Here is a 969,885-nt window from a genome sequence, read left to right as displayed (position 1 = left end):
CAGGCGTGCGAAATATGATCGTTCGTTTCCGAGGCGACGACGTGGACGCGAATTCGTACGCGATACTTTCCTACCCGCGGTCGAAGGTACGCGAAATTGCGGAGCGATTAACAATACGTCCTCGCGCCCGCGACTCCGCAACTAGACTGAAGTGACCGTTAGATGTTTCGGCCGTTGGAGGAAAGGAGATTACCGCGTAAAAAAGTGAGACGGCAATAGGTCCCAACGGCTACTGAACGCGCTGTCCTTCTCGCACGGAGTTCTCGGAAGCGTCGAGCTCGGCTAAATTCTTGGAAGCGACAAGCTCGGCTAAATTCTCGGAAGCGTCGCCGCTCAACGGTAAGTCGATCTGTTTATATTCTTTCATGCATTTGGCGATCTCGAGACGTCTTCTTGCAGAAGAAAAAAAACTAAGCGTTTTATCGCGATTTTTTCCTCACTTTCGAGCTCCCAGATCGTCGCCATTATGAAACTTTTGTTCGAGCCAGCCCGAAAAATAATCTAATAATCCAAATACTATTTTGTTTCGTAAAAAAATTATATTTCGTAAAATATTACACAGTAACATCGATAGCTGACGTTTACTCTCACTTAGCACGAAGCGAGGTGAGCGAGAAAACCAACGAACGTCGCAGAAAAGCGGCAGCAATTAACAACTAATTTATGCGTAACTCGAATTTTTTTTTAGACAAGATTTCGTAAGAGAACGAACAATTTTGTTAATAATTTTCTAAAGAAGCTACGGGTCTGTTCGTATAACTAGCTAGAAAAGAGATAAAAAAAAAGAACTCGCCAAGTTTAATAATGTAACTTTTAATAATCCACCCGCAAACATTATAAAGACTACGAGACGCTGCGGGTACGTTCAGAGCTGTCTAGAAGCTGCGAGGTTGATTCGCGATATTCTGTTTCTTCTTCCAAGCGTGACTCCTCCAACTGCGGGAAAAATCGCGCGGGCGGATTCGCCCGGGTCCTCTTTCACCTCCTGATAAAATCTGAATCTGGCGAGCGGCTGGTTTTCCACCGGACACATCGATCACGTGCGCGCCTAATAGCAGCACGTGTTGGTGATTACGCTCGGGGGACTGTCGCTAGATCGGGTCTAGGTAATTACTCGAGCACCACCAGACCGTACCCAGTCCACCCCCTTTTGCCGTTCCGATGCAGCACCGAAACCCTCTACAGACCGAGTCTTCCACGCGCGACGCCGCCGACGGTAGCAACACGATTGATTGGTTAACATGTCTGGTTCACCTCCAGTCCGGCCTCGATTATCTATCTCTCAGTCCTGTCCGCAGCTTATCGAATCCCTCAAACCGTTTTCTCTTTCCGCTCGGCTCGTTTCCGGATGCCTCTCTCTCTCTCCTGCCCCGCCGTATCACTCAAATTGCCGTATTAAATTCCCCCTTTTTTGACCGCGTAGCCTTCTTTCTCTTCCTGAACGTCCGTCGCATTACGTCGGGATAAAAATCGCACGTTTTACGTGCGACCCACGTAATTCAACTACTCTCATAACCCGTCGTCCATAACCGCGCTTCAATAGCCACCCTCTCTTTCGTCCCCCTCAGCAACGGCCTACGTTAAATTCTTCTATTTGCGGTAATTTAATGTCCCGGCCGGAAATACTCGTTGTACCTTTAACATCGCCGTTCATCTCGCGGGGAAATATAATTTTGTGTATTTTAACTTCGCGGCTCAAGTTTTCTATCGGCGGCGAATTAATGATATTTTCCTGCTGTTCCGCGGCAGCATTCCGCGAAGTATATTTCCGGTGATCGAGCATTGTACGTACATGCGGTAGGCATTGAACGTAATAATGCGCCTGAATTATTCTGCGCTCGGTACATTATGATCACGCGCGAATTACTCTTACGCCGTTATAAATAATGGGCGGAACGCTTATAATTGTCTGATCGTATATTAAGGCGTGTGTGTAGCGCGCGCACGTATGTATGGTAGCTCGATCAGTTCAATCTTTTCTTGCCGACCGTATTTCGCAGGACCTCGGGGATGCCGAGGGACGCGGGCTTATTTCCCAAGGGGGACGTGAGCTTTTTTTTTTTCCGCAGTCCGACTGCCGCTATTACCCCGACGTAAGGGCAGCGACCTCTCCAGTGGCCGAAAATTTCAAGATCGCAAACTTTTACCGTAAACTTTGATGGGATTTCTATCGAGGCGATGCGGAACGTATTTCGCACAATCGTAAAGCGTTTCTTGCGTAACGCTTTTCTAAACTTTAAAAAGGGGATCTAGCATATTTCCATTCGAAGCGCCCGCGACATTTTTCTTTTCGACGTCTCGATGCAATATTAATAACGCAACGAAATAAAAAAATAAAAAAATAAAAAAGGAGCAATAAAAGGAAACGTGTAGCTTTGAATATTTAGCAGTTTATTGATGCTCTTTAATTATACATTTGAGAAAGATTCGGCGATCGAACAGTGAGACGTCGTGAAATACAGATCGATTTTATCGCAATCTTATCGCGAATGTATCTCCAACGAGATTCCGATATTCAATCTCGCCGCAAAGAAAAGTTTTGTCTGTCATTCGACAGGTGGAAACACTCTCAAAACCATTCTGAAGTGCGACGGGAAATGATACCACGAGTCGCGACTATCGATGCCGGGGTGAAGACGGAGGTGAGAGACGTCGCGATTCTTCTCGCGTCCCCTGTCGCGTTTTGGATGCCGAAGAGGAGTAGTTTCGCACGCCGACTAACGGCACGACGCGTGCACGAGCTGTCATTCAGGAAAGTGCAAGAGAGAGGTATAATGCTCGCCACTTAGATAAAGTTGCCTCGTGGCCAGACAGTCGGAAGGGTGTCTGGGATCTCGAGTGCTCTCCTCTTCGGCTGCATCGTGCGGATGCACCCTCGCGCGATTTGTTAAAAAAAAAAAAAAAAAAGAAGAAGAAAAATCCCGCGTTCTTCCGCGCACTTATGCATATGCATGCGCGAGTGCATCGCAGCACGGGGTAATCGCGATGTAAAAGAATCCGGCTACGAACGAAACTCGGACAATCATAGCGCGCGAACGTAATTGTGCGTTAACTCTTTGCCGCTGGAAGCCGCAACAATCTCGGCGAAACTGTTCCGCCAACGCGGTCGAAAGTTGGAATATCCCCGGCGAAATACGTTTTTCTATTAGCGCGGAAAAGCTTGTTAAGGATTTCGCTCGCTCGTTCTTTTGTTTAGGAGAGCCAGCTGGATGAATATTGTTCGCTTATTGCGGTGAAATAATTCGGAACAGCGGGAAATAAACGTCCACTAGCCGCGAAGGGCCACCGAATACACAATTATTTTAATTTATATCAAATCGAAAGCGCACGATTATACGTATATATCCTATAGGCTGTCGTGAATCTCTCATACGTGTACGTACGCGGTACGAGATATTTTATTGCAAAACCGGAAGCGAAACGCGAAAACGAATACTTGTGGCGGCGCGTATTTCATAGTGTATCCGCTCGTAAAACCCTTGGAAACTAATTTGAAAAGTGTTTCAGCCTTTTTCAATGTTCCAACTTTTACGCTCCTAGCTTAAATATGTAATAAAGGCACGTATGTACTTTCACTTTGGCGACCCTGCCCCCCGTAAATCTACAGCGATCGTTATGCACCGCCCATCGTCGAAAGTACATTATCCTTAAATAGAAAGGGGACCGCCGACTTCGATCCGTCGTACGGCTGTCTCAAGACCACATCATTGGTGGAACGACGTCGCGGGTACGCACTCGAGACGTCTCATTCTGAGGTTGAAAAGCGCCGGTGGGTTTTACCTCTGCGAGGGAAAATACGCGACGATTCCGCGGACCGCGCTGATCCCTATCGAGGGACGTAAGTACACAATCCCTTGCACTCCGCTTTCTGAAAAAAAAAAAAAGATAGTCAGAAGCTTTCATCGAGCCAATAAAAAGGGCGGAAGAAGGAGTATCCTTGATCTTAGAGATTCCAAACCGTGCCGTAAATTTGCCGGGTTAACCCTGAAGAGGGTGCGAAGCGTTCTTTCGAGGCGAGGCTCGCAAACACGCACGAGGGTGGGAAAGCTTGCCGCGAGCTTCGAAGGTGCGAAAATAGAAATTTTCAGATAAGGCCTCTCGCGGCCCTCAAAAGTACGTCAATGTCACCCGCGATATGAGGCGGGTGACGAGCGAGGGCGGGAGGGCACCGGCTGGAAATAGCGGCGGCAACAGGGAGAGCCTGGAATTTCGCAAAATTTAAGCCTGCCGACATCCATCACTGCGCGCGACAGTCCTCCCGTCGCTTCAACGTCAGCCCGCGTCGCTCTTTTTGGGTCTGCCGGAGCAGCGCGAGCCGGTACACGCGTGCATATGTGAAGCCGCAATAGCTGTAACACGACGTAAAATCCGTCGCTCGCCGGGCGAGGCGGAAAATCGTGGCACGATGCGACGACGGCAATGTCGTTCGATCTTAAGCGGTAAACGACCAGCAAACCCCGTTATCCTCCCATTAAATCGCATTACATTCGCGGTTATTATCTCTCGGTCTTTATTTGTTCCTTACCGGCGTTAAAACCAATCGATTCACTTTCGTTCTTCTTTTCCGTGTTATCCGATGAACAGTGGATTAAAAAAAAAAACATATTTTCTTCGACTATTTTAATGAACTAAAAGACGGCACGAGTGCATCGAGCACCGCGCTGCAAAAACAAAGCTTCGGAAAAGAGATACGTGCCGCTCGCTGTAAAGCCTATTAAGTTCCTTTACAAATATAGCTACTGCGGGCAGGTCGATTGCAACTGACAGTCAAATTACAAAAGCGCGTATTACATTTTACGCCGGCTTTCAACCTGATACGTACCGTCGGATTATACAGACGTAAATAATGAAAAACTGCAACATTCGCGGAAAAAATGTATTTTGCTGCACGCCACAGCCACGCGCTAAGCTCGTCGTTGAAAACAGTGTAGTTCGGTGCACTATCTAAATGTAAATTTTTTTTTACAAATTTCTCGCGTTTAACACGCGTCTCATATATTAATTTCGATCGCGACGATCTCGTCGCGAAAATTTATTGAGGAAATTCAAACTTGATAATTTATTTTCTCTCTTAACAGAGAGAGATAGAGAGATAAAAAAAAAAAAAAAAGGAAGATTACTCACTCGCGGATTTTAAATTCCGGGGAGCGTGACAAAGCGAGTGAAATGCTGCAAAACAAGCACGTGGAAATAACGCACGTGTGACATGAATCGTGCATCAAACTTATTCACTCCGTTGTTTCCGAAAACCTCATCAAGTAACTAAACTTTCGACGTCGGAATTATGGCAACTAACCTCACTAAATTCAAAATTCGCTAGTATATACTCCAATTTGGTGTAGAAATAGGAAAATTTGCATCTCAATGGCCCACTCGTCGGCGAGCGCGATTCCATCTGCCTCGTAAGAGAGAACAATATAATTTCGCGTTGTAATGCGGCAATAACGCAGCTGCGTAACACAATAGCGCACGGCAATCACTACTTAATTTAGCGTGTATGACAATTACTACTTAATTATCGTTTAAGCACGAGTTTGTGTCGACACGCGATTTCGCAATTCCGCGCCTCTCTCGCGACTTGCTATTCAGAGCCATTATTCACTCGCACTATTTCCAGCCTGTAATACCGATTTTGCAAATAATTATCGCCGTGATCGTCCAAATGTCCGATTATCGCGCAATTCGATATTATACCATAACGTATTAATATTGTAATACGCTTGTCGGCGCGTCGATTTCGCGTCACTATACAGAAACGGTTTGTTCGACCGGAAATCTCGATAGCTGAACCCGCCGCGAAGTAAAAACGAACGTCGTCGATACGAAATCAGTTCACTTTTATATCTCGATGCAGCATATAATATCCGCGATTTCATATCGCAAGAAGACAACGAAGTCGCTGGATAAAAGTTACGGGGATGGTTCTTCGAATGAAATATGCGCCTTTAAATTGGATCGGCGAAAGATTGATGAGTCCGCGAACGATTACCGCGTTGAAACGTGCGTATCTACCAGTCGCGGGAGCTCGATACAAAAGGAGCCTCGGAAGGAAACGGTCAAGAGTGATGGTACTTTCTCAAGGAACGAAGATGAATCTCGATGCAAATCAAATCGTGAAAGAAAAACACGCCGCGCGACACCCGAAGGAATTATCATAGATCTTAGGCGCGATGTCCACGACGCATCTCGGGATGGCATTAAAATCAGCGTAATTTCTATGCATGATCTGATATCGGAATTAAAATTTATCGAAACACCAAAGTACATATTTTCTTCTAACTGCGACAGAAAATAAATATCCAAAGATATTGTAACTTCATTAAAAGCTTCACGTAAATTATTTTTTTTTTCAGAAAACGTACGCGATATTTAATGTGAGATCTCAATTAAAAAAAAAACAAAATCACAAAGAAAATTGGCACATCTACGCTGACTCTAAAAATTCTTTGTGGTAAAAATTGTAATAAAATGAACAAAATTCAAGGATCAAAATGCAAATGTAAGAATTATTCGGAAGAATCAACGGGTGATACATCGCATGAGAACATAGCCGTTAACGCGTCGAGTAACTTAGAAACTATATTAAACGAAGGACGAGAGTTACATATACGGAATAATTCACAGTCGTTTTGTACATCCAGCGAGGTATTTGACTCGACAGGATGGTACCGTCGTGATAACGTACTGGTTAATATTGATGACGTACGATATCCAATATTAAACACAGAGCAAACGTGTGTTGACGCGAGGAAACATATCGCGAACTACTGCTGCTCGATTTTTAACAGCGAGCATCAGGAATATCACATTTGTGCTCGGGGGGATTACCATGTAGATAGTTCCGATTTCAATGCGGAGATGCAAACTGATTGGACGACCGGATAGTGCTTTCATCCTGAATATACCCGCGCGAACCGATGTCGATGTTTCTATGACTCGAATAAATGCGATCCGAATATAAATATGCAACGCGGCCGTTGTCCCCCGATGTCGCAGACGGCGGGTCCGACCGAGAATTCCGCCCTTTCGAAGGAACATCAAAGAAAGGAGGTCGGGGCTGCTCGCGCCGGACGAGCTCCGGATGGATATCGCGCCTGAATTCACAACGGAAGCCGATGAATATTCTCCGATGGGAGTCGAGTGGCGCGCGGACCGCGAACGGGAGGAGATAAAGTTCGGCGAGCGCAATCTGGAGGCGCGTGCCCTCGAGGGCGAGCTTATCCGTCGAATCTGGCGGAAACGTCGCCGATCGTCGCCGCTCACGCCTCGCGGACACGCCGGGACTCGAAATCGATGCGCGGCCTGGAAGGCACAGGTGGCAAACGACCCCGGCGGCTGAGAGAGTCGGCGATCGGTCATATAAATCAGATTTTCTGAAAAGCGCCGACACGCGGGACGTCCACGCGTGGACTGGGCGCCGTTGCTCGAACTGCGTTGTCGCGGAGCCGTCGCACTCCGACCGGAATCCCGGAGAAAAAGGCGAATCCGGCCGCGGAGTGGATTCAGAGTGGAAACGGGGCTCCATTGAAACTGACGCCCAACAATTGGATTACAAATGGGAGAGAAGAATCGCAACCGTAGACGTCGGTACACGCGCGAGGTTGGATTTCAAAGGAAAACGTGATTCCAGGTGAGAGTCGATTTGAATGAGATATGGCCGCGTGATAAAGGAACCGCGTTGCTTCTCTTCTCTTTCTCTCTCTCTCTCTTTCTCTCTCCGTATATTTCTCCTTTTCTCGTTGTTACCTAACGTCGACTATGTCCAACAGATATAAATCGAAAGAGGCGATTCGTGTCCAATTGCGCGAAAGCGTGGAGATAAGGAAGCGCAAGAGCCTGGAAATGGTCGAAGTAACGTGAGTCTCTTCCTGATTTTAGCGTTGCAGCATACATTTATTTCCGATAAGTGGGATTCTCCACTTTTTCTCATCTGCCTTACTTTAATTTTACTTTATATTTCAAAATTTTCTTAAACATTTTATTTTAATAACTTCATGTCTCTGCAATATTTTTTTTATTCTCTCTTTCTTTTCACGAAAAATAATATTTCGGGATTTTATTTAATCCGTCTTGCAAATTTGACTAATATGATGAAAATATTTTTTAAACTTTAATTGCAATTGTTTCTGTTATTTTGAATTTATTGCGTATACATCCCGAGTGGAAATTGATTCCCACAGTTACCTAATAATTACTAATAATTAGCTGGCCAATTCGTGGTTCATCTCGCGGCTGTCTAGCAATACTGTCTAGCACTAAGCTAGAATAATTATTATTAGTCAATAACGAGCTAGAAAAGCTAGATATCTAAACGTTTTTCGTCGCATACTAATCTACTGCACGTTCTAACCTGTCTCAACGCGCGCGCGACCGCCGCGGTAGTGTGAGTACGCCCGTATGTTAACATCTAGCCGGTAGGTGCTCGCGTTCCAAGATGGCAGTGGAGGACGCGCGGGCGGCGGACGGCGAGAGCCGGTTTGCTCGACGAATTCGGCAGTCAAGTGTTGCGTAAGATTATCAGCCGGCAGTTCTTCGCGTTCTAAGTTCGCAAGGTGGAGGACGCGCGGGCGGCGGGCGGCGAGAACCGGTTTGCTCGGCGAATTCGGCAGTCAAGTGTTGCGTAAGATTATCGGTCAGCTGTTCTTCGCTTTCCAAGTTCGCAAGGTGGAGGACGCGCGGACGGCGAGCGGCGAGGGTCGGTTTTCCCGGAGAATTCGGCAGTCGAGCGAGCGTTGCGTATGGTCAGCTCAAAACAGTAAACAGGTACGCGGCGAAAAAAAAGATATATATTTAGATACATGGTCCGCGCTGGACAGTGACTAGACGACCGATACTAGACAGATCTTGTTTCTTTTTTTTTTCAAACGACAACTTTATTTCGTGAACATTTCGCAGATCACAGCCGGGAAGTGACAATATAAACGATGACGGCGAACATCGGAAGGCGTGCGACTCTCTTTGGACGAATTTACAGGTGAGCAAAATTTGGTCGCAAGTGCACGACGCGTGCAAGAACGCCGTAAAGTTCGCCGTTGCGAGCATCGGTCGTGTTACGAAAGACGCACCTAAATCGGAACGTTCGCAAAGAAATCCCGTCGAAGTAGCCGACGAGCCGCTCGTGAAGAGCTCGTCCTCGTGCGCCGGTAAAATATGTGGTGAAACGTGTCGTAAAAATTTAATGCGCTCAAAGAACGAGAAAAAAAATGGATCCGCGTCAAGAGCGCACAATCGGGAACGTGGGAAAATATCGCGAGGATACGGAGGCACCGATGCGAAAAGGCTCGCGGACCATTTCACCTTCCCGTCGCAAAATACAAAAGCGCGCGTACCAAAAAGCCGAAAAAGAGGACGAAAAATACCGTGCGACTTACAACGGTAGGTTCGATTAGTTGCGATCAATCCGTTCTACCTGTTGCACTGACTGAGTCATCGAAACCTAAGATTTTATGTTTAATAAGTAGCGTTCACACGCTTCAACTTAGAAAATATTAGATAAATATGCAATATCTTTTTTGGCAAATAATGTTTTTTTTTTAATAACACCGATAACGTAACAATGAAATACCTATTTGCTATTTTTTTTTTTTTTTTGCAATCTTTCATTGCTTTCCAATTTTGTTGGGTTTTCGATGTTTCTATCTCTTTGTACGTACATCTCACCGAATACATGGACCATAAATATTGCACTGCAAAAAAAAAAAATGTATTTTTTATTTCGGCTAAATAAAAAACAAAAATGATAGAGAAATTCTATAGTTTGTTGAATAAATACAAATTTCTACTGATTTATGTCACGATGGAATATAAATTAACAAAGTCCATTTCATTGTAATGATAAATTTTCTCTTCGAAAATTTTCAAATTTATACACATTGAAGACAAAGGATGTTTAAATTCAAATTTTACATTAGCCTTTGCCCATGCGGGAATTTGCATTTAGATATAAATGCTCGTGCAATATTCGATAAAATATTCTCTTGTTTCCCGTATAAATAAATTTCTTGCCTTTGATAGAAGTAATAATTGCTCTTCTAGAATATTAACGCGACAGATATCGGGGATATCGCAGAATTTCCGCTGCGGAATAAAATTTACGGCGAAAATATACTTTCTCGGTTACGTTCGAGTGAATTCTCCACGCATCTCGAGAAACCAAGACTTCGTAGCCGAGGTGGTAGCGATAATCGAAGCTCTACGAGAGGCACTGTATATAGACAAACAGAAAACTGCGTTACGCATTAACGAAGAATCAAGATCCATTAGACGCCGAAATTCCATTTCCGCGAAATGCATAAGTTACGACGGAACTCGAAAGACAAGCGTACACTGCAATGATCGGAGCTTACAACACGCGGTATGTTACGAACTGTTCATAATTATTGATTACCAGGCGAATCGAGCGAGTGTACCAGACGTTTCGCGAGATAATCCCACTACACGAATTTCAATCGACAAACGTACTCTCTCCGGAAGGTAATATACGAGGGAGAACTTCCGCCACGCCCGAACAAACAAAATCATGCCAGGATGCAGAAACGTGTGAAAATATCATAGATACGATTCGCATAAAGGCTGAATGGAGCTTTATGTCGGCGATCGCAGATGTAACAGCATCCCTGACAGTAGCGAGTCCTACGGTTCCATTCATCGTCGAGCGAGCCGGATAAATCGATAGCTTCGACTTCCAAATGGCCAGCGTCGCCTGTGTCGGGAAAATCGCGCAAAACGGCAGTCCGAAACCGAGACGGTTTGCGCGACGGCAATGAATTTGTGGAGGAAACGATCGTCTATTGGTAATAAAACCGTCGTGCCCGTGCTTAAATGGAGCCGAAAGCGCATCGGAAAAAAGGAGCTATCAAGCGCGGCCGCTACCACTCACGATAACGGAGTGAAGATTACGCAAATAGAGTCGTCTGCTGTGCAAACCGCTCGAGAGGGCAATAAAAGGCGAGCCTACGTAAACCTTCAAATGCAAACACCTGACGCGATTGTCGCGGTGATTTTATCCGAGTTTCTTCTCAGCAGCGAGAAGAAAAAGGGGTTGACGAGTATAATGCTGCAATCGGAATCGGACCACGATAAGAGATGCGGAAACGCAAACGTCGTCGGATGACCTCACCTTCGTTAGATTCAGCACGTTTGGTTTTTTGAATGAATATTCTCATGTAATACCGCGAGTGTCTAACGCGCGAGGAAAATTTTATACGCGGTTCTTATTATTCGCCGCTTGGCCCAAGATTTTGGTGTCGTCCGTTTTGCCGACGAGAATCGACCGAAGAATTGAAAAGTGATAGCTAGACCTCGCTTTACGCGTAGCCAATTTTTTTATTATTAGTTTTATTAATTAATTTACAAGTCTACATTAATATTTTTCTTTTTATGTTACAGTTTTACGCCAGAACTTTACAACTCCGCTGAAGCTCATGCAGTTTGGTAAGTGGCATGATTTTTTTTTCCTGTAGTTTGTAATTAGGGTTTTTTAAAAAATAGCGCGTGCCTAACGCACGCATGATTTCTTCTAGTACTACAAAAAATCTCATTACGTTAATTTATATAAATTAATATCTGTAGAAATATGAATTTAACAATTTGAAGTTTGTAATTTTTTAAAATATAGACTAATCAAATTGTTTCGAGATATCGAAAAATTCGGAATTTCTGTTAATTAAATCTTAATCATGTTTATGTGTCTATTTTTGGTTATACCATATTATAAATTCAACGCATTTGCGCTTACATTAACATTCGAACGGGGATTTTAATTATTAATGACAATGAAGGCAAATAAGTTTATCATGGACCTCTTTTGAAAATTGGAAAATTCAAACAAAATTGTGTATTTATGAAATAATTTTCTTATGCAACATGTAGCATTATTGCAATTTAAACTATTCAATACTAGAATATTTAATTAAATATATTCAATATTAGCAATATTAATGCGGTGAAACTTTGTCCTACAATATTAATATTACATATATTAAATAAACATATTAAGCACAGCAAACATGATGAATAATGGAAACGAAATGGTCGATTCTGACACAAATTGTATCGTTAACTGCAATACTCCTGCAAACGCAAATAACGAGAGTTCACCGACGTCAAAAAACCCTAAGTATTATCACAAGATATTAAAATATTTTACATGCTTCACCGCGCAAGTAACACGGAGTAACAGAAAGAAATTTAATACGGGAAAGCAAAGTGCCGATACGTATAAACGCGAAGAAAAAATTGTCACGCGCGCCGTTTCATTATCGTCGATTGTGGGTAACGTAATTAAACCTGACGCGGAAGCTGTTGCTAACAATAAGATCGAGGAAGAAACGATCGATGCAGCCACCGCGCGATTTGGCGAGGTTTGTGATAAGGTAATGCAAAATCTTTCAGACGTAAGGCACTTTGCACCCTGCACATCTTATCGATATGCGGAATACGTGGCGGCAAGGTACGTGGATAACGCGATGCCAACGCATAGCTGCTGTCCGTTATGCGTTGGAACTCAATGCTCCACCGTGGATGGTGAATTCAGTTTGACGATAAGGCCTGACGCTTTTGCAAAAGCACGCAAACCGAAGCAGCACGCAGACTTTGCTCCCGAGGAAATTGAAAACGTCCCGGGCTCTTTGACGAAAAAAGCGCGTTTTGTTTCCGACGAGGAGAAGCCAGCTCTCACGTCAGTATTAATGTCGTCGACATTTGAGCCGGAAGAGGAAATATTCGAGACGAAACCGTTAATAATATCGATTATTCGCGCGGAAAAAAAAACTATTGCGGCTGCTGAGATGATCGCCGTGAGATCAGAAACGCTTAAGAATACGCAAGAACGCGACCACTTCGCATCGGATTTAATTAATTATTCGACGGATTTAGATGAATCGTTGAATATTCAAGTAGTTCCAGTACGTCGTTTAAAGGAGATGGAACGTACGCATTCTACATCGATTATGTACCCGGAAGACATTGATTTTCAAGATATTGCAGCTAATACCACTGATAAAGAAAAGAATGAAAAGGAAAAAGAATCAACGTTAAACGAACACGTTTTTGTTGCCGATCGGACAAATAATGCCACTATTGCTTCAACAATTATAAATCCTCTGCCAAAGCTGAAAAAAAATACTTGCGACTTTCCAGACTCATATAAGAAAAAAAACATTCAAACTGATGCTTTAAAAAGAGACGCTATTACCATTAAAAACAGGGCCATTGAATCTTCTATCAAAACGTTGCATACAAAAGAAAAATTCAAAGAAATAACCAAGAACGTTCTCCAAGAATCTACGTCGTATAAGAAGCCAAAATATCGGGCCAAATATCACATTGACGATTCAAATCCAGTGAAAGATGGAACGCCGAAAGAAATAAAAGCCAAAAAAGTACGCGTATCCGACGACTTCAACAAACCTTTAAAATGCCGTCACACGCGACTTAAAACGATAGGGTCTCCTAGATCTTTCGATTACTTCAAAAAACTAGCGATCGAAGAATCGCCAAGATATCTACAGCCACTAAAACGCTGCAAAGATTTAATACCTAAAATCTGTCTCGAAAGACTTCAATACTATAACGTTTCAAACATTCCGTGTTTTAGCTGGCAAAATAAAGCTACAAAAAATATTACTTTAAGTCATTACCATTGCCCGCAAGATTTCTGCAATCGCAAGTGCACCTGTTGGCGTCCATCAGTTGACGCTGCAATCATCGACTGCCGCGCTAAACGCAGTTTAACATTTGAAAATGTATTACCGGCCACCGCACGTTGTAAAAACGATGCAAAGTGTTGCCACTCGTATTTGAGTAACATTGACAACTTTCGAAGGGGGTGCTATCATTGGAATGACAGTCGTCCGGAAGGGAACGACAATCAACATTGTGGCAGGGATCGATCACATTACCGGACAAAGGAAAATTCGTATTTAACACATCCGTGGACGCCGACGCATTTGTTGCTGATATAATTGATAACGACAACGGCAACGAATTATACAATTAGCTCCGTTGAATAATTCAGTACCGGCCGTATCGAGGATGTAAAATTAACGCGCCGCATTTTCCTGCCTACGCATAATTTTTTATGAGATTTGTGACACGGAGCCCGGACGATGTCGCGAGCGGGGGAGGCCGAGCAAATTAAAATGGATAAATACGCGGCGTAATCTGTACGCGACCTGTGACGTACGTCAATCCTCATTATACCACGCACTACGTACTAATTTTAGTTATTAACCGGTATGCACGAATAGCCATGAAGTTTTGCGTCCTGTCCAACGCGCACGCATATTAATAATTAAAATTAATAATGCGCTAAATATAGTTGTGATGTATACGCATGCGACAGTCGGCGCATTGACGCCGGACAAGGTAATACTGTACGGTATTATATTATATTATATTAATGCGGACAGAATGATTATGTATAGCAGTTTGAATTACTCGTTTGTGATAATTATTTTATAATTATTCACTAATTACAAAGTAGTACGAGTCGGCATTTCGAGAGGCGACAAGGCTCAAGAGAAGTTGCGCGTCGCGAGAGAAGAGCGTTTATTACGGAAAAAAAAGAAAAATTGTCGAACGTGAAAAAAATCGAAACAGACCGAGCCCGCCTGATTGTTTTTTCATCTACTTGTTATGTACAACTTGGCTTTAAATATTCACGGGCAAGAAGAAGACGCAGACGCGCGAAACCGTTACCATTTTCGCAAGAAATGCCAAACATTGTCGAAAAGAGCTTGCGGGTAGCCGGAGAACTTTACATCAACGGGTCCCGGCGGGGACGTCGTCATATCCTTAAGCGGCCTCCGTGGTTGGCGATTGCGGCGGAAGGAATTTCGCAGAAGTTCGTTGCGAAGTTCCTTGGTAGCCCACGTGCCGGATGCAACGGCCGAAAATCTAGCTCGGAGAGCGTTATCTGCGCGGCCGTGGCTCCTTTCTATTCGCGTTCGATCGGGAAGGTACTTGTTAATTCATTCAAAATTTTTTTTTTAATATAAAACTAATTTAGAACAAAAAGAAAAAAATAAAAAATATCTAAACTTTTAAATAAGTAACTTTCTAAAAATTTGCAGAAATAAAAAAAAATATTCAATTTATTTGTCGATACTATTAATGTAATTTTATATGATTATTAATTTTTACGCTAGGTTTGTCGCAGATATAAATAAGATGATTCAAGATTATACATGTATCAAGCGCAATCTTTTTACTTCACGTACGTGAACTCGAGAACTTCATTGAAATTTATAGCAATTTATTCTACGTACTCTACGGATATAAAAGAATAAGAGTAGAGTCGAAACTACTCAAGGAGCAAGTGCATCATGAACCACACAAGCGTTGTTAGGACACGCTTGTCGTTGTCATAAACGGTTCACTCGTATAACGGGTAGCTTTATGTACCGGCAGGACTTAACATCGTCCTTGGTGGATGCATCAGGCGGGCGGCGTCGGAAGATTTACTATTCAACTTCGACATCGTACGGCACGAAACTTTACCCGCGCGGCGAGGGAAGTGCGATATCCTTCGACAGAACGATGCACCATCCGCCGCCTTTCACGCTAAGTGCCGCATTCGAGAACGCTGATGTCGACGACGGCACCGGGAGGTTGCCGGCGCGGAGTTGCTCTACGGACGGCGATAATGACAACGAGAAGGTGAGGAACTGGCGAAGCTGCAGCCGCCCGCTGAATTGCGAAGTAACAGCGAGGAAACTTGGTAACATCAGGCTTCGCGAAGACCATGAAGGCACACTTCCTCGATGGGAGATTCCCGGTCGACGTGGGTACGAAGGGTTCTATAATGCCGCCCCCGACGTCTCTATCCGCCGCCTTATCACGCTAAGTTGATTAAACACAGGCGACAACACGCGTTCTCCCCCTCTGGTCGCAACTCTCCGTTGTTGTTACTGTTGCGCCTTGTGTACCGTGCCTCGTCCACGGGCTCGCAGCCTCGGTCATGGCATCCACCTCTGGTCCGAACCCACCTCCGTGCAATCTGCCGCCGTGTAATCCGCCGGCGTGTAAACCACCCTCATGTAAACCGTCCCCTTGTAAATCACTGCCGTGTCCAGCAGGCTGTCCGCCACCGCCGTTGTACGACACGTCTCAGTGTTCAACGTCTTTGGACCGTCCAATTCCGACCAAGAACCAGCCTAGTATCCTGGCTCCGTGTCTAATAGTCCCGTGCCATTTGCGAGAAACACGCGTGACTCGCGATGAAAGACGAGACTGCATCAATGATGGCGAAAGGGCGGCTGCTCGTTAATTTGGTTAAAGTTGAACGCGAATTGTTATCGCGCGAAGAGAGAGAGAGAGAGAGAGATTTTCCTCGCAAGTGAGTTACACGATTTAACAAACTTATCCTTATAATACGCGATGCTTTACAGCTGTTATACCTTGGTTACGTTATAACTTTATTTTGGTTAAGTATTTATAATAATGTTATATCTGGCATTATACGTTTCTCTTCTCTTTATTTTATGTAATAATTTAAATTTTGCTAATGGTTAAATGTAAATGTTTAACCTACAGAAAGCTTTTTTTTTTTACAAAAGATGTCACGGGCAATTGTGTCGATCTATAGTTACACAAGTTCCGGCAGCGAAACGAGCTGTTTGCCAAGAAACAGCTATTTGGAATGCTGTGGCGTTGGAAATCCAAGCAACCCGAGGATGTTGCTAATGGTTCATCGCTTTAAAGATTCCGCGCTCGTTGCACAGAACTTAATAAATAAAACAATTTTCCCGATTTGCAATTAGCGAATTTGTAGTTTGTGAATGCGTGCCGGTTACCGATAAGGCAAAGTATTCGGATTTTGAGACCCGTTGGGCGCAAACAGCAATATATATATTTTGTTAATTTTAATACCAACAATTACCATAACTCAACGTAACAGAATTAATCTTTATTAAAGTCGAGTGGCTCCGCGTTAATAAAATATAATTAAATAAAAAAAAATTATAATAAATATACATATAATTTTCGTGTGACATACGAAACGCTCAGAATAAAATTATTAAATTGCTCGAGCAATCGGCGTTGGCCGAAATGCGTACTCGGGATTTCAAAGCTGTCGGCTCTCGAATTTCTTAAAGCCGCGCACCCTGATTTATCGAATAATCAGTTGTTGAGTCGGTTGAGGAAACACAGTATAAACCCCGACGAGATCCTCACTGAGCATCATCGGCAGCTTGCCTGCGAGAAAGAACTTGCGCGGATTCTACGTAATCTCGACGTCAGTTATCGGATTATGAAAAGGTAATATGCTTTACGAACGAGTTACTTTGTAAGTTAACGAACCTGTCGTTACCGTAGGGCTTTTTCTTTTCACGGTGAAAAATCCGCGACACAATTTCCCGTGGTCGATGCTTTAATTTACAACGGAAATCAACAATATCCTATTAATGTTTAATTAATATGTTCCAGGTAAAGATAATCTTCGCGGTTTTTCCGCGCCTCACTTGCAACCACCGGCGATCGTGTTTGAGCCACATCGTCAACGCTTTGCGACGGTCGAGGTGACAGAAGATCTTAGCGCGCCGATCAATCTCATACTCATGCAGATTGGTAAGTCGCATGATTTTTTTTTTTTTCGTAGTAATCGTTTTTAATCGGGTCTCTTGAATCGATAACACGTCGTCGACCATAGATTAATCAATTATAATAACGCGCACGAATTGGGACCTTTCGTAAAATAGAGCACGTGAAACATACGCATGGTTTGTTCTAGTTGTAATTAATTTTTTATTCAAGTAAGGCAAATTATATCATAACGAGGCGATACATAGAATTATCTGTACAGTTACAAAAAAAAATCTACTGTCGAACAGTTGTCGAACCTTGAAACAAAACGCATGTCAAAATTTAGAGCACCGCAGAAGTAATGCTCCGTACCGTCTCTTCTCTCTTGATTTCACATTTTATGTGGAAAATTTTCTTAGTATTTCCCTTAGAGATGCAGTCGTCATTTTCACTTGAGTCGTAGAAGCGAGTTGAAGTACGTTATAGAATAATAGTATTAATAAATCAGGCATGCCAAAGCGAATAAAGCCGAATAAAGCGAGAAAGGACTTATGAGGCACGGCAAGCGTCTCCTTTATTCGCGAATGCCTGAAAAGGAAGTTTCTTCAGAGTGGCATTAACGTAACGCAAAAAGATAATGGCTTGAATGCTTTTTGATAGTCGGAGAATGGTTTTGCGAGCGCGACTGCATTGCGAAATGAGAAGTAACAAGTTTGACGGGGCGGAGGTGGACGCGTGCGAGAAACCGGGGCGAGAAATCCGCCGTATAATTCCGTCGGTCCGCGTAGATAGAGAAACATTAAAGCCGCCGGTCGCGAGAATGACGTGCCGCACTAAACTTTTATTTACCGGCTATCCTCACGGCGCAGTCTAAAGTTGAAATAAGCAGCTGGTATCGCGAGCCCTCGGCGCCTTCGCGAGGACGCTATAGTGCGTCTTCATTGCCCGGCTCTCGGCCCGGTCCTTTCCTCTCGCAACCAAAGTTCGGAACTGCAGCTTATGCGCGTTATAACTTCGGTAGTTATAACTTGTAAATTACAAGGCCCGCGTAGTTACGACTTGTGCAAGGAGGCCGTAACTTCTAAATTTCGCGCAAATTTTACGGTCCGACACGACGCAATGCGGTGAAGCTTCTTAAACTCGCATCCATCAGCTGGCCGGAAAAAAAAAAAGAAAAACGAATTTCGAAAAAGGATTAATCCGACGACCGGATTCAGTTAGATTCGACATTCCCCGTCGGAAACAATTTAACCATCGCGCGCACTTGGTATTCCATTACGTCTTTATGAATCTTCCCTTTCTTCCTCGTAAACTCGCTCTCGCGTCTCATTAATTCCTTTCGAGTCTTGCGACGTCTCTCCAAAGGCGCGCTAAACAAATGAAATCTTCGCAGCGCACTCATGAGATCCACTCAGAGGAAAATAGCGGATGCCCTGCAGCCCCGTTGGAGAATTTTACCTTGGCTGGCATTAAACGAGGTTACATCTAACGTAAAGCATTTCCACGCTTGTACCGATCGATAATGCTCATCAAGCGCTTTTAGGTGTTTGTGGTAGAATTTTTGGCGTCGAGATCGATCACGATGGTAATTCAAATCCGACGGTCGCGATCCGTTCCTCGAGTATCCGCGTCTGTAAAAGACTTAGTCTCCCGGTTCAGGACAATGAATTTGCAGACCGCCAAAACCATTCAAGCGCCCGCAGCTATGGCAACTGGCAGGAAAGTCGACGAGAAAGAAATCCGCGAAGTGTCGTACAAGTATCACAAAAAACCTTTTGTTTCCACCAGATAACGAGCTACAAAAACGAAATATCTTTCGAATCTTTAATGACATTCTCTTAAGCAATTATTAAAAATTAATGTTACTACGTTAAATAATTATTTTGCAAAAATTATTTGATGATTTGATTGCACAAAGATATGTACAAACCAAAGCGGCGAAAAAAGGAGAAATAATTTTTGAAAAAATTTCGGATAGCCGATATATTTTCAACAATAAAACGGATCACTCTCTTTCCGCGGCGCGATCTGCAAGGCGAGAGTGCGATCTTTCGTTGCCCGTTCCTTTTCGCAGTGGGCAACCGAACGCCCTCGCCTCGAACTTCCATTAACCCCGTAATTTCGGTTTTCAGTGAACCGCAGACACTACTCGCGCACCCCGTTGTACCTCGATGGTTCACGGAGCACACACAAGCGCGTCCCACCTATCTACCTATCCAGCTTTCATCTAAGTGCACCGTTACGCTCGGCGCAAAAGTTGTGGCCGCTCGAAACACGAGATATCGCACAAAGCCCTTAGGTAGCCAGGTGGACGCCGACGTTTTCGGATGCAGCCTCGCGTAAAGTAGTGGTAAAAGAGTTGCGGAGACGTGAAAGTCGTGACCGACGTCCACTTCGTAGACTGAGAAACTTTAGCTCTGCCGAGACGCCCCGGGACGACCGTCTTTCGCCAATTGCGCCTCGGAAGAATTTCAACAGCAGTATTTCTCAATCGTTCGTATCACCCGTATAAATTGCAGCTTACGCCGAGACGAAAAAGGGAATCGGAATCCTTTTGGACTCGCCTCTGCGCCGGTTCGAAATAAGATCCCGACTTTTCTCGCGATTATTTCTGCGTGAACGACCGTTGCAGGGAAGCAAAAATTTCTAAACAGGATGCAATTTAATTGTTCATCACCTCGCATAGCTTTACCGTTTTACGTCCAGTCACGGCGCGTTTCATTTAATCGTCGCGAGCGTTAATTGTTACGAGCGTGCACCACTTTCGATGCGAGGAAAGAACACGATATTAAACGGTCTGAGGGTGGTAGTCGAGAGTGGGCTTCCCAATCGGATTTCGGTGGACGGTCGAACCATTCTCATTAATCCTTACGAAAGCCCCAATCTGTAAGAACAATGGTCATCCATCCCAGACAGTCTCATGGAGGACAAACAAATGTACGGGCAACCCGGGAATAACGGGCGACCCTTTGTACTTGGTAATTGAACGTCGTCGTCTTCCATCGAAGTTTTCGACGTCATCTCGACGAAGATTAGACGAATTTTATAACGCTCGCTATTGTTGTTCGCGAACGGCGCGTAATTTTCAATCCAGGCCGGGCTTTTGTCTGTCGCGTCGGCATATCGCACCTATCGTTTATGAAAAAAAAAACCTATTTACATTACGACCGCGACGCGAGCAATGAGCGCGGGCTTTGATATCGCGGACATAATATCGACTCGTTATCAATATCACGCGGCATAATTAATTAATAATTCTCCCGATATTACCGCGTAATAATGATTTAAAATGAGCGCGCACAATAGAATGCTTTAACAATCAGTGATGCGTCATTACGATTATAAACATATTAATGAAGCAAAGCGTTAACGCGGGATTACCGCTCGCGGCGCCGAGGGACGCGGAATGTAGTGCTCGATGCGTTGGTGCGGTTACGCAAACGCGATACACACAAGCGAGCGCGTATTTATAAAATAAATAATACTTTTTGATGCATACACACGCGTGTAGGCGAACTCGCGCCGTGTATGTAATCGCAAAAATCAATATTATTGCCACGGATTCGCGGGCCGTGCTTTACCTCCATCACCGGCGACGTCGCTGCGGCCGAAATCGTGCCGGTTCTTCCTCACCCGGCGTATAAATTCGTCAACCGATGACCGTTCCGCCCTTATCCGAAGATTTAGCTTCCTTCGAACGGACTGGCGGCGGTAATGGCGGTTCGCGAGATTTATTAGCGGATTCATGGGCGGGACGTTAATTCGAGGAAGAGCTCGAGAGCGGGGAATCGCCGGGCGAAATGGCGAGCGAGAAAGAAGAATGAGAAGACGGGAAACGCGGGTAACCCGGTGTAAAGCGGCGAGAAAGCCCGGGGAAAGCAGCGGAAGGATCGCCGAAGCAGCACGCATAAAGCGGACCGATGAGAGGCGGATTCGCGAACGTGCCTTTTTGCATAGCAACGCAAACGCTACCCTCTTTTTTTTTTTTTTTTTTCCTCCCCGGTTTTAATCCCCGCACCGGTTGTAATTTGATCCGCCTTTGTAACGACCACTGCCACCGCCCGCGCCGCATCCCGTGTGCATCCCGTTCGCTTCCGCTTTGCGCGACGGAAAAACGTCGCGCGCGCGGGCGGACGGCCCACCGTAAAGCGTAGGCAAAATAATGACGGTTAATGAAAATATAAAAGGGCTAACGCGCGGCCGGCGAAGCGCGTTCCGCCCTGTCGCGCCGAGCCGAAGTGGCGAAAAAGCAGAGAATAACGGAGCGGCGATTAATCGCCGCGTCTAATGCGCTTTGATCGATCCACTTTATCATTCCGCTCTCGCGTTTTCGTTCGAGATGCGTAAAAATGGCTACATCGTTGCGGTAGTTGCGGGCCATTTGCACCGTCGCTTTATCGATATCGAGGGCGACGATGCCTTCCGTTATCGCAGCGAAAAAATAAATTGGACCGTAAACGGCAAGAAATTTTTCAGGAGTCCCCGACGCGCCCCGTTTCCGACTATTCTCTCCATTTAATCCTCGATCTGCGCGCCTGCACGCCATCCCCTCGCGAGTCGGCAAGTCAATTCGATGAGACATTTCCACGGCGGCACTTTTTTTTTTTTTTCCCCGCGTATAAACGAGCTCCATCGTCAAATTTGCTTAGTGTATCAAGCGCCGCCACGTGCACGCCCGGCTGCTTGCCTACATTTTAAAAGCGCATACCCCGCGGAGATTTTTCAACTGTAAAAAACGACCGCGACGTGCGCTTTATAATCGCCAGGGTTACGTGCAAACGTTGCATCTCCCGGGCTTCATAATTAGGCGATAACTTATCAAGGAGACGCTCGCTTTGCTCCCCGTCGCCGGCAGCTAACCCCCGGCCGTCGCTGCGCCCCATCGACGGAAACGGAAAAGCGGACAAAAAGGCGAGCGTGCGGAGACGGCCACCGAAAGACAGCGAGAGCGCGGTTCATTTCCCGTCTGTCGCGCCCGGCAAATTTCACCCGGCAATTTCAACTTTTCCTTCCGGCCTTTCCACGGCGAAGAAACGGCGAGAGGGAACTCAATTACGCGAATTCGACCCGCGAATATTTTGTATGTGTTGAACTTAACGACTTCGCGCGCGATACTCGCAGATACGCCTTATCTCGTTACTTCGAAACTTGGCGCCATCGGCGAGAAGCTTATCGCCCTTTCTGCCGGCTTCTTTTTCCCCCTCGTCCCCTGTTTTCCGTCTCTTTTCTATGACGCGTATAATTATCGCGTCATCGCTCCCGCCACCCTCGTCGGTTCTCTCGACGTCGCTTCCAGCGAGCGATTTCTGATTTTATTGGCGAGTTGTGCAGGAGCCGCGAAGCGAAAGGAACCGGAGATTGTCGCGCAAATGAATTTGAAGTATTGCCGCTTCACATCGCTCTGCACCTGTCTCCGATGGATCGGCGCTCTTTCCAACTTTCCATTATCTTACCTTTCGCTCGAGCTTTTACTTGCGCTTTGCGCGCGGAACGGTTCCTCCAGGTACAATCTCTTTTCTCCACGCGATTCTTTTTTTTCGTTATATCTTTTTTGCAATTCGCATTCCTCTCTCTTTCTCTCTTTTTTTCCACTCTCTGAATGCATATCTTTTTCCGGAACGAACGAACCAACGAATAGTTGGATCAATGCGCCAAGCCTTGTCTTAAGTTCAGTGACCATATATTGTAAGTTCACTCGATACATCGATAATCAAAGAGAATCAAGAAACATAATAAAATTACTGATAGTAACATCATCTTTTATGAATGCCGAACGAGGAATTGTTATCTCGTGAAACGAAAAATAATTCACGTAGCACGGTTGTTTGAAATTACTCGAATGAAAATTTATCTAGCTAAAAAAAAGAAACGAAATCTGTCTAGTATCGGTCGTCTAGTCACCGTCCAGCGCGGACTGCGTATCTAAATGGATATCTAATAAAATCAATTTCCACATTTTAACGCTAATTACGGGGGATTCTTTTTCGCGTGGCGTGCTTTTTAAAAATAGCGAAACTAACGTGCAGTCACATTGGAGTTTTAATCAGGGCGTCCGAGCCGATTAATTTCCAGGCGCCGTCGAAAGAATTGCGTTGACCGTTTCCGCTTTTGCGAAACAGCTCGACTCGCGCTTCTCTCGCGTATCAAGAGCCCTTCCCAAGTTTCAGGCCAAGTACAATAATATTATCACTGAGTTAAGTCATCTCGCAGTAGTCGCAAAGAATTCCCATTAAAGGATTTCAAAGGATAAGGCCGCGAGGAGGAAGATTCCGCCCAGAACTTGAGTTAAATTATCGCGGAGTGTGTTTGTTCCATTTTCTACGCGAGCACCGCCGGGCTGAAAGGAGCGTAGCCTTTTGACCTGAATACCCGAGAAGCGACGTTTCAGCCGCATATAATGTCGCTAAATAAGGGCATTAAGCAGGTTATCCCATCGTCGTCGCGATTAAGCGCGCGACACGGCGCGATTTATAACGATTATCGGAAATTAAAATATATGTCGTCCCGTCTCACAGGAAATGTCGTTAGCCGCGCGAAGAAACGGGTCGTGAATGAAATACAAAACTGCATTTATAAGTTAATTCACCTTGCCCGCCGGAGACTTTTACCGTTCATTTTATTACCGCCGTTCGGCCGCAATAAAACTAATCACACTCTTTAATTATCGTAATCCCGGACATTATTCCACGCTGTTAAGCTCCGCACTAATCATCCGACGTGAAGCGATTCCGTTTATCCGCTATGAGCGGAAAACGTACGCTCCTCGCGGCGAATACCCGGCCGCTAGTGGACGATCCGAATCGATTATTTTTACGATCGTGACATACGTGGAAAGTGTAATTTCTTTTTTTTTTTTTTTTTAAATAAAAGCACGGGTTGTTAGAAAAATCATATTTTACGTGCGATAATATTTTCACTTGCCAAGAGACTCGTATTATTTACTGATATTTTTTAGTCGTCGTCGTTCGCCGGTACGTTTACTGGTATTCTATGGCCTTCAATTTCCTTCGTATCGGGGCCCGCGGCTATTCTGCAGTACCGTAAATCGCGAAACGCATCTAGTTGCCGGTGAGAGAACGGGAGAATGCAGAAGTGAGAGAGATGGAAAATTAAAGTTAAGGGCAAACAGGCTGCGAGCGAGAGAAAGCGAGGTCGGCCGGGTCCGAACCTCCCTTTTAAAACGCTCCCCGTGGTGAAATAAATTGGCGCCGGCGTGTTTACACGTTAGGGCGAAATTAAAATTCCTGAAGTGTTGCGAGGTAGCTCCCGGTAGAAAGAGGCGGAAGAGCAGCGCCGGTGAGCGGCTAGCCGCGAGAGGAAAGGGGACGGGGACAGAAAGAAAGGTGTATGAGCAGCAGCAGGAGAGGACGCCGGGGCCTCGACGGGGGCGGATGCCCGAAGGAGAAATGTGTTTAATTAATGACCGGACTAATTAAAAGCCCAAAGAAAAATACACTTGCGCAGAATCCAGGGTGGCGGGATAAGGGCCGCGCTAAAACACTCGTTCGGTGTTAATGCACAAAAGCGTCGCGCCGGCGACGGTGACGGCGTAGGAAAGAATGGAAACGAGACGGCTAATAAGTTCGTCCTGTTTCAATTATCTCGACATCCGGCCGTCCACCGGCCGCGTTTGATATTCCGCGAACCGCGGGGTAAGGGAGATAAAAAAATCATCGGGAAATTTCCAAGATTATATCGCGCATGTAAGATGACTACGTTAACGAACGCCGCGCTGATTTTGTCGTGGAACGAATTGGTTATCGCTCCCTGAAATAAAACTGATAGCGACGAAGCGAAACCGCGACTGCGATTCCCTAACTTTGGAACGTCGGGATAATTTTGGAACCGCTTCGTCCCATTTACATCCATTTTGCAAGTTCGGAAACTACCTTTGTTGCGGACTACATAGATTTCCTGGCCGCATCGATCGAGCTTTATCGAAGTCGAATCGCGCACGAGCGTTCTATTACTTACCAACCTCCGTCCTCCGTCTAATGATCATACCACGGTTTACCGATGAGCAAACGAACACATCCTGTTAACGTATGAATCTTGCAAGGAGCAAACGCGGGTTGCCAGATACAAACACGCGGATCCGCATGTGTACTCGACACCGCTGAATACATACATTCGCAAGGCGCATATTACGTGCTCTAAGATACGGCGGTTCTAATTAAATAATTAATGGCTAATAAGCTGGATGCGCTTACATCGCGAAACTCGGAAGATACATGTCCCTTCTTACTGGAACAATCGGGCGCGCTATATGCACTCCCCGGAATATTTTGAAATATTAAGTCACTCGTTTCCGCCCGCACTTACGCACGCTCGTGTACGCGAAATTAATATTTCCAACGACAATAGGCGCGCGGTATTAATTATCTTCCGTGCGTTTGCCGCGCGTAATCACCGTAGGAACGTGATCGCGCTGAATTTGTGGGAAATATGAACCTCAAATAGCTCCGGCCGCGACCGATGCGTCATCAAACTCCGGAACTCAATTTATTGAGGAGACAGTAAGCTCGCAAAACAAAGTCCGTGTGGACGGTGATACCATCAAAGATAATCTCGATATCGCTGGGAAATTCCTGCGGGAGAACACTGTGCCGGATCAACAAAAAAAAAAAAAAGAAAAAAAAAAAGAAAAAAAAGGAAAGAAAAATTCTCGACGACACCGCGGTTTACGTTACGGATGATGCGACGGCGCTGTAAATAAAATGACGCGTTACTAATTTAGATCTCTGTCAGATAGAGCCGTCCTGCAGGACGTCCGTCACGGCACTCGCCATTTCAATTGCGTTTCAATGCGGCTCAATCTACGTTCGACTGCATCGAGCGTCAAAGAAATGTCCAACAATATGTAGAAGTGCACGCGCGAGAGTGCGATAAACGCTGTAATTGTGGCAGTAAGATTATTACTCGTGTGGAAATGCAGTCGGTCTCATATTGCGTCGCTCGATGCAGAAAGATATTTATCTGTATCTAACTGCAGGGAGCCGAGGTGGGAGTAATTATGCAGCGACGCAGGAACGATTAAACATAATGACTTCCTCTTATCGATTTCTTCTTAAACGTACGTCACAACAGTATGGCGCACTCAGAGCATTTTATTTTACAATAAAAAAAAAAAGAAAAAAAAGTATTGCGCGCAGCGTGGATCTTTAAAAATATTTTTTTATCATATAAAAGTGTCTCTCGATATTGCGCGTTTTTAAATATAAAAATCAGTTTTTTGTCGCATAAATCTTCAAATCCCTGTTCTTCCATTTTCACGTTTTTGCCACTCGATGCCAAAATTGTGAAGGAGATTTACAATTGTCAATCCGTAATGTTTTGTTGGCGTTATCTCGTTTTGACGTCATGTCGAATATCGTTGGGCGTTCTATCGCAGGCTCGATGATGCCGGGCGATTTATTTCACGCATGTCCCGTTCAACGTTCCGTACGTCCCTCGCACGAACGTTTACGTAGTCGCGTTGACGTAGGCCTCGCGAACCCAATCACGGAAATGACTGAGGTAGGTAAATCCAACGTACGAATTGTAATCGCAGGTGCCTCTGTTCTCCGGGCTCACGCTCACGATGCCGCGAAGATACCAAATGCCGTCCTTCTCGAAGCACAAGCCGCCGCCACTGTCTCCGTCGCAAACGCTCGAGCCTGATAATTGAGCAATCACTTTCATTACGTACAATTACGAAATACTAACGAGATACGTATGCGTAATTTATTTTCTCGTGCTACGTACAAGTCTTTCTCGCGATTTCCGCCAAAGATATATCTTAATGCTATCAAAATTACGGTCTGCTATTAATTAATTAGAATTATCAATTATCGCGCGCGCGATCTCTATGACGAGGCGAGTAAATTCCACGTTTCCACTCGCGTACGTAAACTCACCGTTCATGTAGCCAGCGCAGAATTTGTCGGATGTGAGGTATCCCCGAAAATCTGCGGGAACCGCGGATACACACTGATCGTAAGGCACGAACGGCATGTTGATTTCCTGCAGCCTCCTAGTGGATACGCCTTTGATGTCTTTACCCCAGCCGACCACCTGAAATCGCCAAGTGAGCTCACGTGTACATTTTATTTTCTCTCTACGTTTCATTCTCCCTTTCTGCTCGGGAGGACGAAACGAGCCGCGCTCTCCCCACGAAAATCAGATAGACCCCGGCTCGCAATCGGATGCAAAATATACCAACGACCCGTCGCGTCTGCATGCACTCCTGCATGCACTCGGAACAATTAATGTGGACACGATGTAACGGCGTACCGACGCTGCGCGCGGGCCGAAGTTTAGTTCAAAACCGTTAATGTAGTTTACAACTAGTAGCGCGCCGAATGTACTTTCGCTCGGACATTACAAAGCGCCCTCGTAATTAATTAAATTGCGCTAAGACAGCCAATTAGTCGGTTCGCACAATTGATACTTGGCCCGCGTTACCTTGCCGGAGTGTCCCACTTGCAGCTGCTCTCGCTCGTGCGTGTTGTCCCAGTCTATGCAGACGGGCTTTACTAAAGCAGTCAGCTCGAAGGGCGTCTTCAACTTCAGCAAAGCTATGTCGTTGGCAAAATTACCCCTTGCACCTTGATACCTCCCGCCCGCCCGAACGCTCTCCACCAACGATTGCTGCGCGTATTTCTCCCGGGCGTTCCAATCGCGGCGATGTTTCCCGGCAGCCACGGCGTATTTCGACGCTTCGTACAGCTTGTTGTAGCTCTCGTCGTAGAAACAGTGTGCCGCTGCGAACAAAAGCCGAGGATAAGTTTAAGAATAAAATAATTTGCCCGCGGAATAATTTACCTGACACGACGAGATTGTTGCTAATTAAAGTGCCGCCGCATATCTGCTCGTACTCGTCCCTACGTCGCTTAACGGCGTAGACGCCAACGTGCCATGGAAACACCCCCGCTTCGGACTCGAATCCGTTAACTATCAACGTGTTGCCGCGTGCGATGGACGATCCGCATTCTAATTAATCAAAAATGTCATTAATATTTTGCGGTACGGTGAATAAAAATAAATCGTTACGTCGGCAAACCGCAAGTCAGAAAAATGAAGTCTCGAAACTATAATCTGATGCGCTCTTGCGCGGCAATTATCGAGAGAAAACATCGTACGGTCCGCTAATGAACGGTTGACGTAACACGCACGGCTGACGTTTAATTCGTACGGCTCAATTCGTTTTTCGTTAGCCACACGAAGAAACCCGCGAATGACAAGTACCTGGTAGACAACGAAAAAGGCGACGATCCCATAAACCATCGTCGAGACACGTGATCTCCCTGTAAGCCGGATCGTTCGTTAAAGGTAATTTATAAGATGATTTACAGGCGAGTGTAGCCCGTGTACCAGGCATTATACGCTCGCTACAGGACACCGTTTTCTCCTGGTAGCTGCAAGAAATGTCTACGCTGGTGCTGTTTAACGGTGGGCAGACTTCTAGAGATAATCAACGGAGAAAATAACAATAAATTTTATATTCTAAGACGCGCGCCCTTAAATAAGAAGAATGTTCCCTTGTATTACAGAAACTGTAACGTCGTCCGAAAATAACACTCTGCCGAAGTAAACTTACTGTTGCACGAAGGCGGCTGATACCATTCGCCGTCGACGCAAACGGAAATCGTGTTACCGCTTAATACGTAATTGTTCCTGCAAGTAAAATTAAGGATACTGTTTTTGGGAACCATATCGCCAGGACGTTTATTGCACCGTCTGCAGTCGCTCAATTCGTAGCGCCCACCTTCCGGTTGTTCGGGCAAAGTGCAGCCATTCTCGTTATTTCTGTTTCTGTAATATCGTCAACATTATGTAAATGCGTGTAAAGTTTAAATTGTTAGAAAAAAGTTAAAGATGCTAAGATATTATTATCGCATTCATTCATAATGTGTTAAATAATATATTGGAATTAAAAAAAAAAAAATACACAATTAAAAAACGTTTAGCTTACGCAATACAAGAGTCTTCGTCGCTGCCATCGCGACAATCAATCCTATCGTTGCATTTAAGTCTTTGTGGCAGGCACTCGTTATCTCTACAACGAAACTCGTTGTCTCTATTCGGAATAATTAAAATTTTCTTATTAGTGTTGACAGAGCACACATTAATAGTAGATAATTATCATCGTGTATTACGTGAATTTAAATACCTGCATGATTGATTTTGTGAATTTTTATTTCGATCATTTGATGCTTGATCGTCGGATCCTCGATCGTCGAATCTTCGATCGTCGGGCACACGATCGTCTGGACCTCGTGGACGCTGTCTATCATAATCGGACTGTGATGTTTGCGTAGATCTATCATTATTTGAGTCACGTGGACTATAGCCTTCACGTTCGGACGAATTTTTGTTAGTTCCTTTATTCGAAGGACGCCTTTGAGTGGGTTCATTATTACTCGGATAAGTATTTGAATAATCTTCACGATTAGACGAATTTTGGTCATTCTCATTATTCTGATTCGAAGGACGACGTTGAGCGGGCTCGTTATTAGTGGAATGAGTACGAGGATAATCTTCACGATCAGATGAGTATTGATCATTTTCGTTATTCCGATTCGAAGGTCGTCGACTGGATTCACTATTACTTGGATAATTGCGTGTATAGCGTTCGGTTGTGGTCGAACTTCGGCTATCTATGTTACTCCAGCTCGAAGAACTTTCACTAAATTCATCGTTATTTAAATAGAGCTCAGTGTCTGAAGAACTGTGATACCTTGCATCATTCTCTCCCGAAGAACGTCTTTCGGTAGGTTCATTATTTTGATAGTTATTCGAATAGCGTTCAGTTGTAGATGAACTTTGACTCCTTGCATTATTTCTATTTGAAGAACGTCTTTCGTTGGATTCATCGTTATTTAAGTAGCGTTCAGTTGTGGAAGAACTGTGACTCCTTGCATCATTCCACCCCGAAGAACGTCTTTCGGTAGGTTCATTATTTCGATAGTTGTACGAAGAGCGTTCAGTTGTAGATGAAAATTGACTCCTTGCATTATTTCTATTTAAAGAACGTCTTTCACTGGATTCATCGTCATTTAAATAGCGTTCAGTTGTGGAAGAACTGTGACTTCTTGCATCATCCCATCCCGAAGAACGTCTTTCGGTAGGTTTATTATTTCGATAGTTGTACGAAGAGCGTTCAGTTATAGATGAACTTTGACTCCTTGCATTATTCGTATCTGAAAAGCGTCTTTCAGTGGATTCACTTTGATAATTATTTGGATAGGGTTCATTTATAGATGTACTTCCTGCATTACTCCAACTCGTAGGGCGCCTTTGATTGGATTCATTATTATTTGGATAATTTTCTTCAGATAAACGTCCAGTGTTCCAGCTCGAAGGACGTTTATCGCTTAATCCTGGAGGACTTAATTCGCCCGTTAATCCAGGAGGGCCGTAACCACCTGGCGGGCCTCTGCCGCCACCTCCCCATTTATTTTGGCCCGGCGGTCCGGAAAAATCATTGTTCTCGTTCCATTTGGAATGGCCTGGTGAACTATTTATGACTGTCCGAACACCGGCCTGATAATCATATACGTCGGGCGTCCGCACGCGATCCTGCAAGGACGCTAAAAGTGCATAATTTCTGTAAATTTTTTCACAATTCTTGAAAAGTTCTCTTTATCGCGTGTACGAGAAGTATTATTTTATGTTAAAATTTAGTTAATTTCTACACGAGAGACAATCGTTTCATGGAAAAAACCAATCGCTTAATAATATCGTAAAGAAAAAGAGAAGTGCACACACACAGAGACGAGAATCCACTCTACAGATCACTTTCAAGGATTCTCACGTATATGTCGCACGACCACTTCGATCTTTGAATACCGGTCAGCAAAAACCGGTCAATGTAAACTTGTGAGGGAATTCGTGACCACGCGTAGTTATGAATATTTAATCGTTCTGCAAGTTAAAATCGCGTTCGGTCTTTGTCACATTTCCATTCTAATTTCAAGTGCAAGAAACATTTTTTCGAAACCTTGCGACGCGCATATTAATATCAAAAATACTCTTACCGCACGTTTATAATTATAATGAGTCGGATTTGTGGGCGTGTTACTTTAGTATACCAGATTAATTGCACTGTTTATCCGACGATCCGCCCGATTGTTCGACGATGCAGAAGCGCGTGCGATGAGAACGCGGGGCTTAATCTCGCGATTAAATCGTATCGCCGCGCGAAGCCGCAAACCTTCCACGGCCGTTTCTTTGCACGGGAACTGCGGGAAGACGGCGTCGGGAACAACGGCAGGAGTGGAAATTAAAACATTATGTAAGTTACTCACGCGACGGTAGGTAGGCAAGCAACGACAGAACCACTGAGAATGTGACGCGTACGTTTATACCTGGCATGGCTTTCGCCGGTCATAGTCGACGAGAAACTGACCGTGGTTTCCACGTCGAACCTACTCACTCTTGAACGCTCGGGATGCCCCGCGATAACGGAGATCTCGCTAACGGCGCGAAGTGGCACTGTGCCAGGAAAAAATTCTCGGAGGATGATACCGTCAGCAAATGCATTCGTAGAAAATCCCGTACAAACAAATGTCTAAATAAAATTAAACAAATCGACCGCGTTATCAGGAAATATCTCCGGGGTCGCGGTACAATCTCATCAACAGCTCCGGCGCGATTTAACATTAATAAAAGTAATTAATTGGAACTCGTTTTCTTCGTACATCTTTAACGGGTTTTATCTCGTTATAATTTTAATTGAAGATTAATCTTGTGGCCTGATCCACATGTTTCGTTACGGAGCCTTCAATGTGCATATAGTTTCATCGATGCGCTCGTTATCGCCGAAAGTTGGTAACTTTTGCGCATCGCATTATCCGCGATAAGAGCAAGAGCCGATAAATTCAAGCAACTCGGCTAAAGCAATAATCACGAAAATGAACGTTTTGCCCGGAGAACGTAAAGTCAAACGCGTATATAAGGTACCGGAAGGATTACGCGAATTATGCACCGACATCGCACGCGAGGTTCGCTCTATGAAATCGTTATTTGACTTACCGTCGTCACGTCAAAGGACGATTAAATTATTATCTGATCCGTAAAGGTTCTACGCTCGCAGCCAAGGAACATTTATTGCTTCGTCGCTGATTACGCCGAAGCGCTTTTGATCACACGGGAAAATGCGAAAGGTACCGCGACGTCTGTACAACGAGTTTCACGTCGCCCAGAAGTCTTGATATTGTTCATTCACGAGCAGCCGCCTAATTGGCACGTTAAGCTAATTAATTGCTGATGTTCACATCGCAATCGTACGCGGCGTATCGTTTGTCCCCGCGTGCCATTATGTAAATTCGGAGCTTGCAGAGAATGACCCGCGTGTATATCATCCGCGCGACGGTAAAATGCACGCGACGATAGTAAATCGCTCCGCGTACGTGCGTCGCGTTCTGCAGTTGTGCAATTGTACAATTCCAGTTGCGGGGAAAGTCGTAAACAATATTTTATTGGAGAGCCAGGATATCGTGGATGTACTTCGCCGGAGCGGCTTGAGTTTAGAGCGGATCGCCCGCGCCGCGCCCAGGATTCAGGTATAGAAATTTATTTACCTTCGCGTGCTGGATAAGGATACGGCTGTTAAATAATATTTCACGGATTCCTGCTGGTTTTTTCTTTCCTTTTGAGCGCAGGCGGCGTTCCGCGCGTACTTGGACGCGGTAGACGCGCGGGCGGCTCAGGTGTGCGACGGTAATTACACGATGAATTATGTCGAAAAAACAATTTTGCGGTGCCGCGCTACGCCCGGTATTTCTATAAAGCGCGACCGACAGAAAGTATGCGAGAGTAATTCCTCCTCTTTCGACCGCAGACGCGACTTGCGACGAACGGTCCGAGGTACCTTTGCAAAGTATTCTGATGGCGACGGGCGTCCCGCTGGAACGAAAAAAGCATGCCGCGATAATACAAGTATGCGGCTAATTACCGCACCGAAAACTTAACGAGGCTCTCTGTCGTGGATCTTTGTGGCTCGCGGCTCTTGGAGTAATTTTCGGTATTATTAATCAGGCAGCTTTTCGCGGATATTATGAGAAGACGCTACTAAATGAGCCCCGTGACATAATTCAATGGCAACGACCGTCAGCGAGAATCCTCGAAATCCTGAGAAAGACAGGAGCTTCGGAAGCAGAGGCGTCGAAAGCAGCCGTTTTAATACAGGCTACTTACCGCGGATACTATACGAGGCGGAACTTAAGAATGAAAACGAGTAAAATCACCGGTTACCTCAAGCCTACTAAAATCAGTATTTTAAATATTTATAATATTTAGGGATTATGCAATCACGAGAGGAAGAGAAGGGGAACAAAGTAGACGTAATAGAACCCGCGAAACATAAAGAAGTAACTTGGTTAAATACGACGTACAAGGAATCAGAGACATCGATGACATCACTCGTATCGATGAGAGAAAACGAAGCTGCATTTATTATACAAGTAAATTAATAATCAATTTTATTTTCTGTAATATTACTATATGTAAAATTATTACATATTAATTCGTATCGAATTTAAGCGATTTAATTTCGGCAATCGTAACGCGTGCTCTGCAGAAAGCTTACAGGCGGTACCGTCAGAAAAGAGATAATTTCGGTTTGTCGATCGACAAGACTGAACAAGATCAATTAAAACCAACGAGGTTAATGACGATGGAATATATTCTCAATAATTTACATCAAAAAGTTTTCGATGAAGTTATGGCTCGTACAGACATTCCTGTGGAATTCGATAATCAAGAGAACCTGACGGAAATTGACGAGACACTTGAGCGCATTTTTAAAAATCTATCGTTACGCACTTTCTTAGCAGAGGAAAATAGCACTTCGCGAAACGGTACTTAGTCTATCGTAAAACTTAAAAATAAAAAAAAAATTAATTAATAAAATATATTTATCTATATGTATGAATAGAATACGAAGAAGAAGAATCCGACTAATCGCTTGCACTCGATGGTAAAAGATTTAGCAAGGTAAATAAAATTGGAACGTGACGAAGAAACGTATACGCACGTGGAAGACTGGCGAGTGAAAGAAAGAAACTTTGAAAGCGGAAGGGTAAAGCGTTGGGATGCTGTAGAGTTTTTTTTTTTTTTTCATGGAGACCAGGGAGATGAGCCAATTAACATGGAAGTTACGGGTGAACAGCGTGAAAAAAGAATCGAGCCAACAAGGACAAAGAATCCGGCGAGCGAAAGCTGCCTCTGGAGGCTGCCGAATGCCGGAGACACCCGCGGATTTTAATGCACACGCTTATGTCCGATAATTTTGTTAACGTGCTGTGCTTCCGTAGAGAGCTTAAAATTTCCCTGGACGGAAACTGGCTCCCCGGCATGCGTATTACAAGTAAAACGAGTTAAAAGTTAATTGTCTCGTCTGTATAACGTTAATTTAATTCCGGCAATACAAGCTAAACTCTTTCGTGGGTTCGTCTAAAATTTGATTTGCATAATTTTTATTCTCAACGTTTAACGTTTTAATACTCTTGTTTAATGCGCTACATTAATTCACCGCGTTAATACGAGCAGATAAGTGTCTGGTGGAAAAAATTCAATGCGGTTGGAACGAGGAAAGGTGCAAAAGTGCGAGGATTTAGCTTAAATTTTTCATGCGCGCCGTCTTGCACGGTTCTTACCTGCCGCGAACAAAATGTAAATGACGAAAGCGCATACTTTCATATAAATTTTTCATCACTTTCTTTTTATTCCAATGACTCGCTCGCGCGATAAATGTTGAACACTGAAAATTGATACAAAAGAAAAAAAAAAAGAAAGAAACTCGAAAATTGGCGTAAGAATCCATGTTTGCGGAACGAAATTAAATTAGAAGGTATGTCTGCAAGGCGCTTGACTTGAGCTTGAGCGGGTTGTAGTCGTCTCGTTCAAAGAGAACTTCAATCGGCCGAGTTCACCCTCCGGCAGCCCGCGTCGGCCACATTCACCACCACACGTCTTCGCGATCGCCGTGGTCCCGCAGTTCTCGCAATGTACAGGCTGGCAAACGTGTTTCACGCTCGGTCCCTCGTGCGGAACCACGTTTACGATCTCCAGCGGCGACTTCGGCTGATCGATGATTTCCAAACTCAACGATTTGTTACACTCGTCCTTGTCCCTGTCGCCCGATCGCTCGGCATCCCGGCACCGTCCGCCGCGCCACTTTCCGCCGGCTTTATATTTTTCAGCGAGGATGCACATAGAGTCTTTGTGATTGATAACAGCCACGCCGCTATCGTCGTCCTCGTCCTCGCCGTCGTCGTCGCTCCTCCTCCTGCATTCCACGACGTTCCGCTCGCGAGAGGCGGGTATTATTCCAGAATACTCCTTCGAGTAACACTGCCGCGCACACAATCGACCATCCTTGCCTCGCATCTGATCGCGCCAGCTTTTGTGCCGAGCTTTCTCACCGGAGACGTCGCTCTCGCGCGCTTCACATCTGCAATATGAATGACGCGAAGAGAGTGAATTAAACAGAGATTGCACCTGCGAGGGATTTCCGTCCCCTCGGTCGCGTATTTTCCGTCTCATTTTCCGCTCATTCGATTTCTTTCCTAAAATAATGATATGTTACGTTCCGTCGTAAATACGAGATGACGATTGGGTACTTCGTGCGAGATTTTTCTCGGTATTACAAGGAGAGGATATCTTATTAACCCTTTTGCGGACGGACTGTGCCGATAACAGCAACGTCGACGAAAGTGATCGGGACGATAATCGCGGCGATGACAGTGTCCATCACGCCAACAATCGCACGGCGATCTCGACAGATTTGAAATGGAGTCTTCGCCCGGATGACACTCGCATCGCCAGGTCGAATCTACGATTTTTCGACGAGTTGTCAAAGTGCTCGACCTCGTCCGTGCGTCTCTGATATCTGGACCGCGGTCCCGGGAATCGCTGGTAACGACGTTCTCCTTCGCGCTGCCATCAAGATCGATGAATGTTCCGTGACAACTCGCCGACGCGAGCTGCTCGCCCACGTCCCCCGTAAAATCGCCGCACGCGACTTTGTCGTGCTTCTCACGGGGTATAGAATCGCAGGAAGGATTATTTACGGGATCCACGTACGAGCACGGGCATCGCGTCTCGCAATGACGACAGGAGATTGGATACGCGATTCGTTCTACCGTTCTGACAGACTCGTCGTCGTCGGTCGATCTCGAGATGTTGCACCTGCATTCACGAGAAAGGGATGACTTTTATGGGAGATAATTTAACGTGTTCGTCACGTATGCGGTCACATATTTCATTAACTTGCCATTGATGCGAGTACAAGTATCGTTAATTAATAATCGCTAATTTAATTTGCCGGAAATACCTGTCTCGGTCGCCCGGTTTCATAAATTTATTTTTATAATCGACGTTTGATGGCAGAAAGTCTTCGTATTCTTTGCTCGGCACGATATCGACCACATCTCCGCTGCTACACTCGTTCCGCAACTCCAAATTATCGTTGCCAACGTTCCTTGTCCGGCAGCAACTGCACCTGATCGAGTTTTCCTCGCTACAACGATCATAGTCGTGACTCCGAGCGCTTGATGCTGAACAAACGTGATCCGATCTCGAGTTGCACGCGCGTCTCACCAGCGCGAAGCTCGATTTCTCTTGATTGATGGACTCTTCGCGGCTCGTCGCGGCTTCCAACGCCTGGAAATGCGTATCCGTCAGAAGCGTTAACAAAGCGACATTAATCAATCTCGATGCGTAACGTTCGTCAATTTTTTTTTTAATTTTACGATTTCCAATCTTAATTTTCTGTATTTTATCTGTAAAAAAAATTTTAATTAACGTAAACCGACCGATGTGTACCTTGGTATTTATGGATGCGCGTACAACGGTGCTTGCGAGGCCGAAATCCTTCGGAAATTTACGACGGGCACGTCGAAAAGCGATTGCCGCTGCGACAAGCTGATGAGACGACGATGGACAAAGCGACATTACCGAAAAGCGATTATAGCCGATACGAGCATCCCTGTGATGTGGTAACTGGTTCAGGCGGTGGTCTTGATTACGATGATCAATTCTGGAAATTCAGAATACTCGAGATACAACCTTTACCTGTTGTCCGGCGAAGCGCAAAATATTTCCCGCGCGGAGGAAGGCTGCCGATCAATATCGCAATTGACATGTGTAATTTGTTAATTCATTCATATGCATGTGACATTCGTGACACAGCTCGCTCGCGTTAACTTCACCCTCGACAATTCACAGCGACATTTACAGATCGTTTCTTAGTTACCTGGTGTCCGATAACCGATACATTTTTTTTAACAACGCTAGAGATTACAGAGCGCGCGTTATTATGTTCGGACATTAATTAATTATATTAATTAATTTTTTTTTTAATAATTACAGAAATTATAATTGAGTGATTTGATCGACGAATATCGCGACGTATTCACTTAAGTTCGCGATACAGATTCGAAATACGCGTCAAGATTAATATTAAAAGCCCTTTTTATTCTTCATAATTTTCGAATAGCACGTTGAATTCCTCCGGAGATTAATAGCGATGCCTCGAACTACGACAAAAATTCTCTCTCTAGTTTCTCGCTTCTAGAGAAAGAATTCACCACGACGGCAACGATACAGCTTCGCTCCGCTATCCAACAAATTAAACTTCCTCGAAGTATCGGGTACGCGGCCGCGTAACACAACGAAGACTGCAAGTTTTCTGACATAGCGACTAACAGACAGGTAGATCCGGATAACGAGCGAGTCCTGCGGGTCGCCGGCGGCTTTATCGAATTTGTATCGAACGAAATGTCGCCCCTTGCCCCTGTCGCTCGTTCTGGAACACGGACACCTTGGTCAGGGGTTGATCGCCGCCGCCGTTACCCCACCCACCGTTAACCTAGCGGCGTTTAACAGAGGCTAATTGCGACGATTGCACGCTACAAATGGAAACGGTGCGGTTTTACCGTTGTTTGCCAAATCGCGTCGACATGGAAAACGGCAATTGTGCTCTACGTGACAGAAACGCGCCGATACGCAAAAGCCGTCATAAAAGTGACCGCTAAATTGGCAATAACGATTTATTATTGGCTTTGCATAAAAAAACCTCTTACATTATTATGTATGTTACATGTCTATTTCTAAGTAAATGGAAAGATGACGCATTTTCATCAATAGGAAATATATGGATTACTCGTATGAGAGTATGCGAAACAAGTGATCGTCGGAAGTGCAATGGTAAAACGGTTTGATTAAAATAATGACACTGCTATTCCATCTTTATACATACATACACATGTACGTGTATGTATACTATACAAGAACCCTTTTATGATTCTCAAAATGAACTCTACAAATTAGTAAGTAACTATCTCGCCAACGTTGCATTATTTTCATTACATAATCTCGAGTTATTATCATTCTTCCCTCGCTCTCAATCTCACTCTTACTATCGCACTCGCTTTTGCACTGCTCTCTTTATGTATATAATTTAAATAATACAGTATAAATAATTTTTAACATTTTTACAAATTTTTACATACAGTTCAGTATTCTTCCTCCAGGAAATAGATTATTAAATCATAACTGTCATAAGAAACATGCAAGTGAGTGCAAATAACACGATGCAGTTCCAACAAACCATTTACATAAGATTCTTACAGCTTGATTCTCGTCGTTATCGTCATTATTGTCCACTTGTTTAAACATTGTTGCTTTTGTTAAATCGCATCTGTCATTAGTCGTTATTAGGTACAAGAACCACAGCCAAAAACGCTGCTTGTAGTTTTAAAAATTTCAATTCATCCATGGTGGGCAGGATGTTGGCGGCTGATATGTCTGAGAGATTGGCACCTGATAATGCTGCACTGTTTGTTGAGGATGTTGTGGCCGTGGCTGTTGGTGATGCGGCGGCGGTGGTGGTGGTGGATTGCAGATCGATTGCATCAATGGATGCGCGTTGTAAGGTGGCGGTTTCGTCGTATAGGGTGGTATTTGATTGTACTCGATGTTCAACGACTGCTCTAACGCTGCATTCGGTGTAGGAGACCGATTATCGTCAGCGGGACCTAAGGACAGCACCACTACGTCCTTAAAAATTTTTTTTAACGTCACGTACTGCGCGTAAAAGATTTACGATAATATAGGTTTTTTATTTTTGACTTTTCCTATTTATACGAAAAAATACGAAAAAAAAACTAATGCGATCATAAAGGATCAATTAATTATAACGAAAAAAAATCAGTACATTTAAAGTTCAAGATCTTAAGGTAAAAATAATTTGATAAATGAATTAGATACCTACCTCGTGGCCTGATTTGAGGCGGAGGCATATTAATAGGTGGTAATCCCGGACATACTGAGGGAGGTTCTCCTTCCCTTGGCATCGGTGGTGGTCTACCCCAAGGAACCCTTATGTGATGACTTTGCCACGGCGCCTGCGGCGAAGGCGGAGGCGGTAAAGGTGGACCGTTGCCGACATGAATATTTCCAGATTCCGCCATTACATTTTGTTCATTTCCTATTTATAAAATATATTATATCATTTAACTTCACACAAAAAATTAAATTCATATTACAATATATTATTACGTATGATATGTACCTGAAGATAGTCCTGTAGGCTTTTGGTCCAGGTTTCGTTTCTCACCTAAACGATCAAGACATATAATATGAAGACAAAAATACGATATATTTTTTAAAGAGTAACTATACATAGCATAACATTGTATTTAATGTGGCAAATTATGCGCGATGAAATATTGTAATAAACTTAAAAATTATTATATTGAATCAAACGCGCATGCACACATAAATTAACTTCAGCAGTTCGAATCTACTAAATTATTGAAAAATCGAATCGTTTACAAACAAAAAATAATTTCTTTTTTTTTGCAATTGAATTTAATTTTACACATTAGATTAAATTAAACATAAGGACAATATTTCACGCCATTAACCATTGCCAAACCAGTAGAGCGATTTGGCAATCGCTATTTGAGTCTGAAAGCAAGCAATGCAATTTGTACACATTCTTATGTGTATTAGATGATTACCGCTTGTCAATTACACTAAAAATTTGAAGCCATACAGTTATTTGCTATTTGAATGAAATAAATTTAATAATTAATACTATATATTCTTCAAATTTCTTCCATTTTTCCATTACAGATAACTGCTCAGAATACTGCAGCAATGAAGACGATATCACTATATGATGTGCAAATCATGTGTTATTTCATATTAATGTTATATTATTTTTATAACATTAAATATATAATTGTATATATATATATATGTATGTATATATATATAATTGTTTAAACGTAGTAGCCTTCTATATCCTTCCTTGGTAGTAATCTCTGGCGGAAACATATTTAACCTAAGAAATATAAAGATCCAAAGTATTAAACTTAAAACAGCAACATTAAAAATATATATAATACGCCTTAACATAACCTTAATAATATTACGTATTGTTAACACTAGATAAACGAACATTGAAGTAGAAAATCACAGGTTACACTTGCATCTGAAAATGCAGATTGATTTAATAAAAAAGGCATTATAAAAAAAGCATTGAAATTAATACACTTGGGATATCTTCACAACGGTATAACACGTGCAGTGCTTTTTTTGTCTAATCTAAAATAATAAAAATAAATTTAAAGATAACTATATATCAAAGCATTCTGTAATGTGAGATTGTAATAATCCATGTTATTTCCGGATGTCCGTCTCTGCAGGTATCCTCAACAAATACATAAAAAAGCAATTTTTGCTAAGACGTAAATTAAAAAAGATCAAGGGAAGTTTATTATATGCTTACCCCGTAAGATATTATTTACATTAATAATATACTACGGTCTAAGAGTATTAAGAAAACAATGCTAGATATCTATCCGAAATATTAATTTTTTTTTTTTAATTTAATTACGCCTGACAGCTAAATTATAATCACGTAAATGTATATCAAATCAAGAAATATAATAGCCAATAACTAAGTTGTATTAAAGAAGGAATTCGAAGTTTTGATTAAGTAATTAAAGGTAAACGCCCTTCAAGAATACAATCTTTTTTACTGGCATTGTTTTATGACGATATCTATGTTCCACATTGAATTTCCAAAAGATATCTAGCACTTTTTCAGACTAAATACTCTTAGTTACAGACCTGGATGTGGAGGAGGCATTAGCATCTTGTTTCGATCTCCATGTGGCAGACCCGCAGGTGTGGGTGATGGACCATGTAAGACTTGCTGTTGTCGATCACCTTCTCTGCTTAAACAATGCAGGTGCATATTATTAATTCCAAAATAACGATTATACAGAAACATTTCAAGGATTAAGACAAAAATCACCTGATGCACACCTTCGGATACTTCTGAAATATGGAAAAGATCTGGTTCTTACCAGATCACAGTTAATGACGTCGAAACTTACATTTATAATGTTCTTATGAACGTAATTGTAATGTCGCAGAATATTATAATATACATTAAAATAATCAGTGTATGATTATTTTAACTTTTATTCTGCAAAGTGGCAACTATATAATCGCATATATATTCCGTCTCTTTTGGCTCATTACTTATACTAAAAAAAAAAAAAAACATGTAATTGATGATTCTAGCAAAAGCTGTATTCAATGATTCTAATAGAATTATGTATAACATGAGGAAAATGCAAGTGTATTATCTTTGCATATAAAAAAAAATAGTAAAACTGCTTTGTATGTTTAAATAAAAGTCTATACAATTATGCAAAATTCAAAAAAATAATATATTCCGTGCAAAGAAACAAGATATATCCACGACTGTAAAATTATTAAATATTCACAAACAAAGTTTATATTTTAATCGTGTTAAATTATTTTTAAAAGCTGATTTTACAAGCTCAAAAATAATTTATATCTTAACGTGGATATATCTTGATCTCGAAGTTATTTCTTATCCATGTAGTTTTTAACGTATTACGTGGCGGAGAATAGCAATAATGTATGATAATAAAAAATATCTTATACAAAGTCTATTAAGTACTTAACTTCTCTGCATTTTTAATGTACAATATCTCATAATGCAGCAGCAAGTTTCTGTGATAGTAATCGATACTAATGACTTACATTTTCTTCATGTAATTTTACAATAATTTATAAAATTTGCACTCTTGTCATAAAAAGCATAAGCAATCTAAAGCAGTTGTTTTTTTATGAATTTTTTTTCTTCATATAAAGTTCTTTTTAATCTTCGATTAAATTCATTGCACGTTTACGCTACAGTACCCTATAATTCTGAAAATTATCAGCTTTTTTAGTAGTATTTATTTAAAATTTTACACACTTGGTAGACTAACTTTATTCAAGCACATAAGCAGAAATGTGTGAGTTGCGTTGAATTTGAATCAAATCGAATCGAAATTGAGAGTTCGATTTCATTCACTTTCAAGTAAGCGAGAATTAGATTTTGGTTAATCTCTCCGAATTGCTTCAAACGCTATAAAATAAAAAATTTTATTATAGTTATTAGTTTTGATATTTTAAATACTAATATGTGATTGAAAGAATTGTCAAATTCATGATTTTATTTCCAAATAAGTATAATTCACACATCTCTATACATAAGTTTTTCCGTCGTAGTCTACCAAGATATAACTAGATACAAATAAAATTAATAAAAAGTTACGTTAATTTATATACTCCTTTGTTACGTAAGCAGGTACATAGGTACATGCGAGTGTCTACATTATGCATTTTGTACATTGAGGAGTATATAATGTAACTTCATCAGTTACGTTAATTTGTACATTATAGCATTTCCATAAAATATAAATAATATCTAAAAGTAATTATATATTTTTTTTCTTCGACTTACCCTGTGCCATGCCGTTGCGCAGGTATCGGAGCACATTGATATGGTGGTGGTGGCGGTGGCGGTGGTTCCTGCAACATACATTTTGAAAGAGATTTGTAAGAATACTATATTTCTATTTTAATCTAATGTGAATACATATATTTTCAAGCCACGCTTTACCTGGCCTCCCTCAACATCTGAAAATCTTCTCTTTACTCCGTGTGATTTTTGCTGCTCTGGCGAGTCGGGCTTCTGCTCAAATTGCTGATGCGGCGGTTGCATCGTGTAATGTACTTGCGTAGGTATATGACCGTTTTGATATTGTATATGTTGAGGATGGTATTGTATTTGAGCTTGAACTTGTGGTGGAGGTACATTATGAAGAGGCATATTCTGCGGCGGCATTTGCATCTAGAAATAAGTACAGAGGCTATCACATATTTTTCATGCAAAAAATAATAAAAAATATTAAACGTCGAACATCGTTACCTGCAACTGCCCTTGTGGTTGTGGCATTTGCTGTGGTTGCTGAGCTTGATATAGCCACGGGGCATTTTGCGGTGGAGGAGGTTGCGTCGGTGGTGGTACGCTAGTAATAATATTCATGGAATTTGGCATCTGATTAATTGATGGCGGTGGTACTATTTGCGGTGGGGGCACTGGTTGTGGCAACTGTCCTTGCTCCACCGGGCCTTCCTGATGCTGAATCTCACCGCCGGGAGGAAGTGGTGGTTGAGAATGATGTTGAGGAGACTGAGCGTTAGGTACTAAGAAAGTTTGTGCAGACGGTGGTGGAGGTACTTGTAAATGGAACGGAGGTGCGTGACCTTCGAATTGCGGAGATATTATATGCTGAGCAACGGCTTGAGATTCATGATTTTGTTGCAACTGAGGCGGAACAATATGATCGCCGGGTTGCAAGACAAACTGTGTTTGTGCCTGTGACGTGGGTGCTTGTACCTGTTGATACTGTATCTGATAGGTTTGCGGAACAGGAGGAGGTGGTTGATTCGGTGGGAAATTGGGTGGCGGAAAGTGAAGATGCAACAGCGGCGGTGGCGGTTGCTGCGTTATATTGAGCGGCGCAGCGGGAGGAGGTTGTTGCAAATTGACATTAACAGTTTCAATAATTCCTTGAGACGGTGTAGCGGGTCTTTGTACATTCGGTTGCGTATATACATATGACACTGCCCCGCTCACTGGTGCATTATTGCTCGTTATGAAGCTCTGCTGCGCAGGATTTTGTGGTGGCGGCTGACTCATGACATACATTTGCGCTACAGGTTGTGGCGAAGATTGCGATCCTGGTTGAATTCCTTGAATTTGTAATGGTTGACCAGGATGTATCTGATATTGAACTTGACTTACTGTTGATGGAGAACCAATTAATTGTACTTGTCCAACAGGTGGTGGTGGCATGAAAGTTTGTATTTCCTTCAACAAATATAAAATTTATGTTATAAGATATATATATATAATATATATATTTTTTCTTTTTAATAATAACTTAGAAGTGTATAAATTGCTTCAAATGTAAATTATATTATTTAAGTGTACGAATATTTCGAAAGATTCAATTTAATTCGATTCGCGAAATCGCAAAAAAGCATGATTCATACACTTCTAAAGCAGCTTTATGTAAGTTCGTTTAATTGAGTTTAATTACTTGAGCTTGTGGAGGTGGAACTAATGGTCCAGTATGAGGTGGTATATGTACTCCTGGAGGGGGAACTGATACACCAGGACCTGGATTACCAGCTACAGTAGCCGTAAGAATTGTTGCAGGCAAAGTTACAACATTACTTTGCGGATGTTGTATAAGATCTGTTCAATAAGATATATATATTTATACATATATATAATTTAAATATAAATATGAATATAAATAAATTAAAATTAATAATTATAATTTACGATTTGCATATTGTACCTTGATGCTGTATCGCAACTACATTTGGTTGGCCTAAGCTACCGATATTCATAGTTTGGAATTGAGCTGTAAATAAAAAAAAATAATACGTAACAATTTATTCTAAATCAGACAGTATAGACCGCACGCTTAACGCGTGTTATTTAATCTTGCTTTAATAATTGTTTTAAAATAATTATTACTTGTAACCATTCAATTATAAATACATACTTTGTGGTATTTGTGACTGTTCTATAACTTGCTGAGGTTGCACTGGTGGTGGCTGTTGTTGAATATAGGTTTGTAATTCGGACTGTATTGTTTGAATTAAGTTAATAGCTAATTGTTTTGCATTTTGCAATGCTTCTGGCTTTGGATGCCTAAAAAAAATATTTTATTAATCGTGTCTTATTTGATTATAATTATAATATGTTATGAAATATCAGATGTTCTTACTCTATATACAAATGAAGTGGCTCTGGAGATTCTGCTCCCAAAACTGGATCAATAAACTGAGATCCTCTACCTCTTAAGGTTACATTTGCCCCAGTTTCTCCTCTAATATAAATTAAATTTGCATCACCAGCGCCTAATATCCGGCCACGTAAATCAAAACCTTGCGGCGCATTTTCGATACCAACGCAAATCTTTTCCTAATAAATTGTATACATCACAAATAATATATCAAAAAACTTAATTTTGTTAAAAATAAAATATAAACACATAAATTATTTACCACAGTTGTGACTCCAGAATGTAAGCTCATAAGAGGTGGAGGAGCATTTGTAAATCTGCTTGGTCTGTTTAAAGAACTCTGATGTTCAGTTTTAATAATTTCATTGATCTTCTGTATAGCCACTGTTAAATAAAAAATATATTAAGTGTGCAAATCAATAAAAAATTGAAACATTAAATAACAATCTAGTACATACAATCAACATTATGTTTTGTATGTCCTTGTATGTAAAGGTATAATGGCCTCTCATTTGGACAACGTAATTTTTCTTGTTCTGTCATAAAACGTCCACGTGTTGATACAGTTGCTCCTACAAAATAATATACAATATATAATATTGATAAAATTGTAAAAATATTATGTGAGTAAAATCAGGGTAGAAGGAAACTTTACCTGAAAATGAATTAATCTCGTCCTGTGTATAGCCTTTGGTAAGCAAGGTTCTAGCACTGGGTGGTGTCTCATTAATTTCAAACTCTGATGTATATGTCTCCCCATTTTTAAACGCTGCACTTGATGCTGTTATCTAATTAAAAACGATATCATATCAATTTGGAAGAAAATGGAAGTCATTTTCGCAAATCATATATATACCTTACCTTATTGTTGGAGTCAGAACCTCTTATTTTTCCCTTAGCCATAGAGATTAAATGTACACTACTGGAAGCAATGTGGCAATTCTCATGACCCCAACATTTTAATAGGCTGCAAATTTCAATTAAGAGTAACCTACCGATTAACAGATGCAGAAGAAAGCAACGTAACAATTTACCTCAGCACGCGCCATAAAGCTTCGCCAAACAGCAAAGCTCATAAATCATTGGAGCGAGGTTAGAGCTTCAGGGTGAAGGAAATTGATAATCACACATGACACAAAGACTTTGGAGAAGTAACTATTTTAAAACGTTCAAGCTGCATTACAATTCTACAACGATCACGCACTTCTCGCGCACCGGTAGTCGAATTGTCGTGTTTGTGAGTTATAATAATAAAAATTCACTCGATCGTAACTAATCCCAGTCCAGGCGAACTCGCTCAAGTAAAAAATCGTGGACGACTTCAACGCCTCTATCGCTGGCCTCCCGGAAGTAATGAACTAAAAGCGATGACGTAGATGTCGCGGAAAATTGAAATTGTGTGCACGCGCTAAACTTATATACACCAGAGAAGTACTTACGTTGAACAGAGCTACACCGTTTCGATATGGCGGCCAATAATGCTGCCAGTCAGAGAGCCCAAGCCGGTGCTGCCTCTATCGCTGGCTCCTAGTAAAGAATCTTCCGTCCACACCACTAAAGCGGTGGGAGTGCGTCCACCTGGCTGACGTTTTACCGCCAAAATCTTGTGATCCTAATATTCTAATTGATTTTAACATTCTCAACTGAGCGCTAAAAAGATATTTTATAAAGCACGGAGGTTTATTAGCTTGTCTTTCCCGATTAGTTGTAATAATTACGGTGGGAGTTACAAAATGACATGTATGTATATTGTATATGGTTTTTGCACATGCACTAAATTTAGGTAGGATTGAAGTTCCTTTGTTCAATTACATTTTACGGTAATTCTTTCATTCTAGCCGTCGAAATAAAAAATTGGACACCCGAGTACTATGTCGCAAATCAGTTGGATTGTCAGCAGGTCCTGGAAGATTTAGATGTACTAGCAAAAATACCTTTGTTGAATAATACTCAATCACATAATGTCAAAGATAAGGAGCTGGTCAGATTTCGAGGAATGATTCAAGATATGTACAATCCTGAGTATTATTTGAAGCAGTATGAGATAAAGAATACAAATACAGGAGATATTGATGTCAGGTGTGGAATGTATGTGGATACAGCTCAATGTCTGGTAAATTGTTTTTTTAATTTTTTCTATATTTTTAAATGATATTGTTTGACTCTGTAGAAATATTATTCCTGTTGTTACTTAAACAGTGGACATGAAGCAGAGTCTAGATTAAAAATAATATGCAGTTCAGGTGTGGGATGCTATAAGAATAGTTATCTCATGTATAATAGTGCATACATTATTATGGAAGTATTATATTTATTAAGCATTTTTTTATACAATGTTATTTATTAATTTTTATTTTGAATATAGCCACATGAAGAGATATTATTGTATACCGACAAGAGTCAAAACTCAGAAAGACAAACTTATGTTGTAATCTCTATACCTGGATTAAATGATTGGGCAAAAGAAAAGACTGTGAATGTATCAGTACCTGATGTAACAACACATAACAATATCAGTAAAAGAAGTCTGGATAATGATTCAGAGGAAATGGATTGTTCAGAACCTGTTACAAAAAAAGAAAAAATCTCACTGGATAACAATGACACAGAAATGAGTAATACTCATTGTAGTACAAAAGTTCAAAATGCAGTATCAGAAGATCATATATTGAATTTTCCAATTCCAATCAATGGAGGAAAAGCCTGTATAGTAAAGGTAAATTAGATAATATTTGTTAGAAACATTTACATATACATTTACATATTACAGACATTTATATGTACATTTTTTAAATTAACATTATGTCAAAAATATGTTTTTTTTTCGTTTCAGGTTTATGATGGAACTATCTTAAAACTAAACCAAGTTATTGATGTGATAGGATTTATATCGTTGAGTCCAGTATTAAGTACAATTGATACTTCAGATGACGAGATGAATGAAGCTGAAATACACACTCATAATCCGCCAGCCTCTCTAGTACCTCGGTTGCACGCAGTAAAAATAATTGAACTTACTGAACCTAAAATTGCCAATGCACCAGAAGTTATATCCAAAGCACAGCTCATTAGAAGTGATTTACATCTTATATTGAGCCAATTGCTGTTTGGAGATAATTTAGCCGCAGATTATTTAATATGCCATTTGCTTTCAACAATGTAAGTTTTTTTTTTAATATTTTTCTAAGACTAAATATTTGTACTTTTTTTGTAATATATTTTATTTAATATTTTTAGATATATGAGGAGAGATTATTTTTGTCTTGGTACATTTCCGTTAAACATAACAAATTTTCCAGCAAGTAAGCTCAAGATCTTCCCAAAGGAGTTTTATAATTTTTTAACATTATTTGTAAAAAAGAGTCACTTTTTGGAGATGAATTTGGAAAATTTGAATGAATTGGCTTTAATTCCAAAGTAAGTTTATCTTATTGAATCCACATACGTCAGGTAATACATTTGCATTTGTTTTCAGAAAAGATTACGAGTGCAATAGATTAACAAGTGGTGTTTTACAACTCAGCAGTGATACACACCTTGTAATAGATGAAACAGGTTTAACTACTGGTACACTTACTGCGACCGGCAAAGAAAATTATAAAGCTCTTTCTGATTTACTTATGTTTCAAAAATTAACGTATGATTTTAAGTATTATACAATGGAATACGAAACGGACATTCCAATTTTAATTTTCTCCGATGTAAAGTCATTTATTCCTGTAAGTATTTATTTATAGAATAAAATATAATTTGCCTAATTAATATTAATGTATAAAATATTTATAGTGTGCTATGCAAATTATTTTGAATGTCGATGCGGACTCGGAAAATATATATGATCAGGTAATTGAAGCTGGTCATCAGTATTTGAAAGATGAGAATCGATTAGCCAATATCCGTCAGTATATAGAAGCCTTGAAGCACGCAGAGTTTGCATTTAACGATGAAATCACAAAAGTATGTTACATTTATTTTGATGATTAATTTCTATTCTAATTCATCAAGCTTACTTTAGTGATTTCGTTATATCTTATATTATTTTCTTATGTATTTAGATTATCCAAGATGATTTTGTGAAGATGCGCAGTGCAAACAAGAATATAGATGCAGACAATTTACACGCATTAATGGTTTTTGCTAGATTGATGGCTTTATCTTACGGACAAACAACGTTAAATACAGAATGCTGGCAGAAAACTGTGCAATTAGAAATGGAAAGAATAAGCAGATTGCCACAGCGTGGAAAATAATTGCTGGATTCGGGAAAAAATTATAATACCGAATGTACGCTGGAAGGCGTTTGCTGCGCCGACGGCAACTAGCGAACGTTACTTTAGAGTCGTGTGCGTCGAGTTTCACATGTGCCGCATGTAAGTACCGCGCCGGCCGGATTGCCGATGACTAATTTCCTCCGTTTTCTCATTCCTTGCCTCCGCCACATAGGATTACGTACGCTAGCCGCTGTCACCGCAGAAAACGCCGTATCTGCTTTTCGGTGTACATAAAGTTATATGATACTATTACAATATTTATTTTCTATGAACCTTGTAAGTATTTTATTAATAATGTAAAAATTATGTCATTTTATATATATACATTTTTATATTATTAAAATTACTCTGTAAAATAGGACGGAAGTTTAAGATTTACCTTGTATTTACACAGGCAAAGATCACACGATTATATTTTAGCAAATTAAATTTTACTAATAAGTATCATACGCTTTAGAATGTTCGTCATGTACATTAGCTATAATCCATTTCGTAGATTCTTAAGTTCAGACATGCTTACGTTTTTTTTTTATCCGAAATGGAACTAGCGTATATATTAAATGACTATCTATTTCTTTGAAAATATTTCCCAGTAGAAATATTCCCAAAAATTTTTTCCATGTGTTAAATGTGAAATAGTTGTGTAATTATACATATATGTACGTACGAAGTGCATGTATGTGCAGAAATTTATTGAACATCAGAAGTTTAAAGCATTTGAAATAACTCGTACTATTTATAAATTTATTTCTACGATAGATTTATTTTTATATAGATAAATATTAAATACGTTGATTCATGGAGTTCTATATATATATAATTATAATAACAATCTAGCTTGTTTTTCGATTGTCATATCTTTGAAGACTAGTTGAAAAGAATTTTATAAAAAGTTAAAAAAAAAGTCTTATATTCAATACATTTCAATACATACATTTTTAAAAATTAATGAACTTATTATCTCGCGTAGGAATATATGTTTTTACTGTATATATTATTTGTCTCTACATTCGAATAATTTGTTGAAAATTATTTACGTCCAAAAATGAGAAGATAGAACAATTTGTGTTGATCAAGTTATTGAAGTTAAAAGAATAATCTTTATGATTTTTTTTATTTTAGACGTAAATAATTTTGCAATTAAGTTATTTCCCTAACATAGTTCTTTATTTATTACTTCTGATACTATTTAAAAAAAAAGATATAAAATATTTTGTCGAAGCCCAAATGTTCAGAACTTTAAGTACAAAATCTGGCAAAATTTTGGAATACATATTTAGTATTGTAATGCTTGCTTTTTTATATTTGTTACTTTCCTTCAGTTTTACTCCATTTTCTGTACTCTTATCTAATTTTGTATGCTGCAGTTAGAAATCATATTCAACGATTTTTATGCACGTGTGTGTCCCATTTCGTCAAGATACGCATTGTCAAGGACTCTTTGAACAGCATCCATATCGCTAGTCCTGCTGAGCCTTTCTTCACGTTCTCTCTGAACACGTTCTAATCCCTTTCGGGCAGCTTGAGCGTATCTCTTAGAAAGGGCGACTTCTCCTTTTGCTCCTGGAATGTGGCCTGTATAACCAACGATCGGCGGTCTTTCTGGAGAGACATGATAATCTGCAAGGATAATAATAAACGCAATAAGTGTCGAAACTTTGGTTTAATGTTCGCCTCGAGTATTTGAATTTTTTTAATTTATCATGATCAAGAAGTTCTTGCTACGAAATAGCAGAAATAATGCACAAGTACCATAGGTCCTTCTGTCTTTGTCATGACCGTGATCGATTTCAATATCCACATTATCTGCCCTTGCTCGAGATAGAAGATTTCTCGGATCTGTTCGCTCGGCGTGAGCTCTCATCGCATCTCGTTGCGCTCTCAGCTTCATTTGTGTCTCGTGCCATTCCTGTGCACCAACTTCCACGGCTTTCATGAAGGATAGGCCAAATCTGCTGTTGAATCCAGGAATGTATCCTGTGGTAAAAAAAAAAGAAAGTAATTAAAAAAAAAATGTCAAATAAAAACCTCTTCGTTGATTCGGTTTAAATTTTCTGCCAAGACAAAGTGATGAGTGACGTGCTCATTTCAGGTGATTAAGAACCAATTAGAGCGAGAAATACAATTTCATTTAATTACAGTCGCCGATTATTTTGACTCTCGAAAGTAGCCCAAGTAAATTACGAAATTAAATAAAATATAAAAAGATATCTTAATCGTAGCATATCTATTTATTAACAATATTAAATTTTATATCGGTTATTTAACTTAGATCGTACGATTTCAATAAGCGATCCATTTCGATTAGGCGCTAATTGACTCGTGTCGTGCTACTGTCTGGCGCGAAGTCGTTAGCGACACTCTCGGAATTTTTAGTTTCGCGAACGTAAGATGGACCGGCTGCAAGTGATGACAGTATCGTGAGATGTTTAAGAAGTAATTAGGGTCGCGATCAATTTAATTTCGGTCAATGCATGATGTAAAATTGACGTTTGTCATATCGTTGACTTGTTGAGGCGCGTATCTCGCGAGATTGCTGCGCTCGAGACGTTTAACCTGTGTCGGCGAGTCGAGCCTCCGCGGAGACGCTTTGTCGCGTCTCTTTTTTCGCTTCGTAGTGTTCTGTAAAAGTATCTCCCTTGCTTTCGACTCGTGTATCTACGCGAATCGTAGGTTCATAATGTATCGCAGTAAGGTAATCGCAATAGGAAACTGTAATCGTCTCGAAAAAGGCGACTACGTGGCCTTCGTGTCAGGGCGGGTGGCATCGCTGCGATAATGAACACCTTGAAGGTATGTACGTGTCTCTCGCGAACGAATTGTACGTTTCCGGTCGTCTTCTACCATGTCCTATTGTTGCGTAACGAAGAAGGACGTCGGTCGAAGCGAAAAATAATCGTTCACGGTTTCGGGAGTGCCACGGGCGGGAATATCGTGCGATCGTGATTACTATGAATATTGCGCGCGCGAACGCGATCCGTCGTATCGCCACGGATATTATAAATGTGCTGTGTCATAAAGAAACGGGAGAAGAGGTCCCCAAAGAATAAGACGGAGGAGAGGAAAGAGGAACGTTCATGTCAGTGTGGCGTTGGGCAACGTATGAATGGTGTCGCGTCAAAAAGAAGCAAGAAAGGAGATCCATCAGAAAGGACGAGCAATCTCATCGAGGAACAAGAGAAGAGAACGAGAACACCCCTTAAGGAGCAAAAGAGGAAAACGAGGAATCTGTCGAGGAAAGAGAGGAGGAGCGGGATCAAAATGGTCTCAGGCAACGGCGGAGTCATCGTAGGTAAGTACAGTTTGTGATAAATTTGTTACGTTATCTATGAAAATAAAATGTGCTGTTTTATATTCACGTGCAATGCGATACATATATTTTGAGATATATTAAATAAAACGGTATAAATAATTAATAATAAGTTAATTTAATTACATTAATAATTGGGACACTGATTTTAATATTTTAATTTGTATTTTACAGATCACACTCCGTTGCTGCGCATCGTACAAGGTTAGTAATCAAATTCTTACGTTTGCAAGAATTGAAAAAGAATTGGAGATTCTCATCGATTAATTGAAACATAGGTACGATATATGACTCGTTTCTTTCTAAAATATCGTATCACTATAATTTTAAACGTAACTGCTCAGAGTATTTCAGATTATTGTATGCGAATAGGTAGATATTTCGTATTTTTACATATGCTATCATTATTCAACTATTTATTTAAAGATTTTATCATCTGGGAATTGGGAATTTATAATTAAACGTTAGTTGTACCATGCGTGCACTGCAGTACGTGAACTGTTAATTACAAACGATTTAGGTCGATTAGTGCTTACTAATCGCGTGCATCGAAGGTCATGCTAAAGCAATTTCATTCTACGTACGTCAGTATTTCGATACGATAAAGTTAATCACTGATTTCTATTTTGGATTGAGCTAATATGTAGGATTCTTTTGTAATAGAAAGACTTGTAAAAGACATTGCGTTCTAAGTTTTAAAACTATAATTTGTAATCTTACCGGTATATCCCAAAATGTAAGGAGGCGCCTTGTACGATCTAGCTTCGTTATTCCAATCTCTTCTAATCTCTTTATCTTGAAGAGTTGGTAACTCCGCTTCTCTACCGGAACTTGGCCTATATGGTCCAGTCTTAAGAATCTTTTTTTCCAACAATTCCTGTCACAAAATATAATATAACATTAAATTTTTGAATAGATAACTATTATATTCATAATTTTAACTTCATTATTATTACACAATTTTTTAATTTAAAAAGTTTCTTTATAAATATCTTTTTCTTTTTTTTTTTTACCTTCATTATGTCTTCCGTGTTTGCTCCGAATCTTTTTCCAACACGAAACTTGAGGGTGGGACAGTGACCCGTGTAACTGAAAGTACAGGTAACTTATTTAGTACGCTTTTTTTTTTAACAGACACAATCGACACAAGTGTCGTTCTGTCTTTGCTAATCTATCAATGCGAAAAAAGACAGAACAACACTTGTGTCGACTGTGTCTACGATAAAAAGAAGACAGCCATAGTAGTACAAATATGAAATAAATTTTGAAAGCCAATAAATTTAAGTTAGATTAATAACACTAGGGTATTCTTTTATTACAATCTAAAGAAATCTTTTTCTTTTTTCTTTTTTTTTTTTTTAAATAAATGACCACGTTAACATTATGATAGATTATTTCATGGTTGCGACAGAGCGTGACAGGTCGAGTATGTAATATGATGCAAGATTAATTTGCAGTCCACTTTCCATGACCAAAATATGCTAAGGAAATATACTGGACGATAGTGTAGCGTGCAGAATTATGACCTATTACGCGAACACGTTATAGATGTTTTTCTGTTCAGTGAAGCGTGTCTAATTCTTTAGATATCTTACGCGGTATATGTACGGTAGCTTCTTCGTTAGATCTATACTTATGGTTACATTGTTACTGCGAGTGTAGGATAATAAAGTATGCACGTTCGCGGAAAAAAATGTCGACTAGCACGCGAGGTATACTTGCGATCCGAAACTTTTGCATTATATCATGAATAATTAAAGTAGCACAAATAGAAATCGATCGGTGAATCTGATTAAATAAGTAAAAAAAAAAAAAGTTACGAGGAATAACTTGTACATCGTTAAAAGATCAAACGCTTTAATTTAATCTTTTATTTTATTGTAAAATTTTTTTAAAGTTTTCACGGTTTGAAACAAACTCGAAAAAAAAGCATGTACGGTTATTCGGTCAGTCAATTTTTATTGGTTTATTCGTGAGTAATGCTTTAAATCTGAGAGAATAGCATGATCACGGCCGATCCCTAAATGAAATAATCGCAGAACCGTAAAAGCGGACTACCGGTGACCCAGTAAATCGAGCCTTCACTTTGTGGCGGTCACGGTGGGATAACCAGCCGAAGTCACTCCTACGCGAGTTGTCGCGAGTCCTGGCTTCGCCATTAAGATCTGCATAAGTCGTATCTGGGTCGTTGAACCGTCTTACCGTGTCTACATCGCAAGATCAGTGTCAGGGAAGTAAGATTGCTTAGTACATAACAGATCACTTAAGATGTTCAGCTCTGTCGAATTAAAATGTACAGATAATTTTTTCCGCATTGCATTTGCAGAAAAGTTTTTCCGTTTTGTTTATTTGAAAATCGAAATCGATATCTCTTTAGATAATTTCGGTGTCAATTAAAAAAAAAATTAGTTCTTGTTAAAAATGCAAGTGAAACTTTGATCTCCTTTCGAGAGGAGAAGGATTAGAGAGAATTCTCGATAGCCTACTTGCTCGATATCAATCATTTCTTGTCTCTTATCTTATTTTTGTCGTAGTGAGAAAGATGGCAAATGGAAAGAATTAACCAGGAGTTTCTATTTCTCTCAAAGAGTACCTTTCCTCTCGAATGAGTTGTCGGTTTCGGTCTTTTTTTTTTTCACTCAGATCGATATACTAAAGCTAGGGTAAATCACGATAAATAGTTTGAGGTAATTCGCCGTATGGAAGGGTAGTTTTGCGCATGATATAGCTTTGTAGGAGACGTAGGGGTGTAAATTGGCACGGTACCAACCGCGGTACCAGCGCTTTCGTCCCCCGCGCGACTTCGAGGTCAATACTTTAGGAATGCAAGCTTCCGGTGGGTCATCCGGCGATTTAATTCGAATCCGATACAATCTTAGACTCGAGACACGTGTGCTAGATCGATTTTACCGTCCAATGTCCGTGCGATCAGTAAATATTGCGAATACATTATGCATTGGGCGTAATTGTATATGTATAATATAATATATTACGACAGAGATTGCTTTACTGCAGTTAATTTTTAAACGTGGATCTCTATAACGTTATATTATAATAGACATTATTAATAGACTTTATCAATGACTTTTAAATACTGATTTTGCGATTAAATTTAAGATCAAATCGTTCTTTGCGAGGAAAAAGAGTTCGAATCCGATCTCGTGCAGAACAAACATAATTTCTTTAAAAATCCTTCGATCAGATGCGGTTTTCTCACAAAATCAATTTCACGCTTTCTGCGTTAAGTTCACAAAGACTGAGAACGCACTTTATAGGTTGTCATTTATTTAAGTATTATATCAATGAATTCTATTTTTAATGTAAATAATTTGTAGCACTCGTATAAAGTTTTAATACGCGCACTTAATCTACATATAAATTGATAGCAATAGATGATAGCAAGATGTAAAATCTAAATTGTCTTTGAAGAAACAGAGACGTTAATACTGTGTACTATTTATTATTTAAATGACTTATCACGTTGCATGAACAAATATAATTTTTTAAATCTAATTGCTACTGATGTACTAATATTTTTAAAGTCAAAACTAATTAGAGCTCGTTCACAGCTTTTTATCTGGTTTATAATAATGAATAAATGAATGAGGTTTTGCCCTGGAATAACTTTCTACTGCAAATGAGATTATATATATATTTATATAAAAAATAGAGTGAGTTTGTGAACGTGACACTTTCATTTATAACAAGAATATATGAGCGATAAAATAGGCAAGATGAGAGAAAGTTAATTTATATCTAATAAACTTAATTAATCGAACGAATTTTATTGTGCTACTAGAATTTATCTTACTTATGTTGTGTGCAATAAATTGCATTAAATTATAAAATCTTTTCAACGCCATATATCTGCATACTTTACGCAACGATAAAAGCTAACTAGACGTTTAGTACCTGCACGAAACTGTAAATTTAATTAGATTTTTCTAATTGATGAGTTAAGTTGAGCGAAAAAAATCGAAGTCTTATTTAAAAGTATTATTAAAGTTTTTTTTGCTTTATCATATTTATTATTTTCTAGATTATATGTATATCTTGCTTTCATATATTTCACTAAAGTACCTCAATTATTAGTCCGCGTTTTTCCAGAATATTTTAGTATTTAATATGAATTTAACGTAACAAGCTAATTATCTCTACGAGATACCGACGTGTATAAAAACTCTAAGGCTTTAACAGTTGTGTAACAAATGTAAACGAGCTGCAGGAAATCGATGAATAGTAAAAAGCGCTTGTAATCATGAGTCAATGGCAAACTGTAAATAGTCGACCACACGCACTTACCCGGGTAAATGAGCACCGTAGCTCTGCCTGAAGAATTGCTTCCTCTGCTCCTCGCACATTGCGTCGAACACCATTATTTTGCACGCTATGGATCTTTATCACGTGCAGCAAACAATGTGACGACGCTCATCGAGAGATTTTCGATCCGAGACTTCCTCTCCTCACATCTTTTTCCTTCTTCTCTTTCGTTGAATATGCTTCTCTACCGGTGCATAGTATACTTAACGTTTCACAATATTCTTCTTATTCTACTTATTCAGCGAAAATCGTCTCTTCATCCGTTTTTCATTCGCTTTGTCATTTGCAATTTGCGACGATCGATCACCATGAGGGATGCTTATCCGTCGTCAGTTAGTGGTATCGATCCCAGATCTTCTTATATCGGGGCTGGGAAACTGATGCTCTCCGTGCAGTCGTCAGGACTGCATTTGGAAGAATCGCCCAGACGTTTTGTCGAGCGTTGCGCGTCCAGTCGCCAACTGGAAGCCGATCGCGTCGCCGCTCGATCCGCAAGCGGCCGGGAGAGATCGATCGACGATCCGGCGTCGGTTATGACGATCGCGCGAATCGTACGTGGCCGGCGTGTAAGTGAAACAGAACTGTATATAGCCAGCCCGGAGATACATAGTGCGAGCCGTGTCCTACTAAAAGCGCCCCTCCATTTCCGCACGCCACCCTTTAAGGGATTCGACACACCATCGGGGTCGTGTCAGCGTATCCGTATCGCTTAATCGTACGGAACGCCTCGGCTTCGGCATACGTGATTGTCTAGATCACCCTCGACCCTACTATAGGTCGTTAACCCTTCGACATCTCTCACCGACGTGATTCAGGATGTCACAGCATTACGTCCGTGGCAATATATCTCTCGCTTTTCGTACATTCGACCAATTTTGCAGCGATTTTTTTTAACTAAATAAATTATATACGAATATATTAAAACGCCAGCAGTCGACGACTTATTATTTTTTTTTATAGTTAGTGTAAGTTTTATCATACGTCGTGTATTAATAGCGACCGTGTACTCATTTTTTTTTTCCTTGAAACACCTAGCGTAATAGCGATTTACAGTAACCGTGTTGCATAGACTCGATAAAGATATTGAAGACTCTTGGGGACTATATATAAATTGGTCTTATAAGCGAACATTTTCTCGATATGATAAATTTTATATCGAGTATTACAGTAGAGGGACAATTTATTTTATTAATGATGAGTAGTGATTATTAAATTTATGTTACTTACTAGGAGATGCAAACAGTGAAAGCTTGCCATTTTAGTTCTTTTCTACTAAAGTCCTCGTGTTTTCTTGAATTTACTGACACAATTCAAAGTTATGTTCTTCGGTTTACTGCAAAAAGTCGTAGACGCTTCCTCGTTTCTTCTGCGTTTTATCGGTAACCAGGAGACACTTAAGTAGCAAGCGGGGAACGGTCGCCAGAGTGACTCTGGCGAAAAATCGATGTAGAGGGTTGAACGCATCACTCATTCTCCTCACGAAAGCCGTCTCGGCGAACGTCAGGCAGGCCGATTTTTATTATTCCCGCGATATGATTTCCTAATGTGACGAGTAATGTTTAATAATTAATAAAACTTCAAAAAATAATTGACATCGACAAATCGTTAACGACGAAGTCAAAGAATATTTTCTAAGAATATATTAATGTTTGAAGGAGTATATAAATCTCTTTTATCGCTGCTAGTTCTTGCTACTTTTCTTCTCAAGTACTTTTAGAGAAAGCTATTAAGCGTAAAATAAAAATATTTTACGTCGTATATTAGATATTTCAAGACGAGAGAAAATGTAGACAGAAAGTGAAAGTATTAACTACATTTTAATTTTGCGTTAATAGTTAACTGTAAAAATATATTTGCAGAGATGCACAGAAACATTTATCAATTTTTTTTTTTTTTACTGCGTTTGATGTAATTTAAATTACACATTGATTGAAATTGCAATAACTCTCGGAGAAATTAAAAGATACAATATTATTTTATTAGTTTCCAAACAATTATCAATTTGTAATATCGATTTTTGATCGAATTAAATTTATCGCACTTTATTTCTTTAATTAATAATAAGTAACGTATGCTTCATTATTTAATGTTGATAAAATCGTGATCAGCTGATAATATCTGAGCGATTGTTCGATGGTTAGATTATCGCGTGTTGGTAATTAAGTACGGCTTAAAATTTCACTTATCCGCAATGATATGTCGCTATTTTTATTCTTTATCAATAAAACATCACCGTATAAAATATATATTTAGTTTTTTTTTTTTTAATATTGCAAATAAATAGAATCACGAAGTGATCCAGCAGGTTTCTCCGTAGCTTTTATTTCGTTTTCGTAATTTCTATGCAAAGCATACAACATCGGAGTACGTACTTGTTATTTAACACGCAGTTATTCAGAAATGTCCGTGAATAGTGTTGCGATATTATTTGCGCATGTTTTTCATGATATGTACATGCCACAGATCATGACTGCGAGGTCGAGGAAGCGTATGTAGAATATTGATTTCCGATTCCTGTTATATATTGTTAGAGAACTATATTTCAACAAGTTTAGGTACATATGTACGTATATAAATTCATTTCCGACGCGTAGTAAAATAATATAAGTCGGCTATGTCAAACATGCGTTTATTTTTTTTCTCTTTTTTGTCGCTTGTTAGACTGCATTGCCCACAAGATAAACGTGCAAAACCGCAAAATCCGCAAAACTTTTTCTATCTATTTATCCTCGAGTGATATCAAGACGACGATATTAAACTGTTTCTCTAAAGTCCTGGAAATATACACTGCTTATTACGAAATGATATTACTTTTATTATTAAATTTATATTAATTTGTTACGAGAACAGTTTCGGGAAGTACTAATTATTAATCAGAAATTTATTAACGTCTGACTGAATTCGTCTAGGATTAACAATTGTAATTTGCTGACGTGCGCAGTCGAGGAAAGTTTTGTTCATTAAACTGAAATTAATTTCGTCAGCGGTTTGCAACGATTTAAGTCGTTAATTAATAGTTAACAGTATTATTATCAAGTAAATTAGATAGCGTGTTAAATAGAATTATTGTCATAACGTTGTACCAAAGATTCGGGAATTATTGTATTAGACAATAATTTTTTCCATCTTGCTTAGTGCTTTTTTTTTTTTCAAGGACAGCCTTGACCACGTTCGCAGTTTTTCCCACCGCAAAAGATCAAAGACAAATCGATAAGACTCGATAATGATTTCCCTCAGAATATCTGATTAATTCTTCGTTCTTTTATAACATCTTATTTGCATGGATAGATTATATTCAGACAAACTGCGAGTGCACTGTGCTAAATAATATGCGCATAAACAAAGGACGAGTATAGTATTACATAACCCGTGCGTGCATTTTGCTGCGTTCATAAAAAAAAAATTATTTCTTGTTTACGAATGAAAGTTTATAACTCTTTTCATATCGGTTTTAAATTCGCAGCGCCGACAATAACCTCACTTATTACACATTTATAATTATCACATATCGAAATAATCGTCCTAAATAATATTAATACTTTCAAATTAAGTACACTTTAACTTAATTTGACTTTCGACTGTGTGGAATTCAAGTAAGTGGCAACATTGAAAGTTAAGGAAGGAAAATTAAAGAACGACATCGTTGAACTTTAAAAAGCTGAGAAAAAAAAAGAAAAACGTGTTCTTGAAGGATATTCTTGCGAAAAAAAAAATCTTGTGTTAACTAATCGGCGCGATAAATTCGAGTAACCGCGATTCATGTGTAGTCCCTCGGGATCTAGGTTCCAGGATATTTGACGAGTCCGTCTCCTCGTGCGTCACGCACGCACGACACGCGAGACGACGGTGTGCGGTAGCGCGCCGCCAAAAATTCAATCCGGCACGTCACCATGCCGCGGTGTGTATCAACATTGAAAAATCAATGGTAACCCGTGACGTAGGTGTCCCGCCTCAACGATAGCCAATGAGTGCGCTCATTCGTCCCCACCGTTCCCGGCGCGAGTCGCAAGATCTTCACTCGTTCACGCGCGGACCGGCGTGCTTATTCCGTAGCGAACTGCTGCATTGTAAGGACGTGAGTTGAGGAACCGAATTTTGCCGAAACAGGAGGCAATACGCCGCAATTGTAATAAATAAAACGAACGAAAGAAAAACCAAAGAGACACGCATATCGCAAGCGCACTCGTGCGAGCGGGACGTGTATGAAGTTTTCCAGTTCTATCTATCGGACGGAGCTGTCATCGCACCTTTAACGAAGTCGTCAACATCGCCGCGGACGTCGATACTGTCAACGTCACCAGCGCAAAACTAATATTGAACCCGCGATTGATAGCAGAGCGGAATTGTGCGGCTGCGAATCGGCGTGAGGAATCCCAGCGAAAGTCCTAAATTCTCTGGCAGGACCACCCGCAGGAATTACCGATCCCGTCGGGGTGAAGATCGGCCTTCTCTTTCACTCCTGCGAGAGTTAAAACTTTCTAGAGAGTTCGACAAGCGTCACAAGTGAGACAGAAGGAAAGAGATCGCGGGAACCGAAGGGAAGGAACGGAGTCGGAGTAGAGACGACGTGTGAAACGGAGACGAGGTAATAAAAACCGACGACGAGATGGCGTTTATGATGCCTGTGGTGAAAAATGAATGGGATATTTACAAGACTAATCGGAGTCGGCGGTCATCCGAGTGCTCGAATCCGCAGGCCTGTCGCAGCCGGAAGGTAAGTTCATATTGCGACGTTTTACTTTTTTTTTTTTTCAAATGCGCTTTGAGTAACCGAACGTTCATTCCATCAAGTCGGCGAGGCAGGTAGAAAATTGCCGGAACCGTTACAGTACGTCTTCGTTATTCATATTTAAATTCCCGTACCTCTACTCATGGTATAAAGTAGTTAGAAATTTAGATGAGACAAAGTTGAACTACTCGGGGAATATAAGATTCCTAAAAGTTTGATAAATATTTGCCGTTGTCATTTCGCAAAGCGCTATTTGGAAGACATCGTATTTATTGTTAAAAAAAATAATTTTATGTTAACAATCATGTGCATTACTGGCATTAAGACATCTTTAAGAAAATTAGTATTTAAATAAATTTTAATATTACACATAATGAAAAACTATTAATATTAAATAGAAATGATATATTAAAATATTTATCATTTATTAAACGAAGGAAGCAAAAGAAATTATGCCGCGCGTTATGCACAATTTTTATTTCATATTGAAGAAAAGGGGATATTAATTTTTTGTTGTGTCGCTTAATGCAGACTTTATAATCTTCGTTTTAAACTTAAAAAAAAAAGATTAAATATTGATAAGCATTAATTCTCGTACGTGATTCTTTGCAGATTTTTTAGTCTGCAAAGTATTGTAGTTTTTTAATAACTGTTTATAGGATATGTATAGAAACAATTTAGTTGCGACAGCGCCAGTGACATAATTACGTTTTCATTCATGGTTATGTATGTACGTTTATCGCTTATCAACGTAAGGAGAGAGATAAAGAACAAATTTTTTAAGACCGATAATCTCTCTCTTGAAAATTGGCGCGTTCAGTGGCGGAGGGCGGAGGGCGGGGCAGTGGACGTCGTTTAAAAAATTGCAAGAGACTGACTTTTAACAATGCTGGCGCCGGCCAGTTTTGATGCGTCATCCGCACATTATTATCGCGCATATGACTAGCGCGAAAACATTGAAATGTGCGCCAGCGTAGAAAATGACGTCCTTTTACGCGCTCGAAGGAAATCATGCAAATTTTGTTTTTTTCTTCGCTGGCCGTATCGCGTACGTAGTTTCGAAATTGCGGATCGACGCGAAAGAATTTTGGGCCTTCGTCGATTTCCGCAAGAATTGCATCGCGGCGAAGGAAAAACGGCGATGGGGAAATTAAAAAGGAATACTTGTCACAGCACGTGCGATTTTTTCGCAGATCTGGCGAACCAGCAGACACAACCGTCTCGCAAAGTGCGGCATGTGCGATCGTCCTTCCGTCTCAATTTTCATGGTAATCGGTTATTCCAATTTTGCGCGACGTGTCTTTCGTTTTTTTTCCAGCCTGCTTGAGGCGTTTATTTTGAAAACAAATTCCGTTGTTCCGCTTAATTATGAAATATGAATTTTTCAATATGGTTATTGTCACCAAACTTGTTGGGGTCCTTTCAAAGTAAACGCCGTTCTTAATTTTTATAGCTTCAAGAGACGTCGATATTTACGTGTATTTTAAATGACTTTAGCAAATAATAAGATTTATTATTAGAATAAAATATCTGATGATATAATTAGGAAATGATGTAAATATATTAACATATCAGAGAATCGATTTTCTTGGAGCTATTATAAATTAATGTGATTTAAGTTTTGCCATCCTTTTAGTTCCAAATTTTCTCGCTTTTTCTGTGAATTATTTATGTGCCGTAATGCAATCTTCACGTAATTATCCACGTAATGCAAATTTCGCATCATAATACGGAACAATTTTTTTTTCTATTTCAATGCAAGTGAATATATAATCAAAAAAAAAAAAAAAGTAGAAATTAATTACAAAAGTTTTATGATAAATGCCGACGCAGTTTTGCAGCTTCTTTAGAGTCTCAAGGACGGATTTAATAATTTTTTTTCCCAAGACGCGATTGACCGTATTCGCAACTCGTAATATCGATCGTTCTCTCATCGCGTTGGCGTCGATAAAATAGCTCGGAAAAAGTTGAATCTTTTTTTTTTCTTTCTTTTTCTCGTGAAATCGTTGCCGTAAAAGATCGACTCGGCGCAACTCGGAACCGGTTTCTTCTTGGCGTTCGGCGAAATTGTATTTGCAGACGCTGAACAAGCACTGTCAATAATAGGTGACGATTGGAACCACGTGTCCCGTCGGATAAATATGCGCCGGATAGAAGTTTATTTTTATCACAACGTAGGCAGTTAGGCGTGTAATGTCGAATTGCATGCGGTACGCGCAGTTTATTGCGCTCGTAAATGTTTTCGCAAATGTCACCCACCGGTGGCATTGTGACTTTTGTATTTATTCGTCATTTACGTTTAAATTTAATGCGAGTGGCGTTAATTACAAAATGTCAATTAACGAGAGTTATATGGAATTGTCATAATTATTAATACGCTAATCAATATCTAAATGGGAGTTCGCAAAGACAGCGATAATAATAGTTTCATTGCATTATGATCTCGCATACATATCACCTATTACTTTGTCTTGCTTGTAGATAAATTATGCATTTTTAATGAAAATTAATAATGATTAAACGAAACAAGAATGTATTAATTATCACGATTTAGCAAAAGGTTAGTTTCGAATAATTTTGAACGAGTTTCTTTTTTATATTTTGCTGACTTAATTTAATTTAAGTTTAAAATATGCAGATATAAATCGAGAAGTTATTATTTAGTGGTTTATGTTATAAAAAAGTTTTATTAAAATGTTTTAAAAGATAGACGTCCGTATAGGTCTAAAACGTAACAAACTTTATATGACACGAAATTGCGCAAGCTTTGATCAGTTGATTTTGTAATGTATCGTGCGGTGAACTCACAGATTCTTTCTTAATCGTCGAAACTCTTATCTATCGTTTTATTCGTTCTGTAATTGCGTAATATAATAATATTAACGTAAGAAATTGTATTTGTAATATATATTTCGTATTGTACACGATGCACAATTAACTTCCGTTACGGATAATGTGTTACAAAAATGCGCAAACGGGATATTTTTAATTAACTCTTTGTCCTTCCATGTTGATATTTAAAGCCAACTCAAACACGTGACACTGAAAGTTACAAGTACGCAGTACGAGATAGAAACGATTATTACTGCCAGAACATTAACGCAATCTCATGAGAAATCATTGCCAATTACATAACGTAAAGCTGTTAGTTTATGTATCTACTGCGTATTTTTTAATCTAAACCATGTATTATTACAGTATACAGTTATATCAACGTCTAATTATAATCGAGCACATTTCCGCGAAGCTTATTCCGTTTGTGCCCGCTGTATCGATTAAAAGATATTTGCCAAGTTCATTAATAACGCTGAATTTTCGGGTATAAATTCGTGCATTTAGATAAATTTCAATAACATTTTCATGCTTCAAAAATTTGTGTAAATAGCATTTAAATTAATTCTGGATGCTGCCAATGCATAATTAAAATATATACTCGCATCAGTGATGAAAACGTAATTGAGAAATTAATCATTTTGATTAGTTCAAAGAATTAAATTAATACGAATTAAATTACGGCTGATTTTTTTTTTTCGAAATATTATATGGAGAAATTTTATTATTTAGATATGTAATTAGGCTTACGTGTTTATTGCCGGCGTGAAATACGAAACGATTAATAATTAATGAATCCTAATTAAACGAACTGTCGCGGGTAGCCTTCGAACACCTGTTCTGAACTTGTCCTGCACGCCGACGACGAATAATCGATCGTCCTTATTTTCAGTGCATGTATTTTTGTCCCGTATAACGCGGCTTTGATAAGAGGCTCTTTATAAATACGAACCGGAGATCGCGTTAAGATTAAACGAGAAACGTTTATAGGCGGCTAAACTCTTCTTGCGCACGTATCGGCACACATTGGCCGCATTTCGTTCGCGATATGCGGATTGCGTAATCGCATGTAACATAAAAGCGAGAGGAATTCGGTCAAATTGAAACGGAAAACATCGAGCTGACGACATTAAACGATTGCGCATTTGAGTGAAAAGGGTTAGGGCTCGATGAAGAAAATAAAATTCTTGACGTCGCAATTAAAATCTGAGATGACTCGCGATCGTAAGATTTTTCAGACAATATGAGAATCACTGTATGAGCCAGCTATCATAACTCGATCTCGTTTGCTGTCAATGTGTGTGTGCCCGCGTGCGTGTTTAAAAGGGGGAAGCTTACATACGAAACAAATCTGATCTAATCGGCCACTTACCGTTTCCTACCGTGACGACAATATGAGCACATGGTCGTGAGTTCAACGTCGATCGTACGTGAAGAAGGGCACGTACGCGTCGCACGTATAATAAGCCTACGTCATACTCGCGGTGCGCGATACTTTTTCCGATTTTTATCGCACCCGAGTGTTGAATAATTCAAGATTATTCGGTCGGTCCGCGTTTAAGAGTCTTTGCGATAATACAAATCTGCTAATCGTTTAGTCAAATTGTCTAATTAAACCGCTATTAATGAACCGCCTCACATTTGCATGCGATGTAATAAAAAAAAAATATGTACATTCTTTCACGAATTGTGCACCCGTTAGAGTTACTGCCGTTATCGCGACTTTGGCGTGTACATATTTGATAAATGCTGTACAAAAGAAGCTGCAAATCAGTTGTCGAAATATTATTGCTCGAGCTTTTTTTTTTTAGCCTAACGTTTTATCAGTATAGATATGATTATTATTACGTGAGTTACGTAAAACTTGCATTTCTAAACGTTTTTATTTTTTAATTTAATTATCTTTCATTTCTCGCGTATCTATTGTATATTAATTAATTATGTAAAATATAAAAATATGAATAACAGAAATAAATGAGAGATAATTCGTTGAAATCTCTCCTTTTGTCGATGGAGAAAAATGTAATTGGAGTTTGCTTCCTTTAATAATAATTGGTTTCGTTATACGTACATCAAACAAATCACACAAAGTTACTTATTAAAACATATTCCTTGCAATCTTAATGCTAATAATGCACATGTATGTACGTACATGTATAGAATGAGAACTAACAGCTAAAAAGCTGACAGCCATATGAGAAAACGAGACTGCTTTTCCCTTGTAATAACCCAGAACATTATATATTTTTTTAAATAGGTATCCGAATGTTCCAAGTCGGAAGGCCCGTCGTTGTCAACCTCTCCCGGTTCCGACTTTCTTACCTCACCGGCTCATCGGTCTGTGCCGCTGACCTCGCGACACTTCTCGAGGACGTCCTCGAGGGCGTCTCAAAGCTCTCTCCAGAGCCCGAGCAAGAGCACGAGCACGTCGCCGCCGAAGACCGGCAGCTCGAACTCGCTCAACAAGTTCCATAATCGACTGGTCGATAAATTAAAACGCTCGCTGAAGAAGGCGGAAGATTGCGCGGAGGACCAACGGAATTTGTCGTGAAACAGTCAAGGGGTTTTGGGCCGGCCACCCACGTCCGGTTCGAAACCAATCGAGATCCGACGCACTTCGGCACCCGTTACCGCAACCGAGTCGAGCAGCAACGTGGCGGCACGCTCGTGTCCGGATCCGCCTTCAGCTTGGTAAAGAAGGAAAGTGGACGAGAAAGAGATAATAATGACGAGGGAAACGAAAGCAACGAGAAACGCGTGCGAATATGCGAAGGAGAAATATCAAGAGAGAGAGAGAGAGAGAGAACGAGCGTAATGCACAGTGGAATGAAAGAGGAGAGGAAATTCGCACACGTTCAGCTCGAAAGCGAGCACGCTCAAGTTTGTTAACCCAGCATGAACAAGGAAGAGCAGATGGTCGAACAATTCTCGAGCCATTGTTTGGTTCGGTGGATGTCGACGATCGATCGTGTCAAGAATTCTTGCGAGTCGAGAGACCTCGATCGAACGATGAAAGCTTCGGCGAGGTTTTGAGAGGACCTATAGCTGCTTGGAACGCTTTTTTTTTTTTTTGGACCGGAACGCCTTTAAGATGACATCCAGTTCGTGACAATATCGATATATAAAAAGCCAAATGATATTGATGCGCCAATTAACTGCAAAGATCTGACCCTACGTTCTCCCGGGTAAATTTAAGAATTTGTTTAAGATGCCGGGAGAAAAAGGAGGAGGCAAAGGAGAAGGAACATGAGGGGGAGGACAGGAGGATCGCGACCGATCGAGGATTTCGGAGAATCATTGAAGATCATCGAAAGTCAAAGGACAATCGTCAAGGACGAGGAGTCTGCAGAAAGAAGCGAGGTACATAGAAATAAAACAGGATTACGTATTGCGATCGCACGAATCGCGGAAAAAAAAATATATATATATATCGCAAATCCCGCACGTTGAATGTCGCAGATTCGCGGGCGATCGGATTAGTCATTTGAGTTGCCAGACCTAAAGTGTTGAGTTCCTTCATCGCGCGCATGATTTCTTGCGCGCGTACGTTGTTCTTTTCCTAATGTAGGGCGATCGGGAACGAAGATCGAGGAAAGAAAGACATTCAACGGGCGTGAAAGTGTTTCCGGTTCTCGTGGAAGTAAAATAATACCTGAAAGACGTCGCAAAGAGGCTTGAAAAATTTTCTTTCATTTGACACAATAATCTGATATACTAAAAAATTTTATGTACAAACTGATAAAAGTATTTCTACAATGTTTTAAATGCTCTTCTATACCGCTCAATCTTTCCGGTTTCTTACGAGTATCTTTCAGGTATCCTTTTAATGAGGATGCGTTTATTATTTCTTCGCTTTAAAATTACCGCGTGGAGCACGTTAACCGTGGAAGCAGAACTGCATATCTTCAGTCGTAATATCCAATTAACTTTCTCGCAACCTAGACTGAAAAGTGTTCTCTAATCAGTACGTCACGCAAAACCTTTTAAAACATAGAGGCTCGTAACTCTTAGCGCGCTGTGCGGTATTTTGTTCAGTTCCGATTGCATTATTTATTTCCTTAATTAGCATATTCGGCGTGAAATGAGGGCAGAGTCGACGTAAGATACACGTTAAGAATACAGACCAGCCTGCAAAGAGAGATCGAGTCGTTAACGTAAAAAGCGTCGCGAATACGTCGTTTTTTTTTTTTTATCGTAGTGTCAAACAGCAGCGTGGTTCAGTCGTTGTTGGTTCGGATTAGGTTCGCGTTTGCGTACCGGAAGCAGCAGTTTCTCGCCTTTGCGGGATTAAATTCCGCCACGCAGAGGAAGAATACTGTACGTATGTGCGGTGTAATTCAGGGCCCGCTTACGAATGTGCGAGCACGTGAATATTTCGAGTCGGATCACCGAGCGTGCGAAGCCTAAAGAGAACCGATATTTATTTTCACGTATATGTATATCTCCTGTTCACTGTCGCAAGATTACATCAGTGATATTTTTGTAAGCGCGTTCGTTAATTTTGCACGCGATAATGTCGCGAAGAAAAATTAATTTTTTAAATATTGCATTTTGCGAATCTGTAAATTGATTCAAGTCGTTGATTGACTGACATTTAATTCCTTTTTTTTTTAATTAAAATTTTAATTTGTGTATTTTCTTATAAAAAAAAATTTAAACGTATCAAATTATTCACGCATATCGAAATATCGAGCGATATACTGCTGTTTCCTCCAAATTTACCAAATTAAAAAAAAAACGTATAATACAATAGCGTTAAAGTGCACAGCGCGGCCTACGGAAAGGCATGACAGATGCATTCAATATCATTGTACATGTGTTGCAATGTCAAAGACGCGATTTGCGGGCGCTATCGTTCCGTAAATTATCCTCTTTTTCAAATCGCGTGTTGATCAAAAGATATAATTTTTTTCTTTTTTTTTTCATTGCGTCGCACGTCTTCGAAGATGTAGACGACATACTTTTCCCCAGAGGTATTCCTCTCGCGCCTGAGTTATTCGTAATTGTTGTTTCGCGTTGTCGCTACAGAACGCTTGTTAATTTTTTCACATGTAATATATAATATATAGTGTATTATTTCGCGTTAAAAGTCGAGTCGGTTGGCGAGAAGCAGGTGCGGGATAGGGCCCTTTGCAGATCGCACATGCAAAGGACTTCGAGTGCTACGAGGGAAAAAGAAGTTACTTTTGTTCTATGAAATCTCTCTTAAAACATATACATATATTTCCTTTCTCTTCGAGAGCATATTACTCATATAAAGAGATTTTTTTATATCGCACGAAAACATATCAAATGTAAGAAAGCATTTTAAAGTTAAAAAATTTATTATAAGAGTTAAACCAAAAAATTAATAAAAAAAACATTAAGTTTATTTTCTTCTTAGGACACTCGATGTTCTTGGCACTCATTTACAAATGTTCCGGTGTTTCCTCGGAAACTGGCATGCTTTCTTTTTATCGGCGATTACGAACTGGGAGCAATTAAGCGATGCCGCGTGTAACTCTGTGATACCGTAAGCTATAAGGTAGAATTACTCTGCAACGATTAATGGGTTAATGGGAAGATATAGTTAGGACGAGATTCGTATGAACGCTTCCACTTTTCATCGATCGCAGACCCGTGTTTTTTTAAAAAATCGAAACAAATACTTTTTTCTTTTTTGGATTGAACAACGCGAGGGTTTTCTCACAAAAAAGAAAAAGAGAGTTTCGTGGCTTTCGAGTTTTTCGTAAAAAAAAAAAACGAAGAAATTTTCGCGCAAGAGCATTTGAAGTCGTTTACGTCCGTCTTAACATATGTACATAATATTAAGACATTGAAACTCCGAAAGCGTCTATCGATTATATTCGTTTTAAAGAAGTATTCTACAAGCTAGAATTGTAAATGGATTTTGAAAGTATAATTCGCATAGAGGCCAATTTCATTCGGTTTAAGTAAAATCTTAAGCTCGTTGTAACACGATCAAGAACGGATTAATACACTACGATTCGCGCTTTCGGATTTATACGTCGGATTTAAGAGAAAGCTTAGTCGGTAGATGTCACGCGGAAAATTTTGAAAATTTGCGTAGCTCAACCTGCATTTCTCTCTTCGAGTGCAGATGGCAGGGGATGAAGATGAAGAAAAAAAAGGGAGAGAGAAAAAAAGAGATAAAGGGAGACAGGAAGAAAAAGAAAAAGGATTGTTTTCGAACGTCCGTCGTGATAAAGCTGATTGGGGAATCATTTTGTGTACGGAGACGCATGTATCGAATAATTTCCAAAAGTTGCCGCTTTATGTAAGACTGCTTTAGTGAAACAAAAAAAATAAATAAATAATTAAATAACGCAGAGACAAAGATATAAGTAACGATAAGTATAGGGCAATGTGGTGCTGGGCGGAAGATTGGGACACGCAATGTTTGACGGAATCGCTTATCAAATTTATTTCACGTACACATATTGCAGATATGTTATATATAATAATTTATATATAACGATATTATGCCTTCCAGGAAGACTTCCATAATGTACATTAAGCTGATTTTAATGATGATATACTGGAAGATATGATTTCCTAAGAATTTTAACCTTTTTTTGGTATTTAGATTCGTTGTAACGAACAAAGTTTGTCGACAATTGAAATTTCATTGCTTAAACATATTTTATAAATTATTAATACATATTTTTATATCATTGAAATTTGCATTCAAAGCTTTAATTAATTTCTGTCACTCTGTACTGCCATTGATGCGAGCTGGACATCGCGATTTAACTTTCATTTGCGTGCCCAAGATTTCGCCAGTTGATTCGTACTGATTAGAAAAATGGTGTTATTAGAGTTTAGAAATTGATGAAATATAAAATATATACGATCTATTTACGGCGGCCTCGAACCGCGGAGTAAACGTGGATTGAGACTTTGTCGCTACTTTTTGATGAAATGTGCTTTGAATTTCGTATTAAATGCGTGCAATTCTCATTTTAATTTAAGCTGCTTAGTTTTATTTGAAATAAATTTTTGTTTAATGCTACGATTTCTCGATCCACTCTTATTCTACGGTTAAAACGCGATTGCAAAACTATAAACGTGCAGAGATATATGTATACATAATATATATATACAATATATATATATATATTTAAAGAATAAATAATATATACGTACACATACGTGCATATGTACATGTATATATTATTTATTACGTGACGACTTGACTATTTTTTGTATTACTACTACTGTTTTATGGTTATTTGTTATACTTCACTCGGGACATTTTGAGCGGATTTTTAGCGTGTGCTTGAGGAGAAACGTAAAAATCTTTGCAAGTTTACCAAGCGAGAAATATTTCTTTGCAATTAAATATTTTTTTTTTTTATCCAAGCATTAATCATAAATCAGTACTATGATTCGTATACGTAGAAATTACTTTTCTTATCGGCAATGTAAGTTTAAAAGCGGATTATTAATATCTAGAGAAACATTTTAATATTACAATTATTTGTATTCATCTTTTAAGATATTTTATAAAATAAAAACTTATATATCAAGAAACAATTTATTTCTCGCAGAAGTAATACTTGATATTACTTGGACGAAGTCCAACGTCGTCGTCGATCAGTTTAGGTACTTTCTCCTCAGTCATGACGATTGAACATCACTGCCAAAAGCCCACGATTATATTATAATAAAAGCAACAAAAAAAAAGTAGCGTAGAGCGGCGAATTTCCTATTAACGTAGCGACGCGCTTGAATATCAAGCCGTCTCATCTGTTTTTCTCTTCAATCATACATTATCTCTTTATATTACATATTTATTTTTCGACGGATGGCGACTTTCGTTGTTAAAGAAACTCATTTGCTTTTATATTTTTTTTTTCAATTCATATTTTAGCTCTGACGACGATACAGATACGTCCTGATAATCGATTCTAAACTTTACGGAATTATTTCGATGGGTATTGCAGCAACTCGATATATGTACATACGTATAAATACATTCGTGTACAAATCGGAAATTAATAATAACCCTGCTCTTAATTTATTGATTTAAACCTTGTTGTCGGCTTTATAATTAACGCTGTTTCAATAAAGCTTTGTTTGTACAATATCTACATTCTCTGTGCCAATTATCTGTGACTGTTCACGATTATCCTATTTATTCTACACGAGATATATAAATTTTTAGTTTAACGATTTGCTAAAATTTTAATTGAGGGAAGGTGTTGGTACGAAATTGTAATTCGGACGAATTACTTTCGCAAGGACGAACGAAAGTAGAGCATTGTATCGTCGTCATGATCGCTAATTTCGTGAATTTCGTAGTCGAAGAGAGATGCAAGCGAAAGCGAGAAGTTGGATGTGGACATTCCATGCATAATGATTATACATACATGTATAAAGTAATCATCTATTAGAGTTTGATAAGGAGTTTAGACACAACACAATATTCATACAGACATACATACACATATACACAAAATGAAACATGTGTGCGCGCGAGCGAATACTGCACTGGAAAAATTAATAAATGAATAATATATCTGAAGTTTTTGAAGCTTACAATAGACCTCGGTTTACCATTATTATGTATCGTGATTTTTATGTCATGTTCAATAAATGAGTTTTAAACTGTATATAATCTTTTATTCTCTATTCCAGGAACTTTCTTTTGATCTACTTGATATCCTTATTTATCGTCACTGATTATTAATTAAATTATTGAAATGTATTGTTTATCGCAGTTTCATATTTTTGAAAGACATGGAGAAAATCGGAGTTCTCATTGTCAAATAATTAGTGAACACACGACAATACAGTGTTCGAGCACGTTACTCGATTACTCAGTTTTTTTTAATGATATAAAGATTATAAAGCATTAGTTGCAATGGTTTAATAAAGGTGAATAGTGAGGAAGACAATTCTTGATATCGGTAGTAATATCGGTATCTGATTCATTCCTGTTGAATTTGAATGGTGTGAGTCACCGCATAATTAAAACAACAGTTTTTTACTATCCGGGAATGATAAGAAACAAATAAAAAGTCATTTTACGATTAAATACGTGTTTCATCATGAAATAAAATAAAATCATCATCCAGTAAATAACTCAGACAATGACATAGTAGGCGCCAGTCTTCTTGCAATAAAACTTTTCATGAAGTTATTGACGGTAAGTAATGATATACATACATAATTATAATTAAAATTAAATACGTATAGATACGCATACGAATTCTACTCACAAAATTCTGTTGTAACCCTTTTAAAAAAGCGGTAGTTACGAACTAATTCATTACCACTGGAAAACATTCCGAAATTTGTTATAGAAGAACGCTTAAAAGATTGCATCATCAAATGCAACTCCGCGAGAAGAAAGCTAGAGCTAGAGAAATAAAAGAGATTTTAATTTACCGTATAAAATCTCGATAAAATGTTCTTATTTTTAATTGGTTATTGTTTTCTGTGATTAAAATTTTTTATTCGCTATTCTAATACAGCATACGTTGCGCAGTCAAGATCGCACCGAAAAGAGAAAAAGGAAATACGTAAGAAACTCGACGTCACACGTGCGGCGACGTAATGAACACGTTAGTTGTTACAAAACGTCAGGTAAATTTCTTAAATCTTCGTATTACGAAATAAGCCTCGATTATTTTTTATCACAAACGACGCATTTCTCGCAACATAACTTGCGGTCATGGGACAATCTAATTAACTTTATCAGCGCCGTAATTCTGCATTATTAACGATAAAGCACGTGGCACGACGCGAACGAATGTTAGAGATATTTGATCATTGATGATCAGTGATGAAAGCTCAATTATCGATGATGATGCAATTCGTATCAACTTTTCGCGCGGCGAAGTGCCGGGAATCGTTAGCAAGCATTAATTTGCGACACGTTGCAAGATATCGAATGACTATTATGATATATCAACACATGAATACGATGCGCTTTGTGTGCACACAATACATTGCGGAATAATATCTTACAACGACATGTAATCAATGATCTGAACAAAGTCGTGTTGCGACATGATTTCGAAATATTGAGATATTTTAAATAAATGCAACGTTAAAAGCGCGGTTAAAAATTAACGTCAGCGGAAAACATTCAATGTCGAAAAGTGAGAGCTCGAGATGAATACCGTGTTGTCAGGAATCTATTTTTTAAAAGGGTTACAACAGAATTTTGTGAGTAGAATTCGTATGCGTATCTATACGTATTTAATTTTAATTATAATTATGTATGTATATCATTACTTACGTCAATAACTTCATGAAAAGTTTTATTGCAAGAAGACTGGCGCCTACTATGTCATTGTCTGAGTTATTTACTGGATGATGATTTTATTTTATTTCATGATGAAACACGTATTTAATCGTAAAATGACTTTTTATTTGTTTCTTATCATTCCCGGATAGTAAAAAACTGTTGTTTTAATTATGCGGTGACTCACACCATTCAAATTCAACAGGAATGAATCAGATACCGATATTACTACCGATATCAAGAATTGTCTTCCTCACTATTCACCTTTATTATCACATTGCAAGTCATGCTTTGTAATCTTTATATCATTAAAAAAAACTGAGTAATCGAGTAACGTGCTCGAACACTGTATTGTCGTGTGTTCACTAATTATTTGACAATGAGAACTCCGATTTTCTCCATGTCTTTCAAAAATATGAAACTGCGATAAACAATACATTTCAATAATTTAATTAATAATCAGTGACGATAAATAAGGATATCAAGTAGGTCAAAAGAAAGTTCCTGGAATAGAGAATAAAAGATTATATACAGTTTAAAACTCATTTATTGAACATGACATAAAAATCACGATACATAATAATGGTAAACCGAGGTCTATTGTAAGCTTCAAAAACTTCAGATATATTATTCATTTATTAATTTTTCCAGTGCAGTATTCGCTCGCGCGCACACATGTTTCATTTTGTGTATATGTGTATGTATGTCTGTATGAATATTGTGTTGTGTCTAAACTCCTTATCAAACTCTAATAGATGATTACTTTATACATGTATGTATAATCATTATGCATGGAATGTCCACATCCAACTTCTCGCTTTCGCTTGCATCTCTCTTCGACTACGAAATTCACGAAATTAGCGATCATGACGACGATACAATGCTCTACTTTCGTTCGTCCTTGCGAAAGTAATTCGTCCGAATTACAATTTCGTACCAACACCTTCCCTCAATTAAAATTTTAGCAAATCGTTAAACTAAAAATTTATATATCTCGTGTAGAATAAATAGGATAATCGTGAACAGTCACAGATAATTGGCACAGAGAATGTAGATATTGTACAAACAAAGCTTTATTGAAACAGCGTTAATTATAAAGCCGACAACAAGGTTTAAATCAATAAATTAAGAGCAGGGTTATTATTAATTTCCGATTTGTACACGAATGTATTTATACGTATGTACATATATCGAGTTGCTGCAATACCCATCGAAATAATTCCGTAAAGTTTAGAATCGATTATCAGGACGTATCTGTATCGTCGTCAGAGCTAAAATATGAATTGAAAAAAAAAATATAAAAGCAAATGAGTTTCTTTAACAACGAAAGTCGCCATCCGTCGAAAAATAAATATGTAATATAAAGAGATAATGTATGATTGAAGAGAAAGACAGATGAGACGGCTTGATATTCAAGCGCGCCGCTACGTTAATAGGAAATTCGCCGCTCTACGCTACTTTTTTTTTGTTGCTTTTATTATAATATAATCGTGGGCTTTAGGCAGTGATGTTCAATCGTCATGACTGAGGAGAAAGTACCTAAACTGATCGACGACGACGTTAAACTTCGTCCAAGTAATTTACGAGATGTGAATAAGGAAAAAGCAAATGGATGACGTGGAGTTAGTGCGTGTATCTTGACAAGTAGCTATGTAAAAACTGTTCTGAATGGCGCAACAATATTTTCTTGAAATAAAATAAATTTTACTTTTCTTTTTTTTTTTTTTTTTAAAGTAAGATTTATTTCATTGACAGTAAATTTCTATTTATATTTTTATTCAATTATTTGCTCATATTTATCATTATGAGTGACGTATAAATTATTCACAGTTAAACTTTAAAGAAAACGTATAACTTATTACCGAAGTATATAAGCTCTTAAATGTGTTTTAACGCAAGATGATAAAAATAAACCTCGTATAAAAAACATAAAGAGTACATAGAATACAACGAGAAAATTATTTCAGCGTGTCGTTCGTTCTGATGAATAATAATTTAATCGTCAGACTAGGGAAAAAAAAAAAATAATCGATGAGAAATTCCATCCAGCTTTTCTAAGATGTGTATTACGAATATGAAATTCAAGTCGTTCAACTGCGCGAAGCCGTTTAATCGGTCAAGCCGGTTGTTCCAGTAATCTCGCAACGCAGTATCCTTTCGCTCGAAGCATGCATCCGCCAACGGGAAGTTCATCAAGGTGCACGAACACCCACGTCCGTTTATCAAATCTCATTCTCGAGCGTGCCCATTCAGCTCCCACATGTATCATATCACGCACTAACGCCTACGCTTGAGTTCTACTTGCACTTGCGTGGCACCCTTCTCTTCCCGCTCGTCCCTCGTTGACAATAATCCCACCTGCCTGTACATATCTTGTGCTGGACACAAATGTCCCGGCACGCCGGATACATTCCTACATCCGGAGGATGTATTTTGTCCGACGCGATGTATATTTGTAAGGAAAGCTTTACGTATTAATATCGTTGTTATCTCTATTTTGTAGAATCGATTGTTTCAACTTTTTAATTAATTTACCTATTAAGTCAACATGTGTCTATTTTTATCTGTTCAGAATAAAAAAAAATTAAGACAGACGTGTGATTATCTGATAGATAAACTTATTAGAAAGCTAGAAACAGCTTCTACTTAGACGGGTAAAATAACACGATGTTGTCGAAAGAAAATTTTTTTCCAATATTCATATTGCGTTGCTCTTCAATTTACTTCTTTCCGCAGTCTCGAAGTGCGTCGCATTTTCGAATAAACAGATTTAGCCTTGAGGGGCAAGCGTCCTTGACCAGGGGCTATATCGAGTTGCGACGACTGCAACCACTAGGATACGACATCGCGAGATAATTTAGATTCATCGTAGTAAGGGAGAAATTTAGTGGGCGATCTTGAAACGAGTTGATAAAATTTACGAAGTTATTCATTTCAAATACATGCACACTCAGTTTCACACGTAAATTCATAATTCAATAATTTTACAATAATTACGAAATACAGCGTTCTACAACTAGGTAGCATATTTTAAACATTCATTAGAGTGACATGTTTCATTGTAAAATTATTTTTCATACGCATACGGCACAGTTAATCGTAATTTAAATAATGTCGATTAAAAATTTTCTTCTTTTTTTTTTTTAATTAATCTCATTGTCAGTCGGCCACGTGGCTCATATATTCTTGTTCGCAATCTCCAGCTTATACCACGCGCGGTTCGTATATTAAAATTATTTCTCGGACACTCCGTTCGGAAATATTTCTCGCGCAGTACCTATTTAAAAATCGAATGTATTCAGGTCGGTGGACCTTCTCGGGCTGGCGCGGAATAGAAGAGCCGATCAATACGCTCGTTCGTCGTTACTATTTCCGAATCGTTGCGGGTTATTCATAGTATCTGCCATTTATCCGCGCATTACTTTGATTAATTCGCGCGGAAGATGGTACGCGCGTAAATGGGGATCGATTACGCGCGATAGAAAGATTTCATTCTATAACCAAGCCCTTTCTACAGTCGCTAATTAATTTTGTACATAAACCTCTGTTCGTAATTCGATATATGTATGTCCGCTAATAGGTTTCTGCTTTCAAACATATCATTTTAACTTCAAAAGTTGTTCCGTATCTGAAGAATCGGCTCGCCGTGAGAAATTATTCTCATAGATAAAAGATGAAAGCAGTTACCCGGTTGCGGCGCTTGAAATTCGCAAAGTTTCCTTTGGAGTCTGCCGGAATTCGTCGGCTGGCGAACTTTCGGACCTCACAAATCCCGGTGAACGCGTTTTATCAGAAGTCTGCAACGAGACTCCGTAAACACTGATTACATAATGACTGATGTGTTTGCCGAGTAAGCTTTCGCTGGAATTAACTGATAGCCGATGATTTACCGATCTCGCGGAAGAAAAATCTTTCTCTCTCTCTTTCTCTCTTAGGGAAATCGATTTTATTTTTCGTGGGCACCGTATCGCTTCGCTAATCGTGTCATGTTAGTCGTGTATTGTATCTTTTGTAAAACTTTCCACTGCTTAACGACAGCTGGGTCCGCTTCTTTTTCCCCGATTTTTTTTCTTTTTCTTTTTTTTTGACGCGTGCCGACGTCAATTATCTCATTGTAATGCGTAACTGTTCAATGCTCATTATTCACATTTACTTTTCTTCAGAGGCTATCACCGGGGTCTATCGCGTGACGCGTATCTACAAAAAGCACAGAAGCTATAGAGCAAAATATATGATAGGTATTGCTACATTCGTTTACAATGAGATAATATTGCTAATAATTGATGATTTACGCGATGCCCCGGTTATTTTTTTATGCGCGATGCTCGCTTAACCTACTTTTAATTATCTTTCTCATTAGATATCGTCAATGTTTGAATAATGCACTAGGTTCTGAACACAAGAAAAAAAAGTATTAAAAATAGGAATAATTATTAAACTTTAAGAATGTTAATTTAGAAATTATTTTATAAAAAAAATTAATAGATTATCGTATATTGTCATTAAATTACCATACGCATAAGAAATAATTTATTTATTATATTTTCTTGATTTTAATAAAATAATTCGAATATGTACTTTCTTAACTTCTGTTGAATCGTATTCTTTAAAACTTTAATATGAAAAGTAATGTACATTATTGCCAAGTGCTTCGTAATCGTATTAATGCATGGCGCCTAAATATTTTACAAAGTGTGACCTTTTATATCAATTTCGTTAAATGAACTCTTTGAAATTATCGCTTTCGTCTTATATACTGATAATACTGTCTCGTATTTATCTTGCGTTTATTCGAAATTTTTGTTATTGCTGTAGTAAAGTGATAACGTAAGAAAAATATAAAAGTACACTTTGCCGCAAAATGCGTTTAAGACTCGCTTCACTTTATCTTGTTAGTAAGACGTTCATTTTTAGCGGTTAAAAAAAAAAGAGGAAGGAATCAATTATCATTATCGTTTTTGGATTTCCCTGACTTACGTTTTATACCAATAATTTAGATAAAATGACCATCGTTTATCAATTTGCCGTGCTTTTATATTACAATTTTATTTAAGATACGCGCTCAAAAAATAAATTTAAAAAAGAAATTAGCTTCGAACATAACTGATGGACTCATTTCTTATCATAAAATATTATTCTTGATTATATATATATTTTTTTTTCTATGCTTTGCACTTTGATATTATTCTTTAAGACATCGACTGGAGACTATGAATTACTTTGTATCGCTATTGCATTGCATTGAATTGATAAGCGCCGATAAGATGGTTAACCGCCGAGAACGCGAGAACGAACGTGGGTATGCGTGAGTGCGTGTATTTATAGCGACAGCCTCCTCCTCTCTTTGCTGCGAAAATAATCGCTTTTCCGGTTGTGTTTATGTCAGAGAAGAACCGAGGGAGAGAAAGAGAGAGAAGAACGGAGCATCACGTTTTTCTTTAGGTCGCACATACTCGGCGCTCACGTGATGCATGTTGCGTTGATCTATGTACATTTTCCGAGCTCGCTTTGCTCGTCACCTGGCAATACGAGACACAGGTTCACGATCGAACGATGCACTACGTTTAAATCTCGAATTGCAGCAATCCGAAAACTCTACAAAATGACGAGGGATGCATGATTCAAATGCGAATGAGAAATATTTTTGAGGCGTCTTAAGTTTAATAGCGCATGTGCACGTACGTGAGTGTAGACGTTGATCTAACAATACACTCATGCCAGATTAGAACTGGCCGAAGTGCATCGTGTGCCAAAATTCGAAGATTCGATGTAAACACAGAATATGTTTTTGTGAGAGTTTGCGAATGACGTAAAAATAGTTTGCGTTAATAGATACGCGACGTCGGCGTCTGCGAGACGCCTCTTCGTCATTAATCATATTCGACGCGGAATAACTATAATTGTAACGTAGTTGGGGCCAAGATTGCGTTTATCTATCATGGGTATTAACTGGAAGTATTTTTTTTTTTTTTTTTTGTAATCTGAAGCGAGATAAATTAAATGAATTTTTTAATATCTAATAAATGAGAACAACATGCTATAAAATATTTTCTTCGAAACTCCGCGAAATTGAAGCTTGCACAATGTGCGTTGACAATTAAAATGCTGACGTTAACATCTAGAACTCTTTTTATTATTCTATGTGGCTACTTTAGATCGTTAACGCATCCGATGACGCGCAACGCTTTTAAAAGTTTTTAGTCGAACCGCGACAAAGTATTTAAGCCACTTTGGATTAAATTTGTTTCCAGTTAGCGTACGTGTTAAATCATCAATTTGGCAACAAGATCGTGTCATCGTTAGTTGCCACGCGCGTCATATATCTCAAATTATATATTGTTAGGAATCGTATTTCATGCGTGGCTACAAAATTTAAATTTTATTTAATTTTGAAAGGTATATGTACTTGTGTATGTACACCGAAGGGCAGATATGACATTTTCTGCGGTGAAAAGCGGCTAGCGTACGTAACTCTAGGCGACAGAGGCAAGGGATGAGAGAACGGGGAGAAATCGGTCATCGGCAATCCGGCCGGCGCGGTATATACATGCGGCATGTGTAAAAAATCAGTCTTCGGCAATCCGGCCAGCGCGGTATACATATACATGCGGTATTACACATGAAACTCGACGCACACGACGCAGAAGTCACGTTCGCTAGCTGTCGTTGCCATATCTGCCTCTCAGCGTACATAAAAAAAGAATGATATACTATCATATCTAAATTCGCCAAAATATGGTAATCCTGAAATTCCGGTCTTACAAATTTTTAAGAGGGTTTTATCGCGTAAAAGTCTCGCGCACAGAATAATAGCGTTTCGTGCGCTCACCTCGTGAATTTGGCAGTACACAGGTGAGAACTCCGAGAAAAGTGAGGTAGTTTTCTGGGAAACGCGAGACGGTGCCGCAGACAGAATATTACCGAGACTAATGTTACAAAAATTTACCTTCTCTATGACGAGGAGACGCGAGAAAGATTGATCGTTGATGGTCACATTGGCGCGTGAATTGGACAATCGCCCGGCCGCGGACACTTGGATAACGCACGTGCCCGATCGGACGCGTAGCTGCCTACAGATCTGGATAAAATCGTCGGACCAGCTTCGTGTATTTTTGGCGTAACGGCGCCTGTGACGTTGCTCTGTCTCGGGTGTCGGCGACAACCTCGCGTCGACATTTTTACCGACATTTGTCGCGACGATCTCCGCCAAAACCCCGCGAATATACACAGCCCGCGAGGAATAACGGATGCGTTTACGGGGGTGAAGCAATTGTGCCTGCGTTACGAGGACAAGCGTCGCGGTCGGACTTCGACGAGCTGTCAGACGCAGGCAGCTTTTGTTCTTCTATGTATAATATAATACAGAGCGCCGATTGTACGCGGAATAAACCGGTCAAAATTGTCCCTGCCCGTTCCCTTTCAGTGACCTCCGGATATTTTATAATTCTAGAAATAAAGGACGTTGTAAAACAATTATTTTGCGGTATAATGAATAATTTTGTGGCACAGCTATAATTTTCTGCTTTAAATCGCGAGGCGCATTGACGTATAGCGTGTAACCCGTTGGTATTTCCGAAGATAATCTGTATGTCTGTTATTTTCCACGGAATTGTGAGAACGATATTATAGCATTACATCACGCAAAGTGCACGAAACAAAAAAAATTTATTATTGAGTTTTATTTAAAAAAGAAAAAAAATTGCTCTTTTAAAAATCAGTATATACATATACTTTTAATTCAAATTTATTTTATTACTTATTAGGGTGTACGGCTGTTAAATTAAAATATACTTTAAGTGAACAAAGCTGAGAATTGTAATATTAACATTAAAGTCAAGTTTTTGCAAAAAAAGATTTTTTAACTTTATGGAATAATTTTTTTATTAAAAAGAATTTATTTTAAATTTGTTGAAGAACGTCTAAAAAGGAAGACGATAAATTTCGGCCAGTGTACTTGAATTTCTTTATGCACGTAATCACTGCATGCGTCATTAAATTCCATCGATGTAATTCTCGACTTCTCACTTAAATATCAGAAATTTTTTTAATAAGCCGTATTTTTTTTTCTTCCTTTTTTAGTGGTTTTGCAAAATTAACTTTATATTAATTTATTAATTTAAATTACTTATATTAATCATGTTTGTGCTAATTAGATCAACATATCCAAATACTTAAACGAATTATTCCATATAATATGAGTATTTATTAATTTTAACTTCTAACTTTATTCGTTGTTGAATATTGGCCGATGCTATACGAAGACGACTGAACTTTTTTAATAGGCACAGATGTATACGTGCGGAAAGTCACATAACCGCGCGGACCTAACGATGGGCTGAACGAACATAGAGTATTACAATTCGAGATCTTAAAAAATCGCATACGTCGAAATGGATAACAGCAAAATATAACATATAATAACGCAATGACTTCGCGTACCAACAATTGTACATTACGCAATATCACGAAATCAAATCATGATATTGCATAGGGTCCAATCGCCATTACGTGGAACAACCGTGCGTTATCGATATATCCTTCTTCGAGTCACGCAAATCTAAACGTGTACCCCGGTTCGTCATCTCAGCGCATCTATCGCGATACGTTGAAATTAACGTCATTAAATTCGTTACGGTTACGTGACTTTTCGCGCGTAGATGCTTACGGTAACCTACCGAGAAACGTCATTCGTCTTCGTTTAGCGTTTACGTGCGTAAAGCTGAAATTATTCACGGCAATCCTTCTTGTATTTTCGTCTAGTTACGCAGCTTCAAAGGGGAACGTCGCGCACGTTCGCGAGCATCCGGCATCGATAAGTCGCTTGAAACGTCTTCTTTCATTAGTGTTAATTTAACGACATCTTAACGCCGATTAGATTGATATCTCCGTTCTAATCGCGTAAGCGTGAAACGCGAACGATCCGAGGCCCGAGATTTTACGCTTTCGTCACGTACAGGCGAGAAAGCTTTATCGATAACGACCGGACGAGGCGACTCGACGAAGCTGCTGTGATCAGAGACATGCGTAATCGACCTTGCTCCGAGGCCCGAGATTCTCAGCAAGGACGGCACGCTGCTTCATAAGCTCGCTCCGGTCTCGTTCGATGCGTTTGCAGCCGATTCGCTCAAGGGAAACCGGTATTAGCTGCGATCACCGATACTCCGCCTCGCTCGCGCCGTTTCGCACGTGCGCGAGAATAATCGTTTACCGGCGAGCTGTACGTTGCACCACGTGCTCTTTTTGAGATCGTCATCGATCACGAGTTGGCTCGCTGCATTTGACTGCACCGACAGCTCGTACAACGTCGATAAAATAATCGTCGATTTTGCCAAAAGTTGAAGAGACTTTAAAATTTAATTTTCTTTTTTTTTCCAGATATAATAATTAATAGTTACAAGTTACTCGTTATATTTTTTAACGACGATTTTGTTTTAGACAGTTTTATAAAATATTATATACTCGTGGCAATTAAATTAATTCCGTACGTCTCGACAGATATAATGAGAAGCTGACGAAATCGCGACTGCATTTTTTTTGTCGAAAATTTGCGAGATCGAGCTCTCCTCGCTTGTTCTCGCTCCCGTCATCATTTTCGTTGCGCATCTCGCATCGCACGGCGGAATATGAGCTCGCCGTTGTGAATGAGAGCAGCGGCCAGGTCGTCATTCCGCACCGCACTGTTACCCTTGTCCTCCACCTTTCTGCATCTACGCCGTACTCGAGTGACACTGAAAGCGTGGATGCAGAGAGCACTCCGGCGAACCGAAATCAATACCACGCTGGCCTACTACGCCGTGGCCTTCTTTTCAGTTAAATCCTTTTACCGCGGTGCCGTGTCTAATGCGAGCGTCTATCGCGCCACTTATTCCGTTGTTATCGTATGACGTACCTAAGTATCGAAGGAATGACGAAAACAAGAAAGGATACCGCTTGAAATAACAAAATATTCAAATGTAAAATGTTTTAACTTTTTATACTTAATTTCTATGTAGTTCGAACTTCTTTGAAACTAAATGTTTCATTTACGTCATTTATATTCGTAAATTTGTAATGTCTTGCAAGTTAGACACTTAAAAAAAAACTGTTAAGTTACGTTGCTTAGACTTTATAATTATTTGTTACATTATTATTGACAAAATCGTTTGTACAGAGTACGGAAATGTATTAAGTACGAGTATGTGGACTTGTCGAATTTAAATAACTGCGTGGATGTCATTTCTGTAGAAATTACCAACATTTATTCGACAAGTCGAGCCTTTTAAGGTTTCAAATCTACAAGTGGCTGGAAATTGTTCGCTAGGAGTATGTCGGAATTTTTTTACTTGCATGCAGCGGTTATTATCCTTTCCCGTGCTATCGATTTTAAAAGAGGTGCCAAGCGACGCAATTTCACGAACGTCAATACGTCATCTTGGCGCCTGTGGTAAATAATATTAGTTCCCCTCGTGTTTTAACCAGATTAATCTCTGGCGAGTCTGTTCCCTGACTTTTTTCGTTTCGTTTTTTCAACGCGCATCGTATGAGTCGCAATTTTATACCCTCGTTACTTAAATGTTGTCTGAGAAATGCGCTAAAAATATACTTCTTTTTTTAAGAACAGGAGATAATAATATCTTCCGTTATAAGATATCCATCTTGTACAAGCTGCAACGAATAGAATGTTTCGCTACAACGTTATGCAATTAAAACAGAACGTTACTCCCCTTTTTTTTTCTTAGCCTGAGCCACAAAGAAAAATTTCACACGTTTCACACCCTGGTGTCTACGTTTATTTTCTACTTATTTTTTTTAGAAAAGTAGGTCGGCCGACGCGATATTTTGGTTTCGTGTGTTTGGCAGAAAGATGCATTTTACGTTGTCATTTAATCTCGTGTAGACTACACCGCGCAGTGTTCGCCCAACAATCAATAATGCCGCGTTTACCTTTTTATAAGTTAAGGCAGAAATTTTATATTTTATATAAATTTGAATTCATATTTATTTCACAATGATAGTAATTTTAACGTCTCTAGCTAATGTTAATATTAAAGTTATATAATATGTAGGATGGTATGACTGGTTCGTTATCAGTTGATTATCTTATTCAATTAACGACGTAAGTTTAATATAATATTCGTCATGCAGCGTCATTTTTCGCGTGGAAAGTTTGTTATAAAATTTCCAGTGTGAAACGGATAACTTACTATAGTTTAAAACAATTCTTATCATAGACACTTTCGAAATAACATTATAGAATTTTTATATGCATATTGCAAATTCATTATACTTAATTTCGCGATATAATTAATTATTAAAAAAATTTTTTTATATTCTAAACGGACGTACGAGAATCTGATTAATTTGTTTGTTTGCCCGTCGCAAATGTAAATTTAATTAATTCCTTTTATTCTGAACGGACATTAAAAAATTTAATTAATTTATCAATTAAATGCAGAAAAATATGTACGTTTAAAATTGTAATTTTAAATATACTTTCGAAATGAGAATTCAAATTATAAAGAATAAAATTGTGTACGTATTTCCGAGATTTAAATCATTTTAATCAAGTCAGTTTTAAAAAAGAAAATTGTTATCTCAAAAACAGTTGAGTGACATTTTGCCTCTTAGAAATTAAGGATTAAATCTCTTTTCTCTCTCTCTTTTTTAATATAACCATTAAAAATAAAATAAAATTTAATTTCAAGTAAAAAAATATTACAATATTAAACAACATATTTTCTGTACGTGAAATTTCTTACTTCCATTCATGTTCACGTTAAAAATTCCCAGAATTAAATATTCTTTACGTTTACCTCTAACACTTTTAATTAAACCTTCGCGATTGACTTTGATTTATATTTAGATTTCTTTTAGCTCCGTTGAGCGATTAGAACGTGACTTTAACTTTGTTACAGTTTAAAATTATTTCCGACGCTTTTTTTATCTCTGATCGAAAGGTCTCATAAGCTATACATATATGTGTTTGCGTCTGATATCGACGAGACCAAGGGTTGCTCGCATACGTGAATACGCGACGAGGTACATCGTCGCGCGCGTGGTCGTCGTCGCGCTTCGCGAACCGGTACACGCGGGTTGATCCGCTCGAATTCCACGTGGGTGCCGATCAGCCGGCACGCGGTCATCCCCGTGATGACGATCGAATCCACGCCAATTAGCTTGATGACATCTGTGAATGATTTCGAGCTCTTCCACACTGTTTCAGGCGGCCTGTGTTACCGACGACTCGTACGATAAAACGACCGGCACCTTTCGCTCTCTGGAATGGAAGACGCCCTTTCGCGCGAGCGGGCCGCGCGTTTTATCGTGCAGACCCGCACTTTCGAGTTCTGGTCGCGCTCGTAGACGAGAGACGTAGTCGCCTATGCCCACGTGGGCCCGTGCGGGCGAGCGCATGTAAACAAACCGCCATGTGACAGCGGGCACGTTCCATATCGTAGCAGGAAAAAGGAAGCCAACGTTATCGCTCCCTCTCTAACCGTATGACTTTTGAAAATAAAATGTAGGAAATGTATATACCCTAAATGCCTTTCAAAATGAACATGACGGTGGAAATTTTACACGGCTAAATTAAAATGTTTTATACATATAGTTTAGTAGAAAAGTTTTTTTTGTTTTTTCTTATTTTTCTATTTTACGTGTAATTTTTTTCTTCCTTTTTTTTTATATATTAAAATTACTCTTTGCACTTACTGTGAAAACGGCAAACAAGACATGTCATGATTTCCAACTAGTGCTCAAAGAAACGTTCCTTAAGTGGCTAGTGACTGTGTAGTTTATTTCTATTAAGACTATAAAGACTCGTATAGAGGCAAGAAGTATGCGTCCGTGAACGCATTACCGTTCTTTGTTTGGCGACTACGTATCGCAAAAGCGCAGCAGTAAGAAAAAAAAAAAAACGGACAAACGGAGTCGCATTGCCATTTATTATACCGATGCGCGTAAGGCGCGTGAATCGCATTTTTTTTTCCTTTTCGCAAACCATCTCGCGACGTTATGTCGCCGTTTATAAATAGCAAGATCCTAATCGTTCGATCGAGAGCTTAGCGCGATCCGGCGAATCAATTCACGAGGCGTCATTTTGCCGCACAAAGTTTATATTCGATCGCTGGTATCGCGTGTATCTTTTATGCGGAAATGTCGATAAGCACTGTGTTACTACATGCACGTTAATATATGTACGTGTACGTACGTGCATGTGTGCGTACGTGTATACAAGAATAGTGGCGCCAGTCTAGTCTAGAAAATATCTACTTTATGATGTACGATTTTCTATCATAACAGGTTCGATTTTTCGCCTGTTTTATCATAGAATTTTATTAAAGAATTAAAAGAGAACATATATTTTTTTTAATACATATTTATCTTGTTTTTAATTATACATTTTTTACTGTATACTTACGCAATAGCGTAAGTTTAACTTGTGCAATCGCAATCAAACAAAAGAATATTCTTGCAGTCACACACATGCAGTTGCATCATAACTCGGTGCTTTTAAATCAAAACGTGAATGTACGTAAACATTTATGTGCAGACGAGACATTCAGATGTGCACGAAAGTTAACGACGTGGTTAAAAAATTCTTTTTTAATTATTGGAATGAATTATATTAGATAATTTATTGATTATCTCTTCTTTAAATTGCATCTCCATATTCGGACTTAACGTAAACTTATGAAACCTATGAGCAATAATTTGTTAGGTAACGAGCAAAACCAAATAATTACCGTCTTACGTTTAAAGTTCTACGGATGTTATATCACCATGTTATATTACGTTATATCATCTTAAGCTATTAATCGCAACAGCGATTGTGCATTTAAAGTTTAACTAATATAAAAAAATTTTATATTCGAAAAAGATTAATTTATAATATATTATATATTATCAAATAATCAGAGACGATTGTACTTAAAGTTAAAAAGATATTTTTGATATTTTTGATATTTTCTTAATTTTTTTTTTTCTTTTTAATGTCAAGATGTAATCGTCTTTGATTATCTGAAGTGATTAATCACGTGAATATCCACCTGTTAATTAGATTAATTGCCATTCTATCGTTCTTTAAATTTCCGTGTAAATTTCCATATTTCTGACTTTTAATATGCTTGTGCATATCACACGATTATAGATATGTGTGCATACGTGTTCGCTCAGACATGGGAAATAATAAGCATGCTGCGTTAAATGTTTTGCACATAATGTGAGAATGATGAGAGCGATATTAGGATGACGTCTTTGTAGACAGCTATTCATTTAAACTGGTCACGCACATAATTGGCAATCGTATAATACCACAGATAATACAAATAGCAATAATTAATGCTTTTTCCTTTTTTTTTTTTCTTTGAAATAAAATACAGAAATTAATTTTTGCTAGTGAAAGTGAATCTTTTTCTACAAATTTCATTGCATAAATTAATTAAACACATAAAATTAATTGTTTATGTCCAAGAAATTTCAGACAAGTTTTATATTTTACAAGAATGTTTAAACAGGGAGAAAAAAAATAAAGATTGTACTTATTCTTTTCTTTCTCGTGTGTCCTGCGTGACTGCGAGAAATTGAAGAAATTGGCTGAAAGAAGAGGAGAGTGTGGTTTTCGAAATAGCTATTTAAAGATTCTCGTTGAATTCGAATTATCTCACGCGACTGCACTGTCAGTTAAAATGCGTTGTTCTTTTGCGAAGAGTATTACTCGCGCGGCAAGTTGTACTGTATGCCGAAGTAATGACAAAATCTTGTCTCAAGTTTATCTTATACGAATAGAATATTCGGCGCTTCTCACGGCGCGGAGCTTACACCGTCACGTTCTTGTAATGGTCGCGTGAATCATTCAAATGGATTTCTGTGGTCGACACATCGACGGTTTTAGTTTGCCGTCTTACTCCGTTCCTCCTTTTTCTTCGCGCCTTACCGATTTGCAATAATTAAATACGCCTGCGGGCGGCGACCGTCACGTTTTCGTACTCCCGAGAAAGTGAGTATCGTTCGCATTTCAAAATTCCGAAGCGGATATTTCTGAAATAACTCCGGTCCGCTAGCGTAGAAATAAATTCCTCGTGGCCGAAACAATACCGTTGGCTTAATTTCCTATTTGACGCCGCTTCTGAAAAATTTTTTTGGAACACGGTCGTTTAATAAACGCGAGTCTATCGACCGATATTTAAATTCATCTCGCGACTTCTGTTCCTCATCGTTCCTGAAATAAGTAATTGATTTTTTTTTTTTTTTTCTTTACGCTCGCTTAACGTATTTGCGGATATGTGCAATATGACACCGTCATCCCCCGCTTCTGCTACGTCGGCCTGCATTCGCTATCTCTAAAACAGCCTCGCGGCAACTGGACTATCGCCAAGTATTTCACGTACATTAAAATGTACGAGGGTCTAATTTCGCGCTATTGATTCTAATTTCATTCATCAAAGATGTCGGGAAATGCGGGGCTTATTGGACGTAGCGTTGAAACGTATCGCGATTACAGTCGTCGAGTGGTACAGAAAAGTGCACGACGCGAGCCGCCTGACATGTGCGATTCGTTAATTAGACGTCGAGATTTAGGTAGGAACTAACAACTATCGTTGCACGCACAAGACGTCGTCGGGCCGCTGTCGGTTCTCGCGAATCGATAGACGGATGCTGCGGCTGGATGTCTAAACGCCTCGTGTGACTCGAAACGAGAGACGATGGGGGGCTTCCCTCGGAAATACAGCGAGGTGGATTCTAAAATTAATTCAACACTTCGAAGGAGAATCTCAGAATATGAGACGTGTCACGGTGTTGGACTGGATCTCGAAGCGCGTCTCATTTGCCGATCGCTCTCGGGAAATAACTACTTTCCCTCGGGCGCTAACAACCGCGTCTACAGTTCCGGTTTCGGTTTTCCAAGTCGATTGCGCGACAAGTGTAGACGTAAATGGCAACAGAACCGCGATTTTTTTCCTAATTTAGACGTATGCTCGATAGGTGACATTTCTGTACACTCTGTACAGAAATAAACGTAGCTTCTGGGGGATACTGTAACGTACTTAACATTCTCACCGATATTTTTACATCATTTTTTAACTCGCGTCAACAGAAATAATTATATGCCGATCGTTTGAAAGATACTTTGTACTTAAATAATTTCAACCTGCGACATAAATTCGTAGCTTTGAGTTTCGAGTAAATAAATAATAACTTTCGGGAAGCTGATAGGCGCCACGGTTATCTCGGTACAGCTGAAAAACAGTTGATACCGATATTGTTTTCGTTAGATAAATTTCATCGTAAAAAGGGTACTGTCTCCACCGTTTCTTATCGCGGAAATGACATTTCGTCCCTCGCGTACATTCGCCTTCACCGATCTGGACCTAATTAAGATGCATCGGACCTGGCAGTCTACCGATGAAGCCACTCGCCGGGGAATCGCTGCGGGAGGGAAAATTCGTCTGGGAATTGCTCTAAGTAGCTTTCGGCGGTACCTAAACTAAAAGGCTGAAAAGCCCGACGTGCTATTTCCACGTTTCCTGGCCCAATCTACGTAGGGTAGGTGGGGTGGGACGATAAAGCGAGCATTTGGCACATCGATCGACGGTTTGAGCGTATCGGCTGCCAAAAAATACACCGCCGATCTCGCCGTCTACGGTAACGTTGCGTCACGTCGCAATAACACGTTCGTCGGTCATGCCTCGTACACTATCCCGTCTTTCCTCTCCTGGCGTGAAAAACCGTCCTGACGAGTGACTCGTCAAATTTACCGATCTCGGCTCCGGGATCGATTCCTGGCGGTGGCGCCGAGATGGTGCTGGGATCGGATACGATATCCGAGCAGAGACAAGATTGTCGCTAGACTTGTGCAACACTTGCGCAGTTTCTTAGCAACTTCGTTTGCTCGCATCCGCGCTCAGTGCATCAGATTATTTTTAACCAACTAACACTCTCGTACCGTCTCTCAATCGATAATTGATTGACGATCTGATAGGCCTATTTTATTTTCGATATAAAAGTTTTCTCGCATGGTTCAGTCATTTGGTATACTTTCGTGTTAATTTAAAGTCGAGGCTCACGGTACGCTCACTAAATCACACTTTAAAGAATCGAGGCAAGTAGTATTACTCGACACTCGACCTCAAGTGTGGTATTTTACGATGAATCATTATTTTCGGCACAGGCTTCAAGAGGAACAGATTTCGTATAATAAATATGTGTGCATTCTGAAGTAGCTATTTCCGAAATGAATTTAATGGCTGTTACTTATGTCACATTTATTTCACGAATACGAAAATAATAATTGACAGAAGTATAACGAAATTTTATGTTACACTATCAACGTAAAAATCCTGAACGATCTCAAAATAAAAAAAAAAAATGATTTCAACGTCGCGTCTTGATAGCGTCGATTTCAAGATAACGACGATTGATAGAATCTTATATACGATGACGTATCGCATGCCGCGCTTCGGTCGATCGAAGAAGTGAAACTCCATAGGTGTCTGTGTTGATACTGTTTCTACCGTATTGCGCCAAGCGGAATTAAGGTTTCGCGAGTAATCTCGTTACGGTCGAGTGCGGTTCCGAGTGGCTTCGCGGTTTCATTGTGCCGGTCGCGGAAATCGGGCTGATCGAAAAATCCATCCCGGCGGGGATTCCTCGGAGGTGAGAAGCCGTAACGGTGCCACGCGGCGCGTGCCTGTCGCGCTTGAAACACCCTGTAATCCGGACGACCGTCTCGTTGCGGCGCGCGTTACAGCTACGGAGAGAGAGAGTATTGACCGTCCCAGGCGGGCACCAGTGGAAATTTCCACTGCCCTACCCCAAGACTCATGGTAACCGCGATCTCCGTGTGCGCGCACACGCACACACACAGGCAACACACATACATACATACATTATACACGTATATGCTTTCTGGCTCGCTCGTGTTATATGCGCACGGCTTGCGCCCTAACGTCTGCCTTTACCGATATAAAGACCATGTCCGAGACGGTCGTCTTTTTCACCGGCGTTCTCTAGACAGCGGTTGGCAATCTTCAGAAATTTCCAACTTCGAGCGCCGATTCAGATTTCGGCGCACTTAGGCAAACGTACGTTCCCGATGCGATCAACGGATACTCGGTAGAAACGTGTTTTCGAGACACGTATAGACATACAATAAGAAATTCCAGACGGCTGCCAGCCGACGACAAACCCCAGTCTTCGTCGCTTCGATTGCATTGGCCGTTATTGATTTCTCTTGTCGCGTTCCGATCCGTCTTCCCATACGACGAACGAGAAAACCTATGTCCGTTTGATTCAAGCTAGTGATGAGTAAAGAAATCTAGCATCACGTTTGACAATTCGATATAATCGTCGGTTCTAATATCACTAATATTTTTCTACATATTTAAAACAAATTTTAATAATTACGTTCTTCATCGATTACGCTGTCAAGTTTTTGGTCGCAAAAATTTATTTATTTCGTTTCTAAAATAATTTATTTGGCATACGTTCGTTAGTCAGAGATCGGTCGAATCATCGAACGGCCAGAGATCCGCGAAAAACAGCGTGCTAGACGATGAGAACCACTGCCAGGTATGCGAGAGCCCCGGTACTCGAGGAGGCATTAAAGACGAGGCGGTTCGTATTGAATTCGAATGGTGGGTTATCTGACCTTGAGAGGAAAACCCGATGGAATGCAATATACGCGCCGTTGTCCCCGCAGAGAGCGGCTTTCTTTTTCGGCCGCAATGGAGGCAAGCGGCAGGAGTGCGAGGAGGACGGATAAACGCGTAGCGACGGGGATGGAGGCGCAGTCAGGACGGATCGCGATGATGATGCCCGGTTGGGGATAAGCTCGGAGACGGCGATACAGGTATGGGGATGGCGATGAGACAGGGGCAAAGAGAAAGGGGGAACGAGGATGGGAGACGGGGATGGCGAGCAGAAACGACGTGAGATAGCGCGCGACTATTTTTAGACCGGCGCCGTCCTTCGCTTTTACGTAACGACGTAAAGAGCGTGATATACCGCACGGTCTGAATCAACTGAATCACCATAGATGCGTTATCGCACGCTCGCTACTGCGTTTCGTGCAGCTGCGTTCTAATTATTGTCCACGTTGATAACGCGTATCAGCGTGCGGGCGATATGTGCCGTCGAAGTTGCTCGTCGCGCAGACTCCAACGGCGATTTTCGTCGGCGACCTCGCGACCCATTCGCTATTTCCGCGTAAAGAAAACGAGAAGAACTCGTCATTGCCGATTCGCGGCGGTTCCGACATCTAACGTGAAAGGAAAATTGCGATACGAGCTCGTTCGATAAGAATAAAAAAAAGAGATAACGGCAATGGGTCAGAGAGCAAATTATATTACTAATTGTAGAACTAGATCATTGTATTCCTGCAACTGGTAAACTTGCGATCTGTATTTGTGTCTGCCGATTATTAAATATCTCCTTACGACAGTAATTACAATATTAGTTTTTGTTATCGTGAAATAATGTTTTTTTTCAATTAAAAAAAATTTGTTAACTAAAATTTCTGATTGGAAATACGAGTTTAAATAGTTCAATTACATTAAAATTAAAAAAAAAAAAAAAAAAAAATCTTTGGGACCATCTGAATCTATTCAAACAGAATATTTTTTTTGAGGTAAGAAATACATCTTCCAATTGAAATAAAAAGGTGGAGATAAACGTAGGCAGATAAGAAATTGCTTCTTACCGAATGACCGAATGCAGTAGCAAAACTAATAATGCAATGTTTTGGATTATGTCGTCCTGTTTTAATAGGCAAATATTTGCACAATAATTAGGGAGAATCTCGCGTGAACCGACATACCAAATTACCAATATTTTACGCGTAAGGACAAACATTGAGGGGGAGTTCCCTTGCAGTCTAGTTAACACCTACGAGGTCGGCAAAACAAGAAACAGCGTGGTGCACCAAAGCTAGATTGGCGTTATGTAGTGTCTACCTGGTTTACCAGGTCAGTTATCACCCGTCGTAGAACGTCATTGTATGATTAGCGTGCTCTGGTTTGACGTCATTGTTTCATATAAATACCGAGTGCCCGATCTCGGCCACCATAAACTCGCGGGAAAGCTGTCTACGATGTGCTATTATCATTTTTGTCTAACAGACGATTCACACTGAAATCTAGACTGAAACACTTTCTCTTTCGAATAACGTAATCTTAAACGTGCGAAAACAACTGTTATTTCCGTATACAGTATCGCCGACATAATCCGATATCTTTACATACAGAATGGTAAGTATATCTTTCACGAATTTAAATAGATTCAAACATTATTGTTCCTGTTCAATATTATAAATTTAACGCTTTTTAATTTAATTAACGAATAAAATTTGCAAAAATTTCGACTTTTTTCTAAACATTTAAAAAGTAGATTAGTCGATTTTTTGTCCGCAAAAAATTTAAAACAGTTCAGCATCTGTTATAACTATAAAAATGTATTTTATTTTATTTTATGTATTTTATTTTAAAATTTCTCGCAAGTTTTTATTTAGAATATTTAGATAATTTAGAACTATATTTCTTAAACACGATCTATTAATTATTAATAAATATTTAAGTGCTTATTAATATTATAAATATAAAAAGGCGTGGTTTCTTTTTTTTTTTTAGATGGCTACCACATTCGTTGTTTTTGTGCTGTTTGCAGCATGTTCTTACGCATTACCTCTTAAATCTACCTTGTTCGTTGTGCCGGTCTTTGTTCAAAAACTCAATAATCCTCAAGCTTTGATAACAGAGGAATCGATGTATGCATCAAACGATGGTGCTAAAGTTTCAAACAGCAATCCTAACATTGAAAAACGCAGTGCGGAGGAAGCGGACAGCAATGATCTCGAAACTGCAGCTGGTACTAACGTTCTTCGTCCTCTCTTCGTCTATCGTCAGCAGATCGCATATCGACAGCGTGCTAGAGACGCGATTCGACGAGGTAGGCGAATATAAACGAAGGAAAGAATAAACCGATCTACTAATATTTCGGTAAACGCAATTATTTGATATCTCATTTAAGTATTATCGGGAAGATAATATATTCGAGATATACATGGAAAACTTCATCTAAAGCTCGACTATCCCATAAAATTCTCTGCAGAATTTAAAAATCCTAACAAGGATTGAAAGACTCGAACTTATGACGAGGAAAAACTTTACAAAAAATACATAACGATATACAAAGATCGAAGAAAAATAGATAAATAAAATGGTGAAATTATAGAAAAACGTGAATATGACTTACGATGAAAGATACTTGATTAAACGGAGTACAAACGTCTACGTTGAAAAACAGCGAGCAAATGATAACAGTAATTTTTTTATAAAAATGAAAAATTTATATCCGTTGGAGCTTGTTAGAACGTGAAATAAAAACTTACTGTTTAGGAATATTTATAGAAATCCACGAATATGAGAGAATAAATGTTCAAGCTCATAAACGATGCGGAAAGCTCACACAAGTATGAAAATTTTTGAAGCAAATAAAACTGTTCGCATGTCGGCAAAGTTCACAGTTAAGACAAAAATTCAAAAAAATTAAGAATAAAAAAAAAACAGAGTCAGTGATAAAGTTTTCTTGTTTAAAACAAGAGAAAGGCGTGAACATTAAGACGACGATTATTTAACTTGTGTAATATAATTATACCAAAAGATTATCTCGTTAAAAGGATCTCTCGTTATCTCGACGAAAATTAATTGTGGAAATTAGAGGGACTGATCTTGCTAAACCTGAAAATTTATTTTTTGAAGCGGAGTAACACGAAAGAGTGGAAAAACCAGAAAAGAATTTTGCCGCCTTACTGTTAATCACATACGATCTCTTACAAAAATTCTAAATAAAAAAAATAACATGTTAATTATAGGAAGCGCACATATGTACTTACGTATTTTTTTATAGTCTTATAGTATATTAAATAAGAATAATTAGCATTTTCTTTTAGTTGTACAAATTTTAAGGAGTTTTGTAAAGCATTTATTAGTTAAAGTGCTAGTACGTTAATGAAAGCTATCTACCAAAGTTGCGTTATTATATGAATAAGCAAAAATATTGATAACATTGTACTTAAATGTACATATATGTGAAAGCGTTAAATTGTGATATGATTTCTTCGAAGAAATGTTATACGTTTTCTGAAATAAATATGTAAATAATTTTATAAGTGAATCTAGAAAATTAATTACACTTTGATTTCTTATTCGTCATAATTTACAAATAATAAATATGTGTAATAGAAATATTAATATAATGTATCGATATAACGAATAAATTTTTTATTTCTTAATACAAATTTTAAATATTAATTAATTATTTCTACTGTCACAAACCAGTTAATGGTACAATGTAAGTAAAAATATTTTATGTAATATAAAATGGAAATTGAGTAACTTCTTTTTTTAACAAATAGTTTAATTAAATTTTAAAATATAATATTTTTTAAGAAATTAATTGTCAGCGAGTTTAATTATAAGTCCCAGCTTTAATCTTGCGAAGAAATAATTTCACTTAAAAACATATCAAAATTATTTTAGCAGCAATTTTCTCAATTATAATTTGGATGTTAAAATTACAAGGTTAAACATTATTTCTTTACGTTTATTAAAATATTAATATATGTATTTATACATATATTTTTATTTCTGTTTGAAAAATAATTTGTTATCGCTATTTTTTACGAGTGTACGACTACTTACATAAATCAGGCTACGCAAATCTAATTTTTCTTTAAAGAAAAAGTAAAAGCTTGACTAACTTCCCGATTCATTTCCCTGGAAATACAGGATATGACCAGTAGTTACGATAAGGTTCTCTTCTATTATTCGCCCAGTATCTTTGATTCGGAAATTGTTTTTGATAATACGAATACGGAGGTTGATAATACGGACGTCGAGGCTGATAATAACTATCTTCGGCTACGTTGAGGTCGCCTTTGAAACTCCGCTTCGATAGAATACTTTTACTTTTGTTATTATTATTGAAGCGAACATCGCGAGGGTTTTTTTCGATCGATGCAAGATTTGAGGAAACCGCGTCACCTTTTTCAGCCTGGCGAGTCAAACGAGCCCGTATTAAACTAGGATCTAATAAGACATCGTGCGACGACAAATCTACAAACGGTTCTTCTTTGTGATGCCCGTCGTCGTCTCGATGTCCATTGGATCTCGGATGCTGCGTATCCTTGATATAGTTGCTTGACAAATTTTCAGTTGAAGTTGCGGATGTAGTTAATAGATTTTTCGTATGTTCTCCAACTTGTGTTGCGTTATCCACGAGACTTTTCTCGAGCAAGAAGTGCTTGGTATCGTTCTGCGCGTTATTCGGCTCTAATAGATTCGAGTGATCTTCGGTACTTCTTACGTCACGTGCGTTCCATATCGTTTCAGCAGCTGTTGACGATTCTGTGGGCGTTAGTCCTGCCAGGATCGCGAGAGAGCAAAAACCGAAGACGAAACGTTCCATCTGAATCACAGATCCGGATTTCCGGATGATACAAAGACTACAAGACCCAATTGCAGACTAATGGCTCAGAAAGTTGAAGCAAGTCTTTTATAGCGTGTTATTCAGGACTCTTGCTAAGTCACACGTTAAACACCATCGAGTCTCGATATCGTTAAGAGCGCGCTAATGATAAGTATAATATTTCTTCGTCGTCGGTCAAACAGTAGTTTAACGTTTCCAATATCCTCATACGTTTACACTATTTCGTAATCATATTATAAACTTGTAAGAAATTACATGTAAAGCAAAATAATATAAAAGTTTGAGTCTCTATAATTATTATAATTTTTAAGTTTTATTGACGATAAAAAGGAAAATGTAAAAAATGTATTTATTATCAATCGAAATAGGAAAGCAGTATTCTACGGAAATACGAAAATATATGAGAGATATCGGACTAACTCGTCGGAAATAATTATTGTAAAATCGACGATTGTGCTCGTTTGTTTCTATCATCTTCAAGATGCAGCATCCAAGCGACAGAGTTTACCGCAAGGTTGATACTCACGTTTATTAGCAAAGTAATGATAATTCTTTCAGCACGTCGTATAAAACCAGTACGATCCGTTATACCTTGACAGAGCTGGAAAATCCTTGGCGGAGCAGTCTCGCCAAAGCACTTGGAAGACGTCGTACAATTTCATCATCGCGATGAAAACCGACTCACCGGTACGTTTTTAGATCAATTGTTTAAAAAGTTCAATTTTCACGTAGCTACTAACACAACATATGTGTATAAGTGTATAAAGAATATACGCAAGACTTTACATCGCGGATAATGACATAATATTAATATTTTATTCGTACAATAATGTTGAAAAAAAAAATACATAATATATAATCACATATGTATATGTTAGTTACTAGGAAATTATTTAATAATTTTTATCATTAATAAATTTAAGTTAATATAAATATAATTTTATTTTAAAATATAACATTTTAAATAATAAAACATTTATTTAATAATTGTATGTATTAAATTTAAAATATCAAAAAAATCTACTTTAAATCTTAATGTTCTTAAATTATAAAGATAAAAATTTGTCTTATAGTATTTTCTTTCAATTTGTACGTCATAAAAATCCGCAGTTAAAAGATTTTCTTGCATCTTATAGATTGGCAACTTCACATTTTTTGTGACTCTATTATTATCTGGGACGTCGGATTCAAAACCTGTTGAATACGAAGATATTGCAAATCTATTACCAACGGAACCTCAAACTACGAATGACACTTTGGCTGCTATTGTGCAGGATCCGGTAGTGCAAGATGCCGTGCAAAATACAGTCGGCAATAAATCTTTAGAAGGTTTGGTGGTAAAAAAGAAAGTGTTTGTTATGCCGGCAACTGAGCCTACTAAGGTTTACATTTTATATACTATTCTTCTTTATATGCTATTAATCACATTTTATATTATTTCAATATTTTTGCGTATTTAATTTATTGATAAAGACGATATTTAAGACTGTAAAAGACTATATCACTGTGATTAACGATACTTATTGTTAATTATTAGTGTGATTACGATTATTAGCTTTCATTAACGATAACGAACTACGTCAACGTGTGATTAATCCTTTATATAACAGCATGCAGTTTGCCAAACACTAATTAGTTGCCAAAATAAATTTAATTGTTTCGCAGTTTCGTCACTGTATATTATTACTTTTATGTTGAATATAGAAATGACTAAATCTAAAAAAATAAAAAGAAATTTACTTATATTTAAATTTATATCATTATCTAAAGATAAAATTTCTTTAAGGTGGTGTCACAGCGTGAACAAGTTCTTGTTGTTCCCATGACGCATTTAGAAGATGTACGAAAAAATATAACGGAGACTATAAACACGGAAACCGATGCAGACGGTTTGGCATTTACAGATGTTCAATTTTCGACCGAAGATGATAACGAAAACTATACAACCTCGGTAAAATGTTGATATAAATTGATATAAGTCGTCGTAACATATTTTTTTAATATAGCCATTAATATATACATATAATTAACTTCGCAATCTGAAACTAATCGCTGTATTTTATTTTTATATTTATATTTAATGTATTTAATTTACGGAGAGAAATTATCAAAGATTATATACAATTATTATAACGTGTACACTGAATATATGATCTTTCAGGAAAAGCAAGATATTTCGGTTTATTCGACGCAGCATGGCGATTTCTACGAAACGACTGAGACATCTAAAACTACGCGAAAGCCGCTGTTTATAGATAACATACCGCAAGAAATTCCATATCTCATACCAAACCCGACCGAGGAAATAATGCCACCGGAACATTCATCCGCAATATCGGTACCGATCATCGCGTTCCTTGATCCGGCAAAAGTTTCTAATGATAAAATTGACGTACCAATCGCGGCAGTATTATCAAAACAAGATGAAACTTTGAAGAGTCAATTGAAAAATGAACACGACCAAATTCAACAAAATGTTCAAAATTACATTGAAGAAAGTTCGTGGAGCGTAAATCCTAATAACTGGCAACTCGATCCATCTCCTTCGAAGGTAACCCAATTTTTAACGATATTAAAGATAATATTTTTTAAGGTCTTTTTCCTTTTTTAGGAATTATAAAATTTCGATTAATTGATGGACAAACGGTAAAAAAAAAATAATAATAATTGTAGAAACGTCTTATTACAGTCTTTAACTGTTAGATGTTTAAAAGTTAATTATATTAAAATACTACTCGGATAACTTTTACGTTATACATTAAAAAATAATGATACAGAAAATTGAGTTTAAATTAAAAATACAAAAACGTTAGATTATTTTATGGAAAATATTTTAAAACTGTAATAATTATACAATCCTTACTATTCACTTGTTTTACAACAAGTTGCATTAAAAGTTAGCTAGCTTCCAGTTGAAAGTAGGTATAGAAATAAATAAATGAAGAAAGTTTGAAAAAGTGTTTCTTCGTCATAGATGGAAGTATCGTCTTCATTATACGAGCCGACAATACAGCCCAAATATGCGAACAGTAATAAACCCGAAAATTCATTGCCAGTCACAATGTCCCGTATCGATATTCCAACCCCACTCTTCTGGACTTCGGATGCGGATATTAATTATCCCAAAGATCCACGCGACATGGACATCGCCGCGGACATTGTCTTCAGGCCACTCTTTAGATACCGACAGGAAGTGCAGCGGAGGTCTTATAGAAAACCGGCTTATCGAAGATACAACTCTTACAATTCTTATCCGAGACGCAGCCAATATTCCGATGATTATTATTAATACTTTAATGGTAGTGAATATGTACATTATTAAATAATCGACATATAACCAAGTATACATACAATACAATCTTTTATGATTTCGACAATAATATGAAAATAAATGTAAAATTATGAATGATACAACTTATTATTTATAGCAATTTTTATATTTTTTAATTCAACTTTTATAGATCTGTAAAATTTAATTAATAAACTGCACCGAACCTATATTTGAAAAGTTGATAATATTTTATTGATAATAAATTATATTTCACAGAAATTATTTAACTTAATATTTTTACTTTACCACTTTATCTTGTCCTTTCTTTCAAATACTATTATAATAAATAACGTGATATTTAAATATGCGATTGCATATAGTAATGTTATTATCGATTCTAATAGATACGCAATTCAGTTACGCGTCATAGAGTTAAACTTGACAACCTCGAAGAATATTATTGCGTCTTCCGATAGATATATTTCTCACATTACGTATGAATTATTTAGGATAGAAAGTATATGATAATTAATTGCAAATTTATCGTAAATTTACCGCTAAAGGTGAAAGCCTTGGAATTAATTTACTGTAGTTTATATCTCGACATTAGAGACCGTTTATTTTAAAAGTCGAATTATCAAAATGATTATTGGCACACTTCCTAGGAAGAGAATATTGCTATCTGCAGTAAACGTGTCATTAATGCCCGAGGGTTGACTAGTTAGTCACTGTCTATTTCGTCCATTCATGCAGCGTAAGTCAGCGGTTGTCTAACTTCTTGATTAGCGTCATAAATGCGTTTCTCGTACGTTAATAATGAGTTCAAGTTAAATTAAGTTTAAAACAAAAAGCTAAACCTCATTTAAATGTGAAATGCTGACAGCGCAAAATACAAACTAGACATTATTATTTAAACAAAAGTGCTTTTATTAAATTGTTAAATATTGCAAAGAAATCGTGCTGTTACAACAAAACTATTTTTAATTGAGAAACACTGTTATCGTCATTCGAAGAGTGGGAAAACCGCTTGCATGCATGTGCAGCACGTGTGAGTCGTAAGAACAAATGTTTAGCGATCAATGAATAGGTGTTTAACACCAGCGGATTTCATTGTAACTTATCAAGAACGGAAATACTAAAAATCTTACATTAAGAACAGAAATAGTTCCGGTTTCCGTATTATCACAAAATGTCAAACTAAATTATTATTACTTTATTTATTCATTATTATTATCATCATTCTGTATATTACAGTACAGTCATTTAATAACTTTTGTTACAAAAAAAAATTAAACTAAGTAGAATATACATATTTAATATTTAATAATTTAATTATTATTGTTTTATTATTAATATTATGTTGTGTGTGCCTTTTATAAAATAATCAGAGTATATTCTAAAACTATTACCTCGTAGAAATAAAAACCGTAACTTTATCCCCTTTTTCATTCTCTTAGCTTTTTTCTGTTTAATATTAAAAACTTTCACCCATATCCATATTAAATTGCAAAAAGAACGTCATGAATTTTCAAGTTTCTTCACCTGTTCGTGATTCGTTTACAAAGGTGACTCACGGCAGTCTCGTGGTGGTGGAATTTTTACCAGGAATAAGACTGCTCTCGCTCTAAACCAATCTGCATATCGCAGACCTCTGTATGAGACTAACTTAATTGCGTTCAAGCTCGCAGATGGCTTAGGTATATAACCGATGCGCGGTCGATCTTTCCCCTCAAACGCTCTTCAACAGTCGGAGTAAGAACTGGGAAAAGAATTGCAATCAGGATATTCGAGACAGGAAGAGAGGAGACCGCCACGATGAGATTGATATTAACAGTGAGGAAAAAAGATAAAATTTATTTGATAATTAATTTAATGTTTTAAATTTTTGATGTATTTTTTTTATTAATCAGTGATTAAATTATTTTAGTTTTAAATATCATCAATTTTAATTGCCATAGCAGTTATCTCCTTGTTACAAAATTTAATAAATTATTTCATTGAATGATTAACCGTAATTTCCTTCTATTGAAACTGAATTTCAATTTCTCTTTGCTTGCATAAAATTTGAAAGTGGTTTTTTTTATTCGTTTTAATTAATGACAATAAAAAACATTATATTGAAATATTTTAAAGTCAGAAAATATTATTACGTAGAAGTCTTAAAATTTAATAAAATTCCAGCGCATTATCTTCAGCAGATACGGAAACATAGTGCAAATAAAAAATTGTACGTTAAAGCTCGTGAAGCTATTTTCCGTGAGCTCGTGGAAGTGACATTTTTTATTCCAATTGTGTAAATGGCATTGGAGTTATTCGCTTTCAGGAAACACGTAATCTTCCGCGTTTTTATTAAGGCATGATTAAAGCTATCATACCGCAAAGGATAACATTTCGTCACGTAGCGAAGATTATTCCAACTTCGAGAAAATTTAAAAAATTAATAGCTATTTTAATTTGACCCAAAGACAAAAATTAATTGTCAGAGTTATTATTATAATTTTGCAGATAATTAAAAACTAATTATATAAATATTATTCTCTATTTTTTAGCTCTTCTTATTGCCCGTCTCTCTGAGTTTGAGCAGTGCGCGAACTCAAAAACATACAAATGTAGCCTTAGATTCTACTGTTGAATCTATTGATCAATCATCAGATTATACGCAATTGCACAAATCTTCAAGTGACGAGAAGTACAACATGAAACAATTAGAGATCCGTAATCGAATTGGATTGAACGGTAAAGTGCATTTCGATGAGGAGAATGAACCAGGCATTCGCGCATATGGTCTACCGAAAAAACATCTTAAAGATAACGGTATTATCGAGAGATTGCATCTTGTAGAAGATCGCATTGGTGACACTTCAAAAAGTGGTCGATTGGTAAATATTATCTTTAATTAATATAATATACTTGCAGAAATGTAATTTAAATTTCTTTAATCCTATTTTTAATTTAACCTTAGTATATTTAAAATTTAGATTTATACAAAATGTAAAACATGCATTATATTAAAAAAAAATATATATAAAATAATATATATGTATGTAATAATTCAATCAAAACGTCGCGTTATCACTTTTGCAGGTGGAAGCGTATGGGATACCAAAGAAGAACAAAGTGGAGACTAACGGCTTTATAGAAAGATTGCCATTGTCGTGCATAAATTGTCAACCTGCTAAACTAGGTTTTGAAAACGAAGGTGTTAGAATAAGAAGATTTGTTCGTACGGGATCCGAGCATTTCGAGAACGAGGTTGAAAAGAAGGTTGCTACAGAGGCGGAAGATATGGAGGCACAAGATGCCAAGGTTTTCAGACCGCTCTTCGTCTACAGACAGCAAGTAGCTGCGAGGGAAAGACGAAAGCATGCAAAGAACGTAGGACATAGGAATCATCGACATGCAACGCATCAACCTTACTATCATCGACGAGTGATCTATTGATCGTATTAACAAGAATGTGAATATTGATATATTCTTTACTTACAAAATTAATTATCTAAGTTAATTAATTAATTATTAAATTTAATAAATTCTCATAAATATGTAAAGAATGTTCTAAAAAGATCTTTCTCTTTTATTTTTATAAATATAATTTTTTCATGTTTTATAAGTTTAATTTCGCAAATAAGTATACCAAATAGACGTTTTATATTATATTAGAACAAATCATGCGCGCGCTATTTTTTAATATAATTTTATTTCTATTTACCAAAAGAAAACCAATCTAAAAAATGTTTTACTAAATTAAAAAAAAAATTAAATATACTAAAAAATATATTATTATTATAAAGCTCGGTTAGCCGAGTACCTATGATATTAGTCTAGTGTCCGGAGGAGCGCGGTTAATTTAATTTTTTTTTTTTTTTTTTCCTTACAAGTTTATCTATCCTTGGACAAAATGCAATTAAAGATAAATGTATAAATGTGTTGATAAAAATCGATTATTAAAATTGGAATAGTGTAAAACTGTACATTCGAATGTTTAACCTTAATGACGAGTGGTGACAAGATGACAGCGGTGTATCGAATAAATTATAAATCGCACATGTTGTAATTTTCGTTGTCTAACACACTCGATAATATTTGTCTAATTTCCAAATCTATAATACATAAAAATTAATCGTGCTATTTTAAAAAGATTACGATGTAAAATGCCAAATAACTACGTTTAATATTTTGGAACTTATTTATACCAGTATTTTATACCAGATTGCAACACTCATTTGTGATAATTCAGTGAACAAACGCGTTGAGCAAAAAAACATGTTACATAAAAGATAATTTAAAACATGTTAAATTAAAAAATCACGTAAGTAAAATATTTCTCGGCTAATTAATTATGTATTAATTTTTTAATACTTTTATTTATACAAAGCATAAAAAAAATTAATGTAATATATTTTTATTAAATATTTTATTATTATTATATTTTTATTATTAAGTGTTAGAAACTTAAACGCTAAGAATTTATTTCATATACATTTAAAACACAATTAACTTCTATATTTTACCTGTGTATCAGTATGTATAGAAAAATGTGGACTGTATTTGACCTAACCAAAATTGTTTCCGTAATTGTCATAAATGTATTGGACTCATTATTATTTCTAATGTTATTGCCATTCATCATTTGGGAATGGATTTCCAAAAGACCATATATAATAAACTTTGTGAAAATAATTATTGAAGTAAGATTTGATTCAACTATTATTTCATATAACAGATATTAGACAAATAAAATATTTAACGTATATAATTTTTTATTTTAAGAATCTTTCTCATATTGCTACTGTCTATATTATTTCTATCTGTATTGTAAAACGTACATATTTTCTAACTTAACTTTTAACTAATGCTTTTACAGGTTACGTTAGAGCTGATTATGTGGATTATCTTTGCTGGGGTATCCATATTTGTGACCGTAATTTTTACATTTGACGATATTTATTGCAATAAAGCACAAAATGGCAATAACTTAAAATATTTATACCCTTCAAATAATAAAAATAAGACTTCTTATAAAGACTCTATACATGAATTTTAAGAAAGAGAAACAATTAAATGTATAAGTAAAATGTTTTAAGCTGTTTTAATTAATTCATCTTTCATTTACACTTAATTTTCTTTTTTAACACGTACCGCTTTTTTAAATAAAAACCAAGTTGCATAAAGTGTTTAGTTGTTAGATAAATCGCTTCGCGACTGATATCTACTTATCTATTTATCTCTTTCTATAAATATAATTTATATAAAACGTTGACTTTTGTGCTAAATTGGAAAAATTGATTTATTTTAAAATCTGCGAACTTTACGTGTTTTATGATTTATACAATGTATCATCAAATACATTATTAGCTTTAGCTTTGTCTCATTATTTCTTTCCTCGTCACTAATTTTAACTTCTATTAACTCTCTTCGTAACATTCTGCCCTTTATTAACCTCTCTAATTATTCACATTTTCCATTTCGTTACACATTGTTTCTTTCTTCTTCCTTTTGCATAACTTTGAATTCTTGTTTATTCACTTATTATCAATCTTTACCAATTTTAACTAGTTACGTCAATAAACAGCATGCATACTAACACGCATAGTATTATCTCGCATATAACACAGTCTTATCACAAAATTCTCGTGCTGAATAATAAGTGACTATTAAGTAATTAAAAGTGATAAATTAAAATGATCATAGCACAGTGACTGTTATTTTTAAAACGTAACGACTGGCTTTATAAAATACATACAAGTTTTGGTTCTCCTTGAAATTTAATTTGTACATGTCTAGTGTGTTATGTTCAAATCTATAAGATTTTGCTACTTCGATAGAAAATATTGGAAACAAAAATTGTATCGAAATGTATCAAGTGTGTAATAAAATGATAAATGTGCTTTCAAAATTTCAAATTGAATAGCGGAGCATTGGTAACTCAATTTAAAACTAATATTGTATTCGTGAAATAAAATTTCCATGAAATATTTTCAAAATCTTAAAATATTCTTCGTGATAACATACTTTTTCTAACGACGCATTGATCTACTAGCGATTACTACGAGTAATGTGAGCGTAGTATCACGCAACGTGACCTTTGGCAGTGCAATTTATTAATTATATTTGCGCGACGGAAAAGAAGATTTTTTTAACAGTGTGTTTCAGCCATAATTGACAAGAAGTTGACCAGACACGGTGTAGTTGCTACGATAATCTGCTACGTGCCCCACTCGCTTCGCGTTGCCAGCGGAAAACGAGTCGGGCGAGCATCGCTTCGTTATTTGAAGCGGCATGTAGTCCCGATAAAACGTTCTACCAAGGCATACGTATAAACGTGATTGTGTCACTGTAGACAAGCGTGCTTTAATGCATTTCGATTCGAGCTGGTCGCTGATTATTGGGTTTCTTTTTCATTGCGCGTTTAAAATTCTCCTTCTTGTACAATTCTATGCAACACTCAAGGTAAAAGCTACATAGCTAACATTAATCGATACCAGTCGGTACTAGGCGTCGCGATTGAATAGTTAAAGTTGAGTGCGAATGCGGGAACACGTGAATAAGTTCGGCGTAGAATTTTTAAGCTCTACCGAAAATTTCACAAAAGAGCAACGCGATGAAATACATTGGGGCACTCGATGTTGGTACCACCACGGTACGTTTTCACATTTTGAACGAGAAGGCGGACACGGTAGCGTCTTCGATGGAGAAGGTTTGTTACAATTAATTAATAGTTGTACAACGAGTGGAATTGACATAAATTAATTGAAGTGGCACACAATTTTCGAGAGACTAAGAAAGATAAGATAAGAGATATTATTTTTAGAAGAAATCCGCAACGATGCGATAAGTTTTTTAAATCTTATAAAATTGTATCTCGCTAAATAAATAATAATAAAATTTATTTCCTTTTAGAAACGTTAAACGAAAACTATTTCTATAATTCTAAGTAACACGTGCTCGTCATTTATCTTTAAGATATCAGAACACGATAACACTGCGTGCTAAAGATCAATAGGTGCCATGAAAAATTCATGTGTATAGCCGAAAAAATAGTACATACTTATTTTTTAGAAGAAACCAATTGTGTTTTTTTTTTTTTTTTAGAAATGTAAAAAAGAAATATGTGTATACTGTTCAATAATATGAAAGTAACAGAAGTAAAGTAAAGCTAGAATAGCTCAAGGTTCTAGAATTTATGCAATCATTACTACAGTGTAAAGGTTACTCTTTAGATCTGCGAAGATTAATAACATCAGATATAAGATGACTGTACTAGAATACTACGACGACTGTACTTGTTTATGAATTCAAAGCATCGACTTCCATCCAACAATCAGAAAATTGTTGAGACTGAGAATAAAATATTTTCTATTTATACACGTTGAATTTCTTTTATAATGATTTTAATTAATATAATAATTGCATTTTAAAAGCAGATCCAGAGAGTTCGAAACTTGCTTTATTCCTTCTTCTTTCAAAATATCTTATTCGCAACACTGCAACAATATAATAATATTTCTAATTCAATAAATTACAAATAAAAATATGTAATTAAAAATCTTGTTAATATTTACTTCCAAGCAAAATTAATAAAAACGAATGTTGCGAACTAGATTTTCAAAGTTATTAAACTAAGTTAGCGATTAAACCAAGAATAAATAAAGATAAAATAAAACTTATTTCAATTTAGGTACATTTAATTTATCCAGAGTTTGGGTTTGTGGAGATAGATCCCGACGATCTATGGCGGATTATAGTGAAAGTAATCAAGGACACGTTGGATCGTAAGTTTATTAACAGCATTATCTTTTGCAAAGAGATCATATTTAATTATTGCAACATGTAATTTTTTGGCCATCAGAACAAAAAGAAGTTATATAAATTTAGAATATATGTATATTCTATAAGTATGTACGTATACGATCTATTAAAATTTCATGACTCATAATCTAGAATGGGTAAACACAGAAAAATTTGATGGTTTCACGCATTTTCAATAGAGACATAAAGCTTCAATTTGAGTCGTGATTGATTCTAATAAGTTGTTTATTAAAAATTAAAAAAACTTATAACAAGTGACATTATTAATATTTTTTAAGTTTTAATATCTAAGTAATAGAAAAAAAATTTTTTTACTAGTATAGCTTTAGTATAGAGAATGTGATCAATATCGGTTTGAGTTGAATCTTTAGCTATCCTTCGAAAGTGTGCAAACCTCATTTCTGTATTTCGATCTGTTCTAGAGATTCATCGTAAATTGAGATGACGCCAATTGGATGCATTTAAAGTAAGAAATAATCGCTTTGCCATTCATATACACATATTTTCGTTATTTTAATTTAAAAAAATGTATTTCTATATTTTCGGGCTTTTGAACTTTGGAATTTATCGTCTACAATTACTGATTGACATTCTTAATATTTTTAATTTTATTTCCTTTTTTTTTGCAGTTTATTCATATACATATTATTAAATTAATTAAAGTCGCTTTATTTATAATTGCAGATAGTGGTATCGATCCTAAAAATATTGCCTGCATTGGAATTTCGTCGCAACGCGCTAGTTTTATTAATTGGAACATAAAAACCGGAAAATATTATCACAAGTAAGAATCCTAATTTAAAAAGAAAATGTAGAGATTTCATTGTTGCCTGCTTTTCCACGATACTAATTGGTTTTCTCATTTGATTTACTATGTGTCGCGAAACTAAACTTCAGTTTTATTTTTATTATTTTCTAAATTTTCTAAATCGAGTATTATATCAATTATTATTACAAATATTAATTAAGAAGCGAGAGTTAACTCTGAACGACGCTTCGTGCGAAGCGCGTGTTTTGCAATTAACGTCTAAAATTACCATAAAAAAAAAAAAACACGACAGTTGAGTAATAAATTCCAACGTAATATTCCAACGTAAACGAAATGTCACATTTACAACTGTTTCAGATTTATAACATGGAAAGATCAACGAGCAGCTGCCTTAGTCGAAGAATGGAATCAATCGATAACCATGAAAGGTTTAAGAATAGGCGCAGGTCTCTTGTACACCATTACGAGAAAAAAACGATTTCTGGCTGGCAAAGAATTGAAATTTATGAACGAGCAGGTTGAAATAATTTCTTAAATAATTCTTTATCTTAATAGTTCTTAATCTCGGTGATATTATCACATTATAGATTGTTATATTTTATCAATTGCATATTGATATAATCATAGCAAAATTTATAAGTTTTATCAAACCTTTCCGACAATAATTAAGTCCCAAATATCAATAAAAAAAAAAAATAATTTTATATAAATTCGCAGATTTCTTTAAAATTAATATGGGCACTCGAAAATATACCCGGTCTTCGAGAAGCTGCACACAATGGAGAAGTAGCGTTTGGATGTGTGGATTGTTGGCTCTTATATAAATTAACAGGTAAAACAATATTTTATATTTCGCTTTTAAACTTATCGTAATACCTATCGCTTCTCCTTATTTTAGAATTAGCGTATCAATAATTTTAAAAAGCTTAAAACTTTTCCAATAATATTATTTTCGAATTTACGTACGTCTGCCATATTACAGATGGCTTATAATTATTTTATCGCAGGAAGACACGTAACAGACGCTTCAAGTGCCTCAGCTACTGGTATATTTGATCCGTTTACAATGGAATGGGCCAACTGGGCGTTAAGTATTTTAAAACTACCACGTAATATATTTCCTGAAGTAATTGATACAGCAGGCAACTTCGGAGTTACGTTCGAAAATATATTTGGGGCTGAAATTCCAATTTATTGCTCAGTAAGTAATTTTAATCTAATCGACTATTATAGTTAATTTTAATTGCGTATGCCAAGTATAAAGTTGTATAAGTCAATTTCCAAGTCAAGAGGTTTCTTTCTTTAATCTTAATATCTTGTTAAAATCAGATGGCGGATCAAGCAGCATCTTTATTTGGTTCAGGATGCTTTAAACCCGGGGATCTCAAGATTACTATGGGAACGGGGACTTTCGTGAATGTTAACACGGGTCAAGAGCCGCATGCATCCGTTGCTGGTAATTTTCTAAATTTATATTATATTTCACGGACCAATATACGCATTTACTAATTAAAAAAAAAATAAAACAAAATTTTAACAATTATTTATAGGACTTTATCCAGTAGTCGGTTGGCGAATCGGAAAAGAAATAGTATATATCGCAGAAGGATCTTCAAGTGACACTGGTATATTAATCGAATGGGCTAAATCAATAGGTATAATTTATTACTTTCAAATTATGCTACTAAATGCATTAATATAAATATCTACTTCGTATATAAAATAATGTGTACATGTAAATTTAAAAGTAAAAAATTGTACTTTGCAACGATATTTTATTTTTCTAAAAGAGAAATTCTACACACGTTGTTACGTATTATATTCTGTTCTCTATTGTTATAGGAATCATAGATAATATCTCGGAAACATCCGATGTAGCAAATTCAGTCAGTAATACCGATGGGGTATATTTTGTTCCCGCATTCAGTGGTTTGCAAGTACGTTTCATTAGAATAACATATTAGAGATTAATTTGTAATGCGCGTATATAGATATAAAATAACAAATTATAACGTATTTAGAAATACGTATGTATTAAATTATATTATTATTTTTTATTTCAGGCGCCTATAAACGATTATAAAGCTGCAACTGGTTTCTTCGGATTAAAACCCACTACGAGAAAGGAACATATTGTTCGATCTCTATTAGAAAGTCTCATTTTCAGGATACATCTACTATATGATTGTTTATGCAAAGAAACTTCGTTTACGTATAGAAATATAAAGTAAGAAAAATCATGTAAAATATCGAATAGTGATATTATTAAAATTATATTAATTTATACACACGCATTATTTTCTTAGGGTTGATGGCGGAGTTACCAAAAATGATTTTGTTATGCAACTGTTAGCTGATTCAACGGGATTGCAAGTAGACCGCCCAGTATCTATTGAAATGTCTATCTTAGGGGTGGCTTTCTTGGCTGGTTTACAATGTAGTACGAAGAATTTTATTTTTTATAATTTGTGTTCATATTTTATATTTCGTGATTGACAAATCATATTCTTTCTTAATCAGAATGTCTCCGAATGTGCACGAAATAAAATCTCCAATGCGCGCCAATTCCTTTTGACGTGCTTAAAGCACTCGCTTATTAATTTTTTATCGATCAAATTTAATGCATTGCTTAATTTTAGGAATATGGAAAAACAGAGAAGAACTGTTGAAACTTCGTCAAACAAATAGGATATTTGAACCAAATAAAGAATCACAGTTATCTTATCAATACGCCTTGCATCAATGGAAACGCGCAGTAGAACGTTTTAAATGTTGGTACTGACAATAACTTTATAATAATGTAATAATTTTTTTTATGGTTATGTGTATATTAGAAATTGTTAATGAGAATAAATTTGGTACGAAAACTGGAAAACCAATAAAACCGGTGATTGTGTTAAATTGCGGAGTCCTGCCATAAAAACGTGCATTTAAGAATCCGGTCGGGTTTTAAATATGAGCAAATATTATTTAGTAATAAATATTATAATATATTATAATATGCACACCGAAGATCAGATATGGCGTTTTCTACGGCGACAGCGGCTACCGTACGTAATCTTAAAAACGGTAAAGACAGAGGATGAGAGAACGGAGAGAAATCAGTCATCGGCAATCCGGCCGGCGCGGTACATACATGCGGCACATGTGAAATTATTTATTGTTGAAAAAGTCAATCATTTATTTCATTACCGTGATATTTCGTGCTATGGTTAAATTAAAAAATATGATTAAAAAAATTAATTTCCTCTGTTCCCACGCGGTTACAACATGTAATTCAGCAAAAGGGGTACTCTACAAAATATTAAATTTTTATTTTTTTTTAGTTTGTAAGCTCTTTTTTTATAGTTTGTAAGTTATTCTATCTGCTGTCCGAATAATTTTGTGAGGTACAAACTTGTCGTTTTGCGGTATTTGCGTTATTATTTAAATAATAAAAAATAATAACAATTAAATTTTTGTATTAATTTTATCTATACAGTGCTACGTAATAAAATATAACATAATTTTTTTATTCCGCGTCCGCGTATTAAAAATATAGTAATTAAAAGGTCAAAATACATTGGTGTCCGAATAAATATGTGAGTGACTGTACATATTTCGAATTCAATTTTGGAGAAGGTTGGAAAATGTAAATTTCGCTTCATCTCGTTTGTTTCATAACTAACTGTAATGGAGTCAGCATAATCAACATAACAACAGACAGGAAGTTTTTCTTACGGACACATCTGGACTTTACGTCTCTCTTGTTTTACGGTCGTATTATACACAGTCTTTTATGGTTTTAGAAGATTTGCTGGTTGTTTCCAACTACGAGCATGTATCGAGCGCGAGATATTCTCGACGTTCATTGAAATGTCTACTCCTGGTCTCCCGCATGTTCCACATTCCGCAAAATGATGCATACCTCGCATTCACAACATTGATCCAACCACTATGCTTTCAAGTATGCTATGATAATACATCATCTTTTTATTTTCTTTTTTCTTCTTCTTTTTTTCTTTTTTTTTTCTGTGTCCCGAGTATTATAATTACTAGTTGCGAACAGTGTCATAATTACGAATATAGTAAAAAAACTTTGAAAAATATGTAAAAGAAAAAAGAAAAAAGAAATATATGTGTATGTATTATATAACAAAAGAAACAAGAAAGAAAACAAGACTAGTATTTTTTTTTTTTTACAAAACGTACTTAGTTTAAAATTAAGAAAAAAATCTTAAGTACAATTGCATTTTTATTCTATAGAATAAAAGTCTTGTTTTCTTTCTTGTTTCTTTTGTTATACAATACATACACATATATTTTTATCAATGACGTTCTTTTTTAAATGGTAAAAATAATCATATTTTTTAATTTAACCATAGCACGAAATATCACGGTAATGAAATAAATGATTGACTTTTTCAACAATAAATAATTTCTCTTTGTATTCGTTTTAATTGTTGCAATGCTTATGACTATAACGTTGTATTAATTATACTATTTATTACGTTATCATTTATTTGACTGTATCGATGTTATTAAATTTGAGATTGGTACGGTAACGGAAATTGTGTCCTCGATCGTTGTGGCTTTACAATAACTGCCTTAATAAATAATATCGTAACCATCCAATCATATTGGCAATTATTATTACATTAAAACAATTATTGATGCAGCGATCGCTGTACCATGAAAATCTGTTTAGTAACCGTCATAGCAATTATGATGACGCATTAATTATGATAATAATTGACATCGTCAATCACGTTGTTTCAAGTTCAAAACAACCCATCTAATCAAATTATACAAGTAAAAATACAAAAAATAATTTTTCTTTAAAAAAAAAAAAAACCTTTATTATAGTTTTCCACATCACCTACGAGGTACTGTTATTAATGCGTTTTTTTAAAGTGGTTTCCCCAGTAGGCCTATACGCATCAATAATAGTACCTCGTAGGTGATGTAGAAAACTATTATAATTGATATTAAATATATCCCTTACCCCAGTCTATTTCTTAGATAACAAAACGCTCCTGAGAAACAGCGTCGCGCGCGCGGTTTGACGACTCGGCCGGCCGATCGTCAAGTGTAGTGAGGAAAGGAGGCGGTGTCTCTGGAATCGGGCCGAAATGTGCAACTAATTCCGAGCACTGATTTATATGTATATATAAAAAAAAACTGTAATTTGTGCAATATACGAATAATGTATACATTATTCGTATATTGCACAAATTACAATTTTTTTTTTACAAAAATAATTCATTAATTTGTAAATATTTTCCATTATTCGATTGTATAAAAATTGAGCATTTAGATGTTCTTGAAAAATTACGTTAATCGGAATCTCATGAGATCTCTGGAGACGTAAAAGTTCGCACAGAAATATCGTATTAAATTAAAATTCTTTTCCTCAGTAATGACGTCTTTTCATCTAAATATCGAAGCACGCGCGTAAACGTGCCAATAAAAAGAAGGTCATAAAACGAGAGATCGTAAAAATATTTTCTCATTTATCCACGTGAAAATGCCTTTGTTAGAGGATACGCGCATTAACCAAGCACGAGAATTGAAACTTCAATAACGACGCACTGAGCTTTACCAGTGAAAAATATTAAGCTGTCGACATGGTGATAAAATCGACACATATTTTTGTATAAATGTGAAAAGCTTGTAGGAAATATAATTTATAAGTGATAAATAATATACATATATTACAAACACCGTTGGGCACCAATCACATGTACATACATACGTAATATTTCAATGTTCATTTAAGATAAATAAATTGAAATAAAGCTTGAATATTTCAAATTAATTAATTTTCTTAAATATTGTTAAATGGAATATATTTTGACATTTGAGAATATACAGGGTGTCCCACCCCATATTGACAAACTCTCCGAGTTAGATAGGTCTCGTGGGCACAAATCAATAAGTTCATTGCAGTTTTGCAAAATTCACGATAGTTATTGAGAAAAAAATTAATTTGTCTAGCGCAAAAGCGACAAAAAAGCTACGCGTGAGTGAGCGCGACAGACGACGGCGCCATTCGTCTGTCGCGCTCACTCGCCCGCAGCTTGTCGCTCTTAAGTTACATATTTTAATTATTTTCACAATTACGATTGAGAAATGTATAAAATAAAATAGAACTTATTGACTTGTATCCACGAGACCTATCTAACTCGGAGAGTTTGTCAAGATGAGATGGGACACCCTGTATAATAGAATTTGCTGTTATGTAACTCGGTTTCTCTGGTGCTAAGAAACTAGCATTGCTATCGACATAGAAGCGATAACCAATCTCCGTATTAGAAATTGTATATTTGCCTGTAGTATTGTGTGAAAGACAATATTATCCGAGTAACGTTTCGGTAGTGTTTTAGAAACGCAGCCAATTTATCCGTCACGAAATTGGCGCGAATTTCATTTCGCTATGAATAATACCGGATAATAGTGTTTCCATATCGGTGCGAATGACAATACCAGAGTATCCGCGGTATAATATGGAAGCATGATATCCGCATTGGTAATAATGAAGTTTACGTAGCGAGAATTTCCCAGAGAATATCTACGATCAGTTCCTCAACGTAACAACATTTACTGTTCGCGCCGATAGATTTCTGTTGAAGCTAAGGGTCGAATCTTCTGTGCTAATTGGAGGCAAAGTCACGTGAGAACTTGCACCGTTGTGAAACTAATCCGCGAAGCAAAGCTAGTTTAACTTGACGTTTTGGTGAATTTACTGAAGAGGATGAATGAAGGATTTCAGCATCTGTTGCAATGCCCGGGGCGTGTTCATTGTAAATTTGGTTAATGATTTTGAGCGGGTTTTATGATAGTTAAACGAAAGTTTGCTGATCGCATAGCGATATGACACAGCAAACACTGTTCAAGAAAAGTATAACAATGATCAGAACATCTTGCCTGATGATGATGATAATATTTTACCATTAAAAATAAAATAGACATTTCTTATTGATTTTTAATTAAAATGTAAAGGAAGCATGTGGTTAGGCCCGTAAATAAAATGTAATGAACACTGTATATAAGTATTCATTCACTGATGTCTTAAATTTCATAATTTTTATTATAAAAATTAAAAAATTAATAAATGAATTAATTATGAAAATTAAGACATCAGTAAATGAATATTTATATACAGTGTTCATTACATTTCTTAATGAAATTTAAGACATCAGTAAATGAATACTCATATACAGTGTTCATTACATTTTATTTACGGGCCTAACCACATGCTTCCTTTACATTTTAATTAAAAATCAATAAGAAATTTCTAACAGTGTAGAAAAGCTTTTAATTAATAATTGTATCAAAAAAGAAAAGAATTTTGATAACTATAATGCAAATAAAGTACGAAGAGATATTTTTATCGATATTAATGACGAGATAAAGTCTTCGAGAAATCTCTTTTTAATCTGATGTTGTAATTGGGATTCGTATAATTGGTAAACGGACGTGATGAGATCATTTCATATATCACGGAAAGTTTCGTGTATGTTACGAAGTTTAAGGTCCGTTACAGCTGAAACTTTGAACATTTGCAAACAGAGATTACAATGACATGCTGCATGGAGTGTTCAAAGCTCGTTCTAGAACTTCCACGGTTCAATATGTCTAGATTAGAGAAAGTGGACTGTTTGTTAAAGTACAATTTGAATATCATTAAGAAGTTTGAAAAAGAATAGATAAAAGATTATACAATCAATTCATACCGATTATTATAATTATGATTTTTATTGAAATCATTTAAATTAATTAAAGATATTAGTTAAATTAATAATTTTTTAATTTAAGTGGCTTTTACAATTTTGACGAGAGGAATATTCGAAAAGAATCCAGGGTACGTCTTATAATGCGCAATATTAATAAAAGAAAAAGAATTGTTTGCAAAAGATTTACGATTGAAAGGAATAATTTGTCAAATGCGCTGTTATGCGACGTGACATTCTTTTAAGAGCTTTTAGCTTGGTTGTTTTATCTTTTTTTTTGTGTTTGCGTTTGATTTAGAAGATACAAATAGTTGCTATGCAGCCGCTTTCGCGCGTCGATTCAATTTTCACGACATTCTTTCTCACGAGCGAGGTATGAAACCCTTTGTTTCCTCTTTGCTTCCGCACGGTAGAATGTATTTGCAGAGAGGGTTTGCTTCTTCTGTTATACAAAGCTATGCCTTTAAATTCTTGTAGCCAGCGTCATCGAGCGTTACATTCTTCACGTTAAAAGAACAAGTACCGAAAGTGAAATTTGTTAATAATCGTAATAAGCTGTTACAACCGCAGCATTAATAAAATTTTTAACGCGATTAAACTTTAAATAAAGGTTTTTTTCTCGCAAATAATTCCGAGTAAATAAAACGTAGATAAACTCATTGCACCGAGTTCTCACTTACACATTGTTTTAATGCGTTACCAGGTACGTACGGTCGAACTGCATACAACGAAGTGATTAAACGCGCGTGCTAGAGTACATTAATCAACCGCGCATCATATTGTATCCGAGATGAAAATAACATTTCGCTTTTACGCCGTTCTTCTTTCCGACGCGGACACAGAACGTCCGTAGCCGGCGGAAATACGCCGGGAATCAACTCTCAGTTGAGTAGTAATCAAGTTGGCTGGATTAATATTGTCGGATCAAGAGTTAAGAGAAGCGCACTTCAGACGGGGTTGAAACACGTCGAGAGTTTAATCGGTGATTAAAACAAGCCAGAGCGCGCCGCTGCGCGCCACGGCCAGGCGCTGTCCGATTGCGTTCCGCGCGGAGGCTATTCGAATATGCGAAATCTATAGAATTACCGACCTAATTTTCCGAGCGTGCGAGTCCGAGCTCGGAGTTTACCACATTTCGACAGATCCGACGATTAGATAATCTCATAGAGGTATTTCGATTATTTCATTTGGCGGTATGACCAATCAATATCGAATCGCGCTCGCTTCATTGCCGCAGAAAACCGATATGCTCCAAGTAGCATATGTGCAGGATGCTCAATCGAATTCGGTAACTTCCCTTAGGCCAGTGCTCGGAATTAGTTGCACATTTCGGCCCGATTCCAGAGACACCGCCTCCTTTCTCTACTACACTTGACAATCGGCCGGCCGAGTCGTCAAACCGCGCGCGCGAAGCTATTTCTCAGGAGCGTTGTTATCTAAGAAATAGACGTCAAGTGTAGTGAGGAAAGAAGGCGGTGTCTCTGGAATCGGGCCGAAATGTGCAATTAATTCCGAGCACTGCCATAGAGTTAAGTAACCGACTCTCGTTTTACAAAAAAAAAGAAAAAGTAAAACAGAAAGAAACTACCGCTGAAGCCCACGTTTAACTGTAATATTATTGGCTCGTACAATGTAACACGATCCTGTATTGTATTTAAAGCCGCGGAATTCTAATTGAAATATTAATCGATTAAGTTCTATACATATATACAGGGTGTCCCACCCCATATTGACAAACTCTCCGAGTTAGATAGGTCTCGTGGGCACAAATCAATAAGTTCATTGCAGTTTTGCAAAATTCACGATAGTTATTGAGAAAAAAATTAATTTGTCTAGCGCAAAAGCGACAAAGAAGCTACGCGTGAGTGAGCGCGACAGACGACGGTACCATTCGTCTGTCGCGCTCACTCGCCCGCAGCTTCCTTGTCGCTCTTAAGTTACACATTTTAATTATTTTCACAATTACGGTTGAGAAATGTATAAAATAAAATAGAACTTATTGACTTGTATCCACGAGACCTATCTAACTCGGAGAGTTTGTCAAGATGGGATGGGAGACCCTGTATATACGATACTCGAATCCCAATTAGTTAATGAAATATTTTAAATGTTTGTCACAAATATTATTTGCTTAATAAAAATTCTTTGCAAAAACTACGCGATGAATATTTTTCTAAATACATTAACATTGCAGAAATCACAATATTTAAACACTGACGGGCATCGTTTAGTTTTACATAAAAAAGAACTATGCGTACATATTGACAATGTAAAAAAACACATTTCTATATTAAAAAAAACTTTTTGAATATACATTTACATGCTTTTATACAAGGATACAAAATATAAGTGCCAGATGCTTTAAACGCTTTCAACGATGAAAGATGGAAAAGGTTGCAACGTCAAGTTGAAAAACAACTGACGCGAACGGATCGTCTTGCACCCGATAAGATTGACAGGAAAAATTCCAGAGAAAATATGGAAATAGAGGAAATGTGCACTATGAATCAATGTAACTTCAAAAGTTTATTTCAGAACTGTTATAATTAAAAAAAAAAAAAAAGAAATATTGGCCAATTTTTTTTTTTTACGCAAGTTAATGCATCGTTTTAAAAAATTATAATAAAAACAATACGTATTAATTTATTTCTAATTTTTAAAAAATAATAATTTATATTTTGAGTTACGTTTTTCATATTATTATTAATGTTTTTCATCTTTCTTATTAATCAAATGTCACTGTATTAATGTAAAGCTATATAAATAAAATTGTTAGCGAAATTATTACAGAATAACAACCGGATTCTCAATGTGATGTTATCTCGTAATACTTAAAGGATTATTCGTATTATCCGTGTATAATTAGCGTTACAAGTGTTTGAGTTGAAGCCTTATTATTAACTAGGGTATCAAATACATGCTGAGATATTCCTACTTTGGTGGAATTGGACGGTTTCAGCGAATAACCGTGTAGCGGGTTTCATGGAAAATCAATAGATGTAATTAAATCCTGCAGTAGTGTTGAAAGGTTTATTAAATATGATTTTACTGATCAAAAAATTAAATATCTTATTTAAACCTCATTTCTCTCAATAAACATAGTAACGATGTTTAAAAGAAAAAAAAATGCTGCACATATAAAAGAGAAAGAGAAAGAAATTTCTCTGAATAATAATTAATCACGAAATAATTAAAATATTTTATATTGTATTTTAATAAATAATAATGCATAAATAAACGTGCTCCAATAAAAAAAAAAAAAATTGCTACTCTACTTTTAAAAAAATAATCAGCTGCTTTACATTAATAATAAATAGCAAAGTCAGCTTATAAATTATTTTAGGCATAACTCAAGAATTCAAGATGAGATAAAAGGATCCTGCAAAAGTACAGCATGACACTTTTCTGACGAACTGAGAGGAAAGTCTGCGCTCGTAACATAGTCTTTGAAGTGTTCGTGCTCTGATGCTCACCATATAACAAACGGTGCAAAGGGCGTAACGTTGCATTTTATAAGGATATAAAAGCGTCCTGACATCGCAGCAGAGACAGAAAAATAGAAAACGAAATTTAACAGGTCATACGTACTGTGTATCAAAGTATTCAAACGTATCTCTGTTGGTTTTAAATACACGGGCCATTAAAAAACTTCAAGTTGCGATACAAAAAAGTTCACAAGAACTATCCGAGTGGAAATTCATCTCGCTATTCTAATTTTGCAGCTAGTGGTTAAATCGCTCCGATTAAATATATTCCTTAGTGACCAGTCGTTACTACTGTAGTATAAAATTTTAAAATATAATATGTGTAATTAAAAGTGTAATTAAAAAAAAAAAGAAAAAAATCTGTCTAGTATTTGTCTAGCCACTGTCCAGCGCAAGCCATGTATGTAACGAGACAATTATTACTGCAATTACATTTTTAATGTTTCCGTACAAAAAGATTAAATTCTTTGCGTATCAAATTTTACAAATGACAATCGATTTGTTAAAGTCGATAATACAATTATAAAGAAGTATGTATACAGGGTGTCTCAGCCCATGTGTAAAATCCTATACAGATAGGTAGGTCTTAGGGAGATAAATAAAAAAAGTTCTTTAACGTTTTGAAAAATTCTCAATACTTATTAAAAAAAAAATTAATTTGTCTAGCGCAAGAGGACAAGGAAGCTATAGGTGAGTGAGCGCGATAGGCGACGGCGCCAATCGCCTGTCGCGCTCACTTGCCCGCAGCTTCCTTGTCGCTCTTGCGCTAAACAAATTAATTTTTTTCTCAATAACAATTGAGATTTTTATAAAATGTTACAGAACTTTTTTATTTATCTCCCTAAGACCTACCTATCTGTATAGGATTTTACACATGAGCTGAGACACCCTGTATACATATGAAATTATAATAGATAAATATATGAGTTTTATAAAAGCATTTATTAAAAACACGGTACTAAGCGTTAGCCTGTGATCGTATATGTAGACCTATCATGGACTGTGTGGACATTGGTTACGTAAAAATTTAAAGATTTTTACTTTTGCCTACATCACACATTTCGCGAATTGAAGTGAAACGTCATGCAAGCGATTTCGTAAAACACACAATTGCCAAAGACATTCGCTGCATTTGACTGCATGGCAGCAGCCTTCTACGCTTTCATAAAATACTCTACTTTTATATACCAATTTTACACTATACTCGAACATAAATGTGAAAACTGTCTACATCGCAGTTTTTTGTATTTCACATTTAAATATTGCTTCTAAAGAAAAAAAATGAATATATAAATTTCACTATAAATGTGAAGTAATCTATAAATATACTTTTTTTAGTAAACTATTTTCTACTTCCGTACAAAAAATTTTTTATAACTTATTTATTTCGAAACATAGAATTTATTTCGACATAAAGTGTAAAATTAATTTTGCCATTATAAAAAAGAATGCAAATTAATTTATCCATTCATCCTCGTCACGTCGTAAGTTTCAATATAGTAATGCAGGAATTAGTTTCAAAATTATATGCAATTTGAATTAACATTGAATAGAAAAATTAAGTTATTTGTAATTTAAGCAGGCCAACGTTAAAACGTACGCTTTTTATTTAATTTTTCCTTATTCCAAAATGTGAAGTTTAACAAAATCTTTAAAAAGCTCTAAGTAAAGTATCGATTATTTGCAAAGCACTTGAGAAGCGAGATAAAAATATACAAAGGATACTACCAGGTAGATACCGCGAAAGAAGAAGGATAAAATTGGGTCAGAAAAACGTTATATAAAACAGGCTTTCGTCGCCAAACAAAATGGAAATTTGATATGCCGTGACATGATACGTCTTATTAAACATATCGAAGTATGGAAAAAACTCCAAGTGTACTTTTACATTTCTTTTTACTGAATCTAAAATTTGCTCTTTTTCGGCTATTTAATTAAAATTGCATTTGCATATTTATGCATCTAAATTGTTAATAGGACAAGCAACTATTATTATAGATAAAAGACAAATTAAAAAAATTAAACGCACGAGTTAGATAGTAAGAAAACTGACTCCCAGGATGAAGTCTATAGATAGTATAGATGATAAACTGGAGATTACGTTACACAATGATACGCTTCTGCAATTAATAATGCAACGCTAACACGCGTGCCAATTCGTTTCCTATGATCGGTATCTATCGATCTCAAGTTGCTCATTACCTCTCGTGAGTATCGATGCAATAACATGAGCGCACAGAGGAAACCATAATTGACGTTCCACATTAACTTACGCCGAGATAAGGGTGATGCATCCTGATTAAATGGATCCGCATAAACAAACTCTGTAAATGCTGCGTTTCTAGCGACCACCACAAATAAACGGAAATAAATAGACGACGACCAGCGCGACGGGTAAACTTATATTTCGTGTTTTGTCCGAGAACTATCACAATTTTCATTTATTATATTCGTAATTAAATTGTTTCCCATCGACTGGAAAATATAACGTGAGCTAAATAATACTATACGAATACATTTATAGCCGCGTGCGTCATATGTGCTTTACAAAGCATTTAACGTTAATAATTATTTAAACTTTAGCAAACGCATTTCGAGATTGTAAAATAGACTCTGCGCTATCTCCTAAGCCGTTTCGAGAACTGCACTATATGTATGTAGATATGTGTACATACATAATGAATATACGTGTGCATTTATATACGTTTGCAAGTGGACATGTTTCTTCAAGAAGTGTGTTAGAATATAAACTACGCTTTCACGACCGCGAGAGAACAAATACTCGCAATAATTGTTTTCGTATCACGATGACTTTCGAGAGTTGAAACGAAACGACTGCAATGAAATAGACTGCGCTGTCCATCGAAATAACATATGTATATACGTAAACCTCATGTATAATTAACCGTTTGAAAATTGAAGTCAACTATAGCGATGTAAAACATACACTATAAAATATAACGTATACATAGAGCAGTAAATAACAAAAAAGGCTCGATTTAAATGTTAGCGTCATTGCAAGAAATAAAACGGTGCGATAACAAAATTAATTTAACACCGTCAACCAAAATATCGAAGCCTTTACTCGTTTTTCAAACAACTTGAGCGTTTTTATTATTTCAGTAGCCGAAAATAAGCGTTCCTTTTAAAAAAAAAAAATAAATAAAATACGTATTTTTAATGGATAATAATAACATTTACGTCGATTGTAAATTTTCTTGGTATTAAATATTTGCAAAATTTCTGCGTGAAAAACTAATATTAAATACGTTATTGTTAATACGCAATTTGGGTTTTTATTATCAATACAATACGTTTAATAAAAAAAAAAAAAAAAAAACCCTACGTGCGCAGAGATAATATACCTACATATAATTATATTTAATATGCAAAGCTCAGCTTTTGTGCTTGGAAAGGTAGACACAATTTGGGTAAAATTTACTATTATTGAAATTTATTATTAATACGACCTGCCGGTTGATACCTTGAAACGATCTGAAACTACCAAACGGGCTTAAAGGAGATAGCATGAAGATGTAGTTGATCACTTACTTAATCGTCATACGAGAAATCATCCTTACTATAGGGCATTTAATCAATAGGGCGTACACTCTAGGCTCTTAATACATAGGACGCTCTCCAATTTGTATTCAAGCAGAATCGTTTGGAAATTAAGATATGAGAAAGTCATTACGTTCCCCATTGTCGAAAGGAAATGGCAATTAAATGGGTTCAACCCAATATTTCGTTCCTGTTAGATCAGCCGAAGAGAGTAACGACGCGGCCATCAAATTTCTATGTTCCATAAAATCTATAGGAAATCGTGTAACAACGGAACACGTGAGAAAAAAAAGTCAATATGTTGGCGTTTACGAGCAGTCGAGCAAGCTTTTAATGACGTATATTGTAACAAATATGGCCAACGAACATGATCACTAATTACGTTATTCTTTACATACGCTGAGAGGTTTAAAAATTTCAAATTCTTTCCACCATGGTATTTTCTATACTATTCCTGCTATAATTCAATACACCAGAGGTGGAGAAAGCGCGAAATGTGAAATAAAAAGGAAAAGAATTTAATTTCCAAGCAGGATAAAATATTTGAAATAAATACGGCATCGCTCATAATAAATTAATTCTGTACTGAAACCGACGTGATACAAAATGCTATAAATTTTTATTTTAATTTTATGTAAATTATATTATAACTAACGCATTCATTAAGATATATTAAAAATCGGGAGTTTATTCGAAGCTTTACCATTCCTATATTTCAAATGTTTGCTATTCCTTCTTAAAATCCCAAAAGGAATATAAAAACAAAAGAAAAGGAGGAAAGCGCAATAAGAATCTAGACTGAGCGGATTATATTACCCTAAGGTAAAGGACACGCCCTAGCAGTAAACTTTTCCTTCAACCAAAGTGTCTCGGCGATACGTCGTACTGGCTCTTCAGGCTATGTTGTATCTCCAAATTGATTGATTGATCGCATTTACTTTTGACTCGCGACAAAACGTTTTAAAATTTCTACGACATGGTATTTTTATTTACAGAGACTCGGACAAGTATTGCCTATCGTTAAATTATCATTGTTACTTTCATGCAAATTAATTTCTCGAAATTCAACACCGGTTTCGTGGCGCGGAATTCATAGATTATTCAATTAATTCATGCGCTTGCTGCAAATTCTAATATAAGATATCGTTCAACATTTAATAAGTATATTTTGTTAAAAACCATTTTTACTTATGTCCTTTTTTTATAATTACCAACAATCGCAATATGTAATATTTTAGTTATATTAATTACCTTTTGTTAATTGACTCGCAGCTTTCAGTAATAAAAAAATTTTTGACACTGTAAATCGTCTCACTTGGTATTTTTCACGTTTTCGTTATTGACTTTGATTCATTTTATCGCGTTCTAAACATTTGCACGTCGAGTGCAATTGACATTTACCAGCGCCATTAATTCTCTCGTTCGCAATTCGATGATGTTGATACTATTCGCTATTGCGTGCGTTTCCTCGAGACTAATCGTATTGATTTCGATACGAGCGATATAATGAAACAAGCGACTTTTTCTGAGTGCTATCGGTTAACACCTTTCTCTCTAATACGCATGATCGATAGATATAGTAATTAAAGAGGGGACTTAAATTAAGCGTTGCGGGTGAAAATCGTAATTACAGACGTCTCTATCAAAGCCCGAAGATCTGTCGTACGTTGAAATAAAAGACGCAATACCAATCGAGCCAGATTGATGTCTTTGATTAGCACCGCCATTCTAGAAAGTCATTAGCGACCTTAGTGACATCGTTAGTTTCTTTTATGTGATTTGAGAATCGATCGATCGAGACGAATTGGACTCTAAAGAACAAGTTATGCGAATTATATTTTTAAAAAAATACGAACTGCGTGTAAAAAGAATTATCAAAAGTATAATAATAAAAATTAAATGTTACAAAAACCATATATTATTATCATTATAACAGTGAGTTAGTAATAAATTTAATATTAAATATTAAAAGCATTGATTCTCACGAAAGATTTAACAACATACAAAATACAAACTTAAACACTTTAGTTTCCTCCGAGAAATAAGACAACCCTAAAACACGTGCGTTGAATTTCGATTCTGAAACCCTTCTAATAGATTGGAGATTCTCGCAGAATTTAAACGTCAATTAACAACGTTAACACAGAAACTTCTTTATCAACAGTTTACTTGTTCTAAACGAACTTGAACTTCATTAGTTATTTATAAAATTTAGAATTATATTATAATATAAATTATTTTTGATATAAAACTTTTTTTTTTTCTTAATAATCTCAAAGCGATATTAATGTTTTTTCTTTCAAAGCGAATGAAAGCAAATATGTAAATCATGCGGGTGAAAATGTTTAGAGAGGAGGGCAGTTTTCATATGAGGATTAAATTTAAAACATGTAAAAGTGGAAATACGTTTCAGGAACGTTTGAAAAATTTTTCCATCTATTCTCGACTATGTATGGACTGTTTGACAATTAGGGCAACGGCACGTCTTCTCGTTGTTGGTCTTATGCAAAATGCTTCTAGCTATTTGCCGACACGTTAACGTAGGTACATAATCGGTTTAAGTTATATACTGTTAAGCCTGTCGAACTGGCTTGCTTAGTCAGTGAATAAATATTTAATCCCCTCGAAAGCAAGCTAGATTCGAAAATACTAATAATTATGTCAAAAAATTAGCACAAGTACGAAAAATCACTGTAAAGCAATAGATAAAACTTTTTTAAACTGGGTTTAAGCGGATAAAATAACAAATGTTGATTTTCAATTGTTAAAAAGTTATCTTTGACCGGAAATACGGCTTTTAATATCTCTCCGTGCTGCGATACTCCAAAGCAAAGAAAAACCTGTTCGCAGAACAAAATCTAAGAAAAAGAATCGCTCTAGGCTCTAGGGTCACGTTGATCGGATTTAACTCGCCCGCATTCAAAGAATCACACAAAGATAAATATGAGAAATAAAGTATCGCTCGGTGTGTATTCGTGCTTGAGACGTTAAGTAAGATAAAATGAAGTAATTGTAATAAAAATTTCTTAACGAAAAAGAAACGAGAAGACAAGAAAAAACTTAAAGTTGCAATAAAGGGTATATTAATTTTATATGTATCTATGTATAATGATCATAACATATTTGTATGATGATCGTAACATATTTGTAAAATATCACTATCTGCAAAATTTCCGTTTTGTAGTGAGATGAAATTATAATCTCTCGTAAAACGGAAGTGGCACATCCACACTGTTGTACGAGTTTCGGAATTACAAAGTTACATTACGAGCTTTATAGTTTGCATATGCGCAGTATAACAATATTTTCTATGAAAGCGATGCGTATTTTCACCGCATAATTATTATTAAATTTCGTTGTTCGCTCAAATCATAATCTCCTTCGAAACAAGGTGTTCTTTAATAAAATGTAGAATAATATTTTAATTAAAATTATGTATTTACACAATGCTTTTAGTCATACGTACATTTTTATAAATATTGCAATATATTTTTATAATTTATGTCTGTCTTTATCAAAAAAATTTTATAAGTTATTCTGTAACATTACATCACGTTACATTAAAATAATTATTATTGAAAAGAATAATAGAATTTAATATAAAAATATACACGACAAAAAAACAAGGCGTAATAAAAGAGGATATTAATAACATCTATTTCTCGACGCAGAGACTTATCATGCACATATCGTAACCATATTTTCACCCTAAGGTAGACCATGTTGAGAGTCGGAAAGGATTTGCATAGGCGTCTGAGCGTATGCATATGCATGAAAATATATATTGCGAGTTTAATGGGAAGCTGCAGTTGTATAAAAACTAACCGTGAATGAAATGTGTCGTAACGTTTAATTAAACTATATAGAAAAACGCAAATTGAAAAAAGTAGGAGTCGCTGTCGATGAAACGCGAGTGTAGCGTGAATCTTCAATGAAAAGAACGAATAAAAGATATAAAGTATGCAAAAAAATAAAATACAGTACCAGCACTGAGCGCATTCTATCGTCTATACAGATTTTTGCATTCTCCGCGTTGTCTACTGCCGATGTTCAGAATAAAAGCTCGTGACAATTTTTTTTTTTTCCCTCCCTTATTACTTTGCTACGTCGGGAAATTAACGGTTACAACAAGACCTGCAAGAATCATATAACGTTCTTGCGACGCAAAAATTACTTTTCTAACAAGTCGCCTCTCTTCCCAAGCGGCAGGCGAGATAATTCGCAGTATTAAAATGACATTTTCGCTTCAATCTGCGTGCTCGTATATTAGAATTCACGCGATTGTTCGCCGAAGTAGAGTTTCTTTATTCGCGTGTCCTATCTTTCTTTCGTTCCCTTTCCCAAAGACGAGGGATTTAAAGGTTGCCGTTCAACTCGCGAACGTGCTGAATCGCAGTTTAAAGCAGTTAACGGAGAGCTTTGTAAGTGACAGCACTTGCATCTGCGGCAGCATACGGGATCGTCGGACATGCAATACTGTAGTTTCCTCGATAACGTTTCACAAACACGCGTTACAAACACAGGCGCATTTCATCAAGAGCACTTGTGGCAATTGCATAGAAGGCCACTGTTCTCATATTATGCCGTAAGGAGCTTACAGTCGAGAAAGGAAGACTCCTTTGTCGCAGAGTTTCTCTCTTGACGTTATTTTTGAATTTCGTTCCGCGTTTTGTTACGCGTATGCGACTAAAATCACGCATGAGCTTAAGTAAAAGAGCATCATTATACAGGGTGTATCATTTAATGTGTCACACCGAGTAGGAATAGATGGATCTTGGTGAGAAAAATAAAAAAGTCTTATACCATTTTACTAAATTCTCAATGGTCTCTTGCGCTAGACAAATTAATTTTTTTCTCAATAATTATTGAGAATTTTACAAAATGGTATAAGACTTTTTTATTTTTTTCGCCAAGACCTACCTGTTCCTACTCGGTGTGACACATTAAATGATACACCCTGTATGAAATCAATAACAGAACTTTTCTGTTAAAATATTAATTTGTACATTAAAAAAATTTTATTTCCCGTCATTAACGTTTCGATATTTTTATTAAAAATGATGAGTTTAAAATTTAATTTATATCGTTAGAAATAAAATTCAGGCTTGTGAAATGTTGCTTATCTTCAATCACGCGTGACTTTGACTTTTAACATAATTATTCGTAAATTCTATCGATCTTTTAATGAAAACTTGCAGGCGAATTTATCGCGCGGCACATATCGAGACGCTTATTAATGAATGGGTGGCATTTCGAAATCGCGATGAGAAGCATTTCTCGAAACAGGCGAACGAATGGTCCGTAAAAAATAGTCGAGCACCGCAATTCGGGGCGCGATCATCTAGCAAAAAATCCAGATTAATCCCGCTGGATTACAAACGTGGAGTATTTCGCCTGTATATTGAGGTCGTCATGGCGACGCCAGTTGTCGTCTATTCTATAGCATCCACGCGATTGCGATATACGTAAAATCCGCCGAGAGTTTATTCCAACCACGTCCCGGATGCGTCGCTGGTTATGATTCAATGAAATTACGGCGACGCATAAACTCATCTTATTCTTTGCAATTTCGTGCACATGGTACCTGGCGCGATACAGCAAATATTTTGAGAAATGTACCGAAAAGGAATCTTATCTAATTTAGTTTCCCTTGCATTTTATTTTAAAATGCGCCGGGACACCTTAAAACTATTAGCCCGTTATACGAAAATCTGAATCCCGGAGGAAAATTGCAAAACAACTGTAAATACAATATATCATAATTTCACAGTTTTCGAATTTTTGTAGATTGTCAGATAATAAGATAAGCGCACGAGGAGTTGTGCTTATGTAATAGCGCCTTTTACCTTGAAATAGTATATGGTGAGAGGAAGCTATAACGTTGACGATAGACATTGTCTATCGTCGACGTCATAGCTTCCTCTCACCATCTGTCTAAAGAATAAATCACTTTTGCGTCCCAATGGGAGCGTGTCGTGGAAGCTAATAAAATTTCCGCTGCGCGAAAAGAACGACGCGACGTTAAGGTTGTCAAGCACGATGTACGACGCGCTTCGACATTGTCTTCGCCTATTTTTGTTCGCGGCCAATTTGCAATTAGAACATCGCAGAATTTTTCTTTACGTAGAAGCGATCAAAATCATAATTAAACGTCAAATGGTAAAATAATTTTAATGTAACGGGCAAATATTATTATACGCTATGTGTAGCAAACTAGATGATGAATCGTATTATTTGCGTTACATCAGATAACGTCTACGTGCACATTATATTAATTTTAGAAAATTATTATTATCAATGTCAAATAACGACGTTAAACGATGACATTATTACGTAAAATAGAAATATTTCAATCAATTACTAATTAATTTCACCTTGAATTTTAATTATCAAAATTGCCCAATGTTTTAATGTCGAAATAATAATTTTCCCAAACGTACATAAATGTAATTAATTTTGATTAAATTACATTTTGATTGGAATCATCAAACCAATGTTAAATTTCTCAATGAAATAAGGTCTAATAATTGCTGATACTAATGAAAGCCCAGTAGCAAACATTATTCTGTCTCATATTTGATAACTGGACCTCACCGTCATGTTTCCGTACTATTCTCAGTTTGCTCTCCCGGGAACCGACACTCGTTGACTGATATGCCTGATGGGTGATATCAGATGTTTCATGACGTCCCATACTATGTACATATTGCAGATATCGTGCGAATATGATCTTTGAAACGGTCTCATAAATGCTGCATAACTGCATGAGTGCATCATGTCTCCAGGTTCGAAACGTTAAACAGAATTAACTTGTAGCTCGCAATAAATATAAATAGTCAAGCTTTAAGTATTTCTCACGTTTTCACTCTATGTAATAATGAAATACTGTTATCGTGCGGGAAAATACGATTACAATTAATTATTTTATGGTTACGTTTTTGTGGAATATGCACACATTTATAAATATGACAATACTTATAAAAATTAAAATCTTTAAATCTAACAAGAGTTATACAAGGTGTATCATTTAATGTGTCACACCGAGTAGAAACAGGTAGGTCTTGGCGAAAAAAATAAAAGTCTTATACCATTTTGTAAAATTCTCAATGATTATTGAGAAAAAAATTAATTTGTGCAAGAGACCGTTGAGAATTTTGTAAAATGGTATAAGACTTTTTTATTTTTCTCACCAAGATCCACCTATTCCTACTCGGTGTGACACATTAAATGATACACCCTGTATATAAAATGTTAGGCAGAATGTAAATCAAAGATAAAATTTCACGTAAAACCTTTGCCCTAGTAATCTCGCATCGAGAACGGTACTTTGGTGTCCACCCTATCCGAAGTACGCCGCGGTATCGAAAAAGTTTCCTATTATTTCCTCCGACAACCATAAAACGACACGATAAACGTCGCGTAAAACGTGGATTTGAAGAAACGGCACACAATTCGCTGGGATTGTTTGCAGCTTGCGGTCGCGCGAGGAAATACACGTGGGTTTACCGCGACGGAAGGGTAATTTACGCAAACATCATCGACGGTAACGCGCCGAACAGATCGAAGAGCAATATGCTTGCATTCCTGCCGCACGGTAACGGCGGAAGTCGTTCAAGCTAATCGATTTTTCACTTAGCGAGATAAATGTTGAATTTTTTGAACAATGTTGTACACACAATAGCTTTTGTAAGGTAACTTACAAGGTACAGCGTTACGTGACACACGAGCGACCGTAGCGTCTAACTATACATCATATCTGCGTCGGTGCTATTATTTTTGGCCGGAGAGGAAAAAGGAGAGAAAGACTAATTTGTTTTCAAAATGTCGAGCACCAAACGTTTTTGGTACATGATAAATCTAGTAAAAATAAGTAGATTATATTGTATAAAACGTATAAATACTTTTATGAAAAATATATTATTTCCAGTTAAAATCCGATTAAATGTTATCAATAAACACAGAAGATAACTTTATTATAATATAAAGTTATATAAACTTTATATCAAACTCAATTATTTCTTCCAATTTATATGATCAATTTTAATATTAAGTCAATTAAATAATGATATTTAACAGCGATGGGTCACGTGCAATACGAAATTAAATCATATTTCAATTACAACCACTGTCGATGATGGATTAAGTCAAAGTATTGTTATCGTAAATTGTGACTCGCAATATTTCAGTTAAATATTTTAGCTAAGTAATTTTATCTTGACCGTAAAGTCCTTTTTTTTTTTAGATTAATCAGATTTAAATCTTAATGATTAAGATTTAACAAATATTTGAATGCTTGTAACATTTTTTTTTTTAATGTAACATCACGATAAATGTTTACGAAAGGCAACGAAAATCTGATTGATCTAAAAAAAAAAGGACTTTACGGTCAAGATAAAATTACTTAGCTAAAATATTTAACTGAAATATTGCGAGTCACAATTTACGATAACAATACTTTGACTTAAAAGAAGCGATATGTCTAAAATTTATGTATTTTATCGTTCCGATGGAAGAATTCGAGATGGTATTTGAAGACTTCTATTCAATCTCGGAAGCGTGTTGAGAATGTATCTACCAAAGTGCACGCTTTCTCGTGTATGAAGTGTTATAAAATACATTCTATTTACGGCATTTCTATACGTTGGATGTCTTTCGCTGTAAGAAAAGTTCATGTGTCCGACCCACTCGTTCATATAAAAATCGAAACGTTAGCTTTGATCGTTTCCGATTCACGTCATGTACACGCGCGTACGCGCGCGAGCTATTTACGCACGAATTTGTCTAGTTAAAGACAGAAAAAAGGTAACGTAATCTTTAGGAAATTAAAAGAGTATGAGAAAACGAAAGAAAAGACAAGAAAGCGTCGAAATACACATTTGTAAGCATTCGCATGAAAATAGAATGGATTTCAGTAAAGCCCTAGCTAAACATTCACATCTCTGAGCCATTCTAAATGTAATATGTGTTATACATATAATATATATAACCGCTTGAATAAAAGAAAACTCCCAAAAGAATCGGACTTTAACCTAATCCACTTTCGATTGTTTACCGGGTAAACAATCGAAAGTGGATTAGGTTAAAGTTAATTTGATTTTGCATAGTAAATATTAATTATTACACAAAAAATTAGTCAACTGAGTTGTTAATGGCACAGCCTAATTAAAATAGTATAAAAAGTACGCCTATTAAACCAAGTTTAAATTGTTTAAAATTCCCAGACAAAGATCATTACGATGCATCGCGTAAACTGCAGTGCAACATAATTTTCTACAGGAAATAGAACATAACCAACTAACTTAACTACGTCGTAAACAGTTAACCAAAGGCGTGATGCTTCTTCAGAAAATGTAACAGGAGCGAAACATGTAAATAGTTTAGATTCTCTCCGATATATGTAGATTAGTGACGCAAGAAAATATTAGACATAGTTATCGATTTTTCTCCTAAGTATTTAAAAAACTTTTTGTAAGGCTTTCTTGAAAAGTTTCAATACTTTTATTAAAATTAAAAATTCCCCTTTTATATTAAAATTGCAGTCATGAAAAATATTGGTTCCATGTATTTTTGATTTTATTGTATTTTTATTTTATTTTCGTGTCCTTTCAAAATAATTTGGTATCAGAAAACATTTAATGTATATTTTAATTAAAAACTTTTGTTGTACAATAATAAATCAAACTATTTCATCAAATTTTGCACAACGGAGCTTTCAAATCTCGTGGCGCGTTATTAAAATTCGAAATATCAAACGTCCGTCGGAGAGGAAGTAGATATGAAAAAAAAAAAGTGATAACCATTATTGATTTCGAAAGTGCACAATAATCAAATTATCGAGTTTTCAATTTCGCGCTTACATTTCTTGCGCATTTAACGCGCTCGATACTCTTATCGATCGCGACAAGCCACAAAAACAATGGATTACGAAATAAAAATTTATGAGCTGCGTCACCGCAATAAATTAGAGCTTTCTTAAATCACTCCATCTGTCCGTTAAACCACTCTTAGACCAAATCGCAGCAATTACTACGCGACACGGAAAATTGCTGCGATTAATCGCTACCTTCCATTTGTGGTAAAACTTTATCATCTTGTATAAAATCGCCGTGTAAGTTGCGCGAGCGCATAAAGTTTCTCGCTCGAGTTGGATTTTTATTTGTATCTCTACCCACAACCAGGTTCGATAAATTGTCGCGGGCGCAGATTTTATCTCAGCGAGTCTTTCCCGTTTATCCGACGTTAATTCTTTATATTACATTAATTACCAGCATTGTTTAGAGTATAATGCATCATTATTTAACTTGAGTTTAATTGTCACACTTTGGTATTTCTTTTTATTTAAAAAAAAAAGAAAAAAACAAAAAACAAATTGCAGAAATTATAATTATCTATCACACACATGATATATTCATACATATGTGTATAAATAATTATCATCTATAATTCTATAATGAGACACAAGCGGATTGATCTTTTTACTCTCGGTATTTTACATTCGCAAAGTTACGGAAACATTCGAATTGGATCTCGAAACGAAGAAGACAACGGATACTAATAAAAACGACGGAACGAAGAAGAATGAGCAATTTATCTTTCCAATTCGACTGATCGGAATCAGAAAAGGTTCTTTCGCACAAGAGCAGTGCTCCGATAGATTTAACGCGATGAAGATCGCGTACAGAACCATTACTAAGAATTCAGTTCGTGGTCTTTGTTCTTGCGATTCTAGAGCGCTGATTGAGGATCACTCGAAACGCCCTTGTCGAGCGTCTCACGAATCTCATTGAGGAGGAGGAAGACTCGTTCACTCGTTGTCTCTCTCTCCCTCTCATTCTCCACAGAAACAAGAACAATCGTATGAAATGGGAAGAACGTCAGAACTCGATGAAGATGAGGAGTGTGCTATAAAAGCACGCTTCTTAGGAAGTGGCACGCAATCCCATTAAGAGATCGTCGAGCTATCTAATTACATAAAATATTGGATCCTTGCCGCTTTTTATTCCATCCAATTATAAAACATTTTCCTTCAATGTGTTTAAATTGATAAATTAAATGATACGACAAACTCGACGAAAACTATTCAGCGTAACATGTATATTTCAGAAAATATCATGCAATCCTCTTTAAAATATTACGAAATAACCTGATAATACGAAATATGATTTTTCTGTTATTTAACATTAGTTGACTTTTCATCAAATTGTCCCTCTCTGATAAATTTTAATTAAATAATAATACATACACATATATATGTATATACATATAAAAACAAATATTTGCTTTTACAGAGTACAAATGTAATATCTCGCGTTTTCCGGCACTGGTCTTTTATTACGGAATACGTAAGAAAAATATAAACGCCAAGTATAAGGCATTATGAATTCTCGCCTCACTGTTATCGTATATAAAAAGCCAGGCACTATGTTTATTATTTAAATATCCGTTACCAAAATGCGATAAGAGATTTCGAATACCAGGCTATCTCGATATAAAAGACCGCGCTGAAAAACTGCAAACAGATATCTATATTGAGGTGTATTCGATGAGAATATCTCCCCGTTCGATTTCCTTCTATTTTCACACTTCTGAAAACAACAGCAATGTTACCGACTCCTGCTAGAAGAATCCTCCGGGGTATTTACTTAACGTTCGATACTGAGATGCACCGTAGGTACTTATCACGCACCAAAATGGGGGCGGTCAGGACAATGACAAAGGGCACAGGTTGGAAGTAAGGTTTTATTTTATGTGCACTCGTTTCAAAACTTGCTTCTATTACTCGTATTCCCCTGTGGTTCTCGTTATACTGCAATAACAAGGGCTTTTTGTAAAGTAAACACTGATGTTGCGTGGAATCGTGTATATGCACACATTTATAAATATGACAATACTTATAAAAATTAAAATCTTGAAATCTAACAAGAATTATATAACTCGTTTAAAGTGAGCTTTACAGAACAGATACAATTATGTTTCAACGAGCTTAATATAAAATTCAAAATGTTAAAGTCTGCGATAGAATTCTATCTCGAGTATTTTAAAAGTTTCAAGTAGGTTAAACTTTTTAATGTTTCGAACACTTGGAGTACTTAAGTTCTCGAAACTAGAAAATCTTTCAAGAGTCTTCAATATCAATTATCTATTAAATTGTCACAATATTTTTGAAATCGATATACATTTCGATGCTAAAATCTCAAACAACTACTCTTTTTAATTTTTCAAAATTATTAATTATGTAACTTTGTAAAACTTGAATATTTACAAAACTTCAAGATACTTTAGTACTATCGACAGTTTAATCAAACATGGTTTAATAGAGTAATTAAAACGTCAAGCCTTACCAAGATACTCGAGACAACGAGATAATCAGAATCTCTTAGAAATAAAAAAAAAACATAGTAAATTAAAATCTATTAATTGTGCTTTGTTAATATAATCGCAATGCGTATTTAAACATCATAATTTTTCTTTTAATTTGTAATTGTGTAAAAAAATCTAATTTGAAAAAAAAAATCGTGGATAAAGAAATTTATTAAGCCCTTTTTTTTTTTAACTCTTATGGAAATTAATTTAAAAGTTTATTATCGAACAAAGGAACGGCGAATATTAATTTTCCCTATATAAAACAAAACGATACCGTATCATCCTGGATAAAAGAAGAATTCGTATCATGCTGTAGCGTTGAAACAAAAGGTATTAGCTATAGATTTTTATATGTATGTATACGTTTTATACAAAATGACAATGAATGAATATTTTACAATTCTGTCACGTATTTTGCTATATCTGTTCATTTTATCATAAAATTATAATGCAATATAATATTCTTTTGCTTAATATGTTTATAAATAATTTTTTTTTCTATTTAATTATACGTGTATATAATTAAAAAAATTATTTTCTATAGTGTATATGTAGTGTATACTTCTAATTTACTCAGTACAGAAATTACCCTTGTTGAAGTGATTTTTGTTTGAAATGCGATATCACATCTTTTTGAATTGTTTTAAAACAGTTTTCAGTAGATCTTTGCAAGTTAATTAATCAAGTTACTAGACGCTCTCAGCAAATAAATGCGAAATGTAAATTTTGAGAAATTTACTCTAATATAGATGGTAAAACCTACTCAAAGTTATTAATTAATTTTCTTCAATCTTGACTATTACTAATAACGCAATTTTAATTTATCGATGTTTCTTATTACCAATAGTGTGATGTCTAATTTAAAAATTACGCGTCCCGTTAATTAACAGTAATCATTATTCTGTATTATTTTAATTCTATGAAATTTATTAAAATTGATTTTAATGCCATTTTAACGCAAGTACCGCAAGTATAATAAATTATTACATCATGTAATATTCTTTTTCATTATTAATCGAGTCTTGTCCAATTATATTATAATTATTCAATTCATTCAAAAAAAAAAAAAATCTTAATTATAATAGAAAATTGGTAAAAGTTCATCGACCGTGTATCGTCGCGGAAACAATAGATATATTACCTGCACACATGCACATTGTCTCATACACTCTTACGTCTTATCTTAAAATAGAGGTAACCATTCTTGATATGCTAAGTCGAAATGGAGGGTGACGCGATCACAAAACGGTACTGCCTCATGTCGACGTTTGATCGACAGGAGCAAATAAATCGACTATGTTTATTCATACAGTTTCATCGTCAACGACTTTCACGGCGTCGTTCAACCCCTTTTATAAGAGATCGATAACATGCCATATGCTCGACTGCCTCGCAATTAATCATCGAAAATTTCGGATGCGGCTGTTCACTTGTCTGAAGAAAATGATAATACAAGATATCGTAGAGAATGATGAATTTTCGCGACGTTCGCAAACATCGGTTGTTATACGTTTACTTAAAAGAATTCTATATCTCATCCAAAATAAAAAGTCGTACTCCAATTTCCGACATGCCAATATTACGTTCATAATAAGGTATTTCGATAAAGTTAAATCGACGACGATAAAAGAGATTATCCAATTTCACGAGAAGATATTTAATACACGAAAAATATACCTACATAATAAAATAAAATCTAACGTCTTGTCCAGATAAAAGGTAGAAACGATTTAATGAATCTTGTCCCGTTAAATTTAACTTCAACTATCTTGACCTATATTAAAAGTAAACGATCGCAACAAAGTAGAGCTTAACAAATTTATTTTTTTTTTTCTTTTCTTTTAAGGCAACATAATTCAATGTACGCTATGCATGTACATCCTGTATCTCTAAAAACTAACTTTTTGAAAAAAATAAAAAAAAGCGTCTAAGTATCTCGAAGTACACAGATTTTCCTAGAATGTCGGAATTGGCGAATTCTACAATTATTACGCAATCCGTTATCGCGAACTTCGCTGAAAGACTTCCTTTTCCTAAATGCTGTTTTATCGTATAGCCATTTAAACTTATCGAAGCCGTATAAAGCTCAGGATACACCCACCCACACCTACATCTACACCCGCGCATGTTTACACGATAACTCACGCTATCTCGGCGTAGCTTTGCGAGACGTTGTTCTTTCTTGAGAGAGGCTCTTTTTTTTTCTTTTCACGTCCGCAGAAATAAAGAGTAACTGTTTCCTGCGTCTACTGAAAGTGCATCGCCGATGCAATTTAAACTTTTAACATTTTGCATTAGAGCTTTACGCAGGGAAACCCGTTAGCAGTAACTCATTTCTCGGTGTCGTGCAGGTGCGACCTGGCAAAAGACGTGCGAACGTGATGCAACGTAAGAAGTACGAAAACGGTTAAACTTGCGACTTCGGCCTTTGTGGTTCCTCTGCACGCAAAAGATTTTTTGAAAAAAATCCTCGCGACGCACGGAAGCGATATTAGTTTTTTTTTAGAAAAGTAATTCGGTGGAAAAGTACTTAACATATCGTTAAAAAGAAAGACCTGTTTCTCAGATTATTTTGAAAAGTCAGAAGAAGAAAAAAAGAAACGGGAGAAGACGTAACATGATAATCAGATTGACGAGTAGCAATATTAAACGAAGTAAGAAATTGGACATGCACATTTTTACGACCATTTCTTGATTTCCCTGATGAATTAAACTTCTGCCAACCAATTAAAGCTCAGACTCCGGATCTGCAACTGTACCGATACCTAGGTTAGCTAACTACAAATTAACGGGAATTAGATAAGGTTGCGCGTATTTGCTTTGCACCTGTGCGAGCGTTAATTACATGTCGTCGCGTGGCTGATATTTGTCAAAGTATTTCCAGATCGAAACCGTCTGTTGCGACATGTCATTAAAATTAATGTCAACAGATTTTCCAGATCACTATCCGTATCGAATAATTCTAAATTATTTTTATTTAATTTTCTTAATTTTTATTATGTAGCGTGAATAAATATGTTTATTTTAATTAGTTTTAAGCAAAGTTCTGGTCATTAATAATTTTTTTTATCAAAGGGCATATAGCCGGATAAGCATGCACCCACCGAGCTTTCAATCGGCACTGTAAAAGATGAATTTAGTATCAAACAAAATTTAATTCAAATTTCAACTCTAAATCTCTAACATTTTACGAGTACCTAATAATATAAAAATCCATTTTTAGTTTTTATTTTATTTTATTTATTCGTTTATTTTTTTTTATAGTAAAAATTAAAATTAATTTATGGCAATACTTACAAGTAAATACTTACGAGTAAAAGCCATAAAATAACGCTTTCGTCATGATCCCCAAATTAAAACCCGATTTTTAACAAAAAAAAAAAATTAAAATTATTTTTTTAATGCGCATGTGATAATATGCATTAAATTTTGACAGATGAGCTTCTCATGCACCTCTGTACTCAAAAATTATTTTAATTTTTTTGGTTTGGTGTAACATTAAAAAAGAATTTTAATACTGATTTTTTTTTAATAATTTCATATTTTAACTACTAGGTGCAATATTTTATTGATTAAAAATACCAAATGTACATTCAAATACAGAAAGTACAATTATAAAACATATTAGCAATTTATATTTCAAATACTTCAAATTAATCTTCATCACTCTCCTCATTAATCACTACACAGTGCCAAGAAATATTAAAAATTCGACTTTAAATATCTGCTAATCTAGCAATTCTTAATAATTATTTAGTATGTGACAAAAGCAACCAAACCAACTGATACAGTACCAAAGGTACAGTTGTACGCTTACCATTAGCGCAATTATAGCAGTATCGAAAAATTCGGCACCATGCAGGCCAACAATGGGGGTTTAGTCGGTAGTGGGCAGCCTCGCGGCATAAGACCCGAGCCCGACATAATTTCTCCTTTCCCCAGGAGAAAAGGTATGCGTAAAGGCATTCCCCCACTATAAAAATAAAAAAAATAAAAAAAAAAGTATCAAGAAATTCGGTTCATTCCATTGTCAGAATGATATTCAAGCTTCAATGAAGCAGCGAAATGTTTTCGCATTAATATGCCGAAATCTCACTTGCTTTTATTCCAAGTTGGTTGTCATACCTATCATACATGTCATATGTAGCAGGGATTATTATATTATTTGTCACAGCTAGATATTTATCAAAAATTGTAAGATCAGCAGAAATATTAATTCGCATTTTTAATAATATCGAGTCACTGTATAGTGATCAATGAGAACAGCGATGAAAATAAATTTAAAATATTTTGCTAATACGTTTTATAACAAATATAGTATTTTCTGTATCTACAAATTTATTGTTTTTTTTTATTAATAAAATATAGTACAAATAGTTCAAATATAAAATTATTTTTAAAAAATCAGTTTTTAATTTTTGTTATAAATTTTTTTATGTTGCGTCAAACAAAAAAAATTTTTTTTATTTCTAAGTATAAAAATGTATAATTATGATGAAAGTGTTTTTTTTATTGCTTTTAGTTGTAAATATTTGAAAAAAAAATTGCCATTAATTAATTTCAAATTTCACTATTAAAAAGAATAATGAAAAAAAACAATAAATTTTTTTTAATTACTAGTAAAATGATTTATGAGATTAAGACAGAAATGTTGATGAAATTATTTTTATTTGGTACTAAATTAATCTATGCAGTACCACCGATTAAAAACTCGGTAAGAACTCATTTGGCATGCCTATCTGACTATGCTCTTTGTTAAAAAAAATTAATAGTAACCGGAAATCTACTTAAAACTAATTCTAAAACACTTGCAAAACTACTGTTAAAGAAGTTAGTACGGCCCCCGTAAAAGTGATATAAAATAGTGATATAAATAGTGATATACATATGTACAAGAGACTTTACATCCTCGTAGAAAATATCTCGTAAGCTTAATTTAACCAAAAGGGATGTTAATAAAAATTTTTGCCCATTAAATAGTAAAGTAAGTCTTGTGCTCAATTCACTATTTAACCCGTATCCTGCGGTACTCGCTTTTCCTATATTCGGTTTCCTCACTACGCAACACTGGTAATTGGAAAACTTTTGCTAAATAAAGGACAGCTTTTCAAGGGAATTTTTTCCACCGATATCAATCGCAAAACTTTATTGGGTTCGGGAGTGAAGCAAAAAATGAATTCGTTTCAGCATTGTTTGAACGCGAGCAAGCTTGAGTATCGCATTGCGTTATTTCGTTTTTTCTCCCTTTCTATGTGTGAATGTGTATTTTGGCTCTCTATGCTCTTCGTACTTTAACGTTTGAATTTGGTTGACATTTCGTTCACCATTTTTAGTAACTGTCGAATACATTGCACACGAAATGACCGATAATAACAGATAATATTAAAAATGTGCTGAACGTTTCATAATTTTTCTTTAATATCTAATATCTCTTAAAAATAAATATTAAAACCATTTGCAAAACGAGATCTTGTCTTATATCTGTAAAAATTATAAACTTTAAAGTTAAGAATGCGGCCAATATGTAAGTATAATTAACACGATGGCATTAAAAAGATAATAATGGTATCTTATATCAAGTAACACCAAATATTTGTTTGAAAATATACATAAAATTCAAACTTGTAGCTACAATTCCTATGACGTTGGTTTGATTAATAAATAATGACGTGAATTAATCATACAATGTGCAGCAGTTCGCAAGCAATGCTAGTCAAGTTTCAGCTTAAATTTCACACCGACAATTTGCTATTAATTTATGAGCCTGTTCATTCACAATTACAATGTTGATCAACAAAATTTGTAGCGTAGAGAGAAGCTGTTTTCCCAGCGGAAATTCATGCTTTTCGCAACGCCATAGAAAGTAATTGATGTTTCTTTAGAACGCTCGTTATTATTAAAAAAAAAAGACCGATATTATTTTTATACCTTTCCGGGATTAAATTTTGGAATCAATTTTTATTCTGCAATAAACTACGCAAAAATACGTATGTTTCTGGCAAAATACGTGAGAAATTTTCACGATTGACTTGTCAGGTGGTGCATAAAAATGAAAATTCAATAAATACACGTATATCGCACAACGAATTGTATTTTCATAGCAAGTGTTCGCACGTCTCTTGAAAGGTTCTTCAAATTTTTATAGTACCCGTGGCATTTCACGTATTGTGTGACATATCGCAACTTTATTCAAACATTATTAAACGATCAATAATGATTTCAAAAGATTTAAATGTCTACATTTGTATTTGTTGTACAATTTTATGTACGTAAGTAGAATAATATTACATTTTATACCAAGGTATAAAAAAAAAGAGCTAAGTATACCTAACTTTACGACCGTACACTGGAAGACTGAGACGCGATGGAAAATTTAAGCGACACAGTGCCGCGACAGAGCGCGGAATAATTGATATTCATTTGCTAATTGAATGAAACACGTTCTCCGTGGAAATCAATAAGTATTTTAATGATTGAGTAATAAGGGAATTATTTCATTGGTTCAAAATGAAGTATCAAGACAAACTCACGATGCAAAGATATCTTTGATCTCAATAAATGTAAGACAAAATTATTAACAACAAAGTTAAAAAAAAAAAAAACTAAAGTTATTAATAATAAATTATATAAAATATGATAGTTATTAACAACCGTAACTGATCATATAATTTATTAAAAAATATTATTTTGTGCATACCGTTTGCATTAAAAATACGTCAAATTAATAGAAATATATAGAAAACTTTGTGTTACTTTTATTAAAGAACCCGTTGCGAGGCATCGCAAGTAAATGCGAAAAGAAGTGTCTCTGTACAAGATTAAGAAATTGTCTAGCGACGGGAAAAAATAGTTAGCCTGTTGAAGAAGTTGAAGACAGATCTCACTCGTTAATCATAATCACAAACTTCGTTTCCTTCTTCGCGCCGGTCAACTTATGTTAGTCGAAACATTTTATTAATACTCGTGTGCACCATACCGCAACAGCGTCCATCATACACACCGCAAAGTTACGAAAAGTTTAATAAGAAATAAACAGGAAGGAACGAAATAACAAAATTTCATAAAAAACTAAACTGGTAATAGACGTCAAGTGTAGTAAGGAAAGAAGGCGGTGTCTCTGGAATCGGGCCGAAATGTGCAACTAATTCCGAGCACTGCTTTAGTAAATCAAATAAAAATGCCTGGAGAATGCATAACTATTCATTTCCTCATATTTGACTCTCAGTGTTTTGCAGTTTCCGACCCGAGAGAAGATTTTCGAGGTAAAATAACCAATTACTCTCGTGAGAAAATACTATTAGGATTTTACGATAGGTCCGTTTGGCATTTTGCCGATAATACCGTGAAATATTGACCGCGATTATGTTTCATTAAATGTTACCTAAATACACGATTAATGACGCCCTGCGTATACACGAATAGATAAAATCACGCGTATGTGCGATCGATTAATCCTACGTGTACAGAACACATTTATCGCCGCGGCTCAGAGGAACAATTGAATCATTCATCCAAATTAATCCGAAACTTTATTGTTTATTGAAATAATCAAGAAAATTTCTTCCGCAAATTTCCGACTATAAGATCAATTTAAAATTAAGCCTTTAAAACGAAATAAACATATAAATTTATATGCATTTTGTCTAATTTTATTACAATAAATTGACACTGTACGATACTTTGTACTTCTTTGTAATATTACTTCTTTTTTATAACGATATTTAATTCTCTATGCGTTGTTAAAAAATTTTATTTTATACATATGTATGTGCATAGAATTCAATTAACCGTGTATAATTATTGAAAGAGCAAATCTACTATTCAATAAGTAATTTTATCAACAAATTACAGTAATCAAAGTTATACGATAATAAGTATATTTTATAACAAATTATTAATAAAAATATTGATTTGTGAAAAAGAAAAAAAATGTATTTATGGTTAGCGGCTTTGAAAAATATTTTGCAACATATGATCCACCTAGGTATTTCTTCGAGATTGTAAAAGCTACGAGAGTTTTAAAATGTTTAATGCACTATGGTGGAATCATAAATGGTGCAGTTTGCTAAAAGCAACGATGTTATGAGTTGTTAAAACATTAAATTTGAATAATGCACTCGCATGAGATAACGCTGTGCATAAAAAATTTATTTTTATATATAGCGTTATATATAACTTTTTAACAGCTAACATTTGTTCTCGCGGCACTAAATAAGCGTAGCGGGAAAACCAATCGATATTGCGAGAATACAATAAAAATCTCTACGTCTCCTTTTCAAATAGAGAAAAATAATTATTATTTGTAAATACTTATTTTATTTTTAATAGTAACAAATTATAGAATTAGAGATTTAATCGGGTGGCTCATTAAATTCGCAAATTTAAAGAGTGGTGTTCGATGCATTTGCGGATACGATACTACAACTGTGTTTAACCATGCGCCCACGAGCTTCTACGGCTGATTTGCATTTGACTTGCGATTTAAATGAGAGTAAAATTGAAAGCAATTTTTCTTTTTTCTCTCGAGGCTGCAACGGCTGCTCTGACCAACTTTTCGCGGCAAAAATACCGCGCACGAGTTCCAAGCATATTAAGTATACGAACGCTCGGGCGAGTAATTTCACGCCTTCCAATGCTCATGAAAAAGATCCTCGTGTTACTATTACTACACCCAGGACGGCTTTAGATTCTGGACAAAATTCTATAGAGTTATGTAAATGAGATCTTTTGTAGAATTACGGACTATTACAGCAAATAAACTGTTCAATTGTAAATAAAAATGCAATTGCGAAATACGAATACATTGCAAATGAATAGGTTTAAAAGAATTTGGCGAGAGAATAAAATTTACATATAAAATTTAGGTACGTACTTATTCACAGCCTGATAAAAAATAAAATTGATGATAATTTGAAGAAATGAATCGTTCTTGTATAAATGCAATTCTAATCGCGCTAACATTACATTATTCTCGTTTCTTAGTTTAACTTAAAACTCCCGCTGTGCTCGTTTCCTGCGAATTGATACTGACATTCGTGAGAAATACTGAGAGAAGTGAAATGAAACGAGAGAAGTCCGATTTAACGAGCCGTTGGCAACGTTACAATTGAAAATAGAAAAAAAAAAAAACATGTTCCTTGCAAGGAATTTCAATAAAGTTTTAATAAAATAAAATAAATGTTCAAAAGTAACATTAAATCAACTTCTCGTTTAAAAGCTTTAAAATTAATGCTAATATGCTATATCTCATGATATGATAAAAAAAGAATAAAGTAACCGAAATAATGTGTCGTTTGAGAGTTGATTTTGCGAAACTCAAAGGGAAAAATACATTCTACATATTCTAAATTTCTATCCATATAAATTAGAAGACTGAAATTAGAATCTAATTAAAAGTAGAACTACAAAATGTCTGCGAACAAAGATAAAATTAAATCCTTCTATTTGTTTTTACTATCGTTTTCAAAGGAGATTAGTATATGCGAATGAATTTCAGTTATTTGCTTTTATGAGGGCGTAGCTCGTTTAATTAGTTCTCGAACAGGTGGCAACTTGTGGCGGGCAGGTTACCAGCTATACATTCGCATTTTAATGACTCTCAACACGTACTAGAAACTAAACTGAACTTTAACGCTAGACGAAAGACTATCCACGTTGTCGTGTTGTAAACGCTTATAAATACTTAAACACTTGTAAATAATTCTTATACAAAAATATTCTATGAACACCATAAAATATCTTAATAATCTAGAAATTAATTAAAATATTTTATACATTTTTACAATAGTTATATGTATAAGAATTGAAAAAAAAAAATTGGGAACATTTATTTCAGAATCAGTTTTAGTCATTTTAAATTTTTTAAAATTTAATTTAATTAAATTAAATAATTCTATATCATTTTTATTTAATTTAACAAAAAAAATATTTTTGACCCAAAACCAAGTTTTATTTAATTTAAAAATAAAATTAGACCATTAAATTTAAAGAAAGAAATTGGGACCATTACAGGATGTACATGCATAGCGTACATTGAATTATGTTGCCTTAAAAGAAAAGAAAAAAAAATAAATTTGTTAAACTCCACTTTGTTGCGATCGTTTACTTTTAATATACATATATACCTGAATACGAATCAGAGGTTTAATATGGAAATTGCTGTAATTAAAAAATTTTGTTGATATACGTAGCGAAAGGCTTTGATGGAAAACAGCGAAGAGCTTTCAACGTGGAAAACGCATTATGATAACCGCATTAATAATCTTCTCTCTGCCGGATTACCTACTCTACTTCTGTGTAGTTGTTTTAAGAGCTTCCGATAATTAATAAAACTCGGTACAAATAAAGATCTTCAAAGTTAAGCTACCTAATGCTCGCGACCACTTCCCAGCTAATGGTATCTTCGAAATTACCATTACAAAAATTTATATACGACATCACGTACCATCTCGTCCATTATAATCTAAATTTCAATATGTATTACAAAAATGTACTTTTATTATTATTAAAAGAAAATAAGCGTAGTAAGATAAGAGGGAAGTTATCTTCTCTCATATGCGGAAACACAAGAGTAGCCTTAATTTTCAAACAGTGAAATCTGCTTTACTTCGAGCACTTCCTTATTTTTTAAATTAATAATATATAAATAATATGTAATAATATGTACTTCTTGCCAATGTCTCAATATAGAATAGAAGAACTAACATACATAGCATGGAAAATCCTGACCAATTAGTATCAAAATCCGAATAACGAAAAGATAAAAGCAATTTAAGAACGAGTGCAGCTACATATTAATGAGATTATCGAAAATTTATATAACGCTTCGCGAGGCTCAGAGCGATGTTTCATAAATTTACAATTCAGACAAGAGTTTCATGTTAAACACGAGGTATTAAACAAACACCGTGTGAATTTCAAGTTTATGTAAGACCGCGACGCATTGTACGGAGTGTTCAAAGTAATGCCCTATGATGTTTACATATTTCAACCTTTTGTGTACGCTATCTATGTACCTATTCCGAAAGAGACGTTTGCTTTCTTCCCACGTAATTGTGCATTATTTCGTCTATTAATATTGAGAAAGGAGAGCACAGAAGCGGTCATGTTTACTTTTAATCGTCATTTGGTACGTCTACATTGCATTCTCGATCATATACTTTTAATTTCGCAACGCAATATTTTTATAATAACCTTTTATCTCCGCTACGCTGTGATTTCTAATGGATTTGTTAATTGATTGCGTCGAAAACGTTAATGAAAGTATTTGTCAATTTTTTAGAGATATGTTAAGTATTTACTTATCAAATTTAAAGAATAGCCCAGCAAGTTAAGAATTTTCAAAGCACTGGAGTAAAAGACTTTTCAATAATTTCAATTTTCAACGATTTGCCGATAAAATACGATTTTTCTAAAACGGTTTAAGAATTATCTATTTCGCAAATTTTGAATGCAAAACACAAAAGCCACCGAGCTAATTGAAAGCTCATCAATGTTTGCGTAATCCGCCTAATCCGCTTTGTAATCCGCCTAAGTCTCTGGGACTTACAATTAAATAAAAGTTTCTTCAAACCACTGTTCATCCCGATTTACTTTTCATCGCGTTGTTTCTGCTCGCAATCTTTATTTTCTCTCGATACTTAAACACAGTTTCATTCATCGATATTAATATAGTATATTTTTTAAAACGTTAATAAATTATAAGGGCAGTTCAGCGGAGTTGAGAGTGTAACATTTGTTCAAGAAGAGAATTTTAGTTGTAATTGTAGTTACGTGTATATTGACGTTTCGCCAAATTAATGACTTTCCTAATTATCAGTACGATGATGTGCGTTACACATTAGGCGTGTAATATAACGCAAAATACACATACACAATAACAATTATCAATAATACATCTCTAATTTCACAGCTAACGAGAAGTAAGCTCCAATTAGAACGCAAATTGCCAGAACGATGCTCTTTTTTGCGTTTCGATTGATCACCAATTTCAAGCTATTTGCAATCTAACGACGACAAAATGTTAATATTAGATGTGACGCATTGTCATTGGCAATTAATTAAATATTAAATTCCATTATTAAATAGTAAGTAATTTGTGATAACCGTTATTCAGTGTAAAGTGCTGTTCAGACTTTCTTTGAATTTAATATCTTTTCACAATGTGCTAAATATTGTACAATATTTATAACCACTCGGTTATTATTAATACTTTTTTGACAAACAAACGATAAAAAATAATATGCGATTAACGTTAAAAGATATTTACCCAAATTAAGTATTATTAATAAATATTTTAATTATGAAATTGTAATGACTTATATTTATATCACTTAGAGTGAAACGCTATCCTCTCATTAAGTAAGTTTGTCGCTAGTAGACGAAAGTTTCGGAACGTAACACTGCTTCTCGGAAATCACTATAATTAAACTTTATTGCATTCCGTTGATTGAAATTTTGAAATGCGAATAATACATCGTCACAATGAGCGTTCAAGATGGTATTTAATTAGATAAAAATCTACTATTAAAATTCGACAGTAATTAATCACCGAATAATTTAGTATAATAATCGAAAAGATATTATCACGGGCATATAATAATGTACTATTAGTAAAGGTAATTTTTTATCTTCACAAAGCTATACAGATTTTCCGCTGTAACGTGACCGTACTTACAATTACTTTACAATCACGTTTAGTGCATCTCAAACAATAAATCTTTAGAATCAATTCTCCACACTTACTTCACGTCGTAAAAAAGTAAAAAGCGAACCGCATAAAAGATTGGAACATATCGATCAATAGAGTGCAACGCCAAGTAAAACGAATGCGTTGAGTACGCAATCACATCCTACAATTTGGAGGAGACTTTCGCAAAGCACCATTTGTCAAATGACACGTGCACAACTTCGCGACACTCTTTTATCTGTTAGTTATCAAAGAAGAAAATTTCACGAGGATGATTTAAAGATAATATTGGAAAAATATTTTACGTACGTATTTCTTTAAAATCGATATAACCTCGCAACGTCTTGACGTTTACCTTTACAATACTTTAAAGACTGCAATGGACAGTTAATAAAAAAATTCTCTTGGAAAAAAAAAAGTCTAGCTCCGGGAAATGTGAGAAAGTTCCAACTGTAAATCCTGAATTTTCATGAATCTGTTTTGTATTTAATAACGATATAACACACGAATTTAAAAAAGACAAACGGTATAACTTAGTATTTATATTCATTTCATCAGATATATGTATATATTTTTTACTTTAAAAGAAATTTCAAGCGAATTACATATCGTCAATTCTACGCTTCAAATGGTATCTTTTTGAATTCGTTGAAAATTTAATTTAAATAAACAGCAAAGCACCATAGAAACGAACGACTAATAACAACAACTATGCTTACGCACGGAAGCGATAATCTTACAAATTCTTCGCATTTTCAGCGTTACTACACTATTTTCGGAACATTGAGATATTTTGTTTATCACAGCTAAAAACTGTAGAGGAATTTTCCGCGCCTGTTTTACACGGTACTCTCTGAATCTTAATCGTGAATTTCGAATAAAAACTTGAGCGAAATACTGTCGTAAAATAATATTTTATTATATGCATATATCATTTTGTTTGTTACGCTTTAGACTAAAAACTTTTTAAATTTGTAGCGTTCTTTTTTTTTTTAAGAAATGTTTAGTCATAGACACGAGTGACGATTTTAATTTATTTTTATGTCACTAAGATGTGACAGAATTTCGATAATTTTATTAAAAATTAATTTTCCAATTTTTCTGCAAGTCTTTTTAATTTGCATTACGTAAGCAAGCCTATACAGCGTTTATAAGTAATTAATCGTTTGTTTATTATACATTTGTATTCAAAATTAATTTATTCGGCATGTTAATACGTTCCGTTTTAATCGGTTAGTTGTAAATCGAGTTATCTATGATTATCGTCGGCTTTTATTACCGGTTTAATGGTTTGTATAATGATAATTAATGATCCAGAAAATGGTGAAAGCTTTTAATATCGTTAGATAATTTTGACAGCGCGACAATACGATTACGCGATATAATCGACTCACATTTTTATCATAGAATGCGGTTCGTGCAAGGGAAAACATGATGTATAGTGTTAAAGTACAATGCACGATCACATTGTCGAAGCATGCAAAGTTTGTTCGTAAAACAATCTGAGAGTAACTCAGGGATGTGGGTTCCATTTACGCGAGAATACTTGAGAAAGTGATCCTGGTGAGTGCTTTTATACCTAATCTCTGGATCGTTCTACCTCACTATCGAGGCATGTCTGATAAGCCATCGTAACACAAATCAATTATGTCGTCATTAAATGTCACCCCGAGGTCGGGTCGCAGAGACGGCCTGGCCTCTCTTAATGGATGGTTCTCTTTAAACCGTAATTTCGCGGAGATGCATTATGTCACGAACTAATTAACTTGATCGAGTCGACAGTGAAATCTTATTTAATAATGTTACACGATATTAGGCCCAAATTTCAAATAAAAAAAAAAAAAGAGTTCAGCGTTGAATATCATTAGCAAGTCAATTTTTGTTAGATACATAAGTTTGTAAACTAAGTTGAAATTATTTGTTAAATAAAAATAACCAACGCATACTCACGCACGTACGCAGCGCGTATGGAGAGAAAGTAGGAGGGCAAAAAGAAGGGAGTACATATGAATGACGTGAAAAATGTCAAGCACGAAAGATTGATAGTTGAATGAAGGAACGTTAGCAAAGAGATAATAAATTTAAACATATATGTGTACATATGTATGGAGCTACTTTGTCGTATGTAAAACGTTTTGCAATTCAAAAAGAAATCTTTTCAAAAAATATATGTACGGAATCTAATTGAAATTCTTCACAAGTCATACAACGTTCGATCCGGAAGAAGTGCAATTTATAATGGAAGAAAGATTTCACGTTTAACGGAGATACGTGGTTAGCATTGATCATGAGCGCAACGCAGCGAACTCTTTTTAATCGGATTTCTTGTTTAACACAATTCGTAATATAACAAGTAAAGCTTAATGGTATGTAATACCGTTTGCAAAAGATTATATTAATTGATATTTATTATAGTAGATATTAATTAAATAACAATTTTATAGAAAATTTGAAGCTAAAATTTATTCAACTTGGCAGCTTAAAAACTAATTTGGATATATGTAAATATGTAATATTATACAAATTACATTACGTTTACATACGTATTATACAAAATGTAAAAATAAATTAAAAACAGTGCAGTTAAACAATACAACAATAATATGATTAATTTCAATTTGTTTTAAGTGAGATATCTTTTGCTATACCAACGCGATTCAAAATATGTTTCAGTTTAATGCACTTGAAGTACTCATAAACATATTAATTACCGACAGATCACGCCAGCACTGCGTTATACTAATATTATACCGGTGACTGAATAATTTTCTGTCCGCACAAATATGGAGATGACAATTACGAATTCGCAATGGGCATGCCGATGCATTAAGAGAACAAGGTGGGTATTTCTAATTAATTACGCAGTAGGTTCATCTAACGACTAACGAGCATTCTGCAATCTAACGTGCGCCGCCTGCTTCTGTCGCCTGTCTTTGTGCGCCGATTTATATCGCCAGAATTTCAAGCGAAAAGATTAATGTAATTAATTATCTTATGTGAAAAGCTTCAAAGGAGTTATTATTAAGGGCAAAACATTCATCAAGCCTACATAATAAGCCTACATAATAACGGATTATAAAATAATGGCTATTCGTTTTGACTTTAATAAAGTATTATGATATGTAACTTTAAACATATAAATATCATTTATAAAAAAAAAAATATTATTACGAAGATACATATTTCTTCGATGAATGGAAAAAGATTCGCGAGAATTCAAATAGCACGAAAATTGGACATTCTAAATGATACTTGGAATATTTCTTGTAGCAAAATTTTCCACGTTTACTAGTACGAAATCGTAATCTGCTCATCTCTAAATATATCATAGCTATTGTTGAAGTACTTTTGGATTTCAGCCAAAAAAGTTATTTCGAGATTTATTGCTAACAAATTCACCGCGTTGAAATAATTTTTTACATATTTCATTTTTAAATTTTGCTTGCCATCTTGGTTTGTAAATCAAGTTCGCTAGGGAATTAAATTACAATTTCTATGTAAAATAATTTCGATTTAAAATTATTTAAATGAAAGTTCCAAAGATCAACGGCAAGAACGAAAGCGCACAATTAAAATTTTTCTTTTTGATATAAAATGCGTGGTTTAATATTACGAATAAATAAAACCCGATATTTAACTACGGAAACACGAGTTCGAGATCTTCAGGTAACGGGATCGTACTGCCGAGTTGCAGTACAAATAGCATTACGTTAAATAGTTTAGCCGCTATTATCTCGAAACAGGTATTAACCTTGCGCGACAGCTTTTTTCCTCCGGACCCGGTTTCAATTATAAAAGCGTCGTTAATACGATCTATTCCGCTACAACGAGCAGCGGTACCGTCTTTGCGATCCATCTACGCACCTACCTCATTAGTAGCATTAACACTGCCAATCCTCATCCAGGAGGCGGTTAACAGGGTAATTATGCACTTCAATGATTTTGCGCAAAGGTAGATATATACGTGAATTCGTGTTATATGTACAGACACGTACGAAAGCACAGTGTGGTAGCACATACGTACGTACATGTATGTACAAGTGAACAAGCATGCGTAGGCATGAGAAAATACACGAAACCCCTCGAGTGTTTCATACCCCATTCGCGCCTCGTGGAATATTTGTGTCCGTTATTATTAAAGAGGATTATCTATTGATAAAACTATCGAATCAAGCTATCGTGTCGCAATTTGCGTTAACGCAAATTCAAATCTGAATTAATAATTTCGTCATGAAGACTTTATCGTTAATGCACCTCTCTCTCTCTCTCTCTCGTTTCAGCTTTGATCCTTCAGAAGGCATGGCAAATCGCATTCAACGGCCCAATTTGCGTCAAATTACTAACAACTCACGTAACGTGTAACACTCACGAGGCGCATTTTCAGTTTTTGAAACTACTGTAATTAGCAGGCACAATAACGCGTTTCTATGTTCCGTACTGTGCCGTACATGAGCGCTTTTACGATTTGCGGCAACCGACGGCACGAGACGCTGGTTATACGCGACCAAAGAGATTCAATTGTAGAACATATATGTATACATACGTATAGGTGATATTAGTTTCACAACAATCTTTTCTTTTTTTTTTACCATTTTTTAAACAAAAGTTTGTAAAATATTTACGAAACTATGCACAATACTTTGCGTATTGTGAAAATTATTAAATATAAAACAGTTTTCTTTAACGTAAGAAAAGCAAGAATAAGTGACACGCACAGATTGCATGTTTTGTAATATCTATATTTTATGAAAAAAAAAAAAAAGAATCTTTGTACAAATAAATACCTAAGACATCAAAAATTTATATTTAATTATAAATTTATCGTTACTCAGGCAATACACGAAAATTTAAACGCAAGTTACAATATCTGTTGTGTTCTATTATATGTAAAAAAAAGTTGCTACAATATATTTATACCCCCTGCACAATTCTATTTATTAAATGGATTGAATCAATCAATCGCCTTTTGTACATTTTATTTTATTTTATTATTCATCTATGGTTGTACTTTTTACGAAAACTTTTTTTTTTTATACAATTTTGTTCCTTTACTGCTTCGAATTTGAAAGAGCACGTTTCTTTGTACGATATATTTTTCATCATAGAAAAAAACCAAAAGTCTATTGAAAGAATCAATTTATTCGACTACACAATTCTAATTCACCAACGTTCTCCTCTGTTATACTGTAGTAAAAATAGCGTGAAGGACCATTCTTCCATAGTGAAAACAAAAATGGTTTAATGGCTACATCGTGTAAATATTGGATAATGTAAAAATACATACTAGCAGATGGGCTGCACCTACTCTACAAATGAATATGACCACGCATTCACGATGATACCATGCGTGTTTTTCCCGTAATCTGCACCTGAGGCAATTCCATTGCAGTCATCCAATTACATTAATACAGGTATCATGCTCATTCATTTATTATTTTATTGTATCATAAATAAAAAAAATAACTTTTAAAGGGAACAACAATATCTTTTTTGCTTTAACAAATTTATAATTATTACCCACTTGCACTTTCTTTACGCGTAAATATATTCCGCAAGATTTTATTCTTCTTTTCGTTTAATTAACAAATACATTTTTGGCCTGCGATTATGAGAAATAGAATCAAATACCAGCTGCGAAAATACGAAATATCCACAAAATTTCTACAAGTCTCTTTCTGTAAACCTCACAAACGTGTATTCTGTTCAGTTTCTGATATGTGGAATGAGATAGTAGTGGTAAAGACGTCTCGCGCAAGCCTACGCTACCTACCCGCGTGCCGAAGGTCAACGTTTATTATTTATAATTTCAACCACTGTGGAATTTAACGCGTTATAAAAAAATTTATACCGAATATTATCTGGAAAATTTATCGAACGTTCGACTGAATCAATCACGCGACCACTTGAACGCGACAGCAAACCGCGCGCTTTGCAATGTTTATTTAATTATTACAAAAAGAACAAACAGTAATAATTAAAGTAATCAAAATATTAAAGGGACGTGCAAACGTGAGACTTGCAATTAATATTAAGAAACGTGCTAGCGTTGGATATAATTTTTTAAAAAGGTTAATTTAATAAAAGGAATCTTTGTTCTGCGATTGCTTCGGCAACAAAAAAAATTATTTTTTGGCTCGTATCGTAGCGAGATCTAGTGCTCGCACCAAAGAGATTGTCGTAGGTCAACCGGGTGATGCCCTCGCACCGCGCCACGCGGCCAGCTGCTCATGTCAGCTGCTGACACTGCTGGCAGAGGCACGAGAGCAGGGATAAAATAGGTCAGCGTCAGCTGAAGCTGACTTACTTTCCGACTGTCCCTACCTAAATTGCCGCATAACGCATAACCGTCTGTGAGTCCCGGCATCATGCCCGTAAACAACGATACGTTGCGCAGCGATAACGCGATAGAGAAACGCGCTCTGTAATTAGTTGAATTTATAAAGGGTACATTTTCTTTAATTCTAATTGAATTTACTTTCATTATGACTTTTTTTTTAGTCTGTTTTTTGAGCGATTATTCGACAAAATGCATGTAAACTGAATTCTCACGTCGCGATGGCGAAAAGTCTGAAAACGATATTATGCCCAAGAAAAAAAACTTTATTTGCTTTTGTTGTGTACGATAAGCGATGCAATAATTTACTAAAGTAGATTAAAATATGCAAAAGCACGCTATCTTAACAACAAATTGTATTTTTACTTTAATTTACATCTTTTTCGATATAAATTGTATATTAACAATTCCAAAGAAACATGCCAGCTTAAAAAAAAAATTATTTAAAAAAATAATAATTACTTATATGCATTGGCACGTTAATTTTTTTAAAGTAAAAATTATATCATTATTTTAATGACCGGTAGATAAGACGCAAATTCGACTAGTGAACTAGTATCAAGAAAACAAGCAAAATCTCCTCCTTCTTTCGTTATTCTGGCCACGGTATATGAAATTTCACGCTTAATAAGCAATTTTTCTTATACCAGAGACGATGATAAAGTACTGTAGGATTTACAATCCTGACACAGCACTGAATATGTATATTCTTCCTTTCATCCCTATCATCTTTTCAAAGAAAGTCGACAAGCTTATTTTATATGAAAAGAAAAAGAAAGTTAATTAAAATTTCTTTTATACCGCAAGAATTAATATGTGTTACGGATATATTTCTTTATTTTTTATTGAGACTCATTGAGTCTCTTTATTCAGATTTAACAAGTAAAACTTGCTGATATTGAAAAAACCTTCGACGAAAAACGGTTCAAAGAGTGTTTTTGAACTGCAATTATAAATCAACTGATAAAATTACATTTTAATTATTCTTTTCTCGTAGAGAAATAATGCCAATCTACATAATGCAAGAGCCACTTAATCAGCGAATTATGATCATTTGTCGCGGTCTACCTAATAAGCGCGCGCATCAATTCTCCAAGTGTCGCTCGTATATTTAGTCAGGGACTGTCGAATCGATTTCTCTTTCTTACAACGATTAACGTATTCTCGCAATACATATACCCATGTAAAATGCAAATTCAACATTTTTTCCAAATATGCAATCTTTTTTGCCATCACCGGATCAGAACGACCTTTCAACTTTAGCATTTATATAAGTTTTGTATATTACACCTTTGTGATTTTGATTGTTAAAAAGTAACGTTGTTTTGCATATATATTGCGTAACGCATTATAACACACTATGTAGTCGATAAGTGATTAAATATAAAAGGAAATCAAGTTAAACGTGCGTGTCGACAGGATTTTTCACGCGAGCATCGCTTTATAAAACGTTCGCTTGAAAGTGCGTCGTCAAACGATAAGGTCCAACAGTACTAAAACTCATTACACGCGGCAATTCGAGATATATTAGCGCGACAGATCAGAACACGTTTATGGAGAACTTTGGGTGGAACTCTAAAGAAACGCTGGTCCGACGCAAACAGCTGTATCGTGTCCCCTCCCCCCATTCTAAGCTTTTGCGAGAATGCTAGCTACTTGGTAAATGAAACTCGCAACTTGCTGTGGATACGAAAGTACAATTAAATTCTTAATCTTGTCACCTCTCAAGTCGACACAGATATGAAAGTAACATTTTAATATCGAATCTCTATATATATATATATATATATATATATATATATATATATATATATAAAAAAGAGATAAAAAAATTACATTGTTACCCGATCTTTGCCGCTTTTTCGCGATGCCAAAAATGTCAACTTAATTTTTATTATTATAGAGAACGGGGAGAAAATCAGTCATCGGCAATCCGGCCGGCGCGGTATATACATGCGGCACATGTAAAAAAAATCAGTCTTCGGCAATCCGGCCGGCGCGGTATACATATACACGCGGCACATGTGAAACTCGACGCACACGACGCTAAAGTCGCGTTCGCTAGCTGCCGTCGCCGCAGCAAACGCTACATCTACCATTCAGTGTACATACGTTCATACGGAACTCTGCCAACTGCGTGCCGCTTGATCGCAGGCAAAAGAATCGATGAGTCGTGGACGTTAAGTCGCACAAGAGCGACTTAATAGTTTTATAGTTTTTGTAATTGTTTCAACGAAATAAATATGATTAATGTTGAAAAGCCACAATTTTTCTTTATTTCCATGCATATGAATCAACGCTATCCAACTGTGCAAGACACGGGTGTATGTAGCATTACTTTTTACGGAGGAAGCGAGAGACTTCGTGAAAGAAGCGCAACATGCCAAGAGTATATTCTCCCGTTTATAAGACATATTCCCCGCACAGCAATAAAGTTCCACATTAATAAACGACAGTGGATGTCAAGTAAATTATTCTGTCTCCAACACCTCTAACGTCAAGTTTTAAAAGAATGTATGTACATGGGTTTCATATGGCACGTGAAAGTAGTTAAAAGGGATTTTATCTTCATCGTGTAGTAAAAAAAAAAAAAGAAACTTGATCATAAAAAGAATGAAACATTTATATTCAACGACACGAATCACGCGGCAAGAAAATTTTAATATTTAATTGTTTCAATTATGTTAGACATTACGGCCTTTAAAGCATTTTACGAAATTTCGTAATATTTATTAAAATTTTATATATTAAATACCCGGTTCAATCTTCATATTTTTATTTAATATAAAAACCAAATATAAAATCAATATCGTTTTTTTCAACTTGTTAACATAAATTATAACACCATTTATTTATCCGAGTCAAAAGCGGCCGCTGTATTAATTACGTTATCAATGTTTAATCATCGTATTTAACGGCAAATAATCGAATAAAATTGGTCGCATAAATAAAGGATCCGTTTAACACGTGCATATTATTTATTGTATTGTAAATTTGTTATTATAATTTATGTTGCTTAAATGATCTATTTCTCTATTCATTACTCGCAATTTAATTGAAATTATAACTCGTGTAAATTAAAAAACGTTTATATTATACATAAATAGCGAGGAAATAATAGCTAAAATTATTAGAAGCAATATGTTGGATGATATCTAATTGTGTGATACTTGAAAAGCAATAAAATTTAAACAAACGGCGCAAAGAACAGAACGAAGGTCCGATGATAACGATTATCTGACGAGAGGGTAATAACTTTTCACACATTCGCGATTCATTCATATCTGTCACAACCCGGTGGCCGCCCGTTAAACTTTCCGTGACAGCGAATGATTTTAACGAGCTATACTATTCGTCGTGTTGAAACATTGAATTCGGAATCACCGGCATCTATTTGACGCATTTTTTGATCGATTTTGCGCAACTATTTTCAACAGCGCGCAAAGAGCTCAGATAACCTTTCTCGTTACTAAATTAACGTAACAAGAGCGTTTTCGCGTTTTTTTTCTTCTTTTAAAATTAAAATCCCACCCGTTAACAAACGATCCACATCTCTCTTGTTTTTATCGACGTATATCTCAAAATATTACGCGAATATCAAATCATATAACTTGAAAAAAAGAAAAAAGAAAAAAAAATTTAAAGTTAACAGTATTTACGCTTTAGCTTTTTTTTTTTTAATTTCGAAAATTATTTAATTTTTACACGCATGCTATATGTATACAATGTTATGCATGTGGCATGCAAAATGCATGTTATATTTTCAATTACATATGAATATCATGATATTCATATATTTAATATATGATATTCATGAAATTTTATTTTACTGCAGTAAATAAAGTAAGCCTCTGCCTTTTGTAAGTATAAAATGTGTCTTAAAATATGCTCTTTAACGCCATACAATATATCACGTTCGTCAACTGCACCCTAATTTGTCGACCAGTGCCTTAGCGAGGCCTCACCCTGTTCCCGATAAAAATAACTTTTCATTGCAGAAAGAGAATAGTCTAGACAAACTGTTCCATGTTCTTGACTGCCTAACATGCAGATACGTGGCGATACGGCACAGAATGTGTGTGTGGGTGAATATATCCTATCTTGTTATGCATGCGATGCGACTGATACACAATACAAACATTACTCGGTGACATTGTTACATATAGGGATTTGGCCACACGCAATGTAATTTGGGAAGGGACCGTACGTCTTGCGTTTGGAATGAGAGTCTGACAACGGAAGGCGATGAGAATAACCATTAATCCTTCGGGGTCGGGGATAAATCTCCAATGGTATTTTGATCGCGCTTGGGCTTGAAATCGAATCCATTTAGCTTTACGTGTCCATCATATTCATTAATTGACGTAAACGAGATGGCTGTTACTTTCCTGCGTAATTATACGCAGTATAATCAATTCTTTTCCATACCATTTCATGCTTGCATGCTTTGCATAACGAAATTTTTAATTATTTCGAAACCAATTTTCCGTCATATTTTATCGAAGGTGTTAATATTTGAAATTTTTATTAAGCACCGAATTAAAGCTTTAAGCAAAATGTAATTAATTGAAATATAAGATACGAATAATAATGAGAGGATTTTAAATTTACTTTGCAAAAATACAAGTTCTCTTCTTTATTCATAAATTATTTTTAATATATATATATATTATTACTATGTTATAAAAGTATTGCAATCGTATTACATTTCAGTTATTTTTGCAGTATAAAATTTTTAAAGAAAAGTTAAAAGCTTTTTAACTAGTAGATCAGTCAAACTTTCGATTAACTCCAATCTCTCTCTCTCTCTCTATATATATTTATAAATTTAAATCTCAGATGTTAAGATGCCTCATTTGCTTATCAATTGAGAGGAGAGCATTCATCGTGATTGCATCGCGAAAAAAAAAAGTAACCAGAAATATCGCTTAACTTTAACCTACAGTATCGAGTTACTTCCTGGAAAATTGTTTTTGACAACTTGCTGGCAATATTGAATTAAATCGCAATAAAGTATCTCGGTAAAAGCGACAGCGCTGTCTTGAATTTCCGAAGTTATTAGCTTGTGGACAACCGCACTTCCGTTTTACTACGATATTTTCAATTATAACGTGGGGTACGTCAAAGGCATTTCCCGTCTTCTCGCGAATATTAGCAATGTGTTTAGATGCTAGAAAATGTTCTTACTGTATAAACCAACAATAAACGTTGTTGTTACTCGTTGCGGATGCAACGGTATGCATTACAAAGTATGAATTTTAAATAACCAGCTGTTATTTTCTATTCAACATAGAAGGATGAAAGAGAGAGAAACCCGAGTTGAATAATCTTCAAAAAAGTATCCTCTATCATTCAAAAAAAAAAAGAGAAAAAAATAGAGACAATAAAAATGTAATTTCGACTGCATGATAAACATTATTATAAAAACCTAACATTCATAGATGTTTTTTTTTTACCTTTGAAGTGACGTACAATAAATGTATGACTTTTCCCAATTGTAAAGCGTAACTTTTCACAAAAGTGTGAAACCAACCGCGTAAATGTGCGACCATAAATTAAAAGTATATTCAATTCAAAAATAATATTTTATATTGAGTTGTTTTTTTTTTTTTCTTTTAACATTTGAAATAAATGTCGATATTTCTGAATTGCGTGCAACTGCATTTTCTTTTCGTTCTGTTTTTGTTATGTATAAAACCGATTTCAACCACCAATATTTTATTGTGAATTTCATGTGTAAATTTTAATAAAGCATTCCGCCCAGTATATTTATTACCAAGTACTTTCGCAGTGACATATGAGCTAAACATGCGCGGCTTTTCCTTCACTTTGGTATTGCTTGAATTCGCAGTTCAATGTCAATTCAAATAGAAAATAGCGCAAAGGTTTATTTGAATGAATCTAGAGACTGCAGCAGCCGCTATTTACATGTTTTGTAATTCTGAATCGATAACCTACAGAACGATAATACGATTGTTTGATATAACGAAATAACTCAATCTCTATCTCGGGACATCGACTCGATGAGGATCGTTGTTTTTTTGCGAAATAGAGTACTGTTGTTTGCGTTAAATAAGTAACACGATCGCAAATTACACTCGTAATTATTCTCTAATATATATTGCAATATAATAACGCTACAACGACATAAATATCACGTTATTCATAAAGAAATAAAAAAAAAACGTTAAAATAATATAACTTTGTTAAAAAAACAAGATTACAAAATGATTATAATTTCACGGAGGTAATAATTGACGATAGCTAATTTCCTAAATATTACTATTGCCAATCGATGAAGAAATGTGAAAACAATAAAATAAAAAAAGAAGAAGAAAAAAACGTTGATATTGGCCATTGTAAAAAAGTGCCAAGTAAGTTTGCGAAGACTAAAATATATTGCTCATAAAAAAAACTGCTTGGAAACAATATAATATATGTACGAGTTGTCTCGAGAGGGATTCATGACTTCTGTTGAATTCCAATGAAATATTCTATCAATTACAATCACAGATAATGTCCGAAAAATAATTTCAGAAAACAGAAAAATTCCACTATTCGAAATGTATGCTTGGAAGAAAAATATAAAACCGATTATTTTTTATTTACCAGAAATAATACGTAACTAAACCACGGATAAGCTGAGAATATTCATATAAATAAAAATTAATTGTAAATTTATTTTTACTTGTAATCGTTATACGACTGTACTAATAAATTATTTCCACTCTTGTGCGATTATAATTGTTACATAAATATTACATTATAAAATGTGATGTACTCACTATTACTGTGTATCCTCGTAAAAATATTTTATTACATATCCGTGCATATTTTCACATCGAATGAATGCTATACTTGATTTAGAACAGCCTATAAATAATACTCGTGACGAGAAATTCGATATAAAAGAAGATAGCTTATTTTGAATCCTCACATTTTTTTTCCCTCCCGACCGAGAGGACGACCGAAAAGTTAACAGCGAATATCTTTCGTGTCATGTCAGAATAATAAGAAAAGTTTGATCGAAATGTATCAGAAACGACTGATTGTACGAGCAACGATTTCCATTCCACGTCAATGTTGCTTTCTCGTGACAAATACGTTAACACCCTGCGACTATTCTTCATCGTGATTGAGATGTCGTTGAAATCCGTCAACGAATTTCAGATGTATCGACCAGCGAACAGTCGTGAAATATACATTTGTCGAGATATTTAAACATTCACGCATCAACCTCGTCCGATCTTTTTATATAAAATTAAGAACGCTTTTTACAAGTAAACTAATATTTTAGACAGAAAATAATTTTAATGCGCCGCACGCGGTATTGCACAACACGCGAAAACTATATTTCGATCTCATGCTCTTACATTTTGCTCTAGTAAAAAATAGTTAATAGTTTATTCAAGATATATGTATATTAATAATAATGCACGCGCGCGCCCAGAAGCCGATGCGTAACGCTAATATTAATACAAACAGAATTCACGCACCGTAAAATAACAATTTCCCTTGGGCATTTAAACCCATTTAAATAATTATTATTACGCAATGAATACTCCCAGCTAAATGTCCCAGTTACAAGCGGAGCTACATTTCATTGTCAGATTTAAGGTTGTCTCACGTGTGACTTTTGTGAACAAAATGATATAACATCGAGATATTAAATCCGAAAGCATCCTTTTCTACGAGCAAAAATTTACCATTATAAATAATGTACAAAATTATATCAAAATCCGTATGGAGACTTTTAATGCGATACCATTAGGAAAAAGTCCGTTCTCGCTCGCTCTAATGTTAACGCTTTCTGCGCTCAACTCAACGTAATAGCTTTCCAGTGTTAGGTATAATATGCATGAAGCCGCAGAAACCTTCAAGAAGAAACGGAAACGAAGCAACAAGGTCAAAGAAGATAAAAAAAAAAAAACTCAGTCGAAAAGGAAAAAGGAATCAAATATTTAAACCCTTAAAAATCAATGTGTCTATATCCAGATCCCGAAGATATAAAATAATAACCTACAGGAAATAAGAAAATTTAATATTTTTGATACTCAATATCTTTAATCTTAAATAAAAAAAACCCCCCGCTTTAAATGTACATCTTAAATAAAATAAAATAAAAAAATAAAAAATTAGCCATAAAGTGCATATTTATAAAGTGAATTAAAAGAGAAATATAATATATTTTTAAAACAATTTGAAACTCGAGCGTACAAATTTGCACTACCCTTGTAAAGTCGAAGTAGATTTAATATTTAAAAACCTGTTTAAATAATTGACGAAGTTATTAATTTCTTGTCGCCGCTTTGTTTTATAATCATAACGTTGTTTAAAGAAGCCGGTATTAGTCAAATGACCAATTTTGTACCGGTCACTCTAGCCCCCTATCCACTTTAGCCCCTATCTCTCTTCAGAGATTACTATGGAAACGCGATCTAAGGCACTATTCCATCGTGTCTATGTATAACGGGGAAAATTGAATTCATTGAAATTATACCAGTTTCTGTCCGTACCGACTTTGATGGAACGACGAGTTGCGAACGGAAATTCGAAGCGTACGTTTTCAATCGAACGCGAACTGCTGCGCGTTGTTACCTGCACTCATTGTAAGCCTCGTATGCTCGAAGAGGCGACATGCGAATATCTTTGGTGGTTACCGAGAGACAGATAGCTCGGCACGACTATTAACGTACGTACAGAGAACGTAGAAATTAACGTCGGGTTGCTATTACAAATTGTTTCACATATGCAAAATGATTCTCGCTGCCACATATGTTAAGAGATATTGCACAATGCTCCGCACTTTGAAACAGAGAATACAAGATTCATCACTGAGCTCCATTAAATATAACCGTGGTACGATAGTACTAGGACGTAAGAAAATTAATCTCTGCGAATTTGTAAGAATTAAAACTATAAAATATTTCTTTCTCTCTCTCTCTCTCTCCTTTTAAACCGTAAAAATATCTGTTAAATTAATGTAAAAACAATTGTTTAACTCATCGTTTTTTATTTCATTCTTCCAAAGATGTGTACCATGTAAGAAAATATTTAAAAGAATTTTATTGCAACTATGTATATCGAAATTTCTCTGCCGTCTTAAAATTATCCTTCATTAAAAATGTTTAACGGTAAGTACGGATATTCGTTGCATTAAACGTGTACGTAATATAACGTGCAACATCAATGTGATTTACATATGAAACATTTAGCAGCGTATACTGTAATGATAACACGGAAGCGAGTATATTCGTGAAACATTTCCGCTGTCTACAAACCGCAGTATTTTCGTACGTCATTTTCGTACGTTTAGAGCGGGCCAATTTTCGGGCAAATTACTCGATTAATTAACTAAACATACCGATCAATTGAACACTTCCACTGAACCGATTGCTCTGATTTGCTAACGCAAATCCGCATTTGTAGGTGCTAATTGCGTTCGCTATTCAAAGACACCGAAGCGCGTACGTGGATTCCATTCGCGAGAGCGCGGCGTTCTATTAACGCGAGACAAACGACGAATGTAGTTGCGAGAAAAAGCAATCTTTGGTGATGCCGAGATTGCATTGCTATGTCAAAGCCGAGTTGGGAATCATCCCCATATCGTCGCAACCGGAAGCTAATACCGATTGGCGCGCCGATGATAGAAGCCAAACCCGAGGAAGGCACTTTAGCGAGTCGAAGTCGGGATCGCGAGCGAAAGGATCGATAAAAAAAAAATAATAAAAAAAAACTAAGAGAAATTTCAACTAGAAAGAATAAAGATAAAAGTTTCTTGACGCAAGGTGGCCAAGATTTTCTACCGCTGGTTAACATATGTCGACGTTTCGATGATTCCCTACGCTAACTTGAATGCTTTCTTTTACCCACGCGACCATTTCTTTGTCACAAAATCGTATTACGTCACGATAGGTTGTGTACAAGTATCGTCCCCTTCTTCTCTTTCTTATGTTCTTGCGTTACGTTTGATAAAATTAAATCTTCCAAAGTGCGACGGTGCTTTCAATGGTTCTTACAAAGGGTAGACCGTTTAAAATAAAGATGAGACGCGAAAAAGAAAATTACATTTAAGGGAGGGGAAATAAGAATAAAATTATTTGTATCGCTTCTCTAAACTACTTCGTAAAGAAATTCAATTTTTAAATAAGTAAGATATACAAATACAGCAAACTATACACGTGTAAACGAATTTTAAGTCGCGATAACAAGCGATAAATAATCGAATTGATATCTCATTCTTATTTAAGGATTTTCTATTTAGAGATTTAAATTAAGATTAAATATCCATTTGCCTTATAGATCGCCGCGTGTAAGATTTCTCGATCATTCTTGAGAATACTCGAGCTCACCTCCCGTTTTCGTCGCGGAGATGCAAAGAACGGCTTTGACAGACGAAAAAGGATCGCACGGAGGTGACGGAGGTGGTGAGAGAGACAGAAAGAAACAGAATGAAAGGGAGGAAGACATAGAAGGGGACCAGAATGGAGAAATAGACGCAGGCGCAAAAGCTACCCCAGTGTACGAGGCGTCGCGACGCCTTTTCGCTTCATTCGGCGTCCGGACGTCAACTTATCACATATGCGGAAACGCGCGACGCTCCTCGCCTATCTCTTTAACGCGAAACCGCACAGTGTTATTCGCGAAAGAATCGTTGAGAAAGCGAAAAAGTTGCGCGACGCTCCGGTTAAAGTGCGAGAAGTATGTGCGAGGAATAAAAGACAAATTATTCGAAGCGTAATAACGTGTAACGAGCGATCTCGAATAAGCGGCCGAAGTAATTTTAGCTGACGGCGATTTCCACGATCAAAAGCTCGCTCCTAGTGATCGATTAAGCGGGGGCGATAATTCGATTTGCAAGCGACGTGGGAAGTGGAAAACTGAAAACGGGATATTTGTGCAACCCCTCCCCGTTCCGGATTGACGATAATGCTCGTTTCGTGCTCGAACGGCTGTTACACTGTGCGTAGAAAAGTGTTCCTATGACACTCGTGGATCATTTGCACTACGCGAGGGTGCGGCAGCCACGATTAATAACCGAAGCGTCCTTCTCACACGTGTCACCGGCCGTACGTGTCACATGACGCTCTGTGATTTTACACGCGACACAAAAATTCGATTTGTTCGAAAAGTCGCGATTCCTCGAATCATCGTGGGAAATTGGACTCGGCACGGGCGACGCGATTAACTTTTCAAAAAAACTTATCGTCCATCCAGTGATGAAGAAATTTTTTTACGTAAATCTGGTCTACGTAATTAACATCGCTGTTCGGATCGGAAAATCGGAATAACCAAGTTGTCTTTTTAAAAAATGCTGCCTTTATTGTTAGAGGAGAGAAACGAAATCTTAATATTTGTCATGAAAAGGAAGTTGATATTGTCAGTGCGCGGAGTTTCTTAACCGCTGTTAAGAAATATAAAATCTAAATTGTGAAATATCAAAGTTGAGATCAACCGATTGCACTCACCCCGGATAGAGTGTCTTAGTCAGATTTAATTGTCGCTCGATAAAAGTGACAAGAAAAATTTAATTATTATCGTATTTCAATATTTCAACCGTATACATGTCTCCTTTGGCAACGTAAAAATTTTACCGGAACACTTTCGACTATGACCGTTCGAGTTAATTCAAGAGAAAGGATCTCGCGTAGTAACTTTATCCTTTCTTTCAGCTCCACGCGTATATCGCCACGAAGATCGTCTCAAAGTTATCGCGCGATTTCCAGTTCAAAAAATATCGAATTATCACGTTTTCTCGGTGTTGATTCAGTGAACAGCAGCTCTCGCCTTTTAGTCGAGGTTAATCAATCGAAACTTTAAAGTGAATGAAAAATGCGAAGTGGATGATGCATTATTTCGATTACATCTCGAAGCGACATCAAAATAACGAAAACATTATCCTGTTTGTTGTAAAATATATCAATCAATACCGAGTTATTAATTTTCCTTAATTTATTAAGGAATTTATAATCAATAATAATTAACAAATACTATTAAATAAAAATAAAAAAAAGACAGTTAACGTCGGTATAAAAAAGTAACATTTGTGTGATAATTATCTTAATAAATCTGACAGTGATAACTTTTAATTATAATCGTAACAGTAAACATAATTCGATTCTCAGTATCCAAGTAGGCACGTACAAGTCGTAGTAATTAACCGCGTCGTTATAATTGTCAGTAATTGGTGTAACTTGATGTAATAATGCGACTAACGATAAATCGCTATTTTTCACCGGAAAGTTCAACATTGATTAACTCCACCCCGGCCGTCTATTTGTGTAATGCTTCGTAAAAACTCGCGCTGTAAATAGTTATGACTCGGCCGAGAGACCAAGCGCGTGAAAGGAAGAAGAGTTGATCGAATGAAAAGCAAATGAAATCTACGCAAAGATGAATTTCAGCGTCAACTTAACGCCGACGGCGGAACCTGCGGGATACGCGTGCGGCGCGAACTTGGAATCCTTCTACAATTGGTATACTCAGGTGCACGGCTGGGCCAGTTTGCTAGTATGCATATTCGGCTCGATCGCGAACGTGCTTAATATCGCCGTGTTAACGCGCCGCGAGATGCAGTCGCCGACTAACATGATTCTCACGGGTCTGGCCGTGGCCGATCTGCTCGTGATGATCGAGTACATTCCTTACGCGATTCACATGTACCTCTACCAACGATCCCGCAGGGATACCTTCACCTACGGCTGGAGTATGTTCGTGCTATTTCACTCCAACTTTGCTCAAGTCTGTCACACGATCTCGATCTGCCTGACGGTTACGCTCGCGATCTGGAGATACATCGCGGTGGCACACCCGCAAAGAAATCGCGAGTGGTGCAGCAACAGGCGCACCTTCTTCATGATCGCCTTCGCCTACGTGTCCTGTCCGATACTATGCATACCGCTTTATATCAACACCGAGGTCCGGCCGCAAACGGAAATGCTGGACGAGCGAGGAATGAGCTTGAACCTAACGAAGCTACAACGGGAGGCCAACGGCACGCTTCCGTCTCTGGAAGGCTTGACCAACACCACCCTATATTTCGTAAAGCTCACGAAATCCCCGATGAGCAATGTTCTCAAAGATATCAACGTTTGGATCTACAGCGTGGTGATCAAGCTGATCCCGTGCGTGGCGTTGACGGGGCTGAGTATTAAACTAGTCAAGGTATTACTCGAGGCTAAACGGAGGAGGAAGAAGCTCACGACGAAGAACACCGCGATCAAAATGGGCAATGGCAAAGAGAACGCCTGCGAAAAGCCCAAGAAGAAAAGAAAGGGCAACGATAAAGAAAGACAGACTGACAGGACTACGATGATGTTGTTGGCGGTACTCCTATTATTTCTCGTCACGGAAATGCCGCAGGGCATTTTAGGATTGCTTAGCGTTATATTGGGCCCGAGTTTCTTCAACACGTGCTACGTAATGCTAGGTGAGTCCAAAACTATCCGAATATTATCGAAAATAGGTAATATTATGTATTATCGTTTTTTTTTTAAATACGCACCCACCCCAACATTTGCGTTACGTGTCAAATACGAGGACTGAGATTTAATTAATGATTCCTATTGTAATTTAACAGATAAATAGCTGATATCACTACCGTTGTGATAAATGCGCGAGAATAATAATAATTAATATTGAAGCATGTTTCAAGGTTTGACTTAATTGCTTTTTTTGTATTTTGTTACAATGTTGTTACTTTTTTTTTAGAGAACGAAATCGACATTAGTACTTATATTCTTATTTCTGATCTTGTATCTTTCCATTTAAAACAAGAAATATTTTATTATACCAATAACATCTATTAACTCTAATAAGTAAATCAATTAATTTTTATTAACTGCTTATTAATTGTTATATTTGTTACATATATTTTATTAACAAAATATTACGTTGTAAAATACCATAAAAGTACAGCTTCAATAATAAGTTGTAATTGACGTAATATATTAATATACTGCTTTTAAAAGTATTTGCTATGCTTTCAACCGCTTACAGCATTCTCGTAATAATTTCAGAGCAACATATAATATATGATGATGTAAAATGCAGATTAAATGTGATGACGATGAAAATGCCGGTGACGTAAAGTAAACATATTTAATGTTCGTGAAATGCATAATTTGATTTGCGTTACACTGTTTTCGCCTCAATTTCATATTTCGCGTATGAGACATTGTAATATCGAGCACATCAATTATTAACCATATGATCTTCCGCCGGGCTAACCGTTACAGATAATTTGTAAATTTTAACATTTTCTGGTTTTTTGGAAAAAATTTACTTTACTTTTTTCAAGATATTTCTCATCGTTAATAAATATAATTTCAAAAATATAAAATAAAGCTTGATCTTGAATAAATTTGCAATAAAATTTTATAACAAATCTCTGAGCCGTTGTCTTGAACACTTTTGATAATTTCTAAATATTGTAGTCGTTAAAAAAGTAATGTAAATAATGTAAGTAATGTAAGTAATGTAAATAATGTAATAATGTAAGTAATGTAAATAATTTATCGATTTATGTGTAAAATATTGCGATAGCAGTTATCTTTTTTAACGAAGATTACTCTTATTAAAACTTCTTTATATACAAACTATCAGACTGTTATATTTTACGCTATGGTGCCCTTTTACTTCGGAAGAACTTTTACGATATAAGTTTTATACGCTTTATCGTAAATGTCGAGTGCGGCAACGTATTTTCTATTTACGGTGGTTTCACAAACGAGATGTCTTATAGACAAATTCATGAAATTCACAGCAAATACTTGAGATTCGTATGAGTCTTATAGTAATCGATAAGACAATTTTTTTTTATTATTCAATATCAAAATAATTTTTATCCTTTCTCGCGTAAAATAATGAGAAAACTTTTTATTAAAATTGAAATTAATTTATATTATTTTATATAAACATATTTTTTAATTTATATAATTAAATTATTTTTATAATATGAAATTAATTTATATAAACATATTATACACGGTCGTGTAAAGTAACATAGCAATTCGTACTAAATAATAGGTACTCTTGTTTCTATCCTATTCTATTAACGTGATATTAACGAGCAGTTCACATTTCTCGAATGATGACGATACAGAGCAAGTTCTTTAACGCTCTCGACTATACTTCGCGTCAACAAAGTGCATAATTTAAAACCAACAAATGCTAGTGTGCTCGTAACAACAAATAAGAAATGGCTTTTTTTGACGATCCCATTACTAAATGCTAAACAGCGGTGGGATAATACATCGTCTTCTCTAATGCAATTTGTGTTAAAATTACAAAAGTTTGGTCGACTCAAAATAATTAATAGTTTAAGATTAAAAAAAAACCGAGAGAGGCAACTTCGAAGATCTCAGATAAAATAACGTACTTATAATTAAAATTTTTCCAGACCATCTGAAAATCTCCGATTCTATCATCTAACAAAGTTTTGCAAAAAACACGAGAGTAACAATTTCTGAATGTGGAACTTATAATTTGATGCAGCCTGTGAGAGCGAAAGGGAAAAAAAATTTTAATTAAAAAATTTGTATACTTTGCGTAACGTTAGAATATGTTTCTTCCCCATCGATTTACGAAAAAAAATCTTTTAGAAGGACGAACGAAAAATTTCTTTGAGATGCAAAGGTAAATAAATTACAGTATTGTTTTAACGAAACAACTGGTTACACAAACGTGGCAGACGTAAACAAATAACGGCCTTTTTAATGGATTCGTGATTTCAGTAATGAGCATACGAAAAGTGCATAATTTGACGCGGCGTGATACCATCACCAGAAAAGTTAGACGCTAACGAGGAAGTTACTGATTCCACAATAACTTCGAGTGACATAAACACGACATCACGTCGCGTATTATCTCAGCACGCTACTGGGAATAACGAGTACATCGTAGTATGAAAGATGGACACAAACGAGAGAGTATGGCTCATGAATAATAACGTTGTTCCGTCTCCTATATTCGTCAATAATAAACGACTCACAAAATTACAAGGAAGTTATATGGTCGATTACACGCTACAATTCCCTCAATGCTGTACATAAAAAAAAATATATATATTTTTTATATATTCTCATAAACACTTTTATATATGACACGTATACTTGGAACCATTAATGTAAGATATACCTGAGTGTTCTTACTGAGATAGGCAATTTTATTCTTATGCAATTTGTATCGATATCTCTCATATAAATTCAGATAATAAAGAAATACCCATTTCGTTAACAATTGTAAATTCGCGCAAGAGTAATCTTCGTCTATTTTACAAGCTTGTATTCATTGTAATGATACAAACCGTGACGATGAAACTTCCATTCATTTATCTAATAAAACAATTTTGAGACAAATGCACTGTTATGCAATGCACAATTTCAATTAATAAAGCTGTTTGTACTAAAGGTTAATTAAGAGAACTTTGTTTAAGAAGGAACCGATTCCACGAATTCGTTCTCGCAGTTTTATAAACAGCAAGCAGCAAAAGATTAATTAAAGTAAAACGCTGAATACGTAATGGCATCGTAAACGACGCGTTTCGTACCGAGGCACCGTACGTAATCATATAACAACACAACATATTCCCGAGTGGAAATTGATTGATATACCGGGATTCAACGTAACTCAAAAGCCGTTAAATACGATCCTGTCATCAGACAGACTGAAAAAATGGATCAAAGCGATGGATCCGCCGGGCCAGAACAGCGAAGGCAAAAGCGATTAGTATGTAAGTTAGAAAACTAAGCTAGAATAAGTGTTCTATGGAGAAAGTAAGAAAATAAAAATGTGTTATTATTTTTGGTATTGCAATTAATATGAAAGTGTATACAGCGGGTCAAAAATAAAAGACCATACAATAAAGCAGTGCTCGGAATTAGTTGCACATTTCGGCCCGATTCCAGAGACACCGCCTCCTTTCCTAACTACACTTGACGATCGGCCGGCCGAGTCGTCAAACCGCGCGACGCTGTTTCTCAGAAGCGTTGTTATCTAAGAAATAGACGTCGAGTGTAGTGAGGAAAGGAGGCGGTGTCTCTGGAATCGGGCCGAAATGTGCAACTAATTCCGAGCACTGCGGTAAACAATCGAAAGTTAACACGACCGTGTATAATATGTGGCATCAAATATCAATGTACACGTATATAAAATATAATACGGGCTGTGAGATTTTTGCGCCAACTTTCCTTATATCTGCTATCGATACAAATTTAATATTCGAATGCGTGAGCTTCTGACGCCGTGTGTATCATATATTATGCATTCATAATCGTAAATTATTAATTTTTAATGAAAATTAAATTAATCACAGAAAAAGAAAGTTTGAGAATATTTGAAACTCTTTTAATGATTTATTAATATTTCTGTAATATCTGTGTAATCTTCGTCATATAAAGAGAAAAATGTATACTTTGCATGAAAGCCTGCGGTTAAATTGAGGAGTGAATAACGATGGTGCACGTATCGACGTACGTGCACATAGGTACACGATGTTTATTAGCCTTTGTTTTCGCTAAACAAGATTACATTTGTACATAATTACAACGTCGACGAAAGTACACGATAATTAAAATATGCCAATCGAAGATAGAACGCAAACGTAACTATACTACTAGCTGCCTATCAAAAACAGAAGAGATAAATGTAACTTGAAATGTATAAAATCGCCTGTCGTTTCCAGGATTCGCAATCGTGAGATATGTTCAAAATTCTTTTTGATATTTAAATATTTAGAAATTCGAAATTTTACATTTTCCAGTCCTTCGGTTTCATTTATGCATTTTAAAATATTTAACATTTCTTTACATTTCATAAATTAAACTCGAAAGTAAACTTATGTTTATATTTAAATTACTATATTTTAGATATGTATCATTAGTTTTTTTTATACATATAAAAATCACAAATATTTTTATTTTGTAATTACTTCACTTGGGCACTTTATTTAATTTTTGACGGCAAATAAAATTTATCGATAAAATTATTAATAAAAATTTATAGTTTAACAAAATATTTTTTTTAATAAAACTCACGACTGTGCCTGACGTGTTGATGTATAAGAAAGAAAAACTTTGCGTTCTATTACAAATCCCCAATTCATTTTCTGCTAACACGGGAGAAAAAAGAGGTGTGTGATCTTTCAGATATTCATGAGTTGTCCAAGGTTTCAAATTATGAGAAAGTATATACATATTTTTCAAGAAAATGTTTAAAAGTATTTGTGCTTTTAATAATTAGATAGTAAAATTAAAAAAAAAAAAGAAATGATTTACACGCAAGTACCATTATGTTATTTTTTTTTCTTTTCGAAATATAAAAAAAATATTATGTCTTTCTTCATTTTTAAAAATAGTTGACAGATTGATTTGATATACGATAATATGTTAGTGAAGAATTCAATCTTTAAGAAGTTTAGACGTACGGAATTTCATATAACATAAAATATTTGACAAGTTTCCATATCTAGCTGAGATTTTTTTTTTCCTCAATCTAATATTCTGATGGGACAAAAAGATCTTATTATGTCGTATTTGGATCCTATAGCAGAAAAGATTTGTCACGCAAAGCATTTCACGACACTTTTTCTGCTTTCAGTATAATTTTATGATACGATTATGTATATGATAAAAAAGGGGAGATATTGATTTTTTTTTTTTAATATTTTGTTACATATATTTTATTAATAATTATAACAAAATATTACGTTGTTGTAAAATACCATAAAAGTACAGCTTCAATAATAAATTGTAATTAACGTAATATATTAATTATTAATATTTAATCATATACACTGTATATAATAATATATGGAATAGCAAATACTGTTAGATTGTGGCATTATAAAGTTAAACGCGGCGCGCGTTGAAAAAAAAAGAGGGTGCATTAATTAATTGTTGTAAATTAAAAATCTTTATAATTTTATAAGATCATCGCGTTGCATATTGCACCGCTTTTGTCATATTATTTGAAAGAATATATTTAATTTAATCAAAGAATTTATCATTACGAAGTGATGATAAAAAAATATCATTTTTAACTTTCAAATGCAAGTGCATATCTACATGTGTGTATCGCGTTACATTAATAATATGTACGTACGTGTATCTCATAAATTGTAAAAAAGAAAAAAAACACGCATGTATATACATGGCACATATATATAAAATGTTAGGTAGAATGTAAATCAAAGATAAAATTTCACGTAAAACCTTTGCCCTAGTAATCTCGCATCGAGAACGGTACTTTGGTGTCCACCCTATCCGAAGTACGCCGCGGTATCGCAAAAGTTCCCTATTATTTCCTCCGACAACCATAAAACGACACGATAAACGTCGCGTAAAACGTGGATTTGAAGAAACGACACACAATTCGCTGGGATTGTTTGCAGCTTGCGGTCGCGCGAGGAAACACACGTGGGTTTACCGCGACGGAAGGGTAATTTACGCAAACATCATCGACGGTAACGCGCCGAACAGAGGTGTGTGATGCTGACACCCCCAAATTAAAATTTTCAAAAAATTCAAGTTGCATTTGTTTGTCCACGTATGACTCGTTAATAAACGGAAAATCATTAAAAGAGCGTCTTAATTTCCAGTTCACTAAAGATCTTTTAAAAAAATAAAAAAATAAAAATTTCTTTTCTCCTTTATAAGGAAGAAACTTATGTACCAAATTCCAAAGGCAAACTTTTAAAAAATTTATTCAAAAGTTGAAAGAGTTGATGGAAAAGTTACTCAAGCTAAATCATTCCCGGCAATTTTGAACTCGCTACTAATCAAGTTTGTTATTTTTTTCTCTTTCTCTCTCTCGACAGGCGACGTGATAGACATTCTGACACTCATAAACTCGGCCATCAACTTCATCTTGTATTGCACCATGAGTCGGCAATTTCGTACGACTTTCAATCAGCTATTCTGCAATCGATGGCGATTAATCGGCAGATGGATGGCGGTGCCGCACCAACCAATGGAGAACAACGGACACACCGGGACCAATCATACAGTGACCCAGGTCACCCAGGTCTAGCATCGAAGAAGTCGACGGACCTTTTGCTATCCGGTGTAAAGTACCTACTGATTAATTTTCTTTTAGACACACGTCCGCGAGAATAGAAAAAGGATGTTTCACCCGTGATTCTCCATTCGCTAGTACAGTTGCGAGCAAAGAGAGGTGAAATTTATTTGCTCGCTACTGCCACTGGTCTTAATTGCATCGTCGTCGCCAACTTTAACGCCCGCGGCGTCTTCGAGCATTGGCTTTGCCGGTCCCGAACCTACGACACGCCCGGTGTGTAACTAATATTTGTCTTAAGTTAGCTGCCAAGCCGTTATGCTTTTTCCACGCGTGTTTCTTTTCTAATTTTACGTTGTAGGCAATTTTTAGGCGAAGCGTTATATTCTCTTAAGAGCGTTAGTGCGAGAGACCTATTATTATTATTTTGACCGAGGCACTGCGAGGCCTCTTGTATTGTTATCAACGGCGAAAACAGCGAGACTCGCGGACGAGTCGTCGACTCCGCGAGCGAACATTATTTTTTTAAATACATCTCGCAATAGAATCATTGGCCGCGAATAAAAAGTAGGAGAGAGACGCGGCGAGATAAAAGGACCGACTCCGTGCGGATCCGGGCTTTCTCTCAAGAATAAAGAAAGTGAACAGTGCGCTTAAATTATTTAATTCTCGTCACGAAAATCTATAAAGTATCCATCTACAACGTGCTACTTTGTTACATTGTAACGTGTTCGATTGCCGCCAAATTGACGATACGCACAATCGTATAATATTTAACAAACAAATGTGATAACTTGTTACGTAAATAACAAATTACTTTACACATGTACGTGCACGAATACTACGTTTTGTTCATAAAAAAATTTGTAATACAGCAAAACGTGAGAAAAGTTACAAAATTCTACGTCATTCCATAGCAAGTATATCTAGCATTGTTTTTAAATTTATATGTTTTTATTCGAATGACAAAATTAAACGTATCTTGCATGATAAATTAGCTTGTTAATATAATTTAAAAAATTCTATACAATTTTAGTAAAAAGAAACTTCGAAACTATTTATTTAAGATTTGGTTTATGATTTAAACGTTAATTTTATCACAATTTTATACATAAACAACTGGTTTAAAAAAATTGTTACAAAGTTCAAAATAAAAAAAATATACAAAAATGTTTAAAAACCATTAATGTTAATACCATTTAAAAAAAAAAGTGGAAAAAAAAATGATCCATTGCAATCAGCAAAATGGCTGAAGCAAATCTTCTTATGAGATAAGTAATATTCTCGTTTAGTTGAAATGAGTTATATGACAAGTACAATATTAAACTAAACCTTCTGCGTATTGGTATTAAATCCTTAGATCTTATGCAGTCTTGTACTATTAGGTAACCTTAGGCTCTGCAAGTAATGTTTTTTATTTCCGCGATAGAGATTCGTCAGAAAAAAAATGGCAATGCTTATTATAAAATACAAATCAACGCCCGTGTCATCCTATAAATGTGTTACGTGTTGTTTATAGCGGATAGCAAAATGTTCGTTGAACACTTGGCAAAGAAAATTAATAAAAAAAAAAAAAAATGATAACTAATAGAGATTGCGATTCATCTAACGTTAAATAGATAACGTTTACGTTAAATAATCCTCGTATCGGAAGTGTAAATGTATCTCCTGTGTAAGCTATATATTTTTGAAATATCTCTATAGATGCGTTACGTTTGAAGAACCGTGTTTCGCACTAAGTGACGTTAGGTTGGAAGCCAATTACGAGGATCAATTGAAAGATTCGTGTTTCTCGAAGCCTTTTGACAACGTTAACAAAGGCGGGCGTTTTCCACTTTCAAAGACATTGTCATGGATGTGTGTGGGCGTGCATGTGATCACCCCAATACTTCGTTTCGCGTTTCTCAAAAGCGAAACTGTATCATGTATAAGGTGTACATAAATACAAATGTGAAGCTTCGAAGAGAATGTGAAACAGGGAAAAGTGAATAAATGAGGATGATAAAGGACTGACACAAATATTTATGGGAGTCTTTCAATTTTAAGACAAAAACATGATAAAATATTTATTAAATGTGTCATCAAATTGTCCAACCTAATATTATAAATATTTAATAAATGCGAATACGTACGAGTCTCTTTTTCCATGTGCATACATAATTTTATTATCATGTTTTGATATAAGGCCATATAATCCTTTTATTCTTTTATGCGAAACGTAATAAAACGAATAGTAATTGTATTTTACCAATTATTTTATTAAACTGCGTTATTATCGATATTACGATAACGAAACGTACGAAACATTATATCGCTCTGTAAGATTAATGTATAAATTGTAGGAATTAATATTTTTATTGCGTCATACGACAGTCGTCTTTACTCATATGTATATGCCAATTTCTATGTTACGTTCAAAGATAATGATACGGAAATAATAAATAATTAATAATCTATTAAAATTATAAATTGTACTTTTAAAATTCTATTTTATAAGATTAAAAAATGTAACTACTTTGGCATTAAATAGAAAGTAAAAAAAAGATAATGAAAAGTTAACACGTCATCGATATTCTTATACTTGTACAACGATCAAAAGCAACAAAGTGAAAAATTTATTAATTTTGTAATATTTCCTGTAAAATTATAACATATCGAATTTTTAATAAAACTAGAGATTACAGAACGCGCGCCTTGCGCGCGTCATTACATTCGAAGATTAGTTAATTATATTAATTTAATTTACTTTTGTTAAGTGATTATCCATCTATCCTTCCTTCCTTTTTTACTTCATACCGTAGCTGTATTCCGGATTATCCTAACGTGTTGTAGCATTTTAAATCATTGCTCTGCTTTTTTTATAATCGCTATCACTCGAGAGACAAACGACCGAAAAAATGACGAGGGATTATCACGGCGATTTTTTGCAATTAAAATTAAGAAGCGTGACGAACTATCATTCGTTGTATCCCACCCAAATACAAAATTATGCAAAATGTTTAAAAATATATAAAATACATAACACAATATAAGACATATATAAAATACATAACACAATATATGACATATATAAAATACATAACACAATATATGACATAACCTTAAATAAATCAAATTAATAAATCGCACTTACATTTGTAGCTTTCGGTTAGGTTAGAGTAGGTTATTTTGCATTCGTCTGTCCGTCCTTCCTTCCTTCCTTCCTTCTTTTTTTACCTCATTTCCTTCCTTCCTTCCTTCCTTCCTTCAGTGGCAGTTTCTAAATTGTCTTGTCGTGTTGATTTTCTTTGGCAGATCCCGGCAACTGCCACAGCGTGGGAAAAGCGGGAAGAGATTCGCGCCTTGCCAGTCTTCTTTGTCGCGGCCGAAATTCTCATTCCGCTTTGAAAAAGTGACTATCGAGGAACACGAGAAGGACAAAGTGCGCGGAAAACATTTCGTATCGCGGCCGGCCCCGTTCGCCGCTTGGGGCGAGCAAGTTTCTTGGCATCGTTCTTCCCGCCGACGAGAGACTGAAGGATTAAAAGTAACCTCACAGTGTAATACATTGGGTCAACGAAGCGAAGTGCCACAATGGCCGGTCGAACATGTCCGAGGCGGATTGATGCACGGACGTTCCGCGCGCGCTGCTCTCGCTGCGCCCGTTCCGTAACCTTGTTGTTCCGAAGCACTTTTTTAAAGTACGAAAAGAAGCACAGAACGACGAGTGGGATCACTCAGGCGTGCAAAATATGATCACTCATTCTCGCGTAGACGACGTCGACGCTAATTCGTACGCGATACTTTCCTATCCGCGGTCAAACATACGCGAAATTGGGGAGCGATTAACGAGACGTCCTCGCGCTCGAAGCTCCTCAGCTAGACTGAAATTTCGGCCGATGGAGAACAAAAGACTACCGCGTAAAAGAGTGAGACGGCAATAGGTCCCATCGGCAACTAAACGCGCTGTCCTTCTTGCACGGAGTTCTCGGAAACGCCGAGCTCGGCCGAATTCTCGGAAGCTTTGCGTTCAACGCTGAGTTAATCTATTTACATTTTTTATGCACTTGGCGATCTCGAGACGTTTGCTTCCAGAAGAAAATAAAACTAAGCCTTTTTTTCGCGATTCTAGATCACTTTCGAGCTCCCAGATCGTCGCCGTTATAAAACTCTTGTTCGAGCCAGCCCGAAAAATAATCTAATAATCCGAATATTCTTTTTGTTTTGTAAAAATTTATATCTCTTACAAAATCACACGCAATAAAGCAGCAACAATATTTCGAGATAAGAAACAACAATAAAAACGATTTAATTCTTAACACCAATTCTTTTACATAGTTTACTTGGTGATGCCTTGCCACGTTCTATTATAGATATTTTCAATTTTAATTTGTGGCTGATTTTACGATAAAGAGAGATGTAAGAAAATATGTGCATCTATATAATATAAATATTCTCTTAATAATTACACGTTCTTAATTAATGCAGTATATCTAGATGTTGGAGCACAAAAATATATACACTCTCAATATTCATAACGTTTCTCAAACAAATACCATTTTTATCGGTTATTTATTTCCGATTGAACTCATAAATGACGTTTAAGTTTCGCGTGAGCTGATAATTTGAATAACACTGTTGTTTTTATCGACCGTAATATTTAATTATTGACAATAAAATAAATTACATCGAAACACGTGTCGTAAGTGCCCGAGTGGAAATTTATCTAGCTAATCTGATTTTGCAGCTAGTGGTTAGATCGCGGAGTATAAAATAGCACAAATAATCTATTCACATTTCTACTAAAAAATTCTTTAACCAATTTAATGTATCTAAAGATAAATTAACCTGATTGAGTTGTCTTTCTCTATAACTTCTTAAGTTTAATCTTCAATATCGTTTTTAGTTGATTCAAAGAAATTATAAATCTATTATAATAAAGTCTGCTTGATAATGAGTAAAAGATAAAAAATTTAATCCATTTCTATGGAATTTAATTTAATAAGAACCGTCTTACAAGAACAGAAAATGTTAGTCAAAAATTACGTTTAAATCAAATCAACACGAACCTAATAAAAAAATTTCCATACAAATCTAAATAAAATTTTTTTTTTTTTTTAATATAAAAATGTATAGATATGCAGATAACAACAGTATCGAAAAATCGAATATGAATAATAAAAAGTATCGATCTTTATGTTGTCAACAATTTAATATTACACATGCTAAGTGTTCTTTTTTTTTTAACTTAATTTTTTTTTTTTTTAATTTAAATTTCCAACAGATTAAAACTGAGAATAAGTATTTTGAAATCTAAAGTTACAGGCCCCCGTAGTAATTGCCTCGACGCAACTGATTCCACAAATATACATTAAACCACAAAGATTTGAAACTGATTTTGCAGAGTTTAACAACTAGAAACTTTATACTTGAAAGTGGCCTGGGAGTAATTAAAAGTCTTAACGAATGCTTGACACTAGAAACGCAATTTGAATTAGCTACATTTCGATCCAGCTTCCGAACAAACCATATCCCGAAACAGCTGTATCGTATCTGTCTTTCGGTGAACAAGCTACAATTCTCTCATCTCACGCAGTCCTCACGCAGAGGAACAATAGCAAGGTAAAGCTGCATATGTATACGTGCACATTACGCATTACCATGTAGTGTCATTAAAATAAATGAGATTGTATACTAAAAATTTTTTGTTTCTTTTATAAAAAATAAATAAAAAGGATTTTTTTCTTTTTTAATAAAATATCTATTGTTCGTTCATCAAATTAATAAAAGTTCTAAACCCTCCCGAATTTTAGTACATTCTATGCATAACAAGCAATTAATGCGTGCGTGTGAATTTTCTCGGTGAACTTATTATGAAACAGGATTCGTAAATTTCTTTTGAAAATTGATATTTAGAATAAAAAATTTAAAACTTAATTGTTTTGTTAGCATAAATGTACTACATGAATGTAGAAATGTTTGTTTTTAATCATTGCACAATTTAATTATAATTTTCAATTTCATAAAAATCATATTATGTTATTTAAAGACTTCCTTCTCAAGACCGTGACCACAAGTTAAATATAAAAATAAGCGAAGTACAATTCGATATTTTAATATTTTTAACAATCGATACAAACAAATTTCTCTTTATAAATTCATGTAGTACATACATGCATGAAACTGTTCACGGTAGCTTTATGCGATAAATCCGTTCTCCGTTAAAGATGTGATTTTGATAACTTTACACACATACTCTTATCCTGCCCGCCGATATTAACGTTTGCACAGTTGACCTCGCAATTGCATACTATTCCAAGCATTTTGAATCCTTTTGATCATAAGTAAGCTAAACTTGAAAGCATCTTTCAATTGAACATCGAGATATTGATAAAGTTATTAAAATAAAAATATTTTTCTCGTTTGCAATTATAAGCTTATTTTTAATTTGTTTCTAAGTCCGCTTTATTAAAAAAAAAATAAGTGGAACTTATTTAATAACCTATTTAATATAATTAATAAATTGTAAAAAAATATATATATATAAATAAGAATAAAATAAAACAAATATCAAACTCTCAGCTCCAAAATCCCGATTTACCACGGAATTTTTAACTGTAAAAATGAAAAATTCTAAGTCATAGATGCTTTATTTCTCGCAGTTTATTGAATTCCATGCTATATTGGATTCGAAATGTGACCGAACAAGGCAAATGTCGGTACCGGCTTTACACACAAATGCACTTAGGTATTGTACATCGGCCATCGGATCGCCAATTATCCATTACGTCGAACCATATTCAGAGAATGCAGGTGCACGAGATACTGACAAACTCGACGTATCCCGATAAATTGCCGGAGGCGATGCAAGTGCTCGGAGAAAGCCACTAACGCCGCAAAAGGGATGAGCGCATCTATCTCCTCATTATTTATAAACGTTAGTATGCTATTGAAATAATTTATCATTCATAATCAAAAAGTGAACGTTGCTCTTACGCGGTTGTCAGTAACTCAACATCCATCATCATTACTCTATAATACGTGTCGATTTCGTTAGAAAATAAAAATTAATAAAACAAATAATCCTTGTTTCGAAATCACGAAAAAAAAAAAATTTTCGAATTAACGAGATAATGATAATATTAACAAGTTAATAATAAAAGAAATAAAATAAAATTTGAGTAATAAACATTAATGAAGCAACGCAAATATTACTTGTTAGCTCATTTCATCTGTTGAAGTGGAAATTTAATTCAAGGAATCCAGCAACAAACTGTTTTATTCTCCCACATGAAATTATGTTTGATATTTGTGCTTCAGCTTTAGAATTATTTATAATTCTCGGAATCATTTTAAGGGACAACGCATTAAGTGCGCACGTCTATCGACGCGGCAAAAAGCTATGCTGCAAAATTCATGTTGCACACTACCGCATGCACTTAATTTCTCGTATTTAACGCACGTTTTTTTTTTTTCTCCCCCTCCCCCGTCACGCTACATCCTTTATAATTTTTTTATATACCAAAGAGAAAATTATTGTTAAAGTAATATTTTATAAAATTCCCAGTTTTTGTTGGCAAGGATATAAATTTTACTGTCGTGCATAAAGCAATGACTAAGTGAACGCGATACTTATCCGCGTTATCCATCATACCCACGATAGTCAGTCAATTAACGTTATTTATATTATAAAAATTTATCATTAATAAAATATAACTACATATGTACACCGAAGAGTAGATATGGCGTTTACTGCGGCGACAGCGGCTAGCGTACTTAATCTTAAAGACGGTAAATCAGTCATCGGCAATCCGGCCGGCGCGGTATACATACATATGTATAATACATGCGGCACATGTGAAACTCGACGTACACGACGCTTAAGTCGCGTTCGCTAGCTGCCGTCGACGCGGCAAACGCCGTATCTCTCTTCCAGCGTACATACACTGAAAGGCAAGTATAGTATGTGCTTCGACGACGGCGATTAACGTACGTGATCTTGCCGTGGTGTGCGTAGTCTCACACGAAGCACGTGCGTACGTGTGCCGCGATGCGTCGGTCGTCGAGGATTGAAGGGAAAAAGCACGCCACTACTATCTCCGTGCACACATGTACGGCGCTTGTGACGTGTGTGACAACGCACACATCACGCACACTAGCCATCGTCGCCGAAGCAAATGCTATACCTGTCTTTCATTGTACATATAACCGAAAGACATATGTCTAAAATAAATGTGTGTAAATTATATTGTTAATAAAATTTTGTCTGATAATATTAAATATCTCCCTTATTAAATTGCTTACGAAAAAAAATCAAGGAACAAATTTTAATCTAAACCCGAAGTATGAGAGAAAATAACGCTTGTAATGCAGTTGGGAAACTAGATTTGCTATTATCGATATATCAGTAGGTTTATATATCATTTAACGATAAGAAAAACCTACTTCGTAACAATGTATTATTGCGTCTGTTGTCACGCTTTACAGTCACTTGTTATCGCGCTGCCAGCACGTGGAGAGTTGTTTCGCATTATTGTGTAACTGTATTTACGTATTATAAACAGTGACAACCTTACAGAAGTGAGTCAATCTTGATTGAACAATGTTATAAGAGAAAATCAGTCATTGAGAGAAGGATTTAGGTATAATATAACAGGTAAGACGCGACGGTAGCGAGCATTAGCAAAAGGTAGATTATTAAAATAATATTTTGCAGGATCAAAATGGATGACTCTGACGATGACAGTTCCGATAGCAGCAACGATTTCGCCGGCATCACGCCAAAGGACGAGCTAACGGCAAGTTTTTTCTCAATTAAACCGGTGGCAAAACCTAACCTAGTAAGCCACGATAGCGAGGACGAGAGTAGCGACGACGAAAGTTTCGCAGCTGTGCCCGGAAATAATCAGATCGAACTGTTCTCTGAAGTGGTCAAAAATTTGAAAGCCTCACAGTTCACTTGTAATGTTGATGAAAATGATAAACAGCACTTCTCCAAGAGCGATAAGCAGACTGACAAGGACGGTAAAGCAGAAAGGAAGAAGAAAAATATATCGGACGAGATAAACGACGTTTTACTTCAAGGAGAGAGTGGATCTCATGAATTCGATGGAAATGACGACGATACGAACAACGAGGTGAAAGAAGAAGAGGACGTTAAACGTCCTGAAGATTATACAATACCTCAGGAAGGCATCAAGATTACTTTGCCTGGAACCAGTGTGATTTTCAAAAAAAAACCTGGTAACAAAAGAGAGTCTGATCTAGCTGCGCTTCTACGAAAAAAGTTGAAAGCCAATCAAGTTATTATAGAAAAAGTAAGTAGACTCTGTTGGCTGGCATACGGTTTTCACTTAAATTGTCAAGCAAATGATCCTGAAATAATGTCAATGCTGGTGTCTCTTATGTGGTCTAAAAATTATCCGAAAGACGGCTATAATTTGGAATATCTAAGAAGGTTTACGATTTGGTTTAAAAATATGTTTACGATGGAATCGGCTGATAATGAAGTTACTATAGATAAAGAAACATTATTAAAAAGAATTGCCGAGAGGAAAGTTTATAACTATAGAGAATTGATAATATTGTATGTGGCGATAATGCGAGGTATTGGCTTACAATGTCGTTTAATAGTGTCTCTCAATCCACCGCTTGTAAAAAGTTTCACTGACTTGTTGCCTAAAAACAGCACAACGAAAAAAGATAGTGACGTTAAAGTAGAAACAAAGAAAATAATAAAAGCAACAGCAACATCCAAAGAAGATAAGAAAAATGTGAAGTCAAAGAAAAATGATAAAAGTCGCAAAAGTGACAATATAATTCAGAATAATGAAGCTGCGCGACAAAATGCTAATGAAGAAGCAAAAAAAAAGGCGGCAGAGATTCTTCGTTCTAAATATTCGTACGATAAAAAAAGTAAAGATAAGGTAAAGAGCAGTCCATCCAAACAAGAAACTTTTACATCCAAAAATTTGGAAGCAGCTTCAACGAGTTCAAAAAACGTAGAACCATCTCCAAGGCGTTTAAGATCTTATAAAGCACACAACGTTCCATCTACATCAACTAAACAGCAAAACGCTACCAATATTATTGCAGAAAATAATATATCAAAAGAAAGAAATTCTAAAAGGCATTCGCAAAGTGATAATTTGAGTTCTGAAGAAGAGTCATCTAGCAATACGAAAAAAAAACGCAACAGTAAAAGTAAGACACGAGCTAATACTAAAGAGATAAATAAAGATAAAAATCCAGTTTCAACAGATGACGAAAAAAGTGATGATAAATTAAAAAAGAGACAAAATGTATGGGTCGAGGTATATGTAGAGTCTAAAGCAAATTGGATATGTATAAATGTTATAGATGGAAGTGTAGATTGCATAGCTGAGACATATGTGAGTAACTTAGATTTACTTTATATTACTTTATATTACTGTGAGTAACTAACTTATATTTTTATGTCATTTATTGCATAATAATGTTTCAGAAAAAAGCGACCAAGCCAGTATTATACGTAATAGCTTATAATTCGGAGGGATTAATAAAGGATGTCACAAGACGCTACTGTCCACAGTGGCTTTCTGTTACACGTAAGCAGCGAATTGATGAGAAATGGTGGATGCAAACTTTAAACTATTGGCAAGAAAGAGAGACTGCCATGTCGAAACAAGAAGATGAATTATTATTGCAAAAGTAATATATTTTTTTTTCTTTTCCTAATTGTACATTTTTCATTTAACTTGACTTATTTAAATATAACTAAGATAGACGTTACTGAAAGATTATTAAAAACTAATTAAATATTATTGTTTTTACAGAGAATTAGAGCAACCGTTACCTAAAACTGTTAGCGAATGCAAAGGTCATCCATTATACGTGCTTGTTAGGCATTTACTTAAGTACGAAGCTCTCTATCCACCAGATTGTGTGCCGCTGGGACATTTAAAAACGGGAGAAGCTATTTACTCGCGATATTGCGTACATACGCTGTGCTCGCGAGAGACCTGGTTAAAAAAAGCCAAGGTAGTTAAGCCGAAACAAGACGCGTACAAAATAGTCAAAGCACTTCCAAAATATGATAAGGTAAAATTAAGAAAAAGAAGTTTTTTAAAATTAAATAGACAATTGACTTAAACCTATTTTGTAAAAATTATTGTAGAAAAATTCTAACAAAAACTTGGCAGCTTTCAGGCATGAAACTCAAAGACACTGCATTGGAATTATTTGGAGAATGGCAGACTACAGATTACGACCCTCCAGAGGCTAAAAATGGTATTGTACCTCGCAATGAATATGGAAACGTGGATTTGTTTAAGAAATGTATGCTTCCAAAAGGCACAGTGCATATAAATCGTAAGTATAATGTAATTTCTTATCGTCATCAATCTTTTTTACGTTTCAACTACATTGTTTAATTCGAATAAAATAAATAATAAAATGTACAAAGTAAAAAAACAACTGGAAGAATGTCTGTTTTACTATGCAAAGTCAGAAGATCAGATGTTACGAAATAACGATACATATCTCTAATGCATATTCAACGAGGGAATCCTTATAGTTCCAGGATTAAATCGCATCGCACGGAAATTGAACATAGATTGTGCAACTGCTGTGGTAGGTTTCAATTTCGGTTGCATGGGCGCTGTGCCAGCCCTCGAGGGTTATGTTGTATGCGCCGAATATGAAGACACTTTACGAGAAGCTTGGGAAACGGAACAAATCGAATCTGCTAAAAGGACCGCTGAAAAAGCGAGAAAGAAGATCTACGGCAATTGGAGGAAACTCATTAGAGGTTTACTCATTAAGGAGAAGCTGTCGCAGAAATATGACTTTAAAGAAAACTCAACCACGAGCCAATTGAACAAGCGTTCAAAACCGCAAAAAGGAGTTGTAAAAAAGTCCAAAGTATAATAGAACACACATGCACACATATTACCTGTTTATACGATTGCGTTAGATTTAGAATTTAGAAGTACGTATTATCTGGAAACCTTATTCGCATATATTGAATGCCATTAATGTTTAAAACTGATACTTATTAATTTATTGAAGCAGGTTTTCAATTAATACTTCTCATATTGTCGTATAAAGCTTCCTACTCGATAATACTATTTTGATATCAATTCAGATATTAATGTATATGATTTATGTTTTAAACATTTTTGCTCGTATTAAATTATTTTTATAAATATATGTATATAGCTATATGTATGTATAACATGAATTATGTGATGCATTGTGTGTCAATATATACAGTCAATCAGATTATCGAAACTTTTCACGAAAAATATTACAGTTAATTATTAAAATGTTATTTCAAAAGTCTTTAATTTTCATAAAAGAATAATCGAAAGAATATACGTTGAAACTGTGAAAGCATTTGGTTCCTGCGAGTCTTAATGCTCCCTTACCCGTGAGTTCCATCTCTCGTTTTGCCGGACGGTTTGTATTGTCGCGAGGAAATACATTGATTAGACACCATAGTTGAATCATTTAGATCGACATTTTGAATCTTTTATATCTTTACGTCCCCAAACGCGTCGTCTCACGGAACGATCCCTTCGGTCTTACTCCAGCCGTTTCTTTTTATTTTCCATCTTTTACGCGGCAAGCGAACATTGAAATATATCACGCTCTACTTGCTTGGCCGTTTTCGGCTAACCGCAGACTCGTTTCAGCTCTGTTCCTTTAACCAACGATTACTCGGCAGTATTATATACCATAAACTCAAGATTAACCTTTTTTTTTACGCCTTTCATGCTGAGGAATTATCTGGATTCTGAATATTTCCTGCTGAATATCGTAACCGTAGATTCCGCACGTTATCGTTACGCACAATGCATCCACACTCGCGAACGTATCGTTCTCGTTTCGTTCGCGGAAATCAAAGATATTCAAATTTTATAAATGATATTTCTTACGCTTACGAAACAACTAGCATCTAATCCAAATACTTATAAAGAATTTAATTAAATTACTTAAACTAAAGTAATTTTTGAACTTGCTAAATTAGAAACTAAATAAAGGTATATAAAAAAAAATTAGCAAAGTTTAAAATTGAACGTTGTTGAATAAATTGTTTATAAAAAAAAAAAAGAATTTCTTCGAGATCGCGGCAGTTCAATTTGGGAAACGTAATTTGTTTGAGCATACGTAATAAGACTGGGGCAGCGAAGAACTACTTATGTAATTTCTATGGAAGTATGCCAAAGACAATGTTTTCGAGTAATTGGAGTATTTTTGCGAGATAGGCATGAACTCACCCTAGGTGGAGCTTCTATTAGCTTGGATCACGAAAGCCGACCTGGAAACTGGTTCAGCCTGGATTCAGGTTTCTTCTTTGTAATAAGACCGGTCTTTACGGCGGAAGTGTAATGATAATACGCGGGCCAAAAATTATCTTCCCTCCCTTCAAAATTTACATACCGATGTTGCGTAATAATATTATATATTCTTGTATAATTTCTTAAATAAATAATAGAAGCGGTGGTGTTACATTACGTATGGTATATGTTACTGTATCTTTCTGCGTATGTTATTGAAACTAAAATTAAAATCCGTAAGTACAACATTTTTATTCAATCACAGAGAATATTAGGTATATGCATCACGGTACATAAATACCATAATTAGAGTCTTTAGTATTATTTCTTTTGTTTTACAAGGCTTAACAAGTTTTACGCTTGTGTGTCTTGCACTTTGAGCTTTATTAACTTAGCAATATTAAGTATATAACGCTAGGCCACGTGTTTTTTTTTTTTTTTATAAAATGGAAATTTTTTCCATTTTCCAAAGTGTGCATTAACGATCGATCATCCACGCGAGATATATATTATATGATCTTTGCCTTCCCTAGTTCGTCTGAAGTTGATCGATCATTAAGTTTTCACCAGTGCACTCTCGCACGTGCGCATGCATTGCACGGTTCCTGGTGGCTGGTACTACGCCACACAGTTTTACCTGTCGAAATTCATATTCACGCCAATGTTAGGCATAGATACACATATGTATATGCGGCAGTTGCATTCAACACCTTGACTATACTTGTATGTAAGGCATGCGGAGTACACGTCTATTTCAGAACGCGAACTTGAACTTAGGCTCGTTCGAGCACCGACAAAGAATAATCAGGAAATTGGCTATTAGGAACGAGAACAAGAAATTTCGATTCATTTTGAACCGCGAGAATGGCGAGGAAATCAATTTTAAGATATCTTCGATTTTCTTATTATACTCCATGCGTTATCTGCCAATCACCCTTTTTAATAAATCGCATGCATATTGTATTATTGGAGAACGTAAATTACATTTTAATTTAATTTATCGTACGGTGCTGCAATAATGTCTTTTATTTCTATTTTAGCGAATGTTTCGTTAACAAGATGTAACAATTAAACAATTATCTTATTTTACAACTATTTTAATTAGAAAATTAATTTGAATAATATAATACTATTATAATACTCTATCTAATCAAGCAATTATATGATACTATTTTTATCCTGAAAAAATGTGAATAAGTTCCTTTTTTTACACCGCAATTTCGTTAAAGTTTTCTCCAAGTGCAACTTCATTTCCGATTGTCTATAAGCCAGACGCGGGAATAACACGAAACGCATGCAAAGATGCGCAGCTCTGATAGATCTATAAGATAAGACGATTCTCCGTACACTTGTGCCGAATACAATAGCTTAGATATAGAATAGACGTGTGCCAGGTGTTACGCAGGTATAAAAGCCGGATTCGGGTACGTCAAGGCTGTTAGTACACGTGTAACAATTAAACGAACGTTATCCCGTAATCGAGATTGATATTCATCGTCAGTGGATTTTGAAAAAATTAAATCATAAGTATACTCATATAAAAGTAAAGCAATTATATTCGATAAAACGTTACTTTTGCACCGATAGTCTGCTTTTAGATTGAAGAATTGTCTTTAATAGTGATTAGCGAACGTGACATGTAAGATGAGTCGGGTGCAATAATTTAATCGGCGAAATTGTTGTGTTCTCTTTTTAAACCACCCTCTGCAAGGGGTGCTCGCGCGGCGTGAGTCGGCTAACAATAAGCTGAGTCAGCTCGGGGGTGCTAGTTAAGGTTATTATTTCTCGCTGCACGTCTGACGGTATATCGTCTGTCAGTTATCGCAAGTCAATGAAAGTACAAACAGCATTGTTATATTCGCAAACACGTAGTACTCGGTTAAAGTGATTAGGTTGAATATCTCTTCAATTTATGCAATTGCGTTAAACGTATAAAAAAGAAGTGTTAATAATAACGTAATAAAGAAACGAGATTGTAATTTGTTAAAAATATAACTCAGCTAAAGCTTATTTATTAAAAAAAAAAAATTTAAAAAAAGCATATTTATAAAATACACTCGTTTATTAATTAGTATCGTGTGCAAACGTATGTATAATATTTTAATATAATGCATCGAAATTAATTTTAATTTTTAACTATACTTTTAAATAATATAATAAGGTATACTTGTACGTATAAATAATTTATATCACGTACTTCAACTTTTAAACGCGAACGTGAAAGTTAAACATTGATTATCAGAGAATCCAGGAGAACTCGTAGGCAAGGCACGTTATTTTTCCTGCATTCCTTCTTTAACGGGTAAAATGAGAAAATACGAAATAACTACGACGAGTGAATCCACGCGTTTTTGCGGAAACGAACGGAATTTTATGAGCCGTCGAGTTGCATCAGGCTGTGGATCATAAAGCTGACGCATGAAGCGAAAGAAAGTACGCGTCTTTTGAAACAAAAAGAAACGTGTCACTGAACAAGCTCGATATGCAATTTTTCATTTAAATAGAAAAAGAAATAAATAATTGCAACGGTGTTCAGAAACGATCTGTTTACGTATTCGGTATTTTTAAGTCTTTTATATCGTAAGTGATGTGCCGGAATATAAATTTCGAATAAAGACACAAGAGGTAAGCTTGAGATCATGGCTGAACCTGATATGACAGAGGAGAAAGAAGCAACTGTAGCAAACGCGACGTCCACCTGTGATAAACGACATTGCAAAGAAGTGCGGAAGGAAAAGTTACCTCCGTATCTTCGGGACAAAGGTATTTAATTTCAGCATTTAATTAAAAAAAAAAATCTTAACTCACTGAAAGATATAATACTATATGCTACGTCATTTATTACGATTGTTTCGGTTACTTGAGCTGTTTCATGATACGTAGTCTGCGATTAAGTTCTATATCTAATTATATGTATGATAAGAAATTAGCTTAATAAAATTAAACAAAAGTTTTTATTAACGCGGTATTTTTTTTTCCATTCAATAATGCAAGGTTTTAGTTAAATATTATCCTTGTTGTAACTTTCGTTCTTCTCTCAAGTAAGCGAAACTCATTTGCCTTGTTAAGACAATCGAACGCAAGGTAAGGATGCAATCAGGCGTAATTCTGTAGAACGTACAAGCGTATGCACTGCAGAAACGTAAACGGTCGAATAGATCGATACGTCTTCTCTCGACAGGCACCTCACAAATGTAAATTAGGGGCGCAATATATCGGGGTGTGCAATCGCCAAATGCAGATGGTCGTTCCGGCGCGAATTCGTAATTCGATATTTTGATTGCACGCAAACACGCGATCGCTTTCGAGCTACGAGGTAGTCGAAAGGCCGCGCTGAATGATACGTAACGTCTTTGCTATCTAAAAAAAAGTCCGATTATGGTAGCAGAAGCCATAATTTCTCTCTCGATTTTCGGGATTATGATTTTAATCTATTTTATAAATTTATAATAATTTTAATACCAATGTTAAATAATTTATATATTTTTTTTTTCCTTTCCAGAATTCATATATTAATTGTGTTCGAATAAAAAATGTTATAAATTAATTCTCTTCAGAAATTATTAAAATATAATAAACCTTGATAAAATTTCTATATTTTATTTGATTTATTTTAATAATCTCATTGTTAATTATTTGTCATTGTTTCAAGCTTTACTTTAAAGTTTAAGAGCATTGAGCATAGTAAATGTAACTAATTTTACGACAAATTTTTATGTAATTGGCATTTTTGTCTACACGTTTACTTACTAGTGTCCTGTCAAATCTGTCAAGGTCTTGTCATAACAATCGATCAACTCGTCGAAATTGTTCCGGGGAAACAAGAACCTTGCCCTCAAATTTACTCTATCTTACCCCTGTACACTTCTCTTTGTTATATCCGACGTACACGCGAGAAGTCTAAAGACCCGAACACATCCATCGTGTATACAACAGTATCGCGTTAAAACTTGAACCGTCTCCTAAAGCACTTACTAGAAGGAACATGTAACGCACAGAAAGTTAGATAGCTTTAACCCTTGTTACATTTAATCACATGCATGTAACGGTGTAACTGATGCCTTTATTATTTCCTATATTCCTCATTCAGCCAGCAAAAGAATTTTAAGAATTTTATTCTCTATCCTATCCTATTAAAAAAAATTCATGTTCGAGAGTTAACGTCAGCTGTCAATGTTACTATTTTCAAGACTACATTTTTATGATTATTAAATGATTTTTGGGGCTTGATCGAACACGAGTTTTTTTAAGGAAGACGATTTGGCTGCTCGAAAGTAACAGCTGATCTCGCATTCAGAATCGGAATAGCGAAAAAGCAAGCTCGAGCGTCGAGATTGCTTGGTTTTTGTTTCGGGGGATGAGCCTCGAGCTCGGGAGACGCCGCGCGAAGAGACACCGTCTCTTTTTTCACGCGGTTGTCTCTTTTTGGCAGCTTGAAAGCAACAGCTGATCTCATATTCAGAATTGGAATAGCGAAAGAACAAGCTCGAGCGTCGAGATCGCTTGGTTTTTGTTTCGGGGGCGGATCTCAAGCTCGGTAGACGCCGCGCGAGGAGACACCGTCTCACTCTTTTTACGCGGTTGTCTCTTTTTATCTAAGGACCGAAATCTCTAACGGTCACTTCAGTATGGTTGCGGAACCTCGGGCGCGAGGACGTGTTGGTAATTGTTCCGCAATTACGCGTATTTACCGCGTAGGGGATCGCGAATAGAAAGCATCGTATGCAAATAAGTGTCGACTCGGAAACGAACCATCATTTTATATACTTGTGTGTTATTTTACTCACCGTTTCGTGCCTCGAAAAAGTGATCGGAAAGACAAGGTTATGGCATCGGTGGAGTGCACGAAGCGTCTAACGTGAACATTGCCGTGTCGCGGACACTTCCGACCCGCTTCACTCGCCGTGTCTTTCAGCGACATTCAGCGGTCTCTTCCGGCGATCGCCATTGTCGTCAAGACGCGAGATCTGCACCTCGCCCGTCTTCTTCGTCGCGACCGAGGTTCTCATCCCGCTTCGAGCAAATGATTTTTGAAGAAGATAGTGCGCGGCTCGTTTCGTTCTCCGATTCGCGCGAGTTCTTTCGACACGCCGTTCATTCCGCGGACGAGAATTAATTGAAGAATTAGAAGTGACCTCGCTATTCATCGTAGACAGTTTCTCGGGTCGAGATCGAGGACGACTCGAGTGAAAACTCGGCGGAAGTGTAATGAGTAACGCTACGGATATCGAGAGTGCGAATATGATGGTTCGTCGCGTTTAATCGTAATTTTAATCGTAAAAAATCGCCGCGATAACCCTCCCGTCAGTCTTTCGATCGTTTGTCTCTCGAGTGTTAGTGATGATAAAAAAAGCAGCGAAGTGATTTCAAATGCTACAACACGTCAGGATAATCCAGAATACTACCACGGAAGGAAGGAAGGAAGGAAGGATGGATAGAGGGATGTACAATCTAACCTAACAAAAGTAAGTGAAATTAATATAATTAATTAATGTCCAAATTTAATGACGCTCGCGAATTGGGATTTTTTTTAGGCTCTACATATAAACTTTGCAATGATTTTAATATGTATATTAATATACGATAATGTATGCTTAAAAAAATAATTTATGAATAATATTAAAATAAAAATTTTATATTTATTAAATAAATTTTATTAAATATTATTAAATAAAAATTATAATTGTTCTTTTTTTTGTATTATACTTTTCTCTTTTAATTTGTCTTTTTTTTTTTCTTTCTACTCCTTATTATATTTATTATTTTATCCCCTTTCATATATTTCTTTTTCTGCTATTTTCGTCCCCATTGTTTTCAGGTTTTCCCATAAATTACCTATGCCAATGACCACACTTGCATTCAAATTGAAATTCTTCGGAGTACGGCATGACAAATAGACATTAGTAGGGCATGTCTATCGTTTTCAGCCGTCGTATCTCTTTTCAAACATTCGAATTGACACCTTCCGTGCGCGATCGGTCCGAATCCCCCGCCACGACAAGATATTTCGCGAAATGCTTGCACGCATAAGCGTCGCATATCAGATCCTATATAAAGGAACGTGTGGATTCCGACACGATCTCAATTGATATCCGATATTCTACCGGCATAGTACCACCGGGTGACAACTGGCTGTGGAAGCTATCCGAGAACCGCCCTCATTAACGAAACCGTTTCTTGCATTTCAATACTCGCGTTGCGTATATCTCGCAAAGTATTAAAGTACAAAAGAAAAGTAGTGTCATTCAGCAGTAAATTAAAAATTACAACAATTGTACAAAGAGTTGTACAATTATTATCAGTTACATAAAGACAATTTGTACATGTAGTATTCAATTTTTTTTTTAATAAGTGCGTTATTACAATTAAAATATAAATATTATAAAAGAATTACAGCTGATACTTTTCTTTACTTTTTTTTCTTAATATTGCGGTATTAAAAATATTTCGAAAATGTTGCTGTCAACTCGAGCAGCTCGGTACGCTGCTCTTATGGCTGAACCTGACGAGCTCTATCCAGGTGTAGGAAAAAAGAAAAATAACATGCAATTTTTATTTCCGTTCTGTTTCGTGGTAACTAATATCTTTTGTTTTACGAAATTTCAGAAAGGATACTCTATCCACGTAATACGAGAGCTCTGCCAAAAACGCCCGTGATCGGTGGACAGCCTATCGAAGAAGAAACGTGCATGGTAACTTTCAAAATGCATAACCCTCGTTGTAAATATAATAAAAAGTTCTATGAGTTTACGTATAAAAATATTATAAATGTCTAAGCTAAGATTTTGGGGAAATGATAGTCTTATTAATGCATTTTTTTTATTACAGGCTTTGAGAACATTGGTTTTTGGTTCCTGCGCAAGTCCACCTAAAGTCGAATGGGCAAGAACCGGGCTAACTTTACGGCCGTATGGCCAAAACCTGGCATTTGGATTAAGAACGCCTAGAAATACGACGAGAGGCCTTGTCACTGCAGTGCAAGCTGTTATGTTGAAACATTTTCTGTTTAAATGCGACAAGCAAGATCTACATGTAAATCCCGAAACGTAAGTACTTTTATGTGGTACATACATTTTATTTTTATCGAATAATATGAAAAGTTTTCAATGCTTTTAAATATTAACACGTTAATAAAAACATTACAGCTTGCTGAAACCTTCATACGATCGACAGATTCAAGTGTTAACTAGTGCTATATCGGAGATTATCTGGCGTTCTGCAGGTGGTTTCTCTGTATCGACATGTCCAAATGTCGTCAGCAACATCATGCCAAAAGCGATAGTAGTTTTACCACAGGATATACCGTATTTTCAACACAGTGTGCAATATTTTCAAGATGGGTTAACGGAAACGGTATGTTTTTCATTTTAAAGAATATAAAAAGTTGTATAAAATTATCTTCAATAATTTTATTAACGTTTCAAGATTTGTCTCTGTTATTTATTTAGAAATAATATTTTTTAATTAAATATAACAAGAGAAAAAAGCCGTAAATTTAACATTCTTGCGAGTAAAACTACTTGTGCACTAATGCATCGATTCTATTTCTATCGCATCGTAACAAATAGCGAAGTAAAATGTAGATTTCTCGTTTAACTTATTTACGACAAAATAGAATGTGCCTGAAATTATAGTCTGAATATATATTTGCCAAGTATGTTAGAGAGAAGTCACAAGATTGCGTGATATGTCTCTGTCAGTCCGGTTGACAATCCATTTTCTACAACGTTATTAGATCTAAGTGCACTCCTTGTAAGGTTGCTTTGTACTCTAGCTACATCTTTTCGAGTTCAGTTCTTTGGAAGATCTGGAGATATTTATCAAGAGATACTTGTATCTGGTAAGTATTTACGTAAGATAACTAAAATATTTAATTAATTTGATTAAATGTCAACTATTTTCGCAAAACTAATAAAATTGTTTTACACGAAATTAATTATATTTTTTATAATATATTTTATCATAATTTTTATTATATAAGTTTCACGATGAAGGTGGACCCGGTGCAAAGTTACTTCTATACAGCGCAGTATTATCGAGAGGACTTTCAAAGTAAGATATTTTTTTATTTTCAGTTTTTCTCATTCTATTTTAAATTCAGCAAAAAAAGAATTGCTTTAATTAGACGATCAAATTCGAGTTATTAATATATGTAAATGTTATATTTTAGAGTTCGAAATGATTTAGAAGATCCGAAAGTATCAATTCTCAGTGGATGTCCAGAAGAAGGTCCAATGAGTATTGTTATCTTTGTTTTAACTGGTCGTGTTTCACCACATCTTCACAACGGAGTGCTCCATGTTGGTGACGAAAATACATATGTAAGTTTATAATAAGTTTCTTTTTTAGCATTTACAAATTTATATATTGTATTTATTGATTATATTTATAACAAATATTTATTGCAACTTTTATTATAGCCTTATTAAAAAAAAAATGTTTTTAAATTCCAAAGTTAATATAATATAATTAATTTAAAATAAGGCTATACCGCAATGGGGCGTTCTTATGAGAAGCGAGGTTGGATTCTTAGTTCACGAAGGCGATAGTAACGTGGGCAGACAACCAGGTTCTCGATTGAAAACACCCAGTTTACCGATATGGGTGACTCATTGTCTCGGTCATTATGGCGTGCTCTTCAACACGAATCGAGAATTACTACGAAATTATCACGCAGAACGACGGTATATATGTAATTTTGTGTATTACTCCATGTTTTCTTACAATTAATCTTATTAAAGCTTCAGCACAATAAAATATCACTTATTCTAAATGTGTTCAAAGATTCGAGATACAATATTTCACCTGCGGTGGCAGTCATGCTACGTTGACGGTGGATACCCGGGTGAACGAAGCTTCCGGAGGATCAGATGCAACAATGGAAACTGCGGATATCGCCGCGACACCGTTAGAGAAACTCATTCGATCCAAGTTAGTATTTTATATAAATTTTACTTGAGTCAATTATATTATTCTTAATTTTGCAAAACATACACACCTAGTTCTACGTATAAAAACGTTACATACATATGTACATTTTAATAAATTTTATTATTTTTATAAATAATTTTAGTTCATCGATTATCGATATTGTTCATCCTCGATATAATATATGTGCATCGGCTTTAATTTAATTTCTCGTGTTAATTGCCGAAGCTTTTTAGCGCGGGAAAAAAAAGATTAAGACCACTATTGTTTTCTCAATTACGAAATGATGATACGATACTTGCGAAACCCCTCGACTGTTACTAGTATAAAATTCAAGGTATCATCTCTTCTACTTATTGTTTCACGCTGCACCAAAGGTGGCAGGATGCTCTCATACAATGGAATGGAATGCCGGTGATGTGAGAGATAAAAAAGGATGACGATCAAACCTATTCTTCCGTGTTAAGCTGTGCATCCGTGATTTCGCGTGATATTAATCGTTTAGCAGTTACTGATGACTATGCAAAAAGCACGCTTATTCCATCGAAGGCTTTTGCTTATTCTTAATTATTATTAATAATGTACGTCCATGTAGAAATTATGTACACATATTGCAATGTCGAATGGTAAAATTGTCTGACGCTTTCTTAAACAATACATTAGGCATTTATATAATAATCAAAGACCTTGATTATTTTATAAAATATATACTTTGATTGTCAAAAAACAATCGTGTTAAAAGATTATTTTATACAAATTATAACATGTGTATTGTAACAAAAATGTATGTTCCATAATATATTGTTATGCTTAACTGTATACTTGTAAAATAAAACGCTTGAAATTCAATGTTAAATCTTGTTTCTTTCTTTTTTCTTTTTTAACGGATACTCATTTACCGAGATGTACCGTTCAGTCAATGACGAACAAACCCTTGCCAAAGTTATCACGCGATTGCGTGGAAAACGATATGTTTTCTTTGACTCATATGCATACAGCATGCACTCGTGTTTGGCGGAAAAAATATTAATTTTCTTTTTTCGTTAGCATTATTAGACGGTAATAAAACGATGAAGAACAATAAAGATTTTTTTTTACAATTAAATAGCATGACTAGCCACGTCGAATAAAAAGAATCATACATCTATATTTGTCCTGTGATAGTCGGGAGTTTGAGAACTTTTATAATAATTCAGCATTTTTTAAAAATCTGATAAATTGTATATCTCGACTGTGTTGACCAGCGGACCCCCCGTTAGAGAGTTATTTTGCGTAAATCGCGGACAATGGCAGAAACTGGTTCAAAGTGGAAAGGACTTAAGACGGGCCGATGTTTATTAACTGCAACTACCGTGCATAATAAAACTCATTTTTCCCATGGGGATCGGAAGAGGTACGATGCAATTTCACAGATCGATGATCCGCGAGAAACGTCATCGTGACGCTTGTAATGCGAATTTTGTTCCACTTGCCCTCGACCATTTCTCACGACATTAAATTGCGAGTCGCCAAGGGGAACGAGACGCTACGAATATTAGCGACAAAAATTACGCGCTTACGCAATTGTTAGCTATTTTTGAATTACGTGATTTATTACTCGTTACTGTAATATAGTATAGTTGGTTGTACTGACAGTACAATGTTGTACGCGTTTATACAGTTACGCTATTAAAGTTAAGAGAATGACTAAAAGACTTTGGCAGTACGAAAAAAGTGAGATATTATTCAACACCAGAAGAATTCCAATTTTAAATATTATTTATTAAGTACCACTAATTTTTTATTGAAAGCTACGATTAATTGATATTTTTTAATTGCAAATATGCATATCCAAATTATTACTCTCATGCAGTTCAACTGTGAGGCTGTCTTTTATCTAATTATTTATTATCCAATACCTAAATGTCTATTTTTTTTTCAGCGTACAGTTTGTCAATCAGTTGTAATTTTTAATTTTTTTGTATACGTTGTTTCAACTATCTTTACTTAAATTTTGCAACGTTTTATACTTGATTTCTGCTGTGTTTCAGTTGGAAGAAAGTTTTTGTCGAGTTCTCTCAAAGGGGCCGGAAATCCTCGCGGTCCCGTCTTCGGTAAGGTCGCAACGCGAGCCTCTGAAGGGCCTCGAAGATAGGGGTCAGTTATATGCACGCTCATTCAAAGGCATGAGTATGCGTCGCGTTCGTTCCCCCATCGCATATGAAAGCAAACACCTGTTCACGGCGCGGTTCATATACACGTTTCTGTTGGTCGCTATAGTCCCCTCTTCCTGACAATGGGGAGCCGACTCGGCTCAGCCGAGTACTCACTCCAACCGCTTTACACGACGACTCCGTTTTCTAGTAAAGAGTTCCACAGCCCTACAGAGCGGTAGCCGTAGCCGTAGTCGTTTCGTTTCGTTTCATCCAGGTCGATCACGATAGTGCGTTGAGTGTAAAGTGCATTTTGTTTTTTCAAGATTCAAATTAACGTTGTAAAAGATATGAAGATCAAGAAGCATAATAATTGTGAATGAAGTTAAGCAAAAGATGGACTTTGAAATTTTAAGATGTGACGAAATTGTTAACTCTGGATTACAGAAATTTAATCGGATAAATTGATTGATGTAATTCGATTTGTAATATAAAGTTTGAGAATTTGAGATTACGTTCGTTACATGCGCGTAAAAGAGTGGAGTTCTAAAGACTGTCTGGCCACGCCGATCGATAAGTACGACTAAAGGCATAATTTGTTAGCCCCTTGTGTTTTTTTTTTTTTTTTTTTTTTTTGTTAAGGGCGGTGGTTAAGTGAGTAAATTAAGTAATCGATTATCTGTGAGATTTTTCATTATATTATTTAAAAAGCCAGTGCTGTGAGAAAGATCTCTTGTCTTCTTAAACAATAGAGATAAATACATGAATCTACACGCTTTTTTAAAGCATACATTTTTTGGTGAGTAATTGTTGTTAGTTTTTTGTTATTAAAAAATATTAAATTTCTGTTCCATCACGTATGACTTTTCTTTTAAATTTATTACATACTTATTACTCAATTTAATTAAACAAAAGATAAGTTAACGCGGTTACGCACTATCGTGATAGCTCGATTTAAATATTGTATATTTTAAAAATAGCAATAACAAAGTAATCGTAAATTTCTGTAAAATATAAGTAATCGATGGAAAGATTCAGATTACTTAAATTGTAAAATTTGCACACAATACGGATATTGATAATATTTTAATACAGTTATTCGCTGAAACAGAGGCCGGAGGCCTTTACGCCGGTTGCCCATCACGTTGCGTTTCAATTTACGGTTCGTGAATTTAAGCAGTACTGCGTCCCATATCCAGCTATTTTCCGTATAAGTTTCCTCGTTCAAAAGACTCCTTTAAACTTGTTTCTTTATTGCAAATGTTCTACATTTCTCTCTCCCTCTCTTTCTCTCTCTACTTTCTTTCTTTCTCGTTCTCTTATACTACGTTTTATGATTAAAAGTTAATTTTCGCATCTATGCAGTACGCTTTTCTTAATTAATTAAGTCCATTCAATCAAATATTGTGAATGAGAAAACGTAGAAGCAAACTTTCTCGCGTTAACAAGCTTAAAGAAGTCTACCTTCGTTCTTGCCGCTCGATCGTAAGAGGGAACATTCGCGTTGTAGCTTTAGATTTCTCGACGTTCAAAACGATGATTAATTTGGCGACGTGACGTCACGAAGGAAATGTGCTATTTGCGACGAAAGGCGAGAGTGCAAGGTGTTAAGAACCACCTCCAGCGATAATTCAAACGAGTCATCCTAGTCCTGATGAGACGCACAGTCCTACATAGCCATAGCTCCACGTAATAAAAGAGTTTCTCTGCATGCTTTCTAACCACGCGTTATGCTCGCTATTGCAGACGCGTTTCGTCGTTGGACGCTCATGTTCTTATACATTTGTCTGCCGACACCATGACAAACTGGATTACACGTTACCAGCCAAATTATTACGTTTATGTCACGTATTTGCGTTATCTTGTTAAAAAGTAAAACACGGATCGTTCAAAAATCTTTCATTCTTTTCTTATTAGATTAACGTTCATAAAATGCATTACTATCGTTTTAAAAGAACGTTATGTAAAATTGTTATACTTTTTATTATTTCGTTATGTATAATTAATCGTCGTGATATTAAAAAAAAAAAGTTAGTGTGAATACAAACTGCACCTTCATAAATTTATTAAAAGCAGTTTAATTACTTAATTATTGTTGGAAAATGTCTTTGGATTTATAAAATTATATTGCTAAAGAAAAAGAAAAAACAACTGACTGACTTACAAATTATATAATTCCTAACGGAAGTCAACAATGCGTCACATTTTGCGCAAAATCTTCTCGCAAAATGAAACTCTCCTTGACGAAAACTAATAAAAGCTTAGTAATGATTCGGCGAAAATGAGTAAAATGTTTCGAGGAAATGTGATTTTTGCCAACACGATAAATCAAGGTATTTTTCGCGAAATGTTATTCTCATTGCCCACCCGAAGATTAAAAAAAAAAGAATTTGATTGCGTAAGAGTAACGCGAGTTATCTCTCGTAATCACTTGTCGCTTCGTTATCAGATTCTACTAATTCTCATTCATTTTTTTTTCAGATGATTTTATTGATAAAATCGGTGGACGATGATCTTGAACTGCCATGGGAAATATATTGAGGCTGTTGCTACTCCTATGCTGCATGCTGCAACCGCATGTTGGGCAATGTAAGTCTCTTGTACTTCCTATATCTATCAATATTTCTTTTCATATGTTCTTTTCATCTTTCAAAATTTGCAAAATCTAATTTATTTAAATTCAGATTCCAAGATAATTATTTATTTTTCCTTAAAAAGTAGCAGTGCAGTACTAAAGCCAGTAATAATAATGAGTAAAATAAAAATTATGACTCAAGGATGTATTTAAAAAAATGACTTATGTCACGCTTAATTTTTCTACGGTAAGGGAGGGTACAAAGGCTTAATATGTATTAAGATATTCGTTTCTTCTCGTAAATGGCATGGAAAACGTTCTGGATCCGTACTAATTTGATAAGATAGACTCATATAAATCACGGTGGATATTTTCGCGCACGATCAAACTACGCTCGGTTTAGCTAGCGAGAGGTCCTTGTCTATGCTAGGAAAGCAGTTTACGAAAGGCTAGCGGCGTAACGCTGCGCTGCCGACGATACGCCATGAATCGCCGCGACCGGAACTCCGCTCCAAGGAAGCGCGCATATCTACCCTCTCGCATACGCGGTAAAATAGCTTACACGTATTCGTCTACGCATCTGATACACGTCCTTCCAACGTCCGAATTCCCGTCGATCAACCGGGAAGAACAAGTGGGACTCGTTCGGGTCTTTGTCGAGCAGATTACTTCGAGTGTTATTTCCAAATTAAATTACCTTCTTCCTAATTGCAACGCGATCTCGTTACCGTAATAACGATATGAAAGTGTCCAATTAAGCTCGTAATATTAGCACGCTTATGTTTAAAGCCGCTATTTGGAAAAACCGTTATAAAGCTAATTTTATTCCTCCCGATTTTATCTTATTTTTATTCTCATTATTTGCGCGTTATTAAAATTAAAAAGAAATAAATTATTGTAGTAATGTTAAAGTTCTTTGGAACAAAAAGTTAAACTGTGACAATTTGTTGAAACTAATAACATTTTGCTTATCAAACATTTATATGCGATTGTACGGGACAATTAATGTACGCGATTACAAAGGAGACTTGTGGGAATATCTTTAACCGCGATAACTACTGCAGTCTAACGAGGCGCAAAAGCGGTTATCGCGATTTATGCCAGAACAACTAAACACTGCTGTTAGATAAACGATTTCACCGGCCCTTATATACGGACACTTTATACATTGTAATTTGTCTACCTATTAGATATATATGTATATATATAAGAGAGTAATAATATGCACACGTGCGTATCGTGTATAGTCCATATCGTGTCGTATCTAGTTTATGTTACCTCTTATTATATATGTATTTTTTACTTTATGAAACTTTCTCTCTTACTTTACCACTTATTAAATTTTTTTTTTAAACAAAATCGGTAAAAGCATTATTTAAAAGAAAAGATACAAATAATTTTTCTTTGACTCTTCTTCTAGTTTGAAAAAAATATATCTTGAATAAAATAGAATAATATAATTTTTGTAACTTGCTATAATATATTAATTTTTTATTTTTATATATAAAGAAAATATTTTACTGTTTAAAATAAATAAAAATATAACTTTGGGTACTCTTATCGTGCTCTAATTAAATTACAAAATGACGTTACGTTTACGGTAAATTCACCTGCGTAACGCTTCTGGAATGCGTGATTTTGCCGTTTGAAATCATTAGAACAGATCCAATTAATAACTGGATAGTGAGTATTACGAGCAAAGAGGTGCTAATAGACAGAGAACGTAAACGTTACTTGGGGCTGCGTGTATAAAGTAGTTATCTACTGTTACAAGCAACGAATAAAGAGCCATCCTTGCATGTCATTTATAGTTAAAAGCCTAAAGTTCATGCTTTCTTGCTATTAAGAATTCAATATAAAATAAACGTCAGTTTCCAGTAATATAATATCTATTTTTTAAGCTCGTTTTAGAAAAAAAAATGTTTGAATACGATCATTGAACTAATATAAAAAAAAAAAAATAAAATTTGATAAATATATTAAATTATTCCTGTATGAACAATTTATTTTTTCGTATCGATCTTATATACCGTTACAATCAGATCTTTACAAAGGACCGTTGTCCCACGGTCCTTCTATCATGACGAAACTTTTGTACATCCCGTTGAAAACCGGTTGTGCGATTTCGACCGGAAACTCCGGCAACCTCAACAGTCACTGATCCACTACCGACAGCTTGTTCAAATAATATGAGTTTTTATTCGAGACTACAGTACATACTTGTATATACAACGACCTGTTCTATAAAATACGTTTTTTCTCGCTCTACAAATCAATGATTTTTTTATTCTGACTAGAAGAAACCATGAGCGCGCTACGCGCGCGCTATTTTTTTAGAAGACCCTAATTACGAATTACGAAAAAAAAAATTATACGACTTACTATGAGCTTCAGCGGAGTTGTAAAGTTGTAACGGTGGCTGTAACATAAAATAAAACATTAATGTAGACATGACAGTATAGTGAATAGAATTAATATATAAAAAACAAGGTAAAAGTTTTTTTTATAAATATTTTATAAAAAAGGAATTGATTCTCACCTTAAAGTTGCTCCGCCGATGCAGGATGCCCATCCTGAGCCTGCTCCTCCTCTCAGTTCGGACGTCGTGACGAGTCCTCCTTCCGCGCACAAGTCACTCGCGAACGCGACCGTGATTTTATATTCGCGAAAATTATTGAACACTTGCGCGCGTTATTTTTCGACACCTGAAAAAGAAAATCCTGAAAACAGTTTACTGGCTTACCCAATCTGCATACAGCGGAGTTGTAGAATTCTGCCGGTGTCTGAAACATAAAAAGAAATATATTAATGTAGACATGTATTATGGTTTAAAAAATTAATTAAAAAAAAGTTAAAGTTTCTATTTAATAAATATTTTATTAAATAAATTTATTCTCACCTATAAGTTGCTCCGCCGATGCAGGATGCCTCCTGGTGGGCCTGCTCATCCTCTCAGATGGGACGTGACGAGCCATCCTTCCGCGCACAGGAAACTCGCGAACGCATTCCCGTAAAAAATAATCGTACAAAAACGCCCGCATACTTTTCGGAACTCCCGAAACGACCGACGAACCGACTGCGGTTCGTATTATTAATGTAATCGACGTTCGGTACTTTTTATCAATTAATATTGCACAGCAGCGGAGGTCCTCTTGATCTGTAACAGAAAATGAAAAACTTATTTCGTAGATATTACATTTAATTAAATAAAATAATGGAAAAATTGATACTTACCCCGGGGTTGCTCCGCTGGGGCAGGATACCCTTCCTGGGCCTCCTCCTCCTCTCAGGCGGCACGTGTCGAGTTATCTTTTCGCGTACAAATCCCTCGCGAACACCCCGACCGTGATTTTACAATCGCGAAACATATTGCACTCTCGTTTAAAATAAAGTCATGCCAAAAAATAATGTCCGAATACTGTACGAGACTCCCGAAACTCCCGACACGGCACGACCACGCGGTCGCTGCGTAGTGCGTACTTTAAAGAACGGAGACTTAGTCACACGTGCTCTCCTCACACGGAGAATCGCACGTGCTCTTCTCACACGAAGAATAGAGAGAAAATAGTTCTAGTATCGCGAGGTTTTCGTTTAACGCGAATACGTATTAATTTCGGTACGGATACACGTGCTCGTTGTGCCGTGCGTAGTACGTGTGTGCTCGCGCGACCGCTGGAGAAGGACAAAGCGAGAGTGGGAGTAGTGGGGGAATATACCTAGCGCGCGGCACGTACGCTCGCGCTCGCTCTCACCCTGTGCCGCCCCGCCTCCCCTCAACCCCCTCGCGCTTATCTATTCGTTATTCTCGTTTGATTTAATTGTAATATTTAATTAGTACGTCCAGACAAAGACGGTACTTTCACTAGGTCGTTCTCGATCTCAAAAATCGCGAAGACCGTCTTACCTGCACATATTAATTTAATATTAAAATTAAATCTAATCTCAAGCCAAGCGAGAGAGAACTAATCAGCGGCTGTAATAAAGCGGTAACAATTAACAGCTAATTTACACGTCACATTAATTTTTTTAAGATAGGATTTAGTAGTTTATTCTATTTTCTTATATTATATGTTCGATTTTTTTTTCCAGTGACTCGAGATACGCGATGCTTTCTGGAGAACGGAGCCACCGCGGCGCATCTCTTTGTCAGCGAGGATTTACCCGTTGGCGATACCGTGGGAATTCTCGGAGTACTAGGTGATCCTAGCTCACAAGGTGATATCGAGCTAAGCCTGCAGGAGCACGACAGTCCCGTCGCGTTTTCGCCATATTCGAAAAATCTAACTCTTATCAGGCCACTCGATAAAGAGGGTGTCGAGGGACCAGCCAGTGTCTTCATTAATGTTATTTGCGAAAGAAAACATACTTTGGACCCGGTAACGGCGATGTCTAAAACGTATATTTTAACTAACAATCTTCTTTTTATTGTATTTATAAAAATTATATTTAATATTTAAAGGGATTCGTCATACCGGTGAACATCCGGGTAACCGATGCGAATGATAATTCACCGCAATTCGTGAACGCGCCGTACGTGTTGAATATTTCTGAGGTAAGAAAATACTTTACGTTTTAATATTGTCTTACGCTTTTTTTTTTTTTATTTAACGCAGCATGACTATTTCAGGTTACCGTTGTCGGCACAAGAGTTTTGCAAGGAGTTCGAGCTGTCGATGCTGATCAACCAGGACCACATTCTACTGTGCAATATGCAGTATTACCAGGAGCACATTCGGTATACGTTATAAAATATAGTTTCGCGATTTTGCTACTAATAATCTGTTATTTCTACATTTGTCATATGATTATATTACTATTTTTCTATATACTTATCTCATAAATAAGAATAAAATTTAGCGTTAAATAAATAATGATCTTTTTATACACAGGATTATTTCCTTTTTGTAAATGCTCTGGAAGGCACTCTTGTACTGAGAAAATCACTGGATTACGAGATCCTCACCAACTTTTCCGTGGATATCCGTGCTCAAGTAAGCTCGATTTTATACGTCTGTTTGATATGTTATAAAAATCGAATATTAAGAAGTAACAACTTGTACAAATTTTACCATCGCTTTATAAATCTGACACATTACAACGCATAAAATTTCAACAAATTGTCACGTACAAAATTGTTTTTTAACAGAAAAATATGATTTATGGGCCGTACGATTTAATTAAATTTTTTTTAATAAAATTTATTAATAGACATATCTCTCTTTCTATGTAACATATCACAAAATACCGTAAATGAAGCATAACAGTCTTGAATAAATTGATTCCATTAAATTGATTCGAATGATCGATGCGTATCGATACGCAACAGTGATCAAGTAAAGATTACAGAAAATTGATCGAACGGATGCTTTTTCTATTTCTCACGCTTGTAACAATACTTGTACAGCAATAAGAAGTTAAGAAAAATGTTTTTTTGCCCGCATACAATATAATTATACATTTCTCAACAGTAAGTAATAACCGTTAATTACTAATAATAGTAAAAAATCTTGTCTTTCACCAGGATCAAGGTAGTCCACCACGATCATCAACTACAACATTATACGTTAATGTTATCGATGCCGACGATCAAAATCCAGCTTTTTTGAACGACGAATATAAGGTCACCGTACCTCGTTACGTCAAAGGGGTAAGATTAATTTCTTTTTTTCATAAAAGATTATTTTTAAAGGTTGAAATTTATTCATCTTTATAAAAATTCTTCATAAAAATTAATTTCTTAATTTAGAGAAAACCATTAAGAGTAACACCTACTGCAATAAAAGCCGTTGACCAGGACGTTGGGATAAATGCTCCAGTGCGATATACGATACAAGGTGGAATCTTACCCTTTCTGGATTTAAATCCTGAAATTGCTGAAATCGTTATGATACGTTCGTTAGAAAATCATGAGCTAATGACGCCAGCAACTATCGTTATTAAGGTAGAAAAATAATTAATACACTTTACTTTATGATATACTTAAAAATGTAATAACAACGATCTTGTTAATCGAATAGGCTACTCAAGTAAATAATGCAGACAGATATGCACTTGCCACGGTTGTTGTATCGCGAGAAGATATGGTTGGTCCAACGGCAGGTAAATAATATGCAAATTGTACGAATATATAATTATAAAGTGGTCTGTAACCACATATAAACGTCAAATGTTGAAATAAATATAAAAAAATTAAAATGGTGAATCAAATATCGAATTGCTGTTGAATTTCAAAGCAGATCTCACTGATAGTTTTTATTTTACGGATGCTAGGCGGCCGATTACCCGTGAAATTCGTGCTGAAAAATCATCAAACGAGCGTACCGGAAAACACGCCGGCTGGAAGCGTTCTTCTAACAACCGGTGTCAATAAAGCGGATTCTGTAAGTAATGTAAAACTTATTTCAACAATAAGAACACGAATTAATCGTCGCATAGTTAACGTAGTATAACTTCTGATTTTAGGATTTAAAATTTTGGCTGGTGGGTCCGATTGAAGATTTAGAGAGATTCTCAATCACTAACTCTGGCGAATTAATTCTCAAAGGAAATTTGGATTACGAACGACGGATACAGCATAGCTTCCTCGTTCATGTTACAGACGGATATCACGTACGGTTTCATTAATATAGTTCTAAATTTTATTAAATATGCGCAATTACGCACTGTCGCAATACGTTGTCTAATATATATGATAAATCTTTTTTCAGAACGATACCTCACGTGTAAACATTTCGGTTGAAGACGTGAACGAATGGGAACCTCGTTTTCAATATTCCCGGTATGAATTTCACGCTCATTCTGCGAGGGAAGGCTCCGTCGTAGGTAAATCTTTGGTTTATCAAATTAAATTTCTATAAAATTAATATTACTCGATATTTAAGAAAGTATGTAACTTTTTAGGAAAGTTAGAAGCAGCTGACGGCGATAGAGGAGATAAAGTAAATTTATCTCTTAGAGGCCAAGATGCAAGGTACAAAAATTCTAGGGAATCTTATTATAGCTTAATAATAAAGCCACATATAATAATAAATTAAAACTTTAGTATAATAATCTAAATTTCAAGAAATAGAATCTTTTAACTGAAATTTATATTTTTTGCAAAATAATTATAATTATTTTTAATAATCATGTAAGTTATTCATCATTTATATCATGTTAATTATATATCATTTTTAGGTCTTTTGAAATTAGAGATAATGGAGAATTGGTGTTGAGACCGTCAAGTTCGTTTAATGGATCTTTAGCCCGATTTATAGCAGTAGCTACTGATACCGGAAAACCGCCCAGGTATTATAGTTGTCAAATTTATATGTCTGTTATATATAAATTTATATAATTAAATATAAATTTATATAATTATTTAATTTATTGTTAATCTACACATATACATATATTTTTTACGCGTTGATCTGCAACTGTCTGCATATTCTTTAGATCCAGCATGATCCCGGTAATCGTTCATGTACCGAACGGTGGTTCTTTGCCGATTGCTGCGAGAGCTGCACCCGCCTGGCTCGGTAGTAGTGTATTATTGGTTGCAATCTTCGGTGCAGTTTTGGGTCTACTTGGAGTTGTTATACTTATTCTCATCCTTTACATTTATAAGCAGTAAGTAAATATAATAAATACAGTTTACAGTATATTGATAATAATATCAAAACATTTTTAGTAATGTATAATATGTATATGTACACTGAAAAGCAGATATGACGTTTTCTGTGGTGACAGCGGCTAGCGTACGTAACTCTACATAACTCTAGGCAGAGGCAGGGGATGAGAGAACAGGGAGAAATCAGTCATCGGCAATCCGGCCGGCGCGGTATATACATGCGGCACATGTAAAAAATCAGTCTTCGGCAATCCGGCCGGCGCGGTATATACATGCGGTACATATGAAACTCGACGCACACGACGCTAAAGTCACGTTCGCTAGCTGCCGTCGACATATCTGCCTTTCAGCGTACAATATGTACGTACATAATAATTATTAAATCGTTAATTTATTGGTAATGTTTTAATTGATGTTAAAGGAAATTTGAACGGAGGAATAAAGTATAGTTTTTGTTTTTATCTTTTAAAGTAAAAGGCCAAAAAGCGGTGGTTCAGTGAGCTCTGTGGGTACAGGATATCGCGAGAAATCACCGGTTCCTTCAGCTTTGAGCCCAACTCCGCAAGTGCTAGGTGCCAACGTTCTTCAGGACGTATTAGAGGGCCCACGGAATCGGCGTCACGATATCGACGGCAACGAAAATGATAACGTAGACAGCCATAACGAAATCGATAATCCCGTCTTCGGGGAAACCAATGATAACTCGTACAGCGCTACAATTAAAAGTACGTTTCTATAAATATCACAACCCATTACATATATATTTTTTACGCATTAATTATTTAATTAATTATCAAAAATATTGCTCAATTTTATGATTAAAATAAAATACCGTCCTTATATGTCTCGGTAATATTATATTTGAATTAATTTAAAATTACAAAATTATCACAAAGTCACATTTTAGTAGCAGAAAAATGTAGTTTATTAAAATATTAAATTTTTCTTTTGTATTTTAATTAGGCATAGCGTCAGCGAGACAATTACCATTGTACGCCCGACACAAAGTGGCGCCCGCTCCGAATCCACCAGCTTTATCAGCCACTTCAAATATACCCAATATCGGCGGGCTTGTGCAAAATATGAACGATTTAAGTGCTAGAACCAATTTCGATGCTGGCTCACACGATTCTTCCAATTACTCCGGAGATCCTCCAGACTCTTTGATACCAGCGTGGCCTGCTAGTTCGGGCTTGCCAAGAATCAAGAAATTATCCTGGGACGATGACGACAGGGTAATTATCTTGCTATAAACAAATTTATTTGCAATCTAACAGCGTAATAAATCGAAATTTCGCACCGACTTATGCAAGAGAAATAATTAAATCCAAGCTTGCTTGGAAATAGGCACTTCCTGCAGTCTTAAAAATTAAATGGAGAATACAATAGAGACAAAAGTATTTATCGTTTTCCAGACCGTGGATAGTGTCGAGGTCGCGGCGGAAACGCGAACCGGAGACAATCAAGTTGGCAACGAGAGGCTCAATCTGACTGTGTATTTCTAACGATCTATTATTTTGTAAATGGGACGAATATCCAGCAACGATAGCGGAAGACTGTTGTAAGCGTTGTTTAACCAATACAGTCAAATTAAGTTCGAAATTCACTCGCGTATTCGGTCCACAGAATATCTATGTTATCTGTGCAACATATCGTTAATTCGTATCATCCTCAATTAAATATATCTATTATCCGCACGATGCATTGATCTTTGAGATTATATAAATATAATTTTAAATTAGGAAAAGATCAATAATTGAAAAAAGAAATTATTAAAAATCGATAAATTATTTATAATTAAAAATTTTGCGTACGAAACATTATTCTACTATTGTTTTATTACTTTGAGCTACGAGAAATTTCTAAATCACTAGGGTTACTTTTAGCATTATTTGAGGAAACATTCAAACTCGGTAGGCATGCCACAAAGATGAAAGTTACAAGTTTTAATGCAAATTATAAGTTGCATGAACCGCATTTGCGAGAAAGTATAATTGGCTTCACACGTTTCAGTCATTAAAAAGTAAATAAAGTTACCACGCTTGTGCTTTGTTGAAGTCACTAATATTTGAATACATCGAGAAAATTGTGTCAGTAGGTCAATCTTGGCGAATAATTACACGAGTAAATGAGTTAGGGACCATTCGCGGGAATTTAAGTTTATGGAAATGTAACTTATGTTGAAATGGTAAAACGTAATGTTAAACATAAAATTAGGAAAGAAATGCAAATCACAAGAAAGTGTTTTTTTTTTCTTTTTTTTATGAGATAAAATTTTGTCTTTGACATTTTCTTTCTTTGTTAGAAATTACCAATGATTTCTCTGTAATTACAAAAATTGCTTTTTATTTGTTATCCATTTTAAAGAAATACTGTACAGAAATTTAAATGTAGGCACTGTTTCTATCTTCTCTACCAATGATAGTTTCTCGTAATAACTTTTTGTTATCAAAAATTAATTTATAATTCTTTTTGCTGGATAAACTGTTATTATAATCAGTAACTTATCAAATTTCAACTAAAGTGGGCTTGTCGAAGAAAGTGACTGGACTTCTAAGGGGGGGAGAAAGTGACCTAGAGAGGTCTGGGCTACGACATCGTCCTCGAATTTTCTTCTCAGTCTTCCGTAACGTATGATTGGGTGTGGAATACTCGTGATACCACGTGAAAATTTCTCGTAAGAAATTGATTACGGTATACAAGCTGTGAGTGAAGTTTATATCTTTTACTTATAAATTATATGCTTTTCTTAAGTCTTCGAAATAATAATTAACAAATTCGTAAATGTCTCACTGTCATTGTATATAAATTTAAAAAATTGTAAAAAGATAAGTAGTATTTATGAAATATTATAATATTATTTTTGTAAATCAACTATACAATGTGAATCAGTTAAAGTCGAATAGCCAAGTGTAAAGAAACATAATGCATTTCCTGTAAAGATTATTATAATTAAAATGGGAAAATTTATTGGTGCAGTAAAATAGTTCTTATTTTAAAACACTATATGTTTATAATTATTTATATAATATATTAGTATTCAATTTTTTTTAACAATCAAATAATTATATTTTTAAATATGAAGACATTATTGTATATGTATTATCGAAAAGCTACTTTTTTTTTTTTTATTACATCACGTACATGAGTGGATAAGGAAAATTTTCAATATACGCGTTTGCATCCGGGTATTTCAACATGCCACCGTAAACTTTCCTGGAGAAAGTTAGAGATACCGCGAACATTGATTCAGGTAAAAATACAAAGCATCTATATTTCGTTTACTTTACATTTCGTAGAAGGTTGAACACCAGCCTTTCAGTTCCTGTATCTAAGATCTCATCTGTGCTATATTTCTTCTTTCTTCTTAAAACTACGAGAAAGATAGCCATGCAATCGTATTCTTCAATTACGTTTATCACATTGTTAACCGTCGTCGGCATGGCATTTGGTACGTATTATAAATTGCACATATAATATTTTAATAATTAATATATAATACACAATAAAATCAAATTAAGATTATTTCTGTAATTACTAAAATAGATATTTACGAAATTAATATAAAATATGAATATTTCTAATCCGATTAAATGGCTGGAACAATTTTTTTTTTAAAAAGGTTTAATTAGATTAATTGTACCATTATTGCAATTTTATTAGCTATGTCATCATCGTCATCTCAGTTGAACGCAACAGCTCTTACGATGAACCATGGTCCGTGGGCAGAAATCCTTGAAAATTGGATTACACTTCAATCCAACAGTTCTCGTGTCTCACGAGTGATGAAGATCGATGACAAAACTGTAACAGTGTCGAAAGTTGCAACGTCAAATAAAAGAGACGTTTCGGAAACCGATCTTTATTTACTTGGTATGATATATAAAAATGTAAAAGATTTATTTTATAAATCAGCGATGTCAATATAATTTTTAAACAATTACAATTGCTACGATAAAAAAAAAAACATTTTATAAATCTCAAATTAAAATTTACAGGTGCCATTGAAAAATTAGTGTATCGAGTGGATCATTTGGAAAAACGGGTGAGAAGAGCCGAAGAATTGTTATATTACGTTATTGCGGGAAACAACAAAATGAGAGGTAAAGCTACTTTAATTTAAACTACAAGAAAAATAAGTTATAACTGTCTATGAAGTAAAAGAATAATCGAAGAATTATTATATTCCTTTCGTGTAAAATTCAGAAGACATTAATTAAATATTATACTATAACACATGATAAATGGATGAGCTTAATACATTAAATCAATATCTTTATTTGTCGTTATTATTTCAGAACCTTGCCCTGAGAATTATACGAGAATGGGCAAAAATTGCTATCACTTCAGTAATCGTGAGTTCAATTGGAAATCATCGGCCAGTCTTTGTCGCGGTATGGGTGGGCATTTAGTCGAATTCGACACGATCGAAGAGAGCCAAGACGTAATTGCGGGTTTGATGTCAGACCCCAAATTGAAGGGCAAGAATTTCTGGACAGGTGGCTTGAATCCAGGACTTTTATGGATCTGGGCCAACAGTGCTAGACCAGTTCATCAAGACACTAAACAGTCCGTTATTGGTGATGGCAGGTCAGTATAGTTCTTAAATATAATATTTTTATACATATATAAATAGAATAGAATAATAATAAAGTACATGTATTAAAAAGTTTTGAGTCCAATGACAAAAAAAAATTACTTATCACATTTATGACAAATCAATTACAGATGCTTAAAGTTAACTTTCAACGCATCGTCGAAAATATATTCATATAGAGGGGAAGATTGCGGTTCAAGGCAAAGATATATCTGCGAATTAACGATCGACGACGAATCGGCAAATAGAATCGAAAGAACGGCAAGATTGTTGATTCATAAGACTGATTAGACGTGATTTAATAACGAATAAAATAAGAAATTACTTTCTTATTGCTTTCACAAGCACTGAGAAATAATATGTATTTATTTGTAAATACATATAAAAATTTATATTACAAAATATTTCTATTAAAATAGTACGATCATTAGTACATAAATTACGTGCAGAAAATGTTTTAATTTTATGTATACTTAATTATACATTATACTATTTATAAATTTATATTGTCATAAGTGAATTGTTAAAGCTATATGTCGAAAAATGTAATCGAATCGCAGATTACATTTTTACAATTTTTTTTTATATTATCCGAACTGTGCTAAATTTACAATAATCCTTTTTTTGTTCATGATGTAATTATTTTAATTTCTCATAAAAAATAAAATATTTTAATAAAAATCGAAATAAATAAAAGTTATACTCAACAATGCAGAGATTTAAAGAAATAAAGAAACTAATAAAATAATCTGTTTATTCTTTTTACTTTCAATCGTTTTTTCTCCTATTTTATATCTTTTGATCTGACTACAATTTTGTAAAAGCTAGCTATTAATACCAAGACATAAGATTTTAACCAATGTTTGTAATCGTGTTCAAGATTTTTTTTTTTAGCGCGAAATAACTTTAGCAGCGTGATGTGCCATTTCAAGACTACGTTTGCCTTCATTTATCAAGGACAGAATGCGGTTGGAGCATGCTACTAGGCCGCCAGTTTCAATAATTAATTTTTTTGTAGCAGTTACATCATCAGGTTTTACTCCACGACAGCAGTCGTCAATCACGGCTAACTGATAACCCATCTGTAAGCCATCTAAACATGTCGTCTTTACACAGACGTCGTAAGCGACACCGCAAACGTATAAATGTGTACCACCAATGGCCAACAAAATTTTTTCCAGTTCTGAGGAGCCATCTGCATCTTTTTCGAACACTGAATAAGATTCCTTATCTGGATGCTGACCCTTACGTACCTTAAGTGTAAAAAGAAAAAGATTATTTTAATTACATATGCCAAGCTTCTTGTTAAATAATAATTTTTGATTACCCGTTCAGAAGACGGCAGTATCAGCAAATCTTTGTGTAACTCAGCACCCCAGGTATTCATGACGCAATGCGTTGGCCAAAGAATTTGCTTTAAGTAAGGTTTCGAGAAAACAACGGTGTCGAAGGGCTTTGCCGTTTCCTTAGTAATCTATTTCAGATTATAGAATTACCTTAAATCTATTTCGGACTAAAAAATTGCAGATACATCTCAGTTAAAATGTATGTAAATTGATAAAAATACTATTACACATGTATGAGACAGAACGCAAGACTAAAAACACGATTTAAAAATCATTAAATGATTACTATTTCAATCAATTTCTTTACGACGTTTTTTAAATATGTATATGCTATTTAAATAACTGATTTAAATGTTTTATATATAACTAAGATATAATAATATTAAAAAATAAAAAATGGGCTAAGACAATGTTTAAAAAAACAGAAATTAAAACAGCAATATTTATTTTTTATCATTCAAATAACTTAATTAAACTGCACTTTATTATCAGAGGCAAAAATCTCTAATTACCTTAGATTCCGGATGAAGCTCGCGCATCGCCAAGTTGTCAAAGAAGCTAATATGATTTTCAGGATGCCAATCTTGCGAATATATCACTTTATCCCAGCGGCCATCCCGCAGAAGCCGATTAATCGGTTCTATTATTTCCAATCCTTCCTGGCCGTAACCGCATTTTCTAAGTGCCAATGTGCCATCAATAAAATCGTTTTGTACATCGACAATTAATAAAACGTGGACGGGATTTGTGACTGCACGTATCCAATTACAACACCTGCAATAAAATTTTCTTTATTGAAAAAAAAATTAATATGAAGAGAAGGAAAAGTTCTAATCTTTCAACTAATGATATTTATATTTAATATAAATCAGCAAGATAATTAAGCATTTCAAATAAATTAATTATGAAGCTTTAAATAATCCTTCCCTTAAAAGAAAATGTTGCCTTAATTGCGGCGACAAGCAATCATATCGCACGATCATTTTGCTTCTATTTTATATATTTTTTTTATTAATATAGATTATTAATAAAGATAGTTAAATTCTTTTCCTTGCCTTTTTTAGCTTTTAATAGTATAAAATTCAATTTAAAGAAAAAAAAAAAGAGAACACTGCGCACGCATCACCTGTATAATTCCTGGTCGTTCAATATACCATCCGCGTTTGCGTCGAACAGCTTGAAGATCTCACGTACCCTCCACTCATGTCGTTCGACTTCGTCCGTGCCGAACACTTGAACGCAGAACATTCGGAACTTCTCATAGTTAAAAATTCCTTTGGTTTGAACGTCGAATTTCGACAATATCGCATCCGAAAACAAGGAAGGATCGCCGTTGACCGGCCGCGCCATGGTACATTTGTCTGTCGGGCGTTCGCCGTTGTGCTCGTCGACGTTACACACTACTCACACGACTGTTCCTTCAATTTTAGTATCCGTTTGTTATGTATTATACCACCAGTTTCTGAAGCGGAATATCCGGTCGCCCAATCAGAAACTAATCTGTATTATACTCCACTGCACAATACTGTAACTCAATTGTTAATGTATCGCTGTTGACTACAATCATTACGTGGAACCTCATATCACCTAGGTAGAAAAGTAGGCACGCAAAGCATCAATCAATACGATCATTATAAATGTGCACCGACGTGACATGCAATCCACAAGCAAAAAAAGTTACTTCTCCTGGAACACTTTTTACATCCGATTTCCAACATTTAATTTTAATTCAAAAGTCATGCTACTTAATTATTTGTTAAAGTTAACTTTGAACTTAATGTGTTATTTTATCGTGCTCCAATACTTTAATAATAAATCATCGATATTTTTTTTTATTTATTGAAGAAACCTTTTTGCAAATGAACGAGTCACGTTTCAAACAAAAATACACTATAAATTATAAATTTTAATATTATTGTAGTCACTGACATTTACATACCTATGATTGTTGCAATTTAATAACGCAGTACCACATTTTACTTTCTTATTTTAGAGGTATGATATCAAGATACTTATATTTCGAATTTTTAATGTTGCTTTAGCCCATATTCCTGATTTATTTCTTTTTTCTAAATATTTCTACACGTCTTCATAAACACGTGAATACATTAACTGCGTTCATCGGCATCTGTTCCCTTACTGTTTCTTGAAAGATAAATAAACGCCAAATTTATACACGTTTGTAAAAATATAAAGATACCTATTTATATCTATAAAACATCGACAAAATATGTTTCAAATGTTTCAACGTGACTACAATGACCATGTTTCACGTCATTACAATTACAATCGACTTTTTTTTCTATTTAAAAATAACTTTTATAATGTCTGCCCTACCTTCTCTTCATCCGGTCACGATAATGTGCCCACATGACGAATGTACGTATATATTGCTTCTCTTTTAAAAGACAATACCTATTATCATTCTCGAGCCCAGTTTGCCACGGTTCCGTGGAGATCCATATACATTATATTTACTGAAATATATATAAAAATATATATTATGTTGCATGTATGCAAATAAAATAATATTTATGTACAAAATTAAATTATTTTATACTTATTTTGAATAAAAATATGTTGCGCACAACACAAGTCACTACAAATTTCCAGGCGAATTCGGAGTTGCTTATCGTGCAAGCAATTACACCGACGAGCGTCGAAACAAACGAAAAAAAATTACGCTTATAAGAATGGACACGCATCACGCATGAACGGACGAAACAACCTTCCGATATTCATCTTTGCAATCTTTGCGAGCACCATGTGGCATGTGGCATGTGCCATACGTAAATGCTACGATAGGAGTGGCTTGTAACTCGCTCGTCACATTTCCATCCAAATAAAATTAAGTTAAAAAATTATATTATATATAGGATTATTTATATCGGAAGAACAAATTGCAATTAATTATTAAAGTTTGAAATCTCGCAATGATATGATGTAAGAACGCTATTAGTAATCTCGATAAATTCATGCGAGTAAACGTAAAAGAAATTTTTTACATCCTATTTAATTCATATAACGTACTAAACGTAAGGAACTATAATGCTTTAAACTAGAAATATGTATTTTATTTGTACATATTCTATAACTTAACTTTATTTCTTTCCACATTATTTAATTTCTTATTCTTCTCCATCAAATCTTCGAGTAGTATTTATATATTCACCATCGGGAGAATCGTAATTTTCTATCGGCGGTGTTTTTAATGGGCCTTTTGCGGTATGAGGTAAAAGCTCTATGTCAATCTGAAAAGCAAATTATTTATATTAGTGTACAAAGTTCTTACAGAGTATTTATTAATATTATTTCTACAAATAAGTATGATTAATTACTTGTATCGCTTCTTCATATAGTTCTTCCGATTCTGCTTTCAATTCGTCAAGTGCTTTTTGCTGAGAATAAGAAATGGAATCTATTGCCTGAATGGTATTAAAATGCTGTTTATTTTTGTATTTATTCCATTCCTTTTGCAATAAAATTCTAGACTCTTTCTGTTCCTCAGATATCGATGGAAGTTTCCTCAATCTTTGTCTTAAATAAATTTTTATTGTAAATATAAAGAATACAAAATAAATTATTAATTATAATCTGCATAATATTTTTTTTTTCTTTAATTTTAAAAAGCAAAAAAACTTACTGCTTTTCATCTATTAATTTCGATTCTATTTCGAGTTCGCTGACTGGTTTCAATTGCTTAGCTTGCTTTTGTAACCTACGAATTTGTTTTTCTATTTTCCTCTTTCTTCGTTCTTCTCGTGCCCTGATAATTGCAGGATCCATTCTTTTCTTTCTCTTTAACGGTTCTCCTCTACAGAATAAATATAATAATTAAAACGTAATTGTTATACACAATTATCGTATACAGAATGTCACAAGAAATTTATAATAGTCACTTACAAAAGCACACTGCTGATTCTAAAGAACAACGGATTGGAACATGCCGATATGTTTCGAACGCAAAATGTAGTATGCACCGATAATCTAAAAAAGAAGAGACAGATAATGTTTAATTAACAGAAAAATCTTTCTACTTAATTTATAATACTAATTCACAATCTAAATTAAATCACAAATAATATTATATAAACAAGTAACATTGGTATGCGATCAATTTATTCCGATAAATCATTTAAATTTAATTTTTATTATATTCATAATATTTTAAATTTATTCAATTATTAAAAATTTAAATCAACACTTGTTATAACAACAAAAATGTCATGAATTTACCGTGACAATGCAGGCAATAAGTTTAAGACGCTCATCTTCGTGAAATAACTTCTCTCCGGCGCAAATCAATGTATAACCTCACTTAAAAAGAAATCGAATAACTTTCAGAAAAGCATGTTATATCGCGCAAAAGAATTCAGCCAGTACAGAACACAATATAAGTCCAACACATATGTAACGATTTAGACGAGCTAGACCAGAGCACATACTATTGCATAATGCATAATGCGTGTGCTCTGGATGTTCTTTATGAATACCGGCCAATGTCCATAGACTTTAAAGCTTGCACGCCAGATGGCGACTTGACAAAATTAGTGGGTGCCAGAAGGGTTTTAGCGGAGTGAGCTGGGTTGATCGGAGATGGATCGGAGATCACATACATAACCAATAACGATGTCGTCGGTTACGTGCGAAAAAGACGCGAGAACCGAATGAGAATCGCGTGCAGCGGCGACGATGCCGAGGTAGCCGTCGATTTCTCTTGATCTCTTCTCTCTCCTCCCTTTCTCTGTCTCTCTTTGCCTTTCTTGTGAAACCAAGGAAGTGAGCGCGCGCGGCCGTGTCCGTCCGTCCGTGTTCGTGTGCGTGCATGCGTGATATTCGACCGCCGTCGAGGTGAACGCTTCGGGAAAGTCAGCGGTGCCGCGGTCGGTGTCGACAGGTGCTTCAGCATTTTTCTCGGATGTGCGATCCCTGTTGAGCGGCGGACTTGCGAGCGCGGCCTCCTGGTGTCGGACAGTGGTCCGTGAATATGGAGGACTACAAGTTTCTCTTCAAGGTCGTGCTCGTGGGGAACGCCGGCGTGGGCAAGACCTGCCTGGTACGACGATTCACTCAGGTGAGTCATTGCGAGATTTTTCCTTGAACGGTAAAAATCGCCAGAAAGCCTAACGAGAGCTCGTCATCGAGCGGGCGGTGCTCTCGTGGGACCCCTTTCTGCCCTTCCTCATACACGGAATTCACGCGCGAACGCGTTTCCCCGAAGGATAAAAAAGTTCGTTATTTATGCATCTTGTGGATGATGTTATCTACATATGTAGAACATTACTTTAAAGCTGATCTAGCGATCTGTTAGACTGTGACATATATCCTATGATGCATTATAATTGCACTTGATGTTATCTTATTGTTCTTTCAAAATGTAAAACTTATTTGAGAGGTCCATTTTACAAATGACTTTATAAACTGTTATCTGTTAAAATAAAATACATTACTAAGCACTATTGTTGTAACAAAAGTGATATTTTTTTTATTTATACATATGCTATTAATTATGAAAGAATAAAGTATGTCATTAAATGAATAATGTGAGAAGAATAATCATAATGTATTTATATGATTTATAGGGTTTATTTCCACCTGGACAAGGTGCAACAATTGGAGTTGATTTTATGATTAAAACTGTGGAGGTGGAAAATGAAAAAGTTAAGGTATGTTGCTTACACAAAATGTTTGACATAAGATTTTGCTCCTGAAAACTGTTGGTAGACAACAAAAATATAAGACAAACTCTCTGTATAACTGTGCACATATATTATGCAGCCTAATGCTTTTTCTTTTATTTTAGTTGCAAATCTGGGATACTGCAGGCCAGGAAAGATTTCGTTCCATTACTCAAAGTTATTATAGATCAGCACATGCATTGATATTAGTTTATGATATTTCTTGTCAACCTACATTCGATTGTTTGCCAGATTGGCTGAGAGAAATTGAGGAATATGCAAGTAATAAAGTTCTTAGGATATTAGTAGGTAAGTAAAAATAACATAAAAATAAAAAAAAAATTAATATGAAAAAAAATCTATCACACAAACGTGAAATTTAATATAAAGAAATGGGCTAACGTCGGGCGCAATTTTTATACTGTTGCATAGAGATTCGAAATATTAATTTTGTATAGAAAGTAATTGAGATAAAACGGAGACTTAAAAAACAGCCAAACGTGAAACTTGATTAAATACTCATGCTACATATTCTGGGTTGCTTTACAGGAAATAAAATTGACCGCGAAGATAGAGAGATACCAACACATGTAGGAGAAGATTTTGCGCAAAGGCATGGCATGTACTTTTTAGAAACATCCGCTAAAGAAGCAGAAAACGTAGAAAGATTATTTATGGAAATAGCAGCTGAACTTATGGAGGTAAGCGAACATATTTTTATTTAAGATTATTTTGTTTAGAATATTTTGCAGTGCTCGTATGTTATTTTAGCAAGCACGCAGTAAGGAATTACCTCGGTATGAAACGAATACAACTTCAATAAATGGTAAAACGACTTCTATCGGTGATAGTAGTAATTGCGGTTGTAGCAGACTCTCTTAAATAACTTTTGTATGTTGTAACTTTTTTTAAAGACACGGTGATTGAAATCGAGCGTATCAATATTTAATAATTTAGAAAACGTATAGAACATGTGTCTTTGATACACGGTGTTATCGATTAGTGTTATTATATGCTACGTTGCTTTATACTACGTTGTAAGATATATTTAATATTTAAAACAAAAATTTAAATATATCATTAAGCATTTTAGCCTATAGGACATTAAATTTTATAGATATATAGTGCAATTGTATGCTCTATTATTGCATTTTAATTTAATTTAATTAATATTGCTTGATGTTAAATTGTTTCAGCACTTATTTCCATTTGCATAATGGAAGTTTTATTGTATACAGGATGTCTAAAATAAGGTGTCCCTTCAAATAGCTGAGGGTAGGCAATGAGAATAGAAGATAAAAAGTCAAGTACCATTTTGCCAAATTCATAATTATTATCGGGTAAGGAAATAAAATCTTTTTTCGAACTGGGCGCAAAGAACTTGGTACTTGGCTCTTCATCTTTTATTCTCATTGCCTACCCGCAGCTATTTGGAAAGACGCCTTATGTCAGACGCCCTATATAATTGTAGTATGTTTTATTTTTTTTCGAAAGTACAAATAATTATTATTACAACAGATTTTGGTAATTTGTCCAAAATCTTATTAATAATAATAAGATTTTTACAACACGTCACAAGCCTACGATGTATAAAGTTATTTCTAATGTGCAATATTTGTGTGTATTTATCACGCTATTTCAAAGAGAACAGTTCGTAATATGCTCGTAACAGCAAAGAGTTAAAATTAAAGTATAAATGAATTGTAACATTATACAGAATCAACGAGAATAATTTTTTATTTTACTGGATTAAGTATTTATTATGTAATAATCTAGAAAAGTGATAACGAAAATATCTATGATATTATTATAAAATATCTGCTAGGATTTACATGATCAGATCTTTGTTATATTTACTTTATAATTTATGAATCTTATGAACGATATATGGTTGATTATTAATTATTCTATACATCTCGTGTAATGTTAAAATGTCTAGTCTTTTCACACTTTTTTTGTACTTTATATACACCAATATACTAACCGTTATAAATAATATATATTTTGTTATAAATTTCTTGTTGGCTACAACTTTTTCACTTTTTTAAAATAATCTGTAGTTTATTAGTATTGATTATCATTATAAATTACTTTACTTCTACGAGTTATATGATTTCACAAAGTACATAATATGTTACATGTTAACATAAAGAGTTAATATATTTTACTTTTATTGATACCTGCAATTAAGATCTTTTTTTTTATATAGTTAAGTTTATACAAACCCTTCAGTTTGCAATTATTCCAAAGGTTTTATATTACGAAAACGTTTTGTTATAATTATGTGTAAGTTATTAACAATGAATAATATAAATCACAACTTGTAATAAAAACTATACTATCAAAATCAAAACATATATCATTTTTTTTCCATAAAATTAATATTGCACCTATTAAAATATAGGTGATATATGCGTTAATAAGTCCTTCGTAACATAAAGAAAAATTTAAAAAGTGAGCAATAAAATGCGAATTCGTAAAAATTAATATTAGTTACGTAAAAGGATTTATAAAATCATGAATAATAACGATATTATCATTCTTTTTATATTATAGCGTGACACAAGGCGCGAAAACATATTCTCATATCTTACGTTATACATATATATCCAATAATATATATTTGCATGTTTAACATCACAAAAAGACCAGTTTATCATGTATATATATTTATATTATTCCAGTAAAGAATGATCTAACTAAAAGGTCATTTCTTTAGATCTTTTTAAAGTTTATCACGTCATCTTCACTTATTGTCATACATATTCAATGATATTGTTTGCATAGCCGATTGTACTTTTTTTCGCGATTAGAATTAGAATAGACGTATTTGCATGAATTTTTTCAGTATAAAAATTAAATCATTTTTTGATCGTTTTATTTAAAATCTCGCATGATACATTCAACAATAAATGAATTTAATTATCAAGATATAAAATAAGTAATAATTTATACTTCAGTTATAAGTATTGAAAGAAATTTTCTAAATGCACTTGTTTCAAAGATAATTCGAACAATTGTTTTTGAATTTCTTTATCTAGTGCTAACGAAGGAACAGCTAACTCTCTACAATTGCTAATATATATACCACCTTTTGTTTCAATATCTGTACTAACTGTAGCATAGACTATTGGAGTTGCTCCTTTATCAGGTGTCTATAATAGTTATAGCAATGAATTGATTAATAATTTATGTGAAAGCTCGAAAAAATAAGAAAAATTTGATATATTACCTTCCATGCAGCCATCATCCATTTATTATTGCCTATTAAGGTATTCTTAAATAGGTCTGTTCTCACTATGCCAGGATGTACGGCATATACTAATATATTTAGTGATTTTTCGTTTAACAGCCTCTGCAATATGATCGTAAACATTGTCTGTGCTAATTTACTTTGTCCATACGAAGCGTGCTTGCAAAATGTTTTCCTGGTAAAATATAAAATAATTATTTGAATTCCAAGAAGAATCACACGTCGTTATTTGCAAATAATCATAAATCAATAATTGAAAATAAATGGAGAGGAAACTCAATAATATTCTTTTATAATTACTCAGAACAGTTAATGATGTAATCAAAATCTATAGTGGAAATATCATGAGCGCATGAAGTAACGTTAACAATCCTGCTACATTCACCAGGATTTCCGCCGACTTTTAATAACGGCAAAAGAAGAGACGTTAGTAAAAAATGTGATAAGTAATTTACAGTCCATTGTTCCTCATATCCATCTTCTGTTTTATTATATTTAGAAGGGAACATAATACCAGCTGAAAGAAAAATTTTTTTTTTTAGCATATAAAGAAATCAGCATTCTATGTATTGAAATTGAAGTAATTAGATACTTACCATTGTTTATTAATATATGGATCTTATCATAGTCCGCTTTTATTTTCGTGGCAAATTCTCTGACTGACTTTAAAGAGGTATTGTCTAGCTTATAAACCTTTGCTCGTCCACTTGTGATACCAGATTTTCTCATTTCAAGAATAAGATTTTCACCCGTGTTAATTGTCCTACAAGCTAACGAAATATCCACATAATATATTATAGATATGTGAGTAATAACCGGATCAAGGACTTAGTACAGGGATCATACCTATTATAACTTCCATGTCACATTGTAATAGTTTCTTAACTACTTCCATTCCTATACCTCTGGAACCACCGGTTACAATTGCAATTTTATTTGGCTTTGACAGTAACTCTGAGAGAAGAAAATTAAATAATTTATTTTAATTATACCTTGTTAAAAAATTATAGCGTACAGAAAATAATTCAAATAATAAAATATATTTTTCTTACCTATTTTATTATGCCTGATGCTGAATATATCATGTAAATGATATATGAAACCAATGATATAATATTTTATTTCGCATAGCCAACATTTATTATAGTAAATAGCGATACCGATCGCGATGAAGGCGAATATTATCGTTTCAAAAATCATTTTTACGTGAAAAACTTTTCGATTAACAGTCACAAATTCAATTTTTTTTTTTTTTTTTTTTTCCGAGAATATTTAGGATCGGAACACCAACCGCAAGATCAAGCAGCTACAAAGTTGACGACTGTAACTAACAACCACCTCTTCGACCAAACCGATCACCGTTAGGCACCGCTCTTACTCGCTCCACATCCGTACTTTCCAACTACATCGACCGTTATGCGTAGGAATGTTATGTATACGTTATGTATATATGGAGAATGCCGTTTTTTTCAGTAAAGGAACCTTATTCATGTTCCCCTCTCTGTCACTCGTGTCCTTCACATGGAACTGATAATCATCATTAGTGACTGCAGTGATAGCTTGGTCAATGTATGTTGAAATAATTGCTAAAAAAAATAAGATGTTTTAAAGATTATTTAAGATGTTTTTAATTACCTGTATTTATTTACTAGATTTGGATCTTCATCATTTTAAAACACTCGAGAAAATATTTGCCAATATTTTATGGTTTATATTGCAATTGTTTTTACATATTATGCCTTTAATTGTTAAAAATTTAGAATTACATGTGCCAGTTTTCGAATAAAGTATAGCATATCTAAAACATAAAATATTTATTAGACAAAACATATAATATAATCAGTTTTCAATTAATGTATATGTAATTACTGTGAACAAAATTATAGTAATTATATCAATTTATTATCGGGCTAGAGACTAATATCGTCTTTATATAACTGGTTTAAATTTCGAAATTTAAATAACATGCATATGTAAAAATAATATGCAACAATACAAATTTCAAGCATTACATTACAATAATGAATAATGTTATTAATACCTTTGTCCTTTTTAACATTTTATCGTCATTAACTATTATCTTAATTTATTAATGAACTTCTTATCAATGGATGTGAGTAATCTGTGCATATTTAATTCCAGCAAATCTGCAATCAGTGATTAATATTTTTATCAATAACAATTATGAAGTATTTTGTAGCAATGTATTTTTATATGTTTTAATATATGTTAAATAGTGCCTTAATATTCCGATCTGTTAATTCTATTTTTAAGTTATTGTCATTTAAATATACGGATGTAAAATCTCAAGAAATTTTCTAAACTCTGAAAAAAAAAAAAAAATTATTTAACTGACATTTAAGGCGTGTATTTTTTTTTTTTTACATACTTTTTTTACGAAGAATTTTTCGGCAATGTTAATTAGAATTATATAAAAAATAAATTTTAAATATAAGTTATAGTTAACTCAGCAATACTGATTCAACATTTACTACTTTTTAGACTTTAATTTAGTCTTCATATGTTATCTCTTATCTTGTATAATCTTTTTTTTTTTTAAATGTATATTATTTGCAATTCTATTTAAACGTTTATTATGTACGTATGCACGTACAGTTTGCGAAAAGTGTTAACGTGCTAAAATTTGAGTGACTGTATGGAGTGCGATTCCTTGAAAAATTGACGATAAATATTTTAATAACTTACCCAGTTTCGCTCATGATTTTTACCCGCTGCGGATTGCCAGGACTCTTTAAGAAATATTCCGATAACTGACTTTGTTCCGATCTTGCTTTTTTTCCACGCTGCAGGTCGCCGGGACTCTTTCTTCTGATATATGTTATAAGTCATACATAATTATACGACGGTAGAAACAAATTACGCCTGCAACAGCTGACACGCGATTGACGCATGAGCACACGTTTCATCTCCACGTGACAGATGACAATCGCGGGCGCATTTTATCATTCACTTCGAGGAATAAAACTTATAATTTACCATTTGTAACGAGTATTGTTTGTACCTGTCAATTAGCCAAAACTTTTTCCTGCCATTTTTTTTGTGTCTTTCTCTGAAGATAACGACAATTGGCAATTATCGAGCAGCAAATTGATTTAATTAGGGCCCCTCGTCCGAGATGGCACTGTATCGCTGGCCGCGGGCGACATCTGTGCACGGAGTTCGCAGGAGCAGGCTCGCGTTTCGCCAATAGTGGTAGTGGCCAATAAGTCTGGACCCTCGGCTTGATTAGACACGTAGATGTCCGGAATAGGTGGATTCACGCCGACTGTTTACCGCTGTCATTGACGTGTAGTTCGAGGATATCCGGTGCGTCGTCGTGTGGAGTGTGCAGGGTGTAAGTGTCTCGCCGTAGGATATCTCCGCGCGCTTCGACATCGCCCGATTTACACGTCGGGCGTCGCGGAATCATCCAGGTGATGGTGTAACTCGCGCACGGTCGAGTCACGCGACCTCATCGCGTCCTGCGCTTGTCTCGCATACCACATCATAAAAACTGCTTACGCACGCTTGTTCCTTACCGTCGCTAACAACCGAGTTTTCGCGCCCGCTGCTATTTTAGATGGCCGTGATTTCCTCGGCAATGAGCGGCAGAAAATGCGGTCACTTTCACTTTAGAAACGCGACGGCTTCTCTTTCTTTTTTTCCTTTTTTTTTATCTTTCTCTCTCATATCTTGCACACACGTTTTGACGCTTAAATTTGCATAAATTATACAAGTTCTCTTACCGGGATCTGATTAACATTTTTAAAGAGTCTAGAAAGCGCGATGTGTATATCAATTAATGTATTTGTTTTTTTTTTTAATTTAATTAATTTTAATTTGTTTTTTTGACTGTCTTTTGGATAGCATTTAGGATGGCGGACACCGCAAGCAGTGGATCCAGCGATTCATCGCCACAAGTGGAAAAGGGATGGCCAACTTTGAAGCAACATATTATAGACAATAAAATTCAGTTCGGATTGTGGGTCACCAGACTCTTCACGTTAATTTTTACCGTCGGCTATATTATTCCCATATTTGGGTAAGTGTATCTTTTTTTTTTTTTTTTTTTTTTACTTAATTTTATGGAACAAAAACAACATTCCGGGTTTTTTAAATGTCACTTTTTTTTCCAGGAATCCCTACAATATATACTATAAAATATTAATGAATAATGCAGCGACCAGCGCGTTACGTCTGCAGCAAAGAGTGCCCCGTGTTCAATTCACGAGAGAGTTTCTACAAACATTGCTATTGGAAGACTCGTGCCACTACCTGTTCTATTCCTTGATATTTTTGTATGCAGCGCCAGTTACATGTATCCTTTTCATTTATACAATTTTTTACAGGAATGCATAGCTTATACTAATTTTCATACAATATCACATTTAAATAATAAAATTTTATCCTTAACCGATTCAATACAGTGGTGCTCACGCCAGTTTTTCTGTTTGCTTTGATGCATCTTGCTAGTTATTCTCTTACCTTACTAGACGTAAGTAAACAAATTAATATGAATTACATGCAATTTTTTTTTTTAATTATAGTTTGTCACTATTTGCACAGTCATTTTATAACTGTAAATCAAACTGTGATCTTTGCAGTGTCTAGGACATAACAGCTGGTGGGGTGCTCGTCTGTTGATATCTCTGGTGGAATTTCAATCCCGGAATATTCTTCGCATGTGCGCCCTGTCCGAAATCATCATCTTGCCGTTTACCGTTCTCTTAGTATTCACGTATGTATTATGCAACTGTCATATTCATGGAACGATTACAGCCAGTATTTCAGCATATTAAATTTTATTGTTCTTTTTTTTTTTTGCAGAGGACGTGCTGGTTTATTGACTCCCTTTATCTATTACCAATTTTTAAAATTGCGTCTTGCGTCACAAAGAAACCCGTTCACGCGCAATGTATTTTACGAGCTCAGAAACGGATTGAGCTCGGTATCGAAAAAGCCTGCCGTGCCGGACATTGTTCGGAGAATGATTGAAGGTTTACTTTCTCTGACTCAACAAATGGCTCCAGTGCGCCAATAATGTTTATGATGTTGAATAAATCTACAATTATTTCTCATGTCTCAAGGACAGATCTCCTAGGGTTCTAGGGTCCACTCAGCGACACTTTCATGAATTAGTGTTAGCGAAAAATGAGTGCCGATAAAATTCATAGTCAATGTTACATGATTTGAAGTATCCGTGAAAACAATCAAAGCATACGAACGATTTCTTACATTGATAATTATATTCATTTACAACATTAAATAAGAATATGAGAATTTGTACTAATTATCCCCATATACAATTTGCAGCCTAAAGAGGAATATAATTTGGGATTATTTATTTTTTAAAATCTTAAAATTTGTATTAAAAAAAAAAATTTAAGATAACTGCGAGTATACTAACTTTATGATTTTATGTGTAATTCTGAGCTGTAAATTTGTAATGAATAAGTACTGCATAATGGATGGAGTTTAATGGTTAATGGAATTTAATTTTAATTATATGTCAATTCTGGTTTTTTTGATTGGTTTTGCACGGTATTAGGGAATGTATATAATACTTAGTATAAGTTATAAAACTGTGTTTCCAAATTGTACGGAATGTTTAATCCGCCATCTCTTTGGGATATAGTGTAATAAGTTTAATTTAATATTTGTCATACGTTTGCTCTATCAATTTTTAATTTAGTGTTATTTCATTTATGTTCTTGATATTTGAATATTTATCGAGTTTAAAAACAATTTAAAATGGTTTTATAAGTAAAAATCTAAATTATCAGTATACTGTACCAAATCTCCTAAAACATTAATAAATCTTTTTAAATAAAATACAGTTTTTAAAATTTATTTATCTAGCATAAATCAATTTTCTTTTTTTACTGCTTTCGTATATTAAAATGTCGAGGAAAAACTTTTGTATTTTATTTTTTATATTTATTTTTTTTAATGCACATAAAACTGCATTTAAATCAGTTGTTATACAGCAAGGGGAGTAGGTTGAGGTATGTCCTTCGATGGCTTAACCTCAGAGATTGGAACTGATGGTGGTATTTCTTCTTTCGGCTCTACGATCGATACATAATCAGGCAGAGGCTTCTTCGGGCCACTCTTGCCATTGGGATCCCACGGTAGCATGATTTTAACTTTGATACCCAATACACCTAAAACATATTACAATTATAAACAATACAAAAACGATTCATACAAAAAATTATTTAAAAAAATTAAAATTTGATATATTTATTTAATTTAGATTTTCATGTATAAATCGTTATATAATACTAAAGCAATTATTGTGATAATATAATCGTACCTTGTCGTAGAAGTACATGGCGAGTTGCAGTATTCACGTATTCATTAGTCGGCTCTCCCGAGTGGATCATGAGACCATCAACAAATTTCATTGATTTTGCTCTTTGACCGCGCAACTTGCCGCTGACAACAACTTCGCAGCCTTTCGCGCCCGACTCCATGATGAAACGTAGAACACCGTAGCAGGCTCTGCAATTATAATGAATTAGTATTCTATTATAAAAAAAATTTTGTACTGTGTATTTTTGTAATTAATGGATTTCTATAATTTTTTATTTTGCATCAGTTAACTTTCATCATTATTTCAATTCGCTAGCAACGAGGCAACACTATTTTGTAGTCGTATTTTCCGACTGATTTGATGGACTTAGTCCACAGGGATATTGTCTAAGAGGAATAAAGTTTTACTTGGATAAAAAACTTAGAAAAAGTGTTCTATTCATTTCAGTGTTACATCCTGTGTTTGTCCTGTTTGTTAAAAAAAAAAAAAAAAAAAATGGTGAGGTATCAAATAATGAAAGATGAAAGTATACCTTCGTACAGCAAGACCTCCAATCAGCTTGTAACGAAGGGACTCTGCTTGTGCAATAGCGCACAAACCTCGAGTGGCTACTTTCTCCGCATACAACTCGACATTCTGCTCTTTAAAGTTGAAACGCTTTTGAACCACGGATGTTAGTTCGCGGATTCTGCGTCCCTTTTCACCAAGTACGCTTTGCGTATGAGTGGCCAACAAAATAATTTCAGTCCGATTTGGCGTCACACGGACTTCCACGCCTGAATAGCCATCCTCGGCCAGCTCACGAGTCAAAAACTCGTTCAGCTCGGCTCGGAAAACACCATCGCCCACGAACTGAAAATAAAAAGAATATGTAAGCATATTAATGAAGTCTCTCACATTAAATATTAAAGCATGTAATTTGATTTTTCTGTAGAATATTATAAAATTAATTAAGGGTAAATTTATTAGGTTATAAGATTTTAGGTTATAAGATTTATAAAAAATAATTGCAACACAAATATGGTCTTTAACATCAGAATATTGTACCAAAAATTAAGACACATGGAAATTCACTTAATCGAACTATGTAAATCTGAAATAAGTTGGAAAAAGAAAACGAAAATGTAATGTCCACGCGACAACGACGCCGGAATCCATGTCATCCGCGAGCCACGGTTATCGCGGCCGTCCCATTTTCCACGAAATAACGTCTCGAAAGCACCAAACATCGCAACAATAATAATATTTTTATATAATATTCGTAGCAAACTTCTAAAAATCGCTAACCTTCCTTTTCTTGGATATCGAACGGTTCTCCATCACTGCCTCATAATTTAACGAACGCAACGAGATGAAGCAAGAAACCAAAGAGGCTCGTCTAGGAAAGAAACATGGCGAAGACGATCAAACGCACCATCTGACAGAGAATAATCGAAACACTACGTTGCTCTATCAGTAAAAAAAAACAGGATCGATAAAATGTTGATCACCAAGATGTAGATTGTGTTCGATTGTTTCGGCGAATAAAGCCACTAATACGATTTGGTTCGCCTGACCGATTTAGATGTTTTTTTCATAAAAAGAAAAAAATACTGTAAAAAAATTGTGACTGAGTAAATTTTCCATTGAGCGGTATTACTATATATGCTATTTTAAGTAATTTTTAATTACGAGTAAATACCTATTAATTAAAATAGAAGAACATACGAACATTTTTAAAATATACTCAGAATATCGTAGTACGTATATCGAGTGTTTTGAGAATATACGCAATACATTTTTGCGATATTATTCCGACATTCTCAATATGTAAATGTGCTGTTAAGAAGTCAACATGTTTTTTAAATTACCTAATTTAATTTCTAATCTTAGTTTCTAATTTTACTTTAAAATTAATTCTGGGGTTTTAATTTAGTTTTTTTTTCTTTTTTTTTTTTAAAAATACCTAAACTTTAACACAAAAAATGTTAGAGATTTTTAAGCAATTATCTAGCTATAACATTTAATTATTGCATCAGCATGAGTGCGTAATATACATTGGCTACGTGACGTTAAAGAAGAGAAACTTGTTGGAGTTTTATAAATCATGAGCTTCCTAGAGAGTTCACTGATTCTTGGTCTTCGTCCGAGTTCCAATCGTACGACGCTATTGACAGCTTCATTTTCATATGTTTCGTCAATGGTGGAATCATATGACGTGGTACCAGGAAAGTCGACAGATTGAACAAGTCCAGAAACACTTTGTATCTATCGCTATTTGTCAAAACACATAAAACAATAAGAATTTATGATAAAGAACATTAAAAAACTTTTAAAAATAAATCGATAGTTAAAGTCTTTTTTTTTACAAGCTATTATAGATTTTTAAAATAAACTGTTTATCTAAGTGTGATATATTGACTGCTACAATTATCAATAATTAAGCAACATTTATACATACATAATTTATGAGACAGTAATAATAATATTTGTGGTAATGATAAAACTTGTTAAAGATAAGAAATAATCGCAATGCTATTTTTACTGTTACTATATCTCTTCAAAAAATATATTATTATTTATTATTTAATTAATTTTGATAAATTTTTGCCAGTAATTATGACAGACAAGTACCTTAATGTAGACTTTAAATATTGATAGCCGGAGGAGCCACCAGTGCCTAATTGCTGCGATCCGATCATTCTTTGCACCATGATAACATGGTTATCTGAAAAGAGAGACATTCTAAAAGTTACACGGCAGGAAAAATTACATTAAATATTTAAGATTAGACATTTGAATGTTACGAGAAAATTTAAGAAACGTTGAAAGTTCAGGAAAAAATGAACATAAGTAGATATCAATACGTCTTTTTTCTTACACCTCCATTTCGTGATTAAAGAGTCAATGTCCATCAACGCCGTGAGAATTTGATGAGGCTGGCTGAATCGTGGCTCATCCCGATACAGAGTGATCATTATCGCTCCCTGAAGAGCAGCGTGTGAAAATCTGCGCTCTCCGCGTGATACGAGAGCATTGTGAAGCGATTCGTTGAAGATGCTGTCGAAAACAGCCTGCCGCGAGCGAACGTTAGCCATGTGATAATCCTTGAGGCATTCTTTCGACAGTTTCTAAAAATTTTGATTTTTCTGCCATTAGTTTAGATCGCTTCGAAAAGAGCTTATCGCCGAAATTCTGGTAGAGATACGAATATATCGAGTAACTTGGGGGGTAACGTTGCAAGTTACAAGATCAACGATCCCGAGCGCACTTACATGTACGGCTTGCTCTTGCTCGACCAACATCTTCTCGACCGACCGCTTGTACTTTCCCCAGAAATCGAAATCGTGCGCCTCGAGTCCTGGCGTTCGGCTCAACCAACTCTGAACCAAAGTACTGAGGCTGTGCTCCTTTTCGGATCGCTCGATCGCCTCAACAGCTTCCGGATCTCTCCCGAAGATCTTCAGATAACTGTATTTGACTCTGAGCTCGGACTTGACGCCCAGTTTGTTCTCCAGCAGGCGGAATTGCAACGATTGGAAACCCGAAGCCGGGCACAATAAATCTCTAAACGCCATGAAGTCCAACGGCGTCATCGTTTCCAGAATCGTCACTTGCTCTACCAACAACTGCAAATCGTACATAGTATTTGCCAGCATTTTCTCAGTTTATATTATCGAACGAAAACTAAAAAAACTTCGATCAAATTGCACGACGAGATAAATAAAATATATACGTTTATACTCTTTCGTAATTTTTGTAAGAAATAACAATTGTTAATTAAACACTTTTTAAAGAAAATACATTTTTTTCTTTTACTACAAATTATAAAATAAAATTGACTGATCTTGTGACAATGAAAGAGTACATCTTGAAACGTTCTCATCGATTTGTCAACGCGGCTGCGTTCGCATTTCTATGGGTGCCTAAGCAAGAAAAGGGTGCGTAAGCGGCATAACACGTTCATATCACAATGCGCTGCAAAGCGCATATAAAAATGAGTTAAAACGGTAACCGTACTCTTTGGAAATAATTCTTTTTATCGGCCAAGATTGAACGCTAATTTCACAACTCGTAAGATATTTTAATTCATTCGTGCGCGTTTCGCAGATTACGGTATCGCATTTTGCATTTCTTCCGAACGTATTGCATGTCTCGCCGAGGGTATTATTTACCGAAGACAAATTCGATTATCGAAGACAAGTTGCCCGCGCGTGTTAGTTGCGCCGGTCGTAACTCCATTTCGAGACACTCGATATTACGTGCTCGTGCGTATCAAGAATGCAGTAACGCGGAGGGACGTTTTATCGAATCAAAATAAAGAAAGGTACGACCGCACCTCTTGCGGTATTGAAATAGAGTAACGGGTTTGTTACCTAACGTAACTCTTCTCCCTTTAACGCACGCCCAGACACCCGGTGTCGCATAACGTCTAGAAATATTATCTTACTGTGCCCCCGCAGGGCTCTCCCGTGTGGTTCCCACAGTCTTACTTTATCACACCGTGCCTAAATCGGGAAAGAAAAATCGTGCACTTGATACGCCGGCCGTTACGAAATGTTATCAATCTAGTTCATCACGAAGAGGCAAGTGACGCAAGGAAGACATGTTACCCAATACATTTGTTTGTAACATTTTGTTATCAAACGTGCAAGAGGATGCAAGGGAATATACCGCTGCGGTAAACAGCTCTGCCTGGCGAGACAGAAAAATTTGATTAAAGGAACACGCTCGTGGCGAACTAATCGGCTTGTAATTAAGGGCCGTTCACCTTGCGTCGCCATCGCCATTATTATTAAATTAAAAAAAAAAAGAAAAAGAAAAAAAAGGGTGTCTGCGAAGCATTCACTCGGTCCCTAACTTTGATTATATTTTGTTATTAAACGGCGGAACCGTAAAACCGAATTTTGTACGAGAATTTTTCTGAAGAGAGTCGTCTTAGATCGAACGTACCTTCAGGATAAGTACAATGCGATTCAATCGTTTGAGGATCTCTAGGGTTTTCGACTCGTTTAAGACGTGAGAAATTCCATTGTCCCGATTGGCGGCTAAATGATCTTTAGAAGACCCGTTGGATGCGCTGCAATTGTTGGATTCCGAGCTGAAAAGTGTCCTGACAGAGTCGAGCTCGAAAATAATTTGCTTGAACCAAAGCTCGTAAGCTACAACAATTGGAATTTTTTTTTACTTCTACGAATCATATTTGATACGTTAAAAAAAAATTAAATTCTAAAACACGTTGATTCTCGATAAAAGAAATACCTTGATGAGTGATAATAAAAAGATGCTCGTCGTGAACTTGATTGGAGTATTCCGAGCTGAGGAGTCTTTGCGCCGATAAAACCTTGTCTAAACACAGATATTCGCTATAATGCAGCGCTGGCCCCTGAGTTAATTCGTTCTTCTGTGTTTGATCGTTCCGATTGTCCACTCTTTAACAGACATACGCTCGTCATTAATTATTACGATCATATTTTGAACGAAAAAGACGCGCGAATGATTACTACATGACGCAATCGAACGAGGATTAACCGTTCAATGTAATCTGTTTCATGAAATTCAATTGCATCATTTCCCTTTATCAAAAGCCAGAGTAAAATAAAATTAAAATTTTGAAGTAGGTATAAACATTTCTTACTTTTTATACGGAAGTATATTAAAATATTTCCGATCGTGACGCGCATGAAATTTTCGTAAAAAATAAAAATGCGTCTTCGTTTTTGTACTCGTAAAAGTATTGGAAAACTGAAAATATATTACTTACTCAATACTGCTCATTGGACAAGACATTCTTCAAATGTAACTCTTTATATTAATTTAACGAGTAAGTCAACCCTTCGTGGTCCCTCGAAATATTTCGTTAATTCTTCACTTTGTTTTTAGTAAATAGAGCAATTGACCGAGTTCTCTTTCAGTAAAAAGGGTAGTAGGCCGCGATTCACTCGGAACATTCGTGACGTATTGAGATTCTTCAAGTACGATCGAGTGCCGCAGTTGCGTGCACGAGAGACCACGCGCAACGCACGTTGTCGAAGAGGTGGATGGCGCACGACTAACGTTCGATTCCTCGTTCAGAATTTATCTGCATAATGAACATTTGTTATCGAAAGAACTTGAGAGCAGAACGCTCTTAGTACGCGATTGCTCCATAGTAAGCAGTTTTCTTACTGCAACGTTTAGCTATTTAAAACGGGGTTATCGAAAGTTCAGACTTTTACCTTTGTACGTAAAAAATACGCTTAGTTTTATTTCACGGGTGGAATGTAAATAATATTTTTAAAAATTGTTACTATTAGCAAATTCAGTTAAAAAAATTGTTGGTAAAAAAAATTAATGCTGCCTCGCACTGTTTTGCACGAATTTTCAATACAAAAGCAGCCTTTATATACCTTCAAAATTTTATTTTCCAGCTTTTTAATAAAGTTTTAATTTTAACAACAAGATATTTTAATTAATTTTCCTTTACAAACGTTTCTTGCAATTATTTAAAATTATTATAAAAATGTAATTAAATATTACGGGTTTATTGCATAAGAAATCAATGTAGAAGTGTATTATCATCAAATGTGTGGAAATTAAATTTTAATTTAAACCGTGACTTATTAATTTTTACCGCTGTCAATAATGTCAAACTGTTATCCACCGATTCGTTGCAGGTTCTGCAATACTATCTACCACATATTTCTTTCCAAGTCTACTCTGATTCTTCCCTCAAGTGGCAGATGCCGCATCGTGTATGTTTTATTGCTTTAATTACCATTAATAAATTTGTTAAAATTAACGTATCTTAAACGCGCAGAAAAATAATATAATAATTTTTTTCTTTATTATTTTTTTAGATTAACAGATAAAAATTATTTCAAGAACTATGCTTGTAACCATGTAATGGAATTTATAAAACTACAATCGAGCAATAACAGTGATATCAGGACCAAATTTATTAATAAATATTGATCATAATGATTGAGGGAAAGAAGATAAAGATGCGATCATTGTCAGCAAAAAAAAATTTGTTTGCGACACTTAATCATCAACCGGACACCCAGTTTCCCGGAAGTATTGATAACCGTACCCATCTCTGATTAGAAATTTCTTTGCTTCCCTCGGAGCAGTGCTCCTCTCCGTTTGTCTTTTCAGCCACGTAATCTATCAAGCTATCTATTGCATACACGTGCAAATAAAGACGTTCTATTCCACAAAATTCCGTCGAAAGGAGCATATTTAATTTTCAAGCACGCGATAGATTGTTCGGAGACTAATCAAACGGAGCAAAAAGAAGTAGTTAAAAAATCTAACATTTAACAGTTTTACGCGAGATGGTAAAATTTTCCATGCAATCCGACGGAGAGAAGAGCAAGATGTAATGCGTGCAAAAAGTAAAGTGCACGCAGCAAGAGGAACGTTCTTCTCTCAAAAGATACGTACGTACTTCGCGGATGTAGTTTGTGACAGAGGGATGTTGTTGCATATCTATTTCAAACCAGATTTGCGACAACGTTTGCGTTTAAGTGTCTTTCCCGGCCTTGTTTTGCGACGGAGGGACGTCTCCTTAAACACGACGGTTGCAAATCACTCCTCCAATTGAGGAGATCCTCAATGATTCTACATGTCACTGCGTATCACTTATTCCGGAGCCGGAAGTTCTGTTCGATAATATCTTCAATGACGTACGACACTCGTTTACGTAATTGTGCGCCATCGAGAAGTGTTTTGACATAATTACTAGACGCGAAGGATATGTTCATCGGACGCGTTTACCGCTAATTTCTGATATTTCGCTTAATAATCGCGAGTCGTTATTGCATTCTGTATCGCGCAAGATTGTGAGTGAGCGGACACGAACGGAGAGACGCGTGTAATCTAATTACTGTAATAAATTCATTATCCTGAAACACTAATCACTATCGGACTAATCTGGAAGAAAATTAAATAATTTATCGAACCTCATCGCGTCACTTCTGCGGATTTTATCTGGAAATCATTTTGTTTTCTTTTTCTTTTTTTTTTTGTGTCTTAGGTACATAGTAGTTGATCTCGGCCGTAATTTGCATAAATTAATAGTCGGTATCCTATCCCGGTTTTCCTGTTTAGCGCTCGTTATTACGTTTTCTCTCGAAAGAGAAGACGGGGACCTGTTTGTCGCGCGTGACAATTTTCTAACGGGCACAAAGAAGCGTGACACAGTTTAAATAACGGATGCGCAAAAACGAATGCAAATATTTGCTGCGACGAATGCAGGCGGTACTTAAGAAGTAACTTCTCGATTATATAATTAAGCGCGCGAGAAATGCAACGTAATGCAAGATCGGATCTTAGCCGGTGATATAAAAACTATAATAAGCTCGCGCGGTGCATGCGAAGGAAATATATCGAGGTGGAAGCGCATACTGTAAACTTTAATTACGACTTCAAATACGAGATAGCGATTTATTCTCTAGCGTTAGTATAATACCGTACATTTTGGCGATTCTGTTTCCACTACACGCAATCTGCGGAACTACCGTGGAAAGGGAGCTTCGCTCCGTCGCAATCGGGTGCAACGACATAAAATAAAGATAACGAGCTGCCTGATTATTTGCGCTCGTGGTTTCGTTAACGTTTTAACCCGTTGAATCGCGCTAACTCCCGTCTTAAGAATTAACCAAGTAGCGAAGGAAAAATTTACTCGATTTCGTACACGTTTGTCCCGCCGCATCTGGCTTTTTCTCACGATTACGATAACCCACTTTTCACGATCGCTCATTGTGCGAATCGCTCCTTCAAGCGTTCCATCATCCTCCGGCATAAAAGGCTACATTGCGAGAGAAAATAATTGATAAATCACGCGTGCAACGATGTCGTGCTAAAAAAAAAGAAAAAAAAACAAACGGAAGGACGGAATGCCGCGCTCGTGAATTTATGCAACGCCTTATTCATCTTGGAAGTATCTAATTGCCCAGCGTGGAGTGTCCAGGAAATTGCGGCCGGAAAAAACACTTGACGGCGGATCACGATATCGTTTAAGTCGCGCTTAAAATTAGTAGAACCGCCGCGATCGCATTTCCCCACGTGCCCCGCGGTATCTGCTTCGGTACGATTCGGCGAGTTTTGTCGCGATCGTTCCCAATTGCTCTCGTAATCGGCGAAGCGCGAACGATCGATGCCCGCTATCGCGCGCCTCCCCGAGCCCCGTTGATCTATTTCGCGATAAAACTCCCGGTCCCGGTTCCCGATGCCCGGTTAGCTTCGCAGGAAACATCGCAGGACTTGGGTAACTTGAAGCATGGCGGCAATAACAAATATCCATAAATCTGAATATCGCAAGACATTCGGATATCTAATGCGCGCCCTAGGATATTTATTGGATATCTCCGCGCCGGTGTCTCTTCATCTCGCCGTCGTAACTTCGCGCCGGCCGAGCGGGCGTTTGCCGAGTCTCCCGAGAATGCGATATCGCAGATTGTCGAGGAGCGAACCGGCGGCGGCTTGACAGATTGCCGGAAAATTTAATAAAATCGCTTCTCGCAAAGGAATAATATTCGCGCCGTAATATATCAACTCGATATCATCGGGCGACACGCGGCCCGCGACCGATCGGCGCAACATGCGGAACATCTGACGCCATCGCGGAAGCGCGTGAGAAGTCGGTTAATGAGAATACCATTCATCGCGTCTTATCCTGATAATTCTCGGTGACCGCGTGTGCGTGCGAAATGCTCACGAGAAAGTCTGGGTGGCGCGATGTGATATTTCGAGCAAATAAACGACACTATTGTCTACATACAACACAATTGTTAACGAGATGCATCTGCGTGTACCGTAGATTTTCTCATTTTTATTTCTTATCACTTCTATTTTTTCTTATTTCAAGCGTAAAGATAATTAATAAAATAATGTCCATATAGACATTTAATAACAAGACATTGTTGAGTGTAAAAAAGTTACATAAAGCATCAGTTATATGACAAAGGTATTTACAGCAATCAATTGTTATTTTAATTTGTTGTGTAAAAAATTTCTATTTTTAATCAGTAATGTGTAAATAATGTCTTTTTCATAACGGTTTCAATGTCCATTTACTATATAATTGTTTTAATAATAAATGAATATTATAATGAGTATTATATTGGACATTATGACGAGAATAAATTTAATGTAGAGGTAGATTTTATTGTAAACTGGTCCTATAGTAGGTTTATAAAATATTTATAAAATCATGTATTCTTATAAGCAAATATAAAAATTTGTTTTGTTGGAAACGTGCGAAATTTTGTATTTTTAATTATATTCCTAAACATATTCGTAAGAGTTAAATTATCGTTGACTCGTTAACGTGACATTTATAAAATTATTATTTATTGCACATGTAGCGTACTTTAGCGGGCACTCGAAATATTATATGCCCTCGCGACCGCCGTTGGGAGGCGATAAATGGTACCTCGATCACCTAGTAAATTATGTTTGCGACGCTCCCTAATGGTGTCATAATTAACGTTATGCCAATTTACACGTAAACAATTAGCGGTTATCATGTAATATCATATACGTGCGTACTTACGTATAGATATGTGTACGACCTTCGCAAATGCGTGCCGAGGAATCCTCTCATTTTTTATTTCTCAATTCCGACCGGGTGGAATGCGATTTCCGATTCGGGTCCGCTCTTGTTGGACGAGTTTCCGTCTTTTTGCTTCCTTTTTTTGCCACAAGTACGCCAGCCGTATTTTTAGATGTACCCTAAAAAGCGCGAGGAGAACACTCTCTTCTTTTCTATTCTTTTTCTGAATTAGCCACAGGTAGCCGGCCTTCTATCTACTCATGCGTTATGCGCCGCGACCCAGCCTCCGACATTCTTTCAGCTTTTAAAAGTGATATAAAAACTTTATATCTCTCGGAACCATACTGTTACAACAATTTGACAATTTTCGCAGAAGGCGAAAAAGAAAAAGAAAAAAACTTGGTGGCTATTTTTCAAAGATAACCCTCTAATTAATGGAAGACCTTCTCATTAAATAGACAGATATCCGCGACAAAGTTACCGCGAGCACTTTTCACCTTTGCAGATTGCTTTAAAAATGGAAAATTTTAATTGTCTCAAAGCGTGCGAATAATTTCGAGACGCTTTATCAAAAACTTTGAGACAAAGCGCGTAAAGAAATATTTCCGTTAAATATCGTACTTTTATTGCTCCGATTGCGCTGATTAATTATATATCGAGAGTTATGTACCTTCATTCTGAAAGTCTTTCTTTACGCTTTCCCTTTGTCTTCGACGTAACAAGTACGTGATGCAGCGGAACTGCACCGATAACGAGCATCCTGTGACAATAACATTATATGTATATCACTTCTGACTAGACAATGTAAAATAATTATTCTTGAAAATGTAAAAACGAGAGAGTAAAGGGGAAGCGTATTGTAATATTGTCACGGCGAAATCTAAACGATTGTATATTTATTCTGCTCCCGATAATTCCGACGAAAGATGTCTCTTTCAAATCACGATTTAATTAACGTTGCACACGTTCCTGCAATAAAAATAACAAAACGACGCGAAATCCGCGGATCTTGAAACGATCACATTATATCATACGAAATTTCTGTATTATGCATACCACGTATTATGCATATAATTACTGTCGTCATTAATTCAGCTTTATTCTGACGATTTAATTAATTATTCATGAAAGCGCTTCGCCTTGATACCGAAAATTTTCAGGTGACAGACGCGCACCAGCTACGTTGTTTTATTACATCGCGTGTCTTTCCCGCGGTTGCATTTTGAATCGATAAGTTACATGTTTAAATGCTAAATCATCGCGAATGTTCAAACCATCATGGAAATTCGCTATTACCATAGTCTTCAGGCATTTCAAAGGTCAGTTTGATCGATTTCGCCGCCAGCCTTGACGATTATTTGACAAATAGATCGTGTTATTGGACTCGCGAACCAAATATTTTCCTCAAAACCTAGTCGGCCAGACTTAAACAAGCCGAATAACCGTTGCGGTATACTTTTAAGATCTAATACATTCTAATACATTCGATTTATCGCGCTAGACACTCCGATGCACTTATAGATTAAACGAGATGAATTGATATTGAGAATAATGCCACCGTGGGGGTATTCTGCGCGAGATCGGAATGTAGAATTTGCCATTTTTCTCACGGGGATTTGTGATTCCTCCTACGATTCGGCTCACGTACCGAAATACGTGTGTTCGGAGAATCACGGCGATGTCCGTTCGCTTTTCTCCCCTTCAAAATAATTATGTTGCTGCCGAGATTGGGTAAATTTCCGCATGTGTATCAAGAATATATTTAAAATCTATACTTGCTTCTTCTATAATGAGTATTTTTTTTTTTTTTTTGCACTCATTAAAACGCAATTAGCGAAATAATTACTACGTATCTGGCATCTAAATTGATTATTTTATCGCTATTATTAAAATATTTCTCACGGGGAGAAAGATGACAAGTATCGTAAGTTATCATTCAGATTTTTTTTCCGGCGTCGAAAGAGAAAGTCTTCGTTTCGCGAAGGCGCGCCTTTGATTATCGATTAACGTAATCATTAAAGTAAATGATCCTCTTTCATCTTACACTTACAGCGTCCTACGATCGTTTCGCGCGGATTCCGTCGATCGATCAAACGATTCACGATCAGGCGTTTCGCACGCTCGCTCGCTCGCGAGTTTTGCTCGTGCTTGTTTTGTGTGCGATCACGCACACGCGGAAGACGGAATGGTGTGTGGCACGACCGAAGGTCCACGTGGTCGTGGATCACGGTAGTGGTAACAGTCGTCCCCCGACCGTCGTTCAAGTGTGCATGAACGTCGGTCATCATCTCCGCCGGCCGCCGCCGCCGCCGCCGCCGCCGCTGCCGAGAGGAGAGTAGCTGGGAAAAACGCGAAACAAGAAAACAAGCCGGGACAAGCTTCGCTTTCGTTCGCAAAGTCCGCGTGAGTTTAACACGCCGACCGCAACGGACAATTCGCCGGTGCATCCTCGGTGCATTCCGCCGGGAAACGACTTGTTCTCCAGTTCTCCAGCATTCGGGGTGCCCGAATCTCGCGCGCGCTCACGCGTTTGCAATGTGCTCCGAAAGGGTTGCCGAACTCCGCGGGTATCGTTGATCTGTGCCGATCGCGCTATCGCTCGCAATTTATGCGATCCGCTCGATCGCGCGGGTTCGATAAGGATAAACCGTACGCCGTCGCTTGCTCGGCCACTTGTAAACTGTAGCGAAACGTCGAGGCAAGGTGGTCAAGTCCTTCCAAGGCAGTGAGTATGCGGCGGAAATTTTTCCGCACCGCTCTTATTTGTGTTGCGAAGAAGCAAAAAAAAAAAAGTGCGGAAAGTCGTACCGTGCGTGATACTTGAAGTTATTTTTTTTTCAGAAGCAACTTTATCATATCACGAAATTCCTGTTTCTAAAAGATCACGTAACACGCAAATTATTGGCTCGCGCAGTCGGTTATATTTAATTTTTATTCCGTGATTACGCAGCAGTTTTTTCTCTTTCTTTTTTTTTACTGTTACGCACCGTGATCGTCGATATAAATATAATCACGAATGAATCGCTGATCGACAATGACGTTGATCGTAAAGCTAAAGACCTGATCGCGGTCGTGGATAAAGCGAGCCGTGTCACAGAATTTTTGCCATCTCCAACTATTATTTAGCATTGTCAGTCGCAGGAAAATTAAGATAGAGATAATTGCTATCTTTCAAGAATATCTCATCACGTTTCACGCTAATAAATAGAGGTACAACAAATAATATTATAACCTTAAGATTTATAAAGCATATGTAAAAAATAATTATTAGATATTTACTTAGAAATGAATCATCCGAGCAATTAGTACTTGCACAAAAAAAAGAAACCTCTTATTTAATCTTGCGTAATTCGTCGCAAAAAAAAAATCCAAACTTTCCGTCGCTTCGAAGAATGCACGTTGGGGCAGTGGTCACGCGGTCTTTCACCTCCAAAAATCCGCGTTATTGTTCGCATCGACATTATGTTACTTGCAAAAAAAAAAAAAATAAGAATGAAATCGAGAGCTAGCTTCGTTCGCTCGCGGAAATTATAGCGAAGGGATTCCTCTTCGGCATCACACTCCCGTAAACCTGAAGACGATCGGGAAACCTGCTCGACTAGTTGTACCGTCGCTGCTGGCAGAACGCTCGTTTGACATTTCCGAGAAAAGCAAAGATGTATCTCTTCCTCGTGTTTTCATGGTCACTTTGTGCAATCGCACGCGACCCTGAACTTCTCCGTCGCGAAGAACCTTTTTGTCGTTCACATGTCACAATATCCGAGTATGTCACGCGAAACGAACTCGCATCTGTCAAACGCAGATGGTATTGCCGGAGGAATCGGCGCACCGACGAATGATTTATCTTTATCTCACGGTCCGTTCTCTCCCTCGGATTAATTGTCATCGCGTTCGCGAGACGGACCTCGCGCCGTTGAAACCGGACGTACGCGAGAAATCTACGCGCGCTCTTTGCTTTTTGCAAATGTACTCTGCCCTCCTCTTGTAAAATATTATTTAAAAAAGAAACGCGCTGTTTTATTATATCAAGCGCTTTGAGCATTTCATATTTTATGTAACTTTACCAGCGACCCTGAACTTATTTCTGCCCCTCGTGAGATAATGTGGTCACGTTTACGCAAAAGAGCTGCGGTTCAGCACTCTAAATCATTTCTTTTTGTTTACTTCCATTTACAATCTCACCTGTCTGGCTTGACAATATTTTATTGTTTAATTAATACTCGAGTCAATGTTCAAGACTAATAAATGAAAAGAGAATATATTATGCATGCTACTTTTGAATATGTCTGAAAACAATGACATCACTTTGATACTTAATCTTTTATCCTCGATAAAAATGTATTTTAGTACCAGTGACCGATGTAAGTAAATCTGAATAAAGATCTTCTTTATTTTTGTTTCGTAGTGATGTTAATTATGTTTCGGTTTACATTTCACACGTCTCAATGGAACGTTTACGAAATTAAAAAAAAAAAAAAAAGAAAAAAATCGTATCGATGTTGTTCACGTCAAGTTGCACCTTGATTGTAATATATTCATAAATCTCGTTTATGTACAATCATAACTTGCTAATTAAAAATTCATGTTTTTCATTAATTTTAACACGTGCGCTTCTATTAACCTTGCATTTAAAAAAAAGTGGGTTAAAATTATTTTTGAGAGTATTTTCTTTTCGAGAAAAAAAAAAAAAATTGTCTCGTAGAAATTAATTGCTCGACAGCAAACGAGGATTAGTTCGCTTAGTCACGATTGTCCCTCAATACTTGACGTCAATGGCCTTGAACTTTGAACTACGTTTGACTTCGAAATCATACGAGAAAACTTAAAAGTAAGGAGAAACTTTTTAAGAAATGCTTACACAAGATAAGATGATTTAGGAAGGCTAAGTATGCTTAAAATTAAATATTTTTCGAGTTCGACAGATTAGTGTTTAAGAGAAATGTTGAGTATCATTTTTCACACGCTATTTCTTATCTTAAAGATGTTTTGTTTTTTTATTTCATTCTAACGAAGCGCGGTTTCCTCATCGTATATTTATCACTTCGATGCATTATTCTATCGCATTTTGTATAAAATGTCTGTATATCGGCATTGTACGAGGGATATTTATGAAATAAAATTACGTTACCGTCTTGTAGTCACGTTATTGCGTTGTCGCAACAATGGTCACTGCCGAGTATAATAATTATGTGCCAACGACACTCGCATATTCGGACTGCAGGCCACGCTGTACATATTAATAATCGGATCGTTGATTTTCACCTGAATACGCGAGAAGAAGTGACACGCGTTTCATGGAAGTGATTATCGCGACCGCGCCGCATTGGCACCTGTTTCATGCTACAGAAAAACTTACTTCTCAATTTATTAATGTTTAATAATGACTTCTTTTATTGCGTAAACATTGTCGTTATATATTTTTTTTTTATTTTAACGACGACAGTTTTATTTCTATTATCGATCACTTTATTTTTATTCGACAGCTTTTACGATGACTTGTTAATCATAAAGGAAACAATCGACGGAAAATATTAATTTAAAATAATCGCGATTAATTATTTCGCTCTGCATAATTTGCTGCATTTTTTTTTCTTTTTTTGTATCATTATGCCTTTACATTTGTAACGTTATTACGGAAATGATGAACTTTAATCGCTGTCGGCAAAGTAAGTCGGGACTTCGCGGCGTCGAGATGTGATTTTGCCCGAATAAAAAAAAAAGGGGTATCGTTAAGTCTATACGTGTCGAATGCGACGGTTGTTACGACACGATTCGGGTTTATTCGGGTGCTGTAACGGTGACCGTAATCGCATAACTGTACACCGCACGGAACTAGTGAAAGTTGCGCGTTGTTCTCGGAGTGTTAATAAACGTAGCTCTGGAATGCCTCTCTTTTTTTTTTGTTACAACTTTCCGCAGAATCAGAGACTCGCAATAACCGGTTTTCTAATTCATGGTCACGGAATAACTTTCAGAAGACCCCATTCGGTGGTTACGGTCGACAAAAATATGCAAATTAATAGTTTGTTGATTATTTCATAATTTGCTCCATTACTATTATACTAATTTACAGCGGCACGCTTCCTCTTAAAAAGAATTTTTTTATTTTCATTTCTGCCTTTTCAGGAAATTATTTCCTTGCCAGTTGTATTACAATTCGCTGTGCGTTTGCACGGGATGCAGGCTGCATTGCAGAATATTTAAGACGCCGTACGGTTGTATTTTTGCGCACCGCCAATCGTATTACGACCACGTAGTCCTTTGTAAGTGCAGCCGCATCGTCTACGATTACGTTAATAATATATTACCGTACGAGATTAGCAAATCAATAATTACTACGGATCTTCGTTATCTTATGACGGGCTCATGTAATCGTATACGAATGACCGGTCGTCATGTGTACGACTGGGAATGCTGATTAATTTGGAGGTCACGCGATTAAGAATACGAAGAAATCGACAAACATTCTCTTAATGAAACGCGGGATTGGATTTAATTTCCTTCGTCCGTCGTAGCTCGCGACTTTGTTCGAATATCTAGTCTAAACTAAATTGCGACTGCTCTTGACGGCGATTGTTCGCAACTACGCGGGAAAAAGTCTTTGCAAAGAGAAATAATATTAACGTCATCTTGCCAAAGAATCATTTCGATGTAGGCTCGTACGAAGCATTCTAAATGATACGCTGTAACGAATTCGTTTGTATACGGCTGAAATTTGTCGCGTTTAATAACCGGAAATAAATAGCTTTCGTATTTCTTCCGGCCTTTTCCCTCGCATTTGCAATTTCTCCGCGGAAAAGAGAAGATTGATGCAGACAGGACATATTTTATTTTTTTTTTTTCTGATACGCATTTTATTCTCGCACGAGAGCGGCCGCTCGGTTCACTGCTCCATATCTCTGTAATGCATCCTGTCGTCAGTGCAGCACGCGACAGAGCGGTACATACTTCCGGCTGCAGCTGCATCGACAGACGCAACACGCAAATTAGTCACGCTGCTCCTGTATACTATATGTATATACATTCACGCTGAATCAAGCAATGCAATCTATTTTCGATATCGGTGGATAAGCCTGAACTTTTGTTATCCCACTGTCGCTTTTGCAACGAATTAACGCAACAGGATTTGGACTTACTGACGCAACGACGCTAATGAACATTGCGATACATTTTCTTTGCAGTTTTTTCATCTTTTTTTTTCTTTTTTTTCTCATGCGCTTTAGTTAAAAATAAAATAAATATAAAGTCAGAGTCGGATAATTAAATCGAAAAACCTTTCCTAACAATAAGATATTTTTAAGGGACTTGGAAATTCTACCGTGCATTCGAAGTTCGGTAAATAGAACTAGTCGAGCTCAGGTCGTCTGGTAGACAGGACGAGCGGAACGGAACGAATCTCCAGCCACGAAAGGACAATAGACAGGTCTTATTGAAATATCGAATTCTTCTCAGAATAGAATCAGGCAACAGAGTCGCAGGGACATTCCTGGACGGCTGAGCATAAAGATAAATATAGCGAAAGACGTAGGGAGAATAAAATTTTCGCCTGGCAAAAAATTCTTCGTGGGATAAATGTTTACGTGACGCGCGATAATGCGCCGCGATAAGAAGAGATTACGAGGTACGCGTAAACGATACGGATTTCGTAGTTACGATGTGAAACGTTTGGGATAAAATATTGATGTCGCGCGAATGTTTAATTTTAATCGGCCGCTATCGGCCCGCGATCGCGCATTTTACGCCGCCGGGCAATTTCGGAGTGCTGTTTTATCCCCCCGAGCATGAATTCCCAATGAAAGTGGATTCGCCGGTGCTACTCGCATGATTGCGCCGCTTAGTAATGGATACGTAAGACGTGAACGCAACTCCGCGGCGCGGCGGTGAGAAATTTTCAGCTGTTTCTTCATGCGGCGATAAAATTTTCTGATAGGTCACCATTCACCGACAGCATTTTTCCGAGTGCACTCGGTTCAAGTGGATTCCACACATTTCGAGCACTCTTAGAGGCAAAAGTATACGGCACGGCCGCACGCGAACTCGCGAAACTTTCTATTGTACCGCGCGAGGTTTTCGGTTCAGTTTTACGACGAGATCTTTCACTCCGTCTCTCTTTCTCCCGTCGGTTTGTAAGCGGCTGTCGAGTATCGTTATGTATCGTTGCGATTCGAAGAGACCTTTTTTTTTTTTGACGTGATAATTGAATTACGCGAAAAAACAGTTTCAATTGTGCAACTGAACGTAATTGTTAATAATTTATGTATCTAATTTTTCTCCAGTGTATTATTACTACGAGTATTATATAATCGATACCTCGCGATGTACAAAATACTGTAATTACAAAGCAAATCATAGATTCTAAATATAAGAAATCGTGAAATTTCTCGCTTGCGAGATTAATTATATATCTTTAGAACTGCAGAGAAACGGTTGAGAAAAAAATATTTATTAATTGTTCAACTTTTTATGACATTTGAAAAATTAATTTGGCCTACTTTGTATTAAATTTATTCGCCTTCCATTTAATTTTAAATCAGCTTATTTAGCTGACCAAATGTATCCAAGAACATTCACGAAAATAATTTATAATGTTAACAATCGCGGTTTCAGCCTCAATTAAAGATGAAGATCGATCAGCTCGGGCTTCTTCTTTGGAAGAACTATATCATTCGGAAGCGACAGCCAGTAAGTTAACCCAGCCCGTTTTTAGAAACGTTACCCTCTATCTTATCAAATAAGTCTAATTTGCTTAAAATAATTTCAGGGAATTTTGGCTCTAATTTTCATTTGGCCGATAGTGATTTTCATGATTCTCTACACCGTACGTGACAATGACGATGTCGAAAATTATCCGACGTGTCAGTTTCCCGCGAGGTCGATGCCACAAGACGGGCTTCTACCTTTCGTACAGAGTTACATATGCAGCGTCGGAAATCCCTGCGATCCGCTGTCTCAGTACGAAGAAGCGCCTTCGTACAAAAATGCCACGTTAGTTTTACACAACGATTTGTATCATTAATCTGTTAAAATCTGGAAAGATATTTTATGCTCTTTTTTTTTTTTATCTTTAAAATAACAGTTTAGGTCCTTTAATCGTGGAACTGCAACCAATGCTCAATAACAAGACGATTATCTCCGCTGTGGAAACATTGCCGCAGAGTATCCAGCTATTGAAGTCAATGGCACAAATACTCACCAAACCGGAAATCAAAGCGCTTTTTGGTACGATTATACGGTAAATTGAATTTTGATTTGGTTCTTTGAAATTTAAATGTCTGAATTTGTCGACAGATAGAGGAATCCGTTTGGGCGATTTATTCAATAATCACGAGCAAATTAAGAATTTATTAAGAATTCATATGCCGCAAGCAAGAGAAGGATTAATTGACGGCTTGTTCGAATCATCCGTGAAATTAATATATGTAAGTAAAAAGAATGAAATTAAATAAAATTAATTTTTTTTTTAACAAATTCACCGAGTAATTTTTATTTGCTGCAGTTAATTCAAACTTTCGGCTCGTCAAACATTGACGGTGTCATTTGCTCACCCGAAAGCTTGAGCAAGTATTTGATTGTACCTAAAGAGGAGGATTACAAGGAGATCTCGAACGTCCTTTGTAACATCGACTCGCTAGCGATCCCGGATATTCTGGAAAATCTTTCGAAACATCTGGACTTTACTGGTTTACTGGAGATGGTCGACCGCGCGATGGCAAAATTTCGCGATTACAATTTCTTCCAGGATCTGAAGCGAGCAACGGAGACTATTCTCGATTTGAAGACGTCCAAGAAGTACATACCGGAATACTTGAGGATTCGCGAGTGGCTGCCAAAAATGATCTTGGTCTCTCAAAACGTAACTTTCAAGGAAATTGATTTGAATTTGTAAGTCCATTTGCAATATTTTCTCTAAAAGAAATTTTTCAAGTTCCCACTTAAATTTAGCAAAAAGAAATACTTTTTTCGCATTAATATCTCAGAGAATATGCACGTGGCGCTTTAATTCTAGCATTGATAAAGCCCTTGCGGTCCTCGATCCTGTATTTGCATACGAACGAGATTGGCCGCTCGCTCGGAGCGGACTTTTGAAAATAAACAGACTCCTGAAGATGACGAAGGAAGTTGTCAAAAACCGAGAAGATAATTCCACGGATAATTTCTTCAGCGTGGTGAATCGGCTACGCGGAGCGATATCGACTTTCTCATCGAATCCGGATAATTATGAAAATATCACGCAGATATTAGATCTGTCTTTTTTAATTCTGCAGGACGGCATTAAACTCACTAAGAAATTATTGAACCGTCATATAGATGATTTTCAATTGCAAGTATCTCTTCGTTAAGATATAGATAAATTATTAATGTTTAACTGTCTATCTATAATATTGTTTAATTAATTTCTAGAGCTGCCGAAGTCTTCGATGGGCTCAAAAACATGTTTTCTGAAAGAATAATTAATTCGCTTACATATCTTGTATCAGTGACAGATAACATCGTGCAAATGACCCATCATATTGCTATTATTCACGAAGAAGGGTTAAGAAAATTGTACGACATCTCGAAAAAACATCAGAGTTTGGTCCAAAAGATAATGACAAATCTCAAACCGGCTGTGTACAAGACGATTATTCATTCCTTCTCTCGTTTAGATTTTGTGGAGGTTTGTTATATTTATATTACACGATGTATTCTTGCTTACGTTTGTCTTTTAGTAATTTTATTAAAATGATTATCTGATATATAAAGTTATAATAAAAAAAATATTTTTTATAGCGTTTTGTAGAAAATATTGAAAAGCAAAATTTCGAGGAAGTGTTCTGTCAAGAAGACACAATGAAAACAATATTCGATAACTATAATGAGTTTCGAGGCAAATCTAACGAAATTAATAAATTAATCTGCAGCGATGACGGAAAGAAATTTCTTGCAGACGTTTACAGCAGTTTTGAATTGGAGAAATTTGGAAAAATTGTATGTACAATCAATTAACAATATAATAATAATAAAATTAATTAATAGCTAAAGATTATAATTTTCAGGTGTCGAATACTTTATCGACGATGGTCAGTATGGCATTCAAAAACGTAGTCAAGATTGAAAATTCAAACCTGACGTCCGTCGTAAAAAATACCAAAGCATTCGTAACTTATTTAAACGCTCGAAAAGTTAAGTATTTAGATTGGAATATATTTGAAATCAGTGAGGAGTGGAAACAAACTTTCCGCGAGATGCAACTTGAAGGAAGATTAGATATGTGAGTATCTAACAAGTATAAATAACTGAAGATCTTGATCAAATTAAATCTATGAATATTCCTCGATTTTTAGCTTAGGAATTCACCTGAGCATAGCGAAGATGCTGGGTCTTCGCAGTCTGTCGTACATGTCTATCAGACCAGATTTGGAAAATATGGATTCCATAGCCGAAACAATTCTGCAAGATCTGCGAAATAATCCTAACAATTTGATCGGAGAAGTACGCCGACACGAGGCCGAGTTAATTGAATCGTTTTATCTAACCGTCACGGATAAAAAGAAGGTTAGCGTCGGACGTAATTAAATTTTGTTTCTTTTTTTTTTCCATAGCTTTAGGCAATGCGATCGATTATACGCTTCGCTGGATTTTAACATCTCAATGCAATTTTCGTTGAACAGACGTTACAGATTCTGGAGTATTCTAATTTCACGCGAACGTATTGCACGGAATCGAATCCGCCGGATTTGCTGAATTTTCCTAAGGAATCGAACAGCACGATTCTAAAGGAACTGACGTGCTATCTATCCAAAACTGTGCAAAGGAATCTGGAATTGAACGTGACCAACATCGAAATCGAGGAAGCCACTTACAGGCAGCGGGTATTTAATTGGACTGCCTTCAATGAGAAGACAATCGAGATTTACCGATACGTCGATACCCTGGTGCACGGAGAGGATCAGCAAATCGACCTCAAGAAGTTGCAGAAATTGAAGGAGAACTTTAAAATTTCGTGGACGACAAATATTGCGGCGAAAGACGCGTGGGAGATTAGGTAAGAAATATATTTTTACGCGCTTTATTCGCACGCGAAAGCCGGCCTTTTGCAATTCGCAATTACGTTTACAAAATTTGAAGCATAATAAAAATGATGAGTGAAATTACGTATATCTGCAGCGTAGGTGTAATTTGCAAGGTCTTTGACGTGATGGAGAGTCCGCTATTCGGAATTCAAAGCAAAAAGAATTGGAAGAACATTTACGGGCTCGCGTGGGGAGCCTCGGTGATTTTCGACAATATCGAGAGGATCGTCGATCAGATCCAGAGACGCGATCACGTGATGGAGCTTACCGACGTTCTGCAGGAAATGCCGCAGACCGAGATACTTCTCGGCACGTTCTTAAGAAATTTATCCCCGATCATCCTCGATATAGTCGACATGATAACTCTGAGGCCAGTGGCTCTTGTAAGTGGCATTTCCTAATATATTTCATCGATTAATTTAGAGCAACGGCATTTCACGAAATATGTCGGAATAAATGCTTTTTGTCATTAGATATCGGCGCTCGACGATTACAAAGAACGCGAGACAGTATGGCCTTGCATCATAAACGAAAGCGTCGGCGTTGCATTAGAATTGAGAAACGGAAGCCGGGAAGTCGTTAGAGAGCTCGAAAGGGTCGCTTGTAATCCAGGTCTCTTTATCAAGGAGTGGAGAGAGCAACCAGTGATAATGAAAGTTCGAGGAATTGTAAGTTTGCACTACTCAAGTATTTTGTTTTATTAATTATACTCTATTTATATAACTATAAGAAACTATGTGCGCGCTACGCGCGCGCTATTTTTTGAGAGACCCCAAAAATTAACTACGAAAAAAAAAGTCATGCGACTTACCAATCTGAGCTTCAGCGGAGTTGTAGTTCTGTCGGTGACTGTAACATAAAATAAAACATATTATTGTAGATATGTTAGTATTTAAATTAATTTAAAGATAAAGCTTTATTAATTTTTATAAAGATTTTATTTAAAAAAAATGGATGCTTACTTAAAAGTTGTTCCGCCGATGCAAGATGCCCCCCGGGCCTGCTCCTCCTCTCAGTTCGGACGTCGTGACGAGTCCTCCTTCCGCGCACAAGTCACTCGCGAACGCGACCGTGATTTTATATTCGCGAAAATTATTTAATTATCACTGTCGCGCGTTTCATGATCGGGACTCGCGTTTAGAACAAAATTGTATGTCCAAAAATTCCGCCCGAATACTCAACGAACTCGCGGAACGGCCGACGAACCGGCTGCGGTTCGTAAAATTATTATTACCGGCGATAACGGCACTTTCGATGACGACGGTGAATGCAGCTGCATTGATCTGTAACAAAAAGAAATATATAATTTAATTATAGAAATGCTACAAATACATAATTAAAAATAAAATTTTCCATCTCGACAAGCTACTAATTTTGTGTATCAAAAGAGTGATTCATACTGTACGAATATCGTAGAGATAGGATTATTATTTTTTTTTTATAAGAAAGTTTTTAAATTAATAGAAATGCAATAATGTAAATTAATAATTACATCAAGTATTTATGTTTATTAATTTTTAGTTTGAGCACGATGAAAATGTGGATTTACCACCGTTTAATTGGACTCTGGGATACACGAAATTTCGACGATTAGTGACAAAGTTCGACGATCTGATAAACGATGCTAAAGACGTTGTTCTAGCGGAAGAACCGCATCTAGCAAAATATATATCGACACTCGCGACGGAATCGGAAAAAATTTTTGAGGAAAGATTTCCAAGCATGCAAAGTGATTGGGGGTAATTATATCTCGCACAGTGTAATACATAATGTAACTAAAAATATGCAAGGTCTTAATTTCCTTAATTTTTACTTAAAGAAATACTTTGGATCACATCGACTTAGAGATCGACAAGGCAATAGCGTCGTTCAACAGCGATCTTTCCGCAAGTAAAATTTGGAATCCATCGGTTAATGCCACCGATCGCATTCTTATTTTTTTGAAATACGCTTCCAACGTTGTTCACAAAAGCGCACGTATCGTGATCAATATATTACAAAGCAGTAAGAAATTTTTTTTAATGTTTTATTTGAAATTAAATTAAATTAATTTTAATTTTTTAATCTGTATTATGACATTTTTCTAATTTCAGGCACAGGAAAAATTAGTTTATTATCCTTATTAGGATTCGATAATATGTCGCCCGTTAGTATTTTTTATAATCAGCTACCTTTCATTCTATCGACAGTGATTAACGCACTGTCCGATTCCGTGATGGACGATCGTATTGTCACAGCACTGGAAAATAATACTACAATTACCTGCTCAATGATGTTCGAATGGTTCTCGGATTATAAAGTCGGTCTAAGTGCCGAAGAATATCGGATCTTAAAAAATTTTACTTGCGATCTTGATCCAGAAAACTTCAACATTTACACGGATCTTTACGCGGCGGAAACAATGATTTGGCATCAGCCCGTCAACAAGTATCGATCTTATGTGGCTTCGATAACCGGCGATTTGTACGAGCTCGCCGAATCTATCGCCTACACAGTGCAAAATGACATAATTATTGAGCCACCGTTCTCAAAAAAATATTTGGACCACATGTTGCAGATGCTAAAAGAGAGTCTGGAGGTCAAAAGCGGCGAGAGTGTGTTCAACGAGGTTGTTAAATGATTGTAATGTTCATATGGAAATTGATTTCCACCGTTATCTAATAATTACTGCAGAATCAGATTAGCTAGATAAATTTCCACTCGGGTATATTTTAAAAACAAAAATTTTTAATTCAGAAATAACTATTGCTTTTCAGAAATTGAAGCCGAATGAAGGATGGTCAGATTACAGATTACTGGTGGAGGGCGTATCGCAGGCTTTGGTGCACGTCGGCAACGCATTAAAAAACGCCGAGATACACGACAACAAAATAGAAATTTGGCAATTGGCGGAGAATGGCGACACGCGCCAAGTGCTAAAAATTTTGGAGAATCATCCGGAGGAGACTATTGCATTAATCGCCACTCTTAGCACGCTAAACGAGAATGGCATAATTATGCCCTTTAAAGAAATAAGAAAAATTATGTGCGCGCAGCATTTTAATTCCGATTATTGGTCCACGGCGAACAGAACGCACTTCTTACAGGAAGTGTGCTCGTTCGATCCTTATCAGCTTTTAAAGGCCGCTACGAGTGACGAATACCACGTACGTACGATAAAAAATTTAAATAATTTAATCTGACGACATACGCGTGACTCTAAAATAAAATAAAAAAATTTCCAACAGCTTATGTTTTTTTTTTCTGCAGGATCTTGTCACCGGCCGAACGATGACTTTATCGAAATCGATACCGTTAGCTATGTCATTAACGACATTATTGGATATTGTCTCGAATTTTAGCGCCGCGTCGCCGGGGGTGAGTCTTGGATCAAATATCTTCAACGTGACGACGTGGGGGAGTTTGTCCAACGATACTTGGACCCTGATTTCGAAGTCTGAAACATCTTGGATCCATCATTACCGAAACTCTGCCTGGTACAGATTCAACGTGACGTCGTACAGAACGGATTATCTTGTCGGAGCCAGGAGACTATTTCAGCTCTTAGAATCCGTGATCGATCTCACGTCTGGCGGAGATATCTGGCAGAAACTGCGCGTCATGTACGATAACTCGCAGCTCAAGTCACTGCTAACCCTCGCGGAGGATATGCCTAATATCGCTATCACCGCCGTCGATACCTTCGTCTCGTCCGAGAGATTGGACGATTACATACAGAAGTTCTTTCTCGGGCAGGTGCATCCTTGCGACATCGATCGTTATTTAATCCCGCCCAGCTACGTTAAGAAAAGAGGCCTGCTGGCTAGTATTACAAACTTTTGCCAGAAGATCGTGACGAGCGACAAACAAGTTACATGGATGGATCTGTTGCCATACGTGGGAAAATACAACGTAATGTTCGATCGCTATTGAGTGACGATAATGAACGATGAGTTAAATTAAAGCTTTTTTTTTAATCGATTTACAGGACAGCTACTCTAGATCAGATCTATCCGAATCGTCGTTATCCATTTACGAAACGCAGTTACTACAAAGGGTGCAAGAATTTCAAGCAACTTTAATTCGCGTTCTGTCAGAAGGTTACAAGCAGCCGAAAATTCCCACGTGGTGGATATCATTCGAAGAGGGTAGCTTAAAAGATTTCAACGCGCATTATAAAAAAAAGGTGGATATCAAAACGACAATTTTCGTATTATTAAACGTTGCCGGCGTGAATTAATAAATTCTTGAATGAAAAATTATGTTTAATTAATTGTTTAAATTTTTTTTTAAATATATATCGCGACTTAACAAAATATTTTTACAGGACTCGAGAACTCTGGCATATTCGATGATAAAAAAATCAATATCAATTTTGAGAAAGTTTGTGGAAAGTCAACCTAATGCCGAGTAAGTAGATATATTTTTCAATTAAAAATTAAGGAAAATAATTTACACAGTATTGCGATTTTAGAAACTGCACGTGGTGTTCTACGCTTCCCCTGGACATTCTAAATTCTCAGTTAATACACCATGATCTTTATACAAAATTACTCTGCAAAATGCATCGATTAAATATATCGGATGTGCATAACATTTTCATGAATGAATTTAATTGGAATAAAACAGGCAGCATGGTAAGAAATTGCGATTATAAACTACACAGTCGAAGTATCAATGCCGATTATTAATTAAAAAAAAAAATTTACTAGGTTAAAGATTATAAATATCTAAATAAGAAAAAGACGCTAGACGAGTTTCTAACTACGTTTGAAACTACGTTGCATTACATGGCCGATATAATAATCAATTTCGAAAATGAAACGTACAGCGATAAAGTGGACCAATGCTTTAATAGATTCGTCGGTGGCCCTACGTATTCTAGACCGGGATTGTGAGTATTTGATCTCTCTATTTATACAAGCAAAAAAAAAATTATTATCTACGAATCATCAAGTAATATACTATGTATAATATAATCGTTACATTACGTTCAAGATACGTTACGTTCGCTCTGAGTATATTGGATATGCTGGAGAAGCACGTATACATTTTGGACTCGGCAACCACCCACGAGAGCATCAATAATTTAACAAGATTAGCCGAGCGCTACGTGCCGATTTGGAAACCGTTACGCGAAGTGGTGAAGAAAGCCGATCTTGCCGAAATCGACGCCGCGTTGCCGAACGCGACCATCAACGTAAACGCGGTCTTAAGCAATCTGAATACGAGCCTGTGCACAAAGAAAATCGACTGTCAGAATGCGACGGTTCTCTACAATTTTCTGAGCTCGAAAAAGGCGGCCAAGGTTTTCCGATACGATCCGAAGGCGTCCAAATATCCATCGGTATCCGACATTTCGAGCCGATTGGCTCGCAGTCTGGACGTGGACCTCATAAGTCGGCAACTGTCTTTCTGGCGCACGGAGGCTTCTTGGAATCTCTCCTGGCTCAAGGAGATCTTGGCTCATTTGTCCTCGATCTTCGGAGAAGGCGGAAATCTGCTGGACGTCGCTAGTAAAATAGATCTCGATGACGTTACCAGCGTTCTCGGAGTTCCCGATCTCGCCGAAGGCATTGTCAATATATTGAAGGATAAAACAGTCGATAAATTATTCGACGGGTATAGTTCGATTGTCATTTTATACTAAAAGATATATTAAATAAAATTGTATTCCTCGATAATTTATACAAAAATATTATACTTGCAATTTTTAATAATCTAACGTTGTATTAAAATATCTATTTTATCTATTTTATCTTTTTTTTTTTTTTTTTTTTTTTTTACAGAATGAGAGAACTTCTCGAGGATGTGGAGCCGTTTATAAAAGATCGTGAAATAATTGATGATTTACGTACAATAATTACGACATTGGAATCAATGGAGATTTTCAAAAATTTAGGACTGCTGGATATGAAATGTATTACATTCAAATATTTAAATTTATATTTTATTAGATTTCACGACAAATTTTTTTTTTAATTAATAACTTTACGTTTTATAGACGTTGTCAAAGAAATGTTTGACAATTGGGACTTCGTGCGCTCGTACTTGGTCGATAGAATTAATATTACCAACGAAGTTGCTTCTACTTTGGGCCAGGCCAAGATAGACATGATTTCAGTATTCATGAAAGAACGCGGTATCATTAGTTTGAAAGATACTATATGCTCGCCCGAGAAGCTTGGCGATATGTTGCATTTTAACAACAATCTCGTAACCGCCGAAGAAGTTAGCTCCGCACTTTGTCAACTGGAAGATTCTCAGACGCAAAATATTACGATCACGTTGATGAAAAACTTGAATTTCGATTATGTTTTTAAAAATGTAATTACGGTGCTTTAATTTATCTATTTTAAACGTTTGTCATAATTAAATAATTTTTCTTTTTTTTTTCTTTTTTGTATTTCAGCTAATGAGCGCCAATGTGAAAAGTATACTGGCTAATGCAAATTTAACCGAAACTGAAGGAAAAATTATATTGAATAATCTTGGTGTTGCTGCGGAACTATTTCCGTTTTTCAAAGACAAGCTATCAAAGGCGAGCTTTTCTTTCGGAAATGAAACAGACGAGAGTGACGTGGAAGAAACGAAAGAAACGCTGTCCAGTAAGTTGTGCACTGTAAAAATTATCTTTATACATAATTAAATCCGAAAAAAAACCTAACTTTTCTGTTTCATCTAATTTTGTAAATTTTTTAGATTCACAATTTTTGAAGGATTCCAGCAAACTGCTTTGTGGTAAACCACTGGTTCAAGAAAACGAAGGACAAATTTACAAAATTATTACTAGCTTGAAGGATAGTAACAAGGCGTCCGAGCAGAAGGAACTCGAGTCTTTACCAAGTAAAACATATTAAAAAATTTTAAAACAAACGTTGCATTAAATATAAATAAAATTAAATGTAAAAAAAAATAATTTAAATTTTAGCTGAATCCTGTAGACAAACGTATAAAACTGTGCTCGCTATACCCGGCGGAAAGATCGTCTGGTCGTACATTAAACCTTTGTTACGCGGGCAGATTCTTTATGCACCTAATACTACCGTGATCTCCGAGATCATGGCGTTGACGAACGAAACTTTCACGCAGATGGAACATTTCGGCATACTGATAAACAGTCTCGAGAAGTCTCTCAAATCTCTGGTCAATCTTACAGATATGGGCGATACTCTGAACGAATTGCAAAGTATAATGTCTTCCGACGTCATGAAGGTTGCGATTAAATCGCTGAGTGGTAGCAATTTTAAAGGTATTATCTACGCTCCGAACATAAAACTTCACGTCTTTAAAGATAGATTTAAAAACCGTATTAAAATATAACTAAATGCTTAAAATTGTTATTGCAGGCGACTTTTCCGAGCTGAATCTCAGTGAGCTCGCGTGGCGGTTGAAAAAATCGGAGAAGCTAATTTCGATGATCGGCATGTTAAATAGCATAATGGATTGCGTGGTGGTGGACAGAACGATAGGATTTTCCACGGAAGCGGAACTGGAGACGGCGGCTAGCCAGCTGACTGAAACGAACGAATTTTTGGCCGGCGTCATCTTTTTGGATAACGCTCCTTCACACGCGGCGAAGAGATCGCTCGACCACGAATTGCCGGACGATATCACGTATAAAATTCGCATGGACGTTGACTACGTGCCGTCCACCAGACGACTAAAGAATCAATTTTGGATCCCGGGACCGGAGAGCAGCTTCCTCGAGCATCTCAGATACCTCCGCGGCTTCATTCAGCTTCAAGATTCCGTCGATCGCGCGATCGTAAAAGTGAAAACGCGAAGATACGATTTCAACTGGAAGACGGTGACGCAACAAATGCCGTATCCGTGTTGGAAACATGTGCCGTGAGTAATTGACATTCTACTTGTAATTTTACTAACGATTATTGGCAATTGTATGTTAACAACGAACGTTACAGATTCCAAACAACTCTTTACGAATCGCAAGGTTTGCAAGTAAGCTTCTTCTTCGCGGTAATGATGTGCGTCGGAGCGGCTGTCAGGCACATCGTTTGGGAAAAAGAATCGCAAAATTCTATGGTGCGTTCGCGACGTTCGTTTTAAATGATTTATAATTTTATACCGATATATTGTAAGTTCCGGAAAAATTAATATTTTATCGCAATTAATTTTTTTTTCTTTCAGGTTATGAGCGTAATGGGATTAAAACCGTGGCGAAATACTCTGGCTTGGTTTATCACGTCTTACGCAGAGCTATCGATCGTGATGATAATTATTGCCATAATTTTATTGGCCGGAAAAATCCTACCGCGATCGAATCCCCTCGTCGTGCTTCTCTTACTTTTCGATTACAACTTCTCCATAGTGACATTCTGGTGGGTAACTACTTGAAGAGTTCCGCGCGACCGCACGTATTTGGACCCGCGATTACATTCCGGAGTTAACTACTGTAAATCTTAATTACGTTTCAGCTACATGATCTCGACGATGTTCAGTTCCGCCAGTCTTTCCGCTATTACCACGGTCGTTCTATTCCTATTAACTTACATGCCGTACGTCATTGTCATCGCCATGGAAGCCGTGTTCGGCCTCGGATATAAACTTTTAATCGTAAGTCAAGCTAATTATTTAATTATATTTAATTTCGTAAAGAAATTAAAATGTTGACGGCAATAAAACGCGAGATACTGATGCACGTTTTAAATATTGTAAATGATCGTCGACAATGGGGAAAATAATTTATTTTTCAGTGTCTAAGTATGTCGACTAGCTTCTGTTACGGATGTCTGTATATCGTGCGAAAGGAAGTTCAAGGCGTCGGTTTCTCTTGGGGGGACATATGGGAGGAATCAACCCCTGGCGACCCGATGACGTTGGGACTATTGTTGTCAATGATCGCCTTCGACGGCTGTTTGTATGCCGCGATTGGCTACTTCATCGCTAGATACACCGATTCAGGTATAAAGCCGGCACACCTCCTATCTATTTTCGGAAATAATACTGGTGAAGGTGTTTTGTGCAATTAGTAGAAATTGGCTAACACTGACACACTGATTTTCTTCTCTATTTTTTTTTTTTCGCGCAAGGCCAGTCGCGATCGATATTTTATGCAAATTGATTTTGCTAATGAGAAAACTGCTCGCGGCGTCCTTGATTTTATTGGAGCACGTAATATTTCAGATTTGATATCTCACTGTGTGTGTTTTAATTTTTCTTCCACAACTCTCTCGTCGATAACAATTACTAAAATCATCGGAGCTATGCGGTTGAATTATTTGAAATGAATTATAAAAGTGATTGCAGCTGTTCGCTTTCAAAAAAAAAAAAAAAAAAGAAGTCACGGAATAATTCATTTCAACGGGTTTTAATTTTCAACCGAAAGAAATAAAAAAATTATTTTATAAAATTTTTTTGCAAATTATTTCAGTAGATAATATGTTTGATTAATTGTTCCATCGATTGGAGCTAACTAAATTTCATTTATTTATTCAAACACTTTATATTACTTTCTGTTTAAAGTAATAGTATTATTCAGGAAGAAATATAACTCTAAAAATATTCTAAAATATTCTAAATGCCTCTTCCGCGTGGCTCTCACCCAGTAAGAATAATGATAAGATTATGCGTACTATATGTACCATACCATCGCATTTTCACGAATTTTACACACGTGCATTTCACGCGAGATACTTTCACTCTCCTGGAAGTATAATCGCAAGATACATCTACGAGAAAACTCTAGGAGGGCGGATTGAGAGACGTGACGAGAGAAATCGCGTCGTTTAACCGAAGTCAATGAGAAGATCTGGTGAGTTATATGCGAAAGGAGCGGACGAGCATTACCGATAATTTTCCAGGTAGGGGTTTTCACGGTTTGAGATCCCGTAGCTTATGGTGGGCCAACACACGCTCTCTCTATGGCAGACCAAGCTACCTCGCCTTCGTCAACAACCTCTATTTCACTAATGACGTTCTTCATTCCTCAGCCACTTACCAAGGTATCGCACTCTTCCCTGTGTGCACGCATGTCACGAAAGATGGTTTTTAGCCTGCTTCGCATGGTTTTTAGCGCTGCATGTCGACCGGCACGAAGAGCGAAAATAAAAAGAATGCAGACTTGTTTAAAATTCGTTCGGGCAATGGAAATTATCGTTGACAATTTTAATCACTTTTATGACGATCTAAAAGTTGGAAAATTTTATAAAAATATTTATTCAAATAAAAGAATTTCTTTAAAAACGGTTCAGTGGCGTTTGCGTTCCGGGATTATCAAAGTTAATTGTTTTATAGTTGATGTGATTCCATGCCAGTCAATTCTTTTTATTTTTGTCATAAATATATGTATCATGCTTTTTGTGTGTGCTTTAGTAGGTGTGTGTGATTTTTTTTTTCCTCGGGACGCTGTCACATTCAATTTAGAGTTTAAATATGTAAATGCGATCGTATTTGCATCAAGTGTGTGTGAATGTTGTATATCTTTCGATTATCTTACCGATTTTATTTTATAATATTTTTGCAACCGACAAGCATTGTAAAAACAACCGGTCGTATATTTTGTATCAATTATATTGGTTTATTTTACATTTATTCCACATTTAAATGGTTTATGCGGTACCTGCACGTATTGCACGCGTCGCATGGGACGTTTTTCAAATAAAAAACACCCTGTTTGTTCCGGATTCGATTAAAGGTATCGGAATTACATTTAAGAGAAATATTTGTGTCGTGGGTATGTATATGAAATTGCTTTCTTTGAAAATTATTTTTTAATTTGCTTTTTTCTGTCTTTTTTTTTTTTTTTTTTTTTTTTTGTTAAACGGTTATCGTAAATTCGGTAAAGGCTTGCTTTCGATCAGCCTGCATGTCATAAGCCTGACGTAAAAATAAACTGGTATCTGTTGCGAAACGCATAGACGACGAGAGCGATCTCAGCAGCTTAACAGTCACCGAGAAGCAAATCGGCGTGAAATTCGAGGGTATCCGAAAAGTTTATCCTACCGAACGAGGTGACGTCGTCGCCGTGGAAGACTTTACCTTAAAACTCTGCGAGGGCGAAGTAACGAGCCTGCTCGGAAGAAACGGCGCGGGAAAAACTACTATCATGTACGCTAATTGCTTTTCAAATTAAATTACTATTTTTAATATACCGCGATATTTAATACAAAAAAAATTTAATATTGTGCTAATTGCTCGTAGCGATGATTAACCGTGCGTTTTTATTACAGAAAAATGCTAACAGGAATGGTAGCGCCGACCAACGGCGAAATTTGCTTAAACGGCGAGGAAGGTTGCAAGCCGGACATCGGAGTGTGTCCGCAGGACAACGTACTCATTGGAAGTCTGACACCGAGGGAGCACATGATCTTTTACTGGAAGCTTAAAAGACCTAACGACGATAATATGAGCATGCAGAGGAATGTTAATGAGTAAGATATTAAACGAAAAAAATACTTTTCTATTTTCTTTTGCCTAATTAAAAAAAAGAAAAAAGAAAAACTGTCTTCTTTTAGCTTCTCTAAAAAATTTTGTGATAATTATAAGCTATTAATTAAAAGCAAATGTCAGATTTCTATAAATTTATTAAATTATTTTTTTTTTTTCAGAATGCTAACGTCCTTAGAACTCGGGCGACAGGAACACGAGCCTGTGTCCCGTTTGTCAGGCGGAACACGACGCAGGCTTTGCGTGGCCCTGGCCTTCCTCGGCTCGCCGCATTTGGTAATTCTGGACGAGCCCGGCGCCGGGGTGGACCCCGCGGCCCGACGACGGATCTGGCGACTGATCGATCAACACAGGATTAGCAGAACCGTGCTCCTCTCGACACACCATTTAGACGAAGCCGACATGCTAAGTGACACGGTTGTGGTGATGCACAAAGGGAAGATTTTGTGCACCGGTTCGCCACTATCTTTGAAAACAACGCACGGCAGAGGGTATCGGCTGAACGTGTCTTTCCCGCCCGATCGTTATGTCAACGGAGAAGCGGGAATAGGCGGAATAACAGAGACGGCCGACAAAAAGAACCTGAAGGCGCTTCGTACCATGGTCGAGGAAATTGTACCGAACACCGCGATAAATGAAGTCTCGGAGTCGGAGGTTACCGTAACGTTGCCTTGTCAGGGAAAAAATGGCAACAATGAGTAAATATCAATCGAGATACATAGATTATTAACTCGTCATTGAAACGTTAATTAATTTTATAATTGAGTACCGATCGAGTTACCGTTTTTTGCAAATTTTTTTTCTTTTTTTTTCCGCGTACAACTTGTAAAAGATTCGGATAAACGTGAGTGCGAGATGTCTCATCTCGTGGGATTTAGAAAGAAAGATTATTAAATTAAGATCTGCTTACCACGTAGTAATTTATGATAATGCCTCGTTAATTATTGTACCGTCTTTGTAAATATTTGACGCTAGGAACCTTGTGATTTATCTCGGAGGAAATAATTGCAACCATATTTGGGACAAGATCGATTAAACATACGTGTTTGCGTTTGAGTTAAGTCAGAAATGTTTCAGCATCACGCAAGTGGCGAAGGCGCTGGAAGATAACCGTAAGCTCTTGGGATTCTCGCACTTCTCATTGGAGTGCGACACCTTGGAAAGAGTCTTCTTGGATCTTTGCGCGCGAGCAGACAACGGATCGAGCGTTATCAGAGCGAGTCAAGATAGCGTCATTAGTGTGGAGCACGTCGGTGAGAAATGTTCCACGTGTACGCTGCGGCATGCATAAAATCCACCCTCTTAATTAAACGCTTCGTTTAACCTTTCGTTGTTTAGATTTTTTCGGAAATTTAAATAAAACTAAATAAAGAGAGAAAAAAAAAAAAACAAAAAAAGAATAAAAAAAAATGAGTAGCTTTTTACAATTTTTTTTCTTTCGATATTTAATTTATTCTGATTATAATCAAATTAAAGAACGTTCACTATTTTGCAAAAAGCTTATTTTACTATGAGGAAAGTAATGAATATTTTTTTTTTATTTTACGCAGACGCTCCCGTGTCAGATGACAACATCGATTTAATTACCGATATGGTACTGAAACCTTCGCCAATTCGACAAATGAAAGCCATAATAAAAAAAAGGCTATGGCATTTTGCGAGAGACTGGAGGGCACCGTTAGCCGCGCTCGTTTTACCAACCATGTTCGTAGCAGTCGCTATGGGATTTTCTCTAATACGGCCACCGTCCGAGAACGAGCCGCCTCTGGCTTTGACTCCCAAACTTTACGACACTCATCCGACTTACTTTTATAGGTAGGAGAAATTTAATAAAAAGAAAGAAGAAATTTAATAAAAAGACTTTAATAAAAAGAAGAAAAAAAAAAAAGAAAATAGGTAACCAAGCGCGGTAATCTCGGTATATGAATACCAGCGCGATCTGTTCGTATTTCCGCAAATTAGTTTGCTCAAATCAAATTAATATTTACTTTTTTTTTTTTTTATACCATCGGCACATTTTATTTTGCAGCATCGACGGTAATGATCCGTTCCTGCAGCATGTATCCATGCAGTTGCACGATCGCTTTGGAGACGATTACGCTGGTGCATGGCAAACTTTACCTAACGTACGAACGAGCGAATAATTATTTCTGAGTTTACGATTACTTTAAAATAAATTCGCGTTACAAAAGCGACGGGATTTATTCTTGAATCATTAATAGGACACCGGAACCTGCGAATGCATAGACGGCCAACAAACCTGCCGCGGCGTTTCCAAAGCCGTCGAAGGCCTTCTACAAACTCTGCCCGGTCGGCCTACTCTGGATTGGATCGTTTCGACGCATCAGGAATACATAGAGAAACGGTAAATTTTACTATTAAAATGACGCGGTATTGAAATCCGTTCGAAATTTTCTGAACAAACAACGAACTCGTAGATACGGCGGCTGGTCTCTGTCGCACTCGAAGGAGGATCCCCTTTTCATTGTTTGGTACAATAACAAAGGTCACCATTCGATGCCGGCGTACCTGAACGCCCTCAACGAGGCAATCCTGCGAGCATCCGGGGTGCAAGGGCACTTAACTATACTCAATCACCCCTTGAAGCTATCGAGCGATCAGCTGAACCGAACGACACTGTGAGCGTTACCTCTAATGCCGTGACAAATCACGAAGAAGATCTTTGTCGAAATTTTTTTTTTTATCGCCACGCGCGCTCGCGTGATTAATTAAGTAGAAAATTTTACGGGGACATGCGGGCGGTTCTCTTCGAACGGATAAACGAAGACGTTTGCGCGCGTTGATTCGAAGCTTTTGAGCCGGGGAGATCGAGCGAAGTATCCCGGTATAGTTAGCTCCGTTTACTTTTAATTAACGTACGAATCATTCGGTATTCACACCGATCGCCTAAGGCGTGTGTCTCAAAATTACATTGCGAGATTAAACTTGTATCATCAAATCATTAATTACGCTGCCTTCGTTTGTTTTACGTGTGAAATATTAAAAGCCGAATACGCGCGCATTGCACATGCATTCACATAAGCGTGCTTTTCATTTGCAGAAACGAATCATGTATTTTAAAAGTTATTTCAGGAAAATTTATTTTGTCACATATTTTCTTTTTTTTTTTTATTTCTTTAGATTGCAACATGTGGCGGACGTCGGGGTGGCGCTAGTACTTTTGATAGCGTTCAGTTTGGTCGGCGCTCAGGGAACGAAAGAGATAGTCAGAGAACGGTTATCAGAAGAGAAGAGAATACTCTACCTAGCTGGAGTTCACCCTATTACGTATTGGACGACAGTTTTAATTTGGGACTTTATAGTGAGTTATTAATTATAAAAAATTAAAGTTTAGTTATTTTTATTATTAATTGCATTTAAATTAATTTAAATTATATTTTATTTAAAATTAATAAAACATAAATAAAACGAATTAAAATTATTTTTTTAATATAATACGATCTTCAATATTATTATTTCTTGTTTTAGGTATTCGTTTGTGCTATTTTTTTGGCAGTTATCGTTTTCGAGATCTTTGGCTTATCAACGTACGTTGCAAAAGATAATCTGGCCGGTGTTTGCCTCTTATTAATTTTATTCGCGTGAGTACTCGCATTTTTATTTACCCGCTCGCGTAAAATCGATACGAACGTCTTAAAATATTATTTATTTTAGCTGGGCGGTGCTACCGTTTTCGCACGTGGTCGAAAAAGCGTTCGACGACTCAAGTCTATCCAACATGGTGCTCTTTTGCATAAATACCTTCATAGGCGTGATATGCCTGGCAACTATTTTAGTCCTCGACATTCTCGGGAGGAGTAAAGCGGCCGAAGACGCGCGGAACATACTGCATTATATTCTAATGATTTTCCCGCAATATGCCTTTGGCGACGGGTTAGTCGAGATCACGAAGAATGACATTACCTCCGAGCTGCTACAAAGATTTAAAATGGACACCTACAAGTCTCCACTCGGCTGGGATCTTCTCGGCTACCATTACGTTTATCTGTTCGTAATCGGCGCGATTCTGTTCGCGTTGAATTTGATAATCGAGTGCGGAGTATTACCCGACGTGAGACGGCGAAAGGTTAGTTACGAGACGGTGCAAGAGGACGAGGACGTTGCGAGAGAGAGATTGAGAGTCGAGGCCGGAATGGTCGACGACACCCTGAAGACCATGAAACTGAGAAAGGAATACAGGAGTGTGTACGGTACAAATGTCGCTGTGCAAAATTTAAGTTTCGGTGTACAGGCCGGCAAGTGCTTCGGTCTCTTGGGGGTGAACGGAGCGGGAAAAAGCACGACGTTCAAGATGCTGACAACGGAAATCATTCCTACGGCCGGAAAGATTATTCTGAAAGGAGAGGAGATTGGCGCGGGACCGTTGTGTAACGGTGAGGTCGGCTACTGCCCTCAGAGTGACGCTTTAGACGGCTTTCTCACACCCCACCAGTGTTTAACGATTCACGGAGAAGTTTGTGGTTTAAGCAACGTTCCTAAAGTAAGCGATAATCAAGAGATCTAAGAGAAATACACGTACCGACGTGCGAAATCAAATAGAATTTGATAAAAATCTTTTTTTTTTTTTTTTTTTTTTTTTCTTTATTTGTGTTAATTTCAGAGAATTTTATTTCGTTAGATTTTAAAGAAACATTATTAAAGATACTCTCGTAAGCTTCTATTCTTTAGTCTAAAAATAAAAATAATTTTAAGAGCAAAACTCACGGACGCAAGGGCTCGGAATTGAAATATCAAGAATTTTATTTATTATTTCAGGCCGTGGAGACAACGCTAAAGAGATTTGATCTACTCAAGTACGCTCATCGAAGAGTCTCCGGCCTCAGCGGCGGTAATAAAAGGAAGCTGTGTACCGCAATAAGCGTCATGGTTCCTGCCGCGGTGATTCTCATGGACGAGCCCACGAGGTACTTTGATTAATTTTACAATGACGTTAAACGATTACTAATCTCGCGTAAGAGTCGCTTAATTCCGGCAACTTTGCTATTCGTTAGCGGAATGGATCCCGCGACGAAGAATCTCGTGGCCAGAGCCGTGAAGCATGCTACGCTGAGACAAGGATGCGTCATATTAACGTCGCACAGCGTCGCCGAGTGCGAAAACCTTTGCTCGAGGGTGGGCATCCTCGCTAGAGCCGGTCTCAGGTGTATAGGAACGCCGCAACATTTGAAGCACAAGTAAGATTACATCGAACTTCCTTTTTCGCGGAATAGCGCGTCTCTTTTAACCCCGGATATTTCCCAGCAGACTCATAAACCGTATACAGAAAGCTCGGCGGTTCTATCAGTTCTGATTTTCCGTTGCTGTTTGCAATCCTTTTCTCTCGCCCGACCGAAGAACTTACGGATCCTTACGGGTCTTCCGCAGCTTAACGAATATATTCTTCAATTGAAATCTCTTATCTTTATGTCATCTCATCTTGTTGAATAATCCTCTTGAGAGAGGTAAGACGATACAGCGGAAGCGCGGAGCGGGGTCTGCGGGCTGCGGTTCATTAGATCTCCGGTACGAGGTCGCGGGTTTAAACTTACAAATTTTTTTTTTTTTCTGTTTTTTGTGCTTTTTCCTTTACAAATTTAATCAAAGAAATTTTTAAGCAGTTGCTATAATGCATTTTAATTAGATTGTCGGGAAATTTAATTAAATCCAAGATTTTTCCTGACAATACTCTTTCATTAAAAAGAAATTAAGGCCTTCGATAATTTTATTTTACCCGCGCAAAATAATGAAAATAAATGTGATTTGATGTCGTTACTAATGCGACAACAAAGTAGCCTCTTTAGTTAATTAAAACCGATGAAACGTGTAAGCCTTTCGTATTAAACGCGCCATTTATTTCAGAATAATAACACAGCGCGCGATAAATATTTAACTGCTCCGGTCCTAAAGTGTCTTTGGAACGATCCCGGAGAATGTCCTTCTTCCACCTCTCTACCGTACCGATTTTTCTCTACCCGCGGTGTCTCTCGCCATCGAGGGTAGAATTTACGATATGGTCCTGTCTACGTTAGCAGCCTATCCTGCAATCCGCTCTCGTATGTTGCGGAGAGTACGTTGAATGATAAAGAATGGCGAATGCACTTTGTTACAGTATAGAAAGCGCAGTAAAAGCTCTCCCCTGTGTCCTTTGTCCAGGTCTGGTTTGAAATATAGATCCCACGTCCCTAGCGATCGAACGCAACGAGGAAGTAAATGAATCGTGAATTTAAGAATGCTAATAAAACCGCTTTTCTCTTACGACTCCTCGCGACCTCGCAGGGAAGGTGCGCTCTTTTCCCTCCCGGAATAACTTTCGCGTAACGATTTCATTATCGCATTATCATCGTAGTTGATTCGAGTATCATTTCGCGCCGAGAATTCGCGGACTGCATAGCCGTATTTGACTTTTAGATTCGGCGAAGGATACGTCGCCTTCCTGAGATTCGGCCAGCCAGTTTCCGCCACGGATCTTAGGAGAGTTATCCTGAAATATCTACCGCAAGCGATCATCTCTTCGAGGCAGGCGACGGCTGCTCGGCTCTTGCTACCACGGAGCCAGGACATGGCGCTCAGCGTGAGCTTCGGCATGCTCAAGCTCTTGGCGGAGGAGCTTAAGGCTACAGACTACACGCTCACACAAAGCTCGCTGGATCAGGTCAGTGAATCCAATTCATACTCCGCCGTTTCGCGGATTCTTATCAATTTTGATTTTCAAATGCACGGCAAAGCTACGCGACGTATTACCCCGAACGTGCCTCCCGGAAACGGTATTATCGTACGTGAGATTAAAGTCCATGTTCCCGCATGCATCATCGTTTCCGGCGATACGCGATAATATTTACGGCGCACGTAAACTTGCCGGGGGAGTTTAAGATGGCGATATATTTAATTCTCGCAACGTGACCTTCGGGTGAATATCCGGGCGTTGAATGCGCTTTGGTTGCGCAATATTCCGAGAGCTTGTCTGCAGCAGATGATGCACCGCCGGCGTGCACAGCGCCTCCTCCTGTCGTCCAAAGATCCGCGTTTTCGTCCCGCCGAACCTGACGGATATTAATGGATCCCGCCGTCTCGTAGTTCGCTTACATACACCCGCGCGACGGTTTACAAGCTACAGGGAGGCGGGAAGCTCCCCCGTACCGGCTGGTTGCCTCTAAGCTCGCCTAAATGCTTTCCGGGTAGCTGTAACGCCGACCCTTTCCCTCTCCCTGCGAAAACTGTTGTTAATTAACCGCTTCCTCTTCGCCCCCCCCCCTCTCCGCGAAATAATTCACCATCTGAATAATGAAGCCTCGAATCTTGTCGAAATTGCCGAGTATAAATCTTACGGGCGCGATACGCTTCCTTCTGAATTCCGCCTCGATTCGAAGCCCCCGCGCGTCGTGTGTCGCAGCCGACGACTGTCTTTCAAGTCGCTTCAATACGAACGGATTGCAAGCGTCTCTCGGTAATATGCATATTGTTGCTGTATGCAAGTCAGCGCGATGTAAATGCACGTCAAAGCGCCCAAAGACCCTTCCTCGCGCGCTTCCTCGAGTCGCGCGTTTAACGTCATTATCATCATTCGCCGCAAAACGCGTCAGGGCGAAGCCAGTTAAATTAACTGCAATCAAATTAAAGTCCCGTGACGCGTCCGGTGGCTTTCTCTCGCGTCGCGTTATCGTGCCTAAAGAACTTTTTGCCCGTTCCGTTCGAGTCTGTCCTCGCGTGTCATCCCGGTAAATCCAGGCGCCGCGCAACTACGGTCGCACGAAATTACGCTGACTGCCCCTATCTCCCCGTTCGCGTCATGTCCGTAAACTTACGGACGCGCGCGTGACGTGTCGCGCTTTTTCTCTCGCCCGGCAAAGCTAGAATAAAATTTTTTTAAGCGCGATGCGACCGTCGCGTAATTGAGTGGCCCTCGTGTGTCCAACTTACGGGCGGACAAATTACAGCCGATGTATTCCCGCGCATCGCCGGAAGAAGGATGTGTCCGCGCGCGAGTAATGCTCCGTCGGACGCCCGAGATTTGCATTTCGCGTGGCCGGCGTCTTACGCCGCCGAACTTCCGCCAGTCTTCGCGGTTCTTTGCGAAATTTACCGCGCGCGAAAGCGCACATTTGCATAAGCCGGTTAATAGAGAAAAATTTTAATTTTGGAACTAATTAAAAAACTTCTTACGTATAAATCTTCATAAGTCGTAACAAAGACGTTAGCTTTAATTAACGCGCTCTCGAACACGAGGTAACGTCGTGATATTACGTTATTAATTATTTTTGTAAATCGTGTGTGCGCGCATGGCGCTTGTATGTTAAGGTAAGATTTAAAAAATGCGAAAAATTCAGTTTACGCGAAAGAGAATTCGCGCGACCGCGTGTTATTAGTAAAAAAAAAAAAAAAAATAAAGAAAAAAAAAGAAAAAAAAGAAAAAAATAACAAAGAAAAAGAAAAGAAAAAAAGTCATTACAACGATGCACGAACTGCAATCTCCACGCTTTATTTTTTCAAATTCAGGTTTTATATAAAACCCTGTCCGGCCGAGGGTATAATGAAACGGGATTAAAATAAAAGCTTTATAGCGAGAACGCTACTTTATATTTACTGTATGAAACTGCTCACAGTCGTTTCCTGTCCACCCCGATTTTAACACGCCGTAATGTAGCAGAGTCTATTTCACTCGCGTGTCGCGAAGGGAAAGCGACGATTATTGTGCATACACGAATGCGAATTAGAAATTTGTTGCGTTACCGCACGACACGCAGTAATATTCCACGAGTATCACAAAGTCCTGCAGAGACCGAATTAACGGTAGGGATTTTTCTTTTTTTTCTTTTTTTTTTATTTCGCAATTCTTTTCGACGATACATCATTGAATGGTTCGCGAGGGACGACTATAAATCACGCAACGGCGAGTTGCGACTGCGAAATCGCCGTTACAGGTATGTAGATCCTTACGAATTCGAAAAGTGTACGCGCGCGATCCATTTCCAACTATCCTTCGCAGTTCTACGGCGTGTAAAAATTCTAAGAGGCGGTTTCAGATCGAAATAAACCGTGGGCGCTTGAAGGGAAGGTGGGAATTGAAATCGTTACGTTGAGTGATCGATCGATTCCGATCGAGACGGTGCGATTTAATTTTTCGCGAAATGAGAAATGCGGCGGAGAGTTCTCTTACGAACACTTATTCCTTTCTTACAGTTGGCTAATGCGACCGATATCAGATATTAGTCGCATAATTAATAACAATTTGAAGTTTCGGTGATGAAATAGATTTAATAAATCCAATAAAATCGGTTGAAAGATTGTGACGGATACGCTCGCGAATAAAATATCAATATCCACTGGGGGAATGAACTAAAACGTGCGAGAAATTCAAGAGAAGCGTTATCGAATACGATGAATAATGGGAGCTTAATTGATCACTTATAAGACGGCGCGCCGGTAAAGTGAGAGAAATTCAGTACTTGAAACGAGAAGTGGTTTTATGGAACCTTTTTGTCATCAGAAGTAGAATCGCTTTTCGACCAATAATGCGAACGATCTATCAGACCGTGACGTCTCGCAATTTCTACGTAATTGGTTCACTCTAAAAATATTGACGCACGCGGCAATTTGCCCGCGCAATTGCACTTGGTTCCACTCGAATTCGGAAGCTCTTTCGGGATTATCATTGCTAATTGTTATTAGCGAGAAGGAAGTTTACGCTAGCCATTTGCGCGTCAGAAAACACCGTCGTCTGTCCTCTCTTGGGCGTATTTAAATCGTCGTTAAATACAAACTTGCGTCACGTATTCATCCCTGCTTCTTGAAACTTGGCCCGCGCGAACATTAAGGGCCGCCGTGAACCCCGTTGTTTTGTAAGCTCCTGAAGTAACGACAATAGCAACAGCTCAAGTTAGCGCGGTTCGGAATATAAATTAAGTCCTAAGTACAGTAGTAAACTAGGTCGGTCCGAATCTAAGAACTTCTAGATTATCGCAATACCACGGAAAACGATCTGCAGTCTAGCTTCTTCTAAAAGTCTCGCGGCTCGCAACCGCGGGCATTTACCGCCGGTCGGAAAAATCGTTGCCGAGAGATATATCACTAAAAATAAAGCGCAAATTATAATTAAAAGTTAAATTCAAAAAGTGAGTACCTACTACAACGCCAAAGAATAAATTTACTAAATTATACAGAGCTAACACTTTTAAACGACGGTGAAGTGATCTTATAAGAGGTTGTAAAATATTAATATCGTTTTTTATTCCATTGGTTGAGTACGATATTTTAGAAATAGCACATTTAGTTTATTTAAATAATATTAAAATTTTAATTTATCGTTGTAAACGATATCTAAAAAATTTTTTTTTTAATCTAAACGCTCGACTTATTTGCCTGTTGTAATAATGTTTGCAATATATAAGCGGAGAACCTTAATGCCAAACTATCTAACGATAGTTAGCTTCCCGCGATATTTTTCAAGAAAAAGATCGTCTCAAGTTTGCCCGTGGCATCGGGACATTATGTAAATGCATTTCTCACCGTGACGCAAAGACGGTACGGCGATCTCGCAAACAAAGTAGGAATTTTTTCTAGTATCGCGACGTGCTTGTATGTAAACCGTGGGGGGAGGAGTGGGGCGAGGGGAGGGCGAACTTGGCCGGTCGGAAAAGTTTTGAGATTTTTATGGGTCTTCGTTGCAAGTAAAGCCCTTCGTCCTTCCGCCCATTGCCCGCCCTTCGCCGTGCCGAGAACGTGTTTCAACGCGAAGCACGCACGAAACTGCAACGACGCAACGACCAAAAGTTTGCACCTAGTTCTCGTGGAACTTGAGTTTTGCGAGTCGCAGCCACGATAATTGCAGGCGTGAATGTTACGCGAGGTTTGATCGGCAAGCGAAATTGCGCGTTGCACATAAGTACCTCGCAGACATTTATTACAGAAAAAAAAAAGGATCAAAATTATCCGTCGAAAAACTAATATCACGAATAAAGTTGTTCTACTCGCTATTGAAACTTTAATAAAAAGAGAACTCTAGAAGAAAAAAAAAGCTTGATGCGAAATATTTTCTTTAATTTCTCTATAACGGCTAACTTGATACTTTAATAATAATTAGTTGGCCGACTATGCAACGTATAATTTGCTATGGAATTTGCAGGTTCTGGTGACTTTCTCGGAGGAGCTAGACGACGAGGTCATCGACGTAGCTGCTTTCGGCCAAGGCAGCAGAAACAGCGTGCCTAATATGTACTCCAGCATGGATACTATCTACATGGACACGTTATAAATGTGTGTCGTTTAATTAGGCTAAACGTCAGAAGCCTTTCGCTTCAAGTAGATACGCCAAATTAATTCAAGTTTTACGTTTTCGCTTGATAAAGACCTCTCTCCCACTCGTCGTGTTCTCGCGGTGCGTATTTCGTGGCAATTACTGTGATAGTTTGCTTAATTTCGACGCCACGGCAATGCGCGTAACTCACACGAGTTTTAAAGAAAAAGAAAGGGAGTGTTTTGTGATTCTTACGCAATTTCTTTCAAGAGGAGAGATTTAGACGTACATTCCTTTATGAAATCCGCACTTTTGGATCAAATCTCAGAAAAATAGATCTTAAAAATTCGCAGCAAAGCAGTTTCGGTCCTCAAGTTTAAATCTCGAATTTGTAAATATTTTAATCTCTTAGCAATTATAATTTAGAAATAATTCTGATTTATTAGTTTCTTTTTAAATAAAATGAAAGTACGCAAGTATGTTTGTAGAATTAGAAATTTAAGGAAAATGTATAGAAGAAGTTTTAGCGACGAATATTTTTCCCCGTTGATAAGCAAAGGCATCAATGCATGATTTAGTTAAAATAATGTGCTAACTGTAAGAGCGAGAAAAAAAAAAGTATTGAGCGACTGGTAAAAGTGATCGGACTAAGAAATTGAATTAAACAAGAAGCATTTCGTACTCTTTAGCGAAGTTGTAAGTACCAATAAAATCAATTAAAGATATCGACAATTGTATTAATTTTAATACTGCATTTCAAGATAATTAGAACAGTATTCTATATCACCAATTATTTTACACGATGATTTTTTTAATAAATAAGATGTCGATAAATATTACGCGAGCAGTTATAACAAAATATTAGACGTCGGTTCTTTTTTATTTACCTACTTATCTAATACCACTGTGTTATCGAAATATTTTATACGATTGATGCGCAGTTGTATCACGTTGATGAATGTATTACATAATTAAATATATAAAAAAATAATTTTACCCTACTCAATGGAGAAATTTATTAAATAATTTAAATTAATTAAAATTCCCATTAATTTAGCACGCAAACATAATATAATTATTTATTTAATTAAAAACGTATGAACGTAAGGGTGAATCAATTTACTAAGGGGGAGGGACGGTCCATCGTTTCGCTTTGGTTTCGTTCATATTTTGCCATTGCGACATTGCAATTTCCAAAAACAGAGAATTCCACGGGCGACGATACTTCTCCCATCAATTTTCGCCGAAGGCGATTATCGATGGGCACGTTTGACACACCTGAACTGACTGGTTAAATATCGCTGGCGAGAATCGTGCCTGTATGAACAAGCCCGGGGCTTTTATTTGTCGCGCTTGACGATGCGACATCGACTCATAGAAACGCGAAGATCGATGCTTACGCTATCGCGAGCAGCGTAAAAATTGAAAGGAGACGTAACGTAAAACGGTAGGATTTATTGTCGCGAAACCGAAGGTGATGTAAGCGCGTGCATGCAGAACGGAAAGATGTCCCCATCCCCGGGTTATCTACACTTGAAATATAAACTCGAAATAAAAAAAAAAAGAAAAAGAAAAAATTGACCATCGAGATGATAACTTGCGGCGTTAATATTTGAATTGAGTATGTCGAATTTCCATTAAGAGAGAGAAGGTAACATTATATTTATTATATGTCTGCCTTGTGTATGAAATGTGATAATCAAAGCACACATACATATTTTTCGATTCGTAACCGCAGCAAATTAATTAATATTTATAGCATTCGAAATATATAAATTGAAAACGATACTTGGCGCAATAAACTGTTAAAATACACGCATCAAAATTGTTGATAATTCTTTATCAATTTTTATTTTATATTATTAAATTATAAAATAGTGCATTAAATGATTCGCGGTGGCGACCAAGTAATTTTAGCGCGCCCGCGAGTAAATCATACGCCCCGAATGCACAACATTTTATTCAAATTAAGTTTAATTACGACTGTAAGGAGCGAGAAATAAGTTCGTGAGAGAATGCTTTCAACATTTTCGCAGAGCGGCATATATTCGCGGACACGAAACGTATTAAAGAGAAGTTTAGTCCGATCGTCTACGTGTTCGGAATATTCGGAAGTTTTCTGGGCGCGGCTGCAGGAAGAAAGAAATGAAGACGGAGATTAAGTTGCTGTAATTTTCTTCGATACGGCATTTAGCTCTGTCCTAGCCAAGCGGGATCATGCTCGCGATGAAGATCAGAGGAAACGAATCGCGGTCGATTATTCCACAACGAGGGATTGTTTCTCGTTAACGATTCTGGCCTTTCGCGAAAGAGAAAAAAAAAACAAGCCGGCTTTTCGACGTTAACGCCTCCAAGTATAAACGAAATACAGAAGAATTCTATTTCTCTTCCTATTTCTCGCGAGTCGATTTTCGCCGTTTTCGTTATATTAAAGTGGGATCTATAAATCAGTGCAAGAGAGAGATCAAAGATAGCTTTTCGCGCACCTAGGAAGCTATTGGCGATAAATTTAGAGCTTTCCGGCGCAGCGGTGCCGATTCCTACTTCGCGTTTCGCCCGGACTTGGCTTCGTGAGGGATTTTCGTGATCCGCAATACCATTCTTACATTAACGAGATCCCTTGTTTTATTACAACAAAGGAAAGAAAAATTAAAAGAAGGAGTTGAACATAATATCTTATTTCTTTTCTAATCCGCTTCTCAGATATATAATTCGTAATTTTCTTTCGTTATTCTAATACGCACTTCAGTACGTGTACTGATAGAGTTTCTCATTTTCACCAATTATTTTGCCCATTTTATCCGTCAAGTTATAAATTTAATCCGCCTTTGCGAACTTGGCGAACTTTGCTTTAACGTGATTAAATTTTTCCGGACACATTAACGCTTTAAGTCGCTTAAACCACATCGGCATGATAGCGGAATAAATTTAGGTAACAAAGGGAAGAAGGAGGCGAGAGTAAGAGGGACTCGCGTGCGGGAGCGGCTTTGCTGTGGGATACGTGGCGATTATCGTACGTGTGTCTTCTCCCGCTTCCTCCGTCGGCGGTAGACGAGCGAATTAAGAGGCTGGATACGTTTCGCGGCTTCGGATAAACTTGGAAACAACTGCTGTCATTTGCAGATGCGCGGGACGACGACGTCGTTGGAATATGCGCGGCTTACTTTGGCCGACGGGCGCAACGAAAGGCGGCAAACAGCACCGGGGGTGGTACGGGCGTACCCGAAAATCTTTTGTGAGGCGCAGAGAGAACCCGTCGACTGTGATTTCAAGGATTAAACGAGCTCCTACCGCGTCTGGTACCAACGTATTCCGGCTTGTTAACGTAATTATATCCGCGGTAAACGTTCGCACCCGTTATTCTCGCACGAGAAACATCTTAACCGTCGAACGGGGAGAATGTCGTCGGGACGAAGACGATTGTCAATTAATGTGACGCAACTATTGCATTTCGACCGCTTAAATCGGCGCACGAACCCTTCCGCTCGTTCGCTTCGGGACCCCGTGTTAATTACACGTCGCTTGTCTCGCAATAATCGCGCCGCGGCTCGGGAAATATCTGAAATTCCATGCGAGATAAATGACAACGGCGCAGCGACGCGCGTCACGCGACTGCATCTCCCCCAGCATCCAGCCTGCGGTATCCTTAGCTCGGCAATCATCGGGCAACACAATGCGGACAATGCGCATTCACGGGAACGCGGCCGAGATAGCCTCCGTAACTCGGGAGAGCGCGCGACTACGGGCTACCGGCCAAGGGCTCGCCCGGCGAATGGAGATCCTTTATCAGCATCACGTCTCTCAAGTGTCGCCGCGAAGATTCCTCTCGACCGGCGGTCGAGAAGCGAGGGTGGGTCGGTCACGAAATAAATCGAGAGGGTTAATTCTACCTAAGGGCTCGATGCCGCGATCGCGGCTTCTGAAATCCTACTCGACATGGAGATTCGGTAACAATCGTCGTCCGAAATTAAGCTCCTCGTGTTTGACAATGAGCCGAATAATACCGAACACATATTACAGGGGAGTTTTTATACCTCGATAAACCCCGCTGATATTGCCGATATTAATATACAAAATAATACAGCGTTATTTCACGAAAAAGCTGACGTACAATTGTACGTTATTGTAACGGTATTGTTCATTTAGCAGCAAGATGAACAATCGATTCGACATGCTTTATTTTTAGTAATACTAGAAAAAACCATGCACTCTATTTTTTTGCATGCGTGCTATTTTTTAAGAGATTACAATTATTAACTACAAAAAAAAAATTATGCGACTTACATTGGTAATCTGTATGAGCTTCAGCGGAGTTGTAGTGTGCTTGCCGGTGTCTGTAACAGAAAACGGAAAATATCAATGTAGACATGACTGTATAGTAAATAAAATTAATATATAAAAAAAAGATAAAAGTTTTTTTTTTATAAAAATTTTCTCAAAAAAAAAAAAAAAAATTAATAAACGGTAACAATAGAATCGATAATTCAGGCGTCACACCAATTTTTTACAGATAGGAAAATATTCACGGCATCGATGGGAGAGGAGGTGCCGAACAAAGCGAGCTTTATCGCACGGAAAATTCGAAGATACGCGATTAAATTCGTTCGCTTATCCAGCAGTGAGCTTACAGTCGGGAGATAACGATAACACGGCGGGCGAGATGTTCTCGCGTCATTAGCAATGAAAATTTAGAGTATTTTTGCTTTTTGCTTCCCTGAGCTGTAATAATATCGATGCGTCGGTAACGAGAACGGAGGAAAAAAAAATGAGAGATGCAAGTATCGAAGGTAGCCGCAATGTGCACGTGCCTGCCTGCGTATATTAAACAATAACGTGCCATGTACGCCGCTAATTTCTGTTCGCGAATCCGTACGAGTTGCTAATTCTGCGAATATCGATTTCTGGCTTTAATACGTTTTTGTGAGATTAGATTTAACATCGCGGATATGTAGCGCGAATCTGGTCGGCGCATCAGTCCAATTAACGCGAGTATTTCTCATCCTGAAGCAATTGATCAAGGTGTATCTAATTAGATCGATTCTCGCAACTGGATCCATCCGTGAGATAATATAACATCACTCAGACGTGGTAATCCATCTTCGGTAAGTCCAAGTTATATAATTCACTCATCTGACTGATAAACGCGTGATGTGAACTTGGAACTTTTCCGTGACACGTAATAATATATGTTTAAAAATAAAAGGATGAAACGAATTAGTCGCTTCGACGAGTTCGGGTATAAAATTAGAGCGTTACATCAATTGATTTTTTTTTTTTTTCGCTGTCAGACGACACGCGCGATCGGCGACGAATTGCGATTGGCAATTTGAAGTCGAGAAAGAGATGTTATAGAGACGAACGTAAGCTTATGCGATTTTAGACAATCGCGTTACTCAATTCGTGACATAATGCGGTTCCATCGACGGGGCGCAATCGGAATATTCTGTTGACGCAAATCTGCATACCGCAATTCAATCAGCTCGCATCCTCCCGATGTCTTGTTCCACGCGACCTGTGCGTGCGCTTAATTAGATCGATTCTGCTATGCCAAATTCGTCTCGGCGCAGCCTCGGTTCGCCAAGACGTAACGATCTATCATGGCCTCGGTAGGCGCGTTCGCCATTTAACCTGATTCCCGCTAGATCAAGGACGAAGACGAGCATTCCTCGGACGAGGGTGTCGCCGTTGATCAAGATTAATCGTATGTAAATTACGTACACGTCGGCCGGAGGTTTCCGCGAGTTTTGGAAACTTCCACGTCGGGAGAAGGAAGACATGACGGAAGGAAAGATCGAGCGTCTCGAGATCGCGCCGGTAATTGAAAAGACACGGGAAATTCTGTTAGATGCGAGAAATCCCGTTTTCCGCGATAAGGAACGCCGGCGCTCTCGATATCGATTTTTCGCGCGACGTGATACTTGGGGGAATTATATCCGGTGAGATGTAGTCCGCGACGTAATCTTCTATTCGACCAAGCAGATTTATCAATTTTTCATTGTTCTCCGTCTCAATGTAAAAGATCTTTCACGAGGAACACATTCTTTCCGCTTCCGTTTTAAAAAAAATTTAATCAGGAGGAGTGTATGACGTTGCCGATGAAAAGACTCGTAGATATATCATCCTTTTACAAAAAGTTTTTAAAATTTCATCTCAATGCACACGAAAATTTTCTAACAATTAAGTTAAGAAATTAAATTAAAAGACGGGGGCCTTGATCAAAATTATAATAAATAAATTAATCGTTTAATCAAAATAAATTTTTTTTTCTTTTACAAAATTATGTAAAAGAAATCAGGACAAGAATAATTAAAGACTTTTTGTCGAGCAGATAAATTTAGATTTGCTAGGCCGTTGTCTCTATAGCGGGTGTAAAGCCGCATTAATATATCTGCCAAGCAGACCCGGACAGACATAAGTAAGCGACCGTCGCTACGGATACGCACTCATACATACACTTATCGTTAGTCACGCAATGTGACGAGTGCGGTAGGCTGGAGTAGACGGTAGTATACATAGAGGTTCTGGTGGCAGAGGGGTCAGTGTAAAACTGCCTTCTATCCGTAACGTGTCGAACCGTGGCCGAGTCAACTGTCACCCAACTCTACCGAGGTCCTTCTTCAATTCAGAAGAGCCCCGTAGAGAAAGCGCGACGGCTCCTATCTGAGAATTTCCTTATCGCGGGGAGTTACGCCAGACACCGAAACCCTCAAATCCTTCCGCTTTTACCGTACAAGAAAGTAAGTGCGATGGCCCGGGCGACAATCGATTCGAAACGATCCGGACCGGCTTTAGTAGAGCGTTAAATATATATTTCGCTACCGAGAACGTTGTTTAACGTGGGATCTGTGCAGAATTGTGCGGGCTAACGCAGCGGGCTTTTCGTTTCGCTTGCCGCGGATTTAACGTTGCATGCACGCGCGACGCGTATCCGATACGACCGCATCCATTCAATTAGCACAAATGTTCCTTCCGTGTTCCGCAGCAATTGATGACGAAGGTGCATCTAATTAGATTGATTCCCGGTATTGAATTCTACTGAGATAACACGTGCTTAGACACGACACTCCGCTTCGGGATATCTTTAATTAACGGCTGATTTGACGACTTTGATTAATCCCGCTCTTGAGATTGTTCAAAATAAAACGTCGCAGATATGTGGGTATATAAAAAGGGACAGGGCAAGAACAATATAATTGAATTAAATTTTTAACAATCGCTCGTCGCTTAACATTAATAGATTTTATTCCACCTCGCATCGGAAATCGATCTGTTTCGCGTAGGTCAGCGTGACAACGGTTTTTACTGCTATGGCAAATTGCTATAATGGCCACGTATTAGCTGTACCGGCAATCTTTTCCTCCCTCCCCCTTGTGTAAAAAGCTTTTAATGGTTGACAGAAGAAAAAAAAAAATCAATACGAGTCATATTGGCGTAAGTCATTTAGTCTTCGGGTTTTCTTTCTTCTTATGTGTGACTCAACGCTGCAATATGGGTCACGTGGAACACGGAACACGGGGAAATATGCGAATTTATGCGTGCAGGACAATGCGGATGCCGACAGGCAGCTGAGACTTATCGGCGGGCATTATCTGGCGCGATATCGGGAAGTGGACGGAGGCGTGAGTCGGTCAGGCCGCGATTATATACGTACGTGACCCTGGAAAATCGTATGCCATAAATTTGCTGGTCATACCCCGAAGGTATGACGCGGAGCGCGCGCGTTATACACGATAAATCAAGGCCAGTAGGCAGTCTGCGGCGAAAAAATTCAATTAAACAAACAAACGTGTCATCGAACGAACGTACGAGACGGGTGATTTGTCGATAGATTTACAGGGTATCCCACAGATAGATACGCGGAACGTTTCGATACTATTTAATTTATCGATCGAAGGCGAAGAGATAGAGAGAGATAGATTGTGGTGTGGTAATATTAATTAGCGTAATGTTCGATTCACTTAAGTAATTAGATTAATCGGATTAAATATTTTCCGTCATATTAATTTTTCCGCGCCATGCGTTTGTTCGCAAAAGTATTTTGTACGAGCCTTGGGAATTAGACTTGGTTTCAGAAACTGCTGAGTTTTATTTTGCTAAATTTTTGAAAAATAAATGACAAAAATTGTCACTCTTTTCTCGAATTTTTCAGGTTTCGTAGTTTTTCCAGTTTTAACGTATTTTCAAATAGCAAGTCTCCGACGAGAGTAATTACCGAGAAGTCGTTGACGGAAATAAGAAAAATGACGTTTGAATTACTTTAATAATACTGTAATTACTTCCTTCTTCATTAAATACCTATTACGTGTGTTCTTTATGACTGACCGTGTGTTTTTCTTTCACATGTGAAGATTTCGCGAATATATAAAAATAGCTCCTCCGAATATAACTTGACGGCCGTATTACGCGTTTTATGTTCGCACGTTGTAACGTAGCCTTAAAAATAACGATAACCAGCTGTAACTTGTCGAATAACCGGTGTTTTAGATTTATGCTGTTATACGCGACAGCAAGCTCGCGCTAAAAGTACCACTACCATCCATGGTGTTGCGTCAGATTGATATATGCTCAATTAGTAAATCGTATTGTTTAATTTCCTGGCCGTGCATTATATAACATTTAACCAAATATTTCCTAATAAAAGCGCATTTCTAATTGAACTAGGCATCAAATATTAATTAATTGACGGTGTAATTTTGCTCGTGATGAGCGCGGCAAATCACAAGCGCGACGTCATGAGCGTTGTTGATTTGAATTTGATTTTTGCGCGAGTCTCCCACGCAAATTTGCCCGATCGTCATCTCGTTGACAAATAATTGATAATCAAAATTAATTATCGGCGCAACGGCGTTAATTTCCCCGCGCGGCTCGCGGCCGGGGCTGGGACTTTAAACGACACGGGCGCGTTCGAAAACATCCGCGGCTAATTCCCGTCGCGTGTTTACAACAGAGCAAGCGCATTTTTCACACTGCGGGCTTCATCGGGAAATGCGGTTGCAGCGCGGAGGAAAAGTTCGTCCCGGCAAATTTATTTTACTGTATCCCGCGCAATCAAGCGCGCTTTTACCGCGTTGTTCGGCGATCGCGTTTAAATATCAATTCGCGTGTGACTGCGTGGCCAGCTGTTTATGCAGCTTTCCAGCCGCGAGCGTCGCGAAAAACGTGACCGCGTGAGACCGGACGTAGCGCCGAGCTTTTTCTCTTTATCGCCGAGCAGCGTTTGTCACTCGTCGCTATTACTATCAATCTGGAAAACGCACCTGACACGCGATCGAGCGACATCGTATTATCGTAAGAAGACGTCTGCGAAAGGAAGATCCCGGAATCGAAAGGGCGGCCCTTCGCCGCGCGACATTTATCGCGCGTGTCTCGCTCCGTTCTCCTTGTCTGCCTTCCGGATCCAACGCCCGGTAGTTGGCCCTTTCGAGATCTCGGGAGGAAACGCGCGATGCATGTGTCGCGCTTTGGGGAAGTCGGGGGATCTTATTGAATCTACTGTAATCCGCGGGCGCCCGACGTGTACTCGGATGCTTTTGACAGCGCTCCCGCTTTGCTCTCGCGGCCGGATTATATCGATTACATGACGCAATGCCGGTATTCTCAGAACGATATCGATTTTACGGCACTCCGACGACGTTAGGCCCGACGGGTGCTAGCGATAAGCGAGCTTTGATAGCGGTGGCCAGAATTTCGTGCGACCGACGCCCAACCGCTTCATCAATGTCATTATCGTTTCTTTTTCCCGCGTTTGCAACAAATTTACTTTTCGACTAGCTCAAAAAACGTGCGAACAACATCAATTTATTCGTTGCTGTCATTGCGAGAAATTAATAAAATTACCTTAGAAATATTGTATTAGAGAAAAAAAAAAAAAAATTATATTAATAATAAAAACCCGCGCCGTAGTCGTTTTTAAAAGTCGGGAAAACGCGACTTTTGGTCTCTCGTCTTAAGTTCGCAATTAACGTAGGTAATTTCCAAAGTATCGATCCGTTGGGCGCCCCGCCGAGCGTGTTGTAACGGCGTGCCGTAGGCTTACCGCAGTATACGGGAAGGGCGAACCGTATATAATTCGCGATCTATATATGCCTAAGTGGCAACCAGAAAACAAGTCGGCAGAATCGCCGGCCGAACAATCAGTCGGACGTGTGCGTTCACGCGGCTCGCGTATCCCGCCGGACTTTATGCTTTAGTTATCCCATCTTCGCGTTCAAAACCATGGGGATTCCTTCCTTCGAAACGAGTTATCGACCGTAGCCGCTGGCAGGTTTCTCGGCAGGTGCGAGCTGAATCCTCGCCACCCGCGATATTCCGCGAAGTGATATAGCCGATATCGCGCGAGGGATTCTTTTACGGTATCGTATTTTTATGTTTTTATGGTATCGACATAGACATGGACGACATCGCGGACTTAGTAACACTGAGACATGATGTAATTGAGCTTGAACATTACAAAACGAATACGCGGTCACCCTTGTGAGTTTGCTCTTTGGACTCGAATTTCGGGAAGGGGAGCGGAGAGTTCGCTTTTAAATATAAATATTAAAATAAAATTGTTGAGAGATTCGTGAATGATTGAAATAAATTTGCTCGTTCCTTCGTATTAAAAAAAAAAAGGTATGTGTTAATCGATAGTTCCAGTACTTAGCATATTTAAAAATTACGCACTGGTCAACAATAGTGTGCTATGTAATATGCTCCGGTATGTTATACTTTGCAAGAAACACGACGCCACTTCGTTAACAAATTCTTCAAATTTTAGAACAATTAATTAACAAAACGTCAAAAGCTCCAATAACATCTGCCGTAAAAAAATAGCCTAGGAATTATTTTAATTAAATATTAATTTAAATTTAATTTCCACGAATTAAAAAAATATGAAACAATGAGCGGTATTAATCTCGTTTTTTTTTCTTCTCTGCGAGACGCTTTTTTCTTCTCAGTTTCGCGAGTTTCTATGGCGACTTACGTACATCTCTTTAGCAAGGGGATTGAAAGGGGTGCGAGAAAATAAGCTCATCGTCTTGCCTCCCGCGTTTCTACGAGGTATCGTCGCGATGAGAAAATGCGACAGGGTTACGGAGACGCTGATAAGATACTTTTATTGAAGAGGGACTACGACGGTCCGGCAATATCCGGAGTTCTGTCTCTTTCTTTAACCCGTTGACGAGCATTATGAGTTTCGTCGTCGTAACTTGTTTCATTTTACCTGATAACACACTGACCGTTGTTATTCGAGCCTGAGTTTTCGTGACGAAGGAACGATGACGAACAAACTAAGCCACTTATCGACGACATAAAGTTCTGTCGCGAGGACGATCGCAGTTGTCCATCTTTATTCCGGTTGAACGGGAAACGCGCGAGGATGTTGACTCGAAGATACAAACGGACAGATAATGCGCCCTTCGCTAGAGATCTCGGGGACCGTTCGCGACATTTCTCCAGTCCGGTCGGGTATTCCGTGGAGAGATTCCACTCACGAGACTTTACTTAATACTCGCCAACATCCGTGAGAGAAACGATCAACAATGCCGTAAAGCCCGCGCGGATGGAGCAGCGCGGCGACGGAAATTGAAAATGCGGAGAATGTCGCGGTGTGTTTCGCCTGTCCGATGAGATTTTTCGGTCGCGATGTTTAACCGAGATATCCCGAGATAAAGAGGAAGAATCGCTGCGCTCTGCATTTTCTCACGAAGAGATCCGCGTCGTCTAGGCGCGCATCCCTCACGTATTTCACGGACCCCGGGGGCGTTTGCGGAATTCTTGTTTGCGACGGGGTGAGAAAGCCGAGGGAAAAGGGAGAAAAAGAATGAGAAGAAGAGACGGAAGAAGTGAAATTCGCGCAATAGAGGAGTCGTCGAAGACTCGTCGACGTCCTCCTCGCTTCTTTTGCGGGCGGGACCGCCGCGAAAGTTCGGAATACAGCCCCGAGGTGGCGAGCGCCGACGGAGATGATTGATAGCAAAGAACCGCGCGGCGCGCCTCGCACGCCACAATGGGGACCAGAAATATGAGATCGGAATAAAATTCATAGCCGTTGCCAGGGGAAACGTTAGGCCGCGATTGAGATGCAAATAAGAACGAGACACCCGGTACCGGTGGCGACGACTTCGTGGCATCTCCGTAACTCGTTCATACCGACGACGTCGACGGCGGGCGGCGGTGTTTGCGGAAGAGAATTTTTTATGAGCTCGGGAAGCCGCTATCTGTGCCCAAGTTTTCGGTAGCTTTCGAAATTCTTTTTCTTTTTTTTTTTCTCTCCCCCTCGACCAGGGCGAGCGCCCGACAAGGATCTTCAGTCGCATCGCGAACCCACTGTTTATTCGAAGGCGACGCAAAGAATATTTTAGGAAAGTAGGCTACGCGAGATGCATAAAGATCGATAACGATGGACTTATTTTAACCTTTAGCCAACATGCGACAATTTCAGTGTTTTTTTTTTCTTTTTTTTTCCCCCGTTTCTTTCTTCCGATTTCCAACTCAACCACGCGTGCGACTTTTGTTATTTTAATAAACACTCCCTACTGTTCGATAAAATAATTTTGCGCACAATCGCGACGAGTCGAGCTTATAATTAACGCATATTTAATGAGGCGATTCATTAATGAAGTCGTCGTTAGAAAATGTTCGAAATCAGAATTTTCGCGGGAATAAAATTGGTCTAGACCGCGGTGTACTGTGAAAGTTTTAATCTTACGCGTAGTTTACGCATCCGTTGTTATATTGCATTTATAGAGGTAGCCTTTCTTCCTCCATTAATCGCAGTGCAATCTGTTTTTTCTTTCAGTTTAATGTAACAGCGTACGGGTATCGCTATCGTCGGCACGAAGGGCCGTTAAAGGTATTATTCGATCCGCTAGCGTGGAAACATAGCCCGTGCCCGATGAGTGTGAGTATCGTTTCGCCCCGAATATTCGTAATTCCGTTAACCATTCATTATCCAATTACGCGCGATCGTTTTCCACGAGATCGCCGTTATTCTGATCGTCCCCGTCGGCATATCATCGCCACCCCGAAAACGATACACCGTTAGCGGCGATTTAGAGCCACGCGCCTCGCTTTATATCCCCCCACTAAGTCGCTACCGATTTTTCCACCTTTACGTATCGCGATCGCCAGCTAACGGTGATTCGTCACTCTTTTTTTTTTCCCGACGATTACGCGTGTTGGTTTTGTGGAAATCGATCGCGAGTGACTCACAAAGGTGGTACGTGAAAGGGGAAGCCTGGCATGCGCGGGTCTGTACGTGGTCTCATTGTCGCGATTGTACAGACGATTCTGCGAATTAAATACACCAAAAGAGAATGTCGCTTATACGGTATAGAACCGAAAGGTATGTAAAGCACGGTGTTGCGAGTATTTGCCACTGCATCGTCTCTCGTTGCCTATTGATCGCTCGCGCCGGGGCTCTAAGTACCGTAAGAAACTACATAAATTAATCATGAAATAAGAGAGAGAGAGAGAGACTTGCCGTAGACTCTTAAGTAGATCAAGTCGCTTCTAGCGGTTTTAGAAATTAGGGATAATTAAGAGAGTCAAAATAAATTGGCGCGCACGCCAGTCGTTGCCGTCTTTTCTATTCAACGGGGCGAATATCTCCCGTAAACACTACATCATTTTGAAGGGTCGATTGGGCGCCAGAAATAGTAATTAATTAAAGCGAACGAGAAGAGAGAAGAGCAACCATTCGGTGACGTTAAGAAATGAACGATCGATTGGGATATTGGCGTATATAATTTTTTAGGGTCTAATGCTTCGCGATGCACAAATACATAAAAAAATAAAATTTAAAGATTAATTTTTGCAAACAATATTATTTTATATAACAGTATCAAAGGAGAGAAAAGATAAATTATTAAAAAATATCCTTGTACCTAGATATTATATTATAATATAAATGTCCGCTAAACCTGATCTTTTCTACGTTTCAGATTCGATGGACGAGTGGCCGGGTGATAAAACAGAAGAGGTTTATCGGGAACACCAATAACAAAATGATAAACATACGAATACGTTTATAAATGCTTAGTAAAATAATTTAATTCGCACGACTCGAAGCCGAGAGACGACCGCCAGATTTGACACGGAATGTACTTAGATGCGATCACGCTTGTGATTCGATTTCCTTTTTCGCATTTTACTGAGATTTAGAAAGATTATTTTTTTACTTTCTTATTACGGTAAGTAAAACAACAACATCGGTGCTATTGTTTGCCCGTTTCTTTCTTGCTCGAAAATTTAGCGTAGTAAAATGAAACGAAAACTAGCGCTCCGTCGTAACGTACGCAATCGCGAGAGCTACGAACTCCACGGCAGAGAGGTCATAGAAAGTTTCGGGATATATATGTAGAATGGAGAGAATATTTTTCGATTTCGTACGGTATGCATGTACCGAATTACCATGCTGCGTGGAACGTAATTGTGAATACGTAGTGAAAGCCGTTTCGAAACAGTGGTGGTCGTAATATACAATAAATACGGTCGCGCGTATCCGGTACTTTGAAAGTTTTACGAACCAAAATAGATTTAATACTCGAAATATGTGCTCTGAAATTTTCATAAAAATATAACAGTCGAATATGGAACTGTGGCATGCAGAATTAAATACTTGAAGGCAATTCTTCGTAGTCGGCGGTATCGTAAAGAAATAAGACGTTTATAGTGATTCGTCTAGACGAGCGAACGGCAAATCGCTTGATCGTTCAAAAACAACTTGATCTAGTTTAACGTATAGACGATGTAACAATAATTTGTCAGCGTATCGCGCGCGTTTCTCGGTCAGACTGCTGTCGGGCGATCATTGGGGGTAATTGATTATTCAGGGACTCGAACTCTTTCCTCGCTCGCGAATATTATGGGAGAAAACGTACGACGTAATCTAATCTCGTTCTTATTCTTTCAGATTTTAGATCCTACCTTTTATTTTAGCAAGGAGCCACAAGCCAAAGAGTTCAAGTGTTAACCACAGTGTTCGTTACACGCTCGTGAACCACGTGGATATTGATACAAAAATAATTAAACAAATTTGCATATCGCAAATTGATTCACCGGAACACGTGATTGAATTCCACGGAGGGGAAAAAAAAACGAACGACGTTTTAATTCGTCAAGCCCGAATTTTGTGTCACGTGGCGCCAAGCAGAGTTTTGTCACAATGGTGAGTAAACGCAATTTTTGCGCCTTATAAATTAATTCATGCCCTCTCCGCGTACGGAAATGTAAAATTTTATTCATTACGTACGCCATTAAATCGCCGTTCGCTTTACGTGACCCGGTGCACGTTAGCGGATGCCGTCCCGTGTTGGCGCACGTAGCCGAAACAGCACGTTCTATAAGCTATACACGTACATTGTGTAAGCTCGGGGAGAGGACTCGCCAAGCCGATACCCTTCGTCACGGTCGATCGTCTTACGAATCTGCCGAACCCGGCCACTCCAGGCCCGAATTGTTGAACGAACGGAAATCCCCGCTCGCTTCCGATTGCTCTCAAGATTTAAACCCCGCCGCGCCCGCATATTGTCAACCGCGGAGTTGTATTGTCATTCATGCAAATTCCGGGGCACAAGCGGGGGATTACGTTCGCGCAGTTCCTCCCATTAATCAACGTTTCCTGTTGCACTTAGGAGATCAGTTTGCGTACCGCCCCAGCAGCCCCCAACCCCAACGAGCAATTCAATTTATTTCTCGCGCTTCGGACACGCGAAAACATCCGTGACTTTTTCGACGAGATGCACGGGCGTTTTTCTTTCCGTTTCGCTGTACCGCGACGTGCGATATGCACGAAACGCTGCAATCTGGATGTTTAATTCGCGGCATTATCGTTCGCATATGTATCGCGGAACGATCCTACGCGGTTGGGATTGAAAATTAGTATGCAAGATGTGCAGATCGACAACGAGAGCGTGACGGCAACAGGCACGCAAACGCGAGAAAATATTCCGGTGTAAAATCGTAACCGCATCTCGAAAGATATGTCGCGGGTTCGTCGACTCTCGCGATGATCGCGATCAAACGCGAGGCGCCGTGGCTTCCGCCTGTGAAAGAAATATGGAAACCCCCGCCGTCCAACAGATTTCAAATTGCGTTACGCGCTACATGGGAGAGATAATGTTCCATAATTGCGCATCAGGCAAATACTGTCTCGAGTAAATACAGCGGTATCGCGGCGTAGCGCAATTAAAACGGTGTCGCGTTACCGAGTGATAAGCGGCACGGTGTTCGCCGTAATGGTCATGAAAAACGAGAGATCGAGTGAGCGAGCGTTGCCTTAACGAAAATTAATGCGTGCGCGAGAGCGCCGGGCATTTAAGCGCGCTTTTAGCGGCCGCTCCATCATCGCGCGAGAATATTGAATAATCTCTACAAAGCGGGACCGCGCTATCTTTATAGACCCGGTTCCGTTCTTTTCTTAGAAGGCCATTCTCTCGCCCTTCAGACTGAATCAATCTCAATTGTCCGTCTGATGTAATTATCGACGCGATCAATTGCAGCGATTGCGTTTCGATGTCGGCGCGTCAAGAGAAACGCAGCCGGCGTTCGCGTGTAAATCTGTGTCGAGATTAACGCGGCGGAGGAACAAAGGGGCGAGGGCATTCCCGATCTCTTTTTCCGCGGCCGCGAGAATTCGTATTTAAACTTTCTTCCGATTGGTTCGCCGGTTAATCAAAACAACCGCAAGACCACGCTGAGAATTCCACGACTTAGCGGTTTCTGCCCGTGGCGTCTTATCTTCACTTCCGGAAACAACAGACGGCGCGTTCGCCGCTTAATGTTTCGGTTCAAACAGTTAATTAATAAACTTGCAATGTATATAATAATTGACACGCTACGGAACGCACCGTAGATGACGAAGAACGGCCGCGTCCGACGAGACCAAGAGTCGCAATTAACGCCGATCGACTAGACGGAAGTGCAAAAAATCGCTCGCGCAAAAAAATTCATTCTTCGTTATTGCTCTTGAGATTACGCGACGTGTGAGAGACGCTTGATTAAGAATTATCGCACGCGGTGGGAAGATAAGGACGTCGAGAGACACGTGTGTCGGCGACGCGTGTAAGGAAGAAGAAAAGAAGCTATACTTGGCCGAGGTACACCGACCATGACTATGCGGTCGAGCGCAAAACCGACCTAGCACCGAGACGACGGCGTCAGTAAACGAACGTGCGAACGCACCGGCGTGACTCCTTCCTTTTTCCTCCCTGTTTTTTTTTCTTTTTTTTTTCCTTTTTTTTTTGCGCGCACGTTTTTCAGTTGGGAGAAAAGCACTTGGACGAGAGAAAGCGGCAGGACGCCCTCCCGGGAAAGCAAATGAGCTCGCCTCTCTTTCTCTCCGGACCGGTTTAAACGCAACCACGTGGAAAGCTCACGTGCGTCAGCGGTTTTCCGTATCTCTGGCCCTGATTCTGTGTTTTCCACCGCGCTCGATTAAGCTCCCGTTCGGAGCAACCGCGGCAGAATAATTAGCGGTGAAACGGATAGGGATCGCGAGAGCGGGTCGGCGTCGCTTCGTTATTGGGGCGCCGTTCCATATAGGCGCGATAAAGCTTTAACGGTGATCCAAAGAAAATATTTTGGGTTTCATGCGATTGTATATCTGACCGTGTCCTTCTCTGAATGAGATTGTGACGTAGTGTCGGATGTCCCGAGTTCTCGCGTAACACCGATAGAGCACTGATAAAGCTGCACCATTCTTTATCGATTTTTTTTTTTTATTGATAGCCGAAACAATATACTGGCTCGATGACAAAATAAATGATGAATTACGACTGCATGATGATCGAAAGTTACGCGTGATTTATTTTCTCGAGTGAAATGGAATCATATTCCTTTTTATTCCGCACGCTACTGCCGGTACTCGTTACAAAATCCGTTCGATAACGAATTGCCGAATCTGTTATCCAATTTCACTAAAAACAAAGAGCACGTGGAATTAAATGTATCGCGATTTACCAACTTCTCTTGGATTTCACCAGCGAGGAATGACACGCGAATCCGAGTTTTCCCGCAAGAAAATAAATCGCGTAATTTTTCGCTTCCTTTGACGCGCAATACAGTAGATAAATCGGACGGAGAAGAACGGTGGCTTCGGGCTTCAATTTCGTTTCAAGTGCTTTTCTCGGCGGATGACGCAACCGTCTACTGGGAAGCGCTTCATTTTCGCTGATTCGATCGAAGGAATTAAATGCCGCGGCGTAAAACATTGAGGCGTCACGGTCCCAATTGCGTGCCGGCAGGCGTCTGGCTAAATCAAAGTGCGCTGCCGTTTAAGCGAACGCCTAGTATCGCGTGTCGAAACCGAAGGGAGGCGCCTAACGATCTCATTGTCGCGTTCGTTACGAGGGGTCGAGCTATTGACCTCGTAGATACGTAACTTCTCGTTAAGGCGAATGGATAGTTCTATTTTACCGCACGCTATTTTCGTCCGTCACTGTTCCATCAAAACTATCGGCGAGACCCGACGAGATTCGCGGCCGCTTTGTCGCGATATCGCGCGCCTGATCATTCGATCAACGGCTGGCGAGTCGAGGTAACAATTTGCATTGTTAATCGGAGATCCGCCGATAGGCCGTATAATGAACTCGGCAAGTTCGTTATACCATACATGTATGATTAATCGAGGTAATTGCGGTGCTCGCGTAAATGCAAGCGCCACAATATTTTGCGTTACGCACACTCGCCCGAGTTAATTATTCAAATAGACCACGTCCCACGCGACACGGGCCACGCTGTTTTCTAACCGACGGGCGTATATTTTCTAATAAGATAACGCGAGGCACATTACGTATGACTCTCCCGTGAAGCAGCAATCCCGTACGTTTTACCGCGCAATCCTTTCAGCGTTTCGCCATGACGGGGAAAAACCGTGCGAGGATCTTCCCGCCGCTTTAGAAACTACCGCAGAGAAAAAAAAAAAAAGAAAAAAAAAAAAAAAAAAACCCGACAGATATATTTATATATACGTATATATATTTTTCACCGTGCAAAATTTTTCCTCGTCGGCTGACAGGGTGTGTTTACGTTTTCGCATCATCCGTTTTCATTTCCTTAATTTTCTTCCACATTACTCGGCCGGCGAGAATTTAAACGAATTTACTATGGATCGCGCTTGTGCGCCCGAAGGAAGGAGCGAAAAATTTCTTCCATTCTTTTATCGGCGCATTTCCGGATTGCTCCCGGAATCTATTTCTGCAGGGCTGATAGCCTTTTTGTTGCAGCTTACATCCTGACACCTCATTTTATTAAAATGCGCGCGCGCGCGTATATCTGTGTAGATACTCTCTTTATGAACCAACGTCGACGCCTGCATGGCGAAGATTGCAATTTCTTGTGGAGGAATTTGCAAGGTGAAAAGAAAAAAAAAAGAAAATCGAAAAAATTTATTCGCTCAAACAGATCAAAAGTCCGTTAATTGCACGATGTATGATGATTTGTTAATTAAGCTGCTATCGACAACGCGATTTTAATTACGATAACATCATTGCTCTAAGATTCTTTTAAATTTAAATAATAAGAACGCAGCGACTTGGAGTTTTAAAAAAATGTTTTTTCAAGTCATATGATATATGGTATCGTTAGAAATGCGTATTAAAATTAATTGAACCTTCCTGAACGTAGCATTGCGTCGTTAAGGGAAAGCTCCGAGAAAAAGATACTATTTCGTTGCTATGTATCGATATAAAATAACATAGCATCGTGTTATAATATCAAAATTTTAATAATATTGTTTTAAGATATTCCAAGACATTGATTACTTTAGCGATATTTTTAATGACCATGCAAAAGTTAAAAAAAAAATTGCTTTGTCTACCATTAAAAACCTTTTACTTTAATAATTGTGACGTTATCTCTGAAAGTAATGATAATTGACATTATTAACTAAAATATTGATACTTTATAGCATGTTTAGCGATAACATATCTATATAAAATTAGTTAAAATTTGCAAAGAACTTTCGTTCGTTCGTTTCTTTACAAGCATTCGCTCGCTCGTCAATGAGATATACCAATTAAGCCATCAAACTCTGCTCTAATTTATCATCTATTGCCTCAGGTAAACAATACCTTGATTAATTTCGGTCTAACGTCTAGCAAGAAAATATAACGATCACATAAAAAAAAACAATCTTCCACAAAAGTTCGAGCGTGGAAAAAATTAGAAGATCGCCTAGAAATCGTATTCGTTTCTCCAACGCGTGTACCTACATCGGGAGCCTGTATTCACGCCGTAATTGTATTCGCGAAAAATTTATGATCGCGCCCGGATATGTATCTACGGTATAAATATCTGCGCGCTTATAAGGCTGCGGTAAAAATACAGCCCTTGAAAAAAACGGCCGCGTCGCACGCGCGGTTATAAATAACTGTCACTTACACGTTGCAATGGATTTCCTTCTGTGATTCGGAGAGATATTATCCTCTTCCCTTCCCCGTTAGTCTCTTCCTCTCCCTCCGCCCTTGCAATCGCGTCGTGTATTCCGAAGAGATTAAGCGGTAATGAGTTTTATTCGTATTCATGCGTGCAAAGAAGGGAATAAACATCCATTTGATAGCGGCCAAATTGAAATTTTCAAGTAACGGGCTTATTCACGGAGGTTTTTCCGCGGTAAAAAGATACCACCGAGCACTTTATGCGTGCTGACTTAACCAACCTCGGACTTTCCCGGAAAGCGTGCGTCTCGCGTCGTTCCGCGCTGGTATTTCGTTCCGTCGCGAGCCCGCGTCGACGATCTGCAATGACGATTTCGCAAATCGTCATTTAGCATTAGCTTGTCCGTTTAAGTGCGAAACGGCTCGAGAGTATTCCCGCGATTACAACCGACGACATTGTAATCCGCGGGTGATTGCGAAACGCTACGTGTACCGTCAGCGTATCCTTCATTACCGTTCTGTGTTTGATTTCGGCTCCGGCTACTTGGCTCCGGCAATCGCGGTATGTTTATTCACCGGCTTTGCTAAAAACATCGCGGGTACGTCTGGGCGAGATTTGTGACTGATCGCAGAAACGTGGACGGTTTAATCCTTAAGCGGCAATAAAATTGACGCAACGTTACGGCGAGATATTCTTGCTAAACGTTTGAGACGCGTTATCAAGAGAAGAAACAAATGCAGTAAATTGCCAATTAGTAAGATAAATTTATTTATTTTATTCGTTTGAGTTTAAATTATTAACGCCGTTAATAAAATCTTTATCTCTGATTGCTCGCGTATTTTATACAAAGCTGATAATAATAGTATTCACTTGTCGTTTACGTTACGTTACAATTAAATATCGTGATTGCATTACAATTGACGCGGTAAGCTCCAAGGATTCATTCAACACGTCGTCGACGCGTGCGTCGATTCTGCGTCGGAACACGCGCTAAAATGTACAGTACCGGGTACAATCTCGCGTAATAGTTGTATGGAATGTTAAAGTGAGCTTGTTTCGCGGCGTAACAGCGTTCGGCTGTGCATACAATAGCAAATCAAGCGTAGGGAAGGGCGGATTATTCCCGGACGGAATGCATCGGCGGTGCGTACGTTATGTACGAACGCACGTTCGTAATTCCGAATGTTGAAGGAATTTCTCCTATCTGTTTTTTCTTTCCTCCTACTTTCGCATTGGACGCGAGTCGGCCGTGAAATGAGTTTAACGAGATAAAAATCGTCTAGCGTCGTCGTCGCGTTATTCGCCCTTTTTTTTTTTTTTTTCTTTGAGAAAGAAAGAGAGAGAGAGAGAGAAAGGGAGAAAGGGGAAAAATGTGAAGAGAAGATATTAAAACCGTAAATTCCCGCGTTTCGATGCACCTTCCATTTCAGCATCCGCTTTCTTCTCGAGCAGCGGTCCGATTCGCGCAGAATGAGCCTGCCTTCGACAGACTCGTTCCTTTTTTCGTACGAATGAACAAGCAACGATCGACGTAGAGACGGGAAAATAATTACGAGATCGCCGGAGTGGCAATATGGACGATACGTGCACCATTCCTGATGCAGGGGAATTTTTTTTAAGTTTTATTTCGTCCTATTTTAAAAAGATTTAAATATCTAATTGTCGCCGCATTTTCGCGATACTAATTTCTTCCCTCGTTTGGTTAATTTTCTGCCGCAAGAGCAGACGTCATTTAAATGTTTATTATTCCGTGAATTATAATTATCTTGTTTGCTTTTCGTATTTTCGCTCTTAATTTTCCGCATATAATACATTTTTTCCAAAACCAATGTAAAAAAAATACAAAAAAACATGCGACTTACCGGTCGACGCGCAGCAGAGGGAGTTGGCGATACAGCTACGATGATCTGTAACAAATAAATAAAAAAATATAAATTATAGATATGCTGATAATATAATATCTACTGTTTGTAATATAATAATAGGAAGAGAGGTGTTCGGGTGACGGGGGTCGTACGTGTACAGAGAATCCATCGCGTAAATCAGTTTGCAACTAATATTCACCTTCCATTGAAACTATTGTTCAACGCGTATTATTTACAGTTGACCACGCGCTTGAATTCGGCCGGCCGTAGCATTCCGAAGTGTTGACGCAAACACCGTGCGCGTCGCATTCGCCGACCTTGCTCTTTGCTTGCTAATTGTTCGCCGAGGAAGGAATGAAAGGGGGAATGGACACCGCTCGCACGTTACACCAGCAACCCCCCTCCCACCCCAAACGCTACTCTCGCCCGACACGTCCCAGCGCTATTCGATTTAGCACGTTATTAGAAGAATATTAATCAAATGTTAATTTTAACGAATTATGAATCTGCATAAATGAATACGCAATAATCGATTGATTAGATCAATTGTTCGTATTTTATTTAATTAGCTAAAAAAGATCCAGTAATCCGAGGCAAAAATTGTAAGCCACGTTTCTCGACGATTTCATTTATTTTTAGATTTTACTTAATCAAATTAACATTATCTGTTTCGTCATTTTCAATCTCAAGTATCAGTCACTCAATGCGTAAGAGCCTTCGATAAGCATTTACTCAAATAAATTCGAAGGCGCATCGATTCTATAATCAATTCTAAAGAAATATCATATGATTATTTGGAAGTTCGGTGCTTGTTTCATGAAACAGGAAGTAATTAAATAACCGATACAATCGGAAGTTACATTGAGCGAGAAGAAAGAACGACCACCAGACCGTAGACTTGTTTGAATCTAGGATTTGAAAAATTGCGGTATAATTATTTCCCTATAATCACCGTCGACAGCAGATCTATACGAACACGATTTGACATGGCACTCGCGTTCGCCGTCTGTATTAATTCTTGACGGCCGTCGACTGCTCGTCATACGAATAATTCGGCGCGCTTTCGGTGCGTTCTTCGTTAATTTAATTCAACTTCACGTCGCGTTTAATTTAATGCGATTCGGCAAAGCGTTCGTCTCGAAATTGACAACGAGGCAGTTTTCACATATCGCCCAAAGCGCGGCTAAAGCGTACTCGGGCACGATCTTGTGTCCATGATATCCCGGGACTGGTTCAGAGGTCTCTTTGCTGCGTTCATAGCCATTAGTAAAGACGCAATTGCGGCAGCAGATCATATTCCGACTATTGTGGTAACCGCGAACCGAGAAGACTCCGTTTCCAGTTCCCCGTTCGCGAATGTCCCCTTTGTAATTCGAAATTCTCTGCTGCTTGGAAACCTCGATGTGTCCACGTTACTCTATCCGCTTGACAGCTATAATCACCAATCGGAATAAAACAAAGCGTCCGGCGATTTGATCTAATCGACGAAAGAGCAAGATGACGAGGTAGAATTTAATTTTTTTTAATCGGATTAATTTTCTAAATCTTTATATATTCCGCGATATTGCGGCATATATTTTATTTATATTTCGCGATACATCGCCGCTGTTGCGTTGTATAATTTGCAAAATAATTAGTAGATCGTACTTGCGTTGCAATTTTACTCTCCTCCACTTCCGAAAACAAATCGTATATTATTAAATCGATCTGGCGCAGACACGTAAATAATATTAATTAGGAAATCCCCGCGCTTATCGTTATCATTATTTGTCGGCATCGTTCACGGCGTCTAGATTATCGGCGGGTCACCTGACTGATTGCTTAGCAAATTTTAATTCGGTGTCATTGGCTTCCGGGGGGAGGCCGTCTTCACGCACGACTGACACCGTCGGGTGACGTGTCGCGTGTTGCGGATGACAGCAGCAGCGGTCTGTCACTGACAAATTACTCTCGACTCAGCTTCGAAAATGAAACCCCGCCTCCTCGCGTAATAATACGAAAATTTCGGCGGCCGATCGTTACAGGCTTGTGAAACATAACGCGCCCGATTGTATTTTGACGAATCGTTGACATCTCCGATTAAAATTTTATTACTTGGAGAAAAAAAAAAAAAAAAAATGAGATTAGACAGCCCACGTAACGCCAGGGCAATATTACCTCGCGACATATCCTCGACGGATCAATCCGTTCGCGAGCAACAAGTGACATACAGATTTTGTGAAAAAAGAACGAAATGACCTCGCGTTATGACGTTAACAGCGCCCTCGAGAGCGGTCGTTTTGAAGGTAAATTTTACAACAAGGGTGAAAAGATTCGCGATGATTCTAAAGTGATAATGTCCGCATTGCGAGCTCAAAGCTGAGGGAGAAACGGAAGGGAGATCGCTTCGTCGATTCAGGCGTACAAGATCCTCCTTGATCGCGTGCACCTTGTACAGCTGCAGCTGCTGCTGCTGCGGTCGCTCTGTCTACGTCACATGCAGTATACCGCAGGAATAATCGATCTGCCGTCGTTTTGCCCGACAAGCGCGACGTCCATCTCTCCGAAAATCCTCCTTCAGGCGCATTTCGACGGCGTTTATCTTATCGCGATCGTCGCGGCTTGAATCGTTCTAAGCGAAAATCGAAACCCGACGGTGCGCCCCTTGGCTCTATTCCGCCCGCGGAATCCACCCGCGAAATCTCGCGGCGATTTATATTTAACAATCCAGACTGCGCTTTTCCCGAACCCACGCCGCGATCCGCGGATTAAACACGAGTCGGTTAATTATTTCCAAGTTCTTCGTGCTGTGCCGTCGTTTCGAGGCGGCCGGGCAACGTTACGTCACGCGACGAGTTTAGTCTTCTTCGAAATCGCGAGACCGTCGGACGTTTTACGAGAAATTCGCGTTCAAACTTATCTCAACCAAATAAGCGGACATTACGTCGATAGCCACAGAGCGGCTTATCTACTTCCAACAATTTTCGGTGTCCGAAAGAGACAAGTTTCATTGCACTAAACGACGTAACGTTATTGATGAATCATTACTATTGCCAATGACCGACGCGGTGTTATCTCTAGTGCGTATATAACAGCGCCGTCAGTTCTTCATTTAGAAAAAAAAAAAGAGTTGAGATAAAAAATTTAGATTACGTTATATAACAAGAGATAGTATCCGTATCTGTCCTTACAGGGATCACGTGGGAAATAAAGCAATGGCAGTGATATTCCGGATCCATCGAATTCTATTTCAGACATTTAGAACTCTCTCACTCTTTCTCTCTTCTGTCGCTCCGAATAATTGATTGAGAAAGCTAAAGTAACAGCTAAATTATTTTTATTTAGACCGGTCGTTTATAAAACTTAATTAACGTGTTCGCCTTATGATGAATGCTAAAATTTTAGATAATATTAAATTATAAATACTAAATAAATGTGTCCGAGGCGATAATTGCGACGGCAATATCGTATTGAATTAGACGAGCGTTCTCCTTTAATGCGTCGTGTTGCTTTCCTCTCTAGAATTCTTTTACGACATTTTCTCGTGGAATTCTCGTACTTCCTGTAATTTACACAACGCAAAGAAAAAGAACGTTCGCAAACAGTCCATGTCTTTCGCGACGAACGTGATTAAATTAATGTAATGTTAAGAGAAACCTATTTAATTAACGTGGCCGTTTGACCTTTTTAAAAAATTTTGACTTAATCTAAAAAATTGATCGATTTGACTTCAAGCTCATCTTTAAAAAATTTAATTGCTCCCGGTAATGTCTAATTAGTAAATGAATTATAAAATTATTACAAGATCGTAAGAGGAAAGAAATGAATTTAATTAATGAAAACCGCATCGCTGTCAGTTTCGACATAAATTTCCCCATGTGTCGTTGAATTATTAATTCTAACACTCCAGGAAATTTTCCACTTTGGATTTAATGACGAGATTGTTGTAAGCCGGTCTTATAAAGATATCGTTCGGCATCCGCAAAGTGCAATTGGCATAATTTACATTGATTTAATTACTCCGCTGTACTGTACATAACGTTTCCAAAGAGCAAATAAATTTTCCACACTTGCCTAAACTGTTGCAATAAATCATTGCGAGATATTGTAGATAATGTTGCACCGCGTTGCGCATATTTGCGAAACGAAGTGATTAATGACTGAAAATTATGATACCGTTACAGATTTCTAGACTGACATCCAAATACATTCCTAGTCGTACTTAAGTTGATGAAAATTAGCTGTAATTGCTTTAGAAATCATACAAATTAGATCGGATTTGTGACGCGACAAGGAATATATTTTTCTTGAACGACAATAAGTCAATTAAAAAATTTGTATACTTTAAATTTGTGTATTTTAAATAAAAATAAATAACGTTAATTAATAATAAATTTTTGATAAATTTGACAAAAACTATTGCCTCGCACCTTATTAAAAAAGTTGACGTGACGTTTTCCTAGCTGAGACAATTTCCGCCTAACGTTCCATCGAATGTTGCGATACACGTTTTCCGTTTTCGAAAAACACTTAACCTCGAGCTACTAAGCCGCAAAATTAAAATATCGTAAATATGAATGTCTCGTTTTACACGTACAACGTGCACGTAAACGTGAATCTGCCTTGCGCGCCTTGCCCGAGGCAGGAAAGTAATCGCGTGCTGTGTATCAATCCGCGTCCCGTCTTATCTACGCTCGCGACTATAAAAGACACGCATCTCCGGACGATACCTCTAGTGATTTGCGAATACCGATTGCGCCGCGACTTCTGCTCGTCCGCTCGGTTTTTCTCGAAATATCCGAAAGGACAGAACCGTGTACTGAGAACATTCGTCGACTCTGCAGCGATTCACATGTCTCCCCCGAGTGATCGTGCAAACACGTGTGATTGATACTGTGTCTTGTGATACGTCCGAGGGCGTACGGAGGAAAATCGTGCGCGCGTCGTCGCGGGATCAAAGTGATAACCGGAACGCTTCGCGACGAAATCTAGTTGAGACCCATCGTCAGGCACGTGAAATATATTATCCCGCCGCGGATACTTGGACACGGTAGAGCGGAGAAGGTAAGATCCTCACCTCCGTCTGTTCGATGCCGAAAATGGCATGGTCGAGAACATTTCCGTTGATTAGATCGGATGAAACGGTCGGTCAAAATATTTTCGAGAGGACTCGTTCACGGAATCGCGACGGCTGCGGGCGAGGACATAGAATGCCTCCTAAACGGGAGGTTCGCTCGTTTATTTGCTCGAAGGGATTGAACGAAGGAAGGGCCGCTTATGCCGGGCGCATAATCGAATCTAGGTCCCGTCATTATTATCACTGACGTCTGGTATCAAGTGATCGCGATGCTTTTTCTACAGAATTGATTCAATATCACGCGACTGGAATAGCTAATACCTTCGCAACTTATGAGTAGAGAGGCAAATATTTATATTTCAAATGAAATAGGCTTATTTGTCATTGTTGGAATAAATTGATTGATTTTCAATATTAAATTTTAACTATTATTACATCCGTGTGATGTATTAAAATCATTTCCATTGCTTTATGTGATTCCCTTTATCTCACTCGTAATTATGGACCTGGATGTTGCACATCCATTGAGTAAACAAACGAGACCGCACGCGTAATAGGAGTAGATGTAATAGGAAATCGAGAACGGCATCAAAGACCAATGTCTGCCTAAGGCTTGTAATTTACAATCTGCAGTTAAATCAGTTACCTTTGATATCGCCCACCTTGTATTCGACTTATCTCTCTCCTTCTCTTTTTGTTCGGATTACTTAAAACATTAATTACGTTCGACAGCGTTGCTTCGTAACGCGTTACATTTTTATTAAATAGAGTATCGCCCGATATCAACTTCTATCTCGCGAATCAGTTCGCGGTTTATAATTCAAGTTACTTAAATTATTTATGACCATTCGATGAGCTTGCAAACGAGGATTTTTCGCGTTTATTCGAATGCTCTCGAAGAGCACTTCTACTCCTTCTCGCGATAAAGTCCGGCTATTGCCAGACAACCCGGATCGATCTATTTTTATCGCACCGCTCTTTCAACGAAGAAACCAACGATCTTTTAACCATTGCTGCCAAGTTTTCCTGATCAAGTTTTCGATTGAATCCGCTTGACGCACGGCGTCGTTCCCTCGCGCCCCACCCTTCCCTCCCCCATTTTTTTTTGTATGTATAAGTTTTAAAAAGTAAGTACCAGCTGGCTTCTAAAAATAAATTTGTTGACGCGTGAGGGAGTAAGCGGGTAATACATTTAACATGCACTTAACCTCTCTCGAAATTAAACTGCAAACACGATATTAAAACAATAAAGTGTTTTATAATTGATAACTCGAAAGCGTTCAAAATGTTATAATATTCAAAGGCAAATGGTACCGCGAGTAGTTTCGATTTAGATAATTCATCGTTTAGCTTTAGCAATTTTTTTAAGCGATACAACTGTATTTTGAAGGTGTTGGGTGCCGAAGCAACATTGAAAAAGGGAAGTCCGCATTTCATAGTTTCCGTCTGTCGGAAAGTGCATTCACAAGAGTACGTCAAATATTTACCGGAATTAAAAATAACAACACCGTTGATTGCGCGTGTTTAATTGTGAAATGTTATCGAGAAGCAGGTATACGGCATCCGCGCTGAACAAACGTTATCAAAAACAAACGATTTCACGAATCGATAAACGAATTTCGCCATCTCACGATATTATCTAAAGCCGGTTTTATGTCGCAATTGATGCGCAAATGTGTAGCATATCGAATGATAATGGAAACTTGTAAAAATTTTTTTTTTCCCCCTTTTGCTATCTTAATTTATAAATTGACATAAGAGATTATTTTATCTCATTATTTTACATTACATTTAAACGTATGATAATAAATATTATCGTTGACGATTCCTGTTAGCAACTTTATGTCATTATTTCGCTGGTGCTATTTTAATTATTCAATTATCTTACTTTAAAATTCAACAGCGTTGTATAATGCAAATATCAAACACGCGTACGTTTGCGAAATAATTCTTAATTATACAGCTTTTCGCACACACGTGCCTGAAAATGTCTACTAAAGCAATCGAATATTCAAATCTTTTTATCAACCATATCCGTAATTTACATTCGCAACGCAATAGTTACTTATTCAGAAACACTTACGATTAATCGTTGATTTGTCAGCGATATACATATATGCATTGTGCAATTATCGTGAATCAATCTGATTCTTTAATGACTTCAACATCAGTACTTCCTTTGCGATAAATTTTCTTTTCATTTCAACTGCATTAATTAAATTACACAGATTACGATCGTATCCGTTTTAAGCAGCGACATAATGTGCGGTAAATTTGATAATATTGAAAAAATAAATCTAATTTTAAACGACTATCGAAATGTCAATAGTATTTTTTTCCGGTTAAACAACAGCTCATTTGTTGACAGTAGGTATTTCCTGTCTCTCAAAAAAGAAAAGAAAAAAAATGCAAGCCCCCTCTCATTCTCTTTTACGCAATCTCTTCAGACCATCTTTTGCATATAGCCGATTTTCTGAAATTACTGGGGAAAATTTGACGCTAGATGTTCCATAAAGATACCGTACAGACTACTTGCATGAAACGAGGAAGATTCTTGTGGACAAGTCTGTTTCGCGTTGATTCTTGTAACAGCATTAAACTGGAAACTCTCGTAACGGGATTGGATGGTCGACAAGTCAAGGATACTTAGTTGCGAGCGTCGGGACGAGGATTTTGAGCTTTGTTCTTGACGGGGAAGACTGCACGTTCTAATCTCCTTCATTAAGCGAGCGCTTTAATTTCAATGCCGCGATTGCAATCGTCGCTGTTTAGTTCATCGTTAGAAATTGAACGTAATGCGGAACAGTAAGATCTTCTTTAAGAAATAACGAGACGAATCTCCCTTTTTCCATCTCGTTTTCATTAACTTGCCGCGCGTTTTCAATTTTACTCGGGCTGTAATTAAAGTTTATTTACTACATTCGTCGTTTACTTTCTTAATTTTTTTTTCTTTTCTTTTTTCTAATTAAATCGAAACGAACGAACGTTTTAAAATTCGCACGGAAGTTTTCGAGTTTGACGGACATATATTTGTCCTCGTGAACGGCGAAACGCTTGCGCTGCATTTATTTTATTCAGGGTGCAATGGAATGTCGTTGGCTGGAGTAGGTGGACGTTACTTCTCGAATGTCGCACTATTTTCATCGATTTTCGCGGAATTTACCACTCCGAGCCCGTGCACGATGGCAGGCTGACCCGCGCGCGTTAGAACTACAGAGAGAACTCGTTTCACGACTTTTCTCTCCATCGTATTTCCGAGGCGCGATGTCTCCTGGGGTGAAGTCAGTTGTTCCTTTCGCAGGTTACATCGAGATACTCCGCGTATCCCGGCGGATAAAACCTCGCCTTAGCAGGAATGATCCTGCGAAATGGTCCCACGGTGGCCACGAATCGATTAGCTTCTAAAAGAACGTTCCCGGCACAAACCAAATTTCCAACCCCCGTTTTATCTCGTTATTTCGAAACGTTAAAGTTTGCAACGCAACCCTTTCGCCGCGACGTATGCCGAAAAAGTACGGTGAAAGTATCTCGAAAACTCCGAAAGAGCTCTTCGACTATCGTGTTAAATGGTCGCGGCTGAAGTCGAGATAAATGTGGCTGACGCTTTGACCTCGGCGTAAAAATTTAATTATACGACTCTCGTAATTAAAGGATTAAATTAACAAGTTCACATACTTTCTTTTTATATTGTTAGGGAATAAAAAAATTTTCTTTATCCCCTTGAGTTTTGTGCAAGATTTTGCCCCGTCATTCCGAATCGATTTGCCGCGCGATTATTTGTTTCCTTGTTACAAAAGAAAATCGCAACTTTTTACCGCAGTTCAACATCAATTAACAAAGTTCATCCAAGGATCTTTTCTTTTTTTTTTTCTCGTTCACAGAAGTTTGCCTTCCGCGAAGATATCAAATCTTAGATTAATCTTCGGCATGATGTATCGCACGGTCATCGATCTTTCCTTTGTCTTTACTAACTTACAGCATCAATACGTCTACATGAATATTTTACGAATAAAAAAAGAGATTTTACGATAACGAATCTGACGTTGAGCTAAATGCTACGATAATGGCCGAGCTGATCGAGCCGGTAGTTAAATTTTATTGCGTTATGCGGCGGAAGTAAGTCGAATCTAATCTCGTCTTACTTAATCGATCGCCGCTATCTGACCTGTGCGGCACTGTTATAATTTTAGAAGTCGCGTCGGATATAAAGATTAACGCGATTGATAACGCAAGATAAATTAGAAAGTACCTCTCATTTTAATTTCATGATATTTCGTAAGGTTTTTCGCCAAGTTAGAATTAGTTCTACTTCCGGAACGGCGCGCCGGCGCAGCCGGATAATTCAAAGACGATCAAAGTCGAAAACTCGGGGGGAAAAACGCTGACCGTGGATTTAACATTTCGCTGGGATTCGCACGGTCGTGTTCCTCACGACTCGGGCAATGCGAGCGAATACTTTCTCTCTGACTCGTTAGATTTAATTTACCGCTAAGCGAATAATCCGCGTTGCGTTTTCCTCCGCGGCTTTGGCACTTCTACGTTCGCGTTTTCCGTCTCCGTGGCATCATCTCCCTCCTACCCCTGTCCCCCATTTTGGAGAAAGAAAACCGGGAGAACCGACAAAACGGATGCGGAAGCGCGGTCGTGAATCGCTGCATTACGAGCGCGGCGTACTTCGTAACGCGCGCATTCACTGGCAAACCGCAAGAATCGCGGCCGTGTTTGAAAGTACGATGGAAATTAATTTGCCGAGCTTAACGAACCCCAAGGCCCACAAAGCAGCGGTGGGTGCTGACGGAACGTCGTGTTAATTACATTGAGACCGCCAAACGGCGAAAACAGATGCTCATTCCGGTAAGGGACAAAAATTATTCGCGACCAGCTAGTATTAAAATTATTTTCCTTTTTTCAGCAATGAAAATGCGAAAGATCTCAGTTGATTGGGCAAATTTAATGAATAATTAAATACAAGTAGCTGTAAGATATTTCCTAAAATGTTCTGCCGTTTTTTTTTTTCTTTTTCTCTGAATTATGAGGCGTAATTATTCTTAGTTATCTCAAAGAGAGGCTAATTTTTGCACTAACAAAGATTAATCCGAACCATCGCCGCGAGTCGTGAAATAATAAATTGCCGATTTCCCGGACACGTGTCCCGGGAGTCGCGGACCGCAGAGGATTACGAGACATCGCCTCTCGCCGTTGGAGGTCGGTCGGGAAATTAGTTTTCGAGCTTAATGGAGTTCCGTGAGCGCGAAAGATGGGCACCTCGGAGGCGACGACTACCGACGAAAGTTTTCGCAACTTTTGCAATTTTTTCAATTAGCCGCGATTTTTCAACGGCGCGACGGTGCGCGGCGGTGGCGCGCCGGCTGAGAAATGAAAGCGGTCCCCGTGTTTGTTGGTCTCCACTCTACTTTGTGATTCCGTCCTAACGACGTTACCACGTATATTGGGAAAGTCAAGCGACGTTATGAAAGTCTTAGCAGCCCGCGCGCAAAGTTCTTTATTCCGAAAGCCTTGCGAATATCCAACATCCATTCTTCCCCTCGACAATAACCTTTCCGTCATTAATGGGCCGTATTGTGCGGGAGCTGTATCGCGACGGGCGACGTGACGCGACAAATGCATCTCGGCATCTCGGCATCTCGGTGACGGCTATTTCCGCCCGAGTTTCGTTTAAATCGATGATTTACGAGCCTTGGAAGAAAGGGATAAAAATTGCGCGGATACATTCGAAGGCACACTCGGATTCCTTGTTTTTCGAGCACAACTGTTTCCTTCTGCCCGTTTCATATGTATTTCTTTATTGTTAAAAAAATTCTATCGAAAAAATATGTTGAATCAAATTAAATCAATTATTGCCGCTGATGCTAATTTATTTTCTCGTTTGGCTCTCTTTGCGCCGCGAGAGTAAATCTTATTTTAATATTTTTTTACTTTTAATTAAAAGAAATCATGACGCGATGCTTTCGCACCGCGCGCGCGAGACACGCATACGATCCGCTGCTCGTTCGCTGGCGCGCATCAAAGTAAGGATAACGCTAAACGCGAAGAGTCGGTCGTCCGCGCGTTAGTTGATCTACCTCAATTTCTGCGTGGCCGATTTTAACTGTGCCACAACGCCGTCCGCTACGCAGCGGTATCGCAATAGACAAACGCATACGGTCTGGTCCCAAAATTTAAAAATTATTAAATGCAAAACTATTTCTTTTTACGTAAAAGAAACAAAAGTAAATAATCTGTAATTCTTTTTTTTTTTTTTAGCGATGATATATTTTTATACGCGTTTACACGCGTTTAGTTTCGCATAAAATAATCTCGCGCTTGATACTTGAAAGTTTCCAAAGAGATTTTAAGAAGAAAGAGAGTGATTCTCACGAACGAGACAATTTATTTGTCACAGCCGGTAAGTCGGTTACGTTAAATCAGCTGAAACGAGAGGAAAATTTTATAAACCCCGCCCTTGCGAAGTGGCGGAGAAAAAAAATCCCGTTCGCCTGAAGGTGAGCTTATTGAAGTCCGGGCGACAAATGAAATCGGGAAATCCTACCGTGAAATAGGATAATCTAAAACTGACGTCGCTATCCTCTTTTGCGAACGAGTTTAAATGCCTTCGACGTTTCAATATTTCGAACGGGAGATAAAAAGAGGGAGGGTCCCCCGTTAGTTAGGAAAACAAAGACGTAGCTCTCTTTTAGCGCGACAGATTCGGCAATTAATTTTCGAGCGGATAATTCACCCGCGTTTCGTTTTGCTGCGAAACAGCGGAGCGAGATCAATAATGATACGGAGATACGGGACTGGCGAAGCTCTGACGGCAGGTATCACGTTGAATAGAAGACGACGAACCCTGTTGCGGTTACATCTCATTCGACGGGGTTCAGTAATTTAGTCTAAGCAGGGTCCACAGAATTTAGTCTGCGAAACTTGGCCAAGTGATAAGAAGTTGTCTCGAGCTAATTGGAAGTTACGATAACGAAGGAAGGTTATACCGTTACTAAAAGGGTAAATAATCGTACGGATTCTAACGGCGTCCACATTTTGAGCACGTCACCGTAGAGATAACGTTCGCACGATAGAATACCGGGCTGTGATAATGACCACATGGACACGGCGGGCAAATAGATTTATGGAATATTGAAAACACGCGAGACATTTGAATGAGAAAAGAATGTTGAAGGCGCGACTTGCATAATTGCAAAGAATTTAACTCTTTCGCCCCGTACTTACGAGGCACGAGGGGCTTGTCGGGAAAAAGCCCGTAATCGCGTCATCACGCGGACCCGCGATCCATTCGATCGGATCGGTCGAGAGCCCGCGTGAAACGACCCTCGTCAGTGCTTTTTCACTGCTCTAACGAGGCCTTGTTCGCCGATGCTTTTCATCACGTTCTTAAAAGCCCTGACGAGCCTTAACGTCGTTCCTGGTCGACCTTTCGCCCCAGTGCCATCGCCCGTTTCTCTTTTTTTTTTTTTACCGGTACGAACTTGATATCCCGTCTGCATATCGGAAAAGCCGCCGGATGGAGTTTCGTTTTATTCGACGTATCGAAAACGCGAGCAGACATTTTCTGTTTTACAGAGGACCGTGGGCGCGCGTGACCGGAAACGGGATACTTTAGCGGAGAACCATCGAGTGAATTTGCCGTTAGAATTAATAGTTTGTAGCGGCCGATCGATTAATTAACGCGGTCGGCGCCGTGTCTAATCATTGTTTAGACTGAGGTATTTCGACACGCAAACATATGATATAGTGGATAATGGCGGGAGTAAATAAGGGTACTATTTGCGTCGCAGCTAGCATGATTAACTGCGCGCACCGCGTTTGATTCGAGCAAGCCGTTCACTTCCGAGCTCGATACTTCAATAAGAAATCTCGTCTTTTGTCCGACATGCGTACTGCTCGAGACAAGAACGTTGGGGCTAAAAGACGAAGGAGGCAAAAAATTTTAACGACTTAAGAATCAATTAACTGTAAACTCGATTTTTGTCCGACTCAATCGAAGAGTTAAATCACTGCAAAATGTCTTTACAATTTTCCTTCCTCTTTATGATTGCAGAGTCGTTAATTAAGAATGCACAATGACGCAACGAATTTATCCGTTATCCACGAGCCCCCGCGAGGGGTCACCGGATATTCAAATGGAGACGCTCAGAGCAAATCACAACTCTCATCAGGAAAAAATCCTATCGAGATGTAAGTACTTGTATCGAACGTAAGTCTTGGTCGCTTAAGTCAGCTTTTTATTTATCGCATTTTATCGCGTTATTTAATATGGAATTAAGTTACGAACAATCGACTCGCGAAAGTCGAACGAATTAATTGAAAATCTGATAAAATGTTACTTAATTCCATATCATATAACGATATGAGGTATAACTTGATCAGGTATAATTAATATTTAATGCTGTCTTTTGTTCGCTTTGTGTTCGCAAAAATTTTCACGAAAGTGCAAACGTTTTTATATTAATTGTTCAATTATCGACGTAAAATATAATTTAGTGTGATTATCGTACTTGTTATTTAATCACAGGAGAGCAAATCTTTTATCGTCGGCATTTAAAAATTAATAAATGAATACAGAATAAGAAGTATTTTATTAATTGTAAAATATAAAATAATTTCGAAATTTGAACGAAAAATTACAGTCTACTGGATTATTATGCTTTTTTATCGCGATCATAAATAATTACTTGCGCGTAAATTAATTGCCTATTAAGCGCTCTTTGCAATTAGCGCAAACAGAAAACCATATATCTCATATGACGACATTAAAAAAGTTTTTATTGAAAACAACTGTTTTATTACTCATTTTTTAGTGATCACCTTAGTGTACATTAAATGACTGCAAGTCCGGTAGATCTCATTTAAGTTTCGCGATAAAAGTGAATTACGAATTATTCAATTACTACGAGAAGAATGTATTAAGAGGCAATAAATGTCTTATTGTTGAAAGTCTCAAGACTAAACTCGTTTTAATGCTTTTGCAAGGGTCGTATAACTAAGAAAGTTTTTTTTTTTCTCAGAATCAGTTACGCGCGACGAAAACATTCATAAGATACGTGTTCCCTCTCGAAAGAAGCGGCGGAACAACAGCTCGTTATCCGCGCTTTCCGTCACGCTGAAGATCTGCCTTCAATAATTTCCAGAATAAATTTTCGCGCAAGTTTCGTGCCCGACGCGACGAAACTGTAGCCGACGAATTTTCCGCGAAAATACGCTGACGCTAATACGTCGTCCTCGAGTATGCGCAGGAGTGTTATTACTTCAGGTGGCAAAGCTTCCTATATTCCGCGCCGATCGTAGATTTGTCGGGGGAGTTTCTAACAGCAATTACGTCGCTAATGGAGCCCCCACGGAGAGAGGCTGGTCGACTTTCGCCAAAGTCTCTCACCCAAGACTACTCTTCTGGTTCCCGGGCTTTGCCGACGACGGCGTCGCAAACTTCTCACGGGTCCCGGATAGTTTTTGTGCTCCCGCCCGAGTTGCCCGAGAAGAAAACCCACCCCGCGTCCCTCGTTGATCCTCAAATTGCCGATTTACGGAGATCCTCCGTCTGATTCACGATTTCTAGCCGAAGAGCTTTTTAGTAGATTCGTCGAATAATTTCCCTCGGTACGGCAATAACGCGTCGTTCTAAAAATGCGATCGCGGTCGAGTCAGATAAAGGTCACATTTGATAATGGCTTTACCGTGTTTTAACGAGAAACGTAATAATCCAGTTGACGCGCAGCGTATGATTTAAAAATGCATAAAGACACCTAGTATGAAATCCGTCAATCTCTCGCCGTCACCGCGTTATCTCGCGGTTAAATGCAATAAACGACAGTGACACGTTATTTGCAGCACGCTTTGCATTTAAATGTGTCTGTGAACTTTTTTGTGTGTACGGTCTTGTCTGTCTTATTTCAGACACGCAGCAAGACAAGGAGAGGGATAAATACGAAGCTGAATACATGCTACAGGAAAATGGCAAAGCAATGTACGAATGAGCTTGTTACAGATTGTCACGTATATATCTAGAAATAAATGTGGCACGTAGAGACTGGATAATGGACCACTGTGCGTGACAGGATTCGTCGACTTATTGACACCTTAATATGGTGCCAAAAAGGGCTAAAAATTTCACGGATCGATATATAATTTCGTGCAAGGAAAAATGCATGCTTTTTATCAAGATGTTTATCGCATCGGAATCATCTTCTCTTTATCGTTTCATAAAAATAACCGTATCACTGAGTTATTACCCTATTTCATTTGCGGTTACACACAATTTCAAATATCATAAAAAAAAAATGTAACATAGTATAATTAATCCTCATCCTTTAGATACCCAACGCTCGTTCTCCAAATTTCATTCTCTGTTATCGCGAGAGATGTATCCAGTCTTGTTATTTCGGTCCAGCCAACGAACGGAGAAAAAACACGAAAATTCGTCCCGCTGCACTTGTTGGCAAATTTAAACTGACGTGTCACGTTATCCCGAAATTGGCCGCTCTGAGCGAAATACGCGCGGAAGATCGACCCGGTCGAATAAATATTAAATTTTAATCCCGAGGATTAACAAGGATTTCGATTAATGATTTGCATCTTGTGTTCGGCAGGGAATTTGTGCCATCGCAAACAAAGGAGGAAGAGGAGGCCGAACCGTCGGAGCCAGCATCGCTACCACCCGTGCCTTACTACAAACTGGTGAGTTTTCCCGGTGGAATAATTTATGAGGGTGTCCTCGGTCGAATTTCAAGCGCGACACTCCCTGCGGCGGCGGAGATCGTACATTTGAGGAATCGAGAATATACGGGGTGCTCCACATCGTTCTACTCTCTTATCTTCATTCGCAAAAACGTTATCGAAAATCAAAGACGACTCTCGAAATTTTAAGATAAAAATTAACCGTCGCAACTCGGAAAAATTATCGGCGTGCGAGTACGCCACTTAAAATAAATCGATTAACAACGCAAGTAAAAAAAAAATTAAAAAATAAAAAAACGCAAAGGAATATTTGACACCCCGTACACGCTTTTTCCGCGATGTCGCTCTATAAACGAAATGGAATACACTTTCTGTGAGGGGTGGAGTGATCCGCCGACGAAACCATTTAAGAATGTTACTTCTCCCCCGATCGCGACATCTGCGGAGGATCTCGAACGAGCGACAGTGATTAATGATCCCGCTCCCTGTGATAAACGACAGTTAATGACTCATTGCCGGGATACATTTGTATAATTTTCCGCATTATAATTCCCACTTAATAGACCGTGAACTCTCCTGCACGCTTTGGAATTGAACTCGAACGATATTTTTCGCGACCCCGTAAATTCGAATACGTTTTTTCGGTCAATTATGATTGTTCTTGCGTGGGAGTACGTTGCGTGAACGCTCGTTAATCATGGTTAGCCGGGTATTAATTTTGCAAGCTAAATCTCTCGGAAAGCGCAAATCCGCGCTGCTGAATCATTCAAAAACGCGCATGTTATCCGCGCCGAATAATTCGTGAAACTTTTGGAAAATTCACACCTGGTGCTTATAACATCAAATACATTGCATGTTACTTTTATTTACTTATCGATTCGCATATTCTAATTAATAAGTTATTAATGTTATAAATTTATGTAGTTTCGATTTGCGACATGGGGTGAGATAACGATGGTCTTTTCATCTTTGATACTGGGCTGCCTCGTTGGCTTGTGCATTCCAATTGCAATTATCGAATACGGTGAATTCAGCACTATGCTTTTGGATCGTAATAGAGAGAACGATACAACCACGCCAACTATTATATTGCCATTGTTCGGAGGCGGTAAAGTTTTGTGAGTAACTAAGTTTAATATTTTTTTTTTTTTACCAGTTTATTAAATTTTTTTTTAATTAATTTTTTTTATGACCGACCAGATAAAATATTATTTTATTGTGATGCAAATATTTCAGATATCCTAACGCAACATTCGAAGAAAGGATGGACGCTCTGTATGACGATTCTGTGGCTTTTAGTATCGCTTGCGCGGCATTATCGGCGGTTATGTTTGTTCTCGCGATGCTCATGGTCGACATACTTAATCTCGCCGCCACAAGACAAATCTCCAGGGTGCGCAAAATGTTCCTAAGAGCCGTTCTTAGACAAGACATGTCGTGGTACGACACGAACACGTCGACTAACTTCGCTAGCAGAATCAATGAGTAAGTTTTTTTTCTTTTATAATTTTTATTATGCATCTAGATTTTGTTTATTATGAGAAAAAACCATACGCGCGCTACACACGTGCTATTTATTAAAAGACCCTAATTACAAATAACAATAAAAAAAATTAGAAGACTCACTAATTTTCTCGAAGACGATATTCGTGTTTCTACGCGGCGGTGCGTTCTCAAAGGGAGGACGTTGTACCTTCGATTTTCGAGACTGTCGATGTAAACGCAGGGATGAAGGGAGGCGAGGAGCAAAGTTCAGGAGGCGAGAACCTGTGTGTTCATCAACAGGTGGGCGTTTGCTCGAAACTCGAAAAGCCTGTTCCCACACTGTCTCTGCCTCCGCTTGCATTACACCGTATAGTAATTGGACGAGGGGGCTCGTATTAAGTTATTAACAGCGTGAATCGCAAATATGTTAATTTTTATCGCTAGATAACCTGTCTCGTGGTTACGTTTTTCTGTATCGCAACGAAGATAGGAGAGGAAAACGTTTAACGAGAGATAAGCTATTACGTTCTAATCGCATACCATTAGGTACAATTATAATTATTACAAGTCGAGTAATCACTTGATTACGATAAACGTGCATTGTCATTCAGTGATTTTGCTCTATTTGAAAAAAATGCATGAGTGGAAGATATAAAAATCAATTCTTTTTCATCAATCGGCTGTAGATTGTTAAAAGATTTTTAATTTTGTGACAGATAGTCTGTAAAAAAAAAGAAAAAAAAACGAAATGACATCAGATGCTGATAAACGTCAATGACTATCGAGGCTTCAATTCCATGCATGGGTTAAAGCTAAACCTTGACATTCACTTTCGATATATCACGTAAAAAAAGAAATTAAATTGAATGCGACGGGGCAGCAGAAAAATTATTTAATTGTAATGTTCACGATTGTATAAATGTAAAAATAAAATAACGCTCGTTTTTTTTTTTTATTTATAGGGATTTAGAGAAGATGAAGGACGGCATCGGAGAAAAGCTATGCATTATCACGTATTTAATATCCTCGTTCGTCTATTCCGTCATTATCTCATTTGTGTACGGCTGGAAACTGACTCTCGTCATGTTAAGCTGCGCGCCCGTAATAATAATCGCCACAGCTTTCGTCGCGAAGATGCAGAGTTCTCTTTCGGCTAAGGAACTAGCGGCATACGGCCAGGCCGGTAACGTCGCCGAGGAAGTCCTCGCCGCCATCAGGACCGTGGTCGCTTTCAACGGTGAACAGAAAGAGGTGGAGCGGTACTCGGAAAAACTCGAACCCGCGGAAAGAACCGGCATCCGACGAGGCATGTGGTCCGGAATAGGCGGCGGTATCATGTGGCTCATCATATACCTCAGCTACGCTTTAGCGTTCTGGTGAGAATGCGCAGTTTTTTTTCGAAAAGACACGCGCCGCGTTATTTGCACAAATTTAACTCGTTTTGTTGCTCGGTAGATATTTAAAAATATGAGATAACTTAGATATCGCGAGCGTTGTAACTCAATATCTGGCTTCCACGATAAGATATATCATTTTTTTACTCAATAAACTAATAAACGTTTTATAAATTATTCGGATTATTCCTTACTTTCGATTATTTCTCTCGGTCAAATTTTGCGACAAGTATTTAAAACTAAAGCAGCGTGTATCACTAAAAAGCAGATTATTTTTTTGTGCGTGCGTAGGTACGGGGTGAAATTGATTCTCGAGGACCGCGACAAGGAAGAAAAGGAGTACACGCCGGCAGTATTAGTGGTCGTATTTTTCGGCGTTTTATCCGGCGCGCAAAACATGGGCCTGACTTCGCCGCATCTCGAGGCGTTTGCCATGGCCCGCGGTTCGGCAGCCGCGATTTTCAACGTCATCGACCGCGTGCCGACGATCGACAGCCTCAGCAAGGAGGGCCGACGACTGGACACCGTCAACGGCGAGATCGAGTTCAGAAACGTTGCGTTCCGCTACCCGGCGCGGAAGGACGTTCAAGTGCTCGAAGCGCTAAACCTGAGGATCAATCGCGGAGAAACGATAGCGCTCGTGGGCGAATCCGGATGCGGCAAATCGACCTGTCTGCAGCTCGTCCAGCGGCTATACGATCCCCTCGACGGGCAGGTCAGTAGTGACCGTATCAATCGGACTATACTCTTCTCCCTCGTTTTAAAATATATATACCTTCCTGCCTCGCGTCATTTATTTTGAACGCATACGCAATGCGGAGTAAAAATAAAATAAAAAAAGAAAAAAAAAACCCGTTAACTCGGCGGGCGTAAAACTTTTGAACGTCGCATTTTATCCTTTGTTTACGCGAAAGACTTATTGTAAGCCGGTTTATGTGAAATTTTTTAATGGCAAAGGCGCATAGAAAGCGACGGGGCTCGCATACTATGACGGGCGTTACGTGGCGAACAAAGTTAATAACCGCGCATATAGCGCCATAAATGTCTCACTGACGTTTTTATCCCTCGCGACATTACAGTGACGCTGAATAAACGGCGCCGCGCTGCGGTAATTTATTTTGGCGTTATTCGGGAAATAATTGTTTTACCGCCGTCATCCCTGTAATATATTTTTCATAATTTTCCGCCGAACGTCTTTGAGCGCGCGGCGAGGAAATTTCGCGACATGGGAGAAGCGAGCTTTTCCTCGCGAAACGGTCCACGTCGTTGGATCTCGCGCGATCGGGATCGCGCACGGGGAGAAATATCGTCGCAATTTTATTAATGCGACAGCGATTTTTACGACGCCGAAGTAGCCGGGTGTAGTAACGCAACATCCTGCGTGTAATAAACATTTTACGTTTTATACCCTGTGGCTTTTTATCACGTTCCATTCGACGAATACATCGCGTCGGGGTGTTCAATAAAGTTGCAAACTAGAAGTTCCCTTTTAGTTACGTGTAATATTAAAATGCCACATACGTGCAGTTTCCCATAGATTGCCTTTATGTTGCGCGTATATAAAAACGTAGTGATTTTTTTAGCGTTACTTTACAGCGCTAAATTTCACACGTTGCTTTACGAATTTCGTTATGGTTGTACGGTTACTAATTTCGTAACTACCGACACTGTAATTTTCTTAATTTTATGGCTGTTAGGAACGTTTTCCCGCCGCGCTTCTAATTGCAAGTACTCGCAGCGTTTATTTCGAAACGGAGTCTATCGCGTTATCATTCCGACTATCGGTTCTTGTTTCGAGATGTCAGCGCGAGGTTCTGTACGCGCGTCTACAAAGAGAGAGCGAGACAATTTCACCAAGAGGTGCCATATTTTTCCGTACAGGTCCTGCTGGACGGGGTAGACGTGTCGACGCTCAACGTTCAATGGATGCGCTCACACATCGGCGTGGTCGGCCAGGAGCCGGTGCTCTTTGACACAACGATACGCGAGAACATCCGTTACGGAAATGACAGCATTACCGAGGAGGAGATGATCAAAGCCGCGAAGGAAGCGAACGCTCACGACTTCATCAGCAAACTGCCGGAGGTGAGCGCCGCCGCCCTTTTCTCGTATTCCACCCGCGCCTCGCCCTTTGCCCGTGCGGAATTATAGCTTCCTTTTGGTCGTGCCGCGACGCGAGAGGGTTCGATTGATTCAGCCAGTTTCGTCGGGAAGTCACAGAGCCGGCGGATACGTCGGCGTTGTCACGCGATTGAAAGCCGAACCAAGATATTGTACTCTGTATTGTTTCTCCTATCGAACTTTTTAACGCATTTATTCGAAATATGCCGAATCGTTTTGTTAATTAAAAAAAAAACTATGCGAAGCTAATCGTTAATGCTCGGTTAAATAAGGGGAAGATTAAATTTCGGCGGAACGTAATTAAAGAAATAATTTAAATAGCGACGAAAAATCGCGGCGCGATCTTTCGCGTAATAATTTTCCGATTGGATATTATCGCACGCTGCGATGTGTTAACAATAGTCTCAGGTGTGCCCGGCAGTCAACGCGCAAACAGCCGATAAAACACGCGTGTTAAACTCCGCCGACCAAATAACATTATCCGAGATTACGCCAGTGTCAACGATTAGGCGTTTATTAGCGGATTATCGGTAGGTGAATTCGATACTCGCGATAGTCCCATTGGATCGCTGTCCGCGTGTGCACACACATTTCGTTTATCTCGTTACGTTTGTACGCGCCACAATTTAGTCGCGCGGCTCTCGCGTCGTTGGAAAAATGAAATCCGGCGCGGTCATCCCATTGAAGATTAATTAAAAATATACCCGAGTAGAAATTATTCCCACCGTTACCTAATAATTAGCTAGCCGATTCGTGGTTCATCTCGTGGCTGTCTAGCAAAACTGTCCAGCAATGAGCTTCAGAATCTAATCACTAGATGCAAAATCAGATAGGCTAAATAAATTTCCACTCGGGTAATTAACCGCATAAATACGATTTAATTAATTTTTTTTTTAACACGCGTTTCCGGATGTCGCGTTTTAATTTCAATTTGCCAATTCAGGGATACGACAGTCCAGTGGGCGAGAGAGGCTCTCAGATGTCGGGCGGACAAAAGCAAAGAATCGCCATCGCACGCGCGCTGGCGAGAAATCCGGCGATTCTTCTGCTGGACGAGGCGACGTCTGCGCTAGACGTTCACAGCGAGGCGACCGTGCAAAGGGCTCTTGACGCGGCAGCGAAGGGAAGAACGACAATAATAGTCAGTCACAGACTATCTACTATCACGAACGTCGACAGAATCGTGTTTATTAAGAATGGAATCGTCGTCGAGCAGGGGACTCACGAGGAATTGATGGCGCTCAAAAAGTATTATTACGGACTCCACTCCGCCCATGCTGAGGCCATGACTAAAGGTGCGTTTAAAACTTACTCGCGCCTAGCTACGGAACGTTTGAGACTAACTCTTTGTCATTCGGCACTATCTAGATAAAGTCGCGAAGCCTGTCACCAAGACCACGGTGTCGAGCCCGAAGATGAGGATAAACCCACCGCTGAACAAACAATTCTCAACGCTGTCCGCGCATTCTCACAGACTCTCACTCGCGAGATCGGAATCTACGGACGAGAACGAGGAACTGGACGAGGCCGAGAAACCTTACAACGCGCCTATGATGAGGATATTCGGATTGAACAGACCGGAGTGGCCATTAAATTTAATCGGTAATTCCTAACTTTTAATTAATCTTAATAACAAAAAAAAAATTTCCTAATACATCTATGTCTTATTAAATTTATTAATATATAAAATAAAAATATAGTAAGATTAAAATTAATTTTTTTTGTCTCGTAATTACAGGATGTCTCGCGGCAGCGACAGTGGGTGCTTCCTTCCCAATGTTCGCTATACTATTTGGTGATATCTACAAGATTCTGAATTATCCCGATGCCGACGAGGTCATGAAAGAAACTATTATCCTCTCGATACTTTTCATCGTCGTCGGCATAGTCACCGGCATCAGCACTTTGCTGCAGATGCATATGTTCGGCTTGGCTGGCGTGCGTATGACGACGCGAATAAGAAAAATGGCATTCACCGCGATGTTAAAGCAAGAAATGGGCTGGTACGACGAGGACAAAAACAGCGTGGGCGCGCTCTGCGCGAGGTTGTCGTCGGATGCCGCGGCCGTTCAAGGCGCGACAGGTACTCGCGTTGGCTCTATGCTCCAAGCCTTTTCAACCCTCGTAATTGGAATCGGATTATCTTTGTACTACACGTGGAAAATGACGTTGGTCTCGGTGGTGTCGATCCCGCTAGTGCTCGCCGCGGTCTTTTTCGAGGCGCGAGTCATGGGCGGTCAGGGTATGCAAGAAAAGAAGAAAATGGAGTCGGCCACTCGAGTGGCCGTCGAGGCGATAACTCACATACGCACGGTCGCCAGTCTGAACAAGGAGGACGTCTTTTTCAAGAGATATTGTACGGAGCTCGATCACGTCGCGCGGGCGACCAGAGTCAGAAACAGGCTGCGAGGAATAGTGTACTCGTGCGGTCAAACCGTGCCGATGTTCGGCTACGCTATAAGTCTTTATTACGGCGGCTACTTAGTGGCGAGGGAAGGACTGAGCTACGAAAAAGTCATCAAGGTGTCGGAGGCGTTAATCTTCGGCTCGTGGATGCTCGGGCAGGCGCTCGCCTTCGCGCCTAACTTTAATACCGCGAAGCTCTCGGCCGGCAAGGTCTTCAAGCTGCTCGACAGAGTGCCAGAAATCTCGTCGCCGCCAGGATCAGAGGATAAGCATTTAGATTGGGTAAGTTTGCTTTCGTGTTTCGCATACTCGGTTGCGTAAACCGCGAATATACAGCACGGTGGTCTACACACGCGGCGTTTTCGGCGTTGCGCATTTTCTCTTCGATGCACGCGCGCGTTTAGTGATTATCATTGAATGAACAGTTTGCAAAATTTAAATTATTAACTTTGCCTAAATCGCCGATGCGTTCAGCGTTGAGTAATAACAATGACCGTAAGGCAGATAAGACGTGCAATTACATAAATTTTATTGAGAAAGTAGAATACTTGTCGAAGAATGTAAAACGATAAAGAGCAGAATGTGTATATAATTAGCTTTAACTTTTAATTAATCCCTTGCGAAGTTAATCGAAATTCGTGCGACAGGGAACACGGCATTTAAATTGGCCGCTGAATCGTAAAATTATTAGCCTTAGTGATTTGTTTTAACGCACGTGCCAAGTACCATTGGACGTCGACGTGATTTGCGTGTTTCATTATGGAATAATTTCCCTTGTAAATGAAGTAAATGAGTTTCCAACTGAATAATCAGACTAACCAAATTAATCGTTAATATTAAAAGCGAAGAAATCTTTTAGTATGTTACGTATAACATATATAAAAAAAAAGATCAAGAAAAAAATTGCACAGACTTCCAAAGTAATTTTGACAAAGAAAGTCATATTATTAACAATCTGACGAATTTTATCTGTTTTATCTTTTTAATATTTTTATAAAAAAGTATTTAATAGCGCTTTTATCTTATCGCAAGACGCAAAATCAGAGTCATGCGGCATTTGCACGTATTATAACGTGCTAAATAGCACTCTGTTATTTAAGGAATTATTAACGAAAATGAAAGAGACGCAGATTACAACGTTACACCTGCTTACATAACTGCGATTCGTAGAACGCGGAGGGATCGCAAGCGATTCTGATAATTCGCGAAGCGTGCGCGATGAACGCGCAAATTAATCCGATAATTACCGCGACGCCTTGCCGTAAATACCGCTGATTGCCGGATGCATGTTTAATCTTCGCATCGGAACGTGGTTTTCTGTTTCGTTTGCAGTGCATCGTGTTTGTACACGTGCACGTCGGTACGCCTGTGCAAATGATATATTAACATCCGTTAGAAATTTACGACCGTTTGATAACGCCGCTCCGAGCGACGTATCGTTAATTACGTTCAAGATGCGAGAAATTTGCGTTTCGTTGAAAATCAACAAGCGGCGTTTGAGAATACCTTGATGTAAATTAAGTGAGGCGTAATACTATCGCGAAACACCCCCGAGTCATAATCCGGAGTGTGTCGTTGCTATAAACGTCTCTTTACGATCGGCTCTGAGGAAAGAATGGGAAGAAATGAAACGCGTCTACCTCTGCTCCGGTTTTCACGGGGATTTGTCTCTAGACGACAAGCGGGGCGTAAATTACGGGATTAACGCTCGAATCTTCTCTTTAACGTTTCGCGCCTTTTCTTTTGCGTCACAGAAAGCAGACGGTTTGATACAGTACTCGAAGGTCAACTTCCACTACCCGACGCGGCCGGAGATGCCGGTGCTCAAAGGGTTAGACTTAATCGTCAAGCCGGGTCAAATGGTGGCCCTAGTGGGTCAAAGCGGCTGCGGCAAGTCCACCTGTATCCAGCTGTTACAGCGGCTCTACGATCCGATCACCGGTACCGTGACCCTGGACCGACGTGACATCGCCTCGGTTTCGCTAGGTACGCTACGATCGCAGCTCGGGGTCGTCGGTCAAGAGCCGGTGCTCTTTGACAGAACGATCGCGGAAAATATCGCCTACGGCGACAACAGCCGGCAGGCGTCCATGGACGAAATCATCAAGGCCGCCAAAATGTCTAACATCCATACATTCGTCTCATCGCTACCGCTGGTTAGTTTACCGACTTTATAATACTCGTGTTTAAATTACGCGCGACAAACGTAATTAAATATTGCGATCAGCTTCGAACAATTTTCTACAGGTTCTAATTATTCGCAATAAATTGTGAATTAAATGTTAAAGCTCTTTTTTATTTATCTAGGGCTACGACACGAGGTTAGGGTCGAAGGGCACTCAGCTCAGCGGCGGACAGAAGCAACGAATAGCAATCGCACGCGCGCTGTTAAGAAATCCTCGAGTCTTGCTACTGGACGAAGCTACTTCAGCTCTTGATACTCAAAGCGAACAGGTAAAAACCGTCCCGTGGTCTTTGAAAAGAAATTATTTACGAGTAATTTTGCGAGTAATGATTTTTTTTTTCTTTACTTTATCTACAAATTAAATTTGTTAATAAATTTTCGACGAGATTAAAAGTCTGATTGAAAAATTTCCAAAGAAACGACCATGTCGTTGTCGCGAAAATCCGATGGTGACGGGCAATCGAGTTAATGGTCGTCGGAAGTGACGGAGGTTAGTGTCTCGTCTCCCACGGGTACGATCTGCGGATTTTGCTCGGCGTAAATTTGCCGTACTTCATAATGCCACCGCTATACGACTGTTAAGAATACCGCTATACGTCTGTTGTACTCCCGTCACGTGAAAAATTTCGCTGTTTCAGTCGACAGGGAGATAGCGTTCGCGCACGACACTCGATTCTTTTATTTTTTTCTTCCGTTCCATTCGCTCGTGTTGCTTAACCTCGAGTCAGCATCCGGTTTTTAGGTCAATCCATTTTAGCTACGTTTTCTTTTACTCCGCACGAAACAAGCGTATATTCGTGTTTTGAGCAAAGTAACGAGAAACACAACGCGAAAAATAAAATTAAAACAGTCAAACCTCGCAAAGAGAATTTTTTATTTTTTTTTTTTTTTCCCCCAAGAGTTGTCTCCACATTAAATCGCAGAAACTGATACCCCGGGAATAATTTCACTTCAGATTGCAGGGGCAATGATTAGAGAAGTTAAAAATTGTTACGGCGCCTAATTAAATTCTCGCGCACGATTCAAACGCGAATCGTTCTGCATTTTTAACGGGGAAGCGGCCGGTGTAACAAACGCAGCGTAAACACCGCGGAACTATGTTGCAAATGGAACTATTCCCGATAAGCAATAACGGGCGCGATAGTCGGGCCAGAGGCTGGATAATAAATATCCGAGTATTTATACGAACGATCCACTGCAGAGCCGGGTCGACCGCGCGGCGATTTCGCGGCGGTCTAAACTATCGCGCGGTGAGCGCGGCACGGCGAGAGATGAATATTAACGAGACCCAGGTGGATTGAGATGAAAAATATCGGCGGAAAGTGCGAGTCAAAGAGCGCGCGGCCAAATAGTGCCCATGCACGCCGTTCATTACGTGGCTTATACCGACACGCGTTTTGTATGATAATTTCGGCGCACGTTCGATTAAAGCCCGATGATATACTCCCGCGTCAGCCCTCTGTCACCGGCTCAAATTGCACGGCCACGCAATCACATCTTTTCATTCCCGCGCGTAAAGCAATTCCATTTAACGGAAAAAAAAGGATTACCGCGCGCCGTGATAATCCATCAAACGGTCCATAGATCTCGACAACGATATATATATATATTTTTTTTCCTCTTTTTAAATCCTTTTTCGTTGCCTCCCTCGAGTTCTCTTGAGCTCGGCTGCCGCGCCATTGCCGGTGTTATCGGTACTAACAATCGGAAATGCTCAGCTTTACGAGCAAGCGGTTGTTACGCCTCTGTCGGGAAATTACTCGTCGTGGCCAAATGAATTTCGCGGCAATATTGTTTCCGCATCGAACCCCCGTCTCTCTCTTTCTTTCCCTTTCTTTGTGTCTCCTTTTGTCGTCGCGTCCCGTAAAACGAAAGCCCGAAATCCTCACGTTCGATTAGCTAAAGCGCCTAGTCGTTCCTCTGATTTGAACTGCCATTCCGCGGGAACGCGACCGCCCGCGCTAATTGCTCGGCATTTACCAAATTAGTTTTGGGAAGACGTACTAAATAATTTAGCGCGAAAACGCAAGGAACGCACGTGCAACGTTGCATTATTAACGTTAATTTGTTTTTAACACTTCCGCGCGGTATACGCACGGTCCGCGCGTATAATGAATCGATGTCATGCATATGCAATGCGCGATACCGAGAGTTAAAATTTACGATATCTCGTACTATTTTAAAAATGAATTATACAAGCGGCAAATAATTTTTTTATGCCGCGCTGGAGACATAAATTCCATAAGGGAGATAATTCTCCATTTGCCGCGTAATCTTTTTTTTTTTTTTTAATGATGCACGAGATACGCATTATTTTTATTATTTAATGTTCAAATATATATTCTGATAATAATTTACATAAAAATAAACGACTTTTTTATTCGAAAAAATCACCGCGCGCGATATGGAGGCGCACGAAATCTTTAACCATTGAGGAGACCAAGCGCTCTCTCTCTCCCTCTTAAACGATCAGTTCGCATTTATATTCTCGTCATCGTTGTCGCCCACTCACGCCGTGTTCCCGGGAAATCGCCTATCGCATTAACCGATATTTTCTGCGTGCAGGTCGTGCAAGCGGCGTTGGACAAGGCCATGCAGGGCAGAACGTGTATCACCATAGCCCACCGTTTGGCTACTATAAGGAACGCAGACGTGATCTGCGTGCTCGATCGGGGCACCGTGGCCGAAATGGGCACCCATGAAGATCTGATGGAAGCCGACGGCTTGTACGCTCACTTGCACACTCTCCAGCAGTCCGCTATGCAATAATAAAAGAGTGACCGAGCGTCGGGATTCCTTCGCTTTTTCTTTCTTCGCGCGCGACTCGGCCGTCGTGGTGCAGCGAACGTCTTTCAAGGCGCGTGAACCGAGCCGAGGACGGACGAGCGTACGGAGAGCGGAGGAGAAACAAACCGCGTAGAGACCGCAGAGCGGAACTCGAGTGACCGCCATCGCCGCTATCGAAAGGCTCATCGACCACGAGACATCGAGAGACACGGCCGACTTCCAAAGGAACGAACGTGCCAGGACAAAAGACGGATCCCGCAAGGCTTACGGAAACTCGAATGGCTTATTCACCGACTCCGCAGCAAGGCAGCGCCGTTTGCGATTTAGATTTGCTAATCGAAGCTCGAGCGACTTATCTACGACGTATATATTTTATATTGTTGCGATTCAACGTACGAGCTTTTATCCATATGAAAATATACCTCGAGTCCAACTTCCAGTTGAAGATACCGCGCGGCTCGACACCGCGATCTATTTTTTACGACCGTGAAGAGCGCATTTGCATATTTCGATAAACGTTCCCATTAAGTCCGCGCGCGTTTAGACAACCGGTACTTATTGTAGACGGCTGAAGAAGCCTAACGAAGCGAATGTGATGAATATTCACCCTCTCGCCTTCCCCCTTTTTCTCCACGACCATTTCACTCTCGCTTCTCCGTTTTTTGATAAGCTTATACAAAATATTTTCGCGGCTGATAGACTTAAGTCCCCCCCGTCAAAGACCTTTTACCGGGGTATACGCGTTTACTCCTATTGGCGGCCACGTTACTTCATTAAGCATTGTCCCCCGCATATCCACGCAACGAACCATCCTTCTAGACGGTGAAACGCGTCACACGGCTTTATCCATAATGGCAGGCGACGTAATAGACTTTGCCATCTCTCTCGTGCCGCCGTTATTCGTACGTGTCGACTTTCCTAGCTCCGTAGCATTTTCTCAGGTGATAATATTTCTTCGCGCGCGCACCACGCTCCTACGATCTTTACGAGAGCCACCATATCTCATGACGAGCGCACGGAAATTCGGCTCTTTTTTTTTTTTCTTACGAAGAGATATATAATCGAACGAAAAAAGAAATAAGCTTTTTTCAGTAGCGTTAATATCGGAGATCGACGGCCTATCATCCGCGTCCACCGCTCTGTTCGAATCTGCCGATCGAACGAGAAAGATCGGTGCGCTGGTCCGAGCAGACACAATTAGAGTAATTAACACTATCGATCTACTCCTCTCGCGTCCTATTAGATTAGACAGACGACTTAACCGAATCGATCGGTTTGCGGGACCTAACGCGTGTAACGGGGCGTGAAAATGGCGACAGGTGTTCGAGGGCACGACGCAAGAGACTTCCTTCCCCGTTGTTATCGCCGCCCTCGTAATTTCGCACCGCGGTAAGTAGCTCTAAACGACGCGCGGTATAAAAAATACATATAGGTATTTCTTCACGAATAATATACCGCTCTCGCGCTTTTTTCATTTTTCTTATTTTACCTGAAAAATTCAGATATTCATCTTTATTCCCTCGCGGAGCAAAAACAGGAATTTCCTTCTCGCCGTGGATATCTGTAAAATATAGCGAATTCGCCCACGGGACGGCACGTCGAATACACAAAACTCGCACGAGGGAGATAAATTTCAGCCGTTCTTTTCTCACCGGTGCCTTAATGACGGCAGGTTGGTTTAACGGACTCGCTGTTAGGTGACGGACGAATAAAACAAATGACGAAAGCTGCGGCGGCGACGAGGGAACGCGCGTTTGGCGAACGGAGGTGCTCCCTTTCACCGGTAAAATATACGCGCTCGCGAGCATGTGCTGAATTCGATCGAAAGGAATTATGTAAAGCGGTGCCCATGTGCGGGTGAATTTATTACTGTAATAACAGTCAAATGTGTACGATACGCACGGCGGGGAATAAATAAAATGAAATAGAATCATATATATTTACCAGAGAGAGACGACTCCGGCATGTAAGTATCCGGGGCTCCTTCGCGTGAAATGGCCTTCCTTCGTGCGAAACGAAAATCGATAATCGCGAAACAATCAGCGATCCGCGCGACGAAATGGCCGATCGGCTTTTCGCGCGGACAGTTCCGTCATAAATTACACGTCGCAGCCGAGTCATTTCCCGATTACGTTCTCCCGATATCCGGTCGCGTACCTTTTCTCCTTAGGCCTTAATAACAAGACTCGCCGGCGCAAGGGCTTATCGGGCTTTAGCGATGATATATGCTCGGCGACGAAGGGCCCGCGCGTAAAAAGGTCTCGGACGATTTTTCAGAATTTGCCCCTTCGGCTTAAGGGAGCCGCTGCGTCTCAGACGTCATCGTAGTGACTCATTAGCCGGGAGATAATATTGTACAAACACGTCGCGAGCGAAAGTACGATCGTCGCTAATTGAAATGTAACGAGAGAAACATTTGATTTGAATAAATAAACGGGGATTGCTAATCGCACGTGTCAGAAATGAACCTCGTTTCACAAGAGTTATATGTATAAAATCTCTATTTAAAATGACCATAGCTATTCTCTCGCTGATAATTATATAGAAAACGTAAAAAATGGCTCTAGTTTAGATTTATATTGACGAAAGAAATAATTGCATGAAATCAACGTCATCGATTGTATCAGTTTATGTTTAATTGCAATAAAAAAAAAATAAATAAATAAAATAAAAAAAAAATAATAATCCAGACCGCAAAAACAATGTACCTATTTTTCGAATTTTTGCAGCGATTGGCTACTTAAGATTAAGGCTACGGCCGTAATAATTTAAGAACCTAACAGATCTTACGATTAACTAAGTAGAAATGAACTACCTCGTTTTGCATATGTATACGAGAACCCTCGAGTCCGAAAAAAATACATGTGATCTTACAAAATATGTATGTCGTGTGCATTTCCAGTGATACGAGTATGAGGTATTACAACTTTCGTTATAAGAGAGAGAGATATATCATTGTAACGTAATATTATAATAAAGAAAGCTACGAAACGAATAAGAGAACGCGTTCTAATTTAAATTGATTCCTTTCTTCTCTCGTCCGATGTCCTTTTTTCACCCCTTTCGATACTCGACTCTGCGTTATTGTACATCGAGGAATTAATTAATCAGATGAAGAAGACGTTTAAAAAGAATGTTTCAGACATATTGGCTCATCCTTCATAATTCCGCGATGAACTTAAGATCGACTTATCCGCGGGAAAATTTTGACGGAAAAATCTAATTACGGGGAACGCTTAAAACTTGAGAAGCGCTGCAAGAGCCTCTGACAATTAAATAATAATTTTTTCGCGATAAGCTGAATTATCGGGATGGAAAGTGATGGGGCCTTAAGTAGCGCTGATCACCTCGAGAGGCAATCAACCTTTTTATACCGTATATATTATACTTTTTACGGCGCAATTTATAATACGGGGCAAGAAGGGCATGTCTTTATCTCGTCGTCTGCCGCCGTTCCTCCGTCTCGTCTCACAAGGGTGCACCTATTTTTAGAATTTTTTTTCTTTTTTTTTTTACGCCACCGACGTACGTGAGAAAAGGGGAGGATATGAATGGGGCTGGTTACCGATTAACAAGGATACTTTTTCTCCTCTCATTTCTCATTTCTTATTTCTAACACGGCAAGCCGAGATGAAATTCATCGAAAATTAAATTATCATACCGTCTCAATTCCGTCGGGGTTGTTTTTTTTATTTCGCCGTGGATCCCGTCGAAAATCATCCGTAAAAAGTCTGTGCAAACACGCCGCGCGCATGCAAAGAGAGGAGAGCGTTTCTGTTTTATTATCGTTGTCGAAATGTCGAATCGAAGAGAGAAAACCGCGGCAGGTTTGAGGATTCAGAAAGAATATCAATCTAGAAAGCGAATATCAAGTTCGACGGATGGTGACGACCCGAGAGACAGGTATTGAAGGAGAGAGAAATAAAAAGATAGAGGCAAGAGCTCTCTCACAAAGCTTTGAGTGAATTTGCAAAGTTACGAGACTGTACGACAGCTGCAATGGCCATTGGAGTTTTTAAGCAAACTTCCGCTGTACAAATTCCACGGGGAAATAAGTCGCGCGTCTGGCCAAGGTTTTATTTCGCGTTGATCAGCTAAATTGATATATAAAATAAGTAAAATAAATTACGGTCTCCTCTTTCCATTTGCGCGCGGTCCGCAAAAGTCTTTTATTTGAAATTGACCGATATTAATTATGACGAATAAACGAGCAATTTAATTATTTATAATGAATTATTAAATTGGTTAAATTGACAGTTAGCTATCTCCCGGTCGTTAAAATTTCACATCGAAAAGAGATAAATAAATTTACGTTGCAAAACGAGTCGGATTGACGCCGAAATATAATATTCGGCAGGTTTGCAGCCCGGCTAATTTAGGCAACATCGATCTAATAACAATGCTTAGCTGCGCGACGCAGACGAAATTTTGGGACAGAATTTAGCATGGTCGTTGCGGCTGGGTGTCAATTAGCATTCAGTGAGGAACGTCGTCCTTTGTTGTATGTACCGGGAGAACTGGCCCGGGCGGTTTCATGGAAAGCCGGAGGATCGTGCCAACTAGGTGGATGGCGCAGAAATGGCGGTCGGGGAAATGCCGGGGTGGATGTAGACACGTTTGAATAAGCACGCGCGGGAGTGAAGAAGGGATCGTGTAAACAGATACATATCTGTAGTAGGACACGAAGAGGGTCGGACGGACCAACCTATCTTCATTATTTATTACCGGGGCCACGAATGTGCGCAATAGCTTCATCATTATTAAAGATTATCACCGCAAGTCTCTTTTTTTCTCCCAAGAATTGATCGTAAAATATCGTGCCGTAAAGAAAATATCGAAAAAAAAAAAACATTCGCGGAATGAGAAATAATAGTGTACAACGCATCGGTATTACTTAAAAAAATTTTCCCGTGCCAGGGTATTTTGCGAGATTGTTTTTTGCGAGATGCGTGCCGGCCGACGTATAAAAGAATAGGCAAATAGATCCAATAAAAATACCGGCGTTATTTGGAGCTTTGCACGAAAGAGATGCGGCAAAAATACCAAGTCCGGCGGACCTCGTTAATGGTCGGCGTTAGTTTCGCTAGGTCCTAACTAACTTGCAATGCGCGACGATAACAGCGCACACGGGCAAACGATGTATAGAATTAGAAAACGAAGTATAAATAAATCGAAATGCACATATCCATACGAGGGAGAGAGATAGAGAGAGATTGGGCTGCGAGCGCCGTTGTAGGTTCCTACTACAAGCCGTCGCGCATATAAATCAGCATAAATTGCAATGCAGGGATTCCGTAGTCGCTGCATGCATCGTCTGCGTTTCGTACGTACGCGTTTAGCAACAGCACAGGTGCGATGCTCATGCGGGATGCTGGCCGTGTGCAAGCAGCGCATCGCAGCGCCGGCAACTAGAAGACAGCTTCGTTGACTCGCCGTAACGACGAGACAGCTTGCTCGATTTCTTTGACACGTGCAAATATCCCGAACCCTTGCCTCGCCGTGATCACGCTACTTCCTGAGCGTCAGTAGAATCAGCCGCGGTTCGCGCTTAACGCCGAATAATCAATATTAACGTAACGCAATTAAAAAAAATTTAGCAATTAATTCGAAGCCGTATATATTGTAATCTTCTTACGTTTGCCTGTTGTATATTTTCAAAAAGTTTCCTAATTAAAAGCGCGTCTCGTTCTACGTAGTTTTTTTTACGTTTTTCGTTTAGAAAGAGGCAAACAGAACGCTTTCGCAAAATCCTATTTACATAATGAGATACATGAACGATACGGTAGATATAATTCGTGCGAATTTTGAATATTATTCAGCAAACGCGGGGGTATATCGATCATAGATAATGTCAACATCCGATGTGTGCGGAGTTGTCGCGCAAAATGTTTTTCCTAGGCAAACCTATGAGGTGGCAGGCGGGTATTGCGTTTTCAACGTCGCGGCTGAATCACTCTTTACGGACTTTCGTTTAACTTGGCGGCTTTAGTGCGGCTTTGCTGCCACGCCGTAAGATACTTTCATCCACCGGCGCGTTTTCTCAATGGCGAAACCGCATCGCGGACTTTTCATATCTCGGATTTCTGTCGCGGTAGATCCAGGATCGTTTCGGGGATCTCCTACTCCTGCCAGGGGATATCCAGTCGCCCGTATATCTCCCGTTCAGTTCGTTCAATATCGCGATGCTCATAAAAATCACGGCGACCTAACCGCGAAATTTTTTTCTTTTTTTTTTTCCCCCACAATACTCGACGAAAGTGGCAACGTGATCGTTTAAAAGGCGCGTTATAGGGCACGCTTTCGCATCGAAAGAGAACGCTGGGTTTTTGTAGCGCCGAAAAAACTCGAGCATTTTTATAATACCGAGAAGACATTCGGCGCGAAGAGTCACTTGAATATATCACTCGATAATATATAAGCGTGCAATAACGAACAAACTGACTGGAACGTCGTAAATATTTCAACGCGCGTTCGGGAACGCGAGCGCTTTTGAATCACGGACGCGGTATCGTGCTGTCGCAACGATGCATCTCGGATGCGGAGACACATTTTCGTTTATCGCGATATCGATCGCGCGCACGCGACGAATTCGAATTTGTAATCAGGCCGCGTGAGCGTTCCTGGCTCATCGCGATTCGCGTTGACGGGATAAACCACGAGCTGTGGGCGCGTTCGCAAACGGGGAGGGTAAAAAAAAAAAAAAAAAAAGGGTCGGACGAAAAAATACACCCGGCGAGAGATTATCGTCGCGCCGATAAATTCGACAATTTTATGGACCGTTTATTGATACCGTCGTTTATACTGTGGCGAGCGAGCACGTCCGCCGCACGCGCGCGGATAAGGGCAAAAATGATCGGCGACGCGGAGAAGACGAGCCTGATGGAAATTGCATATCGGATCCAGCTCGGCGGGCAACGTGAATTTACGAGCTTATGTCGCTGGCCGGAAACGAGCTCATAATTCTTCGGCCGCCGAGCTGAAGGACGCTGGCGTGTCCAGCTCGCGATTCTCCTGAAGATTTCATCCGCCAGAAGCAGCGCCGCAACGTTTTTCCTCTTCGCGCGTGCAAGTTATGCGTTTATTTACGCTGATTTTATTCACACCCCGGATATTACCGATGGACCGTGGAAATTTAACGAGAGGATTAAGATTACTGCACGATATCGCGCCCATATTTTTTATCCGAACGAGCTTATCATTTTGCCGCGGATTGACAATGATAGCGCCGCGCGTGAAAACGAGAAATAATAACCCAATAAAAATGCGCAGTTATTAAAAGGGGAAAAAAAAAGTATTCCGCGAGAGTACAATATTCTGTCTTGTATTTTTTGTGACTAATTTCGTTGTTTGGCGTACTCTAATTGGTTCGAGCTGCGATAATTAACAGGATGCGGTTAAACAAATGATATTTGCGGAAATTCTTGTTGATCAAGTACAATATATTATATTAAATTGTAAATAATAATTTAATGCTGGCATGTTGACGTAATTATAACAATGATATAGTAAAAAGATTCAAATGAAATTATTATCGAGATACGTTCCGCCGCAACTTATTACTTGTTCATATATTTGTCGAACGCTTATATTCCAAATTATCTTTTCTTTTTTCTTCTTAATTACTATAATTAATTTATTCGGTTCTCTCTCTGTCTCTTTCTTTCATGCGTTTTCAACCCGCGCAATAAATAACAACAAGTGCCGCTGTGGAAGTATACCTGAGAAATCCGAAGAATGAAAGAACCGGCAATTCGAAGTATCACGGGAATGCAAGTTCGATGATGAACAACCGTGCACCGAGTTATTTTTTTATTTTCCGCCGTCGGTTGTGCATGCATGCAGCCTGAGGGTGAAATCCGATTTTCCGTGAACGTGCCCGCATTGTGCAGCTTTGCAACGGCGTATAATGCCGTGTCTCATATCCCCGCATCTCGTCGCACTTGCGCGTATCACGGCGCGTCTTTTGCGATGCAGGCGCAAGTAATGCGAGCGGGAACAACGTTAACAACGGCGATACGTTCCTAATTAATAATTCCCGGAGCTTTAAATTTAACAAATATGTCGCCTTGTAGGCGACCTCTCACAGAGAATATTCGCAGCCGATAAGCGACTCCGTTTATTTCGTTCCCTCCCGAAAGTTCTCCTTTTAAAAATTTCATCTGCGTTGCTGCATTTTCACCGCTCGTTCTAATATAAACTCGAAATGCGACAGCGAGATGTTCCCTATTTTCTCGATATTTAAGCTCATTGCCCTTATCCCACGTGTAATCTTCGCGTTCCAAACGGCAACGGGCGTGGCGCGCAACTAATAGCTACGATACACCACTTGCAAAACAAAATTGCTACGTGGAACTCGTGCTTTATAAAATGATAACGGCGGAAGCGGTAACTCTATATTTAAACGCTATTTGACGCAATAGTTTTGTACAAAGCAAAAATTAAAAAATATCACTTAAAACCTGACGATAATCGAATAAAATCTTTTTTTTTTAATTTTTTTTTTCCTACACAATTGTCACTCAAAAAATTAAATAGCATTGGTGCGAAATGCACCGGATACGATAACGTTGCCTTTCTACAGTAAATGATGCTTTTATTTAAAAACGCTGCTTTGTTGTTAATTAATAAAATTCAGCGAGCGAGACAATGGTTGAATTTAAATAGCGGAATGCGCCAGTATCTTTCGCCCGGCTGATTTTATTATAAACCTCGAAGAGTGATAAATGACGTTCACTTATTTCAGAAAAGTATGACCGATTAATGCCGTCTCCCCGACAATTCGCATCATTAGATTTTATGTACTGCGGGGCGCAAACGCGAGGCGCGCGACCGGTAATTCAATGAAACGGCGGGCGGCGTGTGTCGAATAAACGCGCTATTAATGTATTTTATTTAATTTATCAAGTACTAATGATATTGATGATTAACGACGAAACGATGGAACTTATTGTGTAATGGGAAAATCAATTCGTCATAACGCGCCGCGCGCTCCGCAGGAGCTTTAATTATCGTCAATTGCATGTATTTGTTTACGTTGCCGCGGCGAGTAAAATATATTTCCTAAATTTAACGCGCGATCGCACCCGGCGATAGTCCATATTGCGCATCGATTTATTGTTCAGTAATCGCCGTTTAAACTGTAAATTTCCAATCGTGGAATCATTACTTTTTGACGAGCTTCTAATGACCGTCGAATTTGTTTCTCGCCTTCGGATTTTTTTTGTTTTTTTTATCTCGAGGACATTCGTTTGCGTAAACCGAATTACCGCGACGATATCAAGAATAACAGACGAACGTGTATACATATAATGACTAATACGAACGCACTGCACTCTCTACAGTATCGCGGCGAAATACATAAAGTTACTGTCGGGCTATATATCCGAGGCTGTGTATGTGCGACGTGTCCCGTCTAGAATGTTGGCATTCGCGATTTCCAGCCGGTATAGGTACGCGACTCCACGATACGACTACGAGCCGAAAAGCAGAGACACGCATTCCGGAAGGAATTCCAATACGGGCGAGGAGGCGCACGCGGCGCGTTATTTCGCCGACGTCCCGGGAAATGCGCGAGAGTTCTCCGGCGAGTTCGCCGTGATAATTGTCGCGAATTCGGCGCGAGGCTCGCGAGACGCGGCCCGATACCGCGGGACAATCCCATAACGGAGGCCGGGCGCACCCTGTTAACTGTCCAAGTTGTCAAAGGCGGAGGAGGTCGGCCGATCTGCTCGGAGGTTCGCCCCGGGGACGAACTTTCAACGGCTTCGTGGACCATTGTTTCCAGCACACGCGCGAACCGTCGGCAACCGAAGCCACGCCGAAGTTGAGCAACGTTGGCGACTTCCGCGTCGACTGCGCGAGATTGAAATTCTCCGCGTATGTTCGAGGAGGAACATCCGCCGCTCGCCTAAGATATTTCCAGAGTCGCGACAACGATCTCGTGAAACGGGGACGGGCCTCGGCGAGCGCCCGCGCGACGCCATCCCTACGTGTGTTTTCCTTTATCCGAAAATTGCACGGAAAATTTGTGCAAGAAATATACGTTCGAGACGTGCAACATAAAAGTAGATGACACTTTTATTGAATTAACCCGATACGCGGGAGAAGAGCTCTTGCTTCGGGAATATATATTTTTAACTTCAGCAATATTTATATTGGATAATCTATAATTGCAATTACGTATTCATTTTAATAACGGACACATTTTGCAATTATTTCGCGAAGCTAAAGTAATCGAGCTAATTAGATAGTGTATTAAAATATGTTAATTAACGGCGATATATTTATGCGAGTTAATTTTAATTAATTAACGTCCAGGGCAAGTTATTAGTAAGAGTTTGCTAATAGGGGTTGACCAGACTCCACGCAAATAATTTATGTCTCTCCTTCTCTCTCTCTCTCTCTCCCCCCTGTGCATAATAGAATGCGCGGTATAACTATGTAAGGGCTTTATGCCGTATAATATACCACGCTGCTCAAGAACATTAGGCTCAAACTACATTAAGAAACATATGCCAGTACACACAGTACAATGTCAATTAAAACCAGCTTTTGTAAAATTTAGAGAATTGCAAAACAAAGTTTAAACGCAATAAGTACCTAACAAAAGTGAAAGACCTCTAAAAAAAAAAAAAAAAAAGAGAGTATCGTGTAAAGTACGGTGATACGGCTAACGTAAAGTCCCGCCGCGTTCGCCAAATGTTCGAACCGGTAGCAATCGATGTTCTTACGCGAAGATACCGCTCGCTCGTAATCGTCCGTAAAATGAAGAGAAAAGGGACGACGATTGACGAAGGAGGTAGAACGGAAGCTACGAGTGATGGAGAATCACTCGAGAAATTCTGGAAAGACGCCAAGCGGACAAAACGCAAGAGGAGGCACCGCCGGTTTTGCGGCTCGCCGTTAACTCGGCCTGCGTCCGCTAATGGAGACGCCGGTATATTTATCCGCACACAGCTCCTTTCCTTTATGACTCTGCTTTTCAATATTCTGTCAATGAGCGCTAATTTTAATGAGCAGCCACGCGGGAGAGGGAACGAGGCTTGAAACCGACCGGGGTTGGTGAAGAACGTTTCGCCGTCGTTGGATATTTCGTAAGCGGTAAACCCAACTTCCTAAATTCAATTACTCTCCTTACCCTCCGCGAGACTGTAAAATCCTCGACGTGGCGTTGCCGAGACCTAGTTTCGGTGAACGCCGAGAGCAAAACGCCCGGGGTCTGTCGCGTTCGCAAAATTAATCGCGCGATTGGCTAGAGGGGGAATAAGCCGTATATTTTCCTTGCGATAAATTCTTAGCGCGACATATCGGCCTCCTTACCCCGAGAGAAATATATACGTTCACCCCGTTTCATTTTTCTTATTAATCTATTTGTTTCATATTAATCGCACGGGATTGTTTGATAAAAATAAACCCGCGCGTGGTGTGTATCTTCGCCGTGGTGCGAGAGGATAGTTAACAAAAATGGAAGGTACACACAATTACCGGCTAGACTTCTCCGCGCTGTTCCCGTACCCTTCGTCGCCCCGCATATTTGCCCGAGCCGTTTATTCGTGACTTAAAATCGCGTTATCCGCGCCTCGGCGCGCACCGAAAGACCGATCGAGACAATCGAGGATACGGCGGAGTTAATTCGTAGCGCAAAGTTTTCCCACCTACTCGTCGCCTCGTTCGCTCGTTAAATTGTTCGTCGATTAATTGAATTACTGGCGGCAGCCAGTGCCGTTAAGTGCGATTTGCTTCGGCAAAGCAGGGGCCGTATGCCCGGGCAGCTTCTCTGCTTGTTCTTCTACCCACACCGTCTCGCAATCTACCTCATCATCCTCCGCTTTCGCTCAGCTTCCGTTCGCGCCACGTCCTATTTCTTCCTTATGCGCGCCGCTCTTCTTCGCGTCACCCGTTTCCCTCCCACGCCACCTAACGCGAGCACCGCTAAAAGCACGGTGCATAAGTGGACGGAGCTTTGCACGGGAAATGTATTTAAGCTGCGTTTTCACATCCGCTGGCTGCATACTATCCGCGCAGCCCGCAGCCGTTTTCCCCGATGCGCAACAACGAAAATATCGCCTTTTCCGGTGTTATTTCACGGCGCGAGCGATTCGACGCTTTTAGCCGCAGCCTCGTGTTCGATCTGGATTTACATTGTCCGCAGAAATGACACGGACTACTTGCACGAACTTATACACGCGGTAATGGATTCGCCGAGCAACATTTATATCTCGTTGAGATATCGCAAGGCGGTCTGATTTTTCAGCTCGTCGGGAGAAGGAGGGATTCGTAAAAGCCTGTAAAAAGATTCGCGTTCGGGGAAACTGATTTCCGTATCTGGGGAAATTTGTTGAATCAAGGCAAAGCGAAGTGAGCGCGCGATGCTGCTGCATTTTTTATTCCCCGTCGAACTAACGCGATGCCACACGCGAGGATACTTGTTACACAGGAAATGGCGGTACTCTTGGGGGGGAAGAGAATATCGCCGGGAATCGGGTTACGATCATGACTCGCATGGAAATAAATCGCGAATGCTAAAATGAAACTTTCCGCTCGGGGATTCGATAACCGGCGATTTTACAACACGCCGGGACGGGTCCCGATCGCGCGCGAAAAAACGCCGAGCAATATCGGAATGTCATCTCGGAACTCACGACGAAGTCAGATTTGCCCGATGATCCATCGAAAAGTTTTCGAAATGTCAAGAAAGTTGTTCGGACGGGGACGATAACGCTTTCCGTTCTCGCTCGCGTGTTTCTCGCTTCTCGCGAGGTCCAGCCGCGAAAATTTCGGCTCGGATCGGTAAACAAATAAATCAGCAACTTTCCGGCTGCACCATTGCACGCTGATTTCGCAGTTTTCTTCACTGGCCGTTACCCCGCGTATATTTGAAATGAAATGACGAAGAAGCAAGTATTACTATTATTTTATTAATCTGCTTAATTTAAAAATAAACTAAGTTGAAATTAATATAAATTTGCATTAATTCGCGAAACGTCTTTCCACAAAAATAAAAAAATAAATTAATAAAATAATTCTAAGATGTAAGTAAAAAAAAAAAAAGAAAAGAAAAAAAAGAATTAACTGTGGTTCGTTAAGTTTCTACATGAGATAAACAATTGAAGGCTTTGAAAGATAAAAAAAAAAACTAAAGAACGCGAAGAACGTTTTAACGTAATGAGATCGTGTAATAGAGAAGAAAGGCAGGCTGTAGTTAAGTATTAATAAAAAAAAAAAAAGAAGTATAAGAGCGAGATTTATACCGTAGTTCTGGAAGCTATTTAATAAGATTAGCTGATCATACGACGTGCATCTTCTACTGCGCGACAGCGCACCCGAGTTTGCGCACGAGATTTTATAAAAGTGGCGCGGATAATAAAATGCGACGTTTACAAGAAGCATATAAACCGCCCAACGACAATAACGCTTTCATTTAATGAGAGTGCATTACTACATTCCAGCGGAACGGTTAAAGAAAATTACTGAAGAAAGAGGAGCCCCGACATACAACGCGGCATAACTACGTGGAGGATTCCACTGCGGAATCCAAAGTGCGCCGCGGTTGGAAAATAAAATCGACGGTAGACGACGACGACGACGACGACGACGATCAAATAGAAAAATATGTTCCGAGGGAAAACTGATGCTTGAGATAAAGAGACGAACGGAAAGATCGAACCGGAGCAGCGAGAGAAAAGACGATCGGATAACATGCCCGCGCGACTTCGTAACAATGTGAAATTGGGTTCGATTTTTATAGTCTCGTAGAAATTATGTAGTATCATTCCGATGTCGAAACGGACGCGTACGATAACACGAAAAATGGCAAAAAGGCGCGCCGTTAAAAATGCAAATCGAGGTCAGCGAGACGACGGCGTCTCTCCGCTTTCGAGACAGCGGGATCTTTAAAACGAGAAATAAACGTTTTGCCTCATCCTCGTGCGAATTTCGCAGCAACGCCCGTTAAATTGTCCGATCAGTAGTCTACCATCTCCATCGCCACGCGCAATGAGAAATCTACTTCTTACGACCGTAATATCTGCCCTACCGACGCCGCTGACCAGCGTCGAAGGGATGAAAGGGCAGGAAGCTGGGCGGGTCCAGGCAGAATCAGGACGTCCGCTGGATAATCCGGTGGATTTATTCCGGCACTACTTTCTCACTAAGCCACCCTACGCGAGGGAGCCGTCTTACAACCGGAACGCATAGTGGACCCCGGGGAGTTACATTTTTGCCACTTTACCCGTCCCTCGCAGAACCATATACCCATTCGTCGAATTGGTTTCTGCTTTCACGAACGCGACACACGCTTCCATTAGGTCGCCGCATATGAGATATCGGTTTTATACCGACGGTTGCCGGGCCACCGAAAAAGGATCAAGTATATACGCGGCCGAGAAGATTCAATAACGATTTAACTTGTAGGCAAAGAAGATTAAAAACGTTTTCAGATTAATATCACGGACATTTTGCATGCGGTATATATATACTTTACGTATCGATAACTCGATGTATTCATTTCTCTTAGGAAATGTCGAGATAAAGCCCAAAAACTTTAGTAATTAAAATAATCGGTAAAATTAAAGGGACGTGCGAACTCGAAACTAAAAATAAAGAAACGCGCTCTCGTCGGACGTAATTTTTTTTTTCATACTGTCGCAAGAAGATTCGAAATATCAGTTTTGGATAAGAAATAGTTGAGATAAAATTTTAAAAGAACGGGCAAATGTGACCCTTTATAACTTTAAAATCATTTCTATATAAAACTTAAAATAGTAGAATAATATTATAAGATCCTCTCGCTCTTTTCCGCCAAATAATTGCTAGATAAAAAAATTGTCACTTAAATCTGATATATAATATTTTGTCGGAGGGAGATTTATTTTAAGAAAACGTTTTCCGAAAACTGAAACTTTCGGAATCTGAAATTTCATATGCGACCAACTCGATATTTCATTTCCCCGCCGATGACTGGCAGACAGAAAGAGATTTTCTGGATCGTCGTAAAAGATTCGATTGGAATTTTGGAAAACGTAGACGTCCGACAGAACACGTTCAAACTGCGATCTAACGAAGGGGAAAATATCCATAGACGGAAAAAGGAATTTTTTTTCTCAGCACAGCTCTCCCGATAAATTCTCGAACGCGGGATACGAGCGAGGGGTACTCTCTCAATTAATTACCGCATTTTATCGTCGAACGCGACAGCCGCGTTGCTGGTATACGGAAAACCGGCACGAAGCCCTCGTTCGCCTAATTAATTGCGCGCCTTACCTTTATTCGCGCGAATAAAAAGGAAATACTCCAAACGCGTCGTGAAAGCATCGCGAAAGAGACTCGCGCAGCTCAAAACGCCGTGATGTACAAAAATAATTAAAAGCGGCATTGAAATTGACTACACGCGTAGATTATATATATTTTTGGCTCCAAGAAACAAGTCGCGCTCAACCGAAACGATATCGGTGGAGACTGATCGTCGTGCAGTTTCGCAAGTCCGTCGCGAACGCACTTTGAAACTCGCCGGAATCTTCGATCGAGTTAACGTCTTATCGGCACGCACGTATTTTGAGTTCGAGAAGAACTTGGCAACGGGCGCCGCGACGAGGATAGAGAAGCATTATTTACGAGAACACTTCCGGCGCGTTTCCGCGAGTTTTCACGCGGGCTTTGACGTACTGTCGACGTGATGGGTCGCACAAGGGAGAAATCACGCGGACTACGCTCGTAAAAATTTCCTATGGGGACCGTCCCGTTGTATTCGCCACGCGTGAATATGGATTTTGCTCTGTGTGTGCAATCCTACGGCCTCCCACGAGGCCAGATACACTATGGAACAGTTCATCCGCCTTCGGATTGTGCCGCAACCGCGTACACATGCTCCGAATTTTATCGCGCGCTGCCGGCGAAGCCGCATTGAATATTCCCTCATAGGATTATCGATATGTGGATTATGCGCATCGTATTTCAATTTGTTTAACCCTTTTACTACCGCGCGCTCGCACGGCAAAGGGAACGACTCTGAATTTTTCAAGAGTTGTTTCCGCGCGACTCTACGTCGCGCGTCCAGTAATTTTTCTACAGTCGCGACGATTAATCAACTTTCCCCGATTCACCGAGTACGTACGGATGTCATATTTTTGCCAGAATAAATTTGTTCGTTCGCCAGAACGGGATAATGGCACTTTTTAACGCTGCCCGAAAGCATCACCATGAAACGGATATTTAGACGGCGTTGTACGTTTAAGAAACATCTCCTTTAAGACCTCTCGAAAAAAAAGAAAAGTAAACGTAACAATGTAGCACCGCCCTAACATCAATGACGCCAAATTTTTTAAGAGCACAGCAAAGGTAATAATATTTAAAAAAAATTGTTACTTTACAACGACTAACGAATTTTCTGAAAAAATTTACATGCTTTTAGAGCGATAACGCGAGTGGCTCTCACGAGCGTGAGAGCTTAATACCGTTCGTTTTTACACATCGCTGCCCATCGCGTGGCAAGTGTTAAATCGCGGCGGTTATCTGTCAACGATTAATCGCGCTTGATGGGGAGAAAAAAGCTCGTCGATCTTCCTAAAAGCTCCTCGACAAGACGCTCCTCTTCGCGACTACGAGAGCCGGCTGTATTGTTCCTGACGAACGTATCGTCTCTCCCTCCCCTTGCTATTGCAAACGATGAACGCGACAGCTCGAGGAACCTACGCGCCCGCCGATATAAACTAGTGGAGAAGCGCAATTTTCTTGGCAGCTTGGTTGCAGTCGATACGTCGATGCATTCTCGGCGTTTCCGCACGTTCGCAAGCATTCGCGCCGATGTGTCAGCTGTGTTTTTCCAGCGGCGTTCCGCCGTTCAAAGATATCGAGAAAGAAGAGTCGTAAATCCAATAGAGGCGTTCCCGAAACACGAACGAGCGAAGGTAGAGCGAACCATTAATTATCGAACGGAATCACGCGATTTTATTAATTTTTATTAAATTTATCGAAATTTTTTCATCGTGATTTTATTATTTATATAATTCTTTTTTTTTTTAATCTACCAAAATCAAGAATGCAAGATTTTTATCGTCCCTCCCGCGTTCGCTGCAACTCCCATTCATGAGGATATTTTATCGACTACGCAGTCCCGTGTGACAGGCTGATACGAAATTTTGCTTTAAATTAACGAGAGAAAGTTTTACGACGGTGAATTTTAAGTTTCCTTTTTTCTTCCCACCCAACTTTTCGACAACGCGTGCGAAAAAGTGTTTCGCAAAGCGGAATTTCCCGAAAGAGTTCATTTCTTTTACTTCTCGTTCGTTTCCCTTCGTATTTCCAAATTTCGAGTCAGACGCTATTGCACAACATACGGTTATATAGCGGAGAGTTTACGTTCGCGTGCACATATTTTCTTTTATTTGCTGCATCGTGTTCATTGTATTTCGTTTTCAACGCTAAATTTTTTTTTTTTGCTACAGTACTAAGATACATATCTAAAATGATTTTATCAGAAGTAAAATGTATAAAATATGTGTTTAAAAAAAGATTTGTTGCGCTGCCGATGAAAGAATAATTAACGAACAATCAAATCGATCGTCCAGATTTGTACTTCTTATTTATCAAGCAACTATAAATATATTGCCGCAAGTTGCTAGCTTGTATACGTATTAGCGATACCGCATTTGCACGTCGCGTAGAGCAGATTTATATCGCGACGGTGAAGAACGACGCGGATGGAAGACTAGAGTATTCTTCCGCGGTGAAGAATTATTGCACGCTCACTTGGAAAAGCATTCTTCACTTTTGTAAATGCGAGAATTCGCGAGGGCCGCTTTCGTTATACGCGCAATATCGCTATAACCGCGGAAGGTGAACGTACATTACGCACCTACATTTTATTATTAATATAATTTTGTTTTTATATATTATATTCTTTTATACGGTATTATAATTTTCGTTGAATCGTACGACTTGTACGATTTTTTATGACTTTCATATCAAAACGCATTATAAAAAGAAAAGCATGCGACTCACCAATTGATGCGCAGCAGCGGAGTTGACGATACAGCTATGATAATCTGTAATAAACAAATATAAAATATTAATTATATGCAGAGATGCTGAAAGTATTTATTATTTAACAAAAAATTGTATATGCTTGTATTTAGTTTTTTTTAATTAAATAATTAAAAAGAAAATAGTAAAATTAATAATTTCATAAAAAAAGAAAATGCTTACTCCAAGGTTGCTCCGCCGAAGCATGATGCCCGTCCCGGGCCTGCTCCTCCTCTCAGATGGGACGGTCTTATGTGCAGCAGTGGAATTCTTGATACAGTGATCTGTAACAAAAAAATTAAAAAAATAAATTGTAGACATTTCAAAAGTTCACTTTTTAGAAAAAAAAAAAAAAAGGTGGAATTCCGAAAGAGTTAGACCCCCGATTTTTATTCATGTAATTTATATTGATGTAATATGTAATTAAAATTAGAAATAAAAATATTATATCTATGTATTAAGTCTTATTCGTCATCATCCCTAACTAATCAAGCGCGGAAATAATTTTCAGCGCGGAAAAAAAAAGTTATTCCTAAACGTAGAGCAAAGTTCTGCCTCCTCCCTTTTTCCCTCGCAGCCGTACCTGAAGTGGAAATTGATTCCCACCGTTACCTAATAATTAGCTGGCCAATTCGCGGTTCATCTCGTGGCTGTCTAGCAAAATAACGAGCTAGAAAAGCTAGATATCTAAACGTTTTTTCGCCGCGTACGAGTCTGACTGCGCGTCCTGACCTAACACGTCTCGACCGCCGCGGTAGTGTGAGTGCGTGCGTGTGTTGACATCTGGCCGATAGCCTTGGCGTTCCAAGTTCGCAAAGGTGGAGGACGCGCGGGCGGCGGGCGGCGAGAACCGGTTTGCCCGATGAATTCGACAGTCAAGTGTTGCGTAAGATTTTCGGCCGGCAGATCCTCGCGTTCCAAGTTCGCATGGTGAAGAACGCGCGGGCGGCGGGCGGCGGGCGGCGGGCGGCGGGCGGCGAGACCGGTTTGCCCGGCTATTTCGGCAGTCGAGCGAGCTTTGCGTAAGATCAGAACAAAACAGTAAACAAGTACGCGGCGAAAAAAACATCTAAACATCTATTTAGATACACGGTCCACGCTGGACAGTGACAAGACGACCGATACTCGACAGATTTTGTTTCTTCCTTTTTAAATGACAACTATTTTTTGAAGACAGTCACTAAAGAATAAATACTTTCTTATAATTTATGGCTGGCACCAAGCTCGTCAATAGTTAAGAAATATATTTAATCCGCGCGATCTGACCACTAGCTGCGAAATCAGATTAGCTAGATAAATTTCCACTCGGGTATTTTTCGTTTCGCCGTCTGCGAAAACCATTCCACCCAATTTCGCGGAATCCCTGTCTGTTTGCTCGCCTGTTTGTTCGTACGTCGCGCAAAAACGTCCGTGCCGATTCTCGCGAAACTTCCAGCGCGTCTTGCGATCAAAAGTCAACTCGGAACTTGGACCTGCTCTGGCGTATCAGATATTTATTCGGTCGAGAGTACTTAAAAAGGAATTCACCTCCTCCGTGGTTCGACAGCGCTCGCTATCGATTTTATCAGTTCGCGGCAATATCGCATTCAAAAGTTTTCTTCCGCGCGCGCTGCGAAACTGCGGCGGGACGTGTTTTGCCATTGCACGGGAATGCGAAATTTTTTCGCGCTCCGTAAATCCGGGTCCTTTCGCCCGGCGAGATAAGAGCGGCCACCGGTGTAAGAGAATTCAAAATCGCCCTGCCAACACGGCACTTTTGGTCTTACGGCGGCACGTATGCACCTCCCTCCTCCCCTCCGTGTGCGCGCAACGGCGAATATTTATGCGTTTCCAGCGTTCGCCTACGACTGCATAAACCACGGTACGGTCACCTTCCCGCTGCGCCGGATGCATAAAGCATCGAGACACGCGCCTGTTTTTACGTTCATCGATTTTCGGGAAACGCATATGTTCCTCTCGAGAACGATACCTTGCTTCCGTTACACGAGCTTTACATTCCACCTTCGGATTGAGATACGAGAGCCCGCATAAATATATTCCGCGACGCGATCCTAAAACGAGTTCCCTCGTGGAAACGCCGAGGTGACATTTAATTAGACGCAAAGTTATTTAACGCCGTAAATAAACGACCGCCGAATAAAATAGCGGAGTAAAGCAGATTTTTTAGCGGCAAATGGATTTTATTTCAAGTTGCCGATAGATGCTTCCCCTCGGTTTCTCTCGGTAATAAGTCGCGCTGGTTGCGACCGAGAATGATCGGATTTGCCAAAGGGATTCGGTGTCCGCGAGCTTTTCATTTTTCCGATGCAGCTGCAGGCCGCCCCGTTCCCTTCGATCGACCGCCGTTATTAAGTAATATCGGGAGATTTCGCCGGGCGGTTCGATGCGTCGATAAAATTTTCATTTCGCGGTTCGCTGCTCGTGCTCGAGCCAGCCCGACGAAATCCGTCTCGAAAGTCATCCTCTCGCGACTCTCCTAACTCCTTTCGTGCCGTTGAACATGTCCGTCGGTTGGACGAAGTCTGATTTATCAATCGCGACTTCTCGTAGAATTAATTAGTAAACCCGTGAAATCCACGAGAGCGTTTTATCACAATGCGAATAATACAAAGACGACAAGCGATACTAATAATATGCAAAATACTTTCTAATAATAAAACATCTATAGATTTCTAAACAAGTAGATTATTACTGCAAAAATGTTACGAGTTTAATCGATAAAAATATCGCAATTGAAAAAGCATTTTGCTTCTTCGGATACAAAGTCCCGTCCTCAAACGTGATTGTTTTCTTCAAACTTACTCCTCATTAGTCTTTCGCCTTACAAAGCGACATTTAATTTAACGGTCTCATAAAAAGCGTAATGTACGACCCTGGGGGGATATTACTCACGAGAAATGTGGTTTTAACGATCGAACAATATTTAATCGGGACGAAAAAACAATGTCTAAATGCGCGACTTGTTAAGCATATTACGCGATATGTGAATTTAAACGTTAAGCCACTTTGAACTTTAACATTTTACACGACATCAAGTGTACAAAAAATAATTGTTTTATAAAAATATATTTAAAAAAATATATTTTGCATCTACCAAAAGTGTGGAGTTGATTTTCACGTATTTATTTCATTTTCACAATTTTGTGTGCCAATAAAGCGATCAAAAGCGTGCGCAACGCGTTTAGTTAAGCATTTCGTACAAAAAAAAAATTCCTGGCCAGAAAAATATTCTTTATTCGTGCGCGAAAAAAAAAACAAAGTTTCACTCTCAGAAACCCGCCTTGAAAATTGATCGAATGCCTACGTATTATTTTTTCACTCATTCGTTGTTCTCGCGACGTATGCGCATATACGTACGTTTAGAAAAAAAAACCCTTTTTTTTTAATTCTGCGTTTCGATCGATTCGCGTATTTGGTCAAAGTAAACTGCATAACTTCTGCCTAAAAATTATATACGAACGAAATGCTTTGCCCAAAAAAAAAAAAGAAAAAAAAAAGAATTAAAATGCGGAACGTTATCGAGATCAGTTTCGGTCGAATCGTAATCAGGAGCAATGCACAAAAACTATGCACTTCAATGCGTGTACCGAACCTTCGGAGTGGAGCCAGTCGCGGTTGATTAGTCGCTATAGTAGCGGCATGCACTATGTTCGACTTAACAAAGGCCTAATGATCCAATTAAAAGGAGATTGCCCCGATTGGAAACTGGCTGGAATCCGATCAAAACCGCTCGTGGTAACGATCAAGGCTCCGAGCCTGTAATACGTTCGTAATTTGCCTCCGGGGTATCCGGCAGCTATCGACGTAGCTTATCCGCGCCGCTCGTGGAACGAATGTACGGTATGGTCAGCCGCGCAAATACTACACCCGGCGCAAAAGCGACAGATTTTTCGCCGGCGAACCCGAACTCCATCTCGCGCCTTTTCATCTCTCTGCTAAGTGGCTGACTGTCATCGGGGTCTTTCATCTAATCCCGCTCGGATTACGGCATAAGTTGACTTCCGGCGCTTTATCTTGCGACTTGACGCGCGGCGCTTTGCACTTTTATAACTGCGAAGTTTTATATCGCCTTTGTAAAATTTACGCGGACGCAAATTCCGAAGGTTTCTGGGAATACGATTAAAATTCGAAAAGGGACGAAAACATTTCGCGAGCGGACTTCCACCGACAGACAATTACGCGACGTAAAACACTGACCGTTAAAGTGTTTCGATCGGCACCATTTTTTCCTCTCGCCTCGACGGACGAGTTAATTGCGATCTGATAGCTCCGAAATGACGCCGATGGTGTCGTCTATGTAACGCGGGTTTGTCTGTGCTACGCGTATCGTACAGAGATCCACGGGGAATAATCGAGTTGCACTCGAATCTGCTCACAGAAGACAGCTGATGAGGCTGGTCGGAGATTCGATTCCGCTTAACTCGCAGTGAATTCGCCCGGCGAACGTGCAAAGAGCAAAGAGCCCGACATAATTATCGCGTTCCGCTCGCGGCGAATAAACCGCGCTTCCGTGAAACGCGCGCGAGAAACGATCTGATCGAATCTGCCTTACGTTACAAATTTCCTAGACTTGACGCGACGCGAGTCGTCGCTTTGTCTAATGAATTTCGTTAATTTAAACGCGACTGGCAATCGCTGAGCGAGGTGTGAAGAAAAAAAAAATACTCCACGTGAGATGTACGGCTAACTTTAAAAAACCGCCGCGGCTCTTTGGGATGAAAACGATATACGGTGACTGCATTTAAAAAAAAAAAAAAAAAAAAAGAATTACTGCGCGAAATGAAAAGAAAACCAATTTGTACAATTAAATAATTTTTACTTCCTCGGTAATATAAAAACTTGGCCGCTAGTTCCGTGTCATTCGGTTCGAGAGGATAAAGTTTCATCCGTGAATATATTTTTTTTTTCTTTTCCCCCCGACTACAGAGAAGTCGTAGACTGCGAGAATTCCATTTTCACGGAGAAGGCAGTTTGTTTCCCGACTACGAGTCGGTTTTGCGCCTGGCGCGGTTTGAAGAATTTCGCCGAGCGGCACGCTCGTTCCATGTCTGTCGCTGCACTTTACTCGAGAAGCTTTCGATTCGAGTGGAAATCCAATCAAGGGCCGCTGAGTGTAGCGAATAACGAGTTTCGATGAAATTACCACGCCTTTTTGTGTACCGCCCGGCCGGTCTGGTTGCCGGTACCGTCTGGCTCCGGCACAAGGTCGTTGCACACCAGCTAAATCGATAACGCACATTGTGCGCGCGTAATCCCGTTTACCGTGATAAAATTCACCGTATATGTTTACGTATTATTACACGTATCATGCAAAGGGCAATAAAGCGTATCACACACGCCGCTTATCTGTCATACGTTCTATATCCGATTTACCGGAGTATTATACTTAATAGTATTATTAACGAAAATGCTCGTGGCATAATGCCTGTCTTTCACGGACGTGCCGGCGGAGGTACAAGCAATTCGCCGATTAAAAAAAAAAAAGAACAAAAAGAAAAATAAGTCACGCGTTATTACATTACGACATTTATTAAATATAAAATATAATTTTCTCCAGCGTAGAAAAAGCAGAAGTAAATGACACGCGCGTTTTGTAATGTTTACGTTACAGTGTAATATTAATCAAAGTACAACGAAGAGGAATTTGTATCTACGTGAACCGTGAGATAATTTTTGCGGGATATAAAGTCGCAATTTTTGTACGAGACGCAATCTGCACCGCGCGCAATCGGTTACAAATCGGTAATTTTTCTCTCGTGAGCCCCGCCGACGATTTACAGATATCAGAAGTCAGCCAGTTTGGCGCAGGTGGTTCTTAACATAAATTCGCGGGGGTGCCGTCGCCTGCGGAAAGTGCCGAGGGCGAATAGCATAATTTCTGCGAGCGAGACTGCATACGTACACGCGCGTGCGCTTATTTAAGCGGAGTTTAAAGCGACGCGGTCGGCCCTCGCTCGCGGCTGCACCTGCCCGTAATTGTCCTGATATTTGCCGTGCTCACCGTTGCACCTCGCCCCGTTCTCCAGGGTGCTCCCTCCGCGACCCATCTGGAGCTTATTTATTAATCGGCTCTAAATTCAAGCGCGAAAGTGCATCCCGAGCGGCGGTCGCACACGGAAACACACACGCGCGGAAGTGCGGATCGCAAAAGCTGAGCGTTTAGGACAGAATCGTTGCCGAACAGCTCCCGAATGCACCGATCGACGGAATAGCGACCGTGCGGTCAAATCGAAATGACTTTTTCATGGATGGAAATGCGTCCGTTTAAATTGAAAAAAAAAAAAAAGGGAAAAAGAAGGTTTGACCTCGCGCGAAATTAAACTGCCAGAAGAGCGAAAGCTCATTATTGCCTGAACGAATCGCATTCCCGTTAATTACAGTATCGTGTCTCCCCGGGCCATTCCTACATACCTAGTGCTTTCGCGCGGTAAAATCGCGGTGAAATAAATTTTCGACCGAGGTCAACGGTCGCGCGATTTCCGAGACACCGTGGTTCGTTAGAGGTTTCGGTCGGCGATTTTTGATCCCCGTCGGAAATCGATCCGATAGCGCCGATAACAGCCAAGATAAAGCGGCGTAGTTTCGAGGCAAATCAATTTTGATTCGGGTAGATTCGTATTGATAAGTTCGTGCATGTACCGGATCCCGTGAATGATGGCGACGGGAAGTAGGTCGCCGCAGCGTGTATCAATATCGTTCACTTGCAAAACGGTATTCAAGGTACCGGTTTTTGTTCGGAAGAATTATTTTTTGCGAAGATGTACATTCCGCGCGCGAGGTTACGCGAGCCCAACACTTGCCTTCGGGTGCAAGGTGCCTGACAAATCTCGAATCAATTCCCGGAAAAATTTGATAAGAGCTTCCCGTCTCGTTTATCGCGACTTTTTGCGGTTAAAAAGAAATATCGGTATCACTTGGCGAAACCGCGGTGACTCGAGAGGAAGTTTAACGGTAACGCACACACGCGGTAAAACCAGAGAAAATTTTAACGATAATAATAGTCCGCGCAATATCATCGGGCAAGCTTCGCAAGGCATTTAATTCTGCATTTATATATTTAATTGTAATATTATAATTTAATTATTATTTATTGCACGGTTTTTTTTTTCGTGGTCGTTCCGTTAATAGTGTAATTTACATCGTGAAACCGCGACGTAATATGTACTTTGCGGCGCGGGAAAAAAAATTTAATGATATTAAATAACGCTCTAAATAAAATTCATAAAAATCGTATAACTTAATATTTTATATTTAATTGGAAAAAACATTGAAACGGCATATTCTTGTTCATAATGCTGAAACAAAATATCGCACTATCTCCGATCATTAACGGAATATCGCGAATATGGAACGAATCACTTCCGAAGCCGCGCAGCGCAGCAACGTGTTTAATTAACATGTACGCGGTTCTTAACTCAGGTTTTATTACGAGCCAGGAATCGGGAGTGCAACGCGTAGTGAAATGCCACGCGTAATGTTTCTATTCATAACACGGGCACATTTTTAGCGAAACGTCACCCAGACGTGCTCTGCAAAAATGTTTAACGATGATAATACGTGAATTCGGATCCCGTAAACAATAACTACAACGGCGCATTATATTTCGCGTTCCGTAACGTATGCAACTATTGTTGTGCCGGAAAAATATTATCGTTCCAATGTCGCTCTAATTATAATGCCCGGATAACGTCGCAATTTAGCGAAGCGTCAGGCCGTTTGGATATTTAATTAAATGTCTCCAGCGACGAGAATGTTATTAAAGCAGATTAAATTCCGAAAGAAGGAGAGACGGAAAAAAAAAGAAAAAAAAAAAATCGCGGCAGTTTACGTTGGGTGCGCCGAGGCACTTAAATATAACAGAAGAATTTACGTCGGGGACCGTATTCCCGCGGGCGAAGCCGTGTAAACGGCATTATCCTGTCCCCGGGGAAGGGTACTCACCGTCCCTTCATTCCGTAAGATTCGTTTGCTCGTTAGACCGAACTCTCGCCCTTCCTCGCCGACAGCCTCCGGGCAATGATGACCGGAATCAAGGATCGAGTAGGACTCGTTACCGGGTATCTTGCGAGTTTGCGCTTCCTAATTCGTAGTTTGCTCCTACGTTTGCTCAGCGGATCGTTCCGATAGATATTTTTGAGCGTCCGGTAACGACGACGCCCTTTTTAAGGTTACCCACTCGACTTTATCACAATCTCACCGACTCCAAATGTTTACCCGTCAAACTCGACTCCTCATCCATATTTAAAAAAAAAAAAAAGAGAGAGAAAAAGTAATGTTGGGGAAAATTAATGCGCGAAGCTAACGTGCTAGTGAAATATAGTTCCGGGTACACGCTTCCATTCGAGCCTCGTATATTTGCCCGACAGCTGTTTAAATTCAGCAAATTTGTTGGGCTCTATTTAGTCTCTCACGTTGTACACATAGATTTCGTGTAACAACAATAATATCGCCCGCGTGGCGTGTCCGACCGTGTTTCAGTCCGTATGCAATAGCGATTTGCAAACTACGATGTACTTTTGCGCAACAATGGAGAACGAAGCTGTGCAACGGGCCGCGCGATCAATAAGCAATTACGTCCCGATCGCCAATGCCAATAATGTATCGGCCTCCCATTATAGTCGCTTTAAGAGTCGAGCGCGAAATGCTGTCGCGACTAAGATCTATTATCCCTGTGTACGCGATGTCACGTGTCCGGCGTTACGGCCGCGGACAATCCCGCTTCTGGCCCCCATTGTCTCTCGCATGGCGCCACGATCACGGTTCAAAGGATTCTAATCGAGTTCGTCCAGTGGATCCGCGCGCGATCCGTCATCGAGGGATTCGGGTTATCCCGCACGCACGAGCACTTTCGATAATCGCGGCGTAGGAACGACGCTATTTGCGCAAGAGAGCGCGGCCTAGCACCGATGTGGGATCATCTCGGTTGCGCGGACGCGTAACCGATTCCGCTAAATCGATTTCAGAGGCCGAGGCCCGTGCCCATTTCGGAAAACCGTCCGGCCGAAAGATGCGTCGCGATTCCAATGACCGGACAACGCCGCTGAAGCGAATGATACTCGACGAAAATCGATGGCAGTGCTGTGAGTAAATTCCTTTCTCTTTCCGTCTCTCTCTCTCTCTTTTGCAAACCGTACAGACCCTGCTGTTTCGAGAACAAATAGGTTGAACGATTTTAGAGCTCGCGATCACTTTTATAAGCTTTTCGAACAGAACTCTATGTTACGTGGCAGGCTATAATTTAATCACGGCGTGCGTACAAAAGTATAAAATATAAATATCTATATTTTTGAAAGAAAAACACTGAATAAAAATCAGTCCATTTCACATTGTTCAAAATTGCATTATTACTGCACGCAGTTGTTTCGTAAATAAAAATGGAAACGAATTGTATATATCAACACAATATATACCCTCGCGTAATTTTAAAGGGACAAACACGACGTGAAAGCTCGAGAGAGCTGCATTGATTTCCTCGATTTGAAGAGTCAAATCGCGCCTGACGCAGATATTTAGAAGCTTAGCGTGACTTTGTGCGCATTCATTATTTTAACTACATTTTATATTTTTATTATTACATACTTTTATGAGAAAAAGTTTTCAGAAATTTCACGTTGTTCGTTACTATTCAAGAGATCCGCTTCGAAGTTATCGCGTCTAAGAGACCCCAGACTACTCTCTGAAAGCGTTCCCTTTTATCTTTTAGGAAGAAAAGACGCATAGAAGGCGATCAATCTTCCCTTGTGTGTAATACACGAGTATGAAAAGTAGAATAATTGCGAAGGGTTGAAATTCTGCTGAACGAAAGCGCGACGACACGCGAAATCCTTTAAGACCGACGTATGCGATTCGCGTTTGCCAGATAAAAGAAGAAAACAGATAGATCCGCAGAGAGGAAAACCAGACTCGCGCCGTTTTTTTTCGAGCCATATTGCTCCCGGGTTCTCCATTGTCGGATGTATTCCGGAGGTAAACAGTCTGCATATTGTTCGAGCATTAAAGAGAGGGATTTTCCGGACTCGATTGCCAAAGGTTCCCGTCGTCTCTTTCTAGACTCTTTCCCCGGCGGCCTCTTTGTGCGGCAACGTTAGCCGAAGGGGCATATTTAAGAGAACGTGTAACACTGAGAGGACGCGCTTTTATTTGCAATTCGCTCTTCGAATCCGATATGCGTTTTATTTTTTTATTTTGGTTTTTTTTCTTTTTTTTTCGTTTTTTTCCGGTAAGTTAATTGTAATTCCATGCTCATGATTTAACGAGGCTGATGAATCGCCACGCGTAATATATCGGTTTCGCATTCATAATGAGCATACCGATTTCCAATCTGCCTCAGTTTCTTCAATCCATTAATGTAACTACACCCGCTATTTCATCCGCATCCGTAATGTTATCATCCGTAACATCATTGGCCGCGGCCGTTATGCAAACGATTTCGCTCAACTACTTTAACAGTCCTTGTTTTGATTGCGCGATGAATAAACCGGGTTGAAATACCCGTGCGAATTGATTCTCAGTTCGACGATCGTAAAAACGGTATAATCTTGGTGTCTTTCCGCTTCGGCGATTCGCACGTTCGTTAAATCATGTGTAAGCGAGCGTATATTGTTGGAATATTTGATACGAGTACCGGCCGCATTTCATCTCGGCGAGAGCCTTTCGAGAACTGGTAACAACCCCGAAAATATTAAAAAAAAAAAAAAGATCAAAGAAGAAAAAAAGGTAAATGGGAACACTGTTGGTCTTTATGCGCTTGTGCTGTTCAGAAAGAGGAGAATATTTTTGTCTGACAAATGAAATTCGTGGTCCAACGCTCGCGAATGAGATAACACGGAACGAGCGCGATGATTCTCTCGTACATGCGACACCTTTGCGTTCTCTCTCTCTCTTTTTCTCTCGCGTTGATCTCAACGATCCATCGGCGCGGGTACAAAAAAGGATCGCGGGGGACAAAAATCAGTCATCATCTCGTCCGTCAATCGTGCACGCGTGCACGAAGTGACATGGCGCGTTATTCGGCACGGGCTTTTTGAGCGCGGAATGTAATCCGTGCGTACGCACACACATGCATGGTTCCAATGGTCCTCGTTCACCCTCCTCCCCTGTACCGCGCAGTTTTTCCTAGTCCCGAGCGACCACAGAAATCAAAGCTCAAGCGAACGACTCAATACACTCGGTTGGCTTCCATTCCCGGTCGAGACAAATTCTATAGAAAGGCACGAAAGCACGAAAAATGTCCGACAACGCCGCGATTTAAAAAGAGCCAGTTCGCGGCGCCAGATGCATTTTCCGCGCCAAATGCATATATACGTGGCCATGCTTTTCGAGCGGTGGTACTATGTAACGCTGATTGTGCCGATAAATCGGTGCCGTTTAGTCGATTCGCGCAGAAAGGTCTCGGTTTAATTTTGATAAATCTATTTTGCAAATAGTGCACTTTGCAGACAGCAGTTGCCGCGTTCATAAGTTCGTTTTGTATTATAAAAGGGTAAGGGTGTACGAGCCGCCTCTTGTTCATACAGAGCCAAGATGCAATGCAAACGGTCCTCTACGGGTTTAAAGTGGAAAATCAAGGAACTCACGCTCGCAGCGCGAAAACTCAATTCCGCCGGACGTGACGGGGTCGAGAAATTCGACGAAAGACGAGATAGATACGCGACATGGGCAGCCGACTCGTGTCAGGGCGGAGTGATAAAACAGAGAGCAGCTTAAACAAGACCGGCCCCTAACTCGCTCCGGCGCTTTTCGAACATCAGGGGATGAGGGATGTGGGCGCGCAACGGAACGAAGGGTTAAACACGACCAGTGGCGAAGGGATGTAGAAGCGCATGTAACAGCGGAGAACGATTCGGGACGAAGAACCGAATGTTACGGTTAACGTATCAGCCTTCCAATTATTCATTAAACCCGGCGGAAGTACGTTTACTTTTTCAAACTGACATTTTGACTGCAAAAAGGGAATAAATAAAGGGCTTAATTTTTTTTTTTTTTTTTTTTGTGCGTTATTTACGAGGGCTTTACCTTTCGAGCCGCCTTACATCTATATTTATAAAATGTGGCTTTTAAAAAACTACGAGGCGCTTACGAAAAGCTTTGTAACGCATAATTTTTATCTAAAAATAGAAAAAAAAAAAAGTATTTAAGTCCTAAGTAAATAAGCCGTTCAAATGCGAGCATAAAATATTTCTATTGATCGAAGCGTTCTCCAAGGAGACCGCCGCGGCGAAGAAGCTAAAAAGTTCCGTAAGCTTCTTAACGATAAATCAGTGGTAGGGATAAACATTCGTGTGCCACGCGAAAACATCAGTTGCCTCGGCTTCTTTTCTTTTACCGCTGTTTGGTCCCTGTAAATTCGAAATGCTCCCGAGTGAGAAACGTCGGGCTTCCGTGTATATTAAAAGAACTAATTAAGAGATTTCGTGGCTGTCAGCGTACGGGATAACGCCGACAGAATATAACAAGCTCACCGCTAAACGGACCGCAATTTGCCCGACTCGTTACGAGTATTCAAGTCTTTAAACATCGATTGACAAGATCGCGTTTTACCGTGCACGTTTTACGCTCGTCAACGAACGCTTTTGGTAATCACGTTTTATTGCGCTTCGCGGTCCGTAATTACGCGAGATTTTATATCCTACGAGTGTATACTCGAGACGTGAATGCGCGATAAATCTTTATGCCTTTCCTCTCTGTCTTCCGCTTTTGCTCATTTCCATCGTAAACGGGATTTATGCTAGTCTTACCGGTCGCTCTTTTTCTCAGATCCTCGCTCGCCCTGGCAATCACTACTTTCTCAGGAATCTCTCTCGACTCTTCAAGCGCGACTCATCTAGCGAAAACGCACTTAATCATTGATTCACGACTATGTGCCGCGAGATTACGGCGGCAATTATACAAAGCTGTCTTCCAACGCGCGATCTAGACACGTGTGCATATAAGCGCGGCTAAAAAGACGCACGTTTATTTCGGACACTTTTATTATACCGCTTTCGGTAGGATACGCAAGTGTGCTCGATAAACAGGCGGAAATGTTAATTAAATGTTTACACACTGATTAAATTGCGAACCCGGCGAAGCTACCGCTACCGACGTGATCTCCTCGCGATAATTTTCCGCAGAATAACATCTCGCCGCTGTTGCTTCCCATTACGTGCACCTGCGAGTGACGTCGGTGCTCGCGCTCATCAGACAGCAACGTGTCGCCGACGTCGATTTCACGCGCCGATAAATAAATCGCGATGGACAAAAGCGGGGGCCCGGGTAGAGGAGAGGTGCCGCCTTGCGCGTTTATTTTTCCGGGATTCGGAAAACTGCTGTCTCGCAGGGGCACTATCACGCGTTCCAAAAGCGACCGGAAGCGTACTCGTGTCGTGAAAGATTTAGCTTCTGGCGGCTGGTTCGACGACAAGAGTCACCGTCGCGCGCTACATGTACCGGAGGCAGCGACATTGATGAATTCGCGACGCGTTTCGAGCTCGCTGAGAATCGTATTCCGCGTCATCCCGACACCGCCGGCGGCATTCGCGATTCTCCCCACAGCGTGAAGTGAAAGGATAAAAAAAAATTATAAAAAAAAACTTGCTTGTATTTTACGTAAAAAAAAAATAAAAAAAAAAATAAAAAATTACGTGTCGACGTAGATGGTGGCAACGACCGCTCTTAGCTCTTAAGAGAGGGAAAAGTTTCTTCCGAAAGGAGAAACGCGATTAGATTATCCTGTCCGAATTCGTGCACGTGTACATTATTTTGGACACTCCGTGGCGGCGAAACTTATAATTAGTTTATCACATATCCGCCAAAGTTTATGTACATTAAGCAGGCTTCCATAAACTAAGTTTGCGCTCTGTTTGTTATCTGTTGCACTTTGAGTAAATCGGCAAGAGAAAGAGAGAGAGAGAGAGAACTTCCCAACAATGGCAATGCGACTCGATATACGCCATGTTGCGTAAAATGATGCGTCAAGCAAACGTGAAATTCGATTTCTACATAGCATTTACATTAAATCTGAAAATATTGTACCTCCGCCACGTGGCGTATCATCGTGGGAGACGCGGGGGAAAAGGAAATAACTACGCGAATTTTCAATAAGAATTTACTTAGATGTGCTCGCTAGCACGGATAAGCTCTTACTGGCTGTTCGAAGACTAATACGCGGTGAAAAAGTTTAGATAAGTATCTAGCTTTTCTAGCAAAATAAATCACGGATTGGCTAGCTAGTCTTTAAATAACTAGTTATACTATGGACCTAATCTCCACTCGGAATAGTAAAGGGCGAGCGTGAGTAACCTCGGTGGCGGTTTACTTTGCGAAATCACAATTTTCATCAATTCAAAGCGCGTTTTCCCTTTGATTTCCGGAAAGTGTCATGCTTACGTTTTGCTTTTGAAATTACCTCAGCCGCCCTAGTCACGCTCGATCAAAGTCCGACCAACTTGTTTCCGATGGGTGACACGTGTTAAAACTGCGCTTTCCTTTCAATAACTCCCGTCATAGTCGGCCGCGCGTTACGGTTAATTAGCGCCAAGTTACAAAAGCGATTCTTGTTGAGGGGCGGGCTTTGACAATGCCACACGTCAAACTGCCTATCAGGCCGACCGATCTTAACAAACTTCGACGATGAACGATTAAGGAATGCATCCTTCATCTTGTCTGCCGGCGGTCGTCGGTCATCGTAACGTAGCTGGTGTTGGTCCCCGCAGCGGACGATAGCGCGTTTTAATTGAGCGTGCAATGGCGTCTCATTACTCACAACGGAGACGACACTTCACCCCCGGTACAAGGGTACGGAATGAATTATTAGCTTTAATTATCAGTCGCGACAGTTCGCAGCGCGATGTAACTGCCGCAATGAGGTCGGCGCACCGTGTCAATTATTAAAATGACATAACATCTCGCGCGTGTACCCCGTGGCGTTATTTCGAATCTATCTTCATTATTTACCACCGGATCTCGTTACACTTATCGCCGTCGCGCATTCCGCATCTTGTTTTATTGAAACGTTAAATAATTGCTGGTCAGCCGGGTGGGATCGTTATTTATATTCATCTCGCGGCCGGCGCATCGATTGAATCGGCTCTGAATAATTGTATAGCGTTATTATTAATTGCATGAGTAATCTTTTAATTTTCACAACCCGATACCGCATTATGCAGCATTAATAAAATAATTACCATGCAACGTATGCGGTATTTAAATGATGCAACGAGCTGGACGTTGCGCGCGTTTGTACAAAACGGAACGCATATGAAATTCGCCAAGGATGCTAATCGTTGACGCGTTATGGCGCGGCAACACCCTTTATTTTCGTCTCACGATGCGTGGGTGCTGTAATCGGAGGGGGAGGGGGGGGGGTGTCTACCGAGTAATAGCCCACAAACTTCGAACGATTAAGAAATTTGCATGCTCCATCTTGCCATAATAGCGCGCAGCAGCGTAGGCTGTGGTCAATGTGGCGGCTGCCTGGGATGGTGTTTCATGCGATAGTTTAAGTTAATTGCCCCACCACGCGTCTGAAACTAATCCTAACAAATGCGGCGGTTTGCTGCAGTTTTCAGTTTCTCGCGTCGCCGAGGAAACACACCCCGAGTAATTATACACACGCTGTTGCGGGACTCTTAAGAATACTAAGCGCGGCAAACACTTGGAACTAATCGGGTCAAGAGGTAAAAAGGGAAGGAAACTGTACTTTAGCATTTTTAAAATCCGCAATACTGTCATAATTCAAAGCACGTTGCTTTTAGCATCTCGCGACGCGAAAATTTAGATTGATTAACACGCGAAGGAAAAAAAAAACGGCAATTAATTGCGAGTATAGTAATTTTACTTGCCTTTTTTTTTGAGAACAGATACGAGAATTTTCAAAATAATTACAGGGAAGTTGCGCATAAACTGTAGCATATTATTTCGTGCACCGCGCTTCACGCGCTGTAACGATCTCCTTTCAAAAACACCACCGCAGCTGACTTTGGTATCATACCGCTAACGTGTACTCGTTGCATTCAACTCGGATGAATAAACACAACGTTTACACGAAATGCCGGCTGTTCCACTTGTAATGCCGTTTGAAACCGGCTCGGTTACAAGCGCGTCGAATGGCGGCCGCGATGTACGTCAACCGTAATCTCGTTGTTTTTCGCGAATCAGATTCGCACCGTTTATATTTAAATTCTAATCAATCGCGAAAGCGCACAAAACCAATTGAGCGGGGCGACAAAGCGACATTATTAAAAATGAATATTTAATGCCGGTCGAGTTGTTCCGCGAGAATTTTCGGTAATTAATGTTACTGCCGATGTATCGAGTTGATTATTGGGTCAAATTTAATTAAACGTTATTGCCGGCGCAAATGGTACGCGTTAATGAGCCGTTGTTTACGAATTTAAAGGTAACGAGCTTTGAAAGCTCGCGGATCATTCGTTATTCCTGTGAATGAATTTCGCGATCATTTGTATGTTAATTGCCAGCGTGTTATCTTTTTGTTTCGTGTCTCGTAACATTTCGCGTAATTGGAAGAAGGTACGTCGGCATCGCGCCTAGTATATGCGCCCATGCATGTAGCACGGAAGCATGTCACACGGTCAGTGCAATTAGGAATCAAGTGCAGGCGCGTGTTGCTTGTTCATACACTATTTGCCATTATCTGCAAGTACTGTCGTTACAGTGGAACGAAACGCGAAACGAAGCGGCAGAACGAAGGGCGGAGGCGAGAAAGGCACCGAAAGCGGATGCATGGAAATTATTTGGAAAATTCGCGCATTGTTCGTAACATTTGCGCGTGAAATTGATCAGTGTAATATCACCCGCGCAAACACGTTACGTGAATTACGAGCCCGAAAGCGTTGCGTTTCAAATTGAATAAAGGTCTCTCCCCGTATTTGCGGCGCGCATAAGGAACGCAGTGTTTTAATTAAAGAGAAATCGACATTATTTTCAGCGAAAACAAAGGCACTGTAAAAGCTTATGCAAAAACCTGGGTCGCAGTTGTTACCGTACATAACTCGCGGAGAGTACCGCAGAATTATAAACAAGAGCACGCAAATATTTACGACGGAACTTCGAAAGACCGGCAAGATTGTTTTCAGCTTTCTTCATATCTTTCGCTGTATACGTATTCTTTACGATGTCTTGTCATTTTTATTCGCCGTCGTAGTTCGCAATATGCTCGGATATTCTTTGCGTTTCCTTCTATTACTAAAGAAAGTCTGAAGAGATCGATCCGCTCGCTCATCGTACAACTCTATAATTTTACGCTCGCGACGAATAACACGAGGGCACGGCTACGATTTCGAGTCGTAATTATTTTCCTTCTTTTTCCCGATCAAAAGAAAACGCGTCCATAATTGTAATAAAAATATAATCATAACAAAACCTACCACGTTCTTATAATACTCGACGCAAATAACTTATTGCTTTTCCCCCCGTAAACTTTTTAACAAATTCTTTCTTTTACGTTATTAATTTTTTCCGTTTAATTTTTATTAGGCAAACACGTTGTTAGGTATTCTTCACGACGCGAGAACCGATGCGAAGGCCCGTCGTGTCACAATTGCGGTGCTAAACGGCGTTATTGTCCGGTAGTACTGCATTGCCCGCGATGTATAGGCCGAATAGTACCGTTGACAGAACCGGCGAACTGCGCCGTGCAGCGTTAACAGGAACGTGGATTTGGATGGTTATTACACGCCATCTCCCCCTCGGCGTACCGTCCCCCGGGTGGACACTTCGGCCTCGCGATGGCGCGACCCCGTTCACGTACAAGTTGTAATCAAAATTACGTGCGCGCGGACCATGTCATTCGGAGATCGGCGCACGTTGCCGGAAGGTTTACACGGATGTAAACTCGATCGACATTTGCATCGAGTCAATTGCGAAACGACCTCTTTGCCAATTACGCTACCCTTTGAAAGACGATCAATAGAGATCGCTGGAAAAGCGTTTGCACAAACCTCCTCGTGCGCCGAATATTCGCGTCGCCGGCGAGCATTGTCGTGGGGGGGTTCTCCATTTATCGCGTGTCTTCGTGCATCCCGATGCAATCGGCAAATTGCTTTTTAATCCCGGTATCCGCGGTCGAGAAGCACGTCGATATCGCGTCGTCGCTTGTAAATTGACTTGGTAAAAATGCGGCGCACACCTATCGCGCTGCGATCGAATTCATCCCGCAAGGAAACTTTAAACCGCCGCCGGCCGCGGGAAATCTACGGTTTGAGCGTCGGGACTGTTAGATGTCGGCGGGATATGCGTTTGTACGTGGGGAGGGCGATCGCGATCCGCCGGTGACAAGTCCCTCCTTCGACGTACCGCGTGTGAGTGCATTCGATACGGGCCGCAATGCGCAAATTGGATTGGCGCTGACACTTCCGCGCGTATGGCCTGAACACTCGCGTGTAACTCCTAGCAGATTCCCTCGAGTGTCCTCGAGCTACGACATGCGGCTTCGGCCGCGGATAATTGATTTCGCGTGAGACGAGCCGACGAGAGGAGAGGCACCCGTATACCCGCAAGCCAGCCCGGCGATACGAGCCCGGAATTGAAAAGTTTTCGCCGACGGAACAATCTACCGCCCACGCCCGAGCACCGGCGGTCCGCGGTGGAGAAAAGGATGCAAGCCGTTGTTGCGGCCGGAACACGACCGGCCACCGCCGGAGGGAAGCGATTGCTGTTTGGAGAATTCATTTCGTTGTACTTTCTCCAAGGGAAACTGTAACGAGTATCGGGCCCCGGTGTTAAAACAGTTAATTGTAGGAAAATACGAGGGCCGTGGATCCACGAGGAAATAAGATGCGCGTATCTAAATATTGATTTTACACTCACGACGCCGCGCCGCAATTTCGCGAATATCTCGAGGGAAAACTTTTCCATTTTGCAAAACCCTTTTTCGTAGCACCGATCCACGGGTATTTGGAAATATTAACTTTGATTACGATCGCGGAATTTATACGTGTAAGCTTGAGGAAATCTCGCGGCATCGAGTGTCGCGTTGCAGAGAGTGTGAAGCATTTTAGAAAATTTATTTAAATTCTTTTAAGTGCCCTTAGATCTGACGTTAAAGAATATTTGACAATTTTTTTTTTTTTAATCTCCTGATCTGATTTTGCATGGCGAATTTGACGTTTAATTTTCATCGAGCGCACACTGTAAACTGTGAAACTTGGTTGCGTATAAAATTTCGCGTGATTTATTATTAAAAAGGGAGACAGACGAGCGGAAAAAGGTAGCCGTTACACACTCGTGCGCGCCGATGTGGCGCGTAATTAAATTTCCGGGACAAAGGAGCGCTTCCTCCCGCAGGAAGAAAAAGGAAACAACGGGCGGGAAATAAACGTTGTTTACCGATAACGGTGAGAGAAAGTTACAGCCGTAATGCTCGCGACGGCCGGACCCTTTTCCCGATATCGGAAAGTAGAAGGACCTCGCATCCTCTTTCTTGTCCCTTTTATTATTTCCACATAGTTGAAAGGTCCGACTTTTACCCGCGCGGGCGATAGGCGGCGAGAAGCGGGGAAAGCGACGGGCAAGAGCAAGAAAGAACGGATAGGGACCGAAGTTTTCTGTATCGCAGTATTAAGAACGGTTGACGGCGCGAAAGTACAACGCAATTTCATCCCTCTTCGGCTCCTTTTTTGCGGAAAAGCTGCGCGGGGATCTGTCGAAACTTACGACATTGCCGTATTGCGGCCCGATAAGAATCCGGAATATCAAGAACAGGCGGAAACAAACTTTGGCAAAGTCCGCGCGGCTGGAGATAATACGTTAAGTATGGGTCGAATAATATGAACAAGTACTTATAGCTGTCGACAAAGAACGACGTAATTAACGGACGGACGTGCTGTGTATTGTGTAAGATAAAATGCGATTTTTTATTTCAAAGTTTGCGTAATCAAAAATTCCTCAGCCGGGAGAAATATCGAAATTGAGTGTCAAGGTGCTGCTTTCATTCGACGCTCGCGATGCGAGACATGTGTCTCGGTGAGTATCACGAGAAGCGTTTCTTCCTTCTTATTTTTTTTTTTTTCCTGCCGATGTATGAGAACGAACGAATCCGGATATCGTCGAGAGGTGTTCTCTGCTGTACCTTTGGCGTATATAGAAATTTATGATCGACGCGTTATCGAACGACGACGGAAGATTGGAGCACTCACGTGCCACGAGAAAATTCTGCGATGGGAACACGTTTCTCAACGCAAATAAAATGTCTCTCGCATGACGGGAAAACGATAATTACAAGCTGATTGGAGAATTTAATTTCTTTTTTTTAAATAATTTCCCGTTGCGACGTATAAAGATAGTCGAAAATTCATCGGATTCTGAATCGCGTCGATGTCATTTCGCCGTGCTTCAATTCGAGATTTCGGAATTACACCGCTACCGTTTACTCTTCGTAGACGCGTAACGCTAATACGTCAAAGGAGAGTCGCGAGGGCACTCAAAAATAAATTTAAAAAAATAAAAAAAAATAAAATTCCAGCGGCAGTGGCGAATTTTACACAGCTCCGCTTTTGGGGAATCCAAATATTTGCATGCAACGCTGCGAGCGTAGATATGAAATTTTGCGAAACGGATTTACGTTCTGACGCAGGACGCTTTGGATGTGAGGGCCGTTCTGTTGCGGGATGCAGCATCTGATTCAATCGTATCATAACTACTTGTCGACATGCAGCGCGGCTCTCCCTTACAGTCACATTATCCGGCTTGCTCCTTCTTCTGCGAGAAATCCTTTCGATACGCAAGCAAACGCGATTCTCTTTTTCTTCCTCCTTTATGTCTCTCTCTCTCTCTCTCTCTTTCTCTCTTTTTAGTATGACGGACATAGGGAAACGTACTTTACGCGATTACGATTGCGGAGAGAGCTTGCGTAAATATCCGCTCATTCTCGAAGGAATTGATTGTTGCGTCGAACGCAATTGAATTAAGTACCGCAATTATTAGATTTAAAGGCGCGCGCAACGAAAAGCTATTTTATGCGGTTTCGATATCCACGCGGCCGGCGCATTTGTTATTCAACGGTATGTATCGTATCGGCGGGGCAAAAGTTCTATTTCTGCGGCCACTCTTTTTCCTGTGACACATAGCGGAAGGACGGCGAAAACGCTCGCGGTGTAAAATTCGACACGGAGTATCGGCCGCCGGGAGCCGCGGTTGTCGGGACCGATGATGGCCGCAGGATGGATATTCCTCTCGCTCCGCTGGGATCTAGAGGCGTCACTCGTCGCCAGATTTCCCGTGGCGGTCGTACTTCATCCGAAATTACCTGCGAGCCACGTCCGGCTGATTCGTCTGGAGCTCTCCGGTCAGTCTCCGGCGCGAATGCACAACAACTAGGTTTAGACGGGCATTAACCATTTAATATTCGTAAACGAGCTTCGCCAGAGTTTCTCGCCCGAAAGTATATATTTGATATTAACTTTCGTTAATGACCAACGTGTTTGTGAATATACGATTTGATTTATTAAACCAGTTTCGCGGTTGCCATTTGATATCAAGAAGTCCGCCACGAGATAAAGTTAAAATTGCAATTTAATTTAAATTTATTAATGCATGCGTACGGGAGTATTTAATTTTTTTTTATCTCGACGGGATAAAAAATTCAATCCAATTCAACATTTTGTTCCTTCTCTCTCTCTCTCTCGAATTATTTTAAAAATCCGGTAATTTTTACACCTTTTTCTTATATCGTTTGCAAGCGTCAGTGGAGAAACCTAAAGGATGAAGGGGGATAAGGCGGGATTATAAAAAATGCATTACGACATCCACGTGAAATGAGAATAAATGCAATGGCGACGCGAGCTCTTCGTCTTTATTTTCCCGAAGATTTTCCTTATCGCGCGCTCTCGTCTCTCTTTACCGCATATCGGATGTAACTGTGATTCATTATTACAGCCTGCCTAATGCAAATGCGCGAATAAATATTTATTACATCAGCGTACAAAGTTCCCGGTATTGAGATTACCCCCCGTGAAGACATTCCGCGGGTATTATTATGCAACATCTGGCATCTCGAATTTAAATTTTACAAAGCATTACAGGCGTCTCGCGGAACTTTCCCGATGCCGGGGGCGGCGAGGCGCGCGCTATCCCGTAAACATCGTGTTTTATTATGCCGCAACCCTTTATTGCGCGTTGTTGAATTTATAAGACGTGGGAGACACTCGGATCGACGACCGCCGCCCACCGACGTCCGTTTCCGGTTCACACACTGCGACCGAGGTATCGCGGCCGCGGACTCGGCCGCCTCTCCAGGGAGCAACAAAGGGAAACGGCGAGGAAGAAAAGTTTATCGCGCTGTAAAGGATGGGAGGAAGGCCGAGAGGAAAAGACGGGGAAAGCAGTAACGATCGGAACGATCTGTTTCTACGGAAAGCGGAATGGAACGGAAGCGGAAAAACGTGTGTGGCATGGACCGAATGCAGATGAATCGACGATTCTCCTCGATCGAATCGAAGGACTTCATTTTTGCGACGCGACGGCTCTCGTGATATCAAGATGTCATAGAAAGAAAACGCGCGGGACGAATTCACCTCTCGTAACTGAGAAAAAAAAAAAAAAAAAAAAAAAAGGAGAAAACGGATCGACGCTGTCCCCGATGCATTTCGAGAGCAACGATTTTCTTCGTTAAACAGTCCCGCCGTACAACGTCGGAAGTACCGATCTGTCTTTAAAAAAGTCCTGAATATCTCGGAGATAAACGTACCGTACGTGTCAGCATGATTTGTTTGCTTTACGACGCACTTTGACGCTGAAAGACGGATAAAGGAGCCGACGACGTTACAAAACGTTTTCGCGCGAGGATTTTTATCGCAACGATCCAGATTTGTGTGAACATCCGCGCAATAAAAAAAAATAACGGCGCAAGCTAGAGTGGAGGATCGATATATTTTAACAAGGCGCATTACGGGGAAATAGAAACGCAAGACTGCATGTGGATCACCGCTTTTTCCCGGTCAATCGGCTTTCACGACACATCCTCTTTCTCGATATCGCGCGGAGAAGAAAGAAAATGAGCTACGAGGAACGGAAGAGAGCGACATCGCTTGTAGATATACCGACGTATATCTGGCGCCGATGATGAGAAGCGAGAGAAGGAAAATAAGAAGGTGGGATCGCGGCAACTTAATCAAGAAGAGAAACGAAAGGATCTCTTCACGCCTCTCTCCTCGCCCTACCTACGGCACCTCACTCTTCGATTCTGACGTATTTTCCGGCGGGAAATAACGAATGACGCAAGACGAGGGAACAAGACCAGACGGAAAAGAAGAAAAAGGCAGTAATAACGGCGACGAATAAGAAACACGAAAGAAATAAACATTGCGTGATCTAAAGCCATAACGCTCGTCATTTTATTTCGAGATACACCTTGTTATTATCTCCCTTATCTCCCTCGGCTACACTTACTTTCACTTGCTTTAAAAGCTAATCGATACATTTTATCTTCGTAGTCGAGCGATATCAGTTGCGGAGCCATCGATTTCTCTTAAACATTTTTAGATAAAAGTGCCATAACAATCGCCGACAAAAAAAAAAAATACGTATATGAATCCTAGGCGCATAAATATTCAGAGACGCGAGTTAATCCTCCTAAACTAGCAATAAAAAAAAAAAAGAATGATTTCCATTATTTAACTTTTTCTCCGACGATATAGAAATTCAAAACTGCGCTTGCCCGTAATCGAAGTAATTACGTAGCGTAGTTAAGCTCGCCAAAACAATTTTGTGTTCACCCAGACTGTAATTGGAATTTAAAGAGGGTGCCTTTTCTAAGTAGAGTCTCTCGCCTGCAGTCTCTTTACTTATGGAATTGGATCGTTGGCGTATAATGATCGAAGGCCCTGGACTATCGTGCACTCATTAGTGGATTAGAACCGAGATAAAAGTCGGTCATCTACTTTTCCGTGGCAAAAAGGAGAGGGAAAGAGAGCGAGTGAAACCAAGGATCAATACGAGACCCCCGTACTACACAATCTCCTCGCGACGTGTTAATCGCTTCTCTAACTTCGTATACTTCGTATTTAAAAATATCGTACGAAAGCGTCGACGAATCGACGCGGCACGGTGTCGCGGCTGAATCATGTAGTTAAGTTTAAATCCAGAATGCCGCTCGTAAAATGTCCTACATTCAAACACCTCGTACCATTGTTATCTCCAGCGTGTCATCGTTACTCGTAACGTCGTTGTAACATTTTTAATTTCGCCCGGGGAAAAAAGTTCCTCCGCGAAAGTTCCTCGCGCAACGTTTAAAGGAACGACCACGGCGGTGCGGGCGGGTTTAGCGCGGTGTCGTTTTGCTCCCGCCATTTTTACCCGATCTTTTTCTCGCGAGCCACAGTCTGCAAGATCCGCAGAAAAGTCTCAGGAGCGCCCTTAATACGTACGTTTCACGCTCCCGCGGCCGTCATAAATACGAACGAACGAGTTTTCGCAACTGCTACGGCACGAACGGCCCAGGATTTCTTCGAAACAAACTTCGGAGCTAAACCGCCCGTAATATCGAGTCGCGGCCGGCGACCGATGAAAGGCAGAGATTAAAATTTTACCCGTTTACCGGCGGACCGTTCCCGCGACGTCCCGATGATGAAGTGCTTACTTTGGCACGTGGCCGTTGTGAATTTCGCGCGCGGAATTTATGGCGCTCGTTGGCATTCGCGCGAGTATATCATACTAAGCATTTCCCGCCGGCAGGACATTTCGGGCCGATTCATATAATATGACGCTTACGGTAATAGATCACGATCTTGTAATATTGATTAATGGAGTGCACGTCAGACTCGCATTGTCCGACACATCCGGCATTTATAAATTTATACAGGAGTAATCTCGTCTGTCCCGTCGGACAAAAAAAAAGAGTCAATTTATTACCGATATATTATTCAACTCAATTGCCGAAACAACGAAACCTTGGCGCGCCGGTACACAATATACATAATAGTAGAAGAAACCATGCGCGTTTTTTATTTTATTTAATATTTTAAAATTTTATTTAATAAATAAAAATTAAAATATTAAAATTAAATCAAACTTCAAGCCAAGCGAGAGATAACTAATCCGCGTCGGTTTTAAGCGGCAACAATTAAAAAGCTAATTAATCCGTCACCCACTAATTTTTTAAGATAGGATATATATAATTCGTATAATTTTTTAGTCATTTCCGCGCGCTATTTCTCTAAAGTTTCCGGTGGAAGATCTTAGACTGCATTGGAATAGTCGAATTCACTGGGGCTTTGCTCGAGTAAAGGCTGCGCCGCCGTCTAATTTCCAAGCAAACGTAAAATACACTCCCCCGCACAGAGAGTCGTTTGAGCAGGAAAAACCTAACGAGCGCCGTAGCCGGGATTGGAAATATTTACGGTGTGCCGTAAGTGTGGTCCGATATCGAAAGTCCGGCGCATACACCCTCGGCAAAAGTTATACCCGCGATATACTCAGTCGGCAGTGTGTACTCGGACTAATGACGTGACTACGGACATTTGTACGTGTCAGCTGCAGCTTCCGCGGCGAAACTATCGGCCCGGTGCATTAATAATGCACCGGTGGCTTCCCGTCGACGGACATAAATTGGCCTGCGATCGTCGTAGGTACCTCGTCGAGCGATTCCTCTACATATTTCATCGTGACCCGAACAGAAATCGAGAGGCCCGTAAGTAGAATGGGCCGTCGATTCGTCAGACCGGCCGTCTTTTTTGCGCGCCGGCCGGTGTTTGCCGCACTGTCGGCGAAACGATTGACTCTCACTATTCGCACGCTTTCCCGACGAGCAATCTCTTTTTTTTCCTATGCACGTAACGCGTTATTTAATGTTTGAGTAGCCGGAAGTTAGTCCTAATCTTTCTCAATTTTATTTATATTTTTTTCTAACAAAAATAAAAAAATATATATAATAATCAAGTTATGTAAGTTTACTTATAATTGATAAAATCGCGAAAAAAGAAATATTACGTCGTGTTTTTATAATGTGAACGTTCTTACATAATTTAATTCGTCCCGCTAGTCGTTTGCTTACACTAGAAACTTAATTATTGATGCTTAGTCAATTATTCGTTTGTAACTAGAACTTCGTCATGTTGATTAAACGAAAACGTAGTTCGTCAGGGTGTCTATTAATGCGATTGTAAATATTTCAGCTTTAGGACGTCGATCACTCTTTCGCTTTTTACGAGATTTATTATCTAACGAGCAATAAAAACGTCGGTGTCAATACCAAAATGGGCGTACGTTCGAGAACGGTGATATAATAACGACGATAAAGTAGCAGTTGTATAGGACACAATTCAAGACGGGGTGGAAGTCAGGGGCAGCTGTATAGTAGCGATCGGGCAACTCCAGGAGCCCGGATGAGGGATCAGTGGCGGAGACAATACCAAGGATGCGAACAAAAGGATGAATGCCAGACTCGATTGCGGATCGGACCCCGGGTGTTAGAGGTTGCCGACGCGTTGATGTGTCGCGCGGCTCCCACGAGAATCGTTAATACCACACGGGATTGCAATGGCAATTTGGATTTGACTGTCGAGAGCGTATTCGGATAACGCGATATTTATCGCCGAGATATTACCGCGCGAGAATGCACCAGAAATCAATAATTAGGCATGGAAACGAAATCAATTTTATTGACACGGCTGGGCGACGCGAATCAGCGATAATTCGCGCGGCGGACGGAATATTTCCGGTTACCAGGAACTTCCGGCCGTCACAAATCGCCACGACCGTTCTTAAGAGCTTGCACGCGCCCCACCGAAAAAGCACCGTGTGCCCCCGGTAATTCTTTCCGTTTTCCGGCAACACTTTCGCGCCGATGTACGCGCGCCGGTGTAAGTTATCTCGGTTTCATATTGCCGGCCTAGTATCGCAAGTTCACGTACCGCAGATCCCAGCGCCAATTCTATCCCGTTCTATTTCCCGATAAAGAGCACCGTCGTGCGAGCTGCGCGCTTCGACGCCAGAATGAAGCGCCGTTTCCGGTACCGCTGAGAAAATCGCACCGCTAAAACCTCCCCGCACGACGTCGACTGCCCCGGTGCACGCTCGTAAATCATGACGACAGAGACATTAATTATTTTGCTGATTAAACCCCCAAGATAAATTTCTGTTAAAATAGAGTTAGAATGTGAAGTTAATTAAGAAACATCTGGTTATTTCCGCTGGTCTATTCTTCTGAATATTTCGCTCGTTCATATCTATTTCTCTATAATTTCAATAAAAGACATTTTGTTTTTTACCGTATGTTCCAAACGCTGATATTTAATATAAAGCAAAAATAATTTTTTTTTTTAATTATGAAAGAAAAAAGTCTTATTTCAAAATTTATTTTAAAAAGACAATTAATAAAAATGTTTGAAAACGTCGTTTTAATTAAGTATACCGCTGAACAAGAAGATTACCTCAAAACGAGAACAGACGTTAATTAAGCAAACATAGCTTTTACGAGGACATTTCCGAATATTTAATCATCTTTAATTTGTAAAGAACATCTCAATTACTTGCGCATAATGGGGTCTTCAAAACTCTACACATTTTTTTAATTTGGGTAATTAGATATTTCTTCTTACGCGTGCAAATAAAAATAAAATAAAATTAAAATTATTTATTTGACACAGACTACCTTAAACGTCAGCGCGCGAGTAATTAAAGATCGAACCTAGACAGCTAATAGGGCTACGTATTTCATAGTGATTTACGATACTCGACAATAAAAGCGAGCGTTAACTCTCGCGACATTTCACACGACTTCCATATCGAAAACTCATTCGTCGCATGCTCGAAAACAATTCGCACGGTCGGCTAGCGCGGATACCGCTCAAGTAACCGTGCGGCTGGAAAATTGACTTTCCTCGGATTAAACGACGGCAAAAAGGGACACGCAAGGGCGTAGATTTCCCGGGGAAAGCCGGTCGATCGGTTACCCGGTCGCATCCCGGGGACGTTGTTGGCTGGCAGACCGTCGGCACTGATCATAAATCTGGCGCGGCGACGGCGAGCCGACGACTTTACGAGCCGGCGACGACGTGGAAACGCGAAAAAAAAAAAGGGATCAAGGATGTTTCACGTCTTACACCCGATAAAAATTCGCACATGCTCGTCCTCTCGACCGGATGACGTGTCAACCCGTCGCCGGATACGGCAAGGTCGTTTACGCGTATCGCACGTTCCATACGCGTGAGCAGGGTGGACGCGATCCGCGCGCACGAATGGAACAAGGGTGACGTTTATGGCGAGCGGTATGTTTATAGGTGATAACGCATTTTCACTGCTCCGGTATGTTTGGGGTAATTTACTTTCGCGCGGCGTCGTTTCGCGCGCGATGGCCAAGGCGCAAAAGCATATTTTTAGCAAGTTTGACCAACGTAACTTTTTCGTAGTTTACAACGTGCGTAAACCGTAACGAGTTTACAACGAGCGGGAGCATAATTTACTTTGGATCGCAAAATGTATAATTACAGACGTAAAAAGGATATCGCTATGACTAAATTATATTAAAAAATATTTTTAATAACCAAAAGAGAGAAACGCCCGCCGGCGTTAAAAAGTATCTTTTAACAGGTGTGCTGCGTCCGTATTAAAAGGAGAAACTGAAACGCGCGAGCGTTATGAACGAATGCGCTCCATACATTCTAGATAATCGTAAGTTAGCCACGCTGGAGGATGAATGGGGCCGGTGGAGGCGATTCCGAGCCAGGAATTCTGGGATCCGGCTTAGCCGGTTGTTGTTTATCAGCCGTTGTGTCGCACGGATTCCCCTTAAGCCCGGTTAGACTCGTTTCCTACGGTGGATTCCGCAAACACGACCGTTCCTCGAGAACGTACCGCGAGAACGAAAGTCTGTCCGAGTATATCGCCGGACTGCCACGTCGCCTCCTTTATAATATTCCCTTATTTATCGCGCTCGTAAAATGGACCGCGGGAATTCCCGGCGAAATGTTGCATAACAAGATCGAAGCAGGACGCGAGTCGATTTGCATGGAAATGAGAATTGCCCGCGTATTGACGGGAATTAACGCGAGGTGTGAAGAAGGGTGTCGCTCGGAGCGACGGGACTCCGTTTAAATTCGAGGATTAAAATTAAAACTTTTAACGCGACTCTCCCTGCGCGAGTAATAACCGGGAAAATTAACGTGGCGGCGCGTAAGATCCGACGTTAGCTTCGAGGGTAAAAAAAGTTGCGTTACAACGCGGGGATTAATCTCTCCTATGGTATCGCAGATTAAGAGGTTTACGCGAAGGCACGTGGAATAAATGGGACGCGAAGCGAGAGCGCGAGCCAAACGCCGCTCGTTATAATGAAGTCATTTGCGTGTTCCGCGGGGTGAATCCGGGAGGAATGGAGGGCGCCGTGTGCTCGTAGGTTTGTCAGGACATCGTAAGGAGGGCGGTAAGAGCGGCGGAAACCTGGGGCTGGTTCGCTGGTGAAACGACGACTAATTTCACCCGCCGTTTCTCGTATAACAAACAACCGACTACCGCGTCGTTCTCGTACTTGAGAAAACTCACTTCCGTCCGACCCGTGGAAAAGGAGCCAAAGTAAGGGTATTACGGGTACGAAGAATCGGGGAGCAATCCTCGCATCACCCTGACACCTGCGGCACCTACGAGCAGTGCGGTTTCCGCAACGAGAGAGAGAGAGAGATTCCCTTGCCGATTAGATTCGTCTAATCCGATTTGTGGGAGTAGCACATTGTAGAAAGTGCCATAGAATAAACTCAAATGTATCTTTCTCAATTTTTTAAAAATCCTATTAATATTGCCTTTAATTAGCTCTTGATTAAAATAAACGATCGTTTTGATCCACAAATTCTTCGACCTCTATACATTTTTTAATAAAAAAAATTGTAGATTTTTATTTTAAAAAATTTAGAAATAACAAAAATGAGATCTATTTAAGAAAAAGTAAAATAAGAAATAAAATTATATTATCTGTCATATATTTAAAACTTGTTCCTAGAAAGTTTATTTTTAATTAATTTCAAAGTTATTGATCTGTTGTTTTTCTTTGGAAAAAGTCAATTTCATATTAACCTAAATTTTAATGTATAAAATTTTCTCTAAAGTCTTATATTATGTTTAAATTATTTTATAGGTCAGTAATTAGCGCAGGAGATTTTCTCAGAAAGTCTCGAAGTTCTGTACGTTTCGTGTATGTTGACGGTAGCCGTTCCGAGTACACTCCGATGAGCGTAATTCGCCGTAGTTGTAGCAATTCCCAAATACGCTGTCGGGAGATCTTGTAGACTCCGGTTCCCTGACCGAAAGATCTCGCTGGCACGATAATCTGACGTTACGGCGCGATCCCGAGACCGCGGCAAAGGCGCCGTGATAGAAACGACTGTTTCGGGAGTTGTGGGACCTCGGCGTAGACAGCAAACTTCATCACTTAATAGCATTAAGTTGTAACACCGTGCGGTAAGACGCCGCTTCGCTTGGATTTAATTTCGAGACGAGAGGCGACGCGATACACTCGCGGTTGGTTAAAATCACAGATCGCGGAAACGTAGGCGGAATTGATTCGCGACGAAATTGCGCGGCTATTAGAAACGGTCGGGAAACGTTTTGCCTGAATAAAATGCCGCTCATTCGATTACATCGTTGATACCCGCTTGTAAAACAAAAATATGTCTTCCGCTGACATTTTTTTAGCGAGCTGTCAATACGATTTTTTTTTTTTTTTTTCCCTCCCGAAATTTCTCCGGCATAAACTAATTGCTATTCTCGGCTGTGCTAGCTCGCGAAAATGGCATCTCCATAAATTAAAGTACTTTGACATTTGCAGAATTTTTCGTGCGCCGGCGGCGGAAGATTTTTTATTTTTTTTATTTTTACACGCTCGCGAAATCATCGCGCAAAATTTGAATGGCCCGGAAATGGCCGCGTGTTGGAAATTTTAATGTCCCGGCTTAGCCGTGTACAGTTTCGCGCTTCAATTATGTCTGCTAATGCAAGCAATTCGTAGTGGCTCCGGATCAAGCTCGCAGTGGATGGAAATCCTTATTAAACGACGAAGATAACGAGAATTACCATTGCGCCCTGCCGGTTGAATTTACATTCCGGACTTGTCTTGCTCGAACGGCATTTACGTGCGGAAACACGTTTGACACGCGATATCTCTGAAAACATCGGTGGTTAAAGTCGCTCTCGTAAAATAATTTCTCTCGGCGGCGCGCTACTTCCGTCGGATATCCGTTATCCTTCCTAATCAGCTCGGACACTTTTCACACCGAGTAAACCTGAGGTGCAGTTATAAAGGGAGCCGCGCTTGATCATGATTGATTGAAACGTCGGAGTCGTTATCACGACAACTGCAACGTATACATATAGGCAAGCGTGTATGAGAAACCGGGCGTGTCTATCACGCAAGGAAAAAAAAGAAAGAAAAAAGAAAAGAAAAAAAAAAAATTGCGGGATCAGCACACGTCAATCGGCGTGATAATCGTGTAAGTAATATCATTTTTTAGTATTACCGGTCACGTTGCGCATGCACGCGAGATGGACATGACCGCTTGTGAGTTCATGAACCGCGAGGTGTCAGCGTGCAGATTAAGAGCTCGACTCTTAAGCCGGCAGATTAACGCGGAGTTAATTCAGCTAATTGCATTGTGCCAAGGAAAAAAAAAACGCCCAAGTGCGGCCAGCGGATTAATGCGGTATTAATCAGAGTAATTGCATATCACGTCGCGGCAGAATTACACGAAAGAACCCTGCGATACATTATACATATAACCGCGCCCATTCGCTGGAGGGGAAGAGGGGGAGGGGTGGAGAACCGCGATGATAAATTTTCTTTTCGCGTGACGAACGTGGACGCTCCGTCTTTTCGCTTCGGTTAGCCAGGCGTGCTTTTTTGCTCCCTTTCTCTCTTTTTTTTTTTTTCTCCCCTCGCGTCCACCCCGCGACAAAGTCGAGCCACTGGGCCACTACGAGCTATCGATTTGCAACGGATATCGCGCTATTTATAATCGCGGAGAGAATGAAGATTATAACGAAGTCGACGAGGTCACATCGGAATACCTGAGGACGATCGATCGGCCGGTTTCGCGATATAAATGCTACATCGCGTTGTGAATAGGTAGTGCGCACCTTGAACATTAATAGTATTTTAAAACGATTATATTTAACAGCCGCGTGCTTCAAATAAGGATCAGAAAATACGACAGATAGCAGTCGGGCTACACGTGGGGAATCGATACGTTGAATTTGTATGTACATAGTTAACGCATTAAGCGGCTTTGATGGCAATAACCGTCACGGCCGATAGACATCTCGCATCTTGTTCGAAATCCTGTTGACTGCATGTTACATTCGGGTGATGACCGCCGGCAATTAAGATTATTACATGTAATATGCATGTTAAATGTTAACGTTTCCTCCATAAATGCAATTCTTCCTTCGGATTCGAATATCTCATTCGGTAGTATTTTTACTTGCCGTTTGGACACTTACAATTACAAACTTAATTAAAAAAAAAAAAAAAAAGAAAAAAAAAAGAAAACAAAACGACGTAACAGAAGACGATCGCAAAGATATAACATTGCAGTCCGAACCGCACGTCCGCTTTAAGTTTCGGCATATTCGAAAAAAATATTACAACGTCTCTCGGAGCAGCTCGACAAGCATATTTTATTTCTCTCTAACTTCACCGCTTTAGCGCGCGATGTAAAAACGAAAATTTATCGCGGGGTTCTGGGCGCTGGCGAAGTTGGCGGTGGCCGTGTGAAAAATGAACACCGCGTATGTGCCGGTCGTTATCGATTGTATCGGGAGTGCAAGAACGTAAACCAGCCACGAGGGACATTCTTTATCGATGTTCCTATCACGATGGGATTCTATAGCCCGAAAGTATTTACCAGATTTCACAACGTAACATCTCCATCTCCCTCGTTCGCAGTCGGAAATCGTGACTGAGGATAGGTAGGGGGCCGCACGTAACTTACGATAGGAATCTCTCGAAGCTGGAAACGGAATTCGCGTTTCTCTCGGCGATAAACAAAGCGATAAACGAGCTGTAACAGCGTGATTAATTTTTACGCGGGCAATTCGTTTTATCGGCCTCGTAATATTCAATAACGCTGAAGTTCGATTCCGAAATCTATCGAGCTGAATCTATATCCCGACGTCGAAATTTCATACGAGCCGTCTTACGAGCCGCGGAACTGCCCGGATTCGCGATCAGCTTCTCGAATTGCCATTCGCGCGCCTCGTTATAATTTGGCCGGCCATGCCTCGGATGATTGCACGATAAAATTCCGGGAGAGTTGCGAGACGCAGACAATTGCAACGGTTATAATCACGCGGATCACCGTTACCGTGAAATTGCTGGGCTAATACAGTCGGTCAATGCCGGCTCTGGCTGGCGTAATACCTTCTGCGTTTCCCGTTGCTAATTAGAGCTGAGACGGACACGGCTTTAACGAGTGATACAAGACACGGGGAGTTAATGCGCCGGCCTGCAAATGGAACCGTTAATTTCTGTCGCTGCCTGTCACGGCTGACACGCCGAGTTGTGCCACGACGAATTACAGAGCCGTCCCGTTACCGAACCGACCGTGATGCCCGTTGAATGCCACGAAAGGAGAAAATCCGAATCGCGTTTATTTTTCTTCTCTTTTATCGCGACACACGCTCGAAGTCATTACGATGGCGAAGATAAGAAACGGGCGGAATCCGCGGGAAAAACGTACGAGGCCGATGCACTCGCAAACGCGATATGGCTCTCGCGATTTTATTGACTCGCACGAAGCACCCGATCGGAAGTCGTAACACCGCCGGATTATCAGCGAATGAAATATTCATCGTATTCTTCGGCGTAATGCGAACGTGAAAGGAGGAGCTGCGTGTAAAAGATTTACGTTTTGCGCGAACCCTTTGAAAGTTCGACGACGCGTAATTACTCGAACAACCAATTAGCAGCACTCGGCCGGCTTGCGGAGTTGCAGTCGTTGCGTGTTAAGCTGGGATATTAATTAGATGCGGACCCGGCGCTTTTAATAAGTTCGCAAGTCGCCTAGGAAGCAGGCCAACAATTCCTAAAATAACGGCGGCGAATTTCGGTCGCGCCGGGAAACGAGCTGAGAGAAAAAGGAGGATGCGTAACACGATTAAAGTGTCTCCCGCCGGGAGGGTGTGGCGACGATCGGTCGGTTCCCGGGAAGTGGGTCAGCCTTCCCGTGGAAACGCGCACCGCTGGATGATATCCATCTTGCCAGTCGCGATCCGGGTGCTCGCTCGATCGAGGACTCGAAAGGGGGGAAGGGCTCTCACGTGCCGGCGAAAAGGCGGAGGCGAACAGGGGGTACGAGTGAAAAGCCGACCGATGTCAAACGGGAAAAGGAGGGGGTGGTAAGCACGACCGCTCGATTGCCGAAGAAAAACTACGGCCGGCCGCGGCGAGATAAACAACAAGCTGGGGCAAATCCATCCTTATAAATCACGAGGCAGTCGATGTTGTCCCCGGCTGTCCCTACTTTTTGCGCGGCCAATATCCCCGCGGCTCTCTCCGTTCCCCCCGATTTTCCTCCGACGCTGCCCGTCCCGCATGCGGCACCTACCGAACGGTGTCTTTATCGCGACTCTTGCCTCCGCGTGTGAGCTATCGGGGTTTAGGAAGCTCGTAAAGATAACGATCCTTCCGCGGGACGTGTGGCACGAGACGTTTACGGAATTCCGATGATCGATAGAGCGAACAAGGCGCCGAGGGCGTTCAGAAATAATTTAGACACACCTCTGGAGGTTTATAATTTAAATCTTGTGTATTCAACCGGTTCGATTAAATTAAACGTAAGCAGGCCCGACTCGCCGCGCGTCTAATATTAATGGCGAAAAAAAAAAATTCGAGGTTTACGGTACACCGTGGTCATAAGGGATCAAAGAAATCAACGAGAGTGTGCGGCCCCATTTTCTAAATCTAGGGTCATTTCTCCGCCGGTCGCTGCCGCGGATAATAAATATTTTATCGCTGAAATAACTGTGTGAGATACGACTGCGAGGAATGTAACGCGCACTGGTCCATGCGAGCGCAATGACTGTATTTATTCGTTCCTCGAGAAGTAGAGCGAATAATAAAAAAATCAATCGATGAATAACAATTCAGTAAACGACGCGAGTCATCATTTAGATTGGTGGCAGACCAGAGAATTTTACCCCGGAATCTTTGCTGATCGTGCATGTGATATTCAACGTGTCGCGTCTTTCAGATATTAATTTTTCGAATCTCGTTCTTTATTCTAATAACGACGAGGCAGCCGATGTCGCTAAAATTATTATATTTCTAATTAAACGTAATGATAAAAAAATTTAATTAACGGCCTATATTGATATTTTTGAATAGATGACGCTGTGACGAAAAAATTAATAGCCCGCCTCACCTAGACATAAACGTTCGGTCGGTTCGATGTGCTTTCGAAGAGAAGTAACGACAGAAATAAAATGCAATATACGGTTTACGACTCTATAAAAAAAAATCTTTATGGCAGAACGTCCGATGACGTATACGACGATGGTCGCGCGCAAGTCGCGAGTCTCTCCTTAAGATTTATTATTTATTGCGCGCCGGTCCATTGTCGTAACACCTAAAATTGAAGTTGAGTTTTCGTTTCTTGCCGTTCTCTTCCGTTTCATAAAATAGAAGGGATCCTACGTTCCTTACGACCATCCGAGCTCGAGGTGGAGGAAAAACGCCGCGAGCTATTCGATCCATCCCTCGTAAAGCCCGCCCTTTTATCCGCGGCCCTTTGGAGAAACTGATCGAGCGCTCAGCTCTTAAAACAGAGAGAACGATCAAGAGAACCAATTGGCTTCCGCTGTCTAATGATCGAACCTCCGGTGTCGACTGTTCGTCGAACAGCGCATTCGTTTCGCATCTATCGGCGAAGTTGCTCACGTAAAAAAAAAAAAGGGAGGCGGCGAACACGAATGAAGCTGCTCGTAACGAAGAGAAAGCGCGAAGTTACAGGGAACAGAGCGCGCCCGATAAAGGGCGGCGAATGCGATCGACTCGCTCTCGCGACACGTTCGATTAAAAGTTGCAAATTACGCCGGACGCGCGGTGATTTACGCGCAATAATTCCCGTGATCACCTTCCGAAAGAGACGATAACTAACTCCGCTAGCGCGAAGCGGAGCGAAGTTTATTAATCACGCTAATATTGATAATCGAACGCGTTCGAACGCGCCGACGCTTCCATTACGATCGCCATCGACTCATCGGCCCCGGAAAATAACTCGCGCATGGCCTGGCCGCGTGTTTAATTCATAACAAATCTACTAAGCGGGAAATTTTCGACGAAATCGATCGCCGGGCTCGCCTAAGCGTCCTTTTGTCGCGGTATGCAAGTTGCATCGAGCCGCCGGCTACGCCGTCGTCGTCGCCGTCGTCGTCTACGCAATACAAGTGAATCCGTCAATGGCGTCGGACAAAGCGGAATTCAGGCATGAATTTTGCAAAGCAACTAAATTATGCCTAGCCAGCTCGGCATCTTGGATGCCGCGCGACCGCAGGCGAAATCGAATTTTGCATATCTTAGCAGCGGTATAACTAGCCGATCGTAGCCGGCGAATAAGCGATGGACGTCGGGATATTAGCGGACCTGCATACCGTAGTACATTATACAAACCGCTTACACAGAGAGTGCTCTATAATTCGCGGAACTTGCTTATGGCCAGTCGTAAGGATCGGACGAGAGCTCGCCCGCGATAAATAAGACAAGCCCTGCCGTAATCCGTTAAACGTTGAACGTCCCACCGAAAAGCGTCTTGAAATTTTCACCGATCGTTATACCGCGCAATTTTGAACAAATATTTAGCTCTTGAATTTTTTCGTGAACGACTGAAACGTTTTTGCGCCTTCGCGATCGTTATGGGGGGCACGGGAAGGTGAGTCTTTGTGGCCCGTGGAGTTTGAGTGGCTGCCGACGAGCAGCGATTCGTCGGGTAATTGCATTTTCATCGTGGAACCGACGGTCGCGGCAAAAACCCGGTCAGAGAACGCTCGAAACCAATCGCCGAAGGAGGAACGCTTTCTCCATTCCCCGGCTTAGCAATTAAACTTCCGGTGAATCTCGGCATTCGACGCGTTATTAAATGTTTTCTCGCGCCAGAGCCCACTATGATTACGCTGCGGCGGTCGCTTTCGGGTACCGCGTAAGAACGCCGACCGGGAAACAATTAGATCAGCGATTTCTTCTCTGATACACTTCGCGTCTGCACTTTAAGGGTATAATTGGTAAAACGCAAGTAGTAACGGTGAGCGAGCGCTTTTAAAAAAAAAAACCGCGCGATAAAGCAAACGATCGCCGCTCAATGCTGTCCAATTCTATTCTTATATTTGTCAATTATATTTTATTATCGCGCAGATAAATCTTATAAAACTCGCTAAAGTTATACAGCCGTTAAAATGAATGTTATTCATCGAAATTAAATTCATAGATACACGATCGAGAGTAATTTTCCACCTGCGTCGATGCTCAATTAAACGGCGGTGCGCGGGTTTTTTTTTCCCCCTCTTTTTAAAAACGTCGTGCGGTGGATTTTCCGCGTTATTTCCAAGAGTGATCAATGAGCGGCTTTCAACGCACTTTTTTTTTCTTTTAATCCACGGTCGGGAATAAAATCAAAACGCGAGCTCTTTCCCGTGCGTTTATTTTGATATTATACGGAAAAATGAAGGCTAAATATTTTTCAGCGCGCGAACTGTGAAAATATCGAGCGAGGCGCTGGATGGGAATCGCGCGCGATAATCCCGCGATTGCGGCATACCGTGAATCAACGAGAGAATTTTCAATCTCGGAGTGCGTCGATCAAGGGGATCTGCCCGTTTTGGGCGGGCTTCCAATCTACAGTCCATTTACCGCGGATGATAGTAATTCGGTAACTGCGGAATATACCGGTGATTTACCCGAAGCGACACCGTAATCGCCCCGCGGAATCACAAAGAAATCCTCTACACGGTGTACCCGTCGTCGCTCGTAAAATATGCCACGGTGTCCGATAAAACTTTAACGCAGCCGTCACACGGTCCTCTATCGTGCTCCATTACCGGATCGAATGGCCGTGGGACAGAGTTATAAACGCGCTCGAGGGGATTAGATTTTCTTTAAGCGCAGCGTCGCCCATTTCTGGATTCGTTGCGTTACGATCCCCGCGTTTCCAACCACTGTCTTTGTGTCTGGCAAGTTCGGACGCAGCATCGCATTGCGGTTTGCGACCACGCGAGAAACCCCCTGTTTCTTTGACCGGGATGCTTGACGGTTGCAACAGAGTTAAACATGAACGCGCTCGCATAGAGTTTCCGCAATGTAATCTATGAAGTCAAAGGAGCGACATCGCGAACGCATTTCAACGTGTACGTTAAGTCGACTTCGTAAAAAAAAAAAAATTCGAATAAATCTCCTATCCGAATGACTGAATGAATTCCGGTCGGAAATTTTCCACCTACGTGATCGGGATGCGCCATCGGATGCGCCTCTTCAAATCTCACGACGGCCGTGTGCAAGCTCCGATCGTGTCGTTCGCATTAATTTCAGTATCGAAAACGTTCCGCGGAGAGTTACTTCGCGCGGCATTCGCGTTACGTAAACGCAAGAAACGGAAAAAGAGCGGAGGAGCCACTTCACGCGCGCGAAATGCTAATATCGGCATACGCGTAAACTGCAGTTCATTTAATAATCGAAATAAAGCGGCGTTCGAGAGTGGTCTTAGCCCGTCCCGACTCTTATACCCACGTTATTGAACTTATTCGATTTACGACATGAATATTTAGTATTTGCGAAGCCCGTACGTGACGCTAAAATATTCCTTCTCACGTTCGAAGTGTGTGCTATCCCTTTAAAAATATTTCCGGTAAATGCATACGGGACAAATGCGGGAACTGCGCTCGCGATATTTTAACGATTCTTGTCTGGCTGCGCTGGCAGCGTCGTTTAAGCGAAAGAAAAATCCATGCGGGGAAAACTTTTTAAGGAAACAAAGATGCTACGGGTTACGCAGCGGCGTCTTGTTTTCAGAGGCTCCCACCAGGAACCGGGGAGCGATGCACCCTTAGTAGAATACTATTTACTCCGTGTAAACAAACCGGCTCGTGTTTAATCATCCTCGTTTCTGTACGATAGCGTAACTGTTGCAGACAATACGCGTTGACGTCTGCACTTTGAGCGCGATATTTGTTCAGGCTGTCTGAACGGAAGGAAGGCTTCAAAGAGCAACGCAAAACTTCTACAAGCACGGAATCGTCCACGTGGCTCGATGATAATCGAAAACGGGACGTTATAGGCGATCCGAACCGCGTGGGGTAGCAAACACGGACGAGAAATATACCTGACAACATTAATTCGCGGCGCGAAGAGACGGGCGGTTATTGAGATAAAATGACTTCGTTAATAGATGTCTTCGTGATATTGCGGTCCTCGAAAGGTAGGGTGGAACTTAAACGAATAACTCGGGGTCGCGAATAAAACGAAGATCTTCGCGAAACTTCTGCTCGGTAACGGAAAACTTCTGAGCTGCCGAGAGAAAGAGATGGGAAGAAGAAAAAAGAAAGAAAAAAAAAAAAACAAAGAGAGTGAAGAACGTGAGGTACGAATCGATGAAGCCTTTAGGAATACCGCGAAGAGAGCGAGGCGAGGAAAACGGTGACCAAGACTCGGAAGCCAGAGACGAGACGAGAAAAAGAAAACGGTGAAGTTCAGTAGGCTCGGAAGAAGCGGATTATGCAAATCTTTGACGACACGGTGCTAAAACCGAGGAGAGATGGCGGTGCTGATAAAAAGTTTGTCCTCCGGTGAAAGTAAGTACCAGTCGGGGGATATCAGTAATTGGATTTAGCGGTCTCTTATATATTCTAACAAATCTCTCGCAGATCTCTCGTCCTTAGACCGCGCTTACAGATTACAGGGTTACAACAGCCGAGGGAGGGTGAAAAATTCCTATTCGCCGCTATTATTTCGAAAATTCCGCTCATAAATAATCAACGACGGTCGTTTGCGCGGGTGTGCGTTTTATTTCTCCCGCAAACGTGAAAAATTGCGAATGCAGTTCAATATCGTCCCCCGATATAACAATTGACGCGAGACAATATTGCTTTGTCGTGGCCGTGGAAACAAGGAGCGACGAAATGGCATAAAGCTTTCGGACAGATAAATACGTGTAAGGGGTATAAGTCATCCATTATTAATCTCGCGTGTTGAACTTTACCCGTTATCTCGTAAATTCTCATACATCGAAGTTGTTACCGCGAGGCGTTCCTTTCTTTGCCTCCCGCGATTCTCTACTTTCGCCTAACTCCTTCGCGCCCTCCCCTCATCTTCCTCGCTAACGTTAGTTGCAAGATGCGCGTCCGCAACTTTGATAACTTCGTCGGCGACCAAGAGTATCGTAGCTGCGGGGATATAATTTATTTCTCTCTGCCTCTTGTTAAGATAAGAAAGGATCGATTAACTTTGTCAAGGCGCTATCAGGAAAACTCGCCGAAAAAAAAAGAAACGAGGCTGTAGCCATGTAGTCTAAGAGTAAAGAGCGGCGCGCATTATTGCCCATTTTGAAAGTCTACTTTGTTTTACGATGGAGAATTTAAAGCGAGATAAAAAGACTCGAAAGTTTTTACATTTACCGCAAAAATGTTACGTCGGTAATTTTTAAATTATAAACTTACGATAAGGTTTAATTATAAATTACGAATTTTTTAATATAATTATTAATTATTGATTTTTGGGGAATTATTAATTAAATAATCCTATACTAGAAGAATTAAACGTATGTAGCTTCAAAAAAAAAGAGTTTCGTGATCGCAATTCTTTAAAAAAATATTGCGATAAAGGCTGATCCTATTTTAGAACGCTCAAGTACGAGATTCAATCGCAGACACTTTTCCGCAAAAATAAAAAATAATTGGACTCACCGAGCTGCAACAGCGGAATAGTAGAACTTTCATCTGTAAAACACAAAAAATCCAAATTATTACAACGGTCAAATAATTTTAATTTTGATCAAATTATTATTACGTACATAAAGACAGAATTAACATTAACGAGCTCAAAGAATTTATTTGTACAAACAAATTTTTATAAAGTACAATTAAACAGAAAGAAAGAAAAAAATTACTTTAACTCTCAAAGTAAAAATTGCCTTCTAAGTTTTACCAGCAAATTATTTAACGTAAATATTAATTAATTTCAATTATCTATTTAAATGATTAAACTCAACAATTTTAAATAAAAGGACATTTAATGCACAGTGCAAATAATAATAAAAAAAATTAGTTACCATGTAGTTGGTCCGCTGATGCCCGATGTCTTTCCGAGACCTGCTCCTCCTCTCAGCACAGGACAGTCTCACAAGAAACTCGCGAAATGCGCGGATAAAAATCGCACGGCACTTTACATACGGCACTCCCGTCTCTAAAAATTGCGACCGAGAATGAGATATTTCGCCGATTACTAAACGACACGTCCGAAATTTCGGACGATTAGGTTAGGTGAACCGATTGCAGCTCGTCAAGCTTTAATGAAATTTATCGGCGAATAAAGTTACGCGAAACGGAATACGGCACTTTTGACGAACCAGCTGCAGTTTTTTCAGCAAATAATGACGACGAATACTCGTCAAACGCCATGGCTCTTTATCTGAAACAGAAAAATACGTACTTGGTTAATGACAAATCGCTGCGTTGTAATTATACATATTATTACGAAGTATTCGGTTCGTACGTACTCTCTGCGCATCAAATCTCAATCAAGAAAAATTAATTCGCGTTGGCCGAACACGTTCGACACCTCCGATTAATGCCCGACTCTGTCTATCGAGTACAATAACTTTTTTATGACTATTTTACGACAATTGGCAGCGCACGCGTAGGCGGCCATTATGTGCACCGAAGCTACACTTTAACATCGAGCGCGGACACTACTTGCTCCGTACATGACCGACCGAAAGAATCGAATGTAGGTTACAGGTATAAATAGAGATACAACTTACGTTGTGAAGGACAGGTAAGTCGTAGGCGTTCTGCATGTATAGAGAACGAACTGAGGAGTGATTTACGTCGCGGTTGCATTACTCTTTGCTATACGAAAAACTGGCGACGTACGCGGAGCAGCTCTTGAGCACATGCTATACAGTCGACGGTCGAGAGGGGAACTGACCGCACCGTGAAATCTGCAGGCAGCTAGCCGCTAGTGCTGCCCGTAGGGCACGCACGCGCCGTGCGCGCACACCACTTGCTCCGTACATGACTGACCGAAAGAATCGAATGTAGGTTACAGGTATTAATAGGGATACAACTTACGTTGTGAAGGACAGGTAAGTCGTAGGCGTTCTGCATGTATAGAGAACGAACTGAGGAGTGATTTACGTCGCGGTTGCATTACTCTTTGCTATACGAAAAACTGGCGACGTACGCGGAGCAGCTCTTGAGCACATGCTATACAGTCGACGGTCGAGAGGGGAACTGGCCGCACCGTGAAATCTGCAGGCAGCTAGCCGCTAGTGCTGCCCGTAGGGCACGCACGCGCCGTGCGCGCACACCACTTGCTCCGTACATGACTGACCGAAAGAATCGAATGTAGGTTACAGGTATTAATAGGGATACAACTTACGTTGTAAAGGACAGGTAAGTCGTAAGCGTTCTGTACGTATAGAGGATGAATTGAGAAGTGATTCACGCCGCGGTTGCATTACTCTTTGTCTGCTATACGAAAAACGCGACGTACGCGGAGCAGCTCGAGTACATGCTATACGGTCGACGGTCGGGAGGGGAACTGGCCGCACCGTGGAATCTGCAGGCAACTAGCTGCTAGCGCTGCCCGTGGAAGGAGCACGCATGCGCTGTGCGCGTCTTCATGTACTCCCGAGTTCACGACGTTACCCATCTCAACGGTACAAAATTTAATTCATTATAAAACAAATTACAGGTTGAATATTATATGAATGATTAATGAAATGTTATTTTTAAGGTATCGCGATGCTATGGTCGATTCATATTATTTCCTGCAAAGAGTATGTCGCGTTTAATGTCCAGCTGATGCCTCGTCGTCGGTGTCTCAATCATGAAGAGCATCGCCATGACTCGGAACATGAGCCTTTTTACAAGCAAGCGAGAAAGGTTCGTAGAAAAATAATAGCATGATACATCAGCGGTCTAAGGCACGACAACGAACGTAGCGAACAAGACATTCGTTACAATTTCCAGGCTGAATATTATATGAATGATTAATGAAATGTTAATTTTAAGGTATCGAGATGCCATGGTTGATTCATATTATTTCCTGCAAAAAGTACGTCGCGTTTAATGTCCAGCTGATGCCTCGTCGTCGGTGTCTCAATCATGAAGAGCATCGCCATGACTCGGAACATGAGCCTTTTTACAAGCAAGCGAGAAAGGTTCGTAGAAAAATAATAGCATAATACACTGATCTAAGGCAAGACAACGAACGTAGCGAACATGACATTCGTTGGTGATGAGTAGTATCGGTATGCCATTTTTGTAATGATTTATCTTTTTGTGAATTAATGTCGCGTTCACTGTTTGTTCGATGTGTCGCTATTGTAAGTATAAACACAGCTCGGCGGTCGGTCAACCGGTCGGCTCGTTGTCTCGCATGACCCTTGTAAATACTCCCGCATTCCTTTGTCGTCGAGCGGTATACAGCGTATAAAATAATAATCAAAATTCTGCAACTGTTACAAAATAAGAAAAATATACACCGACATTTACTCTCGCGGTAGAAAGTCGACCAAGCGAAAGACCAACGTAACGGATGATAATGTCGCGGTATACGATATAATAGTAGTTCAACGCGCTGTAAGAAAATTTATATGAGAAATATTTAATGAATATTATGTCGCACATTACATTCAACGCATCACGATTTTCTAAATAATGGACACGTCGCGTTACTTTTCAATTAAATCAATCGTTTAAAAATTACGTAGTCGACTTAGAAAAATTATTATGAGTACTGTATGGGTGAATGTATAACTCATATTTCAAAACACGAAAAGGGCCGGTTAGGTGTTTAAAGTGCCATAAAAAATACGCAGGTCTGTAAAGTATATCGTTGATAATTATACGTAGGAGTGTATACTTTACCGCAGAAGAAGCAAAAGTGCAAAAACGGCACGCTTTATAATGTATAGTCGAATATAAACCAAAAAAAAAAAGAAATCTGCAGAGGGATGTGTGAAGGATAAACGGAAGGATCAGAAGACTGAAATGCATGGCGCCGAAGGTTCGTGCAGCTTCGTAAAAGATCCTTGGGACAGAATACGTAATCGTAGCCTCTTCTTATAAGTAGCGCAGCCTTGTTACCCGGGGATTTTTCCCCCTCGGAAATCCGGGAAGCGAGACTTGCGTGACACCAACGACGTGAGAAGGATCTAAAGGGTCTAAACGGAGCGCGTGATTCCGATATTTTCGCAGCTTGGCAAACGAAATCGATTTCCCATTTAGAAAAAAACTACCATTGCGAACGAATGCTTTAATAAGTAATTTCTCGTCGTTTAAGTAATACTTTGCTCCCTAAAATTCAGAGAGTACGTATAAAATCATGAAAAATCGTAATAATAATGCACGATAAAAAAGGGGCTTTTAACTTGAAAATATAATAGTATCATGACAGAAAAAAAATATAAGACGGCGATTCGAATCGCTATTTTTATATTTTACAATATCAGAACCGTTTAGCTGTAGAACGGCGAGGTTAAGGAATTCACCTTTTCGAGAACCTCAGGCCAGATGACCCTGCGTGACGCCAACTACGTGAGAGGGATTTAAAGAACGCGTATACTTCCATTCGCTGCTTCGGTAAACGGATTTGAAATTCTGTCGCAGGACTATCGATAGGAAAAATATTATGATCGCGGGACGACAGGTGATGTCGTTTTAAATGTCGCCAAGAACGATTTAGACCTTCTCCGCATCTATATGGTTATTGCGCGTCATATTTCCTTGTCGTTTTCTTTAATATCGCGTTACAGCAGCGGAAAACGCTACGAATTTATTAGCGTCGATTTTCTTTACGAGAAAAAAAAAAAAAAAAAAAGGAACACGGCCTGCCCGGCAAAACCGAGGGAGGTTTGATCTCGCCACGTTAAACTCACCCGGATGAGCGAGAGGTGTATTCCTCCGCGAAATTGTGCGCCGCCTCGGTCCGCGACCTCGTTTGCACTTAACTACCAACTAGGATGTCGCATGATATTGCCATTTCCGCAGAAAGACAAATAATGCAGATGCACTCGGGAGACGTTATTTCGTTGGGCGCAAAGTTGGAAAGAGACCCCTCCCTCCGCGAAAGCGGCCGTGCATTCTTGCCGCTGAGATATGAAAATTTGTTGAAGGGAAAAACACGAAAGACACATCGTTAACGTCGTCGACGTTCTTTATCAGAATCCGCTCGCAATTGCGCGCTCGTTCTGCGAAGCAGAGGACACCGGGACCAGAAGGGATGATAACAATTTTTCGTGATTTGATAAGCGCTGGAAACCCGATCGAGACTGCGCTGTACAGACCCACGCACACGCGAGATAAATTTTGCCACTCGCAGGATCTTGACTTGAAGTTTACAACAGCGTCAATTATAAAGTCTACCCTCGTCACTTGCGGGAATTAAAGTTGTGACGCTTATTAAGAGGCCGCTTGTTAACGGCGTATGGATAATGAATATTTACTCGTCAGCGCGACTCTTCGCGGTAAGAATATTCAAGCAGAATAAAAGCTGCTGCATTTTAAGCAGCGAAGCGGTAAACGAAGCGTATCCCCCGGAGATACAAATCACAATTCGCATATACATGTATAGAGATGTCGGATATATTGAAAATAAAATTAATTTAAATAAAAATTAATTTTCAATTTTTCTTTTTTTTTCACAAATATAAATCCGGGTTGCCTAATCTTTATGAAAATAAAATATATACAAAATTAAATTTATACGAAACGTAACAATATAAAAATAAAATATTTAAAATTGAAATACGTGGATCGTAATATTACATTAACAAAAACATTAAAATAAAAGAAAGGATCAGCGAGCAAAATAAATTGTACGTATTTGCGGAAAAAAAACAGATCGCAACGGACGCTTTAGAAGCAAAATATTCGTGGGAATCAGCTGAAGCGTTTATTACGGGCTTCCGCGTTTTGTTGTACGCCAGAATTTTTGCGCGCGGAAGCGTGCTCCACTCCGACGGGACGCGCGAAAACAGTATGCATGCGCGATTAGCATTTCTGAACTGCCTGCTGCACCGCCGTCGCTTCATATTCAACTTGTCTGGGCCGCAGCCAATCAGCACGTACTCTCGGCGAGTCGAATGAAAGATTCAGCGCGTCGGCAAGCGTTTCAACACTCGTCTTGTGCATAATCCGCAAGCGATATTCAGTTTTCACGGCCCACCGGGGATCAAAAAGCTAAACTAGTTTCGCATCTAATTTCCTCGGCGAATCCGTGTCTCCGAATTAAATCGGGATTAAAATCGGGTCGCCGGCAATCGAAATGAAATTTACCGTGGCTCCGAGGGACTCGCCCGTCAAGTAAGTCAAGGCCGGGAAAAACGAGCGCGCCGGGAGTTGCACGGTATTTAATTCCAACAGCAATTCCAGCCGCGATAAATCAACACGGCTGCGCGTCCGCAGTATGTGGATAATTACGATTTACATTTTGGAAGGGCTTTGACGCAAATACCTATTTATTCCGGATAAATAAAGACCACCGAATTTACGCGCGGCCAATCACACATCCGTCGCACTTGAAAGATTTCCCGTCGACGCGCAATTATTACCTGCCGCATAAGCGAACAAAGTGATTATATTTGCCCCGATATATTGTATACACCTCAATATAGGCGTAACAATGCTGCAACGCTGCGCTGCTAATCATCAAAAAGGCATTAACTTGTTTATTCACCGGGAATCGATAATCGGCACGTAAAATCGGCCACAGAGAGAGAGCTAGATAATTATTATGCAAGATTATATAGAATCGCACAATCGTGTTTGAATAATAATTATAGTGGAGCTTTTAATTATGCAGATAAGGATTGCCATGACACTCGATAACCGTTCGCGTGCCCTTGCACCGTGAATGCAATTAAAGAACGAGGGGAAAAAAAATAAAAATTGTCCAGACAAAGAAGAGGACGTAATCGAGTTGCCGGGCGGAAAGACTGGTCGGCAGACGAATAGGAAATCCTCCGCTCGGATAAAATACACCTAGCGCGCAATTGGCGGGCGCGTCTACGTCTCGCAGCTTCCGCCCGGCACTCGGCCGGGAGAATGTAATTACCGATTTAATTAATTGGACTTACGAACGTAGAACAAAGTAGCTCGCACCAGCCCTCCTTCCGCCGCGCCGAGTTACCCGGAGTGGACACTGTTTGGCAGTGATAACAATGGAAGTGTATCAATTATGAGTGCCGGCATTGTTGCCCGGCATATACCCGCCCGCTTTCGCAAGTAATTCCATTATAACATCGAAACCAACACAGAAGATCCCGTTTGCCGCAACCGTTTGTACAGCCTTTCTCTCTGGCCACGAATTGCGCGATAACGATTAAATCGCGGCAACGTGCGACTTTCGAGGACCGCTTTTGCGCACTTGTCGCGATGCTCCCGTGGTAAAATGATTATTTAAAGTGCGGTCTCGTTCCACCTCCCCTCTCGCCATTGTGCCGTTTGCGTTCTGGAACTCGAAATTGCATCGGCGTCGCGTAAGAAAGTTCCGGATAAGCATTTCACTTCGTAAATTCATGAATTATAGATCGAGTTGACGCTGTCAGTTTTGCATTTTGGAGCACGCTCGGTGGATACATCGAAAGAGACCAACAGCTGCGTTAAAATGGGAATTTATGCCCCGAAAACAGGGATATTGAACAATTTTTGTGATACAAGTAACTGCGAGAACTGAACCAGACTATGTTTATATTAGCATATATTTTTTCGTTTTTAGCGGCACATGAAAACGTGAACGCGAGAATTTTGTGCGTAACGAACAACCCTTTCGGTTTTATTCCCGTTTCGCCCATTAGAGATTGCGAGCCCCGTGCACGACTCGCGATCTACAAATATCATTTTAAAATCTATATATTCGGATATTTCACGGTAAAAAAAAAAAAAAATTCTCTTTAACGTCGACCAAAAATGCGACCCGTCGTTTTCGGTATTTTTTCCATCGGAAGAAAAGTAACGGCTCATTTTTCACGCTTGACACGCATAAAACCAAGTACCGAGAGCGACTAGGATGGCTCTTTGATAATATTGACATACGAAGAGTTGGATGAAGTAGAAAGAGAGAAAGAGAGAGGACGAGTAAAAAGAGAGAGGCACGAGCTTCGCGAACGTGTCTCGTGCATGTATTTCGCACGGAAATGTTTACACCAGGCATCGTTGCTTCAATGTCCTTCCAGCGGCTATGAATTAATGTTGATGTGCGCGAAACGCGGACGACGCGAGCGGGCGTAGGTACGTTTCATTAATAAAAACTATCACGTCGGAGATTAATTATTATGGAAATTCACTTTTAATCAGTTTTACGACCGCGCGAATGCCGCGTCGCCCGTGTAATTTTTCTCTCGGCCGGGACGCGCGCCATAAACGGTGAAATCCGCCGATTCGCGACAGGAAATATTAACTAACTAACAGCGACTGCGGCGCGATCGATCACTTGGCCGCGGATTGCGTATACGCGATAGAATCGGCACTGTCGTTCCAACGGCACTGAAGTGTCATAAGTGGCCCGCGAGCTAATTCTATTCGATAATTAACATAAATCAGATATTATTGCAAATAGGAGATAATTAAATGCAATTTCGATCGAGTAATCGGCCATTATTAACGGTCAATCCCCAACAATGGGTATTCCGTGTTCGCATAAATTCCACATTAATTTAATGGCTCCAGAGTATTATCTCGCGTATCCTAGACCGTCGTCGTTCGAGGGTGATCCTTCGAATGATAACGGAGTAATACCGGTGATTACGGTTCGAACATGCAATCGGCTTATAAAGATCGAGCAAACAGAATCGCGTTTGATCACGGTCAACTGCGCGAGTTTCCTCTTGCCTTTCCACCCGGCTTCCAATCTGTTATTAAATTAAAGAACGGCACCCACTCTCGCAACCCCGCCCAGCGCTCGTCGAGTGGGTATCTGCGAATTCTCCGGGGTTAACGGAAGGGTGTTAGACAACGGGGAGGACAAAGGCGATTTCACCCTTTACTCCGAACTGAAGAGGGATCCTCCTCCTTAAGTTTCGAATAATATTGACACTGGGCAGAGGCTCCGCAGACGAACGACGTATAATTCAGGACCAGGGTTGGCTGTTTACGCGCTCGCCGGTCCTCGCTGGCGCTAACGACGTTCTCACCCCGGTTTTAACAAGTCAACGAATAATTCAGCGCTTTAATTACGACGTATGTCCCGAGGGTAGCTCAATATTGCATGCGGCGCGGCGTAGTCGTCGGTAATGCTTCTTCACTGTCGGTTAGACGCACGTAAACACGTGTACATATGTACGCAAGGTGCATATACGGGCCGGACGAATCCGCGTTTGGCGAGAAAGGGGAGGAGGGGAAGGGGGGTCCCGCGTCAAGAACATTCGTTCCAACTTTTCCCATCCTTTAACGCCGCCTTCTCCACTTCGCTCGTCGCTTTATCAAAGCCGGCCGACTCGAATTGACTCGCGGCCCACGAGAAATATCGCTCCCGAGATCGAGAGGCGAGCTCTCCGGCTACGCCATTCGCGATACGTTCCGAAAAATGCAGCGAGGGCAGGCGTTTTCTTCGCGAGATGGATAAGCACCGCAACGTGTTCCGGAGCCTAATGTTAATTAAAATTTACGAAAGAATTACAAAAGAATAAAAAATGATGTAGTATAATAATACCGCATAAATAGTCGTGATTCACGGCTGAGAGTCAGGGAATCATAATTTATATTCTGAATAAAGGCACGTCGTAATTCTCGGGTCTCCCGAGCCGGAAGTGTTTCTAAATTCGGCATTTAGCCGTCCTAATGCACCTCGGCGTGGTCATTATTTACAGACGGTGCTTTAATAAGCACGAGGTTCTTCGAACCTATGCGCATCCTGCGAATCGTTATTCAAAGTCTACAAGATTTCCGGTATACGTACGATACTATGCAAATGATAATGTTTCTGCTAGAAAAAAAAAAAATCTCCTGTTCACGGAACTGTTCCAATACCTTTTTCATTTTTCTCTTCTGCAATATTATTTTTGCCGGTGGAGAAACTGTTCGTATTTTAGTTTTCTCTCAATGCAATCGATATATTTTTATTTTATTATTATCAATTTTCGCGAAATCCTTTAAACCTAATAGATATCCGGCAAGAAATATGAACGCGACGCGAAGATTGGAGAGAAGATTACTCTTGCTGTTTATCGATATTCGTGGCGCTTGAATTACACGGCCTGTCGATGTAGTTCCATTCCGTAAATCTACACGAATCACCCACCACTTTCTGCCGTCCAATTATTCTCGATGGAGTGGATAAAGTGCACGATCACTAGCGCTTGTTCATTCAGAACGATCTCGCCAGGACGTTATATCGCGACTTAACGGATACGATAAACGGGAACGTTCAAAGAGAATACCGATCAAACTCGAATATTTTCGCGACGGAAAATTTGTTTTTAAATTCCGGAAAAGATAAGATAACTGAACGAAGAAAGCACGCCAAAAATAAAAAATCAAACGCATCGCTTTAACTTTAATATTCAAACGTAGCGATAAAAAATGAAATAAAATAAGATCCCTGCCGTCTTTCAGCTTTAATTATGAAGATCAATCGATTTTGAAATAAAGATATTCGCCATATAATTCAATGGTATTTCCACGTTCTTTTTATTGCGCCCGGAAACTTAATTAAAAGCAACTGGTCTACATTTTTCCGCCACTCAATTATTCCCAAACGATCGAGCACAGCTACATCGTCGCGCGCTGAAGTATATCCCGGCGCGGCGTGCCACTCTTCCGGGGGAGCCAAGTCCTCCAGGAAGTCCTGATTTGAATCTACACGGCCTGTAAAGTTCATTAGATTTAAATATTTATGAGGTGGGCCGCACGAGCGGCACGGGCCCCGGGTCAATTTGGCGGTGCGGAGAGAAAACGACTTCGATTCTTTATTCCCGTGGGGAACGCGATGCGGCAGTGGCGGCGGCAACTGCATCTTCCTCGGGCGGAAAGTTTTCCGGCCGCGGATTACGGGAGAGGAGACGGCCCCCGAAGACAAATGGCGAGTTTAATTGGCCGGACCGCTCCGCGAATTGGAAGTCTTGCCAGGCGTCGCGCAAAACAACCGGCGACGGCCCCAGATTGATTGCATAATGCGTGCGGCTGGGATTTTACTTTTAGATTACGTATTGTTTATTCCCCGTTCCTCGCGCGTCTCGCAACGCCCGCGACTCATTACGCGTTTACCTTTCAGCGACAAGCGTGCCGACGCGATCGATAGCGCCGGCGATCGAATTTCGTAGCTGATACCTTACTTCATTCGTCGCGATGCAGCGAAAGAAACTTTAATCCAAGATACCGTCAAGGGTAGTCGTTATTTTTCCACCTTGGCGAATTACCAGCGGTGTCAGTTGACGATCGAGCTGTCAATGGTTCGGTAGCCGCACGTAAGAAAAACGATACGAGACATTCTCGCCGAGACGCGGATTCGCCTCGGAACGACGATCCTTCAACGGTACGAATAATGTTTTACGACCAATCTGAAAATGAGGCCGTAAACGGTGGGTGGATATGAAATTGCAACAAAAGGGACCCGATCGGCCGTATACTTATAAACGGGCCGGATATAAATTTGTCTCTACCCAGGGATTAAGTGTGGGTTCCTACAACGTGCCGGATCTTACGAAACCCGTGGATTCCCAACGCCCGTGCCGGAAGCTGCCGCACGGATTCCCGCGGGATTCGATCGCCGGCGGGGGCGCGGTTTGATGGACGGGGCGATAAAACTTTGGCAGCGGCGTAAATCAACCGAGATCGCGCTAGGAGAATACCGGCAGCTTGGAGAGCCTAACGCGGGGCCCTTCACTGGGTTAGGACGACGTAGTGGTCAAACCCCACGGCGGCGAGATCTTCTCTCGGCCCTTCGCCATCTCCCTCTTCGACCGAGATCTCTTCGCGTGAGAGCCCGAACCCGAAACCATAGATCTCTTAGGCTTCTCGCCCGGGGGACCCGCGTTCCAATTTCACGGGGTCGCCGGTCGCCGGCCAAATAAAAGATTCCGCAGCTCCTCCGCGCTTTGCGTTTCTGGCGCGAGCGGGAAAATCGATCGAGCAACGAAACTAACCGGCGCGGCAAACTTCGAGAAAATATAATGAGGTGTCGCGTTACCACGGAGCATATCTTAAGATGATACACCGTCACAAAGTATGGATATCATTATCGGCGCTTGTAATCATTAGTAGCGAACTTATAACAGATCATTTTGTGATTTTTGTCCCCGGCATATATATTTGTAAATTTGTATATTTTGCAAGGCTATTTTCATTTACATTTTTTAATTACGAACAGTAATTACGAATATGATACATGAAATTATTTAAGGAGTCTGCTTACCCTGATAATTTCTAAAATCCGCGGTTTTTCATTAATTTATTAACATATACATGATCAAAACTTAAAATTAATATAACGCGATAGTTTTCTCAAAAAGAATTCTTGAAAAACCGTTAATTTTAGAAATTGCCTGGGTGGGCAAACCCCTTAATTCTCAACAAGCTATACTTCCCGAATTCTTTAACAAAAACGTGACTTTAGCCAGGGATTTAAATGACTATCTTTCCTCTCATAAAGTTCGCTCGAGCGGGAAGAAATCATCGCTGAAACAAGGTTGACTTCGCAGTTGAAATAAGGCGATAAGTTTGACGATCGCCACTCGACACACTTTCGCATAAATATCGCAGAAACTAAATACCTGTTGAATTGTTTCATGCTTTTTGCCTCCGGTCAATATATACGACGTTAGATAACCGTCGATAATTACGAAAGACAAGAAAGTAAATGGAAAACGAAAGCGGAAATCGCTCTCGCTGTCAAATTGCAACGTAACAGCGAAATGTAAAATACAAAACTGTGCAAGAACCTCTAAATTTAATTAGAAAATTTATCACAAAATTCTCACCGGTTAAAATTAATGTAATTAGAAAAGTATTTTCAATAGACTGCCTTGATTCATTATACTTTTTCCTCAGCTACGGGACAGAACTTTAACAATTTAGCGGGGATTATAAATCTCTCGAAAATTCCTTAAAGATAACTAGGAAGAAAAGTAATCAGATTTTTAATCACCCTGGCGACAGCGTCGCGAACGACCGCGATGGGCCGCGGTTAGGTGGAAGGAAAAAAAAAAAAGGAAGAGTCCGGAGAATCGAGAAGATACCCAAAGAATGCGCGTCACGGCGGGAAACACCGTCGGCTGAATTGGCGGCAGCATCCGCGCAAACGACGAGAGGCGCGCCAACAACGGCGTTACGAGAAGGAGACGTGCAAATTCCGGCACGAGAGAAGGAAAAGGATAACGATCACGTGCCTTTACGGACGTGTACCGACTGTCGTCCCATGCCAATAAGCTCGCTAGGATTTCGAGGCAACGGAATGAAATCCAGCATTCCGACGGAAACGCGCCCGACCGTCTTTTCCGGGGCGCGGCGTTAGAGACGACGGCGGCGCGGCATAGCGGCTAAAATAATCGCGTCCGCCGGAATGAAGGGAGAGAAAAGGGTGGAATTTCCATCCCGCGAGGAAACGGCTAATGGTTTTAAGGCGGTTGGCAATCACCTCCGGCACGATTAGCGCGGACGGCGGCTAAACTGCGGTCCTCGTTGCACTCCTCCGTTTTAAACTCGTGCTTCGAGCGCGTTCGCGGCGGAATAAAAGCATGCTGGCGTACTTAAAAAAAAAAAAAGAAAGAGGACGAAAGCATGTAAGTACTCTCTGCAGGCGTGGAAGATGCAGGATTCTGGAATTGAACGCGACCACAGCGCGCGGGAAACGTGATACGCGAGCGCGAGCGAAAAATAGAGAATCGCCGTATGCACCGCACGGAGCCGCGTGATGTTTGTTGGGCCGGGGGCAAATTTATGGCGCCGACCGGTAAGTCGGGATTTAGGAAGAAAAATGTTGGCGAGAGACGCGTATGATTGCGCGGTCCGCGTTTAATCACGCGCGTGCAAGCCGAGGGCGCGCGGACGAATTTTTCTTCCCAAAGCGGATTAGTTGCAGATACGAGCCGCGGCAATTATCGCACGGCCCGGCGACGTAACGGCTTATTATTGTGTAATGCGTAAACTTCGTGGACCGTAAATTACTCGAGGAAAGAGCCGTAACTCCCGCGGCAGCGACCGAAAGTCTTGACAAATCTGTAAGAATTTCTGTCAACTGCGATAAAAATCCGATATAACTTGTCGCGTAATTCTCCGCCTCGTTAACGAGGGTATTAGCGAAGTTTTTCTCAAATTTCGAAACAAGCCCCGAGAAATGGACAGCAATAACAGTCTGCCTCGTGCCTAGGCGCGTTTCTATCGTAGATCGATATTCATTTATTGAGTTTCAAGTCATTCTACGTAAAAAAAAAAAAAAAAAAAAAAAAAACATTCGGCGAGGCGATGGATTTTGTTTGTAAATTCGTCAGCACTTATGATTTGTCGGGCGTTCCTCCTTGTTCAATGCGCGACTCACCCGGGACCTGCAACGCTTCAAAAGCGAGAGCAAACAAATTGTTCTGGGCTCGAGGCGAAGCGCCACGTCTTTGAAATGCAAATTCTGTGCGTTTTGAGATACGGCGGGGGCTTTCATAATTTAAGCCGATTCTTAATTCGTAAGAGGTCGTTGAGACAACGGGCTGGTAAACTTCAAACTTCCGCCTTGTTTTCCGCGAGCTTCGGCGTCGGGAGGGAGATGGGAGCGGGCAGGCTGAAGTAACGAAAGGAGAGAAATAGAGTCCTCGTTATTGCTCGTGATAAATGCGCTCTTCTGATAAGGCTGCTACTTTAATATTGCACGAAGAAGCAATGATAAATATAACCATAAAAATAGAGCGGATAAAAGTGTCTATTACGATAGTACTAACGCGCATCCCCTTTTCTCGTATATCAATGACACTTTATTATTATTTCTCCGAGAGAGGGAAAACGTAATCATTCACCCACGGCTACACGTCGCCGTTCGCAAAGTGTCACGTCCGGTTCTCGCAGCCCTAAGGTCTAAATAAGACACGACCGTCGCTCTCGCGGAGGAGGGAACCACGCCGCGATCAAGGAGCGCAAAAACTGTAATTTCCTCGAATGCATTCGCGAGTACGAGCATTCGCCGTTACAACCGTTCGCAAGAAACGACCCGGACTCTAAGAAGCACGCAATTAAGCCAGCTTCCCTCTAATATTCTCGGCCGAAAAAAGGCAAAATTTTCTCGTAAACGTGCCGGCGATAATTGTTGCCCGCGTTAAAGAGGGAACGATGCACGCAATAGCGGAAGTATCCTTATTTTCTCGAGTCGCGTCGCCGATCACGAGAACGGCGAGAGCAGGACGAAGGTGACGAATGTCGAAGAAACGACGAGCTTCCATGCCGGTTGTTTTACGAGGGTGTATCCGGCGTCTATTTACCGTGCTTTTTATCCCCCTTTCCGTCCCACTCGTTCTCTCGCCCCCCCTTCCGCCACCGTTCATCCCTCCGAGTTCTTTAGCGGTTTTGCTCGCGCCCCTTACCGCTGTTCCTGCCACGAATGAAGAATAAATGATGCTGTACGGCATGACGTCCCGACGTCGACGCCGTCGTTTTTCATGAGATATCCCCGTCCTCCGTTTCCGATTAACTCGTCCTTACTTTTGACATCCGGTCTTCTCCGCACTTATTATGCTCGCCATGTGAGACGTACAACATTGTCGCGTGTCACTATCTCATACAGTCGCGAATATAAAACGTTAAATATTCCTCGCTCGCGGAAGTCGATTTAATGCGTGTAGCGCTAAAACGTTTTCAGGCCAGCTTGATTTATGTTTGTTCACGCCTCGTATCGATTATGTTCACTAATGCGTTTGCCTGATCTGTATATGTTAATGATTACATACGAGCAGATGCTTTAACGTTATAAATAGCATTTACATTAATTACATAGGCTCACAAAAAAAACCTTCTGCTGGCGATTTAATCAGACGATTTAAATGTACTTTTTTTTTTCTTATAAGTATGTGTAATTTTTAACAATAAACTACAGATGTATCTATCATATTTTACGTGATATTTTTAACGCAGTGACTATTAAATATTTTCAGCACGTCTACAATTTAAATGTTATATTTATTTTTACAGATAATCGTCAACTGCGCCGCTGCGTATCGTTCTGGTAAGTCAAAGGTTTTTCTTTTCTTACAATATAAGAACTTCGGGTCGGAAAATCACTTTGCATACGGAAGAATATATAATAAAAAAAAAAAATGATTCGTCTAAATAGAGTATTTTATATATTTCGCGTAAATCGCTTACTTAGCGAAATATAGCAAGCTCATAAAAAAAGGATCTTATGCTGGTGATCTAACTAGGCTATTTTTTTTTATGAGTCTGTGTTATTATCGGTACGCGACAATGTCTACAATAGTGTTTCGCTGGACACATGTTAAAAAATGACGAGCTTATATTTACTTAGACCTCGAGTGACCTGAATTAAAAGTCCGTTATTTGAATTAGAGTTTTAATTAAAGCAGTAATGCAGCAGACTATAATTACCTGCGTCACATAGTATATATTAATTACGAAATAGTATCAGAAGTATTATACCCTCTCGCGGTGTAATTTTTATCCTATCTACAAATGTGAAATAGAAAATTAAGTATAATTGTTGCGAGATAATTGATTTTTCTTGTTCTCTTTTTTTCCCCCGTAAAATAAAAACCGCGAAATACTAGGTGATCATAAATCCTTGTACGATCATTTCGTCGACGCAAATGCAACCGGCTTTGTACTCTCGACACTCGTTAGCGGACTTCTTGCTGATTATTCAGAATTCCTTGCCACGTGCTAGCTTTCTTTCCTTCCTCCCCGTCGAAGGCGTTAACAAGTAGGCGGCTTTGTGGCGGACAATGCGTTGTACGATGGCGTATTCTTAACGATAGTCGTCGCAATTCGCGACCATTCGCGGATGCAGCAAAAATGCAGCTGCTAATCTTCACCGACAGTACGAAAGAACGATTTTATTTTTTTTTTTTTATTTTTATGCTGCTTCCTCAACAAAAAAAATAATAATAATAAAATAAAACGCTCGCAAAGTACATCGTAATATTTTTTTTTTTAATAAAACGGCATATTATTTGCATAAAGTATCTTTAAAAAACCGATCTTTGAAAAATCAAAAAGTGTCTGATAATTAAGTCTATCTTCGAGGTTATTTTTCATTATACTTTTATCAGGATTGTTTACGTCTTTTAATAAAACACAGCGTAATTATAAATTCTTTTGACATATTTTTAAAGCGATTCATGCATCTGTCAGTACGACCAATTACACCGAATTGTTTGCCTTCTGTCGCATTCTGTAAATAACGTGGACAAAATAACATGTCAAAAACCTAATTCCCTTAAACGCGCAAAACAAGCTTCATGCACCGGTAATTTTTGTGCAATAGAATGCACATACTTTTTTATGTTGTTCGATGCTGCGGCGTGACACGCTTGCCTTGAAAAATTCAGGACATCAGCGAGACGTGACAGATAACGGGAGTAAAAAAAAAAAAAAAAGAAGCGCCCCGTAGAAAATTCAAACGCCACAAAATGCACAATTGTCGGCCGTGTATACCGCGCAAATCGCAACGTCATCATTATCGCCGCTACAATTATTGTTAATTCACTAAGCAACCTTTCTATTTTTCACGAATTGTCGTTTCGTTCGAAAGATACCAGTCCTAATCATCCGCTTGGAGTAATGAACGGCCGGGGAAAATGACGTGTCGGCGAAGTTTCGAAAATTAATCTTACAGATGTGATTGTACGCCGACGTTGTAATGATCAAAGGAAGAAGGAAAAAAACGTAATGGCAACGGGGGCTGATAGTGCGCGCATAAATGGCCGTTCTATTATAACGGCGAGACGCTAATGCTTAAATCGATAACGCCGGCAAAGATGTCGAGTCGAAAAATTTCCCTTATCGCGTTTACGAGACATTCTCGCGTCGATCTACGACCGTTCTCTCTGTAATTATCCTCGCTGCCGCGTAATTGTAGTGAAGGATATGCCGCGCCGAAATGACCCGAATTGCGCGAAGAAGTTGGAATCGTAGCGAACAGTCTCGATCGATTCGGAGATCCCGTTTGTTTCCTAAATTTCGACGCGGCGCCATATCGCCGGGAAAATCGTGCGGAAATAATTACCAGACCGCTGGTAATGCTGCAGCCTCGAAGATGGAGAGGAGGCGGCAGACGCGGAGAGCTTGCGGCTCGACTAATAATGCCTCCCGTGCCTCGGCTTTACTTCGAGCTTCGTCTCCTTCGGCACAGTCACTATCTGGCTGTGCATTAAACAAATATTACGTTTCCTTAATCGGGAAACTGGATGTACTAAAAGCCCGCAGAAGTTTCCACCAAGTCGAAATCGTGTACAATCTAGATTTACGAGTATTCTAAGAGAATATTGGAAACCGCACAGACGTTACATTCGGGATTTTAATTACTTTTTATTTATATCCCGAGACGAAACGAGCATTGACAGTTTACAGAACGCATAAGCATCTGAGTATTGTACAATATTACAAGTAACGATACTGAAACCGAATAATTAATAAATTGCATTGCGCCGACGAATATTACGTAGGGAAGTAAATTAATTCCGTAAGTTTCGAAATTTAAAATAACGCAAAATTTATGAGCGGAATTAAGAGTTTAAAAATAGAATGCGATACAAAAAGGGGACGAGCGTAATAGTCTTTGGCAGGAAAAAAAAAAAAATATTGGATGTGAAACGATGAAATAGAGACTATCAAAGAATTATGAATACTGCAACGAGTTTAGCACGAAACCCGACAGTGAGTAAGTGTTTTACGAGAGAACTATAGAGAGCTATGTGCATCGCAATTGGCCTCACGAGCGCAACGTTGCTACCGTCGGGTGTTTATCTTTACTGCCGTTTCACGAGAACATTTCGTCGTGATATCTGTGCGATAAGACAACACTCGCCAAATGTTGACAATAATCTCCGGAACTATTAGAGAATTCTAATGCTCTCGATTTAACTCCCGGCAGCAATTGCACGGGTAGAAAGAGAATACTTTCCAAGTCTCGAAACCGCTGCCCACTTGCGCGTACATTATTTGATCGCTAATAACGATGTTCTGCGAGATAATTAGCACAAATAAATTAATTCGACCGTAATAAACCGCGCGCGAAATATGTAATATTCTGCAGTTATCACACATCGACTTCGATAAATACTGTAATCGAGATACTAAATATATTTTACGCTGCGACGATAAATATTGTATCGATAAATATTTCGCGTGACGCTATTTCGATCATAGAGCGAATTGATATATTTAAAAGGTATTTTGCCGCCGCCACGTGCTTTTAATTAATTTTACCCTCGTAATAACTTGAGACGAAGTTTGCTTAATCCATCACGTCGTAAGTACGTTATCGGATGCATTAATATTAATGGTCGTTCCCGAGCGCTCGTGTCAATGAGAGTGACGCAGGAAGACACTACAGAATCCGCCTTATTGAGTAAACGTTACTAATTTAGCTCAGTCGTACGCATCGCTTGCTTCATTTCTGGCTGATCGCGCACCGTACGTTTAATATGCGTATTGAACGGTCTGTACCGCGCGCTGTCATTGCCCTCAAGGGACGCGGGCGGATATGAAAGTGACGTGAAAGCGGAAAATTCGATTAGCATTACAGAAACGAGTAAAATTACGACAAATGCTGACGGCGGTAATGGATCCTTAAAACATCGCCGATCGCGGCCTCGCGTCCGTTTATTTCCGGTGATTAAGAGCACTACTACTTCCTCCTCCCGGACCGAGACAATTGGCGCGACTACAATTTATCCTTGTTATTTCGCGGTGTAAATTTTTCCCGTGCGTCATACAGATATCGCCGAAAATTTTAATGCTAAAAAAAAAGAGAAAAAAGAAAAAAATCATTTTTATTCGTACACGCACGTATCCTCATTTGGACATATATATTTCACCGTACTGTTTAATTATTACCGTTGTGCAAAAACAGTGCATAAAAATTCATAGAGATTATACGGCCCGTTTTTGCATGCGGGGAAAAAAATATAACGGTGTTTCGGGGGGGAATTAACTCGAGCGAGATACATCATGTCGCGCGATACATCTTGCCGAAGAGCCACCGCGACGTGTCGATCGATAATCCCCCGTCGTCGTCAATTACACGCGGCAACCGGCACTTCCTCGTGCTCTTCTTGCACGGCGGAAATAAACTCGAAATAGGAACAATCACCGGGCACGAATGAGTTTTCACGATTGCGGCGGTGGCGATCGAAACCGGTCGCGGTCCGGCGAGCATTACGACGACAATTAAAACATTAGGCCCCGTCGTAAACGACATTGGTGCTTAGCACGGAAGAAAGTGGAGTTAGGTGCTCTCTATAAAAGTACGTAGTCACTCAGTTTTGGCATCTAGTTGTTCACTGGCTGCACCCACCGAGATAACGCCGACATGGTTACGTGGGTAAGTTCCTCGCAGTTCCCTCGGAACATTTCTCTACTCGGCGAAGTAACTGAGGGGGGGGCCCGAGTGAATGAAGTGCCGCAAAGTTTGTAATCGTTTCTAAAGTACTGCGTTTACAGTAATACACGGCGCCGAATGCGGACGCGTCGGCGGGAATAATTCTCCTTCAGATCGAGATAAAGATCCGCTTCTCTTCGCGTGCTCGCCCTTTTCCGTCCCTCTGATTAATACGCTACGTTACCCGGCTTTTAATAACGCGACGGTCACCGCGTGATACGATGCTCCAAATTTATCGTTGACATCCGTCCGGATTTCGGGCCGAATACATCCAGCGCGAGTTTTGCGGACAGTTGTGACGTGCAAACGTCACAGATAAAAGTCATTAGGACGTCGGTCATCGGCGCGGCCAATGAAACATTTGCGGTCAATTGACGTGTGCCCGGAGACTTTCGCGTTTCGAATACCCGGGCGCATCTGTTAATTCGGCTAAAAACGCGGCTGCAGTTTGTTACGGAGAAAAAGCGGGGGAGGCTGGCCCGCCACGTTTCGCAAAACACGTTTCTCGCCGCTACTGATTCGCGTCGCGAACGGCGCCGGCCGCGTCCGGCCGACGTCGGGCGTCGTCAGCATCCGGAATCTTTTGTATAAATTGCTTTGTCGCTGATTAAATCCCGAGTTATTAAGCGCCGGAACATTTGCATTTCAAGAAGAATATATCAGCGCTTCGCGGACGCCACCGCCAGCTTGCAGTTACTACGGAACGAGGAAATTAGCGGCGGCGGAGGCGACGGTGTCGCGACGCTATGGAATGAGATATTGCGGAAGGAGAAACGACGAAGAGGGAAACCGAGATTCCGACTTTCTCAAGTTCTCTCGACAGGACCTCTTTCTATTCCGATTGGATATAGTGTTTAATTATCCCCGCATCGAAAGCACTGAGTAGTCATTCTGAAAACGTCTTCGTATCACTCGGGTCTCGATTGCAGTTGACACACAGTCCGCGATATTATCCGTTCCAGAGTTTACATTAGACTCGAGAGTATGCGCTTCGCTGGCTACTTTTGAATTTATAATCGCTTCATCTCGATTAAATTTATAATTGCGTCACGGACTTAGATATTTTTAATGGATACTCTTAATTTCAAAATTTTAGAATTAATCTGAATTTAATTAAATAATGAAATCTGTTATAAACAAAATTTTTGTATTACTAGTTACGCGCGTGCAATTTTTCAAGGGGTCCCAATTACAAAGTACAAAAAGAAAATTATGACTTACCGATCTGCATGACCGAGCATCAGCGGAGTTGTAGAGTTCTGCCTTTTTCTGTAACATAAAATAAAACAGATTAATGTAAACACATTAGGTTTTAAATTAATGTAAAGTTTTATTTTTATAAGGATTTTCTAAAAAAAAAAAAAAATTAAATGATAATAGCCAAGAACAAAATGGTTTATCTAGGGCATGCAAGTAAGAAACTTCATTTGTGGAAAACCGCTCAATTAAATAAAAACGAAGGAGATAAAGCGCGAAATCGCATCACAGATTTAATCTACTTTCGTCAATTTCGGTCGAGCTCAATCCTACGGCGAATAGCAAAAGCGGATTTCTGAGAATGTAATTTGATATCGTCTTCTGCTGATTCCCAATTCCTACGCGCGTCGGCCTCGCTGGAAACTCGAATAAATCATCGGCACGATTATATTCGAGCGTGATTAATTGATTTCTTGCGGCAAACATACCGCCAGCTGACCACGCTGATTTTCCTAACGGCTCGAGATGTGATTTCGGTTCTCGTTAGTTGAAAGACATATCTTTCTCTCTCTCTCTCTCTCTTTCTTTCTCTATCTCTCCTTCTCCTTTCTTCCTACGGGGAATCTGCAGCAAGAAGGCCGAAGCGCGATAAAACGACTCCCCGACGATTTACTGGATATTATCTCCGGCTCTTCCGCTCGAACGTGCACGCGTACACGTGTGTGCGACAAAAGTGACTGCCTAGTGATACCACACGTTTTATATCTATTGGAAGTTAAACGCCCATTACTCGGATCGTTTCTTTGCAAGAACCGTGTCTCTATTTAAAATGTGATTAGATAACTGACAATAAAATTTTAAATAAAAATAAATTTTAATTCAATAATAAAATTACGTAATTATCTATATCTGAAATGTCACATTTTTACATACTGTAATTATTATGGATTATTAAAATTTGGTAAATTTATTAATAATAAGTTGCTACTAGATTAACAATCCAAAAGATATCGCCGTTCCACGAACAGGTTCCATTTACCGAGCTCGTCTGTCATCCTAGGCGTGGTTTCCGGTCGTCGGTCTGTTGCTGGCAGCAGCGACCGGTCGGGAAACACAAGATGAGATTCGACCGCAGGTGTCGGCGGCTAAACAAGAAATGGTCGGCCCCATCGAGCTGCTGGGACAATTGCAGCCGTCGCGGCCGTTCGTACCCAAGAATCTACCCAAGAGCATTATCGCGCCGACCGAAAGAAACCAAAAGAAACGACAGCTGACTGATTTCGGACTAAGCTTCTCGCAACCATTGTTACCGTTAACTGGCCAAACTCCACTTCCGCTTCTCACATCGACCTTTGGCTCGAGCCTCGGTGCCAGTATCGTTCCACGAAATACTCCGCAACCGAAGCAGATCATTACGCGCATAACCGAGACTTCGTCGCCGAGTCACGTTACCATCGTCACGTCACCGTCAGTCGAGTCGCAACGTAGAATTCACGAATTCGATAGGACGTTCCACCACAAGCCTCACGCTTTCCATCATAAGCATCATCATCATGGATTTCACCACGGGCATCACCATGGTCACGATCATCATCACGAGCACGGCCACCATGAGGAGCATAAACACCATGAAGATCATAAGCACCATCATGATCAGCACCATCACCATGGGCATCACCATGATCACGGGCATAAGCACCACGAAGACCACAAGCATCACCATGGCCACGAACATAAGCATGGTCACCACCACAAGCACGGCCACAAGCATGGCCACGAGCATAAACACCACGGAGAGCACAAGCACCACCATGGGCACCATCATCATTCGAAACACGAACACCACGAAGAACATAAGCATCATTCTGAGCATCATCACCATCACAAGCATCATCATCACAACGAGCATCATCATCATCACGACCATCACCATGTTAACGAGCATCATCATCATCACAATCATAAGGAAACTGAAAAGCATCATCATCACCACGGACACGATCACAAGGAGCATCACAAGCACGAGCATAAGGAGGAACATAAGCATCATCACGGGCACGAGCATAAGCACGGCCACCACGAAGAGCATCACCATGGCCACCACGAAGACCATCACCATAAACACGGGCACGACCATAAGCACGGCCACCACGAAGATCACAAGCATCATCATCACGAGGACCACCACCACAAGCACGGACATGACCATAAGCACGGCCACCACGAAGAGCACCACCATGGACATCACGAACATCATAAGCATCACCATCATGAAGACCACCATCATAAACACGGCCATGAACATAAGCACGGCCACAAGGAGGACCATCACCACGGACATCACGAGGATCATCATCACGCTCACCACGAAGACCATAAGCATCATCACCATGAGTCTCATAAGCATGGCCACCACCATAAAGAAGACCACAAGCATGGCCACGACCATAAGCATCATCACGACCATCACGAGCATCATCAACACCATGAGGACCATAAACATCACGAGGGACATGACCATAAGCACGGCCACAAACATCATGAAGGCCATAAGCATCACGAAGACCACCACCACAAGCATGGACATGACCACCATCACATTAAGCATCACGACGATCATCATCATCATGTGTTTGAAAATCACGGCCACGGGCATTACAAAAATTTTGGCCATAACTTCGACTCTCCGCCCGAAGAATTCATACTCTCGGAAGAAAGCGCAGCAATTTCGGTAACGCCGCCCTTGGAAGACGTCTTAAAAATTACGAAAGCACCAGAAGTGACAGAGTCCGTGGAGCAAACGGATATCGTGCAAGTTTAATGCACGAATTATAACGCGACAGGGTTACTTAGAAGCAGAATAAGTTAAATAAATTGTTTATAAACACGTTAACTAAAATTTTAATAAATATTTAGTGGCGTAAAATAAAAGATTTCGTGTACTTTAAAGTTTTAAATTTTTTACTACGTTCCATATAAAAACGCAATTTTTTTTTTTACATAAAATACATTATTTATGCAACGTTGAACCAGAATTAATGAAGAATTCGATGTAAAGAAATTAATATAATTGCAAATATTTAATGATGTATTAAATTTATAATTTTTAAGTGCTCCATTTCTTTTTAATTTATTGTACGACGAAATATGGCACTCATTTATTATCAAGCTAAACAGATACGTCGCATTAGGTTTGCATTAGCGCTTTACTAAAAATACGATATTTTAAGAAATGCAATTTGCACTGCTTTTAAACTAAACGCGGCATATAATCGACGTAAAGTCACGTTTTACATTAAAACTCCGTATTTCCTTAACCCTGCCGTAGAAAACTATCCGACTGAATACCGCTCTGCATTACCCGCTTTGTATTTTCTCGGCGATAGCGTCGTTCGAGAAAATGATTACGGCTCGATCGTGGAGCAGGCTCGCAGGTATCCCGTTAAGCGTTGTTTCTCGTTAGTCAGACATTACTCGAGCGTTGTTGACACCTTTGAAATATAAAGTTTTCACCACTTTACGATCCTTTCATTTTTCCAACGCCCTAGCCTCTTGGTATAAAGCCGAGGTAAACGATGGCTCGTTTTTCCACGGAAGAGAGACAATATTTAAGGTTTATGGCAAAGAGCGTATTTTTATGCTGCTGCAAGAAATTTCATCCGCGAGGGTATAAACAAACAACGGGGAGGAGATCTAGATTAAAATACGAGCATGTTAATTGTCTCGGGATAATATCGGGGAAAGTTCGGCGGAAAACTCCACGAAAATATATAAATTCTATTTAAAAAAACGATACGAAAGTTAACTTCTAATGTAATTCCTCGGGGCCGTTACTTCTCCGAGCTTAAGAATAATTTACAGACGGCACTAATTTCTCTCGGCGAGCTGCGATTCGCGAAAGCAATTTCTTAGATGCGACGGCTAAGACGTGTGTACATTGGGACGGATCTCTTCGATACGCCGGAAGCGGTGCGCCTATCTCGTGTGCAAGATAATGGATCGATTATTCAGAGAGAATCGATTTAGCTTTAGGCGCGAGCACGCGTAATCCATTAATACCGGCCTGGGATCTTCCACGACATTGTATTACTCGTTCGGCGTCAACTTGTCAAAGTTGGATGTTATAAACTTGACTTCCAATTTACTATATTGATCGCATCTTATCGAGAATGCAGTGAAATCGCGGAGCGACACAGATCGAACAATAGTAACTCTGGATAAGCGTCATTTCCGGTGAATTCGAAAGAAGAAAAAAAAAAAAAAAAAAAAAAAAACACTTTAGAAATCTTCGACGAGCATCTCCCCGTCGGAGAATCTTTTCGTGCGATAAGAAAATCGAGGCAGACGAAAGATCTATGGGCAGGGATGAGAAGCAGAAAGGAGATGGGACGATAAATCCCGTTTGTGGATTGAATTGACGCTTCTATATCGTTCACAGGGCTCTTCGCTATGAAGGTGTTACCGTGCTTCAAGATTAAAAGGACAGATACGTCTGTCCCCGATAGATAAATTCTCGCACAATAAATTCTTAAAAAAAAAAAAAAAATTAATTAATTAATTTAAAATTAATATTTAATATTACATATAAAATAAACCGAAATAAAAAATATATCTTTAAAAGTAAACACGTGAAAGAGAAAGAACAATATTACATCTTGAAAAGGATAAAGTAACAATCGTCTCGCAGATGTTCTGTCCATCAATAAATCGTCTTTTAACGTGATAAGTGGATCAAAGAGCAAAAGGATTCGAGGTCGAGAGAAGCGGAGCAGACCGACACGGTAAAAGAACAAAAGAAAATATATTGTGTTTGCGAATCGAATTATCAGTCCCATCTTCTCTCGTCATTCTGCGAATCAAAGTGTCACACCTTTGATTCCAGTTTCATGACTGAAGGCGCAAAAATGACGATAAGTTACGCGGTTCGATAATTTAAACTTTGTATGTTACAGTATCGTCGTATTTTTTAATACTGTAAACGTAAAGAATCAGCGGGGAATATCTGTTACGCTGTAACAAATCTCTACGTCCCGTTTATAAATACAGCGCAGTCAATTGCTAAGAAATTAATTTAAAGTTTCGAGCGAGAGGTCACCGGAACATTTTGAAATGTTCGTTCATCCGGAAATGGTCTCTTTGTTGAAGGTAGGAATCGAGAGAAAGACAAAGACAGGCGCGAGAGGCAAAATGAGGATACGCGAGACGAGTGAGCGGGCGAAGATAAATCCTGTTTGCGGATTGAATGGCTTGCCTCGACGTTCCCATCGTGTTCAACTTTGACCTAGAGCAACTTCCGTCTTTCCACAACCGCAAACTTGTTACCGTAATGTGCCTGTAAGTCGGTTTCACCGGTAGTTCCAGGCAGTTAATTAATTAATACAATTAAGCGGCGACGGTTCCCGATATAAAGTTGTTTTCGAGTGGCGCGCAAAATATGTTGCCGGGACGGCGGGGGACGTGTAACAATAGATACTCCAAGAAAGTGTCGCTGCAAAAGGCGATAAGACAACGCCAGAGTAATTGCGAGTTGTCCCTCCATTAGCGAATTATCCCGTCGTCGCGCAAGGAAAACAACGAAGGAGCTGAATGCAACAATGCGATAGGAAAGCGGAAGACTACGTGTTTTCGCGAGTTAGAACGTTGGTCACATCGTTGCCGATGCGATTGTTCCGCAGTCGCGCCGGCTACGAGATAAGGAAACTAACGACAATGACCATCCAATCAAGGAAGAGTGCAAGCGCGTCTGTATAAAGTATGTACCTAGATAATAGAAGAGTAAGTGCTATTGTTTATTCCCGATGCGATAATCGAAACTAAGAGCGCCCTTTAAAAAATGCGAAACGCGCACCGGTCAGCCTGTTTGATACCCGTAAGTCGATTGTAAACGTTAATTTTCTAAGACAGCGAGACTAGCCCCTTCCCCCTCCTGTTCACGATAAACCTGTTAATATAATGCAACTACGGTTTACTAATACACGCGTAAGTAGTAATAAAATTATACGAAACTCCGTGGTTAGTTTACAGCACCGAGATCGTGCTCGATTTACACCTGCACGCGAGCTGAAAATTACTTCCACTAAGCAATCTGCGGAAATCGCAAAGTCCTGCCGGGGTCTCCCATGTTTTTCTATTTCGCTTCTTAAAAAAAAAAAATATTGCATGTAACCGTTAAATAAACTTTTTCAATTTAATTTATTACCATTAATATAAATTACCGAGGCCAATTTACTTTTACAACTAAGATTTTAATATTTTTCAGAAACGATTTGCTGACTCAAAAACTTTTCACATTATTAACGCAACGGAAATGATGTGTCTTGAAAAAAAATTAGAAAAGAAATATTTTTAATGGGAATATAAAACTGTGTTCGCGTATTCACAAGTTTCAATAATAATTGCTAATGAGGATGGACTTTATGTTTCAGTAACATTAATTATGTCGGGCTGCTTACTCGGAAGTACTTTCAACTGCTATTTTAATACGCTTTTATTTTAACGAAGCAAAGTATTTTATTCATTGACGCAAACGTTGCTAATGAGGCCGGTAATCAACAAGAGCAATGGGTATTAGCATTACCGTCAGTTTTATGACGCTGAATGAGTTTCGTGATAAAGAAAAAAAAAGAAAACTGCCATCAATTCACGAGGCGAGACAAAAATCTATTCTTAATGCAGACGTTTAAATAAAAATTTTCCGCGGAATTTATCCGACTCTCAGAAATTTGTCTGCGATCTCGCAATAAAATGTCAGGTACGTTATTTATGCCCGAGCTACTCTAATGTCGAGGTACCGCGGACGATCCATCAGATCGCAAATATTCTCGCTGGGAAAATGGCCGGCATCGCAATCACGAAAGCTCCGCCGGAGCACGAAGACGTCGGCAGGGGCTCGTTCCAACGTGGAAAGTTATCGGTATCTATCTCGACGAAATCCTCCAAGTTCGCAATGTCTGCCCGTGAAATGGGTTAATAAATCGTTCGGCGTGATACATTTAAGCCGCAGCGCGGCGGCCAAAGGAATTGTTGCAACGCGAAAGATCCAAGGATCGAGAAGCACGGATCGGACGGCAGCGAGGGAGGGAACCGTAGGATTTAAATTCGTCCGAAGGGTTTATCAGCATGCATTGGCCGGCGCGCGCTTGGCCTGGCGCGAAACGCCATTTCTTATCCTTCGCTCTCGTTTCCTTCACGTGGCGAGGTGGAGATGCGCGAGATAAAACCGCCGCGAGAAGAATCGGTAGAGGCCCGGCGGATTCCCGCGAATATGAGAACTGGATCAATTGCTGGGCGCTGCGGGCAAAACGGGAGAAAGGGACCGATCATAACTCACGACGCGTCGAATCTGACAAATGGATCTATCGTCTTGCACGGTGATACCACCATATCATTATGCAGTTATGGCGCAGAGGCTGATATCGCGTCTGAGACGATTTGATTAAAGGGGTTTCAATGTGAGATTATCTTTATCTTCATCTTTATCTTCGCGGATTCTTATTAAATTGCGTTCTCGATAGAGAAATTTTTACACCGACGACCGCGCGCGCGCGTATTTTTTTCCACAGCTACATTAATCCGCCGACGAGAATTGTTTCAGTTTAATGGACGTTATCCCGTTACGTGAATTTTTCTTTCCAGGCCGTTTCTCGAATTTCGAGCGCGCGGCCTTATCTGCGCGGCGCAGTTCGAAGATGATAACGAGAAGAATGCAAAAGGTCGAGGGAAACAGCATTTAACAATTAAGAACAATTTCTGCTTGCTCATAGAACTTGTTCGCCAACGGCGTCGTTGACTATCTGGGTCAAAGTTGGAACAACAGGAAAGGTGAAGAGCAACTTCGCGAAAGTAAAGAACGAGCATTTCCTTTCGGCCATTAACGAATTCGTATCGCCCAGAAAAAAAAAAAAAAAAAAAAAAAAAAGGAAGATTCCTGTTGTCGAGCGTACGAATCATTGTACCAAATAACAGAGTGTTTTCGCCAGAAGACATTTGCATATACGTCTCTACGCGTAGTAACAAACTTTGTAGAAAACTTGCACCGATACCCTTGAGCCAAACACGTTTTATTAATTACAGGCATTTATGTTTCTTTTCGTTGGAAACTTAATCTCATTTTACGGAAGAAAAATATTTTAATTTTTTCCTTCTGAGCGTACTGAAATCTACCTTGAATCGTTTTCTCTTTTACATGCAGCTTCTCAATTTCATTATTTTCAAATGATCAAACGGAAAATTTGATCCGCGATAAGTAGAGATTGGTGTTTGTGGCGCAACGGCAGAAGTGAAATTTTTCGCGGCGCAAAGAAAATCTATAAATCGTCGCGCCGGTCTATTTTTCTTCCCCGTCGTGTTAAGTGACTGGAAAGAATCCAGTCGGCTGCCATGTGAAATGTCGGCACCCTCCGGCTAGCTAACACTTCCCAAAGCTGAAGGGAATCCGTATAACGATCGGGAGCGGACCCGCGACCGATAATCGATAATTGATCGTGTTAAGCCCATAAATTACAATGTAACGTTGCCTAATGTAAATCCCATGAGTTATCAGCTAGACTTGCAATTTAATCTGACGAATCGCAATAAGATTCGTAATATGTATCAGTGAAAAGATAAAATGCACGAGGTGACAAGCGCGAATTAAATTTTTTATCTTGATAACGCGTTATTTACCGTCATTTGCATATTTAGCGTTCAACGCGACGCAAATTATCACTCTAAGTGAATCGCTCGAAAATGTAGGGCCACTTGAATTAATAAAAGAGAATCATTCGCAGCAATAAACGTAACGAGGCTTGCGCTTTTACTAACCAGATTACGCGATAAATACCAAGGGGAAAGCTCGCGGCGCCGTTTATTACGATTTCCAAGATGCATCTATCTTGGCGCTGAAGATGGTTACGACAGCGCCGGGCCGTTAATCGGCGCTGAAGAGCCGCGTCTAACAATCAGACCATCGGCAGCATTCCGCGAGGCATTTATCGATAATCGATCGCAGTAGACCCCCGAATCGCAGACGGTTCCATTCTCGTCTCGGCTCTCCTTTGCCCTCAATCTCCATCTACTACCGAGCTACCCGGAGCAGGTAAAGGTGCATTCACAAGCGCGCAGCGGCGGCACTTAAGCCGCTAGACTCAAGAAGGATCTTGTTTTGGGCTCCGCGGAGCTGTCACGAGCACGTTGCGGGGCAGGCATCGACTTGTGTACACGAACACGGAGTTATACACAAGGGGTGCCGCGTGTGTAGGGCTAGACCACGCGCGTATATGGAAATGCGTCGTTAGACAGGTGCTTGAGAACCGCACCGCATGCCACTGGGTAATTTCTCATAGGTGCGACACGTCGACTCGGCAGCGACGTAATCTGCCACCTGCAATGGTCTGCCCCGTTTGAACGGAGGTGTGCGAGGAAATAAACGCCGCCGCGCCCTTTTGCCTTCCGTCACGCGGCGGTTTCTGCAGAATAGATGAATCGCGCCCGAGCAAACGACTTTTCCAGCAGGCACTCCGACGATAAAATCATACAACAGAATCGCCGCAGAACGAAGGCAAATTGGTGCAATAATCCAATTTAAAAGAATAAAAAATACAATCAAAAATACCAAGCGATAGTAAGCGTAAGCTGCCAAGGAAAAAGTTTTGAGATTCGGTATCGATGTAATTAATATTCGACAAATAAAATTTTTTATAACGCGTTGAAATGTGTAAAAGAATTTTTTTTACAAGAAACCTTCTTTTCCCATAAATCAACCGCGCGACAGTGAACCCTTTACATACGATTTCGGATTTCAATTCACTGCGAGTGTAATCTCGCAGGTGCGATCTAACGCTTTTAACAAGTTACTTCTTTCGATCACGGCTCCGGAGGAATATCAATCTTTATTCTTGTCTCGTTAAAAGGCCAAAATGAGAAAGAATGCCGCGAATCGTTTCATTACCGCGCAACATCGACGCCGTCAGTTATCGTGCCGCCGCATCGTCACGAACATCCCCTGAAAAGTATCTTCTTCCTACACGCTCGAGATCAACGACGCGAGACGCGATGGGATCGGGGTCCCTCCTCCTCCCTCGCGCCCTAAATACGCGATTCGGCAACCGCATTACATTCACACGAAACATTTTCATCTGAGACTCGCGACTTTTATGCCTATCACGACCGATGAATAATTCAGGCCCGAAGCGACATGAAAAATCGTCGGCGCCTTATAACGCCGGCTACAGCCGTTTTGCCGCTCCCTCCCGGAATTCATCGAGCACTCTCTTCCAACGGGCGCACAACACGGGTCAATCGATATTCGGTCGATGAGGCTAATGGTAGGTATCGCGTAACGCCCGGCCGATGTCGTTATTACGCTGAGATCGCCACTTTGGGCGTGGACGCAATTTGACGAGATAGCTCGATCGTATATGATGAGCCGTGAAAATATTCGCGTCGAGATCCGATTCATCGCCGTGTATTTTCGCGACGGCGGCGGCGGTTCTTTTTCCATTGCCGCGTGCGTGCGCAAAAATATCGGGGTTTCACGCGAAAATTGAATAATTTTCAATATCGTTGATCGACGTAAAAAAAAAAAAAAATAATTTAAAAAAAAAAAGTAGATTTCGTTGTTACACAATGTGTTACGGTCTGTCGGGAGCGTGATCAAAGTGACAGAAAATTCACCGTCGAATCGAATAAATTCGCTAATACGTTTACGCTTTTTAAACGATAAATTGCACCGATTTCGTGCCCCAACTGGCGGATCGATGCTAAGCGTCTTTTGTGTATTGGTGCCTCCCGGTCTATCGCAATAAATTCTAATTACAATCGAATACTCGAAGATACGCCGGTAGTACCATGCGAATCGCTGCACAATACCATACACGTGGTGCAATATATGCCCGGCTTTATTCATATTTCTCACGCTATTTCTCCCAATAATCGAGTGTCGCCTGCTATCGCGAGCAGTTATTGCAGCATAATGGACGGCAGCTTATAACGGTACCTTACATCTCGATCGTGTATTAAAAAGCACTCTGTTTTTTATTGCGATAATTGCGTGAAGACAGCTCGGACATAATACCGAAATTACGAAGGCAAATATATTCCATGCGAGGCATGAATAAATCTCGTATAATTTTTTAAACGTTTAATCGAATTGATTAAATTGATATGTTCAAACAATACGATGTGCTTTTTAAAAAGTCTTTATTTCTTCCTCAAAGACGAAGATTTATCGAGGGGGAGAAAGAAGACAGCTTATACCATTATTCTACTCATAGATTTTGATGTAAGAAGCTTTGCCGGAAAGCCGGTTCATTTTTCCGCGTTCACGGGCACGAGCGCCAAGCGTCTCAATTAATATCCGTTACTTATAAACGTTCAATATTCCAATTATTCTCTTGTATTTTATTAGGGCCACCAAATAAAATTGTAATCGGTTTCGTTTTAAAAAAGAAAAAAAGATAAAAATAAAATAAATAACAATTAAACGTGGACAATTTAAAAGGGCTCTTTGATGAAGGAAGTCAAACGCCAATCAGAATTTATCACTCGTGTCCCTTTGCATGCGAGCCTCTCGCTTACCATGACCCAATATTCGTACATTCGTCGTCGCTTTTATTCTACGCCTAAATTGAATTCGATCCGATAACGCCCACCGCCATGTATAGCCTCACACGAAACACCGCGTCGCGCCGATCGAAAGCCGGCTAGAGATACCTCGTACCAGGCGGAATTTCTTGCCGGTTGTATTATATCCCAGCGCTTCTTTATCTATATTTCTCACGCTATTTCTTCCCAATAATCGAGTGTCGCCGCTCAGTTATTTCGGATCGCGATCGGTTTTGACTTTGCGTACCGAGCATCGCGTTCACCGTCTGACGCTAAATTGAATTAAATTACAGAAGGCAAATTTTCGCAAGAAATGCTTATCGATAACATTTATTTAATGCAATTAAAAAAAAAAAAAATTAAAAAATTAAATAGCAATGCAGAAAAGATATTATTTTAAAATATGAAGGGGGTGAATTTTTTAATGCCTCAGGTGAGTAAGCACATTCTGCAAATGCATATTCGCTTTAGGCATTTCTTTTTCCACTTTTTCAAATTGACAATCGAAAAGAGAGACGAGTAACAATATCAACCGCAACGTCGGAACGTTAAACTGCCGTAGGCGGCTGTTTCATCCGATTATCGTTATCATAATTGCGGTGACCGCAATCGCGATGGACCTGGATGGAAAAGAGGCCAGCGTGAGATCGTGATGACGGCGCCTGTGACGTACACGTAGAACGCACACGACTCCGGTTAGCCGACGGGTAAACCCGAATAACGTTAACCTGATTTATGGTCAGAGCCGAAGGCTTTTCGAAATTTGCATTGAGCCAATGAGACGAACGAATATACCGGCGGGAGAGACATAGAGAGAGAAAGAGAGAGAGAGAGAGAGACTCAGGATCAGAGAAAGAGAGACAGGAGAGGCCGGAGAAGCTTGAAGCGAGAATCACGATTATGAAAACGAGTTGGTAGGAAGCAGAGATCGAGAGTACGGTGAGAAACAGTCGAAGAGGGAGATTAGGCCGAGCTAACGAAAGGATAACTCGATAGAAGTGGCGGGATGACTCGGGTCGAATAAAGTCCCGACGAGCCGTCCTCCCTTCTCTCAGGTGGGATCCGTTTATCATCGTGATACACGCGAAATTAGATTTGTCCTCCGCAAACACTTTGGTTCGTTTTACGGATTTCTCGCTGGTCACCCGCATAATCTTGATTACGATCCCGAAAAGAAAAGTTCTTCGACTTCCAAGATTCGTGCGGCGCAAGTCGACGAACGAGCGACTCCTTCTCGCCGTTCCGCGGAAATTAATAAAAAATTAAGTTATTTCGTTAACCGCGTTATCCGCGAGAAAGTACTTAGCAGTGTTCCATTCTCCCGCATCTCCATGAAGCCATTTAAATATAACAATAATTCTGTCCGGTCCCTTCTAGGAAAAAAGAGAGACAAATATGCGAAATTATTTCTCGGCATATTTTCCTTCCCTCCTGCAATGCAAAAATTCCCCTTGCACCGTTATTATCTATACTACAAAAGCTCGCGCAGCAGTGTAAAGTAATTTACGAAATTGTAGTCCGCGCTGTTCCTCCACGGAGACATTAATGCAAAATCCTCCTACTTTCCCGGCGCCGTCGCTCTGTTCTTTTTCGCCGTAGTTTTATTCTCAAGGCCGATCATTCTGCCGCTACCGTAGATATCGTGGCACGAAATACGACGCGAGCATGCGTAAGAAAAGACAAAGAGGAGTATCGAAATCTTGTAACCGCGGCGATGTTTTGCGGGACGCGAGACGGAAAGCCGGCGGATTCTGAGCTGAAAAAGAACTTGGCGGCCCTCGTTTCGCCGATCGATTCGAGGAGGCGACACGCTGAGACGAAGCAGGACGCGAATGCGAAATGTCAAAGGAGATATTCTCTTCGCGCGAAGAAAGACGCGCATCCCGGCGAAATAAAAGATAAAACTGCTGCGCGTCCCGCGGGGAAGTAGCTAGCGCACGACCATTGGCGAGACAATATATCGCGATGCGCCGGAAGTCGAAGTAAGATACGATATAAAGTTGCCGCATGATACATAACAATGACGCAAGGACCTGACAACTTTCCTCGCGGAGAACTTCCCAGGCAATAATTCCCAGCGTGCTGTCCGACGGGAAACTTAGAATGAATTCGCATAGCCGACAAATACACTCGCGCGCCCACGGAGGGAACGAGGCGGAATAAAAACGTGCCGTAAGTTACGGATGCACTCTGCGCTCTCCCGCGTTTAATTAGACCCCCGTACCGCCGCGCCGCTCGGGACCGCGGGTAAAAGTTCTCGTTTGGCACCGACGGGTCGATATAAAATTGCGAGGTTACAGACCCATCTTCGGGAGTGGCGGTAATTTTGCCGAGGAAAGAAGACCAGCTGTAACCCGGGCGTAAAGGGCGACCACACAGTACTTTCTTTTTTCGCTACTTTACGCGAGAGAGTAAGTCCGCGCGCTGTAAAACTTGTACGCGCGCGATACAAGTTTGACGCGCTTCCTCGGAACGGACGGGCCGGAAGAATTTAATTTCAACCGGTCTCAAGTAATCCGCGAAAAGATTCACTAATTCGCCCCCGCAAAAATTCAATGAATAAATAAAGCGCTGCTGCGCCGAAGGGATAATACAAATCTCCGCTCTCGGGGTGAAATTGAAACACGCGGAGTAGCCACTTCAGGCATCCGCGCGGGCATTATCTGCTTCGGCAAGCCGTGCACGCGTGGGGATCCTGTGCGAAATCCGCTGATCTGCTGCGCGAGAAAAAGCAATGACGGTAAGTCAAGCCACCCCCGCCGCTCGGGTGATAATAGTACCGTAAGTATCCGACGCGAAACTTTGTCACGGCGGCGCGAGTTTGAGCACGCGCCGAGCTACCCGGGTTCGGTAAACCGTGTATACAATCTTTGTGACATATGTGTTGTCGGAGGACACGTATGCACCTTCGCGCCGAGTTCAGCAAAGATAGCGGAGAAAGAAGGTGGCGCGTGCTCAGCCTAAGATCGAGACGCGCGGTGTCGAAGAAGGTAGCGACGCTTCAAAAGGTACCGGCGACATCGGAGACGCGCGTCGCGGGCGCAGCGCGACGCGACGCGACGGAACGGACGGGCAGCCTCCACCGTGTAACGGGAGAAGATCGCAGAGAGACGCGGAGGCGCCTGCGCCCTCACGAGTACCGGAGTTCCTACGTGCGTTTCCATCAGTCGGGTCTTCAACTCCGGACCGCGAGCAACGGCACGACCCGCGCCGTCGTCCGCGCCGCGACGCACCCAACCCGACGGAACCACCCCTTCGACACATCGGCCGTGATTGCGCCCGATCTACCCCAATACACGGAGAAGAGAGCGGAGTAGGATCACGTACGAATTTCTGAGGGCATATCGGATCGTGCCGAAACACGTTCCTGGTATCCCGTTACACCCGCACAAGCTCGTAAACAGGATCCTGCAATCTCGCTCTCGCGTAAGGACGAAACTTCTGCCGGAAAAGCTCGGGGAAAAAGTTTTGCGCGCGCGGCCGCGAGGAGAGTCGCGTGGAGGATCTTATATCGGGAGGCACTTCTGTGACTTTTTACGAGGGGAACAGATGCACCCTGCATCCGCGCGCGGACTTTTATGAGACGTGAACCGACCCGTGGAACGGCGACCGGATTTTTTTACCGGGAGTGGATGGGTGTGAGAGAAACGCCCGCGATAAGATCTCGCCGAGAAACGCGCTCATTTAAATCGAACTCCCTTCGCTGCAGTAGCTAGCACAGGACAGATTTTGAGAAAAAGTACCGTAATACTCGCGCGCAACGTTGCAGAAGAAAATTGTGATTAATCGAGGAATAAAAGCAGTTCCGAGAAGGCCGAACAGGTGCGCGTCGGGAACGACAATCGCTCGCGATTTCACGGCGCACCGAATTTGCGTTTGACAGAAAAATCAGCCTGCCTATCTCGCGCGGAGAGTAAGTAACTTCTCTTTACGGACGCAAAAAGTTTCGTCGAAAAGCAATTCCAGTAACTTCACGGCGATTCGATACGTTGTTGAAAGAAACGATCGAAATGTCTACGGAGAAACGTGGCTGTCAGATGCATCCGTGTCGATTCGCGAGTACGCTTCGTGAGAGAGTCTACTGCTATCTACGAGATACCTTCACATCTCGCCGGTCGCTAAATTAACTTGTCACTTTCCTACGTCGCGCTAAAATATAGGTGTCCGCGTGCGCGTCTTCGAATATTAAACTCACGGCGTTGATAAAGCTTCTCTCGCGTCAATTAACGCCGTCGAACGTGTCCGGTTGTACAAATTTAAAAAAAAAAAGAGCAAAAAAGGAAAAAAAAAATTCGAATGGTGAAAACAAAAAATTTGGACCGCCGCTGCGACCTGCATTCGATACAGGAAACTTTATTGCGTTTCTCTGTGCGACATCAGTTTTTCATTATAAGCTCGAATAGACACGTCGTTTCGACAAACAATAGCGAACGCTAGATAAATATATCCGCTGTATACGCGAAATCGAAAATTATTCCGAGCTTTCTCGCTATCTGTCTCCCGTATTTTTTCTACATATTAAAAAAAAAAAAAAAGTCACTAAATTAATTACTCGACGCGCGTAGGGCTGCGATACTGGACGCTGATTTTAAGTAAACTTTCACGGTTGGTTACCTCTCGGACCTCGATACGCGTAGCGGTGGCGATATTTTATCGCTCGAAAATCTCTCGCGGGGCAAAGAGAGGCAGATGAATCGCCGCGTTAAAGAGCACATGGTACGCAAACGTATGCGGCTGCTGAAAAGACGCGGTCGTTAACGTCGTTAGCAATAATTAATCACCGGCGCGTAGATAAATGCCGTGTATCGCGGGCAGCCGCGTCTGCCGATAATTATGAACAAGCCAACTCATTAGTCGCAATCGACGTTAACGGCCCCGTTGTTGCGTCGCCCCCGCCCGGCACGTCCGGTCTTCTATAAGCTGTCGAATTACCAACCTAGTACAGCGTTAAGAAGATTACGCGTGCCCAATGTGACGGGCACAATGAGATTACATATCGAAAAGAAGGCGCGCCTGAAGATAATTACGGGGAATTATCGCCGTGACGTCTGACGTTACGATAACTCCGATACGGTAATACCCGCGGGACCAACAGCGACGAACGGATTATAGTCATCAATTATACCTCGATGCCGTGCACCGACTCGATCGCCTTTCCGTAATCCGATGCGATGCTAGCCAATCTGGTCTCTATTAATTTTGACGAGAGTAAGACATTAATGAAGGGGATAATCATATTATTGTTCGAGGGAGACCGTAAACTCTATTTTCGTTCCGTTCGGGACCACGCGGTATCAATTTCGATACGTGGCGCGTTGCGAATGTAGTTAGAAAAGTCAACCGTTAGCGTGAATATTAATTTTCAATTACGTCCCTTTTTTTATTCACCGTCGAGGCCACAATAAAAAAAATTTTTAATGCAGTTGAATCAAATTCGCAATTTTTTGAAAATAATACACGACAGTCTTATGTATTTTAAATCTTCGCAATAATTTCAATTCAACGTATTCGCTGATCTCGAGTAATCTTCGCCGAGAATTCCTCCACGCGATAATTCTTCGCAAGCCGGGCCGCGAGTTAGAAAAATCTACCTCTTACAGGTCAGCGGAAGTTAGAAAATATCCGGGCCAAATGGCAGAGCAATCCATTTCCAAGTGACATCAAAGCCGCCGGCCCCGCTGTGAGTTTCGTTCGCCGCATTTCAAGTGCGCGATTAATCGCCAAACTTAATCGAGTGCCGAATTAATCGCGACGGATTTACGGACCGCGTTGTGTAACAGTGACATTCGCCGCGCGGTTATGAAACGCCGTCGCCGATGCAGGTGATTTAAGAACGACGAGGAGGGGAAAGGGTTGAGTCTCGAAAAAGAAAAAAAAAGTAAGAGAGAGATAGAAAGGAACGCGGTGTCGTAAGAACATCGGAGGATGGATCGCGTATCAGGAAACATGCCGGAACACTGATCTCAACCGCGAGAATAAAGAAGAAGAGGTTTTTGCGCTCGGGTAGTACGACAGCTTCCTCTCGCCGATCTAATTAATCTTCGAGACCCTAACGAGCGGACCGCCTGTGGGATACTTAGCGCAACACCCCCGAGGAGATGCCGATCCTGTGAAACTCTCAGCTGCAGGTGGCACGAGCTTGCGAGCTTAGCGTACGCCACGCAAGACGACGGGAAAGACGTGCGAAGATTCGACATTCGAGATGCCGCCTTAATTAACAGAGCTTGGGCTAACTAGAACTCGATTTTCTTAAATATCCCCGTTACGGATAGCTCGATCAAAGCGTGTTGTGCGCGAGCACGGCGGGGGTCGGTGTCGACGTAAATTAAAGACCATCGACATCGATAACCTCGCTTAAGTGGTTTCAACCAGCGGCACTTTACACCGGCGAGGATCGCGGAAGGTGGGCGAACGTGTCTTCGATTACCGACCGGCTTTAGATCTCTCGAGCGCCGGCGAAGAAGTCGATAAGGGCGCTACTCGGCAAGGGGGCCTTCAATCCTTAAGGGCGGATAGAAAGACGACGACGCGAGGACGAAGGAAACCTCTGAAAGCCTGTCTCCCTGATCAAACTATCGGAGTAAATCCCCAAGGCGACTTTCGGTGCCTCGAAAGTCATCTTTGCCTTCGAAGAAATTTTCAGCGGGCAAGCTGGAAGTGAGAAAAGCACGAGAAGTACATTTTGCAAGCGATTAAGAATAGCACCGATTGAAGAAAAGCCCCGGCCGAGTAATTGATTGCTCGTTCGACCGGGCGAAGAATCAACGTGTAAATATTCGAGCGAGCGGCAGCATTAACCGGCGCGTTTTATCAAGGCGCAAGATTAATTTCGAAAGTGGACGAAATAAAGAGTTTCGAGCTGCGCCAGGAGTTGAATGAATCGGCCGAAACGCGTCGCGCCGCTGCGCTCAAAGACCGGCGACCGCATTAAAGACGGCTTGGCTTTGCGGCTTGGAGATATTAAATGGTAAAACGAGTGGCGCGCAGTCGGACAAAGAGAGCATTCCACTCGGAGGACAAGAAACCGGAAAAAGAGGAATAAGAAACGCGGAGCGTCTGCGTCGGACAGAGTGTATGGCAATGAGACCGGAAGGTTAATCTAAAAGGTCGGCGAGGACGAAGACGGGGGAGAGCCCGAAGTAGCTATCGTGACAGTGGAAAAAGTGGACCTTCGAGTCCGCTGGATGTGAGAAATTGAGGTGGGCTCGAGGATGTGTGAAGACGAATGCGCCGAAGATAAGAAGAGTCAGTTGAAGAGGAAAGCGAACGCTGATCCCTGAACTCTGTTATCCTAGCGGAAGAAGATAAGTGTTTCCACGTGTGCGGCGATAAAATCTCGTACGTTCGGCTGATCTTGTCGGTAAAAAACATTGCGGGGACTCCTCTAAATCCAGAAGAACTCGTTGTTAAGATCTTAGAATAATCTCCAAATTCGAGAAGGCTTTCAGAAGGTCGAGAAATTAAAAAAAAATAATCTCTGTTTCAAGCCGAAGGACAAGTTTGAAAATTACGATCGACTAAGAATATGGTCGCGTTAAATAATTCTTTCGTAGAAGTTAACTAGACGCGCAACTTGAGGCGAAGGATCCTGTTACATCCTGGCCATTCTACAACCCGGCTGAAGGAAGTGCTGCGGGTGAGCCGGTGGGTTAACGGTGATGGCATGAGGACATTAGTAAAGACACGTTGCGGGTCCAGCGAGGAGGAGGATGAGGATGGTGGTGGGCGTGATGGTCCTTGGTCAGCTACTGACGAGGATCTTGCTCGCGGCCCACGCAGGAGATCGCCTCGCGGCAGCTCGAAGAATTCTAAAGGACGTGCCACTGATAGATGGGTAAGTTAACCCTCGGTATTACACCAGATACGCCGATAAATCACGATACGCACACATACAGATGATTGAAATAACAATGAAACGATTAAAACATAAGTAAATTACCAATTATCATTAAAATGTTTCGTGTACGTGTTTAAAACTTATTTTAAAAATATATAATCTAAGCGAAATTATCGATATCGATAATCTTTCGTTACGATAAAATAGTAATCTGTAATATTTATATTTAATTTAATTGAAACAAAAAAAAAAGAAAAAAAAAAATTGAATTATATAAGTATATCACACAATTTTTATTTGCAATTCATATTATCATTTTAATTTATCTATAATCTCGAACTTTGCGGACGGTAGACTTGTGAATTGTGTATACTTTACGCCCGCAGCCATTTCCACTCTGTAATATTTCACGAAGCAGTTACAGGCGGAAAAATATATCCGCTGAAACTAGCTAATATAATTTGCGCTCGGGAGAAAAATGGAGAAGGGAACTCGTAAATCTGTGGGACCGCGGGTCAGGCGTCAAGAATCTCTTTCAGTTATTAATCAGTCCGAGAACAATGCGCGCTCGTTAATGACGTGCGCAAAATCAAGATATCAAAGCGTTTTGTCGCGCGCGACAAAAATCCTTGGCGCCGAGACTCAAAAACGAAATAACCGAATTCTGGCGTCCAAATGAAACAAAAGTTCTCGTGAAAACTTTCGCGATGCAATTCGCGGGAGCCGGTAGCAGAATGCCGTCTCGCCCGTTGTCGCATATCTCGCTCCCCTTTGTCACGTTGACGAGCAGGGAAAAACGCTGCGTCGAAAATTCAACGAATAACTTGAATCCCATCGTATAATCGTTAGCCCCGGTGCCGCGAGACACGAATTTACAGCCTGTGAGAACAATGTCGTCGTAACGACGCGCACGATCGACTTTGTATGGCCGGGCGTGACTCTAATTACACCGGGAATTAAACTTCAAAGGAACGGTCCGTCGTGTCCGATTTGCTACGATGCGTCGCATCCGTCCATGCTTTCATTGTCGACAATTCTATTAAGGGTATTCTATTAGTCAATCTTATTAGCGTCACGTCACTCTCAGTCATATTCGAAATACAAGGCGAATAAAATAATTCCGGATCTAAACCCGAAATAAGAGACGAGAAAAAAAAATTATAATTGAGAAATTAAATAATTAACACCTGGAATAATCGAGTTTGTCTCGTAAATCACTAAATTCAAGAAAACAAATAAGCTGAAAAGAAGCGTGCGGTTAATAAAAAAAAAATAAAATAAAATAAGATTGGACGCGAAATCCAATGGAAATTAAAAATATCCGAACAATACTGTGCAAATAGGAGTCGCCTATTGGAGTCAATACCCGGAATCGCTTCCTTATTCAAAACAAAAAAAAAAAAAACTAATTGAATCGTATACTGAGTCTGAGAAAGAGTCGCGCATTTTCGCTGAGATAATGAGAAAGTTTTGCGAGCGTCGAAAAGAAAAGACGTTAATGGAGAGAAGCGAATAAAAAAGAAACTCGAGAGAATGGGGTGGAAGATGCACCGGCAGAAGACGCGAGGAGGATAGAGTTTCCTTGAGAAAGAGAAAGACAGAGAAGGAGTGGACCGTGGAGGACGGTCCTCGGGTTTCTCGGGTTACCCCGGAGGATAGATACGAATTTCCGGTGCTCTTGCTTGCTACAAACTCGTGTGTCTCTTCCATTTTCTTCCGTTCGCACGCGCACGTATCTGTGTAAGCATGTATAACCCGTTCGGCTCTTCTCGTAAAAGTATTTGTATCGACATACTTAATGTCCCACATTTTTTTTTGCCGCACAATTGCAATAATAATTCGCAAATATCAAATTTACACATTATATATAAAGTGCTACGTAACGATAAAAAATAATAAAAAAAAAAAATCAATGTAAATCAGTTGAAAGTAGTAACTACTTTTCGCGCTGGGAAATGTTGCAAAAACCCTAACTTTAATTCCGCCCTTTGGCGGCCGATTGCACGAGCAAACTTCGAGAAACTCTGGAAAGTGGCTCTGATAAAGGACATCGAGGAAGAGGCGCGCCCAGCGATTTCCTTGACGCCGAGGGTAGCTCGTTACCGATAACGAGTGAAAGCCTCGTCGGACGTATTGTGCGCTGAATAATAGCTCGTCCCTTTCGGGCGCGGTACGAAAAAGAAGCGTATGTCGTTGGCCCGCGGGCCACGCGTCATTGGGCGAAACGAGGGCGGAAAATCGCACGCGGAATTTCCAAGCGAGAGGAGACGCTGAGTTTGCATCTCATGCAAATAAACGACCGCAGATGCGATAGGCAAATTCGGCCGATTGTACTTAAACTGCGCGATTATCTCGATTCGATTAAACGGGTTAACGTTTAAAAATCCCCGCAAATGGACGGCGCGGAATGCGGGATGCGGGATGCGGGATGCAACGGCGTGTGCCGTGCGAGAAACGTGGAGCAAGTCGGTTTTCACATCCGTTCTACATTACAAATTCGCGTCGGTTTCCGCGGAGCTTAAACTCTCAAGTGCCTGATGCATATTTTATGCACTCTCGATATGTGAGTCGTAATATTCGAATAATTTCAGTAAAAGATCAAAAGATCACCGAAGAGAAAAAGATTTTTTTTTTCTTTTTCTTTTTTCTACTAAATTCTATTAAATCCAGTGCGTACAATAAAATTACATTTATTTGATTGTTGACAGTTGATAATTAATTTAAAGCGAAATAACAGGGAATATAAAACACGGAGAACGATCGTGGTTACAAATTACAAAAACGGTACTGCACTTTTGTTATCTCCAAGAACCAGCAACACGGCTCTTAATCCCGACGGCGCCGTCAAATATATTCGGCCTGTAATTGAAACAGCTTAATGTGGCGTCATCGTATAATTAAACCGGCGACGAGTTTCCCGCATTGGAAGAAAGATTCCGCGGCTGGAGATCTCGGAAGTACCGTCGCCGTAAACCTGATAACCGCGATGGACCAGCGGGCGTAATTACTTCGTTACATCGTCGCTGTTTATTGCTTTCGTCGCTGCGCGGAAATATTTAATTACCCACCTTCGTAATTCTCTAGGGCCGAAACGTTTCGATGTTACGAGCTGAGGGACGGAGGTATGGCCAGCTTCCAGCATTGCTACCGTTGCACGCCAAAGACTTCCGAGTGTTAAAGCAAAAAAAAAAAAAATATAAAAAAACAAACCCACGAGAGCCGCGTTAGCAATTCCGATTATTCAATCCGGCCCGAAACGTTCTCGACATATTTTGGGAGAGCCCCGCGATAAAATCCAGTAATATACTAGTTATTTATTGAAATTAAATTTTCTGTGTTCTCTTTGTCGTGGCAAACAATCGCGCTCGCGCGATGGACGATATCGCATTTTCACACACACGCAGAAAATTTCGTGCCAAAATGTGATCTGTTTAATGAAAATGTTACCTTCCCCCTCCTGTTGGGTAATGCGCTAACAAAAGTGGAACGCGCATTTGTACTATAATTAGACGCGTATGCTCGCGGTAGCAGAATTGGGGTAATGTCGTTGAAATAATGAAAACGCGAACCATTTCCACTGGTCTATAACCACCGAGGAAAATTTCGCGATATCAAGCGAAATGCTTCTGTAAATTTGCTCCTAAGTTTTATTCAACGGAACGAAACGCGGAAGGTAATATGGTAAATAAATTAACGAAGGAAATATCAATACGCAAAAGAATTCTTTATAAACGATATTTTCGGTGAACAAGATACTTTTTTAAGCGTTAAAATATCTAAAATTATTTCGCACACGCACTAATTGTTTTTTACTAACGCAACTCTAGTATTTTTATCTTACAGTATTATTTTTATTCGTAATTTGTATATTTTTTTTTTTTAGAAAACGTAATAAAATGAACAAAAAAAAACGCATGAAATACTTTTTTTTTCCTCTCCAAAATCGACGTTTAGCGGAGTGATCGCGATTCCAATCGTCGCAGAAATTCGTTATCGAAACTCAGCCATGCAATATTAAATTACTATATCTCGGATGACGTCGAACTCTTTGGAAGATATGAAATTTATTGCCATTACAAATTATTTTGTATATAAGCGCAGTCTATGTTCCTCGCTTCCTTTCATCTGCCTGGTTTATACAACCTTTGTATACGAAAATAAAAATCTGAAGAGCCGCGGGACATTTCCAATTTACTTCGAATCTCTTCCGTCGTCCGATTGCAGGCGATTTCATCGAATGCAATCGAGCCATCGGGCCTGTTCTACTTTCGCGAATGTGGACTGGGGTGGGGAAAATAGGGGTGTTTTCTTTTTTGAGCTCTTATACCTGCATCGAGATAAGAAAAGAATCGAAAACAGGAGCCGTGGAATGGGAAGTTAAGAGTTAACGATACATCTCTTGAAAGACGACGATCAAGAAGACATTTATCTTCTCTCTTATGTTAGTCGTGATTTTTGTAGCTGTAGGAATCAGAGTCTGAAATTACTATTCAAAATCAACACGATACTTTTGTCGATAAAACAAATCTATCAAAAATATTTTAAAGACAGGTTTATATGAATATATATTCTTTTATGTCGTAAATAAAAAAAATATAAAAAAAATGAAAAAAAGAAAAGATATATCGAATTAAAACAAGTACTACCCGAGAAGTTCAGGTCAGGTTCGTTAATCTAAAATTCCCGCGAACGTTCTCAAACGATCTCGCTAATTTTTTGCCTCCTTTGGTTATAATTGATTTTATTAACGAGCCGCGAAGTCATCGGACTTGCGGAACTCGGATGGGAGTCCTTTCCCTGGGCAGCCGTTCGTTAACAGCACACGAACGAGCGAACGGGGATGGAAAGGAGGCCCGTGCTCAGCCTCCGTCCGATAACGATCGAAGTTCTCTTTTCTCTCGTATCCTCGTTTTAAATCCACCATTGTACCAAGTAATTCAAGAGAGGAAGAATGGAGACGAATTATTAGTACCGTCCACTGAATTCATTTGTAAAAGACGGATAAATTGTGTGGGGTAGGTCACCGTGAGATCATATTATAACGCACCGGGATGATTCTACGCTCGCTACGGGATTTTGCGATTCGATTGATAGCCGGTCGATAGCCCGTAAAAGTCGTTACCGTCGGGGCGGCGTATTCAATTCCTTGTTACATTCATTACAAAGCGATACAATAACGGGGGTCGCTACCGCGGACTCAATCAAATAATTGGATAAAAACTTAACCGGAGAGAAGATACACCGATGTCGCGCGATGGTCCTTCGACGCGTGCGGCCGAACGGAAAGAAAGTGCGCATTAATCAAAATCAGTCGACGTGATAATTAATTAAGTTTCTTCCGAGAGATGTTTCCAACCCGCAAATTTCGCACGGGACGGAAGACAGATGGCAGCGTTCATACCGAGGGCACCTCGAAATTCGGACAAAAACACGCTAGGTACTAATCCGGGATCTCATTCAGCTGGGATACCGAGTGGTAGACGGATTAACGGAGTAATTTGCAGCGCATAGGAAATGCCGAGAGAGTAAACGATAAACTGTCCGGGAGACGGATAGAGGAACGTGAAAACAGTTATGGAGAGTGAATATGAGACGAGCGACAAGAAGCGAATTAGTTTAACATTTTGGTAGAGCCCCAAAAAATTGTTTTAAATAGACAAACTTATTTGCGCGAACCTTAATTCTAATTTTGTAATTGTCGGACGAAAGATTAGAGCAAAAAAAAAAATATTCGCGCGTGTAAAAGAACAAATGCACGGAAATTTGCAAACGTACCAGACAAAGAATACTCCGAGCAAACGTGCTCGCCGGAGAAGACAAATCTTCGCGGTTACAACAATCGTTCACGGTGAACGCGGTGAGACTAATTTTCGGTGGTGCGCGCTCATCCGGGTCCACGATGTATGTGTATGCACCGAGAACTGACAGACACCAACTTCCGATGGAGTTAATGTAGCAGCAACGCGTAACTCGATTTCACGGAGTTGCTCGAACGCGTTCGATGCGGCGATCCCGGGACCTCCCGGGGACACGATTTCTATTCCCTGAAATCGGATCTGGATCTTGGATCCCGAAACGTGACTGAAAACTCTCGAATCAAGTCCGAGGACTCGCGGACGAGGAGAGAGGAGGAGAAAAGCCGGTGGGACACGTGCGCACATGACGAAAATCAGGCGACGCAAACTTTTGCGGAACAACTGTCGTGAAATTTCATTGATCCCGCTCCCGTTCACGGTTCGAATGGTAAATTGGGAAAATTTGCTTACCTCGCTTCGTTAGGATAGCCAAAGTTTGCATCTCCGCGCAAACGTCATATCGGCGGACCTTAATATTCGTAATATTCCGACCTGCATGAGTCTGATTGAAAAAGCCGGAAGAGGAGGCGGAGGGCGAGAGAGCGCGAAATGAAGCGAGTCAACGAAAAGAGCCCGAAGATGCGCGACGACTAACCTGCGCGTGAAAAATATTTTTCGTAAAAAAAAAAAAAAAACCTTGCTTGTTCTCAACCGTTAATCTGATTCTGCATGCAAACTTCGAATGCGTGCGACATAAAATGTCCAAAAACACCGAGCAATACGTTCAAAATTTTTTAATCTTCTACACCATGATGTAGCCTGTTTCTCGCGAGTTTTATGAATATATGAATACACGAGGCTGCAGCGTTCGCACACGCGGGAGTTAATAAAAAAGTTAATAACGTAATAGGGATGTAGCACGCAAATAGCGCGGGGTCGCGAAATAAATTGTCACCGTTACGGGGAATATTAAGCCTTAAAACGTTGCGAGTTAGTTTCATGAGAGTAACTTTAAAGAGGTACTAACGAAGTTTACTGGTAATCCCGCGGTTAGCACAGCGGATCAGAGCTTATGAATCAAACTGGAACGATCGAAAGCGTCGAAAGGCGGCAAAATAATCGTGAAACGAGAAAAGTATTAAGAAGGACAATATTTGCGGGGTGTTTTTTTTTTTTTCTCTCGAGCAATTTCTCTCTTTATTTCGATTAATCAATTTTTATTAACCCTTTCGACACCGAATATAACCGCGCGGCGAGAAAAATGTTGCTAGCGTTGCTTAACACATTTGGAACGTCGATTCGCTGACGTTTATTGATAGCGCAACTGTGAAATATATTTCGCAAAGCGAGCAAAGGTCAGCGCTGGCGCTTAAGTTACGGAAAAAAATTCGGTCGACGAAGAATAATTCCGATAGTACGGGGTGCGCTCAGCTGCGATTGATGCCTCCAAAAATGGGTGCGGGTGGGACAACGATTTGTCAGCGCACATAAACATATCTCGAGCGCGAAAAGCCGGAAGTTACGAGTCGCGTGCATCCGGGACTACAAAAAAAAAAAAATACTCGGAAAGCGGACGCGCTTTGATCTGCACCGAATGCACTTTTAATGGACCGCTCTAAGCGGGCCGTTCGAGTCGCGAGTGAACCGATCACGGCTAACCCGCTAAAACTCAGCCGTTCGTTCCGCAAAGGCGATGATTCTGGCCTAAAGACTTATTTGCATACCGGCTGACGTAACTGCGGCGGGCAAACGAAATGTACTCGCCATTCATATGCATATACGGAACCAGCCACCTTATCGCGCTTTGCCAATTAACCACCGGCTCGCACCGCCCGCCGCCTCTTAATCGGCGAACCCTTCCTCGCCTCGCTTTCGGCAAACGGCGAAAATTCGTCGGTAGTTTCGTGAAATCGACACCGCAGCTATCTCGGCTCTTAAACACGCATCGCCTCGCCTGAATATGTATGAAGCGATCACGAAGGAACGAAGTTTAAAGGAACGTCTTTGCAATTATTAATTACGACGTTTAAAATCGGCCGCTCGTTCGTCGGCGACTGGAAAGCGCACTTACGCGCGCGGCAAAAGCGACATGGTAATTATAAATTGCCGTTGATCATTGTTATAAATTTAATAATCATTGCCTTACGATTGAATTCGATTGAATCCCGAAATCCGGCCGGTTTGCGAATCACGAATCTTTCGCTCGCGCCTCCTCGAGCTCCCGCGTCCGCGTTTTCCTTCCTCTTTTAACTTTTGCTTGCTTTCAATCAATCAATTAACGTGGTATACATTTAACCGCTAAATGTCAAACTGTCAATACAGGGACTACGCTTTCGCCTCGCGTATTTACGTGCGCGAGATACGCCATCGGCAAACAGTCACTGTCGCGGAAAAACGATAACGGTAACTGCGAGATAAAATCGACGTAATTTCAATGAAATTGGATATGTAACTAAATTAATTTGAAAACTGTGGGGAGCACAAATTTATATTTGTGTGTAAAGAGCGGTGCGTAAAGCGCTCGCGGAAATTCGCTATTATTCCCACTTTTATCAGAACGCGGAATCGCTCGCGACTTCGCATTTTCGCAAATGCAGAAGTATTACATGTAAGCCAAAATTAATGTCGGATATATCACGCCTCTTAGGCGCGTTCCCCGTTCGTTGAATATGTATGAGGAGTTAACGGAAACGTACTTTAATAGTACGAAAATACCTTCATAATCATTACTGCACTACGTTTTCGCTGAATAACGTAATACGCGCCGCCGTAAATCGCGTGTTACTCCTCCCGGTCTATTCAGAATTCAATTAAACCTTTCGTAATTTGCAATCGTAAGGCAATAATTGTCAGATTTGCAATGATAATTTGAATCATGGACCGGCGGCACGCAATCGCGGGCGCGTAATCATCGCGCGGGGGTAAACTAATCGGTTTCGCACGTCGTAACACGCGCGCAAATCACATGACGAAGACAAGCGAGTTAAGTCAAAGTCCGGCGGCGTGAAATTTTCGCGATTTTTAAATTCTACTCCCGCGGAACGAATTGAAGATTAAAACGAGGGCCGAATTTCATCGCCAGCGGCGAATACCAACGCGCTTCTGGCCGACGGCCAAATTCCGCGGGTACTTTTATGAATTACTAAAAATTTTCTACATGTCGTTAACGACCGTGGTGGGGAGTGTTTGAGACTAAAAGGGGTGATCGTTCCGTTTTTTTTTTCTTTTTTTTCCCCGTTCCCGAGAGACGCCCCGCAATCTGGCGCGACAGAAGGTATCGCCGGATAAAGAGAACGAAACTCCGGAAAGATTAATTGCACGCGGGACGTGGAATTACACACAGCACGTGGAATTATGCTTTACCGCTTTGCCGAAGCGCGTTTTACAGATATTCCCGCCGCGCGCTTCCTCGAACGGCGGTGCGCTGAGTGTCTCGAGGCTGCGCGCGTGGCAGCCCACATGAAACAAAGGGCTTTACCGGCGTTTGGTCACACTATCCTGCATGGGCGATCCAATGGACAAAAGGACTCGGGTCTCTCTATGCACACAGGAAGTCTCATTGTATCTGTTTAGCCGAGCAGAGTACACGTGCATTCGCAGATGGCTTGCCAGCTCGCGAAGCGGCCTACTGCTAAATTTATCCCTTTCAGCACGAAATTATTCCCCCGCCACGGCGGGGGTTCTTCTCTCGGGAATGAAGAGATATCTCGGGGAGAGACACGCGCAGCACAATGCCGGCTATCCGACGTTAATTTAAAGCGAGCCCGCGACGGGCGCAAAACGCGAGTATACGCGCGGGAGCGGGGTCGGCGTGTCCGCGTGTGCCCGATAATAAAATTGTCCCGCCATAAAGCTAAGCACGCACTCAGCCGTTGTCGGGCAGAATGGCGCACGATATTTAAATCAAGTTGGACACTCGCGCGTTTGCCGGCACTCGCATATTCCGGAAACGATCGAACTATTACCCGTGCTCGGGCCGGAGGCAGCCCGGGCGCGGTACGCGAATGCTCGTTTGGTTATCTAATTCTGCTGGAAGTTAGGCACCTATCGCGCCGCATGCAAAGTGCATTTGAGAGGGTACGGTGCGGTTAGTTACAAACGTACGGCAGATCCATCGCTGATTCGAGGCAGATTTGTTGGGGTAACAATGCACGCGCGCATACAATCCCACGGCCAGCGCGCGCACCGTTCTCGTACAGTCTGCGGAAATTCCTTTACGTCGAACTATGCCGTTGTCTGCTGACTCACGATTAGAGTAAATTCCGGAAATGCAAAGAATATTTGGCGTCTCGGAGAAGTTTGTCAATTTAGAATAAACACGATTAGATATTCCTAGATCCGGCCGCTACTTTTAATCGGCAATTCGCGCAACGTGAAAAGAAACGAGAAAGATTTTTTTATTAACGCCAGCTCGAATTTCTCTCGCGCAATTGAATTACGATATCTCGGCTATTTAATGAGATCAGCTCGATTCCACATAATTCGGGATATGTTTGAAATAATCCGGGGCGAAAATTAGATTAAAATCAATTTCTACGGAGTCGATGTGTATAAATTATCAAGAAAAGATATTTAAGTATTCAGCGTTGTCGCCTAATACGCGAATGAAAATCGCACGTTCTACGAATAGAGAACGAGAAAATTGCGTTATTGCTTATGCATATGCAATTTCAATTCCAACGACGAAAGCATCAGAACGCGTGAACCATGTACATTAACAAAAATGTGAGTATAGTAATGCCCGAGCATATGTAAAGTATGTAAAATACAGAGATTCACTGTTACATAAATAAATATGAAAAGCGAACAAAAAATTGTAGTAAAAAAATATTATATTTAATTATAATTTCTTTTAAAAATGCGTGTATTCTTAATAAACGAAATAATCAGAAATTTTTATAATATCAACTGGAATTATCAATTCTAACATTAAATTTATTAAATTTTAAAATAGCTACGGTCATAATTTTATTATTATTTGTAGTCCATCAAAATAATGTGTTTATATTTTAATATTGTATTAACCCATATATTGATATACAATACATTGATAATTCATATTTAAGTTACAATTAATATATGAATAATAACATAAATTGTATGATTACGAATCTGGGTTAATCATCGCTTTTTACTCGACTTAATTTTCCATATCCATCGCTTGCGAATATTCCGATTCAGATATAATACATGATACGTGATACGTAGCACGAAAATTCGGGCATTACTCTACAGGTAATAAATGAATTCACTTACCCCAGCAAAATTCCTCGCAAATTCATCGGCGCATCCAGCTGCATCAGTTAATTCGCCAGCTTCCGTATCCAAAGTTGATGATCGAAGACAGCTTAACGACACTTCTCGAATTATTATATTTTTTAAAATTTGACGCGAAAGAAATTTTCAACACTCGCGAATTCGGATATGCTCTGCTTTTAACACTCCCGATTTTTGTCATTCGCGATTTTGGATATGCTCTGCTTTCAACACTCCCGATTTTCGAATCATACGATGTCCCACTTGTGACACTCATTCATTTTTCTTCTTCGGTGCAACCGTCCTTTTCGGTACAGCTTCCTCGCGACAGCATCTAATTAACACACAACAACGACAATATTACATATACATTAAATACGAATAAATTATATTTTAAAATAAAACATTTGAACGAAAATGTAGTATTCGACACGTGAAAACGAATTAAATTCATATCTTATCTCGCCGAAAATGCAAGCACATTCTTGTTTCCGTGAGGCATCCTCCGTAACTTCGGGGAAAATAAGTTTGACACAGCTACCGAGTCCACCTCAAGTTGGACATCAGATAACGCTGTTATAACGGGCAAACTTTGGCTATCTAGAGTTTCTTCGGCTACATTGTAGAACGAAATTACAGGACATCGAATATTCTTGTTTGAAGTATGATTAACACCGAGAGCAATTAAGCTTAAGCTGCGAGCGCGAACAAAAGGCGAGAAATGAAATGAATGCGTCTTGCACAAGTTGCTGAAAACTTCCGACAGGGCGGCTTGAAATATTCTGTCAATGTCCGAGGTTCAAGTTTTTAACCGTTCTCTTGAGAAGTGGCGCTTTGTCTTTTTCGGAAAGCCGCGAATGAGTTGGCGTCGAGCGACTTTATTGAAGAAGTGGTTGAAATATATTCCGCGTCACAAGCGCGAAGAATGCGTTGTATTTCGGTCGGAATAAATTCATCCAACTATTTTATAGAGGCGTGTTGAGCTCGGGAAAGTTTAAAGGGACAAGTCGCGGCGTGACCCGTATACACATATCGATCGATTTTTGTTTCCTTTCCAGGCACAACGACCTACCCTGGAACATACGGAAGTTTTTGAAGAACCAGCTGCGGGAGTTCAGGTTTGATGACCTGAGTGGCGTTCATCCCTGGTCGCGGAGCGCCTGGAGCCACACGGATCTCAAGAGATTGAGGCAAGGCATGGTTGCAGCACAGGTGAGTTTAATAATAACGGCGTTACAAGAGTCCGTCAAAGTTACCGCAGAAGTTCGACCCGATTGCGCGACTGATTGAATTGAACGGAAAATCTTTTGTTGAACGTGCGACCACACTACAATTAATTGCTGTCAATATTTATGTAACGCTCGAACAGGTCAACATTTATGTGGCGTTCAAATAGATCAATTTTTGTAGAAGCGAAAGATTATAGTTTAATTTTCCAAAAGATACTTCATGAAAATGAATAGGAATAAAATTCGTAAGAAGATTATTGGAAAACTGCTTGCTAAACGTGATTTCTTGTATAATGCTCTGCTCGATCAGGTTTTCATTGCTTTAATTATACATGCATTAGATTCATGAATGTTTCTGTTGTTTTTTAATATTGTGACTTTATACTTAAAATTTTGCATAAAATTCATAAATAGAATATTTAATGTTAATAATTGAAAATGCGTATTATAGTCTCATGGGAGATATTCAAATTAAAAAAAAATAAAATAAAATAAAAAAAGAGAGGGATAACGCTGTTGCGGATTAATCTAAATTTCTCTCTCGGTTTTCGAAAACAGACCTGGCAATTAGTCGAGCTTAGCATGCGATTTTCGCCAACTTCGTCGCAGCTCGCGAGTGAAAATTAAATCCACGCGAATGAGGGAATCGCATGTCGCCTTGAAGCCACAGTACCACCAAATTGCAATTAAATGTTCGCACGTAGAACTCGACCTGCAGAGTCATCGACAATTATAACTAATTTAAAGTCGCGTTAATCCAGTCTGATTTAAATTCAAACGGTTGCCGACTCGCAGAATCGCATGCAGCTCGCCGTTCACCGATATCGCTACGAAATGCGCGCCGTATCCTGAAGCCTTGTTTTGTTCGTGGCAAGCAGGGATTATTAATTTATAGCGTGCCGTGTACGTAGCTCGACGATAAATCAAACAGCAGCGGTGCCGCGCCTAATAGCAATTAATCGATTTTACGAAGATTTCACGCCTATACGTTTAAACGCGAGTGCGCAGCGCTCGCGTCCCGACGCGCTAATTCGCGCGAATGTCACTAATTTATCCCGTCGCAACAAATGAAACCCGCGCCGTGCTTTTTCTCGCGATGGGGAACACGCGTCGGGAAACGTGAGTCTCGACGGGTGGGGGGAAAAAACAGTATATCGAGTGCATTACAGTAATAGAAAAAAATAATTGTCTGCCGCGGTATATCGTGCGGAACAACCTCGCGTGAGGGAAATTTGCCGACTAACGCGGACACCCGGAATTATCCGGCAGACCCGATCTTCCGTGAACCGTGAATTTAACGAATATAAATTTGATCTTTCCGATCGCGCAGTTAAAGCTTTCGCGCGCGACGCGCTTCCGCCGGGTCGATCGTTAATAACGGGGATTAATCTAAAATCGCAATTAAGATCTGACCGTAAAAAATCGCCTCTCGGTTCAATTAACGGCGGAAACGGCTCTTTAACGACCCGAGGAAAATCGAGGCGAACTTGGGCAATTAATTTTCTTCGGTTGCCCGCCGTGCTTCACGTGCCGCCGAAAATTTACCACGACACGATCGGTTTCCACCACCTCCTCCCCCCCTCTCTCGCCCACGACCCCCGAAATACCTTCGATTAATCCCGCGAAAATCCCTTTCCGAGCGACTCGGTATCGTATCGAATAAACTTCGGCATAGCGCGCGAAACTTTGCGCGAAGTCGGAGAATCTCTACCGAGCATTGACTCCCAGCCACATCCGAGGTGGTCTAAAGTATTTGTTAGAAATAGATTAAAGATATATAGAGGAGTTAAAGTAGAACAGGAATTTTCTAGCGGCGTATATTTAAAGGTAATTTTTCTAGGAAGAAATTCCCTTAGAAAAGAAACTCGAAAATATGCGGACAATCGAACGCGCAAAAAACGTAATCTATCGATTGGAATGAAGCATCGCTTGAGAATTAAAACGCGCCCCGAATAATTCGAATACTCGAGACCGATTGATGTTGCATCGCTTACACGTATTTTCTACAGCTTCGAATGTTCTCATTATCAAAAATTATTTCCCTTTGTGCGTCGCAAGCTTATTGCATTTAAAGTAGCTTTCAAAGGGGAGCAAAGGCTGCGTGGAGAAATTTATTTACGGTACTTGAAGCACTCGCACCGTGAACGTGCCTCTGAAGATGCGAAGTGCATAGTTGAGAGTTAACGTAGAAGAATAAGATAAAGACGCGTAAAGTCGCGCGCAAACTAGTCTGATGAAAAGTTTCCGAATGCGAATATTTCTCGAGGGGAGTATCGATATCGTTTGAACGTAGAATTTAACGCGTTGCGCATACGGGATGGTTATATCAACCCACGATCCATTCAAACAAGGATCTTGGCTCGTGTTAAATAAACGATGATATTCACAATCAGCGACATGAGATAATAGCGAGGTATACCGGTCATATACTACATGGCACAGCGCGCAAATCCATTTAAGAGCCCAATATCGAGCGGAGAACGAAGCGTGGCTCGCATACACGGCGCGTATATCGCGCTATACATTCTTAAATGCATCGAATCTCGGATTAAATCGGAGGGAGGATTAGAGGATTTCGGTCCCGCGAATGCCGATATTCATTTTCGAGGTGCCGCACGCGCGTTTCTCGCCCTACCGTTTCCTTTCTGAATAAATCCGCGCTTTTTCAAACGGCGCGTTCCAGGCAGTGATCCAAAACGGCGATGCGCACACGTGTGAGGACGCGTTGAAACGCATCACGTATTAACGAGATCGTTACTCGCACTGGAGATAGGTGAATAATAGATCGCGCGAGATTACACCGATGTGAAACTTTCAGTTGCAATGGAACTTGCAGTCGAGCAGACGTGGCGGGATGCAGAGATCGACGTCGCGTCGGATGAAAGAGTAATGTCGAAGATCGCCCGAATGCATTCTCGCGTTGCGTCGCGTCGCGAGGGAAATTTCTCGCGCGGTCTTTGTAAACGCCGTTGTTCTCATTAGCAGACAGCCAAAGGGTGATCCCAGCTATTAGGCGACCCCATTTTCAACTCGTTTATGGCGAACGAGACGGTTGCGATCTAAAAAGTCCAGGCGCAGAATAAGGCATCCTTGCAGAGGCTCAAGGTCTTAGGCGCTCACCTTAATGCTAAGATATCCGCTTACCCTGCAGCGAAGCGGGGAAAGAAGCCAAACGAGCATCCACCGAGCGTAACGAGAAGACGTGTAAACGCGCGCCATTTACCGTTGCAACGTAATGAAATCATTAATGTTATTAAATGGAATATTAATTCGACGCATAATGAGTGGAGATGCTAGTAAAGCGCGCCGTGTTTATCACGCGCGCGGTAACGTACAGTAGCGCGCTGCGAGTAATTTTTCATAATTAATGCCAATCTGCGATCGCGAGGCTTGCGAGACGCGGCGGTAATAATGAGAAAAAAATTATGAGGATTACGGCTCGACGTGCAACAATGCTTAAATAATTACACCGAAACTTTTTTCGTAGATATCATATTTTTACGCGGAACAATTAATAACGCTATTAAAATCGGAATTTGGATAATGCGAGAATTTCGTAATTACATTACACAGAAGGCGCGCAGCGCGAGATATCGCATAGAACGTCATTAATAATAATGATAGAAGCATCACTGTCTCGTCCGATCGGATTTATATTTTGGCTCTTGCCAAAATTTATTCATTTAAATTTTATCAATAACACAAATGTTTAATATAACCATCCCGAAAAGATTTTCCATTGAAACCGACGGTATTAAAAAGGGGAAACTTCGCGGCGATCGTAGACGCCTGCATCTCAGATTATGTTCCAACCTCGACAGGATCCCTTAAGGTATCCAACCTGCCAACGTCAGGACGAAAGGGATAACCACTCGGTTATGTCCATTGGGACGAACGCGCGTACACATTCATGTAACATGTACATAACGCGTATACGCCGAGTGTATACGGCAGCCAAACCGAGGCCTGCCTCGATCTATCACTGTCCTAGTTAATTCAGACGGGCTGGCGGTATCCACAACGGAAGGTTACTCGCCATTGATCGCGCGCCGCCGACTTATGTATATAAAATCGTACATGACCGTGCATCGACGAGATTTTTGCATCCCTAGCCATCGCTTTTTCGGACAAAACGCGCGACGTAACAGAGCGCAGATATCGATTTTGAGGTCGCGAAGTTAAAATCTTACTGTTAAACGACGCACGAGGTCTGTCGCTTCCTGCAACGGCATTTTTCCAGCATTTGTCAAGAGGGATCTTGTTATTTGAAGAGACCGTTTCTACTACGGGAAGAGGAATCAAAATACCTCGCTGTATCATCACGCACAGTACACCAGCGCGGTCGCAGAATCCAAAGAATACGTGTGACAAATACTTTCGTTTGAACCCTCCGGCTGTCTATCTCGAGAAACCTTCGGCACTTCCGGCACATCGCAAATCGCGAAAGTGCATTCCAACTTGAGATGAATCGGGGCTCCCCGATTTATCGCGTCGGTGGATTCTCGGTGGGAATTTGCGTTACACTTTCGGCGACTTCGTCGTGAGGGAAGCAATTCGTACGGACGGCAGGAAATTTAAGTCTCGCGTGGTTGTTTCGGAATTTTAAGGTACGACGACAGAGACCGGTGGAAGATGGAACACCAACGGCGAAACACAAATTCCATCTTCTCTCTTATTTTATTTTTTTTTTTTTTTTTTAATACATATATAAAACTGGGACCAAATTGAATTTCCATTATTGTCGATCTCTCATTATATATATTTTCACATTCAATAACTGAACGAATGGCAATAAAAATGCAATTGTCTCCTGCGTGTATCGATTGAATATTCGAAACATTTTAATAGTCAATTTTTGCTTCAATTTTTGTCAGTACCATTATCTTCGAAAAGCGTGACAGGACGACTGTTCGAACGAGCAGCTCACGCGTCGAGTGTTTGAATATTCAAACTATTATTATTAAAATGCAAGCGCTTTTTTTTATCATTTAAATCTTTCGCGAATCCCTACAAATGGCGAATCGATAATTCCTCGGAAGTTAATCCCTTCGCCCTTTGTATTTATCGCAATATTTTAATAATATTAATTCGTTGTTTAAAATACTTATTCAAATACCGCTGAATTTTTTTTTAAATTAAATTTCCCGAAAAGTTTTCAAAATTTCCTGCCGTTCAAAGTTTTAATTAAAGTTCTATAATAATTATTTGAAAACTCCCGCAGAATAAAAGTGATGTAATTCAATGCCGCGATATTTCGCGAACATATATGATACGGAAGAAATAGCGCGGCGCCGTAACAAAAGATGCATTTAACATTTAACGCGACACCAGATGTGGGAATTAAAGTAACGTGATGAAAGAGAAAGCAACTTTTTAAATCAACTTTATGTGCGGTCCTTCACGAAGTGGTCTGCACGGAGTAAGTTAAAACGGCCGTCTTAATAGCTAGCTCGCATCGTACGGCCACCAAATTGCTAAAACGTACATAAGAGCGATGGCCCTTACAGCCAGAGCTCGCCTTTAAGTGGAATCGCAGACGCGACACGTTCTATACACGGAAAGGAGAGTATTTTTACGAACGTCTGACCTAAAACTCGCCGCGACTACTGGCTGTTCTTGCTCGCGGCCGAGCCAGAGGTGCGGAAGGGAAAGAGAAATCTCTCACGTACACACGCTACCGTCCATGTAGCGAGACACGTTCTATGAACGTCTGACCTAAAATGCTGCGGTAACTGCTTCCTTACGAAGCCCGAAGGAGGAAGGGCGAGGGGTGATTGCGCGCTAATACAGATGTCAGTATATTATGCTTAACATCCTTGCATTTTCTCCTATGCAAAATTACTCAGATCCGCTGTAATAATCTCGTAAAATCACGTGCCTTCCATCGCGGTGTTTGAAACCAGACTTTCGCGGTTAAAGCCGAGACCGCGGGTTCGAGACGACGAGAAAGAGAATTGTAAATGCTAATATATCGGCTGATAATTTTATGGACACAATAATAATTAGTGAATATGATTCGCCCGGCGTATTCTAATCCCTTTACTCGATTGATATCGTTACAAGTAAATGATTGAACAATGTACGAAGGCAATTAGAAGTTAGAAGCTTCCATTTTACCGTTTCCGTGTGGCGCATCGACGTTAAGTCGCGAGCGTAGGCTGAACTTTCCACCGCCGTTGAATTATTTACTCGTGGCAATTACCCGTCTCGCGGAAGAAAGTCGCGGAAGTATTCGAAACACAGACGTACCCGAATGTAATTACAACCGTCGGCATCGCACGTGATTAAAGCTCGTCAGTAGTATTAGCGAGCGCTGCTGCTGCGACTCTCGCGTAAGGTGCAGTTTCTGCCGGCGCGGCGGCAGGAATCGAGGCGGATGCGCGAAGCAAGAAAAACCGGAAGTGCTCTCGCGCCTCCTCCGCGCGCCCGCTGATTTACGACACCGCGACGGCAACCTCACGCTTCGGACATAAATTTCGCCCACGTTGTTAAATAAAACTTGCCGACGACGACGACGACGGGGGTAACGCGCGCGCGCGACGCTGCCCGCACTTGTGCATAATGCGGAAAATTCGCGCGGAAGTAAGACACCTCGACCTCGGTTCCGACCGAGCGTAAGAACTTAATGTTTCTCATTTCCAAGTTCCAGCGGTGTCATCTGACGGGACATCAGCCGAGAGTCCCCTGATAAGAATTTATTAACTTCGCCTTAAACGCGTTTTCTCGTTCCCCGCGAGAAAAATACGCGCGCGGACACGCGGCGCGGTAAAAAGGAAAAGAAATCTAATCACCGGTTTGTTTGACTACGAATGATAAACGTCTAAAATATGCGCATAAATTTCTTAATGTCAAACGGATGTCGCATAACGAGTAGGGGAAACTAATTATATCGCCGTGCACGGCGATCTCGCGTGACGGGGCGGGAAAAACAGAAAATCGCGATCTTTGCATCGCGTGCCTTTTTGAAGTCGCGTTGTTATTTTTTGCGACCCCCAAGTACGTGCCGTGCACGGAGCGTAACCTTAAGAGACATCACATTCAGAGGATTTAAATTATACCGAGCCGCGCCGTTGTATTTTTGCGCTGAATGCATTGCAAAAGGGGCTCTTAGAGTTTACGTTATTTACGATCATCGTCGATATCAGGTTATTTAAAATGCAAATGACCCCCCCACGCGTTCGTAGACTATCGTAATACGCATTTAATTATTCCTAGCGTTATCAGATGCCGGATTAAAGCGGCGCATTATATGTGTCAGAAATATCTCGTAATTAGAATACGAATGCGATTAATACTATCGTGTTTTAAACGCGAGTAAGCCCACGAGCCAATATTGAATAAAGATAATCCTTTGCAATAAATCGCGACATTTTTATCGATTTTAGCTTTAGCAGAAAGACCAGCCTATTTTACATTACAGTAACGTCATAATATATCCATTAACATAATAAATTCCATAAAATTCGCCGATATAAAATTTCCATATTTTTGAAATAATTAAATAATAATTTCGGATTTATCGTACATTGCTCTTTATGTTCGAATTAAAATAAAATATCTCTATTGTGCGATCTTTGCATGGGCGAATGCAGCGCGTGAAAAAAATTATCGCTGCTTTATTCGTTAGTTATAAATTGACAAATACAATCTCACTCACCATTTCATGTTGTTAATTACAGTTTTGGTCCGCGTACGTGCCCTGCTCGTCACAGCATCTCGACTCGGTGCAGCTGGCCCTGGAACAGATTGATCTCATTCGACGATTGGTCAACAAGCACTCGGACAGCATGGTTCTCGTTACCACAGCGGAAGGTTCAAACTTTTATTCACGCATTTACGCGAGATCGCGATGAAAAAAAAATCTAGAATGCTTGAAACATTAACTCGAAGCGTTCGATGCGTCGTGACTTGCGGGAATAAAAATTCACCTCGCGATACATTTGGCACGCAGCCAGCGCGAATTCGACCTCAGGCTCGTCCGATACTTTGAAATACTCGCGATTGAACTCGCTCGACCGGAGCTTCGTCGCTTGGAAAAATATGCGAGCGACAGGACGGTATCTACTCGGCGAAGGCCTACGCGAGCCGTCAGGTTCAAAATACACGCTATTTTTCAGCCGACGGGAAATTTATCCACCTCGAATTACAACGAATATTCCACTTAGCCCTTTAATGCCGGCTATATTACTTGATAATCCGAGTTTCGCCCGGAGATTAATGTGCTGCGCGGCGCTGGATCAATCTTGCATAATTGCTCGCTATATCAATCTACTCCCCCAACAGACCCGGCTAATGTTTAAAGTTACAGAGACAAGGTCTGCCGCCCCCTTCCCCCTCGCGCGCGCAAACAGATTTTTAGATCCATCGTATGAAATTTTCTCCCCGGCCGTTATCCGTACTCCGCGGCAACCTTTCCCCGTAATCTCCGTGTCTCGCATGTTTCGCATGTTGATGGATATTCGCGGGAATAAAAACATAACTGGAAATGTCGTCTCTCTCGGAAATGTGTCGTCTGCAGCACGTGTTCTAGTGCATACCGGCGTCTGAAGCCGGCGAATAGCTATAGCATTAAATTTTCATTGTCGAATCGTGTTATCTATTTCCCGTTTCGAGCTCCGGACGTGTTCGAGATCCCCTGACACTCGGAGGCAAACGGGGATCGTCATTTTCCATCCCGCGCTTTCGTTCCTCCCATCATCTTCGCTATGGATTCTTTCTCTCAAAAATTTAGAATGCACTTTCGACTGTGCGAAAGAGGCACGATCCGAGAAACGAGCAATCGCTTTTCCAACGTAAGAAGCATCTTTCGGCCTCGTTGAATCCGTTTCAAGACGATCCACCCAACGAAGAGTCGAGTTTTCCTGGCGATGTTACACTAAAGAATTGAAAAAAAAAAAAAAAAAAAAAAAAAACTCGAGGGTGTAATAAGATCGACCCGTGGGAAACGTTTCTCTCGTATCGGTTCTCTTCTATTTTTTAAAGTAAAATTCCCAGTAGATTGAATCTCTCACGCAACTCTGGACAAATTTATTGATTTGATAAAAAAAAAAAAAAAAAAAAAAAAAAAATTGGATGACCCAATATATTCGTATTGGTAAAAATATAACATAGCATTTCAATGACGCGAGTTTTACAAAAATCACATTTATACGATAAATTTGTACACCACTTTGTTCCACATTCCGCCGTGTTGCAACGAGAAATGGTTACAGCTGTTGGACATTTCCAACGTTTACCATTTATTTTTTAAAAGATTTGAATTAAACAATAATCACATTGGCTACTCTTTCGTAAAATGATAGAATATTAATTAATATATGAATTGTTTCGCTAAATCGTAATGCTACGGTGTAATAAATATTATCGTTCAAACGAGATTCCGATAGATTTTTCTTGAGCATCCAAATGTTGGTAAATCGAAGGGAAAAGAAATAGAAAAAAAAAGTCGATGACAACGACGATTACAGCATGATAAATCTGGAACGTCGCAAAACAAGAAAAAGACTGGATATTCCTGGTAAATAACGTCGCTTTATCGATTGCCTTCTATTTGTCGTATGCATTTCTAAGGGAAGACGGATTCGCGTTACAAAGTGAGGTTTATCAAGTTTGATATTACGGGAAATAGTCATTACGCCTCTGTTTCTCCGCGAGCATTATACAAATGGAAATTACAGTTCCGGAACAATAAAATGAATGCTTCAACAAGATAAACGATATCGACGTATTGCGTTATATTAAATATTTCACAACATTTATTCAATGAAATCCCTGATAGAGTTATTCGAAGAAGTTTCAAGTGAAGGAGATTGAAGCGCATTTCGCAAAATATAGATTCGGGATTATCTGATACAAAACATTCCACACAGATTCCTGAACTCTAATGGAATATGTATCAGGGTCTTTTACGTTTTTAATAAATAACATAAATAGAATTCCTCCCATAACTCCCAGCCGCTTCGATTGTTATCGTTTCTTTTTCAACGTTCCGCCGTTTGTACTAGTACTCTTTCCTCTGCCTTCCTCTCTCTCTTTCTCTCTCTGGACGTTATTTTTAATGTGTCTTATTTCGCGAGGATGTGCACGCGTCAGACAAACTCCCAGAAAATTTCCTATATTTGGCGAGCAAATATTTGCCGCTGGATTTCGCCGTCCCGCTGTCACAATACTCCCTGTCTAAGCGTAACGCAAATCCGATGGGAAGATGATGGAACACGAGGAAGATGCGCCGGATGGTAAATTCCAAGCGGAATGGAAAAATGTCGGTCCGACGCTGCTGGCCGACGTGCCCCGTTCGATAATCCCCGAATGTCGACGACTGTACGTCGCCGCGTACATCCATATGTAAATGAACACGAAATACGCATACGTACGTTCATACATGCGGACAGCTGATTGTACGAAACCGACGGCGCATCCCCGCGTGTTTTTTTCGCGTCGCGAATTTTTTTTTCGCCGCTGATTAAAAAAGGCCAAGGCGTTCGGAGAGTGCCAGACAGTCGTCGTAATTCCGGGTGTTATTCTGCATTTTGCATTGTCGAACTCGTTCCTCGCGGAATAACGTTTTTGAGAGAAAACAATTTCGCACGTGCGACTTCGAGCGCACCTGTCTCGGCGAGCAAAAAATAAATAAAATAAAAATAATAAATAAAAAAAGTTACACCTAACGCTCGGGGGCCGCAGGTGCATTTTTCACCGCGTACCGCGAGAAAGAAATCACGTACTTTGCCTTACGCGCGCGATCCATCCCCGATTCGTATTATCTCCAAGTATTATCTCCGCTTTATCTCGCAGTGCGTTACGCGAAGTGTTGATAGAAAGACAAACGGTCGCACGTCACCGTAAAGCAAAACCAGGCGCCCGTCTTTTTTAAAAATATGCAAATTTCATGCACGTTACACGCACAGCGGCGCGTTATCTCTCGCCGGCCGGTAAAAGGGGGTCGCGCGAGGGGGGATTCGGGGGCGAGAAAGTACGAAATATAGCACTTTGGGGAAGCAATCTGCCAGATGGAAGAAAGGGCGCCGCTAGAACGCGGAAGATGAGAAATTCCACGAGGAATGGAAGAATGTTCTGAAACCATGGAGCCCACCCGTAGCTCCTCCGATAATGTCGAAACGCTGGTCTTGGTACATATATATGTGCGCCGGCACGTACATACATTCGCGTGCACTTCGCGTGGAATATATGTACGCGCATACGTACGTACGTGCAGGGACACCCGCACCGATACACTCGCAGGGCCAAATGTATCAGCGTTACGTGCGGCCGGGTGCAAAAGTATAAATCGCGGGGGGCGCACTAAATCAGGGGGCCATCGACAGCACGCGTTTTATTCGCGTCACTCCTTTTTCACCGACGCGTCCATTAGAAAAGCCATAATGCAACGTAATCGCCGGTCACGTCAACGGGGAAAAATTAAAGCCGCGACAAATGACGTTCGCCGTGGCGCGCGATTTATTTCAGAATGCAGTCGGAACGAGTGCGTTATTAACCCCGTCATCGTTTACCAATCACGGGAGGAGGGGGTGGAACAAAGAAATCGCCAAAGCGATCTCGGACAAGCACGCTGGAAGTTTTCGAATCGAAATATGATGACTCTCGCGATCTGTCGTCTTAAAAAAATAGGATTATACATTTAAAAAGTATGCAAACTGTAGCGCGGGCACTCTCCTACTTATGAACTTTCCTCTCGCGAACTTTCGCAAGTGGGAACAAAATTATAATTCGTCAATGCCAGCGCTACGAGGATCGTTGGCACGAAAAAGATGTAGAACAATTTAATCTTGAAAGAATAATTCCTGCTCTTTTAACTCACGCAGATATATTTCGCGCAATTTTTCTTTCTTTTTTTCTTGTTTTCCCCTTTCTGATTAAAGTAAAATAGTAATTTTGAGGTGCGCGAAACTTCAACTCGAAACTAGCGTGCCTTGGTACCGTAAAATTAAATTTATCACCGAAAACGTAGATTCTATGCAAAAAGCTCTATCTGCGTGAGCTCTTCAATTATCGATCGTTAGACCGGCACGCGAGTATAGGCACGTTGAACGTATTAAAAATATACGCCGGTATATATCGTAACGATGCAGCGCAGGTCGTATTATGTATTCCGGTTACTGCTTTTGTGATATTACCTCGCTGCGGAACGATATTTTTAGAAGCGCGATAATCCGCCGTTGGCGTCAAGTGTATTACTTCCACCTAGCTGCCATGAATTCTTTGTAATTGGATGATAAATTACGCCACGCGCTTTTTTTTTTCCCTCGTTTATCGAACTCGTTCGTAAGCCACCGTAAGCCGCCACCGAGGTATCGCGCGCGGCTAGTAAGAATTCGCACGGGAAAAAAAAACGCTCGCGGTACCACCTACGACCGTATAATTTTACGTATTGACAGCAAGACATCTCGCGAGCCTCCAGCGCCTATCCAGCGAGGTAGCATTTTAATCAAATCCGCAAAACGCAAACCGCGAAATTGAATTCCCCGATACCGCCGGCTGAATCGCGCGTCGTCGAATTCGATTAAGCGATTAAATGTCGCAGATCGAGTTCGCGGAACGCTGACAAAGTGCCCGATTATCAGCTGATTAAAAGGCTCCCCGACCGCGCGGGCGCTTTTCCTCGTTCCTCGGCTTGAATTTCGGGCATCCATCGTCGAGTTAATTAATTTTTATTTACACTTTGTAATTAACGATCGTCGCGCCGAGACATTTCCGATAATCACGGGCAATTTGAAGGGACTTAATTAATCCGAAGATTGGAGACACCGGATAAGCTCGTTTAATTATGATCCACGCGCACCGCGCATTGTGTACGTCGTAATTGAATTTTACACTTGCATTGTTCACGCTCGAGCCGCACGAAATAAAAGGGAGCCGTGGGAGTCGCGAAAAAGATACCGAGCTGTTTAACCGGAGGATTTTTCCCCGATGACAGCCTCGTCTCGGACGCAATTTCGGGGCGTGGTACATACATGCATGTCCGTCGGGAGCTCTGTTTGGGCGCGACTACCGTCGTTGTTTTCCGTCGCAAAGAGAATTTCGCGCAAACTTCGCAGATCCACTTACCGGTATTACTTATCGAAGGCACAGCCGGAACTTCGTAATGACGTTCCGTTATTAGATTCATGTGTCACTCGCGTTACGTGCGAGAACTCGCGAAAGTGAGATTATTCCGCCGAGAAAGGTTAATGAACGACGCACAAATGCGAAAAGGCCAAAACGCGTAAACAGATTGTGTTTTTATATCGTTTTTTTTATATACCTATTAAATAAAAATCCCGAGTATAAAAAGTGCATCACGTGCCGCCAAAGTTATTTATCGGAAACTATTATAACGTATGGTTTCAGGTATCGAGAGAGCGCACAAAGAGGCTAGATTAGCGAGCCTGATAGGGGTCGAAGGGGGCCACGCTGTCGGAGCGAGTCTGGCGGTCCTGAGGATGCTGTACGAACTGGGCGCCAGGTATCTCACCCTCACGCACACGTGCAACACGCCTTGGTGAGTGTGCCAGCGCAGTAATAAAAGTGCCGGTAATTGAACTCTGAAGAGATACGCAAGAAGAGGCGAAAGGCGAAACGCGTTTCGTTATTCACGCAATTTTGTTAGAATCCCCTCCAGAGTTATACGCGCCGAAGCTCAAGTTTAGATCAAATTGAAACTTATTTCGTTTAAATCAAGACGCCAGAAGCTAAAAGCACTAAAAGCGATCCGATTAAGACGAAAAATCCCTCGCCGTTGCATGGCGACTTTCCAGTGCTAAAACCGATCTATCGAACCGCGAATACGTTCCATTTTTCACTGGCAATATTTCCGTAAAAATTCACCGTTAGAGCGTTACGCTTACAAGAGATTTGAACGCAGCGTCCATCCATATATCTAATGAACGAAAAAAGAGTCATCGATGAAAATGCAACTTGCAAGCAGTGATCTCGCTCGGTCGCGGTCATGCAGGTTAAAAAGAAAAATAAAAACCTATCACCCAATCCGCGTTGATGCGTAAATAGCGATTACAGTGTACCTAGAATTTTATCGTCCGGTTGCTGAAAATGGGCCTTCAAGCCGCGCAATAACGCCGGTCATTGCGGCAGATGCAATCGCCAGTGCCTTTGCAGACGGGACTTTTCCATTCGCATTGCCCATAGCAAAACACGCGGCCAACGGTAATAATTCCAAGCCATACAGTTTCATTTATTTCTCGTGCATTAAAAGCTATATCGCTTTGAACGCGAGCAGTAAAACGTTTAACGTAAACGGATTAAAGTTCCTATAATAGTTCGCGCGCAGAAACCATAAGAGATCAACGTTACCGCTATGCGTTCGACCAGTAATCCGCAAAAATTCACGAACAGCATAGTTTCACAGTATTACCGCGGCCTTTCAAACCTGCAACCGCATTGAAAAAAACGATAATTGCAATGTCGAGGGATCAGTTATATAGGTCGTTCAATTTCGTAAAGTAATTTTTTATACTTTAAAACATGTTTCCACTATATCGCAAAAAAAAAAATTTTATTTCTGTGAAATCAACTAAGCGTTTAGACAATATTGCGTTTAAATCAATTTTAGAATTTTAAAATATCTTTTTGCAAAAAAAAAAAAAATACAACGTTAAACCGGCAATAATTCAGTCAGACAGAAATATTCGAATATTAGTTTGTTCTATCACTGATTCTATATTACTTTATCACTAACAAGTTGTAAGTAGATTTATCTGGCATTTAAAAAAAAGGATTCAAAAAGGAAGAAAAATATTTTCAATATTTTGGGTAGTGAGTTCTGTCTTAAAATATAATTATACTATATTATTCGAACCCTCGATATTGGGGCGAGAGTTTTTTCCGCGTGTCGAGTTGTGTTTCGAGAACGGAGAGAATATCGAAGGCGGGAGATGCAGGATTACGTGAAGATCGCAGGTCGTGCAGCCCAGCTGGTGCCTCGGCAGACAGAGCGTCGAAATATTGCCGTGCGACAAACAATGGACGTATTCGCGAGCGGCGCGGTGAACTTTTACGAGACATTCCTCGACGGCTGCAAGACGAACGCGACAGAAAGCTTTTCGAACCAACTGATGTATCGCGCGGGTATCGCGCATTCTCTTACAAGCCGGGATGAGCTCTGATCGATCTGTCTCTCCCGCTTGCGGTTTTTAGATTTTATGATACCGCCGCTCTTTTTTACGACATTACGATGAAGAATCGCTGCCGCATAGTAGATAAATTTTGTCACGTTATCGCGTTTACGGTTGGAATGGATTTACACTTTTCTCCCGAATTTCTCCACGTCATAAAATTTTTTTCGACAAAGATCCTACGACGGACGCGACGTGAATTTCTGATTAATCAATGTAGCCGGCAATATTTCGAAATTTTTACAGTGACTTTTCTCGCAATTTAATACCGTTATTTTGAGAAAGTAAATCCAGATTAAATTCGCTTTTTGTTTCATTCAATTAAGCAACATGTTCATTACACCCTCGTTATTGCTTGGAATTACCCGGAGGCTAATTTAAACGGGGCACGATTACTCGGAACGCCGCGTTTTAAAAGTTTCCTCAACGTTTTAGGAATAAAAGAGAATTTTAGACTATTTCGTCAAATAATATGGTTTCGTTATTACGTGACGTATAATGAGAGACACGCGAAACGGCAATCAGCGCTCGTTCAACTTATTTCACGAGTATATTTAGCCGGGCTCGAAGAAATCGCGACGTGAAAATATCGCGTGGGATCGCATTGACAAAAGTCGCGAACAATAGAGCCATGGTCCGGCAGGATTTATTTCCGCGGCGGTCGGTACGCGACGACCGTTATATTTCACACGTCCCTGCTTTGCTCATCCGTTGCTTTGCAATTAAATCTCGCGTGTAACATGATAAATCCCGCGCGGATTAATATACATTGTAATGATATTACACGCATCCGTAGAGTAGGTACCCGGCATTTTGCGATAGGTAGGACGATCGCGTTGCGAGCATAAAAATCCTCGCAGTTGCTGTCGCGCCTCTCCAAGCGCGCGACCATAAATCCGCGAAATCGCGTTTGCACGCGCGACAGGTACCCGATCATCGGGTCCCGCGCGATTAGGTTCGATACGGTGGAACGTCCGACGACGGCGAGGCGTGTGCAGCCTCGGCCACTCGAAGCGAACGAGAGGGAAAGCCGCGAGATTTAATGGCGCGCGTCCGTCGTCGTCGCCGTCGTCGTCGGTCGCAATTAAACTCGGCGGTTTAAACTTGCAGCCGATCTCGAGACGAGGATACGTAACGCGACGGCCGGTTACGGCTCGGTTATCGATTATCGCTACCATTATTGCCACCGCATCATTGCTCTGCTCGCGACGGCTTATAGATTAGAGGATACAGCGCTAATGCGCACGATTGTCAGCGCGGTATTACTCCGAGTCCTCGAGCTGACGCCTAAAGCACTTATCGTCAAGAATTGTGTTCCTAGAGCTGCGACGGCGGTTAGCGAACGTGATCTTGGCGCGGTGTACGTCGAATCTCACATGAAGCGAGCGCGTGGATGTGTCACGTACGCCAGCCGCCGTCGCCGCAGCAAATGCCATGTCTGTCTTTTAAATTACATCTCCCATCTACGTAAGATATTTAATTGCCCTCGTCCTCTTTTTCGCGACGATGACTGTTATCGCGCGATTAGTTGTGCGTCGCGAAAAAATTGGAATAGCGTTAGGGATATTAATTAAAAGATATGGAAGCCGACGAAAATAAATTTCAGGGAAAGCATTAGAGAAGTCCTATTTCGCGCGGCGTTGACACGGAAACTGATCGGCGTGCATAAAGGCCTGCCAATTCAACGGGACGTGATTTACTCGCGTGTTACGTGACGAGAGCCAATTATCAATATATCACGTTGTAGAAAAATATGCTGTCGATATTATCGATAGTGCATAGAAACATATTGGTAATTAATCCGAAATAGAGCGTTGCTGTCGTGAACTTTTCTAAAGTAATAAACTATAATTTTTCGTGAAATTATAATTAAACTGCCAAGCTGTCTCTTAGTCTATTTGGTTATCAAAAAATTCAAATGCCGATATAACACTTTTATCTCGCATCCTGCGATCGTCGTAAAAATTTCTCAGTTATTAAAGAAACAAATATATTATATATATAAAAATCATACTATTCATTTCGCGAAAACGTACAGAATTTAATGAGTAGCATTGAGCGACATAACTTGAATGAAGTGACGCACTAGCATATTCCCCGAAATCATTTGGAATAGAAACAAATTAGGTTGCGGTATGATTGCAAACTGGCCATTGTGGCTCGCCGCAAGCTACCGTTCTGTGAATAATACTATTGCCGTTATCGTTAGCATTACGGAGGAAAGGGGAGAGTGTGGAAACCTGTGATTAGAGGAAATTCTATCGCAATAACATTCACGATTGTAGCTACTGAGTTACTGACCTGTTGGTTCGTTAGGGCAGACTGCAGCACGGCGGATGAACCCGGTCAAGTGCCTCAAATCGGTGGCCTCTCGAATTTCGGCAAGGTAAGTAAATTATTCAACCTCATACGCGTTACTAACTAAAACGCGCGTTTAAAATCCTCGTGTTTGCGAAGACGTAAAAATCAACAGCGAAAGCGGTACGTCTCACAAATGATAATAAAGTGCCGCTGTTACTCGTACGATAATATTCGCGATATTCTTTCGACATTTTTCCTGCGGAGTCTGTGAAATTCACGGAAACCGCAAAACACGCACTCCGATTATGGTATCGAGCACGTTTTCATAGAGCATACACGCCCCTCTATAAATCTATCACACTCTATAAAATTATTTTTGCAAAAATGTCATGCGTCTCCCTCCGTCATATACGCGATATAGAAAAAAAAAAAGAGGTTCCGACCAGCGCTATCAATCCCGCCCGCTATTATTTATGACGCGGCCATCTGTAAAACGGAATTGAAAAAAAAATATAACATAGGTGTTCGCGTATTGAAATGCAACACGATTTGATTGCGTTTCTTTTCGAGACAAATCTCCCGAAATTTTCCGGATTAACAGCTTTAAAGTTCGATTATGGTGTCAAACAGAATTAAAACACACTTCCCTCCCGCTTCCCGCTCACTCCGACAGAATGACCGATTTTGACCGCGTCAGCCATATTCAACTGAGAGTTTAATCGTAAATCTGGTGTGTTCTACGCTGCTTGTATCGACGTGTCGTCCATAAATATACGGATTTCAATGAGAATTTAAGCGAAAAATGGTTTCACCAAAGTGGAACCGAAATGTTTTTGGTTCAATCGGAGATCCATCGGGCACGGCGATATTGAATTTATTGCTGCGGTGATTCCACGAGGATCTGTACATATATTCGCAGGAAAAACTGCAGTAACGCAGTACGGTATCAGGTCTTTGCAACAATTTTCTTATCCCATCGCGTCTCAGAAATAAAAAAATTAATATCTTCGATATTAATATTATAATCATTTTAATAAAATCGCTATTAAACATTCTACAATTAGCAAGTGATTATTTAACGCGACAGTCTTTAACGCGCAAAAGTGTTTGCGAAACAAACTAAATTTAGCGAAACTAGATTTCGGGCAATCTACCGATCGAGCTGATCCTCTGAAAACTACTAAAATGGATGGAGCGTGTTTCGAAGTTCTACGGCACCATTGTTCGCTTACATGACGAAGGACGGTTAGTCCAACGGATTAGTGGTCGTTTCCAAATTCACTTCAACTCTCTGATACGCCGGCTCTGTCCATTACTGTTAGAGTAGCTACTTAACTTTTAATATGTAAATTTCATCGCCAGAAACTTTAAGAGCATTATCCCTCTCTTCATAAAGGCCGAAAGATGTTTTGCGAGATATATTTCGAGTAACTCGAGTTTATTAAAACACCCTACAAGACACGCCGGAGGATATGCGAGATGAAAACTTATTTTTACAGCGGCTGAAGCGCGCCTTCAAGAGGGAAAGAGAGAGAGAGTCGCACAGTGATTAAAGCGGCGATGATTTTGACGACTAATTGCGCGCACGGTTAAGTAATATTCCGCGTTAGCTCAGGCTTAACTTCCGAATACCGGTCCATTCGTAAACGATGACGCTGTACCTAGGCAATCACTTAAGAGCAATGCCGCCTCTCACCTTTCAAGGATATATCTTCTACTTGTCAAACTTTAAGTTCCTCGCGAAAGTGTCACGTAGAAGGGTCGTTGGGAAACTTCACGCTGGGGAATAGTCTGAGCAACAGGGATGTCACTCGGCAGTCTTCATCGATTCGAATGAGCTTAGGAAACAGCAACAATAAACTTTTCTCAGCCATTTCCGAGTTACGAAATTGCAGTAATTGATCCAGTTCCATTCGTGCCATTAGCGTTGTCCCCGAGTGGCTCATTGAATTTATTTCGATTATCGAAAGGCGAACTGCACTCATTGGCAAATTGGCATTACAAATTCGATTCGAACGGGCGAAGAAAGCGCGATAACTTACCCGGGGCGAGTTTTTTTATTTTTTTTTTTATATTTTTATGTTTGTAATTAATTCAATATCCATTTAGCTCGGTCGAAGTACTTTCGCGTTTACTGCGTTTCCAATTAATCGATTTCTACGTAGTCTTAATCATCGTAGATGTTCCGTAACAGAAATTTTGATTGTGTTTGCGACAGTGGTATGGTTAAGTCCTTGCCGATCAACGAGGAATTGAATTTGCACCACGGTGATGCTTCGAGCTGTTAGTTGCACGCTCAAACAGAACTCTAAGAACTTTATCGCCATGAGTGCGGGAAACTATTCAACGTCTTGTTCTATTATCGATAGAACTACCGTTAAGAACGATGTTTAATTAAATCGTAATATTTGCGAGGACCCTTCTTTATATTTTTAATCTATTAAAAAAATTTATATATGTAAAACTACATGCGTGTTTCACGCATAATTTCATTTCGACATTTTACACACAGCCCCTTTTATATTTCTACAAAGTAAAATAACAACGACTGCTTTAATTGTTTAAAGAGTTATACCCGTCGTTTAATTCACGCCGGTACGTTCGTATCTGCGGAAATAAAATACGCGTTATTGCGAACGGCAGCGAAAGAGTTTCCTCAAGTTCTTCCTGCAAAGGAAGATGCACTTGCTAGTTCATTCATATTTTATGTGTAGAGTAAGACCAGCCTTTCCCATTGCGCGTTTATCCATCCGTACTGACGAATATCACCCGTCGTTCTTCAATGCGCGGCAAATGGTCAGGAGCGGAAAATAAAAGCGAAGGAGGAAAGAGAAAGGAAGTCGCGCAGACGATCCCAAGGGCGTTTTTCGACGGCCGAAGACGCATGCGAATGACTTTAGGGACGTGGTACAAGTGTAAACCAACCGCGGGCACAGAAATTGCTCAAATATTCAGTGGAAATGGCGCGACGGTGCACCGACCCTTTATCCTTTTGGGACAAAGAGAGATTTATCGCGTCTAACCCGATGCAAACGCGCGCCGAGACATAAGTAAAATCTCTCACTTAAGATGATGATCTTCGTTTCACAGCGGTTGAAATCGCGACGCGACCGGAGCGCAAATCTATTAAATCTAGAGACCGGGGGGGATGAAAATTGTCGCGCGGAAGTGCGATACATCAACCTGCGCTGGAATATATTTTTCCATTTGCCTTTTAGATTTGCAACACGCTATGCGGCATAGATTACATTTGGTCTAAATTGCCGGAAACGAAAACAAACGGGATTGCTCACCGTGACAGATGTTGCGATTACGTAACACATATACTCTTCGGCTGATTCCTTTGCAATGAGCATTTCGTGTCACGTTCTCATGGTACTTTAACGGCATTCTGTAGATTCGCATCTTATTCCACGTGCGGAACGTAAGGTAGAAAAATCCCGGATTCTGGTAGGCGGCACCGCGAACGTGCACGATTAAAAATTCATAGAAAATCTTCGAGTCGCTACGATTTTACGGAATCTTGGATTTACCCGAACTTCCGGGAAACTTCAATTGCATTAGTCCGATTGTATCGCTACGGAAATCGGTTTCGTGCGTAAAACTTTCTCGATCGCTCAGAGATCCCCGAGTGGAAATTTATCCGGCTAATCTGATTTTGCAGCTAGTGGTTAGATCGCGCGGATTAAATATATTTCTTAATTATTGACGAGCTTGGCGCTAGCCATAAATTATAAGAAAGTAAATATTATTATTTAGTGACTGTCTTCAAAAAATAGTTGTCATTTAAAAAGGAAGAAACAAAATCTGTCGAGTATCGATCGTCTTGTTACTGTCCAGCGTGGACCAAGTATATAAATAGATATCTTTTTTTTTCGCCCCGTGTTTGTTTACTGTTGTGAGCTGATCTTACATAACGCTCGCTGGACTGCCGAAATCGCCGGGCAAACCGGTTCTCGCCGCCCGCCCGCGCGTCCTCCACCTTGCGAACTTGGAGTGCGAAGACCTGCCAGCCGAAAATCTTAGGCAACACTTGACTGCCGAATTCATCGGGCAAACCGGTTCTCGCCGCCCGCCGTCCGCGCGTCCTCCACCATGCGATCTTGGAACGCGAGTACCTGCCGGCCAGATGTTGACACACGCACGCACTCACGCTACCGCGGCGGTCGAGCACGTGTTAGATAGGTCAGGACGCGCAGTAAGACTAGTACGCGACAAAAAAACGTTTCGATATCTAGCTTTTCTAGCTCGTTATTTTGCTAGACAGCCACGAGATGAACTACGAATTGGCCAGCTAATTATTAGATAACAGTGGGAATCAATTTCCACTCGAGTCTATATAAAAAAAAATTAATTAATCAAAAAGAAGTGAACATAATTTTTTTTTTTTTATAACGAGTCGCTGTATTTTAGGAGTAAGAAAGATACCGTTAACTCTTGGCAAGAGTATCGCGATATTGTGAAATTGAATGGCTGAAATTTCTCACAAGCGCGCTGCAAAATGACCGTGACATTGTCTAGACGCTCGAATGAATTAACACCGCATTGAAAGGGTTAAAGTAGAATTGCATGTAACATTTTTTTTTCACCCGTTTGCGGTTTGCGGCTTGAGTTTACAATTATTAATGTGAGCGAAAAGAATCCGTGACGGATCTTCCCCCTTTTGTTCCTAAAAAGCCCGGCGCTTTTAACGGCCAAAGCCACTTTCGTCCTGCCGTTCAGGAAAATACCAACGACGTGTTCCCTAGACGTTCGTCGAAAGCCGCAGCGTGCTTTCGCGCCGCAGAAGAACAGGGGGCATGCAACTGCAACTGCAACTGCAACCGAAACGGAGCACTTCCGCCGACGTGTGGAATTTACATCGCTCGCATATTCGCGCGTGCATATAGACGAGTTAACGCGACTCGTCGTTGTCGTCGCCGTTGTCGTTGTCGGTGGCTCGCATTCGCCGGTAAAACAAGACGAGCACGATTCGTTTTAGCGACGGGCGCGACGATAGCGTAGAATAAACTACCACGCGTCCCGGCGTTGGTAGAACGTATTTCGATAGCGGCTTTTTTCAAGAAATAAACGAGAAATGGGAATTGATTGCTCTGCGGTTAATGCAAAATGCATTGGCATTTGTTGATGCAATATTATAGAAGGCAACTCGAGCTGTACGGTATAGCAATAAGGTTTTTCATTAAAACAACAAAAATTAATTAAAAGAAACGTCCACCTTCGCGTAGGAAAATATATAACATCGTAGATGATTTATTAAACAAAAAAAAATTTTATATTTTATTTCTGCGAAAAATGTCTGCGAAATTTTATTTTATTGCGCGTTTTTTAAACAGCTTATTTTGCAACTAAAAACGAAAATTGCAACTACGGCCGGAGGGCGAGTTTTTGCTGAATTGCATTCGCGGCGTTTTTAAAGAAATATGCAAAAGCCGTCGCGACGTGTCCTTTGTTTCCGAGATATTTGCAATTCTAAGTTTGCAATTAACCTTTGCCTGAACTTAGAAATAATTTTAAACATTTTTATCGTCTTAAATATTTACTTGAAACAACAGTAATAATCACGCGAGGATCTATAAGTATATAATTTTTTTTGTGACGCTTCAAGTTCGATAACACCTTAAAATTGTTTCGTAATAAACAATATAACGTCGCGCGTTATAACGTTCCACGTCTAATAATATCGCCGCGATATCAACAGAATTTCGAGACGAAAATTCCTGCTCGCGCCAATACACTCTCTGTTTAGCTGACTTCGATTCTCCAAGTATCGACTGCAATTGACCAGATAGATTCCTGCGCCATTCGAGCGATTCAGCCTGCCTCTGACACGTTAGCTATTTATGTTCGCAGACTCTCTTGTTTCTCCCCCTCGTCCACACTCGAGCTACCCCTATTTCAACCCTCCATCGTCTTAGGTCCTTCTCATTTCCCCCGAGGATAACAGATTTTGACATACTGCGAAATTTCGCAAGGAAACTTCATGAATCCCTATTGCCGAATCTTCTGCGAGATACCGGGGGAGAACAAATTACGAAATGGGAACCCTCGAAATGTTAAACGAGCAACCCGTGAAAAATTAATAATAATTTATATAACCATCTTTTACTTTTTTTTTTTACGAGCGAGATCTTGAATTTTTTTTTTTTACATTGTACCGGTCTTTAAACAAATATTTTTCTGTACGGACGCGTATGATGGCGCAAACATTTTATTTTACAGATTTAACGACACGCACGTGCGTTTCGTTACGTTTCCCAATTCAATGGGCCACGGACTTTCTACCGTTTTTCATTCGCAGCATGTACGCGTGCGAAAAGCCAGAGTTGAAATTTCTGTTATCGACAGGTCGAATTTTTAATATCGCGCTCTCATACTTCGTGAATTCCAAACTACAAAAATAATTGTATTAGCTCGATTTTCTACACGCGCTTCAGTGTTTCTAGTAGATTTTGGATATAACGCCGAAATTCTTTTTCGGCGGAGAAATATTGTCAAAATAATTTATTTCAGGCTATTTGAAAGATGAGACTTTTTACAAACTACAAAAAAAACAAAAGACTATCAACGAGGGTACGCGTCGCAATCGAATTAAAATAAAGATATATTACTCGCAAGAGGCCAGAATTATTAATATCTTTACAATTTTTTATTCCACGGTATTATCCTATACTTCCTCGCGCGGTTTGACCCCGCAGTTCTTTATTTTATTCTCGTTTCCTTTTTCGCGGTTCTCTACTGTTTTCTTCTTCCCTCCCTATTTCGTCTTTTTCTTACACCATCACTTCTTACGAGCGGTGACACCATGAGAGTAGCGAGACCGGCGGAAGCCATTTCCGTGGCACTGCCATAATTTACGTAACTGCATAATTCTTCTTGTTTCCACTTATGCAATAGGAACAACGGCTGCGCCGTGCTCGTAAAGATAAAAAATTGTCACCAGGCTCCCGAGATTGCCGAGCGCCCGTGGTAGTATTTCACTTTTACGGAGTCTCTTCACGCGGCTAACCGGTGATTTTCCCGCGTTCCCATCTTCTTAATCTACCCCTTTCGAGCCCTATCCGCCCCGTGTCCCTCTCGCGTTATCGGGATCGGTTTTAACGCGCCCCGATTAAGATCTAAAGAGCCCTCTCAACGTGTTTCCATTTCCGCCGAAGGAGATTCCGGCGAGCACCCTCCGGAGGCGGTCTCCTTCAACATGATCCACGTGTATACACCGAGCTTAAATCAGACAACTTCTGCCGGCGTTTGCCCTCGAAGCGTCAGAGGCGAAATCATGTAGCTTAGTAATCGCGTTGCACCGCACGTATCTATTATGCTGAGGGGAAACGGCAATACCGAGCTCACCTTCCGGGACGAGTCGCGCAATAATCGTGCCTACTGTGCATTCCGCGGGCCGGAATCGCACAGACAATCGGGGAAATAAAAGATTCCGGTAAACTGCGCTCCAATAATGATTCCCGCCGATCGCGGTTATCTTATTTTTGAAATTGCAGCGTAGAATGGAGCCGGTCGTTTCGATGCTTGTAGAACGGATAAAGGAGGAAGTTTAATGGGAACTCACGAAACGAGCTTTGGGACCGCAGCCAGATACCCAGCTCTCGATTATATTGACGGCGAACGTAAACAGAAAAAGAGTTTTGTACCATTTTATTATCATCCGGGTCTAAACAGATAATGAGAGAATTGTTTTATCGATTAGTCCAAAAGGCCCGATAAGTTTTTTCTTTTTTATTTTTTTATTTTTGCGTTTTATTGAAATCTTTCTCAACGTAAACGGCATTTCATATTTTAATATCTCGCATACGGAATCGAAAATTTTCCAAACGTTACCGGAGCACGCGATTTATTAGTCCATTTTGACAATTTCGATTACTGAAACGTATACACGTGCAGTTGATTTATACACGGGGACGAAGTTCAGTGGTTTCAAGTTCGGCCCGTCGCGAACGATTCAGAGTGGACTCGTACTGGGCATCGATAACCGACGTTAAACCTTATATCGATTCGAGTGTGTTGAAACATCTGGTCAAGCAAACGTTCAAAACTTGCATGGGCTGGATGTAGACGGTCGCTGTCAAGAGGCGAACTCGACACCGATACGATTCGGTGACCATGATGGTCGAGGGCCCCTCTCCAGCTCAGCAACATTCGACGCAATCAATTCGGTTGGTTGGCTTAACTGTCCCGATATTCCGTCATCTGGGACAGTGTCGAATCGACGTGTCTGTTCGGAACAATCAAACTGGCGCGATTTAATCTACTGAATTTGTCGGCGAAACTTGCCGCCGTCGTGTTCGACGGTGTAAATGATGTTTCCTTCGCATAATCTAGCCGTCCCGTCGCTCCGCGAAATCGTATAAACGTTTTCATTTATCACTCGCGAAAATCGAATGTCATCCGCTTCGCTCAAGTCGTTCTTTTCTCGCGTCCATGCCGGTCTCGTATCTTACGCGAGATTCTCGTGTTACTTCCAACGACAAATTCGCGGCCGCAATCCATTACGGGTATAAATAAATAACGCGAAAAAATTTCACTTGTCGCGTTTTAACGGTACGTATTAAATTATGGCCGACAGGTATTCGCGAAGCATTCGCGAATATTTAGAGCTCTTTGAATATTCAGGTACTTGAGAATTCGTCGACCCCTTTCCCGGGTTTCTTCCGCGGCGCTCTTTCCGCTTCTTGACGATGAAAAAGGGATCGACCTAGCTGCACGCTGGCTAACTGTGCCTCCGTTGAACCGAAAGTCGGGACATTATAAATCTTCGCGTACCGTGAACCAGCCGACACGCTACTAAAACCGTGAGAAGTGACGCGCATTATCTGCGAGACAGATTTCGCCGGTCCTTCTTCTACCTTTCGCTCTCTTCCTCCCGGCACGACCCATTTACGTCGCGTCTGTCTTATCTATCGTATCGACGCGATTTCGAGTAAATAAGCCGACGTTCTGCGCGCCAGTAGAAAAGGAATCGGGCGTTTCCCGCTTCGAGTCACGGATTACAGAAAGCACGGAGGATCCGCTCGACCGTAAAAAAGCTCGCGATCAAGATGGATGGATGAAGTAGAATGTTTCCCAGGGAGTTTCCATTTGGAAATCTACCGGAATAATTCAAATGTAACTTTTTATGACGCGAACAACAGTCATTTCGCAACAATATAAAGCGCATGAACAGCGTGGCATATTTATAGGAAACTTTCCTTATATTCCAAAGAAGAATTTATGTGTAAAGACGTAACTGTTCCTTGGAGCGGCCGTAAATAATTTTAAACGCCTTTTTCATTTCGCATAATTAACGCGTAATTTATTCAAGCCCCGATGCGAGTCTTTTATTCTATTTCGATCGGCAATTCTTTACGTTCGCTTGAAAGAAATATTAAACGCGCGCGATGAATTCGTCTCGGGACACGTCATTTCTACGCGTGACGTTCGCCGAATAAATTTTGACGTATATATCTTTTGCTCCCGTGTAACAATCCAGAAAGAATGTACTCCTTTTCCACCCCGTTGCCGCCCATATTGCACGACCCGTCTCGCAGTAGGGGCTTTATATATGATCCTCCGCTTTTCTTTTATGCCTCGGACCGGTATCCGCATCATTTCTCACCTACACCTGAGCAATAAACAGGTTTTCAAGCACTCGGTGAAAATTCCCGGCGATACTTTAGAACTGTAGTCTAAAAAAGAAAGCCATCGAATCTCCTTACTTCGGCGCCATAAAAGAACACACCCTTGCCTCTTAAAAGAGCGCGGCCCCTTCCGCGTCTCTTTGATGTACACATTAAACTTTTTCAATATTACTTTCAAATCGCCACTTAACTCCCGCGTTATGGACGGAAAAGCCTTTATTGTACAACACGCCCTTATTACTAATTACCTGAGCCGCTCCCCTTCTTTTATGCATTTATCCTTTGTACAATGTCTCAATTATCTCGCAATGAAATTTCTCTATTGTGTGGAACTGTACTTTCTTCCTTAATACTCGATTCAGAGACGTTATATCGCCGTAACGCAAATAAGCCCGTTCGTTTCTCTTTCTTTTTCGCATACGTATATGTACGTGTTAAAATATATTAAGAGACATATCGCGCTATAATATGGAAGCGTTGCTCGTCTAGTGAGCAATGAAGCAGCCGTGTGTATGGAAAACCGCTGAGGAAAGTATCAGGATCCGATACCTAGACCGTTCCCGCTCTCTTCCAGTCCATTCCCCTCGACCAGGATCGGTGATCGTTCTAGTGGGAAAACTTTCGCAAAAGGAAAACGCGTCTACCGCGACTCACGCTGCAATAGTACGAGGAAATACGTAAGCAAGTGTCGAACCGTTAAAGAAAAGAAAGTAGAAGGGTTGCGCGCTTTTATGCGAGGAAAAAGAAAAAAAAGGTGGAAGCCCTACAACGTTTAAAGTACACGCAAGTGCCCTCGAACGTTTAACAGAGTGTCGCGATTTGCAAAATCCTCTCCCGTAATTATTATCCGGAACGATCTTTTCATCTCGCAACGGGAAAGCGCCGGATTCAACGTCGCGTAAAATGGATTTTCTTGAATAAGTACAGCGAGTGCCAGTAGAGACAATATTTCATTTACAGGAATTTATTTAATTATTTTCTGGAATTCGATTAACATCCCTGTGCATCTTTATGACCCTCGAATAGTTCTCGCGCGTATTCCACTTCACACGTTCTCTACTTTCAACGGCGATGTCCACGAAAGAATGAATATTTACTGCCAGCGGCGAAGATGTTTCAAACGCGCTTCCAAAAGATGATAGAAAAATTAAACTTTAAAATGAAATAAAATTTTAACGCGGAACTTTTATTGATTAAGGCGCTTTCACAGCTTGCGTCTTGCGAGGGAAAAAAAAAAAACGACGGAAATTGAAAGTCACGCGAATGCTCAGCCAAGTAAAAAAACGAGGCAAATATCGCTAACATGTTAAATTACATCTCACTTTACGCTCTCATAGTATGTAAAATTAACTGGCGAAGCATGAAAAATCCGACGACGAATCTGATCAAACCCAAACGAGCACGTTGTAAAGCCCTTTCACGACCTCGTTGCATACGATTGCACTGTCGTATTTAACGGACTTTATTTGTACGTAAATGGATCCATCGCGAAAACAATTTATGGTACGTTCTAATTTCTAAAAAGTTTTTTTACTCGCTTTCTAACAGCTGTGAATTAAAATTCGTATATAAAACGAAAATTTCTTGTCGTAAGATAATACTAGAATTTTTTTTAATAAAAAAAAAAAATATTTTTTACCTCTTTCATAAACAAATTTTTTTTTAATTCTATTTAAATATTTACTTTCATGTAATCGTGCAAATCTGATACCGCTACTTTTTCGAGACATCTCAAAGAGTGATCAGCATTCACGAGGCTTTTTAGTTTTCGGGCTGTATCGTATCAAAAGTGAAGCGATTTAATCGGCTATCCACAACAGCGATATCGAAAGAAAATAGAGGATGAGTATCGCGCTTTCACGATACGCCACGTACGCGGGCGGGCGATAGCTTCGCTCGGTGGCTACGTATCGCGGAGGGTGCCTTTTTCCCCGTTACAATATATCCCGAAGCTACGTTTTCCAACCTTCTACGTGACCCTTTGTATCGACGCGACGTGTGTGGATCCTGACGTGCACTTACACGCGAGAGCCACGTTCGAGAGCGATCCGTCGAATCCGATTCGCATCTCGCGTGCATGCGCACGGCCGAAAGTGGCCGATATCTACGGATCGCTGCTATTCCCGCGCTAAAAGCACACTCAGTCACACCCCGATGCTCTCGCTTAATTGCTTCGCCAAAGCCCTTACCTACCGAAAGCGCGGGCTAAAATCACGGGAAAGGAGGAGAACACAGAAGGATCAGAGGCTCGCATCAAAAGCAGAACGCGCGACGCTCGCCTTTTTTCCTCCGTCGCTCACCCTCGACGGATGATCCTCGCTCTCGAGTACTTTTTTTTAGACGGGAATAATATAATGCCTAAATAATACGCGGCGTCCTTTTACGTTACACACTCTACTGATTACACATTGTAGACTCCGCTTTTGACGTGTGTTGCAGTTAAGACGCAACTTTACCTCTTCGATGATTAATCACTTTGCGGAGTCTCGATGGAATCGAATGGGATTGTAATAAACAGGGTAAAAACTCGAGCGAAAGAAAAAGATGAAGGCAAGTGGGCGCGAGAGGGGGAACGAGGGGGAAGCGAACGAGCTGCAGATGGGTGATTTATTATGCCGCGCCATCCCAGACTTGAGAGGACAATAGGTTAATATTTCGCGAAAAAAGAATAAGACTCGCGAGAGAAATGGGTTATACGTGTGAGGAATAGTCGATATTTCTTTCGCGAGATCATTTCTCAGGGGCTTCGACGTAAGGGCATTAATCGCCCTGTCGCAGGTACTTGTCTTGACCCCCCACCACCGCGCCGGACGGGCATTAACTACTTACCACGGTCGACTTCGTGACGTTATCAATATTGCAGCTTCCATTCCCTTAATTTCATAAAGTTCGCGCGCTTTAGCGTGTTACGCGGGCTATATCGGGGCCTCTTTAAAACTGCATTATCGTTTCCTCTCGGCCCGCACCGATCTTAATTCTCAGGATCCGCGGACTATCTCGTAGGCGCCGCTGAACTTTCGAACACCAGCCCTTTATTAACTTTCTCGCTTTTTACCCCCTCTGTCCCTTATCCCGCGCGCGTTCGGTTCTTAACCATCGACAAACTTTAGTGAGCTGTTACCGAAATCGATTTTCACTCGCGCGCCCGGGATACAGATAGGACTTAATCCGTTTTAACATAGCAATAACGCGAATGTTGGCTCTCTCGATGTAGTTGCAAATTGCAAGTTGCTGTTGCATTGAAATGTTCAAATCGGGAATAATGTAGCTTATCGAAGAAACTTGGCTAATATCGCGCAACAGTAGTATTACTGATTATTTTCACTCATATTTTTCGAAATAAATACATTCATCATTTTGCAATAATACAAAAAATATCGATTAATCTGCGAAACGAGAGCTACGAAATTCGCGACCGATATAGCGGACTGTATGTCGACTTATACAAAACGTCGTGGATTACATCTCCGAAAATTGAATCTAAAGAAAGTTACGACAGCTTCTGAATTAATTCGTTGCAAGTGAATACCGGAAGAGCGACATGGATGTTGGCGAAGTAGCAATATGGCTGTACACTCTGGCCGATAAGTTTTCGAAAGCGTTATAGGTTGACCGGCCGCCCTTTTGAAGCCAGCTGCGTGCTTGTTCTAGGAGTTCGCCGCGTTTCTAAATAGTCACCGGGACACCGACAGTTTCGCAAACTCAAGTTGGCCGATAACGGCGGTAGCGGGCAAAGCGCGGATGTCGCAGAGAGTAAGTTTCGGCCCCGCGAAAGAACACGGGATAACCGGCCGCTACCGTCGTCGTCGTCGCCAACTTGAATCAATCAAAGCGGTCTCGCGTCTTCGCCGCATGCATCTCTAAAGCGAATAAAGAAGGTCCGCATGTTTTCCGCTCCGCTTGCCCTCAACTCCGGCTTTGCTGGACCACTCATCGGAAAAACTTTTGGCATTCCGTATCGCGCAATTTCCTATGCAACCAAAGCGAAACGTCACTAGCTGATCCCCTGTCTCCGCGAAAAGACCGAATCCTGTCCGGGATTTAGCCAGTTCGTTTCAATCGAGCGGAAAATGGCGCTTCGGAAAAGTCATGTCGAGATTGCGAGGAAATGAAACCAGTATAATTTCGGAGAATTCAATTTTGAATGCCACCGCGTATTTTCGTGGAGAATGTTAGTCAAAGTAATCTCACAAAAAAAAAATAACACGTTTTTTTCGAAATATCGACAGCAAAATAATTATAAATTACGTGGAAATAAATAATAGAACTGATATGGTTAGAATCAACGTCGTTCCATATAAAATATTCCTTCCATTTCTATTTAATAATATAAATCGAGAAGATTGGTCTTTATTTGCCTCGCGTGCTGAATGTTGAAACTTGTACGATCGTAGAAAATTAGTTTCGAAGTCAAAAATTGTGGATAGGAAAAAGATTAGATGCAGGGGTCAAAAGAGAATGAATAAACGTCCCGAACCTCTTCTCCGGGTTTCGCTTCGAAAAATACCTGAGGGAGCAATGAATGGAAGAACGTATCTATGATACGAGTGGATACCTTTCAAAAGGACTCATGGGAGAATGAAGCTTATTCGTCATCCTGTCGACCGATAGGTCGTACCAGCCACCACTATTGCGCCACCTTAACACACCCCCGAGATCTTCGAGGGTGGGTTCTTCCAATAACCAAAAAAAAATATATATAATGTCATCCCCCCAAAAGAAATAAATTCACTGTATGCTCGGGATAGTGAGTTCGCAGATTGAAGCAGCAATATATATTCTACGAAAGAGATTTTTGTTAATCTCCATCAAATGTTTACGTTTCTTTCGTTTCTCGATGTCTAAATTTGTCGCAAATATACTCGAGATAATTTATTATAAAAGTGGAAGAACATAATAAAATAATGCATCTCCTTAGATAAAACAGAAATAGAAATTGAACTACGAATAATCAATCGCGATTGTTTTTTGACTTATTAATTTGCGATTTTTTTTTAATTACCTTCTCCAAGCAAAGGAAAGGTAACTGTAGTAGCAATAGATCGTGAATACACGGAATGCCGCTTCAGAAAATAAATTGCTTGAATAATGGAAAAGAATCGCTCGAGCCAGGCTTATGCATCTCTCTGATCTCCTTTTCATCAAGGCTGCTATCCAGCAAGACTAACAGAACACTATCCTATCGCGTGTCACTCGCACGTGGCCAATTTCAATTGTACTCTTTACTTTCCGCAATTTTATGCAACAAGATTTTTCTCGCGTTCTTTCGACTCTTGAAAATTTATTCTCTCTCGCTAAAGGCATAGACGCATTTTTATAAAAAAAAAAATTAATTAATAAACTAATTATAAAAAATCGAATAAATATACTAATTAGTTTAAAATGCTGACAGTATTAATCACGCAAGAATTTGAGTAATAAATATTTTAAGTTAATGTGCTTCTCTGCTTTCACTAATTCTCTATTTAGCGCGTCACTCAATCTGTTACAAGATTTACACACACGTAAAAGTTTTCTCCATTTATCTGTCAGCGCCTTGAGAATCCTCGTGCAGTTTCCCTCGTGCTTGAAGCATCCACAATGAAAACAAGACGGAAGTCACGCTAAGAATCCGTCACGACTTGCGAGAGAGAAAAAAAAAAAGAAGCAGAGGCACAACTATGGCAAAGCCGTGGGGAATAAGAAAGCCGAGAAGGAATCCTAAGACGTTCAGTTTATCACGTTGCCAGTTTAACAAAGCATTCTCGTTTAACGGAGATAACGTTCACCGCGCAGGAAAGAAATCGGAATTCGTGCGACAACTTGGCTCCTAACAAGGATGACTCTTCCGTGCCAAAGAATTCAACGGGTTTCAATTTTCGTCGTTAGTTTTATGAGGCTATAAAATACTATTGTTAATAATATACGTATTTCATATAAAACTATAATAAATATTTAACGTTAATATTCCATTTATAATAACTGGATATTTTTGTTAGCTTCGAAATATCGTCATGTTCTGTGAATAACACACAATACGAGTTATAAGGTATGCATAAATCTTAGATACGATTGTTGTCTCTTGAGCACATTGGCGAATGTAACGTAGGAAATCCGACTTTTCGATTTATTCTATGGGCCACTGGCCTTCGCATTGGCATTCTTCTCGAGAAGATTACAGCTCCAAAAAGAATTCGTTGTGAAGCTCAATCCGACTCTTGCAATAAGTGTCACTGACCTAACGTGCGCGTAATATAAACCACCTCTCCTGCTCCACTACTAACGCGAAATTTAATTCGGAAAGCAACCCGACAGGATACGTAACAAATATTCGTTTCGCTCTGCTCTGGCCTGAAGAAAATAAACCAAAGGTGCTCTTTCTTCGCGGCTCGATCGGCCGAAAAATTTATCACAATCGTAAATTCGCGAGAACAATCCGTAAGAAGAATTGCGTAATAATACTGCCCCCGTTCCCGTGAATCTCCGCGAGTCCATGTAATCCGGATTAGCGTCGGTTTATCGCGAGAATATTCGAGAGAATATTGCACCGGAATGTCTTTCGATGTTAACGACCAAGTCCGAGTATCCTTCCGAGTATTTTAATCCGCGGTGCTTCGATGCCATTATCGCGAGGGCGAGGCGTTCGCGAGTAACGAAACTATTTAACGTCGCACCGCGAAACTTTTCAGAGTGTCGTGCTCGAGATGAATCGACTTGGGATGATGGTGGACCTATCTCATGTCTCGGTACCTACGATGCTGGCCGCTATGATGACGTCGAAGGCGCCGGTGATTTTCAGTCACAGCAGCGCTCACGCTCTTTGCAACTCCTCGCGAAATGTGCCTGACCACGCGCTGCGACTTTTGGTAAGTTCGACGACGAGAAAATAAAGAACGAACATACGCGACTTATTAAATCAATGACTTTTAACATTTTTTTTTAACAGGCGCAGACCGGTGGTATAGTTATGGTATCCTTCTACCCCCATTTTATCAGCTGTGGCGAAAAATCGACGCTCGAAGATGTGGCAGGTGAGCCATCCTATATGATTTCGCGCTAATTCTTAATTTGATGTGCCTTTCGTAATCGAGTTATGGCGAGCTTTTAACGCTGCAAAGGGAACATCTAAAGCGTTTCTCTGCTGAAGCGAGCAAATAGGTTTTCGCGTTAGGTGCCAATTCCCGCGGGTTGCCATCATATTTGCATTATTACAGAGCGGCTCCAAGTTCCGAAGACATTAACATTTCACACCGCGCCGGTAATATAAACGGCTATATGTGTCTTGATACAATTAGATATGTACGAATCATGGGAATTAGGATTTTAATCTAACGTGCAGCTCCGAGAATTGTGAGATTAAACTAAAGCAGATGCAATATTTTACGGTAAAAATATAAATTATTAATTTTAAAAAATTATCGATTAGATTATAAAAAAATTAAATTCTATTTCGATGTGATAATGTAACTTCAGTCGTGTAACGTATAGTGCGGTACAGTATGCTGCACTTTATAAAGCTAGCTGTATACCTTTCCGTAGCGAACAAGATCGATCGCGAAACCGAAACCATCATGTATAGAACGAAACCGTAATCTAAAGTTCACACCTTTCGTAGTCAAACCGCGATTCAAAGTGCACCTTGTAAAAGCCGAGTGTTTCTGCAGGCAAACGTGATTAAAAAAAGAAAAAGAAAAAGAAATACTCACGATATGAAAACAGCCAGTACTGCTTATCAAACGGTATCAGTTTTTATAAACGCAAAAGTAAACTCTAATCTACAAAAGGTGGATCACTTACTTTCTGAAAATTTGTGGTATAGATATAAAAATTTCCTAAGTTCGTAAAATCCGTAGTTCATAATTTTCGCGCAGATAATAAACGCGAGATAATACATTCTTTAATTACGTCCATTTTTCGTCCGCTAATCTCCAAGATCCCGCGCACAAACCTAGTCTCAACTCGAAACCCCAGAAAATTTGTAGTTTTTCTAGAATCGCGATAATCTCCGTGTCGCTATTATCCAGTGTTTCCACGTGCTTTTCGTAAAAATAAGCGGATGCGGCGTGCAATATTACTTTATTTTAGTGTAGAACGCATCTCGCTTCGATTCTAAATTGCACGACGTTGCACGAAACGCGGGATGATGATGATAAAATCAGTGGGACTGCGTCTCAAAATATTATAACGCGGCCGCGATACGAATGAAAGAACTAAATAATAATTATTGGTCCAGATAGTCGCGCATCGGAAGCGGCGCAATCGGTCGAATACCTGAATAATCGCTTCCTTCCACAGGCGGCGATTCTAATTGTTTTACATAGACGGGCATCGGGTCGCGGGGAGAAAATTATGCCCGCCGAGGGAGGAGCGGGGGGAAGAAAATTATTTGTGTGAAACGGAAGTGCGTTAGACAGCGCAATGATAATTTCGGAATTATAACGCGCTCGGCTCTATCCGCGCGGCCATTCGCGCCAATGCTACACCGATGATTGATTCGAACGCTCTCGCCACACTAGCCCTTTTCCCTCGTCCTATCCCATTACCCTTTCCCAGCAAAGCCGATTCCACGGTGACCACCGCGTCAATGCGAGCAACAATCGCCACAGGGTAATAATAACAGCACGAGTCACGCTATCACAGCTCGCAATTCCCCGCGTTTGTTGAATAAATCCTTCTTTGTTTTCCGTTTGCGATTTTCGCGATTTCAGCTCCCGCTGCCAATGTAACCGAAAAGCGTATCCCGTCTTCGACACAAGTGCACGCGTATGCCGTAGACGTTGCGGAAATTATATTCATGACGGCTTGCCGTTCGAACTTTTACACGCCGTTAACGTCGCGTTTTCATCCCGTCTGTAAATTGCATTCAACAGGCTTTTATAGATATGCATAAATATGCATAGATAATCTCACGTTTGATCCGCCAGTAAAGCAATCGCGAATTTTTAATGGCGATTTTCTTCGCGCCCGAATATTCCGTTTTCGCGTACTTTCCGTCGCGTACGCTGTTTCTTTAATTTTACTTTGTTAGACATTGTATATTCCGCGCGCGAGGCATTAAAATGCACCACATCCCGAGAAGACATTCGCACGTTATTTCGTCCAAACAAACGTCAACCGCCGCTGTTTACGTCGTACATGCAAATCGAAAGATCTAACAGCAACCTGCTAATGGCGCAACCGTCACGATGCGCGGAATGCAATGCAAATGCAACTTCCTCCGTTTACGACAACATACAGCAGTCACGCGACAAAGTCACTCGGATCCTTTAACCCGTGCACTTCACAAAGATCTTGGGGAGAAATAGCTTTTTATCTTTCTCTTCGTTTCCTTCGACTATCGTTACCGCGATGCGAATACTTTCTAATTTCGATAAATACAGAGAGGACTTTTACTGATATTACCTTCGCGCGCGTAAAATCTCGTTAAAATCAGAATTTCCAATCACCGAGAGCTGCTCATCTCCTTATTCAGCGTACCTACATGTAATTTTCTAGCGGCGCTTGGTAACGACGTGCGCCGTTCAATCGCGATCAATTTTGAAAAGAGCGTACCGAGCCGGTCGACATATAATTTACGATATAATAGAGATAACGCGGGAGCAACGCGGCGCAAACACGAAAATCGAAATTTGTGACGTTTCTGATATGTTCCGCATCGTGCAGCAACTCGGGCTTGGAACAAAATTGCGGTGCAATGAGGCGCGCCGTTATTCTACAGTCTGATCGGCTATGAATTATGTCATTTATCCGATCGATTATGCATGTCATGTCTGCGTGACTGACGTGCCATTATCCATTATGTACATTGAGCTTTGTAAATGTATCAACATTCATTGGACAGGTATACTTTTCTTGTTGATTTTTGCGATGCCAATATACGTCGCGAAGGAAGCAACGGCGAGCGGCAATAATTAATAACCGATGGCTTGGCGGCGCGTATTAATTCGTAAAACTAAAGCGAGACGAGAAAACGAACGTTGCATTTTCATATAAAAAGACTAGTTCAACGATGTTGTTTACAAAGACTAATATAAAATTAATTGCATCGGGATATCGAGCCGTGTCCGATTGTTTCGAACCGAAAATGCATGAAATAAATACAGAAATAGCATTTTAATTAATTCGTTTAATATGAAATAATCCCTCCCCGAAAATCTCTTAAAATGTTAAAATATATTAAATATGAACGTCGCCCTCGGCGATAACTCGCGACGCAGCGTGCAATTCAATTTATCGCACTAGCCGAGGAGGAAAATACGTAATCGTAATTCCGAGTGTATGAAATTGTCTTTTGGATTTTGTGCGTCTCTATATACCGAGTTATGTGTATGTATGTAAATTATGTCCGCAATATATTATGTTACCGAGGTGCAAATTATATCCGCGCGCGTGCGCGCGCAACCATTTCCGAGTTAACAATAACATCCGTCTGACGGATATGTAAATTTTCATTGTTTATGCTCACGTTCGTGATCTCATTGTGTCTGCTCAAATTATTACTCGATTTTATCCATCTTCAGCGGGGGAGGCGACACACTTCAAAACTCGCCCATTCGCGGGGGTTGCGTTTGTAGATACGATTGCGAGCAATAAGCGGAGCATAATCTGCATTCCGGTTGTCCGGACATTTCGGCCGTGGATTTATATACGCTTCCGTGAACTTTTTCTTTTGGCCGTTCGCGGATTCGGCTGCGCACTAATTGCAAATTAATTCACCGTTCCTTTTGATCTCGCGCAAACAGCAAGACGAGCAATTCGCGCAACCGTCCACGGATTATTTCTAAGTTATTCAATTCGCGAGCGCAGCGTTCCTTTCTGTTAAAAGCAGGGATTAATTATGCGCGGTATTGCATTAGCGGTTGTGACCGACCAGAACGGCCGATCCGGGTCACGCGACTGCAAGGAACGTGCGACGTTGCGCGTCAAACGTGTGCAAAAAAAATTAATGCGTTTCCGGCGAACAATGGAAGCAGGGGAGAGATACATAATTTAAGTGGAGGTAATTTTCTTTGCGGCTCTCGGAGAATAGTGACTCGCGGCGCTATTAGTCGCAGTTGAAAAATCGTCCGGGTTGCATTCGCGGAGCCGGGTCACAGCCGGTCCGCGGTCAGGGTGGCGAATGTAATTCTCCTCGTTACACGGCAAATGAGCTACGCGCTCCGTATATCGCTGCACGCTAAACGCAGCGGGCATTACCACGATTACGTAATACATGCAATTTTCGTGATGTGTTGCAGCGCACATCAATCACGTACGGAAGATAGCCGGGGTGGATCACGTCGGCATCGGGGCTGGATACGACGGGATCAATTTGTAAGTACGGCACATTCGAAATAGAATAGCGAATGCGATTGTACGTCAAAACGCGGCGGACACGCAGAAGGAAATATCCCATCGAATGCCATAATTAGCTACAGATGGAATGGCACAATCGATTAAAAGGTTCGCAGACTAGTCCGATCGTTTTGACCAGCGAGGACGAATTTCGAGCGATATAATTGCCGCGTTCTCGCATTAACGACACGACTTTCCTATCCGGCGAAAACAATGCAAATTCGCGAGCGCGTCTAAAGCAGAAACTGGCATATTCGAGCGCGGAGAAGTTTTCGGTAAGCGCTCTATGTGTGAAGGGACATAAATTAATGCTACGTACCGAGCTACTGATCGCTCGCGGTGCTCAGACAGTCGAAGTCCCTCCCCGAAATTTATGAGAGGAGATTACTGGTTCAATTTCAGATGACCGTCAAAACGTTCGATTCGATACATCCCGCTTATAAGCCGAGAGGTGGAACGAAATGGAAGGAAAATAACGTACGAGGGGAAACGTTTAGTCGCGACGCAACTTTATGAATATATTGTTGAAGCCCATCAATTGTCCGCGAGGGAATTTATTCCGCCGACTGGCGCACTTTTAAAGAATTCCATATACAAAATTGCTCTGGCGTGAAACACCACGCAGCATCCAACTGTTTGTTAGAACGGTCAATATGATTTAGCCGCATTATCCCCGTCTTTGTTACGCTTTTCGAGCAGTTTATAGGGAAACGATGCGCGGAGCTTTCCTTTTGAGTGATAACTCGATATACATATAGAATCTGTTAAGTAGACGTGATACAATCAAAGAAACATGAATGTATCGACCAACCCTTTCTCTTGAGAAAGCCAACCCTTTGTGGCGTGCGCGCGTTACTAAAATTGCAACCCTCCAGCATTCAGCTTAGTGAAAAAATGTGAAAGAAAAAAATGAAAGAAATAGCGATAGACAAAGAAGCGAGCTCTAACACAAGTAAATAGAAAGTACGGATAACTAAAAAGTTGTCGAGTTCCCGGGATCTGCATGAAAAACCAGGGATGGTCGCGTCTGGTGTACATGATGCAGGATTGAAAAACCGTGTGGATGCATTGAAGCGTAATTTGCGGACCAAACGATAAAGACGAAAAACGACGTGAAAGGTTCGTCGCCGATCGCGCTGCACGGTTTTTGTTATTTCTCTCCAGTGACAATATCAAACGCAAACAATTACAAAAATAAACGCATAGCCAAATATTATACATCGGCACTGCAAATAATTAATGATCATGCTATTCGAGAAAATAATAAATTCGGGCTACAAAAAACTTGAATAATCATAAAAGAATGCACATTTGCGATATAAAGTATAGATATTAATTGATGTGCGGAAGAAAATGAGAAATCTATACATTCCAAATGTGTTTCGAGAACAACTATTGACGAGTTTTTATTTACTTTATATGGACAAATAAATTTAATCAAACTCGGAGAAAAACTACGAAATAAATGGAGCAAAAAAAAATATAAATAAACACGTAAATCATTAATTATTGATACATTGGAAATCATATACGTAAAATTTTATTTCATTTTCAACATTATTTCTAGTTTTTTCATAGAAGTATTCAATTACCGCGGCTTCAAAATGAAAATAAAGAACCTCGATATTGCCTCGAATTTTAAATCAAAATATTCACGTATAAATACCCGACTTTTCAATATTATTGATGGATCTTGATAGATTCAAAAATATTGTAAAAAAAACATTGTGAAAAAGAACAATTGTGATTCTAATTAATCGCATTAAACGAACAATATTGAGGATTAAAATCTATTAAGCTTCACTAATTTTTATTAAGTTAACTAGACTTTATTGAATTTATATTCGGTAAAAGAGCATAAAAATTTTAATATTTTCAATCTTCGAATGATATTGTACTGCCATTTAAAACTTATAAACTTTAAATGAGAAACAATCCACACATTCCATATTGTTTCGTTTAAATTCAATTTTTATTTGCGGTAAGAGCGTCGGACAGACCGAAACTTTATTAAAGCGGTTTCACCTGCAATCATAGCGAATTAAAATTGACGACGCGAACACATTGTATCACACAATGCGTGTTTCGTGTATTTCGTTGCGTTAATTTACGTAACTACCGTCTTCTAGTTCTTAAGCGCGTTAGCTTTTTCACTAAGTCTGAATGCGAGGTTTCAAGAGGAAAGACACAAATGACAAGGATGCACTTTAGTGGTGTTATACGAATGAGGCTCGAAAGAGATGTCGCAAAGGAATGGAAACAATGCTCGTTTCCCCCAAACCCCAGTTTCTAACTTCTCGCGTTGTGAAAGAAAGGTGTTTTAATATCTGCCACGGATGCGCATTCGGGGTTAAAGTCACGTCACTCGTGTCAGAAAAAAACCTTGAATAGTTGCTAAACCTCTGACATATTTGCGCTTGGTTAGAGAATGCCTCGTAAAACACGTCGCGGAAACTCGAAAAGAGAAAAAAAAGAACAGTGCTAATCTGTTATTTACTTTTACTAGAAAAAACCATGCGCGGGCTACGCACTCGCAATTTTTCAAAAGCCCTAATTACAAAGTAAAAAGAAAAATCATTCTACTCACCAATCTGCATGAGCATCAGCGGAGGTGTAGATATCTGCCGGTGACTGTAACATAAAGTGGAAAACATTAATGTAGACATGCGATATTTATTAATAAAATTAATAAAAAAAAAGGTAAGCTCTTTTTCAATAAAGATTTTATTTAATAAATTGATGCTTACCTAAAGTTGCTCCGCCGGCGCAAGATGCCCCCCGGGCCTGCTCCTCCTCTCAGATGGATGGGACGTGTCGAGTCTTCCTTCCGCGCACAAGTCACCTGCAACAAAAGTCCGGATAATGAATATTACACGAGTCTGTATAACACTTCGCCTCAGAGAATCATGATCGTATATGTAAGAATATAACTTACTTATACACAGATCGGCTGCTGCGTATGCACGTAGCGCGGCACGTGTGTCTCTTTCGACCGCTGGTGAAGGACAGAGAGAGAGGGAGAAGCGGCGTACGTGCCGGCGCGCGCGCGGCACGTACGCCGCTCACCCTACCTTTCCCCCCACGGCTACCAGTCCCGCCGCTCACCCTACCTTTCCCCCCACGGCTACCAGTCCCGCCGCTCACCCTTACCTCTCCCCCCCACGGCTACCAGTCCGTTTCTCTCTCTCTTTTTCTCACCTCTATACAATTCATACTGCACGCGTCTCACCAATTATTTACAGATAGGACATACTATTTATTCATTAATTTCTTTTCTTAAACTCTTTCACAATGAGTATATATTGCAGCTCGATAATATTGATGTCGATATCTAATAATATGTCCTTTCGTACTATCATGCGAAAAGTAATTGATCAAAATTTTTAGCAAGACGAGTACTTTTATTCGCGGCGAATCCGCCACAAATAAATTCGATAACGTGCTTTCATTGCTGATAAAAACCGTTCTTTCGCAAGTATATTTAATTTGGGAGATAAAACTATGTTATTTCCGTGTCAGAAGAATCACGTACGTCGAATCGTACGGTGAAGCGTTTCAGCTGACATTCGTGGTTGAAATTTCAACGTACTAATCGCAACAACCTATGAACATTATTCTGGTAAGTTAGTTTACCGTCAGAACGTAACACTTGTATAACTATTAATGTTAAAACAATTGTTTTACGCGATTGCAATGGCATTAAAAAATTTAAATATATTATTTTAATTTCCCCAAGTGGAAATTTTTTGAAATCTTTGACGCACATATAAAAACAAATTTAATTTTACCGAAAAGTAGAGTCAATTAACTATATAATAAACGAGTGGTCGTAGCAACTGATAAGTAGCAATAAACAATTCGAATATAGGAGCCACGTTCGTCCATGGCAAATTTGCACATCAGCTATTTGCCAAATTAATCAGCAATTTGGCCCGCGAAAAGGAAATTACGCGGCCCTCGAAATTCATGCAGAAACCGCGCCGGCAACTGCATTAGAAGCAGTCAGTGCTGAATCCACGACAGAAACGCCGCGTTCTTAATTGCACGTTAAATTAACTCACTGGTTGACAGCGCGTGGTTAAAATTTCAACGAGCTAATCGGGGGAACCGTTCCGCAGGGAAAGCCTCGATTCGCGCGTAGCACCGGCTAGTGGCTCATTGCCTCCACGTAGGAAATTGGTCCGAAATACATGAAAGCCGAAAGCACGGCGCCTATTTATTCTTCGGCGATCAATGCGTTTATTGCTACGCTCGTTGCATTTCCACTTCGTCAGCCGTTTCAGCTAGCCCCGTGAGTTTTACCATGTCCACGCTTCGACACGGCTACAAATAACTCCATTGAAATAAATAACGACATAACGTATAATACCGTAAACAAGCTCACGCCGCGTCGCCCGATAATAGAATCGGCTATAATTTTTAGCAATTTCAATGCGTAAATTCTAAAAGCGATATCGATTTTTGCGTGCCCATAAACTTCATACCACGGCCACAAATTTTATTTAACTGAACGAAACAAGGAACTTCCTTCGGCTATATTATTAATAATGCGCGTGAAATATTCAGCAAGAAATCGTATATTGCAAAAGTTCTAAACGTTCCAGCCAAAGTGCAGTAATATATCTTCCATTTAATATCTAGAAAAAATACCGGCGTAGTGGGAGAGTGGGTACTATCGTTCTCGCCTGAGTGAGCTGTTAAAATTTTAGCCGGTTAATCGCAGAAAGTATTCGTCTCATCGGCTGTACAAACCGGCCGCTCTCACGTGGAAGCGAAAAGTGACGGGAATATTCCGTGCGAGATGGGTCGGAAAAAGCGTTGGAGGATATGTTTAATTATTTCTGAAGGTGGAAAGAGGGAGAGTGGGTCTGGCGCGGAAATAGACGACGAGATGCGCAGGAAGCGCATGGGCGGGCAGGTTAAAACTGGCAGGACGTGGCTGCTGATAGTCCTGGTGGCCAATAAGCCTTTTACGGTGAATTAAAATTTATATCAGCGCCTTCATCGACGATGTATAAAGAGAAGCCACTTATGAACGAGCGAGTTTAGTCACCGTTTTAAACAAATCGTTAAAAATAAAAATAATATGTCAAATCTAAAGTTTTATCTAAAAAGAAATTTGTGCAGAAAATAATTGTTCATCCGTTTCATTCTTATCGGTTGAATTTTAATTCGATATTTAATCGGCATTAAAATTAATAATGCATAGAAGCACTCGCGGTTAAAGAATAATTAACATGAAAGTGCGCGGGAGAATTGCAGATAAAATTGTGCGGCATCTTATAGAAACTTGATAGCGAGAGGTAAATGTTACGCTCAAAGTCTTATCGTCGCTTAGCATCCGAGTCACGATCGCGAAAAAGGACGAAGCGATCGTCGATGGACACTTCCTGCCTCGGTTTTCCCCAGAGAGCCGAGATCCGCGTGTCGTTCTTTTCGCGGAACGATCCACCAGGCTTCGTGCTTTTCATCCCCGTCCATAAATCACTGTCACTAGGGTTGAGCGAAACGTATTTTCCCGCGGAAACGGCATTTTTGAATTCGATTCGGTCGCACGGACGGGCAAATAGACGAGGTACGAGCAAGACGGGCAAAAAGTAAACCCCGCGACCGAGAAATGCGAATCGATGTCCACTAGCCGCGTTGTTCGATATCGGACGTTTACGTGCCGCCCGCCATGTATTTACTAGAATTTTAGTCCGCATAAATTCGCCGCCAGGTATCTTCGCGCGCGAGAGAAAAGCGGTTGCGTGCTCCCATGGTTCCGAACGACAAAGAGACAGGGCAGGATTGGAAATTTCGCGAATTGGAACAACGTTCGTGAGCGTGGTCAGCCAACAGCTCTCTACAACGGCACTCTGGGTCCTCGGACCGTCACGTTTCGACGAGCTACATCCACGACGAGCAGCCCGCGACAGGTCAATATTTTCATCAGTGCACAGTCGCCCGGAGCACTATTTATTTGTAACTGCCGTTACATAACAATTGTTACGTACACCGACGTCTCTGCGCACCGTGTATATGTGATTAATTAATAGCTGTAATTTTTTTTTTAATAATTATTTTTCTTTTATTAATTTAATAGAAGGTTTATGAAACCGATATAACGTATAAAAAGTCCCGTTGGGGCGCGGCGTTATAAAAATATCACGCGATCTAATTACATTAAACACAGCGCGCCTCGGGGATCCGGTTTCTATTTGTTTTTCTGATCATGAACGAAAGAAATCAAATGCCGAACAAAGTTTTGCACTTCTATAACAACTTTTACATAAAACGTTTTTTTTATCTATACTCCGCGGAGCTCTAGGGAATCTGCAAACGAACTTTATTAACTGCGCAAAAAGTACTGTTTAAACTAAGTTCATAAATTTCGAAAATGTACTGTGAACTAAATACACTCGTGGATTTTTCAAAAGTTGGCTTCTCGACTCGAGGGAACTTATGCTTCAAAAAATCGGATGATCGCTAATTCAGATAAATACTACAGCAGCTGCGTTTCGATAAACCCGAAAAAACTTTCCCTGGACGAAGATCTGTCCCTGGACAAAATCGTGTATAATTATCGGCGATCGCAAGCGTATTGTTCTCGGATATCGCGCGATCATCTCGCGTTTACAGTCGGGACGTGGTGATGGACATACTCGATTTGGAAATTTCCGAAATTGGAATAACGGCTCTCTGGATGCGGTCGGCCGATGCGTACAATATACAGTTGCATAACTGCCAGTTTCAGCCGGGACACGACGCGCCATGAATAAGTCTCTAACCGCTCTTGTTGGCCCGACATTGTCAGCCGAGCAGCTTTCGACAGCTCATCCCCCTGCTTTTCCGAGCCTCGCGCTGTTGTTGGGTCTTCTACGAGCTCTCGTTATGACGCTCGTAATGAGAACGTCGAAATTCAGTCGAATCCCTTTTACAGGCCCGTCGTCCGCCCGCCCTCAGTAACGTGATTCAATGTATCTTCACGAGAGAGATATCGACTGCGCTCGTTCGCATAACGATCCCAGAGATAAATTAATGAAACTGTTGGCGAACACGAAAGACGACAGTCGGCGCTTCCCGAACGTGACTACTTCAGTAAATACACAAGACGAGCGATAATCTCTTGAATCGCTAAACGGAGATGCGATCTCGTCTTTGTTAAAAAATGAAATTTAAATTTGTGATCCCTACTGCAATTCCGACAATTTGTAAAGTAATCCTGACGATTCTCGGCGCAATAGCAGAAAAACGTAAGCTTCTAACTTCGAGATGATTATTATTCGTTGTTAAAATAAAAACTTTTAATGACTTTCCTTTCTGTGATTAAAAAAAAAGAAAAAAAATTTCTACAGAGTTTATTACTCTCGAGCTGACTGAATTTTGGTTTCGTAGCACATTTTCACCCTCGGCTTACAAGCGAGGATCGCATAAGGTAGGAAAGCGGAGTCGCTTTACCAGCGTACCTCTCACAGCAGTAAAGTAAGTTGGCCGCAGTCACCCGGCGTACTGGTAATTAAAGTAATGAAGGATAAACCGCCCGAAGTAACCCGTGTAATTTATCCGTGACTGCTTCCTGACTAGCTCATTATTGTACTTTGACCTTCCTCCGTGCGAATTTGCTCCTAGCTTTCTGCCTGACACGCGGGTACGCACGTCTAATTTTTATAGTCGCGATAGTCTGCAAATAATTGTTTTAGACAAAGCGGTCTCGCGGGGAAGAGTGAGAGCGTAACGCAACGGTTGAAAGCGGAGATAATTCTCATATCGAGAAACGCGGAGAGACCGGGGCAGCGTTTCGCAAAATAATTCAAACTAAACATTTGTTCGCGAGAGAAACGTGCCCGAGATAATATGGGCAAGAATTTGAATAAATAATATTTAATCAATAATAAACATGACCGGTTTGGTTTAGCACGTTAGCGTTTCCACCGTAGTTTTTTATGAAAGAGCTCAGCGGATATCCTCTCTGTTATCTCGATAAAGAAGCGCCGTCTTCAAAAAGCTACATCATTAATCTCGCGCACGCACGTATTAATTAACTTTTTTCAATTTGCGCTGCTCGCACGCATGCATAATGGACGAAAGCTTTTTAGAATGCGATCTCGTCAAGGTCGTATCTATACACACTGAATTATTCAAGCGGACGAAAATATAATCCTGCGAGCTGCGGTGCAATAGATAAAAGAATCGCAACCGTAAAATTACTGCGGTAATACGGGGACACGTGAAGTTCTGCAGGCGGGCCCATAAAAGTTTCAAGCAGTTTTCTAATTTAAACTCCCGATGCTTTCTGCTTCATTAAAGCTCTATCTTATCGAGCGGAAATATTCATGTAAATTGTGGCATTGGTGAGCACCGTACGTTCACAAGCTGGCGCTCCACGGGACGGACATTATTTCCATATCGACTTTTATGGCGACGAAAATTTATCGCGGCGCGCGAGCGCGGTGTTTTAAAACAATATTTTCAGAGATGGAGGGAGACAAAATCATTTTTGTCCCTAGCTCTATCGGCTCCGAATCGCTTTGCTGACAAGTTTTCAGCTGTCATTTCATCGTCGCGACAAAATTTTTTCAATCTCTTTCAGACAAAAAATAATTGTTTTATAATTTGTCTAAAAAAAAAAGTCTCATATATGTTCAATGTTAAAAAATAGTAGATATTTAAACTTAGCATAAATCGATAAAATTATAATTATAAAAGTATTATCTAATAATTACATGTCCAAATATCTTTAATCTTTCATATTCTGAGCTTTTCAAATTTTCACTTTCTAATCAATTTTCAATTTTCTTGAAAAAAAAAAGAAAAAAAGGTGCAGCGCGTTCACGATGACATCTCTATTCTAATCAATCACCTCGCGATCTCATCTGCGAGTCTCAATAAAATCTCATCATAAATTCTTTGCCTCAGGACACCAACGGGTCTGGAGGACGTCAGCAAGTACCCGGAGCTCTTCGCGGAATTGCTAGCGCGTGGATGGTCGGAGAAAGACATCCAGAAGTTGGCTGGTCTGAATCTTATACGGGTGTTCAAGGCGGTGGAACAGGTAAATTATTCTTTAGTCGAAGAGGAAAAAAGACGAGGGGATCATCTCTTTTCACGTTCAACTTCTCGCATCGGTTGATGAAAAGAGCAGACGCGTGTCGAAAGTGGAAAAGTCGCATCGATAAAAGAAGTAGAGAAGGGAGAGAAAAAAAAAAAAAAAAAAAAAGGGAGAAAAGAGAGAGAAGGAGAGAACGGAGAGCTCGTTTCTGCCACGAAATAACCGATGGCCTGGTTCGGGTTAGCCGAGTCGACCAATATCGGATTTAATAAAGCACACAAATCATGCATCCGGCCTGTGCGCTGCATCGTCGGACGAGAGAGAGAAGCTCGCTCGGGCGGACCGTGATTTTTGCTCCCTTGGAGTGCTGCCAGTCGTAGAACCAGCTGGCACCATCCACTAACCTATCCAGCGGAGATCCCTTCTCTCTTTCTTTCTCTCTATCTTACTCGCGCTCATGGCGTACACCCACAGCTATATATGACGTGTGTATTAAACGACCCTGAAGTATCGTTCAGCATCACTCAACACTGACATTTCGTAATATAAGTACACTCGGCGAGAGATAAGCTCGGACGTTCGCGGGAGAGTCGTTGCACCTGGAACCCTCTTTTACTCGTCAACGTTAATTAAAACTCAACGCTCGAAGCACACGTTACGTACGAGCTCGCGAGAGTCGCGATTGTTCTCCGCTCAATAGAAAAGGAAAAAGTAATTAGCAACAACTTTTCGCCGTCTAATTTTCTATCGAAATAATGAGAATATAGAAACGTGGAACTTTGCCGAGGATTAATATCAAGCGGGGCCGGCAGATTAAAAACTATCAAATCTTCCTCGCTCGTTCATTCGCCCGCGTGATTATAATATCGCATCGATGTTTGTTAGTGAAAAGGATATCATTAAAAATTCAACTCGTTATTCTCCAACGCTCAACTGAAGTTGAATTAGACTTCCCGTAATTTAATTCGGTTCCTACACTTCGGCCAATCGATTAATGTCTCGTATATTTCAATGTTGAACGCCCAGTTTCGCGAAGTGCAGTCGAATGCAGATCGTCCTACTAGAATTCCGGCGCGCCTGAAAATGTTTCAGTCCTGATATTACCCGGTGGTACACGCCCCAACAGGAATGATGTGAGAAATTATGTGTGCCGGATGTTCCGGATGTTTGAGGACGCTCAGGATGGCCGTTGTTGAAATTACTGTGATAATTTAATTGCGGCGCGGTCTGGTCAATGGAACCGCGTTATTCGTCCGTACCAGGAGTCGTTTATTATATTTAGAGAAGAATGTGTGTTATACATATACTTGCGTATATACACATTTATTTCAATTGTAATAAACGCGCCGCGGTGAATTACGCGTAAAAGCGTAAATTTTGTATTCGCGCTGCAATTCTCGGGCGTCGGTTTCCGTAAGAACAAAGAGACAGTCGGATCGCCGACTAACGAATAGTCGGGGGCAGTAAAATTATCCTCTGAATTTCTTCGATGATTTATCGTCGTGTCGCGAAAAAGTGCGTCAGCCCGCGAAAAAAAAGGCTCGGGCGGCTTTGAGAAAAGCTGCGGGGACGTTAACCTACGCGGCACAATGGAACCCTAATGGACGTCGTATTGCACGTAAACGCGACCTCCCCGCGTTTTAAATTATTCTAATCTAACTCAGGCGAATGCAATTTTCCGGATCCGACCACGGAGAATATTATTTGATTATTGGAATACGAAAATATAGCTTCCTTCGCCGGGGAGTAATTAGTGGCGCGAGTCGCGTGGTATTTTCGCGCTTGTAAATTCAGCTTCCACCGCGGTGGGAAAACTGCAGCTTGCCGTTAATTCCCGATGCGCAAATTCGCCGAGGCACGGTATCTTCTTACCGGGGACGTGCACGCACATTTGCGCTCCTCGCTTTTCTCATCGCAACGGGGTCGACGAGATTGGGCGAAGGGCAAATCCTTTGAGCAATTTCAACCCACCTCACCCCGCCGTTTTCCCCTCCTTCCGCCGTTGGCGGTGGACCGGGTTACACGGCAGGCGAGAAACGTCGTAATTGCTGAAATAATGGTCGTGCCTACGGCACGGCGCGGCGAACAAAACGGTGGCGATTACGTTACCTTGAAATTCAATTCCGCTATTGTTCCTCGCACGAGAGGGACGGAATCTGAAGGAACTTTGATACTGTTTCGTAAGACCGCGACTCCGCCGACAAACGCTCGCCGTAAGGAGTCGCCCGGAAACAGTCGTGCAAATTCCTGAGGCGTAATGCAATCAGTGTCGTGCACACTTACATTATGTAAATCACCGCGCCACTTCGAAACACGCTAATGTCGGGCTTTTCATTCACTTCTCCCTTTGTTCTTTAAGATAAATTGTAATAACATGTGATCTGCGTACTTTTCCCTTTGAGAGAGATTTATTTCAAAAATATTACGAAAGAAAAATTTATATCGTACGTATGCTGTTTTCCTTTCTCTTTAAAAATATATGTACATTTGTATATAGCGGTAGTTTTGCCTCTGTTATCGTTGTTGTTATTTATAAAAGCAGAAACAGAAATCGAGAAAATAAGATATAATGGAAACATCAATTAAAATAACATAATGTTTTAATTATTTATATTAGTGAGAAGCTAATGCATATTTTTTAAATAATTAACTCAATTTCAGAAAGAAGCAACGATATATAACCTCTCAGAAATTGCGAGGATTATTTATGTCAGATGGATTCGCGGAAAGCGGAATTGAATTTCGGTATTTTTTTTTTTTTTAAGATGTTTCTTTACTTTATTAAATTCTTTGCATTAGGAAAACCACTGATGAGCAGTCATCAACGTGCTACACGCAATAATGCACTTAGCATCGCGAAAACCGTGCCATTATTAGCTCGCGGCGTATCGATGTTTACCACTGCGGAACTTTGCTGAAAACTCCGTTCTTATTTCATCCACATTTTATCTTGTCGAAACAATTTTACGTCTCGTAAATATCGGCCCGTGTAAAATGTCTTGGTAAGTATGATGCACTATATCATTCGCCGAAGTACACATATATTTTCAAGAAACACGAGACTTCAATCGAGCTTGCGCGATAATGTATTATACCTAATTGTTTGTGTCGCAAGATATTATTTTTTAAACAAGATATTATAATTTAGGCATACATTAAAATGTCATACAAAGCTCGAGAAAACATATTCAATCGCGACGATTTAAAAATAACTTTTATTCCTGACATTTAATTTTTAGGAGAGAGATTGAAAGCTTTCTATTCAATTTAATTCTAATAAAAATATGTGAACTCCGACAGGACGTCGACAAGTTTGTAGAGCTCTTCACATCCATTAATTAATATCTTAATCTCGTTCAACGTGTACTCCTACACGTAAAAATATTGTGAAGGGGGTATAAATCATGGTATCACATGTGTATCGCAAATTGAATTCTTCACGAGTGTTAAACTCAAGTATGAAAAATTTAAACATTAAAGTTAAACGTCAAATACTATTTTTCGCGATATTAAATACTAATTATTTTCAGAAAAAAAAAAGAAAAAAAAACTACAGTATTCAGCTTCGCGCAGTTCTCCCTTCAGTTAAACGAAATATGAACAGTAACGTGATAGTCTGCGCATTTGTGAGAAAAAGCCTTCAACACCCATTAACTTTTAATCTCTCAGTCAGTTTCCTTCGAGCGCGTCATATTTCGAAGAAAAAAAGATCGGTTTCAAAGCGGAATATGTGGCGCAGAGAAGACTATTACGTCTGCAAAACGGCCGGTATTGCCCGCGTTTATTCCGCAAGTGTCGTAACGTTACACGCCCAAGGCATAAAAGCGACAATAAAGGTGAATTTGATTAGACTGTCGACGTTCTCCTACATCGTTCTCTCATTTCCTTTTCTACGTTGTCTCGCAGCTGGAGATGCGCGCCGTCATCGGTCTCTGTACTCGTTTAATTGGAAATTCAGCGGGGTGGCAAAATGAAGCTTTACATATGCAGGATTTACGTCGTAAAGTGTTGAGCAAAAATGTGCATCTGACAAAACACGTAACATCCATTTTTCTTAAGCTAGACATTAAAGAGCGCCCATCACTTTTTTTGCTCTTCTACGTTCAAAAAAAAAAAATCAAAAAGGAAACTTTAAATCACTTGTTTTTAAATTAAGATAAAAGAAGAAAATTTTACGGCATCTTTTTTACTTAAAAAAAAGTTATTGTACAAGAAAATTCTCTTACTCTTTTTGACAATAATTATATGTATCGCTTTACCCTCATCGCACAATATTGGTTTTTCGCTGCGCGGCTAATGACCGAAAAATTGCAGTTGCGTTTACACGGCGTAAATATTTGTGATAGGATGCCGTCTTCCCGTGACGTTCGTTTAATTGAAAAACTGCGGCGCGGATTTCAGGCGAGAGTGAAATTTACGCCACGCCGTCCTAATATATATTCCGCCGGGATCGAGCCCGAATGGAGAACGTCGTTTTCTTACTTTATGAAAGTGAAATAAATTTTACAAAGCGCGGAAAAAACGTGGCCGGCATTTCCAAGTCAATAAAAGCTTTTTACATCCCGGCGCTGTATCGATAAATTATTCCCGTACAAATCAGGAAGACCTCTCTTCCTCTCCGTGCCATAAAAAAAATTTTACTCCGAAGCACCAGAAGCATCTCAAACCTAATGACACTTTTTATATCTTTTCCCTATATGAAACATCCATTTTGCTCTATTTTTTTTTTTCTTTTTTTTTATTAGACATCGTAAATGCAACGCATCCTTGATCTATTTAATTAATAAATACAAAAGTATTATTAATCGGAGTGTAACGTAATTCAGTGTTAATTTGAGAAGTAATGCATGTGAAAAATATCATTAGTAAATAACGAAATATCGTTCAACGCGTGAGATTTCCTTTTTGATTCTTTCATCGATCTTATTTTGTTTGTGACAGCCGTAAATTGTTGTCGATGTAACGGAATACAAATGCGTTAATCTCTCCTCGAGATAGCGACCTTCGATTCACCACGTGTGTACTGGCGATTTTTCGTCATCACGAGAGAGCGGCGGCGTGTCGCGAGCATCGCTGACGCGTTCGTCAGCCGTCGAAAGCTTCGTTTTCGAGCAAAGCTCGCGGGAGGTTAATGGGCTTCACCGAAAATTGATGGGCGCCGTGCATGCCACCGTGTGAAATATATACGTACACCGCGTCAATCTTTTTTCCCTGCGCGCGCGCTGGTCTTTGCCTTTCATAGATGCTCGTTCCGGGAGGCGCGTTCGGTTCAATCTTTTTATTTTACCACCTACAACGGCAATCGCCGGGCGCGATTTTTCCTGAGAACGCTCGCGAGGCGCGCGGTCTTCCATCTTCGCCGCGTTCCCCCGCCGGGCGCGGGGGTTTCAGAAACTCGACGCGGCGTCAAAATTCATCGTGCTTTTTTCACGAGGCCACCGGTATGCACGGAAAGAAAAATGAGAGAACCGGTCTTTCAAGCGCCGCGACAAGCACGCTTCGTAAACGTATCGATCCGCGCGCTGATACGGGTAATTTAATCTCCTTACGGGCGACTAAACCGCTTCGAAGACCTTTGTATTTTCGAATCCGGTGTTGCTAGTCGCGGATCGCTCGTTTAGCTTACGATTCGTGGACGTATAGGCACGCGGATTACAATGAGTGATCGACGGCTATAGACTATGATTGGTAGCATTGTTCCACGAGGACATCGGACACTTCGACGCAGGTTGGCGACGTATGGTAACGGCGTATCAAAGGGCTAAAACGTTATAAATCAACGTAAGCCACGATTTAGCAGTCAATAAATCACATTTACTACATCGTAGCGTTCTCTATGTGTGTGCAGATTCGCGACAACCTGGCCGCCGAAGGTATGGAGCCGCTGGAGGAGGAGATCCCACAAGAGGATATAATCGGTCGCTATTACTGCCGTTATAACATAAAGCGTCTGATGGCGCCTTAAGCTGTCGGAATCCTCTCGGCAACCGCCGCGAAACGTAACTCGCAAACGGTCAAATGATCGAAACGGAAATAGAGAGATAAGCGCAGAGAGAGAGAGAGAGAGAGAGAGAAAGAAACGAAGAGAGGGAGAGAGAGAGAGAGAAATAGAAAGTCAGAGAGAAACCGAAGGCAAAAGTTCACTGTCCCAGTGGGAGTAAAACTCACCCTTTACAATTCTACCCCTAAGTTCGTGACCCCTCGCGTCTCCTAAAGTCTACACGGTGCCCGCTGCACATACAGATATGCACACGTTCTCTGTCTTTCTCTCTCTCTCTCTCTGTCTTATCTTCTTCGATCCTTCTCGACGTTACCCACGATTCTCATCTTTGTACGTAAGTAGGTAGATAAACTCGATTTTTCCGCCAAGGATCCTAAACCCATGAGAAGCGAGTGTTCGCGAAGGATAGCGAGACGGTCAGTACCGCGACTGAAAGCACGACGATGATAAATAAAAGTTGCAAGATCGTTCGGGCACGTTGCTGAATTATTTCTAGAAATATAAGTTAATATCCACGCTTTGATTTAGCTATTCCGTCGTTCGATCTGCTTTAAAATTTCCCGTATAATTATCCGTTATATGTATCATGCGCATATTGTATATTATACATCTCTTGTTACACATTATAATTATCGTTGATATTTAAACGCAACATTTCTCATTAATAAATATTTCAGCAACGCCAGCTCAACATCGTTCGAAGGAAAAAAGTGCAACACGATCGATCGATCGTACCTAATTACTTCTACATGGAGGTCTCAGGAATGCCGTTTAAAAATATTATCTTTAATTTAATCTGTTTGCGTCACATTTTAAAAAGATTATCTCCACATTTATTAACTATGTTCCGATCAAATCGATAATGAGTAATAATAATGGTGCACCGTGTATTAATGAAGCGATGGCCCATTAATTTGAAACTACCACGAATAGTGCTATTGTACTGCTATTGATTACTTGTGCCATTGTACAATTTAATTACTTACCCTAGAAGCAAAATCAAATGTATGCTGTATGATGAAATGCATGCAGAATTACGCTAAGTGCGCTCGATAACACCAACGTGTAAGCTTTATGTAGTAACTGAAATTAGTGTTCTTGCTCATCGTAACTCATTCACTCATATGAATTATTTAATTTATCGCCTATATTTATTACCCGCACTTGAAAATGCAACGTTCCGTACGGGCGGAATTCAACTTCGGGCAAATTTTAAATAAACGAAGAGCACGATTCTGCAACACGATTTTGCAACACGATCAAAAATCATTAAAATACATCCGACATCAATTGCGGTACTGATGCGATAGTCAAACGAGAAAGCGTGCCTCGCGTGTTTCGTTGGTAAAAGGGCCAATTGGCTGTTAGTCAAGCTGTTAACGTGGCTGAGAAACGACTAAAAGCGAAGGACGAAATATGTGAAATCAGCACGGCAACGAGGCGAACACATGCACCTTATCACTGCGATACGAAGACCAACGCGTTTGTATAAACGTTTAACAATTTAGCCACGGGCATACTCGATGTTAAAAATTTGTACTCAGCGATTTCCTCGTCGAAGCCGGAACCAAAAACTGTCCTAGTCAATAATTATGCTATGTATACATCACGATCGATTACTTACGACAAAGCTGTCGATTATTCGAATTACGAATGGACGATCGGAAATGTGAAATTGTGAGCGAGCGAGAAAAGACAAAGTGATGCGTGCGTGAGTGTATTGTCAGTGCGTGTGTGAACTTGTACATAAGGTACCTGAAGTCGAAAAACATATTATTCCTCCAGCACGTCAAGCCGACCATGTTGGATCGGAGAACCAGGTCACCGAGTGTCCTCGATCCTTTTTAATCTAGACGCAAAGCGCACACAAAGTCGTTGTCGATGGGTAGCTAAAAATTTACGTGTCTCGGTATAACTCTCTCGCGATAAACTTTTTTTCTTTTTTTTTCTTTCTTTTTTAACCCGACTTCTCGCCGACCGCGATTCCAGATGGTAGGCTTGACCAATCGTGATCATCGGGGAGCTACGAATGAGGCTAATTCGCGAAGCAACTCTCTGGCGACGTTGACCAAGTCAGCGGGTACGTTGCTCGATAAATTGTAAGCCTTTCCTACGATTTTGCACGATCGAAGTTTACGTCGGCGCGTTATGTCGCAAACCGAACGACGAATTTTTTTAATTCTATACCATAATTAAACCGCACCGTCGTATGGAATTCCAACGAGTCGTAAGATATTTTTATCTCGCGCGGCTCTGCTCTCGCATAAACTCTGTTTTGCACCAAAATTTCATCATAGCGGAGAGCTCGGTGATTACACCGGAGCTACGAATGAACGCATCGATTTCCCTTGTGCCATGACGATATGGTCGTTAATTCTCCATTGCGTGGCAAATTCTATTTCAACGCGAATCGTTAAAAAAAAAAAAAGTAAAAAAAATAGAGAAAGGGGAAAAAACGTGTCGGAAACATATTTGCAAGTTACATTTTTACCCGAAATAAAGAACTGAAATTTAATTACATTTTTACTAGGCAATATTACGCTTTACGAAAGTCATGTAAAAAAAAAAAGAAAAAAAATTCTTTTATTTCATTTACTTTATTGTTAAATGTAACACAATATGATTGAGAGTTAATCGAATCGATCTTATGTGCAGAACCTCGTACGGCCGATTTAAACGATCATACGAACGGAACGAGATTGATAAAACGCGAGTCTCGTAACTAATATCCTATAAGATTTCGAAAGTTACTGGTATCTAAAATAAATCCACGGCAAATCGGATGCCGTCGTTGCAAAAGCGAGCGAATTCTCATTTATTTCGGCCCTATCCCCACATCTCGGTAAGTAACACTAATACTAATTATGATACTCTTAGGAAGTAAAAAAAAAAAAAATCAATGATCGCCGAACGATTTCATATGTGAATGCGCGATCGTCGAGCGAAAACGACGAGAAGATCAAAAAAAGAACCGTCTCGTGACCATAAGTGAGCGGCTTTTCGAGAATAATTAATTTCTCGGCCATTCCCGGAACCCTAACGAGCTCGTTAAAAAGTTTCGACACGTTTAGTCCCGGATTCGGCCATGGAAAAACCATTTAAGCTTCTTTCCGCCGTCGAATTGCGGAGCTGAATGGACGACCGGTTTCTTCGCGCACCTCCCACGCGGCCACGTCTCGGCGGCAGCTACTTTTTCTCCCGTTTTCCAATGTCTACCTCGTGCCGTTACGACCCACCCCCTTTGCACCCTACCTCAACTCCTCGTCACTCGCTTTCTTCGTCGTTCACCTCGCAGCCGTTCCCATCACCCTCGGCAGCAGTTTTCCGCTTTTTCCTGCCATCGTTTGGCTGACATTCCGCCGCAGAGACACGGAGACGACATGAACGGGGGCAGAGAGAAAAATAAAAAGAACGAGGGGAAACTAGCTGTGAGCAAAGGAGCGGAAGGTGACGGGAACGAGGATGCCACCGCCGAGAGGGTCTCCGAAGGTGGCGGCTAAACCCCCGAGAGGCCCACTCTTTGTTTCGCCTTCCGGCGAGATATCGTCTAAGTTTACCGGGGAAACTCGAACTATAAATTTTATCCTTTAATACGAAGGGCCCGGTATAATATGAAACCGTCGAGTTATACCTTGCGGCCGTTTTAAGAAACGCCTGACGGCGTTACTCACTCGCGACCTGCTCGCGTTTCTCGGACGGAATTTGTTAGATTTGCAAAAAGTTCGCGAACGATATTCCTGAGTGCTTCGCAAAGTGAGCGCGAGACGCGGAGTAAAAAGAGGTCTTGAAGTTAAGAAAATTCTCTAGCCGCATCTCCCATGTACAGAGAAAGAGAGAGAGGGTGAAGACCGAAACGATGGAAAGGAAAAGAAAACACGCGATATATTATTTTACTTGCACGCTCGCGCTATTACTCTGAACAGAAATAACCCTCCGGTGGCACACTCGCTTTAAAGATTCGTTCCATATGCAATATAATGAATAGGTTACGAGTATTTTTTTCCTTCTAACAAAAAAAAAGATCGTACTAAAAGATTATTTTTAGTACAATTCAGATTTAATCTTGCTTCTTAGAATAAAGTACCTCGAAGTATTTTTTTGTCAAAAACTTTAAAAATATACGTTTCGCGAGTACGATTCTGATTTGTTAAGAATGCAAACTTGTCGATGGAATTATTATGCAGATGCGATTCGTTACACAGTAGTTTCACTGGTTAACCAACGTGCTCTGTTTCAAACAGTTAAGCGCACGGAAAGCGCCTAAGGTGAACTAAGATCAGCTAGTCTCTCTTCTTAGGTGGATCAAGTATATCTCTCGGAAATTTCGGACTTGGAGCGATACAAATATGAATCTCTACAGTGCCTCGAGGTGGCATCGCGAGATACTGGCGTACCAGTTCACTCTGCGGAGCGCGCCGATGGAATTAATACCGCATTTGTACGGAATTTCCCCAACACTGGCTCGGAATTCGGCTTATACGATCAAGAATCGTACCCCCGTCGCGGTGAAAGGTTTACGATTCGGTCAATCGTAAACCTTGATTGCTTGGTCCTGCCAAGAACCTTCGTCCCGCAGTGTACATAACCGTCGCCGGTTATCGCGAAGCAATATGATACGGAGACCGCCCTGTCGTCGTAAGTTTATTTCATCGTGAATATTATATCCTAACGTGATCGGTAGCAATGTTCTCGATTTTATCCCGTTCGGCCTAACGTTATTCATAATTTTCTTATAAAAGAAAAACGCATACCATCCATCAAGAACTAAAAATGAAAGATATAGATTGATGTATAATTCTATTCTGCTCATGCTGTCTAGAGACATTTGCTGAGGTAATATATCTCGATTAAATCGTAAAGAAAGGAAGAAACGCCAGTATTTCAAGCATTACGAAACAAAATTTAAAAATAGCCGAAGGTAATTTGGTTCCCATGCATAACAATTTTTAAATATTAAATAAGTGTAATCGAGTTAAAACTTTCGTGCATTAAAAATCGAATCAAAATTTAAGAGAAAATAAACTCGACGAGTTTTACTGCATATAGCACGTTTAAGTATGCAACACGATCTATTATTCAAACGACGAGATATCATACATTATCGTATTCGTATACATCACTTCTTTATTTCCTCGATAACTTTGAAAGAAAAGTCCGTCCTCATAATGCTTCATACATAAGAGATACCGGAAGCTCTTTCAAAAGCCTATACTATAATTTCATAAATAATTTATGCCGTGCATTTCATAAATAATCGCGAACGTATTCCCGTCGCAAGCATTTGTACTCGATATTTGTACTCTTTGAGCAATAAGTAACAAAACACATCATAGAAAACGCTTTTAATAGATCGGCGAAAACACCGGGCGCAAATAATCTCGTTTATTCACCGGTAAAAAAAAAAAAAGAAAAAAAAAGCGTTTATCTTCGGTAACATTTGGAAAAAATAAATTCAGTCTGGAGATATATCTTCCGCGACACGATTGACACTTTGAAATATATGTGGGAAGCGTCAATTTTTCATAGTATACGAAGATAGATGCATGCAGAACACATCGCGACCCCTTCGATACGAGGAAATAGCCTACCTAAAATTTTTGGGATAAAAAATTTCTTACGGTAAGAGCGAGTGCTTCGATCGATACTTAGCGCTAATCTTGTCGCGTATAAATATACAATATTATAAGACGTGTTCGGTGCGTTAGACTTTTATGAAGAACGTGAGTCGTGAGTCAAACAATAAACGGAACGTGCTTCATAAACACCGTATCTGCTTTTTAGTATACGTGCGTCGTGAGTTGCTAAACCGCGAGATTACGAAACTTGTGTGAAACTTTAAATAAATTATAGTATATAATATGTCATGCGAGAGAGATCGAACTGAGAGGCTGTTGCCTTGAAAGCCACCGATCCGTGTTATTTAATTAAAATCCTACAATATATTAATACGTTATTTAATTTTTCAATATAAAATATTCTCACACAAAAAATTCGCATTTTGTATGTTACGTAATGTCTTAGTTAAAGAATTTTAAAAAATTAAAATAAAATTGTAAGAACTTATAGATTGGATGTCGTGATCTGCTTACGCGTAATGCTGTTTGGAATAACCGCAACGACGTGATAATACTCGCGCGTATCATCCCTTCGAAGGTACATTTCTTTAAGTAAGAAAGAAAAAAAAATAGAAAATACCAAGGTAAGAGAGATACGGAGATAGAGTTTCTTCTCGTTTCTCAGCTCACGTTCTCGGGCTTTGCGCGTCGCTCACCTTAGAAAATAGCTTCCGTTTACTTATTCTTCTCTTTTCCGCTTTATCGACTTTACGTCTACCGCGATCTCCTTAATAAGACAAACCTATCGATGGATTGATGAATTGACAAGATCATCGTTTCTAAATTTCAGAATTTATAACGAATTTAAAGTGCTTCTTCCAAATGTCGAAATAATTTATTATTTATCGCGAGTAAACTTTATATATCCTCTCGCAACTAGTGTATTCCATTTTCTAAATCAGTTAAAGAATGGAAACTAAAATCGTGAGTTGTCTAGAACATGTTGTAAGCGCAAAGTGCAACGAACCGTTTCGCGGCTCATTATTACGTTGGATCCACCGAGCGAGAGGAGGCACTAGCCAAAAACATTTTCGAGCTATCAGAATAAATTTTCGAGCGACGCTAGAATCCGGGGTTGAGGGAGCGAAGACCGCAAGTATTTCCTCGCTCCGTCGGATAACCATATTTTTTCTCCTTATTTCCGCGTCCCCAAACGCGGCCGCTATTTTTTTCACGCTGCAACGCCCCACTTCATGAACTCTGTCCCCGACACGTTCGCCCGTTCGTTTATCTGTCCGTTCGTCCAGCAAGAACATGCGTTTTCCGCGTTCCGCAACGAAATTGAATGTCCGCGGTTTATGACGCACGGAATTGCGTATCGTTAACTGCCGGCGCAAAAGATGGGCATATGTACACGGACGTGTTGCTGGTTTTTTACGGTCCACGCTAATGTCCCTCGCAGAACATCTACGAGGGCCCGAACGAGTTTCGAGTAAAGCCCGTCGAAAACGACGCTGGTAATTGCACGCCCGCGCGAGGAAAAACCCTTGTCTCCCTTAATTCGACAAATGAAAAGCGGAATATTATGTATAAACGCGTCTAGTTATTTAACGGCTGGAATTGGAACAAAAAGTTCTCGAATTGCGCGCACGTCCCGTATTTCGAAATTTTAACGAGCACCGCCAGATATACTGGATGCTACGCGATATAATTTATCTGACAGAATCGACTCATATAACCGCCTCTTATTCAGAAGATAGTTATTTTGCACTCAGGCACAACGTGTAAAATATATCATCTCCGGACACTGTCACAACTAAAGCCATCGTGCCAGGAAGTACATTATGTACCTACTATGCAGCAAGCTTAATAACAATGCGAAGCACTCGAGTTCTTTGCCCGGTACTTTAGTACAATTTGATATTTACGGAGCAATATTTCAACTTTACACTCCGCCTAACACGCTGATTTATTGCGACCATAGCGAGAAAAACAATGAGCTCCCTACTTCTTTTTTTTTCTTTCTTTTCTACTTCCGCATTATACACCAGCAAGATTTTCCTACGTTTCGCGTGTGAGAGACGCAGCTGAAATCGATATTTCCTTCTTAATAGGAAGGTAAAGTCTGATTCCGCGTGCATTGTGGCGAGACGGTGATTTATGGGCGACGTGATATTTGGCAGAAATTTCATCCGGGCTGCGTATACGAATTTAATCCTCGCATTTTCACGTTGCCTGCCATTTCGTTCGTATCAGTTATCGGGAAACAGAGCATCGCGTAAAAATCATTTTGAAACATTTTTAGTAATAACGAAATATCATAAAGCTAAATATCAGAATAAACCGATCTGACGCATTTATCTTGCATAAGCTATCAAGCAAGCGAAAAAAAAAGAAGACTATAATTCGTCCAGGGACGAAAATAATAAAAAAAAAACAAACAAAAATAAACCAGTACGCCGCATGGAGATTATGTTCTTACTCGTGGCGTTTGGTTCAATCGATGCGAACGTTTATAACGTCGTTATCGTCGCAATTATTACTACACGGCGACATTAAGCTCGTTCGTTACCGCTCGAGTTGATTAAAAGCTTCGAGCCAAATTGCGTAACGAAATTCGTTTCGAATTTTCGAATGTAATCGCGATAACAGCGATAACAGATTAATCCTTTTTATTATTTTTCTTTTCAACGGATCGCTCGAACGAGCGCAAGGGACGATATCGTCTATGGACATATCTGCAATCTACGTAAACGGGAACGGAGATTTCACGGCCCGATGTATTCCATGTCAAAATATGCAAATTCCCGTTGCGCAAAACCGCGACATCGCAGTGTCCGAAATGAGGTTTTGAAATATCCACCGGCGGATATGCATCCCTTACGCGCGAGTCGGAGAAAGAATTTCACGGTTGGCCATTCATGCGAATCTTACACACGTAAATGTTTTTGAATAATATAAAAGGGATTGGAAAAATCTTATATTTAATTCTCACATGGAAAAAGTTCAGGATAGGACGGCGAACGGTCGATAAATCTTTCATCGAAAAATATCGGTTTAATTTGACTATCAGACTCTTCCATACACATATACGAATAAACTTTTGTAATGATGGTAATTTGTACAAAACGATGATTCCTCTGTAATACGAGAAGAACTGCGCGTTGATAAAGCTCAAACGAATCAGCAAACGGTCAACGAAGAGATCCCGCAACCACGTCCATCGAACAAACAATACTGAATATAAAACTTTGATATACAACGATCGTCTTTCCCTTTGAGGCGTAACAGTAATATATCTACAAGTACTTTCTTACATCGCAACACTTATCTGAGGGAGGTACATTAAAAAGCGTGAGGCCGTAGGTAACCGACCGAAGTCCTTAACCAATAAAAAAATATGTGTCAACGTAACGAAAGTCGCGATAACAAAACGTACGTATATATAAAAAAAAAAAAAGGTAACACGGTGAGGTAACGAGGTAATCGGGGGGACAACGATCCCGAGAGAGAATCAGGAGAAAAACAAGAGGAAAATTTCGCATAAAAAACGTATTCTCTCGAGGAGGATCGCCGGAAGATCCACTTCTCGCGGCTTCTTGGTGGATCAACCGCGATATAGAAACGACCGATATAAAGAGAAAATTTCAAATTCGCCTGCCAATTATTCCCTATTGCCTCAAAGAACAGTTAAAGAGAAAGGGAGATAAGAGAAGACCGAAAGAAAGCTCGACTACGAGAGAGGGGTTTCGATCGAAGGAACAAGATAAATTGAACGGCTCGATCCACGTGACTTCCTTATTCCTCGCCTCCTTGGCTGCTTAGTTGCCACTAGGTTGCTCCCGCTTCAGCGAGCCGAGTTCCTCCAACATCGTCTGAAGTCCATCGGGGACTCGACCGGCGTCCAAATCCTGAGTCCACTGACGATACTGTAGAAAATAACAACGGTGGTGTGTAAAGTACGTATTTCGTCTCCCGGTCTCGTCTTGTTCGTACTAAACTCTCGCGTGCGCTGGAGATCTTCGGTGAAAGGATTTGGAGACATTCTTGCGAATATAGTGGAATACAGGAAAATTGGACTTGCTGGAACTGCTCCCCTTACTCGTGGTGGTTTGATCGGCGTAAAGATTCGTAATACCAATGTCAAATATTCTCGGAGCACCTTGTTAACGACTGCCCCGCACGGCGGAAAGGACAAGGAAAATGAAAGCCAATTAGTACTCGATACACAAATAATTTTTTACCTCAAGCTTTTTAGACCTTTATTCCGTACCATACTATTGTTCCGCCTATTGAATTTCATTTAAATTTGTTTCCACAAAGCGTAATCGAAAACAAAAGAATTATTTTATTATGATATTAAATTAAAAAAATTATTTGCACGAAAAATTTTCTACTGAAAATCAATGGAAAAACAAAAATTGCCAAACGACCGCGCAAAGTACTCAAATAATTCTAGCAAATACGAGTGCTTCTTGCAAACACAAAACAATGAAGATGCGAATAATACTCCTAGTCGCAGTGCTAAAGAGCGAACCTTTGTATTCCACCAGAACTTTACACTTTTGCGAGTAACTTAGTTTGCACTTCGAAGGAAGGTTTAAGGAAGACGATAAGGAAGACGATGCGAAAGGCGATGGGAAAGAAAAAGTTACGAGGTTCTCCAGCTTCCGAAGAATTTGCTTTGCTTTACGTTCGAAATACAACTAATTCAGAAAAGTTTAAGTCACATATTTTTCTCTTAAAAAAGAGAGAAATCTTTCTTTTTATATTTTCTAAGCTCCGTTCATATTTTATTAGCGTCATATTAATTTAGAGTCAAAAATTCAGATCTGTTTAAAATTTTAGACATAAAACAGTGCCATTCCTTGTCAAATGTGAATAAAATTGATACAATGACAACATTTCAAATTGTAAGTTATTAAAACTGACTTTTCTTTATTAAAGAGCAGAATAAATATTAAAACATTATCCGTCATTTAACTTAAAGTAAGTTTTACTCCAATAAAATATCGACGTTTATGTTTAAGAAAGAAAATCAACGAAAGAGGAATATTGAAGTGTGAAAGTGAAAAATTTTTCCCGATACTTTCGTTAAGAAAGAATATAAGTTCGACAAGGAATAGCACCTTTGTTTTCCGATTGTTGTAGAATACCGAATAAATTTAAAAAATTCGCAATTTATTCGCGAATCATTGTCTTTTTTAGACGCGCAACATATTCGTCATAATAAACGACCACTTAAAGAAAAATATCTTGGAGAATATCCCATTCTTTCCAAGAAATTCTCCATTCTCGTTCGTTCCAATCTCAAAGGATTAAGAGTATGACTCACCATCTCGAGCTCTTTCCGCAGAGCAAGCACCGCCTTTTCCCGATCAGCCACGAGCTCCTCCAGGTACTGATACCTCAACTTCTTGCGAGCACGGCACTCCCTCGCACTCTGCCGACTTCGTTCTGTAACAGAATAGCAAACGAGCGAGGGTGAGAAAACGCAGATCCATATTAATACGAGGAATCGATGCATGCAAAGCGCGGTCCCGGCACCTCCCCCACCCCCTCCCCCCGAGACGAAAGTTTCGGCACCGCATTCGCGCCGGGCATAAATTTCTCTGGGTTTTTGACGTCGGACTGTGACGTAACGGCAAAGCCAAGTGGCAGATATATACATATATATGTATATCACGAGCTCTACAAAAATTCACGATTTAATAATGTCGCCGAACGCGCAAGACGTATGGTAATGTCGCGGCATATGCGACCGAAAATCGGGAACCTTTACGAAGACGGACGGTATGTTACAGTTAAGCTATGATTTTGTTCGACCGTAGAGAGAAAATAGTGTCGGACTGAAATAAAAGCCCGATGAAACGGATTTAAATAACGACGTCGTCGCAATAATTTCCAAATCTGTAATATTCGAATCCTCGAGTCGCGGGGCTCTTAAATTTTTATTAAATTATTGTATTCCGCGCGATTAAATATATTCCGAAATTTCTTGTGTACATCGCGATGCTTGAATGTTTTCGAGATTTCCGAATTTAAGATCTGTACTTTATTTCTTTCTTCAAGAAAGTCGTGCCGGTGCGACTTAGTAGCCGCGCGACGACGCTACTCTTCGCATTGTAGATGCGATTATTTTATGCGAGCACGTAGGGAGTATTGGATCACATAATCATATTAAATCTTGCGTTTAATGACCCGTAGACGCATCGAGGCGGTGGTCACTCAATAAAGTGACTCGCTCGATCAAAGCGTGACTCGATATGTAATTTAATGCCAACGCTTACTCAGTATATCGAAAATGCAGAGCATATAAATCATTAAATTTGCCGATCTTCAAAAACAAAAAAATTCAGTATCTAATAATTTTTTTTTTTTCAATAATTGTGTTATTTTTAAATGCTATTATAATGCAGCTTAGAAATTTTCGTATCAGATTATTACATAATTTTGTAAATAACAAAATGTTTTTCGTCCATTGCGTCCATAATAAATGTCTTTTATGATCAAGGTTCGCGAATACGCTATCGTTCATGGCTCGCAAGACCTGCCTTTTACGTGGCAATAAACGTCACTCGTCTCATTGCGGACCTTTAAGGGTGACCACGACGTCGGTGAATTTCGCAGTCCGTGGAACGCCGATCAGCCCAACGCTGTAAATTTTATCGGAAAAAGATTCGTCGATGTCGATTGGAGCTGACGTGCGATCGGCATCGCGCTCGGGAGATCGATACCGGCGCGCCGCGGAAATTAAGCGTTCTCGCACAGTCAATTTGTGGCTCCATTTAGGATCTCATTGCGACGGCCGACATCTGGATCAAATTGAGGCGAAACTCGAACGGATTTAAATAAAACCTGGTCTCGTTCGTTCGCACGGCTAAGAACGACGCCGGCAAAGACTCGCGCGCAATTTGCGTCGATATATAGATCTTCGTGAATCTGAACGATTTTCTTCCGATAGACGTAAAACAAGTTAAAAAAGATACTATTATTTTAATCCTTTAACAGATTGCAACAGTTAAATCGACCGCACCAGAAAATCCAATAAAAACAGCAAAGCGATTAAAAATTCGAGCTTTTAATTAAAAATTTTTCAAATTAATATCTCTTTTTGACGGGAATAATATAAACTGGGAATATTAAAAATCAATTTGTCTTATATAATTTTAGCAAGACGTCGAATATTCGACAAATTAAACAAAATTTATAGAAGTTCTTAGCGGTATAATATAGAGTGCTTCGCAGCTGCGGCCGTTCTATAAATTTCAAATATGATTCAATTGTCAGTCCGTACATTAAAGCTTAATGCAATGATAGTTAGCCGTAAAGTTTTCGCTACCGACTAAGAGTCTGTACCCGGGAAAATTAACGTCGAATGAAATGCGGCGTGGATTGAACGGCGTGCGGAAAGGAGGCTGCGTCGCGGTCGGAAAGAACTGGGGACGAAAGCGAAACAAAAGGGAGAATGGAATAGCGCGCTAGGCGATTATAAAGTTTCTCCATTCCCGAATGAGAGGACCACGCGCGTTCCAGAAATAACCCTGCGAAATTACTCGGTGCCGGTCCATGCAGCAGCCGCGGCGTGGTACCGGCGCTTCCCACCCGATTTCTCCTCCTACCTTGCACCTTTCTCTCGCCGCTTTTGTTACCCCGAGAAGAGCTTCGCGGCAGCGAAATGGCGGAATTGCAAAATAGCCAGCCGATAACCGTACGGTGAAAGCGCGGCTGGTAATCCTTGTTCACCGGGATATCGAGAAACCGCCGCGGACGGCCTAGATATAAATATTCATTCGCGAAAGAGATAAACGTTTCCACGGCGATTCGCACCACTTCGTGCAGCCCTTACGTTAGACGCGAAATGGCACGGCAATCAGCGGATACGTAATTCCCTTCTCCGTAGTAAAGATGCGCTTCGTTGCTGCGGCTCTATCAACGTTTTAATCAAGAGACGTCGACGTGAATACGCGCGGAAAATCTTAACGCGGCGAATAACCGACGTTGGCCATATTAATTTTATTAAGTGTTATTATTTCTTCGATTTATGAAAAATAATCTTTTTCGGATAAATTAACGACCAAAAAATCTATGTAACGGTATGTTCTTGCCGGTAATAATTTGCAGTTGCAATTAATTAGCACGAAATCAATAAATTCGTAATTTATTAAATTGTCCAACAGTCAATTAAAATATCAGACTACAGATGTGAGGAAAATGTAATAGAATTGATAATTGATTGTTGTATTTAGGGAAAGAGAGACGAGAAATCAAACAATATATATACAATATTGCAATAAAATAATAATCAGCTAGTATTCGGTTATTACAAATTAATAAATCACAAATAATCTCCGATCACAGTAAAATTATCTGTTATTTGTCATATAAAATAATTACATTTTTCTCACAATTTTGATTGAGTAAATTAACGTATGTTCCACTACCAAAGGATTCTAATAAAGACAATAACTTTGTTTCATTTTATGATTACTAGATAGTGATTAAACGAATAATAATGACCAATGCAATTTATATTTATGCATTATTTAATAAACCTTAATAATAATTACTTAATTACTGATTCCAAATTATTTCACTAACTCAATTGCGAAAACGATCAATTGCATTGTCGCGCAGTATTCATTGTAGAAGTGCGAAACAATTTTCTAATTGCAGCGAGAAAATAATTTATTATTGATAAAATCGTATCGTTACAAACGTGACGGCGGAACATAATGCCGCGGTGAATTTTCAGAATGTCACCAAGTATATCTTTGCAACTACTTACCGAGCTTAGCTTTCATGTCCGCCCTGTCCGCCGCCTTCCTTCCAGGCTTGCGTCCCCTCTTGCCCCCCTCTTTCCGATCACCGCGAGATCCCTCCTGTAAATGGAAAATGTACAATGATTAATTGCGGAAAAAATTTGTCGTCTCGTAAATACTCTATTAACGGGGCCGTAATCGAATCGAAATCGTCGCACGTTTTTCTCTCACCGTCGCGACCGAAACAGAGAAATCAACCACTCGTTAAAACCAATCTATTTTACACCCGCGACATTACCTCCAATCGGCTTTCGCCAACTGCATGAAGAGACTAGTGAATAATTCCGCCGAGAGTTGTTCATGATTAATGATCACGCCGTGAGTAGGTATTTGCGCGCGGGGGGAGCAGCGCCGCCGGTGACAAATCTTGCGCGAGAAGCCGAGACGGCATTAAAAATTGACGTTACAAAACGCGCGGCTGGATTATTACGCGGCCTACCGAAACGAAAAGCGAGCACGTCATGAATAATTCGCCGCGGGGTAATTTACGATTCAATCGGGTCGCGGTCTCACGTACACGCGCACACGCGACTGCTATAATGCCGCTTGATCCGCGCCGGAGTTTCGCCCCGATTAATATCTTGAGCGAGACACGGCGGTGTCGTTTTCAATGGAAACAAAAGCTCATTGTGTCGCCGGAGGAGGACCGAGGCTGGGCGGAGGGGAATCCGCCCCGGTGAAAAGCTCAGGGGGAGGTTTGAAATCGTCTCCTTCGCCACGAAGATCTTCTCTCTCCCGATCGTAAACGCGAAATGAGCAATCGCTGTCTCTCGCCGAGTCTCTCCCCTTTTTCTCACGACCACAAAAGTGCAATGAGCGTTATTCAATACCCGCGGACGTGCGACCGAACGATGCCTAATAAACGTCCACATTGCCGGCGACACAGTTACTCAACTTGGAGCTTTATGCTCCTCATAACTCAACCCGTCAGACGAAATCGAGCGAGAGACAAGGCAAGCCGGAGGAAACTAAAGAAAACTCAGGCAAACCGAAGAAACTAGAGACACGGAAAGTAATATAAAACTTTCGCCGACAATTATCTGCACGCGGAAAATATTTAAGAATATAAATTTATATATACATTAATATATTAATTTTACATTAAATATACTCACATTTTTAAATAAGTAACGTAAGCCACAAGTAGGATTAAATCAGTAAAACGCCGCGATTTTGTTGGATTCTAACTTGTTGAGTTAAAATCTCGTGATACACGGGAGTAAAATATTCAATATAATATTTGGCCTTTAAGTTCCTTTATAACGCGTTAAACTACGTAGAGGTGAGGTAGCGGCAGAGTATACACAAACAAAGTCGAACGAGCCTACGTGACTCGCAGCCTGCGAGTCGCAGGGTCTGACGCCCGTCCCCCACCCTACCATCCCCACTACCTCGAGAGCTCACCCAGAAATGAACCACGTGGTACGCAGCAGCTCGCACTTCCGGGCACGTGTCGGAATAGGTATATCGTGCGGACGAATCTCGTGTCGCGGCTCACACTTTCTACGACTAATGATCTTCACGCAGAGAGTACGGGTGAGTAAAATGCTTCACATAAAATACTTCTAACTAAGTAGAACGAAGGAACTCGAATCATCTCATTTATTCAGTCTTGTGGCGTGTCGCGTATGATCTCCCCCGTATCCACGACGTTGCCCAGGTCTTTTAACTAACCCAAGTTCGTTTTCTGTTTAGATTAAAACCCAGAGAAGCGTACGTTCGTCGTTGATATGGAACAAACGAACCACGGGCGGTTCTTCGGGCTATTTTTTCGGAAGCTTCGTTGAATATAATCGGGCGTAAGAAATTTGTTGCGACTTTCATAACCAGGAGTGCCATCCAAGGTCGTGCGTTAGATTTTCATTAATATTTAGCTCTCGCGATGGTAGATAACCCGGTCGCGGTGTTCGCGAGTGACCAGTGCACAGAAGGAAGGCACGACGTACTTCTCCAACATCCTGAGAGGAGGAGGAGGCCTCGGACAGGCATCCTACATCGGCAGAGCAACCCCAAGGTATTATTTCTTATTTTAATATAATTAACATTTTCTCTCCCGTTACCGAAATCGCTTTGTCGCTTTGGTAAAAGCATTTAGTAATCAGAAATAGTGCAATTTAATTATGAGTAAAAGAAAAAAATATTTAATTCCAGAAAAATTATATTTTAGAAATGTTCAGATAACACCCAACTTTTATTTCAATTATTTAACTCAAAGATTGATTGAGAAGCAAGTAAAAAAAAATTTTGTTTTTAATAAAAACCGGCCACTGTGCTTGCCTGGCCGCCGTGGTCAGTCGGGAACACGTGCATGTGTATTTAACTAAACCGAAAGCTATCGTGCACGCGGTCGGCGTAGATAGGTCAGTAGCTAGTACGCGGCGATAAACGTTTAGATATCTAGCTTTTCTAGTTCAATACTGGACAGTTTTGCTGGAATATTTTGCTGGACAGTCACGAGATAAACCACGGATTGGCTAGCTATCATTAAGTCACGGTTAAACTCAATTTCCACTCGGATTTAATTTCAAATAATTACTTAAAGAACTTATTAAAGCCGCATAAATTTTTTAAAATAATTTACGTTACTTGAATCGTTTCTACAATTTGTATTCTGCTTTTTATGTTACAGGATCGTCGTAGCTGTAACTCTGCCGCTGCGCATCAAACTGGTGAGCGAAAAATATTTTATATTACGGTGGTGGGTATTACATTTACGTAAAAAAGAAAAATAGGATCGGTATTTTAATTAAAAATAAATTAATATGAAATATATAAAATAATGTTAATATGAAATAATTCATCGCGTGTAACATTTATTGTTACTATTCTCGCAGTTTCGCGAGTCAAACAAAGTACGCGTCTTCTTTCTATTAATTCAAATCGGCAAACTGCATATAACTTGTGTATTTAAAAATTGAAATTAATCTTTATTACAAAACTTGTTAATAAATTATATATGTATACGCGTATGAATTTTTAACTCGACGCCGCACATGCGTTACGAGTCTGTATAGTACCGTCATTTTTACCTCAACGGCTTCGCGGTCCCAAGAATATTATTTATGCAGAATACACGTTTGTTGTGCACACAAACTCCCGCAAGTCAAACGAATGCGCGATGCGCATACATTTTCGCGCGGTTCTCATTTCGTTCCGCGACGAAAAACGAGTGGCGGCCACACGCGGAAACGCGGAATAATTACCTCGAGGAACAATTTCGCAGTCTTGGAGGCACGGGGGACGAAACGCGGTAGATAGAACTACCATCTTGTCGACGAGCCGTTAAAATTTACACGCCCCTCGGGCACGGTTGTTGCACCGCGCCCTTTAGGTATGCATACGCGCTCAAGGGTGACAAAATACAAATTCCTGCCCCCTTTTAGTATCGCTGTTTACCGCTACGAACTTGCCCAAGCCTTCTCAATCTTATCTAGTATTAAATCTCCCCGAATCCTGTTTTTCCCCCCTTCCCCCGAGCGGTCTCAGCTTTTTTTTAACCGACCATAACCACCCTCACGTTGGTTACCGAGGCCCTTTGCCTCTGTGATCTGAAATCTCTCCCCCCGCCCGCCCTCGAGTTATTGTGTGAAATAATTGGAAGCGATTTTTACACGTCAAAAAAAAAAAAAAAATAATAAAAAAAAATTATAACTTTGAAATATGTAGAGAATTACAAAAGAATAAATCGAAAATATAGCGTACGCATGTAAAGAGGATTGCTCGCGGCCGTATTTTATATATCGCAGTATATTGTAGTTATATACTAACGCGAGAGATAGATATGAATGTAAACATCTCGTTAACAGATGTAATATATCTTTTATAATATTTCAGAATATTAAGTTACCTGTCAGTCATAGTTGTTTCTTTTTTAGAAAATAACTTTTCACGGTATAAATGATGCTAATTAAAGAATAAAACTCACTGCGCTACCCGTCTATATTATTCCCTTTCATTAAGTATCCGTATTTGTACAAAAATAAGAAAAAATTAAAAAAAAAAAAACTTTTATAAATGAATATCATTTCAAAGTCTTAACGTTGCAAAGTTTTATCATTAAGTTTCACATGTCGCTGAAAGTGTCTTTAATGCGAACACGGATAAGTTCAGAATTAGTATGATAAATCGAAATGTCTCTGCAATCATCTGAAATCCTATCTCCGTCGCAGAACAGATGATTCGCGACTATAAGCCCTTTCAGAATCTGCCAGACATTTACTGACATTGACATTGACATTTCCGTCTTCACTTCCTCGTCTTCTCTGCGTCGCACATTCTCACGTTTCAGCCGCAAACGTGCCTAAGAACGCAGTCTAATTCCGAGTCCTTTTCAAAACTTAGTTTCGTTACGCAAAGAAAAAAATATATATCGCGATATACATTTATACGTATTAATGCGTTCAAATGCAAATGAGCGACTCCAGTACCGAGCTAACAAGAGTTTTATGGCGACTTGAACGGCAATCAAACAACTATCAGAGGTGAAACGTAAGATCCCGTCATCGTCACGTAATTGTAAAGTTTTATGAAATTTTTCTCTAACATTTTTCGTCGTTATCGAGAAAAACATGCGAGGCAATGTTTCTCGTTTAAAAAGTAATTTCAGTTATCTGAAACTCGATTACTAGATTGTCGTTACAGAAAATTGAGCTTGGCCTTACTACTAGAATGCGAGTTTCCGTAAAAGCAATACTCGTTTTAATTTTTCTAATTTGCATTTGCACGGAGGGGAAAAAAATCTGTTAGCGCATTATCGACGTTCTCCAATTTTTTTTACAGACTAATAGTATTAAAAGGCCGGAATTTTTCAAGTCCCCGCATTCACGCGAAATTTCTCGATCTCAGATGCATTATGCAAAATTTTATACGATATATGGCAATGCTCCTTTAATAGATAATTTCAAGAGATAACGATATGGATAATTTTTAAGAAAACATTACCCTGTCGTAATGGCGAAAAATAGAGAGACGATCGCGTGCTTAATAATTTTATAATATAAGCCATTTTGCACACAACGCTTTTACGCCACTTCCAGACGTAGCGTACGCTTTTTTTCTGCGAAAGCTAACCCGTCTAGAAAAAACGTATTTGCCCTAAAAGCAGCGATGTAAAACGTTATTATCTTTTATGGATACATTTTCTGCACTCGTATCGGTCACAGGCTCCAGTGTGTATAAAAAATAAATTTTTTTTTTATTACTTAAAAGGACTGAAAGGAATTACTAAAAGCAAGCGCTGTAAAAAATAGTGTCGAACGGTCGGACTTGAGGCTCTCCGCGTTATACTGTTTTAAACATTAATCAACCAGAGGTACGCTTCAATGGAAACCCTTAACGTCGTCTCGCCACGGCGAACCGGATGCGCGATACCGCGTTGCTGCACCGGGAACCGGATGCCCGTAAAGCATATTGCGCACAATATGCAGCGGAGATGCAGCGACATGGTTCACGCCGCTGCCGTCGTCTTTACGCGTTCAAGCCAAATGCACGTAACGATTATTTGAGATATCAACGCCGATAAGCCGAATTATCGTCAACAGTCTGAAAATACTCGGGGGATATTAAAGCCTCTGCTATAATTTTCTACATGGCGTTTCTCGATTTTTTCACCGCGGATCTACACACCTTTTTAATTAATTTCTGACGGGAAAAAAATAGATATATTTTTTCTGTTTGTTTCTATTTGTAAATTTTATTTTGCAGCAAAATTTTTAATTGAAACTCACTCATAGAGACGCGACGTTAAATGTCACCAAATAAAACTTACGCGGGAAAACCTAATTTGCAGAAAACTATTTATTATTCGCCTGCAAAGAGCGAAAAAAACTTTTTTATGCGCATACGTTTATAATATCTAGAGATTAAAATTTCGCAAAGCAAAATTTCAATCAAAGCGATCTCTAACACCGGATCTGGCAATAGGGAGACGCATTGCACACGCTGGAGTCTGGTGTACCATTATAAATTAAAACACGGCAAATACTCCCGCTGTAAACTGGTTTGTCGAAAGACCTAAATCCATTTAACTTTATTAAAATTTCGTTCGGTCTTGTAAGTAAATGCAGACTACTTGAAAAATTTACTTTGCCCGAAATCCTCTCAAAGATTATTGTGAAATATAAATAAGCCTTGGGTCGTTTCTGTAAAAGAGCATTACCATCTTCGTCGTTAAAGTCCTCAAATATGTTATTTCTTCAAGAACATTAGCACTTATCTTTCTCTATTTTCCTCCCTAAATTATTACACTTATCCCGTCAAAAATTAGGCGTATTGTAAACCAAAAAAAAAAAAAAAATAGATTAATAAAACTTTGTCTTTAATCCAACTTAAATAACCGTCGCGAAATCTAGACAAGGAACATTCATTTGTCGATCAACAGGATAATTAATAACGAAAAGTGTAGATAGATTATATTACACTGCGAAATCGAGTTAACGACGCGAGCTCTCTTTTACGGTTACCAGTCATTTAAAACCCTCGAGCAAGAGCCATTCATTAGATCGCATTCCTACCTCGCGTACTGCCGAACGAGTCTCAGGTGATCGCTTTTCAAGAGAAAACTCTTTAATTACAGCCGCGCCACCGCGGGTTCTACCGCCGCCGTCTTTTACGACGGCTTTTTCGCCGATATTCTCCAATTTCGAAGAGGGATAACGCGTGCTCGCAATTAATTTCGTTTATTAGCCAAATCATTCCCGTGACCTCTTTCAAGCGCAACCCTTCCGAACGTTTTTAGGATACATCGCGAATTTTCCGCCTAGCTTTTCTTCTCTTATTCGCCTTAAGGCTTTTCTTCTCATATATCCGTGATTCGAATCGGCCACAGTGGACCCACTCATCTTCTCCGCTCTGCTTCCGGCATTATCTGTTTTTCACGCTCGAGTAACCTCTCGAATTTCAGTGTCGTTTGACACGGTTTTATTAGCATGGTTAATTTTAATTGCCTTAGTAACCGAGTTTGCTGGCCAAGCGTCGTAATTTTCCTCGCTCTTCTATCTTACTTTTTTTTTTCTTTTTTTTTTGTCGTTGTCTTCCCCTTTTTTTGTTCTTCCTCCTCCAACGGAACAACCACGAGAAGAATATTACAGTGAAACCGGATGTCCGCGAAAGACACGCGCGCAAAAGGCACTCCTAGTTGGCTTTACTATTTTTTTTTTCTGCCTTGTTTAAGGCGCTCAGCGGAAAATGGACGTTAGACAAATTGGACTAAAGTGGACCGAAATGGAACAAAGTAGACGTAAGTGAGGGATAGGAACGTTTTACTATGGTGGTCGCGAGGTAAAAGGAGGGCTGCTTTCCACGCTTAACTCTTTCGTCTTGAATTCTCATTTTGCGGAATGATTTACAGGGAAAATTTCGCGCGTGTCCAAACTTTTATAATCATCTGCCGGCGATTAACGCGAATTTATTGTCGCGGCAAGATTCTTTGACATAAAAAAACTTGAAACGTTCGCGATCACGGTATATTTCGAACGAAAACCGTTAATCATTAAAGGAGAACTCTACTTAAAAAAGGGTTATCAACGATCATCCTCAGACTTAAGTTCACGAGAATGTTAAACCTCTGGACGTAAAGATCTTAACTCGAGGTGCGAATTTGCCATAAAATCTTAACTTTCGTCGCCGCGCGTCAACGTTGCTATTTACGGTGTGCAATTTACGTAAGGTTTCATTAAGATTTCGCAATACGTCGTTGAATACACGCACTCTCTCTCTCTCTCTTACTCTCTCCCTCTCTGTTTCTCGCACGTCACTCACGATAATAAAGCAGACAGGCAGTGAATGCACGATGCAAGAGTTACCGGATTCGCCGTGCCCACGACCTTATTATTACCTCTATTCGATGGTTGCACAATCCTCCAGTTCGCTCACGCGCATTTTCTCCGAATGCACGAGCTTATCTGTCTCGAGCAGAGTATTTTCGTCGGTCACCACATCCGAAGGCCATATTTAGCTCACCGCGTTACGTCTCGCTCGTACGCAAGACTTTTTAACGATCCGCGTCAACGGGAGAGCTTTCGCGAAAGTTACAATGCCGCCGGCGGCAATTTTAGAGAGCGGTAAAGCGGATTTCAACCCCAGGTGAGTTGAACTTCGGTGACATTTTAAACATCTGGTAGTACCTTTTCACGGCTCGCGATTTTTAAATCTCGCTAGACGGTAGCATTTATAAATCGGACTTTCAAACTCATATATGATTAATGACATTTCATAAGGGCACGGCCGTTTGATTTAGCCTTATTATTGCGAGCTTTAAGCGCGGTATTTTTGCGGGTGTCGCTTCTTTTTCTTTCCCTCTGCCATTTCGAACCGCGACGGCAAAGCTTCGGAGTGCCGGTCTCGGAGAGTGTACAGTCGCGGCTTAAAGCTTTCTTGAGCTTTTCCAGGTCATTGTTCGTCCCGACTAGCGTAACCGGAAGAGAGTAGGAGGTACGGAAAGAGGCGGAGAAAGCTCCCTCGTAATTTTCCAGCCGCGCCGCTGCTCCAGCGACGTTATGTACAACAATGAACGGGGATGTTTCGCAAGCACAATGGGCTAGTGCGAGCGAAATCATTGCGTGAGCACCAAAATCGCGTAAATTTCGTCGCCCCCGCTGCGCGTAACCCGTCCGCGTATCACGGTGAAAATACGTTCGCGTCCCGATATAAAATTAGAATGAAAAGCGCAACTCTACGTTGTATTTTCGCGATACCCCGCGGCCGTAGCGAAGTCTACCGTGAAAACAGAATTTAAAAAGTCGGCAAATTAACCTTCATAAGATATCGATAAAATATATATAAAATTGAATTCGAAGTCTTTCACGGTAGTCTTGACAACGTAGCAAGTTTTATTATCTCGCCCTCCCCCTCTCCCCCGCGATTTGATTAGACTCGCGGCTATGTATTCTACTTCGTCTAAAATTTCTTCAAGATACCGAGATAAAACTGCACACGACTTGGTATGTGCCGCATAGTGGCGTACTGAGAAAAGTACATAAAACGTATAACATTTTTCCCGCTCGCATACACGGCTGATAAGGAGACAAAGAAAGAGCACGCGATTGGATTTATGCGATCGCATTCGTCCACGTTCTAGACAATAATTCATGAAAGTCAAACGACATAAAGAGCGTACGCATATGCGCGAACGAGGACGTAGATTTTGACGACGGGAAGGAGTAGTATCACGAAATATCCCGAGGCGGATATAAATTTCTTTCGCGTCGACAACGACGCGAGGTACCACAATCGGCGAGGCCAATACGCATGTAAACGGAAATAAAAATGATTCAATACGCCGCTGCGACGACGGCAGGCAATGAACCGCGTGAGTGCGCACTTTGCACACCGCGCGGCAATTTGATGACGTGTTCAAAACTTCCTGCTCCGTAAAAAAAAAATAAATCGCAAAGTTTCCAAGTTCGTAAGAAATTTCACTAAAAACAAAGAGCGGCACGCATCGCAACGTATAAGACGAGTTTGAGGAGAGCGACCGGAAAACGCTTTGCAGAATTTAATATACTTTCTGTGCTACTTTTTAAAACGCGGTTTTTAATGTTCTAATACATTTATAGGAAGTGCGTAGCTTTGAAAAGTATACGAGGTAGACGCGAGCTGAAGAAAATCACGATTTTTTCACGTCGCGAATTCTCTTTCTTAAAAAGATTAATTTTGAATAAAGTAAATAAGAATTTATTTCATTTCAAATCTGATTCAAACGTAACATTAAATGCGTAAAAATATTAGTAACGATTGGCATCGTTATAAAGAGGACTTTGAAATCTTTCGAATTGTTTTAAAAAAATAATTAACAAATAAATGCGAATACAATTTATAGAACCTCTCGTAAATCCTACCAAGTTTAATAAATTTGAAATATATAGAAATTCCACGATCCTAAGCAAAGTAATATTTTTAGTAAATTACAATACTATATAAGATACTTGTTAGAGTCACTGCCACATATTGCGCTAAAGATATTGCACCGGGCGAGAGGTTCTTTTGCACAATGCTGTGTAACATCTGGAGCGTTTCTCGTGATAACCTGGCTCAGCGAGATACGAGCACGAAACGAGTGACGGCGTTGAGAACGCGAGGATCCTCCGTTACATTACTACCGGAGCGATGATACTCGGTGCCGCTGCTGCTGCACCCTAAAGCTGTATCACCGGTGATGGTAATGATAACGAGAACGATAACGTTCGCAATACCGACAATCATACGGGGACAATCGCCGGGGCCGCCGTCCGCGACGAGGGACATTAAAGTTCCGCTGAAATTCAGCGATAGAGATGACGGCGGTTGCTAGATAACTCAATGAATAGTGTCCCGAGATATTTCATACGCGAGATGTTCTCCGGAACGTACCTGTCGTTACGACTTTCGCAAATAAAACAAAATCGTGATTTTTTTTTCAAGTTGACAATATCGCGCTCTAAGCTGCAACCGCTAGGTTTAGAATTTTAGAGAATATTTTAATCGACAGCTTGCAGAACGACGGCAAGGTGCAGCGCTCTGACCAAGGGTCGTCCGTTTCCTTTCCCGGTAGACTTTCGCGTACGTTCTTTCATTATCGTGACTCCGATTAAATGCTTTAACCGCGTGCATCGAAGCGTTTCACGCAGCGCGCACGCGCCTGCATCTTGCATCGCCGGCGATGTTCGAAGAAGTGCACGAAGGACAACGGGCGATCACGTACAATCGTAATTCCCCGTTCGGACACGAGATTGCGAACCTTGTTTCCAAGGACGTGATACGAAGGAAACATCGCGGATTCGTTAAAAGACGCCGTTGCCTCGACGCCTCTACGTAGTACCTCAATTACTTCCCGACTAACCGAGATGGTACTCAGTAGATTTCTTCGTAACGTAATGTAATACGATCTGTTTTAAAACTAGTACACGAATCTCTCCTTCGCGAGAACCTTCATAAAAATTTCGGAAAAACTTTTCAGCTTTTAAAAATGAGTAGGACGATAAAAAAATAAAATTAATTTAAACTGCAAGTATAAATAAAAATTAATAATTGCATCAAAGAGAAATCTATCTATAAAAAAAGAACAAAATGTTCAATTTAAAAAATATGAATTTTATAATATATTATTTCTTCCCACCCGATAGTTAAAAAAAAAAACAATATATATTCTTGATGCGAGTGTTCATGTGGATGGCATTGAATTCGTAACAAGACGATAGATACGAGAATGAGAGAGTATGAATTAATCAATGCTGCAGTACGCAGTAGATAAGGCCGTTAGATTATCATATTAAATCTAAATATTTTTATATCAGATATAATATATCAGATATAATACCAGATGCATAAAAATTAACATATTTACCAAAAATCGGTAATGAAAGATAATTCGGCGATAGAATTATGACAGGTTTAAAAAGATTACTATTGAGCTTGCACATATTTACATTACGCAACAAAATCGAATAGCGTTAACGTTGAACCGTAAAGCCTCGCTAAATAAAAATTTCACGGTAAATCAGATTTCTGAATAATTACTGTGATCTCTCACGCGTAATTCAATCAACAGGTATTATATCCGATGTATCATACATACTATTATACCATATACATTTGTGTCGCAATTAATAATGTATATTTAAATACATATGATTGTTTCGTACGCGCTGCTTCTCTCGAAATGCAGCTGCAATACTGTTTTATAAATATAACTCGGTCGGACTCGGTTCGATCTCCGCGTGCTTCTTTTATTTCGTTACCGAATAGAGTCAAAAGTCGACGAAAGTAACGACGATAAAGAACCCTTCGCGAGATAAGCGTGCCGAACGCGAATACAAATAAGAGTACAGCGCAGTGGTATCGCAAAACGCCTCGTTCCAAGAATAACTCGCGATTAGTTTGTGGTGTACGTGCCAGGTACGCGCGCCGTCTCAAGCGGACGTCTTTTTTTCCGCGCGAAAGTGCGGCCCGCTCAAAATTCGGTGGGCCATCCGCGCCGACACGCGCGGTGTCGCCAATGAATTGCGTAGTAGCGTCGCGGGTGGGCGACGCGGACGCCCGCCGCGCGGCGTACTCTAAAATCGACCCGGTCTTCCTCGCGCGGCGCGTCGGCGTCGCGGCGAAGGAAACGTCGCGACACTTTATGAATTACGATCATCTCGAACGGTACCGGGGAACGGGCGTCCCAGTTTCGTCGCGCCGGCGAAGAAAAAAGAGAGAGCACGGAGACGCGCACGCATACGCGCGCGTCGCGACGACACACCGACGCGTACGGGCACGAGAGGCGCCGCGAAACGTTACATACGGCGTGTGCATATAAGGCGTTTCTCCGCCGCGACGCGGACCGGAACGTACGACGCGGAAAAGCGGAAACGCGGACCGTGGGCGGTGCGCCGCGGCGTCAAGCCGCGCGACGGCGTCGCGACGCCCGGTGGCCGAGAGTCCGCGCCGGGACGGCCACGCGAAAAATAATCTGGAGGGAAAACTCACCGGTGCTACGCGTCGTGCGGGCTCTGTCAACTGCGCAGTTCACGGACCAAAAGGCTCTCGGTCGGCAGGAACGTGACGCGCGCGGATCGCGCTCGCGGCCGATCCACCGTGTTGACGTCGGCGACACCACGCGGAGCTTCGTGAAGACGCGACCGCGATAGCCGCGGCCGACTCCCCGTGCTTATGTTGGCGGCATCGCGCGGACTCCCGCGGAATCTCAGCCATCATGATCGCGGTCGACTCGGCGCCATGTAGGTTCTACCTCCCCGGATCGTGGTATAACTTTTCCACCGGTGAACGCGTCTGAGACACGAACGGGATGCGCCGCGACGATCGATGCTCATCGCGCGAGCCACGGCGAAGGTCCGGCGAGCAATATTGCCGACGAAATCTCACTTCCCGAAAAATGTAGTCTGAATATCGCGGAGCGGTTCGTGAGCATGTCCTCACTTCTCGCGACGAGCCAACTAACTGCCAAATCTCGAAGCGCGGCTGCGACTCTCGAAGTATCGAAAGGTGGAGGGCCAATCACATCGCGAGGTTGAGAGTACGGTTCGTTCTGTTCTCTGCATTTGGCGGTAGATGAGCGAGCGGTTAATGTACGGGAGGGGAGGAAAAAAGTTAACGGATCTCTACTTAAATTTACTAAATAAATTTTACCGTGTAACTTTTAATATATCACTGCCGTTATCAAGTTCTTTTATAGATATTATAAGAATTATGGATATTTCTAATGCTCTCAAAAAAGCATTTAACTCAGAATACGAAAATTAATTAAATCAAAATTAATTAACAATAGTAGAAATTAAATTGCAAAACAGGTTTACATATTAATGCTGAAATTAAGTTGAAAACGTAATCATAAATCGAAAAACATAATTAAATTATTATTAATAAAATCGTAACCGGTATAAATGTACCATACGGTAGTACGTGAACATACCTGATATGTCCATCATCCCGAGTACTTTCGCATTTCGACGAAGAAATAATCTGCGATCTACGTCCCCCAGAGTATTAGCGATGAATTCCCATTTGAACCACCACGACGAAAAATCTCAGACGACGATATCACGAGTCACAAAGTATCGCGACTGAATATATTCGCGATTGTCTTTCTCGTCTTCCTACGCGCGATACTCACAATCAGTCGAAGAGTAAACTAGCGCGAATTCGCGAGCCTGTCCATCGACGAAGAGACTACCTTCTCGGATCGTGGTGTAACTTTTCCGCCGCCGATCGCGCCTAGGACACGAACGAGATGCGCTGCGACGATCGATGCACATCACGCGAGCTACGGCGAAGGTCCGGCGAGCAATATTGCCGACAAAATCTCACTTCTCGGAAAAATTAGACTGAATATCGCGGAGCGGCTTGTGAACGTGTCCTCACTTCTCGCGACTAGCCGGCTAACTGCCAAATCTCAAAGCGCGGCTGCGATTCTCGAAGTATCGAAAGGTGGAGGGCCAATCACGTCGCGAGGTTGAGAGTACGGTTCGTTCTGTTCTCTGCATTTGGCGGTAGATGAGCGAGCGGTTAATGTACTGGAGAGGAGGAAATAAGTTAACTGATCTCTATTTAAATTTACTCGGTAAATTTTACCGTGTAACTTTTGATATATCACTGCCGTTATCAAGTTCTTTTATAGATATTATAAGAATTATGGCTATTTCTATTGCTCTTAAAACTGCATTTAATTCAGAATACGAAAATTAATTAAATCAAAATTAATTTACAATGGTAGAAATTAAATTGCGAAACAGGTTTACATATTAATGCTGAAATTAGGTTAAAAACGTAATCATAAATCGAAAGACATAATTAAATTATTATTAATAAAATCGTAACCGGTATAAATGTACGATATGATAGTACATGAACATACCTGATATGTCCATCATCCCAAGTACTTTCGCACTTCGACAAAGAAATAATCCTCGATCTACGTCCCCCAAGATATTCGTGATGAAATCCCGTTCGAACTAGCACGACGAAAAATCACGGACGACGATACCGCGAGTCGCAAAGTATCGCGGCTGAATATATTCACGTTTGTCTCTCTCGTCTTTCCACACGCGATACTCAGTCCGAGAGTAGACTAGCTCGAATTCGCGAGTCCGTTCATCGACGAAAGACAACGAAATAATCACGATACGTTGATAATGACAAAAGACGACGAGAAAGACCACGGGTAAGACAAAGAGAAAGACGACGAGAAAGATAGAGAGAGAAGACTCGACTGACACTCGCGGTCAAACAAAATGGCGATCACCTGCAACGCCATCGGTCGTCGAGAGATCGCGGCGGTGGTCAGTGCCATCTCTGTGAAAGAACGCAAAGCCGAATCAGGCGCCAGCCTGACCGCATGAACGAAATATCGGCCAGCTAAAACGGCAACCCCTCGTCCACCCACCCGCTTCCCCCCCGTCATCCCGCGATCGCGATCGATGCGAGCTAGGGTGTTGAGGCAATTGGCGATTCGCGCGTGCTATCGCGACGATCGAAACGCGATGCTAGCGAGCGAGCGTGCTCTTTGCACAACGTGGTGTAATCCCGCCTAGCGTGCATGCAAGGCTCCGTCATTTTCCCCTCATGGCAGGTTTGCGTCACGCGCGAGCACATTGTCAGGCGCGTGTCGCCGAAAAATTGGCGCGCCACTCACCGTCTCGTTCTCCGCGATGCACATCGGCTCCACTTCCATGTCGTTCGCACGCGTCGGTGACACACAAATGTACAGGTGCTGCGGGGTGGCTCTCGCACTCGACGATGGCGATCGTCCGTAACAGTTCGCGACGGCAACGTGTGTCTGTTTACAAACACTGCAAGGTCACACATCGGACCGCCGTCTCGCCTCCACCTTCCCGCCCACCCCCGCCCAGTTTCAGCCCGCTGAGTCGCGTTACGTCACTAGAACGCGCGACCGTCGCGACTTCGCGCGGCGAACGGCCGACGTATGTACCACGAAAAATTGCGCGAGCGCTTACTCGCGATAAACGAACGGGAAGATGGATGATAAACGAAAATAAGAGCGAGGTCGAATGAAAATTCAAAGATAATTCGGCGATCGGAGAACAAAAAATCTAGACGCGCGCCGTCCCCAATTCGTTAGAGGTCTGTAAATCTGGCAGGAACTCTCGCGACTTCGAGAAAACAAAAGTAAGTTAATTATCGCTCGCTTTGTTCTACGCCGTAAAGTTGCCCTCGGATTCGAGGAGGAAAATATTCGGCAATGTCTGACGATTAGTAAAAATTGTAGCTTTCTCGCACGGGGCAGTCCAAAAGAAAATTGACAAAATGATCGAGAAAAAATTGCTAGACGCCGAGTACGAGTGGATCGTTCGGACCTGCACGAATGCGTTCAACGTATACTTAACGATGACGCATTTTATATTTTACGACAACACTTTGAATCTGCAACCGGAAAACGCTGGTAAGCTAGGACGATCGAACGTGAAATTCGATAATGCGCGAATCCGGTGATGCGAACGACTGTTGTACAATTTTAGAAATCTCCCTTTTGTCGTACGTGCTGTTCATGGCGGGGTTGGACCTTTTCGCGTACTGCATTTATCAGTAAAATCGCCGAGCATCGGAAGGGGGTCAAAATCTACAAGTGAAATTCCACGCGAATCATCGATGACGCGCCGCGAAGCAGAGAGTACAAGGTAAAAATAATATTGCTTTTGTAAAAAATATTCAAAACTTATATTTTAAGTCGTCTTAGTGAAAATTCTCAAATCGGAATTGAACAAGACGTTTTTAACCATACTCTAAGTATCATAGGGGTAAAATGGGAGAGGGTAAGGTATACGGTATATAATACACTAGTCATCTTTATACGTTCCAAAAATATTCTAGTCGTCTCTCCCGCTCTCTCACGCATTCGTCGTCGTCTCTGTAGACATCTCTCTCATTCTTTCACACTCGTTTTCGTCTCTCGTCATTATCTAACGTGTCTATTATTCAGTCAAGCCACATACAAAGCCATACAAATTTGCAAGAGAAAGCAACGGATGCTCGCACGTAGGTCGAGCTAATGATAATCTCTTTTTAATGATAATCGCACTCCCTCCTCCAACACCATTAAGTGTTGGAGATACATTTTATTGTGATGTTAAGACAAAGAAAAATATATCCGACGCGAAGGTAATGTACAGTGGAAGTATCGTGAATTTTTGCTCCTTTATCGCGCGCATCTGATATCCAGCTTCGTAAGCATTTTGCGGAAGGCAGTAATTTAATTTCAAAAAAAATTAACATGCATAATGATTACTAAATAAATTATTCTGCTCTTTCTTTTCTTCTGCGTACATACATTATGATAATAACAACCGAAACACGAGGAACAGTACACAAGACATTTTTTTTTCTCACTCTGTGATATTTAGGTGGTCAAAAAGAGTATCATTTCACTTAAACCAATAATTCATAGTGATATTTATATTTAAAAAAGCATTTAATGCTTACATTCTCAATTAAAAGTGTCACACATTTTATAATCGAAAAGTTCAAATACCGATTAATCGGTACAAAAATCACAAGTTAAAAAAAAATCACAGACAGCTCGTCAAATAAATTCAAATAAAATTTCTTGTAGACCACATAATTCACAGAATGATGGACGCTGCTCACTTATTTACAAATACTCATCAAGATCTGTATACATCGAACAAATGGCGACTAGCAAACTAATGTGCTTTCATTATTAAAGCTCTAAAGTTGTGTGGTCACTCATAGTCTTTTCTTGTATTTAATATTATAAATACAGTCTTGAGATGTTAATGTCTCTGTGATTGATTTACATTTTAAGACTATAGCAAAAAAAAAAGGTTCTGAAATAAGATTAGATTATGAATACCTATAGTAAATTAACAGAATTTAATTCATGTTTATTGTGGCTACAAAGTTAATGTAAAAAAAAAAATTAATTTAATTTTGCATTCGCCGTATGCTTGTTGTTCAAGAGTATCCACATCTTTTTTTTTTTTTTTTATTTCAAGTAATCTAGAGAATTTCATAATTTATATACTTATCTGTACACATACAACCGAAACTACCGCTAATAAATTTATAATGTATGTACATAATTTGGCGGTTTTTGCTTGAAAATATTAAAAATCCGTATACGACATACACAGTATGATCGTTATAAACATATACTCCATAGCTGCATACATTTTAGTTCGCCAATAATAATGGCGTGATGTAAGTGGAAGAAATTTCCTTCAGCCTTGATCATACGAAACAAAATATAAATTATATAAATATTGAGAGTCCCGCCTAGTATCTCTCGCAAATTAATAGCTAATCTCATTACCGTTCCCAAAAAAAAAAAAACTTTAAAACGAGCAATAATATGCGCTGGTTCTACCATTGTGCTTCTTCTTTAGACCTCATTTTATCTTCTTTCTTGAGATACAATCGTTGGTAATCCTCTTGATAAGTAACATACTGCGCGTTCGATTTACCGGGCTTTTGTATGGTACCACCGACCGGTGAATTATTAGGAGAGAATTTCATCTCTTGTAACTCCTGCAACTCCTTCAATGACCTCATTACCATTTGAACATCTTTTTCCTGTTCTGTTGGTTGTACTGCGTTTCCTAAGGCATCATCCGTAATGAAACCGTCTTTCCTTTTATCTGTTAATCCTCGCGGCGGTGAATCATCGTTAATGATCTGACTGAGGAAATTAGTCGCAGCAATTGTCTCTTCGTTTTGCCTTTGTTCTTGTTCCTCTTTTGAAAGGGTCGTTTGCTGTGGCATAGGCACTACGTCTTGGTTAGGCCCTATCTGTTGTTCAATCATCTTGTGTTCTTTCTTTCTCTTTTTCTGATCGTGCGACGATTTATGTTTGACTTCCACACATCGTTCCCGTTTTTTTTCTTTCTTATCAGTTTTGTTAATCATTGCATCGACATTTTTATCATCTAACCTCTTATCGCATTTAATATCTGCATTTTCCTGTAAAAACCTATGTTTCAAAGCTTGTGTTGAATAGGAAGTATCTTGTCTGTATACGGAATGATGTCCAGCTTGAGAAATTTCGTTCGTTTTTGGATGACTTACAGGTTCCGGGCACGCTGTAATAGAAACTCTGTCTTCTATTATTGTGTCATTTAGCTTCGTCGTTAACTTGTCATAATCAACACGTGTTATAGATAGGGAACTGTTTGTTAAATCCATGAAATTAAATTTCTCAACGTGACTCTTGCTTGGCTTTTGAGCCATTAATTGTGCTGTAGGTACTACGGAAATTTTACCAACTGTAAAATTATTAACGGAAACCGCAGTGCCTTCTGATGCTTGCTGATGACTTACTGCACTATTTTCTGTGCTATGTTTGTCTTTATATTTATTACTATGTTGCTTTTTATCAATGTTAATGTCGTTGGACTTTACTGCTGCTTGACTTGAAAAATTCGTTGAATTTTCGCCAATAATTTGAACTTTAGATACATTCACGTTTGTCTTTTCATTTTCTTGAGACGAAAGATTATTCGCATTTGTGGTGTCATTTTTCACGACATTACAAACTTGAGTAGTGGCGGAAGTTGTAACGTTGTTTGCAGTAACCATTTCTTTTGGTTTCTTCAACTTCTTCTTAATGCTAAAATCGTAATAGTTCATTATTATAAAGCAGTGCATAACATCAAGGAATATGCAAATATAAGAAGGAAGAAAAGCCGTATGTAGTAAAAAAAAAAAGATTAGGTATGTGTGCGCATTTAATTATAATAAAGTAAAAATGTATGCTGATTAAATTAATTGAAGCAACTTTTGCAAATACAAAAAATAAATAAGAACAAAAAAACATTAAGCATTAAAAGATTTGCGTACAAGTTAATATTATAATCTCATAATCTTGTTATATCTCTAAATGCGTTAAATCGAGTATCACTCTCGTAGAATATGACTTTTTTCTAGGAATCCGTTAATGTTTTGAGCGAAGAAGTAGAAATCAGTATTAATCCATTACACCTTCCTAAAACATAAAATAATCAAACAATGAAGCGATCGATTAGCTTTTTGATTTAGTCATCATGACAACGCGCCAGATATCTTGATCACGATTTGCAAAGAAATTAAATCAATCTTCAAGGATCTTGATCCTAATCTCTAACCTAACTTCCAGACACGCATTCATTCCTTTCACTTTTATGAAAATAAGAAAAAAAAAACTATAGTAGGGAACTTTCATGCACGAAGCAAAGCAGAAATAGCGAGAGTTTGTAACACTTGTATACAGTGTATTAAATGGTTATAATGTACTTAAACTTACGTAGGTTCAACAGGACTAGCATATTTTAGTAAAGTTTGCAATCGTACGCATCCAGGTGGCCACAATGGTAGAACATTCATATCAATGAAAGTCGCAACAAACGATTCCATACTTTCTTTCCTTGTTCTGAGAATTTTGAAATAATGTCTTCTGGCGTTTGCAATTTCGAGAACAAGTTTCCTAAAATTGAGATTTGCCATAAACATACGTGAATGCAAATTTAAATTACATGTAAATAAACGTAATTTTGATTAGCAACATACTTTGCTTCATCAGTCCATGGAAATCGCTTTCGTGGTATTTTTGACTTTTCCGTGTTTTTTGATGAGCCATCGTCTTCGTCACTACTTTCTGCGTCTGCAGGAGATCCTTCGAGACCCCTGAAATCGATCAGTCAATTAAATTTCAATAGAGGTATTATAAAAATTCATGGTGTCGCGATGACAAAGAATGATGATCGGCATTTGTTGTGACAGAATTCCGCTATCTTAATTTCTTTTTTAATATTAATAATAATATATAATTTAATCGCCTATTTTCATCGAATTGTGTCCCAGATCAAATGCGTTTCCTGTTTGACGCAAAAGATGATTCTAGTGATAAACTAAACATTGATACTGATGATAAAAAGCCCCGCATCTTCCTCTGCTTTCTCAATAATATGGTAGATGAATAATAATGACCACGCTAAATAATAAAATGTCTCTTCCTCTAAATGCAAACATAATTAATTATATGAATGTTGTTCGTCAAAATTGTAAGAGCAAAAGCATGTAAGCATGAATATAGATTAAAAGAAAAAGATTAAAGACAATAGAAAACAAGAAAAGAGAAAGAGCAGTCGGAGAGGCGAGAATAGAAAGAGGTTCCTCTTACGAGGGGCGCCTTACCAACAGTACCGATATATCTCCCAGTATAATTGAGGACTGAGAAATAAAAAATTACAATAAGGTTATATTCAAGAAATTATGAACTGTAGTTACATGTACTATTGCATTCTCCGGCAAACTGAATTTTTATTCAACTGTGTTTAATAATATGCAAATTTACAATTGTTTTTAAAGAACTAAGACGTAATTCATTAAAAAAAATATTTAAAAAATTAGACTGTCAACAAAAATCAATACTGCGAGACACCAAATCATATAAATTGCAATAAAGTTACTCACTTTTCATCGGCAACTTTTTGACATTCTTTCATATATTTATCCATAACTGATGGCATAACATTATCGATGAGTTTCTTTAATCTGTAAAAAACATTTTTATTAAACACAGAAATTTTAAATAGAAAAATACTAAAGATATTTATATAGCATAGTATAAGTAAATATATAAAAATAAGCTTTATGTACTATACAATCACTGAAACTCTTATCTTACTTGTGCATCGGTTCGTTCACTCTATGTTCGGCATCTTTCAAATAAAGTTTCTTAGCTCTACTGAGGAGAGTAATTTTACTACAAGGTAAAAACCGTACTAAATGTCCATAGGTTTGTAATCTTATGCTAGGCGAATTCAATATTCGTAGTTTCTTCTCTAAACTGTAATAAGAGTAACGAATTTTAGAGAATTTTTCACAATTTATATAACTCGTAATAAAAAAATTTAATAATATAAACTCACGTAAAGAGCACTTCGTTAACTGCGCTATTAAAGAACTTGCTTTTACCGTCTTTGCTGTTTTCCGCTTGAATCTTTAATTTATTCACTATTTCTTTTACATCTTCGGGCAGATTTTCGGGCAAGGACGCTTCTTTATTCTCCATTTCTTCTCCATCAGATTCAACGTAAAGATAAACGCGAGATTTTCCTGAATCTGTTGTATCGCGACTTGAGTCATCTTCAATTCCTCGAGCTGCATTAACAACACTTTCTATTGCATCATCGATATTACTATCTTTCGCATCTAATCTTTTCAGATCTATTTTTTTCGTATCATATCCATTACTATTAGATGATTTCTTTTCAAACTTTTTGATATCGAACTTTTTCTCACTTAATTTATTTTTTTCTGGTTTATCAGACTTTTTCTTCTCCTCTTGATCTTCTGAAGCTGAAAGTGCAATATTATTTTACAAATAACACGCAAATTGAACATTTTTAATAACTCAATAACGAAGTAAAAAGTTGAAAATATTACCTGTACCTCCTTCTGCATCTGTCGTCTCATTTTTCTCTTTCCGTCTCAGAAGATCCAAATCTTGTTGAGAGTTTGGTTGCGCATCTTGCGTCTGATGATTTTGCTGCTTTTTCCTCTTCTTGCTATTTTCGTGATTGACTTTCTTCTCGCTATTTTCCTCAACTTTCCGCCTCTGTTAATAAGAATTAAATTATACAGAGTACATAGAAATAAACCAAAGCAATATATTAAAAGATCATTTACTTTTCGTGGGTTATCGCCAGTGATATCTTCCGTCTCATCATCATCGGAAGAGCTAATGATACGTTTTTCTACTCGTTTAGGACTATCTGCATCTTCAGTATCATCTTCGCTACTTTCGCTACTTTCTTCATCATCGCTATTGTTATTATTATTATTGTTATTATTATTATTGTGAACTAACGAACGTCTATCGGCTGCTCTGAATTCAAGAGCTCCGCAATTAATATAGAAACCCCCGTGCGCTGTGGTCATCTCTTCGGGCACAATTTCATCATACTGTCGAAAAAAAAAAAAGAAAATATCAAGATTACATTAAAAATCTTAGAGAATAATCTTCCACAAAAAAAGAAACTTCACGTACAGCGTCAGTATTGTCGATGAAGGAGTCATTTTCATCATATCCTGCGCCCAAATCCACATAATCGTCGTACTTGTGCCTTTTCTTTCCCGTGGTAGATGTTCCCTAAGCAAATGGAACATAATTAGCCTTTTATCAATATCGTATCAAAGATCAGTTTTTCGTCAACGTACATATTTTGCCTCAAATCTTTTGGCCATATCTCTAAGCTTGTCCTCATCGTCGTCATCGTCAAACGGGTTTAATCCATTAGTCGCATTCTCATCTCCCCGCTTTTGTTCTTTCCTACGTTTTTTCTGCAAAGTAAACAGATTAATTAGTAATCGATCGATGGAGCACGCGCCGAAATATCCCTTTCGCAAATCAACACAGTAAACCACAATCAAATCGCTCTGCATCTCGCGCTTCGTTCTCTGTACCACTTTCACTAATTTATTTAAAAATCAAATTGATCAAAGAGAATAGACCGTGCCTGTACATACGTTAGCGAATCGAGTTTAAACGTGTACGAGATAATGATCAGAATTCGACGTCATTTTACAATACCTCTGTGAAAATATATCTTAAAAGAATAATCTTTTCTTTGCGTGTAGAATTGCAAAACACAAATTTATTTATATTACTATTTCCTAAATAGATAAAAATTTTACCTCCGTTTTTTTTAATAATGAGGACAATTAAAATGAGTCGAATAAAGAAAGAGCAGAAACGCGGAATGGATGAATCGGTTTTGAGAGTGCTTGACATGTCTACGAATACCAGGAGTGCATGAAGCGGTGGAACACTGTCCTTGCGATTTCGCGCTCTTTCCTTCGCGTCGCATCGTGAAACCACCTTCTTCAGCCTCCTGTTCTCTTATCAAAGGGACGCCGAATCAAGCGATTGATCTTACCTACGACGTGGCTATTGATGATCGAAGTTCGACAGTATTTTTTTTTCTCTCTCCCCTACGTGTTTCTATCGAATCAGCCTTGTTAATCGTCCAATTAGTCACTCAATTAATCAGCGAGATATAACGCGCGAATCTGCGCGATATCGTTTTTTTCTCACATTGCGCCGCCACGGTTATTATCGGAATTCTTAATGAAAAAAGATATGGCTAAACCAGTAACGCGTAACGAGATTTCATCGTTTGATGAATTAAAACGCTCGAAGTAAAATTGAATGAAGGGATGAAATGCGAGCTTGACAGTCATATGATCGAAATAACGAGGTAATGCGAGAGAGAGAGAGAGAGATAGAAGGGGGGGGAGTTAAAAATAAAAAAAGAAAACTTAACTGAACGTATTGGATAGAGAGAGGGTGGCGTCCTGATTTTCATATGGAATCACAATTTCGCGTTTATTCGCGCGCGAACAAACCACGCTGCGCAATTCCAGGGAATAATTAATCAATTTTTACATCGCAAATTTTCCAGGTGCGCGCATCCCCCATCCCCTTCCCCTTCGCCACTTCGAAATTTGATTCGCCGGTGAATTCGTGCCACGTTTTCGAAACACGTGCGCGATCAAAACAAAGCTGCGAATTGCACGCGGCTGATGAAAATAAAGCTTTCCGAGTCGAACGAGTAATTTACACGAGCGGAAGAGAAACCAGCGTTTCGCGAATATTTTACGGATTTCACGGACGATTCTTTTTTTTTACCTCCGTCCGACGAAATCGCAAACGGTGCGATTTGAATACGAACAGCCACCCTGAAGTAAAACATTTTACGTAACGACGTCGGGGTATTCGAGATCGTCCGATTATATCCGTAAAACTTGTCTCGATTTGTTTACAAGCGATAAAAACGGAATAGAAGTCGCGTAGAAGTCCACCGCGTTTTTCCGCAACGAGCGGACGCGTTCGCCAATATTTCTACAATCGCCAGGGCGGGAGACTGATTAGATTAGATCAAAAATTTATTTAATTCATTATCCTATCGCGCGGGGTAGGAGGGGGCGGGAGCGCGTGACACGCGTCTCGAGCGGTGTATTCGATACGTGTCGGCGGTCACGAGTTTCTCTCCTCCGGTGCATCGATCTACAATTCAGAAAGGAGTCCCGCAGCACACGCTCTCTCGCGCGCGCGTGAAATAAGAGACCTCCGTGCGCGACATACACATTCACGTGTGTGCGCGCTGTTTCTCCCCCCGAGGGCCCCCTCTTCTTCCCCCGATCGCATTTTCCGCGTATCCTTCTCCCCCATGCACCAAGACCCGCCGGACGAAGTACGTGGCTTGCGAAATAGACCGGCGTAGACGCTGCACACACGAATAAGGCATCGTCGCCGCCGTGTGCGCGTCTCTTTCCCTTCCTCGGGAAGAGGAGAGAAAAAGAGAGAGAGAGAGAGAAGAAAGGAGAAAACGGAGACGGATGATACCGCCGGACGATCGCGCAATGGCAACTCTCGTGCAGACGTTTTACGAGCAAGGGACGCGCGAAACGAAGGACGCCTCGTTTCTCCCGCGGGAGAGAAACAGAGCGAGCGAGAGAGCGCGCGTTTCAAGAACGACCTGACTGGCGGCGTCCGCCTCGTGACAGCGTGCGGACGTCGCACGACGATGACGTTGACAACGCGAATCCGGGCGAGGGACCGCGAATCGATCAAGGAACTACCGTCGTGTGCTATCCTTGCGGCCGGACGGAATCCGGCGTGCGCGACAAGTCGCGTGACTTTCGCGCGGACGGGACCCGAGAATCCATCGTACCTCCTCGACGTCGCCGTCGACGCGGTCGTCGGCGACCCGTCGACGAACACACGCGTTGTCTCGCTTCTCTCTCTCTCTCTATCTCTCTCTTTCTCTGTAAGCCCCCATTTTCCCCGCCTTACACCCACACACATGCACGCGCATTCTCTCTCTCTCTTTCTCTCTCTCGCTCGCTCTCCCTCTCGCTTCTTTCTCCGTATGTTCGTATGTATGACATGAGCTTGACATACGGCCTTTTTGTTTTCCCCTCCCGGCGGGGGTCGGGGACCGGGCGAGTGAGAGCGGGTTAATCGCGCGGTGGTCTTACCTCCGCCGTCTTAAGAAGCTGCGCGTAATTGAACTCCGGGCATGTCTTCTCGTTGGACTCGGGCAGGGTGAGCGCGAAGCGGAAGGAGGGCGCGAGCTGCTTGCCCATGTTCCCCTTTCTCTCCTTCTTCGTCGCGTGGCCCAGGGGCTCCGGGAACTCCAGGGTCTGCAGGGGCACCCGTTTCGCCTCTGACATTCCTTTTACATTTAGCACCGAACCGAACGCAGATCACGGAAACACTGCGGGCCTTGCGACCGCGGCAACATGATACACCTCCTTAGCACGCACCGCCGCTCCTCTCTCTCTTTTGCTCGCCGCGATTAAACACCGCGCGGACGCCGCCGCTCACACGTCGCCATCTTCGGCACGACTGTTTTTAGAGTGCGCCACGGACGCGTCGCGACGCCAGCGACGCCTGCACCACCCGGGGCGCAACGCGCCGACGGTCGCGTTTCCAAGTCCAACGTCGCGCCGCACTGCGTCGTCCATTTTGAACGCGGTCCTACATCGCCATGTTGAATTCTCGTGAACAGTTGATTTCAAATTATTTCAATCGAGACCGTGCGCTTCGGCAACTTCTATTTCGACGACGAACAGACGGGAATAACGAGAGCTTGACGTGCCGCGGAGGTTTCTCGAGGTTTAAGGTAGACGTACATTATATAAGTAATTAAAATTTTATATCAATTAGGCTTTTATTGAAGTAATCGGCTTTTCCTGAACAAAGCACTCACAGTTTGTCGTTGTCATACTTATGCGCCGCTACAAGTTTTACTTGTCGTCTATAAATATGCATTATTATTCAAAAAAATCCTTAAATCTACATTACAAAATATCTTGGATCTAAATATTTCACGTAGAAAATTCTTGTTGGCATAAATAACATTTAAAATGTACAAGGCACTTTTACATTCCAACGCCTGTAACGGTAATAAAATATCCATGTAGAATTACAAATTAAAATATACAAAATTATCGGCCTTAAAATTATTTTCAGTCGCTGTCTACATCATTTTTGTTTATTTTAATTGTTGAAAATTGCTGACCTAAAATCTTCATTACATCGGCATGTTTCATATTGCTTTTCTCCTTTCTCACAGAATTATAATTTTTTTTTACGTAAAGCGCAAAACCAGTAGGCTCTTTTTTCGGCGTCTGTACTTGTTGCACATTACCAGACTTGGTTACTTTGTTAATGAACAATTCAAATTTACCGTAACAGTAACCACATCGTTTTGTCTTAACGTCCAAGGATTTTGAATGCCTTCCTATACTGTAAATAGAACGAGTTTTAATAATATAAAAGTTAGGAATTTTTCATTATTACTTATTACAATTAATATACCTGTATCCGCAGCTTGTACATTTATATGTAAATTTGGTTTTAATTTCATAATTATGACAGCGACGAATTGGTGGCAATTCAGGAAATGTCTTTACCGCTTTGTTGGCCCTGCGATATGAAACGTATAGAAATTATTTACAATTTTACACAAAAATCACTATAAGCGATTAGTGCACTAACTGTATAAAAATTTAAACATACGTTTTACTCTAAAATTTACTTTAAAATAATTACAACATGGATCGTAACGTACCATTTCGTCCAAAAATGTCCATGACCGTCTGAAACACCATCTATTATCCATGATGCAGCATGGCACATTTCATGAATTAAAGTATCTCTTAATCTGTCTGGAGTATCTAAAATCTATAAAAATAATTATTAATATCATAGATTACATTTATAGAAATAAAAATAAATAAAGAGAACGTACTTTAGTTGCTAACACAATCCTCGAAGATTTAACAATAGTATTACTAAAACTTTTCACAGACTTTTTATTGTAACAGTATCCAGCAGTTCCTCTCATACGTACATTCCATTCAATTGACATATCTCGAGGCAACTTATTGTCAAATACTTTTTCGTTGTACAGTTCATATAATTTTTTACATAATTCATTTTTATAAATCTTATAATTCAGTCTATATTTCTTTGCATTCGGATGAATTTGACTCATTGGAACTGTATTTGATAAAGATGCTAAAAAAGTTTTGCAGCCTGTCGATTTTAAGACAGTTTTAGATGGTGTTTTAGACAACATTGGCTCTTTAGTCATTTCTAAAAAACAAAATTAAGTATTATTTTATTAAATACAAGCTATATCATTAAAGATATTTTACGCTTGTGCCATTTCCAATTTAAACCATATTTATTATATATTTCTTACCTTTATTAAATTCGTATTTTGGAGGTACATAATCTCCAGGATCAAATTCGCTCGTATTCGAACTTTCATCGTCGCTAAATGATAATTTTTTCCCGTGCAATCTCACCAGATTGTTGCTAGGTTTATTATCTTCATCCTCCGTATCGGTATCGCATAGTATCTGCAGCCTATATTCAATATTTAATTAAAAGTAGACATTATTATATAGTATATCTCTTTTTTAAATAAGTATCAGTACTACCAAAATAACTTCTATTAAAATAAAAAAATGTGTACAGTACCGTTTAATTGATTCTGGCACTTGCATAGATTTGGTCGAATTAGTTGTAGAAGTTGGATTTGTTAATGCACTGTGATATATACTTTCATCATCATTACTTGACGTTTCATCGTTGATAAAACTATCCGCTTCTTTTTGTTTACGCCCGACGTTTTTTCTGCGATTCGTTTTTTTATTTTGAACTATAATAATAAAAATAAAATTCGTAATTAAAAAAAAACTATATTGAAAAATCATATTTCAATAAAATAAAATTTCTTACCTAAATCAAACTCATTGACGTCCAAACCAGCTGCATGATTTTTTAACAGAGGTTTCCTAGAATAAAATATAAATTTTTAGACATGTTTTTGTTAAGTTTTAAACAATAAAATTAAAATATAAATTACCGTTCTGTTTGGACTAATTTATTTACTGTTGGAACAAACGTCTTTCGTGGTTCAGTTGATGGAAGTAATATGTTAGCTTTATTTCTCCATGATTTACCATACAATTTATCTAAAATATTTACGTAATCCACTACAACTTTAGTATCCAAATCATCTTCATCTACAGCTTTTTTCTCAGTTTGTGTTTTCAGTAAAGCCTTTGATTTATTATGCGGTGTATTATTAGGTGTATTATTACATGTGCAGAATTTAGAATCATTGTCAGTTTGTTTAGTATTTTGTTCCAATGTTTTTTGATGCGTTGAAATTGAATGAAGAACTTTGTCAAAATTTGAAATTGTCCTTTGCTTTCCTTCAGTCTGTACTTTATTAATTCTATCTCTGTTATTTGGAGTCTCATAGTACAGTTCTAATCGTTCTAAACTACTATTTCCAGTGCTATTACTATTTCTAGTACTTGGGGGAACAGTATTAAAAGAGCATTCACTTTGAGTGTCAAAAGAATTTATCTGAAGCCAATTCCTGATTTGGTTCTTTCTCTTTTCAGACAAAGGTTTAAAAGATTCTGTTACATTAGTACGCGATATGGACGGTTTAGCCAAGTCCACTTGTACAGCATTATTTTTAAGACTAGTTTCAATAATATCAGGACTATCACCAAAATCATTTTTCTTTTTATCATAATCAGGTGATATAGCAGGATGCATTAAATCATCTTCTGCATCTGTACTGTCATTAATAATTATATCAGTTTGTTTTTTGTCTCTGAGAGAATTATACACAAGTTGTGTACATTTTATATTTTTAAAAATGTTATATGTGTCTTTTCTTGTGAGTTTGGATTTTCCTGAATTATCTTGCTTTGGAGTATAATGAATTGGATGTTTTCTGACAACACAGCGACTATCACTGTATGTGGCATAGCTTGGTTTAATTATTTTATTAATCTTCTCAGTATTAGGCTCATCTCTTAATTTCAAATTTATTTCTCGCCGTGTAATTGATGCAGGACTTTTATGACTGGTATGCCTTTTAGATTCTTTCACTTGATTTCTGTCATGACTTGTATTGCTGCTAGTAACAGCTTTGTAATCACTTTCATATCTCTCAGAAGTATCATTTGAAGTTGATGATGTTTCAGTTGGTGTTTCATTAATTTGCATAACAGTTCTGCTTGTGTGCTTTTTCTTAGAAAGTTTATTGTCAGATCTATATAATTTCCACAATGAATCAGGTGATTCCCTTTCTTTTTCACTCTCTGACGAAGAATCTTCCAAAAAATGAAATTTTCGGTATTCTTTACTTTTAACTTTTGTTGTTGAACTGGGTTTCCATTTCGGCTTGTTAGCATTTATAGGGGATGAGCTGCAGCTAGAATCGCTAATTATAATAATGTCGTCTTCATCATTCGTCTTCTTATCAGCAAAACGTTGTGGTGAGGAGTCTTTGGTACTGGAGCCTGATGAGAGTCGCAAGCTGAAGTTTTGTGAATCATACACCAAATTTTCTGTGTACCAATTCGATGTCATTTTTAGTTCGTTATATTTTCCAAAAAGTTTACTCAGTTCTTGTACCACATACTTTATTTTCGGACTCTAGAAAATTTCCATAGTTATGAATATTAATAAGCAAAGGCAGAAGGAAAAAATAACAGTCAACGGTTACCAAAAGTTTCGCTAAAGATTAAAGAAAAAGTAAATTAATCTTACTTCGTACATTCACTGTTATTGTATATTTCGTCCGTAGCACTTCGACGAGTCACTCAATCAATTTTTTTTTTAATAAAGGCAGTATTATTATTAAATAGCTATATCATAATCACGTTCGCACGTGTTCGTGACACAACAAAGCAAACTTTTAAATGGTCAGCAGTCCGTTAGACTTGTGCTGCCAACTAGGAGTTATCTCTAGATTACTCCATAATTATCCATATTTCATATAAAAAAATTAAATTTTTTTTAGCGAGTTTTAGAATATAAATTATTATTTATTAATTTAAATTTTGTTGCCTTAATGCTAGATGTCGATAACGATAATATTTTTAATTAAATAATGTTCGATAAAACAACAAGTGACTTTAGCAACTGTGATAAATTATCGACATTAAAAAATTCCTTTTAATACTGTCGATAAATCGGATATTTTAAAATTATTTTTAATACACGTGTCGAGAAAAATAAAAAAAATAGTTGCATGAGAGTATAATACATAACAAAACGATTAATTTATTTTCAAAATTAATTTAGGTAATACAAATATCATTATTAATGTGTTCAAGAACGCTGTATAATCTATGTACAATTTGCGAAACGTATCTTTTAATAGGATTTTATACATTAACAATAATAATGGTATAATTGTATATAAATATACTAAAATTTTATATTTATACTGATTGTACTTTATATTGTATATTTATTAAGAAAAAAGAAATTGATATTTCCCGCAAGAATAACTGATCCGCACAGTTACTTCGGCTTAGCGAACCCCTACGGACCCGAGCAAAATATATCGCAGACAGTAATGTACATTTTTTACACTTACATATGTACAATAACGTAGTAAACTCGTAAAAATGCAGAGTAAAAATTCAATTAGGAACAATAAAAAGAATTACAATAAAAATAATATAATTATACGTGTCTGACAGATATGGAACAAAATAGCAGTAGCTAAAGTTCATTTTTCATCTGTATCTTTTAATTAGAAAATGAAGATATTTATGTTGCAACGTAATATTCTAAAGGTATTTCATATTTGATATCATATAATTTCTTTCATTTCAAAGAGAACACTTTTTTTTTTGCGAAAATATTAATTCGAGAAATAGTCTCATCCTCTGTCCTAAATAAATACTTTTTAATTTTTAATATACTATGCAGCATAACGTATCGCACTATATAAACCGTATATGTCTTTTTACATATTTGATTTTCTTCTCGTCGTGTTTGCGAATTTTATGCTGCCGTATGTTTCGTGTTCTGGAATTGGTACATTCCAGCTCGTTGAGAACTCGCGCGATAGTTCTACCCGATGAATGTCATTTGTAGAAGCCATTCAGAACTTTTCTGACCCGATACCAATGCGCTAGCGATAATTCTAATTCGGGAGCCGGCCGAAATTCCCGTCCAACGAGAACGAAACTCAATCAGGATCCCATCTATCGTATTATTCGCACAAAGCAGACCTCAGATTGGATTATCTATTCGCGTTTCCCGCCACACATTATGTACTCTCGCAGTATAATGCTCATGATGTGCGCGTGTAGCCGCAACAGGAGATTATAGCGTATCCACGATTAACCATATGACCCTGATCCCACGATATTTTGCGCCGCGGATCCTTGTAACGCACCCGGCAGAAAATTATCTAGACCACCGAACCACGAAGATTGAATTTTCGAGGCCCGCGATAGAAAGAAAATCCGGTGTGTTTTATAAACTCCAATAGATCACATACGCCCGGACTTTGTAAATCAATTTCCATTGAGAATTTAAATCTACGTTTGCTTCGGCAAAGCGTTTCGGCAAAAACACGCGGTGATTTGGGCGGGAACCATGAACGCATTGTGAATTTGAAGCTCAATGAGTTGCGCGCTGCAAGTTGCAGCATCGATACTCGCCGGCCACCCGCTAAGGGCGTTTTTATCAAAGAGGCGCGATGAGGAGAAAGGGTAGATCAATTGCCACCGATTATTCGATTTCGACGATCGCGTTTCAACGAATTGCCGCGACAAAATGCGCCGATCAATCTCTATTTTGGTTCGAATCATATCCGTAAATCCGAAACTGATCGTATCGCCGCGGCACGTGGCGGCATTTGTCGGTTATTAAGCGCGGGTTAATCCTTTTAGCGCGATATTAAATGTAAAAGCTCCGGGGCAATTAAGTTTAGCTGGGATTGTATCGATGATGTCCGAGGTGGCTCGCCTGATGCGGACCGAGAGAACGTGCATGTGGGCAAGAATGTAAAATATCAGCGGCGCTTATGAACTAAAAGGCGCCGCGGCTCTCCGGATCTTTATACTGATTTATGATTTCCTTCGGTTCCCTTCTTGCTCGTCTATAAAACGTACAACTCAAAGCTCAGCATAATAGAGATAACGAGGCAATGATTACGCGGGGGATATCGAAAAAACGACTTTCGAAGGGAGGGGAAACCTGCAAGTAAAAAGTATGGAATGCATTTTCTTTGTGCGCACTTTTCGGAGAGAACGTTTGACGTAAAAATGGACCGTACATTTACTTGATTAGTCATCGCTCGTTAATCAAAGAACATTCGATTTTCCAATAATTAACTGCGAAGTTTGAAGCTCGTAATTGCTTGTCAGTTTAAGACACCTATGGAAAGTAAAGGCGACATCAATACGATGTATAATACCAGAATTATTCAGATTTCTAAAAATTATTCCGACGATGGAAGCCGAAAATTATCTCGACAACTACGTGGCTAATTAACAAATAAATTCCTTGTTTTATCGCGGGACATCTCTTTGCGGCGCTCGCCAAATTATATTCACCTCGTCGGGAAAATTTAGATAAGGCTAATCAACGGAATGTCGTTAGCTACGGAAGATTCGCAAAAACCGCGGCGACGGGCGCAGATTAGTTGATCGTTAGCGCGCCGTGATTTTTCGCGATGAATCCGCGGAAGAAGCGCGCCTTCCTTTGTGCGAGCCCAGCGAGGAAGGTCGGCCGAGCATTGTTGAAGAGCTGCCGAGAGCCGAGCCATTCTTGACATATAACGTGATTTAACGCGGGCGCGGGCGCGGGATTTCTCGAAAGAAACGGGACGTGCGCCGTGCCGATATAGCCGCGACGCCGTTGATAAAAGCTGCCCGCGTGTCAGAAAACAATGCCAATGCGGATAATGACGGCCGCCCACGTGAGCGCTGCGGTAAATATGGACAGGACGCGGTGGAAACAAAGAAATACTCTCCACAAAAGCCTTCAGACACTTGGAAAATTACGGGCACCCGGCCGAAAGCAGACTTCGCCGTGCTAGATCTCCGTTCGTCGCGCAAATAATAATTCGCCTTACGCCCTGTGGAAAACCGTGAACTCCGCGCCAGCCTCGCCGTGCAATCCGTTCCATTAACGTTTTCTTGCGGCCGAATTAGCTCTCCGTTCACCCGATATAGCTGGACGTTAACGAAGGTAATATTCTCCAGGCTACCTAAGGAAGTTGATTTCCGCGGAGGTGCGTTAATTGCCGGCTTCAACTGGCGGTTCGATAACGCTCGATTTCGCCCGGTCGTCATTAATTGCCTGAAATCCTTCACCTTCCGAATTTTCGGTGATGTTCAGCTTAACAGGGATATCACGCTAAATAAATAGAATGTTTGCAGATTACGTGGGTTTTTTTTTTTAGGCAAATATGATAAAGGTGTAATAAAAAGAGATAGCTCACGGCGGAACAGTTTCGGGAAAGGGCGCGTTTGATTTTCTTTTTCCTGCATGAAACTGCGAAACTAAAAATCGATTGACGATGCACCGATGCAATTTCTTTTTTTTTTTTCTTCTTTTTTTTACCGGATATTCTACCGCCAATTCGAAACGTGTTCGACCAATTGATCTCGTATACTTCACTCGCAATTAAAAAAAAAAAAAAAAAACATTTTCGATGGATTATTTCTATATTCGCGAAGTACATATTGTTCGCGTACACAGTGCCGCAGTCTTTCAATTTGAACCACGGCGATCCTTCGGTGCTTCGCGTCTCTTGCCGAAGCAAAAAAAATCTGGTAGATTGCTTGTTTGGTCGAGTTTAATCAATAATTGCACGTAGCAATACTCAAAGGTCGTTACGGTTTATCCGTTTGAAAATCAAATGTGGGATCGCGTGCAAATAAATCAAATTCGTTCTAACGTTTTTCGCTTTCCCATGGGAATACTAGTGGCGATACACTATCTGAGCGATGCCGTTTTTCTGTATCATGTCAGATTCATGAGGGTATCAATTCCCCGATAGCATCTACAAAAACATCCGTCGACCCGGCCAACCTGTAACCCGTGTAAACCTATCTCGGGATATTTCGAAGGGGGATAACGTAGAGAGAAAAAAAAAATAAAGAAAGGGGGAGCGAAAATGGGGGACGTCGTAGTGACCGGCGTCGCATCGGGCGCGAAAATCTGCGAGGCTTACCAGCAACTAGTGGCGTCGAAACCCCGAGCCTCCGAACCCCCGAGAGAGCTCTACAACCCTCGTATAACCTGCTCCGCGCCCTATCGTTGAACAGAGACGAAGATAAAGATAGAATGCTAGATAGAGAAAGAAAGAGAAAGAGAATCTTGTTCTCCCATTTTCTACGAGAGAATCCTCCCTCTCACGTCTCACTTCCTCCACCCTCTCTCTCTCTATCGCTCCCTCTTCCTCCCCCTTCCATATCTCGCACGCCGCGTTCCTCTCGCGCGCTCGCGCGTCCTTCGGCCTCTGGAGCGAGTCGCAGCATCCGTTGGACCGTTCCGGACTTCAGTCCACGTCGAGAACGCGCCACTGTCGGGACCTCCAGGAGTGACAGACACCCGAAAACTCGCGGCCAACGTCGCGTGTACGGCACTATTGTCATTCTGTGTCATCAGTTCATCTGCGACCTATCATTTAAAAGTATGACATAGTGATTTCCCCGGCAACGAAGATAAAAGAAATCTCAAGACAGAAAAAAAAAAAAAAAAGACAGAGTCGTAAAATCATCGTCACACGTCGGCGTAAATATCACAGATAACGATTCCGAGAACGGAGCAGAATTTTCTCAGCGCGCCGGTTAACTCATCATTAGTACAAGTAGTCAATTTACGCTGGTACCACCCTCGCTCCGTTTGGTACCACGTGAACGGAAGTGCGTCATCCACAAAGAATCGGTGAATTTCCGGCGGGGTACAGAAGTCGGTGGATCAACCGGCCTAAAACGATTCAGCGAGTTTCTGACGGACGAGGTTCCCCGTCTGGAAACGAGACGGGACGAGTCCGCTGGATGCCCTAAGGGCTCGAAGAATTACCCGCGGGCCAGCCGGACGCCGGTTCTGATGCCGACACGTGCTAAGCGCGATCGTTGAGGGTGCGGCGGTGCACAGAAGAAAAACAGAGCCACGAGGGCCCGCGGGAAGAGCTGAAGAAGAGGGATCTCGGGCCGGGCGACTGCCGGGAGTTGTTGCCCAGTCCCGGCGAGGGGGCGGACATCGGGCCCGGATGCTCGCGAGGACAAGACGCCGGAAGCGCTGCCACGTTGGAAGGGAAAATATTGACGGCCGTCAACAAGTTCCTTACAACGTCCCCTTTGGTTAACAAAGTCAAGTTGCTGATGGTGAGCGTTACTGCCCATCTCTCTGCATCTTTTTCTCTCCCTCTAGTCGTTGTCTCTATCTCTCTCTCTCTCTCTCTCTCTCTCTTTCTCTCATCAACACATACCGAGAATGTCCGCGCGGCCACTGACTCAGCCCCCGTTTAGTTTCCCGTTTCCTCAATGTAGGAGGACGTATATGCTTCGACTTCGCTTTGAATGCAGTTAGTTCGCAGTTGTCGCACGGCACTCGTCGCGATTCTACCTTCCGCCTCCGGGAAGTTTCAGGGCAACGATGTTCACCGTAGCTGCGAGAAAGGTACAAGATATCGACATGATTTCGATTTCTGATTGACGGGGAAAATTGGTTTTTGAAGTTAAATTTCATCCGCGGGAGAACGTGAGCTAAATATTTAATCTGATTAAGTAGCACCTAAAATTTCTTGAATTTTTCACCGCGAATCCGTAACGCTTGGGCCGCCCTGCCGAGGTTGTTCGACATGCGGAGGTATTTGTAAGGTTTTGCCGAAACTACGATTTGCAATGTAACGCAACGAACAATAGTAATGCGTAGCACAATGTAATTAGTTTTGTTATAATTAAGGGAATACTGTACATCGCACTCGGTATACGTTTCATTAATCTCATCTACTGACACGTGAGCAATAAAGCTTAGCATGCAACTGATTATTAGAATTCCTCACTTAGTTCGCGCCGTGCATAATTTACGTTTATTCATCGGCATTCTGCTTCGTAGCTTAACCAACCCCGTTTCCCATCGTCGTGAAGAGCTTGACGGGCCGTGAAGCATAATTGTCGATCCACTTTGAACCACTGATCGTATCGACGTGGCATCGTCACTCGAACGTTTGTCACGCAATACCTATTTATTTTACAGCGATTTATTTAATTTTAGAAACTCCAAGCGCGAAAATATCTCGGATAGAAATCCAGCTTGTTCGCGGCAACATAAATTTAATTTACTCGCGGAATACAATTTTTCATTTTAATTAAAAATTACTAATATATATTTTTTTAGCGATAGCCTAATATATTTCTCATCACAAATTGATTGCGCAATAATTAGATTCGGCATAATTAAAGTATAATTAAAGTTCGTGCAGGTGGGATAGCGGGGATTCGGGAAATAATTATATCAATCGCATGCAAACTTTTCACTCTAGTCAAATTACAAGTTAACCCGCGTTTCGGTAAAACACCTCTCGTAACGGCGCGGTTGTGAACAATAATTGCGTGGATAATTCCGGGGGGAAAAAGGATTAAAGGCCCCGAGCAGTGCGACGTATTCTCGGAAATTAGAGATACGCCGTTGCACATTACAATTGCATCTTCCCGTATTTGTATGTACATTTTGTCTTCGCGAGAGAATTATCCTCAATTTTCTACGAGTTTCTTGCAGTGCTCTAAAAGATCTAGAATAAAGAAAAAAAATTTTGCAGTTTAACTTCGAATGAGCCATCGAACTACTTGGCATTGGGAAAGACACTTAACTTTTAACGTCCGAGTTAATGTGTACTATTACGATTTTCTTTGATAATTTACTTACCGAATTCCAAGAAACTTTAGGCGTACACCTGCGCCCATAACTCGTTACGTTTCAAAGGATAAACTTGTTGTACAAGCCCCGCGATCCCTAAAAATTTCTTAATTGGCAGAGTTGTCTCTCGGACAATAGAAGATAAACTATTTGTTCAGCTGTGTACTGCCGTACAAATCGTTGTATTCATTTCCTCGATTAAACGAAGGAATTTTCAGAGCACCGCAAGAACGCGGTGCGAGTGTTACGGAGATTTCTACTTTATTTTTTATTTATGGTGCGTGCGTTCATGTCACGCGAAATAATGTGCAATTAACTGCGTGCCTGCGTATTCGTTTACACGCAATTATGCCGCGGATCGACGATGCGTGATACGCGTGCTTGCGTGCGCTCCCCACCACGCCATTGTAATCCGAAATGAAAGCCCGGGTTGCGCGGGCCAGGTATGCCCATTTTTTTCTTCGATAAGTCAATTATCCACTAATAATAGCCCATTGATTGAACCGGGTGCGGCTAAGTAACGAACGCGGATGAAAAAGGGAACAGAATTGATGCCGATACGGATCGCGATACGGTGTACAAAAGCGAAAAGGAAATCTTTGCGTCACGCTCGAAACACCCTCGCCCTTGTTATCGATACAGAAGCAAAATATTAGGTGCCGTGCCCAACCGACCCCAAGGTTCGATCGCGAATTAAAAAATAACACTTAATCTCGATATACGTGATAAGGCCGGTGGTCTTCCCGCTGGGAAGATATACGTTTCCGTGGATCGCTCAAGTGGTAGCTGTCAACGATATGTCAGACGGACCGAGAACATCTCCCGAGATCGCGTGACTACCGCATCTGAATCGAGTCTCCGGGGTTGTAAGTCGCGACTGTTCGTGCGAGCATCACTCGAAATCAGGTATTTCCGGGTGCCGGTGAAATAAGATCACAGTCGTCTGCCGCGCATTAAGCGTTAACCGCGGGATCATTACTGCGAATGCGTCGATTACGGAGCTCAAAGCGAGGGTGGCTCAGTCGACACTCGCCTGCGGTGGCGTCGAATGTCCGCCGTCGATATAACGGACGGAATGCTCTTTCCGCTCGCACACCCTTCGTCCCCCGTGGATATATTTAATTAGCCGTAATTAAAGCGGCAAAGTAAATTAACGCGTGAACACGTAGTTTTTGGTACACAGATCCGCCGGACCGGCTGTTTGACGTCGCGCTGAATACATTAAACCACCGTATGGATTTAAAGACAACTCACCGCGCGGAAAAGTTTTTGAATTAATTAGATTGGAAACGAAACTCGAGTTCGCCGCGTTTCAAGATTTCCGGGGAAGTTGGAAAAATCTCTCACGCAAATTCGATTTGCCCGTGGCCAGGTTTTGTATCAAAGTCGAGGTAGAGATGTTCAAAATGTTAGTGCTATTACATACTTTTATCTGGAAATAGCATGTGTAATTGCGTACGTATTAAAGCTGCAAGTTTACATAACTCAGTATTAAGATAAATTAGAGAATGCAAGCTTTTTTTTATATTTTGAGATTTGCATTATTTATAAAAGTAGTGAAATGTGTATACGCAATAAATAGTAAAAATTCCGTATCCACATTGATTACGTTTTGCTCCGGAAAATCGTAAAAACACACGGGAGAGAAATATATATAATAATCAAAAATCAAATTAAAAAGTAGATATAAAGATAAAAACATGCTTTTATTACGTTTCCTATTTATTACGCTTATTTCGTGTGTAATTAAATACTTCGTACTCAGGTTTCATTTTCACATACCCCATTTTGAAATAAAGATACTTTTCCGGGAGCTTTTTTTTTTTTTACAGAAAACGTGTAACATATCACTTTGCTTTTCTTTGTGTCGCGTCAAAAACTAATAGCTTGCAAAATTTTTGTTCGTTAAATTCCTTGCAAATAAATGAATTTTACGCTCGTGAACACGAGAAACGATATCAAATCACGAGATACGTACGAGGAATGCGCGTGCATGGAATTTCCGTTACGCACGTACGCAGTGCTATTTCGACCAAGATCCAATAAACCTCTTCGATGTTGCAAAATTAGTAATACTTGTGGCGTCAATAATTCCGCGGGATATTAGCGCGTATCTTTTAAACACGTTGACTCGCACATGCCGACAATGTTATCTGGACCGCGTCACTTCATACGACGGGCGTATAAAGTTCCTCCGCAGAAATTCCATTTTCCGACACATTTCGGGGACCGACATGCACGCTCGTGTGTACACGCGTGCGTGCCGCTGAAGGCACGGCGGAGCTCAAGCGGAAAGGGCGACGAGTCCGAGCATTGTCCCCCGGGGGCGAGTCTGCGACTTTTGCGAGGGTGCCATACCCGGAGTGCCTTTATCGTGCGACGTTACGTTCCGACCGCTTAGACGGGAAATTCCGGCCGAGTTCGTTGTCGCGCGACGAGACAAATAGGCGGAGACGCGGCGTAGATACGACCGGCGACCGGGAACACCGGTGTTAAATACCGTCTGCGAAGTCAATTGTGATAGGGTTTACCGATGTACAGATATATAGTTCTCGATAGGGTCGTTTCCATATCGTCGGAAACACGATTTACAGTAGTGTCGAACGAGCCCGCGACGAGGTTGCACGGCAGGAACGTTAATTGCCACGTGACATTTGATACCGTTTTGATGCACAGATAGATTAAAGACGGCGATAAACTCGAGTGATGACAGAAGCGAGCTCTACACGAGCTGCATTATCGTTGTAATTTTGTCATAATGCTTATGCCCACTTGAATCGAATCCTTATTATATTTACCGCCGTCGTTATGACTGCGCTTGCCACTTTACGCGTTATGTAATATCGCGTCGTCGAATATATTTTTACGTGGCATAAATCGGAGACGCCTGGCTGTTTTTAATACTTGACTGTAATTCCCGGAGGTCTATCTTTTTAATCTTTGCCATAAAATTGCAACAGAAATTTTTCCAGGCGTCGAAATCCCTCGCCGTGATACGACGTTTCTCATCCACGAGAAATCAACCACGGTATTTTTTATTTCTTTTTTAATATTTCGGTCGCTTGATAAAATCTAACACATGCCGTACACGGCGAAGAAGAGCACACAGATTCGCGTTAATTTTAATCTCAAACCCGCGTCTCGAGCAATTTTGACTGAGAATGCTTTGGCTTCTGTGCGGCTTTAGCGTCTTTAATTAACGATGCTGTTTAAGACACTTTTAACAGAGGCGCGCAGCTTTCGAGCGGGGCAAAGATGTCTCGCCGACGAAAAGCTCGGCGGATAACTTTATTAAGCGCAACATCTCGCTCGTCGCGACTCCCAGTCCGGTTGATATGCGCCCCTTGAAAACGCGCGGCGATGTAAATTTCGTTGGAAGTTGACGCGCGAACTCCGCGTCTTCTTAATGATTAACAATCCGCGCGGCGCGTACTTTACACGCGAATTCGATTTTCACCCGAAGGACGCGGACGAACGGCGTAAAGTATGGAAACGAGAACACGCTCGGAAAATGTCCCGCGGCGAAAACGCGCGCATAAATCATAAGCTCGGAGACGGAGGACACGAGGGCACGGTACAGGAAGCTTGTCGGGAACAGATCAGTCCTTGCGTAATACAAAAATGACGCGTAAAGACAAATCAATGGATATAATATAGACGGATATAACAATATAAAAATAAACGAAACCGAGCGGGACTTTCTTGTAATATGATTACTTGGTTTGTTAGTACCCCCACGTCGCATCGTTCGGTATTATCAGAGTTGCATGAAGATATCTGGTCACCGATGTGAATTTGATAGCTCTAATACATCTGATCTCACCGTGAGATATCGTCGTACGACGCTTTTGTTCTGAGCACCGTTTGATCTAACACGGATATACGCTGCTATTCTTATATTTCTAAAATTATTTTGAGAGGAGCGAAGATGCAGCATTTAACGAACGCGCGTCTGACATAAATTTTGTAAAAAAGCATATTTTTCTATGCCAAAATTATATGTTACCACGTATTTCTTTGTTCGAGCTATTTTAAGGTACACACAATGGCAGTTTATTAGTTAAATGAATATCAGTAATATTCTGCCGCTCAGAAAAAAAAATGTAATGAAGCTGAAACTTCCTTTTTTTCGTAAAAAAAAAAAAAAATTATATTTTACATGGCAACGTAATATAATCGTAGCAATTATGCATCCACGTCCAGACTTATGGAATATTAATTAAATATTCTACATATTTCGTAAAAAATAGAAACGATATAAAATTTAGGCTCCGCGAGAAAGTTGTATCCGCGGATTAATTTATATACGGCGAATGTTCGAATACCGTGCGCGCCTCGGCATAAATCAGAGCCCCGCGAACAGATTTATACGCGTTCTCTTTTATAAATGAATATCGCCGCATCAGTTTCGACACCGGTGTATATCGTATTGACACATATTGAGGCGTATCAACGCAGATGTAGGGCATATTGATTATTTTGCGCCGCGGGAAGTTTTTATAAAAGCGCGAGAGAGCGGCCGCGAAGAAAAACCAGGCGAGGTGTGCATTTAGAGAGCCGTGAGTAAGCAGGCTATGCAATCACACCGTGTCTTCTGGCCGATCATCGCTGTCGCTGGCAGCGTGCATTACGATCCATTATACTAACACGAAGCCCCCGTATGCGTGAGAGGACGTGAACCATTACTGAATCATTATCGTCCTTGTACGATATTTTCGCAGAATTTTTGCCATATTTCGCGGAGCGTTTGGCTTTTAAGCTCAACATACGATGCAGTAAGAAATAAATTATCTCTCACGTTTGAAATATTTTTTTTATTGACATATTGCATTATGCACGTTTCATAGAATAGAGTCATAATTATTGTAATTGAAATGCTCGCGTGCCTGTTGAATGTCAGCGAATGCACAGTGTACCTGTAATTAGCAGAATAGATAGGAGAAGTCGTATGAAAATATTACGGAGGAAATATTCTACAGTTCTCGCTAATGTGATCCGTAATTTCATAATCCCATTCTTAAGTGGCGCAAACAAAAGTACCGAGTCCGCTCGCGACTGACAAACTTACGTTTAACCGAGTTCGTTTTCTCGCACTCTTATAAAAGTTTAATTGACCCAATTGATTAATATCGGAGTGCGACGAGTCGCGAGAGGAAGATTCTAGGCAAATCTCTTTCGCAGAGAGGCAAAATTCTAATGGTACTTTAATTATACATAAATTAACATCCGCTGATTGTACGAATAATATGACTTGATCACATGATTATATGAATATTCAAAGCGCGAAATCGAGAGAAAATTCTTTTTCTAGGTAGAACGACTGTTTGGTCGTCACAAAGGACGCGAGAATCTGGTTTGTAGGAGTAGGTACGTTAAGGAAGTACGCGGAATATCAATTAGATAGATTTGTATTTTCTTAATTTATTTATTGTCAATTTTTAATACGCGACGGAGGAAAAGTACAATCGATATCTCGTTACCGGATCCGCGTCTTTTGCGCCCCGTATTTTATTAGGGAATTATGTTTATAACGAGATTGCATTGGAGACTCCAGCGAGACATTACATTTCGTAGCATAACGCAGCAAATATTAGCACACTCCGCGGCCGCGTGTACGCAACGATTATTCCGTTAAGTGACTCGCGCAGTTCTCTCTTCTCGATCTAATATCGTTAATGGAAAGTCGCGTAACGAATCGGCGGCGTTTCGACAAAAACGAATGCCCGGATGACACCGAGTTCGCTCCAGTTCGAGAGATAGAAGGAAACACCCGGCGAGCGCGACAGGATAGTTAACGGCGATAAAAAACTTCCTCAACGCGCTTTGACGTGAATAGGGTTCACTGTAACGATACCAGAAACGTAGCTACCAACTTGTTACAACGCGCTTATAATCGATGCCACATCCATCAGAATCGCGGGGCTACCTAATGCCATTGTTCTCCGCATACGCGAGCCGACGTTGTCAATTTCGCGAAACAATGCGACGCAGCTTGCACACGCAGCCGTAGGATTCGTTTCGGTGGCGAAAAGTCCAGCCGTTTAAACAGACTCTTTAAAAAGGCAACTCTTAATTCTGCCTCCGAAGAAAGAAGGAATTAGCATAATCGGTAGATTCGTGCAAACTGCTTCGACCGCGAAAGCGGATTTCGCGATGACGCAAAGTTTTCACGACGTCACCCTTTCCATCTCTCTCTGACCCGCTCTCCTCGAGTCTTAATGCACACTTCTTTCCTGAATGCGTTAAGTGAACGGGGCTCGCATTCGGTGTCGTTCGCGACGGCCTCTTCGCGAAACGTCCTCTCGGTCGTAATTTTATACGAAACCGCATTCATTATGTCCGAGGCAGAAAAGCGAGCAAAAGTTGGGAATTATAGTTCCCCGCCTCCGTCTTTCTTGTTCCACTCGTTGGTGTTATTACAGCGTTGAACATCATTCATAACTCGGATTCCACACAGACGAAAGTCAACGATAACACGGAGAAGCGTTTTCCTGTGCACACACCGAGCGTATTCCTGCAGGAGTATATCTATTCGCCGCGTACCTCCTGTTGCTCGATATTCTATAGATTGTGTAAAGAGCAAACAGGGATGAGAGCTGAGTAATCGGTCGACCCCGGGCGGAACCGTGCGACGCTTTTTATTACGCGAATTGCGCGTAATTCACTATGACGTCAGTCGCGAAAGCCGAACGAAAAACACTGTAAGAGATACAAACGAGCCCCGCGTTCTCCGAAAATATCTCGCCCTCGCGCGACGTCGTAATCAAAAATTCCAAGGCCGCCTCGGAAACTCGACGTGACGAGATGAGGTACGGGCTCAGGTACGCCCCGCGGTGCATCGCGCCGCATTCGAATACTTGCCTCCCGTTACAGGCAGGTACCTTAAAGTCTTTGCTGAGCGAGCCCTCGTTTTACCGAGAATCATAAAACGTGAGGACACAGGGGGGATGCACGAGAAAAGCAAAGACCGAGAGTGCTGAATTGCGAGATACATCGCAACTAGGAGTCTCGTGGCATTTTAAACCGACGGCAGGGAGGGTTGCACGTTCCGTCTTCCTCGCTCTCTCCCGGTCTCACCCCCCGTTTCACCCTCGCTTTTGCATCTTCCGCTCCGTTCTCCTTTGTCTCCAAAGTGAAACGCGTGGGCGATTTTCGTGCTATCTCGCGCACGACGCATCTGAACGGAACGTCGCGTCGGTCCGATTCACGCCGAAACTGATTTTAAGATCGCGCCCCGGATTCCGCTCGTATTTTTCACGGCTCCGCGATTTCAATATCCGGGAATCGGAATCCCGGTGACCCCGTTGATAATCAACGTACACATATGTCCATATGGAAAAATGAAAAGTCTCTCTTTCGAGTGCGTTGCAGCGAATCTATTATTCGTCAAAAACGATGTTACATCTCTGACAATTGCCCGCTTTCCGGTACAGCGATCGTTGCACTCTGATTACGATATATTTTTCTGCCAAAGGAAAAGTTTTATCGTCTATCGTTTGCGGCACGCGATTTCGTCGGGACGTCCGAGTTTCTCTTCCGCATGAAAATACTAAATTGCATTACGTAACGCAATTCCGCGATGTCGGATTCGCGGAAAAAAAGGCCGCAAAGGCGTCCGCGGAGGGAAGAACAAATATTTGCCGAGCAACAATGTGCCGCGCGTTTTCGTTGTCAGACCACGCAACTTGTTTCTCGAAAGTAACAACAGGTTAATGAGCGGAAAATACACGACGCGCTGTGCATAATCAGAATTGTAAGCGCGCATCTTGAACTAAATACATTTATAATCATGAATTCCACGTTAAAAATATGTCGGGAAGCTCGCCAATACGTCGATAATAAGATCGCACGAAAAATCGTTTGGGTAATAACGAAGAAAAGCACCTGGCGAGTATTATGCGCCTATTCAATCCTCCGCTTTTATATCGTGGTATTCACCTTTGGCTGAACGTTGTTAAGGAATGAATGGTACAGAGATCTTCTTTGTGCAGCGGTTTATGAACTCTGGTAAGAGTTATACCGCCGTTATCAGTCTCGCAATAAATTTCGATATACTTTGACCAGAAAACCACGAGTCTCTCAGCGATCGACTAATATTTCAATAAAACTGGCTCAGCGTGCTTTATTGCTCTTCCATGGCATGCGTCTCTTTTACAATTACTAATTTATTTATTCTATGCTAATAATATCGAACGCTGAATCGGCTTTATTTCCATTATTATTACAATACTTAAATTAACGTTATTTAGATTAACGGATAATTGTAGTATATATGCGCGCATTTACAATTTTACCGCCGGCGGAAGAAAAAGTTTTATCGAAAACGCGTGTGCGCGCGCTGTGACAATATTTCGTTTTCCAAGCCTACACAGAATACGGGTAAAATGTCAGCAAGCGACCGACGTGTGTTTTCTTTCGATCGATCTTTTACTCCTCATCTAATATAGGCGCTTGCTTCCCGCGCGAGGGTAGTTCGCTTTTTTTTTTCCAGCACAAGCGCTTATTACATCACACATTACATCGATTTACACTTCAGTTTTTAAAATTACTTTTCATTAGATTCGTAAATGATTTTTGTTTAATTGTATATAAAAACTGTTAATGTTATTATTTATAGTAATTCTTATTAGTGATCGCATAATTTTGTATGTAATTCTCAAAATTTTTGAAAAGACTCGTTTAATTATTACTGATAATCAATCTGGAATTCAGCTAATTCGTAAATCAAATAATCCCGCGACCTTTAAAGCGACGCCGTAATGTTATACCTGGCGTTGTAATTTAATCCTGTATCACAGTAACTGGTGCAATTCAGATGGATTTGTGAATGTTACGGCGCACAATCATTAGGCTTATCGAAATCGCAATTATATTCAACGATGGCGTCGTACATGAAATCGGTTGTAAACAGGCGGTTAACCGCAGCGCTAACGAGTTCATCCTCAACGCGTTTGTCGTTCTCCCCGTTATGGTGATTAATCGGTTGATCCCTGGTAATCTCGCGTATCCACAATCGAAAACGACTGACAAACCGCGACCGTACCTCGCTCACAATATCGTCTTCGCTCATTTTTCTATTCCATGTAACTGAATAGAAAAACCTCGAGGGAATTTTTTTATACGTCACTTTTTCATACAACTGATCGGGTTGCGTGATTCGTTTCGCAGGAAACTCACGTTAATTTCACATCGTCCATTTCGATCGATTGCGCGATCGCTCTTTCTCTTAAGAAAATAAATCTGCTCCGGCTTTTTGGACATATATTTTCTTTTTATTTTCGAAATTATTACGAAAGTGAAAAGAAAGAGAAAGAGAGAAAGAGAGACAGAAAGAGAAAAAAACGTTGCGTCACGACGGTGATTTTAGCGGGCTTTGTAAAACTTGCCGAGAATTAGCCCTCGAATGTCTCAGGGGAGCCAGACGAGGAGCTTTGTGTGCTTTAATAGGGTGCTCGACGCCTGGTGTAGTAGGCTGTGTCTTATCTAGATATCTTGAAAAATGCCGGTGAATTTTGCCCTGGGATTTCAGGACCGCCCGCCCCTGTTAAACCGAAACGCGCTCGAGAGGCAATTACTTATTCGCCGACGCGCCGATGCTTAAGCTGCCGCGTTGTTGGTACACGGGGGAAATCGAATCACGGCGAGATCTCGACCGTTTTACATCTGCGCGAACGCGGCATTGAGTACCGCTCGTTACAGCTCGCGGCATTACATTAATCAACCGATGTATTACAGTCAATTTGGGAGCTTTTGCATTGACGTCACTACTTGAGCGCGGAGAAATACGGGAAAAGATGCGAAATGATCGGAAGGACGACCTATCAGGTCGTCTCTGTATCTTCATCTTTATTGAATAATTTATTATTGTGTCAGTGATTGAATCGAGTCGATTCGGTGATCCGGAAGTCGCCGCGATTCGTCGTGAGCGGACAAATGTAAAAAGGGCGGCCGGCGAAATTTGATTATCTACGATAAAATACGTCGTATAAATTTCGTTCTTAGATACGGTTCGTTGGCGGGTTAATATTATAACAGACCTCGGTGAACCCTGTGAACACTCGGTGAACATTAAACGTGTTTGCCGATGCGAAAGTATTATTTGCTGATCCAATTCCGATCTCGCCCTTTTCCTTTTTCTCGTAGATTAAATGGTTAGAAAACACTAGTAAAATAAATCTGATAGTTAAGACAATTTTCACTGGTTTCAACGCATGCCGGCAATCCCGCAGGTTTCATGCTCGTGTCTATTACCAAGTATCAATAACTACCCATGCATTGACCCCTTTCTCGCCCTCGTGTGTCAAGTTGACGCTTATCAGCGCGGTACGACGCCCTGCAGCTTCTTGTCTCTACTGTCCCGTAACGCGCACGCCGGTTCAACCCTCCCGTCTCTGTCCGCTATCTTCGCGGGTTGCAGCCCGCGATCGCTGATCGGCATGCAAATTTCCGCGCGGCGGGCGCGGAAATGAGCCGCGCCGGTGTCTTCTGCGGTCTCGCCACCGTCTCATTCAATCAAAATGCGGGACAGCGTGATCGAGTGCTCGGGCCTTATCGTGCCTCCACCTGCCGCTCGTAAATCTCCTTTTTCAGCCGCGATTTTTCTGCACCTCTCCCGCCCCTCCCTTCACCTACCCCGCTACTAACGCTGGCGCTTCTTCTCTCCGGATGTTCTTCAGCCGTTTGCGCGCTTTCTTTCCCGGCGACTGTAGCACTAATTGCCGCGAACGCCACGAGCGGAATCCCCGATATGGAAATTCGCTTCGACTTTAACGCGATCCAAAAATCTAGATGCCAGCGAGCACGCGGAGTTTCTCAATTTTTATTTTTTCAATTATTTAAATTTAAAAGTACTTTTCATAAATTATAAAATTCTATGCGCTTTATATACAGTGTAAATGAAAGAAATGAGCTTTCTAATTAACGTGCGTTACGGAAAATATACAAAGCGCAGAGGGTACTTGAAGAATGGACGTACCAAAGAAAGATAAAAAACGAGTTTATAGACACGTAATAAATTATGTTCCATTTACCTTCGCGAGTCGCAGTTATTTCCGCGCTGCAATAACTCCCGAGTCATCACAACTGATTCCATTTAAATGTTTCCAAGCAACGTTTCATTTCCTATGTGTATACAATTTTACTGATTATTTTGCGAGCGCTGCTTCGCTGTGTTTTGCGAGTTATTCCAGTTCGCTCTTTCGAAAAAGGAAGAAGAGGAAAAAAAAAGCGTATTATGTAAGAAAACCGTAGACCACCGCAGCTTTCAGGCGCTTTTCTCAAGAGAATAAACTGAAATAACTCGTAAACGCCACGAAGTAGCGTTTGCAAAATAAGTCAGCGAAGTCACACTTGATTTTTCTTTTTCGGACACGTCTTCGGGTGCAAGGAACAAAAAGCGTTAGTTGTAGCGTGACATAATTAAAACACATAAAAAGATTAGACCGGTGGGTGTAAAGCCGCTTAGTCATAGTACGTCTATTCGCAGCGGATTTAACGAATCATAATGTCCGCCTCAGCCTCACGAGCGGGGTGACGAACGTGCTGCGCTAATTCGAGAACATCTCTTATTTGCTATGCATTATGCAGATGTTGCATAACGTTGGCGTCCCGAAAATAATTTCTCTTTGCCGATCTGCAAATTACGGGGCACGTTTGCCGGGAGGGCGGCGGGGCGCTCCGCAAAATCGCTCGTCATCGCGGCGCTAATGTACACGCTGCATGATTTATTTAAAGAATAAATGATGCCGGATTCGTCGCTGATTTATAAGCGGGCGCATCGTGTTAACAACATTAATCCTCTTGTATTTGTGCGATACATCGGGCGAAAGTTTGTCCGAGGGATGGGTGGTTTAATCAAAAGTGCAATTCTAATTTTACGCGAGCCCGCGTATCTTTAGAGTATACCGGGGATGAAAAGTGTGTTACCGCTTAATTAACATAAATTTAAATGCGATCTAAATTCCGGCTCGCACTCGAGACCACATAATCATCAATTTTGCGAGTTTTCAATCATCGTATTTCCAATTTTAATCTACGGTTCTATCGTCGCTGCGCCAGTTCACTTCATAAAAGAATGTGGTCGCTCGTCGAAAATCGAGAAAGATCGGATTCATTATGAATCAGCGTTGGGACTGGCCCGGCGAACGTCACTCGTGTCTTTTTATCATACAGTTCGGTCATACTGAAATGCTCACACGTTTTATCGGTCACATCGATCCTCGATACGTCAATGCTCGGCTTGCGAAAGTGTTTACTCGCCCGTATCGAACGTCGCATTTCCAATTCGGTGTTCAACGGGTGGGCCAGCCTGATCACGTATGTTTATGCAATGTGATGCAACGTCAGCGCTCCGCGATTGGACTCTCAAGTTGTAACGTTCCCGTCGTTTACTCCTTCTTTCCTCCCGTTTCGCTACTTTTAACGAAACGTGAGTGGCACAACGGGACGGAGGCTGGCCGACAGTAATGGTTTATGGCACAACGACAAGATGCGGTATCTACTTGCGCGGCTGTCTTACCTGTCCCATCACCTGACGAGAATCAAGCGAAGCAATTAATGTCGTCGTCGGCGCTAACGAAGTTTTCCTTAGGCGGTGAAGTATTTGGGGGGGAAGAATTAAGGGCGAGGGATAAGAAGGTCGCGGCTTCGATGCATTGGAGTGCATCCCTCTCTTGAATCGATCGCGAATGAATTTTCGTAGGCGACGTGTTCGACGGATACGCTTGAATAAAATTCAGATTGCAAAAAACAATCGTACCGATTAATCTGCCGAACTGATTACGAATTCGCCGTAAAGATAAATTATAATTCAGGTATCGGGATTGAATGTTAAGAGTTGCACTTTCTGCCGGAGCTGCGTCATTTTAAACGGCCGGACAGCCGATGACAGCCCTTTTGTTCGCGAACAAAATAAGAACACGTATAAATTGGCGGGATGGACCGTGCACGCGGACGCGCTTATTATTACAGCGATAAAACAATGTAAAACAATTGCTTCCGTGTCGGCGGCGCGATCGCGCCGACTTTGATGCAGTGTTATTATTGTTAATCAATAAGAATAGAGAATATGAATTCAATAACAGCGTAATTGAGATTTATTGGATTGCGTGAATGCAAACGCGCGCTCGTTTATTGAATTATTTTAACTCAATGCATGCTCGGCGTATTGGGAAACGCGATTCACATCGTGATTACGAGCGCAGGTGTGCCAAACATTTTTGCGGACGAAGCCACCCACGTATTTGATATACTACTTGGAAGGTGTCCCGGTTTACGGAGCTAATCTAATAAGAGAGAAGAATATGGGTCTCTTTGTGTACGTGTACGTGTGTGTTGGCGTTGCGTCACGATTCTTTCAGCACTCAGAGAATTCTCGAAAAGTCACGGAACAAAAATGCACATCGTACGAGCCGTCGGCTCGTCGGCTGGTATATATTCCTGAAATCAGAAAAATGTGACTAAATTATTCTCCCGGTGCTTTTCCCAGTAAAAATACGTATCATTTATCAGACGTTACTCGTGCGCATTCTTGCATTCAAGAAATCTTTAAGTTCCTTAAATAAGGGAATTTCTTTCCGGAATCATATCATCGTTTTCGGAACGCAATGCATAATGCATAACGCGTCCTAGAAAATATCTAATGTAATTTATATCGGTGAGCGAGCAGCCCCCGCGTTTTGTCTCTTTCGCGTTCTAACGCTTAGTTAAATAAAATTTTAATCGCGAAGAGAAAACTTGGGTAAACTTACTAAGGACTTCTTCGCGAGTCTCGTCGTTTCACGAGAACAATAAATATAAAAAAAGAAAAAGGGAAACCAATTTTTTCAGTTAATTTTACAAGCGAACGTTTAACGTTAATTTGTTTCCGCGTTTAATCGCAGTCGGAGAAAATAACGTGGAAATGAAAAACCTGTAGAAAGACGGTAGGCGTTTATCTAGCTCTCGCAATGACGAGACATCGACGTGACGCTCGTAATTAATTTTTTATTCTCGGTGACCCTCGCGATATTTTATGCCCTTTTCCTGTAAACGCGTCCCGGCGTGCCTGTCGAAGGCATAATAAGCGCAATTGCGAAAATCTTGGCCATTTAACGGAATTGGAACGAGATATTCGGAATTTTCTATTACAGAGTTATGCGGGAAATTCTACGAGGAGTGGATGTAAATTTTATATCCCGTTTAACTCGCCGATTAAAAGTGGTAAAAATTCACGGTTGTGCGACCATTCCTCTTCGTAATTACTTTCATTAAAGCAACCGATTCACGGCTGTCACCGGTGATTTGCGATCGATGATAGAGCGAAAGTCATTATTTCGCAGGAGGAAGCACGAAGTGCGATCGACTGTGATACATTCATTCATCGATAACCGGCACCGTTTTGCCGGTGACATATCGTACTCAAGTGGACGTGTGTATGTACGCTGGAAAGCAGATATGGCGTTTGCTGCGCCGACGGCAGCTAGCGAACGTGACTTTAGAGCCGTGTGCGTCGAGTTTCATATGTGCCGCATGTATGTACCGCGCCGGCCGGTTGCCGAAGACCTATTTCCCTTCGTTCTCTCATCCCTTGCCTCTGTCGCCGTAGAAAACCATATCTGACTTTCGGTGTACATCAGTCGCAAGCTTCTGACTCGCACCTGTTTCATCAAAAACGACGACAGGTTAATTCTTTCAAATCAGATTTTTATTGAGCTTATACCTATATTGTTTTTTACGTAAAAAATAAATAAAATAATAAAAAAAAACTTGAACAAGTCGGACGTAAATTCTGTAGACTCGAAAGGGTTAATGCTGGATTAATCATTTTGCGAGATGTTTTACTTTACGCTACTCTCTACGATTTTCCTCAATATTCAGAAGCTTGCAAATACAGAATTTACAAATTTATGCATTTATGCAATTTTGTACATTACTTTCATGCGCACGCAAATCCGGTGAGCGAGCCATAATTTTAAAGTGGAATCCTCGATCGGATATTTATACGTTATTAAAATAAATGGCATAAAAATGTAATACCCGGTAATAAATGCGAGATGAAGAGCCATGCACTTGAAAGATTCGCGTAATTCTTCCATTAGCGTAGCTTTTTTAAAGCGTGATAGGGGGAAACAATGTAATTCTTAATCCACCCCAAGACCGTGCGACACAACGTTTTCATAAAAGGTACATTTTGACGTGAGCGACGGTTGCGTAATCTTGGCTAAGCGCCAATACCTGGCTACTAAAACGGCCATTAAAAATCTGCATCATAATTCCTTGCATACGCGCAGGAATAAACAACATTGTCAAGTTAATTAATGTCGGGCGCGATAGCAAAAGCAAATTAACTTCGCCTTTGTTGCCCGCGGTCTAATGAAGTAACTTTACTGCGAAATATTGTTAAAAAGATCCGCGACGAGCGAATTATTAGCCGAACATGCGCGAAGGGTATTTTTCGCCCTCCGTCATCCCGTGAAATATCGGACTTGTTTCCCAGCGGTTCGGGATCTCGCGTTCAAACAACGTCCCATTTTCCCCGTGGGACAAATAAGTGACCGGTGTCCCGGGGCGTCGCAGTTACTAAAGGCTCGTAATGAAATGTAATTTAAATCAGCGGGAAAGAAGGACGGAAGGGAGAAAGGAATCCGGGCCGCCGGACGACATGGAAGTGTCGATGTCGATCGGCGAAACGTGACGGCGCTTTAACGAGGATTCAATTTTGTCACCGGCCGTGCCGCGCCCAGGGAAACGCGGAAAGAAGCCGGGAACTTTCAGGGAAACTTTCTTCTTCGAGGGTCGGGCCTTTTATTGCCGGACGTCCGTGGAAACTTTCACCCGCGCGCGGTTTCGACTGCACCGAGAAACTTTCGCCCGTGGCGCATAACCGCCGTAATTCATCCTCCCCCTTCCCGCAAGGGTGGTTGACGCGGTTCCTTTCTCTCTTCGGCATTCTGACGTTGAGGTCCTCGCAATTTGATCAAGCCGGTACCCGCCGCAGCTTTCGTGGCGCACTCGAATTTGATTCGCTTCGCCGAATCGTCGGCGTCGGAAGTTTCTCGCCTCCACCTCGTGACTGCGCTCATAGTTAAGGAAAGGCAGTCAGACTGTCTGTCTCGGTACGTCGCTCGAATCCCGACCGTTTCTCTCCACCCAGAAGAACCTAAATGCATTTTGACCCTAAGAGCGACTTCCTGGGAATGCAAATGTGTTCTCGGGTGATACGCGAGTTCGTGTTGCGAGCGACGTGTCTCGCTCGGCCGGATGCAGCTTCCCCGAGACACCCAGAGGCGCCGGGAGGAGATAAGGCGGGAAATAAGACGGGGGTGCGCCTTAAGTTCGCTATTTGCCTCCCAATTTGTCGCGCGTTCTCGTCCTCAATTATAAACTCCGAGAACAGTCTTAATTCCCTCTCATTCTCACCCTCGGAAATCTTATCGACAATTCCGGTTACGCAAACGAGCGCGTCCGAGCGACGTAATCTGCGAAGGGGGAGTCGCCCCCCCTTCATCGGGAGAATCGGGTCCGAGTTGTATAATTTAACGCGCAAAGTTTATCGCTTCGACATTTCGATAACGACATTCGTCGCCGACTAAAGCTCACGCTGTGAGCCTTCGGCGGGATTGGAGCCCCCTCGCTGGAGTCGCGAACTAGTATCGCAATTTCGACGATTAGCTAGCGAGCGATTCAATGGCCCGTCTGAGTTTCGCGGACCGGTTATTGCCAGATCTCACCCTCTCTTTCCTTTTCCCGCGGGAGAATAAAACGGGAAATGACGTCTGTGCATTTTATCCGGAGGTTTTTTTTTCATCCGTCATATCGAGCCGCCAAGTGACACCGCGCTTGCGATGCTACCTCATTTAAATGATAGATGCACAGGCGCTATTACATTCTTTCGGGGCCGCGGTTAATCGCTCGTCAACGTCTCGCGAACTTTCGCGATAATGAAGCACGGCCTCTCCATCCAGATCGACTCTCGCCCTTATCGCGGGATAAACGCAGCACGGATTGATAGATCGCGAATCTCGGGCGCAGAGATCCGAAATGACGGGGTGGATGAGCCGCCCGTCCGGCTCGGCTCATTAACAGATCTCTCGTTCTATCCCTTTCCTTCATTACGTCTTCTCACTTTATTGAAATATATGAATGAAAAAAAAAAAAAAAAACTCTTCCCGGCAGCACTAACATGTTTTGAAATTAAAATCGTGTCTCTTCCACATTGGCGTTTTCTGCGACGTGAGATTTTAATTATTGATGAGACTCGACGTTGAAACTACGAAACGAGCTTGTCGCCAAAATTCAGGGAACTGTCGCGTATGTGTTACTCAGAAGTTTCATGCCTAACGCATCTAGCATGAGCGGATTAAATATTAAGGCGGCTGTACTTTGAGCGATTCTGTTACCCAACGACACATTTATAAGTTAACGGTTTCATCAGTCCATTTTAATAAATTTGTAAAGAGAAAAATTCATAACCCGGAAACAAATGCGCTTTTAAAGAGTCTCTCTTCCTGAGGAGCATTCTTAAAGCGCAATGTCTTTTTCTTTCGCAGCTTCTCGAGGCTGTGCAAAGTTTTATATCAAGATTGTCAAATATTGGTGTAAGATAATGTATTGTGCGGAGATGTTTGCTGAAAAAACAGAGATTTAAAAAAGCTAGCTCGAAAAATCACATGCGCTTGATAGAAACTGAAGAGCACTTCTGCAAAGGAGAATTTCACATGCTCTTCTAATACTCCTTAAAACGCGGGCCTTTCTCAGAAGCCAAACTCAATTACGCTTTTCGCAAGTTCCCGTATTTATACCGGAGAATATCAATTTACAGCTCTATAAATTTTTTCATTTCTATTTCATAAGACTGATCAATTTCCTCCTGAGTGGTTTGCACATATATAAAACACGAGCGTGTCGGGGAACATTTACGAGGATATTTTTCGCTTAAACGGAAATCTTTTTAGGACGTTTCGCATTAATGATTCAGTTTCGAGCTCGTTTGATCGTGTACGAGGTACTTTATATGAGGGACGAAAAGAAGGTGAAAATAAAGAAATAGTCGATTATGTACTTGCAGACGAGACAGAGCAGCGGCGCGGAGGAACAAGAAGGCACCAGACCCCTGGATCGCACCCCGCGGACGTCGATGACGATGGCCGTGGCCACGTCGGCGCTGCCGATGGAACCAATCTACGTTTCCGCGGGATCGTGCCCCGTCGCCGACGTGCCGAATCTGCAACGCCGGCGATTATGGCAACAGCAGCAGCCGCAAGAATTATCCCTGATACGGTCAGCGGACACGGCCGCATCCTCGTCGTCCGTCCGCGACGAGCCTGTCAGGACTCCGCTCACCACGAACGTTCTTCTGTCTCTCCCGGCCTCGCCGAAACGACTGTCGGCGAGCCACTCTTCGTCTAAAACGCCCATATCGAAGTCGCAGATGAAAGGTTAGAGTTAAACGATTTTATTTTATTTTATTTTATTTTTTTTTTTATTTTTTTTATTTTTTGGATTGCGTTATTAAATTCGAGCTATAGACGAGAGGAGATAAGAGCGAAAGAAAATGAAGGTAATGGAAAAATTAATTTTCCTTTTTTCCTTTCTCTTTTTAACGTGATATCGATATCATGGCATGCCATGAATTTCATTTGAACTTTAGGATAGTATTTCATTTGGCGCGCAGCAAGTTTTTTTGACCGATTGACCATCGAGAGAGCAAGCTTTTTTCAAGAATTCCGGGTATTCATTGTTCGATGGCCAATCGGTTCACGTTGAAAAGGCCTGTCGCGCGGCACGTGAAATATCAGGCTTATCAGTCACGGTCTTCATTCCGAAGGAAGAGAGTAATTTTTTACATAATTAATCATATTTACGGGTGAACTATCTATTTTATTTTATCGTCCCGTTACAACTCCATTATAGTGTTGATTATTTAATATTGCGAAAATTTATCTCGCAATAAAAAATTTATTGATATATTTTTCTTTTTAATTACGATTTATCAATTTGCGAATAAATTATTTTTAACGTTGTCTATCGAACAAATACCTTTATGATTTGGAGAGAAATGTGAATATAACGGATAAATAATTAACATTAATAATGAAAAATAATATTATTAAAATGACAATTTTATTTATGAGCGACGTGCAAGTAAAATTGTTCTTCCTATTTATCACCTCGTGCTATATTATGATATTAAACTTCGTATGGCAAAATGCAAATTGGTACTCTTTTGATCGCGGCGTCAGATGCCAGATAATGGAGATACCCACGTCGCCGGATTCAATTTGGCACGCTCGGTAAACGGGATATCTCGTCTGTTTGCTGTCATCGCTTCGTTAATCCGGATAAAACTCGCTGTGCCGCGGCGTATGCGACTTCATTCAGTTTTGCGGGGCCATTATTTTTTTTCCGTCGTTATCGCCGCTGTACACAAGTTTTAGAATCGCGACCGTCATCGTGGCAGCGGAGAACACGCTGAAAACGTTAGAAGAACGTTCTTTAAAAGTTATCCGAATGTTCCGCGCACGTTCCCCGAACATTTTCCAAACGCTTTCCGTACATTTCCCAAATATACGCCGAGTGTTCGCCGCACGTTTTCCAAATGTTCCGCATGCTGCGGAACGTTTTTTGCACGCCGGAGAACGCGGATGTCTCGTGTACTGCGGCGAGAAAAAAAAAATAATAATAATGGCCTCGCAAACCTGAATGAAATCACATACGCCACGGAGCGGCATAGCGAGCGGTAGTTTTATCGGGATTAACAAAGCGACGACAGCAAACGGGCGAGATATCTCGCCTGTGCCATGTCAAATTGAATCAGGAGTCGCGGATATCTCCATCATGCGACATCTGATACCGCGATCAAAAGAGTATAAAGTTGCATTTTGCCACGCGAGACCTTATATCATAATATAATAGCGATAAATATTACGAGAAATTTTGTTTTGCACGCCGTTTGATACTCTCTTATTCTGAATAAAATTACCTACGCGATCGAAATCAGCCTTCTTCGACAGAACCAACAGAGATCGTGATTAACAAGCCTGGCACTGATTTTCTAGGATTTATCATTCTTTCTATTTGAGTTTGCGTTCGTTAACGCGTCCGTCGTCTTTTTCCTCTCTGCCCCCTCTAAATCAAATAATTTCGCATTTTACACGATGTCATGCATACGTCAAACGTTTGCTTTTTTTTAAAAAATTTTTACACGTCCATCATGTATGTGACTTGTTTTTCTTTCTGCCTTTATAAACATCGCTATTGAATATTACAGTCCACTCACATCAAGGTCGATGAATAGCGATCTGTTCAATCGATGTCAAACGGATTGCATTGTAATATCGTTTCACATTTCGCGGTGCTCGTCATCTCCTCTTTTTTTTCCCCTCTTTTTTTTTTTTTTTTGTATTTAATTATTCTTACTAAGCCATCTGTAAATGTTGTATAGCAGGTTCTCGAAACCAATCTGAAAACCCGTTTAATCAAAGAATCAATACTTCCCATTTCTTTTTAAGAGAGTTCAACGCGAAAGTGCAAATAATCGAACGATTTTCTCTCCCATTTCAAATATTTTTATTTTATTTCGCGGCATAAGTTTTGCGCGAAATGACATTAATTCAAGCGCATTTGTCAACGAAACTGAATATCCGATTCTCCCTGATAATTATAACTGCGTTGTTAGACGCTGTTGAGCTTCAAGCAAAGTTCTTTGTTTTAAAATTACGTCGACGTTAACGAAGGCTTTCGTCAATATTTTTAATACAACTTAAGACGGACGCCTATCAGTTATGTTTTAAATATATTTTAATTTTCACGAAACTCACCTAATTATGAACGACCCGTTTCTCCAACATTGTTTTAAACAGCGTAACTTCGTAATCGACTATCCCTCAGTTTGATCAAGACGTCAAAGATATGTCACGAACTTTATTGAAAGCACAACCTCCTAATTTATAACAAAAGTTAAACATTGAAATTAATTTTTTAATTCTTGTTAAAAAATTTGTTTTCTTTTTCTTCTGCCGAGATCTGTTTGTTAAAAATGTCTGAGAAAGTAACACGTCTTCCTATACTTTAACGATACGTACTTTGGCGAACGTAATTTCTTCCGGTGAATCGTTACGCTCTTATCGCCTTTGTATAAAAGAGCCTCTCTTGAAGCAGTTATCGTGTGACTGCACTATTGTCCGCTTCACCAATTGGCACTGAAAATAGAATCGTGGATGATTAGCTCGAGAAAAAGAGAGAGAAATGCCGCCACAAATATCTCTCTTAAATAAATTATAGGAATATAAAAATTAAAGATTAAAAGAGCCAATCTTGCGGTCGTTTGGGAAGAGCTTTAATGGCTAGAAATTCCATCAGGGGCTTTTTTCGAAGCTTCTATGGAGAACGGGAAAGAAAGGAGCTGAGATGTCAGAAGCGGTACCGTTTCTGACGGGGCGGAAGTCCGTAGATAAAGAAGAAGGATCGTTCTTCGCTTCCCGTTCGTATCCCGGCCTCGGTCGAATTCTACGCCGAGTAGGATCGCGAAATCGCGTCCGCTGTTCGAGGTAATATGTAACTTCATTTCACGCGACGCGCGGGAATCGAGTATCGAGTATAAATAAGGGCGCAAGACGCGATCGCGGGGATTGCACCGTTCGCGAGCGGGCAATTGTGCGTGGATACGTCCGCGTATAATGCACCGTCGGAATCAACGGCGCGTGAAACGAGGCCATTAAACGATCGAGTCAAGCACCGTCGAGCCGAAGCCGGCTTGTACTCGTATCTCGTCAAATTCGCTGCGGGAATTCGACGAGCTGCAGTTGCCTGCAGTCAGTTAACCGACTCCGTCGGTGACCGACTCTGAAAGGGCAATTCCAGAGAGGACGCTTGACGTTAGTCGCGTCCGGGATACTTAACCTAACCGAAGTGAAAAATTCGAAGTGCATAATGGCCAATCTAATTATCGTAAGAGTAGAAGGGACCAGAGAAAAATTACTTTAAAGCCGCGCAAAGAACAATGGCGTTGTGCATTCTACACACGTTCGTACAATTGTCCCGAGGAAAGTCGAAGTAATTTTAACTGTTTCCCGCAAAGAAAGCAAAACGTATATTAAAGCCACTAATGCCTGGTGTTATTTTTTTTATTTTTTTTTTTTCTGTAACAGAATTCAGGGAGGCCTTCAGGCTGTTTGACAAGGATGGCGACGGAACTATCACGAAAGAAGAACTCGGCAGGGTTATGCGTTCCTTGGGACAATTCGCGAGGGCGGAGGAGTTGAGAACGATGCTGCAGGAAATCGACATTGACGGTAAGTGGCAGCTTTATTTTCCGTTTCGGAATATTTAATATATTGGAAAGTGCGGGGATTGCGATACTTTTCCGTTACGTTCGACGCTTGATGAAGTTATGTCACGTTATTGAACGAATAAATTATTACTTGTAATTATCGAATTTAGCCGATCAATGGGAGGAATGTGGGCTGATATGCAACCCGTGTTTGTCATTTCAAACGGCTCGGTGGAAATCAAAATACTGCAATTTGCCGAAACGTAATATACTGTTTATTTTGAATTTAGCATTTATCACCGGATTTAACCAATTAATGTAGAAAAGGGGAAATTAGGCTAATATGTAGCATGATTGTATTTGACATTTGAATTGCTTGACGAAGATTTAAGCGCCGCATTTTATCGAAACGAGTGGTATTGATCATCGGCGTGTGCGATATCGCGTGATATCACGCCTTTTGTTTTTCCGATCCGCGCATTTTGAAAATCTCTCTTCATGTGCCACGTGTCACTGAATAGATTACGTAGGTAATATAATATCCGATAAAGAGAAGAAAATATTGATTGACCAAACAGTTTGGAAATGAAATAGGAGAGGCGTGAATGAACCGCAGGGGGAAAAAAAAATTAACTATAATAATTAATGCAGCACTGTTTATTATTATTAATATTACGTTACACGATAGTATATCATAATACTATTACCACAGGCGTTAAGCGATAATGCGCATGCAATTTGTACGACGTGTGACTTTATTTTACGTAACCCTAATTTTGTTAGCGAGTGTCCGCGTTTTTAATGAAACAGTAGCAGCGCTAACGTTATCCCGGGAGACAACGTTAAATTACTATTTTCGTGGCGCGAAGCTGTATCGTCAGGATTAAGAAATAATCATAAAGTAAGGCGCGCCTGTATTCTTCGAACTATCCTTTGGACGACGAAGTGGGCTGTTAGAAACGGTAGTATCACTCGGGGCGACACCGAAGTTTATCGTCTTCCGCGCTTATACGCCGTTTCCACGGTCGTCCACGTGCAATCTCGTGCCCGTCGGCAAATCGCCTTAATTGCGGCTAATTCTCGCGAAGCGTTCCAACAATAGCCATATACCCTTACCGGCAAGGCGGCCCTTTATTACGTACGAGTCCCTTTATTATGATCCCCCCGACGCCGGCCGATTTCTCTCCCCCTCTTACTTGACTCTCGAGAGTTCTCCTTCACCTTCACCCCGAACTCCATCTCTTGACGCCGCAGTATCCAATTTTGCGGCGGCCAGGCTAGGATCTGTGTACCGTATTCTCCGTTCCGATGCTCCGTTAGGCTTTCCCTTTGCGTTTACGCTCTGCGGCAATGTTTCATTGTCTGACGGAAAGGCCCGCGCGAAATCCTGAAGCATTCCCGATAACATACTGCGATACCTCTTCGACGCAGAACCTTATCTCGAGAGATGAGCACTGGCGAGTGAAATGGAATAGATATATTTTAAATGACGTTCCTTATTTAGCTGCATTGACTTTTCCATTACTTGCAGGAACTTGAAATTTTTTTTTTCGTGTTCTTTTTTTGTGATGCATTGAACGATCAGGTTATAGCCGATATCTATTTTTGTAATTAGTATTTCGAAATATTGGAACTAAATTGAGGAGCTATTATTGATGATTCGAAAGCGGGTCGATGTATTGACGTCGGATGCTGCAGGTTCTCGTACCTGTTGCTAGTCCGCTCCGCAACGGTTGGCTATTACCAGTCATTTTCTCTATAATCAGAAAGAATTACGGGATAATACCCGCGGTGAAAAACGGCCGCTCGTGGCCCATTCAAAAAGGAACTCGACTAAACGAGTTTTTGGAAAATTCGGCCGCTTTCTCGTCGATCTGCGCCCGCGACAAAAGAACCGGAGGGAAAAATGCGGAACGGCTATTAAAATCCGCGCGGGAGCATTACGGGGATGTAAATCGAAGTCCCCCGCGTGTTCAAATGGCTAAAATAATTACAGCCGCGGGAGTAAATTGTTTCGGGGACGCGCGTTATCCGCGAAGTGGAATTTACTCTCTCAAGGCGCGAGAGAAGCGTCCGCGCTTTTTAGCGGAGTTAAAAGTGATAATTCCCGACACGCGAGGATTAGGTCGGTACGGAAAGAGATTCCCTGAGTTTAACTCTTGACCCGGGCTGCGTTAATGCGCCGAGAGGTCGCAAGAATGGGATTTAACGATCCGACACAAGGGAGAAATATTTCCGTGGTCGTACGAAAATCGCGGTTGCAGAAGAAGATAAAAAAAAAAGAAAAAAGAAAAAGAAAAGAAAAAAAAGAATCGAACCGACCGCGGCAAAAGAAGCGACGCGAATCTCGATAATCGCCCAAGAGGTCCCGGGATATTTCCGAGGGAAATTACTTTTCCGTTTGAACCGCTCGAATCTGTGCTTCACGTACCGTTACGAGGATAGATACGGTTTCGCGAGCTGTCATCGTCAATCGCGAATCGTGCGAACCGCGCGTGAAATAATCCACTCGCCACGTTGACTCCTAGCGTAACTTCCTCGCAATTCTATGAGCAAGGAGCGCGCGGTGTCGTTGATAACGATTTTAATATTAGCTTCAGCACGATCTCCCTCGCACTTTTCTCGCGCCGGAAAGATCTCCCGCGTAACACTCCTTCTCGTATCTGCATTTCTTATGAAAATAAGTTCCCGACCTGGTCGTACGGTTGGGAAGTTGCCTCTGCTACTGAGACACGTCGCGCGTCGGTAGGAAAAAGAAAAAAAAAAAGAAAAAGGGCGGAAGGAAGTTGAGCGGGAAGTTGGCGAACACTACACTGCCAAATAGATTGCGCACGGCTTTAAGAGTTTTCTCATCTTCTTTGTTCCAAAAAATTTCAGTCTCGCAGATTACAAGACGCTACATTGACCGTCGAAGTAGCTCTTTGCTTACGTCATTGCAATCGTACCATTAAAAAATACTTACAAACAGGTTGCGAACAAATTCTAAATATTTGATAAGTTTTTAAATGATTATTTTATATTTTCATGCTATGATTTTAGCAAATTAATAGTTTTTTGTACGCCATAGAAATTTCTGCGAAACGCTCGGCGGGATAAAATCGCGAGAAATTTAGTGTAACATCGTTTGAGAACGGCAACTTTAAGAAATCCGTTATACGTCACAGTCACGCTAATAGTGAACCGTTATCGTTACGCGGCTATTAAGGCTGACGTAGCTATTATCGTTACTGCCACGATTAGCGTGGTTAACGTCGGTTTTTCGTTGAGAGCCCATTGACAGGAACTTACGCGCTATTATACGAACCGCCGAAAGAACATTTTACGAAGACGTCCCGTTTAATTAATCGACTCGTCCGTTCACCGAATGAGGCTCGATCGCGAGTCGCCGTTGCTTAATCGCGACACAATCCGCTGAACTTCGGCGAAGAAAGATCTCTATCAGGCACCGAGCCCTCGAGTCCGCTCGTACAAAGTCGTGTTCGAATTTCGGGCGGGTAATTAGCAGGAAGTTAATTTACCACTTCTCATTTTCTTATCAGCTCGAATAACGCTTTAATTCACTTTCCGCGAACGCAAAATGCGTTCGCAACTTTTCGCTCGCGCCCGCCATTCCTTCTCGATAACGCGCGTAATTCCAATACGCGGTGAAATAATGGCGGAAGTTTCTGAAGGGGTAATTAGAAGTGCATGTCCGCGCACAGAGCGAATGGAATGAAAACGAAGCCAATTTCTGACGCTTCAACGAGGACGCGACTCCGCGAGGCGGCCGAGCTTATACGTTTCATATCGACCTTTCGTCGTTCGTTGCGAACACCGCGCGGTCTGAGTGTGTGTCAAAACGAAGACCCTGAGAGCCTCTTCGTGACGGTAATTAGTATCTGCTTCTAAGTGCCATGTACACGAATGGCACACGTCAATGGCGCGGCCTTCCGCGTTGAACGCGGCGGCCAGAGGCGGCTCGCAGCGTTTAATTAGGCCGGAATTAGCTCTTTATTGAGCAGGACTATGTAATAGTCGACAGCTTTGACACGCGCTCGTCGCTCGCATTATTTAAAGAGCGACTCGGCGAGACCGTATCAGCGTAATCCGACAAAGCCGGATTCGATCATGTGAAAACATATGCATATGTTCGTCGAAAGGCTTTACAGAACGGTCAATCTGAATGTAATTTATTATTTACATAAATCACGATAAGATAAATTTTGTTCGGGCGTATCTTTATCCGAGGAAAAGATCGATAGCACTCGAATTGCCTACTTCGGTGTAATTATTGAAAATTGAAGCGCTTCTCCAGATATCGAAGTACCAGAACTTCGGGAACTGTCTAAAGATAGGGAAATACAAGAAGCAAGCCTTTTAAGTACCGGCGGGACGTCAAATGACTGATGGATATCCAATGCTTCGCGAAATCGAACCGTAGATTCACCTTTTGTCGGCTGCGGCGAGGCAACCACCCGCGGCTGCGATATCGTCGATTCGATCACTGAAAAAAATATTCGACGCGTCCGATCGCCGATTTCGTTACTCGACCGAGTTATGCCTTAGATTCCATGAAAATTTAATCGTGCACGATCGCATAGTTTCCTCGATGTTTGCTCAGCTCGCGATCGAGGGGGGATCGCCGGCCTTCTTATTTCCTACGGATGAATGCCATGACTTCGCGAGACTCAGACTTCCGGCGACCTACCCTTGTCGCGGTAAGCAGCATCGTTTGACGTCGTTCCACTGCGGCAAAAGCGAAAGTTCTCAAGAAGTTCCAGCACGTACTCTCACGGCGAAGAGACGAGGAGGGGATCCGCCGGGAGCGGCTCCCGCGATCTTCTCAAAGATTCATGTCGCTCCGATCGCATTACGCCTTCACCCACGTGTGCAACCCCGCCGTATTTGCCGCCGCGATGTCGTAAATTATCGTGCTATCGGGGGCGCGTAAGCTCGTATAAAACGGCCTGTGTTTAGGAACATGCATGCGCCGGCTACGTGAATCCTTTCGACGGCGGGCGCACAATGGACAACGAAGTTGCATTGTGCGGTTTGGACTCGCGATCCGATCAAATGCGAGATGCCCGGCCTCGCCGACTTCTCAGACTCCAGTTGGCGCGATTCCCTCTGATGGAATCACTTTATGAATAACGTCACGTGCGCAGTTTGCGAGCGAAGTTATCGCGATCGCAACTATTACGTCGCTTTGGGGATTTATAGCGGTCGGATGCATACCGTCGTGAATAAGTTAAACCGTCCCTCGATACACGAGCCAATTCCGGTGATACAGGCGATGAGCGACATTTATTCAACACTCATGCGAAAAAAAAAGATAATAATAAAAAAAATAAAAAATAAAAAAAAATTTTTTTTTCGTTTTTCCGTGAAATAAAAATTGGATTAAGTAGAAAAAATTGCAGAGTATTAATTAAATCACTCAATTCCGCGATGGTGTATGTATTTTTCATACTTTCCGGGTAAATGGGGAAAAAGAGTCCTGTTTTTAGGACTCAAACTTTATTAATTAAACAGCGCGAATCGCAATTAACTCTGCGATATAAAATAATAACGCTATGTAACTCGATATAAATTCAATCCCATATTTATACTGAGCTAAAATAATTGTACGGTTCTCTCTATTCATACACGTTAAAAGAACAGTGTTCTTTTTTCCTTTTTTTTTCTATTCAATTTCATTTGGATAAGCGGCATTTTTCCAAATTTTATTATCTCTATTTAATGAATTAATCCTTTACAGTGCAGAATTATTTATTAATAAACCGGAACAATTAACGAAAAACTTTTGCAGTTACAGTTGATAGATACAGTCCGAGTGACACTGCCCTTTGCCTTTTATCGCCGGAAAATCGCTCTTTCGAAAAAGATTCGTGTGTATGGATCAGGTTTCAGCGCGTTTACAACCATCCGTTTGGTTTCCGCGGCTTTTCTTTCTATCACTTTTATTTTGCGATTTAATTCTCCGCGAGCATGTATCATCGTTACGGAGCGAAGCGATATCGCGATGTCGATCGATCTATTCGCGCGATGGATCTCCTCCATTCGGCGGAAAGTAATAACGTTCCGCAAATACCGTCCGATTTTCGCGAATCGCCTTCGTTTCCATCGGTCTCTCGACGTATCGCAATCTAGATTACCCTATATATTGTTGTTTTGCCCCGCTGGTTTTCCCTTTTCCTTCCCGCTCGATCTCCCTCGATTACCGTCTCTCGTTCCGCGTGTTTCAGAAGGGCCGCGTGGGCGGAGGGGGAGGGGGATAACGTGACGGAATTGAAGATCTCTCGATGGCCGATGCGTTATCGACCTCGGGATATATCGGCTGTTTACAATTTCGCGCTGTTTTCCGCGCCAGCGGGTATATGATATTGAGAAGAACAAAAGGCGAGGGAAAACCGCACGAGTGCTTCACGCGGTCGGGAGTTCAGTAGTTTTGTGATTCATATCCCTCGAGCGCGTGTCGACGCCAGAATTAAATTCTCGTCCCGAGAAGTGGTTTCCGTGCCGGCTGCGCGACACTTAACAAACGAAACGAAACGACCCACAAATCCGCCGTGACAGTCAGGGGAAATCGAGAGACCGTCGTGCACGACGAGAAGTCAAACCGGTCCTGAAGAAACGAGATGGTGACGCAACGGCGCTTAGCACTTCTCATTACATGTCGATCACATAAATCGTGCCGCGACACGAAGCGATAAGCTGCAAATCTGAGATATTGTCGCCTTCACATTTTTTTTTTTTTTTGCCCCCTCTGCAAAGTTGTCAGGATTTTTTGTGTGAGATACACAGCTCGTTACGTAATTTGTGTCTCTGTTGGGACAGGCGAAAAGAGACGATCAGCGTGCCGCCTAAACGTCGAGCGATAGCTACGATCCACGGATTTAATGAGAATTTTAACGACCGGGCGGATAGACGGGGGAGGAAAAAAAAAAGAGTAGAAAAGCAACGGGAGAAAACAGAGAGAAACGATAGACGCGAACGGGCGAGTGGTCGTGGACGCGTAACGAAGCCAATCGGTCTTTTTTTGCACCGTCTACGCGACACGGCGGGGGAAAAAAAAACGCGAACAGCGTTTTCGGACTATGTAGGGCTAACTATGCGGCCGTGACATTCGCAATATGCCAACACCGCTGGCTTCTTATCGGATCGCGCGATTGATCCGCCACGGGTCCTTCGGGGCGCGTGCGAGCGAGAGGCACGATTCCCATCTCCACAATCGTCCCGTGCTGAGTCACGCCTGCGGAATTTCATCGGGAATCTCGATCGGCCCGTATCGTAACACGCAGTCAATTTGTATGCCCGCGCATACGTACGTACGCGGGGCATGTAATACATGGTATAATACACGCGACGAATCCGCGCTATCAGAAAATACCCCCCGGGGATGTGCACACGGGCCGCGCCGTCCACGACGGCATCCGCACGCACACCCTCGGCACACGGGTTACCTGGGAATTATGTAGGCCAGATCGATGATCGTAATCGCGTATTGATTAATTCTACGCGAGACATTCGGCGTGGGCAGAGTAATCTCACGATTAAGTCGCCGCCGGCCCGCACTCTCGGCCGCGTTCTAGATAACGATAGTCTTACTTTCCGAGAGTCTAAAGTCCACACTGCTAATGTAACACCGCGGCGGATCTTATTACCGGGATCTTTCGAACTTTCCGCGCGCCAAGACGCCCGATTTAATTAATAACAAAATTTAAAAGATAAAGTTGTACGCGAGCGAAGCGACGTGATTAAAATTATTCTCTCGCAATCGGAACCTTCGGTTCTCACGATTTCTTCTTTGAACGCCAACACGCGTAGACCGACAATTATTTAACGAGAGCTTCGTTTCCGTGCTTTGTGATATCGGTTGAACGTTAAATTTAAGCAGTACGCATATAAAATGTTTTTTTGAAGTATTCGCTGGCAATTAAAATTTAGCTCTTGTCTTTGACTTTGACATCTTTTTTATCAGTGCGACAATGTAATTAAAGTGATATAATAAAGGTGACGATTTTTCAAAAGCGCGTTAATAGGAAAAATACAAGTTTTTAAAACTCCGAGTCCAAGGCGTTGTAACATTTGCAACGTGTCTTTGCTTTTGCTGCGTAAATGAAGATGTCAGTTCACTTAACATAAATAAAATAATACGAGGAAGTAGTAAAAGACGAGAAAGGCGAATAGTCACGTACGCAGAGTAGGTGATGGCTACGCATGTCGTAAACTGTCGGCGGGCTTCTAATAACGAATGCGCGCGATTACGTCGATTCGTTCCGGCGGAACGTTATTGCCGGCGAATTCGCGAACGTGGAATAACGTTATACTTTATGGTCGCCAAACGTTGTAATGCACTTTACGTTCTCATTTCGCGCGGGAGTGGGCACGTACCGTTATCACGTAGTGGTAGTCCAGTAGCCGTCCGTGCAGGATCGCAGATGAGTCGGCCTTTTCGCACGTGCGGGTCCGCGGGCGTGTCGCCGCATGCACGGGAAAAGTTGCCGCAAAAGTAAACGCGCGTGTGTGCGCGCGTCTTGGAATCCCCAAGGCGGCATATTTTAGGCATTCCCACCTCGCTCGCGGCATTACTGCCGCCTAAATCCCGTTTACACCGGTGGTTATCCAGCCGAAATCCGCTTAGGCTGGCGCTTAGCTTGCGACGCGGGCTGCAGCCGGAAGCCCTGAGGGTGGGCGCCGCGGGTGAGGACTTCGGTGGCGCGCTTTCCACCCCGGCGGTCTCGATAAAAAGGCGCGCCGAGACGCGCGATCGCTTCGACTTGATCGAAAGATTTCGCCGCGAAAGAGGCTGTCCGATGCACGCGCATATTTTCCTCCCGCTTCCGACAGACTTCCGCGCTGGTGCATAAGCATCGAGAATAAGGGCGAAACGAGCGCGCGTTTTCCAATTGTCAAAATCATGCGTGAATGCAGCAGGGGAGTTCAGTAAAGTCTAGCTCTAAAAATACGTTGAGGAATAACAGGTTCAGCGTGCAAGATTGATGGGTAATATCGCGTTTTTCCCGTGTCTCGAGCGGAACGATTCGAGATGAAATAGTCTGGAATGAGTGGAAATCAGAGGCGCGTAAAATACATGGGCGAAGAGTAAAAAAAAGGAGATATCAGGCGCTTGGGAGGATTTTTTCTTTATCACAGTTATTGTAAATTTAAGCTGGACCACTCGGCGTCACTGTGTAATGGAACGAAGTCCTTCTCCCCCGCGACTCTTTGCAGAATAGAAATTTCGTCTTTTACGCGGCATCTTATATTTCCTTCGAATCAGACGTTATTGTACACGTCTCAGAACCCTGATAAGAACTTATCGACCGTAACATAGGATAGAATTGCATCTCGTAGCGGTAACTTCGCAGAACTATAGCGCGGCGGAAATTCAGAGCAGGAGAAAGACGCAAAAGCACCTGGGATCTTTGATATAAACTGAAACGCATTTACAGTGGCGTAAGGGTTTAATTTAAAATGTATAACTTTTATTTGTGCGTTTCATCTTTTCCTTCCGCTGGATACATTCCTTTGTTTACCGCGACGTGGTTATTTCATAATTGAGTTCCGGACAGAAATTAAGTTTCAAAAGGCAACGCAGAAACGTGGCCACATAAATATCGTTAACTTAATAAAGTTTACCTTTCCAAAAATAGCACCGTTACGAATTTTTTTTTTTTCTGGAACATTAATGGATTAACTTCATTCTGCGTCACCTTGTCACGAAAATGGTTGAAAAAAGGTGCTTATATCAGTGCCATTAGCCGGCGAGATAAAAGAAAGGTGGAATTAATGAACTCTTTTCTTGTAAAATTCTACGCTAAGTGTTCTGATTCGTTAAAATTATATTGCAATGTCAAGAATAACAGCATGCAAAATAACTTGTTTTTTTTTTTTCTTATTAATTTATAATAGTTTTGACGTCGCTAAATTTCAAACTGTCTTTCGACACGACGTTGCGCAGCGTAGAATTGTAATTACGTGTTGTATAATACGTGACTTCATCGCCACGCTGCGGGTCCAGCGCGGATCTATCTGCAGCTGCGCGGGAATTAGCTCGTTCGGGGGCCGCTGACGGATGGATTGTAAACTGTGTACGTCGCGCGAACAACACCGCGTTTATTTAGGCGGTGGTCGAATTATGCAAATCAGCCGACACCGGCGAACCGCGGCCGTTCGATGTCCCGATAAATGGCACCGCGTTTCGTTTCGCGAGATTTATTTCCGCCGGATATTATCGAACGTTTACTCGATCCGCCAACTCGATCCTCCTTTTCGCAACCGTGATCGATGCAGACCGTTTTCCAATCGCTTGTTTACGAGCTCGCGAAACCTTGTTTCTCGCCGATGTCATTAATATTGCAAAACGCAAATACTTTTAACGAAATTAAACCAAAAAAACACACCTACGCGCGAATAGAATTTTATTCCCATTTATCTAAATAAATTTTTGTATACATAGAAGATATTGAGAAAAGATATAAATAAAATGTGCACGAGATTACATTTTATATTTATTACTTTTTTATACAGTCGAAAATAAAACGACTAACGGTATATTGGAATTTACGTGGAAACGAAAAAAAAAAAAAAAAAAATCGTCATTCACAAATTGTAAAATGTACTTTTAGATTTATTTAAGTTGATATTGAAAACGACAGAATTACGACAACCTTTTTTGAAGCAAGTCCATGAGTTTATAAAAATTGTAAACGATCCCACGAGGTAGATTGAGTCTGCCGAGAATTTGAACCAGGTGGCTCAAAATTTCCGCAGAAGCGACGAGAAAGATGCCACGGTTCTTCTTGACGTAGGGAACTCCGCATCCGGGGACATTACTTTAGATCGCGAGGTGCAAAGTTCGTTCGCTCCCGCGCTTACCCTCCCGTGCTCTCGCGCCTTTGTGCGAATATTGCCGTGTACTTCCCTCTTATTATGACGTGTATAGTGTGATAAAGGGATTTCGTGGCCGCTTAAGAGGCTGGAAAGCATTTACGTCGTGCCGCTTTACCGGAATGTGGGGAAGATTGCGTTCGGATTGACGCAAATTGTCCGACAGACGCATAGCGTAACCCCCGGTAGCTGCATTTAGCGCGTCCTCTCAATAAAAAGCTACAAAACGGTCAGTTACGTCTTTCACTGAACTGTCTAGTGCTTTAAAAAAAAAAAAAAAGAAAAAAAAGGGAAACCGAGGGCAATAAAGAAAGAACTTATATCTAGATTAAGAATGAATCTAGAATAAATTAATTTTTTTAATAGAAAGCCTTTCTTTCTTGCTCCTTACCTCGGGAGCTCAGAAGTGTTGACCCCGCATTTAAATGACAAAGAGAATTTTCTCTTTCCGCCGTCCCCGTCCGTTCTACATGCGCAATTAAATCGCATTTAATTAAAAAGATTGCCGGATTTATTATTGTCATTTATTGTACACGACTGCAATATTATCTCGTTCGTTCTGAAGAATCTTACGCAAAAGGACGACCAGAAAATGTCGCTGCTCGCTCCGCTGCCTCCGTGAACTTACCGCGTTGCTCTTCGAGTCTCTCGAGATAAATCGCGCGCGAGATTTCCATCGCGACTCAACTTCGCCGACAGCTTAATTGTCTGCCGCGATTCGGACCCCGCTTATGTCTCGCGATTCTTCCGCAGGTGACGGAAATGTCAGCTTCGAGGAGTTCGTCGAGATCGTCAGCAACATCGGCGGTGCGAGCACGGCGGCGCCGACGGATCAGGATCAGGAGGAACAGGAGTTGCGAGACGCTTTCCGGGTGAGTGAAATAAATACGATTGCATTGGAATCCACATATCGCGTGGACGATAACTCCTCGAATCGATTCGCGCGATCGAACCGATAAAACTCCACCGCCCGTCTTACGCAATCGGGGACGCTCGAATATCGAACGACATATTTTCTCGCGATCCCGGCAATTTTCGGCCGGATTACCGTGGCCATTTTCAGCCGACTCTCCCTCCCGCGTGAGGAAAACAAGAGGACTTGCTCCGGCGTTCTTAAGAGCCGAAGGAGCCGCTTTCTTTAGATGGAGACTGAGGCGAGACGACAGCTAGCTCGCAAACTACACCCCGGCGGCTCTTATAACATAATGCTATTCGTAAAACGCAAAAGTTTGTAATGATCGCGACATGCGCTGTGAATACCTGAGTGTCCCATGCATATTTTACGCATTATATTAATAAGTTTTCTGCTGCGCGCAGGTGTTTCACGATTAGAGAGACTGCGGGACTTTAACCGTGCCGAATGTCGAACGTATCCCTTAATCTTTTTGAAAGTTTGGCATTTGATAATCGTTCACTTTTTCAAAAATGACAAAACTGCCAAATTTGCATAATCTTTCAAGTTAGCTGCGGTTTCTTGACGCAACAGATTGCCTAGAACATTACGAGTTCCTCAAACATTTTAATTGTTTAATCTCATAATTACTTCGAGATCACGTGCAATTGTTGAAATGTTGAACGTACGTTTTATCGCTGCTACTTTTCTTCTTATTTTTATTTCACACTGCAATAACCAAACGCAATGCAATCTTACTTCCTCTCGCATACAAACTCCGTGTGCTTCTGAGATACTCGTGATCGGCTCGCGTGTAATAAAAATAATAGATAAATAAATAAGCAAACAGATTCGATTTATACGAGAAATTTGATTTACGGGAATCATGAAATAGGGAACGAAGAATCTGAGACCTTAAGCTCAATAGCTCCCGCGGTGAGTGCAATCCTCGATCTTTCCATAATAAGATAAATTCCGCGCTCGCGTTACTCGCCCCTCATCGAAATTTCCAACACGTTTACCATGAATGTGAAAAATGTATAGAGCTCGGCGGCATCGACCTATAATACTCGCGGATACGCGTTTGTGTAATGAGGTTATTTAGGGTGATACGTGAGAGAGCACAGAACACAGAGAGCCTTTGCTCGCGCGCAATATACCGTAGATACAGAATCAAATATGTATATGCGTATACATTCTCAACGCATGTATGAGCTCGACGAATAGTTTCAAGAAAAATTGCGTACATATTTTCGTCGAAACTATCCTGCGATTATCAAGGAATTTCATTTATTATTGGAAAAAAAGTAACGAGCCGAAAAATTCCTTGACATACTTCGCTCCTTTAAACTTTTACTGCGTTTGCATTCTTGCGAGTCCATCGTTCGATCGAAACACTTGTTTAAGAGATATTAAAATAAAGCGGGAACAGAGGAACCAATTTTTTTTATCGGGTAATTTATTTAAAATATTGTCGAAAAGTTAGACGATTAAAAAAGCTGGACTAGAAAAGCTAGACATTTAAACGTTTTTTGTCGTGTGCTAAGCCAGCTGACGTGCGCTCGAGTGCCGAATTCGCCGGCCGCCGCGTCCGCCGTGAGCACGTGCACGTGTTTACGTCGGCCATCATGCTGCAGTCCACGTGCCCGGGCCGCGCGGGCTGCGGGTCCGGCGAGTCCAGTATGCAGTGGACGCGGCAGTCGAGATCGCGTTAGTTAAGTCCATACGAGGCGAAAAACGTTTAGATATCTAATTTTTCTAGCTCGTTATTAAGCAAATAAATCACAGATTGGCTAACTAATCACTAGATAACGGTTAGGCTTAATTTCTACTCGAGAAATTGAGATTATGCACCGATTATATGAGCGCGAAACGCCGGGAGATAAAAGGATCAAGACGCGCTCGCGTTTTCTTGCTTGTTGTTGGCGAAGATATTCTTGCATGAATAATGCATCCGCTCGTCGTATACGCGTGCCTTTACATCAAACGGAGAATAAGCCAGGATCAGCGCGGAATACTCCGTTTAATGCGACACGGCTTCTTCGACTGTTGTCGGGAAGAATGCGCCTGCAATCCGATCACTCGTGGAATTAGCAGTCGCGATCGGAATTGATCGTATTTCGCGTTTGAGCGCATAAAGTCTCGCGACCTCATTGATAAAGAACCGGATAATTTCGCCGAACTTGCAGTAAGTGGCCTTCGGGGAGAAATAGGCTCCTAAGGACGCGAGAATTGTCCAAAGTTTCAGAAAGTTCTTGAAAGGAGGTAATAAATCCGGGAGAGGAAAAGTACGAGATAGACTCGTAAGAAGATCGCGCGAAAACGGATTCTCGCTGTGAAGGACGGAGAAAGAAAGGCCGCGGGGTGATCGGAAAATCCTAGGTGTTCGACTTCGCCAGAGGCGCATTCTTTCCGTTGGCATGTTCGGTTCTCTCTTACAAGCCCGCCAGTATTTGTTCAGGCTACTTCACCAGGTTCCCCGGTTCGCTAGTCAGTCAAGTTGCGTTCGACCGACGGCGACATGCGACACTTGATTTTACGGATTCTCGAATTTAATTCTTTCTCGCGCTGGCCCCCGCGATCGAACGATTCGAGGAAGAGACGAATGGTGTCGTAAATTGTGTAACAGGCGCGAACGAAATACTCAGAATCTCGGACTTGCGATAGAAACCTCTTTTCCCCCATCTTGTTTTTTTTTTTTCTTTTCCACTTGACTGTGGGATTTGTGTTTCAATCCGCGCGAATATACCTCAAAGTGTTCCTCGAGCTTTTCGGCCGAACGCATTCGAGATTTCACGCTTCATTTTACGTGAGTCGACTGTGAAATACGTTCTTGCGATATTTTTCGCTCAAACGTATCGCGCTTTTTATATAACTCAAGACGTTTCCGACAGGTTGAATGGTAGCGGGAGTCGTGATAAGACAATCCAATACTCTCGAACGGGACGATGAATATAACAATTCCATTAAAGTCGTTAAATCTTAGGAGGCTTATTAAGATCGTGAAGCTGAGAATCGGGGGCTGATCTCAATTATTGTCTGTCGAAATTCTCGTCGTGGATGAAATGAAGATTCAATACGCTCGGCGAAGTCACGTTGAAATGGAAGATGCGAGATTTACTTTATATTCCACCTCGGTCGTTAAGTCCCTTTTGCATTCCTTTTCCGCGGCCGTAATTTCCACCTACGCGCAAATAAGGGAAATTTTTCTCGGTAAGAGAAAAGAGACAGCGGCAAGGAAAGAAGAAAACTTTCGTTACACTTCGCTCGTGATGCAATCACTAGATAGATCAAATCAATACGATTACGTCGCATTTTAGGAGTCGTCGTGATATTTCCTCGAGTTTTATCTCGATTAAAGAAGTACCGTCCCATCTGAGCGCAATATTGTTGTTTCTTTTCCCGAAATAAATGAGTTTCTCGTCAAGGCGCTCGAATAACGATACAATTCTATTTCCAGCAAACGCCTTTCGCTTCCACGAATAATATTTAGTTGTAGTCGGATGCTGATTAAATTTGCTGCAATCAAAACGATACGCATTATCGATAGCAGCGTAATTTGATTTGTCACTTGATAGAGAAATATTTTAAATATCTCGCGATAAAAACTTCCCGTTGATCAAAATTGGCCGCCGAGCGCGCAATAGAGATTTTAATGCGTTAATTTATACATTTAAGGCCGGTTTGTCGGGATTTTATGATTCCTGACAATCGCGACATTTAATGCCAGGCTTTTGCAAGTTGGCTCAGGTTGATGACAATGAAGGAATCTCGTCGAGTGGCGACCCAATTGCATCGCGTAGCTCTTATAAGTGCGCCGAAAGATTGCTGAACTGTGGCGGTTTAAAACGTGACTGAAACGCGGACGAGACGAGGCGAAAGTGAAAAGGATCCTGGACTCGGTATTTCAGCGTGCTTGTATAAATTTATTTCTGCTACATAAACTTTTTTTTTTTTTTTTTCTTGGAGCAAGTCTGCATTTTGACTTGGCGTTCGCATTTTGCCAATTAGCCGACCGTCAGTTCCTCAGATTGAGTTACGACGAAGAAAGTGAATAGGTCAAACTATGTTGGCTTTAGCAAGTAAATATAGCAGTGGTCCGGGCGACTTAATTAATCCACTCTGGACTAATTTCATCCATTCTCGTATCTGCCTGAAGGAGACGCGCTCGCGAGAGTGAGACAGGCGGGGCGAGAAGGCGGAAGACCGCACTCTTTTCATTTCTTCAAGCGGAAACGGCGCAGCGTAACGTCGTGTGTAATTTTATACGCGTGGAGTACGAACGGCCCGCGCCAATTTCCCTCTCGGAGCCCGTCTCCTTTTAACGCGCGTCTCGCATCGCGCTGCAATTCGCCGTGCAGTTTCCTTCGCGGATATATTTCCGAGCGGTCTATAAAAAGGCAGCGCGCCGAAAGTTCGCGTAAGAACGGCGGGCTTCCATTAACCGGGTACTGCCGGCTCCTCTCAGCATTCCCAACACGTCTTCGTTCCGGGGAATGGTTTTCTCCGGGATACACAGCTACTTTAGCGTTCCGGTTGCCATTCTCTCCCGGAAGATGCACGTCGTTTTCGAAGGACGGCGATTTTGTCCGGCGAATTGTCGTCCGGGCATTTGTGCCCTATTCATCGCGCTTATTCGTCAACCCGGTCACATTTTCCCATCTTGCCCATCGGGAGTTACGCCAGCACGCTCATCTTTCGGATGGTCCGAAACCAAATCGGTATACTCGAAAGCGTGTCCTACGTCCAACGCGATACTCACGAATCGTAGGATGCGCTCTCGTTTTCGTCGAATCGACAGAGACCATACCCCGCTAAGTTCTTTTTCCGCCTCCTTCTTTTTCTCCTCGCTTTTCTACTCCCGCCCGATGCGCTTAATTCTTTCACGCGAAAGAGCTTTTATCCACCCCGAATGGTTTATCCCATTTGTACTGACCACTACAAGCGAACGAGAATAAAAAGACGAACTAATTCTTGTGTGCTTAAACGCGCGTATAATCATGTCTGCGGAAACATTACGTCTGTTCTTCTCCGCCAGTATTATTTCGCGATAGCTTTGTCAATTTAATGAAAAATATGAGCCTTTCGTCTCGCAACGTTCATCTATTTTTTTATTTTTTTTTTTATTTTAAAAGAAAATATTTCGAGAATTAAAAATCATTAAAAAAAGTGTTTATTAAATAATAATGGTGGGAACACGATTTTCTTTTCGCACTATCTGCGAGCTCTTATTTGTACCATTTAAACGTGAAACAATCTGAAAAAAAAAAAGAATTGAAACGCTCCTGTAGTTAATACCAGTTTCTCTCGTTACGGTTGTCTGGGCTGCTTTTATTTTCACGCCTCTACTTGCTCTCGAGTCCTGTACTGACTACTAAAGGTAGATATACATCGATCCCGTGCGAACAACAGCAAACGCGGAATCGAATTTATTTAAAACTTTCTTTGATGTACGATTCATGAGTCGAGCCGAATGCAAATCGAACGTAATGAACGTTTCGTTTCACCACGGCACATCTTCCGGGCGTTAACTGCGAAACTAAAATTCACGTTCATGTTTATCACATGCGCCTTTTTAATGTTTAAATAGCTATCGCAACAAAATCCAATGTACATAATTTGTTATTCAATTAGCCTCTGCAAACGAATCACGTAGGTATTTATGCACGCGAGGCTCTTTTAATTTTCTATTCAATATCGAATACGCATCCGCTTGAAATTGCAATCGAATTACCGAGCGATCGGTTTTTACAACGCAATAAATTCTTTTCACGAGCTCGCAGGCAGCGCGAAAAGATTTTCTTACGTTGAATGTTTATTACATTAAAGACATTAACATTTCTTCTTATCTCCTCTTCGTATAAAAAAGAATTAAAGCGAGACGCGTTCGCGCCGGGATGGCGTTAGTTGGAGCCGATCTGTGGAAGCAATGCATTTACAATTGTGCGCGAAGCCGGCGGCTGAAGATGGCAAGTACGTCCGAGAAGAACCGACAGAGATGGAGAAGAAATCCACCTGAGCGAGCCCGGGGTAGCCGCTGCGTGCTGGAAGGAAGTATGTCAAACTGTTACACCACAATACATCCTAATGACGCCGGCTTCGCGGAGGATTTCTGCCGAAGCATCTCCCTTTGCTCAGCCATTCTTTTGGATTGTCTACTGCCGTCTGTCTGAGCCACTTCTCTGTCACTTGTCTGGTTACCCGAGCCGGTTCTGGCCGCGGCGGTGTTATTTTTCGACGTTCTCTCGAGGACGCGGTGGCTGCCACTGCATTTTCTTCCCGACAAGATAGCGAGGTGTTTGCGCGGGAATTGAAGGATTTTGCAGCTCCGGCGCGGTCGGAAGCGATACACGATCGGATAAATGTTTCGCCGAACAGTCGACGAAATGTCGCGAAAGCCAATATTATTTTTCAGATTGATTCCACAAAGTGACACGCTCCGTGCGATCGATAAGAAACTCGAGCGTTTAATTTTAATTAACATTTATTTTCCCCTAATAAGAATTTTATAAATTGTAATATTCGTGATAATGTAGATCTGAAACGCGTTTCTTTTTCAGTGTCGTTCTCAAGGCGAAGTCTTTTTAATATGACAATTATATTTGAAAGGATTGACCAGGAGGGCTTTTTCCGAGGACGCAATTCTTTTTATTAAAATAAAACTGTGGGCATAAATATAAATGAGCCCCCTAAGGCGGGGGATGATTTATTGTTTTTGTTGCGCCATCTCGGTCCACGCAAGTCGGTGCCATCAGATTTGTTTTTAGACGGTCTAATTGTCCTTTATTAGTTTCGTCCGCTTCCGCCGTCTGTCATTTTTAAAAGCTACAGCGCGGAATATCTTTTTTATTATTAAATTTGTCTCCCGCAGGGATTTCTTATTGTACGAGGTTGCCTTCTGGCTGTTATCCCGGTATCCTTCCACGCACCTTCAAACATCGCTTGTTGCGCGGCTGCGACCATGTCGTTTTCTCTTATCTTCGCGAATTATGCAAATCGGTCAATCGCGGCTTTCCAGGTTTTTCTTAGCCGCACGTGTCCGCCTTATTGTGCCTACAGTGGAACGCCTGCGAGTTTAGATTTCGTTCAAGCGACAGTTTGATAACGGAATTATCTCAATATTTTGCTATTTCGCAAAGACTAGAGAATTGTCTTTCTCCTCTAATTTTCCTCATAGTTTTATTTGTACAAGAATACACTATCCGGCGTAGCAGATATCTCGCGCACTTTCTGCCGTAACAAAATCCCCTTAGAGAACTCCTCATCTTTTGTCGTTTCATTTGTGTAACTAATTTCGTTGACAAAGTTTTATTACAAATTTATTAAGCGATTTGTTTTCAACGTACAGGATGCTCGAAAACGCCAAATCTCAATTTCCAAATTCCTCGAAACTGCGACCGTTGGCAAATCGTCTCGTATTCCGCGTTTGTATAGAATTTGCGGTGCGCGACAACGGAACGAAAAGTTCCTCTCTTCAATCTCCGTGCTGCACAGCTCGCTAAAGTGTTTAACGATCGGAGCATTAAGGCCAAATGTGACGTATTGTAGTCAAGTCGATATTTTAATCTTCACAACCCGACCGCCACCGTGACGCCGTCGGAGGTCGTACCCTTGTGTGTGTCTAGAATAAAAGGTGTGTGACGGAGAGCGGAGGGCGAAGAAGGGCGGAAACCATGTAAAGGATGGAAAACAAGCGACCGAAATGGAAGAGCGACTCGGCGGGGGTTGTAAAACGGAAGGATGGGCGACTCAGCCGCAACCTACCGAAGGGTATCGCGGATAGATAACAAGATTTATGGCGCGAGGAGAGAAAAGAAAAGCTTGCGCGCGCGATTACATTGCAAATAATCGAACTCTCGTAAAATCTAATATCCAAACAGCCGCTGCTTACGATCTCGGTGAGATTTATCTCACGCCGGGACGGTGCAGCATCCGAGTGGCGTGGGCCGTTGCGCTCGTAGGTGCCCCCCCCCCCTTTTATTCGGAATTAAAAGCAATCCGTATTCGTTGGCTCGACCGATTTCGCCGAATCGGAGGAACCATCGAAATTTTAAACAGAAAGAGAAGTTTAAACAATTCGCGTAACAAAGGGATCCGTTGCAAGATAAAAGCGGGAAGAACGTATGCGCGGCACGTAGCGGCTAAAAATCCGCAACAACAATCCCCCTTAGGTAACAAAAGGGGCAAACAACGTACTAACAGGGAATAGTGGCCCGGGCAAGATAAAAGAAGCGAGAAAAGCGAGCGGAATGAGCCGTACACAAATGCGAAAGCGTTGCAAAAACAAATAATGGCAATCGAGTGTATCCGTTGCAAGCAATATCGAGCTGGAAGGTGCAAAGAGGGTCGTTGAAGATTCACAGTTTCCATAGGTTCGACCATCGTCACTGTGGGCAGCGTCGACGAAAAATGTTTCTCCTCCCTACCTCCTTTCCCTCTATACGTACGTAACGTTAAGGGAATACACGTACACATACATCTTTTTCGGATTTCCACACAATCGTGACGCGAACGTGAGCAGCTTACGCCGTTCGACGTTTCTGAAACCATAATTCAAGCTTTAAAATATCGTGAATCATAGCGAGAGCGTAATGCCGACGTTTTTCAGCGAGAGCCTCAAAACTTGACGCTGGCAAAACTTTTGGAAGGGAAGCGTAAAAGAAGGACGCCGAGAAAAAAAAAATATCGAAAAGCAAAACGCACTTCGCGAGAATCGCTGCGCGGGCAGTTTCATGTTGAACTAGACCCGCGGGATGGGGGAGAAAAACGCAAGAGATTCCTTACTTTGCATTAGCATGCTAATGAATGGTTAATCGCGTAGCGTTCTTCCTGGCCCCTTATCGGCCAGTGTTACGAGCGAGCGAGGGGCGAAAAGGGGGGTGATTTATCTTCGCGTAATCCTCCGGCGTGCGCGCTCAGGGTGGACCACGTGAACGCAACGCATTACAGCCCCCAATATCGAGACCGGCGTTTCATAAATTCGCGCAAGCGTCCCGGACAAATACACGCGGCCGAGATACACATTATTTGATAAGCACAATTACGGCACCGGTTATTTTCTTAGCCGCGGGCGAGCATCGATTTGCGTTGTCAATTGCGAAGTATTTTCAATAGCAAGCCGGGGTTATATTCACAATAGTCAGCGACATATATCTTGAATGGAGAGCCGATAATTATAACTTTAATTAAATCGTCAGGTAATTGTAATTGTAATTAATTATTCGCCATGATTGCATTGACGTGCGGCCATTTCTGCGGAGAGGTCTCATACGGCGCAAACAGGTCGCAATATCGATCGATCGGAACGATCGGATGGCTGTTGAGCGAAATAATTTGCTAATTACTGTAACGATCGTCCGATTGTAATTTCCCTCAGCCGCATTAGGGTGACGACGACCGAGAACGAGTGACGAGACGTCACTTAGGGCGACTCCGCCACGGCGCTTCTTTTTTCTCCCCCGAGCTTCTATTTCCCATTACCTCGCCGCGTTCTCCCTTCTGACTTTCGTCGAAAACGGAGTCACTCCGGTGATTTCCACCGAGGAAAAGTGACAAATATCTGCCTATCTGCCATGTTTTTGCGCGGCGAAAGTGTACCTTGGAACTTGGCTCGTTTTATCGCAATATACAAGTACAAATATTAAGATATCAAACAGTCCGCACAAACAGATAACACGTCAAGTGATTTATCGGTCGTTTCATCGACTTCTGCGATAATAAAATTGCGTATTACGAAACCCACGTTTGATAAACGAGCGGTAAAAAGGTAGAAATTTATTTAGTATATCTAAAACTTTTACACGCACTTGTTTAAGACCCCGTATCTCGTATACTTTTATATTTTTTTTTATGTTGTATATTTGCACGTTTGCGTAAATAACTTGAAATTATACAACAACATTTGACAAAACTCTCCGAGAGAATCAAGTTTGAAGATAGAAGCATAAGTAATATTTTGCTTTCATTTCAGTTGACATGTAGAACGTTCTTTATTACATGTCGAATTCATTCTTGACGCAATTAAAGTATGAAACATTTATGTCCAACTTATTCAATATTAAGATTTTAATGTAAAAATTTGCTTTATTATGAGATGCATTTAAATATTTAATTAATAATGTATTTCATTTGAAAGAATTTTTAATAATTGAAATACATAAATACCTACTTTTTTAATTATTTATGCGTGAAGCTTCGACTTTTCATTTATATTTTATTCATACTTTAATGATATGTAATATAGTCTTTCCATACTGTGCTATGGAAATATAAAAAAAGGAGGCATAAATGTTTTTAATTTTTAAAACCATTTTTTTCAACAACCAAACTCTTGCATGAAAGCTTTTGTTTCAAATTTTTATATTTCCAGCCTTTATTTTTTTTTTCTTTCCTCTCGCGTTGGTATTTCTGTTTCTATATAAATTTGAATATATCGAAATACAAGAAAAAAAATCAGATCCTATACGAGCGAGTAACTTGCGCGGTGCGTGAGCATCGGAATCAATCTTCTCGAATTGCGAAAATGCAGTTCAACGCTTATAGTAAGCCTCTTTCGTGCAGAATTCAAATTCGCGGACTGACAAAAGGCGCACCACTCGACAGTTATCGCACGGAAGAGATTGCAAACAGAATTTGGCAACACTATCAAAGCTGCAATGTAATCGCACTAATTACTCGTTAACGTAACTGAACCGAATCGCGGCAAATTGGCGATGCTCATGCAGCAGCACGTTTAACGGAACTGTTTGCGACGGCTTCTGCATTGTCCTCCACGTTAAATGCCAAACGGCTTCTTTCGAAAGCACTCTATGATCGTGGAAACAGAAACGCAGGCAGAGATTCTCGCAGGGGATCTTTTTCTTCAAGTTCAACGGCGCCTCGCTCGTCGCCTCAATAAAACGTCGTCGAAACGAGATACCGTAGGTTGTAGCAACACATAAATGATTGTATTTCGGTATCGGACGCAAACGTTTCTCAGGAAGCAATTCCCTTGTGCAGCATCAATTCCAATTCTATTTCGGGAAGGATCTGGTCGATTTGATTCGCGTCTGTTTGCTTCGATTTCGTACAAATTGTGCTGTAGTAGAATTGACCGCTGTGTGCAATAAATAATAGGGTTGGAGAGAGAATGATCCCTCGTCAGCTGCTACGCTCGCGTCGCGTCTCAGTTTCTCTCACAGATCGCGAGGAAAGTCGACGTTGTCCGTCAAAACGTTCCTACTTACTAATGAGCGGAAACAAAGGCGAAATGGCCTTCAGAAATGTAGGAAGTCGAGCCCCGAGGAGAGATAACTTTCCCGGTGGAAAAGAAAAATAATATTTGCTATACTTTCGCCCTCCGGGGGCCGCGCGATCGCCATGGAGCGAGAGATGAAATAACAAACTCGACGTGGAAAAATAAAAATAAAAATGTCGGCTTCTCTCGTCGCGCTCCATCGGCGATTATTCGGATAATAAAACTTTGAAGAATTCGATAGAATTCACTAGCAGCGCGACCGAAGTTTTACTATTTTTTTTTCCAGCAACTTTGCATGAAGTAAGAAAAACATATGTCTTTCACAAATTGCAAAAATTCACGTCGTAGATTTAATTAAGTGGGTTTTTCTTGTTTGCACGCAGGTGTTTGACAAACATAATCGTGGTTACATCACCGCGTCGGACCTCAGAGCGGTGCTGCAGTGTCTAGGGGAGGATCTTTCCGAAGAGGAGAGTAAGTAATATATTTATACATTTTGATGGCAGTGCGATGAACGTAACGCGATTACGCGAACACAATATGTTCCCTTTATCTTCCTCCCTTCCTTAGAAACACTAGTGATAAGAGAAACTTCGCCCACAAAAGCTGAAGTAGGCTGCTTCCGGCCAAATTGCCATACCTGAGGCTGATTGATTCTCGGCGAGAATAACTTCAGTCTTGCTCGATTTGGAGAAAATAACGCTGCTTTTTTGAAATATATTTCGTACGGAAATGATAAAAGATCTTCTCCTTTGTTAAAAATAATGTGATGTATATCGGTAGAAATTTGTATACTGTGTACAAGTATAAAGAACACTAAGGAGTCTTCCAAGAACGTTCAATATATATATATACATGCGTCGCGTTATTTTTTAAAAAAAGAGAAAATATGACACTTTATCTCGGCTGTCGTAATTTCTACTTTCGCAATTTTATTTGCGCGCTCGCCCTTCGTTGTTCCACGGGGACTTAAATCTTCTAATTCCACATGTTGACACGTGCTTATTGCAAATTTAAATCCGCTCTTCTTTAATCGTATCATTCCATATCTGTTGCCGTAAAAATTTCGACCTGCCATTCGTATCTGTGCCAGTCTAGTGTTTTGCAAATAAAATAAAAACCGACGGAAATGAATCACCCGTTCTGCAGTAAGCGCTTTGTGGAGACTTGTTTGGCCATATTTTTACAAAGGAAAATAAAAACTATAATACAATCGCCACTGTCACAGCTGCGATCGCGATGCTCCTATTATTAACTTTCCACTTCCGAGCGGTCTTAATTATCGCGGAATATTTGTATTTTTTTTTTTTTTTATAGCGAAATGTGCACAAAAGCGCGTATAAAAAAAGTATTTAGAGAAACAATTAGTTCACCGTGAAGAAGCACGGCTTGTTTTTACGTGATATAATTGTGCCGTTAATTGCGCTTCAATAAAAAGCGAAGTGGAGAGACATGGAAGATGTGATCAACGCAGCTATTAATTCAGGTATGATTTGATCGTTATCGCGCTGAAAAACTGTTGACGGGAAGTTGAAACGCGAGTTCTTGCGCGGACGTTAATTCGCTGCTTGATGCGAGGGAAGAAGTAATTTCAGCACCGGGAACGAAACGTGACGCATGTATATCGGGAAAGCGCACTTATATCAATCGATTTGATAATCTCGCATGAACGGACATTGGACGCAAGTTCCTTGATTGGCCGCAATCAGTTTAAACTAAATCGCGCAATGTTCGGCAGACAATTGTCCCACAATTGGCGGAATTACAGTTTATAGACTGCACCGCAACTATTGCTCTACGTCATACGTAATATGCACATTTATCAAAGAAATAATACATTTGTCAAAATATATCACGGTTGAATTCTTCGCGGAGACGAAATTACTTTTCTAAATTTGTCTGTCACAAAATCGGAAGTATAAAAATCTGTTTCCATACATGAATCCGCTGAAGCGCGAAATATCAGTCAATGAGAATATCAAAGCTGTTCAAGGATAGTTTGCGTAAAGACCTAGTTCGTACTCGAAGAAAACGAGAATTCTAAACGTTATCGCGTTACTCAGCAGCCGACCGCTTGTAGAATAATTATTCCGCGTAAGAAAGGGATCCCGGGGTACGCGTAATGAGAAAATACATTCCTCTATTACCAGAAGTTTTAATTTCGAAAATTTCAAGCGGGCATTCGCGGAAAAGTCTTCGAATGCCACGTACCGTAACGGATCGTTATGCCGTCTTCATTCCTTTTCGTAGCAATAAATTCTACGTGGAAATAATGCGGGTATATCGGCAATATCTTTCACGGCATCGCTCCTGGCACTCGTGATGCGAATTAATCTCGCCATTCAACGCACCAAAGATATATTAACTGAATTACTGCAGAAGGATATGGCGCATTTTTTACGCCGGAAGCCGTGATAGGAATACCCGGTCAAATTTCCATTGGATTTACCACGTTTTTTTAATTCCGTAAAATATTGCATTCTCTTTTTTCTTTTTTTTTTTTTTTTCTAAACATTCAATTATGACGTAATAACAAATAAAACGAAGCTCGAGAAAATCCAACCAGAGATAAGTGTCTCTTAATAATGCCCCTTTCACATCCCGACGAGTCATCGATAGATAAATCTAAAAAGGGAACGATCCTCGCCGTAAACCGTTCTTTTCTTTCTTGCTTTCAGTTGAGGATATGATTAAGGAAGTGGACGTGGACGGGGACGGCCGAATTGATTTCTATGGTAAGGTTTCGTCTTGTATATCTTGCCACAGCTCGAAAACGCTGAGATAAGAAGCAGCTGAAAAAAGGAATTACAATTTCCATTTCCGCACGCGATTCCATCCTTCAAATGATCGATGGAGTCATGTCTGGAAGAAAAAAAAAAAAAAAGAGCAAAATGGAAGAATAAGAGTCACGTTATGTGCAAAGTCCTGTTACATCGGTTTAATGTTTATTCAATCTTCTCTTTAACGTGATTTCAGAATTCGTTCATGCTCTCGGTGAGCCGGGAATCGATGAGGACGAGGAAGACGACGACGAGGACCTGCAATCTCCGCTCTTTTAAGATCACGTTTATTCTTACCTCTCTGTTAGATAAGCCATACCGATACGAGCAAAAGCGATGTGCAATCTCGCTTCCGCGAAATATACCTTCTCTCGCAATACGAACGCGCGTGCGATTGACAAACGGGGCGAGACACGACTTCGGCCTGGACCCGTTTACATTTCACGTTTGATTCCCTTACTCTCAAATTTCGAATAAAATTTCAACGCTGAAACGCGAAGGTTTCTCGCTGCAAGCGCATTGTGAATATAGATTTAAAACAAGTATTAAAAAAAAAGAAAAACCCTTAAAAAAAATATATATATAAAAAATCTGCACCGAGCTATCGTTACCTGCGAATCATCGCGAATACAGCACAAATTTGCATTTTCGATGTATATTAAATACACGTTATACGCGAATTAAACCTCTCTTCTCCCCGGTTCATCAAGGGAGATTTTTGAGTTCATGACTCGATGGCTCGTGAGAGACTTGATTTAATTAACAGTCACCAGTCGTCCGCTGACGAACTGTAAAACACGCGAATGTTACGAACCGTAAAATTTTAAAAATTGCACGCGATATTATATCCTCTAGCTCAATGACTTCAGATCATCGGTGTCGGTACCGAAAGTTTCTTGCGGAAAAGAAAATTCTCTAAAATAAAATAAAAATTTTAATGGAAAATTGGATGTATGCGGAAAGAAAAAGGACGATATTTCTATTGACACCCTTGGCAATTAGAGGACTATAACTGTCGCGAGATTTCCGGGCTGGATAAAAGGGTTACGGACCCTTCGCTAAAATGGGAAATAAATCAGCGGCCGGCTGCGTGACTTTCATCTCGGAAAACGAAAATCGTTCGGAGAGTGAGGCTCGTGTCTCTTCGATGGGCACGCTGTTACGCGATACTCCTCGCGGGATGCGAGCACGCTAAACTGATTGGGAAAATGACTAATTCATTTCGCATATACGCTCGATCCTAACGCTTACGATATCAGGAGGCGACGCGGCTTCTATAACATATACCGATTACTCTCTTTCCGAATCTCTCGACGCCGCACTTGGGCGGCTCTACGATGTAAGATCGATTAGACCGTAATGGATTCCGTCTCGTGTGTGGACTTTTCTCCTCGATTTTACTCTCGTCTAATACTAGGTAACGTTACACTCTATTTAAAATAAACTAATCTTAAGAGGAACGGATGCACCGCGACTTCTTCGCGGATCGCGCCGGTGCATGCATCGCCGAGCGAACGAGAGCAGCAAAGAAAGATATAAGAACCGGCGGATCGCAAGTCGCTCGCTCAATCCCGACGATCCGCAATTTACCGTGCCGAATCGATGGATCTGCCACGATTCTCTCGCCCGAAGCTATCCGGCGACCGGCGGGCGGATTTTACATCGATCTTCGCTCGCTTTGCCCTCCTCGTATTACGTACCTTAAACGACTATATCACTGTTACGCCAATAACAAAGCCGCACGCTGTTTCAAATATTTTAAAGGATTTAATAAATCGCTAAAAAATACGCAGCCTCGGTTGTACGTGCCCTCCTCGATGCTTTCCTCAGACGCGTCTATTAATAAGATCACCATCAGCATTATATCCATTTTTATTTTACCTGTTGCCGATTTCTCGACTCGTTTAACTTGTATCGTCTTTAATTTATTGAGAATGTAACTGTGATTAATTACTAATCGCAGAAAATAAAGGAATCCCTTCCCAATCAATATTTCCCTCCACTGTTTTCATCAACGTTCATTTTTATTAGCGATAAATAAACTTACATATCTTTACAGTAACAATGTCCCTCTCGTAACTCTCGGAAAATATGAGAATATCTATTCGTGAATATTCGTGTAGATCGAAACTTCCATCTCGCTTATCGCATTTTAGTTGTTAATTCCGCCTTTCACATTCTCATGTATTGACGACGAACAATCGAACGAACACTTTAAAAAAATCAGTACGACGCAAACGGTGCGTACACAGCATAATATTTTATACGATCATCGTCTACGTTGCATACGTTATTTCACATGCGATCTACGTACAAGTCTTAAATATTACTTATAGTACTAACGATTAGCGAGCGTACAACAGCCAAACACGAGAGAAGAAGTGAACAACATAAAACCGCTGTTGCTACAGGTATGATAATCGACATAGCGATCGGCGCTTATCGGCTTATATATTTTATTGGGCGCTTTCTCACCCAAATTTTGATATCGGCTTTAGACTGTCTTTTTCTTTTTAAGCCCGCGTACACTATCCGGCTCTCGTCAACTGGCGTTTGTGGTCCAATTGCTGGATGCTGCTCTCCTTTCTCCGCCGTAACGTTACTTATTCTGCTCCTCACTATTTTTTATAAATCTAATAAATACCCTAAGACATAACTCTTTCACAAGAAAACGCTCCCTGTACAGTATTACGTATTTTATTACATGACGAGGTAATCCGGATTAATTTGATTTATTTCACCGCTCATCTTTGATAAGCGTAATTATCACATGGAAAAGGACCACGAATCTAAGATTCGTTGGTTACCGGATTACCGCCGCGATCGAGTCTTCATTATCATTAAAAAAAAAAGCATTAAAAATAAACGTATACATCAAAATATAATTTTATCTCTTATAACGAAAATTTTAATTCTATACTGGATTAATTTTAATTTATAATTTAATTTAGTTTTTTTTTTCCTCGATCTCGCCGCGATTCATCATTATTACACGCTTAAATAAATCTACGATGAGATATCGCGATCTCATTTGCAACTCGTTCATCATCGGCCCTGTTAATTTTACTTGCATCAAAACTAAACTTATCGATCACAGCGCAGATCGAGCCGCGTAAATAAAGTTACGGTGAAAAGGAGAGCAAGATTATTATGTCATCGTACTTTCGGCGATGCCAGTCACGAGCGGAGAGCCTTCGTTTTCCAGCCTGAAATATCAGAGATCGCTATTCAAATATTCGTCGGGCAGAAACGTAAGATAAGTTTCTTCCGACGAATTTCTTAAATTAATATTTTATTACAAGCCTCTCTCGCACTTATACCATCAACGCGGGAATCAAGACGGTACATTATTTTTCCAACGTGTCTTAATCAGTGAATTTGCATGAGTCACCCGGAAACATTTGGACACAATCCGTCTTGATACGCTTTATTCGCGAGAAGCGTTCATCCTTTACGCGTCGCGTGCATGCGTGCGTGGGTGCTTCTCTTTCTCTCGAAGTAGAAGACATGCAGGTGAGAATTCGTTGCAGCCTTTATCTCTCGATATGGTCCTCTCGAAACGAAACGTTCGATCAGGTTTTTAATTCGAACGCTGATCGGCCGACAGTCGCGCCGTTATTTCGATCCGCCTGAGGCGACGTTCCTAACGGACCGTCTAAGAGACGCATTTATTTGACCGCAAAGAAATGCGTCTGTCATCGAGTCGTATCGTCGGGAAAGTCGAAAACGCCTAGAAAAGGATTTGATCGATAGAGCCTGCCTCAAAATTTGACCGCAACTCGATCGCAAAATAGTTAGATGCCAAAGGCAGTATATCAAATAAAAAATACATTTATAAAAAAAGATATTCGTAATTCGATTCTCTTTCTCGCGAAAACTTCTTTGACGAGAGATTTTTTGGCTTGCTCGTGAGAGACTGTCTCGCGTTCCCCTCGCTGCATGGCTTCTTCTCTAAGATACGTGACACGCAGTATCTGTGTCAGTGTTTAAGCAGCTACCACTTATCGCGTCTCTCAAGCGTATCGCGTCCCTTAATCGTATACGCGCATCGGCGGCGGATATAGTTCGCCATCGACGTGACAATGTAACGGCGCTATGCGCCGTCAGTCATTTTGTCCCGATCAGCTCGTCGATCAATTGCCGTTGCGGCCAATCGCGCGGTCAGCTGCCAATGCGCTTAATTACATGCGATCAAACAGCTCCGTCGTAAGCTCAAAGAACTACGTTTACAAACATGTCTCCGCGTTTAAGTAACATTCCGCCGTCACGTTTCTTCCTCAAAAACATCGAGCTACGGAAAAGCAACTGTTCTTGAATTCGATAACACCACAATGCGCGACAATAGTCGCGTTTTCATCGAGCAATTCTTCATCGCGATAAACAATTCGCTAAGATTTCGCGACGAAACGTACATGCACTCGCGAATAATGTTCATAGATACGAGCGAGTCTCTAAGCGTCTTTTTCGCGAAGTCTTCTGCGTTTAAATGCTCCTCATTGTCGTTATTCAGTTGCCGTTCTCGGTACATTTCGGATCGTTTGCCTTGGCGGCAGCGCCCGCGGCCGCGAAGCGCAGTCGTCGTCGTCTAAGAGCGAACGTTGACGCCGGACGCCGACGACGGAGACGCGAGGATGGGACCGCCGGACGATCGGGATCCCATCTCGCGATGGGCCCCCCTCAGAGCACGGGCTCTTCGTCGGTCTCGTCGTTTTCGTCAGTTTGCTGAGACGAAGAAGTATTCGCCGAAGAATTTATCTTGGTCCTCCGATGTCGTTTCTGTTGATTGCTGGCGTTGCTACCGCCGCTGTTGTTACTGCAAGTGCTGCTTATACTGTTACTGGCACTGCTGCTTGGGCTGGTACCGCCGTTGCCTCCACAAGCTAAATCGAAAGCAGTAATTTGTCCGTGTGCAGTTATTAAGGGTCGCAGAGCCGTGCGCACGGACCAGTGTAGTCGCGGATACGCGCGTTCTTGTTGGAGCATCAACTCCTTTCTTTTGTTCTGCTTCTGTAATATAAAATCGGAGAAAATTCATAAAAATATATTTTCCAAATAGTTTTAAAATTAATTTAGATAATTTTGACATAAATTTTTTTAAATGTATGCAAATTTTACCTCGGAAAGAGCTGTTAAGTTCCGCGAAATTGGAAGCTTCTTACTCTCAGCAAATTGCCTCAATGCTCTTTCTCGCACGTAGATAAACGGCCTGATGACCCTGAGATTTTCCCGACGTATATAATAATGTGCTTTCATAGTTTTCAGCATGCCACCATGAAGTACCGAGATAAGGAAGCTCTCTGTGAGATCATCTAAATGCTGACCAAGCGCCAGCACGTTATATCCATTCCGTTTCGCCAAAGAATACAATTGCGTCCTAACGGATTTGTCGCAGAAGCTGCAAGTCCCGCTAGCAATACTGGCGTCAAGAAGATTCTCGACGTTGGGGCTAATTAAATCTGTCGCTTGTTCCTCGTAAAAGTAAGGAATTTCCAGAGCCTTTAGATAACTCATTAGTTCCATGGGATCGGAGCCACCCGTATCGATAGTGGTCGCCCCGATTTCGAAGTCAATTCCCTTCGATCTGACGTAAAATCTGTATTGATGTAGAGTATGTAGAAGAGAAAGTGAGTCCCTGCCGATCGCCGACAGGCAGACCAGAATCTTGTCGTTGTCTCGAATCATATCAAATTCTTGCATAGCTTCCACCGAAGGTTTCCAAATGTTCTTCGGCGGACAGTGCCATTGAGTTCGCGGCATCTCGAGTCGAGACTCACTGTCGAAATTATTCTCTTGACCGTCGTCCTCCTCTTCTCGCAGATCGCCGGCGCAGTCATCGTCTTCCGAAAGATTGTCGTTTTGACGCGCCTGCTGTTTGCCGCTGCACTTAGTCGATAGACTCATCATCGACGTCGTTCTAGGTTTCCATCCGTGACTGTGAGCGGAATTAGACTCTGCGCTGCTGCTTCGTTTCAGATCCAGCGAGTCTATCGACTTGTCACTCTCTTGAAAAGACATATTTATGCCGCTGTCCTGAGAGCTGACCGAATTTACGGCCGAGTAAATCTTCGGCAAGACCTTTCGAGCATCGTTGATGTCAAGGCCACCTCGTCCCTCTTGCGAATCATCGTCCACATAATCATCCACGTCGTTCTCCACTTCTTCGCCTTCGGTTTTCGAACGAGTGCGAACGATCGGTTCGTTCTCGGACGGTTTCATTACGTAAATCACCGTCTCGTCTGAAGAGCATTCGCTCGACATTTTACTTTCTTGCTGTGACAACTCGCCGATCTTGTTAATCTCAATCGACCCGCCTTTTCTAGAGTTTGAGAGTCGTGGAGATGCCGATGAAGGAAGTACGATTCTTCCACGATCAGGGGAACCGCATCCACTTGAAGAAACATCCGAGGTAGAGGCATCCGGTGAATACCTGTGAAGTCCATCCACGGCGTTCACCATACATCTGTTTAAAAAAATTCACATAAATTTATATAAAAAAAAAAGATTATTTAATTAAAATGTTTATATTATTATTTTAATTTTTGAATTTATACCATTAAAATAATAGTAAATTACCTTATTTCAGATTTTACTTCGCTCGCCATCTCCTTCGAAAATTCCATTAAGTACTCAGCGATGTCGCTGGCCGTAAATGAATCGTGCCTCGACTGCTTGTCTTCCATATACGTTTGATTAGCTATACTCTGTGCCCGCGAGTGATGCTGCGGCGTGTTCTCGGATGTGTTCGTCTCCGACAGTGCATCGTCTACTTTGGAAATCACTTCGCGAATTTCAGATTTGATTTCCGTCGCTAATTCCTTGGTCATCTCTTTCACGTACGCACTCAAATCATCTTGACCCATATTTGTCGAGATAGGCGATGATCTGCCACCACCTACCAGTCTCTCGGCATAATCACTGGTCGACGAATACGAAGATGGTGGCGATGCCGGATTGTGATTATAGTTCAAGAACGAGATCGAATGACTCGGGCTGGCGGACGAATCCAGCTCCAAAGAATTTAATTCTGTCTGACTGCTACAACTGCAATGAAGACGTCTGTTTCTTGACGAACCATTCGATGTACTCAACCCCAAACTGGTTAAAGTTTGCGGGCTTAAAGGAAGCGGCGGAATAGGCGAGGATGCCGTTGGAGTACCAGTGCGATTTCCTTGCACATTGCATCCGTCGGTGGTACTACCTAGAGAATTGCATCTCGCGCGTCCGGCATTCGCTTCCATCAATTCTCTTTGCTCTTTTGTCGGTCGGGCGGTCGTGCGGGATATCGATCCCAGCCCCGAGGTCACGGCCTCACCCACTGCGAATCTGACAGGCATCGGTGAGTTTGGACACGTGGCGGGAGATCGATGTCCACCGTACTGATTATGCTCGTTTTGATCTGGGCTCTCTTCTTCGCTGTTGTTCGACGACATCGATTGATTTAGTTCTTCCGTGGTCGCCATCAGTGTTCGCCGAATTGAGCTCAGTGCTGGTAGACTACGATGCCTCGGCGATGACATTGAGATGGGCGCGTTGCCCGTGCGCGGAATGTCGCTGTTCAAACGTCTCATGCCATTCGTCGGTGTCAGACAGTTGGCCAAACTCTCGTGACAGGTGGTAACGCTGCTCGTGTGATTGTATTTGTTCCACGCCAACAGTGGGTTAAACGGCACGTCCTGTTTCACGTTCTGTGAATTACCCAGAAGAAGATCTTGCGCCTCACACGGAAGCATAAACCAGCGCAGCTCTTCCATGCGCTCGCACATAAAATTAAAGCTCTTGTCAATTTGCAACGGATATCGCTGCGCCATTTTACGGGCGCGATTAAAGATGTTCCGGGCGGTCTGTAAAGAGTCGCCGTAAGTCTGTGGGAAGACACCGGTACCGGAAGCTCGCCTCTCCGTGGCGTTCATCCTTCCATCTGTGTATCTAATAGAGCCTAGCCATTTGCGCTCCTTGAAGACACTGTTGGTATGGTGTCTCCATTCACCAGTATCGGGATTCAGCACGTACTGCGGTAACAGTTTCCAGCCTTCAGTGGCTACCATCTTGAGAGCTTCCAATACAAAGGCCACTTCCGCCTCGGTCATAAAATAAGGAAAGGACAGCCTGGCAAAGCCCGGTCTTAAGACCTCTGTGGTGGTCTCCTCGACGCCATTTCGTTGTCTAAAATAAAATTAATACAGTCAAATAAAAGATTTAACGTGATTTATTACGTGAAATTATATCGCATCGAGTTTAAACTATTTTTTATTTCGTATAATCCACGTAATCTTTTGCTAGCAACGATATTGCGATAAACGAAGCAATAAAAATAAACGATAAAAAAAAAAAAATTACGTACCCTTCCAAGAGAACATTTTCGTATTCCTTGGCGAGTTCTCGGTCGATTCCCATCAAATGATGAGCGTAACGACCCGTGCACGCGCATCCTCCTCGTGCCTGGATACCAAAGACATCATTCAGGACCGCACAAACGAAGTTATGATGGAGGAACGTGCCACGAGGATGGCGCACCATAAACGAGAAAATAGGCAGTCGCTTCACGTTCTGCGACGAGCTGCCGAGTAGAATCAATTCCGGAATGGTGCGCACGTGGGCTAAGACTTGCCTGAAGAGAAAGCGATAACCATTAGTATTGTACGCTGAACTATCACGTCACACGGCTATGCGAAGTCAACTGGATAGATTTACGTGTCTCTTAACTGCAGTCCCTTGCAGCTGGCAAATAAATTTACGCGGAGAGCTGTTCGAATGAAAATCATGACCCGCGAACGAAAAAGAGAACACGACTCCGCCACTTTCTACAAGTCGGCGGTCGTAAACAGGAAGACATTCGCAGGAAGAAATTACTCGATCACACTTGTTTCCTGAACGGTGGAAAAAGATGCAGGGAAAGACGTCTTACCCAATCGTCACGCGCTCCTTTGATTGTAATAACCGGAGCGCAATAAAAATCATCCGCTCGAAAGTTACTCACCGAGAGATCTTGTCTTGCCGTGCGACGATGGCCCTCGGCGTGACGTTTTCCTTTAGTTGGACCGCTAGGCCGCACCGGATACTCTCGACTACGCCGGCGGTGCCGCTTTCGTCCCGCAGTTCGGGATCGCGGTGATAGCGATGGGAATCCCTCATGTCCTCCGCTTCAATATCCTCCCGCAGGAGCCACCGCTTGGTCACCAGAATACCAGGCGATTGCACGCCGCCAATGAACTTGTGACCCGCGAAGATGATCGCGTCTTTCCGTACCGCGGTCTCCTCGACTCCAGGAAGATGTGGATTCATATCGATTTGAACGTACGGCGCTGAAAGAAATGGAATAGCGGTCACTGATCGGCCCGTCGTACCTCGTGCACTCGATGCGAAGCACCTATCATCATTTCGTTACGTAACGCGCGAGCGCTTACGTAAAGAAGATTATTATGTCATCAATAATAACACTTTAGTTATGGCAAAGACATTTACACTGTTTTAACGTCACGCGTGGCATGTCGCGTAACAATTCAAGCGGTGAAGCCGACGATTGAAAACCTCTTTGCGATGGAATCACTACGACGAGAAAAGCGCATTGAGACTAATTTAATAGCGTGCTAAGTAAGTAATTTTTGCTATTTCAAGTAGAGATTTCTTTTTTTCGCTTGAAAGTCGCGACAGCTGGCCGGACTAGCTAACGACTTTTCGCTTTAATCGGTCATTACCTGCGGTGGTGTAATCCCACACGCTAAGTGCGCCGTATTGATGCAGCAGGAGGGTCGTCGCGACGTCATCTGCCAAAACTCCGGTTATGCAACTAGCTGCGCTGAAACATCCAATCATTTGCGCAACGCCTTCGCTCCGCATTCTCGCGAGTCCCCGCTCGAGATCGTTCAGGTCCAAGAAGCCCTCCCGGGTCTCGGAAACTCGCACTATCTGCAAGATTTAATTGCATCATCAAAGACACCGCCGATCGACAATAAGACGTAACGGGGCGGACCCGCAATTACGGCTGCAAGAGCGGTCAAACGTCAATTCCGGTGTATTCTGGACCGAGGGTCGCTTTTGAAAAATCGTCCCGCGCCTTGGAAATATTTATACGAAACGTTCCAAGGCCTACGTAATTTAATAGAAACAGATTTCTCGAAGCCGAACGTCGGGCCTCGCGTTATATTTGAAGATACGCAAGAGTTATTTAAAGACGGAAATATCATTTATATTTTACGGGGTAGCATGGCGATCAAATTGACCTTCGGACAATCATCATTAGGTGAAAGAATAAAGGGGCGGCACAGGGTCACGATAAGAAGGTGGAACGGCCGTCATTCGGCACGACGCCAAAATTCGGGGCGGGCTAAGCTGCATGCATTTAACGCGTGCCGTTCGGATCTCGAACATCTCCTACGCATCACCCACGGCCATCGCGGCTCCGCTTTAACGATCCGCTCGGTCGTCGCGCGTTTTACTGCCCGCCCCCACTTATCTGGCGCTCGAATCAGCCGCCCGGCTTTTCTACGCAAATTTATCCGTCCGCTTACCTTGACATCGAGTTCGCGCCAAGGCCTCAGGTTGGCGTGGTGCTCAAACGGGCCCACGAAGACCACGGTGGATTTCGAGAGGTCGAGATGCCGTAAAAGTGTGCGAAGGGCGGCGGCGGTGCCTTGGCCGGTGAACAGGACTGCATCTTGGTCGCTAGCCCCGACCGCGTGTCTGACGATGTCTCTGGCCTCATGTCTGCAACATAAACAGCGCGATGCACGGAGCCGGCCTTCGTGGCGTCGATAAAGGTCCGATCTTCCTCGAAAGATCGCCCTTGAAAGAACCAACATTGATAACGCTGCACCTCGGCGCTGAATGCAACGCGACCCCGCTGATTCACGACAGAAAGCAGCATCGCCGATGTTCACGAGGAACTCCAGCATGTGCAAGATCGAGTGATTGACGTTAAGTCAATATGGATTCAGCGAGGTGCGACGTGACGGACGACGGGAGACGTAAGGTCGAGGAAAGCAACGCACACCTCACGGTTTGCACAGTCTCCATCGATTTCGCAGTAAGTATCGTCTAATCGTAATTTAGCTCAAAGCGACATTGAGACGCGCCACTCGATCGCATTAATTTCTTCTTTATTTAACATTCATTAAAAAAAAAAATATAATGCTATAAATAAAATCCAATCTTTCAAAGTGCACTGTTGCATACGTTTAACAAATCACCGCGGGGGCGATACGCGGCCGGCTTAAACGACGCTATTTTCATTTAAGATAAAGCGGTATCGGTGGGAGATGGAAATTGCGGGTCGCGGGAATTTATTGTGCATTGTGCACACGCGTCGCTGAGCACGTCAGCCTCCGCGACGGGACCCGTCGCGCGTATCGTCGTTATCGCGGTTTTCTCGCGGGGTAAGCGTCGCGGGGGCGGCCTTTGGAGGAGGGGTGGGTATTGATCTGGGACATCAGCGCCAGTAAATGGGAGAATCGAGACGAAGCCATTTCGCGCAATCGTAGGCCACCCGGTCGGCGGTAATCTCAAGCGATCCAACCCTCCGCGTCTCCCTCGCCGTGGTAGTCGCGATAACGATAACGCGCGGACACGTCGACATCGCGCGGCTCTTCTCGTCGCGAATTTAATTTATGTCGCGGCCCCGAGAAAGTTTCCGGACGCGAATATCTCTCGACGAGCAAAACGACAGACGCAGAGTCACCGCGCGACTTGTGCGAATCGCTTATCGCCGTTGGATTAGAAATTGCGGCGCGCGACAGCTCGATTTAATTGCAAAAGCCGCCTCGTCTCCGAGACGCGAGAGCACCGCGCCTAACGTCATTTGCATAGAAAAATAAATGCGAGCGGCGGAGCGCGAGAATTCGTCCGATAATGCCGGCGCGGTGTCCCAGTTGCATCAGAATGAAATATGAATAAGATTAATTTATGACTCGAATAAGCGAGCGAGCGAGTGAGCGGATGAGAGTGAACGAGGGACGTTTTATTCTCCAGAATGGAGTCCTTTCACGAGCAATCGGCTGGCAAGAGAGGGAAATTAGATTACGTTAATGAAATAATTACGATAAATAATGTAAAGTGGCGCCTGGACGAATTGAAAGCCAAATGGAACGAATCAACATTTACATTCGCGGCGCAAGTGCAGTCGCATAAAAATGAAACGAGGTAAAAAGTTGAGCGAAATTTGTTTCGTTACGAATGAACTGCAATGAGACGAGTGTCTCTTGATCTCTCCTCGGGCAATTCACGCGCGCGATTTCAACGAAAGCGGGTCTCCGCGTGAGGCAGCGTTTTATTCTTCCGAAGGACGAGGCCCGCGCGTTCTTGCTCACCTGAAAAGAGATGACTGCAGACTGCAGATGGACGTGGACGCCCGAGTGTCGCCCAAACATGGCAGCACCTCCTTCGCAATGTAATCCTCGAAGAACTGCAGCGACCTTCCCGAGGCGGTGTAGTCGCAATAAACCACTGAAACACAAAGCGAAACGACCGGTGAAAGGTGGGCCCGAAGAATAGGTCTCTGCTCTCGCGAGGGCCGTCGAAGTCGCGAGAGCTTTGATGTTATCCGCGCCTCCAACTTCGTCCCACAGACCTGCATTTTAATCATTTAATTTACTCTTACCGATAAAAATTAAATTAAATCTTGAACATAGCTTACTCTTTATCGAAATACCGGTCAAACGAGATCAAAGTTAATTCACCTTAGCGAAAGTGGACGTTAGCGTTTAATTTCCACTCGAAATTCCGCGCAGCAGCTTGAGTTTCGTCTGCCGCGAAAGACATTTTGCCGGCGCGACTCCGCGGACAAACACGAGACGGTCTATTTGCGGGGTGTACTTTGTCGGCGATATGTCGAGGCGTTAAAATATCTGGCGTAAAGCTACAAGGAGTCCCATTTCCGTCGCTATTTCCAGTCTTTACCAAGCCAAGTTTACCGGGGAAAACGGCAAACAACGAACACGCCGCCGCGCCGATTAAAGTCGACGCCCGAAGCGAGGCCCTCGGTTTGCGGCACCGCGTCACTTTGAGACCCGTTTAGAACGTGTTGCTCGGCATCAAGCTCCCCCGCTCGGCCAATGGGATCCGCGCCGACGGCGTCATCAAATTGCACGGATCGCACGGTATGCAAATTTATTCGCGACGGAATCTGTTGCATCTCCATAATTACTTCATGCGCTCCTGCAACCGGCCGCCGTAAATCTTACCGATTTTTACTCGCACGTAACGCCGCGTGTGTGCAAATTACGACGCCGCAGCGAACTGCATCGCGTTCAGAAAAAAAAGAAAAATAGGGAGAAAAATCGGGGAAAAATTCAGGAAAAATCCTGAGAGATTCGACGCGAGTTTGACAAAATTCCATCGACATGCTGCGATTTCTCGAGCTTCTGGCACAGTTTGTTATTACTTAGAGCGGCGAGCGGGCCAGCTTTTCTTTCTGCCCGCGTGCAAATCGAATCGCCGGGGGAAAGCCAAGGTAGGCAAGGGATAATGACTCGCAGGTGTTTCTTACGAAAGCGCTCGATTGGCAACCGGTCGCGAAATTACATACGCGAACGAGCGAGCGCGAAACTTTCGAGAGTTTAGGCACGGTGCATGCACCTAATACATTTCCCTCGATCCGCATATGCAACGGCGAGACGAGGCCGAGATGCGATCCGCTGACGCGGCGACGGACATCATCGCGACGCTATCGAGTTCGGCCTCCAGCTCCGCAAGTAGTACTCGCGCTGGTCACCGCGTCTGCCTGCGCGGAAAAAATGTGGAAATATCTCGGAGATCGCCATCTCTGCCGGGAATTTCCCGTCGCGATCCTTCTCGCTTTTTTCTTTTTTTTTTCCTTTTTTCAATGCGACTGGAATCAGCGGTATCTCTCTCAAGTCGAGGCGGTAATCATCGGTGACGTAACCGCGATCGCGAGTGCTTATTACCTGTTAATACGTTTCTCATTACGATCGGAGCGGGGATACTTTTCTAATCTCGAAAGGAAAAGCGTCTCGCGAGATATTTGTACCGTTGGTTGCGCAACTATCGACACGATAGGAGATTACCGGACGGGGAGGAGGGGCGCGGGACGTTTGATTTATTTATCACCGCGCATCGAAATGAACGGGTGGCTGGCAGCTTGCAATTCGCTCGCCGGTGGCTCTTATTAAATTACGTCCAATCGGTCGAAGCTCTACTTCCTGCCGGCCGTCGTAGGTGACGTCAGGACATTATACCTTGAGCGAGTAGCGCTCGTAATCGATGCCCGGAGTACTTTCAGTTCCGCCGGCGATAATCCATTCCGTGAAAATAATTTAAATGCGTAACGAGCGCGATTTCGCAGAATTTTGTGTCGCTCGGGACACTTAGAGCTGCAACGTTGTATGCAAATCTATTCCGAACCATATGCAAATCAAGCTCTCGTAATTATTATAGAGTGGAGAATAATTGCTACGTGCGATCGTACCGCACGTAACGTTTGCATCGCGATACGTTTGGCCGCAATATAATACTCGCGCCGGGGATTTCGCGACCTGCGAAGGCGGATTTCGCTCGGATAAATCTCGCCGGAATTTCTGATTAAAAAAAAAAAAATAATAAAAAAATCTTAAGAAAGGAACAAAGTAAAAGTATGTCGCGTGATTGGCGTCGCAATGCGCGGTATGCCTCGGCGGCTTTCGACGGTGATTAATTTCACGGCGATAACAACGGCAAATGTAAATGTCGCTCCGTCGTTATTCTATGAACGGCACGCGGAAGCGCGGCGCTTTGATGTGCCGATGGCGGATGTCGGTCAATTGTAATTACGGACGCGTTTAGCGGGAACGGTTTCTACGTCCGCGTAGGCTCGTTTCCGCGTATCAAGAAAGAAAAGGAGAGAAGGAGAGCGCGCCGAGTGATTTAGGTGCAGACCCGTGCATGCGATTTGTCGCGTTTCGCGGATATCGCGCGTTTTTGCGCTCTCCCCGTCAAGAGTTTCTTGCGGCTCGCCGGAGATAATCATCCGCCGGCCAGCGCCGCGCTGTCTGCGCTTAGATCGTTAGAGCCGAGCTCCTCTGGCCTCGGAAGATTCATTAGCATACGGGGCCGCGCGAGCCGTACATCCGGTGCTCGCCGCACGTCTCGTAGACACCTTTAATTAGACGCGGAAAATAATTAACGCGCCGCACTCGCGCCGTTCGTCCGCGGTGTCTTTCAGGCGAACGTGCCCGCAAAAGCAGTCCGACTCTTTATTAAAGAGAAATGAAATTTATAGCCTTAGCATATTATGGTCACCGCTTCTTTGCGCTTAACTTTAAACGCTGAAGCGTTCGCGTACTCGTATACTTTTTTAATGTACAAAGACAACGGCTGGCTGGCTGATCGGTCTATTTAAAGTGATTACTCACTTCCACGTATACATATTTATTTTTATGCCCGTATGAATCTATACAAGTCTTATCGTCAAGTGATTATATTACTATAGGGATATAAAAAAAAGTATTCTATCTTAAGAAAATACCGCTTAAAACCGATGCTGATTAGTTCTCTCTCGCTTGGCTTGTTTTACGCCAAGCGAGAGTCAACGTCGGCTATCAAATCGGCGATTTTGAGGTTTGATTTAATTTTAGTATTTAATTAATATGTCCAAGCAAAGACGGTCTTCGCATCGATATCGAAGACGACGTGGATGTGAGTACCGTCTTTGTCTAGACATATTAATTAAATATTACAATTAAATCAAACGAGAGTAACGAATAGATAGCCGCGGGGGGAAGAAGGGACGGGGAGATGGAGGGGGTGAGAGCGAGCGCGAGCGTACGTGCCGCGCGCTAGGTATATTCCCCCACTACCCCCACTCTCGCTTTGTCCTTCTCCAGCGGTCGGGCGAAGCACACGTACGTACGCACTACGCCGACCGCGTGTTCGTGCCGAAATTAATACGTATTTCCGTTCAACAAAAACCTCGCGATACGAGATCTTCTCCTCTCCGTTCTCCGTGTGAGGAGAGCACGTGTGGTTACGTCTCTTTTCGTTAAAGTACGGACTATGCAGCGACCGCGTGTTCGTGCCGTGTCGGTCGTTTCGGAAGTTTCGTACAGTAATTTTTTGGCACGGCTTTATTTTAAACGAGAGTGTAATATGTTTCGCGATTCTAAAATCACGGTCGGGGTGTTCGCGAGTGACTTGTGCGCGGAAGGATGGCTCGACACGTCCCATCTGAGTGGAGGAGCAGGCCCGGGGGGCATCATACATCGGCGGAGCAACTTTTAGGTGAGAGTTAATTCTTTTTTACAATTAGTCATTTTATTAATTTTTTTTATGTTTTAATATAAACTATTTTCAGCACGTCTACATTAATATTGTTCAATTTTATGTTACAGTCACCGGCAGAGTTCCACAACTCCGCTGAAGCTCATGCAGATTGGTAAGTCACATATTTTTTTCGTAGTTCGTAACTATTGTCTTTTAAAAAATAGTGTACGTGTAGCGTGCTCACTGTTTCTTCTAGTAACGTAGTAAAAAAAGCAGAGCTATATCCGCGGACAATAACGATATACACGTACGTTATAGTATGTACATAGATATCGTTTTACTTTACTACATTTTTATTTCACAAAATTAAATGTCCAGGAGAATTTTCTATAACGGAAAACAATTATTTTCGTTCATTCCGGCTAACCGCTTTGTGTATTTTATTATTCACTTTATTTATATACCACTTTGTGTGATAAAACTGAATAGAGCTGATATGCATTGTGAGCTCGTTCCACTGTCATCGACCATAATAGTCGCGCGACCACTATGAAAAGCTATTTTACGAAGTTGTTGCCGGGCTGCAAAAATATCAAAGACTTCGCCGGGACAATGCTCATGAGAACAAATAGAACGCACGGTGCACAAATTATTCGGAGTCGCGCCGCGCCGCGCTGACCGGCAGGTTTTCGTGCGATATCGCGAGAAAAACGTTGCGATCGGAAGTGAGTTTATCGATTAACGAAACGTTCGCGAAGAGGCTGCAACCAATGAATCAGAGAAACGAGGGAAATACGAGAGAAATACGAGGGAAAATTATGACACATCGAGGTTGACTGTCGGCGTTGATCAAGCTAGTCGCGACCCAGTTGTAGGTTCGATCACCCTCTTCTTCCCTCACCTTTTAGAATTGCGTTCGATCCGTCTCTCGCTGAATACAGCTTGAAACCGGTGGCTAACTATCGAGGAAAAAAAAAAAAAATACGAAGGCACGTCAATAAGTACCTCCGCGCGAAATCGGGATATCGTATTCGCGCGCGTGGGACTGGAAACGAGAGAAGACTGGCCGCGCATCTACAACTTTTTAAACAAAAGGGAAACTGGAGCACTCCTTTAACTTTTCCCCTCTTTATTTTTCGTTACATTCAGAATTATCGTTAGATTTCGCTGTTTTTGCGTGGCGCATTTTGTGAGACGCGAGAAGTCTTCAAGCGCGGAAAGATCAAGGGAAACGTGCTCTCGATTGACTAAATCTGCGTCCATCGAGAAAATGGGTGCATTAGAAATCGGAGCGTCGCGCAGCGCTCGTATTTAACCTGATTTACTAGCAGCCTATATAAAATTTATTAATAGTTATTATATCGTAAGTTCCTCGCAAATTACTTTGATTATATCAGACAAGTTAATAATTACGGGACTACCGATGGTTTCCACAAGCCTGTGTTAAAACGTAAAAAAAATATTTGCACCCCGTCCTTTTCCGAGCAATTAACTGCTAAAGCCGATTACTTAAATTAAAAAAAAAGTTTCCTACGCCGTTCTGCATCTTCTCTTAAAAAAATCTCCAAGTGGCGCAGTGTTTGCAGCCAAGTTCGGCGAGCTAATGAGATCACTCGTTACTGCGACAGCACGTGTTTCGAGGCCGCCCTTGAAACCTTCGGAGTGCCCCGAAAAACCCTGTCCGAAGGGGTGACAGGCTCTCGCCTCGGATGAGAGCACCACTAAATTTGGAACAAGACTCGAGTGTGGCGCGCAAAGCGATGCAACAGAGCGAGAGTAGCTTGCGACCTACATCGCGAAGGGATCGAGCGTACGCTCGGCTTGGACGCTGGGTCACTTCCATGAAACGGCGGACGAAAATAGTAGCCGCCTTCTTTGTCCGCCCGAGCGTGTACGCGTCGTGGCCGCGCGCGTCCACTTGCTCGTCGACCGCGTCCGCTTCACCCCCTCGCATTTCTCACCCCCGGGGAGAGGGGTTGGTGGGTCGGGTGCCTGGCTTCGATCGCTTTGAAATGAAAGATAGTCGCGGGCGATTGCGGTGATCGATCCACGCGGGGCGGCCGGATGCTGCGCGTGGAAATGGAAAGGCGCCGCTGGAAAGCGATCGGCGCCACAGAAATGTCAGGCAGTGAAAGTCGAGGGACGTAAAAAAAAAGGGACCATTGTCGCGCCGGCTTTCACACGAATCGGACAGGGTCAGGGACGAGCGGTCCTATCGCGTCCTCGTCTAATTACCGAAGCGACGAGTTCGAGAGATAAGAGACCGGTTCGGCGGGATCATCTATTTCTAGCCGGTCTACGGTCCATCAGATCGCGCGGCGTTTCGTGGCAATTGAATCAATTCTCGCGACGATAATCCCGAGAACTATAAAAGCGTTGAGCGCGTCTAATTGCCTTCTCGATTCATTGAAACGCGCCGGCGAGAGCGTCTGTGGCGTCGATTAGCGCCTCGCCTTCTTGGCGCGCGTACGCGCGATCTCGGTTTAGGAATGCCTTTTTATCTCGCCGACGTATATATGTCGTCACGTCGAGTGGCACGTGTAAGTCGGAGCGGCCTTAATATTTCACGAGCGCGGTCGTAGCTTCTTCGAGGAAGGACAATCGATCGCCACCGAAGAGCCCTCCCACGCCGGCTTTTCATCCCCGTTTGTCAACGCGGAAATCGTGACTCGACGCTCCGGGTCGACCGTTAAACTCGCCGCAAAAACTAAAAGCGATTAAACTGCGGTCGAGCATTTAACCCTGCGGAATGATGACGCGCGAACGAGAAGCCTTGTACGTACACTGAAAAGCAGATATAGCGTTTGCTGCGGCGACGGCAAATAGCGAACGCGATTTTAGCGTCGTGTGCGTCGAGTTTCACACGTGCCGCATGTATATACCGCGCCGGCCGGTTTGCCGAAGACTGATTTTCTCCCCGTTCTCTCATCCCTTGCCTCTGCCTCTTAGGATTACATACGCTAGCCGCTGTCGCCGCAGAAAACGCTATATCTGCTTTTCGTTGTACGTATACGAGCGCGTCGCGAATCGAGAAATCCGAACGCGGTTACGAGCGAGCGTACGCTTATGCACCGCGCGCGCATTCGTCGACCATAACCGGACGCCCGCGACAGAATTATGCAATCCGACGCGGCGCGGCGAAGCACTTTATCCAGATTATGCGAGCTGGTGTCGCCCGCGGAGAGCTCGGCGTTCTGCGTTCCTAGCTATTCCAATTTCAGCCGACTGCGATTAATTAATTGCATGCGCGTAACATTAACAGTCGACGAAATGCGGCACGAAACTTTCAAGTCGGCTTTCACGGCTCGCGACGAATAAGCGTTATTGCGTAACGCCGATCGATCTATTCGAATGAGAAGATCAAAGGGGGGAGAGTCACGTATGAACAAAGAGAGAGGATTCTCGCGACAATGGAACGAGCGCCGGAGAAAAAAAAAAATGTCCGCAAAATCGTGACGAGTAACTGGACACGAGCGGCCTTGACGTTACAATATTTTTATCGGGGTCTTTATTGGAGTAAATGGCACGTCGGCCGCGCAGGATGCTCGTCGCGCAATTAAGCCTCACGCGAGCTCCATTAAATCGGATTTGTTGTCCGCCGCGCGGAGGAAAACGCCCGCGCGGATAAAAGCGCAGCTGTTATTATGGGAAACACCGGGTATCTCCGGAAAGGACGTGCGATTATACGAGGCGAATTGGCAAGCAAATTTGCAAGGATACGAGCGAATCCGCGGCTGCGACGCGAGATTGCCCGTGCAATATTTTTTTCACGAGAGAACAAAAAAAAAATATATATATATTGCGACAGACGCTAGACGACGTTCCGTTACGCGAAAATACAGGAAATTTAACTTCAGGCTGTTGCTTACATAATAGACGACAACGCGTGAGCTGCATAATTAACGCGATAGATGAGTGTTCGGTCGGCTGCATTCGTCGTGACTCTCACGTGGACATCGCAGGTAGAAACGTGCCACCCATTCCCGATAACCTCCGCACTCGCGTGATCAAAAAGCAGAATCCTTTTGAAAGTCCGATCGCCTTTTTTTTTCTTTTCCCAGCGCTCGAGATTCTCGTATTAATCTTCCAGACATTTCACCAGACAATTCTTTCATAATATTACAATATTCGCTATCTTAAGCCAGCTTTAAGAGAATCTTAAATCAATATTCAATGATAAAAATAATTAAAAATCGTAAAAGAGGGAAATAATAATTTCCTTTCATTTCTTCGGTCAGACAAAGTTAAATGGGGATCAGACGCTTTTAAACGTGAGGGCAAAGTGTTTTCAATTAAGCGAGAATGGGCTTTATGCACTTTGATCACTCATTAAGTTGGAAACGATCGGAGTTATTTTTACGTATCGATAACGAAGAAAATCTCATCGCGATTATATCAATTTCGACCGGGTGTTGAGAAGATATGGCGCCCCGGGTCAGGGTTCAACGAGATCGCATTGATCACGAATAAATCTCTTACGTGCTTCAGCCGGCTAGACCGGCCGCTGTGCTTCCGCTCTCTGCCGGTTATGCGTCGTGATTTCTCAAGAGACGACGGGTTTTTCGTGATCTTCCCACGACAACACCGTGCGTGGCAGCGCGAGTACCAAGCCGCATTAGGTGTGCGTTGCATTAGCACATGGCGTTGACGATTACGTAAACGCGCTGTGGTCAATGTCAAGGCTGGTGGTGTTGTTCGATGCGTAATCTTGCGAGAGCGGGGCGTCGTGAAATGGGCGCGTCACGCTGGCACGCACGTCGTAATTAGCATTTTACTAATTATCGCTGATCGTTACATTTCCGCGTGGATTATGATCGCAGATTATTTTTTTGCGGAATAATTTAACATGACTACAAGCTCCTTATCGCGAAACATCGATATATACAACGTCGAATTGAAAGTAGGAAGCAAAAGGGCGAGCACATGTAAGACTTCTTACGTCAGAACATGATATCGAATGTCTTTGGCACTACGAAGTTCAACATTTGTTTTGGATAAGTTGGAAAAAGTGTACGAGTTGCTCGATAGAGATATAAAGTTTCCGCTGGGACCTCAAAGACGCAACAGCTGTGACGATGAAAAGAGAAGGCGAAAGGCAAGAGAGACAGCGACTCTTTATCACGCTGCCGCGTCTGCACTATCGTAGACGAGACGCGTCAACCGGGTCGCCGGTGCAATAAAGAACCGACTAATAAAGCGATAAGCACGGTCGAGCGAATCGCGATTCGCACACGCGATCACGGCATGCGCGACTCGATGCATGACTGCGGTTACGTAAAGCCAATATTCGCGTAACAACAAGAGAGATGCGTCCGGGATCTGTGCTCTTTGTTGCGTGCGGCCTGAGATGCAGCGTGCGCGCGCGATGCAGATACAGCGATAAAAATTTAGACATACTTCACATAAGCATTTTTTTTTTTTTTTACGAACTTCGACATTTAGAGAAAAAGGATTAAAATAGCAACGCGAGAAAAGAACGTTTTCGCGAATGAAGCGTATAAGTCGATTTAATCAGCAAATTTTTTAATAATATAATTAAAAAACAAAATTAAGATTGATAAAAAAGGTAGGAGAGATTAAATACAGTTTTAGCGTTATTTGCCGAAGCAGGGAGTGACTAATTGCCGAAGAAGTTTGACATCTTGTTTATCGTATGAGCGAATCGTTACGTAAAGGCTCATATGAGAGCACGATCGACACTGCCAACGAGGTGGTAACTTCGCCAGGACGAAACCGGGTCTTTGCATCATCGCGGAGGTTACTTCGCCCGAGGGTACTTCGCAAACAGGTCTCAGTTCGAACTAGCTCGAATAAAAATAAGAGAGCCGCGCGAACTCCTATTAAATCATAAGATATAAATTCACGAACGCGACATCCGATCTTTATTTCTCAGTCGCTGCGGTATCAGAACTCACGATCGGAAACTAGAGACATTATATTCATTATCTATAATTCCTGTCAACATTGATAGCAGCCGTGCGTTACGTAAGCGTATCTCCACAAACGGTAGAAAAATTTTATTGAGATTTAAAAAGCGGTGTCTCGCTGTAAAGCCGAAGGCTAATATTCCGAAGTAAAAAATTCAGCCCGTGCCAGCCGAGTGTTTGTGCGTCAACGCGCGGTATGAAAAACGGATTTAATAAGATACCGTATATCAGGCGGGGTAAACAGACGTGACGTTTATTGAGCATCGCGATATGTCACCACCCTTATTTCGCGAGAGCGAGACCACGAGCGGTTCGGTCCCTCGCAAAAACCTAGTTCGCGTGACTTCCCTTCCTGCCGGAAGGTAAAGAATCTTTCTACGGGACGCGAGACGAATATAATCGCGTGTCGCGCGCCTCGCAATAATGACTTACTTGTTTGGACTCGGGGCGTGTTAAAGAGTTTGTGTACGGTAAAGATTGCGTTATCTATGTTTAGTAAACAGCTTCATGAGCCAGGCAGAATGACACTCGCGATAGTGACCAGCTCCCAACGAGCCGTCCTCGTTCGGGACTCCACGTGCACCTGCAATCGTCAACCGGCAGTTTTTCACGAGCCAGTTTTCCATGAGAGCGATCCTCATCCACGCTCTGATAAGTTTAGAAATTTTCACCGCTTTGTACGGAGAAATATTCTCGGTATTTTTTAGGGGAGGGAGAGAGAGATAGATAAAAGAGAGAGAAGGGAAAGAGATAATCATCAATTAAAGTTCGTCTGTCAATATATTATGATTCTCCGGTTACAGAAACAAAAAAAAAAGAGATAACTTAATTAAAAAAACAAATCGCGGGAGTTTATCGACTTCGGTATGTTATCTGCAGAAGTGCGCTCTTATCGCTTGATTCACTTGGCGCAAAGCCCGGCTATAAATCGCGAGTCAAGTATCCGTTGTGCCACGGCGTAAACAAACTATGCAAAACAGCGAAAAGACGCAGAACCGTTCCAACCGGCCGTAGTATATTTCCCATCATTAGAAATAGCTTTTGGTGCAACGCTGACGTCAGTGAGAAAGAGAACGACTTTGATTCGCAGCGAGCGAAGTGTTCCCGAGCGGAGTGCCGTAGAAAATCCCGGAGCTTAGGAATTATTCCCGTACGTTTGCGAGTTAAGAGCCCGGGCGCTGTCTATCTAACGCGAATAATAGATAAGATAACCGTGCGCCGCGACGCGATCGATCGTAAAATTCGTTGATGGCTGGGAAACGACCGAGTTAATCGCGATGCTGTCGCATGAATTAATCCCGAAACGCCGATCGATCGCGATTTACAGCAAACGGGCCCTCGGAGACGAGGCGCAACCACCATTCAAGGTTCCCCCGCGCCACGTCTGTCACGCACCAATACGTGTGTAACTGCGGCTCGTTTGCGTTACAACACGACGGACGCGCGCGTCCGCTTATCAGGGAGCGCGATGCGTGGTGACGTAAGCCCGGCATATACCGCAGGCGACGCCGGGTCTGGCGAGTCGGCCGATGGCCGTTAACCAATAGGAACGACCACCTTTTCCTTCACCGCGATACTTTTATACGCGATCTCCCTTTCTCTCCTCCGCGCAACTCCTCGCTCGCCCTCCGCCTCGCTCTCTCGCGACAGGATCAAGGATACCGCGTGGCAAATGCTCGGGAGTCGGTCCCGAATACTAGGTCACGCTCGCGAACTCCTCGGGCGAAATGAAAGGCGATATACGCGAGCCGCTAAGTGAACTTCGCCGACGGGCGATCCTTGAAACAGCCTTAGAAATCTTTATGCGAACGCGAGATCGCTTTCCCCTCTCTCGAAAAAAAAGGAGATCCATCCGGACGCGATCCTGCTGAATAACGGTATGCAAATGCACAATTTTAGAGTCGCAAGTGCGCGGGACTCGCCTCGCGAAATCAAATTTCTCCGAGATCTCTCTCTCTCCGCTTTTTAATAAATCGTTTTCTATTTTCTTTCGCGTTTAAAACTAAGTGCAGGATCAAGGATACGATCGCGCGGAATGCGCGGCACCAGGACTCGTTTCTGAATACTAGGTCACGCTCGGCGGAGCCGGGCTGGACGAATTCCTCTCGCGAAATGAAAGGCACGACACACGAGCCGCTAAGCGAATTTCGCCGGTGCAACAGATGCGGTCCTTGAAATAGTTCTGTGAACTTTTGCCGAGCATAATCCTCGATCGAAGCCATCTCCTCCGTGTATGAAAATTAAGCGCGGATTTCTAGGTCACGAGTTTATCGCGTCACGCTTATTTTCGCTTTTTAATATTCGTAATCGACAATTTATATAAAACAATTTTTTTTTTTTTCTCTTGGCCTCGTAAAGCAATTTCGAAAGGCGCAGCAAGTCTTATTTGGCTTGACCGTTTCTCAAGTCCAATTTATTTCGCGAAAGGAATCGGCGGAACGTCGTTTGGGACGTTTTAAAATTATTAGATCATTTTTCAAACGACCGCTAAGATTGATCGTCGAACGCGACGTCTGACGCATTCAACTTTATCGTCTACGTTGTTATTCTTACGTCGCGATGCAGTACATTCGCGATTACGGAAATTGTTCCTCCCCCCCCTGGCCTGAGAATACTTGCAGCGCGCATATTGCACACGCCAGCGAGGTCGGCGAAACCGACTGCAACTACCGTGCCACGCAATAGGTTTTGCTTTTCAAATGGCGATCAGCGAAATTGGATAACATCGCGAGGTGGTGTGACTGACTCGTTATTCCGTTCTTTTTCGCCGCCCGTGTTTCGGTTACCCGAAACGCGCGCTATCGATTCTATTTCGCATACAATTCCAAGCCCCGGGCTTTATCGGAAAGTTCAAATATTCAATATTGCGCGTTTTGCACGTGTTTCGTTTCTCTCAGAGGAAGACAATTCCCCTCTGACCGAATATCATTTCGAAATAATACGATAGAATAAATAAAAAAAAAAAAAGAAAAAAAACCTTCTGATTTGCGAAATTTACGAAAGTAATTTGATACGCGCTTTAACGCAGAGAAAGGAGAAGGTTCTCGCGTACATTCCCATTTACGTTTTCTTTTTAATTCGCAACTAATCTCTGCTCGTTGCCAGTGCACCGATTGCGAAATACTCCGAATGTCCTAAGTGCCGCCGAGACCACAAGTGTCGCAACGCTTGAACGCAGTCGCCGTGCCTTGCTCTCGGTTCCCGCGAGTCGAAGAAAGCGCGCGGCGGCTTCTGGCACAAGGCACACGAACGCGAACGACACACGTGCACGGAGAGCGCACAATACGTTCTCTCCTCGTCACCTGGACCGCGGCAAAGGAGCCGCCATCTCCGGCCGCCGTGATACGCGATTACGTCACGCCGCGAATACCTCGTACACGCATTTCGGGGCCGCGCTCGGACTTTAAAGAGCGTGAGAGATGTCGCGATTCGCGCGTACGAGCGGTGGCACGATGCTCGCCTCCGGCACGCCGACATTTAACCGACAGTGGCACACACTCGTGCCCTTCTCTCTCTTCCTTTGCGTTCTCCTCTCGATAAAACGCCGCTATTATCCACGCTGGAGAGCCGGAAATGCTCGATCACTTTCTACGCTGATCGTGTCCCGCGTACCGCCGTTGCTCATTGATCCTGACGACTGTAAATTGGGTCGCCGCTAGAAGCCGATCGTGCACGTCGTGCTATTCAGCGAAGTTATAGAGAAAGCAGAATAGACGGGAAATTTGAATCGCGGAGTCTGCGGTGTTCCGATTAGAACAGATCGATGCGTCTCGAAAAATGCGTTTAACTGTCAACCGAGCAATAAAAAAAAATTAAAAAAAAAAAAAAAAAGCCGCAGCGGCATCGAGTATTTCGGGCGTAATTCACGGCTGTGGTAATTTTAGTGCGCGGAAGATTTCCCCCGACGGCACGTGAGAATATTCGAGGCGAGAACTCCGCCGGACGTCGTCTAGGAGGAAATCGTGGATCGCGATAAGAAGAACATTTCCGCGCGATTGCTTCTAGCGGGTGATGTCTTAACTTTCTCGAATTCACTCGCACGCGCCTTTTACGGACGCGGAACATTCGGCGTTCACTTTCATTGATTTTATCCGCCAGGACGGAAGGGTCGCCGACTCGCGTCGCATGGCGATTCCCGATATCATCGTTTTCCCGATATCGAACCAGTCGATCTGGCATACTCACTGATGCAGCCCGGAAGTTAGACGGCTCTCACCGGCTTTGTTGCGCTAGCACCGCTAGGAGTTTGAGAAATTGCGCCGAACGCAAATTGACGCGCAACTAAAAATTAAGCCGATGTTTGAAAAAAAAAATGTCCGGCGATTTCTAAACTGAGCGATATATCATTTTCTTTTATTTCGATACGATAGAATAGCGATAAAGCCAATCGCGTGACAATTCGATATCGATGTAATTTATATCAATTACGTCACTCAACGATTGTCTCTGACCGACGAAGATAAAGATCACCGAAGCGATTGCGCGTGCAACGTTAAATTGCATCGTCGACGTTCAATCAGAATTCGTCAAAACGCGGCGAATGGTCTCTTTGCCCAAGAATAGCCCGCTTAAAAAAAAAAAAAAAATTAAGGCTAAAAAAGAAATAAGAACGAACGTGACGTGCATAAAAAAAAATCTATTCGCCGCGAGCGGTGGGGATAAATCGCGAAAAGGCAGCTGCACGATGGCATTGCAGGCAAGTTGGCCGATTTCCAGAACATTGTCTCTTGACAGAATGCACGCGGCCTCGCCGATAGTCACCGGGATGTACGGACCCGGAAGATTCGCCGGGAAACGGGCACTCGTCACGCCGCAGTAGGCGAAGGGAAAACCCGCGATTGAAGGTACTGACCGAAAATAGGCTCGTGAGGTCAACGTCCGAGAAACGCGAGAGACCGAAGAGTGATAGGGTATATTTATATATATTTTTCCCTTGTATTTCGAACGCGCGTCGCGTAAACCTCGCCGCTAGAACGCCCGTAGTTTATTGAAACGCTCAAAATTCATAAGACACCCACGCCGATGAATTCGTTAACCGTAGCGCATAATAACGGCGAATGTTGCAAATTGCGGCACACTTCGCTTCCCCTTACCCGAGGAACATGCAAATATCGAGGATTGTGTGCCCGATAGCGATCCGGGTTGAAAAGGAATTCGCGCGAATTAGCGGTGAGTTATTACCCGCTAGAAAGTCTCGAGCAGTTTACATATTCTAAATAATTTTAACGCGGTCTACGTAGTACGTTTTGTTTTTTTATTCGGGTGCTGAAATTGGAGCAACGTGCACCTTGATCCCGCTCTGGGCCGAGAGGCGTGCCCGTGCGTGCGCTATCACCGCGGTGAAGTCACGTTTCGTTATTTTCCAACGATATAAGTGCGCACATGTCGCGGGGAGCGGCTTTTTTTCACGCGGCGCCATTAGATGGTCCAAACAAAAATGCTCTCGGCGGTATTTCCATCTGGTTCTTCAAATTGCAAACGATGAAACGACCACCTGTCACGAGCGGAATAAATTGCCACCGCGCACATACGGCGATAAGATTTGCGGCCGTTTCCGATAAGCCGCGCATTGCATTTTATATGAAACGAATTATTACCCGCGAATCCTCTTGAACCCGGTGTTTCATCGAGACCGACTCATCGAAAGTAATTCAGGTAAAACGAAAGTCTCCGGGAATACCTCTTCGCTTAAATATAGATTGCATATCAACCGTGCCCCAAATTCTCGATAGTAACGGAACAATGGCGTGCGAACGTGGCTTTTCTGCGGCATTAAGTAATTTCATTGCTATTATCGTCTCGCGGCGCATCACCGGAGATTAGGGCAATCTGCGAGTGTTCTCGCAGACGGGTAAATTCAGCCGGCGTCACGTGAAGGATCCGAAAATTCCACGAAGCGTCAGCGAGACCCGTCACGTATCGCACACGCGTTAACGAGGTGTATTCATATCTCGCTTATATTTTCGAGAAGTTGAGCGTCGTCCAACACCCGGTGTACCGCGACAAATTGTCTCGCGCGTGGAAAAACAACCGTCTTGCGTAGGTAAAAGACGCATCAGACGGAACTCGCGGGCCTCGATTGGACGGAGGTCCGGGGTGTCCCCTCTAAAGGCTTCGCAGAGCCTTTTTCAACAGGCACCGCGCCAGGAATTCGCTTGGCCAGCGCGAGCAAACGTCCACCACGAAGGCCATCGTCGTCACGGCGCAATCGTGGAAATGCAGCGTCGCATGCTGCCGGTGCATAATAGCGATCGCGGGCTTATTCCACTCGGGCACGCACGGCTCTAATGTTTTGAAGCCGTCAGACCTAGTGCTGACGTTATTAAACTCGCCGAAGCCCGAGCAACCACCGGGGCGCCGAACAATAATAATTTTTTTTTACTCCGGAGTTTCGAGATTTTGCAAACCACGGAATCGCGAATTTAGTCTTAAATTTTCTCGAATTATTAGGAACGAAAAAAGCGATTTGTAAGTATCCACGAAAATGCAAAGGGTAGGGCAATGAATCATGCTTCAAGAATGCATTTGATAATGCACGTTTAATTGCGCTATTACGAGCGACTATTTTTTACGTAAGAAATGTTCGTAGATAAGGAACTTTCCGCAGACATAGCTTTAGCGAAACAAACAGATAAGAAAACGGTGAGACAATTATTTCGAGTAGAGACGCTGCTGTAATAGAATTTTAATTTACGGTATTTTAAAAGCACGTAAGAATAAAAATTGAGAAGCGGAGATGACGTTAAAGGAAAATCGGGCTTAAAAGAATTGCGGATGATATCATAGTAATAGAACCCGCACGTCCATAACGAAATCACTTTAATCGGGTGATGTTCGCACGTTTCTTAGTACGTCGCAATGAACGGTCGTGGAGTGACGCGGCACTAAATAACACTCGCTCGAAACGCAATCCGCCGAGAACCGGAATCTTAGACCGTCGGGTCACAGGTCGGCCGTTCTTATTCGCGGCGATTGCGAGTATCCGCATCGGCCGCTTCCAGGAACGACGTCACATCTTTTAATTTATCGCTCCGGACGGCGGGACGGCGACGTCAGAGGGACGGGGAAAAACGCAGTTCGCTATTAGATTGATCCTCGTAACGAATCGTAATTGATCCGGTGAAAGGAAGAGCCGCGGGAATAATCGTTTCCACGATACGCGACGACGGCACGCCGACGATAATTTTGCGAGCAGCTCGGGAAACGCAGGCATCGACTTCCGCCCGGCGCGGGAAACGGTACTTCCTGCCGCGGCAAGTAAATTGCGGAGGAAAAAAAGACTCGCTGATTCAACTCTCGATTTTCCATTTTGGGATATTTCTTGAGGAAAGAAGCAGATGACAACGACAATTAAACGTAGAATTCGAAAGTCGTCGCCTGACGAGGCGCGATGTTAGCAATGCTAATGAAATTTGTCATTTCCCGGTAAATTCGTTAGAATCGATTGTCGCGAATGAATTTTTAACGCACGCGGAAGAAACCCGTTAGTATCGATGTCACGTGCTAGCGAGTTTTGTTTCGCGCGGATATTTACGCTCGGCAGTTTAGCTTCGCTCAGATTAGCAAGACGGGCACGTCTCGATGCGTTCCATCGCGAATTCGACGACCCGCGAGCAATTAGGATTTATTGACACGTGTGTTGTCAACGTGCAATTTGCGAGTCCCACTGGGTTAACGAATAAAAATTTACGAACTCGAGAAGGTGTACATACACGCCTTTCCACGCGGTGCGAAGTCGGCCGTGTACAAGATTGATTAGCGCTAATGGCGGTTAATTAACGTTTTCGCGTTGTAACCGCGCGAGGCTGCGGCTCCGCGGAGGAAAAGGAGATTGCTGCCTATAACTCGTTAACCGTGGCTGCCGCCGCAAATGTCCTTAACGGCCGATGATTGCCGGTATCTGCTAAACTAAGTTTCCTTTCCCTGCCGCAGTCGCGCCTACGATCTAGAGAAAGATAAAGATGAGGGGGGGAAAAAGAGATAACGAGCTATTCGCAATCAGAGTCAATCAAGCAAGGTTATCGCTGCAATCAGGTGTCTCGGTCTATAATTTAAGTACTTTGAAATTTTGTCGATTCAAGGTACGCGAACGTAAGTACGTTGCCGTAGGTCGGAGAGATCGCCGCGGCCTGTAATACGAAGCCCACTTCTCCGCGGCTGAACTTTGGCATTCGAGCACGACGAGCTCGAGTTAAGTTCTGCGAAATCTAACACGCGAGGTATGAAGACAAACAATACGCAGCTGGTGACGCGGCCGCATTTCCGCGGGCTATTTGCTTCCGCCGTCAATTGTCAAGCTGATGCAACGACGACGCCATGTTGCGCCTAATTAAATCCTCAACCAGCCGTGACACTCGCGTCTTGTTTATAATAAATAAATAACAATCTTGGGAGCGAATAATTGCGGCTGGCTCGGAAAAAGATCGTCCTCGACGAGCGAAGCGGCATTACGAATGTCCACGCGAGATGCATCGCGATTGTCGAGTCCGCGGACTAATTGATCGCAGTTTAATTTGCCGTATGTCGGGAGAGAGGAAAGAGAGACGGCGAAAAAGTCGCGCGCCGGGTGAGAAGTTGCCCGGTGTCGACGGACAGTTTGAGGCCACGGACGTCAATACACGCGTATATATTTTCGAGGCGTGCCAGCCAAATTTTTTTTTCCTCTTTTTTTTTTTCGTCGTTACAGTTCAGCGTGGTTCTTTCGCCAAACGAGCGGAGAGCGAGATTGACCGCGACGCCGAGAGCGATGACTTTGCGTCTCTTTGTTTCCCGCGTCCGTTTTCGCGGGATGAGCAAACACAGACGAATGTATTTCAAGAGTTGCGAGAGTGACTCGCGCGAGGCAGACGGGCGTCAAGCAGCCGAAATAGAATGCGTAATTAGGGCAAGGTGCGGAAGGTCCGCATTCATTTCTGCCGAGTAACCGTTCGCGCGGTCAAACGCCAAAGTTTATACAGTTAATAGCCACGGAACTTACGCGGTTCCAATCTCGTATCAACTTAGCCCACCGTTAAATCAACTTGATCCAGAAGTAATTCCGAATTAATATTATTCGCGGTAATTGATCGCGACTGATCCTCGTCGTGAGACGAAGTCTTATCTTAAAAAATTGGCGTGACGCGTAAATTAGCTGTTAATTTTTCCATTATTTTATTTAATTAGATGTAATATCTACGAAATAATTTTTTCATTTTTCTGTTACAGATCAAGAGGAACTCCGCTGCAATGCAGTGAGAAAAAGTTCCGCACGCCGATATTTTATTATACGAACCGTAGCCGGTTCGTCGGTCGATTCGGGAGTGCCGCTAGTTATCGCGCGCTTTTTTTTACGATAATTTTTTACGGAAGTGCGTTCGCGTGTTTCTAGTGCGCGGAAGGATGGCTCGTCACGTCCCATCTGAGAGGAGGAGCAGGCCCGGGGGGCATCATGCATCGGCGGAGCAACTTTTAGGTAAAAATTAATTCTTTCAAATTAAATCTTTATTAAAAAAAAATTTTTACCTTTTTTTTTATTAATCTTATTAATTTACTGGCACGTCTACATTAATATATTTCTTTTTATGTTACAGCCACCGGCAGAATTTTACAACTCCGCTGTATGCAGATTGGTAAGTCAGTAACTTGTGTTTTTTTTTCAGGATTTTCTTTTTTCAGGAACGCCGATAAATAACGCGCGATAGTGTTCAGTAAATTTCGCGACAGTAAAATCACGGTGTCGGGGTGTTCGCGAGTGACTTGTGCGCGGCGCGGAAGGATGACTCGACACGTCCCATCTGAGAGGAGGAGCAGGCCCAGGACGGGTATCCTGCATCGGCGGAGCAACTTTTAGGTGAGAATTAATTCATTTCTCTAAACTTGTCATTTTATTAATTTTATTTTTATTTATTTTTATCAAAAAAAAAAAAATTAAATACAAATGCGTAATTTTTTATTTAAACATTAACTGTTTTCAGCACGTCTACATTAATATTCTCTATTTTATGTTACAGTCACCGGCAGAGTTCCACAACTCCGCTGAAGCTCATGCAGACTGGTAAGTCATATAATTTTTTTTCTCATGGTTTGTAATCGGGCTCTCTTAAAATGCGTGTAGCGATCGTATGATTTCTTCTAGTAATATAAATTTAGGATGTAATGGAAAGTATTACGTCGAAGCGGTATTATTGGCTCCATGGCGTGATTCAATTAATTATTCGGTGCGTGGGCAAGCGAATTTATCTTCGAGACGCGAAATTTAGCCGCGAGTCAATTCGCCGCGCGCAAGATTGATCTCCGCTCATTGCGCCGGCGGCGCGTACTTTCCGCAGCGCGAGAGCTAAATTTGCCGGCGGATCTCCGGACGAAAAGCGAACGGGCACTTTCTAATTATTCACAGGCATTTTCCTGCGCCGTGATATTCCTCGTGCGCGCGGTCGGCCGCGAATGCAGCCGCCGCTTCTTCCGGTGCACCGATGTCTCTCGGCCTCGTATACTTTTACCTTCCCTCTCTCGCGCACGTGACGACCGTAACGCAGATCGTGCTGGAGACCGCCACGCAGAAAGTGAGAGCGCACGATCGCGCTAACTACCGCAAACACATAAATCGGGGGAGTATACTTCGTTGCCGTGGCGACAAAGTGCAGCATGGAAGAGCCGATTGACCCGCGACCTTTCCGCCGATAGTAAATTTGCGCAAGAGAACTATCTCCACGCACGTAGCTGTCGCTCGGGGGAGACTTTAAATATCGGAGCAGCTGCGTGTGCAGTTCCGAATGATTAAATAAATAATTAAATTCCTTCTCGCGCGTCGTACCAGGCTTTTAACGCGGCCTGCATAAAGTATCAAATACCTCAAATATATTATGCTAATTACATTTAAGAAACCGATTCTAGTATGCGGAATATTTCATTTGCTTTCTTCTTTGCTGTGTATTCTCGCCTAAAAAAATTTGCGATTTTTAAAATCGATGTAGGAGAGAGATTAAGGAGCGGCAGTTTCTCCTCGATGTCCCGTGTTTCCAGCATAGGAAAAAAAATTTTTTTTCTTTTTTTTTTTAAACGTTCCACGCCTGCGCGGCACGTGCGATAAGAGAGCAATGAAAACGCGCAGAAAACGAATGCTATATCGACGTCGGCCACGCCTCGGTTCCCCGCAGCTTCACCCAGTTTTCCCGCCGACGTGGAGTCGTCGGAAGGAAATCGAGCGGAAAGGAATCGCGGATACGTATGACCACGGGTGATCATGCGCGATACCGATCCCGGCGCTTTCACCCGATCGAAGTACTCGCGGCTCTTAGGTCGGTCACAGAAAACGACTGATACCGCACGATTTATAACTCTAATTTATGGCGCGAACCTTGGCCCGCTCTTTCTCTTCTTTTTTTCTCTACCCCGCGGAATAAATAAAGTCTTATGACTGTTTAGTTATTTATCGGCCACGCCGCCGTCTTCTTCGACGTACGAAACTTTCCGAGAGAGAAGATCGCGATAAAGTCGGCGATCTGCCGCAGACGTGATTGCACCGGAAGATACAATCGACAGAGATAGATAACTGCAATCAGAGTTGGGGGAGGGGAAGGAATTATCTACTGATAATTGTCCGATAAATACGACCGATCGGCCCGCGATAATCAATCGGTTTCCACGTCATGTCGCGGCATAGCCCGCGGAATTACACAATGTCTCGGCTATTTTTACGCGATACCGCTGGCACTTCATCTCTCTCTCTCTCTCCCTCTCTCTCGTCCGTGAAGATTGCATCTTTAATAATGCACACCGTCGCCCGGATTGATATGCCTTTCACGAGAAACGAAACGAGACCCAAATAGAAAGTCTTGCATAACGAATGCGCGGCCGTTCCTTAATTGTCCCGAGCGCGCGAGTATCTGCGAGAAATCGCGAACGCTGCTTTTTAGATCCGCTATTCTCGGCCCTCTCATTCACAAATTGCCCGCAGATATTAGAAACGAAGAGGTGAAACTTTCTCGGGATCCTGTGAGAACGAGCTTTAATGAACTTATACGGGAACGGCGGATTTAATTAAACTTCATTCGCTTGACTGATATATATACGTGTATTTTTTAAGGGATCTAAAGATGTTTTTTTTTAATTTTTTTTTTTACCGAAAAGTTGAAAGTTAATTAAGTCGAATCCATTTTATTAAATCCGCGTAAAATAATTTATAATAAATTCGTTTCTCGCGTACAACTCGTAGTTTTTTCTTTCGCCTCTCGACAACGACGTAGAAATTGGGATGCTGGGCGATCGCGAGAGAGAAGCTGGCGACGGAAGCAGGGTTGATGGATCGATACCCGCGACCTTGAGACTCCTCGTCGCCTTATTGCGCCCCGGCCAACCTCCGGGTTCTCGTAAACTCGCGTCGGGATGCGTCGACGCGGTCGTGCCACTGCGCGTGAATTTTCTCCAGTCGAGGCCACCGGGAGAAGAAATTTCCGGTGTGCGCCCGTATTTTCCAACTCCATGCGTCTGCGTGCGCGAGCTTATTTTCGTAATTCACGGTTAAATACCTCCATCGAGGCACATCGGAAGCGGCGAGTAGTGCGTTCAATCTCGAACTCGTAAACGATTAGATTTTAAGACAATGCGATCCCTCTCTTACAAAATAAATGTTTCCGCGTCATTTTATCGAGAGAAATAAAACCGACGAGCGGAAATGTTTCAACGGAATAAAACTCCAAATCAAATCGATGTAACATCGCCCGAGTAGCGTTAGTAGATTAAAAGTGATGCGATTTTCTTCGTGGGCTTCATCAATTTATGTATTTTTTTTTTTTTCTGCTTTGAGAACGTTAAAAAGGAGAGGGCGTCAAGGAGCAGCCGAGCGGCCGAGTAATAATCCGTCGAATGTCACACGAGCGCGTTTTATTTCGGGACTTTCGTACGGCAGTCGGGAGTATATTCTTTCTCATTCGCGGGGTCTATTTATAAAACACATCTCTAATAATGCGCGCCCCGCCGTTTTATACGCTCTCCCGTATTTCTGTTTCGCGACGGAACGTGCGAGGTTGAAATTGGCATCGCGCATCCGCGATACGTATTTCCTCTATTCTTTTCTCGCGGGGATTTCGTTCCCGCCGCCACTTAGCATCCCGATTTCCGCCATGAAGAGGCGACGATTGAGGATCTCGTCGCGGTACCGCCGCGACCGATGCTTTCAATCCCCGAGCCTGAATCACTTCGGATAAAAAAAGACACGCGCGTCTTAAAATACGGGAAAATACGTCACGAGCGGGGAAAGTTTAAAGGTCGACGTGTGTTCAAACTGAAAAATTCGCTGGCCTGTTGTTAATGTGATGCACGCAGAACAGATCAACGGATATGCGTATCTAAAAATAATTCCCACAAAGCGCCGCGATATCTTTCATTTTATTATCTCCCTCTTTACGTTCGAGAACACACGTAACGGTAAAACTGAGAGAGAACGATATTGGACTAACAAAACGATCCACGTGTCAATTAATTTCATCGGGTTTCATTCAGCCCTTTCATCCTTTTTATTGGACGATTCTAATTGCGTTCCGCGTTTCGCTGAAGCGCAAGTGGCGGAAATGTAAAATTACGAGCTCTTGAACGTTCCTTTAAATCGCGCGGTGATTTTCCGACTGCGTTGCCGCCTGGATTTTCGAGTCGCAGGCCAAGGTGCCGTATGCAAACAGATGAGCGGATAGCGCGTATCGCGTTACAATGGTCGGCCCTCTCGCGCGCCGGCGGAATGCAGATAGCCGCGGCTCACTTCCGCCTGCAATGCTTACGTGGTGCGTAAAGAGCGTTACGTAATGCACCCAGCGGATCGTGCAGCCATCCTATCCCGATCCTAGCACGCGGCGAGCACGGCACGGGCGTGCGGGTGAACGCGCTCGGCCGCATTCGACCGGCATCGACTGCTGTCGACGACGCAACACGCCGAGCTATTATCATCGACGCTGCACTTGCGTATGCACCGTGCAAGCTCGCGAAAGAGAGAGAGAAAGAGAGAGAGAGATATGTCAATGGATTTTTCCGACCGCGGAAAACTTGCTGCCAATCTTCTCCGCGTCACGTTAATCATTATTTAGCCATTTCAACGCGACAAGTGTGCAAATGCCCCACGACCTACTCGCTGTTCCTTTTTCGCTTTCACGTGGAAAGTGCGAAAAGAAACGAAAATAGATTAGTCATACAAGTCGTTCAAGTTCTTCGGCAAATAAACAAAATTTCATGCATGTATCAAAGATACAGCGAATCTTTTTACTTTCAAATAAGCGAATTCGATTACAATTTTTAATTTAGAACCTACATTTATTCCACGATAGTCCGTTAATATTTCGAAACATCCAAAATCACCTGACGCGATTGACGTTGCGATTAAATCGAATAGAAAAGATGCCGATGTTATAAATGCCAGGTAAACAGGAAACGCCTGGAAATTATGCGTAACATTTTAACGATCTTATTGAAAAGCCATTACGTAACACCGAGGAAATCTTCAAACCAGTTGGAAAACGTCCGGTTCGCGCGGGGTAGGTGTGATCGACCTCGGGCAGAATGTTCGTTATCTCACTTAATAATCGGCTAATCGCGGAATGATTACGCGTTTCCTTAATGCATAGCTGTTGCACCTCGCGTGCATGTCTAACGAAGTGTGCCGTGTACCGACAACGAAGCCGGCCGACGTGCAAAGGTTAAAAACGTTTCGTCGACTGTTTCGCGTGTGTTCCATGCGATTCCACCGTGATATGAAATTATCCAGCACGCGCTAGGCCGGCTAATGCGCGTAGTGATAAGTGCCTGTCGCCGCGATATCGTGCGGCCGGGGAGAGAAAACGAGATCGTAATGAAAATGCACTGCGCGGCGTCGCGAGATGACGCGAATAACGACCACTACGCGAGCGCGTAAAACACGCGAGCAAATGAAATTATCCCGAACAGGATGCGCCTCTCGTAAAGTCGTCTTCATTATTTTTTTTTTTCTTTCTTTTTTTTTCCATGGCACGACCGCGCGTTCAATTTAAAGACCAATTACGGCGGCGAGGGCCACGTGCGCCGCAGTCGTCGTAAACCAAACGAGAAATCGTGGCGCGACGCCGCGATAAAGATTAAGACAACGCGTTCGTGTTTACACCTACGTGCGTCTGCTCGTAAAATTTTCAGTCGGACAATGGACGGGCTGACCGCGACACCGGGTATCGACCGTGAACCAGTTCATACGACTCCGCCCTTGATTCGCGGGCCCTCGAAAGGGGAAAAAAAGCGGACGGTTTAATTGCACCGAGCAAAGCGAGACGAGGCAGTAAATTCGACAGCTTCTCTCGTTTCCGCGACGCGAACGCCGCGGCATCCTTAAGAGGAAGGCGGGATGCATTTCGAGGACGAGAATCCGTCTCCGGGATCGGTGCACGTGTACGTCTACGGGACGTCCCGTTAACGGACCTCGCTTTGCAGATCGTGTCTGTCACCTACATACGAGTTCGAGACGCGCGACAAAACGTATCCCGTTCACGGGGCCGCGTGTTCGAATGCGGGTTTACGGCTAAACGGGCGTTCCAATAACCCTTAACTCCTCGAAGTAGCGGCGAACTGAAACAAGGTTTCGAGACAAAGCGCCCGTGAGTAGAGACCCGTGGGATCCACGCCTTCTGTATTTCTCGTATTATTTAAATCATTTACGTCATTAAATTATTTAAATGGCAACAATTAATTGTCGCGTGCACCTCACAAATTTGTACAAGCAGATAAAATCAGGTAAAATCAAATCTCCCAGATTAATGCGCAAATCTGCGTCCCGAGAAGTTAAACGTTTGCGAAGCCGTTGAAAGCGCAGCTGTTTATCCGCAATTGTGCATCGCGCCCGTCAAATATTTGTTCTGGCAAAAGCGCAAGATTGCGAGACAAAGTGGTAGGATTTTCATTTGATAACGAGCACGCGTTAGCGTCACGGATATTTCTAGATATTTGCTATCGGACATCCGCTGCGATGGAACCTGAGACGCCGCGGACATCCAGTTTAAACAGGAATTATTGTTATCTCGCGTTTCTCGATCGAGAGCGTTCCACGGCGTGCGCCAGCGCGAGTAGGAAAGACAGAGAGAGAAAGGAAGTTACGGCGCGCGGTGTTTGAGAAGTCGCGACAATTTCCTGGATTAACGTCGGCATCGCGTGTCGCCGTTAAACACGTCTTAAACGCGCCCCGTATAATGCAATATTAAAACCGGGACTTTCAAAGTAAGAAAGTCGAGCTGCTTATTAGCGGCATAACAGCGCCGAGAAATACCGGATATTTTAAGCTGCTTTCCATTTCACGTAAGAGAAACAGCAAGAATTGACGACTTTAATCAGCGATGAAAACGCGGTCTTCTCTGCAACAGCAGTGATAATGACGACGATAACGGCAAAATTATTAATTTGTTTTTCCCGCGATAACTTTCGCTGATTTAACGGAGTATCCGTGTCACTGGGTTTTTTTTTTCTCCTTTTTTTATTTTTTTTTATCTGCACGAACGCAATAAGATATCGCCTATCGAAATGCGTGACGACGGGAACTCTTCGTTTGCTCCGCGAGTCAAATCGTGTGACTCAACTGCGTATTTGTCGACGGAATCGTGACGATCGTGAGAGCGTTAATGAGCTAGCCAGCGTGTCAGCAAGCGGCGAATGACGTATGTCAAAAATAATAAAGCGCAATGAAGCGCGACTCCGATAGCACATGAGCCGCGTGCAAGGTGAACACGGAGAATCTGATCCCGGCTAAACAATCACATGTATTCAATGAGGCGAGCCGCATCCGAAAGAGAGACACGTGCCCGGAAATTTTTCTTTTTTTTATTTTTTTTTTTTACGGATTCGATAACGTTGCGAAACACTAATACAGTAATCGGTGATTTACTTTATCTGATAATCGTTTGCAAACAGCTCTGCCTCCATCGACAAAACAGCGCCGATAGGCTGGCTCTTGCCACGTGCCCCTCGAGTGCGAGAAATTTTCCGCTGGCTGAGTCTGAACGCGTCCCGATTCGAGCATCTATTTCGCGATCCCGTCGCTGAATTAGTCACTCGCCGATGAGTACTTTTCCAATGGGAAGCTCGGGTCCGGCTGTCTCGATCCGCGCGAGGAGTCGAGGACTCGGCGGCGATTCGCGGCACGTCCGGCGCGGTGACACCGAGTGAATACTCGTCTTTGTACTCAGCTGTACAATGCAAACGCTGTGCGATCCACGCGATTCGATGCACACACGCGTGCGGCCACGCGAGTTTATGTGCCGACCGACTCCGCGATGTTTGCGCCCAAAAGATTATACCTCGGACGCTCCGCGGCGGTGAATCGTTCTTCGGGGGAGATTTCTTTTAATTGACGCTAATTGCCGCTGCCGGTTAATTGAACGCTTCGGGACGTAAGTAATTAATGCCGCTGACGGTTCGTCGCACGTTTTAATGTGCGAAAGGAAATTAATTACCATTCAATGCCTTTTCTTGCGAAAGCGGACGAAAAATCTCGACTGAATGACTGTTGATTTCTTTCGGAGGCGCGTTATCGGTGGAAATAACCTCCGACTTAATCGCGCCTCGCACGTTTATTGACGTTGACGATAATAAATAAATCGGAGTTTCTCGTAAACACGATTACCTAATTTTTAGCTAAGCTGTCACATTTACGTTATCGCGTTACCGGATCGCAATTATTCCGTTTGGGTCACTGATATTCGTATCTGACAATGTGCATAATACTTTTTGTTGTTGCGAAGCGTATTGCGTGCGTGCGTATGCGCGACTTAATGAATAGAAACTTATCAGCGAACAGAATCGCCGGGCACGATAACGCTGAGCCAGATGCTAAATCGTAAATTCCTCGTTCGATTAAAGATACATTATTGAAATAAAAAAAATCTAACCGTGATTAAAGATACCGATATAGCTGCAAGCTTGAACAGTGCTTTACGCGTTATTAATACATTATTTTTCGAGATCACGTCCCGATTTAGTTCGTTATCAGACGGCGACCATCATTAATTTATAGCCGCTTCAGCCACGCGCTGAATTTTATTTCATCTTACCGTTAATTGAAACGTGATTTTATCGAGGATGCTTGGACGTGGAAAATTTTCTTATCGATATTTTTATATTTTACTCCTCTACGCTCCGATTTTTTCGCTAATTTAAAATTTTTTGCAATATCGCTTTCTTCGGCTTTTAATCTCGCTTCTAATTTCGCTCGAAATTAAAAACTGCACGTTTCGCGAGAAATCGCAATTCGCGAGCCGGTGACGAGTCGCGTTTTCCACATTGTCTCGCGAGGTATAACGAGGCGGAAATATTTTTTTTTGTCCATCAATCATATCTGAGATCCAGTATTTATTATGTTGAGGCAACAGGGAAGAAACTGGGTCAACCTCGTGCGGGAGTAAAACCGGGTCAACCGCGCCATTATTACCGTCGAACCAGGAACACATTACCTAGCACATTTACATTTCGGAAATGTCCGGCGGAAATGTCGAATCGATGAGAAACGACGCGTACGTGCGTGTGCGCATTATTGACGAACATCGATCGGGTTCACAACGCTTTGTGCCGCCGGCAATCATTGAAGTGCATCGGAGTCGAACTATCGCGGCATTCTCGCCCGTCACGCGAGGAAATAAATTGCAGATAATGGAGATGACTTCATAATTCTTTCGCTCAGATCTCGACTCGCGATAAGAAATGCACGAGCGGCGAGGATTCCGAAAACCGCGCGGTAATGTCTCGCGAATATTAGCGGAATTGTTGCAAGATGAAAATTTTGAGGCGACGTAGACCGAAGAGCTAGCAAATATTTGACAAGCCGAATGGATCCTCGCTACTCCAGTTTCTTAATTCCCGACAGAATATTGACTTGGCCCGTTTGCCGGTCAAGAACGGGGGAGGGGGGAGGGGGGAGACGGACAATACATTCCTCGCTGATGACGCAATCATCCTTATTTCTCTGGACCGCCTCGTGATCCTAACAGGATCGCGTCTCGCGTCGACCTCGAGACGTGTCGGGCCGAAATCAACCTATCGGATGACAGCGGATCATCCATCACGACCATCTGACCCACTCGAGAAACTCGTTTGCCGTTGGCGGAACGTCTAAGTGCATCGAGTCCACTCTATTATGCACCAAAATGCCTTCTCAACTTCGAGATTGGTTAAACTAATTGAGACACCTTTGCAAACACAGTCGCGACGCGTCCGCTTGTAACTTTTGCTCCTTGACATGTTTTACAACGTCATTACAGAATTATAAATATGAATCACACTATAACTTCACAAATCACGCGTCTGCCAAATCAATTAACTCTACGGAACGAAGTTGAAGAAAGATGCTGAATATTGATGCGAGACATTAATCAAATGTTTTGACACTAAAATTAGAAAAAAAAAAAAACTCAAAAAGTTAATCATCTTAGCTTGCGAACAACAAAATAAGAACCCCCCAAAAAATCTTTCTTTTTTCTTACTTCTCTATTTTTTATTCGTAAGTTTGTTAAAACAGAAACGTGACCAAATTACGAGACCTGCATTTGAAACGGATCGAATTCTCTACCCTTCTATTTTAAAGGCAGATCGACTTGCAAATTTTATGCGGCACTTCGTCATTTGCCACCGAGCGCCGTCGCTCGTGAATCACGAGGCGGCGAACCTGTTTTTCAATGAAGGCCACCTTCTTAAAGTTCGTCACAATTTCGAGGACAATATTTATCAGCAATATTTTATCCGCGTGAGGCTTCGAAGACGCAGCTAACCGCGTTATCGCGTGCCTCGGCAACATTAATTGCACCTTCGCACTCGTTACCTCATCGTCAAGCGTTGTACTTTTTCACGGTACTTTACGTAAAATACGCGTAAAAAAAAAAGCTTGCACTCGCTATAAATTAACTCGTTTAAAAAGAGTATTGACTAAAAAAAAATATTTCAAAGAAAAATCGCGAAATGATTTTCTGTCAACCGCTCGGAAATATTGACTCGTTCCGAAGCGCTCTGTGCTTCCCGAGTTTAGATGACGTTCGTCGTACAGCGCGGTGTGTTCCATACACACTCGCTGTTTGCCATCAAACATCGGTGCACTCGCTCATTACGCGAGCGAGCTATTAAGCGGCTTTGTCGCATGGACAAAAAGCCGTGTGCCGTCGAAAGAGCAAATCGAATTAGCGAGCATGATCGCGCCGGGCAGCCTCGTCCGTTCGTTAAACGGTATCGCATAAGCGCGTAATAGTTTTAGCAATTTATCGACACGTGCCTATGAACGGCAGGTCACGAACTGCGCGTAGGAGATCACGAGATCGTTTCGTGCGCGGCACGCGAGCCGATCGTTGGTCTCATTCACGGCGGCCTTTTTCGCGTGGAATTGCAGCCGGTCAGGTGACCCGAAGATGCGAGGGTATTCTAAGAGAAAGATAAGACACTCCGCGGTCCATATAAACGGAAGCTGATCCTCATAAATTCGCGACGGAAACCACCGATGCCCATCGCGGTTCAATTTGCATTTCAAGAATCGCCCGGACTTTCACTTGACCAAGCGAGCGAGCCGGTCGTCGCCGTTACGATGTTTTGCGACGCCCGGCCATACGATTCCGTTAGAGACCTATCTAGCGCGCAAAAGAGAGTTAAGGTCGCCATCGCGCCGGGCGATGCATGACGTCACCCCGATATTTATGAGCCGAGGAAACCGACTTCGAGTAAGCTGTGGATTCGTACTCTAAACAGTCCCACCGCCCATCGCGTTAATCACCGGCGTTTTCGACCGTTGAGATATAACGAAGGCCCTTCCCGTCCCTCCTTTCTCGCTTTTTTTTTTTTTTTTTTTTCTGGCGCGTTCAAGGCTTTTCGCGATGTTTTTTACGCGAGCCTTTATTGATCGCGGTGATGAATAAAGATAGTGGCCTTTGGAATGATCCTCGGACAATGACATCTTCGAGCGATCACCGACCGCGCGAAAGCGTCGATTGACTTCGCAACAAAGTGTGCTTGCCAACGGGACGATAAATACACTCGATAAGAAAGGCATTTTGCAACTCGGGGAAAATTGCGGAGAAAAAAAAAAGCGCGCCGATTGTACTCGTCGTAGCTTCACGCTCATCGATCCTTACATTGTTTGGGCGCAAAAGTGAAAGGGACATATTGACGGTATTGCGCAATGACACGATCTAAACCTGCGGGAAGCACAGAATCCGAAAAAAAAACTCGCGTTCTTCGACCATTCTTGTCTAAAATCAGTACTTTTACTTGTGAAGCTTTTCAGGAAGGAATCCTTTTTTTTTTTACTTTAATAATACTTAACTAACGCAGAAATGCAAGAAATTCAAACAAACTTTTAAATCCCGAAGAACACGGCGTTACTATCCCAAATAAAAAAATATCCGAAGTCTGCCGAAACGAAAAAAAATCGCAGATGTTTGTTACTTGTTTTTATTTCCGTATTTTTATACCCGATAAATTTGGCTTCTCACGACGTTGTTCTAAAGCTAACTTATTTTTAGCTCTCCGTATTAATCACGAAAAAAAAAAAAAAAAAAGAAAAAAGGGTCTCCGCGGAGCTCATGTATCCCAATTACGCGGAAACGCCCTTGACGTGGCAGTCAAGAGTTACAAGAGTTACCTTAAATTAATTAGAGACATGTACAGTTTGATTTACGTTCGCGGGAGGAATGGTAATGTGAAATCTAGTCTTTCGGGAAGAATTTGACGAGTGGTAAACGATCGGCATCGATCCCTGCGCGGTTCGATAGAAAAATCTTCCTTCGATCGTCTAAAAATATACGGCTTTATGACGTTAATTGAGAGTACTTCGCAGCTCACGGCAAGGGTTTCGGCCGTTCGCGGGGTAGGATCGAATTACGGAAGGTATATACCAGCACTTGGAGGGTGTCCCAATCGAGCGGGCTTACGCCACGACATAACTCGAGAAGCGAACTCCGACTTCGCACTTCGCTTGAGCGGTTCGCGCGCAGGCTAATCAGAAAGTTATATCAGTTCCGTGAGTTAAAGTTCGGCATGACTCATGGATCTTTCTTTTATATTTGGATCAACAACTTGGCTTTGTAAACAAGCTGTCCCGTAGTATTTGAGCGGGCCAAAATTATTAACTCCACGTTTGGAATTTGTTTTTTGTTTTTTCTTTCTCAAACGTCAAAGCTCGACATCAATCTTTCAACACCTTTTTGTTTTGAGAAGTTTATCGATTTGGCAAATCAGCGACTCGGTTAGTTACATATAAATTGAAGTAAAGGTATTCCTTTGGGTTCCGGATAATTCCGATCGGTTTTTCTTTCACGAATAAGCACGACGGCCTGGCGATTAATAATTAAAAAAAATAACCGTTAATTAAAAATAAAAAATGATATTAATAGAGATATTTCAAAGTGCAAGAGAAAAAAAAAACGAGCGATAAACAATCGTAACTAATAATATCTAATTTTATCGCTCTTCTAGATAAGTATATATAATCACATTTAATTTTGCAGCGGACAATCGCGTGATCGATACATGTACGTAACAAATAGGCTAAATTTAGATAGATCAAGTAAGCGTAATTTCCCTGATAACTTCACGCGCGGGAATCTTTTTAAACATTTATCCGCTGCTTCGGGAACGGGCAAGCTTAATTTTCACGGTGTTAATTATCTTGGCGGTTCGCCACAAAGGTGGAGACTGGGCTCTGCCGGACTATGCGCGATAAGGCGCAGCGTTATCTAATTTATATCCCAGCGATCTCGAGCTGACGGATCGCTTTTTGGCACGTCCGGCTTGGACTGAAGGGCGCGGGGAATGAGTAGGTATTAGAGAATTGCGCGAAGAAGCAGTAAGTAGCAGTAGGTACTATATTGTTCACTGACCTTTCCTGCGGCCAAACGGCCCGAAGAACGTGCCGTTCTTGCCGATGACGTTGTCGTCGATGTACTTGAGCAGTTTCGTGGTGTCCTCCCCTTTCTTCGTGGCGATCGACTTGACGGGGCGTGGTGGGACCACCCTTTGATTACCGATTATGTTAACGCCGGTAGCGGCGGTCGTTGCGGTGCTGCTGCTCGTGGTGATGACGACGGGATTGTTGAAGGCGACGGCGACGGTCGCGGTGCCGCTGGTCACGCTCGAAGACGACGTTACGCCCTGAAGGCCAGCGCTGTTGACCGGAGGGCACGCTGCCTCCTCCGCGAGGGCGCCGATTCTGCGCTGCGAGCCGCCCCAGGTCTGCTTCCCGCAAGAGATCTTTACCGAACAGCTCATCCTCTCATAGCAATCGCAGTCCAGCGTGCATAGTAAAGCCAATCAATCAACGATGGTGGAGGAGTCGCATCCGAAAGGGGGAAGGGGGGGGGAGACCGGGAGGAGTCCGCGGGGTTCTACTTGAGGACGGCGGCGCGCATCCCCGCGAGACGCGCCGCGGCCGCGAACACGGTCCTCCGCGGGACGTCGCACGTGTCACGCTCGCGTGGCCCCTGGGCTCTTCTTCCGACTTTCCCGCCGAGGAAAACGGTCCCTGGAGAAACTTTCCTCTTCGCACGCTTCGATCTCTCCGATCGTTGCGTAAGAATATTCGTAGCCGCGCACACCGGGTGAACGACCGACGATTTAGTCAATCGGTGCGCGGACGACGCGCGCGCTCGGGGTCCCGCTTACCGGGAAGCGTCTTCTGGGTCCGTTCGACAATGGGTGCCTTGGGCGATCGGGATCGGCTCTCCGATGCCGCGCGCGCACGTAAGACTTCCGTTCGCTGGCGCGGTAGTGAGCGAGCTCTGAGAAACTACATGTACACTCACCGAACGTCGAGGCGAGACTGAATGTCTGGTGGAGGAGCTGCCCGGTTCTACAATGACGTCACCCTGCCACGCAGGCGCCCGAGAGTCTCGCCATGCTGCGAGCGCATCTTCTCTTTCTTTCCCTCCACCTCGCCGGCTGCCGTTCCTCTCGCTCTTCCTCTCTCCCTCTCTTCGGCTGCGAAGAGCGCACGGTATCGCGACGGCTGAATTACTCGCGGCGCAAATTGCCTCGCGAACACAGTGAGAGTCACCTCTTATCGCGCCCGTCGAGTTTGTTTGTCAACGATGATTTTTTTACGCTGCGTCCTCTCTCCTCGCGCCGGCCTTCGTGAACATGGCGGTGTCGCTGCCCAGCGACTTCGCCGAGTAGGCTAGTTCGCGGGCCGGATTAACTATACGTTCCCCTATCGATCGTATCATAGCACGGTTTTCGCCTGATTAAAGTTGTAACAGCGTTTTTCACGGCGCGCACCATCGTAACGCGGTTGATCGATCTGACGAAAGGGCGCCGCGTGCACCTCGCCCCCGCAGCTAATCAGGCGAGACTGATGTTGGTAGGATTGATCCAAGATTCGTCCGCGACGAGACTTCCGGCATACGATCAGATTGAGACACCGCGCGCCACCTGACCTGAAATTGAACGAAGAAAAAAAAAAAAAAACATGACATATTTGCCTATTATTTTAACCTATTTGTTTGTAATTTTTTTTATTTCACGACAAGCAAATTGAATACTGAATCACCGGCAGAAATTACATGTCAGGTGAAACGAGCTTGAAATCACGCGACACAAATATTACAATAAAAAAAAAACTGTACCAATTGCCGTACAGTAAAAAATTTATTTTTAGTACGCGCTTAAAAAATACTAAAGTTAAATTTAATTAAAAGAATTAATGAACGAATAACAAGATGGTTGAAAATAATTGAGGACTAAATTAGAAAGGTGATATATGAAACTGTGCTGGCAAAGTCTTATGCCTCGAATGATCGAGGCTGCAACGGCGTATCTTTTTTGCCGAAGGTGTTTCGACGTGAAAACAACTCCACAAATCTGTCGCGGCTTGATTGGCGCTTAATCTGGGATCGTTAAATGAAATAAAAATCTAGCCGCGATATCGTTTTCTAAGTAAATAGCGGCAAGGGTTACGCGACCCTGCGGCTGATGGCCTCCAGACTCGTGAGAGCTGCACGACGTTTTATCGAAGGCAAAGATACGGCTAACCCAATTAAAATGTTTAATCGACACGGCCTCTCCTCTCCGCCTTCATTATCGTGCGTGTCCCCGCAATAATACGATGACAAATTGGATCGGCGCAGCTCGCGTCACGGAAGAGAGTAAGATGGATTTCACGAAATCAACAGATAGCGATGAAATACACATGTTTATGCCATCGACAGCTGCCTCTCACGTGACACACTCATACGGATGTCGCTCTAACAGCTGAATAATTATCATAAGCTGAATAATTATCTATATATATATTTTTTTTATTTTTTTTTTACGGCCGATAGATAATCATATGGCCGAAGTTATCGAAGAGTTCGCGCCACGACAACAACTCCCGTGTATTGATCATGTAGTCGTAACTAAGCGATGAAGGGGACGATTTGTATTTTTTAAGCATTTTTTTTTATAACTGTTTCGAAGGACTACGATGCGTCAAGCGATCTTGCAACAAATAGGCTACGTAAAAATATGACATAAAAAGTGGTGTGTCATGATCGAGTACTTTGTACTTAATTTGCAAAAAATTCTCATTAAAGTCGTATGTCTTGTCGTAAAATGATTATTAATTCCGCTCGATTAAATATTTCGCGATAATTAGTTAAGGCATCGTTGCTCAAATTTTAATTAATCAAAACACGTTGCAATATCGCGCCCTTTTATCTCTCTCCGTCGTAAATAACTGTTATGCACTCCACGTGGCTCGAATTTATGTCTACAACCCTCCTCAATAGCAAACTCTCCATGGTAACGTAACTTCAGTTTCGATCCCGGGCCGAGAAGTCCGGATATGTTAACGCCTTCAGTCTCGCGTGTGTAACCTCATCCTCATAAAGGAAATCCGCGTTTCCCCGATTATCCGCGATATATATCCGAAATGCTAAAATTTCAGCAACGCGCCACTCCGGCGGATCTCAAAATAGCCGCTTCCATAGAATGCAAACGACAAAACGAAGAAAAGCGGAAGCTGCGGATTTTTAATCCCTGCGTGAGAAAAATTGGGGCAAGTACTCAGTTTCGAACTTCACTTTTTAATTCATTTTACGTGTCATTTAAATTAAATCTGTTTTAATTTTTAATATAATTATTTTAAAATTTCAAATTATAAAGAAAAAAAAAAAATACTCTTAATGATATTATTAATTATTAAATCTGTCACGATCTGTGCTCTCGATTAAACTGATTTTGCCTCAATCGAGTCCGCCCTTTCCCAATATTCCCAGCTCGTAAATCTCACGGGCATCATTCGGCAGAGAGCGCAACGTAACGTTGATTGATCTAACGTCGAAGAAGTTGTTTGTTTCAATAGTACATAAGGCTGGATTTGCGCGATTGTTTCCCTGACATTTCCAGATAGACAAGGAGTTCTTGGACAAGCAAGTCGAGGAAAAGAAGCGGCTGCGCGAGTGGGAACGGGCGAAAGAATGTCAATTGGACGAGGCTCTCATTCGCAGCAGCGAGCACGCCATGCACTTGGAGAGACGGCAGGAGGAGGTAATTGAGTGCCGTCAATGCCGATAATTACGCGGGAATGTTTGCTCAATACTTAAGCCGACAGTCGACGATTTCGATGTCACGTGCCGCGAAAGAGTTCAAGATGCGAATGGAATAGTTCGGTTTTGCGCTCGCAGGAAAGGCGGAGGACGAGCAAGGAGGTTGAGTCCTTCCGGCGAGAGCATCAGCGCGCAAAGGACCGTCGGGATTACGACCTATACGACCCCGACGCGTTAAAGAAATCACTTCAACGGCGCGTGGAGGGCAACGGCGACGATCCGAGCTTGGGAGCAGCGTCCGCGCAGAAGTGCGTAAATAGCCTGATTAATACCGCCTACAACGGGTGGTGCAATCGTAAGAAAACTTCCGAGATAAACCTCCACATCGTCGTCCCTTTCCAGCGACAGATAGAGAAACGTTGTGAAATTCCGTTACCCGCACTTCTGGCTACGGCTATAAAGATTCCCCCCCGCGTTAACGTTAAATCTCGCGAGGCGTGGAACGGGCTAATTTCCGTAGTCTGTAATCCGTAAGCTATTGTGCGATCGGTGCAGCGATATTTTTCCTCTCGGGCTACCCGTTGCGAAAGATCCTCGCGCGGATAATAATTTACCCCGCAGCCTGTTCACCCTGGCGCAATGGTAATGAGCGTAACGCCACGGAGGCGAGAGAGGGAGAGGAGGAGCGATGAAATATTACGACTGTGCAGGTTCGAGGGCGAGGATCGCAATCTTCCCGTGCGATTGAAGGCGCAGCGAGAGCAGATGCGTTGGTGGATACAAAGGCAAAAGGAAGAGCGCGAGGCGGCCGAGAAGGCGCGACGAGACGCCGAGGATGCCTATCAGGAAGTCGTCCTCTCCAGGGACAAGCGCGCGATGACGCTCGCGCAGATGGAGGAGGAATGCCGGCGAAAGCTAAACGAAGCCACGGCGACATTTAATCGCGCTCTGGTACAAAATCTCTTCTCTATTTGCGCCTTTGATCTAGACCCGACGCGAGAAAAGGACAACGAAACCCAATTAATCTAACGAATTAAATAAATCAATTGCACGATCTTCGAGACAATTCCGGCTACAAGTCGAAATGCAGCAGCTGTCGCAATTTCGCGTTCCGCAAGGTTGTCTAGTGACTCTGCTCTTTCGCGTCTTTCAACAGCAAAAAAAAAAAGAAAAAAAAAAAAAAACGGAATCTCCCGGCCGATTTGATGTCTGGACGGAGGCAAAAGTCAAACGGGAACCAGGTCTGCCGAGTAAGATGGATGTTCGAGAAGGGTAGCTTTTTTATTAAGCCGCTTCGCGGAAAGAACGGAGGTTTTTTTTTTAATTTTTTAGTCGGCTGTAACCCCTGATCGCGTCCGATTGAGAATAGGAACGTCTATATTTGAATACGAACTCGCTTATATCGAGTGAAACGATCGATCCGAGCATTATTACATTTGACATGATGGTGTTGACACATTAGAATATGCGCTGCCTGTTTGTCTTCGATTTCAATCTCGCTAATACATGTAATAGTATCCTGTCCTCCTTTTTCAAGTCGCACCTCTCGTTGGAAAATTCCGGTTCGATATACATATGTACAAAGGGAAGCTTCTAGCAACAAACCGGTCGCAGATACGTAACAAAAGACACGACGTGATTTTTTTGCACAGTCCTTATACATTTTAGCTTGCCGCGGGATATAAAAGTCGCCCACGAAGCTCTTTCGCGGCCGATGAATAAACCATCGTGACATCATCGTGCAAAGTGCTGCGATAATTTGCCCCGATAACCGCAACAAAGTGCCGGCGATTTCTTTTTCTTTTTTTTTTTTTTATTACCTCTCCGCCGCCTCCTAACTCCGCATTAATTCCTCCCTCTGGTTTGCGACTGCGTCCCTGGACCCATACCCTTCGGCGCTCCGCGATGGTTTCGCAGAATTTATTTCCGCTCGATTGCAGGCCGAGGAGCAACAGCATCGCCGGCACAGCGAAGCCGTTCAAGATGAGGAGGACAAGAAAGCGGAAATCTATAATCACGTGACTGGAGATTTCCTCACCGAGGCCAAGGAGCAAGCCGAGAGCATCCGCGGTCCATACCGGCCGCTGCCCGACCGCTACAAGGGCATGACTGCGGACGAGTTGAAGGTCTTCAGAAACGCCCAACTGCAACAGATAGAAGAGATTCGTGTTAGTATTGTATTAAATTTAATACGACCACCCAGAAGTATTAACTTTAATTGTCGCAATGTTATCTACTCGTCTTTTCAGAAAATTAAACTAGATGAGAAACGCATCAACGAAGATTTGGATCGTTTAATGAATTCGCATCTTCAACTGGCACATTCATACGACTGTGAATTAAATCAAAAAAGATCGTAAGACTATTCTCATTCTATATTCTCATTCTATTTTCCTCTCTTTTTGTCACTTAATATCATGTTTAAATGTATTTTTACAACAATAACTGACATTATTTCTAACGTTTACTGAAACTGATTTTTTAAACTAGGTTGAAGCTTCTTCGATTCATGTTTTAAACGTGTAAATAATATTTCGGCACTACGTTATATTCTTTTTAGAGAGCTCAACAAGAAAATTGCAGAGGAGAATTTGCGGCTTGCCGAGCAGCAGAAGCAACATCAGAAACACCTGAACCGTGTCGTTTATAAGAATCAACCGACTGCCGCCTTCTACGAGCAATTTAACAAAGGTACACGCTGATGTAAGTTTTCACGAATACTCTTAAAAAGTCACATTAACATAAATTTGAAATAAAGAACAATTTCGCAAACCTTTTCCCTTTTTTTAACTCGTAAATCAGAAAAGTAACGTACTCAGTTTGCAAAGAGACAAGAGATACTAAGAGAGTCGGTGGCGCTCTCTTCATATCTCTATCGTAATTTTGATGTCGGTAAAGTGTGCTGCTCTGTGAATATACTGTAGTTATCGATAAGTTATCACAGTTGATAAAAAATCTGATAAATTTAGATAATTAAATTATAATATAATATTACAATTATATATGTTCAGACTCAAGTGCAAAAAAAACTATAAAAATAACGCAGCATAAGATATACGATATGTAATGTATTTCAGTTGAATCATTCTAGCATAAGACTGCGCCATGATGCGCGTATAAAGTCTTCGTTTTTTTGATTATCTAAGACTTAATGTATGTACATACATATATGTATATATCACAGACGCAGTACTTATGTTCATGCTTAAAGTATGTGGTGTAAAATCTTTATCCTTCCCGCGTATCTTAAAATATTTCAAATTGTAATTTATGTCAAGTTATTTCGATACAATCCGCATTATCCTTAAATCGAAGTTTGTGCAGTCGTTGTGCCTTGCTATTTCTATAACTATCGGTACTTATCTAATATCTTCAAGGTATTGAAGTACTTTTTCAAGCGTAGATTTTATAAGCATTAACACATAGTAGACGAAATAATTTTTGTTATTCTGTGTCTATTAAAATTAAATTATAGAATGAGATTATGTATACGTATATATAAATTTGTATCGTAATAATTAATATTACATTACCTTTTCATAAAAAAATCTGCAACAATAATCCGTCCGCAAGAAAATATTCAAACAGAACAGTCTAGTATGCATAGAGTACAAATAAGTCCGTAGAAAATTTGCTATTCGGCACATTTTTATTTTCTTCTTCTTTCTGCTTTAAAAACGTGCTGAATGACTTATTTATTATCCGATGGGCGAAGTGCCATAGCCAAAACTTGTTGTATCTGTATCCTGACGTCTAATTTTTTTTCCTCCGGCACTTGCCTAATAATGGGCAACAGCGAGAGAAGAAACATCTTGTCGTAATCGTCCTCGTCAAGAGTGACGCGCTGGCTGCTGTGCGAGGAGAGAATGTCGTGTATCTCGTTGTCAAAGGGCGTGAAAGACGTCTCGCAGAGTTGTTTAGAGTAACGCGGGCACACCTTGTAGGAGGGAGTGCCCGCTTGAAGATATTCCCGGCTATCTGTTACAGATGCACCGCCGTGAGCAAGAGAATCGTATTCTTCAATCACGGGGTTGTCCATCTCACCCTCGCTCTCCTCCGATTTGCAAGGATTAATTGTTACGGAACCCCTAAAAAAAAATTGAGTTTAATGATGCGGTCATCGAACGCTTATCTCATCTATGCGATACTCAAATCGATACCTTTTGTTCATCACTGTCGGCATGAGGAACAACAATCGATCAAAGTACATGTATTTCTTTCGTTTCCTTCCGGCAGGTCCAGATTGGTGTGATCTTTGAAGCTTTAATTCCTTCATGAAGTAGTCCCGTATGTTTCTCCATTTCCCACGTAAGCTTTTCTCTAAAAATTATCACGAGTCAACAAACAAGTAAAACTTTGAAGCAATAGATTAATAAAAATGGTTTGCATATTTAGAAGTTTCTTGTTTAAAATTAAAAAAAAAAATTATTTTTGATTATCTTCGTAGAAAAAAAATACCAAAAAATATTTGTATATTTTTGTATACGAAGATTTTTGCGTAGGAAAGAATAGACCGTCTGTTCGTACGGAAGATATCGATTCGCGGCAATTCCAAGTTTCCGGATTTCCGCCGCAGTCGCCGTCGACGCGACCGGAGGAATCTGGATCGATCAATTGCGGGGGACATGCTATATGTATACCTTCCACGTTTCTCTCTTCATCTGACAAGCACGCCCAATTCGGTACCATCACCTGGCAGACCTCGTCCCACGCGGTCATCTTGGCGTTACGGTCGTTGTACTCGCCACGATTCACATCGTAGATCGCTGGCCGCCTCTCTATTTCCTCGATGAACCTTTCCGTGTCGAACATGCTCATAGAGTCTCCAAGATTTTCTGTCCTTCGTTCGGCCGTCCTTTCGCCTCGCGGCAAGAACGTCTGGCTAAGACTTTCGACAGATCTCTCGGAAATCGAGCTGGAATCCTTTCGAGCACGAAAGTCTCGAGTTATCTCCAGTAAAAACTCAGTTTCAAAAGAAAACAAATAGTTTCCCAAATCCGCCGGGAAGAATCTCTCCGCTCAGCTGTTCCGCAAAGTTCCTTTTTAGATCTGAAATGGTCGTCAATAATTAATCAACAAGGTAAAAGCACCTGGACGTGCATCTAAACTTACGACATTATTATTCCGGTCTTGAAATACAAATGTTTAAACTTTCAGTTAAGAATATTTGCGCACACGGGCTATATGTGCGAGAACTTTGTGTTGAAAATGTGAATGTTTGTACTTAGAGACCCAACTGACGAGAATATCTTGATTTAGGTATATCCGGGTGCTCGTGTTTTTACCTTAATTAGCGATATGTAAAAGTGGGCGAAATCGGCGACGGAACAGCCGCAATCGTGAGTCCTACAACGTCGTGTCGTCGGCAGCGGCTTGCGCGTCACTGCGGAGAAACCGTTGCACGGCCAGCACGGCTTTGGTATCATGGCGGCCCCGGCGGCAAACGTGCGGTTGCGGTGCGGAATCTATGCCGCCCGCGACGTTGCCAGACCGGCGCCGGTCGGCGAGGCCGTCGCGGGTCGAGCCGAAAGAACGACGGAATCGCGTCGCCGTGCGTGCACACACACACGCACGCATGTACGGCCCACAGACGCGACGAAATGCTCGCGCGTGGAAATTCACATCTCGAGGGCATCGCGCGCGAATTGACCGGAATATATCTCTTGATTTTTTTACGTTTCCGCGAGCGCGCGACCGATTATTAATTATCAACCGGACTCAAAAACTGATCTCTCGTAATTTATTAATAGTAATTAATAAAATTGTAAATAACTTTTGACAATTTATGGATTTTTGGCTCGTATTTTCGGCTAAAATAAAGAGGACAGTAGCAGTTTGAGATAATACAATTACTAGATATTCCCGACGTTGGAACGTTAACTTCATCGTGGTTCGTCAGGACTCGGAAGTATCGCGAATGTAGTAACGGCAGAACCGATGTCTCGATGGGCGAGAGAGAGAGAGTGCGGCAACTTTATCTCGGCGGGGAATTTTAAAAATAAAAATCGACGGAGAAAAATATATTTTGGTGCGACAGACAGAGATGCATCATCTCGCGCGCGAGGTTGCTCTGCCCGTTCCTCTCGCAAATGACGGTGCGGGGGACCGGGTTCTTTTCGAAACGAGATTTGAAGAATTAAATTGGCGTACCGTTCCAGCCGGTTCGCATCGGAAGATACACCCTCGTGTGCGGAATTCGCGCTGCCTCTGTTGCCAAGCCGCCGGGCCGCTTGGCGTCGGAATTCAACGTTTGTTGCTACGCGACATCGTCCGCGCGGTCTGACGAGCGTGCGCGCGTGATTACGGCAGCGTCGACGCGTTTCCACCGCACCGTTATCGACCGTGGCGGGCGTTGCGGATCGCAAGAGACCGAAATCGACGCCACTGCGATCAGACGTGGCACCGCGATGCGCTCTCGACGCCCGTCTTTTCGGAGGAGATTCGCATGCTGCCGAGAATCCCGATGCACTTTGGTCGCTGGATATTTTGCTTGACAAAAAAAAATCGCTCATGAACACCCATATCATTTTAAATATCGCTTAAATCAAGTCTAGAGTAACTAAAGTAATATTTTCAGTTGTGTAATCGCGACGAATAAATTGATGAAGGATTGTCAAACATATTCCGACGGCGCAACGTGTGTAAAGGCCTATCGGAGAGTTCGACGATGACGCTTCTTCACGTGCGATAATGTGACTTCCGCGCGCAGATGTATGAGTCGAAATATAAATAATACAACGCGACACGCCCACACGCGTAAGCAGGACTTTGAACGCAATTACGAGAGGATTACGAGGGATTGTGAGTGCCTATTAGTCGTTTATTCGAACATAGGAACGACTCGTCACGTCGCGCGCATTGATACGCCCAACCAATGAGACGAGAGCATTCGTATCGTCTGATGCGTGCCTCCGGCGTCACGCATGTCAAGTTCGAGGAGTGCACCGCTTCGACTTCTTTTTTTTTTACGCCGTTAAACTTTCGAGGTGGCCCGCATGTGTGAGAGAATGATTAACATTTCGCGCGGCTAAAGATACATATGCGAAAGTCATTATTCACAATTCCCACGACGACCCTTCCAACCTCCCATCGTTTTCCAGACTCAGAATTTCGCGGGATGCTAGATATATCGCGCGAATTTTAATCTCAGCGCGATCAATAGTATTCAGTATCGTAAAACAATGCTGACAGGCATGCGAAATTTAATTGTATAACTTACTAAAAATTTTGCAAAATTAAATTAAAAAGCACTTGATGATAGCTTCATCTATTTTAAATCTACTCTGTAAACAGTTTGATTGACTCGACGTGTCTCCCGTTAATTTTTTTTCCAATGAGCAAGGTAATGAATAAAAAAATCGACCCGGCAAGACGCACCGAAAACAGGGAAAGTTGCGCAGGCAGGACGTAGGGTAGGAGTCCTACCGTAGGATTCGCAGCTGCTAGCATACTTCGGGGTGGGGTGAACTTCAGGTGGAGGAGAGACGGGGAAGTTTCGTACTTGGCTTGGGAAGGGCACAAGGATCGAAAAGGAGGCGAGAACGAGGATCGAAGCGCAAAGCGAGACGGACAGCTGTTTAACAAGCGGGGGAGGGGAAACGCGGGGCAGGAGGGAAGAGGAAGAACAGTAAGAGGGAGCGCGACCCCCGGTATTGATAGCGGAACAAGCGAGCTTCGAGTCGCCGGTGGGGAAGGAAAGCTACGGACAGAGACGGATGCGAAGAGGTAGAAAGAGCAAACGTAGCTTTGGGAGGGACCGGCTTTTCGCGTTGCACACTTCATCCTGCTATTCCTAGTCAGTTACTCAGTTCTCGCAACTACGCCGATCGACTAGGAGGTGCCGAGCAAGGTTTCACGGTCGATTAACTAACGTCCCGGTCGCCGTCGATCTTTTTATCTCATTCCTAATCGTCCACGTGCTTTGTCCAGCCGATCACCATGTCGAGCGAGTTTCTCGGGAAACGCTACAAGCTCTTCAGCAGCGAGAACTTCGACGACTTCATGAAAGCGTTGGGTACGTAGTTAAACGACGATTCGCACCGCTTCAGCTGTTCAAGTGCAGCGGAAATGTTAATTTAGAATGCGGGCGTGATTGGAGTGACAAAAATTTAACGGGACAGCCGGTCGCCTCCCGGAAGCAATTGTTCGATCGATTTCGAAACCGGTTTAATTCGTTCCAAGTTCTTTTACCTGACCACGTGTCTGCGGAATTTTTTCGGCACGTTATTATTATGAATTCTGTTGGAATCCTTCCTCGTTACGTTCGTACGATTAATTTCTCTTACGAGTTCCTCCTTGCGTCATCTGAACCTCGAACGTTGCGCAATATTAAATAAGTTTTTTTTTTTTTATTCTCCAGCCTCGGTTTTCTATAGACTCAGCCTTCGATTACATCTCTTCGTGATCAATCGCAGTATCTTTTCACGTTGCGTTAACGTCACGGAAAATAAAACATACAGCCTCCTATAAATAAATTAATAAGTTTTACTTCACAGTTGCAATGTGTAAACGAAAAGTTCTAATTTTATAAACGTACCTTCTCTTTTCATAAGAGTTCTACATTTTGGACAAGGTTTTATGGAATTTATATCGTCTTTTTGCTAGCTTCTTCCCATTTTGCCTAAAAATAAAATAATTTAATTATTATTTAATATAAATAGATTAATTAATTTTTTGCGACAGAATTACACGACTCTATTCAATGACGAATTTAGAAATAAGTGTTTTTGTTCACAAAATAAAAAAATATAATTTAAAAAATAAAGTTTGAAAAGTTTAATCTAGAAAAAGAACTCTTAGCATATTTTACAATAGCTTTCCAAGTGCAAGTATGCAAATTATAGAGAAGATTTTTGTAATTGATAATGTGAAATTAGAAAAAATGCATACAAAAAAAAAACAAGTCTACAAAAACACAAAAAAATATATCTGGACTGCATTCAGAAACATCATCCGAGTTTATCATCTTATCCATATTTAACATTCGATAACCAACAATGATAAAATGATACCTAGCGCACTCGAGTAATGTTTCTGAACGCAACCTCGGGAGGAACATATAGATACTGTGGTGCTAAATTACTCTCTTACAAACGCTGCGGATGATTACACACATTACCGCACGACCGTGTTATTACCGTGACGAGATCTGTCATTAGCTTTCGCGCGTTTCGTGCACAGGCTTTTAGCACGTGTCACCGACCGGTACATCGGTAATTTTTCCGTGCTTGAGTCGTCAATAAATACCCGTGGAACTATGTTCACGGAACTAATGTATATGAAAAGTCAAACTAATATCGCGAAAACATTTGGAAGGCACAAAACCCTAGCTCATACATTCGCGGACTTGCCAAGAGTCAGTCCGTTTGTTAGAACACCGAAAGATACATCGATTTGGATGGAGATAATTTTAAAAAATTGCTTATATTCCTATTAAATCGACGGGTAATTAGCTAAAAGTAAGTTCGGTGCGTGCGGTTTCCGTCTATCAGCGTACCGCCATCGTAGATGTAATTGGCTAATTAGTGGCTAAACTCGTTTGTGCATCAGCGAGATATCAATGAAGGCCGGGGACGTTAATCAATTTTAATACATCAAATTACGCCCCCTCGTCTCCGTGCAACGACCTGACCTCAATCTTAATTCCGACTATATATGGTGGACCGTCTGATTGCGGTTTAATTTAACACTTGAATTAATTCGTCAACACGGTTAATAAATCTCGTAATTATTAGTCGAATCACGCAACCGTGCGTGATTCAACGTTCGTGCTGCTTAAAAATTGTCGAAGCTTAGCTTATCATGTATACTATCTTCATCCACAAATAAAATCGCGTTAGATTATTCTGTTCTTGAAGGCGGAATCACCTTTGGACGCACGTTCACTTGATTCTGTTTTTTAAATGGGGAAAACTTTGTTGTTGATTTCGTCACGGCTGATAACTTTATCTACTTATCTCGTGTTTGCTTAAAACAACAAATTAGATTATGTATTTTTTAACGTTTTATCATTATATATATATATATATATATGTGTAACACCAATTTAATTATTTTTAAATTAGGGATAGATTATTCAATATATATTATTGAAAAATAAAAATTTTATAAGGCATATAACCGCAAAATGTCGGCAATAATTGTACATCGGTGCGAGATAAGTTCGTACAAGCAGAACGAACGGATTAACGTTTCTCCCCCATTCGCTCGACGTCGTTACGATAATCTTCGGGAGAACTGTCCACAGGAAATTAAATAAGAGAGCAAGTCTAGACACGTCGTCTTTCGACGCGTTGCCGCGCGATTACGCCGCGAAAAGTAGACGGCATTTACCGCTTTTCCGATAACCGCGACCAAGACGATGCACAGAAATCGATAAGCGACACTTGCGTGACTCAAATGCAAACCTGCTAATTTCGTTATCACTTGGCTGCGAGATAAGAGTATCTGCACTTTTTTTTTTTTCTTTTCGAGGTCAAAAAATATCCTCAAGGCGCGGTCGTCGCCAGGCGCAGTCACGAATTTATGAGATTCTTAATCAAATCAGCTGCATTTGAGCGATAATTATTTTCTGACCTCACGAACGGTAGATAATTGTTTTCAAATTATTTTGTGGTAAAATTACGACTAGTTAACTAGTCAAATATGCATTGCAATCTAGGATAACGAAGAAACTAATAATTTCATAGATAAACGTATAATTTCCATAAATAACTAATGCAAATAAATGCGTATTTGAAACGAACAATTCTATTCTAATTTCGAGATAAAAAAAAAGAGAGAAAAATGTTGCTGTTTAAAGCAAAAAAATTTCCACTTTGAAGATCTCTACTTGTGAAAATGTCTTTTGCCGAGGCAGTCACATGTTGTAATATTCATATGCTAACGTGATGTCACTCCGAATGATAATATTCGCGATGCCTATAAATAGCGCCGTGGGTAGGTCAAACTTCAAAGTTTACTTCTCTTGTTGCGGTTTTCAACGCGGAACAGGGTTCCATTGACGATAAACTTGTCCTACCTACGATATAAAGTCTAATCAATCGTCGAAGCCGGGGCATAAGGCATATGCAAACCGGCTAGTCCGTTAGTCAGTTTCGTTCCTGCAGTTGCCAGTGATAGATCGAACGATGTCGTCGGAAATACTAACCGGTCTCTTGGGCAAACGTTACAAACTCCAAACGAGTGAAAAATTTGACGATTACATGAAAGCATTAGGTGAGACAAAGTGCACGTACATCTAAAAATAAAAAGAAAAAAAAGAATAAGAAAACAGAAAGAACAAAAATCAATTTCTGGTATTAAAAAAAAAAAAAAAAAAAAATTCCAGCAAACTTTAAATTTTTTTTTTCCATATATGGACTTTGTCAAAAATTAGTTTTCCAGAGCAGTGTCAAGACTTGCGGGGCGTACTGATAAAAAGCTGAGTGCTATCCGAGAAATTAAGTGACAGATAAAATATTCATTCCCCATTCAACTTCGAGAGGACGTTGATAAATATATGATTTCAGTTATCTCAATTGACATGTTTGATATAACGTTACAATAATACTTCGCGTTAATTACGTGATTTTATCGTTTCCTTTGCTTGAGTTATATGTTCAAATGTTACCGAGCTTGAACAATATCTTACGAATTTACAAGCAAGTGAAGAGGTCTGGCACCGTTTTTTTTTCAAGGATACCACGTAGTTACATGTATTACGAAACGCAAATATTTTGCAAGAGCCATGACAAGTGATGAATGAGAGATGACTAGCCATCTGCCTAGCATAAATATATGCATACATAAATATATCATATGTCCAATAAATGTTAACATCTGCATCTTATTTCATAGGTGTGGGTATGGTGACGCGTAAAATGGGCAGCAGCGTTAGCCCTGTCGTCGAAATAACAGAGAAGGACGGAGTGTACACGCTGAAGACGACCAGCCCATTCAAAAACACCGAGATTAAGTTCAAGCTCGGCGAGGAATTCGACGAGGAAACCCCGGACGGTAGGAAGGTGAAAAGCGTCTGTACATTGGAGGGTAACAAACTTATACAGGTGCAAAAGGGCGAGAAGGACACCACGATCGAGAGAGAATTCAGTGCCACGGAGATGAAAGCGGTAAGTACGGTTTCAGAAGACTTGCAAAGATTAACTTAGTTGTATAAAAATAATAAAAAAAAAAAATATCTGCACTATAATTTTCCTATAATTTTCTTGGAAATAACTATAAATTTTATAGCAATTTTATTAATTTGACTTCAAGGCACATTAATATTTTAATTTTACTCTTGTATTGCTATTTTGTTCGCACGATAACGTGCTTTATCGATCAAGCGTTATGTGGTCATTTATTATTAAAAATGAGCAGCTAGGTAACTCTGTCTATACTAGAATACAGAAATACTATAATAACTGGAAACATCATAAATATTAATGCATGTGTGCGCACAATACAAAATTATATATGTGAAATAAAGTAAATTTTAAACACACAATTCTATATTACACGAGGAAAATTAACTATAACGAAAATTAGTCCTATAAAAATTATTTTTTTATTCAATTAATTTCCTCTTGAACTGAGCAATTTTCTTTATTATGTTTGCGTGATGTGTCTTCTTAAATATGTCTCGTATAGCCTGCGAAACTCAGACAATGTATGACAGAACGCGAGTTACAGAAATGACGTGGCTAATCGTGCTGGAAGATGCATTTGTTACTCGTGCGTGCACACACGTATCCTTCCTCTCTAAGCACTTGAACTTTGATTCGGCTGGGGTCTGATGCTGGCACAGGAGTTGCCCGATTAAAGTATAAAAGCTACGTAGAGGAACGTCGCGCCAAGGGATCGTTGCACGAGCGGTTAATGTTATAATGATTCGTCAAATGTCCGGCCAATTATCGCGTGCGCTCCTCCTGTTCGTGACACGTACAATTCTACAGCACCGAGGTCCGAAACGGTGCCAATAAAGATCCATTGATCCGTCTGGCGTTACGTGTTAATACCGTGAGACACCGGCGCAGGAATAATTCCCGCACTCTTTCTCTCTCGTACTTATAGAAATGTCCTATCATTAATTCCGAGGGATTACCGGTACGGCAAAGCCTATCGCTATCAAATATTAACCGGTATCTATTTTCGTTACAGATTATGAAGGTCGATGACATAGTCTGCACGAGGGTATACAAGGTTCAAGAATAGGTGTTCCGTAAAAAAGCTGAAGGCGTGCACAATCTGACACAGGTGCTTCTAGTATTCCAAGGACGTGTAAAGTATCATTTCGAAGACCCAGTTAAGCGAGAATAAGTAATGTGCTGGCACATAGTGTCGGAGTATATTATAAGCTAAATATTATTCATGTTAAAGTATAATTTATAAAAATTATAGTATGTTTTCTACAAAGTTGAAATTTATATATTTGATACGCGTTCGTAAAATGGAAGTATCGTGAGCATCGAAGACTGAGGATTGATTTTCACTTAGAATGTTGTGTTGCGATTTTACTTTCATTGTGTTTTTATCGGTTGGTATCCCGTTCAGTTTATTAAGATAGCAGATTTATGATTTTCACATGACGTACCAAGGTTTTATATGTATGATAAAAACATCGTCAAAGCGCAATTCGTAATGCAGTATTCTATATGAAATTCAATCCAAATTTAGTCATCTGTTGTGCACATTAAATTCATATCGCGTATTATGTAATGAAACGAAATATAATACCGTCAGCAAATTATGTTCCACGTACAGCAGTTGCTGTATTAACTATCATATAATGTTTGCTTTTTTCTACGAATAAAAATGACCGATAAAAATTGACTTGTGTTCTTGCTTAAAACTTTCTTTTTTAATTTTTTATAGATTGAAAAATGTACTTGTATGCTGTACTTCACCGAGCTCGTTAATTAATCTAATTCCATGACATCCTTCAATATCTCTATTTGAAATATTATTGTACTTACAATGTTCCTTGCCTCAAGATGAAAATTTCCTAGTACATCTACTCCATAATCTTTTATGTTAAAAGGTATCCCGTTCGTCAGAAGCTTGATGTAATAATAAACTGTCGAATTGTTTCTGCATTAATTGTTGGTGCAATAATTTCTCCTTGTCAACACTGGCTAACCAAACTGCCAAAACATGTTTGCAAGTAAAAGCAGACCGGTCTGTTAGAACTTGCTGCCTGTAACATTGAAAAAGTTATTTAATATAATTGAATTGTTTTTTTACATATTTTATTTGAATAAAACGCGTCAATACCTGAAAGCAGAGCAAGTGCAATAATTTATTTCTGGAAAAAGTGTGTACAATGCTCCAGAATGTCCTTTGACTTGCATTAACCAACTGGCTTCATCAGCATTTTTACATGGCTCAGTTATAATTGTATTAACAGTAGAAATTTGTGTTACTCGCCGTTGTTCATACAAATCTAAAGCTCTCTCAAAAGTGCCATTGAATAGTTTGTACAACTTCAATAAATTTTGGTCAGAAACTGTAAATATTTTACATCTTATTACTTCATAGATTATATTCATATTAAGCTAATACTAATTTACTGATTTTAAATGTGTTAGACTCGCTTTAAAAAATAGCTGTAAGTATTTTCCAACATTGCTGGTATTGTCAAAGTAATTTTTTTCAAATATAAAAATTTAATTTACAAAATTAGCACTTATATTTTAAATTGTTATAATTGAAACTGATCTGATCTCTATCTCGGAGTAAAACAAAATGTGAAAAAAAAAATTAATAAATAAATTATAGCAATATTCTTTTTTTATTTAATTTTTTTTCTTTTTATTGTATTTTAGACTTGTGGCAGTTTGGAAAAAAATAATGAAGCTGTACTTCAGAAGATCGAAATAAGATAAAACGCAGCTGTGCTAAACCGTCACACGCATAATGATCTACATACATTTTTTCTCCCTCTCAAAATCGTCGGCTGCTTTCTGTAGAGCGTGATCAACGAAATTTGCATACTTTAGATCGTACATGGTAAGCGATTGCGAAACATCGTTTGCTACTTGTTGATCTGGGTCCGTTGAAACGAGTAGAGAATTTAAATTCATACCTGAAGTCTCTAAACTCATTCTTTAGCGCAGTCTAAGTGCTTTTAAGGCGCAATTCGAATCGGATGATTAATTCCTGTCGAACAGCGAGAAAGAAAAGTATCGTCGAATTTATCAATCGGACGGTTACACGACTCGAAATTGTTTCAACAATATGGCGCGCACTTTCACAAGTCCACCAACCTCGTAATAAAAATTATACTTGGAGAAAGAGTAGAGAGTGCACGCAGGTGTACTCAATGCTGCCACCGTTTGCATATCCTCTTGCACCTGATTAGCGTATTCTTTTAGACCTGCAACATATGCCAATTAGATACTAAGCTCACTAGACGCTTCCTATGCGCTTGCGTTTCTAAATACACTTAATATAACACAAAAACCTATATCCATTTTTTGTGCAATTAATTTTAACCTTGTTTTATTCTTTATTACCTTCCTTAAATTAATAGAAATGTGAAGAGACAAAAAGCAATTATAAAATCATATTCTTAGTCGAAATATGTTAATTTAGATTTGTCTTATTGAATATTTTTTTACCTGCGTTGCTGTTTAATTCTCGATTTTATTTCACGTACGTATCTTACTTTTTTCGACTTTCCCGAGCTTTTGTCTTCTGACTTATCGGTGTGTCTCGTTTTCTCAGGTACGCTGAAAGACAGATGTGGTGACGGCAGCTAGCGAACGTGACTTTAGCGTCGTGTGCGTCGAGTTTCACATGTATTACATGTATATACCGCGCCGGCCGGTTTGCCGATGATTTCTTCTCGTTCTCTCATCCCCTGCATCTGCCGCCTGGAGTTACGTATGCTACTCGCTGTCGCCGTACAAAATGCTATACCTGCTCTTTGGTGTACCTTGCAAATGCGTATTGGCACGTCATTTATTATCCATTGTTCTCACATAGCCGGTTATGTTGGTACGCTTGTGTATTCGAAAACAGTATTTCGGTTTGAGGAATTGGGACATTTGGGACCGGTCGCCAAGCGTGTCACGTTCTTGAGGATCTTCAAGAATTTTTCAACGAGTTCCTTTGGCTTCACACCCGTTATAGTTACAGAATCGTTACTCGAAACGTGACAGAACCTTTTCCCTGGGAGCTAAAATGAGCAGCAAACGGAGACGTGCTTACAATTTTACGAATTCGTTAACCGGCTATCGTAAGTATTCCAATGTTTTTTTTTTGTCTCGTGGGCAGAATCCAGGATTGATGCCAAGTAATAGACTGAACACAACGTGAACGGTTTCTAAATGCTGCTCTATATACATATATTGTACATATAATTATTTAATGTGCATGTATATATATGCACCACTTATAAACAACTTTTAATTAATATTTTAAACTGGTTTATTGTTCTTGCTTAATTTTATTGGATAATCTGTTATATTTATATAATGTATGTGTATATTTACAGATCAAGAAATAAATAATGAGGAAATAAACCAAGTGACTCAAGCTCTATCAGAAAACAAACTAGATTATATAAAGTATAAACAGGATGAAGAAAATAAATGCAGAAATTTGAATGATAGATCTCAAGAATCTATTATTTTAGCTGGTCATACAGCCAAAAGACAGCATCCCTTTTTAGCTAATTCGTGCAATATTACTGAGGAAAGTATATCAGATGAAACTTCGTATTTGTCAGATAAGCCTGATTTAAATAAATGCATAGATTTGTTCCAAAATACATATGTGAGTAGAGAATGCAGTTTTGAAGAAGCATCAAATATTGCATCTGAGGTTACATATGAAAATATTAATATTTGTGATTTAAGTGGAAATAAAGCTGTAAGGCAAAATATCAGTAAACGTCAGCGTTCTGCATCATTAGAGTCATTGAAAACTGTTATCAAGCAAGAACTTGTTAGATCTAAAAGTGATACCTTGCTGAAAAAATGGTTGAACAGAGATACAAATCATAATATTAAATTTAATCAAATTGCTTCCTCTCCTGAGATTGCAATAAAACATTGCAATGAGAGAATAGAAATTGTTTCCTCTTTTAATGCACCAACATTATCACACAGAAAAGATAACTACACCATTGAAAATGATAATATAGAAGACTCAAATGACATATCTTCTAAAGAAGATTTTGATTTTTTGGAATTAAGTAAACTTCTTCAATTAATAAAGGATCAAAATTCAGTAAAACAATCACCTATTCAACATCATTTATTGAGACGTTTGTCTGTTGATTGTCAGAGTGCACCCAGGAGGTTTACAGAAAAGTTGTTGACTATAATTGAAGAGTCTGTTATAAATGATAATTCTTTCCAATATTCAGATATTAGTCTACGTAGGTTTCGTGAACACCTTCAGGAAATAACCAAATTAATAGAAGATGAAACTGTACCCGAATGGCCTCAATCTCCCGATGTGTTGACATCAACTCGCATAAAAGAAAAAACTCAAGAGATTATTTCTAAATCTCTTGCTTATACAACTCAAAAAAATTTGTGTTCACCATCCATTTCTTCTCGATATAATATTAAAAGCCCCAAGAAACTACATAGGCATAAATCAGAAAATACTTTGAGAAAGGATTTCTATGATAGTACATATACATTTGAAAGCTTGGAAGCATTTTGTAAAGCATTATATCCTGATGAATTCAAAACTTTTTCGTCAAGAGAGGAGAATCATTTTCGATCGCAAAGCATGGATGACATTTGGAAAACTTGCAAGAATCAAATGGCTTCCTTGGAAGAGTCATTTAACATTTATGAAGAGATTCAAAAAGCTAAAACAAATTCCACGAATTTGGCCAATCAAAGTAATATAATGCCTAAAGTGCAAAATCTGGAACACAAATTAATGCCACACGATAAGTTTGATAGAACAATTATGTATGAAATTGCACAAAAAAGACAAAGATGTATCACTACAGCAAAAACATTAATAAACATCGATGCACATATGGAGAAAACAATGGATAAAGCATGGCCACAGATAGCAATTGATGAACCTTCAGTGGCTGTAACCGATAGAATCCTCATTGCAGTTTTATCTCGCGTAAAAAATTATCAAGATTATTTAGAAAAATATAAATCTTATTTACTTCAGGAAAAGTTGAATAAGTCTTACTGCGAGCAAGAAAACGTACAAGCTGAAAAAGTTTTAAATGATAATTTCGGTAAGTGTACGTTATCACATTTATCACCAAATAAGAAGACATTACACCAACCAAAAGTTTCACCAAACAAAATGAATACAAGCCCTTCATCGGCAGAAAATTACCCTCGTAAAACAGACGTACAACCACGATTATTTTTGACTCCTGGAAAATTACCTGTTAGAAGTAATAGTGGTTACAGACCAACGGGGAAATATTTTTCCAATTTATCGCCGAGATTGAATAAAGGAAAGCAATTAAATATGAATGTCCAGGCAGGAAAAATTTATTCACAAATGGGAAATTATGATCACGTAGTATCGCCCGTCGGAATGTACATAAAGGGTGCGCCTTTGAAAAAAAATGAACCACCTAAAACGAATGAGATGTTAATCAGTTCTAAAGAAAAGCAAACTACATGATAACCCAGTCATTTAAAAATAAACTAAAGATCATATACGAAAGAAGTAAGTAAAACAGCATTTATACAGGGTGACCAAAAGAAAAAGTTTCTCTTTTTATCTTTTATTCTAATTTTCTACCCAGTTTTACGATTGGATATTTTATTTTGGACGCTCTGTATATCATGTATAAAAAATACTTGAGGACTAACATATAGATATGTAATTTAACTTTTGCATTATATTATTTCAGGTTAAAGAAAATTAATACAGGTTCTACATGAAAATCCATTGAATAGTTCATAAGACATTCAATTCTACAGTACAAAACAATTATTACTTGATATATATATTTTTAATACAATAATATTAACGTATATTTTTAATTAAAAAAATTTTAATTTTATGATTTAACTTGGTTAATGAGAAATTGGTAACGTAGTATTAAGAAAGAAATCTATAATTAATGTTAATTCATGTTATACATAATTTTTTAAAATATGTATTTAATACTATTAAAAGTGCAATTTCCATTACTTTCTTGTGTTACCAATCGTTTCGAATTTTTGTATTAAAATCATCGTCACAACAAAACAGTTCTTTATAGACTTGAGCTTTCTAAACAATGCATGTCTGATTGCCACTTTTTACGTATCATAAAATCACTATTATTTTACTGTGTACTACGATTTTATTACTTCCGCAACAAAATTAAACAATTCTTTCTTAACAGTGTTTCCAGTTATAACTTTATAATAATTGAATTTAATTTGTTATGTGATATCAAAGATATTAGAAAGATCTATTCTTTGATTTGAATTTGAAACTGCTTAAGAAATAGCATGCAACAAAGTGAGTACATAATGAGACCAATAATCCTAATTAAAAAATTTATATTCTCGCTGTTATCTAACAGCAACTATATCGATCTAGTTTTTAAGTTTCATTGTTCTAATATTAATTTATTGTGAATTTTTACAGGTACGAAAAAAGTTCATGATATTGAGTACATTGCTAGACGAAGTAAACCTCGAATGGAAAATAACGGCAAGAAGGAAATATGGTGCGTTTTTAAACGTTAACTACTGCGAATAAACCTCGACAAGAAGTTTTACGAGATACGTCGTAAAATCTGCGGTAGAAAAATGGCGTAAATATGGTAAAAAGCTATATGGAAAAGTTTCAAAGAGTACGCAGCAATCACCAGGTTGCGTGGCTTTTTAGAATGCTGTAGAAGACTCGTGTTATCGGCGTAACGTATGAAGCGTAACACTACTGCGTTGTTTCGTGCAAGACCAATGATTGGTTTCATATCAACGATACAGGGCCGTCGGTTTTAAGTCAATAACGCCTTCAAGATCTGTGTCAATATCACGAGCACGTAATTTTTATTTAGGCAACCAGGAAGGAGAACGTATATTGTACGAGGACATGCATTATGACATGATTAGAATATCCTTCACGCCGGATGTAATCAAAATTTTTTGATCTTATATAATCGTTTCCTGATACATGTTGCAGATGTCGATTAATCACCGTAAAAATTTCCAGGTATTATTTATTATAACTAATTTTTTATATCAATAAGGGAGATAGGAACTATGTCAGAGTTAAAATAATTAGTACAGCTATGACTTTAATTGTTCATTTAGTTTATTTCATTCATTCTTTACATTTTTTAATTTATACATATATGTGAATCTGCAAATTATATGATTTAGTTGAAGAGCAAAAATATAATACTAACAGCTTATAGTTTTGCCAAATTCAAGTTTGCATTTGTATAAAAGTAAGAATACATTTAAATTTATATCAATTTGTAACATAAATGCGCGCATTAATTTAAATAAAATGTTTGAACAGAAAACAATCTTGAGATCGAATGGAGATAACGTGATAAGCCGCTCCTTGCGTCATCTGCGCTGGTAATCTCTTAGAAAAATTCGCACTATTGGAGTCACACGGCCCTGAAGAATTGCGCATGGTACGCATGTTGACGGATTGCACACGCCGCACGTTACGCTTTTCAAGCCGCTCGGAATCTAAGTTGGCTCTGGTGGGGAACGATCAATAAATTCGTAGCCGCGACGTTCCGCTGGCAAGTAAGCGGTCAGCTGCATTATCTGTTCGTACCTTGAGTGAGAAGCGACAAGCCAAGCCAACCAAAATGCCGGGACCAGGATGTGACAAATGCAAGGGTAAGTGTGCTCTTAAACGCTTGATGGACATTAATAGAGAATTTAACATGACGTTTCCTCAATTGCCACTACCGTTCTGTAGAAGAGCTATTAGAGTACAATGAGATATGGTAGTAAAAAACAGATGTTTAAAGAGACGTCATTGATTTCCAATTATCATTAATTTGACAGCGTATGGTCAAAGGGCAAAGTTGATCAGCACTGATCACTTTAGCATTGAATTATAAAAATTATGTTAAGACATTACGCGAATTTTAAAAAATTAGTAAATTGTTAAATATATATATTACCTAGAATTATTTTTTAATTTTTATATGTGATTTTAAACTCTAATATTTCTCTTTAAATTTGGAAAATAATTTGTAAAAATTTATTACAGACAAGTGCCAGGACTGCAAATGCGGTGACAATTGTTCGTGTTGCGATTCCGGATGCAAGGGTAATTTTATATTAGAAATTAATAATACATTCTGTATGCTCATTTTACCGGTTGTGCAATTTGCTGCTCACTCGTCACGGTTCTATGTAACAAGTTATTCTTAATTACAAGTGGAGTGCCAAACTCGTTTACACAATGCCGCGTAGGAATGTCTTTTCCTCCTAACAATCGATAAACGAACTCAGCTCACAACTGTATTACTTTTTGTTTTCTATTCCGGACAATGACCGGTTAACGACGTCCGTCGCTGACAACTTATCACGTCCTTTAATGCAACGTATATCGCAATTCCGCGGAACTTGTAGCGCAATTTTGTTACATGGCGCAATCGCACGTAATATTTTATTGGAATCTTTTACGCCACGTTAGTCATTATATTACATATAATGAAATGAATCATAAAGTAAAATAATCTCTCGGAACACATTTTCAAAGCATTATTCTACCATTTAATTTTTTCGTGTGCTTTATACGTTAGTTTTATTTTCCAAAATAATTTTTGCAATATTATATTTTTTATTACTAAAAACGAATGTTTTCATATATTATTTTTATATAAAACATTTTAAACCAGTTTAAAAATGTTTAACATTTTTATCGCTAATATTTTTTATCTTTTTCTTATAAATCTTCTCTTGGTGATAAATAAATGATATCCTTTTTTTTTTTTACAGACCAATGTGCTTGCAAATCGGGAGGAAAGTGCTCCTGCAAGCCTTGCAGCTGCTAATCGTCATTAATCATGTCAAGGACAATCCACGTTGGGAGTGACAATAGATCTATATCTTAATATGCCAAAAAAATTCAATATGTAGACGAAATTAGCAATATGTTATTCATGCAAATATTTACGCTTAATGATTGTTAGAAATGCAACGTGGAGCGTTTTGCTTCCTTTGTTAGATGAACAGTTAATACATGAGTAAAATTTACTTCAAGTACATTGTTTTACTGTTAATTTCTTTCCTCTCGTAATAATAAAAATAAAAAATCCAATAATAAAAGTTTAAGATCCTATAGTTTTATACATATAAAGCAATGTAAAAGTAGATTTTATCGAGAATAGTTATGTAACTTTAAGTATAAAATAACAAACCAAACTTTTTAAACCTTAGTTCTTGAAAATTAGGAAGTCAATTCTTAATTTAGCATTAAACTCAATTTTTAGAATCACCGGTGTATTATTATTATAAAATCAAGTAAACTTTACGTAATTGTAAGATAGTCATAACTATTTAAATCTTACAGATAAATAATTTTAATCTTCATATCTATTTAGTTGATAATTTAAGAGATAATGCTTATCACTACATTTCTTGAGAAATTCATGTAATAAAACATAACACTCGAGAATCATGAATATATTTTAATTATTAATATATTTATATTTCTATTACAACTGATTAAATATAATTTCTTAATAAATTTTGATTGTATAGAGTAGTTTGGAGCATATTTCAATGCTTTATAAAAAATAATTTAATATAGCAGACAAGTTGTTGTAATTAATCTGTTATTTCAACGATTTTTTTGGTTGATTTAACATTATATTTTTGTAATTTATTGATATAATGATGTATGTATGTATGTAGTTATATCTATATATATATATTGCTATCCTTTTTCATCTTCCTACTCAACGGCCAATTACTTGCGAAGTGCAGCGAGTGCATCCGAGGAGCAACTTAAACGCCGCAACGTCATTGGTCGCTGCGAGTTGCTACCGTTCAAATTGTTAACGCTCGCGGTTCCGCGCCGAAAAATTAGTTCTAGAAGGGATCTGAACCGGTGCGGAGTCTCCTCGGCACTCCGCACTTTTGTTATAGTATAAAATAAAATTTCACAAGCGCGTATGGTTCGGGACTGATCAGCATTCGGAATACATTCAAGAGAAGTGAATTGTGTGTCAGAAATATGGGAATATATGAGATATAAGTGTTTCGCAGTGCATCGAGTGCTGGCGAGCTCGGCGATCCAGATCCAGATCCAGATCCAGATCCACTTCGGAGGCCCGAGAACCCGTTCGTTTTTGGATATTCTTCTTCAAATGCAGCCAGGATGCGAGAACATCACAAGGTAGTTGTGAATTAACAAATATTTACGGATAAATCTCGGTTTTATTAAAAGTTTGCTTCTCCCTCTCTCACCTCCCCCCCCCCTTCTCAATTCTTTCTTATACTTTGATCATCGCACTTACTGATAATTCCTGAGCGATTGTGACAATCGGCTAATCATTTTTGATTTATAATTAACATATTAATTGATCCTTTTAACTGTTGATCGATGGTGATCGAGAAAAAATTTCGTGAGGAATACTGTTTTTTGAACGATAACGCAGCAGATTTTTCAAATGAGATTTTAGCGTTATTAAGTTATTAATATTTCTGTTGGTACAGTTTTATAAGCAGCCGGTTGCCTTTTTTATTAGGTAATTCTTATTCGAAATCGTATCGCCAAAAAAATTCGTTAAAAGAAATAAAACAGAGATTCACTTTCGTATGGTAATAGTATTCCTGTGGTAACAGTGGTAAGCGGGTCGTCAGCGAATTATCGACCTCGAGGGATAATTGTCGCTCCCCACAATTTGACCAGTACTTAAATTGCAGAGTCAACACAAGATAGCGCACCCGTCTTTAAAAACATATTCGCAACACGTTCACGAATCGACTCGCGATCGTAAATCAGTTTGGAATATTTTTACAGTCCCTCGAATGTCTCGTACAATTAAACGAATAGCGTTTCTATTCCGCGCTTTTCACAGGGTACGTAAACTATATTTCTTAATTACTATACTTAAATAATAATAAAATAATGGACACTATTAATGATTAATTATGACGAAGGTTTTTATATATTATAATTTTTTTCTTTTTTTTTTTTGTACATTTTGTAATGCGTTATTATTTCCTGTTTCCATTTTTAATTCAGCGGGTTCGGAACGATATTGTAAACCTGTTAAATCATGATTATTATACCGCGGTGACGTCAAGTCATAACGAATAAACTAAATGGGCAATTAGTTACGCGTGTACAACCGGTCATGAATAAAATGCCGGTTGTATATTTTTGCTTCTATTTATCGAAGCGTAATGCCTCGCGCGTTCCCATTATTAAATTGAAATCTCATGCTTAATGAGACGTAAAAATATTAATAAGCTTTCTTCGCTAGATTAGCAACTAATAAATTAATAGAGCTCGGAAATAATTTCATAAATGCGACAAAATATTCAATATTGAAATTTAGGATTAAATTTCAATATTCGAAAAGATACGTTTAATTAAATACTCGCTGATGAAATTTATTTTAGTGTTTAATAGGAAATATCGCAGCAAGAAACGTACTCGCACTTTTTTTTTCTCTCCTTCTCTCTCTCTCTCTTTCTCTCTCTCTCTCTCTCTGTTTAAACGCGTTGCAGATTATTTTCGCACTTTTGTGCGCGATTCTTGTGAATTTTTAAAAGCGCCGATGAGCAATACCGTTATTTTTGAAGAATCAAAATTAATGTTGATTGCGGATTTATTTCGGATTATCTGCCGTTTGTTTTGCAATACCGCGATTATTATTACTCTTTATTACCCGTCAAATGTTATAACAGGCTATACGGAGCACAACGGATCAATTAATAATTTAATCTTTATATACAAACTGTTGGGTTACGCGGCATTGTATATATTTTGGATTATTACCCGGTGGAGAGAGCGGATCGAATAATTTTTGCTACGATATAAATACGCATCACATTACTTTATACAGAGAACGTCGCGTATCGCGTGTGTTTCAATGATATTAGGAATCAAATCAGTAATAATGATGATATCAATATATTGGGATATTAATACTTTTGCGCGGCAATTAATCGGAAATGAATCGGAAATGAAGTTTTTGCATACGCGAGAGGGGGTTCGAATAACAATACGCTGGGGGTTTTTCATCGCGCGATAAGATTTATTCCGCGATTGAACTTCCGCGAATGTTAATTAAATAAAAATGTTACTGCGGGCCGGGGCTGTTTAAATCCACATTTGAAGCTGAGAATAATTGAAAATATTGGAAAAACTGTTATATAATTTGGTAACGATCGGTCTTCGAATCAGTTCGAATTTAATTACCTGTCAATCGGCAGCTGCGTCAATTATAGCGAGTCGATAATGCGCATTTTGATATAAACAAGGAGTCGTGCCGGTCGGTTACGAGTGTGCCTTTAATTGATAACGCGATTAATTATGCATTCGGACTTGCAGCGCAACACCACTTTGCCAGGTCAAACAAGGGTGGCAAGCCGTCCGGAATGCGGCATGCAAAGTGCAGCTTGCGTGCGAAACGGTTGTGACCTAACGTAGCTTTCGCTAAAAGCGCTTAAATTTATAATGTACCGACGTTATTGGCGAGGGACCGCTCGCAAACACCGATTTTAAGGACACTCCGAAAGAGGTTCCGTTTACGCGACGTTGTTGCTCATCGAAATATTGATCGCAACTTCTTTTTTCTAATTTCTAATAAATAGCGTATAAGCAGAAAATTACGATATATTAATCGCGGTAGTATGTTCGGAAAAATTTTTTTCTTTTCTCTTTTTTTTTTTAAATAAATTTATATAACAATCAGGCGTCAAAATCAGCAGTCGTCGTTTGATGGGAAAACAAATTTAATATTTAATGACAATTTTAATTAATTACATTTATTATGAATATTAATATTTTTCGCGAAAAATATCTGAACAGTTAAAACATTCGTGAGGTTTAACGCGTAGATTTAAAAGATACATTTAGCAGAAACTGAGCGTCGTTGGGAGTCTCGTCTTTTATTCGCTCATTTCTCGCTCAGTCTTGCACCGAGGGCATTTAAAGGGAGGGAATGAACGGCATGATTAAGACGTAACTCCGAAAAGCGAAGTCCATTCGCGCACAGTCCGCTCCCTCGCGATACTACAATGGGTGGAGAAGTAACGGGAAGTTATAACTGCCGTCTCGTATCGCGCGCGACCGGGAGAGAAACGAAGACGGAGGAAAAGAGTGCGATGTAATACGCGGAAAATTTGTAAAGAAATTCGACGGGCGTCGAGGGAGCGGCAACTTCTCGCGGTGCCACGAACCGCTGCTTCAAGAGAGTCGTTAACGACACCCCGCGCGGCTTTAAGAACCGATATTTTCGTTCATTGTCAGCGTTTATGACGCGTCGGACTCGCGAAAAGAAAACGCGCATTGTCGTTCCCAAAAAACAAACGCTGTAATAAAATATTAATAGTAGTTAAATTATTTATCAACGTTTGTCTGAAACAACGGAAATATATTTTACTCTATGTTAAGAAAAAAAAAAGAAAAAAAAAAAAAATTAAAGTCACATGAACGTGTCGCTTTGAATTCGGAATCGCAGGTGAGGTTGTTAGCGCGAAGGGTGAGACTTGGCATTGTATCTCGGAGTACGTCTTAAGTGTTGGTTTATTGTTATCCGCACCCGGTGGGCAAGCTGCCCTTACATATTTAAGACAGCCCATTAGCTTCTAGTGGTGCTCGCGCTGTGAAATGTCGGGTCCTTGGACGCGTACGTGCTCTATCGCGGTGCTTCGCCCGCGCTCGGTTTCGACACGCGGCCGAATTATAGAACATATTCCGCATAATTGCGCGCCGACGGGCTCGCCGATGATTGATGATTATCCTTCGATCTAATCAATCAATTCAACTTCGCCGGATGTGCGGACAATATGACGCTCGTTAATCGATCGAGGCGAGAGGGTTAAAACTATTAATGCGCAAAGCGCTATGATTTTTTTCTTCCCGGTTGTCTTCCCGGGGAGAAGCGACAGGGATCTGCCAGAAGCTTGTCGTTTTATAAAATTATCAGTAGGTATAAAAGAAAAAATTGCACTGTCCTCAAGTTTGTTTAATTTTAAACATACGTTTGCGTTTCCTCGTGGATAGGTTGCGCGTTAAAGACTCGATTTTCAGTAAAGAATAAATTTTCTAGGCTTGTAATTTTTATCGGAGTGTTACAGCAAGGGTCCGAAGTACGTTTTAACCGTTCGTCCATCGTCCTTGATCGCTCGTCGTTCTCGCGAAAGAATCTCACGCGTCTTACAAATCAGGATCGTAAGGGAATGTCGGCGGCCGCAATCTTAACGGGCGAAAACGCGTGGTAGGCGGACTCATTAAACTTTTCGTCGTTTCGTCCTTCGGAGAATCGTGTCGGGAGCAACGGCTCCCACGGGAACAGCAGTGCGGCGCGATTATACCGACCGCTTCGCTTCGAAGGAGAGGGAAGGATTATACGGCCGCGCCGCGTAAAGAAGAAGGGGTTAAAACGCCGTCTCTCCTTTTCCCTTTATCTTTCTCTCTCTTTCTCTCTCTCGCGCTATCTTTTCTCTTTCTCCCGTTACGGAGAGAATTCGAATGCTCGAACGAGGGAGGACCGGTGCGAGGAAGGACCCGGGCAAGGAGAAAACGAGAGAGGATCATCTCATCCGACTCTCCCGCCTCCTTCTTCTCCTCGGCGTAGCTATCCCGTTTGTTGCCTTTGTCGCGGCCGTCCGCCGGGCCCAATCGCACGAAATTAATGTCTCGCCATTATTAGCAGAAGTTAGCCGACTCCGAAGAAGTTGCCACGCCACGGGTATACTTTCGGACGGCGGGTCGGGGCGGGGGAATAAAAATAGAGAGTCGTCGAGTGGAGTTATAACTTCTGGCCTCTGATCGCGCGCGCGTGTTGCTATCCTGTCGCCCCATGTTTCTTCGTTAATGCAATTGCCTGTCGGCGAGAGGTTCTCGGATTAGATGACACACGAGGCTCGCATCTTTTCCGCGACTGACGGCACTTCGTCCGATTCTCTTAAAGCCGCTATCACTTTGGCACGAAAGATTGCGAGGAAAAATATATTTTGCTATTCTTTGAGACTTTAATTCTAATAAGATTTAATACACCGGTTTAAGTTTCGATGAGAGTTAAATTTTATATTTTTTTTTTTTTATTTGCTAATATTGAAGGATTTCGATTGCACGACAGAGGTTTAATGTCTCGTCGTAACGGATACGCGAGAACACGGTTCGTCATCTGTATCAATTTCGAAACAAAAGTGCTTACATGGCATAACGATGAACATCCCCTAACGCGATGTAATGTCTTCGTGGATGGAAAAATAACTGTGCGAGCGTCGTAATTAGAACGCGACGCTGGAAAACGTCTCGCCCCTTCGCGGTGGATAATAGAGCGAGAACCAGTCGTTACCATAAATTCTTAATCCGAATCGGCGGTAAAACTGAAAGTTAACCAAGTTCGGTACCATTAGCCGTAACAATGCCCGTAGTAAGTTCTTACGGTAACGATGCTGTAACGACGCTTTCCGGAACGTGGCAATTTCTCGCGATAAAGTCACCGATGGGACCTACAAGAATTAAACTCACTCGAAGGGCTGGATCGGCAAGCGTCAAATACGTATTAAATTTTTAAGCCCGCTGCACCGTGATAGGGTTTAATTGTGCCAACGATGAAACGCCTAACAATAAAGTATACGTTTTATATACATGGAATACTCTTCATATAATTAACGATTCTATTAGAAATAATTCTACGCGAAGGAACAAATAACATGAAAATAAAATTAGCGCAATATCGGAGATACAGTTTGAAGTTTTATAGCGAAATTGATGCAGGACCAAGTTTTTCATTAGACGAGCGTGAAAGATATTGTTTCACGGAATAACCGCGGGCCGCTCGCGCGAGTTCGAACCGCAGCAGATTATTCGCGTGGAAATTAGTCAAAACTAACAAAGGCCTCGGCGACCCGACGCTCGCGCGGCATTCGGCAATCGCGGCTGAATCGCGATCGCGCAATTCCACAAACGGGGCGATTCGGCCCTTCGGACAAAAGATGTAATAATTCCGCCCCTGTTTTCCACCGCGCGCCACCCCCGCCGCCGTCATCGTCCCCGCGACGTTTCCCCAACCCTCGCGAGAAACCCCTTTGTTTGCAAGACAAACAAGAATCGTTTGCTCGCAGGAGTCAGCCTCGGTGGAGGTTGAAGGACCGATTCTCTCGCTCTTTCGCCCGGGAAAGGGCGGAATTTTAATTACGGAAATATTACCCGAGACTATGGATATAATTGCATTAGCCGATTTTCGAGTAAGGAACCTTCGACAGAGGTATGCGGCGAAACGTTATCTCGTATCTCGATGTCGTCGATCCAAATATTTTTTTTATGGCAAAATAATTTTTTTTTTTTCTGCGGTCCACGCAGGTCGAGTATGAGAGCGAAAAATATCGGCGGCTCTCGTGACGAATGATTTCGCTTGTTTTTAATATATCAACGGCGCGAAATGTCGTCGATAAGCCGGCCGAACGGTATCGTAAACATTTTAATTAAAGCCGGCGAAGGATATTTAATTTCGAATAATTAATGATCGTCCGTCGAAATTCATGCGTCCCCGACAAAAGCCATCGCCCTCTCGATTACTCTTGATTTTCATTACACGAGTCAACAGCCACGAGGCTGACGGCTATTAAGCGCCCCTTTTTTTTTTTTTTTATCCCCCGCTGCTCCGAAACGAACTTATGGATTCTCGGCGAGCGCCGGAGATTCAAATACGGCTCGCGACACATTTTGTTCTACGCTTTTGTAAAGAGTATTTCATTAAACCGCGAAACAATACGCTTTGTAATAAAACTATCTTTCATCAAGTATCGTTCGACATGTCATACGTACTTAAAATACCGTTTCTTACTTAATGTCATTAAAAAAATAGTGACGCAAGAAGATTCGTGAAGTTTTGTCCTTATATTCGCTAATTTTAAATACGAATTAATATTAGTTTATTATTTTTTTTTAAACTTAAAAGATCGACCGGTCGTCTTTAAAAGATTTACGAAACTACTTGCTCTCACCCGCGGTGCGGACTCGTGCGATAATTACGCGTGCATGTGACTTCATGCGCGACTCGGTTGAAAAACGCGTAATGACGTTACGACATTACGTCGCTGATTCTTTTACTATATTTACGCAACCGTGAAATCCGATCTCGCGGGCAACTGGCTGAAAGATGAACGGAATGGTAGGACGAGGCTCGGCGGGGGCGCGTTTTCGAAACCGCGCGCGCCAATTTTCTTTGAACAACGGCCCCGCGTCTTTCGCTCGCACGTAGACAATACGCGGCGGATTCAATAAAACCGCAACAATAAGGGTGAAAACTGCGAGACTGGCGGAGGAATAGGGACAGAGGCCGGGGGAGGGAACAAGAGGGAGGGGGCTACGGCAGCGAGTTGTACCAGCGCGAGAATGGGAAAGCCGAGGGTAATTTGAATGAAGAGACAAGAGACAATGCGTGGGCGAAGCGCCCAGAACAGAACGCCGGGGCGGAGAGGAAGTATTCCGCCGGTTAGACGGGAGGGCCGGGGAAAAGAGGGAGGAGAGGACGGGTGAAAACAACCGCGGAATCAAATTAGACACGGTGGCGAGGGTGGAGGAGGAAGGGAAACGACGGCCCGAACCGCGGGGCGCGGCACGGCGGGGTAATTATATTTACAAGTGGCAGTTCTCGAAAACAAAGGACTTCAAGATTGCTCGATTCATTCAAGAACTCCCGCAGAAGAATCGCCCTGCGTTCCGCCCTTCCGTCTCTTCTCGCGGCGCGGCTCTTTGAGCGAAAATTCGTCAAAGTAGCCTATCTAATGTCACATAAAAAGAGCGAAGACGATCCGGTAAATCTGTAGACTAATAATAAGACTTAAAATTGCAAGGAATAAATTAAATTATAATTTTCCAGTAGTGTATGTCGAATATAGATTATTACTCAAGTCAACCGGATGTTGAACATTCCGAAATTGAGTCCGTAATGCTATTAGTAAATGAGATCTCAGGCAAATATCTTTACCGTTCCGTAGATCTCGATTTCAAATTCTCGCGGTGATTTTCGCGAAAGATTGGTCGTTATTGACTTAATTGCAAATCGAATAAAGCAGCAGAGCTAAAATTAATCTTTGGAAGGAATCTTCATTCTGATATCTCTCGCGTTATTATCCCAATTTAATTTTCGGTAATTTTTATTTTTGATAATTTCGTAATATCTGATAATATCGTAAAAATTTTTTAACGATTTCATGAGCGAGTGTCCTATCAAATTGAACTCCTGATACGTAAGACGCTGTTAAAATCTCATTGTTACACTTAAAAGTGCTTCCTTTTATTGATGTGAGTTTACCTTTCCCTCTTAGTATTTCTTCTTTTTAACGCCGGTTAAATAATTTATTTCCGAACGTGTCGCGCGATTGAAAAAAGTATTTACTTTCGAGCGGGAATGGAACGGGGATAGGCAACTGAGTTTTTTACCCTCACGATTTTTCAAAGGCTTCCCGTCTTTCTCGCGACGAAGCCTTTGAACCACCCCGAGCGCCTTTCGCGACGCCGGTCGAGATTCTTTCCCTTACGCGAAAGACCATAAAGCAATTAAGTGGTATTTGTTCGCCTAGTTCCGCCGAGATTACTTCAGCCTCGCGAGCAATGACTCGGGCTAATCAAATTACTTTTTATGAAAACGCCGCTGGGAAACAGTTTCTCTTTTCGGCGCGACGTTCGCATTTCTCCGCGTTTTTTTTCGTACGAAAATTACGACAAGGTTCGTTTCGAGGTTTCTTTCGCTTTTGAGAAATTAATGTTGCACTTTTGTTCTCAAAATTTAAACGGTCAGCTAGTGTTTAAGTTCCATTGGTGAAATTGAAATATTATACTTTGCGAAAAAATGCGTTTAACAGGTAGCTCTCTCCTTTTTTTTTTTTTTAATGTGCCGACGTCACGCGCATCGTTGCTGCTTATCGCAGAATCGCGGAGCGTCGCATCTAGCCGCGTCTCTCGTCGTCCTTTTTAAATCCACCCCTTTTCGTTATGTACGAGCACGACGACAGTCGTGCAGGGAAATTGTTTGTCCGACTGACGACATTTCTCTCTCGCCCTCGGCCACCCTCGCGCAAGATAGACGACCCTTTTCACATATTTTCATATGTATATATCCCGCCCCGCGCGGAACAAAGCAAAATGAAAAGATAGTTCGGATGCTTTGACTTCCGCTTACGTGTGCATACTTTCGCGCGTACCGTTGTTACGTTATTCGCCTCTCTATAGCCGGCGAGCAATATTATAAGTATCGACTGAGAGATGCACAGGCCACCGTCGCACTCGTCTCCCTTTTCCACCTGGCAGTTGCACAAAAGCGACAGGAATCCTTACTGAAATCCACTAATAAATTCTTCGAACACCCTCGTCACGGACATTCGATCGATTTATCGCCGTCGTATACCTATTTACGCGTGCTAAAATTTATTTGCTATTTTTTTTTATTCCGTTAAAATTTGTTTTACGGCTTGCCTTAATTACCCGAGTGGATATTAAGCCCAACATTTGTCTAATGATTAACTAGTCAATCCGTGGTTTAACTCGTGACTGTCTAGCAAAATTATCCCGCACTGAGCTGGAAGTGCAACGATTAAAACATTTAGGTATTAAACAATTATTACTGACTGACAACGAGTTAGAAAAGTTAGGTATCTAAACGTTTTTCGCCGCGTACTAGCTTACTGCACGTTCTGACGTATGCTAAGATACGTTCGACTACCGAGTCAGCTGGCTCGCCGGTCGTCGCTCACGTTGTGAGCACGTGCGTTACATCAGCCGGCGTGATCCACGTGGAGGACCGCACGGCGGGCCCGGAGGTCAGCGGCCGCGGCAGTCGAATGCACGCAGAGATAGGTCAAGTACTTGCAGTTGGCTAGTACGCGGCGAAAAACGTTTAGATATTTAGCTTTTCTTGTTCGTTATTAATTCCAGTAATAATTATTTCGCTACATGGCTCGCGTTGGACAGTGGCCAGACGGATATTAGATAGATTTAATTTTTTAAACGACACAATCTTACTTTTTTTATATTCTGTACGTTAACGGCTGGACGCTATTTAGATAGTGACTTAATAATAAATATTTTATTGCAAATTTTTGCTAGTATCAAGGCTGGTCCATTAGTTGCAAAAATCAGAATAGTTAGATGAATTTTCACTCGGAGTAATAACGGCCGCGAAACGAATTAATTACGACCGATGTCTAAATCTGGCTTGGTCGTTATCGGGCGCGCGAGCAGAACGCGAACGAACGAAAGGGTGCTGGAACGCGGCTGAAAGCTCGGACATTTGACGCGCGGCGTTATGGAATTTTTGCGGAACGGCCTTTTTTAATTGATGCAATTCAGACCGGCCGCCGGTGCCACCTGGCGCGCTCGTAAAACTTTTCGTCGCCTTTCGCGCGCGCGAATTCGAACCCGCGCTGCCTCCCCGCCGTTGCCTCGTCTATCCTTCGCCCTCATCATGGAAAAACAGTCGGCGAGGGCACTCCTGGGACACATCAAGCTTCCTAGGAACTGTTCCGCCGCGTGGAATTATGCTGGTCCTTAGGCGAGTAACCCTAAGCGCGCTCGTAATCTCGCTCGCGGGAAATCTCACGCGGAAACGAAAGAACGATATCGTCTTCTCATTTGCCGTGAGGATTGATCCGATCGACTCTTTCTGTTTGCCACACTCGCTTCTTTTTTTTTTATCTTCATTATTTTCCACGGTTAATTTCATTTAACGTACAAATAAATTGCTGTCTTCGGCATTATTCGCAGACAACAATCCCGCGACGATAGAAACGGCGAATCTCGTCCGTCTCAAGAAATGCGCGTGCAAAATTGCGCATCCCAATCGCGATAGCGCCGCGGGTTTTCCGGCATTAACGAAAAGCGGTGCCCCGCAACCGAGTTTCGCTCATCTCGTCCCTCCCCCCTCGCCTTTCCCCCTCGGCATAATGAAAAGCTTAGCAGTTGGTTTAACTTGGCTGAGGATTAAGTTTACCTCGTTTCAAGGGTGCCAGAGCAGCGTGGAATTTCTACCTCTTATTTTTCCACCTCCGCGCCTCGGCGCTGGAAAAGAGCGCGCGGTAGGTATTTCTTAATTAGCAGCAAGTATCTCGTCCGACGGAAGTTGCCTTATTAATTAATATTACAGAATAGAGACACGAGGGTAGGGGGAGAGAAAGGCAGAGAGAGAGACGGAGGAAGAAACGAGGTGAGAGCGAGGGAGATTGACGGATGCGAGGGTGGGAATACTTCTGCGAAACGCAACTTTCGCTTATACGATTATGCGGTCAAGATAGCCTCTGGATTATTCTCGTTAAAAGAAAAAAATAATAATAACGTACTATATAATGTAGTGTGTATTGCGGAATGCGATGAATAATCATGGAACTCTGTACGACGCATGGCACGAGATTAAATCTTATACTATGTAAATGTTAACCGAGACTAAAATATAAGCTAAAACGTCGCGTGCTCTCAAGGGATACGGAGAGATATGCTAATCTCATTTAAACTTAAGCCTGAGAAACGGCGCAGAAATAACGGAGTGACGATGACCTATATATAACATTTTATTTTTTTTCTCTGCCGTTAATTACGAGGTAAATATAAAAATACCAAACGTTGATACTTTGAGCTCTCACGCGAGTGTCTGCGGGAGAAAAATGCCGTTTTTTTAAGTTCGTAAGACCTAATATCATACGGAGCAGAACGTCTTGTCATTTACACGTCACTCAGGGCCCATGGAAACTGTTCACCGTGCCATTTTGGCCACATTGTTTCGGCTATTCGCTTAATACGGCCGTTAACGAGCTCTCGCAAAGATAAATTCGCGTCTCAAGAAGTGTCATTAACGAAAGGGTCGAGTGTGGTATCGTTGGGGCCGTTCGTTGCGGAGGAGCAGTAAAACTCGGGCGAAGAAAAAAAGGGCCGGCCAGCGCGCGGAAGAGAGCAACTAAATAATACGGTCTCTCGCAGCGGATATTCGGGAAGTTAACGTCGCGGGAACGGAAAAAAAAAGTAAGGAAAGAAAAGAAAGTACGGCCGGGTGTCGCGCGCGAGACGTTTTAATAAACCGAGTTGGCCAATCAAAGTACGGAGTTAAGGAGCTTTCTTGTTTTTTAACGACCGTTTTTACGCTCGCTTAAATCACACGCCGCTGCCGTCGCGCCGTTCGGCTCGCGAAATGATGGGGCGGAAAGTGAACGTGGGGGATGCCTCGCTCGTGGAAAGCACTCGGAATTCAGAAAGGCGCGGTGAGATTTTTACGAGTGAATGGCGATGAGAGAGAAAGAGAGAGAGAGGGAGAGAGAGACGAGGGGATGGGATTGCACCGAATATTTGCAGAGATTCACCGCTCTGATCTTGTCGATCGTATGCACCTTGACGCGACAATGTTTTCCACGTGGATAAAAAAAACAAAACGCATTAAAAAAAATGTATAGATTTTGGTTATTGGTTAAAAATAATTTTTAAAAACTTGTGTTTTGTTGCTAATCTATGTTTATTCTTACATAAAATTGTCAGGATTATTAAAAGGTCAGTCTTTTTCGGCGGTTGTTATTTCTCGTGAATCGGAACGAACTACTTTGTGCCACTGCATCGACGGCGGACAGGTGGTTATTTTAACGCTCGATAAGCGCAGACGGATGCGCACATAGGGATGCAGTTATTGGCACTTTAAGCGTAGACTTTTCATTCGCGGCCTCTATAGACTCGCTCGCGGCGTACCGCAAACTACCCATTTTTCATTCAGTCAGTTAGATGAATGATCTCACGTTGCGAGAGCGCGCACAGAAGTCCGTACCCGAAGCGTATCGGCGTTTTGTTACGTGGGAATAAAGTCGATAATATGCATGTCGCTGATCGCGTGTGAAGGTTTTGCGCAACGCTTAGGTAGCAGGTAGATGTTATTTCTATTACAAAAGAAAAGAACAAGACTCAGAAGTTCTCTTAGTTTTCTCGAGATTTTATAGAAATTATTTAATCAAACGGTTCAAATGAACGAGAATATTACGCAAATAACAAATAATATATATAAATGTTAAATTATTGATTTTTTGTTTGCTCCGATACCGTCCAATATTTTTCGGGACCTCTTCTCTTCAATCTTTTCGTTGCTGCTCCTTTGTCGTGCTCACATGCGAAATTCGCTCGCGTATTTGCAAAATTATTAACGCACAAACGACAGATCTACGCAATTGTCCCTATTTAAAAAAGAATTGTAAAGATTTCATTGTCGCCCGACTGTTACCAATTTTCCGCGATGCTAATTGATTCTCTTATGCAAAACGCGGAACAGGAAGTTGTAATATATCGGGCGTTTATTAATAGCACGTATATCTCCCGCAAGATTTATGCATTTGAAATTCATTGGGAATGCAATACTGAATCTTGATTGTATATTTCCGCACGGTTCATCGCGTTTTAATTACCCATTAACTCGATTCTATTGATCGCGTCTCGCGGTATTAAAGTAGCCGATGCTATTCTCAAATTCTTCGTCAATGAAATATTGCGAATCGAAGTGGTAAAACCCCTTCATCCGCGCGTCTACTATTTAATCGATAAACACGGTAATTAATTTGGAGCATTTGATAATTATATATTCGACACGCGGTTATATTTTATAAAATATATTTCCCAAGTGTGCATAAATGTAACAAAATAATGGGAGTCCGGGAAATAAATTTTGCCGGAAAAAAAATTCGGACGCCGCAGGAAACGATATCGCTCTCCCGTTATCTTTCTCGTGTTGTTTCTCGCGCGATCGATTTCGGAACAAACTTTGATAGCGCCGGGCTTCGACTTGAGGCTCGAGCTAAACGAAGTCTCTATTTACGCACCCGGCACGCACCGTATGCTTCGATCGCGGCGGGCGTAAAAAATATATATTTTACCGAAAGCCTTCGCATGCCGCCTTCATTTACATTCGTTCTCGCTCTACCTGCACGCGGAAGCGGCGCGTCAGCGCGCATTTGCGAATGACCACGGCCAGGACGGGACACGTGCTTCCCCATCGGCGGCCAGATATTATTTCAGTCGCCGCATATTTCCGCAAATGAATTTTATGAAAACAGTTTTTGCTCTTTTAATTAATCGCTCCTCCGTCTCCGCGCCGGTCCTCTTCGTGCAGATCTCGCGAGGAGCAGCCGGGACGGCTTTTAATAATAATATTGTTTCAGAGCCCGCGCGCTCGCTCGCGGAAAAGTGCCGCGCGACTCTCATTTCTCTCGCAATCTCCCGACGGGATACGTGATTTGCGTGATTTAACGCAAACCCGCTGCGACGTTACGTCGCCCGACGTACGTACCTCTCCCCCCCTTTTTTTTTTTTGTCCGCGACAACGAAAGGGCGTCAGGAAAAATTGCTGGCGAGCAGATAATAACGCTCGTTTCTCCCAAGTTGCTCGCGGGGAGTTTTGCGATTTCACCGGGGTAATTTGCTCGCCATTAAACACGGGGAGGGGGGGGAATGGTCCGTGCGGAAATAACGATTCCACGTAACGAGAGAAGAGAACGCGATTCGATGCGCACTTCCGACGGATAAATAAATACACTGGCAATCACGCCTGTCTGTTCGCTCCTCTCGCGTGATGTCTGCGCGGTTTAAAACGATATAATTTCTGCACGCGTTCTGCACGATATTATATTGCTTTAAACAGCGCTCGTGTTGTCCAAATAAATATATTGCAAAAATTATTTATTAAAGACGTGATAAGGGAATTTCAGCAATTTATAATTTAAACTCTATTTATAATTTTCACACTCCGTGACGCATGCTTTATTCGAGTATCTGTTGTACGCTGAACATCGTGTACCGACGAGCTTCGCATGTATCGCATGTATATACCGCGCCGGCCGGATTGCCGAAGACTGATTTTTTACATGTGCCGCATGTATGTACCGCGCCGGCCGGATTGCCGAAGACTGATTTTTTTTTCGTTCTCTCATCTCCTGCCTCTGCCGTCTAGGGTTACGTACGTTAGCCGCTGTCGCCGCAGAAAACGTCATATCTGCTTTTTAATGTACCAAAAACGGCGCTTAAAATTAAATATTTCAGTGTTTTGTCTCGAGACTTAACGAGTCAGTTAAAAGCGAGGCTAGTCATTTTCCCGCAAAAGCAAAACGATCGACGCGACGAGGGGAGCTAGCTTTTCGTTCGCGCTCGCAACGAAACGCCGCGTTTTATACAAACAGGCGTAATCGACAGCCAATTAGACGGTCGGGCGATCGTAGTTAGGCGTACCTCTGGACGACTAGGTGCGCCCCGGATAATCGTAGTCATAAATAACGTTTATCGTGGGGGGAGGAGATGAAGGAGTCGAGGGAATGCCCGTGCTCTAATTGCCAATGATTACCGCGAGCCGTACGAGGAAAAATTGCCAATTTGCATCGAATGCCCGGGCCGTCTCTCTCGTTTCCCGCTTCGTTTACTTACCATCCGCCCGCCGGATTATAGATAAGCAGTTTCGCCCCGTGACGTTAAATCACCTTCCGTTATCCGGCAACGGTCGTTCCGCCAAATTCCTCCCCCGTCGAGATACGTCGATATTAAAAAGCGGCGCATTAATTCTCGGAGAACAAATTGCCTCGCGGATGGTGTGTTTTATGGATGCCCGAGGAGTCGCCGCGGCTGGCTGGGCTTCGATCATCTTCCATTACGCATTTATTTGAGCGAAATCCGTCCGGGACACCGTTGGTACAAAAAGCCTGCATTAATTCACGCCGGGTGTATTAGGGCGGCCTTCTTCTTTCCAATTTTCGATCCCGCGCGTTTCCGTCTTGGAAATATTCACCACACTGTTGTAGCCCGCATCAAGTATTAAACTTAACTCCGCGTTAGCAATACTCGTGAACTCGGGCGTTGTAGAGAATGGGAATATTGCTCCTCTTCGCGGGCTCGTCATAAATTCGCGATGTTCAGCCGAATTTCGAGTCAATTCGTGCGAATCGCGTGCCCCCCCTTTCGCGATCTCCTCCGGTCGCTTCCTCTTCCGTTTCTTCGCCTCGCCTTTTTTCGGAGAGGGTTCGCGTTCGCACCCGAATAGAGTTGGACGCAGCTCTCCTGAATACACAATGCGATTTATTCGAAACGCGGCATATAAAACACAAAGGACCGCGTATGATTGGTAAATTATTGAGGCGGACCGGATTTGTCGGCCAATCACGTAGCGCCCTTAAATAATTCAAGGGAGATACGAGCGGCGGATGCAGGAGGAGCGGAGGCAAAATCGAGGCGGCGAAAGTCATTCCGCGTGTTGATTCCCGCGTCGCAACGCCGCGAATCAATATCGCGCGTCCGCGACGGCATAAGCCTTTAAGGAAACTGAAGAAAATAGGGAACGAGGAGGTAAAGTCGGTTTTAGTTGCAGTCCGACGACGCGCTTTGCATTTCGCATAACATCGAAACAAATTTATTAATACTTCTAGTGATAGAACTATAAATACAAAACGTATCTACATACTAGCGAACGTACACACTTCCTTAATTAATTACCTCGGTTCTTTCGTACATCGTGATCCAAGCGCGATCGGTGCTGCGTAATAGCGCCCGTCCGTGATTTACGTGGGAAATGTGGAAAGCGATACCACGGGATACAATGTACAAAAGGGCTCCGATGCTCGCACTGGCTGCGCTTTGTTAAATGTTCATTCGATAGTCGCATAGTACGGTACAAATATGCTTTTAGCGATCAACGGTCGCTGCGTCGAAGACCTTTCGTGTTAGGAACTATGCTGGCTTTATTCTGGAATCGCTATTTATTTTGCGAAAAAAAAAAAAAATTATTACAACTGTCGAAGCGCGTTCGAAAGAAATCCAGTTCCGGGCGACTTCAACGCGGCTCGGTGAATGCGGCTCGCGTTGACGGAGTTGTAGTATATTTATTTTTTAAACTTTGCAGTTTAATTGTGAACGGTATATAATTATTGCCGGTCGTAAGTGACCGTTTTTTTTTTTTTTCTTATTTGCGGTTAAAATGAAACCTGCGAGGTTTACGGTTCTTAAAGATTAGCTTTTCGGCGCAGCTGCCAACCTATTACCGTTCGACATAGGTATTCTTAGCATCGACGACGAATCTCCGAAGAGGGCAGGGAATAAAACATCTCCTTTTTGGCTGCGAGTATTCCTCGTGATCCGATACGATCAGTACGAGCCGGGCCGGAGAGTGAGATCAAGAGAGAACTTTGGGCATAACTCAGTCTCGTTATCTGACTCGCAAATAAGGCAGCGGAAAAGTTCGCGACATCAATCTGGGCCTCTGCTGGGAGATTCGAAGTTGAAACAATGCTTAAGTCACCCCTAACGTATGAGCCCCATGGGGTGGCGAGCCGGTTACCGCTGCAATACCGCGTCGCTTTCTCGAGGCCCGTCGATTCGATCTCGTTCTCGATGGCAAGAGCAGGACCCGCCGAGGGTCATCCTGTGTCTCTCCTCGCCGACACTTCACCACCCTCGACGGGGCGAACGTTAAATGCGCGCCACCAACTTTATTTACCACCCCGAAGTTTCGAGTTTCGGTTCATGACACGCCGGGTGCTACAGATATCGACCGGAAGCCGATAAATACATTTATCGTGAAGTCGAAAGCGGATAAATCCGGGAAAAATCACGAAAAAAAATTTATCTTGTAAATTTCTACGCGAGTCTTTTCTCGGCGTTATTATTTTTTTTTTTCTTTTTTTTTCCCCCCTTTCTTTAACGATACGCTTTAGCAGTCTGAAGTGGATCATGCAAACTCGATCAATTATAATCTAAAGAGCACCAATAGTTTGCCATAGTCGGCCGATATACATCGTTAGTTATCTACTTATCTATTTGACTGCCTATCTACTTATTTATCGTCTAGCCAGTCGAGCGCGGGGGAAGACGAGTTCGTTCGGATACACGAGTCTAATTAAATGCAAGAACGAAAGTCGCATTTCGGATTTATATATTCTTCCCTCACGTCCTATCTTATATTGGAGGAGATTCTATTCGAGAAGACGGAATAATAATTCGTCCGAGATATACGCATTTGCCAAACGATGCTTAAGATAGCGTAGGAGAAACTGCAGTGACGGCAATCTCGCTCATTCGTTAAACGTCAATTTTTAAGATGATAAACACGCGATATACATTTTTATCAGTCTCCTTCTATCGCTCGCGTATGCATTTAAATTCTCCTACGCTCGACCGCGTTGTCTGCAGCACTATCATAATTCCTATATCTGTCCTCTATTTACACAAACTCCAAGTTCGCCCAATCGGTTACGATCGCAACGCGAAGCGGATCGTTTAATGCGGTTATATGATACAATATCTATACGCGGGAACACCTCTTCGTTTGCGATAACTTAACGATACAAAGTTTTTTTTTTTTTTTTTTCTTTTTCTTTCCTTTTTCCTTTTTTCCTCGACAGTTAAGGGATATCCGATTACGCGGAGTTCGCCGCGGGTCGCGTGCAAAAGTTAGGACCGACAGTTTCCGACGATCGGCGCGGTAAACCACAAAGACAATGAGAACGGCACACGAGACGACCCCGGCGCGCGACTCAATCGATATATCGGCGCTTACTTCGTTTGTCATTTGGCATCGTACGATGCTTGCGCATTGATACCGTTTAAATTATTCATGGGGTTCAGGACGTTATGGGCGCTCGTGCTCGCTGGCGCTGGATATCCGTTGTGGTTATGGGCCGCCGCTTCCCCGTTCGCCTGCCGCTGAGGTCCGCCCGGCACGTTCTGCAAGATAAAAGAAGACGCGTGAGGATTACGGGCTGTACGTCGACTGTACGGCACTCGGTGGCCGGTGCCTCTCTTTCAATTTCGCTCGATCGACGATCTTGACTTAGCGGAAAAATTTATGTGACCGGAGGCAACGCGTGTCCTTCACAAAGAGCGGTGGTGGAACAACACGCCGCGAGCGGTGAGTACGCGATGCACACAAAGCTCTTTTTTTCTTTTTTTTTTTACATTTATGCACCGTACTCCGTTAAAGCATTCCTTTTTTTTCCGACAACTAGTGTAATCTAGGATTTATATCAATGCGAGTGATACCGTACCACTGAAGGTGATTTGCACTGACCGCCTTAGTAAACAAATTCTGGTTAGTGAGACCCGTACCCTTGTCTAGATTATAACTCTAGCTGTAACATAGATTGAGAAAGAAGATTTAATTAATTATGATAGTCGCTGGCAACGGTGATGCTGTAAATAGTCGCAACTATTGTCTGAAAAAAGACGACCGCGATTTAACTCGATGAACGATCTTTGAAAAATGTATGTGGTTAAAATATTTAAAACCTAGTAAATCTAAAAAGGGTTTTTAATTAAAAAAAAATTATTTAAGGCAGCGCGAAAGATTAAACAAATTAATACTGGCGTGTAATTAATTCTATATATTTACTCTATCTGGAATCAATTACGAGGAAATATTAATTATTAGAAATATAACTCGTTAATTTAATCACGTCACTGATCTTGACACGTGATTATAAAACGTGTATTGTATGCTGAAATCGATTTTAATATTTCCTATACGTAGCAATCGTGCATTACACATTTAAGTCAAATCGAATAAGCTTTGTGAATTTTGCCAATTTATTCCCGACACGAGTCTTATTTAATCTAGTAAGGAGCATCGATTAAGATTCGCGTTCAATTTATTTTCGAAACTCATTTATTAAGCTCTTAAATGCATATCAGGATGCATGAAGCGAATTTGTAATTCCGACGAATTTAATCCGATTAGGGGGCAGCTTATAAAATCCAAGAATAAATTCGTTCGATCAATCGGCTTCAGCGACGTCGTTATTCGATTTTAGCAATTATTCACGACGCGGTACGTAAAATCCAACGCAGGTTCCAGCCCTTAAGGGGTTGACAACGTTAACGAATTCGCGTTTCTCTCTCCCTCCTCTCCTTCCTTCGTCCCTATAACGTGCCGTCTAAGTCTCCACTTGAAAAACAAAAGGCTGGAGGAATGAATTTGTATCTCGGTGCCCGGGCAAAAAGGAGGAGCGCCACGACTCAACTTGGGCGGTTTCCTCTTCCGTTTTCCCGCAGTCGATTCTTTATCCGTCTCTGTCTCTATCTGGTGGCTACATTTGCGCGCCGGTGGTGCGGAGCACCAGCCGTGGGAGAGGCGGAGAGTGTACTAGCCTAGGTAAAGTGTCGCTGAAAACTTGGAACTTCGCATTCCCTCCGTTCCATCCCGCCTTTATTTTATCTCGTCGATCTCGCTTCCTCTTCATCCTTCGATCTTCGTTGTCGTCTCGTAGCTCTTCGCGAACACGCGTGCACCCCTTTCTCTCTTCCCTTCCCCTCCCCCCTCCTCCTCCCCTGTTGCCCGCCTTTCCCTTCAGTTTCTCTTAGTTTCTACAGTAAAGGTGTTAAATTATACAGGCTTAAAATTCGGCAGACCGTGCGGCTCAACCCCTCGTGACGGAATCCCCCTCCTTCCCCGCTACGATTTCGGCCCGTAAGTTGATCATACTAACTTTCGCACGACGTCGAATTAAGCTTCCATTTTCGGCAATTATCCCGCGCCGCGAAATGTCTCGTTGCAACGCGACGGAACGTCGTCAATCTTCTGCGATATTTTATTCCGAAGAATACAAGAACGTAGAAATCATGAACTTATTAACGACAGATATTAATCGTCTGTTTTTTAAATCTACTCGGCTTTAATTTTTTTTTTTTTTTTTTTCTTGCTTCTATATCTTGCTGCACGTAATGGGGAACTAAAAACGACGAGGGGCAGATCTGTCACGGGACCCTGTGAAAAGAATTATCTGCGAGGTGTCTTAATAAAGCATTTTTCTCGTTTTAAAGCGCAAGAAACCGTAGGCGGCCGCGGAGTAATTAACTCGTAAATAATTATGATAAAAGTGACAAAGCATTGCTAGAGAAATGCTTTATCATCTGTCTCCGTGGCGGGGGCGATTTTTTTTCCTTAGGAGAGATCCTTAAATCTCGTCGTCGTGAGAACCCTTTTCCTCGTAGCCAGCGGGACTTTCTCTCTCTTCTCCTCTCTGTCTCACGTTATACTATCGTCCTTCGGTACATATACCTCTCTCTCTCCCTATCTCTCTGGCCCCGTTCTCTCGTCTTGGAGGGTCTTGCTCGTAATTAAGAAATCTCCGTGGAAGGCTCCAGACCGCCGTTGAACGCTATGGGTTAAATTAAGTCTATGACTTATTCAAGTTTTATCTACAATTGCCAGAGGAGGAATTGCCGTGCTGGATTTACTGCCGGCGCCGTAATCAAACTGTGTGCGTCTTGCGGAATCAGATGCGCACGGCAGATAAGGCTTCCACGTGGGCGCCTCTTCGGAATCGGGCGTTTTCCAAACGTCACAACTTGCCATGGTCTATAGAAAGATAATTTAGCGATACCGTGTCCCGGATAACCCAGCAGCTTTCCTCGCGTTTATTCTCATCTCCCGCTGTAATCTCCCAGTTTTTCTTTCTCCTCCCTCTCGCTCTCTCCCGAGGAGACCTCGCACGCGCGAATAAGACATTAATCGTGACCTGGCGCGAGGGTGGCAAAGCGGGGCCGGGTAGTTTGTAACTGACGGTAAATGCGGAACATCGCCATCGCGAGGGCTCGTAGGGAATCGCGTGTCATTTGTCCGTTGATCTCCTGCGGATGGGAAAACGGCCAGATGCGCGCCGGTTCCTCCCGCTCCTTCGCGCGGCGCGGCTTTTCTTACGTGCAAAAATTAACGCCACCCACCGAGCACGTTCGGGTCCGACCTCCGGCACGGGATGAGAATTAGGCAAGACGTCGTTAATCGCCGCGGGATCGTGCGGGAGCGGAGTTTACTGGCGGGTCATTAGCCCGCCATTCCTCCACCTGGATTCTTCTCGCCGAGGAGACGAAATTAATACGATATTCTTCTTTGTGAAAAATTGATTTCAAATTACTGCAAAATAATCGTACGCAATTATCTACTGTAGAATCTGATCGAGTCGTCAAATTTAATTAAACCTGATTTTTACATATCCTCGCGTGTATTATATTATCGGGTCTTATATCGAGCGCTCCGTTAAAATTCACCGCGTATCTAGTTGTTTCGGTGTCGAGGCGAGCTCGGCCGCGTGGTCGAGCCCCTCGCGACGCAAGTCCACACACTCGCCCGGTAATAATCGTTATAAAAGTAAGCTCGGCCACGTAGCGCATAGCTCTCGGAGTTGTTTCCCAACTAAACTCATAATCTCGTATAAGCTTGCAAGCCGGGCTTTCCCATGCGAGCTTTCTCGGCGCGCGTTGTATAAGGGGCCGCGCGGAGGCTTTACGTGAAATTCAGCCAAGCACGGTGCACCTAATAATGCGCTCGTTAACAAGAACGACGTGTACACGCGCGTGCGAGGGTTCATATGTACGTGCTTCTGCCCGTCTCCCTCTTCTTTACGTCATTTACCTCTTCCGCGTCTATCGTGTCGCGAACACAGCTTACGCCGCGTTAACCGACGGGCGATCTAATCGGCCGATCGATCGACGATTGATCTACGACTTGCTCGGGAAAACATCTCGGCCGCGAGCACGTGCGATAAATCCCTCCAACGCCGCGGTAAATCCTTCGGCTTTTTGACGCACTGACGAGTCGCAGGCGGGATATCTATTTTATATAATTTTATGACGTTCTTCGATGTAATTCTAAACAGATCGTATTCGCATATACACCGATAGAGTATCTACAATGAAGGATTAATGATGGACTAATGGCTTTGTTCAGTGTGGGAATACGCTCGTGGCTCTGTATAGTACTGCATTACGATGATGCGCGTCCATTTCGCTAAACGCTACATTTCGAGGGATTAACCGTGCGCTACATTAATTATTATTAATGGTATCATATCCTATTCTGACACATTCTATTCGGGTATTCTAATGCACACGTTATATCGATCACTAAGTGTTTCATTCACATCGGAGCAACTATTTTAAATCAATTTCGTATAATTAATGTAATAATGGTAATGGGAATTCTACATGATGCAATATTATATTACGTAAAGTCTGCGGGTTTTTTATACATTGAAAATCTTTTAATAACGGAATATCGACCCGTTTATTTCGATAGTTTTTTTTTTCTCCCCAATATTTTAATATTTATATTTGATACTCCGTGCGCAACATTGGAAAATAATTAACAAAGTAGAAAACGCGTTTTCTTCAGCTGCGAAATCTTCAACTTCGTCGAGCTACCGTTTCGAATTCGGTGCATCCGTCACGGATTTATTTCACCCCCGGACAAATGGATATTGAACACTCAGATCTAATAAAAGCGACGTTAAACCGAAAGTTTAATTTCGTCGAAATTAGTCGGCCGTGTTCAACGAACTTTCAGGAATCTAATCGCCTGGAAGCAATATAGAGGACATTGTAATACCTCATTCCCCGTACGAATTTCGTACTGCGCACATTGATCCTCTTAAATTCCCATGTACCTTCCGTCTTGGCATTAGCATATTATCTCACCTCCGCAACCCCCTTTTCCGCCCCTCCGCGCTTCACCCCGTCTCCCTTCTAGCACCTCGGCCCTCTTCCCCCTCCGATTCGCGAAGGACTTCGCAGACACTCGAGAGTTTGTTTTAAAACTCAGATAATCGTTTCGAACTCTCATCGTGTCTTTCTCTTTCTCGTTCTTACCCCGCGTCTATATTCCCCGGCTACGTTTTCCCCTTTCAATCCCTCTCCCTGCCGCCGCCCGCGTAGGTCCCGAGGGGAAAATTAGACCGAAATAAAAGTTCTCGCCAATTTTTAAGCGCGTTACACTTGTCTCTAAGGAGGATGAGATTGCGCGGCGGAGATCGAAGCTCCTCGTCGTGAAACATAGCCGTAGCTCCGCGAGTCCTTTCGCCGTCGCTATTTGCGGAGCAACGGCGTTTTTCTTTAATTGACTTTCTTTTAAAGGCACGAGCCGTAACGCTTCCGCCAACTTCTTTATCCTGGAATTATTTTGACGGCCCGGCAATCAAAATAAACTTTTTACGTAAATTATTAATCGCGCCGATCAAACGGGAGAGCGCGGCGCAACAATAAAAGAGCGTAGTCGTTCTCGAGGCAATTCCCGCGGATAAAACTCGCGGGCCGACGCACGATAAAGTTTCAATAGGTCGGCCATGATATCGGAAACGATCCGTCATCCGCCTGCAGCGAGACAACTCGATTGTCGATGCTGACGGTTAAAGGCGGTCCAGCCCCGCCGCTTCCTTTCACTCCCTCGTCACCCCCGCCCCCCGATTCATCCCGGATCAGGTATACTCGAGTTATTCGTAAGCAACACTCCCCGGCATTATTCGCCGAAAGCGCGGTAGATCTTCCACGGGGCTGAGAAAGATTGGGACAGCTGTCTGTTCTCAGGCAATCAGAAAAACTACCTTCCCTTCCCCTCTTCCGCTATCCGTGCGGCGGTACTTCACCGTCCCCGACGAGCCACGGCTTAAGGAAAATACAAGGGTGGCAGCTGCCTTCAAGACGAGCACCCTCTTCGCGGTTTTTAAGAATCTTAACGCCTTTCTCCCTCTGCGCCTTTCTTCTATCCTTATTCTTCTCGCGGCGCTTTATAGACGCTCTCAATTTCGCCCTCGCGCTTTATCAGAGCGCTAAATCTAACGGTACGTTACTTCGTTTCTTTGATATCTCATCGATTTTAATCCGCGCCGGTCGACGTTCGGTCATTTATTTCGCACGCGACATATGTTCTCTCTCTTTAAAGACAAGTACGTGGCGCATGCTAATTCCTCTTTATTTAGATGCAAAATGTAAAACGACCCTCGGGGACGGATAACTATCTTGAGTGTTCTCCACGATCGAAGATATTCGCGCTCCAGGAACGAGATGTCAAGAGGGATCCATCAGGCTTTACCGTAATAGATGCACAGACGACATTAGCATGCCGCGCCGATTATTGGCATTAGTCTGCCATCCCGTTATTTCGCACACCGGTCATTTATAACCCGTAAACCCTCCGAGCGAATCGATATTGCGTGTGAAAGCTGCTGGATCGCGCAATATCGCGGAATACACCGCGGACGTGCCAATTTTTCCCGATTGACGGTACGAGAATTTACAGAAGCGCAGAAAAAAAAAGAAAAAAGAAAGCAATGGTATTGATTTTTTCTCGCGTCGGACAATAAAAAAAATCTATTAATTACAGCAACGCGTCTCTCCGACTCTCGACTTGTTCGCGAAATTTTAAGACGCGAAACACCCCATCCAGTTTTAAATCGTTTTTTTTTTTTTTTTTGTGGGCGTTTGAGCGTCCCCGAAAAATGTTTACACGGAGCGGCCTTGTGTACACGCGAGCCGATTTTTCTTTAAACGCGAATTAGAAACGACGCGACACTCACACGCACGGCCCAGGAATAGAGTCCCAAGGGTTACCAACCCCTGAATTACATACAGCTCGCTAGCGAGGGCGACTAAGGGTAGCGAATTTGCATATTATAAGTAGTACACGTTACCGAGCTTGATATCATCGAACCGGGGACGTCGTTATTCTGTGCATGCGTACGATTCAAGCGCGCGACGAGCACCTACGACCCCCGGCCGCTTCCCCGAGACGCTCCGAAGGTTTAAACTCCCGCGATGAACACTTTACTATGGCTCTTTAACGATCTTCTAATAATGGAGACGAGGGTAAGCGATATTATTAGCAGCGATTGCCAGTGACACGTTTAACGACTCAATTTTCGTGATAAAAGCTTGCTTTACATTTTCACGAAAAAGACTCGTGCTAGACTTTAATTTTTTCTTTTAAATATGAGTAAAACATTTTAATATCGCGATAATAAAACGGGATTTTTTTTAATTTATAATATTATTACCGTGATAATTATTTTCAAGAAAATATCGCGAATTAGAATACGTGACAAGTTATTATACAAGGAAGACGGGGCGGGATCCTTGCAAGACGGCACCCGGATTAAATGGATAGGCTCCTAAGGTCGAGTAGGACGTGGTCCTTCGTGCGGCAGGAGCTTAAGATATTGTTTCGAAGCAACGCTGTTGCCTTAGGATAATCAAGAAGACTTAATCCCAACAAGCTTAACGCCGATGAGTTCATAATTCTGGACGTTCCCGCTCGCGAAAATCGCCTCGTTGCTAGTCATGTTCCTTATAATTGCAGCTTCAATTTTATACGTCCTCTCTAATTGTTTTGCTAAATTTAGAAAATATATTTTTAACAATTCGGCAGAGAGAAGAATTTATTCGCAACGTCGTTTTTTTCCTCGGCAGAATTAATTTTTCTCTCGTGTTATAAAAGTTCTTAAATTGTTCTCGCGATTATATAAAAAAAAAAATTAAGTGCGACGACTTCGCCATAGTTTAACGAAATAGCTCTCGGAAGTCTAACGATCTTCGTGAAGAGTAAATTCTTTCGCACGTCTCGGCTTCGAGGCGGAGTAGGAGCGAATCGTTAAGGCATGCGACGAGACTTGCTTAACGGGCAGAGCTTAATTAATAAGGACACGCGATATCCTAACTCGTAAGACGATGGTAGGATGATAAAGCATAGCTGAAGCCCCCGGGGAGCCCTTTGTTGTCGAGAGGGTCAGGACGGGCGACCTGCCACTTTAACCCGCCTTAAGGGGTTGCGCCTTGAGGAGTTCGAAACCTTACGAGTTTGAAACCCGATGGCCAGGGTCCAGGCAGAAGATTCCACGATGCGCTTGCTTAGCTGCGTTTCACATAGAATTATCACGTAACGAAAATATACGCTCGTGGACCGACTGACCTGTTCTTTATAATATAACATAAAGCTCTGAATTTTTTCCGTATCGCCGTGCGCGCGAGTTTCGCAACTGATAGATACAAAATTTTTTTCTTTACCGGCGGCTGAAGATGGGTCACTTGTCTCTTGATGTGCGCCAGAGTCGCGCTGGGCGGCGGATGCAGAGCCATATTAGCGAAGACCAGTCTCTCTTCGTAATCGTATTCGCAGAGGATCTTGTTATCACAGAGATAAAATCTGTCGCCCACGCAAAATCTGTAACCAAAGGTGAAACGGTCTTAAGTCACGATAATGAGTTACCTTGAAAATGGTCTACGAAATTATTATTACATTATATTTACAAATTTCAATTCAGATCGGTAATGAGAATAAGCGAAAACGTTCGTTGTCGCGTCGGCTCGTAACATTTAGAAGTGACGGAGGCAAGGGAAGGAAATCGGTAAAACGGTAAAGCGTGCTAATTTCTTTTAAGGTCACTTTCCGCTTCGCTCCGCCGAGGAAATTGCTAGAAAATAAAAACAGGCAGCGAAACGGCGCCCCTCATCCACTTCCTCCGGCATCTCCCGAGACTCTCAAATGTATTCACAGACATCGGCACTCGGATCACCGCGATTGGAAATCCCTGCAGTTCTCTCGTTCCTCTCTCGTTCCACTTTACGGGAACGCTTCTTCTTTACCACGCGTTATTTCTAACAGATCTTAAACAGAAAATCCTCGGTAAATCGACACGTACGCGAGCTTGACGTTTGTTCGCTCTCGGATGTCGGCGAATAAAATCAGAGGGACGACACCGAAGAGTGTATTTTAAAATTCAGCGTATAAAAGTCTGGGATTTCGGGAGTAATCCGACACGATATACATCGCGTTGCACGCGGATTTCGGGACCGGTGGCGAGGTACCGAACGTGCTCGGCTTGCGATATCAGAGAAATAAGGTTGCCGCCGAGGGGTTATACGCATCGGCCAACTGTCGCCCGCGCGAGCGGGCTGGCGGGGCCTTTAAAATCAAAGATTTCACATTTTTCGCTTTTATTGCCGGTTTAAAAGTCAATTTTTTTTTTCCTCCGCCTCGCCCTTTCGGGTGGGGAAGGCGTCCGCATAAAGGACGTTACGCCGGAAATGCTAAAGAGCCATGAAAGCGGGCTTGTAAGGGCGGCCGGCGCTTCCACCGCGCCACAATGGATCGAAGATCCACGAGGGACACGAAAATCGTTTCGCCGGGATCTACGAGACTTGAAAATTCCCGTCAGGCGCCGAAGACATCACTCTCCGAACGTTATACATACCGCCGTATATCGATCGCGATATGACGGGCGTGTTCGCGCGATTTGTCTTACAAAAGAGCTCGCGAAAACTTGGAGTCGTCTTTGGAGCACGTCGGGTCCCTCGGATATCATTAATGTAGAGAGAGAATTCGGTGGGAGTCAACCCTCGTCTCTTTATTTCTTATAACTTATAAGAATACCTTGGGCACCGCCGTATTTTTAATTTTACTGCAGACATTACAGAACGCGCGCGTTTATTATTCTGGATTTTTTTACGTTACAGAAAACTGTTTTTTTATTTAATATTTTTTAGTAGCAAATTATGAATGAATATATATTTTAACATGGTACTTTAAGTACTCCTCGTTTCTTTAAATGTAATTTACTATACATTCAGACATTAATTAATAAGAGAATAAAACGGAATTTGTGATACATTGAATTAAATATTTAATATAATATTCGGTGTAAATAAAATATATTTTATACGTGTTATATATCTGTTTATAGGTAGCGAGTTAGGAACATAAACGGAGGTTGACGGCCGGTCTTGAAGGTGTTTCGCACGACCAAACGGTACGACCAAACAGTACGAGTTCTGCATTCCTTCGTCAAAAACCAAGCAGGACGTAACGAGCGGAGCTTCGTATACAACGAAGGTAAGTACTTATACATCTTAAGTTTGGAGAAGTATATTACACATATGTATGTATTTATTCCCATACGAAATGAATCAAATGAGCAAAATTATTTGAGACCTTTACCTAATTAGATAAAGCGATAAAAATAGCGCGTCGAGTTGAAACAATTGTTAACAAATTTGCCTTTGATATGAAAGCGTACATGAAAATTTTTTAATATTAATAGAAAAAAAAAATCCGTGTCTCAATCTAGAGTAACTTACGACGTCGAAGACGTCGTCGATGAGCCGTGTAAACTTCCAACGTTAGTGCAAATGCCAGGGTAAAACGCGGCCCCGTTCGTAATTCACCGGTGAATAATAAAAGCATTTTCCGTAAGGGGGTACATTGGCCACATACGGCTATTGCGTATTCAACGAATGTGCTGTCCCGCACGCGGGATCCTGTTTGGGTTTTATGTCGGGATTTCTACGCCGAGTGGTTTATACCGGCGCTTATGTAAATGCAGACGTGATTTTTTTCACCACCTACTCGAGCCACCTGAACGAGCGCGCGCGGCACATTTGTAGCATTCGAAACGAGCTGGTCGGCCGACGTCGTCTCCTTGCGAGAGAACCATGAAATCGCAATGAGATTCTACGACATACGTTGGATTCCGTATTTCGCGAAATCTGCATTTTTTTTTTTCGGTGAACTCAGCGATGTTTCTTTACGGGCGTCGTAGAGAAAATTCGTACGTCGACGAAATTAACGTGCGCAAAATGTGCAGTTTTATTTATTCGAAATGCATGATAGTTAGGACGTGTACTTTCTTTTGACACTTATAATTGTTCTGATTTAGAAGACTAGTTTTTTTTTATTGTTATTATTTCTTTTTACGGCTATTGCGGCAACCGAAAGATATTTATGACGTTCAATACAAACGAGAACAAATTTGGATTGAGATTCTTAATATAGATTCCGCTATAAATACAGGTTTATCGATTACGATGTCGGACAAATATTTCGATGGTGAAAATCGTATCGCGTGACTTCGATTTTATTCACCGGCATTACACGATTTTGTTATTTCACCGTTGATTCAGAAATATAAATACGAATAATTATGCATGTATTAGAATCCTCGTTGAAATCCCGATTTGAAATAGCGACCGACGATTCTATATTCAGCCTGATTGGTAAAGACGTAATTGAACTTAAAATATCAGCCCGATTATCACGTGAATCCGCGATGTCTCGGTCGATAGCCGAGTGTGGGTTAATTGTAATATATAAATACGCTCCGATCCGTTCGCCGAAATTAGGGCACCGTCGTGAACCCGAGGTACATTAACGATTTCGTACGACGTGCAAGTTTAGCATCCGCCGTCGATAGCATTATTAAATTACGCCGCTGATTTAATTAGACTGAATGGTCTCGCGTCTCGTGAAAGAAGTTTAATGCTACCTTAAAATATGACGCTTTGATTTGGAACTCGATCTCGCCGCCTCGATTTCCTTTGTGGATAATTTACGGGCCGATAATCTATCTATAAGATAATATATTTAGGCGATGTGTTCTTTTACGCGGCGGGTCTCGTTTCGCGAAATAAAGAGAACAAAGGGAAACGAACGAAGAGCCAGGGAGAAAGAGAGATACAGAGGATGTGTGCGATCGGAACGCGTAACCACCATAAAAAGCAATGCGCCGTCGTAACGGGGTACGATAAGTACCGCGCTACGGAGCAAAATCGATCCCGGGGGCAGCTTCGAATCATGCACCATAAAAAGGAACATTACGGGACGTAGGTGCGAGAGGAGAGGGAGGAGGATGAGTTTCGACAGGAAAGAACGATCCTTTATAATGGTGTCGCGATTTCGCGTCCAGATACGCGCTATATTTTCCCCCGATAAACGCTGTTTCTGTAATCTGCCGGCGCTAAACGCTCGGGACATTAGTATCGCGGCATTCCCGTGCGGCGGTGAGCCGAAAAAGTTCACCCGCGTGTGCTTGAAACGTTTCATTAAGCCTCGAAATTAAATCGGAAGAAAGGGATTTTGTGGTTCACATTAATGGTTATATTAAATTGCAATATATAAGTAATATTATCAATTTGTGATATTTAATAACGTGGGCGAACGCGATATTTCATTGATAGTAGTTATTATAGATTTCATTGAATTAAAGGTACGAGCAGGAATAGTTTCCATACTGGAATTTATAGAGTGAAATACGATAGGCTTCATTATACATATATACACATATAATATGCATTGCTTTCATATATACATATAAAAAAATTTTTTATTTTATTATTAATACTGTATTATAATAAAGCAGCATATTGCGCGGAAAGAATTCATAAAAAGCTTGCCGGGCAACCCGTTAGGCGATCGAAATGCGCGTTTCTCTTGTCGCTGCTAAGTCGAGAGAAAGCCTCTGAGATTCGTTGGCAAACAGCGCGAACTCCGCAATGTGGAACGGGAAACCCCAAACGGCAACACTTTGGCGGTAGTCAAGATCGGAGGGAGAGGTTTGCTCGAAGCCGAAGAGGGTCGCGCGGAATGAATTTCGTACCCGATCGCGGAGTACTTCGAAGTCTTCTTTGAGAACAAAGGAGAGAGAAAGATAGAGGGAGAGAAAGAAAGAGAGAGAGAAGGAGTCTAGATCGAGGCAGATAGGAGTGCGTAGGTGTGCGTTTGTATATGATAGACTCGGGGGGAGAGGAGGAGGCGGAGAGAAAGCCAGGAAAATGTATCCTGCCGGTAGTTGGTGGGTGCTCGTACTCAATTTGCATCAAACTATGAAGAGACAGACACCAACGACCGCCCTCTCGTCCCCCCTTGCTCCCTGGATTCGCCGCTCTCTAACACCTGATGGTTGCTGCGCCTCCGTCCTCCCGTGCGACGCTCCGCAGCCGAGACTAACGCGTTTAGCAGAGACTCGAACCCCTAATCAGATCTTCCGACGGCAGCGGGCTTTCTAAGGTGCCGCTAAGTGTGAAGTTAATGGAGTCAAGACGTCGCGCCGAGACGCAAAATCCTTGCCGCGCGTGACTGTCCCGGATTATCGCTATTCAATACAATTGAAACGAGGGCATTCTTTATACATCACGTCGCCGAAACCGATGAGAGAGAGAGAGAGAGAGAGTGATAAATTGCAGAGCTCTTAAATACTTGATCTTATCAGTTATTAATTTTATATTGTTAAATATAGTATTTTTATATCACGCTTTTATCGATGTAGAAATGCCGCAGTGCAATCAGAATCGATTCTATGCTAAACGAGTTCGTCTCCCCTCCGTGCATTGAACCGATTAAAAATTCACATCGGCTCCAGTTGACGTTTATGATTGCGCCATCGGACGGTTACCTCGCTCGCGCGGCGCGCACTTCGTCGCGATAATGGCTGCTTACCTAGCGCGTTCTCCTGTTAATTAATTCAGACTGTCAGGGGTATCGGGGAGTCGTGGCGCGCTAATTCGATCAGCAGTGAATTCGCTCGCTCCGCTGGCGAGGGCTCTCGCCCGTCAGGCTTCCGGGGAAGTACGAGGAGGAGAGCCTTCGCTTCCACGACGGATTTGCTCCGCAGACAGTTGACGTCGCTATCTAAATGTCACTCCAGAAGCGTGTCGGAATGCCACTCGATAACACAAAGCGGCAGGGCGCGCCGTCTCGAATCACGTCTCATTGTCCGACGCGCGATCCGCGATCGCATGCGCGAACGATGGACGGACGCGGAGAACTTCCGCGTTGCTATCGAGGCGACGTTTAAACAAGATGCGCCGGGGAGAATGCCTTGCGCGCGTGTCACTTTCAACGGGGCGAAATTCCGGTGAATCGCGGCCGCCTCCGCGATATGACGCGCGGCGTTTAGAACGAAAGCGCCGGGGGAATACGATCCTACCTGCCCGTCGAAATCAATCGCGCGAGTCACGCGTTAATTGGCTCGGCCACTTTTAGGTACCACATTTAGTTTCTCGTATCGGCTGTAAGATATAATCAATTTCTATTTAACGATTAATAATTTGATCGCAAGACCGGGCATTAATTTAGCCATGATTATTTTCATTATTTATTAACCGTGATATATTACTGATTATTTAATAACCACAATTACTAATCACTTGATTGCTTAGTAAACACACTCGATATCCATTAATTTGATTACATATTTAATCAGTTCTGTATTATATTAATTTGTACAACAAAGATCATATTTCTGATTTTTTTTTTTTTTTTCTAATAAAATGCTATTTTAAAGAAAGCGTAAAAAAAAAATTTGCGATTGTTACTACAGGCAAACGTTTGATTACTAATTAATTGTTCGGGTGATAATTACTTCGATAATAAGTACACCGTAATTAATTACTCTACAATGCTGGTGTTATGCAATACGAAGTGTCGTTTAAGCCGAAACGCTTCGTCTCAAAGATATCGCGTTTACTTCTGCTGGGCTTAGGGCACGCTTTTGCAAAGCGGGCGCGGAAACGCGCAGAAATCGTTGCCATTAACCATTCCGGCCAGGCGTTCAACCGTAAAGCACGCGGAGGGAACATTCGTCTTTCTATTAATTTCTGGGCGGCGCGAAATTACGCGCGTCGGCCGACCCTAAGCCATATTAATATCGTAGATTACGAAGGAAATTAAGACAGCGATGGGTCGCAGATACCGCGGCGGGATCCGACGTTGTTCCTTTGTTACTTACGGCGAAAGGGTTGAGAATAGTTGAATCGCGCCACTCTCGCGCGTCGCACAGCTGAGAATAGCGTAACATTCGGTTGATTAAAAAACGCGGAGCGACCGCAATAACGGAATAATGATCTTCGCAAGCCTCCGATATTAAGACAAAAAAAAAAAGAGACGCGTAATATATTGCTCGTAGAGACGATCGCAATTTGAAACGACGTCGAGTTTGTCGATGTCAGTTGCACCCCGGATTTAAATCGCATTGCTTTTAAAGGTAACGCGAGGAATCATTATCCCATGTTGTACTTTGTTCGAACGACTGTTCGCGTTTATGGCGCCATCGAGCTCGCGGCAGTGCGCATTGATACGACGGGACCGATAAGAACGCCGCGCGGTTAAACATCACGGCGATCGACCAGGTCTATCTCGCGCACGTCGAAAGACGTCTTCTTCTGCTTCTCCTTCGCCCGAGAATCGATTACCGTCGCTCCCGTAACGGCAGAAAAACTTTTAAGACGCGGCGGAATCACATCAAAGATTATTTCCGCCAATAAAACGGAAGTCGAGTCTCGGCCGGGGAGACACTCCGCGAATCGCTCCGCGTGGCGTAACAAGACGGGGGAACGGGGAGGTCGAGGGCGGTTAAGGGCTGTCTAAAGGGTGGCTCATAGCGAGATCGGCAAGTCTGGCAATAAATCTACGGTCGCCCGGAGCGAGTACTTATCGGTTCGCCAAGATCGCCGCCGACGTCACGAGTCGCGCGAAATCCCCGGCGGGCCCTCGTCTTCTTCAAATTGACGTCGCAGATCGGGATCTGATGTAACGACTAGTAGTTACGGCGACGTTTTGTGTACGTGAAAGTACTGAGAGAATTGACAACTTTAATCATATTAATTTAATTATATTAATATTTTCGTGACTTTAACGCGATATCTTGATACGTAAAAATACTATTTTTTCGTTATTTATTTCGGGATTGTTATACGACTTACAAGCAGTATATACTTAAGTTCTCTCGGCATTACGTAGCTTCGTGTAATGTAGCCGACCGCGCAAACTTTAGGGCAAGGCGAGGACCCCGGCGCGTGTAGTCGGATCGGAGGGCAAAGTTACCATATCGCGCGCGTTCGTGTAGTCGTGACCGGCGGGCATTGTCAAGGTTTCGTTCGGGCAAGTTTGCCGGCCCCGTGATTTCACTCCGGGCGGATTCGCCCGGATTATTGTCAAGAGAGAGAGAGAGAAAGAGAGAGAGAGAGAGCTCGACGTAAGGTCTACTTATCGGTATTGATTGATAGCGCCAATATTACCTCTTCCTTGACGTTATGAAAATAAATCCCGACCTGGTATCATATTTTTAAGACAGGGATATTCGTATAGCGAAATCGAGATGACATTTCTGGAAATATCGCGGTTTCGATTGCGCTCGTTAATTACCAATTCCATCAATTATTGTCGCAAGCACTTTCGCTTCGTTGAACTACGTTTAACGGCCGTTTCGTCGGACGCCGGCCGAGCGCGCTACAAATTTTGTAACAATTCGGTATGATGTTGTCAGCGATCTTCGTTCCGCATCAAACGCAAGGGAATACTGAACGAAATGTATACAGCGAAGTGCACGGGACATTTAAAAAGCGTTGATTCAATTTTACGCTCAAAAGCGAGGCTGCCCTCGATCCATAGCCGAGCGCTGTGGATGACAGGGATACCGATGATGGTGTTGACGTTCCTATAATTCGACTGGAAAATATCAGAACAAGTTGCGTAACTGCGAAAAATATCCAATTGTCTCAAGCTTGTCTGTTTTTAAAATTTTATTTAACTTTAGCAGCCCCGGATCAATTTTTCTCCTTCGTACTTCTAATTAGTCGATCTTTGTGAAATTTAACGATTAAAGAATATTAAATATACGTTGAAAATTTTCAACAACATGTTTGCGAGAATATCCAGAATTAACTCTTCTGTTTTTAAGTTTAACGTCTTTACGTTCGATCGTATTTTCTGCACCGTTAATTAAGTGTATTAAATATTTGATATTTGTGTCAAATTATTGCCTTGAAGACGCCGGGATCTTTACAATGCAAGAAGCCTGAATCTGTGGCAGGCTTAATCAACAAATTGGTCCCCTAAGGATCCTCGGTCTTCCGGCGCAATGCCGTGAACACGCATAATTCAAAGTTGCACGGACCGCAGTCTAATTATTCAATCTTGTCGAGAGAGTTAGCTCGCAGAGGTCCGCTGAAAACTTCGCATTACGTTAGCGTTCTCGAGGTCGCGTTACGCGTAAAAGCGAGAAAAGTTTCCAATCGAAATATCGGCGTGTCGTTAATTTTGCTCCATTTGTTTGAGAGGCAAACGTTGACGGATTATGACGTTGGGCAACTTGTCGGCGAAGTTTTACCTCGTTCGGAATTTCAGCCTAAACAAGCTACTAGCTTCCTTATCCTTTAGCCTCCACCTTCAGCTGACAGCCTTATCTTCCATAGGGCAGCTTGTTTGACTTCCGGCGATGTCTTCTCCTGACCGGACGCACTTGATAACTTGAATACCGCGGGTCTATCTCGGAGAGCGACGCCGGAGAGACGGCGATAGAGAAAACAAGTACGATAGAGTAAGCAAGTGGTCGAAAGACAGGCCTGCTATCGGGCTTAGTCAACCTAATCCTTTCCGTGGGCCGGCTTTGCATTAAGTAAAGACCGTCGACTTGGTCGAAAGCCATGTGTTCTTCTCTATCGTCTTGTCACTCTGACGCGTTTTTTTGATAAGAATTTTATTTTTTTTTTATTTTAGAATAATTTTTATTTAAAAACGAATTATATCTTGCGAGCGGCGTGACTTTTGCCGAAAATAATTCAAAGTTTAAACGATCGAGGTTCTTTACGACCTGACGTCCGAGTCCGTCGAACATTAAGAACGAAAGAAAGAAGGAGGTTAATCCACGGAGCGAGGTAACGGCCATATTTCTCAATAAACAATAAATCAACGGGGTCGCCTAGGTATAACGCCCCCTCTTATGGATCTACCTTCTCTTTCATTCGCAACTCCGTCGCTCCGTTTCTTCGAAATAAACTCTCTCTCGCTCTATCGCACATTCTCTTATTTCCTCTCGTTTGCTTGTACATATCTCTTCCCGCTCTTCTCTTTCTACCGTTCAGCGAGTCTCCGGGCCCCATTAATCTATGGTTATCTACGACCCGCGCTGGATAAGTGCGTCGGAATGAGCCATTTCACCCTTGGGAGTTCGAATCCATCCTCCACCCTCGTAAGAGAAGGCCATCGAGAGACTGGCCCTTGGGCATCCTCTTTTGCCCTCGCGATGAGCTGTGCAAAACTCGCTCCTTAACGAGATCGTAACGACGACGGATGCTCGGGCAAAAATGAAAGAATCAAGAGTCGCTTCTCGTAGGGCATTGTAAAAAAAAAAGAAAAAATTTCCGAGCAATATTTTCGCGATGTTAAGAGAAAAATTACCAAATTACTGCTGTACGGCAAAGCCGTCGGAATTGCGCGATGAAAAAGACAACGGTGAAATTCTCCCTTTTCCTGCCGCGTCGCGCGAATAAATTCTGAAACTTCGAAGTGGTATCAAAGCGGCGTAAAAAGGTACAAGAAACGCCGAGTGGTCGCGATAAAACTGCGAGGACGCGTAAGGCGGGTACGCGAACGATCTCGTTCCCTCGTTTCTCGGCTTTCAGGCAGCATCCGGTCCTAGCCCGCGCGCCACTTCGTCTCCGCCGCGGTGAATAATGCTCGTAGGTTATCTTTTCACCTTCGAGTCTCGTAAGTAAGGCGGAAAGCGACCCCTGTCTACTCTCTCCCTCCTCCTCCTCCCCCCCCCGGTTCTCGGCCCGACCTAACGAACTAAAGAACAAGTTTACTTTGCATGCGTCCCGGCGGCTCGCCAAACCCCCTGTCGTCGGCAACGCGGACGACGATGGGCCGCGCCCTTATCGCCGGAAAAGTTAAGTGGAAGAAAATGCGCCGGCTAAGAACGCGGGAGGGCTGGCTCGAGTTGGCGAGCAAAGTTGAAATTGATGCACTAGACGAGTGCTGAAATATACGAAACTTACGCTCGTCGAATGCCGTTTGCGCGAGGGAAACAGAAGGCGAGAGAATAAAATTGATTAAGATACGTATGTGTCGGTTCTCGCGACGTGTCTTTTATATTTGAGTGAAATTAGCGTGAATTTATAATAAAGCCATCGGGACGTCTTACGTTATCATTCACCGGCAGATAAAATAGCTCTGAACAGTAATTATATTATACATTTTAATGAAAAGCCATTTAATTAGCGCGATATTAAATTTTCGCGATCAATTATTAATTTTTAGAAAGTATTTAAAAACTTTTTCGCTTTTTTTAAATATTATTTATATAATACATATACATTTATATATTAAATTATACTATAGCGGTATTTTTGTTTTGCGTCAAAGCACAAGCCTCTTATAGCGCCGTTTCCCTCTAAGATAAGCAGCCGTACATTTAATTAAATCGCCAAACGAAGCCGAACCCGTCGATACCAATTGCGGCTGTGATAACGCGTTCGTTTAAGTTTTCTGTCGGCTTCCCGAACCTGTTCCGGGCTTTGTCGATACGTTTTGAGCTTTCTCGATAATTTTCGGACTTAGCCGAACAAAGATGAAATATAAAAGGGCCCGTTCCGAACGAGTCCGGTCTCTCGTCAGTCTCTTCCGAGTCTTCGCAGTTTTTTGAGTCTCTATTTTCTTCGCGCGCGACAGCCATCCTCATCATAAAATAAAGTAAAACTCTAAGTTACGGAAGGAGGCATTTAAAAGAATCAGTTCCTCCTCCCAAACCCCCCTACAATACTTAATTTTGCATTAATTATATTCACATCTTTAGATTGATAATGTAATCTAGTAATGAGACTTAATCAGCAAACGCCGCGATACATCCTGCAGTTACAATCTCGTGATACACGGTAGTAAAATATTCGATATAATATTTGGCATTTAAATGCCTTTATTTTAACGCGTTAAAATACGTAAAGGTGTTGAGTGTACACAAACAAAGTCAAACGAGCCTACCTGACTCGCGAGGTCAGCTCCCCACTCTACCACCCCTACCTTGAGAGCTCAGCCGTAGGTGAGCCACGCGGTACGTAGCAGCTCGCACTTCCGGGCACGTGTCGAAATAGATATATCGCGCGGACGAATCTAGTATCGCGGTCACACTTTCTACGACTAATGATCTTCACGCAGAGAGTACGTGTGAGTAAAATACTTTACGTAAGACACTTCTAACTAGGTAGAACGAAAGAACTCGAATTATCTCATTTATTCAGTCTTGTGGCGTGTCGCTTACATGGTTATACGTACTTCTCCCCGTATCCACGACGTTGCCCATGTCTTTTAACTAACCAAAATTCGTTTTCTGTGTAGATTAAAGCCCAGAGAAGCGTACGTTCGTCGTTGATATGGAACATACGAACCACGGGCGGTTCGTCGGGCTATTTTTTTCGGGAGCTTCGTTGAATATAATCGGGCGTAAGAAATTTGTTGCGACTTTCATAACCGGGAGTGCCGCCTAAGGTCGTGCGTTAGATTTTCATTAATATTTAGCTCTCGCGATGGTAGTTATAATCCGGTCGCGGTGTTCGCGAGCTTTCGTGAGTGACCAGTGGACAGAGGAGGACTCAGAAGGCAGGCACGACGGACTTTTCTGGTGTTCTGAGAGGAGGAGGAGGTTCAGGGTGAACACATGCTTCGGCAGAGCAACTTTAAGGTAAGAATCATTTTTTATTTAGAAAAATTATTAATTTTACATTATCGAGATTGCTTTAATATCAAAATAATAGTTTAATAATTAGTAAAAAAATTATTTTTAATTCTGAAAATTTGGATTAATTCTGGATTTGATCTTTTTGCGTAAATTTTTTTTTTTTACATAGTTTACGTTCTTTGCATCGTCTCTACAATTTATATTCTATTTTCTATGTTACAGAATCGTCGTAGCTGTAACTCTGCCGCTGCGCATCGAACTGGTGAGTGAAAAATATTTCTGTAGATAACGGTGGTGGGTATTATACGCAAAAAAAAAAATAAAAAAAAAGAAAAGTAGGATTGGTATTATAATAAAAAATAAAATAACATAAAATATATAAAATAGCGTTAATATAAAACAATTAATCACGTGTGACATTTATTCTTGCGGTTCCTTTTGAGTAAATCAAGCAAAAATACATCTTCTTTTTAGCAGTACAAATCAGTACTGCAAATTAACTTGCATAATCGGGTGGGTTTTATATATATATATAATTTCTCTTATCCCGTACGTATTTCGCGAATGCTGTACGCAGCTCAGTAAAATACCGTCGGACGTGACGAGTGATATTATAACACGCCACCTCTATTCCCGTCGCGTGCCGGTAGATACAGCGTGTCTAACGCAGACTTTGCGTAACTCAGAAGCCAAATGCGTCAGAAAGGGTGAAGGACAACGCGCGCCTTAGCTTGACTATGATCTGCCAGAAGCAGACTCGCGAGATGATCGCGCTCGTCCGTGAGGCACTCTTTTAATTACGTCAACGTCAGGAAATCGTCTTCTCGTTTCGAATTCGCGGAAATAAATTCGCCTCGTCGTTTCCATTTCACGGGAGCTAATTTCATTGAGATGCCGGATGAACCGGGAACTCATCCGAGAGCGTGAGAAAAACGGGGCGGCGCGGCCGATTGTGGCGAGAATAAATTCTTCTCGTTGCCGATAAACATCGGCGCAGTGGCATTGTTTCGATGCAGCGTCCGCGATCGTGACGAAGCACTGGGTGGGCAGATTATAAATCGCGAAGGCTGCGGGGGTGGCGGGGCCGGCCGCCGTTCGATAAATTGGGATTTTATTATCGCTAATAACCATCCAAAATTATTATGCGTTGATATTTATGCGGAGGCTAACCGCCCCTTCCTCCACATTCGCCCGCTCGCATATACCCGCGACACGCACCGACGGGTGCAAACCGCGCCCTTCCGCGCGCGCGGGTGTGAGGCAGGCGATTTTGGTGATCGCATTTTGGCTATTATTTACGCGTCGCGTGCATACGGTTTTCGCCTCTACGGGGCTTACGAATGTTTATCGGCAAAAATTAACGGGCAATTTGTTCGGGCGCATTGTCGACGGTAATTATTATTTTATCGACGGTCACGCGCGCACGACCGATCTCTTGTACCCCCTTATTATTTATTGGCCGGCGTTCCGTTTTGCAAACGCACTGTACGCTATTATCGAAAGAGCTCTCCGGCAGCGTTATGCAGTTTTGTGCATTAAAACTGACCGTGATATCACCGGCGCGTTTAATTTCACGTCATGCATTATAGCGTGTCAAATACGCTCGCGGAATAAGAAATTCAGATTGCATTAGCGATAACGCGACCGTCAAAATCGGTGGCCACACGAATTTGTCAATCTCCCGCCTGCGTCGAAAACACGTTGTTCTCTTTGACGAGCGATGTAACGAGGACACGGCACGGATTTTTTTTAATTTCGCGTACGTTGATGCGTAGAGCGCACGTTTATTGCCGCGAGAGGCAAACCCCTGTGTTTCTCGCTCGCGAAATTAGCGAAAGGAAGGAGAGCGGATTAATTTACGACGCTCGTTACGATCGATTCGTCGCGGATCGGCGATTTTTTTGCCGTAAAAATCGCGCGGTTCCTCGCGAGGGCAAAGGCTCACTCAGTCGAGAGATATCTTCAACCGCGCTATGCAGCCGTCGGTTTCGGCGAGCTGAGCTGGGCCGCGCTTTTTCGTAATTGGCTCGCTTTATGCCGAGCCATGCGCGGAACGAAAAATGTACGCGTATATTGTTTTCACGGCACGACGCGGCCGTTACGCACAAACACCGGCCGCCGCGGATTATCGAATGCGGGACGATCGCGAGCGTGTCGTTGCCGCGATTACATCGCGCGCATGAAAAACCCCCGGGTGCCCTGCGAAGGACAATTTTTCGCCAGGTCCGCGTTAATAAATAAGCACCTGCCTGTCGGCCTGGCGCGATCCGCGCTTTTATTTCGCCGAGAGTAAACGCGGACGTTGCGCGAGACGTTCGTGCGAGCGCATTTTGAGCTCCGTCCGGGCGACGCGCTTCCTGTATTTATTCGTTTGAAATTTGTCGTCCCCGCCGTAATGCGGCGTATTTGCCAGCCGCGAAGTGGTAATTAGATTTTTATAAATCGTATTCCGCGACAATTAAGCCGGTCGTACGGAAATGTTTACGATCGCGTTTCAGGCATATAATTATAGTAAATCTAGACACGGCCGGCGAACCCGAGGCAGAATCGCTTTAGTTTCTATAACGATATTTGCTGCGGCGCGGCAATTTTGGTATCGTTTTATCGGCAATGTAATATACAATTCGTGCACGCACATATATATTTTATAGAGAGCGAAATAGAGGAATACGGGCAGCAGGGAGAAGGAGAGAAATTGAGAAAGAGAGAGACCCGGTTCACGGATATGCGTTCGTGAATTGTGCTCACACATACACGCGCCCGTCCCACATCGGCTAATCTCGTATTTGCGCGATTAATTCTACGCGTTTAACGGAATCCCGTGTCTCGCTAATTACTCTGTCGCGAGCATTTCGCGCGCGCACTGACGATGCTGTTTTCGCGTTAATTATGGAATCCGTTGGCTAATGGATCGTGCGAATAAAAGGTAAATTTGGGTCTTGGCAGAAACCAACGTCGGAACTGTTTTCGCGTCACCCGGTTTTGCGTGAATAATTTTATTTCTTTTTACGGCCGAACGTTGCACGGGACGACCACAACGCCGCGCTATTATTTCGATCGTAACAAATTGCGGACCGGAAGCGAGTCAGCTGCGCTTCAATATATCGCGCGTCATGTGTAAGAGTGACGCGGATCGTTTGCGTACGACGAGTTTAAAGCCACGGTTAAGCCGTATGGGGCTTAGGTGCGTCTATTTTCTAGCAAGGTCCCTAAACCGGAGATTAAAGCCATCGCTCTGCGCGAGGGCGCTCCAAAAATCCAGGGATTACGTCTAGGCAGCAACGGCGACGGCGGATATGAATTAATTTCGACGTTAAGAGCTATCGCGTCTCTCATTTATAACAACGGCCCCTTTTTGCGCGTCGCCCTTGCGAATCCATGGGCATGTTCCACTTTATCGCAAAATAATTTATCATCATACGGTTGCAGAATGCAGGAAAAATTTCGAGCGGCACGTGAAATCGTGGATAAAACGTAATTTTTTATTTAAAATAATTGGCCACGTTTTGCAAGTTTAAATTTTCAGACAATAGGTTTCCGATGAAACGAAATAGACGTTCTTAGTTTTTAATTAATGAGAATTAAATGCAAGTAGATGTCGTAGATTAGGAAGACGTAGACAAAACGGTTTCGCTGCCGGAAAGTGTCGGCGCTTGCGGCGATCGTAACCGCGCGGCGCATTTCGGTGCAACCGGGATACGCGGGTTTGTTCGGCGTGTCGGGCTGCTTTTGGCGCTGACAATACCGCAATGCACAGGTTGGCCTAATAAAACTATGATCGCCGGATAAAACAGTGCAGTGCACGCTGGTAATTAGCGGTATACATAAATCATTGGCAGCGCGCCGCGTAAATGCACACGCACACGTGTACGCGCGTGCACGCCTATTACAAACTCACCCCCGTGCCGCGATGCCGCCTCCGGCAAAGCTACCCCTCCGCCACCGTCGGCCACAGTTCACCGAGTAAACGCATACACGTGTAACGGCCAACGCAAACGTTGTGACACTCGCCTCTTCGCTTCTCTTTCCTTCGCTCGCGAGAGTAATCTTTCATTCTGTTTCGTAGCTACATAGTCGCGCCGGTGGCTCGTCTCACCTGAGAATCGGGCCGTTTCGTTCAAGTAACGCGATTCCGTTTCCCCCGCGGTGTATTTCACTGATAATCGCGACGGTACGCCTATTACCGCTTGCCGCGTATCGTTTTGAAGCGCACGAATATGCTCGCGCCATCGATGACGTCCGCTTTCCGTTCCCGTCTCTCTCTCGAGGGCTCTGGGTGTGAGGGTGTGCGCGTTTGTCGGGGACTGGTATCGGACGCGCGAGGGGGCCCATCGGCGGGAGAGGAACGACCGGGGGACAGTCGGGAGTATCGAGAGGTGGCGGAGACCGAGGGGGACGGGAAGTGGCAGGTCTATCGCCATCGGAGCCGGGAATGCGAGTCTAGGTTATCCGGTGACAAAGCAGGTTCGACTCGCGCGCAACGAGGCCCTCTCGGCACGTCGGATTATCGCCATTGAAAATGGTGCAACCGAAACCCCACTGTTCGGATGCAGCCGCGCTTGAACGCGATACGTGCGCGCGGCGCGACGCAACCAAAACGGAAGCGAATTCCTTGTCGCGCCGACCGGGAATTTATTGTCGATCTCGCGGCACGAACGATTACGGTTTTGTTACCCGTGGTCGCGATCATCCTTTGTCGTTGGTCGTTAGAGTTTGACCCCTCCGCGATTTTTTCTCGCTTTTGTAATGCAGACGGAGGCGCGTCACGATAAACATAGTTTCAGGTAAAGCGTTAATTTATAAAAAGAAAAAAAAAAATTAAACTCGTCGTGAACGTCAACGTTGTTAATGTAGATAAAATAATTTAACGCGAGAGCCTTGCAAGTCTTACAATATTCGTCGCCAATGTGTCCCGTATTTTTCTCTGTACATTTCTATCCATTTATCTGTCGCGAAATTCCGGAAACAATCCTCTCACTAGTGCCGCGTCGATTGGTTCACCACGATCACTATCCTCGCGCACGATGGGTGCTCTTTATCGAGGATCCGGCGTCGAAACCGCAGGCTGAAAATCATCAACCCCGGCGGCACGCGGCTCGGCAAAACGAGACAATTCGCATGGTTCTTGCGGCTCCGATGCGCGAAACGGAGGGAGGTAAGGCGAGCCATCCCCCGGGGGGTTGTAGCTAAATTGGCGGCAGTATATTACCGGTCGGACCGGCGCATTTAATTTGAATATAATCGCGGAAGGAGATCTCTCAGGAGCTCGGGGGCACTCTCTGGCGCGGGACTGCGTGACGGTGACCGGAAGTGCTCCCGGGACACCGGAAACAAAATGGCCGCTTTCTCTCTCTCCTCAACCCGCTCTCGACCGCACCACCACCACCGCCTTGGCGCCGTCACCTTGTCCTATCGCACACGACGCCCACCTATACCGCTTACTTTATCCGGCTGCGAGAATGTCCGCTCCCTTTCTCGCCCCCCTCATCCTCGAGAATCGTAGGGCGAAATTAACTTTCTCATTGTCCTTATTCCAAGGATCTCGCGCGGGTTAGCTCCCGAATAATGGCAAGACTTGCGTGGAGACACGAGCCCGGAGGGCCGAGCGATAACCGCCGGTACAACGATAGCGTGTTTGTCGCGAGGCACGATGTTCCGATTTTTAACGTTTCCCGGGCATCGGTGCGCAAATATTAGTTTTCCCGTTATAATTATTATTAGGTGCCGTAATTAATTTTTTTTTTTTTTTTTTTTTTGGTTAAAGAAATTAGGTAGCTTGTCGCGAAATTTTATGATTAGCGGTATTGTTAATTAAATATTACCGCCGGACATTCGACGGGTAGGTACAGATAGCGATGCACGGATCGGGCGTGGTTTCGCGGGCGCACCACTATCGGAAAGTCAATAAATGGTGTCAATGTCGTAAGTTACGTATAACTGCTCACGCGCAGGTAAGGGAGCTCAGTGATTTAGGGAGTAATTGCGATGCCGAGCGATGATTCGCGTGGGAATGCAACAGGGCATGGTGTTCGATAAGCCTCGCGGAACAATAACAATTAAACCGGCTAACTCGTAATGCCAAAATACAATATAAGCACGAACAATGCTGCGCTCGGCCGGTTAGGGAAGACGAGCGGTCGTTCGACAATGCCTGCGCTTTTGTCAGACAAAGGGCGAGACTCGTGGAGCATCCTCGGGCAGAGATCGTAAGTCGAGGAAGAGCTTAAGCCGGTAGCGTCTTACTACGCCGCGGTCGTTTCAGAGCGCGCGAGGAGAGATCGTAGAATTTAATTAAAATCCACCCGGCCGCTTTCTTGAAACTTGACGTTTCAGAAAATGTTGCGGGGGCCGACGTGATTTACGAGCGCCGTTCGCTTTTTCATTACACAATAATTATCAATGCGTGATTATTGATACAATTATTTGACAAGCTAATAATGCATCGTGTATGTGTGCGCGCGCGCGCATATATCTCTCCCGCGTTGGTTATTAATTAATTATTGCGATGCATTAACTGTATTATGTTGATGACAATCGCGCTGCCAAAGCCGATTTTCGCCGTCCAAAAGTTTCGCCGCAAAACGCGGGCAAATTACCGGCTTATTTTCATCCGCGCGTGCGACGTATGTAATTTCTTCATCCATTTTGCTCGTCCAACATCTCGCGCACAAGTGACACGTTAAATTAATTGTAACTCCCGTGCCGCCGCCGACAAGAGCCGGCGGTCGCGAACGCAGCCGCGATAAATCTCGGATCTGCGCGATGCGCAAAGTGCGTCATCGGCTTTAAACAGCGTGCACGCACGAGAGATACCCGCCGCCGATGGGACGGTATAAATTTGATATTTTTTTATCTACGTGTTTCGATCGCCGTGAGATATTAGCCGAGAATCGCGCTGGGAAAACAGGTGGAAGAGTTCGCTCCGTTAATGCCGTTTATATGGGCTTTTATAATTTTATTAAGCACATGTCGATTTGGTCGCAACCTCTCCGACTATTGCCTGAGAAAACATCGTTGGCAACGGTATCGTCGCGAACGAAACGCGTTTACATTAGCAGAAGTAATTTCTGCGCCGCGGAAAAATATCAAGAGAAGTGCGGTTTAAGTTTTCCGCTGCTCACCAATTTACATCTCGTCGTGCACTTCGGCGCGGAATATATTGTGGAAATTTGAATTTTCCTACTTAATCAGCTCAGGCCGTAACTAGTTTCGCGAAGCATCGCGATAAAGGTTGGGCACCGGCGCGGACGGGATGTTTTCTAAATACCAGTCACCTACCTATTTTTTCTTCATTTAGCAATAAATAAATTGGAGCGATCGCCTGCGAGACGGCGGTATCAACGAAATTAGCATACAAATTGAAATTTTCACGTAATTATCATAGAATTATCGTACAAGTTTATCGTGGTGGGATATTATGACCGGCGCCGTACGTCAAGTTGTTGAATTAAATTTTCATAGCTGGACTCGCGCGCGGTTATCGCGAACGATTCGTCCGATTCAAGGGCTTTCATTACCGTCGCGTTTGCACGTCCGCTCGTCAATGAGTAATCCGCGCTTCCGTATCGCGCTACAAACTCAAGAGGGGAAAAAGAGAGAAAGAAACCGGTCTCGGCCCTTGCCGAGTTCTCGAGGCACGGCTTCCACCTCGCGAGAGCGTATGATTAAACAACTCAGGTGTTTTATGCTCGGCTCGTGGTGATCGCGTGACCCAACGGCCACATCCGTTTCCGCCTCCGCGTATGGTCAACCTCTTCGACCCCCGGGCACCGGTCCGCCTTAAGGGCGCGCGTTACCATCGACCGCGAAAGAAAGTATACTTCCCGCCGACGTATCTTTAAGCCGTAATCGGCTTCGCTCGATAGTCACGCGTCGGCGACGAGCTCTCCGCGACGAGAGCTGTTAAATTCTGCCTCGCAACGACCGGCACTCACCGCGACAGTAATTCGTTTCCGCGTTCGGTAAAGACGTCCGTTTCGAGAATGTATCGCGCGAGACCCTTTAAATCTGTATGAGACCTTCTTTTTTTACACAAATTATTGTCTTATAATTTAATATTTATTTTTATATTTTTTATTATACAATCATACATTTTTTATTATACCGTGAGGATTCTATTAATCCGCGGAGTAAACGTATGTCAAATTTGCTTCGACGTGCGCTTTCGATATTTAGGCCTCGTGTCTCGAATCAATTCAGACTAGACAGCCGTAGGGTGCAAGAAAGGTCGGGTAAATGTCGAGGAGTGACATTAAATGTCGAAATGCCACCGACCCTGGGAAGTAACGTGAAGAAAAAGTAAGAGCGATATATATTAAAAAAAGAGAAAAAAGAAAAAAAAAATACTGCAGGCGTGCAATTAAGTTGATTTAACTAAGATAATGAAATAGCTATTAGAAGATACATTATACACGAAAAGAGAGAAAGAGAATGCAATTATAATCGTTTAAATGGAGTTTAATCATTTCGGCGCTGGGAGCTAGCTTGCGGTCATTAAATTAAATAATTGCATTGTGTCCTTTTAAAAGAAAATATAAAAATTGAAAATTTATACATTTTATTTCCCGTATTACATGAGCGGCTTTTTATGAATTTAATTTAAATAAATAAAATATTAATATGTCGACATCTGAAAAGATTAATCTGGCTCCCTCCCTTTTGTTAACCTCCCCCCCCCCTCCCCTCGCCGAAGTTAATCAACACATACGTAAAACGAACGCTTTTGGTAACTAGCTGAGCCAAAGGGTTGTTGGCGCCGAATGGTTCAACTGTTTTGGACAACCAAAGACACGGGGGTATAATTAATTCGGCCATTCGGCTTTATCGCCGCGCTATTATGCTCGGACGTATCTCTCGCCGTGAATATTCGGTCTGCTCTCTCTCCCTCCGGATCCGCGAGTTTTCCGAGAAATTAGTCGGCATGATTTGCATCTGACGTGCACCTCGAGGCACCCACACGTCGCTCGCATAGTTCGCAACTCTGACTTTCCTGGCCCTCTTCCCTTCCTCCCTGTCTCTCTCTCTTTCTCTTTCTCTCTTCTCGCTCTTCTCTGTCTTCGCGAATGTCTCCGAATACCATCGCATCCACGTCGGAAGCGAGCTCTCGCGTCAATTATGCTCGTCAAGAGAGAATACGCCGGGCGGATTCTTCTCGCATTGATCCTCCTCGAAAGTTTCAAATTAGGGGAACGAGCCAAACGTTTACGTCGGCCGCAGTGCGGAACGCGGGCCGCTAATCGTGAAAACAGCAACCTCTAATTTTAACAAATGCACCCAGATGTTTGTATATTTAATTTAGAAAATGTTTTAAAGGTATTTCTCGACTAGTTTCGTAAGGCATTGATAAGGTGTTAGTAAAACTTTACGAAAACATTTTTTATTATTTTTTTATTTGAGAAACGTGACCACGTCGTTGCTCGTTTTGCGCGTAGATTAGAGTAGAAGCCGTTCTCTTCTCGTTTCGCATAAGCATAACGTGCTCTTCGAGCCTTCGCGCGCCGATTATCTCCATTTGGCAGATTCGCCGAGGCGTCTCGGCTCGAGTCCCGGCTTTCGAACGAGCCACGGCTTAACTCGGTTGTTGTGAATAAGTAAGCGAAGTGTTGCGAAGTGCTGCAGAAGTTAGGCAAACCCCCCGGGCGCGCGCGGCTGGGGTGGCTCGAATTAAATTGTTATACGGATGAGCTACCACGAGGAATACTCGAGCAAGCGACTTTGCCGTCGCCGACGTCGGCGCCGCCGGGTGTGAATGTTTAATTACCGGCTTTCATTATTGTTAATAAAATAATAGCGCCGCCGAAGGGGGTCCCGCGGAAGTGAGATCGCACTTCGCGATTCGCTTCCCAACGTGAATCGGAACTTGTCTCGTCGACGCGTTTCCCAGCGGTTCGCTGATTATTGAATACGGCTTCGATAATTTGGTACCGTTTTACTTTCCTCTAAAAATCTCAGCGAGAGATCCTCTTCGCGAGAAAGAAAATCGTCACGTCGCGATATTTGCTTTTTAAAATACCTATGGTTGCACTGTTGACAAGCGAAGCACTCCAAGTGATAAACGTTGGTCCTCGCGCGCATCACCATCTCGAAAGCTGGAATAACTTTGCTGCATGCCGCGCAGTGCCCGGTATTCCCGAAGAGTCTGTTAAAGTCAAAGAAAAAATATTTTAACATCGCTCCCTCGCGCGTTTCACAATTCTATATAATTTTTTTAATATTACATTAATTATTTAATATATTAATTATCTTAACTGGAGGAGTTTTTAAAAAATTGAGATATTTTTAACGGTGCAATTAAATGTAAAATATAACGCTTCGAAACATGTCAAGTCAGCCTGTCGTCACGACCCGGAAAAAGTCGCTCGTTCGATGACGAAAGTTTCGTGCGCGGCGGAAAGCAATAAGCTTACGGGCATCGCGAATATGCCGTCTTCAAATATTGGGCCATTAATAAAGGCCACAACGTTTCGACGGCGCGTGTTTCTACGGACACGCCACCTGCGCGCATTCCCTCGGGACTTCGTAATCTCAACACGGTTTATTTGCTCTCGCTCGTGTTTATATTGGACGCGGGTATATTCAATAAGAGAAATTCATCTGTAAAATTCGATTTGTTGCCGCCTGCTTGCCTTTATCTCGTCTCCCTTCCGCGGAAGCGTCTTTCGTCGATCGCTTCGTCAATCTATCCGTTTATCGACTCGTCAGCGCGAAAGCACGATACCGCCATCGAAAAATGTTTCCGAGGAACCGATCGATGGATTTAACATCCGTCGCTTACCGTAGGTAGTCTCTTTTGCAAAGGATGAGATTAGCCTTGGTGTAGAGTGTCGAGCCAACTTCGCCAAGCCTACAATCGCAGCATCCACACTTCAAGCAGTCTTCGTGCCAATACATGTCCAATGCTTTTAGGAGATATCTGTTTAAAAAGAGTCATTGTTATTTATTCCGAAATTACGGTTTTTATCGTATAATTAATTTTCTCTGAGCAGTTTTTGTATAATAATTTATAAATGAAATGCGCCCATCTCTTACTCTGCAATTACGTTCGTAATTATTATAAAGTTTCTCATTTTATTTAAATGTCAAGTTGTGAATTTCGGACGACGCAGTTGCTTTCTCGTTAGGAAAATTTATTTAACCCAGTTCTGTGTATTTAACAACCTCCGAGACGGACGTTAAACGAACCATCCCTACGATTAGCGTTCTTTTAGGGTGGAATGTGAACATACACGTGGCGTTGCGTCACGCAAACGAAGCGGAACACTTTACCTCTCCGTAATCGTCTTTCCGCAGCCCGCGCATTCCTGTTGAGTAGCCCCGTTCTTGCCAGGTTCGCTTTTGCTCCCATCCATAGTCATTTTATCGCCTGTAACATAGAAGAGAAATAGCTACTTAATTATCACCGTGGAAACTATGTCACGTTCTTCTTCTACAAAATAAATGCTCGACAAAAATTTAAGAGACATTAAAATTTTTAGATTTTATTTTATTTTTAATTATTTGTCTTTAGTAATATCGGTTTTGTTTCGACGATCGATTAAACATCGAATCGGTATTAATTATTTGCCGTGAAGGCTGTCGGTCTTTCGTTGATACTTTGATCCGGAAGTGCTGGATCTACTTTCGCCCGCAGCTACCCGCGATCGAATGAGTAATCGCATTCGCGTGCTTTTAACAAGTTTCACCGGCATCTGGCACTAGAATGTCGGCTTGTCTATGAGTAATTAGAGTTACGGCTTGAGAATTTAACGGCGCGGTTAGTGCCATCTGTGTCCACCCCGTTCGGCCCGTTCGGCCGTGTAGCCTTTCTCATCCCCCGCGAGTTCCTCCCGCATCGGAGCATCCCCCATCCCACGGTCTCTTTCTCGCGATGTGGTCAGAGTTTAGAATCGAATTAGTTTGACCCTCCCACTCCTACCTCTTCCTCCACTTATTGCGCGTTTAAGCACCACCGGCTCTGAAACAACCCAGCGACTCGGGTAGTCGACCGCTGTTCGTGCGCCGGATAAACATTAGGTATCCCTTCGAAGAGCCACGATGTCCCTTTAAGTACGTAGGAGTAACACGGACCGTAGGGCAAAAGGAACGGCGTATTCTTCCGTCGAATCGATGGAAGTTCGTAAATGTTACTTATGCTCGCGAGAACGCTCTTTAAAAGATGCGGTTGTCTTTAGCCGCGAACGCGAACGCTAGGCAAACAGCCGGACCGTCGGATTGTTTGATCCCGACGCGGTTAATATCGGCTGCGGGTCGGCCGTTTTCCTCGGGCGATGTCCACCGGGCGTCGCCAAGTTCGATCTCAGCCACCCGGTATATTTACGAGCTCGTACCCGCGCGGATGCTATGAGCGAAGTTTGTGCGGTTTCAATATGTCCTTCCCTTTTCTCCTCCCCGAACATGGACACAATATTACGCGGGTTAATATCTTCCGTGCGGTCGGGGACTTCGGGGCAAATATTAATACAATGCCTTTGATCCGTTAATTATTAACGGCGACGGGGATGAAAAATCTGTATCGCCTTGGCGGAACGCGAAAATTGCCGGGAACAAAAACCAGATGCCGGATGGTGCCCCCGTTTTCCGATGCGCTTCTAATTAAACGCCTTTGTGTCGCGGATAAGCGACGGGACCCGCATATATACAGAATGCACGTCGCACGTGTGCGCGGAGGCGCGCGTGTAACGCGCGTCCGTGTGCGAGCACGGGTTTTTGCTTTTTGCGTTTTTTTTTTTGTTTTAATTTTTCCCTTTTTTTTTCCTTTTTTTTCTTTACGTGATACAGACGCGACGGAGGTAGCACGCATCGGCGGGAAGTTTTCGTCGACGGTAACGAGAGACGCCTCCATGCACACCGAGGTTACAATCGTATACGTGGGGGCGAGTTAATTAATCGAGTTGAATCGATTACACGCTTTACCTCCGCCCGCGGGTTACCGATAAATTGAATACGTTATAAATAATAGTACGATTGTTATTCGCGGGCGTGCACACACCTACCCGAGGTAATGATTAATGGAATAACTAACTAGCGGGGTAAATTATGCAAACTATTAAATCCGCCCGCATATAAACTTTCCCACATAATAATCGCTAGGCGATATCGATTGGGGCGATATGTTAAATTTATGTTGCTCTTTCGGTGGACCTCGCCGCCGTAATTGGATCAGATTGAAAACAGTCGCGGTTCCTTTTCCTTTTTGCGACGCTCGCCGTAGCGTTCGCTCGAGTCCCGGACAGGTGCGTTTTGTCTCTCGCGTCTATGCAAATTTTGACGGAATTTTCGTAAGGACACGGCCGACCCGTTTCGGCTGTCGCGCCGCTAGACTTTCAGATGACGAAAGCGTTTCGCGAACGGAAGCGGCGAGAGTGTTTCCTTTGAAACTCAAAATCTCCCCCCTCCCCCTCGTACAAACTGCGATACTACAGAAATATTTGGAGTTACGTGCAATGGAATTTCACCGCAGAAATTCCTGTGGACGCCGACCTGGATTCCGCCGACGACCTCGAAAACCTTCGCCCGCCAAGCCAGGTCGGCGCTCAATTTCCACTTTGTATTTAACCGCGATTTTCATTGGTGCGGCGGGTGCGGTTTTCCCTCGGGTTTGCAAAGAACATCCGTCTCTTCGGGTTGATCTCGTTACCGTCGCAGCTTTGTTTCCGAATCAATCGCGTCTCTTCCCGAATTACGCTGAAGAAACCGCCTTCCCGCGAGAATGCGCGATCGGCCGTCGATTTTCGAGCGCCGGTTTTTACGATTAATTACACGGCCGAGATTACTGTCGCCGAGAAGCCAGTGGAGCACGGCGGAAACGGCTCCCTCAAACGTTACCGCGGAGGGTCCATAACGAGAGGTTTCCCTTCGAAAGCGGCTCGCATCGCTGACCGCCGGAACCGTTCATCAGGTACGTGATCGAATCATCCACGGACGCTGATCCTCAAAGCATCGATAATTCGATTAACCGCTACACGTTCGAGAACCGCTAACCTGTCGACGAGTCGGTGTACGTATCCTCCTTGACCAAGCCGTTGCCCGCCGCTATGCTCTCGGTGGTCATTATCGTCGCGATATTACGTAAGCGTCATGGGAATTGCCTGCCTCTTCATATCGATCACGAGAATACGGTTGTAAGAAGCGCGCAATTAAAAAAAAACCGTATAAAATTTTGACCGTTTATACACTTCAATTAAATCTCTTAACGGGAATCTTTAAACGATTTATGTTTGGACGCTATCAGGTTTTTAAATAAAAACGGAGTATAGCAAATTAAGGAAGAGTCACAGTAAAACTCGCAATACCATAAGAAACGCGTCTGTAAATTTAAGAATACGTATAATAGCCGGGTGGGGGCGATCTGCTTATCGACGCAGTCGAGCAGTCTCGATGCAACTCTCTCAAGGCTCCGCCCCTGCAGCATCCACGACACTCCCAGCGTGCCACCCCCGGATACCTTGAAGAAATAGAAAGTCTAAGTCGCGTTGCACCACGGTGCCTTGGAAACTTAACTCGCCAATATCCCCTTCGCCCTTTGTTCGATCAGTTTTCTGCAGTTTCCGAGTCAAGATGTACCGTCGACATCTTAATATTAAAAAAAAAAAAGCGACGATATCTTCTTTATTATTTTCTATCGATCCTGCTAAATTTCGTTTATTTCGAGTGACTGGACGTATCTCTGATAAATGTATCATTATCGTTCGTATCCGTCGTTTCATTTTCCTGTTCTCTGACCCACGGAGAAGAGGGGGAGGGAGAATCCCTTACGTCAGGAAGCGCTTACCAAAATTTTCATTCGTCTGGGGGCACGAGAGCGGCGCGGTCGCGCTTTTGTCTTTAATAATGCTTCTGCAGCGGCGTTATCTCTTACTTTTCGAGCGAGCGGGCGGCCGGGCGTGGGCGTCCGGAGAGTCGGTCCATTAATTAGGCGGGCCGCATTAAGCCGAGCATTAATATACTCCGCTGGCTGTTTTGTTTTATCCTGCAGGAAGGACGTAACCTACCCCGAAGGTTGGCGGCGGGGGCGGTCGTGTCGGGTAGAGACGAAGGGGGGGGTGGGAGGAATTATCCCGATGCGGGGGCAACCTGCTAATCCGACCTGCCACGCAACGCCAAGCCGCCGCCGCCGCCACCTTATCCCGAGGGGCTGTTTAAATTCCGTAAATCGCCCACGAGAGCGTCTCTCGGCTCCGGGTGCCGACGGTGCTTTGCTTCCGGTGAACGGCCGCCTTGAGAAATTAGGGAAATAAGATTCGGGCCGCGTGCCGTTAGTCACGCGCGGAACGCGATATGTCATCGGCAGAACCCTCTTCCCTCCGAGAAAGCTATCGGTTGGACGATGCCTCGCGACGCTCGTGCGCAATTAATCGTATATTATAAACAATTGACCGTATAATTATTGACACTTAAATGCAAATTAAAAATGATTGGTGGAATGCTTCGCGCAACGCTCGCTGTCGGTGGAAATAAATTTCAGAAAATTATTTATCCAGCGAAAAAGCGCTGACCGTTGTCCCCGTTGAATAATACGGCCACGAATTTTTGCGGAGAGGACCGCCGTCGTATTTTTCCAGACGATTACCGATGTGTTTCCGCACGCGTGTGTCTGTAACTATTGCAGCGAAAGGAATTCCCATATCGTCGCCCACTCGAAACCGTCGTTTTCATTGCCGCGATAACTTTCTCCGCCGCCACCGGCTCGTTACTTCGCATTTAATACGTTGGCGAAAACGCGCGATAGCGGTACAATACGTTGCGAAATCGGCTTAAGTTTATACTTGGATCGACTCGTCGGGCGCGAGGAGTAAGAGCCCCTGGTATAACGACGTAATTTAACGTCCGAAAGGAATATTTCCCACGGAATAAATCTCGCGTAACAGCGCCAGTGAAATCCTCGTTTACCCGGCGTTCAACCCTTGCTAATGGGGGTAATTTAAGGGATGTTTTAAGCGCCCCCGGGTCACACGTGAGCCGCACAAAAAGTTCGCGTATTACGACCGTGGCCGCCGTAATCACGCATTAGCATTCCGAACGCTCGGAGCCGCCATGATATTCCGGATACGCTGAGAACGGCGCACTTAAACTTCCGCTCCAAAAAGGGAGGCCGACTCGTGGCGTTAAAATTTTCTTCCGCGATACGCCGAAATTGCGCGTGGAAATTTAATTAATTCTTGACAATGCTCAATCTTTAAAGTCAATTTTTTATATATTTTTTTTTCTTTTTTGATAGCGTAACGCAAGGTACGCTGGAAGGTAGATATAGCGTTTGCTGGCGCCGATAGCAGCTAGCGAACGTAACTTTAGAGTCGTGTGCGTTGAGTTTCATATGTGCCGCATGTATGTACCGCGCCGGCCGGTTGCCGAAGACTGATTTCCCCCCGTTCTCTCATTCTCTGCCTCTGTCACCTGGAGTTACGTACGCTAGCCGCTGTCGCCGCAGAAAAGCAGATTTATCTGCTTTTCGGTGTGCACATTATTGGAAATAAAGATACAAAATTTTTTTTTATTATTTCGAGAAAAAACAGTGTCTTATCTGAACAGTTTTCTTTAAAATGATATTGGATGATATAACGCGAATTGATAACTTACACGTTATTTACCTTTACGTGACTTATCTACGTCGTTCCGAATCTTTTCTTTACGTAAAGCGGATGTGTTATCGCGCTCCGATACTCGTCGTTTACTTTCTACAGTGCAAGAATCGCGAATGTCGCCCGAAATAACGTAATACTCGAACGAAAATTGTTTTCGCTCTTGTCGTAACGGCGCGCTTCCCTTAAGCCGTCATCGCGCGCGAAATCTCCTCTTTTCTCGACACCCCCGGCCACCGGGAAGAAAAGGTAGTACCGTGAAACGGGCCGTTTAACAAGCTCTTTCGCGCCGATAAACGCGCCCAACGCGTCTCCATTCTCTTTCCCCATTTCCCGCCTTCGCCCCCTCGCAGTTTGCCTTCTTGCTCGCCGCGCTCTCTTGCCAAACCACGGCTAATGAAATTCTGGTCAGGTCGCGGAATTCTTTCGTCAGGTGGTGATGCCACCTAACTCCCCGCTGCGTTGTCGGCTCTTGTATTTATCTTTTTTCCCCTTTTTTCTCCCATCTCTCTTCTGCCCACCCCCTCGCGGGTTTCTGTCTCTACGGCATGGGAGCTCGCAGTCTCCTGACAGCGGTACGGCGAGGACGGCGGACGAAAAGGGGGATTACGGGACGAAGGGGAGGCGACGGGGGTTGCGTGCGTCCTGGCGCGGAGGGTCGGTGGCTGAAATGGGGTGGTGTGCAGTCAGATTACGCTAAGCTATGCCCGTACGTGCTCGCATGGAAGTTCCACCCCTCACCGGGTTTGCCACCCGGCCTGGGAAAATGTATTTATTGTTGTTTGTCCAGCGTTCTGTATATAGCCGTCGGTGGTGCGAGCGAGACGGGACGAGGACCTGGGAGGGGACGGGGGGGGGACTCAGGACCTGCGGGGTTTTGCTCGAGGTTGAAAAAAAATTGCCCGGGGACGGCCACGACGACGCAGAGTATAAATTCCAGCGACGCTCGCACCTCCGCTCGCGCCGCTCCGGTCCATCCGCTCCCACGGAGCCGCTTTACTCCTTTTTGGGTTTTTCGATCCGCAAAGCGGACGCGTAAATAAACTGGATGACCACCCCGAAGAGATACCGACGCCCCGACGCGGAAGCGTCCGCGATAGAAGACCGCGTTGCGCAGTGCGAGACGTGTACGGTTGGGGAAAAAAAGAAAAAAAAAAAGAAACGATTCAGCGTTCTTTATTTTAATTTTATTTCGCATTTTACAATTTGTAATTATGGTATTTTGAATCAATGTAATATTTAGTAATAGTTATATTTTTTAATAATAATTATATATTTAATAATAACTAATATTTCGAAGCAACAAGAAAAAAAAATATAAAACAAATTAATTTTAATTTTTTATTTGCAATAATATGTAGACAAGAAAAGCTTTACGTTTTTTAGTACGTAAAATAAATGTACGTATAGGTAGTACGATCGCTGCTTCTCTCTAACGATAGCTTATTTTCCTAATAATGGGGACCGAAACCTATCACTGTCGTTCGTCTTTCGATTCGATTCTCTCGTGCCGATACGGCTGACCGTGGCGACGACAAAAGAGCCGTAACTACTCCGGAAACTTTTATCTTGCAGAATTAATGGACGGATTAAAGTATTTGCGGCGGGATGCGGGCTGATTGGGGTAAATCGTAGAGGGATTAGAACTTGATTGGCTAATTTGTAAGTGTCCCCAGCAGCCGGCGTCGACTTAACGATCGATCGGCCCTTCCTCCACATACGTGCTCGGTAATACGATACGGACGAGTCGCTCCTTTTAAGCGTAACAATTGCGAAACAAATAAATCGCATTCCGCGTACGCATGCAATATTAATTCGAGGCGCGTCGCTCGTTAATCGGCGCCAGAAATCGCGCATAGTTTCCGCGGCGCGCAATTTTGGTCGGAAACTGACACTCGAATCGTCCCAACACCCCCCTTGCAAAAGCACCGCGAGGCAACTTAATGTGTGGCCGGTGCAGGCGGCCGGCCGCTAGACTGATTTACATCGCGTCCCTTTACCGGACGCTGTAAGCACGCCCGACGGGAAGCTGCGGTCAGCTGAGAAACGTAGCCTGTGATCAGTCTCGTGCCGTTCTACATCGAGCGAAACCGACTGTAACTAATCTCGTCTCTCATTCGCTCGATATATGTTAGCGTATCTCTGCTTGTTACGGTCACTCGCACAACGTACGGGGAGCACTAATCGCCGAGTTAATTAAGGGAAACGCGGCAAAAGGAACGAGATCTTTGCGACGCGAGAAAGATTCTCCGTGAAAACAAAATCGATAGGTTTCTCTCTTTTCTTTTTTTTTTTTTTTTGTTCTTTTCGCGTTAACGTGCCTTCGGAGTAAAATGCGTTACAGTTGAAAAAATACGGCGCGACTCGCCGCGTAACTTAGGAGGGCGACTGAGGGAGAAAGAGGAAGGGAACGAAACCCTCGGCGCGGAGGATGCGTCGACGCATTAGTTTAACAACCAGACTCCCGTGTCGTTTGTGCCCGGCTGCTCTCGACCCTCGTTTCGCGTGGTTCTGATCGACGTTTCGAAATATTTTCCGACTGGTGGACGTCCAGACGCTCTGCGCTTCCTGTCTCCTTACAATTCCGCAGACAGGTTCCTACGGCGGAACACGGCCCGGGACAACACAAAACCGTACCGCGATGATGGACTCGCCTGAAGATAAGGGGGCATTCATGACGAAGACAAAACGTGGCGCTACCGCGTAGTTGTGCAGCGTCGCCAGAGCCCGTGTGTCCCTCCGCCCCTAACGGCGGCCGGTTTGCCGTTCGCGGGACAATAAACGAAAACTTTTATTATTAATGTTTCGCGGCAAGATAACGCGTGGCGATCCCGTCGTTGTAACAGAAACGCGCCGACGATTCTGTGGCCGCGTCCGCGTATCGCTCGCGCTGTTGCCGCCGGCGATTCTTCATCCGCGCGCTATCCTCCTCTCCCGTTCTTAACCTTCGGGCGATATCGCAGTCATTTGAATTCGCAGGTAACCGTTATACTGAAAGCAAATAACTGTAAGCGTAGGAATGCTAATTAAATCATTATTAAATTTATTCTTGCCGGGAGAAAGAGACAGAGATACATTCCTCGAATTGTTTGGCATTGCGGGGATAAATTCCGCGCTTTGTTCGAATTTTGGCGAAGGCGGCGGTCCGCGCGGCGCGGCGCACCGTGAGATTAACTCGGGGAGGCCCTTTCTAGTCGAGGCTCGGTCACAAGTAATTCATCCGAGGTGGTCTGTCCGCAGTAAGACGAAGGTCCGGACACTCGGGACATATTCTTGGTCGTTGCCCGTGAGTTAGGGCCCGCTCCAGAAATCGCGGCCGTTAACTGCTAACGTAAATAACGCAACAGCGGTTTACTCCTCGGTCAGAGGGATCTACGCTTCTCGAATAATCCTCCCACTTCCCGTTTGAGATGCATGACTCTATCGTTGCGAAACACGACGGTTTCGAATTATTACTCCTGACAAATTAATTTCTCTCAAACAACAGTATTAATTTAAATTAAGTGTACGGTATGTTTTATCGCGTAACATAAAAATATTGCGAGCGTTATCTAATTAACAACAATGGTAGAAGTACGAGTTATATTATTATAAACTGCTAAATAGAGCATAGTAGTCGTGGCACGGAAAATTTCAATTTATATACCGCTGAGAGTTAATGATATATATAAAAAAAAAAAGCTTGACCGATAGCGAGCCTTTTCTCTCTTACCTACGCCGTGCCATCGATCTTAGTCTCCATCGAATTATTGCGCGAAATCGAGTTTCGAATAAGTTGGTGGTAAGCGATCGACACGGAGGGCGAAGATTACCGGGATATCGAAAGCGAGGGGAAGAGGGAAGGAAAGGGAGCAGAACGTTAGCTATTCTTCGCGGTCGCTGTCTACGTGTTTCGACAGCGACCGGTTCGGACGTGGTCGCTCGCGAACGAGAACACTTAATCCGAGTGGTGCTCGATTAAACCGGTGACAGGGAACGTCAGGCCACTGCCGTGCACCGTGATATATCGCCGCTCGGAAGAAGAGTCCGTAAAAGTACGAAGGGCGAAGGGAGGAATTTATGTGCATCCACGGTCTTACGGGGAAAGCGACTGGTTCTACGGCGAACCCGGATTGGACTTGTTGATTCCGGAAAGAACGGTCTGAGATAACATTCGAATTACGGTAATTTAGGGAGAGGAAATTCTCTTAAAGTCGAATAACGTTAGGGCCCTCGAATTAAAATATGCTTTATTTTGACGCAGCGCTTTAATGATATTAAAGAAAGGAAAATAAAAAAATCAAAGTTATGCAGAGGCTCGGAATATAACGCCGATATTAATTAGCTGTTAATTATGCGGTCAACATTACTAATGGTTATTCGGTCAATCCGTCCATCTCTATCCAGCGTGAGGCAAAATACATCGCAGGCCGTAGGGTAGGGTAGGAGGATAGGCGAGAATAGAATAGCTAGGAGATAGTCTGCGAGCCAGCCGATAGCGGCAAATGACCATTGCTGACATCACATCGTAGTATACTCCCCGATAATTATGTACACGTTTACACGCGGCAGCCCAGCAGGCTGCTTGGTCAGCCTTTGCTTAGGATCTTGATGACCGGTCCTTTTGTTAGTCTCAGTAGGGACCGAATAGATACAAGAAATAAGCAGGGAGGTAAAGCGATATATCGCAGGGCGTAGGATAAAATTTCTTGCTAATTAACAAATTTTTTAATAATTAAAAAACAAAATAACACCCGAGTGGAATATGAAACCGCGTCGTTTACGCATTTCTTAAATAAAAAATTACTTATAAAAAAAAAGTTCTAAAATAAAATTCTTGTGTATGATAAAACTGCGGTTTCTGCCTTGCGTTGCTTCTTATCGACATTCTTATAGCGGAATATCACGTCCGGATGATGGAGGCTCTGCCGAGCGGATGAACTCGTCTCGGTATTCGAGAAAGTCGGGTCAGCGGAGTTATTGTTTTCGCGACGAACGCACATAAAATAATGGTACCTCGAAAGTGCGGCGGGACGCGCGGGAGACGGGAGAAAAAAAATATATCGCGCGTAATACGAGCGACAGCGCCATAGGGGTTCCGCACACTTCACGTATGGCGACCGAGGAATTATTGTCGACGGCCGCCGCGCATCGCGACGCGTATCTCTTAGCAACGGCGGGCAAAAGATACTCTCGTTCTCGAGGCACTTCGGATTTATCGCAAGTTTAACATTACACAGAAGTTGGAAACGGCGCGAGGGATTCTGCCGGATATTTATACGGTTTGAATGCACGCACGAGGATCACTCTAATGGTTTTATTATACTGATACCCGCGGGATTTCTTGGTGGACGCATTCGCACCCGCATGATTTCCGCGGCTTTTCGTTCCGAGGTATCGCAGACCTCCCCCGGTCGGGCAGGGCACGAGAAAGATGAGATATAAAAATTCCGCTACGGTTATATGCAGTGGCGGAAATGAGATGCCTTTGTCCTGACAAAATTTTAACTCGCGTTACCGAAATTTAATTTAATTAAAACAAATAATAGCAACTCAGCGTCGAAATAAGATATTCTCTTTTAGCGAAAAAGTCGCAGCTTATCGTCGAAAAAGATATATCGGTTCTACATTTCAATATACGACCCCAACGGCATTTATTCCCGCGTACTTCGGCGAACACCCTGTATGCCGCGAAGCGAACCGTGGCGGAGTGGATGATGGTTCCGAAATGTGGCTTCGACGCGCATCTTTTCTATCGGCGAGGACGATTTATCATCCCGAACGTTCCATAGGAATATTGAATACGACAAGATAATCTCTCGACACCCATCCCTCCCCCTCGCCGCCGCCCTTCGCGCCCGGAACGATCCCCGTTTTGCGGCGGAGTCGCTAACGGCCGTGCTTAATGTACCGCACCGGGCCGATAAGCTGTTATACCGTCGTGACGTGGCCTCCAGTTTTTGCCCCGCGGAGCGCAAACATCCCTTTCTTCGCCGTGACGCACGTGACAGTGACAGCATTCACTGTCAGCGCGTTATCGGCTGCGTCGCGGCTTAGCGGCACGCGAAAAGGGTTAAACGACCGTATCAAGTGACGCTTGCCCGATAAAATAATACCGGTAGCGTAGCCTAAGATTTAAACGCGAGTCAGCGATAGCGCGATAAGCGTGGAAATTTTTTTTTCTTTTTTTATCGAACCGATTCTTCCAGGACTGAACTTTTCAGTGTTGCCTCACGGTGTTTATCGAGCAGTTTGCGTCGTAGGATCGTGACGAACAAGTTTACATTAGCTCTTCCGAACGATAAGCCTGTCTATATTGAGGCAACATCCAGCTTCGTCGACGGCGTCGTTAGCTTTATCGCGCTGCGCTACTGTCAATGTTAGCTAGAACGCCAATCTTCGCAAACTTTTCGTAAACTTCCCTCATAATGTTCCTGCCAGCAGCAGTACTTAAATTTTTTCGCTCGATTGTTGAATATTTAGAAATTTATTTATAAATTACGCTCGTATTATACGAGTGTCTCCTTTCGCGGGTTGAAAATATTTGTTGAGGTTTGCAGAATTTGATTTCCTTTACAGGAAAGTGATACAAATGTCAAAAAATTACGCCGCGCAAACATTTGAAGGGCCGATAACATTGAGTATTTTCCGATGTGTTACATCTCTCTCGGCGCGCGTTACACGGGAAATATTTTCATAACATCCGTTTAATCTCCCATCAGAGCGTATTTTTCAAGTGCCGCGCGTTTGACAGAGATATTTTTAATTGATATCCCACTGTGGCGTGCGCGATCAAATTTACGAGTTATCAATACTGAAAACCGGATTTCGTATTTTCGTTAGTATCTGTATGTGTGTCCCGAAAGTAGAGACACGTGGGAACTTCAGAGATAAGTAGCCCGAGTAGCGTCAGTGAACGTTTCCTCGCGGGAGAACAGGCTCTCAGATATTACGAAACACGGCACGAACTTTCATCGCTATCGGTCCTATCTCTAACTATCTATAACTTTGCCGAGTTTCACGCTCAAAACTGAAGAAGAGCGAGAGAGGGAGAGAGAGAGAGAGAGAAAGATCGAGCGAAAGAGACGGGCGGAAAGGGTTTAGCAGCTTATCTCCCCGAATCACGCGGTCTCCCGATACGCTTTGGATGCTCTCGCCCGGTCAAGATGCTAATCGAGATCTCGCGGCTTAATTATGCGAAGTTCAGTCGACGGATCCGAGCAGTTATGCTAATCCGACCTTATTAATAAGGACTCTAGTTAGAGCACAGAACGGTAGCCCTAACCCTTCGTTAAGACCTTCGATCCCCTCCACCTATCTACATCCGCCGTTCTCGCGGCTCTGAGTCGCACCCTTTGAATACCCCGCCGTCGCCGGGATAAGCGAGATTTCTCATATAATCGTTTTATCCCTCCGTTTACTTTCGGGAACCTTCCACGATGTGCTTGGGAAAATCAGCGCGCTCCGTAACGCTCTTCGGATTAGCGACGGTACGGTCATTTATTAAGAACGGCTTACGTTTTTTCAAGTCGATGCATCTCCGTGCAAAATCTAACATTAAGTCGAAAACGGCCAGGATGTACATAACAAAATGCATTTATTTACGGGTATAAAACTCGAACCTATTTTATTTTATTATTTTTTTTTATATATTTTTTTTCTCTTTTTTGACTGTAGCGTCGCAATTTTACCACAATCAAATTGATCTACTGTAGATAGAACTTGAGGGTTTTTTTTTTTTTTTTTTTTACGATATTTAACGTATCTGCAATATGCTTCCGGGCCAAAGTTAACCGGCATCGCCGGCGCTACCATCCCCGCGAGTTAAACGACAGTACGTCAACTCTGAACAGCAAGATCAATGGCCACGCCTACCGTGGCCGCACGCGGTACAATGGGAAATCTAACGAGTCCAGTTAGGGAAAATAATAGTTGTCGTCGGCTACGCGCTCGCTTTGTCACTGGACCCGGGCGGACAAAGGCGCCGTCATCGTTTTTGACGGTGCGCCGTCGGCTTTGAATAACCAGGAGCGACACAGGTGTCACGACAAGTGGTTCGCTCTGACAGCCGGTTATCGGTTATCGGTTATCGGCTATCGAGAACTTTCGAACTTACTGGCCCTTGACAAGACGACGCGTCGAATTTTACCGTTGACGTGCCCGCGAATCGCGATCCCGCTCTCATTTTAGACCTGCGAGGGTTAATCATGATTCTCCGCGACGTGACGAGTTCTAAAACGCTAATCACGTATCATCTTCATCAATCACCGGAGCTCGACGAACAGATAACCGAGTAATAATCAACATTTCGATCGACGATTAACTCGCGTATTAAAAACGAAATAATATCTTAAAGAACGGAATACCTTGCGATATATCGCTTTATTTTTCTGAGGTGTCGGGTGGTTAAAAAATAATTCTGAATTCATAAAGAAGTGGAAGTTGTATTTCCAGAGGTCGTTAAATAATGACGAATATCGTAATTCATTATGCGCGGTATTGTCACAAGCGAAGGTACGGTCGAGTCGTAATCGAACGGACATAAGACGCTTCTGCAGTCAACGAGACGCGGGTCTGGTTCCACGACTGCCTGCGACGAGGAACGGATAGAAGGGTGGGTTTTGGTGGTTTACGGCGGAGCATGGAAACGTTGGAGGGACTAAGGGGTTGGGGTGGAGTTAGTTTCCGTGGCATTGACGTTCCACAATACAGCCCCGATGCCGTTGACACCCCTATTTGCAACGACCCCGACGCAATCTCTGCCGTCGCGCGAAACTGCGTCCCGAAAATGCGCCAAGGCGGATCTTATTCAGCTTCTTCCGGCCTCTTGGCGCGCTTCCGGGCGAGTCCGGAAGTCTCCGAAAAGAACCTCGCGGATCTCGTCTGCTGAAGCACAAATTTTTTTCTTTTTTTTTTTTAAACACGCGAGAAAGAAAAATCTTTGCTCTTTTCGTATTAGTTTTTTGTCCTGCTGCTTGTACAACAAATCGGGAAAAAATAGTAAGACTGATATTGGTTCTAAAAAATATGTTTTATAATTTTTTTAATTATCACAAAGTTAAGATTTTTTACATATTAATTTTTTTTATCTTTGCGTCTGAAAAGAGGAGTCGCGGTATTAATAATCGCGATCGGTGTACCACGAGCATTCGTGGATGCAGCCTGACGTATCTTAAAGCTACCTCTCGATCTATGATCGATCACATCTCCTTTGGAGATGCGCTAATGGGTTCGACAAGCGTTACGGTTGTTACTCCAATATCCTACCGTCAGCGGCAACGGGGCGCGAATTCGTCGCGTAAATTCTATTATCGTTCGGCTTATCGCGAGTATTCGTAGTACAATGGATAATATCGGCGCTTATACCATCCTGGAACGACCGTGAGCGTCGATCGGTGACGTCACTATCAGTTGTTTCCGCCTCACCAAGCACCACGCCGCACCATCCTGGCAAGATGGCGTCAGTTCACCGATGCGATTCGCTCGCATATGCATCGGAGATTTAGTGTTAAAAAATGGGGGCCGGCAAAGATTCGGCGAGCGCGTTCAACGTACGAGCGATTCGATCTACAAATTAAAATGCGCCGTTCGCTTCCGTGATTTTTCAATAAATATTTAAACAACACTTTAATAACAGGAAACGTAATATTTAACTATTAATTATGATACGAAATTACGCAACCAAGAGAGACAAAAAAAAATAAAATTACGATTTTATTGTATTTGAATCGCGATACTTTTCTAAGAGATTGATTTCCACGTTCATTTCGGGCGAGTTTATCAAGCGAATCCTATCAAATCGCGTACGCCGTCGGGGCATCATTAGCTCCATACAGCTGCTAAAGGACCATTAGCCCCGCGTCCATCTCTCAGCGCTCGTTTCGCGATCTTGCTTATCTCGGGCGGGCCACGGGCGCGCGGACCGTCAGGGATATTTTTGCCGGCGGTCTATCCGGGCGTTATCTTTCGCGCCGGTACGTACCGATAATGGTGGCAGTCATTCGCGGATGATACGCCGAGATAGCCCGGGCGATAGGCGAGGACGGAAAATGCGGCGGCGGCCGGCGGTCGAAATCCGGCTAATGGTTTCACTGAATCAAACCGGGCGGGCGGCGTTTAACGGGGCAAACAGACAGAAAATGGAGCGCGACCGCATATAAAGAGTCGATGATAACGAAATGATATATGGCGGCTGCGTTCCCGCTCGCTCACGCGTGCGAACGTATTTGCGGGGAAGCGAGAAGCCAAGCCGTACCCGGGTCCTGCCTTGTCCCGCTCGCACTCCGGAGGCCCTTTCGCCTCGGCGATACACCCTCTATATAATGCAACTTCCACCCCCTCCGCTTCGCTGCTTCTGGTGGTGATTGATCGGCGTGGAGATACCGGGCGATATTCACCGCGGGATTAAGTGAATGCGCGGCCACTTAATAACTCTTATATTATATAGCCCTTTCTCGAATAAATAAATGTTTGTGCTTTCACGGTGGCTCGGGTGGCATTAAACGAAAAATAACTGGGCCACGTCGCGATTCTGATGGTTCTTTGATTGTCTCGAAATTAGAAAAATTCGAGGGCCGTCTTGAAATGCGCCGATCTTTTTAAGTAAATAAATCTTATATTTTAAGCATCTCAATTAGCTCAAATACTGACTTATTAGAATCTGTAATAAGGCTAATGCGACGGTTGAAGTGGAAGTTACGCCGGTCCCGCGGGCGAAGGAAATTCGCGGAGAAGCTTAAGAATATATGTTTTCACTGTCGCGTCGCGCTTACCGAAGCGTTGCTTAATTATCTTCTCCAAGTAATGGCAGGATAATTCAATAGCGCCGTCTGATAATTATCGATTCCATTAGCTAAATGTACTATAAAAATCGTTCCTTCTGGCAGGGTTTAATCTGCGACACGGTCGCAAAAACACGCTAATTAGGTATGAAGTTTTCTCGGTAACGGCATATGCGCGTAATAATATCGACTTTAATGGGGCCAACGAAAAAATTCAGTTTTTAATTTAATCTGTCAAAGGATAAAAACAGCTCGTGGTTGTTTACATTTTCTGGCATTTATAAAAAATGTATTTTTCTTTTTATTATTTTCACAGAGTATTTAAAACTATTAAAATAGATTTTTTGGACAACGTTTAGAAAACTATTTAATTCGTACAAAAAAAAAAAGAAAAAAAACTTATTTTGTTAGTCAAAATTAACTTTGAATCTAATAATATTTTAATTACTTTTTCGTTTCGCGGGGCACATTCAAAACGTGTGATTCCGTGGAAATATTGAACGTAAGAAGCACAGTTTTCAGACTCCATTTACTTTGGAGTTTCGGTCCGTGCGAGCGAAGGACTCGGAGGAAACTTTTATTTCTCGAGAATCGGAATCGGAATCGCCGGCGGCGAGCTGATGGCGGAACGAGAACGATCGCTTTAATATTCAACGTTCGTAATAGCCGGACATGAGGTTTAGGATTCGTTCAATTATTCAAATCACCGCCTCGTTAGGTCGGTCTAAATCGAGATCTCGGTTATGTCCGGAGGTAGCCTGGGAGGAAATCTAAATTTGCTCGTCGTGCATTTAAATGTTGCATCGGCTACATACGAAAGCATAATTTATGTATGTACCAACGAGGCGCGGCTGGCGATACCTAATCGATAGCAAGCGCCACTTCGCAATCGATCGAAACAACATTAAAGACTCAGCGCCGATGGTTATTTCGGTCTTTTTCTGTTCTTCTTCCTCCCTCCCCGTCGTTTTTACGCCGTCGAGAGTATCGTTTTACTAAAAAAGAAATTTTTAAGAAATTAGAAGAGAAGCTGGGAGATTCGTTCGCGCCGGCAGCGCAAAGCTTTCCTAGAGACTTTAACGCTCGTTGCCGAGCTTTAAATAATGCATGAGCAGCCAGTCAAAAAATAAGCGGCCGAGAGAGCCGGAAGGGAGTTCTTTCCTTTCTCCCGTCGGCCGGTATGCCGGAAATGAGAACGTAGACAAGCAGACGCCATTCATTTCTGATTCAGGCGAAACGTTCGCCGAGATATACAAGATCAGCTCGGCGAATCGCGGACGTGATCGCGTTTAATGTCGCAAATTGACGAAATTCGGCTCGAGCTTTTTTCGGGGAATGAACGGTGAAGAGTGAATTAATTATCCGAATATATTTTCAAGGCGAATTAGGCTCTAATTAGGCGTAAGAAAATTTAACACTGTTATACGACGTTAGGACGAGGGATACTCGGCGACGAATCGGAAGGGTCTTGGTCATTTTCACGTAGGATTGCCTATTAGTGCTTAATCGGCGCTTGATTAAAAATTACAGATTAAAGCTGCCCCGCGGGAGTTTTCGACCCGACTCGACTGACCAAACCGTAACTGAGTTTCGTACACGTCCTCGGGCTACGCTAGCTAAATTCCTCGAGTAGATAATCACGAGGGTGGCATATACTTCTGTATCCTTCAAGTACAAGGAAGTACAAGTCCGGCCTTCTCGTCTCAAAATACTTTCGTTTAAAACCAGCATTACCGTAATTCACTTTAAATCATATGTTAACTCGTAGTCTCGTTATTATTCGTTTAATTAATTATTTATTAAATTTTATAAGTATAATTAAACTGGTATCGAAGGAAAACGGTAATTTTAATTTGCGACAGCGGCCGATGGGGTTTTAAATGCGAAACACTTGCGAAAACGGAGAAAATTTGAAATATTAAAGACGACGGTTTTTTTCCCTTAAAAGTCCGCGTGACGTACACGTCGGGAGATGCATCTGGCCGAATTACATTGTTCATTTTCTCACACGCGCGCCCATACGATTAATTGTCGGCGAAACTCCGAACCGTGGGCGCCGGCGAGTATTTAGCATAAAATGTAAAATAAGCCGCGGCTCGGGCATAAATTGTATTCCCATTAGGAGGGTAGCGGGGACGCGGGTCGGGTGCATTTGAATACGAGCGGATTAAAAATTAAATATTACCGCGGAAAGGGCCGGCGATTAGAGCGCGCGCGGCAGGAATGAAAAACCGTCCGTGCTCGAAGGGCGGTGGAAAGGTAAAGGGAGGAGCACCGAAAGTTGCGCAAAATAAAGCGGACGGCGCCGTGACTCTTTGCAAAAAAAAAAAAAAAAAAGTAAAAAAAAATAAAAAGCGAAAAAAGGAGAGAGAAAAAAATTAAACGCTCTTTTAATAATTTGCAGCAGAGGCAACGAGGCGTTATTCCGATTTGACGGTGAATTTTTTGGCAGCTTGTGGACGCTTATTCTTGTAGCGAGAATCATATTTTTACGTATCGGTAATATTTATAAAATAATAAAACTTTCTTTTAAGATAACGGTACGGTTAATTTTTTTTTTTCTTTTTTTTTTTTCTTTTTACTGTTACATAAATCTCTCGGAACCGTCTGAATGCAAAAGCCTTCTCCCTTTTCTCATCCGAAGCTCGGCTAATAAATCCGCGAACGCAGATAATCACGGCTGCAAATCGCCATACGCGTTCTCGTATCGCCGCAGCTGCCAGGCCATAACCATTTTTCACAATTTCTGACGCGACGGCGGCGGCGATGCGAGCCCGGCACAAGTGCTCGTATCTCGCGGGCTTTCTTTCTTTCGCGGGACATTAAGGCCCGGAGCGGCGTGAGCGAAACGGTTAACTAAGACATCAGTCATAATACGCGAGACAACCGGATGCCGCGGCGGGCGGGAGAGACGTAAAGGGTCCTCGTAACTTCTCGTTTGCCCAGCTTTTGTTTGCGACGGCCCCGCCGGTCGCGAGAACGCGCGAGACGTATCTCTCCAGCGGCAGAAACTACCTTCACGTCTCGACGAGATTCGTACATCAAAGTTTATAGGATAAGAACGAAGCCGTTGAAACGAGCCGGGAGATTGCGGCCGTTAAACACAGCGAATTGCTCGACCAGCTTACTCGCGAATTCACTCGACTGAGTTGAGCAACGTCGAAACGTCGAAAGATATTCTTACGTATAATTATTGATTATTAATTAAAATTGATTATTTCGTTTCTGCTTGCTTCGATACTTTTAATTTAGAATTACATTATTTCTCGTAGATTAAAGTAGAAACAAAATTTTGCTCGCAAATATAACGAAAATGCACTTTGTACGCCGTACTGTCCGTCGGGTACGCTTGAAATTGGAATCTGCGCGATCGCACGAGCTCTCAACTTTCTAGCGCTAGCGCTTACCGTAGCGTAAGATAGACAAATGCGTTCTGGTCAGTTGGGAAAGCCCGGGCACGGCCCGGGACGAGAGATTTACAAGTTTAGTTACCGGCGATCACACCCTTGGGACTCAGGCTGATGGGACGCGCCGGCTATCGGTATGAAGTTCCGCGGAAGCCGGTGCCGTGCCGGAGTTTCGGCAACTCTTTCCGAGTGTACGCGCGCGCGATCGTGTTACAGGGATCGGGTCTTCCTAAGAAAACCGTCCAGGGTGAACCGTCGGGGGCGAACCGTCGCCGAAAACGAGATACGCCCTTCAAACGTTAGCATCCCGCGATCGATTGCTGGCGACCGTCTTCGTCGTTGAAGCCGTGCGAGAGCGGGAACGGCGGAACCACGGCGCCCGTCGCCAACAAATCTCTTCTACCTCCTAACCGTTACGGATAGCCGGCCATTAGAGTGTCATTTTTTCCCACATTTATGAATGACCAGTCGCGGATAAGCTCCCCGGCGGATATATCGCCGCGGGACCGGCGCACATCCCGCGCGCCACCGCATTTGTTTGAATTACTTTATATCCCGCGATTTTTTATTATCAGTATCTCCTTCGGCCACACGTGCTTTTGCGCTCTCCTCCGCCACAAGCGTACGTTCCCCTGGCCGGGAGAAATATACCGCGTTCCCGCCTTATCTCGCCTCGCGAAAGAAATCGCTCGTGCGTATCGGCCCGCGATTCCCTCGCCATCGAACAGCATCCGATTTTCCCGAAAGGGAGATCTTTTTTAAACACATATATATTTATTTCTTATCGCGTCTCGCAATATTTACGAAATTTAAGCGAAATATATTTTATATAAATCATAAAAGTGCTTGATTATAAAAAAAGAAATTTATCCCGATAGATATCAAAAGTGAGAAATATTCCCGAGCTTTTTAACGCGTTATTTAATTATGTATTTACGCCGTATGTGAAAGAATTTAATCGCGTCAATCGGCATCCTCCTGGCAGTATTGCACCACCGCAGAATACGGCGTTAGTTTCGTCCCGGCGATAGTCCTGAGCGTCCCGTTTGGCGGTCCAAAACCGCGTCGCGTAATGGGAAAATTTGCGTAAACGACGGGGTCATTAAGCGCCCCTCTTGCGCGCGAATGTGCGTGGCGGTCGCCAATGCGGAGACGGGGCTATAACTCGCGGTAATACCAACCTAACCGTGTACCCATGATTATAACGCTACCAATTAGTCAAGCCGGCTTAGGATGGCAACTCTGCCCCAGGACAAACGTCTATGTGTACGTACATATGTATATACGCCCGCCGCGCAGCATCCGCCAGCGCCAGAGAGAATCCGAAAAGGGTTTCGCCTACAAGAATAGGCACTTGCCGACAAAGCCCCAGAGTTTTTGATTTCCAACCTCGGCGAGAACGAAACGACGTCCCTCATTAATATGAAAATTTCTGAAAGACGCGGCAATTTTTTATTCCTCTTTGTATAAATTATTTTATTCGCGCATAATTTTATTATCTTTCAAATTGTAAAGAGAAAATAATGATCGAAATAATGATCTTTTAAGGAAGCCCGTAAGCTTGAAATTTATAATTGATTGAGGGAAAAGGTGATGGACAGGGGACGTTCCGTCTGCGCCTACCGCGAAATAAGAGGCGCGAGAAATTCACGGTTTATGGCGAACGATATTGCTCCGCGGTGGTTATATCGGTGTTTCGCGATACGTCGTCGCGTGTCGCGACGTGGTGTGCTGTGGGGGAGTAGCAGCGGGGCAAGTTTAGTAATTATTTAGCTAAATTGCGGAACACTTGGTGCCGGCGCGGCATATGTTTGCAGCCGGCGAAAAATCTCTGAATTAATGCTTCGCCATTAATTACGTTTATGAGTTCAAATTGTCTCGGTGTAACCCGGAATTTATGTAAATGTAGTTTGCGAATTCGACGATCACGTCGCCTGCGCCCGCCAGAAAATGCCATGTGCGCGTTCTCGCCTAGAGCGCGTCCGTAATTTGCTGCATATCGCGAGATACGTACGTGACGCAGCAGCAAACGTCCCAAGTGCAGCGTTTTCGCGTGGTTTTATCGCTCCGCCGGAAGTGCCGCACGCGAGCTACCTTCAAAAAACGTTCTCGCCCGCCAGAAATCGAATTGACATAGATCGGGAACGAGAGGATTAAAACGGTAAAATCATTGAAATGCTGTGCACGCGTATTAAATATTAAGCGTATTTAGCTACAGTTTAAATACTTATTTTATCAAAAGCTTATCAATCGCTTTTACTTAACTTATACACGCACGCGGTGTGCGTCGTATTTTTTTTTTTCCCCCGATAATGCGTTAGCTCATATTCGATCCCCGTCGTCGATGCGAATTTAATGTCTCATCTCTCGCGGTGAATAATCTTCTTCGCGGGTCAGTGAGCTGACATCGGCGGGTTTTGCGCGATATCAAATTTTGCAAAAATACATTTCTAAAGCCGCTTGTTTTACGCAACGCAGTCCGAGAGCAGTGTTGCGATAAAAATTATTCAGCGTCCGCTCACGCTCGGTCTCTCGGCCGGCGAATGATAGTCGGGAAATCGGAGAAATCAGATTTCCGATCCGATCAATCCGGCGAATTCGACTGGTCGGTTAATTTTACTTTGTACTACTGTGCGAGCTGTTTTTTTTTTTTTTTCTTCTCTTCTTACCAGCGCGACTGACAGGTTCGTATGAACTGACGTATTCTGCACCGCGGAGCGGAACGGCGCGGATCGGCGCCGCCAGAAGTAACGTTTTGCGCGCTCTTAACGAGTCCGCAAATTGAAAATCTCCGGAACGATTGCGCTGATTTCCAAGAGAGGTCGGACACGCGGCACCACGTTTGTTTTTCCTCCCCATTGCCCCCGCGACCCGCTCCCGGAATACAAGCCCTTCGCCCTGAGGCAGCCGGCGCTCGCGCTCTCTCGCTCTCTTTCGCTCTTTCCCTCCCCCTCCGACACGCCATAGGTATCAGCTGTTTAATTAATTTCGCCTTGTCCCGCATAAATGAAACGGAGAAACGTAATATGGGATCTGACGCACGCCGCAGGTTTTAAAAAGTGTCGGTGCTGAAACTCTGGCACGTTACGTCACTTATTTTCGAGATACGTCCGCGCGCGAACTGTTTCTTGCTGGCCCATCGAAAGAAAACGAAGTCAAACGTTTTTTATTTTTTTTTTAGATTTAAGGATTGACGCGAGATAATTATCCGAACTATATAATTTGGCTTGCACGCTCGAAGCGACAAAGAAATATTAAAATTTTACGCCTGCCATCTCGGAGCTGGCGGATTTCATTTTAGAGATTAAATTGAATTAACGGGATGCGTGTAAAATACAGGTACGCGTGATGTTTGTATTAGAAGTGCTTTAATTTCGTCAAGCGATATCGAAAATTTGTCCGCCTTTCGATTCGACGTTTGTTAATCGAGTATGGCCGGGCGACAGCGGGCGTTTTCACAGCTGTCCATCACCGCGGCCGCTATTAGGGTAGCTCTTGTAAAGTATGGATTTGAACCAGTTGTATAGATGCCGCGGGATAGGCACCTATCGTGCGTTTCGAGGATGCCGCGGGCCACGCTCGATATCGGCTTTATTAGTTCGCGGTAATAAATCAGGAGACAGATCAATTTTGCAACGCACCCCCTGATTTCCGTCCTGGGGACATCAGATACAAAATTTGCAATCCACCCGCGCAAACTGCGCCGACGTTCCTTCCGGTTTTCAGCTCTGTTATCCAATATTCACGCGACTGATATTTCACGAATATTTCGATATTAAGCATCGAGTTCGCGCCGTTTGAGAATTTTTCGGCAAAGCTCCGACAAAGGCTCTCTTTCTTTTCAAATTAAAATTGCTTTCTATTTAACATAGAGTAATTAAATTTCTCCGCGCACACAGCCCTTCGCCGCGCAGGTGCGTTATATTTACATTAAATTTCCCTCATGATTCAGAGAGGTGGCGGCGCTTGCCACGGCCCTTCCGGTAGTTTTTGAAAAATTAGTCTCTGCCTCGGTGCCCGATACCGAAACTATGGCGCAAACGTAACGCCGTGCCCATCGTTATTGCTTTTTACGTTTACTTTTCATCGCAACTATAACAGAGCGCGGCAATTGAATTTTGCCAAAGCCAGACGACGTCGCGAGCGAGCGAGAGCGCGCGAGCGAGCAACGTCCGTCAACAGTAAAATTCAAAGCGGCAACTTTTGGAAAATATCGTCGCCCCCGGACGCGCTCGAAAACGCGCGGGCACAAACGAGAAAGTAAGCTCGCCGTTTGACGTTTTTCGACGGGTTAGTACGACGACACGTCCAGCACAGAAATTAGCGTTACCGTGCGCGGCGCCGTTGGTTAACGATAGGCAGGGCGGGATGGCGAGAGCGAGCGAACGGGGGGAGGACGGGGCGGGAAGGCTGCGCTCGCGAGGGTGACCAGGCGGATGGCTTCCATATACATACATCGACAGGCGCACATCGATTATATGCTCGATTAATTCGCGACCGTGCCGAACCCTTGGCCCGCACGTCCGTCCATCCATTCGCTAACCCGCTTGCTCGCGCAACGCGCGCGAGATCGATCGCGCGCACGTGGACGCACGCACTTAGCGTTTTAAACTTTGCGGCTTTATCGACGAGGCCTCGAAAACAGCGGCGAACTAATTTCAATTATCGCCAATTAGGATTTCTACACGTTATACAATCAAAATGGTATGTTATTCTTCGCCAGGGGACTTTACGAGTTCGAATGAATACCTAATCTGTTTTTTTGAAACAGAGGTTTTTAAATACATTGCCCGGGGAAGAGCGCGACAGGATTGTTACTAATAGTGGCGTTTTATAAAATTTTCTCAAGGACCGGAGGATCGATCTGGAAATTTTATTTAAGATGTTTTAAATTGCGTTTTAATTTCGATACTCGCTATATATAGAAATTGATTTATAAGTTTATTTATAAGGTTTCGAAGTTTTCTACCGACATTCACGTTTTGTAAATTAAATGACCGCCTAACGCGTATACTCTGACGGGAGGGAAGTCGCCGGTGAAAAATGTACACGCTGGGTAGAAAATATAACGAATAATTCACTGCGGCGTGAAGGTACATAGCGTTGCTGCCCGCGTCAATAATTCGATTAAACTGTGCGTAGATGCACAATGCCGATGAAGAATCTGTCGGTGCGGTGGCCACTTTGGTCGACGACCCAGAAATTTCGGCATTCGCAGGATAGTCGATCTATGCTTGCAATTCCGGTGGACGGAGGAAAGGGGGCGAAGTGCAGTAGCGGCATATAGAGAGAGAGAGAGAGAGGAGAGAAGGGGGAGGGGGGAGGGAGACGAGAAACGGCCGTGCCGGCCGGGCGTTACGAAGGGATGGATTTGGATTTGAAGGGTGGCACAACGTGGAAGGAGGGGGTGGAAGGATCGGAGGTTGGTTGAGCAATTAGCGAGCCGTCAGTGGCACAGTGGCTGACAGGAGCCATACAACCTACTACCTCCCCCGCCTCTCTCTCTCTCTTCTCTCCTTCCCCGATAGCCTCTCTTCATCCACCTACGGCTTCTATGTGTGCATACTCGTATGCCTTACTCAGCTGGCAAGAGAAACCGACACGCGTTACCCCTAATTAGAATATCCGCTAGCCGATTACAGTGCTCGCCCGTATCCCATTGCGTTTGTCGATATCCCCAAGTTTTTTCATCCGCGCGATATGTCCCTCTTTTCTTTTCACGGTAGCGGTTAATTACTTTTTAACTGACGTAGAATGGAAACGAATTTTCGGTTTTCTTTTTTTTTTTAATTTTTTAAATAAATAATTAAATCTTTTTTTTTTTTTTGTAAAGATTTGTACCGTTCTTATCGATGGAATTTATAACGTGAAATTATTAAGGGGGCCAGATGCATCTTGGAAAATAAATTCGTAGGCTCGCGGCATGTTAATTGCATCGCTATCGAACGTCGCGGGTATCGCGGAAAATAACGATCGCTGGTCGCGTTTTATGACGCGTTGGATTTCAGCCGCGAGATCGATAATTAGAAATTACGCGATGGGATATTTTCCCGAAATCTTCATCGGGACTCGTTAGCGTTTTTAAGCGCGCCGAATTCCAATCAAAATCCTCGATCCGCGATATTAGAGAGGGGGAGTAATCTCTCGCAGAGAGAACTATCGCGCGGGCGCGCGCTCTCGGCGCGAACGAGGGGCACTGCGAGCGAACGCAATTATAATTTTAATTTCGATGGTATTTAATAAAGGGGTGCATCCTGCTACTCGCTTCGTTGGGCGGTCGACCCTCCACAGCCTGCCATACGGTTCTGCATGGACTAATTAGCAGTTATGGCCTGCGGACCGCACGAATGCATTCTGCCGGTGCTGCTGTTGGGTCGCGCGCCGTTGCTCTTTTAACGTCTCGAACATCTCGGCCGGCCGAAAGCGGCACCCGCGTTCATTCGTTAGATGTTTGTTATTACGCTGCATCTCTCGGGATTCTGCTTCAAATTCAGAAAATTTTGTTACCCACGCGACTTGCATCACTCGCTCGATATACGCGGGTACAGATATACATCCTTTGTTTCTTTATCCCTTGCAAAATCGAGTTGGAAAAGCTGCTTTAGAAATTTTACGAGAAAAAAGAGCAGAAAGAGAAATGTTTTGTAGTTCGCGAGACGGCCTGAAGAACGATTGCCTATCGTGACTGCTCCCGTTGGGATCCGATTTAATCCTGGAGCTTTTTCAAATTTTTATACGTGTCACTCGATTACGCCCATTTATTTGACATGTGGGACCCGTCTAAAACCGTGCGCCCTAACTTGATGACCGGTCTCGGAAGTTTCGCCGAATTAGTTTAGCCGACGTGGACTCAATCGCGCTTTCGCAATGCGCCGTTTCTTTTTTTTTCCTCTCGGCTTTTTTTAGAGAAGAGACTTTGAAATAGAGAAAGAGAAAGAACGAAATAGGCAGGGGGACCATATTCGGTGGCGCACTGCGCACGTTGAATCGAATTACAACGTAGACGTGACGCGGCAATCGAATCGAGGCGGCGACGAGCGCACAACGAATCCATCAGGTCCGCTAATTGTCAAAGTACCGACGACGTGGCCGTGTCGGTGGAGAAGCGCCGACATCGGCCGGCAAACAACGGGCGTGAGTAATTAAGTTACCGTTTTATTTCCCTCCACGGCCGTCGGAAAGCCGCGCGCGGTGCGACGTTCCGCGCGTTCTCCATCCTTCCTTCTCTTCTTCGGTTCCAATCGCCCCCGCGATTCTTCTCGATACCTTTTTTTCTCGATTTCATCGATTCCATGCACCCTCAATGCGACTAATTTTTCTCTCCCCTTTTTCCGTTTCTCTTTCTATCTCTCTTTCTCTTGTTCGACCGGCCGGCAGTCACCAGTTCGTCCGCGTTGCGCCGCGCGCGGCCGGCAGCGCGTTTCGGTCAATTTGCGGCCGAGTCGGGCGAACATTCGCGATTCAATTATACCGACAACGAAGTTTGCTCGGATCAAATGCCGAAAGGCTGAAAATCAATCCGGGGTGCGATCGGTTTAATGGGGGCACGCACCACGTGCCGCGGCCATTATAGAGTATACCCCTTACTCCGCCGCCACCACTGCCGTCGCCGCCGCCGCCGCGCTACTCGCTTCCATCATCAACCCCCTGGTCACCCTCGACACCACTGACTAGTCTGTCTCACCCGCTCTATTTCACCCCCCGCGCGTGTACTCTTCTATCTATTCATATACGTATCGACGCTGCCACTTTTAGCTCGCGCAATTTAAGACGTTACAATGACAGATTTTTTATTCAGTAAATTACAAATAGAAAAATTATTTTTTTAATTAATAAGCACGATTGTGACATAAAAATAATTACAGTTAACGAAAACAAAATATAAGCGTGGGTTAAAAAAAGAAAAGAAGAAGAAAAGAGCGCAAAAAAAGCGTAAGCGAAATGCTTTGTATGAATAAAGTGAAACGTATATACTCGAAGGTAGTTCTACCCCAGCCGGCAAAATCGCATTACCCTGCCGCGGGAATATACCCCGCAACAGATAGCCGTAAAGACCCTCTCGCGACGGTGAACCGCCATCGGAAGTTTCGTCGTATCGAGTGCATGGCGAATCGAGGCGCGCGGGGTGACGTCGACCGAATATATTAGCCCGGGCCATTAACTCTCCCCGGGGAAAAGAAACAGCTCGAATTCCGCCGAAGATATTACACGCCGATTATTTATCCACCGCCGTCGCCGCGAGGCGCGTTTTCAACGGTTCGCGCGATCGATCGTGCTTATAAATCGAACCGAATTCAGGCCGGCTGATTCGAGATCCATCAATCGCAATCGAGGCACCTCACCCCGTTCCCCAGATGTTTAATAACCCCCTCAGCTGGCCGTTCAGGACGATGCACGTGATAGCGGATAAGCCTTGGGGTGAGACGCCGCGGCTGAAGGGTGTCGAGGAGGCGGTTCGGGGGAATAGGAGAACGCGGGCGGCAGAGAGGAAAAGAAGGAGGGTAGGGTTGAGTTGCATATGAGCGATTGCCACACACGGCGTGTAGCGCCGGCCGTGGCGGCGGCATTTACGTTAATTAAATTTCCCCGGACCGTAGGACCAATCCTCCAGTCTCTCCTCACTTTCAACACCGAGCCCCTCTTTCTCTCGTGCGTTTCTCTCTCTCTCTCTTTTCGTCGACCATCAGCATCCGGTCCCTCGGCCCCATCCCTCCGTTCTTCCCGCGCGACCGCTGGCTCCAGCATCAATCATTGCACGCTCAGGCTCACTAGCCGGACTTCCAACCACGTCGGGAGGATCGAGTCGCGAGAGACTGTTTAAAATTGTGAGTTCGCGCGCGTACGCTTCAACGTTGTGTCTTTTTCTTTTTCTTTTTCGCCCGCTCTTGGTTTACGAGCCCAGACTAAGCGCCGTTGATTCAACCATCTCGATGCTCTCCGCAAGAGAGTGACGAGAGACCGGACGCGCCTGTCCTTGACGTGTGTCGCTCAAAAGCCACGATTTCGCGCTAACTAGCGGACGGTACCAATTAAAGGTTGCCGGGGACGGTTTCCTTGTCGCGTGCTCTTAAATGCTACGCGAGTGAATTTTCAATTTTAATGAAAGGGAATGCCAGGCGCGCCGAGAGGGGAGCCGGCTAATCGATCGCGTTATAGGATAAATCCCCTGGGTAACGGGTAAAATACATGAAAATATGATTGACCAGCTTTTGTTGTAGGGGAGGAGAAACTGAAAGAACCTCCAGTAATTATTTTATCAGCGATACGCGTGCTTTTTCGACCGGCAATCTCGAACTGAGCAATTCAATTCCGGGCGTATTTGCGCACGGCAAAACTCGCCGCCTTTGCCTCGTCGGACTTATAATCGACTTTGCGGAACAATTCTATAATCCCCTAAACTTAATTAAGGGCGAATGAACCCCGATCGCGGGGCAGAACTCGGGTTAACTTTGCCATAAACAAGAACAGTATCTTCGTCCTCGCGGCACGGAAAACTTCGTTACGCTTTCGGGGATGGGCACGCGCCGGCAAGACCGAGGCAGTATCCGAAGACAATCGTAAGGAGCGGGAATAAGGTCGTCTCGGAGGACCGCCGGCGGCTGACCAATGTAATCGCTTGTAAAAATGTAATAAAGGATCAAAGAGCGTCGACGAGAAGAATATTGCGCCCCGTGACGGACGAGCCGTATAAAGCGATCTTGTTCTTGAGCGACATATCTTTGCTCACTTTTACTGTTATCTTTCTTTCCGCGCAGATATTAAATTACCGGATAAATTAATAAATAAAATTTACATTTAATTGTCTACGCCTATGATTATAGTCCGTTTATAAAATTTTAAATATTTATTTTATTTGAATTTTTTTACGTGTATTACGTGAACTGGAAATGACGCATTTCCCGTAGCTTTCTCTCGAATGATCGTCCGGTTAAATGCAAGCGACCTCGCGGATTTTATTCCGGCAGATGTTGCATACACGGAAAGAATTCAGAGTGCTCGGCGAAGGAAGACGCATACGACAAAGTCTTCAGAGTTCTCAAAGCGCCGGGGCTTTTTACCGGCGAGCATTTTCCTTGGGAGTCGAACGGGCGGGAAGGGGGACGATTGGGAGTCCCGCGGTATTTCTATATGTCCTGCATCCTGACGGGAAGCGAGACCGAACGCACCCTCGAGCACGAGCCTGTGCCCGAAAGGGCACTCGTCCGCGACCGGAGTATTTCATATTTACCTATCAAAGGTAGACGCTTTGTGCAGTTTATATTAAATCACGGTACAGTTACGGGATGTCAATAAGACGGATCCTTCACCCTTCGCGGCATCCTGTCGTAGTCGTCGCCGATACAGGACCGTTCACAGAACTGCCGAGCCGCTTTTTTACGAGAAGCTATTAATTTTCAAACGGGCAAAAATAAAAACGACTCCTTGTCAGGATTAAAATCTTGCTAACGATAGATCTTTTTATTTTTTTTTCTCCCGCTAAATACAGATCGATTCTAAACCGCGAGAAAAATTTCAAGTTCGAAAATGTTAGATTTGAGCTGTCCTGTATCTCTTACACTCGATAAGCATATTTGATATTAAAATAAAGAAAGCCCGCTGAGTACATATACGTTTGATATTTTTAAATTGAAATATTAATAAATAAAATCAAGCGAAAAAATAATTAATATTCCCATATGACTTTAAAAATTATAAATTTAGATTGCAGAGCGATTCGAGTCCGTGTATATTTTATATTATCCCAGTGCTTATGCATCGAGGCTAACTGCTTATTTAGGGTATCGATAGCGCATCACAGAGCGGTAGTTATCATTTCCGGCTCCTATTTGCCGCCTCGCTCACGCCCGATAAATTTACACGCCGCCCTCGGGAAACCCGAACCGCCGCAAACCGGTCTCCCGCGTTTGGATTTTCCATATTTTTATAAGTCGAAATTTAATAAGAGTCGCTGAAAACATCGGCGAAAATCGTCCAGCGCTGGAAAAATTCAAACCGACAACGAGGAAACAAAAAATCGTCGGTAATTTAATCGTTGATGATTTGCGCGATACATTTAATAGCCTGTTTATCAGCCGTTATTCGGTTTCCTCGGTTTATCGGAAAAGTATCCTCTTCATCGTTTCCACGCCCCATCTCCTTTGTCTCGCTCGCTTACGCCCTCGCTCGACTCTCCTCCAGTTCTTCACCTCTTTTTCGCTCTCTTGTAGCCTCCACACAATCAACTAGAAAATATAACGGAAATCAACCCGGGCGAAGTCGCTCGGAATTAATGAATGAAATCAAACCCGTCCCGTTTGTTGATTCGTCATTGACGGACGGGCGGCAAATCGCGAGAGAACTCTCGGCATCGCGAGGGGGCTCGGAAAACGAGCGGGGGCGGGGGGAGAGAGTCCGTTGCAAATTCCGATCGATATGATGCATACACACCCGGATCCCGATTGCGTTATTACCGTCGAGTGCCATTAAGACTTCCAATTAGTCTGACGTTCTCCTGCCACGTGCGTGTGTGGCGTGCGTGTTTCTCGCTCGAAAAAAAACTGCGGGGCTAAAACTCCAATGTGGACGGGCGAATGTTTCATCGGGAGGCATTCAGATAGATGTAACAAAAAAATAAAATAAAAAAAAAGAAAAAAAAAAACTGTGCGACGCGATCGATAATATGATTGCTGTAACGTTACGCGCCTCGCGCGATTACAACCACCAGCACGCGCAATCCGCAAACAAGCGTACTCTCTGCCCACCGGTATCAGTCACCACTTTTGACTCGACGACACTTACGTAAACGTGAGATGCGCTATTTCATTCGCGCCGCGTTCTAATTCCGCGTCAATCGGTCGGCGACGCTCCCTTCAGCGGTCAGTTCACCGGGAACGAGTTTAACAATTTAATTGTGTCTATCGACTCGCGAGGGATTTATCACGTCGCCGCTGCGTTCGCCACGAGCGGATATTTTTTTTTTCCCTTCCCGTCCGATGCGATTAGATAAGGCTCGACGTTGATCGCGTTACGAAGGAACGCATCGATTATGCTTTCCGCTCCCGCAGGAATCTATCCGTAGCTTATCTCATTTATTACACCCCTGTTTCGTCGTCGTTCGACGGTTACTTTACAACCCTCAGATAGGGGCGAGTAACGTCTTTGTTTTCGCCGCAACATCCCGCGACCGCAGTGGAGCCGCTTCCCATCGTTCGGCAATCGTCTCGACCCGCGGAACGGAACGAGACGTGCGTATAGAAATAACGCGAGATAAGAAACACCGAGATTCCGCCCATCGCCTTTCTGCTCTTCCTACATATATTTACTTATCGCAGACCGAAATTTTTTAATAAGCGAGATAAATTATAATAATTTGATATTTAAGTTTCCCGTTACGGTCATCAATTTTATTCACAGAAAATATTATATTTGATGTATTATTTCAACTTTTTTTTAATTTTAATGTTCTTCTAATTAATTAAATTACTTAAACAATTCAATTATTTTACATAGTAATAAATTAATTTTTATTAGAAATAACAAAAAAAAATTTTAATTACAGATTTTTTTAATTACTACAGATAATTTTAATTACATGTAAAAATGTAAATAAAAAATATAAAAAATAAGTAAGAAGCTAGTCTATGAAAAGAGAGGAAGAGAACTTGTGGTCGTTTGAGAAAGGAGATTGGCTTGGAAGAGAGAATACCTAGTTGTTAGCGAGCGCGAGGCGGTCGGGGGCTACCAGATAAGGCGTGGGCATAAACGTCCGCAGATAAGGGTAGTTTGCACCCCCGTTGTGGACAGTTAGCCTTAAATGAGTTGGGGATGAGACGTGTAAAGGCCTTTGTTGCGTTAGCTCCGTTTTCCTTGGCTCTCGAAATCAGTTTCGTCGCTGTTATTTTATCGAGCATCGAGCGTTCAGTGATAAGAATCGAGCCGTCCGACAACCCACTGTCATATTAGATCGAAGATATTTTTAATAATTTTTACTCAGTTATCGCGTTAACAATTATTGCTTACGGACTTGCAAGAAATTGTTGAAAAAGTATATATTATTAAAAATTTTCTTCCGGCCAGTTCATTATCAGTTGAATCAAATTTCCGAAATTTCAGATAGCATTTCTTTGCATTCTGATAGTTTGATAATACTCAAGGCTTGACTCTTGCGACTTGAAATGCCCAATATTGCACGCCCGAACGACACGGCGATCCGACGAATGCGTACAAAAGTCCTGTCGCACTCCGTTCTAAATTCTGCTTATCTAGCGGCGCTTCGACAGTAATGTGCCAGCGTATTATGTAGAACCGAGCATCCCTTTTGCCGTGGAAGGCCACCGAGCGGCGGTGCCGTTTAGCGTCAGATAGCGAAAACGTATGAGAGACAGGGTGAATCCACCCTTATCTTAAGGGTAGCTACTCAATAGCTAGCCGCGCCGAAATTTCTCTTGTCCTCTTGCACTTCTCGCGGCCGTGGTATCTGTGACGCCACAGGCGTCCTCGTGTTATTTCTCGCGTTTAAAATTATTTTCTTTTTTGCTTTTTTTTTTATGAAATTATAATGACGCATATTTGTGGTCATTCTTGAAAAATAAAATAAATGAATAAACTAATTAATAACATAAAATAATTTGTAATGTATTAATGTAAATGAAAAACAAATGTGTGTATTTAAACGTATTTTTATTTTTTTTTTTTTTTTTTTTTACATTTACATGTCAGAGCGATCGTGGCTTGTTCGCTAAAAGAATTTTACGATTAGTCGGAATTAATGTGAAAAACAAACGTAGTGGCTCGCAGCCACAGGACTCACGCGCATAATTTAATGCTCGACGGTGGAAGAGCCGTGAGGTGAGCTCTATGGGACGCTTAGGGTTACTTATACTTCGGTAGGGGTATGTGGGTAATGTGCAGGAGTGCCTCCGGGTAGGTGCTTGCGGTAAATCTAATAACGTTGTAATGCCGTTATACCCCCCTCAAAGTTGGCCCGTAAGTTTCTGCGGAGCCTGTTGGCTCCGACTGCCGTGCCGAGAATTCCTAACGCGTGTACGATTTTAGCTGCCAACGTGCGTATGCGCTAGTTAGGATCTACAGACTCGGCGAAAGAAAAAGGAAAAGAAAGGCTGCAAGAAGCTTCGTACAAAGGAGCGCAGGGCGAGTTCGTATATATGCCGCAAAGTCTTTGATATTTATTGAGGAAATTACATTGATAATTAATACTCGGCGCTATAAAGACTCTCGGCGATAGTTCGCAATTTCGGGCTTTCGCATTAATAAATCGCGCTTAATTTATAATCAACCGAACTTGTCGAAGATGTTGGGGCTGCGCCAGTCAAGTAGTTGCGCCGCCGCTAAATCGATACGATTCGCCGATCAGAATTTCACGCAGGCAGGCAACAGGTAGCAGTTAATGCCGATCTAGCGGTTGCCCGATAAAAATTCGTGCGAGCTTTTTTCAGACGACGAAACGCTATTGACGCTTCTCTCTCTCCGTCTGGCTCACCTTTCGTTTCTCCTGCTTTTCCGCTTTCCGCTGACAGACGCCCTCCTCTCTGTAGATATATGTCACGAACGAAGGTAAGCGCTCGCAGTCACCCGAGGGTGTTCTGCAAACTATGCTCGCGAAAAGTTCAACACAACTTCATAGCATCGGTGTTTCGTGGGCGAATTACGAGGGGTGAGAAGGGACTCGAAGCGCTCGGTGGAGGCACGGCGAGGCGAGAGGGAGGGGCACGAGGGGGGGAGGAGAGCAGCTTGGTGGTAAATTTGTTCTAGCGTGAGCTTACATGGGTTACGTTAAGTACATAGGCGTCTGGGGCTGGTTAGCTGTATCTACTGAGGTGAAGGAATATCTCAGGCTGGCGCGTGAAACTTGGAGCGGCCTGTAGCGCGAAGAATACGCGAATTCCCGTCGCCGTGACATACCGCCGACTTTGTGCAAACGTAGACGTCAATTTCGTCCGGGTAACATTGTTCTTTAGACGGACAGTTAAATGCATCGTGGGCGCGGCCAATGCAAAATCGACTGTTTGGTCTGCTCCGGTCTCGAATCGCTTTTTTTTTTTCTCCCTCGTCGCATTTTATCACCGCGAGCTCGTTCTCTTTTTACACCTCTCGGTCACGCCGACGCCGTAAGCGCACCCACACTCGCTCGGAAGCAACTCGGAGATAAAAATCAGTAATTAGCCCGGACCATTATGGCGGCTGTGTGAAAAATTAGCGAGTCGTGGGGTAACCGCCCCTCTGGGCATAATCCTGCATCGGTAACGCCGTGTACCAGCGTGCATCCAACCTGTCTCTGATTTATACGGGTTTGCTATTAATTATACCCATCCACTACGCGGCCTGCACTTTCCCGCGCGCCGTCTCGTCGTTCTCGTCTTTTTCTCCGCGTCTACTTTATCAATCGCTCCTTCTTTTTTAACGCTTGCGCGAGAACTTGGAGCTTTTACACCCATTCATGTTTATTTAATTTAAACAAATTAATACAGCAAGTCCTTTTTGCAATTTATTTCCTTTCGGGATGTCTTGGCGCTTGTTAAAGCGTCTAAAAAAATTGTTAACTTAAAAATTAACGTTTATAGAAAAGGGCGCACCGTTCTGTAATCTGAACGGAGAAGTATTCAAGTGATATTAAAATAAAATAGATAAAATAAGAGGAAGGAATGCATGCGGGCGTGTCTATTAAATTGTTCGACGTTTCTATGAAATGAATTGCGTCAAACCTCAAATGTCGCTGCAACGAGAGCGCGCTTTCTCCGGGTCAACTTTCGAACTGTCAAATGTTTTTATTTTGTTTTACACGCGCCAAAGAATTCGAACCATCGCGTCGAGCCGAAAATTCCGTCCCGGATTTTGCGCCGGTCGTTGTTTCGACTGCCGCTGGCCGGACTCGACGGGTTGCGGCGCAATTAAATTAAATGCTTCGGATTAATTGTTCGAAAGCAGTTAAATTAGTTGCGTTTGTTTCGCTCGATTTTTGCGCAATCTCGCTGCGGAATGCGTGAGATGCACGCATCGGGGGAATTTCGTTACCCGCGGCCCCTCGCGCGTTATATAGCTCGGTGCCCTGCGAAATCACCGCGATGCAAACGTATCAACGCGGAACGATGGCGTGCCCCGAAAAATTCATTTGCAAAAGCCGCATTCGACGCGTCTCCGTCACGCCGAGCGAGAGGGAATACCGCGCGATCGGCTCGGCGCACGCATTTTGTCAGTACTTGATTAAAAGCTTAAATCGAGTCGACCCAATTATTAATGTAATGCACAGTGGGCAATGCAAATTTCACAATTATAACAACAAATTTGATGTATAACATTGAATTTTAAAGCATCGTTGACCAGAATTTAAACCGCCAAATGCGAAATTTATAAAATTAACCTACATAAATCTGCATTTCCCTCTGATTTCATATATATTTATTTTAAAAAATAATTGCGCGCATGTAGAATGTATTCCCGATCATATATTATACTTTGCCACGGGAAAGCGAGTTAACTTCTGAATAAAAAGAAAAAGAAATAGAAAAACAAAAAAAAAAGAAAAACAAAATTAAAAAAAGAAAAAAAAAGATTCGGACACTTGCATTGCGTACGGTGCATCGGGATTTTCTTTCGATACCACGGCGAAGATCCCCCTATTATCGCGCATACCGCAGCCACTGAAGTCCACCCAGTGGCTCTTCTCGATGATATTCGACCGGCCAATCCCCGTGGAGGATCGCCGCCCGGTATAGCTGCATCCGAGCAGCCGAGTGCCGCGTTCTAGAGTGCAGCTGCAGCGCCGGCGCGGACTCTTGAGCCGCATTGCTCGGATTCTAGCGAGGATGCGTCTAGGAGCGAGAGGCTGACGAGCTCGCAAGTAACGCGCCTGTAGAGACATGGTCAGACTGGCATCCGGCCGCAAGCTCTCGACCTCATCGCAACCATACGCTGGCCCTCCCCGAGTGCTCGTCCTCAAACCCGGCTTTCGAGCTTCGCCCACCCACGCAGAGAGAGAGAGAGAGACTATCCTATACCTCACCCTCGTCCTCCCATCGTTCCTCCGAACGGGAGAGCGCGCAACATGTCGAGACATTCGGGACACGACGGATCGAGGAGAGATATGCATCATTTGGTTACCCGACTGGCCGACTAGGCGCGTCTCCGATCCGGCGTGCCTACGGATGCATCCTCGATCGGATTGGCCCGGGCGATCGGTATGCGAAAGGGTCCTCCAGTCAAGATTTTCAGCATAACTGTGCGAGCATGCCGCCCGGATTCGGATCCACGAGTCTGCGTTCCGATATGTCCGCGCGTCGGCGTGCCCCTATGCACTCGTGTGTTTCGTTACCGGAAAACGTTATGTCGCCTGGTAACCGTAACAGCGGGAGAGTAATAGGAACGCTAATACGAAATACCGACAAACACTCGTATCGAACGCCGGGCATCAGCCGTTATTAGGGAATTATTGTCTCTATAATTTTTTTTTTCTGTAACGCAGATGCTTTAAAAAATAGAAATAACACGAGAATCAATTCGCGCGACATTGAAAGAATTTACCGTATAATTTTACCTTTTTTAATTTCAGTAGAATATTTGTACAACCAATGTTCACCGTGGGACATAGTCATTTACGTTAAGCATAATGTTTCGGCAAAATTATTTGTAATTCGCCGCTTTCCCGAGAGGGGCAGCCGTCCTTTCTTTTTTCCATAAGAGTTCCAACACTGATACACGGATCGGTCGTTCGTTCAGTAACGCGCATTCCCGACACCGAAATTGCATACCTCCGTGTACGCGCACATACGGGCTGAAACAAACGAATAGGGTTGTTCGAGCGCCGTAAAGGGTCCGGTGGGACGAGACGCAGGGTCGAACGGGGCTGGAAATTCGCGCGGGGGTTGCAGGGAAGCAAAACGGTGGTGGATGGTGGTGCCGGTGACTCGGTCGCGCGAGAGAGCAAGGGGTTTGGGAAACGTAATCGCTCTGACCCCCCGCCGCACCTCGACGAACTGCCCCGCGTTTCGTCTCTCTCTCTCTCTCTCTTTCACCCTTCCCATGCCTCCGCTATTTATTGCTCGCACTCGGCCGGTTCACAACATAAATATGTTACACCTATGGCCGCACCTATTGCAACGAATCCACGAATTCCTTCGCTGGGCAAACGAAGAAAGAACACCGTCGAACTATAAATTAGCTCGTCCAATTTATTACGCAGATATTTTCGTATTCGTATACTAAACGAGATAATAACGCTTAAAACTTATTTCTAAGAAAAGAATTTTTTTAATATTTTTGCAGGGAAATATACAAGTTTTCTTAGTACGCAGAATGTTAAGTATAAAATTTTTTTAATCTATAGCCTGAAATTTTATCGATAAATTTGTAATAAATTTTGCTCAAATATGCTTGTAATATGAGAATTAATTATAATAATATTTAATCAAAAATGGGAAAGTTGCGATAAATAATTTGTTCGATATTATTATTAGAAAGAATGTTTCTAATTTTACAGTGTAAAAGTTAGTTATTTACTCGTTACTTTATCTCGTTATTAAGAATATACTTTCGTCTTGTTTCACGTAAAAATTACACTCGATTTTTTTTTAATGCTTTCGTTACACCCTCAAGAAATGCTTCTCTCAGGATGTATGAGCAGAGGGTGCTTATTTGAAGGGCGGTAGCATCGAGGGTTAAGTTTCAAAGATAAAAGAAAGACCAACTGTTGAATATCGGCTTCCACTGGCACTAACGTCTGTTATACAATATCAAATCTTCTTACATGCCTTGAATTACACATATAAAAAAATCTCATTACGCACATGCACATTTTATATAACGCTACTTATATTATTAATCACATTCTACGCGAATAAAATAATCTCTTTAAAAGATTTTATTACATTTCTCATGAATTTTTCTCGATTTTATAAAATAATTAATTATTAAAGTATTTAATATTATTAACACTTAAAAAAAAAATTTATATAATTATCAATTTTTCAAGCTTATAAATTTATTTTATGAATCATGCATTTATTTTAATACGTTTCTTATGAACAAAAGTATAATTTCGACAGGATAAATTATTTTCCTACCTTGTCCGAAATTTGTTAAAATCTGGTCTTGCCGGTGGCTCGTGACTTCTTAATGAGAGCGATAGTTGACGATATCAGGTTTCTTAAAGCACAGTTAAATCTTTCACGTCACAGGAGTACAATATGCCTGATTAATTTATACGCGTTTTAAGGGACCCGACGAGAAGAAAAGCGAAAGAAAGAGATAAGACGGCGAGGATAGGCAAAGGAGTAAGGGGGGTGATAGACAAAATTTGGCGTAGGAAAGAACGGCTTAAAGTGGCTCGCGCGAAGAAACCGGAACCTAGGTTAAAGAAAGACACGTTCTTCCCGGCGAACCGTCGTCGTTTCGACCCCTCGGAAGCTTCCTCGCAAGCGCCCGTTCTCGCGCGCGCACCGGGCTCTCGCAGCTCCGCGAATGCACGTGCAACTCGAACGCGTGCCACGTGGTGTTTGGTCGGAGTGGCAGGAACGCGAAAGCTGGAGCCGGAGCGGCGAGCTTGCAAGCTACCAGGCGCTTTCATTGGCCGATGGGTGGAAACTGCGCATGATTGCGGGTGTGGCTCGAGCTTTAGGGGCGGAATAAGCTCGGGTCGGTGATAGGACACCCCGAAAGAGGGCACGTCTCCATGGGTGGGCCCCGGGTGCCCCGGTCTCCACCTCGCCACCCTCTCGTGACTCGAAGCTTTTTCCTTAATCTCATAACGAGCGCGAGAACTGCTCTCCCGTCCGAGGCTCGAACTTGCGAACTAGCTTCTTCCGCACGAACGGGCGTGCTCTTTCGAGGCGACGGAATGGCGGCATTCGAGTATCCGCGGAGAAAAGCATGCGGCAAACGCGGGGATTAAACGCCAAGTAGTAACGGTAGTGTTAAGTCAGGCACCGCGGTGGAGCGACGAGATGCGCCCTGGTTCGAGCCTTCCGAGTAACGTTATACATATAAAAAAATCAATATGTAATTGTACAATATGCACGTTAGAAAGTGAAAGTCGTGATTGCGTAATAATACTTTTATGTAGTAACGCTTTTCATAATCAGAATACTTAATTGTCGTCAGAAAAATTAAATGATATACTTTTTGTGAATCTGTAATTACGTAAATTTTAAAATAATTCTTTCAATTATTTTATTACTTAATTAGAGACATTTAAAAGATTAAAAATAAAAAAATCGGGGTACTATTAATTAAAAAAAATATTAAATTAAATAAAATTAATAAAATAAAAAAATATATTCGCTCCCACAGTTTCTTTTCTAAAGCTTTATTCATTCACATAAATACACGTGCATATATCTGTACTATTCACAAAATACAGAAAATATTATTTTATGTTCTATTAAAAAATAATTGTACTAATTTAAGAAAAAGTACAAATATTGATTACAATAGCGGCACAAAATAGTTTTCTTTTTTTAGCAACAGGTGGAAGGCTTTCGAAGCATATACTACCAAAAAACATATGTATAATATATACATATATATACGCGTGTACGCACACACGCCCACGCGTGAGTAGAAAAAAAAAAAAGATGAGAGGACTTTGAAAGAATAGATAGACGAAGAGAGAAAGTGTAAACGACCGATTTATTGGAATGCAATTCTCGCCGGTGCATTTAAACGAGTTCGGATACTTGCGCGACGTTTGCTCCGGTCGTTAATAAACGCGTGCGATTCGCGGATATCTGACGAAGCCGCAGATCCACAGTAAAGCACGGGGCTAATTATAGCCAGCCGATAAATAAATCGGACCGATCCGAACAACAGCCTCGACGAAGCTGGAGTTCGATTCGGAGGACAAGGGGTAATCGCGTATTTACACGGTATACCTAGCGATCGACACACTCACCAATTTTACCCATTCACTCTCGGCAAGGCGGTATTTGCGTTGAAACTGCCAGGCGCGATGTATTATCGATCACGGTTCGGATTTTCCAAGTCGGCTATTCCGTCGATTCAAAGACTCTCTCCATCGCGAAATGAAATTACCCGATGACCCGTCCCGGGAAACTACAGACTTCGTTAACCCGCTAATTGATTTCTGATAGCGAGATCGTATAATTATATATGTGATAATATAAGAATTCATTACCCACCGATTTTTCTAAAGATATCTTTGAGTATAAATTAATTTAATTATAAATACGCCTGGGATTGCGCCACGCAGTTAGTAATTAATAACAATGAGCGAAATAATGTATTCATAATTTTTAATTTTAATACCCCATTGTATTGCTAATTACCTAGCTTACGACAAATTTTATTTGTCATAAATTTTGTATCCTACTTTTTTTTTTACATACAAAAATTTCTTTCTAAACCCGAGTCCGAATACTACACTATACAGATTTAGGTCAGTCTGTTATCGAGATAGACAAGGAAGAATATGAAAAATACATTTATTATTACGTGAATAAATGTATTAGTCTTTCTTTTACGTCTAGAATGCCGCATTTGTTAACAATCGTAGCCGCGTCTTGCGCAAAATTGAGGGACTAGGAAGCTCATTTCGGTATGCCATCCACTAGACACCCGTACGTGAATGTTTAACGGTCCGTCGTCTCGGCGGCCGCCCAATTATATGACGTCAATTATTGATTAATTGCAATTATAACGCGAACAGTTTCGAGAGGGCCCGATACGGATATAACGATCGCCATTTCATAAATTCGCAATGACGTGAGAGAGCGGACGAGCGCCGCTCCGCGCCGGCCTCTGAGTGACGTGTCATTTATCGCATAACGCGAACGTTTATGCGCATTCGTGTCGCATAATTGCAATTAGAGCGGAATTCATTTACATCGACCGACATTCGATTTGTTCCGAGAGAAAGCTCGGGATTTACACGCGCCGCGCGGCGGACGCGCGCGATCGTTCGTGTTAGTCGTGTCGGGATTTATTTCCGCGCGCGTCAATGCCGCCGCGACAGTTCCGCGATGTAAATAGGATTGGATTAGCCGTTACCCACCACCCCCGTATACGGGAGGGAGAGAAAGAGAAGAGGGAAGTGGCCCTCGTTGCGCGATAACGATGGAAGATAAACAGCCAAAAGCCGCGGCAAGAAATTCGCGATATCGTGTCTCGCTAAAACGTGAGATGAAACGTTCGTTGCGAAAAAAAATCGTGTTGTAATTTTTCTTTTTCTTTTTATTTTTTTTTTACTATTAATTTCAGTTTACTTTTTCTTTTTTTTTCTTTTTAGAAAATATATTTTATAATGCGATTCTGTCATCTTCGCTCTCTTGAAGCTAAATATCTAAAAAAAAGTACGACACTTTTGATTATCGCATTCGAGAGGCGTTAACGTATCATGTTGATAGGGAAAGATAAATTTTGAAACGCGACTGAGAAATCTGTAACAAAAGCGACATCCAGTGCGCACTCCATACGTTCAAGGCGAATGATTGATGACTGATACAAAACGGGAATTCGAGTTTACAGCGCGAAATAAAGCACTGGCGTGCCGCGTTTTCCAAATCGTTTCACTCTCCCGATTGCGAGACTATAACCCGACGGCCGGCCGGGGCAATGTGAAATTTTATACCGATTTATTTTTTTTTTTTTCTTCTTTTTTTTCCCCTCCCTGAAAGCCGCACCATTCTACCGACGCGCCGGGATTAAAAGATAATACCGGCGATCCAATTTAATCGTACGATTGACGGGTAAACAGACACCACACGGCGCCGTCCGCCGTCCCTTCTCCACCCTTTTAGGACAAATCGTCCGTTGCGCGATGCCCTCTCGAACCCGGCAGAAAATATAATTCAGAGATATTTATAGCTGGATTACCGCTGGAATTGGGTATCTAATATACATGACCGAGCTACCGAGTCGCACGAATTTTAATTGTCCCACCGAAAGCCCGCGCGCCTCGCGAAAACCTCGATCGCCGATCGATCATCGGGCGCGCGCGGGTTTCCATAAACGGCGCCGAGTTACGAGTGACGATGACACGATTGACACCGCCGTGGATAAATGTCAGATTACGTCGCGAGTTTGCAGTCGTTCCTGTAGCGCGCCGGACAAGAGTTTCCCAGCGGCTTTGTCGAAGGATTAGCCGCAATTGATAGCCACGAGAACGGAGGGACGTTCCCGAATTTGTTCGCCGCTCAAAGAGCGAGCTGGTGAATCCGCAGTTGCACTCTCGCGCGGGCTTTAAATTAATATTTTCCCGCGTCTACAATTACACGACTGTTCGTTTTTAATCGCGGTCCCCGTGAAAAAGGTACGAATATCCGTCTTCGAAAAATTCGAAACAATTCCGCGTCGATTGTGATCGCGGCCTAGCATTCCGCAGATGTGCAATTTGAATCGTTCCGCCCGCCGAACGATTTATCGAACGCGGGGGAAAGTAATTTCGCTTCGAAATTTCAAGCTCTTCGGTATTCTCGAGTGGGGTCTTTCGCGCAAAATGCGGGGTTCCATCGCGGAGCGGCCGTCATGTCGCGACCGGTTCGCGACCGGCCGGGAAAGCTGGGAGCGCAGAACGTGCCGAATGCGAAATTAATTGGAGCCAGCCGGCGCGGCGTGCGGCCTGGCCGCGGCGGGCGCGCAGGGTAATTTTGATCCGGATCCGGGGAGTTAGTGCTGGGACGGTGTTCGTTCAGCGCCCAGTGTCCACCGGACGGACAACGCGGCTCGGCGCGGTTAGTGCCGGTCCAGATGTCACCACGGGCGTGACGTCACCGGTTAACTACCCTCTCGTGGTGGGCACCACCACCACCACCGCTGAGGCACCTTCGCCCGTTCTCGTCCAACGGACACGATATGCGGGGATGATTCTGATTAATTACCGATAGTTACACAAGCTGACGCCGCTCTCCGTTGACAACCCTCCACGGTATCGTCCTCCCTTCCAACCCTTTTCGCCCCCCGGCCGTTATCCGAGAATCGCTTTTTTTAAATCAACCCTGATACCTCGTCACAAGTACGCTTTGTATTTTCAAAACGTTGTATAGGAAATTTTAAGCAGGCGCTTTACGAATGGAGCCCGAGAATTCTTTGATGGAAATAAATTTGATGGCTAGTTTTGTTGCATATCGTTGCGCTGGATTGCACGCGAACCGCGCTAAGCTTCTTCAAACGAAATGCGAACCAGATAACGTATCCAGCTACGTGAAACCGTTATAATATATCACCTCATGATATTCTGATTCTCTCGGCTGTATACCGTGCGCGCAATAACGCTGCGATTTATTAGAAGCGTCATATATCGAATGGATCAAACAATCCGTTTACGTCTGATGTAGATTTTTCGGTGCGTGTCGCGCGTACCCAACGTTCATTTATCGATTCGCCGAGGCTTAATTCATTTCGAGGGTCGCGGCGCGGAGGGGTAGGATTGTTATTCGAGAAGGGATGAAACGATGCGAGCAACAGTGCCCCTCTCACCCGGCTCCGGTTCCCTCCCGCCGTTTTCCGCCCCCTCGACGACGCCTCTCGCAACCAGCCCCCGCATGAGGCGCATCGGGCCGCAGCCGAACGATCGGACCGCCAATATTTGGCAATTACGAAATATGAGTTTACATTTAATAATTGCGGTAAACACCGGCGGACGCGTCGAGTGGCCACAGGGGGTGAGTCCGACGAGATACGGTCGCGACCGCGCGCCCGCGTTCGGGATAAATTCCGATTTACTCCCTCTTCCTCGTCCGCCCTCTCGCGCAGAACGGCGTACGTTATTATTACGGACGGTTGCTGTTGCACCTTACCGGACACCCCCGGTTGACGCGAACCCTTCCACCCTCTTGTCGGCCCTTCTGCACATTAGCCTCCGTAAAATAAATCCGATTTTACAACATGTAGTAAAGCTTTGAATCGCAAACATCTCTCTTTTTTTATTTTTTCTTTTTTTTTTTTCTAAGTTCGCGCGAGGTAAAATCCGCGTCTGCGGGCGCGTTGTCGCGATTGCGAGTAAAGCGCAGAAGAGCGGTGTCTACGGAATAATTCGATTAGCGCGAATTATCGTGTACTCGTGGAACACTGCGCCGAGCAAAGACAAGAGGAGCAGTTGAAGTTGGGTGTCGCGAGTTAGGTGACGCGGGGAACTGCCGCGCGACAAGCCATTAATGACGATATGATCAATATTAGCAAATATTTCCCACGGGGCGTCACGCCGCGCGACAGGCCCGCCTAGATATTTCGCGATCGCATTTGCGATCGGCGCCGCCGGTTATCCGCGGCGACATTTATTCAAATGTAATATCTCGCCTTCGAACGAAGATTACCTACCCGGGAAATGTGTCCCATAGGTATACACATCCTTCTTCCTCCGCATCACCCTTCCCAGCATGATCTCGTTGTCACTCCGGCGAGAAACCCTTCGTTTACGGCCTTTATATATGTAAAGAAGATATTAATCAAAAGTTCTCGACGCTCGATTTTCTAAGATTAAAAAGTAAGGCGTTCCAGATAAAACAAAACTTTCAAACTTAGACGATATACTATAAAGACAACAAAATACATTGGCGTGCTTTAAAATTATTTTACAAAATGCCGTGAAATCGTATCAAACGTTTTTATTAAATAATTTTTAAACGTTATTTAATTATTTATTGGGTTTAAAATTCTTATTTAGAGAAAAAAAATATAAAATAATAATTTTTCCGAGATATATGCAAATTTTTATTTGTAAAATTTGCTTCTTCCGGGTATTGTTTTTCTTGCCAATCGTATAATGTACGTAAGCACGCACGCACGCACGCACGCACGTATCGGTGTGCACGCATTCACTCATTCGTCTCGGCAATCCCCTTCTAGTTAGTGTCCGACAGTAGTTGAAAAGTTCTCAGCGCAAGCTGTTCCACGCAAGGCGCTCGCGCCTTTTTCCAATTTCTTAAAGAGCCGCGACAATTTATGTGAAGCCTGTTCATAAAGTATGGCAACCCTCTTGCCTGCCCCTCGTCACTCTTACGGGCCGCAGCCGAGGGAGCCACCCCCGGTTTCTCGGCGTAGTTCTTAAAAGTTACTTCAACTCGTGTTTCTCGATACTTATTAGCTTTCTTCGGCGCAAAGTCGTTGACAAAAGGCGCAATTACGCGTCTACATGTGTTCACTCGTATGAGGGAAACTTCACTGACACGTTAATGCCCGAATCACATTTCTAACGTGTCCGTTTCAACGTCGAGGGTGGAAAGAAAGGAATATTTAATATTTCACGTTGCGAATAGAAGTGAAACGCGGGTGGAGTATCATCTCCGCGATGTGATCGATAACGAAAATAATATTTTAATTTATACTGATTTGTTAGATAAATAAGGAACGCGTGTCTTAATCTTGGGAATGATATCGTGATCGTATGTGGATACTTTAGGAAATTGATTAGAGGGGTTGCGAGAGGGTGGTAAGAGGGAGGCTAGCTAGTTTATTACGCCTCCGCGACATGGCAGCACCCGTGCCGCGACGGGGAGGTATTTGTTTTCAAGAATTTTTTTAAACTCATCCTCTTTTTCATACCGTATAATATTTAATAACTTGTAAAATATTTTGCTGAAATTTAATTATTGTTACCGTCCGTTACTTGTTTTTCTCACTTGCATATCTCTATTGTTTGCACTTAAAAAACATTCTTACGTTACGTGCTGCATTACTTCTGCTGTAAAAGAATAATTACGTACATATATATCTTGATTTCGTATTCTTAATTCAAGAAAAGCGTTATGAAGATGCATATTGCTTTTCGCACGATTTATTTCCCAATAATGTCGAATAAAGTTTTCAAGATCAGAGTTTCCCCGTGACTCACGCCGATACAGAATGACGCATCGAATCTCCAACCACTTAATCGCGAGGCGGAAGAAGTTCTTTCGCGTCTCTCACCCCCGGACGTGCCGCGAAGGTTGAATGTCAGCGACGATCGAAATCGCGCCGGCACAAAGTTGCCCGTGTGTTGTGTGCGCGTACACACGCGTCGCGATTCCTTCTTAGACGCCCTCCGAAGATCGAGAGGGTACGGAGACGCGTAAAGAGCCGGCAAAGCGGGTTTCTACTTTCTTTTATTTCGATTAAAATTCAACGCCCGTCGGATAGCCCGTGTAATTGGCCGAGATCTCTTTAAGCGAGAAAATTACCCAGAAAGGGTTGTAGAGCATCGAAGGTTTAACGGCCAACTGTACGACAAGAGGGCAACGAGAGGCGGCCAAGGGGGAGGGACTTGAAAGGGGTGAAGGCTCGGTCCAGCTTTCCACCCGCCGTCACCCTCGAGAGCAAAAATCCTGCCAATAAATAAATTTAAATACATGAATATCTAACCCCTCCTGGCAGCCGACGTTAACCGCCCTATGATAGCGGCTTTGCGGTCCTCTTCAACGGATACCGCCACGTAAATAAAACGGGCAGAATATCTTCGAGCTTCATCGCTGATCGTTTTTCCAATTGTCCGCCAATAAAGTATAAGTATGGATAACAAAATCGCAGCCCTTAATTACCGCCAGCAAAACGGCTTTATAAAACTTTTCTCCGAGCTTCGATAAAAAAAAAAAAATATGTATGTATATATGTATATATAACATTGGAAATCGAAAATTTGCAGTAAACGACGATGTCGGGGCATTTTCACAGCGGGGAAACGGACAGTCGATCGCTAAAAGACTTGTTAAATTTATCTCGATTATTTTTGTATCGATTTGATAAATCTGAGATAAAAATTGCAATTATCGTCGCGAAGTTCTCGGCGCGCACGTGTTACGGTCCTCGCAGTTGCACGGGATATTTCCGCGGTTAATTACCTCCATGCTTTGGGTGCTCGAAAGCGGTAAAAAACGATAACTAAATCTTCGATCCCGCCGCGCAGCCACCTCTTCTTGCGCTTTCCCCTCGCGTACACTTCTTTCGCTGATGTCACAAGTTTCTCGGGATGTTTCTATATCAGCTCCGGGTGGATGACATAAAACCGTGTAATTAGCTATGTATGCCTCTTGTTCGTATTGGTCCACCAATGTGCGCGTTGGTGCACTTTAGAGCGACCACGGGAGAAAGAGAAGCGTGCGTTGGCGAGAGAAGGGCGAGGGGAGGCTGGCTGATTCGGGGATGAGAACAAGAGGAGCGGAAGAGCGGCGAGAGGGCGGCAGAACGAAGCGGAAAGGGGGGCGGTATGAAGTACCCGCTAATTAATACCCCTAATTGCACCGACCCCAGCCTACAGCTAACGCCAGGGCTGCACGTACACCGGGTATACTCGTTTTCAGCGATGAACGCGCGGGCTCATCCCCCGGCGGAAAGAACTATGCAGCATTCGTTTGTCTAGCTCCCGCGAGCGCGGATAATCTAAACGGGCTGAAAAAGCGCCGGGCAGGCGGAACATTTTTTAATTGTTTGACACGCGTTTTATATGCGGATTTACGTGAGGGTCCAGTTACAATAGCCGTCGTTCGCTCTCGCCGTCACGCATATTTTTTCAGCCGCTGGAGTTTCTTGCAAACGGCGACACACCGTTCTCTGTGAGAAACCAGGTTCCTTATTTTTATTTTCACGCTTCACTTTTCAAAGATTGCATTTGAAAGTTTTATACGTGTGTCAGTCAGGGAATAAAAAAGTAGATAATTCTAAATTTTTTATAAAATATTCTATCTGTAAAAAATTGAGGTGATATTTAAATTAGCTGATAATTGGTTCGTGCCAAGCGAGCCTACGTTGACTGTCAAGTCGGAGATTAGATTTTTGCTAATAAAATATAATTTTTTTGTTTCAGATAAATATCCAGAGAAAGATTTTCGTCGAAAGAGCAGCAGACTAACATCTTCGTTGGAGACTAGTGCTGAGAGGAGGAGGAGGCCCAGGAAGGGTATCCTGCACCAGCGGAGCAACTTTTAAGTAAGAATTAATTTTTTTTTTTTTATTCGTCATTTTATTAATTTAATTTTTATTTATTTTTATTAAAGAATCAAATACATACTCGTAATTTTTTTTTTTAAACGTTAACAATTTTCAGCTCATGAACATTAATATTGTTTAACTTTATGTTACAGTCACCGGCAGAACTTTACAACTCCGCTGAAGCTCATGCAGATCGGTAAGTCGCATGACTTTTTTTTCGTAGTTTGAAACTGAGATCATTAAAAAATAGCGCGCACGTAGCTCGCACATGATTTCTTTTAATAATATATATAAAGCGCACAGAAAAAAATGAAAGAGTCGATGGCGGGATAATGTTTCACGTCGCAAATGTGCTCGCGAGAATCGGTCCTTTCGAGGGTTCCGCGCTTAGGCGGTGCCGTAAATCGCGATGCCATATTTTCGCCGTTTCTGCTCACACATAACCCGAAGGTGCCAGTAAGTAAAGTTTCGTAGGCATGCTGTACAAAGGGGACGGAACGGGGGGGTAGCGGAAGCAGGTTGGATGGAGCGAGTGTCATAGGATAAGGAGAAGGGACGCCCGCCGCTGCCGGCAGGTCCTCTCCCATATATCGACGGCGGCGTTAAGTTATAGCGCTATCCTGGCAACATGTCGCCGGGCTTGTTCGACAAACTTTTCAATGTCGACATATATTTCCCGCTCGCGCCCTTTTATGAGCTGTTGAGCCAGTCTTTCGAGCGGCTCAGCCGACAGTAAACCGATTCGACACTATCGACTTTTGACTCCTGCCCTTTTATTTCCTTTTTTTTTATGTGCCCGTAGAAACGTTTAAACTAGAATTATAATAGACCCCTTTTTCATTTCCTCTCGCCGTCGAAATACGTCGGTGTCTAAAAAACGATCGCAATTAAACGTAGATCGGCCATAACGTAAAACCGGTTCGCGTCTAAATTCGTTCCTTCTTAAGCCGTCGCTCTTAAGACGTTTGACGTTCTTTTCTGCCCGTTTTATTTCGGCTTATTCGAATATCGCAGGAGAAGCCGCGACAGGCAAAACGCGCGCACGCGACCCTCGGGCGATGAATTCGGTGCGTGCGGGATTTTAGATTATGGAGTAAACGCGTTATGGAACGAACTGGTTAACGAGTGCGGTTAACCAGCTCGCCGGAACAGCTCGTGGGTGTCGTCCTCGGATATATATGACCGGCGCATTTACGCAGCGGCCCTGTCTGAACACATGTTGCCAGTTTCTACCAATTTCGGGGTCGTTTTCATCCGGCCTCTCGTGCGAAAGCGGTAGGTCCCCTTCCCCCGTCGCCGCTTGTCATTCGCGTCGCCGTCGCGTTGTTCGATCGTTCAGCGGCGACAGAAGTCGAGGCGTCTAACTGCGAAAGTTCGCGCCTCGTTACGGTGATTACGCACGTGCATTCAACGATTTTGACGCCCGGCGGCGGCCGTCTAGCGCGGTGCTCGCCAGCTCGCGATCCGCCGGCGATAACGACGCTGCTCTCGTTACATCACGCGATGGCCGAATAATAAAACGTTAACGAGATACGATCGCGAGCGGGATAGGTATTAGAAATAAAAGTCCGCGACTCCGCTTATCGTCGATCTGCGACAAAAGCCAATCCCGTAATCACGCGTTAAACACATTCGCATTCTCTTCTTCATTAAAAAAAAAAAAAAAAAATTCTTCCGCGCTTCCACTCACACGGCACGTCTTTCTATTATTGTTCATATCGTTGATGTAATAAATGCTGTAATTCCGGGACAAAGGGTCGCCCGCGTATATCGGAATACTTCCGCTCTTCACGGCGCGTATCACAAGCGCGCAATTATAGTCGCGAACGCGCAATGTCAGCCGCGTATGTGCTAATCACTCCGGTGCGCGCCGGTCACCGCTAATTAATTGCACGCGGCCGTCGCGAATCAATTCCATTGTCGCTCGATAAAGAAGCATTCACCGTGCGAATATGTAATTACCGATCGATCTGCGCGCGCTCGCCGGCTTCGAGATTACCTCGAGCTCGATTTTACGTGAAAGTGGATTCGATTCGGCGAGTTTCCGGCGTGGAAGCGAGCCAATGTAACTCCGCGCTGCGTATATTATTAACATGTAATTGAATGGCGCGAGCTTGAGACGCGTGTGGGTGTGCGCGCGTGCACGTAAGCACGTGTGCTCGGGCAGATCTAGATGCACACACATACACACATACGCGCGCGCGATCCATTGTGCGAAGTCGCGTGAGCGCCGCAAGTTAATTAAGAGCCTCTAATGAACCAGCCGCGCCGCAAACGACAGCGCTCGCACAACGCTTGCGTCTCGATCGATTAATTAAAAATCTTGCACGACATCGCCGTCGCGAGACGCCGCGACCAGGGTGAAATCCACCCTCATCCCGCCCCCATGCCATCAGAGTTCTCTCTCCTTCTCTCTCTCTTTCTCTTTCTTTCTTTCTTGGCGTCGAAAACTCGACGGCGTCGCTCTCCCGATATTTGCAGGGCCTTCGTATCTTCGAGACTTCATCAGTAAACAGAAACGCTCATATTCTTGGGAAAACAATCATTACAAAGACAAAATCTTTGGGAGAATGAGATGCAGGAATGAGCCTCGTATAAGGAAAAGCGGTAATCGTCAAGTGATGCGTTTCTCGGGCAAATTATTATTGCAACGATGCAATATGTGGCATAATACGTTTAATTCCCGTAATAATAGCTAATTCTGCTCGTTTCAAAAAGCTTTGGCTTGTAAAGCTGCTTCTAAACTGAAAATATTGGCTCGAATATTAATTTTTTTTTTTTTTTTTTTTTTTTTTTATTAAACCACTTAATTTTTTTTTTGTCTATTATTAACAATATTCGATGCCGAATAATAGTCCTCCGATTCTAATTCGGGACGGCTAGGGTATATGATTTTCCCTTCTTACGCGCCCGTGAATTACGTTCTCGCACGTATAACTCGCGATATTGATACGCAAAAGGATGCGGGAGATGTAATTCATACCGTGCGCGAGCGAAGCGATCGGGTGACTCGTCGCGTCATTTGGAAATTTGACGACGCGAGCAAACGAGGACAATTAAAATTTGAGCGCGTCGCCGGCGGCTACCGGTGTTCGGTGATCGTTTAGGATATTGTAAACTGCTAGAATGCGACAGGATGCTGATAGTAGAACCAGGCGGGATGGAGGGAGCGTGGTGTGCGACGATAGAGGGTGTGCTGCGGGGCGCGCTGTCGCTGGATGGAGTTAAGCCGAGCCAAATGAAGTAAATAATCTGAATACCGCCCGTGCTAATTAGTTATATAAAGGGCCTCCTCGCAAGCTCGTGGCTAGGGAAGCTTATGCCGTTAATTAACATACCGAGCAAGAGTGCCAGGCGTCGCACTAGAGAGCCGGAACTTCACTCCGTGAAAGGGGGAGGGGAGGGGGAGAGGAAGCTCGAGAAACATTATCGGGACAACTTTGTCACCGCTTTCCTGCCGAGATCAAGCACGGCAGGCAAGAACCGAGGGGAATTTTGCATTTTGCGCTTGTGTTCTATCCCGAGGGGAGAGGCACCCCTTCGGGGGTAGGATCGTGGATCGCGACGAGCGTTCTTCCCATTCTAATTTCTGCATACTCTCATTGAGCTTGCAAAGTAGCCCGTATGTTTAAAAGGGAAGGAAAATCCGCGATTGAGCAAAGCCGGATCTTCGAGGGCGAATCGAATTAACACACGCAAGAGAAAACGAAGCACAGCTTATTTCCCCGTGCTAAGTGCTATATAATTGGAGCTTTCGCGAATTTACAACTTAAGCGTGGCACTACGCATAATATTTAACTGTAAATAATTTTTTTTTTTAATACTATCTATGCAATACTATTTCTAATTATCCGATACTATCAGGCCCGTCGTAGAATCTCACGAGGCTCTCTGGCAATTCTCTGAATAATTTCGAAAGTCCCATAAATACGTGCGACGATCTTCAAACGCGTTTTTCTGGGCGCTGGTACACTATTCAGGATATATCTCGTAAAATGCGATTTATGCGACGTTCCAGACTGCAAGACGAGCGTACGCTCGTTCGTACCTTTTTTCTTCCGCCGCGGACAATTCGCAATGGCACCTAGGAGTAGTATTTATGAATTTTTTAACGTTCGCGTTACGCGACAGCTCTCCAGCACCAGACCAGACGTTGTTTTATCTTTTTCTCTTTCACTCTCTCTCTCTCTCTCTCTCGCGCTTGCCCACCTGCAAATCTGCTTAAAGCTGCCACGACCACCCTTTATCCGAAATGTAAGGCTGTAAATTTCGACGTTTCGCTTGTTTGAGCAACGGATTTTTTTCTGGCGGCGCTTTACGCTTGCTGTCGCACCGGAAATGAACGGCGTTTTTTTTACGACGGCTCTTAAACGATTATCGCCTCTAATCTTTTGTCCGAAACGTTGTGACATTTTCAAAAATTGAATTTATCGATAGTTTCAACGTCAAAAGATAGTCGATTACGTGCTACCGATATAAAAGTTTGTTTTCTAACTTATTTTAATTTTGCTGCAAAAAAAATACATTTTTTTTTCCGGAGAAAATCGTGTGCTAATAAAATTTTAAAGATTTCAGAATTTTTTGTCAGATATTAGATCCGTCCACTGAATAACAGCGCTAATCGAAGGTTTAACGGACATTAACTGTCTCGAAAGAGATCGATGGTATCATCGGAGTTGAATGAAACCTGTAAATGCAATTTTTTTATTCAGCGACGTCCGTTAGCGCTAACGATTGTTAAATCACTTCTACTTTTAACGAACCATTAAAAATTGGCGGATCGTCAATTTCGCATTCGTTAACGAGAATTTCGGGAAGGTTGGTGAAATAGCCATTAGTAACAAAAGTCTACATACGCCTCGCGGAGAAATATATATAAAAAAAAAAAAAGAAAAATCAATAAACAAAAAATTTTTTCAAGCTCCCCGTTACTTTGTTCGCTCATTTTGCGCGCGCGAGAACAGCGTTTCGGGAATTAGCTTCTGTTCCGCGATGGTTTATAGCGTCCGAAGGCGATTCTTTCGCGCCGTAAGTAGTTCAGGTCAATCTAGCTTCCTTCGCACGCACAGCCGACCGGTGAGTAACGCCGGCAGTGTGTGCGAGTCAGAGAACCCAACTTGGAGTCGCGGCTTTCACGCATACAGATGCAGAGGCTCGTCCGTGTGAAGCCAGCGCTATAACTCGCCGATGTTGCCGAGAAGCGGATCTGCGATAACTGCCGGCGACGTCGCGAAAGAGTAGGCCAGACAGTGTATAGCTCTGGCCTTTTCTTCTATCCGACGGCAGGCCGAAGCGCTGGCTTCACACGGACGAGCCTCTGCATCTGTACGCGTGGAAGCCGCGATTCCGAGTTGGGCTCTCTGGTGCGAGTCGCGAATTGCGTTCCTTCTCCCGCCTTCTCCGCGCGAGGCTGCACACCCGGGCCTCTTCGGTAATCCTGAGTTATGGAGGATTATATCATCAATTTCACCGACCAGGATCAGGTGCAGCGAGCACCATCGGCACAGCCAGGATGTATCCGCGTATCTACACGAGAGCTATCCCCCTTCCCCCCCCCAACCCCGCCGTCTCACTTCCCCTTTTCCGTTCTCCACGCGGAGTACGTTGACCAGAACGTCACCCTCGGCGCTCCCGTCGACCTTTCCGCAACGCGGGTTCGACTTAACGATAACGTAAAAGTCGCGTTACATTTGGCTCGTCACGGCGAATTCGGGGCTCAACGAATTTAATTGCCGCACGAACACGCGGGCGATAATTTAGCTGGAACGCGGCGATTACCGATATTTGCAGCTGATAAAATGTGATATAATGTCGGCCGGCTGATAACGTAAATGGTTAATAAAGCATAACGAGGCGACGGGCGCTGCTTATTAAACCTCGACGCCGAGTGCTGCCAATGGAACGCGCGTTACTGATTACCGGATACAAATGTGGTTAATTGCATGGAAAAATTATGGGACGTAATTAGTATAACAAAGTGTTAATATATCAGTAAGACGGGCAACGCCGAAACGTCAAAAATGATCGAGCGGCTATTTCCAATTCTCTTTCCATGCGGCATTGTCGAAACTAACGCTCTCGAGCTTCTATTAATTTTCGAAAGTATATAAATGATTTAAACGTCGATGAAGACGACGACAATTTGACAGGAGCGAACTGAGACAAAGGGTAGGACAGGAAAAAATTCGCTTTCCTACGTAAATATCTCGAGGGTGTATGTTAACCGATACTGAAAGTATAAATCCGCTAATATATCGAGAGATTAGCGTTTGGACAGTTAGCTCGATAGTCCGTGGATCAGACCCAAAGCCGGCATCGTTTCTTTTTTTTTCTCCTCTCTCAAAAAGCTCTCTTTCTCTCTCGTTATTTTTTGCACTCCGCGTCGATTGCATTTGTTTAATTATCGAATTTCTTAACGCAGTTAAAAAAAAAAAAAAATAGCGCTATATTGTGCACATAAAGAATTTTAATATAATATTTTTCCCGAAATAAAATTTACACGTGCGATATTGATTGCGAACTGACCTCCAGATATAATAACGTTAATTTTTATTTAATCTACACTAAGATTAATTTTTATCTCTTTTATTTCGGGACCCTTAATTGTTTACGCGCGTTTTTGTGTCTGCTAATTCGTGAGATATGCACGCGGATTCCCCTTCGCGCAGCACGTGATCAACGCACTCTCGGGTGCTGGTGTGGGATGTGGGGAGGGAAGAGGGAGGGAATAGGTACGAGGGCCGTCTCGTGAGTTAAGGGATGCACAGCAGCGTCCATTTTTTCTCGTAACAATAATTTGTCGTTATCAAATAACGACGCCCGCGCACGCCTGGCTCGCCCTGCTCGAGCCGGCTTTGCCAAATGCCGCCGATAAATGCCGGCGAAATAAAATTTTACTGCCGAATAATATCCGCGCGCGTGAGAGAGTTTGCCGCTATTGAATTCCCGGGCTGTTTCGCAACGCGCTCCTGCGGTGCCACCGAGGCCGCCTATTCCACTTTTCGCGCCATTTTATCGCGCGTACACGCGGATTTCTACCGTGGACTCTTTGTCTCTTTCGCCCGTTTTTCTCGTCCCCCTCACTCTCGCGAAAGTAACTACTCGTTATTTTAATTTCATTTTATTACGTCAATCGGAAAATTACAATCACAAACCATCGCCAATCTCGATACTATTAAATTTAGAATCGGATAAACTGCAAATTTTCTAAACGAAGCGATTAAAAACTCGAGGACAAAGTCTTGCGTACAAATTGGTGGAAAGGTTTCAATTTAAAGTCCGACAAAGTATAATTATCAAATTAAAATATCATACATATTTGCATATTTATTTGACGTGTTTTCAATTAATTCTCCTCTTCGCGGCTGACTTGCCTAACCCTCTCGAGTGTATGCATTCCCAAGCGGTTATCTCTTCGAGTTCGGTCATCCTCGTCTTCGCAGATATTGTAGCGCAGAATAGAGCGCCGGCACAGTGTACCGAGAATAATGTTAATGAAATACAGATACGATCTCCGCGAGCGGGGAGCGTTCACCGTCAATGGCGAACTATTGTCGTCGCGCATCCAAGTCCTCCGCGTTTCCCTCTCGAGCGTACGGCAGACGCGCGGCATTTGCCGGCACGATTTTAAGAAACGCCGCCGTTTCTCTTGCGTGCGTTCGCGCCGACGAGCGGCGATGCGGGCCGGGAAGCCGGGAAATAGCGGCGTGGAAACTGCGGAAATGGAAGACCAAAGTCGCGCGATGACGGGGGTCAATAGTTTCGCCGACGCCGATTTGCACTCGGGAGAGCGTCTGCTAAATAACGTGTAAACCACCGACTTCGCGTGCTCGATACGAGGACGTTACGAAGCTACCCGGCCGCGCGATAAGGAGTACGCGATACTCGCAAACTATGAAGATCGTGACATTTAATGGCGCGCGAGCGCCAACGTGGGGCCGCAGGGCTCACGAAAATAAAAGACCCGACGGGATCGTTGCGATTACGTCACTCGCGCAAATTATTAATAATGCAAAATTAGCATTCGCCGTTACGGTTGGATAATAGACGTAGAATCGCGCGGTGGCGCCCGACCCTCGGTAAGAGATGGCCGCTCTTCTCCCATCTCGAGAACGCACTGACTCACTGACTGATTTTTTCAAAAGCAGTCTAATTAAGGGGTGGCTGACACAAAACGTTAATTAATGCACTCAAAAACCAAGTGCCATTAAAGGAAGAAAGCGGGATGGGAAAGTGGCGGCAGGGGTGGTCGAAGACTAGCGAGAGAGAAATTACTGGTGCCGCTCTCGTCAAGCGCGACAGAGAACATCGCGTTTCGAAGAGAGACGGCAACAGCCACTCCCGAGCGAAAGGTACCGGTAAAAGACAAGAGATAGGGGATAAAGATTATACAGGGTGTCCCTTCACCCTTATGCCGTTAAAGAAGTAATTTTAACGTTAACAATTCATTATTAAAATTTTTTATTTTCTATGAGCGTTATTAATATTATTTAATACTGAATGCTGACGAAATTATTTAGAGAGTTTTTTAATTGAAACGACTAAAGGAATCAAGAGAGCGGTTATTAATCAAATTTTTCGGAAGCTATTTATTCGTAAATTTACGTAAGAATTCCCATTCGATTGAAAACGTACAATTTTAGTGGAACACCCCGTGAATAAAGAATACAGAACGCGAAGGAGAGAGGAAGAGGGAACGAATGAGGGCGAAGAAAGGGGAGAGAAAAGGGGCTTAAAAGTTGAAGCGAAAGCGCTAGCAGACACGGCCCGGTCGGAGCGGACGAAAGCAACCAGCAGGCAATTCCTAACGGCTGGAAAGATATGCAAATGTGCGCAAGGGAGACCGCCGTGGGTAATGCCTGCCTACCTGGGACGTAGCTGGGCGCAATAATCATTAAAAACTAAAACGCGTGTTCCGATCCCTCCGCTCCGCGCTGCGCGGAGGAGAGCGGAGCGGAACCGAGCGATGGGAAGAGAAGCGTCGACCGGGGGACCAAACTTGGGTCGAGCTTAGGAAGTTGGAGGCTCTCGGGGAGGAAAGCTCCCGTGCGCAGGGGCTTGGCGCTAATTTCGCAGTCGTGCGGCGAGGGTAGCGCGCCGTATCGGGATAGGGTACCTCTGGGAGTGTCGTAGGTATGTACGTACGCGTATACGTACTCATAAGAGCGAGAGATCGATTATGAATGTACGTCGTTAGGCGGTTTCTTCGGCGTTCCGTGCGTGCGACGTAGTATAATGCCGAGATAAGCGTAGGGCGAAGGAAAAAAAAATTTTTTAACACCGACATTTTCCCGAAATAATTAAAAAGTATTAAAAAATGGAAAAAAGATTTTTTTCTTCTTCTTTTCTTTTTTTCTTTTTAATCGAGAAAGTTTGCCGCGCGTTTAGCAAAGCGTTTAAACAGCTTGATATTTTTCGAGGTTGCGGCAAGCTCGCGATTTCTAATCGCAAACATAAATTAAAACTGATCTGCACTACAATCGCCACCGCGTGATTCGAAATAGACGGATGAGATGGAGTTAGCTCAATGCCGGAATTAATAGAGGGAGAAACGGGAATACGCGCTCTTCTAGCGTTACGGAAGAACCATTAGCTCGATTAAATGATTAAGCGTCGCTGTTAGCAATTTGCCACTAATTAGATTGACGAAAAACTGGCGACAGTTACGAAAATCACAATCGTCCCGCAGCTCTAACTACTTTTGCGTTTTAAAAAATAAAAGTAAATCTTTTTTTTTTCCTTACGCTTTTCTGAATTTGCTATTTAGTCTCCTACGGTTTTATTTTTTCGACATTTTTTTTTTTTAAGAGAAAAATGTGTTTCTATTAGCAAGCTGTTGGCCATAAGAAAGGGTTAAAAGCTCGGCGAAACTCGCGCGAGCGAGCGAGCGACACCGGGCGAGTTTCAGGATCGGAACACGGGAACGCATCGGCCGAAGTACTAAAGCGGCCAGCTCCCGGGGAACTTCATTTAAGAGTCCTTGTTTATAAACTGAAACAGGACGCGGCGGAATATAATTCCGCTTCTAATTACCCAGAGTGCTTTGCTTCTTTCACGGAAACCGGGCCGTCCCGCTCGCCGCCGGGCGTGGAGGGCCGACCGGCAAAAGTTTCGTCCGCCGGAGGAGGTCGACGATAATGGGAAAATTCGATCGCGCGCTGGTCCAGATCGGACGATTGCACTGCAACCGGTTCCATAAGTAAAAACCTAATAAATAGCCTGAAAAAGGACAGAGACACGGGCGTAGGGCGCGAAGGGGAAGCAAGAGAAAAAGAGAGAGAGAGAGAGGGAAGGGGGGTAAAGAGCGGATAGGGAGTGAAGAGTCCCTGATAATTAAGACCGTTAAAGAGAAAACGAGCGGACGAGAGGCGGAGCGGCCGCTTTCTCGGTCGGCACGGTACATCCTTGCATCCTCGAGATAGCTAATTAATTTAATTACCGCCTTCGCCAGATTTACCTCCCGGCTTGCTGCTGCTCGCCGCCGTGCCGTGCCACGCCAACACCCGCCCGCCGTTCTCTGGCCGACGAGAACGATTCACGTTTCACGGCTGCGGAATAACAATTCGCCCGAAATTCGCGCATCGCCTACCACCGGGCTTGATTCGCGTCGTTACGTGTGTACGAGGTGCCCCGGTGTCGCCGGCAAAACTCGTACGGCCAAATATAGCGATCGTATTTTTGCTCTTTTACACCGAACGCGTTAATCCTCTCTCATCGAACTTAGATTTGTATAATTTTAACGTTTATTTTTTATATTCTTACAAAATGTAGACACATAAAGTAACGAGAACATTTCAAACAGATAAGACTTCGATGAGAGAAATTCTGTATTATTTGGATATTTTTTATTCGCTCCCAAAATGTGTAGGGAAGACGCGTATTTTCATCAGCGTCTCGAGACCGGGCGTTTCACCGCGGTAAAGTAAAAATGCAACCGAGGCGTTCGGGGCGAGCGATTGCTATTTCATGCGAACGCCCGTGGCGCACACGAGATCGTATAACGAGCCGTAACGGCCTGGGCAGGACCGGCCCGTTAAATTTAATGTTTATCGACAATAGCGGCCGTAAAATTTAATTAATCTAAAACTGATTATGAGCGGGATGGAGGCAGGACGCTGATTCCATCGGTGGCGATCGGCCCATAAGCCCCCGCGGATGGCTAACCATAACCCTTCGAGTACATTTTACTTCACTCCGCGGACCTGACACGGCAGACGGCGGCCAGGATAACGATTTGATCGGTTCGCCGGCATCGAGAGCCCTATTTCGATTTAATCGAGGTGATCTTTACGCGAAACGATTTACGGCGATGCCCGCGTGCGAGTTTTATGTTTCCCAGTTAATTAAAGTTTACGGAAAATGCGTTTGGCACCGAATCCAAAGTCTAAAGAATGCGAATGGCTCGAATCGAGTCACCGTCTCGCCTCTTACTAATTCTGGTGGCTTACCAGCCATAATGTTCTCAGCGCGCTCCCCGGGGTGACATGAAAGCGTTCCCTCTAACGGCGACGAATCGAGCCGCGAGATAGGCGATAATCTTACCGCGATTACGCTAAGGAGACCGAATAATTACGTGCGGGCAATTCGATTTCGGGCATCGTCCCCTCGGCCGCGATAAAATATCCTTTGCCCTCCGCCTCTCGTTGACAACCGATGAGGTGCCCGGAGTCCAGCGCCGCTATCATTTTAATCAATCTGCCCGATCGTTGGCGTATGTCGAATAAGACCGCGGGTAATTTTACAGTTACGTAGAGGAAGCCGTTTGTTGCGAGCGCGATCGTTTCGCAGCTAAAAGTTTTCCCAGTCGCCGCCGTAAATTCGATCGTTTTCTCGAACTGACAGGGCGCATTTCGCGCGACTCTCCAACTCTTGCCCGGCCAGAAAAACTTGGCAAAAGCGCCGGCACGTAGCAAGCGTTAAAATTAACGACGTAGTAACAAAGTATTGTAAGACTCGGAGGGCCACGTGCTTCGCGCCGTACATGCAGTTTTCACCGGGCCGGGCCGAAGCGGCGCGCGGCGTAAAGGACGACGTTACGGCCGTAGCCGCTTCGCGGTGATCAAAATCAAATGTTTCGAAGTGGCCGGAGCCGCGAACGCGAGCGGAAAATCTACGAGTGGAAAGGAAACTCGACGTGAGTAGACGCGGCCGGGGGCGCGGTGCTTCGAATCTGACGGGCTCGTAAGCCGTTTGCTCTTATCGCCCATCGTCCGTTAAGAGCCCTTGGGCGCACCGGGGGGATACGCACGCTTCGTAGACAGAGGAAACGAGGATATTCCGGGATCGTTAAGAGCACGAACTGCAAGAAACAGCGAAACGTGCACCCGCGCGAGATAGCTGCGGTCCGAGAAGCCGAAGAGGTGGAGGGTCGCGTCTCAGAAAGCTGCGTAGCGGCGCGAACAACGGGGCTTATTTCCACGACGGATTTGAAATCGAGCTTTTCTGGTCCGGGGCGCTTTATTGCATTTTAATTCGCGGGAAATGCGAATAGCTTCTGCCCGGGCGACGGAGGTAAAGACGATTGTCTCTTAACTCGCTAATACGCGGCGCATTAAACTTGAATAAGTGCAGATATACATTCGCGATAAAGCAGCCGCGGAAAGACGGGGGGAGGGGAGAGAAAGAAACGAAAGAGAGAAAAAAAAAAAAAGAATTTCGTGGCTTGAGGAAGTGGCGGCGCGGGCGGAAATGGGAAAATGCGGCGAAAATCTCGAGGCAGGTGACAGTGAAAAAGTTCGAGCGACCATTTGGATTGTAATACGCGGTAATGCCGGTACTTAGCGGAGTATAAATAAGCGTTAAATCCGTGCTTAGGAGCCTTAATCTGTATTTTTTTCCCGAGATGCTCGCTGGAATATATTATCACTCGAGGGACCTTATCGCGGATGGCGATAATGGCGCTAACGTGCTCGTATATATGTACTCGAGTATATATAACGGCGGGAACTTCTTAAAGGAATAGGCAAGCAGCCGAAGTCCTCCTCAGGAAAATCTCCCTTTGCCGGCGTATCCGTTCTATTGAGCCTAATACGAGTCTTTATAAACAGTATTAATGTTCCACCGGGACATCCAGCATTCTTATTCTCCAATAGAGACCAATAATTTCTTTCAAAGCAGGAAATATCTTCGGTAAATTAAAAAATAAGACGGTCGAAATCATAAATGTGCAAATTACGGCGAAGAAGCGCGTGTTACTTCTGCGTTTCAAAGTTATACGAAATTTATATCTCCCCCACGCAATACACGTTCTTAAAATAAGATCTCAAATGCGATTTTTGAAACTGAGAGGTTCTTAAAATTTTCAACATTTTATTTTTTTAACGGCATTATATTTTTCTGATATTAAAAAATTATATGCGTATTAAACTGTCGGATTGTTACAAATTCTGGGTGAGAGGTAGATAAATTCATCTCGTATTTTCCAATGTATGAGACTTCGTCTCTGAGAGAAAGAGAGAGTGAGAGAGAGAGAGATGAGCTTTGCGTATAGATTTAAGTTTGGGAGGTGACCCACGTTGGTTGCTAACGACCGTCGCCAGACCGGGGTTGTTAACTGCTGCTGGGTTTGGTCGTCCTGGTGGATGTGGTATCTCTTCCACGTTGTAGCGAGGTTCCGCGGGGGTGAATGAGAGGGTGGAAAAGAGCCACCAGGTCGGAGACGGCGGGGCGAGGAACGGCTAAGCTATTCGGAACAATGTCTTGTTAGGCGGTTTGCTTTGAGGTAATCGCCGGGAAGACCCCAGCAGTCGTTAGACTTTCCCTCACGGACCTGTTTGTTTCGCGGATAATTGCCCACCGATACTCGACTCTAGTCCCTCGTAAAATCCGTGAACGGTCTTCCTCTCCCGCCGCCTTCGGGGGCTGAAGGAACAGTGACGAATGGACGGACGGATAAGCGGAGCAAGGGAGAACGAAATACGCGAACTACCGTTCACTTACAGACAATAAAATCTGCGGCAGGAAGTTAGAACGGTTTTCGTCCTGGGATGCAATTATCTGGCAAAATAGAAATATCTAATTCCTGAGAAGCGCGTTCAAAGAAGAAACGACCAAACGAAACAGCGAAACCGAGCATTCTTAAAACGTCTATAAAATATCTTCTATTAATATTACTTTAATAATTTAATATCCGCTGATTAGAATTAGATTTTCAATATATAAATTAATTAAATAAATTAAATTAATATATAGTTTAAATTTAGGCTTTATTTACGCGGAACAGCTCGCTACGTAGAATCATACTCGAGAAAACTTTTTAACTGCTTCAAGTTTTCGTTTATACATCATAATATTGAATGTATACTGTCTTGGTTTTCGAGCTCGATGGGTCTGGAGAACTTCCGTCGAGAGACCATTACGAACCGGCATAAATACTCGGTCGCCAGACTTCGGCGCTTAAGTGGCGAGACAGTTAGCGCCGTCGAGACTATTAATACGCATCGGTAGATCGTTAGTCCGTATATTCCCGAAGGTAATATTCTTAGTTTGTCTCGCCAGCTCGTATCCTCGCGTGCGAGATCCTCCGCAGCCACCAAACGGTTATCCTCGCTGCGGTATAGCGTTTCGCACCGCGAATGGTACTCGGTAATACGATAAACGAGACTTTGGAGATTCGGAGTAAGGAAGTTAGGCTTAGCCTTCCTTCTTCCTACTTAGGCGTGATTATCCGGCCGACACGATAATTCTATTCAACGGCGTACGCACGAACAATAAATATTAACGCTCGATTAACTAACCCGTGCATCTCTCGCGTCAATTTTAGACGGACATTTGCATTTTAAATAGAATTTTGGCCATTTCTATTTTTATTTTCTATGTTATGCATACTTCACTTTCTATTAAAAATTAAAAGACCGAACGCGTGGCATTTAAAAATGTTGTAGTTAATATTAATAGAACTATCAAGTTTTTTTTTTTTTCTTTTTTAATGGATCGAATATTTCTATTCTAGATCCATTTCGCGCCAGCAATTATTTATGGTTAATTTATATGCGGGCTCATTGTTGAATTTTCAAATCGCGTTCGCGTTCGGATTTGCCTCCGGCGTGTTTTACGATAGGTCTGAGACGGTCCGTGTAATATGAACAATGCGCGGCATGACGAAAATTGCTGGACAATTACAATATACATTTATAGGCTTACGATCGAAGCTCACATAATTATAATTTTCTACAAGCGCGCGCACGCTCGCGGAAATCCGGCAAACGGAATATTACAAGCGTCGAGCATGTAGCTCGGACTTCATCACTGATTTATGTAACCGCAATATAACGATGCTATTATATCGGACATAGAAACGCATCGTTGCTGCATTGATTATCAGGAAATAGTATGCAACGATTTAATATGTACATCGTTCAATCAGCCTCTCTCGCGTGCGTGGCAATTATTTCCACATTATTCTACATCGTATATCCCGTTGTTGCGTTCTGTCTAAGTCTGCACATATGCCGATATGCGTCGATGGATTAACTATAGTGACGCCGCCATGATAGACATAAACATATATAATAAACATGTTTATTAACCCTTTGATGCATTATCAATTTTCGCCTTACGCGATAGATAAATACTGGCGGCAATGCGATCGTATAATTATCAAACCCCCACGTCGCTTTAAATCTCGATAAATTAATTTTTATAAAATTACCAATCCAGACGTGGCTTCTTATATTATTTTCTTCCTGTTTGCAAAGGTTGAGAGACGTTAAATCGCGAAGTTAACGGGGCCGCGCGATCGATCCTCCGGCTCCCGAAATAAAATCTTGCTCGCGATCTGCTTCACAGGTTGACGCGCGAGAAATCAGGGCGCGAGAAAACGAGATTTCGTATTAAATAATTTGCCGGCGAACGTCGGCGCCGCGAAAACCTGAGGGCAGTGGATATCTAAAAAGGCGAACTTTTACAACGAGAGGTCCCACGTTCGGGATAAGGGAACGCGAGGGAGAGACGCGACGACAGACGGCCATTAATAAAGCGCGAAATCCAACGTTCATGCGCCAATCAGCGGCCGTGACAGTAGCCACGACGTAACAAGTATTTCCCATCAGCGCATTCCGCATGCAAGGATCGCTATCCCGGATCACAAAACGACCTCTTCTACGTTGATTAGCGGCGGCGCACGCGGCCTGTTCCTTTTTCTCGCGGCTAAGTTCAAACGGTCTTTGACATTTTCGTTGAGAAAAAAGTTTTTTCGCACGCTATGTATTTCGTAAAATAATTTTAAAAAATGTTCTTACCCGAGTAAAAATTCATCTATGTATCTATTCCGATTTTGCGGCTAGTTGTTAGATCGCGCAGATTAGATATATATTTCATATGTCCAGCGCGGGCCATATAACGAGATAATTATTAATAATTAATAACGAGCTGGAAAAGCAAGATATCTAAATGTTTTTCGCCGCGTACGAGTCTACTACTACGCGTCTTGACCTATCTCTACGCGCGCTCGACTGCCCAGACTGCTGGTCGCCGGGCCCGCCGACCACCGCGGTAGTGTGAGTGCATGCGTGTGTTGACATTCGGCCGGCAGGTGCTCGCATTCCGAGTTCGCATGGTGGAGGACGCGCGGGCGGCGAGAACCGGTTTTGGCTCGGCGAATTCGACAGTCCAACGTTGCGTAAGATAAGCACACAACAGTAGACACAATTAGAAAACAGCAGACTATCGATCGGTTTAGCGAGACAGTTATCTTATACTGTTCGGTTCTTCGCGAGAAGAACGGCTGCTCGCGTACGAGAAAGTAACGATATATATTAATAGCTTTTGCAAAATCCTTCTTGAAATTTTTCTCGTAAACTTCGCTCCGTTTTCTCTATTCTGTCGTCAGATCGCTATTCACTACCAGCTATTCGAAACCCTTGAATTTTTTTTTTTCGCGTTACACACGCACTTGACAGTACCACGGCACCCTAAATATCGAGGTAGATTTCCCGTGCCTTGATATGATTAATGCTTCACTTTTGGGAGATAAAAAGTGAACGAAGGAAGCGAAGGAAAATGCGGGGACGCGAATGAGGAGTTCGGCTTAGAAATCGGGGTAGAAAAAGTAAACAACGGGAGAACAGACGAGATCACGATGGAAGATTAGTTGCGAGGAATACGAAATGATATTAATTTATAACAAACTCAAACGAAAAATTATTAATTACGGGACAATCTTTAATTTAATATTTTACGAATTTTCGAAATGCTTTGCTCTTTCAGTCATGTGTAGTATTCGAGTTCTAACTGCGATAGAGCCTTTAAATTCGTCTGTGCGGACGAGAGAAGCGAGAGAATAAAAATAAAAAAAAAAATTATTAAAAAAAAAAAAATATCAGCGAAAACAAAGGAAAGAAAGGTAATATGAAAAGGGGAGAAAGGGATCATCGGCGAGGGTCGCGGGTGTACTCGAGGAGGGTGGGACACGACGGAGGAAGAACTGCAAGAGCGCGGCGAGAAGGGGAATCGTTTGCGGGGGCCGTCGGTGGTCGCCCGTCGTACGCTGCAAATCCCCGTCAACCGCATTCAATTACGATGTTATCGCGAATACAGATGACGGTTATTTCCTTCGGTACACCCTATACATAACGTGCGGCCCTACGGCGTCGACTCCGGCGCCCAAGCCGAAGGCAGGCGCTTGCCTGTGTGCGGCCTTACGTACTAACGACCAAACCGTGTGATTGTTTCAGGATGTTTCAGAACACGGCTCCTGAAAACTCGATTTTCGCCGACAGTATTAAGCAATTCCCCCGTCCGCTTCGCTCGCGAACGTTTACCTCGAATAATATCGTTAATTTTTTTTTAGTAGAACACTATGTTTGCGCTAACGAGAAATAGACGATTCTTAATTTCGAGCTTACTTACTTGAAAATCTTGGTTTCCGAGGAACTGCTGGCTGCAACTTGTACGCACGGCGCCTGGTTTATTTCTTTTTAGCCTCGTATTAGCAGAATAGTCCCGCTTTTATTGCGAATATGAGTATCTTTTCTATTTTATTGCTTACACCTAATAAACCTCGAGATATTCAGTTTCGCGATTATCGCGCCGCTTCGACAATGCGCCCTCGAACTCCCGATTCGATGAATCCTGAGAAGTTAGCCCCAACGTCAGCCTCTTAATGTTTTCAAGGCGATAAAACTTGAAATACGACTGCCGGTCGCGGCCGGGATCTCATTCGCGCGGGTCGAGAAAGGATGTGCGGATCATAACCGAGACGCATTCTCGCGTGTATCCCGTCGCGATCGTCTTCGAGAGGATCCTCGCGAATTCGCGAGACACTCCGCGTTTCTCTTCATTACACACATCCGCACATCGTGCTCGAAGACGGGCGTTTCCAGCCAAAGAATGTCGATACGAGAGGAACGCCAGCGGAGATGCCTTGAGCAGGCAAAAACAGACGAAGTAGATTAATTGGAGTCTTTCGTCCTCTTTTTTTTTCTTTTTTTACTTTTCTTCCTTTTTCTCTCTCGCACGGTTGAAACAAACGCGTTAGACGGCAGCGAAAAGAGAGACGGGTGAAGAAGGAGCGGGGGTGCGGAGGGGCAAAGGTGGCGAGGGGAGGGCGGATGGCCCGGGGGGTGAGCTTTTTGCCGAACACATAATGCATAGCGAAGGATGACACCCTTATCTCGTGATCTTTAATTCCGTGAGTCGCCGCGAGGGAGTTGCCGCCGCCACGTCGTCATTTGTCGGTTGCACCACGACGGAATCGGAGGGATGAACGAGGGGGGAAGGGGTATAGAAAGGGAAAGGACCGGCGTCCGGATAAAACCGCCACCGCTGTTAACATCACCGGTCGGATACGAGAAGGGGGAGGGCAGGGGGAGGTTGGAAATTGCCTTGGCTGATTTCATTTCGGGCCAGATTATTTTAAGGGGTTCCGTTCTCCCTTTCGTTCTCGCATCGCCCTTGGCCCTCCCTCCCTCCCCCCCTTTCGCGTCGCCGCCACCTCCGTCTGCCTTCGACGTGATTAATGCGACTCTGGACGTGGACGCTGACGGCGTCGGCAGTGGTGGTTCGAGGGTCGAGATGACGAGTCGCGGCTACTCGCGCGATGCCGGATTAATTCGCCCGAGCACGCACCGGAAGCGAGCCAAGATTGTTAACCCCTTCCGGCCCGAACGCATTAAAGGTGGATATTATTTTTGATAGCATCTTCGCCAATGAATGGCGCGGCGTACGAATTAAAACAACTTCTGGGCCGTTCCCAGAAAAATTAATTAAAGTCAACCTGGTCTCTCCCGGCGCTATCTTCGAACTGCATCGCGTAATTTATTACGACGTGAAGTTTATTAACCCGAAAGTGTGATTTTCAACTGGAAAAAATCAATAGCGTTACGTGCTGCATGTAATTACACACACACAAACTCACACGTGTTCTTTCTTCTTTTTTTTTATTATTTTTTTTTTTTAGTCGCGAAACAAGCCAGATCCATCAAGCAAAGTAGTCTTGCAATATTTACGTTGCCATAAAATTTAATTGTATCATCAATTACAGTTTATTTCAGTAAGCGATTGGGGTTTTTTTTTTTTTCGCCGTGAACAGCTAACGTAGTAACGGCGTGACGCGACCGATTACGTATCACTCGGCGCACAATTCTAAAAATGAAACGGCCCATCGAGCGAAACGACCTCGTAACGCAATCGCAGCGGCATAAGTTTTCAGTTATGGGGCGCGCTTCCGCGCCGTAACGGAGCCGCCCGGCGTTTTCGAAGGCGCGTATCCGCGAGTTTTAAGGAGTTCTACGTCCCATTATAAAGTCTTCACCGCGCATAATAACATTCGGCTCCGCGGGCTGGCGGGCATTAGGGAAATCGCGTTTCCACCCTTCTCGTATTAGCTCGGCGCCACGCGAAAGAGCCGGCTACCGTTCTTTCGCCTCTCAACCCCTGCGTTGCCTCCCCCCGCGTTTCGTGCGACGCATCGAGCATTTCTCTCGATCGGGATCTGTGAAGTATGTGGAATCTCTCGCACTTACCTTAATTTTTCTTGTGACAAAAGAACAAATTGATAGACGGGCAAAGGGACGAGGAAATTAAAACTGAGGAGATAACGAAGGTGTAAAAGCGACGTCCCTTACGCAGGAACGCGCGTGGGATCTGCCGTAGGTCGGAGGTCGCGGATCCTTCCAGCTGGAAATAAAAAACGCTCTTGGAATACACCAGGTTGTATTTATAAGAATGTTATATTTTCTCGGTAGTAATGGGAGCTGCGCCTATCCCCTCGCGGGGATCAGGCGGCCGTTAATATTATTAATAGAGCCCTAGGTAAGTGATATTATATACAGATGGATAAAAAATGAGAAAGTATCGTCCCCTCACTTCTCCGTTCTACGTAGGGAGACAATGTCCTGTGCGCCCCGTACTGCCTGCCTCTGTCGGTCCGACCTGTTCCCCTCCGCCGTGTCGCAGGACCTTTGTACTAGCGCGGTGCGACAGTCGTCGGGTTCGATCCGTGGTTCCTCGATAATTTACAAGTATCCGATGCAAACCAATTTCCCGGTACGCTCACTTTCTCTCGGACCTCGCGCCAAACGGGATCGAGTGATTATCACCTTCGTTCCAATTAAAACCAATTTTAATCGTAATTTTTAAATAGCTGCAGCGATGTTTAACTCTGCCGGGCGTAAAAAAAAAAGGACAAAAAATTCGCAATACGGATCAATTATAGTAATATCCACGAGACAACGAGCGCTCCCATTGCTAACCGTGACACAGAACTAAGAGTGGTGTATCACGGTTATTTTCGAGCGCAACCGGCCGCGAACGAGAGAAAGCCCGGATGTAACGCGAGAATGAGACTGGACCGGTGTTTCCGGCGTCGCGGGAAATTGCTCACAGTTAATAGCGTTACGAGCTCGCAGTTAATAATGCCGCGGCGGTAAACGCGGCTGGGAGCGCTTCCGCCGGTCTCCTTTCTGGCTCCGTACGATTACGAATGTATGCCGTTTGGCGTTTGGTATAGATAAGCGCCGCCTGTATTTTTGGCATTAAAGCGTTAAAGCTAAGTGACTAAGCCCCTCGCTCCGCCGCAGTGGGAGCCCGCGACTCTCGGACAGTGGCGGATTACAGAATACTTAAGTCTCCGGCGTAAACCACTTCGAGTTTCCTCTATTTTGCCGGCGTCAACGAAAGTTTGAATTCACGTGAAGATTGGGGGCGGCAACGCCAATGGCGAACGGTCAGCGAAATGTTTGAGAATAATGAAATGCTCTGCGGAAACTCGCGGGTAACGAAAGCTCCGAGCGATATAATCCGCCGCTGTTCTTCGCCGAAAGCTCGCCGGCGGGCGAAGCTTACGAAAAATAATTCGCCGCGGCTCGTCGGGCTGTCTGAAACTGAATCATTCCGCGGCGCTCGCTCCGAGGGGTTCTTAACCTAATGTCTTTAATTAATCTTTGGTATCGGCTGTCGCACGAGCCAACCGCGCGCGCGCGCCCGACTCGCGACGTAACGTGCAACGGAAATTTCACGAGACTAGAAGAGCCACGAGGAAAGAATTCGTCAGTGCCGCGAGGGCGACAGGAAATTTAACGCGAAATTTTTGAGACGAGTATACCAAGAACAATCACCGGGGATGCTCCCCGATCTTCCGTAATCCCGAAATGCGAGACGGACTGTCGTCCGGCTTTCTTTCCCTCTCGCGGCCGCCCGCTTTCGGTCGGCGGCAAAGCGGAAGTTGACGGGGCTATGGCACGTGTTACAGAACCCCTCGTGTCCCCCTCGCTCTCGCTGCATTTCTTTTCCGTTCGCATCCGGCGTCCTCGCGCGCGGACGACAGGCGGTATCACGAGCGGGACAAGAGTCATCTCGGTGGGAGTGCGTATACTGGTAATCGTTCCATCCTCTCTCATTCCACGCGGAGTCGAATACGACACAGATATATTTACAGGTGACTCCGCCGCTCGCACGCACAAGCACACGCGCACGCAATTCTCGCAACTCTCACGCGTACCCACATTCGCCCCCATCTTGCTAGAGAAATATATCTTACACGAATTATCTAATTTATCCTTACGTGTGTCGGGTGTCGTGTCGTATTTTACAAGACGCGTACGTGCATCGGCGAGCAACGCGAAAGTCTGAAAAAGCGCCTGAAAGACGGGGCGTTTTACGACGTCGTTCGAACATTCGCGCTGCCCGGGTGGAACCGGGGACGTGTCCGTGTATTATAGTGTATGTATCTGCATGTACCTGTATGCCTGCGGTAAATACGGTGCGCCGGGCTGCAGCCTTACACCACGTGCGTGTCCTACACTGTACTAACATTATCCTCCGTTAAAATTTGTGTCCATTTTCCACGATCACAGTGATTCCAACTTCTTCGGGCTCGTCACTTTGTCCTCGAAGCCGCGGACTCCACTCCGGAGTTCCGATTCTTCGCGCGTTTGACGTTTTCCCTCACACTTTCTCTCTCTTTTTTTTCCGTTTACTCCTCCGTTTCGTTCATCCGACCCTCTTTTTCGTCATACTCAGCGGTGCAACGTATACCTTTTTTTTTTTTCTCCCGCTCGTAATCCACGATTACATTCCGTGAGAACTATCGTCGGCTTTAGTAACCGCTGAGACATCTGAGCTTCTTCAGAGGCGGCGAAGCCTCGTTTCAGCTGGTTGGCGCCTGCATAGACATCGGTGGTGGCTTCACGGGTCCAAGAGCGGGACCGGATAAACCGTTGTTGTTCATATCACCCGGTGCCCTCGGTCCGCCAACTCCTATAGTCGTTCCGTTCATAGTCGGCGTGCCGCCTGACATTTGACCCTAAAATCATAAAAAAATTTTCGCGAGACGTGAAATGTTATTCTAACGTTGCTGCGAGGAGCATCGCGGATTTCAATCGTTACGAATTGCAGGAACGGTCAATCACCTTATCGCGAAACAGAACGCTTACATAGATATATTAAAGTAATTAGAATTTTAAATAATTTTTATTATTATATTACATATTAAAATTAATTAAACGGCGACATACTGTAGAATATAATCGAGGTTTATCGAGCAAAGTTGTTCAGACAGTTTGTCAGCACACTTACGTTGGGCACGTGATTATGCTGGGCCACCGACTGTCCCAGACCTTGATGAGGTTGGAGCGGATTGTGTCCCGGGTGCATGTTCTGGCCCGGTGGTGTTGGCGTAGGAGGGAGTTGCCTTTTGATGTATGCTAATGAGGCGGGCGACTGTATCGCCATATTAGCGAACGCTAGCCTCTCCTCGTAATCGTACTCGCAGAGGATCTTGTTCTCGCACAAGTAAAACCGATCGCCTACGCAAAACCTGAAAGCAAAGTAAAAGAAACACGCTTATGTGGGAGGTCGCAGCCCATGGCGGGGTACCTGCTCGTAATTCCGCGAGTTAAACGAACAGGCCGCGGTCCTGTCGGCTCGATTTCTCTTGAATTCTCGTCGATCGACTGGCGAAGGAGACAAGAAAGAAAAAGCGACGAGGGCGGTAAAGGGCAGGCGTGCGAGAAAGAAGTATACGCTGGATAACGAGCATATCGTAACGTATCGAACAAATAATTATTACCGGGGGCCTCTCTGTCCGCGAGAGCGGCCTCGTATCCGCTTTGATCCCGGCTAGGAAATACGAGAGCGAAATACGAGAGCACGGCGGCACGGCGCCGCGTATACGGGTCTGGCTCGGGGTAGATACTCTCATAATCGCACGGCAAATAGAATTATCGCGTTGCTGCGCGCGTGGCCGTGCTGCCAGCAAGCGCGCGGGTTATACCGGGTTTCGCTCGTTTCCCCTATTATACGCGTCGTCTGCTAAATGACGCCACACTCCAATCGGATACCTGGCCCCCTTGCTCCCCCGCCCGCCCGCCGGTTTCTCTCTCTCTCTCTCGTTTTCTCGATGCATTTGCCTTTCTCTCTTCTAGTCTTCTAATCCGGATTTACCTAATTATTTCGTATCAATTAACTGCTTAAAAAATACACAGCTGCCCGGCGAGGTGGAAACGATACAAACAATTATTTTATAATAATTTGGCATTTATTAATTTTTTTTTTTTCTTTTTTCAAGTGTCATAAATTTCTTTTGAGAATTATATGAGCTACGGTTTTAATGCCGTTTGTTTCGTCGTACAATAAATGCAAATTAAACGAGTTAATTGAAACAACGCTTTCCGCTATCGTAATCTCCACTCTTGTTGCGTTTCGTACATGAATGTACATGAACGATATAATCGACGTATTTCGCCATTAGTCATTTCCCATTAATCGCGGGGTGATTTGGGGACGAGGACGGGCGAGGGGGCGAGAGGGAGCAGAAAAAGAATTAATATCCGGGCTGCAGCCAGGCAACACTCTCGACGATTTAAACGAAAATAATCCTTGTAACGCTTTGGAATACCTTTTTCGGCCGTCTGGCTAGAGACAGATACTGTGTCGTAATTGCGCGGGCAATGGAATTATCGCGTTGCACGAGCGCAGTCATTCCCGGAGCCTTCCATTATGCGAGCGCGAATAATGCCGCGCAAAGCCCGATCCTTTCTCGCGAAAACGGCGCAAATGTCTGTCGCGGAACGATATCAGCTCGCGCCCCGCACCGTAATTTTCCACCTAGCTCGTCTAGGATATTTTTGCACGAGAATGCAAACGCAGCCGGGCCGAAATTAGCGCGGCAAGAAAGTGCGTCGGAAGGCGGGAGCTTTTAACACTCGAAGTCAATCGGACGGAGGCTGGCCGCTCCGGCGAAGACCCGATTAAAAAATAAAATTACAGCGATGCGCGGGAACGTCGATAAAGATTTTCATTCGCGGCGGTCGTAAGCGAGATATTAAAATCACGGCGCGAAACAAAAGTCCTTTTGCAAAGTTTTAATTTTCACCGTATCGAAACTCATCACGTAATGCCCGCGCGAGCCAAGTCATAAACGTTTAAAACTTGATTTATCTCTCGCTCCGCGTTCATTGCAATGAGAACAAATTCGCCACCACCGACGCCGCCGTGCGAGCGCTTTATTACAGCACGGGCACATCTAGCACGCCCGCACCTACGTAATTGGCGCAATTCCGTAAGTGTTTCCATTCAATTTTCTTTTTATTACGTGCCTGCCAGGCACCTTCGCTGCTTCGTCGCACGCGCATCTCGCTCCTCCCGTGTATCGCGAGATACATCACATTGTTTACGGCCATTTTGACACGTTTCACGGCACCCGTGACGAGCTGCAATTTTCTTTTTTTCAATTCTTTCGAGGACTAAGGGAAAAGAGATCTTCGACCGAAAAGCAATCGCGCGCGACGTCGAGCCCGTGTCTGTGAGACACCGTTACGGATTTATCTCGCAAACTTTCACGGAAGCAAGCCTCTCGCGCGCCGAACGCGAAAAATTGTAACAGCATTACCTAAGTCGATCTCACCTGAGATCTCACCCGAGAGGCGTCGAATTGGCCGGCTATCCGCGCCAGGAGTAGTTCGTTCACAAGAGGAAGGGAAGGAGCGCGACGGGACGACACTCGGGTCTGCATGGAAAATTTCAATCTGGACGGCGCTCAGATAACTCGGTTGAATTTTTAACGAGGGTAACCCGGCCGGCAAGACAATGAGAGGTGGAAGGGGGGGATCGTGGCGACGTCGACACGAGGTGGTGAAAAGAAGCGCGCGACGACGCCCGGTCGGCGCGACGGAAAAGCGCAAACGGTGGAAAGGAGACGGCGCGATTCAATAAATGATACCACCGGTGGCGATGCGTGACCCCGTTAGAGAGGCACTTTACGGGTCGTTCCGACGACGTAGCCGTACCCCTCAAAGAGTAATACTGTCCTCTGCGCGCGAGCTTCGGCGCATTAAAGTTTCAGAGGCTCTGCCGTGCGCATCTCTCCAGTTTCTCAGATAAAATCTTTATACGACGCACCGCGGCGTGAATCGCGGAAATTGCGAGTCGAGGGGGCCGAAAGCGAGCGCAATCCGGATGACCGGCCGCGATCTCACCGAATATAACGGAAAAGCGCGAGTAAAATATATTTTATAATCGTACTGTATGAACAGTGTAAAAGCACGCTACGGCCCTTGATTAGCACGCGAATGGTAATTATTTGCAAACGGGGAACTTATCGTTCGCAATTTCGACGAGTCTCCGCCCCGGCGAAATATCACGTCCAAGTCGTATGGGCAAAAGTTTAATCGAGTAATTATTATGTTTGACCGGATTCGACGGAAGCAAAGAAATCGCGGGAAGCGGATACGCAATGCCCGCGCTTGCGCTAATGTGCGTGTATTCGTGTGCATCAGGGGGGGAGGGGGGGGGGTCGAAAGGGAGAAAGAGAGAGGGCGAGAGAGAGGGAGCTAATTGCATCGGTAAATCATCCTCTAACCAGAAGGGTGGGAGCCTAGTCGCAGCCACTGGCAACCCTTTATTCTGTGTTATTACAGTCTAAAGTTACCCCGTGTAATTGTTGCTGTTTAATTGCAAACTCTAAGTCGTCTCGTTACAGGACGCGCAGCGCTGCGAGTAATTGCCCTCTTCAAATTTACCTACCTGCCTTGCTTTTTCGCGGCACGATCGCAGGCGCGGGTGCAGGGGTCGCACCGAATATTCCGCATCAGGCATATTTTATCGCCGGCCGCTCGCGCGCGTTTTAATTGCGCTCGTACATCATCCACGACACGCAACGCGATTGTTAGAACAAATATAATGACCGGGCTGAGTGCGGCCGTCTCAATTTACTTCTTCGCGATCCGGTTCGCGCGGCGCTCACGCGCCCACGCCTGGCCTCTGCGGCGCACGTCACGCGTCCGCGATTCTTTCCAAAGGGGTCCCCGACGCGACGTCCCCGTCCGCGCGGATTCGTTTTTGATCCTGACATGTGCGCCGTCCTCCCCCGCGGGCAGTTTCGCGGCGAGTCGCCCGCGAGCGGGAGCATTGTCGAAGATAGACAATGCCGGACGATAAAAACGTAAAATTGATGCTCTTTTGTTCACATTGTTTGAGACGCTGTGCAACGTTTGCCGCACGCCTGGACGAGCCATTGCTATTGGCTTGAAACTACATCCTCCACCTCCGGCTTCTCTATCGCATCCACCGTTCCCCCGTCTCTCTCTCTTTTTATTTTTTTTTTCCGTCACCTTTCTCTATCGACAGCGGCCGCGGGTTCCCTCTTTCTCTCTCTCCCTCCGCCCTATCTGCTTTCTCCTTGTCATTGTTACCTTCCAAAACGAGTCGCTTCGTCCGTAAGCATTGTATCGCTCCGCTAGCTTTTGTGCACTCGTTTGTACGCTTCCCGCCATTGAATCACGACAGGTCTCCGCCGTCTCGTCGCTCCTACATATTGTTTAAACGCCGTACTGCGGCCCGGAGATAATTAAAATAACCGAAGAGCAACGAGAGATAACTCGCGGGGTCTGATAAATAAATCAGCGGTGGATTTTTCGCGCCTTGATTAATTCTGTTCGATTTTGGCCCTTCTTTAAAGACAAAGTAGAGACGAAACGAGACGAAAATGAGAGAGGGAAAAGATAAAAAAGGGAAAGACGTTTATTCTCGCCCCGAAGCGAGTCCTTTATATCGCCGAGAAACTTACGAAACTTATAATCTCGTATTAGGACACAGAGAAGTAACTTATAAAGGCAGAATACAAAACCTTTTAAAATTTGAATCTATACTTAATCTCCCATCAGAGTTCATCGTGCAGTTCGTAATAACTTATCGATTGCAAAAAGTCTTAAACTGCGCTTTAGAATTGAAGAGGTCACGATGATAATCGATGACGAATATATTAGCAAAGTTTCAAGGCCGTGAAACGCAAGGAGATGCTCTCGAGGTACGAATAAACGCGGATAAACAGCGCTTCTAAAAACCGATACCGCCTATTTCTTTCTCGGGAACTTTAAATTAATTTCAGTTTACGCGATAAAAAAAAAAAAAAATAGCAGTTACGTTCCGGTTGTCGCGAAAATGATAATTTGTATTAATTAAACGTTGGTGGAAACGAACGAAAAATGGCTCGGCGAAAGACGGTAGTTCAATAAGGAAACGAACGGCATATCGCACTTTCGGCAGATGGAGAACCGAGATCGTGGAATGCGTGAGAACGTGCCGCGGGTTTCACGACCGTGCCGGAGAACGGTAGCGCGAAAGAAAGGAGAGGTCATGGCGCGGAAAGCGCAGGGTGATTTCCCAGCTGACCTGTAAAGCAACCTATCCCCGTTAACCCCCTCCGCCACCCTTTCCTCCTTGCGATTCTGTCTCGCGAAGTATTCTTCCCCGTGGCCGTTCCTCGCCTCCGCGTTATGTCCACGCGACGAGAAAGATGCATCGCCGTGAGAGCAAATGGCAAAAAATAATAAAAGATGATAAGTTGAAGGGAAAGAGTGAGGTGGCAAATTTACTTCGAGTTCTCCGCCAGTTGTTCCGCGTCACGCGATACTTTTTAATAATTGACGAGACCAAAACGATCCTTCTTTCTATGTCCGAAATGTTTAAATCCAAGTAAATCGCACGGGCTTTTAAATAATTCGATGCCCTGCAGTTCGCTGTATTCTTTTTTTTTTTTTACGTTTTTCTTTTCTCCCCAGAAAGTAGACTGTGATAAATTTGTTATTAGGCTGGGAATACGCAAATAAATTAATGATAGTTAATTAGAATATCGCCGAGAGAGTCGGATCTTAATAATAAAATATAATTCTGTCGTTCGCACTCACCGATGGGTGCACTGCTGGCAGGCGAAGCAGTCGAGATGATAGACGTTCGTCCTGGCCCTCATGACCATCTCGAACGCAGGTATTTGCTTGTTACATGCCGCGCAGCATCCCGTGTTCCCGAAGAGCCTGAGGTAGTCCCTCTTACAGAGGATAAGATTAGCTTTGGTGTAGAGAGTGGAGCCGACCTCGCCTAACCTACAGTCGCAGCATCCGCACTTGAGGCAGTCCTCGTGCCAGTAGAGATCCAGGGCCTTGAGGAGGTACCTGAAGGACCGACCGTAGTTTTCGTTCTTACCGGCCGTTAAGTCTTGGAAACACTTCTCTTATCTCGATATTAATGTACATTTTACGCAAAGCTTGAGCAGAATATTTTAAGCGTGGCAAAAAAAAAAAAAGAAAGAAAGAAAAACCCGCGCGTCAGCGATCGAAGATTGATATCTACGTCCCCGCGAAAAGACGTGATTACTACCGTTGCGGACATACTAATAAAAGAAAAGCGAGAGAAATGTTCTGTTTAAAAATGCAGATTATATTTATATTTATGTCACCGACTACCTCTCCGTAATTATCTTCCCACAGCCGGCGCACTCCTGCTGCGTCGAACCATTTTTATTCGTCTCGGATTTGCTCACGTCCATAGTCATCGTGATCTCAACTACGGCGCCGTCTGAAACATCAAAAACAAATCAAATCGTTATTACAATTATACTCTTGCATCGTTGTTACAAAAAGAAAAAAAAAAGATGTAAGATTCTTCATATCGTTCGTTTCAGTTTTTTAATATCGTGTGAATTTAAAATAATTGCTAAATAGCTAAAAATCACGTGCCAAACGCGATTCGACAAACATACGAAAATAAAGTTCTTAGCAAGGTCCAAAGACCCTCGGAGTGCGAGAAAAAGTTGTCGCGCGACGAGAGAATTATACGCGCGGCATCGTCATTTGGGAGCGCCTCGAAATTTGATTTCCCCGAGTTAATGAGAACCTTCCCCGCGTATTCAGACGGGCTGTATGCATCTGCCTGCCTTTTTAAGGGGCGACAACCGCGGACGTTTGGCCGTGCGCGCGTATCCCGCCGTTACAAGCGTCTCCGACGGTCGTAAGTGGCTGACAGCACGCAATAATTAGCGCGGCTAATTGGAACCGTGCCTGCGCTCGTCCTCGCGCGCTCAGACTCCAATAAGCACCAACGCACTGCGTCACGAACACCGCCGGGATCTTTCGGCGATGCATAAAACATTTCTTTTTCCACGCTCGTTTTCGTTTTTCCTCTTTCCTATTCGTCCACCGAAGGGGTGAAAGTCCGAAGTAGCCCGTCTCACAACCGTCCCGCGGGACAAATGTTGGGCCGCGAGTATTCTTCAGCCGAAAATAAATTCAAGTTCACGCGAGAAAATTGATGACGATAATTTTAATTACATGTATATATATATTTTTTAATTCCTGTACGTAACGCATTTATTCTTTCCTCGAGAAATATTTTTCAATCGCGAAAATAGAGCTATCCGCATTTTTATCTTGGCCACTGTGCGCAGTTAAGTTGAAAAGGCGATTTTATCCAATTTAGATCGATACGTCCGTCGCGCGAGAGGGGATCGCGCTCTTCTCAGACGATCCGCGTAACACTTGGCGAGCAAGGGTGACGTACAGAGGGATAGCGGCCAGCAGCCCACTTGCTCACCCCCTTTGCCGGCACCGCCATCGCCAGCATCGCCGCGCTGTTCGAAACGACGACGAGCGGGCGACGCGCGGCGGGGGCTTAATTAATTAGCCGGATACTTTGAGTAACAATCCATTATTACATACAAACATCCTCGGCCTCGGGGCCGAGCTGCAGCTTTATGCTGCTAATTGGCCTTCTCAAAGCCGGGAGACCCGGGCACGAGTTATAAACGCCACTCCTTCCCTCCCTGGCCCCTCGCGACCCGCAGCCACCGCACCGCGCCATACCGCACCGCGCTACGCCGCTCTCTCATTCCCGGTACCAATTTTCTCTCTCACTACCATCCGCCACCAACCCCTTTTCTCTCTTCGTCTCACCTGGCCCTCCTTCATCTCGTTATCTCGCTCCATCCTGCTCCTCCCTTCGCATCCCCCATCCCATCGCCGCATCACTTCACCCGCGTGCTCCGCAATACACGTAAAACGCATACAATCGCGCGGATACGCTCGCCCCCGTCCCCTCGCGCGCGCACACACACATACACACATGTACTAAGACAAAATGGATGAGGGAAGTGGAGGAAATAGGTGAGAGAGCGCGAGAGGTGGACGGAAGGAAAGAGCAAACGAGAGACGAAGGAGAAAAAGAGAGATGCACGGGGCGAAGAGTAGCGGGGCTGGACGGATAGCGCTAATAACGCGCTCGTGACGCAAAAAAAAGGAAGAAGTATAATTGCCAGCCCTCGTGGCAGGTATTTTTCAAATAGGACCCCGTCCGTTAATTGGAGGGCAAATTAAAGAGGCGCCGCCGAGGAAAAAAACATCATCCCCCCCGCCTCGTTTCCTCCCGCGGCGCGCCTCCCACGTCGGTATATCCAAGAGCCGCCTCGTGATTCGTCAAACGACCCGTACGCTTCGTTTTTCCCTGGGTCTAGTTTTTTTTAATGATTTTCCTCCCTTAGTCCGATTGACATCGCGATAGAATTAAAAAAAAAAAAAACCCAGTGCGCAGCGTGCCGCTAAAGGACGCGGCTAACGATGACGGTTATTTAAACCCTTTCCCCAATTCGGGAAAAAACCTCCGGTAATGCTAATTGCGCGATCGATAACCGATTACTCGAAATGAAGCCGAACGATGAATGAGTTCGACCATGGATAAATTCGTGACCGAGAGAAAGTCTATCCTCCGAATTTTGCAAACGTACCGGGCTACGCCGGCATCATATTTGATCGCGATGGTTGCACCGAGCTACAATAAAAAAAAAAAAAAAAAAATGAATGTTACTTTACTCTTTTCATTGGCAAACAGCGAATATCGAAATTGCCGATGCTCGCGAGCAAATTAAAAGTTCAGTACACAGGTCCAAAATAATAAAAAAAAAATAGAAAATAAAAAAAATCAGGATCAAATTAATCATTCGCGTCGGTGAAAATTTTCGAGCCTGCTGCCGCGAGATTTCGCACATCGTACGTTGATTAAAACTACTTTCTGTCGCAATCATATAACTTCGTCACTCGGAAACAGATGAATTTATATGCCGCTTAAAATATATATGAATTCAACGGAATGTAACGCGCGAAGAACATCGGATTAAGCGACCGTGAATTTCTTAAATTGACATCGAGGCGAGATATATTTGTAAAAATCTCGTAAGAAATTAGCAAGGGGTAATTTTATTCTCGAACGCTAATACCGGGATATTGCGACTTCGCCACCCTGATTGTGAGTGATCGGTTCTACGCAAGGACGCTGCGCGGGTATTGTATTATCCGGAGGCGGACGTCGTTGGTGTTAGGCAACGTCGATACTTCGATCGCTTATAAAATGAAATTGCAAAAGGACGAAATTTCGCTCGACGCGATTTACGGCATCTTTTACTACTGCCGGTCTTATGGAAATTAGACCCTTTACTGCAGTGATATCTTCTCAGATCTCCCCAAGAATTTTCGGAGATCTTTTAAAAAGTTACGATTTCGTCATAAATTACGCCGGGCCAGACGGAAAATTTTGCGTACCTAAACCGCGATAAAACACCCGGTAATGTATACACGTACTATAAAATATTAATAATAAAAATCCCGAAGTTTGCAGACCGTTGGATATTTGCCGGATCATATTTAGATACTATAGAGGTATTATTTCTCGACGAGGGGGTCCCGGAGAAATTCGATCTTTCGCCGATAAAAATCGGTCTCGGGGCGCGCACCGCGCGACAGTTCTCGTCCGCGAGATAGCATAATCGTAAAATAGCAAACTGATTTCGAGCGGTTTTCTGTGTCGACGCGAACGGTCAATCGCCTCTCCTTTCCCCCCACGTAGGCGAACTTCGGACGAAATGGTGATATTCGATCGTGGAATCGGCAACGGATACGACTTTTTATTCGGTCAATATAAGGAGCACCCTTCCGAGATTACGAAATTGCTCTAACAGCAATATAGGAGAAGTCCACCCCCGCGTTCTCCTGTCGCGCTTCCAAGCTACCCTCTCGGCTCGCGTTTCCCGCCGCCCGTCTATCCCGGGGATACCGTCGGAGCGGACACAGGGCCGCTCTAGGTGGTTTAATAAAAATGTCAAATATAAAGTAGCCGGTGGGGACGGACGTTTAGGAAATAAATAAATGTAAAAGAAAGTCCGTGGAGTAGGAAAGGAAAGGCCGGGAGCGCGCGGGATGGAAAAATACGTAGACGGATATACGTGGGCGAGGGAGGGCGGCGGGGGTGAAATCGTCTCGCAGGAGGTACGGGAGGTATAGTGGACTCGATATATTATTACGGTTAAAGGTCAGCGTGGCGTACCCGGCTGACCCAAACTGTGAGTGACTGCACTCGCCAATTCAATCGGACGCCGCTTTCTTACGTCGAGAAACTCGTATCGGGGATGCTCAATAAAATATGGCGCCTCGCAGTAATACAATGCGGCGGAACGGACGGATACAGAGAGAAGTCCGTTTATTAATACCCTCTTCGGAATTGGAAAATTCTCCGAGAGAGAAAAGGGAGTCAAGGGGAGACGGGGGGCGAGCGCGACTGCAATTTCGGGAGCTTAATAATGATCCAACGGCCCACTCTTCTCCCCATCGGGGTTGCGGGTCCCGTGTCATTATACCATGAAGTGGAGAGACTGCTAATTAGTCATTAGCGTAGGAAAAAGATACCCTCAACCAGTGCTGGTGCAGCTGCGGGACGACGGGCAACTCTACCCGGCGACGCTGACAACGACGATGACGACGACGACGTTGACGACGACGGCGAGGATGGTGCACGGCAAACTTGGGCAAACAGGGTGTAGCTGCGCTAGCCTACGTCTAATTGGACCCTAGCGACGTAAGTTCCACTAATTGAGACCGGCCTCGTAACTATCAACACCGCTACAAGGGTCCGTTCGTAAATTCTGAATGGACGAGCAGCGATAACGATACGGATATACCGCCCTCGCTGATTGGGCGAACACCGGGGAAACTACGTCGCGGCGTTACGCGAGCCATCGTACTCACACTCGTCGTCGTCGTCGTCGCCGTCGTCGTCGCTGGATGAGAGATAATTACAAGTTGTAAATTCACTATATTACTACGGTTAATGAGGGCGCGCGTAATTAGAACGAGTACTTGTTCCGCGCTGCGCATTTCAAACTATGTAGGTAATGGTCGATTAATTAATAGTCCCGGACGACCGGTGCTCAAACCGCCGTAGACGGGCGACCGGTTGCGACTTCTTCGCGTGCGAAAACAAATTATTTCCCAACGCTTCTCTCTTGCTTTCCCGAAATTGTGGAGAGACGCACCGAGGAAGGGCACGTTGAAATAAAGGCGAAGAAGCGGGCTCGGCGGAGAAAGAAACGCGGGAGAGAGGAAACAACGAGGGAGAGCCAAATTTTAATTTCGTCCCTGACAAAGCGAGAGAGGTTGCGCGACGAGAGGCTTTCTCGGGTCCTTCAGGACCACGGTATTCCATCCTTCAAGATCATTATATCGCCAATTAGAAGATAGCGGAGCACGGCGTCGCCTAACAAGCTTCCTGGGGGGGAAAGTTGGGCGGCCGGAGGGTGGAGGACGGGCAGAGAGGGCGAGGACAGACCTACTCTCGCGTCGTTATACTACTATCGCACCGATGCGAAGAAGAGCGGAGAGGAGCAGAGAGGAGAGGCGCGGAGCGGCGCCGCGACGCCTCGCGTCTCTCTCTCTTCGGCACCGCTGCTATAAAATATTCACTGCAACTCGATGCTCCTGACCGGGCCGGCGCCGCACTACGGTATAATTAAGACGCACGTGAGATCGTCTTGACGATGCCAATTGTGTTCGTTACGGGATAAGGGTGAGCCTCGCAGCGCGGCACGGCTCTCGCAGAGGGGAAGTGTATATCGATCCGACTACGAGAAACCAAAATGACAAAAGAGCGAAATACAGCGGGTGAACTCGATCGCAAAAAGAGTCTCGTTTCTGCCATTTGTAACACGGCATTGCTCGTTTTAATAAAATTCATATAGCGCGATCTATTTTTTATCTTTAAAAAATCTTACTCCTGAGATTATAAAATTTCGCGTAACATAAATAAGTAAAATCGTATGCATATATAAAGTTTTCTCGTACTTTAATACATCCAGTTTTGCTAAAAGTGACAAATGCGCTCCCTCATGCATAGAAATCGAAAAAAAAAAATTTTCTTTTTTTTTTCCTATTGAGAGGAAATTCATGGAAACAATGAAAAAACTTTTGCGCGATGAAAATTTTATCGGGTACTCCGCGAATGCTCGTCACCACGGGCGGACGAAGACAGCCTTCTCGGTGAAGTTCTCGATCGCCCCGAACGATCGTCGTTCTCCCGGAAACAACGCGAATGTATACGCAAAGGAATCGCCACGCAGGAGTCGTTCCGAGTCTCCGTATGAAAGAGAGAGAGAGAAAGAGACCGAGGGAGGAATCGACGTGGTAGCGCGGTAGCGATACACTTTTCTCCGTAGGCAATATTCATAAATCACCCTTCAGATCGCTCCCGCCTTCGCCGCGTTTCGCCCTCCCTCCCCCCGACCGCTTTCCCATCCCTCTTATATACGCTTAGAATATAAGCGGCAGTTTTCTTTTTTCGCCAAAGGGATGCAGTGCCGGGGTCAACTTCCCGGCCGTCCCTTCCCGCGCGACCCCCTCGACCTCGGGTCCCCTCTCCCTCGCTTCGCGAACGTCCGTCGAAGGGTGGCCGACGAGACGGGGGTGGTTGGAAAGGCGCGGAACCATAGACGAAGAACGAGTTAGTCCTCCGGTAGTGTGGGACTCGCTGAGAAGGGGTGGTCTCAGATTCTATTAAGATCTCAGTAAGTCTTGTTACACGGAGAGGCCACGCCGCAAATCTCGCAATAAAACAGCCACCGGTATAACACCGATTCGGGGAGCGTCGTCGTCGTCGTCTACTAGCGACCAATCCCCCCCCGTCGCTACGACGTCGCGCGCGCCGCTTCTCGTACGGAAACCTTCCTCGCGGCGTATTACAGCAAACGCGGGGGAGGGACAGAATTTATCTGCGGCATGCAGTATTCCGGAAAAGTAAAATCTCTGGTAATCCGAGCTCGGGACCGCAATTAGCTTTTTAGAATCGTTAACTGTCTAATTCGCCATTCAATCTTCGTCGTACTTAAACAAGAAACTAATTTTTTTTTTTGTTAAAGTTATTACGTTCACAGAATTTATATTTTAGATTTATCTAAAATCCATATTCTATATATATTCTCGTAGTTCCGATATGAATCGCCTTAAACTTAATCGAATCCATTATTGCGAGTATCGTGCCATTACGGCATGAAGGAAGCAACGAGGGTGCAATATCCTTCTTTCCCACGAAATTCTCACGTTTCCGTACTCCATCTCCCGCGGAATGCCGATTATGGAGAACCAGCTCGAGCATCGCTCGAGAAGAAAGGGAGAAAGTGTGCGGGAAAGGAGAGAGGAAGAGAAAGAGAGAGAGAGAGAAAGCGCGGCGATCATGAGGTAGGGTCGCGTTCTCCAACCGAGGGTCCGAAATCAATCAAAACATTAATTGAAAGAGCTGAGAAGACAATGGAGCCGGCTAAGGCGGTAGGTATGGATGGTCTTGATAATCGAAAGATATCCTGGCCAATAGCCGGTAACCCGCCGGAGCACACCGAACGAGTTGGAGAAGGAACTTTCCTTCGGGCTTCCTTATTTTTTTTTTTTTTTTGCGAAGGGCGCGGAGGAAAATTCGCGGCACGGAGTCTCGGTAGGTTGGCGAGAGATCGAAGTACGAAGAAAGAGAAGGACGAAAGTAACGGAGAGAGGAAAACGTCGCAACGGGAATGTCCGACGATAAAGTCCTTTTCCTCCGTAGTCATCGCATTCCGTTCTTGTAAATAACGTCGTTTGCGCGATGCGAAGGGTCCCCGCAACAAATTCGATTATCCGAATATCGATGCGGCGTGTCGATCCGGGATGCCCGGCGTTAGCCGGCTGTTGCGGCGCGGCGAGTTAATGAACGCGCTCTCTATTCAATTGTTGACCGGCATTATTAGTACGGCGAACGTTAGCGCTTTATTAATTAACAAATCGATTTCAGTCGGTAGCAAATGCTAATTATTCAGCATTGGCGCCCGGCGTTCGGCGCCGCCGCGGATGGTTCTTTAATGAGAGAAGCTAATTGTACGGGGTACTCTCAATAGCGTCGTACCGAAGGAGCAACCGTTCAGCGCCGATGAAACTTTTAACGATCGATAAAAGAATGTTGCGGAATTTCGCGCCAGTGTCGTCGGCGATGTCCCCGCGGCCCTGCCGATTGAAGATCGCCTCTCGATACGATCCTTCCCCGCATTGACCCGTCGATCCCGTATCTCGTAAACTTCGCCGCGCGGTCGAAGCTCTGCCGAGGCGATTTTTATTTCTCGGATTAGCCGCGCGAGTCGAGATTTAACTTCTCTTTCTGTTCTGGTCCCGAAATCGAGTCCGAGCGTCGACGCGTTGCTTGGTACCGGGGTCGGTATTCCGTGGCGACGCGTGCGACATCCTAAGTACACAAGGGCACTTATCGGACGGAGAAAAATCTCGCAGGGAAAGGACATCAGGGCCGACGCCCAGAAGGACGCGGCACTGCCACCTGGCGGTGTGCCCAAAGACCCAAGAGAAGCTTCAATCGCCGTAAAAGCAACTCCTCCGACCTAAGGAAGACGACGGAGAGAAAAGGACGGAACGAGAAGGGAGAGAGACAGAGAGACGAGAAGAGGGCATCAAAGAGAGGAGAAGTAAAAGTTAGTAGCTTGCCGAGGCGGACAGAGATAGAGTCCAGGAGGGGGGTTGATAGACCGATGGGGGGCTGGGGGTGCGAAGCGAAAGAGGGAGGGAGGACAGGGCGCGATGGTCAGCTCGCGAGATACACGTTCGACGGTGCGGCCGACTTAAGAGGATTACATTTGATATTTCGATCGGGCAAAGTGGCTTTTTATTGGACATTCGCCGCGGAATTATCGCTGACTCGTGTCGAAAGGCATTACGCGCGCCCCGGCGTTATTAAATTATAGCAGCGGCCCGGTAGCACGCTATAATGTCCGGAAAACGAGGAAAATGCTATTTGCGAAAAAAAAGGTCTGTTTCGGCGACTTCCATCGCTGTTTTATAAAGGAATATTCGCTTCCCGAGACTTATCGCGCATTTATCTCGAAAGTTTTATGAGCGATGTGTATACGCAAGGATCGCTTAAATTTATTTATTCCACTACTTTTATTTATCACCGCTGCCCCGTGCACCACTTCCGTTGCAATCTCTAAATTAAAAACAAAAGCTGTCTTGTAGCTGGTTAAGAGTTGCGTAAATAGCCGCGGCAATTTTCGAGAGGTGCATCGCGCGTTGAAGAACTAGCCACACGATTCGCTGTCTCATTTTTCTTTTTTTTTTTTCTTTTCTTTTTTTACGTGCGGCGAAGAATATTTTCGAAACAATGGCGAAAGGCAGCGTAGCACAATTTTGACTCGGCAGCCACGGTAATAAACCCGGCGGAATAGCGGCAGTAACGGCTAGAGCGTCCGCAGCAGCCTTCCCTCTTTTAGTCCGCGAGGCTAATTAGCCGCGGCAATTTGTCGGTGCGAAACAAACGCGCCCGGTCGAAGGTCTCGCGCGCTCGCACGAGCTTTCTCGATTTATCCGCGCGCGCGTTAGCCGTACCTACCTACCTACCTCCTATCGGAAGCGAACTTCAAACGAAATAATTAAGCGATTCTCTTTAGCCGGCCGGCTAACGAGCCCGCCGCCGGCTGAAACTAGTGCCAATTATCGGCATTCAAACGGACGAGTACACGCGGGTGGCCGACAGTTGAGACGTTCCCTCGACGGGACGTCGAGACGGCGACGGCGGAGGTGGAGAAAGACGAGAAAGAAGAGGAGGTGAGAGAGGGAGGGTCGCTTGATGAAGAAGGCGGCCGGGTCTTCGAGGAATAGGGCGAGATGCTCGTCCGGACAGACAGTTAGCTTCATTATTTCGACTTCAGTCGACGCCCGACGACATATGTGAGAATAAAGCACGTTACGTGGCGCGGAGGATGCATCTGTATCTTATCTAAGTAGAGAGCGCAGAAAGAGAGGAAGATTGAAAGCGGCGATATTTCCGGTTTTCTTTAACGAGGAAATTCACCAGCGGCGTTTACCCGCCGGAATTTTCCCTTCAATATCTTAATCGAAGGTGAAAGCTTTTGATCCCCGCGCGCGCGATAATTTGCTAATTAAGCTTCTAATTAATTTCTGCGAAATAAATAAAAGAGAAAAAAAAAAATATATATATATATATAGTGTGCACTACGCCGCGAGAGGAAGTCTTATATTGACAATATTCTTTTTTTTTTTTTTTTGAAATGTAAAATACGCGTCTTTGATAAAATATTCAAACCTGCATTAAGGAAATGGGTGTGAAAAAATTTATTTCGGAAATTCGAAAAATAAAGTGGCACTTTTTCTATCCCGGACGGTTTGTTGATCCTAGTCGATTGTAGTCTTAAATTCATGGACTACTTCCTTTCACGCGTAGCGGTAGCATAATCGTGAATTACTTATTTTACACGTAAAACAGGCTTTAAAATAAATTCCAAGCAGCTGTATAATATATAATAACGTGCCGTTTCGACGAATCGCTCGTTAGATTGCACCTAGGCGCTAATCTTCGTGAAAGCTTTGTCACGCGTTACAACCAGCTCGCTCTTGCATATTGGATGACGATATCTCGAAAACGATTCATACATAGTGCATTATGTAATCTCATAGCATCCGTCTGAGACATTACTACTAGACGGTTCAATGAAGAAACGGATCTCCATTGTCACAAATGCATGAAATTACTTGATCGATTCTAAACATCACGATTCTCATTTCGAAGCAACAGTATCAATCAATTTCCAAGACAATATTAATTAATGTAAGCTAAAATTTAATTTCGCGTGAACACTTTTGTCTTTTTTTTTTTCTTTTTTCTTTTCCGTTACTAAAAGAAAGCGAATGTTACTCTCCAAGACGAAGAATTAAATTATACGCGATGAATAAATAATTTAATTAACCGCCGTAATAAAAACGCATTAAACGTCTCTTTCGTTTTAATTAAACGTCTCGAGGATTGGCGTCAATTAATCGCGTTCCCTCGCAGCCGCGCTAGTCGATAATCACGCGTCGTTACGACGATTCAGCGGGACAAAGGAATCACGAAGTAAAGGAGCTATACGAGTCATTTCTAAGGATGCAGTTAATCCGCGTCGGCTAACGGCTAACGGCAGCCCTACAGCAGAATCGCCTTAAAACGCGACCGGTAATTGGAACAGACGTCGGTCGATGAGAGACGGGACCCTCGCGCGAGATGCAAGCGCGCGAGAAGGGGGTGAATGACTATACAGAAGTGTGCCAGCGCGTGCTTATCTGCCAGGCTAAAAAGCAAGACAGTTTATAATTAACGCGAGACTCTCACGCGACTTCTTTAGCAAATGCACGTTCATTTTATACGCCGTCTATATACACCGCCGCGATCTTATCGGCGCGTTTTATTTTCTCCTTTCCTCTCATCCTGCGTTCCGCATCTTATGCCCCGCGAATGCATTTTCGCACAATTATCGCGCCACGCGCGGGACGCGAGATCGAGATCGATGCGTCCTACCTAGCGCCGAACTGAGCGCGGTTCCTCGAATCTCTTACACTTGGATAGTGACCAAAATCGCAATTACCTGTCAACAATCGCTGAAAAATTGCCAAGACCTCGTTGCGAGACAGCGATCTCTTTCGTTCAAGCCCTCCGCGTCACGTGGCACTGCACAAGACGCGCGAAACGGCCACTAACTTCCGTTCGCGAGTCGTTCTTCCCCATCGGTGATCAATTGCCGAACGATCGATCGAAATCTATGAAAATTTTACGCGAATGATCCCGGCGAACGGTGTTTCCTTGCAACTCTCTCAGGCCGCGTGCACTTTCGAAGTACGCGGGGACGAAGCATGCGTAGGGTAACGTGCGTCGAGCGGAGTTCTACCGGAAATACCACGAGACCGCCGCTTCGGCGGTCGACTGTAAACTGCTGGGTGCCGCGTGCGGCCACGGCACGCCACCGAGAGTGATAAATCCCCACCAGCGTCTAGCTACCCTCCCTCAATAGCCTCCACCGTCGTCCGTGATGCCCCTACGCGTTTTCCCTACCACGTCGAAAACGCCACCACCAGCGGCTACTCTTCGCGTTACCCCTCAAGCGCGTGTTTTATCTTCCTCTCTCTCTCGCTCTCTTCTCGCTTTCATCCCCGACCGAACGTTCGCGCGCGTCGATCCTTCAACTATCCGCGCTCCGCCGCACAATTTGGCTCTCGCCCCCTTTACCCCCCCTGTCTCCCCGTCTTCATTTCACCCCGCGCGGCATCACGCCGGATGTAGCCTGATTTGGAATAGCGGCCGCACTCCAGTCGATTAGGCGGCGCGTTTAGGACAGCGAGTTATGAGCCCTCGATTTCCAACGGCGACGAAGAGCGAGCGCGCCGCCGGAGGGTGGCTGATCGACGGAAGGGACAGAACGTGCCGCCACGACGTGCCGCCACGAAGTGAAGACGACGGCGAATTGCGAGGGGATATCGATTATGCGCGCCGGTGTTTGTTTCTTTTTAATTTCGCGCTTGTCGACGTCCCGCGGCGGGCAAGAATCGACGTCGCACTCGAGATCCGGGTGAAGGGTACGCGCAATCGTAATCACGGCTGACGGAGGGATTCAGTTATCGACGATTTATCGTAATGAATATGTAATGAGTCCGATACTTTGCCGACTTAATCGCAAATGCGACAAAGAGAGCGATTAAAAAAAAAAAAATATGTAAAAAAGGAGCAGAAATTAATTTTATTATTTATAGACTTCACCCGTCGCATAATTTTCATATTAGCTGCTTTATTACGTAGTAGCCGCGTTATTAATATAATATAGTTCTCTATTTGAAATATTCATCAAAAGATCGATGTAATAAATTTATTTGCTGAAAATGTAACAGCAAGGAAAGTTATTACGAACTTTAATAATAGAACTTCAGCGCGCTTTTCAGTATATCGTAATATACGAATAATTAAAAAATCTTATAACAAGTTAGTTACGTTTTTTGCTATTATTTATTATACTTTGGAATTAATCTTTCTCAGAAAGAGAGCGAGCGAGCGCAGGTAAAGAAAAAAAAAGAATGATAAGTAAAAGGAAAAATTGGATAATATATAATTTAAAAAGTAGATGCAACTCCATGTATGAGGCACGAGAGATTACAGCGTAATCATTAATTATTAGTCAATAAATAGATTGGCGGCGCGGCTAATCGCGTACGAGGGTCTTGTAAGATCTTTCTAAGGGACGATCACGCTCGTCGACGGTCGTGAAATAGCTGTGGAGGATTAACCTCCGGCGTGGCGCGTCTCGCTCGGCGGGATACCCCTAGGATCGCCCCTACGAATTCCACCCTGCCGTGCCACCTACACGCAAGCCGATGCAGGGGTGGCGTATCCCCTCTGCACGTTTTGCGCCCCTACCTCGCGGACACGCGCTTCCACCCCTACGAAGCCACACCTCCCATTACAAAAATTACACCGGTCGCTGATTTAGTGTTCTGCGCCGATTCACGGTGGCGCCCGTGCGCGAGGGGAGTGCAGGAATCGCAGAGGGAGGAAAGGGGAGGCAAGAAGTCGCGCGGGTCGCGCGGTGCAGGGTGGGCACGTAAGTAATGAAAGGGTTGCCGTCGGCTTCGAGAATCACGGAATCATTCGCCAGATTAAATTAGAAAGACTATGACCTTTCTTCTTTTTTTTTTTTCTCTCTCTCTTTCTCTCTCTCGTCCCACTCCCATACACCCCGGGCCGATGAAATGGATTAAGCCGTGCTTATCGCCGCTACCGATGGCCGGTGGTCTCTTTTAATTACAGGCTGATTTATGACGTCACGTCTATCGCACGACCGCGGGAAGTCCGGGGCTACCTCTCAGGAAGTAATGTTTTCACCAAAGAAAAAGAGTCTCCGCGATCTTATCCGGTTTCATGCTTGTATTACTCCCCGCGTTAATCTCGGTGCCGTTATCGGAAAAAATAGAGGTCGGTCCCCTTATATTTCCGACGAAAAATTTCCGACGACATCGTCGTAAAAGGCGCTTTTACACCGGGACGGTTTAAAGAGAAGTACGATAAGTTCCCGAGCGCGACAGTTTCCCTCGGCGGATCTTCAAACCCGAGGTACAGTTACCGGAGCTGTTTAATATTGAAAATTAAAGAGTTACGGCGAATAAGTTTTGCGAGTGTAAATAGGTAATAAAACTTCATTTCCCAATTAATCTCAGGTGCACTTTAACAGAAATTTAATTGGCGACTTAATTACCGCGTTATTGAATGCCGTAAATTAAAAACGCACCCGGGGTTACCGTTGGGCACTTAATATCGAGAAAATCGAGAGGCCGCGCGAAAGATGCGCGCTCCGATTTCTATCAGACTGGCATCAGCTTCGGATTCAGCGGGAAATCCCCAGCCGACAGAGAGCGCGCGACGTCCCGTGGCATCCCGTATACCGTCGCAAATCCAAAATTGCTATACGACGTTCGATAATAGTTCTCCCACGAGTATCGCGGGATACGCGTTTCCAAAGCCCGCCGCTCTCCGCGGGAAATTGGAGAGAGAGCGAAATGAGAGGAGTTCTGAAATTGCGAGAGGTGAGAGAGAAAAGTGTCGAGAGGGGCAAGGGTATCGCGTGCGTCCGTGTGTGCGTGTTTTTACGCGCGGATGGAGGAGAAGATGTGTTTGTGTAGGACGAAGGGCAAGAGTAGAATGGGAGGCAGGGCAGGACGGGGAAGAGGAATGGGGGAGCGTACTAATCACTTCTACGGACTTTAATGGAGGTTTTCTGTACGCCGTCTACTTTGTCCACGACTTATACTACTTCGAACCCCGTTGGAGCTCGGCGCGGAGCATTTGATAGAAAAAGCGGGCGGAAAGTAGCGTTACGTGTATTAAACTAAGCGGCACTCTCGCCGACCGCGCTCGCGATGCCCTTATCTCGCGAAAAAGCATTTAACGACGCAACGCGCCGCGTCGCGCCGGCGCGACGATAAATTCCGCGTCGAACTTGAAGAAAGCGACACGCGCGTGTAAGTTACAATGCTTTGCGTCGCGATTACAAGAAAAAAAAAAAAAAAATAGAGAAAAAGAAGTTCGGGTTCTCTCAACTCGGTTTTTATAAAATTAAATCGATTGAACTGTCGATACGTTGTACATAAAGATTCGGATAATCATCTTTTATGTGCACGAAGAAATAATTTGAGAAAATCTTAAGTGGTATATTACGCGATTCTCTAATAATATTTCAATCCGCATTAATACTGAGCCGCGTCGGATGCGTTTAAATTTTTACGATAGTCCCAAGAAGCCGTATGGGACGGAAAAGCGTATTCTAAATCTGCGCTCATCGGTCCCTCGCACCTGCGCGCGCGGAAATAACCATTGGGGATGCTGCGGATTTGGAGTGACGCAGCCCGACAGCATCGACGCTCGCGCGGCGCGGATACTAAGAGCTTTTCTGGAAGAGCAGGGCTCCATTAGCCGACTCGCCTGTCTTCTGAGTCCATTACAAGATGAGCCGCCATCCTTCCGAATGACCTTCTCCACCCACCCCCGCCTCCCTGATTCTCCCTCACTGACACGTCGCAATCCGCACACATTGGTGGATACGCAAACTCGCCCGCTTCCAATCTTCCATTCTCTCCCTCTTTACATATACATGCACACACGTATATGTACTTACATAATATATGTATATACATATTGTATATATAATATATCGCTCCAGACCGTAAACACGATGCAATTTAAAAGATCAATCCCGTTCGACATAAAGGACGGCGTTCCTGAGGAATCGAATGCGGCCGCACACAAATTCCGCGCGAGACCATTCCTGAGTATTACAGCAACGCTCGCTATTGTTTCCCCGAATGATGCACGCCCCGCTGTCCGTAAATTTTTAATAAACCAATCGAAATGAAATGTAATCCTCGTCGGTTTTCGCGCATCGTTTTGATGTACCCTCAAGCGGAAGTCGAAATCTTTCGTTTCCCGGACCGGGCTCGTTCAAAGGTACTCCCTGCTTTCAGGAACGAGACGATCGTGAACGCGCAAGAAGTGCGTGACAGGATCACTTTTACTAACGCGTTATTCGCAATAAAAGGAAGTCGGAACGCGGCGGAAGAGGAGCAAGTCGAATTCAAAAAGGAAAGAGAGAGAAAGAGAGAGAAGGATGCCATGCCACATGTACTTAAACTGAGAGCACCGCGGCGTTTCCTGATTTATTCACTCCGTGAAATTTTTACTCCCTTCGCGCCGGGCCTCCGCGGGCCTCCGCTGCCCCGAACCGACATACGTCTTTGGAGTTGCTATGCGCGCGAGGCACCACAGGCCGTCCCCGAGACTTCCAGGATAGCTCTGCCGCGTCTCCCGAGGTATTCCCGTGCCAGCAGTACTTTTCGAATAGTAAAATCCTTCGAAATTCTACGCTCCTGTGAAATTGTCTCCCCGCCGCGTCGGCCTCGATGCATCCCGAGAGCAACGAGTTAATACTTGATCGTCCTCGGCGGATATTAACAAACTTATTCATGAAACTGCTTTTTGTAGTACGATGTATATTGTAAAAGGGTTAAAAAATAATATGAATGATTGATCGCGTATTATCCATATTCTACGCTTCGCCTGGATGTGCACGTGTGTATGTGTATATGCCGGAGAGCGCATTTTTATTTCGTCGTATGTGACGCATTACTACATACAATCTTCTTCAAGCAGATTTCTAGGCAAGGTCTAATTTAAGAAAATGAACGTCTAAAATAAAATACTGACGGCAAAAGCGGGCTTAAAATAATTTTCTGCAAGAACGATTTCTTTTTTTTCTTTCTTCCAATTAGAAGATATAAATTCCTCGCCGGTTCTGATTAGTATACAAAGTTCCGTGTTGTCTCATTTATTTATTTCATTACGAAATGTGAAGAATAATTGAAGAATAAACAGGATATAAGCGAGCTTCCTGCAGGATAAGTATGACTGTTCAAACGTAAGCCGCGCAAGCAGTCCTTCCAGCAATCACTTACCGGCTAATGCATTACTTGCGAGAGTATACGAGCACTCACGCGATTACATACTCGTCAAGTATCTGCCTTTCGGTCGTATCTTCGGTCGGATTCTTATCCGCGATGCCCTCGGCATCCCCCGCGATTCGGCGTCGCGGATAAACCGCGGTATTCTACGCGGCGGAGCAACGGTTACGAGATACTCGTGTCAATCCTCAGACCGACGTGTAAAACTTATTCCCTCCCCGTAGATGGGAAGGAGGGAAACGAAAGAGGGAAACGGCGCTCGCGCGCCCTTGCATCGGGATCTGCTCGCGCGAATCGCGAAACGCGAAATAATGGAACGCGCATCGAGGGTATCTGCGAGACAGTAATGAATAAATTGTTGGACGCGCGCCTGTACACGGCGACGGCACCGAAAAGCCAGGCAGACAGACAGGCGGGTAAGCATGTGGGTGGATGGATATTGCTTAGCCCGCGCGTGAGAGACTAGGGAAGCCCTCTTTCCTATATTATTCTCCCTCAACCTCTTCAGATCTCGTTCAGCGACTGCGCCGAGTGACGCGCGAGCGTTCAAGTACCCGGCGTCGTCTCTCGCTCCGCGTTCTCCATTTCGTTATGCAAAAAGCGCCGGGTAGAAGCGACGCGAAATATTTCGCTCGTCACGGCGGAGCCACCGCGATGTCGCGGTAATTGCCGTCCGATCAGCCGCGAGGGAGCAACGTCGAGGGTCATTAGCGAGACCTAATCGGTGTAGTTAAATTCGTAACGCGATGTGGCCGCGAAATCGATTACTTCGGCAAATCTAAATGTGCGGGCGCGATTACGAATTTCTGGATCGGTTGATTGAACGATCAATCGATCCGTCCGTCGTAATTATCGCGCCGGGACAAGCGGGGGATATCCCACTCGAATCCCGACGTATGCAGGATTAAACGTACGCTCGAAGCCATCGGCAGCCGAGACAGGTAACTCTCTACGCCGGCGGTATGAACGAGATACCCGACCCCACACCGCCCGCCGGCAATAATTGCCTTATTGACATTAATAAAACGAGCCGGATACCGACGGCCATGTCATCGAGAGCCCCATAAACGTCTGCCTGCCGCGCGCACGTTCGCACACACATTCGCTTTCCACGGGAAATCATATTTCCCATTAATGCCAGTTGAAGATTATCACGGTTCAATTCTAACACCCTGAGGTATAATCATTTCACGTCAACGAAAATAACTTGATAAAATAACCGAAAATAAAAATGGTTAACTATCCGCGCTCGCGAAATATTTTATTTTTTTTTTATTTCGAATAGCAATAAGCATCATCAGACTCTGCGCTGTATTTTTGTGATCGTCGTTTTAATATCTACGACTCGAGTATCTTAATTTGGTGCGAAACGACGAGAGGATGCCCGAATCCTCCGCCTGGAGCGAAAAGTCGACGGGGAAGCCGGGGGCGCAAAGAGGGTCGAAGAAAGAGAAGGACGGGCGGCGATATTTCACCGGTTTCGCGTGCAGGCGAACTTTAATAATATTCGTTCCATCAGGTATAGCCGGCCTCATATTAAGTCGGTCCGCGCGAACGAGGCGCTGCCTGAGCGGCGGAATATGATGAGTGGAGGGCGCAGGGTAAAGAGAGGAGAAAAGAGGACGCGTGAGGTGGCACGACGAACGAAGAGAAGAGAGGCCGCGGAAGGATCGGGGGAGGTACAGGCGACCGAAAGGGGGGTGGGCCGAGGAGGGTGCAGAATGAGACGTGTAATAAAGTGAGTTTTTAATTTCCACCAGTGCCGGTGGTTGGCCGCCCCCGCGGGTAGGGGGTTAGAAGCCCACGGGTTCGCCCGGTTGCCCATGCCCCAAGCTCGCGGCCTGTCGGCTAGTATTACTAGATAAATCACCCAACAGGCAATAACCGCCCGTTCCACCCCCGGGGACCCCGCGCCAGCTCGCCGACTCCGCTACCCACCTTCGGATCTCTGCCACCGACAGCACTGATACGCGACCGTTCGACGCTAAACGCCGGCCGCGTCGCCCGGAGGAAGCGAGACGCCCGCGAAATTTGACGCCGGTACCCCGACTCGGCCCCGACGAGCTTTTACCCCCTGATCATAGGTCGGCGAGATCCTCGCGGATCGCGAAAACGCGTTAACCACGTTAAAATCAGAAGCCTCGAGATATTTTTTAATTATATATAAAATAATTTTGTAAAAATATTGAAATTATATATTTTTATGCTATGATATAAGTCTTTATTTTGTTTTATTTATTAATTATTTGTTAAAATTATTTTTGAAATCGTAAAGTTCATAAATGAAAAATTTATTTTCCAGGTGTGGACGAAGGATCGATCAGGCTTCATTCTTTTACAACCCGCTGGGACATCGTGCGACGACACGTGTGTTAAGGTAATCGCTATAACACTCCTACCGGAACGTAAGATCTTCGTTTCCGTCGCGCTTATGATAATCAACCTCTCCGCAAACGTTTGCGTTTAGTGTTTTACGGCATCGGATAATACGCTGCGAAAACGGCGGCTGCGAGGACGTAATGACGCTTACGATCAGACGATAATAAACGCAATAGCATTACCATAATTACGGTAGCATTAACTGCGCGCGGTATTAACCTACTGCCAGCATAATGCGCGCACAAACTTTAGACGTACGTACAACCCTTTGGGGAAATAGCGGACTAAATTTCTAAAGGGTGATGAGAGAACGCTCGCTCCTTACTACTTACTCATTTGAATTTCTAAAAAAAAATTCAAGTGATACGCGAACAAAATTATAATTTTTTTTATTTTATTACAAAGCGAAACAAAGGTTACAAATTGCTCTTTCGCGTCGACGACAAATTTCCATTGCGTCGTGCTAGCGGACGTCTAAGCGTGGACTTCCCGTCTGGACCGAACGGCGGAAACGTTACGGCACTTATTGGGACGATATTTCCAGGTGGATTCTGTGCGACGCGCGCAACGTCGTCGCTCGTACGGGACCGTAAAATTTTGTCAGAACGCTAGTCCCGTCCTCCCGGGACTAACCTCTGAGAAAATACAAGAAGTCCCCCGGGGGAAACGTTACGGCTGGCGCTCGTAAGTTTACCGCCGCCGACAAATTAATGTCCCCGGATTACGGAAGCGGACCGCAGGGAAAGATTTCCGTCGAGGGCCGTCGAAGTCGTTTTCAAAATTTACTTTAAGTCGCCGGTACATCCGCATTTCCCGTCCTGTTCCGTTCCTCCGGTTTGCCCGCGCGTTACCGCGACACAGTCTTGCTCGCTTCTCCCATTCCAATTTAAAATATAAAATATATAAGGAATCGGAAATAAGAACTCGCATAAAACGTTCAAAAATTAACATCAAACGGCTCGAAATGCTCGCAATAATAAATCAATCCGGCATGATTATTTACTAATGACACGATTCGCCAACACATTATCGAATTATGATGCCGTTAAAAAATAATGACATCAGTTTAATAATCGGCATGGAATTAATAAAGAATGACGGTATATAGTCAAAGATAAATTAATTCAATTATAATTAATGTAAATAATATATCAATATAATTTTTGAATTGTTTGTTCACTAAATATATATTACCCAATGCAATAATATTAATAGATGCATATATGAAAATTGCAGTAATAAAAATATATGTGTGTTTATTAAAATCTACAAAGTTTCTCCTCTTTAAAAAAAAAAAAAAGAAAGAAAAGCAAGATAAAAATATTTTAATATACTTCAAGTTATTTCTCACGCAAAGTTAAAAAAAAAGAATTGAAATTACGTGTTAAATAAAAATCGCGCGTAAATCGAGACAATGTGCGAAACGAGAAGGGAAGGGCACAAAGGCGCGCGGATTAACGACTTTAATGCGGCACTTCCTGCCTACGTTGGTCATGCCATGAGATCGCGGTCTGGCAACTTGACTCTGAACTTGCTCAGAAACCGAGGAAAACATCTGGAACATATCTCCCGCAGTGCCCTCTTCATCCCGGCCCCTCGCTTTCTCTCTCACGGCGTGTTTTCGTTTTCTTCTTGCGTCTCTCGCCCTTTACGTCAGTCTTGCACGCCAACGGCGCGAGTCAAAGTCACGTCGCCGTAATAAAGTATTACGTACGATGGAGAAACCCTGACCGAAAAGACTCCGCACAGTCGTTAAATACTTACTTTATGCACTCCGCGTATGTAAAAAAAAAAAGAATTATAATCTGGAGAGCATCCCGGCTAAGTACAACTTTTCTGGCAAATTATAATTTTTATATTATTCAGTTTCGGTGATTATAAATTCGTGATAAGCCAGGAATCATAAACCTACTACGTGTAACTAGATTGTTATTTGAAAACTATTTTAATTGAGAGTCTTATCTGATCGAGAGTTTCTCACTTTACTGGGGCGTCGTAAAGTTCAGAGAAAAATGGGTTTTAATTAAATTTTTACTGCAAGGAAACAACAGGAAACATATATATATGTATATATATGTATATATTATATACATATAGCGCGAACGGAATTCGTAAAAAGAAAGCGCGGCAATTTTAGGCTTCATTGTGCGCGGCCCAATTTTCAACCCGAGCTGTCTTTCATTCCCAATCTCGGAAGCGCGACAATCGCTCATTAACAGATTTCTTCGTGGCGCTGCCGACACGGCAACGGGTTAAATCACATCGACACCGCGGACTGCATTCAGGTTGGCCGGTGCACGTCGACACGTCGGCGGGGTGCATTTAAATAAAAAGACGCGATAGCCCTCGCTCGCCGAGCGATATATCTCGCGCGGGGCAAAATCGGGTTGACTGGTTTCAGAGCTGGGAACCCGGGCGGAAAGGGGGACCGGAGGCGGCAGGAGGGGGGAAGGCAAAAGGGAACCGGAGGGGTCAAATGGCGGGCAGAATGCGCGGTGATTGCTGAAGGGCCACATAATTGCACCCTTTGTGGTGCAATCAACGGCGCAACTTGGACGGCGCCTACGTCTATCGGGTCCTCGTACTCTCCTTTTCGTTCCCTCTCCGCTTCATGATCTCTCTTTGCTCGTCGTGCTCTCGTATTTAACGGGGGCGTCATCAGCGGCGATCCGATCGTTCTTTAAATATCACGGCAGTTATCGCTAAATACACTCGCCCGGCTACAGTCGCGGTCACAGTGGATTTTTGAAATTCCGGCCTCGTTCCTGTCCCATCGCCGATAAGGATCGCGGACATATTGGTAAACGATAAGCGACCAGCGGTGAAATATGAACGATATAATGAGCTCGCTTATTACGCAAGAAAGGTACAAAATTCTTGTTACTTTTTTTTGTAAAATCTGTCTCATACTTTAATTTTCTGATTAAAAAAAAAAGATTTATTCATTTCTTAAATAAAATTAATTTGTATTTATTTATGAGCTTATTTTCCGCTTAATATTACTTTTTTGCAGTTCGCAGCTCATCGTTCATCTCTCACCAATATGCACCACGGTTGAAACGGTCGTTGTAAAAGGTCGAGTGAGATTTTCGTATCGCGAGGACAACCGCAACACGGCACAATAGAAAGTAATGCGTCTCGCTTGGTAAAATTTATACGCTATTCAGGCCGCGCACAAACGTCGGTAAATTCCGTTGAATTAACCATCGCCGCGGTATCGGGGAAGAGCGACTAAGCGGTTCGAGGAACGATTCACGTACTCGATTTCTCTCATTCGCGTTCGCCGTAATGCCGTCCGATCCTCGCGTCCTGACTAACTTTATTTTTATTTTATCGAATATTCACGCGCTCAGCTCCACGGATATATCTAAATTACGCGTAGAAATATATTTCGACTTCTGATAAACTACCTAATCATCAAGCTGCCTAATCAAATTAAATTAATTTAATTAAATTTAATTTTTCGAGTCTCGGCGATATTATAAAAATTTCTGCAGGTATCTCGGACTCGATTATTCTCCGCATTTAAAAAGGCACGGCGAATGATAAAAACAACGGCGGTTTTTCTTAACGAAACTGCGCGCGGGCATCGCCACCGCGGACTCACGATTTTAATCGTCGGAATTAATGAGGCGGTAGGATCAGGATACAAAGTGGAACGCGGACAATTAGACGGGGAAAAAAGATTCGGAGTCTTGGTATCCGGCGTGGCGGCCGGTGCTGCGAGAACCGGTCGATCCGTAACATCCTGTGCACACATCACGCGCGTTTGTTTCGACGGGGCCGCTCGTATTAAATTTCGAGATGTTGCATCGTCGGCGGCGCGACGTTTGTGACGAGCGCGATCCTGCCCCGTCCTAAAATTTCACTTCCACGTGGCGAGGCCCAGCATCCGGCGAACGAATTCGCGCGATTGAGAGTCACTGGAGCTTGAGGCTGGCGACATGACGATGCCATTACCGCGTCGACCTTCTCCCACACCCTCGGTCTCTCCACTCCTATCTCGCCGTCTCTCTTTCTCTCCCTGCCTGTCTCGCGACTCCTCTCCCCCTCGCGCCCGTCGTCCTCTATCGTTTTTCATCTCATCCGCGCCACCGCGGGTCTCGAATTATACGCAGACAGCGCCACTTAAAATAATACACCCGTTACAAACTGAACATCAGCGTTAAAACCTGTCGTTTTCTGTAAGCTGGAATTATGGAAATTCCGTCGCGCAACCTTCAGCAGTGTCCCGCTCCTTCGGCCACTCTCGTCGCCGCTCCCTTGACTTTTCGCGGCGACAGAACGTAAAATTGAAACACGTGCTAATTTCGCATCTTGAATAAAAAGTGACAAGACGAGAGGACAACAGCCCGATAATGTAAAAAGAAAGAAAAAAAAATAAGAAAAAAGATTATAATAATAATCTCAACTGTTTTTGACGCGAGGCGCAGATCGAATGGCGCGTTTAATCAAAAGCGAGCATGGTAACCCTCTTCCCAGCTGTTCCCCGCGACGCTCCGCTCGTCCGCGGGCTAATCGAAATCTCTCCGCTCTGGGGGACGCCGATATTTTCGCAAGCGGGTAATGTAACAGGCGGAAAAGCACCGGGGATCGCGATAAAGAGCGGTGGCTAATAAAAGACTCGCTTAATTAGAATCTTCGTTAAGAGACCACGCGTAAGTCTTGCGCCTTTCTCTCTCCCTCTCCCCCTCCCCCGTCCTCTCGCTCCACCCCGGCCGAGATCCTCAGGTAAAAACGTAAGAACTATTTTCATTAAACTCGGCGGCGAGTTCGCGCTGCAAAAGTCTTCCGCTTTTATAGGCGGAGTGCCGAGTGGCCGCGTAAAGAGATTAAGCCGCTGGAAACACCGGCGGCGGGAACAGGGGGGGAAGGGAGAGATTACGCGAAGGGTATGTTTCGTTATTAATTCGTTCTTATTAATTCCACTCGGCAGATCCGAACGGACGCCGCGTGTTCGTCACCGGATCGATCCTGGGCTTTCCCTTCCCGTCGTCTTCTCTCCCCCGGACCCGCGTTCCTCATAACTTCAATTTGGATCGTTAACGCTGATTTCCGTCAAATTATCGTACAAAAGAATTTTTCTCGAGGCGTAGCGTGAGAGACGCGGGTTCTTAAATAGCCCGCATGTGCCGGATGCCGGCCGATAAATTGATCGGCATGCCGATATAAAAAAAAAAAAAGTGTAATCCACGAGGGTCGTATTTTATATCTAACGACAGTTTGCGAGCTCATTTTCGCACTCCCCCGTCCGTATCGCGCCGTTGAATCGGCTCTTTATTCGCGTTTAATATTTTAATCGGAAATCGCGCTTAATAAGATCGCTTTCAAGTTAAGCCGACGCCGCGAGAAAGGGAAACGCGGGTGGTTACAGCTGATGGGAGGAACGTTCCCCGTGTTATTTACGGTGCGGGATGGAAAAACGTGAATGCGATTTTGCGGGCGGCATCGACTCGCGGAAAGCGGCGCAACAAAGAAACGCGAAGAATCGGCGTCCTTCCGACGCGCGGACGGTACCGTCGGCGGTGCCTCCTCTCGAGTGCCGAGTGCATCGAGGCGCGCGCGCTCAATTTTCCCGCATACGTTACGTAGGTACGTAACCGCGGCCGAGTTATTTCAATGAGCCGGCATCGTAGGAGTAGAGGACAGCGGCGGACAGACGGCGCGGAATGGGGAACCGACGGCGCGGCGCGGCGCAGTCACTGATTTAACGCGAGACAATTGAATCTAATTACGACCGTCGCGGTAGCCAGTGATACTCAATCCCGCCCATTCCGCGTCGCGTTTTTTTTCCCCGTATCCATCGTCTAATTTTCAATCGAGTCGATATTGCCGCGCGCGACGACGTTACCCGCCAAGCTTCCAGGCAATATTTTTCCCGCCCGTCATTTTCTTTCTCCCTCCTCCCCCTTCGGTTACGGTAACGATTAAAAGACCCGTAACGGCACATGCTAAGCTGCGAGATTGAAAGAGACTGCAAGTCTTTAATGAGATTTTCGTATCTGAATTTCCATCGCGGTGATGCAATACCGCAGTGAAAGGTGCTGAATTGAATTTACATTCTTTCAATTAGGATGGAAACTTTAATGAAACTCGCACGAGCGGAGGTCTCATTCGAGCTGCATTTACAGGACTGCGGAACCCCGGCGGAAAACGTACGTCCGAATTTTTGGCCCGGAGGAGCGGGAGGGGAAAGATCAACCGCGGGGACGCGAGATACCGTCGATTGCGCTCCATCTCCGCATCGATTCTCCGTCGAGAGCGGCATTAACCAACGATATGCGATTTCCGAGTATCGCGCTGCGGCCGTATTAGCGGCGTTAACGTCGGTATGTAACGCGCACATTGCAATCTGACGGTTTCAGACTGGTCGGCGCACTCCACCGGTTGCTCCATCGAGGCGCGGCGCCGCAGCGCGCCGAGCCGCATCGGGCGCCCCTGGCTGTTCATTAGAGGCCGCATTGTCCGCTAACTAAGTACAGACACAGCCCTACCCACAGCCCTCGGCCAACCTACTGATCTCCGAGGGCCCTCGTGCCCCTCGCGACCGCCACGTAGAATCTCTTCCATCCCCGCCGTTCTACGGAGCTCTCTCGCTGAAATCTCTCTTGCGCTCGCCCTGTCGTAGCCAAAAGTGAATCTAAGCCGGGCAAAAAGCGCGAACAAGCGCAAATAAACGAACCTCGCTAGACGAACAGAATTTACATCGGCGAATAAATTCCATTTTCCATCGATACGCCGAAGAGGAAAAGCGATTTGTCCGCGCCGCTCATCTTTTTAACTTCGCTCGGAATCCCCCTTAATGCTAATACAATAGAATCCGCTCCTTTATCCCGATTACGTATTTAAACATTTGCCGATTTGCTACCTCCGATAATGTTACATTATTGCCCGTAGATTTATTCTCGGCCGATTTTTGTTATAATTATTTTCAAATCTGTGCGCGGCATAATTTTTATGTACATATTTCAACAAACTTGTTCCTTCCGCAGTTATTTTCCCCGCTAATAACAAATAATAATTTATAAACCATTAATAAACAATTGCAAATAACGAGAGGCAGGAAATCCGAGACTCATTTTAACGGATTTATATACAGAATTTACGAGTGAAAGTGGTTTATCGAATAACGATATCGTCGAAATTTTCATCGAGGAAAAATCGAGTTTAAATTTATTCCTTCTGCCGGGAGGAAGTGACGCCGAATTTTCGTGCGTGAAAAATCTCTATTGTCCTGAATATTAAAACCCCCGACCTCTTTAATAGCCGCAGTCGCAGCTACGGAACGGGTCGACGCCGACCTGTCAATCCGGTGAAAGCCGAAACACGCTCTTTTTAGCTCTCCCATCTTACATTATCGTGCTATTATTATTTTATCTTCTACAGTGGCTTTTATCCCCCTTTTTTTTTTCTCACTCTCCCTCCCGTTCCCTCCTTGCCCCGGAGCTTGCCAGGCCGCGTCTGGTGGCTCGCGTTGCTCGACAAACCACTTTCACCCACTCGTTCCCGTTCCACCGTCTTTTCCCATCCGCTTCTGCCGACACATCCATCCCCGTATCTCACTCCGCCGCCACTCGATTCAGCCTCGCCGCGACGCCACGCCACGTTCGATTTCCACGAGGACGGCGACGCTGCAGCGTCGCGCAAAGTGCCGGTCGAAGAGTCCTCCCTCGCTACTTCGCCCGGCAGGATCGGTTTTTCTGCACTCAACGATAGTGGAAGTTTACTGTCGCCCGTGATACGCCGACTCGACGTACATTTTCGCTGCAGCTATCGCCGACATAGGGCTTCCATCGGACGGAATGCATTTCACCCGATGGAAACAATCAATCGGATTAGGCGTCTGTCGCGATGCAGTTTCGTTCGGTCCATTAGGGATTGCGATTTAAATATTCGCACGGGGGAACGTTGCACGCGCGGATTGGAAAATTAACGGTATTTAAAGGTGCGCTGGGAATGATAAATTGCCCCGCGTTTACCTCGCGGATGAATCACCCAAATGCGAATTAAGTCGGATAGGACAAGGAAGCAATTTACTTATCAGGCTCTCTCGCTGGATGCGTCTTAACGAAGTAATAAAAGCGTCATGATTGGCAAGCAATTTATGAAAACGTGAATGCTAACGACGTTAGTTAACGTCGGCCGCCTTCCAGCTCGCGATACCTTAAAAGCGTATGCGCCGATATACATGTACGCGGTCCGGCTTGCCGGACTTGATTGGCTAGAAGAGGCGGAAGCCTTCCAACGCACGAACGCACGACACGACACGACGGGAACACCGGCGAAGGGAGAAACACGTAGTCGAGCTAATCGCATTAGGGACACAACGGCCATAAATATAAATACTCGGGGCTACCTCGGGCCCGACCGAATGTTAATTCCGGCCCGTTCTCGTTACCAGCTAATAAATGTGCATTACAATCACCCAGATATGGAAATCTGAGCTACGCCTATCCAAGCACCTTACCGGCTCGACGCAGCCCCCGTGAGTCGACCCAACGTCGCCCCATCGCCACCCTTTCCGCTCACCCCTCCCTCCCTCCCCCTGACTACCACCCTTGATGATGGTGAACACTGCCTGGTGGACGTCCGATTCAACGACCGGGTGGACAGGCGAGCTCGTTACCCCTCGACCAACCGACGGCGGTCAACGGGACTGTATTACCCAAGTCCGTGTACTCCGCTATGTAAATATCAAGCAACGAAAAGCGATCTTCGAGATCCGGAATCGAGACCGGGAGCACTAACCCCGCCGCCATTATAGCCGGCTTGTGTAATGACCGGGGAATCGAATCCCCGTGGTGTCCGGCGATATAATCGACGCCTCATTATAGTATAATCGTAGTATTCATGGATCCCGGTATTGTTCGGCCGTAACTGAAAAAAAAGCCTCGTGTCTCTTGCAGCGACACGTTTCCGTAATGACAAATCGCCTCGGATATTTTTTTTTTCCCTCCCCTCGTATAGTTTGACAAATTTTTATTTGTTCCACGGGCTCTCGAGTACAGGAACTTAATTAACGAGCACCACTTAGCCGATGTTTGTTACGTCGAAAAGCTCATTATTATACAATGCCCGACGATTTCTGCCTGATTTCCCCGAGCCGTGTGCATTTTTCCAAGCGTAGTTAAAAAATTAACGGGCATAATGGAGTCGAGCCGGTAATTATCTGCGTTAATCTTTCAGCCTCAGAAAAACGTGCACGCGGCGATACAGGAAAAATCGAAACGAAAATCGGTTTGCTAGCGCCGCGACGCCCGTACTTCTCAGTGCGATTTAAACCCTGATTGAGTAAATGCCTTTCGTTAATTAACATACGTGCTGACATCTGCGGAGGTATTCTGGCGGGCGGGACGGGTCGCATGAATACTCCAGGAGCATAAAGGATGTGCGCGCAAATGTTATCTCTTTGAGTCACAACGGCGGTCAATTACCGTCTCCACATCGTGCTCATTACGTTAAAAAGTTCATTAACGAGCGTAATGAACTTAATCGCTAATCGCCGAGCTATCTTCCGCCGGCCAAGAGACACGGGCGTTATGTTACGAAGCGCACGCATGGGGGATGCATGCGTAAGTGTTATCTTTTTGAGACGCTCGCCAGCGCGCCGCCGCGCTGCAGCTGCTTATCACAGACTCGCATGAGACATGGTCCGGATACGCATGTGGCAAGACAGGTTTCCCTACTTAACGTACCCGCATAAACGGGCGTCCCTAAAGCGCCTATCCGGCTATAACGCGCACTCGACACGCACGCACGGATTCGATAAGCGTTATGAGAATATCTCGCGCTGCACCGGAGTGGTTTCCCCTTTCTAAATAAAAACAAGACCTTCGGTAAGCCGCTAATTGGTATCCGGGCTTATCTTTCCATTATCGCTCACCGTCGATGACGGAAACGCACGGGCGTAATTATAATCGAATCGATTCGCGCCCATCGTTGGGAATGGCATAAAAATACGGTCGGCCCGAACGGGTCTCGCTTTAACGCCGCCGCGGAGGATCAGTGCGAGAAACCAATCTTCGGAACCAACATACGTAATCACGTGGGATCCAGCGGCTCTAATAAGATGCTCGTGAATGATCCATCGTCGCGATGACAGTTTTCGCTACAAGCGCGAACAAAAAGCGCGCCAAGCGGCCGTGAAGCCCCGACTTTTCTCGCGCTATTTGATGGATGCTATTTTTCCACGCCGGCGGTGTGTGGGGCCGCGTACACACTCGTCCGCGGCTGCGTGTGCACGTGTAGAAAGAGAGCGAAGCGGCCGTCTCGCGATCTCGACTCGCTCCAATATCCGAGTTTTTTGACAGCAATTTCGGTCACGTCCGATAATATATCTGGATCATTAATATAAAGCTCGGCCCACATCCCGCGCATCCCCGTCGCGGGGAAATTGCTTTTCAATCCCCTATACCGACCACCCCCGCCGGTCTCCCCCTTGCCGCAGCGGCCGCGCACCCTACCCCCGCGGCCCTCCACCGTCTCCGTGCGTCCCTCTCGCTCCCTTTCACCCTCCGGCTGTCCTATACACGCGCGGTATCACCCGGTAGATTCCTCTCGTCGATGTCATTGCTGCTACGGCGTTCGTTCTCAAAAGTCGGATTTATGCGAGATCCAATGATGCAGGATTCGCGCGCGGAACTTGCGAGCTAGATTTCAATTTTCAATTTCTTTTCTTGCGTGGTTTATACGTTACGTTTGAAAGCGGCGGAGCATCGCGTTTTTCAGATCCCGGCTGGAAAACGTCGGGGATCATTCGATTTGTTACAACGCGACGACGTCGGTCTCGCCACGGGTCTTTTTTAATAAACGCTACAATTCCGACGAGATATTCCGCTCGCCGGGCACTCTCGCGCGCTTTTAAGTTCACCCCGTATTTTCGTGGCTCAAAGGGGTTGCTCGCCCGCATTAGCTCGGGGAAACAGCAGCCATCAGTATACACCGTCCCTAATACGCGGCTGCGTACGCAAACACGCGCAACTCACGAAAGTCCACAGAGTACGCGCGCGTCCCGAATGGATGCGGGATTAGAGTTAAAGTACGTCCACGTGCGAAAACGGGCTCGAGAGCGAAAGTACCGAGAGAGATGGGAGAAAGAGATAGAAAAAGGGAGGGCCGAGAAATTGTCGAAATATTGATACTTTAACCGGATATAACGAGTGCCACCGACTTGGACATTTTTGCGCCCTGTATCGGCTCTTGATTGCCAATATTTTTTAGCATCCCTGTACCCCGGAACAAGACTGGACGTCGGTACGTGTAATACGTACGCCCGGTAGACCCGGGGGCTGCCCGGAGCCTGCACGGAACACCCTCCATAAAGACGATCCCCTCGATCAGATAAAAAATATATTATAGCCGGCACGATCCAGGGGCTCGATACTTCGACGAGGCGCTCTTTCGCCCCTCCTCCCCTCTCTCTCTTTCCTCGGGAAACGGACAGCGCATCCACTCCCTTTTCCCTCCCCGTTTCTCGGCCCCTCGGCACCCCCGCGTTCTTTCCTCCACCCTCCAGCCGTTGGCTGGAAATCGCTATCGAGCGATTCAAGCGCTCGGATGCAGATCGTTGCACCGCCGAGTCTCGGGGATGACATTCGACGAAATTAGATTCCGTGGCGAGGGTGGAAACGCGCGCGCCCGTAGCGCGGCTACTTTTACTGTCTTCCCTCGTGGTTTCCCGCTGGTTACTCCGATTGTAATCCGCGCGCGAGAAGGGGCAGACAACGCGAGGTATACGCATGCCGACACGGCACCCTCTTCATCGTCGAGTGCATCGGAAAGCACCGATTTCACGCCGGTGAGATTGATCGAGAAAACCGCAGCGACGGCATGTCGAATGACATCGAGTCAATTTTACAATCGGGCAAATGAAAGGGAACCGCGAATCGCGTCATTAAACTTTAGTCGAGCTTTTGTGGCGAAGAAAGAAAGACGAGAGAAATAGTAGATTTTTTTTTTTTTTATACACGGACAAATATAATTTAAAAAATATACGAAAGGTTTTACGATCCCCTTTAAAACTTGCGCGATGTGCTTCGACTTTCCTTTTTCTTTCTCTTCTTTTTTTATTTTATATCTGTAAATCCTTTGATCAATGTAGAATCGATTTTTCTCGGGCGTAAAGTCACGCAAAGTCATTTGTCGTAAGTTTCCAATTTTCAACATTAAATAACTTTGTAACTAATCCTTAAATTACAAAATTGTTAAAGTAATTTATCTGGAATTAAATGAGGAGTAAGGTTTTACTGTCTTTTTGCATCTTTGAAACTTGGCTCGTCGAAAAACCGTTTTCGTCTTCGCGATCGCCTAACTTGTGGAACTACGGCTTCTTTGACATTATTGTCGGGGGGAAAAATCTATTTCGAATTGATCAAAGAAGTCACGGGGAAAATCGCGCTCCCGCTCGCTGCGGAATGTTTCGGGCTGCAGCAATAAATCGCGCTGGAAAATATCACTTGGAGTATTTCAATAATTCTTGAATTTAAATGTACTATTTTTTCCCGTTAGCGCAAAAGTTTAAGCAATTAAAGTAGAAATTGTTTCGGGAGGTCCGCGGCTTTCTCTTTCCCTCTTCCTCCCCTCCCTCCCTTGTGCGCACTGGCCATTTGCGGGTGGTGCGTATTATCGCGATCGTGCTCTTTCCGAGCAACCAATATCGCTCTACAGCTGCACGCGCGCGTATCTATCGCGACCGACAAAGCTCAATGGGCAACGAAGAACCGGCGGAAAAGCTAATACAGCAGCGTGGCGGAGAAAGGGGGAGAGGGTGCGGAACGGAATGGAGTGCCGCGAGGGGAGGGCTGGTGACGGGATTGGAGTGAGGCCGGCACCGCGAGCAGCCAGACCGAGGGGGAAAAGCGTTTAATTCATTACGGAGATTAAAAAAGTAAATTGCCTCGTCTCCGCGCGCGAAAGAACAGCGAGATAATCGCGCGGCCGAACGGACACATTCGGCCACGAAAATATTTAATTAAATTCATGACCGCAAGATACGGTTGTTTCGGGCCTGGGCTCGCCGGAGCGTGCGGTCGAGAAGCGAAAGTAATTATCTGAATCTTTCCGAACGGCCGGACACGGCTCTCTTTTTCACGGAAGAAACGGCTCTTGACCGATAGACGGCTCGGTGGATCATTTCGCGGCGCGGCGTGAAGATCGGGGAGAAGAAGAAACCGGTAATTGCGCTCAGATCGTGAGAAAACTCGTCTAATTAACACATTGGTCACGGTGCATATCGGTGGCGTCGATATCTTTTTTTTTTCCCCTCCCCGCGTCGACCATGATTGTCCGATACACTTCTAATTTAGCCTCGAGTCGCTACGATCCGTTTTCGGCCGGCACCAATTCCGCGTAACGAATAAAGGAAACCGCTCTCCGGACTAGGTTGAAAAATTACGCCCGGCTACATATGACAAATTTTTTTAATTTGCGAACGGAAGAAAGAGACTGCGGGGGTAAAATACAAGAATATTACCTCGCCCGCTCAAATGGCCTCGCGCAGGATTCAGCCGTAAAAACTTGAAATTATTGGAGGTGAAATTTTCTCAAACGCGCGGGGCAAGATCTCCCCCGGCGGATAAGAACAAAGAAGAAGCAAAAAAGGATAAAGATTTTTGCATAAAGGTATTCGCGGGAGGGAAAGTGTATAAAGGCAACGCGCATAATTTATGTGTCGCAATACGAGGATCTTCTCCAACTTGTTTCATCCATGATTGCCCCAAATGGAATAGCGTATAAATATCCCTCCCGTATATAAGAGTGGATTTCTGACCTATAAGCGTGGCGCAATAATAGCAGCGGAGCGGAACTAAAAACGGCCGGACCGTCGCATCGTCTGGCCCACCGACAAGAAGTCGCCTCGATTTATGGGGCCCGTGCATTAGACTTGAAAGGCGCGGTTTTTAGCCCGCCAGCGTCATAGAAAGAGAGAGAGAGACTCCAAAAGAAATTGCGGTTACGACTTGCGGTTATGATTTATTAACACTTTAACGGCCAAGCACGGTGTCGACGGTGTTGACGCTCCAAATACACTCTCGCGCGAGAGCCGATCGAATGCGAAACATCTTGTTTAATTTTTTACAACTTCAACTTAGAAAATTACAATCCTCTCATTTTTATCGTTTAATATTGAATATAATATTTTTATATATTTGTTCGCTTTTCCTATTCTTCGGTGAATGTTTCACAATTTCTTTTTCTTTTTCTTTTTTTATTAGTTAAATATTTTATATGCGATTTTGATTCGGTATCCTTTAAAGTGACGATTAAAGTTATTAAATACACGACGGCCTTCGTGAATCCCTTCTTTTAATGTATCGGATCATGATAGTAGTGCGCGACGAGTCGTTTCGTTTTCGATAGACACGCGCGCTGACTCGCCAGACAATACGTTATTACGATCCAGCTTTATAACCTACCTCTTATATCCGTCCCCTCGCACAACGCAATCTCATTATCGGGGATGCACTCTCCGTATTAATACCGAGAACGAATTAACTTTCGGAACGTGACGGCACCAAATATCATTAACTTTATATCACCTCGCGCGAGCGAAATAATACAGGACTTCCGCCCGAGGTAACTATGACGCATTTCTGCCAGGCGAGACGTGCTAATCAACTGATGAGCTTAAAGTCGATTATTGAATGTCGACTGACGCCGGCCGTTGTCATTGAAAGTTAGAGACAATCGCGCTTAGGATTAAAAAAAAAAAAAAAAGAGAAAGAAAAAAAAAAGGGAAAAAAAACGTAATTTAAACGAACATCATGCTCGCCGTAATTTTGCGAGATGTTTTTCATTTCAAATTATCACAAAGCAGGCAAAAAAAACAGGCAATTGCTTCCTCATTCATTTCCCACGGGATACGAAAATTAAGCGCATTTTTACGAAGTACCGCGTTTTGGATTTTCGACATTCTAGTGTTTCGTAAATTTTTCCGTACATGGAATCTGGCCATTACGACCGAGTGTAGCGAATAAGGGGGTGCGACTGCGAGGGGGTTCGGAGGGAACGCGGTGGATTGGGAAAACGGCGCGGCGGTTCGCTCGATTTCGAATAAAGTTAATTGGAAAACATTGTACTACGGGACGGGACGGGACACGGAATTGTGACGAAGGAGAGCGGCGGCGGGACAACGGGCGGGGGCGGCGGGAAGGGCGAAGGGGGTCGACGGATCGGCGGGAGGGAGAGGTGAGAGGTTGGTGAGTTAGCGAAAATTAATATTCCATATCGGGCCATCGCATCCGACAACGTCGACGATCGACCTGAACTCGCGCGACAAAAAGCGGAGTTTTTCCAACGACGGCGAAAAACCGATGACGACTTGCGTAATGTTATATTCTCGCGTACGCGCCAGCACGCGGTGGACGTAACGCCGACTAATTATCGCGGTCGCATTAATTGTTACGTAAATTAATAAAGTTATTAACGTCGGTGAGCGCAAACGCGTGCGCGCGTCAATCTCATGAAGATCGCTCGCGTTATGAACGCAATAACTCGTTACGCGAATTCCTAATTACTGTGCCACCCGAAATACTCGCGACCCGATAATTACGCAATGCTCGATAGCTAATCGATCGCATCTTCGTAAATATTTCAGGAGAGTTAACCGATTAGCTTATAATATTTGTATTACGTTAGAGAAAAATGGCATAAGCGATATAACGATATAACGAAAATCAATTATTCCTTTGTAAAAATATAATGAGCGGCTTCAAAAACGGGCGCGACTTTATTAAATGCACGAAGTGTTGAAAAATTTTTTTTTCGGCAGATGAATCTTTAACCAGCGGGAATTTAAGTTTGAGTCTTCTTGCGGGGGTACGCTTTCATATCGATGATCAGTTATGTGCTTCCAATAAAGATTGTGTAGTTAACCGGCGATGCCGAGAAATCGATATCTACAAAGCAGAGCTGTGGACACTATTTACAGTCGTGTCAAACGAAAAAGAGATATCCGCTGGCGCGGTAAATTGTTTTGTGACTAATTTAAGTTCAATCGGATAGCGTAGTAACTTGGCGTGTAAAACGTCACTAAAAAAAATGGGGGAGAGACAGAGGGAAAAAAAAAGAAAAAAAAAGACGTAGCGCTAATAGACAATCGAACTGTCCAGATTGGGGCCATCCTGGGAACATTTTTATTAGCGATGCCTTCGATCCCGTGACGTGGAACCGCGGCTCTCCGTGGGATATCAAATTTCGTAACAACCTGGCCAGAGCGGCAGTCGAGTTATTTCAGGTGGGCGAAAAACGCTCAAAAACACACACGTGTCATCATGTAGTGTTATTTTTGCCCGATCGTAACCGTAATTGGATTTGCCGCACAAATTGCTAGCGGACCCGAATCTCTCAAATTTCAGGAAAATCGCGAGCCGTCGGTGACCGAGATGTTTCATTTATGGAGGAAGCACGGCGACGAGTCGTCGCGCGAGTTCTGATTTCGATTGTAATTTGCGCGTGCCAAAAACAGATTTTTTTTTCTATTTTTTTTTTCTTTTTTTTTTCCGCGTTAAAACTTGTTCGTCGTGAATCACGGAGAAATTACACGATGGGAGAGAGAGGGTGGCACGAGACGGTCTACGGTCTTATCTCGCTATGGGTATCTCGCGCTTTCGATCGACGCCTATGGGAAAAGAGCAGCAGGGAAGTCAGCCGAAAGAAACGGTACTCCGAGGATCACCGCGGATGAACGTTCCATCCCATAAGCTTGTCCTCCATCGGAACGTATAGTGTCTCGTGGCTTGGTGCACGGACTGCGCACCGCTGCCGCATCGTATGTCGCGCCTCTCTACCCCCCCGGGTCTCCCGGATACGTGCGGCCCGAAGATGCGCTGCGGGATCACCGACTGACAGCTCCCTAATGGAACCCGTAAATACCGCACGGGGGCACGTTATGTTTTCCAAATGAAATCCCGAAAATTTACTTCGAAAACTCAGCGTCGCCGCGGCCGTCGTTTATCTCCGAGGGCGACGTATTTCCATCCCGATAATGGCATTAAATCGCACGGCGATTGTTAACCGGCCGTCTCGGTTATAATATTGAAACACGAATCGAGAGCCGTTCGCAATGACGCGTCGTTATGCGATTGACGGGCGTAATAATCCGATCCCGAGCATCGAAAAATCATCTATAAACGGGAACAGATAATTAGGCGAGCTCCGTATTGATTGATTCAATTTCCAACTCGATGGAACGTCCACTTTAATTACACGAACGAACAATACGTCGGCGATTAATATTCATATTGCGATATTGTAATATCGCGATACGTAATACCATAATACGCTAATATCCCGGATGTAATAATAGTCCGCTTAGCGTTATTTATGCGCGATTAATTACTGCGGTGTAAACGTGAAAAAGGAGACCACCGCGCGTTATCGAAGACTCGATAGGATTCGCGAACGAAGATACGCGCGGCGACATTGTATAATTTATATCAAATACCGCGATAGGAGACAAAGCGCGAAATGCCTTTCGCAACACCTCATGCGGACGTATTCAGTTACGTTATTACCGCACACGTATGCCCGACGATTACCAGCGGCGGGATGCGGGCGCGTATGCGTAATCGATATCGAAGCCAGATAAAAATGATATTACGGTCGCCGCGATTATGATACCCGCATCGCAGATCGAATCGGTCGCGGCCCTCTTTCTCTCTCTCTCTCTCTCTCTCTCTCTCTCTCTCTCTCTCTCTCTCTCCGTCCGCTCGTCTGCGACTCCCGGCCAGATATAGGATGCAGATTGCAAATACGATTAAGCGTTATTGCGTTTTCTACTTTTCTCGGAATTACATTCTTTCAAATTTTATTACCCGCCGATATCGATTGCCCGTGGCACACCGCCGTCTCTTGGCATGCGCGTACGCGCGCGCGAGTTAACACATACGCGATTCGGCCGAGTGAACGTTACAATCGCCGCGCGCTAAAACGTATCATGTTAATTTGCAAAAATTGGCGCACTATGAAAGAGCTCGGGAAATCAAATGGCCGAGAGAGGCCGGTGGACTGAAACGGTTTTAATCGGCCGTCAAACGAACTCCCGAATAAATTCGGCGAGCGAAGTCGTGGCCGGGAACTGTCACGTTACAGAAACTGGTCTTGTCTTATCTTTTCTTTTTAAGTATTTTATCTTTTCGTGTGAGCGCGATTAATTTTTCGTTCGGGGAAAAAGGGAAGATTTTCGAATCGAGTTTCTTTCTTGTCCATCCCCTCTGTTGTTTCGCGACCAATGGTACAGGCGATAGGAGTGCTTGTAGATTCGCGCCCGTTCGTGCCAGGGCAAAGTGGCTATTTTCCGGCCAGTGCTCACCGATTAAGAATCCGATCCCGGCCAAGGAGCAAGGGATAATCCAAACTCGAGAATCACGAATGAGCTTTTTTCCCCGAGTTTAAGCATTAGACCAGCGCAAAAAAAGAAAATAAAAAATAAGAAAAAAAAAAATAAAATAAAATAAAATAAATCGACGAGAGGCATTCTCTGGTGCCCGTGTGCGTTTGGATTCCATTTCCGATTGCCGTTCGCGTGCGACGCATAAATCATTACGAAGTTAACGAGACGGTATCATCTTCTTATATAATTTCCGCAAAATCCCTGTCCCTCGTAAAATCTTATTCTTACCCGGCGAGTCAACGAGCGAAATCGAATTATTTTGTGAAAAATAAAATACCGGGGGTAAAGGGGAAAAGTTGAGGGACGGTGAAACGAGTGAACTGGCGAACGGTCGACGGCGGGGGAGGGAGGGAGGGAGGAAAGGGGAATGGCGGCCGTGAAGTAAATAGGAGTCGTGGTCGTTCTGCCGTAAAATTGTATGTGAAATTGTGCGATGTGTCTTGCGAATTGAATCGCCGGAAACGACATTGATTTTATTGCTTGTTTCCAGCGCTGTATACTTCATCCTACCCTCTTCTCCATCTTCCGACCGCCGACCCCTCTCGCCCTACTGAGAACCGCGACACGTTTCCCGTTGCCATCTCGGCAACCCTTACTTCGTTGCCTTCGCGCGAGAGATACCGATATATCGTTCAACGTAAATCGCTTTGGTTTCTATAAAAAGAGATTTTATTCGACAAAGAAAGAGCAGAATTATTTGATCTAGATTCTATATCTAAAAATCGACCTCGTAACCGTGTTGTCGCGGTAAAGACGTTGCGTCAGAAAAAAAAAAATGCAAGAACGTATTATTAAAAGAAAAGAAAAAAAAAAAAAAAGAAGAAGAAGAAAGAAAAAAGGGAGATTGTCAAACAAAAGACAAACAGGGTCGGTAGTAGAAACTGCGCGGTCGTATAATTTTTCCAATTGCGAAAAACTGCTATTCGCTCAGCGGCGAATGCGCGGGCCATAATTTTCCTTCAATGATTTACCACGGGCTAATTGCAGAATGCAGCGAGCGGTAATATCGCTTTGCAGGGTTACGTCCGGGGGAGGGTAGCTATACTTTAGTTTGCAATTTAAACTTTACTTCCTCCGGAATTGATTAGCTTTTAGTAATTAAGCAAGCAACGCCTTGGACCCCCGCTCTCCTCACGCCCGTTCCCTCAGCCGCGCTCGTCTCTCGTTTCGTCCTCTCTCTCTCTCTCTCTCCCTCCCTTCGTCTCTTTCTCCTCTTCCTGCACCGCCACCTCCGCTTCGTTCCCTTCACCCTTCCCGCAGCTATTTCCCTTTTCTCGTTCGAGTTCGGTCATACTATTCCATTTCGGCGAACGCGCCTGCGCCAATTCACACGCGCGTGCACGTACGTACCCCCGCGCACGCACACGCACCCGTTGATTCCTCCGTCCCTACACGCGTCCCCTGCCCTCGCAATCCGCGCGAGCCTCCCTCTCGACGTACCCTCTCTTCCTAAGTGCCTTGTTTCGCCACTGATTCCTCATCCGGTCGGCTGTGCGCCCGTTTTCGATCTTATTGAGTACTATCCAGAATCACCTCGCGATTGATCCTGCGCTCTGTTTATTTCCATTCACGTCTCTCGGTTATAACGAAGATAACGTTAATCGAAAAGTCTATTATCAATATTGTATTTTTAAATATCTTTTTTTCCTTTTTTCTTTTTTTTTAAAGACTAAATATTTGAAATCTTGACGTCTTTATTTTTATTTGTACATCTTAAAAGCAATACTCTTAGAAAACAGCTTTTTTAAGCTTAATTCTCGTAAGCTCTTCATTTACAGATAAGATAATAAAATTCTAATAATAATTTAAAATGTTCTAAACGAGTGTCGCGTGAGAAACTCCGTTTGTTAAGCGCACAAGTGCGCATGGCTTTTCACGTCGCTACTGAGAACCGCTGGCTACGCGATTTGAATTTCAATTTGTCGCCAAAAATTTCACGAGTACGCGGCGGACTTTTATCAGGATGTAGAGGCGTTTCGATATAATTTTCATGACGGTGCAACGCACAAGAGGCACGCCGTGCTATCGATCGAACGTCGAAAACGCGGTTCGATGTAACTCGTCTTGCTGCACACGTGCGGATTAATGTAAATTGCGCCAGGTGTCTCGATTTCGGCGTCGCGGGTCGCACATTTCGCCACGGTAATCGTTAATTGATAATTCGATCTTAACGGCGCGGTCGCCGCGCTAACGGAATCTTTTCACCGCTTAAAGATAATTGGGACGTTAAATGTTTATTGAAAACGTGCGGAACGCGGCAATTGCATTTGCGCCGCTTTAAATTGGATCTCGCGCCGCCGCGCTCTCGAATCGTGAGAGCACGAAAGGCAAAGAAAAACACTCGGCAAAAGCAGATCCGCCGACACGAACCTTGCACCGGATCGCTTTAACAAGTCCCTCCTTCGACGCGGCCGTGATTCATCATTTCATCTTACACCCGGCCGATCGTGAGTAATCGCAGAAGTAAAGTTTTATCACTCGCCGTTTATCGCATTCATTGTACTCGTCGCTTGTTATTAACCCTCCCGTGAATCATATATCGTTATCATTTACATCGCTGTCGCGTTAATTATTCGATTCCCGAGATACGATCTCCTTCTACGCGCACGCTTATGAAATTTTTTTTTAATTAACGAAATCGGACTTACCAATGGGAGAGCGAGTGGACCGCCGGCCGATGATCCGCGTGGAGAAACCCTCGCGAGGAATAGTCGTCCACTCGGAGCGGCGCGACGTCGTTCGTAACACTCATGGGGCACGGGGCGCCGTCGTTTTCCTCGTTTCGTTAGGGCTCGGCTGCAGGCGAGGGCGAGAGGAGGCCGTGGCTCGCTAGGATGGTAGAGAGAGTAACGTTTCACACAAGAACAAGATTCCCGATATCCGGATTCTCACAACTCGGTGGGCTCGATGTGTCACGAGCGGAATCGATCCGTCGCACGCGTGCCGCCGCGACTCTCGGCGCTTGGTCCGCGCGGGCCAACACTTACGCTCCGCGGTGATGCCGGACTTTTCCCTGGCGCGTGTCGTTCGCCGATCCGCGGGGTCGGTCTCCCCCGTGTCGTTCACCGTTGCACCAAGTCGTGCACTGAGAAAGCGGACCCCCGCCGCGGCCGCTGAGCGTAGCCGCCGCGCGCAACCGCGCTGGCTGATCGGCGGCGACTCACTCGCTCACTCTTGTCTAGCCGTCCGCCGTTCGTTCGTTCGTTCGTTGGTCCATCCGCACGTCCGCACGCGACGCCACTCAGACGCGAAGTGACGAGGAGTACGTGGAGGCGCGCACCGAGGCCGCGAGACTCGCCGGGAGCACCCGAAGCGGCGCGACAGCCTCCACTCGTGTTTACCTATCTCGTTCTCCCTTCGCCGCGCGCTCTCTTTTTCTCTCTCGCTCGCTACCGCACGCAGGATACACAGGATATACGCGGCTGCAATGCCGTCCCTCTTGCGTCATAACGGAGATCACGTCACGCGGCGGGGCGGCTGCGGGCCCGTTCACGCGTAGCGGAAGCTGATCCCTGGGTCCGTTCCCTGCCGACCGTACCCCAATCGCAGACTCCCGCGGACCCTTTCGCGTCAACGGACCGCAAAGTTTCGCAAGATTGTCACGAATCGAAGAAAAAAAAGCCCTTTACCGCTATTTAAATAATGCAAGATACATCGTCTTGAAATAAAATAATTTTGGGAGAAAAAACCAACAGCGAAATTGGGTAAACGCCGGAGAAGCCCGAACGTATTGCAAACTGCGGCAAGTTCGTCGTTGAAAAAAAAAAAAAATTAACGACGCCGAAAAATATGACGCCGAAATTCTTGTTTCGGTAACTATTACGCCGCATATATTTACGCTACATATTGCTGCCGGGAGCGGTATCGAACAACAAACATCGCGTCGGTGTAAACGCTCAATTAATATCAAGTAACGAATATCGGTTAAACAGTGATTTCGGCGTCGATCGGGTTTTATATGGCGCAGCGCGCGGAAAGTTTAACAAAATAGCGTTAATAATCTCGCGTGCGCGCCCGCGCGCGAACGGGAAAAAGACAAAGGGTGATGGGAGCGAGCGGGAGGGGAGTATAATCGTCGCTTTTATCGGACTCCGCACCCGGTAACGAGTGCCCGAAAATTCCTCGGTTGGTCCACGCGCACTGACGTCGCCCACGCGATAATAATTACTGCTAATGTAAATGTTCGTTAATGGACGTCATTAAATGCAACGCCGGCGGAATGGCCGCGGGCCGCCCGTGTAAGTCTATACACACGCTCGCGGGGCTTTGCCAATTATATTAATTAAATAAACATTATAATCAGCTAATTAAATCTAGCGCGCTCAACCCTGCGCCCCCTCCCTCCCCTCCCTCCTCGCGCGCTCTTCTCCCGCTGGTCGTGTGCACACCTCGCCTGCCACCCCACCGTGAAGATACACAATATCGTGAAATCCAATCGTGTCGAGCAAGATTTACCATCGGGAGTCGCGCGGCTCGTCGCGACGTTCAGCCAGGGCGGCGGATGCGTTTCGACGCGTAATTGCTCGCTGATAAACGTTTAATGAAGCCGCGCGAAAGAGGACGGGAAATTTTTACCGCGACCAGACGAAAGCGACCCGCGGGGCACGCTGCGAGGTCGCACGCCGCGCGAAATAACGTTTCGCTTTACCGATTAAATATATTTTCGCGAATTTTCAGATTAATCCGCGGCGACCCGTTAAAATTGTCGTCCCGCCGTTTTCGATTGTCACCGACGACGTACTCTTGAGACACGGGCTCGCGTAGCATGCGCACACGTGCACGCCTACACGTAGCTCACGGTGGCGGCCGGTTACGCCGGCCCTCGAAAAGCGGTTCGTGTCATTAGTATGTTAATTGGTAACAGCCTGGCTTGCCTCCCCTCTCGGCCCCCCGACTCCCGCCCCTCGCCGTCCTATGCCGCCAGTCGACCCGGCTGCCTGCCACGTCGCGTTGCGAATGCATATACGTCGTCCGGGGCCCACCGAGTTTCTACGTTAAGATGTTTAATCACTTCTGTAATTAAACTGTCCCTCAAAGGGTTAATTGTCCCATAAACCCATGAATACGTTAACGAGCGCGCTACGCACCTCGCGAACATCAGCCAGTGGCCGAGGAATCGCGGCGGCAGCGGGAAAACGGGACGCATAAAAAATGCGGTTTAAAGAAAATATGCACATGGAAATTGTTAATTGCAGGAAAATGCCTAAAAATTACATTTTCTTTACAAGGCCTCGTTAACTTTATTTTTAGCAATTTACCGTTAATAATAAACAGAATTTGACGTAATTACAAAATTTACACATTACACGAAAAAATGAGGATAAAAAAGATCTGTGTATAAAATAATGGATATTACAATTGTTAGATACGTTGTTGTAATTAGACTTTCGCGACGACTCGTTAATTCGTCTTTTTCCGAAAATTGATTTCGACCGAGTTTTCCGGCAGAAACGTAAACGCGAGCGAAAGCCAACGAAGATCCTCGGCAGCCCGAAAAGTAAGCGACGAAGAGTGTTAATTTTCGAAATGAAAACGAGACATCCATCTTTAGCGAAATGCTTGGCGCTCAACGCTTCAGCGCCTGGCCCATTCCCTCTCGCTCAATGCATTAGAGTAATGAATTAATTTCCATTGGAGTTCTACCTCTGTCCTCCCCACGTCCCGTCTCCTCTGTCACGCGCAACCCATCCGCGGCTGTCCGCGTCGACCCCTTACTACGCCTGCCAGCGCCGTATTCCGGATTTTAAATCTATTTTCCTAATTGTGATCGCGGCTTCCCCGAGACTTTCTTCCTTGATTTTCGCCGGCGTCTTCGCGAGCGCGCGTGGCCGGTCTAATATTGTCGGATGAGCCTCCCATCTGGCGTGACGTCAGCGAGAAACTTAAGAATATCAAGCGGAAAGTGGCGCGTTTCTCCGCGCAATTATTAATATCCGCGGAAATAATTCGCGGAAAGCGCACGTCGATATCTCGCGGAGAAAAATGTCTGGGGAACGGTACGGGGTTACCCACCCACCTTCTTTACTTTGCGAGGTCGTAAGGGCGAGCGAGCGAGCGGTGCGACTGGTGGGTGAGCCGGGAGGTCCGGCGAGGAGAGAGGCTCCGGGGAACGGGAGGCACCGAGCAAAGGGGGAACCAAGACTCCGGTCAATTAAGCGCAGGAAATTAGAGTTTTAATTACGCAGTCATTCAGAAAATTACATCGGGGGCCGTGAAGAAGGCATCCGCAATCGGCCAACGAGCGGCGGCGGCGGCGGCGTGACGGCGACGGCGGTAGCGACGGGCGGTTTTCCTCTGTTCCTAGACGATGATTTTTCGAAACGTCACGCGGCGAATATAAACGTTCCGGCTACCGCTTTTTTTTTTTTTCAATCCACACGGCAAAAGTCCTAACGAGATCCGAGCGAGTTTCGGAGGACGCGATTAAAAACGCCCGGTTCAATTAATAGATGTTACTCGATAACCGGCAAGCACTTTAGCTCGATCGTGAAACGGAATACGACGTGCGTTCGCTTTAATTGCGCCTCCTGCAACGACCGTAAAAAGGGAGAAGTCCGCTAATCTCCTCCGCTTCTCCGTTTCTTCCCGAGGCCCCGTACGTACCGCCGTTTTGTTTCTGACGCAACACATACGACCGAAAAACGGGATCTGCGATGGAATATGGAAATGGCATGACGCGACGGTGTACGCGACGCACCACTAGCGTTAAATGCGGCTATTTGATTCCCGGGCAGTGATAACGTTGGACGCAATATTCATATCAGACGAATGAGATGCGGCATTCAGACGCGTGGCAATTAGTGCAAAATGCACAGCTAAATGGTAACGTGAATGCGGAGCCAAGGCGCGTTGATTGAATACCATTAAATTAGCCTCGGTTTTGTTTTAATTCGTTTCGTACTCGCGCCCGACAATGAATATCGAGAGTTTCGGTGATGAAATCAAATATCTCCCTTGCCGGCTGAATTTCCTTGCCCGTCCACGCGCAAATCGAGTCCAAACGGCCGACGGCCAGTCGATACGCGCGATTCGTGTCGATTGTTTGTCCGCCCGACCGGGATTATATTTTAATCAGTTTACCGTTTGCGGCCGGGGATGCCTTTCCGTTAAATGCCTCCGCCCGAGCGAACTTAATCAAAAACCAAACCCGCCAGAAGGCGGGAGAAACTCGATTTGGCGCGACGAATTTTATTCGCGAGCGCTTTTCCGCCGAGCGGACCAGGAACGCCTCGATATCCTACGTACTTACAATTTATTTACGAATCAATTTTTACATAGTCTCGACAGCTTAAGGCGTTGGATATTATTCGAGAAATAATTAGGAACGCTTTACGTGCCGCGATATCGTTTATCTTTTCGTCGTAGGGTATTTTTTTTGCGAAAATATGCCGCGTCGCGAGTAGATTAATCGCGGCACGGCCAAAACAATGTTCCGCCATTCCTGGCATTAGCAGCTTCGAATTAGGTCTCGATTTGGTCCCGACGTCGAATCCCAAGTATGCAAATAATTAACGAACTTTAATTCGGGGCCGGGCACCGTCGTCTATCCGTACCGCGTCTACCGAAGCGGGAACCGCGCGAAATTTTCTACCGGGCGCAAACGCGTGCTCTCCCTCGTCCGTTATTCTCCTTAATCCCCCCGCGATTTCGAGAAAACTACGTGCAGCTAGCCGGCACGGTGCCGTGGTGCTCGAGCGCTTCTCGCGGCGTGCACCGACTTTTTGGATAATTACAGCCGTCTCCGTCGGTCTGAGGCAATTATAATTGCCGACTCCTTTCGCAATTATAAGTTTCTGGGAGACTTACCGCGGCGCGACGCGCAGCGGAAAACGGTAGGAGCCTTGGAACCAAAAGGGAGAAGCTCGCGAGGGAGAGAGCGAGAGAGACGGGGGTAACAGTGCGAGCGAGCGGAAGCAAGACGGAGAGCGAAGGCCGGGACGGGGTGGAGGACGATAGGGGCGGTTGTGCTATACGTGGAAACGTTAATTGGGGTGACCTGCTCAGAAACTAGTTACCGGAGGGTTGCACTGATATTCCGTGGATCCTATATGCCGGTCGAGGATGCGAGGGGTGGGCGAAGGGGCGCGAGTATGTGTAGCGGGTGGTACACGCTCGACGCAGCGGTTGATGCCCCGGACTCACGTCGTATTCCACGACGGTAACCAACCCACCGCGTGCGCGGATGCTGCGAGTTCGTTAGCCCGCTGATTTGATGCAACCTGCACGCGCTTAGCTTCGGTCTGTCGTTGACATCGCCGGAGCTATAACGACGTTGTTGCGACGCACGCGAATCGCGACGCCAGGCATCGCTCGAGCGAAAGAAGACCGACTCGGGCCGGGCTTGAGTTTTTACTCGGGGGAGGCTTCTAAGACACGATTAAAACTAACAGTGACATTAAAGATTTTGTTTTATTAATCTCTTTTATTTTCCGAGGGTCTTGAATCAACGTTCCAATTGTTTAAATACTTGATTGATTAATACCTGAGAGTAATTGGGTAAGAAGAGAACGAGGAAGGCTCTATCGCTGCGTAAATAGTATTATTTTATTCGTAATAAAATTCTGTTTTTTAAATTGGAGTGATAATGGATCGCGGACTGTTCTTAAATTCGTTTGTTCGCGTTACTCCTGTTCTGTCATATTACACGCCGCGCTTGGTACTCATATAATTTTTCTCCGAGTTTGTATAAGGGACGCAGAGCGCGAAGGATAATTACGATTTTTACAAAAATATCAACATAAAGAGACACACGCTAATTAGAGGTGGATAAAATAAACGTCGCTAAAAGGTAAAGCGAATTACCGCGCATGCAGAATCCACGTTTGATGTTTCTCGCTGAGCTGAATGGAAAACACTCAGCATTCAGTGACCTAAAATTTATACTCGAGCACCCACGACCATTGAATCTCTTACGTACATATATATATTTTTTTTCCCCCTCGCCCGACGTGTCCTACGTGTCACGAATACGTCGTGAAAGCCGAGATTCCGCGGATATCCGTTCGCCCGTATCCAGTCATCTTTCGGACTTCCGGACCGTCCAGAAACACTCGTCCACCCTGCGGCCCCGCCGCCGCTGATCCCCAGCGATCCTCTATACTTCTGTTTTCCAGCTACCGCCCTCCCTCCCCTTCTCCTTTCGTGGACGCCGATGGAAACGGTGGCTTCGTGGCACGGAGAAGTTAATTATAAGCGATACCAATCTCTCGGGGTTGTTGGGTGGTTGGTAGGACTGGGAAGCACTGACAGCCAATTACCACTCCGTGCCGACCCTCGCGCACGAGCCATCCCCTTCGTCCCTCGCGCACCTTCCCTCCCTTCGTCCGCGCCTCCGTCTCTCTCTTCTTCGCTACCACCTCGCCCGACTTGCTCTATCTCGTTCGCCGGCGAGACCTTGCTCGCGCGCCTCTCCCTCGTCGATTTTTCGTCCTTTCCTCACGTCAGTGACGAGTCAAAACGGTTTGATGCCCTAGGCGCGATATAATCCGCGGGGTGTAATATATCTTTCGTAGGGTGCCGCACAAACAGATCGTGCAATAATGAATTCTCTTTCTCTCTCTACCTCTGTCTCTCTCTCCTCCCCGGGTAACTTAAAGTTAAAGGTCACTAACGGTATATGAGGAACCGGGAGGTTTACCTAATATATGAAAGCCTCAAGCGCGCATCTATTTCACGTCCGCCGCTGATCCTGTAACATCGCTCACGTGCGTGCGCGCTTTCGCACACCAATTCCAAATCCGCCCGCACACTCTCTCCCGGCCCAATATAGGAAATTAAAAGACTGACCGATGATTGTGCGGCTTTCCTTCCTCTCAACGGCGGACAGGCCTTCCCCCCCGACGGCCGAAGGCGAGTCGGAGCTCCGTGAGCAAGAAAAAGGAGCAAAATCGACGCTTAACGAAAATTGCGGATTCGACTGCGAACAGATCGCCGCCCGGCTGCCAAATGCGTCTCGTTAATTATTCACGCCCGGCGAGACTCGTTTCCGGCTGCGTATAATCCGCGGAGAAAATCGGACACTACTCGAATAGATCCTCTATTCGTTACTCGAGTGAAAGTTTTATTTTTAATTTATCTTATGTCATTCGCCATTCAAATTGTAAAAAAAAGATAAAAAGAGTATAAGATAAAAGTTTTTTTTTTATTGCACCTACCTAAACGCGTAATTAAAATATATTCGTCAATATATGTATAATTATTTGAAATCTTATATCGTCATACAGTTCTAGTGCTTAACGAGGGGGTCGGAAATTCTAAGAATGATTTCGAATATCGAGGGGGTCCTTCGGTTTTAATAGATCGTTTTCGTCTATGCGCGAGTAAACGTCATCGGTTAGCGAACCTATCCAGCCGTGAAACAGACATTATCGTATATGCGCGAGATGCTCCGAGCCCGGAGGCACATAATGCACTCGAACGTAATTCCGATTACAGCCGGTTTCTCCCCGCAGCCGTGCGAGCGTGCCCTCCTCTCTCCCCCCGACCTCGCCAAGAATCTCGCCGAAAGGGCAAGAAGCACTCCCTCCGACGCGCACACAAACGTATCGTAAACTCATAGCTTGCGGTTCGGTACAGTTATCGCGTTCGGGTGCTCGTTCGCTGGTTCTCCCGAGTTAATTATAGCCGATGGTTATCAACCGGTTAACTCCGACACGCCATTACATGTCTCGTCTCGTCTCGTCTCGCCTCCTTTCGCACACTCTCCCAGCCCCTTCTGTATCTCGAGTTCCGCTTCTCCGTACCGCGACTCCCGTCATCCGATATGTTTCGCTGCGACGCATCATTCTCACGAAATCAGCAGATTCAAAGCGAGAAGGGAAAAAGAGAGCATAAACGAGAGAGCTTTGGCGTATCAGCGAATAATTACCGAAACTCCAAAGTGGGTAATTAAGACACAATACTTTGCACGTTATTTCAATCATAAACCTTATTCGTTCGTTATAAAATTGTATATTATTAGCAGCGATATTCACGATAGTAATACATCTTTAAAAAATTAAAAAAAAAAAAAGAACGCGGATCTAGATTGATCAAATAATCTGTCTAATGGCTAAAAGTCTCGGCCGGAGTTCAATATCGCCTGTATATCGGATCGCGCAAAAAGCAGTCGTTCCACCTTCGCGGGAGCGCGATATAGAAGTTAACGGTCGAAGCGCGCTCCTCGAGAAATCAATCGGAGAATGGCCTCGTTAATCTGACGGGGTGGTTTCTGGATGCTCGGTTACTCTTACATCACGTAATAGTATCGGGGCCACCCCCGCCCGGTCGGGCTGCTCGCTCGCCCCTCGTCTCGCATCCTTTATCCTCTCTCGTTTCCCGACCATTCCCTCTTTCCCTCTCGCTTTTTTTTCTCTCTTTCTCTCCCCTCCTCCCACCCGCTATCCTTATTCCTGTCTCAGTCGCTCGCGCGGCTTCTCTCTTTCTTGCCGTCCTCTCCGGCTAAGAGAAGTCTGCGAGTGACTGAGTGGTTATTTAGGTAAGAGCCACTCTCCCCGCGAGAACGGAGGTTGCCACGACTAAGTAATGGTCCTGCAACATATTGTGCAAAGAAAAACCCGGCCACTTGTTTACCGTCGTATTGCGAAAGAGCCGTCGAGAGGGGTGCGGATCCTTCACGGTGGCTCGCATTGAATCGCCGGGGAAAACGGCACCGTGACAAAGTCTGGTACGCGATTAGGGACAGATTAGCGCGGCAAAGAAGCGTGTGAGCGTAACTGCACACGAGGCCGTTGCAGCCGTTATGTATTTGGATTGAATTGTGCAAATTACAACCTGGGAGGGTTCACGAAATATCACTCGGGCCCACGATATAAATAAAATTAATATTTTATCCCGATATTACTAAAAAAAATACACAGCGACGAAACGTTCGATTATATTATACGTACGGTCGCGGTTAGAAGCGGTTTAAGAATCACCGAGTCGTAATTAATTCCCCCAATTAATTAATAAATTCTATTTACGCAAAAAGAAAATTTAAGACACGGTGCAAGATATTTGAAATTAAAGTATCGATAAAAAAAAGGGAAAGAAAAAAAAAAAAGATTTACGTCACGCAATAAATTAACGTATCATAAGATTAATACCAGTAATCCGACGTAAATAATTTTAATAGCATTTATGTGAAAGATGTCATCTCGCTGCCGGGGGGAGAGTGTACGACTGCGGCTGATCGCAGGGCCTACCAGTCTGAAAAATGACTGGGGAACTTTTCTCCGTTATCGAGGTGTCCGTGACTCCCCGGGCCGCTCTTTCAGCGGCGTAATTACGGATTAGATCGATGGAAGATTGCCTCCCGGCGGCGGGCTGCGAGAAGGGCAACCACGAAATCGCGCGTACGGGATCGATACGCGGGTGTATTTATATACAACGTATCGCGCTCACATATACGCGATGCAAACGTAAAAGACGCGTGTAGCAAAATAGTCGAATGCGGCTGCAGCGTCCATCTCTCTCGCTCTCCCTTTAACGCATCTCGCGGTTTCTCGGAACCGAAGCGAGCCGGCACGTGTCCTGGTATTTGGGACACGTGGCGGCCGCTCTTGAAAATCGATAGTTCTTTGTGTACGGCACAATGCATCTCGTACGTACATTTTAGCGCGCGCAAGAATCCACGCAATGCTGTAAACCGCGAACGAAGGGTTTGTCGCGTTGTCGCCTCGCGATCGGCATTTTTAGAGAAGAAAAAAAAATCAATTACCAAACGCTCCCGTGAATTGTAAATAAATATCTTTATCGCGATTTACAGATGAAAATTGAAAGGCGTAAATTTTTTTAGCAAAAGTCAAGTAATTAATTGATAGGAATTAACTATATTATAAAGTTTTCTTAATTGTGCGCACCGCAGGGTCCCTAAATTCTCACGTTCCGATTCGAAGTCAGGCAGAAGGCGTCAGGTAAAAAGAGAAGAAAGAAAAAAAAAAGAAAAAAGTATCACGCGCACAAAGCGCACAATAAATATACAATGTACTCGCCGTTACCCCGGTAACAAAGATAATCGTTAGATTGATTATTCAGCTGAGCGATGCGTAAAAAACCAGTTAGTTAGAAAATTCGGGATTACGGAGCAGATTGTACGCGTGTGCGGACGTGTGTGACATAGCCGATAGAAGTGAGGCTGACGGCATAATGTGGTAGGGTACACAGGGCGGAACAGAGCAGGGATGGCGCAACGCGATGTATGGTATCGGGGTAGGGTGTGTAGGATAGAGATGATCTGATTACGGGCACATCATGGGAAAGTCAGCTTGCGAGCCGAGGGGGTAGAAACGCGCGATTCACCCCGGTACCCCATTGTGCTGACGAGTGTCACCGACGCGTATAATTCGGCGAGATCGACGCGCATCCACGTGCTCCGCATTAAAGCCACACCGGCGGCGCAGAAAACGTGAAACACAGACGTTAGGGTGAGAACGCGACGCGCCGAGCGTTTACGCCGGTGTAAGGCGGTTAAATGCGGACTTGAAATCCCATCTACATATGTATCCCGGAGCAGCGGTCACGCTTCCTTCGACGGGGCGGGCGAAGCGGGTCCGGCTGTAACCCTTTTAGTCGCGGGAAAAAGAGAACGGGGCTTCGAGACGCGAGATGCTGACCGACGACACATCTTTTTCTTTTCTTTTCATTTTTTTTTTTTTGGACCTCGAGTGAGAAATGTATAATAGAGATACTTTGTGTAGTCAATGTGGCTTTTCGACCAAAAAGTAGCAGCTCTTCGCTCGCAACAGATTTTTAAAAAATACTGTTATTCGAAACTACCTCGTGTTCAAGATTACGTTCTAATAGAAAATAATACTTTAGCGATAAAAATAAAATCTTTGAAAGAAAAATATAATAAAAAATTGTATATTAAATTAATTTACGAACGTTGCAACGCGATCGCGAACATGACAGTATCTCCCGCAATTTCAAGCATTACTTCTCGCATTTATGCTATATCAATCCAGACTCGACCTGCATCGACGCGGACCCGTCATTCGGCGGCGAACGGAACAAGTAAATCCGACTCGGCGTCCGAATCAAATGGGAAACGGTCGAAACTACCGCGCGCGCGACACACTAAGAAACCATGAAGAAAAGGCGGTCCACAATGGGCCGTTTATCACGAGTCCTGATACCGAGGTACCGGCCTGCTCTCGGGGCGCGCGCCTTTCTGCCCCGCGGTCCATCAATAAAACCCCGAGTGATTTAGCAAGTCTCCGGACGGATGGACGTACGAACGTGCGAACGGACGGACGAACGAGCATGCGGAAGGTGGAGACCGTAGCACCCACGAATTTCCAAGATAAAGGGGTCAACAATGGCCCAGGCAACCGATGGTTGGTATTCGACCGGTGTCGAAACGACGGCTTCCAATCACTCGCCGATAACAATGCCCGGTGCCGCTGGTTTATAAATCCGCGCATTGTTGCTAACTTAAAAGCTCTCTCACCGACTGGACCGGGAGAACGAGAGAGAAAGAGAGAGAAAGAAAAGGAGGAAAGAAAACAGGATGGAGAACGAGTCGACAACGAGGGCGGCGTAATAGATAAAGAGGAAAAATAGAGACGGAGAGAGACAGATCTTATTTAACCTACGGGAAGGGAAGAGTGAGAAGAGCGAGAGAGAATCCGCTCGAAATCTTGGGCGCTGAAAGCGGAGGCGCTAAGGCGGAAGGACCACGACGCGGGGGTAAGGGGAAGGAGAGCGTTTGCGAGAACCGGGAGCGAGAAAGTGGCGGCGGGAGCTTGAGAGCCGTGTAAAAGCATTGAGAGCACTTTAATGAATACGATTAGGGGCGTTAACTGTGAAGGATTGCCAACCCGAAGAAAGCGCCGCTCGCGCGAGAAAGCTTCTCTCCTTTTCTCTTTCCTACCGCCTCATCCGACGTCAACCGTCACAATTTTATTTTTGCACGACGCTAACGATTGTCGATATTCGGCCGAAAATAACCCGTCTTAAAAAAGTTGGATCGAACTCAAATATATTAATATTATTGTACATATACCACGAGTACGCGAATTGAATATTATTTTTCTACGTGTAACGTATATAAAAACGTATAATTGTTTTTTGTATAGTGTCGCAAGTTTCTTTTTTTTTTTTGTTTTTTCATCCGTCTATCCTATCTTCAAAAACTCGTTTTAGTTTGAATCGAGTTTATTGTTACCGTTTTTCCGCGATGTTGATTGTCTCTCGCACGACCCACTTCGACTGCCACGAGAGTAAGCGTTAGCGAAACTTTTATTTTTATTATTTTAATTATCATTAATGTTTGGCTAATATATTATTCCCTCCCTCAATGGGTTAGTAGCATTAAAAAAATTTACGTGACTCACCGTTTGATGCGCAGCAGCGGAGTTATACAGCTACGACGATTCTGTAATAAAAAAATGTAAAAATTAAAATGTGGAGAGATCGAAATAATAATTAAAAAAAAAAAATTTCTTACGCGATTCTAAATTTTATGTTAAACGATTAAAATTAATTATTATTTGAATAATTCTGAGGCAGTTAAATTTTTCTAGAATTAAACACTTTGATTTATTAATTATTAAACTATTATTCTTTACTGCTATTGAAACGACAAAGTGATTCTAATGAGTAGTACGAAAATGTTAATTTTTTAAATAGACGGAAGTAGAAATAAAAACTGATGCTTACCTCAACGTTGCTCCGCCGAAGCAGGATGCCCTTCCTGGGCCTCATCCTCCTCTCAGTTTGGGATGTGTCCAGCCATTTATCCGTGCACTGGAAACTCGCGTACGCGTCTGAATTTAATTACTATCGCGGAAATTAACATATTGAATACTATCGCGTGTTATCGTACGACACTCACGTTCAGAAATATCGTATACTAAAAAAGAAATACCAAAAATCACGCCCGACTATTTTACGACAATCTCAAAACAATCGACGAACCTGCTGCGGTTCGTATTTATCATGTTCGGCGTGCGGCACGTTAATTTCTTCGAAAATTTTTCCTCTTCTGGATTTTTATCTGAAACAGAATAAATATTTGGGTTGATTAGTGACAAATTAAGTATATCAGTATACAATAAAAATGTATTAGCTTCGTGAACAGTCTCCGCGGAAAGAATACACGGCGCGTATTAAGACCGGTAGCTATTCATACACTCACCGTCAGGAAGTGCGTATGTGATGCTGCGACGGTGGCTGGCGTACGTGATCTTGGCGTGGTGTACGTCAAATCTTACGCGAAGCGCGCGCGTAGATGTGCCGCGGAGCACCGGTCACCAAGGACTGAGGAGGAACGCCACTCTCCGCTACCCCCCTCGTCCTTGGCGGCCGAAAAAAGTGAAGTCACATACGCCAGCTGCCGTCGTCGCTCGTCGCAGCAAATGTTATATCTGTCTTTCAGTGTACTTAGCGCGATTAATCTAAAATACTTAATCGTCGTATAATCTAATTTCTTTCTTTTTTTTCTGTTCAACATAGGCTCAGAGTTTTGGCATTTAATTTTGCGAAATAAAAAAAATATTTAAAAAAAAGTTGAAAGGTTAATTTATTTTACGTGTTTTAATTATCGCGTGTAATTTAATTATTTCTGTTTGAACTAAAAAAGCAACTATATCCAGTATAAATTATAAAAATAAATATTCAGGTATTTCGTTATTTAATTAAACGTTTCGATTATTTAATTGCGTTTCATGTTTAGGTTGCTGGCATTTCGTGATATTTTTCTCGATGCATTAAATTTCCACAAAGTTTAATGGATAAAGACATTTACGAAAAAAAAGTGTTTATTTAAAAAGACCGATCTTTTATGACGATTATTTCTAAGCGCCATAATTATTACTTAAAAAATGACACAGCACGTGTATTATCGTGGCAGATATATTAACCGTTTCCTAAGTAAACTTGTAAGACGTAAAAAAAAAGAAAAAAAACCCCAATTTTCCATTGAAATAATGCTTAAAAACAATCGATAATTAGCCTTACGTTACGCGTGCGAGATAAAATGCAGCATCTCAAAAGTCTCTACGAAAGTCACAAAGCAAAACGCATTTTAATTATTCGAATGCTGCAGTTAATTACCTCGCAATTAAAAAATAATTTTCTACACTCGTTATTTAGGAGATAAAAATAAAACACTGTCGGCCTTTATTTAATTGCATATAAATCAAAGAGAACAATGAAAATTGAGATATAATAAAGGGACATGAAATACACGCGGATAATTACGTTGAATAAAGCCGCGCAAGTAATGTAGGGCTAAATAAAGGGAAAAAGGGCGAGTGGGATAAAAGAAGTGCCTCAAAGAGCATTTAATCATGACGGTTGTTCGTTTTTCGCCTTTGTCAGCGGTGTGAAATTAAACATGTGCGTGCTGCGAAAATTAAATAATAAACAAATAATTAATTTCGCTCACCCAGCCGAGGTATTGCACTCCGCCGTGTCGGTGGCTGCAAATTCCGGTGGAGATGCGTCGCTCCAGGCTCTCTCGCTTCCGCTGTGCATTGAAATCGGGCAGTCTCGGTCACTGTCGTACCTATCACAAACCCCGGAAACCAATTACATCCTGCTTCGGAAGCTGTGCAAACCCGAATATCGTCATATTTCGCACGAACGTAATCGCTGTTTCTTTTTTTTTTTTTTCGGCGGCTGTACAAAAAGTTCCAACGTCTGAAAAGCGTCTCTCGTGCCGCGATAAAAATTATCTATTTAATACGGGGTAATTAGCAGTTAAATATGTAATTGAAACCGATTTATTCAGCTCGCTGAACGCGCTTCGATTTTTTTTTATAGTACCGCGGGATGTTCTTGGCGCTACGCAAGATTTGTTGTTTTTACCCAGACTGTACCTTGGCGTTCGCTTGGCCGTCTTTCACAATCGTTGATACGGCGTCGTTCGAGAAGATCTGCGGCAGATAACTCGATCCAGCGATTCCCTGTCGCCGCCGCCGTCCCTCCTGGCAAAAATTCGCACGTTCCTCGCACTCCGAACGAATAAAATCCGCGATAAACCGGGAGCGATCGCGCTACGTGCCGTCCGAGGTAGCGGTCCGCGAAACTATGATGGCTGCTGTGCGCTGCTTCCGCGGCGTCCCGCATCGCGTCGCAAGCGACGCGTTTGAAATGCAAATTAAAATTGAAATTCTTAATTAAGCGCTTGCGACACACTTCGCAGCGGCTTACGACGACGTTCTATTCGAAGTCTTTCGCGCGGCCTAAGCGCGTAACAATTAATTCAGGAACGAATAAACGTTAACAGTATTTTTATTCAAGTTGACGTGAAATTGCAGCGCGATTAAAATATTTTTAAGGCTTCCCGCATGAAAATGAATATTTTCCAGAATATGCATGATCTTTCGACGTCGCACATACACACGCACGGTTCTTCTCTTTTCCACGTTAATAAGTAAATTATAGATCCTCTGAGCGCTTTCGGTCTCAAAGCTGAGAGGGGAAAAAAAAAAAGAAAAAAGAAAAAAGTGGTTCCGCCGCCGTGCTCGCTTGTTGACAGATGCACTTATCTTTCGAGCTGAGAACACCGCCGTGCTATCGGCATGCAAACGACAAACCATTTCCTATGCACACCCTCGTTAGTTTTCTTGTCAGTCGAGCCGACGCGAATAATCTGCCTCGTTAACGAAACGGATAGAAGCTGCCTACGCGATGTGTAACACGCCGGAGAGTGCGTGCGCGCAGTTATCTCGCGGCAACTAATTGTCGAGATATTTAATTAGAGAACTGCCGACGCTCCGCTATCACGGTACACTCACGCATTAAGGGAAAAATTACGCGACCCGAGATAAATTATTCATCGCGTGGCATCCTCGGCCGAGTCACGTGCCGCGAGTCAAGTGCACAAAACTCGTGCCTGTTTCCCCCTCGCGCAGGCTTTTCGGCAACCAGACTCGGTTTCGCGAAAGCACGATGCCGAGGAAATTAATGAAACATTAAACAAACGTAAAACATATAGAAACGACATAGAACTGGCGGTACAAAAATAAAAAAAAAAAAAAAAGAGAAATTTGCAAACAGTTGATTACCGAAGAAGTTCAACAGGCAGGTTACCCCGAGCGTATCTTCGCTCCGAGCGCGAGTCGAAATAACGATACTATTTTTATTCGTGCCCGGGGAGATCTCTTCTCGACGGCAATCACGGTGATGAAGCTGGAAATGAAGCGCCGGGGCTCCACCGAGAGCCCGTAAGAAACACGCGGCGAATCCCCGACGAAACTCATACGTCAGCGGCATCCTCCCGCTCCGGGGGCTATCCCCGGATCATCCTCCCGTTCTTCCCTTCGCCGCCGTTCGCCCGCGCAAGCCCCGATTAATTAATTCCTACCTCATTAGCGAAGCGCGGCGGCCGAGCAGCGTTTCTCCTCCTGTGCGCGCGCCGTAAGTGGCGGCCGGATATCGCCGGAGCTTACGCAGATACGGAGGCCCCGGCATATTGCATATTATTAATAACAACTGTTTGCGGACGGCTTTTCCGTTTTCCTTCCTCCCCTTTCTCCCTGCCCGCGCCTCCTGGGCCGCCCGCTCGCTGCCAATTTGCCGGCCAGATATTGGATTCGGCCGCGTTAACAACGCCGCATTATCGGCGCGGCCGGGTGATAAAAGACCACGCGCCGCGCGCGATGTCCAGCGTTCTGGGCCCTCATCCTCTCCCCCCGCTCCTCTTCGGATGTTTTTCCAAGGGCGGTCGTTATCCCCTTGTAATCGTATCCGTGTCTCGTTAACGACGGACGAGTCTAGATTTTACTATCTCCCCCGGCTCCCGACCGTTCGCCGGCGCGATCAAAGCTCTCTCTTCCTCTTTCCCTTATTCGTTTTTTTTTCCTTTTTTTTTTATCTCGTTCTCGGAACGTTATCGCGCTTCGTCTCGCCGTGTCCCTGTGCGGCTGCGAAAAATAAGATCCTGACGCAGCGCCGCGTGTTAAAGTTACATTGATATCAATAACGAATTCTGTTGGACACGCCGGTTTGCGTACGGCCCTCTGATGCATATTAAAGGTGGCCCCTCGGTGCTGCGCGCAGTCACAGAAAAACATATAAGCACGTGATGTAATGCATGCAATATGTATGAGCAATTTTCCAATGAAACGCTTAGCGTAAACCCGCCACGCCGGCCAAAATGGCAAAATTCATGCCGGCTGTCTCAGTGGTCGTGATATTTCCGTGCTTATGCGCTTTGATAAATTCGCATGCGATGCGCGGCAAATGGATCCCAGCGGAATCCACAGAGTTTAACAATAATTGGCCTAACGATATGGGAATTACAAAAATCGTGACGTTAAAGCGTTTCGAAATACCGGCAATAATCAACGACAGCTGATAACGTTCATTATTACCGAGATAAAAATACGTTTATATTTTCTCTTTTTTTCTCACCACATTATTTACTTACGTTTACATTATTTTTTTTATCTTCGTGACGTTTCGTCCTCTTTAATTTTAATTAATGAAATTTAGGAAATTGCGTGTTTGGAGAACAAACGTTCGCATGACGTATCGAAAAACGAAGGGGTGAAAAGGAGGAAGCGAGAAAGGAAAGAGGAGTCCCGGCGCTCAAAAATGGTGGAAAAATGTCCGAGAAGTTTTAGTTAAATTACTTAGACCGTGGGATTGCCCCGTCGGACGTATACGACAGGGGATAGTGAAGTCGAAAGGAGAAAGGAGGCGAGAAAGAGAACGAGGGAGAGAGAGGGAGAGGTGTCGTGTGGGTGGACGTGCATTTGTGTGAGAGCGAGCGGGGCGGCAGGGGGAAGTGAGCTATCCCTAGCTAAGAGGGTTTGCTTGTATCCCCCGAGATGCGCATACGTCATCCGATTAAAATTAGTAATTAGCTAATTAACTTAAGCGCGCACCACTCCAGACTAAGTAAGTTGACCGCCTGATTATGATGCATCGCTTCTGAGTTCGGTTTCGCGCGAAAAAGGCGCAGGCCACCGGTAGAAAAACCCGCCGGCAGAACGAGAAAGGATGAGACGGTGGTGGACTTTCCACGCCGGAGAATCTCCTCGCTGGGATCCTTCTTCGAGTAAAAAGAAAGGAGCGAGAGGGAAACCGGGAAGAAATCACTCTTCGCGATTTATCTGTGTAACTCGACGGCGTACTCCGCGGTGGCTGTCGGTAAATATAGAATCTCGAAAATTGCACTGTGAACTTTCGCGATGTCTAACTCTATGCAAGGTCGGTCGAATCGTCGCACGAAGGAGTACCATGCCCCGGTAAGCGTCCGGGAAGCATCGCACGAAAATGAAACACGCTCGAAGGCGAGGAGCGAGAGATAAAGTTATTTAGCGGATGGCATCGCGATTCGCGCCGGGAGAAAACGTCTTTTTGTTGCGAGCGGAACCCGTCGCGGATGCACGCGACGTTAAAGACGGACAGATCTTTTGCCACGCGTGTCAGGGCGAAGGGGCGAAAATTGACGTATTATATGCACGAGATGATATCTATGGGGAGAGAGAGTCGATCGTATCTCCGCATCCGAGACGTTGCTCGCGGAGGAGGGACGCGAGCGCCGAGAGTGATCCAGAAGTGCTTTCTCGTGTTCCTTAACTAACCGTTCGCCGGTCCTCCGGACGTCTCATCGGTCGCACTTGCCTGCACCGAGGCGGAAAAGAGAAAGGAGCAGGTGAGGACAACGGAGACAACGAAGACGGCGGAGGCGACACCACTAAGGACCCCCGCCTCGCATCTTCGCCTACACCCTTATCTTCTCTGGTCGCTCTTATCCACTTCGCCCACCCCCGTCAGCCGCGCGGTTATCCTCAGAAAAACTTCGCAAATGGCTTCGAGACGTTGCAGGTATGCTCTCACCTTGGCTATCCCTCGCAATTTGCAATGGCCGCGCGCGTGGTAAGCGAAGCACTCCTTCCGAAGGACTCTATACTTGGAGTGCTGGAAAAAAAAAAAAGAAAAAGGAAAAAAAAAAAGGGAAACAATGTATGTGCGAACTTCGAGATTGCGTTGTGAATTCAAAAACGCGACGACCGACAAGCTTCCCGCAAACGTGGGAGAAATGAAACTGAAAGGTTCCTCTTCAAATCGCGAGCCATTAAAGGAGCCTCTCGCAAATTAATCCGCGTAATCTAATTTCAATTTAATTTAATTTTCCCTTATTTCAAATAAAGCGGATTTTACTCAACTGAAAGATTTTATATATAACGTAATGAGATCGAATTATTAAGATATTGAATTCGCAAAATAAATATAAGGGGGGGGGGGGAAAAAAGGCTGATATCTATATGATATTTTTGGATAATTTTTCTAAAGAATATTTTATCGCAAACTACAATGAAACGCAAAGGGAAAACGTAAAATATTTCTCTTATAATAAAAGTATATTCTGATTTATGTATAAAAATTAATGAATTGATCACATTTTCTCCAAAACAATAGCGCTCTCTTGAAACTATCCAGCCGTAAAAAAAAAAAAAAAAAAAACAAGATGCAAATATATATATCGAGTCTTTCACGTGAGAGACCTTACCTTTCGGGGTGAATCTCGAGAGAAGATTATCCGCCGGTCTCCTTCGAGACAGATTCGCGACTCTGCTCGCTAAGTGACAGTAACGTAGCCGGAATTGCGACCATCGGGAAGGCTCGGAAGTAATGTGTCATCGTTAAAGGATTGTAAAGGATGTAGGGAACTGTCGGCGCCTTCGTTTTCTCCCGTTACGGCCGATACGCCTTTCTTTTTCCAGAAGGAAACTTGCGAGGTTTCTCCGAGCGTTACTTCGCGCCGAATCTATTAAATCTGTTAAATAATTTCGAGGGTCGGAAAGCATAGACAATGTTTAAACAAGCATCTCTCTCTCTCTCTCTCTTTCTCTCTCTCTGCTCATTCCCCTTTAATTCTTACCTGGTTTTGAAAAACGACGTTTTCCTCCTCCGTCTCTCGACGTTACTTTCGCGTCTGTGTCCCCTCGGCGGCGCCCGATAGCCCGCGCTATCGGAAGGATATCGATTCCTCGTGGCTCGGGAAAGCACCGCGGCGGCCGGGAGAGAGACGCCGAGGCTTTCGATTCCGAAGTAACGAGGTCCGGTAATGGAACCCGTATGTGTAATTTACCGCGGAGCTGGAGGCGCGCGCGCGTGCACGCAAACACGCGAGAGCATCCACCCACACGCAAAAGCGGCTTGATTAAAATTTCTTTGGGATCTCCTCTCTCTCTCGTTCACTCCCACTCGCGTCCTTCCCCCGCGCCGCAGTTCGTTTGTCTCTAGGAGAGCACCTCTCGATCCGGGGGATGCTCGTCAACCTCGATGCGGGCTCCGACCCGCTTAACGGACAATTAACGTCGGGATCCCGGCACGCGGCCGCGTAACGACCGCGTGATCTCTAACGAGAAAAGAAGAAACGGTCGGCGCCCGTGATCCCGAACTTTTGCGATCGCTTCTCGGTGAGGAAAGCTCAGCTCCCACGTTTGCACGGTCCACCCGCACGTCTCGCGAGATCGGAGGTCGACGCACTCGTTTCGATCTCTTCGGAAATTTTACTTCAACCGCAACGAAATTCGAAAATTGTCCAAGTTGCCTGAAAAAGACGAATATATTTTTTTTTTTTGTTAAAGCGAAAAATTCTTAAAGAGCAGGCTGTGCGAGAGTCATAAATCTTAAAACGGGGCATATTAATTTTCCGGCAAGCATACGTACGTGAAACGTACGTGAGCCACTTGATGACTTCGTTCCTTTTCTTTTCCCTCGGCAAGAAAAGGAAAACGGAAAATATACTCGAAAGAATTTTCTAATTAAAAACGCTCATTTCATAAAGCACGCGCGCCTTGGTGAGAGAAAGGGAAGGACGAGGAAAACTGACGTAAAAAGTGTATTTGGAGAGGCCGCTCTCCCCTCTTTATTGACACAAAAGTGCAGCACCTTCCTTATTCACCCCTTTCGCCCGGCAAAGCGAGATAATTAAAGAACTTTGAACAATAATGTGTTAGCTTCTACGTTTTTCCGCGCCACCGCAAACCCAGCGATTCGCGAACATTTACAATTGGGTGGGTTGTGCGTTTCAGAATCTTTATGAAATTCTTTAACAAAAGAAGAACGGATCGTTAAATCGCTCTGAGTTAACCGCCGCTGAAATTCGTCAATTCGCGGAGAATCGAGTAGAAGAAAAAAAAAGCAATTTAAAAAAAAAAGAAAAAAAAAGAAGAAGATTGGAAGTCAACGAGAGATTTGAGATGCGTTCTTTTACAGCATCCATATTTTTTCAAAGGACGGTCCTCGCGTTTTATCAGCTCTTCTTTCCTTTTTTTTTCCTCCCCGCGCTAATATTCGAGCCAAGAATAATCCACCCTCGCAATTACGCGGCGGACGGGCGTGGAAAATTCACGCGTAACGTAAACATGGCCCTCGGAAATAGCTTCGGCACCGAATGATGCGCCACCGAAAGTAGGTTTCCGTGGGATCTCGAGCGTGAACCAGCTGTAGTAGGTACCCGGAGGTGAATTGATTAAAATCGAACCGCGGCGGCGCGGCGCGCACGCTAACAAAGGAGAATTGCGGCACGGAAAGGGTGAAGAGAATGTGGGTGGACGTGTAGATGGAGCGTAGAATGGGGAATGGGCAAACAGAGCGCAATTAACGTGCAACCATTAAATATGTACGCGCGCGTTGCTACAGCGCGACGCATGTGCGCAGGTCGGGCTCGCAAATACATCGAGTCGGATGCCCTTTCCTTTCACCCCCGTGTGCGTTCACGAGCGAGCGAGCGAGCGAGCGAGCGAGCGGGTCGTGGCGTCTCCTCCCGCGGCCTGTTGGCACAGCCGCTTGATTAGCTCCGCCATATTTACATGTCATTAGCCGATTGTTTGTCCAAGTCGGTAACTCCACCGCTTCCACCCTCGCGTCGCCGCAGTTTAGCCCTTTTTTCCAGCGGGAACGGTCCGCGATTTGACGTCCGCGCCGAGCGCGCCGCGAAACATCCCCCTCGATCGAGTGAGATAAGCGACGATATAAAATCTCGGCTTGGAGACTGAGAGAGCACCTCGGGGTTTGGAAAAGCTCGAGGATCGAGGTTCTTTTTTTTTTTTACAAGCTGAAACGCGTCAACATTGCACTGCTTAAGTTGTTTTTATTTAATAAAAAATACGAATCTCTCAATCTCATTACCTCGTTGCCTACGCTGCATATTTAACAATATCTCTCCCCCTTCCTTCCTTCTTTCTTTCTTTTATACATTAATTGGGTATAAATGTCGAACGAACACCGGTGGATTAACGTCCGGTGAGTACTAACACGAAATAAATAAACGAATAAATCGGCTCGCACAAATAAATTTAGGCGCGACAAAAAAAAAAAAAAAAATTATAATACTAATATCGTGGAGGGTTCTCATGGCGAAATAATTAAATTTAAATGATCCCCCGTTTCGGTCTCTTTTGCAAGTAAAGCATTGCAAAAGATCACAGCTCCGCTCTGTTCGGACGAAAAACAATTATAAACAAATTAAAATCAACGCAACGTCAAACATTGTCGAAGTTTGCATCGACAAAACAGTATGCTTACAAATGCATGCACATCATTCATGCATACTCGCTCACATACATACACACACACGTACGCAATTCTTCCTTTCTCTCTCCTCGTGAACTACCTTTCGGCAAGGATATAACTTTCGTGAGAAACGGGACGATCGGTTTAACCGCGTCGCTTTATGGAACTTACAAACGATGGTCCTTAATATCTAACTCTTTCGATTATGGTAACAAGAATTTGATTAGTCGTATTACTCCATTATGATTGCTCTCGTTCGCCGACCGTCATCTGCGTCGCGTCCGCGATCCGCACTCGCCAAGTTTTAAAAACCGCTTTTACATCACTATTAAGGCAGTATGGTAATGTGACTTGATTTACGTAAATAGTTAGGCTTTCTCCCGTGTTCTATTCTGTTGGGATGTAATCGCGCGACGTCCCGGATATGTGCACGGTTCGTTTAGTTGCGGAGGAATATACGGAGTTCCTTTCGATAATTGTGATGTCACAACCGGATGAAGGATTTTTTAAAAATATAATCTGAATTAAATAAATACCGTTCTGCACGCGTGCATTATGTATAAATTTCATTTTGAAAAAAAAGATTCTCGCGATAACACTTTCTTGCATCAAAAGCTAATAATCATGAATACAAGAAACAAGAGAAAAAAAAAACAAAAAAAAACAAAATTAATTTCACAAAAAGAAGTGCGTCTGGTCTCGGGTGATCTACTCTAACACTCGGATCGCATGAAACCATCGTGCGAATTCTAAACGGTCTGCGAAGTGAAATGACTAATACAACTGCGGCAATGATTTCCTTCACCTTACGCGTTGTAAGTCGCGATACATTGGGAGATGCGGCATGCGTTCAAGTTGACATATTTTGCATAAAAACTTTTTAAGATGTCGCTAAACTATCTTCGTTAAAATATTTCTAGAGTAAGACGCGATCGTATACTGATATAATTGCTATGATTCGACGACGATCTGCGCATCTCGCTTTTTTTTAAGAAAACACGAACGTGCCGTTGAGAAACCGCAGGTTTCAGAACGCGATTAACGATGAGCACGATCGACAATGTTAAGGCTCTTCTTGTTTTTCGTTTTGCATTATAAATTATTTATCTTTATCCTCCTTGTACTACCAATATTCAATAGTGTAAATTAGTAAATATATGTTTTTTAACCTGCAAGTGTATTAATGAATTTGTATCGGCTATTTAAAAATTTATTTTTTGCTGGAGATGCAACGCACAGACTCGAGCATATTCTTTACATTACTAATTCACTATTGAATATGAATAGCGACAAATGAAAAAATTTATTTCAACATTATAGTGCAAAAAAAAGATCTATATGGTTTCTCGCTATTAAATTGTGCTCGTAATTCGATATAGAACCAGGAGTCTTAATTCAACATAATTTAATCTAACTATTTCTAACCAGTGGCGGAGTCAGCCTCACTCAGCCGACGCGGAATCGTTGCCGACTTGCTCTAACTCGTCGCCCCTTTCTTTCGGAGAGGCGAGACTCATGGCCAGAATATTAAAATTATCTGTGAGATCGTTCACGTTCATTGCTTGCTCTGGTGTATCACTGTGGCCACTACTACTACTACTGTTGCTATTGCTTCTGCTTCTCAACCGTCCACCACTGGGTAAGTCTTGTCTCTCGATGTCAGCCTTATCGTCAGGAACTGAAACCTCGTTACGAAGCTCCGAAAGATTGTTTTGTGCAATGCGCAATGCTGCCGCCGCTGACATCGTAGATGTTGTGGTCAGTCGATTATCCTCTCGCTCCACTGAACGCCGTAGAATTAACGACGGATACGAGTTAATGCGAGCGAGTCCGTAGCCGGATTGTATCAAAGCTGTGTCTGAAAAACGACGGACTGGTACTTTTCTCGCGACATTGTCACGGGCATTTTTCGAGTCGCATGATGTTAACAGTGGAGCTTCAGCAACGGTACCATCGTCATCGTATTGCTCGTCACACGAGTTGTCTTCCCGGAGAGTTTCGTCGACGTCGTTATTACCGACCTTATTCTTGTGTGCTAGCTTTGTTCTAAGTGGCGCTGATATATGCGCTTCTTCCAATTTCACGTGCTCGAAGAACCGTGTGAGAGAACGCCGCTGGAATTGGACTGCTGTTGGCTTGCTGTCTGGTTGCTTGTGCAGCTCCAGTTCGCGTTTTTGGTGGCAGAGTTGCCGTCGCAGGAGCGGGCAGTCTCGATCATTTGGGCTGAAACTTCGTGACTCGCGTATACGACTGGTGAGGATATGGGACTTGTTATGGCCTGGGAACAATGAGTGGATGAAGTTTCTTGATCGGTACCTGTAACGACAGTCGAAATTCGCCATTGTTGCTTCCTCCGCTGATCCAACTGATCTTGACCGTTGCGGCTCGTTTTCGTTACTCTCGGCGTCGCCGTAAGAAGACAATAAGATTTCTGTGGCTGATCGGATTGGCTGATTGTTACAGAATTTGTCGCGCGAGAATTTGAGCTTCCTGCCGTTGAAGGCTGCTCGGTCCAGCTGATGGTCGTCCGAGATGGAGTGAAGAGAATTTGACAATTTTGATATGGTGAAATTGTGGAATGAGGCTGCGCGATTGGCTTGTTTTTTACAGCTGTCACGACTGTAGGTGGCGATGGGCTGGCGGTCGGTCTGAATGGTAATGCTGCAACTGGTCGGCAATTGGTAGCTGAAGCGGTTTTGATCTTCGGTTTCACTGCTAGTAGACTGACTGGACCTTCCAGCCGATTCGGTGACTTTCTTGACGATGAGATATGGTTGACGTTTTTCTGGCTGGACGGCGGTACTGGGCAATTGGTGGGCGTGGGACATCTGCTTTTCTTGGATATAGCTGACGCCTGATCGTGAGTGATTGACGACGTGATGGTTGCGATGTGTGGTGTCTTGTCGGGATTCAGTATCGGAGACCGAGATGAGCTTGTTGTTTTCTGACTGCTTGACGTTTGAGACGGAGATATCGTTTTTGGCGATCGGGATGAGGAAGGTCGAGGCAGGCAGCTGACTGACGTTGAAGATGGTGGAGAGGACGTGTTTTTTCTGAGCTGTATCAACTTTATGAAGTCCACCAGACGCTTTATTGATTTCTGGGTCTTCTCTTGCTTCCCCAATAAATCCTGACGCATTCGTTGTTGCAACTATTGTAAAGAAAATATAAATGTGTTAAACATTTAATTAAAAAATTTACCAAAGAAATATATGCAAGTGTTCTTTCCAATTTTAATTTTTGTACTTGCATTTTTTTCCGTCCAGAATGGTTTACACTGATATTACATGTGTCGTATGACACATATAATATCAATTTTTTTTTAATTACTTGTCAAAAATTTTCATTGCGAAAAAAAGAGCTAAATTATATAAATTTTCAATATCATGCATTTTTTAATTTACAGTGTTCTTAATTTACCATTTTTAAATGCCCATCTCGATTATCTCACAAATTAAGCACTTTAGAAAATAATGTTTCAGGCCAAAGTTCGTATGGCTTCGAGGAGGATGTAAAATAAGTCATCCTGTATATTATAATATACAGTGTTATTTTTTTTATATCTCATTAATTATTTTTTATATGCAAGATGTAAATTATTAGAAATATTAATAGTATATTATAAAATAATGTTTTTATGTCACATAATAATAGCATGTCATAAGGTTATTACGTATGTATATTGATTGGCTCTTCTTTTCTCGTGAAAATTTTTTTAACAAGACAAATATCAAAATATATGATAAATATCTAAAAATGCAGCCATATCGCTAAATAAAAAAAAATAATACAAATATTACCATGCCATTAGTACATATAAAATATCACTCTAAAAATATGATTTAATATTTTATATAATAAAGTTTTTATATTGCTTGACAGAGACTTTCTTGATACTTCCCCCCTTTTTAAACAATCAAGCTCTTTGTATTCTTACCAATGCAATAAGCAAATCTCATCTATATATTATAAATAAAAAAAAATAAATTATTTTAAAAATTAAGCTAAATCATACTCGTCAACGCAAAAAAATTAATTAATTAAAATATCCTGAAATATCCAAGTGGACTAGTCGATTCCTAATTAAATTGATATATTAGAAAAACATACTTTAAAGCAATAAAATTATTACGTTCTATATATATTGCACATATATTATGCATTAAATATAAGAGATCAATTTTCATATTTGTAGAAATATTTTAAGAAATAGAATTGACTTGTCTAAAATATCACAGGAATAGCAAAAAAAAATAATGAAAACGCAGAGATCTTGCAGGTTCTTTTGGATGAAAAAACAAAAGGACGAAAATTATTTGCAATTTAAATATTCGATTAACTTAAGAGCATTCCAAATAAAAGTGAACTTTATTGTCTCTATGTAGGCCACAGGACGAACCTGGAGTGACTGGCCGAGTAGTTGTGAGCGTTTTTCCAACTCGTAAACCTGCAATCTCAGATCCGAGTTTCGCTCGCGCAGCTCATATCTTTCTCTCTCTTTTTCCTCTGCAAGATATTTTGCGTTCAATACACAAGTTGTTTTTTTGTGCCCTATCGTGGACGATCGACCAAAAAGTTCTTCTTAATTGCAAATTCTTCGGCCGTAATCGAGAAGCCGGTCTCACACGCGGACACTTCTTCCGGCAGGTTGCCTCTCTCGTTTACTCTGTGTGTGCGTGTCTACGCTCAATTAAGTCTGCGGCAACGCTGCGATACCTCGTTGTATGTTAAATCTAGAAGTTATGGACTCATGTTATACAAATTCCTATGTTTATTTAAAATAATGTGCTTGCGCCGATTTACCGGTCCTTCATGATTTTATCTTGGCCAAGTTCACGTATATGCACCTCATTGTTACTCTACAATCTATTTAACTGAAAAGGCAGCAAAAAAATAGTCGGTTTTCTTTCATAATTAGAAAATCAATAATTCTCAGCCGACTTGCTGCCACAAAATGACATAAGCTTATCGCGAACCTTTCATAACTAAAGTTGTAGGAATAAGAACTTTTTTGTCAATCACACGCTTAGCGCTATTAAAGGAAGATGGTTTTTTTTTCAAGAAACCGAGGACGATTTACCGAATTTTTCGTCTTTTTTGTAATGCAGTAATTTATTGTCGCCTTCCGCTTGTCCTTTAAATTCTGCTTCTTCCTCTTTTTTTATGTCTTCATCCTCATCCATTGATAATGCACATTTTGGACAGATTCTGGGTGGAGGCGTTGATCGGGTGTGACACGAAATATGATAATTACTTGAGCAATTCTTGCACGTTGTCAACGAACCTAGAAAATGACATATCGCATATGTATATGCAATAATGTGTACATATGCATACAGAAACTGTAAAAAACTTAAGTTTTTTAATTAAAGCGATATTTTTACCTGGATTTTCACAACAGATGCATACAATAGAGTCGCTCCCAATCCTTTCGATAGTTAAACTAGACGGTAATCCGGGTATGTGAACAGCCTTGCTACCTATTGGTTGAATAGATTTGGCACTAGATGCAGACAGTCTTATTTGACTGTCTTCTATTTTGTTTTTATTCACGTAGACTTTGCTGTCTGCGTTTCTGAGAATATTTGGCCTAGTAGTGGATTTTTGGATTGGGATCAACGACTTCGTTACCGTTTGCGCCGGTGGCGAGGTAGATTTGGTTGGTTGAGTTTTATTAGGTGGTGGCGATGGACCGTTCATACGTGCAGTCGTTTGCCGAGTGTGAGGAGCATTTCCAGATTGCAAATAAAAATGTCTTTTTCGCTTCTAAAATGTTTGTGTCAAAATACGAATAATTAGCTAAATTCAATTAATATAATCATATTGAAAAGATATTTCTCTTCAAAATATCTTAAATTAATTTCATGTAACACCGTGTCTGTACACGGTAAGTATAAGTCTGTACGTATACTTACAGATGGTTGTTCAAACAGGGAATATACAAATTGTGGATTAGCTGTGCTACGACGTTTTCTTTCCACTCTCCTATTCTGCAACTCCATACATTTAGATTTGGTAATAAGCCCGAGGCAATTCAAATAATTGTACTTCTCAGACGATTCGACATTATGTTCCTTCGGCACCTCTTCCTGTTTATCGTTAGAATTATCATCCAATGATACCTCAACGATGTCATCTTCTCCGGAAACAGTTTCCACTGAGCTAGGACGAATCCTGAAAAGAAACTTTCAATTAAAAAAAATCCAAAATCTTTATTATAATAAATGGGCATATTCGTATGATTCTGGATGAGAACAAATTCGATCGTAATTAATTTATATTGTAATTAAATAGGACTTGATTTTTCAAGGTTTTTTAATGCGCAAACGCTTACTTCGCACAATCATTATCTCGTGGCCGCGAATGATGGACATCGCCATTTCTAACAACTTCTTCATAGTCTTCTTTCGAAGGCTTCGTTTCGAAACCATTGGCAGCCGCTTCATGCTTCGTTTCATTATTATTTGTAATATGATTATTGTTGTTCAGTCCGAGAAGAGACGGTATAGAAACTTTCGATCCATTCGCGTTGTCTGCCTTGAACGCGTCCACCTCTTTGCGCAGCCGCTGCACAATCTGCTTCTGTATTAACAACCAGAGATATATATAGCACATCGTAGCGTTACTTAATATCGGTGATTTCTAAAAGAGATCCTTAGAAATAGCTTGTACAAGTGAAACGAAACATACTAACTGCAGTATATTTCTGCAAAGAGTAACATACATGTACAAACATTTAAACAATCATGTGTTACATGTACAATTTTATTATAAAAATATAAATATACAGCAAAAACTTGCCAAGAAATATAAATTGACGTTATACGATTAAATGTATGAAGTAAATGCGTGTTTATTATATATATATACTCAAAAGTTAACTTTCGCAAAGCCCAAGGGAAAGTTTCTGCCACTTTTAAAGTGGAGACACAGATAGTTGTTGGAAAAAAATGGCCTGGAGAATATAGAAACAGGAAAAACGGTCACGAAAGCTGCAAGAGTGGAGCAGAAAGTTCGGCGAGGGGTGTAAACGAATGAAAGAAGACGCGGAGATTTTATAAAGAGCCGAAAACGTTTTCACAGGACATTTTATTGATTTTGAACCGCTCCGTCTCTGCCTCCCGGCTTCTCTCCTTCGCTCAAGTCGCTCTCACTTCTTCTTTCTGAATTGTCGCCTCCCTCCCTCGGCCAGCACACCCCCGTACCCCCGCGATCGCATCGTGCTTTCCCACTCTCGCATCCTCTGCGTATCATCTATATCTCCCGTCTATCTCACGTCCACTATATCCTGACTATTTATCTCGTCCGTTATCAATACCGTCGACGGAAAGAGAGCGTCGATATTGGAAAGGGACGGGCAGACATAATTACACGCGCGAGAAAGATAAATATCATCTCCCCGCTCGTTTAATCTTGGTATGATAAAAACCAGAAAATTTTGCTAATACTTTTCTTTTCCATTGAAAACTTTCCTAACTCGTATACCCATACTCAATATATTTAGCCATTTCACAGTCAGTACCACGTGAGTGTTACTGCGGCACGATAAGACCTGGTACATTGCAAAAGTTAAGCAAGGCATGCCAAAGTTTTTGCTATGTAGCAGCTAACACCTCGGATCAATAATAGCCCTGATAATGTAACTTACAGAACGGTAATTCTTCCCGGTTTCATAGCTGACGTATGTTTAGATTAGTCAGGAAATAGAATTGCTAGCTTCTTAAGCTCAATTGCTGTAAATTTAACTATATTTTCGTGATTAAAATTCCACGATCGATCAGTTAAGAGATTGATTGTAAAATTTGCAGGGTCTCGTAGCAAAGACTTGAGAAAAGGCCACATATAAATTCGCATCACTATGTACATACATGCAACATAAAAAGAAAATCAATTGTCCGCGCTTACCTGGCATCTTCCCAAAGATACGATGTTCACCTGAATATTTTTTATCTCGCCAAGAATGTCTGGGTTCTGTAACAAGATTTCACATCATGATTCCAAGTCCAAACACATACAAACTAGAACTACGTAACTATCGGAATTAGGGCGAGTTGCGTGCGTCGAAGCTTTCGTGAAATAACTGTGTAACATCGATGCATGTATTGCAGATGCAAAACAAAAGTGATCAAATAACTCTTCACTCAAATAAATAAGAGAATTGACTTAAAATCATTGATTAATATATTATGTAATAAAGTGATATGTTAGAGAACTTTTTTTTTCTCTGGAACAATTGCTGGGAATTATAATCGAATTAATAATTCGGTTTTAGGTATGTATAAGAGCAAAGTTTCCCTAGATATACATAAATAACATCCGCGGTACTAATTGCCTCGAGACGAAGTGTCTGGCCGAAGTTTGTTGCGCGCGGCTTACGAGATTCCAGAAGCAGCACGCACAGACTCCTGCAAAGTCTCACTGCATCGATTGTTCTCTTCTGAATCCCGAATCTCACCGTAATTCGAAACAAATTATATCGGGCCGCAAATCCGTGACGCGAAGATTATTCGGCGTGAAGTATTCATATATTTCATAAAATTGGAAGTTCGTTTAATGTGTTTAAACCGAGAAAGAGAGTTTCTCACTTCTTAGCAGTTTAGAGCAATAACTTTAAAATTTATACTTAGTGCCCTGTTATACATTATCACATTATATAATACATGAATCATTAATTATATAATAACGGTGCTTACGTTTGGATCATCCTTCAGCCTTTCCACGTATATCTGCAACATAAAACGTTGAAGTTAGAAAAAAAAAAAATAACGTGGAATTTTATAGTTTAAACTAGAATAAAAGACCAAGCGGGAGATAATTCAGCCGAAAGTATGTCAATGTGTGCGACTAACTAGAGCAAAATGCGCCATTACGCCATTACGTTCTCATCCCGCTCCCGTTAATATCTCCATTAATTAATAAAGACGCAATTTAGAATTCCGCTTTTTAGCATTCCGTTAACTCGTCGCAATTTCCATTTAACTTTTTTCTGTCGCTTTGAAAAGTGATCATTGCGACTTAAGCGCAATTTAATCGTCCAGAGCTAATATACGTTTACAAATTAATTAATGTACAAGAATATATATCAGATTCAAGAAAATCTTCTCTTTGTTATCGCATCTTTAATTATGATTTGTAAGATTACTAATTATACATTGCATTCATAAAATTTTGCTTATAATTGACTTTTATAATATTATTATTCCTCTAACGGGCAAAAAGGTGATTTCTCTCCCTTTTTTTTTTTTTTTTTTATCTCTGCTGATTGTCGACGAACAATTCGTCACTTCCGCCGACAAACTCGACGGAACTCGATGTAAAAGTAGAAGAGCAAACGACCTTGCCAGCATTCTGGGCAAAAGTGAATCAAGCGTGGACTGCAGGAAGCTTTCCCAGCGCAAGTATCGACTCGTGCCTTGCTCCCCACCAACAAAATACGCGAACTTTGGTTACATAAATCGTACTTTGCGATCGCGGTACAGCTATGACGCGTTTGATATCGATGCCACTCGGCTTGACTAACAATTTTATTTTCTTTGCAGGATCTATGGAATCCACGGGATCTACAAGGAGTGTCCTGAATCGAAGAACTAAGTCTCGGTCAACCAGCGTGGAAGTTTGCGTTAGTTGCGGCTGCGTCGAGAATTCTTTCTAGCAGAAAAACGAGAAGCGCAGCCGGATAATTCAGAAGGTATCGATCCCCAGTGGAGCGTCACATTGCGAATCGATCAGACGCGCGCCAACTTTCGGGACCGCTTAAAGAAGCGTGAAATTGATGCGAAAAATCTCTTCTGGCAGCTGGACAAAGATTCGGGAAGGAATTTGAGAATTGTCTCATTGGGTTCTAGTGGACGCGCTCGAGGCGGCACAAAGGAATCTACAAAGTTACCGATATTATAAAAATGGAGGCCACGCAAAAACGATGGAAGGCTGATCCTCGCTGGCTCTTAAATGATCAACAAGTTCTCGACGACGAGATCCGATCGTCGATTAAATTAAAGACGCTAACTCCATCCGAACTTCGCAATGAATTTCTTGACTGCTTTCGAGGCCGTCTTTCGCGCACGAAAAAAAAATTAAAGAGAATAAACGGAGGGAAGGACCGAGAGAGAAAGAGGGAGAGGGAGGAGAGCTTATGCATTTGGCTGTAAATGGGAGTTCTTCAGACACGATCTTCGCTGCCCTACGCCCTACGAAAATTACTTTCCAATTCTTGAAACTATCCGCGTAAAACGCTGACGGATCTGTCGCTCGAGTATCGAGCGATCGATTTATCGTACAGAGTTGGGGATCCTCGTGAGCCGAAGGGAGAAGGGGGCCACTTCGCGTCCCTCGTGTGGCCATCACAGAAAAATAAAAGCTTCGTCGATCTCCAAGGATAAACGCGAGAAGGTGGAGGACTTCTTTGCCGTGCCTTCTCGCCCCCTCTTAACCCCCGGCAGTCCGTGCCTCGATCACTATCGTACACGCAGCATCGCGATCTCTCTCTCTCTCTCTCTCTCTTTCGCTCGCTCATGCTCTCTTTTTCTCACCTGATGCTCAAGTATCGCGCTCTGCAGTTTCTGTTGCACAGCGACGATCTCCTCGTGCAGGCTCTTGGATATTTCCATGCTTCTAGGCAGGTGGTCAGCGCGTCAGTGCTGCGCTTCTTTCTCGGCAACCCTGGCGGCGGCAACCCCCTCGATCCGTGGTGTCCGTTCCCCGCGGCACGTCGGGAGGCGAGGCGACGGGGACGCACGGCGGGTGCAATTGGCAACGCTCCTCTCAAAGCCGCGGTAAGCGAGAGTTGCAATTGTCCGACGAGCAGCGGCGGCCTGCGACGCCGTACTCAACGTCACGTCACGTTCTTGTCCCGTCTCGTTTCGCCGCGTCTCCGTTCCGCCCGTCTGCTCCAAACTTCGGGCCGTTTCCCCGCCGCGCGATAGTGTGCGCCGTGTGGTGTTGCGCCTCGTCGCGACGCACGTACGCGCCACACAAACGCGTGTCTCTTTCTTCCCCGTTTCTTCCTGCACCCTCCCGCCCCCTTGTCGTCGCACAATCTCTTCTCCTATCGCTCCCTCTTCCTTTCGCCCGAGCGCGATTTCGCTGAGCTCGCGCGGCGCATGCACTCTCACTTTATGCACTTTATCTCACGCCTCGTGTGCCACTTCTCCCTCGCACCTCCGCGGTCGCAATTACTGTCGAAAGTCGCGATGCACCAAGAGTCAATCCCTCGCTCATCATCGGCGGCGGCGACGAGAGCGGTTTACGCTGCCGTCGGCGCGCTGCGCTGGCCCTCGCTCGAGTGCGCACGGCCGCACCGAAGTTGATCGTACCATGGATATAGGAATATAGGGATGGATGGAGTGTAAGCCCAGAACATAGGCAAGAGGAGTGAAGCCGAAAAGAGAGAAGAAATATTACCTAAATTTCATTGGCTAAGATGGCGCGCATGATCAGTACCTAGTGGCGCGTTAATTTGACCGTCACCGACAAATTAATTATAAAATAATATGATTTGTATTCTGTTCAAAGTTAAAATATACACATATGTAGATGTATTATAATATGCTTACATGCAAAATAATATATATTGTTTTTTAATATAATAAACTAAATATAATATGATATATCTACATGTGTATATATTTTAACTTTGAACAAAATATAAATTATATTATTTTACATTTAATTTGTCGATGACGGTCAAATTAACGCGCTACAAGGTATTGAGTATGCGCGCTATCTAAGCCAACGAAATTTAGGTAATACTTCTCTCTTTTCGACTTCATTCTCTTTGTCTATATTCCGGGCTTACACTTTATATCTATACTTCTATATCCATGAGTCATAACTGTAACCTATACATTAAAATATTAAATAAAATGGAATTATCGTTTTCTTTATTTTAAATTACTCGGACATTTATATAAAGGTATGATTAAATTACCGTTCCTATTTAATTGTAATATCGAGAATTAAATATTATTTATTTAATTGTTAATATACTTTTTAATAAGAAAGTAATCTTGTTAAACATTCTTTTACAGTAAAAATAAAATAATCGAAAAAATATCAGAGCCGAAGAAGGGTGTTTCTTGTAACTCGGCTATCAACACATATATGGCTCACATTGGCATAAGAATAACTTTATATGTGTACACTGGAAATACCGAATATCATTGGTGTATGTACTATATGTATATACACAGATAGAATACATTTGCTTGTGTAGAGCAACAGATATCGTTTTATCATTGAACGTTTTTAATGCTAGGTAGTAAGAGTGTCAGCTTACTTTTGTTCGCACCAACGCCCGAGTCGCAGTACAGTTGCATACCAAGCATAAAATATTCTACACCGAACGTAAAAGTGTACTTTTAACACGATCTCATTGTCAGTCTTGTTTCGAACCGTCAGGTAAGATCATTAGAAAACTTGTACGAAGAATGATTATTTGAGGAATTGCACAAATTTTTATTTCTTCATTGATTTATAGTAAAAATAAATGTGAGATATCAGGGGTTCTACTAACAAGTATTCGCACTTGTTTAAAGTCGATATACATTTGTTTCGACTTATCTTATTTTTATTATATCAGATATATGATATGAAGAATGCACACGCGCGCACGCGCGTGTATGTGTGTAATAATTTTTTAAAGAACGCAATTAATAAAATACCAATTATAAGAATTTGCTTGAAAAATTTTAATGGCAGTTTCTTTTTAGCTCTAATTATGGAAGCCTTTGCACGTCCTCCCGATCCTTTGACGAACGATGGAGATCTTGCTAGCAATTGGAAAAGCTGGAAAGAAAGTTTTATTATATTTATGAAAGTTAGCGGATGTATCAGTGAGCCTAATGACAAACGTGCAAATTTTTTTAAAAATTGCATTGGAAAAATTGGTATTGAAGCAATACAAAAAATATCTTTTGACAATGAAGAAGATAAAGACGATATGGATATATTAATTGTAAAGCTGGAAGAATTTTTTAATCCACCAAAAAATGAGCTGGTTGAACGATATGAATTTTTTAAGACATCGAAGAAAGCAAATGAATCTATTGAACAGCACATAAATGTTTTAAAAGTATATTATATATATATATATATATATATGTTTATATTTTTCTTGTTAATTATAATATACATGTATACTTATTAAAATTCTTTTTATTTATAGGAAAAAGCTAAAACTTGCAATTTTAACGATATGACAAACAGTTTGATTGTAACGAAAATTGTTTGTGATACTAGTGACAAAATACTACGTAAAAAATTTTTTGAGGCAGACAATTTAAATTTGACAAAGTTGATAGCAATTTATAATGATTACAACATTAATACTGAAAAAATGAAACAGATCACTGAGAATAATGAGAAGAAACAGCAACCCGCAAATTTTTCACAAATGGCACCTCGGCCCCAGTATATACAAAAACCTTGTTGGAGATGTGATAAAAAGCATCCACTACGACAGTGTCCTGCTTGGGGATCAAAATGTACAAAATGTAATAATTTACATCACTTCACTCATTGTTGCAAAGATTTTCTAGTGAATGACAATAAGGTAAAATTATTAAATGTTCTCAACGTTTAAAAAAATAAAAATATAATTATTTTAGCAAATAATATAGATAAAATTAGTAATTGAATATATTTATTGGTTATAAAGATAATTTTTTATTATAGAAACATGACAAGTGGAATAACGAAGTACATTCTAAAGTTAAAACTATGGATTTAACAAACAAAAAGGTATTATATACTTACTCTTCTTAAGTCATTGGCTATATAATCAGAGATATAGATAAAAATGTGTTGTTTAGATCAGTCTTCCTGATGTACCAATACTTCGTACTGCAAATTCAGTTGTGAATAACACGGCTACTTCTACATCTGCAAACTTTGGAAAAGTGCCTGCATCAAATATAAACTCAAAATTATGTTACAATAACACAAATTACAATGATACAAGTCGCTTAGCATATTTGTCTAAGAGTACACGTGTGTATTTTATAATTATTTTTTATTAATTCATATTTATATGTATAACATTAAAAATAACCATTTTAATAACCATAAATTATGCAAGAAATAATAGAATGCGATTATATTACAGCTTATAATTATTCATATGGGAAAACAGATAAACCAGAAGAAACAGTTACAAATTTATATAATAGAGACAAAAATGATCAAATTAAACAGATGGTAAATGAAGGTTATTATTTAAAATATTGTAATAAAAAAAACACAATTTCTAGTGACTGATACAATTAATAAATTTTATAGCAAGTGAAGGATGCAAGTGGTGGTCAAATGTCAAAAAATTCTTCACTGGGTGCTGCAAATTCTAATGCACCACATATCTCATCAAAGACTGTAATAATAATGAAACCAAACAAACCACCAAATAAACCACCAAATAAAGATGAGTGTGTATTGTCCTAAAACTTTAATTATATATTAATAATTCTTTGAAGTTTGATTAAATATGTAATAAAAATGATTGTTAATTATAGAATTACTTGAGAATAAGCAAAAAAACAGCTTTTATTTTGTTTTAAAGTTAAACGAGCGTCTTAATTTTGTTTATTTAACAGAAAAGTGGCTCGGAGAATAAAATCTATAAAACTTAAATAACATTAACTTATAAAATATATTATTTTTACTATGTATATTATACCTGATAATAAATAAAACTGTTGAAAATATTTTGGAGTTATGTAATGTGTTAACTGTATTAATTTGATTACATACTTTTTACTTTTGTACTACACACATAAATTTACAAGCATTGCAAATTACAAAATTATTAAAAATAAAAGAATCTATGCCCTCTGAACATGTTTGGAAGTTTCATTAGCACTTTGACAAGTATTTGTAGAATCACTAGTTGTGTTATCAGCTAACTGCTGAGCCTTAAATATTTCAATAAGCTTTTCAGTAGCTGTAGGACCAAGCTTAATAGCTGCACCAAGTTCTTTCTATAAAAAAAAAGTGCATTAAATAAATTTTCTTAAGAAATATTTTTAAATCTTTAAAATAAAATAGAAAAAAAATTATCTTAGATAAAATATAATTACATTAGGAAATTGTGTTAAATTTGACATAGGATTTCTAAAGGTAAATGGTGTCCATGGTCCTTGAATTGATGGAAATTCTGTGTGCCATAATTTTCGTAATCTTAATGATGGACCATCATGAAACTGTGTTCTTAATAATTCCATCCATTTTATAACATCTTCCCGACTGTAGTTGGCAATTTCCATCCACTTTCTGTTGCCATCAACTGAAAAAAATATATATTCTGTTAGCATGAAAAAATTTCAAATTAATGCAATATGGTATTCTAATACAAAATTACGATATTCAGCAACTATCACTGGATTCCTGTGCCTTCTTGGCTTAACATATACCACCACTCCTGGATTTTCTTTCGCATAATTAACTAGATCATGCTCTATAAAACCTCTGCAAAGCAAGTAAAGTATTAAATTCAGAAGAAAGTAAATAAATAAATTATTAACTTTAAACGCTTAAATTACAATCACATTATTACTCTTAAAATATAATTTTTTAACGTTTGTTTAAGGAGAGAAAAAGAGAAAGAAAAATATAACAATCTCGAACGTGAAACATGTTCAAAGGAGTTAGGAGGTTAGACAAACCTTATTCCTTGACTTGCTCCATGGCTTTTACAAAACTTTAAAGTCACTCTTTGCAATTGGCAAACGTAGCGTCCGATTCCAAGGCCAAACGGTGCCCTCGGAAATCCTGATTTCATAAACAAGTGTGAATTCGACATGATATTCTTTTCGGCTTGCAGTAGCTGTGCAGAAAACGCGAGCGCGAAACCTAACCTGATTTTTTTATTTACTTCCGTTTCATCAGTTTGTAGTGAAACGAGTTATTCGATGGGTCAGATGTCTCATTTTCGTGTTTCCATTCGGATATTTTAACAAAAGGAGTCATTATAAATTTAGCCGAAAGGAAGATTGGATTTTATCAAGTTAATCAAAAGTACATTTAATAATTTTTCTACCGCGACTGCGTAAATTGTCCGTAATTTTGGAATCTCGGTATGACAGCCCAGACCGGTGAGAGTACAGTTTTTCGTATAAACAATCGCTTGTGCGGCTTTTCAAGGAACGGAGCGTATCTAGCCGTGGCATTTCAAACAAATTTGCTCATAAAAGACGCAGCGACTCTCAATACCTTCCAATCGTTTGAATTCGGAGATGTGATACAGGTTAGTATGTATCAACTGTATCAGACTAAAAACAATTTATTTAAAAAATGTATTATAGTTATTATTATATTATATTATATTTACTTCTTTTTTAATTTATTTTTATATATTTTATGTATACAATATAATTACAAAAATGACAAATATCAAATTTATTATACTTTTGTCATTTTCGTCAGTATACATCGATTTATATTAGTTTATATCTTTATCTTTGTGACATTTTAGCTCATGAAATGGTCTTTAAACAGTGAATACATTCTCTGTGCAAATACAAAAAGAGCTATTGTTCAAGTATACTCAATACATAATCCTCAATGGAAATGTAAACTTACTGAGGGCAGTGCAGGTTTACAAAGTGTTAGTTGGGCCCAGGACAGTAAACATATTTTGAGTATAGCTGATTTTAACGTAAGTATAATATATTTATAACTCTACTTAAAATAAAGGCTATTTATGAAACTAATTGGATAGCATCCTGTCTTTAAAAAACTATGTTAGATCGAATTAAATTAATTGTTGCAGCATTTTCGCGATGCAGATTGGTTTTGTTACTTGGCTTTTGTGCTGTGAAAATTATTAAATGTAAAAGTTTTTTAACAAAAAAAAAAAAATAAATGACGCGCGCGCGTTTTATAACACCTAGTAAAATAAAGTATTAAATTCATTGTTGCAGCATTTCCACAATGCAGATTGGTTCTGTTACTTGGCTTTTGTGCTGTAAAAATTATTAAATGTAAAAGTTTTTTTAACAAAAAATAAAAATTAATGACGCGCGCGCTTTATAACACCTAGTAAAATAAAATATTCTTTATAGATCCTAATATCTATTTGGAACTTGGAAGAGCAGACAGTTTCATATATACAGAATGTGAAATCATCTTCTTTTGATGAATTACACTTTAGTCCCAACGGCGAAAGATTGGCGATAATAATCACAGAAGAAGGTCAAGATGTAGTAGCAATTTACAAAACTGAAAACTGGAGATTAAGTCGTGTAAGTATTAACAGAGCAACATAGATTATTAACATATAAATCTTTTTTACATATTATTTACAAATTATATTTTAAAAATATTTGTATAAAATTTTCTGCAAAAAAAGCAATATTTATGTAGAAATCGATAATTGTATATTATATATCTTAACAGAACAATCAGAACTACAACTTGCTAATTGCAAGTAGTCACAAAAGTGGTCAGTAGGTCGAAATTTAAGTCTTTTAACAGTTAAATGATGTGCCTGAGAAGTATCGAGCTCCAACAATTTCGATTGTATTTTTTCTATCACATTAACTTTTTGAATTTCTATACATCCTGTCTCATATCCGACGGCCAGAAGATAATTTCCTTGTGTAATACAATTTGGCGCAAAGCATAATGCCGTAACTGATTGATTTTGCATACTTAAAACCATCGTCGGTACAACATTTTCGATCGTGCTCACGGACCATATTGCGATCTTTCCGTCTCTAGAACCAGTCGCGAAGTAATTTGAATCCTGTGTCCAAGTACAGCACCATATTATTCGCGAGTGTGGATTATCTTTTTTGGAACTAGCTGCAATTAATTCATAATTTTCGCCTATGGTTGAAAATAACGACCACCTTCGATCTCTAGATACAGATAGTAAGAATTTGTCATCTGGAGAAAATTCCATTTGAGTCACAGTCAGTTGATGATAGACTAATTGTTGAATTTGCAACCAGGTATTAGTTTCCCACAATAAAATCGCTGAGTGTTCTTGAGTGGTAGACTTACACGCTGTGGCTAGCATTTTTCCGTCATGTCTTGCTGCCATGCAGAATATTTCGTAACCATGCCCGTAAAGTTTATTCGTCTCCGGCCAAAGTGTATTTTGCATCAATTCTTCTTCCGTTGGTGGTTCGTATAAATTTTCCGTCACTAGATTTTCCACATTATCGTCATTTTCTTCACAATATGTTGCTTTGTTAGTTAAACCGAGAGAAGGTACGGCAGCACTGTGGGCTTTTACAGATTTAAAATCCTCAACATTCGCTAGCGATTTTAGCTGATTTTTAAACGTCGACGTGGCTGTGAAAATGCGGACCACTTTCTCATCTGCTCCAGATGCGTACATGTGTGGTGCCAGTATAGCTAAACAGGTCATATCGTACCCATGTACTTGAGGACGCGCGATCTCATGCCACAGCTCCTCGGAATCATCTTTCCATGGTGCATGAATTCTCGTTGTTTGGTCTGTACTGGCTGTAATGAGAAATCTGCAAAATAAATAATTATAATAATTATAACTTTATCTTTTTTCAAAATCTAACTTTAAAGATTTTAAAATATTATTTTCGAAGTATTACATTAAAAAAAATGTCGATCTTGTTTTTCTACAAATTTTTATCCATTTAAATATTAAAATTATATGTAAAATTTATACAAACCTTCCCTTCAAATCCCAACATAAATCAACAACTTCAGAAAAATGTCCACCCGGTGCAGGATGTGGAAGCCACTTATCCAGCTCTTGAGAGTATTTCCAAATATGGAAAGAGCCTTGATAACCGTACGCAAGTATGTGCAGCCCATCCGGGCCAAATTTGCATCCATAAAATCCGAGAGAATTACCACCGACCTCTCCGACTCGCGCGGTCTCTGTCCACATTCCATCCATGATTTCTGCTGGCTCCCACGTAATCATGGTTTTATCCATTGAAGACGAGAGCAGTCTCATTGCTTGACAGCTGCCTGTTTTCACAGGCTGCCAATGGACGCCATAAATCCAATTTTCATGCCCACAAAGCACAGATTCTAGAGTGACATTATACTGTCTGTGGTTTATTACAAAGTTATCACTTTCCAATTTCAGTTCATTACTCCGTGATTCTTCAACCGTCTCGGTAATCTTCCACAGTCTTATCGTGCTGTCTTTTGATCCCGTTGCTAAGAAAAGATTTCCATCCTTGTCCTCAGTAAAATCCATGCATAATATCCAATCTTCGTGCCCAACCAGACGTTGAACGTTGACAAAGATCGGTTCTAAATCAGACTCTGCATCTAGCCCTGCAGTATATAACAACACGGAAGCGTCTTCTAGTGATACGGCTAGAAGAGAATGTTCACTGTTCGGTAGACGTGTCAAGCGACAGTAAAGAGACAGCTTGTTCTTGAAATATATCGTCTGGAGTAGCCTAGCATCTGTACTTTCCTCTCTCAACCACACTTTTACGTCACCACTAATCGAGCCTGTGCATATCAGTAGTTTTGGGCACGCGTTTGTCGGCGGATTACTGGACAGCTGAAGAGAATCGGCAAAGATAATCGGGCTCTCCGCGTTCAACGTTGATGTGCAATGAAATGTGTTCTTACGATCTCTACTCCATACAATAACGGAGCCGTCTGCGGATCCTGACAACAGTTCTGACTCCGGTACGCCGTTTCCCGGTTTGATCCAGTGTACCGTAGTAATGCGGTCGCGATGCCGGTGCAGCGTGTGTGTCACGCGTCCGATGTACGCACGTGGCTCGTAGACAGCGACCGCGTTTCGCGTTCCAAAGCAGAGCAGATTATTAATTCCCCAGTCAGCACAGTAAGGTACACGGTTGCAAGAGCAACCAATGTAGCACGACGTCATATCGAGTAAGAGTGTCGTCTTTCACGAAAATGGCTCCAGTTTATGGCTCCGGCACGGCTTCGTAATTTTTTCTCTCCGTGTCTAGTAGAGGAAGAGAAAGAAGTTCTGGACTACCGCGATTAGTTAACTTAAAATAACAAATTCAGAGGTCGCATCAGTCGCATGCAGCTGAAGAATCAGCTGAGATCGCTCGATAATTGATATGATTATTATTAATAATTATTTACTACGAATATTATTAATTATTACGATTAATAATAATTTTATTATTATTATTATTAATTATTACGATTAACAATTTTTATTATTTATTAATTTTTGCTTTGTTTCGTCAATTGCAGCGCACAAATCTCGATAAGTACATAATAACAATTAAATTGTTTCAAATTGTTTTAGAAACTCATCTGCGATCGTTTAAACGGCATCGACGGGATTCGCTGGTCACCGAACGATGATTTGTTATGCATATGGTGTTCCTCTCCCGACGACCCTAAGCTGATCATTTATTCCACTGCATTGGAAAAACATGTAGCGGCGTTTTCCCCACGAAAAACAGCACCGCTCGAGGCTTATAATTGTAAGAAGGCGCTCAAAGGAATTGAAAATGTCAAATGGATTCCTAGTGGACAATTGTTAGCTGTAATCGGGCATAACGAAGTGGTAATAATTTAATCATTTATAGCTGCGTTATCTCATTCCTACCGCACACACTTACAGCTGTCTAAAATCTAGGTCGTCCTTCTTAATTACGCCACATGGCAGCCGCTGTTAAAATTATACATGGACCCGGTAATTAGAGAGTGCAATTATTTAACAAAAGTTTATAAGGAATGCGCCGACTCGGAGAAAGTTTCTAACAAACGCTTCGCATCTTGCGAGGAGCGCATTTGTAAGTAAACGATGTATTAAATAAATTAATATATCGCTTCAAAAGTTTCTTATTATTATTCGTAATGCTCGATATTTCGCAGCTTAATTCTTTTATAATTTTAGTGCGTGAAATACACGAACGGCCTATATGTATTGAAATTGGAAAGAAGGAGGACAACGACAATTTCTCTGTAGCGAAGATTAAATTATTCGAGTTTAGTACGTGCGGACAATATTTAGCTTTAAAGCACGAGCTTTATCCGACTACGTTGTGGATATGGGACATTTGTACTGACTATCTGGATTATTTACTGCTTGACAATTCCATTACAGGTATGCCATAAGGAATTTATTTTCTTTTATTAGATTAGCTTATTTTTATTAGACTAATGGCAGCATTTTTATTATCTACAGCTATCAAGTGGAGTCCGGTTCATCCAAGACTGCTCGTACTCTCAGAGTGTGCGCGGGTATACGAATGGACTCGAAAGGGTGTAAACTCCCTGCCAATATTTAAAAATATGTCAATTGTAGATGCATATTGGCATCCTTTGGGAAAAAAAGTCATATTGTGTGGCTATAATAAAGCGACAATTTATGAGCTCACAAACGCATCTTAAAAATAGAGACTGTTTTATTATAAACTTGTAATATATTTATAAGTCTAAATAAATAAATAATAGTTTATAATTTATTAAAGAAAATATGTTTTAAATAGTGACAGAAAATTGTAGAAATAATTAAGTAATTAAAAGATACTTTGAAATACTTTTAATACGAACATTTTGTACTTTGAAAGATTAAAAAGATTTAGCAGCGAGGAACAAATTTCGCGCGATCCGAATGCCGAAATCCATTGACCGTATTGAATTCGCCGTTCAATCAAGATTCGTTTCCTAAACCGAAAAGATATCATTCGTCCGAAATTCTAAGGGTACGTTCTATTATTGGCTGCCGAGAGCTGAGGTTATTAAATATTTGGATCGAACATCATGCATCTAGATAATCGCAGATCGTTGGATAGCAAGCTTGAAATATACGTTTGACTACTTATTAATTAAACACTATTAATTAGTTTTCATGCACTAAGTATCTATGTCAGTCTGCCCGAATGCTAGATGAATCTTAAATTCGTGATGCTGTTCGACTGCCGCACATGCGCGAGAGAAGCGTCTTCTCCAGCAGCAGCATTGGATCATACCATTTATCACTGTAATGTAAACACGTGCTGTTATTTGAAGTGGACGTACGACGCGGTTTTTCTACGAGGAAAAGTCGGCAGAGAGGTATTCGCTTCTTCTTATTCACAAAGGCTGGCTCCCGAGATGGGAAGGAATTCGCGAGTACTTAACGCGTTCGAGATGACTGAGATAATACGATAACGCAAGGAAGAATTCGTGAACCCGCACGTTATAACGAATACTAAAGTATGCCGTACGTTTTGCGGACGCTAGAATTTATTTTGACGCTTTAAGAGTTGAACGTAGGCAGTGGCCTGCAGCCCGTGGGAGAGGAACTACGGAATTGCTCAGTTAAAAATTGAATGACTGCGAATACACGAGCAAGATGCAGTAAGATGAAACTAGCACGATTGCGTGACACTAGAAAGTTGTCTTTGTTGTAAAAGAGTATTTTAATACTATTGCCAATTCTTTAATGAATTATTATATAACGACTGACACGTTAATTATATATTAATGATTTTTTATCGTCCTGTTATGTATGGAGATATATATAAAAAAATAGATACGAAATAATTGTACACATAGAAGCAAGGAATTTTTAAGAAATGGAAGGATCTTGGTTTCCTCGCACAATTGCTCATCATCCATACGTTATTTTGCTGGTTATATTTATATTCTCCTCAACATGTATAATAATCTCATTTATAACCAACAAGTTTCCAGATTTTTCGGATCCTCAACTGGTAAGGATACATCTGTATATGGAAGTTAAAGAAATATTCTATAAATTTATTAATATTTTAAACTTGAAACATTTGCATTATAGGGTTTTGAAGCAAGAGGCACAGTTTTAGCACAAAGATTAACAGCTTGGAATCATTTAATTGAAGCTACAAAGCCAAGAGGAGAACTTACTGATAATCCTTTAGAATATCACCAATACATACGTGATTTAAGTCAACAGGTGCATATAATTTTTTTTTTATTATTAATTAAATAATTATTAATTAAATTTAGAAATATTATTGTAGTATGAATTGAACAATTAATGATATGCATTAAACTTTATTTTGCAGTCTAATGCAAACATGCAAAATCATAGTTGGCCTACTCAGGGTATTCTTAGAAAAAAGCCGAAAGGTAAAAATCGAAAGGGGAAGAAGCCTCAGAAAGTATTAAATAACACCGAATATACAGAAACAAGCAACGAGAAAAAAGATACATGGAAAGAATTATTAGAATTAAAAAATAAACATACAAATATAGAAGATGAAAAAGCTCAAGATCATCTAGATAGTGATAATTTTTTTTGTAATTTACCAACTTCTGCGTACGCTCGTGTAGTGATTACTGTAGATACCGAGGAAAAAAATTTATGGTCGATGGAAGGTGTATTAGCTCAATGTCATATCGATGGCGTACTTCGTGGAAATGTACATTTTTCATCTTTATGTCAAATGCAAGTCAATCGTAACGGTGTGGAAAATCACGAGTGTTGTAGAAGTTGGTCGCCAGCTAATTATGTAGCATTTTTATCTAATCGCAGTTCTTGTTTGGGAGTAACGGAGAACGATTTAAGCCGAGTAAAAACACTTTTACAACAATGCTACCGTTATTACCGAAATCGTCAGTTATTGCCTAACTGTGCGGAAGATTTAAATTGCCGAAAACGTGTGCCAACTGAATGCTATATGAAAAACGCGGTTTTTCATCTATTACATTATCTTTTGGACGTTGACTTTATTCCAAATTATGTAAGATTATGTTTGTTTAAATATTATTTTAATACGATTAATTATATTTATTTTAATATCGAATATTGAATTTTTACAGAAGGCAGATTCCAACAGCCAACAAAACTCGACGTTGCATTCTGCCATGTTATTTCTTCCGATTGCAGCAAGCTCAGCGACTTTAAATTTTTACAAAGCAATAGATGATGACTTAACATACGGAAATTTTCGTGTTCAAGGCATGCAACTTGGTCTAAAAAGCACACTGTTCGATCGATTATTAGTATGCGATTCGAGTTTACTGCTCGTCGGTTTTATCTTTGTTACACTTTGTATTTGGGTATATACTAGCTCTATAGTGTTAACTATAGCAACAATTTTCGCAGTATTGTTTAGCCTTGGTATTTCATATGCAATTTATACTCTCGTGTTGCGTATTGAATTCTTTCCATTTATGAATCTACTTGCCATTGTGGTAGCTGTGGGTTAGTATTTTAATTTTAACATATTGAAACGTACAATATAATTTATAAAACAACATGCATTACTACCAACTCTTTTTACAGGTATTGGAGCAGATGATGCATTCATTTATTGTAAAGTATGGGAATCTAGAAAACAGCAAAAACCTTCTAATGGTGGATTAGTACGTTTGGTGCAGGAAACAATGAAACAAGCTTTTCCATCTATGTTTGTAACATCTCTAACTACAGCAGTAGCCTTTTTCGCGTCAATTGTTAGTAATGTGACTGCTATCAATTGTTTTAGGTACTAATTTTTTTATTGTATATAAAATACTTTTTTTTATATAGAATATTCTTAACTTTTGTATATCATTGATAAATTTTGTATAGTTTATTTTCAGGGATGACAGTTATTGTTAATTTCTTCTTGATGATCACATGGTTACCTGCATGTGTGATCGTGTCAGAGCATTGTAAATTGTCTACTTTATCGCCTGTTAATTTTATCACCAGAAAAATTATTCGCCCGTTACAATCTTTGGGAGATAAAGTAACAATAGCATTTACCACCTTTCTTACCGGATTAGTGCTCCGTTTACGATGGTTTTTGTTAATCACTTTGGGGATTACAGCAATATTATGCTGCAGTGTTGTCTTCCATTATCCAGGCTTACAAATGCCAGATTACATGGATTTTCAATTATTTCATGATACACATCCATTCGAACAATATGATCTAATATATTCGCAGAAATTCTGGTTCGAACGAAATGAAATGGTTTGTATTTTTTACTTATTTATATGTTTTAAATATAATTAAATTAATTACTAATTTATATAATGTACACGATTTATGCAGATTGGTGGAGATGCCGAAGTTCTACCAATGAGATTTGTATGGGGCATAAAACCAATCGATAATGGTAATTATCTTGATCCTAATAAAAAGGGAACAACAGATTGGGATGATAATTTCGACATTTCTCACCAAACATCTCAGTTATGGCTTTATAACTTTTGTCGAAATTTACGAAGTACACCTTTTTACCGCAGTACTATGGGACCTTTATTAACTAACTGTTTCATCGAATCGTTACGTTCGTGGATGAAAAGAGATTGTACCGATCCTATTAATCCTAACATTAACTACGAGCCATGTTGCGAGAGTAGTAAATTTCCATACAAACCCGATGTTTTGCAACAATGTGCGGCTGAAGCTAGTGTGAGATTACATCATACGCCTTATTTGTGGATTCGAGATGGTCCACTTTCTGCTGGTCCTAAATTTGTTAAAGAACCATTATCAAATAATACTCTTGCGTCCAACATGACGCTTAAAATTAAAGCGCTTATTATCGAATACGATAGTATATATACATACAGCCTTTCGTTTGGAGCAATGGATACATTTTTTCATCAGGCAAGTACAATTTAAATAATTTTTACTTATGCCGTAATAATATTTATAAACATTTTAATTTTTGAAATATTTAATCAGGTTGAAGGCTGGATGCAAAAACAATTACGAACTGCGCCTAAAGAAATGCGAGGTGGATGGTTTATCAGCCATTTAGAATTTTATGAGCTCCAGCGCACATTGTATCAAGGAACCATGTGGGCAATGGGAGTGTCGTTAACACTAGCTCTAATAGTACTTATATTGGTCACGTTAAATCCCCTTATCAGTCTATATACAATTATAGCTGTTGGTGCTGTAATAATAGTAACCGTTGGAATATTAATTCTTCTTGGGTGGACGCTTAATGTTCTTGAAAGTGTTGCGATATCTACAACTATAGGTAAATAATAAAACAAGATATATAAGTTATGAAATTAATAATTATCTGAAATATCTTGTCTTATTAGGTCTTGCTGTAGACTTCAGCTTACATTACGCTGTTAGTTATAAAGCATGCATCTCTGAAAAGAAAATCGATCGGGTGAAAACTGCTTTGCAACAAATGGGCGGTCCTACTCTTATGGCAGCAATTACAAGCGGAGCGGCAGGTGCTTTAATGTTACCATCTCATGTGCTAGCATATATACAAGTCGGTGTCTTTTTATTACTTGTGATGGCAATAAGTTGGATATATGCGACATTATTTTTATGCCCAATGTTAGCAATTATAGGACCATCTTCACGTTTTGCTCAGTTTGAATGTCCCAGGTAATAAACTTTTATTATATAATATTTATAAAAATATAATTTATATTAAAATAATTGGAATATTAAAGAGTCAAGATAAATTATACATATAAGTAATTAATTTTTTTTTACAGATTGAAAATATTATCAATTTGCTTTAATGAATACGAGAATGATGGTGCGGTCGAAGCTGATAAGGATAATAATCGAGTGAAAAAAACTTATAAAGGGCGTGGCATGCTTTCAGAATCAACTTTGAGCACATCTAGTTCTGTATGTCAGTTTCATTGTAGTGAACTGGAAACTCTTGCAGCAAGGCCTCCTTCTCCATCATTGCCACCATCCCCATTATCAACATTACTTCGTTAAAATTTTTTATTTAATTATAAATTATATATGTATTTTTTCCAGGAATCTCAATTTGCTACCTCATTAATTGCGTATTTTTTAAAACTACGTTTAAAATAATTTATATGCTATTCTATATGTATGTACGTACGTAGGTGTGATATTGTATAATTAATGTGACTGTTGGCTGTGTTCAAATAGCTTTAAGATTATTACTCACTACTCGGATATGTGGTCTATTATTTATTATTATTACGATTATTATTACGATAAACTTATATACACACATAGACACATATACGTACACGGAGGGCTTCCTAATTAGTAGTACAGATATGTATTTTGAGTGTAAATGTGCAATCAAGAGCATTAATATCATTTAATATGTTTATAATAACTCAGTAATTTTTTATAATATTTACAAAGTGTATTTTTTTAATTTGTACAGTCCATATATAATGTGTATTTCGACTTTATTACGTGAACAAATATGAGACAAGAAATTGTAATGAAGACTGTGAATGCAAAAACTTTAAGTAATATTAATGCTCTCAATTGTGCATATGTACACCGAAGAGCAGATATGGGGTTTTCTGCGGCGACAGCGGCTAGCGTGCGTAATCCTAGGCAACAGAGGCAGGGAATGAGATAACGGGGAGAAGTCAATCTTCGGCAATCCGGCCGGCGCGGTATATACATGCGGCACATGTAAAAAATGAATCTTCGGCAATCCGGCCGGCGCGGTATATACATGCGGTATTACATGTGAAACTCTACGCACACGACGCTAAAGTCACGTTCGCTAGCTGCCGTCGTCATATCTGCCTTTCAGCGTACTACTTACGGCTATGAAGAATTAGATCTTAAATTAATAAGTACGTTGATATATCTTTTACATTCTATAAGTTTTAATCGTCAATTTTTGAATACGTGTTGTATGAAATACATACATGAATGTGACTAATGTGACAAATAATGTTGCTTATATGAATTTAGAATATTATAAATTTTAATTGCTATATTTTTTTCCATTAGAGTACAATTGTGAAACATCAGTATTAGAAAGATTAATAATAATGCAAGTGTATTTATAAATGTATTATTTTGCATTAGATATTTGTTCATTATTTATATCTCACAGTTTATTTTAAAATAATAATAATTAAGTAATTTTATATGTAATTTTATTTTAATAAAATATTTTTTTATTCTATCACTCAGACTAATCCTTTCATGCAAACTTAATGACGTAAAATAATATGTTCGATTAAACTTTAATTAAAATGTATTACGAAAAAAAATCTTGCGACTTACCCAATCTGCATCAGCGGAGTTGTAAAATTCAGGCGGTGACTGTAACATAAAACGAAAAATATTAATGTAGACATGACACTACAGCAAATAAAATTAATAAAAAAAAAAAGGTAAAAGTTTTTTTTTTAATAAAGATTTTATTTCAAAAATTCGATACTTACTTAAAAGTTGCTCCGCCGATGCAGGATGCCCCCCGGGCCTGTTCCTCCTCTCAGATGGGACGTGACGAGCCATCCTTCCGCGCACTAGAAACACGCGAGATAGTCACCCACGACACTCCCGACCGTCTTAAATCCTCGAATTCAACACGATAAACGGGCTACGACGCACGGATGCCTCGACATTTTTGTTTCGAACCCGAACCGCGTGATCGCCGTGTCCTCTAGTAGTATGCAGTAGCACGAGGCACATAGTCCGTTACCAACTCGCGATCAGGCGATCGATGAAGCGCTGTGATTGGTTGGCGCGCTAGTTTATATAAAGATTTAGACGTCTCACACGCTTTTTTATATAAGGATAACTCAACTATTGCACGTCAGTAGTATACTTTAAATTTTTTGCTTATTTGAAACATATGAGTTTAGATTCTATAATTTGTTCAAAATGAGAAGCGTGCGTTTAAATTTTTTACTTTCGCGCTACTTAAATTACAGGTTTCCATGGAAATAAATATACAAACAAAGCACATGACATTTTACAATTTCTAACGCGTGTGCTTTTAGTCATGGTGCGTCAATTTGTCAAGTTATAAATCGATATAATCTTGTAAAAACGATAAAAATTTGTATTTTAGTTTGAAACGTGTGCTATGTGTATATACGCGTGTGTATATAATTAATACAATATTAGACATAAATAATAAAACTAATATGTAAGTGACAAATTACATAAGTTTATTATTTATGAAGAGGCAAATTATAAATGTGCCATCATGCATGGTTTAAGGTAAGAAAATATTTTTGTAATTATAAAATAAGTGTATGTGATTTATATTTAGTATACTTACATTTTTATCTTTGTCAAATATATTTCTTAGAGCTGATCATAAGTCTCTTGGAGGACTTGGAATGAGCCGTTGGCTAGAAGCACTTTGGGAACCAAGTGCCGGTTTATTTTCTCTACCAGGTGGACTTGATATGCTTGATATAACTGGTGATGGAGATGCTAGATTTATTTGTGCTGATCTAGGACCAGTTGGAAGTAATTCATCAAAGGTATAATGTTTTACAATTAAAAGAATGATACATTAAATGTCTATTTTTTCTGAATGGTTTAAAGTTCTTTATATCACTAATTTATGTCATTTTTTTTTTTATTAATAGATACGCGTGTATAAAGGAGGTGATCAGATAACTGAGCATAATATGGTAGATCCTCCCTGTGGAGTAGTTGGATTTTATACAGAAAATGCAGAACCCCGTTCGTCTGTAGTTGCAGTAGGAGCTGGGGCTAGTGTATATATTTTCAAAAATATGAGACCTTTTTTTAAGTATTGTCTACCATATATTGATGCTCATCCAAAAGAACGAGAAGTACTTATGTTTTGTTGGTATAAAAATAATAATAATTAAGTATTAATAATAAATTAATTTTTTGTAAAATATCTATTTTCACAAAAATAATATTTTTATTTGACAGATTTGGCATAAATGTGGACTAGACGAGGAGTTAAACGTACTGACTCTCGCGGATGATTTGGAGCTATTATTAAAAGAACTTGGAGCAGCATTTCTCTCTCCCCGTACTTTGAAGTTTCTCTCTTTAGATAATAACTTACGATTGAGTTTCGCGGAACAATATAGACGAGTTCCACTTGTCAAAGCTAATGCTTTAACAGCAATCGCACTAATTCGCAGAGACTCGTGGAACGATCCTGCTAGTAGCTGTCTTATATTAGGAACCGAGACCGGTGAAGTTCTTGTCTTGGATCCCAGGTATTTTTCTTGTACAATTAAAAAAAAAATATTTATGACATACTTTAAGCATATTTTTCACATATAAATTATGTATGTAATTAATTGCAGAGCATTTTCAGTTATGGATAAGCATAAGTTAGATTGGGTTCCAGCAGCATTTGCTAGTTACGGTTTATGGACAGGTGATGGTCATATAATGATCATTGGAAGAGATGGAAAAATAGGAACAATTAAAAGAGGTGGTCCTGTGAAACTTTGGGAAACATTATCCGCACCCGCGGTAGCTATTTCTGTTCTTACCTCTGAAGGAGCGGCGGTAGCTGTTATGGATGGTACTCTAGTTGGATTTTCAAAAAGGGTAAATTTTCTTTCAAACGCTATACCTTAATATAACATCAAAATTTTATATTAAATGTTTTGCTATTAATACGTTTACAGGGAATAAAATTGTGGCAAATTAATATTCCTGGTATAATATTGGATCTAGTAAGCTTGCCAGTACCGCAAAGCGGATTGTCTTTGTTAGCTGTAAGCACAGTGGGCTATGGAATTCGTATTTATGATAGAAAACATCACGTAGATACAGTCAAAGTTATGGAACCTGTATCTGCTCTTAAGGTATTGTATTCTTAATATTTAAATGTATTTGTAAAAAATAACGTAAAATATAAATGCATGATCTTTTTATATGTAGTATGGACGAATGGGACAAGAAGAACGAACTATAGCTATGGTTACTGTCGGTGGTGGTTTATGCATGAAAATTCTAAAACGTACTGCTGACTTTAATACCAACAATTCGATATCAAGTTCATCGTCTAATAACACGTCTAAGTTCTCGATACCGAAAAAAACGCGATTATTCGTCGATCAAACGATAAGAGAGAGAGCTGAAGCAAAAAAAATTCACAATACATTTCAGCAAGGCTTTCTCCGTTTACGTTTGACGACGGCCAAACAAGCATCCGAACATTTAAATGAAAATCAAGCGTCAGGACCAAATCCTATCACGTTAGAGACCAACGTTCTCGGTTTGGGTCCCAATTACATGATTCGTATTATAGTAACAAATATTTCTGAAGGTTTGTCCCCAACGGAATTGTATATTCTCTGTAGAGGCGAGGATACCGATGTAAAGCCTCGTGTAATAAATTTACCGTTGTTACCAAGTGCAGTACCTATACCATTAATTATTAGTGCAAGCTTAAAAGTTCAAATATCAGGAAAAGTTAAAATATTGCTCTGCAAGAAATCAAATCCAAAACCTTTAGTTGTAACGACTGTAATATTACCAGCTGCCGAAGAAGATTTTGAAGTTTGAAGAGCATGATTATTGAAAAGCATTAATAAATGTAAATGCGTATTTTATTCAATTAAAAATATATTTTATCTTATCCTCCTATCTAAAAGAATTTACCTGTTTTTACTTTTTCTTTTTTTTGTACTACGTACGTATATATTTTACGTGATACTTTAAATACGGAAAAGCGGCAATATGAATTGATTTGATGTAACATGGTTTTTAAAGACAGGCTAAAAAAATTTTTTATTATATTGTAAATATATATGTATAACATAATAATTTTAATATGAATTTCTTACACTATTGAAAAAGTTATAATTAATGATTTACAATAAAAAATTTTTTTATTTTCTTTATTTATTATGTATTTGTATATAATCTTGCATATAATCTTATGAATTAATATATCTTTCGTTTTATTGATTGTACATGTTACATTGATTAAGGCAACAAGAAGCTATATTCATATGCACATCAGGTGTGTTGCGTATTAATGTTTTATAAGCATTCCGATTAATAACTTTCCTTATTGTATATATATTATTTTAAAGTAAAACTTTTAAATCTACACATATAAGATAAAATTGCGTAACTAAAATATAAAAAAAACGCTTTTTTCGACATATGTTACAACTTTTTAAAGATGAAAAAATGTAAAATATGTTACGTACGTATTTTTACAATTTCAAGTTCGATTATAATCGAGCTCGAATCATGTATCATGTATATGTAATCAATTTTCACTATTAAAATTTTTTTAACTTTCAATAATTAGTAATCAAGTAGACTGATGACAAAATATAATTTTTCTAGATTTATTTAGTTGCATCTTTCCCATAGCCATTCTTGCTTCTAAAGATAAATCTTTTATCTTATAATTATAAATTTAAAAAAGCTTTAAAATAGCGTCGATGTATTAAAATAAGTACAGTGTAAACTTAGATTTTAATAATGATTTTCTAATAAGCATTTGTAACTTTAATAAATATGATTAAAAAATTTTGTTGCCATTGGAAAGTAATACTTTAGGTAAAAGAAAGTAATCAAATTTCTGTAATAACTAATCGCAATAATACATAAATATAATTATGAGATATTTATGATTATTAAAATACAATTTAAATTTCACGATCTGTAATTTAAAATATGACGTTTTGTTTTTTAAGCATATCAAAATTGTACGTATATGTATTTTTGCATAAAGAATATTCTGAATATTTTAGAAATGTAGAAGATATATGGCTGTTTTATGTACCTATGTATGTTGTGATATTTACGACAAACACACCGTTTTTAAAATAGGCAATTTCTTACACGATTATGGTTACTTATGGTATTGTATATAACGTTAATTATAAATCAATATAACAACATATCAGCACTAAAAGCTAGCAAACTATTGGAAAACACTATAGAACGTCATTCTTTCGCATATTCACTTCAATCACATTCATCACTCGCCCATCACATTATACATATTCGAGAAACGTAGAAGTAAATTAAAAAAAAATTTATTTTTATTGGAAGCAAACATACAAGAACGTGGACGTAATGTTTTTAATGAATAATTCTTGTACAACAGTATGAGTGCTTCCAACTTTATACTTTTCGTCGACTCAGTTATACACGATGTATTATCGCAACAGCATACGTCACTACACATTTACTTCCACTACGTTATTTTAGGTACATATTCTTTCCACGCGTGCACTGTGGACAACAGATCAGATTCTGTACACGATTTTTCGGAAGTAGTAGACCCGTGTACATGGCACCAAGCGACATCTTTGAACACGTTTCTAATAATCTTAAGCATACAAAAATAAATTATAATAATATGATTGTGTGTCTCTGTGAGCTTACGCATGTATAGTGAATACTATATTATATGTATACATACATACATACACATACATACACATGTATGTGCATACATATGTACATATGAGTATATGATAAAGCATATAAATTATGTATATATTTTAAAGTACAGTATCCCTTAATAGTTATCCATGATTTTACGGAGTACAATTAAAATGCTCATCTTTTTCATTTACAATACACTTTAATGGAACACTTAGGTGAGTTGTATGCCAATAAAATTTACGAAATTTTAACTACATAAAATGTATTGTATATTAATGTGCCTCGATAATGCCCGTATATTTCAAAAAATTTTATTACACATATAATATGCGTAAAATAAACTTTAATTGAAAAAAGGAAGCAAGATGCATGAGCATGAGCTGTGTTTCCTAAGTGTTCCTACATTAATAATCCACCATGGCGTTTGCAGGTGTTGCTTTGGCTGCAGCAAATTATCTACATCATAAATAAATCAGTATTATTAAAATAAGTTTGTTATTAGCTTTTATCTTTTATTCATAAATTTACGTTATTACACTTACCTACGTATTTTAGATTTAAGTAAAGAGTTACAAAGTTGTGAAGGCACAAGATAAAACGACTAGGATCAACGCTAAAAGAATTCCGGGAGATCGAACAGATGCCGAATTTTCTTCTGTAAATAAAAAAATAAGTTGAGAATGTAATGTAAAAGAATATTTAAAAAAATTAATGTCTTATTTAAAAGAAATTGTTTTTTTAATATTAAAAATTACATACTTAATGGCAAATCAGGTGGATAATCTAAAACAAAAAAAGACAAAATTTAATATTTGTCATTTTTTATCATTTATTTGTGTTAATATCTTAATTGTACTTAATATTTTTTTATATACGCACCTCCATTAAATATATGTGGTTCCGATTCCATAGACCATCCGAATGTATTTCTAGCCTTTAAGATCGCTTCGTAGGATCCAGGTTGAAGGTCTCGAATTGGATATTCTATCATAAATTGATTTCCTGTGCCGTCTTTGACTTCAGGTTTAACAACGTTCCATTCCTTATCACCCTTGCGGCGGTATTGTAACTGTAAAGCAAAAAATTGCGTTTACAACTATCACACTTTACGAGTTCTACCAAGAAAAAAAAAAATGCATATGATTAACATTCCCAAACCTTATATTCATTGATCGGTGAATAGCTCTCCAAACGCCATTTTAAAATAAGTCCTGTATCATCGTTGATCATTTCGGCGCCATATATTTTTGCTGGAGAAGGCACTCCTAAAACATATGATTTTATGAATAAATAATTTTATCGCTATCTAAGCGAGTCACGAGAATTAGAATTATTTATATATTTTCACAATTTATTAATCTTTCTAAGAGAAATATCAATCTTACATAATTTATATAAAAAAAATGTACATGTATAACAGTAATTATACCTGTTAGGAAAATAGTTTTAGTATCGTGGCCATTAGGATTCTCTGCGCGACACTTGTATTCGCCAAAGTCCCGTGCCGAAGTGTGCAGGATCTTCAAAACGTGCTTGGTCTTGTTGCCCTTCATTCCTATCCCGTGATGCATCACAATTGATCCTTTCTTATGCGTAAGTTTCCTTTCGTCTTTATGCCACGATATGATTGCTTCGGGATAAGCGCTCACGATGCACGTCAATTCCGATTCCATTCCCGCGCCGCTGTAAACTATACTTTTCTCCACTTCGATCCTAGGTTTGTCTGCGAGAAAAAGCGGAACGTATAAATCATTAACGTAAATAAATATGCTTGTATAAGCTAAACGAGAATAAGCAATTAACTCACAATGAACGACGACGGTGATGGCTTCCATTGGTGGCGTCTTTGAGCCGTCCTCGGCAAGACACTGATAAAGACCGCTGAAAGACTCATTCACTCTCTTTATCGTGATAAAATTTCCGTCCACAATCACATCATCGGGATTGTAATTATCCACCTTCTTGCTCTGAAACAAAGGAAGTTACAGAATTAGCGTTGTTTTTTTTTTTTTTAAACTTATTAAGACTCTGCTTACTTAGCGTTTATAATTGTCATGCAAAAAATATGATGGTGCTGTTGTAACGATAAAAAATCGCGATAAGAGTGGCGGCATTAAAGTTATCAATGAAATTTTTAATGACGTTTCACCTCGATGAACCATTTGATCTCAGGCGGCGGTTGTATGTCAGTCTCGCAACCGAGCGTGATACTATGGCCCTGTTCCACATCGACTTTCCTCTCGGGTGTCACGCGTATAATCCCCTTATGCGAATGCTGCGGCGGCGGAGACACGGGGTCTTGATGCGATCTCTCAACCAGCAAGCGATGAGTCAAGACTATGGGGTCGGGATTCCGCAGAATGCTGCACTTGTAATTGTCGGAGCTGTCCTCGACCGACGCATTATAAATTACCAGGGTGTTGTCCGGCAGTCGTACGATTCTCTTATAGTCCTCTGTATGTGCCTGCGACTCGACGTATAGATACTTGTCGTCTTTCATCCACGCAAATACGTAATTGTCTAAAATAAAAATAATTAAAAGTTAATTACGTCATAATTATTTCATGAATATTATTAAATAAAATAATTTCTTTTTGGCAAATAATTTCCTTGCAGTAAAAAAATTCTGAAAAAAATACTAAACAACGTTTAAGAGTAAATTAAAAATTAATTTTGGCTAGAGCGTTGTGACATTGCACTGTTCAGCGAATAAAAAAAAATGTTCTGTTGTTTTACAAACCTGTGTGGACCACTTGGCAAGGTAGTTTAACCGTACTTCCAGCTTTCACGCGAATGCTTATTGCCTGCGATAAAATTTGCGGAGGTGCCTCGGCGATCCCGGTATTGTCGACCTCTTCGTCGTCTTCTTCCTCGTCTTCTTCGTCGAAAGGAGTGTCACCCTCATAATCCAGTTCCTCTGTACTCTTAGACGGTTTGCACAAGCCTGTAATTAAAGGAAACATATGATTACCCTCACGCGCTTCGATCGAATTGCAACCCTCTCGTATTTTTATTCGGAATTTTCTCAACGGAGACTATGTCACGCGAACAGGCGCCGGGGTGTCTTATTGCTCAATCCACTCCATGTAGAAACCCACGCACTCTTTCAGCCGACCTAATGTCGTGGAACATTACGTCCATAGTTTATATTCACTTCGCGGTGCGCACACCAGCGGCTATGTATGTCGCGTAGGGTCCTAACTTTTTTTTTTATTTCTCGAAAAAGATCACCGCAAATATTGGCAATGTGTAAATATTTTATCTCAATAATAAAATAAATAATAATATATTCGGAATAATAAATGTAAAGAGAAACTGCGATTTTGTAATATTTGTCGAGCACGAAATAGAATGTCGGAACATTTGACGACTTTAGCTGAAAGGCGAGATTGAGAGCATCGATCGAAGGAACGGCGCAATGATTTAAATTGATCAAGGTATACGAAATACATTAAGGTGTGGTTTGCCCGTTAATAGTGTTGTTAGAGTCTGACATTTTTAACCTATTTCTGTAATTTATCTTCCTCGTTTGTCGAGCAAATTTATTACTTCGAAATATACTTTCATTTGGAAATCGCAGAATTGCATGAAAATTGCATCAATCTTTGCGAAACAATATTTCTTCCTGACCTCTTTCCCGATTTTATTAAAGCGACAGCTAGGATTCTATAAAAAAAATAAGATTAAAATAAAGAACGCTTTTAATTAAAGTTTTAAATTAAAATAAAATGAAAAAAAAGAAGCGTGATTATTTTGTCAAAGAGCAGCTGAATGAAAAGTACGATCGACAGTTCCGGCATACGTTCGCACGTGTCAGAACTAGAGTCTCCTGTCGTGAATCAACATGGAAATCTATAGCGACTCATCGGATTGCGAAAGAGAAGAGTCTCTGGCATTTACCGCGGCTAGTCTCGTTCGCATTTCCATTAACGATTCGAGGAACGCCGACGTGATCTGCAGGGAATAACGGACGTGCGAAAACCGCATAATCCATCTTACATTGTGGGCAAGCTTTTTTAACGAGGCTGATGTCACATCGTGACGGCATATCTAAAAGAAAGGACTCGGTAAACCTTGGTCACGTTACTTTTGCGGGACACGTCATCGTCCCGCAGTGCCCTCACGCGCGGTTTTATTTCAGCAACGAGGTCGAGATCGGGGTGGAACGTAGACGAAACGACGAGCTTTCGTCCCGCGAATCAACGGGCGCGCGCGACCGTAAATTACCGGCGTATCGAGAGTGGAAAAACAGTTCCTCGGATTCGCGAAAATGTTAGGGGATGCATATCCCCGCGGACAGGCCGGTTACGGCGATCGAGCAGATCCGCGAGCGTCAGAAATAACTTCCCCGGCGCCGACGAGGAGGAGGAGATGTACGGGTTCGTTGGATCGTGGCTCAAAGACGACTTCCGTTTACGAGATCCCCGATGCAGCTGGAGCCATTCGGATTCTACGTAAAATAGACGCAAGTGAGAGTCACGGAGTTACCAAGCGCAACGGCATCTTTCCATCTTCAACTTTTCGGTACAAAAGCAAGATATATGTATATTTGCTAATTAAAAAAAAATTATTTAAGTTGAGCGATCTATTTTTTTTCTTTTTATTTTTTTTAAATTTTATTTTAATGTTCCTATAGGTGCATCTTGGGAATAAAATTTTTTTTTGTCGGTCTGTCTTCTTAGAAGTGTCTCAAGGCGCGAGAGTATACCCGTGATCATTCGTCGGTTGCCGAGAATGACTTTCGCCTGGTAGCACATGGGGTGCTAAAGGAAACGTCTTAACGATCTCAGAGTTCCTCTTATCGATCGTGTCTTTCTCCCTCGCGTTGGCCGGCCAATGTCTTTGTTTGTTCCGGCAAACCTTACTCTTCCCCTCGTGGGAAAGCGGTGACGCGCGCTACAACCGAGAGGGTGGAAGACACCGAGTTCTCGACGCAAGTTCAGATTCCACAAGCGGAGCGTTGTTCTCGAAGCCGCTGTTTTGCCTCATCCCCGGAAGTTGGCCCTGCGAGTCCGTGCCAACATTCCATTCCGCGAGTACATCGAAGGCCACGTTTTAAACTTCTCGAAGCAAAGTTACCTCTCGCGCAATCTAACATCGGCAGCGATTTACGAACAATCAGAGCCTCTTTAGGTTTATTTTACGTTATCATTGAGCTTGCAATTTCTTTTCTTTCTTTTTTTCCGACAGACGACATAAAGTTTCGGAGCCTCTCCCTTATATTTCGAATAAACTGATACCCTTCGGCGGATTTCTTCGAGGGCATTGACAATCGGATTACAATGTCAACGTCACGTTGACACAGACCGCTTTCGCAACCGTGTTTGACAGCGTTCGACGGCTTGACACACGAATATTGAATGGGTGACGTCAGCCCTCGCATTCTCTCACGCCTTAATGGTTATTATTGCCGGGAGGCACGCACTCTTATCCCCCCGAGAGGTCCCCAAGTCGGCGCACACGCACGCACATGCGTTCGAATACCGCGAAGAAGAGACGTTGGGTGGACGACGTCAACGGAATGTGCAACGCGGTGCAGCATGTTGGAGTGCGTACAACAAAACGGGGAGTGCCATTGGCCGAATTGACCCGTCGGAGTCGTCTGCATGTTTTTGCCGTCTGCACGACTTATTCGATTTGGCACCAGACGAGCGAGCGTTTCCTCCGGATAATAAATAATAAAAAAGAATCGTGCAAAAATATCTACTTTCGTAATTATTAATAACGTTAGCTCTCCTTTCCCTAAGATTTATTTATTTCCATCAATAATAAAAAAAAAAGAACTCGAAGAAAGTCTGGTCCAAAGGAGAGACTTATTTTCGCGTTCGAAATAAACGAAATAAAATCTCAACGAGAAGAAGATACGTTCTAAAACGGGAATCGGAATTTTAATTCTGAACCTGACTTATATCCTCATGTATTATAATTCGTACGCGAGTATCTTTTTAACGAGAATAGAATCGGGATTATAGAACCTGGTGTCTAACGATCTAATTATTTAATACCGATTGCCAGAAGATTATCATTCATATTCATGCGCTTCGTGATCTATATTCGGAGTCAACTGGATGCAGTCGAACGTGGTCAGGCACAGGTGAACGACTTTGCTCCAACAAAACTGAAAGCTCTCTCTCCTCTCTCGCTCTATATCTCAACTTTCCAGAATGACTTGTCCCAACTTCCGCGATCGTCGGCGTGTTTTCTCCCCTCTGATGAGCCGCGTTCTTTTTCAAGAGAGAAACCTCACCGTCGAGAAAAGAGGAAAAAAAAGAAGAAGTTCAACCGTCTTCCCTCGGCATGTACGAATCGGTGTGATCCGTTTCTGCCGTGGCCGGTCTCGCGGGTCCGGTTCGCCACCGCGAGATCAGCGAAAATAACCAGGCGCGGCTGCCGCGAGGAATATAACGCCCGTACGAGAAATAGCGAAAGGGATGACATTCGAAAGCTGGCCGTATGCCAAACGGGAAGATAACGCAGGGTCCGCAGATGCTCCGCCGTCGCCGTCGTCATACGACCCTACTGGCTCCGCGTCGTCGGTGACAGCAAAATGTACAAGAAAGAAGCACGTTCGTGAGAGCGCAAGGCTAAGATATCGAAAACACAGCGCGAAATCTGCAAAGCTAGGCGCTTGGATGTCGCGCAAAAAGAGATTAACAGTCGCGCGCTATTTCAGCGAGGATTTTTCCTTTTTCGTTAAACAAATATATTGCGATATATAGGCCGCAATAAATGTACCATTCTGAAGATCGCGCAAAAATATTACTCATTTCTTTTTTTTTCTTTTCTTATAAATAAAAAACGAGATAAAATGCTGACGCAATAATTTTATCGACGAATGCCTCGTGTTTATCTAAACGCACGCGTAAGGAACTACTCCGCGTGCACGGCAGGACTTTTATCGAGTTCAGAGGAGCCTGATTTAGATTCAGCCCGAGCGCTCTAGAGGCAACACACTCTAGACAGCTCCAAAATCGTCTTTCATCGGATCTTCTCAGGAACTGCCGCCTATTTGGGGACTAACGTACCTCACGAATGTAATGATATTCCGAGAAACCCGATCGGACGCGACGATCTACTGCGCGACAACAAAAGTACGAATTTGTTCGTCCTAACGGACCGTTCTCTCGCGGTGGTCGTAAAACTTGAAGTGCGCGGGGGGTTAAAACTAATAGTTGCGATAATTACCAACTGGAGAATCTGCCTAATGATTTCCGCGAGGAATCTTTGTCTCGCAGCACAATGAACCTGATTCGCAGTACGGCAGCGATCCCGAAGTCCCGTCACGCAGAAGCTCGAGCCCTAGGCGCACGTTCATCACCGCCTACCGATACTTTCCCTTGTTTGGAAAGCAACGTTTCTAAGAATCGCGCGATTAGCCGCGCATCGAAAATGCAGACACGAATCTGAAAATTTGCATGCTATTTCGCTGCATCGCCGCAGGATTATTTATCTCAAAAATGTGCCATCCGTTCCTCCGCTCTTACCTATTTCTTGATTTATTTCAATTCATCGATCACTATCGTTATTTATTAATTTTTTTTAATTAAATTAAAATTATAAAAATTTATTAAGTGAAATAAATCTAAAAATAAAAAAAATAATAAATCTATCAAGTGTCATATTAAGTAATAATATCTGCAAATGACGTCGCCGACTTTAGCTCGATTTTTTTTAATAAATTACACCGCGATAATTTATTAATTTTACTCGGCGCTTTCCATTCTTTGATACGATAGACGTACGGATAATTTCCATCGCCGTGGGAGTATTATTAGGCCTATTTGTTCCTCTGTCTTATCGAGAGCCTTCACGGGAAAGCTCGGTGCCGTATCGTAGGCAATTTAAAAGACCGTTAAATAGTGAGTCAGCTCATGGAGAAAGAGAGATGACCATGTTAAATCGCGCGTGACCGGATCGTTTCGGGTATCAAGAACACGAGATGGTGCTGTGAATAGCATTAATCTTCCCTTGGTTGGGCGTGAACTTGGTAGGATCGGCCGTAATGCGTCCACAAGGAAATATACGCTTTCGAACGGACATTTACCCTCCTTTACTTCAATTTTCTACCGCCCGACTTTTCCCAATTAGCTCGATCCGAAGCGTCGATCATTTTCTCGCAGAGATATCTCATAAATTCGTTGAACTGAGAACGTTCTCTACCTCCCAGAATGTTTCAACACGATTTTTCTTTTTCATTATTCATAATTGTTTAATTCCGCCGTTGCCGGCCTACGCTTTCGCAAACATCAATTAACACGTTATGTATTTTTCAAATAAAGCGCACTCTAAATAATGCAGCGATTATCTTCACCGAGTGCCGAGGAATGTTTCACCGCCGACGCGTTGTATAATGGCGTTATCTTCTTCATTACCGTTCGTATAAAAGAATACGTCGCGAGAAGGAGATACCTTACATCACTTCGCCCACGGTATCGTATCGCATGACGAAGCAAAATAATGTACACCGAAATTTAATCCGACATATTACGCCAACCCATGCAAATGTGATGACACCCCGGTAAAAAAAAGAAAAGAAAAAGAAAACAAAAAAGCACTAGTGCATTCTTGAAAACTCTTGAAAATTAGAGGTGATCATGGGATTGTATATTGAAACTCGATCGAAAGTACGGATTTAAAGTCCAGTTTGTAAGAAAAAAAAAGAAAAAAAAAAGAGAAGAGAGAGGATGACTGCGTTTAAAACATTAGCGTCACGGCGATTTGTTCCGGATGTCGTTCGCCGAAGACCGTTTCATTGCGAGGCGGCGAGGTCAAGTTGAATTATTCTCGGAGTACGCTAAATGCACGATAAATTTTACTTCTGACATCTCCCACGCGTTATAAATCAACTGTCTTATTTCGCTCGCAAATTACGCGAGGCTGTAATTAACGCGGGTGTCCGCGGGGAAACGTGTTAACTGTCCCGTAATCGACGCCGCCAAGGCTTTATCAATTATCAAACTGTTACGTTAACGATGCGCGGCCGATGAAAGCGAAAGAAGAAGAAAACGGTCCGCGTGAAGTGATGCGTTGCTCTCGCAGGCAGATTCCGCGATCCGGCCGGCCGTGCGTGCGAGAGTGCGAATCTTAAAGTGCGTTAAATAATATAGGTAACGTCGGGACCATACGGACGATGGTCGAGATAAGAACGGCGAGAAGGCTCATTCGTTCCTAATGCGTCAGTGCGTGCGCTCAGCAGGTCCGACCTTTAAAGCACGATAATTGCGTCTACCGGCGATAAGCCGACCGTTTAACGCTCGACCGGCCGCGAAATGCGCCACGCACGAAACGTTCAATTTACCGCGTAACTTAACACACCTGAGTCAATCGCGAGTATTGGTACACGTCCCTCCTTCTCTTACAACTGATCCTTATTTGTCGCGGAGTACGCTCGATCCCGTCAGGTGGCCACGTCGCTATTAGATGATGTCATCCTCCGACGTTCCTCGACTTAGACATCCTTAATTACCGGCGCAGTCGTCATTACTGTCACAATTAACGGGACGAGATGGGCGCACGGCGCGGGGCTTACACCGCCCGTAATCATCTTCTTCGCGGATATCTTCCCTCCCGTCCCTCGCTCTCTTTTCCGCTCGCGACGCTCGTCCCATTCACGTTGCCCACTCGCCGTGCTAATTGCTCCGCCGCCTCTTCGAGGAAACGCGTGCCTATTACATTTTCCTCGATAAACGCGATAAATCGTTGGGGGATTTAGTTTATTTCTACGGCAGGCGCGCGATCACCTGCACGCATGGGAACCGCTCGACCGTTATTAATCGCGGACGGATGCCGGCCAGATTAGATCATTAAACAGAGATATCAGATTCGAGTAATTACGCCTCGCGCGAGCTGTAATCACGCTCGCGCTAAGAGATCGCGATGGATTCTAATGGGCCGTAAATACGTTTGCGCGCGTTTACCTCTCGATACAGAGGAGGATTCGATGCAAATCGCGCACCGGGACACAATGTAAGACCTCAACACCCGTTAGTCACGGTTGACCCGCTTGTCGACGGTCCACGGTAAATCACGCGGCGCGGATACCCGACGGGGAAGGGGTTCCCGTAAATCCCCGATGAAAACACCATGTCGCGGACTCGTCCAGATAAAGCCTCGGTCCTTGACACTACGCAGATCGATGCGCCGTTGTGCAATGCGCTGACCGCCGCTCGTCATAAATAGATCCGCATTAATTGATCGGTCAGCATCGCTCGGCGTTCAAAAACAGTCGCATCTGTACTTCGAGATATAAACGAAGATAATAATTAAATTCTCTTCGAACATTACGATTAATTAGCTCCTACAAAAGTCAGTTGCGACAACTGCACCGTGCACTTCCGCATGGCGCACCGTAAAGTTTCGTCGCCCGGAGGAAAAAAGAAAGGTCCAGTGAGCTCTTTAAATTTATGGAGTACTCGACCGCGCGATAGTATCATTTCTGCGAAGACACTGCCGGGACCAGTTTGTCGGGTTTCGTATATGGAAAAGCGGGGCCTCGCTGGAAAGTCAACCGGGCACGCGTTTTGCTTCCTCGGGGAGGACAGCGACGATTGTAAATAATTTTATTGACCCCTTACGTCGCGTTTACGTGACCGATGGACGACAATCGATATTGCATCGTTACAATAGATTGAGTGAGAAAATGATAGCTTTGTTTAAAGGGTTTACGAACGTTATTAAAGGCGCATCTCGACGTCGAAGTATCTCGCGTCAAATTCCTGATTTCATTGCGCCGGTCGATCCGCTTTCCGTGACACGCGACCAGGCTCGAGTCGAGAAAGATAAGGAAAATATGAACGCGCGATTCGATCGATTAGCGTTATGGCATATCAACGGCTGACCTTTACCGCGCGCGTTGGGTTCGACCTTCGTTTCGAGAGCACCTTCATCCTGGATTATCCAAGCCAGCGACGCTACCAATCTCTATATTGTACCTCAAGGCCCTTTCGTATCGCGCATCGCGATCTCGCCGAGGATACTCGTTACGCAGATGCTCGTTATGTATTATCGGATGCCGTTAGGCGAGGGTCCGATCCGCTAGTAATCTCATAATGAGAGATAGTCTGCCCATCGCAGGTAAAACGAATAAAAAAAAGAAAAAAATTAAAGTCCTTTTCTTTTCCCTTTTTTGCTTTTCCCTGCGTATGTAAAATCTGAAGGGAAAGAAAGCGAGGAAACTCGGAGGTAAAATACCTGTCAATCTACTGAATCAAATTGATCTACTTACGCGCGAGTTGTTGAGAGACGTGGAATTAATGATTAAATCGGTAATTTAGTGCCTCGCGTAAATTTCCGGATGCCGTTGCCTCGGATTTTTGCTTTCCATTGTACAGGAAAGGATCCTCCCGATGGCTCTTTGTTCCCGTGGCGCTCCGCGAACCGTTATAAATCACCCTCGCGGCGCAGTCGAACGCATAAACTTACTCGCGGTACGAACCGAACGCACTCTCTTCCGGTTACGCAACCGGTTGCGCTTACGCGAGGCCCCCATTGTCGTCGTTCGCATTTACATGCCGTGGATGCACCCACCCGTTTTCAACCTCATTCATCGCGGCGCCGCAGATGCGATTCAAGGATTATATTGTCTCCTAATATGTTCACCGTTCAGACTCGCCTCTGTCTCAATGGGGATCGTTGTCCCGTACGGCACAAAGTATCGTTCAGAATCCCGGCGAAGCGCGAGTTCTGAATAAGAAATTACGATACGACTTTGGTCGAAGAAGCCCGGCAGGAAATCGCTGCACGGTGGAAAAAAAAAAAAAAAAAAAAAAAAAACGCCAATGAACTTCGTCAAAGGGTTAACGCGACAAGCCGGAAGGGACATTTCCCCATTTTTATTCAACGAGTACTTCTTTATTTTTATTTTATTTAATATTATTCAATCGAAACGTCGTATTTTTAGCAATGGCGATGAATAAAAAGATGAATAATACATGGAAGTAAATCCTATATATAAACGTATATCCTATAACAATAATGTTCGCCATTCAGAAGCCGGGTTCGCGAGACCGCAGCTAACGCGCTCGGGATAATTACGTCGTTATTATAAACGAGGGTCAAGACGCGGGATCATTCTCGCATAGGCAAAAAAGGCGAACGCCGACGTCGCTGAAGAGCTTCTTCGAGCTAAGCATAACCGCGCCCGCGGTTGCTACCGGGCTTCAGTAAACTTGTCCTCTCTCCCTCCGCCTAGAAGCGGCTCTTGCAACAGAATAATAATGCGATGGAAGGTGAAAGGCAGAAAGAACGTACTCGACTATCTGGTTAACAGACTCCAGAGAATTCGACGATATTATATTTTTTTTTTTCTTTTCTCTTTCCTCCTCTTGTTGACCCTGTGAGAAACGATGATACCGCGATGATGAAGTGGGCTCGGGGACGAATGGTTAATATTTGTTCGCCTTTTAATGGCAAACTTTTCGTCGGACGAAACTTTGACGGAGAGAACGAGCGAAGCCGCCTCGTACCGAATTCCTAGCGCGACCGAGTGTGCGGTTTTTTTTTCTTTTTTTTTGCTGGACGCCATTTAGCGAAAGAAAAATTCAGGCAAATCGTACAACGGTGGCGGCGAACTTTGGTGAATTATACACATTAGCCGAGAAATTATCGTGTGTAGTAACGAAGATAATTCCCGTCTACCAAGAACGTTGAGCGAAATGAAAGGGAGAGGCGGGGGAGAAGAAAGAGAACAAGAAAGTACAGTATCGCAGCTCTCCGAGAGAAAGTCTCGCGTGCTTCGTGCACGAAAATGAGTCGTTTCCTGCCTCTGGATCTTTGGCACGCATACCACCGTTCAGCGGGACATTAAGTTGAGTGGACAAATTGAAACGACTCGTTGACGAAATTATTTAAATGAAAGCGCGACTCCGCGCCTCGCGCGAAGATGTGCGTCTCGCATAATTGTTAGCGACTACGCTCGCACGTCCAGCGGCAGCTTGCTCGAGACGTCTGCTTGCGTTAAGAAGCTCAGCGAATGAGTCTACAAGTTGCGCAATCGTGATGAAAAATATAAGAAATAGCGTCAGTGCCAGTGAGAGAATTTTTAAGTAAAACGTGAGCATGTATCGATAAAAGTAATCATAAAATTTGATTGCAAAATATTCCACTCGTATATATTCTCAATGTTAATCTTTGTAACGATGTTATTTATGATGAAAATAAATCTATTTAAATTACGTTTGGCAATCTGGATTCTTTCAACGCCGTCGACAACGGCGTCAAAACGACACGTTTCGTCGTCTCGTACGCTGACGATTTATGTTATATTTAAAAATCTCTCTAATCGATTTACTCCGGCATTCCGAGAGGCACACAAACTTCGAGACGTGCCGCTTGTCAGGAGCTTTCGTCGCGGGTCACGTTTGGACTAATATCGCGCTCGTACACACTCCAGTAATGGAAGAAATCAAGTAACACAGCGGGAACGAAGCTTGGCAGAAGCGCGCGACATTAGCGGGAGACGGAGGGAAGGATTCGCGTAATACGTCGGCTATATCGGGATGGACGGTCAGTCGTATGTTGTTCTGGCGGTTAATTTCGCTGTTCCTAGTTGCATGCCGCACCGAGGTCATCGGCCTCCGGGGCTGAGGAACGAAGCAACAGGCCCGGCTGATTTACATGGTGGCTTAATGACTTGCACTAAATTTAGTCGCGGCCAACGATCAGCCGCCACTCATTGTTCTAATTACCCGCTAACGCGGGTTATAAACGCGGGGACGTGCGCGATCAGTATTACCGATAAAGCACTTGCACCTAATTGCTCTATAAGGAATTCAGAAGTCTGGTCAATCACGTCGAATCGCAGCGTCTCTACATTTTAAAAGTCTGAATCTTTAAAATGCCCGTTTTCTTCTTGGTTGTTAATTGTTGCAAAAAAAGGCGAGGCGGTTAAAAAATAAAGGTACGAGTATATAATTTTCATATTCCTATTCATATAAACGCGACGAACGAGATGTGAAAAGAAAGAAGCCGATTGAATGACTTCTTTGAAACGAGTTACGAGTTATTGCCCGCCGGGTGCATGAAAGACACGTACGAGCAAACAATAAACCGAGTAATATCGCGTTTAATTGATCCGCGCGAAGGAAAAGGGGGAGGCAGGGGGAGAAAGAACGTTGGAGAACCACAACGGATGCTCGAGTCGTGGAACGAGAACAGTCGAAAATGTAGGACGACGGTATGAACAAGAGGGCCCTTTCATCGTCGCTTTTCTCGTTTCCACGTGCGACCGAGCCGCGTGCCAACAACCTCCCTTCCTCCCCCACCCCCGTCCGTTGTTTGCGCACACCGCGTTGTACAACGACGGAAACTGCCTGCGTTTTTAACACCCGCTGCATGCGAGACGCGTCTCTGAGTAGGGCCTATTATTAGGAACGATAGAATTCGTAACAAAGGAACGGGGAGGACAACCCTCGCGCGCCAGACGCGCACCATGCTGTTCCGCTTGAAGGGACCTTAGCCAGCGCAAAATTTTGGCAGCTGCGATATTCACTATCTCTTGGCAAACGTTAACGCAAAATAAAATTAACTATTTAATTATTTTTGATTTTTTAATTTAATTTAATTTTATTAACTGCATATTGAAAATTTGCTTCTTCTACGATCTTCTATTTTACGTTAATTGCGAACGTCTTCGAGATGTCAAACCGAACTTTTGTATACATTTAAAACGGTGGTATTCACCGAGTTGCGTAAATTATGCGTGCACTTAGACCTCCGGCGATAATGCAAATGGGATCGGTGCTCGTCTCCTCGATGCCGGAATTCAGTAGTGTTTAATAGTTCAACGTATTATCGCGTGCTATCGCAAATGCATTCGCGGGACGGAGAAGCGCGAACGGAGAGTTCCTCGAGGAAGAAGCGGCTCCGATATTTCTTGAGGCATTACTCATTTTTATTGGACTCGCGCAATTAAACGAGAGACCCGGGCCGAGCCTGCGACTCGACGCGCGCTCGCTTTCCTCGTATTACGATGAAATCTTATCATCGGGGCTTATTACTTGAGCCGACGATACAGCCTCGGTGCAGTTTCATGCTCTAAATGCCAACGATTTACCGCGATATACGGCCCAGCAGCCCTTTACTTTAGATAAATCTTTATGACGAAAAATATTATCGCGCGTCATTATCTCTTTTTTTTTTACATCCAACGTTATTAAATATGCGCACAGAAAAAAAACCCAATCTATTATTTTACTATTATTTTACAGCTCCGTTACAAGCGATGAGAGATAAAAATATTTCCTCTTAAAAGAATAGAAAGTACCGATCGTGGTGTCGATCGATACCTCCCCCTGGAACGATTTACGCCGTCGAATCGGTTTATTTTCTCGGCGCGGCCACATGCCGGCCAACCGGTCGCCGTAAAGTCGCGCGGCAATAACCGCGCGTGAATTACACGGCCTTGCAACGTCTGACTGCAAACGAAAATAAACTGTCCCTTTCCCGGAATTTGGACCGCGTTGACTTCACCGTGCCTGCACACCGCGAAGGAGGAGAAGGTGGAGGGAGGCGCGGGCGGAAACGTTCCGTTGCGTTTAACGCATCGCTCGGTTTCCATCGAGCCCGCCGACGCAACCGGTGGGCTTGCAACTTTGCGGAAACACCGGAGCGGGATGGCCTGGCACGCCAATAACAGTTAAACGGAACCCCTCCGGCCTGAAACGTTAATATCGCGCGCGCACCCACGGCCCGAGTTTAACGAGCAGAAAAATAGCGCCCTCGCCCGCAAATGGGAAACGCTCCCCCCGTTGATAGCGGGGCTCTGGCAGGTGCTGAGAATGACAACGAGTGGCACTGTTCGCCCGCGAAGAGATCGCCCTTATCCAGCTGTGGCCTAATTCGTGGCCGATGTGTACTTTAGAGTGACGACCGTGCGCGAACGGCCCCTGGCTCTATTAATACGCGAGGCATTAAGTCGAGAGGCTGGTAGCACGCGAGCCCTAATTTCCATCGAAGCCAGACCGTTATCGCCGCTAGCCTCTCTCGCGATAAGCGTTATCGTTACCGCCTCTCATCGACGATTGATCCGTGCCTCTCGCTGCGAAGATTCAATGGCACCGGGCCAACACGCGTGCGACGCTCGCTCGTCGAGCGAACGATATGAAATCCAGTTTAACGTCCTCTCTCGTGACCGCGAAAAGTAACGTCGAATCTCGAGCCTTCGACGCGTCGTCATTGATTACTTGAAGTAATCTGTTAAAATAATTACGATTTTCGCCATCGCGAGCGTAATCGAGCGAGCCCCGTAATCTAATCTCCTTACGAACTTGAGGAAGTCACTTCGTACGTGTTTTCGTACATTTTAAGATAACTCGTTATCGCGTCACGTCCATTAATTTCATACTTACTAATTTAGTTTATATCCTCGTATGTTTGTACGTACGTCGCGCTGCCGGAGTGACGAGATAAGAGAGAATCTCTATTTGTGGAAGTTTAAAATTTAGGTGCTCTCCGTGGAATTTTCATTAAAGTCGAACTAGGAACACCCAATGTGTTAATTGCGCTTTCGAGTAATTGTAAGTATTAGTTAATCGCGTCGACGTCTGCGTGTTTATTACGTCTCAACTGGACGGGACGGACGACGCGACAACGAAAGCGGGTTTAATTCACCGTTGACATCATTTTCCCTGACCCAGAAACCGCTAAATATTCAACGCGCCACCGACGCGACGACCTTCTTTCCTCGTGGATGTCACTATTTTCCAATTATCCGCGATGCATTCGAAATATTTGAACAGGCTCCTGCTCGCCGTACTCGAACACGTGTACGAATACCTTATCGCCCGATTGGAAGAATATATTCATAAATAATAATGAAGCGGCTGTTAGACTTTGCTCCGAAAATATATTAAAATACATTAAAATCCCGCGCCGCACGTCGCGCTCAATTCCGCAGAGCGAATTGCATTCCTCGGACAAGTGCATTAATATATTTAAAGACGTTGCGTAAACATATCCTCCCGGGGTAGGAGAATCGCTATTGTGCGCTTTTTGAGCCCGCGCGGCGGTAAATCTGCGGTGATTGCCTATAAAAACCGAAAGTGACGCGTCCGCTGCATGCGCACATGCGAGAAATACGACTTGCGAAAACACGTTGGCGATGGTGCGAACGTCGACGGTGCTCGAAGTAACCGGGCGGTACCGGCGCGAGTCTCGAGCGTTCCTCGTCGCCGGCTTTCAGACCGGCATGCCAAAGTGGTGCCGAAGTGATGCGCATCTCCCGGCAGGCCGGCCCGCTGACGTTTTCCAAGTATCGCGCATCAGCACGTACGCACCACCCGACTGCTCGGTATTCGAGTCGGGCGATCCGTCGTCTCTACGCCTAAAAATTCATCTACGAACGCGGAGCTCTCGCGCGCGGAGACGATCGTATACGGAGCGAAGGGGGGGAAACAGACGGAAACGCGGCGGAATGCGGTTCAACGCCCTGCGTCGCGATGGTCCTCGTGATCCGAAGTGCGCGCGCGAGTTCTCTCTTTCTCGTGCGATGCCCGCGATGCACGGAACATCCCGGACATAATGCCCACCACTGTCGCCGAAGTGTCGTCGAGCATTTACGCGGAAAGGAACCCCGGCTGATAGAAAAGCTGAGCGTGCACGAAAGATTTACGACACCGAGGGACTCCCGCGGTAATGCGACGCAGAACGCGTGGAATTCCACAAACGAGGCGCAACGCGGCTGCTGCGCCTTGAAAAATGCCAGCGCGCTAAACGCGTAACGCCATCGCGGGATAAATTATTAATAATTTCAACGTAATGAATAGCTATTTGTTGAAATTGCACGAAGCTGTCGCGTCTAATAAAAGTAATACCCTCCTTCTCGCGTGCACTCCACAGTTCTGCTTAGTTTATAAATGCTTCGCTTCACCTGTTGCCCACTCTTTATTTGCTTAATGCGAGGGACTACAAAATGTATTACATCGTTGATTGCTAAACCGTGCGCAACGTATATATAGCTGCGTCGCATATTATGCATGTAACAATGATGCTCGAAAGCCATCTCGCGAATCGCGACGAATTTTAATGAGCCGCCCCGACACGGCATTATTCACGGAACAATTCGTCAGCCCGTTACACACGCGGGCGCTTCATAATAATTATTTATCATATGTATACCTGACACATCCTGCCGTGCCTTCGCACAGTGCGAACGACGGACGCCGCGACGCGAGATAACGAATACTGATGTCGAATTTGAATAATTATCGCCGAGTCTCGCCTCACCCTCACTTACATAATAAGCGCCGGCTTGCTAAAGTACGGTGCCTCGATTTGAAATACGGTACCTTTGAGATTGCTTCGAGCCCGACAACGTGGAGCGAAATAAAGAATGACCGCGCGCGAGTCTAAAAAGTATTTTTCGCATATCCAATTTCGAGGTGATCTGCCGTCAAAATGAAAATGGTAAGCGATTACGAGCAAAAATCGACGACGAAGCTCAATTCGCGGCGGCGGCAAAACGAGTTTCAACGTAATCGCTCGTTTGAATAAACTTTTTTCTCTAAACGTATGCGTGCATACACCGAGCGATAATGCATACCCAAACGAACAGCGAAACGCGAGCATTATCATAGAAATAAATCATTACGAAAATAACAGACCGACGATACGCATAGGCGGTGAATGTTCGGGGTCATCGTGTTGTGCGTAATTCTAGGTGGCGGAGGCAGGGGATGAGAAAACGGGGAGAAATCAGTCTTCGGCAATCCGGCCGGCGCGGTATCTACATGCGGTACATGTGCAATGTGTGTGTGAGATAACCGAAGGTTTAGATATTTTATTTAAAATAGAAAATTTACATTAAATCGCGTTCCTGGATGGGAATCGAGAAGTGCAAACAAAGGTGGTCTTATATGACGAAATCGAACGCCGTCGGTTTTGCGTCGCGGCGGTGTAATTTGATTCACGGGTTCACAAAAGGTGGTGGAATTGTTAAATGACGTTAAGGTGTAAATCGAAGAAAAGACTAAGAGAGATACACGATGACACGGTGTGGGCAGGTGTTCCGAAACCCGGGACCCCGGTGGAACACGTATTCTTCGAGCAGGTGTCTCAGCGGGTTAGTCGTATCTCTAATACGTCTCTCGCTTCTCGCGTGGCGAGGACGGTCCATTAATTCTCGGCGATTTAATTAATCGCCATTCGCCGATCACGAAGCTTTCACTGCTTCTGGAATTCCACGCACGCGACATGTCCCGTCAAGCTGAACGAATAAGCGAAAAGAATCGAGGAAGGTCGGCTCTATCGATATACATGATCAAGATATGCCTACATAGGTACGCTTTTAACGTAAAATGTGATAAAGATTACGGTGTAATTAGAAAAAAAGAATTATTTTTTCTTGTTATTTTAATAATTAAATTATTAGCTTGTGAGATAAATTACTCTTGAGTAGCTGGAAATTTTATACGCGTGTTAAATTCAAGCCGAGATAATTGATTAAAAATATTTCCTTCTCATTCGTGAGATGTATGTATTACACTTAGGTGTGGCTCTTCATATACAGATTCTAGCTCCCGACCTTTCTGCACTTGGAAGACATTGTCCCGGATTAAAACTGGCACGAAAAATTTTCTCATTCAGTTTGAACATGCTAACGAAATGCCTTTGGAATTCGCGCAGTGGAAAAGTTCGCAAAGCGGCTTAAGATAATCTTTGAAAGGGATGCCCGACATTTTAAGGGAACTGGCGCGTCCTAGAAAACGTTGGAATGTCATACGACCGAGCAGAGCGATAGGTATCGATAGCGCGCGTCTTCGAACGTACGACGACGAAATAAAATACGTGACGGTCAAGCGACAGAATTATCAGTTTTTCACGAGACCTCGGGCGATGAAACGTTTATTGTTCGAGAGGCGTGTTCGTTCGGCGTCTCGGTCAGAAAAAGAAATTGCAGCCGCCGCGCAGTGGCGATAAGAAATAACTGATGAGAGTATACACGTATGTATAATGCGATTCGCGGATCCCCGGATCGAGCGGCATAAGTCGTTCCCTTAATGAATTCCCTCGGTCGTCCTAGGAGCAGCACCGCGCACGATTCAGCTCGGCGGCGATAAAGCAGGACATAATAAACAGCCCGTAACATGCGGGTAATTAAGTCCAAGAACGCAGTCCGAGCGTGCCAGCGATCCATTCCAAATGACAATGAGCTTTTACTACCGCGGCCGGCCTCGTTCCGCCGTCCGTGTGCGTCCCGAATCGTTCGCGTGTGCGTGCAAATTACGCGCGGCATCGACATTTTTCATCCCTCCAAAATAGGGCCAACCGCAGGGAGTCACGAGACGGGTCGCGCGTCCGCCTTTTGTTCAGTTTGCAAACGTACGTTCCCCCCTTTAATCAAAGGGCGCGTTTATGTTTCCGCCACTCCTAGGCAATCTGCCGCGTGATATCATTGGACTTATATCGATTTTCCTTAGGTTAAAAACTGCAACGATTCTCGGAACAATTTAAAAGCAAGGGGGAGGAGGGCGAAAGGAGGAGAAAAAAATGTTACTCGACGATTAAATGGGATGGGTTCGCTTCGCTCGAGAATCCTTGGATTATCGAGAACGAGTAAAGGGTGAAACAAGGTGGGAGAGAGAGGTACGATAAAATGCATTAAAACGCATTACGTGAATATCTCGTTTCCTCGCGCAGAATAATCACCGAGAAAATTCCATTATATGATTGTATCGTACGAGAGCGTCGAAGAGTTGATTTTTTTTCTTTTTTTTTTCTCTCTCTTTCCTATATTGAATACTGCACTTCAAAGTCTCACCGACAAATTCTACGCGGGGTGCCGAACACATTGCGAGAGCCGGGGGTGGACGAGCGAGGGAACAAGCATCCTGCGTTTCCAAAAGATAATTACTTCTCCGCTCCTTCTCCTCTCACGCGCTTCGACTCGTAGTAATAACAAATTTCCGACCACGTGGATAAACGAAAGGCCGGCTCTGTCAACGCGCACAGGCGATACGACTCCGCACTTGAGTCCTGTTCAAACGATCCGCGACGTGTGATGCCCTCGGAGCACGTTGTCACGTCGCGATAACTACCTTACGAGGCGCTAAATATAGCGTAGAAATAACTCGCGGGATTTGTTTCGCGACAGTTTGTTTTACATAGCAATTATATACAAATAATGAAGAGTAATTTGAGCTGGTCGCTATCAACGAAGTATATTTACAAGAGGCAAGCATAATTTCAAAGTAATTTAAAATATGCTCTCAATAAAATCTTTAATATCGTTCTTTCTTTTTTATTTAGGTCGGCAATTTTAAGTTTTCTTTTTTTTCTTTTTTTGCTACAAAAGTTTTATCGCCGGGACGCAATGCGACGAAGTGTCGAATGGCAGACGATCTCACGAAGGGTGGCAGTTTACGAAAGGCTATATCCCGCCCTGTAACAGCGCTCTAAAGATAACGCGGCGGCTGGAATGACGCGATGCGACTGGAGATGTATCCTGTATCATGCCGCAGAGTGGAAGGAATCGTGACTAATGGTACCTGCCGATGGAAGAATGGCTCCTGCTACTCTGACGCCGCGGAGTAGCAGGTCCTCTCTCTCTCGCAAGCCTCCTTGCAACGACGTCTCGGCGCTACACGGTATGGACCACACAGCCCAAGTATTTCGGAAAAAGGATATCGCTTCGCAGGGGCGTTGTAAATGAGCTTGTAAAATCAGAAACCGACAAACTACGCCTATCTACTGACATTTCTCGTCGTGTTCTCTTACCGCACTTAGGTAAGAAGCGAACGACACTCGTTCCGATAATAATAGCAACTTTAATTTGACACTTAACATGTCGTTGACTTGAAGCATCTCTTGAGATTTTTCTCGGTTCGCGTCTCGTTTGAAACGAGAACGCCGATAACGTTATTACATATGCGTACATGAATCATTAACGCGTCATTGAAAAAATTATCTCAACACTTTCCTCAACGTTTACGCTTCTAGTTGTAATTTAAAAGTTAACTAATGATATCGTCGATCATTACCAGTTGCGTTCGCGTGAAAGCAACTTACCGTAGACTAATCAATTGCGAAAGGAAAATTGTGACGACCTCGAGAAAGCTGAAATTTTTGTTACGTTGAAGAGCACGTGCCGTTCAATTCCTAGGCGTTAAGTATACTCGATGAGTGAGCGTTCGATACGGCGAAACGTGCGAGAAGCATCGTAACACGTGCGCGTTAAATAAAACAAAACGAAGGTGGTTGGCGTAAAAACCCCCCCGAGGAAATATTCGGCCCGAGTGGCTTGAAGGCGTCGCTCAACCGTATCCTCCTCTCGTAATTGCCCATAGTTTCCGCGCGCGGTCGTTAAGCAGCCGCAGTTTTTTAGAACGTTTAAAACCACATCGCAGGTAATTTATTCACACGCTCGGCGATCTCTAATATTCTCCCGACCGCGCAATAATTATCTATGACGATTCGAACGAAGGAAAAGATTTACCCACCCATTTCGACTCGGGCGGCGTCGAGAAAAAAAATCCCGCAGTCTCCCGCGACTTCATGAAGAATTCGCAGAACGAAGAATAAATCACATTCCGTATGGATCAACGCTGATCGGCTCGCTAACGCCTGACGATTATTTCCCCGTTACTTCTTTCTCGGATTATGCACGTAATTTGAAGAATCACGCACAGTGTTGGGTCTAATCATCGTTATTATCGAGGCGATGCTTCGAGGATGCATTTCGCCCAGGGCTTGGAAAATCGGTTCCCTATTTCGCAACCGTGCGAGGGTGCTTCAGGGTTTTTCACGTTCAACACTCGGCAAGCCGAGCGTAATTTCGCATCGAAATTCATTCGCGAGGCTCCTCAAGTTGCGGGAACCTTCGTGCAAAGCAAAGTCTTTGTGAAGGGTCAGTCCCGGATCGCGCGGCTCGCAACTGCCGCCGATGAACGCCATGAATACGATCCTTAGTCCGTGCCGACCGGATTCGCATCGGGTTAAACCATGCCTCTTGACCGAGAGGGCCCTTCAGGGAGCACGTAGACGGTATGTAAACACGACTTGGCAACCTTGCCGTCGTCGTTTCGCCTCTTCGTGTTCCTCTTCGTCTTTGTTCATCTGGCCTTTCCCCGGCGTTCCGTTCGCGCTCGACGGGGCACGTTTTCGCCCGGTATATATGCCACATACTCGTACCGTTCCAAATTCGTCGATGAACGGTGCCGCGCGCGTCCGGTGAATTATGTTGAAGAAAATCGACGTTATTTACGACGGCATCAAATCTGAGTTACGAGCGATCCTTTCGGGAACCGGACGATGTCCTAGGCTAAGCGGCAATAAGCCGATAAAACCGCGCGGGCCTACGTTTTAATTCGATTACAAATAAACTTTAATTTTGATATCAGTATTAAATGCGTATTCAATATCCGAGAGTCGAAGAATCTCGCGGGGGGTTCAGCGGAAAAATTACGGTTCTTATTAATCAAAATCAAAGTCACAGCGCTACGTGTAATTTAAATCGATAAGGGAGCAGTGAAATGCGAGATATTGCATTTCATCGGCACGTCCGCCGAGATTACGGCGAAGCGATAAACGGCGGTGGACACCCAACGCACAGATGCATCTCGCGGGCGCGACTCGAGCGCAGCTGCATCGCCGGATGCGATGGAGGATGCGCGCCGTACGCGATCCCTGGATTCCAACGGCGCGACGTCGTTTAAAAAGCCGCGGCCTAACGCCGACCGGTCGACCACCGGGAAAAGTATTACGATCGCTGTACTCGGAGCGTTGCGCGCGAGCCAGCGAAAAACCGCGCGGGGCGAAGTAAAACGCGCAGGCGACCGATATATCACTACGCCGGTGAACCATCTATTAAAAGATAAAGTGGCATAACTGCCCGTTATCTGCGATTAGGTGGAAGCTGCGAGAGTATCTCGTGACAGCAGATCAATGACGCGCGAGCGTTGGCCAACACGCCGAGAGAGCGCCGCGATGCGCACTTTATAATCGTTCACGTGATACCGTCGATCGCGAGGCGTGATTCTACGGTATGCGATTAGACGGAGAGGGACCGAGATTGCCTCACTGCTTCCGTCTTCCTCGTTAGGACCGATAACTCGTATAGATATTGTTACACCAACCGGATTTGGATTACAGAGGTATAAAGCTAACGGCGCCGAAGTCTGACTCTGTGGTCATTATATCGAAAGAAAGCGACATGTTATTTTTTTTTTTTTAATAATAAACGTCTAGATAGAAAAATTGAGACTCGTGTTTCGACATGTGAAATATCGAAGGTACCCTAAGCTGACGACGAAGGCTTATCTTTCGATTAGTGTAATGCGAACTTTATCTCAAGAGAGCCGGCGATAATATTAAGATTACTTTCACGATAAAGCGCGCCGAAAAGCGTTTTGGAGGACAATTACACATTTTTCAATTATCAAACTCGTATCTTTTCAGACGAAGATCAATTTGGTTGTAGAGAGAGCGAGGGTTAATGACGAACGGGACATGTAACAACACCAGGATGATGTACGGCGAGGCGCATAATCGGCGAACTATGAACGCGGTCATCTACTTGAGTCAATGGGCCGCAGTCCTTAACTATGCGCGTATCCACTTACGAGAATGCAGCGAATGGGCTTTTACACGAGGCGCAATCTCGCGTTCTTAATCAAACATCGATCCTGATGGTCGTTATTAACCGCCCCGAGGTTCAACGGAACCTCGCGTGACCAGCCAGGGGATCGCGGAGCGGCCGACTTTCCGCGGATGTGCCGTTTTAAAACCGAAACCGTGCTAGCCAGCCAGATCACACCGCGGTTGCATACCGTGGCATCTTCCACTGCAGTGAATCACACGATCTAAAAATACCGCCCCGAAAGTTCCTATCCATTCGGAAAAATAGGTCGCCGCGAGCGAAGATCTTCCTACAACGCACGTGACGTTTTTTTTTTTCGACGAATGTAAAAAAAAATTAATAATTAATAAAATAAAATAAAATACAAGTACAAGACTATTTTCTCTACTTTTTTCATTCCCCTTTCCACTCCTCGCGACACACTTTGCTCTAATTGCTTTTCTACGCGGGATACGTTTCGACGACGGAAAGAAAACCGCTGTTACAGTTTTATCGGAACGGTATTTTGTGAGAAACTGTTCGATCGAATGGATCGCTTAGCTCGCGCTAGCTTCTTGGCGAGCGTTTCTAATCACCGGGTGTCGCAACGACGGGTGTATATTCGTTTCTAACATGTATTTACTCCGTTATGCGGCATGGGCGTCTCGTTTGCCCGGTCGTACCGGCAGGATCAGCCGTTGGCTCGCGTCTCTATGACACGAATTCCACGAACGATGCGCGGATGCACGTTACCATTTCACATAGCGTTGCATAATACGTCGTTAGGAGTTTACGAGATGGACGAATAAATGCTCTCACGAGCGCCCGTTGAACGTGACTTTTTGCGGTATTGCGCTTTACACAAGCGGCTGTCGTGTCTGTGGCGAATCTAAAGACCGAGGAGAACAAGTAATGGGACGGTAAGAACGTAAGCACGCTTTCCAGATGTAAATTATCACGGCGCGTTAAACAAAGAGTCGCCAGAGACGTAAAACTCGCAGTCAATAATCTCGTAATGGAACACGACACTCTTAAATTTGTCCCCAAAAATCCAAGCGAATATTTGGAGGCATTCCAAATTAAGATGCAACCTGAATCGATGCTATTAGACCTCGCAAATAGATTCTTTTAGGTTTCCTAATCTTTCTGGCATCGCCAAATGGCCTGCTGTAAAATGTTATCTCGCGACATCTTTTTTCCGAAATCGCTCTCCGTCTCGCGGTAATTCTTCCACCATGTGGGAACGCATTTCGACGTTGCATTGTGAACGCAGGAACCCCCGAACATTTAAATCAGCGCCGGTCGTATTTCTCGACGTGCTCTCTCTCGCAGATGGTAATCGCGAGCCCTTAAGTTTTTATCGAGAAGGTGAGAAGGGCGACGGTACAAGCTGCGGTTGGCTACCTAGCCTGCAGCAGCGAGCGGTAATGATTAATCACGAGGCGGTCTCGGGATCTCAGGTAAGAATTCTTCTCGCAGGCGCGACGGAACACGAACGGGCACGCACGATTACAAACGTGAAAGCGAAAGGAAAATCGTGTCGTCGCTTGCTCTCCCACGGAATCCCGTTGAGAGGAGGCTCTTACATAATTACCCAAGCGAGATGTGTCAATAAAATTTCGTATCAATGAAGTGACGAAATACCGAAAGAAGATCTCGCGGTCGGCCGTTCGTTATTGTAAAGCGCGTCAGTTTGTAGCGCAAATCTTCCGCGGGCCAAATATTAAGCCTAGAAATAATTTCTCGTTATAATTATTAATAAATCAAAGGGAGAGTGGGCCGTAATTTTATTCGTTTATTTTTTTTTTTTTTTTGTTGAAGTATCGCGTCTCTCAATCGCGATAAAACGCGTCGAAGTAAAAAGCCACGCGGTAAAGAATCCACTTCTGAAACTCCCTGAAATCTCGCGACGCATTATCATCGGCCAAGTGCATTTGGCCGGATGTGCGTGTGGAAACGGGCTTATCCGGGAGAGCAGCTTGATGCATCGTGTAAACAATGCGTATCTGAGTACACCTCTCCGAATCCATGATAATCAAAGCAAATGTCGCGACGCGACGGGTCTCTCGAGAAAAGCTGATAGCAACCGTGGCTTCTACCTTCCTCCTTTCCTCTCTCTCTCCTTCTCACCCTCTATTATATGGCTTTAAGGGCTCCTTATGTCGAGTATATCTACCAGAATGTTTGTAACCGTCGTCAAGTCGGTTCACGATGCACTCTTTATTTCGGCCATAAACGTCGCATAGGAGCCGCTGTAAAATTCTTGCAGACGGCGTTTTTATCGAGAGGGAGAAAGGAAGGAAAAAAAAAAAGAAAGAAAAAAAGGAGATATAAGAAATATATAGTCCTCGAAAATATAATCCCGAAATAAATTCAAAGAAAAATGCCGCCGCAAAGGTTAGCCTTTGCGATAATGATTGAAATCGACATGCATGTGTTCCAGTGTCGCGCAACCTCGATGTAAAAATTCGATACTAATGATAGTGTGCCGACGCTGATACATAAGTAGATAAAATATTTTTCAAATACTTCAGCGATATTATCTCGCGTGCCTTTCCTTACTTCAATTCAGCTAAATAATGTCGCAGCGGCAGCGCTGCGAATTATTTTCTGCGAATAAACGGTCCTCATAAATACGAATCGATTAAAGTACGACATTAAACAGCAGCGAGTCAGCAATTTGATCGGTATCTATAATTTTATTTTCATAGCTAGCTATAATTACCACGTCTTTTTCTAATTTAAAAGAGAAAAAAAAAATTTATGCAGATTTTTTAAATCTCGCACACGTTGCCTCGCACGTACTCCCACTCGTAAATATTTCCGACGCTAAACGATCTCGCGCGCGTGTTTTCGAAATTTACTTGCGTCCTTGAAACTAATACTCCACATTACGAGTCGACAATGTACGCGAAACATGTTTCGCGTTTCGCTTTATCACTTCACGGTTGCAACGAAGCGCGGTATTTCTTCGTGTTTCGTAACGAGCGGAGAAAACACGTCGGCAACGTGATCAGATTCAACGAGGAATAATCAGCCACGCAGGCCCCGCGTCAGTTACTCACGCATTTATCCGCGTACCCGCCGTTCCCGAACATACATACATACATACATATGCTCTCTTTAGCCGACGATAAACCTTCTCCGTCCACCAGTTGCCTCCGTTATTAAGATAAGATCACGATCACGATCACGATCACGATCACGAATCTCTCGCGTATTCCGAAACGTTACGAAACGCCGGGCGGACCGAGGGACTTTCCTAAGGGTCGGAGGATTGAGACATCCGAATTATACTTTGTGAGATTTCGTTTCTTTATTCCTCCACTTCTCTTTCAGGCTTATGCCTGGGAACCGCTTAAGAAGATACCACAGGATAAGCACAGGAAATCTTTCGGGGCACCCTAATAATCATACGTATTACTTTCGAAATCGTTTAGACACAGACGTTTAACCGTGAAGGGCTTAATATGCCCTAGGAAAACGGCTCGTGGACCGCTTCGGTCTCCAACGTGTCTCGTCTTAGACCGACTTACCTAATCCCGATAAGATTGAAACGTATACGAATCTCGTCGTTGCTATTAACCCGCGACCACCCACGAGACGAGGAGTCGCGATCGGCCGATTCATCGAAATGAATCATGGCAGCGGCGAGAAAGCTGTCCACGTCTGCGTTCAGTCTGACGTCGATGGGATACCGAGACGAATGCGCCAGACGGCGATCCGCGTCTTGCGGATTTCGCGATAACGAAAGGCCTTTCCACTCGCGCCGGCCGCGCACGAGAGAGGCAATTTATACTTAATTAAGAGTAAGAGTAACTACGGAGAGTACAATGCCGACTTGTTGCGGCGAGGAAGCTCGATCTCCGTCAAAGTGTGTGCGCGAGAGAAAGAGAAATAGAGAAAGAGAGATACCAAAATGGTCACGAAGCGTGATGTGCGTCAAATCACATGTTAAGAGACGGCCTGATTGAGTACCAGACGTGAACTCGTCTCTTGGTCTGTTTATGAATGAAATGAGTAACGTAAATTGGAGTGAAAACCGTACGCTATTTATAAGGTCGTAAATTAATATTAAAAAATATAAAAAATTGTTTAATCTATGGCAAATATTTTCAATTACTCTAGTATTAATTTAATATAATTTTTTTTTAAGTATTGTATATGTTTTACAACTGATTTGGTTCATAAATATCGTATCAAATATTACTTTATAATTCAAGAAACGATTATGTGATCTCGCGAAAAAAAAAAGAAAAAAAAAACCGTGCCAATACGACTTCATTGAGAATGATCTACGCAACTGACCTCTTGGCCCTGTTGTCTCACCGATTGCTAATGTTACGCTTGACATGTGAATCATTCTTAAATCACGCGAGGCGAGAGCGACGCAACGAGATGCCGATAGCAGTAATAATGTAGGCGGGGTGCCTTCGTAAATGGGCGCAGATTAATTTTTCTTGCTTTCAATTTCGCTCGCGGGACTGGCGGCGGGACCAATGAAAAGTGTGTGTGATCGAGTACGACGGAAGGCGAGACTGCGGTGCCGCCGCATGAATAATACGCGAATGTGTCATACGAATGTGTAGTACATATCGCGTTACGCTGTCGTTCGTTTAAATGGAGCACGGCCGTCGCAAAAAAAAAAAAGAGAAAAAGAAAAAAATGATTGATCGACTCCGGAGAGCGCGGTTAAGCAGGGACACGGGGTTTTTATCCGATGACCCGAGACAGTATCATTGACCGCCCGGGAGAAACGAATTATCGATGAAGTCTGTAGATTCGAGAGATTCGCGTCGTGTTTCCTGCGGTTCTTTCCGGAATTCTCGCCGGGATTCCCGTCCCGAAGTGCCCAAATCGTAAGACGCGTCGAAGGAATGTGCGTCATCACGATTCGTGACGCCGACTTGGTTATGTCTAATCATACGCCGCTTGGGTGACGAATTTCATGACCTCAGTATCTCTCCTTTTTTTTCTTTCTCTCTTTCTCTTTCTCCGGTCCTTCGCTCTCGCTCATTTCACGGACACCCTCTCGACAGATCGTGGCAACTGCCTCGAGAGAGTTCGACGACACCGTAATCGACGGGCATCCGATAGCCGAGTTCTAACCGTGGAAAATGGAAGTACCGTGATCGGAACGAACCCTTCGCCCTGTGGCGGCCCTCGTGTTAACAGGAGCATGTTAAAGCTGCAGTTATGCGGTTCGGTACGTCGAATGGTTAAGGGAATCGTTGAAATATTTGGAATGTAACTCGATACTGAAACGCCCGTTCGTTGATCAATTCGATTCCTTTCATTTTCCACGTCACGTATGCACATACGCGCGTACGAGGAATCGAAAGGGCCGGAGGTTCTAATCTCGAAGAATTATATTCGGTAATACTCGTAAAAAAAAAAAAAAAATTATAAAAAATAAAGAGCACCGTTTCGGTAAAATTGCGCTCTGGGAAACGCAAAGGAGGATTAATTCAAGTCCAATCAGAAATTCCAAACAAGCGCTGGCATTCGGATTCCCTACGAGTCCGCTTTCTACATACAATTCACAACAAACGCCCTCCCGAAAGATTCCGAGAACGACGTCGGGAGTTCGACGACACTGACCGATCGACACGAGGGCGATGGCCAGAACGCAAGCCGAAAGAATGAAAGTAGCCGGGTGACCATCGGGGACGCGAACCTCGCCCTCTCGTTTCACCCACCGCCGGGCCATTACGATAATTATCGCACGAAGGAGAATCCCGTCTATTTTCGGTTGCGAGTAGCGAGATCAAAAGATGAGAGGGCGCATCGCGACGCGAATTTTACCTCGCGCGATACGGAACGTCTACGATATTTATAGGCGGCTGGACGGAAAACGGCGAGTATCGCGCCGAGACCGAGACTATATTCCCTTCTCCGAGACGCCGGGGAGATAAATAACCGCCGGGGAACCGATGAAAGCCTGGCAGTGTACCGATTGTCATGTACGCGTAAAGGAATTCGTCAAGGTTAAGCCGAGAGCGAGAGTTAAACCAGAAAACGAAAGTGTCCTCGTTATTTATACATCGGAGTACGTGAAATAATTTATTTTATTTTATCTGAACTACCGCGCACGTTATTTCTCCCTACGCCCGTTTCCTAAATTCGGTTCTGTTTTATTGCTTCTGCGATAATAGCCGAGAGACGCGTGTTGAACTTGCACTTGACGATCCACGCCGTTTAATCGCGTCGTTCCATCGAGCCGTTTGAAAAATCCGGTCGAGCAAAGCGGCGCGGTCAGGCTTTACAGGGCTGATCGAGCTTTTTTTTCTCCCCTTCCCCTCCCCCCTCAACCCGTGGTAATGTGCCATGTGCGGGTGCCGTGCGGCCGTGGACCTTGACGGGCCTCGGCAGCCATGGCAACCACAGAGCACGCTACGCGCCGCGGAGGAGAGACCCGGCCTACGAGAAGAGAGAAGGCGAATGAACATGAATGCAAAGGAGATCTCGCCCGGTATCGGCATAGTCCCGGCGTGGTCCTTGAACCGGGGAAGTTCCCGGAGAACGAAGAGAAGCGAAGGCAGGTTTTATACCGGGGAGGGAGAGAAAAAAAGACAGAAGGTATCTCGGGGACTTTTGCGGAATAAGTCGTGGATCAAAGTGCAGCGGCCTTGAACTTGACGATGCGGTCCATCGAACCGAGCGCGGTCGACCGGCGGCGGCGGTAGCGTAATAAAAGAACGCACGTCGTGACGCGCGGAGATGAACACCGAGAACGTCACAAAGGAAAAGAGAGAGCTACTCATTCGCGTGCAGACAACCCACACGAAAGACTGTTTCTCCCCCCTCGACGTGCCATAAAATGCACGTGCGGTTTTTGACAATTTAGCCCGCGATTTTATGCCCCGAAGACCCGCTCGCACGCGCGTGTTATCGCACGCATCTCGGTTAATATAGCGGCCGCCGCGTTCCGTCTCGTTGGCAGAATAAACGCGGGATCGAGAAAGTTTCGTTGAAAATAGAAAGAACCTTCTGAGTCAACGTCGCATGATTCATCTCGCAAGACCCTGATGTCATGCGCGATAATTAGAAATAACGAGATGCTCGTTTCGCGTAATGGATTGTAGTTACAAATAAGAACAGCGGATGGATTATTTTTTCTCTCTTTCGAGAATGCAACCGAGATTTGCATTTTTTTTTTTTACGTTAAACGCACGTCGTGCAGTTTTAAGATTATAAAAGCTAGAATTGTTTAAATAAAGAAAGTAAATAAAAATCGAAAAGATTACTCGCGACCGATGTCTGGCGTACTTCTCGAAGGGTTGAAAGGTTTACTGTATTCCTGCGGTTTGTCACACGCGGCATGTGGGTGCTCTAGACACAAAAAAAAAAAAAAGAAAAAAAAAACGGTCCGAGTTGTGGTCCTAACCGTCGCGACGGGACGTATCGATATCCGGTCCACCTGGATATTTAACTCCTTAGAGGTCTTTGACTGTGACTTACACGGCTGATCGATCTGCCGCGGACCGAAGCGTCGTCTTCTCGCACACGTCGCGTCGACACGCGGCCTCAAAATACTTGCGTTATAAATATATCTCGCTATCGTTTCCCTTGTAGGCTTTTTCGCTGCTATAATAAATCCAAGTTGACGCACGCGGGCGCACTTGACGAGAATAAATAACGCACAACGAGTTCTCATCTCACGCCTCAGCCAGGAAATTAAAATCCAATTGTATTTCTCTCCTTCTGAATAATTAAATAAAATAACTGTTTCAAACGCCGGGAATTCAACGGCCCGCGAAGCAGATGCAAATGCATCGTCGCGATTTAACCCGATGGGCGTAACTCGAGTGCTCGGCCGGTGCATTTAAAGATTGCGTGCCCGCGAAGACCTTAATTGTGTCTGCAATACAATCAACTTAGACGCCGCGCACGTAGTGCGCTTTTTGCACGATGCACCGAGAATAACAACGAAAAGAAAAAAAATTGACCTAAAAACCGCTCGTCTCTAATAAGCCGTGACTCATCAGCCGTCCATTCACTTATCTGTCTAACCCAGGGGTTTCCAGGCTGCGACCCCGAGGAGATATATCCACGCGGTCTCGAGCCACCCTCGTTGTTTCTGCGCTTAAGTGCACTTAACGCGCTCCTACACACTAATAATAAGTGCCGCCGATCAATGGCTAATGTTAATTCGGGATATTCCGCGGATTGCTCTTATGAATAAACGCTCCCGGCGATCGGGATCCAATGTGAGAAATTCTCCCGGTGAAAGCTTAAAAAGAAAAAGGAAAAAAAAAGGTCCGATTGTTACGTAACCGCGCGCACACCCACCGCATGTTTGACTTGCTTGCTCAACTAATTAACGTAACACTTGCGAGGACTTCAAATAAGCGTTGATTGCGCAATAATTCGACAAACGAAAATAGATTTAAGTAATAACGGATACGAACGCTTCTTCGTTTCTCTTTTTATTCTTTTTAATTAAAAAAATTCCACGAGATTAAATGCATCTAGTGACAGATTTCGAAAGTGATTTATCGCGTAATTATTACCGTTCAATTATAATATCTCGAATCCTCTTGTCGAGTCTTTATTTTATAATAGAATAATCTGAATTTCGCGATAATTAACCTTAATAGATACTCGATGAAATTTCCAGGGCAAGCGAATTTATAGCCGCGATTAGCTGAAAATCTTTATGAGAAAATTTAATATTCGCAAGTTATAATTACAAGTTAATTTCAGTTAGTTCCAGATAATATAATTGCCGGGTATTAAATTATGATTACCACATCGGGCGCTCGCGATTATCTAAAAACCTTACATAACAGGCGAAACCAACGTTGCTCTTTGACCGCGCCTGGGACTGGCGACTGCATATTAATTAAAGTACAGGCCTATACTTCGCGGGGCGTTGAACGTTTGATTGCTCTTGTCTCCGCGGATAATGCCTGTGTTTGTTAAGATACCGATTCGTTAGCAACGACTGATTGCCAATAAACGAGAGGAACACGACGCGAAAGAGCGATAAGTTAACGTATGGCCTTTCCCGAAGCTTCAATGTTGTATATTTAAGAAAACAAACCGGTAGAACGGTATCTCAATTTTATTTCGCAAAAGTTATTTATAACGCCTTCACGTTAGCTTACGCGACCCACGAAGTATGCACCAAGGGGAAAAAAAAAAAAATGATTAATACCGAGAAACGAGTGGCGCTTACGGAATGACGACGAGTATAGTCAAAACCATTTTTACGTAATCAGAAATAAATGTGAACGAATACGAATGTGGGGTGTTTGCAACGCATAGCTCTTGATATCGTATATAAAAGAATTTTTTTTTAATTACAAATATCTTCTAATAAAAGAATAAAAATAATTTGCGTCTCTATAATATTTCAGTATTTAAATTTAATATATCGTTACTAAAGAGGGATTTCGTCGCGATTTCTAGATTTACGAGACTTTTAAGGTGTTATTCGATAACGGCATGATATAATCGTCCATAAAACAGAAATACCGTTTAATTGGCAAATACCGGCGAGGTCGGCTCGAGAAATTAACGTTTATCAGCGGTTTTCTTCCGCGCCTCGACTCGATCGGCCCCGATCGGCCCGGGCGGCCGTATAATTTTGGGGACGGTCGCTTTTGCTCGGTGACATCATCGTCATCCCGTTCCATTCCATTCCATTCGTTAATAATCGTCCGCTCCTTGCTGTGTGTACACATGTACACACGTATGCGCACAGAAATAATGCCGATTCCACTCCGATGTGCCCATCCCCTGACATCATCGTCCGTCAGGGACTCCCGTATGCTCGGCGCTGATCGCCGAACCGGCCGGCGTGGCCTTCGAAAATAGATTCGTTTTTGCGTGCCGTAACGCGCCTGACACCCTCGGATATTTCCGATCCGATTTACGGCACGCCGTTAATCGAGGAGAGTCTGTTTGCTCTTATTAAATGCGACAGTGAGGGATACGCACACGCGCTCGACTCGCGGCGCTCGCAAGGGATATTAATTGAAATTTCCATACCGGCGGGAGATCTCGGTGCGGATAAATGGAATGGCACTTGCAAATTAATCAACAGCGCATCTTACTTTTTTTTTTTCCCTCTTTTTTTTTGCCGTAAGCGTCTTAATTAAAGCGAATACAACCGCAGGCGCAATTAGAAATAGTAGCCGAACGAAAAATCGATCCCATCTCTCGTCTGTCTCCTTCGCCCGCGAAGTTCTTTATGGCGAACGTTTATCCACATCATATCCGTCGTAATGATTGAGAAGATGCGAAGCCTCATGGGAGTTCGAAGTAATCAAGGATGAATATTTATTATTCAGCCCGACGGCAGGCTAGCAAAAGCGCGGCCTATGTCGAACAATCGCGGGAACGATCGCGCGATTCTAACGTCATTGTCTACCTAACCATGAAAGTATTTGATTCGCGTCGCGATAGCATTGACGATTTAACGCGTTTAACGCCTATTTTTTTTTTTATCATAACGCGTTGTTACGTGATCGCGCTTACGAGATGCGGTCCGGAACAGAACGCCGGAAGTGAAGCGAAGCGTTTCGTATTAGTTCTCCTCAACAATGTACCGCGATCGACCTACATATTCTGGGAATGGGGTAACGTCGAGTTATGGTGGTGACGGCGGCGGACCGATATGGTGGTTAAAGCGGAAACGGTAAATTTTCTCGACAAGTTATTCCAACTACAGCACGGGTCCGCGAGTGGAAATAACGTTCTCCCTCCAGTAAAACGGCTGCCTGTCAAGTTTACGGGTGACGTCACTTGTCCACCATCTGCGAGGTCCCCGCCGCGCGGGGAGAAAGAAAATGAGCAAGAGCGACGGAGATTTTATTTTACTTTTTCCTTTTCTTATCACTATTTATTTATTTTTATTTTTTTTTTATACTTCCACCGAATAAATGACATTTAACAAAATTAATTTCGTCACTCTTAAGTTCTCTATCTCAATTCCTATAAATAAAAATAAGATACTACGCGCGAACTAGAGAGATACTCGTTATCGAATCCACCGTGGGACGAGCGGCATTTTAAGAGGTCTTTAAATAGCACGATTACATACTGTAGATAATAAATGTAATTTTATCGATAGACAGCCTTTTTATTTCACAACTGCTGTATTTTAAGTAACGGTACTTGGATCGATAATAATAAAAAAAAATAAATAAAAATTAAATAAATAAAAAACAATTGTTGAATCCATTACTTATAAAAAACTTGCGTTTAACAGTAATGCTCAAAACGTATTAGGTTCGAAAGAATAGCTAATAGCTTTCGAAGGGTAAAAAAAAAAGCAGGAAGCACCAAGAAGTCATTCTGTGTAATCGGCGTGCTATTAAAGGCGATCAATGTCGCTCGTGATTTATCGGTGTCATTATGCGCAGTCAAAATTGTAAAATGTCAGTGGACGTAATGACATTTCGTCACGATGATAAAACGCGCGTGTGACTGAACCTTAATAACGTCGAAAGATCCGGTGGGTGTCGTGCGCCAGACACCTTCCGCTCGTTTATTATCATGCCATGTGCAATTAGCATGTTTGACCCTGCGACTGACCCCACGGGAAGATAATGAGATGCGCAATATATCCGTTTCTGCTTAGAGTTTTCGAAGGTCGCCTCCATAACCGGAATTAGTATGTCCCTCGTTCCAACTTCCACGATTGAGCGAGCAGGTGATAACAATCCGACGATTTTAACGATCGCGAGGTTGTGATAACGAGCCATGAGAGTTTCTCACATTTTACGTGGGTTTATTATTTTTATTTTCTTTCTTTTTCTTTTCTTTTTTTGGTCTAATCAAAATTCTTATTCCGACATTGTTCTAGATGGAAAAAGATTAAGGCTTTAAAACTATTTTAGTATTCCAGAAACGAGATCGAAATTTAAAATCTTCTTTATACGAAATTGTCGAGACTAAGACCCCTTGTTCTATCTTAAGAAATCGTTTGCTAAAAATGATACTATCTTCGATTACGATGTCAAGAACGTTCACGACCGTTCTTTTTCTTAAACAGCTTAGTAGCTGCGCATTTGCTTTAAATACTTCGCGGCAACATTAAAGCCGAGTCAACGGCAAAGCTAATACAAAAGAGATCTCTTTTGACTTTTTCTTAAGCACGCTAAGCCTTAAGGTACCTATTTGTCAAGCGTCTCGTCTTCCCTAGGTGAACGAGCCGGAGGGTCGCGGCGGATACTCGAGGCAACGGAGTAAGAGGACCACCTCTTCGTTCCGCCTAATAACGGCCCTCGAAGCTTGGGAGAAGGTTGGAACCGCGTATTCTCGTGCCAGCAGCGGCGAAGATGCTCCTCTAATCGAGAAAGTCTGGCGGCCACGAGTACAGAAGGGACGGCGAGATGAAAGAAGACTGCGCGGTTCTCAATTGCGCGTACGCCTCTAGCACTTGACCTATCGACTAAGCTATGCGCGGAGCCGAATTCTAGAGGGTCCAGCTACGCCCGTCGTAATTTACATTCCTTCGTTTTAAATATTAATGCAGGAAACCGCGAATCAAGACCGCCAGAAATGAAGCGGCGGAAACGTCTGTTGCAGTGTCGCGATGTCGATCGTTCTCAAAGTATTTCTTTCGGGATTTATATACGGAAAAGATCGATATTTCAAGCAGGTTACGCTCATTGTTACACATAATTAAATAATATGAGACGTATTATACTGTAACGTTAGTCGCGCCGATAACGTTCATCCGAAGGGGGTTGGGTAACCGACAAAGGCACGTGATAATGCACGAGTAATGTTACCTCGGGACTCAATTAAGTCGTACGCGAGGAACAAATATGCACCCGCATGGCCATCCGCTGGGAAAACTAATCCGGTTTAGCTTGCGCGAATCGGCTCAAGGGCGAATTAACTCGCCGATTTGCGGCGTAGCCTTGCGCGGCGGGAGATAACGAGAATCGCTATCTTTTACGGTAATTGCGTTGTCAAGTGCTGCCCGAAGGTGCGAAGTGACACCCGGGACGGAGGTTGGATCGTCAATCAAATGATTCTGCCCGTTTTAATTGGCGAACACGTGGAGCCTTCGACGAGCGGACCTTTTACGGAGGAAACGCACGCGTCGGAGACAAACCGGACGTGGATGTGTAAAAGTGTGTATAAATTTAGCGAAGGTACACCGAACGCGAATATTCACAAGCAAATCCAATCGCCACACGAATAATACACCAACGTTATTAAAAAATGTCGCAGTCGCTGTGACCGTCCCGGTGTTCGCTAAATGTAAATAAACTGCTCGGTCATCGCAGACGTACTAACCCACAAGTATATGACGAATCCTAATCAGTATCCCCGAGCCTAGACCGCTGATAATCATCGCTATACACGGGGAGTTTTTGTGGAAACTAGTTTCCGAGCACCGGGTGCTAATTAAAGACAAGCAGACTGTGCCTCGATGAGCCGCCACATGACTTTCTAATTTCCTGAGAGTAACGAGCGTTCCTCGGCGAGATGTTTACGCATCTCGATAACGCTTGCGATATTATGCGCGGATAGTTAAAAATACCTATTGTGTTTAATAACGCGTGAGAAATTAATTCATTAATTAAATTAGCAGTTGCGTAGTTTTGCAACGAAAATTAAATTATGAGAGATCGAAATTGGTTCAATATTATTTTTTTTTCTTTTGATTTTCCTAGCCCTCGTGTATGAATACTCGTTCGTAAAAAATATCACGTTTCGTAGCGAATTTTCTATTTAATTCGTATGCTCCGATCGGCGATTTTATTGCGGCTGAGGTGAAACCTCGACATGTGTATTGTACTTACATTGAAAGGCAGATATGGTCGCTTGCTGCGGCGACGGTGGGCTAGTGTACGTGGATCTTGGCGTGGTGTGCGTCGAATCTCACATATAGCACACGAATAGCATACGAATAGCACACGCATAGATATGCCGCGGAGCGCCGGTAGTCGAGGACTGAGGGGAAGCGCACCCCACACTACTTCCCTCGTTCGCGGCGGCCGAGGATGGGGGAACCGTGAGTCAAAGAGTCACGTACGCACGCCGCCCTCCCCGCAGCAAACGCCATATCTGTCTTTTCACGTACCTATATGAATGCACGCGTCGTCTCCGAGGTATTGCAAGGCCACCCAAGGTGCAACGTTAATGTCAAGGCCGCGAGAAGATGCATATGCAGTCGCGAATAGTTAATAGTTTCGAGCCCGATAATTTCCGCGTGGTAATTAACACCGCCGATGGCCGGGCAGCCGATGACTTCGTGTAATATAAAACGATTTTAATCGAATTCCTCGCGCGAGCCCGATCCTCCGCGCCGTTCTTAATAGCCCACATAGTTACGCGCCATAAATATTACTTGTAGCTAGTTTCGCCAACGCCAGTTAACTTTAACCTTAGCTTAATTGATTCTTAACCGAGCCTCCATGTAGAACTGAAATTATCAAGAGACCGAATTAATTGAAGTATGATTAAAGAGAAATGACGACGTGGCAAAATCTTAATCGCTCGTTTATCTGTAATTGAATGTTGCGGTAAATCTAGGTATTCTTTTTTTACCTTCTTCCTTTTTCATTTTTCCTCGCAGGCCGGCGGATCGGACTTACTATAAAATATGTACTCCGTACTTCTAATTAAGTTATACTCGCTTGGATTGCATTACGAAAATAACGTAATGATAACGAGCGTCGCTCGTTCGCTCGGCGTCGCAAGATAATTTTATCCGTTAACCGTATTAGACTATGCCTATTTATTCTCATCTATATCAGTTCCACACGTACGCACACATACCCGGCGAAGACGGCTATAACGAGAGGCCGAGGCGCCGAAGACATCCCGATTAATTATAATTGCTTTTCCCCCATCGATCTTCACCTTACGCGATAATGCTCCTCGGTTTCTCTTAACGGTGCCGGACATAATGAGTAATTGTTTTCTTCGGTAAACATCTAATCCCGGGCTTGTCAAAACAACAATTCACCATATCGCTGCGAGTCTATTCGTAGACTTTCCTATCCGCTGCTGCGCGAACGAATAAGTCTTGTACGTACTTACGCGGGATATTCTCTTTGCGTTATTATCAGCGAGATCTCGTTGCGGAGATCGCCGTGTTTCTTACGCGAATGGTACAACCATACGAGGATGACAAAGTATATTACGGCACCTACGCGGTAATAAGGCGATTCAAACTCGCGTCGTTAAACTCTGAATGAATCTGCGACATTCGTACGTCGCGCGTACTACCGTTGCGGGAAAGTGGACACTTTTAACATTTGGAATATAAACAGCGGGGGTCTGAATACATTTCAGGGGGAGAATCTGTCCCTTCGTAATTGGCTCTATGCGACGTGAAACGAAAAAGAAAAAAAAAAGATCTAATCAACACCAAATGTTGTAGATTAAAATATTACGTCTACGTGTGTGCGCGAGCAGATGTTGAAAGTACGGATTAAAATTAATGTGACATATCCAGACTATAGAATAAGCTTTTGGGGAATTAAAAATCCGTGGTGCGACAATGAATTCTATATCTGAATAATGAAGTCATATACAAATCTCGTTTATTTCGTTATTACCGCTATTACGTGATATCGCTTCATTCAACACGAGAAATCAGGGATCTTCCGCTAATTAATCAGTCCGCGTCAATTCATCTCATTGTGTTATGACACCGCCGGCGTATTCTTACTTTAGGTGCTCGTAAAACGCGAGCCATTTAAACAGGGATTCGCTTATGCTTTATCTCTCGGACGGGCGGTCCGCGGATGTTTCTCAACGAAAAAAAAAAAAAAAATTTAAAAGAAAGACTCGCTGGTGGTACATCGCGCGTATGTTAATTATCGCGTATTACTACACGCCCTGATAACGGACTCGCGCAATCTCGTGTCGTTAAACCCTCAATGAATCGAGCGCATTCAGGGAAACTAGGCTGCAACCGTGCTCGACATTGCGAACTTCCGAACAGCGTGTCGAACCTCGCTTTATCGGCCGCGATTCCGACCTCCAACGCGTATCGCTCGCTGAGACTATATCGAAAGCGACGCGTATCGGAAATGACTTAACGATAAATCGTCAACGAATCTAATTCGGTTTATTCCTGGGCTGGCCTACTTATCCCACGCGTGATTATTTTCTCAACTCCCCGCGCGAGGCTTGCATTAATATTAATAAACATTGGGATCGTCGGTGCTTATATGCCGCTCGAAAAGAAAATAAAAAAAAAAATTATTCACGCACCTTTTTTCGTCGACGACTGAAAATTATGTAACAGTACGCGTTGAAAAACACGCATGAACGTCGATCGTTTTAAACGATGCCTTCGACATCGTTCGGTTATTCCTATTGCGACGTAAACTTATACATATATTGCCTCGTAAAGCTCGGAACGAGTTCGTTCGCTCGTACGTTCATCGAGGAAACAATCTCGTGACATCAGCGTTACGTTAAGAACGGCTTATGAAATGTATCGCGTTTATTAGTCCCCAATCGATTTTACCGTCACGAATCGAGGAGCGCAAATATCACGGTGCGCAGGGAAATTGATTCAAATTGCGGTACTATCGACGATAATTCGATTGTTTGGAAATTCTGAGGTAACAATCCGCGGAGTAGAAAGTGAAACGCTAATAATCGGTGGCGATTCGCTGCGCTACGCTTAACCGGGAATGCGACTTCTCGAAAGTCCCGACGAAAGACACGGCGGGTCATCGTGATTCAACCTCACGTCTTTAAACCTTCAATGGATCCGTTACGTTCGTAGAAGTCTAACCACGAGAGTCACGCGTTAAAAAAACAACTTCCTCCTCCGCCTCTAGCGGGTTTCGACATGAAACGCTAATTGAAAGTGCTTAACGCGTTATCCTCTAATTACCTACCAATCCGTCAATAATTCTCGGGAATTTTAATTCTAAAATTATGAAAATCAACTCTTTAAAGTGGAAGATCTTATCTCTTAATTAAATGCAGAAATTAATCTCTAGTTTCACATATTAAATTTAAACTTAATATCTTACGATTTAAAATTAATTTTGTTCCTTTTTCTTTTCTTTTTTTTTTTCTTTTTTGATTCTAGAGATTAATCTTTCTTGAAGACTTAGAGCGATATCATTTCGACGCTACGTTATGTAATTTCTCCGCAAGGAGCACTCCAATAAACATCTCGAGTAAACAGTACGCAGGTAATATTGCGGCAGTTACGGACCACGAGTCGGCACGTCATTAAACTTGAAACTAATCCGTCACGCTTGGAGAAATTCCGGAGCATCTCCGGGCGTAGATCGTAGACGATGCGGAAACTCGGCTTCAGTCAGCGACGTGCGTTATCTGCTTACACGTTCGGCGTAATTAGAACGAAAACGCGGGGATTCGAATGCTCGAGCAGCGGGCGAGGAGGACAAAGGGGAGGAGAGAGGTGCGTCATTAGTAGTCCGACGGCTTCGCCGGTGACTGGCATTCCGTCCTCTCGCCCGCGGGACAACAACGTGCCCTCTTCTACTTCGTCTTTTTCCTCTGCCGGCGTACCCTACGTCTCGTTTTTCCAGCTTTTACGTGCCGTGAATCGGGGGCCCCGCGTGCGTGGCCTATTCTCCGCGCGACGCGTGCAACAAACGCCGGTAACGAATTGTCCCGCTGAGACGCGAGGCGTGTAATTATAATGCGCCGTCACCTCAAGCACGCGGTCGCTCACAATGACGATTCGATGGCCCATTCTTGTCCGAGATCTAATATCGGAGATATATCGTATCGGCGGTGAGTTCTCTACTAGTCTACTAGTAAAAGCGATCTGCTTGAGTTGAATCTTTGTCATGGGGAAAAAAAAAAAAAGATATAAATCGATCCCGCTGCGCAGTGGCGGGCTCGCGGCACCGGAAACGCGCAAACCGGATGATCGATTGTCGAATCGTTCTATTGCGCTATCGCGACCGTAAAAGTTTCGTCCGCGCGATCGGTAACGGTACCTGCCGCTATTCACGTGGCTCGAAACGTTGCGTGGGCCCCCGTGCTCGTTATCGAGTAGTTCGTTATCCGTCGTCGCGAAGGGTCCGCGCAGGGATATGTAATTTATCGAACGGCCGCGCCGAGTCCCCTCGACGTGAAGCAAGAGCCGCGAACGCTCACCGGGAGAGCTCCAAAAAATTTCAGAATCAAAACACCGCCCGGCAATTTCACACGCGTACGGCCGCGAACGCATGTTACAACGAGGATCGGATTACCGAAAACTGACACGCGTAATTGTATATTGCCCCGCCGAAAATATCTTCCGGCTCGCGAGGAAATCGCGTAACTAGTATTTCGGGATCTCGTAATGTAAAACTCGTGTACACTATAAATAAATTTTAGACATGACCATACGGGGAGGGGTGATCGTGCGTAATTTACAGTCGCTCCGGTAACGGATATATGAACCCGGCAAATAAACGTGTATAAGAAACCACGATTTACGATGATCCTCAAGTGTTTCGCGTGCGAAATGCGCGAACGAAGGCATCCCCCGGCCCCGAGATGCTCGCGGAACGCGAGCTAAAAAGCCAGGCAGCGGTGGAAGCAAACGGGCAGAGGGATATTCGTCGATCGAGGGACAGCGATTTCGACACGATTTCCATCTCGTAGAAAGCGAAGGCAGACCAGACCGCAGACGGAGAATTCTCTATATCGAACGCGGTGACCGGAAAGCGTTACCGAAATAAAACCTGCATCACCCTTTCGCATTAGCCGTTAGCCAATCCCTATTTATAAGATATTATGTTCGGCGAAGCGCACACACGTGTCCACTGCCACGAAGGAAAGGCAGAAACGAAGAAGGAAGAGGACGGGGAAGAGATCGTCACGCACATATGCCTAACACGCGTAAAACGCGGGCACGTCGATGGGCTCAACGTGGCACGCACGTCGCCGGCGTGTTACGCGACTAAAAATATCCGAGAGAAACCACCCAGATAAGCCCCCGGAGACCCGAAGCCGGGCTTTGGGATCTGGTGGGCGGTTTATTAATGGACCCGAATCGGCCAGAAATCAAAATTATTGCGGGGCCTGCACGGTGGTCGGCGCGGAACCGTTCTTACGGAATCCGAGCGCAGCCTCGAGTTCGGAAGCTCTGCCCGCGCGAACGTCCGGCATCACCCGGTTTCTCTCCTCTAAAAACACAGTTCGCCCGCCCCGCCCGGCCGGCCTACTTTTCGACTATCGAGCGAAATTCTAAATTGCCCGCTCATTTGCTTTTATTTCACGGGTTCCCGCAATCCCCGGGAAGCAATTACTTTCACAAGCCCGGTCATTACGCTGTTCACACATTTTTCAAATGACGACACGCGCGCGAGCGTTCCGGTAATCTGATTTCCGTGTGTCACCTGCGCGCTACCGGAATTCGCTAATTTTCCTGACAGTCATAAATGATAACCTCTCCTCCACGGCGCGATTGCGACGTTCGCGCAGAGGAAACGTAAAACTCTGACCGTATCGGCGAGAAGAATCGAATGTGGAAAAAAAGTGACGGCGAAATAAATACGTACGTAACGCGCCGGGTGAAGCCGGAATGGGAACGAAATATTTTATTTGAATACAAAAAGATACGGAACACAGAAATCAGAAATAAGTGAAAAATCAGATTTCTATGACACACTTTTGCCTGTTGCTCGATAAACCTCGGCGATAGCCCCGGGAACATGAGGCAAACATTTTGTTGTCGCGCTTATCAGTTCTGGAAACGATTCATTATGTGCTCTACGAAACGCGGAATGTACGTTAAGATTGAGGGGAATTGCAAGCGCTTCTTGTTTATCGGGATGAATTTTTATTAGATGCCTACTCGAAGACGATTGATCTCGTTTAACATTCGTATAATCTCCCGCGTGGCCTTGAATCCTTGACGCGGAATAAACTGGATGCTAATAAATTCAACGCTGAGGAGACCTTTCTGCGGGTCCGAGCTATTAAAATTCTCGGACGACAGCTGGACGAAAAGCTAATTCCCTCGCGTTTCAATCGCGTTCAAAAGTTGCACGCCAAAATATTCGCACGGCTGGCACAATACTTAATATTATTGCGGAATGCAGCCGCGTTTACTCGGCTCAAAATAATTGCACGTTTGTCATAAATAATCTATTAGAAAAAAAATTTTTTTTAACTATGCAATTTTAATTTTTCTCTGCACGTGCTAATTTTTGTTGAAGCCACGTTGAGCTTAAAAAACAGATAATCTTCCAGGCGCACTCATCGAACGTAACTGGCTACGTTAAAGAAACACGACGAAATGTATGCAAGAAGCGCTCGAAAAGATCTAGGTAAATTTACTATTACTATAGGCGGATGAATTGCGCAAACCGCGGAAACGTTTGCTGCTGCTTGTTTCGTCGATCGAGTAGTGAAACGCGCGGATACCGCTCGCACAAAGTTTACGACTGTCTTATTTCTCTTATCTGTCCTATCTTTTTCTCTCTCTCTTTCTTTCTCGCTCTATGCAGGAGATATAGACAAAATGCCTGCGAAGAAAAGATATTTACACGGGTGTGCATCGAGGCCGAGTCTGATGTCTCTTACTCGCAGCTGTGCAAATCGCTACCGTAGGAATGCGTAAGTAAACGAGACTTATCGTAATAAACAACGCGGAAAAAGGACGAGGAAGGTCGGCATATTTAACCGCGATTTCGCGCAATCCTGTTTTCGCAGTCCGTTCGCCGGCCGGTGAGAAAATCACGGGCCGCAAACAGCAGGCTCGGCCTAAATACGAAACGGGAACACGCCGCCGGAGACGTGGTCTCCCTCGTTCTCTGCGGTTTTGCTTTCGGGCCGTCTTATTTCGATTCCGAGACTCGCAACGTTCGGCAGCATCGGGAATATGGTATGCGACAGCTTGAAACAGATGTTACGCGCCCGCATATCGTCTCGATCGTCTCGGACGTCCGTGGAAAATATATTATTTATTTTTAGAAAATCGCTGACAAATATTAATAAAAAAAGAAAAAATGTGAGACTGTGTTTGATATTGGTATACCCAAAACAAGTTAAATTTTATGGAAAAAGGCTCGATACGTTTATTTTACAAAGCACGAACAAATAACTTCGCGCGGCATCGACTTCTCTTATGTATATATCAAGTTTTACGACTCGGGAGCTCGTCGAAATAATTTTTTTTTTACTTTGTTTTTTTTTTTAATCGAACATTCGGCACTTATTCCACACGAGCGTGGCTTTAGAAAAATATACGCCGAGCGCGAATATGAAAACACGAATTAGCGGGTATCAATGGCACCCAACAGCGCGGGGGACTCGATACAATTGTGAATATTTCACAGAATACGACGACGATTACGTAACGCGGAAAGTTTCGTAACAGTTCGTTATCAGTCGCGCTGGTGCGAGGAGTCAAAGGCGACGTCGCGGAAAAATTGTGCCTCAAAACCGTTTCGAAACGGGACGTCCTTCGCGCCGAGCTTCCCTCGGCCTCGGCTAGCCTCGATGACCGGCGCACGGCATTAGTCGCGGATTAATTACGCGCTAATTTTGTCAGTAAACATCGGGGCACTCGAAAGTCTCGGCGGATACTGCACTCAGTCGGCTCCCGCGCGATAAGTATTCTTATGCAAATACATTAACGGGTTTATCGTGTCCCGGCGAATAGAGAAATAAAAAAAAATAAAAAAAAGCGCCGAGTTGTTGCCTTGCATTCGAGTCGCCAAGAAGTCGAACGCCCGGCGATAAAGTAAAACGCTCGTTATGCAACGGCGAAAAGACGCAACCCCGGCCGAGCAACCGCAATTCAGAGATAATCGCATTCCTCGGATTTTCCTATGCGTTTACCGAGTCGAAGCGGGTCCCGCGCGCGTGCGAAACGATATTATCGCGAGCACCTGGGCGTTGCCATTGCGGCCGATGCCTGGTTATCATTAATTAATGTGCCGTACCGCGTTAAGCGAGGTATTAAATTGATGGCTCGAAAGTAAACCTATTCGCACGACTGTCATTAATTTTTTTCCCCGTTCGGCTGTAGTTGTCATTTTCCGTATCTCTCTCGTGATCGGCGTGACGATTACGCAATTCGCCGGGAGGCGCGAAAGGTAAACCTACGTCTGTGAATTTCTCGTATTTTTCTACGAAACGAGGCGAAGCTCATCGGCGGAGTCTATTGCCGTTCATAAATCTGCAAATGAGCACTGATGGCAGAGAAATCATCAAAGAGACGGGATTTATTTGATGTTCCTCGTGTAAACACGCCGCAGGAATATGAGAAGTTTACGGCGCGGTTAAACGGCGCGAAAGAGTGAGAGAGACTCGAAATTAAAGACTGTCTTTTGTGACGACCAGACTGACGAACTTATGGACGGTAACAGCCCAGCTAACTCAGGTGACGCGTCTTCTTTGCGAGAGTGGCCGATTCGGGTGTACAACTATTAAATGCACTTCCTCTCTTGAGGGAAACTCCGGGAAAGCGGAAGAGAAACGTGGACTAAAGCACGCGTACAGAAATGCTTTTTCTCATGCGGGTTGACCTCCCATACAGTGGTTTCCCTCCTCCTCCCGCCTCTATCAAGCTCAATTACTTAATTAACGGGCTAAACTTGTATGCATGTGACGTAATCTTTGATAAATATACATTTGTCCACGGTGTCACACGCGCATTGCCGCGAAAAAAAAAGAAGATAAAAAAAGAAAAAAGAAAAATTGCGAGGCGCACCCATCGGAAGAGAGCTGCTTATCTAAACGTATAATGAGCTGCATACGAGTAAGCCGTGAAATATGAATTATTTCATGTCTATTAATTGTTTCGCGTTGTGGATAAAAATACAAGAAGCAGCACTGCGCATTTCCCAAAAATAGAATCTTATTTGTCACGCAAGGCGGAACGATCGGCCTAAAACTTTTCGAAGGTTCCCGAAGTCTTCCCCGTTCGCGAAGTTGGAGCTCGATTCTTTAAATGCCAAGGATAGACGAGAAAAATGCCGTATCAAAATGTTTTCGTCGACGGTATAAGGATGATGCGCCGTCAAAAGATTCTACTTAAAGACCATGTTTCTCGCTATCGAGAGATGCCTAACAAGATCGTGCGTGAATATACATGCACAAGAATGAATCGAATAAATTGATGACAATGCATGACAGGAATGGAGTCACGCTGTTCGACAAATTCCCTCGCGTTTCATGGGCGTCGACATGCGACACGGAGCCGAACCCGCCGCCGCCGCCTTGTCGCTGCTATCGAGGCTCATTTATATTGACCCTTAAATTTCTCCACGGATCGGTGACGCGGCGGAAGGAGAGTAACGAGTGATTCAAGGAGAAACGACGAGGATCCTTGTAGCCGCCTATCTGGTTGTGCAACCGCTCGATACGCGTGTTCGCGTATCGTACGCGTGTTTCTATCTTGTGCAACCGGCTTTTCCTCTTTTTCCCCGAGGTTCGTTCGGCATTTAAAAAAAAAATAAAAAAGAAAGAAAAGAAAAAAAAACGAGCCGCCACGTTGCGAAAGAGAGAACCGTTAAATGCCCGCAACCTTCGACACGCATAAACGGATAACGATTTAGAAATCAAATTCAATAAACGATACATAAATTTCTTGAAATGACAAACGTTGAATTCTTATCGAATCTCGCGTCGCCGGGCTTGCTTTTCTAAGGTGTCGAGTCCTTTGTTTTTTTCCTTCGCGAATTTAGGTCGCCTGTAATAACGCACCCGTACGAGCGGCTAAGTTTGAGTCGCGACTATGAACGGCGGAGCGAAACTCGCGGACGATTATGTCCGCCGTCGAGACCGAGTGCATCGAAATTATCACACGAGGCGATTACTTTAGCTCGTATATCACCTATCGAATCACCAATTCAAATTCGTGTCGGTCCTTGACGACCCGGCCGCGTCGCGACGCTTTTTACCGTCGCTCTTTCTTCTATTTCTTATCAGTTCCGTATCACCCGTGCATTGAACTCCGATGCTATCGTGCGTTCGGCGCCATTCTGACAATCCTGCGTAAGATTTTCTTTACAAAGACATCGATTTCTAAGCGGTCTACAAGTTGTCAAAGATCGTCGTCGTGGAAAAAAAAAATTATCTTTATTTTCCTCTTGATAACTCGACACGAAAGGGCTATGTATAACTATATGACTACAGACTATAAACGCAGCAATCAACTAATTGAAATAATTTCAGTAATATTATTACGATATCGAAATAATTTTTAAATTAATTAAACTAAAAAAAAAAAAATAAATAAATTTGAGTTATCACAATTTTAATTAAAGAAGAATCATAACCAATATTTCCTCGTTATTTCGATCTGGACTTAAAAAGAATTCGAAAACAATAGTCACGACTGATCTACTTTTTTTTTTATCTTCGGGTTACCCTTTCATGCTAATTCGCTCAAGGATAATAACGAAGGATAGACGTACCGTGCCACATATTCCGGTTATTTTCTAATCCCTAATTTGTCTACGAGCTCGGACAGGCTCTTCACGATCGCAGTCACGCACGAAATGAGCCGGCGGTGGTCCGTCCTTCGGGATAAGAGAGAAAGGAAGCCGCTCCTATTATTATAAAGAGGAATAAAACGAATGCGAGCCGCGGGAAAAGAAACGCGAAGGAGTCTACGAGAAGAAGAAGCATTCTTTCCTTACGAGCAGTTGCCAGAAAGCTGGTGAATATGTCGAACTTGTCGCTATCGACCGGCCATCGGCCAAGCCGCTTCGACCATCTGCCCTTCTCGGGGGCCCTTTCCTTTCTCTCCTACCTGAACAACGCGCGTTTCACCTGGCCGGCCTCGCCTCCCCGCGTACTTCGCCACCTCTGCCCGGCGATCGGTCTCGTTCATCTTATTTTCGGGCCATTCAGCCGTCGCCACCGGTTCTCCCTACGGGCCACGTTCCTTCGCGGGACGTCTCACGTGGAGAATTCTCAATGGAATTCTCTTCGGCCGAGACGCGCTTTTTGCCAGACTTCCTATCTCCGAACGACAACTGCGAATTCTTTCTCTTCCCCCCCGGTCTACCACCTCGGCCGCTACGAGCCCTCAAGTACGGCCCAGATACCCTTTCGATTTTTAATGGCGAATTACGTAATCGCCGCACGACGGGACCGGAAACGAGGCACGAGTAACGTTGAAAGCCGCGCGATTACGCGGCCGATTGTGCGGAAGTGGATATTGCTTAGCATACAAAAAAAAGGGCCTTAACTCGACAAATTACATATCGTTATATTTCTGACTGTATATCGTTTCTTTTTTTGTAAACTTTATTCAGAGATGTAAGTACTTGTAAATTTATGTAATAAAATTTTTTTAAGTAAAGAGAGAAATTATTTTATTTCATTTTATTTATATTATTATCCGCGGTTTGAGAATCTAATATTTAATTGCTCCTAATTGACGAGAAATTTTTTTTTTTTTAATTTGCTTGAGAGGGAGGAAAGAGGGAATTATTCGATCCTCATGCGTGTGCATTACTGAATTTTTCTTCGGTCGGTTTTGGTCAATTAAATCGGGAATTAGCGCGATCGGTACCGTTTTATGACTTGGACGATCAATTCGAGGGACGCGGCCGACTCGCTCCGGCGCGACCGCGACGTCTTCCGGTGCGTAGGTACACCAGGAAACGTAATTAAGCTTTTTTTTTTTAATACGTAATTGCTTCTTCCGCGGCGCGACCGCGACGTGCTCTCGCCGATTAGCCTCACAATGGCGACTATTGTTGCTCGCAGTCATTCGCGTAGAAAGTACGTAAGGCGCCTTTTTTATTCCACGCTGATTTCGAATCCAAATAAATCAGACCACGATTAATCGTTTTGTCGTCGTTATTTTACCCCCAAAGCGCTCCCGCAGTCGAAAACACGAAAGGAAAAAAAGAAAAAAAAAAGAAGCACGTCTAAATTACAGGCCTCGACGCTAGTTACATTATCGTGATCGATAAAAGCACCGATCGGATCGTTAAACAAACCGGTCTCAGTCGTTGTGCGGTAAAAAAAACAAATTTTTCAATATATTAATTAGAGATAAAGCCCGTGGATAGATGTAGATCGGGAGCGCGATAACGCGTATGGGATTTCTTAATTGGAAAATTAAACGCTCGGGGACCGCGTTCCTGCCTATATATCGCGTTTATTTCGCTGACAAATGCAGCCAATCGAAGGGGAGAATTTTTCGTTCGCAAGGGACTGCTCAACAATGCGCGGACCGCGGCTTTTGTCGGCGAATAACGTAGACGCGGTCTGAGAGAAAGACCGCCGGGGTTTCGCGGCGCAATAACGACTAACAAGTTACCGCGGTCCACTACGCGCTATCATCGGCAAACGTCTTCCAACATTCGTTGCAGAAGCGACCTGCCGGGCGTCGGATAATAAACGAGGGCCCTAGCAAACGGAGAAACGTTGCTCTACGCCGTAAAGAGGCGTTTGCAGCGGACGAGAATCGCGCGATTTACGACGCGCCCTGTTTCCGTCGTAAATAATTTTCTGCAATCCTTACGCCGACACGGTCGCGAAATCTCACGCTCTTGCAGCGTGTTGTTTTCACCGGCGCGTCACCATCTCCCTTCGTTTGTTTCATGTATTTTTCGTTCACCGTTGACTGTTTCGTCGCGGCTGATATTAACGACCGACGACTGATTAAACTCGAGTACAAGAATGCGAGAAACAGTAGTGGAAATCTATCGTCAGCTTTTCACGGGCGATAACAGCTTATCTGTTTTTCAAGGGACAGATAACGGACGCGAAAACGAGACGTGTTAATTTTTCTCGCGCAGTAAACACCGGAGAGGTGAGATTAATTAAATCTTATCAACAACGCTGATAAATGTGTTTCAATTGTCAAAGTCTGTGTTCGAGAAGCATTTTATCATGGTGGCCGGCGATTCGAACGATCGACGAGACGCTCCTTGGTTCGCCCCCTCGCGTTTGTAACGAAATTCGCTCGCGGTGTCTGAGAGCGACGTTCGGGAGGATCTCTCCCGAAACGGAATCGACATCGAGCGTCGCGTCGCCGATCGGTCGACGCTGGGCGCCATTGAAAGGAAAATTCAGACTTACCTTGCACGGCGAGAAGGAGCACCAGGAGGCCGAGTATTCGCGGCGGCAGCATCTTTCCTCGCTCGGGTAGCTCTCCGCGCTTCCTCGTTTCCCGCTTGCCGGAACCACTTGATAACCACAAATGCGCACCCGCCGATCGGATTCTGCGAAGGTGTGAAAACTCCACGGAAGCGGTCGCCTTCAATCCAGGTCCGAGATCACGCGGTCAATCGGCGACGACCGGCGCGGCAGGGAGGCGTGAGTCCAGCTCGAAGATCGCGACCGCAGATCGTACACGCGACGTGTTACCGTTCCTCTCACTTCTTCGACGCCACCGAGCGGTAATCGAGCCGGACACCGAGTACAAACTGAACAAGCGAGGAGCGCGGTATTCCGAACACCGACGTTGGATCGCGCCCCCGGCTTTTTACGGGGACCTGCGCGGATCAGTTGCGCACTCGCCGCACCTCCACTAGCACTCGCACGTGCGCGCGCGCGCTCATAGCCCATGAAGCCGTTGTTCCAAGCGTGGCAGCGCCACCCGCGCTCCCCCTTAATTTAATTTTTATTTAACGTCTTGGGTTGTTTTAACTTCCAGGCAAGTTTACCCTCCAGATATGCGTGTCCAGATATACGATGTCCCTCTCTATCTGTTGAAAAGAAAAAGAAAAATAAAGATAAACGTATGATTATATGACACATCCTTAAACTTAACACCTAAATATATTAATTATTTTTTAAACATGACACTAGCATTGTTAGTCGGCGGTTTTCGAAACGAGTAACCTGTCGGTATTTATTTGATGGTATTAAATTGGGAATTTTTATAAGAATAAACAAATTTAGTAGAATGTTAAAACAACTCGGTTTTAAACCGGATGAAATGCGCATTTCAATCAGAGATAAATCCGCCGAAGGTCACAGCCGAAGTTGGCTGTGAAAACGAACGCAAGTGGGTGTAAAGTTTTTCATGCGCGACTCATAAGCGGCGCAAATGCAACCGTGTTAACGTTTGTGCGTATGAGAGCCGATTTACGCGCGATGAATGCTGGCTTCGCGGATCTCGTCTCGTTCGTCAGCTTATCGCGTGGAAAGGACGACGACACTAAGAGCGCTCGATTCCCGTTTTCTGAGCGAACGCCGCCAATGCCACTTTGACGTTACGCGAAAGACGCTCGTCCTTTCCTTCCCGAAGGCTTTCCTCAACATTCCTCTTTCGCATCGCGATCTGATTGCTCTCACGGGGAGAAAACGTGAGTCATGTGGCACGAGACTTGAAAAAGGAGCGATTAGTTTGACGATCGATTAACAGGCAGATTGCACTGTCGTAAGTAATTGCCCACACGCGAAACCGGGGCCGGTTATTAACAGACAATACCCACCCATATAGAGAATCCGTCCATATAGACAGCGCACGTTTTCCAAATTAACTTTTCTCCTCTCCACTTTGTTCTGTACTTTAACAATAAATTAAAAAGAAAAACGAGACAGAGAAAAAAATAGCTTGAAGAACGTGGGCTCTCTTTTACAAAGTCATTAGATAATAAAAATTATACAATCAGATATTACAGATTTTTCCTAACTGTTAAATCTTTCATTAACATTAAAGTGGAATAGCTGTTCTTTTTTTTATCTTTTATGAATATGTGAACTCATTTTTTTGTTTCCTTATAAGTAAATGCATGAGAATCATGACAAAACAAAATATATCATCGTTAATTATCTTCTACTTGACGTACAGTGATTAATTATGATATAGACATGCGTATAGAGTTGTCACGACGGTGAAAAAGCTTCTCTTTTTGGCGAGAGCTGCAATAACGCGACGTACATTGCCATCGTACTGTAAGCATGACTTATCAACGGCGTGACTAATCCAGCGCAAAAAATGCTGATGTCAGACAGCGAAAAGGTGCACGTTTGACGAATTCAGGCAGTCGACTCTTATCCATTTCGTGTAGAATCAACGACCGCTTACCGTTGTTCTTTTCTTTTTCTTTTTCCTCTTCATTCTTTTCGAGAGAAGCGCCCATGTAAGCTTGATGGATGTGCGTGCATTTTTTCTTTGTTCCGAGAAAGTGGGACTTGAGGACACTCGTCTTTTCCAGGAGTCACGGTGGCAGAAGTCGCTTTCCTAGCGCAAACTACCTTTCGCCGAAAATAAATGTGCCGTCAGGCGGCCGAGGAAGGAAAAACGCCGATTGGTATTGGCTGGCACATATGCGAACGTGATTCATTCGGCTGCAAATAAGCAATTGTAATTAATATGATCCTTACGCGGAGAGACGCATGTAACATTGCGAGAGTAAAATTAACGCTTGACTCGACAACCTTCGATTCGCTTCCTGATTTATTTTCGATGCGGTGCGCCGGTACTCGAGAGATAAATTGCGCTTTAACGTCAGCTGTTTGTAATTCATATTGGTTTTAATTCAATCGTAATTAGTCATAAGTGGTTAATGTCCAACGACAGGTAAGGCTTCCGATCAAATTAGTCATCGTGGTGAAATCTGAAAACGAGAGATATGTTAGAGAGATATACTTATCGAACGTTTCCTCTTGTTTTCGATATTTTTCAGATCTCTCCGCGGGAAAGCACGCGTGAAATTTCACATTTACGGAGACAGTCGGCGTTCACCCAAGCGCAAATAAAGCGTGACGGGAAAAATATTTGAAGCTCGTGCTCGCCAGTTGAACGAAGCCACGAGCATTACCATTATATATTTACCATTGTTCGAATATCGGTAAAACGTTAAATGCAAACTATGAGCGCTAATAAAATTGCAAATATATAACGTATAAAAACTTACCGGAGGAAGGAAAAAAGGATCAGGCGATTGCGTTTAATAAATAATCATCGAATTGTGACGCAAGTTGGGCGAGTCCAACTCGATCGCAATTGTTGAACCGTTGAGAGGATACAAAATGGCATCTGCGATGCATCGGGCTAAGAAAATTTTCACCGATCGGAATGCGTCGTCGATAGAAGTCGTTTCTGCAGGTAAATTCCGTTGATCGATGTAGTTGTTCCCGAGACTGGTCGAAAAACTTCGCGTTTACTTGGGAGTGTGTTTAGAGAACGCGTTTCTCGAGCGCGTCTACCTTGTGAAGTCTTAATTTCACCGAGTTCCGCTACGTGCCGCCACGTCCCGGCGTCGGGGTCCGAAAGCGTCGCCCCACCGTGCGCGTCGACGCGATTGACGATGGATTGGCGAACGCGCAGGAACAAAGGACGCTTTCGCGCGGCCATACGCAGACGGCGCCATGTTCATTTGTCAACGGACGTTAAGGTGTTCCCGTGTGAGAGGAATGCGAAAGCGGCCGTTTCCGCCCATCCGCCCGCCAAATAGAAGCCAGGGAGAAATTCGAGGCTGATCCCGAGAGCGGTAGGCTCTATCCGTTGCTTCTCGTCCCGCAAACGTCTCGTCCCGAGCCGCCGTCCCGGTCATGGAGAGCGACGCCGCTTCCGTCGAGCTGCAGACTCGCAAACGCGAGGAGTACGAGATGCAGCTGTTCGGCTTTCATTCCCGAGCCGTGTACAAGACCCGTAAGTCGTCACCTGCGTTCTACGTTACTACGCACGACGGCTTCTTGCAGATCGCGGCGCTCTCCCGACGAACGCCGGAAGGAACAGGGATCGTGGGAGGAGGAGACGCCGACCGTTGCGATGCTCCGCATCATCTTCGGCCGGAACCCGATCCCGCGCCGTTGGTCCCGCCGCTCGTCCCGTTGCCACTGGATGGGTGTACTCTGGTTTCATGTGGCACTCGATCATGACTAGAGTCACACTCGTCCAGCGACTGAGACGCTTACGACAAATTTCGCGTTCAAGCGACCCTCGGACAATGGACATACTCTCGTAATTAATGGTGAGGATGCCACGCCGGTTGCAAGCGTCGCTCCTCGAACGCGTCCCTCATCCTGTCAGTCTTTCTCTTCAATCATCGTTTCCGTAGCATGCTCGCAGCGATTCCTCTTGCACCTTTTATTATTAATTTTTTACCAACTTGCCGAGTACATCTGTAATTAATATTATATAATTATTTACGTTAATTAAAAGAAAAAAAAATTTATTAAAAGAAAGTAAAATAAGAAATCTTTTTCTTTGATGTAAAGATTTACTTGTATTTTGTTGTATCCATTATTTTTTTTTTCTGTAAATATTTTATTTATGAGAAATTATATATCTTTATGATAATTTTGGTTTTTTATTATTTTTTTTTTCTTTGGATCTGTTACAGTAAAAAATATTATGGTTGAAAGAATACAGTCTAATAGCAAAAAATTGTGTGAAACATTGCAAACAAAATATCCGGGCTCAGATAATGTGGCTGAGCTAAAGGCAAGCGAAGAAAAACTTATAAAAGCATATTATGCAGCTTGTTCTTCTCACTTAAAAACGTTAAAGGTAATCTTTTTCTCAATAGATCTTTATATCTAGACTTTATTTATATATAATAAATTTAAAAAAAATTAAAGTAAAATGTAAAACAAGTATTAATTCTTATTTTCTCTTAATTAGAATGTCGTAAAGAAGTTCATTGCTATACCTGACAATGTTCTGGCAAATGAGGATAAGCTGCAAGAAGTGCAATACACAGAAACAGAGCTGCAATGTATGCATGAGAAATTAGAGGAACTTCAACAGAAAGCAAAACAGGTATGTATCGGGATTTTAATACTCACAAAAAGAGTGATAATGCTGCGGTTTTTACTATGTATAAATGCACTCGGCATTCAAGTATTATGTAACTCGTGGTTTTTCCAGGTGATTATGTTGAATGTGGCATTGAAGGAAGAGATACAGCTCATAGAACAATTTTCGATCTGTCTGGACAATACTGATAGGCTGCGTCATATAATTGAGAGCGCAGTTACGTGCTCGAATGGCAGTGAGATAATTTCTCAATTAGTTGAGAATTATAAACAACTCAGCGCGATCCTGGACAACGATCCATCTGTGGAGAACATGATTTATAATTCAGTCAATTACAAACATACAGATACCGATATCAATACCTTCTAAATACATAGAAAAAAAAAGAGATTATTTTATCAAACCATTTTAGAATCCTTATGTTATATATACTGACTTTGAGATTATTAATATGTAAATATGTAAATGAATATAATCTAGGAGTAATTTTTATACATACGCGTTAATTGAATTGTATATAATTTAACACTATTAAATATTTGTAATATCAAACAGTACAATGCAAATGATTAATAGTCCTTGTATTTAAACGACTGTTTTTATTGCGTGAACAATTATTTCTAATTTTTAATAAAAATCAGTATACATGTAACAACTACTATTATCGAATAATATATCTGATTTTGTATTTGAAACACTATCTCCTTCGTAGATTGCTTTCATTTAACTCTTTCTACACAGCATTTTCTAATAATAAATATAATACTTATTAATCTCATTATGATCTCACATAACTATTGAAATAATGTTAAATGTAAAAAAAAATGCGATAATTTAATACATGATAAAGTTCGAAAAATGTTAAAGAATCTCCTGTTTCATTAAATTGCGTTGATAATGCTCTTAATACATAAGATTAATATCTTATACACTTTAAATAAATATATTTTAATTTACATGTACAAACGGAAGTCAGAATTATTTATAAAAATCATATTGAAAGTACATTATATTCCTTCACGATAAGTGTAGAAAGCGGAAAGCGCACATTATTTAAATTTAATACGAAAATTAAAAATGTAAAACACAAAAATGCTAATATGATATAATTGAATATTTATAGAAGCAAAAGTTTATAAGAATAAATTAATGAATTCTATTTATAGTACAAAAAAAAAGAACTTTGGCTTTGGTTAAAGTTGTATCAGTGCTTGCCAATCTCCGAATTTGACATGCATTTTATATATTGGATAGATTGGACAGATTTATGACTCTGATTTATGACTCGGTCATTCCTAAAACACATTTTGTAAATTTCTAATTAAAAATAGTAAAGTGTTACAAGTCAACATATTTATATCATCATGGCATTGTAACGTGGCACAGACAGCACTGCCGTTTTTTTCTTTTGGCCCCTGCGATTAATAAATAAGAACTTATTAAAAATTGGTAAGCACTGATCTATTAGAAGAAACAGAATTATTTTTAAAGTCTTTTCACTCTTAAGTTTTTTCTATTTTTTTTTGTCGAAGTTTTTAAATCACTTTTCTGTCTTCTTCGTCTTCACTCTCTTCCTCTTTTTCGTCGTCACTCTCCTCTTTTTCGTCGTCACTCTCTTCTTCTTTTTCACCATCACTCCCTTCTTCGTCCTCTTCTTCGTCTTCGTCTTCCTCTTCCTCTTCTTCCTCCTCTTCCTCTTCTCTTTCCACGTCCTTCTTTTTCTCTTTTTTTTCTTGTATTTTTTCCTGTTTTTCTCCCTGTTTTTCTTTCTCATCCTCATCCACATCCTCATCCTCATTCTCATCCTCTTCCTCTTCTTCCTCCTCATCCTCTTCGTCTTCGTTCTCCTCTTCCTCTTCGTCATCGTTCTCCTCTTCCTCTTCTGACTTCTCTTCCTCCTCGTCCTCGTTTTCGTTCTCGTCCTCCTCTTCACTGTTTTCATTTTCACTTGTTATTTCATTTTCATCTTCTTCAGATTCCTTCTTATCTTTTCTTTTATTTTTTTTAACTTTCTTTTTCTTTTGAAATATGTCAGTTTTATCTGTTTTATCTGTAATTGTTGCTTCGATATCCAGAACCTTTCTTCTTTTTTCATCTGGATTTCCGGGCTCTGAATCCTACATAAAGTACATAATTGTTTTTAAAACTGCGTTTTAAATTATGAAGTAGAATAATTCAACATAAGGTACAAAACTTTTTATCACATAAAATAAAACATGAGTCACATAATTTTTAATCGAGTTAAATTCATTCGTAATTTTTATAGTAATAAGCATAAAATATTGACGTTACAAATTAATTGAAGGCAATCTTTGATCATTTATTCACTTAAAACAATATCATTTTTTTAAGCAAGCTATTTCTTTATTATTTATAAAATACGATACCGATTTTCTACGTTTCCTAGCATTTTCGTCATATTTCTCGAATACGGATAGACTGAGTTTCACTTCCATTTCACTTTCCAAAGCCACTAACTGTGAACTGATGATATATTAAACTTGAAAACTATAAAGCATACGTTCAGGTTCTAAAATGTACACAAACACGATACTCGTACTGTTCCTACAGTTTATTGGTAAACTTTTCATCGTTTAAAATTCAAACATGTGATAAATTTTGTAACTAATAAAGACTTAAATTAAAACGTTTTACAAAAATATTTAATTAATGTATGTTACATTTTTTTATTGTTTGGTGTAAAAGATCAAAGATTCAATATTATTAAGTTAAAATTTCTGTTATCCTTCTTTGGTATCAGTTACAAAAATACTTTGATTAAATTATGTGATTCATTTTATATAAAAAGTGGTGATATATAAACTTAAAATAGAATAAAATATCTTATGATTTGTATAATTGTAATGGTTAATATGTTAACATGAGTGTAGATATAATTAATGCTATAGTGTTGGTTTTTTTTTGCGAAAGGCAATTTGCATAAGGCATAACTTATTATTATATTAGCATTATATATAAAAATAAACAGTATTATTAAAATAAAAAAAATAAAATTAAAAACAAATTCACTCCGTTTAGTCATATATAACTTGTGTACACGCGAACATAAATAATATCAAATAAATATAAATTATATTCTCTTTTAAATAAAATATAAACTATTTCTAAAATAAATTGTCAAGCTGTAATGTATGCTCATCAAGTTTGGCAATTTATTTTAAAAACGTTTGTAAAGAAACTTAAATTTGTATTAACAAGCAAGTGTATTTAATTTAAAAATTGATATATTAGCAAAACATAAAAAAATACAAGGCACTAGTTATTAATATTTCGAACAAATCACAGAGAATAATGGGAATAGAAATGACAAATGACGTTCAGGCTGAAATCAGCACATTATTCATACCCATATAATAGCCATGAAACCATTTTTTGCACTTAGTTCTGCACTTAGTTCCTGTGATTTGTGATCTCTATATTAAGTAACCTATACAGAAGTTAGGCAAACAATTAAATGAATGAAAGAATCACCAAATAAAACAAGGCTCCGCAGATTCATTTGATTCTGTTGGTAATTCTAATATTTCCTTACAGCTGGAATCTGGTCGAGACTGATGAGAGAGAGAGTCATTTTGCCTGAGAGAACAACTGGAGCGTCATCATCGTCCTCTGACTTTTCAGCTTGAGTTTCTGAATCGGTTACGAGCAATTCACATTGCGGCGGAAGAGCACCCTCTAAATATATAGGTGTTGGTGGCGTTTTTTCCTTTTCAACATTACTGATAAAGAGTAATATTCAGTAAAGCATCTAGAATATATCAATAATATAAGTTAAAAAATAAGTAAAATAAAGGAGGAAAGTACCTTGGCGAAGGAATAATGGGAGTAGTGGGTCTGCTACATTTCTGTCCACTTTCACAACTAGCTGTCATTTCCATACCCATAACTTTAACTGTCGGTGATTGTTCTGCTACATCTAACTCTTCACCTTCTCTACTATGTGATTCCTGGTCTGCAGCGTCCTCCTATAAATTAAATTCTTAATATACTGCTCACTCATTATTTCTCATATTAATTTATCACGTATTTTTTGAACAAAAAATATAATAACACTTATGTGGTAATAATATCATAGATATTTTGTGAATTATTAATTAATCGATAAGAGCTATTTTATATACATATTTTTTTATATAATAAAAATAAAAATTCATTCAGAATTAAAAATATGCTGTGTTAATAATTAAATGCCTATTTAAAAATCATATTATAATTATAATTATGTAATTATACAATACGAATCACGGAAGATGTCATAGAAATCCATATATGTGTATATGTATATTATACATTTTTTTTTTCGATGTACTACATCAACAAAATTTAAAATAAGCGGATATCATGCAAGGCACACAATTAGCACTTTTAATTGGAAAAGGTATAGGAGAAGTACCTATTATTTCGGTAACTTATATTTCAACAATATTCAGCATTGAGAAAAATCATGTATGTCTGTACTCATGTAAAAGATAAAATGGCAATAACATTCTACACTTAAAACACTGAAATATTGTTATCATAGAATAACGTCATAATGAAACTATCGTACATAAGCCTGAGAAAACATTTACTGTGATAAATTCATTATTTGTGAAACTAGTGCACTAAAAATAGAAGGTGTTCCACAAACTCTTGGTTACTCTTGTTAGAAATATTTTTTGAGGCAAGGGATATACCTTAGAACCGCGATTGACCCCTGCCAGACCGTTGGACTTTGGAGACCCATCTACTACTCAAAATGTAAAATACACAACGTGAATTCTCTTACTGAACGCATATTCTGACTTGAATGTGTTGTATCGAATACCGCACTCGACTAGTACATCATGAATCTTATATAAACTATAAACGTTTAAACCAACAATTTGTAATGTCGCAATAGTTATCCGCAAGCATCGACATTTGAAAAAGCCAAATATTGTAGATAAAGTCTTATACTAAATGTACAACATGTTTAATGTACATTAAATGGATCAAGCTTGTAACGCAATCAGAACACAGCGACGTGCACATTTCTAACGACTAATAAACGGAAACTGTGAATGGCATCAAAATTAATCTGATAAACCTTGATTTCTGGCTGTGAGCTCGAGTTATGCATTACTGAACGTGATATGTTGCCCATCTGGACAACGATTCTTTCCATGGCTGCTTCCGTCTCGACCAAACGTTGTCTCAGCTGATCTATCTCTATGTCTCCTGCCGCTTCTTGTGTTCCAGCATGTAGAACATTACCAAACGTGTTCAGAATATAAATACGAATACTTGCAATATGCACATTGTTGTTTTTTTTTAATTCAGAATCTTGCAATGTATATCCGCGTGTATAAATACGTGTGTGTTCTAATTGTGCAAACCTTGCATCATGCAACACCACTTAAAAATCTGTTCAGATACTCAAGAAAACATATAGCTTAATTCTAAATATTTCACCGAAAGAAATAGCTCCTCGTAAAAACATTGCGTTGATAATAATGTAAATGAAGTGTGATTTAGCTGCAATAATATTTAAAAGCACTTACGATCGTTTAATTCCTCGATAGTCGGAGCAGTCCTGTGCGGTGACGATTTTTCTTTCGGATAATGCAATGTACCTCCAGTCATTGCGGTAGCGAGAGCTTCCGGATTGAATACCATTTTTCGAAATTCCTTTTCAGCCGCTAATCCTGGGTATTCTGAGATAATCTCGCTGTCAGAATTTTTCTTCAGTACCTATTAAAGCGAGTTAAAAGTTAACTGCGTCCAGTTACTGTTTGAATTGTTTCGTAGATTTATACATTACCTTAATAATGGTATACACGAAAAACAAAACTATTCCTATTGTATACAACGGCATGATAACTCCCATGGTACCATTTCCTTTGGGCGCAGGAACAACGTGACCAGCTCCACCAAGAGGTGGCCTCATTTTCGGCATAACTTGGTCAGGTCTGTCTATCATTTTTGGTATGATGTGAGAGGATGGTATAGCCCTTCCTCTCTCTCTCAGCGCAGGATGCATTCCGCCTGCGTGAGGAGGAGTACGGCGCTCTTGCGGTATGGTGTCTGTAAATAAAAAAATGTTATTAAAATACCTGCTCACTTCGATTCATAAAAATGTTTCGTCACTCTAATAACTCCGCTGAGATTAGTAAGGACCTTCCATTAATTTTTTTAATACGTAATATTTTATTACGAGACGAAAAAATTGTTATAAATGTATTACAATTAGGGTTTAATAAAACTTGGATGGGACCTTGCTTGAAAACGAGAATCAGGAGAATAAAAGATCGTTAATATGGATGGATTTGGAACTGACTATAGGCCAACCATCTCACGTCTGCCAAACATTACGCTTATTTTTTTGGCATTCAGCCAAAGCAAAATGAACAACTCAAACTCATTTGCCATATATATTTGATGATGTGATGCGTTAAAGACACAATTCTCCAAATTTGTCTCATTATATAAGCGACTTACAAACCATGTGTTAATCGTATATTATCAATGTTTTAGACTAAAGTATTTGCGAGCGTCTATGGTTAAATAAACTGTTGTAAAAATAAAAAAAAATCAATTTTAAAATTTATTAAAAAAAAACACAAGAACAGAATGTTAATTAAATCATAAAAATAATCAGTTCAAGATTAAAATTGTTTAAATAAAAAAAAAAAAAAATTAATTAATCATTAGTAAATATCGAAGCTCACGACCGTGGTATATTTTTGCAATCCTTACTGTGCGGCATCAAAATATGATATCTGATAAGATGAGGTGTCCCTAATTGCGACAGTGGAACACCGAAGTTCACTTTAAGGCAAAGGGAGCTATTGAATGATCTAATCTCCTCCAGCACTTGCTTGTAGGTCTTCCCCAAGCTCTCTCTCTCGGCGAGGAAGGACGACAGGTCTATGCCGCATCTAGCTAGGACCTCTTCTCTACACAAGCTCGCGGTTTGTGGGGTCAGCTTGCTAATCTTTAACGCGTCTCTCACACGTGGGTCAATTGGATGATGCCTCAGTATGTTCTGACACATCTCTTGCATGATGTCCACTGCAGTGACATCGCTCTCAAATATCACTTCGCAGCACACTGCGCAAATATGAATAATAAGAAACTACCTCGCTGAGTTACGCCGTTCGTAAATCAGTCAAATAATTTAACAAGACGTCTATAAAAGCTACCTCTCTCTTAAGATATTTTCATTCTTAATTCATTAGTACATATTCAGCTATGTGACACGAGTGCCCAAGCATTTATGCGAGGACAACACAGTCGCGGTACTCCGCCGATCGTCATTTTTAACGTTGCCAACGGCCTTGGCCGTTCGAAACCTTAACGTAGCTTACCCGAGCTGTCCGACGTGGAGTGATGCGGAGTAACGAATCCTGTGAACATGGGATGCAGTATCTTCGGCCACAGCACCGTGAAGCAGCCGAACACGATCGCGAGTATGAAAAACGTTTTTCTCGGCCCGAAGTCCGTTACCTCGGCCATTATTTTCGATGTGGGTACGTCGTTCGTAAAAAAATTTCGCTCTTCGAGAAAACTTCGATAAAACTACGGGCAGATCGCCTCCTCCGCGCCTAGCGCACAGACACCCGCGAGGAGGCGGGACGGCAGCTGTCGGCGGTTGCAGCGCACTGTCGTCTGCTATTTTCGTCGCGTCGCGGCAGAGACAGATCAAAGCGGCCCGACGCCCCGAGCGTCCGAGACTTTTCTCCAAGCATCGAAAAGGTGGTTTCGCAACGTTATCGCAGCTAGATAGAAATAAAGGGCAATGCCACAAATATCGAGCGTCGGGAAAATTCTGCATTCTCAAATAGATTCGATAATTATATAATTATTAATGGTGGCTCTAAGACTTTTAAAGAATTGAAATATACCTTGAAAAATAATTAAATAAAAGAGAGAGGTAGATCCAAAGGTTTACAATGGTCCGTTACGTTGTATCGTTTCCAAAAGTTACCGTACTTAAATATATAAGAATCGCGAGTTGCAAATTTGTGAGATTATTATTGCACACTCCCGTTGCGTCGACGGTGATGAATCAAAGATAATCAGGGATAGTGTGATTTATTTTAGAACCGGGGTATTTATATCTAGGCGTCGCGTGATCGCAGAGAATTAAGATATAATTTTCTTCTTACTTCAGGTATGAAAAAAAGGGTCAGGAGCAATGCATCACGTTATGATGTACTTTTTTTTTAAAAATCGTCGTGGATCCAGGATTAACAGGCGTGTAATTGACTAAGATTGGAATGAGCAGCAAGTTGCAGCCAGAAATAGCAGGCCCTGGCAATGTCACAAGAGACCTTGTCCGATAGATGGCTGGTGTAAATATGAAATAATACTCTCGTCGCTTTAGGCTCCTCTCTATCTTTGTCACGCTTATTTTATTTCAACAACACATCACCGAACAAATCGGTCAACAACAACGTTTAAATATGAAGTTTCCTAGATATTCGCACCGCAAGTTCATTCCGGTCCGCCACGCTGAAACATGTAAGAGAGCAACGTGTACGCGAGATGATATTTAACATGGAATTAATACGAGCCAAACATATATATATATATAAATTATAAATAAAATAAAAATATGTTTTTACACATATAAAAATTGCTTAGCAAGAGTCGTTCAAGGCACCACAGTGCCAGGAAGAATATTCGCTCGAACAGCCATCGAATACTCACGTTGATATATTCAATTTCTTGTTGGTCTATCGGTCGTCTTCGGTATCGCGGCGGTAAGTGGATATCCTCTATTGTTGGCAACGCGATCACTCCGGGACCCGTTGCAACTCCTGCACTGGTTGCCTGCCCTGAATGCGCAGACGGCGCCGCTATCGTGCCAGCAACTGCTAACCAACAACACGGATCGTGCCGTTTATCGGCGGGAATTATTACGTCTCGCGGTCGAGAAACGACAGACAATCTCTCATGCCGGTTACGTTTGCGTTACCTGTACGATTGATGCCACCCTTGCGGAACTTGATCATCGGCACGTGCGGCTGGACCACCTGCAAAAAAACAATGTCAGTATCTGTCCTTAGGTGTCACGCGCTGCGAGAATGCAGGCGTCGCATCGCCGTGCATCACCGTGCATTGCCATCCCGTAGAGACGAGTCGATCGGTATGATTCAGGATATACTAACCTTCCAAGCCTTGCTTGCCATCATATTCGTATCTTGTCTGCTAGGAACAGCCGCGCGATTTCCCATCAGACTGATTTCACCTGCAGCAGAAGAGTTCCCTTCGACGCATCGTGACGGCGTCTAGATGGCGTTTCCGGCGCACCTGCCTGGCGGATAATCGCCAGCAATCCGCCATTCCGGCATTGGATCGATTTAGTGAACGATAAAACGATATTTTTATGATAACTTCAAATGAATGAAAATATATAAAAATATGTCTCGCAGCGGCGTGTTACTTGCGGCATCGTGAAGTGCTGCCCTCTGCAGCAGGTACGATATACGAAACTTTTATTCGTTACTAAATCGAGGTAAGTAATTGTTCGTATATAATATTGTGTAACTTTGTTACGAATAATAACTGTTCTTTCGTGTGAAAACTGTATTCTGCAGACTGACTTACGAATATATTTATTCCAGATTTTCTGGCGTGACGTCCATAATTTTTTATCTTGGTGAAACGTTTCTTCAAAATGATAAGAAAATAAAAGGATCCGAATAAATTAAACAGGTATCTGAAGAGTTGACGTTAATTTTCATTGTCTTTGATCTTTTCAATTCTTAAACTTTTGCAATAATTTAATTAATTCTATTTTTAGAAAACGGAATGAAGGGAACGCTTATGTTTTATTTAATTGAACGCATTACAAACTTGACAACTCATTTTTTATTTTGCGGCAATAACTATATGTTAGCGAAGCTGTGCTCTTAACTTAAAGGTAAGAAGAACGAAGAAACTATACGATTGTAGTTTAACTCCTGAACGTTCTGATTATTGCTGTACATATTTTATTTACAGAGAATCGACGAATATTATAACGCCATTGTTTCAATTTCTATACGCAATTTAAACAAAGACAGTAGTTTTTCCTGCAATATCACGCCGGACGTGTTCGTTCCTGTGGTCGCATATACATATGTATAATTGGTAAACATATCCTGGCTTCTTTATTGTGGGAACCATCGTCGTCACGCACCGTGTCGGCACACACTTAAAATGTAACGTTTCATAGGCACAGCGTGTGTTTAATGAAACAACTCGTTCCTTTCCCGAGTCGTGACTCGAGTTGCGTTAATACCGTACACGAGTCTTTGCACTTGCAAAAAGCCGAGCGGCATTGTAATAAATCATCGGCTGTCTATCACGAAATCGCGCTTACAATAATAACAATACGGCCAGCTGCAGAAGTAACATTAATAACGACGTATTCGCAATTGGGAGCGAATCGTTCCACTTAAAAGAGACTTTTTTAAAGCCAACGGAATTATTTGCGGAATGAAACTGGACCTGGGCGCAATCAAAAAAAGCGTTCAAAAAAAAAGAAAAAAAAAATTGCAGACTACGTAAACCGCGCCGTAGAATTTTAACGTCCGCGGGGTCGTTCGACGAATTTAAAATCCTTTCCAACCAAGCCGAGGTGCAACGACGAAGGCCGTTGGATTAACTTTGAGTCCGGAGCGGCTTCGAAATTCGGCCGACCCGTCCCCGTTTGCCGGCGGTCCCGATATCGCGATATCGCGACTTTCTCCGAAAAGCGATTATCATAACTGCAGAAATTGTCTTGGGCCGCGTGACGGCCGCGTGATGTAGGTGCGAAATAACGTTTGTTCTTGGAGGAGCCCGTTTCACTCCCTCCGCCCTCCTTTCGACAGGCCGGTCACGAGCTGCCGGCACTAACAACAATTACAAATGCCCGGCTCGTAGTTGCGTGAGCGCGCGAGGGGAATGCGAGACCGGGCCTTACAACGGGCTAGACGACAATTCGCATTCGCGATCGCGGGACCCGGCGGGTGTCGCTTACCTCTTTATGGACCCCCGTGTTTGCCCGGGTCCTCGGATACCAGAACACTCGGGCCATTGTAAAAGGGCCTCGGCCGTAAATTGTTCGCGGCCGACAATGCCGTAGGTCCGTCCTTCCTATTCGGGAACGTGGGAGAGAAATAATTTCGTCGCTCTCATTCGACGCGAGAGAATCGGCATATCGCGGTCGTTTGCGCGTACCACGATTATCTCGACGTTACGAATTATCATCGAATTCACGTCGCTGAAGATGTTAACGTCTATCGTTAACTGAAATCTTTTTCCCCTCTTTTTTTTTTTTACCCTTTTCCTTCCGCCGGCTGCGCCTTTGTTAACTCCTCCGATCGGTCGATGCGTCCGCGACGTCCTCCAGGACACGCCGCCGGGTGTAACAGCATTCGGGGGTCTCGGCACTTCATTTTCGCTGGAGCGTAGAAACGCGCGAAGGGAAAAGATAGCCGGAGTTGATATGGCGGGGAGCTTAACTCCGGTAACCTAGCTTTATGATGTCGGATAAAACTCATACAGCTAGATAACCAAAGAGAATGTCCGCGCCAAGATCCTCTTGAGCACAATGACGAGATCTGCGATCGTGACGACTTGACCCTACGATAAAAAAAGAAAGAAGACGTTCCCCTCGCGTTCCCTATGAATGTTTTACCTCCGGTATTTTTGACGATCCAACCTTTCGATAAGATAAACGAAAGGAAAAGGGGGGAAAAAAAAATTCTATTATGCATTTATCTCGAGATTAAAAGTAACCGCACCGAATTCCTTTGCTCCAGATATTAAGTCTTGAAATTCTTCAGATAGCGCCGCGAAGTGAAAAGGGAGATTGAAATAACTCAGTCTTTCCGAAATGCAGATGCTGCAATAAAAAAAAAAAAAGAAAAAAAAATAGGTGACCACTTTTTTTTGTTTCGCTGAGAAGCGCGCCGCAAATATTCTTTCTTTCTCCGACAATTTTTAACTTTGTATCGCGCGATAAGAATATCAATGTGAATTCGCGCACGAGACGCCAAGCCAGGTTGAGTTTCTCCTCTCCCAGTCCGGGGGAATCGCGTTAAGGTCCCTCCGCTTTCCCGTTACGAGCTCTGATCGCGGTCGCCGGTCGTACGCACGCGTATCTGCCACCTGAAACAGATACAGAGAGAAATCGTAAATCGTTTTACAACAGTCGTCCCTTTGTTGTGCGTAATCGGATTGATCGACACCGCAACGAAGGGGGGCAGCTGAAAAGTGAAACAGCAGTTGACATTTCAGAGTGAAAGTCGCGTAACTCGGGCCCGCGGATACATGCATAATGTCCCGATGACTAAACACATACACCTGAAAACTCTTGCAAAAGGCGCACGAGAGAACGGCCTTTTCTCGGCGCGAGACGTCTTAAAAAAAAAAAAAAAAATAATAAATAAAAAAACATAAAATAAAAAATTAAAATAATAAATAAATAAAATTTTGTAGATTAAAAAAAAGGAAATAAAAAAAAAAAAGAAACGTTACGTGTGACGAAAGCGACTCGTTGAAGCTCGACTCGACGTCTGTCCGGTGGGAACACACGTTACCGGTGTAACCATTTCGCACAGCTGTTGCAATTATCGCGCGGTAATTGTTTGTTATCTCGGAATCCTCTTCGGGCAATTTTTTTTTTCTTTTTTTGATACCGGTCAAACGGTATTTAGCGCGTTGCTCATTCTACATGGAGATGTACGTTCTACAATGGAGAGATATACATTATATTGCGCCATGCGCTCGGGCTGCGTTACGCTCTCCGTTACGTCATAATCGCTCGCTCGGCCGCAAACCCCTCGCGGATTACAAATTTAACGAGAATTCTCATATTCACCTTGCCGGCGATTAATTCGCGGTACCGACGTGAGTAAGGCTCGCGGCGTGTTTTTCCGCGTTTTATATAGACACGCGAGACGATCGTCATCGCGTCGCGATTAAGGATCGAAGTGCGCGCATGCGGTCGTCGCGACGGATTCGCGTTCGCTTTCCAAAGATTATCACTCGAACGGACGATTTGCGGGCACGTGTTGCGAGGTGGCGATTACAAGAAGCCGGCGCGATTTACGCGGCGATATTAATACGCCGGGCGCGTAATGTCTGGGCCTATCGCGATCTATCGGGCTTCTTGTTCTCTCCAGCGCGGAGAATATTGGTCCGCGTGCTCTTTCCGTTACGCGTATCGCCGGATACCGAAGGCTCGCAACACTTTTCATACGGAGACCCCGAGCGCCGGCAAGCGCGTGCAGACCGGTACGAATGGTTTCGTAAGAGCCTCAGAGAGCCGCTCGGAGAAAGTTATGATCTTGCCGTATCGCCCGCGCGGATTCGATTTTATTTTTCAAACCGTTTCCCTCGCCTCACCTTCCCGCTCTTTCTCTTTCCCCCCTTTCCCCTACCGCCCACCCACCCCCTTGTCCCGCCGATCTTTATCTCGCGCCGGAGAACTTTCTGCTCTTAAAATAAATCTCTGCTTTCAAAAAGAAACCGGAGGAGCCGGGTTCGCTTTATCACCGAGCGGGGTCCGCGGTGCTTTTTTCTCCTGGTTGTATTAAATTACATACATCGCGCCGCAAGAAGAGACCGGCCCCGGTTATCGGTTCTCGCGTTAACGCGCGCGCGGCGGGCTTATCACGACCCGCGATATTGCAATCGCGGCGCGAGGCACCGCGACGAAAATGGATGTAAAGCGCGGAACCTCCCTCCTCCCGAGCGTTTTACTCGCGATCTGCGACGTGTTCTCGGACGAGGGGATGACGGTACGAAAGGTGCCGTCTGGAAGAAATGACGGGTCGCGAGCGCGCTTGCAGCAACCGTCGGGGAAACTGTACACGTGTCGGGTCAGGTTCAGTGACACACCGGCGCCCGCGATTTGCCCGACGAGACTCCGGCGCGCTCGGGTGCGGCGACACTTGGCACTCGGTTGAGAACAGCTTAATTTCATTATCACGCAATCACAACGCGCAAAATGTCAAGGACGACTCCGACGGCCGTGGCGAATCCCGGGGCGCTCTCTCGCTCGCCGCCGGATCTCGGAATGCGCGAATGAATTCGATGGACTTCAGGGGGGAGGGTTCCCCCCTCTTTCCAGACGTGGCCCCAGACGCAATTCTATCGCGGGCTCCCTTATCCGAGAGAGCCTCGTGAAATCGCGCCGCTGGCCGCGGTAAACATACGGCGGAGCCAGCGTGCCCGGGCTGATAAGCGCCGCCGACCGCGGACCCGGACCGGCTTTCGATTTTTCACTCGTTACCGTCGCTTGCAAATCAACTATTATTTCACCGTCTCGTTATCGCACCTTTCGCGAGCGCTTTCGCGGCGATAATAACCGGCAGCGGCACACGCGTCGGGACGGAGACACGCGCGACGCTGATAAGCCCGGTCGAGTTGTTTGCGAGATCAATGAACGGCCGAGGGATCGCTGCCAATTTGATATGCGATCGGAGCAAGTCGATTCGAATAATTCAAGGACATTCTTTTTTTTATATTTCTTCTTTTTTTTTTCAAATCACCGACGGAGAGTTTAGAACTTACACGCACCCGACGACCGATCCCGCGGCGTGTCGCGTCGTAACTTTCAGTTGGGGGCTTTAATCTCCGATATCGACGATATCGTGGCCGAGTTAGATAAAAAAAAGCTCGCGGTACATTCGCAACCATTCGGAGATCTCCGCTGAAACTGGAAACGGTACGGCCAGGCGTCAAATGCCAAATTAAATTGAATTACTTATACGATCGCCATATGTTGTAACGTTAAAAAGAAGCGAGCGTAATCATAAATGATAGATCGATTATTAAGGCTCCGCGCAAAATACTCATGAATCATTCTTATTAATTAAAGGATATTTATATATTTTACGTCAATTATGTAAATGCTCTCTTGAAGTTCATAAATAACCCTTTCCTCGCCTAAACTTCACCGCGAGATCTTTAAGTCGTTCAATTTCAACGATAAAAAAAAAAAAAAAATCGCGTAATCGCTTTTACTAATTAATGAATATTTATGTGTTTCAAGTGAGTTACATAAGTTTCGTATAAATAAGTATCGTTCATTCGAAGTTATAAATAACTCTTACCACCTGATCTTAAATTAAATCTTAATAAAAAAAAAAAAAAAAGAAAAAAAATATATATGTATAAAATAATAATAATAAAATAAAATAAAATAAAATAATCATGAAATCCCGCCTGTCGAAAATAATTTTGTAATATTATCTACTGTTTCACGCGTTTGCTTAAGTAATTTGGTTTCGTTACGTGATGTATCTCCCGCATGATTTCGACCCCCGCAATGACTCCTCGGCTCAGGATATAGTCGGCGCAATGACGTCGCTTTGCCGATCTAATTAACGGCTACGCCGTTCGGTTCAGCAGTTACAAAGTCCCCAGGCGATATGGCCTGTTGACCGTACCTGTTATCTTGCTGAATTCGCGTAAACGTTTCGTAATAACCGAACCGTTGCAAGTATTCGAAAGAAACCACACGTCTCTCCGTCGTGGATTTCTTCCCATCCTCGCCACCGATATTTTCGGTCACGCCGATAAATTCCAATTCTAACGAGCACGGTTTTTAAATGCGATACGATTTTCAATCGTTTGCGCAAACACAGCTGCACGGAATGCTCGAGATAGCCGTCGCTTCGCTACGCAGGGACTATCATTATCAACGTGACTACGCTTATCGAGTTCTCGATTTAATTCCTCTCCTACCTCCCTCCCTCTTCTCTGCTGCGCGAGAGCTCGCGGGCGTAAAATGCAAGAGAAGAAAAGTAAACAATATCCAAGTGCGAGAAAAATACGTCTTTTGCAAAAATTACGTAATAACTTAAGAATTACATAATGGATAATAATTTAAGTTGATTGGGGATCTAAATTATAAAATTCATGTTAAAATAATTAAACTTCTTTTTTTTATTTTACCCGAGCGTTTGATAATATCTAGCAAATCGCTTGTAAATAACTTTGATCGTTTAAAAAAAAAAAGAAGAAGTTGAAGATACATCGCGTTACGAATCGGCGTGTTTAAAGATGGATTTTGCGGTCTTATCGGCAATTCGCTAAAGTCTCGAAGCTGATTAAAAAATAATCTTTTGATGGATAAAACGTTTGCACGTCGTCGATTAATTCGAGACGGACATAACTATTGGGGATAAATTTTTAGATCTCGTTGCTCGAAAATTTCTCAATGCAACGACGTCGTTGAAACTCAGCGGCGTTTGGACGTGGCGGACAGTCGCTGAAATTATTTTACATTAATTGGCTTTGGTCTAGATCCGTTTCGTTGTTTCCGGCGCGCGTCGATCTCCGAACGAAAATTTCCGGAACGCGTACGTATGCAGAACGAACAGATGTGTTTGCATTTTGCTTCTCGGACGCTCGCTCTACCGTGCCGATCTCGGACGTGTTCGCCGACGCAACGAAGATTGCACGCGATATAAGCTTCCGCGCGGCAATAATACCCGGTTGCGGTGTTCGGCAAACGTGTGCGACCGGAGGAAACCGACTTCTTGTCAATGCCGAATTGGCTGTCGTCAGTCAAGAACGCCCGGTAAGGCCAATTTAAAAAGTAGACAGGCGCGGAGATTAAAATTGCATATAAATACGAGCGTAATAAATAATACATAATTAAAAAAAAAGAGAAAAAAAAGAACCGTAAAAAAGGGAAGCGTATGTATTTTTTTTGAAAGGTAAGAAATTTCCAAAAGAAGGAGATTTAAGAGCTGGCTTTTTGCCGATATTGCAAAGAACGGTCCATCGTTGATGTTGCGTGCAAATTTGTGGATGTAATACGCACGTGTGTCTCAACGCGGACCGGTGAGTGCGTGTTGCATGGTGTAAACGGATAATGAACGACGGCGAAGTTCTTCCAACGTGAGATACGACGCTGCGAATTATCGTCACTTCTGTGGCTATGTCTTATCGATGTGAGCAAACGTGTTGTACTTGCTTCCAGATAGCATGCGAGGTTTGCAAGATATTTAAAATACTGCTTGCTTTAAAATGTCGTGAAAGAGACGCGTTTATCTTGGAAGAGAAACTCTTTTTTCCAAATTGGCGAGAGACGGCGGTGAATATCGCGGAAAAAAATATATATAAAAAAAAAATTGTGCAGAACTTTTCATGTTCGTAACACTTCATATTACAAATAAAAGTTCTACATATTTTCCTCTCTCTATTTCTCTCTCGTTATTTATGAATATTTATACATGTACGAGTTACACGTGCGGGTGGCGTGTAAAAGATATGTTGGCTCGTTTCGAACGAGCTAAATAAATTATAAATAATATATACGAGATATACGATACATTGTATAATACATACGTTTGATAACTAAACTACTATTGCGCGCGTCAAGGCGTGACAAATTTTTACAATTATTATATTAAATCGAAGTTTCGATCTGTGATACTGTGTTCAGAAATATAAAAAATATATATATATATATATTTCTTTGTGTGCGAGCTATTTAATTAAATTTTGTCTCTACGTCAAATATCAGAAGTAAATCAAACCGGGATCTTGTTACGCGTATAAATTCTCGTAACTTTGTAATATGCGTGCCATGCAATTTTTTTTCTTTCTTTTACACTCGTGCTTTGAACGGAAGAGAATTCGCTCGAGTATCAGCGATCTCGTGCGAAACAGCTATACTCGATTACGAGCCACGAAGTGTACGGACGAAAATTAATGTGACGGAGATCGAGCGACAAGGAGAGGACTTGTTTAGGTTACACAGCAAGTTAGAACGATCGCGCGGCTATGCTTTTCCACGGCAGGTGTGTGTGCGTAACTTGTTGCTAAGAGGCCCGCGGAAATTCGCACGCGAAACGGTGCGAATCGCTGACGATGAGGATGCGCGCACGGCCGATGCGGAACCAGTCCTCGGGCAGGTAGAATAAAACTTACGAAACGGAAATTGAGGCTCATCGAGAGCCGGGAGCAACGTCGCCAAAGAATTAATTGCCAAAATTCAGATCAGTAATTTACGTTAAACGCGCTGCGAGCGTTAACGGTACCTAAAAGGGGGTTCGCGGCTCGTGAGATCACGCGAACGGATTTCTCGCTAATGCAAATTTCTCATTAATAACGCGAGAACCTAAGTCAATTAATAATTAAGGCTTCCTTGACTTTCGTATGATCGATTACGTCATTAGAAACTAATGACTTCGATATTACACACCGTGCGCCGACGTCGCATTATTTTTCAGCTTTCGTTTCTTCTCAAGGTTTTTCTTTTTTATTATTTTTTTTATATACTTTTTTTTCATTTTTTTTTAAGAGCAGTAAAGTACGTAAAGTAATTTCGACCACCGACTGTTAAGCTCAGATGCTTATTCTTTTTTTCACGGATTCCTTTGTAGGTGAAAATTAGTTCTTTTTTTTTCATAATTTATTTTAGATACTTCGAGGCTTGATAACTTATTCATATTTGATTTAAAATTACAAACGCGGAGAATTAATTTCTTTATTGAATGAAAATTGACTTTTTAATAGAATTCAAATATTGGAAAGAGATTCATAAATTTTGTAAACGCCTATTCACCTCATTTAGGAAAATTAATTTTCTCGATTCTGCCGCGTGAATCATTTTTATACTGAATGTGATTTATTTAAGTTCGTTGAAATAATTAAATAACTGAAGCGTCTAATAATTCTGATTTCAGTCTTGAGAAGTTCTCTGGTATCTTGTAGCATCGAGGTACGCGAACTTATATCCTCATGCTTTCCCACTTCTTATCTCATTTCCGTTCGATTACATTCGTTGCGTCATTATTTGACGCATCTTTTTTAAAAAATGCTAATTTTTAAAAAGATGCAAATATTCGAATTGTATTTACGAAAAAGTGCTAGCAATGTAGAAAAGCATTTTAATTACAAACTATTTAATAGTCAATAATTAACTAATAAATATTTAATTAATAATTGATATGATTAATTTCGTATAACATAATCAGCAAAATAATATAAATATATAAATATATGTATAATTGATATGATAAAATAATGTGAACTAGTAACGACATTATTTTTCAAATTAAATTTATCAACTCGATGATAGCTCGAATTATCTTTTCTAGAATTTTTGTATTGTATAAATTTTAGAATATTTCAAAACGTCGGCTGTCCGGGTAGATCTTGAATGCAAATAAAGTTCTTGGCAGGGTCAGCTATATAGGTACGAAACCAAGGTATTCCACGCTTCGGTACTCTCAAAACTGTTTATTTCAACTAATTTATCTCATGTCGACCGGTACGTGAGCCGCCTATGTCGAGAAATGATGTAAGTCCATTTCTGAAACACTACGAATCTCCATAAAACAATGCGGGTAGAAAAAAAAGTGTGCATTTGTAATAATCTTTGTAGAACGAAGACTGAAAAAACGTTAGTCTTTTTTTCTTAAAATAAGCGGCTTATTAATTACAAAAAAAAAAAAAAATAGATTAATTTTCAAGCTTGCTAAATCGCATATGCGATACTAATAAGAAAATTTTCAATTCAAGAATATTCCATTCTGCTACAAACAAAGTATATGTTATAATTCCAAGGTAACTAGAAATAAGCAAGTCACGCTACAGGACGATACTAAAACATCTTTCGCGAAAATAGAAATTCATAAACGGTCGCAATAATTATAAATTATTTTCAATAGCTTGATCCAACTAATAATTTCACCGGTATTAAGAATTCCTCGTTATATTTAATTTTTATTTAATTCATCCGATGATATAGTAGGTACCTTTCGCACATATTCATTCGGATAATTTTTTAAACGATTTTAATAATTTTCAATTGAGTTATATATGCGTTTTTTTTTCTTTAATTAATAATCGTAAAATTTTATAGCAGAGCCTCTATTAATTTCTTGATTTTTTTAATGCCGGCGTACTCATCGAACATGTATTAATTATTCCGCAAATAAATTATCTTCGTCAAGGTATATTAATAGATTAAAAAATTAAAAATTGAATAATTAAATAATTTCTTTCCTACACAATTTTGAAAATTTTTTAACAGAAATATTATCATTCCCAGGTCAAAGTGAGACTTCGCTTTGTAGGATATTTCGTTGACCTCGCCGAACTAGCTTTGTAATTTCCTAACGTTTGAAATTCTTCCTCCTGCAAACGGGAAGGTTAAAAACAGACGTAAAAACTAATAGATAATTTGTAATTTAAATTCGTATTTGCTTTAGTCAACGTTAGCCTTAATCGTTTCCGCGCGAATTTAACTACGAATGCGAGGCAAAATCGATGGACTTTTAAGTTGGAGCGCTGGCTTTCGAGCGATTCTTCAGCACGCGTTCTCCAAAACTGCGCAATACCGTGAGCGCGCTATTCTCGCGCGGAGTTACCGCGACGTTCGCCCACGCCGAAGGAAAGGAAAAGAAAAATTTACCTGTGCGACTACGAAAACGGAGAATCTCCGAAAGTTTAGTCCTTCACTGTCTCCGTCGTATCAAGGACACACAGAGACCGCGAAAGAAAGAGGTGAACACCTGGCACGGTACCAGATGAGACAACTACCGCACTCACTGTACAACTGACGATGGAGTGCCTGCATCATAACCAACGCACCTTTTGCGCTCCCCCTCTCACCGTCGTTTTGATTCCCCTACATCGATGTGTTCCTCGGCCCACCAGCAGCATGTGTGTAACCGGCGTACGAGACCATGAGTGCCGATTGGCCCGTTCAAATCCGTATTGTGACGTCAGGGAGACAAACCGTCGCAACGTTATGCCGAGACGAAAGAGAGACCGAGAGAGAGAGCGTAAAAAAGAGGGAAGGAGAGGAAGAGACAGAAGAGAGGAGAGAAGACCGGTTCGCCATCCTCATTTCCCTTGGTGAACCACGTCTCATACCCCGTCCTTCTACCTACATATTCTACCGGTCGTCCGTCCGTCTGTCTGCTCGCCACTCGTCGGGGTCCGTCTCGGTTCCATTCGAATCCTGCCTTGAAGTTTCCTTTCCATCACCCGGTAGATCCGTTCTTAAACGAAGCGTCGGAAGTCTCTCCTTCCTTATTCTCTCGGCTTCTCTCTCCCATCTCCGCCTTTTCTGGCTCCGGCCGATCTCTCGCTCTCGCATTCGCAACTTCTCCCGATCCCGCTCTTCGGCGTCCTTCGCTTTATTCTTGAGTCGCTCTTTGAAGATAATCGGTCCGATCTTTCTTTTTTTTTCTCCTTTTTCTTCTTCTTTTTTTTTTCTCTCTTTTTAATCGAACCGCGACTCGTAAGTTCATCCACGGCGAGTGTGCCGATAGACGGCGACGTCGACGAACGTCCCCGCGGTCGAGCGCCTTTGCAAGCCTTCCTCTTGTTCTCGAGCTTGTTCTTTGCGGTGTCTTCGGACACCGTTCGCTTCCTCCGCTATCCTGACATTTTAAACTTGATACTCCTTGCAATCGAATCCCGCAAATGTTTATACACCGATGCACATTGTACGGATTTCTGTCTAGCATAGTGAGCAGACAATAAAAGTAAAGACGCCAAATCAAATTATTGTATAATTTACGATTAGAAATTCAGGGTGGGAAGAGCGATGAAGTTTTGACATCGCTATTAGCATATATTCTATAGGAATATATTCTTGTTTAAACCTTTAAGCACTAATCGTAAGGAGCGTTTTTCTCCCTCCGTTTTTCCTTCTCCACCTTTGCTGTCATCTATCAGTTCTCGACGCCCCACCTTCCATTCCCTCGGGTCCTAGCTTTCACAATTTTTTTTTAATTTTTTTTATTTCTCATTTTTTACACTAACTGACTCTTCGCCCACCGTTCTATCGCTCGGCCGTCGATGATCATCGATTTACCTTCCGATCGGCTTTTTTTTTTTTTTTATCTCGCAGTCCCATTATTTCTCCTTCTGCCGCTTGTCCCTTCTGGTTCCCGACCGCTTACACCCTCGCCACCCCGTTAGGCCCAATCTCCCTTCGTACTCTTTTCTTCTCTCTACGGCAATCGATTTGAGTTTTTCTCTCCTTCCAGCGCGTCGTCCTTATTCGCTCTTTCCTGCTCAGTTTGCTTACACAGTTCGCTCCCCCTTCTTCTTTCTCTCGCTCGCGCTCTCTTTCTCCTCAGATCGAACTTGATCCTCCTCCGGTTGCCGGTTGCCGGCCAGGATTGCCCGCAAGAGGTTCACCGGCGTTGCTGCTGCCGCCGCCGCCGCCGCCGCCGCCACCACCGCCGCTATACGGAGGGAGAGTGGTTCGCCAGGTATACGAGGGAGACACAAAAAGGAAAAAAGGACACATTCCAACGGCTGTAGTTGGTCCATAACGATTCCCATACGTTGAGCGCGCAACGAACAACCAATGACCCCTCTTACCGATCTCTCGCGCCTTCGCTCTCTCCCTCGTTTCACTCTCCTTTCTCCTCCCGTCGAGTTCTCGCACTCCACCGAATCTTTCCCCGGCTCTCCCCGTCGTGCTCGCTCTTACACGGGCCCCACGTTTGTCCGCAGCCTCTCTACCTTCTCTCGCCCGGCTCATCCACTCTCTCTTTCTCTCCCGGGGTCCCTCCCCTTCCCTCCCCCCCAACGCGTCTCGCTCTCTCGCGCGCGAGTCTCATATGTATATACTGGGTGATCGAGGTGAAGACTCGACCTCGTATGTACCTAGATAGACACGACTCTCGCGTGGATCTTTCGACGAAGATCTACCGACGTCACGATCCCGGTCGGCGTTACCACGGCGTTCTCTCAAGCGTTCGTTCTTTCGGGCCGCGTCGATAGCACACGAGATGAATCTCCCGAAGGGGAATCCCGGGGTGAATGAATTTTCGACGCGGCTCTCTCGCGCGCGTCGCGATCCGCAGGCACGAGAAGCGGCCGGATATTAAAAGATGCAAATTTCATCTCCGAGTGATCTAGACGCAGGCGTACGCCACTGCGCGGGGCTCATGGTTCCTCGAAAAGGACATCGTTTGTAGCGAAAGGGGTCCGGATCCTCGCGCGCACCCTCCCTCTCCACGCCACTTTTATCCCCGCGAACCCTTGCCGAAATGCACCGAGCCGTTCAACCCGTCCCCCGGTGTACCTTACGTGGGAATTTCTGGCCGTGCATTCAACGGCTCTCTGGCCGAGACTTTTACCTCCTTGCCGAACGAATTCCGCGCGATTGTATCGCCGCCCGTACATTGATTTCTCCTCTGCCCTCGCGGAATTCGGAACGCGAAATGAATTCGCTCGCCGATGCCGGCTCCGTGTCGGATAATAATCAGCCGGTGCAATATGTTGCGGAATGTAATTGCGGCTCGGTGAGCGCGATACTTTGACCCGGATGCATCGCTCTGACCGCAGAGGGAACGAGAAGAAAGAGGAGAGGGAGAGAGAGAGAGAGAGAGAGAGAGAGAGAGAAAGAGAGAGGAGAAAGAAAAATTGCGACACGCGACTCTCCACGTCCGCACGCTTCTCGCTCATTAATCGGCGGACTGTGCGTGACGCGGAAAGCAATCTGCGTTACTAAACTCGGAACGGCTTGCTGAAACCGCGGGGTCTCACACCCGGCTTTCCGGACTACTCCTCCGCGGAGGATTCGTCAGGAATTCCTATCCTCTATCGCGGCGAGAGCGCCCGGCTACGAATGTAAAAGCCGTGTCGTATCTTCCATTACAACGGCGTTCCCCGGCGATTACATATTCCGCGGATATCGCGGTAGCCACTATATTACCGTTCGCGAGGGTTAAAAAATAAGCATCCGCCGTGGCCTCTCGACAGCGTTTAACGTAAATTCCGCCGAATGGCTTCTATCGTCCTGCGGGCTTCGTTAATTTCGTGGCGGGACACCTCCGTCGCGTACAACGCTGGCAGCATGGAAATTGACGGCGTCGCTTTGAATACAAATGGTTTTTCGAACAAAGCGACGCCGTAATAATGTTTGAGTGACCGCTTTCCCTCGAAGGAGCGGAGAGTTTTCGAGGGGGTGGGGGAGGGAGAAAAAAAAGAGGGAAGCTTAATTAAAAGGTAGCTTAGCTACTTCGGTCCCGACGTCGACAATCGCCCCGTTTGTGCATTATTCCGATTTTCTTTTCTATTTCCCTTGACATTCGGTCGTTTTTCTTTTAACAACTTTTTTTTTCTTTTAGGCTTTATGGGAAAGGCGGCGCCGCGTTGGATAGTACCAGGTATGCCGCAGACCCGGCGAGCGCAGGCATAATTTCAACGTGGGTAGAGTTCACGATGAAAGTGCAATCTGCGCGCGATGATCGACGCGCACGAGTTCTCGTCGGGGGATTCGCGTCGAGACAGATTCCTTCATCTTCTGAAATATCATTAGCGAGCGCGCACATTTCGTATGCCGTGTATAAAAAAAAAGAGGAAAATTATATTCAGCGACGTCGCGAAAACTTGTTGCCAATTAGCGTTCGGAATCTGAATTTTCTTGCCAACCGGACGCCTTCGTAAAGTAGAAATATAAAATAAAATTCGAAATTATTCGCCTTCATATTCGTGTTCGATACCGTCTATAGAAAAATGTGAAAACGAGTTTTTTTTTCTTTTTTTAGCAAGCCTCGAGGTGTGAAAACACACAACCGTGCTGTACACTTCGAAGTACCGCCCGGTCTTCCCCGTGGTATCCGATTTCCTTTCTGCACACGATAATTAATTTTAACGATTTAAGATTATATCCACCCGGTAATCTTATACGTCGTCGAGACTATAGGATACGTTTCGTGACCTCGCAGGCACGCTATTCGATTTCTTTCAGTCCTGAAAACCGAACAAAAAAAATCTAACAAAAATTCAACTTAATTTTTTTTTTTTTCTCCGTCGCCGTTGAATCTAATCGCCGGGAAGATATTTTTTCGTAAAGAAGAGGGATTACTGCGGAATGATAAATTCGCTATCTCTAGGATAGCGCGCACAATGAACCTCAGATGTAATCGGGAAAGTTACGAATCGCGCGCGGCAGTTTCAGAGAAATAGGAACGTGAGAAGTAAAAAATAGTCGTCGCGGCCTGGCGCGACTTCGGGGTCCATTCGCAGGCGCGGCCTTTAATTCGATTCGATTACTCGCCGAGAGAATCGGCGGGACCCCAAGTTTGGCGCTGTTTGCGCAAGATTACGTCTTTGATACGCAACGTAATTTCGCTCTTCCGTTGTCCGACTCAATGGCCGTAAACGATGATTAAGTATCGACGATTCGCCTTACGCGGCGTGTAATCCGCCTTCGTCTTGCCGATGTGAATAGAAGATGGATTTCGCCGAGAGAGCCTGCCCGATTAGGGCCGCGACGCGATCGAACGTGAAAATAAAACAGAAACGATACGAGAAGTAAAATATAACGCTGCCAATATGAAATTAGACGTTAACTGTAAAATATAATCAATTAAGAAGCAGACGTGACGAAGGTACAAAGTATACGCGCGATAAGAAAAACCTTCGGTCCCTCTCTCCGAAACGATCTTGAAGTAAAAAGCTGGAAACGTGAGTTTAACTACGCGTACGAAAAAAGGGCACGCGAAAATCTTATAATTAGGTTTTGCAGTTCGTTTTGTTATATAAATTGTGATTAAAGAGCGTCGCGGATATATGTTCTTAAT

The 969,885-nt window shown here is 41.8% G+C and overlaps 52 protein-coding genes, 3 long non-coding RNA genes and 1 pseudogene across 90 annotated transcripts; 30 read left to right on the top strand and 26 right to left on the bottom strand.

The window, feature by feature from the left end:
* Nucleotides 1-2,597: 2,597 nt before the first annotated feature.
* Nucleotides 2,598-9,564, top strand: LOC139107752 (uncharacterized; annotated as a pseudogene).
* A 6,397-nt stretch (nucleotides 9,565-15,961) lies between these two features.
* Nucleotides 15,962-20,387, top strand: LOC139107751 (uncharacterized). Its single transcript, XM_070665570.1, is given in 7 exon segments — nucleotides 15,962-16,160; nucleotides 16,971-17,264; nucleotides 17,431-17,571; nucleotides 17,735-17,756; nucleotides 18,920-19,004; nucleotides 19,070-19,291; nucleotides 19,293-20,387. Coding segments are annotated over 7 exon segments (1,050 nt in total). The 3' UTR covers nucleotides 19,380-20,387.
* Nucleotides 20,388-26,586: 6,199 nt separating this feature from the next.
* Nucleotides 26,587-31,976, bottom strand: LOC139107574 (uncharacterized). The gene is made up of 9 exons (XM_070665279.1): nucleotides 31,815-31,976; nucleotides 29,678-31,097; nucleotides 29,480-29,584; nucleotides 29,105-29,319; nucleotides 28,753-28,968; nucleotides 28,330-28,497; nucleotides 27,970-28,268; nucleotides 27,423-27,579; nucleotides 26,587-27,182 (listed from the first exon to the last, which is right to left on the bottom strand). The coding sequence occupies exons 1-9, from the start codon at nucleotides 31,879-31,881 to the stop codon at nucleotides 26,989-26,991; spliced, it is 2,841 nt and encodes a 946-aa protein (XP_070521380.1). The 5' UTR covers nucleotides 31,882-31,976; the 3' UTR covers nucleotides 26,587-26,988.
* An 82-nt stretch (nucleotides 31,977-32,058) lies between these two features.
* Nucleotides 32,059-34,470, top strand: LOC139107750 (uncharacterized). Its single transcript, XM_070665569.1, has 7 exons — nucleotides 32,059-33,071; nucleotides 33,171-33,228; nucleotides 33,350-33,447; nucleotides 33,547-33,745; nucleotides 33,826-33,971; nucleotides 34,088-34,367; nucleotides 34,445-34,470. The coding sequence occupies exons 1-7, from the start codon at nucleotides 32,886-32,888 to the stop codon at nucleotides 34,468-34,470; spliced, it is 993 nt and encodes a 330-aa protein (XP_070521670.1). The 5' UTR covers nucleotides 32,059-32,885.
* LOC139107749 (uncharacterized) lies at nucleotides 33,976-38,414 on the bottom strand. The gene is made up of 2 exons (XM_070665567.1): nucleotides 36,823-38,414; nucleotides 33,976-36,093 (listed from the first exon to the last, which is right to left on the bottom strand). The coding sequence occupies exons 1-2, from the start codon at nucleotides 37,462-37,464 to the stop codon at nucleotides 35,353-35,355; spliced, it is 1,383 nt and encodes a 460-aa protein (XP_070521668.1). The 5' UTR covers nucleotides 37,465-38,414; the 3' UTR covers nucleotides 33,976-35,352.
* Nucleotides 38,415-38,547: 133 nt separating this feature from the next.
* Nucleotides 38,548-47,032, bottom strand: LOC139107573 (uncharacterized). 2 transcript variants are annotated; one of them, XM_070665277.1, is made up of 16 exons: nucleotides 46,745-47,032; nucleotides 46,572-46,677; nucleotides 46,366-46,498; nucleotides 46,169-46,282; nucleotides 45,973-46,094; nucleotides 45,693-45,889; nucleotides 45,468-45,616; nucleotides 45,258-45,323; nucleotides 44,994-45,151; nucleotides 43,817-44,761; nucleotides 43,508-43,738; nucleotides 43,349-43,416; nucleotides 41,653-41,756; nucleotides 40,085-40,129; nucleotides 39,785-40,000; nucleotides 38,548-39,548 (listed from the first exon to the last, which is right to left on the bottom strand). In XM_070665277.1, the coding sequence occupies exons 2-16, from the start codon at nucleotides 46,611-46,613 to the stop codon at nucleotides 39,277-39,279; spliced, it is 2,862 nt and encodes a 953-aa protein (XP_070521378.1). In that variant the 5' UTR covers nucleotides 46,614-46,677; nucleotides 46,745-47,032; the 3' UTR covers nucleotides 38,548-39,276. The 2 variants fall into 2 exon arrangements, with proteins under 2 accessions (XP_070521378.1, XP_070521379.1); XM_070665278.1 differs by having other exon boundaries at nucleotides 39,405-39,570; nucleotides 46,745-47,031.
* A 127-nt stretch (nucleotides 47,033-47,159) lies between these two features.
* On the top strand, nucleotides 47,160-50,425 carry LOC139107575 (mini-chromosome maintenance complex-binding protein). The gene is made up of 8 exons (XM_070665280.1): nucleotides 47,160-47,450; nucleotides 47,549-47,823; nucleotides 48,076-48,426; nucleotides 48,544-48,869; nucleotides 48,948-49,127; nucleotides 49,186-49,429; nucleotides 49,497-49,667; nucleotides 49,766-50,425. The coding sequence occupies exons 1-8, from the start codon at nucleotides 47,444-47,446 to the stop codon at nucleotides 49,958-49,960; spliced, it is 1,749 nt and encodes a 582-aa protein (XP_070521381.1). The 5' UTR covers nucleotides 47,160-47,443; the 3' UTR covers nucleotides 49,961-50,425.
* Nucleotides 50,426-51,364: 939 nt separating this feature from the next.
* On the bottom strand, nucleotides 51,365-180,714 carry Ip6k (Inositol hexakisphosphate kinase). Of its 3 annotated transcripts, XM_070665285.1 has the most exons (7): nucleotides 180,029-180,714; nucleotides 58,839-59,151; nucleotides 57,594-58,505; nucleotides 54,305-54,380; nucleotides 54,012-54,168; nucleotides 51,734-51,958; nucleotides 51,365-51,601 (listed from the first exon to the last, which is right to left on the bottom strand). In XM_070665285.1, exons 3-7 carry the CDS (start codon nucleotides 57,665-57,667, stop codon nucleotides 51,372-51,374), a joined length of 762 nt encoding a protein of 253 aa, XP_070521386.1. In that variant the 5' UTR covers nucleotides 57,668-58,505; nucleotides 58,839-59,151; nucleotides 180,029-180,714; the 3' UTR covers nucleotides 51,365-51,371. The 3 variants fall into 3 exon arrangements, with proteins under 3 accessions (XP_070521386.1, XP_070521387.1, XP_070521388.1); XM_070665286.1 differs by lacking the exon at nucleotides 180,029-180,714 and having other exon boundaries at nucleotides 58,839-59,161; XM_070665287.1 differs by lacking the exons at nucleotides 57,594-58,505; nucleotides 58,839-59,151 and having other exon boundaries at nucleotides 180,029-180,713.
* LOC139107582 (uncharacterized) lies at nucleotides 61,609-68,407 on the top strand. 2 transcript variants are annotated; one of them, XM_070665290.1, is made up of 3 exons: nucleotides 61,609-62,325; nucleotides 63,534-63,608; nucleotides 67,430-68,407. In XM_070665290.1, the coding sequence occupies exons 1-3, from the start codon at nucleotides 62,218-62,220 to the stop codon at nucleotides 67,721-67,723; spliced, it is 477 nt and encodes a 158-aa protein (XP_070521391.1). In that variant the 5' UTR covers nucleotides 61,609-62,217; the 3' UTR covers nucleotides 67,724-68,407. The 2 variants fall into 2 exon arrangements, with proteins under 2 accessions (XP_070521391.1, XP_070521392.1); XM_070665291.1 differs by lacking the exon at nucleotides 63,534-63,608 and having other exon boundaries at nucleotides 61,619-62,325.
* Nucleotides 68,410-97,632, top strand: LOC139107584 (uncharacterized). The gene is made up of 2 exons (XM_070665293.1): nucleotides 68,410-68,532; nucleotides 96,031-97,632. Exons 1-2 carry the CDS (start codon nucleotides 68,419-68,421, stop codon nucleotides 96,361-96,363), a joined length of 447 nt encoding a protein of 148 aa, XP_070521394.1. The 5' UTR covers nucleotides 68,410-68,418; the 3' UTR covers nucleotides 96,364-97,632.
* LOC139107581 (uncharacterized) lies at nucleotides 97,661-99,461 on the bottom strand. The gene has a single exon (XM_070665289.1). The coding sequence runs from the start codon at nucleotides 98,867-98,869 to the stop codon at nucleotides 98,171-98,173; it is 699 nt and encodes a 232-aa protein (XP_070521390.1). The 5' UTR covers nucleotides 98,870-99,461; the 3' UTR covers nucleotides 97,661-98,170.
* On the top strand, nucleotides 99,461-102,390 carry LOC139107578 (uncharacterized). Its single transcript, XM_070665284.1, has 5 exons — nucleotides 99,461-99,577; nucleotides 100,027-100,272; nucleotides 100,677-100,841; nucleotides 101,052-101,441; nucleotides 101,865-102,390. Exons 1-5 carry the CDS (start codon nucleotides 99,560-99,562, stop codon nucleotides 102,177-102,179), a joined length of 1,134 nt encoding a protein of 377 aa, XP_070521385.1. The 5' UTR covers nucleotides 99,461-99,559; the 3' UTR covers nucleotides 102,180-102,390.
* On the top strand, nucleotides 103,522-105,712 carry LOC139107580 (uncharacterized). Its single transcript, XM_070665288.1, has 3 exons — nucleotides 103,522-103,994; nucleotides 104,711-105,040; nucleotides 105,246-105,712. Exons 1-3 carry the CDS (start codon nucleotides 103,977-103,979, stop codon nucleotides 105,600-105,602), a joined length of 705 nt encoding a protein of 234 aa, XP_070521389.1. The 5' UTR covers nucleotides 103,522-103,976; the 3' UTR covers nucleotides 105,603-105,712.
* On the top strand, nucleotides 106,346-107,514 carry LOC139107585 (uncharacterized). The gene is made up of 2 exons (XM_070665294.1): nucleotides 106,346-106,849; nucleotides 107,026-107,514. Exons 1-2 carry the CDS (start codon nucleotides 106,685-106,687, stop codon nucleotides 107,203-107,205), a joined length of 345 nt encoding a protein of 114 aa, XP_070521395.1. The 5' UTR covers nucleotides 106,346-106,684; the 3' UTR covers nucleotides 107,206-107,514.
* On the top strand, nucleotides 108,109-119,836 carry LOC139107576 (glycerol kinase 5). The gene is made up of 13 exons (XM_070665281.1): nucleotides 108,109-108,858; nucleotides 109,840-109,933; nucleotides 110,655-110,754; nucleotides 111,097-111,256; nucleotides 111,457-111,571; nucleotides 111,747-111,940; nucleotides 112,069-112,195; nucleotides 112,290-112,394; nucleotides 112,582-112,676; nucleotides 112,803-112,966; nucleotides 113,046-113,179; nucleotides 113,379-113,540; nucleotides 119,756-119,836. Exons 1-12 carry the CDS (start codon nucleotides 108,763-108,765, stop codon nucleotides 113,519-113,521), a joined length of 1,527 nt encoding a protein of 508 aa, XP_070521382.1. The 5' UTR covers nucleotides 108,109-108,762; the 3' UTR covers nucleotides 113,522-113,540; nucleotides 119,756-119,836.
* Nucleotides 167,398-179,608, top strand: LOC139107577 (G-protein coupled receptor dmsr-1). The gene is made up of 2 exons (XM_070665282.1): nucleotides 167,398-170,311; nucleotides 176,699-179,608. Exons 1-2 carry the CDS (start codon nucleotides 169,276-169,278, stop codon nucleotides 176,908-176,910), a joined length of 1,248 nt encoding a protein of 415 aa, XP_070521383.1. The 5' UTR covers nucleotides 167,398-169,275; the 3' UTR covers nucleotides 176,911-179,608.
* A 4,594-nt stretch (nucleotides 180,715-185,308) lies between the features above and the next one.
* Xpc (DNA repair protein complementing XP-C cells homolog) lies at nucleotides 185,309-189,246 on the top strand. 2 transcript variants are annotated; one of them, XM_070665631.1, is made up of 6 exons: nucleotides 185,309-185,516; nucleotides 185,591-187,265; nucleotides 187,358-187,563; nucleotides 187,689-187,953; nucleotides 188,055-188,223; nucleotides 188,429-189,246. In XM_070665631.1, the coding sequence occupies exons 2-6, from the start codon at nucleotides 185,598-185,600 to the stop codon at nucleotides 188,779-188,781; spliced, it is 2,661 nt and encodes an 886-aa protein (XP_070521732.1). In that variant the 5' UTR covers nucleotides 185,309-185,516; nucleotides 185,591-185,597; the 3' UTR covers nucleotides 188,782-189,246. The 2 variants fall into 2 exon arrangements, with proteins under 2 accessions (XP_070521732.1, XP_070521730.1); XM_070665629.1 differs by having other exon boundaries at nucleotides 185,310-185,530.
* A 133-nt stretch (nucleotides 189,247-189,379) lies between these two features.
* Nucleotides 189,380-199,977, top strand: LOC139107790 (inactive ubiquitin carboxyl-terminal hydrolase MINDY-4B). Of its 2 annotated transcripts, none has more exons than XM_070665635.1 (10): nucleotides 189,380-192,956; nucleotides 196,800-196,885; nucleotides 197,022-197,239; nucleotides 197,339-197,546; nucleotides 197,968-198,033; nucleotides 198,175-198,245; nucleotides 198,364-198,514; nucleotides 198,678-198,877; nucleotides 198,978-199,124; nucleotides 199,499-199,977. In XM_070665635.1, exons 1-10 carry the CDS (start codon nucleotides 192,833-192,835, stop codon nucleotides 199,542-199,544), a joined length of 1,317 nt encoding a protein of 438 aa, XP_070521736.1. In that variant the 5' UTR covers nucleotides 189,380-192,832; the 3' UTR covers nucleotides 199,545-199,977. The 2 variants fall into 2 exon arrangements, with proteins under 2 accessions (XP_070521736.1, XP_070521737.1); XM_070665636.1 differs by lacking the exon at nucleotides 189,380-192,956 and adding an exon at nucleotides 193,103-195,658.
* A 1,270-nt stretch (nucleotides 199,978-201,247) lies between these two features.
* Cad96cb (protocadherin Fat 4-like Cad96Ca) lies at nucleotides 201,248-214,438 on the top strand. Its single transcript, XM_070665632.1, has 18 exons — nucleotides 201,248-202,052; nucleotides 203,735-203,842; nucleotides 207,918-208,204; nucleotides 208,288-208,380; nucleotides 208,456-208,563; nucleotides 208,718-208,819; nucleotides 209,350-209,475; nucleotides 209,575-209,769; nucleotides 209,846-209,927; nucleotides 210,099-210,208; nucleotides 210,291-210,437; nucleotides 210,536-210,650; nucleotides 210,729-210,798; nucleotides 211,005-211,115; nucleotides 211,263-211,436; nucleotides 211,909-212,162; nucleotides 212,401-212,672; nucleotides 212,853-214,438. Exons 2-18 carry the CDS (start codon nucleotides 203,779-203,781, stop codon nucleotides 212,940-212,942), a joined length of 2,400 nt encoding a protein of 799 aa, XP_070521733.1. The 5' UTR covers nucleotides 201,248-202,052; nucleotides 203,735-203,778; the 3' UTR covers nucleotides 212,943-214,438.
* LOC139107748 (uncharacterized) lies at nucleotides 213,368-216,325 on the top strand. The gene is made up of 6 exons (XM_070665566.1): nucleotides 213,368-213,425; nucleotides 214,664-214,888; nucleotides 215,101-215,310; nucleotides 215,436-215,540; nucleotides 215,736-216,027; nucleotides 216,166-216,325. The coding sequence occupies exons 1-6, from the start codon at nucleotides 213,368-213,370 to the stop codon at nucleotides 216,323-216,325; spliced, it is 1,050 nt and encodes a 349-aa protein (XP_070521667.1).
* Nucleotides 216,133-219,809, bottom strand: LOC139107795 (uncharacterized). 3 transcript variants are annotated; one of them, XM_070665645.1, is made up of 5 exons: nucleotides 219,718-219,809; nucleotides 218,507-219,525; nucleotides 217,893-218,154; nucleotides 217,362-217,508; nucleotides 216,133-217,287 (listed from the first exon to the last, which is right to left on the bottom strand). In XM_070665645.1, exons 2-5 carry the CDS (start codon nucleotides 218,728-218,730, stop codon nucleotides 216,925-216,927), a joined length of 996 nt encoding a protein of 331 aa, XP_070521746.1. In that variant the 5' UTR covers nucleotides 218,731-219,525; nucleotides 219,718-219,809; the 3' UTR covers nucleotides 216,133-216,924. The 3 variants fall into 3 exon arrangements, with proteins under 3 accessions (XP_070521746.1, XP_070521747.1, XP_070521745.1); XM_070665646.1 differs by lacking the exon at nucleotides 219,718-219,809 and having other exon boundaries at nucleotides 218,507-218,967; nucleotides 219,320-219,653; XM_070665644.1 differs by lacking the exon at nucleotides 219,718-219,809 and having other exon boundaries at nucleotides 218,507-219,653.
* A 623-nt stretch (nucleotides 219,810-220,432) lies between these two features.
* On the bottom strand, nucleotides 220,433-221,794 carry Mrpl40 (mitochondrial ribosomal protein L40). Its single transcript, XM_070665653.1, has 5 exons — nucleotides 221,617-221,794; nucleotides 221,284-221,367; nucleotides 221,024-221,194; nucleotides 220,719-220,917; nucleotides 220,433-220,631 (listed from the first exon to the last, which is right to left on the bottom strand). The coding sequence occupies exons 1-5, from the start codon at nucleotides 221,649-221,651 to the stop codon at nucleotides 220,509-220,511; spliced, it is 612 nt and encodes a 203-aa protein (XP_070521754.1). The 5' UTR covers nucleotides 221,652-221,794; the 3' UTR covers nucleotides 220,433-220,508.
* Nucleotides 221,795-221,983: 189 nt separating this feature from the next.
* Nucleotides 221,984-224,777, top strand: LOC139107800 (ras-related protein Rab-30). The gene is made up of 5 exons (XM_070665652.1): nucleotides 221,984-222,454; nucleotides 222,963-223,046; nucleotides 223,184-223,367; nucleotides 223,608-223,759; nucleotides 223,830-224,777. Exons 1-5 carry the CDS (start codon nucleotides 222,368-222,370, stop codon nucleotides 223,938-223,940), a joined length of 618 nt encoding a protein of 205 aa, XP_070521753.1. The 5' UTR covers nucleotides 221,984-222,367; the 3' UTR covers nucleotides 223,941-224,777.
* A 1,142-nt stretch (nucleotides 224,778-225,919) lies between these two features.
* On the bottom strand, nucleotides 225,920-229,407 carry LOC139107794 (polyprenol dehydrogenase). 4 transcript variants are annotated; one of them, XM_070665639.1, is made up of 9 exons: nucleotides 229,018-229,407; nucleotides 228,353-228,458; nucleotides 227,947-228,109; nucleotides 227,364-227,838; nucleotides 227,158-227,265; nucleotides 226,908-227,081; nucleotides 226,612-226,828; nucleotides 226,291-226,486; nucleotides 225,920-226,213 (listed from the first exon to the last, which is right to left on the bottom strand). In XM_070665639.1, exons 4-9 carry the CDS (start codon nucleotides 227,509-227,511, stop codon nucleotides 226,019-226,021), a joined length of 1,038 nt encoding a protein of 345 aa, XP_070521740.1. In that variant the 5' UTR covers nucleotides 227,512-227,838; nucleotides 227,947-228,109; nucleotides 228,353-228,458; nucleotides 229,018-229,407; the 3' UTR covers nucleotides 225,920-226,018. The 4 variants fall into 4 exon arrangements, with proteins under 4 accessions (XP_070521740.1, XP_070521741.1, XP_070521742.1 ...); XM_070665640.1 differs by having other exon boundaries at nucleotides 227,364-227,897; nucleotides 227,961-228,109; XM_070665641.1 differs by having other exon boundaries at nucleotides 227,364-227,897; nucleotides 228,078-228,109.
* Nucleotides 229,408-229,523: 116 nt separating this feature from the next.
* Nucleotides 229,524-232,143, top strand: Kr-h2 (Krueppel homolog 2). The gene is made up of 6 exons (XM_070665648.1): nucleotides 229,524-229,666; nucleotides 230,179-230,353; nucleotides 230,448-230,629; nucleotides 230,739-230,806; nucleotides 230,916-231,049; nucleotides 231,139-232,143. Exons 2-6 carry the CDS (start codon nucleotides 230,187-230,189, stop codon nucleotides 231,350-231,352), a joined length of 765 nt encoding a protein of 254 aa, XP_070521749.1. The 5' UTR covers nucleotides 229,524-229,666; nucleotides 230,179-230,186; the 3' UTR covers nucleotides 231,353-232,143.
* Nucleotides 232,144-232,226: 83 nt separating this feature from the next.
* On the bottom strand, nucleotides 232,227-234,039 carry Rps3 (ribosomal protein S3). The gene is made up of 4 exons (XM_070665651.1): nucleotides 233,915-234,039; nucleotides 233,160-233,479; nucleotides 232,628-232,815; nucleotides 232,227-232,475 (listed from the first exon to the last, which is right to left on the bottom strand). Exons 1-4 carry the CDS (start codon nucleotides 233,945-233,947, stop codon nucleotides 232,291-232,293), a joined length of 726 nt encoding a protein of 241 aa, XP_070521752.1. The 5' UTR covers nucleotides 233,948-234,039; the 3' UTR covers nucleotides 232,227-232,290.
* A 235-nt stretch (nucleotides 234,040-234,274) lies between these two features.
* On the bottom strand, nucleotides 234,275-238,988 carry Vermilion (Tryptophan 2,3-dioxygenase vermilion). The gene is made up of 7 exons (XM_070665637.1): nucleotides 238,371-238,988; nucleotides 237,869-238,038; nucleotides 237,560-237,768; nucleotides 235,882-236,235; nucleotides 235,488-235,737; nucleotides 235,241-235,334; nucleotides 234,275-234,880 (listed from the first exon to the last, which is right to left on the bottom strand). The coding sequence occupies exons 1-7, from the start codon at nucleotides 238,394-238,396 to the stop codon at nucleotides 234,712-234,714; spliced, it is 1,272 nt and encodes a 423-aa protein (XP_070521738.1). The 5' UTR covers nucleotides 238,397-238,988; the 3' UTR covers nucleotides 234,275-234,711.
* A 6,430-nt stretch (nucleotides 238,989-245,418) lies between these two features.
* Nucleotides 245,419-278,815, top strand: Ldd (lipid droplet defective). 3 transcript variants are annotated; one of them, XM_070665612.1, is made up of 50 exons: nucleotides 245,419-245,868; nucleotides 251,751-251,825; nucleotides 251,905-252,128; nucleotides 252,220-252,362; nucleotides 252,432-252,562; nucleotides 252,640-253,025; nucleotides 253,150-253,464; nucleotides 253,545-253,800; nucleotides 253,914-254,111; nucleotides 254,180-254,394; nucleotides 254,468-254,678; nucleotides 254,795-255,168; nucleotides 255,291-255,579; nucleotides 255,670-255,864; nucleotides 256,718-256,935; nucleotides 257,016-257,200; nucleotides 257,290-257,804; nucleotides 257,953-258,342; nucleotides 258,446-259,087; nucleotides 259,164-259,361; nucleotides 259,503-259,585; nucleotides 259,650-259,812; nucleotides 259,888-260,069; nucleotides 260,174-260,797; nucleotides 260,965-261,095; nucleotides 261,180-261,502; nucleotides 261,588-261,783; nucleotides 261,878-262,021; nucleotides 262,107-262,427; nucleotides 262,525-263,026; nucleotides 263,101-263,221; nucleotides 263,327-263,517; nucleotides 263,614-263,752; nucleotides 263,893-264,100; nucleotides 265,000-265,140; nucleotides 266,056-266,245; nucleotides 266,368-266,568; nucleotides 266,746-267,282; nucleotides 267,662-267,837; nucleotides 268,135-268,399; nucleotides 268,614-268,710; nucleotides 268,807-268,949; nucleotides 269,023-269,223; nucleotides 269,726-269,906; nucleotides 270,074-270,186; nucleotides 270,260-271,085; nucleotides 271,361-271,509; nucleotides 271,597-271,779; nucleotides 272,993-273,236; nucleotides 277,704-278,815. In XM_070665612.1, exons 2-50 carry the CDS (start codon nucleotides 251,763-251,765, stop codon nucleotides 277,830-277,832), a joined length of 12,252 nt encoding a protein of 4,083 aa, XP_070521713.1. In that variant the 5' UTR covers nucleotides 245,419-245,868; nucleotides 251,751-251,762; the 3' UTR covers nucleotides 277,833-278,815. The 3 variants fall into 3 exon arrangements, with proteins under 3 accessions (XP_070521713.1, XP_070521715.1, XP_070521714.1); XM_070665613.1 differs by lacking the exon at nucleotides 245,419-245,868 and adding an exon at nucleotides 245,895-246,353; XM_070665614.1 differs by lacking the exon at nucleotides 265,000-265,140.
* Nucleotides 278,816-281,961: 3,146 nt separating this feature from the next.
* Nucleotides 281,962-481,231, bottom strand: LOC139107807 (uncharacterized). The gene is made up of 10 exons (XR_011546568.1): nucleotides 480,752-481,231; nucleotides 447,451-447,529; nucleotides 438,565-438,898; nucleotides 408,118-408,165; nucleotides 387,413-387,771; nucleotides 387,048-387,080; nucleotides 346,371-346,471; nucleotides 346,167-346,210; nucleotides 300,041-300,085; nucleotides 281,962-282,148 (listed from the first exon to the last, which is right to left on the bottom strand). It is a non-coding gene; the product is annotated as an uncharacterized lncRNA (long non-coding RNA).
* Nucleotides 284,094-331,172, top strand: Mdr49 (Multi drug resistance 49). Of its 7 annotated transcripts, XM_070665617.1 has the most exons (18): nucleotides 284,094-284,551; nucleotides 290,599-290,700; nucleotides 291,743-291,991; nucleotides 292,714-292,968; nucleotides 313,159-313,295; nucleotides 315,012-315,081; nucleotides 315,704-315,791; nucleotides 316,716-316,909; nucleotides 317,028-317,276; nucleotides 318,239-318,652; nucleotides 318,962-319,385; nucleotides 320,552-320,755; nucleotides 321,735-322,086; nucleotides 322,160-322,393; nucleotides 322,530-323,479; nucleotides 324,952-325,353; nucleotides 325,505-325,651; nucleotides 327,948-331,172. In XM_070665617.1, the coding sequence occupies exons 5-18, from the start codon at nucleotides 313,181-313,183 to the stop codon at nucleotides 328,149-328,151; spliced, it is 4,047 nt and encodes a 1,348-aa protein (XP_070521718.1). In that variant the 5' UTR covers nucleotides 284,094-284,551; nucleotides 290,599-290,700; nucleotides 291,743-291,991; nucleotides 292,714-292,968; nucleotides 313,159-313,180; the 3' UTR covers nucleotides 328,152-331,172. The 7 variants fall into 7 exon arrangements, with proteins under 7 accessions (XP_070521718.1, XP_070521717.1, XP_070521723.1 ...); XM_070665616.1 differs by lacking the exon at nucleotides 290,599-290,700 and having other exon boundaries at nucleotides 284,095-284,551; XM_070665619.1 differs by lacking the exons at nucleotides 284,094-284,551; nucleotides 290,599-290,700 and adding an exon at nucleotides 287,944-288,166.
* On the top strand, nucleotides 422,846-495,995 carry LOC139107792 (dipeptidase 1). The gene is made up of 11 exons (XM_070665638.1): nucleotides 422,846-423,102; nucleotides 425,277-427,510; nucleotides 439,623-439,776; nucleotides 447,473-447,605; nucleotides 453,141-453,291; nucleotides 457,238-457,307; nucleotides 473,520-473,696; nucleotides 473,777-473,861; nucleotides 478,068-478,143; nucleotides 487,063-487,198; nucleotides 493,044-495,995. The coding sequence occupies exons 2-11, from the start codon at nucleotides 427,386-427,388 to the stop codon at nucleotides 493,158-493,160; spliced, it is 1,224 nt and encodes a 407-aa protein (XP_070521739.1). The 5' UTR covers nucleotides 422,846-423,102; nucleotides 425,277-427,385; the 3' UTR covers nucleotides 493,161-495,995.
* Nucleotides 495,996-501,788: 5,793 nt separating this feature from the next.
* Nucleotides 501,789-522,874, bottom strand: Reptor-bp (REPTOR-binding partner). The gene is given in 5 exon segments (XM_070665655.1): nucleotides 501,789-502,680; nucleotides 504,087-504,208; nucleotides 507,540-507,633; nucleotides 522,680-522,726; nucleotides 522,729-522,874. Coding segments are annotated over 5 exon segments (495 nt in total). The 5' UTR covers nucleotides 522,853-522,874; the 3' UTR covers nucleotides 501,789-502,572.
* Nucleotides 522,875-522,985: 111 nt separating this feature from the next.
* LOC139107808 (uncharacterized) lies at nucleotides 522,986-523,636 on the top strand. The gene is made up of 3 exons (XR_011546569.1): nucleotides 522,986-523,173; nucleotides 523,274-523,447; nucleotides 523,524-523,636. It is a non-coding gene; the product is annotated as an uncharacterized lncRNA (long non-coding RNA).
* A 62-nt stretch (nucleotides 523,637-523,698) lies between these two features.
* Yem (yemanuclein) lies at nucleotides 523,699-533,408 on the bottom strand. 3 transcript variants are annotated; one of them, XM_070665626.1, is made up of 13 exons: nucleotides 533,041-533,176; nucleotides 530,937-531,123; nucleotides 530,218-530,340; nucleotides 530,048-530,149; nucleotides 529,687-529,962; nucleotides 529,444-529,615; nucleotides 528,927-529,356; nucleotides 528,683-528,844; nucleotides 528,469-528,549; nucleotides 528,190-528,225; nucleotides 527,563-527,679; nucleotides 527,300-527,479; nucleotides 523,699-526,627 (listed from the first exon to the last, which is right to left on the bottom strand). In XM_070665626.1, the coding sequence occupies exons 3-13, from the start codon at nucleotides 530,242-530,244 to the stop codon at nucleotides 525,385-525,387; spliced, it is 2,826 nt and encodes a 941-aa protein (XP_070521727.1). In that variant the 5' UTR covers nucleotides 530,245-530,340; nucleotides 530,937-531,123; nucleotides 533,041-533,176; the 3' UTR covers nucleotides 523,699-525,384. The 3 variants fall into 3 exon arrangements, with proteins under 3 accessions (XP_070521727.1, XP_070521725.1, XP_070521726.1); XM_070665624.1 differs by lacking the exon at nucleotides 530,937-531,123 and having other exon boundaries at nucleotides 533,041-533,408; XM_070665625.1 differs by lacking the exons at nucleotides 528,190-528,225; nucleotides 530,937-531,123 and having other exon boundaries at nucleotides 533,041-533,408.
* Nucleotides 533,409-533,478: 70 nt separating this feature from the next.
* LOC139107786 (germ cell nuclear acidic protein) lies at nucleotides 533,479-537,897 on the bottom strand. Of its 2 annotated transcripts, none has more exons than XM_070665628.1 (9): nucleotides 537,660-537,897; nucleotides 535,944-537,538; nucleotides 535,817-535,872; nucleotides 535,556-535,736; nucleotides 535,275-535,441; nucleotides 534,819-535,165; nucleotides 534,639-534,751; nucleotides 534,386-534,493; nucleotides 533,479-534,313 (listed from the first exon to the last, which is right to left on the bottom strand). In XM_070665628.1, exons 2-9 carry the CDS (start codon nucleotides 537,470-537,472, stop codon nucleotides 534,034-534,036), a joined length of 2,781 nt encoding a protein of 926 aa, XP_070521729.1. In that variant the 5' UTR covers nucleotides 537,473-537,538; nucleotides 537,660-537,897; the 3' UTR covers nucleotides 533,479-534,033. The 2 variants fall into 2 exon arrangements, with proteins under 2 accessions (XP_070521729.1, XP_070521728.1); XM_070665627.1 differs by having other exon boundaries at nucleotides 533,487-534,313; nucleotides 537,653-537,894.
* Nucleotides 537,898-543,110: 5,213 nt separating this feature from the next.
* On the top strand, nucleotides 543,111-594,819 carry LOC139107796 (uncharacterized). The gene is made up of 7 exons (XM_070665647.1): nucleotides 543,111-543,246; nucleotides 562,827-563,196; nucleotides 566,908-567,051; nucleotides 578,655-578,773; nucleotides 590,413-590,503; nucleotides 592,708-592,764; nucleotides 593,006-594,819. Exons 1-7 carry the CDS (start codon nucleotides 543,244-543,246, stop codon nucleotides 593,086-593,088), a joined length of 867 nt encoding a protein of 288 aa, XP_070521748.1. The 5' UTR covers nucleotides 543,111-543,243; the 3' UTR covers nucleotides 593,089-594,819.
* Nucleotides 594,813-638,748, bottom strand: LOC139107782 (uncharacterized). The gene is made up of 9 exons (XM_070665615.1): nucleotides 637,751-638,748; nucleotides 605,112-605,247; nucleotides 603,318-603,513; nucleotides 602,505-602,715; nucleotides 601,787-602,111; nucleotides 601,151-601,417; nucleotides 599,383-600,972; nucleotides 597,925-599,269; nucleotides 594,813-597,816 (listed from the first exon to the last, which is right to left on the bottom strand). The coding sequence occupies exons 1-9, from the start codon at nucleotides 638,136-638,138 to the stop codon at nucleotides 597,487-597,489; spliced, it is 4,788 nt and encodes a 1,595-aa protein (XP_070521716.1). The 5' UTR covers nucleotides 638,139-638,748; the 3' UTR covers nucleotides 594,813-597,486.
* Nucleotides 638,749-640,505: 1,757 nt separating this feature from the next.
* LOC139107805 (RIB43A-like with coiled-coils protein 2) lies at nucleotides 640,506-644,469 on the top strand. The gene is made up of 7 exons (XM_070665658.1): nucleotides 640,506-640,902; nucleotides 641,253-641,393; nucleotides 641,531-641,700; nucleotides 642,103-642,343; nucleotides 643,333-643,560; nucleotides 643,642-643,748; nucleotides 643,953-644,469. The coding sequence occupies exons 1-7, from the start codon at nucleotides 640,777-640,779 to the stop codon at nucleotides 644,092-644,094; spliced, it is 1,155 nt and encodes a 384-aa protein (XP_070521759.1). The 5' UTR covers nucleotides 640,506-640,776; the 3' UTR covers nucleotides 644,095-644,469.
* Nucleotides 643,427-649,089, bottom strand: LOC139107798 (uncharacterized). Of its 3 annotated transcripts, none has more exons than XR_011546566.1 (5): nucleotides 646,678-649,089; nucleotides 646,033-646,441; nucleotides 645,553-645,712; nucleotides 644,926-645,480; nucleotides 643,427-643,536 (listed from the first exon to the last, which is right to left on the bottom strand). XR_011546566.1 is itself a non-coding variant. In XM_070665649.1 (4 exons), the coding sequence occupies exons 2-4, from the start codon at nucleotides 646,208-646,210 to the stop codon at nucleotides 645,084-645,086; spliced, it is 735 nt and encodes a 244-aa protein (XP_070521750.1). In that variant the 5' UTR covers nucleotides 646,211-646,441; nucleotides 646,678-649,089; the 3' UTR covers nucleotides 644,448-645,083. The 3 variants fall into 3 exon arrangements, 1 of the variants encoding a protein (XP_070521750.1); XR_011546567.1 differs by lacking the exon at nucleotides 643,427-643,536 and adding an exon at nucleotides 644,448-644,847; XM_070665649.1 differs by lacking the exon at nucleotides 643,427-643,536 and having other exon boundaries at nucleotides 644,448-645,480.
* Nucleotides 649,090-649,265: 176 nt separating this feature from the next.
* Fabp (fatty acid binding protein) lies at nucleotides 649,266-655,204 on the top strand. 2 transcript variants are annotated; one of them, XM_070665657.1, is made up of 3 exons: nucleotides 649,266-649,406; nucleotides 653,231-653,502; nucleotides 654,533-655,204. In XM_070665657.1, the coding sequence occupies exons 1-3, from the start codon at nucleotides 649,331-649,333 to the stop codon at nucleotides 654,584-654,586; spliced, it is 402 nt and encodes a 133-aa protein (XP_070521758.1). In that variant the 5' UTR covers nucleotides 649,266-649,330; the 3' UTR covers nucleotides 654,587-655,204. The 2 variants fall into 2 exon arrangements, with proteins under 2 accessions (XP_070521758.1, XP_070521757.1); XM_070665656.1 differs by lacking the exon at nucleotides 649,266-649,406 and adding an exon at nucleotides 652,471-652,609.
* LOC139107802 (zinc finger SWIM domain-containing protein 7-like) lies at nucleotides 652,541-656,826 on the bottom strand. Its single transcript, XM_070665654.1, has 4 exons — nucleotides 656,301-656,826; nucleotides 655,646-655,877; nucleotides 655,348-655,568; nucleotides 652,541-652,631 (listed from the first exon to the last, which is right to left on the bottom strand). Exons 1-3 carry the CDS (start codon nucleotides 656,473-656,475, stop codon nucleotides 655,406-655,408), a joined length of 570 nt encoding a protein of 189 aa, XP_070521755.1. The 5' UTR covers nucleotides 656,476-656,826; the 3' UTR covers nucleotides 652,541-652,631; nucleotides 655,348-655,405.
* Nucleotides 656,827-656,896: 70 nt separating this feature from the next.
* Nucleotides 656,897-663,552, top strand: LOC139107789 (uncharacterized). Of its 2 annotated transcripts, none has more exons than XM_070665634.1 (8): nucleotides 656,897-657,025; nucleotides 657,098-657,611; nucleotides 657,870-660,040; nucleotides 660,228-660,826; nucleotides 660,956-661,444; nucleotides 661,838-662,172; nucleotides 662,552-662,611; nucleotides 663,286-663,552. In XM_070665634.1, exons 2-3 carry the CDS (start codon nucleotides 657,557-657,559, stop codon nucleotides 659,993-659,995), a joined length of 2,181 nt encoding a protein of 726 aa, XP_070521735.1. In that variant the 5' UTR covers nucleotides 656,897-657,025; nucleotides 657,098-657,556; the 3' UTR covers nucleotides 659,996-660,040; nucleotides 660,228-660,826; nucleotides 660,956-661,444; nucleotides 661,838-662,172; nucleotides 662,552-662,611; nucleotides 663,286-663,552. The 2 variants fall into 2 exon arrangements, with proteins under 2 accessions (XP_070521735.1, XP_070521734.1); XM_070665633.1 differs by having other exon boundaries at nucleotides 660,956-661,525.
* A 17,693-nt stretch (nucleotides 663,553-681,245) lies between these two features.
* LOC139107507 (LIM domain only protein 3) lies at nucleotides 681,246-753,835 on the bottom strand. Its single transcript, XM_070665167.1, has 6 exons — nucleotides 753,315-753,835; nucleotides 714,781-714,877; nucleotides 714,290-714,427; nucleotides 713,528-713,653; nucleotides 691,298-691,454; nucleotides 681,246-683,197 (listed from the first exon to the last, which is right to left on the bottom strand). The coding sequence occupies exons 2-6, from the start codon at nucleotides 714,867-714,869 to the stop codon at nucleotides 683,039-683,041; spliced, it is 669 nt and encodes a 222-aa protein (XP_070521268.1). The 5' UTR covers nucleotides 714,870-714,877; nucleotides 753,315-753,835; the 3' UTR covers nucleotides 681,246-683,038.
* A 29,418-nt stretch (nucleotides 753,836-783,253) lies between these two features.
* Nucleotides 783,254-847,263, bottom strand: LOC139107506 (LIM domain only protein 3). Of its 3 annotated transcripts, XM_070665163.1 has the most exons (8): nucleotides 847,124-847,263; nucleotides 845,395-845,731; nucleotides 845,070-845,110; nucleotides 832,401-832,581; nucleotides 792,282-792,393; nucleotides 791,727-791,990; nucleotides 786,118-786,358; nucleotides 783,254-785,845 (listed from the first exon to the last, which is right to left on the bottom strand). In XM_070665163.1, exons 5-8 carry the CDS (start codon nucleotides 792,368-792,370, stop codon nucleotides 785,690-785,692), a joined length of 750 nt encoding a protein of 249 aa, XP_070521264.1. In that variant the 5' UTR covers nucleotides 792,371-792,393; nucleotides 832,401-832,581; nucleotides 845,070-845,110; nucleotides 845,395-845,731; nucleotides 847,124-847,263; the 3' UTR covers nucleotides 783,254-785,689. The 3 variants fall into 3 exon arrangements, with proteins under 3 accessions (XP_070521264.1, XP_070521265.1, XP_070521266.1); XM_070665164.1 differs by lacking the exon at nucleotides 832,401-832,581; XM_070665165.1 differs by lacking the exons at nucleotides 832,401-832,581; nucleotides 845,070-845,110; nucleotides 845,395-845,731; nucleotides 847,124-847,263 and adding an exon at nucleotides 803,576-804,164.
* Nucleotides 847,264-854,774: 7,511 nt separating this feature from the next.
* LOC139107499 (uncharacterized) lies at nucleotides 854,775-866,454 on the bottom strand. 2 transcript variants are annotated; one of them, XM_070665150.1, is made up of 9 exons: nucleotides 865,746-866,450; nucleotides 863,910-863,942; nucleotides 863,122-863,187; nucleotides 861,551-861,798; nucleotides 861,132-861,390; nucleotides 860,601-860,982; nucleotides 860,297-860,500; nucleotides 859,616-859,722; nucleotides 857,146-858,367 (listed from the first exon to the last, which is right to left on the bottom strand). In XM_070665150.1, the coding sequence occupies exons 1-9, from the start codon at nucleotides 865,821-865,823 to the stop codon at nucleotides 857,297-857,299; spliced, it is 2,448 nt and encodes an 815-aa protein (XP_070521251.1). In that variant the 5' UTR covers nucleotides 865,824-866,450; the 3' UTR covers nucleotides 857,146-857,296. The 2 variants fall into 2 exon arrangements, with proteins under 2 accessions (XP_070521250.1, XP_070521251.1); XM_070665149.1 differs by lacking the exon at nucleotides 859,616-859,722 and having other exon boundaries at nucleotides 854,775-858,367; nucleotides 865,746-866,454.
* A 1,002-nt stretch (nucleotides 866,455-867,456) lies between these two features.
* On the top strand, nucleotides 867,457-869,912 carry LOC139107505 (uncharacterized). 2 transcript variants are annotated; one of them, XM_070665161.1, is made up of 7 exons: nucleotides 867,457-867,612; nucleotides 867,924-868,285; nucleotides 868,379-868,765; nucleotides 868,888-868,953; nucleotides 869,025-869,202; nucleotides 869,318-869,409; nucleotides 869,491-869,912. In XM_070665161.1, the coding sequence occupies exons 2-7, from the start codon at nucleotides 867,932-867,934 to the stop codon at nucleotides 869,647-869,649; spliced, it is 1,236 nt and encodes a 411-aa protein (XP_070521262.1). In that variant the 5' UTR covers nucleotides 867,457-867,612; nucleotides 867,924-867,931; the 3' UTR covers nucleotides 869,650-869,912. The 2 variants fall into 2 exon arrangements, with proteins under 2 accessions (XP_070521262.1, XP_070521263.1); XM_070665162.1 differs by having other exon boundaries at nucleotides 869,318-869,419.
* Nucleotides 869,913-869,920: 8 nt separating this feature from the next.
* Nucleotides 869,921-871,006, bottom strand: Mrpl43 (mitochondrial ribosomal protein L43). Its single transcript, XM_070665169.1, has 4 exons — nucleotides 870,870-871,006; nucleotides 870,566-870,672; nucleotides 870,285-870,490; nucleotides 869,921-870,185 (listed from the first exon to the last, which is right to left on the bottom strand). The coding sequence occupies exons 1-4, from the start codon at nucleotides 871,004-871,006 to the stop codon at nucleotides 870,030-870,032; spliced, it is 606 nt and encodes a 201-aa protein (XP_070521270.1). The 3' UTR covers nucleotides 869,921-870,029.
* A 275-nt stretch (nucleotides 871,007-871,281) lies between these two features.
* LOC139107504 (WD repeat-containing protein WRAP73) lies at nucleotides 871,282-876,627 on the top strand. The gene is made up of 7 exons (XM_070665160.1): nucleotides 871,282-871,450; nucleotides 871,679-871,861; nucleotides 872,268-872,447; nucleotides 875,450-875,713; nucleotides 875,786-875,942; nucleotides 876,047-876,256; nucleotides 876,338-876,627. Exons 1-7 carry the CDS (start codon nucleotides 871,283-871,285, stop codon nucleotides 876,541-876,543), a joined length of 1,368 nt encoding a protein of 455 aa, XP_070521261.1. The 5' UTR covers nucleotide 871,282; the 3' UTR covers nucleotides 876,544-876,627.
* Elp2 (elongator complex protein 2) lies at nucleotides 872,441-875,100 on the bottom strand. Its single transcript, XM_070665151.1, has 2 exons — nucleotides 873,864-875,100; nucleotides 872,441-873,692 (listed from the first exon to the last, which is right to left on the bottom strand). Exons 1-2 carry the CDS (start codon nucleotides 875,051-875,053, stop codon nucleotides 872,561-872,563), a joined length of 2,322 nt encoding a protein of 773 aa, XP_070521252.1. The 5' UTR covers nucleotides 875,054-875,100; the 3' UTR covers nucleotides 872,441-872,560.
* Nucleotides 876,628-877,091: 464 nt separating the features above from the next.
* LOC139107498 (protein dispatched) lies at nucleotides 877,092-883,178 on the top strand. The gene is made up of 10 exons (XM_070665147.1): nucleotides 877,092-877,850; nucleotides 877,934-878,071; nucleotides 878,184-878,861; nucleotides 878,941-879,325; nucleotides 879,407-879,608; nucleotides 879,695-880,082; nucleotides 880,164-880,724; nucleotides 880,803-881,103; nucleotides 881,171-881,471; nucleotides 881,585-883,178. The coding sequence occupies exons 1-10, from the start codon at nucleotides 877,713-877,715 to the stop codon at nucleotides 881,817-881,819; spliced, it is 3,327 nt and encodes a 1,108-aa protein (XP_070521248.1). The 5' UTR covers nucleotides 877,092-877,712; the 3' UTR covers nucleotides 881,820-883,178.
* Nucleotides 883,179-883,647: 469 nt separating this feature from the next.
* On the top strand, nucleotides 883,648-887,064 carry LOC139107502 (BBSome complex member BBS1-like). Of its 2 annotated transcripts, none has more exons than XM_070665156.1 (7): nucleotides 883,648-884,057; nucleotides 884,149-884,326; nucleotides 884,435-884,644; nucleotides 884,751-885,046; nucleotides 885,137-885,386; nucleotides 885,467-885,646; nucleotides 885,951-887,064. In XM_070665156.1, exons 1-7 carry the CDS (start codon nucleotides 884,044-884,046, stop codon nucleotides 886,347-886,349), a joined length of 1,527 nt encoding a protein of 508 aa, XP_070521257.1. In that variant the 5' UTR covers nucleotides 883,648-884,043; the 3' UTR covers nucleotides 886,350-887,064. The 2 variants fall into 2 exon arrangements, with proteins under 2 accessions (XP_070521257.1, XP_070521256.1); XM_070665155.1 differs by having other exon boundaries at nucleotides 885,723-887,064.
* LOC139107503 (lachesin) lies at nucleotides 886,724-940,076 on the bottom strand. 2 transcript variants are annotated; one of them, XM_070665158.1, is made up of 10 exons: nucleotides 939,709-940,076; nucleotides 890,938-891,141; nucleotides 890,347-890,717; nucleotides 890,005-890,164; nucleotides 889,627-889,920; nucleotides 889,356-889,462; nucleotides 889,077-889,266; nucleotides 888,957-888,980; nucleotides 888,740-888,852; nucleotides 886,724-888,653 (listed from the first exon to the last, which is right to left on the bottom strand). In XM_070665158.1, exons 1-9 carry the CDS (start codon nucleotides 939,758-939,760, stop codon nucleotides 888,767-888,769), a joined length of 1,488 nt encoding a protein of 495 aa, XP_070521259.1. In that variant the 5' UTR covers nucleotides 939,761-940,076; the 3' UTR covers nucleotides 886,724-888,653; nucleotides 888,740-888,766. The 2 variants fall into 2 exon arrangements, with proteins under 2 accessions (XP_070521259.1, XP_070521260.1); XM_070665159.1 differs by lacking the exon at nucleotides 939,709-940,076 and adding an exon at nucleotides 926,517-928,066.
* A 468-nt stretch (nucleotides 940,077-940,544) lies between these two features.
* On the bottom strand, nucleotides 940,545-942,936 carry LOC139107511 (uncharacterized). The gene is made up of 3 exons (XR_011546521.1): nucleotides 942,498-942,936; nucleotides 942,019-942,197; nucleotides 940,545-941,928 (listed from the first exon to the last, which is right to left on the bottom strand). It is a non-coding gene; the product is annotated as an uncharacterized lncRNA (long non-coding RNA).
* Nucleotides 942,937-942,985: 49 nt separating this feature from the next.
* LOC139107508 (protein MIS12 homolog) lies at nucleotides 942,986-944,896 on the top strand. The gene is made up of 4 exons (XM_070665168.1): nucleotides 942,986-943,234; nucleotides 943,929-944,095; nucleotides 944,210-944,347; nucleotides 944,456-944,896. The coding sequence occupies exons 1-4, from the start codon at nucleotides 943,135-943,137 to the stop codon at nucleotides 944,711-944,713; spliced, it is 663 nt and encodes a 220-aa protein (XP_070521269.1). The 5' UTR covers nucleotides 942,986-943,134; the 3' UTR covers nucleotides 944,714-944,896.
* Nucleotides 944,897-944,923: 27 nt separating this feature from the next.
* Nucleotides 944,924-951,971, bottom strand: Ric-3 (RIC3 acetylcholine receptor chaperone). Of its 3 annotated transcripts, none has more exons than XM_070665152.1 (8): nucleotides 951,694-951,971; nucleotides 951,083-951,436; nucleotides 950,148-950,410; nucleotides 949,888-950,077; nucleotides 949,434-949,573; nucleotides 948,170-948,330; nucleotides 947,898-948,084; nucleotides 944,924-946,461 (listed from the first exon to the last, which is right to left on the bottom strand). In XM_070665152.1, the coding sequence occupies exons 1-8, from the start codon at nucleotides 951,839-951,841 to the stop codon at nucleotides 945,880-945,882; spliced, it is 2,025 nt and encodes a 674-aa protein (XP_070521253.1). In that variant the 5' UTR covers nucleotides 951,842-951,971; the 3' UTR covers nucleotides 944,924-945,879. The 3 variants fall into 3 exon arrangements, with proteins under 3 accessions (XP_070521253.1, XP_070521254.1, XP_070521255.1); XM_070665153.1 differs by lacking the exon at nucleotides 949,434-949,573 and adding an exon at nucleotides 949,042-949,094; XM_070665154.1 differs by lacking the exon at nucleotides 951,083-951,436.
* A 750-nt stretch (nucleotides 951,972-952,721) lies between these two features.
* Nucleotides 952,722-953,647, bottom strand: LOC139107510 (alpha-ketoglutarate dehydrogenase component 4). Of its 2 annotated transcripts, none has more exons than XM_070665170.1 (4): nucleotides 953,500-953,647; nucleotides 953,307-953,364; nucleotides 953,039-953,205; nucleotides 952,722-952,840 (listed from the first exon to the last, which is right to left on the bottom strand). In XM_070665170.1, exons 1-4 carry the CDS (start codon nucleotides 953,563-953,565, stop codon nucleotides 952,823-952,825), a joined length of 309 nt encoding a protein of 102 aa, XP_070521271.1. In that variant the 5' UTR covers nucleotides 953,566-953,647; the 3' UTR covers nucleotides 952,722-952,822. The 2 variants fall into 2 exon arrangements, with proteins under 2 accessions (XP_070521271.1, XP_070521272.1); XM_070665171.1 differs by having other exon boundaries at nucleotides 953,039-953,202; nucleotides 953,500-953,646.
* Between the last annotated feature and the right edge of the window lie 16,238 nt (nucleotides 953,648-969,885).

This window comes from Cardiocondyla obscurior, linkage group LG13, assembly GCF_019399895.1.
Source record: "Cardiocondyla obscurior isolate alpha-2009 linkage group LG13, Cobs3.1, whole genome shotgun sequence".
Classification (NCBI taxonomy): Eukaryota; Metazoa; Arthropoda; class Insecta; order Hymenoptera; family Formicidae; genus Cardiocondyla; species Cardiocondyla obscurior.
Note: the sequence above shows the minus strand (reverse complement) of the source record. Positions and strands in the feature narration are given on the sequence as shown.

What these genes read in the sequence shown, in the direction of transcription:
- LOC139107574 (XM_070665279.1), bottom strand. Translation starts at nt 31,881, where the DNA reads ATGCCAGGTATAAACGTACGCGTCACATTCTCAGTGGTTCTGTCGTTG. An exon ending in GCTTGCCTACCTACCGTCGC is followed by an intron (nt 31,098 to 31,814) that starts GTGAGTAACTTA and finishes ATGCACTTTTAG; the next exon opens with CGTCCTTGCAGGATCGCGTG. An exon ending in GACGAAGACTCTTGTATTGC is followed by an intron (nt 29,320 to 29,479) that starts GTAAGCTAAACG and finishes ACGATATTACAG; the next exon opens with AAACAGAAATAACGAGAATG.
- LOC139107750 (XM_070665569.1), top strand. Translation starts at nt 32,886, where the DNA reads ATGCACGCGACGATAGTAAATCGCTCCGCGTACGTGCGTCGCGTTCTG. An exon ending in GGCGGCTCAGGTGTGCGACG is followed by an intron (nt 33,229 to 33,349) that starts GTAATTACACGA and finishes TTTCGACCGCAG; the next exon opens with ACGCGACTTGCGACGAACGG. An exon ending in GAACTTAAGAATGAAAACGA is followed by an intron (nt 33,746 to 33,825) that starts GTAAAATCACCG and finishes TGCAATCACGAG; the next exon opens with AGGAAGAGAAGGGGAACAAA.
- LOC139107749 (XM_070665567.1), bottom strand. Translation starts at nt 37,464, where the DNA reads ATGTCGCTTTGTCCATCGTCGTCTCATCAGCTTGTCGCAGCGGCAATC. An exon ending in ATTTCCGGCAAATTAAATTA is followed by an intron (nt 36,094 to 36,822) that starts GCGATTATTAAT and finishes GACGGAACGTAA; the next exon opens with CATATCATTATTTTAGGAAA.
- LOC139107573 (XM_070665277.1), bottom strand. Translation starts at nt 46,613, where the DNA reads ATGGCTAAGGGAAAAATAAGAGGTTCTGACTCCAACAATAAG. An exon ending in CCACTTCATTTGTATATAGA is followed by an intron (nt 45,617 to 45,692) that starts GTAAGAACATCT and finishes TATTTTTTTTAG; the next exon opens with GCATCCAAAGCCAGAAGCAT. An exon ending in AGTTGCGATACAGCATCAAG is followed by an intron (nt 45,152 to 45,257) that starts GTACAATATGCA and finishes CTTATTGAACAG; the next exon opens with ATCTTATACAACATCCGCAA.
- LOC139107575 (XM_070665280.1), top strand. An exon ending in TGGATACAGCTCAATGTCTG is followed by an intron (nt 47,824 to 48,075) that starts GTAAATTGTTTT and finishes TTTTGAATATAG; the next exon opens with CCACATGAAGAGATATTATT. An exon ending in TGCCATTTGCTTTCAACAAT is followed by an intron (nt 48,870 to 48,947) that starts GTAAGTTTTTTT and finishes TAATATTTTTAG; the next exon opens with ATATATGAGGAGAGATTATT.
- Ip6k (XM_070665285.1), bottom strand. Translation starts at nt 57,667, where the DNA reads ATGGTGTTCGACGCAATGTGCGAGGAGCAGAGGAAGCAATTCTTCAGG. An exon ending in TACGGTGCTCATTTACCCGG is followed by an intron (nt 54,381 to 57,593) that starts GTAAGTGCGTGT and finishes CTGTACTTTCAG; the next exon opens with TTACACGGGTCACTGTCCCA. An exon ending in ACACGGAAGACATAATGAAG is followed by an intron (nt 54,169 to 54,304) that starts GTAAAAAAAAAA and finishes ATTTTGTGACAG; the next exon opens with GAATTGTTGGAAAAAAAGAT.
- LOC139107582 (XM_070665290.1), top strand. Translation starts at nt 62,218, where the DNA reads ATGGCGTTTATGATGCCTGTGGTGAAAAATGAATGGGATATTTACAAG. An exon ending in AGGCCTGTCGCAGCCGGAAG is followed by an intron (nt 62,326 to 63,533) that starts GTAAGTTCATAT and finishes ATTTTTTCGCAG; the next exon opens with ATCTGGCGAACCAGCAGACA. An exon ending in CTTCCGTCTCAATTTTCATG is followed by an intron (nt 63,609 to 67,429) that starts GTAATCGGTTAT and finishes TTTTTTAAATAG; the next exon opens with GTATCCGAATGTTCCAAGTC.
- LOC139107584 (XM_070665293.1), top strand. Translation starts at nt 68,419, where the DNA reads ATGAGGGGGAGGACAGGAGGATCGCGACCGATCGAGGATTTCGGAGAA. An exon ending in AGTCTGCAGAAAGAAGCGAG is followed by an intron (nt 68,533 to 96,030) that starts GTACATAGAAAT and finishes TTTTTTTTTTAG; the next exon opens with ATGGCTACCACATTCGTTGT.
- LOC139107581 (XM_070665289.1), bottom strand. Translation starts at nt 98,869, where the DNA reads ATGGAACGTTTCGTCTTCGGTTTTTGCTCTCTCGCGATCCTGGCAGGA.
- LOC139107578 (XM_070665284.1), top strand. An exon ending in CGGCAACTGAGCCTACTAAG is followed by an intron (nt 100,273 to 100,676) that starts GTTTACATTTTA and finishes AATTTCTTTAAG; the next exon opens with GTGGTGTCACAGCGTGAACA. An exon ending in TCGATCCATCTCCTTCGAAG is followed by an intron (nt 101,442 to 101,864) that starts GTAACCCAATTT and finishes TCTTCGTCATAG; the next exon opens with ATGGAAGTATCGTCTTCATT.
- LOC139107580 (XM_070665288.1), top strand. An exon ending in CTTCAAAAAGTGGTCGATTG is followed by an intron (nt 105,041 to 105,245) that starts GTAAATATTATC and finishes TCACTTTTGCAG; the next exon opens with GTGGAAGCGTATGGGATACC.
- LOC139107585 (XM_070665294.1), top strand. Translation starts at nt 106,685, where the DNA reads ATGTATAGAAAAATGTGGACTGTATTTGACCTAACCAAAATTGTTTCC. An exon ending in TTGTGAAAATAATTATTGAA is followed by an intron (nt 106,850 to 107,025) that starts GTAAGATTTGAT and finishes ATGCTTTTACAG; the next exon opens with GTTACGTTAGAGCTGATTAT.
- LOC139107576 (XM_070665281.1), top strand. Translation starts at nt 108,763, where the DNA reads ATGAAATACATTGGGGCACTCGATGTTGGTACCACCACGGTACGTTTT. An exon ending in AATCAAGGACACGTTGGATC is followed by an intron (nt 109,934 to 110,654) that starts GTAAGTTTATTA and finishes TTATAATTGCAG; the next exon opens with ATAGTGGTATCGATCCTAAA. An exon ending in TGAAATTTATGAACGAGCAG is followed by an intron (nt 111,257 to 111,456) that starts GTTGAAATAATT and finishes ATAAATTCGCAG; the next exon opens with ATTTCTTTAAAATTAATATG.
- LOC139107577 (XM_070665282.1), top strand. Translation starts at nt 169,276, where the DNA reads ATGAATTTCAGCGTCAACTTAACGCCGACGGCGGAACCTGCGGGATAC. An exon ending in CACGTGCTACGTAATGCTAG is followed by an intron (nt 170,312 to 176,698) that starts GTGAGTCCAAAA and finishes CTCTCTCGACAG; the next exon opens with GCGACGTGATAGACATTCTG.
- Xpc (XM_070665631.1), top strand. Translation starts at nt 185,598, where the DNA reads ATGGATGACTCTGACGATGACAGTTCCGATAGCAGCAACGATTTCGCC. An exon ending in ATTGCATAGCTGAGACATAT is followed by an intron (nt 187,266 to 187,357) that starts GTGAGTAACTTA and finishes ATAATGTTTCAG; the next exon opens with AAAAAAGCGACCAAGCCAGT. An exon ending in CACTTCCAAAATATGATAAG is followed by an intron (nt 187,954 to 188,054) that starts GTAAAATTAAGA and finishes AAAACTTGGCAG; the next exon opens with CTTTCAGGCATGAAACTCAA.
- LOC139107790 (XM_070665635.1), top strand. Translation starts at nt 192,833, where the DNA reads ATGGCTGAACCTGATATGACAGAGGAGAAAGAAGCAACTGTAGCAAAC. An exon ending in TCCGTATCTTCGGGACAAAG is followed by an intron (nt 192,957 to 196,799) that starts GTATTTAATTTC and finishes ACGAAATTTCAG; the next exon opens with AAAGGATACTCTATCCACGT. An exon ending in TCAAGAGATACTTGTATCTG is followed by an intron (nt 198,034 to 198,174) that starts GTAAGTATTTAC and finishes TTATTATATAAG; the next exon opens with TTTCACGATGAAGGTGGACC.
- Cad96cb (XM_070665632.1), top strand. Translation starts at nt 203,779, where the DNA reads ATGGGAAATATATTGAGGCTGTTGCTACTCCTATGCTGCATGCTGCAA. An exon ending in GAAAACATACTTTGGACCCG is followed by an intron (nt 208,205 to 208,287) that starts GTAACGGCGATG and finishes TAATATTTAAAG; the next exon opens with GGATTCGTCATACCGGTGAA. An exon ending in ATGTTACAGACGGATATCAC is followed by an intron (nt 210,438 to 210,535) that starts GTACGGTTTCAT and finishes ATCTTTTTTCAG; the next exon opens with AACGATACCTCACGTGTAAA.
- LOC139107748 (XM_070665566.1), top strand. Translation starts at nt 213,368, where the DNA reads ATGAAAGTTACAAGTTTTAATGCAAATTATAAGTTGCATGAACCGCAT. An exon ending in CGTCGTCGGCATGGCATTTG is followed by an intron (nt 214,889 to 215,100) that starts GTACGTATTATA and finishes CAATTTTATTAG; the next exon opens with CTATGTCATCATCGTCATCT. An exon ending in AACCGATCTTTATTTACTTG is followed by an intron (nt 215,311 to 215,435) that starts GTATGATATATA and finishes TAAAATTTACAG; the next exon opens with GTGCCATTGAAAAATTAGTG.
- LOC139107795 (XM_070665645.1), bottom strand. Translation starts at nt 218,730, where the DNA reads ATGGCGCGGCCGGTCAACGGCGATCCTTCCTTGTTTTCGGATGCGATA. An exon ending in AACGACCAGGAATTATACAG is followed by an intron (nt 218,155 to 218,506) that starts GTGATGCGTGCG and finishes ATTTTATTGCAG; the next exon opens with GTGTTGTAATTGGATACGTG. An exon ending in TACTGCCGTCTTCTGAACGG is followed by an intron (nt 217,288 to 217,361) that starts GTAATCAAAAAT and finishes TTTACACTTAAG; the next exon opens with GTACGTAAGGGTCAGCATCC.
- Mrpl40 (XM_070665653.1), bottom strand. Translation starts at nt 221,651, where the DNA reads ATGAGCGTCTTAAACTTATTGCCTGCATTGTCACG. An exon ending in TTATTGCCTGCATTGTCACG is followed by an intron (nt 221,368 to 221,616) that starts GTAAATTCATGA and finishes CTTCTTTTTTAG; the next exon opens with ATTATCGGTGCATACTACAT. An exon ending in AAATTAATAGATGAAAAGCA is followed by an intron (nt 220,918 to 221,023) that starts GTAAGTTTTTTT and finishes AATTTATTTAAG; the next exon opens with ACAAAGATTGAGGAAACTTC.
- LOC139107800 (XM_070665652.1), top strand. Translation starts at nt 222,368, where the DNA reads ATGGAGGACTACAAGTTTCTCTTCAAGGTCGTGCTCGTGGGGAACGCC. An exon ending in TGGTACGACGATTCACTCAG is followed by an intron (nt 222,455 to 222,962) that starts GTGAGTCATTGC and finishes TATGATTTATAG; the next exon opens with GGTTTATTTCCACCTGGACA. An exon ending in TAGCAGCTGAACTTATGGAG is followed by an intron (nt 223,760 to 223,829) that starts GTAAGCGAACAT and finishes ATGTTATTTTAG; the next exon opens with CAAGCACGCAGTAAGGAATT.
- LOC139107794 (XM_070665639.1), bottom strand. Translation starts at nt 227,511, where the DNA reads ATGATTTTTGAAACGATAATATTCGCCTTCATCGCGATCGGTATCGCT. An exon ending in CATCAGGCATAATAAAATAG is followed by an intron (nt 227,266 to 227,363) that starts GTAAGAAAAATA and finishes TTCTTCTCTCAG; the next exon opens with AGTTACTGTCAAAGCCAAAT. An exon ending in TGACATGGAAGTTATAATAG is followed by an intron (nt 227,082 to 227,157) that starts GTATGATCCCTG and finishes ATATTTCGTTAG; the next exon opens with CTTGTAGGACAATTAACACG.
- Kr-h2 (XM_070665648.1), top strand. Translation starts at nt 230,187, where the DNA reads ATGGCGGACACCGCAAGCAGTGGATCCAGCGATTCATCGCCACAAGTG. An exon ending in ATTCTCTTACCTTACTAGAC is followed by an intron (nt 230,807 to 230,915) that starts GTAAGTAAACAA and finishes TGATCTTTGCAG; the next exon opens with TGTCTAGGACATAACAGCTG. An exon ending in ACCGTTCTCTTAGTATTCAC is followed by an intron (nt 231,050 to 231,138) that starts GTATGTATTATG and finishes TTTTTTTTGCAG; the next exon opens with AGGACGTGCTGGTTTATTGA.
- Rps3 (XM_070665651.1), bottom strand. Translation starts at nt 233,947, where the DNA reads ATGGAGAACCGTTCGATATCCAAGAAAAGGAAG. An exon ending in CGATATCCAAGAAAAGGAAG is followed by an intron (nt 233,480 to 233,914) that starts GTTAGCGATTTT and finishes TTTTATTTTCAG; the next exon opens with TTCGTGGGCGATGGTGTTTT. An exon ending in GGAGGTCTTGCTGTACGAAG is followed by an intron (nt 232,816 to 233,159) that starts GTATACTTTCAT and finishes TTATAATTGCAG; the next exon opens with AGCCTGCTACGGTGTTCTAC.
- Vermilion (XM_070665637.1), bottom strand. Translation starts at nt 238,396, where the DNA reads ATGTCTTGTCCAATGAGCAGTATTGA. An exon ending in TTTTATTATCACTCATCAAG is followed by an intron (nt 237,769 to 237,868) that starts GTATTTCTTTTA and finishes CAATTGTTGTAG; the next exon opens with CTTACGAGCTTTGGTTCAAG. An exon ending in AGCAAGAGCAAGCCGTACAT is followed by an intron (nt 235,738 to 235,881) that starts GTAAGTGCGCTC and finishes CAAAATTTTTAG; the next exon opens with AAACTGTCGAAAGAATGCCT.
- Ldd (XM_070665612.1), top strand. Translation starts at nt 251,763, where the DNA reads ATGAAGATCGATCAGCTCGGGCTTCTTCTTTGGAAGAACTATATCATT. An exon ending in TGGAGAAATTTGGAAAAATT is followed by an intron (nt 254,112 to 254,179) that starts GTATGTACAATC and finishes TATAATTTTCAG; the next exon opens with GTGTCGAATACTTTATCGAC. An exon ending in ACGTATTCTAGACCGGGATT is followed by an intron (nt 260,070 to 260,173) that starts GTGAGTATTTGA and finishes ATTACGTTCAAG; the next exon opens with ATACGTTACGTTCGCTCTGA.
- Mdr49 (XM_070665617.1), top strand. Translation starts at nt 313,181, where the DNA reads ATGACGCAACGAATTTATCCGTTATCCACGAGCCCCCGCGAGGGGTCA. An exon ending in CAGGAAAATGGCAAAGCAAT is followed by an intron (nt 315,082 to 315,703) that starts GTACGAATGAGC and finishes TGTGTTCGGCAG; the next exon opens with GGAATTTGTGCCATCGCAAA. An exon ending in TTCGCTAGCAGAATCAATGA is followed by an intron (nt 317,277 to 318,238) that starts GTAAGTTTTTTT and finishes TTTTATTTATAG; the next exon opens with GGATTTAGAGAAGATGAAGG.
- LOC139107792 (XM_070665638.1), top strand. Translation starts at nt 427,386, where the DNA reads ATGAGGATGGTGGTGGGCGTGATGGTCCTTGGTCAGCTACTGACGAGG. An exon ending in CACACGTGCAACACGCCTTG is followed by an intron (nt 453,292 to 457,237) that starts GTGAGTGTGCCA and finishes TTGGTTCGTTAG; the next exon opens with GGCAGACTGCAGCACGGCGG. An exon ending in GCCTCTCGAATTTCGGCAAG is followed by an intron (nt 457,308 to 473,519) that starts GTAAGTAAATTA and finishes GAAACTTTTCAG; the next exon opens with AGTGTCGTGCTCGAGATGAA.
- Yem (XM_070665624.1), bottom strand. Translation starts at nt 533,235, where the DNA reads ATGTCAGAGGCGAAACGGGTGCCCCTGCAGACCCTGGAGTTCCCGGAG. An exon ending in AGATGCAGAAGGAGGTACAG is followed by an intron (nt 529,357 to 529,443) that starts GTAATATTTTCA and finishes TTGCACTTTCAG; the next exon opens with CTTCAGAAGATCAAGAGGAG. An exon ending in GAGATATATCGGTACTGTTG is followed by an intron (nt 527,680 to 528,189) that starts GTAAGGCGCCCC and finishes GATCGATTTCAG; the next exon opens with GGGTCTCGAAGGATCTCCTG.
- LOC139107786 (XM_070665627.1), bottom strand. An exon ending in GTGCCAGAATCAATTAAACG is followed by an intron (nt 535,442 to 535,555) that starts GTACTGTACACA and finishes TATTGAATATAG; the next exon opens with GCTGCAGATACTATGCGATA. An exon ending in TGTACAAGCTGCGGATACAG is followed by an intron (nt 534,314 to 534,385) that starts GTATATTAATTG and finishes TTCTATTTACAG; the next exon opens with TATAGGAAGGCATTCAAAAT.
- LOC139107796 (XM_070665647.1), top strand. An exon ending in GCAGGAAATCGACATTGACG is followed by an intron (nt 567,052 to 578,654) that starts GTAAGTGGCAGC and finishes ATTCTTCCGCAG; the next exon opens with GTGACGGAAATGTCAGCTTC. An exon ending in AGTTGCGAGACGCTTTCCGG is followed by an intron (nt 578,774 to 590,412) that starts GTGAGTGAAATA and finishes GTTTGCACGCAG; the next exon opens with GTGTTTGACAAACATAATCG.
- LOC139107782 (XM_070665615.1), bottom strand. Translation starts at nt 638,138, where the DNA reads ATGAGCTGTTCGGTAAAGATCTCTTGCGGGAAGCAGACCTGGGGCGGC. An exon ending in GAAAATGTTCTCTTGGAAGG is followed by an intron (nt 600,973 to 601,150) that starts GTACGTAATTTT and finishes ATTTTATTTTAG; the next exon opens with ACAACGAAATGGCGTCGAGG. An exon ending in GAAGTAAAATCTGAAATAAG is followed by an intron (nt 599,270 to 599,382) that starts GTAATTTACTAT and finishes TTTTTTAAACAG; the next exon opens with ATGTATGGTGAACGCCGTGG.
- LOC139107805 (XM_070665658.1), top strand. Translation starts at nt 640,777, where the DNA reads ATGCTAAAATTTCAGCAACGCGCCACTCCGGCGGATCTCAAAATAGCC. An exon ending in CCTGCGTGAGAAAAATTGGG is followed by an intron (nt 640,903 to 641,252) that starts GCAAGTACTCAG and finishes TGACATTTCCAG; the next exon opens with ATAGACAAGGAGTTCTTGGA. An exon ending in AACAGATAGAAGAGATTCGT is followed by an intron (nt 643,561 to 643,641) that starts GTTAGTATTGTA and finishes TCGTCTTTTCAG; the next exon opens with AAAATTAAACTAGATGAGAA.
- LOC139107798 (XM_070665649.1), bottom strand. Translation starts at nt 646,210, where the DNA reads ATGAGCATGTTCGACACGGAAAGGTTCATCGAGGAAATAGAGAGGCGG. An exon ending in TGAAGAGAGAAACGTGGAAG is followed by an intron (nt 645,713 to 646,032) that starts GTATACATATAG and finishes GATAATTTTTAG; the next exon opens with AGAAAAGCTTACGTGGGAAA. An exon ending in CCGACAGTGATGAACAAAAG is followed by an intron (nt 645,481 to 645,552) that starts GTATCGATTTGA and finishes ATTTTTTTTTAG; the next exon opens with GGGTTCCGTAACAATTAATC.
- Fabp (XM_070665656.1), top strand. Translation starts at nt 652,522, where the DNA reads ATGTCGTCGGAAATACTAACCGGTCTCTTGGGCAAACGTTACAAACTC. An exon ending in CGATTACATGAAAGCATTAG is followed by an intron (nt 652,610 to 653,230) that starts GTGAGACAAAGT and finishes CTTATTTCATAG; the next exon opens with GTGTGGGTATGGTGACGCGT. An exon ending in GTGCCACGGAGATGAAAGCG is followed by an intron (nt 653,503 to 654,532) that starts GTAAGTACGGTT and finishes TTTTCGTTACAG; the next exon opens with ATTATGAAGGTCGATGACAT.
- LOC139107802 (XM_070665654.1), bottom strand. Translation starts at nt 656,475, where the DNA reads ATGAGTTTAGAGACTTCAGGTATGAATTTAAATTCTCTACTCGTTTCA. An exon ending in TTTTGAGAGGGAGAAAAAAT is followed by an intron (nt 655,878 to 656,300) that starts GTATGTAGATCA and finishes AAATATTTACAG; the next exon opens with TTTCTGACCAAAATTTATTG. An exon ending in TGCACTTGCTCTGCTTTCAG is followed by an intron (nt 655,569 to 655,645) that starts GTATTGACGCGT and finishes TCAATGTTACAG; the next exon opens with GCAGCAAGTTCTAACAGACC.
- LOC139107789 (XM_070665634.1), top strand. Translation starts at nt 657,557, where the DNA reads ATGAGCAGCAAACGGAGACGTGCTTACAATTTTACGAATTCGTTAACC. An exon ending in GAATTCGTTAACCGGCTATC is followed by an intron (nt 657,612 to 657,869) that starts GTAAGTATTCCA and finishes GTATATTTACAG; the next exon opens with ATCAAGAAATAAATAATGAG.
- LOC139107507 (XM_070665167.1), bottom strand. Translation starts at nt 714,869, where the DNA reads ATGACTATGGATGGGAGCAAAAGCGAACCTGGCAAGAACGGGGCTACT. An exon ending in TGCAAAAGAGACTACCTACG is followed by an intron (nt 713,654 to 714,289) that starts GTAAGCGACGGA and finishes TGACTTTAACAG; the next exon opens with ACTCTTCGGGAATACCGGGC. An exon ending in TGTCAACAGTGCAACCATAG is followed by an intron (nt 691,455 to 713,527) that starts GTATTTTAAAAA and finishes CTTTGGTTACAG; the next exon opens with ATTTTGCGTGGGCGACAGAT.
- LOC139107506 (XM_070665163.1), bottom strand. Translation starts at nt 792,370, where the DNA reads ATGACTATGGACGTGAGCAAATCCGAGACGAATAAAAATGGTTCGACG. An exon ending in GGGAAGATAATTACGGAGAG is followed by an intron (nt 791,991 to 792,281) that starts GTAGTCGGTGAC and finishes TCGGTCCTTCAG; the next exon opens with GTACCTCCTCAAGGCCCTGG. An exon ending in AGCATAATCACGTGCCCAAC is followed by an intron (nt 785,846 to 786,117) that starts GTAAGTGTGCTG and finishes TTATGATTTTAG; the next exon opens with GGTCAAATGTCAGGCGGCAC.
- LOC139107499 (XM_070665149.1), bottom strand. Translation starts at nt 865,823, where the DNA reads ATGGAAATATCCAAGAGCCTGCACGAGGAGATCGTCGCTGTGCAACAG. An exon ending in TATCTTTGGGAAGATGCCAG is followed by an intron (nt 861,799 to 863,121) that starts GTAAGCGCGGAC and finishes TTGTTAATACAG; the next exon opens with AAGCAGATTGTGCAGCGGCT. An exon ending in CAAAAAAGACGAAAAATTCG is followed by an intron (nt 858,368 to 860,296) that starts GTAAATCGTCCT and finishes TCTTTACAATAG; the next exon opens with TTGCAACAACGAATGCGTCA.
- LOC139107505 (XM_070665161.1), top strand. Translation starts at nt 867,932, where the DNA reads ATGGAAGCCTTTGCACGTCCTCCCGATCCTTTGACGAACGATGGAGAT. An exon ending in TTCTAGTGAATGACAATAAG is followed by an intron (nt 868,766 to 868,887) that starts GTAAAATTATTA and finishes TTTTTATTATAG; the next exon opens with AAACATGACAAGTGGAATAA. An exon ending in ATATTTGTCTAAGAGTACAC is followed by an intron (nt 869,203 to 869,317) that starts GTGTGTATTTTA and finishes ATTATATTACAG; the next exon opens with CTTATAATTATTCATATGGG.
- Mrpl43 (XM_070665169.1), bottom strand. Translation starts at nt 871,006, where the DNA reads ATGTCGAATTCACACTTGTTTATGAAATCAGGATTTCCGAGGGCACCG. An exon ending in AGTGATAGTTGCTGAATATC is followed by an intron (nt 870,491 to 870,565) that starts GTAATTTTGTAT and finishes TATTTTTTTCAG; the next exon opens with TTGATGGCAACAGAAAGTGG. An exon ending in ATTTAACACAATTTCCTAAT is followed by an intron (nt 870,186 to 870,284) that starts GTAATTATATTT and finishes TTTTTTTTATAG; the next exon opens with AAAGAACTTGGTGCAGCTAT.
- LOC139107504 (XM_070665160.1), top strand. Translation starts at nt 871,283, where the DNA reads ATGACAGCCCAGACCGGTGAGAGTACAGTTTTTCGTATAAACAATCGC. An exon ending in AAAACTGGAGATTAAGTCGT is followed by an intron (nt 872,448 to 875,449) that starts GTAAGTATTAAC and finishes AAATTGTTTTAG; the next exon opens with AAACTCATCTGCGATCGTTT. An exon ending in ATCTTGCGAGGAGCGCATTT is followed by an intron (nt 875,943 to 876,046) that starts GTAAGTAAACGA and finishes TTATAATTTTAG; the next exon opens with TGCGTGAAATACACGAACGG.
- Elp2 (XM_070665151.1), bottom strand. Translation starts at nt 875,053, where the DNA reads ATGACGTCGTGCTACATTGGTTGCTCTTGCAACCGTGTACCTTACTGT. An exon ending in TGTTGGGATTTGAAGGGAAG is followed by an intron (nt 873,693 to 873,863) that starts GTTTGTATAAAT and finishes TTTATTTTGCAG; the next exon opens with ATTTCTCATTACAGCCAGTA.
- LOC139107498 (XM_070665147.1), top strand. Translation starts at nt 877,713, where the DNA reads ATGGAAGGATCTTGGTTTCCTCGCACAATTGCTCATCATCCATACGTT. An exon ending in TGCCATTGTGGTAGCTGTGG is followed by an intron (nt 879,326 to 879,406) that starts GTTAGTATTTTA and finishes CTCTTTTTACAG; the next exon opens with GTATTGGAGCAGATGATGCA. An exon ending in GGTTCGAACGAAATGAAATG is followed by an intron (nt 880,083 to 880,163) that starts GTTTGTATTTTT and finishes CGATTTATGCAG; the next exon opens with ATTGGTGGAGATGCCGAAGT.
- LOC139107502 (XM_070665155.1), top strand. An exon ending in GTTCTTGTCTTGGATCCCAG is followed by an intron (nt 885,047 to 885,136) that starts GTATTTTTCTTG and finishes AATTAATTGCAG; the next exon opens with AGCATTTTCAGTTATGGATA. An exon ending in TAGTTGGATTTTCAAAAAGG is followed by an intron (nt 885,387 to 885,466) that starts GTAAATTTTCTT and finishes ATACGTTTACAG; the next exon opens with GGAATAAAATTGTGGCAAAT.
- LOC139107503 (XM_070665158.1), bottom strand. Translation starts at nt 939,760, where the DNA reads ATGCTGCCGCCGCGAATACTCGGCCTCCTGGTGCTCCTTCTCGCCGTG. An exon ending in AGATCAAATGGTTCATCGAG is followed by an intron (nt 890,165 to 890,346) that starts GTGAAACGTCAT and finishes CCTTTGTTTCAG; the next exon opens with AGCAAGAAGGTGGATAATTA. An exon ending in CATCACCGTCGTCGTTCATT is followed by an intron (nt 889,921 to 890,004) that starts GTGAGTTAATTG and finishes TTTTTCTCGCAG; the next exon opens with ACAAACCTAGGATCGAAGTG.
- LOC139107508 (XM_070665168.1), top strand. Translation starts at nt 943,135, where the DNA reads ATGGAGAGCGACGCCGCTTCCGTCGAGCTGCAGACTCGCAAACGCGAG. An exon ending in CTCACTTAAAAACGTTAAAG is followed by an intron (nt 944,096 to 944,209) that starts GTAATCTTTTTC and finishes TCTCTTAATTAG; the next exon opens with AATGTCGTAAAGAAGTTCAT. An exon ending in TTCAACAGAAAGCAAAACAG is followed by an intron (nt 944,348 to 944,455) that starts GTATGTATCGGG and finishes TGGTTTTTCCAG; the next exon opens with GTGATTATGTTGAATGTGGC.
- Ric-3 (XM_070665152.1), bottom strand. Translation starts at nt 951,841, where the DNA reads ATGGCCGAGGTAACGGACTTCGGGCCGAGAAAAACGTTTTTCATACTC. An exon ending in TCATATTTTGATGCCGCACA is followed by an intron (nt 950,411 to 951,082) that starts GTAAGGATTGCA and finishes TTTTATTTACAG; the next exon opens with ACACCATACCGCAAGAGCGC. An exon ending in GTCTCGACCAGATTCCAGCT is followed by an intron (nt 946,462 to 947,897) that starts GTAAGGAAATAT and finishes TACTTTATGTAG; the next exon opens with GATTCAGAGCCCGGAAATCC.
- LOC139107510 (XM_070665170.1), bottom strand. Translation starts at nt 953,565, where the DNA reads ATGGGAAATCGCGCGGCTGTTCCTAGCAGACAAGATACGAATATGATG. An exon ending in TGGCAAGCAAGGCTTGGAAG is followed by an intron (nt 953,365 to 953,499) that starts GTTAGTATATCC and finishes GTTTTTTTGCAG; the next exon opens with GTGGTCCAGCCGCACGTGCC. An exon ending in GGGTGGCATCAATCGTACAG is followed by an intron (nt 953,206 to 953,306) that starts GTAACGCAAACG and finishes GTTGTTGGTTAG; the next exon opens with CAGTTGCTGGCACGATAGCG.